Source organism: Pseudophryne corroboree, chromosome 4, assembly GCF_028390025.1.
Source record: "Pseudophryne corroboree isolate aPseCor3 chromosome 4, aPseCor3.hap2, whole genome shotgun sequence".
Classification (NCBI taxonomy): Eukaryota; Metazoa; Chordata; class Amphibia; order Anura; family Myobatrachidae; genus Pseudophryne; species Pseudophryne corroboree.
Window position 1 is genome coordinate 727,548,886 of NC_086447.1, and position 1,153,433 is coordinate 728,702,318.

Genomic DNA, 1,153,433 nt, shown 5'->3' on the forward strand with positions numbered 1-1,153,433 from the left:
AAATGCGCATACCGTGCGCCTGCGGGTGCCCGCAACAGCGAGTATGCGCACGCACGGGAGAGCGCACGCATGCGCAGCAGGGACACATATGAGGTGCAAATATGGCAGTGTGCATAGTGATATTTTTCTGACTTTGACAGTCCACCCTTTGGCAGTCAACAATAACTGCCACTTCCTAAAACATTTCAAAACGAGAAAAATATATGTCAGGGGTTAATACATTTCCATGGTTGGGTAAGGGAGGAGAGAGGAGAAGGTGTGAAGAGGGTATGACCTAGTGAGATAGCAGAAGCATGTGTGTATGAATCCGTGTTTGGGGGTCATGTATCATCGTGCCGTACGTGTTTTAAATCAAGCTTCGAGGTATTGCGAAGTATACATTTGAATTCCTTCTTATCCCGTGGTACGGGTCTGTGGATGGGCTGTCAAACTTTACCGAGCTCTTTTCGGATTTTGGTTGCAACAAAATGGGGAGCACATTTTAGTTGATGATACATGAATGGGGGAATATGTGATTGCTGATATCTGTGCCTGTATTCCCTATCGACTATGTGTGTAATTACCTGAAGGTTGTAGAGATGAAGAAAAGACATAATTACGGTAAATGCAGTGGTATTCTATGTCAGGTTAATGAACATTTGTCGGTTGAAGTCTTGTTCGGTGTCTGTTGAATGCAGTCTTCTTTGTGCTTTTGCCAAAAGGCGTGTGGGCAAAAAGCTTGGTCAATGTCCATAGGCTTACAAAAGTGTTGGGCTAGCGTAATTTTAAAATTTCTAGGGAAACTGGGGGTCTATGGCATTGTTCATCAAAAATCTGTGTATAAGGTTGTCAAAACTTCTTCTTTAATCCATCAGTTGTCTGTATACAGGATCATCAAATTCCTCGTCAAAAGTGGGTCTTTTTACCTTGGAAAAACCAGAAAAACAGGTGAAAGAAACGGACCGTAGAAATCGCATTTTCATCACATCATTGTTTCTACATTTGGGTCATAAATCAAATCCATTGGAATTACAATTTCTTCACTCCTTAAACTCATCACCCTGGTACTTCGTTTGCACTTCATTAAAGCCTGACCGCATCTAAATATCAAGCCAATGGATATGACAACACCTAAGATACATAGAAGAAACTTCCCAACATCCATTATGACTCCTTGAGCCCATTCTCCTAAACCAGAGAACCAATTTCGCGGGTTCAACCATGACACCCAACCAGTCAGCTTATTACCTACAGCAGCAAGAGTGAGATTGTGTCTCCTGCGAAATTCCCACTTCAATTGGAGAATATCGTCCATCTTTTGGTCTATGACCTCGACCGGGTCCTCGGTACTATTCGTTATATATGTGCAGCATTTCACGCCGTACTGCGTTGCCAGTGTGACACAATATCCGCCTGTTACTGCTGTGAGATAATTAAGAACCATTCTATGCTGGACCAGTTCTGTTTTATAAGCTTGAAGTTCTCTTCCAGTATACCTAAACGTGTCATCATACATTTCTGTGATATTGTCTAACAAATTTGCAAGCGCAGATATGTATTTATAATTCAACACTCCTCTGGCGGTGCGAGTGATGTCTAACGCGATTAGAAACTGGATCCCGGTGGATTCATGGATCATGTCAGAGGCCGGATGCTCTGTTCTTTCTATCAGGTGCCGTTTAACTACGTGCTCGTAGTGGGTATGAGTATAAGGAGCTTGGGCAACACGGTGAATATCTTTCATTTTGGCATGTGATACAGTCATTACCTCAGGCAGTACTTTTCCAATATAACACAATCCTTCAGAGTTTGGGGCAAGCCACTTATACGCCTTCCTCCCGCATATGAAATATGCATCATCGGGGAGAACATATGGGACGGAGTAGGACATAACCATATTACACATCTTCCATGTGAAATCTCCTAACCCTAATGCTCCCATCTGTTTAGTACACGTATCAGTTTGTACGATATGTGCGCAGTATCCTGGTGATACCTCTCCAACTCTCGTAATCCTACTTCCTAGGGTATACCTATATCGGAAAGATTTTTCTCTACTGGCTATGTGGCGTATAAGCTCTGTATCTGTCGGCATTCTATCTGCTCTATATGAAAAGGTCATGGTTTGGTTACTCCATGACACTTCCCAATTTCCCGGCTTTCGGGGATTGGTAATGTTAAAACATATTAGGGATCTATCCACATGATATTGGTGGAGCTTCAAACTAGGAGGACTGGAGATATTAAACCTCCTGTCCACCGGCCTCCCACCCTTTAGCTCAAGTACCTCCCCTATCGTTAAAGGAAATGGTACTAGTCCTGATTTGCTATGACCTTGAGGTACTTGAGAGCATACCCAACAATCTGTCTGATTTAACACACTACCCACTAAGGAGTGATAGTCACTCAAGGGGTGCCGGTCCATGTGGATATTAAAACTGGATTGGCATTTCTTAATGCACCCATCCTCAACCACATTGTCACAGAGCCTACAGATACAGTTTTCTTCAGCTAACAATCCTTCACAATTCCTTCTATTGTCAATGTTATCGGATCGTTTTCTGATACTCGCCTTTGCTTGTTGATTAGGTTGCTCTTGGAAAACTACGCCTCCATCTTTGTCATCAGAACCCATTCCAGAACCTTTCTCGACCTCCATGGTACTCTCGCCGGAACAGACTGCTCTGGTCAACATCATGGTCAACAGGAAAATCCGGATCACAGTCTCTTGGGGCAAGTCCATCTTATAGGAGGAAACAAAGAAGAATGAGAAGGGGGAAAAAAATAATTGAGGGAGAGGGGATGGGAAGTGGAGAAAAACAATAAAAGGGAACAGGGAATCGACAACTGCTTTTGATCTTGTGATTTTTCAATGCTCAGGTGCCGCCTCAGTCCTCCTGGAACAGACACTCCAGTGATACAACTTCCTCTACCGTCTGTTCCTTATCACGGGACCTCTCTGGATCAGCAACCTTCTTACAGTGGGACGAATGAACCCAAGTCTCTCTCTCGGCAACCTTCAATGCTGTAGTGCTAGTCAATAAGACTTGGTATGGTCCTTCCCATCTGTCAATAAGGCAACCTGAGCGTAGAAAATTCCGTATCATTACATAATCCCCAGGTTCAATGTCATGACAATTACTATCTGGTAAATCAGGAATCACCAACTTCAAATTATCATTTTGATTCCTTAACTGTTTACTCATGTTAATCAAGTATTTTACAGTCACTTCATTGTTACACTTCAAATCATCCTGAGGGTTAATCATAACATGCGGTTGTCGACCAAACAAGATTTCAAAGGGAGACAGATTAAGAGGGGACCTGGGAGTGGTTCTGATGCTGTACAGTACAATGGGTAAAGCTTCTGGCCATGTCAATCCTGTCTCTGCCATAACTTTGCTCAGTTTATTTTTAATAGTGCTGTTCACTCTTTCCACCTTCGCACTCGCCTGTGGACGGTATGGAGTGTGCAGCTTGCTATCAATTCCCATCAACTTACACATTCCTTGAAAGACATCACCTGTAAAATGGGTACCCCTATCACTTTCGATAATTCTAGGGATACCATATCTACATACAAATTCCTGCACAATTTTCTTAGCAGTAAACATAGCGGTATTTGTGGCCGCAGGAAATGCTTCGACCCAATTTGAAAAAACATCTATACAAACAAGTACATATTTCAAATTTCGACAAGGGGGTAATTGAATGAAGTCAATCTGTATTACCTGGAAAGGACCGCCTGTAGGTGGGATATGAGATGGTTCTGTTGGTATTGCCTTTCCGATATTCTTTCTCAAGCATGTAAGGCATGACATTGCTCTCTTACTTGCATGAGATGAAAATCCTGGGGCGCACCAATATGCTCTTACCAACTTGCACATTCCTTCCTTGCCCAGATGAGTCAGCCCGTGAGCTGCCTCAGCTAAACATGGGAGATATGCTCTGGGGGCCACCGGTTTACCATGTCCATCCGTCCAGAGTCCTGAGGACTCCTGGCCATATCCCTTTGCCTTCCAGACTGCCTTTTCCTGTGTGGAACACAAATTTTGCATTTCACACAACTTCTGTGTGTTGATGGTATTAAATACCATCAGTTGTGTGGTGTCTGTCTGTCTGGGGTACCAGCTGCTAACTTAGCTGCTTCGTCTGCTCGGCTGTTACCAAGTGATACTGGATCTTGACTATATGTGTGTGCTTTACACTTGATAACAGCCACTCTGTCGGGTTCCTGTATCGCTGTTAGAAGCCTTTTGATGTGAGCTGCATGCGCTACCGGTGTACCAGCTGCCGTCATGAAATTTCTGAGGCGCCATAGGGTTCCGAAATCATGGACTACCCCGAATGCGTATCTAGAGTCGGTGTAGATATTTGGCTGATTTGCCCTTAGCCAATTCACATGCTCTGGTTAGGGCGACCAGTTCAGCAACCTGGGCTGAGTGAGGTGGGCCTAGCGGTTCTGCTTCTATGGTGCCTTGGTCATCTACGACTGCGTATCCAGTACACAAGTCTCCCGAGTCTGACTGTCTGTGACAACTACCGTCCGTGTAGAAAGTTAGATCTACATCTTCCAGTGGGTTGTCACTGATGTCAGGCCTTGCGGTAAAATTTTGGGACAAATATTCCATACAATCATGTGTGTCCTCCTTTGTATTAAATCCTCCTTCCCCACCACTCTCATCCTCCACCCTTTGTGCCTGTCCAGGCACACCTGGGAGATATGTTGCAGGATTTAATGCACTGCATCTCCTTATGGTGATGTTTACGGGGGCCATTAGTGCCAATTCCCATCTTGTAAACCGCGCTGATGAGACGTGCCTGGTTTGGGCAGAATTTAGCAAGGCTGACACTGCATGTGGTGTATGAATTGTGAGGTTGTGACCTAGCACTACATCTTCGCTTTTCGTTACTAGCAATGCTATCGCAGCAACGCTTTGCAAGCATGTGGGGAGGGATCGTGCTACCGTATCTAGCTGAGCGCTATAGTATGCTACTGGCCTGCTGGCATCACCGTGCTTTTGGGTTAGGACGCCTGCCGCGCAACCAGCACTTTCTGTTCCGTACAGCTCAAAGGGTTTCCCATAGTCTGGCATACCTAATGCTGGTGCCTTCGTTAGGCACTGTTTAAGTCTCTCAAATGCCATCTCGGACTCGTCTGTATGCGAAATCCGATCAGGTTTGTTTGAGGAGACCATCTCCTGCAAAGGTAACGCTAGAATGGAAAATCCTGGGATCCAGTTACGGCAATACCCACACATTCCTAAAAATGTTCTGATCTGTTGCTGGGTTTGTGGCAGAGTCATGTCTCTAATTGCTTGAATTCTATCAGCGGTCAGGTGTCTCAGTCCTTGTGTTAGACAGTGTCCCAAATATTTTACCTTAGTTTGGCATAATTGCAACTTGTCTTTGGAAACCTTGTGTCCTGTGTCTGAAAGATGAAACAGGAGCTGTTTCGTATCCTTCAGGGATGCTTCCACTGAATCAGAACACAGTAGTAGATCATCCACGTACTGTATTAATACTGATCCACTCTCTGGTTGGAAAGACTGTAAACAATCATGCAAAGCCTGGGAAAATATACTTGGACTGTCTATGAAACCTTGTGGTAATCGAGTCCATGTATATTGGACTCCTCTGTATGTGAATGCAAACAAGTATTGGCTGTCAGGGTGCAGAGGTACCGAAAAGAAAGCGGAGCAGAGGTCAATAACAGTGAAAAATTTCGCAGTGGGAGGGATTTGCATAAGGATGACAGCTGGATTTGGCACTACGGGGAACTGACTCTCAACTATTTTGTTAATTCCCCTTAGATCCTGCACTAGCCTGTAACCCCTCCCCCCACTCTTTTTAACAGGGAAGATGGGACTATTGGCAGTGCTGGACGTTCTTACCAGAATGCCCTGTTGTAGCAAGCGCTCTATTACGGGATAAACTCCTAACTCCACCTCTGGCTTCAGAGGGTACTGTGGGATTTTTGGAGCTATCCTACCATCTTTTACTTGTACAACTACTGGAGCTACGTTTGCCATTAATCCAGTGTCCTGTCCATCTTTAGTCCAAAGTGACTCTGGTATCTGGGATGTCATTTCTTCTACTTGGGATGGAGTCCTATTTGTCATAATGGTATGTGACATTAATTTTGATGGGGAGTCTAATATGTCTCGCACTTCCTGAGCGTGATTCTCAGGTATGTCCAAGAATACACCTTCAGGAGTACAATAAATGACGCACCCCATTTTACACAATAAGTCTCTTCCCAGGAGATTAGTCGGTGCCGATGCAGCCAGCAAAAAGGAATGCTTGGTATGTAAAGGCCCTATTGTAATCTCGGCTGGTTTGCTAACAGGGTAGTGCTGGACTACTCCCGTTACTCCTATGGCTGGAATTGTCTTACCAGTGGTTCTCATGCCCACTGTCGAATTTATCACTGATTTGGCCGCCCCCGTATCTACAAGAAAGTTTAATGTTTTACCAGCTACATCAATTGCAATTTCGGGTTCACTTCCAAGATTTGCAATCAATTTTACTGGCTGGAGATTACAGGTATGGCCACACCCCTATTGGGTATGGTGACCTCCCTGAATCCCGCTGGCAGCAACTACTTGCGAGGGAGTTAGCTGGGAACTACCAGAGGCGTGCCAGTCTCTGTTCGGGGGGTATCTTTTTGTTTCCCCTGTATGTGGCTCATAACTCCGTCTCTGCGGACCTTGCTCCCAATGTCGTGTGTCGTGTCGTTGTCTAGGGGGTTGGTATGATCTTTGCGAATTTTTCGCTCTACAGTCTCGTGCTATGTGTCCCTGTTTATGACAAAAATAACATGTTACCACATTTGACTTACCCACAGGGTTTGGTGATATAAACACAGGCTGTTTTGTGGTCAGGGCCTGTATACTTACTGACATTAACTTATCACCTTGTGACTCCCTGTGTCTGGTGATATTCCGGTCGTGATCAATAGCAGCCTCTCTCAAAGTAGCCACCGACAGACCTCGCCAACATGGTTGTGTGGTCTGTACCCTGGTCTTTAATGCCTCTTTTAAACCATCCATTAGCACAGATACTGCTACTTCTTGATGGTTTGCATTGGTCCTAATGTCCTCTATGCCAGTGTACTTTGCCATTTCTAATAATGCCCGGTGAAAATAATCAGCAGCTGTTTCTGACTCTTTTTGTTTAATGGAAAAAATTCTATTCCATTTGGCTACAGCTGGGAAATACTCCTTTAACTGTAAATTTATTCTTTTTACATTGTCTTTGTTGTACACATCTGTAAGAGGTACATCCTGATCCAGTCCACAGTCAGCTAAAAATTGAGCTGCGTCGACATTGGAGGGTAAACAAGCCCTCAGCAATATCTGCCAATCTTTGTTATTGGGCTCTAAAGTGTTTCCTAGGTCTCTGATGTATTTTTGGCTAGCAACTAAATCTTTTCTAGGATCAGGGAATTCAGACACTATGGTTCTTAATTCCATTCGGGAAAACGGGCTGTACATGGCAATGTTCCTGATAGGAGTGACTCCTGTAGTGTCCGTTTTCCCATTTGGGACTGCTATTACCCTCACGGGAGCAAGTTTAACAACATCATTCTGTGTAGATTCTACAGTCTGTGGTGAAATGGTTTCAGCATAGTGTATGGTGCCGTACTTACCCGTTGATACGACCTCACCTGTACCTCCGCTAGGGGGCTTTGTTACTAATCTTATGGGTTGGGCCGTGCCTACTGTCGTTTCTGATATAGTGGCTGCTAGAGAGAGCGCCGATATTGTTGCCGATTCGTCCTCTTGATCACACTCCTGGGGAAAGTTCAAAACAGGGTACAACTTGCACGGGTTAATACTTGCATGGGTTAACTTATTAACATTATCCTTAACATTTATACAGTTGCTAAGTGCCTGTTTGTTACCCCCTGATGCGTCATTCTCCGCAACCACTTTCTCTCCTGATATGTATGGTGGCGGCGGGGCCGTGGCTATCAGTTTCCTGATAGGGCCAGATCCCGCCGCCTGAGCCAATCCTCTCTGTATTTCACCCTCCTGTTGCCATAACTGCAAATAATCATAATGTTGGATTCGTCTCTTTGCTGATTTAATGAGACATATCCTTCTCCTTAAATTTTGCAACACTTCTGGGCTGAAGCTGCCTACTCTTGGGAATTTCTCCCCGTCATGTACAGTCATTTTCTCCCATTCATCACATAAAATTTCTGTGTGTCTTCCGTATTTTTCACACATTACATACCTTGCCGACCCGACTGGTCGGTTTACAGAATCAACCCGAACCGAGGTTGATCGCCCCCTTCCTGAACAACTGGCCCCCATAATTTGCAGGTGTTGCTTGCTCTACCTCTGACCTTTATATCAGGGTCTTCAGCGAACCCTTACAAAAAACCAAAGTATTCAAAGATAGGTTGACGGTGAAGTTTACCGAGCACCTCACTCACTCGCCCACGCCGACCAATATGCCCACACACTGATATAGTGCTGGCGTACTCGACCCAGGGCCCCTATTAACCTTCGTTTACTGGAACATGTGAGTGTGATCCGAAGAGCATTAACCCTTTCCAGTAAAGGTGGGGTTGTCGGATAATTCCTGAGTGACCAGCGAACTTCCCTTTTTGAAAAAATAAAAAATGACACAAATCACGTTAGAATGTACAAGTAGCGTTTATGACCGGGTTTGTACACAAATGGTACTGGTCAGGTTACTAACTAATGCACACAATTACGTGCAGTACAATCGTTAAGTACATAAGCAACTAATCTTATGTACGGAGCGACCAGTGGAATCGACATTCAGCAGCTGCGAATTCCTTCAGCCTGAGCTTTATGGCCTTTATGGGTGTTGCACCAACCCTTCTTGGTGTTGTGCCTTGTCTCTATAGCGGACTTCTTTGTACCTAGACCTCCTGGTCTGTTATATGACCTCCTGGTCTGCTATACTCTAATGCTCAAATTTTATGTTTAACCAGAGATGCCTCCCTAGCCACCACGTGTGTCACTTACACGTATGTACCTTCACGAGAACTCGATGATTTCTGTGGTTCAATACCCAAAATTGTAAAAACAAACACTCACTCACCACATATACACTCTTGTTTCTATTTCTGCGCAGAAATTTTCTTTAGACCAGATGTGTTGTAAATTTGGAGAAGGATCTGTTAATTTAAATTTAGAATACTAAAATAAACTTGCGCTATTTATCGCCTGTTGCGCTACTTATCGCCTGTTGCGCTATTTATCGCCTGTTGCGCTATTTATCGCCTGTTGCGCTATTTATCGCCTTGCCACCTTTTCGCTTGTTAAAAATCAACACTATCGTGTGACTTGAGTTACGTGGGCGTACCCAGACGCTCCGTTGCGTAATTTACGCTGCGTGCGTCGGCCTTTGCGTACGCGAGTCTCAGCCCTTTGTTAGAGACACGTGTACACAAAACCAATGTCCACCGTAACACAATGTACACGTTTATCAATGTAGATGATCCTCGATCCTCTACTGAACCCCACACCAATCTCTCCTAGTACCTTTAGGTAGAGCTGCGTGTGTGCTTTACACTTTATCCCTTAATGCATTACTTTTACACTTTAACTATGAAATAGCGACAAATCTCTCTTAGCACGTTTTATCAATTTAAAATGGCAAACAGGAGAGTGATATATGAAAATACACGAAAAAGAAATGCAGATATGCGTGTGTGCGTACGCAAGATAGAAATAAACAGTTTTAAAAGACACTAGCGTGTTGTTCTTACCTCCGGTTCCGGATTCCCTCAGCACCCTCTACTAAGCGAAGCAGACGCTTATCCCGTCAGCACTGCGAAGAATATGATCTCCCGCCCTTTGCTGATGGATAATGTCTGCTGAAATTACCTAGCAGAGATATGTGAAGGACAGGACGAGCCGCCAATTGATAAAGCTAAATATTTATCTTATATAACACCCTTTATGAGGCCTAAGAACACTGTACGCTATTCACGTATGGAGTACCGTAAGGGTACGCACGTTGCGTAACAATCGCTTAGCCGTGGTCGAGACGCTCAAGCGTCACGTTCGCTCACGGCCAAGAGATCACAGGCAGGCACGCTATTGGCTGCTGACTAACGTAATGGTTCGCTTTAGCGTAGCGGCCGCTCGGGACCACGAGGAGATCACCAGCGGCGCAGACGCTCACAATGTTAAACCTTTATATCTAAACCATAAACAATGTAATATGCAGTAAAACCTTAGTGTAGAGATAGGGTGTAGATGCAACACAGTGTAACCTTATTAACTTAAAAGCTGTTCGAGCGTCACCGACGCTCTGAGAATACTTAACACTATAAGAAATACACAGATACCGTGCTTAGGGTCTAACGCCTTATATGAATGTTATTACTTGCAAAAAGAATAATACAATACAAGTCACACACTACAATATAACATAGACTAACTAACCAGATAACTACACAGGAAATACAATATAATACAATTACGTTTGCAGGAAAATTAAGAGAGAAAGGGGAGAAGAGAGAGAGAGAGAAATGGCCCACAATAACAAGAAATACAATATGATTGCGGAGAAAAACTTACGCACAAAGGGGAACGATCGCATGCGCCTCTGGACATCCAGCTCCCGATTATCAGCAATGAGAACCGTTGAAGAGTGAGAGCTGGATGTGATCGGCTTGTCTATTTATGCCCCACACACAATACGATTCAATGGTCCCTACAATCTCATTGTTCATTGGACACAGGAATTCCTCCTCGCATTATAACAAAAGGTCATAGGTTGATTCATACAGGTGGGCTGTGACAATTTCCAACTGCTCAGGTGGGTGGGAAACTAGGTTTCCCGCCGCATGGATAAGTAAGTGCAAATAATAGTAAATGGACATAAACTTCTTATGTCCATAACTATTCGCACGAGCGATTAATTCGCTTCAAACCAACACCGGAATATTGCTAATTAAATACTCTTCCGATGGATACTAAACACCACTGTATTACTCCTGTCTGACCCTTCGTATCAAACAAAGAGGGATTTCTCTGTCCATGAACATTCTACATTAACCAAACTTTCAGATTCTATCAAAGGGACCATAATCTACTAAATACATTATATGGTGAAAATATGTAACGAAAGAGTCGCCCGCTAGACACATACAATATCTACCGTAAATGCGCATACCGTGCGCCTGCGGGTGCCCGCAACAGCGAGTATGCGCACGCACGGGAGAGCGCACGCATGCGCAGCAGGGACACATATGAGGTGCAAATATGGCAGTGTGCATAGTGATATTTTTCTGACTTTGACAGTCCTTAAAACAAGTCACCTGTGGACGTTGGGCCCTCATACCACCCTCATGGAGTCTGTTTCTGATCGTTTCAGTAGACACATGAAAATTTGTAAGCTTGCTGGAGGTCATTTTGCAGGGCTATGGCAGTGCTCCTCCTGTTCCTCCTTGCACAAAGGCGGAGGTAGCGGTCCTGCTTCTGGGTTGTTGCCCTCCTCCACATCTCCTGATGTACTGGCCTGTCTCCTGGTAGCTCCTCCATGCTCTGGACACTACGCTGACAGACACAGGAAACCTTCTTGCCACAGCTCGCATTGATGTGCCATCTTGGATGAGCTGCACTACCTGAGCCACTTGTGTGGGTTGTAGACTTCGTCTCATGCTACCACTAGAGTGAAAGCACCGCCAGCTTTCAAAAGTGACCAAAACATCAGCCAGAAAGCATAGGAGCTGAGAAGTGGTCTGTGGTCACCACCAGCAGAACAACTCCTTTATTGGGGGTGTCTTGCTAATTGCATATAATTCCCACCTGTTGTCTATTCCATTTGCACAACAGCATGTGAAATTGATTGTCAATCAGTGTTGCTTCCTAAGTGGACAGGTGGACAGTTTGATTTCACAGAAGTGTGATTGACTTGGAGTTACATTGTGTTGGTTAAGTGTTCCCTTTATTTTTTTGAGCAGTGTATATAATTTAGCACCAAATCACTTGTGCCCCCCCCCCCCCCGTTTTGCACCCTGTTACTTGTACAGCAGTGTGGAGGTCAGGGCCAGCGTCTCTGCAGCTTCTGTGAAGAGAAAATGGCGCTGGTCAGAGCTGTGTGGGCTAAGCCCCGCCTACTACATGGCGCGCTTCAGTCCCGCTTAAATGTATCTTTATACTGGTGGGGGTCCCTTAACTAGTGCCTAGGCACTGTTATCACTTATGCCAGTGGCGTTTGTGGTGTACATGCTGCCCAGGGCGCCCCCCCTGCGCCCTGCACCCTGCAGTGCCGTGATCTTGTGGGAGCATGACGCGCTGCGCGGTACCTCAAACGCCATCTTCTGCCATCACTGAAGTCTTCTGATCTTCTCATACTCACCCGGCTTCTGTCTTCTGGCTCTGTGAGGGGGGTGACGGCGTGGCTCCGGGAACAAGCAGCTAGGCGTACCAAGTGATCGAACCCTCTGGAGCTAATGGTGTCCAGTAGCCTAAGAAGCAGAGCCTTTGAACTCATAAGAAGTAGGTCTGCTTCTCTCCCCTCAGTCCCACGATGCAGAGAGCCTGTTGCCAGCAGGTCTCCCTGAAAATAAGAAACCTAACAAAAGCCTTTTCTGAGAAACTCTGGAGAGCTCCTCAGTGTGCATCCAGTCTCACTGGGCACAGAATCTAACTGGAGTCTGGAGGAGGGGCATAGAGGGAGGAGCCAGTTCACACCCATTCAAAGTCTTATAGTGTGCCCATGTCTCCTGCGGATCCCGTCTATAACCCATGGTTCTTGAAGCACCCCCAGCATCCTCTAGGATGTATGAGAAATAGTATTAAAAAGACCTTCCCTTTTTCAAGGGCATACAGAATACAGAAGTTAATATCAGTTCCACACTTTTAGATGTCACAGAAGGTACATACATTCAGCAGGCCTCCTTTTTATCTCAATCCAACACACAATACCACAGGGAGTAGTTCCGTCCTATACTCTTTACCCAATCAAATGCATGTGTCTTGCATGCCCATGGCTCATCTGAGGTTACGAAAAAAGTTCCCTCCAAAATGATCTTCCAGGAATCTGTTAACGAACCCAGCTCACCATCTCTATCCTGAATCCAAGCTTCAGAGATGGGCAACCAAGGTCCCCAGGCAGAGTCTCCTGGCCATGGGACGTGGCCAAAGGACCGAACAGCACCCAGATTGCTCCAGACTCCGCCTAGACCACCAGGGGAAAAAGGCAAGTGCATTTTTATACTTTAAAATACATTTTTAAATACACTGTAGAAACTGTATACTTTGTGTGCACCAGGCTTTAACCACAGCACAGCGCTGCAGTTGGGGATCTGCTTTCCCCAGCTCAATGCTGCACATACACTTTTACAATACAGTTCATTATTTTAAACACATTTATACATTATGTTTTTTTACACTTTGTCCAGCTCTCAGCGTCGGGCATACTGACACAGCCCCACAGCCTGGGACTGCCGGGGCTCTCCCCTGGTGCAACAGGGGTAACAGTATGGATCGCTGCAGCCACTGCCTCAGTCCCAGCTGCAGCACTCAGCTGCTTTTCTGTAGCGCACTAGGGGTTAACGTACTATGGGTCTGCCTGAGTCCCACAGCCACAGAACTCAGTTTGGCTGCAGGCGCTCCATACTGTCCCCTCTAAGTGTCAGGCTCCTTACATCTAGTCCCCTACAGTGCATTGGGAATTAACATACAGTGCTAGGGGCGCCAGGAGCTGAGCTCCTGATTCCCTGTGTGGAGCACTTAGCCCTGCAGCTGCTATTTGTGCTGGAGGTCCGGGGAGCTGACTCTCCCTGTCCCCCAGCATGCATCCTTGAAGCTCAGCGAGCCTGTAGTGCTTGGGAGCCAGGAGCTAGCTCCCGGACCCTTGCGGTAAGCACAGACTGAAGCTCTGTGATGCTGGAGCTCCGTGAAAGAAACTCCCAGTCCCCAGTAGTTTGCACTCACAGCCATGCAGCTCCAGAACTATGCCCCACTACAACGGCTTGTTGTGCAGTCCTCCAATGCTGTGCACCGGGGGTTAACGCTCTGCCTCTCCGCAGCCTCAGGAGGGGATCCAGGGCCTGTGGCATATAGCATAGCCCTGCATCACCACTGCCGTTGGAGAGGGTCAAAGAAATATTCATGTAGTCCTTATTGTACATATGGCACTTAGCGCCCAAAATGCATTTGGTCCCTTTAAAGATGGTGCCGCAGCACTGGATTGAACCCCATTCAATTTTGCAGCATTCATCAGCCATGTGGGTTGGGGGTCTCTGGCCACAGTGGGGGCATACAGTAACAATACCGACTATAGAAGTGATAAAAACTAGCACCAAATTAAATTTCAGAAAACTCATAAATGACTTGCAATAGGGTAACATTATTAGTATTATTATTATTATTAGTTGGGATCAGAGCTGAGGACTAAAAATTATATGATATGTAGATAAGATCAGTGTCCTGCTCTGGAAACCATCAGGGGACCAAAAGATTGAACGAGTATTGATTAAATCAGAGTCATTATCACACCCTAGCATCATACAGAATAATAAATGCTGCATCATGAGGAGAAGATTGTAGATTATCACTCAGTACCACCTAATGTATTAGTACTGCCTTGCTTACTAAATGAACAACTGCGCCACACCATGTACTCCACAACATTATGCAATTACCAGAACTCTTCACAATTGGAAGTAAGCACTCAGGGCTTTAAGAATGCACCATGTGTGCAGTTGTTCGAGTGTCAAGTACATAATGAAGAATCATTAATCTAAACATATTGCCATTCTCCACTGCTTGATAGTCCATGTTTCCACCACTGTACTTTGCCAGGTGTGATGAGCCGTTTATGTACTGCAGCCCAACTGTGATATCCTGCAGACTATGATATGAATCTGACTCATACTTGCCTACCCTCCCGCATCCAGGGGAAGGCTCAAGGTTCAATGTACAGTCTCCTGCTGCCCCGGAAAATTACACAAATACCTCGGAATCCCAGACCATTGAGACCAAAGTATGCCATCTGTACTGATAATTTCCAGCCAATCTTAAGGCTGTTTTTATATAAGAGACTGGGTACCGCTTCCTGTGCGAGCGCACATAGCACCAGCACAGCAGTTATCGTATCTGTCCACTAGCTCACTGCCTACCCACCACCAGCACACTGTCGGCCCACTACCAGGGTACTGCCTACCCACCACCAGCACACTGCCTACCCACCACCAGCACACTGCCTGCCCACTACCAGGGTACTGCTTGCCCACCGCCAGCACACTGCCTACCCACCACCAGCACACTGCCTGCCCACTACCAGGGTACTGCCTGCCCACCGCCAGCACACTGCCTACCAGGGCACTGCTTGCCCATAACTTTCTGGATGGGGTTCCCAGAGGAACCCAGACTTCCTCTGGGTTCTCATCGTGCAGTCAGGTGATGCTGATCAGAGTCAAAATATTTAAATTTTATCCTTTAGCAGGGTTACTGTTAGGTGCCGCGGTCCGCGGCGCCGCTCGGTCTGCTTCCGAGCGACGCTCACGGCCGCCGCCCTTTCTCTCCCTGCCCGCCCGGGGCGCCTAGCAACGCCAGGACGCCGTGCGAACTGTAGCCGCCGGGTCCCTGGCAACGCTAGGACGCCGGGCGTCCACAGCCGCTGGGTCCATAGCAACGGGGACGCCATTGGCGGACCGCGTTCCCCGTTGCCAGATAAAGATTGATTAGTTGCTCGTGCAGCAGGGCAGCTGCACGGCAACTAGTAATTAGGGTCTGGGGGCTGGTCTTGCTGGCCCTCCTGTCATTGGCCAGCAGGGCCTTTTTATGGGAGCCAGCACACTACAGCCTCGCCGGTGATAGCTTCCTGTATGCTGTTCCTGCCTTGCAACGTCTGTTCCTGGTCAGCTGTATCTGGTCGATCCTGCTCCCTGCGCTCCTGAGTCCTGGAGTTCTGAAGCCGGTCCTGGGAATCCTTCCTGTCCAAGTGAACCTGTTGCAGTCATCTGGGGGTTCTCGCTTGTTGGGGTTCTCTCCCGGTTTCGTGAGTAGCGGCTTCTGCCGCGGGTTGCGGCCTAGGCCGCTTAAGTCCTTGTGTTAATTTTGTATTGGTGGTTTTTGCGGAGGTTCCGCTTTTCACTGTCCTCCCCGGTACAAGGCGGTGCCGTGTGGGGGTGTGGACAGTGGTGTCTTTTGTTGTTCTTTTCCTTTGGCGGCGTGCCGCACATATATTTAGTTTTAGGGCAGTTAGTAGCCCCTAGCATTCTGTTTGCTTTAGTTAGAGGTCCCCTTGTTATTATCCTGTCTCGGCTCACGCCTTGTCTCACTCTAAGACCTGGGGGCATCGGAGTTGGGCAGACCTAATCCGCCCTTCAAACGCGGCTGCCGTGGGCCCAAGAAACCACAGTCACTCAGGCGTGAACCGACCACACGGGTAAAACAATGGAGGTAGGGTGCTAGGGGCTATTCCCGTACCAACCCTTATTTCAGCGTCACGTCCTGGTGCTCTGGACTTACTACGCAACATCTCTCTATTTCTGAGCATCAGGAACGTAACATTATCACCGGCCCAAAAAAAAATAAGAAAAAAATATATATATAAAGAGTTATTTGTTTTTGGTGGGCCTTGAATTTCGGCTAATGAATCCGGCAGTATTAGGACCGAATCCCAGCCAGCTTTTGGCCAACCAGATTCAGGAACTAACTCAGATGGTTCAGGATCTTACTCTTCGGGTGAGATCGCAGGAAGATCTTTTGCGAGCCTCCCCGAGTATGATTCCAGAACCAAAGATGCACTTTCCTGACCGTTTTTCAGGTAACCGAAAGGATTTTTTTAATTTCAAGGAAGCTTGTAAGCTTTATTTTCGTTTAAGGCCCCGATCCTCTAATACTGAGTCTCAACGGGTCGGGATTGTGATGTCATTACTACTAAAAGCCGATGATGTTGCCTTGCTTTCTGTAGATGCCTTTTTTAAGTCCCTAGGCCTTTTGTACGATGACCCTGATAGGAAAGCGTCGGCTGAGAGCCACCTGCATGCACTTAAGCAAGGGAAAAATCCAGCAGAGGCGTATTGTACCGAGTTTCGCCGTTGGTCGAACGACTGTGGCTGGAATGACCCGGCCCTGCGCAGTCAGTTTCGCCTCGGTTTGTCTGAAGTTATTAAAGACAGTCTCCTTCAGTAGCCCGCTCCAGAGACTTTAGACAAACTCATGGAGCTTGCTATTAAAATTGATCGTCGTCTCCGGGAGCGGAGGGCTGAAAGAGGAGCTAGCTTCAGGCCTAGTCCATGTGTGTATACTTTCCCTGAGGACGTCGAGGAGCCCATGCAAATAGGTCTCTCCCGGCTGTCCCCAGAGGAAAGAACCAGAAGGCTAAATTCTGGTCTTTGCTTGTATTGTGGTGGCAAGGGACATATCGCGCGTAATTGCCTGAATAAGCAGGGAAACGCTCTGACCAAGTGAATTGTGAGGGGGTTCACTTGGGTCTGCAACTGATCTCCTCTAATGATTCCTTATTAGTTCCTGTAAAAATTTCCTTTGGTAGTCTCAGTTCATTGGTGTCGGCCTCTGTCGACAGTGGAGCTGCAGGAAATTTCATGGATCTTGGTTGGGCTCAGGCTTTGGGCGTTCCACAGATACCTTTGGATAAACGTATCACCATGCACGGTTTGGATGGTGGTCCGCTTTCTAATGGGGTAATCACTCACCGCACACCTCTAGTACAACTGACAGTGGGGGCCCTACATTCGGAGAAAAACCTTACCCATTGTCCGGCTGTCCCCGTAGTGTTGGGTCACCCCTGGCTTGCCTTTCATAATCCCACCATAGATTGGCGGTCTGGGGAGATTTCCCGATGGGGTCCCTTTTGTGTTAAGGAATGTATTTCCCGTCCGGTCTGGGTTGCGGCAGTCACCCCAGAACTTATTCCTTTGGAATATCAGGACTTTGCCGATGTTTTCTCCAAGGGTAATGCAGATATTCTGCCCCCTCATCGGTCCTATGACTGCGCTATTGACTTAGTTCCCGGTGCCTCTTTGCCTAAAGGGAGACTATATGCCCTGTCTGGGCCGGAAACTATGACAATGAATGATTATGTACAGGAGAGCCTGAAAAAAGGCTTCATTAGGCCCTCGAAATCTCCCTTGAGTGCAGGGTTCTTTTTTGTTGAGAAAAAAGATGAGTCGCTCAGACCATGTATTGATTATCGGGCTCTGAATAAAATTTCTGTTAAAAACACCTACCCCTTGCCACTGATTTCACTACTTTTTGATCAGCTCCGGACTGCCGTAATCTTTTCCAAGATCGATCTTAGAGGGGCTTACAATCTCATCCGAATAAGATCTGGGGATGAGTGGAAGACGGCTTTCGGCACACAGTCGGGATATTATGAATACCTGGTGATGCCGTTTGGGCTGTCTAATGCTCCTGCTGTATTTCAAGATCTCATTAACGATGTCCTTCGCGACTTCCTAGGAAAGTTCGTAGTCGTTTATTTAGATGACATTTTGATTTACTCTGAGTCTTTTGAACAACATATTACCCATGTGCGACTGGTCCTGCAGAAGTTACGGGAGAATCATTTGTACGCCAAACTGGAGAAATGTGATTTCCACATCACAGAAGTGTCCTTCCTGGGGTATATTATTTCTCCTAAGGGGTTTTTCATGGAACCAAAAAAACTCCAGGCCATCCTAAATTGGGCACAACCCAAACTTAAAAGCAATTCAGCGCTTTTTAGGGTTTGCAAATTACTATAGGCGTTTTATTCATACCTTCTCAGATTTGGTTGCTCCTATTGTGGCATTGACTAAAAAAGGAGCGGACCCTTCCAATTGGTCGCCTGAAGCCAAGTCTGCCTTCCTGGCCTTAAAGCAGGCCTTTGTCTCAGCTCCAGTACTCAGACACCCTAACCCGGATCTCCCCTTTATTGTCGAGGTAGATGCCTCAGAGGTTGGAGTGGGGGCTATCCTTTCTCAGGAAGACCCGGAGTCTCAGGAATTACACCCATGTGCCTTCATGTCCAGAAAATTCTCCTCCGCACAATCCAACTATGATGTTGGTAATCGAGAATTGTTGGCAGTTAAATGGGCTTTCGAGGAGTGGAGGCACTGGTTGGAAGGAGCAAGGCATACCATTACGGTGTTTACTGACTACAAGAACCTGCAGTATATTGAGTCAGCTAAACGGCTTAATGCTCGACAGGCACGTTGGGCGCTGTTTTTTACTCGTTTCAGGTTTATAATCACCTTCAGGCCTGGTTCCAAGAATACAAAAGCCGATGCCCTGTCACGTTGTTTTCTTCCGGTTCACAATAACCACCCGGCTACTACCCCCATAGTCCCATCGTCTGTCATCCGGGCTGGCCTCACACAGGATTTATTTACACAGCTAGTCCAGCTTCAGCAGCAGGCTCCCAAAGTCACTCCTGCAGATCGTCTCTTTGTCCCTGAATTTCTGAGGGGAACTGTTCTAGCTGAGTTTCATGATAATAAGATTTCTGGTCATCCGGGTATCACTAAGACCTTGGAGTTAATCTCTCGCTCAGTGTGGTGGCCTAATCTTTCTAAAGATGTAAGGGAATTTGTCCGTTCCTGTCAGGTTTGTGCTCAGTACAAGGTATCTCGATCGTTGCCGGTCGGGCAACTCATGCCTCTAGCCGTTCCTCTCAGGCCATGGTCACATATATCCATGGATTTCGTGGTGGACCTTCCTCTTTCAGCTGGGTTTCGGGTCATTTGGGTGGTAGTAGACCGTTTTAGTAAGATGGCCCACTTCATTGCTCTCCCCCGATTACCCTCTGCTCAAGGGTTGGCGGTTTTGTTTCTCCGCCATGTGTTCAGGCTCCATGGTTTACCCAGGGATATTGTCTCTGATCGGGTACCGCAATTCAACGCCCGTTTCTGGAAACGTTTTTGTGCCTCATTAAATATGAAACTCTCTTTAACATCTGGGTGCCATCCACAGTCTAACGGACAAAATGAACGTGTTAATCAGTCGTTAAAACAGTATTTACGGCTATATTCGGCCAAACTTCAGAATGATTGGTCTGAATTTCTTCCTTTGGCTGAGTTTGCCTATAATAACTCTTGTCATTTTTCCACCAAGGAGTCCCCATTCTTTTCGGTCTTGGGCTTTCATCCTAGAGCCAATTCTTTTTACCCTCATTCTCCAGTCTCCTCGTTGACCTTAACTTCCCGTCTCAGAATGATTTGGAAAAAGGTGCACCTTGCCCTTAAGAAGGCTGCCTTCCGAGAAAAAAAAATTTCTGATAGGTTCTGACGCCCATGCACTTTTAAGGTGGGAGATAAGGTGTGGTTGTCAACCCGCAACATCAAGCTCCGACAACCCTCGGCTAGATTGGGACCCAAATTTATTGGACCGTTCCTTATCGTTAAGAAGGTCAACCCAGTTGCTTTTCGGCTACGCTTGCCTAAATCACTCAAAATTGGCAATACTTTTCACTGTTCCCTTCTGAAGCAGTATATTTCTTCCAGGAGATTCCCTCGGAAGACTTCCCAGGGTAGACCTCCGGTGGATGTTCAGGGGCAACAAGAGTTCTTGGTGGAGAAAGTTTTAGATTCCAAAGTTTCTCGGGGCCGGCTTTATTTTTTGGTTCACTGGAAAGGTTATGGCCCGGAAGAAAGGTCTTGGGTCCTGGATAACAATTTACATGCCCCTAAACTTAAGAGATTATTCTTTCAGGAATTTCCTCAGAAACCCGGCTTTAGGGGTTCTTTAACCCCTCCTCAAGGGGGGGGGTACTGTTAGGTGCCGCGGTCCGCGGCGCGGCTCGGTCTGCTTCCGAGCGACGCTCACGGCCGCCGCACCTCTCTCCCTGCCCGCCCGGCGCCTAGCAACGCCAGGACGCCGTGCGTACTGTAGCCGCCGGGTCCCTGGCAACGCTAGGACGCCGGGCGTCCACAGCCGCTGGGTCCATAGCAACGGGGACGCCATTGGCGGACCGCATTCCCCGTTGCCAGATAAAGATTGATTAGTTGCTCGTGCAGCAGGGCAGCGGCACGGCAACTAGTAATTAGGGTCTGGTGGCTGGTCTTGCTGGCCCTCCTGTCATTGGCCAGCACACTACAGCCTCGCCGGTGATAGCTTCCTGTATGCTGTTCCTGCCTTGCAACGTCTGTTCCTGGTCAGCTGTATCTGGTCGATCCTGCTCCCTGCGCTCCTGAGTCCTGGAGTTCTGAAGCCGGTCCTGGGAATCCTTCCTGTCCAAGTGAACCTGTTTCAGTAATCTGGGGGTTCTCGCTTGTTGGGGTTCTCTCCCGGTTTCGTGAGTAGCGGCTTCTGCCGCGGGTTGCGGCCTAGGCTGCTTAAGTCCTTGTGTTAATTTTGTATTGGTGGTTTTTGCGGAGGTTCCGCTTTTCACTGTCCTCCCCGGTACACGGCGGTGCCGTGTGGGGGTGTGTACAGTGGTGTCTTTTGTTGTTCTTTTCCTTTGGCGGCATGCCGCACATATATTTAGTTTTAGGGCAGTTAGTAGCCCCTAGCTTTCTGTTTGCTTTAGTTAGAGGTCCCCTTGTTATTATCCTGTCTCGGCTCACGCCTTGTCTCACTCTAAGACCTGGGGGCATCGGAGTTGGGCAGACCTAATCCGCCCTTCAAACGCAGCTGCCGTGGGCCCAAGAAACTATAGTCACTCAGGCGTGAACCGACCACACGGGTAAAACAATGGAGGTAGGGTGCTAGGGGCTATTCCCGTACCACCCCTTATTTCAGCATCACGTCCTGGTGCTCTGGACTTACTACGCAACATCTCTCTAGTTCTGAGCATCAGGAAAGTAACAGTTACTTGTCATGTGTAAGTAACACAGGAGCTGCACCATATGTGCACATACAGTATGGTGCCTTGCTTGCTCAGTGAGACTCCCATATAGACTGCTTTATAGCAGGAGGGGATGCCCATTACCAGGGCCATCTTAACATGAAGGCATACTGGGCAGGTTTTAGGTTTTTCACACCTGTCCACAGGAAATAATTAGTACAGATGTCACTGTTTTTCTGTATAAATGAGCCATGGTATTTAAAAGGGCAATAACATTAAATACAAAACACTTCTAGTTTTGCATTTAATATTAATAACTTTTTACGACCCAAAGTCAACAGATGGCAATAGGTGGCTTTGAATAGTCATCCTTTAGTAAAGCTACGCCTTAATGTCCTGCATGCTGTAATAAAATTCAATATGATGAGTACTGTAACAAAAACCGCCAAGACAGTGCTATGCCCGGTGCTTTTTATCTGATGATAACGGTACCGGGAGCTTTTTAAAAAAGATTCTTAGAACTAATTTGGTAAACAGGAAACCAGTAACTTTAGGTGAGTACCGTTACCTACTTTCTGAGCTCAGTTACATTAACAAGTGAATGTTTTCAAACACTTAAATATCCTGTTCTCTAGCCCCATCTTTGCCTCAGCACCCATCACATTTTCTAAACATTATATTTGAATTTATATTATACCTTTCATTTGTTGTCACTGATCTGGTACAGTACATTCTATAAAATTATAGCTTGAATCTGACTGGTTGCAATGAGGAACACTTCCACTTGTGATCTTTAGAAGATTTGATACTACTCCCCCTAAAAGAACTGAAGAATTTGCTTAGCCATAGTACAAAGGCTGAAAGTTCTGTAAACGAAAAGAATATTCTATGATTGCCACTAACTGAAAGATTGACAAAAGCAGGCCTTAAAGTGGTCCTGTAGAGGTGGTGGTACCCATTTAACCTGCCACCTCCCTCCCCTCCCTCACATAAGCGGAGCCGAGGCCAGTGCTAGTGTTTTCGTTAACCCCCTGCTAACTGTAAATTAGGGCCCTATTTCCCATACTTTATAAAGAGACATTGATTTCACAAAGAAGCAGCGTGGTCACATGATAGTACCCCCAATTAAAATTACACCACACAGTAGCATAATCTTATTCACATTACACTGCATGTAGTGCCCCTGATTCATATTACACCACATAGTAATGCCCCTTATTATGGTTACGTCACTCAGAAGTGCCCTTTATTCATGATGCATTACATAATGGTACCCTTTATACACGTTATGCCACACAGTAGTGCCTGGTATATACAATGCCCACAGTAGTGTTCCTTATACACAATTGCCACAATAGTAGTGCCCCTTATACAAAATGCCCACAGTTGTAGTGCCCCTTACACATAATGACCAACAGAGACAGTGTGTGTGAGTACCAGGAGGAGTGGGCGGTAGATGGAAGAGGACCATGGATTCAGCAGGACCTGAGGAACGGGGAGGTGGTTGCAGCTCATCAGTAACACTAGCGCCGCCTGCAACATCGATTGACGTAGTTGATGGGAAGGGCTTTTCTGTTGGAATTACTATGCAGGGCAATGGAGGAGGTGGAACTAGCCCCCCCTATCATTACAGGTGGTGGAACTCAGTTCCACCTCGTTTCCCCCCACTTTAACCCCTGGACAAAAGTCATATAATAGAGATACATACAAAGAGACAAAATGAATGGATCATTTACAAATATTTATATTTCAGTGTTAGGGAAGGTGTCAAGTGATGGACAATGATTTATACACAACGGACATTCCAGCAAAGGGAGGGTAACATATTACAGTGATACAAGGCAAAAAGGTTAGCCACAATATACACAAATGACAGACAGCTCTTCTGAATTAGACAAACAGCACTAAATACACATACACCATGATGAAACATCAGTCATTTTTTTTTCTTTTTTGTAATATATAACCTTTTGTATATGACTTTTTTTCTTAGAAATCGTAGTTTGCAAATCACAACATACGTCAGGCAGCATGCAGGAAAAAAAGTCATTTATTTTGTTTGTACCCATTGTACTGTACAACAGACTTTGCAACAAGTTTCAATCACTTATGGGTAGCAGTATCAGAAGATATAATCCTTTGTACTTTAATCAGCACATTTTATTACAGGGTCATCTTCTAATAAATTAATAGCAAAATGCACAGTGATTAATACGTTCAATTTATCTGATGCACAACGACAGCTTTATCATTCTTCCATGTTGCTCATACAAGCTGTGCTATTTGGAAAGTAAAGCACCTGCTTATGCATTGTAACAAATGTTTATCAGGGTTGAAGTTCCCATGGTTACAGTAGGCAGTCATCAACCATAACATATCAAATTTTCGTGTTCAGAAAATTTCGAAGAAATCCGTTAACAGTACATTCTTCACATGTAGAAATTACATATCATGCAAATGCATTCATACCCACTTTGCTGGTTTCTGTAAAACTGTGAATCTATGTCTCCATAGTAGTCAGTTGTCATAACAACCTTTTAACCATATAAGTCCATGGTAGACAAATCATTAAATAAATTTCACCCCGTGTTTGCATTTCAAACATGTCATATACATTAAGCAAAATGATTTTGGCAGTACAGTATGTATACAGAATAGCTGTATCAAGCTATATATTTATACACGTTTGGAAAAAAACCACACACATACCATTTCAACAAGCGAATTGCATCACATTTACATTTCTGACATTTTACAATCCTCTGTAAATATCAGTAACCAAAACCTCTTTCAAAACTGTAGAGTACTTGGTGTTAAAAATCACAAACTTGTTTAATACATCCATTTATCAGTATCTCAGCTAAGTACAGGTAAGAAGAACGTTCATAAGTAATTCTGAATGGAGGGCAAAGTGGCTTTGTAAAAAAACCAGTCCCCACTTGCTATATACTGGGTGATCATTGCCAATAATACAAGCATCAATTGTTTAAGAAATTACCAAAAACATTTGTCTTCACAATAGACAAATATCCATGTTTTCATTTGAAATCACAAAGACTTTAATATATTTTTTTATTTCTACAGAATATGAAATATTTTGGTACATACTTGTTTTAGCGCACATCCAGTTATTAGGGCATATAAATAGATTTTGTACATAATAAAACCTAGAAAATGTGTTATTCCTTTACTATGCGGGAACATGCCAATAATGTGATGGGTGTCAGGAATGCCCTGATCATAAAGCACCCCTACAATTTGAGGATCACCTGAAATGATTTGTGTCTGCTGTTAGAAAATGTTATAAGCGTGATCAGTGCATGGAGGTTTGGAAGCTACAATTAATCACTGCGACTCATATACTGCAAGGAGCAATGATACTGTAACCAACAGCAAACTAAAAGTTAGCTACACTATTGCTAAAAGTCAGTATCTGAATTGCTGCTGTGGGTTATAGGAATCAACCTTACTCTTTCTGCTTGGATATTAAATACTGCAAGCCCTCTTGTGTTATTGTGAGTGCTATGGAATAAAGTATTCATGTACATGAGTTTGTCATAATATTCAGTTTCATTCCATTTCCTCCCCTTAATGAGCTAGGTACAGTACTGTACCTTTTACATTTTTATATGTGTGACAGAATGTGAATCTAGAGTCTTTATTTCATGGGTAAGATTAGAAAGCCATGATACATTATAAGTACTTCGCTTTTGAACTGGTCGCTGCTTTTCCAGTATGTATTAAAGGTGCTTCTCAAAATGTTTAGGGAGAAAACTGATTAAAGCAGAGGTTCTCAAACGCAGTCCTCAAGGCACCCCAAAGGTCCAGGTTTTAAGTATATACATGCTTGGCCACAGGTGACTTAATTAGTACCTCATTTAATTTGATTTAACTATCTGTGCTGAGCTATGGATATACCTAAAACCTGAGCCATTGGGGTGCCTTGAGGATCGCGTTTGAGAACCTCTGGATTAAAGGATAATTCTATAAAAAAAAATAACATTGCCTAATTAAGATTATTAGGCTGATCACTACAATTTACTGAACTAATCCCTGATATTTGAAAGAGGACTTCTATTTAATATTGCCTATATTAAATAAATAGATAAATAAATAAAAATTAAATAAATAAATGAGAACCTACTGTTGTTGCTATTTCACAGGTGTTTTGTGACTAACTGATTTCATTTTCAACAACGGTAAGCTTGGAAGAAATCAGAGCAGTTCATAAATTGTCAAATAGCAAGAACAGTATGCTTTGAAGTTTCAGTGAGGCAATTTCGGGCAAAAGTACTATTTTGAGTATTACGAGTTATTCCAGTATGTCATAGTATAACGCCTTAAGGGGTCTATTTACTAAGCCCTGGACGGAGATAAAGTCTAACCAATCGGCTCCTAACTGACATTTTTCAAACCCAGTCTGTGACATGGCAGTTAGGAGCTGATTGGCTGGTACTTTATCTCCAGCGACTTTATCTCCATGCAGTGGCGTAAGTTCATCCCCGTCGCCCGGAGGCAAGTTACAGTTAGGTGCCCCCAACCCTCGAAAAAAGTGCCAGGACAGAGGTGTCAGGGACAGTACTGAGATGAAAGGGAAAGTCCAGTGGGGCCAGGACAGACTAAGACAGAGAGTACAGGCACAGGGCAGAGGTGACAGGACCAGGACGGAATAGAGTGCCAGGAAAGATGGGTGACAGAACCACGACAGAGGGGACAGGGAGAGTACAGGGATGACAGAGCCATGACAGAATAGAGGGGACAGGAGAGAAGGGTGTCAGGGACAGGACAGAGGTGACAGGGACAGTACAGAACAGAGGGGACAGGAGAGAATGGTCTCAGGAACAGGACAGAGGTGACAGGGCCAATACAGCGATGACAGGGACAGTCCAGTGGGGAAGAACAAAAATGACAGGACCAAGACAGAGGTGACAGGGACAAGAGAGAGGTGATAGGACCATGACATAGGTGACACGACCAGGACAGAGGGGAATGGGACAGGAAAGGGGTGACATGGGCAGAACCAGGACAGAGATACCAGGACAGAACTGAAGGGATAGGAGAGAGGGTTAACAGGGACAGGACAGAGTTAGCAGGGTCAGGACAGGGACAGGGGTGGCAGGGACTGGACAGAGGGGACAGGGACAGAACAGAAGTGTCAGCTGAGAGAGATGACAGGGCCGGTAAGAGGTGACAAGGACAAGACAGGGTGACAGGAGAGAGGGGAGGCAGGGCCAGCACAGAGGTGACAGGGATGGGAAAGGACAGGGTGACAGAGACGGGACAGGCGTGATAGCCCAGCACAGAGGTGACAGGTACAGGACAATGGTGACAGGAGAGAGGGTAGGCAGGGCAAGCACATAGGTGCAGGAAGAAGGACAGGGGTGAGAGGGACAGGAGAGAGGGGAGACAGGGCCAGGCTTAGGCTTAGTTAAACTACCCTGTGACTTGAGCGGTGACAACAGCAGGTGTTCTGTCTTCCCCCTCACATGTTCCCCCTCTCCCAAAAGGGCTTACACTTACATAGGGTTCAGTTTTCAGGAGTCCATGCTCCTGCCTGGAACAGCCTCACTTTCCCGCACTGCACACTCTCTCCTGGCGGCTGCTGCTGCTACAGTACGTGTCCTGGCGGGCAGCGGCTCTGGGTCGCGGAAGGATATCACGTGACACCCGCGACCCAGGCCAGAGCACAGCAGCAGAGAGCACAAAGAGGATGGGCGAGCGCCGCTGATGTTGATAGGCGATGCGCTCGCTCGTCGGCTCTTCTAGCAGCGCCTGCTGCACTACAGAAATGAATCATTCATGTGTGGACGGACGGGGGACAACGGAGCAGTTGCCGTGCCCCCTTCAGGGCCAGGAGCCCGGCGGCAAAGGACTCCGCTGTCTCCGGGAGTTCCGCCCCTGTCTCCATCCAAGGCTTAGTAAATAGACCCCTAAATCTTAGTTAGCCAAAGCAAATATTTATTGGAGCACCCCTTTCAGACAGCAAGAAAAAAGCCACCCTCTTCAATTAAATCAGCTATCACTGTTTGATTCATAGTTTCCTAACTATTCATTTGATTATCGTCCATCTTGCACAGTTTTGACCAGCAGACAAACAATTACATTACAAAATTGGTTGGTTGGCAGGTTTTACACAGTGAATTTCCTTATGCAATAAATGAATCTTTTTCATGTGTTATGCGCTTGGTGCTTAAATATTAATGCAGAACACTTTTAATCAGATTGCTTGCTTATATAGGCCCTCATTCCGAGTTGTTTGCTCGCAAGCTGCTTTTAGCAGCATTGCACACGCTAAGCCGCCGCCTACTGGGAGTGAATCTTAGCTTAGCAAAATTGCGAACGAAAGATTCTCAAAATTGCGAATAGAAATTTCTAAGCAGTTTCTGAGTAGCTCAACACTTACTCTGCCACTGCGATCAGTTCAGTCAGTTTCGTTCCTGGTTTGACGTCACAAACACACCCAGCGTTCGCCCAGACACTCCCCCGTTTCTCCAGCCACTCCCGCGTTTTTCCCAGAAACGGCAGCGTTTTTTCGCACACGCCCAGAAAACGGCCAGTTTCCGCCCAGAAACACCCACTTCCTGTCAATCAAACTCCGATCACCAGAACGAAGAAAAAACCTCGTAATGCCGTGAGTAAATTACCAAACTTCTTAGCAAATTTACTTGGCGCAGCCGCAGTGCGAACATTGCGCATGCGCAGTTTTCGGAAAATCGCTGCGATGCGATGAAAAAGAACGAGCTAACAACTCGGAATGAGGGCAATAGTGTATTTTGTTTATGCATATACTTTTTTCTCTAATCTGTCTTGGATAATACTAGTAAATTAATAATCTATGAAACAATGCTTGTAGAAATAATAACCATATTTCTCCATTACTTTATTTAAAAACCTGTTCATTTGTACTTTATTCTTAAATAAAGCACAATCTGATGTTCCCAACTGGTCTGTTCGGTCCATACAGTATATGTGAGTTGAACAGAGTACTGTTAAAAACACAATTTTCATTTAATAAATTGCCTCTCGTTTTCTTGTTTGATAGCTGATATGATTTACCACAAAGCCTACATATACAATCAACTGATTACTGAAATCGAAATCACTTTAATGAAATCATTTTACAAACACTTTAAGGGTCTTACCAAAATGAGGCCAACACGGCTGACTGAAATCAACACTACCATAATATATTATACATTATTAAGCATATATCTGTGTTTATGCTATTTAAAGTGTACCCTTGTTAGGTCACAGAGGACTTAACCAATTTAATTCCTGCTAATATAATAAAAATAAGATTATGGCTTTTGTTTTATTATACAGATACAGAAAAAAAGACATCAATCAGAGTTACAGCATATAGCAATAAGCAAATGTTCTAAATACAGTATGTACACATATCTAAATAAAATTTTATTTTAACCTCTTCAGTGCCGAAAGCCAAAAGATAATTTGTAGACTTGGAACACAAGAGGTTGTCATTTTCTCTTTATCCCTGAAAAAATAATATATACATGTTGTAACTGGACATTTACTGTATACATCTGGTGTATTGTTTTGAGAAATGGACTGTATATGGAAGATGAGGAAATGAAACAGCACAGTCATTGGCTGGTTGCTGAGCATGACATGGAATTACGTAACCGTACTAATACAGACAGCTGGGCGAAAGAAGTATGGTTTATGGTAATACTAACAACTAAACAGCAAGCAAATACAGAGTGCCACCCATTCAGTTTCTTTGCACACACAGTCAAGCAGTTTCCCTGTAAGAAAACCCCCCACACTTTAATACATGGCATTACCTTATTAGAGCTCATTTGTTGAGCTGGGTACACATTGAACAACATTATTTGTTGTGCAATTATGGTACAGGTACTTGTGAACTTACTATTGTCATGTAGTGTGTGCAAACAATTCGTTGTGTGATGAATTGTGTGGTCGCATCTTCTTATCTGATGTTCTGTACAACAGGTGACATGATGCGGTGTACGATACAGAGCAGTAGCATTCCTGATATATTGCGCCATTGTGCGGCGGATTGTGCAATGTTTACACTGATTCAATATATTGCTGTATCGCTCCAAGCTGTCAGAAGATTGTCTGATCTTTCAAGTGTGTACCCAGCTTTATTGTACATCTGAGCCATCCAAATGCAGCCTGTTTATATCATACACGTCTTGGTATTAAATTGATGACCTGGAAAGCCGGCATAACCATTTGGCACAAAAGTCTCAGGAAAAGTAAAAATTAAAATAGTAATGTTCATCAAAAAATAATAAATCATAAATAACTGCCAAACGTCAAATGAGGATGGCAGGCGGGCAATGCATTTTTGCCATTTCTTTGTATATTTTTTAAACATTACACATGTTTTATAATAGCTGTAAGTACAGGAAACGGGAGCCGTCTGATCATCATAATATTACATTCTGTAGGTTGAGTTGCAGAGCAATGTATACTTTGTAGTCTGTTTATGGCATACTTTTCCGTTATATAGTGGCAATGCAGACCAACTTATACTCATGGGGACATTCTAAAATACATATTATTATAGGGTGTTTATTCTGCACAGCTACAAATTCCATAGACCCAACCTACACTTGTAGGTGCTAATAGTGTAAACGGAGAGACTTAGGCAGAAAATTACAGTGGGTGAAAAAGGGTAATAGCCTCGGGCTTTAAGACCCTTTTTCGTCATCCAGTAAATTAACGTGTTAATGGAAGTTAGCCCATAGTATCTGGGATGAGTTCCCGGACCTATAGGTTAACACGGTCTTGGCACCCGAAAACAGGCTATTTAGCGTGATTTTTTTTTTATAGCCTGAGCTTGTTAACTGCAGGATCCCTTTGAGACTAATTGAATAATTCCACTGCTTCAATTAGCCCACGGTAAATTACTGCAACTAATTGAATCCCCCATTTTGAACATTTAGTGATGCAGCACATACTGTATGTTTATCCATCAAGGATTATACTGCACAATAATGAGGGACTATTTAAAGGGAAAGTTATACCTGCCTGGGCCATATTAGTAGTTGGTACTCCCTAATTTAGTGATTTTGCATATGCTCCATTGGTCAAAACAGCTCTTTAATTATTTTTACTATGAAAATAGGTTGATTCAACCTATTAAATTCAATAATAAATAAAATTAACCTAAGTCTTTTCTAATTTCCCTCTGGGCAATTCTACCCCAGGCAAAAGCATAGTTGGTTTATATACTGTAATAATGCACAGCCCGCAATACTACTTTGTGCAACAATACAACTGTCTTGTTCTTGTCAGTATCACAAGAGAAATAATTAGCTCTACAAGTTGATCTTTTAAAACATGTCAGCCAGTAATGAATACACCTGTGCACCAACTAGGAGATCTGTAAAACATGCACTGAGGGGTCCCCGAGCACTGGAGTAGGGAAACACTTGTGTACAGCACAGCTTTCTGGTGTCATAAAGGGTTAAGTATGCTGAAAACTGGGAAGAACTTTCCAGCTCAAATGGTTTGAAAATCTCTTCTCTTAACAAAGCATAATCACTGCAAATAAGTAGTCACTACACAATATATATGTCCCTCAAGACTACTTTGTACTGAGCACCAGTAACAGTCATCAGGAAATTGTGCACTTATCACTGACAATCAGAAAGTCACCATCTTTGACTAACGTGCACTAAATCGATCAACGCTAATAGACTACTCTGACTATTGTTTACTCTGTCAGTAAACATCCCTCTATGGTTGATATTTATTTTACTATAGTAATGCAAGTATATATACTGTATTTATATATATATATATATATATATCGTATCATTTTGTATTTTGATTTTTAATTTTTAGAAATAGCTTCAGGAAAAAAAAAAACGCAAAATTTCAGAAATGAGTAAAATGACCATCAAAAGAATTATCGAGAATATGAAAGCCACTATAAATCTTGTATCGACTTTTATAAAAAAAAATTACGTATTATTTCTATATTCAGTTATTTCCCCTATAAACAAATTTCCAATCTTCTTTGCATTTCCTTGCAAAAAGTGTGTGAATTCTTTCATTTACATTATGTATGTGTAGCAGTAAGTGGCACATTTTTGTTAATAGCTGCCAACATTTAAAAATAATTTCCAGGGACACATTGTTGCTGGATTACAATACTGTTTGGAGAACTACAAGACCCTACATCATCATTATTGCACTGGTGCAACTGTAGGGGAAAATCATAATGCCCAATTATCAAGCACAATGGAAATAAGTCTGGACTCTTGCTAGCAAAGTTATTAGCATGGCAATAGCTCCATCTCCGTATTTAACATGTCTACACCTTTACCCACCTCAAATGTTAAACTATGACATACATATGGGCCATAAACTGAAAGCAAAAAAGGTGCAAGAGCACAGAACTGGAGAAATCGCTCAATCTGACAATTACTAATATAGAAGCAATAATCCAATGTAGCTTTGAAATGGGAATCCTAGACATGTAATGCTCTTCCTCCACATTATAAAGTGGTACAAGTGTCATGAGTGTGAGATGGATGGAGAAGGCTCCATAAATAATCAGCTAAACAACAATACAGTCCTCCTCACCATTCAACAAACCACCGCAAACATCACAAAAACTCTAAATTATAACTATAACTGGATAACTATATAATAAAATATAATTTGCATTAATATAACGATATGTCTTTATTTCCTATTACCCCCTATTCTTACCCAAATGCTGTACAGCCACCCCGCCCCGTACCATTTTGCCTAAATTTTGAAAAAGATTCAATAAAAACTATTAATGATTTAAACTATAAAACTTGTGATTGGCCCAGGAAATGTAAGATACATGATAACTATATCAGCTTGCTTGCAGAGACTGCTACCTCTCCAGGGTGTAACAAATCAGAGCAGAGGGTGATGATCTGCTTCTTGTGCTGTTATTCTCTGCACTGTAACATCATAAAGGCACATCATGGAGCTAACAGATGGAAGAAACTGAAGCCCATATTCATTTTAATCTGCTCCTAAGGGATTAACTAAGGACTCCAGTAACAACATTTAATTACAACTCCACGTCTATTTGATTGATAGCCTGGCATGGGTTATTGGAACACAACTTAAGTTCTAAGAAAGGGCAAAGAATAGCAATAGCTACAGTAAGAGTGTTTGACACTGTATTAAAGATTCACAAGGTACATAAATAGCAATTGATGCTTTTATTTGTACAACACAAGCTTTCTTATCAGATTGGCAGGCTCCGAATTTCCATTATAATTATTAAAGGGTCCTTCGTGGGCCTAAGACTAATCGGGCCCCTAGTGAATGTTTACTACAAGGAAATCATTGTGAATTTACTACTTTCTAATTTAACAGTTTTACATTTAAAATGTGTCACGAAAGTAGGTCGCATCCTCAACATGGGCAAAAGGCATGATCACCTGTTTGGTATGCCACAAATTTACATATCTGTCACAAAGATACCACAAATTACCATATTTCTTCCTTGTAAAAAGGCTAAATTTAAATATATTCAATTTATCTCAACTATAATGATGTGTAGGAATCTGTTAAAAAAAACAAAAACAAACAAACAAAATAACTCCATAAAATTAACTTGGAAATTATTTTATCACATTTTTACATTTACAGTATAATTTCACATGCTGCACAAAATTCTCATATTTTCCAATTAAATTAAAATGTTTCCTATTTAACAAAAATCCTGCATTACGAATATAAAAATGCAAATGCTTGGAAACAGAAGCGCATTCTTCAATGTATTTCATTTTAAGGAGGAATTTTGTAAGACATGAAATTATATGGAATGATATCCTTTCGTTTCAACCAGTCTATTAATATGGGTTAGCAGTCGTAAATGCATGGGGGAGTTTATTTATCATGTTGTAGTGGTATCAATATTATTACTTATTAGGCTATATATATGTTAAGTATATATAATATATACTGTATATCCTTACGAAAATAAATATACAGATTGCCTTTCCAATATCCAAAATTCCAAAATACAGAATATTCCAAAATACAGATTTTTTTGAGCGTGAATAAGATAGTGAAACCTTTGATTTCTGAAACTTTAAATACTCACAATTATTAAAAATAAAATTATCTTCAGGCTATGTACATAAGGTGTAATGTAATTTTTTCTGTGTTTAGAATTGGATCCTATCCCCAAGATACAGTATTTCATTATAACTTGCAAATAATCCAAGAATATGGAAAAATACGATATCCAATATACTTCTTGTCCCAAGTATTTTGGATCTGGGAGACTCAATCTGTATATATATATTTCTAATTATCTATCTATCTATCTATCTATCTATCTATCTATCTATCTAATAAAGTTGTAATGTTTCTTGGTCTGTTCCAGCATCACACAAAAACTACTGGATGAATTTGGATTGTGTTTTTACTATTGGATAGCTTAGCAACCTTGAAAGAAACTGAAGTATGTACTGTATGATCTCCGTGCGACATCAGGGAGAGGAGCAATACAGGGAAAAAAGATGCTTGACACTCAGTGTGGAGGCTTCCCAAGTCCAAAAATGACTAAATGTATCTACCTATACATTTTTGGGGAGAAATATACCTCTAAGGACTGCTTGTGAGCTATGGAGCCAATTTTGGTTTTCTGGCCAAACGCTTCATATATATATATATATATATATATATATATATATGTGTGTGTGTGTGTGTCCTGCACTCACATCCAAATAAAAGTAAATTTTCGGGGTGCTCCCAGTGCAGTGGATCCCACTATAATTGGTGGGTCCACATAAATTCACCAAAGTCCAGTAGTCTGGGGGGCACTCTCCTCAAATAATAGTCCAAAAGAGATGTAGTAGTTCAACTATTCATGGCTTTATTCAGTCGACGTTTCGATTCAAAAACACAAATCTTTATCAACACAAGCCTCATTGATATTCAACCATAATGAATCCAAGTAACAATGGGGAATAGCTCCAAAACATATACAATATTAGATTCAAGGCACAAAGTAGCAGCATTGAATGGATCCCATTAATGTCAGTGTCTGGACCGATTAAGTTTCCAGGTGGTAGTAAATGCAAAATCATAAACCACCCAACAGGGCATAGACATCATGTATGCATTCTGAAAAGCTGACTTTATAATTATTTATATTTATAATAGGGTCACAAAGCCAACACTCTATTGGTTTCAGATGCAGATCTTACACCAGACAGTCTCTGGCCTGGCCAAATAGTGAATTTCCCTCAATAGCCAACATCCTAAGGCACATACACAGAGTCAGAAGGTGCAATATGGTTCCACAAACACCCAACAGGTGTATTTCACATAGCACTGCACACTATTTGTTTGTTTGTTTGTTTATTTGTTTTGGTTAAAAGCCTAATCAGGGTTGGGTATGTGTGACCGGTGGTCAGGAGACTGCCGGTCACAATACTGACGGCGGGATCCCAGCAGTTACTTGGCCGGCGGGGGGGGGGGGGGGTCGCAACAAAGCCCCTTGCGGGCTCAGTGGCTCGCTGCACTCGCCACAGGTTCTATTCCCTCTCTATGGGCGTCGTGGACACCCACAAGTGGGAATAGTCTCTATTGGTTGGCATAACCACATCCCCCTATTCATATAAGCATATACTGTAAGTTGCATTTTAGGATTAACGATTGTCTCAATAGGATCAAACAGAATAGAAAAGCAAACAGAAACACTGAGATGAGAAACACTGGGATATTTTATTTGTTAAAAGTCTATAAAAAAAGACATTTGTCTAAAAGTATTTACATCATTTTTTTCTGATTAAATTGCAAAGTCTTTTTTTCCCTCAGTGTCAGAAATGAAAAACCTATATTGGTGTAAGGTCAGTAAAATTATTTATTTTCAAATATATAAGTTTCCAAAAGGCTTCTATCATGACTGTGGAAACCTCACTGTCCAAAATATTTGTCTCCTCCCTATATATCTGATAAATTCATTAAGACCACAGAAATTCATGTTAATTTCTTTGCCGTTTTCGGCATTACATTACAGTGACTATTAACTGTATTTCTGAATGGATAGCATAGAGCATTTCTGTAAAAAAAAAAAAAAAAGCTACTGTATATTACCTACAAATCTCATTTTTGGAATTGATTGAGGGTTTACTACTATTTGCAAATGACATCACTATTTAAATGCCTATTTGTATCTAGTTGTAAACTGAATAACTTTTTATTGGAAATAAGAAAAAAGTAAGAAAAAATAAAACAGATTAGAGACTAAAATTCTTACATTCTTGAATGGAACCCAGTTTGTTATGCAAGTCCTATTAGGAAAGAGGATAGTTCAAGAGAGTTATATTCACATCATCTGATTTTTTTGTGGCCTAATTTGATCTTTCATAGGCTCCTTTATTACATAATTACAATATTTTCTTAATATGACTCACATATATATATTTTTTACATTTTATAACTGTACGCACAACTCCTCTAGACTTTTCAAAGCTAATATGTTAATATTTATGTGTTACTCCATAGAAAATGAAATTGTCATGGCACATTGTTTGGGCAGGTCATGGGCTCTATTCCAACTAGTATACAGCACAACAAAGAAGGCCTTTAAGACTTCACGTGTGTGACAAATAGTGCACCCTAAGTAAATAAAATTCAGAATATATTAACATAGTTTTCCATGAAACATAAACAATTGTATAGCTTGATAAGTTTTCTTTCATTTCTAATATTCGGCCAAAACTATTTCAGTCACTGTAAAAGCACTTAGGATTTTATATAGCCAACTTTTGCATTCTACACAGGATCAAAACTGTAACTTTTAGTAATATCCCAATTATATTGATATTACAATTAACACAGATGAATGAATCACTATTAACACAATATATTGGAAACTTTATAGGTAAGTGACTACCTTGACTGTACTTTAACCTAGATTAGAGTCTTAATTTTCTTCTGATATTAAAAAAGTGCTTTGCCACTCCTGGGACAATAACAATATATAGACAGGGCAGTATAAAATACAAAAAGAAATGTTATATAAAATTCTTGGCGTATATTTCTTCTTGTATTCAGTATTTAAGTTCATGCTGCAATCACATTAAAATGTCTATAATATTTTTTTAAATCCTACCCTGGCATGTCAAACTACAGTTTTTTCCACTTACATCTAGCCTCCCTGCACATTAAACAGCCCTTCTAGTCACTCCGTGCTGTGGCGTGACTTGGTAGCGCCGAGCATCTTTTTGTGCAACTTTTTCCATCAAAATGCGTCTTATTTGCAAAATGAATTTCCTAGAAAACACTGTAACACTGCATTTTGTATACACATATAGGCACAGCTACACACAGAATATAGGCATGCTGCATATCCATTTAATCAGCAGAGTCTGTTTGTTCTTCTTATTCTCATAGCGTTGGGTGTCTTTTTTTGCAGAAAATGTGTCTTATTGTGAATAAGATGCATTTTCTGCAAAAAAAAGTCACCCAACACTAACAGAGTTGCACGGAACTTGTCAGCTCACTCAAGCCAGGTATCTCCCAACAGTTGAACAAACATTGAAAAACATTGGAAAGCAGGTAAATCTACCATTTTACTAACATTTTCCATAAGCACCTTCCTATCTATACTTTTCTCTTTAAAAACACCATGTTCCACAAACTGTTTTTCCTCATAGCACTTCATGGTATCCTCTATAAAATGACATCGTCCTTCACTATTCCTGTTATGTATCGCTCTGTACACATTGCATCCTCATTAATCCACTCCCCTCTTATTAACACTCATGAGCTTTTAACCTATCTATGTACACTAACTGTCCCATCCTCAACCTGTCACCATACGAAACTATCACACACCTCCCCCAACTATACCTATCTCTCTCTTCTTCTGCTTCTACTAGCTGGTGACATATTCCCAAATCCAGGTCCCATCCACATACCACGCTCAAATTCAGCTGATTCACAACGGAATATAAAACCAACAAACCTTATCAACATCACATGTCTCCCATCTACCTCCAAGTCACTAAAATGTGCTTTATGGTATGCACGCTCTGTTTGCAACAAATTAACAGCTATTCATGACCTTTTCATAGCAAAAAAATTCAATATGCTAGCCATAACAGAAACATGGCTCACACAATCAGACACTGCCTCCCCTGCAGCACTGTCACATGGTGGCCTCCACTTCACACACACCCCCAGGCCTGGTAACATTAAAGGAGGTGGTGTTGGAATATTACTGTCCAAATCTTACACACACATCGTTTTACCACCTGTTCCCTCACTCACATTTACATCCTTTGAAGTACACTCTATTAGGATTTTCACCCCTTTCTCTCTGCGTGTTGCAGCTATCTATCGCCCACCTGGGCAACCCAAGAAGTTTCTGGAAGATTTTTCTGCTTGGCTCCCTCACTTTCTATCCTCTGACATCTCCACCATCATTATGGGCGATTTCAATCTCTCTATTGACAGTCCACAATCTCCCCCATGCCTCTAAACTACTCTCTCTAACCTCCTCTCTTGGCCTCTCCCAATGGACTGACTCCCCTACTCATCAGGAGGGCCACTGCCTTGATCTTGTATTCACCAGACTATGCTCTGTTTCTGAACTTACTAACACTCCTTTCCCTCTCTCAGATCACAACCTTATCACCTGCATGCTCTCCTCCATTACTTCAAACTCAATGTCCATAAAGTCTACAAGGACACCTCTTACCCGCAGAAATATTAATGCTATTAATTTTCAACAACTATCTACCTTTCTGCAACCACTGCTCTCACCAATTTCTACATTCACCTCTCCAGAGACTGCTGTGTCACACCTTAACCAAACTCTAGAAACAGCACTTGATGAAGTGGCTCCAGCTACCCATCACACTCCACGTAGACTTAGATGTCAACCGTAGCACTCTAAATACACTAGACACTTACAAAAACTCTCACGTAAAGTTGAACGCCAGTGGCGTAAATCTCGTAGTTCAAGTGACTTTCTCACATATAAGACCACCTACCACTCTTATCGTAATGCTCTGGACACTGCCAAACAAACATATTTTCAATCTCTCATCTCTGCTCAAGCCTCTAACCCCAAGCGACTTTTTAATACATTTAAATCACTTCTTGTCCTTCCCTCACCTAACCCACCAGCCACTGTCAGTGTGCAAGATCTTGCTTCCTATTTCAAGGACAAGATTGACAAGATCCGAAATGAAATGGTATGCTCTTCCACAGCAAGTGACCTGCTCAATTCCCTGCCTGAACCCTCTAAAACCTTCTCTTCCTTTGATCCTACAAATGAAGATGAAGTATCTGCACTTTTTTCATCTGCCTACTCTAATACCTCTCCCCTTGACTCTATACCCTCACAAATTAGTAAAGCTCTGTCTACTGTGCTCATCCCAGCCTTAATGAAAATCTGTAATCTCTCCCTGTCTACTGGTATCTTTCCCTCTCTATACAAGCATGCAGTGATTACTCCCATTCTGAAAAAACAAAACTCTGACCCGAACTCTCTCTCTAACTATCGTCCCATCTCTCAGCTCCCATGCCCCTCCAAGCTACTTGAGAGACTAGCCTACACTCGCCTCACACACTTTCTTAACTCACACAGCCTACTGGACCCACTTCAGTGAGGATTTCGTGACCAACACTCCACAGAGACAGCACTGACTAAGGTAGTGAATGATTTGGTCACTGCTAAATCTAAAGGACATTACTCTCTACTTATTCTCCTTGATCTCTCTGCTGCTTTTGACACCGTTGACCACTCTCTTCTCATACAAACACTACAATCCCTAGGTATTCAGGGCACAGCCCTTTCTTGGTTCTCATCCTACCTATCTAATCGCTCCTTCAGTGTTCGTTTCTCTGATTCCACCTCTCCTTCATTACCTCTCTCAGTTGGAGTATCGCAAGGCTCAGTCCTAGGTCCTCTGCTTTTCTCTATCTATACCACATCTCTTGGCAAACTAATCAACTCTTTCGGATTTCAGTACCATCTGTATGCGGATGATACTCAAATCTACCTATCCTCCCCTGATTTGTCACCATCTGTATTGGGCCGTGTCACTGAATGCCTTTCTGCCATTTCATCTTGGATGACATCTCGCCACCTCAAACTTAATATTTCCAAAACAGAATTAATTATATTTCCACCAGCCAATAGTAGTTTCCAACCTGATATCTCTATCACTGTTGAGAACTCGGCAATCATCCCTACCCCACAAGCTTGCTGCCTAGGTGTCATTCTTGACTCTGAACTGTCCTTTGTTACCCACATTCAATCTGTCTCAAGATCATGTTACATACATCTAAGAAACATATCCAAAATACGACCATATCTTACACAAGACACAGCAAAAACTCTAATCCATGCTCTCATTATCTCCCGCATTGATTATTGTAATAGTCTCCTGACCGGTCTTCCCAAACATAGGCTCTCACCACTACAATCCATTTTGAATGCAGCTGTGAGGCTAATCTTCCTTGCCAGACGTTCATCGTCTGCAGATCCGCTCTGTCAGTCCCTCCATTGGTTACCGGTATTCTACCGTATTAAATATAAAATACTTTTACTCACATACAAGGCTATTAACCAAACTGCACCAACATACATCTCTTCACTCATCTCAAAATATCTCCCTACCCGACCTCTCCGCTCTGCACAAGATCTACGTCTCTCATCCACACGCATTACTTGTTCACACTCAAAATTACAGGACTTTATCCGGGCTTCACCCACTCTGTGGAATGCCCTCCCACGCACAATAAGACTCGCCTCTAGTCTCCAAACCTTTAAATGTTCCCTGTCCCTGAAAACTCACCTCTTCAGACAAGCCTATCAAATTCCAGACCCACCCACATAACCTTCAGTGCTTCCCTATCTAATAACATCCTCTGTAGAGTATTCATAACATCACATATCTTGTCTTTCTTTAGTCTCACACCCTCCTGACACTTGGCCAACTTTGTGGGGTATCGTCATACAACACATTAAGAACCTAGCAATCTGGTGGACCATTATGCAATAGGTAGCATCAATCCTTGTGTATCTATGCCTATTTCCCTATAGATTGTAAGCTTGCGAGCAGGGCCTTCCTACCTCTATATCTGTTTGTTTTTACCCAGTTTTGTTCTATTACTGTTGTTCTAATTGTAAAGCGCAACGGAATATGCTGCGCTATATAAGAAACTGTTAATAAATAAATAAATAAATAATCTCCCACTGCATGGCATATTGAGGCAAAATGTATGAGGACATATCTGTATGACTGGTCATCAGCAAGAGCTTTGGGTAACTAGCTGTTGAATTTTCAGCTAAAATTCTCAAGACACAAATCACTTTGTATGTATTAAGCATTAGAAAGTGATAAAGTGGAGATGGATAAACAGTGATACATGACCAGCCAAACAGCTCCTGTAATTTTTCAAACACATTCTGTTACATGGCAGTTAGAAAGCTGATTGGCTGGTAATTTTTCCCTCTTTATCCGTCTCCATCTTATCACTTTTTAAGGTTAAAAACATTTGGGCCTTACTACTAATATAACACCACTAGTTACCATCCCGTCAAAATGACGGAACAACATAACAGTAATGTCAGCGCCGGCGGCTGTGCATGCCCGAACAGAGCAACACTTGAATTGCTCCATCGGGCACCATCTAGTGGCTTACGGTGCGCAAAACACTTTAATTCCCCCCAGAGGTGAGGAGCAGCTTTAGTGTTTTATTATATAGGATAACAGGTGGCACCTATTGGACATTAATATTAGTGTAATACAAGGTTATATAAAATGTTTGTCAGGATTGTAGGAAACACCATGGTTGCAGATCAGACTGTTATCTCCACAGCTACCAATGGTTTAGACTACAGGCAGAAATCTGTGACTATCTACAGTTGTGGAACTATAAATGTCAGTATACTTCTAAATGGAAGGCAATGCAGAGCCAAATAAGTATGCAGTCAAAAGCAAGGGCAAGACATAAAATGCCCTATTGAGACTGATCAAACACTTTTAAGTTAAAATGTTTCCATCAGAAGAATAAAACTTAGTTTTCTGCATTGGCACAAGCTAATGCATTATACACTTAATCCTTATTTTTTCCGAACATAAACTGTCTCCAATCTTTCATATAAGCAGTAACCATGGACTTGATTAATAATCCCTTTAGATAGAAATATACTATTATGTGTTGTTTTCTATTTGTGTTTGATATTTTTTGCTCTGTTAACCCATCAGCCCAGGCCCCTCTAACAGGCCCTTAGTAGCTAGCCCAGGCTCCTCCAATTGGCTAAGGTAATAATTACTGACTCCCCCTCCTCTCTATGCCCCTAAAACAATACAAGTACTCTCCTGCTTCCCTGTTATCCACTATAGGGCAATATCCAATTGCCGGTGCTAATTTACCACATGGCAAAAACTGGCTTTTTAGCCCAGGAGTATTATCGGGCTATTCAATTAAAGTCCGTTTGTACTATGTAATACATGACCCATCTTCAGGTGATAACACATGAAATCTGGGCTAAGGTCCCATGCATTATTGCTGAAAAACAGGTCTCTCAGTGCCGCTTATTGGGGATTCTGCTCCGCGTGCCTCAGGCGCACAAAGCCTGGTCCTCGATAAGTGCCAGCGGTCATGGCTATTTGGATAGCGCCGGGGGGTCCATTCACTGCGGTAATTTACAGCAGCTACAAGGTTTACCCCCAATAAACCAGTAGGGGAGACTTTACATTACCTTTACTAATAATCATGGTACTCACCTTTGCAAAATGTTAAACTGAACACATTAGTATTTTTAAAGTTTATCATATTTAGGGAATTTCATTTTACAATTTTCTTATTTGTATGACTTTAAAATTGAGCACAGGTTTGTTAAATACGCTGTGTTCAACTGAACTGATTAGAAGGCTTGTAATGAAATAAATTTTCATTGCATAAATATCCACAGACTTATTGTAATTAATATTACAAAATATATGCAGAATATCAGTAACAAGCCTTTATAATGACAGCAATCCAAGCTGTCTTTCCAAAGCATCTACTACTTCAAGGGATGAGCTGGAAAGCATCTGTCATGTATAAATAAAGCAATTGTTTGTAGACATATCCTATATAAAATATATGAATTTGTGTCTTTAACTTAATGTGGTGCAATATATTCTTATACTATTATTATTATTATTTTTTACAATTCATTCGTTTAAACTGTGTATATATTTTATTATTCTTTATTATTCTTTATATTTCTGAAGCTGACTAGTAGACAGGCACCTCAATGTTATAATATGCCCGTTTTGCACTATTTAAATGAGAGCAAGGACACACTAATTAGCTAATAATCTATCTGTTAACCGTTTGCTATGGTTATATAACAATATTGACATAATAGAATGGTAATGCATCCCAATTAAGGGAGATTAAGAGTTAATATATATTATCCAATAGGGAGCCCCCTGAGGGGATAAAAAGAGACCATGGTAATGAGCCTATTATCCTCTGATGAAATCGCCATTGTTGTGGGCGGAGAAACGCGTCAGATGACTCATTTCCTGTGAACCGCAAGTGGAACGCAAAGTCCGGAAGCCCGAACCCAGAAGTCGCGGGACGCGACACGTGCAGACGGTCCACTCTCCCACAGTCTGTGGCCGTGCAAGAATCCCGTAGATTCAGCTACGAGTCCCCCATCCCCTGCATCTGATACCAAGATTCCAGCTACTGTGGACCAGGCAGGAGGAAACACTAGGAGGACATACGGGCTTGCACAACCCAGGAGCGCTCCTGACACTAACGGATGGGTGAAGTATTAATATACAAACACCCCATATATGAACAGCATCCTTTTTAAAGTGGCATGTAACCATTTATGATTGTTTTCTTGCACGATTTAACAGTCAGTCTGCTTGGAGCTAAAATCTTTCCAAATCATTGGTGCATGATACTACATCTACTCAGCCGAAGGAGAGTTAATTTCTAACTACCTAAACCGCATAAGTGCATGCAACTAATTAATCCCTTTGTGAATTAACAACTATTCTGCTTGGAACAAATACTAACTTTGCTTATTTATGTGCAAGTACTATTTCGGCTGAAGGAGAATTCTTCCCTAATTGGTTTAACCTCTGTAGGTGCATGCAATTAAGCTTTTAAAAGGGAGCATTACCAATCAAAGCGCAATCTGTGTGGAGTTTACACTTACTTGCTCATGGAGTAATTTACCAAATCACTGTTTCATGGTTTTACGCTAATAATACTGCTTTACTATTTGTATGTAAGATTAAGATTTTAATCAGTAATTTGAAATAAATCAGTAATTTGTATCAAAACAGCAGTCGGTTAACATATTGTGCGCCTTCACTTATATTTCTTTTATTCTTATACTGTCCTTGGAAATGAAATAATGTCATTCTTTATTATTTAATATTACTTTGTATGTTATAATCCAAGTATTAATAATACAGGTTCCCACATTATAACTCATCGGAGTTGAAGGAACCACTGTTCCACTGGTCGAAATCTCAAGTTACTTGGTTTTTAACTTCGGCAATTACATTACATTGCATTAATTTTAACTATGCTTTTTTCAGGCTCACCAGCCTGCTGTTGCAGATCACAGCTTGAGTCTGAAACAATGGTTCTGATGAGTTAAAAGTGGTTGCAAGTACCCCAAGTACAGAGAAAACAAAACAAATAATGCTATAGCCAATAGTACGAGCAACTATGCAAAAGTGTTTAATTTAAATCCAAATAAGAGTAACAATTACAAAAATCATATCATGCATGCAGATGCAGGAAAACATAGGATGAAGCAGAAGAACAAACATAAATGGGAAGTGTTAGTAAAATTCTACTCATTTGGAGATTTCAGGAGCACTATATAGCATTTATGTACCAGAAAGTAAAGTGGTGAGCCCACATTTCCCAGATAGAGCATTCACAAAGCTGTAGCTCCTAGAAAACAATCAATAAGAATAAAAACACTTTACTATGATATGGATATAATTTACCATATCTACAAAGTAGGCTTTTGCCTGTGGGGGGAACTATCCAAAATCCGTAAGAAAATAGTTGATGTATGTTTACTATTTTATACTCCTTAACCAAAACAATCATCTATTTCTCTTTGTAAAATAATATTAATGATAGTGGGGTGCACATATTTTTGGGTGTATTCGCTAGAAATTACTAGGACAGCATTAATTCTAAATCTAACATTATTTTAACATTTTTTTCACTATTACATTCCCATTTAGCAAATTATAGCTTCTAAAGCATTTTTGATATAAGTATTAATAACAGTTCAGCAGTTTATGCTTATTATTTATCATGTAAATGAAAACTTAATTCCCATTAAGACACACTGATATCATGGATGTTTTGTGTTGTTTCTAGACAGACTTTCCAATATTTTTTTTCAACATAACTGATGCAGATATATGTCTATGAATTATGAAAAATGTTTCTCACAACAATTTCTTTTTTTTATTTTTTATTTTTTATAAGCATGAAAGCAAAAAAATTAAATAAAATAAAAGTGCCAATTGACAAAGAAATAGATAATACATTATATGTACAATTTCATATGTCATCAATAAACCTCAGAGTTGCCGTTTATAATGTGATGAATGTCATTTGAACGTGAACCACAACAATTATCACAGTATATGTGCTTAATCTTACATTGGTGCACAAAACACACAAATAAAAATAAAAGGAAAATAAAAAGGTTAAATCCCTTATATTAACCCTGTACAACTCAAAGACAAGAAACCTTATATAATGAGATACATTTCATTATATTTGTTTTAATTCCAGAACATCAAGCAGGGCAATTTAGAATTGACTTGCTTCCTAGTCCCCAAATTTATTTATTTTTATTCCTGTTGCTATAAGCATGCATTATTAGCAGTGGACTCTGTGCTCATAATATGAACACAATATTTGCAAGCAAAAAGTGAAAACCAAAACAAATATTTTAAAACAACAAAAATGCATAAATTTTTAAATCACTAAAAGTGTAAAATTATATTTTTATACAGTTTTAATTTTTCAAAGCAGTACATTCATAATATATACCTTACCAAAAACTTTCATTAGCATATATTTATTGTCTTGTTTTCTTTTCCGCTACTATTCAAAAAGACGTGTACAACAAAATGCTATGTTAACATTTCTGGTGGTATGTGTGAATAAATTACATTTTTTACACTAATTTTTTTATTTATTTTATTTAAACCACAAGAAAGAAAACAAAACTGGTGGCACAGTATTTCAAGCTAGGATACTAAAATCTCTGCCAATACATAGTAAAACTTTTAACCAGTATGTATTGTCATCTGGATTTTTTCTGTATTACAGCTTTGATGATATATGCTGTCATAAAAGGAGTGTTAAATCAAAGAAAAATTGCTGGTACTGAATTATTATGTTTACCAATGTTTACCAATTTACACTGAAAATATATTCTGCTATATTTTAGAATATTTATTTTTATTTTTAATGAAAGTTGTTAAGTATAAATATTATTATGGCTGCAATGACAAAGGGAGTTGAGTGGCACATCTAATTAAAAATAGTATTTTTTCTTTATCATATATCACTATTAATTAAATTCAGACAATAGTTAACTGACTGGCATTACAGAATTAATTTAAATCAACAAATGAATGTGTTAAATTGCAAAACAATGTATTTTACATTAATATAATTTACTTATCAAACAAATTATTTTTGTGAATTCTAATCTATTTCTTAAAACGTATATTGTCTTTTTTGAAGAAAAAAAGAAAATAAAAATCAATTTCTGATTATCTTTGAAAAGGAAGCAAACTGTCATCTCCATAAACCCAAGCTATATAGTTTTACAAATCAATATATAGAGAAAATAATGTACAGTATTTTAAATATTTATTTCAAGAATCTAATAGATCACACAGTCAAATATGACATTTTAATTTTGCCTGTTGGGTTCATTTTTTCTTCTTGTGAATAATACTAAAATTAAGTTAACTGTGTGATAGTGTTTAATTACTTATTGTATGACCATTAATTTTAAAAACTCCAGATGACTTGCCAAGGCAGAAGCACAGCAATAAATATCTTGTTTTTTTAAATAATGATGAAATTAACAATGTGTGTATTGTGTTAACTGTTTAATATGTATGTAGCTTTTACAGACAAATATTTTTAGTTGAATAAAACAAAATACTGTACATACTAAAATGCTTTGGTATTTGTATAAACTGAACTTCCTGAAAAAAAGTTGGAAAGCAGTATGGAACTGCATCACCATTGCTGTAAAATAAAAATATGAAGTCCATGCCATCATATGTTTCTTTCAATTTGTGCGTAACAAGCTGTCAAATGTGGAATTCCATTGAAATAACATTTGTCCTATTTGTTATGGAAATTGTATTCAATAGTGTAAAAGCTACAATAACAATGGTCTGTATGCACATATAGTGTTCAGAATACTGACACATCAATGTCACTTAATTCTCCACTGCCACAAAGTAGTAAAGAAAATAGTAGGGAATATTAGCTAGAAATCATACCAAGGGGGAAATTAATTGGGAATGTTGAAGAATATTTGTAAAAAAAAAAAAAATTAAGTTGTTTAACATTTCTTGGATGGGCTAGGATATTAACTTTTGCCTGAGAACATAAATTCTAAAATTGGTGTAAAGTAACAGAACTATAGAAGTATTCCTCAGCAAAATTAGTCATGAAGGCATTATTAGTGAGACAAAAATGTTACTGTTTTTTTTACCAGTCATTGATACTGAATAAAAAGTCAACAAAGATTTTTATGGTTACAATGGGGAGCAGGTAAAACATTCAAGCATGTTTACAAATAACCACATCTGTAACTGTCCTTGAAAATAGTTTCAGACTGCTGGTGCAGTCACTTAATAATATTTCAGACATGTAAGCAAGACTGGAATGGACATGGTCAAAAGAGTTCACATGGTGTTATTTAGTGGTGTTGATCTGTGTTTATTATCTTCAATGCAAAGTTTCTGTTTAAAGTTTAAATCTGTTATTATAATGGTATCTATATACTAAGGACCACCCAAGTACAGTTTTTATTTCTGCAAAAAGATTATGTTCCAAACATGTATTTTGACTTTGGTTGATTTTAATTCTCACTTACATTTACATTTATATAGGTAAATATATTTTCCCATTAGAATTATTTAGAAAGCATTGAGCCTTAAAAAAATACAAACTATTTTGTATATATCTGTATCTTTTTGCTATTTTTTTCAAATGTTTTCTGTTGCTTACATTTCTCTCAATTTACTGATCAAAGACAATATTGGCATCCAGTAAATAGAATTTGCGGTCCTTTTTTAAACACTCTACAACACATTATTTCCAAAAATGTTTATAGATTAAAGAGATTTAGTTGAGCAGCATTTGTAGAGTACCAACATTTAAATAGCTAATGCCTGTTAATTTTCATTGTTGCAAAATTGGACTGTGGCAATTTTGGATGTTTAGTTGAACAATATCATTTAACACAATGTGACTAATCAATATTCTGCAAAGCAATTCAATAATGCACTGTAAATAACATTTTAAATGTGTTGCACTGGTATTTCATGCTAATCTAATAGAAATCAAACATTATGGGAAATGTTGCATACTAATTTGAATGAAATAATAGGTTTCCATGAATTAAGGCCTCTACTGTTTACGGGTAAAAACCTGCAGGTTTGTACTAAGAAAATTGAGACCACAGGATATGTAAAATCAGAACAAATATGAACTTTAGATCCACTTATTCCCTTCAGAAACACTATAAAAATCCAGTTTTGACTACAAGGCATTACTGCTCTTTTAAAAAAAAAAGTATGAACGTAAAAAAATGCTTATAATAATGATGGGTGATATGTTAAATATATAACCCACTAGTAGCTATCCATAAGCCTCATTGTTGCTTACAGCTGAAGATTTAAGGTCAAAGAAATACTGTACTTTCTTAAATAATGCTTTAATTTCCTAGGCACATTTTTGGTATTTAATTATTAGCATTTGACCAATATTTGACCCTTTAATGAGCAAAGAAAAAAAATTAGAGGTTTGACAGTCCTTCATTAAGTTGATGTTCTCCCACCTTTGTACAGACCTATGCTGATTGTATTGAGGTTGTCTATATTACCCAAATACTAATATTATTTAAAAAAAATCCCCTCCCCCAAAAAAGCAAATTAAAAAAATCCCTAAACAGAAAAACACATCCAAGTCTTTTACATTCAATCAACATTAGTAAAAGGATTATCGCTAGGCTATAACATACACCAATACTTTTCATCCATGCACAAGAGTACACAGCACAAAGACATTCCAAAACATGACTATGGTTATGAATGGGAAGTGCCCAGAAATCACCTACACATATAGCTCTGGAGGTGGTCTTAATGACAACAAAGACAAACAATGTGTCTAGACCAGAATGGGGCTCTGTATACAGTACAGTGATGAAGCTATGTAGGCAATGAACAAACAGGAGACACTCAATGTAGTTTGGTGACCTAGAACAGGGAGAAACACATGCTAATTACAATGCAACAGTTAGTTGGAGAAGAGAAGGCTTCTTTTTTGGTTGCTTTCATTTATCCATTTCTTATCCACAATGAATTTAATAGAACATAGCAAAGTGAACCATCCTGGAAATACACTGAAGAATAATATTTTGAAACCTTGAGTGTGTTCCTGGCAACTAATCCACCATTTACCACTTGGGCCAATAAGCTTTTGGACTTCTAATGTCTGAAATTCGATTACAATTCTTATCCAGGCACTCACCCTTCTCACTCCCCAACAACAACAAAAAATAGTTACTAGTAATTCCGGCATCTTTACATTTTAACAAAAAAAGGCCCAAGTAGCATTCAGATTAGTCATTTCAAAAATAAAAGTAGTCAGGTACAGTTTAGGTACAGTTGCAAAGATGTCCCTGCATCCATGCCTAGTTCAACATGATGACCCCCCCATCCCCCCGGGTAAGAAACCTTAAATTCTTGTTCCTACCCATTAAAAGGAATGCTTTACAGTTGCATCCCATCAGCAGGTAAGTGGAAATGGCAATGTCTTTTCTTTTCCTCTGTTCATTCTACATATATTTATATATATTTATATATTTACTATGTTGGAGTGTTTCTTTAGAAGCCTGGTATGTGGCAGTAGGCTTCCAGAGATGAGAAGAAAATGTACAAGAGCCACAGGAGGGTAAAGAGGGCTGTTGTAAGAAGTTTGGCAGTCCGTGGGCCACCCAGCTCACCACCGATCTCAGGTCGCCGTCTGTAGAGAAGGACACCAACACTTACGAATGCAAATATGGTGAAAAGAGTGACGGAGAAAGCCAGTGTGCCAGGTTCAACTCTAAACACCTCTCCACGGGCTGTATGGTAAATTGCAGCAATGGACCAAGCTACGCCAATTCCCAGGAAAACATTCACAGCGTTGCTACCAGTGACATTACCTATGGAGGCATCAGCATACTGATCCTGGATAGCTGCCACTTTACTTGCAAATGTATCTGCGGAGACATAAAAGGAAGCTCATTAAACAACGCGAACAAACGTCCTGCAATGAACAAATCATACCAACAGCTGAGTGTAGAGCTGAATATTACTATGCACATACTGTACCTGCAGAACATACAATAAGTACTACATTTTACCCTATCAAAATAAACCACTAAATAAGCACTTATAATTAAAAATCTCTGTCAATATGTAGGCTATAGCATGTCTAAGCCATTTGTAAATTCTACATTTAAATATAAATCTAATAGTCAGTTTATAGCAGATATCTGTTGTTACTGCATCTCAAGGTTGCAGACTATATTATTGACTTTTCTGACTAAGGTCTGATCACCTTGATCCCTCTACATTGACAATACCTTTCATGTCTTCTCTAAATTTGATGTCTAGGTGTCAACCTTGACACTGCACTCTTTCCCCAGTTCTGTCATTTCCATGATCAGGTCCTTTTTCCTGGATCTGGTCACCAAAACTGTCATCCATGCCCTTATCATCAACTGCCTAGATTACTGTAATATACACCTCACTGTCCTTCCTATATTCCACATGGCCCCACTTCAGTCAAATTTGAACTATGTTGGAAGTTGTGAACTTGTTTGTAACTGTCTAGTCTGATCACCCATGTACTATGTAATTTTGCTGATTGTTTCATCCATTATGTATGGCGCAATGGTACCCTCGTAAAACTATATAATAATAATAATAATAATGTTTATGACATACCATTACTACAAGTGTACCCACCGTTTACATACAGAGAAACGGCATGTATCACTGATGCCACCATTTCCTATTTTCATGAATACTGTTTCAGTCCACAACCTGTGGCCTCCACTATGCATAGGCAAAAAAACTTTTTCATTGAACCAGTATTGAATATTTTTATAATATATATTTGATTTACTCATGGCTTTAACTATAACTGTAGCAGCAGTTAGCAGCAGCATAAAAGTCCCTGACCCCACAGGGAAATAAGCTTCTCCCGATGGCATTAGCATATCTCCCAACTTTTTCAAATTAGAAAGAGGGACCTTGGCGCGTGCACCCCAGAAAAGGGGGCCTGGCCTACGTGAAAGGGGGCATGGCCTTGCGGCAGAGCTACAATCACGAGTCACGCCCCCCTTTTACCATCACTGAGGGAGCATGCCCAGCCCTCTGTGACCTGCTGGCATGCCCCCTCTCCCTCTGACACATGTGAATAGATGCTGTGTGCATGCGCACAGGGCAGCGAGTGCAGGAGCCTCCCAACTGCCCCCCCACCACTACCACTTCGGGACACTGCGGCCCGCGGAAGGTACAGCGGGACAGTCCCCAAAAAACTGGACTATCCCGCAAAAATCGGGACAATTGGGAGGTATGCATTGGCAATATATGATTTATTTAGACCATTATGTAATTGGGGAAATAAAATGGTCAGTTTACAACTCATCTTAGCAAAGGAGCAAAACCGAGAATGGGGTGGGTGTCATATCTTTGCTATTGAGTCCAGTATTTAATTATACACAGAATCTAATGAAGGCTAAAAGCCTCTTTATATGTGACCCCAAATCTCTTTCCCCAATTGTCTATAAAAGTAATATTACACACTGAGAGTGCATTCATTATTGTTATATAATATAACATACTCTTGGTACATATATTTTAGTTGCCTTTTTTTACATAACTTCAAAAGCAAATTAGGGTTTGCTTTGTTCTTTTCCTGACTCAGTAATAAACTTGCCTACAGGTTATCTTTATGCTATATGGAAAGGCAAACCATATAATTGTGCTGTATTTTCATGTTTACTTCAGAAATCACGATGCTTTTCATGGTACAACCAGACTGAATATGTATTTTCATTGGGACGGGCTCATCTGGTGTTTCGCCTGATTTAATACACTCCATGGCTACTGCATTTTCCACTTATTTGCTCTAAATTAAATCCAATATGAAATAAATGTGTATGATAAAAACAGCCACTTTACAAGTTTAGTACCTTTGTCATCCTTCAAGGCTGCACAAGAATAAACCTTTCAATTGCTTTATCATTTTTCCTTGAATTACCATTACTTGTATTGTAGTTTTGTGAATAGTTTTGTGAAGTGTTGGCTTTGGTCAAGCTGATTTTAAATATACTGTGAAGCATGGGGTTCAGGGACTCTGCATATCTCTTATAGGAAAGATCATAACGCTGTCAAGTCCAGGGTCCGCCAACCTCCAAAATTGTTTGAGCCCTGTCGGGATTTTATTTAAGAAGATACAGTATTATTATTTAGGAATGCTCTTTAGGCTGTGGATAGCTGAGGAAGGTAACAAGATTTAAAGTATGGTATTGTCTAGTTGCTGTGGGTCAGACTGCTCAGGTGGGAGGTTACTGTATATAGAAATTCCTACAAGAGGTGGTATATAGTTAATATGTTTTTGTTTTATACCTCTAGAACCCTTTGAAGCTATATAATCATTTCTCTCTTCAGAGTATAGGTCCAAAAATACACAGTGATCCTTTGGTTGTGACCAGCCTCAGGGATTGCTCTTCTGCACAGAAGAAGAATGTTAAAGAACTGAAAGGTTTATTTTTTAGCTGCCTAATTAATCTCCATATTTTCAAGAAAAATAGCTGGAGCTAAAACAGTTTGTGATAGCAGTGATATGGCATAAAAATCCAGGGCCATATTTCTTATCTGCGTGTTGCGGCCATAGAAAATCAGCTCTCATCATAATATACCAAGTAAATATTGCCGGAGCAGATGAGCAAGACTCTCCGTACTCCACCAGGCCAGACTTGCTGGATAATACAAGAGCCCTGGAAAATTTCACTATTTCAGAAATATTTGCCAATGTCCGTGCCACATGACAAAATTCTCTAATAAATTTCCTATATGCACCTCTTTGCTTCTAAGGGCCCCATACACTAGGACGATTTTACACGATTTCATACAATTCCGATATATCCATCTGATATATTGTATGAAATTGTGTACAATCGTATGTGTTTTAGATCGTATCCAATCTGATGCGCGTCCCCGTGGCTGTCGGAAAGGATCCCCTAGGTTGTTGGTGCTACACTTATGATATATCGGAATTGGATGGAATCGGATGAAAAAGAGTGTTTATTGTGCATGTGATATATCGCATGCGATGTATCACAGGGAAGTTTGACTGGCATTCTCAGGACACTCCCAGCCCCCGTAGCCCTCTATCCAGCCCATCAGATATCTCATGGTACAATTGTATGCCGTACGATATATTGCATGCGATGTATAGCGGCTTCATCAATCGCATGCGATAAATCTTATGCAAAAATAGCACAAAAGTACCAAATCGTATGGAATCACTCCCGGGAAGGTCCCGGGGGAGTTCAAGGAAATTACATCCGGCTTCAGCCGCAGACATATCGTTGTAGTGTATTGGGCCCTACTTTGCTACTAAAAATTTCACACGCAGCATACAGTAATAACCAGTTCATTTCAAATGTTTGTGACCTCAACACACACACACACATATTCAGTCAAAACACAATGGCAGACATTGGCCAGCATTAAGTACATGTAATGGGAGGCATTTGATATGCCGGCTGTCGGGATCCCGGCGCTCACCATACCGACGCCAGAATCCCGACAGCCGGCATACTGACAACTATTCTCCCTCTTGCGATGTCCACGACACCCCTGGAGGGAGAATAAATAGTGGCGCGCATCACCGTGCCCGCAGTGTGGCGAGCGCAGTGAGCACGCAAGGGGTCTTTTGCGCTTACCCCGCTGCCTGCATGCCGGTGGTCGGGATCCCGGCGCCGCGGTCCCATGCACTGGCATAACATACTACACCCCACGTAATGGCTAGGCCAACTCATAGGAAACAGCTTAAAAAACATTGTCACGCATGTTTAATGTACGTTAAATGAAAAAGAATATGCAGAAATGTTATATATCAATATACAATATCTACCACAATACAAGGCCAAGGGGCTGGATCTGAAGAAGCACACAAAGTGGCTGTAGCTGCTGCAGCCACGGAAGCCACACTAAGGGGCCCATTTATCAATGAGTGATAAAACTCGTTTTACCAGGGCTATTCGCACTCGAGGATGCCCATGACAGTCATAGAGTGGGAATTGATCCTGTGGCAAGCGCAGTGAGCCACCGAGCCAGCAGCGTGGTGAGTGCAGCGAGCCCACAAGGGGACTCTTAGCACTCACCCTGCTGCCAGCATTCTGGCGGGTGGGATGCCGAGGTCAGGATATTCACAGCCTTCATCCCGTCTGCCGGTAAAACATACTGAATCCATTCTATGTGAAAGAAAGATAAATAAAATAAGGTGTGTTTTAGATCAGCTTTTCCAACTTCAGTCCTTGAGTACCGTTAAGAGCTCAGCTTTTTAAGACTTCTGAGCAGATGACGCAAACCCTGAAAAATATATATAACTCATCTGTGCATAACGGAGAAATCTTGGGGCTGTTATTCAATATCACAGCCCCTTACTAAACATTTCCCAAATGACCTTTCAACCCTGGATCTCGGAAAGAGCCCTGTCTCCTTCTGTGTGTCGTTGGTAGCCTCTGGAAAAGGGGTGTGCATTTCTTTTGTAGCCCTACTTTTAGGTGAACCAGTACTATGCTGAGTATCCTAAGGCTGGTATTTAGTACTTCAGGGTAGCCCCACACACAGGGAGCATGGTACTCATTTTTAAAGTTCCCAATGTTTAAAATTCTTTAATTATAGAATGCACTGTATAATGGGAATTAGTGATTTCAAAGAAAGATTTATAACAGCGAAAAAAGTCACAAATTTCGTGGCCTAATGTGAAAACAAGGCTGATACAGTATTTTTTGGAACGGTTCTGAAAATGTCACCCATCTCTATTTCTATGTGACTCTCCCTGGACCAATTGCACCATTAATGTTACTGTGTGCTGCATATTGTGTTAAAGTTGTGCTGCTCATTTAGATGCTGATGTGGGGAATATTTTGATCCTTGTTACACTGTTTCAAACGTTGGCAGTTTCATAAAGAACTTTTACTTTTTATTTTTATGCGTGAAAAGCATTTTGGAAGCTTCATCAAAGACAATATTAATATTTAAAAAAAAAAGAACATTGAGGCACACGTTATGTGTCTTGTATCAAATTTTACAATATGCCTTATGAGATCATTCAATTCATTTTTGTCCATATAAATGACTTAGTGTAAACGTACTGTATCTAGCCAACATCTTACGATATAATAGTTTTACAGGTATTAAATAATGAGTTGAATAAGCAGCAGTGTTTACCCAGTAATCCCTTATTTATTGGAGTTTTAACTTGTGGGCAGATAAATACCTTTCCCATATTTGCACAGACTTACAGACAGCAGACTCTAGGCTTCATCTTGTAAATTTCAGCTTCAGATGTCAAAGCTATTTGAACGTGTTGGCCCAATTTCCTACTGCATAACATATGCTCTGTGATTGCTGATAGTTATAAACTATCTCTGAAAGATAATTAACTCATTGGGGATCCAACCGGCTTAAATGTTAGCAGATTTTAGGTTTTGGCCTTAAAATGTCATTAAAGTGTTTCCCATGGCAAACCACTCCATGACCGACTTGAGAGCTTGACGCGTTGAATATAAAGATGTCTCATATTTATTAGTATTTCCTGGCTGCCTCAAAACTGAACTGCCAATCTATTAGGTCATGCTAGCAGGTGACACGTTTGAGCACAAACCACCCAATTTGTTAGTTCCAGTAAAACACTTTAACTGTTATATGAAAGCAGTTAAAATCTGTGGAACACAACTTTACAATTATTAGTCTACAGTCCAATGAAACATCTGAAAAGTTCTAAACAAATAATCTAACATGTATACAAGGCTGTTTATAAATGTTCATTACTGAAAGAATGGTACACTTATATAAGTTCCTCAAGTACTGCTACCATAATAACAGTAAAATAATGCCTGAATATGATATTGTTGATCTAATAAAAGAAAAGTTTAGAGCCAACAGGGAAAAAAACGAATGTCATGTGATCATCCTACTATCGCATGGCTACTATTAACTTCCACAACCCTTGGAGGATAGCCAGACCCTGTCTCCTGCTTTTAAGCTAGGAATCACCTGGCACTTCTAGGCTGATTGCTTGGAATGGAGAACGTATGCAACGGACCACATGGTTTTATACTGTGCCCACTTTATGTAGGCAGCAATAAACTCTCCTACACCACTAATAGCTTCATGTCTTGAAAAATGAGTTCATGTCTTGAAAACTCCAGCATGACCTGCAAATTGGGAACAATGTACCCACTGGAGAAGTTTCTTGTAAAATTGTGGGTCAATGAAGGAGGAACAGAGGTGGAGATCAAGGAAGTGGCTAGTAGGCCTTTATAATTGATAATTGTCTGGTACTGTATAGGCTCCATGCCGGAAAAGTACATACCATAGACTTGTGGGGAAGACATGGATTGAAAAATTGTGCTGTTTGTAAATATAAAATAATTTTGCAAGCTGTATAAATGGTTACTTGGAGATGAGCAATTTCAAGTTAATACCTCCATTCCTCAAGTTCCAGATGTATAGCTAGAAGTTCCTGAATGGTGAAATTAATTTTGGCATGTAGAAATTTCTTTTAAAAAAGCCACATGGATGTAATTTCTTTTCTGACGATGTCTGGGAGAGTACCGCTCCAACCTTCACTGACAAAGCATCTGTTCCAAATAAAAAGGCAATGACATGTCTGGTTGTCTAAACACAGGAGCCAAGGGGAAGACTTTCTTTAAAGCCAGGAAAGTCTCATATTATATGCACCTTGAAGACCAAGTGTTTGATCGGGTCAAATAACTACTACTACTAACTGCAAAGAAAAATCTAGCTCCAACTGGACGAATGAAGCTTCTAATTGATATACTATAATCTGACATTGCCTGAGTCTCTGGGAGAGAGGGGGGATGTACTCACCCACAAGGATCCTGTAACTAGATTGATAGGGCAGCCCAAGATTTTATGAAGAGGTAAAACAGCTGCTTTATATTTGCAAAAGATAGACATCCTGAAATTTCAGATAAGAGAAGGTTCGGCATTTGAGGCAACAGAGAATGCAGACCGGATAGGGATTACTCTGCTAAAGCAATAATAAAAATGGGACTGACTCCAAAATATAATCTGAGGAGAGACTGTTCCTACAGAAATAGATGTGATTATCCCAACTTCATAGTTCTTTGGAAAGTGGAGTCAGTGCCTGAAAAAAGCAAGTCTCATTGATTTTAGTCTGGTCTACCCTGCGCTTCTCCTCAGACCTTTCTCAAAAGGCATAGGGCAATGATGTTGCATAGGGAATTCAGATTGTCAAGGGAAGTGGGTAATTCAGGAGCAGTCAATTATTGCTGACTTCCACATGTTGAAGTACAAACAGACTTTCCCTCCAGATTCAAACATGGGCACTGCCATGTTTGATTTCACCACATGACATTTGCTCTGGACTCTGCCTGATTATCCAGCCAATGTCTGCTCCCCAGCTGGTATAAATATCCTGCATCTAGGCTGCCTCAATCGTCAGTGCTTTGGTTGTCTAACCCTGTACACATGTCCTTCCTGTTTATGGATTCTTCAGCTTATGCTTCCAGGTATTCCAGCTCCTGTGATCTTGCTCCACTAAGAGACCCGCACCAGTTACCATCCTGCGGTGCAGCCTGACTTCTGTAGTGTTCCAGCATTGCTCCCTGTTATCTGCTGCAATCTGACACCGGCCTCCAGCTTACAGCGTTGGTCCTGCTCCGCTTCCAGCCTCCAGCAGTGTCCTGGTATCGCTCCCTGCTTCTATTGTCTGCAGCATCGCTCTCTATGCTCCATAGTGAATTTGTCACTGGCTTCCAGCTTCCAGCATTGCACCAACATCGCTTCCAGCTTCCAGCAGTGCTCCTGTGTCACTATCAGCCTTCAAGCGGTGTTCTTCATCATCTCCAGTACCACTCTCTGTCACCAGCGGTATTCCAATATCGCTCTGCATCTTCTACCACACAACATCGAACCACAGTTTCTATTGATACTCACCATCGGACTCTAACTTCAGCGGTGAGTTCAGCACATCTTTCGTTTGCACCGGTTCCATTTGGTAGTCTCGGACAGTTCTTCCAAGTACCACTTCAACCCCTGTGTACCTGTGTTTATCCCAGCCTCCCGTGCATCACCTGCTGAGCAGTACCAGCTCGGTTCTCATCACAGCGGTTAGCTGTGGCCTACGGACTTACCAACTCCGGGTCTTACAAGGACTTTGTCATCTTGTTCTGCATAGCAACACCACTTATTACGTCTGCGCTTCTAGGAACTGTACTGCTATATCCTTCTGCACATCTACTGTTGAAGTCATTGCATTACCAATGTGTTCATACTGTGTGTTAAATAAATTGACTTTGTTGTGGTCACGCCTTCGGGCCAACGGTGCTAGATCTCCTGTATGTCCAGGAACCCTATTCTACCTTCACGGTTCACATACATGCCAGCCCCTACACCTGAGGCTTCCCCAGGTCAGCCTCAGCCCTCAGTTGTGACATCCTGTAATGTCTAGGAGACTCTTGAATGTCAGGGAGCCCTCCTATACTTCCGAGATAGTTGACCAGCCTTCCAGATCCCACCCACTTAGCCAGTGAAGTGTGCAACATGTGGGTTTGATGAAGCGATTCACAGTGAATTGCATTATTGTCCCTCTCACTCTGCACAAAGCTCTATTATTCAGCTTAGAATAAGGCCATGAAGATGCGATTCACAGCACTACGCAGTAGGCACTCCGCTCCTCCCACAATGACATCACCCCCTGAGATCTCTCGGAATCAAAATTAAAATAGTTGCCAAATATGAAATTAAGTAATCTGCTCTACTGTGACATAAATGTATTGCTTTCACATGACCTCCTGCATACTTTTTCTATAAAGAATGCATTGGTTTTTTTCTGACTTATTTCTATGATATGATTTTCAAATAGGCCTTTATACTTTATATGAAGTGAATAACATTGCTTGTCTCATTACAATGGCACCTGTCAAGGAATGGATATATAAGGCAGCAAGTAAACAGTCAGTTCTTGAAGTTGATGTGTTGGAGGCAGGAAAAATACGCAAGCATGAGAATTTGAGCGACTTTGACAATGGACAAATTTCCACGGCTAAATGACTTAGTCAGAGCATCTCCAAAATGGCAGGTCTTGTGGGGAGTTCCTGGTACGCAGTGGTTAGTGTCTCCCAAAAGTGGTCCAAGGAAGGACAACCTGTGAACCAGTGACAGGGTCATGTGTGCCCAAGGCTCATTGATGCATGTGAGGAGCAAAGCCTGGCCTGTATGGTCCAATCTCGCAGAAGAGCTACTGTAGTATAAATGTCTGAATGCTGGCTATGATAGAAATATGTCCCACCGTGCATGGCAGCTTGCTGCATAATGCTCAGACCAGATAGAGTGCCCATGCAGACTTCTGGTCACTGCCGAAAATGCCTACAATGTGCATATGAATGTCAGAACTGGACCATGGAGCAATAAAAGGTGGCCTGATCTGATAAATCATGGTTTCTTTTACATCATGTGGATGAACGTGGGCATGTGCCGCGTTTAACTGGGGAAGAGATGACTCCAAGATGCATGATGGGAAAAAGGCAAGCTGGTAGAAGCAGCGTGATGGATACTCTAGGCAATGTTCTGACGGCATTCATGTGGATGTTACTTTGACTCGTACCACCAGCAGATGGGTCCTCAAACACCGAGCCTCAATATGCCATGCAAGCGGTGTTGCGTAGTGACTCTTACTTTAACTTTGCATCTTCTTCAAACTTACAAAGTCGCAGATGAATTACAATAGAACTTGGTGTGAAAAAAGCTCCTGCCACTGCATCATAGCACTTTGTGTACAGATCGACTCATTCGCAGACAGATGTACAATTGTCACATATCAAATGAATCAGTGTAGTCTCGTGTAGCAGTTTTGATGCATCCAACTGTTTAATTTGTACGACTAAGATGCATAGTCAAACAAAAAAGATGCTCCTCACCAGCTGAGTTGCACGGAACCTGGCATGTTGATAAGGGCTGTTTGGCGTAACTGAAGCAAGAAAGTATGAGGACACACACTGTATAATGTACCTAAGCATTGTTGCAGACCAAGCACCCCTTCATAGCAAAGATATTCCCTGATGGCAGTGGCCTCTTTCAGCAGGGTAATACGCCATGCCACACAGCAAACAATTTTCAGAAATGACATGACAAGCAGTTCTAAGTGTTGACTTGGCCTTCAAATTCCCCAGATCTCAATCCGATCGAGCATCTGTGGGATGTTCCAAAAAAAACCCACAGGACTTAAATGATCTGCTGCTAACATCTTGGTGCCAGGTACCACAGGACACATTCATAATTCCCATGGATTCCATGCCCTGGCGGATCTCAGAGGGCCCAGTCTGCCCGCCGACAGGGCTGTTTAATTGAGTGCATTTCTACTTCCAGGCTGTCAGTGCATTGACTGGAGTGTCAGTGACCAACAAGCACCAATTACCATCTGGGGGGATGACCAACAATCGCATTCCACTATGAGGAGGTATTTGGGTTTTGCAGTGAACAGCCACTGGCCAACAGACACCTGTCACTATCTGGGGACGGGGGAGTAGTGTTATGGATTGTTTGAAGAAGGGGGGACCCACGTCGGTGTCTTGCTTAGGGCCACGAGATCTAGATCCATTGTTGATGGGTATTTGTAATAACAATAAAGTACATAACACTACCTGCATTATATAGAGACCTTGCTAAATTATGCTGGAGGAAGCCAAAACATAAAGCAATAGATGTCATTTAAGAGAAATGGACAAATTGTATGGATTAATAATTATTCGGTTCCTTAGACCTTATATTTTATGTATCCTGGAAAGTGAAACAAATGTGGTTTTACAGTAGGCAGTAGCACATTAACATAGAAGTCCAGCTACTGTAAGTACAAAAATGGCAATTTTATTTGCATGCAAATGATACTGTGCCCAGTGATGCAGTAAATGCAAATATGTATTTTTCAAAGAAAGACTGTATTTGTAATATCATTGTGTCTGGCTCCCACCTATGACCAATATAAAAACAATACAAAAGTCAAAAGTAATTTACATAAGGTATTACAATTGTACTTTGACTTTCAAACACAATGTAATGTTTATTGCATATAATATGATGTTAGACATTATGGGGGAGATTCAAATGTTAGAAAAGTCAGTTGGGAGACTATTTTCTACTATCTAATAGACAGGAAAAAACAGACACCCAGCCGACTTTTCAAACATTTGAATCTCCCCCTATACCTATAAGACAATGGCCCTCATTCCGAGTTGATCGCTCGTTATTTTTCATCGCATCGCAGTGAAATTTCGCTTAGTGCGCATGCGCAATAGTCGCACTGCGACTGCGCCAAGTAACTTTGCTATGAAGATAGTTTTTTTACTCACGGCTTTTTCTTCACTCCGGCGATCGTAGTGTGATTGACAGGAAATGGGTGTTACTGGGCGGAAACACGGCGTTTTAGGGGCGTGTGGATGAAAACGCTACCGTTTCCGGAAAAAACGCAGGAGTGGCCGGAGAAACGGGGGAGTGTCTGAGCGAACGCTGGGTGTGTTTCTGACGTCAATCCAGGAACGACAAGCACTGAACTGATCGCACAGGCAGAGTAAGTGTGGAGCTACTCTAAAACTGCTAAGTAGTTTTTGATCGCAATAATGCGAATACATCGGTCGCAATTTTAGGATGCTAAGATACACTCCCAGTAGGCGTAGGCTTAGCGTGTGTAACTCTGCTAAATTCGCCTTGCGACCGATCAACTCGGAATGAGGGCCAATATACTGAAAGAAAAGAATAAAACTGTTGATGCTAAGAAATGCAGGTGGAAAACAAGAGAATAGAATGACAGTGGAGATGGGAAGCTCTTTACATGTCTTAATGATAAAGTACGTTATAATACAAGAAGACATGGAAGCATTCATCCATATAACCTTCACACGACTTTGTCTCTGCTTGCGAAAGTTTAAAACAACCAATATTAAGTTAATAAAATGCAGCACAGTGTAAGAGTTTTTACACTGAATCTGAAAAATAACATTGGCTTGTCAAAGAACTGACAAGTATGCTCTGTAAAGCTGGCATCTGTTATCTTGGGTGGTGATTGATATTTTGCTAGCTTGTGTCTGCCATTATTTTAATAATTGAATGTTTGTCATCAATTGGCCAAAATATAAATACTACTGCAGTGGGTGATTCTGTCTGTAAAAGTTAAGAAAGTGTTAAAAAAGTAAAAAAAAATAAAAAAGAGGTGCAATCATATTTTTAAAACCAGCACCGTGCTCCACTAGCCAGGGAGGTGATCCCGCAGCTGGAGGACACTTTTATACAGGTCCCTGCGGCCTGCAGTAGACCGCAAGGTTAATTAAGGTCACCCACAAGAGTGACCTTAATTAACCTTGAGGTCTACCGCAGACCGCAAAGTTCCCACCGTTGACTATAATGGAGGACTGCTATACTCTATTATAGCTTGCACGCTCCACCTGATTGACAGGCCAGGAATGCAGAGCCAATCAAGAGAGCACTATGACGTGGCACTCACTGATTGGCTGGCGGATTCTCTAGTCACAGGAGCCACGAGGGGTCCCGGCATTCGGGGAAAGGAGATCCATGTGTAAACATGGATCCCCTTTAGCGCGTTAGACCGGGTTTTTTTTATATATATATATATATATATATATTTTTTTTAACCCCTGGGATTCCTACATGGACAGAAGAGGACCGATCTTCACAGGATATTAGGTGAGTATGTATTTTTAATTTTACATGGATTCTACATGACAAGTGGACCTGAACGGTGGCATGGGATGTAGGTAAGTATGTGTGAGTGTGTGTAAATAAAATTTCACTATCACGGTGTGTGAGTCTTGTTTTTTTTTTGGGGGGGAGGGTATTTCTTTTGTTGTGGAACTACAGGTACCAGCATGCAGGGGAGGCTTGCTGGGACCTGTAGTTCCACAGCTAAAGACAATATTCTTTTTTTTACACAATTGACAGCTATCAGCCTGCCATCCATAGCCCACAGATAGCAGGGACAGCCTCGGGCTTCATCCCTGGCCCTTGGGCGCCTGTAGGGGGGTCAGGGGTAACTAGTTGGGGTGTGTGATGCTGCGGCTGTAGAGACCTGTATAAAAGTGTCCCCCGGCTGCGGCATCACCTTCCTGGCTAGTGTAGACTGGTGCTGGTAGATGCAAAAAGGAACCCAAACCAAGCACTGAGTACATATGCATGATTATACTTTTCAGAGGGCCGACATTTCTGTATTTAAAATACTTTTTTTATTGATTTTACGTAATATTCTAATTTTCAGAGATTTGGGGATTTCTTAAACTGTAAGCCACAATCATCAAAATTATAACAAATATAAAATATCTCACTCTGCATGTAATGAGTCTATATAATATATTAGTTTCACCTTTTAAGTCGAATTACTGAAATAAATGAACTTTTGCACAATATTCTAATTTTTATTAGTTTCACCTGCATAGATGGTAGCATTTAACAAAAATGGCTGCCTAGACAAACACTAAAGTAAACTAAGTTAATGGCAGTTTTTTTTAAGATTTATAAAGTTGAAAAGTTCTGTACTAAAATAGCTAAGAAGGAATAATGGAAAGAATAATATAATGGAATGAGGGTCATTACCATTTCTATCTGAATGCAAGGCATGCAACAAAAATTCCCTTAGTGGCTCGCGCTATCTGCCAAGATATAATTACCTGAAATTAAGCAGCCAGAAGACTGTGACTTATGTTATTTCACAACTCCAAACCTTCCCCATTTCCAACAGAGTGTACTGCTGGCGAGACGAAGTCAGAGCCGGCCCTAACCAATATGATGCCCTAGGCAAGATTTTGGCTGGTGCCCCCTAGCACCACCTCTGGTTCTGCCTCTCACCTTGCACCCCTTTCCCAGCACCATCACCCCTCACCCATAGCAGTCCTTGTACCCACTATATTTTAAATAGGAACAGTTCGTACATTTGACGCACAGCCCAAAAAGGGGCATCTTCTTGCTAGGAAGGGGCATGGCCACACAATATTAACCCCAATTCCAATTACGCCACACAGTACTGCAACTTTATTCACATTTTATCTTGCGATAGTGTCCATAATTCATATTTCATCCCACAGTAGTATCACTTTACCTTATAAACGTTACTCCTCACAGTAGAGCCCCTTATTCACATTACATCACACTGAATTGCTCCTTATTCACATTACACCACACCTTATTGCTCTTTATTCACATTAGATGACACAGTAGTGCCCTTTCTATATGCAAAGCCACATAGTAGAGCACCTCATACAGATAATGCCACACATTAGTAATGCATTTATACACAATTCCACACAGTAATGCCCCTTACACATATGAGACACATTAATGTCCTTATAACCATAATGCACCGTACACATTATGACAACCTTTATTAATGCCCTTTTACACATAATGTCCCTTACACATATGCCACACATTATTAATGCCCTTATACACATAATGACACATAGTGCCCCCTACACATTTGCTGCACATTATTAGTGCCCCTATACACATAATGACACACATACAGTAGTACCCTGTTACACATATACCGCACATTATTAATGCCCTTATTAATGCCCTTATACACATAATGACACACATAGTGGCCCTTTACACATATGTTGCACATTATTAATGCATTTTTACATGACACACATAATGCTCCTTACACATATTCTGAACACTACTGCACCAACCCACTCACATGCACACAGCACTCACACATCCACTAACACTGTGACCTCTGCCTCTGCTTGGATACAGATGTGTCCTCATAAATCTTGCATCAATGCTAATGTCGGGCACCTTTTTTTAGTGAAAATACATCTTATTTGGATCGCTATGTGGCTAGGATGCACAAGCAGCTTCTGCTGATGAAACTGATATGCAGCATGCCTATATACTGTGTGAGACTGTGGCTGTATCTGCATATGAAATGCTACATACAGAATATAGGCATGCCGCATATCATTTTAATCAGCAGAAGCTGATGATGCCCCTAGGCATATCAAATGCCCTAGGCAATTGCCTAGTTTGCCTATGCCTATGGCCGGCTCTGGACGAAGTGGTCATATTGAGAAGATGATGGCCATTCGAGCACATGTGGAACTATTACTGCAGCTTGCAAATTACAGCACACACCCATTGATAGCGGTCACCAGTTTGCATTGGATCATTTTTAGTGGTTATGCCGATCATATTTCGGTCACACATCCCTACATATGCACAGTGCTTGTGGTGCCAGCTCAGACATCACAATATTGGCAAACTGCAATAAAAGACTTCATCTAGCATCCTGACAAATGCCAGTATACACTGTCTAGCAGGGCATGCTGCAGAGAGTTCTTCTCAACTTAAAGAGAATTTATACTAAAATATTTATTATATACATTATATTTATTGGAGAACTTAGGGAAACTGGAAAAAAAACCTAATATATGTTTTCTTTTTTTTATAGGCCCTTTAGCAGTACTGTCCTTAATAGTTAGAGACTAATAAATATAAAAAGATAAACATATAAGTCTAAAACTGTAATATGTAATTAAAGATGTAACAATAATACGTGCTACTATAATTATGTTTTCTTGAATTATCCAAGCCTGAGATTAACACTTCACACGTGAGCTCTCAAAGCTTTAGCCATAGGCTGGCAATTGGGAAATTGCTATAAGAGGAAGTCTATTAAGATGTTTATAACGTTAAATCAGTATGGTGAATAATTTATCGGATGAGGAAAATTCAATCTCCTGCCGTACTCGGAGCTGATGATAAAAACAGATGCATGTTTTATGTGCTTGGATGCTTTAATATTTTTCCTATGACCTGCTTTAAAAATACAAGAGCATTAAAAGTGCTAGCTGGTTATTTGACATTTATCATGAATATTGAATAATGCTAAGTCAGGCTATTGGTTTCTTAGGCTGTTCATACCCTCCTAACAGGAATTACAGTATACTGTATATCTACTGTACACACATTATTTACAGTATATTGCTTATAACAATTTTTATATTTCAGATTTCTATTTCAGAATAATATCTTTAACCATTTTCAGTACAAGATATTTATAGGTGTCAATGTAAAATTTTACATCAATGGACTACTTACATTCCTGGTGGAATCCTGTTTTGACTATGCTATATAACCTGGTGAATGTCATATTTACTATTTGGCAAAAAGAATGGTTTTGCTTGGAAGCATATTAGAATAAGTATTTTTACTGTATTTAAGTTATGAAAAAAAGCAGAAAAAATAAGAATTTACTTACCGATAATTCTATTTCTCGTAGTCCGTAGTGGATGCTGGGAACTCCGTAAGGACCATGGGGAATAGCGGCTCCGCAGGAGACTGGGCACAAAAGTAAAGCTTTAGGACTACCTGGTGTGCACTGGCTCCTCCCCCTATGACCCTCCTCCAAGCCTCAGTGAGGATACTGTGCCCGGACGAGCGTACACAATAAGGAAGGATTTATGAATCCCGGGTAAGACTCATACCAGCCACACCAATCACACCGTACAACCTGTGATCTGAACCCAGTTAACAGCATGATAACAGAGGAGCCTCTGGATAGATGGCTCACAACAACAATAACCCGATTTAGTTAACAATAACTATGTACAAGTATTGCAGACAATCCGCACTTGGGATGGGCGCCCAGCATCCACTACGGACTACGAGAAATAGAATTATCGGTAAGTAAATTCTTATTTTCTCTGACGTCCTAGTGGATGCTGGGAACTCCGTAAGGACCATGGGGATTATACCAAAGCTCCCAAACGGGCGGGAGAGTGCGGATGACTCTGCAGCACCGAATGAGAGAACTCCAGGTCCTCCTCAGCCAGGGTATCAAATTTGTAGAATTTAGCAAACGTGTTTGCCCCTGACCAAATAGCTGCTCGGCAAAGTTGTAAAGCCGAGACCCCTCGGGCAGCCGCCCAAGATGAGCCCACCTTCCTTGTGGAATGGGCTTTTACAGATTTTGGCTGTGGCAGGCCTGCCACAGAATGTGCAAGCTGAATTGTATTACTAATCCAACGAGCAATAGTCTGCTTAGAAGCAGGAGCACCCAGCTTGTTGGGTGCATACAGGATAAACAGCGAGTCAGATTTTCTGACTCCAGCCGTCCTGGAAACATATATTTTCAGGGCCCTGACTATGTCCAACAACTTGGAGTCCTCTAAGTCACTAGTAGCCACAGGTACCACAATAGGTTGGTCCAGATGAAACGCTGAAACCACCTTAGGGAGAAAATGAGGACGAGTCCTCAATTCCGCCCTGTCTGAATGGAAAATCAGATAAGGGCTTTTACAGGATAAAGCCGCCAATTCTGACACGCGCCTGGCCTAGGCCAGGGCCAACAGCATGACCACTTTCCATGTGAGATATTTTAACTCCACAGATTCAAGTGGTTCAAACCATTGTGACTTTAGGAACCCCAAAACTACATTGAGATCCCAAGGTGCCACTGGAGGCACAAAAGGAGACTGTATATGCAGTACCCCTTTTACAAACGTCTGAACTTCAGGAACTGAAGCTAGTTCTTTCTGGAAGAAAATTGACAGGGCCGATATTTGAACCTTAATGGACCCCAATTTTAGGCCCATAGACACTCCTGTTTGCAGGAAATGCAGGAATCGACCTAGTTGAAATTCCTCCATCGGGGCCTTACTGGCCTCGCACCACGCAACATATTTTCGCCTAATGCGGTGATAATGCTTTGCGGTTACATCCTTCCTGGCTTTGATCAGGGTAGGGATGACTTCATCCGGAATGCCTTTTTCCTTCAGGATCCGGTGTTCAACCGCCCTGCCGTCAAACGCAGCCGCGGTAAGTCTTGGAATAGATAGGGTTCTTGATGGAGCAGGTCCCTTCTTAGAGGTAGAGGCCACGGGTCCTCCGTGAGCATCTCTTGAAGTTCCGGGTACCAAGTCCTTCTTGGCCAATCCGGAGCCACGAGTATAGTTCTTACTCCCCTCCGTCTTATAATTCTCAATACTTTTGGTAAGAGAGGAAGAGGAGGGAACCCATACACTGACTGGTACACCCACGGTGTTACCAGAGCGTCCACAGCTATTGCCTGAGGGTCCCTTGACCTGGCGTAATACCTGTCCAATTTTTTGTTTAGGCGGGACGCCATCATGTCCACCTTTGGTTTTTCCCAACGGTTTACAATCATGTGGAAGACTTCTGCTGAGGAAGTCTGTTTCCCAGTTGTCCACTCCCGGAATGAACACTGCTGACAATGCTATCACATGATTTTCCGCCCAGTGAAAAATCCTTGCAGCTTCTCTACGTGGGCGACTGCCGTGATGTTGTCCGACTGGATCAGCACCGGCTGACCTTGAAGCAGAGGTCTTGCTTGGCTTAGGGCATTGTAAATGGCCCTTAGCTCCAAGATATTTATGTGAAGTGATGTCTCCAGGCTTGACCACAAGCCCTGGAAATTTCTTCCCTGTGTGACTGCTCCCCAGCCTCGCAGGCTGGCATCCGTGGTCACCAGGACCCAGTCCTGAATGCCGAATCTGCGCCCTCTAGAAGATGAGCACTCTGCAACCACCACAGGAGAGACACCCTGATGCTGATGCATCTGAAGATGCGATCCGGACCACTTTCCAGCAGGTCCCACTGGAAAGTTCTTGCGTGGAATCTGCCGAATGGAATTGCTTCGTAGGAAGCCACCATTTTTCCCAGGACCCTTGTGCACTGCTGCACTGACACTTGGCCTGGTTTTAGGAGGTTTCTGACTAGTTCGGATAACTCCCTGGCTTTCTCCTCCTGGAGAAACACCTTTTTCTGGACTGTGTCCAGGATCATCCTTAGGAATAGAAGACGTGTCGTCGGGATCAGCTGCGATTTTGGAATATTAAGAATCCAACCGTGCTGCCGCAACACTACTTGAGATAGTGCTACCCCGACTACCAACCGTTCCCTGGATCTTGCCCTTATCCGGAGATCGTCCAAGTAAGGGATAATTAAAACTCCCTTCCTTCGAAGGAGTATCATCATTTCGGCCATTACTTTGGTAAAGACCCGGGGTGCCGTGGACAAACCAAACGGCAGCGTCTGAAACTGATAGTGACAGTTCTGTACCACAAACCTGAGGTACCCTTGGTGAGAAGGGTAAATTGGGACATGGAGATAAGCATCCTTGATGTCCAGAGACACCATATAATCCCCTTCTTCCAGGTTTGCCATCACCGCTCTGAGTGACTCCATCTTGAATTTGAACCTTTGTATGTAAGTGTTCAAGGATTTCAGATTTAAATTAGGTCTCACCGAGCCGTCCGGCTTCGGTACCACAAACAGCGTGGAATAATACCCCTTTCCCTGTTGTAGGAGGGGTACCTTGATTATCACCTGCTGGGAATACAGCTTGTGAATGGCTTCCCATACCGCCTCCCTGTCAGAGGGAGACGTCGGTAAAGCAGACTTTAGGAAAACGGCGAAGGGGAGACGTCTCGAATTCCAATTTGTACCCCTGAGATACCACCTGAAGGATCCAGGGGTCCCTTGTGAGTGAGCCCACTGCACGCTGAAATTTTTGAGACGGGCCCCCACCGTGCCTGAGTCCGCTTGTAAAGCCCCAGCGTCATGCTGAGGACTTGGCAGAAAACGGGAGAGGGCTTCTGTTCCTGGGAACTGGCTGTTTGCTGCAGCCTTTTTCCTCTCCCTCTGCCACGGGGCAGAAATGAGGAGCCTTTTGCCCACTTGCCCTTATGGGGCCCAAAGGACTGCGCCTGATAATACGGCGTCTTCTTATGTTGAGAGGCTACCTGGGGTAAAAATGTGGATTTTCCAGCCGTTGCCGTGGCCACCAGGTCTGTTAGACCTACCCCAAATAACTCCTCCCTTTTATAAGGCGATACTTCCATATGCCTTTTGGAATCAGCATCACCTGACCACTGTCTTGTCCATAACCCTCTTCTGGCAGAAATGGACAGCGCACTTACTCTTGATGCCAGTCGGCAAATATCCCTCTGTGCATCACGCATATATAGAAATGCATCTTTTAAATGCTCTATAGTCAGTAATATACTGTCCCTATCTAGGGTATCAATATTGTCAGTCAGGGAATCCGACCAAGCCACCCCAGCACTGCACATCCAGGCTGAGGCGATTGCTGGTCGCAGTATCACACCCGTGTGAGTGTATATACATTTTAGGATATTTTACTGCTTTCTGTCAGCAGGTTCCTTAAGGGCGGCCGTATCCGGGGACGGTAGTGCCACCTGTTTAGACAAGCGTGTGAGCGCTTTATTCACCCTAGGGGGTGTTTCCCAACGTGCCCTATCCTCTGGCGGGAAGGGGTATGATGCTAATAACTTTTTAGGAATTAACAGTTTTTATCGGGGGAAACCCACGCATCATCACACACTTCATTTAATTCCTCAGATGCAGGAAAAACTACAGGCAGTTTTTTCTCACCCAACATAATACCCTTTTTAGTGGTACTGGTATTATCAGAAATGTGTAAAAACATTTTCCATAGCCTCAATCATGTAACGTGTGGCCCTACTGGAAGTCACATTCGTCTCTTAATCGTCGACACTGGAGTCAGTATCCGTGTCGGCGTCTGTATCTGCCATCTGCGGTAACGGGCGTTTTAGAGCCCCTGATGGCTTTTGAGACACCTGGACAGGCACAGGCTGAGTCGCCGGCTGTCTCATGTCATCAATCTTTTGTAAAGAGCTGACTCACATAATTCCTTCCATAAGCTCATCCACTCAGATGTCGACTCCCTAGGGGGTGACATCTCTGTTACAGGCAATTGCTCCGCCTCCACCTCATTTTCCTCCTCATACATGTCGACACAACGTACCGACACACAGCACACACACAGGGAATGCTCTGATAGAGGACAGGACCCCACTAGCCCTTTGGGGAGACAGAGGGAGAGTATGCCAGCACACACCAGAGCGCTATATATATATACAGGGATAACCTTATATAAGTGTTTTTCCCCTTATAGCTGCTGTATTGTTATACTGCGCCTAATTAGTGCCCCCCTCTCTTTTTTAACCCCTTTCTGTAGTGTAGTAACTGCAGGGGAGAGCCAGGGAGCTTCCCTCCAACGGAGCTGTGAGAGAAAATGGCGCCAGTGTGCTGAGGAGATAGGCTCCGCCCCCTTCTCTGCGGCCTTTTCTCCCGTTTTTCTGTGGAATCTGGCAGGGGTTAAAATTCATCCATATAGCCCTGGGGGCTATATGTGATGTATTTTCGCCAGCCAAGGTGTTTTTATTGCTGCTCAGGGCGCCCCCCCCTAGCGCCCTGCACCCTCAGTGACCGAAGTGTGAAGTGTGCTGAGGAGCAATGGCGCACAGCTGCAGTGCTGTGCGCTACCTTGGTGAAGACAGGATGTCTTCTGCCGCCGATTTTCCGGACCTCTTCTTGCTTCTGGCTCTGTAAGGGGGCCGGCAGCGCGGCTCTGGGACCGGACTCCGAGGCTGGGCCTGTGTTCGGTCCCTCTGGAGCTAATGGTGTCCAGTAGCCTAAGAAGCCCAATCCACTCTGCACGCAGGTGAGTTCGCTTCTTCTCCCCTTAGTCCCTCGATGCAGTGAGCCTGTTGCCAGCAGGTCTCACTGAAAATAAAAAACCTAAAACTAAACTTTCACTAAGAAGCTCAGGAGAGCCCCTAGTGTGCACCCTTCTCGGCCGGGCACAAAAATCTAACTGGGGCTTGGAGGAGGGTCATAGGGGGAGGAGCCAGTGCACACCAGGTAGTCCTAAAGCTTTACTTTTGTGCCCAGTCTCCTGCGGAGCCGCTATTCCCCATGGTCCTTACGGAGTTCCCAGCATCCACTAGGACGTCAGAGAAACAAATGATTTTTGCTACATTTACAACGATTGTTATTGTAATTCCTCTAAGTTGTACCATTTACACTTCAATGGGCCCTACACACTTGGCGATATCTTTGAAAGATATGAAAGATATTGGCCCTCATTCCGAGTTGATCGGTCGCAAGGCGAATTTAGCAGAGTTACACACGCTTAGTCTACGCCTACTGGGAGTGTATCTTAGCATCTTAAAAGTGCGAACGAAGTTTACGCAATATTGCGAACAAAAAAAACTTAGCAGTTTTAGAGTAGCTCCAGACTTACTCTGCCTGTGCGATCAGTTCAGTGCTTGTCGTTCCTGGTTTGACGTCACAAACACTCCCAGCGTTCGCCCAGACACTCCCCCGTTTCTCCGGCCACTCCTGCGTTTTTTCCGGAAACGGTAGCGTTTTCAGCCACACGCCCATAAAACGCCGTGTTTCCGCCCAGTAACACCCATTTCCTGTCAATCACACTACGTTCGCCGGTGCGAACAAAAAGCCGTGAGTAAAAATCCTTTCTTCATAGCAGAATTACTTAGCGCAGTTGCAGTGCGAAAATTGCGCATGCGCTCTAAGCTGATTTTCACTGCGATGCGAAAAAAAAGAACGAGCGAACGACTCGGAATGAGGGCCATTGTTAAAAAATTAACGATGTATTGTTCATATCTTTCAGTGTGTATGCAACAACGATGAACGATGCATGTCGCCGCAATTGTTCATCGTTGATCGATCTTCGTTTAAACATGCAAGCCAATTTGGACGATATTGATGTGTGTAATGTCATATCATCCAAATCGGCCATAGATATCGTCCAGTGTGTATCGCTGAAGAAAAATCAGACAACGATAATATCGAAAAAGTGTGTAGGGCCCTTTACCCAGGAGGTTAGCTAGCCTTACTGTAAGCACACACCTCCTGCAACTTTATACTGTGACCAAATGCCCATGTTAAATTGTTTGCTGGGTGATCCCCTATTACAGTGTTCAGGGCCGGATTAAGCCTTGGGGGTGCCCGGGGCACTTAAGACAGGGGGGCCCCAGTGGAAGGTAGGGGATGTATATTAAAATAGGATTTTAAATACCTACCGGTAAATCCTTTTCTCATAGTCCATAAGGGATATTGGGGACACATTAGTTTGATGGGTATAGACGGGGTCCAAAGGAGCCAGTGCACTTGAAATTTCTTCCACTGGGTGTGCTGGCTCCTCCCCTCTATGCCCTCTTCCACAGGCAGGTATAGGTAAAACAGTGCCCGAAGGAAAAATGACATACTTGAGAGAAGGAACAACAGCGAGAAGTGTGGTGAGATTTATACTCCAGCACACCATAACATAACTGGGCCAGCAACATCTGGCAACATAAACAGCAACGGCTGAACAGGTAACACCTAACAGAGAACCTGCAGAAAGTCACCGCACAGAAGTGGGCACCCAATATCCCTTATGGACTACGAGAAAAGGATTTACCGGTAGGTATTTAAAATCCTATTTTCTCTAGCATCCATAAGGGATATTGGGGACACATTAGTACGATGGGGATGTCCCAAAGCTTCTAGAACGTGCGGGAACATGCGGAGACATCTGCAGCACCGCCTGCCCAAACTGGGTATCCTCTTTGGCCAGGGTATCAAACTTGTTGGACTTCACAAAGGTGTTCTTCCCCGACCAGGTAGCGGCTCGGCATAGTTGCAAGGCCGAGACTCCACGGGCAGCCGCCCAGGAAGAGCCCACCGATCTAGTAGAGTGAGCCTTTAAAGACTTAGGAACAGGTAAGGCTGCCGACACATAGGCCTGTTGGATAGTAAGTCGAATCCAACGAGCTATGGACTGCTTTGAAGCAGGGCAACCCTTCTTCTGCTCATCATAGAGCACGAACAAGGAATCCGTCTTTCTGATTCGAGCTGTACGCTTGACATAGATCTTCAAGGCACACACAGCATCCAATTTATTTATAAATGTTGATCATGTCCCCTCTTAATCTCCTCTTTTCTAGTGTGAACATGTGTAGCCTTGCAAGTCTTTCCTGGTATTCCAGCGTCTCTATCCCCCTAATTAGTTTGGTCGCCCGCCTCTGAACCTTTTCTAGTTCCAGGATATCCTTTTTATAGTAGGGTGCCCAAAATTGTGCGCAGTATTCCAGATGGGGCCTCACTAAGGCTTTATATAATGGGAGTATAACACTCTCATCCCTTGCATCAATACCCCTCTTTATACATGCTAGTACTTTGTTTGCCTTTTTTGCCACTATCCTGCATTGGGTGCTGATGCTAAGTTTGTTATCTATATGAACACCTAAATCTTTTTCCAGTACAGAGTCCCCTAAAATCACCTCATTAAGTATCTAGGTGTAATTTTTGTTCTTGCTACCCAGGTGCATTACCTTACACTTGTCTGTATTAAACCTCGTTCTCCATTTTGCTGCCCATGATTCCAGTTTAAATAGGTCGTTCTGGAGAGACTCAATGTCTCCCTCCGAATTTATAACCTTACATAGTTTGGTATCGTCTGCAAAAATTGACACCATGCTCTCTAGACCTTCCACTCAGTAGCGGATCTTGCCACGGGGAAGCAGGACTTTTGCCCGGGGTGCCGCCTTCTGGAGGGCACCGGCGCCATCCGGAGGGTGCCGCACCATGGCAAGATCCGCTACTGTGCCCCCCGCTGTGTCCACTGTCCCCTGCTGTGAAGGGAACTAGACGCTACCCGTCTAGTTTCCCTTCGTAGAGAGGACCTTTGCTGTGTGGTGCACGATGATGTCATCATGCACAGCACAGCATTGTGGGACTGACACAGACGCTAGGGGTCATAATTGACCTCTAGTGTCTATCTGTCCCATAGATCTGAGGAGAGGAGCGGCGCCGGCAGAGGTCTGCAGCGGTCGGGAATCAGGAGCGGGGATAGAAAGTATTAATTTTTTTGTGTAAGTGGCACTACTCCTACAGGGGGCACAAATGGGGGCACAACTCTACAGGGGGCGTAATTGACCATGCCCCCTGTATGAAGCCACCCCCTATTTTCCGCCCGGGGCGCCAAAAGGGCTAGAACCGGCCCTGCTTCCGCTAGATCATTAATGAAAATGTTGAACAATAGCGGTCCGAGAACAGGCCCTTGTGGCACCCCACTTAGAACTTTAGTCCAATTTGGAAAAGTTCCATTTACAGTACAACTCGCTGCTCCCTATTATTTAACCAGTTACTAACCCAAGTGCATATTGTGCTCCCTAGCCCTAGTTCATGTAACTTATAAATAAGTCTCATGTGTGGCACTGTGTCAAAAGCTTTAGCAAAGTCTAAACAGATTACATCCATCGCCTTTCCCTGATCAAGGTTTGCACTAACTGTTTCATAAAAGCCTAGTAGGTTCGTTTGACATGATCTATCCTTCACAAATCCGTGTTGGTTCCTAATACAATATTTTTTTGGGCTTTGAGGATCTTCTGTACACTATCCCTCAGAATGCTTTCTAGGGCTTTCCCCACTATAGATGTAAGACTAACTGATCTATAATTGCCTGGTTCAGCTTTACTTTCCTTTTTGAAGATTGGTACTACTTCTGCTATACGCCAGTCTTTGGGAACCATGCCTGAAGTAAGTGAGTCATTAAAGATTAAAAATAGAGGTTTTGCTAATTCGGAGTGTAGCTCCATGAGAACCCTTGGATGAATACCGTCTGGACCAGGTGACTTATTAATTTAAATTTTTTTCAATCGGTCGCGGACTGCCTCCTCACTTAAATAAGCACTAAGTAGTGGGACATTATTCTTATTGGGGTTGGGTGTTAGTTTGTGCATCTGGTCCTCTATTGTAAATACGATGAGAAAAATGTATTTAATGGATCTGCTATGTCGTTATCATTTTTTTTATTAAGTCTCCCAGTTTGTCCTTTAAAGGGCCTATACTCTCCTTTAGTCTTTTGCTGTTGATATATTTAAATAATTTTTTAGGGTTTGATTTATTTTCCCTTGCTACTAGCTTTTCAGTTCCTACTTTAGCCGTTCTTATTTCTTTTTTGCATAATTTGTTGCAAACCTTATAGTACTCGAATGACTCCACCTTTCTGTCTGATTTGTATTTTCTGAATGCTCGCCTTTTTCTGCCCATTAATTCCTTAATATTTTTATTAAGCCACATTGGTTTGGAGTTTTTAGTCCTTTGTTTGCTGCCCATGGGAATAAATTTACGAGTAATCTTATCGAGCAGTGATTTTAATGCCTCACATTTTTCCATAGTGTTTTTCCCTTGAAACAAAATTTCCCATTCAGTGTCCCTTAAAGCTTCTCTCATCATGTCAAAGTTGGCTTTGCTGAAGTTCAGAGTCCTAGTTGAACCTATATAGGACTGCTTATGAAAATTGATATTGAATGTAACCATATTGTGGTCGCTGTTTCCTATGGGCTCCTTTACTATAATATATGATATCAAATCCCCATTGTTAGTCAACAACAGGTCTAAGATTGCATTGTACCTAGTTGGTTCCTCGATTAGTTGAATTAAGTAATTTATGATAGTGTTTTGATGTCGCAGGTTTTCTGGCTTGCACTATAGTGGCACTGACCTTTTTGAAAGTCCCTTGTGAGCTAGGATGTTCCGCTCAACTTCCATACCGTCAAACGAAGCCGCCGTTAGTCTGGGTAGACGAACGGTCCTTGTTGAAGTTCTCTTCTGAATGGTAGAGGCCAAGGGTCTTCGATGGACATGTCAAGAAGATCCGCGTACCACGCTCCCCGGGGCCAATCCGGGGCAAGCAGAATTGCTTGTACACCTTGATGCCGGATCCTCGTGAGCACCTTTGGGATCAACGGATTCGGAGGAAATATGTAGACCAGCTTGTAAGGTCAAGGCGACGTCGGTGCATCCACTGCGCACGCCTGAGGGTCTATGGTTCGCGAGCAATAGGAACAAAGTTTCTTGTTGAGGCGAGACGCCATGTCGATCTGGGGGCAACCCCACAGGTCGATGATCTGTTGAAACACTTGAGGATGTAGGCACCACTCCCCTGGGTGGAGATCGTGGCGACTCAGGAAGTCCGCTTCCCAGTTGTCCACGCCCGGAATGAAGATTGCAGACAGTGCTAGTGCATTTCTTTCCACCCAGAGGAGTATTCTTGATACTTCTTGCATGCAGGCCCTGCTTTTTGTCCCTCCTTGTAGACTGATGCACGCCACAGCCGTGGCGTTGTCCGACTGCACCTGGATTGCTTGATCCCGGAGCAGAAGGGAGGCCTAAATCAGGGCATTGTAGATAGCCCAAAATTCCAGGATGTTGATTAGAAGTAGGGCCTCTTGGGCAGACCACCTGCCCTGAAACTGCACCCCTTGGGTGACAGCTACCCATCCTCTCAGACTCACTTCCGTCGTGACAAGAATCCAATCCTGAATTCCGAAGCGTTGACCTTCCTGGAGATTGGAAAACTGCAGCCACCACAGGAGTGAAATTCTGGCCTGGGGTGACAGTTGAATCATCCGGTGCATCTGAAGATGGGAACTGGACCACTTGTGCAGGATGTCTAGTTGAAAGGTCTGGCATGGAACCATCCATACTGGATGGCCTCATATGAGGCTACCATCATTCCCAACTATCTTATGCAAAGATGAATGGAAACTCGAGTCGGACGGAGAACCATGCACACCATTTCCCGGAGAGCTCTCACTTTGTCCTCTGGGAGGAACACTTTCTGTGCTACAGTATCCAGTAGCATTCCCAGAAACAGGAGCCGCTGAGATGGCTCCAGGTGGGAATTCTGTAGCTTGAGGATCCACCCGTGGTGTGACAGAAGGTGTATAGTGCAATCTATATGGAGCAGTAGGAGCTCCCTGGAACTCGCTTTTATCAGGATATCGTCCAGGTAAGGGACCACCTTGACCCCCTGGACTCTGAGCTGGAACATCATTTCCGCCATAACCTTCGTGAACACCCTCGGAGCTGTAGACAGGCCAAAGGGCAACGCCTGGAACTGTTATTGTTCAGCAGGGCGAACATCAGATAGGCCTGATGAGGAGGCCAAATTGGGATGTGGAGGTAGGCGTCCTTGATATCCAGGGACACTAGGAATTCCTGATGTTCCAGGCCTGCGATCACTGCTCTCAAAGATTCCATCTTGAATTTGAAAACCTTTAGGTAAGGATTCAAGGACTTCAGATTCAAATTGGGCCTCACAGACCCGTCTAGTTTTGGCATAACGAACAGACTGGAGTAGTAACCTTCTCCTCGCTGTTACAGGGGTACTGGAACAATGACTTGGGACTGGACCAACTTTGTGATGGCCTGTAGTAGCGTAACACGCATATTTTCCAAAGCTGGTAAGCTTGATTTGAAAAATCGTTGGGGAGGAGCACCATCGAACTCCAGCTTGCAACCCCGAGAAATAAGGTCCCTTACCCAGGCGTCCTGGCAGAAACTTTCCCAGATGAGGATGAAGTGATGTAACCGGGCTCCCACCTCGAGATCCTCCACACCGTCATGCTGAGGTTTTTGCGGAAGCTGAACTGGTGCTCTGTTCTTGAGATCCAGCAATGGCTGGTTTCCCAGGTTTACCTCTGGTGCCTCTAGCTGCATTAGATGCACCTCTGGCCCTAGATCGAAATCTGGTGAACCGAAAGGACTGAGTAGACGGTCCCGGGCAGGTACGTCTAGCAGGCGGAGCCCCCGAGGGAAGAAACGCGGATTTCCCAGAGGTTGCTTTGGAGATCCATGTGTCCAATTCGCCTCCAAAGAGCCATTCACCTGTAAAGGGAAGAGATTCCACATTGCGTTTGGAGTCAACGTCTGCAATCCACTGACGTAACCATATAGCTCTGCGTGCTGACACAGCCATAGCAGTGGTCCTAGCATTAATATTGCCAATCTCTTTTAGGGAGTCACAGAGGACTCTTGCCGTGTCCTGAATGTGTTTTAGGAAAGTCAGTGCAGTAACTAGGGTCATGTCACCTGAGAGACCCTCCTGAATTTGAGTAGCCCAGGAGTGAATTACATGTGTCATCCAGCAACCTGCAATGACCGGTCTTTGAGATATACCTGCAACAATGCAGATAGATTTCAGTGTGGCCTCAATTTTCCTCTTCCCCGGGTCCTTCACCGTAAAGGAGCCCGGAGCCGGGAGTACCGCCTTCTTAGAGAGAAGAGAAACCAAGACGTCTACAGCCAGAGATTCTTCCCAGAAATTTCAGGGGCAATGGGAAATGTATGCAAAAAAACGTTTTGACACCTGATATTTCTTATCTGGATTCTTCCAGGCTAGCTTAAATAAATCATCTGATTCTTTAGAATCAGGAAATGTGACATTCAGTTTGTCTTGAGGGAGGAAAAACGACTGCTGATTTGCAGCGTCCTCTCGGGGGAGCTTTAGCACATCCCTTGTAGATAAAATAAGGGGTTCAATACCCTGTGTAGGAGTGGAATCCCCACCTATGGGATCCACATCGTCCCCATCATCCTATATACCACCATCAGTATCTAATAGAAGTGCAGGTAAAGCATGTTTATGTGGACCTGCAGTAGAGAGGGGGGGATGGGGAACATCAGCCCTGGCAGCTAGATCTGCTACTGCTTTTTGCAGTTCCTGTGTTTTGTTGGCATTTGCAGTGAGCTGAGATGACATATCAGACATCATAGTTTTGATGCCAGGTGGGCTCGTGACTCTCCCTCTCATTGTCTTTTGGGAGGACTGACTACACTGCTCACATGATATGGAACCAGATGAAAGAGGGGAGAATCTGGTGTTACATACACTGCGTAACTTTTACCATAATAAAAACATAATACACACACAACACAGACTGATTACAATGTAAGCCTGCCCTATTGCTTGTGAGAGGAGACGCAGAGGAAGAGAGGACCCCCCCCCCCATAATGGTGCTGGAGCTACATATATATATTAATACTGGCCCTGTCTCCTAACCATGCTGTAGCTTCACATGAATGTTTAGTACAGCCATCGCTAGCCAGTCTCACACAGGGGCTATAGCGGGTCCCCGCCAAGAGGGACCCGTATGCCTCACCCGTGCTTCTGCCGCACCAAGAACCGAGGTACCCCCCTAGCGGGGTTGCTGGTGTGTACTCACCACCGACGATCACCTTCAGGCAGTGTTAGGGGTGTGCGGCGTGCTGCGGTTGCGACAGCCAGGGCGCAGTGCCCCGCTGAACAAACAACCCCTCAGGACGGTGGTCCTGCAGTGGGTAAGCGGCTCTGCACCTAGCGAGGCCAGTGACCGTCCCCTCCCTTAACTCCCACGGCGCAGGTATGCTGTTGCCCAAACAGCATACCGAAACAAACAAAAGTTTAAAATAAAATGAAGAAAAACTTTGGAGCTAGCAGAGTGTGCAACCTCTCCTGAGGGCACTTTTTTCTAAACTGCCTGTGGGAGGGGTCATAGAGGGGAGGAGCTAGCACACCCAGTGGAAGAAATTTAAAGTGCACTGGCTCCTTTGGACCCCGTCTATACCCATCGTACTAATGTGCCCCCAATATCCCTTATGGATGCTAGAGAAATTGTGCATACTGTACCTCCCAACATGACCCATTCCAGGAGGGATAAAATGCTCTCTACTTGGACTTCCCACTTAATATATGATTGGCGTCACCTGTGTTGAACTATTTAATTGATAAGGAAGTTACTTCAACACAGGTGATTGCAATAATAAAGAAGGAAGTCCATGTAGAGAGAATTGTTGTCCCTCCTGGAATGGGTCTTGGTGGGAGGTATAGATTGTGTCTATTAAATTTAAACCAATGGCGTACATTAGTTTTAACTAATAGTTTCATAATGGCTGAGCACTCTTTATAGCTCCACCTAATTGAAAGAAAACTACTTTATAAACTTTTCTGTTAGTGGAACAAAGATAACTTAACTTTAAAATATACATAGGAAAATAAAATAATTTATATTGTCACATGCAAGAATAGCAGCAGCCTCTGTACTACTTACACACTGGGACAGTACTCAGGAGGACGTTCTGTGCGTGTCTCTATCACTAGACCCAAATGGTTTAGTTGCATAACAGTTTACACAGGATTTAGACATCAAAGTGGAGGAGGAGAAGCTGGGATCCCTGTGTCACTTACAGCTCTCTCCACCCTCCTACCTCTCCTCTGGTCAGAAAGCTCTGTCTGTAGCTCATGAAACATGATATTCCTGTGTCTCTGCCTGTACTGCATACTGTCCTGCTTGCATTTAGGATGCTGGTTCTACTGCTGCTTAAGAGGGAAAGCTAGTGATATCAGTGTGCTCTGGCTGGGGTGCCCCCTGACAAAGGGGGGCCCGGGGGTACAGTATGCCCTGCATGCCCCCCTGAATCGGGCTATGACAGTGTTGCATATGGAAGTGAGGGTAGTGCACATGTAGGCTGCGTCTTCATTTATCAAGAAACAGAATCCTAAACTATTTGGAGTATCCTTCCAATGCTGCACGCCATTCTCTTGTAGATATCACATAACCAATTTGAGACTAAAGGGGGGTACACACGGAGAGATCAGTGCTTAAATTCTAAGCAATCTCACTAGACTGCTTAGAACCTAAGCACGGACCTCCCCGTGTGTATGCCCCACAGCGATAGCGATGCGCGGCCCCACACGTCGCTATCGCCCGTGCTAGATTGGCATGAGCGCCCTCCCCATCGGGGGGGGGGGGGGGGGAGATGTGTGCTGAGTGGTCACTGATAGATTGCTCAGCACACATCTTTCCCCATGTGTACGCGGCTTTAAATGTGTGTTATTGCTTGGCTTTGTATACCACCTATTGCCGCAAGTACAATATTACTGTGGTAGCTGCCCCCAGAGCAGTAACTGCAAGCATTAGTTGACTAGTTGAATTTTTTTTTAACTATCTACATTTTTACATATTGAAAAAATGCTTTATTCAAATAAAGCATTTTTCTGTAATGTTTTGTTTTTCCCCATTCTGAGATGGAAACAACAGAAGAATTAGGGCAGTTCTCGTATCACCACAATCATTGTTAAATAGACATCCCCACACACAGAGCCGGCCCTAACCAATATGATGCCTTAGGCAAGATTTGGCTGGTGCCCCCAAGCATCACCGCTGGTTCCGCCTATGACCCAGCACCTCTTTCCCAGCACCATCACTCCTCAGCCATAGCAGTCCTCATTTTGGTATTTGTACCCCCTATATTTTAAACAGGAACAGTTTGCACATTTGGCGCACAGCCCAAAAAGGGGTGTGTTTTTGCTGGCAAGGGGTATGGCCGCACAATAGTAACCCCAATTCCAATTACGCCACACAGTACTGCAACTTCATTCACATTTGATCATGCGATAGTGTCCATAATTCATATTACATCCCACAGTAGTATCACTTTACCTTATAAACGTTACTACTCACAGCAGAGCCCCTTATTCCCATTACATCACACTGAATTGCTCCTTATTCACATTACACCACACCCTATTGCTCTTTATTCACATTAGACGACACAGTAGTGCCCTTTCTATACGCAACGCCACATAGTAGAGCACCTTATACACCTAATGCCACACAATAGTAATACCTTTATACACATAATACCACACAGTAATGCCCCTTACACATATGAGACACATTATTAATGTCCTTATAAACATAATGCGCCTTACACATTATGACAACCTTTATTAATGCCCTTTTACACATAATGTCCCTTACACATATGGCGCACATTATTAATGCCCTTATACACATAATGACACACATAGTGCCCCCTACACATTTGCTGCACATTATTAGTGCCCCTATAGACATAATAACACACATACAGTACTATCCTGTTACACATATGCCGCACATTATTAATGCCCTTATACACATAATGACACACATAGTGCCCCTTGCACATATGTTGCACATTATTAATGCATTTTTACATGACACACATAATGCTCCTTACACATATTCTGAATACTACTGCACAACCAACCCACTCACATGCACACAGAACTCACACTGCCACTAACACTGTGACCTCTGACACTGCTTGTCTTCATAATTCTTGCCTCAATGCTAACATCTGGCACCTTTTTTAATGAAAATGCATCTTATTTGCATTGCTGTGTGGCTAGGATGCACAAGCAGCTTCTACTGATTAAAATGACATGCAGCATGCCTATATACTGTGTGAGACTGTGGCTGTATCTGCATATGAAATGCTACACACAGAATATAGGCATGCCACTTATCATTTTAATCAGCAGAAGCTGCTGATGCCCCTAGGCATATCAAATGCCCTAGGCAATTGCCTAGTTTGCCTATGCCTATGGTCGGCTCTGCCCACACAAAGCAGGGGGAAGCTACAGTATCCATGGTTAGGTGCAGCAAATCTCATCTCAGGCATGGGTCAACACTGGTGATAACTGTACATCCTGGATATATATGGCAAATCATTCCTGCTGGTAAAAACACCAGTTTTCACAAGCTACAATATATGGGTTTACTTACTTCTCATAGAAAGATCACTAGCTATTGACAAACTCATGCTTTAGCTACAGAGTATATATCCAGTTTCTATAGACAAAAAATCCCATACCATATACTGTACTGAGTTTTTGTCTTTGACTACAGATTACATAGACACACTTTTCAACCGTGGTACAGTGTGCATGTGAGCTAACTGCTTTCGCTCAAGATTCTACACATATCTTCAAATCGTGCCAAATAGCACTGTCCGGCCTGCTATGGACAGTGTGACTTAGCCTTCCCATGCTACTTTTACTTATGATATGCTACTTAATAGCAATTCTTTTGTAACAAAGATGATAATCCTAAGAATTTATTACACTATTAGCGATTTGAAAAGCAAAATTCAGGAAAAAATTCATACAAGTGACTCGCACCATGGGGGTCATTCCGACCCGATCGTTTGCTGCAGTTTATTGCATCGATCGGGTCGGATCTGCACATGCGCCGGCGCATGCTGGGCAGCCGAAGGCCGTTGTAGTGTAGCGATAGCCTCTGCCTGACTGAAAGGCAGAGGCGGTCGCTGCCTGGAAGGGGGCGTTGGGGGGGCGGGCCGCGGCGGCTGCGTGATGTCACACGCAGCCGCTGCGACCCGGGCAGCGAGGAGGTTCTCCTGGCCAGCCGCAGGAGCTGCGCTGGCCGGGAATTACTCCTGAAATGCAAAAGCATCGCCGATGTGCGATGCTTTTGCATTTCTGCGACGGGGGGTCGGCACTGACATACGGGGCGGACTAGCCCTGTGCTGGGCGTCCCCCCGCATGTCTGAGTGCCTGATCGTAGCTGTGATAAATTTAGCACAGCTACGATCAACTCTGAATGACCCCTTATGTGTTGTTATGCTTAATGTGCTACTTTATACCAATTCACACATTAATAGGGCCTAATTCCTGTTCGTACACAAATGCAATTGTAATTTTCTAGGCTACGGAGCTGCTAGTTTTAGCAAGTGCAGCTGCCGCCCAGAAATGAATAGAGACGCCCACCAGATTCATTGCAAGCTCATTTGCAATTGTATACACATTCGCAGCTTATACGCAAAAATGAGGAACATTGAGGTGAAGAGTAGGGTGGCAGCCTTGACTACGCAGACTGGACACGGCAGTACAGATACAGACACCATGTTTTTGCATGTACAAGCTCACAGCCGTCAACAGATACATGCCCCGAAAATGGGCAAGACATGTCTGTGCTTTTCCAACCACTCCCCATTAATACATCCAAACAATCGCTTCCTGTCAATCACTTCTCCATGAAATCCTCATTGCGAGTGAGATCAAAGCGGCACCTTGCGCATTGGGATCAGGAAGGGCACTGAGTGTGCCCTTAGTACACTATTAGCATATTAAGATGCAAAAGTTTGTAAAATGTGCTCCAGTACAGTAATCACTACCTGTGGTGGGACGTTTAGTTCCCGCCAGGCATCTTGCAACATATGGCGCAAAAAAGATAGGCGTATGAGGACACATATGTATATATTTTGTCTGTTTGATTTATTTTCTCCTAAACACAGTTGAGTGCTAGCTCTGTTGCCCAAGCAGCATTACCAAGAAATCTCACAGATAGTGAAGCTATCAGCGGGAATACACAACTATTAGATGTGCCCATGTTCCCATCAAATTCAATCATGCTATATCTGCAAATTTCACTATGTGCTTTGGAAAAACAAAGCTCACGCAGGATGACAGAAAGCATCTAAATATACATAAAAAATATCACATCCATGTATATAATACACTGTGACGGGAACTCAGGAATAGTTTTGGAAAGCAAAGATGTACAAAGTTACAAAGTAGAAATACGATCATAGTACACGCACTTACCAGGTACCGATGTTCCTAGAGCCACAAATACGACAGCAGTAACAGAATCCTTTAAGCCAATAGTACAGCCAAAATGAGAAGCTAAATCTCCAATGAATGCTGTCAGGAGGCCAATCATTGTAATGGATACTATAAAACAAGCCCAACCATTCCAGTACTCTGTTGGTGGTACAAAGGCGAAAAGAACTTTCCAGAAGACAGTCAGAAAATGCATCACATAGTCGAAGCAAGATGGCAGCTTTTCCTCTCCACATTCATCATCGTCATCATCTTCCCCTAAAGAAAAATACATATTTGTAAATAACTAAGGTCATTATAAGTGATTATTTATGTGAGTTGTCAATAAAATGGAAACAAGAGTTGCAACTTAGATGGTATATCATCAAATGTGTCCATCCTCTGGCTCATTCATAACATGTATTGAGGTTCAGCCAATGATAATCGGATCAGATGCAAACACAATCACTAAATGAACATTGTAGAGACAAGTTTGTGAATGGCTAATTACTTTATTTATTTATTTACTTACTTGCATACCTTTCAGCTGTTTTTACATGAGCTTTATCAACATAATTATCAGGGCAGGTGCAAGGCCTCTGTGCACCCTAGGCAAAGCTTCAGCCTAGCGCCCCCTAACCTGCAAACCCCACCACCACGACCACCAGCTCCCGGAGGGGAGATGCAGGTGGGCTGGGGTGGATTGCATCATTATACATATACAGAGAAAAGGGAAAACACTTAAGGACTTTTAAAGTGATAAAGAATATTGTAAAGAGAGTAAAAAAAATTGTGACCTTGTTCACAATCTACTTTCACTTTAAAAATGCTTGAGTGCCTTCTATTCTTTATATACTGTATATGGGGTTTAGTGGGGATATTTAATTGGGGTTGGGTACGGAATGGCACTGGTCAGAATACCGACAGTGGCATCTTTACCATACCACTATAATACCAACATCTTGAATTAAATTAATTAACCTTACCCTTTACCCTAAAACTCCCTCTCCACAGCCTAACTCTAACCTTCCCTGGCATGCTAAAATTCAGGATGCCAGCTGTCAGTATTCCGGCATCATATATTTGTATGCTCCTTATTGTGTTCCATCTCCCCATCTGTAAGTTCATTACGGACCCACATACATACAGAGACAGCCTTCAATTTTTTGCTAGATGAATTCAGTCACGCCCTCCAGAGTCTGGCGCCCCTAGGCAGCCGCCTAAAGCTGCCTAATAGTAGAGCCGGTCCTGATAATTATTAATGTGGAGAAAAGTGTATTTTTTTCATAACTGCTTATCCCGGTGAAAAAGTTATTTAATTTATTATTTGTTATTCATGCAAAATAATGTTAGTATGAAAATGATTTTTGTAGAATATATATATACATAGATGGATAGATAGATAGATGGATAGATAGATAGATAGATAGATAGATAGATAGATAGATAGATAGATAGATAGATATAACAGACATCATATCTTAGTGCATGCACTGTACACTCAATCTCTAATCAAAAAGGTCCCAACTGAATGCTCCGGTTTCTTTGTGTCCAAAACAGGGTGTTAACAAATTATAATTTGTGTTAATCTTGGTCTGCTCATTGGCTCTGTATCCCTGACGTCAGTCTTTGAGGTGTATACATGGGCTTGACTTCAATCACATTGCATTATGGGTATCAACGACTCCCTTGAATAGAATGTAAAGCATGAATCCTCTTTGTCCTTATAATTACCTCCATATGTCCTGGTGGACATTATATTTACATATGTCAACAGAAAATAATATTTATTTACTGGTAGCTGGGCAATAATTTAATTTAGTCTAAAAGATCTCATGATGTAAAAAATAGTTTATTGTAGTAATTATTATATTTCAAACTAGCCTTTTTTATGTCATCCTAATATGGCATCAAACAAACAGGTATTGCAGAAGTACAGATATTGCCTTAATACTTGATGAATAGGCATCCTCATGAAAAGTTGCTATGCAAAGACATTTTAAAGTATTCGCTAGCAAAATGTATTGCCAAATAGCAGTAACCCCTATGATGTGTAGTGCAAAGTGAAAGAGGCATAGTCGCAGGTGACAAATCCTGTTTCCACTGGCCACAGAGCCTTTCGTCCTTTGATAAACAGTACCTTAAGACCAGTAGCAGATCTTGCTATGGGCACACGGGATTTTTGCCCGGGACGCCGCCACATGGCAAGATCCGCTACTGTTGGTCAGTGCACCCCGCTGCTGTGAAGGAAACTAGACGCTACCCGTCTAATTTCCCTTCGTGGAGAGGACCTTTGCTGTGCAGTGCGCAATGACGTCAGGGTGCACCGCACAGCATTGTGGGACTGGTACATAGACGCTAGGGGTCATAATTGACCTCTAGTGTCTATGCTGTGCTATGGGAGAGACGTCATGACGTCTCTCCCATAGATCCGAGGAGCGGCGCCGGCGGAGGTCAGCAGCGGTCGGGACTCAGGAGCGGGGATAGTAAGTATTATTATTATTTTTTTTGTAAGCGGCGCTACTCAACTGGGGGCACAAATGGGGGCACAACTCTACAGGGGGCAGAAATGGGGGCACAACTCTACAGGAGGCATAACTGACCACGCCCCTGTATGAAGCCACGCCCCTATTTTCGCCCGGGGCGCCACAAGGGCTAGAACCGGCCCTGAAAGACAAGTCACCTTGCTTCTCTTCCTTCACATTTGTTCCTCCTTCTGAGTTCTCAAATACAGTAAATCTCTAACCCTGGCTGTCAGGAGAAACGTATCCTGACTCTGCCTGTATATGTTCAGGGATCTCCAATTTACTACGCATCATTCAGCCATGACCAAACTTCAAAGCATAAACACCTGTTCGCTATGGAACTGTATCTACAGTGCATTCGGAAAGTATTCACAGCGCTTCACTTTTTCCACATTTTGTTATGTTACAGCCTTATTACAAAATGGAAAAAAATAATTTTTTTCTCTCAGAATTCTACACACAATACCGCATAATGACAATATGAAAACGTTTTTTTTTTTAGGTTTTTGCCAATTTATAAAAGATTTAAAAAAATAAGAAATCACATGTATTTACAGCCATTGCTCAATACTTTGTTGATGCACCTTTGGCAGCAATTACAGCCTCAAGTCTTTTTGAATATGATGCCACAAGCTTGGCACACCTATCTTTGGGCAGTTTCTCCCATTCCTCTTTGCAGCACCTCTCAAGCCCCATCAGGTTTGATGGTAAGCATCTGTGCACAGCCATTTTCAGATCTCTCCAGAGATGTTCAATCGGATTCAAGTCTGGGCTCTGGCTGGGCCACTCAAGGACATTCAGAGTTGTCCTGTAGCCACTCCTTTGATATCATGGCTGTGTGCTTAGGGTCGTTGTCCTGCTGAAATATGATCCGTTGTCCCAGTCTGAGGTCAAGAGCACTCTAGAGCAGGTTTTCACCCAGGATGTCTCTGTACATTGCTGCATTCATCTTTCCCTCTATCCTATCTATTGGCCCGGTGATGAGCGGTGCCTGGTCTCCTCCAAACATGACGCCTGGCATTCACACCAAAGAGTTCAATCTTTGTCTCATCACACCAGAGAATTCTGTTTCTAATGGTCTGAGATTTGGCAATCTCCAGGCTGGCTGCCATGTTTTTTTTACTGAGGAGTGGCTTCCGTCTGGCCACTCTACCATACAGGCCTGATTGGTGGATTGCTGCAGAGATGGTTGTCCTTCTGGAAGGTTCTCCTCTCTCCACAGAGGAATGCTGTAGCTCTCACAGAGTGACCATCAAGCTCTTAGTCACCTCCTTGACTAGGGCCCTTCTTCCCCAATCGCTCAGTTTAGAAGGCCAGCCTGCTCTAGGAAGAGTCTTCCATTTACGGATGATGGAGGCCACTGTGCTCATTGGGATCTTCAAAGCAGATATTTTTCTGTACCCTTCCCCAGATTTGTGCCTCAAGACAATCCTGTCTTGGAGGTCCACAGACAATTCCTTTGACTTCATGTTTGGTTTGTGCTCAGATATGCACTGTCAAGTGTGGGACCTTATATAGGGCCTAATTCTGAGTTGATCGCAGCAGTAAATTTGTTAGCAGTTGGGCGAAACCATGTTCATTGCAGGGGAGGGCAGACATAACATGTGCAGAGCGAGTTAGATTTGGGTGGGGTGTGTTCAAACTGAAATCTAAATTGCAGTGTAAAAATAAAGCAGCCAGTATTTACCCTGCACAGAAACAAAATAACCCACCCAAATCTAACTCTCTCTGCACATGTTATATCTGTCCCCCCTGCAGTGCACATGGTTTTGCCCAACTGCTAACAAATTTGATGCTGCGATCAACTCAGAATTACCCCATAGACAGGTGTGTGCCTTTACAAATCAACTGAATTTACCACAGGTGGAGTCCAATTAAGCTGTAGGAACATCTCAAGGATGATCAGTGGAAACAGGATGCACCTGAGCTCAATTTTGAGCTTCATGGGAAAGGCTGTAAATACTTATGTACATGAGATTTCTTAGTGTTTTATTTTTAATAAATTTGCAAAAATCTAAAAAAAAACTTTTTTCACGTTGTCATTATGGGTATTGTGTGTAGAATTTTGAGGGAAAAAATTAATTTATTTAATTTTGGAATAAGGCTGTAACATAACAAAATGTGGAAAAAGTGAAGTGCTGTGAATACTTTCTGGATGCACTATATGTGAGTACAGCTAAATGTGGCATTAGTATCGCAATCCATACCCTTTAAGCAAGCAAAAAAAAAAAAAGGAAGACCTGATCAATAGAGACCATTGTTACACTGATCCTTATTTTAGCCAAATAATGTTAATAACTAGTAATTTGGACCTATCATACACTGGGTCGCAAGCACTGTTTTCCCAAACCTTCCCATCTCTGCCCCCTCCTTGCCCAGCTCCCTCATTTCTCATTTCCCTCCAGTATATCTGTCTCTCTTTATTTTTCTCCCATCCTGCTCCATCTCTCTAACTGTATCATCTCTGCTCTCCACCATCTGCCTCTATTTCTCATCTCAGTCTCCCCTTCCCCCATCTTTTTCTCTCTCTCTACTACGTTTCGTCTGCCCTCCTGGTGAAGGGAAGATTTTACAGCTGGTGCCGTATAGGAGGGATTGCTGACTCCAGGACTTGGAACACAGTGGCAAGGGTAAAATAGAGAATATGTCCCCCTCTTTTTCTCTCTCTTTACTCGCTGTTCCTCCTGTTCCCCAGGTGGAGGGAAGATATTGCAGTGGTGGCAGGTAAGAGAGATTGCTGACTCCATAACCCAGGGAACAGTGCTGTACATCCACATAGTGTCAGGAGGAAAAGAGAGAATGTGACCAGGAGTCAGGCAGCCAGTGAGAGATGTAAATTGAGAGCTGCACTTGTGCTAGACAGACCTTTAGTAGGATTACAAAATAGATGGCTACCATAATATAAAAAGTTGCTACTGTAATACAGTATCCACTTTGTGAAATGGTCTTTAACCAGTAGCAGTAAACATTTTTTACATTATTATGAAAACAATATATGTAAATAATATTTACTTGACTGCTGTCCACTTTATTTGCCAGATTCTAAAATAATCAATCCTTATGAAATATTCACATATGGGTGATTACTTTTCTGTTTGTTTTATTCACTGACTAAGCAAAGGGTTTACTTATACATTTTAAACAAAATATATCAATTTAATTTGATTTATTAAAACTTTAAAATGCTTACTCAAGTCAAACCATTAAACTTGGCTGTAGAAAGTAAGAGAACTTCCTCCAAATGCCAGTTACCGGAACATTTGCGTTGTTTAGAGCAAATTGGTAATAAATGCTACATTATATTCACCTCAGATATTTATAAATCCTCGCTGAATATATCAGTTCCGGGAAACAAGCACTGTAAGAATTTTTTAGTAAGCTGAAAGGGCACACGAGCCAGAAACTGGGACCAGCAATCAGGCAACAGCAGAGTTTATTAAAGCACTGTTAATCCAGAAATTCCATACTATGCGTACATTAGGTGATTTCACCAAAGTTTACTCTCTTTGGCACATACTGGTTTAATTCATAGACTAGAAACATAATGTGTTGTTACATGATTTGTCTGCAAGTATTTCATTATGCTTTCCTATGCTCTTTAGATTTTTACTTATGATGAACATCTCCAAATATTTGTAGCTGCATTGTCCAACTGCTGGTCCTTGTCCCGGATTTGTCCCAACAAGAGGCCCACAATAGATTGTGGTAATACTTGGTTTAATGCCGGGTACATGTTAAATGATGTGTGTACAGCCAAATGGGGATGTCGCTAGTGACCCGCCGCAGTGTGCACTGCTAACAATCTACTGGGTACACAATGGACGACAGCAAGTTTGTAGCACTGATTGGTCGTTATCTGCAAATTCGTTTGAAATGTCGGCTAATGTGTACTTAGCTTAAGATAAATAAAACACTATTTTATTTTGTTCAGCGTCGCCAAAAACTAAATATTTACCTACAGTACCATTACATGACATCATTTTTTTATTTGATCCTGAGCATAAATATAATAAATGTCATAGGCAGTTACTGTCAAGTATATTATATTTCTGAGTAGATTCACCAGAGATAATTCTGAGTGCAACTTTAAAACATCTACTTTTCTTTAATAACATTTTTTTATGTTCGATTTAGCCTCATCTATGGCTTATGTTAATCATGAGAGTGAGGGTACATTGGTTTGTTTTACATTCTGCAAAGTGCACCTAATAGTACATTACATGTTCATCATAAGTTTAGAGCAGGTGCAAGTGTGTAATTGGTCAAGTGCCCAGCGACACGGCAAGAAAACCCCTACACTCTACACTTTGCCATCTTCTATATTCATTTTATGGATCTCACTCTGCAAACTGTCCGCATTCCTATGAACTGTCAGTACTGATTTGTGAACTTTGAAAGGGGTAGTGTTTTAACCCTAATGTACTGTATGTTGTGGTTTGGGTTAATCAGAGTTTGGGAATATCATGGCTGGGACTTACTTGATCCAGATTTTGCATGTCTAAATGTTCAGAGGTACTGTATGTTAGTGTAATCAGAAGTTATAGAATGCCAAACCTCCAGCCAAAGGAGAATAGGGGTCTTCCAACTTGACACCTGATGGGGATACTATAAGAACAAGGAATTCTCTGGAGCTGAAAGGGTAAATTAAAGTTTAGTCTGGGAAATGGTGGTAGAGATCTCTTACTCACCAATCTGATGGGCTACACAAGGACTGTTCTACCAACGAATGGTCTACAGATGAATGTGTGGTGGAACCAATCCCTTTACTCACCAGTAAGGTAAGCTATAAACAGGAATTAAACATATGATAATAAATAATATAAGACCAGCAACTGTACTCACTCTTCATACACAGTACCCTTATAGGGGCCTAAGAAACAAATGTGAGAAATTCAGTTCCACCATAAACCGTACTATGCCTACTGTATATTAGGAGACACAATAACTTTATATAGGCTATGTAACAAGTACCTAACAGGCAGTCTGTTAACAAATCCTTATGGGTATCCGTTGTAAGGGCCTAATTCAGATCTGATTGCTGCTGTGCAATTTTGCACAGTGGGTGATAAGATCCGAACTGCGCATGCATATGCACCGCAATGCACCGGCGCGTCGCACAACACCAACAGGCATCGGCGCCTAATGACGGGATGGTGCAAAAAATCCAAATGCACGGGCTTTCACAAGGTGATTGACAGGAAGAGGCAGTTTGTAGGTGGCAATTGACCATTTTTTCGGGAGTGTCCGGAAAAACGCAGGCGGGCTCAGGTGTTTTCAGGGAGGGTGTCTGACGTCAGCTCTGGCCCTGATCAGCAGGAATCAACCGCAATGGAAGAGTAAGTTCTGGGCTACGCAGAGACTGCACAAAATCAGTTTGTGCAGCTCTGCTACACATGCGAAAGCACACTTGCACAGTGAATTAACCCTCCCCCTGCAGGCGGCGACTATCTGATCGCAGGACAGCAAAAAACGCAGCCCAGCGATTAGATCTGAATTAGGCCCTAAGTCATACTCTTTATACATAAACATGCAAACAATGGTTTGGAGGAATGTCTCTCTGTCATGGAATCCTCAGAAGTAGATAATCTCAAAAATAAAAGTAAAGGTGTCGATAGTGTGGTCTGTTTAGGGTAAATATTATATATCCCCAAAGTGTGTATAGTCCGTATAGAGATAATCGTCAGTGACTACCTCTTTCCCCCTCTCTATATACAGAGTAAAAGGTGGTGCACCGTACTCGTACAAAGATATAGTGTCATCCGCCCATAAAGATTACTTTTCATAGACCCTTATCTTCATGACCACAACCGAGGAAGAGGGTGACTCCCAGTGTCAGTGGCGGAACTTGTGAGTGGTCGGCCCAGGTACATAAAATATACTTTGGCCTACCCTTCTCTGACTTACCCCATGTTCCGAACATGCCACTTGCCATTGGGTGACAGGGAGAGGGTGACAAGAGTCCAATCACACAGTTCTACACACAGTCCTTTGCTGTGTGGAGACCATGGTAAATGTACCTTGGTGGGGGTGGGTGCTTAAAGAAAAGTGTGCTACTGCACAGTCTAGTGATCAAGGGAGGCCTCATGCCCTATCTCAAGATGGCAGCCAAGATCACTATTGAGAATGTGCAGGGCACACTTCTTTACTGTATAAGACTGTTAGTAACATGGAGGGAGCCAGAAGTCTCTTACTTAGCTCCTATGAGAGACCTGGTTAACACCTGCGATAAAGCTGTTCCAGCATCCCTGCACAGCTACCCGTTTGCATCATTTTCAACATTGGGAACACAGCGACCACTGCCCTGTCTATTACAGGAGGCACACCCACTGTGGTTTCCTCAGTTCGTCACTTGGTCAAAAAGAGTCTGACAGCGCCAATTACACTAGATACTGCCTTAAATGTAGTATGTGTTTGCGATCATCAGCGCTGAAAGGCTTCAGGACTCCCCTATCAGTCCAGCTCAAATGGTAAATGGACGCTGCTGCACACACACAAGGTCATCCCCACCTCCCTGAGGTAAGGGGCAGGTTCCTCAAGCAGTGAGATCAACCCTGCACTCTTTGCTGAGCCAGTCATCTCACTTTGCTCAAAATAGTTGTGCGGTGGCCCAAGGTAAAAAATCGTTGCTGGTCTGGGCAGCTGTGAACCCCTTAGTCCCCATATTACAAATATTTTAACCAGGGTATATAGTACTATATTCATTGGCAAAAGTATTTATAATAATACTGAAACGTTGGTTTAACCTGTGGTGACTATGTCTTTCTTATTGATATACCGAGTGGTTCCTATATTGCTCTACTGCCTGTGGGGTGTGGCCCACACCAGTACTATAGCATGCTCTTGTTCTTTGTGGCATGACTCCATGCTACTCCTCTGCATACACCAGGCCTATGGCGGGAGAAGGAGTGGTTGATGAGATGGGGGAGTCCTCCTTGTATAACTTGTACTGGGCCCTACAATTTCTAAGTGGGCTGCTCTAGTGCTCAGACTCTATTGCGCTGATGGGTGCCAGCTGCAGAGGAGGGGGCCCAGAAGGAGGAGAATGGAAACGGGCTTTCTCCTCAGTTAATACGCCCGTGGTGAAAACCCTCTCCCACTTCTACCTTGGGGAAGAGTTGCTCCTAACTGAACAAACTCCAATTTGCATAATGGCCTATATACAGATGTAGCCATGCTCATCTTACTGCGATGCGGCATGCTGCATGGAGCGACTGCTGGCTGCATATAGTCACAAACCAGCATGCCATGCAGTAAGCCGTATTGTGGCATGATGCATCGCAGCAAAGATAAGCATGGCTACATCTGTATCTCTCATTTATAGCAAGACTTATGAAGGCAATATATTTTTAAAAGCCAATGAGAGCATCCAACTTCACCTCTATATAAGAAAGCTGTGAAAAAGTAATGGGAAGATCTTCCTATGGTTTTGACATAGCCTCTCAGATATTTCCTCTGTCTGACCACTCATTATATTATATATTATTGCCTCTCATTACATGAACTATGTATACAGTTATATTATCCTTACTGTCAGTGGAGCAGACTCATAAAATCACAACATTTCCTATTGCTAGATCATAAAATACAGCACTGAAGCATAAATCTCTCCAAAAGCAATCCCTTTAGTGAATGATTAATTTGGCTTGTGTTGGATTGAATGAGAGGATGTATACGGGCTTTTGGGATAAGCTGTCATAATCAGGATTGAGAGGCAGCTGGCAACATCTGCACTGAGAGTCACAATTAAGTTAATCACAAAAAAGTATCATAAAATGAAAAATTGCTAGGAGCTAAGCCCGAGTGACCTCAAACAGTCTCTGCAGAGCCAGTGACACTGACTGCAATGTGCCATCTACAAATGCACCAGGACAGGGCACGGTGGCATTTGTCTTTGATGACTGTAATGTAATTCGAATCTTTAATTGAAAGAATTCACAAGAGACAAAACAGAACATCTGACACTAATAGCAGCATCAGTTCCTGTCCTTCACAAGAGCCTTCTCAAGTTCAGATTCATATTTGCTGTAAGACAGTCAAAGTGCAGTTACTCTTACATGTCTAGCATTTAGCAAAGGATAGCGTTGGGATTCAAGGAGGCCAAAGAATCATCTGTTACCATAATAACAATTTATATTTTGAAAAGTCATAAATTTGAGGTCACCAGCACTTGTGACTAGGCAATATATAACACAAAGCAGTCCCTGAATCTCCAGTTATATGGCCATTTTATTTTCGTTGGAGGAATCAGACTCATTGATTCTCTTACATTCTTTGCAAGAAGGATGCGATATGACAGGAATAAACATTGTTTATTCCAATTTTTTATATTTTAGTATTGAATATTGCACCCGATTACCATTGTTTCAGAATGTTCATTACTTCCAGGGACAGTGCAGTGTTCTAAAAAGAACCTTGATTTTTTTTTGTCCATATAAATGTCCGTAATTTTCCATTTTCACCAACTGCACAGTTCCAATTATTTTATTTGCTGAATGCAGTTAGCATTATGTGTTGTTATTCTCTGTAATGTATATGTTATTATTATTTATTGAAGTGTACTTGGGCAAACACATTACATTATTATGAAGTTCAGTCCGTCTATACAGTACAGCATTTGAAATGCTTTGTTGCTGGGCAGGCTTATCTAAGTTTCTTGGGAAAGTGTACTTATGTATTTATGTGTCTATATACATGATCTACATGATCTATATAGATCATCTACATGATCTATATACATCTATATAGATCTACATCTACATGATCTATATAGAATGAAAGACTGCAAAAGAGCTGCTGTCACACACAAGCATGTGTTTTGACAAACTTACAAGCTTTATGGTAGTGATATAACAAAAGGGGTAGCAGCTAGGGATAGTACTCAATCACCGGGCCCACAGCAGAGTTTTGTGGGGGAGGCCTGGTAGCGTAGGCCATCCAGTCTGTATGCACCTATTCTGTGTTTCCAAGCATTCATGTGGGCCAGCAAATGCAGTGTGAAGCTCAATTTGGTCTTTAAATTCTAGACTGGAGGCATAAATGGGGCTTCACTGGACCTGTGGTGGCCTCTGTACCTGCTCAGAAGAGCAGAGTGGGTTCCTCCATAATAGATCACCAGGCCTCCTTCATTGCCAAGCCTCATACAAGGCAAATACTCTGCTACAGCAGTAGCTCTATCACAGGTAACAAACAGTCCATATGACTGCTATCGGATCTGACAGTGAGAAAGGCCAGGCTGGTCAAGCTTCGTTCCCTGTACTAAAACACCCACATTCACTATCTGGTAGAATGAATGCGTCTGCCAGGTGACGGCTTCTTCCAGCTGTTAATCATGAGCTGACAGCTTTCATCAAAATCAATGTTCGGAGGCAGGATATAAAGGCTAGTAAAAGAAATCGTTTTCTCACTAATGGACAAAAGACTAATCTCAGCTTAAGATGAGGAGGCAAAAGCTGCCTGACAAGCGGTTACAATAAGTGATCCTGAGAGTAGATGTTGGACAGTGAGGTGGAAGAGTAAATTGGCACAGTACTGATAACTGTATCAGTTAGTAATAGTGGGGTCTATTTACTAGGCCTTGGATGAAGATAAAGTCGACCAATCGACTCCTAACTGACATGCCACAGGCTGTGTTTGAAATTGTCAGTTAGGAGCAGGTACTTTCCGCTTTATCTTTATCTTCCGCTTTATCTCCATCCTAGGCTTAGTAAATAGACCCCTGTATCAGTTAGGGACACCTTCATCAACTTAACAAGTAACAAAGAGGTGCATAAGTATTTAAAATATATGTCCACTGAGAAAAGAACCAGCCCCTCCTCTCAGCTAGCACAGTTTGGGTGTATTCCACCCACCAGTAGATCATCCTACTGCATCAACAACAGGGGGACTGCAGGCTGGTGCTGAAGGGACTGTATTACTCTCACAGCACTGTCCATCTAGAAATGAACACAGTGCTGTTTACAGTACTTTTGATGCAGCAAAAGTGGGGGCTGAGTACTCTCCAAGTGCAGGAAGACGACCCCACTAATTCTGCTATTTGGGAAGAGGTATGCTGGTGACTGAAAAATGTACTTTGTGTTTTGACATATGCTTCTGTACCAAACAAGCACAAGTATATGTTGCATGTTTACATCATTTTACAGACTATATGTAAGGGATGATAAGCTGATAGGTAAGGAGACATGTAATATTTAATTCCATATTTTCTAGATCTGTCTTTAGATTATTATTTTTTGCCTTTTAAACACCTTGGCACATTTATTGGCTGCATCCTAGATATATCTAGGCCACTGGACCAGCAGTATTAGTATGCGATAAATAACTAATCCCTAAGGATTCAAAGGTCGTGTTTGACATTCTATTGCTCTTGACACAAGCAAGTGGGCCACAGATGCACAAGAAAAGCATTTGGTACACAATCTCTTGCACACTGTCTAAAGCATCTGGTTTCATTTTAAAAAGTAGCATAATGAAAGATAGGAAAAGTGGAGACAGTTATGAGAAAGTGGACGCCACTGTGACACAGTCTAATGACGTAGCGCAGGCACCCCTCTAGACCTTCACTTGCAACCCCCAGCTCCTTCCTTCTTTGGTGTGATATGTGTTTGTCACAGCCTGTAAAACGTGTGTGATAGACCTGTGAACACGTTATTACAGTTACATGTCCCTTTCCTTGATAAAAATATATTAAATTAACTTACTATTAAGATTAAGGGGGGAATTCACATTTTTGAAAAGTCGGTTGGGTGTCTGTTTTTGCCTGTAAATTAGATAGGAACTAACAGACACCCAACTTACTTTTCAAACAATTGAATATCCCCCTAAGAGTAATGTGTGGCCATTTTGAAGGTTAGAGAGCTGCCCAGTGTGGTTGCCTATCACTGATATAGAGGCATTGACTCACAAGACTGCCATGTAAATCAGACGTCCATTCTCCTACTCGTATTTTAATATAATTCTTAGATAGCATTACATGAAAGTGTTCCTATTGCTGCTCACTGTTCTAGTGAGGAAGCTGGGGGAAACATCTGTATAATATGGTGTTGCATTTATCAGTCCATACAGCAATATGTTCCTTATGTCCAAGAATCATGACCAGCTACATTGTATTAACATCTAATTAGTAAAGTACATCTGTCTGTGTGGCACAATTATAATTGTTTAACATCTGTAAAATGTTTTGCGATATATATATTTTTTTTTAGTTACTAGTCTATTTTTTCTGTGAAGTCTATAGGGGGAATTCAATTAGTCAATTACCGTGACTAATTCATCCCTGCCAGCTTATTCAGTTAGCCTCAATGTTCGACAGTATAAGGCATCTTTGTTCACCTGCCCAAAGGCAAGAGAAAAAAAATCCGTGTTAACTGACCCATTTCTCTGGACGCGAACATGAAAACAAATGGATTTGGGAACTTGGATCCTGTGTTTTTCTGGAAAAAAAATTGTTCAGTTTTCATGCAAAACCCCCCCCCCCCAAAAAACAGGACAAAATTGAATTGCCCCATAACACCATCGGCAATATATCACATTAAAGTCCATTTTTTTCCACAAAACTTTTCATGATCAATTGAATTCCACCCTATATACAGATGTGTCCACTCACCTGCACGTTAAACAGCCCTTCTAGTCACTCGATGCCGTAACATGGTAGCATCTTTTCGTACAACTATTTCCATTAAAATGTGTCTTATTCACAATACTATGTGAATAGGACGCACAAGGCGCTGGTGCTGATTAATAAGATGTATGAGGACACATCTGCATGAGGCTATTTCAAAAGTTTGGAAATGTCAGGATTTATTATATGCTGTAAATTACTGGATTTTTGTTGACTGTGAATTTAATACTGTATATTTTACTCACCAAAAACCTTAAATAGTTATGTTAGTTCACAAGAATAAAGAGTAAAAGTCTTAGGATGTGAAGCACACATGATATGGAGAATGCAAAAATCTATTATAATCCATATAAAATGAGAGAGGGCCCGTATGCAGTCTCTGTGAGGGCCCACTCATCTGTCCACAGAGTAGATGTGAATAGACTCACTGTGCCATGTGTGGGCCTATGGGAATATGGCATCAGTGGCATATCCCTGGTGATTTCTGCACTGTGCATGTGCAAATATATCAGGGGAAATGGCAGAGATTTGCTCAGCGCCAATGCTTGATTCCAGGTGAGGCTGAGGAGGGGTAAGAATATTAGCGGGTTGCAGACCATGAACCCATTATACTGTAGATACATCACTGGCTCTCCGGCTCTCAGGCTTCAGAAAGACTGGTCATCTGTAGTTGATCAGCACTTGAATGCTGTTATGTTTAGGAATAAGCACCTGCAGTATTTGCCTTACAATAAAGTACTAGCACATTTAGGGGGTAATTCCAAGTTGATCGCAGCAGGATTTTTGTTAGCAATTGGGCAAAACCATGTGCACTGCAGGGGAGGCAGATATAACATGTGCAGAGAGAGTTAGATTTGGGCGGGGTGTGTTCAATCTGCAATCTAAATTGCAGTGTAAAAATAAAGCAGCCAGTATTTACCCTGCACAGAAATAAAATAACCCACCCAAATCTAACTCTTTCTGCACATGTTATATCTGCCTCCCCTGCTGTGCACATGGTTTTGACCAACTGCTAAAAACTTTCCTGGCTGCGATCAACTTGGAATTACCCCCTAAATGTAAAATAACATTGAAGTCTGATAAAAATATATTTTAGTTTTTCTTATTAAAGATATTTTAGCAATGTGATCTCAAGTGGGTTCTCCCACTCACAAATCCCTTCTGCAGATATTTTAAAATGGTAAATGAATATGTTCACCACATTCGGTGTTAATAAAGATTTAGGGCTCTATTTATTAAAGGGAGAATCTCTATCTATACCAGGGCGGTATGTATCATGCAATGCATCGCATATTGTATGCAATACATCCAGCACTTATCGCATGCATAGCCACATTTATTAACGCTGTATGCATGAATAATTGCGAATATAAACGCAAAGGACAGTTCTTCCAATAACAGCTGCATTGTGTACTACTATATTTTTTGTATCTTTTGTGCTCGTGGTCATTCCACACTTCCTAACATATTCCTAGTGCATCAGCTCCTGCTACTTGCACGGAAAGTGAAGAGCATTTGCTACATTTGCAGTGTTGGTGGCATCTTGCATCTGCAGCCAATTCAGAATGTATATAAAACTGCATCTTTTTCTTTCGGACGCAGTTTGCGATTATGTTTGCATCCAAACCTGAATAAGGGCCTTAATCTCAAACATTTAAGAAATAATTGGTGAACATTAATTCTGTAGATCCTTAATAAGACATATTTTTTAAATTTTCCACTACTTGATACATCAACCCTATTTGTGAGAACAGAAGTCGGCATGCAAAGTATGAACTTACCAGCGCTAACTGTAATCGCCTCAATGAATTGCTCCCGCCAGCTGTTTGTTCCAACCACTAGAGCTAGATTTGTCTTTTTGATAAGTTTGTCCACAGTGCTCTGCAGAGACAAGAGAGAAGTAAGGAATTTGTTATAATTACTCACTAATGTTTAGCATTAAATTTATTATAACATATTGACCATTTGGCAGGTGCACAGTAGCTGTTGTATTTAGGTATCACGGCAGGATAGATTATTGGTAATATAGTTTTAAAATGCAAATATGTTATCATCCTATTATATTGAGCAGCCATTTCAGCCATATATGGAGACAACATGAAGAATATATTGAGGATAACGGAAAATAGCTGTACACAGTCATAATGAGCAAATATTGTTAATACTGTATTACTGATTTGAAAAGAAAGCAATTATTTCTGCTAGTCGATATGTTGTCAAGAGAACAATTTAGAACATTATTTGCAAATTCAGATTTAACTACATAAAACACTATTATTGGTACTTCACATACACAAAAAAAATATCATTTATAAACATGGCATATTTTTTTTTTTGTATCATTTACATGTTTTCGCCAATGGGTGGCACTGTTCTATATCAGTTGATGGATGGTTTTATAGTGACATATAATAATAGGGAAACTTTCAAAACCAAACCGAAATAAACTAATTTCAATGGGAAGCTCTTTGTGCAGGTGTGTGACTGAATTGCACCTTGTTCATGCTTCTCTGTTGTTTGCTTTTAAATGAGGCATAAGTAAGCACTTACCCAAAGTTGGACAAGAGATATCATTATTGTGGCAGGCCACAGGAACATGGTTAGACAGTGCTCACTGCCTATGTAGCTCGTGTATAGGAAGTTATTAAAAACCAGTATGTCATGTCCCACGATATATGTGTTTCATGTGTTGTCATGTTTTTATTGCAGAGCTTTGCATTTTGTTGAAATTTGTCCCTCCTGATTTACTGTAGCCAGGTTCTGATGTCATTAGTCCTGCCCTCATCCTGTCCTCAGCCCTGTGTGTGTCTGCCATTTTAGATTCTGACCAGCTCTGGTAAATCATCATCTTTTCACCTACTGCTGTTTTGTGCATAACTACAAGAATATCAGCTTGAAATAAACCCTCATCTGGATTCTTCACACATGCCGCTGAAGTTGAGTTGACACTATCTGATAAAGTCTCTTGGTGTGAGTACTGGTTAATGTAGACATATACCTAGAGTAACAGTCTGAAGAACACTACACTTACAGCCTAGTTATTGAGTCAGAATAGTGAAAAGATGGTTGATAAAAACTACCAGTAAGCCAGTTGCAGCTTCTGCAGATACAAATACATAACAAGCTTGCCTGTAGTGTAACAGGAAATCAGTGTTTGCAGCTATAGCACAGCTCATTATAGCATAACCAGCTACAAACTTACTCTAGCTTTATTCAGATCCATTTTCCTGTGTACTATCATGGCTGAAGGAAATACAGTTCCGGCTATTCAGGATGAGCAATGTCTACAATCAGAACAAGGAGAAGTTATGGATCTCAACCTGCAGTCTAAACGCCCTGCTAAGCCTACATGGAAGGTAAAAGAGAATCTTGAAGGTAGGAAACATGAGCTTTCTTCCACTGTCCTAGACTTATGGCAAAAATTGCAAAGTCATATGTCCACCATCTCTCAGCCTGTTTGTGATGTGCCACCGCTAGAGGGCGCACTAGGACAGCTTTGTTCAGTATATGAACTTTATAAAGTGTCAAGTAAGGAATATATAAGCATTTTGAAGAAACTCAATAGCCAGGATTCTTTAGAAGAACTGCAAAACTTTAATCGTCTTAATTTGGATCGAGACAGTCTATTGCGTGAGGTTAAGTCTAAGACAGCAGCCAGAATTGCACAATTATTGGAAACATCATCACGCATTTCCGTGTCCACCAGGCGTTCAAAACAATCATCTAAGTCACGAAGCTCAAAATATTCCATGCACAGCGAACAACTTATAAATGCACGTGCAGAAGCAGAAACTGCTAAAGTACAAGCCGATTTTGCACAACGGAAAGCAGAAATGGAATCTAGAGCAGCACGTGAAAGAGCAGAAATGGAATCTAAAGCAGCACATGAAAGAGCAGAAATGGAATCTAAAGCAGCATGTGAAAGAGCAGAAATGGAATCTAAAGCAGCACGTGAAAGAGCAGAAATGGAATCTAAAGCAGCACGTGAAAGAGCAGAAATGGAAGCTTTAGAGAAACAATGTGAGTATGCCACAGCAATGATACGGTTAAAGGTTTTGAAACAAGCTGGCAGTGGAAGTGAAAGCATCAGTTCAAGTGAAGTGGATGTGGAGGATCCTCTTAAGCACACAAGAGACTACGTCCTAAGTCAAAACAGTGAACCCCTGATTGCTGCAAACATTCCTGACAGTGCGGACATCCTTCCAGGGGACATCCTTCCAGAACAAAAAGACTCCGGTCCCTATGCAACATGCCACATCCAAGGTCAGTACAATGCACAATCACTTGGTCATCCTGTCCCATTTTCACACACCACAGTGCTCCAAGGCCCAACACCTCAACAAACCCAATATACAAATGCCTGGTCACAACCCAATATGCCAGTAAGTCACCAAATCCCTGGCAACTACACAGTTCCACATGCAGCGAGACCTACAGACTTTAAACCAGCTCTTAGGTTGAATGCCTATGCACCGCCCTATCTCCCTATGTCTCTTACCCAGAACACCACAAATAATATGAACAGCACTACACAGCCAGCAATTCTTTACCCAAAGTCAGAGAAAACAGACATGTCAGACTTTGCAAGATTAATGGTTCATCGTGAACTTATTAAGACCAGCCTCACTAGGTTTGATGACCAGCCTGAGAACTACGGAGGTTGGAAATGTGCCTTCAGATCCACAACTAATAACCTTGATATTACTGCTGCTGAAGAACTAGATCTGTTGATCACGTGGCTGGGCCCACAGTCTACAGAACGTGTCAAGAGACTCAGATCCGTCCACATTGATAATCCTGTGGCAGGCCTCATTGCTGCTTGGGAAAGGTTAGAACGAAGCTTTGGAAGTCCTGAAGCCATAGAGAATGCTCTGTTCAAACGGCTGCGGGATTTTCCAAAAATATCCGGCAAGGACAATGAGAAATTCCAAGAACTCAGTGACCTACTCTTTGAACTCCAGCTGGCCAAAATGGACACTAACTTACCTGGCCTCAGTTACCTGGACACAGCTCATGGGGTAAACCCAATAGTTTCCAAGCTGCCATACGGTATTCAAGAAAGGTGGACTACACTTGGGTCAAGATATAAAAGAGAAAATCGAGTCTCCTTTCCCCACTTTTCTTACTTCTGTGAGTTTGTCAAGAACATTGCGGAATCCAAGAATGACCCAAGCTTCTCCTACAGTGAGTCAAGTCATCCTGGTTCACCTACCCCCAAGTTTGACAGCCCACGCTCTAACTACAAGAACCACAGAGGTCCAGTATCAGTGAAAAAGACTGAAATCCTTCCCACACCAGCATCAGCTCCTGTCAAGAACAACCAAGGTGATAGGATCGAAAACCCCAACCGCATGTGTCCCATTCATAAGAAGCCACATCCCCTCAAGAAATGCATTGGTTTCAGAAAGAAACCCCTCCAGGAACGCAAGGAACTTCTAAAGAATATTGGGGTATGTTTCAGATGTTGTGCTTCTACTGAACATTTTGCTAAGGACTGTAAAACTGCTATTAAGTGCATAGAGTGTGGCTGTGAGGACCACCTACAGGCACTGCACCCATCTCAACCCAATACTACAACCCCTGCACATTTCCCCTCTGCACCAAGGCATGGTGGGGAGAATGCAGATCAAACAGCAAGTCCTACTACTGTATTTTCTTCATGCACTAAAGTCTGTGGGGAAGATCTCCGGGACAAGTCTTGTGCAAAGATATGTCTAGTCAAAGTATACCCCAAGGGACAGCCAGAAAAGACTCTAAGGGTGTACACCATCTTGGACGACCAGAGCAACCAATCACTCGCAAGATCAGAACTCTTTGATTTGTTAAACTTAAAGGGAGATGCTTACCCTTACACCTTGGGTACCTGTAGTGGAATTACAGAGGAATCTGGAAGAAGAGCCAGTGGACTGGTTGTAGCTTCTCTCAAGGACAATCTTGAGATACCCTTACCCACACTTGTTGAATGTGATGAGATACCATCCAACAAATAGGAGATTCCTACGCCAGAAGCCGCTCTTCACCACACTCACCTAAGGCCTATATCCAATGAAATACCAACCCTTGACAAAAATGCAAAGATCTTACTTCTGCTTGGTAGAGACATTCTCAGGGTACATAAAGTACGTCAACACATCAATGGACCAAATGATGCTCCATTTGCCCAACATCTTGATCTAGGCTGGGTTATCATAGGCAATGTCTGTATAGACAAGATGAAGACGCCTACCAAGATTTCCTCATTCAAGACAAACATCTTGCTTAATGGTCGCAGCACCTGTTTTCAGCCATGCCCACATCATTACTGGGTGAAAGAGAAGCTGGGCAGCAGTAATTCGCAGCATAGCCATCAAGATAACATGAACATGGTCCTGTCTTGGGACGACAGTCTCGGATCGACAGTGTTCAATTCAACAAGTGAGGACAACAAGTTAGCATCTGCGAGAGAAGAGAAAGAATTTCTCAAGATAATGGACAAAGATTTCACTCAAGACGATTCCAACAGCTGGGTAGCACCTTTACCCTTCCGCTTTCCAAGAGTTAAACTACCAAACAATCTACAGCAAGCAGTTGCTAGATTTTCCTCTTTAAAACGAACCCTAAAGAGGAAACCAGAGATGGAAAAACATTTTGTGGATTTCATGCAAAACATATTTGACAGAGATCACGCAGAACCTGCACCACCAGTAAAGGAAGGAGAAGAATGCTGGTATGTTCCATCCTTTGGCGTGTATCACCCACGGAAACCCAATCAAATTAGAGTGGTTTTTGATTCCAGCGCTCAGTATGATGACGTCTCCCTCAACAATCTGCTCCTTACTGGGCCAAACCTAAACAACAGCCTCATAGGAGTGCTAATTCGCTTTAGAGAAGAGCCTGTGGCAGTAGTAGCTGACATCCAGCAAATGTTCCATTGCTTCATAGTCAGGGAAGACAATCGGAACTACCTGAGGTTCCTGTGGCACAAAGACAACAAAGTCAATAATGAAGTCATAGATTACCGGATGAAGGTACATGTATTTGGCAACAGCCCTTCTCCTGCTGTAGCAATCTATGGACTCAGGAGAACAGCCCAGGAAGGTGAGAAGGACTATGGATCTGACGCTCGTCATTTTGTTGAAAAGAACTTCTATGTTGATGACCACCTTAAATCCCTACCCACAAGTGAAGAGGCAATTGATCTCCTCACCAGAACACAAGAAATGCTTTCTGTAGCAAACCTCAGGCTCCACAAGTTTGTCTCCAACAGCCAGAAAGTAATGGAAGCATTTCCTTCTGATGATCATGCCACCAACTTGAAAGATCTTAATCTTGGTTCTGATGTTCCTCCCATACAACGCAGCCTAGGCTTGCTCTGGGACATTAAACAACACATATTTACATTCCAAGAATCAGGCTATGACAAACCTTTCACCAAACGAGGAGTTTTATCTGTCATAAACAGTATCTATGATCCTCTTGGATTTGTAGCTCTAGTCACCATTCATGGCAAGATGTTGCTGGGACAGTTAACCAAGGTGAACTTAGACTGGGACACTCCATTACCTATTGAGCAACAACAAAGGTGGGAGACGTGGAAGTTGTTGAAGATATTAGAACAACTCCAAATACCACGTTGTTAAACTCCCTGCTCCCTTTCAGCTGCCACCAGGAGAGAAATCCACATTTTCTCAGATGCATCGATGGAAGCCATAGCCGCAGTAGCCTACCTGAGGATCTTTGAAACCAACAACAAACTGCACTGTGGATTTGTCCTGGGTAAAGCCAAATTAACCCCAAAACCTGCTCACTCTGTACCAAGACTCGAGCTTTGTGCAGCTGTGCTAGCAGTAGAAATTGCTGAAGTTATAAAGGATGAACTGGACGTTCCAATTGATTTATTTGCATTCTACACAGATAGCAAAGTCGTGCTTGGTTATACATCACAACCAAACAAAACATTTCTATGTATACGTCAGCAACAGAGTGGAGAGCATCAGAAGTTTCTCCACTCCTGAGCACTGGCATCACATCACCACTAGCCTTAATCCAGCTGATCGTGGAACAAGACCTTCACCAGCACCCAACCTTTGTGACATGTGGTTGTCACCTCCAAGATTCTTATATGATGATCCCTGCTTACCTCCTACCAATACCAACTATGGGCTGGTCGATCTCGAGTCCGAAAAAGAAATTAGGCCTACAAGCTCCACGCTCTACACTACCGTGACTACAAAACAGAAGCTGAAGTCACACCGTTTTGAGCGCTTCTCAAGTTGGTCATCCTTAGTACGAGCTGCTGCTCGCCTAATCCACACTGCTCACTGCTTTTCAAAGGACATTTACAGACGTCAGTGGAAACAGGTTCAACACCTGTCCAATGTGTTTTGGCATCGCTGGAAGACAGAGTATTTACATATGCTTCAAAGTCGTCACAAATGGCAGATGTCAAAACCCAACCTCCAGATCGGTGACCTTGTTCTTTTAAAGGATAAAGAGGCCCATCGCAATGAATGGCCAATGGGACTTATCACCAAGGTTGTTCCCAGCGACGATGGAAAGACTCGTAAGGTAGAGGTAAAAGTGACCAAAGGAGGCTCTGCCAAAGTTTTCTTCCGTCCAATCACCGAACTAGTACTTCTTCTTCCAAAGGAAGATATCACATAAAGAAGGACATGGTTACTAGATTCACCTCATGATGGGAAGCATTCTATCTCAAACTTCCAGCTATGATATACCATCGACACCTTATTATTTGGATCATACTGTGGGTTGTTGGAAGTGTTTGCAAGTTGCGGTTTCCCCAATCCGAAGATGGGTTTATCACTTGGAACTTTATCTAACATTTTCCTACTGTTATGGATTACAAACTTCAAGACCTTCAGCCTCAAGACTTCGACTGAATTTATTTCTTGTTATCGTTGTTTATTGTTACAGGTTTTCTCTTTGTCTTATAGGTCGCAAGATTAGATCTGGACTTCATCTATGGACATTACTATTATGTTTGATTTATCGTGAAATCTAAAGATTTCAGACGGGGAGTGTCATGTCCCACGATATATGTGTTTCATGTGTTGTCATGTTTTTATTGCAGAGCTTTGCATTTTGTTGAAATTTGTCCCTCCTGATTTACTGTAGCCAGGTTCTGATGTCATTAGTCCTGCCCTCATCCTGTCCTCAGCCCTGTGTGTGTCTGCCATTTTAGATTCTGACCAGCTCTGGTAAATCATCATCTTTTCACCTACTGCTGTTTTGTGCATAACTACAAGAATATCAGCTTGAAATAAACCCTCATCTGGATTCTTCACACAGTTGAGTTGACACTATCTGATAATGTATCTTGGTGTGAGTACTGGTTAATGTAGACATATACCTAGAGTAACTGTCTGAAAAACACTACACTTACAGCCTAGTTATTGAGTCAGAATACAGTAGATTCTACAAACCACCAGGATGTTTTATCTAACTGTATGCAGACACAATAGTAGATTATACTACATAGCCTGGTATTCAATTAGCCCTTTTAGTTTTTCTCCCACACAAAAAAAAAAAAACGGGCTGATGAGCGTGATTTGGGACTAATGGTCATTATTGGGCTATTCAAATAACGCCTGCTTTTTCGGGAGACAAATGTCCCGTTATCGTGTGATAACACATGTGATCCAGGATAAGTATCTGAACCATTGTGTTATCGCTGCTCTGAGGGCTGCTTACCTGAGGCACCCGAAGCATAATCCCCAATAAGTGCCGGGTATCGTAGCTAATTGAATAGCCCCAGCGAATCAATAAGCTGCTGTAAATTACAGCTGCTATTTGAATACTTGCCATAAAGTATATGAATCCCAAAACTGTATATATACATAAATATGTGTAATGGCTCCCTCCTAGCTCTAATATTGGATCTGTATGCTTCAACCTAAACCAGAAGCGCATCACCGGAAATCCTGATGCGTCCCAATATGCGTTCCACGGACCGGAAGTTTGGCGGAAAGGTCCGTGGAGCGGCTGAAGTGAGTGATCAATTGATTTCTTCCACTAATACCACCAACGCTAGAATGTTTAATGATATTAAGGACTTGTTGTGATTCATGTGACAATATATCAACAATATAATACTAGAACGTCAGACCGGAAGTTACGGGACGGTCACTTCTGGTACTTTCTATTTTTATAAAAATATGACTGTTTTGTTTACATTTTTTTTAAGCTTGTTATATCTGTTATTAGCAAGTAATCAGTATGGATAAATAAATGATTTTATAGATATTTTTGAATTTATGTCTTTTTGACCCCTTGACCCAGAGTTAATTGTCCAGAAGGGTTTCAATAGCACCATTTGTTTCACTACTGTCAAACTGCCTTGAGGAAGGGAGAGGCCCCGAAACGCAGTGGCAGCAGTTGACAGTAGTGCATACTTAATTCCTGACTGTGTAAGGCTGACCAGACGTGAGTGGAGTTTGGACCCAGGAGGCGGGTTCCGGAGCCGGCGACTCCTCATTTTTATCTTAAGGCCCAAACAACATGAAAATCTGGTGAACCCCCACCTATATTTGTGCAACCTTTTGTTCATAAGGATTTTTTTCTGATGTCATTGAATATCGCCTTCATAATGACTTTTAAATGTTTTACTTTTTGACTTTTACATTTTGAACTTGTTATAATACATTTTTTGGAACGTATTACACTATATTTGAATTTTCTATTTCCCTTTATATGGGGCTTGCTACTATTGTGAAGGGTACCAAGGAGAACCATTGAGGGAAGTATTGTTTCTTTCTATTACAAAGATTAGCGCACCTGTTTTATCCAACTTTTTTACAATAGTGCTACAACATATGTTTGCAATAGTACACAGTAGCACCATGGTTAGCACTGCTGTTCGGGTTGTAGATTTGCTTCCAACCACAGCCCTGTCTTCATGAGCTTTGCTGTTTACCCCGTGTGTGTATGAGTTTCCCCCTAATGATCTGACTTTCTCCCACACTCTAAAAACATACCAGCTTCTGACAATAAATTATCCCTAGTCTATATTCATGGGGAAGGGGATATAGACTGTAAACTCACTGAGACAGGGACTGATGTGAACGACTAAATATAATGTGCAATATTATTATTATTATTATTATTATTATCCTTTATTTATATGGCGCCACAAGGGTTCCGCAGCTCCCAATTACAGAGTACATAAACAAATAATCAAACAGGAAAACAGCAACTTACAGTTGATGACAGTATAGGACAAGTACAGGGTAAATAAACATAGTTACATCAGCAGATGACACTGGAATAAGACTGCTGGATGTGGTGCAGTTGAAGATTATTAAAGTAAGAAAGGATAAGCACATGAGGGAAGAGGGCCCTGCTATATGTGCAATACAGGTTGAGTATCCCATATCCAAAATGCCTGGGACCAGAAGTATTTTGGATATTGGATTTTTCCGTATTATAGAGTATTTGCATACCATAATGAGATATCATGGCGATGGGACCTAAGTCTAAGCACAGAATGCATTTATGTTTCATATACACCTTATACACACAGCCTGAAGGTCATTTTAGGAAATATTTTTAATAACATTGTGCATTACACATAGTTTGTGTACATTCGCGCAATTCATTTATGTTTCATATACACCTTATACACACAGCCTGAAGGTCATTTAATTAGAGATGAGCGGGTTCGGTTTCTCTGAATCCGAACCCGCCAGAACTTCATGTTTTTTTTCACGGGTCCGAGCGACTCGGATCTTCCCGCCTTGCTCGGTTAACCCGAGCGCGCCCGAACGTCATCATGACGCTGTCGGATTCTCGCGAGGCTCGGATTCTATCGCGAGACTCGGATTCTATATAAGGAGCCGCGCGTCGCCGCCATTTTCACACGTGCATTGAGATTGATAGGGAGAGGACGTGGCTGGCGTCCTCTCCGTTTAGAATTAGAATAGATTAGAGAGACACTTGATTTACTAATTTTGGGGAGCATTAGGAGTACTCAGTAGTGTACAGTGCAGAGTTTTGCTGATAGTGACCAGTGACCACCACTTTTATTTATAATCCGTTCTCTGCCTGAAAAAAGCGATACACAGCACACAGTGACTCAGTCACATACCATATCTGTGTGCACTGCTCAGGCTCAGGCCAGTGTGCTGCATCATCTATATATATTATATATCTGTCTGACTGCTCAGCTCACACAGCTTATAATTGTGGGGGAGACTGGGGAGCACTACTGCAGTGCCAGTTATAGGTTATAGCAGGAGCCAGGAGTACATAATATTATATTAAAATTAAACAGTGCACACTTTTGCTGCAGGAGTGCCACTGCCAGTGTGACTAGTGACCAGTGACCTGACCACCAGTATATAATATTAGTAGTATACTATCTCTTTATCAACCAGTCTATATTAGCAGCAGACACAGTACAGTGCGGTAGTTCACGGCTGTGGCTACCTCTGTGTCGGCACTCGGCAGCCCGTCCATAATTGTATATACCAGTGACCTAACCGTGGTTTTTTTTTCTTTCTTTATACATACATACTAGTTACGAGTATACTATCTCTTTATCAACCAGTCTATATATTAGCAGCAGACACAGTACAGTGCGGTAGTTCACGGCTGTGGCTACCTCTGTGTCGGCACTCGGCAGCCCGTCCATAATTGTATATACCACCTAACCGTGGTTTTTTTTTCTTTCTTTATACATACATACTAGTTACGAGTATACTATCTCTTTATCAACCAGTCTATATATTAGCAGCAGACACAGTACAGTGCGGTAGTTCACGGCTGTGGCTACCTCTGTGTCGGCACTCGGCAGCCCGTCCATAATTGTATATACCAGTGACCTAACCGTGGTTTTTTTTTCTTTCTTTATACATACATACTAGTTACGAGTATACTATCTCTTTATCAACCAGTCTATATATTAGCAGCAGACACAGTACAGTGCGGTAGTTCACGGCTGTGGCTACCTCTGTGTCGGCACTCGGCAGCCCGTCCATAATTGTATATACCAGTGACCTAACCGTGGTTTTTTTTTCTTTCTTTATACATACATACTAGTTACGAGTATACTATCTCTTTATCAACCAGTCTATATATTAGCAGCAGACACAGTACAGTGCGGTAGTTCACGGCTGTGGCTACCTCTGTGTCGGCACTCGGCAGCCCGTCCATAATTGTATATACCAGTGACCTAACCGTGGTTTTTTTTTCTTTCTTTATACATACATACATACTAGTTACGAGTATACTATCTCTTTATCAACCAGTCTATATATTAGCAGCAGACACAGTACAGTGCGGTAGTTCACGGCTGTGGCTACCTCTGTGTCGGCACTCGGCAGCCCGTCCATAATTGTATATACCACCTAACCGTGGTTTTTTTTTCTTTCTTTATACATACATACTAGTTACGAGTATACTATCTCTTTATCAACCAGTCTATATATTAGCAGCAGACACAGTACAGTGCGGTAGTTCACGGCTGTGGCTACCTCTGTGTCGGCACTCGGCAGCCCGTCCATAATTGTATATACCAGTGACCTAACCGTGGTTTTTTTTTCTTTCTTTATACATACATACTAGTTACGAGTATGCTATCTCTTTATCAACCAGTCTATATATTAGCAGCAGACACAGTACAGTGCGGTAGTTCACGGCTGTGGCTACCTCTGTGTCGGCACTCGGCAGCCCGTCCATAATTGTATACCACCTAACCTTTTTCTTTGCATCATGTGCTGATTGGGGAGGGTTTTTTGGAAGGGACATCCTGCGTGACACTGCAGTGCCACTCCTAAATGGGCCCGGTGTTTGTGTCGGCCACTAGGGTCGCTAATCTTACTCACACAGCTACCTCATTGCGCCTCTTTTTTTCTTTGCGTCATGTGCTGTTTGGGGAGGGTTTTTTGGAAGGGCCATCCTGCGTGACACTGCAGTGCCACTCCTAGATGGGCCCGGTGTTTGTGTCGGCCACTAGGGTCGCTAATCTTACTCACACAGCTACCTCATTGCGCCTCTTTTTTTCTTTGCGTCATGTGCTGTTTGGGGAGGGTTTTTTGGAAGGGCCATCCTGCGTGACACTGCAGTGCCACTCCTAGATGGGCCCGGTGTTTGTGTCGGCCACTAGGGTCGCTAATCTTACTCACACAGCTACCTCATTGCGCCTCTTTTTTTCTTTGCGTCATGTGCTGTTTGGGGAGGGTTTTTTGGAAGGGACATCCTGCGTGACACTGCAGTGCCACTCCTAGATGGGCCCGGTGTTTGTGTCGGCCACTAGGGTCGCTTATCTTACTCACACAGCGACCTCGGTGCAAATTTTAGGACTAAAAATAATATTGTGAGGTGTGAGGTATTCAGAATAGACTGAAAATGAGTGTAAATTATGGTTTTTGAGGTTAATAATACTTTGGGATCAAAATGACCCCCAAATTCTATGATTTAAGCTGTTTTTTAGTGTTTTTGGAAAAAAACACCCGAATCCAAAACACACCCGAATCCGACAAAAAAAATTCGGTGAGGTTTTGCCAAAACGCGTTCGAACCCAAAACACGGCCGCGGAACCGAACCCAAAACCAAAACACAAAACCCGAAAAATTTCAGGCGCTCATCTCTACATTTAATACAATATTATAAAAACTTTGTGCATTAAAAAAGTTTGTGTACGCTGAGCCATCAGAAAACAAAGGTTTCACTATCTCTGTCCTACTCAAAAAATTATATATTTTGGAATATTCCGTATTTCGGAATATTTGGATATGGGATACTCAACCTGTATAAATAAGCGCTATTTAAATGAAATATATAGTGACTTGTGTTTTGGTATATACTCATATTCACAATGTTATGAAATCTATGGAAGTACTGAAGAAAATGTTAAAATGTTTCTATCAGCAGCTGTCATGTGACTTTAGGTAATTAAAATTAATATAGATTGCAATGCTTCCAGTATACAAGCCACATAAAGCTGTGAATTATTTATATACTTTCATGAAAGATTTAGTAGCTAAACCAGTTTACGCAAAAACATGTCAGTGACACACTCTGAGCAGTTCTTTACTTTTAATATAAAATCAATACATTTGTGTAATAAAGAATTTACTGTGCCGTGTTTTATAGTAAGATGACAGTAGCATAGGAATTTAACTACAGCGGAATCACTTTCCAGTAAAGATGTGTACAGTAGTGAAGGCCAGGCAGGTGCTAGTTTTGGGAGATTCAATTATTAGGAGGACATGCACAGGAGGATAATTTGTTGCACAGACAATGAGCACTGAACAGTTTATCGTCTATTGGGTGCTCAGAATTGGCAGTATTATTATCATCCAGTTGACAGCTTATTGGTACATATTGGTACCGATGACAAATATTGAGCTACAAGAATGATTCTCAAAACTAATTTTATTGAACTATGCTGTAATGTAATATGGAAATCTGCCTGTGCTCACATCTGAAACAGAATGAGGAAACTGAGGGAGGTGAATGGTTGCTGGGAACATCTGTGTAAAGAGGTGGCTTTGAGATTTCTGTCATGGCAACATTCTCTGTTGAAGGGATGCGGTACACCTCAATGGGGGACCTGCTGTGCTAGGGGAGGCGATAATTAGAAGGCTAGAAGAAATTTATAATTAAGGAATGGGAGAGGGTGATGGCGTAGACTGGGACCAGGATTTATGTGGGCTATACATCTTTGGCCTGATTCCCCATTCTGCCGATCCCAATCAGATCTGCCGGTCGACAGATCCAGTAAGGAATTGGGAAAATGCAGCATGCAAAAAATATTCATCTTGCTAATACCAATCATTTTTGGGTTGGAAACGGCGGATCAAGGATTTCCAACATGTTGGATTTTGCCAATCCTCGACCCAGATACCGTGAGAATGGAGAATTGCTCTGATACTCCCCTGATGAGTGGACCCCATAAGTCAAGGGAAATGGGGGAGGAGTGTGTCAAATTATAAGAGAAAGTATGGTATGTATATTAGCAAAAAATAGGCGTTATACAAACAAAATAGAAGAACTAGTAATTCTAGAATGAACTATGTTCCATGAGAATTATGATATAGTGAATATTACTGAGCCTTGGCTGGATTACAGTAAATACTGTATTATGGGAAGAGGTTTGAGGAAAGGGGGAGGGGGGGGGGGGAAGAGAATCAATTGGCCACATTAAGTTAACTCATTTTTTCTCTCAAGACTATTAAATTAACGTGTTAACGGGCATACAGAATCCGTGAAAGCGGATTTGTGTGTTAACATACAGTACACACGTTAACCCACTGGTTATCAGGGATTTTTTTGCCTCTGGTTCAGAGGGGCAAAAAATATCCTGATAAGTGCTTTCATTGGGGGCAATTTTGTTAAAGATGCAATCATGTGCAAGGCTAAACCATGCCTTGTACATGATTGCCCATTAAAAAAATCACCCGAGTTCGCCCAGCACCCTGCATGGCCGCCGAACTTGGGCGCTATTACATCGGGCTCCTAGCATGGGTTGGGTATGATATGCCGGCGGTCTGGATGCCGGCTGTCAGAATACCGACCGCAGCATTCTGATACTGAGAATCCCGACATGAGCAAGGTATGTATACTTACCTTTCCCCAATGGCCCCCTAGCCCACCCCTGGGGTGCCTAAATCTAACCCCCCACCCCGCAGCCTAAACCTAACCTATCCCTGCAGTTTATCCCTCCCCCCACTACCTCCAGGCTTACCTCTCAGGCAGCCCCGTGAAACACTCATTTGGGATCACAGCAGTCAGGATTCCAGCCCTAGGATTGTGATACTAGTCGGGATGCAGGTGCCGGCATTCCAAGCAATGTCGGGTTGCTGGCGTCGGGATCCTGACTGGATCCTCCTAGCATAAATGTGTGTGCAGGCATTCAATTATTATTACAAACTGAAAGAACAGCAAAGGAAAGATGTGATCCTGCTCATGTCTGACTGTAACTATCTAGATATAAATGCTTCCAATTGCACTAATAGGTCAGACACTGGAAGGAAAGTTTTCATTTCCCAAGTGGTAGAAGGACTACTAATTGGACTGCTTTGTCACAAAGAGAATACATATCTAATAAATTATACAGATAAGAAGGCATTTAACATGAAACACTACATGGTAATATTGCAATTCATTTTTTCATTTTCAATAAAACTTGTCGGAAGGGAGCTTCAAAAACTATACATTTTATAAGAGCAAAGTGTAATAAGCTAGGACAGGCACTGACGCCTGTTCAAGAAATGTAAAAAAAAAAATATATATAAAAAAAAAAAAAAATATATATATATATATATATATATATATATCTCCAAAGATTTACCTGGCAGTGTATAAATGAAGTTGTCCCACGCTATACCCCACCTGACCCAGTTTAGATGAATTGAGAACGAATGGAGATGGAGAGTAGATATAACAGAAAGAAGGTTGAACCAACAGGAAAGTCGGCCCAAGGACTAGAAAGAACGACAACTGCAACATACTGCAAACAGCAACATGCAGGCATAACAAAACAGAACAATGGCAGGAAGGACAGTGTCCTCTATGTAACTAAAGAAAGGGATTTTACCAAAATCTTGTTTTCTCCTTCATCCACTAGGTGAAACTTCCCTCCCAGGTGGGAGAGCTCTGAAATACCTGCAAAACTGTACAGCCAAAAACTGAATCAGAGGCCGCAAAGTAATCAATGCGATAGAAACAAACAAACAAACGTATGAACCGTGGACCAAGTAGCCAAAGACCGAGCACTGTCCACATACACCTGACGGATGGCCAGACGGATCCATCGAGCAAGAGTCTGCTTGGATGCAGGCCATCCTTGCCTGGCAGCATCAGAAGCATAAACAGAGAATATGATTTGTGCATGGCCTCAGTCCAGGCAACATAGATTCGGAGGACCTGAACCACATCAAGTGATGGGGAAAAGGAATCATCAGCCAACAACACCGGAACAACAATAGGCTGGTTTACGTGGAAAATTGAGGCCATCTTAGACAAGAAGGACGGGTTTTTGCAAAGCTCGGCCCGATGAACGTGGAAGACAAAATATGGGTGAGTGACAGGAAAAAGGCCACAGCTGAAGCCAGAGCCAAAAGACGAACTGTCTATCAGGACAGGTACCTAAGGTACACGTCCTCCAGGGGCTCAAATGCTGCCGATTGGAGTAAGGTCAACACCAGGTTAAGATTCCACGGTGCAGCAGGTGGCACAAATGGTGGCTAAACATGAAGTACATCTGTAGGAAGGTCTGAAGCTCCAGTTGTCACCTGCAACTTCAGTGAATCCAACTGCAGACTAGCGGAATAAGAAGGAAGTAGTGGAACAAACATGGTGTTTACACCAAGCCACATAAGACTTCCATATGCAATGGTAGTGTGTGGCCATTACCAGCTTTCAGGCCCGAATCATGGTGGGAATAACATCTTCTGGGATACCTCTGCATTTTAGGATTGTAGTCTCAACAGCCATGCCATTAAAATGCAGATGCTTTAAATTGGGGTACACGAAAAAGAGCTGGCCCAAAATGCAGTGGCCATGGATCATGGTACCAGAATGTAGGAGTACCACATGGAGCAAGGCCAATCCTGGGCCACCAGGATGATTGTGGTGGACTCACGCTTGATGCATTTGAGCACCCTCGGTAGAAGAGCAAAAGGTGGAAACACTGCATTGCAACAGAACAGTGAGAGCGTCCACTGCCTCCGCTGCTGGATCCGTATTTTGGAGCAATACAACAGTACTTGGTGGCTAGGAGAGTCCAATTCCAGATGCCGAAGCGGCGACCGGCCGTGAGATGATTGAACTAAAGCCACCAGAGGAGATGCGAGCCCGAGGGGACAGCCGAACCAGTCTGTGCAGTTAGAGATGGGACTCTAACCTCTGGGACAGAAGGTCCAACTGAAAATGCCTGGAATGAAACCTGCCGAGCTGAATGGCCTTGTAGGATGCCACCATCTTGCCAGAAGACGGATGCACGTGTGAACTGACACCTTCTTTGGCTTGAGAACCAACTTAACCAAGTCCTGAATTGCCCAGACCTTGTCTGATGAGAGAAACACTCTCTGCACCGAGGTGTCCAGAATCATGCATAGGAACTGAAGATGCTGGCTTGGTACCAGATTGGACTTCTTATAGTTCACCATCCAGCCGTTTTGGATGAGAACTTGGTGCATTAAGGAGATATGATGCAGAAGTCTGTCAATGGATGAAGCCTTGATGAGAAGGTCATCCAGGTATGGCACAGTGGATACCCCAAAAGACCTGATATGGTTGACTATCATGGCCATTACTTTAGTAACTACCCATGGGGCCGATGACAGGCCATAGGACAGGGCCCGAAATTGGTAATGTGAGTCCTGGATCGCAAACCAGAGACAAGCCGATGTGGTTTGCAAACCGGGATCTGTAGGTAAGCATTCCTGATGTTCAGGGACGTCAAAAATACCTTGGCTTCTAGACCCGCGATTACCAAATGCATGAACTCCACCTTGAAGCAGTGAAACGTTAAATAAACATTCAAGGATTTTAGATTCCAAATAAGCCACACTGAACCGTCCGGCTTGGGAACTACCAACACCTTTTATAAAAGTGCTGTGAGTGTTCTGATGCACTGGGACCGGAAATACAACTTCAAATACAAGAAGCTTTTGTATTGCCTGCTGCAATATACTCTGCTTTTGCCCCACAGCTGGCAGGCCAGTGATGAAAAACTGAACTGGGGGTGAACAAAGAAACTATATCTTGTAACCGAAGGATACATAATTTTGAAACCTTTAACAGTTATGAAACATAACTTCTCTGATCCTCTGGAGGTAGGAACCTACCACAGGGGGGCCCCAGATTGGATGGGAGACCAGGCTGACGTCCTCTGGACATACCTCCTCGAGCCACAGAGGTTGTCCTTCTGGATATCCACAAAAACTGGTTGGGGCTTGAAAGGAGAGAAATTAAGGACCTGAATAAGACTGATGAGGAGCCACAAAAGGTAGCAAGGGGCTCTGTCCACCCATAACCAGGGCAATCCATTTGTCCAACTCTGGACCTAACAAGACCTCCCCAGCAAAGGGCAGAGCCTATACTGCTCATTTAGATTAAACAACAGCCTGCCAGGATTGAAGCCAGAAAGCCCAGTTAGTAGCCACTGCAGATGTAGAGATCTGCAAGTTTTCCTGGCAGATGTTCATGGAGACCTCTCCCAAGTATATGCCCGACTAATGTGTTCAGCAAGGAGCATCAACTCAGCTCACAGACCAATGGACTGAAGGCTTTGGATCAGCTGTGCTGCTCATTTTTTCTACAACCTTATGCCAGCCAAAGTGCCTTAATTGCTGCTGTGTAGATCTGTATAAATAGATTTTAATGTGTTCTCCACTTGTCTATCTGAACTATCATGAAAGGACATGGTTCCTGGGACCAGAAGCATTCTCTTCTTGGACAGCCAGATGGATCCAACTGAGGTGAGGTCTACTACTTAGCCCTATCCACAGAAGAAAAACGGTAAAGGGAAAGGAAACATCTGGACATCTGGGATTTTTTTATCTGGCTGTTTCCGTGCTGCAGTCAGCTGGTTCTCTAACTGAGTGAAGGTAGGGAAAGTAACTGACAGGTTCTTCTCTTCCTGATACTCCGCTACATCTGAATCTGAAAACTTAAGTACCTGACAGACTGACAAAATCAGGGACTCAATACCCTGTGTACTGGATTCCGCCACTTCCGATTCAACATCAAGATCACTTTGATCTACTGGAGAGGAGCAATACGCATCCAAGTCATCCCCAAATTGAAGAACTGCTGGAAGGTGTCTTTTCTGAGCGGGCTGTCTGAGCTTTTGGATGGTGACTCGATCATCCTGTACCTCGGGATGGGGGGTGGGGGGGGGTGTTAGCCCTAGCCACCACCCCCTGAGTCTTAGCCCTAGGTGCCACTGCCCAAACCATGTCCCTAGCCACCGCACCTGGAGGGTTAAGGTAGGGAGCAGGTGAGGGGTAAAATAATTACCCCGTCCCCTGCCAGCATTCTCATTGTCGGGATGCCGGTGTCAGTCATGTGACTACCGGCATCCTGACCACCTGGATCGTGTATCACACCCCCTGAGACAGGCAGCCTATAGAGACGGAGGAGTGACCAACCACAGCAGCCCCCACCAAACATGGTCCCGCACCACGCACTTCTGCACTGCAACTCATGGCTCATGGGGAGGATTCGTGTTGTCTGGGAATATAGCTGTAGAAGCTGCTGGATACGCTGTTAGGCTGGCAGAAGATGGCGGGTGACCGCATGCAGAATGCACCAACAGTGGAAGGGACCCTCCTCTTACTGGGCTGAGGATTAGCTCTGGGCCAATGGGAAGCACCCATGCAAAGAGACCTCCTGGCACAGGCATCAAAGCAGGGGTGCGGGATTGGCTGCATTGCCGCTAAACCCTGTCCCCAGCCCAGCACCCACAAGTTTTAAATAAACTGAGCACCAAGTGTCCGGTGCAAGGCTTTCTGTTAAAATTAACACCCTGCTGTGCTTACTGAGGGGCACAGTACTGAAGGACCCCTCCTGCACCCCAAAAGGGTGCACTGCTATGCTGGGAGAACTCCTAACTGAAATGGGGGTGCCACATCTTTGTAAGCACCAAACTACTCTCCTTGCTAACCAAGCTACTACTGCACAGCCGCCTTGTGCACAGATTACCCCATGATCCGATGATCCTGGGGCCAGGGACCCAGATATTGGCCACAGTGAACCGTGCGGGTCCATCCGATGGCACCCACAGTGCAGGCAGACTGTAGCATCATGCAGTCTGCCTGTTGAAGCCTTGAGAGAAGTCAAGTCAAATAAAATTAAAATAAAATTGAGAAAAGGCTGGAGACAGCTCTCAGACGCACCAGGCTCCAACAGACACTTAATCTTAATTGAGTTGTTTACTTTGGAAAAAACACCATATACAGTAGTTGGCTGAATTAATATGTATACATTTTTTTTTTCCCCAATCAATGCTAAAATATCTTTAATAAACTTTCTCATAGGGAGGGCCATACAGAGTACAGGGGGTCATCAAATGGGAATGGAAAGAGAACGGTTTCAGCACGAGCATAAGAAACGATTCTTTATTGTGGTTAAGATATGGAATTCCTTTCCACATGTGGTGGAAGTGGCAAAATCTATTGGATGCCTTTGTACTAGGAAATGGTGCCCGCAGGTCTCAGAAGTAAATGACACAGATTCATCCAAAGAGAATACCTATTGTCAATATGCTGTCAATTCTGGCGACAGAAATGAATCTTTCTTCTTTCCTCCTGGGAGGATTATTGTCACCTATCCCATTATGGCGCTGTGACGTTTGTCTGAACTTCGTTCTTATGGACAGTCAATAGCATCATCCAGTGTTGATACTGGTTCCAAATTAGGGAGTACATTTAAGCAAGTAAATAAATGGAATAGAAGGGATAATTACATTACAAAATACTTAAAATTACCTTAAGGAGGCGTTGACAAGTACCCTAAAAAATAAATTAATAAATAATAGTATGTGCGCTACCCCCTCAGCAGTGCTACAAATGTGCCCCTTAGCAGCTGTCCCAGACCCAGAGCGGACCCCTCCAACGTATCTGATCATAATTGCAGTGCTGGTTTAGCTGCATTTACCAATATACCGTGGATATAGGGAAGGGATCCATGTCTACTGGCCGTTACACAAAATATGATTTAGCACCTTCCTAATCATCCTTTCCAATATCTGCTACGGATGGAATTACATGTTTTCCAAAACACTGACCTCTGTGGGGTTATTCAGGTTTGTTAGCAAACCAAAAAAGCACAGTAATGGGTAAAACCATGTTGCACGGCAGGTGGGACAGATGTAACATGTGCAGAGAGAGTTAGAATTGGGTGGGGTGTGTACAAACTGAAACCTATTGCAGTGTAAATATTAAGCAGCCAGTATTTACCCTGCACAGATATACCCACCCAAATCTAACTTTCTCTGCACATGTAACATCTGCCCCACCGGAAGTGCAACATGGTTTTGCCCATTAGTGTGCTTTTTTTTCTCAGTTGCTAACTAACCTCAATAACCCCCTCTATGTTCAGCTGTTGCTTATAGAGCACAAATTAATTAATTTTTCTATAACAGAGCCTGTGCATGTAAGATACTGTGGGGCAGATGTATTAAGCTTGGAGAAGGGATAAAGAAGTGATAAAGCAGTGATAAGTGCTAGGTGATAACGCAGCAGCCAATCAGCTCCTAACTCTACATTTACATATTGCAGCTGATTGGCTGGTGCTTTATCACCTTGCACTTATCACTGCTTTATCACTTCTCCAGGCTTAATACATCTGCCCCTGTATCCTGTAAAACAGGCATGAGATGGGGCAAGGTTTGAGTGTAAAAAGAGCATCTCTTGTGTTGGCTATTGTTCTATTTAACAAAGACATCAGAAAGGAACAGGCTGTAGTGTATTTAAATAGCATCACAGTTTATTGCTACCTATTTTTTCCACTAATAAAATATACACAGAATAATCAATACTATTGTTTAGCATTTGCTATATACGGCTTTATAACTATGCAGAGCAGAAAATTATGGCTCTGTCCATCCTCCCCTTACTGCCTTTGTTAGCAAAAATGTACAGAGAACACTATCAAGGTTACTAGCCAATTATTGCTCAATTGATTTTCTCTTCTCTTCTGTGACTTTAACAAAGGTTAAGGATTAGCAATCGCTCTTCTGTCTGCTCAGTTCCCCACTCTGTGTAAGATACACATGAGTGATATAGGCATAAGATTGTCATACAGTTCATGCCTTGCAATGCTTAATGATGTAGCCTTATTATCTGGGGATGGGACATAATACTGAATCTTTATAATGCACAAGTGATTCCATACATAATGCCTGAATAAATGGCGAGTTCTCTTATAATAGCTGACTTCAGATGTCATTGCTTCAGTGTATATTGTAAAGAGTACTGTAATTTATTACAGTAGAGGGGTAAAATATCCCATGTATTCATTATACAAAGAAAGTTCTAAAGCTGGGTACACACTAAATGATATATTGTGCAATATATTGTCTCAACGCGGGACGATATAGTGTACTATACACTGCACGATCGGAACGATACATCATATACTGTGTACCCCCAAACCACTGTCCCTGGCCATTATTTATTGGATTGTCCCAGTGGATGTGCTGTAAGTCCAATAGGACAATTCCACGTGGTGTAATTACATACAATATGCATTGTTACATCGCATCACCGCGTCCCATCGGAAGGTGTGTACCCAACATAGTGCTCTGCAGTGATTACTTTATTGATACATATAGGTGTTTATGCCAATGTTTTTGAACGTATTGGACTGGATGCAATGCCGCCAAACTCGGGCGGCATTACATCCGGACCTTTATCTGAAAATAACGAATTGCGAGAATTTTTTGAAAGAGGACAACACTCCTGTCCAGGGGCATAACACATAATCACTGGATGCCTGATGATACCTACTTCACTCCATTTCCACTGCAGCACTGAAAGAACAACTGGGACTCAAATGAGTGTGAGCTGCTATCTGCGTATGTTCAGAACAGCAAAGCGGAGGCCTACAGAGCAGATGGATGCACATCTCTGTCCCCCCTCACCACCACACCTCAAAGAGACCACATGATCCTGTCCATTTTCTATACAGTAAGCTAGATGTACAGTACTCTTCAATAAATGGCTTAATTGGTGGCTGGCGTATGTTAACTGTATTGTATTGCCAAAAATGTAAGAGGAGTATTTCTGGAAGACAAAGGACCTTTAGGACCAACCTTACAAAGGGCATTTATTAAAACATCAGTTTGTGTAAATATGTCATTTATCTCATTAATTGTTATTGACATAATAATTTTTTTTAGCAAGGCTAAATAAAAAAAATACTTCAATCAGACCATCCAGATCCCTACATTACTAAAGAGCACTTAAGGTAACAGTTATCCTAAAAATACCCAAGGCCCATCCAGTATAAGTGGGCATTATGTCACATTCCAAATAGCATGTAAGCCACAACTGAAAGTGATCTGTCGCCTGCAGGATTTCACTAGTGGTTTATGGGGGTCATTCCGAGTTGATCGTTCGCTACGGATTTTCGCAGCGCAGCGATTATGGCAGAACGGGGCTAATCTGCGCATGCGTATGCACCGCAATGCGCAGGCGCGTCATACAAGTACAAAGAGCTTTGTTTTTGCACAGGTTATCGCGACGCTTCCAGTCACACTGGCGGATGCAAGGAGATTGACAGGAAGTGGGAGTGTCTGGGTGTCAACTGACCGTTTTCTGGGAGTGTTTGGAAAAAAGCAGGCGTGGCCAGGCATTTGCTGGGCGAGTGTCTGACGTCAATACCGGGACCTTCGTCACAGCAATCATCGCACAGAATAAGTAACTACAGGGCTGGTCTTGTTCTGCACAAAATGTGTTTGCTGCCGCTCAGCTGCACAGGCGTTCACACTCCTGCAAAGCGAAAATAGACTTCCCCGTGGGCGGCGACTATGCGTTTGCACGGCTGCTAACAGTAGCTAGTAAGCGATCAACTCGGAGTGAGGGCCAATGTGTATTGTATTTCCTGGAAAAGCCATTCTAAAAAGTGCTTCAAGAGATGGTCAAGCCCTCTGACTATTTAGCCATAATATATTTCCAATATTTAATAATATGCTGACATTACTGAGTATGTGACTTTATTTGTGAACGCATTATCGTCATTACTTTTTCACTTGATGAATAATTAAGTAAAAACACAATTTTGATTAAATGATGTGATGTACTGTACCGTGCAGCAATTGCTTATTTCATGCTCCCTTAAATCTAAAACTACGCCTAGATAAATGCTTTATTTGCTGTGTATCTGAAGAGCTTTGATGCTTAAGATATGCTTAAAATACTGTTCTCCTGAATGGACTTCTGGAAAAAAATAAAATCAAAGAGAAACATTAACTCCTATAAGCAGATTTCTTTCTTTCTTTTTTTTTTAACACTTCACAGGCACTGATACTGGTGACTTTTATCAGTTAAAAGAAAATAAATTCCATCTGAATGTGACTGTAGTGCTTGCTGTGCAATTAATGCATTGTGTGTCACAAATGTCTGAACAGCAGCACTGGTCCGGCAAAGCTGAGTGATCTGGAAAGTCAAGATTCAGAGTTGCACCGAGCAGCTGATTCTTAGGGGCAGATTCAATTAACCATGGGTCTTCTCGCAGATATAACACCCTCAGCTATTCAGTTACAAGCCCATTTCCCCGCACGGGAAGCTCTGCCAGGAGTTACAGTATTCAACTACTGCCACTCAGCAGCGGCAATAATTGAATAACTCCTGGTAGAGCTGCAGCCGCACAGCTAATTCAATCGTAGCCATTGAGAATTCTCATTAGATGACACTATGACCCTTTCTATTTAGAGATGAGCGGGTTCGGTTCCTCGGAATCCGAACCCCCCCGAACTTCAGCCTTTTTACACGGGTCCGAGTCAGACTCGGATCTTCCCGCCTTGCTCGGTTAACCCGAGCGCGCCTGAACGTCATCATCCCGCTGTCGGATTCTCGCGAGGCTCGTATTCTATCGCGAGACTCGGATTCTATATAAGGAGCCGCGCGTCGCCGCCATTTTCACACGTGCATTGAGATTGATAGGGAGAGGACGTGGCTGGCGTCCTCTCCGTTAGAATAGATAGAGACACTTGAGTTGATTTACTACTAACTTAGTAATTTTGGGGAGCATTAGGAGTACTCCGAGTGCAGAGTTTTGCTGATAGTTACTAGTGACCAACACCAGTTTTATTTATTATTTAATATAATCCGTTCTCTGCTTAAAAAAAAAACGATACACAGTCACATACCATATCTGTGCTCAGCCTCAGTGTGCTGCATGATAATATCATCTATGTATATCTGACTGTGCTGAGTGCTCACTGCTCACACAGCTGAATTGTGGGGGAGACTGGGGTGCAGTTATAGCAGGAGTACAGTGCACACTTTTGCTGCCAGTGTGACTGACCAGTGACCACCAGTATATTGTCTGCCTGAAAAAGTTAAACACTCCTGTGGTGTTTTTTTTTTTTTATTCTATAAACGCATTCTGCTGACAGTGTCCAGCAGGTCCGTCATTCATTATATTATATAAATATTTACCTGCAGTAGTGTTATATTTTTTTTGTTCATCTCTATCATCTTTATCATCTCTATATTAGCAGACGCAGTACGGTAGTCCACGGCTGTGGCTACCTCTGTGTCGTCAGTGCTCGTCCATAATTGTATACCTACCTGTGGTGGGGTTTATTTTTCTATCTTCTTCATACTAGTAGTTTAGGAGTCTGCTGACAGTGTCCAGCAGGTCCGTCATTATATTATATATACCTGCAGTAGTGATATATATATATTTTTTATATCATTATCATCTCTATACTAGCAGACGCAGTACAGTAGTCCACGGCTGTAGCTACCTCTGTGTCGTCAGTACTCGTCCATAATTGTATACCTACCTGTGGTGGGGTTTTTTTTTCTATCTTCTTCATACTAGTAGTTTAGGAGTCTGCTGACAGTGTCCAGCAGGTCCGTCATTATATTATATATACCTGCAGTAGTGATATATATATATTTTTTATATCATTATCATCTCTATACTAGCAGACGCAGTACGGTAGTCCACGGCTGTAGCTACCTCTGTGTCGTCAGTGCTCATCCATAATTGTATACCTACCTGTGGTAGGGTTTTTTTTTCTATCTTCTTCATACTAGTAGTTTAGGAGTCTGCTGACAGTGTCCAGCAGGTCCGTCATTATATTATATATACCTGCAGTAGTGATATATATATTTTTATATCATTATCATCTCTATACTAGCAGACGCAGTACGGTAGTCCACGGCTGTAGCTACCTCTGTGTCGTCAGTCACTCGTCATCCATAAGTATACTAGTATCCATCCATCTCCATTGTTTACCTGAGGTGCCTTTTAGTTGTGCCTATTAAAATATGGAGAACAAAAATGTTGAGGTTCCAAAAATAGGGAAAGATCAAGATCCACTTCCACCTCATGCTGAAGCTGCTGCCACTAGTCATGGCCGAGACGATGAAATTCCATCAACGTCGTCTGCCAAGGCCGATGCCCAATATCATAGTACAGAGCATGTAAAATCCAAAACACAAAATATCAGTAAAAAAAGGACTCAAAAATCTAAAATAAAATCGTCGGAGGAGAAGCGTAAACTTGCCAATATGCCATTTACCACACGGAGTGGCAAGGAACGGCTGAGGCCCTGGCCTATGTTCATGGCTAGTGGTTCAGCTTCACATGAGGATGGAAGCACTCAGCCTCTCGCTAGAAAAATGAAAAGACTTAAGCTGGCAAAAGCACAGCAAAGAACTGTGCGTTCTTCGAAATCACAAATCCACAAGGAGAGTCCAATTGTGTCGGTTGCGATGCCTGACCTTCCCAACACTGGACGTGAAGAGCATGCGCCTTCCACCATTTGCACGCCCCCTGCAAGTGCTGGAAGGAGCACCCGCAGTCCAGTTCCTGATAGTCAGATTGAAGATGTCAGTGTTGAAGTACACCAGGATGAGGAGGATATGGGTGTTGCTGGCGCTGGGGAGGAAATTGACAAGGAGGATTCTGATGGTGAGGTGGTTTGTTTAAGTCAGGCACCCGGGGAGACACCTGTTGTCCGTGGGAGGAATATGGCCATTGACATGCCTGGTGAAAATACCAAAAAAATCAGCTCTTCGGTGTGGAAGTATTTCAACAGAAATGCGGACAACAGGTGTCAAGCCGTGTGTTGCCTTTGTCAAGCTGTAATAAGTAGGGGTAAGGACGTTAACCACCTCGGAACATCCTCCCTTATACGTCACCTGCAGCGCATTCATCATAAGTCAGTGACAAGTTCAAAAACTTTGGGCGACAGCGGAAGCAGTCCACTGACCAGTAAATCCCTTCCTCTTGTAACCAAGCTCACGCAAACCACCCCACCAACTCCCTCAGTGTCAATTTCCTCCTTCCCCAGGAATGCCAATAGTCCTGCAGGCCATGTCACTGGCAATTCTGACGAGTCCTCTCCTGCCTGGGATTCCTCCGATGCATCCTTGAGTGTAACGCCTACTGCTGCTGGCGCTGCTGTTGTTGCTGCTGGGAGTCGATGGTCATCCCAGAGGGGAAGTCGTAAGACCACTTTTACTACTTCCACCAAGCAATTGACTGTCCAACAGTCCTTTGCGAGGAAGATGAAATATCACAGCAGTCATCCTGCTGCAAAGCGGATAACTGAGGCCTTGGCATCCTGGGCGGTGAGAAACGTGGTTCCGGTATCCATCATTACTGCAGAGCCAACTATAGACTTGTTTGAGGTACTGTGTCCCCGGTACCAAATACCATCTAGGTTCCATTTCTCTAGGCAGGCGATACCGAAAATGTACACAGACCTCAGAAAAAGACTAACCAGTGTCCTAAAAAATGCAGTTGTACCCAATGTCCACTTAACCACGGACATGTGGACAAGTGGAGCAGGGCAGACTCAGGACTATATGGCTGTGACAGCCCACTGGGTAGATGTATTGACTCCCGCCGCAAGAACAGCAGCGGCGGCACCAGTAGCAGCATCTCGCAAACGCCAACTCTTTCCTAGGCAGGCTACGCTTTGTATCACCGCTTTCCAGAATACGCACACAGCTGAAAACCTCTTACGGCAACTGAGGAAGATCATCGCAGAATGGCTTACCCCAATTGGACTCTCCTGTGGATTTGTGGCATCGGACAACGCCAGCAATATTGTGTGTGCATTAAATCTGGGCAAATTCCAGCACGTCCCATGTTTTGCACATACCTTGAATTTGGTGGTGCAGAATTATTTAAAAAACGACAGGGGCGTGCAAGAGATGCTGTCGGTGGCCAGAAGAATTGCGGGACACTTTCGGCGTACAGGACCACGTACAGAAGACTGGAGCAACACCAAAAACGCCTGAACCTGCCCTGCCATCATCTGAAGCAAGAAGTGGTAACGAGGTGGAATTTCAACCCTCTATATGCTTCAGAGGTTGGAGGAGCAGCAAAAGGCCATTCAAGCCTATACAACTGACCACGATATAGGAGGTGGAATGCACCTGTCTCAAGCGCAGTGGAGAATGATTTCAACGTTGTGCAAGGTTCTGCAACCTTTTGAACTTGCCACACGTGAAGTCAGTTCAGACACTGCCAGCCTGAGTCAGGTCATTCCCCTCATCAGGCTTTTGCAGAAGAAGCTGGAGACATTGAAGGAGGAGCTAACACTGAGCGATTCCGCTAGGCATGTGGGACTTGTGGATGGAGCCCTTAATTCGCTTAACAAGGATTCACGGGTGGTCAATCTGTTGAAATCAGAGCACTACATTTTGGCCACCGTGCTCGATCCTAGATTTAAAACCTACCTTGGATCTCTCTTTCCGGCAGACACAAGTCTGCAGGGGTTCAAAGAACTGCTGGTGAGAAAATTGTCAAGTCAAGCGGAACGCGACCTGTCAACATCTCCTCCTTCACATTCTCCCGCAACTGGGGGTGCGAGGAAAAGGCTCAGAATTCCGAGCCCACCCGCTGGCGGTGATGCAGGGCAGTCTGGAGCGACTGCTGATGCTGACATCTGGTCCGGACTGAAGGACCTGCCAACGATTACGGACATGTCGTCTACTGGCACTGCATATGATTCTCTCTCCATTGAAAGAATGGTGGAGGATTATATGAGTGACCGCATCCAAGTAGGCACGTATACTGGCAGGAAAAAGAGGCAATTTGGAGGCCCTTGCACAAACTGGCTTTATTCTACCTAAGTTGCCCTCCCACAAGTGTGTACTCCGAAAGAGTGTTTAGTGCCGCCGCTCACCTTGTCAGCAATCGGCGTACGAGGTTACTTCCAGAAAATGTGGAGAAGATGATGTTCATTAAAATGAATTATAATCAATTCCTCCATGGAGACATTCACCAGCAGCAATTGCCTCCACAAAGTACACAGGGAGCTGTGATGGTGGATTCCAGTGGGGACGAATTGATAATCTGTGAGGAGGGGGATGTACACGGTGATGAATCGGAGGATGATGATGAGGTGGACATCTTGCCTCTGTAGAGCCAGTTTGTGCAAGGAGAGATTAATTGCTTCTTTTTTGGTGGGGGTCCAAACCAACCCGTCATTTCAGTCACAGTCGAGTGGCAGACCCTGTCACTGAAATGATGGGTTGGTTAAAGTGTGCATGTCCTGTTTATACAACATAAGGGTGGGTGGGAGGGCCCAAGGACAATTCCATCTTGCACCTCTTTTTTCTTTCATTTTTCTTTGCATCATGTGCTGTTTGGGGAGTGTTTTTTGGAAGGGCCATCCTGCGTGACACTGCAGTGCCACTCCTAGATGGGCCAGGTGTTTGTGTCGGCCACTTGGGTCGCTGAGCTTAGTCATCCAGCGACCTCGGTGCAAATTTTAGGACTAAAAATAATATTGTGAGGTGTTCAGAATAGACTGAAAATGAGTGGAAATTATGGTTATTGAGGTTAATAATACTTTCTCTAACGTCCTAGTGGATGCTGGGGACTCCGTCAGGACCATGGGGAATAGCGGCTCCGCAGGAGACAGGGCACAAAAGCAAGCTTTTAGGATCACATGGTGTGTACTGGCTCCTCCCCCTATGACCCTCCTCCAAGCCTCAGTTAGGTTTTTGTGCCCGGCCGAGAAGGGTGCAATCTAGGTGGCTCTCTTAAAGAGTTACTTAGAAAAAGTTTTTAGGTTCTTTATTTTCAGTGAGTCCTGCTGGCAACAGGCTCACTGCATCGAGGGACTTAGGGGAGAGATTTTCAACTCACCTGCGTGCAGGATGGATTGGATTCTTAGGCTACTGGACATAGCTCCAGAGGGAGTCGGAACACAGGGCTCGCCCTGGGGTTCGTCCCGGAGCCGCGCCGCCGACCCCCCTTGCAGACGCTGAAGATGAAGAGGTCCGGAACCAGGCGGCAGAAGACTCTCAGTCTTCATCAGGTAGCGCACAGCACTGCAGCTGTGCGCCATTGTTGTCAGCACACTTCACACAGCGGTCACGGAGGGTGCAGGGCGCTGGAGGGGGGCGCCCTGGGCAGCAATGTATAATACCTGTATGGCGAAAAATACATCACATATAGCCCTTGAGGCTATATGGATGTATTTAACCCCTGCCAGATATCTAAAACTCCGGAGAAGAAGCCCGCCGAAAAGGGGGCGGGGCCTATTCTCCTCAGCACACAGCGCCATTTTCCCTCACAGAAAGGCTGGTGGGAAGGCTCCCATGCTCTCCCCTGCACTGCACTACAGAAACAGGGTTAAAACAGAGAGGGGGGGGCACTGATTTGGCGATATGTATATATATTAAAATGCTATAAGGGAGGAACACTTATATAAAGGTTGTCCCTGGATAATTATAGCGTTTTGGTGTGTGCTGGCAAACTCTCCCTCTGTCTCCCCAAAGGGCTAGTGGGTCCTGTCCTCTATCAGAGCATTCCCTATGTGTGTGCTGTATGTCGGTACGTGTGTGTCGACATGTATGAGGAAAATATTGGTGAGGAGGCGGAGCAAATTGCCTGTAATGGTGATGTCACTCTCTAGGGAGTCGACACCGGAATGGATGGCTTATTTATGGAAATTACGTGACAATGTCAACACGCTGCAAGCCGGTTGACGACATGAGAGGGCCGGCGAACAAATTAGTATCTGTCCAGGCGTCTCAAACACTGTCAGGGGCTGTAAAATGCCCATTTACCTCAGTCGGTCGACACAGACCCAGACACGGACACTGATTTCAGTGTCGACGGTGAAGAAACAAACGTATTTTCTTTTAGGGCCACACGTTAAGGGCAATGAAGGAGGTGTTACATATTTCTGATACTCCAAGTACCACAAAAAAGGGTATTATGTGTGAGGTGAAAAAACTACCTGTAGTTTTTCCTGAATCAGATAAATTAAATGAAGTGTGTGATGATGCGTGGGTTTCCCCCGATAGAAAATTATTGGCGGTATACCCTTTCCCGCCAGAAGTTAAGGCGCGGTGGGAAACACCCCTCAGGGTAAATAAGGCGCTCACACGCTTATCAGAACAAGTAGCGGTACCATCTACGGATAGGGCCGTACTTAAGGAGCCAGCTGATAGGAGGCTGAAAAATATCCTAAAAAGTATACACACACATGCTGGTGTTATACTGCGACCAGCGATCACCTCAGCCTGGATGTGCAGAGCTGAGGTGGCTTGGTCGGATTCCCTGACTAAAAATATTGATACCTTTGACAGGGACAGTATTTTATTGACTATAGAGCATTTAAAGGATGCATTTCTATATATGCGAGATGCGCAGAGGGATATTTGCACTCTGGCATCAAGAGTAAATGCGATGTCCATATCTGCAAGAAGATGTTTATGGACACGACAGTGGTCAGGTGATGCAGATTCCAAACGGCACAAAGATGTATTGCCGTATAAAGGGGAGGAGTTATTTGGGGTCGGTCCATGGGACCTGGTGGCCAGGGCAACTGCTGGAAAATCCACCGTTTTTTACCCTAAGTCACATCTCTGCAGAAAAAGACACCGTCTTTTCAGCCTCAGTCCTTTCGTCCCTATAAGAGTCATATCTGCCCAGGGATAGAGGAAAGGGAAGAAGACTGCAGCAGGCAGCCCATTCCCAGGAACAGAAGCCCTCCACCGCTTCTACCAAGTTCTCAGCATGACGCTGGGACCGTACAGGACCCCTGGATCCTACAAGTAGTATCCAAGGGGTACAGATTGGAATGTCGAGAGGTTTCCCCCCTCGCAGGTTCCTGTAGTCTGCTGTACCAATGTCTCCCTCCGACAGGGAGGCAGTATTGAAAACAATTCACAAGCTGTATTCCCAGCAGGTGATAATAAAATTACCCCTCCGACAACAAGGAAAGGGGTATTACTCCACACTATATGGTGGTACTGAAGGCTAGGTGAGACCTATTCTAAATCTGAAAAATTTGAACACTTACAAGGGTTCAAATCCAGATGGAGTCACTCAGAGCAGTGATAGCAAAGAACAAAGGGACTATATGGTGTCCCGGGACATCAGGGATGCTTACCTCCATGTCCCAAAATTTGCTTTTTCTCACCAAGGGTACCTCAGGTTCGTGGTACAGAACTGTCACTATCAGTTTCAAGACGATGCCGTTGGATTGTCCAAGGCACCCCGGGTCCTTACCAAGGTAATGACCGAAAGGAGGATTCGTCTTCAAAGAAAATGGACGACCTCCTGATAAGAACAAGGTACAGAGAACAGTTGGAGGTCGGAGTAGCACTATCTCAAGTAGTTCTACGACAGCACGGGTGGATTCTAAATATTCCAAAACCGCAGTTGTTCCGACGACACGTCTGCTGGTCCTAGGGATGATTCTGGACACAGTCCAGGAAAAGGTGTTTCTCCCAGAGGAGAAAGCCAGGGAGTTATCCGAGCTAATCGGGATCCTCCTAAAACCAGGAAAAGTGTCAGTGCATCATTGCACAAGAGTCCTGGTAAAAATGGTGGCTTATTACGAAGCACTTCCATTCGGCAGATTTCACGCAAGAACTCTTCAGTGGGATCTGCTGGACAAATGGTCCGGATCGCATCTTCAGATGCATCAGCGGATAACCCTATATCCAAGGACAAGGGTGTCTCTCCTGTGGTGATTACAGAGTGCTCATCTTCTAGAGGGCCGCAGATTCGGCATTCAGGATTGGATGCTCGTGACCACGGAGGCCAGCCTGAGAGGCTGGGGAGCAGTCACACAAGGAGTGTGATCAAGTCTGGAGAATTCTCTCCACATAAATATACTGGAGCTAAGAGCAAATTTATAATGCTCTAAGCTTAGCAAGACCTCTGCTTCAAGGTCAGCCGGTATTGATCCAGTGGGATAACATCACGGCAGTCGCCCACGTAAACAGAAAGGGCGGCACAAGAAGCAGGAGGGCAGTGGCAAAACTGCAAGGATTTTTCGCTAGGCGGAAAATCATGTGATAGCACTGTCAGCAGTGTTCATTCCGGGAGTGGACGACTGGGAAGCAGACTTCCTCAGCAGGCACGACCTCCACCCGGGAGAGTGGGAACTTCATCGGGAAGTTTTCCGCATGATTGTGAACCGTTGGGAAAGACCAAAGGTGGACATGATGGCGTCCCGCCCGAACAAAAAATGGGACAGGTATTGCGCCAGGTCACGAGACCTTCAGGCGATAGCTGTGGACGTCCTGGTAACACCGTGGGTGTAACAGTCGGTGTATGTGTTCCCTCCTCTGCTTCTCATAACCAAGGTATTGAGAATTATAAGACATAGAGGAGTAAGAACTATACTCGTGGCTCCGGATTGGCCAAGAGGGACTTGGTAACCGGAACTTCAAGAGATGCTCACAGAGGACTAATGGCCTCGGGAGCTAAGAAGGGATTTGCTTTCAGCAAGTACCATGTCTGTTCCAAGAGGAACCGTGGCATCGGCCTTTAAGAAAGGACCTGCTCCAGCAGGGACCTTGTCTGTTCCAAGACTTACCGCGACTGCGTTTGACGGCATGGCGGTTTGAACGCCGGATCCTAAGGGAAAAGGCATTCCGAAAGAGGTCATACCTACCCTGGTCAAAGCCAGGAAGGAGGTGACCGCACAACGTTATCACCACATGTGGTAAAAATATGTTGCGTGGGTGAGGCCAGGAAGGCCCCGCGAAAAAATTTCAACTAGGTCGATTTCTGCACTTCCTGCAAACAGGAGTGTCTATGAACCTCAAATTGGGGTCCATTAAGGTTCAAGTTTCGGCCCTATAGATTTTCTTCCAGAAAGAATTGGCTTCAGTTCCTGAAGTCCAGACGTTTGTCAAGGGAGTATTGCATATACAGCCCTTGTGTGCCTCCAGTGGCACCGTGGGATCTCAACGTAGTGTTGGGATTCCTCAAATCATATTGGTTTGAACCACTCAAATCTGTGGATTTGAAATATCTCACATGGAAAGTGACCATGCTGTTGGCCCTGGCCTCGGCCAGGCGATTGTAAAAATTGGCGGCTTTGTCTTACAAAAGCCCATATCTGATTGTCCATTCGGACAGGGCAGAACTGCGGACTCGTCCCCAGTTTCTTCCTAAGGTGGTGTCAGCGTTTCACCTGAAACAACCTATTGTGGTGCCTGCGGCTACTAGGGACTTGGAGGACTCCAAGTTGCTAGACGTTGTCAGGGCCCTGAAAATATATATATAATTCCAGGATGGCTGGAGTCAGAAAGTCTGACTTGCTGTTTATATTGTAGGCACCCAAAAAGCTGGGTGCTCCTGCTTCTAAGCAGACTATTGCTCGTTGGATTTGTAGTACAATTCAGCTTGCACATTCTGTGGCAGGCCTGCCACAGCCAAAATCTGTAAATGCCCATTCCACAAGGAAGGTGGGCTCATCTTGGGCGGCTGCCCGAGGGGTCTCGGCTTTACAACTTTGCCGAGCAGCTACTTGGTCAGGGGCAAACACGTTTGCTAAATTCTACAAATTTGATACCCTGGCTGAGGAGGACCTGGAGTTCTCTCATTCGGTGCTGCAGAGTCATCCGCACTCTCCCGCCCGTTTGGGAGCTTTGGTATAATCCCCATGGTCCTGACGGAGTCCCCAGCATCCACTAGGACGTTAGAGAAAATAAGATTTTACTTACCGATAAATCTATTTCTCATAGTCCGTAGTGGATGCTGGGCGCCCATCACAAGTGCGGATTGTCTGCATTACTTGTACATAGTTATTGTTACAAAAAAATCGGGTTATTATTGTTGTGAGCCATCTTTTTTAGAGGCTACTTCATTGTTATCATACTGTTAACTGGGTTCAAATCACAAGTTGTACGGTGTGATTGGTGTGGCTGGTATGAGTCTTACCCGGGATTCAAGATCCTTCCTTATTGTGTACGCTCGTCCGGGCACAGTACCTAACTGAGGCTTGGAGGAGGGTCATAGGGGGAGGAGCCAGTACACACCATGTGATCCTAAAAGCTTGCTTTTGTGCCCTGTCTCCTGCGGAGCCGCTATTCCCCATGGTCCTGACGGAGTCCCCAGCATCCACTACGGACTATGAGAAATAGATTTATCGGTAAGTAAAATCTTATTTTGGGATCAAAATGACCCCCAAATTCTATGATTTAAGCTGTTTTTTAGGGTTTTTTGAAAAAAAAACACCCGAATCCAAAACACACCCGAATCCGACAAAAAAAATTCGGTGAGGTTTTGCCAAAACGCGTTCGAACCCAAAACACGGCCACGGAACCAAACCCAAAACCAAAACACAAAACCCGAAAAATTTCCGGTGCACATCTCTATTTCTATTACACTTTACTCAATTTAGGTCATTAAGTCAAAAAGCTCATTAATAATTTAAGAGCTCACTTTGTGAGAGCCTACTTACTCTCTGCTCTTAAAGAAAGAAGATATCTATGAATTAGATTATATGCATTGTTTAAATGTATCTTCCATGAATTAAAGTTAAATCAATATAACTTCGAAAAGTGTGTTTCAGGGCTGTCCTTGTTAATTAACGATAACATGACATTCTCAATCGCTCTCCAATGAAGGGGCAACCCTGTTCTGCTGCCACTCTAACCTCAGAAAACATTGCATGCAGGCGCCTTTTGCCTTCAATCTGTCACCATGGGAGAAGGAACTGTAAGATCTTATGAATTCTGTGGGTTTCTATCAGAAAAAATCCCCACTATAGTTTAAAATGTACATGTTACATCAGCTTTTAGTGACTACTGATGCTGTGAAATACATTATTCAGTATCGATAATGGAGTGTAAGACCTGTTCTAACCTACAAGTGTCTATAGAGTGCTGCAGTCTATAAAGTACTGCACTATATAAGTTAAAAGATTAGGTAGTAAAACACATCAGCATTAAAGGAAAATGTGTAGTTCTACATGGAATTTTCAGGGGGTTGCAGTTAAAATGCCGGCTGTCAGGATTCCGACGTTCAGGATACAATGCAGACAGCCAGACTCCCGGCGCACCAGAGCTATTCTCACTCGTGGGTGTCCACAAAACCCATAGAGTGGGATTAGATCCTGTGGCGAGCGCAGCATGCCACTGAGCCCGCAAAGCAGCAAGCCATCACGGGGACTCTTAGCGCCCGCCCCGCTGCCGGCATACTAGTGGACGGGATGCCGATGTCGGGATATTGACAGCCGGCATCCCCTCAGCTGGTAAAACATATGTAATCCTTTTCAGGTACAGTAATGGTGCTGTATTATCAAACAGCATGCATGGTAGCTCCAGCAAAGTGATGTAGTGTAAATGTGGCACAAAAATTACTATGACAGGATGTTAATAGCAGGGCCGTAACTAGGTGTGTGTTTAGTGTGCCTGGCACACAGCGCACTTGCAGAGGGAGCGCATTTGTGCTGTGTGCTCCCGATTGGCCGCCCTAGCAGATGCAGAGCTGTTCGGCACTGTGGGAGTAACTGCTGAAGGCACCTGACTTCTGCCGCTGGTGCTGGTCAGCAGATCCTGACTCCAGTGCCGCCTCCTCCTCCTCTCCCGGGACAGCTCCGCCTCCAGCCCAAGTGCCCCTGCTGCATGCTATTCGGGGGTTTTTTATTAAAGGAGCGCGGTCACGGAGGTCCGTGATTAGGCCACGCCCCTGACGTGTGTCTGTGTGTCTCAGCTCCCTCACCTGCCAGCTGCCCTGTCAACTCCGAAGCAGCCTACCAAAGTTCCGTCCAGCCCATGCCCTCTCCGAAAATCTTCCCCCAGCCCCTGATTATGGCAGAGGCTCCGCCCCCTGACCCGTCCATGGCTCCGCCCCCATACCACACGAAGCTCCGCCCCTAGCATCTGATGTGGCAATAGCAGCACATAAGCCTCTTCATTACTGTGTGGTGTGTATTCTGGAGCTGTCGGCCAGCACATGATAAACAGGACAGTACAACCATGAGGTAGGAAGCTCCAGTTATATTAATATATAAGGCAGGCTAGTGTGCAGGGGTCAGGAGGCACAACTTCAAAATAAAAGGGGACATAGGGAAACAGCATAAATATATATATATATCATTGGGGGAGGTGACGGCATAAATATGTAAGGGGGCATGTGGCATACAGTAAATTAATACAAGCACACATTAATATATTAATTGAGATGATATAGAGGCAGAAGTTAAATTAATATATAAGGAGACGCAGGTGGCAGAACAATATTATCTAAGGGGGGGAGGGCTGGAGCAGTATATGGGGATAACTGTATAGTCACATATTATGTGTTTCTTTAACATGTTTTATGGTGATTTTCTTTAAACCAGGCTGTTGTTGCTGTTGATTAATGTAGGATGTGCTTGGTATGGGATGTAGTTGATTTGCTAGCGGTCAGGATACCGACGCCGGAATCCCAACCGCTGACAATGCCAACAGTCGGCATGCCAACTTACATGGACTATTTCCACTCTTGGGTGTCCATGACACCCATCGAGTGGGAATAGAAACTTGGCAAGCGTAGCATGCCACCGAGCCCACTGCGTGGTGCAAGTGGCTCCATTGACAATTACATTCTGGCGATCGGGATCCCGGGGGTGGAATGTGTCTATTTATCTATTTTTTAATGTGTAAAAGGTGTTGTCTGTCTGCCATAATGTGTAAAAGGTGGACTCTGCAGTAATGTGTAAAAAGGGGACGCTGGCTGCCATAATGTGTAAAAAGGGGACGCTGTCTGCCGTATTGTGTAAAAAGGGGACGCTGTCTGCCGTAATGTGTAAAAAGTGGATGCTGTCTGCCGTAATGTGTAAAAAGGGGACGCTGTCTGTTGTAATGTGTAAAAAGGGGGACTGTCTGCCGTAATGTGTAAAAAGGGAACGCTGGCTGCCGTAATGTGTAAAAAGGGGACGCTGTCTGCTGTAATGTGTAAAAAGGGGACGCTGTCTGCCGTAATTTGTAAAAAGGGGACGCTGTCTGCCGTAATGTGTAAAAAGGGGACTCTGTCTGTTGTAATGTGTGAAAAGGGGGACTGTCTGTCGTAATGTGTAAAAAGGGGACGCTGGCTGCCGTAATGTGTAAAAAGGGGACGCTGTCTGCAGTAATGTGTAAAAAGGGTACGCTGTCTGTTGTAATGTGTAAAAAGGGGACGCTGTCTGCCGTAATGTGTAAAAAGGGGACGCTGGCTGCCGTAATGTGTAAAAAGGGGACGCTGTCTGCAGTAATGTGTAAAAAGGGTACGCTGTCTGTTGTAATGTGTAAAAAGGGGACGCTGTCTGCCGTAATGTGTAAAAAGGGGACGCTGTCTGCCGTAATGTGTAAAAAGGGGAATCTGTCCGCCGTAATGTGTAAAAGGTGGACTCTGACGTAATGTATAAAAAGGAGACGCTGTCTACCGTAATGTGTAAAAAGGGGAATCTGTCCGCCGTAAGATGTAAAAGGGTCTCCACCTGGTGTAGTGGCACTACTGTGCAGCGTAGTTTGAATAATGGAGACTACTATGCACCGTAATATGAATTGGTATTATTTTGTGGCCACACCTCATCCCCATGAATCCACGCCCCTATGTTTTTGACGCGCACCTACGGCGTGCACGTCCCCTATATTACATAATGGGGGTGGGGGGGGGCGCCGATGCCATTTCTTGCACACAGCGCTAAAATGTCTAGTTACGGCACTGGTTAATAGTACTGTATAGTCTCTATTTAACCCTATAATGATAGGGGCAGGGGTGCCAACAGCCATGCCGGCACCAGGAACTGAGGAGTGATGCATGTCCAATGCATGGAGGTGTGGCCAGCCCCCCTCCCTGGAAATATTAGTGCATGCCGCACATGGGGCACCGGTTGAGTACTAATGGGCGGTGGACGCTGCTGAGCGGGGGGAGTGGGTGCGATTGCTCACCCCCCGCACAGTAACGTGTGCTGGGCTTGGGAAAGAGGCTGCTACAGCAGCAGTCAGTCCTCTCTCTCCCCGCACCCAAGTGGCTGCACACTGTCTACAATGGGGAAGGGGGGCAGTGGGACCTGGCCCTCCTTCCCCATTCAACAAGCCTGAGTAAAGAGTACCCGCATTTTCCAGCTTTGTGATCAGGCACATTGGATTTTTGCTTTATGTTGGTTGAACAACAATTATTTTTTTGTTTGCTATTGTATCATATTATAACAGATAGAACTGCCTTATATTTAAATAAACCATCTTTTTATTTATAATATGTAACTATATTAGATAAATAATAAAAATAAATAAAGATAAAATGTTTCCATGACTATACTCATTATTTTCAAGCAACTAGTGCCCCCCTGAAAATGTCAGTAACTGTGTTTCTGTATTCCTTCTCTTTAGTTTCATATCTAGTACGTGTGTTTTTCACTAATTTCTGGAGAGTTATACCAGCTAGAATCACCCATTAGGCAATCTAGGATCCTGCCAGTGGAGTGGAGGGTGCACAAACCAATATGTTACCTAGGATCCATGACATTGTTTGTTAAAGTGTTTTATTTATTCCAATGATTTCTCTAACGTCCTAGTGGATGCTGGGGACTCCGTAAGGACCATGGGGAATAGACGGGCTCCGCAGGAGACTGGGCACTCTAAAGAAAGATTTAGTACTACCTGGTGTGCACTGGCTCCTTCCTCTATGCCCCTCCTCCAGACCTCAGTTAGAATCTGTGCACGGCCAGAGCTGGGTGCTTTTAGTGAGCTCTCCTGAGCTTGCTAATAAGAAAGTATTTTAGTTAGGTTTTTTTATTTTCAGAGAGCTTCTGCTGGCAACAGACTCTCTGCTACGTGGGACTAACTGCGGCTAGGTTGCGCTTCTTAGGCTACTGGACACCATTAGCTCCAGAGGGATCGAACACAGGACCTGACCTTGTCGTCCGTTCCCGGAGCCGCGCCGCCGTCCCCCTCGCAGAGCCAGAAGTCAGAAGCCGGCAGAAGCAAGAAGACATCGAAATCGGCGGCAGAAGACTCCTGTCTTCACATGAGGTAGCGCACAGCACTGCAGCTGTGCGCCATTGCGCCCACACTACCCAGACACTCCGGTCACTGTAGGGTGCAGGGCGCAGGGGGGGGGCGCCCTGGGCAGCAATTAGGATACCTCTTGGCAAAAAGACACATATATACAGCTGGGCACTGTATATATGTACGAGCCCCCGCCATTTTATTACACAGACCCGGGACTGAAGCCCGCCGCTGAGGGGGCGGGGCCTTCTTCCTCAGCACTAACCAGCGCCATTTTTTCTTCACAGCTCCGCTGAGAGGAAGCTCCCCAGGCTCTCCCCTGCAGTATCAAGGTAGAAAAAGGGTAAAAAGAGAGGGGGGGCACATAAATTTAGGCGCAAAATTATCATAAACAGCAGCTACTGGGTAAACACTAAATTACTGTGTAATCCCTGGGTTATATAGCGCTGGGGTGTGTGCTGGAATACTCTCTCTCTGTCTCCCCAAAAGGCCTTGTGGGGTCCTGTCCTCAATTAGAGCATTCCCTGTGTGTGTGCGGTGTGTCGGTACGTTTGTGTCGACATGTTTGACGAGGACGGTTACGTGGAGGCAGAACAAGTGCAAGTGACTGTGGTGTCGCCGCCGACGGCGCCGACACCTGATTGGATGGATATGTGGAAGGTGTTAAATGATAATGTAAGCTCCTTGCATAAAAGGTTGGATAATCAGTCAGGGTCTCAACCCGTGTCTGATTCTGTAGCTCAGAGGCCGTCAGGGTCTCAAAAGCGTCCACTATCCCAGTTGGTTGACACAGATGTCGACACGGATTCTGACTCCAGTGTCGATGACGATGAGGCAAAGTTGCAGCCTAAAATGACTAAAGCCATCCGATACATGATTATAGCAATGAAGGATGTATTGCACATACCGGAGAAAACCCTGTCCCTGACAAAAGGGTATATATGTATGGGGAGAAAAAGCAAGAGGTGACTTTTCCCCCTTCACAAGAGTTAAATGAATTATGTGAAAAAGCATGGGATTCAGACAGGATGCGCTGGGAATCCTCCCCTAGGGTAGATAAAGCTCTGACACGCTTATCTAAAAAGGTGGCCCTGCCGTCACAGGATACGGCCGCCCTAAAGGATCCTGCAGATAGGAAGCAGGAAAGTATCCTGAAGTCTGTTTATGCACACTCAGGTACTATACTGAGGCCGGCTATTGCGTCGGCCTGGATGTGTAGTGCTGTAGCAGCATGGACGGATAATCTGTCTGAGGAAATGGATATCTTAGACAAGGATACCATTTTACTGACCCTGGGGCATATAAAAGACGCTGTCCTATATATGAGGGATGCCCAGAGGGACATTTGCCTACTGGGCTCTAGAATAAATGCAATGTCAATTTCTGCCAGAAGGGTCCTGTGGACTCGGCAATGGACAGGTGATGCCGACTCCAAAAAGCACATGGAGGTGTTACCTTACAAGGGTGAGGAATTGTTTGGGGACGGTCTCTCGGACCTAGTTTCCACAGCTACGGCTGGGAAGTTAAACTTTTTGCCATATATTCCCTCACAGCCTAAGAAAGCACCGTATTACCAAATGCAGTCCTTTCGATCACAGAGAAGCAAGAAGGTCAGAGGTGCGTCCTTTCTGGCCAGAGGCAGGGGTAGAGGAAAGAAGCTGCACAACACAGCTAGTTCCCAGGAACAGAAGTCCTCCCCAGCTTCCACTAAATCCACCGCATGACGCTGGGGCTCCACAGGAGCCAGGAGCGGTGGGGGCGCGTCTCCGAAATTTGAGCCACCAGTGGGTTCGCTCACCGGTGGATCCCTGGGCTATACAGATTGTGTCTCAGGGATACAAGCTGGAATTCGAAGTGATGCCCCCTCACCGTTACCTCAAATCGGCCCTGCCAGCTTCCCCCATAGAAAGGGAAGTAGTGTTAGCGGCAATTCACAAGTTATATCTCCAGCAGGTGGTGGTAAAGGTTCCCCTCCTTCAACAAGGAAGAGGATACTATTCCACAATGTTTGTGGTACCGAAACCGGACGGTTCGGTCAGACCCATATTGAATTTAAAATCCCTGAACATTTATCTGAAAAGATTCAAGTTCAAAATGGAATCGCTCAGAGTGGTCATTGCAAGCCTGGAAGAGGGGGATTTTATGGTGTCTCTGGACATCAAGGATGCGTACTTGCATGTCCCCACTTATCCACCTCATCAGGAGTACCTCAGGTTTGTGGTACAGGACTGTCATTACCAATTCCAGACGTTGCCGTTTGGCCTGTCCACGGCACCGAGAATATTTACCAAGGTGATGGCGGAAATGATGGTGCTCCTTCGGAGGCAAGAGGTTATGATTATCCCATACTTGGACGTTCTCCTCATAAAGGCAAGGTCCAGGGAGCGGTTGCTGATCAGCGTAGCACTCTCTCAGGAAGTGTTGCAACAGCACGGCTGGATTCTGAATATTCCAAAGTCGCAGCTGATTCCTACGACGCGTCTGCCCTTCCTGGGCATGATTCTGGACACAAACCAGAAAAGGGTGTTTCTCCCGGAGGAGAAGGCTCAGGAGCTCGTGACTCTGGTCAGAGGCCTCCTAAAACCAAAACAGGTATCGGTGCATTACTGCACGCGTGTCCTGGGAAAGATGGTGGCGTCATACGAAGCCATTCCCTTTGGCAGGTTCCATGCGAGGATCTTTCAGTGGGATCTGTTGGACAAGTGGTCCGGATCGCATCTTCAGATGCATCGGCTGATCACCCTGTCCCCCAGGGCCAGGGTGTCTCTTCTGTGGTGGCTGCAAAGTGCTCACCTCCTCGAGGGCCGCAGGTTCGGCATACAGGACTGGGTCCTGGTGACCACGGATGCAAGCCTCCGAGGATGGGGGGCAGTCACTCAAGGCAGAAACTTCCAGGGGCTGTGGTCAAGTCAGGAGACTTGTCTGCACATCAATATCCTGGAACTAAGGGCCGTATACAACGCCCTGAGTCAAGCGGAACCTCTGCTTCAAAACCAACCAGTGCTGATTCAGTCAGACAACATCACGGCAGTGGCCCATGTAAACCGCCAGGGCGGAACAAGAAGCAGGGTGGCTATGGCAGAAGCCACCAGGATTCTTCGTTGGGCGGAGAATCACGTACTAGCACTGTCAGCAGTGTTCATTCCGGGAGTGGACAACTGGGAAGCAGACTTCCTCAGCAGGCACAACCTCCACCCGGGAGAGTGGGGACTTCATCAAGAAGTCTTCACGCAGATTGCAAATCGATGGGAACTGCCACAGGTGGACATGATGGCGTCCCGTCTCAACAAAAAGCTACAAAGATATTGCGCCAGGTCAAGGGACCCTCAGGCGATAGCTGTGGACGCACTAGTAACACCGTGGGTGTTCCAGTCGGTCTATGTGTTTCCTCCTCTTCCTCTCATACCAAAGGTGCTGAGAATTGTAAGAAAAAGAGGAGTGAGAACAATACTCATTGTTCCGGATTGGCCAAGAAGGACTTGGTACCCGGAATTGCAAGAAATGCTCACAGAGGACCCGTGGCCTCTGCCTCTTAGACAGGACCTGTTACAACAAGGGCCCTGTCTGTTCCAAGACTTACCGCGGCTGCGTGTGACGGCATGGCGGTTGAACGCCGGATCCTAGCGGAAAAAGGCATTCCGGATGAAGTAATTCCTACGCTGATAAAGGCTAGGAAGGATGTGACAGCAAAGCATTATCACCATATATGGCGAAAATATGTTGCTTGGTGTGAGGCCAGCAAGGCCCCAACAGAGGAATTCCAGCTGGGTCGATTCCTGCACTTCCTACAGTCAGGAGTGACTATGGGCCTGAAATTAGGGTCCATAAAGGTCCAGATTTCGGCCCTATTCATTTTCTTCCAAAAAGAACTGGCTTCACTGCCTGAGGTTCAGACGTTTGTTAAGGGAGTGCTGCATATTCAGCCCCCTTTTGTGCCACCAGTGGCACCTTGGGATCTTAACGTGGTGTTGAGTTTCCTGAAAACCCACTGGTGTGAGCCACTTAAGACCGTGGAGCTAAAGTATCTCACGTGGAAAGTGGTCATGCTGTTGGCCTTAGCTTCGGCTAGGCGTGTGTCAGAATTGGCGGCTTTGTCATGTAAAAGCCCCTATCTGGTTTTCCATATGGATAGGGCAGAATTGCGGACTCGTCTGCAATTTCTGCCAAAGGTGGTGTCATCCTTTCATTTGAACCAACCTATTGTGGTGCCTGCGGCTACTGGTGGCTTGGAGGATTCCAAGTTGCTTGACGTAGTCCGGGCTTTGAAGATTTATGTGACCAGAACGGCTGGAGTCAGGAAGACGGACTCGCTGTTTGTCCTGTATGCATCCAACAAGCTGGGTGCTCCTGCTTCAAAGCAAACTATTGCTCGCTGGATCTGTGGCACGATTCAGCAGGCTCAATCTGCGGCTGGGTTGCCGCATCCAAAATCAGTGAAAGCCCATTCCACGAGAAAGGTGGGCTCTTCTTGGGCGGCTGCCCGAGGGGTCTCGGCATTACAGCTTTGCCGAGCTGCTACTTGGTCAGGTTCAAACACATTTGCAAAGTTCTACAAGTTTGATACCCTGGTTGAGGATGACCTTGAGTTTGCCCATTCGGTGCTGCAGAGTCACCCGCACTCTCCCGCCCGTTTGGGAGCTTTGGTATAATCCCCATGGTCCTTACGGAGTCCCCAGCATCCACTAGGACGTTAGAGAAAATAAGATTTTACTCACCGGTAAATCTATTTCTCGTAGTCCGTAGTGGATGCTGGGCGCCCGTCCCAAGTGCGGACATTCTGCAATACGTGTATATAGTTATTACTTACTAAAGGGTTATGTTATGTGGCATCGGTTGAGTGATGCTTGTTTGTTGTTCATACTGTTAACTGGGTAAGTTTATCACGAGTTATACGGTGTGATTGGTGTGGCTGGTATGAGTCTTACCCTGGATTCCAAAATCCTTTCCTTGTAATGTCAGCTCTTCCGGGCACAGTTTCCTTAACTGAGGTCTGGAGGAGGGGCATAGAGGGAGGAGCCAGTGCACACCAGGTAGTACTAAATCTTTCTTTAGAGTGCCCAGTCTCCTGCGGAGCCCGTCTATTCCCTATGGTCCTTACAGAGTCCCCAGCATCCACTACGGACTACGAGAAATAGATTTACCGGTGAGTAAAATCTTATTTTTATTACGTTTTATTATGTTTTCCTCCTAAGCCCACCCCCACTGACCATGCCTCTCTAGACGCTGATTTACACCTGTTCTTTACTCTGCATACAGCATTTCATGTTATTTACAGTATTATGTTTGTATGTCCAGTACTTTCTAAGTTGGTCCACTACAGATAGTAATATGCAGCACTGTAAGCTATTTTGGGTTTTAAAAAAATAAATAAATAGGAATAAGAATAAAATAGTGTGACTACAATTGTGTTTTTAACTTTCACTGCAACTAACCAGCTCTACTTGCAGCTGAAACAAACACGTTATTTGTATTTTTATGCTGGGTGCTAACTTTGGCTTTCTTATAGCCATTGTGCTCACATGATCGAGGGGGATATGGGATGTGCAATTACTGCACTGTACATATAGGCCACAGCGTGCTGTTCTATAGGGAAATCAGTGAGTGTTCATGAACCATTCATAATAGTTCCTGACCCTACTCAAGAATCTCCGATTGCCAATGACTGAGGCCTTAAATTAGATTTTACTTACCGGTAAATCTATTTCTCGTAGTCCGTAGAGGATGCTGGGACTCCGTAAGGACCATGGGGAATAGACGGGCTCCGCAGGAGATAGGGCACTTTAAGAAAGCTTTGGATTCTGGATGTGCACTGGCTCCTCCCTCTATGCCCCTTCTCCAGACCTCAGTTAGGGAAACTGTGCCCAGAGAAGATGGACAGTACGAGGAAGGATTTTTGTAAATCTAAGGGCGAGATCCATACCAGCCACACCAATCACACCATATAACTTGTGATAAATTACCCATTTAACAGTATGAACAACAACATAGCCTCAGTTCAACCGATAAACTATAACATAACCCTTATGTAAGCAATAACTATATACAAGTCTTGCAGAAGAAGTCCACACTTGGGACGGGCGCCCAGCATCCTCTACGGACTACGAGAAATAGATTTACCGGTAAGTAAAATGTTATTTTCTCTAACGTCCTTGAGGATGCTGGGACTCCGTAAGGAACATGGGGATTATACCAAAGCTCCGAAACGGGCGGGAGAGTGCGGATGACTCTGCAGCACCGAATTGAGCACACAGGAGGTCCTGCTCAGCCAGGGTATCAAACTTACAGAACTTTGCAAAGGTATTTGACCCCGACCAAGTAGCAGCTCGGCACAGCTGTAGTGCCGAGACCCCTCGGGCAGCCGCCCAAGAAGAGCCCACCTTCCTAGTGGAATGGACCTAAACCAATTTAAGTAACGGCAATCCTGCCGTAGAATGCGCCAGCTGAATCATGTTACAGATCCAGCGAGCAATAGTCTGCTTTGAAGCAGGGCCGCCAACCTTGTTGGCTGTATACAGGATAAACAGTGCTTCTGTTTTGCAGATCCTAGCCGTTCTGGCCACGTAAATTTCAAAGCCCTGACCACACATCAAGGGACTCGGAATCCTCCAAGTAACGCGTAGCCACAGGCACGACAATAGTTTGGTTCATATGAAAGGATGAGACCACCTTTGGCAGGAATTGAGGACGGGTCCGCAATATCGCTCTATCCATATGGACAATCAGATAGGGCTTATAGTGAGAAAAGCCTCCAATTCCGAAACTCGCCTAGCCGAAGCCAAGGCTAACAACATGACCACCTTCCAGGTGAAATATTTCAACACCACTTACTTAAGTGGTTCAAACCAATGTGACTTAAGGAACCGTAACACCACGTTAAGGTCCCAAGGCGCCACCGGCGGTACAAAAGGAGGCTAAAAATGCAGTACTCCCTACACAAACGTTTGTACTTCAAGAAGAGAAGCCAATTCTTTTTGGAAGAAAATGGATAAGGCCGAAATTTGAACCTTTATCGATCCTAATTTCAGGCCCAAGTTCACTCCAGTTTGAAGGAAGTGAAGCAGACGGCCCAAAAGGAATTCCTCTGTCGGAGCATTCCTGGCCTCACATCAGGAAACATATTTTCGCCATATTCGGTGATAATGTTTCAACGTCACTTCCTCCCTAGCCTTAATTAGGGTAGGAATGACCTCCTCCTGAATACCCATTACCGCTAGGATCCTGCGTTAAACCGCCATGCCGTCAAACGCAGCCGCGGTAAGTCTTGGAACAGACAGGGCCCCTGCTGCAGCAGGTCCTGTCTTAGAGGAAGAGGCCACGGATTCTCTGTGAGCATTTCCTGCAGATCTGGATACCAGGTCCTCCGTGTCCAATCTGGAACAATGAGAATTGGTCTCACTCCTCTTTTTCTTATTATCCTCAACATCATGGGTATGAGAGGAAGAGGAGTAAACACAGAGACCTACCGGAACACCCACGGTGTCACTAGGGCGTCCACAGCTTACTGCCTGAGGGTCTCCTGACCTGGCGCAATAACTCTGCGGCTTTGTGTTGAGGCGGGACGCCATCATGTCTATCAGTGGCAGTCTCCACCGAATTGCAATCTGTGCTAAGACTTCCTGATGAAGTCCCCACTCTCCAGGACGTAGGTCGTATCCGCTGAGGAAGTCTGCTTCCCAGTCGTCCACTCCCGGAATGAACACTGCTGACAGTGCGCTTACATGATTCTCCACCCAGCGAAGAATTCTGGTGGCTTCCGCCATCGCCACTCTGCTCCTTGTGCCGCCTTGGCGGTTTACATGAGCTACTGCGGTGACGTTGTCTGACTGGATCAGAACCGGTTGGTCTGATGTAGGGCGTTGTATATGGCCCTTAGTTCCAAGAAGTGAAGACAAGTCTCTTGACTTGACCAAAGACCTTGGACATTTTATTTTTCCTTGTGTGACTGCTCCCCAACCTCGGAGGCTCGCGTCCGTGGTCACCAGGATCCAGTCCTGAATGCCGAACCTGCGGCCCTATAGAAGGTGAGCACCCTGCAGCCACCACAGGAGAGATACCCTGGCCCTGGGGGAGAGGGTGATCAACTGATGAATCTGTAGATGTGACCCGGACCACTTGTCCAGTAGGTCCCATTTGAAAGACCTCGCATGGAATCTGCCGAAGGGAATGATTTTCCCCCGGACTCGGGTGCAGTGATGCCGACACCTGTCTTGGTTTCAATAAGTTCCTGACCAGAGTCATGAGTTCCTGGGCCTTCTCTATCTGAAGGTAAACCCCTTTCTGGTCCGTATCCAGAATCATACCCAAGAAGGGCAGACTAGTCATAGGAACCAACTGTGACTTCGGGATATTGAGAAACTAGCCGTGTTGCTGTGACACCTTCAGCGAAAGTGACACGCTGTTCAACAACTGCTCTTTTGATCTCGCCTTATAGGAGATCGTCCAAGTATGGGATAACTGTGACTCCTTGCTTGCGTAGGAGCACCATCATTTCCGCCAATTACCCTGAAATTGGTAATGACAATACTGTACCGCAATTCTCAGGTACGCCTGATGGGGTGGATAAATGGGAACATGAAGGTATGCAGCCTTTATGTCTAGATACACCATCAAATCCCCCCTTTCCAGGCTGGCCACGATCGCTCTGAGCGATTCCACTTTAAATTTGAACCTTTTCCAGTATAGGTTCAGAGGTTTTAATTTTAAATAGGTCTGACCGAACCGTACGTATTCGGGACTACAGCCAAGGTTGAGTAATAGCCCCTTCCTTGTTGCAGGAGGAGAACCTTGAGCATCACCTGTTGAAGATACAATGTGTGAATTGTATTTAATATAACTCCCCTTCTGGGGGAGAAGCCGGTAGGTCCGATAAGGAAAACCGGCGAGGAGGCACCTTTCGAATTCCTTTGTAACCCTGAGAACAATTTTTATTGCCCCGAGATCCACCTGTGAGTGAACTCAGATGTGGCTGAAGAGTCGAAAACGTGCTCCCCCTGGGACGGACTGCCTTAGCGGAGCTCCCGCATCCTGCGGTGGATGTAGTAGAGGCCGGGGAGGACTTCTGTTCCTGGGAACTAGCTGTGCCCCGTGCCCTTACCTCTGGTAAGAAAGGACTCTCCTCATACTTTCTTGTTATTCTGCGACCGAAAGGACTGCATTTGATAATGTCGTGCCTTCTTAGTCTGTGAGGGAATATAAGGCAAAAGATCAGAATTACCAGCTATAGCTGTGGAGACCAGGTCCGAGAGCCCTTCTCCACACAATTCCTCAGCCTTGTGAGGTAAACCCTCCATATGCCTCTTTTAGTCGGCATCACCTGTCCATTGCATGTTCCACAGGACAAGTCTAGCAGAAATCAACATAGCGTTGACTCTAGAACCCAGTAGACTAACGTCTCTTTGGGCATGTCTTATATATATATACTAATACCCGTTATACGTTATAGAGAGACAGTCTCTTGGGGGGTGTACAGTTTAATGATAGATTAGGTCTTTCATATGTAGATACACTATATTCTTTTTGATTCCCTGCTGCAGGTGTGGGGAGGCGATGCGGCCCGGTTGCTGGGAGACGAGGAGGTCAGTGATAGACGTCATGACAGGCGGATCCCTTGCGGGAGTGGACCAATTAGCCTACCTCCATTCGATGACAGGGCGGGGGGTGCTGGACTCGCGTCACGATCATATGACGCGGGGAGGTGGTATCCCCGTTACCTAGGCGACGGAGGAAACGCTGGGAGTGGCCCGCCAGCATGGGACCGAGCCGGATGACGTCACAGCTGGGCGCCGCGGTGTCCGTGCGGCCAGGCGAGCACGCCTTTCAACTCCAGCTGGCGGGGATGATTAAGAACGAGGTGACAGGTGAGCACGGTTTTGAATATTTTGTGGGTTATAAATGTGACAAGATTAGCTGACTGATGGTAACAGCTCCCCTGACGACGGCGGTAGCCGAAACAGCTGTTGGGAGACTCGGCTGGGTAGGATGCATATCCCCAGTATACACAGGACGTGTGAGATACTTGATATTACAAAAGTCATGTTTACAAATTGCTGAATTTGCACAGAGAACCCGTTTGTGATGTTACAAATTGCTGAATTTGTACAGAGAACCCGTTTGTGATGTGTTATAAAATGGCATAAAAACGTTTGATTATATTTGGAGTGCTGGTCTCATCTACAACATAGCCCCAGCTGGAGCCTCATGATGTGGTTGTATCCATATTGAAAAGTCTTTGACCGAGCACCCTTTTTTGGAGTCCTTTAGTGTTGTGCGGCCCACGCTGTCTATTAGATAAATTGCCATGAACTGGATTTGGACTGCACCACGGTTTTAATTATGTGTTGTCTGTAGGTTTAACAGGTGTATAATATATGCACCTTTTAGATGATTCTTTGATATATTGTATGTTTTTGGTGTGCCTTTTAGTGTATCTTCATAAGACTATGGAATTTAATGCCGGCGACCTCACTGGGACCAAGAGATTTTTAGATAAAGATGTATCAAAAATACTTTTTTCTAACACTGAACAACTAGCTTTTGACCTAGATAGTCCACAAGAAATACACGCTGATCTTTTAAGATTACGTAAGAGACTTGTAGAACTTGAGCTGCATGGACTGACACTATCGCAGTACCATAAAGAAAATTTAATTCCCAGAGGGTTTAGGATCAAAAATCAACCTACCCTGGGACGTAATTGTAAAGAGTTCTGTAGACAGTGGTGTCTTATTTTAAATCAATGCTGCTTTGATTTAATGCTCTTGGTCATCCAGCAGGTGAATGCCGACATTAAAGTTGTGGAGAAAGATATTCGCTCTTGTGAGACAGCAGGATTAGATATCATCAAGGCTGATAGCAGCACTGATTGGCTATCTAGACTAGATGAAAGTGTATCCACATTTAAAACAGAATTATTAGCGTTCAAAAAGGGTAAATATAAAAAGGTGAAAGAGGATTATAGGGATTTCCGTGTATACCCTTGGTTGATTCCACAGACCAATAGGCGCCAGTGACAAACTAGTCATACGTTTAGAAAACGACAACCTAGACAATTTACGGATATTGAGTCAAACACATCTCAGAGTGATTCAGATAATTCTGGTAAATCTAGACAGCATTTTTTAGGGGGAAAAGCCACCACTCGCAGCAGGGTGCCACCAGACAGAGATCTGGAAAACCCTGCAGGAGAGGGGGTGTCAGGCACAAGAAACCAAAGGGAGAAGAACAAGTCAACCCGCAAATAGCATTGTTCAATCTATCATCCTATAATTTGACTGAGTCTGAGGCTAGCGTGTTAACGAAGGGTTTATCATTTGTTCAAACTCATCGTCAGAAACCTTTTGACTTTGAGGTTGAGCTATATAGATTCCACAGACAGTTACGTCTGAAAGAATTTTTCAGTAAACGGGCTATAGTTGAATCAAAACACACCCCTTTTAAAGTCTCGAGCACGTTTGATCCTCCCTCATCAAACGCATCAATTGAAACATTCATGCGGTTGGTGAGGATGGACACACTACCAATTTTACGAAAGAATAGAATCAAATACTCTAATTTAAAGAAAGAAGAAGCAGCAGCAATAAAAACGCTGAACAACAACGCCGATATTGTTATACGCCCCGCCGATAAAGGCGGTGGCATTGTGATACTTAATAAAAATAATTACATTAGTGAAGTCATGAGGCAGTTGTCGGATACATCCTGATACAAACAACTATTATTTGATCCTACATTGAATTTTAAGAGAGAAATAGATTCCATTATCCATTTAGGACTCAGCAATGCATGGATAGATGAACAGACTGAGAAGTTTCTCATTCAGGATTACCCGAGGATCCCACTCTTGTACATCTTGCCGAAGGTGCACAAGAGTTTGGTGGATCCTCCGGGTAGACCAATTATCTCTTCTAGAGGTTCGTTAGGACAACCCCTGTCACAATATGTGGATTACCACCTACAACCGGTGGTACAACATACTCCCTATTTTGTTAAGGGTACGACAGATTTTATTAACAAGTTGAAAGATTTTGGCCAGCCACCTTGTGATTGTCTCCTGGTGACTCTAGATGTGTCTAGTTTATACACTAGTATTGATCACACTGAGGGCATTGAATCAGTGAGGAGAGCTATCACCACCAGTCCACAGTACGTAGGTCCACCAGTTGATTTTTTATTATTATTGATTGAAGTTATCTTGCATAAAAATTATTTTTTGTTTAATAATTCTTTTTATTTACAGCTACACGGGACGGCGATGGGGTCGAACATGGCTCCGTCGTACGCCAATTTATTTATGTATAATTATGAACAAGAAAATATTATGAATGATCCATTTTTTTCAAATTTCATAATTTTTTATGTTAGATTTATTGATGATCTCTTTATGCTGTGGACTGGTGGTGAGAAAGCACTCATAGAATTTGTAGACAAGTTGAACAGCAGGCCTGGATCCATTAGATACACTTATCGCTATAGCAAGATGAATATGGAGTTTCTTGATGTTATGGTAGGGATTGATAAAGGATGTTTTACTACAAACATTTTCAAGAAACCTACCGACAAAAACACACTTCTCCTGGCATCCAGTTTCCATCCACAACATTTGAAAAAGGGATTTTCCTATTCACAGTTGTTAAGGGTGACACGCATAACGTCGGACCATACCAAACTGCCGGAGGCTCTAGCTAACATGGGGCAGAAGTTTATTGACCGTGGGTATAATCCGTTGGAGGTAAAAGATGCTGTGACCAGATGTTTGGGACTGAAACGGGAGGATCTTTTGATCCCAAAGATCAAACAAGGAGAAGTTGAGCGGCTGGTATTCACAAGCACCTATGCCATCACATCGGGTTTGGTCAAAAAATCGATACTCAAGCATTGGCATATAGTCCAGACTGACCCGTCTTTAAGCAGATTCTGTGCCAATACACCCCTCTTCAGCTATAAGAGGAGCAGGAATCTGAAGGAACGTATCTCACACTCTGATATCAGACCAGGAATGGTGTCCAACAGCAATTGGCTCAGTTTGCAAAAGGGAGCCTTCAAATGTGGCAGTTGTGCAAATTGCACTTTCATGCTGACGGGGAGCGAATTTACACACCCGATGTCAGGGGACAAATATGTGTTGAGACACAGGATGACATGTGAAACCCGTTATGTGACTTACATCATTGTATGTCCATGCAAAAAGGTCTACGTGGGCAAAACGATTCGAATGCTAAAGGAACGAATTTCCATGCATCGTTCTTCAATTAAAAAAGCTCTACAATTAGTGGAAACTAACACACCGCCGGTAGCCAGACACTTCGTGAACTGTGGTCACAAAATAAGGGACTTTAAATTTATGCCATTGGACCATATACCACCGCTCAGGAGAGGCGGTGATCGGAACAAGCATTTATTGAAGCAAGAGAGCCGGTGGATATACCAATTGAACGCTATGACCCCACGGAGGTTAAATGAGGAATTAATTCTTTCCTGTTTTTTGTAAATAACAGAAAGTGCTTGGTTATGGATCAGGTTTGCTGTTCTAGTTAGCTGTAGTCCTTGAGCGGATACTTTCTCCACATGAAATAAGTTGTATACTAGTTTGCCTCCATGTTCGGGGACATTGTCTATACATGACAGTATGAGGGGAATATATCGGGGAGAAAAATCCTAGACTTACGGGATAGTGTGTGTGACTAAGGATAAGATCGGCATAATAGGACGTATATATTTAGTGTTGTTATTCAATAAGAGTGCTGATGGATCGGTGTCCAGTCACAAACATGCTTGGAATATAGGATTTTATGTAATTCTGACTATAATGCATAATATGGTTGAATCATTTACTAATACCCGTTATACGTTATAGAGAGACAGTCTCTTGGGGGGTGTACAGTTTAATGATAGATTAGGTCTTTCATATGTAGATACACTATATTCTTTTTGATTCCCTGCTGCAGGTGTGGGGAGGCGATGCGGCCCGGTTGCTGGGAGACGAGGAGGTCAGTGATAGACGTCATGACAGGCGGATCCCTTGCGGGAGTGGACCAATTAGCCTACCTCCATTCGATGACAGGGCGGGGGGTGCTGGACTCGCGTCACAATCATATGACGCGGGGAGGTGGTATCCCCGTTACCTAGGCGATGGAGGAAACGCTGGGAGTGGCCCGCCAGCATGGGACAGAGCCGGATGACGTCACAGCTGGGCGCCGCGGTGTCCGTGCGGCCAGGCGAGCACGCCTTTCAACTCCAGCTGGCGGGGATGATTAAGAATGAGGTGACAGGTGAGCACGGTTTTGAATATTTTGTGGGTTATAAATGTGACAAGATTAGCTGACTGATGGTAACAGCTCCCCTGACGACGGCGGTAGCCGAAACAGCTGTTGGGAGACTCGGCTGGGTAGGATGCATATCCCCAGTATACACAGGACGTGTGAGATACTTGATATTACAAAAGTCATGTTTACAAATTGCTGAATTTGCACAGAGAACCCGTTTGTGATGTTACAAATTGCTGAATTTGCACAGAGAACCCGTTTGTGATGTGTTATAAAATGGCATAAAAACGTTTGATTATATTTGGAGTGCTGGTCTCATCTACAACATAGCCCCAGCTGGAGCCTCATGATGTGGTTGTATCCATATATATATATATATATATATATATATATATAAGACAACATCTTTTACATATAAATATATATGTACATATATTTATATATACTAGGGACAATAACATGGCATCCTTATCTAGGGGTTAAACCACCGCTGATAAGGTATCTGACTACGCTGCTACAGCGCTATAAACCCATGCCGACACAATCGCCGGTCTGAGTAGTGCACCAGAATGTGTGTAAATGGACTTCAAAGTACTTTTACTGCATGCTATCTGCAGGATCCCTGAGGATAGCTGTTAAGTCAGCGCTACCTTTTTGGGTAAACGTGTCAATGCCTTGTACACCCTTGGGGAAGATTCCTATCTTATCCTGGCCCCATTAGGGAAAGGATATTCCCTGATAATTCTTTTTGGGAAGCTGCAGCTTCTTGTCTGGAGATTCCCGCTCTTTTCCTTCATGAGAGGAGGGAAATTTACCTCAGCTTTCTTCCCCTTAAACATGTGTACCCTTGTGTCAGGGACAGATGAGTCATCAGTGATATGCAAAACATCTTTTATTACAATAATCATATATTGAATACTTTTCTGCCAGTCTTGGCTGTACTTTGTATTATCGTAGTCGACACTGGAGTCAGACTCCGTGTCATTAACAGTGTCTATTATTTTGGATAGTGAGCATTGTGAGACTCTGAAGGTCTCTGTGATATAGGGGCAGACATGGGTATATTCCCTGTCTGTTCTCTAATCTTTTGTAATAAGTTCATCTTAGCACTTAATTTCACATATCCAATCAGGTGTCGGCGTTGTCGACGGAGAGACCACGCACCCACACAGATTTGCTCCATCTCTTCCTTAGGAGAGCCTTTTACCGCAGACATGTCGACACACACGTACCGACACACTCCACACACACAGGGAATCTCTTATCTGAAGACAGGTTCCCCCCTAGGCCCTTTGGAGAGACAGAGAGAGAGAATGCCAGCACACACCCCAGCGCTATATGTCCCAGGAAAAAAACACAGAATGTTTACCCAGTAGCGCTGCTGTAATGTATAATCGCCAAATATGTGCCCCCCTCTACTTTAAAACCCTCTTCACCGTGTGTCAAGCAGGGGAGAGTCCGGGGAGCTTCCTCTCAGCGGTGCTGTGGAGAGAAAATGGCGCTGGTGAGTGCTGAGGGAGAAGCCCCGCCCCCTCGACGGCGGGCTTCTGTCCCGCTCAAACTTACTAAAATATGGCGGAGGCTCTTTTATATACATGTACAGTGCCCACCTGTACATGTATATATACTTTTTGCCATAAGAGAGGTGTTATATTGTTGCCCAGGGCCCCCCCTCCTGCGCCCTTACAGTGACCGGAGTATGTGAGGTGTATGGGAGCAATGACGCACAGCTGCGGTGCTGTGCGTTACCTCAGTGAAGCTCTGAAGGCTTCTGCCACCTGAGACGTCTTCTGACTTCGTTTCTTCTGGCTCTGTGAGGAGAACGGCGGTGCGGCTCTGGGGGTGGACGCCCAGTAAGAACCTGTGTTCACCCCCTCTGGAGCTAATGGTGTCCATTAACCGAGGAAGCAGAGCCTATCTTAGACAAGAAGGTCTGCCCCTCTCTCCTCAGTCCCTCGATGCAGGGAGCCTGTTGCCAGCAGTGCTCCCAAATGTAGAAAAAATCCAAACAAAAATGCTTTCTAGGCAGAGAACTCAGGGGAGCTCCCTGCAGTGCACCCATCTCGCTCTGGGCACAGTGTAAAACTGAGGTCTGGAGGAGGGGCATAACGGGAGGAGCCAGTGCACACCCAGAATCCAAAGCTTTCTTAAAGTGCCCTATCTCCTGCGGAGCCCGTCTATTCCCTATAGTCCTTACGGAGTCCCAGCATCCTCAAGGACGTTAGAGAAAATTAGATTGCCATGAATAGGTTCAAGACCCGTGTCCGCTTTCGGTTAGAAGATGGAGAGCAATTACTGAGCCTACTGCCTAATGCATTATACAAGTGATGTCCACAAACAATGGTGAATGGAGTGGACTGAGAAGTATTCTAGCAGGGTAATCGGAAAGACAGTCCCTGTCTCTGATATAAGGAGAAATTACTGTATATTAGTTGCTGCAGTTGGTCTCTGTTTTTCTCAAACACAATCACCTTGATAATGCCTTACATAACCATTAATAGACAAACACACCTGTATAGGGGGATGCCAGATTGCCATCAAGCTTTGTTTCAGTCCCCTAGATTAACATATAATATTTCTATATTTTATGCACATGTACTTTTAGTAATCCTCTTTGTTATGTCCCCTAGGAGCTACTGTTGCTTAGTAATTTAGCTTCAGTGAAAAAAGTCCCTCTGTTACATTACTACTTTTTCTTACTCAAATTCAACGAGTAAACACCCACAAGAAAAGCAAATTATGGAGAAAATATGGACAAAACACATAGCAAAAATGAGAAACAACATCAACTTGATATGAGAATTCTCGCTCAAATGATATTTCCCTTACCTTGATCAATGTAAATTCACTCAGGCCTTCTATTATTATACCTCTTGTGAAAGTTTACTTCCACATAAACCATACATTCGCCGATTCTTTATATCATTACTAGTTACCAGAACGTTAAAATGACAGAACATCATAACAGTAATGTCAGAACCAGCCGCTGGGCGCATGCGAACGGATCAACACTTGAATTGCTTCGTCGGGCACCATCTATTGACCACCGGCCAATTCCCCCCATAGAGGTGAGGAGCAGCGTTAGCCTATTATTGTATAGGGTATCTATTTCCCCTAATGTGTTCCCTGTACCTCATACCTCAGCTATCTCTAGTTCCTAGTGAAATGATGAGCTCATGCCTCCATGCTATAAAATTATACTCTATGACAGTATATGTTATGTTGTCAGTAACAGTACCTTAAACTCGTAGGATTCTTCAATAATTATTTCAAGTTTTGTGTGCTCTCCCAGCACCGGTCGGCCCATATCCGCTATACGTCGCTCTTCCTCTTCTTTGCTTGTGAGCGGCAGTTTTTCTTCATTTTTCTCTGAAAACAAAAAAGATAAGATTACTACCATTGCACATTGTACACCAGAAGCTCTGTAAAATTGTAAGAACTATGGGGCAGATGTATTAAGCCTGGAGACGGCATAAGGAAGTGATAAACGCACCAGCTCCTAACTGTTAATTTACATATTGGAGCTGATTGGCTGGTGCCTTGCACTTATCACTGGTTTATCACTTCCTTCTGCTTTCCCCAGGTTAATACATCTGCCCCACCCAATCATCATCATCATCATCATAATAACACCAACACATTAATCTGGGGTACACAACAAAACTTCTAGCTCTCCTTGCTTCAATAGAAAAATGTTTTTGTTGCTAAGCGTAATGTTCAATAAATGTTTTATTTGGTGTACAGTAGTTTAGTAATTTCTTATAGATGAGTTCATTCTCACATAAAAAAAAAATATGCTACCTTGTACAGTATGTGGTTTGCCATCTCCAGCACCTCAACAACCAGTAATGGTTCTACACCATTTAGCGCTGTCTCGTAACCGCTCACCTGTTGCCAGCAGCCCAGGCTGGAGTTTATTCCCCTGTCCCATGAACTGGCTCTTTGCATAATTGAGAAGTTGAAGGGATATTAATACATTTTCGGCTGCAAAGTGTTTAGAGTACATGCATTTGGGGACCCTGGTAAAGCCAAAATACAGTGCCTACAAGTTGTGCATACAAGTCGAGTGTGGATTTGTTTTTCAGCTTGACTTATTAAATTCCACTCCATACTAATCAAATAAAACTTTTACAATTATTAAAAATAGTAAAATAGTGCTTCCAGGATACACAATCACTGCTTCACATGGGCAGATGGGGGTCATCATTCAAATTTGCACTCTTCCAGTGTAATTGATTATTAAAATACAATAATCAACGCTACTTTTGTAGGAAAATAGGTTCAAAACTGTGGGTGGGGTACAGGTGGGTGGTGATGTGAGTTGAGCTGCGAAAGGGACGGGACATCAATTGATGAATAAACTTTTTATTTTAAACATATAATGCCCCGAGTAGTGCCATATATATACATATAATGCCCCCATAGTGCCGGATACACATAATGCCCCCAGTAGTGCCAGTTACACAATGCCCCCAGCAGTGCCAGATACACAATGCCCCCAGCAGTGCCAGTTACAAAATGCACCCAGTAGTGCCAGATACACAATGCTCCAAGCAGTGCATTACACAATGCCCCCAGCAGCGCCAGATACAAAATGCCCCCAGTATAGTACTGACCTCGCTGCTGCTGCCACTGATTCCCGTGTCTGAGAACAGGAAGGATAGCGCAACACGTGTCTCTCCTGCCCCTCACTGTGTCCGATCTCCGGCGGCCATTTGAAATATGGTGCCAGCTTGTGAGCCAATCAAAGTCCACGGGCCGGCAGCCAATCAGGAGCCGCCGCAGCTGGCACTCAAGCTCTCATTGGCAGACGGCCGAGCAACATTTTAAATGTCCACCACAGACGGGGACAAAATGAGGGGCAGGACAGAAATGTGCTGCGCTCTCCTCCCCTAAGACGCGGTAAGCAGTGGTAGCAGCGACAGCAGGGCAGGCCGCAGATGTTCCGGTTCACCGTTGCCGATGATGCCATTTTAGGAAAGACCTTCAGGAACGGTGTTTGGAAGCATTACGGCCCAAAACTAGACCTGACAGTAATAGTAATTAAAGAACATTCATTCACTCAATGTGGTCAACCAAAATTAAACAGTAAATGGGTAATTTATGACAATGTCACTAATACCCCTTTTACACTGCCTTGAAAAACCCGTATTTTTGCACGTGAATGTGCATCCATCCAGGTTTTTGCTCAGTGATAAATGCTCCCCAATATAAACCTGGGTCCAGTTACCCAGGGATCTAACCCGCATAGTGAGCAGGGTTGGACACGAGTAGGACCTGAGTTAAGCGGCAGTGTAAATGCGTTACCCGAGACATCCGACCTGGGACACGTTTACAACATGCTGAAAGCCCATACCTGCCAAACTGCAGTGTCCTGTGGGAGGTTGGGGGACACAGCGCATGCTGTCTATCCTGCTATGCCAGGGGTGGCCAACCAGTCAGAGACAAAGAGCCAATAAATCTTGTTAGGTACATCAAAGAGCCGACTTCGAGCCGAAGGCGCACTTGCAAAAATGGGGTGTGACCTTGTGCCTGCTAGGCCACGCCCCTGGTATAAAATACATTGAAAAAGCCAGATCCAACATAAAATGCAATGAAAATGCCACTTCTACATCAAATATTTGAAAAAGCTAGATCCGCATAAAATATATTGAAAAGCCAGATTCACATAATACACTTCAGTTCCCCCACGTGTCGCTCCAGCCAGCACCAGCCTGTGTCACTCCAGCCAGCACCCGCCTGTGTCACTCCAGCCAGCTCCCCCATGTGTATTTGGCTCCCTCAGTTCTCAGTCTACGTAATGCTGCTGCATGTCTGGCTGGAGTGCAGCGGTTTACAGATCTCTTGTGGTCACGTGACTTTGAGTGTTGGGAGCCACATTTGAATAAAGAAAGAGCCGCATGTGGCTCTAGAGCCACGCGTTGGCCACCACTGTGCTATGCGGACAGCAGCGCAGTGCCCGGAAACAGTGAGAGCCGGAGGTTGGGGGGCAGCCCAGCAGCTTCCAGAGGATGTAGGGCAACTTCCATTGGGGCTGTGGCCTAACGGGACCATGGCCACACCCCGGGGGGTCCCGATCTGCACTGCCCAGCCACAGTGGGAAAGGGGTAAGTCCCGGGTCTGACCCATGTTCCAAATCCCAGGTCAGACCTGAGACTTTGGTGTAAAAGTGGAATCATTCTCATGATCAGCATATTTTAGTAAGTATGCATTTCACTATGTGAATGTTCTCCACATATTCTAGTGCTAGAATAGCTGCCAGTACAGAGCTTTCACTAATTGATAGGAACAGCATTTAATAAAAAAGTAATAAAATCAAAACAATGTACTTAATTAATTAATAGTATTCAATTATGTTTCATTTCAAATAGCTAAAATTACATTTGCATAGTACTCCCTAAGGACATCCCTGTTAAGTACTATTCTGTTGCATTGTATTATATAACTGCTCAATTCATAAGCACCAACATTTGTGTATTCCCCACATAAAAACTTTGTATTTCATTACTCTCATACTGGACAGTGAACCACTGAAAGACACAACATGGCAGCCATATTGCTATTGGCACCAGGGTTGATAACTGGCATGGGGCTGGTTTTGAACCATGGTAGGGGAACCAAACCACTGAAGGTACCCCCTCCATGGTTTCACCAGCACAGGCTGTAATAGCCCAGTTTTGGATACCCTGAAATCAGGATGGACCCCATATTGATTTTATTCCTGATTTTAGGGACACTAACACTAGGCTGAAAAGCACTAGTGCTCATTAAGAAGTAGGGGATGCCTCCACAATTGTTTTACATTTTTTATTCTATTTTTCACATAAAGAAGTATGCAGACAGTGTCTAACTTCTTCTGTGACATCAGAACATCGTCCAGTTGGAGGGAAAGCTGCTTTAGATGGCTGTTCTGATGGAAAAGTTGGACAATGTTGTCACACTTCATGATAGTTGAGTTGGTCAAATAAACATCCTGTTGGATAGCTGAATGAAAACTTGCTCAGTGTATGGCCAGCTTAATATTCTGATTTAAGTACAGTATTTTATGTCTTCAGTACTTTGCAATGTGTCAATGAACAGTATGATACAGAACAAGTGGTGCTACACTTTGTAATTGACATTAAAGGTACAGAGTGTATCTTGCTCAGCCTAAATTATTTTTTCATTATCCATCCTTTTCTAATGAATGGCTACCTAGCATGCTTTATAGGAGAGTAGAATCTTAAAAGGTTTACGATATTAATGAGAGCTCTATATGTTTAATTCAGTGGTATAAAAACTCAATGATTGAGTGATGTTTCTAAATACAGCAGTAAAGTCAAATGAACTCCCCCCATTCTCCCTCCTGCCAGTTTTTCCAGATGGGTTTGCAAGTCTATTGTGCAAAGTAATTTCAAGCACTTTTACAAATTTCGGACTTCCCCCTTAATAAAAAAATTGTCTGGTCTCAATTTCTTGCTATCTCATAATGGTATTGATGAATTTAGTAAAGGAAGTGGACAATGGTATACTTTTAATTTTAAGGGGGGAATTCAATTAGTCGTTCCAAATTTTTCTGTACAAAAGATGTCCTTTATTTTTACCAATTTTTTGTCTGATGGTTTTTTGGGGCAATTCAATTAATGCCCCTTTTTTTTTTTTGCAGTACAATTTACCCCTTTCCTTGCAAAAAAACACATAGATCCAGGATAAGTTATCGGATCCATCTGTTTTCATGATCGCGGCCGCAAAAAAAACAGCACATATCGTTTTTTTTTCCTCCTGACTCCAGGCAGTTGAAACAAAATCCCTGCTAGTGCCAGCTATCGGGGATAATTGAAGCCGCACTGTAGGTATGTCAGCACATCCAGGACAAATCAACAGCACCAACAGCTGCCATCTCTAACCTCATGCGCAGTACTATAGCAATGCCCTTACTGGGCTGCATAGCTGGTGTACTTGTTATAGTCTCAGAAATGAGGTTGTAATTTCAATTCCCAGTCATGGCCAATCTGTATTTGTATGAATGGGCTTTCACGGATACTCCAGTTTCTTCCCACACTCCTAAAAATATGGAAGGGATGGGGGATAAGGATGTCTTCTGCATCAAGCCAAAATTTTATGTAATTTGTGATAGAAAATTCCCCAAATTATATTATGACCAAAAAATTATTAATCAATCAATACGGGGTGCTGCCATAGACAATAAAATTGAAGATCAACATGGGACAGAAAAAGATTGCCTCTTCGTTGGCGCACTTAGAAGAGAATGAAGAATTTATGTACTTATTCAATTATTAAAATATAACTTTTATTAATAATGACTAAAAAATATATATTGACCTAGCAATTGAGAAACATATATGTGAATAATCATAAATTAATTGTGCCGTGTAAGTGAATAAATTCTGTGATAAAGAATAATAATAAAGACAATAAAAACTGATTCACTGTGCTCAAGCTTTAATTTTACTCAATTTATTAAATATCTCCATCTCTGGAATTAATCATATACTTCTGTATGCACTATATAATAACATTTATCGTCATTATAATAAATGTATTAAAATGACATTCCCATTATTTGTACTTTTTTGTATATTAATGAATAACTGAGATTATATTTCTTGTATTTCACAGTACTTTTATATATATATATTTTTTTACAACAGTTTATTTTACTAATTATCTACAGTATATTAATTACGTAACTTGCTATGGGATGATTACATTTTATCTGAAGGAACAGAGACTGCCTGATTAATGGCTGAACTGTTCTTTACTGTTAAACTATTGGTAAGTGTGGAAGCTTAGAAGCATTAGCACAGTACACAGCAGGAAGCTGATTAAACTGACCTCAGCATTTGAACTGTGTTTCATTAGGGTAATGAAGCTGTGATTTGATAGGATTGTAACTGGAACATATTACCTACATCGGAGAAGGTCTGAGCAGTTCAAGCATTAACAACTCCTCAAGCCATTTTAAGCAACTGTGCATAGGGGAGCAGAGATAACTCCAGCTAATAACTTTCTTCAGTCTCCAGTCTATGTGTGTATTAGAAGTCAAATTTCCCCAACACTGTCAAGGCATTACAAAGCACACTGTGGGAATAACTAGATGTTTAGGTTTGCTTATGGCATTATGGTAATTTATCCCAGTAGAAGAGAAGTATTATCAAATTATAATGTACTGTAGTACTAGAACAGTATGGCTATTCAATAATTCAACACATGGAAATGAGAAGTTATCACACAAAGCTGTGAGATGCTACTAACACTAAGTGACTCGCTGTGAACCACAATATCATTTGTGTCTGTTACGTTTTTCTTTCATAAAATCATAACAATATCTTTTAAGCTGTCGTGAAATTATAAACATTATGCTCCAGTTCATCTGAATTCCCATTTGTCACATTAATCAGAGTCCTAAAATAAAGAATTCAGTTACAAACTCCCATTGCTTTTACTGAGTAAGTTCACATTTTTGCGTGCAGCATATTGAGCAGGTGAAAAGGTAAGAAAAGTCTTGAGCAGGTGAAAAGGTAGGTAAAAATGTCTGGACACAGCGCAGAACCTCTGGTACGCACCTCCCAATGAGTGATCACACACTTTGAGGGGTTTAAATAGCATAATTTGGCCAATAAAGACTTGCCAGTTTTCAGTTGACTTTCTCTAAAAAGCTAAATAATGGATTAAAATTATGTAGGGCAGGTAGTTCCGGTATGAATGGTCGACCATGTTATGGTCGACAGTCATTAGGTCGACCACTATTGGTCGACATTGACATGGTCGACATGGACACATGGTAGACACATGAAAAGGTCGACATGAGTTTTTTTACTTATTTGGGTGTCGTTTTTTGCGTAAAGTGACTGGGAACCCCAATTAGTGCACCACGTCCCCTCGCATGGCTCGCTTCGCTCGCCATGCTTCGGGCATGGTGCCTTCGCTTCGCTCAGCACAGATTACCATTCCAATCGTAGTCCACGTGGATCGTAAAGTATGGAAAAGTTCCCCAAAAGAAAAAAAAGTAAAAAAACTCATGTCGACATTTTCATGTGTCGACCTTTCATGTGTCGATGTCGACCAATAGTGGTCGACCTAATGACTGTCGACCATAACATGGTCGACCATGTGAACGGATACCAGGGCAGGTACTTGGGGGTGATGTATTGATGGTAGAAGGGTTTAGAACAGAGGTTCACAAACTTGGTCCTCGTGGGCCCACACAGTGCATGTTTTGCAGGTCTCCTCACAGAATCACAAGTGAAATAATTAGCTCCACCTGTGGACCTTTTAAAATGTGTCAGTGAGTAATTAATACACCTGTGCACCTGCTGGGTTACCTGCAAAACATGCACTGTGTGGGCCCACGAGGACCAAGTTTGAGAACCTCTGGTTTAGAACTTGCAGAACTTGGAGCAATAAGGATGGTGTAAAGATTAGCATTTCTGCCTCATAGGACTGAAGTCATGGAATTGATTCCCACCATGGCCCTAACTGTGTGGAGTTTGTATATTCTCCACGTATGTGCGTGGGTTTCCTCCAGGTACTCTGGTTTACTCCCACAATCCAAAAATATACACTGGTAGGTTAATTGGCTCCAGATAAATATTAACCCTGTTGTGTATGTGTGCGCATGTACATGTATTGAGGGCAGACTAGATGGACCAAGTGGTCTTTATCTGCCGTCAAATTCCATGTTGAGCTAAAAGGTACCATCCTGGGTTCATGGTTCCAGGTCGGCACCCTTGATACTGACCAGAGTTTTTCCCGCGGCTTCCGTCCCAAGTATATGACCCGGGTTAAGTCTAAATGGTGCGACTTGGGTTTTAACTCCCGGTTTGCACTAGAAGCTAATGATTGGCCCGCCATAGCTGCCTGATGCATGCTGATTACATAATCAGCGGCAGCTGGAGATACAAGACACACAGTTGCCACAGCGGATGGCAATAAGGGACAGTGTTTGTTGCCAGTGACTTTGTTTAAGACCACATCTCATAAGAAGGAGAAGGAGGTCCATGAGCTTTTACATTTGAGGGAAGAGGAGGAAATTGAAGCCCAAATTACTGTACCTGGAACTAGAGATGAGCGCCTGAAATTTTTCGGGTTTTGTGTTTTGGTTTTGGGTTCGGTTCCGCGGCCGTGTTTTGGGTTCGAACGCGTTTTGGCAAAACCTCACCGAATTTTTTTTGTCGGATTCGGGTGTGTTTTGGATTCGGGTGTTTTTTTCAAAAAACACTAAAAAACAGCTTAAATCATAGAATTTGGGGGTCATTTTGATCCCAAAGTATTATTAACCTCAAAAACCATAATTTACACTCATTTTCAGTCTATTCTGAATACCTCACACCTCACAATATTATTTTTAGTCCTAAAATTTGCACCGAGGTCGCTGTGTGAGTAAGATAAGCGACCCTAGTGGCCGACACAAACACCGGGCCCATCTAGGAGTGGCACTGCAGTGTCACGCAGGATGGCCCTTCCAAAAAACCCTCCCCAAACAGCACATGACGCAAAGAAAAAAAGAGGCGCAATGAGGTAGCTGTGTGAGTAAGATTAGCGACCCTAGTGGCCGACACAAACACCGGGCCCATCTAGGAGTGGCACTGCAGTGTCACGCAGGATGTCCCTTCCAAAAAACCCTCCCCAAACAGCACATGACGCAAAGAAAAAAAGAGGCGCAATGAGGTAGCTGTGTGAGTAAGATTAGCGACCCTAGTGGCCGACACAAACACCGGGCCCATCTAGGAGTGGCACTGCAGTGTCACGCAGGATGTCCCTTCCAAAAAACCCTCCCCAAACAGCACATGACGCAAAGAAAAAAAGAGGCGCAATGAGGTAGCTGACTGTGTGAGTAAGATTAGCGACCCTAGTGGCCGACACAAACACCGGGCCCATCTAGGAGTGGCACTGCAGTGTCACGCAGGATGTCCCTTCCAAAAAACCCTCCCCAATCAGCACATGATGCAAAGAAAAAGAAAAGAAAAAAGAGGTGCAAGATGGAATTGTCCTTGGGCCCTCCCACCCACCCTTATGTTGTATAAACAAAACAGGACATGCACACTTTAACCAACCCATCATTTCAGTGACAGGGTCTGCCACACGACTGTGACTGATATGACGGGTTGGTTTGGACCCCCCCCAAAAAAGAAGCAATTAATCTCTCCTTGCACAAACTGGCTCTACAGAGGCAAGATGTCCACCTCATCTTCACCCTCCGATATATCACCGTGTACATCCCCCTCCTCACAGATTATCAATTCGTCCCCACTGGAATCCACCATCTCAGCTCCCTGTGTACTTTGTGGAGGCAATTGCTGCTGGTCAATGTCTCCGCGGAGGAATTGATTATAATTCATTTTAATGAACATCATCTTCTCCACATTTTCTGGATGTAACCTCGTACGCCGATTGCTGACAAGGTGAGCGGCGGCACTAAACACTCTTTCGGAGTACACACTTGTGGGAGGGCAACTTAGGTAGAATAAAGCCAGTTTGTGCAAGGGCCTCCAAATTGCCTCTTTTTCCTGCCAGTATAAGTACGGACTGTGTGACGTGCCTACTTGGATGCGGTCACTCATATAATCCTCCACCATTCTATCAATGTTGAGAGAATCATATGCAGTGACAGTAGACGACATGTCCGTAATCGTTGTCAGGTCCTTCAGTCCGGACCAGATGTCAGCATCAGCAGTCGCTCCAGACTGCCCTGCATCACCGCCAGCGGGTGGGCTCGGAATTCTGAGCCTTTTCCTCGCACCCCCAGTTGCGGGAGAATGTGAAGGAGGAGATGTTGACAGGTCGCGTTCCGCTTGACTTGACAATTTTGTCACCAGCAGGTCTTTCAACCCCAGCAGACTTGTGTCTGCCGGAAAGAGAGATCCAAGGTAGGCTTTAAATCTAGGATCGAGCACGGTGGCCAAAATGTAGTGCTCTGATTTCAACAGATTGACCACCCGTGAATCCTTGTTAAGCGAATTAAGGGCTGCTTCCACAAGTCCCACATGCCTAGCGGAATCGCTCCCTTTTAGCTCCTTCTTCAATGCCTCCAGCTTCTTCTGCAAAAGCCTGATGAGGGGAATGACCTGACTCAGGCTGGCAGTATCTGAACTGACTTCACGTGTGGCAAGTTCAAAGGGCATCAGAACCTTGCACAACGTTGAAATCATTCTCCACTGCACTTGAGACAGGTGCATTCCACCTCCTATATCGTGCTCAATTGTATAGGCTTGAATGGCCTTTTGCTGCTCCTCCAACCTCTGAAGCATATAGAGGGTTGAATTCCACCTCGTTACCACTTCTTGCTTCAGATGATGGCAGGGCAGGTTCAGTAGTTTTTGGTGGTGCTCCAGTCTTCTGTACGTAATGCCTGTACGCCGAAAGTGTCCCGCAATTCTTCTGGCCACCGACAGCATCTCTTGCACGCCCCTGTCGTTTTTTAAAAAATTCTGCACCACCAAATTCAAGGTATGTGCAAAACATGGGACGTGCTGGAATTTGCCCATATTTAATGCACACACAATATTGCTGGCGTTGTCCGATGCCACAAATCCACAGGAGAGTCCAATTGGGGTAAGCCATTCCGCGATGATCTTCCTCAGTTGCCGTAAGAGGTTTTCAGCTGTGTGCGTATTCTGGAAAGCGGTGATACAAAGCGTAGCCTGCCTAGGAAAGAGTTGGCGTTTGCGAGATGCTGCTACTGGTGCCGCCGCTGCTGTTCTTGCGGCGGGAGTCCATACATCTACCCAGTGGGCTGTCACAGTCATATAGTCCTGACCCTGCCCTGCTCCACTTGTCCACATGTCCGTGGTTAAGTGGACATTGGGTACAACTGCATTTTTTAGGACACTGGTGAGTCTTTTTCTGACGTCCGTGTACATTCTCGGTATCGCCTGCCTAGAGAAGTGGAACCTAGATGGTATTTGGTAACGGGGGCACACTGCCTCAATAAATTGTCTAGTTCCCTGTGAACTAACGGCGGATACCGGACGCACGTCTAACACCAACATAGTTGTCAAGGCCTCAGTTATCCGCTTTGCAGTAGGATGACTGCTGTGATATTTCATCTTCCTCGCAAAGGACTGTTGAACAGTCAATTGCTTACTGGAAGTAGTACAAGTGGGCTTACGACTTCCCCTCTGGGATGACCATCGACTCCCAGCGGCAACAACAGCAGCGCCAGCAGCAGTAGGCGTTACACGCAAGGATGCATCGGAGGAATCCCAGGCAGGAGAGGACTCGTCAGAATTGCCAGTGACATGGCCTGCAGGACTATTGGCATTCCTGGGGAAGGAGGAAATTGACACTGAGGGAGTTGGTGGGGTGGTTTGCGTGAGCTTGGTTACAAGAGGAAGGGATTTACTGGTCAGTGGACTGCTTCCGCTGTCACCCAAAGTTTTTGAACTTGTCACTGACTTATTATGAATGCGCTGCAGGTGACGTATAAGGGAGGATGTTCCGAGGTGGTTAACGTCCTTACCCCTACTTATTACAGCTTGACAAAGGGAACACACGGCTTGACACCTGTTGTCCGCATTTCTGGTGAAATACCTCCACACCGAAGAGCTGATTTTTTTGGTATTTTCACCTGGCATGTCAACGGCCATATTCCTCCCACGGACAACAGGTGTCTCCCCGGGTGCCTGACTTAAACAAACCACCTCACCATCAGAATCCTCCTGGTCAATTTCCTCCCCAGCGCCAGCAACACCCATATCCTCCTCATCCTGGTGTACTTCAACACTGACATCTTCAATCTGACTATCAGGAACTGGACTGCGGGTGCTCCTTCCAGCACTTGCAGGGGGCGTGCAAATGGTGGAAGGCGCATGCTCTTCACGTCCAGTGTTGGGAAGGTCAGGCATCGCAACCGACACAATTGGACTCTCCTTGTGGATTTGGGATTTCGAAGAATGCACAGTTCTTTGCTGTGCTGCTTTTGCCAGCTTGAGTCTTTTCATTTTTCTAGCGAGAGGCTGAGTGCTTCCATCCTCATGTGAAGCTGAACCACTAGCCATGAACATAGGCCAGGGCCTCAGCCGTTCCTTGCCACTCCGTGTGGTAAATGGCATATTGGCAAGTTTACGCTTCTCCTCCGACAATTTTATTTTAGGTTTTGGAGTCCTTTTTTTTCTGATATTTGGTGTTTTGGATTTGACATGCTCTGTACTATGACATTGGGCATCGGCCTTGGCAGACGACGTTGCTGGCATTTCATCGTCTCGGCCATGACTAGTGGCAGCAGCTTCAGCACGAGGTGGAAGTGGATCTTGATCTTTCCCTAATTTTGGAACCTCAACATTTTTGTTCTCCATATTTTAATAGGCACAACTAAAAGGCACCTCAGGTAAACAATGGAGATGGATACTAGTATACAATTATGGACTGCCTGCCGACTGCAGACTCAGAGGTAGCCACAGCCGTGAACTACCGTACTGTACTGTGTCTGCAGCTAATATAGACTGGTTGATAAAGAGAAGATGTCTATGTAACTATGTATGTATAAAGAAGACTGAAAAAAATCCACGGTTAGGTGGTATACAATTATGGACGGACTGCCTGCCGAGTGCAGACACAGAGGTAGCCACAGCCGTGAACTACCGTACTGTACTGTGTCTGCAGCTAATATAGACTGGTTGATAAAGAGAAGATGTCTATGTAACTATGTATGTATAAAGAAGAATGAAAAAAAACCACGGTTAGGTGGTATACAATTATGGACGGACTGCCTGCCGAGTGCAGACACAGAGGTAGCCACAGCCGTGAACTACCGTACTGTACTGTGTCTGCAGCTAATATAGACTGGTTGATAAAGAGAAGATGTCTATGTAACTATGTATGTATAAAGAAGAATGAAAAAAATCCACGGTTAGGTGGTATTACAATTATGGACGGACTGCCTGCCGAGTGCAGAGACACAGAGGTAGCCACAGCCGTGAACTACCGTACTGTGTCTGCTGCGACTGGATGATAAATGATATAAAAAATATATATATATCACTACTGCAGCCGGACAGGTATATATTATATATTATATAATGACGGACCTGCTGGACACTGTCTGTCAGCAGAATGAGTTTTATTTTTATAGAATAAAAAAAAAAAAAACACACAAGTGAAGTCACACGAAGAGTGTTTAACTTTTTCAGGCAATCACAATATAAGTATACTACTAACTATACTGGTGGTCAGTGTGGTCAGGTCACTGGTCAGTCACACTGGCAGTGGCACTCCTGCAGCAAAAGTGTGCACTGTTTAATTTTAATATAATATGTACTCCTGGCTCCTGCTATAACCTATAACTGGCACTGCAGTAGTGCTCCCCAGTCTCCCCCACAATTATAAGCTGTGTGAGCTGAGCAGTCAGACAGATATATAATATATATAGATGATGCAGCACACTGGCCTGAGCCTGAGCAGTGCACACAGATATGGTATGTGACTGACTGAGTCACTGTGTGTATCGCTTTTTTCAGGCAGAGAACGGATATATTAAATAAACTGCACTGTGTGTCTGGTGGTCACTCACTATATAATATATTATGTACTCCTGGCTCCTGCTATAACCTATAACTGGCACTGCAGTAGTGCTCCCCAGTCTCCCCCACAATTATAAGCTGTGTGAGCTGAGCAGTCAGACAGATATATATAATATTATATATAGATAATAGATGATGCAGCACACTGGCCTGAGCCTGAGCAGTGCACACAGATATGGTATGTGACTGACTGAGTCACTGTGTGTATCGCTTTTTTCAGGCAGAGAACGGATATATTAAATAAACTGCACTGTGTGTCTGGTGGTCACTCACTATATAATATATTATGTACTCCTGGCTCCTGCTATAACCTATAACTGGCACTGCAGTAGTGCTCCCCAGTCTCCCCCACAATTATAAGCTGTGTGAGCTGAGCAGTCAGACAGATATATATAATATTATATATAGATAATAGATGATGCAGCACACTGGCCTGAGCCTGAGCAGTGCACACAGATATGGTATGTGACTGACTGAGTCACTGTGTGTATCGCTTTTTTCAGGCAGAGAACGGATATATTAAATAAACTGCACTGTGTGTCTGGTGGTCACTCACTATATAATATATTATGTACTCCTGGCTCCTGCTATAACCTATAACTGGCACTGCAGTAGTGCTCCCCAGTCTCCCCCACAATTATAAGCTGTGTGAGCTGAGCAGTCAGACAGATATATATAATATTATATATAGATAATAGATGATGCAGCACACTGGCCTGAGCCTGAGCAGTGCACACAGATATGGTATGTGACTGAGTCACTGTGTGCTGTGTATCGCTTTTTTCAGGCAGAGAACGGATTATAAAGTAAACTGCACTGTCCTCACTAGTAAACTCTCTCCACTCAGTCTCTACACTTCTACAGTAACAGTACTCCTCCTAGTCAGCTCCAGTAAATCTCTCTCAGTCTCTTATAATCTAAATGGAGAGGACGCCAGCCACGTCCTCTCCCTATCAATCTCAATGCACGTGTGAAAATGGCGGCGACGCGCGGCTCCTTATATAGAATCCGAGTCTCGCGATAGAATCCGAGCCTCGCGAGAATCCGACAGCGTCATGATGACGTTCGGGCGTGCTCGGGTTAACCGAGCAAGGCGGGAAGATCCGAGTCTGCTCGGACCCGTGAAAAAAACCATGAAGTTCTGGCGGGTTCGGATTCAGAGAAACCGAACCCGCTCATCTCTACCTGGAACCCCACCCAGGCACTTTATAGGTAAAACCTACCTTAGAAACATAGAAACATAGAATTTGACGGCAGATAAGAACCACTTGGCCCATCTAGTCTGCCCCTTTTTTATTTTATCCTTTAGGCAATCTCAACCCTTTTTTAACCTTAATTCTTTGTAAGGATATTCATATGCCTGTCCCAAGCATGTTTAAATTGCCCTACAGTCTTAGCCTCTACCACCTCTGATGGGAGGCTATTCCACTTATCCACTACCCTTTCTGTGAAGTAATTTTTCCTTAAATTTCCCCTGAACCTCCCCCCCTCCAGTCTCAATGTATGCCCTCGAGTTCTAATACTTCTTTTCCTTTGAAGAATGTTTCCCTCCTGAACTTTGTTAAGACCCTTGATATATTTGAAAGTTTCTATCATGTCCCCCCTTTCCCTTCTCTCCTCCAAACTATACATGTTAAGATCTTTTAGCCTTTCGGGTAAGTTTTGTGATGTAGGCCATGCACCATTTTAGTTGCCCTTCTTTGTACACTCTCTAATGTATTTATATCCTTCTGGAGATAGGGTCTCCAGAACTGGACACAGTATTCCAGATGGGGACCTCATTATTTTAAGCAGCAAAGCGTCCCCTTTAAATGATAAATGGGTATTAGTTGCCATTTTTGGGGGTTCCAATATGGTTTCCCCGCTTTTTCATGCACTTCTCACAAGTCGAATCCCTCGAATTGGCATTTCTATTTGAATATCCCATTTCTCAGGTGCATGCATTTCCGCAGTTTAAGTGAAATTCATGATATAAATATGTCTCTAATTGAATTGCCCCCATAAAGTTAAGTATCAAAAAATGGCTTATCATAACTTTGACAGAAGAAATAGAATATTGAGGTTATGTAAAGTATCTAAAGGAAATTCATGAATCATTGCATTAAAACAACTGTGAAATGAATCTTACCAACAGTACCCAAAGCAAAGTTGGACATTTATAAGCGTACCTCCCAACATTTTGGATTGCAAAATCAGGACGAAATAAAAGGTGGCGTTGTTTCGTGGGAAGGGGCGTGGCCTCACAGAACACTGTTTAAAAAATAAGAATTTACTTACCGATAATTCTATTTCTCGGAGTCCGTAGTGGATGCTGGGGTTCCTGAAAGGACCATGGGGAATAGCGGCTCCGCAGGAGACAGGGCACAAAAAGTAAAGCTTTAGGATCAGGTGGTGTGCACTGGCTCCTCCCCCTATGACCCTCCTCCAAGCCAGTTAGGTACTGTGCCCGGACGAGCGTACACAATAAGGGAGGAATTATGAATCCCGGGTAAGACTCATACCAGCCACACCAATCACACCTTACAACTTGTGATCTAAACCCAGTTAACAGTATGATAACAGCGGAGCCTCTGAAAAGATGGCTCACAACAATAATAACCCGATTTTTGTAACTATGTACAAGTATTGCAGATAATCCGCACTTGGGATGGGCGCCCAGCATCCACTACGGACTCCGAGAAATAGAATTATCGGTAAGTAAATTCTTATTTTCTCTATCGTCCTAGTGGATGCTGGGGTTCCTGAAAGGACCATGGGGATTATACCAAAGCTCCCAAACGGGCGGGAGAGTGCGGATGACTCTGCAGCACCGAATGAGAGAACTCCAGGTCCTCTTTTGCCAGGATATCAAATTTGTAGAATTTTACAAACGTGTTCTCCCCTGACCACGTAGCTGCTCGGCAGAGTTGTAATGCCGAGACCTCTCGGGCAGCCGCCCAAGATGAGCCCACCTTCCTTGTGGAATGGGCCTTAACCGATTTAGACTGTGGCAGGCCTGCCTCAGAATGTGCAAGTTGAATTGTGTTACAAATCCAACGAGCAATCGCCTGCTTAGAAGCAGGCGCACCCAACTTGTTGGGTGCATACAGTATAAACAGCGAGTCAGATTTTCTGACTCCAGCTGTCCTGGAACATATTTTCAGGGCCCTGACAACTCCTAGCAACTTGGAGTCCTCCAAGTCCCTAGTAGGTGCAAGGCACCACAATAAGCTGGTTCAGGTGAAACACTGACACCACCTTAGGGAGAGAACTGGGGACGAGTCCGCAGCTCTGCCCTGTCCGAATGGACAAACAGATATGGGCTTTTTTGAGAAAAAACCACCAATTTGACACTCGCCTGGTCCAGGCCAGGGCCAAGGGCATGGTCACTTTTTATGTGAGATGCTTCAAATCCACATATTTGACTGGTTTTAAACCAATGTGATTTGAGGAATCCCAGAACTACGTTGAGATCCCACAGTGCCACTGGAGGCACAAAAAAGGGGTTTGTATATGCAATACTCCCTTGACAAACTTCTGGACTTCAGGAACTGAAGCCAATTCTTTCTGGAAGAAAATTTACAGGGCCGAATTTGAACCTTAATGGACCCCAATTTGAGGCCCATAGACACTCCTGTTTGCAGGAAATGCAGGAAACGACCGAGTTGAAATTTCTTTGTGGGGCCTTCCTGGCCTCACACCACGCAACATATTTTCGCCACACGTGGTGATAATGTTGTGCGGTCACCTCCTTTCTGGCTTTGACCAGGGTAGGAATGACCTCTTCCGGAATGCCTTTTTTCCCTTAGGATCCGGCTTTCCATCGCCATGCCGACAAACGCAGCTGCGGTAAGTCTTGGAACAGACATGGTACTTGCTGAAGCAAGTCCCTTCTTAGCGGCAGAGGCCATAAGACCTCTGTAAGCATCTCTTGAAGTTCCGGGTACCAAGTCCTTCTTGGCCAATCCGGAGCCATGAGTATAGTTCTTACTCCTCTACGTCTTATAATTCTCAGCACCTTAGGTATGAGAAGCAGAGGAGGGAACACATACACCGACTGGTACACCCACGGTGTTACCAGAACGTCCACATCTATTGCCTGAGGGTCTCTTGACCTGGCGCAATACCTGTCCCGTTTTTTGTTCAGACGGGACGCCATCATGTCCACCTTTGGTATTTCCCAACGGTTTACAATCATGTGGAAAAAACTTCTCAATGAAGTTTCCACTCTCCCGGGTGGAGGTCGTGCTGAGGAAGTCTGCTTCCCAGTTTCCATTCCCGGGATGAAAAACTGCTGACAGTGTTATCACATGATTTTCCGCCCAGCGAAAAGTCCTTGCAGTTTCTGCCATTGCCCTCCTGCTTCTTGTGTCGCCCTGTCTGTTTACGTGGGCGACTGCCGTGATGTTTTTCCCACTGGATCAATACCGGCTGACCTTGAAGCAGAGGTCTTGCTAAGCTTAGAGCATTATAAATTTACCCTTAGCTCCAGTATATTTATGTGGAGAAAAATCTCCATACTTGATCACACTCCCTGGAAATTTTTTCCTTGTGTGACTGCTCCCCAGCCTCTCAGGCTGGGCTCCGTGGTTACCAGCATCCAATCCTGAATGCCGAATCTGCTGCCCTCTAGAAGATGAGCACTCTATAACCACCACAGGAGAGACACCCTTGTCCTTGGATATTGGGTTATCCGCTGATGCATCTGAAGATGCGATCCGGACCATTTGTCCAGCAGATCCCACTGAAAAGTTCTTACGTGAAATCTGCCGAATGGAATTGCTTCGTAGGAAGCCACCATTTTTACCAGGACCCTTGTGCAATGATGCACTGTTTTTAGGAGGTTCCTGACTTGCTCGGATAACTCCCTGGCTTTCTCTTCCGGGAGAAACACCTTTTTCTGGACTGTGTCCAGAATCATCCCTAGGCACAGCAGACGTGTCGTCGGGATCAGCTGCGATTTTGGAATATTTAGAATCCACCCGTGCCGATTGTAGCAGTATCCGAGATAGTGCTACTCCGACCTCCAACTGTTCCCTGGACTATGCCCCTATCAGGAGATCGTCCAAGTAAGGGATAATTAAGACGCCTTTTCTTCGAAGAAGAATCATCAATTCGGCCATTACCTTGGTAAAGACCCCAGGGTGCCGTGGACAATCCAAACGGCAGCGTCTGAAACTGATAGTGACAGTTCTGCACCACGAACCTGAGGTACCCTTAGTGAGAAGGGCAAATTTGGGACATAGAGGTAAGCATCCCTGATGTCCCGGGACACTATATAGTCCCCTTATTCCTGGTTCGTTATCACTGCTCTGAGTGACTTCATCTTAATTTGAACCTTTGTAAGTGTTCAAAAACAAATTTTTAGAATAAGTCTCACCTAGCCTTCTGGCTTCAGTACCACAATATAGTGTGGAATAATACCCCTTTTCTGTAGTAGGAGGGGTAATTTAATTATCACCTGCTGGGAATACAGCTTGTGAATTTTTTCCCATACTACCTCCTTGTCGGAGGGAGACTTGGTAAAGCAGACTTCAGGAGCCTGCGAAGGGGAAACGTCTCGACATTCCCATCTGTACCCCCGGGATACTACTTGTAGGATCCAGGGGTCCTGTACGGTCTCAGCGCCATGCTGAGAACTTGTCAGACGCGGTGGAACGCTTCTGTTCCTGGGAATGGGCTGCCTGCTGCAGTCTTCTTCCCTTTCCTCTATCCCTGGGCAGATATGATCTTATAGGGACGAGAGGACTGAGGCTGAAAAGACGGTGTCTTTTTCTGCAGAGATGTGACTTAGGGTAAAAAACGGTGGATTTTCCAGCAGTTGCCGTGACCACCAGGTCCGATGGACCGACCCCAAACAAGTCCTCTTCCTGTATACGGCCATACTGTGCCGTTTGGAATCTGCATCACCTGACCACTGTCGTGTCCATAACATCTTCTGGCAGTTATGGACATCGCGTTTATTCATGATGCCAGAGTGCAAATATCCCTCTGTGCATCTCGCATATATAGAAATGCTCTATAGTCAATAAAATACTGTCCCTGTCAAGGGTATCAATATTTTTAGTCAGGGAATCCGACCAAGCCACCCTAGCTCTGCACATCCAGGCTGAGGCGATCGCTGGCCGCAGTATAACACCAGTATGTGTGTATATACTTTTTATTATATTTTCCAGCCTTGTCAGCTGGTCCTTGAGGACGGCCCTATCTATAGACGGTACCGCCACTTGTTTTGATAAGCGTGTGAGCGCCTTATCCACCTTAAAGGGTGTTTCCCAACGCGCCCTAACTTCTGGCGGGAAAGGGTATACCGCCCATAATTTTCTATCGGGGGGAACCCACGCATCATCACACACTTTATTTAATTTATCTGATTCAGGAAAAACTATGGTAGTTTTTTCACATCCCACATAATACCCTCTTTTGTGGTACTTGTAGTATCAGAAATACGTAACACCTCCTTCATTGCCTTTAACGTGTGGCCCTAATAAGGAATACGTTTGTTTATTCACCGTCGACACTGGATTCAGTGTCCCTGTCTGTGTCTGTGTCGACCGACTAAAGTAAACGGGCGTTTTAAAACCCTTGACGGTGTTTTTGAGACGTCTGGACCGTACTAATTGTTTGTCGGCCGTCTCATGTCGTCAACCGACCTTGCAGCGTGTTGACATTATCACGTAATTTCCTAAATAAGCCATCCATTCCGGTGTCGACTCCCTAGAGAGTGACATCACCATTACAGGCAATTGCTCCGCCTCCTCACCAACATCGTCCTCCTACCTGTCGACACACACGTACCGACACACAGCACACACACAGGGAATGCTCTGATAGAGGACAGGACCCACTAGCCCTTTGGAGAGACAGAGGGAGAGTTTGCCAGCACACACCAAAAACGCTATAATTATATAGGGACAACCTTATATAAGTGTTTTCCCTTATAGCATCTTAATATATATATAAGCATATCGCCAAATTAGTGCCCCCCCTCTCTGTTTTAACCCTGTTTCTGTAGTGCAGTGCAGGGGAGAGCCTGGGAGCCTTCCCTCCAGCCTTTCTGTGAGGGAAAATGGCGCTGTGTGCTGAGGAGATAGGCCCCGCCCCTTTTTCGGCGGCCTCGTCTCCCGCTCTTAACGGATTCTGGCAGGGGTTAAATATCTCCATATAGCCTCCGGAGGCTATATGTGAGGTATTTTTAGCCAAAATAGGTATTCATTTGCCTCCCAGGGCGCCCCCCTCCCAGCGCCCTGCACCCTCAGTGACTGCCGTGTGAAGTGTGCTGAGAGGAAAATGGCGCACAGCTGCAGTGCTGTGCGCTACCTTTAGAAGACTGAGGAGTCTTCTGCCGCCGATTCTGGACCTCTTCTTACTTCAGCATCTGCAAGGGGGCCGGCGGCAAGGCTCCGGTGACCATCCAGGCTGTACCTGTGATCGTCCCTCTGGAGCTGATGTCCAGTAGCCAAGAAGCCAATCCATCCTGCACGCAGGTGAGTTCACTTCTTCTCCCCTAAGTCCCTCGTTGCAGTGATCCTGTTGCCAGCAGGACTCACTGTAAAATAAAAAACCTAAGCTAAACTTTCCTAAGCAGCTCTTTAGGAGAGCCACCTAGATTGCACCCTTCTCGGCCGGGCACAAAAATCTAACTGGCTTGGAGGAGGGTCATAGGGGGAGGAGCCAGTGCACACCACCTGATCCTAAAGCTTTACTTTTTGTGCCCTGTCTCCTGCGGAGCCGCTATTCCCCATGGTCCTTTCAGGAACCCCAGCATCCACTAGGACGATAGAGAAAAATATATATAATTCTGGGGTGTGCCCAGACTCTCTCCGCACTGTGAGCAGATGTCCAGTGCATGCACATGGCATTTATTCACCCGCTGCTCTGCTATGCAGTGGTGAGAGTAATCCCCCCCAACCCCAGGTGGGTAGATGGGACAGTGCCCAAAAAGAAAATGCACTAGGGCCAAGTTCTTTTCCAAGGCAACCTCTGGCTCTCTACCTGCTGTAGAATGACAACAGATACAAAATAACAGGACACACTGGGACTTGTATTGATATAGTAGCAACAGAGATGCATTTTAACTTTCTGCAATTAAATTATTTCATGTATTGGGAAAAAAATTACATATTATTGTAATGATTTGCTGTAATTCTATATTGGGAGGAAAAAGTTGGTATGAAGTTGGTTATTCAGGGAGTGGTTGTAAAAATGCAGGCGTGTCCAAGCGTTTGCAGGGCGGGTGTCTGACATCATTTCCGGGACTGGACAGGCTGAAGTGATCGCAGAGGCTGAGTAAGTTCAGACCTACTCAGAAACTGCACAGACTATTTTTGTACTGCTCGGCTGCACAGGCGTTCGCACACTTGCAAAGCTAAAAATACACTCCCCAGTGGGCGGCGACTATGCGTTTGCACGGCTGCAAAAAGTAGCTAGCGAGCGATCAACTCAGAATGACCCCACAGTCTCTTACTTAACCAAATCCCTCGGTTTTCTGCCACACTGATACCTATTTCAGTGCTGTTTACTGACGCAGCTATGTTTATATACCCTGTACTTGTCCTATATTGTATTGAACTGTAAGTCACTGTCTTCATGTTTTGCTTATTTGTTTACTCTGTAATTGGGCGTTGCAGATCCCATGTGGCGCCATATAAATAAATGATGATGATAATAATAATAATAATAATAATAATAAATACAATATTACACATCTTGTTGTTGAATGTGTTATGCCACATGTCCTTTACATTTTGGCTGGGTAGTAGGTATTTTCAGACGAACATAAAAATATATAGAAGCCACATTTATTGCTAAGGTGAGATTCACAACTCCAAGGAGTAGGAGGATACTTAATCTGTACAATGGCCCTCATTCCGAGTTGATCGCTCGCTAGCTACTTTTAGCAGCCGTGCAAACGCGTTGTCGCCGCCCACGGGGAAGTGTATTTTCACTTTGCAAGTGTGCAAGCGCGTGTGCAGCCGAGCGGGACGAAAACGTTTTTTTGCAGTTTCTGAGTAGCTCTGGACTTACTCAGCCCTCGCGATCACTTCAGTCTTTTTGGTCCCGGAATTGACGTCAGACACCCGCCCTGCAAACGCCTGGACACGCCTGCGTCTTTCTAAACACTCCCAGAAAACAGTCAGTTGACACCCATAAACGCCCTCTTCCTGTCAATCTCCTTGTGATCGGCTGTGCGAATGGATTCCTCATAAAACCCATCGCACAGCAATGATTCGCTTTGTACCCATACGACGCGCCTGCGCATTGCGGTAATCTGGTTGCTGCGATGTGAAAAACGTCAGCGAGCGATCAACTCGGAATGACCCCCATTATCCTGTCAGTGCTTGCTTCATATAACAATAAAATTAGAAAACCACATTTATAGTAGGTATGTAAATCAGTCTTCAAATGATATGAACATATATTAATATTGTGTTAGAATAGAAAAATAAATATTTAATCTTAACAACAGTTATTAGCAATAAAGTGTATGATTAAAAACTTTCAACTGCCTCAAACATTAATTTACCTAACAGATTAATTAATCACAGGGGGTTTGTTGCTAGCTGTGCTCCATGAATGGATATTTTCAGTTTTTACAGATTATTATAAACTTTATGAGTGATTTGCTTTTACTACATGACCCAACACTTAGCTGAAGTCCTTGCTAGGGAAAAGCTGCAGTTTATTTTGTGCGTGCTCCCCAAAATGCTAAAATCTTACATCTATATAACGTAAATATCAATTTCAAATCTAAACTCAATTAGATATTTTGTGGTTTTTTGATTTAGTGTTGGCACAAGAATTCTCCATAGTATACCTGACATAATCTAAATGTTCTGTGACTGTCCCATGCTGCCCCCTGAACTGGAGTTAGGGCTTTTCTGACGGTGGCTGAGGTGCTGCAGTTATACTTACACTCCTCAACGTGCCCGGTGGCAGTCTCTGTCGCTTCTCCTCACCGACTACAGTTGATTCACTCTCCATCACTGGTGGGCTAATGGACTGCAGCTCCTGCGTCCGGCTGGGATGATTGGCAGATTGCACTCCTTCTCCTTGCGCTCCACTGAAGGCTCCTGCCATTCTTCACTAATGACAGCCATCTTAGATTTCTCTGCCAGGTCTGCTGCTGGCTGCAGGATACTTACTGTCCTGGTACTTGTGATGCACTGAACATTATTTAAGTTCTCCTGCCTGGAGTCATCCCTGTTGTGGCTCACATTGCCTACAGGTTCAATGTGCTACAGTTGCTGCACTGTACCTATTGGCTAGGCCTTGTAGTTCTCTTGCTGAGAACAGCTTTCATTTATGTTGCCTTCTGTAAGCCTTGAATTGCTTCTGTAGAGTCTGCTGTTCCCTCCAGGTTTTCTATCACTTTTCTCCAGCAGTGGTGTATTTTCTAGATTTGATGTATTGCATCTGGCCTTATTTCTAAATCTTGGTGGATTTGCCTCTATTGTTCTCAACTTCCACAACATTTTTGTGACTTTATTGTATAAAATGAGGAAGTCAGGCCATGCCTCCAGAGGTGCCTCCAAGTTTAAATGTTTTTTCCAAACTCCCACACCACCTTCTGTGGCTTCACCGCCACACTCTAACTCCTCGACTGATCCTATGGGTGATCCCAATGTCTCATTTATGCAGAGCCTTCAAGCCATTACTACTTCAAAGAAAAGACACTCTGATAAAATTGGCGAGGTGCAAGTGGATTAATCTAGCATTTTATTAATTTAGCATCATCTTTAAATGATGAGGGAGCAGATTGGGGAGGCTGAACATTGTATCTCTGCTGTGGAAGACCTCACAGCACCTGTGCAAGGGCAAATTGCAGTTCTCTTCTCTCATATGGTTGCGTGTCACTCTAAATTATCTGACCTGGAGGACCGGCTCAGGAGAAATAATTTACAATGTGTTGGCCTTCAAGAGAGGGCTGAGAGATCCACTTCAGAGATGTTCTTTGAAAACTAGCTGGTGCAGAGGTTTGGGCATAGATTACTTTTTGGTGGAACAGGCTCATCGATTACCTTCAGGGACTTATTTATAGCCCACATGTTTCATTACAAGGCTCAAGACTCCATTCTGCGACTAGTCCGACTGCATGTCCCCTCAAGTTGGACAATCATTTGTTTGGTATTGGCTATGCTGATTTTGTGCCATTTTCATTTACTTCCAGTTAAACGCAAGATTTGTGATCAACAATTCAATACTCCATGCTGTTTCAGTCTAATTGTTGTGTGTTGACTGTTGGAACTACTACCTTCTTTAATACCCCTGGCAACGCTGAGGCAATGCTAGAGCAGCCTCACCACTGATATACTTTTGCTAGACTTTCTGAACCTCCCTGGCTCCGGTTCAGATTACTCATGATTTTCTTGTAATTTTTTTAGTGCCTCGTGTGATTTTTCCTATTTGTTTGACATGTTATTCTGTTTTATGTTACACTATTATACTGTTGTCTTTTCCATATTGCACTGTTATTACTGGATTTTTTCTGTCAGTTTATTGGGCCCCCACTCTGTAAGCTTTAAAGGAGCACCTTATCAGTAATAGGTGAATTTAATTTACTTTTTCATTTTATATCTATTTGAGTTTTATTGCTGACTTCTCTGGTAATGCGGTGGCATTGTGGCTTGTTCTACTGCTGCCATATCATCTTGGTCAGTTATATATATTGGGGTTCTGGGTTTTTTTTGGAGGGGGGGAGTTTGCAGAGTATGCATGCAGTGTTGGTTGTCGGTATGGGTAAGTTTGTTATTTTTTCCTGGTTCACAAACATCTTCATTTTTTACTTGGCACTATTTAAATTGACCCCATAGGCCTGTTTTACTTAGAGCGTTTAGTAGTTATTTGTTCACATACCCTACTTGTGGTTTATGTTTCCATTTCTTACTCTAATTACATATTAAAGAAAGCAGGTGCCCTTGTTGTGCTTTCTCCTTCCACTCCAGTTATACACTATGCTTGGGTGATTTTAATAATGTGATGGATAACTCAGTTGACCATTGGAGAGTCCACATCTTCTGTTTCCCCAACCCTACTCTCTCCTCTAAATTGAATACTGAGTTAGGATGTCTAGATGTCTGGCAGCTCCATTATCCTTTAACTTCTATATTACTGTATGTTGTCAGTCCTCTGCTTATTATACATTCTCCTACATAGATATAATTTTTCTTTCCCCCATAACAGCCCCTACAGTTTTGGCAATCGATTATTTGTATAGAGATGTATGCAACTACTCTCCGTTTGGTATCACTATTAGCTATTACCTTTTGGATGGTGCCCAGTTTTGGAAGCTCAATCCCTTTAGATCACATAGGTTTTTTTACTGAAGGTTCCTTAGATCTCATTTTGCCCACAATGCTTCTTGTCTTGATGCCTCACCCCTGTGAGGACTCATTCAAGGCTTTCTTTAGAGGCACCTTTATTAAGAGTTTGCATTGGAATGCTCTTATAGGAATGTTGAGCCTCAATACCTTGCCTGCAGGGATGATTTGGATGAGGAAACCATGCTTCATGCACAGTGGGAATGATTAGAAAACGTGTTTAATAAATCTAAACATAGACGGTTATTTTCACGTCATTTTCAATATTCTCAGGCAGATGTTTGGGGGGGATACTTTGAATTTCTAGCAAGAGTGGATGGTGTTTCTAGAGCAGTCTTGGCTATCCTGGAGTTCTCACTTATCTGTGGGGTGTATTGCTGCTGTATCCTCCTTATATGCAACCAAAATGTCTTATTCTCCTTCCCAACTTTGTGTTTATTTGGACTCTGTCTGTTTACCCTGTTTGGCCAATAAAACTGTAGACTTTTAGACACTCCTTTTACAGAGGATATTGCTATTTCCTCCTTTGCACATGTTAAAGTCCCTGGAGTTGATTGAGTTTCACTAGAACTGTATCAAAAATGTAAGAATTTCCATATTCCACGTGTCTTTGAGACTTTCAATGCTTTTTTGGGATGCTGGTGTTCTTTATCTATTAATGTCAGAGGCCCTAACCATAGTGTTACCAACACCTGGTAAGGTCCTCTCTACCCACAATCTTATAGACCTATTTCCCTACTTATCACTGATATCAAGATTATCAAAATGTTAGCTATCCGTCTTAATACCGTCATCGGTACTATTATACATCCTGATCATACTGGCGTTATGCTAGGTAGGCCCACTACCCCAAAAAATTTTTAAACAAAATGTTCCATATGGACGTTTCTAAGGCATCAGTGGTCAATCTTGATGACTACCACAGTCTTTGACTCTGTTAAATTGTGTTATCTCTGGGAAATCCAGACTCGGTTCGGTTTTGGTTCTCATTTTATTGCTTGAATTCTCCTCCTTTATTCTTCCCCAGCAGCCGTTTAAATTAGGAAGTGGTACCCGCTAAAGATGCTCTCTGCCCCTGATCTGTTTGCGTTAGCTACTGAGTCTCTGGCATGTCTTATCGGTACAGATCCCAGTATCCAGGCCTTTGGGCTGGCTGTATTGTTGACTGTATAGCTCTACATGTGGGTGATATGCCGTTGTTCTTGGCTGATGCTTGTAAATCCCTGGGATGTCTTGCAGTTCATTGGGGATTTTTGTCTATTCCCATATAAATTTTATTAACTTGACTACACAGGCTAAATATCTAAACGTGTTTCAACACTCCCATTTTCATGCCTAAAAATGTTTTCACCCTCTTCTGTCATACATGCTGGACAAGTTGGCATGTCCGAAAGACCAATAATTTGTGGTCGGCCGTGGCTACACAATATGCGATAATCGTCAGATAGGGGCGATAATTATATAATATTATATGCCCAGCATAAGATTTAAATTCTATCTTCCTGCTTTAGGCTACCACAACATCATTGAGTACTTTACATATATACAATAGGGGGAGATATAAATACCCAATTTCAACCTGACACTTGTCCTATAATTGGCCATAATCACTAGCTACAGTATAAAGAAAAAATAAGAATTTACTCACCGGTAATTCTATTTCTCGTAGTCCGTAGTGGATGCTGGGTACTCCGTAAGGACCATGGGAAATAGACGGGCTCCGCAGGAGACTGGGCACTCTAAAAGAAAGATTAGGTACTATCTGGTGTGCACTGGCTCCTCCCTCTATGCCCCTCCTCCAGACCTCAGTTAGGCAAACTGTGCCCGTAAGAGCTGACACTACAAGGAAAGGATTTGAAATCCAGGGTAAGACTCATACCAGCCACACCAATCACACCGTACAACTCGTGATAACTATACCCAGTTAACAGTATGAATAACAACTGAGCCTCACTGAACAGATGGCTCATAACAATAACCCTTTAGTTAAGCAATAACTATATACAAGTATTGCAGACAATCCGCACTTGGGACGGGCTCCCAGCATCCACTACGGACTACGAGAAATAGAATTACCGGTGAGTAAATTCTTATTTTCTCTGACGTCCTAGTGGATGCTGGGTACTCCATAAGGACCATGGGGATTATACCAAAGCTCCCAAACGGGCGGGAGAGTGCGGATGACTCTGCAGCACCGAATGAGCAAATTCAAGGTCCTCCTCAGCCAGGGTATCAAACTTGTAGAATTTTGCAAACGTGTTTGATCCCGACCAGGTAGCAGCTCGGCAAAGTTGTAAAGCCGAGACCCCTCGGGCAGCCGCCCAAGTAGAGCTCACCTTCCTCGTGGAATGGGCTTTGACTGATTTAGGATGCGGCAGTCCAGCCGCAGAATGTGCAAGTTGAATCGTGCAACAGATCCAGCGAGCAACAGTCTGCTTAGAAGCAGGAGCACCCAGCTTGTTGGGTGCATGCAGGATAAACAGCGAGTCAGTTTTTCTGACTCTAGCCGTCCTGGAAACATAGATTTTCAGGGCCCGGACTACGTCCAGCAACTTGGAAGCCTCCAAGTCCCGAGTATCCGCAGGCACCACAATTGGTTGGTTCAAATGAAACGCTGATACCACCTTAGGGAGAAATTGGGGCCGAGTCCTCAATTCTGCCCTGTCCATATGGAAGATTAGATAGGGGCTTTTACATGACAAAGCCAACAATTCTGACACACGCCTAGCCGAAGCCAAGGCCAAAAGCATGACCACTTTCCACGTGAGATATTTCAACTCCACGGTCTGAAGTGGCTCAAACCAATGTGATTTTAGGAAATCCAACACAACGTTGAGATCCCAAGGTGCCACTGGGGGCACAAAAGGGGGCTGAATATGCAGCACTCCCTTAACAAACGTCTGAACTTCAGCCAGTGAAGCCAGTTCTTTTTGAAAGAAAATAGACAGGGCCGAAATCTGGACTTTAATGGATCCCAATTTTAGGCCCATAGGCACTACTGACTGTAGGAAGTGCAGAAATCGACCCAGCTGAAATTCTTCTGTTGGGGCCTTCATAGCCTCACACCAAGCAACATATTTTTGCCATATGCGGTGATAATGTTTTGCTGTCACATCCTTCCTAGCTTTTATCAGCGTAGGAATGACTTCAACCGGAATGCCATTTTCCATCAGGATCCGGCGTTCAACCGCCATGCCGTCAAACGCAGCCACGGTAAGTCTTGGAACAGACAGGGCCCCTGCTGTAGCAGGTCCTGTCTGAGAGGCAGAGGCCAAGGGTCCTCTGAGATCATTTCTTGTAGTTCCGGGTACCAAGTCCTTCTTGGCCAATCCGGAACGACGAGTATAGTTCTTACTCCTCTCTTTCTTATTATCCTCAGTACCTTTGGTATGAGAGGAAGAGGAGGGAACACATAAACCGACTGGTACACCCACGGTGTCACTAGAGCGTCCACAGCTATCGCCTGAGGGTCCCTTGACCTGGCGCAATATCTTTTTAGCTTTTTGTTGAGGCGGGACGCCATCATGTCCACCTGTGGCCTTTCCCAACGATTTACAATCAGCTGGAAGACTTCTGGATGAAGTCCCCACTCTCCCGGGTGGAGGTCGTGCCTGCTGAGGAAGTCTGCTTCCCAGTCGTCCACTCACGGAATGAACACTGCTGACAGTGCTATCACGTGATTTTCCGCCCATCGGAGAATCCTTGTGGCTTCTGCCATCGCCAACCTGCTTCTTGTGCCGCCCTGTCGGTTTACATGGGCGACCGCCGTGATGTTGTCTGACTGAATCAGCACCGGCTGGTTTTGAAGCAGGGTCTTGCCTGACTTAGGGCATTGTAAATGGCCCTTAGTTCCAGAATATTTATGTGTAGGGAAGCTTCCTGACTCGACCATTGTCCTTGGAAGTTTCTTCCCTGAGTGACTGCCTCCCAACCTCGGAGGCTTGCATCCGTGGTCACCAGGACCCAGTCCTGAATGCCGAATCTGCGGCCCTCGAGAAGATGAGCACTCTGCAGCCACCACAGCAGAGACACCCTGGCCCTCGGGGACAGGGTGATCAGCCGATGCATCTGAAGATGCGATCCGGACCACTTGTCTAACAGATCCCACTGAAAGATCCGTGCATGGAATCTGCCGAATGGAATTGCCTCGTAAGAAGCTACCATCTTTCCCAGGACTCGCGTGCAGTGATGCACCGACACCTGTTTTGGTTTTAGGAGGTCTCTGACCAGAGATGACAACTCCTTGGCCTTCTCCTCCAGGAGAAACACCTTCTTCTGTTCTGTGTCCAGAATCATACCCAGGAACAGCAGACGCGTCGTAGGAACCAGCTGCGACTTCGGGATATTCAGAATCCAGCCGTGCTGTTGTAGCACTTCCTGAGATAGTGCTACTCTGACCAACAACTGCTCGCTGGACTTCGCCTTTATAAGGAGATCGTCCAAGTACGGGATAATTATAACTCCCTTCATTCGAAGGAGTATCATCATTTCGGCCATTACTTTGGTAAATACCCTCGGAGCCGTGGACAGACCAAACGGCAACGTCTGGAATTGGTAATGGCAGTCCTGTACCACAAAACGGAGGTACACCTGGTGAGGTGGATAAATGGGGACATGTAGGTAAGCATCCTTGATGTCCAGTGATACCATGTAATCCCCCTCTTCCAGGCTTGCAATAACCGCCCTGAGCGATTCCATTTTGAACTTGAACTTCCTTATATAAGTGTTCAAGGATTTCAAATTTAGAATGGGTCTCACCGAACCGTCTGGTTTCGGTACCACAAACATTGTGGAATAGTAACCCCGTCCCTGTTGAAGGAGGGGAACTTTTATTATCACCTGCTGGAGGTTCAGCTTGTGAATTGCCGCCAGTACTACCTCCCTGTCCTGGGGAGTAGCTGGCAAGGCTGATTTGAAGTAACGGCGAGGGGGAGACGTTTCGAACTCCAGCTTGTATCCCTGAGATACCACTTGTAGAACCCAGAGATCCACCTGTGAGCGAACCCACTGGTCGCTGAAGTTCCGGAGAGGGGCCCCCACCGCACCTGGCTCCACCAGTGGAGCCCCAGCGTCATGCGGTGGACTTAGTGGAAGCAGGGGAGGATTTTTGTTCTTGGGAACTGGCTGTATGGTGCAGCTTTTTCCCTCTACCCCTGCCTCTGGGCAGAAAGGACGCGCCTTTAACCCGCTTGCCTTTCTGGGGCCGAAAGGACTGTACCTGATAATACGGTGCTTTCTTAGGCTGTGAGGGAACCTGAGGTAAAAATGTCGACTTCCCAGCTGTTGCTGTGGAAACGAGGTCCGAGAGACCATCCCCAAACAATTCCTCACCCTTGTAAGGCAAAACCTCCATGTGCCTTTTAGAATCCGCATCACCTGTCCACTGCCGAGTCCATAATACTCTCCTGGCAGAAATGGACATTGCATTAATTCTAGATGCCAGCCGGCAAATATCCCTCTGTGCATCTCTCATATATAAGACGACGTCTTTAATATGCTCTATGGTTAGCAAAATCGTATCCCTGTCGAGGGTATCAATATTTTCTGACAGGGTATCGGACCAAGCTGCTGCAGCACTACACATCCAAGCTGAAGCAATTGCAGGTCTCAGTATAGTACCTGAGTGTGTATATACAGACTTCAGGATAGCCTCCTGCTTTCTATCCGCAGGCTCCTTTAAGGCGGCCGTATCCTGAGACGGCAGTGCCACCTTTTTTGACAAGCGTGTGAGCGCCTTATCCACCCTCGGGGATGTCTCCCAACGTAACCTGTCCTCTGGCGGGAAAGGGTACGCCATCAGTAACTTTTTAGAAATCACTAGTTTCTTATCGGGGGAAGCCCACGCTTCTTCACACACTTCATTCAACTCATCTGATGGGGGAAAAACCACTGGTTGCTTTTTCTCCCCAAACATAGTACCCTTTTTAGTGGTACCTGGGTTAATGTCAGAAATGTGCAACACATTTTTCATTGCTGTAATCATGCAACGGATGGCCCTAGTGGAATGTACATTAGTCTCGTCCTCGTCGACACTGGAGTCAGACTCTGTGTCGACATCTGTGTCTGCCATCTGAGGTAGCGGGCGTTTTTGAGCCCCTGATGGCCTTTGAGACGCCTGGGCAGGCACTGGCTGAGAAGCCGGCTGTCCCACAGCTGTTATGTCATCGAACCTTTTATGCAAGGAGTTGACACTGTCGTGTAAAACCTTCCACATATCCATCCACTCTGGTGTCGACCCAGCAGGGGGTGACATCACACTTATCGGCACCTGCTCTGCCTCCACATAAGCCTCCTCATCAAACATGTCGACACAGCCGTACCGACACACCGCACACACACAGGGAATGCTCTGACTGAGGACAGGACCCCACAAAGTCCTTTGGGGAGACAGAGAGAGAGTATGCCAGCACACACCACAGCGCTATATAATCAGGGATTTACACTAACACAAAGTGATTTTTCCCTATAGCTGCTTTACATATACAGTTTGCGCCTAAATTTAGTGCCCCCCCCCTCTCTTTTTTACCCTTTGGGCCTGGAAACTGCAGGGGAGAGCCTGGGGAGCTGTCTTCCAGGGGAGCTGTGAAGAGGAAATGGCGCCAGTGTGCTGAGGGAGATAGCCCCGCCCCCTTCTCGGCGGACTACTCCCGCTCTTATATTTATATTATGGCGGGGGATTTTTGCACATATATAGTTTTTTAGACTATATTATGTGCTGTTTGCCAATGTAAGGTACTCTAATTGCAGCCCAGGGCGCCCCCCCCCCAGCGCCCTGCACCCATCAGTGACCGGAGTATGTGGTGTGCATAGGGAGCAATGGCGCACAGCTGCAGTGCTGTGCGCTACCTTAATGAAGACCGGAGTCTTCAGCCGCCGATTTCCAGGATGTCTTCTTGCTTCTGGCTCTGCAAGGGGGACGGCGGTGCGGGTCCGGGCCCGGACGACCGAGGCTGGGCCTGTGTTTGATCCCTCTGGAGCTAATGGTGTCCAGTAGCCTAGAAGCCCAAGCTAGCTGCAAGCAGGTAGGTTCGCTTCTCTCCCCTAAGTCCCTCGTAGCAGTGAGTCTGTTGCCAGCAGATCTCACTGAAAATAAAAAAACTAACAAATAATAAGAATTTACTTACCGATAATTCTATTTCTCGGAGTCCGTAGTGGATGCTGGGGTTCCTGAAAGGACCATGGGGAATAGCGGCTCCGCAGGAGACAGGGCACAAAAAGTAAAGCTTTCCGATCAGGTGGTGTGCACTGGCTCCTCCCCCTATGACCCTCCTCCAAGCCTCAGTTAGGTACTGTGCCCGGACGAGCGTACACAATAAGGGAGGAATTTTGAATCCCGGGTAAGACTCATACCAGCCACACCAATCACACCGTACAACTTGTGATCAAAACCCAGTTAACAGTATGATAACAGAGGAGCCTCTGAAAGATGGCTTCCTAAACAATAACCCGAATTAGTTAACAATAACTATGTACAATTATTGCAGATAATCCGCACTTGGGATGGGCGCCCAGCATCCACTACGGACTCCGAGAAATAGAATTATCGGTAAGTAAATTCTTATTTTCTCTATCGTCCTAGTGGATGCTGGGGTTCCTGAAAGGACCATGGGGATTATACCAAAGCTCCCAAACGGGCGGGAGAGTGCGGATGACTCTGCAGCACCGAATGAGAGAACTCCAGGTCCTCCTTAGCCAGAGTATCAAATTTGTAAAATTTTACAAACGTGTTCTCCCCTGACCACGTAGCTGCTCGGCAAAGTTGTAATGCCGAGACCCCTCGGGCAGCCGCCCAAGATGAGCCCACCTTCCTTGTGGAGTGGGCCTTAACAGATTTAGGCTGTGGCAGGCCTGCCACAGAATGTGCAAGTTGGATTGTGCTACAGATCCAACGAGCAATCGTCTGCTTAGACGCAGGAGCACCCATCTTGTTGGGTGCATACAATATAAACAACGAGTCAGATTTTCTGACTCCAGCTGTCCTTGCAATATATATTTTTAATGCTCTGACAACGTCCAGTAACTTGGAGTCCTCCAAGTCACTTGTAGCCGCAGGCACTACAATAGGCTGGTTCAGATGAAATGCTGACACCACCTTAGGGAGAAAATGCGGACGAGTCCGCAGTTCTGCCCTGTCCGAATGGAAAATCAGATATGGGCTTTTGTAAGATAAAGCTGCCAGTTCTGACACTCTCCTGGCCGAAGCCAGGGCTAGTAACATGGTCACTTTCCATGTGAGATATTTTAAATCCACCTTTTTTAGTGGTTCAAACCAATGAGATTTTAGAAATTCCAAAACCACATTGAGATCCCACGGTGCCACTGGAGGCACCACAGGAGGCTGTATATGCAGCACTCCCTTAACAAAAGTCTGGACTTCAGGAACTGAAGCCAATTCTTTTTGAAAGAAATTCGACAGGGCCGAAATTTGAACCTTAATAGATCCCAATTTGAGACCCATAGACAATCCTGATTGCAGGAAATGTAGGAATCGACCCAGTTGAAATTCCTCCGTCGGAGCACTCCGATCCTCGCACCACGCAACATATCTTCGCCAAATGCGGTGATAGTGTTGCACGGTTACTTCCTTCCTTGCTTTAATCAAAGTAGGAATGACTTCTTCCGGCATGCCTTTTTCCTTTAGTATCCGGCGTTCAACCGCCATGCCGTCAAACGCAGCCGCGGTAAGTCTTGAAACAGACAGGGACCCTGCTGAAGCAAGTCCCTCCTTAGAGGTAGAGGCCACGGATCTTCCGTGATCATCTCTTGAAGTTCCGGGTACCAAGTCCTTCTTGGCCAATCCGGAACCACTAGTATCGTTCTTACGCCTCTTTGCCGTATAATTCTCAATACTTTTGGTATGAGAGGCAGAGGAGGAAACACATACACCGACTGGTACACCCAAGGCGTTACCAGCGCGTCCACAGCTATTGCCTGCGGATCTCTTGACCTGGCGCAATACCTGTCCAGTTTTTTGTTGAGGCGAGACGCCATCATGTCCACCATTGGTCTTTCCCAACGGGTTACCAGCATGTGGAAGACTTCTGGATGAAGTCCCCACTCTCCCGGGTGAAGGTCGTGTCTGCTGAGGAAGTCTGCTTCCCAGTTGTCCACTCCCGGGATGAACACTGCCGACAGTGCTATCACATGATTCTCTGCCCAGCGAAGAATCCGTGCAGCTTCTGCCATTGCACTCCTGCTTCTTGTGCCGCCCTGTCTGTTTACATGGGCGACTGCCGTGATGTTGTCCGACTGGATCAACACCGGTTTTCCTTGAAGCAGAGGTTCTGCCTGGCTTAGAGCATTGTAGATTGCTCTTAGTTCCAGAATGTTTATGTGAAGAGACGTTTCCAGGCTCGTCCACACTCCCTGGAAGTTTCTTCCTTGTGTGACTGCTCCCCAGCCTCTCAGGCTGGCGTCCGTGGTCACCAGGATCCAATCCTGTATGCCGAATCTGCGGCCCTCCAATAGATGAGCACTCTGCAACCACCACAGAAGAGATACCCTTGTCCTTGGAGACAGGGTTATCCGCTGGTGCATCTGAAGATGCGACCCTGACCATTTGTCCAACAGATCCCTCTGAAAAATTCGTGCATGGAATCTGCCGAATGGAATTGCTTCGTAAGAAGCCACCATTTTTCCCAGGACTCTTGTGCATTGATGTACAGACACCTTTCCTGGTTTTAGGAGGTTCCTGACAAGCTCGGATAACTCCTTGGCTTTTTCCTCCGGGAGAAAAACCTTTTTCTGAACCGTGTCCAGAATCATCCCTAGGAACAGCAGACGAGTTGTCGGCATTAACTGGGATTTTGGAATATTCAGAATCCAGCCGTGCTGTTTTAGCACTTCTTGAGACAGTGCTAATCCCATCTCTAGCTGTTCTCTGGATCTTGCCCTTATTAGGAGATCGTCCAAGTATGGGATAATTAATACGCCTTTTCTTCGAAGAAGAATCATCATCTCGGCCATTACCTTTGTAAAGACCCGAGGTGCCGTGGACAATCCGAACGGCAGCGTCTGAAACTGATAGTGACAGTTTTGTACAACGAACCTGAGGTACCCCTGGTGTGAGGGGTAAATTGGAACGTGGAGGTACGCATCCTTGATGTCCAAGGACACCATAAAGTCCCCTTCTTCCAGGTTCGCTATCACTGCTCTGAGTGACTCCATTTTGAACTTGAACTTCTTTATGTACAGGTTCAAGGACTTCAGATTTAGAATAGGTCTTACCGAGCCGTCCGGCTTCGGTACCACAAATAGAGTGGAATAATACCCCTTTCCCTGTTGTAGAAGAGGTACCTTGACTATCACCTGCTGAGAGTACAGCTTGTGAATGGCTTCCAAAACCGTCTCCCTTTCGGAGGGGGACGTTGGTAAAGCAGACTTCAGGAAACGGCGAGGCGGATCTGTCTCTAGTTCCAACCTGTACCCCTGAGATATTATCTGCAGGATCCAGGGATCTACCTGCGAGTGAGCCCACTGCGCGCTGAAATTCTTGAGACGACCGCCCACCGCCCCCGAGTCCGCTTGAGAAGCCCCAGCGTCATGCTGAGGCTTTTGTAGAAGCGGGGGAGGGCTTCTGTTCCTGGGAAGGAGCTGCCTGTTGGTGTCTCTTCCCCCTTCCTCTGCCTCGTGGCAAATATGAATATCCCTTTGCTCTCTTGTTTTTAAAGGAACGAAAGGGCTGCGGTTGAAAAGTCGGTGTCTTTTTCTGTTGGGGAGTAGCTTGAGGTAAAAAGGTGGATTTCCCGGCTGTAGCCGTGGCCACCAAATCTGATAGACCGACTCCAAATAACTCCTCCCCTTTATACGGGAAAACTTCCATATGCCGTTTTGAGTCCGCATCGCCTGACCACTGTCGCGTCCATAAACTTCTTCTGGCCGAAATGGACATAGCACTTACCCGTGATGCCAGTGTGCAGATATCCCTCTGTGCATCACGCATATAAAGAAATGCATCCTTTATTTGCTCTAAAGACAGTAAAACATTGTCCCTATCCAGGGTATCAATATTTTCAATCAGGGACTCTGACCAAGCTACTCCAGCACTGCACATCCAGGCTGTCGCTATAGCTGGTCGTAGTATAACACCTGTATGTGTGTATATACTTTTTTGGATATTTTCCATCCTCCTATCTGCTGGATCTTTAAGTGCGGCCGTCTCAGGAGAGGGTAACGCCACTTGTTTAGATAAGCGTGTGAGCGCCTTGTCCACCCTAGGAGGTGTTTCCCAGCGCGCCCTAACCTCTGGCGGGAAAGGGTATAAAGCCAATAACTTCTTTGAAATTAGCATCTTTTTATCGGGGGCAACCCACGCTTCATCACATACATCATTTAGTTCTTCTGATTCAGGAAAAACTATAGGTAGTTTTTTCACACCCCACATAATACCCTGTTTAGTGGTACCTGTAGTATCAGCTAAATGTAACGCCTCCTTCATTGCCAAAATCATATAACGTGTGGCCCTACTGGAAAATACGGTTGATTCGTCACCGTCGCCACTGGAATCAGTGCCTGTGTCTGGGTCTGTGTCGACCGACTGAGGCAAAGGGCGTTTTACAGCCCCTGACGGTGTTTGAGGCGCCTGGACAGGCACTAACTGATTGTCCGGCCGTCTCATGTCGTCAAACGACTGCTTTAGCGTGTTGACACTATCCCGTAATTCCATAAATAAAGGCATCCATTCTGGTGTCGACCCCCTAGGAGGTGACATCCCCATATTTGGCAATTGCTCCGCCTCCACACCAATATCGTCCTTATACATGTCGACACACACGTACCGACACACAGCAGACACACAGGGAATGCTCTTAACGAAGACAGGACCCCACTAGCCCTTTGGGGAGACAGAGGGAGAGTTTGCCAGCACACACCAAAAGCGCTATATATGACAGGGATAGCCTTATAATAAGTGCTCCCTGTATAGCTGCTTTTATAATATAATTTTTGCCACTATTTTGCCCCCCCTCTCTTGTTTTACCCTGTTTCTGTAGTGCAGTGCAGGGGAGAGACCTGGGAGCCGTCCTGACCAGCGGAGCTGTGTAAGGAAAATGGCGCTGTGTGCTGAGGAGATAGGCCCCGCCCCTTTTCCGGCGGGCTCGTCTCCCGCTCTTTAGTGTATTCTGGCAGGGGTTAAATATCTCCATATAGCCCCCGGAGGCTATATGTGAGGTATTTTTTAGCCAAATAGGTTTTCATTTGCCTCCCAGGGCGCTCCCCTCCCAGCGCCCTGCACCCTCAGTGACTGCCGTGTGAAGTGTGCTGAGAGGAAAATGGCGCACAGCTGCAGTGCTGTGCGCTACCTTTAGAAGACTGAGGAGTCTTCTGCCGCCGATTCTGGACCTCTTCATGTTTCAGCATCTGCAAGGGGGCCGGCGGCGAGGCTCCGGTGACCATCCAGGCTGTACCTGTGATCGTCCCTCTGGAGCTGATGTCCAGTAGCCAAGAAGCCAATCCATCCTGCACGCAGGTGAGTTCACTTCTTCTCCCCTAAGTCCCTCGTTGCAGTGATCCTGTTGCCAGCAGGACTCACTGTAAAATAAAAAACCTAAGCTAAACTTTCTCTAAGCAGCTCTTTAGGAGAGCCACCTAGATTGCACCCTTCTCGGCCGGGCACAAAAATCTAACTGAGGCTTGGAGGAGGGTCATAGGGGGAGGAGCCAGTGCACACCACCTGATCGGAAAGCTTTACTTTTTGTGCCCTGTCTCCTGCGGAGCCGCTATTCCCCATGGTCCTTTCAGGAACCCCAGCATCCACTAGGACGATAGAGAAACTTTCTTTACTAGAAGCTCAGGAGAGCCCCTAGTGTGCAACCAGCTCAAGCCGGGCACAGATTCTAACTGAGGTCTGGAGGAGGGGCAAAGAGGGAGGAGCCAGTGCACACCAGATAGTACCTAATCTTTTTTTTAGAGTGCCCAGTCTCCTGCGGAGCCCGTCTATTCCCCATGGTCCTTACGGAGTACCCAGCATCCACTAGGACGTCAGAGAAATAAGAAAATCATTGGTACATAAGTGGACCATAAAATTTTGCACTTTTCTCACAATGTACTACAGTAAGGAAAATGACATTCCTTATACCAGTACTGTCCAACTTGAAGGTGGTGAGCCAGAAATGGAACATTTGGTTGCCACTAGGGATGCTATACTATGGTGCTTACATTCAAGACTTTTCAATAGAGTCAGTTTGAGGATATGGAACGTGTTTGTGCTATAATGGTGATTTTTCCGCCAGTTCAGTCTGGGCTCCATCGCTATACTGGATCCACACTTTAGATATGGCAACGCCATCTTCTTTTGTGGCAGTAACTCAAACCGAAGTATAACAAAATAGCATCACATAAGTGCAGTTATGGAAGAATGACCAGCAGGGGAGCCCTTCCACAACTACCACACCTAAATGTAAAAACAAAACTTCCTTAAAAGTGATACTTGGTGCTGCTGCTCTGTTTGTCTGCTTACGCCTCTCTGTAAGGACGTCCTCACCAACTGAAACTTAGTAGAGTCTCATATTCCAAATAATTTTCAGTGGCAAAAAGGTAAAGATGTTTCACTTAGAATGTGTGTGTTTGGTACACACAAGTTTTTTTATATGAAGAGCGTACATCGCAGTGTTTTAGATCAGTGTTCGAAGCTTGAAAGATTGAGCGATGCAGTTCTCATAGCTTAGTATATTTTTTGGTCAGTCTGTCTAATACCAGCTACTGAGAAGAATCTACAATCATAAATACAGGAGATTAAGGGATAAATGTATGAAGGGGCGATATGGGGGAGAAGCGGTATTAGCACACATTATGTGCGCTATACCTCTTCTCCCCCATGTATGAAGGCTGCGGTGAGGGCACAGTGCGCCCCAGTCCATATCAGCGCTGCTATCTAATAGATAGCAGGCCGATATGCGCGGCCAATGTATGAGCTGACCGTTCCGACACCTGCAGCTGTCGATTTCGACAGCTGCAGGTGGTGATGCATATAGACCACAGCAGGGACAGAGCTGTCCCCGGTTGTGGAGATCTCACGGGAGTAGCGAGAGCCCGTGCATGCTCAGCGGGAGCCGGACGGGAGGGAAACACAGCACGTCAGCTCTGAGCTGAAGCGCTGTGAGCTCAGGGGGACATCGCCGGAGGGGGGATTTTTTGCTCCCCCGCTTCGGCAGACAAGATGTTGCTACACCCTGTCGATGTCCCGTCCTGCTTCGCTGCTATAATACATTTACCTGTAAATACCAGAAGACAAATCATTAAAACTATACGCAAACAGCTACTGTATAAAAGTATAGAAATGTAGACATTTACAATATACTAAAAATGTTAACTGCTGTGTACATGCTGTATAGCAGTTTCCTAAGATTTTCAGCCTATTAAAGAGAAAAAAAATGTTTGCGCCTGGTTATCAGGTAACATTGATGCTGGAGGCCGTAACGTGTCAGGATGAGGTGTTTAGTACTTCATCACTGGAGATGAGAAATTACCTGTAACTAGTACCAAATGTGAGATCCTTCCTCTGTTCATTATTACTGACTAAACATATGTTGCTGTCTGGCTAGAAGCAGTTGGCTGCCTGTAACATCACAAGCAAACCAAGGTTACAGCTCTTGTTAATTTACTGTAGCACAGAGAGTCTGTGGAATGGAGCTTTCCTCAGCATTAACACTTTACTGACTGAGGGAGTCTAATGTGTTGCCTCAGGCAGCAATAATGAGAGCGCACAGACAGATTACCACAATATTGCCATGGCCCATGATGATAGACCCAGGTAGCCAGGGGGCATTCCTTTCACATCTACAAAACTTCATCATTTTCCTGTATTTTGTTCATTTTACCCTAAGGCGCACACTTATTCCTATGCCATTTATACAACATTTATTCTAAACATATATTTGTGAGTATGTGTGTAATGTCATTTTTTTCTTTTCTTAGTGTTTTGTAATTTTTGGCATTGTGCAGCAGTGGACATGGCCACAAGAATCTGATTTGTCATGGCATGTCACATTGTGGACACATGGCCATTCATCGCCGCTCTATTATACAGGACAGAAATAAAACAGAGTGCCCTCCCAAACTCCTCTCTCCTCATGACACTAAGGCCGGAATTGAATTATCCGCGGTAGATTACCAAATGCTAATTGATCCCTCAGGGCTATTCAATTAGCCCTGAAGCCACGAGCTATCAGGGATATCTTTCACAGGTGGCGCAAACCTGTTAACATGCAAATCTGTGAACTTTTCACAGATTCTGTGTGTTGACACACATTAACTCATGTTAACACGCTACTTTAACGGGTGTTAACAAGACTGTCCGGTGAAAAAGGGAATTCAATTGAATAGCACGGCCTTAAAGCATCCCTTTATCATCTGAGGTAAATAAGAGACAGGATTCCTGACAGTGAACTAGTTGCCCAGGTGATAGGCCAGGGGGGTGGTTACTGTTAGGGGTCCTGGAGTAATGGTCTATGGAGAATTTACACTTTGTATGCTAAAAATTGCTGTGAACTATTCTGTAACCTGTGACTTGCTGGAAACTGCTCATGTTCAGTTGTGAATTGCCTAACTGCGGAAAAGGGGTTGAGGCTGAAATGACAGTGTTCAGGATGCAGTAGCATCCTTATGATTAGATTATAATCTCAACAGGGGTCAGGTAAGTATGTTAATCCTCCGCCCTTACCCCCCTAACCATCCCCAATGCAGCCTAAACCTAACCACTATATATATATATGAGCCACAAGCATTTTGGCTGGGGGGGAAGAGGGGGGGGGGGGGAGATATCTATCTATACATTGCACACATACCCACACATTTCTATAAAATACAGCATAGTGGACACTATGGGGAATGCAGATAATAGCAGCGCATGCACCAGTGGCTGTTCCTGGGGAGGGATTCAGACAATTCCTCTCCCATTAAATTGTGCAATATGCAGCCCATAGACTACAATAGTTAATACCATCACTATTGGGAAAAATGGAAAGGAAAGCGCAGCATATAACTTTGATATCTGCTGTTGAACCCCTGTAATACTTTCAGGGGATACTTACATTTTAAGGTATTTTTTCCAATCTCGTTTTTATAAATCAAAAACGAGATTGGGAAAAAACGAGACTGGAAAAAACGAGACTGGAAAAAAAGTTTTTTCCAATCCCATTTTTTCCAATCTCGTTTGGGAAAAAAATAAGATTTTACTTACCGGTAAATCTATTTCTCATAGTCCGTAGTGGATGCTGGGGACTCCGTAAGGACCATGGGGATAGACGGGCTCTGCAGGAGACATGGGCACTTTAAGAAAGAATTTAGGTTCTGGTGAGCTCTGGCTCCTCCCTCTATGTCCCTCCTCTAGACCTCAGTTAGAGAAACTGTGCCCAGAAGAGCTGACAGTACAAGGAAAGGATTTTGGTAATCCAGGGCAAGATTCATACCAGCCACACCAATCACACCGTATAACTTGTGATAAACTTACCCAGTTAATAGTATGAACAACAACAGAGCATCAGGTCAACCCTGATGCAACCATAACATAACCCTTATTGAAGCAATAACTATATACAAGTATTGCAGAAGAATTCCGCACTTGGGACGGGCCCCCAGCATCCACTACGGACTACGAGAAATAGATTTACCGGTAAGTAAAATCTTATTTTCTCTAACGTCCTAGTGGATGCTGGGGACTCCGTAAGGACCATGGGGATTATACCAAAGCTCCCAAACGGGCGGGAGAGTGCGGATGACTCTGCAGCACCGATTGAGCAAACACAAGGTCCTCCTCAGTCAGGGTATCAAACTTGTAGAACTTTGCAAAAGTGTTTGTACCTGACCAAGTAGCCGCTCGGCACAGCTGTAATGCCGAGACCCCTCGGGCAACCGCCCAAGAAGAGCCCACCTTCTTAGTGGAATGGGCCTTAACTGATTTTGGCAGCTGCAATCCAGCCGCAGAATGAGCCTGCTGGATCGTGTTACAGATCCAGCGAGCAATAGTTTGCTTTGACGCAGGAGCACCAAGCTTGTTGGAAGCATACAGGATAAACAAAGATTCTGTTTTCCTGACCCTAGCCGTTCTGGCTACATAAACCTTCAAAGCCCTGACCACATCAAGCAACTCGGAATCCTCCAAGTCAGTAGTAGCCACAGGCACCACAATAGGTTGGTTTATATGAAAGGATGAAACCACTTTCGGCAGAAATTGTGGACGGGTCCGCAATTCTGCTCTATCCGTATGGAAAACCAGATAGGGGCTTTTATGTGACAAAGCCGCCAACTCTGACACACGCCTAGCCGAAGCCAAGGCTCATAGCATGACCACCTTCCACGTGAGGTATTTTAACTCCACCGTTTTGAGTGGTTCAAACCAGTGGGATTTCAGGAAACTCAACACCACGTTAAGATCCCAAGGTGCCACTGGAGGCACAAAAGGGTGCTGAATATGCAGCACTCCTTTTACAAACGTCTGAACTTCAGGTAGAGAAGTCAACTCCTTTTGAAAGAAAATGGATAGGGCCAAAATCTGGACCTTAATGGAACCCAATTTTAGGCCCAAATTCACTCCTGACTGTAAGAAGTGAAGGAAACGGCCCAGCTGGAATTCCTCTGTAGGGGCATTCCTTGCCTCACACCAAGCAACATATTTTCGCCATATACGGTGATAATGTTGAGCTGTCACGTCCTTCCTAGCCTTTATCAGCATAGGAATGACCTCATCCGGAATGCCTTTCTCTGCTAGGATCCGGCGTTCAACCGCCATGCCATCAAACGCAGCCGCGGTAAGTCTTGGAACAGACAGGGCCCCTGTTGCAACAAGTCCTGTCTTAGAGGAAGAGGCCATGGGTCCTCTGTGAGCATTTTTTGCAGATCTGGATACTAAGTCCTTCGTGGCCAATCCGGAACAATGAGTATTGTTCTCACTCCTCTTTTTCTTATTATTCTCAGCACCTTGGGTATGAGAGGAAGAGGAGGAAATACATAGACCGACTGGAACACCCACGGTGTCACCAGGGCGTCTACAGCTATCGCCTGAGGGTCTCTTGACCTGGCGCAATACCTCTGTAGCTTTTTGTTTAGGCGGGATGCCATCATGTCCACCTGTGGCAGTTCCCACCGACTTCCAATCTGTGCGAAGACTTCCTGATGAAGTCCCCACTCTCCCGGGTGGAGGTCGTGTCTGCTGAGGAAGTCTGCTTCCCAGTTGTCAACTTCCGGGATGAACACTGCTGACAGTGCGCTTACGTGATTTTCCGCCCAGCGAAGAATTCTGGTGGCTTCCGCCATCGCCACCCTGCTCCTTGTGCCACCTTGTCGGTTTACATGAGCCACTGCGGTGATGTTGTCTGACTGAATCAGAACCGGTTGGTCGCGAAGCAGGGTCTCCGCTTGACGTAGGGCGTTGTATATGGCCCTTAGTTCCAGGATGTTGATGTGAAGGCAAGTCTCCTGACTTGACCACAGACCTTGGAAATTTCTTCCCTGTGTGACTGCTCCCCACCCTCGGAGGCTTGCATCCGTGGTCACCAGGACCCAGTCCTGAATGCCGAATCTGCGGCCCTCGAGAAGGTGAGCACTCTGCAGCCACCACAGGAGAGACACCCTGGTCCTGGGGGATAGGGTGATTAACCGATGCATCTGAAGATGTGATCCGGACCACTGGTCCAGTAAGTCCCATTGAAAGGTCCTCGCATGGAACCTGCCGAAGGGAATGGCCTCGTATGATGCCACCATCTTTCCCAGGACTCGAGTGCAGTGATGCACTGACACCTGTTTTGGTTTTAATAGGTTCCTGACCAGTGTCATGAGTTCCTGAGCTTTCTCTATCGGGAGATAAACCCTTTTCTGGTCTGTGTCTAGAATCATGCCTAGGAAAGGCAGACGAGTCGTAGGAACCAACTGCGACTTTGGAATATTTAGAATCCAGCCGTGTTGCCGTAACACTTCCAGAGAAAGTGCTACGCTGATCAGCAACTGCTCTCTTGATCTCGCTTTTATGAGGAGATCGTCCAAGTATGGGATAATTGTGACCCCTTGCTTCCGTAGGAGCACCATAATTTCCGCCATTACCTTGGTAAATATTCTCGGAGCCGTGGAGAGACCAAACGGCAACGTCTGAAATTGGTAATGACAATCCTGTACCACAAATCTGAGGTACGCCTGATGAGGTGGATAAATGGGGACATGAAGGTATGCATCCTTTATGTCCAGAGACACCATAAAATCCCCCCCTTCCAGGCTTGCGATGACCGCTCTCAGCGATTCCATTTTGAACTTGAACCTTTTCAGGTACATGTTCAGGGATTTTAAATTCAATATGGGTCTGACCGAACCGTCCGGTTTCGGGACTACAAACATGGTCGAATAATAACCCCTTCCTTGTTGAAGGAGGGGAACCTTGACCACCACCTGTTGAAGATACAATTTGTGAATTGCAGTTAACACTATTTCCCTCTCGTGGGGGGAAGCTGGCAGGGCCGATTTGAGGTATCGTGAGGGGGCATCTCTTCGAATTCCAGCTTGTATCCCTGAGACACAATATCTATTGCCCAGGGATCCAACTGGGAGTGAACCCACTTGTGGCTGAAATTTCTGAGACGTGCCCCCACCGGGCCTAGCTCCGCCTGTGGAGCCCCAGCGTCATGCGGTGGATTTTGTGGAAGCCGGGGAGGACTTCTGTTCCTGGGAACTAGCTGTGTTGTGCAGCTTCTTTCCTCTGCCCCTGCCTCTGGCAAGAAAGGACGCACCTCTGACTTTCTTGTTTTTCTGTGATCGAAAGGACTGCATTTGATAATACGGTGCTCTCTTAGGCTGTGAGGAAACATATGGCAAAAAATTTGACTTTCCAGCAGTAGCTGTGGAGACCAGGTCCGAGAGACCCTCCCCAAACAATTCCTCACCCTTGTAAGGTAAAACCTCAATATGCCTTTTTGAGTCGGCATCCCCTGTCCATTGCCGAGTCCACAGGACCCTTCTGGCAGAAATTGACATAGCATTTATTCTAGAACCCAGTAGACTAATGTCTCTTTGAGCATCTCTCATATATAGGACAGCGTCTTTAATATGCCCCAGGGTCAACAACATAGTATCCTTGTCTAAGGTATCAATTTACTCAGATAAGGTATCCGTCCATGCTGCTACAGCACTACACACCCAGGCCGACGCGATCGCCGGCCTCAGAAAGGTACCCGAATGTGTATAAATGGACTTCAGGGTAACCTCCTGTTTGCTATCCGCAGCATCTTTGAGGGTAGCCGTATCCTGTGACGGCAGGGATACCTTCTTGGATAAGCGTGTTAAAGCTTTGTCCACCTTAGGGGAGGATTCCCAGCGTAACCTGTCCATTGGCGGGAAAGGATACACCATAAGAATCCTTTTGGAGATCTGCAGTTTTTTATCTGGAGATTCCCAAGCCTTTTCACATAACTCATTTAGCTCGTGTGAGGAAGGAAAGGTTACCTCCGGCTTCTTTTCCCCATACATATGAACCCTCTTGTCAGGGACTGGGGTTTCCTCTGTGACGTGCAACACATCCTTAATTGCTATAATCATATAACGGATGGATTTAGCCAATTTAGGCTGTAACTTTGCATCATCGTAATCGACACTGAAGTCAGAATCCATGTCGGTATCTGTGTCAACAATTTGGGATAGTGGGCGCTTCTGAGACCCTGATGGCCTCTGCGACATAGGATCAGGCACGGGTTGAGACCCTGGCTGTCCTGAGGCTTCAGGTTTTTCTAACCTTTTATGCAAGGAATTAACATTATCATTTAAAACCTTCCACATATCCATCCATCCAATCAGGTGTCGGCGCCGTCGGCGGAGACACCACATTCATTTGCTCCCGCTCTGCTTCCACATAGCCTTCCTCGTCAAACATATCGACACAAGCGTACCGACACACCACACACACAGGGAATTCCCTTTTTGAAGACAGTTCCCCCACAAGGCCCTTTGGAGAGACAGAGAGAGAGTATGCCAGCACACACCCCAGCGCTATAACCCAGGAATAACACAGTAACTTAATGTTAACCCAGTAGCTGCTGTTTATATTGATTTTTGCACCTAATTATGTGCCCCCCCCCTCTCTTTTTACCCTCTTCTACCGTGTATCTGCAGGGGAGAGCCTGGGGAGCTTCCTCTCAGCGGAGCTGTGGAGAAAAAACGGCGCTGGTGAGTGCTGAGAAAGAAGCCCCGCCCCCTCGATGGCGGGCTTCTGTCCCGCTTAAATATGCATTTTCTTGGCGGGGGCTCATACATATATACAGTGCCCAACTGTATATATGTTTACTTTTGCCAAAAAGAGGTCCAAATGCTGCCCAGGGCCCCCCCCCCCCCCCCCCCCCCCGCGCCCTGCACCCTTACAGTGACCGGAGTATGTGAGGTGTGTGGGAGCAATGGCGCACAGCTGCAGTGCTGTGCGTTACCTCAGTGAAGAACGGAGTCTTCTGCCGCCGATTTGAAGTCTTCTTGCTTCTCATACTCACCCGGCTTCTGTCTTCCGGCTCTGCGAGGGGGACGGCGGCGCGGTTCTGGGATCGGACGGCGAGGGTGAGATCCAGCGTACGATCCCTCTGGAGCTAATGGTGTCCAGTAGCCTAAGAAGCAGGACCTAGCTTCAGAGATTAGGGCTGCTTCTCTACCCTCTGTCCCACGATGCAGGGAGTCTGTTGCCAGCAGAGCTCCCTGAAAATAAAAAACCTAACAAAATACTTTCTCTCAGCAAACTCAGAAGAGCTCACTGAAAAGCACCCAGCTCATCTGGGCACAGTATCAAACTGAGGTCTAGAGGAGGGGCATAGAGGGAGGAGTCAGAGCACACCAGAACCTAAATTCTTTCTTAAAGTGCCCATGTCTCCTGCGGAGCCCGTCTATCCCCATGGTCCTTACGGAGTCCCCAGCATCCACTAGGACGTTAGAGAAATGAGATTGGACAAAACGAGATTGGAAAAAACACAAAGTGTTAACAAGGCTGTCCGGTGAAAAAGGGAATTAAATTGAATAGCACGGCCTTAAAGCATCCCTTTTTCATCTGAGGTAAATAAGAGACAGGACTCAAAACCATAACTGTAAGGTGTGAGTGACATTATGTAGAAGACGAAGAGAGAGGACCCACTTATAGCTCACACCCGGGCTGAGGCTATGCATGGAAGGTAATGAGACTTTACAGGGTGCATTCTCAGCTGAACCTGGTTGGAAATGTGGGGAGGTCAGGGGGTGTCATGAGGGAAGCGGCGGGGAGGAGGGGGGATTAGGCGACAACAGGGAGCTGAGGGGGAAGAGGTGAGGAACATATGAAGTTGGACGGAAGAAGGCCGCAGGGATGATTCCAGAGGAGGGGCAATTGTTTTAATGATGAGCAGAACTCTTATACAACATTATTTTGACCTGGATGATGTGCTGTTTTCCTATGCATTATTTTTTTTTAGGTCTAGAATAAATGATGGGCAGTTTTCCTGTACATAATTATTTTGATCTGGATAAAGGGCAGTTCTTCTACTCATCATATTTTTGATGAGTGCCCCCAAGGGGATGTAGTTGGGATCCCGGCTTTTGGGATCCTGGCAGGCAGAATACAAGCGCCTGAATCCCGATAGTTGACAGAATTTCGATGCTGGAATCCCTACAGCAGCAGTCTCGGATGTAAGTATGCCGGGGAGGTCAGGCTGCAGGGGGAGAGTTAGGGTTAGGCTGCGGGAGGGAGGGTTAGGTATAGGCTGCAGGGAGGGACGGTTAGGGTTAGGCTGCAGGGAGGGGAGGTTAGGGTTAGGCTGCATGAAGGGAGGGTTAGGTTTAGACTGCAAGGAGGGGAGGCTGACTTTAGGCTGTGAGAAGGGAGGGTTAGGATTATGGTTACTTACCTCCAGAGTCCCTGTTGGGATTTCAAGCTGTTGGGGTGCCAGTGTCGGTATACTACCGACATACTGACTGCCAGTATCCCGTACCCAACCCCCTCCAAGGTGAATAAAACAGCTTCTATGTCTAATAGCTATTGGATGTCATTTTTTTTATTACAGGTGAAAATGATAATTCAAGTGAACAATACAGCACTGGGAAGGACAGGTATCTAACGTTAGATCCTTAGACGGTTGTAATACCTTATGCCGGTAGTTGGGATGCTGGCGGTCACGTGACCAACCCATTTAGAATGCCGACAGGAGATGGGGTAATTAATTTACCCCTCCCCTGCGCACTACCTTAACCCTAACCATCTTGAGGTGGCATCTTGGGCTAAGATAGTGCGGGTGGCGGCTACGGCTAAGTCACAGGGGGTGGTGGCTAGGGCTAAGACTCAGGGGGTGGCAGCTTTGGCTAACCCCCTCTCTAGTGCCTAACCCTAATGCCCCCTGGGCCCTAACCCGCACCCCAATACTTACCCTTGGGATGGTTGGTGTTTTGGCGCTGAGATTCTGTGTGGTGTGGGGATTCTGGTGTCCTGACCAGCGGCATCCAGAGGGCTGGGTTGCTGACTGCATTCCCCATAGACACAACCCTTTCAATACTTGTTTCATAATAGTGTAGAAAAGAGCATTTATAAAAAAATAAGAAGACACTGAAATAAATCAGTATCTATATAATAATGCGCTTTGAACCTGTCCAGTCTCGGTCATGAGCAATGAGTGTAGGGTGACCCCAGATACAGGAAAAACAAGGAAAGGAGAACCTTGCTGGGGACCAACCTTACACAATACAGTACAGGGTAAGTATTGTGGGTTGTTCACCAGGTCCAAAATTACTAGAATTTAATAAATTAATGTGAATTAAGTTATGTACTGTAGCAAACAATGCCCAATTACCATACAGAGTGAGTTGATGGACAGTGTCTTTCTGCTTCGTGATATGAATGTTATAGCATTGTCCAGTCATAAATAATCCCCACAGTGACAATTTAAAGCATCTACACAGTTGCTAACTAATCATAAACTGCTCCAAAACACCTCCGCAATGGTCATAACCTCTAAAAAATATTTTATATAGAGAGAATCCATGTGTTAATGTAACGTTAGAAAATAAAAGGCAAAAAGACAGTTTGTGATAATATTATTAAATGCTTAACAATACTATTAACAATATATACCTGCAATGTTCACTACTGTAGATGGCATGGGATGATCTCTAGACTGAACCTTCCTGTAGACAGGTTTACCTAGCAAAGTGACCAATGAAAATCAAAAACATTGATTGGATGATCTTGGTGGCAGGTGATGTTAGTGGAGCAGGTACTGTATCACACAACCATGCACAAACGTGGGTTATTTTGAACCACAATTGAGGGCTATCAGTTTGTCCATACAAAAATTTGGGTAGAGGCCTGGAGATTGCGCTGTAGTCTCCCGGGTACATGCCCAGTGTACATGTGCCATTTAGACAAGGTCTAGCTTTGAGCAGATTGTGGCACTCAGTGAGGAGGTTGCAATGGTCCCAGATGGACGGAACCTAGCATTACTGGGCTCCCCTCACTAATGGGCCCTGCCATACCCCCTGCACCCACCATTGTTCCTCCACTTGCTATGATTCACGCTTGTGTACTTATGAACTGAAACTATTCAATACAAATATACTGAGCATATGCTCTTATAGCAAACGCCTCAAGCAATTCTACATCCTGATATGTGCACTTTCTAATCCTTCCTTAAAGCAAAAAGGATTTAATTAAAAAGGATGGTTCATTCCTTATTTTCATTCCATAAATACTGCTTAAAGCTTTTTTACTAATACACTCCAAGGACCGATTCTCCATTGTTTAATAAAGGTAATTCTGTTTTAGAAACCACCATTTCAGAAAGTTTAATAACATAAGCTCAGCCTATTTTCTTTTAATTGTGTTTGTATTTCCATAAAAGAATCACAGAATTACTGAGTGTCTAACACCACGGTGGCTGCATGAGGCATTTCAGCTCCGAATTAACCTTTCCATTGTTTACAATCTAATACTGTACGTGGTTAATTTACTCCTGTTTCTTGCCAAGCGAATCACTAATGTTAATGGTGATTTGGGGATTTGTGCTCTTGTCTACATTACCGTGCAGTAAATTGTGCTCTTTCTGTAACAATTACATTTGATTATTTGCAATATGGGCCAATTTAAATGTAAAACAAGTGGAATTATAAATCTGGGGCTTATTCACATTGCATAATGTCACAATTTTGCGCTAAATAGGTATGTTTCTACTTTTATTTAAACAAAGCTAATCATGAAAGCTGGGCATGCAGTGGCAAGTCTGTCAGTTGAAATTTCGACACTCACAGCAGAGAAACTGTGAGGTCTAACCCGACATGCCGACATGTTACACCATTCTAACAGTGTCGGCTTTACAACTTCAAACATGAACCCTAGACAGTCCTTTGATGGTCTCTGTATGTATGCAACAAATACATGGCATTTGGGAATTTTCCTAGTTGTAAAGATGATTTCCTATTTAGACTAATATAATGTATGTGTGCAAGAGTTGGAAGGTTGAATAAAAATATGGTGGCCATTACGATGGCCAATATCTAGTTTAACTATGGCCACAGATTATTTGATAAAAATGCAATCCATTCAGTGCTCATCTCGAGTTACCAGATTACTTGTGGGCTAATTTGTGTAGTCATAATTGGCTACACACACACTTATCTGCCATATGTATTCAGTTCTTACCTTGCTTTGCACACAGTTTGGGTAAACACATGGCCGTAGCTATCCCCGGAAACCCCTACTCCTCTTGGCAAGTGGCTCAAATTACGACAACAATAGCAATGGTATATAATATGATTACTAGAACTGAGGCCAAATCATGTAGTTTAAGGGACAGAGCAGAGCTGGTGCACATGTCCAGTGACAGCAGCTTCTTCTACCAAGTTTGCTGTATTTGTGGATATGAGTCCTCAATCAGTGCATTTGACCAGAAAGTAGCTAGCAGGAAGAGGAGACAGGAGCCTTACCAAGAGGTGGGAAAACGTGTGCTTAGAAAGTTTAGTACTGGTTGTATTATGTTTGTGTATTTATTTATTTATTATGGTATGTTTAACCTTTTCATGACTACTTATTTATATTATTTAAATATATTTGATACAGCCTATACTATAGACAAACTATAGTGTTAAATATTAATACTGTATTCCAAACTGTTTGGAATACAGTAATGTCCAGGGTTGTTACTGGACATTAATGTCCAGGGTTGTTACTGGGTTCTTCTACCATTCCCCCAGACTCCCGCACTTGCTTCAATGTTCTGCTGAGTAGGATATTGTGTACTGGATTTGGAAACCCCCTTCTAGAAATTCTGCGTTTGCCACTGAAACCACACCCATATCCACTCCACTTTATTAATATTAGCCAGAAACCAAATTCACTTTCTAATAAGGTGTCTAAAAATGGTACTGACCCTCTAAAATGAGAACTATTGAGCAGTGTGTTGACTTGTGGCCAATATTGTACTTCCCACAGAAAGCTTATTATGCAGTCAAGATCAGAAACTGTTATTATGTTTGTTCTTGGTTATAATATATGGAATCTGTGCAATTCATATTTCTTTTAATTAAAAGGTAAAGAATTAATTCACTAACATAAAAAAATATTATGCATTAGAACGAATTCCACGTTCAGTTGAAATGTAGATAATGTACATATCTATTTAATAACATATTTTTGACGGCAATTTCCTTGGTTTAGATATTTTTAGGTTTGTTTGTAAAGGTTAAGAAAGACATCAGTACCCCAGGACCTTTTATTTTAGTTTAGGTCATGTAAATGGATATGTTTCTAATGAAATGTTTAGAGCAGGATGTAGCTGTGTCACTTACCAGTGCTATTAGACTGGTAAGCTCTTATGTACTGTATTAATAGCATGAATACGAACTAGTTACCATACAGAGTCAAGTTCCTGTGAACCTCTAAAATGGAAAGTTTTGGGGGAAAAATGTGGATTAATTATTACACTGCTTATAACAAGTGATGTGCATATAATGGAGACTGTACAAATGTGTTCTGCTTTATATCACAGGAGCCAAGGCCATACTTAGTGCTGGTAAAGTGCAGTCAACCTACAAATAATACTGTCAACAGCTTACACTTCACTTTTGTCACTGGAAAGTGTCTATTTAAGCAATTATTTCCTGTAGAGGGTGTGGGAACAAAAGCTTCTAGAAAATGAAATAAGTAAGTAAAGTATTCATGTATGTATGGGGTTATATTTCTGATTGTTTAAGAGACCTATTTATCATTGGTGGTCGTGGAGCGCTATTAAATCTAATTCCACAGCACTTTAAAGAATGATTTTTCACTGCTTTGTTTTTAATCTATTGAACTGAAAAGAGGCTGTACTGGTGAATGGGGACACCTGCACTTTTACTGGTAATCTAACACTAGTAATAATTAGCAGTGGCTCCTGCATTCAACTTGATGGGGCACAGCACTGCCACGTGCACATGCACAAAACAACAAGTTGACTTCTAGGGACTGTATTGGTTGCAGCCCCTAGATGTCGGATGTGGCTACCGTAATAGCAGGGGAGTGGCTTCTGGTATTCAGTACAACTGGCAGTCCCAGGGTAGACAACACCTTCCCCTGCGACTGTCAGTCCGGCAAGTGATTAGTAGAAAGTCCTTCTAATGGACAATGGCATTTCTAGAGGCAGACAAGCCATGCAATCACATCGGTGCTCCAACCTCTCCTGCCACTGGCCACCAAAGCACACAAATGGCGATGTGGCATTGTGACATTATAGATCACACAGCACAGTGCAGCCTCTGCATCACTGAGGCTGCACTGACTGATCCTGATGACGGTGCTGCACACGGCTGTGGCCGGGACGGAGCTCTTTTCCTCCAGTGCTACCAACAGGTCAGGTAAGTCTAATGTGGGGGACTTGGTCAAAAGTGTTTGTTTCGTTGTTGTTTTTTACTGTGGGGGCCAATGTTTGTGGGAGGGTTTTCATGTCAGAGGCCACTGTGTGTTATGTTTTTTACTGTCAGTGCCATTTAATTTTTCTAATATGTGGGCCATTGAGTTTTTTTTTTTTACTGTGAGGGGCCAATGTGTTTGTCTTCTTTACTATTGGGGCCAATATGTGTGTTTTCATTGTTTCCTGTACAGTTCAATGTGGGGGGTTTTCTATCATGGCCAATGTGTTTTATTTTTTCCGAGTTGGTCGCTCGTTATTTTTCTTCGCATCGGTGCGATTTTCCGCTAACTGCACATGCGCAATGTTCGCACTGCGGCTGCGTCAAGTAAATTTGCTAAGAAGTTTTGAATTTTACTCACGGCATTTACAAGGTTTTTTCTTCGTTCTGGTGATCGTAGTGTGATTGACAGGAAGTGGGTGTTTCTGGGCGGAAACTGACCGTTTTAAGGGTGTGTGTGAAAAAACGCTGCCGTTTCTGGGCAAAACGCGGGGAGTGTCTGGGCGAACGCTGGGTGTGTTTGTGACGTCAAACCAGGAACGAAACTGACTGAACTGATCGCAGTGGTAGAGTAAGTGTCGAGCTACTCAGAAACTGCTAAGAAATTTCTATTCGCAATTTTGAGAATCTTTCGTTCGCAATTCTGCTAAGCTAAGATTCACTCCCAGTAGGCGGCGGCTTAGCGTGTGCAATGCTGCTAAAAGCAGCTTGCGAGCGAACAACTCGGAATGAGGGCCAATGTGTGTAGGTGCAGGGTGTAAAACTGGGCTGTAAGGCAGTCTTTTCCAATGAGGCCACGCACCCTTTTTCGATGGCATATCTGTCATGGGTGCACCCATGGATCCAGCGGGACACCATGCCACACAACCAGCACCTAGGACCAACTAATAGCTGCATGTGCTGTACCCCATCTCCCTATACCTGACAGTGCCATCTTTCTGGTGATATATTTGGAAATATGGCTCCACAAAGTAAACACACACAAAAGTTAGCACTGTGCCAAAGTATTTGCTGTCTTCTGTGCATATCCGATTATATCACCGAAAGATGTTTCCGACTGGAACAGGCATGTTAGGTACCACATGGTCGGGGGAGGTCAGCTCTTAAAATGTCTATTGTGCAAAACTACATTTATTTGCAAAGATTTACTCTTTAAGAATATTTGAAAATGACTGATGGAGCAATCACAGCATTTGTTCAGAGATAGCACAAGGTCATCACACAGGTGGTATAAAGGGACATGTTTTCACGCTTCCATGAAGCTGGCTCATTGTACAAACTTGCTACATTTTCTCCTTGGCAGCTGTGTTCTTGAACAATGAGGTTTGCAGTCTCAATTCACATTATACTCTCTTTTGCTAGTGTGTGTCATGTAAAGTCTAGTGATTGTAAATTGGGTATAATGGTATCTATGCGCAGCAGTTTCCTAAACTCTTTTTATGTCATTCCAAGCTCATCTGTATGCATTTTACGTTGAACGTACATAGTTATAGTAGTATCACCCTTGAGGTATTTCAGCTGGTTAGGAATGCAGCTAAAAACATGTGTGCAGCAAAATTATGAGAATTATTCATGCAGCTGCAAATGGACACAAAAAATAAGGCAAATGGGCAAATGCAGGGCCTGATTCTGACCTGGACGCAAAGCGGCAACAAGTACGGATATACCTGGTACCTTATGCTAACGCTATAACTGTCTGTCTAATCGAGTATCCGCCCGTCTTCATGCTTATGGTCACACCACCCACCTTTGGCAGCTGTCATAATTAGTATCGACATTTATACCCACTGCTGCAGGGTGCAAAAGGACCATCTGAAACAGGCATCAAATCTGTCCGTAGACCTCAAACAAGCATGGAAGTCGGCCAATACTCCCATGACAATCCACGCAATAAATCTGTTCTTTGCATTGGCATGGTAAAAGCCCTGTTGCTGTCCAGAAACGCCCATTTCATGAACACAGAGAAGCAGCCACACATGGAGTGAACTGAATGTTCTCATACTCTCCCTCAGTGCAGCGTCTGACTGGGGCATGAGCGAATGCAGTGGTAGGGGCTCAATTTAATGGGTGTGACCAAACACCAAAGAGGTGTGGCCAAACACCAAAGGGAGACTTGCCCAAACATTAGAGAGGACATGCAAAGTACAGGGCCCCTTTATAAAGGAGGGGGCAGTGCTGCGCAAGGACCACACACTTTGATCGTCAGGAAGTCTAATCTTGGTGTAGTTTCCTTAGAAACAAGCCCAGCACCCAAGTCCATCCATGATCCTTCTCCACAAAGTTACTGGCCCTTAGAGGAAGGGATGAGGACCTCAGGCAGCAGGGCCCACGAAAGTTTTCCCCTGTTGCATGGTATGATAATCATGGGATGAGTCCTCTTACATCCAACTCAGAATCAGGCCATCAATGCTCAAAATACAGTAATCATTTTTATAGATAATACTTCTTCCCAGTATTTTTTTATACAAGTTAAGCACTGCATGTAGCACTAGGGTTTAGCACTTTGTGGGCTGATAGTTGAAAACTACTGCAGCTTTAATGTATCTATTTACATACATATAAATGTTTTATTCATCTGTACAGTATGTAAGCTACAGTTTGGTTTTGGAGAAAAGCAGCTGAAAGACCTGCCAGCGTGACATTACCCCTACAGTGAGAGAAAGCATGCAGGAGATATACAGCACACCTGTCAGTAATATACTAGTCAAACACATGTGACATGAACACACTACAGTGACCCATCTTAGAATTACAGTGTGAATGTTTAGGGAATACCATACTTTTTAACGCTCAACTCTTACCATACAGCATTTTTCCTTCGAAAGAGATTAAAATATAAAATCAACATAAATATTACATATAACCAACACAAAAAAATAATCACATTGACTCAAGTTCCCATATATATATATATGTAATGCACATACCTGTGATGGTAAAGTCTCCTGTTGACATCAGATGAAAGACAAAACAAAACAAAGAAACAGAATAAAGTTAATGAAATTACGTCGTATTTAGCATTCCCAAAGCACTTAAGCAGTTTATTTGTACTCTTGCTATAAAGGGTCTCACTCTAAAGAGCAGAATTATTTAGATTACTGTCGCTAATCCTGCATTTACTCTAGTCAAACTCAGCCAGTTATGTAGAAACCTATGATCTTAGCATTGCTCTGATCAATTTCAAGTATGAATTTTAAACAGATAAGATTTAACCTAGTAAAGTGATGTAAATTGAATGAAATTATGTAACCACAACTACAAATTAGGCATTTGCATTCACTTGCCTGTCTTGCACTAGACTGATCAAACGTAATATCTGATGGGATGCTGTTTGGTACAGAACTTCATACGATGCATATCACATTATTAGATAAAGTTTTCTATGTTTGAATAACATGGTAATTGGGAAAAGTCCACCATGTTGTTAAACAAAATCTGTCGGCTACGCACAGTGGAGGTACGTTGATATTTCTTGCAAACCCGGCCTATCAATTCATTATTATCACATCTGAATTTGTCAGGACTGTTAAAAATGTTTGGGGTTTGAAATAGTTGTGGCTGAGGCATTTGAAGCTGTATCACTGCCAAATGGGTTTGTTTTACAAGAAATTAACCTTTTGCGGGTAATTCAACTGAATGTGGTAAAGTTTCCAGTGAATAAAACAGCACTTTTACGCAATTTATTGTATGATGGTGGTTTGCGGAAATTCAGTTGCAGCCCATTTTTCGTGGGTGCGCTGCCCTGTTTTTCACATGAAAAACAAATTGATCTGAGATAAGTTACCGGATCCATACGTTTTCGAGTTTGTGCCCGCAAAAACTGATCAATTATCTGGGATTTATTTTCTACTGCCTCTGGCAGGTGAAAAAAATCCCCAAAACTACCACCTATCGCGGCTAATTGAATTAGCCCCTGGTGATCACAGTAATTTACTGTGACTAATTGAATGACCCCTTTGTGGTAAATGTATTGAGCTGTCCGCTTTTAACATTTTATTGATGGCAAAACGTGAGCTCTGTACATTTAGCTTTGTGTCCTAATTTTGTGTACAGCAATGCTGACTTAATAGGCTGTACTGTATGCTCATTAATATTGTTTTAATGCTCAAAATGACTGCCGCCATCATATTGGCTGCAGGCACATTAAACCACAAATATACTGTATGTAGCCTTAAATATAAAAAAAAATATCTCCGCAATGGTGTCTATTAGAAGTATAAGGCTATGTAGGCAAACCTCTCTTGTCTCACAGTTGTTTATCTCCCATTTAGCTGCAGCACATACTGTATATAATATCTAAGATGGTTTAATAAACCCATCTGTTCTGTGTCACATTTACATATATCTGTTGCCTTATTTTGTAGCGCTGATCAATCTCTCTCTGTATTTAATTGTTTCTTTCACTAGAAATCCCCCCTTCCCATATGGCTTTCTCTATTTTTGTTTCTTCTATTAAAAAATCAATCCCTTTCAATTTTTCATGGTCTATTTTTTTTTTTTTTTAATTACAGTTCATTTCTCTGGGAATTACCAAGACGGCATCTCTGGCAGCTAAAGGGTCATTTGCCAGTGCAGTAAAAGAGCTACAAAAACTCAACTGATCTCATTAATTCCTTTTTTGTTTATTTTGGCTATTTACAACTCACTCTGCATCATATACAGTATATAGAGCTTCTGTAAAGATCCCTTGCCAAAATTCATTCATGCATCTCCTTATGATACATACACTGCAAAATGCAGTTATTATCTAGAGATCCCTTGGGTCCTCAGAAATGACTCTTCTAATGCTCCTTATATGAGAACCGGACAAACTGCACAGTATTTGTTATTGTAGTTTTATGATGTCTATCTGATTTGTAAATTATGTTACAGGCTGTGTTACCTTTTAGAAAGCCAGCAACCCAGAAATGGATTCTGCTCTTAGGAATATAACAACCATTTGAGCCACTAACAGTATGGACATCAAAGGGAGACCAAAAGTGCATTAAAGGTGTTTCCTGATTTGTTAGAACTATAGAGATGTGGTTGTCCCATATTAAAATATAATTGAGCGAAAAACCAATGAACTCACTGAAGAGTTTATGACCACTGTCTGAATCGAGAACACCTAAAATAAATATGTATGAAGAATTAAGACTCCCATATTGGCCTTTATATTGCAAGTATATACTCAGAATATTCCTTAATATAGGTTAAGGCAGCATCAATCTTAACATAATGAAAATATTATGCAGTTTCAACTGGGACTCTGGCACTCCAAGACTATGGTCTTACAAGCTTAGAAAAGGAAGGAAAATTTGAGCTTTAATATACTAGCATATATTTGTCAATTAACAGCATTTTATGTTTTGCTGATTTGATTTTAGATCATTTATCTGTATATCAAATATTTTGTGTCTATTGTCAAATGGATTTATTTTTTCACTTGGTACCTATTGAAATGGTTATAACAATAAATAAAATCAGACCATTAAGCCCCGTACCCACGGGGAGATGTGTGTTGAGTGATCTAGCACAGACCGCTCAACACACATCTCTCCCCCGCTCAGCACACAGCGCAATGTGTGCTGAGCGAGGGATGGGGACGTGAAGGGGGGCCACTCATTTCACCCAGCGGTGAAATGAGCGATCTCACTAGATTTGGCATGGATGCATGCCAAATCTAGAGCCGGCGATAGCGACGCGAGGGACCCCGCATCGCTGTCACCGGCACCCTACAGACAGAGAGATCCGTGCTTAATTTCTAAGCAATCTAGTCAGGATCTCTCCATGTGTACCCCCCTTAAGTATATGGACTGCCTTGTGATTTTGTACTTATAATGCAGATAATTTACCTTGTGCTTATGTAATTGGGACTATTGAATCAAGGAGGAGTACAGACCTGAAATCAGTACAGTTGTGGCTTTATACTATATTGTACATTCTTATGTCAGAATGTTGTATCAAATATATCTTAACAAATAGACCTGTAATGGGTTTATTTCCTAAAGTGCGGGTTTATACAAGTGAAGATGTTACCCATAACAACCTATCATATTTACTTATCATTTATCTAGCACATTCTAGAACAGTGGTAGCCAACCAGTGGCTCTTGAGCCGCATGCGGCTCTTTCTTAATTCAAATATGGCTCCCAACACTCTATAGCATGTGACCACAACAGATACAGAAACCGCTGCACTCCAGCCAGACACACAGCAGCACTACAAACTGAAAACTAAAGGAGCCAGATACTAGAGGTGAGACACCCACTGGAATGCAGAGGACATATAAGGGGCTACTGCAATGGCACGAGTTGGTGGGGGGGCTGTAGTGATACACGAGGGTGGGCTAGTTTGACACAAGGCGAAGCTGGCTGGAGTGACATAGGAGGGTGGTAGCAGGAGTGACACATGGGAGAGCTAGATGAGGTGACACAGCAGGGTCCTGGCAGTAGTGACACATGGGAGAGTTGGCTGAGGTGACACAGGGGGGTGCTGGCAGCAGTGACTCACGGGGAGCTGGCTGGAGTGACATAGGAGGGTGGTAGCAGGAGTGACACATGGGAGAGCTGGATGAGGTGACACAGCAGGGTCCTGGCAGTAGTGACACATGGGAGAGTTGGCTGAGGTGACACAGGGGGGTGCTGGCAGGAGTGACTCACGGGGAGCTGGCTGGAGTGACATAGGAGGGTGGTAGCAGGAGTGACACATGGGAGAGCTGGATGAGGTGACACAGCAGGGTCCTGGCAGTAGTGACACATGGGAGAGTTGGCTGAGGTGACACAGGGGGGTGCTGGCAGCAGTGACTCACGGGAGCTGGCTGGAGTGACATAGGAGGGTGGTAGCAGGAGTGACACATGGGAGAGCTGGATGAGGTGACACAGCAGGGTCCTGGCAGTAGTGACACATGGGAGAGTTGGCTGAGGTGACACAGGGGGGTGCTGGCAGAAGTGACTCACGGGGAGCTGGCTGGAGTGACATAGTAGGGTGGTAGCAGGAGTGACACATGGGAGAGCTGGATGAGGTGACACAGCAGGGTCCTGGCAGTAGTGACACATGGGAGAGTTGGCTGAGGTGACACAGGGGGGTGCTGGCAGCAGTGACTCACGGGGAGCTGGCTGGAGTGACATAGGAGGGTGGTAGCAGGAGTGACACATGGGAGAGCTGGATGAGGTGACCCAGCAGGGTCCTGGCAGTAGTGACACATGGGAGAGTTGGCTGAGGTGACACAGGGGGGTGCGGGCAGCAGTGACTCACGGGGAGCTGGCTGGAGTGACATAGGAGGGTGGTAGCAGGAGTGACACATGGGAGAGCTGGATGAGGTGACCCAGCAGGGTCCTGGCAGTAGTGACACATGGGAGAGTTGGCTGAGGTGACACAGGGGGGTGCGGGCAGCAGTGACTCACGGGGAGCTGGCTGGAGTGACATAGGAGGGTGGTAGCAGGAGTGACACATGGGAGAGCTGGATGAGGTGACCCAGCAGGGTCCTGGCAGTAGTGACACATGGGAGAGTTGGCTGAGGTGACACAGGGGGGTGCGGGCAGCAGTGACTCACGGGGAGCTGGCTGGAGTGAACATAGGGGAGCTGAAGTTTATTATGTGAATCTGGCTTTTTCAGTTATTTTATGTGAAAGTTGCTTTTTCAGTGGATCTGGTGTTAAAAATGTATTTTATGTCGTTCTGGCTTTTTCAATGTATTTTATACCAGGGACATGGTCTAGTAGGCACAAGGCCACATTCCATTTTTGCATGTGTGCCTTCGGCTCGATGTTGGCTCTTTCACGTACCTAACAAGGTTTTTTGGCTCTTTGTCACTGACTGGTTGGCCACCCCTGTTCTAGAAGATAATAGCTAGATTATTGGTTACTATGGGCAACATCTCCTCTTCTGTAAACACACACTTTAGTAAATATACCCCTAAGTTTCTAAGGACTCTATTTATTAAGCCTTGGAAAGAGAGAGAGAAAGTGGATGGAGATAAAAGTACCAACCAACCAGCTCCTAAGTGTCATTTTTCCAATGCAGCCTGTAACATGGCAGCTAGGAGCTAGTTGGCTGGCACTTTATCTCTCTCCACTATATCTCTCTCAAAGGCTTAGTAAATAGACCCCTTAAATACACTAGGTATCTTCTAAAACACACCATACTCCCTTACTTTCATGATGGAAGAGACAGTTGACTGCTTCATATGTAAAGGCATTAACACTACCAGGACTATTAGAAAAATTGTGCTTCCCTGTCTAAAGAATGACCCTATCGTGAGAATAAGAAGGAATAACACATTGTGCAAGGGACAGATGAATGTTTATGAAGTAGGGCATTCTGCTTTTGAATGTTATTAAAATAATATTTTACAAACTGCTACAACATACCCCAATTGAAGTTCCATGACAGTAACCCTTTAAGAAACCAATGTAGGAAGCTACTTTTATGTAAATTAACACTCCGGACCACAAAGTCCCAGAGGACAATTAATGGTTTAGAATGAAGAAATATCCCTGTTTCATGAGAAAACACTAATTACAAAATCCAGGGCTGTTAGTGGTCTATGAGGACTACATTGGCTTTCCACTTAGGTTTGGTCTTTGAAAAACAATTTTGGATTACTGCATCTAGCCCCACAAGACCATTTGACTTAAATGGATTTATGGCACATAACTGACTACCTACAGTATACAAGCTGCCAACATACAATTCAGGAAAACAAAACACTTTATTTCAATTTATACTAAAATAGTTAAATATTTTGGGTGGATTTTTTTTTTTTTTGATGTCTGTGTTATGTTATCTTCTCAAACTTTCTACTAAGATACATCAGTACTTTACATAAACTTGCAACAGTTTAAAAAATACATTTGTTTTCATTGCAAGATTTCTTTAATCACCACAGCTAAATAAAACACAACATTAAATATTCAAACAATAAACAAAAAAGCAAAAAGGTGAAAGCATAATTTTAAGGAAGACAGGGAAGTCAGGAAGGTGTAAAACAAAGGAAATGAAATGCTTACCAAGCTCATTCAACAACAGGGCTGCAAAGAGAACACATAGAAGACAGACAAAAGGATAAGAAACACAAATGAATAGTGATAATGGAGAAGATGTTCACGGAAAGAAAAACTGCATCAAGCTGGGGAAAACTAAACTAATTAAATGTACATTAAGAAGTAGCCATTTTGTGGGCAAGGCCAAGATTCACAAAAACGCACCTATCAATACCCTAAGAACTAGTGACATCACTGAGGCAATTAATAGGATGCATTCTCATGCACAATGGTTCAGCCCCCAAGATGGCTTCCTCACATGTGTGTAGGCAATGAGCGGTTTTTAATCTTTAGAGGAATATTTATATTATTGTTCAATTATAAAAAAAACTTTTATGTATGTTTCTTATTAATAAATAAAATAATATAAAACGTGTATATTTATACAAGTACATCCATTTGTACAGCCTGAGTGACTTTATGCCTCTTTGCTAGTGCTTTAACCACTAGTACTCAGTGGATGTGTAGACGGTATGGGTTGCTTGATCTTAGTGTGATTTGTTTAGCACTTTTATTTATGACTGTGTTAATCATACCTGTGTGTTTTGTATTTTATTTAATGTAAAGAAAATATATTTATGCATTTGAACAAAGTATTCATTTGAACTAATGTACTACAGCTGTGATGAGCCCTCATTTAAAATTAATAAGTCATTAAATTATTTTTTAAAAGTAAATTAATACTGAATTATATTTTTCTAAGTATCTAGAGTGCATATTCAAACAGAGGAAACAGAATAGATTCCTTGATGTAGAATCAGAGAAGAAATTGGCCTTCTCCAGTCAGACACTTTCTATTCCCTTTATATAACAATTAGATGTCAGTGTTGCTATATATTTAGTACAGTGATTTAAACACACACTGACAAGTCATAATTGCTAATTAACCAACATTTGGTCAAGCACAACTGAAGTCCCTGTTTAATGGTTTGCCCTCTATAATTATTACAATGCCTTTATTTCAACTGAATTTCTTGCTCAATATTTGAAATGTTTAAATAACCTAAAATAGTTTTCTTATTTGCAAATCTTAACGTTCTTTTACATTTTATAATCAAAATAATAATAAAAATGTATATTGTTCTATTCTGGATTTATATTAAACTCTGGTGTGCAGCCACAACACTGTTCATTTCTTAAATATATAAGCTTATAGTATGAAATGTTAATGAAAAGCTTGCCAGATTTATTGCGCTGCACAGGAAAATATATACAATAACACCACAAGGCTCTAATTTAGTAATACCTTAGACTTGTTCCATAAGGTAATGTAATTCTTATTAAATAATTTTAGCGTTATAATGCAAATGAGCAACCTGGTGTGTTTTATCACCTAGCCAAGTTTCTCTTGGCATTATATTTGTGTAATGATTGCGATAATTATAAAACATGTTCACTAATTAAGAAGCTGTTGCATCCTGACCAAAGATTTTAAAATTATGTTTTATTGAGTCTAAGCTAATTGGCTAATGCCCTTTTTTGGTGGGTAAAAGAGGAAATCCTCCTCAATGATTATATTTTATGTCAGAGACAGTTTGACATCTATATATTAGACTTAATTAAGCAAACTAATGGCTCAGCCAAAAGAAGCTAATGTCCTAGACACATAATTATACACCTGATAAAACCAAAGTCAGGTCAATTTCAGGAAAGATTCTTAGGGCCATTAGACTAAATTTAAAACTAGCCATTTTTTTTATTTATTTTAGATCGGTATGTAGATGTCTGCCTTGCCTTGTGATCTATGTGATTAAAATATGTTGTACTATAGATGATATTTTGCTCCATGTATTGCTGAACAATTTTGGATCATTGCTGAATGCCATCGTCATTTAATTTGAAGTTCTGCAGAATGTATTTACAGTATTTGACATGTAATATAGTGTTTAACACTAATAAAACTAGATATGAAACATGCAAATTCACATATTTGTGTTAAACTGTTAAACCTACATGCATAACAATTTGATTATAAGCAATGGAATTAGTAAATCTCAATTTAATTAGCTTCTAAAATGTATGTGTAAACCAGTAATTAATAAAGCGCATGCATGTCCTTATTAGTGAAATCCAGGTATATTTCATTGAGAAGACAGCCATTGCCGGCAGTATGAACCTGATTGCTAGGCATAACTGTTCTCAAATGTTGTTTTATTTTTGCTTATAATGTTAACAATTGTTAGTACTGGAAGTTCCCGATTGTGGTCAGTGTATTTCCTGAGTCTGCATTGTCATCATCCAACTTACCAGGATTTGAATCTGAATATTAATGGAAGTCTCCATTGTACTATATAAAGCCCAAATGCTATTTTTGACAATAGGATGTTGATATGAAAGGGGCACATGAGTGTTGGTTTAAGACCACCAGCTACTCAAGCCCTGCCTTTTTCTATCATTGTTAATTTCCTGTGGTCCTATGCCTGTCAATCACATTATATACTGCATATCTAGCTAGGCTCGCTATTAATGGGACAGGATTCGGATGACTTCTACTAAAGCTATCCTTCTTCATTCTCCACATGTTGCAAGGATCATCTTAGTTATAAAGTATTAGTGGAGATAATCCTATTATGACCCATAGGTCAACAAATCACCAAAACTGGCAATTCAAGAGCGGGGTTATTAAAAAGCAATGCATTGCCTAGGTTTGCTATATATAGATTATGTAGGAGAGGCTTTTACGTCAAGTAGACAAGGGGGTAGGTACAGTAGAAGATTTACCACTGTGACTTGATTACTTAATGTGGGCCTTTTCCCAGAATAAAATAGCATCTGTGCAATTATATACTTATAAATGGCACTTACTTAGATGGAAAAAAATACGGAAGGGCCTAACAAAGCAAACTGCTTTCTTGCTTTCAGTTAACCCTGAAAGTCCTTTAATAGCCTACCATACCATGAAGTATGAGATAAGTCAGGTTTCTTTAGAGACATAAATAAGAGTATCAACGAAGAGCTGGCTAGGCTGTACAGAAAGCATTGCACATAGTTCAGATGCTAAGCAAGAGGAGAGAGAGCAAGTTGTGAGAGTAGGGAATTACAAACAGGAGAGGAGAATTATTTTTTTTAGCTGCTCGGTTTGTCTTATTATACTCTCACACCTTTCATTCCTCCTCGTATCCAGATTGGTTCTTCAAGCACAAGGTAGAAATAGGACTCTTTGTCATACTCCTCTCTGTCAAGTATTTTAAGGGAAATGTACTTCCTGTGGGGACACAAGACAAAGGGATATGGATGTTTGCAGTCTCACACACATGCTTTTATGTTCATCTAAGCCTGATGGTTATGGTGAGGTTATGACTGAGGAACATGCACACATCCGTTCACGTATCTCACGAGGCAAACCAATGACGAGTAACTGTGATCTATGCAAATATTTTGTTGATGTGTTGTCGCTTTGAACAGAGATCTAACTGTACGTGAATGAATCAACTCAATAGAAATCAGGATTGTTAAAGATCTCTTATCTTGGCCCCTCGTATATACGTAAATGAATGTGCGCATCTGAGAGAATGATTGAATAAGCCATCCAAGTGTGCTTAGTCAGACGTATTGTTAGGGCTCAGCCTCGGAGCAGATCCCCCACCTTTCTTCTCACTCATCTCCACCAGACGTGGTTCCCCAATTTCAAGGAAGAAAGTCTTGTTTTTCTCATATTCCTCATCATCAATTATTTTCACTGATATGATTTTGCTGCAAGAAGAGAAGGCAAGATTGAAGAGAGGAAGCACAGCACAAAAGGAAGGAAGGCACAAATGTACAGTAAGCAGCACGAGAGATAGGTAGAAATAGAGAACAGGTGAGATATAGCAAAAGATAAAAGACAGCCAGCTTAAACTAAAATCTCCCCATTTCAGTGACATATTAGAGAACCAAAAGAACATCATTATTTTTGAAAACGACCTATAAAGAAACTGAAATACAATGGCATACTATATACTATACAATAACAATACAGAAAATGTAAATCTATGATCAATATTCATATAAGGCACATTGCATCAGAGGTTCCACATGACTCAGGGTTGGCCAAGAGATTCCTTATTTTGGAGACTGATTGTGTACTTGCAACTAATGAACAATTAATAAACTCATTATGTTGCACAAGTACACCTTTCATTTTGACAAGATGTATTATCAATATAATTTGTAAACAAGTAATTACAAATACATACATCCATGTTTAAGAACGGAACAGAACCATGAGTTACATAATCTGGGTCCCAAATGGGAAAGGTTATGAACCCCCATGTTAGACAAATAATTTAATAGTGTGAATAAATAAAACTGCCATAGTAAATCATAAACAATACAGTCAGGCAAGATGAGACAGGACCAGCATGTAGGAGCGACCAGCAAATGATGCTTTGTAGAACTGTAGGAAAAAAAAGTCATAATAGATACAATGTAACTGAATTAAATTGACAGAATAACCCTACTATCAGAAGCTATAACTATACGCTGTAGTGTAGAATGTAATTCCAAAGAGCAATTACTTTTGCGCTTGTACCAAGTTTAGAAAGAATAAAGTACAAAAGTCGATGCCAAAAGAACTATATGATACAAGGAGATGTAATCTTAAATAATAATCCATCCAAGATGGCTTTATAAAATGTTTCAAATTATATACAGTCAAGACTCTTGAGTGACACAAAATTACCTGATCATAGGGTAGAAAGAAATTTAAAAAAAACCCACAACACTTTATTTAGGAAGTTTGAAAGACTAAGTGCACTGTAAGTGTAGTCTAAGAATGTTGTGAGCATCTTACATTTCTACAGGATGTATTATATGATAGGATTTAAAGCAAAACTATGGAAAGATTTAGCATTTAAGAACATTTACTTTTTTTTATTATTTAATGTTGTAGATCACAAGTGATATTGAACTATATGTATGCGTTGAAGGATCCATATATATTGCTGTCCTGCCTCCGTAACAACATATTTCCAGACAAAACACTCAAACACCATGGTTGTACAGTATATGTGTCTCATTCTGGCTACAAAAGGACCTAAGGGGGGTGGAACATTATGTCAAGAAGAGCACTGCGGACAATGTTCTCATCACCACCATCATCGTGGGCACACAATGTTGATGAATATGCTAATTAAAGCTGTTTAACGCTGTCAGCAGTATTCCTGTAAACCTGCTGTTGTGTAGGAGGGTTGACCCTGTGGTGCTGGGATTACGGTGGTGACAAGAACACTGTCCGCAATGTTCTTGTTGTTAATATTGATATTATTGCTACATACTGGCCCTCAGTGTACCAGTTATACCCCTTTCACACTGCACAAATAACCCGGTATCGACCCGGCATATTGCCGGGTCGACACAGGTCAGCGTGCGGTGTGAAAGCGCCATGTTGGAAATCCCATGTCGCCTGACCTGGCAATTCAACCCGGGAATAAAGCAATGTTATTCCCGGGTTGAATAACGGGTCAATAGCAGCGTAAAAGGGCTCCCGGGTTGATGTAACTTGGGACCCATTCACTACAACAGGGAGAGGCGGCACGGAGATGATCTCATCTCCCAGCGCCGCCTACACCCCCCACTGCTATGGCAACCCGTCCGGCATATTGCAGGGTCGGGGAAGCCAGCAGCAGCGTCCAGTGCCGGATCCCACCCGGGAAGGACCCGTTTCCAATTTCCGGGAGGTATCCGGCATTGGTGGTGTGAAAGAGGTATAATAGGGATAACTTGGGATAAATCTGTGCCATCGTTTAAATCTGGATTTCATGAATATGTCTTAAAAACATCACAGAGTTATTATTTTTCTGGTAATTAATCCTGAGTTATTAAGTTGTCCTTTAAGAAGCCACTTTTAAATTTATTTTATCATAAAAAAACAGCCACTTTTTATTATCAGTATTAGAATCCACAGTCCCAACCATAAAAAAAGCACATGAAAAATAACTAAAAACAAATAAAAGGTCATACCATAAGAGTGACAAAGACGTGACTTAATTCTTACATAAACTAATCTTAAATGGACAATGCATTCTTAAATCACACACAGTGGCGCTGAGAGGGGGGCGAGTACTAAGTACCCGGGTCCATGCACCTCCGCACTCCTCCACTTACATGGCAGCCGCAGGCTTTTTTTCAGCCTTTTTGCTGGGCTACTTTAGGTCCAGGAAGGATGCTGCAGGTGGGGGGGAGGAAGGGGGGCGATTGCAGTGATCACACACCCTCCCTGGATATGACTATGGCTAAGGGGCACATGGCACGCCTCCCTGCTGGTCACCGTTGCTTTGCGGCACATAAAAAGTATTCACCCCACTCTTTTTTTTAAAGAGGGCATAGCCAGACCTCCACAATTGGGCCACATCCCCTTTCATTACTGGGGGCCTAAGAATCCTTTCTACAGCCCTGATCACACACCTACTGTATAACTAATAAATTGATGTATTAATTAATAAACTAAAATATTTATTTATATTTAATAATTGAATTTATTTGAAGATACCCTACACAGTCATGCCAGACACATAGCATTAGCTAATATTGCTGGGCTCTAGCACCCAATAGTATCATTTTCTATAATAGTCTAATTTCTCTGTCATTCCCTCTCTCACAATGTCTATAATTCACTCTCTCATACTTTTCCTTTTCTAGCTCTCAAGCTGTCCCCACTATCCAAAGTGCCACAGACCCCTGATGTATGTGATGCTCTCTTTAAGGGTCATCCAATTAAGAGCCCATGTCTGAATCCAAGCTTGAACAACAGCACAATATTTGAAAGTATGGTGGCCTAATGTAGTCTGTAATCCCTTCCGTTCTGTTTCCGCTGGCGTTTCGTACTCGGCAGTACAATAACAAATGCAACTACAGCTGGGAAAATGAAAGAAACAATCTGGACTGGCAGCATTTCCCCGGATACCACACAAAAACTGGCAATTCAAGCCATTAAAGTGGCTAATTATTTTGTTATTGGCTATTATGCACAAAACATCATGTACGTCAGGCACATCTTCCTTAACAGAGTTTTTGCCAATAAACAACCCAGTGTATTATCATTTAAAGTGGGGCGACAGAAGGGGTGAATTCACTTTTTGCTCTCATTTTGATTAATTAACCAGATTACATTCCAATAAACCCACAAGTCTGAATGTGCAATCAGTCTGTTATGATGATACTTTCAGACTCCCTACACAGTGTTTGCCATTATCATCACTCTCCAATCAAAAGACACTTGCCAAGCACATTCACAAGCACTCTCAGTGAGGAAATTGCAGATAAAATAGAATTGCCGTGCAAGAAAGTATTTGGTAAGTGTAGTGTATGTCATTATTTCTGTGTACTGAATCAACTCCAGGCTTCAGCATTAGAATAGTTCTACAGTATCTGTCATGCTTGGAGAATAGTCTGATACTGTAGCTAACAATCTGTAGGTAGTCCAATAACTGGGAGCCGTCACCCAGTCATTGCCTTCTCTCCCAGTGCTTCTCCGGCAGGTGAACGTTAGATTTCACAGGTTGATATCGATATACCGGTGCCCGCCATCCCGGCAGTCAGAATCCCGACCGAGGAATGCCAGGCGCTGGAATGTCGGCCCCGGGACGAGTGCAAAAGAGCCCCTTGTGGGCTCTCTGTGCTCGCCACACAGTACGCTATTTATTATCCCTCCGGGGGTGTTGTGGACACGCCAAGAGGGAGAATAGGTGTCGGTATCCCAGCGGTCAGTATCCCGGTGGTCAGTATCCCGGCGCTGGTATGCTGAGCGCCGGGATCCCGACAGGCAGGATATTAAATGCAGATTTCACCACTGTAGAGATTTTTGGAACTATTTCCCTAACAGACTCAACAATTTTTATAACATCTTTTTATTGAAGAATGTCAACAATAAGTAAGCATGCATAGCAATATAGTTCCAGTTACAGAGTACCACACCTTTCAATACTAGGGGGGATAGTGTCGGAATTTTTGTCTTATGACGCGCGCATATTTTCAGGGTGTGACTGTGCGTCATGCCCCCATTTATGTCACACTGAGGGCTTGCCCAGAGCTCTGGGAGCTGTTGGGCATCGTCCAGCCTCTGCGCGCCTCATCTATTCACCTACTTACCATTACAGAGACAGAGTGCATAGCATAGCAGAAACAGAATCCCCCCACCCACCTGTGGGACACTGCAACCCACAAGAGGGACAGCAGGGCAGTGTCCGTAAAACAGGACTGTCCCACTGAAATCGGGAAGGTTGGGACTTATAGAGTATTCTAATGTAATGTGATATAGAACAGTGAACATTGTCTGTAAATATAAACATAAAAAAAGGTTAAAATACAGGGAAGTGAAGACCCACATAAAGCTGTATCATATCAAACAATTTTAATAAAAAGAGAAAGAGTCAAATTTATCAGTGATAACAGATAGCGATCCATAAGGCACACAGGGACTATGAGAAGAGGTCAGGGTAAATTCATCAAGTCTAGAGGAAAATTGGGAGGGGGGGGAGAGTGTTTCCACACTCATACATGTTGTCTCATACCAGGTAGTGATATAGAAGCATTGACCAATACACTGTTTGACTGGTTATGAAAGGAGAACAATGAAGCTTCCCCAGCTATCAAAAAGATGTTCTGACTGACCTTTGTTTCTGAATGGTGGCTCTACACAATCCACGTGGAAAATGTCGATGAGCTTTGCCCTGAACAAATCCATTGGTGGATGAGCTATTTGGACCCACATTTGGAGCACATGCTTTCTGTCTCTGCCAAGAGAAGCTTACTCCCTATGGGAGTATTCCAAAAATGGCCCACTCTGCTGGGGCACAAAAATGACTTATTACCTTAAAGCTGCATTTCTAAATAAGGCCCCTCATAATACCACAGCTGGGGACTGCTTCATGCAGACATATTTCTAAGTTCTACTCCATCTTTCTCATTGCCTTGGATGAAATTTGGGGTGGTAGACTGAGCTGGAAGACCAATCGTAAGTCATAATCAAAAGATTGTGGCTTGTGATTGGTTCTCCTGCTCATACCCCTTTCCACATTTAAAGGTGACAACAAAATCAATTTGCAGAGCGCCGGAGAAAACAGCTGCATGCAGCAGCCCCTCCAGTGGTCAGACAGGAGGAGAGAGTACATTATGAAATAATTATTTTTCTTTAGGTTGCAGCACAGCTATAATTTAGTGGTTTAGATTGATTCAGACTATTGGGTCTATTCATGAAGCAGTGAAAAGAGTGGAGAAGTGAGCCAGTGGAGAAATTGCCCATGGCAAACAATCAGCTGCTCTGTATAAAGTATGCAAATTATATATGTTACTTCAATGCTGATTGGTTGCCATGGTCAACTTCTCCACTGGCTCACTTCTCCACACTTTTCACTGCTTCGTGAATAAACCCCTAATTTTATAAATATGGCAAATGGAATACAAAGAACCTCAAAAACAACAGTGTTACCATTTTAATACTCTATGCAGCTTTACACCATAGTCACTTTTGCAATAAAAAAAAAATGCTAAAAAATATTTTCTCCTTAAAATTACTGAAACCCACAGTTTCAAATCAAATCTCATTATTTCCATACATTTACTAAATCCAGTGTTCATTTCTAATTCACTTGACTGAGAGAGTAAAAAAAAAAAAAAAAAAAAAAAGATATACCATATATACTGAATACTTTCTAGTCATAATGATAGCCAGTGGCAGCTAATGTATGTCTCATTCTCCATGATTAAAATGAACTCATCCACAGTACATTCTGAGCAACCATTGCATAAATGCATCTTAAGTTCAGCAAACAGAAAGCAGACCACCGTTATGAATATGCATAGACTGCCCTTATTTACCTCCGTGACTAATTTAATGAATACAAATAGACATGTAGGTAAGAAGCAAATGACATTTGTCAGAGGAAGTGGCTTTCAGTGAATTTATAAGCAATGGTAACTGAAATTGAAATGTATAAAAGAGCACATCTTGGCACAGGTTACTGGCATCTGACACAGTTAGCAGAGCAGTACATCATCTCAAAACCATTAGCAGCAAAATCAATAACATCTTTAGCAATATGCATTACTTTGTTGACTGATTTCATTCTGTGGGCATGAGAAGGGCTATTCTTGGCTACAGTAATTAGTCTAAATATCTCAATCAATCCAGCGTCAGCAGCCGGCAGTCCGTCACGCGCTATATGACAAAGCAAACTCATATAAACACATCAGAGTTCATATTTTTAGAACATATTTTCCCTTTATAAAGAAGATGAATAGGCAACCAATACGCTGATAATAAAATGGGAGGTTTCATGTATTAATATGTTCTATGTAATGAGGTCACATCCTATTTGAGAATTAAATCCTAACATGAACACACTGAAGAATGTTATTAAGTAACTGTCAAGATCTTAAGGTGCATACGGACAGAGAGATTTTAACTATGAGAGATTTTGACTGAGCGTTTTCCCTTGAACTGGCAATAGGAGATTTTGACTAACTTTTCCAGTGATTTTGACTAAGTTTACCAGCGATTTTGGCTCTTGGCGATTTTGGCTAACTCATTTAAGCAAGGGGATGCTTTTTCTTTTCCAGCGACCTAGACAAAATTGACTTGCCTGCACAGTCTATTTTCAGAAGCGATAGCGACCTGGCGGGGACGCGCATCGCTATCGCTGGCTGTGTACACACAGAGCGATATGCACTAACTTTCTGAGCGATTTTGACTATATAGTCGCTCAGCTATACCGCTCCGTGTGTATGGACCTTAAGATTATTTACTGTTTCCATTTAATTCTTCAATTTAAAAGTGATGCTTTGGATTGAGATCAATAAATACAGAGGAAGACGTTCCTTCTACACTTTAGCTACTGGACTTTCTTATTATGGCTCTTAGTCGTTATATTATAGAGTAGCTGCTTAATATCTTTTGACTGATTCAAAGTGACTGAACATCGACGATTCTGGTCAATATACATTATGCAATAGGGGAATTTCCACACAAAACTGCTTAGAGGTGAAAATGTGACAGTGACTTCCTGGAGCATATTAAATATACAATATGTTTAGGTTGAGACTGTCTTGTCATCAGGAAGATATACCACTGAAGGACCATAATGGATGATATCTGTACTGTGTTTGCTAAGGTCATTTAGATATTGCAGAGAGAGAAAAAAATGTGTGCCGCAAAACGTGCTTCTGTTGATACACCAATCAAACACCACCCATCCATCCAACTGGAAATTTTCATTGTGGACAGAATGAAAACTATCCCTTGAAAGTTCAGCCCACAAACATTATCTTCAGTGTTTATGTTTTATTTCTAAAATACTGTTTTTATTTATCTCTTGAATGATTCCTAAAACTGGGGGACATTAAGACTGACTCCATCAAGTATTAATTTGTATGTTGCATATCTTAAGGTGCCCACACAAGGCACAATATGTTAAATGATGTGGGCGTTTCCGACCGATCAGAAAGACAGATCATTTAAAAACTGCAGTGTGTATGGGTGATAATGACAGCGATACATGCACCCTTGGGTCGTTCATCACCACCTCAGATCTCTTCAACATGCAGAAAGATCTGAGGAGATGGACAACGATGGCCCCACTCCCCCACCATTGCCAGCATCCCCGGGTCCTGTCGCTCACGATGTGTCCCTGGAGGACACATCACACCATGTGTGGTCACCCTTAGTTTACTTTGGTTGACTATGATTTTTGCATATGTTTATATAAATAGGTATAAATTTACATCAAGCCTGCACTCATCAAGACAGGCCCTGTACCAGCCCAGCTTCCATCACAATAGGCCTGATTCAGGTTTGTAAGTATAGCAAAAAAGCACACAACTGGGCAAAACCATGCTGCACTACAGGTGGGGAAGGTGTAAGATGTGTAGAAAGTTATGGACCCTACACACTTGGCGACATACACAGGCGATATGAACGATATCGTTCATAAGTGAACAATATATATTGTTCATGTAGTTTAGTGTGTAGGCACCAATGATAAACGATGCGAGGCCCCTCGTTTAGCATAGCAAGCCAATTTGGACGATGGTCGTTAATCATTGAAAATGAAAATCATCCAAATCGGAAACATCGCCAAGTGTGTAGAGCCCATTAGATTTGGGTGGGGTGTGTTCAAACTTAAATCTAAATTGCAGTGTAAAAATAAAGCAGCCAGTATTTACCCTGCACAGAAAAACAATATAACCCACCCAAATCTAACTCTCTCTGCACATGTTACATCTGCCCCACTTGCAGTGGAATATGGGTTTGCCCAATTGTGTGCTTTTTTGCTTTGCTTACAAACCTGAATTAGGCCCAATAAGTTTTTGATGACAAATGTTCTGGTAAATGATCCAATCTCTTTTAGTTCCTGAGTCCAGACTATCTGATAAACATGGCTGGCCACTGTAAATATAATAAGTCATCAGCCTCCCAACTCTGCTGTTTTCCTGTGGTTCTGCCCACAGGATGGAAAACTAGGCACGTTTTTGCATCTCCAGCTCTCGCATGTTTTCAATTGCATGTACAGTAATGTACTGTAGCTGGGATTCAAAAGACACGAGGAGTCAGTCTTTCTGTAAATATGATGTGTGGGTTCTGAAGCTGATGTGCTGCATCGCCCTCATATCCGAATCTGACCGGAAGATCAGAGTAAAAACAGAGGCGCTTATTTCCAGAATCAGGACAGTTGGGAGGCCTGAGATCCTCAGTCATAGCAAATCAGTATGCCTGTATAATATATCCACAAACATCTGACACTACCCAGATTCCAATTGCAATAGCTCAGTTGATGAAAGGGTAAAAGGGGTGTGGTATATGTCAATAGTCAGAATGTCGAAAGCAGAATGTCGACATGTTCTGAATATTGACAGTCAGAATGCCAACAAGTACGTTATGGCAACATTCTGATTGGATACACGTAAAAGACTGGGCTTGTAAAACTTTTATATTAATGGTAATAACTATGATGGGATCCGGTCTGAAGATCGACAGTGCCTAGGTCGACAATGTTTAGGTCGACCACTATAGGTCGACAGTCACTATGTCGACATGTTTTCAAGGTCAACAGGGTTTATAGGTCGACATGTTCTAGGTCGACAGGTCAAAAGGTTGACATGAGTTTTTTAAAAACATTTTCTTTTTTTTACTTTTCCATACTTAACGATCCACGCGGACTATGATTGGGAACGGTAACCTGCGAACCGAGTCATGCAAGGGGACACGGTGCACTAATTGGGCTCCCGGTCACTGTACGGAGAAAACGACACCAAAAACCCCATAAAAAACTCATGTCGACCTTTTGACCTGTCGACCTAGAACATGTCGACCTAGAAACCCTGTCGACCTTCAAACCCTGTCGACCTAAACATTGTCGACCTAGACACTGTCGATCTAATGATCCACACCCACTATGATTGCCAGAATGAAGGCAGACAGAAAGGGAGAACTACAGTATTACAGATTACATTGCTAATATCTGAAGCTCATTTAAAGAATGGAGAGCTGAACACATTATTTGAATGCTACAAAGGAACCATTTTGATTAACATTCTGAAAAAACATTTTTAAATCCATTCTAATAGGTTATCACCATGGCTGACTGAGTATTTATTTTCTGTTATAACCCTCCCAATGCACCAAACAAATACAATTAGAGATACAAGCTGTTTGCAGGAGCTGATAAAGACTGGGAGAGAATAATAATATGAGTTGTTAAAATGGTATAAGCTGAGACTGGTCAATAGTCTGAACCTGGTTTTGCAATAGTTTCCTCTGTAAATCATTATAGTACAAAATGTGAAATACATATGTTAATTTCAGCTAGAGATGTGCGGATTTGGATTCCCCCGTATTTACCTGGATCTCAAAATGGCATCTTATTGGCTCTTAGATGTCACGTGTTTTGGATAGCCAATAAGAAAAATCCAGTTAAATCCAAACTTGCATTAATTTTGGCGTTAACTCTAAGTAAATCCGAACCCGCACATTTGAAATTTGAGCTACTGCCATTTCAGTAGAGCTGCTGCATTACTGAAGCATATTCACTCTGTATTCATAGCAATTAGAGACTCACCAAATGGTTGTATACACTGTGTATAGGCGCTGGATCCACTTTTACGTGCTAAACCAGCTATACAAACCAACTTGTGCTAATTCTGAATATGAGCATATTCACATTCATTCTGTAAACCTAATTCTGTAAATCTAATTGGGATTGCAAGACAGATGCCACAAACTGGGGCGGTCCTACCTAAGGGGTCTATTTACTAAGCCTCAGGTGGAGATAAAGTGGATGGACATAAAGGGCGGGATGTACTAAGCGGAAAATGCGGTAAACTCCCTGTTTACCGCATTTTCCTGATGTACTAACCTCCGGCCGGCAGGACAGCGCCGCGGCGGGGTACGCCAGCCGTACGTCCATAGAAGCCTATGGGCTTCTCTCCGCGGCGCTGTGTGAGGGATCCGATCGGATCCCTCCCAGCATGCCCTGCGGCCGCCCCCGTCACCCCGCGCATGCGCAGACTGACTCCTGGGGCCGAATCCCGGAAGTTAGGCTGCCGCTGCGCATCGCGGAGGTCAGCTCTTATCGGAAGAGCTGTCCTCCGCAATGCTGATCGCATATGTTAGTACATATGCGATCAGCATCGTGGCGCAGGGCGGCGATGTACATTAGTACATCCCGCCCCAAAGTACCAGTCAATCACCTCCTAACTGTCATTTTTCAAAGCCAGCCTGTGATATGGCAGTTAGGAGCTGATTGGCTGGTACTTTATCTCCGGCCACTTTATCTACATCCAAGGATTAGTAAATAGACCCCTAGATCAGGTCAGTTGGTGAGGATGTGCACTAGGAAGTAACGGGGTCTATTTACTAAGCCTTGGATGGAAATAAAGTGGACAGATCAGCTCCTGACATGCCAGGCCTTGTTAGAAAAATGACAGGAGCTGATTGTCTGGCATCTGGCACTTTATCTCAGTTCACATGACAGTGTGTATATAACACAATGACTAAAATGCAGCTGTAATTTGCTTTTTTCATTCCACGTTTAAGAAGTCTCTCGATTGAGTAAATTGGGATTACAGATTCCATGCCTATATTATATAACCCTGAGCAGAAATCTACATGCCAAGACTATTAATTCAGACAATTCCAACAATCTTAGGGCCAAAAAATAGTTTGCTGTTGCCAGGCAAAGAAATCCCTCTAATTCTGATTGTGATGACCCAGCAATATAGCTTATTAACCTTTCACATCTCACGTCCTATGAAAATTTGCTGCGTGCACTGCAGCCTCCTCTCTGCCATTCCTCCTGACCGTAACAGGAAGCTCCATTGCCAAATTGATTAGTTTCTCATCAATGCAAATTTAGCACCTTCCTTATGGCTTTTCCCGGAGAGAAGAGCCCAGCAATAGATTATTCTTACAGTGATCTGTGATCTCTTTCACACTTTCTTCATTACCATAAACTAATTATTTGACCTTTTCTGTAGCAATATTGAATGGTATATAGGCTATGTATATACAGTATTTTCTTAACTACTGTTTCAAGGTGAGCTTTTAAATATACCTATATAGGTACATCTAGTGTATGCTTATATTTGTTATGCTGTCAGTGTCTGCTGTTTCACGTTTCAGATGTTAGAACCATCACCTTCCTCAGACATGGAAGTCATCACAATAACAGCAAGAAAAAAATGTACAACATGGTGGTTGACCTAAAAACGCTATGGGGTATATGCAATTCCGGACGAATTGCGGCTTTTTTTTCGCCCGTTTTTAAATTTGACACAATTCGACCGTCGAATCCCGGCCGGCGGGTGCCGGAATTCGACATATTCAATTAAAAACGGATTCGACAGTCCCGCTGTCGAAAAACGGACCAATTGACGGATAAGTGCGTCCTGGATTCGACTTTTCGGACGGCACAAAAATAGTTAAAAACCCTAAAAAAAATTGCGTGGGGTCCCGCCTCCTAAGCATAACCAGCCTCGGGATCTGTGAGCCGGTCCTAGTTGTAAAAATACAGGAAAAAAATTGACAGGGGATCCCCCGTATTTTTAGAACCAGCACTGGGCTCTGCGTCCGGGCCTGGTGCAAAAAATACGGGGGACAAAAGACGTAGGGGTCCCCCGTATTTTTAATACCAGCACCGGGCTCCACTAGCTGGAGAGATAATGCCACAGCCGGGGGACACTTTTATATCGGTCCCTGCGGCCGTGGCATTAAATCCCCAACTAGTCACCCCTGGCCGGGGTACCCTGGAGGAGTGCGGACCCCTTAAATAAAGGGGTCCCCCCTCCAGCCACCCAAGGGTCAGGGGTGAAGCCCGCAGCTGTCCCCCCCATCCATGGGCTGCGGATGGGGGGCTGATAGCCTTGTGACAAATAAAGGAATATTGTTTTTTGCAGCAGAACTACAAGTCCCAGCAAGCCTCCCCCGCAAGCTGGTACTTGGAGAACTTTGCGGTCAGCGGTGAGGTTACCCGCGGTCAGCCCCCCGCATGCTGGTACTTGTGGTTCTCCAAGTACCAGCTTGCGGGGGAGGCTTGCTGGGACTTGTAGTTCTGGTGCAAAAAACAATATTCTTTCTGTCAGTTTTCCCCCCATATTTTTACAACCAGGACTGGCTCAAAGAGCCCGAGGCTGGTTATGCTTAAGAGGGGGGACCCCACGGATTTTTTTTTTAGGATTTTAACCCATTCCCACCCCTTCCCACTGAAAACCATGCTCTCTGTTAGTCATTTAAAAAAAAAAAATCTTTCAAAAAATATATAAATAATACTTGTGTCTCCTAATAGACAAACCAAGAGGATAATCCCTTCTAATATAAATAGATATGCTATTAGCAATAAAAAAACACACAAAAAAAACATGTTTTTAAATTTTTTTATTAGATTCCGCCAGCAAAGTGAGGCGGAATGAAATTGACGAAATTACTGTCGAAAAGCACTGTTGTCGAATCGACATTCTTCAATTGAATATACTTTTGTCGAAAAGCCGCATTTTTACCACTGCAGACATGTCGAATTTTTAAAATGTCGAATTGCAAAAAGTCGAATCTGAAACGTCCGTTTTTTTGTCGAAAAGTACTGTACTGCATTGTCGAATCCAATTCGACATGTTTTTTTTCGAAAATGCCCCGTTTTTCGACTTTTGCGGCAATTCGACCGCAATTGCATATACCCCTATGTATTCTGCTTTTGGATGTTTGTGCCCAGCATGCATATGTTTTACATTTTCATGTACAAATGTAGCCTCGCTCATTTATCCTCCGTGTGGTGTGTAGTGCGAAAAACTAGTCGCATTATGTTTTCCTGCACCTTGTCGCAGCGTGGCGTATTCAGTCACAGTGTAATAACTGAGTCTCTGGCAGGTGCAATACTGGTGTTGGTCCACCAGGTGTCGCTTTTGAAAACCACCATTGCTCATGTGTGATGTGTCCATTGTAAAGTCAAACAATGCTTGTAGTTTAAGAACAACATTAAATTGTTATGCGGATAGGATTAAAACTATATGCTGTGGATGGTACTTTTTACTCAGATATGCAATACAAGTATGTCCTTTTTGCGGGAATCAAACCATAGCGCACGGGTATGGTAACCATCGACAAAACCACTATGCCAAGAGAGCCACAGAGACAGGTGACCGACACCTGCAGTGATATAGAGATGTCGCTCATTGTGTGTTTTTTTTATAGTGCTGTTGTGACGCAATTCTTTTAGAGAGCTGTTTAGAACTAATTTCTACTTAATGTAAGGATCATTTTATACAGCGCACCAGGGGAGCGTTCAGTTGTAAGGCATGTTGTCACTGGGTGCCTGCCATTCTGGCGATTTCGTGTTTTGCCCTGGAGTATTATTGTATTAAACAAAGAACTACTGTATTTACTGTGCACTGGCCTGCTTGTCAGGGCTTGTTACATTGTACAGTATTCTATAGTTCTATATCCATCCGCTGCTATTCAGCGCTGTTCTGTAGTTTTCATTAGTGGAGCAATCGCCACCCAGTGGTGAAGCTGTGTATTGCATGCTGTGGATCATCTTGCACAATGCCATATTTCGCATACCTGCGCTATATGTATGGCGCGTCTAGAATGTCTGTATGGTGCAGGAGCTATGATGAGCGTGGCAACATCTGTATTTAGTTTATGTTGTTACATCCTTTCACTTTATGTATTTAGATATTTATGCCAGTGGTTCTCAAACTTTTTTGAATCACGGCGCCCTAGAGCAGTGGTGGCCAACCTGTGGCTCTTGAGCCTCATGCGGCTCTTTCTTTATTCAAATGTGGCTCCCGAGACTCGAAGTCAAGTGACCACAACAGATCCAGAAACTGCTGCCCTCCAGCCAGACAGTCAGCAGCAGCAGCACTACGGCGACTGTGAACTGAGAGAGCCAGATACTAGAGGTGAGACACCCACTGGCAAACAGAGGACACATAAGGGGCTGCTGCAATGGCACGAGGTATGTTTTCGGGGGGGCTGTAGTGACACATGAGGGTCCTGACAGGAGTGACATAGGAGAGTGCTGGCAGGAGTGACACATGAGGTAGCTGGCTGAAGTGACACAGCAGGGTACTGGCTGGAGTGACACATGGGGGAGCTGAAGTGTATTATGTGAATCTGGCTTTTTCAATATATTTTATGTGGATCTTTCTCAATTATTTTATGAGAAAGTGGCTTTTTAAATGTATTTTATGTTGGATCTGGCTTTAAAAATTTATTTTATGTGGATCTGTTTTTTAAAATGTATTTTATACCAGAGGCGTGACCTAGCAGGCACAAGGCCACACCCCATTTTTGCATGTGTGCCTGCGGCTCGATGTCGGCTCTTTGACGTGCCTAACAAAATTTTTGGCTCTTTGTTTCTGCCTGGTTGGCCACCCCTGCCCTAGAGTATTAGAATTTTTTTTCACGGCACCCCTAGGCCAAAAGTTTCCTATTGAGAAATTTAGAAAGAAATATTAAATTAAGTAAATTGTGTTTATATGTAATCCTTAGGTTTAATTGTGTGGTGAGGTACAAGATTTGCTTCTGTTTGCCCATCTATTTTATGATTAGCAGCCACCAGCACTTGTTTTCCATTATCCATAAAGAATTTTAATTGGTCCTGGACCACCTACCCAGGGCACCCCTGCAAGTGTCCTGAGTCGCACACAGTTTGAGAACCACTGGTCTATGTAATACCTGTTGTATTTTATTGTGCCCCTTTAGGCTGGGTACACAGTGGCTCTCATTCAGATGTGGTTGGAGTTGCTATCGCTGCTGCTTACATGGAAGCAGCAGCGACAGCACTAATATGGTAATGCACCAGGGGGTTTCACGCATTCTGCTGCATTATTGATCCAAACTGTGTCCAAGGACTCAGTATCGGATCATCTCTGACACCATTAGCCTCCTGCGTGACTCATGGGGTCACCCAAGCCGGCCGCTGCAAGTTCTACCTAGAGCCCAGGAAATCGGCGTCCTCTGACGGAGATCCTTGCCTCGTTCGTCCCCTGCAATGGCAGTGACACAACTCTGTTTGATAATAATGTTTTTTTAATCAATATTTTCAATAAAAGGCTACACAATAAGATGACTACATTTAGGCCATTCTAAAATGGAAAACCTTTGTTATGGTGTGGATCTTACCTCAGTAAATACTGTAGTAAACCTTGCTGACCGATGGGCCCCAGATCTGCAGCTTCTCAACTACAGACACATTTGAAATAACAAAATCTTGGATTGCTTTCTTGCAAGATGGTTCCATAATTAATTTCATTTGGAACACCCTATACAAGCTATCCAGAATGCTGGTTTAACAACTTGTAGCTTTCGAATCACATCAGGCATGTTAAAAATGTCTCTTATTTATACCTTCACACTTGCATCAATGTGATTTCCTGTATTAATAATCTATACAATTCCTCATATTGCCCTGGTGGTCTAAAATTTGCCTTTTACAAAAAAAACCTCTCACCAGTTTTTACAGTCACCCAAAAACTACACTTTCTGTATGCAGTGCTCTCTATTAAAGCTACTTTTGTCTCATCCTTTACATGTAATGCATCTCTACCTCCCTTTCTTCCTATTCCTATCCTTTCTTTCTATTCTAGCTTATATAGAGGGATTTAACCAAGAAATATGTCTCACAGATATGACTGTGACATTGCTCAGTAAAGCTGAGTACACACGGTAACATTTTTTGCACTATATTGTACACTATCTGGCTAAATTGCGATATTATGCACTATGGGGGTCATTCAGATCTGTTCGCTAGGCAGCGATTTTTGCTGTCCTGCAATCAGATAGTCGCCGCCTACAGGGGAAGTGTATTTTCGCTGTGCAAGTGTGCGATCGCATGTGTAGCAGAGCTGCACAAACTGACTCTGCGCAACCCAGGACTTACTAAGCCGCTGCAATCACATCAGCCTGTTCGGGATGGATTTGACGTCAGACACCCTCCCTGAAAACGCTTGAGCCCGCCTGTGTATTTCCAGACACTCCCTGAAAACGGTCAGTTGTCACCCACAAATGGCCTCTTCCTGCAAATCTCCTTGCGAACGCCCGTTCGAATGGATCCTTCTCACAATCCCGTCGCTGCCTGGCGATCCCCATTGCAGCTGTGCGACACGCCGGTGCAGTGCGATGCATACGAAAACACACAGCAGTGATCAGATCTGAATTACCCCCTATATCTTACTGTGTGTATGCACTTTATTGTATGCAATACAGTGCGGTGCGTGCTCACGCGAGTTGGATTCGATGTTCTATACTGGATGAACATGCAGCTCAATTTTGGCTAGATAGTACACTATGTAGTGCATATTGTACTGTGTGTATGTTAATGTATGATATTGTATCCAATTTGTGTCATCACAGTAGTGAAAAGCCATATCTATGCTATATCTTATGCTATATCCTATTGTGCTAAATCATATGTTATATTTTACAGTGTGTATGCAATATTTGGTTTGTTCAGGAGCTCAGGAAAATAGTGTAGGATATCTTAACTTAGCCAAAATCTTACCGTGTGTACTCAGAAAGTATCCCTTGGTTCACAAAGCGATAGATAGACAGACAGACAGACAGACAGATACTGTAGAAGATAGATAGACAGAGAGATAGATAGATAGATAGATAGATAGATAGATAGATAGATAGATAGATAGATAGATAGATAGATACTGTAGAAGATAGCTACAGTAGATAGATAGATAGATAGATAGATAGATAGATAGATAGATAGATAGATAGACAGACAGACAGACAGACAGACAGACAGACAGACAGATAGATACTGTAGAAGATGATAGATAGATAGATAGATAGATAGATAGATAGATAGATAGATACTGTAGAAGATAGCTACAGTAGATAGATATAGATAGATAGATAGATAGATAGATAGATAGATACTGTAGATACTGTAGAAGATGATAGATAGATCGATAGATAGATAAATAGATAGATAGATAGTGATAAAGCTGAATATTTATCTTATATAAAACCCTTTATGAGGTCTAAGAACACTGTACGCTATTTACGTATGAAGTACCGTAAGGGTACGCTCGTTGCGTAACAATCGCTTAGCCGTAGTCGAGACGCTCAAGCGTCACGTTCGCTCACGGCCAAGAGATCACAGGCAGGCACGCTATTGGCTGCTGACTAACGTAATGATTCGCTATAGCGTAGCGGACGCTCGGGACCACGAGGAGATCACCAGCGGCGCTGACGCTCACAATGTTAAACCTTTATATCTAAACCATAAACGGTGTATTGTGCAGTAAAACCTTAGTGTAATGATAGGGTGTAGATGCAACACAGTGTAACCTTATTAACTTAAAAGCTGTTTGAGCGTCACCGACGCTCTGAGAATACTGAACACTACAAGAAATACACAGATACCGTGCTTAGGGTCCAACGCCTAATATATATATATTATGAATGTTATACTTGCAAAAGAATTAATACAATACAAGTCATACACTACAATATAACATAGACTACCTAACCAGATAACTACACATGAAATACAATACAATACTATTACGTTTAAGAGAATACGAGAGAAAGAGAAGAGAGAGAGAAATGGCCCATAACCACAAGAAAGACAATATGATTGCGGAGAAAACTTACGCACAAAGGAAACGATCGCATGCGCCTCTGGACATCCAGCTCCCGATTTTCAGCAATGATAACCGTTGAAGAGTGAGAGCTGGATGTGATCGGCTTGTCTATTTATGCCCCACACACAATACAATTCAATGGTCCCTACAATCTCATTGTTCATTGGACACAGGAATTCCTCCTCGCATTATAACAAAAGGTCATAGGTTGATTCATACAGGTGGGCTGTGACTATTTCCAACAGCTCAGGTGGGAGGGAAACTGGGTTTCCCGCCGCATGGATAAGTAAGTGCAAATACAGTAAATGTTCATAAACTTCTTATGTCCATAACTATTCGCACGAGCGATTAATCCGCTTCAAACCAACACCGGAATATTGCTAATTAAATACTCTTCCGATGGGTACTAAACACCACTGTATTACTCCTGTCTGACCCTTCGTATCAAACAAAGAGGGATTTCTCTGTTCACGAACATTCTATATTAACCAAACTTTCAGAATCTATCAAAGGGACCATGATCTATAAAATACATTATATAGTGAAAATATGTAACGATTGAGTCGCACGCTACGATCACATAAACTCTACCGTAAATACGCATACCGTGCGCCTGCGGGTGCCCGCGACTGTGAGTATGCGCACGTACGGGAGAGCGTACGCATGCGCAGCACGGACCTGTGTGAGGTGCAAATATGGTAGTGTGCATAGGGATATTTTTCTGACTTTGACAATAGATAGATAGATAGATAGATAGATAGATAGATAGATAGATAGATAGATAGATAGATAGATAGATAGATAGACAGATACTGTAGAAGATAGATAGATAGATAGATAGATAGATAGATAGATAGATAGATAGATAGATAGATAGATAGATAGATAGATAGATAGATAGATACTGTAGAAGATAGCTACAGTGGATGGATGGATGGATAGATAGATAGATAGATAGATAGATAGATAGATAGATAGATAGATAGATAGATAGATAGATAGATAGGCAGGCTACGGTAAAGAGAGTGTACTGTACTTGAACTTTTATTTTTAGGGTTTGCAATGTGAGCACAGTTCTAGCAATGCGTGGACTATAATACTGTATGGCAGATGTAACAAGCCATGAATGAAAACATGACTCACTGTGATCACATAGAGCTGTGAAGTGATTACAGTATCTGCCCATATTCCAGTATAATACCAACCTCCTTTTCCTTTGCAGCTGCAAAATGTCCACAGCATGTTGTATCTGAAGGATAGGATATAAAGACCATTAAACTACCCTGGATGCATCATCCAACAGGACACAGACTTTCACATTTGCAGCTGGTGAAGACGATGCTTAGTAATTCCATCTGGCAAAGCAACTCTTCCTGTTCTCAGCTACACTTTGCCAGTCAGTCTGCTTCATTTCTCCACCCGGCTTATCCCGAAGGGTCATATGTTATATTGATACGGTTGCATGTGCCAGTCAAAGCCTTTTCCAGCTGCAAGAGTCACTTCTGGTTGAACAATAATATCTTCTTTCTGGATGTGCCAGGAAAGTATGACCCAGCTGAGAGCAAGTCTGTAACATTACAGCAGTAGTACAAACGCACACAGTGCTATGTGATGTTATGCTGCACACCCAGAACCATATTGCCTCCGTATTAGGCTATAGCTTTAAGATAGATACAAATATCACAACAGACTGAGTGTTTTTAGTTTTTTTGTGCACATAATATAGTTTTAGTGCTTCCTGATGGCCCAATGTACTCTTAGGGCTGCCATATGGCTTGTATGTTACTGGACTGGACTGAAAGAAAGGGGATTTGATGCCAATCCTAAAATACGGCAGAATGAGCCAGAAAAAGCCCAAAGCTCTATAGGTTACTAAAAGGTAAAACTTCACACATCCTTTACCCTTTATTAAATTATAAGACCGACAGACATTAAACCAAAAACTGTAAGGTAGGCATTGGTCACTAAGGGTACTCGCAGACTCAAGAGTTTGATGATTGGCCTATTTGTCCAGAAACTGTTTTAGGGATTTCATAGACAACGCAGCACATTTTCATTGGGAACCACCTGTTTTGGAGTAACACAACAATGATGTGTAGAATCTTATTACACCCCTAGCTTCTCCTGGGGGGAGCAGGTCTTTTCAGTAGGTAGCACCGTGCAATCATTTCATCATGCGGTATCTACTGTTCAAGTCTAAATGGCTTATTTGTCCTAAGGTATAATATATGGTATTTGTCATAAGGTATAATGGGCAGAGGTATTAACCTGGATATGGCATAAGGAAGTGATAAACCAGTGATAAGTGCAAGGTGATAAAGGCACCAGCCAATTAGATCCTAACTGTTAATTTACATATTGGAGCTGATTGGCTGGTGTGTTTATCACCTTGAACTTATCACTGGTTTATCACTTCCTTATGCCTTCTCCAGGTTAATACATCTGCCCTAATATCTGGTAAATGTAAATACCAGCATTATTTATTTGAGTGATTTAGCTGATGAACCTATCCTGGTCTTCTGGATTCTGTTTGGATGCTAAAAACTTTAATAATGAGCAATAGAAATAAATTCTAACATCCTTGGTCCATGACCTCAATTTGATAAGACATTGTGTTACAGTATAAGACATTATTACATACTATATCACATAGGTAAAGTATATTGGCAGGTTGCTCATTTTTTTATTCAACTTGCAATCCTCATATTGATTTGAATTTTTGTTGACATGAATATATGAAGTTGTCCTATTGATCTTGTTACCATGTAAATGTCATCCACATATAACATTAACAACGTGCTTTCTGTCATTGTACCTAGATTCATTGCAATAAGGAAGTGTCTTTTTCAAGTACAGTATGTAGTTGCAGAGTCAATGATGCACAAAACTGACACAACAATAGCTGATATTGTATCATTTAGCAAGTGAATTATTAATCTTGAGGTCTGAGGATCCAAAAACTTCCTGAATGGAAATAACTACTCTGTGCTGTAGGCTACACATTATTACATATGTCTCTTCCAGGGTGTTCACATATGGGGGGGTCATTCTGAGTTGATTGCTCGCTACTTTTTGCAGCCGTGCGAACGCATAGTCACCGCCCACCGGGGAATGTGTATTTGCTGTACAAGTGTGCGAACGCATGTGCAGCCGAGCGATCCAAAAATAGTTTGTGCAGTTTCTGAGTAGCTCAGAACTTACTCAGCCTCTGCGATCACTTCAGCCTGTTATGTCCCGGAATTGACGTCAGACACCCGCCCTGCAAACGCTTGGACACGCCTGCGTTTTTCCAAACACTCCTAGAAAAAGGTCAGTTGACAAACGCCTTCTTCCTGTCAATCTCCCTGCGAACAGCTGTGCGAATGGATTCTTCGTTAAATCCATCGCACAGCAACGATCCGCTTTGTACCTGTACGATGTGCCTGCGCATTGCAGTCCATACGCATGCGCAGTAGTGACCTGATTGCTGCGCTGCGAAAAATGGCAGCGTGTGATCCGGTCGGAATGACCCCCATGGACACATAGGAGATCAATGATCTTAAATAATCTGTGCTGCTGCTACTAACATATTAACGCTCTTTGTCGTGTCTCTGTAGCCAGTATTAAATATAAAAAAATTCAACAGTCAAACACATCTAAAAATGTTCCATAATCTAGGGTATTTAAACCATACAAAGAACTACCCACTGCAAATGTAAATGTGTTTGATGTAAATAACAAGAGATAATACTGTGAGACATCAACAGGAGAATACATACGTGTTACTGGCGGCTGGCATCCCGGCAGTCATGATTCTGACAGCGGGATCCTGGCCACCAGTATGCTGGCAGTGGGGTGAGCGCTAGAAAGATCCTTGCGGGCTTGCTGCGCTCGCCATGCTGCGGTCACGGTGACTCGTTGTGCTTGCCACAGGTTATATTCTCCCTCTATGGGTGTCGTGGACACTCAGTGGGAGAAAAGCCTGTGGCGCTGGTATTTCAGTGGCGACATTTCACCACCTGTCGGGATTCCGGCGTTGGCATTGTGATCGCCAAGATCCCGACAGGCGATCTCGTGATTGCCTCCCTCAGCAGGTGCTACTGTATAGGTCACTGAAGCTAGAATGACAGTAATACATACACATGTTCTATAGTAGCTACATTGTATACGTAAAATGCACAATGCATGTATTCGCATATAATAGTAGTAATGAATAAATTAATATATGCATCATGAATAGGGACAACTGGATTATACTAGGCAAAACAGTAGAATCAAATTCTATGAAGCAGAGACACAAATTAAAGATGACTGGAGACAGTTGTAAAAAAGAAATAAAATCTGCTGTCTTAAAACAGAAATGGGTCCTTTTAAAAGCAGTCTAATATTTCATTTCACGCATCATTAATTACTATACTTGATTGGCAACAAGGCATAAAAATATTTGACACAATCCAGATGGCATTCTAAATGTAGAAGTTACATTGTTTTCATAACAAAGTCAACTGACATCATTGTGCAGACAAGTTATTTTTTATGTGCATTGTCTTAAGTGACCTCATTGAGAAATTTCCATCGCTCCAGCCAGAGAGAACACATTCATTGCAGCGGAACAGTCATTCAGCACGAGCTAGATTCACTATACTGTACATCAGTGTGCATAGGGCTACATATTTTTTTGCATATATTTTTTAAACACAGCTCCTTTTTTAGATGCATCATTCACTTCCACTTGGGGGTTATTTAATGAGGTGGTGATTCAACAAAACCCCAGCCTGTTGTAGGATACCTTTTCCAGCACAGCATGCTGGGGTAATGCCTTAAAAAAAATTGCTGATTTTGACCTCAACAAATATATTCTAATGCAGTGGTACCCAAACTTTTTTGAATCACGGCGCACTAGAGTATAAAAAATTTTTTCACGGCGCCCCTCTTCCAAGCGTTTCTTATTGAGAAATTTAGAAAGAAATATTAAATTAAGTAAATTGTGTTTAAATGTCATTCTTAGGTTCAGTTACTGTATGTGGTGAGGGACAAGATTTGTTCTGTTTGTCCACATAGCTTATGCGGATCCGTTCAATTTGCCGGCTGTCGGGATCCAGGCGGTCAGGATGCCAACGCTGGAATCCCGACAGCTGGCAATGCCGGCAACCGGAATACCGGCGCACAGGGGCTATTTCCACTTGTGGGTGTCCACGACACTCATAGAGTGGGAATAGAACCTGTGGCAAGCACAGCTCGGCACCTAGCCTGCAGCGAGGCGAGTGCAGCAAGCCCGCAAGGGGACTCATATCGCTCGCCCCGCTGATGGCATCCCTCCCAGCGGGATTACGTATGTAATCCAGTTTATGATTGGCAGCCACCAGCAATAGTTTTGCCTATTACATTGACTATAAATAATTTTTATTGATCCTGGACCACCAACCCAGGGCATCCCTGCAAAAGCCTTGTGTTTGCAAGCTGCCATGATAGGTCGTAACAGTCGCAGAGGAAGTAGAGGAGATTACTGGTGGATCACTTCCCACACGTGTGAGAGAAGGGGGCAGACTTACTCATGGGACGTCTTACACAACACCATCTAAGAAGGTTATGCAGCCTTCTGAATATCCTTAGAGGTTATCTTCATCATGAGCTGCGCCATCATACAATACTGTGGAAAATGCAGCTATTATATCTCATTAATATTGATGTGTACAAGGCAGCATTAACACAGAGGAGTGTTAAATAAGCTGCACAGAAACAAAGGCGGTTTATGAGCAATATGCATTTCACGCTTACGTGTAACAGGCTTTTGCTCTTAATGGTTATTTATTAGGAAGAGCTTCAGGTTATAGACTCTAATAGAATTTCCAAAGATAAATGTGAAAGCCATAGCTGCTAAAGGTCATTGCAGATGAAGCACATGGCAATGCCTTTGTCTTGTTTAACACTGATTTCTCCTGGAATTATTTCCCTGTGCTCTTTAGCTGCTTCTCTTTATAACCTCTGGAGAGCGAAGCAAGCCACCGGGCCCAAAGCGCGGCCGCGGCGAGCGCACTCAATGCCTCGCTGCCGGAATTCCGACAAATGGGATGCCGCTGTCGGTATACTGAAAGCCGTCCTCCTGTCTGTCGGTAAAACATACCGATTCCCTTCATTTATCTATCAAGTGATGCGCCCAGCGTGATCTTACAACAATTTGCGTTAAATGCAACTCATTTGCAGCAAATAACGTGCCCACGGGCATGGGCTTACGCAACCACTTCCATAGGGAAGCATGGGGCGTACGCCTGCTGCGACCAGAAACACTGCAGATGATTGGCAGACGGACACTGAAATGATCCTATGTAGAGGAGGCCTCAGGATGTCTGGTGTCAGATTGGTTAGAAGAACGCAGTCAGAAACAAAACACACATTTTATTAAAGACCATCATCAGCATTCATTCTGTCAGTTCCATGCTTCATTTCTAACAGCGAGCTGCTATTGTAGTTCTACTATTTAAAATGTCATTCTTAAATGATAGCGGTATTCCCTAGTAGGGAAATCAGTAATTAGGTCTAAAATGTTTTTTATTATAAACAAACAAAAACGAAATCTTAATATAGGGGAGAAAAATGTGTTTGTTTTTCTCAGCCTGATAACCGTAATAAAGCATGAAGCATTGGCTGAGGTGAAGTCCCAAACCGCTGGCCTGAATAATGCGCTACGTTAGTGCGTCTGCCATGGAGCTTACATGGATGGCCCAGGAGAACAGCGCACATAGTTCAGTGTGTAATTCTAACATATGGACGAACCAACGATCAGGCAGCTCAAATGTCTTTTCCTCCACGGTGCAAATGCTAAAGGTTTTTACATTCTTCTACATGAGTTGTCTCGCTGCAAAATACATATTATTATTTCTCCCGGGATCACTATTGTGTGCCGCTGCATGCCAGCACACAAAGACACAACTACATACAGTATGTGTCCCACCTCAGCAGCTGTTTTACTGCTAATGACATCGCAGCCATGGCTCCCAGTCACAGCTCAGGTAAACTCTAAAATACTGTATCAATAAAACTGCAGGTTGTGAATAATACTTTTAAAATGTACTGAGAGACAAGGAAATGTGCAGTGAGACCATGAAGTTATACTGCACAATATGAAATGAAACAAGCACTCTCTTAGTCTGTATAGAGTTGTGCCAAAAATGATGGTCACTCCTGGTGGCCTATGGATGGGCCGGCATGGCTACATATACTCACACATGGCTATACCTACTCACACATGACTATACATACTCACACATGGCTATACATACTTACACATGACTATACACAATCACACATGGCTATACATACTCTCACATGGCTATACATAATCACACATGGCTATACATAATCACACATGGCTATACATACTCTCACATGGCTATACATAATCACACATGGCTATACATAATCACACATGGCTATACATACTCACACATGGCTACACATAATCACACATGGCTACACATACTCACATATGGCTATACATACTCTCACATGGCTATACATAATCACACATGGCTATACATACTTACACATGACTATACATAATCACACATGGCTATACATAATCAATCACACACAGCTGTACATAATCACACATGGCTATAAATACTCACATATGGCTATACATACTTACACATGGCTATACATAATCATACATGGCTATACATACTCACACATGACTATACATACTTACACATGGCTATACATAATCACACATGGATATACATACTCACACATGGCTATACACAATCATACATGGCTATACATACTCACACATGACTATACATACTTACACATGACTATACATACTTACACATGGCTATACATAATCACACATGGCTATACATACTTACACATGGCTATACATAATCACACATGGCTACACATACTCACATATGGCTATACATACTCTCACATGACTATACATAATCACACATGGCTATACATACTTACACATGGCTATACATAATCACACATGGCTACACATACTCACATATGGCTATACATACTCTCACATGACTATACATAATCGCACATGGCTATACATAATCAATCACACACGGCTGTACATAATCACACATGGCTATACATCACACATGGCTACACATACTCACACATGGCTGTACATACTTACACATGGCTATACATACTCACACATGTCTATACATACTTACACATGACTATACATAATCACACATGGCTATACATACTCACACACGGCTGTACATAATCACACATGGCTATACATACTCACACATGGCTATACATACTTACACATGACTATACATAATCACACATGGCTATACATAATCAATCACACACGGCTGTACATAATCACACATGGCTACACATACTCACACATGGCTGTACATACTTACACATGGCTATACATAATCACACATGGCTATACATAATCACACATAGCTACACATACTCACACATGGCTGTACATACTTACACATGGCTATACATACTCACACATGACTATACATAATCACACACGGCTGTACATACTCAGACATGACTATGCATAATCACACATGGCTACACATACTCACACATGACTATACATAATCACACATGGCTACACATACTCACACACGGCTATACATACTCACACATTGGATGAATCTGTTGCCGCAAATGGCGAGTTTTTGCCAGTGATCAGATGCGATTTGACACTTTTTTTTTTTTTTCATATATTCTCCTATTCTGAGATTCAGCGGAACTTGGATGGACCTTTCTTTTCATTAAATTGGGCGTTTTGTGTGGAAAGCACAGGGTGGAGACAATGTTATCACACATAACTATCCTGACTAGTGGGAGTGTATCAATAGTTTCATGTGAGCAGGGCCATCTTAACAGCAGTGTAGGCCCCTGGGCAAAGCAATGCGCTGGGGCCCCTACCCATCCTCCAGCAATAGGGTGGGGGGTGCTATCTGTGGCATCTTTGATGTTCCACGGGTGGTAGCGGGTGTTCTAACTTCCGCTCAGCATGTAGGACCTGGAGCAGTAATTTCTGCTAATTTACTGCACAGATGGTGGGAGATGTAGCAGGAGGAAGAACACTAAACTGTAGAAGGGGGCATTGGGCCCCGGTACATGACTTCCAGGGTGGTAGGTGGTGTTTAATATGCAGAGGAGGGGTGGATAGTGGAGTTGTCTTAATATTCATCATTTTACAGTGGGAGGGCAGCTTGCTTGACTGCAGATATCTCCAGTTCCTGGAAATAGATGCTTTAGCTTTCAATGGGAAAAACACTAGAGAGTGCCACCTTTCAGGAAGTACTGGGGACTTGGGGATCAGAGTTCAGGAGCCAGAGCAATCCATGTTCGAAAATATAAAACTGCATACCAGGCGTGTGGAGCTGGAGCAGGCAGGGCTGGTGCTAGGGTGTTCGGCGCCCCCCTGCAAACTATAAATTTGAGCCCTCCCATACTTTACAAAGGGACAGCGCTTGTCAATAAAAAGATGTGGTCTCACAAGGAAGGGACGTGGCCACACAATAGTACCCCCATTTAAAACACCCCCAGTAGAGGCGCTGCTTACACATAACGACCCCAGTAGTAGCGCCGCTTACACATAACGCCCCCAGTAGTAGCGCAGCTTACATGTAACGGCCCCAGTAGTAGCGCAGCCTACACATAATGCCCCAGTAGTAGCGCTGCTTTCACATAACACCCCCAGTAGTAGCGCAACTTACACGTAACGCCCACAGAAGTGCAGTTTATTCACATTTTGACCCCCCCACCGCACACATACATAAATACACCCACACACACACACTCACTCTCCCTTCACTTACTTATCAGTCTGGCTGGCAGGATCTGGAGCAGCATGTCCTCTGTGCAGTAGCGTAAGTTCATCCCTGTCGCCTGGAGGCAAGTTTGAATTTTGTGCCCCTACCCCTCGAAAATTAAATATAATTTGGGGCTAGAACAGAGGTGACAAGACCAGGAGGGACAGTGCCAGGACAGTGGTGATAGGGCCAGTACTGAGATGAAAGAGACAGTCCGGTTGGGCCAGGACTAATGCTGGCAATAAACTAGGTTGATATCGTGTACAAATACACTATATCGACCTATCATTCGACCCATTGCATGCACCTTATGCATGTTAATGGCTGCAAATACGATGTGATGCGCATCCCCGCGGCTCGCACTTTGCATCAGCTGATCAAATGTGCTGCACATGTATGATCAGCCGACCACAGCAATTGCGGACGTACAATAGATTGTACGATGCAAAAGCATCTGGCGGGTGTCAGGGGGTATCATTAGTACGACTCGCATCTAATGTGAGTCGTACTAATGTATGGCCAGCATTAGACAAAGGGGATAGGCACAGGACAGGGGTGTCTGGGCCAGGACAGAGCAGAGGGAGCATGAAAAATGGGTGACAGGGCCAGGACAGACAGAGGACAGGGACATGACAGAACAGAGGGGACAGGAGAGAAGGGTGTCATGGACAGCACAGAGGTGAAACAGTACAATGGGGAAGAACAGAAATGACAGGACCAAGATAGAGAACCAAGAGAGACATGACAGGGGCAAGATAGAGGTGACAGTGACAGCGCCAAAACACAGGTGACAGGACCAGGGCAGAGGGGACAGAGACAGTACAGGACAGAGGAGACAGGGGTGACAGTATCAGGATAGAGATGATAGGGACAAGATAGGTGTGACAGGGGCAGAACCAGGACAGAGATACCAGGACAAAATCGAAGGCATAGGAGGGAGGGTTAACAGGACCAGAACAGAGATGGCAGGGACAGGACAGATGTGACAGGGACAGGAGAGAGGGGAGACAGGGCCAGCACAGAGGTGACAGTAATGGGGCAGGGCAGGAGTGACAGGGACAGGAAAAAGGGGAGACAGGGACAGGTTTAGTAAATAGATCCTGTGACAGCAGCGGGCATTGTGGGCAGTTTCCTGACACTCTGTTACAGTACCTAGCACAGGACAAACAGCCGCTTCACAGCCCTGCCCCCTGCGCCGTCCCATACCTCTGCCTCTCCGCTCCATGCGTGCATGTAGACTTTTGTTTGAGGGTTTGTTGTTTAACAATTAATCCTGACTCATCCCCTTACTAGTCACAACTTCTCCCCTTGCACCTGCCCGATGTCAGAGTGATGCTGGGACTTGTAGTTCCTCAGCAGTAAGACAGATACGCAGTAGTAGGTAAATATTATTATACAGTATGTGATTCTGGGACTTGTAGTCCCATGACTGTATGACAGACAGTACATGTTATTACACAGTGTATGATGCTGGGACTTGTAATTCCCACAGCTGTAGAACAGATAAGCTAGGTGTGCATAGTACTATAAAGTGTGTGATGCTGGGACTTGTAGTTCGGCAGTAGGTACATATTATAATGTAAGTGATGCTTGTAGTCCCCACACCTCTAAGCAGACTTGCCTACCTGACCCTCTCCATAAGGGAGAAAATGCTCTGTTCCTGGACTTTCCTGGTAATGTAGGATTGCCATCACCTGTGGTGAAACACCTTTCTTATCAATTAACTAGCTCACCACAGGTGATGGCAATCATACATTACCAGGAAAGTCCAGGAACAGAGCATTTTCTCCCTCATGGAGAGGGTCAGGTAGGCAAGTATGCTCTAAGATAGATAGATCTGAACAGAGCACCCATATAAAGAGTTCTATACATTATCATACAGTAAATGTACATGTCTTAAGGTCGAGGGAGAGGAGACTGCTGGGATCACTGCTGTGATATTGGAGCAAGTCATCATGCAGGCTAGCAGAGAGATACACACCAGTGTGGCTCCGGAGTCAGGCAGGTTCACAATCAGCTCTGTGCTCGATTAATCCAGACTCCGGCAGACATCATAATTGATCTACAGAGATACAGAGATTACTCACAGCCCCGCAGTGCTGCAGCTAGCGATGGTAGCAGCGGGGCACACATTGCCAGCTCCACTGATGCTCGGCAGCAGCAGCAGAGAGGCCAGGCGCAGCAGCGGGGATGCAGTGTAGGAAAAGCGCCTCTCCTTCCTGGCGCCTACCTGCACTGCATCCCTTTGCTGAGCGGGTAGCGCCGGGCCTGGGAGCAGGGACCAGCTGCTGGAAGGGAGATATCTCTGGTTCTAGGCATAAGAGAGACAAGCTGTCAGTGTCCACCGAAAGGGGAGAGTCCCAGCATTTGGAGTATACCCTCAGAAAAAAAGTCAGACAGAACCCGAAATATCTGTCTGGGAATAGCAATGAACAGGCTCAGATGGGGACCACTGCTTAGAAGTCGGATTTGGGCCCAAAAATGCCGGGATTTGATGCTCCAATCCCGGGATTCACGGGATTACACTGCGCATGTGCGGGAGGGAGGGTGTGTAAGTAATACTACTTACAATTAGGCGGGCGGCAGCCATAGACAAATGCTGAACGCTGCGGCACTTCAAATGTGGCGCCGGCCGCCAGCCAATCAGAGCTGGCGGACCGGCAGCCAATCAGGGAAGCTGCCGCAGCAGCAGCGGCAGCCAAACAGGAGCGACTGCTGCGGCCGCTTCCCTGATCGGCTGCCGGTCCGCCAGCTCTGGTTGGCTGGCGGCCGGCGCTTCATTTGAAATGCCGCCGCGTTCAGTGTGTCCATGGCTGCCGCCCACCTAATAGTAAGTGATATTACTTACACCCACCCTCCCTCCGTGCAGTGCTAACAGCCTCCCTCCCGCGCCGCTACCAACCCTCCCCGCTACATACACCCTCCCGCACCGCTATCTACATCCTCCCGCCCAGCTACCTACACCCTCCCGCACCGCTACCTACCCTCCAGCGCTGCTCCCTACACCCTTCTTAACTGATCCCTACTGCAATCCCGGGATCCCAGGAATCCCGGGATTGAGCGTTTTTCAATCCCGAATCCCGGGATTGAAAAAACGGCCCGGGATTGGCCTCCCTAAATCGGATATCTCAGGTTCCCCAGGGCCGATTTTCAAAAATCTGGTACCCCTAGAAAGAGGGGACCGTTTGCTATCAGCCTAGGACCCTTAGACTCCTGGGACCCGTGGGCAATAGCCCATTGTGCCCATATGAAAAGACGGCCCTGTATGTGAGTCATGTGCACAGGGAAGAGAAGCCTGTTTCTGATGGATCTCTAGCACCTTGCTTGGGTCTGGTGTAAGAGCCCATACTAATGGTGACAGTTGTGTCAACTAGGGTAAAATCAATCGACCAGCACTGTTTTCTTTTTGCAGATGAGCGATCCCCCGCATTAGCCCTATGGATTCTCCCCGTAACAAAAAGTAGTAAATCAGGCTTTTGCAGCTGCCCGCAACTACAGCCACTATGATGTGAGTCAGCCTAAGTATATATACAGATGTGTCCTCATACAGCTTGTCTCAATACGCCATGCAGTGGGAGATGCCTAGCGTGAGTGAACTGACAACTCCGTTAGCATCGGGCATCTTTTTTTGTAAAAAATGTATCTATACAAATAAGGCACACAAGTAGACTGCTGATTAAAATGATATGCGGCATGCCTATGCTCTCAATGCATCTGCAGCTGTAACTTCATACGAAATGCTGCGTTATAGTGTTTTCTGAGGAAAACACAGTAAAGTAGTTTTCATATGCAGATACAGTCGCACACAGAATATAGGAATGCCGCATATCGTTTTAATCAGCATAAGCTGCTTGTATGTCCTCTTCACTCTCTTCATTTTGCAAATGATGCATTTTAATAGAAAAACCACATGAAAAGAAGCTCAGCGCTACTGAGTCATGCCAAAGCATGGTGTGACTAAAAGGGCTGTTTAAAGTGCAGGGAAGCAAGATGTAAGTGGATACAGTACATCTGTATACAGTACATATGATGTGTGTCTATCTGTCATATAGATACACGGAAATCATAAACCGGATTTTCAGTCCTCCAAATATTAGAAGTAGTGTAGATATAAGGTGAGCCATATGCATTGCCTTGCCATATAAAAAAATATAAAAAATCATGCCTCAGCCAGCGCAAACTAATTGAGAACCTGCCTGAACCCTAAATAAAGTTCCACATTGGAAACCTGGCTGATTTGATCCATTTGATTTCTGCCTACAACTAAGCATCTAGATTGTTCCCAGAGAAAGTCCTTGGCGAAGAGATGCTGGAACAAAATATTCAGACTGATATAAAACTGCTGACGCTGACATAATACCTAATATTACTCGGCAATAAGTATTCCACAAATGTCCTTCACTATGCTGTACGAATACAAAAACAAACTCTGCTACCTTGGGCAGGCAAAAAAAACAAGTAAATGTAAATCACAGTGCAGATGCCTCTTTAGTTATACAGAATATTCTCTATTGTACTGCACAGGGGCTGAACATAATAAAATAATATCAGTATGAGACAACAACACCTTCCAAAATGACTGAAGCACAAATCACATAAAATAGCTTTAATATTTTTACAAGCATCTGCACTAAAGCTGTTCTGCCTTAATAACAGCCATGATTCAGTCACACTCTCAAAAGCTCCATATGCAGCTATCACTTCATTTATTCACTAATTGCTTAAATAAGACTATTTATTGATGATCCTGTAAAGAACCTGTTAGCCTTTTGACCACACTTATAGGCCCTACACACTGGCCGATATACCTCAAAGATATGAACGATCTCGTTCATTATTGAACGAGATAACGTTCATATCTTTGAGTGTGGAGTCACCAGCGATGAACGATGCGCGGCCCCGCGCTCGTTCCTCACTGGTGCCCCGTCGGCTGTACATGCAGGCTAATATGGACGATCTCGTCCATATTTGCCTGCACTTCAATGGAGCCAGGTGACGGGGGGATTGAAGAAACTCACTCCCCACGGCCCTGCAAAACAAAAAAACACCATTCATTGTGGAACTCATAAATTTTAAAACCGCTTTTGCAAGAACAATTACAATTCAAACTTTGTTGGAACATACGCATACAGTATCTCATTTATTTCTGAACAAAGAAAGAAAATGTACATCAAGCTACATATGCTGGAACATAAACTGTTGAGCTGCTGTAAGCACCAAATCCGGTTAATGGAGTGTGCTGTATTTATACTAAAACTAATTATATGGAAATGCAGCCTAGCATTCACATAAATCATTGCTATGGTCACAAACTGTTTCATCACTTACATTTACTTTGGTCTGCAAACTATGTAAAGCATTCTAAACACAGTACAGTACTTACAGAATAAACACACTGCTATGAGGGGTCCTGCATTTTTCAATATTAATCCCCCCCCATCTCCTATTCGAATGCATAACGAATCACCCCACTGCCATAGGAGTCTGTACTCGCTTATTCCAATACTCCAGATGAATAATTACTCTGAAACTAGACAGTATATATTTTTACCCATGGCGGGATGCGGTAAAACCCCATTTTTGGGGTTTTTACCGCATTTACATATGCACTAAGCCCCGTATCCTGGGGCTTCGGTGTGGAGAGTAACGCCAGCAAAATCTGTCATTACCCTATAGAAGCCTATGGGCTTCTTTCCACACTGTGCTGTGAGTGGGATCTGATCAGATCCCTCTCAGCATGCCCCGCAACTGCTGCGTCACTGAGCATGCGCAGACAGACCCGGGAGTCCAGTGATCGCCACGCATCACAAAGGATAGCTCTTATCGCAAGAGCTGTCCTTTGCAATACTAATCGCATATGTTAGTGCACATGCAATTAGTGTAATTGCGTTGCGATGTGTTGAGAAATGAGTTATGCCTTGTAAGTGAATCCCGTCCCCAATCTATCCAGGGAAAGATTTTACAAGTGAGTTAAAGTCTAGCTAGCAAGTAAATAATTGACAAAATAAAAGTTGAATAAAGTAAATTAGAAAAAAAAAGCAACTGAGAACCTCCGCACCAGATCTACGCCTTCAATCAATGCAACATATAATACTGTGCAAAGGGTTTAATTAAGAAGAAGGCTTATATGTAAATGCCCAACTACCTACATTTATTAGAACCAGTGGCAGAACTTGCGGTGGTGGAATGCACCGAGGCCTGCCACCGTGAAGGGGCCCCTAGCCGGCAGCATTACGAGTCACAATGACTCACTTTATGCCACCGCCTGAACCTGCTCCGTGGGCCGCCATACCTATATAGAGCAGCAGTTAGTACAGCGATGGTCCGTCCGGAGGGAAAGGAGGAGTCACATTCCCCTCTGCTCCTAGCCCTTCCCCCGGGCCCCTCCTTTCATTGTTCAAACCATGGATTTCCCAGGTCCTCTCTGCCAGGGGCTGTCCTTAAAAGCAGACGCCAGGGATCTCATTACCGGAGGACTGGCGTATTCTCCTTTCTCCAAAAACAGGTGTCTAGCAGAACCTGTTGCTGGACACGGAGTGCAGGAACAGCTGTTACCGCTGGAAGCAGCATTCCAGAGCTCCACCTCCCATGACAATCAAGCGTGACTACACTTAAGAAAGCCAAAGGCAGCGCTTACTGCACCCACGGAAGTTTCTCAACAAGAGGTTGGAGCCCGTGTGCAACTGAGGTGAGCCTAATGAGGCATTGTGTGGCATATTGTGGGCACTGTGTGCCATAATGGGGCACTGTGTGCAATATTGTGGGCACTGTGTGCCTTTATAATGGGGCACTGTGCGCCAGATTATTTTTGCTCAGTGTGGCATAAAGGTGGGGCACTATTACATAATAATGAGGCACTGTGTGCCATGATAATAATAATTAATAATAATTTTATTTATATAGCGCTCTTGCAGTGCTTGGTAGCGTAATGGAAACTGTGTGGCATAATAATGTGACCCTGTGCCATAAAAAATGGGGCACTGTGTATCATAATTCTGTGGTGGTCAATATTCGTTTAAAAGGGGGATTTAGCTGATTTGGGCCTGCAAAAATTCTTGCACAGACTGCTAATAAACATGGGCCTGGCTATACGTGATTATACCTGGTGTTAAAAAATCCAAGGAGGAGTACACCGTCCAGGCATTGCAGTTCTGGGCAAAGGAATGTCAATTGTGATAGACAAATGTACCCATGCTCAGCTTTGCTGCTTAGCATCCTAGTTGTGGCAAAGCTGGCGCAGCTACTGTGTCCATATACTATGCACACAACTGCATAGAAAATACATTGGGCTGCAGCTAGTCGCAACCTGGCGTATTAAGTCGCACCCACGGGATGCCATAGTGCCTGTGCCACGGGTGTGATGAGCATGGCTACATCTGTATTTGCCACAGACTGCCTGTTACCCTCTCACCTACTGCCTCTCTCAGTTACACTCTCCTTGCCACCCACTGCCTCTCCCTGTCACCTTCTCCCTGCCATCCACTGCCTCTTTTTGTCACCCACTGCCTATACCTGTCATGCACTGCCTCTCCTCATCACCCACTGCCTATCTTTACATCACCCACTGCCTGTCTCTCTGTCACCTGCTGTCACTCTTTGTCACCCATTGCCTCTCCCCGTCACCAACTGCCTCTCCCTGTCAAGCACTATCTCTCTTTGTCACCCATTATCTCTTCCTGTCACCCACTGCCTGTCATCCTTTACCCGTCACCCTCTGCCTCTCCCCATCATCCACTGTCTCTCTCTGTCATCTACTACAGTACCTCTCCCCATCAACCTCTGTCACCCCCGGCGTTTCCCCGTCACCCACTGCCTGTCACCTTCTCCCCGTCACCCTCTCCTGTATGGTATATTATGAATTTGTGGTGGGGTGGAGGAAGGTGGGCCAAAGCATATTTTTGCACCTGGACCCACCACTCACAACTTGATTAGAACAGTATCATTACAAAGGGTAGCTCCTGCACATGCATTTTTGGGGCACTCATTAACTAAGCAAATGATTAACAATTGCATAATTTGGCATTTATGTCACTGGGTGCTTAAGAGTAAGCTGAGGTTTAGTGAAAGTTTTACTAGTCACAATTTATTTCTTCTAAAATGCTGCTTGCAAATCACAATATGCTTTGTTTCACCCTGATTTGAGGGATCCCAGCCCCAAGGCCTCACCCACTTCCTATCAGCCATATACAAACTGTGGGACAGCTGGAAAAATAGTAGTGATTAGGTAATTACTACATTGGTTCTGCCCAATTCCTACAATGATGCAGTAATCTTGGCAGGCATAATTTTTATAGCTACCGGTTATGCTAAGAGCATCTTTAGCAGAGCACTCCAAGATGTGTCCTACTGTACTTTTTCCTATGTCTGGAACTTCCATCAGTGATGCTTGGCGATAATAGCTGAGGACTTCCAGTTTTCCATTTACAATTGTCATGAGGTGTAGCTTCACTCCTAGAATGACAATAATAAGGTTCGTATCTAGCGCCCTGCTCGTATGGATATCTGTTACGGCAGCAAGGTTGTGAAAGAGGTAAAACCCAAACCTCTAGAGTATACAGAAATGGAGATGTACAACCATATACATCATCATCACCCCCATTACCATCAGAAAGTATTTCAATGCTGGATGTACAGTCAGCGTGTTCAATTTATTTTAAACTGCTCTCTGGTTTTGGGTCTTGCGTGTCTCTCTCCAGTCACTGCTAGTTACACAGTTTGTCACCAGAATCTTCAAAATGACAAATACCCTGCCACCTATTACATTTTGGGAAGGGGGAAGGGGGAAGGGGGGTGTTTCTAAATGAGTTGAGATCAGGAAACATTAGCATTACTTTTTTTTGTTACATTGCCATTTACACTAGTCTGCTTTCTTGTGGAATAAATTTACCAATGTTAGATTATATGGACACATTTGCCTGAGTCAGATTTATGCTATTTGCACCCTCATTACACCACCTTTGCACATAGGACACGACGTGAGTGAAATTGCAGCAACATTTTGCAAAAATTGAGTCTAGCAGGAATAATCTTCCTTTGTCACCCCACATTGTGTTTGTAAACTAACATAAAATGGAATTTATAGTTGTATTTGTTAAAGCTGGAACTATGTTGATCAGATCATTGCTCTCTGTGGTATGGTCCGGTTAGCACTAGTAACACTTAACCACAAATTCTTTAAGGAATCATTCAAATTTTCAGTGCCAAACATGGAACGTAGTGAATAAAATGTAGCTCACGTTGCAGTGCACAACATACAGGCTTTATTTTCAGTCAGTTACGCATCCATTCCTCATAGAAGTCAATGTATTACTTGCTTTTTTTTTGTTCAGTGCACTGTTATGGGCAAATTGTGCAAATCTGGAATAATTAGCAAGTTGATTAATTTTGACTTGCCTATTTATAGCCCTCACAATAGCCAATCAGTGACTTCCTGCACACCTCTACGGGAAGCGAGGGAATAGCAGCGATATCACTGGCTGTGAATTGCCTTTGCACGACCGTTCCTGAGGCACTTCACAGCCATCGCGCTGAATGAAATTCCTTCCATAGTCCCAGTTCTTAGCTTGTAGCCTCCTATCTTCCTATTAGTCTGTGCTATGAGTGTCCTGCTTTCCCTGTCCCTTTACTTAGCCTGTGCCTACCTAGATTTGATATTTTTGCTAACTTTCTTTGTATTTCTGTTGAACCTGTATTCTCAGCTTACCCTTCTATAGTTCGAACATTCTTAATGCTGTCTGACGTACTGTAGTTATCAAAGAACCCAAGCTATTGTAAGTCTTGAGGTATGAGGAGGTTGCCACAAACCCAGGAGCATGTTATGACTGGAAGGTCTCCTCTCCAGTAGTGTTCTGTGCTAATATCAGTCTTGTTATAGCTACTACTCCTCTACCAAATTACCATTCTACCTCAGTCACTAAACCTTAAGGTGCACACACACTGGGCGTTTTTGCCCAGTATGTATGCATAGCGATGATTGCTGACGTCGCTGGGCTGAAAATCGCTCAGTGCATACACACTGAGCGCTTTTCCCCCCTGCCCAGCGATGTCAGCAGGGGTGAGCGTCTTTCCATAGCAGGACGCTATGGAAAGCCGCTCACCCCGCCGTTCATCTACTGGTAATACCAGTAGACGAACGGCAGCCGCCAGCGATGAAGCGGTAGCGCGCATCAGCGCTCACCGCTCATCGATTGTGCATACACACTGGGCGGTTTTGAGCTCAAAGCAGCTCAAAACACCAAAAGTGACCTGCTCTCAGCTCAAAATCGCCCAGTGTGTATGGGTCTTAAGTCTAAACAGCAATCCCCTCATAATCCTTACACTAGATCCAGACTATAATTTCAGCAGGTGGCAAACTACTTCTGGTTTTGGAGCTTCCATCTTTTGGAGGCTTCTCTGGAGGCCACACATAGCTGCCTTTTGCCTGCCATTGTTCTACACAACAAACAACATTACAATATACTGAAGACAATGTTCTTTTGCATTGATGTCAATTAGGACAATAGATACCACGTTCACACTGACAATTAGCGGGTTGCACCCGGGACCCCGTTCAGAGTGGCGGCCCGACGCGGCATATTGCCGTGTCAATTACGTCACCGGGTCACATGCGGGGGCGGCGCTTGGAGATCAGATGATCTACAAGCGCCGCCCGCTCCTATAGTGTGAATGGGTCCCGGATCGCATCGATCCGGGAACACCGTTCACACTTGCGCCTGACCCAGTATTGACCCGGGAATAACCCTTCTTTATTCCCGGGTTGAAATTCCGGGTCAGACGACCCGGGAACTTACCAGGACCCCCGTTCACACTGCAAATAAATCCGGATTACTGCGCGTTCACGTGCAATAACCAGGATTTTTAAAGGCAGTGCGAACGTGATATTAGATGCAGCACTTGGCAACTATTCTACATGCAGATTCAAATGTGCATAGCTCCAATGTTTAATATTGATGGTCAACATAACAAAATGAAGCATGAAGACAACACCTTCCTCTGGAGACCTGAGATCATCTAAAAATTATGTACTATTGTCCAAAAGAGAAACTAATCTGTCTATATTTTTTTCCCGATGCATGTTAATAAGGTGATGCTGGAAAAACAATGGTAGCACTGAAGCAGCGGTAAACCATTAATAGGAAAATTGCTGCAGCCTGTTCAATATTTTTCAGAAATTAGTGAAACCAAATACATATTTCTTTATAATATACTGGCTACAGACAGGGGCAACAATCTCTATCAATGAACGTCTCTAGACTAGAACCTGATTTATTTTCTATTGTATTCCAGGAAAGTGGGTCAATACACCTATTTAATATTCTCCAAAGTAATATGTTCTGTCCACATGATAAGGGCTTAAGTCTCAATCAGTAATATTGATTAAGTCCCAGCGCAGAGCAAGTCTGTGTGTCTTTACAGAAGAAATAATCACCATTATCATTTGTACTGTATAATACTTTCTGTCCTTGGTGGATGACATTCAGTTTATGAAAAAGCTTAATGATTTATTATAGCCACTGAACATACGCAGTATAAATTGGGCTGGAAAAAGGAACTGTACAAAGAAACAGTTTAGTAATAGAATAGAAATGTAAAAAGAAACATGTTGATCATTAAAGGCATACAATTGACCAAATAAATAATACACAATTCCACACACAGTTTTCCTAGCTAATAATAATAATGCTAACTGTAGAAATAGTAGCTTTTACACATCCATACATTCAGAAAGCAACAAACGTGCTATTAGCAGAATAATGGGATGTGGTCCAGGAGGTCAATGTAATAGGCACAACCAGTGCTGTTGGTTGCCAGTCATAGAAGCACAACCCTGTTCACCACAGCAGGTACAGTAGCACAATTTACATTAATCATTTTTACTGAATGTCTCAATAAGAAACTGTTGGCCCAGGGGTGCCATTAATAAAATGCTGATACTCTAGGGTGCCATGAAAGTTTGGGAACCAATGCTACGTTGAGTGTACAGGGAAGATTCATGATTGTCTATTCAGTGCTCGATGTGTGCCGGTATGCTATGGTATGGCATTCCGGCACATCAGGCACTGAACACTTTTTTTTTTTTTAACAGCAGCCGCACCTTCTTCTAGTCCCAATTACTGTGGCTGGCTGTGGTCGGGCAACGTGGCAGCAATTCCCCCGTTGGGAGAACACTTTTATCTCTAGGAATTTGTCAGGCAGAGACACATGACTGCTTTCTGCCCTCCAGGATGCCAGTGGCGGCCCCCGACACTCACCCACCCCTTCACCATGCACAGTGAGTGCCCACCACAGCACACAGTGCCCCAGACTGCTGCCCCACGGGGGTATCCCAGCACTGAGCGCTCCATAACCCACCAGTATTACTGCTCATCTATCTCACATTACCATTTACAGTAAGTGCTCCAAGTGTCTGCCACAGCTCCTAGTGCCCCGCGTTACTAACAAGAACCTTGCACTGGGCACTGCATAACCTGCCACCATTACCGCTCATCTATCAAATTACCATGCACAGTGTGTCCTCTGTCCCATTCCCACCCTGTGTACTCCCTTTCAACCAGTGCCCCTCTCCAACACTGCGTCCCCCTCTCACCCAGTGCCCCTTCCCCCTCAGTCCTTCCTCCACGTGTCCACACTCTCAACCGGTGCCCACTCAACCTCCATGGCTACTCCCCCCTCAATTCTCTGGTCCGTGGCTGCTCTCGGCGGCCCTGGAGGTAAATTAAAATGAGAAAAATAGTTTTAAGGAGTTACTTGAATGCTGGGTGAAAGTCTAAATTATGACTTTCCTATCACTCAGCTGCCTCTGCGATACTATATTGATAAAAGGCTACAATAACAGATTTTATGTTGATAGAGATCATCGTTATACCCACTTTTTAATAAATAGTACAATTAAACTGTACCACTGTGTGGACATGTTAGAGAAGGGACCGACCTTACACAATTATTATACAGATATGGTACAGAAAATAGCAGCTAATAATTTTGAAGTGGTGCAGTTAAGCTAAATCCATTTAGAATTAGCTCTGTTTTGTTAAATGATATCTGGTCATGGGAACGCAGTCTATTAACTGACTAGGAGGTACTGACCTCATGGAGGCATGAGGTACAGGCTGATACTTGTTTCTCAGAATGGGTATAGACAGTTGAATGGTAGAAAATGCACTAGCACTCTGAGCTTCATCTGGAGTAACAAATGCAAGGACTTCATTCCTACTAATCATCTCCAATGAAGGCTCCCTGGAGTCTGAGGGGGTAATTCAGATCTGATCACTAGCCAGAGGTTTTTGCTGTCCTGCGATCAGATAGTCGCTGCCTACTGGGGGAGTGTATTTTCGCTGTGCAAGTGTGCGAACGCATGTGTAGCAGAGCTGCATAAACTGATTTTGTGCAGTCTCTGCGCAGCCCAGGACTTACTCAGCCGCTGCGTTCACATCAGCCTGTTCGGGACCGGATTTGACGTCAGCAACCCTCCCTGAAAACGCTTGATCTTGCCTGCGTTTTCCTGGACACTTCATGAAAACATCAGTTGCCACCCACAAATGGCCTCTTCCTGTCAATCTCCTTGCGAACGCCCATGCGAATGGATCCTTCGCACAATCCCGTTGCAGGGCGCCAATGCCCGTTGTAGCCATGCGATGCACCGGCACAGTGCCGTGCATACGCATGCACAGTTCGGATCTGATCACCCGCTGTGAGAAAACGCACCCCCTGAATTCTGTTAGAATTGTTACAGGTTTGTAGAGGAGGAGAATCCTTTTATACACTCTCTCCAGCAGTTTCATTAACATCCATGATGGTTGTCCACTAAGTGGCAAGTGGACCGGATGTAACAACACAGATCCTTCCCATTATCTTCTGCAGGAGACTATACTGTACACTTTTATTTTGTACTAACAATTATCACAATCAGGCCTAACTTCTTATGTAAAATAAATATCTGCGGTATGGAAAGATGAATGACTGCCCTACTGCACAGCACACTACTGATCAGGAGAGAAAGTGTAAATAATAAATGAAAAAATAAATAAATTCAATCACATCAGAATAACATGCACATAAACAGAAGAACACTTATCACTCCGGGCGATATTGTTAAAGTGATCTGTAATGTAGTCTGCCAGAGATCCTCACTAACAGTAGCGCAAAATGGTCTCTAAATGGATCCACGTGGTAGCTAAGCAGTTAACTCTTTCTGCGCCGAACAGATTTCCCAGCGCAGTGAAGTGTGTATGCTTCTGGCTTCCACTGCACTTAATGAGTCAGTGATGTTCTGCCTGCCTGAGCATGGGAAGCCAAATGGGCAGTGTAACCTGCCACTTATTAAATCTTCCGCCGTGATTGGAAAATCTGAAGAATAACGCAGAAATGTCTGCTACAGAAAGTACGCTGCTTTAAACCAGACAGTCTTTGGTTCCTTTCGACTCCTTCCACTGCATAATTGCCAAACTCTCCTGCATACCCTGGCAACTTATAATGTACTGCACAAACGCCCAAATATTCTGAAAAATGCTATACACTCCAGCCCATTGTAAGAGCCAGGAAGGTAAAACAAACCAGAAAAAATGCTATCTGAATACTTTGAAATGAACCAGGAACCGTGCTACACCAGAATAATAAACAGGGCTGATTTTGCAGTGGGCACTGTACCAGAATGTAAAAGGCACAGTACATACAAAGGCATATTCTGTGCCAAGTTTAGTAGGATTGATTACAGACGCAGTCATGTGCAATGGGTTGACAAGTGACTGTATGGGGTGAGCTTTGTAAGTTTGCAGCAACTCTTGTATGGGTTTCACATGCTAATTATGGAAAAGAGGAAATTCTTATTCCCGGAAAAATTGTATTCAAAGGAATCTATTGTTCACACCCTCCGCTGCAATGCTGCAAAAGCATATAACGTAATCTGTCCAGTGTCCACTACAGGTCGTGATAACATGTGCCATGTACTTATAAAACACATGATAGATTAAAGATACTGCCAAAAATAAATTGATATATTAGAAGGAAATTACCCCATTTTTACTTATATTTTGCCAGGTTTGAGATGCATAATTTCAACTCACTTTGCAATGGTAGTATGCAGTGCTCTATGTCTGCCTATAGGTGGTGCTACTTACTACAGACTACAGGAAAACATTGAGATGAGCCAGGTACCCTTGAACAACTGAATATTCCAAACCAAACTATTGCAGGAAGTGATATATGAGATCTATAGTTAATATATTTTTCCCAAAAAGTTGACAGCATTGTAATCTCCATGGCTAATCTAAGGCAAGTGATTTGATCAGTTTTGCAGTAAGACAATAAAAGGTCATGTACTCATCAGAAGAAAACGTGGAGCCTTGGCGTATATTCTATATACCACCTAGTTTGGTGCGCAAATGTACAGTGACTGCACCAATTCTGTTTTTAAGTGCACTTATCCATACGATTTATGCAACAATCTTTGAGACTGAGGCCTATCATAGGGATACATTAAGGAGAGAAAATGTTAAAAGCTAAAATATCACTACACTGCCTACTATCGCTATTGTACCCTTAACAGTTATCTAGCTACTACTACTACATCTCTGGGGGCTAATACATCATTACATACCTGGCATCAGCACCTAAAACTGCGCAGCAGGAAAATAGGGTGCACTAGGTATCGGCACTTGCACCTGCCCCATGCTAGGGGCAAAAGATCCCACAAGAGAGGGTAGTTCAGAGCAGACACATACTTGTTGGCCAGTTGCTGCCCTGAAACGCCCAATTTCACGATCCAGCTGAATTCTATATCACTCAGAACAGGATGGACATGCTTTAACTCGCCTTTTACACTCATACATAGAGATCTGTCCAACACCTGTCCAACTCAGAATGAGAGCCACTGGGCCTTCTTCTGAGTTGTATGCATTTATAGCCCCCTACCAGTCACCGACCAGTAATGCCCATCACTTTTCCACAACATTTCTGATATCGTCTGTACCAAACGCGACAGTGTCTTTTCCACAATTCCAATTGTAACATCCTTTTTTAAGTGTTAGAAAAATACTTAATTGTTAGATAGATGATAGGCACATGAAAAAGATTATGAAACACAGGGGTGTGGTATGGAGGGTCGACAGTAACTAGGTTGACAGTGTCTAGGTCGACCACTATTGGTTGACAGTAACTAGGTCGACTGGGTCTGTGGGTCCACATGGTCTAGGTCGACATGTCAAAAGGTCGACATGAGTTTTTTATATTTGTTTGGTGTCGTTTTCTCCGTACAGTGACCGGGAACCCCAACTAGTGCTCCGTGTCCCCTTGCATGGCTTCGGGCAAGGTGCCGCTGCGCTCGGCACAGGTTACCGTTCCCAATCGTAGTCCGAGTGGATCGTTAAGTATGAAAAAGTTCAAAAAAGTTCAAAACTCATGTCGACCTTTTGACTTGTCGACCTAGAACATGTCAACCTAGAGACCCTGTCGACCTAGAAACCCTGTTGACCTAGTTACTGTGTCGACCAATAGTATTCGACCTAGACACTGTCGCCTAGTTACTGTCGACCTAGAGACTGGATACCAAACACAGCGTACTAAGGCATGTACTGTACTTCCACATACCAAAAAAACCAAACCAGTCACATACTGTAGCATCACAAAAGAAGAAAGATGCCATGAAGACTGAGGATCAGCATTTTCTCAGTATTATACTGTATGTCTCAGACATGAGTCACCCTCCTGTAGTAGTATAACCGCAGAGCAATACCGGAGAAGCATGCCCTCAGAAGTCAGGGGAAAAGAGCCTGAGACATGCCAATAGCTACATATAGATTTGACTGCTTGTTAATAAACAATTAATGCTCTGACATTAATTATAAGATAGGAAGGAAGTAGAAGTGGATAAGATGACATAGCCTTCCCTATACTTCTGCCAATGTCAGTGTTTTCTACATGCGCCTCTGTTCTATAACAGTCTCCAACGAGCATGGAAACGTGTCTCTTGTACTTAATCACCATTACGCGATAGAAAGCTTTTACTTTGCCTTAGCAGATCCGGACTGCTCTAAAATTGGATGCAACACGTTTCCCAACAAAATGAATGGGGATGAAAATCCCATTAGTAGATTCATTGGTTTTCAAACTGCAGAAAAAAAGAAATGTTGTTTCTAGCCACAAACCTACACATAAAGCAATATTAAAAGCCTGCAGCATGATATAAAGTAGCTGATCAGATTTCACTGGGACATTAGATTCAGTCGCTCACTGGCAAGTTACTACAGTAGCAGCAAATTGTACACAAAGGAGCCAGTAATGAATTCTGTACTCGCTTTCAGCAGCTCTCACCAACTGGCGTCCTGCGTCTTCTCTTCAGGTGTCATAAATAGGAAACAAACCTCTTTCTATCATGCACAAACATGCCACTTAATTTCCTGTGGTCATAATCAATTTCATTATTTGAGATGTTTTAAAATTTTGAATTTCTTTATTAGCACAAAAAAAAATTATAATATGAGCTTATCAAAGTAGGTGAGGTTTATTTTCACTGATAGCATATGGACAGCTGGATAGATATAGTAAGTGTTTTGCCTTTGATCGTGTTCTCTGCATCTCTCCTCCGAGTGACAGTTGGGGGACAAGGGGGGTGATTCAGACCAGCTCGCTGGGCTGCTAAATTTGTTGTGCTGCGTACAGATAGTCGCTGTCCAAGGGGAGTGTATATTCGCCGTGGAAGTGTGCGATCGCATGTGTACGCTGAGCTGCTAAAAATCCCTCAGTCAGCAGACAGCTGCAAATCCGTTCGCACCTCACTCACCACTGAATGATTTTTCCACTGTGTGCAGTGTGCGCCCAGCCCAGGACTTACTCCTACAATGGCTGATCAGGTCCAGAGCTGAACAGGCTGATCGGGTCCGGAGCTGACGTCACACACCCTCCCTGAAAACGCTTGGGAACGCCTGCGTTTACCCTGACACTCCCTGAAAACAGTCAATTACCACCCACAAACACCCTCTTCATGTCAATCAGCCTGTCGCTGTCGGGCGATGTCTATCGCTGATCACACGCTATGCGAAAACGCACAGCAGCGATCAGGTCTAAATTACTCCCAGTGTCTCTGTTACAGGAGAATATGCTGCAGAGAGGTTCTCTTGTCTGGTGTCAGAGAACGTGGCAATCACACAGCTTTTCGACAGCACTGCCGGTAAGATAACAGTGGCAGATATAGGGATTACATTTGCAGTTTTATTAGAATATAGTATACCTTTCTATTCTAAAATGCCTTACTTTGTTATGATGAAAAATGAAGACCAAGCCCTATAACAAAATATTAAATATGATATATGGGTGTCGGGATATATAACAGTATCAGACTGCATAAGAATGTTAGTCTATTTACTATCTGTATTGTGGGGGTTTGTACATAAAGTACAAGGGCTCATTTATCATTTAGTAAAATGTCCCTGTAAACTTGATTTCTTATCACCACAATAATAAATGATTTATCAAAACTCAGGTGCTAAGTCAGTTGCTCCATCACAGCTTGTCCCCGCAGAGTATTTGTAAGATAATAAGTTATACCAGTTCCTCCCAGACTGGAAAGTGTCACAGGTTGGTGGTCCAGTGCAAAAAAACAAATGATTTATGGTCAGTGCTGAAAAGCACAATTTACTTTTGGCCTTGCGTTGCCATGTAAAAAATGTTGATACTCTGGTGCTGTGATACAAGAAAGTATGGGAAGCACGGTGTTAGAATTTTACTGCCAATTTCAGAATAGCGTTACCTATTGCACATGCTCAGCCATATGCTAATATAGACTTTCAGGAAGGAATCCGAAGATTGGAGCCAAGCCCTGGAGTTTGGTAAACTGGGCACAACGTCTTTTCACCAAATATTGACTCATTTCAGTATTCAAGACATTGTTCAATAGCTATTTGGCATGTATGGAAACCTTGATAGTATAGCTGTTTGTAAACCAGGCTTACATCAATGTATTGAGTCCGGACTGGCCATCTGGCGCTTCTGGCAAATGCCAGATGGGCCAATGGCCTGTCGGGCTGGTCCAGTCACACAGAGCTGGCCGATCAGCACAACCTTCCGGCTTGCTGTTCGTCTGCCCACCTGCCTATCACTATCTGGTATGAAGATAGATAGGGGTGTGCCATGAGGCCATGCCCCCCTGACTCATGGCATACCCCCCACAGCCATGACCCTGTCACGCGCACACAGGGATGTTCCACATACTTCACAGCCCCAGTCCGTCCCTGCATCGCATAATGAAGAGAGTTTACCATGCTCACTTTCACAAAGAACATCCGCTTTGGGACATGCTGTCTGTTTTATTTGGGACATGCTGACTGTTTTATTTGGGACATGCCGTCTGTTTTATTTGGGACATGCCGTCTGTTTTATTTGGGACATGCCGTCTATTTTATAGACTTTAATAGCAGAATGTTTCTTGACTGACCCCAAAGTGAAGATGTCCAGCCTGTCTGTGATCTTTAGACTTCTGTGTCCACAGTCTGGACTGCCTGTCATAACTCGGATGGCACTCTCAGCCCTGCTCTGTCTACTTATATTACCTGTCTTGAGGCGTGACAAGAAGTTTAATGCTTGATTGATTCAAAATATATCTAGTTCCTCTCTTTGGCAAGGATATGATTGGAATTCAGGGAGTGGTTCTGGCAATGCAGAAAGCAAGGCTGGATAAGAGCTACACTTCTGGGATGAATTCTAGCTGGCTATATACAGTATGTAAGGTGAATGCAATGTAGCATTAAATCAAATAAAAAATCTTGGTGTCACACTATTGCTATAATAAACAGATGGTATTCCCACCAATACTGTCTTCCTGATGTTATGCTGTTTCCCAAACCCCACTGTGCCAGTCACATCTGTGCAATATCTACTGTACAATTATTGTACTTTTTTTTTTTTTTTTTTTTTAAGAATCATTATTTAAATATTTTTCCAATTTTTCGAAAAAGAAATGTGTAAACCCACAGGACAGGGGAAGTGGGAAACTGCAGGAAGATGGTTAAGGCATTGTTAAATTCAAACCATAGCAGATTACGGACATGTTATGGCAGCAAACCAAATTCTCACAACCCCATCAGATTTACACATAGAAAATAAGAAAGAAAAATGATCAACCCACATCTTTCTGCAGGTGGCCAGTGGGGGCTAATTAGGGCTTTACATTGATGGGTGATGTTTCACAACCACCAATGTTTTCAGAACGATACTAATCGTTTTTCGATATAACTGTATGAAGGCGATGGGTGGTAGCAGTGGTAGATTTCACCTATGGGCTGCAGGACAGCAGCTCCCCAGTAAAATCTGCCACCTCAGCTCAGTGAGCCAAATGTAGTGTGTGAGACTGCACTAACTACACTGTGACTGGCAGTGACTTCCTATTGAAAGTTCTACCTGCCAGTTACCCCCAGGACAGGCAGTCCCATTGGGAGGTGTTTCCTCCCTCTGGAACTTCCAGACTGGGCTGCAATTAGCAGAGAGCAGGCTTCCTGTAAGCCGGCACTCCCTGCCTTTTAGTCCTAGCCGGCTTCTGTGGGCTGCAATCAATGTAGTCCATAGAAGCTGGGGTTTTGCGCATGCACAGTACCACCACCGCTAATGCGCATGCGCTGGTCCTGCACCTGTCATTTACATTGTGTAGGTGCTGAGACCCGGTCGGTGGCGAGGACCAGGCAGCAGGGACCAGGCAGCACAGCCAGTAGCAGCCCCCCTCCTTCATCCATGTAGGAGCCACTGCTGGTTGGTACCATTGCTTACTTCATGCTGATGGTTGTTTTTCTGTTTCATACTGCACGCAAAATAAGGAGGAATGTCTGATGCTGTGGCAGAACTCCTTTGCGCATACGCAAACTACAGTACCTCTCATTTTCGCATGCCACACATGAATAAACTATCTAAGGCTCATACAAGCGATGATTACATGCCATTAATGAGCAAATCCCAATGCCAGCAATATGGGAACAATTCAATTACATTCTTGCAATGACCATCCCAGTGACATGCGGTGGTGTGCGGTGAGGTGAGGCAGAGCCTTTCCTGTCATACTAACATATAAGCCAGAGTTTTGACTATATAAAGTACATGAAAAATACAAAGAATATATTAGAAATATCTTCTTTGTATTATTCTAATCATTTTTATTGTCAAAACTCTGGAGTAAAAAGCCTATGCTAGGTGAGGCAGTGCCCCCCACACCTTTTCCACACATTGTATTGTAAATGCCCACATGCATCCTTTGGCTCCTATATTGTGTATACATCTGGCTCTGGTACTAGCTAGTGCATCCTGAGCCATTTACCTCACCGCATGTTCCTGGGCCATCCCTAGGGTAAATCCAGTCATCATGGCCCACCCCTTGTGACACAATGCATCATGCAGATGGGGCAGGGTCATTATGATGTGATTAGCTGACAATCATCATCACACCCCTTATTTCCCCCATTTCACAAGGCAGTAAGTAAATAAGAGAGATCAGAACTGGAAGTACGGGTGTGCAGGCGGAGCCACTGCCCAAGGTGCAGAACCTTTGTTGGTTGCACCTTTGCAGCCCCACGGCACCTGCATTGGGATTGCACAGTGCCTTAAATGGCACCAGGCAGACTGTAGCGATGCTGCGGAGCTGCCCGGAGCTCTACTTCCTGGTGCCTGCAGCCCCGCTCACTTAGCTTCATGATGTCACACGTTCATGGGGTGGGCCTGTCACAGGGCGCAAAATCGCCCTTCTCTGGCACCAGGATGCAGGTGAGTGACCTGCTTTCCAGGGAGTCCATTGCAACATTTTGGGAGAGTAGGTAAGCATGTTACTATTCACCAAAACTGGAGATGTCATATTTACCATTGCCAAATACTAAGCAGTTACACTTTCCTGTATAGTATTGTATTGTATAGTAAATTACATATATTCACTGCAGAGTAAACTGCTGACACTTCAATACTCATACATAAAATATTGACAGGTTTCAAGTAAGTTTTTCCAAGGCCCTTTTTTCCCTAGAGATATGCTGAAAGAAAATATTCCAGCGATGCAAACCCAGGCTACGTCACTGCACAGTTACAGATTAAGCAGCATGAGATCACAAGGCTAACTGCCCCGAAGCTTTCACTTTCCTTTCCTTAAAGAGCGATCTAGTGTAATTCATCTAGTGTCATTCAATGTACCATATACATTTCAGAAGGTGTTTGATCTATCTCTCTGCTACAGCTCTCTGCTGTAAAAGCTAATCCATTCCAAAACACATTAAAATAATGCTTTTATTTATGAACATACTACAGTATGTTTAATCGTTTGCCACTCACTAGCAAGTTTTCCCTTTGGACATTACAGAGAAAAATGCAGAGATCTTAGAAAAAAAAAAAAGAAACCATATCATCATTTTCCATAATGAGTGCAGACTAGATAGTGGATCCTACTGTATATATACTAGAGATGAGCGGGTTCGGTTCCTCGGAATCCGAACCCCCCCGAACTTCAGCCTTTTTACACGGGTCCGAGGCAGACTCGGATCTTCCCGCCTTGCTCGGCTAACCCGAGCGCGCCCGAACGTCATCATCCCGCTGTCGGATTCTCGCCATTTTCACACGTGCATTGAGATTGATAGGGAGAGGACGTGGCTGGCGTCCTCTCCGTTAGAATAGATAGAGACACTTGAGTTGATTACTTAGTAATTTTGGGGAGCATTAGGAGTACTCAGAGTGCAGAGTTTTGCTGATAGTTAGTTACTAGTGACTGACCACCACCAGTTTAATTTATTATTTAATATAATCCGTTCTCTGCCTGAAAAAAAACGATACACAGTCACATACCATATCTGTGCTCAGCCTCAGTGTGCTGTATGATAATATCATCTATGTATATCTGACTGTGCTGAGTGCTCACTGCTCACACAGCTGAATTGTGGGGGAGACTGGGGTGCAGTTATAGCAGGAGTACAGTGCACACTTTTGCTGCCAGTGTGACTGACCAGTGACCACCAGTATATTGTCTGCCTGAAAAAGTTAAACACTCCTGTGGTTTTTTTTTTTTTATTCTATAAACGCATTCTTCTGACAGTGTCCAGCAGGTCCGTCATTCATTATATTATATAAATATTTACCTGCAGTAGTGTTATATTTTTTTTGTTCATCTCTATCATCTTTATCATCTCTATATTAGCAGACGCAGTACGGTAGTCCACGGCTGAGGCTACCTCTGTGTCGTCAGTGCTCGTCCATAATTGTATACCTACCTGTGGTGGGTTTTTTTTTTCTATCTTCTTCATACTAGTAGTTTAGGAGTCTGCTGACAGTGTCCAGCAGGTCCGTCATTATATTATATATACCTGCAGTAGTGATATATATATTTTTTATATCATTATCATCTCTATACTAGCAGACGCAGTACGGTAGTCCACGGCTGTAGCTACCTCTGTGTCGTCAGTGCTCGTCCATAATTGTATACCTACCTGTGGTGGGGTTTTTTTTTTCTATCTTCTTCATACTAGTAGTTTAGGAGTCTGCTGACAGTGTCCAGCAGGTCCGTCATTATATTATATATACCTGCAGTAGTGATATATATATATTTTTTATATCATTATCATCTCTATACTAGCAGACGCAGTACGGTAGTCCACGGCTGTAGCTACCTCTGTGTCGTCAGTGCTCGTCCATAATTGTATACCTACCTGTGGTGGGGGTTTTTTTTTCTATCTTCTTCATACTAGTAGTTTAGGAGTCTGCTGACAGTGTCCAGCAGGTCCGTCATTATATTATATATACCTGCAGTAGTGATATATATATATTTTTTATATCATTATCATCTCTATACTAGCAGACGCAGTACGGTAGTCCACGGCTGTAGCTACCTCTGTGTCGTCAGTGCTCGTCCATAATTGTATACCTACCTGTGGTGGTTTTTTTTTTCTATCTTCTTCATACTAGTAGTTTAGGAGTCTGCTGACAGTGTCCAGCAGGTCCGTCATTATATTATATATACCTGCAGTAGTGATATATATATTTTTTATATCATTATCATCTCTATACTAGCAGACGCAGTACGGTAGTCCACGGCTGTAGCTACCTCTGTGTCGTCAGTCACTCGTCATCCATAAGTATACTAGTATCCATCCATCTCCATTGTTTACCTGAGGTGCCTTTTAGTTGTGCCTATTAAAATATGGAGAACAAAAATGTTGAGGTTCCAAAAATAGGGAAAGATCAAGATCCACTTCCACCTCGTGCTGAAGCTGCTGCCACTAGTCATGGCCGAGACGATGAAATTCCATCAACGTCGTCTGCCAAGGCCGATGCCCAATGTCATAGTACAGAGCATGTAAAATCCAAAGCACAAAATATCAGTAAAAAAAGGACTCAAAAATCTAAAATAAAATCGTCGGAGGAGAAGCGTAAACTTGCCAATATGCCATTTACCACACGGAGTGGCAAGGAACGGCTGAGGCCCTGGCCTATGTTCATGGCTAGTGGTTCAGCTTCACATGAGGATGGAAGCACTCAGCCTCTCGCTAGAAAAATGAAAAGACTTAAGCTGGCAAAAGCACAGCAAAGAACTGTGCGTTCTTCGAAATCACAAATCCACAAGGAGAGTCCAATTGTGTCGGTTGCGATGCCTGACCTTCCCAACACTGGACGTGAAGAGCATACGCCTTCCACCATTTGCACGCCCCCTGCAAGTGCTGGAAGGAGCACCCGCAGTCCAGTTCCTGATAGTCAGATTGAAGATGTCAGTGTTGAAGTACACCAGGATAAGGAGGATATGGGTGTTGCTGGCGCTGGGGAGGAAATTGACAAGGAGGATTCTGATGGTGAGGTGGTTTGTTTAAGTCAGGCACCCGGGGAGACACCTGTTGTCCGTGGGAGGAATATGGCCATTGACATGCCTGGTGAAAATACCAAAAAAATCAGCTCTTCGGTGTGGAAGTATTTCAACAGAAATGCGGACAACAGGTGTCAAGCCGTGTGTTGCCTTTGTCAAGCTGTAATAAGTAGGGGTAAGGACGTTAACCACCTCGGAACATCCTCCCTTATACGTCACCTGCAGCGCATTCATCATAAGTCAGTGACAAGTTCAAAAACTTTGGGCGACAGCGGAAGCAGTCCACTGACCAGTAAATCCCTTCCTCTTGTAACCAAGCTCACGCAAACCACCCCACCAACTCCCTCAGTGTCAATTTCCTCCTTCCCCAGGAATGCCAATAGTCCTGCAGGCCATGTCACTGGCAATTCTGACGAGTCCTCTCCTGCCTGGGATTCCTCTGATGCATCCTTGAGTGTAACGCCTACTGCTGCTGGCGCTGCTGTTGTTGCTGCTGGGAGTCGATGGTCATCCCAGAGGGGAAGTCGTAAGACCACTTTTACTACTTCCACCAAGCAATTGACTGTCCAACAGTCCTTTGCGAGGAAGATGAAATATCACAGCAGTCATCCTGCTGCAAAGCGGATAACTGAGGCCTTGGCATCCTGGGCGGTGTGAAACGTGGTTCCGGTATCCATCATTACTGCAGAGCCAACTATAGACTTGATTGAGGTACTGTGTCCCCGGTACCAAATACCATCTAGGTTCCATTTCTCTAGGCAGGCGATACCGAAAATGTACACAGACCTCAGAAAAAGACTCACCAGTGTCCTAAAAAATGCAATTGTACCCAATGTCCACTTAACCACGGACATGTGGACAAGTGGAGCAGGGCAGACTGAGGATTATATGACTGTGACAGCCCACTGGGTAGATGTATTGACTCCCGCCGCAAGAACAGCAGCGGCGGCACCAGTAGCAGCATCTCGCAAACGCCAACTCTTTCCTAGGCAGGCTACGCTTTGTATCACCGCTTTCCAGAATACGCACACAGCTAAAAACCTCTTACGGCAACTGAGGAAGATCATCGCAGAATGGCTTACCCCAATTGGACTCTCCTGTGGATTTGTGGCATCGGACAACGCCAGCAATATTGTGTGTGCATTAAATATGGGCAAATTCCAGCACGTCCCATGTTTTGCACATACCTTGAATTTGGTGGTGCAGAATTATTTAAAAAACGAGAGGGGCGTGCAAGAGATGCTGTCGGTGGCCAGAAGAATTGCGGGACACTTTCGGCGTACAGGCACCACGTACAGAAGACTGGAGCAACACCAAAAACGCCTGAACCTGCCCTGCCATCATCTGAAGCAAGAAGTGGTAACGAGGTGGAATTCAACCCTCTATATGCTTCAGAGGTTGGAGGAGCAGCAAAAGGCCATTCAAGCCTATACAACTGACCACGATATAGGAGGTGGAATGCACCTGTCTCAAGCGCAGTGGAGAATGATTTCAACGTTGTGCAAGGTTCTGCAACCTTTTGAACTTGCCACACGTGAAGTCAGTTCAGACACTGCCAGCCTGAGTCAGGTCATTCCCCTCATCAGGCTTTTGCAGAAGAAGCTGGAGACATTGAAGGAGGAGCTAACACTGAGCGATTCCGCTAGGCATGTGGGACTTGTGGATGGAGCCCTTAATTCGCTTAACAAGGATTCACGGGTGGTCAATCTGTTGAAATCAGAGCACTACATTTTGGCCACCGTGCTCGATCCTAGATTTAAAACCTACGTTGTATCTCTCTTTCCGGCAGACACAAGTCTGCAGGGGTTCAAAGAACTGCTGGTGAGAAAATTGTCAAGTCAAGCGGAACGCGACCTGTCAACATCTCCTCCTTCACATTCTCCCGCAACTGGGGGTGCGAGGAAAAGGCTCAGAATTCCGAGCCCACCCGCTGGCGGTGATGCAGGGCAGTCTAGAGCGACTGCTGATGCTGACATCTGGTCCGGACTGAAGGACCTGACAACGATTACGGACATGTCGTCTACTGTCACTGCATATGATTCTCTCACCATTGAAAGAATGGTGGAGGATTATATGAGTGACCGCATCCAAGTAGGCACGTCAGACAGTCCGTACGTATACTGGCAGGAAAAAGAGGCAATTTGGAGGCCCTTGCACAAACTGGCTTTATTCTACCTAAGTTGCCCTCCCACAAGTGTGTACTCCGAAAGAGTGTTTCGTGCCGCCGCTCACCTTGTCAGCAATCGGCGTACGAGGTTACTTCCAGAAAATGTGGAGAAGATGATGTTCATTTAAATGAATTATAATCAATTCCTCCATGGAGACATTCACCAGCAGCAATTGCCTCCACAAAGTACACAGGGAGCTGTGATGGTGGATTCCAGTGGGGACGAATTGATAATCTGTGAGGAGGGGGATATACACGGTGATGAATCGGAGGATGATGATGAGGTGGACATCTTGCCTCTGTAGAGCCAGTTTGTGCAAGGAGAGATTAATTGCTTCTTTTTTGGTGGGGGTCCAAACCAACCCGTCATTTCAGTCACAGCGTGTGGCAGACCCTGTCACTGAAATGATGGGTTGGTTAAAGTGTGCATGTCCTGTTTATACAACATAAGGGTGGGTGGGAGGGCCCAAGGACAATTCCATCTTGCACCTCTTTTTTCTTTCATTTTTCTTTGCGTCATGTGCTGTTTGGGGAGTGTTTTTTGGAAGGGCCATCCTGCGTGACACTGCAGTGCCACTCCTAGATGGGCCAGGTGTTTGTGTTGGCCACTAGGGTCGCTTATCTTAGTCACACAGCTACCTCATTGCGCCTCTTTTTTTTCTTCTTTGCGTCATGTGCTGTTTGGGGAGTATTTTTTGGAAGGGCCATCCTGCGTGACACTGCAGTGCCACTCCTAGATGGGCCAGGTGTTTGTGTCGGCCACTAGGGTCACTTATCTTAGTCACACAGCTACCTCATTGCGCCTCATTTTTTTCTTCTTTGCGTCATGTGCTTTTTGGGGAGTATTTTTTGGAAGGGCCATCCGGCCTGACACTGCAGTGCCACTCCTAGATGGGCCAGGTGTTTGTGTCGGCCACTAGGGTCGCTTAGCTTACTCACACAGCTACCTCATTGCGCCTCTTTTTTTCTTTGCGTCATGTGCTGTTTGGGGAGTGTTTTTTGGAAGGGCCATCCTGCGTGACACTGCAGTGCCACTCCTAGATGGGCCAGGTGTTTGTGTCGGCCACTAGGGTCACTTATCTTAGTCACACAGCTACCTCATTGCGCCTCTTTTTTTTCTTCTTTGCGTCATGTGCTGTTTGGGGAGTATTTTTTGGAAGGGCCATCCGGCCTGACACTGCAGTGCCACTCCTAGATGGGCCAGGTGTTTGTGTCGGCCACTAGGGTCGCTTAGCTTACTCACACAGCTACCTCATTGCGCCTCTTTTTTTCTTTGCGTCATGTGCTGTTTGGGGAGGGTTTTTTGGAAGGGCCATCCTGCGTGACACTGCAGTGCCACTCCTAGATGGGCCAGGTGTTTGTGTCGGCCACTTGGGTCGCTGAGCTTAGTCATCCAGCGACCTCGGTGCAAATTTTAGGACTAAAAATAATATTGTGAGGTGTTCAGAATAGACTGAAAATGAGTGGAAATTATGGTTATTGAGGTTAATAATACTTTGGGATCAAAATGACCCCCAAATTCTATGATTTAAGCTGTTTTTTAGGGTTTTTTGAAAAAAACACCCGAATCCAAAACACACCCGAATCCGACAAAAAAAAATTCGGTGAGGTTTTGCCAAAACGCGTTCGAACCCAAAACACGGCCACGGAACCGAACCCAAAACCAAAACACTAAACCCAAAAAATTTCCGGTGCACATCTCTAATATATACTGTATATTTTTTTTTAAGTCACCAACCTACACTTTGCTTTGACATTTAGACATATTCAGAATATCTATTTTTCATCCTTTCAACTGTTCAAGTTAGAGAGTTCTGTGAAAGATGTTCCTATCTCTTAGAGCCAAATGGAACATGTGATGAGATGTGCCGTCCACGCTCAGTTGAACTTTGGTAGAGATTTGTTCTCTGATAAATTCTGCATTACACCGAGCAAGCAGGTGGAAAACTGGATTAGAAATGCTATCAGAAGATGGGATACTCAATGAGTGAGACCCAATGCGATATTCACAGAACCTTTACATGAACTTCTACTGGAAAAAAAAATCCTAATATATAAAGGAAAACAGTAGTTTCTCATTAATAATACAAGTCAAATGATATGGGAACCCCTTAAAACTGGAACTGTTCCATATCCATAAATATGTTATTTCCTGAAGACCATTACTTTCAATGACATTAAATATTATATTAAACTCAAAGGTCATTTTACGGAGAATTATAGATATCTGGATTTCCCTTAGGTAAGCTAAGTGCAGCTTCTCGGAAATAAGGTACAGCTGCTGCAGTACTTCATAACGCCGGCAGCTGATGGGGTCAAATCCTTTTTCTCCCACTGCCTATTTATTTAACCCTATCAGACACTTAAAGCAAATGCTACCCTTCTTTAGAGCAATAATAATAATAATAATAATAATAATAATAATTTTATTTATATAGCGCTCTTTCTCCAATAGGACTCAAGGCGCTTAACAGATACATAGCATAATATAGTACAGAAAATAATGAAGTACATTTTCATAAAATACAGAAGCATGAAGATACTAAAAGGGACATTATGGAAATGCTTGAGTAAACAGAAAAGTCTTGAGTCTACTTTTGAAGGATTCTATAGTTGGGGCCTCTCGCACTGTGCGGGGAAGTGAGTTCCATAGAGTCGGAGCCGCATGACTAAAAGCTCGACCCCCAGATGAATTACGGTAGATTCTAGGTACTGCTAAAAGTCCTTCATCTACAGATCGCAGTAATCGAGTGGGGCAGTATGGGGTCAGAAGCTGTTTCAGGTATCTTGGGCCTTGGTCATGTAATGCTTTGAAACTCAGTAAGCCAATCTTGAAGATGATTCGCCATCGTACAGGCAGCCAGTGAAGGGAGTAGAGGATGGGTGTTATGTGGCTAGAACGGGGCTGGTTGGTTAATAGCCTGGCAGCTGTGTTTTGCACCAGCTGTAAGCGCTGCAATTCTTTTGCTGGTAGACCAAGGTAGAGGGCATTACAGTAGTCTAAACGAGATGATACAAATGCATGTATGACTTTTGGCATATCATCTGAGGGAATTAAGTGCTTGATTCTGGCTATGTTCCTCAGGTGAAAGAATGAGGATTTGATTGTGGCTGATATCTGATGTTTAAGTGTCAAGCCACCATCCAGGACAACGCCAAGATTCCGCACATGATCACTGGTCTGTAATTCTGAATCCCCGAGTGTAAGTCCAGTTGGTTGGCTATGCTGCAGTCTTGTCCTTTGATGTTGCGGTCGTATCATAAGGACCTCTGTTTTATCCGGGTTCAGTCGCAGCCAACTGGCGCTCATCCACTCCTGTAGTTCAGCTAGACAGCCATTTAGGGTTTCTATTTGGTTATCAGTGCCAGGAGCAAAGGACAAGTACGGTTGTGTATCATCTGCATAGCAGTGGTAGACCAGGCCATGGCGCCTGATTATTTCGCCCAATGGGAGCATGTATACTGCAAAAAGCATGGGGGATAGTATAGAACCTTGTGGGACACCACATGGCAATGGCACTGGTGGTGATGAGTATAATCCAGATGATACTCTCTGTGACCTGCCTGTGAGAAATGATTTGAACCAGCTTAGGACTGTGCCATCCAGACCACAGAAATGTATCAGTCGCTCAATCAGAAGCCCATGGTCCACGGTATCAAATGCTGCCGAGAGATCCAGAAGGATTAATATTGAACAGTCACCTCTGTCTTTTGCCATCAGAAGATCATTTAACACACACACCAGGGCTGTTTCAGTGCTATGTCTTCTCCTGAATCCTGATTGAAATGGATCATAAATATCATGGGTTGTCAGGCGGGTTTCCAGTTGATTTGCAACGACTTTCTCAATAACCTTTCCTATGAAAGGAAGGTTTGATACCGGTCTGTAGTTGGTCATGCAGTCGGGATCTAAATTAGGTTTTTTAAGAAGCGGTCTAACAATTGCTTCCTTTAGGGGTTCAGGAAAAATGCCTGTCTGCAAAGAGCATTGAACAATTTTTGTAAAGACAGGACCAATTATATCCATACAACCTATTAGAAGCTTGGTTGAGGCTGGGTCCAGATCACAGGTGGTGGGTGGATCAAAGCTGGTCCATGAAGGCAGGTAGCTTATATTGGCAGGCTTTGTAGTTTGGTACTCCTTTGATGGCACTGTGGAGATTCCAGCCCGGATGGTGGATATTTTATCTGCAAAGAAGTTTGCAAACTCGTTGCATTTTGCCTGGGAGAGGGTCTCATCAGTCTGCAGGCATACTGGCTTGCAAAGCATCTCCACTGTGTGGAAAAGTTGAGCTGGCCTATTGTTTGCTGCTGTGATCTCATTTGACAGGAACTGTGCTTTCTTACGAGTGATTGTCGATTGATATTCTTCGTTATGCTTTATTAGTTTTATTTTGTCATCCACTAGGTTAGTCTTCCTCCATCGTCTTTCCAGTCTACGCCCCCTTTTCTTGAGCTCACTAACACTGTTGTCGAACCATGGAGCTTGACGTTGTGGTTTACGAGGTCTTAAACGCACAGGGGCGATAATATCAATTGCAGCCATAACATCCCTATTATAATAACGGACTAGGGAACAGGGATCTTCACAGGCACCCAGTATAGCAGAGAGATCCAGATTTGCTGCAAGAGCCTGGGGAGTCATACCCCTCCTTGGACGATACCTGGTCAACTCCACGGGCAGAGATCTTATTTGAGGGGTTGCAACTGAGAACCAGAGGGAGTAGTGGTCTGACCAGATGACTGGGTTTATTTTTAGGTCAGTTACTTCTAATCCAATCTGAAAGACAAGGTCGAGAGTGTGACCACTTTTATGTGTGGCAGAGGGAATGACCTGTGTGAAGCCCAGATCATTCATTGTGCACAGGAGGTCTTGGCCAAGGCGTGAGAGCTCATCATCCACCCATGCATTGAAATCCCCGAGGATGAGCCATCTTTGATGAGCAAGGTAAATGCTGTAAACTTAAGCTGTGTACACACTATAAGATATATCATATGACATATCATCCTGATGTGGATCGGAACAATATATCATACACATCGTATAATGTGTACCCGCGTTCCAGCTGATCATTGAATCATCCCATTGGATACCCTGCCATTTTCTGTATAGTTACATGCGGCATGTAACGATACACGATTCGTGCCATCATACAGCGCTATGTTTAATGGTGTACAGTGGAAGGGATATATCATTACACTGCCATCGATGGCTGGCACTGCCGCATGGTATGTACCCAGCTTTAGAGACTAATGAAGAGATGAAAGAAAACCATCTGTGGATGCTCCCACTCTGCATACACTGAAATAAATGCATATATTTACCCACATGCGTAGTTGTACATATCCTCCACGCACTATCTGCATGCTTGGTATACTACTAATCATCGTCATCAGTGCAGACTTGGACCAGCTACACATACTTGGTGCAAATAATGGACCTCATTCAGGTCTGGTCACTGCTGCGTATCATGCAGCAAAGTACCGATTATCATTTGTTTGTGCATGCTAAGTACTCATTATGCATGTGTGCAAATGGGTCCTGCGACGTCGGAAGCAGGACGGCAGTAGACTGACAGTCAGCTGCAGTGTGGGGGGTGGGAAGGGCAGCGTTTATAAAAACGGAGGCATGTAGTCGCTGTTTTAGGGGTAGGGTAGAGGCCAGGGATCTCTGTCATAGGACGGAGATTTACTGCCCTCTGTGATGGGAGGCTTGCATGTCCCCATGGGTGCCGCAAGCAAGGTGGGAGAGGGTACTGCTGCGCAGGAGGTGAATGCTTGTAATAGATGCCTCCTGCTGCATCACTATACAGCGCTATCACTGCAGCAGTTGTAGCAACTCCAACCACATCTCAATGACCGACAATACACGTGGCAACAGGCTTATTTATTATTACATCCATCTCTGCACAACCCACAGATGCACTGACACAACCGAACTGATATTTGCCTACATGAGAACCTCTTTCTTCAGCTCAGTTATGACTCCAAATACTGATGCACAAGAGATGCGTACGCCTAGTTACACAGAGTTCGCAGTATGAAGACTCACAAGGTACATTCCACAGAGAACATTCAGCTCAGCATTGGGACCTTTGCTGCTTTTTTTAAGCTGTATTGTTGTTATCTTTTATTTATAACGCAGGAACATATTACACTGTAATTTGAGTGGCTGATGGCACAAACAAATGCCATACAATGGCATGAATAGACGGTGAAGATGGCCCTGCCCGAATAGGCAATTTGTCTGTATTCATATTATTTGTAAACTATTCACATACAGAGCGCATAAGATGTCAGGTTTTGATTGAGAGATTGTGAAGGTGAAATTCCTACCATGGAAATGATGTACCTTCCCGGCTTATACTGAATTACTTACAGTTGTAAATCACAATAAAATTGAAGACATACAGTACTGTAACATGCAGAGTATACAATGCAGAAAGTAGAATATATTTCATGTAAATTTCCATTCCTCCTGCAAATGTTCTAGCATAATAAAGAAAATGCTAAATAATGCAAATGTAGTCACGTGAGACTATATTGCTTATTAGACTTTTATGGTGATGGGCAGAAAACTAGAATTTGCAATAAACGACCTTCATTTTTCTATTCATTAAGTTACTATGGAGAGCCATAATAAGACGAGGAAATAACAAAGGCTGAATGTATTATTATCAATCCCATCATGTGCCAAGAGATGTGGTTCCTATTAATTCTCCCACTGCTACAGGGACTGGTGTAACAAGTTCATTACACCAAGTTCTATCTTCTCTAGCAACGCTGCGTACAAGGCAATACACTATTTCATTTATGCGTGAAAAGAGGTTGGATATAACTAGCAGTATATATAGGAAAATAAAATGAAATTTGTTTTTTAAGAGAATGTATTGAAATATATTTTAGATTATCAAGTACTGTTGGAAAACACCTAAAGATTATACTGAACTGCACAGTTAGCGTAGTGGTTAGCATTACTGCCTCACAGCACTGAGGTATTGGGTTCAGTTGTATTGTCATGCAATATAGTGTGGAACTCTCTGTATCTAGAGACCCTGGGATAGTTTCACTAAATCTTCTAAAACATGTTGCCCATAGCAGTCAATCATAATTCAGTTATCATTTCTCAGTTGCATTCTAGATGCTAAACAAAATCTGATTGGTTGCTACAGGCAAAACCTCAAATTTTCTGTTTTAGAAGCTTTAGTGAATGTGCCCTGACTATTCCCCCTTGTAATCTCTCCTCTCCACCGTAGTACCTTCCTGATACTTCCCTGTCCAGTGTCTAAAATAAAAAAATAATATGAAAGCTTGCATCTGTTTGTAATATATTTAATCATCAACAATAAAAAAAAAAAACTTTTTACATGTTAAAATAAAACATAAATAAAAAAAACATATAATTCCCCAAACAATAAGCTTGAATAAACTAAAATACGTGGAAAGTAGATGGATAGAAAAATGCAAATACATTTTTAATTATTAGAATTTAATTTTTTATTTAATTTTAATAAAAGTAATAGTAAAAAGGAAGCTATGGCAAGCCTAAAAAGAAAGTTACTCTAATAAAGCTTCATTTTTTTTCTTCCCTACTAACAATAGAAATCCGTTTAAAACTGAGACAGGCATCAACTCGTTAAGGTATACCTGTCATGGTTGGCATGACAATAGTCTTTAGGGAAAAGAAGTTGCAGAAGTATTAAAAATAGTTGTTTAAAAGCATAATGGTGCTTATAGTGAATGTATAAATCCGTCAATGATTTCTAAAGTTAGAACAGTGCAGCTACATTTTTTAACAGTTTCTAAAGTGGCCCACTGCAACAACAATTACTCTCCATTAACTGATAAATATTAGAGGTGGACATAAATACAGTAGGAGGTGTAACTATAAGTAACTGGAGCTCTCAAGTTCCCTGTTTAGATGCTTAAGAATTAATGTGCGTTTTTCATTTATATTATTATTTATTTATATAGCTCCACCATGTTATGCGGCGCTGTACAGACAATATTTATCATTGACAACAGACACTACCTCATTTTAGTTTATAGCAGTGGCTCCCAAACTCGATCCTCAAGACAGCCTAACAGTGCAGGTTTTAAGGATATCCACGGCTGATCACAGATGGTTAAATCAAATTGACTGAAGTACTAATTACGTCAGCTGTGCCCAAGCATGGATATCCTTAAAATTGGGACCTTAGGGTGCCTTGGGGACGGAGTGTGGGAACCTCCGGTTTATAGTAGAGATGAGCGGGTTCGGTTTCTCTGAATCCGAACCCGCCAGAACTTCATGTTTTTTTTCACGGGTCCGAGCGACTCGGATCTTCCCGCCTTGCTCGGTTAACCCGAGCGCGCCCGAAGTCGGATTCTCGCGAGGCTCGGATTCTATCGCGAGACTCGGATTCTATATAAGGAGCCGCGCGTCGCCGCCATTTTCACACGTGCATTGAGATTGATAGGGAGAGGACGTGGCTGGCGTCCTCTCCGTTTAGAATAGATTAGAGAGACACTTGATTTACTAATTTTGGGGAGCATTAGGAGTACTCAGTACAGTGCAGAGTTTTGCTGATAGTGACCACCACTTTTATTTATAATCCGTTCTCTGCCTGAAAAAAGCGATACACAGCACACAGTGACTCAGTCACATACCATATCTGTGTGCACTGCTCAGGCTCAGGCCAGTGTGCTGCATCATCTATTATCTATATATAAATAATATTATATATATCTGTCTGACTGCTCAGCTCACACAGCTTATAATTGTGGGGGAGACTGGGGAGCACTACTGCAGTGCCAGTTATAGGTTATAGCAGGAGCCAGGAGTACATAATATATTATATAGTGAGTGACCACCAGACACACAGTGCAGTTTATTTAATATATCCGTTCTCTGCCTGAAAAAAGCGATACACACAGTGACTCAGTCAGTCACATACCATATCTGTGTGCACTGCTCAGGCTCAGGCCAGTGTGCTGCATCATCTATATATATTATATATCTGTCTGACTGCTCAGCTCACACAGCTTATAATTGTGGGGGAGACTGGGGAGCACTACTGCAGTGCCAGTTATAGGTTATAGCAGGAGCCAGGAGTACATAATATTATATTAAAATTAAACAGTGCACACTTTTGCTGCAGGAGTGCCACTGCCAGTGTGACTAGTGACCAGTGACCTGACCACCAGTATATATAATATTAGTAGTATACTATCTCTTTATCAACCAGTCTATATTAGCAGCAGACACAGTACAGTGCGGTAGTTCACGGCTGTGGCTACCTCTGTGTCGGCACTCGGCAGCCCGTCCATAATTGTATATACCACCTAACCGTGGTTTTTTTTTCTTTCTTTATACATACATACTAGTTACGAGTATACTATCTCTTTATCAACCAGTCTATATATTAGCAGCAGACACAGTACAGTGCGGTAGTTCACGGCTGTGGCTACCTCTGTGTCGGCACTCGGCAGCCCGTCCATAATTGTATATACCACCTAACCGTGGGTTTTTTTTCTTTCTTTATACATACATACTAGTTACGAGTATACTATCTCTTTATCAACCAGTCTATATATTAGCAGCAGACACAGTACAGTGCGGTAGTTCACGGCTGTGGCTACCTCTGTGTCGGCACTCGGCAGCCCGTCCATAATTGTATATACCACCTAACCGTGGTTTTTTTTTCTTTCTTTATACATACATACTAGTTACGAGTATACTATCTCTTTATCAACCAGTCTATATATTAGCAGCAGACACAGTACAGTGCGGTAGTTCACGGCTGTGGCTACCTCTGTGTCGGCACTCGGCAGCCCGTCCATAATTGTATATACCACCTAACCGTGGTTTTTTTTTCTTTCTTTATACATACATACTAGTTACGAGTATACTATCTCTTTATCAACCAGTCTATATATTAGCAGCAGACACAGTACAGTGCGGTAGTTCACGGCTGTGGCTACCTCTGTGTCGGCACTCGGCAGCCCGTCCATAATTGTATATACCACCTAACCGTGGTTTTTTTTTCTTTCTTTATACATACATACTAGTTACGAGTATACTATCTCTTTATCAACCAGTCTATATTAGCAGCAGACACAGTACAGTGCGGTAGTTCACGGCTGTGGCTACCTCTGTGTCGGCACTCGGCAGCCCGTCCATAATTGTATATACCACCTAACCGTGGTTTTTTTTTCTTTCTTTATACATACATACTAGTTACGAGTATACTATCTCTTTATCAACCAGTCTATATATTAGCAGCAGACACAGTACAGTGCGGTAGTTCACGGCTGTGGCTACCTCTGTGTCGGCACTCGGCAGCCCGTCCATAATTGTATATACCACCTAACCGTGGTTTTTTTTTCTTTCTTTATACATACATACTAGTTACGAGTATACTATCTCTTTATCAACCAGTCTATATATTAGCAGCAGACACAGTACAGTGCGGTAGTTCACGGCTGTGGCTACCTCTGTGTCGGCACTCGGCAGCCCGTCCATAATTGTATATACCACCTAACCGTGCTTTTTTTTTCTTTCTTTATACATACATACTAGTTACGAGTATACTATCTCTTTATCAACCAGTCTATATATTAGCAGCAGACACAGTACAGTGCGGTAGTTCACGGCTGTGGCTACCTCTGTGTCGGCACTCGGCAGCCCGTCCATAATTGTATATACCACCTAACCGTGGTTTTTTTTTCTTTCTTTATACATACATACTAGTTACGAGTATACTATCTCTTTATCAACCAGTCTATATTAGCAGCAGACACAGTACAGTGCGGTAGTTCACGGCTGTGGCTACCTCTGTGTCGGCACTCGGCAGCCCGTCCATAATTGTATATACCACCTAACCGTGGTTTTTTTTTCTTTCTTTATACATACATACTAGTTACGAGTATACTATCTCTTTATCAACCAGTCTATATATTAGCAGCAGACACAGTACAGTGCGGTAGTTCACGGCTGTGGCTACCTCTGTGTCGGCACTCGGCAGCCCGTCCATAATTGTATATACCACCTAACCGTGGTTTTTTTTTCTTTCTTTATACATACATACTAGTTACGAGTATACTATCTCTTTATCAACCAGTCTATATATTAGCAGCAGACACAGTACAGTGCGGTAGTTCACGGCTGTGGCTACCTCTGTGTCGGCACTCGGCAGCCCGTCCATAATTGTATACTAGTATCCAATCCATCCATCTCCATTGTTTACCTGAGGTGCCTTTTAGTTGTGCCTATTAAAATATGGAGAACAAAAATGTTGAGGTTCCAAAATTAGGGAAAGATCAAGATCCACTTCCACCTCGTGCTGAAGCTGCTGCCACTAGTCATGGCCGAGACGATGAAATGCCAGCAACGTCGTCTGCCAAGGCCGATGCCCAATGTCATAGTACAGAGCATGTCAAATCCAAAACACCAAATATAAGTAAAAAAAGGACTCCAAAACCTAAAATAAAATTGTCGGAGGAGAAGCGTAAACTTGCCAATATGCCATTTACCACACGGAGTGGCAAGGAACGGCTGAGGCCCTGGCCTATGTTCATGGCTAGTGGTTCAGCTTCACATGAGGATGGAAGCACTCAGCCTCTCGCTAGAAAAATGAAAAGACTCAAGCTGGCAAAAGCAGCACAGCAAAGAACTGTGCATTCTTCGAAATCCCAAATCCACAAGGAGAGTCCAATTGTGTCGGTTGCGATGCCTGACCTTCCCAACACTGGACGTGAAGAGCATGCGCCTTCCACCATTTGCACGCCCCCTGCAAGTGCTGGAAGGAGCACCCGCAGTCCAGTTCCTGATAGTCAGATTGAAGATGTCAGTGTTGAAGTACACCAGGATGAGGAGGATATGGGTGTTGCTGGCGCTGGGGAGGAAATTGACCAGGAGGATTCTGATGGTGAGGTGGTTTGTTTAAGTCAGGCACCCGGGGAGACACCTGTTGTCCGTGGGAGGAATATGGCCGTTGACATGCCAGGTGAAAATACCAAAAAAATCAGCTCTTCGGTGTGGAGGTATTTCACCAGAAATGCGGACAACAGGTGTCAAGCCGTGTGTTCCCTTTGTCAAGCTGTAATAAGTAGGGGTAAGGACGTTAACCACCTCGGAACATCCTCCCTTATACGTCACCTGCAGCGCATTCATAATAAGTCAGTGACAAGTTCAAAAACTTTGGGTGACAGCGGAAGCAGTCCACTGACCAGTAAATCCCTTCCTCTTGTAACCAAGCTCACGCAAACCACCCCACCAACTCCCTCAGTGTCAATTTCCTCCTTCCCCAGGAATGCCAATAGTCCTGCAGGCCATGTCACTGGCAATTCTGACGAGTCCTCTCCTGCCTGGGATTCCTCCGATGCATCCTTGCGTGTAACGCCTACTGCTGCTGGCGCTGCTGTTGTTGCCGCTGGGAGTCGATGGTCATCCCAGAGGGGAAGTCGTAAGCCCACTTGTACTACTTCCAGTAAGCAATTGACTGTTCAACAGTCCTTTGCGAGGAAGATGAAATATCACAGCAGTCATCCTACTGCAAAGCGGATAACTGAGTCCTTGACAACTATGTTGGTGTTAGACGTGCGTCCGGTATCCGCCGTTAGTTCACAGGGAACTAGACAATTTATTGAGGCAGTGTGCCCCCATTACCAAATACCATCTAGGTTCCACTTCTCTAGGCAGGCGATACCGAGAATGTACACGGACGTCAGAAAAAGACTCACCAGTGTCCTAAAAAATGCAGTTGTACCCAATGTCCACTTAACCACGGACATGTGGACAAGTGGAGCAGGGCAGGGTCAGGACTATATGACTGTGACAGCCCACTGGGTAGATGTATGGACTCCCGCCGCAAGAACAGCAGCGGCGGCACCAGTAGCAGCATCTCGCAAACGCCAACTCTTTCCTAGGCAGGCTACGCTTTGTATCACCGCTTTCCAGAATACGCACACAGCTGAAAACCTCTTACGGCAACTGAGGAAGATCATCGCGGAATGGCTTACCCCAATTGGACTCTCCTGTGGATTTGTGGCATCGGACAACGCCAGCAATATTGTGTGTGCATTAAATATGGGCAAATTCCAGCACGTCCCATGTTTTGCACATACCTTGAATTTGGTGGTGCAGAATTTTTTAAAAAACGACAGGGGCGTGCAAGAGATGCTGTCGGTGGCCAGAAAAATTGCGGGACACTTTCGGCGTACAGGCACCACGTACAGAAGACTGGAGCACCACCAAAAACTACTGAACCTGCCCTGCCATCATCTGAAGCAAGAAGTGGTAACGAGGTGGAATTCAACCCTCTATATGCTTCAGAGGTTGGAGGAGCAGCAAAAGGCCATTCAAGCCTATACAATTGAGCACGATATAGTAGGTGGAATGCACCTGTCTCAAGTGCAGTGGAGAATGATTTCAACGTTGTGCAAGGTTCTGATGCCCTTTGAACTTGCCACACGTGAAGTCAGTTCAGACACTGCCAGCCTGAGTCAGGTCATTCCCCTCATCAGGCTTTTGCAGAAGAAGCTGGAGGCATTGAAGAAGGAGCTAAAAGGGAGCGATTCCGCTAGGCATGTGGGACTTGTGGATGCAGCCCTTAATTCGCTTAACAAGGATTCACGGGTGGTCAATCTGTTGAAATCAGAGCACTACATTTTGGCCACCGTGCTCGATCCTAGATTTAAAGCCTACCTTGGATCTCTCTTTCCGGCAGACACAGGTCTGCTGGGGTTGAAAGACCTGCTGGTGACAAAATTGTCAAGTCAAGCGGAACGCGACCTGTCAACATCTCCTCCTTCACATTCTCCCGCAACTGGGGGTGCGAGGAAAAGGCTCAGAATTCCGAGCCCACCCGCTGGCGGTGATGCAGGGCAGTCTGGAGCGACTGCTGATGCTGACATCTGGTCCGGACTGAAGGACCTGACAACGATTACGGACATGTCGTCTACTGTCACTGCATATGATTCTCTCAACATTGATAGAATGGTGGAGGATTATATGAGTGACCGCATCCAAGTAGGCACGTCACACAGTCCGTACTTATACTGGCAGGAAAAAGAGGCAATTTGGAGCCCCTTCCACAAACTGGCTTTATTCTACCTAAGTTGCCCTCCCACAAGTGTGTACTCCGAAAGAGTGTTTAGTGCCGCCGCTCACCTTGTCAGCAATCGGCGTACGAGGTTACATCCAGAAAATGTGGAGAAGATGATGTTCATTAAAATGAATTATAATCAATTCCTCCGCGGAGACATTGACCAGCAGCAATTGCCTCCACAAAGTACACAGGGAGCTGAGATGGTGGATTCCAGTGGGGACGAATTGATAATCTGTGAGGAGGGGGATGTACACGGTGATATATCGGAGGGTGAAGATGAGGTGGACATCTTGCCTCTGTAGAGCCAGTTTGTGCAAGGAGAGATTAATTGCTTCTTTTTTGGGGGGGGTCCAAACCAACCCGTCATATCAGTCACAGTCGTGTGGCAGACCCTGTCACTGAAATGATGGGTTGGTTAAAGTGTGCATGTCCTGTTTTGTTTATACAACATAAGGGTGGGTGGGAGGGCCCAAGGACAATTCCATCTTGCACCTCTTTTTTCTTTTCTTTTTCTTTGCATCATGTGCTGATTGGGGAGGGTTTTTTGGAAGGGACATCCTGCGTGACACTGCAGTGCCACTCCTAGATGGGCCCGGTGTTTGTGTCGGCCACTAGGGTCGCTAATCTTACTCACACAGTCAGCTACCTCATTGCGCCTCTTTTTTTCTTTGCGTCATGTGCTGTTTGGGGAGGGTTTTTTGGAAGGGACATCCTGCGTGACACTGCAGTGCCACTCCTAGATGGGCCCGGTGTTTGTGTCGGCCACTAGGGTCGCTAATCTTACTCACACAGCTACCTCATTGCGCCTCTTTTTTTCTTTGCGTCATGTGCTGTTTGGGGAGGGTTTTTTGGAAGGGACATCCTGCGTGACACTGCAGTGCCACTCCTAGATGGGCCCGGTGTTTGTGTCGGCCACTAGGGTCGCTAATCTTACTCACACAGCTACCTCATTGCGCCTCTTTTTTTCTTTGCGTCATGTGCTGTTTGGGGAGGGTTTTTTGGAAGGGCCATCCTGCGTGACACTGCAGTGCCACTCCTAGATGGGCCCGGTGTTTGTGTCGGCCACTAGGGTCGCTAATCTTACTCACACAGCTACCTCATTGCGCCTCTTTTTTTCTTTGCGTCATGTGCTGTTTGGGGAGGGTTTTTTGGAAGGGACATCCTGCGTGACACTGCAGTGCCACTCCTAGATGGGCCCGGTGTTTGTGTCGGCCACTAGGGTCGCTTATCTTACTCACACAGCGACCTCGGTGCAAATTTTAGGACTAAAAATAATATTGTGAGGTGTGAGGTATTCAGAATAGACTGAAAATGAGTGTAAATTATGGTTTTTGAGGTTAATAATACTTTGGGATCAAAATGACCCCCAAATTCTATGATTTAAGCTGTTTTTTAGTGTTTTTTGAAAAAAACACCCGAATCCAAAACACACCCGAATCCGACAAAAAAAATTCGGTGAGGTTTTGCCAAAACGCGTTCGAACCCAAAACACGGCCGCGGAACCGAACCCAAAACCAAAACACAAAACCCGAAAAATTTCAGGCGCTCATCTCTAGTTTATAGTCTTCATTTGTTAACACCCAAGCACACACATGGGAACTGAACCATGACCCAAGTGCTGTGATCGCGCAATACAGACTACTGTGCCATAATTCAGCCCATCATACTTATATGAGGATCAGGAGCCAGGTTCACTGCTACTAACATGTTTTGAAGCAACGTTCAGTATTGATTCATGTCAATAATAGGGAGATGTATCAAGCCTTGGAGAGAGATAAAGTGGAACAGTTGTCCAAAGCATCCAATCAGCTTCTGTCATATCAAAGACTGCTAGATAACTGACAATTACTTGTTTCCGGTTGCTTTGGGCAACTTCTCTACTATATCTCTCTCCAAAGCTTGATACATTCCCCCTAAATGCTGAATGACAGCACCAGAAACGTTTCTGGAGTGACTGCTCTCTAACATGGGGTAAGGATGTTATGATGAGACAGTGTACACATTACTGTCATGGGGCCGTAACTATCATGGGACTATACAAGGTAGAATATGGCTGTATATGGTAAGCATTAGAACTATATACAGTTGTGGTTGGAACACATACTTCCCACAAACCCGATATGTACAGTTAGAATGCTGTGAAGTATGGGAATAAGGCTTTGTACTATCTGTATACTTGGCTTGATACCTGTCATTATCATCATCAGTGTCCGCTTGTTCCAGCCCTCTCCCTAGTGCAAAAGATTAGTCTAACAAACAGGTATACAGTACAGGGCTGTCTTAACAGCATTGTATACCCTGGGTAAAGCAATGTACTGTGACCTCTAAACACCCATTAATGGGAATCAATTTAAACAAATCATAACATGCCCCACCTGTGGTCCTGCACAGACTCTCCACATGCTTCCATACAGTAAATGGCTGTCAGCACTCTGATTGGTGGATAGCATCAGCCATCCACCAATCAGCATGATGACAGCACTCACTGTCTGGCTGTAGGCTGGGAGGCTGTTGAAAATGCTGCCTCACCGCCGCTCTGACTGAGTGGCCATCACCCGCCCCTGTTTGGAGGTCGCTAGAATTGTGGTGCTCTGGCTAGCTGCCCAGTGTGCCTCTACATTAAGATGACCCTGGTACAGTATTTACAAATGCAACTCTCCATAGCCTGAACTTTGCCTACATGCGAGCACCCAGCTACCACCCAGTTATGTCCCTTCAGCCTCCATTATAGATGAAACAGAGTTGCGTATAAATCTGCAGTAACTGTAGTTGCTCATATTTGCGTACACACAAGATACGTCAGCACAACTGATTTGCAATCAACTCTGCATCAGTCTCTAAGTGATTATTATCTTCCTGTAGTACTCAGTGAAAACTGCATGATACAGTAAGTATATCGTTTTCTGCCACGTCACTCAGGCTACTGATTTTTCTGTTTTATCCCCCCCATGTTATACACCTTACATAACACAGTACATTACAGTACGTTATCGGTCTGCTATTACTCAGTGTCGCACACACCATTGAATGCACAGCCTGCAAATATACTGAACCCTCTCTTAACAGGTTAGAAAATATTGCAGAGGACAAACCCCATTTTATATTAATTACTTGCTGTTATCATCTGTAATTACCGCACATACTATCTCATGCATTGTATTATTTATAAAGTCATTCCCCTTTCACTTTCCTATAAGCCAGTTGTTAATGTCATCCATTATGTAGATTACATCTGAAAACAGTTCAGCATTACCTTGGTAGCGAGATCTTATACTAACCTTTGAAAAAAGTATTTTCAATTACCTTCTCCACCATCCAATAACAGCACAAGTGTAGCCTGGAGGTTATCGTCACATTGGTGAAAATAAATCACTTTTTTATTGGCGCGCAGAGCTTGGCATGAAACTTTTCTTCTTAAATAATACAACTTCCATCATTCTGTGCTGGTTCTTGCGTATGAAACTGAGCAACTGGCAAATAATATCCATTACTGGGCTCTGCTGTACTAAGAATGTCGCATACGCAGTCTTTCAATAGAGTTGTCTATTGGCAAATTGCATGTTGGCTTATCTTTTACTTCCAATCAGGTTATAGTTCATTTTATAGTTCATTTTTTTTTAGCAAAATAATAGTAGACATGATTTAACCAAATCAGTTATTTCTCTAACATATAGCTGGAAGCTAAATGATCTGCAAAACCTCTGTCATTAGCTGAACACTCCACCTCCAATGTGGTATTAAAATCAAAGATGTTTGCTCTGTAATAAATCTATTCAACGAAGGGAAAGTCTTCACATTGCCACTGCCTACAGTAGGTCCAGTTTTGACAACATTAGGCCCAGAGCTGAGCTCAGACATAGAGGCTTCTACTGCAGATACATCAATCTCAGAGCATGATTGCAGAGGGGACTATTGTGACATTTCTAGACAACCCAGCACTGTGTGACTGGTATACAACGAAATGACAACCAGTGTATAGGGCCTGATTCAGAGGTGGATGCAAATGTCTCCGCCGCTGCGTACTGTGCAACAATATGCAAAAGCTGCAGCAGGACCCTTGTGTAAAAAGACACCCACTGCCGGCTTCTCAGATCTGCTACTTGTGTCAGAAGATGCAACATTGGATCAACATTGTGACCATTGGTCACAGCTTCCAATACTCTCAGGTTACTTAGGATGTCTAAGGGTGTGTACACATGGTGAGATCCTTGCTATGCCCGATTTTCACTTGCGATTTCCCTTGAACTCCCCGGAGCCCAGCACCACCGATTTTGACTAACTTTTCTTGAGATATGGACTATGTGTGCTTACGATTTTGGCTTATGTGAGATTTTGGCTTATGTGAGATGTCATTGACATGTGAGATGAACTAGATAGTACACGATCTAGCAAGGATTGACTTGCCTGCACAGTCTATCTTTTCTTGTGATCCCGACCTGGCGGGACCGCGCATCGGGATTGAATCGGGATCGCAAGTGGCATAACACCTTGCGATTTGCATTAACTTTTCTTGCTATTTTGACTATAGAGTCAAAATCGAAAGAAAATATCTCACCGTGTGTACACACCTTAAGGGGCCAGTGAAACTGCATCTGAGTACACAGCCCCTGGCTTTAACGCGCCTTTGTTTAAGGACCACTCCCTGTATCCTGCCCCAAACACCTGCAACATGTCAATCATGCTACGGTGCTCAAGGCACTGCATCCGCGGTTGCATGTAGCATCTCAGCACATACACACTGCAGCGCCAGCACATGCCCAGTCCTTACAGTATACAGGACTGTGTGCAGGTCAGAATCGTGCCCATAATGCAGATTCCTCCTCTGATGAACAATATACAATGTTGTACTTCTACTCATAGCAGCATGTTGTGTCCACTTGATATTCATTATAGTTTGATGTGTTGCAGAGCCCACCTGGTCATGCAGAGCACAAACATAATGATAATAATAATGCGTCAGGATTGCTGGGCAATATATTGTAAGTTGCAGCAGCATCAACAACGGCCCCTCTGGCTACCACTACCTCGGCCATCTACCTTATAGCCATCTACCTTATAGCCTGTCCTTAATGTCTCATACCAGGCACTGCACTCTCTCAAACACTGAAACATTCTGAATACCTTTTCTCCTGATCCTGTATCCAATTTACTTTCGGAGGGTACTTACTGCATCCCAGATTCCCTCCCTGAAAACTGTCTCTGACATCACAGTAACACATCAAAACGTATTCTATTGATGTTAAGTCAGTTTATATTTTGCACATGGATAGCAATATGTAAGGAATGGAATTGCCCTACTGTAACTTGACTATCGTACAGACCAATACTTTGCACAGATTTAGCCACTTTATGCGTCCGAAACAATTCAGTTCCCCCCTAAAGATGAAAAGCTGCATGCTTCCCCGATTGAGAAGCCACTTATGCCAATTCTCTGTGACTTCCCTCTTTCTAGATCATAAACTTAACCTTTTACAATTGGAACTAGCTATCACAAAGTAGGGGGTTATTCAGTATCAAACGGTATTGAGATGCGTCGCATCTCCCCATTTGCTGCTGCAGTGCGCTTACCACACGCAGCTGCTGCAACCTGAAAATGGCCGCCCTGCGCCTGCCTTCGCAGACTGGCTGTGGAGGCAGGGGGGCATCCACAAATCAGCGATGCGATCACAATTGACTTGTGGTCACATTGCTACTAGCCATTTTCATGTTCTGTGCTGGGCGGCCCCAGCATGCGATCACAGCCAGTTACAGTTTTGCTAAAATAGCAAAACTGCAATTGAAGCTGAATAAGGTCCTTAGACAACAATTCAAACAGGATTTTACATCAGGTAGTTACACAACATGCCACAGGGCAAACCTATGTTACAGAAATGTCAACACTTGGCAGAGTAATGTCATAGGAATATTGTCTGCCAATGCTCATAAGCTGCCATGCAATGAAAGCAAGAATGAATAGCTTATATCCTACCAGCTACTGGACATGCATATCCTCTTTACAAAGACAGATACTGATGCACTATATAAGCTGCACACTATAATCCAGACACACAGAACTGCAGAGAACAGGTGCCCCTGTTCCCGGATGGAGGTTGCAGCGGCTCTGTGTTCTGCATGCACAGTCAGTGCTGCATACAATGCAAAGTGGCCCCCTAGTTCCCTCCTCAACATCACGTGGCACATCACTTCTGTGACGCTGATGAGGGGACCCAGGAGCCGCTGTGTGCTGTGGAGGTTATACAGATGTGGAAGCAAACCAAAAAAGCAAGCAACTGAGCAAAACCATGGGCCTAATTCCAAGTTGATCGCAGCAGGAAATTTTTTAGCAGTTGGGCAAAACCATGTGCACTGCAGGGGGGGCAGATATAACATGTGCAGAGAGAGAGAGATTTGGGTGTGGTGAGTTCAATCTGAAATCTAAATTGCAGTGTAAAAATAAAGCAGCCAGTATTTACCCTGCACAGAAACAAAATAACCCACCCAAATCTAACTCTCTCTGCAAATGTTATATCTGCCCCCCCTGCAGTGCACATGGTTTTGCCCAACTGCTAAAAAATTTCCTGCTGCGATCAACTTGGAATTACCCCCCATGTTCCACTGCAGGTGGGGCAGATGTAACATGTGCAGAGATTTAGATTTGGGTGGGGTATGTCCAAACTGAAATCTAAATTGCAGTCTAAAAAGATACCTGTGTAACATTTCTAGGCTACATGCAAAAGCAGACTGTATTTACCCTGCACAGAAAAAATACAGATGTATTTCCTCCTGTACAGATGTATTTCCTCCTCTTGCATGGCAACATGGGGGGTAATTCAGATCTGATCGCAGCAGCAAATTTGTTAGCAGTTGGGCAAAACCATGTGCACTGCAGGTGGGGCAGATATAACATTTGCAGAGAGCGTTAGATTTGGGTGGGTTATTTTGTTTCTGTGCAGGGTAAATACTGGCTGCTTTATTTTTACACTGCAATTTAGATTTCAGTTTGAACACACCCCACCCAAATCTAAGGGTGTGTACACATGGTGAGATATTTTCTTTCGATTTTGACTATATAGTCAAAATCGCAAGAAAAGTTAGTGTAGATCGCAAGGTGAGAGTCACCCTGTGATCCCGATTCGATCCCATGCGCGGTCCCGCCAGGTCGGCATCGCAAGAAAAGATAGACTGTGCAGGCAAGTCAATCCTTGCAAGATCGGTGTACTATCTAGTTCATCTCACATGTCAATGATATCTCACATAAGCCAAAATCGTAAGCACACATAGTCCATATCTCAAGAAAAGTTAGTCAAAATCGGTGGTGCTGCTCTCCGGGGAGTTCAAGGGAAATCGCAAGTGAAAATCGGGCATAGCAAGGATCTCACCGTGTGTACACACCCTAACTCTCTCTGCACATGTTATATCTGCCCCCCTTGCAGTGCACATGGGTGGTCATTCCGAGTTGTTCGCTCGCTAGCAGTTTTTAACAGCCGTGCAAACACTATGCCGCCTCCCACAGTGTATGTTAGCTTAGCAGAAGTGCGAACGAAAGAATCGCACAGCAGCTACAAATGTATTTTGTGCAGTTTTAGAGTAGCTCAAAACCTACTCCTAGCTTGCGATCACTTCAGACTGTTCAGTTCCTGTTTTGAAGTCACGAACACTCTCTGCGTTCGGCCAGCCACGCCTGCGTTTTTCCGAACACTCCCTGAAAACGGTCAGTTTACACCCAGAAACGCCCACTTCATGTCAGTCACTCAGCGGCCAGCTGTGCGACTGAAAAGCGTTGCTACACCTTGTGTGAAACTACATCTTTCTTTGTACTTATACGTCGCGCGTGCGCATTGCGCAGAAGTGCCTTTTTTTGCCTGATCGCTGCACAGCGAATGAATGCAGCTTGCGATCAACTCGGAATGACCATGGTTTTGCCCAACTACTAACAAATTTGCTGCTGCGATCAACTCTGAATTAGGCCCATGGTTTGTTCCAAATACAGACTCTTACATGCTTATTCTGCATTGCTTCGGAATCAGGCCCTGTATGCACTGTGCATGCAGAAGTTGAACACAGAGCCGGAAGCATTCTAAAGGAGCTGACCACGGGTGGGGAGTACTCAGGGGCACTAGATGCGATGGGGGGGAGGGGGGGGGTTGCGGGGAAGGAGGCGGGGGGGGGGGGGGTTACTCGCTGTATACCATAGAGGGGGCACTCAAATAACCAGCCAGGGGCAGATGAAATCATGTTATGATCAAGTGGCATAATGCAGTCCATGTCAGTCATTAGTGGTGCTTTCTCATTCCCATGGATGTACTGTATGAGCATGGAAAGTGATAAAGTATTGTCAGGGCATTAATTCAGATATTCAAGTGCTATTTCTATGTTCCTAGGTACTATTTTCTGTAGTCCTCATTTATTATGCAGTTACCCAGGCAATACTACTGTATCAGTAACGACACAGTTAGTGAAACACTCCAGAATACTGCTTACATTTAGTCAATGAGAGGAGCATGCTACTTGTCAGCTGTTAAGGGCAGAATGTAGAAATGTATGATGAAGAAAACAGCTTTATTACAGTCCTTGTATGGCTCTGGAGTTGAAACTACGTAGACATATCTCTGTAACCTGCAATTAATCCATTCCACGTAGAAATCTGGTAAGTGTGCACTATGATGCTAGCAACTTCTGTATCCACACCGCCCCCCAGTTTGACAGTGCCCGAAAACGGGACTGTCCAGTTGAAATCAGGACTGTAGGGAGGTATGCATAAGGGAGGCATGCATATGTCCCAATCACTGTGTAGAGGCAGACATTTTGTTCATGTCCTTGGTTGATCCAGTGTCAATGCTTCCTCTCTACTAGTTTTTTTAACGGAAGGTGTGAAGTCAGAAGCTCTAATAAAGGTTTTATGGCGTTATAATGACAGCCGCACACATAGCTTTAGGTATTTGGTGGATAGCTCTCATTATAAACAACAGAAAAGTGGCAGGGTTTCAGCCTTGTCAAACATGCCGTCACATGCTCGTAGGTGCACTAGTTGCTACGGGGTACAGGACCGGGTGATCTAAGCAATGGACGCTGAAGCTGTGATGTTACTAAGAATATCCCCTAAGCCCAGAGTATGCATATTTTATTTACTGGTCTTGTTATACAAACATTGGTGCCCAAAGTTTATTACATTCCTTATATAGTAATAACCCTTAAGATGTAGGATTCTGGATGTACTGTATTAGTTTATTTTTCTGTATTATTATACAGCCATGTCTGACAACCCACACATGGCAGAGTGACAGACACCCCAGCACTGAGGGGGTAATTCTGACCTGATCGCTGCTGTGCGTTTTTGCACAGCGGGTGATCAGGTCCAAACTGCGCATGCGTATGCACCGCAATGCGCAGGCGTATCGCACGGGTACAAAGCGGATCACCACTCAGCGATGGGTTTGTGTGACGGATCCATTCGCACGGGCGATTGCAAGGAGATTGACAGGAAGAAGGTGTTTGTGGGTGTCAACTCACCGTTTTCTGGGAGTGTCTGGAAGAACACAGGCGGTTCCAGGCGTTTGCAGGGAGGGTTCCTGACGTCAATTCCGGTCCCAGACAGGCTGATGTGATCGCAACGGGTGAGTAAGTCCTGGGCTGCGCAGAGACTGCACAAAATCTGTTTGTACAGCTCTGCTACACATGCGCATGTCTTGAGGAAGGCTCCTGCTGAGCCGAAACGCGTCGACAATCCTGGGCACTGTGTAACCTCTTTCAACTTCAAAAGCCAGCCTTTGAGGTATTTTTTCATCATTTATTGCACTTCAAGATATTTGGATTTTTTTATTGGTGCAAATCATGTTTTAATTTTACTCTCCTGCAGAGGAGTGATTGTCGTTTATTCATGTATGTTTTTTCCCAACTATGGGGTTTTGTATAAAGTAAAGGTTTTTTTAAAAAAATGGATTGATTGGCACCATTTTTATTTTTTGCTTCGGAACTGTCAAACTGCATATCGGTTTCCTGAAGTCTGAAATGGTTGTGGATTTAAAAGATACCTTGATAGGGACATCTCCACTTTCTTTCTTGTGAGTGTGGTACGCATCTTTATTGATACAGCAATATAGGATAAAGAAACCTTTATATACTTGGCTCATTCACATCTAAAGTGAGTTTAGGTATGATCTTCCATGCATACTATATGGTGAAGGACACACGGAGAGGGTGAAGAATTTTAAAGAAACCTTTTTGTGCACATACTCGTTCTTCCTAGTGTGAGTCGGGGTACGCATCTCACATAGATCCCCTATCTATGCTACCGTTTCCTTGTAATCTGATGGGATAAGGACAGCTCTATATATATAAAAAGAAAAATTGTATAAAATAATATCACACATTGTATGTTTGCTTTTTTCTGTTTCCATATAAAACTGCTGGACATTAACTACATCAATTGAGAACATCCGTTGAATAATTGAGGATCAACATATCAAACATCTCTAAGGGACGTATATGTCATATCTGTTTTCATTTTATACTGTGGCGCTTATACTGAAAAAAATTGTCTTTTCCTTGTACAAATTTCTGCTACACATGCGTTCACACATCTGCATAGCTAAAATACACTCCCCCTGTAGGCGGCGACTATCTAATCGCGGGATAGCAAAAATCGCTTGCTAGCAATCAGGTCTGAATTAGGCCCTGAGTCTGCCCCAGATGCTGGTGAAAGAGTGCTACAAGATCCACTTCTCTCTAGCTCATCACCATGACAACATCTCCTCCAGACATTTTTTTTCCTTAAATTATGACATAGGTCTACACCAGTTTTCTAATACTTCTTTCCTAATGGTATATTTGTACTTGAAGCTATACATTTAACACTAATTGGATTTGTGAGTTATATTGCTCTTAAATGGAACTGTTCTGCCAGTTGGTGCTGAGCTAGAAATATGTCTTACAGATTCTGCAAAAGCTCTCTTTATGTGGGGTTACATATAAAAAAAAACGGAAGTACGTGATTAATCATCCTGGCAACTTTTCAACTGTTTCAGGGTTTTAAGAAGTCTAATGAATAAAATGTATGAAATTAAGAAATGTACTGTACAAAATTCCTGCAATGTGCAGAGAGTTTCTTATACTATTAACACTTGTCTATCTATATTGTATCACAATGGACACTCAAGTCTTAAGTATTTATTCTACATTGTTCATGCTTCTCTCTATTAATTATATTATTTCAGTCCAATCAGACAGAATTTACGAGCCTATAATGCTTATTACAGTAATAATAACAACTATATAATAGCTGTAAATGCCTTATTGTATCATTGAGTTTTTTCTTTTTTTGTTGACACTGACTAATTCAGCTTGGATCGCCTTTGAGACGGAGGGGCAAATGTATTAAGCCCGGAGAAGTGATAAAGCAGTGATAAGTGCAAGGTGATAATGCACCAACTAATCAGCTCCTAACTTTCAATTACATATTGGAGCTGATTGGCTGGTGCGTTATCACCTTGCACTTATCACTGCTTTATCATTGCTCTATCACATCTCCAGGCTTAATACATCTGCCCCATGCAAATTTTTCAATCCTGCTTCTGCTAAAAAACCCATGTGAAGAGCCAACCAGAAAAGTAAACCGAGAGTCATCGACAACCATCGTCAATACCGGTTGACCTATGCCAACGTAGGATATATGCGGCTGCAGTCGCAGCAGCGCCATTGTTTTAATCGCAGCAATCACAGTTGGCGTTGGATGTATGTCCCGAAAACACCCCTGCATTTTTTTAACCACATTACCGCAAACACCATGTAAACCGGCACTTCCTGGCAATCGCTATGCGATCGCAGATTACTGGCCCACGATGCGGTCGCAGCACATGCGCAGTCATCTGATTATCGGCTGATTTGTGGTTTTGCAAAAATGAAACTGAAGCTAAAAAAGGCCCATTGATACATGATACTGTATTTGTTATTAACTCATCTTTTTAAAGCTCCCTCATTCACAAATTCCCTATGTTTTCATCTGGTAGAATAGGGATACAGGGACTTCTGTGCCCTTTTGGCAATATAAGTAAGCATGTTGTTGAAAATATGATAAAGTGTCAAATTCAGGGCCAAACAGAAAAAGTATTTATATGTATTTATACTTTGTAAATATATTCTCATCCTTTTCATAATAATAAATTATGATAAATAATATAGAAATTAATATAGAAGAAACAGTTATTGATACAGATTGATAAATAGACCCCATCAGTGATATGCCTTCAATACCTAAAGGACCAAATGAAAGGGGAAATAAATGGCAATCGCAAGCTGCAATGTATAGCACTAAGATATTGCACAGCGCCTTACAATTACATTATTTTTAATAAATCAAATCAGTTACGTATCTTTGACCTAAGGAAGGAATGCCAAGGAAGATGGGATGAACATACAAACAGCAGCAGGGTTGGAGTGGCCCACAGGGGTACACCTCCTCTAGGGATCAGGTTCCAGGTGTGCACTTGAATTATACATATGTTACCTTACACTGCACAGGACTATGGTTTATTTTCTACAGTGCATTGCTGTTATTAATCTGCTACATTATCACGCATGCACTATTATATATATATATATATATATATATATATATTTATTTATCAAGGGGCGCAGTCTATGCACTCTCTAATGCATGGGTCTTCAACCTGTGGCCCACCAGCTGCTGTGGAACTACACATCCCAGCATGCCCTGCCTCAGTTTTAGCATGCCTTAATAGCAAAATTGTGGCAGGGCATGCTGGGATATGTAGTTCCACAGCAGCTGGAGGGCCACAGGTTGAAGACCTATGCTCTAATAGTTGGGTAAACCAATGTGGCAGCTGGTCACATCTCCTCTGAAGACTTGTCACACCCCTAAACATGGCCCCTACCACTGTGTTCCCCTGGTGGGCCCTTCATGCCCCAGTCCGACACTGAACAGCAGAATATAGTGCTCTGGTTGCTCTTGTTTCTAGAATGACGGGGGCTATTTATTAATGTATTTTTATCATGTTAATTATCTTTTAATCGCTACTGCTTGCAGAGATAGCAGAAGGCTCCCTATTAATAGCTCCTTCACTGCTTGCCTATCACAGCGATGAAGGTGCTTGTACTGGGCATGCACGCCATCCGGCTGCAGATGTGCACACTCCAGGCTTCCGTAGAGGGCTGTGGAGATAATTCTCTTATGATACTGTAGCCTCTTCCTTATGATATATGTCCTAATAGATAGTCCTCTTAGCATTAGGTACATAGTTTAGACATAAACTGATTGCACAAGAAAAATAATCTCATATGAGCTTATCTGACAAGGGGATATTGACATTGTATTCTGCATGAAAATGAGGTGTTACAAGGGGCTGGTAGGGGGTAAGAGTACCAATGGTTGGGTGTCTACAGATGTTTCTAGTTCTATGTAGCATCCACTTTCCATTATATGTATAATAGAACATGTGCACAATTTATGTCAGGAACAGATTTTGCCTGTATGATTTCCCTTTAAGCACATCAGATAAATTATCTCATCATACACCATTCTAAGCATTCAGTTAAATCTTTTGCTTGCTACTCATCGTCAAGGGCATTCACTTGCAGGTGAGCTTGTAATGTAAGGGTTAAAGCAATTATGTTTTATCTTACATAAAGACTGAAGACTTTGAAAGAAATTGCTTGCAAAATGTCACCAAGATTGTGTACCCTGTTAAATGGCATCAATGGTGCTAATGGCCACTATCACTCAGGAGAACACGCTTAAGAGGAGAATAACTGCGAGTAGCTGCTCACAGCCTGTAATCTGCACAGTTAGAACAGATAGATTTTAGAGGCTGAACTACACAGAGCACACTTGTCAGATTACACAGACGGCACAATATGACATTTTTTGTAAGTATTTGGTTGCTATGGCGACTATATAAACACTCCTACACAAAGAGTCGCAGGCTGGTTGGCAATAATCTTAATGTGGAAAACCACTTGAAAGCTTTGTAGCATGTCTCTCTTAAACAGATCAACAGCAATAAGTTGAATGTGGGGGAGAAAGCTATCGGAAAAGAGTCCTTAAAACCTCAATTGCAGCCAGAATACAAATAAATCGCAACAGTTGTACACACAAATGTAAATGACACAATAATGCTACAAAATCTATGTTACCTGAGGCACGTTTCACTTATTAGATCTATGTATCTGTGGTGTATCTATAATGGTTGCAGGGTGTGCAGTGTACACGGGACCCTAGGTCACACACCCTGCACACATCTCTTCAATACTTACCCTGTCAGTGATGCACAAATCACAGAGAAAATATTGTGACAGCCATTTTCCCAGCGTTTTGCACATGCACAGTAGGAAAAACACAGGGAAAATGGCACCATTTCCCTGGAGACCTAAGCATGTGCAGTAGACAGCGCTAGAGTCTACTAGTGACCCTAGTGCTGAGAGTCTAAGCGCTGCTGGCTAGTGAGGAGGGGGTCCAGACAGAGGGCCAGATGCATCATCGCTTGGAAAGTGCTAAAATGGAGAGTGAAGAAGCACCAGCCAATCAGCTGCTAACTACATTGTCACAGGCAGGGCTGTTTCTAGCCAATTTGGCGCCCAGTGCGAGATTTAAAAATGCGCCCCATCATGACATTAAAAAATGTGCCCCCCCCCCCCCCCACACACACACACACACACACACCTAGATAGATAAAAAACTTGCGCGCGCACCCGGCAAGGGGACGTGGCCTCATCTAAATGGGTGTGGCCTCATTTAAATGGGCATGGCCTCGTCTAAAAAGACTACATCACAATCCAGTTTTTGACCCTGCTCCAACAGATCATGGCCACCACAGGAAAAAAAAATTCTACCATATTAAGCCCCACCCAGTAACGCCCCCTGCACCATATTATGCCACACACCGCAATGCCCTTGATACATTAAATCCCCACACTACGTCAGGCTAGAGCCCCCATTTCACACATTATGGCAGGTGTCCCCATTTCACACATTGAGAGAGAGAGAGAGAATACTTACAGAGGCGATTACCGCTCTTCGGCACGCCTCACCAGTCGCTCCTCGCGCCGGCCTTTCCCTCTTCCTAACTTGGATCCCCCTCTGTACTCCGCTCGGGGGGGGGGGGAGTTTCGCGGAGTGACGGGGTTGCGTCGTGACGTAACGACGCAAACGCGTCATTCCGTGAAACTCCGCCCCCCGAGCGGGTTACTCGGGGAGAAATAGGAGGGGCAATCAGGGAGCCACAGTTAGTGCCGCAGCGGGCGCCCAGTGCGGTTGCACTGCTCGCCTGCCCCAAGAAACGGCCCTGGTCACAGGCTGTGTTTGAAAAATGGCAGTTAGGAGCTGATTGGCTGGTAGTTAATCACTCTCCATTTTATCACTTTCCAAGCGATGATGCATCTAGCCCTCAGACACTGTACACAGGCCCCCTCCTCTCCTAATATTACTCCCTACTATTAATGTTTCTGTTTAATTAGCACTGCTAACTCTTATAGCCACTGACTAGATGGTATATATTTCTTAATAGTATAATAGTTGCATACCTCTCAACTGTCCCGATTTTTGCGGAACAGTCCTGTTTTTTGGGACTGTCCCGCCGTTCCACCCGCGGGGGCCGTAGTGTGTGTGTGTGTGTATGGGGGGGGGGAAGCGGCAGTTGGGAGGCTCCTCAAACTCGCTGCTTTGCTTAGCAGCATTGAACAGACGCTGTGCGCATGGGCACAGCATCTACTCAATGGAGACAGAGTGACTGGGGGCATGCCAGCAGCTCACAGAGCGCTGTACTTGCCCCCCCTAGTGACGGAAAATGGGGGCGTGGCTTGTGGTAGCAGCACTGTCGCAAAGCCACACCCCTTTCACACAGGTCATGCCCATTTTGTATGCGCACGCTACGCAGGAGTCCTGTTTTCAGTTATTGAAATGTTGGGAGGTATGTAGTTGTGCTATAGAGAGGTTACAATTTAATTACATAATCTTGTAAAATACAAATAAAACTCAGAAATTAGAATATCGTGCAAAAGTTAATTTATTTCAGTAATTAAACATAAAAGGTAAAATTGATATATTATATATACTCATTACATGCAAAGTGAGATATTTCAAGCCTTTATTTGTTATAATTTTGATGATTGTGGTTTACAGCTTAAGAAAACCGCAAATCCAAAATCTCAGAAAATTAGAATATTACATAAAATCAATAAAAAAAGGATTTTAAATACAGAAATGTCGGCCCTCTGAAAAGTATAATCATACATATGTACTCAGTACTTGGTTTGGGCCCCTTTTGCATGAATTACTGCCTCAATGCGGCGTGGCATGGATTCTATCAGCCTGTGGCACTGCTGAGGTGTTATAGATGAGAGACATGAGGCCGAACAATGCAGAAGAGCTGAAGGCCGCCATTGAAGCATCCTGGTCTTCCATAACACCTCAGCAGTGCCACAGGCTGATAGAATCCATGCCACGCCGCATTGAGGCAGTAATTCATGCAAAAGGGGCCCAAACCAAGTACTGAGTACATATGTATGATTATACTTTTCAGAGGGCCGACATTTCTGTATTTAAAATCCTTTTTTTATTGATTTTATGTAATATTCAAATTTTCTGAGATTTTGGATTTGGGGTTTTCTTAAGCTGTGAGCCACAATCATCAAAATTATAACAAATAAAGGCTTGAAATATCTCACTTTGCATGTAATGAGTATATATAATATATTAATTTCCCCTTTTAAGTTTAATTACTGAAATAAATTAACTTTTGCATGATATTCTACATTTCTGAGTTTCACCTGTATAATCTAAACAGGAGCCGCAAGAAAAACAAATCAGGAAATAAAATAGGTCTAATGTACCCTGCGCGCATACATAGCCAAGATTTATTAACATGCGGCTTCAAATCCTCATCCAAAGGCTCTCTGCTAACAAACTGGATGACCTTGCTGCAGCTGCATCCACCAGATTCAACTTAGCAGTCAGCGGACCCTCAGAGGGGTGTAGTATGGTATGCCAGCGGCCGGGATCCCGGCGGCCAGCATTCCAGCGCCGGGATCCCAACCGCCGGCATACCGGCAGCTGGGCGAGCGCAAATGAGCCCCTTGCGGGCTCACTGCGCTCACCACGCTGCGGGTGCACTCTATTTATTCTCCCTCCAGGGGGGTCGTGGACCCCCAAGAGGGAGAATAGTTGTCGGTATGCCGGGCGTCGAGATTCTGGCACTGGTAGACTGAGCGCCAGGATCCCAACAGCCGGCATACTGAATACCACCCCCTCAGAGCTCTCGAGAACACTGATTCCCTGGCATTGCACCTGTTCTCATTAGTTGAAAATGAGGAATAGAAAAAAAGGGGTTAAGAAAGGGAATGAATTAGACAGAGGATGTAAAAGAGTGTAACGGAGTAAGAATGGGCCAGGAGAAATAAGTGGAGGAAGCACTGAAGAGAGGGGATGACCGAGGAGAAGTGAGAACCCCCTCCTCCAGGCAGTACCATGGTAAACTGCTAGTATATACATATATACTGTATAGTAGAGACACCAATTTGTCATGAAAAATATGTGTGGTGTGCTAATTAAGGATTGAACTCGTAGTGAGTTCAATGTAAGTATTGGAAGCATACATCATGCCTCCTTCACTTAATTATCAATTCCAAAAAGCTGCTGAGTGCAAGATCTGCCCCCTATCTGCACGGAAAGTTCTCCCTTATGCTGTTTCTCCCATTGACTCTAGATGACATTGATTCCCCCATTGGAGGCTCAGGTCACATCACTCTCTAATGTCCCTTGTCCCTCCTCTCATCCTCTGCCCTGGTGTCTGCTACCTTCCCACAGTCTCTCCCCTGGTATTTCCTCTCCCTTCCTGCATCCCCCCCCCCCCCAGTGTCTCCTCTCCCACCATGCATCCTCTCAACCAGTGTCTGCTCCCTTCCTGCATCCTCTCCCTTGGTGTCTGCTACCTCCCAACATCCTCTCCCCTGGTGTCTCCTCCCCCTCCCTGCATCCTCTCCCACAGATTCTCCTCTCCCTCCCTGCATCCTCTCACCCGGTGTGTGCTCACTCCCCACATCCTCTCCCCCAGTGTCCGCTCACTCCCCACATCCTCTCCCCCAGTGTCTTGTCTCCCTCCCTGCGTCCTCTCCATTGGTGTCTACCCGTCCTTCATGAATCCTATCCCCTGTTGTCTCTATTCCCTCCCTGCATCCATTCTTCTAGCACTGTGTCTGCTGCCTCCACGCATCCTCTACCGCAAAGCCTCCTCTCCCACACAGCATCCTCTCACCTAGAGTCTAATCCTTCCCCGCATCCTCTCCCCTGGTTTCTCCTCTCCCTCCCTGCATCATCTCTCCCAGTGTCTCGCCTGCCTCCCTCCATTCTCTGCCACAGACAGGGAGTACACAGCAAGGAGGGATCTAAAAGGATCCCTCTGCTGCAAAAGCTGTGGCAACTTGTAAACACATTTTGGGGATGTATGCCATCCAGTGTCAGACTGGGGCATGAATGGCCCACCGGGGGAATGCAGTGGTAAGGGACCATGTTAAGGGGTGTGGCCAGTCTTCAGAGGGGGTGTGGCCAGCCACCACAGAGGCTTCGCTAACTATTAGTGCATGGTTTGGGCCTCTTGATTAATATATATGGTAAATACTGCTAGTGCATGCATGATAATGTATCAGACTAACAACAGTAATTTACTGTATAAAATACACCATAGTCCTGTGCAGTATAAAATAGTATATGTATAATGTATAATTCAAGTGCACAATCTGGAACCTGATCCCTAGAGAAGGAGGTGGGGTTGGTGTATTGGTTAGCAATACTACCACTCAGCACTGAGATCTTGGAAACAATTCCAAACTAGGCCCTAACTGTCCTCCGGTTTCCACTCACAATCCAGAAACATACTATTAGATTAATTGGATTTTGACAAAATGAACCCTAGTGTATATATGTGTGTGTGCATGTGATAGGAAGTTTGGGGGCAGATGTATTAAGCCTGGAGATGGCATAAGGAAGTAACAAACCAGTGATAAATGCAAGGTGATAAACACACCAGCCAGTCAGCTCCTGTCAATTTACATATTAGAGCTGATTGGCTGGTGCGTTTATCACCTTGCACTTATCACAGGTTTATCACTTTCTTATGCCTTCTCCAGGTTAATACATCTGCACCATAGATTGTAAGCTCCACTGCGGGCAAGGACTAATATACCAAATATTCTCTGTAAAGCGCTGCAGAATATGTGTGTGCTATATAAATAACTGGTAATAAATAAATACAATCTTTTAAAATGTGTTGGTGTGATGAATACACCTGTGCGCCTACTGGATACTTGCATTGCTTGATCAGATATATGCACTAATAATACAGAGCAATTATTGGATCGGTGTGCATCTGTACACACTGAGCAATTTCTGGCTCAGTGCACCATGCTTCCAGGTGTCTTCAATGGGATCGGGAGGTCAGAAAAGAGATTCTGCCCATCAGATCCCAACCTCCGTATCTGACAGCTGCAGGAGCGTTTGAAGCCGTTTATCAGCTGACGCTACTGCATACACACTAGGGGGAGATGGCAACTAATCAACTGCTCTGTATAATTTTATAGTATGTAAATTGTAAATGTTACTTCACTGCTGATTGGTTGCCATGGACAACTTCTCAGCTGGCTCACTTCTCCACTGTTTTCACTGGTTAGACAGCTCTTCCTATACCTGGCCGGTCAGCCATGACTGTATAATCGTCCCGATAATGTTATAGTGTGTACACGGCATTAAGCAGCTTACACATTTGTTATCGAGTAAACTAAAAACATATAGTTTGCATTTCATGAGTTAATTCATAGCATACATAAGCCTGCTAAAGTAATGTATATAAATATTTGCATTGGTGTGATCAGTTATGCTTTAAATCAGATGCATTTGGATTTATAAGGAATGCACTAACGTTCTCTTGCTGCCAGGACACAAGGACATGCCTGAAGAATGAGCCTTTAGCCATCTCTGGCTACACAGATGTTTCATACACAGAAGTACAACAGATCCATGGTATTATGATGAATATCTCTGTATTATGGCAATCAGACAGAAACTCCCTCCTGACCGGCTATAGGAAATTCCCTCCCTTGTTTAAATGCACAGAGGCCTAGTGCAGAGACATGAGTCTGGTGAAGTATGTGAGCTATCCAGTGGGGAGTTCAGGAGCTGTTAGCACTGCCAATAAAACTAACTAAACAGAAACATGTTATCCCAGTGTAATGAGTCCCCAGAAACCTAGAGCCAAAACGCTTGAGAAAAAAAAAAAAACACAGCCCAGCCGCCATGACATACTGTACACATGAGGCTAGAATGCCACAGAAAGGGATCATGTCATAGACTTATGCAGCAGGACTGGACAGTGATTTACTGACACAAACACATAAGTGGCTACGACTAGAGGTGGAGCAGTAGATGGTCCTCGTTTTTAGCACCTGATATTAGAATTATTCCTGTTATTGTGAAAACATTCTGAGATCATACTTTCTGGTTATACTACTTACTGTATCTTATGATGAATGGCTCTGGGAGGTATTAGGCACTATGAAATGATTGATTGTGCTGGAATGTGTACACAAAATAATTGTAGACATTCATCTACATTAACAATTGCTACATGTATGCAGAATATTTGGGATGCAGTCAATTTACCTACATTCAAAATCCCAACAGTCAAAATCCCGTCAACCACTGACCGATGGTCAAAATACCGACAAGGTCAAAATACCGACATGGTCAAAATACAGACATTTAAAATATCGACAGGTCAAAAAGTCGACATGAGTTTTTCATGATTTTTTAATTGAAACCGTCTTGTTCATACTTAACCATCCAGTTGACCTGAAGGGGGAATATAATAGTGTGCCGAGCGCAGCAAGCCATGCAAGTGGAATCGGGACACTTATACGGTGTCTGCGTCGACCTATGTCGACATACACACCAAAACCAATTACAAACTTGCGTCAACTTTTTGACCTGTCGACATTGTAAATGTCTATATTTTGACCGAGTCGACATTTTAAATTTCGGTATTTTGAACTTGCCGGTATTTTGACCATCGGTCAATTGTTGTCGGTATTTTGACCACATTGCTTCCCTGGAAATAGCCAATGCAGCCAATGGCTAGGAGAGCAGACACTGCAGCTCTGCATACAGTATATGCTGGCAGTGGCAGCTGGCTGTATATAGACAGCTGATGGAAGACAATCGTCCTTTGCATCACCTGATAGATAACTGTTCTGTGCTGTGACATATATTTACATGTAGTTACAGTGGTATAACCAGAACTTTGGGGGCCCCATAGCAACATACTGAAGGGCCCCTGTCCCAATGCTTCTTGAGAGACGCCTCTCAGAAACAGTTATTAATTTTATGCCCCATATTAGTGTTCTAGTTCATTAACTGAACCATAGTAGTGCTGTAGTTTATTTTATAAACCATTGTAGTCCCCTAGTTTACATGATGTCACATTACATGGCTGTGTGAGTACACATTATGCCACACAGTATCCCTAAGTTTATATTATGCCACATTACAGTGCCCTCTGTTCATATTATGTCACATTATAGTGCCCTTCAGCTCAAATTATGCCATGTTACAGTGACTCAGCTCATATTTTGCCACACTATAGTGCCCTCTGTTCATATTATGTCACATTATAATGCACTTCAGCTCAAATTATGCCATGTTACAGTGACTCAGCTCATATTATGCCACACTATAGTGCCTCCATTTCTTACTGTGCCACAGTGCCTTAATTCTTATACAGGTTGAGTATCCCATATCCAAATATTCCGAAATACGGAATATTCCGAAATACGGACTTTTTTGAGTGAGAGTGAGATAGTGAAACCTTTGTTTTCTGATGGCTCAATGTACACAAACTTTGTTTAATACACAAAGTTATTAAAAATATTGTATTAAATGACCTTCAGGCTGTGTGTATAAGGTGTATATGAAACATAAATGAATTGTGTGACTGTAGACACACTTTGTTTAATGCACAAAGTTATAAAAAATATTGGCTAAAATTACCTTCAGGCTGTGTGTATAAGGTGTATATGTAACATAAATGCATTCTGTGCTTAGACTTAGGTCCCATCACCATGATATCTCATTATGGTATGCAAATATTCCAAAATACGGAAAAATCCGTTATCCAAAATACCTCTGGTCCCAAGCATTTTGGATAAGGGATACTCAACCTGTATTATGTAACATTTTAGTGCCCTCATTACAATGAGCAAATCAGAATATGACACATTGCAGTGCCCTCCAGTTCATATTGTACCACATTACAGAGGCCTCTGGTTCAAATTATGCCACATTACAGTGGCCCCTTACAATCATAACATCCACTACACACTCCCCTCACTGAAAATATAATGTCCCACAATTCAGACTGGGTAATGGATCAGACCTAATTGCTTAGAAGGCAAATCTGTGAATCTGGTATGCAACTTTATAACCTGGGTCCAGGCCTCTCTAAGCCTCTGGACCCCATAGGAGATGGTATGGGGATCCCGGCACTTGGGATGTCGGCAGTTCTGACACCTGCTAGGTAAGTATAGTAGGGGCCACAACAGAAATGTCAGATATCAACTGAGGTACCCTCTTGTAAAATGGTCCAGATACTCTAAAATACAATGATATGCGCCTTGGACTTTGAGTAAAGCAATTAAAATTATAGTAATACATCACTATTTTGATGGTGTATATAACTGGGTTATGGATCAATGGGTCGACCTGAATTAGGTTGACAGTCAATAGGTGACATGGTTGACACATGGAAAAGGTTGAAACGTGAAAATTATCAACACGGGACAGGTCAACACATAAAAAGGTCGATATACTTTTTGGTGTTTTTTGCGTAACATGAACAAGAACCCCAATTAGTGCACCGCATCCCCTTGAATAGCTCGCTTCACTCCCCATGCTGCAGGAAGGTTACTATTCCCAATCCTAGTCCACGTGGATAGCAAAGTATGAAAAAGTAAAAAATGCATATATATTTTTTTAAATGCAATGTCAACCTTTTCATGTATCGGTATGTCCCGTGTCGACCATTTTAGCATGTAAACATTGTACCTGTGTCAGCTGTGTCCATGTCGACCAATAGTCGACCTAATCAATGTCAACATACCATCCGTATACCATATAACTGGTGCATGCAGTATGTGAATGTTCCCATTGTGAATAAACTGCCAATCGGATCTTCTGTCCTGTCTACTGAAACATGCAGTAATTAACCCTTTAAAGCCATCTTCAAAGGACTCTGTTTACTGAATTGGAAGAATTGGTAGAGCCGCTTTGTGCATTTCCTTTTAAAATATAATGTAATGACAGAGAATGGTGACATTTCTGGAAATGTCATATTAAAAATGCAGCGCTGGTCCGTTACAATCAAAATGTCTCTCTGACAAAAGCCTTAGACGTTGATGTGTATTTCTACATATTCTCTAATATACCTTTTGTTATTATTAAAACAATTTTGACATGTTCTGCATGAGATATCCTGGGATTGCAGAAATATCTACATTTTAATAAGGAAACGGCACATGTATAATTCATCTAAGTACCTAGTCTCCTACTGGTATACCCATGCTCTCTACACTAATTATAATAATTAAAAAAGAAAATGACAATGGTTATTTACATATTCTCTTGAGACAGAAAACAAAAACAGACAATCTAAATGCTTTCAGCAAAGATTCCTGTAGATATCAAGGCTTGTCTTTCATTTGTGTACCTGACAAAAAAAAATGAAACTAGTGTCTTTAAACAGTAGTAAGTTCAAACATTTCTGTCACTTTTATATACAGAAGTCAAACAGGAACCTCACTTTCCAGAAAATTTGTTGACATCCTGAAAATGCCGGTTTCATTACGGTAAAGGGCCCTCCATGCTGACTTTAATAAGGGTCTCATGACTGATGAGCGGAGAATCCTTCAAAACTTATAAACAGCTTTGTATAATTATGTTTGAGAGAGTTTAGTTCCTTATCACAGCCTGCAGTAGTGGAGAAGTCAAGAATTAATCTCTACTGACAGGAACTGAATCCACATAGTAAACATTTTAATCCATATTTACTGTTTTTTTTGTGTTTGTTTTGTTTTGTTTATATGAGCACTAATGTGTATCCGTTTATTTTATTTGGAGGTTTCCATCTTTGTGGGGCTATACTAAACCCAACTTTGCATCCACACTAACACACCAGTAGTCCCCCCTCCAACCTGTTAGTGGGGTCCACTAGTGGACAGTTTAGATCTATAAATTCCAGAACTGACGAGGGATCTAATTCACCAGAAGAAATCACAGCTGGATGATTGATTGAGTACTGCTGCAAGGGACGGACTGGGGCCACAATTTGGCCTTGGCATCCGGGCGTGGACTTGTGGCACACCTCCATTTTTGTTAAAAACCCATTATGGGGGCGTGGCCTACGGACCAAAGATGGCAGATGCACAGTGATAGTACACTGCTCTGATCTCCAGTGCCTGCTGCCTGATCCCGCTGTAACAGTCGCGGTGACCCCAGCTACACCCGTTCTTGCTCCCCCCTCACTCCCTGGATCCGAGAGAGGGGCTTGTGGTTCCCTTACCCGATCCGGAGGCTGTATTCGTGGTGCGGCTTACTCCGTTGGGCGTCTGGCGTTCGGAGCTCTGCGGGTGCCGTCCATACCTCTATCCATGTGTGGAGTCCTGGACGCCGCTGGGTGCCTTGTTCTCTCTCTTGCTGCCAAGACTTCCTCCTGCCTGCCTCTGGATATCACCGGCTGTGCTGAGTGCGGCGCTTTCACCGCTGGAACATCCAGGTCGGTGCGCTGCTCTGGGTGATTCCTGCTCTGCCGAGTCCCGTGCGGCCTGTGCCTCTGGAGTGATGAGGGGCTGCTCTCAGCGAAGTATGATCACAGCACTGGCCGGCTCAAGTGAACCACCTGCTGCTCTCCTTTCGGTGAGCTGCACTACTGCACCCTATATTTAAAATCTGCATTGTGTGAGCCCTGCTGCCAAGCAGCCACGGAGAAGTATAGGAGAGACTTTAATTTTTATTATCACTGAACCTGTTTTCTCAGCACTCGCACCAACACCTCTAATAAACAGTACTGTTTTCTCATATTCTTGAACAGCACCCTCTGTACATATCCACTACTTTACTGTATTCCAGGAGTCTCTAGTGTAGTTTATATGGGTCACCCCCTCTCTCAGGCGTACTCCATCACAACAGGATGCTGAGATAACTACTACTGGGAACATACCCGGGGATTTGTTTTTTCTCTTTGTTTAGCTACCTGACATAATCTTTATTATTCAGCCTCAGCATTCAGTATAACTTCAACACTGCTATATTTTCTTTTGCTCATTATGCCTAAATCTAAAAAGTCTGCGCCTCCTGCGGACCTCACCATGTTTATATCTAAAATGAAGCCTGGGTCTAATAAATCAGCGTCTGCTTCCCAATCAGCTACTGCTTCAGACTCGGAGGAGGAAATGCACTCCCCTGATGCTTCTATGAAAGATTGCATAGCCTCCATTTTTACGGAGATGAAATCTCTTAAAAAAGCTTTTCATTATGAGATTCGAAAAGCTATATTGGCTTAAAAGAAGAGATTTCTGAATTAGGGATACATACTAAAGATGTCGAGCAAAAAAATCGAAGAGGTAATTAAATTTCAACAAGAAATGGAACGATCGGTCTGTGTCATGCAGGAGGATATCCATTTCCTACAAGACCAGCAGGAGGATTTTGAAAATAGGGCCCAACGCAATAATTTGTGCATTAAGAACATTCCTGAGACTATTAAACCAACTCAACTAGAGGACTTTCTAACCCGATTTTTCAACATCTTTTACCTGATCTCCCACCAGAACTTTTGCTATTAGATAGGGCACACCGTTCTCTGAGGCAGAAGCCTTCCTCGACATCTCCGCCGAGGGATGTGGTACTACGATGCCATTATTATAAGACCAAGGAGAAGGTCCTGGCGGCTGCACGAGGACAGGACACTTGTCACTTTGAAACCCACAATTTGTCAGTATTTCAAGACTTGTCTCCTATCACTCTCAAACGACGATTTGACCTCAGAGATTACACCCAGATTCTTCAAGATAATCAGATCTGCTACAGGTGGGGTTACCCCTTTGCTTTGATTGTACAACTAGAAGGAAAACAATTGATGGCGAGATCTAAAGAAGAGGCCAATCATCTTCTTCGGAATCTTAATCTCTCCATTCCAGCGAAGGTGCCATCTTCGTATTCACAGACTGAGTCTTCATCTCTACGTTCTCCACAATCTTTTTTGCCGCAAAGAGCACCTAGACGGCTATGGTCAACAGTTTCTGTTAACACCTCAAAGGTAGGTATTCCTTCATGATTTGATCTTTACTATTGGTTTGTTGCTTTCTGGTAATCTCATAGTCAAAGGGTTTTTAACTCTTTAAACGGACTCACGTTTTCTTTGGCTGAATTTAGTCACCTGAATTTTGCTTGAGTTTAATATGTTTTGTTTGTTATGTCAGTTATGCTTTAAAATGTAAGGGTTCTATATCCCCTTAGGGGTTCCCTCTTAAGATGTTATGCCGTCTAACAATGGTCTACTCCATTCCCCCGCCGAGCCTTTAGGGCCGGTTTTGAGCACGTGGGAAGTTCTTCCCCTTCTGTTGCCCCTTACAGGTGCTCAAAGATGTGGACCCGCCCTACCGGGCTAATGGATCCTTGTTTTTGTCTTCCTTTTTCTTTTTTTCTTGTATTTCTGTTTTTGCCTTTTTACTTCTATGTATTCTGAAACTTTCTTCTGTCCTTTCTTTTTATTCTTTTCCTGATCTCCCTCTTGGAGGTCCATCGTGTGCTTTGGGAGGATTTTCTTTGTGCATTATTGAATATAGTGATATGTCGACTAACATAATTACTTATAATGTCAAGGGGTTAAACAACTCACACATAATAACTAAATTGTTTCTCTTTCTAAAGCAGGTAAAGGGGGACCTAGTGTTTTTGAAAGAGACACACTTTAGAGGTTCTACCCATCCTGAATTACGTTATTAGCGTTATCCTGTTGCTTTACATGCTTGTGATCATTTGCAAAAAAAACTAGGGGTAGCTATATTAATAGCGGCCCATTTACAATTAGAGTCGGAATTTTTTTAAGGGATAAAAGAGGTAGATTCCTTATAGTGATTGGTAAACTGAACAATGTACCCATTACTCAATGTTTATGGCCCAAAAATGTTAACTAAGTTTAATTTTTTGCTTCCTTAGATTCTAAACTTTCGCAATATAGAAAGGGCGATGTTTTGATGGCTGGGGATTTTAACACGGTCCTTCACCATATATTAGATCGCTCCCACTCCTTACCACCTTCTCAAACTTATAATAGCAATCGAAATTCCAAGGCATTACTCTCCTTACTTATGTACCATTTATTATTTCATTCCTGGAGAGTATCTGATCCACTAGCTAAGGATTATGCGTTCTTCTCTCCGGTGCATAAACGCTATACTAGAATTGATATGATTATGATTGGAAGATATTTGACCTCTAGGATTCAAAGAATTTCTATACTTCCGATATCATGTTTGGATCATGCTCCGGTGTCCTTAGTGTTATCGGGTATAGCACACAATTCTCCTCTGCCGTCTTGGTGTCTTAATGATGCTCTCCTTCAGCATAAAGATGTGGTGACTCAGATTACTCAAGTATTGACTGACTATTTTGATATCAATCAGACCCCTGATATAAGCAATATGTCACTCTGGGAGGCACATAAAGTGCCTCTCAGGGGCCATCTTATCCAGATTTCATTGAGATTGGCTAAATCTCGTACCAAGGCGATTTTAGATTTGACTGAGCAACTTCATCAATTGGAAGAAATCCATAAGTCAACTCTTGATCAAGCTGATCTAGAGCATTTAATTAAGGTTAGGGGTGAATTAAATATGCTATTATCCCACAAAACTGAACAATGTCTTAGACGGCTTAACCAATTATATTATGAAAAAGAGGATAAGGTGGACAAAATTCTAGCAAGAAAGCTGAGAGCTCAAATCTCTTCTAAAAATATTTTATCGATCAAAACTAAGCATGAGGTACTGATAGAATCCTTAAGGAATTTGAGGATTTTTATAAGACATGATATAATGCTGATGTTAATACTCCTTCCTCCCCGATGTTCCATAATGATATCGATTCTTTTCTGGACAAATGTAATTTGCCTAAATTAAGCCAATCCTTGGTTACTCAGCTAGGTTCAGAAATAACTCTTAAGGAGTTAGAGGATGCTCTTAAACTTCAGAAATCTGGTAAAGCCCCTGGGCCTGATGGCTTTTCTATTTTCTATTTTAAAAAGTTTAAAACCCTTCCCCATCTATGTAGACTGTTTAATAGATTTCTCAAAGGTGAACCCCTATCTCCGTGCACGCTCTAGGCTCAAATTATCTTAATACACAAACCTGGGAAAGACCCTAATGTATGTTCTAGTTATCGCCCTATCTCATTATTAAATAACGATATTAAAATTTTTGCTATAATTTTTGCTTTAAGATTAAACTCTGTTCTCCCACAGCTAATCCATGCTGACCAGGTGGGCTTCATCCCATGCTGACAAGCTAGAGACAATACCCGGAGGACAATTAATCTTGTCCATGTGATTAACAAACATAAACTACCTTCTATCTTTCTCTCGCTAGACGCGGAGAAGGCTTTTGATAAGATCCGTTGGACTTTTATGTTTGCCACTCTGCGTAGGTTCGGTCTGGGAGGAAGCCTACTAACTGGTATTCAAGCACTGTATTCCAACCCCTCAGTGAGAGTCAGGGTGAATGGTAAAGATTCTAATTTATTTCAGATACATAATGGCACCTGACAGGGCTGTCCTTTATCACCCCTTATTTTTGCCATGACGATCGAGCCTCTAGCATGCATGATACGTTCTAATGTCGATATTAAAGGAATTATAGCCGGGGATCTTAAGTACAAATTATAATTATTTGCAGATGATGTCTTGCACACTCTTTCCTTTCCCCATATTTCTATTCCCAATCTGTTTCAAACCTTATCCTCTTACTCACTCTACTCAGGTTATAGCATTAATTGTGCTAAATCAGAATCTCTCCCATTACATATTAAAGAAGATACTAGAGTTTCCTTAGGCAAGAATTTTAATTTCGCTTGGCGCACCAATAAAATAGAATATTTGGGCATTTACATCACACATTCTTATGGGTCCTTATATAGAGAAAATTTTCCTGCTTTTTTTCATAATATTGAAGCTGATTTCCGTGCATGGAAGAATCAGGTAATTTCTTGGTTCAGTCGTATAGTTACGATCAAGATGAATGTTTTACCTTGAATATTATACTTAATGCAAACTATCCCAGTTTGTATCCCTACAGAAGTCATGAGTCAAATGCAGAGGTCCATACTTAAGTTCATTTGGTTTGATAAACCCCCTCGACTTAAGGCCTCTACTCTAAGCAGATTGGTGGAGGTAGAGGTCTGCCTGATATTAGAAAATATTATAATGCTACTCATTTAAGTCAGGAGCTCACTTGGTTTTCACAAACTCCCAGTCTGCCCTGGATACAAATTGAGTTGGCGGAGGCCAAAATCTCATCCTTGGTTTCTCTTCTACTTCTATCAAGAAGTAATCAGGAGGTACGGACCTGTTCTCCTTCTACCAAGTTTACTTGTTCTGTGTGGTTCTTCTGCATTCGGCACTATGCTCTCTCTACATATCCGTCCCCTCCTACTCCTACAGATGTTCCTCCCGGCTCCTCTCTGCACTCCCATTCCTGGTTTCATTTACCTATACATCCTAGATTTGTTTTTGATTTTATTGAAGTTAAATCCTGGCGTTCCCTGGAGTTTCTTACTAACAAATATGGAATTTCTCGTCCTATTCTTTTTTAAATTTTACAACTCTTTTTACAACTCTTTAAACGGACTCACGTTTTCTTTGGCTGAATTTAGTCACCTGAATTTTGCTTGAGTTTAATATGTTTTGTTTGTTATGTCAGTTATGCTTTAAAATGTAAGGGTTCTATATCCCCTTAGGGGTTCCCTCTTAAGATGTTATGCCGTCTAACAATGGTCTACTCCATTCCCCCGCCGAGCCTTTAGGGCCGGTTTTGAGCACGTGGGAAGTTCTTCCCCTTCTGTTGCCCCTTACAGGTGCTCAAAGATGTGGACCCGCCCTACCGGGCTAATGGATCCTTGTTTTTGTCTTCCTTTTTCTTTTTTTCTTGTATTTCTGTTTTTGCCTTTTTACTTCTATGTATTCTGAAACTTTCTTCTGTCCTTTCTTTTTATTCTTTTCCTGATCTCCCTCTTGGAGGTCCATCGTGTGCTTTGGGAGGATTTTCTTTGTGCATTATTGAATATAGTGATATGTCGACTAACATAATTACTTATAATGTCAAGGGGTTAAACAACTCATCCATAATAACTAAATTGTTTCTCTTTCTAAAGCAGGTAAAGGGGGACCTAGTGTTTTTGAAAGAGACACACTTTAGAGGTTCTACCCATCCTGAATTACGTTATTAGCGTTATCCTGTTGCTTTACATGCTTGTGATCATTTGCAAAAAAAACTAGGGGTAGCTATATTAATAGCGGCCCATTTACAATTAGAGTCGGAATTTTTTTAAGGGATAAAAGAGGTAGATTCCTTATAGTGATTGGTAAACTGAACAATGTACCCATTACTCAATGTTTATGGCCCAAAAATGTTAACTAAGTTTAATTTTTTGCTTCCTTAGATTCTAAACTTTCGCAATATAGAAAGGGCGATGTTTTGATGGCTGGGGATTTTAACACGGTCCTTCACCATATATTAGATCGCTCCCACTCCTTACCACCTTCTCAAACTTATAATAGCAATCGAAATTCCAAGGCATTACTCTCCTTACTTATGTACCATTTATTATTTCATTCCTGGAGAGTATCTGATCCACTAGCTAAGGATTATGCGTTCTTCTCTCCGGTGCATAAACGCTATACTAGAATTGATATGATTATGATTGGAAGATATTTGACCTCTAGGATTCAAAGAATTTCTATACTTCCGATATCATGTTTGGATCATGCTCCGGTGTCCTTAGTGTTATCGGGTATAGCACACAATTCTCCTCTGCCGTCTTGGTGTCTTAATGATGCTCTCCTTCAGCATAAAGATGTGGTGACTCAGATTACTCAAGTATTGACTGACTATTTTGATATCAATCAGACCCCTGATATAAGCAATATGTCACTCTGGGAGGCACATAAAGTGCCTCTCAGGGGCCATCTTATCCAGATTTCATTGAGATTGGCTAAATCTCGTACCAAGGCGATTTTAGATTTGACTGAGCAACTTCATCAATTGGAAGAAATCCATAAGTCAACTCTTGATCAAGCTGATCTAGAGCATTTAATTAAGGTTAGGGGTGAATTAAATATGCTATTATCCCACAAAACTGAACAATGTCTTAGACGGCTTAACCAATTATATTATGAAAAAGAGGATAAGGTGGACAAAATTCTAGCAAGAAAGCTGAGAGCTCAAATCTCTTCTAAAAATATTTTATCGATCAAAACTAAGCATGAGGTACTGATAGAATCCTTAAGGAATTTGAGGATTTTTATAAGACATGATATAATGCTGATGTTAATACTCCTTCCTCCCCGATGTTCCATAATGATATCGATTCTTTTCTGGACAAATGTAATTTGCCTAAATTAAGCCAATCCTTGGTTACTCAGCTAGGTTCAGAAATAACTCTTAAGGAGTTAGAGGATGCTCTTAAACTTCAGAAATCTGGTAAAGCCCCTGGGCCTGATGGCTTTTCTATTTTCTATTTTAAAAAGTTTAAAACCCTTCCCCATCTATGTAGACTGTTTAATAGATTTCTCAAAGGTGAACCCCTATCTCCGTGCACGCTCTAGGCTCAAATTATCTTAATACACAAACCTGGGAAAGACCCTAATGTATGTTCTAGTTATCGCCCTATCTCATTATTAAATAACGATATTAAAATTTTTGCTATAATTTTTGCTTTAAGATTAAACTCTGTTCTCCCACAGCTAATCCATGCTGACCAGGTGGGCTTCATCCCATGCTGACAAGCTAGAGACAATACCCGGAGGACAATTAATCTTGTCCATGTGATTAACAAACATAAACTACCTTCTATCTTTCTCTCGCTAGACGCGGAGAAGGCTTTTGATAAGATCCGTTGGACTTTTATGTTTGCCACTCTGCGTAGGTTCGGTCTGGGAGGAAGCCTACTAACTGGTATTCAAGCACTGTATTCCAACCCCTCAGTGAGAGTCAGGGTGAATGGTAAAGATTCTAATTTATTTCAGATACATAATGGCACCTGACAGGGCTGTCCTTTATCACCCCTTATTTTTGCCATGACGATCGAGCCTCTAGCATGCATGATACGTTCTAATGTCGATATTAAAGGAATTATAGCCGGGGATCTTAAGTACAAATTATCATTATTTGCAGATGATGTCTTGCACACTCTTTCCTTTCCCCATATTTCTATTCCCAATCTGTTTCAAACCTTATCCTCTTACTCACTCTACTCAGGTTATAGCATTAATTGTGCTAAATCAGAATCTCTCCCATTACATATTAAAGAAGATACTAGAGTTTCCTTAGGCAAGAATTTTAATTTAGCTTGGCGCACCAATAAAATAGAATATTTGGGCATTTACATCACACATTCTTATGGGTCCTTATATAGAGAAAATTTTCCTGCTTTTTTTCATAATATTGAAGCTGATTTACGTGCATGGAAGAATCAGGTAATTTCTTGGTTCAGTCGTATAGTTACGATCAAGATGAATGTTTTACCTTGAATATTATACTTAATGCAAACTATCCCAGTTTGTATCCCTACAGAAGTCATGAGTCAAATGCAGAGGTCCATACTTAAGTTCATTTGGTTTGATAAACCCCCTCGACTTAAGGCCTCTACTCTAAGCAGAAGTCCAATTGGTGGAGGTAGAGGTCTGCCTGATATTAGAAAATATTATAATGCTACTCATTTAAGTCAGGAGCTCACTTGGTTTTCACAAACTCCCAGTCTGCCCTGGATACAAATTGAGTTGGCGGAGGCCAAAATCTCATCCTTGGTTTCTCTTCTACTTCTATCAAGAAGTAATCAGGAGGTACGGACCTGTTCTCCTTCTACCAAGTTTACTTGTTCTGTGTGGTTCTTCTGCATTCGGCACTATGCTCTCTCTACATATCCGTCCCCTCCTACTCCTACAGATGTTCCTCCCGGCTCCTCTCTGCACTCCCATTCCTGGTTTCATTTACCTATACATCCTAGATTTGTTTTTGATTTTATTGAAGGTAAATCCTGGCGTTCCCTGGAGTTTCTTACTAACAAATATGGAATTTCTCGTCCTATTCTTTTTTAAATTTTACAACTCTTTTTACAACTCTTTAAACGGACTCACGTTTTCTTTGGCTGAATTTAGTCACCTGAATTTTGCTTGAGTTTAATATGTTTTGTTTGTTATGTCAGTTATGCTTTAAAATGTAAGGGTTCTATATCCCCTTAGGGGTTCCCTCTTAAGATGTTATGCCGTCTAACAATGGTCTACTCCATTCCCCCGCCGAGCCTTTAGGGCCGGTTTTGAGCACGTGGGAAGTTCTTCCCCTTCTGTTGCCCCTTACAGGTGCTCAAAGATGTGGACCCGCCCTACCGGGCTAATGGATCCTTGTTTTTGTCTTCCTTTTTCTTTTTTTCTTGTATTTCTGTTTTTGCCTTTTTACTTCTATGTATTCTGAAACTTTCTTCTGTCCTTTCTTTTTATTCTTCTCCTGATCTCCCTCTTGGAGGTCCATCGTGTGCTTTGGGAAGATTTTCTTTGTGCATTATTGAATATAGTGATATGTCGACTAACATAATTACTTATAATGTCAAGGGGTTAAACAACTCACACATAATAACTAAATTGTTTCTCTTTCTAAAGCAGGTAAAGGGGGACCTAGTGTTTTTGAAAGAGACACACTTTAGAGGTTCTACCCATCCTGAATTACGTTATTAGCGTTATCCTGTTGCTTTACATGCTTGTGATCATTTGCAAAAAAAACTAGGGGTAGCTATATTAATAGCGGCCCATTTACAATTAGAGTCGGAATTTTTTTAAGGGATAAAAGAGGTAGATTCCTTATAGTGATTGGTAAACTGAACAATGTACCCATTACTCAATGTTTATGGCCCAAAAATGTTAACTAAGTTTAATTTTTTGCTTCCTTAGATTCTAAACTTTCGCAATATAGAAAGGGCGATGTTTTGATGGCTGGGGATTTTAACACGGTCCTTCACCATATATTAGATCGCTCCCACTCCTTACCACCTTCTCAAACTTATAATAGCAATCGAAATTCCAAGGCATTACTCTCCTTACTTATGTACCATTTATTATTTCATTCCTGGAGAGTATCTGATCCACTAGCTAAGGATTATGCGTTCTTCTCTCCGGTGCATAAACGCTATACTAGAATTGATATGATTATGATTGGAAGATATTTGACCTCTAGGATTCAAAGAATTTCTATACTTCCGATATCATGTTTGGATCATGCTCCGGTGTCCTTAGTGTTATCGGGTATAGCACACAATTCTCCTCTGCCGTCTTGGTGTCTTAATGATGCTCTCCTTCAGCATAAAGATGTGGTGACTCAGATTACTCAAGTATTGACTGACTATTTTGATATCAATCAGACCCCTGATATAAGCAATATGTCACTCTGGGAGGCACATAAAGTGCCTCTCAGGGGCCATCTTATCCAGATTTCATTGAGATTGGCTAAATCTCGTACCAAGGCGATTTTAGATTTGACTGAGCAACTTCATCAATTGGAAGAAATCCATAAGTCAACTCTTGATCAAGCTGATCTAGAGCATTTAATTAAGGTTAGGGGTGAATTAAATATGCTATTATCCCACAAAACTGAACAATGTCTTAGACGGCTTAACCAATTATATTATGAAAAAGAGGATAAGGTGGACAAAATTCTAGCAAGAAAGCTGAGAGCTCAAATCTCTTCTAAAAATATTTTATCGATCAAAACTAAGCATGAGGTACTGATAGAATCCTTAAGGAATTTGAGGATTTTTATAAGACATGATATAATGCTGATGTTAATACTCCTTCCTCCCCGATGTTCCATAATGATATCGATTCTTTTCTGGACAAATGTAATTTGCCTAAATTAAGCCAATCCTTGGTTACTCAGCTAGGTTCAGAAATAACTCTTAAGGAGTTAGAGGATGCTCTTAAACTTCAGAAATCTGGTAAAGCCCCTGGGCCTGATGGCTTTTCTATTTTCTATTTTAAAAAGTTTAAAACCCTTCCCCATCTATGTAGACTGTTTAATAGATTTCTCAAAGGTGAACCCCTATCTCCGTGCACGCTCTAGGCTCAAATTATCTTAATACACAAACCTGGGAAAGACCCTAATGTATGTTCTAGTTATCGCCCTATCTCATTATTAAATAACGATATTAAAATTTTTGCTATAATTTTTGCTTTAAGATTAAACTCTGTTCTCCCACAGCTAATCCATGCTGACCAGGTGGGCTTCATCCCATGCTGACAAGCTAGAGACAATACCCGGAGGACAATTAATCTTGTCCATGTGATTAACAAACATAAACTACCTTCTATCTTTCTCTCGCTAGACGCGGAGAAGGCTTTTGATAAGATCCGTTGGACTTTTATGTTTGCCACTCTGCGTAGGTTCGGTCTGGGAGGAAGCCTACTAACTGGTATTCAAGCACTGTATTCCAACCCCTCAGTGAGAGTCAGGGTGAATGGTAAAGATTCTAATTTATTTCAGATACATAATGGCACCTGACAGGGCTGTCCTTTATCACCCCTTATTTTTGCCATGACGATCGAGCCTCTAGCATGCATGATACGTTCTAATGTCGATATTAAAGGAATTATAGCCGGGGATCTTAAGTACAAATTATCATTATTTGCAGATGATGTCTTGCACACTCTTTCCTTTCCCCATATTTCTATTCCCAATCTGTTTCAAACCTTATCCTCTTACTCACTCTACTCAGGTTATAGCATTAATTGTGCTAAATCAGAATCTCTCCCATTACATATTAAAGAAGATACTAGAGTTTCCTTAGGCAAGAATTTTAATTTCGCTTGGCGCACCAATAAAATAGAATATTTGGGCATTTACATCACACATTCTTATGGGTCCTTATATAGAGAAAATTTTCCTGCTTTTTTTCATAATATTGAAGCTGATTTACGTGCATGGAAGAATCAGGTAATTTCTTGGTTCAGTCGTATAGTTACGATCAAGATGAATGTTTTACCTTGAATATTATACTTAATGCAAACTATCCCAGTTTGTATCCCTACAGAAGTCATGAGTCAAATGCAGAGGTCCATACTTAAGTTCATTTGGTTTGATAAACCCCCTCGACTTAAGGCCTCTACTCTAAGCAGAAGTCCAATTGGTGGAGGTAGAGGTCTGCCTGATATTAGAAAATATTATAATGCTACTCATTTAAGTCAGGAGCTCACTTGGTTTTCACAAACTCCCAGTCTGCCCTGGATACAAATTGAGTTGGCGGAGGCCAAAATCTCATCCTTGGTTTCTCTTCTACTTCTATCAAGAAGTAATCAGGAGGTACGGACCTGTTCTCCTTCTACCAAGTTTACTTGTTCTGTGTGGTTCTTCTGCATTCGGCACTATGCTCTCTCTACATATCCGTCCCCTCCTACTCCTACAGATGTTCCTCCCGGCTCCTCTCTGCACTCCCATTCCTGGTTTCATTTACCTATACATCCTAGATTTGTTTTTGATTTTATTGAAGGTAAATCCTGGCGTTCCCTGGAGTTTCTTAGTAACAAATATGGAATTTCTCGTCCTATTCTTTTTTAAATTTTACAACTCCGCTCTTTCTTAAATTCCCTGCCAAAATCAAATGTTTTTCGCCAACTTACCCCTTTCAAAAGGTTATGCATTTATTCGCCGATACGGCAAGGTATCATATTAATAATTTATGGTTTATTACGTTCATCTGGTACAGATAATGTGCTTTCACATGAACGAAAATGGGAAAGTGAGTTGGGCCCTGCGCCGACAGAGGATGCATGGGAAATCATTAGACAGAATGTCGCACAATCCTCTATTTCTTCTTTGATTAAAGAAAACTCAGATAAAGTGTACCCCAGATGGTATTTAGTCCCGTTGAGACTAAATAAGATTTTTCCTGCATCCTCCCCACTCTGCTGGAGTGACTGTGGTCACATTGGGGACTTTGTCCATATTTGGTGGAAATGTCCTAAAATCCACCCATTTTGGGTCCAAATTGAATCCCTGCTAGAGAAAATTTGTTTGTCTCCTATAACTTTAGATCCCTGGATGGCATTGCTGGGTTTATCATTGTCTGATCTTAGTACGCACGCAAATAAACTGGCTCTTCAAATTGCATTCAGCTAGGTGCTCAGTGGCCAAATGTTGGAAAAATCCTGCACCCCCACCCTTAAATATGGCAATCTCTAAAATATGGTTTATTTCTTCAATGGAGAAAATTACTGCATCCCTGCATGATAGGTCCGATAAGTATAATAAAGTTTGGGACCCTTGGTTTACATATTCCAAGGTCTCTATTTCTAGGATTTGACATGTTACTATCTGCATATTTTTGTTAGATAGTCTTATGACGACCTTATATGGTCTGGATTGTACACAATGGACCTCCCCTCTTTTTTCTTTTTCTCTTTCTCCTTTTTGTATTTTCTTTTTGTCTTCTTTGTTCTTTTCCTCTTTTTATTCTTATTTCTTCTTATTGCTTTTTTATTTTTATACCTCACAAGGTTTATATATAACAAAAAATTGCATCAAATGTGTCATGTATATTGTGTATGATTTTTTCTTCATATTGTTTTTGGACCAGCGGACTATGTGTTTTTGTTCTGGATGTCTTTATATCTCTTTATCTATGTCTGCTCATTCGATGTATTGCAATAAAAATGAATTCTTGAAAAAAAAAAACATTATGGGCAGGGGGTGCGCAGACACGGAGCACGGGGGAGGGACCACGAGTCAGGAGGGCATGGACCAACGAGCCGGAGGCTGCGCTGCTCGCGGCCTTCCCTGCTCTTTGTGGGGCCGGACTGGCCCACAAGACCATCGGTCCTTCTGGCATATGCCAGAAGTGCCAGATGGGCAGTCCAGCCTTGACTGCAGCTATCATTTCAGCCAATCATCTGTACTGACACATCAGACTGTTTAGGACTCATATATCAATATTAAACCTTCTATCAGTAGTACCCAGAAATACTAAACATGGGACCTTGGTAACACTAAGCAACCCTGAGGTGGGGGAGGGCTGGGTGGTAACAGTTACAATTCAAGAACACTATGGGGGGCAAGTCAATTGCGTGTGAAGTGATGTCCGAACATCGCGACCACCCCATAGAGATGGACAGGACAACTACAGACGTTGGGGTACCACATATCACAGGATTGAATAAGCACCTACAAATGGTAAAAATAAGTGTTTGACAGTATACTGTACTATATACAGTAATTTTCATTTAAAGCAGCCCTAGTAGAAATGTTTTTTTGTTGTTGCTATTTTTTATTCACATGTTGGGTGGTGGTCGAGGGGGGTATTATGTTGTGTTATACCATGTGCAAAATAAAACAGCTATTGTTTAAATGTTTTATTTATTGTATTTTACAAACCAGCTGTATTTGTAGATCATTCAGATGAGCAGAAAAAAGCTGAGTACCAGCAGGAGACAAAATGATTATAGCAAATGACATCCAGCTAAGTGCTATTATTTCCAAGATCATACAGTTACTATGGCTGCTTTCATTAGGTTAATTAAAGCAATTAATAAATATGTTCTGCAGGCTGATTGTAAGGTCAGGAGGATACAATAAATAATCAATACAGACTAAACAAACTAGATATAAATGAATCCGTCACCAGTTTTCTGGCTCTAAGCATCTTTCTGTAGCAGAACAATTTCTGAATGTTTCTGCACAACAATTAGCTTATGTTTGCAGTCTAGCATAGCGTACCCTGGAATGACAGCCCAAGGGCATCTAACATACAAAGCAACCTGATAAGTGTTAATTCCATGTACATAAGAATTCTGTTATTTTTAACTGTGGTCATCTTTATAAAACATGTATTTTCTAACCAACGTATATTAATATATATATATATATATATATATATAAAATTTCTACTTAAAAAAGGAATATAAAGTACACTGCTAAAGATAAACAGTTAACACTGATTTAGAGGCTATTTAACACGTAGGTAGTAACAGAAGTAGGGTTGTCATCCTATTATCCTATTACAGCTGTAAGTATTGCCACTGGTTAGTATTACTATTGTAATAGGATGACAACCATATTCTCTTTGTGATGCTCTCAGGTGTAGTGGGACCAGTGGCCAGCATGGTAACCCCATTACTGGACACAACTTAGTTCTCCAATGATAACTGCTTATGCTGGGCGTACATTATACAGTTATTTAGGTGATCCTCTTATATCAGCAAATCGCTTAGGTAGTTAAACTATGTATTGTATGAGTGTGACCTCTCCGAAATTATTGATCAGTCAGATGTGCCAAATCGTCCAGCATGGCTGGATGTAATATTTTAAGCTGCAAGTTGCCCGCATCAGGCAGTCTATGCAGTGCAGTGGCCATCTGATGGACAGGCATTTTATCTCTCTGTGTATGCCCAGCATAAGAGATATGGGCCAGGATGTAATGAAGTCACAGTTCGCTGGCTGTGCGCGATGCTGGCGGAAACCATGCCTTGTACATGATTGCCCCTTTAAAAAAAAAGTCTGAGTTCGGCCGGCATCCTGTACTGCCACCGAACACAGACTTCAATACATCCCAGCCATGATATGAAATGGTGCACAGCATACACTCTCCAAATGGAGAGTTAAAAGGGATACTCTTATTAAACATTAGAGGGAACATTTTGCCCTGCAATCTGCAGGATTAACAGTCTAGAGGTTTTGGGGGAGAAAACGCACACTGCGGGTCTTACCTGGGGAAGCTGATCTGTGATATGTATTGTAGCTATTTTGAGATTACAATTTCCCTATTTTCCCATTCACTCTTGGGAATGCAGGGCTGCATTTTTTATTTTCTATCTCATACTATTAAATTTTTTGGTTTTAATATTTTTAGTACTTATTTTAATAATTATATGGTAATTGCAATTTTTTATACTTTAAAGTTGAAGTCTCTTCATCTTTGAATAAATAGTACATTGTTTATATAATGATTCTCTTTTAAATTGGGAGGACTATCCCTAAGTAGACATTATTTTTTCTAAGAACACCCTTTCACTCTAGTTTATTTAAGTCCTTATGTTTCCCTATAATAAGACAACATGACTTATTCCACTACTATTAAACCAATGGGCATCGGGCTTACAGTATATATCACTGTCCAAGGTGAATAATACATTTATAAAGGATGAGTATGATCTTGAAGGAATTATTTTGTATAATACACCATACACAACAGTAGACACTGTTGTTTTTTCTGTAACCCTTTCTGAGTATCCTGGGGAACACCTACCAGAAGGTGTGAAAGGTACCAGTACAATCTGTAATCACCAGCAGGTAACGGTACAATATTACTCAAGGCTCTAATACTTTCAAGAATCAGTGAGCATACATCATAAGGAGTGCATAAGTAGTACATGCACATTGGGAGTAATTCAGAGTTGGTCGCAGCAGCAAATTTGTTAGCAGTTGGACAAAACCTAGGGGGTAATTCCAAGTTGATCGCAGCAGGATTTTTGATAGCAATTGGGCAAAACCATGTGCACTGCAGGGGAGGCAGATATAACATGTACAGAAAGAGTTAGATTTGGGTGGGTTATTTTATTTCTGTGCAGGGTAAATACTGGCTGCTTTATTTTTACACTGCAAATTAGATTGCAGATTGAACACACCCCACCCAAATCTAACTCTCTCTGCACATGTTATATCTGCCTCCCCTGCAGTGCACATGGTTTTGCCCAATTGCTAACAAAAATCCTGCTGCGATCAACTTGGTATTACCCCCCATGTGCACTGCAGGTGTGGCAGATATAACATTTGAAGAAAGAGTTAGATTTGGGTGGGTTATTTTGTTTATGTGCAGGGTAAATACTGGCTGCTTTATTTTTACACTGCAATTTAGATTTCAGTTTGAACACACCCCACCCAGCTGCTAACAAATTTGCTGTTGCTATCAACTCTGAATTAGGCCCATGGTTTTGCCCAACTGCTAACAAATTTGCTGCTGCGATCAACTCTGAATTAGGTCTATTGTGCATTATATCTGTTTTCCTTCTTTTTTGCTAAATAAAGCAACACATATTGAGAGTAAATGTTGGAAGAATGCTGGGTCAACACCCCCTCCCCCCCCCCCACTCCCATTTCATCCCGCTGACTTCTGGTAACATATCGGTTGAGTTCTAAAAATTTAAGCTGCATACTCCTCACCTACACTGGACTTTTTAATTGGTGCACGTAATTTTTACTTCTTATATGCATAGACTAGCCAGACAGTACTTTTAGTTCTGGTGCGCCAAAGTGCTGTTCGCATGACATTCTTGGGCACGATTTTGGGATTGGTGTAGGCAATTACAGACCGCAACATCCCTCCCGGGGAGCCTGAGCACCGGATCGAAATCCGTTCTGCACATATGCAGAATGGATTTCCTTTTTTTTTACATCCGGTGGACGACATGACCGTGCCAAGTAAGTGGGTATTCATAGTGGCATATGTTAAAAGTGGAAATAGTTTTTTTTTTCTTGTTGCTTCTTCTTGTCACTGACTATCAGAATAGTGGTGTCCTAACTAACCAAAGTGGTCATTCCGAGTTGTTCGCTCGCTAGCTGCTTTTAGCAGCATTGCACACGCTAGGCCGCCGCCCTCTGGGGGTGTATCTTAGCTTAGCAGAATAGCGAACAAAAGGTTAGCAGAATTGCTACTAAATAATTCCTTGCAGTTTCTGAGTAGCTCCAGACCTACTCCTAGATTGCGATCACCTCAGTCCGTTTAGTTCCTTTAGTTTGACATCACAAACACGCCCTGCGTTCGGCCAGCCACTACCTCGTTTCCCAGCCACTCCTGCATTTTTACCTGTCACGCCTGCGTTTTTTAGCACACTCCCGGAAAACGCTCAGTTACCACCCAGAAACGCCCCTTTCCTGTCAATCACTCACCGATCAGCAGTGCGACTGAAAAGCGCCGCACGAACAACATCAAAACTGCTAAGTTTTTAGTTAAATAACTAAGCGCATGCGCGCTGCGTACCATGCGCATGTGCATTTAGCAGCAAATCGCAGCATAGCGAAAATCGGCAATGAGCGAACAACTCGGAATGACCACCCAAATGTACAGATTTGATACTTCTACTTCCCGATTGCTGCAAATTGGGCCCTAGTGCGCACCAATTGCCAGTCCTGTTTTATATTAGGAAGCAGATGGTACATAATATTTCTAGATTAATTATTTACTATTCCAGCAAAACCCTCCCTACATCAATAGCTACATCAGAATGGGATATCAATGTTTCTGCATAATACATAAAACAGGATGAGCCCTAAACAGGTTGAGTATTGTACTTGATTATAGGTTACTTGCTTTTATTTAGTTGAGCAATGGTTTTTGAAAGACCATCTATCAAGAGACCTTCTAAGTGGATCTCCTTGAAAGCTTATCTTTAAAAAAAAATGAAATGATTAGTCCGGATAAAGTAGATTAATATTACAGCTACAATTAATTTATCTATAAATAATTTATGACATCTAAAAAGTAGCAAAACAAGAAAAAAACAGCAGATGTTGTGCCTTTGCTGTTCCAAGTAATTTTTATTTTCTCTATGAGAACAGCATCTACACAGACGCCGAGGAGCACAGCAGAGGTTAGATATGCTGAGTGCTACTACTTTCAAGTCCCTGGAGAAAAACAGTTGAGTATTTTCCCCCGGATCATGGAAACCCTGTCATTCAGTATTCAAAGAACGTCTTCAGACTTGCATATGTGACAGTTTTTCATCTTCCATCAAATACTATTTATAGAGTTGTCTTTCTTTTTCCGCCCCTTCTGCTCTGTCTACTTGTGATGAGCTAGCAGAGGCCATTCATCCATGTATGCAGTGTTTTACACACCAATGTTCTTATGACCTCTAAATGTTTAATGTTTTTTGTTTTGTTTTGCTGAATAAATCACATATTCTCTAGTGCATTTTAATTGCTATACGCTGGGACATATTTATAACTTATGTTTGGATTCCTGTATTACACATTATTGCATACCTCCCAACTTTTCAAAGTTGGAAATCAGGCGTGGCCTCGGCAGGTGGGGTGTGGCGTCAGATGGGTGGGCGGGATCACGCGACGCAGACCTGCTTTTCTTTATTTTGGGGGCGTGCCCAGCGTTCCCCAAGCAGCAGGGCAGCTCCCTTCTCCCCTCCTAGCAGTGTATACATGCCGCGCGCGCCTGCACAGCCGGTATTCAGAGATCACTGAATCTCTGGGTGATCAATGGCTCCCCCAACTGCCTCCCCCCCCCCCCCCCGCCTGCGGGACACTGCGACCCGCGGGCGGGACAGCGGGACAGTGTCCAAATAGCGGGCCTGGAATCGGGACAGTTGGGAGGTATGTTATTGAACAGCTCTGTGAATCAAGTTCTTGCTGTGCACATGCATTGCATAATGCAGCCAAACTGGGCTGATGACACGCAGCAGAGAGAAGCAACAAACACTCCATCCAATGCTGTCAAAATATTAAATATTTGGTCCATTTGCACCCAAAAAAAAAACAAAAAAAAAACCTTTTCCAAATCTGACAAAATAAGAAACAAAAAAACTACTTTTATTAGAAAACCTTGAACTAAACACAGTCTCTGTCTCTTGCTACTCAATAATTTCAGCAGCATCTGACCCAGTTCCACCAGAAATGACAGCCATTTATAGGTAAAACATGTCATCTTCACATACACATTAATACAGGGGCATAAGTTCATACCAGCTGCCTGGAGGCAAGGTGGAGTTTCGTGCCCTCTGAAAAAAGAAAAAAACATATATATACTACAGGGACCTGAGCCCGTGGTGACTTGGCAAGGCTCCAGCTACGCTGTGTGACAAAGGCTGGTGGGTCAGATTCGCAAGATTCAGCCGTCTGCAACACGCTGAATCAGTGTTCACGGGTGGGTCCCATCTGACCCGGGTGCACTGTCACTTTCTGGCTGAGCGGTACTAGATGGGAGCCGTCCTGTACCCTATTGCAGGTGTTAGCAGGGCTCCTGAGACAGAGGCGATTAACTGCAGCAGCGGGTGACCCACACAGCTCCATTGTAAGAGCAGCAGTCACACTTGGATCACACTGTGAACCACACAGGTGCTGCTGTACATGCAGGTCTCCACTGCCTCTGGTAGGGGTGTAGTATGTTATGCCGGCGGCCGGGATCCCAACGTCAAAGCATACCGGATCCTGACTGCCGTCAGCTGGGCGAGCGCAAATGAGCCCCTTGTGGGCACGATGGCACACTACGCACGCCACGCTATTTCTTCTCCCTCCAGGGGAGTCATGGAACCCCAAGAGGGAGAATAGTTGTTGGTATGCCGGGTTTCAGGATTCCGACGCCGGTATACTGAGTGCCGGGATCCCAACAGCTGGCATACTGAATACCACCCTCTGTGAGTAACGCATCCGCATTGATAGGCACATGTTAACTGATGAGTGTATGCACTTGTATGAATTATTGTTTTTAACAGTTTCAAGGATTCCACAAAAAAGGCAATTTCTCCTCTATTTTTAACATGTTATATGTGTTGAATGCACCACAGAGAATTCCTCCTCCTATTTTCAATGTGGCACTGAAATCTAGTAGTATTAATCCCCACTACTCTAATAAGATAAGAATCACATTAGCATCAGGAAAACAGTATGGGGGTTATGCATTTTTGCCAATGCCTTTTCACCTTTTTTTGGGGCATTGGCAACCGGTCTGTGTTTTTGCCGGCGCAGGTGAGAAAAAATGTGGATTTGACGAGCCACATATATTTAGCTCCTGATGAATTTTTCGCCTAGACAAAAAAACTGCCCTGCTACTGAATTGGGCAAATCCCGATTCGCCCTAAACATAGTCAAAAGTCCATTTTTTTTGCCTATTAGAAAAAAACTGGCCTAATTGCATACCACCCAAAGTGTTTAATAGCAGCTTGGCTTCAAATGGAAATGTCTTTTCACTGTGGCAAAAGAGAGCTTCAACTGATTTAAATGTACCACTGAATGTGGGTGCCACAGAAGGTGAGGTGTAGAATAGAGGAAGCCAGGATTATGTAAGTGCGATCTTGTACTTCATATTGAAGAAATGGCCACAGATAATAAGAACAGCAGTCCTATAGTAACTTTTACCAGTGTGTTTTGCAGTATGTATATACAGGTTGAGTATCCCATATCCAAAATGTTTGGGATATCGTATTTTTCCGGATTTTGGAATAATTGCATACCTTAATGAGATATCATGGCGATGGGACCTAAGTCTAAGCACAGAATGCATTTATGTTTCATATACACCACGGGGGTCATTCTGAGTTGATCGTAGCTATGCTAAATTTAGCACAGCTACGATCATCTTCCCAGACATGAGGGGGGAACCCCAGCACAGGGCTAGTCCACCCCGCATGTCAGTCCGCCCCCCTTCCCCCCCCCCCCGCACAAGTACAAAAGCATCGCGTAGCGGCGATGCTTTTGTACTTGAAGAGCAACTCCCGGCCAGCGCAGTTCCAGCGGCTGTCCGGGAGTTACTCGTCGCTGCCCTGGGTCGCAGTGTGCGTGTGACGTCATGCAGCTGCTGCGGCGTGCCCCCCGCTCGGTCCGGCCACGCCTGCGTTGGCCGGACCGCACCCCAAAAACGGCGGCCAAACGCCGCCATGCCACCCCCTCCCGCCCAGCGAACGCCTCTGTCAATCATGCAGAGGCGATAGATAGGTAACGATGGCCTTCGGCCGTCTGGCATGCGCCAGTGCACTGCAGCACCAGCGCATGCGCAGTTCCGACCCGATCGCTGCGCTGCGAACAATTGCAGCGTGTGATCGGGTCGGAATGACCCCCCTTATACACACAGTCGGAAGGTAATTTTAGCAAATAATTTTAATAACTTTGCGCATTAAACAAAGTGTCTGTACATTCACACAATTCATTTATGTTTCATATACACCTTATACACACAGCCTGAAGGGCATTTAATACAATATTTTTAATAACTTTGTGTATTAAACAAAGTGTGTGTACATTTAGCCATCAGAAAACAAAGTTTTCACTATCTCACTCTCACTCAAAAAATTCTGTATTTCGGAATATTCCGTGTTTCGGAATATTTGGATATGGGACACTTAACCTGTATATATATATATATATATATATAGAGAGAGAGAGAGAGAGAGAGAGAGAGAGGGAGAGAGAGAGAGAGGAAGAGAGAGATTCTTGCCATGTAAAATGATATTCAACCTCTGATGATTGTCTATTACCATGAAACTCCTCATTAGCTTCTTATGTCTCCTTTAGATTTCACAGTAGAGTGCGTAATCCCATCTTCATTTGGGAGTACACAAGATGTTACTACATATGTGTTGATGATCCTTGCCCTTTAATAGTAACCTTTGTTGTGTTTTATGACAGTAGCAATATGAACCACAGGCTATTACAATATGCCATGTACTGAAAATCTATTAACAGTTATACAGCGTTATGTTGCACATGCATTACAGAGAATAGGGTGAGAGATACAACAGTGCACCACACAGCAATTACGGTGACTCTGACACAGCATAGCAAACATTACAACATTACTAATTTCACATGACAGTATTTCTTTCTTGTGACGTTTCACTTGCATTTAAATTCCTGCAGTGAATATAGACACCAACTACAGGATGCTTTATGTAGCATTAATAATTCTTCCTTTGTCTGAAGAGAGGTCATACTGGTGTGAGAGCCATTTTTATCCATCACTAACCCCATGTCTTGGGAAATGTTTTAGTCTGAGATTTTAAGAAAAGCAAGTGCATTTCACAGTTCAGGATTAGGAGGAGGTTAATTATCGGACTAATACAATGGAAGTATAAAACACAAAGCATGTTGCTCGCTCACAGAATTTATGGTCCATGCTCTTTATGCTGCTTTGCTAATTTAACCCCGCAAAGTCTTAGGCATCGCTGGATAAAAGCAATTTGACAGCTTGTTTGAATAACTTACAGAAGTGGAAATGTAAGGAAACACACAGAAGAAATATATTTTGCATTATTGCTGCAAGCCATTATTTTTTTTGCTTATTTAAAGAAAAGTCAAATTTTTTACGATTATCGCAATAAATCTCTGAAAGCTTTCCATTAATTTACTATATTTAGTAGTTTCAAACTGTATAATGAAACAAATGCTTTTTAAAAAAATATGTGGAAATCACATTTTGGATATTTTATTAACAATACCCTGCCTGCTCCATTCACTCATGTCATATGGTTCCACAATACAATATAGAAGTGTATAACACACATTCATCATACAGTATAGTATGCTGTTTCCAGCAATGTCGGACTGGGGCATGAAGGGCCGACCGGGGTAATAAAGTAGTAGGGGCTCATGCTTAGGGGTGTGGCCAGTCCTATAGAGGCTTGGCTTACCATAAGAGAGTGCGTGGTCAGGGCTAATTTATAAATATATATAGTAAATACTGCTATAGTGCATGCATGATAATGTACTAGATTAATAACAGTAATGCACTGTAGAAAATACACGATAGCCCTGTGCAGTATAAGGTAACATATGCATACCTTCCAACTGTCCCGATTCCAGATGGACAGTCCCGCTATTCAGACTCTGTCCCGCTGTCCCTCCTGCGGGCAGTAGTGTCTTGCGGGCGGGGGGCAGCTGGGGGAGCTTTTGATCACCCACTGCTCTGCAAAGCAGCCAGTGATCACTGAATACATGCTGTACGCACGCGCACGGCATGTATTCAGTGCTAGGAGGGGAGCATGGGGCTGCCCAGCTGCTCTGGGAGCACTGGGCACATGCCCAAAAGGCTGAAAAATGGTCCGTTTGGTGAGACCATGCCCCTCACTGATGACGATGAGGCCACGCCCTTTACATGCCTCCCAGTCCAGGGTGGGCCCCCCCAGTCCATCAAAGCCATAGTTGGGAGGTATGCATAGGTATAATTCAAGTGCACAGTCTGGAACCTGATCCCTAGAGGAGGAGGTGAGGGGTGAAGGGGGGCAGCTAGTGGGGCCCACCAGGGGTCCCCCCCCCCCGTACCCGGGTGAGCCAGTCCAACCCTTGTTTCCAATATAACATGACTCAGTACTCATGGAATTGAGGATTTATCTTCAATTATTGCACATGTGAGTTATGGTAAATATAGTATTTACTGAACAGGGTGGACAAATATCCATCCTGGGTCCCCCTCTCCTAAATAGGTGGGATTTGCAAGAAAATAATCAGCCGGTGAAAAAAATAAGAATTTACTTACCGATAATTCTATTTCTCATAGTCCGTAGTGGATGCTGGGAACTCCGAAAGGACCATGGGGAATAGCGGCTCCGCAGGAGACTGGGCACAAAAGTAAAAGCTTTAGGACTACCTGGTGTGCACTGGCTCCTCCCCCTATGACCCCCCTCCAAGCCTCAGTTAGGATACTGTGCCCGGACGAGCGTACACAATAAGGAAGGATTTTGAATCCCGGGTAAGACTCATACCAGCCACACCAATCACACCGTACAACTTGTGATCTGAACCCAGTTAACATCATGATAACAGAGGAGCCTCTGAAAAGATGGCTCACAACAATAATAACCCGATTTTTGTAACAATAACTATGTACAAGTATTGCAGACAATCCGCACTTGGGATGGGCGCCCAGCATCCACTACGGACTATGAGAAATAGAATTATCGGTAAGTAAATTCTTATTTTCTCTGACGTCCTAGTGGATGCTGGGAACTCCAAAAGGACCATGGGGATTATACCAAAGCTCCCAAACGGGCGGGAGAGTGCGGATGACTCTGCAGCACCGAATGAGAGAACTCCAGGTCCTCCTCAGCCAGGGTATCAAATTTGTAGAATTTAGCAAACGTGTTTGCCCCTGACCAAGTAGCTGCTCGGCAAAGTTGTAAAGCCGAGACCCCTCGGGCAGCCGCCCAAGATGAGCCCACTTTCCTTGTGGAATGGGCTTTTACAGATTTTGGCTGTGGCAGGCCTGCCACAGAATGTGCAAGCTGAATTGTACTACAAATCCAACGAGCAATAGTCTGCTTAGAAGCAGGAGCACCCAGCTTGTTGGGTGCATACAGGATAAACAGCGAGTCAGATTTTCTGACTCCAGCCGTCCTGGAAACATATATTTTCAGGGCCCTGACTACGTCCAGCAACTTGGAATCCTCCAAGTCCCTAGTAGCCGCAGGTACCACAATAGGCTGGTTTAAGTGAAACGCTGAAACCACCTTAGGGAGAAATTGAGGACGAGTCCTCAATTCTGCCCTGTCCGTATGAAAAATTAGGTAAGGGCTTTTATAGGATAAAGCCGCCAATTCTGAGACACGCCTGGCTGAAGCCAGGGCTAACAGCATTACCACTTTCCATGTGAGATATTTTAAGTCCACAGTGGTGAGTGGTTCAAACCAATGTGATTTTAGGAACCCCAAAACTACATTGAGATCCCAAGGTGCCACTGGAGGCACAAAAGGAGGCTGTATATGCAGTACCCCCTTGACAAACGTCTGAACTTCAGGAACTGAAGCTAGTTCTTTCTGGAAGAAAATCGACAGGGCCGAAATTTGAACCTTAATGGACCCTAATTTTAGGCCCATAGACAGTCCTGTTTGGAGGAAATGCAGGAAACGACCCAGTTGAAATTCCTCTGTAGGGGCCTTCCTGGCCTCACACCACGCAACATATTTACGCCAAATACGGTGATAATGTTGCACAGTTACATCCTTCCTGGCTTTGATCAGGGTAGGGATGACTTCATCCGGAATGCCTTTTTCCTTCAGGATCCGGCGTTCAACCGCCATGCCGTCAAACGCAGCCGCGGTAAGTCTTGGAACAGACCGGGTCCCTGCTGGAGCAGGTCCTTTCTTAGAGGTAGAGGCCACGGGTCCTCCGTGAGCATCTCTTGAAGTTCCGGGTACCAAGTCCTTCTTGGCCAATCCGGAGCCACGAGTATAGTCCTTACTCCTCTCCTTCTTATGATTCTCAGTACCTTGGGTATGAGAGGCAGAGGAGGGAACACATACACTGACTGGTACACCCACAGTGTTACCAGAGCGTCCACAGCTATTGCCTGAGGGTCCCTTGACCTGGCGCAATATCTGTCTAGTTTTTTGTTGAGGCGGGACGCCATCATGTCCACCTTTGGTTTTTCCCAACGGTTCACAATCATGTGGAAGACTTCTGGGTGAAGTCCCCACTCCCACGGGTGGAGGTCGTGTCTGCTGAGGAAGTCTGCTTCCCAGTTGTCCACTCCCGGAATGAACACTGCTGACAGTGCTATCACATGATTTTCCGCCCAGCGAAGAATCCTTGCAACTTCCGTCATTGCCCTCCTGCTTCTTGTGCCGCCCTGTCTGTTTACGTGGGCGACTGCCGTGATGTTGTCCGACTGGATCAACACCGGCTGACCCTGAAGCAGAGGCCTTGCTTGACTTAGGGCATTGTAAATGGCCCTTAGTTCCAGGATATTTATGTGAAATGACGTTTCCATGCTTGACCACAAGCCCTGGAAATTTCTTCCCTGTGTGACTGCTCCCCAGCCTCTCAGGCTGGCATCCGTGGTCACCAGGACCCAGTCCTGAATGCCGAATCTGCGGCCCTCTAGAAGATGAGCACTCTGCAACCACCACAGGAGAGACACCCTTGTCCTTGGAGACAGGGTTATCCGCTGATGCATCTGAAGATGCGATCCGGACCATTTGTCCAGCAGATCCCACTGAAAAGTTCTTGCGTGGAATCTGCCGAATGGAATCGCTTCGTAAGAAGCCATCATTTTTCCCAGGACCCTTGTGCATTGATGCACTGACACTTGGCCTGGTTTTAGGAGGTTCCTGACTAGCTCGGATAACTCCCTGGCTTTCTCCTCCGGGAGAAACACCTTTTTCTGGACTGTGTCCAGAATCATCCCTAGGAACAGCAGACGTGTCGTCGGAATCAGCTGCGATTTTGGAATATTTAGAATCCACCCGTGCTGTCGTAGTACTACTTGAGATAGTGCTACTCCAACCTCTAACTGTTCCCTGGACCTTGCCCTTATCAGGAGATCGTCCAAGTAAGGGATAATTAAGACGCCTTTTCTTCGAAGAAGAATCATCATTTCGGCCATTACCTTGGTAAAGACCCGGGGTGCCGTGGACAATCCAAACGGCAGCGTCTGAAACTGATAGTGACAGTTCTGTCCCACAAACCTGAGGTACCCTTGGTGAGAAGGGCAAATTGGGACATGGAGGTAAGCATCCTTGATGTCCAGAGACACCATATAGTCCCCTTCTTCCAGGTTCGCTATCACTGCTCTGAGTGACTCCATCTTGAATTTGAACCTTTGTATGTAAGTGTTCAAGGATTTCAGATTTAAAATAGGTCTCACGAGCCGTCCGGCTTCGGTACCACAAACAGCGTGGAATAATACCCCTTTCCCTGTTGTAGGAGGGGTACCTTGATTATCACCTGCTGGGAATACAGCTTGTGAATGGCTTCCAATACCGCCTCCCTGTCGGAGGGAGACGTTGGTAAAGCAGACTTCAGGAACCGGCGAGGGGGAGACGTCTCGAATTCCAATTTGTACCCCTGAGATACTACCTGCAGGATCCAGGGGTCCACTTGCGAGTGAGCCCACTGCGCGCTGAAATTCTTGAGACGGGCCCCCACCGTGCCTGAGTCCGCTTGTAAGGCCCCAGCGTTATGCTGAGGACTTGGCAGAAGCGGGGGAGGGCTTCTGTTCCTGGGAAGAGGCTGCCTGCTGCAGTCTTTTTCCCCTTCCTCTGCCCCGGGGCAGATATGAGTGGCCTTTTGCCCGCTTGCCCTTATGGGGACGAAAGGACTGAGCCTGAAAAGACGGTGTCTTTTTCTGCTGAGAGGTGACCTGGGGTAAAAAGGTGGATTTCCCAGCCGTTGCCGTGGCCACCAGGTCCGATAGACCGACCCCAAATAACTCCTCCCCTTTATACGGCAATACTTCCATATGCCGTTTGGAATCCGCATCACCTGACCACTGTCGCGTCCATAACCATCTTCTGGCAGAAATGGACAGCGCACTTACTCTTGATGCCAGAGTGCAAATATCCCTCTGTGCATCTCGCATATATAGAAATGCATCCTTTAAATGCTCTATAGTCAATAATATACTGTCCCTGTCCAGGGTATCAATATTTTCAGTCAGGGAATCCGACCAAGCCACCCCAGCACTGCACATCCAGGCTGAGGCGATTGCTCGTCGCAGTATAATACCAGTATGTGTGTATATACTTTTTAGGATATTTTCCAGCTTCCTATCAGCTGGTTCCTTGAGGGCGGCCGTATCAGGAGACGGTAACGCCACTTGTTTTGATAAGCGTGTGAGCGCCTTATCTACCCTAGGGGGTGTTTCCCAACGCGCCCTAACCTCTGGCGGGAAAGGGTATAATGCCAATAATTTTTTAGAAATTAGCAGTTTTTTATCGGGGGAAACCCACGCTTCATCACACACCTCATTTAATTCATCTGATTCAGGAAAAACTACGGGTAGTTTTTTCACACCCCACATAATACCCTTTTTTGTGGTACTTGTAGTATCAGAAATGTTCAAAACCTCCTTCATTGCCGTGATCATGTAACGTGTGGCCCTACTGGAAAATACGTTTGTTTCCTCACCGTCGACACTGGAGTCAATGTCCGTGTCTGGGTCTGTGTCGACCATCTGAGGTAACGGGCGCTTTAGAGCCCCTGACGGTGTTTGAGACGCCTGTACAGGTAATAACTGATTTGCCGGCTGTCTCATGTCGTCAACAGTCTTTTGTAAAGTGCTGACGCTATCACGTAATTCCTTCCATAAGACCATCCAGTCAGGTATCGACTCCCTAGGGGGTGACATCACTATTACAGGCAATTGCTCCGCCTCCATACCATTTTCCTCCTCATACATGTCGACACAACGTACCGACACACAGCACACACACAGGGAATGCTCTGATAGAGGACAGGACCCCACTAGCCCTTTGGGGAGACAGAGGGAGAGTTTGCCAGCACACACCAGAGCGCTATATATATACAGGGATAACCTTATATAAGTGTTTTTCCCTTATATAGCTGCTGTATTGATTTATCTGCCAAATTAGTGCCCCCCCTCTCTTGTTTTACCCTGTTTCTGTAGTGCACGACTGCAGGGGAGAGTCAGGGAGCTTCCCTCCAACGGAGCTGTGAGGGAAAATGGCGCCAGTGTGCTGAGGAGATAGGCTCCGCCCCCTTCTCGGCGGCCTTTCTCCCGCTTTTTTAAGGAAAAACTGGCAGGGGTTAAATGCATCCATATAGTCCAGGAGCTATATGTGATGTATTTTTTGCCATCTAAGGTGTTTTTATTGCGTCTCAGGGCGCCCCCCCCAGCGCCCTGCACCCTCAGTGACCGGAGTGTGAAGTGTGCTGAGAGCAATGGCGCACAGCTGCGGTGCTGTGCGCTACCTTATTGAAGACAGGACGTCTTCTGCCGCCGATTTCCCGGACCTCTTCTGTCTTCTGGCTCTGTAAGGGGGCCGGCGGCGCGGCTCTGGGACCCATCCATGGCTGGGCCTGTGATCGTCCCTCTGGAGCTAATGTCCAGTAGCCTAAGAAGCCCAATCCACTCTGCACGCAGGTGAGTTCGCTTCTTCTCCCCTTAGTCCCTCGGTGCAGTGAACCTGTTGCCAGCAGGATTCACTGAAAATAAAAAACCTATACTTAAACTTTTTCACTAAGCAGCTCAGGAGAGCCACCTAGTGTGCACCCTTCTCGTTCGGGCACAAAAATCTAACTGAGGCTTGGAGGGGGGTCATAGGGGGAGGAGCCAGTGCACACCAGGTAGTCCTAAAGCTTTTACTTTTGTGCCCAGTCTCCTGCGGAGCCGCTATTCCCCATGGTCCTTTCGGAGTTCCCAGCATCCACTAGGACGTCAGAGAAACTATGTTATATAATAAAAACATGAATCACATCCAAAACATATGGAGTAAGTGTGTACAGAAACACAGGTAACAAAAAAATATATTTGCCACTGCACATGGGCCAAATCCACACTGCATACACGCAGTGAATGATAAGGGATAGCGGACGCAAAGTAATTGACAGGTGGTCAATGTTTGGGGGTGGTAATGCTAGGTTGATATAAAAACGCAGTTGTGATAGGACTAATTTCTGGGAGTTGCCTAATTAGCCACTGCAAATCTGTTTGCAGCTGGAGTGACCCCAGGTATCCGTCTGAGACAGCATAGGGTTGCTTAGAGGTCTGATGGTCTAACAAATTTGCACCCAATGAGTCATTTGCATTTTTCCACTGCAAACAAAATTACAGCTGCGCACCCACTGCCCTCTCCAGTCCATACATGTCTCACTACCCCACCATCCATAGATCTCTCATAGCCTCCTCCATGTCTCTCACTGGCACCTCTCGTCCATAGAGCTCCCATAGCCTCCCCAACTCTTACTTCCATCTCCATACCATAGATCTCTCATTGTCTCCTCTACAGCTCTCACTGCTGACTTGCATTCATAGCTCTCTCGCTGCCCTCTCCTGTCCATAGATCTCTCATTCCTTCTTTCACAGCTCTCACTGCCTCCTTTATTCCATAGATCTCTCACTGCCTCCTCTGGAGCCCTAACTGCCACTTCCAGCTCACAATTTGGGGAAATTTCCTATACAGCAGTTTGCAGAAATGAGCACCAGGCTGGATCGCTAGGGCTGGGTAACACGAAAGCAATGGGGGACTGTTAATGTGAAAAATGGCAACTAACACTGCTGTTTAATCCCGGCATAGGAAAACAAAAAAAATGGCAAAATCCTTTGAAATTTCGTAGGCAGAGTTTTCCCATTCATTTAAATGGGATTTTTACATATATTGTAGGGCACAGATGAGAAACCCAATTTAAATTTATGGTCCCATTGAAATGAATGTGTAAAGTTCTGACATCACCAGTGAAATATCTTTATTTTTAAATTACTGAAAATTGCAGTTTCATAAATTCTACACAGATACAATTTTTATCAATTTCTAGTGATTTCGATTAATTTGAAAATGTTAGAAAATTGGCAATTCGTAGACTTGCTGCCTGGTAAGTTTTGTCATATCTGCCCTGAACAAACCAGTTTGATAATAGTTTTGCATTTCATGATCAAATCACTGGTGATTTTCATCTCATAAATGTGGCCTCTCAGCAGACTGAAAGCTAAGCATTAAAATGTCCATTTAATTTTACAGCTCAAAGAATCCAATAGAGAAGAGAAAACTCAGCTGAGAACAAGCAATCCTGCATCTGTCATAAAGGTACAAAGACGACACTTTATTCACTCATTTTGCCACCAGAAAGTTTGGGGTCGCAATGTAACGTATATGAGAAACTGCAACACCAAATGACATTTACCTCCTAGCATAAAATTATACCTGATGTTTTACACAGTGTTTATAAAAAAAAAAGTAAGAAAAAAATGACACCCGTTTTTTAAAGGGCTCTATTTATTTACTTTTAAATATTGCAGCACTCGTTTTACAGTTGCATTATTTGTAATATTATATTATGCAGCAGTGCTTGACTCCAATAGCTGATGCCATCTTATCTTGTTCTTACCTAAGAGACATTGGCGTTTCTATAATGGGTGCAATGCGTGCGGCGCACACAGGGCCCTGAGTCCAGGGGGGGGGGGGGGGCACACCGCACATACTGCAGCCATATTTGAATACTTACCTTTCATGGAGTCCAGTGTCATGCACTGCAATCGTGGCAAAAATCACAGCCAAAATAGCCACCGTGCATGCGCAGTAGCTAAATCGGTCTCCGGAACATGGTGGGCGCCATGTTTCTGGAACCTACGCGTGCGCAGTAAACTCCTCTGTGCTGTGCAGAGGAGGGGGCCAACCCGAAGGTTCACGCGGGCCCTTTCCTCTATTGAAACACCCCTGCTAAGAGAAGAAGCAATATGAAGGATCTATTTAGATCCATCCGTCTTCTCCAGCTCTCATGTTGCGCATGCACAATCGAACGCAGCAGGGTAATCTTTGGCAGCAGTTCTGGCTCGGTGGCAATAAAAAATACATCTTGGGGCATTTATTACAATCATAATAAATAGGCCCCTATATACTATAATTTCCAGATAGCACAGCATAGATAAAACAATACTTTACATTGTTGTATTTTTTTATATTTCAGGCAGTTATACAGTATAGAATCAATAGGCCGCACACAGACATTGACTGCTGACTTGATTTGTTCTGGAAGTTTCTTTTGCAGCTCATTACATGAAAGGACTTTAAAGGCAAGTTGTAATGCATCAATAATTATGTCTATTTAGATGTTTGATGATTAGACACTGGGAATTAGCCAAAAGAAGTTCTGGAAAAGGGCACAATTGCACAAACTCTATGGGAGAGAGAGACTGAGTATAACAAGCACCTTCTAAAAATAGACAGTATCTATTTTCCCAACAGTTGCACTTTCTCACTGTACCTCCTATTTCTCCCCTGTCTGAGCAGAGAAGGTAAACAGTCAGACTCCAGGGACGTATTGCCTGAGGAATGGAGACAGTACAGGATGATCTCAATTAACAATAACATACAAAAGGGGCATTTACAAGCACTATGCAATCAAAAGAACGGCTTTAAACATTCACTTCTAAAAGCCATACCACAAGCTGATGATCATCACATTGGAAATGGTTATAACAGTCTACACCAGTGGTTTCCAAACTTTTTTGAATCACGGCTCCCTAGAATATCAGAATTTTTTTTACGTCACCCCTAGGCCAAAAATTTCCTATTAAGAAATGTAGAAAGAAATATTACATTAAGTAGATCGCATTTATATGTCATCCTTAGGGTCAGTTGTGTAGTGAGGGACAAGATTTGCTTCTGTTTGGCCACATATTTTATGACTGGCAGCCACCAGCACTGGTTTTCCCTATTATATTGACCATGAATAATTTGAATTGGTCCTGGACCACCAACCCAGGGCACCCCTGCAAGTGTCCCGAGGCACCCCAGGGAGCCACAGCACACAGGGGCAGATGTATTAACCTGGATAAGGCATAAGGAAGTGATAAACCAGTGATAAATGCAAGGTGATACATGTACCATCCAATCAGCTCCAATATGTAAATTACCAGTTAGGAGCTGATTGGCTGGTGCGTGTATCACCTTTCAATTATCACTGGTTTATCACTTCCTTATGCCATCTCCAGGTTAATACATCTGTCCCACAGTTTGGGAACCTCTGGTCTACACACTCGACAATGCACATACGATGCAACATAGTTAAGACAAAAGACATTACTTTGGACATACACACTGAACGATATCGTCACCAATATCATCAGTGACGGCATCCACCCACATCCAGGTGCATCCAGTCTTGTCCAATATCTTTCGATTTTTAAGGCTGGAACTAAAGATATTGGACATTGTTAACGATGAGCGGAAGAGCGCATCGTTAACAATATAGGGGGTCATTCAGGCCCAAACACAGCCGCACGTCTGTATGCAGCAGCTGCATTCGTGTGTTCTGCGCACACGCACTGGGTGATCTGCGGCTGCATCCCAGAAGGATAAAAAATTGTTGCCAGCAGTGAAAAAGTGAAAAATGGGTAAATCTGCCTGTTTCCCCCCAAAAAGCTAAATTAACATCAGATAACAGTTTAGACGTTTATTATTGGTTGTTATAAAAGTATTTGGATACTTACTATAAATTGGATAAAATGGCTGTTAAATGCATTTTTTTAAGCGTTTTTCATTAAAATACAGTAAGTGCTAAAGATAAATTGGGCGTACATAAAATGGGTATTAGTATATATTCAGTACTGTAGGTGTCATTTTACACCATTTTGAAAAATGTTCCAAAACCACCCTAATTACTCCAACCTGCAAGCCTAACAAAACTTGTTCCACTTATAAAGCACTGCAATATACCTGTCCCATGCCTTGTACCCCAATTTATATCATTTGCATTTTATTAGCATTTTATTGTCATTATTGGCCAAATAAAAATAATTAAAAACTTCTAAGTGCCTTAGAATTAAGAACTTCTAACTTCTAAATTAGTCATTCAGGGTGATGTCCCAGGGGTTCTGAACCAAATCCTGACATTTTTAACTTAAAATAGGGATTTTCCCCAAGTATATCACCTGCTCAGAAGTGGTGAATTTAAATTTGCGGCAAAATTGCCGTCAAATTCATTTTTGCGGACAACTGAATAGGCACTTTTTCGCAATTTGTGGTAAATTTGTGGGTTTTTTACTGCATAAATTGCTTTTCAGGGTTAAAGTGTCCAGTGCAATCTTTATCTATGGAGCAATTCACTCACTACTGTAAATACTATGGATATTGGAAGTCACGTAGGTCTGTGACCATATTAATATACATGGACATACTGTATACAGGTCGCAGAAATATTTAGTGACTTTTCATCTCCATAATAATGTACACCAGGAAGTGCAATATTCCTTATACAAGTTTTCCTAATGAATGCTGAATGGCTGACATCAGAACTCACTGCTATAAAGATATTATTAACAGTTCATACATATTTTGAAGTAACTTCTATATTATGATAGGATTCATTTTGTTAGGGAGTAATTTCAGTTGGACGCAAAGAGCCAGATTCAAACGTTATCACAGGTCCCAGCACCTGCGCGCGCCCGCCGGCAGATATTCAAATGTTCCAGCCGACATACGCAAGAACTTAATTTCAGCTCGCTACTCCTGCTACCCCCTTGCTGTTAATACTGGCGAATAGGGTCTATCTTAGGGTTCATAATGGACTGTAGACAGAGCCATAATTATGCAATAATATGCCACTAAAATTGGTGTAAATTAAGATGTAAATGCCTTTAGTTAATGGTATAACACTTAACAGTACATCCTGTAAGTAGTCACTTATGGCCAGAGATGTACTGTACACAAACCCTGATTCAGAGATGTACACAAAAATGATTATTGGCAGTCTGCGCAAGCATCTGAGTCGCAATGCATGACGGTCATGCGATGGTGGTCACAGAGAGGATTTATTCACAGTGGGTCAGATGTATTAAGCCTGGAGAAGTGATAAAGCAGTGATAAGTGGAAGGTGATAACGCACAAGCCAAACATTACGGATGTGAAAAATGACAGTTAGAGGCTGATTGGTTGGTGCGTTATCACCTTCCACTCATCACTTCTTTATCACTTCTCCAGGCTTAATACATCTGCCCCCAAAGTGACTGACAGTCAGCGTCCGTTTAGAGGAGGTTACTGGGAGAGGCGGCAAAAACACCGGTGTATCATGACCATTTTGAGGGGATGTATACAATGGATAGAGCAAAGTATCACTGGTGCTGGGGAAAAGTCACAACCCAAAATTTCATTCAAACACAATGGGGTGATATTTTTAAAGTAAAGATGTAAAGTTAACAGATGTAGTCCTAGGGCGGGATTCAATTATTTTCACCCGTTTCCACACTCGTTCTGTTTCTGCCCTCAGGGACGTTGTATCATTATTTCAGCTCGCTACCCCCGGAGTAGCGAGGCACCCAACCATTTACACAGTAAACCTGATTACTATGGGCGAAATATGCGCGATAACGGAGATCATTTTAGAAAGGAAATTGGTCATGATATGTCATTTGAATCTCACCCCTAGGCTGAAAATTGATCCAATCTTGAGAAAGGTCTTTTTAGGACCGAAAAGCGTTGTTTGGACGAAGGAGCTGTGCGTGGAAAGGAACTGGTGACTGCATGCTGATAAACCCATTGCGGTGGTGACAGGCTGTTCAGCCTAGGACTACATCAGCTAACTTTACAATTAAGCTAGCCCACCACAATAACAGGATATGGTGAGATTTGCTCCACCTGTTTGTTTTAAGCACAAGTCCCTTTAATGGATAAAACCACCTAACCATGCACTGAGAAGTTTTACATGTTTGTTGTTGTGAATTCACCATTTGTATGTATGTCAATAAATTGATTTTATATTTACAAATATCACCCCATTGTGTTTGAATGAAAACTTTAGGTTGTGACTGTTCCCCAATAATAGTTTATTATACATCTTTGAGGACCCAGCGCCAGTGATACTTTGCTCTATCCATTGTATACATATCTTTTGGGAATTGGTGTTTCCCCCCCTTTCTGAGTATTGTATCAAGGCAGCTGAGTTCTTTTCTCTGCGCAATTCTGAGATCATACCATTTTCAATTCTTGTCAATCATTTTGAGGGGATGTTTGAGGCTGAGACTGAGATCCTGTAATGTAGCGGTTTTACTCGGATTCACTCGGTTCTCAAAACGGCATCTTATTGGCTCATGGATGTCACATGTTTTGGATAGCCAATAAGAAAAATCCAGATAAAACCGAACTGGCGTTAATTCTGGCGTTACATCCGAACCCGCTCATCTCTACTTTGTACACAGCCTCTGGGATTTGCAAAGCTGCCGGTGGGCATCACAATATAAATCCAGATAGCAGCGACATTTGCATATTTCCACACATGCGCTGCGTATAAAGTCGCAGTGTGAATGCATTTTCGTACATCTCTGAATCAGGCCCTTCATCACTTAAGGTGCATACACACTGGGTGTTTTTGCCCAGCGTGTATACACAGTGATATTCGCTGACATCTCTGGGCTGAAAATCGCTCAGTGCATACACACTGAGCGATTTTCCTCTCTGCCCAGCGATGTCAGCGGAGGTGAACGGCTTTCCATAGCAGGACGCTATGGAAAGCCATTCACCCCGCTGTTCATCTGCTCATAATACCAGCAGATGAACGGCGGTCGCCGTCGATGAAGTGTCGGCGCACATCAGTGCTCATCGCCGGGGCATACACACTGAGCGCTTTTCCCCCCTGCCCAGCGATGTCAGCGGGGGTGAGCGGCTTTCCATAGCAGGACGCTATGGAAAGCCGCTCACCCCGCCATTCATCTACTGGTAATAACAGTAGATGAACGGCGGCCGCCAGCGATGAAGCGGGAGCGCGCATCAGCGCTCATCGCTTGTGCATACACACTGGGCGGCTTTGAGCTGAAAGCAGCTCAACACACCAAAAGTGAGCTGCTTTCAGCTCAAAATCACCCAGTGTGTATGGGCCTTTAGAGTTGGAGACATATGCACTGAGAAAGTACACAGGGAAAGGCAGCTCGGGGAAAAAAGTGTGCTAAATGCATATGTTGATCTCAAGACACAACCAGATCAAAAATGGCTGCATTTACGCCAGGCTAGGTTTATGTTCTTTATTTATGATGCTGTGTGCAATAGAATTAAATTTTTTTGTTATTTTAATGTATTTAAACCATAGTCAGGAAAGTTAACAAGAATTAATTGCAAACACACTGTTAAAGATGGCCATTTAAAAAATCAAAGCTGAGCCAGGAATGCTGTTCACCTTATTTCAGGATAGAGGTTTGCAAATCATAATTAAGAATGGTATAAAATATGCAAAGGAAAAGACCTGTAAGTGAGATGGTTGAAGTGCTTTATCTGACTTATCCAACATAAATATTAATGAGGAAATAATGAGACTTCTCATACATATAAAATGGAAAGAAAAAAGGGTATTCCGAACATTAACTGATTGTATGTTTGTAAATATAAGCATTAATTCTGTAGTAGTATAGGGCCCATCACTGCGGCATCTGGATTCAAAACCCTGTGCACGACGAAGGTATGTCTTTGCCTGAAAAGGGGTGGAGCCTTGGGGGAAGTGGGTGGAGCCTCATAGCGCCCCCGTTTGCATCACTGTGGGGGTACGCCTGGCACTCTTCAGATGCTAGGGTCCTCCCAGGCTCTCCCTGTACTGTGAATAGATGCATCTATTCACCCACTGCTTGCCCAATGCTCTGCTATGCACATCAGCAGTGTGTGCACCACCCAACTCCTCCTCCACCCCACTGCAGGACACTGTAGTCTGGGGGTGGGATAGTACCAGAAAAACGGGTCTGTTCCATTGAATGCGGGTCAGTTAGGAGGTATGCATTTGACAAGTATTATTGTATGTTTTCACACCATTCCATATTATTAATATATAATGTGTAATATATTAGCAAACCTTTCAAACATGTCCAAAATTGGGGGGACTGTCCTGTCATTCTTAATTGTGTGTGTGTGTGGGAGGGATGGGGGTTTTTGATTTCTCTAGTGCATGCAGCGAAATAGTGGTGGGGGATAACTAAAAATTTCTGACCATCGATGATTGGAGGTAATGCCACAGCCAGGAGCAATAGCCATCCACATGGATAAAGCAGAGTTTGTGTCTCTGCTGCACTAGGATGTGATTTGCAATATAGTGCAGTGGTAGCAAGGCCTGATGCTGCTAATTGTGTCAAGGCATACATAACTACTTTTAAAATTGTCCTCTTCTGGAGAAGTCCGGAGAGGACAAGCAGGTAGGCTGTGGTGGAACAGGGCTGGAACACTTGCGTCATTAACATAGAATTGTGTCAGTAGGCCCCGCCTCCTCCGCATGGACCATGGATTCCGGTTACTTTTCTCCTCATTCTGCCTACTTCACTAGGAAGTGGGCAGAATGAAGAAGGGATGGCCACTCTTCCAGGGGTGCGGGGGACTACCCCAAAAATCGTGAGTCCCCCGCAGGATCCGGGAGAGTGGGCAAGTATGAATCAAGGCCAAGTACCTAGTTCCCCAGACAGAGAGTCCAAACACAAGGCAAATGTCTGTATATATACAAGTATGATAAATCTGTGTTGTTCCTTATCAGGGACGGTGCAAGGTTTCTCGGCACCCTAGGCAAGACTTCAGCCCGCCACATTGGCTACCATAAGAAAAAATAAAACACATTAGCATCCACAGGAAAAATAATAACAAACACATTCGCCCCTTTCAGGAAAGTGTGTAGCAGGATCACATGCTGGTGCTGGTCCCGCAGTGACATTTGTATCAGGTTGCAGACACATAAACCACTAGACCAACAGGGCACCTTCTGTAGATGAGGCAGCCCAGGACATAAGTGACGGAGCAGCCTGGGGGGTATATGACATCCTGCCCCCCAGTGCAGCCCGCTATTGCTGTATTAAAAATTACAAAAATAAAATAAAATGATCCTCCTAAACAGCAGGGGGGAAGCTCGGTGCTGCCACTGAATCAGCCTATACTCTCACCAACTGCAGGCCTGTAGTGATACAGTATGTGTGCAGGGAACTTCTTAGAGTGTGAGGTATACCAATGCAGGTACTGGATGTTTCCTAGTGAGCCCTATGACACACTCACACACAACCACTCACACTGAGGCCCACACACACTCATACTGAGGGAGAAGCACACACACACTGATACTGAGGCACACACACACTGAGGCAGATGCACACACACACACACACACACACACACACACACGCACACTGATACTGAGGCACACTCACTCATACTGAGACACACACACATACTGAGGCAGAGGCACACACACACTGAGGCAGAGGCACACACACACTCATACTGAGACACACACACACACACACACTGACACTCATACTGAGGCAGAGGCACAAACACACACACTGAGGCACACACACACTGACACTCATACTGAGACACACACACACTGACACTCATACTGAGGCAGACACACACACACACACACACACACACACATACACACACTGACACTCATACTGAGGCAGAGGCACACACACACTCATACTGAGACACACACACTAATTCTGAGGCACACACACACTGACACTCATACTGAGGCACACACACACACACACACACACACACACACTCAGAGATACACACACACACACACACTCATACTGAGGAACACACACACTGACACTCATACTAAGGCACATACACACTGACACTCATACTGAGGCAGAGGCACACACACACACTCATACTGAGGCACATACACACACTCATACCGAGGCACAAACACACTCATACCGAGACACACACTCATACTGAGTCACACACACACTCATACTGAGACACACACACACACTCATACTGAGACACACACACTCATACCGAGGAACACACACACTCATACCGAGACACACACACTCACACTGAGACACACACACACTCATACTGAGGCACACACTCATATTGAGACACACACACACTCATACTGAGACACACACACACACACACACACACTCATACTGAGTCAAAAGCACACACACATTGAGGTACACACACACTACCACAGTAGATACCTCCAGGCAGCTGAGATCACAGGAGCCAGTCTCCGAAAGAGCAGGCATGCCACAGACATACCGCGGGGCACCTGGCAAAGTCGGGAGCGTGGCCTTATCACAGAGATGTGGCCACGCCCCCTTTTTAAAAAGCCCCATCAAGCAGCAGTGTATGGAGCCGGCCCGGGCAGGCAGAGAGGGGGACAGGGGACCGGCCGAAGCAGAAGCCACCTCTCTGTTCTGCTCCCACTGTATAGCTTCTGCAGAGAGGTGGTAAACTAAAGAATATCACTGGTGGATCCCAGGACACTGGGTAATGTATAGTGGCCTGGAATGGCCAAAACGCATCAGCTGCCTGTCACTTGGTTTAGCAGCGCTGCAGGACTACCCGCCGCGCTCATACTAGTGTGTCCATGCTGCCGGTACCCTGGTGCTGCTATTTCATGAGGGCTACAGGGCGGGAGGAGCTCCTCGCAGCCTCAGCCCCCTCAGGTCCCGGCGCTCATAGGCAGCTGCCTAAAGCTGCCTAATGGAAGTGTCGGCGCTGTTCCTTATGATAAGAGACAGAATGAAAGGTAAAGCATGGTCCCAACTGTTAAAAGTGACATGTTAAAAGGTACAATTAAAAGTGACATTTTATTTGTAAAACAATAAACTAGAATTTTTTTTGCTCAAGACAATAAATATTTAATATAGTGGATGCGAAGGGGTTGGGTATGGTATGTCGGCGACCTGGATAATGGTGGTCAGCATATCTATGCCAGGATCCTGGACGCCAGAATGCCGGCAGCGGGGCGGGCACAACGAAGCCCCTTGCGACACCCACGAGTGGGAATAGCCCCTGTTAGCCGGGGACTCTGTCTGTCGGCATTGTCAGTGGTCGGGATTCCGGTGTTGGTATACTGAACGTCAGGATCCCTACTTCCGGCAATGTAACCGCATCCCGATGCAAAGGTATTCCCATATATCAATTAAGTATTTTGTGTACTAAAGACGATTTATATTCTGGGTTTCCCTATGTATTCCTTTACTATGTAAATCAACTACAGTAACGTCCACAAATTAACAAATGTATTATTGGTTAACACATTGTCTATATTAATGAATTCTCTAACGAAAAGGTACTGTAAGCAGTGTAGTGTTACATGGTTCTAAAGTAAAAGAGCATATTTTATAGCAAACTACTAGAAGCTTGTATTAGAATGGAAACATGACAGAAAATAGAAATGACTGGCTTAGAGTCTGCAGCTAGAAATAGACAATTCTCTCCAAATGGTTCATGTGAGCTGCATGTCCTATGGCCTTTGCCATCTGGGAAATGCAAACACAAAGGTTGAAGGAGTCCCATGTAATGGCAAAGCTTATTATTACCTTCTCCCAGCTTCCCCAACAGAAAGGATAAATTAACCCATATAATCCTAAGGGCCCCAAAAGAGCTGCTGGCGGAGATTTGTCCACTTCAGACATAGAGCAATACCAAAGTTACAATTACAAGACGGAAGCAAGGTATTTATTAAAGCAAATGCTGAAAGGCATTGTACACATATACTATATAGATAGTTTACAGGATATTACATCATAGCTGCCCACACTGCCACAACAATGTCATGGAGGCTTCCAAATTTTAGACTGTAGACCAGCCGCCCGGATCTACCCATTTCTCAAAAGTCAGCTAGTATATGTTACATTTAAATATTTACTGTCAAGAACACAAAGGAAATTTAGGAGCTAACTTATGTTCTGTTTACCTGCTAACAGGGAATATGTCCAGAATCTTACTGAAGGAGGAAAGGGGGTATTGCCTACCATAAAACTTGCGCAGAATCCTGAGAAAATGGGGTGGTAGAGCAAGAGAAGGACGTAAAGGAAGAAAAATAATTCAGGTGTCAGTGTACGGGCTTGAGAATGATCCTGTCTAGATGCGCACCATTGAGTTGCCAAAAGGATAAATGAAAAAGGGCAGACTAGATGGGCCAAGAGGGTCTTTTCTGCCGTCAAATTCTATGTTTTTATGTATGATCTGTTTGTTCTGCTAAATGTTTGTTTCAGCTTGTAGCAGTGCTACAAACAGGGCAAGTAGTAGAAGTTAAAAAGCACGTTGCTAACTCGGTTCCAGGTCTGATGTGATCGTCTATTGTTCTGTAACATTTGCAAATATTTTTGGGATAAATAGAAGCCTTGTATATATACCCTTTGATACCGCTAACTAATTATATTGGCTAATTGCTGCCTATCTAACACTTACTACTTACTGTGTAGACATAAAAAATGTAGGTGAAAAAGACGTAAAAAACATTAATCATCAGGAGATTTTGCATTGTCCTGTAGATACTTCCTTAGATGGAGGATGGGGTCCGATATGTAATTCAGGCAGATGGGATCCCTGCGTTTAGGAGACCGACGCTGGAATCCCGACTGCCGGAATGCTGGCAGCGAGTTTCCTCGCGGGCTCACTACACTCAACACGCTTTGGGCCCGGTGGCTATTATATTCCCCCTTGAAATGTTAGAACAACCCCTCCAGCTTGTGGTCCACGCCACAACCCAAGTGGGAATTCGGGGCTCTGGTCGGGATTCCGACCAGCGTAATTTTGCTGGCTGTCCGGATTCCGGCGTCGGTCTACGTACCGCCAGGATCCCGACAGCTGGTAAATGAAATGCATCCCAGAGGATGTAACCCAATGTGTCCTGATTTTCCATCTGGGATTATGATGAAGTATGTGCTTATATTTGATTAAGTCTAATGCATACAGCACGGGGGAGGGTTGTAGGACAAGAGCTAATTGTGCCCACATCAGTAACTGTCTCCCATTGTTTAAAATCACTGGGGCTCATTTACAAAGGAATGATGCAGCATGGTGGTGCACAAATACCTTTTTTTCCACAACTAACTGTTGTCATCTTAATAAAGGCAATGGAGTAAGGAGTTAGTGGAAATCTGCTGTTGTTGTTTAGAGCGGACTTTTGAGTTTTGTGCTATCATTTTCACCTAAATGTCCTTTGGTTTGTCACAACATGCTAAATAGTTCCAAAAAATGTTCAGGAAAAGTCAATCTATTTAGTTCTATTTAAGAGTGACATGCAAATTTCCCTTTAAGGGAAAGAATGAGGTACAGTAGATATGTCAGTGGGAACTGGGACTGAATCCAGAGGAACTCACTAAACGTTCCTTACCTCTCTGTGACAGAACAAATATTGCTGAACGTGAATTCGCTTACTAGTAAAAAGAAATCCTCTGAATAATCCACTGTAGTTATGTCAATCATTTTAAGAAATAGCTCCTGGGATGTGACACAAGCGACAAGAGTCTTAATATATTATGTCTCACATTCCAAGATGTATCGGAAATATTGGTTCCTGTGCACTGTGAACAGTCATAAAGATTGCACAAAGCCCCCATTTACTGCAACATATATTTGCATAATTTATGATATTGTCACCTTCTATTGACTAAACTGGTGAAGTGGTGCAGAATCGAAGGGAGGGGTGTAAGAGATAGAGAGCACCAAAACAAAAAGAATTTAAATTGAAAGTTTTGATCTATCCTTCATGAAGCTGTTACTCTAGCACGTCTTCTACTGCATTAATTGTATTAGCGTTTCCATTGGGTGTAACATGACGTTTACCACAGCTCTATGCATTGTGAGCAAAACGAAAGCAAAATATTAAAGTAAAAGAAAGGAAACAAGTCGGGAGGTGTGTGTGTGTGGAGGGGGGGGGTTGTTCTAACATTTCAAGTGCCAAAGACTACATGCTTTCAATCAGTGGCGTAACTAGGGCCCAGGGCTGCGGGGACGCCGCTGATTGCTGCTGTTTTGGGAAGGACGTGGAGGGCACAGTGCGCCCCTCTCCTGTGTGTACCCCCTGGGTCTCCGGCAGCAGGGGCGTGTCTGTTAAATGAACTGCTGGTTCGTGAGCTCTGATTGGCTCACGAACCGGCAGTTCATTTAACAGACACGCCGCTGCCACTGGAGACACAGGAGGGACACACAGGAGAGGCGCGCACTGTGCCCTCCGTGTCCTTCCTAAAACTCACAGCAGCGGGGGAGCCCGGGAACTCGGGAGGGTGTGTAACTGGCACTGGGGGGGCATATTTGGCACTGGGGGGGTATATGTGTACCTGGCACTGGGGGGGGGGGCATATTTGACACTGGGGGAATATGTATTCCTGGCACTGGCACCTACCGCATGAAACCCCTGGCAGTGAGCATGACACCCTGAGCATGAAAACCTATTTCTCAGGTATGTATGCAGACAAGCAGCACATTGCCGTTGACTGAATATCTCCCATGAGTCTTAAAATGGAAGCACCTAGATTAATGAGGATCTCTAAGTATATAGATAACAGAGAGATCCTCCTGTGTGTCATTAAGTAAATAATTTCGTATTACATCCAGGTCCATATGACGATGTGGAGAAAATGAGACAGATTAGCCTACTCACATTGTAAAGCACTGATTTCAGTACACTATGGAGATTGGACATAATACTGGTTTGAAAAAATAGCTTGTAAAGTTGACCCCACTTCATTTAAAAGAGGATTTGGTTGTTGTTGGCCTCTCACGTGAGTTTCGGTGAGCTACAAATCTCAACTCACTGATGCTAATGAAGTTGAAAAATATTGTAATAGGATATTAAAATGCTACAACTGAACAGTAAGAGAAAGATCAGACTACAGACATATATGAACATTAATTCAAAGACCAAAGTAAGGCAAACCAGAGACTAAAATATACTAGTCAATGCACGGTCACTATCAGGAAACACACACAAGCCACAACCGTGTGCAAGACGTTCCCCTGGAGATACTGTAGGTTGTGTACTATAATACTTTATTACCTCATCACTTGCTCTTGGAGATAACTGTGGTTCAGTGTTATTGCTGCCAGATCTTACAGGCAATGGCAAAGCCTGTTCAGTGGGTTACCATATTGCAAGAGAGGTGCTTCTCCATGTCAAGAGGCAGGCAGTGACTGACAGGTTGGAAGACTTGTCTCATTCACTGCTACTTTACGTAGTGTGCATGGAACTCAAAGGGGGAATTCAAATGTTTGAAAAGTCGGTTGGGTGTCTGTTTTTTCCTGTCTATGAGACAGCAAAAAACAGACACCCAACTGACTTTTCAAACATTTGAATCTCCCCCAAAGAGAGAGTAACATGATAGGGAGGGTCCAGCACACGCGACCTGCTGCCTTGCCCCTACATGTGAGCTGGTCTCTTCTCTCCCCCAGCCACTACAAATATTTTGATGTATGCTTTACGGCAGCAAGCCTCTTATAGAATTTGTAGACATACAGTAGATGGGGGTCAGCACATAGATCCATACAAAGAAACAGATCATCAGTCCCTATGAAGAAACACACTGCCTTGGCACACAAGATCCCTTACAGATGATGAAGAATCAGTAATAAGGTTGGAGGACATGTGCAGCACAAGATGACTTATCAGGATTAATCATGACAATCTTTGTATGTATCTATCTATCTATCTATCTATCTATCTATCTATCTATGGCCCTCATTCCGAGTTGTTCGCTCGTTAGTGGTTTTCGCAACGGAGCAATTTGTCGCAAACTGCGCATGCGCAATGTTCACAGTGCGTCTGCGCCAAGTAAATTTGCCCTAAAGTTAGGTATTTTACTCACGGCTTAACGAAGAAATTTCTTCGTTCTGGTGATCGGAGTGTGATTGACAGGAAGTGGGTGTTTCTGGGCGGAAACTGGCCGTTTTATGGGTGTGTGCGGAAAAACGCTGCCGTTTCTGGGAAAAACGAGGGAGTGGCTGGAGAAACGCTGGGTGTGTTTGTGACGTCAAACCAGGAACGACACTGACTGAACTGATCGCAGTGGCAGAGTAAGTCCCGAGCTACTCAGAAACTGCAAAGAAATTTCTATTCGCCATTATGCAAATCTTTCGTTCGCAATTCTGCAACGCTAACATTCACTCCCAGTAGGCGGCGGCTTAGCGTGTGCAAAGCTGCTAAAAGCAGCTAGCGAGCGAACAACTCGGAATGAGGGCCTATCTATCTATCTATCTATCTATCTATCTATCTATCTATCTATCTATCTATCTATCTATCATCTGCCCTTCTTCTGCCCAGCATTAATAAAAAAGGAACATACATCAGGTCCAACCAGTCTGTGTGCCTTATTTACCATACTACCATACTATTCTATACTGTCAGAGAAAAGAGAGGGTCCATGAGAGAAAAAGACAATGTTAAGTATTACACAACAGAACAAATACAGTATATTTAGTAATTTATACACATAGAGAATGGTTTCATTCTATCAGGAGTCATCTGAGGTCTTACATTTTCTATACATCAGACATGATGAAAGCAATGCAGTGCTCAGTGATGGAAAACTACAATTCATCACAGTGCACTAAACACTTTTACAGTATTTACAGAATCTAAAATACAAGAGTGATTATTACAAAAATAACGTCACTTACTAAACATAGAGGATTAAAATGCAGCTTTTCTTTACATATTTTTATAATCTAGGTCACCTATTCATTTCACATGTTGTCTTCTCCTGTTTAATGAATAAAATGTATGATTTCATGACTTTTTACTACATATAGGGATACATTTACTAAGGTGGGAGGTTTTTCTTAGACCTGGTGATGTTGTCCATAGCAACCAATCAGAATCTATATATTACCTTCTAGAAGCAGCTAGATAAATGTTAAGTAGAATATGATTGGTTGCTATGAGCACCATCACCAGTTCTAAAAAAACTCCCACCTTAGTAAATTTACCCCATAGAATATGTTTCTGAGCAAAGAATAAAGAATGCTAGTGGTCGCACAACGGGTTCCAACTAAGGGATTTATTTACTAAGGATCAGGTTCTAAAAATCAGCAAAATTACACATTTCAATATATTGATATACCCAGGATTCAAACCTATAACCTGTTGCATTCCAGTCAAACATCCTACTCATCAATCTATTTGATCCTGCTTAAAAACCATGACATTTCTAACATTATGAAGCTACTAGTTCTTTGTAAAAAAATAATCAGCATTGCAATTGAGCAGATCTATGTATTGTGCAGCTACAATGCTGATCATTTTTTCACAAAGTACAAGGTAAGCTTTAAATAGCTAGAATTCTCTAGCTTAGAATTCTCTAGCTTTCTATGCAAGGGCAAATAGCTGAATAAATAGAGTGTTTGACTGCAATGCCACAGCGAATAGGTTTAAATCCCGGGAATGTCAGCATCTTGAAATGTAATTAAGGACAGTGTGACTGAATAACAAAGAGCTTTCAAGTTATAATTAGTTTTTTTTCAGTTTTAAACTTTTTTCATAGGTCAACATTTAAGCACAAATTTTATTGACTAAAATCTGTGTATCTGACAGTAAAAAAGTAACAATGGTTTCCATGGAGATAATAAAATAAGCAATAAGTACTGTACATAGGAGGTAATTCAGAGTTGATCGTTAAATTTAGCACATCTACGATCATTTACTCTGACATGTGAGGGGACACCCAGCGCAGGGCTAGTCCGCCCTGCATGTCTGGCCGTAACCCCCCCCCACACACACACACACACACACACACACACACACACACAGGTACAGAAGCATCACGCGCCGGCAATGCTTTTGTACCTGCCGATAACTCCCTGCCAGCGCAGCTCCTGCACTCTGGCAGGGAGCTACTGGCCGTGCCCCTGGTTGCAGAGGCTGCGTGTGATGTCACGCAGATGCCGCGGCCCGCCCCCGCCCAACAGTCTGGACACGCCTCCGTTGTCCAGACTGCTGCAGCGATCCAGTCTGAATTACCCCCATAGTCTTTTCTCAAAATGCATTTCGGACAGAGGACAAAGAGCATTGACCTGTGTAAAATTACATATTTCAAGTGGTCCTTGCTACAAATTGCAGTTCACTACTGGAAATCCCTCTTTTTAGTCAATAAATGTAAATGCAGACGGCATACTGGGTTTTAGTTCTATGACTACATTAATCAGAGCAAATCAAATTCTTACATTTATTTATGTTTATTTATATTATGATTTATGTTTTCATCTATCCAATTCGACTCAACATTTTATTGTACAAACAGGGTAGACATTCTATGCCGGATAACTGATGACTGTATTAGAAAGAGAGCAACCCTCATTTCTACATGATGTCTCAGTCGTCTACAGCATCTCCTCTGCAGTACCCCTGTGATAATGGAGACAGTAGTGACACTGACACACTCTCTCACTAATTACTAAGCATTTTCATTTTTTTGCTGAGTAGAAGCTTATTTACATAAGTTTGCAATTATTGCCCATTAGAGATGGGAGTAGATGTCAGCCTGATTGTAGTACCCAACTATTCATACTGTTATTGATTAGGAATTTGCTTGACAGACATGTTCTGATTAAACTAAAGAGCATCCAGGCAAGCAGACATTATATGTTTAGCAGAAGTAAAAACATTGGCCCTCATTCCGAGTTGATCGCTCGCTAGCTGCTTTTAGCAGCAGTGCACACGCTAAGCCGCCACCCTCTGGGAGTGTATCTTAGCTTAGCAGAAGTGCGAACGAAAGAGTAGCAGAATTGCTACTAAAAAATGTCATGCCGTTTCTGAGTAGCTCCAGACCTACTCCTATCTTGCGATCACTGTAGTCAGTTTAGTTCCTGGTTTGACGTCACAAGCACGCCCTGCCTTCGGCAATCCACTCCCCCGTTTCTCCAGCCACTCCTGCGTTTTTGCCTGGCACGCCTGCGTTGAAAACGCTGAGTAGCCGCCCAGAAACACCCACTTCCTGTCAATCAAACAACAAACACTCGCGCGACTGAAAAACGTCGCTCGAGCTTCTGTAAAACTACAAAGTTTTGTGTGAAAGTACTTAGCACATGTGCGCTGCGTACCATGCGCATGCGCATAATTGCAGATTTTTCACCTGATCGCTGCGCTGCAAAAAACGGCAACGAGCGATCAACTCGGAATGAGGGCCATTGTTAATATGTATATAATGGAAACACATGGTAACAAGTATTTATTTTGCTACACGTACACATGCAGTACTTTACATGTGGATGGTTAGGGGGGTACCCAATTATAAGTAAAGGTACACTGGGGGCGAAAAACAGAAGTTTTTCGCGATTTTTCCCAATGTTTCCTCTGTATATTTTTACAGGCTATCCTAATTGGTCGCCTTTAAAAAAATACATTGTTTCCTGAAAACACACAGTGAAACCTTCGGATGAAAACCAGCAGGTGAAACAAAATCCCAGGTAAGCCGCGGCTTGCGCCTGCTTATTAGGGCTAGTAGGATAGCCCCCGGCGGGACAATTAGCTGCGGTAATTAACTATGGCTAATTGGATACCCACTTTGTGGGAAGAAAATAAGCATCAAAAGATGCACTTGCCTGTTCTTGAATGTTAAGCTGTATTAGGAGGAGAGACAATAATAGTATACAGTGGGAGACAAGAGTATCTCAGTACAGTGACAGGAAGAACAAAATCATGCTGTGCTAAATCTTCTGCTTTACCTACCACTTATACCTAATAGCAGGACCTACTGCCAGGTATTTATTTGCACATATTGTGTAACCGTGTGAAGTGCAGTAGTTATTGATTTTGTCATTCTTGCCGTTATTGTGGACGGCTGACAGGCTTTTAGTATATAAAATATTTGAAGATTAGCACATACATTTCAGATTCTTAATTACAGTTTAATTTGATTAATTGTAGGGGGTATTTTTCTTAAATTATACTTGTGGGATAACCCCGCAAAAACACCCATTTTCAGGGGGGTGTATCCAAATATTAAGAATACCCATGATGTAATAAGGAGGAACAGCAGGAGATATCTGTGATACCTGCCGTAGCCATTTCATTTCCAACATCAACAGGAGCCCCCTATAGAGGCTGGCGGATTAATCAATCTCTGGAATGCGAAGCCAGGCCGCCTAAACAGCATTGTATGCCCTGGGTAAAGCAATGCAATAAAAATCATAACCTACTCCTCCTGCGGTCCTGCACAGACACTCCACATGCTTCCATACAGTGAGTGGCTGTCAGCACCCTGATTGGTGGTTAGCTTCAGCCATCCACCAATCAGCATACTGACATTCATTCAGTGTGTGGCTGAAGGCTGGGAAGCAGGTAGTGAGTGCTACACTCTGACTGTGTGTAATTCAGGCAACATTCTCTACTTGCCTCCCAGGAATCTCTGGAGGCACTAGCCCACCGCTGCTTGAAGGTTCCTGGAATTGTGGAGCCCTGGTCCATACGTTAAGATGGCGCTGTGCGAAAACCCTGTCCTGGCAACTCGGTAATGATAGATCTGGGCGAATAAACATTTCTTACTGTCTTGAACTGTGGTGATAAGGAATTTTTCTTTTCGGGGGCTGGCTGTATTAAAAAAAATCTACATACAGGTATTTTCCTGCACCCCTAATTTACCTATAGCATTAAGTTGCTGAAAAATACTTGATTTCTATTATTTGTTTCAAAGTAATTAAAAAAATGCAAAAATCATCCATTTGACACATTTTAAGAGCCCCAATTACAACTCTATACTGTTATCCAATAAAAGTTTGCAATTTTGGGGGGCAAAGGCTTATTTCACATTTTTGCTTATTTCACATTTTTGCTTATTTCACCTTTTTCCCCACACTTAATGCGGCTAACTTCATAGAAAGCTACCACACCACCATTGGGACAAGCCTTTAAGTGAAATTACTGTGTATTAAGGGCCTAATTCAGACCTGATCGTAGATGTGCGAAATTTAGCACATCTACGATCAGCCGCACAGACATGCGGGGGGATGCCCAGCACAGGGCTAGTCCACCCCGCATGTCAGGTCTGACCCCTCCGCACAAGTACAAAAGCATCGCACAGCGGAGATGCTTTTGTACTTTAGGAGTAGCTCCCTGCCAGCGCAGCTCCTGCACGCTGGCAGGAGCTACTCGTCGCTGCCTCGGCCCACCCCCCCCAACGACCCGGGCATGCCTGCGTTGCCCAGACTGCGCCCCCTAAACGGCGGCCAAAACCCCCTCCCGCCCAGCAACCACCTCTGCCTGTTAATCAGGCAGAGGTGATCGCAGGGCTGAGACTGGCATGCACCTGCACACTGCAGCGCCGGCGCATGCGCAGTTCAGACCTGATCGGCTGCTGTGCGAAAACGCACAGCACCGATCAGGTCTGAATTAGGCCCTAGGTGCATAATTTCAATCTTGCAGCCTTTCTTTAGAGCCTTTGATACTAAATATCATAATATGCAACATAATATACAAAAAATCCTGGAAAAAAAAATAATATTTAAAAAAATATTTAAAGGTAATTAAGAATATATTTAATTTTGTCAGTAAATGATCATAGTAACAGAATAATATATTCTCTTTTTCACCGTTGATGTCCAAAGCCCTGTGTAAAGTTTCCTGACAGACACATTAAAGAATATAATAATGTGCAAACACCAACTAGCGCTGTTAAAAATAGTATAATAGAGACAAAAAATAAATAAATTAGTGAGTCTCTTGCTGTTTAAATGTGCTAGAATAATAGCAGAGGGCCTTGAATCAGTTGATTGGTTCCTGATTTCATTAGAGAAAGAGCCAATGTCTAATAAATTAACATTATTGGTCACAGCGGGAAATATTTCTCTTACTGCATCGCTCTGCATCATTGACTTTCATGTAACTACATCAAGCAAACTTGGTTCTATTAAAAAAAAAGAAACCAGTTAGCACTGTATTCATGTCACACAGAGTCAAATGGTATCATTTAGATTGTAAGTTCTTTGGCAGAGTTTACATTTTTACAGAGCCATGTTTGTATGTATTAAAATAATTTCTTTGTTATTAAGCTTTGTGTATAGTATTTATTCTGTGACGCGCTACATATGAGTTGTTGGTGCTTTATAAAATAATAATAGTGACAAGAGTACAAATTGCGGCGTACTGCCCACAGTGAGAAGTACAACAAATTCCCACTACGAAACTGGTAGCTTTAAAAGGAAAATACATCTAATACACCATAGTTTTATTTAATCCTGGCTGTTTTAAGAAAGATTAAAGGTAGAAAGTGTAAAGCTGCGTGCTGTACTCAGGGTTGCCATATGTCTTGTTTCAACCATTATGGATGTCCTGCGTACTATTGGAGTTTGTAAACCCAGACACTTAAAAATAAAACAGTCCAGAAATTATGTTGTAATTTCTACTTACAAATGCATACAATAGAACAAATAATGTCGGGAAAAGGGAATAAGAAGAAACAGTCATTTCCCTCCTATGAGTACAGTCAGTACACTCCCCGCAGCAGCAGAAATAAAGTTTGTCTCACCTTACCACTTGCAGTGCACCATTACATGTTTCTTCACCCACTGCAATTGATTAGAGGTTGAGTAACCCAACACCTGTCATACATCTTTAGCCAAGTCCAATTATATTCTCTCTTAAGGTGGGTACACACTGGTAGATATATCTGCCGATCAATTGATCACCAGATATATCTGTGGACAGATCGGGCAGTGTGTTGAGCATACACACTGCCCGATCCGTAGGGGACTGACGTCATGAACTGGGCGGGCGTGTACTCACGGCCGCCCAGCTCAGCTGTCAATCACCGCTGGCCGACCGCCCGTACACACACAGCGATGCGCCAATACATCGTTAGATATATTGGCCGTCGTCTGTGCTGCAGGGCCGACGCGATAAGTCTGTGAACGACGGAGTTCACAGACGTATCGGATGTACACACTGGCCAACGGACCCGCGATATATCAGCCGTTCAAGAAAACGGCCGATATATCGGCCAGTGTGTACCCACTTTTAGATCTGCATCTGGCCTGCAACTCATCTCTATTCTGATAATAACCTTCTCATGTCTCCACTGCCTCAAATCACCTCAGGAATCGCCTATAACAAAGAACCAGAGTCTCCTTAACCCGTAATCTGCCAAGCGCTCACTCAAACACACCTCTTCACTATAGCCTATTCTACACCCCCACTGATACTCCATTTGGACACCAGCAACTGTCCAAATTTCCACTATGAGGGAGGAATTCAAATAGCCACGGTAAATGACAGTGGTTAATCGATTCTCAGGCAGTAATTCAATTGTCCTCGATAGCCAGCAATATTTAGGGATTTTGTTTCATCTGCCCTAAAGTAGGCAAAACATAGTCCACGATAACTGCCCATTTTGTCACAGCAGCGAACGTGAAAATACATGGATCTGGGAACTTATCCCAGATCCTGGGAGGTTTCGTGTAAAAATGGGAAATTTTTCACATGGTAAAAACAGGGGGTGAGGGGTGAGGTAATTGAATTACCTAGAATATAAAATTGCCATAAAAAATGTATCGGGAACAATTGAATTTCCCCCGAATCTCATTAGGGGGGCTTATGAAATAGTTGTATGCAACTGTGTGTGGCATAAAGTGTAAGGGGCATTACTCTGTGGAATAATGTGTAGGGGGCATTACTGTGTGGCATAATGTGTTTATAAGTGGCACTACTACTGTGTGTCATAATGTTTATAAGGGGTACTACCGTGTGGCAGAATGTGAATGGGCTCTGTGTAGCATAACATGAATGGGCTCTGTACGGCAAAACATGAATAGGCTCTGTGTGGCATAACGTGAATATGGGGGACTACAGTGTATTATAGCACGAATAAGAGGCACTACTTTGTAACGTAACATGAATAAGAGGCACTATTGTGATGCAATAAGGGGGGGGCTGAAGTTTTGCCTAGGGTGCTGAGAAACCCTGCACAGGCCCTCTTGGTGAGTCACCCTGTGCATCTTCCTGCAAATAATTATAGCACACTGCAGGAGCCCGGAGTATGTGTGTGAGGTGGTAATGCAAAAACCTTGAACGGAAAAAGGAAATAGAATATATAAACTGTATACTGTACCTGTCACTTACTGTTACTAGATTATTTGGCTTTTACCCATGTAAAAGGTGGTCATTTTTTAGAAAGCAAATAAAAGCTGGATTTCCACTGTGCTGCGTAGCTGTATTCTAATTAGATCTTAGAGCTATGCTGTAGTTTTGCTCATGGAGAATATATGCTATACTAAAAGAACTATTAAACAAAATATAATCTGTCTGACTTACATATAGCCTCTACATGCATCATTTTCTGGCACATTCCAGGACGTGTCGCATTGCTGCAAGTTCTAGCGTTGCCAGTTTGAAAAATGTTCTGCATTTCATAAATCTATCACTGGCAAATCAAAGGATGATTATGTCCCCATGACATCCATAAATCACAGATTTAGTTTTCATCCACACATGGCTTCCTCGGAAATGAGTATAAATTACAGGTGTGCTTATGCACTGACTATGTTCCAAACATTTCTCCGGCCATAGCAGCATGATGCCTTGCACAGAGTCGCTTTCACCGTGCTAGAACACCGAATGTGTCAAGCAGATGAGTAAGCACATTAAGTACAGTGAAGTTACCAATTTAATGCTGCCAATGTGGACAGTAAACAGCTCTGACGATCAGGAAGAGCAGGAAAAAAATACTACCTGTAGTGTGCGTTTAACTTCTCTCTGCCATCGCTGATTACTAGTGCGAGCCGCAAGGCCTGTAATTATTACTTGGCAGAAATCCGATTTAAAAAAACAGAAGAGAAAAAGGTTTGGCATTCTCTCCTCTGATTATGCGGCAAATCTAATTAGTTAATGTATTACTGTTACGCTACAGATATTGGAATCAAAGGAAGGGGAAGACATATTGTGGTCTCCTTTCTCTTTTATTGATTAGACTGTTCCAGTGTCCAGTGGAGGTCAGTTATAGTATACTGGAGCTCTCTGTATATTATTTACAGCCATTACATCTGCTTTGTACACAGTGCGGCTCTTGCCCCCCAACGTGGATAGGTTTTCATGCACCTTGCGAGGTGCCAAGTCAAACTGAGACACAGCCAATTAGTCCATTTGTTCTTGCCCTAATGCAGTCCAATAGACTGACTGTATGGCTTTCACTAATGTATTAATTAACTCAGGAACATAAGAGGACAGATGATCTATATTAGAGGGAGATATATCCACCTTCTAAAACAAAATAAAGTGGAGGAGCTGCCCATAGCAACCAATAAACATATATCATTTATCTAGAAGAGGAAATAAAATGTTAGAAGCTGATTGGTTGATTATGAGGTTTGCTACAATTCCCCTTTATTCTAAACTATCCTATACAGTATGTGGATTTCTTTTAGTAATACTCTTGTTAATTTACTGTAGCCATAGTAGTGGCCAGACTCATCTTGTGTCCTTAGGATGTAACCTTTAAACATCTCAGAAACCAAACCGTGGCTTTGCATTTTTGTGTTGCAATTGACTTCCAGCTGTGGCTAGTTTATTATGCATAGAAAAAGCCACCATCTGCCCTTCATCTAGAGCAATCATTTGCACATCTGCAGTATATGCAAAGCCTGCTGCATTGTGCAGGCACAGAATGGCTTTTGCATACTCTGTTGCACTCCGTCTCATGGCCATAAATGTCTCTTAATTTGTTTTTCTTTTGCCATGACATTTTGAGACATGATAAACGTTTGCTATCTTTATACCTCAATCATGCAGTATACTGCTTTTAATTTTGAATCTCTAAATATGGCATGGACCAAAATTCTCTCAGAATTCAGTCAGAACTTTCCCACTGATAAACACAGAAAGGATTTTCTCTGCTCAGCATCATGTGACATGTAGTTCAGACATCATCAATTAGGCAGAGGATTACAAAACATCCCCATATTAAAAATGATTAAGTTCGTTCAGTTTCCAGAGGTATAACGTCCTCACCTCTTGAACAGTAATTCAATTTGCCATGTGAATGACATTCTTATATGGATAAGATGCTTGCTGATTTTCTGTAATCTATTTCAAAGCTATTTGTGTCATTGAAAATACTCATATAACGGGTGAAACATCAGTAGTTTTACACTAAATATTAGAAAGAGCTCTACAGAAACAGACAACGTTGGGTAAAATATATAGAATTGTAGTTTACGGCTAATGATTTTCCCTGTTCTGCTTTTATTACTGTGAAATATTCAGGCAGTGCATTTCACTGACAAGAAAACCTTGATTGATGAAAAGTGCTTGGTCAGCCATGGAAAGCCATTACAGGAAAGCCTCCGATAAAACCAGACTAACTTCCCTCCTTTCCAGCATAAATGTGGTGATTTAAGGTTATATTATTTAGCGGGCATCTCATAGATGGAAAACATTTAAGAATGTGACTGCATACACTGCAACAAAAGAACAATATGTATTTTGGAATATTACAGGTTTTTTTATTTTGATGAGAAGCTGAAATTGGAAATTAGAAAAATCACCAAAGCACTGCGGAGGCAGCCATTTTGTTGGCTGAATTGTTATTTCTGAGAATGCAGTGTACCAAGGGCCTAATTCCTAGATGGACGCTATTAAGACAGTCGCTGCACATTTCAATGCAGTTGCTCTGCGAAATTATAAAGCCACATGAGGCATCTTAGGGAAAAAGACGCCCTCCTGTGGCTTCTCTAATTGTCTGTATCCGATGTCGTAGCACTGGATCATAATCACGTAGCCACTGGCCATCTTAGTAACCCCAAGCTACTCAAATTCTACTGGCATGAGCAGTAAGCTGCATTGGAAGACACAGACACTGGCCTTGGAAATGCTGGACAGTAGGGAAAACTGGACATACACAGAAGACAAAATTAAATACATGAAAACAAAGGTAGGGAGGGAATTGCTTATGAGGCATAGGAATGAGAGTGGTTCACATTGGAGACTGAGGAGTGGAAGTTTCAAACCTTGGAGAGAGATAAATTGGAGAGAGATCAACTACCATATAACTGCCATTTTACAAGCTGTGTTTGAAAAATGACAGGAGCTGATTGGTTGGAACTTTATCTCTCTCGATTTTTTTGTCTCTCCAAACTTTGATACATTATCACTTGAGGCGGTTATGAGGGTACATTGGTGTGAGCATAGATAAAGTAGGGTGAGTACATAGGTTTCATGAAAGTGTTTACTGATTTAAATATGTCAGGGGGTCAGATCATTCATAGTTGTAAATTCTATAACTCAGTAGCGACATGTAGTTAGAAGTGAGAGGTGGGTAATAGAGATGAGCCGGTCACAGGACAGAGTTTACTATTAGAGGGCAAGAGGTAGAGTATTTTGATACATAATTAGGACTTATAAAGGATTAGTATTGTTCAGGGGTTTGTAGCTAAGGGTGCGTATTTTTTTTCATTGGAATACGGAGAACATATGGAGCCAGCGTAAAGATTTGCAAAATGGTATGGCGAATATGGCGTGGCAAGAGAAGATCTACAGTACCTTGCTCATTCAAGATGAAGTGACATACGATGGATCAGGTTGGTATTACTGTAAGAGTAAACTTTACAAGGAGTTCATACGGTACATCAGGGAAATAGATTTTCTCACAACATACAGTATTATGCTATATTTAAAATTGATTGTGCTCATTTTGACTGCTCTGTTCTCCATTTCATTGTACTGTTTCCTGCCTTTCATTACCGCTGACAGCATTCCTGCTAGGCTGACTATACAGTATAATGACACAATAAAGCAGACTGCAAACACTGTTTTTCTCTCGCTGTACCTAGCTTCAGGTAGCAAGGATATAGAATGTCTTATATTGATCAGCAATGCTCATTATTTTTATTCATTATTAATATTATTACTTTTATTATTATTCCCAGCATGTTTTTTTATGGGATTATTATGTAGGTACATCATCTTATTCTGTACAAATTGGACCAGTATGAGAGTCACGTGACTGACGCAGATGAATAGAAGCCGTTCCATGATTATTTAATCTTCTAACAACAGTTTCAATAACTATTTTGTAAAGAAGTTGTCCATACTGGCCAATACCTTCTTATTGAGTAGTTGTCCTGTTTTACTACTTTGCATTGAAAGAAACAGAATTCATGCTGAAGGGCCATCACATAGAACAAATCCTTGGATGTGCTCATGTTGGCCTCCGTTGACGTACAACCATCTAACTGACACAGGGAGAGATGTATCAAGCCTTGGAAAGAGATAAAGTGGAGAAGTTACCCAAAGCAACCAATAAGCTTTTAACTGTCATTTTACAGGCTGTGCTAGAAAAATAACATAATCTGATTGGTTGGTACTTTATCTCCACTTTATCTCTCTTCGAGGTTTGATAAATCTTCCCACAGTGTGAGAACAGCTATGATTTGATAGGTGGATAGGGACAAATACAGACTTTTCATGAAATGTATAACTGTTATTACAGGAACCTACTTGCTTTGTGGTGTATTGACTCTTGAATATTTGCTAATTACAGGGTAATTCATCCTGCAATAAAGTACGTGAGATGTTTTTTTGCAAAGGTTGGGTTATTTTTCCTATAGATTATGTGCCTAAGCTTTGTATTTAGATCTGCAGAGATCAGAACCCACATAATAGTTCCTGTCCTTTATCAGTGTTAAATGAAGACTGTACCAAATGAGTATTTCTATTCTGTAATACATAATGTCATTTAGTTTAGCAGTTATAAACAGTGGCGGATTTTATCCACCCAAACCCCACTCAAATAAAATCTGCCACTACAGGGAGAGTGCCAGTTGCACTCTGTTACTGCACTGGCTACACAGTGACTGGCAGTGATGACTTCTATTAGAAGTCCTACCTGCCAGTCAACCCCAGTACAGGCAGTCCCATTGTGAGGTGTCTCCTCCCTCCGGGACTGGCAGAACGGGTTGCGATCGCCTGGCAGCCATTGGAGCATGCCCAGTCAAGTGGCGGCTTGACTGTGCATGTGCAAACCCTAGCTCCTATAGACGGCAGTCGATACAGTCCTTAGAAGTTTGTGCATGTCCAGTCAAGCCACTGCTTGACTGCGCATGTGCGGACCAAGGACCCGGCCAGTGGCAGCAGCGTCGGCTCTCTCCTCTCCCCAGCATCTGGCCCGCGGCAGCCCCCCTCCTCCTTAAAGGTAGGAGCCGCTGCTGGTTATAATAGAACATTTTATTTAGAATTCTGTTACTTGTTTGTGACTTGTTTATGACCTTTATCAGATACTGATAAATAGCTGTATCATGCTTTTCCTAGCATATTTTAATTCAAGTAACAGCATGTAAATGGGAATAGAACCCATTGCTTCCAATGACCCCATACCCACTTGCATTTGTGGAAGACAGCAAATGCTTCATGGCAGCCTTTTTTGAAAGATGTCTGATATACTTATTCACCATTCATGCGCTGTCCCTGGCTTTTACTAACACCAGGGGATGTACAGCTAAACATTCTCAATAGATAGTTTGATTTAAAACCCTGTTTACATGTAAGAGTTAATTCAGCTGCATTGACTAACAGTGCCAATCTATAACAAGTCAACGACACATTTAATTTTATAATTTTTTGTTAAGTAACAACTATTATTGAAGTATCTGAAGATGAAACAGATAATGGGGAAAAAAATGCAAACACTGCAAAAAGAAAAAAAAAACACTGAGTAGGAATTGTCAAATGCAATTTTTAGAAAAATGGAGCCGAGTTCTTCCTATTTTCTCACAGCTAAAGTGCTTTGAAGCATTTCTCCAGGGACAAGGAAACCACGTTTCCCAACTGAATGCTATGCGGTATGTCACTCTGGGAGCTTCAGAATGCAGCGCTATCCTGGCTGGAAACGTGTGTCATGCTAATATGCTCATGTGACACAAGCTTTCACTTGTCACAAGCAATTACAAAGACTGCAGAGAAGTCAGGAGACCTTAGCTCTTATTATAACTCATTGCCAATACAACCTTTCTTAAAAAATGTAAATCTCCAATAAATGCAGTACTATAACAGTGGTTATTTTGCCTGTGAGCAAAAGGCTTGATTCCCTGTAAACTAGACTTTTATGAGCTTAATAATTTAAGTCTGCAGCTACACGTTATGTTCATTAAATGTGCCCCATGAGGCACAGATTTGTCAGATACAACATTGCTTCTAGAAATAGGTTAAAAGAACATCAATATGGCATATAGAACAATATTCCAGAAAAAGACCTCACAGCGTTCCGTTGTCAAGAAAGCTGGATAAACATCAAACAAAATGGTTTATGTTACAGTGTACAATAGGTATATCATTATTCGTTACCGCTCCTTTTACAACAAAAGAAAAGATCATTAGGTTTGGTGTGAGTCAACAGGCCTCATATAAGATGACAGACCGTGTTTGTCATTTTGGGGGTGATTCCGAGTTGTTCGCTCGCTAGCTGCCCTCTGGGAGTGTATCTTAGCTTAGCAGAATTGCGAACGAAAGATTAGCAGAATTGCGAATAGAAATTTCTTAGCAGTTTCTGAGTAGCTCCAGACCTACTCACAAATAGCGATCAGTTCAGGCCGTTTCGTTCCTGGTTTGACGTCACACACACGCCCAGCGTTCGGCCAGGCACTCCCCCGTTTCTCCAGCCACTCCCGCGTTATTCCCTGACACGCCTGCGTTTTTCCGCACACTCCCAGAAAACGGCCAGTTTCCGCCCAGAAACACCCACTTCCTGTCAGTCACACTCCGATCACTTCAACGATGAAAAATCTTCGTTCGGACGTGAGTAAATCTACTACGTTTTGAGCTAAAATACTAACCGCATGCGTACTGCGAACCATGCGCAAGCACATTTTTGCCTTAATCGCTCCGTTGCGAAACTCGGCAACGAGCGAACAACTCGGAATGACCCCCTTTATTCTTTATACTGTACATTGGTGATCTTTTTGAGGAAAATAGAAAGTAACTTGCAAATGAGGAAAAAAAATATGCTAGAGACAATACGAATATGAAAGTGATCATAATGGCAGCAGGGAGGAAATGGAACCGAGAGCTGCAGTAGTAAGGAATTTGTGCAGAGAAATGAAAACGCAGCTATCACATTCATAGTTAGGGTTTCCCACTAACCAGTATTTTAACAGCTAGGCTGACCACAATGTCAATAGTTTTGAGAGAGCAGGAACAGAACAGAGATGGGAAGGACAATATGGCAATACTACACACAGCAGTTTCTGCCAATAAGTAGGCTGAACTAGCGTCCATGAGAACGCAACCTAGAAACATGTGACATCAATGAGACATGAGGCACTACCCACTTACTAGGTACTAGTCACAGCATTGAGATATGTGTCACTATCCGATGCCTCAATGGTTGGTGTGAGTTCATGCTAAATGCATGGATCCCTATCATGGGACTCCCAGAACTGTTACAGGGTGGGGTTATAGACTAAAAAATTACTTTTGACTGGGCATATTTTGTAAATAAGATTGAAAGAAAATGAATACATCAAGCGAAAACAGCACTATAAAAACATTCCACGATAAAGCATCAGCGCACACATGAGAAGGGGTGTGGTCACGCTACAGGGGACATGGCTATACCTCATTGGGGGTGTCTAATACACAAGGGTGCGCACAGGCAGCTTCTCCTAAAATCCTCCTTAGTGAAAATGAGTGATAATAACCTTGTAGTAAAGTCGTGTTCTCAGTGTGTATTATTCAGACAGTATGGACAAATGTACAAACACAATCTGGAGGTTATTATACGTTGCAACACCCAATGACAGGTCAATTCCAACTCTCTTGTATCTTGACAATTTTATTGCCCATTGGGAGGTCAGCAAAGAAATGTAGAACATCTGCTCATTTATATTGTCCTTTCTAGTCATAAATAATAAAGAAATATTAAATCAAGGGAAAAGTAGTTTGTAAAATCACAATTCCAACTATACAGTAGGTGCAGATTCAATTCAGCAGGGAAGCATTGAGGAGTTAATGCGCCTGATTCAGATGCAGTCGCAATGAAGACGCAGCAGCATTTTTTTTTTAGTGACGGAACTGTGAGGCAACGCAAGTGTAGCAGAAGCCCACAAGTGAACAGAGATGCACACTGAAGCCATCATTTTCTCAGTAACTGCATACGTTGTTGAAACCAGGATGCAGATGCAAGAAACACTGACTCCCTGAGTGCCTCCACAGCCGTGCATAATGGCTGCAGGAGCTGCGACACAGGCATCATGTTTTATACGTACGAGATACCAATCTCACACTGAGACACAATCCAAAACTGGTGACAACACACCTGTGTTTATACAGACACTCAGTTACCTCCCCCAAATGGCCTATTCATATCAATTACTCTGAGACTGATTCCTCATTGCGGGTGGCATCGCAAAGGTACATGGCACATGTGCCCACGATGCATGTGCAGCCTGATGATAATTGCTCAGTTGCAATGAATCCGTCCCAATGTGTGGAAAGCCTCCAAATGGGGCACGGCGGGTTTCTGCACGTTAACTTCAGAGGGCTGATTCTGCTTGCAGCCTACGGAGCTGCTATTCAGCCTACTGTGATAGGCAGAAAAATGCAAAGGAAGCTCTTCTTGAACTGCCCCATAGACCAGTTTATGAAGAACTCAGTGGTTACCAAACGCGGTACCCAAAGCACCCCAACAATCTAGGTTTTAAGGATATCCATGCTTAGACACAGGTGACTTAATTGGTACCTTAATTATACCTGTTATACCTGTGCACAAGCAGGGATATCCCTAAAACCTGGACTGCTGGGGTGCCTTGAGGACCGCGTTGGGAACCACTGAACTAACTAATTTATCCACCTGCAGAAGTATTATCTGGTACCAGCTGGCTGAGATCTTCCTGCACACAGCCATGTTTTACAGGTCAGCAGCTCATGTATTTCTATAGTGCCTGCAACATTATTTGTTAAGCTTAAAGTTTTTATGGAGCTTAGCTCTTGGAGTAAAAGAACAGAGTAATTTATAGCCTCAATATGGGTTCACACGTTTCTCAGTTTTTGTCACTGAAAATATTAATATTAATTTCAGTATTTAGCCCCTCCTGGAATAATACTCGTAGGTAATGGAAAAAATGTCTTATCATTTTAAATGTATTTGCTATTAAAAATGAGATCATGGGGTGTGTTTTATGTGCTTATATTACATTGGTGACCTCGTTTCCAGGCTTCAGATATATGGGAGACTTATGGGTCTATTTATCATTCTGATTTTTCAGAAAATTGAGTAGAAGCTGTTTTTGCAAGATTTTTGGAAGATTTAGCATTAAGTCAATAATTTATATTAAAGCTGTAATGCAGGAATATTAAATTTAACTCCTTCATTAATTAAAGACCTTCAGAACACTGCCTTCACATAGACCTCTATGAGGACAACAATTTAGGGGATTATACAGAGTTATTAGCAAACCAAAAAAGTTAGCAATTTGGCAAAACCATGTGCACTGCAGGTGGGGCAGATGTAAAATGTGCAGAGAGAGATAGATTTGGGTGAGTTATATTGTTTCTATGGTTCCAGATGACCGAGATATTCCTGCACACAGCAATGTTTTACAGGTCAGTACTTCATGTAGTTCTATAGTGCCGACAACATTATTTTATTGCCTTAAAGTTTTTATGAAGAGCTCTTGGAGTAAAAGAGAAATTGATAGTCTCAATATGGGTTCACACGGTTCTTAGTTTTTGTCACTGAAAATATTATTAATTTCAGGATTTAGTTTGGGAAACTCTGCCTTAAGGGTGGTACACAGTGAGATATTTTTGCTTAATTTCTATGCAATCTGACTAGATTTCTTAGAAATTAAGCACGGTTCACTCCCTGTGTATGCCCCATTGCGTCAGCGATGCGCGGCCCCGCACATCGCTATTCCTGGATCAGATCTTGACTGCATTCGGTCAAGATCTGGCTAGATCTCAAGGCTCTCATTGAGCCTTGCCGTCTAGTTAGGATCGGGCTAGCACACATCGCAGCGTGCCCACGACACCTGCTGCGATGTGTGCTAAGCCCACATCGGGCTCAGCACACATTGCACTGAGCCCGAATCAGGCCTTGTGTACCCCACTTTAGGGGGATCTTGGGATCTTCCCTCAGCACTCCATACTGTCCATATGTGTGACGTTAATGCGCAGTAGGTGAGTCGGATCTAAGCCCAGCAGTAAAGTGATTGTGAATTCCATCATTTTACTATTCACTCTTTGTCCTTTTATTATCAGTATTTATCCATATTACATCTAATGAGAAAAGACAACTAAAACATGTAAAGGAGCGAGAGTTAAAGAAAAAACTGTCAAAGGATCTAAATAATAGTATATTACCCCCTGAACATTTTCCAATGTCCCAAAAAGTAGGCCACTGAACACAGATTGAGACACCCTAGGCCTCAACGCTACAGTGATTTTATTCAAGATTAGCACCAAAGAAACACTAATTTCACAGTGACATTCTTCAAGGACAAAACAGTTTATGCTGGTCTGGGGGTCATACACAACATATTAATTATTCTGTGACATTTAAAATATTTGTAGAAAGCAGTATATATCCACTCGGAATATTCCATCTCTACGACATGTACAGAAGCTGTGGAACAAACAAAGCTGTGTAACACGAGCATACAGTAAGCATGGCAAGGTAATCAGCTCTTTGTTCACTTTGGTTTCCAGAAACTAATCTTTGCTGAAAGGGACAATTTCCGTGAATTTAATAGTAAAACTGTGGTTAGTATGCAATCCTACAAGGTAAAATAAAGTATTAGGGTACTGGAAAATTAGAAATGACTAGTTCTGGATTAACTAGCGGCTAGATTGATTTTACTTGTTATGCTTAGTGAATTTCACCATTTCACCAAAAGCTCTTCTACACAACAACGTTGGTTACCCCATGTCTCGTTACTGTAATACCAGATAACACATTTACTGGAGTTTCTGTATTATATAACATACCTCTTTTTGCTTTCTATTATTTAATACTGCACATTTGTATATATATGTATGTATATATATATATATATATATATATATATATATATATAGAGAGAGAGAGAGAGAGAGAGAGAGAGAGAGAGAGAGATGTCCTCATACATCATTATGTGCAGTTGTGCCAGACAGCCCCTCTTTGCATGCCAGGTCCCATGAGAGTTTGCTAGTGTTGGGCATTTATTTTGCTAAAAATGCGTCTTAGTCGCAACATGATTTTTCTAGGACGCACCACTAGACTGTTCTGATAAATCTGCTATGCAACACTTGTATACCTGTGTCATACTTACCTACTCTCCCGGATTCTCGGGTAGTCCCCCGCAGCCCCGGAAGAGTGGGCACCCCTCCCGCATTCTGCCCACTTCCGAGGGAAGAGGGCAGAATGGGTAGCTAAATAGGGCAAAATCGCGGAACTGTTGGAGGGGGCGGGGCTTAATGAGTCACACACAGTACACAAGTGTTGCATATCAAATTAATTAACACAGTCTCATGGTGCATCCTAGTTGCGTCACATTGCGACGAAGATACATTTTGGGCACAAAAAGACGCCTGATACTAGCAGAGTTTCACAGGATCTGGCGGTTCCCACCTGCCAGGCATCTTGTGCTGCGTGGCGTATTGCGGCTAGGTGTAAGAGGACACATCTGTACACTGTATATATAACATTTGTCCTAGTACACTTCAGTACAGATGAGTCCTTTTATAACATAGCCCCTCTCGGCTACAAAACTGCATTGCTAGCATACACGGACCACAGGGACTTGTGACATTTGCACATCTGTGCAGTCAAAGTGGCATGCCTAGCGTCTCTAGTACACTGTGAGCAGCTTTCGTGGCATCTGTGATGCGACTAAGGGTGTGTACACACGGTGAGATCCTTGCTATGGCCGATTTTTACTTGCGATTTCCCTTGAACTCCCCGGAGCCCAGATAGCACAGATTTTGACTAACTTTTCTTGAGATATGGACTGTGTGTGCTTACGATTTTGGCTTATGTGAGATTTTGGCTTATGTGAGATGTCATTGACATGTGAGATGAACTAGATAGTACACCGATCTAGCAAGGATTGACTTGCCTGCACAGTCTATCTTTTCTTGCGATGCCGACCTGGCGGGACCGCGCATCGGGATCGAATCGGGATCGCAAGGTTACTTTCACCTTGCGATCTGCACTAACTTTTCTTGAGATTTTGACTATATAGTCAAAATCGAAAGAAAATATCTCACCGTGTGTACACACCCTAAGTTAGGCAATGTAAAGAATAATACGGCACACTACTCATCTCGGTGTGCCTCAGTCGCACTGGGCATCTTGTGCCATATGGCATACAGATGCCCAGTGTATGAGTACACATTTGTATATATTGATGCCATACTGTGCTTCTGGAAACTGCAGCTATTTTTATGTCTCAGGGAAAGGTAGCCAAGAACCAATAACAGAATAACAGGAAGGCAAGAAGTTAGTTAGGTTCTTTTTGAGAACATTGGTTTTTATTTGCTATTTTACAGCCTCGCTTCTGTCACTAGTACTACAGCAGTAATAGTAAATATGCCTCTCCTCCTTCCTAGTCCTACAGAATGAAATTGGCTGCTGCCTCCTGCCTGGCCATCTGTGCTATTAAATGAAATGGCAGAAAATGTCAAAGTTGCCAAGAAAGAGGCTCATATTATTAGCAGTAAATCAGTCATGTTGTTTGGAAAGGTATCACAAAGCACATGCATTCTGATGAGCAAACACACCCATACATTGGCTTGCGTGGCCTAGAAAATCTGCAAAAAGAGAATCTGGTCCAAGGTATTGGGCCGGAATTCTTTGCAGGTAGTTACAGTCTTAGCAGCCTTAGCAATATAGCTGGCAAAATACAAGTATTAGTTGGGCGGGAACTATCTGTGTTATGCACTAAGAATGCTATAGTATGTTATTTACTTCCGACTTAATAAGAAACCACTCACACACTCTCAGTGGCAACAGCCGATTACATATTCCTAAGAATATAGCCTATTAATCTACTAGGAGCTAGTGGCATCCCTGAGGAATGAGGCGCGGGCCGACAGAGGAAAGAATACACTGAGAGCAAGATTCAAATGTTTTTTTACAGCCGGCAGCCACTAGATGGCATGGAACGAAGCTATTCTAATGTAGCTCTGTTCGGGCATGATTCGCTGCTGGCGTCTACATTTCAGCTCGCACACGCCGAAGAATGGCGAGCTGAAATATGTGAAAAGTGATCCGTTTGGGCACCCAAACTGCACATTTCCCGATCACGCCCATTAGTGTAGTCAGGTTTAGCTGCTTTACGTAGATAAACCCAACACTAATGGACGCGATCAGTGCGATAGGGGACATCAATTGTATATCGCCCTCTGCAATCTCCTGTCACTTTAGATGCGAGATCGGGGCGATAACATTTTAATTCCCCCGCCCCCCCCCTCCCCCCCCATGTATAAGAACATTTTAAATCACAAAGGAGTTCTAGGACCAAAAGAGGAAGAAGACCACAGGCCATGAGCTAATACTGAGGGTAATTCCAAGTTGATCGCAGCAGGAATTTTTTTAGCAGTTGGGCAAAACCATGTGCACTGCAGGGGGGGGGGGGGGGGGCAGATATAACATGTGCAGAGAGAGATAGATTTGGGTGTGGTGAGTTCAATCTGCAATCTAATTTGCAGTGTAAAAATAAAGCAGCCAGTATTTACCCTGCACAGAAACAAAATAACCCACCCAAATCTAACTCTCTCTGCAAATGTTTATTTCAGAAAATAGTAATACCTTCGGACACTTCTTCACAAAATTCTTATCATTATAGGCATATAGTTCAAAGATATAAGTAGTGGTTTGAAATGTCTCTGTTATCTAAAATACACAGTATTTTATTTAATACATTGCATTGACTGTGTATTAGAGATAAAAGCAGTACTCAGACTACAACGTTATGGACTACCGTAGATTATCACGCCTACCGTGTTATTTGTAGGTACATACATAAACACTTATTCTCTGCTTTGGAAACCTACAGAGTGGCAGAACAGCTGACTGTTCCTGGGCGGACGTAAGCCTAGAGGATATGTAAATGAACAAGGTGGCTGATAGATATTACTTTTCATGAAGAAGTGAGTTTCATTGCTTCGGGTTTGTAGCTCCTGCCAGCTAACTTTTATGTCATCTTCACTACACCAGTGGCTAAGAATAAGTTCTACCATCATTTTTTATCTTCCTATCTTGAGAGCCAGAGGAAGCATCTACAACATAACACTTACTGCCTGAAGTCAAAGCTCCACAGCCACACTTTATTGACTAAGACTTGACAGTGTGATACATTTGTAGAGGCTTTTGCGGCTACACATTGTACAAATACTAAATACATTAAAGCAGCAAAACAAAAGAAAGAAATGAAATAATTCCTACTTAATGCTTCTTGTCAGGCTTTTGATTTATACAACATGCAATTTGTTTGGCGAGTAAATAAAGCCATCATGGGTTTGTAGATTAATGCCTTCTCCATACCAATAAAAGAGCTACTTACCTTACAAAGAACAATTGCAGGTCATTATAAACAGCTGCTCATTTACCAGGAAGGCTGAGAGGCGTGTGTACACATTACAAAGCGGGTTACAACGAGGAATATTAATAAGTGTTTACATGGATTATGTTAATTGTAGGTTAAAAGGACATTATACAAAACAGTACTTTATTCAAAAATTATTTATATTTATTTGTGGCTAATATAAATAGAGTACTCACATATCGGACAGATGGTTTATTAACAAGTTATTGTATATTGTATAATTTAGTAACCTATATTTTTTTTAGAATGGTGGTATAACCCCTTGAAGGGTTCTGTCTCTTTGTGGCTGCTTTCACAGTGCTTACCTAAGTATTATATAAAAATATTGACTAATTCTCATTTTTGTATGTGCATCATAATAAAATAATCCTCTTATACCTCTCCCAAGTGAGAATGGTATCATAATATATAATGGATTTGATACTGCACATTTTAATGAGAGTTGGTGTTATAAAGGGAATGGTATAAAAAGGGGGATGTACAGTAGTTAGAACCCCGGAGGTTGGGATCTCAGCGGATAGAATACTGACGCTGGGATCCCGACTGCCAGAATGCTGGCAGCGTCACCACAGCTATGCCCACTCCTGAGTATCCAGGGCCAGATTAACAGTAGGGCAGATGGAGCTACATCTCCAGGCCTCCACATAAAAATAGACCCATCATCATGACAGCATGATGACCAGCCACCGGCTGCACAGCTGTGCAAGCGGTTGGCCATAAATCATAAGCACTGAAATGTATTTCTATTTTCCACATAAAATTATGCAACTTTTGTACTTTTACATATTTAGGGAGCCATTGGGGCTGATAGTGTACGGGCAGTGCCGTAACTAGACATTTTAGCGCTGTGTGCAAGAAATATCACCTGCGCCCCCCCATATATACAAAACAGGGTCAGTGAGCGCCGTAGGCACGTGCCAAAAATATGGGGGCATGGCTTCATGGGGAAGGGGCATGGACACAAAATAATACCAATACATATTACGCTGTACAGAAGTCTCCATTCTTCAAATTACACCACACAGTAGCGTCACTTACACACATTACGCCAGGTTGAGCCCCCTTTTAAACGTTACAGCAGCACAATCTCACAATCACACATTACGGCAGCACAATCTCCCTTCTTACACATTATGGCAGCACAGTCACCCTTTTTACACAGTATGGAAGGCAGAGACCCCTTTTTACACATTACGGCAGCACAGTCTCCCTTCTTACACATTACGGCAGCACAATCACCCTTTTTACACATTACGGCAGCACAGTCTCCCTTCTTACACATTACGGTTGCACAGTCTCCCTTCTTACACATTACGGCAGCACAGTCAGCCTTTTTACACAGTACGGCAGGCACAGACCCCTTTTTACACATTACGGCAGCACAGTCACCCTTCTTACACATTATGGCAGGCAGAGACCCCTTTTTACACATTACAGCAGCACAGTCACCCTTTTTACACATTAGCCAGGCATAGTCCCCACCTTTTTTTTTTTACACATTAGGCAGGCAGAGTATATGGGATCACCAATTACCTTGTGCCCCAGGCCTCACCTTACTTCTTTTAGTAGTGTGTGATATGCGGTACCACAGGCAGACACAGAGCGCTGGAGCAGCAGCAACAGCAGCAGCCGCCTCTCCCTCCACCCCCAACTCTGGCTCCAAACTCATCCCAGGACCGGGTCTTCTCCTCCTGTCACAACGGCAGGGCAGGCTGTAAATCCGGCCCCGCTGTGAAGAGATCACGTGACCGTGGCTGCAGCCGACCGACAGTCATGGTCAGATAGCAGCCGCTGCTAGAGCCGTGTAAAACACTAGTCCACCGGGCTGTCAGAGGAGCGGAGGAGGAGACATTGCAGCGGAGCAGCAGCCGGGGTTGGCACAGCGGCATGGCACCCTGCTCAGTACATCACTGTCACACTCCAAGGGTAGGACGTCCAATCAGGGACAAGGCGCATCTGATGCGCTCCTATCACAAGTGCGCTGTGTGCAAAGCACACATCGCACACACCAGCACTGTGTACGGGGTCTAAATGTCTACATGGCACTGGTCACACCACCTCTGCTGCTCGTAATAGGCCCTTGAACATTTTCAGCCCCAGGCCCATGAGGCCCTAAATCTGGCCCTGTGGGTATCTACAACACCCATGGAGTGGGAATAGAACCGGTGGTGAGCACAGCGAGCCACCGAGCCCGCATGACGAGTGCAGCGAGCCCACAAGGAGCTTCATTGCGCTTGCCCCCCTTTCGGCATTCTGTTGGTTGGGATCTCGGCATCGGTATTCTGACCACTGGGATATATTTTTCTTGAAAATCACTGCAACAAGTCTACAGAAGGCAACCATCTTGCTTAATGGAGACTGCACATAAGGTGACATAATCATTGGCGTGCGCAGGAGTTGATAAGGAGGTGTTGCTCTGGGACTTCCCCCCTCCGATGTATTATGGACTACTCTCCCCCTCCCCTCCAAGACACAGACTGCTTGCCTGGGCGACCCAGGTGAGCAGTCTATGTCCCAGAGCAAGGGGTAGAGGAGGTAGTGCATGACCTGGTGAATGGGGAAAGTCCCAGAGCAGCACACCTGTATTGGCTTCTGTGCATGCCTATGGATATAATACATAAATGTGCTTGAAAACTACAAAAAATGAACTTCACATAGTTATACTGTTCTCAAAAAAAAAAAAGACTAGTACATAATTCCACATAATATTCACTACAATACACAAGTTGTGGCTGGTGCAGAATTAGTCAAATGGGAGTAAGTTACTCAAAGGAAAAAAAACATGCACGAAAAGATGGAGCATATTTACAGTACACCAGTAGCGCATGCACCTGTTTACTATTAGTCGTCATCATAATCAGTGTGCACCTGCGCCGGCCCTATTGAAAGTGCAAATGACTTGCTTTTTAGCAGGCATAGACACACGCACCTGCATGAACATGCCCTTTTTGAACCTTGCCTTGGTGAGAGCACGCTGTACACCGCCATTCCACCTATCTGGTCGTAAGTGTCGATGCATTCAGAATACGTTTCATTCTGCATTTTTAAAGTTGCATGTGGTTAATTACCGAGTATGCACAGTGCAAATTCATACACTATGCTCCAGGCAAAGGCATATATTTCCTGCATTAGCCCCATAATGGCAAACCTTGATTCACCTCCCAGCATATACTGTATGCACATGATCAATTTCCACATGATATATGACAAAATCTTGTGCACCATGGGTTTTATTCAGGTTTGTTAGCAAACCAAAATAGCACACTAATGGGCAAAATTATGTTGCACTGCAGGTGGGGCAGATGTAACATGTGCAGAGAGAGAATTAGATTTTTGTGGGGTGTGTTCAAACTGAAATCTAAATTGCAGTGTAAAAATTAAGCAGGCAATATTTACCACGCACAGAAACAATATAACCCACCCAAATCTAAATTTCTCTGCACATGTTACATCTACCCCACCTGGAGTGCAACATGATTTTGTCCAGTTGCTTGCTTTTTTTGGTTTGCTAACAAACCTGAATAACCCCCCACATACACTGTTACATATAAATGTAACCTGCTTTAACTCTGAAAACGATCTGAAAGAGTGAAACAAAACATTGGGACAACAAGAGGCAGGCTTAGTAGTAGGTATTACATAGATACAAGTCCTAGACAAAAGAGCAAGTACTCCTCCTTCATCCCACATACTTTGCACACCATTAATTATTTCTAGCTTCTATTGAGTATTTAAACCTGTTAGAAACACATTCAACCTAGGGAAAAGAGTCTCCGATCACTCACTCCCTCAAACAGTATCTAAATGAAACTGACTGGAGTAATATGTCTGTGCATGTGTAATTGGAACATGTGTTCATTTGGCTTGCACAAATATGTTTATATCATACAGTATAAATTGTAAGAAAACTATCCAGTTTGTTCAAATAATTGGTAAAGGCTACGATGTGTACCGATGATGCGACCAATGATCCAAGGGCCAACATATTGGGTAGTCCCTACACACAGGGCGATCCAGCGCTCTACCGGCCGCTATGCCGCCGTCTACCGCTGCATGGGATCGTCAGCCGCATTGCCTGATCTTTTGAACATGTGGAAAGATAAGGTGAAGTGACGGATGACCCCACGGAAGCGCGCAATGTATGATTTCATGCATACACACGGAACAATACTGCTGTTTTATAGTTCCAATGCGTCAGATCGTCAGCTATATCGTTCCATGTGTGGGGGCCTTAGGTCCAGCTGAATGAAAAAACACATCGACTTACTACATTTATTATCTTACTTGCCTCCTCTTTTGGAATTTCTGGAATACTCCTACTTTTAGGGGAGACTTGCCTGATCCCGGGAGAGTAGTCAAGCATCCTTCAGTCCTCCCACTATACCTATAAGGTGGATGTAGAGGTCGTATGCAGACGTGAGTACTTACACACCATTCGGCAGTTGCAGTATAGTATAGCTGCCTTGCTACGTTTCCTCTCTTCTTACTGCTTCTAGATGACAGTAACAACCATAGAAGACAAACTGAATTTTAGGTGTTGCTCACTGCACTACCTGATTGGCTACTTTCATGCTCCACCTCCACAATTTCACATTTACTGTAAATATTTCAAGATCACAAGGACAGAATATATTTCAGATAAAGGATCTGATTTAGAAAAGGGTAGCAATTAAGAAACAAACTACAGTTGTTTATTGTTTTTACAGCCACTATAGATGTTGTCTACAGTTATTTTAATCACCAGGAATGTAACATGTATATCCAGCTTTATAGATAAAAATGGGAAAGCACCAGTTACTGTAGCAAATGTTATATGAACTATGGGTGATTGACATTGCCTTATTCACTGTAGCCAGAAAAAAAACACATAACTAACATTGCATATTCTGTCATGTGATGGTAAAACAGATTACTGTAAAATAATCATAATTGTGAGTAACATGCTAGGGACATGCTCTTTTGTGCTGGTGTCAATAGACCTGATTGAAGGACTACACCTTAAGCCCAGTACTCACGGGCCGATCAAGGAGAGATGCGTGCTGAGCGAACCGCTCAGCACACATCTCTCCTGCCGCTCAGCACAGCGCGATCTGTGCTGAGCGTGCGGGGGGAGACGGGGGGGCCGCTCACTTCACCCAGCGGGTGAAGTGAGCGACCCGCTAGATTGGCCTGCATGCAGGCCAATCTAGCAGCGGCGATAGCGATGTGCGGGGCCGCGCATCGCTATCGCCGAAGGGGCTACACACGGAGCGATCCTGCCGATATTCTAAGCAATCTAGTCAGATTGCTTAGAATATCGCTCCGTGAGTACCCCCCTTTACTGAGATTCCCTCTGATGCAACTGTCAAGATAATATCTGTGCAGACCTTTGTCAAAATTAATTCTCTTTCACACCCTGGTACACCACAGGCCTTGTCCTGATACATTAGGAAAGAAAACCAGTGATCTCTTTTCCCCTCAGAGGATTGTTAGCTTTCTAAGTAACAGGAAAACTCATTCCAAGCTTACCCAGTTACTACAGCACAATCAGGAGGCACCTTATTCATAATAGTGACAGAAAAGCTTATTCCACTTCCAGAAAGGGCAGTTTTAGTATTATCAAACATGATTTGATTAATTCATAGAAAACTGTAGTACTTATACTAATATTGAAGGTTGACATAGGTGATGACACTGTGCTATTAATTTTAGACCATGTTTTATGTGCCCTGTGCTCCCCAAATTTAATAAAGCTCTGTTGCCAAGTGTCCAAAATATGACATATTTTGAGAGCTTCCCTATAACATGGATTAATGATTAAGCAAGTACTGAAACATGAGGACCGCAACTGAGAATTGCTAGGTTGGGGCATCTTGACTGTACAACGTGTGAAAACATTGAGAGAAGACACTTGAACAAGTTAAATTTATCATTGAGAACAGTCTTATGGAAGGCTAAATAATAATTTATCTTCAATTATAGACACTATATGAGTCCTAATCAGATTATTTTTCAGAGATGCATTATTTTAGAGCAGTAAAGACACAAGGTCAGATTTGGGAATGGGGGGGAGGGGGGCTGCTAAGTGTTTCAAAGGAAATCCTATGAAGACAGAGACTAAACTAGTCACAATGCAAAGACCAATGCAACACTGGAAGATTGACAATGCATAGAGTAATACAATTCACTATAGTTGTGCATCCTACACTGAGATTTCTGATTCACAACCAAATTGTTCCAAAAGAGTGTACTACGATATACCGGCACTCGGGACCCCGGTGTCCAGGATACCGGCGCCGGGATCCCGACTGCCGGAATGCCAGCAGTAGGGCAAGCGCAAAAGGGCCCCTTGCAGGCTCACTGCACTCACTACGCTGCGGGCACGATGATGTGATACGCGCGCCACGATAATTATTCTCCCTCCATGGGTGTCATGGACACCCCAAGAGGAAAAATAGTTGTCGTATCCTAGCAGTCGGGATCCCGGCGCCAGTATGCAGAGCGCCGGGATCCCGACAGCCAGGATATTGAGTGCCTCCTATTCCAAAATAGTTTGAACTCCTTCATTGTTGCAAATCTTTAATAGCACTTTATACAAGTAATTATATGTGTGGGAGGGGGATGCTTCAATTCTTTTAACATGCTTGTTAACTTATTTTTTACATTTTTTTATACATGAACCACTTTGCTTTTAATTATGTATTGATTATTTGAATCTTCCAAAATGAAAATCCAAATTCAACATTAAAGAACAGCAAATGAGATCTAGTAAATATATGATATAGTGGAATTTTTAGTAAACCCCATTGACCAAGCCAATCATAAGAGTAAGGGAGCTTTAGCAATACTGATTCTTTTCAGTCTTTTGGAATGGATTTCCCGTAACAGGTTTGTGGGTCAATATATTAAAAAGCTGATTGCCTAATTAAAGTTTGAACTCATGACCTCAGAAAGCAGTGAATTGTGAGCAGCAGTCTGGTCTAAGTTGAGTGACATGCCGATATCTTGACCCCCACAAATAAATCAGTTTGATGCCGTAAAAGGAGGTGAGCTGAGGAAGCCTGGGCTGCTCTGGCACACAAGCAGATTCACCTCCAATGCAGTTTTCTGCATTAATAAGGAGACCTTCAACTCATTAGTCCAGACCAGTGCAATGTGCTATAGTGCATATCAAAAACCTGCAACACATATTTGCCTACTCTCATGAAATGGCCACGTGTCTCCCACAGCTGCCCGTCGGCCTGACAGCACCCAATTCCCGAGTAAGGAGGGCGGGCCGGCCAGCCGATGCCACATTTCGCGCTGTATTGTGTCATCATAGCCACACACCCCCCCCCCCCCCCCCTTACAGTGACAGTAATCTTGGCATTGTGTAGCAGGAGTGGAGTCACAATGCTGCACTGATATGTCCCCTGTGCCACCCACCTATGCCGCACCACATCCCCCCCATTGCACAACCCCCTGCTGTGCTGACCTAACGGAATCTACAAAGTCGTCAATGATGGTGCAACAGGTACGGTGATAAAACATTTTTTTTTTTTATTCATTTTCGCCCAAACTAAACAGTCTTTTTTTTTTTTTTTTGCAAGTTTAAGTGAAATTATAATGAATGTGTTTTAATGCTACTGACTCCACACTCATTTTTAAACAAATAAAGTACACTTATTTAAAACATGATTTCAAACTCAAAGCTGCATTCAGTACAAAGCAATCGATGTCTCTGATATCTTGTACACTCAGTGTACCGTATACTGTATTTAATGAGTAGCCAATCGTTTATTCAACTCTGATGACAGATGGCTCCTGCTCATAGAAATATTGGCGATAATAAACTAGTTACTGACTTTTAAAAGCCAGTGGGGAATCAGTAATATTTTGCAAATATATTAACCTTTTGAAAAGGATAAACGAGCATGATAACATTTATTACCCCAGTTATTCTCTGGCCATGTCTCTGTTTATGCCAAGAATTATTAAATAACTATCCAGAAGACAAATAGAAATGTTACGTAGACCAGGGAAATGATTCTGATTAATTTAATTTAAAGGAAAACACAATGTATTTAGAAGCAGTGCTAATATTTATTCCATGCTTCATCAAACATTCAAAAATAAATATGGCCCTAATTACTGTAAACCTTATTTTATAGATATTTACATATTCACATACAATTATTAATATAAGCAAAAGCTAATGTTCTGACAGATACAGTATGTTATGTAGTTTGAAAAGAAAATGAAAGACTGTGTTGGGGAACACTTGTGTTAATATAACAAATATTAAAACTTAACTTTTATTAAGGTTGATCATAAAAAAGGATCAGCACAGGCTTTTGTATAAAAAACAGCAATCACCTTGAGTAGAGCTGAATGATGTTGATATTAGGGTTCGAGTACCCTCAAAGGACACTGGTCGTATTTCTTAGTGTTTAGTGCCATTTCAAATTCGCCTCAAGTAAAAAATATTAAAATCAGGGATGATATCTCTGTACATCAGAAGTATAATATCAGATAATAGAAAATACATTTTCTCAGTGATAATGATATGTACTTCTTGATGTTGGTTCCCTTGGTACTTTTTACTAGCAGAGTTTCCTTTACTGGTATCAGGAAATATATGAAGATTTTCTATAAGTGGGATAGAGGTAAAGCCAATGTTTTCTCCACCACTTCTGCTTTTTGTTGATAAATGTGCATTGGAGCTACTGCACCTGAAATTCCAAGGTAGTCACCTGACCTTGTACTAATCAGGCCCGTCACTGCTTTGCTTCCAAGATCGGACGGATTTGGGCGTAGCCAGTGAGTGTGGCAGTAGTGATATAATTCAAACAAATGAGAGAGTGTGTGGTTTTGGCATGTATACCAAAAATTGAGAACTTCTGCTGTCCCACTAGTATGCCCCAAGTCCCTGTTACAAAAGTATTTCAGGGAACTTGATGTCAGGCAGGGGATGAGAGAGTTCTCGAGTGAGTAGGAATGGAAAGATAGAACCCCAACTTCTGCTGTTCACTGTCATATATGATTATACTAGACAGTGAGTGAGAGAGCTAGGGTACAGGAGGGAGGATAGATATTATTTAAGAATCTCCTGATTAAAGCATTGATAAGTGTCTGCTGATAACAAACATTTTACCCTCTTTCACAAATGAAACAAGAAGACAATGGCCCTCATTCCGAGTTGTTCGCTCGCAAGCTGCTTTTAGCAGCATTGCACACGCTAAGCCGCCGCCTACTGGGAGTGAATCTTAGCTTAGCAAAATTGTGAACGAAAGATTCGCAATATTGCGAAAAGATTTATCTGTGCAGTTTCTGAGTAGCTCGAGACTTACTCTTCCAGTGCGATCAGTTTAGTGCTTGTCGTTCCTGGTTTGACGTCACAAACACACCCAGCGTTCGCCCAGACACTCCCCCGTTTCTCCAGACACTCCCGCGTTTTTCCCAGAAACGGTAGCGTTTTTTCACACACTCCTATAAAACGGCCAGTTTCCGCCCAGAAACACCCACTTCCTGTCAATCACACAACGATCACCAGACTGAAGAAAAAACCTCGTAATGCCATGAGTAAAATACCAAACTTCTTAGCATATTTACTTGGCGCAGTCGCAGTGCGAACATTGCGCATGCGCAATTAGCGGAAAATCGCTGCGATGCAAAGAAAATTACAGAGCGAACAACTCGGAATGAGGGCCAATATACCTTACAGAAAAAGGGGTGGTAATTATCCAATGATTAGTAAACAAACATTATATGGGTTTTGTAATTTCTGCATAAGAATCAGCAAATCCCATATAGAACCTACCCCTAACATATATCATTATTGTGCTTCATATCAAACTGCATAATTTCTATTTATAATTAAATTTTATTTTTTTTATGTGATTTTCTAATGTATGAATCATTTTCGAAAGTGAAATATTATTGCAGCACTTGAAAGACATTCTTACAGGCTGCTGAACTTTGACTACTGATTACATCTCCCAATTCCCTTTGTTTGTGAATAGAAGAGGCACTCTTCCTGGCTCTGCATAAAACATTAAGTGTAACAAAACTCCTTGTTAGATGACAGAAGGCATATCTGATATGCGCAACAAGATTTTATAGCAGAGGTGATAAGTGTCCCAGGTATTTGCATATTTACTAAAGGAAGTGTGCAAGCGGCTTTTGTGGATTTATCAACCTGTATTTTGTTATGAAGAATGTCTTTTTCTATCTTGTTATCGTTTACCTACTGTGGAATTGTACACATTTTATATTAACCATGTTGTAATACACTGATACCCCTTTCACACTGCCAATGCCGGATCCCACCCGGAAATTGGAAACGGGTCCTTCCCGGGTGGGATCCGGCATTGGCCGCTGATGCAGGCTTCCCCGACCCGACAATATGCGGGTTGCCATAGCAGCGGGGGGCGGAGGTGGAGGCGGGGGCAGAGGTGGAGGCGCTGACAGATGAGGTCATCTCCGCGCCACCTCTCCTTGCTGTTGTAAACGGGTCCCGGGACGCATCGACCCGGGAGCTCGTTTACGCAGCCACTGACCCGGTATTCAACCTGGGTATAACACTACTTTATTCCCGGGTTGAATTGCCGGGTCAGGCGACCCGCGATTTCGGCTATGCCCCTTTCACACCGCATGCCGACCCGGCAATATGCAGGGTCGATACCGGGTTATTTGTGCGGTGTGAAAGGGGTATAAACAACTTTATTCTGCAATTCTGTCATATATTCTGTATGTAATAGTTACTGGAGGTTTTACAACATAGAATATGCGCTCGAGACTATTCTATATTGTCCCAAATGTTCTACATCACTTTTAATTAACTTCTGTAAATCTTGGTTTATTCATAACAAAATTCACTATTTAAACTGTTTATTCACTGCATGTTTATATAGCTACAAATCACACAAATTCACACTTAGCTGCTGTTATTATAGTTTGACCACAAGCCTAACTACATTGCAAATGTTACTATAACAAATCCCATTTTAAATATGGCAAGTCAAGACCTAGAGGTATTCAATGTTGGCCGTATGCTGCATACTTTGACAGAGATCACTGTAGCAACTAGTAGCTGGAATAACAGATACAAATATTATGTTTTATTTATTAAAATAATATATACTACTCTACAGACTGGGGGGAATTTAATTGGCCATGGTAATTTAGCGCAGCTAATTGATCCCTGGGAAGTAATTAAATTGACACAAATTGCCATCATTATTGGAGATTTATTGCACCTGATTGGAGGAGGAACAAAATTTGCAATAAGTGCTTTTTATCCTGGTTTCATGTGTGTTTTTGCACAAAAATGGGCACATTTTTCTGGAAAAAAAGAGGCAATAATTGAATTGCCCCCCTAAAAAATTGGCCAAAAAATTATGAAAATACAATTTTTTTTTGCAGTGAAATTTACCGCAGGTAATTGAATTCACCTCAATAGCAGTACTGTCCATCCATAAAATTATTTGGAAGGTGAATACAACTTTTAAAATAAATGACCCACAACAATAAAGGGACATTATTATCTCTAAATATTGGAAGCATTGGAAGAACATTTCTTTACGGTCAAAGACAGAATAGATAAAAATAGCTAAGTACACAAAGATGGTTATACAGTTGAACAATGTTTTGGCAAGGTACCATACAACTCTAATAGTGAGAATCAGATTGCATTCTATGACATATAAATGACTGGCTAAATGGATTACATTATTCTAATGTGCCATGAAATTAAAATTCAAAGCACACTGTAATAAAAGTGGAATGTCTCTAGCAATACAATTAATACAATTAATCCATCTGACAATTCACTGTGGCTTATTATATTAACATTTAATTGACTTCGTAGATTTCAACATAATAGTTCTTGCAAGACCAATAATGAATAATATCATTTCTGCAAAGTTAAAATGAAGGCAACTTCCTTTGTTATAGCTTGGACAAATGTCTCTATTGCTCTAGAACACAATATTGAGCAAGTTACAAGAACCATGATGAAAGTTTGTCCACAAAGACTTAAATAATGAACCTAAAGTAGACCGTACAAAGGTGGTCATTCCGAGTTGTTCGCTCGCAAGCTGCTTTTAGCAGCTTTGCACACGCTAAGCCGCCGCCTACTGGGAGTGAATCTTAGCTTCTCAAAATTGCGAACGAAAGATTCACAATATTGCGAAAAGACTTCTCTGTGCAGTTTCTGAGTAGCTCGAGACTTACTCTGCCAGTGCGATCAGTTCAGTGCTAGTCGTTCCTGGTTTGATGTCACAAACACACCCAGCGTTCGCCCAGACACTCCTCCGTTTCTCCAGCCACTCCCGCGTTTTTCCCAGAAACGGTAGCGTTTTTTCGCACACACCCATAAAACGGCCAGTTTCCGCCCAGAAACACCCACTTCCTGTCAATCACATTACGATCACCAGAACGAAGAAAAAACCTCGTAATGCCGTGAGTAAAAAACCTAACTGCATAGCAAATTTACTTGGCGCAGTCGCACTGCGGACATTGCGCATGCGCATTAGCGACTAATCGCTCCGCTGCGAGAAAAAAATAACGAGCGCACAACTCGGAATGACCCCCAAAGTTATAAGGGTGATAAGGGTGATTTGTTAAGGCACACTCCAGAATTGGCAACCATTGAAAATGTTTTTATTATTAAAAACTATATACGGGTATAATGTACTACTTAACGCAAAATATAGTAGCATTAAATGTCAGTGAGAAAATTGGTTTTCCATGTATGAACAAACGTTTTTATGCCATTTCATAACACATCACAATGGGTTTTCTGTGCAAATTCAGCAATTTGTAAACATTACTTACTCAATGTCAGGTATCTCACACGTCCTGTGTATGCTGGGGATATGCATCCTACCCAGCAGAGTCTCCCAACAGCCGTTTCGGCTACCGCCGTCGTCAGGGGAGCAGTTATGATGGAGCAGTTATGAGTTTCTAAATTTTGGGGGGGAGTATTTTAGTGCCGCAATTTTATTATAGGCAAAACCTGTTGTGTTGGGTTTGAAAAAATACATATAAATTCTTCTATTTATTTTACATGTTATTTTTTTAGCAAATTTTTTTACCCTTTTTGCTAATGTTCATCATCAGCATGGACGTCCACCTGCCCCATTACTAGTGCAAAAGATACGCCTTCAAAACGGTTCAGCTCTGCATGTGACCCCCCTAGTGACCACACCCTGTTACAACCCAGTTTCAACACTTGAAGCACTACATAACTCTGCATCGCCCATACTTGTGTGCACCCATTTTCTCAGCTTGTGTTGTACAAATTGACATGAGATAGCCTCTGCTAAACTGAGTTTACATTCAATTTTGCATTAGCTCCAGTGTTATTAAAAAATAATAATGCTAATGGCTCTCCCTATCCATAGAAATTTTAGGACCCCCATACTTCCAGTCCCTGAGCCCCATACCGTTGTACTTACAGAACATCACTTCTGTAATGGGCAAGCTGTGATATTGTATGAAAGTATGCCAGGAAAAACAGTAGCTGTCAGAACATTTGTACTCAGTTGTCAGTTGGAAACCTTCTCATGTGGTCTGTACAGCCCAGACTAAATCAATGGCTAGACAATTCACACATGTGGTGCTGCAATCAGTTTGCAAATCTCACAACCAAAGCTGCACATTCTGACACATGAATGTTTTTATGCGGGACCGCGCATCGGCATTGCAAGCTGTGTACACACGGTGCAATATGCACTAACTTTCCTTACGATTTTGACTATATAGTCAAAATCGCAAGAAAAGTTAAGTGGATATCGCACCGTGTGTACACACCATTACAAAACAATCTTTAACTGTATCAAAAAGAAACCCATATAATTGGCTAAATGTAATACCCTGCGAGTTGCCGGAGGAGCGGGACTTTATGTGAGTCTGCCTGTTTTTTTTAAAGCAGCATCATTTGCAAGGCAAAACCAGGTTGGATTTGCTTTGCAAATGATTGCTGCTTTAAAAAAAAAAGGGCAGACTCGCACAAAGTCCTTCACCTTCGGCAACTCGCAGGGTATTATATTTAGCCCAATGAATAAAAAAATATTGTTTATTGGTATGGCATATTTCATTAGCTTAAGCAAGACGAATCATGAAAATATTTTGGTAGTTATATGTTATAATTTGCAAATTCACAATGGTACTACTGTTGTTGCTGGACAAGTCACAGAGTAGAGTCACCACACCCTGTAACATTTCAAACTGTGTGGCAGGACAATTCTTTAAAACTACGAAGAAGTACACTCTGACAGGGTTCTAAGTAACGGTATAACCTAGAGCCCTAAAGAAATACACTTAATAAAATAATTTACTAATGTACACAATGGCACACTGGACCCTGTATTGGCAGGTCCAGGCTGGGACAAACCTTCAGAGATCGAAATTCTTGCTGCAAGCAGTGGCAGCGTCAAGTTGTAACTTACATCCATATACACCATACAAAATCAATGCTTTCTACACACAGGTGGGGAGCTGTGCAGTTGTACTTGATTGATGTGCATGGCAACCCACTTATGATTGGCTGGCTGAAGTAAGGAAGTTCTGGACAGAAATTCTCAAGTAGACAATGTAAGAAAAACACTTATGATTGGCTGGATGGTAAATAGATGTGCTGGTGACTCTTGGTTATAGGGTCCTGTCTATCTACTAAGACAACAAGGGTGGCAAAGTCAGCACTCCAAAGGTTCAATCTCAGTAATTACAATAGCCCAGTGGGTTGGGGACAGTTGGTGAGCTCTGGTAGATTCATACCACCTTATAAACCCTGTGATGACCAGTCTGGGCAGTCTGCACTATAACAAGGGTTCCCATGATCACAATTTCATTATTATACAGGCTGCATAGAGCTTGGTTTACTTATTTATTGTATGCTGAGCTGTACATGAGGCTGTTTTATCACGTGTGGCAATTTTGATTGTGAATTTGGTTGTGGTTGTGAAGTGTATTAACTAGAATGCGCCTGCAAATGCTCTTCTCGTAACATTTTACTTCAAGAACTTAGGACAAGAATTTAAAAGAATATGGAAACAGTGATAATGGTTAGGAGGCTGCATTTGAATGTGATGCCCACTGTTTGTACAGCGGACCTCCTAAAGAATATTCCTGGTTTTGCACAATGAGAAGCAAGTTTGCAGGTGCACTGGGTGGATCATCTAAGTGCACCCATGCAAAGGCGATGTATTTTGTATTGTGCCTCGGGTGCATTTCGTATATAACTTCCACAATGTTCAGTTCAGAGGCATTTCTAGAGAGGAGGAGGCCCGTGTTCAGGCTCCAGCTGGGCCCCCTCCTCTATAGCCGGCAACGCTGTATAGACTCTGGGCACTAGGGTCCCAGAGTCTACAGCGCACGCGGCCATTTTCCTAGTGATTTACCTACCGCGCATGTGCGAAACACCGGGAAAATGGCGCTGCAGGACTCCGGAGGGTAAGTATTTCTATAAATGGGTGCAAGGTATGCGGTGTGGGCCCCCCTGGACTCCCAGGGGCCCGTGTGCGCCGCACACACTGCACCCATTATAAATACGCCAGTGCTTCAGTTATGTCTTAACATTTCTCACAGTTTAATAATATATTTTCAGGAGGAAAATGTCAGTGTCTACAGGAGGCCATATGTAAATAATTTATTAATGCATACTAAAAATATAAATTGTTCAAAGTGTAAATAATAGAAAATGATATTATAAAGGCAAGTAGCGTACATTTTTTTTTTAATGAAAACATTTGCTAAGACTGTGCAGACTAATGCAGACCATGCATTATTACGTTCTTTACTACTGACAACTAGTACTGTATATAAAACTGTTTTTCATAATTGGAAAAATCTGTGTTCATCTGCTTATCAGCCTAAAGCCTTCACATATTAATGGTTTATTGTGCCCAGATTAGTATTGCTAGGACTCATATTACATGATTAAATCCTTTGTTTAATGCAAACGTTAATGCTAACTCCGTTTCTTAAGAATTCAATAAACAGCATATTTGTGACGTAATTTAGATATTCACAGGCATCTTTACATTATTCCTCCAGACCAATTTACATATCCATCTTTTTACTGATTAATTTACTAACATTACCTTTTCCTAATAGATTGTTTATAAATGGTGTTTGTGCTGGAGTATTTCAGTATCATACCTCCCAACTTTTGCTGGGAGGTATGATACTTCTGGTGTGGGAATACTGTGACCATGTGCCACGCCCCATTTCCATCACTATGGGGGCATGCACATTGCTCCGGGAGCTGCTGACATGCCATCAGTCCCTCACATGCACACAGCAGCTATTCACTGCTACTCTGCTAAGCAGCGAGTGACAGGGAGCCTCCCAGCTCCCCACCACTACCACCACCACATAACACTGCGGCCCGCAGGTGGGAAAACAGGACATTGCCCGAAAAACAGGACTTTCCAGGAAAAATTGAGACAGTTGGGAGGTATGCAGTATTACTGAGCAAATTCAATTCATTTTGCTAGATACTGACCAAATGAATAGTATGAATAACTCTATAATGAAAAATGCATGTTGTTTGCATCTAATATTTGTTTAAGCTACATTGGATTTAAGCAAAGAGCCTCCAGGGCGAATAAGAAAACCCACAGAAAATGACCTGTTACAAGCCGGCTGGAGTTAATTCTCACCTAATCCATTGATTTTGAAGCAAAGTAATTTATTTTTGTAATTAGAAAATGCTAATTACTTAAGTATAATGCTGATAATGCTGGCCATACATAAGTCGTGTAAACAGTAAACACACAATTCAACACACAGGCACCATGGGCCACTTTCAGTATAGAACGATTATAGTCCATGGACAGCATCATCTGGATTGGAACTATTATCCCCAGCCTACGTCCAGCTTTAGACTCACTATCAGCATTTATTTCCAATTCTATTTTTCGTTTTGACATATCAGACACATGCTTAGTTCTCCAGTCACGTCTGATTAAAAGATGCTTCAGAAGAACAGAATGGAAAGCATAAATTATACGGATACAAAAGAGAGAAAACAGGGCACATTATTGGAAAACAATTTATTAGTGTTTCATCCACACTTTGAATTGAGTTTGCCCACCTTGCATTCTCTGTAGCACAGCTTACTACAATCTGTACTTCACAACTCTGAGAGAAGCCTGGAGAACAGATGCTGTTGGCCTGTTCAGGGGCAGGCCAGGCTCCGACATCATTATGTTTGTAGCCCCGCCCCTCCATGCACACTCTCAAATCCCTGTTTTATTGCCCCATCCTGCCCACTACACTAGGAAGTGGACAGAGTATGGGAAATTCACCTACTCTTCCGGTGGTACTGAGGATTACCCAAAAAATTGTGCGACTCCCACAACTTCCAGCAGAGCTAGCAAGTGTGCTACAGCCTAGTTACAACTTATTACCATTTCGCTGAATAAATTAACTAACATAGTGAATCTTGCTATCAGGAGGAGCAATATTAACATTAAAAAAAATAATCGATGATTTGAAACAGGAAAACTTCTAAAGGCTTATGATTAGAGGGGACAATGGGCTGGATTCAGGGAAGGATGCAAAGCTGATTTTGTATGCAGTGGAAAGATATTTTTCCATGGCGCATGCTTACAAGTCGCACTGCGCATGTGCCGCGATGATCTCACAGTGAGAATTTATTTGTAAGATGATTGATAGTCAGGGACCTTTTTTGGGAGGTAACAGGAGAGTGGCCACTCAAATGCCGGTGTTTTGCAGCTTGCGACTGCGACCCGCACACAGTTACAATGGTTCTGGCGGCTTACTGTCAGTGGCCATGCTGCGCAACCGTAACATTACTCAGAAGCAGTAGCAGCTTCAGGGGTGGGGCTGCAGCGCAGTCCAAATTTCGAATAGGGGAGCAACACCAACTGCCACCAACTGTCATCCCAAAATGACTCACTGGCAGTTGGTGTGGCTTCCCTATTTGAAATTTGGACTGTGCTGTAACCCCACCCCTGGAGCCAGCACTGCTCAGATGGTATGATCACTGTGTGTCCGATGGTTGTGTCTTTGTACACAAGTGGTGGCTCATAGATGTCACCAGTGGGAGCCTCAATACCAATCTCGGCAGCTGCGACATTTGCATATTTCTGCACAGCCGCCGCGTACAAAGTCTCGGTGGTATTAGCATATATCTCTGGATCAGGGCCTAATGTTGTGTTCATGTTCATGTTATATTTTTAGGACAAATATTTATCTCTGTCCAGCCAGACTAAGCAATGTGGTTGCTCTTTTTCATGTCAATAAATGAATGATACAGACACAAGTCTCGCTACGCAGAACAAGTTGTTATATTGTTAATTTATTAAAAATATAATTAGATAATAAAGACTTTATAGCAGGAGATGCTGAGCTGCTAATCTCCATAATGAAGAAACACAGAGAGATTATTAGGCACAGAAGTGTCAATAAAGAAATAGTGAGCAGTGACTCTTCCATGCTACAGTACCTGGCTGGCTTTAGGATTTGTGGAAAAACATTCTGCAAATGTTATAGGTGATCAGGAGTTCACGGTGCTTTCATCTGTACAACACAGTTAAACAAAAGACAATGACGTCATCGCGCACCGCACATCATTTCAGTCTGTACAGGGGGCGTAAATGACCACGCCCCCTGTATGAAGCCACGCCCCTATTGCCGCCCGGGGCGCACAGAGCGCCAGAACCGGCCCTGACTACACTCTGTCATGTTATTAAAGCCAGACGGGTTTACTGCCAAATGGGACCACTGTTACAGCAAAGTGGTCTGAAAGAGACAAGCTCTAATGACCCCCAGCAAATGCACTGAGTGGGAAAAGTCACTGGAAGGAAAACTCAATATGGGGCAAAGGCTGGCTACATACTGTACATGATGGTGTGCACAGGCTGGCAATATAAGTTATGTAGAGCACAGGCTGGCAATGTAAGTATGCAGATTCAGAGACTCAGGTAAATTTACTAAAGCTTCTAAAACAGATAATTAGTGATGTTGCCCATAGCAACCAATCAGTTGCAACTTAGACACAAAAAAGCAAAAAAGATGCCTGATGCTAGAAGATTCTCATGTGACCTGGCGTGCTAAGAGGGGCTGACATATCTCTATTTGGAGAATGAACAAAATGTTGCACACGGCCCACATGCTGACTGACAGAATATGGAACAAAATGTTGCTGTTTTCTTCCAGTTTTTCTCAACAGTTAAACTGCAAATACTATGGTTATGAGAGAGCATTTACCCAGCAGCAGTATATAGCTTTCACGTCATGCTAGGAATTGTAAATAAGGAACACTGTAAATGTAATAATTAAAGTCCAGCATGGAAAAAATCATTTCGTTTCTGTTAAATGACCATAATTTACTGGGAGGCCTCAAAAATTTCCATTCCGTATTACAAATCAAGTCACTTTGAAGCATGGCCCACTGCATAATTGAATGCTAGGAGTCATGCTGCTGTTAGGGGAATTAAAACCAGTAATTCAAGAATAGAACATTCAGGAGGTAATTCAATAAATGCTGAAGGCACTGGCTGCAGACGTAAAGGGATCTCAGTGGGATACACTGGACAATAGGATCTTAAAATGCCACTTCAACACCAAACAAAAGGACCACTCAGAATAAATATGAGCATATATAATTTGTATATTACAAAAGAAGCCACAAAGTTTTTGTTATTGATTGAAGCATAATAAAACAATGCATTCACTTTATAATAAAATCATATGTTCTGAATGTCTACAATAGATACATCTCCTATATAATAGCCCAGATCTGTAGCCTCTGTGACTGTGTGGATAACGCTGGGCGTGGCTAGGAGCTCTCATTGGGTTAACAGCAGGTCTATCACACCCAGTCCACAGCTGATTGGGCGAGAAACGCCCTCCCACACAGGTTACATCCAATGGGAGGCTCTGCCCTTTGGCTGCTGTGTGTTCCCAGAGCAGGATTAACAATGGGGCTGATGGAGCTGCAGCTCCAGGTCCACACCCCAAAATAGGCACACTGCATCTGCAGCAACATACCCTCCAACAATTTACACATAAGAATCAGTACAAATTAGAAAAGGAGGCGTGGTCATGGGTAAAGAGGCGTGGCCACACACCTTTTCCTATACTTTCAATGGAAGTTTGGAGAGCCAAAAATCGGTACAGACCATAAAAAAAAAGGTACTGTACCTGCCAAAAAGGTACAGGTGGTGGGGGTATCCGGACTCCAGGTCGACATCAAAAAGGTTGACACACCTTAGGTCGACACCAATTGGTCGACACACCTTAGGTCGACATGGACAAAAGGTCAACACGAACAAGGTCGACATGGGAAAAAGTGGACACAAGTTTTTCACTTTTTTTTCCATATTTTGAATTTTTTCATACTGTACGATCTACGTGGATTATGATTGGAAACGGTAACCTAGCCCAAAGCATGGCGAGAGGATGCGGTGCACCAATTGGGGTTCCAGATCCCCAGATGCCCTGACTCCGCAACACAGCACCTGGGCTGCCGGCCTGGAAGCCCCGAGATGGCTAATGTAACGGATAGAGTGGGTGATATCGCGGAGGGTAATGTCTGGACGCTGAATCAATGTAAAAGGTGACAGTGCTGTGCAGTGCAGTGGGTGTGCAGTGTCACTAATACTGCACAGCACTCTCACCTTTTACATTGATTCAGCGAGTCAGTCAGTTCTGCCAGCCAGTCACTATTGTTAGCGACGGTGTCCCAACGCGCCACATTACAGGGAAGTAGACGCACTAAATAAACTACAGCTCCGAGCAGCCCTTAGCATTCCGGCACGAAGGTCTGCTGGGAGCTGTAGTTTATTGAGTGCATCTTCTTCCCTGTAATGCGGCACATTGGGACACCGGTGGCAACAATAATGACTGGCTGCTTGGCTGCCGTGTGAGTCTCCGAGAGAGCCACTGCCAAAGGGAGGACAGTAGCTTAGCTGCTTCTAGGAGGAGAAGTATTACCCGCCCCTCCCTCCACTCGCAGAACCTCCAGGCCCCATCCGCGGCACCCCCACACACCCCCTCCACCACCCGCGGTGGCCCCCTCCCCCATCCACAGCCCCCCGCTCCTCCCCACCGCACCCACCCCTCCCCCACCTGCGGCACCCCCGCACCCGCGGTGGCTCGGGACCCTCACCCGCGGCACCTGCCCCTCCCCCACCCATGGCACCAGCCCCTACCCTACCCTACCCACGGAACCCCTACAACCACCCCTCCCCCACCCACGGAACCCCTGGACCCCCTTCCCCAGCCACGTCTCCCCCACACTCGCCAGTCCCCCAACCACATTACCTACTAGGTGATTCATCAGGCCCTGCATGCGCTGTTCATGCTGTTGCATGGGGCTACTTTATCCGTGCAATATTTAACCACTCACACAATTATGAGGTAATACTCCATATAATATAAATACTGCACGCCACAAGGGCATGCAAGGGTTAAGGGGGGCGTAGCCCCTTACGACGGTGTGAAGAGTGCCCGTAGGGCGCGATGGATCACCTAGTACAATATATTTTCCAACCTCGGGTAGATGTAAAAGGGTGCGAGATTCTGGAGGTGCAGGACTAAAGGTGGGTACTCTCTAGGCAACGTGCTCTATGAGCGATGTCGCCTAGCGTTTCCCCCTCCTTGGCCGGTCGCTCGACCATATCGCTCAGTGAGATCACGCAGCGGCCAGGCCGTGCAGGCAGCTCTTGGACGACAGTCCAAACTGAGCTGCCTGCACGGACGGCAGCAAGGGTCGTTAACGACCCGCGGGGCCACACATTGCTGGTCTGCGGCAGCATACACACGTGGCGAGAAAATGAGCGACATCACTCAGAAAGTTTGAAAATGAGCGACAACGCTCATTTTTGGCAAGTGTGTATGCATCTTTAAGCGGCAATCACTTACAAAGCAAAACTAACCTGATTTTGCCTTGTAAATGATAGCCGCTTCAAAAATACAGGCATTTTCGCTCAAAGTCCCGCAACTTGCACTCTGTTTCATTTACCCCCTACTGTATGTCTGTATGAAACAAGCATGTGGACCTAACTGAGGGCTGGGTACTGCTGGTTATTCCAAAGGGCAAGCTTAAGACACATACTGTAGGTCCTGATTCTGAGTTAGGGTCAAGTAATTGTGCACCTTAACCCCTGCTGCACTGCAAGTAGGGCAGATTTAAAATGTGCAGAGAGATTTAGATTTGGGAGAGGCTTGTCAAACTCGGATCTAACCTGCAATATAAAAATAAAGCTGCCCAGTATTGCAGGCTACTTGCAAAAGCAGCCAGTATTTACCCTGCATGCAAAAAAATACAACTGTATTTTCTCCCCTTGCACCTCAACATGGTTCGTCCACCTTGCGCCGGCTTATTAGGGGTAGTTAGAAAGCCCAGGGGATACAATTAACCAAGGTAAATTACTATGGGTAATTGGATATCCCCTGAATCTGAATTTGTATATGAAGTGCAATGATGCCGCAGCTCATTTTCTTGCCAATTCTGTTGTACTTCGTAAATAGAGTCAGACTCTGTCGCACACAGATGCACAAATATTGCATATCAAATTAATCTGTGAAGCAGTTTTGTTGCATCCGACTGTGAGTAAAACGCATGTTTGTGCAAAAAAAGACACTGAACAGCTCAGCGCAGTTCACTCAAATTGCACAAATACAAAACTAAACTGCAAAATACAGATGTGTCCTCATACTTACAGCTTCAACGCGCCATGCAACGCGAGATGCCTGGCATGAGTGAGCCACCAGGTTCCGTGCAGCTCTACTAGCATCGGGCGTCTTTTTTTTTTCAAATCGACTAGGACACACGAGAAGACTGTGCTAATTAATTTGATATATAACACTTGTAGATTGTGTGTGACAGAGTCTGTATATGGGGGGTGATTCCGAGTTGTTCGCTCGCTAACTGCTTTTAGCAGCATTGCACACGCTAAGCCGCCGCCTACTGGGAGTGTATCTTAGCTTAGCAGAATTGCGAACGAAAGCTCCGCTAATTTTCTCGTAACGATTACCCTGCAGTTTCTGAGTAGCTCCACACTTACTCAGCCATTGCGACCAGCTCAGTCCTTTTCGTTCCTGGTTTGACGTCACAAACACACCCAGCGTTCGCCCAGCCACTCCCCCGTTTATCCAGCGACTCCCGCGTTTTGGAACTCGAACGCCTGCGTTTTTCCGCACACTCCCATAAAACGTCCACTTTCCGCCCAGAAACACCCACTTCCTGTCAATCACACTACGATCACCACAGCGAGGCAAAAGCTTTGTTATGCCGTGAGTAAAATACCTAACTTTTGTGTAAAATAACTAAGCGCATGCACTCTGCGAACATTGCGCATGCGCAGTTAGCGGATAATCGCAGTATAGCGAAAATCGGCAACGAGCGAACAACTCGGAATCACCCCCCATGGAGCAGAACAGAACTTGTGTTAGAAAAAGCTGCGGCTGCTGCATCGTAGCACTTCGTGTACAGATTCAGAAACTCAGTCACACATAGATATACTGTAAATCTGTCTATGTGGCTAAGACGCATTTTTGGCCAAAAAAGACTTCTGACGCTACAAGATTCTGGTGTGCCAAGAGGAGCTGTTTGGCGTGACTGCAGCAAAGATGTATGAGGACATGTCTGTAAATAAAAAGATTTTGATTAACTACATATGCTAAAAAAGATGTGGCTTCTATATGAACTTGTAGACTTTTTTTTAGCTTCATGAACTATTCAATGTACGTTTGTGACAGTGTTGGCTTTAGGACACAAAAATTAAACAGTTTATTCTGCTAAAATGTGTTGTATGTCCTTCTAATGTATTGTCTTACCATAATAAGCAAATAATCCCCTCAACACGATTCCTACTCAGGTCAAACTTGCACATTCAGCAGAGCGTCAAGAGAAACAACGCAGAAAGAGCTCACTAAGGCGGTCATTCCGACCTGATCATAGCTGTGCTAAATTTAGCACAGCCATGATCACTTACACTGACATGCGGGAGGAAGCTCAGCACGGGGAGGAAGCCCCCCCCACCCCAGCACAAAAGCATCGCACAGCGGTGATGATTTTGTACTTGAAGAGTGATTCCCGGCTAGCGCAGCTCCTGCGGCTGGTCGGGAGTTACTCGTCGCTGCCCGGGTCGCATCGACTTCGTGTGACGTCACGCAGCCGCTGCGGCCCGCTCCCCACACGGTCTGAGCACGCCTGCATTGGACGGACCGCGCCCACAAAATGGCGGCCAAGCGCCGCCGTGCCACCCCCTCCCGCCCAGCGACCGCCTCTGCCTGTTAATCAGGCAGAGGCGATCGCTAGGCAATGACAGCCGTCGGCTGTCAGCCATGCACCGACGCACTGCGGCGCCGGCGCATGCGCAGTACTGACCTGATCGGTGCGCAGCAAGAACTGCAGTGAGCGATCAGGTCTGAATGACCTCCTTAATCACAAGACAGAAATGATGATCATCAAGGCAGGAAAGGTACTTAGGGCAGTCATTGTTTTCAAAGTGAAAAATGAAGTCGATGATGGAAAACGGAGATGTATGGTAGACTTATCATTGTTAAATCTCTTTCTGCGAGGTACACTGGATTCCACAGGGAATAACATCGGGGTGTAGAGTTGGATCTTGATCCGAGGCACCAACAGGCTAAAGCTTTGACTGTTCCCAGGATGCATTGCACCGCCTCCTCTATAGCCCCGCCTCCAGGCACTGGAGCTCAGTTTTGTTAACCAGTCCAATGCAGTAGCAGGTAAGAGAGATGGTAGATGTTAGTGACATAGAATTACATTCTCACGACAGGAGAAGGGACTAGCGGCTAATGCCATAAAAACCCAAAGAAGCTAAGTGTATCAGGGTGGGCGCCCTGTGGAATTCAGTGCACCTCGCAGAAAGAGATTTAACAATGGCAAGTCTACCATAAATCTCCTTTTCTGCAGCGGGGTACACTGGTATTCCACAGGGAATAACATCGGGGATGTCCTAAAGCAGTTCCTCATGGGAGGGGACTCACTGTAGCAGGCACAAGAACCCGGCATCCAAAGGAAGCATCCTGGGAGGCGGAAGTATCAAAAGCATAGAACCTGATGAACGTGTTCACTGAGGAGCACGTAGCCACCTTACACAATTGTTCTGCGGACGCGCCATGGCGGGCCTCCCAAGAAGGTCCAACCTACCGAGTAGATTGGGCCTTGATAGCAGCAGGAGCTGGGAGCCCAGCCTGTGCATAAGCTTGTGCAATCACCATTCTAATCCATCTGGCCAAGGTTTGCTTAGTCGCAGGCCAGCCATGTTTGAGAAAACCAAAAAGTACAAAAAGGGAATCTGACCTCCTGATAGAGGCAGTCCTTTCCACATAAATACGGAGACCACGTACCACATCCAAAGACCTTTCTTTGGAGGACAAACCAGAAGAGATGAAGGCCGGAACCACAATCTCCTAGTTAAGGTGAAAAGATGATACCACCTTAGGCAAATAACCTGGGCGAGTTCGAAGAACTGCCCGGTCACGGTGAAAAATCAGAAAGGGTGGGCGACAGGACAAAGCGCCTAAGTCCGACACCCTCCTAGCAAAGGCAATAACCAACAGAAACACGACCTTAAGCGTAAGACATTTAAGGTCCACAGACTCAAGAGGTTCAAATGTAGAGTCTTGCAGGGCATTTAAGATGACAGACAGATCCCATGGAGCCACAGGAGGGATATAGGGAGGCTGAATCTGTAGAACACCCTGAGTGAAAGTGTGAATGTCAGGAAGAGACGCAATTTTTCTCTGAAATAACACCGACAAGGCAGAGATATGAACCTTGAGGGAGGCCAGACGAAGGTCCAAATCTAGGCCTTGTTGTAGAAAATCCAAAAGTCTGGAAGTTTTGAACGTATATGCATCATAATTCTTAGCAGCACACCATGTGAAGTAAGAATTTCAGACCCTGTAATAAATCCGAGCTGAAGCTGGTTTACGGTCTTTCAACATAGTTTGAATAACCGCCTCAGAGAACCCTTTAGCTCTCAGGAGTGATGCTTCAAGAGCCACACCGTCAAAGCAAGTCTGGCCAGGTCCGGGTACACACAAGGGTCCTCAATGAGGAGGTCTTGGCGTTGAGGAAGCAGAAGAGGACGCTCGATCGACAGACCCTGCAGGTTTGAGAACCAATGCCGTCTGGGCCATGCTGGAGCGACTAGAAGTAGTATTCCTCCTTCTTGCTTGAACTTCCGTATTACCCTGGGCAGGAGTGACACTGGAGGGAACACGTATGGCAGCCGAAAGTTCCATGGAATTGCCAGGGCGTCCATGAACGCTGCTTGAGAATCCCTTGTCCTTATTCTGAAGACCGGAACCTTGTGATTGTGTCAAGATGCCATCTGGTCTACAACTGGTAGGCCCCACTTGTCCACTAGGAGTTGACAGACTTCGGGATGAAGACTCCACTCTCCAGTGTTCACGTCACGATGACTGAGAAAGTCCGATTCCCAGTTGAGGACTCCCAGAATGAACACTGCCGATATGGCTGGCAGATGGCTTTCGCCCATTGTAGCATTTTTGACACTTCCATCATTGCCATATGGCTTTGTGTGCCGCCTTGATGATTTATGTACGCCACCGTGGTGGCATTGTCTGATTGTACTTGAACAGGCCTGTTCTGTACCAGAGGCAGGGCCAGTGTCAACGCATTGAACACTGCCCGCAATTCGAGAATGTTTATCGGGAGGAGAGATTCCTCCCTGGTCCACCGACCCTGGAGAGAGTGTTGCTCCAACACCGCGCCCCAAGCTCGCAAACTGGCATCTGTTGTCAGGAGGACCCAGTTGGATATCCAGAAGGGACGGCCCCTGCTCAACTGTTGGTTCTGTAGCCACCAGCTCAGTGACAGACGAACCTCCAGAGTCAAGGAGATCATTTGAGATCTGATCCAATGAGGCAGTCCGTCCCATTTGGAAAGGATTAACCTCTGCAGAGGGCGGGAATGAAATTGAGTGTACTCTACCACGTCAAAAGCGGACACCATGAGGCCTAGTACTTGCATCGCCGTGTGCATCGACACTCTCTGGCGAGAGAGGAAGCATCCTGATCTTGTCCTGAAGTTTCAGGACCTTCTCCGGAGACAGAAACAGTCTTTGGCTGTGTGTGTCCAGCAGCGCCCCCAGGTGCACCACACTCCGAGTAGGGACCAGAGAGGACTTCCTCCAATTGATGAACCACCCATGGACTTGAAGGAAGTTGACCGACATCTCCAATTGACTGAGGAAAAGATCTTTGGAGTTCGCCAGAACCAGCGAGTCGCCCAGATATGGCAGGATTCTGATTCCCTGACAATGGAGAAAAGCCGTCATCACGGCCATTACCTTGGTGAAAATCTGAGGTGTCGTGGCCAGTCCAAATGGCAGAGCCTGGATTTGAAAATGAAGGTTGCCTATAGCAAACCGCAGATATTGCTGATGCGAAATGGCAATAGGTATGTGCAGGTAAGCATCCTGTATGACCAGGGATACCATACAGTCCTCGAGTTCCATGGCCAGCACAATAGAGCGCAGAGTTTCCATATGGAATTTGGACTCTCTTACAAACTTGTTCAATGATTTGAGGTTGAGGATAGGCTGGAAAGATGCATTTGGTTTTGGAACTAGAAACAGGGTCGAATAGTATCCCCTGCCTCTCTGGGACAGAGGTACCGGCACTACCAGTCCTGTTTCCAGGAGGGATGGTACAACCAGGTGTAGAGCTTGCGCTTTCAACGGATCTGAGGGGATAACCGGTGAACAGAACTGGCGAGGGGGACGCCTCTCGAAAGAGATTGCGTACCCGTGAGAGACAACTTCCCGTACCCAGGCGTCTGAAGTGGTCTTTAACCAGGCCTGGGCGAACTGCTGAAGCCGGCCTCCCTACCTTGGGTCCCCCAGGGGGAGGCCCACCCCATCATGCAGCAGGCTTGTATTGTTTGGAAGCAGGCCGACGGGTGGCCCAAGATTGTTTAAATTAGGGCTTAGTGGTTTTGGAAGTATGTGCCTGTCTCGGGTACGCCTGACCCTTTGCTTTACTTGGAGGTCGAAAGGAATGAAAAGTGGTACTCTTAGCCTTCTGAGCAGAAGGATTAGTACTTGGGAGAAATGCAGTCTTGGCCGTCGCCAAGTCAGTCACAATCTTATTCACCAAACAGGATGTCTCCCTTGAAAGGGAGTACCTCCAAGGTCTTTTTAGAGTCCAGGTCCACTTTCCAGGACCTCAACCACAGAATCCGGCGGGCCTGGATAGACATAGTAGAAGCCTTGGCCGCCATGACCCCTGCATCAGAGGCCGCCTCCTGAATATAGTGAGAGGCTGTGGTAATATACGACAGATATTGTCTGGCAGTGTCAGAAAAATCCTGAGGTAGCTACTCCTCAGTTGCCTGAACCCGTGCTTCAATTCCTTTTGCCACCCAAGAGGCAGCCATAGTGGGTCTATGTACAGCACCGGGAAGAGTGTAAATGGACCACACGCTTATCTGTCGGTTCCTTCAGTGAGGTGACAGGCAGAGTAGAAGACACCACAAGATGGGTGACATGAGAGTCCACTGGCGGTGGAGTTTCCCACTTGTTGCTCAACTCCGCAGGGATAGGATAACAAGCTAGCAACTTTTTAGACAGGGAAAACTTCTTTCCTGGAGATGAGCAGGATTCCTGACATATGTCAATTAAGAGGTCAGAATGTGGTAAAACTACTTTAGCAACCTTCTGATGTTTAAACTTATCAGGTTTCTTAGATGTAACAGGAGGATCAATGTCATCATCAATTTGGAGAATCAGCTTGATAGCCTCCACAATGTCAGTAACATCAACCTGGGTTGCAGATTCCTCATCAGAGACAACTGTATCAGTGTCTGACGGATCAGTATATTCCCCATCTTCATCGGAAGAATTATCCGAAATATTAGTGGATTGTGAGGAAGAAATAGCCTGCTTAGATTACCCCATGGCCCCAGAGGGACGTGAGGTGGACTTTTGTCTAACCAAAGTCTGATTTAATTGCTGTAACTTGGTAGACAAAGTATAGGCCCAGGGCGGATTAACTACAGGGACAATATGTGGTTGCAATGGCACAGGAGGCCCCTCAGGGGTCGTGAGACGCGTTACAAGCGTAGTCAGCATATTTGGAAAAGCTGGCTAAGGTGGGTCTTGATTGACCACAGGTGCCACAGACGGACTGGAAGATGTATGAACCCCAGCGCCTGAACCAGCAGCTAACACTTCTCCCACTGGCGAATCCGTGACGACAGCACTGCATGCTGCAGGAGCATCTGCGGATGTCCCACCCTGTGTAGCAGACATCATGTGGGATGTAGCCTTAGGATGTAATAGTACAATATAGCCAGACAAACACAAAATACCCCAGCAAATAATCCCCTGTGTTTTGTGACAGTAAATACAGAGCCCAAACAGAGGATATAAGTGGTGTGGGGTGACTGAAAAACACAGTAAGAAATACAAACAGTATACCCTGTGTAGCACTATATATTATATGAGACCCTGACGCACCTAGTTCCCCAGGGTACAGAATATAGTGATAGCAAAGGTGTGATACACAAGAGTGGAATCCACACAGCAGCTATAGGAACACTCAGTCACAGGTACAATGCAGGAATTATCACATATAACAATAAAACTGCACTGGACTAGTAATTACACATAGATATGTATGTATACAAATATAACAATGCACAGTAAACACTGGATGTATATCACAGAATACTTGTACTAAATATTCAGATAGCAGTACACTTGTTCTTAACTAACACTGTCTAAAATCACATGTAGAATACTTAAGTGTCTGTAAATGCACAGCGCTGATGATACAGGCGGATTTACAGAGGAAACAGTGCCCAGCAGTCCCGGATATCAGCCCAGCTATGTAATGGCGCCAAAATCTCTTCAAGGAGTGAGGGAGAGAGAGAGAGATGCAGCTCCAGGGTGGAAACATCAGCAGTAGATGGCGCCCAGAGCTGGGGATGGGGCTACAGGTCAGCACCTTATCCCCTCTGCTGGACTTCACCACCAGGTACTGTGGAGCCTTTTGCAAATGGATTTTAATAAATCCGACCTGTGCTCCTTGCCCTGGTGGATATAGTGGGGTCCCTGTGCAACTCAGTGTCCACGCCAGCGGCGTGGTCCATCTCCTGGGACGACGACCGGATCGCAATTTACCTTAGCGCCCCCCTTCAAGTGCAGCCACACGATCCTGGAGAATAACAGTGGTGGTGTGCCTGAAGAAAACCGGTGTGTCTCCGCTGCAAGTACTCGGGAACCAGGCCGCGGGAGTATGCAGCACCACTGAGGGAGGTGATGGAGCCGCAGCACAGCAAGTCATAAAGACATAGAAAGTGCTGCGGACCTTGAAGTCTTCTGAAAAAGCTCTTTTCAGGGCTGCCTAGCGCAGCCCCACCTGTTAGTGACCTGCACTGCAGGCACCAACTTACAAACTGAGCTCCAGTGTCTGGAGGCGGGGCTATAGAGGAGGCGGTGCAGTGCATCCTGGGAACAGTCAAAGCTTTAGCCTGTTGGTGCCTCGGATCAAGATCCAACTCTACACCCCGATGTTATTCCCTGTGGAATACCAGTGTACCCCTCTGCAGAAATATTGATATAGGACACATTTTTCTTCACCATTTTTAAATGTAAAAACATGTAAGTATTATATTACACTACATAAGATAAAATGGCAGGAGTTGCAAAACAGAAATTCTGCCAGCACCAGCTGCAATACTTTGAGGTCTATAATTTGAAAGGAAAGGACAGAGTTTGCCATGTAACCCTGCAGCTGTGTTTTCCTATAGCTAGACGTGCAGGTCTGTCTTTATATCTACATAGTGCTCTTTAATTACAGCAGAGGAAGTAGTCCTGCAAGAGGCTTCTTGTCTCATTTACAATAAGGAGCAACTTCAGTAGATAGCTACCACCTGGACTGGGATCACAGCTGACCTGGCAGCCACATGTTTGGGATGACTGCCAACTTACATCGCCCTGAGGTCATTAGGGATGCCAATAGCACTGAGGAAGAGAGAAAGATACTACAGCAAGCGCAGGAAACACCTATTTGCCCTGAACATATATTGAGCTAATTATTCTCTCTATGTAACAGAGGATTACAGTGAAAGGTATCTGAGACACAATGCAGCATCCCTCAGTTTTCTTTTGTGCTTTTGTACATTTTTTATAACATTTCTTCCAGCTTAGGAACAGCATGTATTGTCTAGCTCAAGCAGAACTTGTTTTTACAATGGTTTCCACAATGCTTTCACTCAGTATAAACAGTAACTCAATGCCATTGTACAATAAGTTTACATTTCAGCACTGTGACACCAAACACGCATGTTAATATTAGTACACTGAGGGGTGCAATGCACAATATTTTATGTATCGGAATTTAATTTCATTGGCGGGATATTATGGAGTCCGAGATCACCGGAGGTGCGGGATGCCGGCCGATCTTAAACGGGCAATCACTCACAAGGCTTGGTATTGCCTTGTTAGTGTTCGCCCCTTTAAAAAAATTTCCTAGATCAGCCAGTATCCCGCACGTTCAGTGTCCTCACACTCCATTACATCCCGCGGATCATATGTCCGAACATCGGAGGTGGGAATCTCGGGATTTTGGTTATAGCTAGAGGCACTATAGAAAAAGTTTGGGGGGAACCCTATGTACCACCCAAATATATGTAATGGATGTGATCTTGACAGGGAATGTGGGCCCCCCATCTAGGGTAGTTAGCCCTTAGGGCGTGGCCATACTTTAGAGGGTAGTATCCATCATTGAGAGGGTTGATCACACCCAGTGGCATACATTGAGCTTTTCAACCCTAGGCTGCCTATGTGCCCATCCTGTAATCCTTGAAATGCTGCCTGTACCGGTGGTATGTGCATGTGGCACATGCTATGCAGATCAGCTGTGGACGGGCATACCTACCGAGCTGCTTGGTGATCAGGACAATGCAGACCCAATCATTATAGTGGGACAGGGCACTCAAACTGGGGCTAGCCAGTGTTTTACTGTCTTGTGTAATGAAAGATACTCATCAGCATCTCCATGGGCCATTGAATTGGACCATACATCTAAGGGGTATTTCCCCATGCCAATCCGTTCTGCAGACTCCAATGATCTGTGATTTCTCAGGGGATCTGCAAAATCCAACAAGTTAAACATTCCTGTCTCTATGATTCCGATAATTTATTGGGTCAGAATCAGAGAATCGAGATTTTCCAACATGTTGGATTTTGCCGATTCTCCGACCCAGGCATCTGCAGAACATGGAAAATATATATTTTTTTTGTTTGACCCTGAGTGTCCCATAATGTTTCTGTGGATTCATGAAGTTACTGCGATAGAGCATTTGGGGTGCTGGTAATAAAATGTACACACATTGTGTAGCCAGTTCCTGTAATTTTTCTGTAATGCTGAAATCTGGATGTACAAATATTATGCCAATCATATAAGGCGATGTGACTGTGTGGCATATGTCAGACAGTCTTACAAAAGTGTATCACATATTGGTTCAATTTATTTTTACTGTAAGTGGAAGAAATCTCTGAGTCTGTCTATTTGTCAGGGGAAAATTGCCTTCAAAGGCTCTTGAGTGCGCTGAGAAGGAAAAAGAACAAATCCTCAGATAGCCGTGTAACAGATCAGCAGTACCATATGCCACATTGCAGGATTAAATAGGTATGCTCCTGAAACCTCTGTTAATGCTTTAAAAAGCAGCAGAATAAGCTTAAATGGGGGGGGGGGGAATTGTTTTATGTATTTTTTTTTTCAATCTAACTAAACAAAAGAAGTGTTGACCTTTGCCTATGAAGCACAAGCAAAAAAAGAGATTCACATGCTAACTCCTATTAAACAGCAATCCATTTTGCCACCTTAAATAGTATAAGCCCTATTAGCAAAAGCCTTAATGCAACCAATGAAATAACCAGAAAACTGATGTTGAGAAAACAGCATTCCGTTTAAACTAATATTAACTTAAAGCCAATAGGTGGTAAATTGTAAATTGTTTTGCGTTACTATACAGTGCATTGGTGGTCATTCCGAGTTGTTCGCTCGCAAGCTGCTTTTAGCAGCTTTGCACACGCTAAGCCGCCGCCTACTGGGAGTGAATCTTAGCTTATCAAAATTGCGAACGAAAGATTCGCAATATTGCGAAAAGACTTCTCTGTGCAGTTTCTGAGTAGCTCGAGACTTACTCTTCCAGTGCGATCAGTTCAGTGCTTGTCGTTCCTGGTTTGACGTCACAAACACACCCAGCGTTCGCCCAGACACTCCTCCGTTTCTCCAGCCACTCCCGCGTTTTTCCCAGAAACGGTAGCGTTTTTTCACACACTCCCATAAAACGGCCAGTTTCCGCCCAGAAACACCCACTTCCTGTCAATCACATTACGATCACCAGAACGAAGAAAAAACCTCGTAATGCCGTGAGTAAAATTCCTAACTGCATAGCAAATTTACTTGGCGCAGTCGCACTGCGGACATTGCGCATGCGCATTAGCGACTATTCGCTCCGTTGCGACAAAAAAATAACGAGCGAACAACTCGGAATGACCCCCATTGTGCCCAATTACAAAACGCAGGTGCTTTATGCTTTCTCCTGGGCAAGCTTCCTCCAGCTCACACATCAGTAGAAGCAAGCATTCTGGTCTGACAACCTAACTCAGCTTCCAAGCTGAGCTGTCAGACGGCACTAAGCTCACTCTTGGGCAGGCTGCTTGTACACATCACATCTGTGCTAAAGTGTGGGCTGGAAATGGCCAACCCCGGAGAGAGAATAATGCTCTAAATAAATGAAAATAACACTATAGGACATACCTGTCTGCTTTTAGTCAGTAATGGTTTACACATAAGGCAATTTTCACATCAGATTTTAAAAGTATCAATTCTATTGTAAAGTGTTTTACGTTAATAAACCTTGTATACTACCTGAGATTTAAAGTAACTTATTGTTCTGCTGGATAATATACTAGAAGTTTTGTTTGGCTCTTTTGCATTTTACATAGTGCCCACGGTTCTACAGTAAGTCCAATCTATGGAAGCTGTGAAAATTCTTTAACAATTTTGGCATTTAAATTTTTTCTTTTTTATTATCTCATGAAATCATAGCGTATATGCCAGAGGCGGGTTAGGAGGATAGTGGGTCCGCTCCTCTCTGGCAGAGCAGTAGTCTAGTACACGTGTGTAGGTCTCCGGGACCATGGGCCCATGTTCCTGGAAACTTCTCTATTGCGCATGCACAAAACACTAGGAAAATGACACTGGCACCATGTTCCCAGTGATTTCTGCTGCTTTGCAGTTCCTGCTGATGCGGGAGTCCAGAGAGGGAAGTATAATTATAGGTGCAGGGTGAACGGTGTGGGCCCACCTGAACCCAGGAGCCCATATATATTACACACGCTGCACCCATTATAGATATGCGTATGTATATGCAATTCTTTCCATTGACTACCACAATAGTCTATAACATAGATCTCTAAAATGTTTTCTTTAAATTAGAATTTTAAAAAAAGAAAGAAAAGGAGACACATTCACAACACTTCCTACTTTCTGAATATACTGTAGACACATTTTCATGTTTGTTGGACATGCCCCAAGATTTTTGGTTTTAGAACACAATAAACAGACTTCTTAATTTGATGACGGAAGCCTGGATTACTAAAGACCCCTGGGTTTCCTCCTCTGCCACCAACCACAAAACCTATTGAAACATTCAATGAAACCTGTCTACAACTGCTCTCCAGTGGAAACAGATGGATTCACAATTCCATGTAGCGGTCAAGTACAGCTGTATCTGGCATGTTGCATCCATAGAAAAGAATTCCTTCTACTTACATGAGAGACTGACCTTTCCACTGCAGTGTGGACCCTCAAGAACCTTCCTTTATAATGGCTCTAAAATCCATATTATTTGATGCCTCCCCTCCCTAAAACCTCTCCATACTCTATGACATGATTCAACAATATTTGTTAAGAAAAAAAACTGGCCCGAATACTTACATTCTTGTAACCTGTAATGTTTCCATGTGTACTCGGGGCAATATGGATGATATAATGGTTAGAATTACTGCCTCACAGCACTGAAGTTATGGTTCCATTCCCACCATGGCCATAACTGTGTGGAGTTTGTATATTCTCCCAGTACTTGCATAGGTTTCCTCCCACAATCCAAAAATATACTGGCATGTTAACTGACTCTTAGGGGTATATTTACTAACATTCGTAATTTTCGGAAAAAGGTCAAAGTTCAATCACGAATGACATCGAAAGTGTAAAATTGCAACTTTTTGAATTTATTACGACTAATTTACTAAGCTGTCGTATTCTGCATTTTCATTTGTTCCGATGTCGATGTCATTCGTGTTTTTTCCCCGTTTTTTACGGCAGTGATTAGCAAAACACTGCCGACTTTATCACAATGAATCTCGGCCGGATCTGTGTGATCCGTGCTGGGGTTCATTTTTTTTTTTTTTTAAATAAACACTGTAAAATCACACAAAAAAATGCGTTGGGTCCCCCCTCCTAAGCATAACCAGCCTCGGCTCTTTGAGCCGATCCTGGTTGCAGAAATATGGGGAAAAAATTGACAGGGGTTCCCCCATATTTAAGCAACCAGCATCGGGCTCTGCGCCTGGTCCTGGTTCCAAAAATACGGGGGACAAAAAGAGTAGGGGTCCCCCGTATTTTTAAAACCAGCACCAGGCTCCACTAGCTGGACAGATAATGCCACAGCCGGGGGTCACTTTTATATAGTGCCCTGCGGCCGTGGCATCAAATATCCAACTAGTCATCCCTGGCCGGGGTACCCTGGGGGAGTGGGGACCCCTTCAATCAAGGGGTCGTCCCCCCAGCCACCCAAGGGCCAGGGGTGAAGCCCGAGGCTGTCCCCCCCATCCAATGGGCTGCGGATGGGGGGCTGATAGCCTTTGTTGAAAATTTAAAGATATTGTTTTTAGTAGCAGTACTACAAGTCCCAGCAAGCCTCCCCCACATGCTGGTACTTGGAGAACCACAAGTACCAGCATGCGGCGGAAAAACGGGCCCGCTGGTACCTGTAGTACTAATACTAAAAAAAATACCTAAAAAAAGACAAGACACACACACCTTGAAAGTAAAGATTTATTACATACATCCACACAAACATACATACATACTTACCTTATGTTCACACTCAGGTCGGTCCTCTTCTCCAGTAGAATCCATGGGGTACCTGTTGAATAAATTATACTCACCAGATCCAGGGTACCAGGCTCCTTGGCGAATCCATTTGTAATCCACATACTTGATTAAAATAAAAAAACGGAGACCCGAGCCACGCACTGAAAGGGGACCCATGTTTTCACATGGGTCCCCTTTCCCCAAATGCCAGAAACCCACTCTGACTTTTGTCTAAGTGGGTTTCTTCAGCCAATCAGGGAGCGCCACGTTGTGGCACCCTCCTGATCGGCTGTGTGCTCCTGTACTGTCTGACAGGCGGCACACGGCAGTGTTACAATGTAGCGCCTATGCGCTCCATTGTAACCAATGGTGGGAACTTTCTGCTCAGCGGTGAGGTCACTTTCGGTCAACCGCTGAGCAGAAAGTTCCCACCATTGGTTACAATGGAGCGCATAGGCGCTACATTGTAACACTGCCGCGTGCTGCCTGTCAATCAGTACAGGAGCACACAGCCGATCAGGAGGGTGCCACAACGTGGCGCTCCCTGATTGGCTGAAGAAACCCACTTAGACAGAAGTCAGAGTGGGTTTCTGGCATTCGGGGAAAGGGGACCCATGTGAAAACATGGGTCCCCTTTCAGTGCGTGGCTCGGGTCTCCGTTTTTTTATTTTAATCAAGTACGTGGATTACAAATGGATTCGCCAAGGAGCCTGGTACCCTGGATTTGGTGAGTATAATTTATTCAACAGGTACCCCATGGATTCTACTGGAGAAGAGGACCGACCTGCGTGTGAACATAAGGTAAGTATGTATGTATGTTTGTGTGGATGTATGTAATAAATCTTTACTTTCAAGGTGTGTGTGTCTTGTCTTTTTTTAGGTATTTTTTTAGTATTAGTACTACAGGTACCAGCGGGCCCGTTTTTCTGCCGCATGCTGGTACTTGTGGTTCTCCAAGTACCAGCATGCGGGGGAGGCTTGCTGGGACTTGTAGTACTGCTACTAAAAACAATATCTTTACATTTTCAACAAAGGCTATCAGCCCCCCATCCGCAGCCCATTGGATGGGGGGGACAGCCTCGGGCTTCACCCCTGGCCCTTGGGTGGCTGGGGGGGGGACCCCTTGATTGAAGGGGTCCCCACTCCCCCAGGGTACCCCGGCCAGGGGTGACTAGTTGGATATTTGATGCCACGGCCGCAGGGCACTATATAAAAGTGACCCCCGGCTGTGGCATTATCTGTCCAGCTAGTGGAGCCCGGTGCTGGTTTTAAAAATATGGGGGACCCCTACTCTTTTTGTCCCCCGTATTTTTGGAACCAGGACCAGGCGCAGAGCCCGATGCTGGTTGCTTAAATATGGGGGAACCCCTGTCAATTTTTTCCACATATTTCTGCAACCAGGATCGGCTCAAAGAGCCCGAGGCTGGTTATGCTTAGGAGGGGGGACCCCACGCAATTTTTTTTTAGAAAATAACCACTTTCCCACCCCTTCCCACTGATATACATGCACGGATCTCATGGATCCCTGCATGCCTATACAATCACGGATCAAAAAAGCAGGTCTGTTTTTTTGTAGCACTTTTTTACGAGTTGTAATTTTTCACGGCAGTGTTTTATTTTTTTTTGCTTTGCACTTCTTAGTAAATGACCAAGATTCATACTTAAACAGCCGCGTTTTAACCGATGGTGTATTCATTCGTAATTTTTTTCTTGGACTTCCCAAAAAATACGAATGCCCTCATCACTGCCGTGATTTGAGTTTAGTAAATTACCGAGATGACACTTTGAAAAAAAAACGGCATCTCGGTCAAAATCGGGACCTTAGTAAATATACCCCTTAGTGTGCATGTGTACAGTATGTACATGGGCAGACTAGATGGGCCAAGTGGATCTCATTGTCCATCAAATTCTATGTTTCCTTGTTACTTTCGAAAGAAAAAGAAAAAGAAAGCAAAAAAACTATGAATGACTATATAATTATTTTCAATACTAATATGTTTTTAACTTTTCAAAATCCAGACTCTAATAGCACTATGTAATAGTTGTGTGGTTGAATTTCGGCAAACTATATGCAATTCTGGTGTACAATATATATATACTGTAGCACTAATGAAGCACGGGTCACTGACATTATTTTTTTTTATGTTATGTGTAGTTCCTAACTTCTATTTAGGATTTCAAAATTTTCTGAGATGCCTACAGTATGCGCTATTGAAATAATCATACTTTTCTAAATGAATTCTGAGAGTTTCAATGAAAACTAAGGCTTTCCGAATTTATTTTTGAAACCCATAGTTGTCCTCTGAGCATAAAAACTCACTTTAGTCCATCACAATTCTTTCTGCTTCCTCTCTATGCTTTACCACTGCTACCAAAAGAGGAGGAGAAATACAGCAGTTATTTTAGTAGCCTAAAGCCTATTCTTGTACTCACATCTCTAACCCCTTTAAGAAGAGGAACTGTGCTGGTCTCACTAGTGCTCTATTAATTTACATTTTGTGGGTTGAAAACTAGCAACAATTTCAATTCAACACACAGTGTTAGTGGGGTATCCTAATAGCTGCGATGTCCCGTTTTTTGTGTGAAAAACCGGACTTTTACAGCAAATCGTGAAAAAAACCCTATCCAATTAGCCATAAAAAGTTTTCACCCAATAATTTTGCCGCAAATTTCACTTCACCTACTCTGAGCAGGTGAAAAGTTGGAGAAAATCCCTATTTTAAGGTAAAAAAGTCCCATAAAATGACTCAAATATACATTTATACCCATTTTTATGTACTCCAAATTCAATTTGAGTACTTATTTGCTAAAATAAACTTGCTTTTATAGTTTCCATTTAAAAAAATGCATTTAACAGCCATTTCACCCAATTTAAGCACCCCAAATATATTTAACATGACTATAATACACTTTTATACTGTTGTCTTATGTAAGTTAAGCATTTTTTGAGGAGCAGGCTGATTTCCCCAATTTCACCCTGATTTTTCACTTGTTTTTTTTTCCACCCAAGTCTCATTTTCACACATTTGGAAAAGGATAGGGTGAAAAATGGGAGCAAGCATATCCGCGAAAAGCCACTTTCACAGCAATTTTCGTATGATAAATTTGCGAGACAAATTGCTGTGATTTGGTGGCTAATTGGATACCACCCTTAGTTTCTAACATGGATGCTGATTGGACAAAAGACTATCGTGTTATAGAGCAGTTAAGAAGTAGTTAGAAAAGTATACATTATTTTGGTTTTATCTAATGGTGCATGTCAACATAAATGTAGTCTGTTATCAACTGACATGAGTGTTTTAGGGGTCTATGTACTAAGCCTTGGGGAGAGATAAACAGGATAGAGATAAAGTACAAGCCAACCAGCTCCTAGCTGCCATGTTGCAGGCTGGGTTTGAAAAATGACAGGAGCTGGTTGGCTGGGACTTTATCTCCATTCACTTTACCTCGCTTCAAGGCTTAGAACATAGACCCCCAAAGTCAACTGTAACGAACAAGCTTTCACAAATATGAAGACAAATGCCCTCCCTTTGCTTATCACCCCGAAGAGGGTCCCTATTACAGGTTGCCAAGTCTAGTGCATAATTCTATTTAGTAGAGCCATCTCTTCACCACTGGACATGAAGGCCTGACAGTGCTTACACATAAGCATTGTAGAGTAGTATGAAGGCCTGGTTATGCTGACATAAAAGCACTCTAGAACAGTATGAAGGCCTGTCACTGCTGACATATAAGAACTGTAGACCAGGATGAAGGCCTGGCAGTGCTGATATGTAAACAATCTAGACTAGTTTGAAGGCCTGTCACTGTTGACATATAAGCACTCTTGATCAGTTTGAATGCCCAGAACCGCTCACATATAATAGTTTGCACACTGCAGAACTGTAACATGCTGAACATATTATGTATATGAGCTGCAAAGGTAGAGCTGTGATTCTCTTCTATGTGTCAACCACCTACTGCAAGGACAAACATGACCAGCATACTAAGATAGGACCAGACAATAACAGCTCTACCTCACTATTATGGGGACAATTGTGCAGAAGTTAAATTTTTCTATTGCTTACAAATGTTGTATATAGATGGTCTAAGTAACAGATCCACTATACCACAACTCCATAGAATGGTGTTATAGTGGAACACCTCTGTTTAAAGAAAGAAAAATCCACAGGCCTTAATAGAGAGGAAAGTATAAAGTGGCTTTGTATGCATGGGAAAAGAGAAATAGATGGAGAGTAACATATAGAAGTGGTGGGATATGACTGTGCTTATTGTACAAAGGGTCATCACTGAGATATTTTGAAGATGACTCTTACTGGAGCTTTACTTTTGAGAAAAAGAACTGTGCTCCCTCTACATTTATGATGTGCATGTATACATAGTTTTGTATGACACCGTAGGTCTGACAGTAGTGTGTGGGTATTTCCAAACCACATATTTAAAGACTATATGAAAAAAACATGTCAGGTTTTCTTAATTAGACATACATACATCTATGCGTAACCCACAACTGTCCTTATCTGGTGCAGTCACACAGCCTCTCCTGATCCATGGAAGCCTGAAATATGTGCTGCGAATACACATGCTGCTAAGAGACATCGTAAGGTAAAATTGTCAGGGCTTACTGACTGGAATAAAACATTAACACACAGACCATAAGGTGAAATGTCCCACAGCAGGCATGATAAATGGCTTAATAGAACAGTATATAGTATGATATAATGAACATCTTTTAAAGGACAGGAATGAACCCAATATACAGTTTCCAGAAGCTTATCAGTCACCTATCACCTAGATTAATCAACAGGGGGAAAGCTACAGTTATCTGCAGAATACATACATCAGTCATAGTTCCCTACCTCATAACAATGATTGATTTTCTGCCATTCAGCTGATACAAGACCTTTTTTTTTTTTACTAACATATATCCTAAAATATTCCTTGGATCCAATTGCTAACTTTAGCTGTCCTTGGGAAAAAGCAAAAATGATAAGAAAATATTCCTTTTATAGACCAATCACTCTTTGTTTGGAAATCTCAACAAAGTGTTCACAAATAAAGCCAATCATTTGCCTTCTTTCTGGGCAGTAACAATCTTCACTACTTAGCTCATTAAATCTAATTGGCTCATGGCAACGTAATTACCGATCCATCATCTTATTGAAAAAGAGACCTTTCATCTCACATCCGACTTGTAATCATGGCATGACTAAGCTAGACGACTGCATATCATGGCTATATTGACTGATACTCATGATCTTATTCAGTAAACTGAGTTATTAATAGTTAACGAATGAAAAGGAATGGCAGAAATATATTCTGAATCTTTTTTGTTTATATCATAGCTAACCAGTATCCTTTGCAGCAATGTTACAGCTTTTCAGAAAGTCTCAATTTATATAAACCAGACTGTAGGAAATCATCAACTTGAAGCTACAAGAGCAAACATGTTTGTTAATGCTTACTTATACTTCCCAGAAGATTTACCAGAAATATTTCACAATATTCATAGATTGCTTATCCTAACATTCTAATTTATTTTTGTTGAAATTAAGGATACTGTAGTAATGTGGTCCTATACTGTACCGATACTATTTCTCTTTAGCAGTTATCCTCATGTATCAAATTCCTATATCCCCTTAATAATAATAATTGTCTTGTATCATCCCATGAAAAGTAACTTGTGGAGCATCTTAACAGTAATTCCAGTCCACTGGAGAACTCCAACTCCCCCCATCCAAAGCCGAATGGTTCACCAGACTAGAGTTCTATATGGCCATAGACAATCTTATCTGGATCTACTAAATATAGAGAGTTCAGTGCTATCCGGAGACCTTGGATCCCATTTAAAGGATCTCCCTCCTAATCAAGCTACACTAGTGGGATTCGTTAACTTGCTCCATAGTCAGATCAGTTCTCTTAATATGTTCTCAGGCAGTTTCCCTCTCCCTCCCTTCCCTTCTTGTGAGTCTCTTTATTGTATTACATTTCTTCTGTATTTTCAGTTATTATCATTGTTAATGTTTAATCTGACTTAGTATTTATGATGTACCTATTTTTTAATCCCATTTATGTATGTCTCATAATGCCACTTATTTTACTTCTTTGATAACTGTGTTGTTCTGCCTTGTATAGGTGTTTCACATCCTTTTTAACTGACTTCAGAGATCTTAATAAAAACCTTAATTGCAAAAAAAGAGAAAACAAAATTATATATCCCTATATATCCCTATAGAGTGTAAGCTTGTGAGCAGGGCCCTCTGTTTGCCTGTTATTTGTCTGCTATTACCGGGTCTCATCTTATTACTCTTTGTTCCCAATTGTAAAAGTGCCAAGGAAAATGCTGGCGCTATATAAAAAGATTTGATAATAATAATAATAATAATAATAATAATAATAATAATACAGTAATAGCAACAACCACAACAATAATTATAATAATAACAACAGCAGAAAATTATAGCATTTTAAAATAGTTAGCTCCAGTGCAGGTGACCGGACTTACTGTAGTAGTATAGAACAAGGCACATGGATGAATTAATATCTGTGAAATTGTATATGTTTTCTTTATCTATGTTGGTTAATTGTGTGCCTGTTTAATGCATACTAATACTAGAAAACAATACCATGTTTGAAAGATAAATAAAAGCAAAAACAAATGGTAAAAATTATCGTGAAATGTAGTTTCCCAAGCACAGTTTGTAGGTAGCTTTAAACTAAATTGTGCAGATATTAAGTGGGATAACGTTTGCAATATGATTTAAGTGATGAAGATTATTGTACAGCTACTGGCTACTATACTGTATTTGTGATAAGGCAGACAAGGGTAAGCGAATGCTCTGTGTAGATATGGAGTAATCAACAGAGGGGTGGGTATAGTGCACCAAATCTGCCTGTATGCTCCACTGATATAAAACCAACACTGCAGACAAAGGAGGAAATTCTACAAGAACCATCAGTAAAAATGAAATTCTATTATTGAACATTTAATTATTATTCTTTGCCCAGAATTCTCCAAAGTATTTTAAAAAAAGTCAGTAGTTTCTAAAACATGCCGTAAACAACATTACTTAAGATATATTACATTCATTCTGCTATAATGCTTCTGAAAGCCAATTTTCTTGGTGCCATTAATGTCGGGATATAGTTTATATTGTTGCACAAAGTGAATATCATTCACAGAGGATACTGCTTTACAAAGCTGGACTTCGTGCCAATTTCTTTTTCTAAATCATAGTAATGTCTTTACTGTACAGTAGATCAATCCTGATCAAAATGACCCTAGCAGAACTTAGTGCAATCTAGATCAGGTCATAAAGTTCTGCTACAGTCACTGCAGTACATTCATGAGACAATGGCATCAAAGATGAATAAAATGGAATCCAATGAAATATGAACCTATATGCATTGGAAATAAGAAACAAAGAACTGGCCCAAATAATGGACAGTTTTAACTGTTATTGAACTTTAAATAAATTCCTGTATTGTGTGTGGTCATTCTGCTTTTACATAAGTAGTCCAATAGGGAAGATCCCGTCGAGCTGTATTCCTGGAATAGCAGGTTAGCTTCCTGCATCACTCTCTCTTCCCTAGTAAAGTGTGTGTGGCTCACATCAAATCACATCATCATGAGCCCCGCTCCAGGGTCAAGGCCATAATGATGTGAACCACGCCACCATGCTCCCTGGACTTACCCTCCAGGAATCTCAGAGGAGAGGTTAAATATGTCAAGTATGTCTGAAGGTCGCCTTCATTTCAAATGTCTACACTGTTTACTTGTGAATGCCGTATGCCATCCACTTATGGTCTGACTGACCTCAGCGCCTACAATAAGAAAAAGACTGTATTCAGGTACTGTATCTTTGTATGCACAAAAGCCAGATACAGTTGTGCATTTGTCAAAGAGAAATGTACTATATGGTTGCATTTTTTAATTCTGTCAAAAACCCGCTCCTGTTTATCTATCTAGCTTCCATATGTGCTTTTTGGACACCAGTCACAGTTCTTCATCCATGGGTATGACAGTAGCTTATGTTGTCCACAATTGCAATGAAAATAAAATCTTTCTCACTATATAAATTTAAGGTTAAAAAGCACAGAAAGAATAAATGAATGGAAGAATGAATTAATCATATACCCTATATGAAGAATGACATGAAGGTTTTATGTAAATCATCTGAAGTCGCATAAGAGGCGTGTGAATTGGATCTAGCAGATGAACACTGAACATGTTGGCCTCATTTTACTCCAAACCATTTTTACTGTTTCTGCAGACAGACTTCTAATACTGTAGGAACAGTATTAAAAATCAATTCAATTTAACTTGGTTTAAGATTGGAACTGATACAATCACAAGGACAACCATTGTTTGCCAGTAATGGGATTGCTCAGCAGCAAAAAGCAATAAATATTATTTTTTATTGTGCAACAATATAATTGCTACACGAAAGTGTGATAGATTTTTTCTCTTGTGTCATGCAGTTTGACATTTTCTTATGTTTCATACTTAGTGGAAATACCAGTGATTCCTATTATGTTTGATGAACGGTTCATATTCGCGTGGTAAGGTAGTCCAGTGTCGGACCCAGCCCCAAGCCCACTTTCTATGCTGTCACCATAGAACTATACGCGGTTTAAGGTCTGACTAGCAACTTTGGCTTCACCCACATAGTATGTCTGCATGGTTTCACTGAGAAGCTGTTCATTGGATGACACCACCACTGATCTCATGGTACAGATGCCCATAGTTTTCATTGGAAGTTATAGCAAGGTATCCTTTTTATGTTCGTATTCCAAGAAGACTCGTTTTGCAGATCTCTCTGCCTCCCCAGGACTTCCCCTTGTGTAACCCATCAGTGTTAGTTTTCATCACTATTGATTAGTCGTAGTAATGGTAGGGCTCACAGGACAGCTATACCAGAGCGTTACTGAGTTGCTCCAGTAGATTTAGATCTGCTGCCGCATCTTACAGAGAGTCAGATCTTCAGAGTGCATGGGCCAATTGCAATTAATAGTGTGATTCAGGTAGTAATTGTATGTCATGTTACTACAAAATAGCAGTGGGTTTTCTAAGAGAAAGTTCTCTGTGTTATTTCTCCTTTTACCACAACTCTTTATTTTCTGTTGGATGGATTGACAACCTTACCTTTCTTTGTATTATTCTGTATCTGCCTTGATGAATACTGAGTTAATTAACATGTCATACAATAACAATGTCGACATTTATAATGTGCACACCACAATATTGACAGTCATGATGTCAACATTGTTAAAATGTTGACAGGTAGCATGTCATCATTCTCAGAATGTCCACATTCTGGCAATCAGAGTTAGACTGCAGACAAGAGGGTTAGGGTTAGGCTGCGGGGAGAGTGTTATGGTTAGGCTGCGGGGAGAGGTTAGGTTTAGGCTGCAGTGGGAGTATTAGGCATGTGAGCGTGGGGAGGTTAGGTTTAGGCTGCAGTGGGAGTATTAGGCATAGGAGCATGGGGAGGTTAGGTTTAGGCTGCAGTGGGAGTATTAGGGATATGAGCGTGGGGAGGTTAGGTTTAGGCTGCAGTGGGAGTATTAGGGATAGGAGCGTGGGGAGGTTAGGTTTAGGCTGCAGTGGGAGTATTAGGGATAGGAGCGTGGGGGGTTAGGTTTAGGCTGCAGTGGGAGTATTAGGGTTAGGCTGCATGGGGAGTGTTAGGGTTAGGCTGCGGGGGAAGGTTAGGATTAGCCTGCGGGGGTAGTGTTAGGGTCCGGCTGCATGGGGAGTGTTTAGAGCTATTTCACACTAGCCAGTTTTCCCAGACAGGCAAAAAGCTGGACTGTTTTTGCCGTGCAGTATTTTCAGTTATTTATGAAAACACATTAATTCTTTCACACGGCACGGACACGACCCGGTCGCCATGTTGCAGCTGGAAATATACACTGAATAGGACGGCTGCAGGCTGTGCCTTCCTGAATGCACTGAAATATGAGTGCAGGTGCATGTGCCCCCATACTGCAGTCACACAAGATAATGAGCCGGATTAAATGACGCCTGAGATCACCGGAGGTGCGAGATGCTTGCCAATCTGGGGCATTTTTTTAAAGGGGCAATCACTTGCAAGGCAAAACCATGCATTGTATTTGCCCCTTTAAAAAAAAGGTTAGAGATCGTCTGGCATCTCGCACCTCTGACGATCTTGGGCGTCATTACATCCGGCCCAATGTATTTATGCGCCTGTTTGCAGAGTTGAACTCATCTTGCAGTGCGGCCGAACCCTTATCTGCATGCTTGGTTTTGGTACCAGTCACCATCATCAGTGAACACTTACATCAGCCATATACTTGCTGCAAATGAATGGCATAGAGACTTTACCATAGAAACTTTATCTACTGTATGTGAGAACATAATTTACAGCCCAGTCACGCCTCTTCAGTTGTAAGCATAGAGTTGTTACAGCCTCATGTTTAACATTCTAAAGCCGACACTGTTAACATGCTTTAAACTGAATTACTAACAGGTCAGAATTACGGCTTCAACCTAACACTGTCCATGTTTTGTGTATTTACATTTTGATTGTGGGACACTCACACCCAACTCCTGTGATCTCCTAAATATATTGGTCTAGTAGGAGTCACATGGTGGTCATATAACTTACTGATTAATGAGTGAGGGAGATGTATACAACCTTGCAGAGAGATAATGAAGAGAGAGAGATAACGTACCAACCAACCTGCAAAATGTCAGAAGCTGACTGGGTTAAACTTTATCTCTCTCCAATTTACCCTTCTCCAAGGATTCATACATCTCCCCCTGAGTGTAATTTCTTGCTTATGTTTATTGAGGAGTGCAATGGTGACAAGAAGTCGAGATCATGGGAAGAGAGAAAGGTTCTTTAAAGTTTGGATGAAATACTCATAGCAGTAGATTTTATAAAAGCTTCTTAAACAGAGAAGTGGAGGTGTTGCCCACAGCGACCAATCAGATTCTATATTTTCTAGAATGCAACAGAGAAATGATACCTAAAATCTGATTTGTTGCTATGGGCAACACCTCCCCTTTTTATTTTTAGAAGCTTTAGTAAATATACCCACTAATTCCTAATTAAAGGTTTTCTATTTATAAGTTCACCAATCATTCTTAATCATGCCACCTATGTTTTGCTGCCTGAGGTACCCACAAGGCATTATTAAAGAAATGCCCCATATACAGTCTGGCACCACCAAGTGTCTGTAGCATCATACAGAGAAAACTGCAAAAGCCAACTGAGATATAAAGACAATGAAAGTGACGCTGTAATGTGTTTCAATGCTACTATATTATAATGTTCAATTAAAGCAGTTTAATAACCTGGTAACTGATGATAATAACTGGAAAAAAACAATAATAATATACGATAAGATCAGCAACAACTAACCAAGCTCTTCTAAAGTAGAACAACACCCATCTCAGATTATGATTAACCTCGCAGGACCTTATTACATAACACAATTGGGCGATTCTCTGTGATGCACAGGACAGCTACACAAATTCAAACGACATACTTCTCCAAAATACCAAGATTTTAGTGGGTCTTAAGTTATAGGGTAAGGCATTGCTACTAAGCAATTAAGCTTTCATACAAAAACAATTTCTTAACAAACCAGTTTAAAAGGAAAAAAAATGTAAAGCGTGTGATGCACGGGACTTTACGTTCACTTTCTGGAGAATCACCCAATTATTATAGTCATGCTAAATGTATATACATTGATCCAAATCAATCAATCAGTCCACTTATCCATTCAGATCCTGAAATAAAATGTAACCATAAAAACACTTAAGGCCCATACACACACTGGGTGATTTTGAGCTGAGAGCAGGTCACTTTTGGTGTGTTGAGCTGCTTTCAGCTCAAAGCCGCCCAGTGTGTATGCACAAGCGATGAGCGCTGATGCGCGCTCCCGCTTCATCGCTGGCGGCCGCCGTTCATCTACTGGTATTACCAGTAGATGAATGGCGGGGTGAGCGGCTTTCTATAACGTCCTGCTATGGAAAGCCGCTCACCCCCGCTGACATCGCTGGGCAGGGGGGGAAAGCTCTCAGTGTGTATGCACTGAGCGCTTTTCAGCCCAGCGATGTCAGCGATCATCGCTATGCATACACGCTGGGCAAAAACGCCCAATGTGTATGGACCTTTACTTAGATGAACTATCATAAATTACCAGTAAACAGAACTAGATAAATCATTTTGCACTGAAAATCTAAGCAACAGGAACATATCAAATGTCATAACAAATTATCTAATTTCCAGCCCAGCCTTACTAAATGATTATATCTTATTGTATTTATTACTAAGTGTTCTTATTTATGGGATTTTTGAACTACAAGTTTCATAAGCATCATATGTGTGTTGACGTTTAAGCACTCTAATTAGGAGATGTGTGAAGTAACACTTTTTTATTAATGCTTACACATTACATTTTTACATATTAATTGTATTTTTTTCTAGAACACAAATACTGATTTATTTAAGGTGTACATTTTGTGCTTGATATTAGAGCATCCATAAGGCAAGAATGGGATGCGGTTATGTTACCGGCGCTGGGGATCCCGGCGGCCAGCATGCCGAAGCCAGGATCCCAAACGCTAAAAATACCAGCAGTCGGAATGCCAACCCACAGGATCTATTCCCACTTGTGGGTTTCCACAACACCCACAGAGTGGGATGGAACCTGTGGTGAGCGCAGCGAGCCACCGTGCCTGCTGCGTGGCAAGCACAGCAAGCCCGTAAGGGGCATTGTTGCGCTCGCCCCACCTGCTGGCATTCTGCTGCTGGGATCCTGGTATCGGAATGCTGACTGTCAGGATCCTGGCAGCCGTCATATCATCCTCAACCCGCAAGAATATATATTACTTCCCAAATTTGTGCTACCTGCAGGCCTATCAGCTATCTTGGGCATAAAAAATTTTTTTTGGCCCAATTCCCTTGACTTTGAAAAGCTGTACACATTCTTATACCTTTTGACACACCTCCCAACACCATTCATATAAGTACAAGCAAATAGCCATGTCATTGGTTGAATTCCAAGTCCAAACTCCTGCTAGTCAGCAATCACCATCATCATCACTGTTGAATATTTAAGTTTACAGTTCCAGATAGACTTGCTGTTAAGTCTCATTTGCTATAATGACTAACACAGAAAGATAATAAGGACATCATTGAGAGAGGAGAAAGATGCTAGAGAGGGCTCTGCTCATTTAAGTTAAGAATCTAGATGGAAAGGATGATGCTGATAAGCGTTACTGAGGGCGACCAGTCTTGATCTGCATTTAGGCTGGATTGTACTTTGGAAAGATGGGTGGCAGGAGAGTCAGAAGCTGAAACTATCGAGGTGGGAGATAATGACAAGGGCTAGGGGTATTCGCACATGTTTTAAAGGGAAAAGGTGGCAAAGCCGTGTGAGGAACTGGACGTGTGAACTAAAGCTTGAAGGGGAAGAGAGAGTACAGAATAGAGGGAATCTAAATGTCATGGTGACACAGAGAAGAAGGAAGATGATGGACTCAATTTTGGGCATAGTAAGCCTTACACATAATTGGGGTTCCCAAGTGAAAAGGGTGGAAAGGTGGTTGTACACATGGAATAAAATAGCAAGACGGAGGACTGGGGATGAAAGGTAGATTTGTGTATCATTTGCATACAGATGGTAGTGGATGCCAAAAGATTGATATTAGTCCAAGAACAGTGGCTGAAAGGGCATAAACAGACAGAGGGTAAGGAGGATGTACCAATTTGCGAGAAGTAGACATGCTGAATTATCATTAATATATGTAGGAAATGAATAAGGACATCACCTTGCCAATGTGGGTGATGGATGTGTAGCATAAAAGGGTGATCAACTGCATCAAAAACACAGAAAGGCAAAGTAGGATAGGCAAGATGAGCTTGTGTTGCAAGACAGAAGGGATAGTTCAAATGGAGAAATACAAATTGAAGAGCCAGATGTAGACAAGCATTGCCTCACTGGAAAGGAGGAGTTGTGACACTCGACCAATTGGTTGCTGTGGATGTTGTGCAGCAGCCAGCAGCTGCGCTGAACTGAAGCCGTGGCTGGTTGAAGGCACAGTTGTCTTTGTAGATAGGCTGCCACTGTGACAAAATAGCCAATAGGATTCAAGCTGATTCTTACTGGTTGATGCTATCACATGTTACAGCCTCCATTTCGCCAGTCCTGAAGCCAGGGAGATGAATTAAGGGGGCGGGGGTGCACGGGGTAAGGGTTAGCTTAAGTGGGCCATAACCATAGAGAGCACAGTGCATCTAATAATAGGACCCTGGACTGATCAAGACTGTTAGGCACAGGAGTCTGCAGTGAAGCTACTGATGGACTGCAGGTGCCACCCATGGCTGAGGGCAGGGAGAGACTGGGGGATCCTCTCTCTGACAGGTTAGCTTAGAATGTATTTATGGGGGGGGGGGGGGGGGGGGCAATGTAATGTATATTTTATTTTTTTGTGGGGAACACTGTTTTTTTTTTCCTGTTGAGGACAATGTGTTTGGGTATTTCTTGGGGGGGGGGGGGGGGCAATACGTGTGTACGCGCGTGTGTATGTGGGGGGCAATGTGTTTTATTACTGAGGAGGCCAATGTGTCTGTTTTTTTACTTGTTGAGGCCAATGTGCACTTTTGGGGGGACAGTCGCCACTCCCCTTGCAATGAGGTCAAGCCCACTTCTGGCACATCATGCCCCATTTATTTATAGGCGAGCGCTTATGGTGACTGCAAATGTGCCTACTTGGTAGATCGCTAATGCTTGTAAGCCAAGTCCAAAAGTCTGGTTTAAGGGGACATGTTGAGGGGGATGAAAAATACAGGAGTGCATAAACCTTATAATAATCAGTAATGGGGAAAAAATAACTGAAGGTGAATATAGGAGTGGAGGATAATGGATAATGTGGGAGTGGGGTGCTGGATTTGTAAAAAGAGTGGTGTTGAGATTAGGCGGCAATGTTGACAGGGGTTGTAAATCAAGGTGAATATACTGGTTTAAGGTTGGTTTGCTTGGGCAGTAGCAATGCATTATATATACTAGCCCCACGGTTGAACCCTTAGGAACTACAGGACTTAGCATGCTGCTCCACGGAATAGGTTATCAATATTGGTGATCTGCACTGGATATTTACCAGAATGGCCTCTGATGCATCCTGCTCAACAAAATTACTTTTGCAATATATACTGGTTACCAGAATGGGTTCTGCATGTACGCTTGTTATCGTAAGAGGCACTGCATTGTAAAATGAGCAGATGGGGCTCTGCATTGTACAACGTTAGTCATGTGGTACTCTGCATATGCATACTTTTTATATAAATGTCACTGTCTGTGTAGTCTCTTCCGGTAATTCACACCACACAAGTAGAATGCAGACATACTTTACTTAATAAACGTACAGTCTTTATAGAATACTTTTAGAGCTGCAAAGAATTCCCCTTAGAAGGTGTGATCAGACAAAAGCCAATTTGTGTTATTTCATGTAAATCTAGAGTCTACAAAATAAAATTTTGTTGGTCAAAAGGTAAATGCTATCTGTTATAATGAGAACTTGCTAACATTTCTGCTCCTGCTTAGTACAATAGACCTCTCATCTGTACATACAGTATACTTACAGTGGCGTCTTTAAGACATAAATTATGTCAAAATCATTTGACATTGTGGGAAATCAATTGTTTGCGCCAGCGGCTGTCAGTGCCCGACGGAACAATTCAATTGTTGCTCCATATTGGCGTGAACAGCTGCTGGCACCAGCATTTCCATTCACCCAGCCCTCCACGCTGGCGAGCATGGGTACCCAAACGGCCCTTTTCGCGTTGCACCCAGCACTTTGGTTGGGTTTAGCTGTTTTCTGCAGCTAAACCCGGCACTGCAGGGTGCGATCATAATGTAAAAAAAGAAACAATGAATAGCTCCCCTCGATCTCTCATCACTTTAGACGGGAGATTGGGCACACATAAACAAGTGAATCGCCCCCTTTGAATACATAATAGGAATAGGGTGATTAACTTTCAATACTTAACAACAGCGGTGAAACAGAGCATAACTGGGACCTATATACAATTTGTATAGGGGTTCAGTGATGCAGTTGAAGCCTCTTTTCTGGTCTTAAAACAGCAGAATGGGAGACCAATCTGACGGCAGTCTTGCACTTGTGCCCAAGCTGACTGGGAAGGAACCTCGGAGGGAGAAGGAGCTTCAGAGGAGGAGTGTCCCAGAATATCCAGGACCTCACCTCTGGGCTAAGCAATTGCAGGACCCACATTCTCCTTCTATAGTAGGCGCTTACCTCACCATCAAAGCATCTTGCTTATCATTTTTTTTAACAAACAGATTAGATACAGTTGTCTCATGTAGCTGTATAGACAGGAGTGCTCTAAGAGAGGAGGAGGCCCGTGAGCAGCCTCCTCAGTTCGGGCCCCCTTCTCTCTGCCAGCAGCGCTGACAGTCTGAGCGCTAGAGGGCTCAGACTCTACTACGCATGCGCAGATCTCAAGGAAAATGGCGTGGCAGCCATTTTCCCAGTGATTTCTCTACTGGGCATGCGCTGAACTCCATGAAAATGGCATCGGCCCCATTTTCAGCGCTGCTGACGTCGGCGCAGGACTCCGGAGGGGCGAGTATTAAGAAAATGGGTGCAGCCATTATAGATACGCCAGTCTGTATAGACACCAGCCTTAGGAATTGAATGCAAAAAAACATGAGCATTGATGGAACAAATGCAAAGCATGGTATAAACATTGAACAAAGGCTGAGAAACGTACGTTCTAGTCACATTTTTGTTCTTGAATAAGAGCATCAGTTTTCCTTTAGAGAGAAATGTAATTGTGCCAAAACCACAAGATCCCCGACACTGGTAATCTGGTAATAGCAAGCAGAATCAGAATGATGCAACATAATAACAATATGTAAAATAAGAATTATCAAGAAGAATAAGTAAAATAAAGATTATGATAAACATGCCTTCAATATTAAGAGGGCCGCGTTGGCGGAGCGCGGTTCGGACCGTTGGTGGGGGGGGAGGGCAGCCGCGGCGGCTGTGTGACATCACACATGTGCAGTTGGTGGCTGCGTGACATCACATGCAGCCGCTGCGACCCGGGACGAGGCATGTAGGGGCTGCACTGGCAGGAGCTACTCACCAGGTACAAAAGCATTGCCGCCGTGCAATGCTTTTGAACCTGTGCGGGGGGTAGGGCCTGACATGCGGGGCGGACTAGCCCTGTGGTGGGCATCCCCCCCGCATGTCAGAGTAAATGATCGTAGATGTGCTAAATTTAGTACACCTAAGATCAGATCTGAATGACCCCCAGTGTGCATTGTGATTATTGCAAGTGAGGCATGGTGCAAGGGGCATTACTGCGTGGGGAATAAAAAGGACATTACTGTGTGGGGCATACTTTGGTGCAAGGGGCATTACTGTGTGGGGCATAATCAGGGACGTGCAGTGAGCTAAAAGGCAAAGGAGGCACTAGCTAGCACCAGAGACAGATTTACACACAAAATATGAGCCAAAGGGTACATCTGGGCATTATACACAGGTGCAGCAGTATAAACTCCTGGAAATTTGGTGAGTTTTGATCAGAGATGTGCAGAAAAGATAAGCAGGAGAGGCACTGCCTCACCTGCCATAGACTTTAGTTTTTACTCCAGAGTTTTGGCTATAAAAATGATTAGAATAATGCAAAGAAGATATTTCAAACATATTCTTTGTATTTTTCATATACTTTATACAGTCAAAACTCTGGTGTAAACGATAGTATAACAGGAAAGGCCCTGCCTCACCTGCCTCACCCCACCGCACATCACTGGGCATAATATGGTACTAGGGGCATTACTGTGTGGGGCATAATAAGGTGCAAGGGGCATTACTGTGTGGGGCTCATTATGGTGCAAGGGACTCTGGGGCAGATGTATTAACCTGGAGAAGGCATAAGGAAGTGATAAACCAGTGATATGTGCACGGTGATAAAGGTACCAGCCAATCAGATCCTAACTGTCAATTTACATATTGGAGCTGATTGGCTGGTGCGTTTATCACCTTGCACATATCACTGGTTTATCACTTCTTTATGCCATCTCCAGGTTAATACATCTGCCCCATTATCGTGTGGGGCATAATATGGTGCTAGTAGCATTACTGTTTGGTGCATAATATGGTTAAGGTAGAATTTTCCTGCAAGGACATGCCCATTTTAGGGGGCACTTTTTCTTTTTTGAGTTTGCACTGGGAGCAAAATTGACTAGAAACAGCCCTGTAAATCGCAGTCTATACTGGCAGTACCAGAAGGAGGAAACACCACCGAATGGTACTGCGTGTCCCGCGAGTGACTGGCAGGTAGCACTTCCATTGGAAGTCACTGCCAGTCACAGTGTAGCCAGTGCAGTGACGGAATGCAATTGCCTCACTCATGTGGTGGATGTTACTGGGTGGGTTTCAGTCCTGCAGCCCATACCTAAAATACACCACTTTAATGTTATGAGGAAGGCAAGAAAGCTTCTGTCGCTCTCCTACTGTTTAGGAATGTCAACTCCCAGCATGTTCTCTGGCTGTCAAGGTAGTGCAGCACTTGTAGTTCCACTTGAACCGTACAGCCATAAGAGGACACACTGCAAAATATTACCATTTCGTTATTTTATTTTATATAGCTTTGTGTTATTTTATATGGAAAGAAAATGACCAGTCTTTAATATCAATTCCAAAGCAATTTTTTGTTGAGATCAACAACCGCATGGTTGGTTATTTTCACTCACTTTTTTTTGTTAGAGATTGATTTAGCAACTGGTTTTGTCGGAGCAGAAATCTTACATTAACACCCAAAACAAACAGTGAGGTAAAGTGCTGAATCATACACTTTGATTTTAATCAGATGTGCTCATTCTGGCATAACTTATCAGAAATTCCATTAGTCTCTATTGACCCCCTGGAGAATTACTGAGCATCTCAGGCACTTCAAAACCTTTTAATTGAATAAGAGACATCAATCACTTCTACACAGCCTGCTGTTGTTTTCTTCACCTTACCAAAACACAGACTCTCATTGATTTCTATAAAAATGGGAATGCAACGCACAGGGAAAACACATAGACCCTATACCTTGAAAGATTCTGACCTGCAATTCTTAACATATAAATGCTTCACAGGGGACAGCAGAGGCAGATATTAATTTCTGAAAATCAACCTTCTAAAAATGCTTTAAAAGCACTGGGGAGGCAGATGGTGACCTGTCAAGTGGAAATCCTCATGCTCTAGAAGGTCAGGAATAAAACAAAATATCCAGTGTGAGGGAATGGAGAGTGCAGTTGCTCCCTTCTGGTGATAGCAAAGCAGTGTAATTTAGCAACACAGCACATCTGGTATCACAGCAGCAGCTGCTATGTGTTCAGAGAGGCTATTTGCTATGAATACACATGTACAACTGTATAGCAGTAACAGGAAAAACCAAAAGGTATAAATACATCTATTTCTGTTTATACATAGATATATCTGCTTGATAAAGGGCTATGTGTGACTGAAACATGGCTGTGACATGCTGGGTATACATTTTTTTGCCTATTCCAGTATATCCATATTTATCTATCTATCTATATATCTATCTATCTATCTATCTATCTATCTATCTATCTTTCTATCACGGTCTAATACTCCGTACCGGCGGTCAGGATGCCTGTGGTCACATGACTGACATTGGCATCCTGACAATTAAAATGCTGACAGGGGATGGGGTAATTATGTAACCCTAACAGTCACCCCAATACTTACCTTCAGGATGTCGGCTTTGGCACCAGAATTCCGAGTGGGGTATATATATATATATATATATATATAAACAGTAAATATATAGTATAACATGACTTTGGGCACAAGAAAATGCCTCGAAGATGGACATACCTCCCAACCAATGCAATTTCTCACAGGTCACAGTGTCCTGTGGGGGGTGGGATGGGGGGTTGAAAGGTTACTCTCTTTTACTACTGTGCTATATAATAGAGCAGCGATGAATGGACGCACACAGTGTGACATGAAAAAGGCATGACGCTCAATAACAAATCGCATCATTGTTGGTTTGTCCTGTCCTGCACAATGCCAACAAAAAACAACATCATAGTTTTGGTGATGCCTTCTGACCCCCCTCCACACACCTGGACCGTCCGCCAGTGAAAAGTATGGCTGTGCCTTTCCAAAATAGTTAAGATTATGTCCAAAAAAAAATTATGTCAAATGAACAGACATTACAGGTCATACTATTACAGGTCATTCTATTACAGGTCATTCTATTTTTTCGTCCCCATGCTCTCAGCATATTATATATTTCATGTCTTTCTTCTGTTATTGTCTACACAGTGCAATGAGAGTTTAGATAAAGAAGCCAGCATTGATTTCATAGTTCACATTAATTGAACTTGTTTTTACATTTTCAGGAAGCGGAATAACAATTGTAATAATTTCCAACTGGGTTCACAAGGAAGTTGAAAGCGTCTGCTGACGAGAGGACCACTGTGTGTGTTACCACAGGGTTAACAGCAAATAACTTTGCTTCTGGAGCTCTTATTCCCCCATGTGATACATCAGTGTTGAGAATAGCAGTGGCTTTCATTGAGATATAGGCAGATAAACCCCACAGAAACAATGGCTGCGAGGGCTGTGTTTATAGAATGTACGACTAAAATAAAACATTCATGAGCTGGTTGTCTCTGCTACATATTCCATGAGTGAAATAGAGGTCTAGCTTATAAAACATGATACAAACTCAAACTATACAATGGAACAAATGACATAATAGTCATAAAGACATTATTTTGAGGAATAAGCCACATTACACCTAATTTCCATTCTTCTGAAATTATAGTAATGGCTGTCATATTTTATGGAATTACAGGAGAACAATTCAGCAACCATTAGCAGCCAGCCATGGTGTAAAACATTACACTTAGAAAATAATTTATTTCAAATGGTTAGAACAAAAAAAAAAGAAAAAAATAATAATACTAATAATAATATTCAATCTTTATTTATATAGATGTCCGTTGAAGTCCAAATAGCAGGCCACAGACCAAATAGGGGTCACCAAGGCTGTTTGGGTAACCGCAACTTCCCTGAAAGCTCCATAGAGCTGTTTTTTACATATAACATTTGGCTCACTAACACACAGCCAAAAAAAGGATTTGTCCCTCCCTACTGATATATTGGAGGGTAACACACAGAATATGCAAATTGGAGATCCCAGAGAGCAAGGACCAAGAACAGGAGGAGTGATGATGCGATTCACGTCTTTATGGCCCCAACAACCGATGTAAAATTGTGCTGCCGTAATGACTTGCTGGGCCACAATGTCATTATTACCCACAGATCGTGTTGGGAACTGGACGGAATACTGGAAGGTGGTCTGCTCTACCAGGTGAGCTTCTTAACATTCTGGAATCTCCTAGGTATTTGCGGGAGAGCAGGCACATATAGCATATATGTCTGATCTGAGAGAAAGAAATATTTCACTAATAAGGGAAATAGTAAGGCTGTAGCCCCAGGTACTTCAATATAAAATGGTAGCTGCTCCATCAATCCAGTAATACTCTTCATATAATGCTTATTGTTATGCTACATAATAATAGCACATACAAAATATCTAATTTGAGCCCCAGAAACTTCCCTCAAAACAGATCTCTAGATTCTAGAGAAATCTATATTGTTACAGATTTTCTTGTAAAAACAGTATGGCAACAGTGCCATATTAACATGTCACAGGGAACATAATTACTGTAAATGTATATTTCCACAGCTTGCAATGCCTCCCGAATGTGCAGTGAGGCCATTGTGCTACTATACCCAGTAAAACAAGTCACATGGATTTTTTTTCGTCCAAATTATATCTACTGTATTATCTATAACAGGCGAAAATAAATTGTGTTGTTTTATTGCATTATACATAAATAAGAACATATTGGCAACCAGGGGCGGATCCAGAAGAAAATGATAGGGGGGGCACCATGGAAGGGGCAAGTACATTTGCGTGCGGCTTCGGTGCATGTGAGGTGGCGCTTCTTATACAATGCCCACAGTTGTAGCGCTCATTATGCAATGTCCACTGTACGGGTAGTGCCCCTTATATAGACCCCCAAGTAGTGGTGCCCCTTTTGCAATGCCCGTATTGCCCTCAGTAGTAATGTTGCCTGTAGTAATGCCCCCAGTCATTATGCCCCCAGTGGTAATTCCCCTGCAGTCATGACCCCAGTAGTTTACCCCTGCCCCCTTTAGTTTAGCCTCCCAGTGGTAATGCCCCCAGTAGTTTAGCCACCAGTAGTAATGCCCCCCTGTAGTTTGCCCCATTGTAGTTTAGTCCCTGTAGTTATGCCCCCTTGTAGCTTAGCCTTCAGTAGTAATGCCCCCAGTAGTTTGGCCCCTGTAGTTATCCCCCAGTAGTTTGGCCCCTGTAGTTAAGCCCCCAGTAGTTTAGCCCCCCTGTAGTTTAGCCCCCAAGTAGTAATGCCCCTGTAGATAAGCCGCCAGTAGTAATGCCCCTGTAGTTACGCCGCCAGTAGTTGGCACCTTTGTAGTTGGCCCCCAGTAATAGTCCCCCAGTAGTTTGCCCCCAGTAGATGCCACCCAGTAATAATGTCCCCCAGCAGTTTGCCCCCAGTAGATACCCCCCAGAAATAATGTCCTCCAGTAGTTTGCCCCCAGTAGTAATGCCCCTTATAAGTTTGCCCCCAATAGATGACCTCCCAGTAGTAATGCCCCCAGCAGATGCCCCCCAGTAATAATGCCCCAGTAGCTGCCCCCAATAGATGACCCCCCAGTAATAATGCCCCCTACGAGTTTGCCCCAATAGATGACCCCCCTGTAGTAATGCCCCCAGTAGATGGCCCCCAGTAAAAATGTCCCCCAGTAGCTGCCCCCAATAGATGACCCCTCAGTAGTGATGCCCCCAGTAGATGCCCCCCAGTTATAATGCCCCCAGTCGTTTTCCCCCCCAGTAGTAATGCCCCTTGTTGATGCCCCCCAGTAGTAATGTCCCCCGTAGTTTCCCCCCAGGAGATGCCCCCGCTGCATTAAGGAAGAAAAAAACATACTTACCGAGCCCCGTTCCCGCGCCGCTGCAGTCCTCCTCCTCCCTGGGCGTCCGCTCCTCAGCACTATGAGAGAGACGTCATGACTGACGTCTCTCCCATAGCGCACGGCGCACAGTGACAGCGCTGGAAGCCGGAGCTCAGTACTGAGCTCCTGCCTCCGGCTACCGCTGTGCAGGGAGACGAGCGCCCGCTGGTAACACAATCTCAGCGGGCGCCCGTCATCTCCCTGTGCGGCGCCGGGGGAGAACGGGGGAGCGCAGGGGGAGAACGGGGGATGGAGGGGACGGAGGCCAGAAATGACAGGGGGGGCACGGGCCCGAGTGCCCCCCTTCCCTGGATCCGCCACTGTTGGCAACCTTCTGGTTTTCTGGCAATGGTTTTCTGGCAATGCAAGCTGGGAACTGTAGTTCAACAACAAATGAATATCCATGCACGTCATGAAAATATATAGTAATGGAGAGAACACGTTGTTAGTCTTACAAAAAATTTCGACAACTGTCATGTAAATATTTTTTAGTGACAAAAATATGTGCCCTAAATACTCTGGGTACTGTTCTCTCATTGTAATTCCTTTTTTTTCCGCACATTTGTATAAGTATAAAATTTCCTAAGCTTTACATTGTTTTAACATTTAACACTTTATGAACGATCCAATATTGGGCTGTCAATTATTATACTAGTAAAATCCTATGTTCAATTGTTCATCCTAAGGCGATAATTAAAGGATGTCCATTGTTGCTATTTAATTGTTTTGGGCGTCATTTAATTATCACGCTTGTCGTGCCCTGGTAGACAGGGTTTAGTCACCTAAAGCAGCAAAACCGCCTATACTAATGGTCGCGATGGGGAACAGTCCTGTTTGGTCGCCCAAATAGCCGACTTTTCAAATATTTCAGCTCTCAGCTTCCGGAGGTGCGAGCTGAGATGTCACTGCTGTGGCTAATGGGCGTCTAATCGGAGCAACAATTGACTAGCTCCAATAGGCGCCCATTAGTTAAAACACTCTTGCCATCAACTGAATAGCCCCCCTTGTGCCAATATACATTTAAATGAAAGGGTGTCTATTGCCTTTTGGGCGCTAGAGCAATTATTCTGTGACTCATACACATACTGTAGCTACAAGCCCTCGTGATCTTTTTTTCTCTAACGTCCTAAGTGGATGCTGGGGACTCCGTAAGGACCATGGGGAATAGCGGCTCCGCAGGAGACTGGGCACAAAAGTAAAGCTTTAGAACTACCTGGTGTGCACTGGCTCCTCCCCCTATGACCCTCCTCCAAGCCTCAGTTAGATTTTTGTGCCCGAACGAGAAGGGTGCACACTAGGTGGCTCTCCTGAGCTGCTTAGTGAAAAGTTTAGTTTTAGGTTTTTTATTTTCAGTGAGACCTGCTGGCAACAGGCTCACTGCATCGAGGGACTAAGGGGAGAAGAAGCGAACTCACCTGCGTGCAGAGTGGATTGGGCTTCTTAGGCTACTGGACATTAGCTCCAGAGGGACGATCACAGGCCCAGCCATGGATGGGTCCCAGAGCCGCGCCGCCGGCCCCCTTACAGAGCCAGAAGACAGAAGAGGTCCGGAAAATCGGCGGCAGAAGACGTCCTGTCTTCAACAAGGTAGCGCACAGCACTGCAGCTGTGCGCCATTGCTCTCAGCACACTTCACACTCCGGTCACTGAGGGTGCAGGGCGCTGGGGGGGGGCGCCCTGAGACGCAATAAAAACACCTTGGATGGCAAAAAATGCATCACATATAGCTCCTGGGCTATATGGATGAATTTAACCCCTGCCAGAATACATAGAAAAACGGGAGATAAGGCCGCCTATAAGGGGGCGGAGCCTATCTCCTCAGCACACTGGCGCCATTTTCCCTCACAGCTCCGTTGGAGGGAAGCTCCCTGGCTCTCCCCTGCAGTCACTACACTACAGAAAGGGTTAAAAAAGAGAGGGGGGGCACTAATTACGCGCAGTATTAAAGATACAGCAGCTATAAGGGGAAAAACACTTATATAAGGTTATCCCTGTATATATATAGCGCTCTGGTGTGTGCTGGCAAACTCTCCCTCTGTCTCCCCAAAGGGCTAGTGGGGTCCTGTCCTCTATCAGAGCATTCCCTGTGTGTGTGCTGTATGTCGGTACGTTTGTGTCGACATGTATGAGGAGAAAAATGATGTGGAGACGGAGCAGATTGCCTGTAATAGTGATGTCACCCCCTAGGGGGTCGACACCTGAGTGGATGAACTGTTGGAAGGAATTACGTGACAGTGTCAGCTCTGTATAAAAGACAGTGGTTGACATGAGACAGCCGGCTACTCAGCTTGTGCCTGTCCAGACGTCTCATAGGCCGTCAGGGGCTCTAAAGCGCCCGTTACCTCAGATGGCAGATATAGACGCCGACACGGATACTGACTCCAGTGTCGACGGTGAAGAGACAAATGTGACTTCCAGTAGGGCCACACGTTACATGATTGAGGCAATGAAAAATGTTTTACACATTTCTGATAATACGAGTACCACCAAAAAGGGGTATTATGTTCGGTGAGGAAAAACTACCTGTAGTTTTCCTGAATCTGAGAAATTAAATGAGGTGTGTGATGATGCGTGGTTTTCCCCCGATAACAACTGATAATTTCTAAAATGTTATTGGCATTATATCCTTTCCCGCCAGAGGTTAGGGTGCGTTGGGAAACACCCCCTAGGGTGGATAAAGCGCTCACACGCTTGTAAGAACAAGGGCTCTACCCTCTCCTGAGATGGCCGCCCTTAAGGATCCTGCTGATAGAAAGCAGGAGGGCATCCTAAAAGGTATTTACACACATACTGGTGTTATACTGCGACCAGCAATTGCCTCAGCCTGGATGTGCAGTGCTGGGTTGGCGTGGTCGGATTCCCTGACTGAAAATATTGATACCCTAGATAGGGACAGTATATTATTGCCTATAGAGCATTTAAAAGATGCATTTCTATATATGCGTGATGCACAGCGGAATATTTGCCGACTGGCATCAAGTCTAAGTGCGTTGTCCATTTCTACCAGTAGAGGGTTATGGACACGACAGTGGTCAGGTGATGCGGATTCCAAACGGCATTTGGAAGTATTGCCTTATTAAGGGGAGGAGTTATTTGGGGTCGGTCTTTCAGACCTGGTGGCCACGGCAACAGCTGGGAAATCCACGTTTGTACCCCAGGTCGCCTCTCAACATGAGAAGACGCCGTATTATCAGGCGCAGTCTTTTCGTGGGCAAGCGGGCAAAAGGTTCCTCATTTCTGCCCCGTGACAGAGGGAGAGGAAAAAGGCTGCAGAAATCAGCCAGTTCCCAGGAACAGAAACCCTCTCCCGCCTCTGCCAAGCCCTCAGTATGACGCTGGGGCTTTACAAGCAGAATCAGGCACGGTGGGGGCCCGTCTCAATGAATTTCAGCGCGCAGTGGGCTCACTCGCAAGTAGACCCCTGGATCCTTCAGGTGATATCTCAGGGGTACAAATTGGAATTCGAGACGTCTCCCCCTCGCCGTTTCCTAAAGTCGGCTTTACCGATGTCTCCTTCTGACAGGGAGACAGTTTTGGAAGCCATTCACAAGCTGTATTCCCAGCAGGTGATAATCAAGGTACCCCTCCTGCAACAGGGAACGGGGTATTATTCCACACTGTTGTGGTACCGAAGCCGGACGGCTCGGAGAGACCGATTCTAAATCTAAAATCTTTGAACACTTACATACAGAGGTTCAAATTCAAGATTGAGTCACTCAGAGCAGTGATTGCGAACCTGGAAGAAGAGGACTACATGATGTCTCGGGACATCAAGGATGCTTACCTTCATGTCCCAATTTACCCTTCTCACCAAGGGTACCTCAGGTTTATGGTACAGAACTATCACTATCAGTTTCAGACGCTGCCGTATGGATGGTCCACGACACCCCGGGTCTTTACCAAGGTAATGGCCGAAATGATGATACTCCTTCGAAGGAAGGGAATTTTAGTTATCCCTTACTTGGACGATTCCCTGATAAGGGTAAGATCCAGGGAACAGTTGGAGGTCGGTGTAGCACTATCTCAGGTAGTGTTGCGGCAGCACGATTGGATTCTCAATATTCCAAAATCGCAGCTGATTCCGACGACTCGTCTTCTGTTCTTAGGGATGATCCTGGACACAGTTCAGAAAAAGGTGTTTCTCCCGGAGGAGAAAGTCAGGGAGTTATCCGAGCTAGTCGGGAACCTCCTATAACCGAGCCAAGTCTCAGTACATCAATGAGATGGTTCTGGGAAAAATGGTGGCTTCCTATGAAGCAATCTCATGCGGCAGATTCCACGCAAGAACTTTCCAGTGGGACCTGCTGGACAAATGGTCTGGGTCGCATCTTCAGATGCATCAGCGGATAACCCTGTCACCAAGCACAAGGGTGTCTCTCCTGTGGTGGTTGCAGAGTGCTCATCTTCTAGAGGGCCGCACATTCAGGATTGGGTCCTGGTGACCACGGATGCCAGCCTGCGAGACTGGGGAGCAGTCACACAGGGAAGGAATTTCCAGAGCTTATGGTCAAGCCTGGAGACATCACTTCACATAAATATCCTGAAGCTAAGGGCCATTTGCAATGCTCTAAGCTTAGCAAGACCTCTGCTTCAAGGTCACCCGGAGTTGATCCATTCGGACAACATCACGGCAGTCACCCACGTAAACAGACAGGGTGACACAAGAAGCAGAAGGGCAATGGCAGAAGCTGCAAGGATTCTTCGCTGGGCGGAAAATCATGTGATAGCACTGTCAGCAGTATTCATTCCGGGAGTGGACAACTGGGAAGCAGACTTCCTCAGCAGACACGACCTCCACCCGGGAGAGTGGGGACTTCACCCAGAAGTCTTCCACATGTTTATAAAACTCGACAAGTATTGCGCCAGGTCAAGGGACCCTCAGGCAATAGCTGTAGACACTCTGGTAACACAGTGGGTGTACCAGTCAGTGTATGTGTTCCCTCCTCTGCCTCTCATAACCAAGGTACTGAGAATTATAAGATGGAGAGGAGTAAGCACTATATTCGTGGCTCCGGATTGGCCAAGAAGGACTTGGTAACCGGAACTTCAAGAGATGCTCACGGAGGATCCGTGGCCTCTACCTCTAAGAAGGGACCTGCTCCAGCAAGGACCCTGTCTGTTCCAAGACTTACCGCGGCTGCGTTTAACGGCAGGGCGGTTGAACGCCGGATCCTGAAGGAAAAAGGCATTCCGGATGAAGTCATCCCTATCCTGATCAAAGCCAGGAAAGATATAACCGCAAAACATTATCACCGCATTTGGCGAAAATATGTTGCGTGGTGCGAGGCCAGTAAGGCCCCGACGGAGGAATTTTCAACTAGGTCGATTCCTACATTTCCTGCAAACAGGAGTGTCTATGGGCCTGAAATGGGAGTCCATTAAGGTTCAAATTTCGGCCCTGTCAATTTTCTTCCAAAAAGAACTAGCTTCAGTCCCTGAAGTTCAGACGTTTGTGAAAGGGGTACTGTATATACAGCCTCCTTTTGTGCCTCCAGTGGCACCTTGGGATCTAAATGTAGTTTTTGGGTTCCAAAAGTCACATTGGTTTGAACCACTTAAATATGTGGAGTTAAAATATCTCACATGGAAAGTGGTCATGCTGTTGGCCCTGGCCTGGGCCAGGTGCGTGTCAAAATTGGCGGCTTTATCCTGTAAAAGCCCTCATCTGATTTTCCATTCGGACAGGGCGGAATTGAGGACTCGTCCTCAGTTTCTCCCTAAGGTGGTTTTCAGCGTTTCACCTGAATCAACCTATTGTGGTGCCTGCGGCTACTAGGGACTTGGAGGACTCCAAGTTGCTAGACGTTGTCAGAGCCCTGGAAATATAGGTTTCCAGGACGGCTGGAGTCAGAAAATCTGACTCGTTGTTTATTCTGTATGCACCCAACAAGCTGGGTGCTCCTGCTTCTAAGCAGACTATTGCTCGTTGGATTTGTAGTACAAATAAGCTTGCACATTCTGTGGCAGGCCTGCCACAGCAAAAATCTGTAAAAGCCCATTCCACAAGGAAGGTGGGCTCATCTTGGGCGGCTGCCCGAGGGATCTCGGCTTTACAACTTTGCCGAGCAGCTACTTGGTCAGGAGCAAATACGTTTGTAAAATTCTACAAATTTGATACCCTGGCTGAGGAGGACCTGGAGTTCTCTCATTTGGTGCTGCAGAGTCATCCGCACTCTCCCGCCCGTTTGGGAGCTTTGGTATAATCCCCATGGTCCTTACGGAGTCCCCAGCATCCACTTAGGACGTTATAGAAAATAAGAATTTACTTACCGATAATTCTATTTCTCGTAGTCCGTAGTGGATGCTGGGCGCCCATCCCAAGTGCGGATTGTCTGCAATACTGGTACATAGTTATTGTTACCAAAAAATCGGGTTATTGCTGTAGTGAGCCATCTTTTCTAGAGGCTCCTCTGTTATCATGCTGTTAACTGGGTTTAGATCACAAGTTATATGGTGTGATTGGTGTGGCTGGTATGAGTCTTACCCGGGATTCAAAATCCTTCCTTATTGTGTACGCTCGTCCGGGCACAGTATCCTAACTGAGGCTTGGAGGAGGGTCATAGGGGGAGGAGCCAGTGCACACCAGGTAGTTCTAAAGCTTTACTTTTGTGCCCAGTCTCCTGCGGAGCCGCTATTCCCCATGGTCCTTACGGAGTCCCCAGCATCCACTACGGACTACGAGAAATAGAATTATCGGTAAGTAAATTCTTATTTTTGCAGCACATTGGCAATCATTTCCATTGTTACATGAACTACAGTAGTTGTGCCTTTTAGTGGCATATTTGGAGCTGTGTGCTGTAGCACTTGATTAAAAAAACACTCACAAGAGTCTATATGCCAGAACACTTTTGATGTAACAATTTAATTTACATAAATGTTATTGATATGTGCGGATAAAGTATAAAGCAGAATCATTTCTTAGGTCATTCACATACTCTATTAACAAGCTGTTTCCACATATTGATGTTAATGGGTTTCTTTGTCAAAACTGGATAAAGTTATGCTGGAAATAGCTGTGGTGTATTATGATTTACAGTACTCGGTATTCTTAAAGGCTGCTAATTATGGTACCTAGCACAGTATCCTCCATTTTGACTTGTTAAAAATAACTATTGTTGACATTATAGTACTTCATCAGAATTCTTTTTGGCTTTTTCGTTGATGCCTGAATGTCTAATGTTTATGTAGAACATCCCTGGATTGTAACAGCATTCCTATTCGCCTGGGCTTAGTCACATGACAGAAAGCAGAACCCTTTACTTTCTCTTCCAAAGTAAACCGAATAGCGGATAGGACGCATGCCTACCAGACAGGACACTGCTACATGCAGCAGAAGTTTTCCTGTAAACTTTCAACAGAAATACAGTTGAAATAGAAACTTTCAAACAGTTGGATATTGGCATCTATGTGTATACAGAGGCTCCTCTGTTTGCCCTTTATGATTTTGGATGCACCTTGGCTGGCTTTCAGAAACAAATTAACACAAAACAGTATTACATTTTATTTATAGCATACTTGCCGATATTGCTGCCCCCTCTTCCGGGAGGGGGCAGCCTGGTCGGCGAACAGGGGGGCGTGCACTGTAGTGAGGGGGCATGTTCAGGGCGTGGCAGCATAAAAACGTCATTGTGCTCCGCCCCCTCCCCCCTGTTCAGTGCAGAGGCATCAGGCACTGGAGATCGGGGGGCGGAGCTACGATGACGCGATTCAGTGTGAATCGTGTCATCGGGTCCCCCTCGGCCCGCCACTGGTGCTCCTTTGTGGGCGACCAAGGGGGAAGGGGGGGGGAGCTGACGGCAGATGCGGGACACTTGCCGACCTTTCCGGGGAGCCGGGCGCTCCACCCGATTTTCGGGAGCCTCCCGGCCATTCCAGGAGGGTAGGCAAGTATGATTTATAGTCATAAATATCACATAACTTACAAACATACAGGTGCATGTTTTAATACTGAATACAGGAGCCAGATAAAAAATAAAGGAGCCATCAATATAATTTATGCAAATAAAATGCTAAGGGTCTGAGTTTAAAAAAATATTTGTTCAGATGAGTACAGTAATTTGCTGAGATTTGTGTGATTCACAGGCCTCACATTATTCTGCGGAGGGAGATACTAGAAGGCTACTCACAGCGCTTTCCAGTAAAATATGGAATTCTGCCACATATGCAACAATTCTATGAACTTTACTATAATAATCTGATAAATCTATTCATTGCATGATTTCAATTATTATGTTTTATCATACAGCACCAAAATATTATGTGGCCCAGATTGTTTTATTCATTCATGTCAATCTCTGATCTAATGAAATTTGCAGTGTAACTTCCTATCACAGGTTACGTCGATGATAATCACTGAGCCACCATTAGCATTTTTAGCAAGATAAGACTGGTAATGTGGATGAGCACTGAACACAACAAAACAATAAAAATGCCTAATACCCCTTTCAGACCACCACCTCTGCACACGTGTTATTGGCATTGCAAGGGTTGACCCGGTATTTCAACCCTGGCCCAGCTCACAGTGCGGTGTGAACGGGAGCCGGGTCGATGCGACCAGTTTCCTGTTCACTTTCTGTGTACGGACAGCGCTTGGAGTTCATGTGATTTCCAAGCTCAGACCCGGCCCCGTCACCCCTGACGTCACCAATTCGGCAATATGCCGGGCTGCAGTCAGCGGCGGTGGGGATCCTGAGGCGGGTCGCACGCTGGGAGCTCCCGTGTCAGGCTCCAGGGTGTGACCCGCCTCAGGCAGTCTGAAAGGGGTATTACTGTGATTGGTCTGCCCAAGCAAATAGTGATGTGATCATTTTCAAGTAGCAGACGAACACAGTTTTGAGACTCGGAAGATGTCCCTGCTGAACTATTCATCGAGTTAGGTCACATAGGGGGAGAATTATTACTGCATGGAGAGAGATAAAGTACTAACCAATCAGCTTACCAAGTTGTGTTAAAAAAAATGACTGTTATGAGCTGATTGGTTGATACTATGGGGTCTATTTACTAAGCATTTGAGAGAGATAAAGTGGACAGAAATAAATAAAAAAAACAGCCATTCAGCGCTTAAACTGCCATGTTACAGGCTGGGTTTGAAAAATGACAGTTAGGAGCTGATTGGTTGGTACTTTATCTCCATCCACTTTAGTTTTCTCAAAGGCTTAGTAAATAGACCCCTCTATCTCTGTCCACTTTATCTCCCTATAAGCTTTGATAAATCTTTCCCATAGTCTCAGAGCTGGAGTGCTCTTGTGTGATAGAGAAGATGCACTCTGCCTCCATTCCCATATGTCACTAGAGGAATAATTAAGCACGCATGAACAATGCATTTTTCTAGTGGCCTTATAACCTTTATTAATTAGCTTATTAATTTGATACAAATTAGTAACATTCCAAAGCCCTGTGCAACTAGAAATACTACAGAAAATATAAAAGAAAGCTTTTATTGTAACATGGTTACGGAGCTGGTGAAACATGAGCATTCAGTAGGAGTGGTTGGGGAATTCACAACTATTATATAATAATGAAGTAATATCATTTACAACGCGGTTGTGGAAGACAATAATATGCAATTACACAGGCTCTATACAAGAGGCACAAAGGAGATGAACCTGATGTAGACCATTTTCTTGTTCAATATATCTTTATATCTGTTTCATTGTAATACTGTGTTACCTTCATATTTTGTTTACACAGGACATACAAAACATAAAATTTATTTTTAGTTAATTTATAAAGGTAACCTCTTAAAAATACACTGAAGTACTAGCAGGGGAAGTCACAATACTTCTCATAGAAGATAGAGAAAGGAGCGCAGTTACAAGGCAACAGACTCAAATGCAATGAAGATACATATAAAATAACTAATTAATGAAACCTATATAAAACATATCCAATTTAAAAATTGGATAGAAAGGCAAAAGCACAGAATACAAACAGCACAGTGGTAAAGATGCAGAGTTGTCCGCAATCACGCCCCAAAAAGTAGGTTTAATTTCTGTTCAATAAAGAAATCACAGTGTATATACAGTTCTAACTATCGTAACATATCCACAGGATGCACTTAATGCCCATTTTTATTGCTCTTTGTTTTATTGCAAAGTATGCATTCACTATTGGGCATAAAAAAACATCAACTACATCACTAATACATCAGAGATGACGGATTCTTTCCGAAGGGAAGGATCTGACATCTCAGTATTCAATGAGCGGCCAAATCCTACAGGATTTGGCCGTTCCCGACAATATCAACCATTTGGCCGCGTTTCCGACAAAACACGTGGATCCGCAGCTATTCCACCGATCCACGTGTTTTCCAACAAACGGAGGGAGGATTGAATAGGTCGGAACATCTTCCGACCTAAAAAAGTTGGAAACTGCCACCTTTCCGACAAGACAACAGTTTCCAACTGAAATTGAATACACCCCATAATGTGGCTGTCTAAGGTGTACATACAAATTCGTGTCACAACTGTGAGAAAAAAACTTCACTGTAATCGGCCTATGCTAGAACGCAGGGGTTGGGTTGAACCTGGACCAATTGTAAGTTGGGTCTAAAAAATAATTTAAATATCACACAAAATCTCTGAAAAGCATTAGCTTCACATTGCATAACTTTCACTGATACAATTAAATTGACACAGCATTAACAAGCTTTATTACTTGGTAAGACAGATGCAGGATTGTATGGATAGGTGACTCTATTGTAATTTGGGCAGATGATGACACATAGGGCCTAATTCAGACCTGATCCCTGTTGTGCAAAATCGTACAGCAGACGATTATCGATTGACTGCGCATGCGTATGCACCACAATGGGCACACGTGAGACCAAACAGAGACAGAATGGTGCGAAAATTTTGATCGCTAGGTGTACGCAAGGTGATTGACAAGAAGCGGACGTTTATGGGTGGTGACTGGTCGTTTTCTGGGAGTGTCAGGAAAAACACAGGCGTTTCCAAGCGTTTTCAGGGAGGGTGTGTGACGTCAGCTCCAGCCCTGATCAGCCTGTTTGTATCGCACTGTACGAGCAAGTCCTGGGCTACGCACAGACTGGAAAAATAATTAGATGGTGAGTGAGCTGCGAACGGATTTGCAGATGTCCGCTGTCTGGTGAAGTTTTCACATGGCGTACGCATGCATTCGCACACTTGCATGGGCCAGGTTTTCACTCTCTATGGGCAGCGGCTATCTGATCGCAGACTACTGCAAAAACGCAGAGGAGTGACCAGGTCTGAATTAGGCCCATAGACTGAACATGGACATCTTTTGGAACACTGTTCTCACATTGTAGCTATGTGTGTTAGGGTTTCAGCTAAACTGGATGATAATGCAAGTGATACTGTATCTTTGCACAGGGGAGTGATGTAGTTGGCTTGACCTTGCACCTAACATATACACTAAACGAACTGTCACGAATAACCAGCAGATGTGCCTGGTTTCAACCAGGCAAAGGTTTGCTGGGCATAACATATTACCCCTGTTCACCCCCTTAGGAGACAAATTTAAAAAAATTCCCTACTTAGTGGGAGGCTGCAAGTAACTGTCACTGTTTCCAGACCACCCAGCAGGTCACATGTTTGCGGTAACCTAGAAGGTGCACAGGGAGAGTTCACTAACTGTCACATTTTCCAAGGCACATTGAAGATGCATTGTAAATGGCAGGCGGACATAACACCAAAACGAAGTAACCAATTACAATGCCAATAAAATTCTGCAAATCTATGCGCTAAGAGCTTTCATTTGGTATATGATGTGTCCTAACAACGGCATCATAGAAATAATAAGATTTTACTTACCGATAAATCTATTTCTCGGAGTCCGTAGTGGATGCTGGGGTTCCTGAAAGGACCATGGGGAATAGCGGCTCCGCAGGAGACAGGGCACAAAAAGTAAAGCTTTTCCAGATCAGGTGGTGTGCACTGGCTCCTCCCCCCATGACCCTCCTCCAGACTCCAGTTAGGTACTGTGCCCGGACGAGCGTACACAATAAGGGAGGATTTTGAATCCCGGGTAAGACTCATACCAGCCACACCAATCACACCGTACAACTTGTGATCTAAACCCAGTTAACAGTATGATAACAGCGGAGCCTCTGAAAGATGGCTTCCTTCAACAATAACCCGAATTAGTTACCAATAACTATGTACAATTATTGCAGATAATCCGCACTTGGGATGGGCGCCCAGCATCCACTACGGACTCCGAGAAATAGATTTATCGGTAAGTAAAATCTTATTTTCTCTATCGTCCTAGTGGATGCTGGGGTTCCTGAAAGGACCATGGGGATTATACCAAAGCTCCCAAACGGGCGGGAGAGTGCGGATGACTCTGCAGCACCGAATGAGAGAACTCCAGGTCCTCCTTAGCCAGAGTATCAAATTTGTAAAATTTTACAAACGTGTTCTCCCCTGACCACGTAGCTGCTCGGCAAAGTTGTAATGCCGAGACCCCTCGGGCAGCCGCCCAAGATGAGCCCACCTTCCTTGTGGAGTGGGCCTTTACAGATTTAGGCTGTGGCAGGCCTGCCACAGAATGTGCAAGTTGGATTGTGCTACAGATCCAACGAGCAATCGTCTGCTTAGACGCAGGAGCACCCATCTTGTTGGGTGCATACAATATAAACAACGAGTCAGATTTTCTGACTCCAGCTGTCCTTGCAATATATATTTTTAATGCTCTGACAACGTCCAGTAACTTGGAGTCCTCCAAGTCACTTGTAGCCGCAGGCACTACAATAGGCTGGTTCAGATGAAATGCTGACACCACCTTAGGGAGAAAATGCGGACGAGTCCGCAGTTCTGCCCTGTCCGAATGGAAAATCAGATATGGGCTTTTGTAAGATAAAGCTGCCAGTTCTGACACTCTCCTGGCCGAAGCCAGGGCTAGAAGCATGGTCACTTTCCATGTGAGATATTTCAAATCCACCTTTTTTAGTGGTTCAAACCAATGAGATTTTAGAAAGTCCAAAACCACATTGAGATCCCACGGTGCCACTGGAGGCACGACAGGAGGCTGTATATGCAGCACTCCCTTAACAAAGGTCTGGACTTCAGGGACTGAAGCCAATTCTTTTTGAAAGAAAATCGACAGGGCCGAAATTTGAACCTTAATAGATCCCAATTTGAGACCCATAGACAATCCTGATTGCAGGAAATGTAGGAATCGACCCAGTTGAAATTCCTCCGTCGGAGCACTCCGATCTTCGCACCACGCAACATATTTTCGCCAAATTCGGTGATAATGTTGCACGGTTACTTCCTTCCTTGCTTTAATCAAAGTAGGAATGACTTCTTCCGGCATGCCTTTTTCCTTTAGGATCCGGCGTTCAACCGCCATGCCGTCAAACGCAGCCGCGGTAAGTCTTGAAACAGACAGGGACCCTGCTGAAGCAAGTCCCTCCTTAGAGGTAGAGGCCACGGATCTTCCGTGATCATCTCTTGAAGTTCCGGGTACCAAGTCCTTCTTGGCCAATCCGGAACCACTAGTATCGTTCTTACGCCTCTTTGCCGTATAATTCTCAATACTTTTGGTATGAGAGGCAGAGGAGGAAACACATACACCGACTGGTACACCCAAGGCGTTACCAGCGCGTCCACAGCTATTGCCTGCGGATCTCTTGACCTGGCGCAATACCTGTCCAGTTTTTTGTTGAGGCGAGACGCCATCATGTCCACCATTGGTCTTTCCCAACGGGTTACCAGCATGTGGAAGACTTCTGGATGAAGTCCCCACTCTCCCGGGTGAAGAACGTGTCTGCTGAGGAAGTCTGCTTCCCAGTTGTCCACTCCCGGGATGAACACTGCTGACAGTGCTATCACATGATTCTCTGCCCAGCGAAGAATCCTTGCAGCTTCTGCCATTGCACTCCTGCTTCTTGTGCCGCCCTGTCTGTTCACATGGGCGACTGCCGTGATGTTGTCCGACTGGATCAACACCGGTTTTCCCTGAAGCAGAGGTTCTGCCTGGCTTAGAGCATTGTATATTGCTCTTAGTTCCAGAATGTTTATGTGAAGAGACGTTTCCAGGCTCGTCCATACTCCCTGGAAGTTTCTTCCTTGTGTGACTGCTCCCCAGCCTCTCAGGCTGGCGTCCGTGGTCACCAGGATCCAATCCTGTATGCCGAATCTGCGGCCCTCCAATAGATGAGCACTCTGCAACCACCACAGAAGAGACACCCTTGTCCTTGGAGACAGGGTTATCCGCAGGTGCATCTGAAGATGCGACCCTGACCATTTGTCCAACAGATCCCTTTGGAAAATTCTTGCGTGGAATCTGCCGAATGGAATTGCTTCGTAAGAAGCCACCATTTTTCCCAGGACTCTTGTGCATTGATGTACAGACACCTTTCCTGGTTTTTGAAGGTTCCTGACAAGCTCGGATAACTCCTTGGCTTTTTCCTCCGGGAGAAAAACCTTTTTCTGAACCGTGTCCAGAATCATCCCTAGGAACAGCAGACGAGTTGTCGGCATTAACTGGGATTTTGGAATATTCAGAATCCACCCGTGCTGTTTTAGCACTTCTTGAGACAGTGCTAATCCCATCTCTAGCTGTTCTCTGGACCTTGCTCTTATTAGGAGATCGTCCAAGTATGGGATAATTAATATGCCTTTTCTTCGAAGAAGAATCATCATCTCGGCCATTACCTTTGTAAAGACCCGAGGTGCCGTGGACAATCCGAACGGCAGCGTCTGAAACTGATAGTGACAGTTTTGTACAACGAACCTGAGGTACCCCTGGTGTGAGGGGTAAATTGGAACGTGGAGATACGCATCCTTGATGTCCAAGGATACCATAAAGTCCCCCTCTTCCAGGTTCGCTATCACTGCTCTGAGTGACTCCATCTTGAACTTGAACTTCTTTATGTACAGGTTCAAGGACTTCAGATTTAGAATAGGCCTTACCGAGCCATCCGGCTTCGGTACCACAAAAAGAGTGGAATAATACCCCTTCCCTTGTTGTAGAAGAGGTACCTTGACTATCACCTGCTGAGAGTACAGCTTGTGAATGGCTTCCAAAACCGTCTCCCTTTCGGAGGGGGACGTTGGTAAAGCAGACTTCAGGAAACGGCGAGGTGGATCTGTCTCTAATTCCAACCTGTACCCCTGAGATATTATCTGCAGGATCCAGGGATCTACCTGCGAGTGAGCCCACTGCGCGCTGTAATTTTTGAGACGACCACCCACCGTCCCCGAGTCCGCTTGAGAAGCCCCAGCGTCATGCTGAGGCTTTTGTAGAAGCCGGGGAAGGCTTCTGTTCCTGGGAAGGAGCTGCCTGTTGCTGTCTCTTCCCTCGACCTCTGCCTCGTGGCAGATATGAATAGCCCTTTGCTCTCTTATTTTTAAAGGAACGAAAGGGCTGCGGTTGAAAAGTCGGTGCCTTTTTCTGTTGGGGAGTGACTTGAGGTAGAAAGGTGGATTTCCCGGCTGTAGCCGTGGCCACCAAATCTGATAGACCGACTCCAAATAACTCCTCCCCTTTATACGGCAAAACTTCCATATGTCGTTTTGAATCCGCATCGCCTGTCCACTGTCGCGTCCATAAAGCTCTTCTGGCCGAAATGGACATAGCACTTACCCGTGATGCCAGTGTGCAGATATCCCTCTGTGCATCACGCATATAAAGAAATGCATCCTTTATTTGTTCTAACGACAGTAAAATATTGTCCCTGTCCAGGGTATCAATATTTTCAATCAGGGACTCTGACCAAACTACCCCAGCACTGCCCATCCAGGCAGTCGCTATAGCTGGTCGTAGTATAACACCTGCATGTGTGTATATACTTTTTTGGATATTTTCCATCCTCCTATCTGATGGATCTTTAAGTGCGGCCGTCTCAGGAGAGGGTAACGCCACTTGTTTAGATAAGCGTGTTAGCGCCTTGTCCACCCTAGGAGGTGTTTCCCAGCGCTCCCTAACCTCTGGCGGGAAAGGGTATAATGCCAATAATTTCTTTGAAATTATCAGCTTTTTATCAGGGGCAACCCACGCTTCATTACACACGTCATTTAATTCTTCTGATTCAGGAAAAACTATAGGTAGTTTTTTCACACCCCACATAATACCCTGTTTAGTGGTACCTGTAGTATCAGCTAAATGTAACGCCTCCTTCATTGCCAAAATCATATAACGTGTGGCCCTACTGGAAAATACGGTTGATTCGTCACCGTCACCACTGGAGTCAGTGCCTGCGTCTGGGTCTGTGTCGACCGACTGAGGCAAAGGGCGTTTCACAGCCCCTGACGGTGTTTGAGTCGCCTGGACAGGCACTAATTGATTGTCCGGCCGTCTCATGTCGTCAAACGACTGCTTTAGCGTGCTGACACTATCCCGTAGTTCCATAAATAAAGGCATCCATTCTGGTGTCGACTCCCTAGGGGGTGACATCCTCATATTTGGCAATTGCTCCGCCTCCACACCAATATCGTCCTCATACATGTCGACACACACGTACCGACACACAGCAGACACACAGGGAATGCTCCTAACGAAGACAGGACCCACTAGCCCTTTGGGGAGACAGAGGGAGAGTTTGCCAGCACACACCAAAAGCGCTATATATAACAGGGATAGCCTTATAATAAGTGCTCCCTTATAGCTGCTTTATATATATCAAAATATCGCCATAAATTTGCCCCCCCTCTCTGTTTTACCCTGTTTCTGTAGTGCAGTGCAGGGGAGAGACCTGGGAGCCGTCCTGACCAGCGGAGCTGTGAGAGGAAATGGCGCCGTGTGCTGAGGAGATAGGCCCCGCCCCTTTTCCGGCAGGCTCGTCTCCCGCTATTTAGTGAATCCAGGCAGGGGTTAAATATCTCCATATAGCCTCTGGGGGCTATATGTGAGGTATTTTTAGCCTTTATATAGGTTACATTTGCCTCCCAGGGCGCCCCCCCCCAGCGCCCTGCACCCTCAGTGACTGCGTGTGAAGTGTGCTGAGAGGAAAATGGCGCACAGCTGCAGTGCTGTGCGCTACCTTTAGAAGACTGCAGGAGTCTTCAGCCGCCGATTCTGGACCTCTTCTGACTTCAGCATCTGCAAGGGGGCCGGCGGCGCGGCTCCGGTGACCATCCAGGCTGTACCTGTGATCGTCCCTCTGGAGCTGATGTCCAGTAGCCAAGAAGCCAATCCATCCTGCACGCAGGTGAGTTCACTTCTTCTCCCCTCAGTCCCTCGTTGCAGTGATCCTGTTGCCAGCAGGACTCACTGTAAAATAAAAAACCTAAGCTAAACTTTTTCTAAGCAGCTCTTTAGGAGAGCCACCTAGATTGCACCCTTCTCGGCCGGGCACAAAAATCTAACTGGAGTCTGGAGGAGGGTCATGGGGGGAGGAGCCAATGCACACCACCTGATCTGGAAAAGCTTTACTTTTTGTGCCCTGTCTCCTGCGGAGCCGCTATTCCCCATGGTCCTTTCAGGAACCCCAGCATCCACTAGGACGATAGAGAAATATCACTAATAAAAGTTGTAACTGATTCTATTTAGGGTGATTCTCCAGAATGTGAACATAAAGTCCAGTGCATCACACGCTTTTCTTTATTTTTCTTTTAAACTGGTCTGCTAATAAACTGTTGTTATATGAAAACTTAATTACTTAGTAGCAATGCCTTACCCTATAACTTAAGATCCACTAAAATCTTGGTATTTTGGAGAAGTATGTCGTTTGAATTTGTGTAGCTGTCCCATGCATCACAGAGAATCGCCCTTTCATGTATCTAACATCTTCTAGAAGATAATAGCTTGAATCTGGTTGCTACGGGCAAAAGCTCCACTTATACCATAGTAAATAAACCCCAAGGAATGCATATTTCCTAGTTCATATAGCCCTTGAGGTGTAATAATGAATGTCTTTTCACAGGGAATAATATATCAGGAAGGAACAATAACCTTCTTTCTGAGACTGAACACTTGAACTCACAAGATAAACACATTTCCATGTGTTTAGTAATCCTTATGATCAGAACATTGTATAAATAGTAGTTTGTACATGTAAATATATAGCTGCGTTTCCATGGGTGATACATAACAACCTCTTAACCAGACACACACTGCACCATTTATACATTGTGTCCTTCACTGTTGTTTAGGAAAGAAAAAAATAAAATGTATTTTACAATTAAACAGTATCCTGTAGGCTTGCTTATAGTGCTTACAGCTACACAGAAGAGTGTATTCTTCAAGACAGAAGCTGATATCTTCACCATATATGGCCAAGGAGCTCCTACAGAGGAAAGATACTCAGCCCAGACCAATTCTCTTTGATGCTTTACCAAAGGGAGCTGTTAGCCTTTGTGTAATTCACTTGTATGTGCACACCATTAATCATCTTTATACAAGTAGGGAATGCTTTCCATATTAAGGAAGTGCCATTACTTCCAGTGTTTAAATGTTCAGAAAGTACCAGCTCCTAAGAAACCATTCAACTGTAAGGTTAAAAGAAAAAGTTCAATTAAAGTTGTATTTCCGACAGGGTAACCTGGGACTTGCAGTTTCATAATAGAGCCACTGGTTGGCTACACATGGAAGCACGTTCTGGGGGTGAACAACTGTATGTATAGCACTGTTCATGTTCCTATCCATAACTGGTTTCCGACCTTTTTACAGACTTGTTGAAGTGAGAGGTATGGAGTGGTGTGATGCCATGAACCGCATCACTGCTGCTCAATAGCACACTTTGTACCATTGAGCAGTATCTGAATGTGCGGAAAGTGAGCAAGATTCAAGGCTGTAGAGAGTGGGACTGGTCCAGTACTGCAGGGGGCATGGCCTAATAATGGAGGCATGGCTTACAAAAATAGGGGGGGGGGGGACAGTATAGGATAGTGCCGCGAAATGCACAGAGTGGCACTTGACATGTAACATATTCTCAATCTTTTTAGGCCCCAGTACACCATTTTTATAATGTAGTCATCTCAAATGTATAATCGCACAGGGTAATAATTATATACTATATGTATTTAAAGACAGAATGTACAGTACTGCAATAATGTTTGACAGAGCCACAAAGAAATTATTATTGTAACACAAGCATGTAGTCTGGGCCTCACTAGACAGGTGGAAAAGGTATGTTGAACCAGAGGAATATTTAATATACTAAAACAAACTAAATACTATTATGTGTAACAAAACAGTAATAGAAACATAGAAACATAGAATTTGACGGCAGATAAGAACCACTTGGCCCATCTAGTCTGCCCATTTTTTTTATCCTTTAGGTAATAGAAAGTGATTGGTGTAACTCTCATATATGAAAGTAGTTTGGGAGATGGGTTGTTATATAAACATCACCATACAGAAGAGGTTTGTGAGATGTGTACACAATGCCTACTGGACTTTCAAAGCCAGAAGTCACCGTACATTTCAGCGCAATGCAATTACATACACTGTGGGAGCAGCCTGCACTAATGCAATGTCTGCTCAGTCCTTTAAATTGTGCTCGCTGAGACATGTGTCTCTACCATTATAGATAAGCAAATACTTATAAGTCCCCAAAGAGTGAAAAGCATTTACATAATCTTTCCAGCTCTCCATTATCTGATTATACGTTAAATACATATTGAATGCAAAGATCATAGATGCATAGATGAAAAAAATGGTTTCCCTCCACAGGCAGCTGTCATTTTTGGCAGAGCACAGTCATTTTTATTTTTTCAGTTCATTCTGGTTCTGCAAAAATGCAAAACAGCTTTTTTGGAAGAACGACAGAATTGGGGGATATTCAGCTCAGACAGTTTTCTTGCGCCATTCACAAGTACCTCATACATGAAAAATGTGTTCCAGGATGCAATATGTGTTGCCACTTTATTTTTCTTTTATTAAAGTCTTTTATGCATCATGTTTAGCTTGTGATTCAAATCTTGACAGACATTGTTTTCCAAGCACAGTTATAAAAATGAGTATGATGTGATCATATTAACAATAATCTGATGCATTTAAATGGACATCACAGTGGACATCACTTAGAGCAAATTTCCAATTCTTATAAACCCACATTCTAATTAAAATAAATATATGCACAGTATTGCATATTTAAATATATATATATATATATATATATATATATATATATATATACACTGCTCAAAAAAATAAAGGGAACACTAAAATAACACATCCTAGATCTGATTGAATGAAATATTCTTATTAAATACTTTGTTCTTTACATAGTTGAATGTGCTGACAACAAAATCACACAAAAATTATCAATGGAAATCAAATTTATTAACCCATGGAGGTCTGGATTTGGAGTCACACTCAAAATGAAAGTGGAAAAACACACTACAGGCTGATCCAACTTTGATGTAATGTCCTTAAAACAAGTCAAAATGAGGCTCAGTAGTGTGTGTGGCCTCCACGTGCCTGTATGACCTCCCTACAATGCCTGGCCATGCTCATGATGAGGTGGCGGATGGTCTCCTGAGGGATCTCCTCCCAGACCTGGACAGTCTGTGGTGCAACAAGGTGTTGGTGGATGGAGCGAGACATGATGTCCCAGATGTGCTCAATTGGATTCAGGTCTGGGAACGGGCTGGCCAGTGCATAGCATCAATGCCTTCATCTTGCAGGAACTGCTGACACACTCCAGCCACATGAGGTCTAGCATTGTCTTGCATTAGGAGGAACCCAGGGCCAACCGCACCAGCATATGGTCTCACAAGGGGTCTGAGGATTTCATATTGGTACCTAATGGCAGTCAGGCTACCTCTGGCGAGCACATGGAGGGCTGTGCGGCCCCCCAAAGAAATGCCACCTCACACCATTACTGACCCACTGCCAAACCGGTCATGCTGGAGGATGTTGCAGGCAGCAGAACGTTCTCCTTGACGTCTCCAGACTCTGTCACGTCTGTCACATCTGTCACATGTGCTCAGTGAGAACCTGCTTTCATCTGTGAAGAGCACAGGGCGCCAGTGGCGAATTTGCAAATCTTGGTGTTCTCTGGCAAATGCCAAACGTCCTGCATGGTGTTGGGCTGTAAGCACAACCCCCACCTGTGGACGTCAGGCCCTCATACCACCCTCATGGAGTATGTTTCTGATCGTTTGAGTAGACACTTGCACATTTGTGGCTTGCTGGAGGTCATTTTGCAGGGCTCTGGCAGTGCTCCTCCTGTTCCTCCTTCCACAAAGGCGGAGGTAGCGTTCCTGCTGCTGGGTTGTTTCTCTCCTACGGCCTCCTCCACGTCTCCTGATGTACTGGCCTGTCTCCTGGTAGCGCCTCCATGCTCTGGACACTACGCTGACAGACACAGCAAACCTTCTTGCCACAGCTCGCATTGATGTGCCATCCTGGATGAGCTGCACTACCTGAGCGACTTGTGTGGGTTGTAGGGAGGTCATACAGGCACGTGGAGGCCACACACACTACTGAGCCTCATTTTGACTTGTTTTAAGGACATTACATCAAAGTTGGATCAGCCTGTAGTGTGTTTTTCCACTTTAATTTTGAGGGTGACTCCAAATCCAGACCTCCATGGGTTAATAAATTTGATTTCCATTGATAATTTGTGTGTGATTTTGTTGTCAGCACATTCAACTATGTAAAGAACAAAGTATTTAATAAGAATATTTAATTCATTCAGATCTAGGATGTGTTATTTTAGTGTTCCCTTTATTTTTTTGAGCAGTGTATATACCACCGAAACTAATCCGTTTCGGTGGTAGGCAGTCCTGGATGAAGGTGGCTGTTACCACCGAAACGGATTCGTTGACTGATGTTTGCTCTAAATTGCACATTTTGAAGGAATGGGTGAATATGCTATGCCCTAAATATTGACTGCATTTTTCTGATTTCTTACAATCATAATGTCTATGCATTGCTGCTTTACAAGAAATTAAAACCTTTTTAAGTGCATATTAATTGGTGTGCTGGCTACCCGTGTTTTTCTGCACTTCACTTTGACTCAGGTGTACATGGACTTTGCTATATATATATACATATTTAAATATGCAATACTGTGCAAAAGTTTTAGGCAGGTACAGAAAAAATGCTGCAAACCAAGACTGCTTTCAAAAATAGAAGTGTTTTAGTAGTTAATTATTATCAATTAACAGAATGCCAAGTGAATGAACAAAAGAGACGTCGAAATCAAATCAATATTTCAATATCTAAAACAAAATACCTTTTGCCTTCAAAACAGCATCAGGTACACTTGAACACAGTTTTTGAAGGACTTTGGCAGGGCAGTTGCTCTAAACAGCTTGAAGAACTAACCGCAGACTTTCTGTGGATGTAGTCTTGCTCAAATCCTTCTGTCTCTTCATGTAATCCCAGACAGACTCGATAATGTTGAGATCAGGGCTCTGTGGGGGCCATCACTTCTAGGACTTATTGTTCTTCTGTACACTGAAGATAGTTCTTAATGACATTGGCTGTATGTTTGGGATTGTTGTCCTGAAGCATAATACATTTGGAGCTAATCAGATGCCTTCCTGATGGTATTGCATGATGGACCTGTGTGTATTTCTCAGCACTGAACCATAAAGAAACGGTCAACGCTGAGGATCATAGACGAAGTGATCAGCCAAGGAAACAAGCATCAGATGAAAGACATATGCTTACTTCCCTTCAAAGTTGAAGATGTCCAGCAGTGCCATCAGCTCAGAACTGGCAGAAACCAGTGGGACCCAGGTACACCCATCTATTGTTAGCAGACGTCTGGCCAGAAGTAGTCTTCATGGAAGAACTGTGCCCAAAAACCCATACTTTCGAGATGGAATCAAGGCCAAGCGACTCAACTATGCACGAAAACGTAGGAACTGGGGTGCAGAAAAATGGCAGCAGGTGCTCTGGACTAATGAGTCAAAATTTGAAATATTTGTCTGTAACAGAAGGCAGTTTGTTTGCCAAAGGGCTGGGGGTAAGTACAATAATGAGTGTCTGCAGGCAACAGTGAAGCATGGTGGAAATTCCTTGCAAATTCGGGGCTGCATTTCAGTAAATGGAGTTGGGGATTTGGTCAGGATTAATGGTGTTCTCAATGCTGAGAGATACAGGCAGGTACTTATCCATCATGCAATACCATCAGCAAAGAATCTGACTGGCTCCATACAGCCAATGTCATTAAAAACTATTTTCAGCATAAAGAAGAACAAGGAGTCCTGTAAGTGATTATATGACCCCCACAGAGCCCTGATATCAACATAATCAAGTCTGTCTGGGATTACATAGAGACAGAAAGATTTGAACAAGCCTACATCTACAGAAGATCTGTGGTTAGTTTTCCAAGATATTTGGAACAACTTCTCTTCAGAGGTCTTTCAAAAACTGTATGCAAGTGTATCTAGAGAAATGTATGCTGTTTTGAAGGCAAAGGGTGATTTGATTTAGATGTTGAAATGTTGACTTGATGTAGATTTCTCTTTTTTTCATTAATTTAGCATTTAGTAAATTGATAAAATTAAACTATTAACACTTCTATTTTTGAAAGCGTTCTTATGCTGGCCATACATTATGATGACTCGCATTAGATTCCAGTCGTCTCACGACTTCCCCGCCAGTTACCCGCCGTACGATAGATCGAAAGGTGCTTTTGCACCTTATGATCTATCGTGTGATTAACAATGGGCCCCTACCCGGATCGGCTGATCATATGTGAGCATCGTAATCGCACCCACAACATGCACGATGTGCAGGCGATGGGTCAATTGACGCGTAGATATCATATATTCGTACACGATATCGACCTAGTGTATGACCTGATTACTTTGCAGCATTTCTTCCACACCTGCCTAAAACCTTTGCACAGTACTGCATATACGGTACATCACTGCAAAATAAGTCATGAATGAATCACCATTGTCCATTTATTGATTATATTTTTCTCTTCTCTGAATTAAACAGGAACATATCCTATTTAATAATAATAATTTACTCACCGGTAATTCTATTTCTCGTAGTCCGTAGTGGATGCTGGGAACTCCGTAAGGACCATGGGGAATAGCGGGCTCCGAAGGAGGCTGGGCACTCTAGAAAGATTTATGACTACCTGGTGTGCACTGGCTCCTCCCACTATGACCCTCCTCCAAGCCTCAGTTAGGATACTGTGCCCGGACGAGCTGACATAATAAGGAAGGATTTTGAATCCCGGGTAAGACTCATACCAGCCACACCAATCACACCGTACAACTCGTGATACTATATCCAGTTTGACAGTATGAAAACAACTGAGCCTCTCAACAGATGGCTCAACAATAACCCTTTAGTTAGCAATAACTATTTACAAGTATTGCAGACAATCCGCACTTGGGATGGGCGCCCAGCATCCACTACGGACTACGAGAAATAGAATTACCGGTGAGTAAATTCTTATTTTCTCTGACGTCCTAGTGGATGCTGGGAACTCCGTAAGGACCATGGGGATTATACCAAAGCTCCCAAACGGGCGGGAGAGTGCGGATGACTCTGCAGCACCGAATGAGAGAACTCTAGGTCCTCCTCAGCCAGGGTATCAAATTTGTAGAATTTTGCAAACGTGTTTGCTCCTGACCAAGTAGCTGCTCGGCAAAGTTGTAAAGCCGAGACCCCTCGGGCAGCCGCCCAAGATGAGCCCACCTTCCTTGTGGAATGGGCATTTACAGATTTTGGCTGTGGCAGGCCTGCCACAGAATGTGCAAGCTGAATTGTACTACAAATCCAGCGAGCAATAGTCTGCTTAGAAGCAGGAGCACCCAGCTTGTTGGGTGCATACAGGATAAACAGCGAGTCAGATTTTCTGACTCCAGCCGTCCTGGAAACATATATTTTCAGGGCCCTGACAACGTCTAGCAACTTGGAGTCCTCCAAATCCCTAGTAGCCGCAGGCACCACAATAGGCTGGTTCAGGTGAAACGCTGACACCACCTTAGGGAGAAACTGGGGACGAGTCCTCAATTCTGCCCTATCCATATGGAAAATCAGATAAGGGCTTTTACATGATAAAGCCGCCAATTCTGACACTCGCCTGGCTGAAGCCAAGGCCAATAACATGACCACTTTCCACGTGAGATATTTTAGATCCACGGTTTTTAGTGGCTCAAACCAATGTGATTTTAAGAAACTCAACACCACGTTGAGATCCCAAGGTGCCACAGGAGGCACAAACGGGGGCTGAATATGCAGCACTCCTTTCACAAATGTCTGAACTTCAGGTACTGAAGCTAGTTCTTTTTGAAAGAAAATCGACAGAGCCGAGATCTGTACTTTAATGGAGCCTAGTTTTAGGCCCATATTCACTCCTACTTGCAGGAAATGCAGAAATCGACCTAGCTGAAATTCCTCTGTTGGGGCCTTTTTGGCCTCGCACCATGCAACATATTTCCGCCATATGCGGTGATAATGCTTTGCCGTAACATCTTTCCTGGCTTTAATAAGCGTAGGAATGACTTCTTCCGGAATACCCTTTTCCTTCAGGATCCGGCGTTCAACCGCCATGCCGTCAAACGCAGCCGCGGTAAGTCTTGGAACAGACAGGGCCCCTGCTGTAGCAGGTCCTGTCTGAGCGGTAGAGGCCACGGGTCCTCTGAGAGCATCTCTTGAAGTTCCGGGTACCACGCTCGTCTTGGCCAATCCGGAACCACGAGAATTGTGTTTACTCCTCGCTTTCTTATTATTCTCAATACCTTTGGTATGAGAGGCAGAGGAGGGAACACATAAACCGACAGGTACACCCACGGTGCCACTAGAGCGTCCACAGCTATCGCCTGAGGGTCCCTTGACCTGGCGCAATATCTTTTTAACTTTTTGTTGAGGCGGGACGCCATCATGTCCACCTGTGGTTTTTCCCAACGGTTTACCAGCATCTGGAAAACTTCTGGATGAAGTCCCCACTCTCCCGGGTGGAGGTCGTGTCTGCTGAGGAAGTCTGCTTCCCAGTTGTCCACTCCCGGAATGAACACTGCTGACAGTGCTAGTACATGATTCTCCGCCCATCGGAGAATTCTTGTGGCTTCTGCCATCGCCATCCTGCTTCTTGTGCCTCCCTGTCGATTTACATGGGCGACTGCCGTGATGTTGTCTGACTGGATCAGCACCGGCTGGTGTAGGAGCAGGGATTTTGCTTGACTTAGGGCATTGTAAATGGCCCTTAGTTCCAGAATATTTATGTGAAGGGAAGTCTCCTGACTCGAGCATAGTCCTTGGAAGTTTCTTCCCCGTGTGACTGCCCCCCAGCCTCGAAGGCTGGCATCCGTGGTCACCAGGACCCAGTCCTGTATGCCGAACCTGCGGCCCTCTAGAAGATGGGCACTCTGCAGCCACCACAGTAGAGACACCCTGGTTCTTGGAGACAGGGTTATTAAGCGATGCATCTGAAGATGCGATCCGGACCATTGGTCCAACAGGTCCCACTGAAAGATTCTGGCATGGAACCTGCCGAAGGGAATTGCTTCGTAAGAAGCTACCATCTTTCCCAGGACCCGCGTGCAGTGATGCACCGATACCTGTTTTGGTTTCAGGAGGTCTCTGACTAGAGATGACAACTCCCTGGCTTTCTCCTCCGGGAGAAACACTTTTTTCTGGACTGTATCCAGAATCATACCCAGGAACAATAGCCGTGTCGTCGGAACCAGCTGTGACTTTGGGATATTCAGAATCCAGCCGTGCTGGTGCAGCACTTCCTGAGATAGTGCTACTCCCACCAACAACTGTTCCTTGGACCTCGCCTTTATTAGGAGATCGTCCAAGTACGGGATAATTAAAACTCCCTTTTTTCGAAGGAGTATCATCATTTCCGCCATAACCTTGGTAAATACCCTCGGTGCCGTGGACAGTCCAAACGGCAGCGTCTGGAATTGGTAATGGCAATCCTGTACCACAAACCTGAGGTACTCCTGGTGAGGATGGTAAATGGGGACATGCAAGTAAGCATCCTTGATGTCCAGGGATACCATGTAATCCCCCTCGTCCAGGCTTGCAATAACCGCCCTGAGCGATTCCATCTTGAACTTGAATTTTATTATGTATGTGTTCAAGGATTTCAAATTTAAAATGGGTCTCACCGAACCGTCCGGTTTCGGCACCACAAATAGTGTGGAATAGTAACACCGGCCTTGTTGAAGTAGGGGTACCTTGATTATCACCTGCTGGGAATACAGCTTGTGAATTGCCGCTAGCACCGCCTCCCTGTCTGAGGGAGCAATCGGCAAGGCAGATTTTAGGAACCGGTGGGGTGGAGACGCCTCGAATTCCAGTTTGTACCCCTGAGATACTATTTGAAGGATCCAGGGATCCACCTGTGAGCGAGCCCACTGATCGCTGAAATTCTTGAGGCGGCCCCCCACCGTACCTGGCTCCGCCTGTGGAGCCCCACCGTCATGCGGCGGACTTGGAAGAAGAAGCGGGGGAGGACTTTTGCTCCTGGGAACCTGCTGTTTGTTGCAGCCTTTTTCCCCTACCTCTGCCTCTGGACAGAAAAGACCCGCCTTTTCCACGCTTGTTTTTCTGGGTCCGAAAGGACTGAACCTGATAAAACGGCGCCTTCTTAGGCTGTGAGGGGACATGGGGTAAAAATGCTGACTTCCCAGACGTTGCTGTGGAAACTAGGTCCGAGAGACCATCCCCAAATAATTCCTCACCCTTATACGGCAAAACTTCCATGTGCCTTTTAGAATCTGCATCTCCTGTCCACTGGCGAGTCCATAAGCCTCTCCTAGCAGAAATGGACAATGCACTTACTTTAGATGCCAGCCGGCAGATTTCCCTCTGTGCATCTCTCATATATAAGACTGAGTCTTTGATATGGTCTATGGTTAGCAGGATCGTGTCTCTGTCTAATGTGTCAATATTTTCTGACAGTTTATCTGACCACGCAGCGGCAGCACTGCACATCCATGCTGACGCAATAGCTGGCCTAAGTATAATGCCTGAGTGTGTGTATACAGACTTCAGGATCGCCTCCTGCTTTCTATCAGCAGGTTCCTTGAGGGCGGCCGTATCCGGAGACGGTAGTGCCACCTTTTTAGACAAACGTGTGAGCGCTTTATCCACCCTAGGAGGTGTTTCCCAACGTGACCTATCCTCTGGCGGGAAAGGGAACGCCATTAGTACCTTCTTAGGAATTACCAATTTTTTATCAGGGAAAGCCCACGCTTCTTCACACACTTCATTTAATTCATCTGATGGGGGAAAAACTACGGGTAGTTTTTTCTCCCCAAACATAATACCCTTTTTTGTGGTACCTGTATTTATATCAGAAATGTGTAACACCTCTTTCATTGCCTCAATCATGCAGTGAATGGCCTTAGTGGGCATCAGGTTAGACTCATCGTCGTCGACACTGGTGTCAGTATCAGTGTCGACATCTGGGTCTGCGGTCTGAGGTAGCGGGCGTTTTAGAGCCCCTGATGACCTGTGAGACGCCTGGACAGGCACGAGCTGAGAAGTCGGCTGTCCCACATTTGGCATGTCGTCAAATTTCTTATGTAAGGAGTCTATACGTGCACTCATTTCTTTCCATAAGCTCATCCACTCAGGTGTCTGCCCCGCAGGGGGTGACATCCCTTCTAAAGGCATCTGCTCCGTCTCCACATCATTATCCTCATCAAACATGTCGACACAGCCGTACCGACACACCGCACACACACAGGGAATGCTGCAACAGAGGACAGGACCCACAAAAGCCCTTTGGGGGGACAGAGTGAGAGTATGCCAGCACACACCAGAGCGCTATATAATGCAGGGACTAACTGAGTTATGTCCCCTATAGCTGCTTTTTCTATATAAATGTATACTGCGCCTAAATTTAGTGCCCCCCCACTCTTTTTTACCCTTTTCTGTAGTGTAGACTGCAGGGGAGAGCCAGGGAGCTTCCTTCCAGCGGAGCTGTGAGGGAAAAATGGCGCCAGTGTGCTGAGGGAGATAGCTCCGCCCCTTTTCCACGGACTATTCTCCCGCTTTTTCCTATATTCTGGCAGGGGTATTTTCCACATATATAGCCTCTGGGGCTATATATTGTGGTATTTTTGCCAGCCAAGGTGTTATTATTGCTTCTCAGGGCGCCCCCCCCCCCAGCGCCCTGCACCCTCAGTGACCGGAGTGTGAAGTGTGTGTGAGGAGCAATGGCGCACAGCTGCAGTGCTGTGCGCTACCTTGGTGAAGACTGATGTCTTCTGCCGCCGATTTTCCGGACCTCTTCTTGCTTCTGGCTCTGTAAGGGGGACAGCGGCGCGGCTCCGGGACCGAACACCAAGGCTGGGCCTGCGGTCGATCCCTCTGGAGCTAATGGTGTCCAGTAGCCTAAGAAGCCCAAGCTGGCTGCAAGCAGGCAGGTTCGCTTCTTCTCCCCTTAGTCCCTCGCTGCAGTGAGCCTGTTGCCAGCAGGTCTCACTGAAAATAAAAAACCTAATTTCTATACTTTCTTTCTAAAGGCTCAGGAGATCCCCTAGTGTGCATCCAACCTCGGCCGGGCACAAAATCTAACTGAGGCTTGGAGGAGGGTCATAGTGGGAGGAGCCAGTGCACACCAGGTAGTCATAAATCTTTCTAGAGTGCCCAGCCTCCTTCGGAGCCCGCTATTCCCCATGGTCCTTACGGAGTTTCCAGCATCCACTAGGACGTCAGAGAAAAAAGGATAGCATTGCGTCTCACCTCTATGGGGGGATTTAAGTGTTGTGCACGCCGGCAGCCACTAGATGGCACCCGATTGAGCAATTCAAGTGTTGCTCCATTCGGGCACGCACAGCCACTGTTATGTTGGTCCGTCATTTTGACAGGCTGGTAACTAGTTATACATAAAAGAATTCAAAGTTGGGGGTAAAGCAATAAAGAGGAGTAACTGCACTTAGCTAAGCCATTTGGGTACGAATACAGTATTTATTTTTTGCACGCAGGGTAAATACTGGCTGCTTTTGAATGTAGCCCACACATGCTGGCTTTATTTTTACACTGCAATTTCTATTTGATCTAAAACATGTCCCTCCCAACTCTAAATCTCTGCATATTTTAAATCTTCAATCTGCAGTGCAAGAGGGGCTAGCCCAGGTATAAAGTTACTCCTTATACCAACTGAATCAGCCCCTACAGTATGTGTCTCCATTTTACATCAACTGTATGCACAGCAAACACATACAAGACACCTAGACGACTGAATTATGCTTTATCAGCTCATCTTACTGTACATTACAGAAGTGGAACATCGTTTCACAATGGTTCTAATTGCAGATTCGTCTGACCAGTAAGAGAACAACCACATAAGCTCATCTGACCTCATACAGAAAAAATGTGAGAAAATAAAATCAAGCTGACTTAAAGAGAACAGAAATAAAATGTGAAAACATTTGAACAGGAAATAATTCTGCGTGATATTTAATACATTTAGAAACTGTTCTTTTTATATAGAATTCGAACTGTTAAGACTTAAGAAATAGATTTAAGAAAACCCATCCTGTTATCACAGAATCTTCGGTCACTTTGATGAAGCATCATGGGAAAATGTAATTACTGAAATCCGACTGGTTCTTGTTTTATCTGATGCAGAAGAACAAAAGACCAAAGACTGCCTTGCCAAGAACGAAAAATTACAGATACACATGTTAGGTTGAGTATGGTGTATAACAATTAGCGGTTGCCTCATCTGCCCCAAAAAAGGTTCTTGTGTACATGATAATACAAGGAGAAAAATAGCCTGGAAGAATGCAGACTTATTACAACAAATCAAACATAAAAATGATGAGAACACTGTACAACCTAGAGAACAATAGGAATACAAGAAAACTCAGGCTAACAGGGTCCTTAATGTTGTGGTTCAGCAATGTCTCTAACGGCTGCATCTTTTCTTAGTAGTACTGAGCGACTACCTGCAATGTTTAGTTATATGAACTAGTGTATTTCTTGTCCTCCTGGTACATTTCAGGTTGCACATAGATTTCAGTCTGCACCTAATTTTGTGTTCTTTTCAGATGCTCCAACAATGTACTGCAGTAGAAGCGCATAGTAATTGTTGCAGCTCTAGCACTACCTTCTTTATTCATTTGAAGCTGCATGACCACCACAGAAAATACTGTAGTTTCATAAGGTAGACCACTCCCCATAGCCAAGGCCCTCTGATTACCTACATGCAGCCATAGGCGTTTCTATAATGGGTGCAGTGTGTGAGATGCACACGGGCCCCTAGGTTCGAGGGGGCTCACACCGCACACACTGTACACATGTACTATACTTACCCCTCCGGCAGCCATTTCCAAGTGATTTGCGCATGCGCACTGGAGATGTCCCCGGGAACAAGGCATGGGCGCCATGTTCCCAGAGACCTGCGCATACACAGTAGACTCTGGCATTAAGCCAGAGTCTACTAGCTGCCGGAGAGGTGGGGGCTAGCAACTGAGGCTGCACACTGGTCCCCTCCTCTCTTAAAACCCACCTGCATGCAGCCATTTTCCCAGAGTCCCTTTGTTTCTGTCATGGTCCTGACCAAAAACCAGGTGACAAATGAGCTACTTGCAATTGGTCCACTGGTTAACACACTCCTGCTGCTGCCATTTAATGGTGGTGGTACAGATTTAAACGTTTAGCTTTTTTTCTGAAATTACTGCTAAGTTGTGTGTGATACTTTATTCCATGAGTCAATGTGAAGTGCATCAACAAATACGCTTTCTGTAGAAGTGCAACTGTGCAAAATGAGGGCCTGATGCAGAGAAGTACGCAAACGTACATCTCCAATGGAGGGAGGACTGCGCACTGCGCAGTGCCTCCTAGGCAGCAGCCATATTGACAGGCTGCTGCCGTTTTAGGGCGAGCAGTAAGAGGAGCTGGCCAGCATTTCCTAAAATTGGAGCGTGCCTCCCCCATTTTCTAGGAGTGGTGATGCCAGGGTCTGTGTCTTCCGAAGCAGATTTCCTGGCTCCACCTGAACAGTTCCAGTGGTATTTCTGAGTAATGAGGCTTACTCAGATGACCAATGCTGCCAACACTCAGGGCCGGCAACAGAAAATTTGGGGCCCGGTACACTGATATTTCTGGGGCCCCCTCAACCCCCCATGGTCACCCACTCTTAAACCAGAGGGTGTCTTCACACACACACACACACACACACACACACACACACACACACACACACACTGTGTTATATTAATATATATGACACACTATATCTATCTATATGTATATATATGGCAATTACTTTCCAACATTAACAACCAGGGTGCTTTCCTTGACAGATACAGGAATAAATGGGTTCCCTGGGGTGACTTGCATGTCAATCACTAGCAACATAAGAACCAGATTGCACTGCATGGATTTTTTTAGTGCAAATAAGGTGTATTCCAGAGCATTACATCATAGTGCAGGCACTACATCATCCTGCTGGAGAGCCGAGCACGCCGTCAGTGTACACACTTGACTTACCAGCAACACACAGCCGCCGGCGCTGCTAATCATCCAGGCTCCGAGTGTCAGTGACGTCCATGCAGCAACAAGCTGCCACACTCCCGCAGTCCTGCTCCTGCTTTGCCGCTCGCGCTCCTCACAGCAGAGACAGGGCGGGCGGGGGATACTCAGAGAGGAGGGACGGTCCAGATGCAGCGTCCTGTGTTACTAGTGCAACGTCATTGCACTGCACAGGGACACTGGCTGAGTGACAGATGACCTGGGGGCTGGGCTGGGGGCACTGAGGGGTGAGGGCCAGGGGGGCGCGCTAGGGGAAAAAAAGGCAGTTACTGATTCCTTTTAAATACACGGCAGGCGGACCGCAGCTTGTGTGATGCTGCAATTGATATAATTATTTAAATCTTACATGCTGCCGCCGCTGGACCTTGGGGCCCCTCACATTGATGGGGCCTGGGACGGGAGTCCCCTTTGACCCCCCCTGTCGCCGGGCCTGCCAACACTGCAATGTGTTCTACATCCATTTCTGAGTCAGGCCATGTTTCCCATTATAAGACCATCTGAAGAAAGAGAAATGCTGTGCACCCCACTCACAAACAATTGTCCAACACCTTTTTATTTCATTTAGGCTGGGGCCACACATAGCGGCCAAGCGGGTCCCGCTGGACAGGACCCGCTTGAGCGGGAGGTTTTTTTTGTGTGCACATGGATCCCACAGAACAGGATCCGGCCAGTGACACACGGAATTTCAATGGAACACAGTGCGCACAGCATTGACATGTATGTGTTTTCATTGAAATCCCACCGTCCTGTCAGCCGGTCCAACTGCAGCATGCTGCAGTTGGATCCGGCGGCGGCAGGACTGCCGCACATGTGTGGGTGCCTGCATAGGCGGTCTGCTTGCGGCCAAGCGGGTCCCGCTGAATGGGACCCGCTTGGCCGCTGTGTGTGACCCCAGCCTTAAATCTCATCCTGCAAAATGAAAGAGATGCATTTATGCACTTAATAAATGAACTCTTATGTGTAAGCTGTAGATGATTCTGCGCTGTAATGATAATGCTCCCCTGCTAAGATGAAGTACCCTCATTCCTATACCCCACTGACCAATGTTCAGCATGTAATCCGAGAATACTCTTAGTAAGGTCCAGGTATACTGTAGGTATTAGAACAAAGCATATTACTGAAAAAGCACAATATGTTCTTGTATTCTCAAAAGGCTCGATTCAGAGTTGGACAGTTTTACCACTGCCTGTGCTAAAATATGCGAGAGCAGCAGGAGACGCTTGTAGCAAATAGGCGCCCACTGCATGCTTGTGTGAGCCACTGCTGCATCCAAAGATGCAGCCTCAGATTATCTGCATGAACATCAGTCATTGGAGTCACCCTCAGTACTCAGGGTGGTCACTGTTTTCCCACTGCTGGGACCAGTGAAGAGTCATTTGAAGACGCAGACCCTGCTCTCAACACGCTACGACTGTCACTCACCTGAAGTCTACAGCTGCACTGTGTCCGATGACGCAGGACCTGCTTTGCACAAGTGCCGTACAGGTCCGGTGCATGTGCATTTCAACAAACATTGGCGATGTATGTAAACCACCATGTTTGAGTACATCTCTGAATTAGGCCAAAGTCAAACACTAATGTTCTCAAATGCTAAGATTTCAGTAATTCCTAAATTGTATGGACTATGTCAATATGTACTGTACAGGCATCCCTCTAGAACAGCACTTTCCAAATACAGTCCATATCTCCTTGCTGGAGCACAGCTGTATTCATTACTGACTGACACACTTTAAAAGATCCACAGGTGATATATATGTAAACAAAAAATACATGGTAAATGCTATTCAAAATTTTAGTGCAAAATCCAGTGGTTCTCAAACTGTGTGCCGTGGCACCCCGGGATGCCTTGGGACACTTGCAGGGGTGCCCTGGGTTGGTGGTCAGGGACCAATTAAAATTATTTATGGTCAATGTTATAACAAAACCAGTGCTTGTGGCTACCAATCAAAAAACATGGGACAAACAGAAGGAAACCTTCTCACTCACCACACAATTGAATTGAGGATGACATAAAAACACAATTTACTTAATTTAATATTTCTTTCTACATTTCTCAATAAGAAACTTTTGGCCTAGGGATGCTGTGAAAACAATTCTGATACTCTAGGGCGCCGTGATTCAAAAAAGTTAGGGAAGCACTGGTAATCTAAAAGTGCACGGAATACAGTTTACTTTCAATAGGTATTGATTATAATGTTGTCATTTCTTGACGTATAGTTCATTAATGGTTCTTGGTCAATGTTTGAAGAGGATTGTTTTCTGCGGTATCTAGATGATAGGTCGACAGTAATAAGGTCAACAGTCAATAGGTCGAACCCATATGGTCGACATGCATTAGGTTGACAGCTATTAAAGGTATACACGGTCAGTAGGCTGACATCTAAAAGGTCAACAGTGCTAAAGGTTGACAGTTACAAAATGTCAACAGGTTCAAATGGTTGACATTATAATGGTCGACACAAGTTTTATATCGGTTTTCTTTCTTCAACTTTTCCATACGTTACCATCCATGTGGACTGTGATTTGTAATAGTAACCTGTGCCACGCGCAAAGGTAGCGGACGAGGCATTTCCATGTCGAACTTTTACTGTGTCAACCTTTTGTATTTAAAACCAACTGAAAATAAATTGTACTTTTAGATTATGTACTAAAATTCTGAATAGCATTTACCATGCCTTTTTTGTTACCCTTTAACATCTGGGAGTTTTTTGTCTTTCCCTGTACAAATGATTTCACTTGTGACTCTATTAGGAGACCTGTTAATGTGAGGACCGAGCTTGAAAAGCGCTGCTCTAGAATATGTGAAATAACCAAATCCATTGAAATATTCTCAGAAGTGAAAAGTTAGGCACATCTAATAGTCTATAGGATTTTATGTTTCTTCTAATATTTTAATTTCTTTGTGCATAACAGCACCCGTGGCAGAATATGGCAGATAGACAACCACTTGAAAGAACTCTTGGTCAATGTACTGTTTTTTCCATCCTCTGACTACAGATCAAAGAGTAATGAGCTCATGTGACATCAGGCTGAGTGGCATGGATGCTGTGAAGAAAGTGCTGGTATTAGGATACTGTAATGCAAAAATATTAATAAGGAAGAGGCATACTCATAGCATGTACTTGCCAGCAATCTGCTCTGGATCATTATTTTGCCCAAGGCATTTCAGTTTATCATAAATGTTACAAGCTATGTCAGTTGTCTGCGTCATTTCTGAGTTATTATTCAGTTGTAATTATACGTTGGCTAATGTGGTAATAATTATGCAATTATATGTAAATGTCTATCCTTTGCTACAGACATCTGTATCTATTATAAGTATAAGCACCACCAAGCTATATGCTATATAGCTGCATATACAGCAATTTTTCTTAGGAAGAGCAAAATATATAACAATCTGTGTTTATCTCTTATTTGTACCTACACCTTAAAATACTTTTATATACAAAACTGAAATAGGTAAGAATAATTGTCTCATAAAAAAAGCACACTTTCATAGTATTAATCAGGGAAGCCATAAGGGGGGGACCGCCAGGACTGGAGTACCAGGCCTGGACAAAGAGGGTGGCCCGCCCGCTGGCTCCTACTGCTGATACCTGGAGAGCTGCGCCGGGCTGTGCAACAACAGCAAGCCAATTCTTAAACGCAAGCCTCCCCTGCACAACGGCTCTCTGTGAATAGTTCCTGCAGGTCCGCAGTGCTCCACCCCTATGTGACGTCAAAAAGAGAGGCTAATTCAGACTTGGTCGCTGCTGTGCGTTTTCACACAGCAGGTGAACAGGTCTGAACTGCTCATGCGTATGCACTGCGATGCGCAGGCGCGACAGACCACAGCAACGGGGATTGCCGGGCAGCGATGGGATGGTGCAAAAATTCCAAACACACCGGCGATCGCAAGGAGATTGACAGGAAGAGGGCGTTTGTAGGTGGCAACTGACCGTTTTCAAGGAGTGTCCGGAAAAACGCAGGCATGTCCAAGCATTTGGAGGGTGGGTTTCTGACGTCAGCTCCGGCCCCAATCAGCAAAATTAGTTTGTTCAACTCTGCTACACATCCAAACGCACACCTGAACAGCGAATTCCCCTTCCCCCTGTAGGCGGCGACTACCTAATCGTAGGGATGCAAAAAACACACCCTCGCAATCAGGTCTGAATTACCCCTAGGGTTGGAGTGATGCGGTAGAATACTGCAGCACTTCACCCCTACGGAGAAAAGATTACAGAGCAATACCTAGCAAAGATAGCATTGCAGAGGAGAGAACAGAAAGTCCAACCCAAAGAAACAGGTAAGCCAAAAGAATGGGCAGGGGTGCCCCGTCTATTTTTTCAGTCCCAGGACCCACAATTTCTGACGTCAGCCCTGGTATTAATATGTAATGTATATACATAGAATAACTGTTAGAAGTTACAGTGATAGCAGAACTACAGTATCAAGCTCTATCCAGGTAATCTTTGCCAATAACATTTATTTTATTAATATACACTGATGTAAATAAGTATCCATAAAACCAGAGGTCTTATGTCATCAGATACACTTGGTGAGTTTATCATCAGTTTAGTGTTCATTACAAAAAGTGGTTTATTATAAGAAATACAGGTTGAGTATCCCTTATCCAAAATGCTTGGGACCAGAGGTATTTTGGATATCGGATTTTTCCGTATTTTGGAATAATTGCATACCATAATGAGGTATCATGGTGATGGGACCCAAGTCTAAGCACAGAATGCATTTATGTTTCATATACACCTTATACACACAGACTGAAGGTTATTTTAGCCAATATTTTTTATAACTTTGTGCATGAAACAAAGTGTGTCTACATTCACACAATTCATTTATGTTTCATATACACCTTATACACACAGCCTACAGGTCGTTTAATATAATATTTTTTAATAACTTTATGTATTAAACAAAGTTTGTGTACATTGAGCCATCAAAAAAACAAAAGTTTCATTATCTCACTCTCACTCATAAAGTCCGTATTTCGGAATATTCCGTATTTCGGATATTTGGATATGGGATACTCAACCTGTAATGCATTCCTTACTGTAATTTATTGATGACATTAAAGGTCATTTTGACCTACAGTACATAAAAGCATTTGATCTATAGACTTGTGCCATTATATGGTCACAGAACTCATATAAATAGATAGATAGATAGATAGATAGATAGATAGATAGATAGATAGATAGATAGATAGATAGATAGAGTAGCTAGATAGAGAGCAGGTGCAACTCCAGTGAGATAGTTACTAGATGTAAAGCGCCAAATCGTTCAAAGGCGAAACCAACATGGTTTTGCTTTTAAACTAATTGTCTCTTTAAATCTAATGACTATCTCGATGGAATTGTGTGGCTATTACATTTGGCTCATGATATAGAGATTACAAAATGAAGTGATTACTTCAAAAGCGGTTGAAGAGCATGGGGCTAATTCAGACCTGTTCGCTCGCTAGGGTTTTTTTGCAGTCCTGCGTTTACATAGACGCCACCCATAGGTGAGTGTATTTTCGCTTTGCAAGTGTGCGTACGCATGTGGTGCAGAGCTGTACAAACAGATTTTGTGCAGTCTCTGAGTAGCCCAGGACTTATTCAGCCGCTGCGAACACTTCAGCCTGTCAGGAACCCTCCCTTCAATCGCTTGGACACGCCTGCATTTTTCCAACCACTCCCAGAAAACGGTCAGCTGACACCCACAAACGCCTTCTTCCTGTCAATCTCCTTGCAAACACATACTTTGCACAAACCCATTGCTCAGCAGCGATCCGCTTTGTACCCGTGCAACGTGCCTGCACATTGCGGTGCATATGCATGTGCAGTTTAGACCTGATCGCCTTCTGTACGAAAACACAGCCTCGCGATCAGGTCTGAACTAGTCCCCATGTCCACAGTGCTATGTGGTGGACAGGGAGATGCGATGCACATGATCACTGAGCCGTTGCAAGGTGCTGCTTTGCCATCATGCAGTAGAGGCAGTACTTATATGACTAAATTCACCATGGAACAGGGAGGGTAGGCGACCCTCAAAGGAGTTCACGGGAGCTCACCAAACTTTAGGAGCCGCCCCATCACACCGGAATGTAGGTACTGTAGGTAATTATGATTTGAATCAATACTATGTACTTGTCATGGCTTAGTTTACAATAGGAGTTATTTCCAGAAAGCAATTATCATTGTAGGAGATTATTGTCTTCTTTCCTCTAACTGCACTCTAGTAAACAATGCTAATGGGTGCAGGCAGTGGCATAAACAAATATCCTTTTGCACAGCAAAGAATGTCATTAAAACTGTCCCCTTCAATATTATTAACTTATACCAATAATCTTTCTCTGCAAAATATAATTTCATATTGGCACTGTTTCACAAAACTGGGGACACTGTGACTCCTACTCTATACTTGCCAATTATTGTCATCGCTTCACCAAATTTCTTCTATCAGTTGCTGCAAAACTCCAACCGATGCACTATCCCTCAAGTACCAGAAATCACGTGATCAGAGGGATTCAGTATGGGCGTTTGGGATCCCGGCAGTCAGAATCCCGATGCCAGGATCCTAAAACCTGCAATACCGACAGGGGTGAGTTAGGACTGTTCTCCCCTCTCCAAACCTCCGAACCCTCCCTTTCCGCAGCCTAACCCTAACCTCCCCCTATAGTGCATATACCTAACCTCCCTGCAGCAGTGCCTAAACCTTACCCCACCCCCTCCCTGCAGCCTAAACCTAACCCTCCCTGTGGGTGCCTAACCCTAACCTCCCCTCCCCACACCCTAACCCCCACCTCCACCCCCTGAGTGGCGGCTAAACTAACTCCCCCCAGCCCTAAACCTAACCCAGGCGCTATACTTACATAGGTTAGGGATTCCAGTGCCGGGATTGTGATGGGTGTCGGGATTGCAAAAGCCAAGATCCCGACAGCCGGCAATTTAACCGCATCCCGATTAGAGGGTTACAGAATAGATACTGAGAACCTTGTTCGGGTTAGTTGTAAAAGTGCTATTGAGAACTGAGTTTTTGGGGGGATGGGGTAGATGGTGGGGAATGTATTGTTGCACAAGTGCAGGTGAAAATGCTGGGGGAGGAGGTTTAGGGGTTGGTACAAGTGTTAGACTGAGAATGGGGTGGGGAAGGAGGTAGCAGCTTGGCCTGCCCTGGGCGCTAAAATTAGGATGGCCAATCCTGGGACATTTTTTTCAATCTCGGGAATCGGGATTGAAAAATTTTCAATCCCAGGATTCCCGGGATTGGCTGCATTTCAAAGTGTCCCCCGTCCCCCCGCCCTGCCCAGTTCAGGCCAGATAAATTACAACAAACTAATCGGGTGAGTGGGAGGGACACTTCCCTCACGTTCTGGCAGCTGGGCAGGCGGTGAGGTCCTTCGGCTGCGCTGCGTGACGTGAAGTCAGAGGTCATGATGCAGAGCTGCCAGATCTCACTGCCAGAGCCGGGGGAGGTGAGCAAGGGGAGACGGGCAGCGTTTGAGCGTCCTGAGGGTGCTCAAGGCTGCCAACATATCCAAAAATAGGTTGCTGGCCAATCCCGAAATCCCCGGTATTGGAAGCTCCAATCCCGGGATTGAATCCCGGACAATTTTAGGTTGGAATCCCGCCGATCCCGGGATTGGCCAACCTAGCCAAAATAACCAGGCATGGCAATGCTGTACATACCAGATGCACGTGGAGTTAAAGGGGTATTTTAGGGAAGGGGAATGGGGGTGGTCTGGTGTGTTTGACGATCACTGTTATACTTGATAACATCTCCTTGTCCCAAATACCCATGGTCCAGATTCCCCAACATAAAAATGCTAATTTACTTTGACAGACATCAATGTGCACCTGTGCAAATTGTGGTACACCACACCAAAGAGGGATCTGTATTGTGTCTTGGCAGATAAAGCACCAGGTGCATATCAGTAGATAAAGTCAACCTTTCTGTCAAACTTGACAGTTGTTAACGCCCCCTTGCCCTAGGACCCGCCCCCTTTTAATATTAAATGATAGTGTTTTATATCGCTTAATATAAAATTAATATAAATTTATAGTGTTCGATATTAAAACGTATTAAAAATTGTCGCGTAACACCAGTCGCAGAGTGTCAAGCAGCACCAGTCGCAGAATGTCACATATGACACACACTTTAAAATACATCTTTTTTTTTTTTTTTTTTTTTTGTAACACAAAATGTTCTTACATTCCAGCAGCTGAAACTTCATGAGTCACACATGTTACAGTTTTAAAAAGGATAATCACTAATGACCGTGTCACAAAGGTCATTTTAAATGCTCAGAAACCCCTCAGAAGCCACGATGTACAATTTAACCATGAACATTCTTAGAAGCAAGGGTTCATCACACATGGCACTAATTTAAAAGGTCATTTTAAAATGTCACAAAGGTCATTTTAAATGCTCAGAAACCCTCAGAAGCCACGATGTACAATTTAACCATGAACATTCTTAGAAGCAAGGGTTCATCACACATGGTACTAATTTAAAAGGTCATTTTAAATGTCACAGAAACCCCTCAGAAGCACGATGTGCAAATTTGACCATGACCATTGCTTATAATTTGACCATGAACATTTTCGATTGTTATCTCTGTAGAGGAACATTAGCACCACCTACAGGTTTATGTGTTGACTCAAATCGGATTTTTCCATCTTTTGGATTAATTACATACCATAATGAGATATCATGGTGATGGTTCCTAATCAAAACCATTTTCGATTGTTATCTCTGTAGAGGAACATTAGCACCACCTACAGGTTTATGTGTTGACTCAAATCGGATTTTTCCATCTTTTGGATTAATTACATACCATAATGAGATATCATGGTGATGGGTCCTAATCAAATCAGTAAGCCCGTGTATATTTATGGAATCATAAAATAATTTTGTATTCATGTACAAAGACAATATTTTTTGTAATTTTAGCTACAAATCAGTAAGCCAGTGTATATTTATGGAATCATAAAATAATTTTGTATTCATGTACATTAGTTCATAAGAACTTCTGTATAATGCTTTTTATAAATTCATTTTATTATTAAATAATTTATGCGCTTTTTATGAGCCTCATATTCTACAGTATAAGATATACCCATTTGGAATGACTTCCATTCAATCTATACAAGTAGTTTAGACCACTCAGGATTTTTATTTTTTATTTATTTATTTATTTTTTTTCTTCTGTATATATAATATAAATGTATTTGGTATGCGTTTGATGCGCTGTGTATGACATTTAAGAAACAGCTAAAAGATTATATCTTTATTGTAACTGAAAATAATTATCACATTTACTAATGTATAAACCAAAGATTATATGTTTAAAAGTCCCGCCCCAAGCATCTTGGAAATGTGGGACGGCGTACCACAGGTTGGTGGGGGCCATATGGCTCACAGCCAGTGTTATAAGAACAGACCACATCACTGAAGTGGGACAGAGCACTGAGAAGAAGAAATTTCAACTGAAGCTGCACAGCTATACACACGTGAAGACATTATGGTAAGTGTTATTATTATTATTATTATTATCATAATTATTATTATTATTATTATATTTATACATATTGCATTTTTTATTTTATTTATTTATTTATTTATTTTATTTTACAAATATGGCTCTGAAGGCTGTTTAAATATGTTGTTTCTATGCCGCGATATACACACTGTTACACGATTCTGTCCTGTCATTGCATCCTTTGTTTTTAGGCATACATGTATAATATGTTAATATTTCAAACCTATTGGACAGTTGCAAATCGCAGTATGCACTCATATGTGAAATGCATCGCTAAACAGCAACATCAATGCGATGCATTGTAACACATAGAACATATAGTTTTAATAATGTGGCTGTCTGAATGTTATTTAAATATGTGGTAATAGCGACATCTAGTGGTTCATTTTGGGAATGCGCCAACACAATATTTCAACTAATTCGTTTGATAGATATTAACCGTCTCTCATTTTCATTATTGGTTCAGAGACAGACAATGCAGAACATCAACAGCAAAAGATTATTATTATTATTATTATTATCATAATTATTATTATTATTATTATTATATTTATACATATTGCATTTTTTATTTTATTTATTTATTTATTTATTTTATTTTACAAATATGGCTCTGAAGGCTGTTTAAATATGTTGTTTCTATGCCGCGATATACACACTGTTACACGATTCTGTCCTGCCATTGCATCCTTTGTTTTTAGGCATACATGTATAATATGTTAATATTTCAAACCTATTGGACAGTTGCAAATCGTAGTATGCACTCATATGTGAAATGCATCGCTAAACAGCAACATCAATGCGATGCATTGTAACACATAGAACATATAGTTTTAATAATGTGGCTGTCTGAATGTTATTTAAATATGTGGTAATAGCGACATCTAGTGGTTCATTTTGGGAATGCGCCAACACAATATTTCAACTAATTCGTTTGATAGATATTAACCGTCTCTCATTTTCATTATTGGTTCAGAGACAGACAATGCAGAACATCAACAACAAAAACACTTTCATGGTTAGAAACAGATCTTCTTCTTCTGATGATGATGATGCTTTGCCAAGTTATCAAACCTCTCAAAGTAAGCTATGTCTATAAAGGACATTGACGCGTTTTTATTTATATTTCAAGTTTAAATAGTATGAAATTATAGTCAAGGTCTACAATTTGTTCATTTTTAAAAGTTTAAATAGTATGAACGTACAACAGTCTGGATACATTGATAAGTAATTATTAAATAGTAATTATTAAATAATTATTATTTTCTCATTTTTATTTCCCCCGATTTGACAGTAATCACAAATACAGAGAATCTCGATTTGTCTGTTGATAGTCCCTTTGGCTTAGACTTCAGCGCTATACCGGATTTTAATAATATTTTGGAATTGGCGCCAGATTGTGAGTAACATGATATCTTTATTTATTTTTTATTTTATTTTTTATTTTTTATTTTTTATTTTTATTTTTTATTTATTTATTTATTTTTCCACGGCTAAAGAATTAAAAATAAACCTTGTACAGTTGTGCTGATTTGTTGTCAACTGTACACACTTTATATTCTCAGTAATGAATCGCTTTTTCATGTTATTCTAATTTTATACCGTATGTAATATTTTTTATTTTTTTATTTTTATTTTTCATTTTTCACCGGTTAAAGATGCCACAAAAATGGATGATGCGACGGCTGATGTTATTCTACGGGATATATTGAACAAACCTGATTATTGTCACAACACATCTATACAGAACAGCAATGTTGTTGATGAGCAACCGTTTTTCCCACACGCGACAGGGGGTCGTGCTAAAACATTCGAATATAAAGCAGGTGTGTAATCAAGCACTGTTATATGGTATATTGTTATGCGTTGATTTAAATGCTGATTTTCAGGCAGCTTTGTTTATATTTATTTTATAATATAGGTATTACAGATGAGGCTGTAGCAATGCGTTATGCGCCGACGATACCATCAGGATGTGATTCAGTAGCGCAAATACACCGTCTTAGTACAAGCGGGAAAATATCAAAACGCACAACCGCCGCTGAAACGGAAAGCCATCAATTCGCAGCAGCAGGTGTGTAATCAAACGCTGTTATATGGTATATTGTTATGCGGTGATTTAAATACTGATTTACATGCAGAGTCGTTTATATTTATTTTATAATATATGTATTACAGATGACGCTGTAGCAAGACGCTATGCTCCTTTGATACCAACAGTCAGTGATACATGCTCGCAGATACACAGGCCTAGTACAAGCGGGAAAATATCAAAACGCACAACCGCCGCTGAAGCGGAGAACCATCAATTCGTAACGCCGGCAATTGTACATAAGAACGTTGCTAGGTCATCAGTTATGGCTGTGCATAACGGCTGTATCGTACCGAACAAACGAAAGCCGGCTCGACCAAGAACGAATGAGAGAAGTCATAATTCAACATTTACAGATCTGAAAAGAAAATTGTCATATTCCGAAAATGATAAGCCACAACGGAGAAGGATCGCGTTACAAACTGTATCATGCGTAAGTAATGATGTTGCTGTAACATCAAAACACACAGCGTTTAACACTGCAGACCGGGGTGTCGCTGGTAATACAAAGACTGTAAAGGTTAAGAGGGCATCGCGTCTCTCAAGAAGTAATGTTAAGCAATTGTCGCAATCCGCTGTAATCACAATTCCAGATACACAGGTTTGTTCTGAAACAGAAACAAGGCACATAGCAGGCATTGGTTTGTTATCAAATATTGACTCAAGAAGTAATGTTAAGCAATTGTCGCAATCCGATGTCATCACTATTACCGATACACAGGATTGCTCTGAAACAGAAACAAGACACATAGCCGGTAATCCTGTGATATCAGATATTGATGACATAAATGGGCAAGAGCTTATTACAAATTGTGTAGAGTCAACGACACAAGATCCGCAGAATAGCTCTGATGAAGTATTATCAGCCGTTGCAGGAATACCTGGTAATACTACAACGGTTGATTGTGTAACATCAATGCCCAATATTTTTACAACGACAGCCCTGGTACACGCATCGGCTGATGCTTGTGTACCGGCGCGAGGGCTAGCGCCCGACATAGTTGATGAATGTCAAAATTCAGAACAATTAGGCCAAGACGCTGAAATACAATTTTACGCGTTGTTGGGTAAGATACGGGAAGATGTTGAGAACATGGGCGTAAAAGCCGGATATTTGTTAAAACACATTAAAGGTGTGTGCCACGGTAGTAAATGTAAACAAGACATTGTTAAAGAAGTTGTTGAGACGTATATGAATGTCATGTCAAAATACATAGATCGGTCGGTTAAGACAACTGAATTTATTAAAGCCAACATACATCATTTTGCAGAAATAAATGAAACTGATCCGTGACTAGGCATGCTAGGCAATGGTTTGAAACGTGTTTTAAATTTAAATGACTGTAAAAAAAAACCACGAATTAAACCTTGTTTAACATACAAGATCTCACAGTTATTCCGACGCGCAAAGGTGAAACAGGCTGTAACAACATTAATCAGATCGAGAAAGCGCAAGCGGCACAGGGAACATGCGGTAGGTGGTCAATTGAGAAAACGCAAGCGTCACAGGGTACATGTGGTAGGAGGTCAGCACAGTGCGAGGCATGTAGATTTAGATCAATCTCCACCCCATGCATTACCGAATGACGAATCACAGGCTGACAATATTGAGCGCGATGCAAGCCCCATATATGATGATGCAGGCCGTGTTGAGTCACCCGGTAATGACGAAGGTCGGCAACATGTATACTTAGAAGCAATTAACCGCTATGAACGACAACGACCGAATTTCAGAGCCGTTGAGTACCACAATCACTATCGGTTTGTTAATTTGGATAGGGTTACATCATTTGTAGAGGGAGTTCGAGCCATTCATACGGCTATACAGGCCATGCTCGATGATGTCCTTGCGGGCGTGGATCCTGCCGACCGCGTTCAGCTTAGATTGGAGGGGGGTGGGTTACACAATGCCATCTATTCGCATCGTAAGCCGCAAGAAACATTAGACGCTGCCAGTTTTTTGAATCAGATTACAAACACGCTTCAAAGTAACGCTGAATTCTTATTATCCACAGGCTTAAGATTTGTGATCAGTATTTTTATGAACAGATCAGGGTCTGGTTTGACTGGGCGTAGTTTACAACGCCTGCCCCAAAGTTTAATAATAGATAAAAGAAAGAGATATCTCTATGACTTCAGACGCGTAGGTAATAACCTGTGTTTGGCCGCTAGCGTCTGTAAACTTCTGGATAAAGGTAACAATGCCAATGATCATGTAATACAGGAGAGAGCGATACAACTACATAAAGCTTTGAATCTGCCGCTTGATAAAGCGGTCAGCTTTAGCGATGTTGCAATTTTTGAAAATTATTTAAAAGTATCCATCAATCTCCTCTATTACAGTCAAGGGTCTTGGAAATACTACAGTGCAGACAGTCGTTACAAAGACACGATCTTTGTGCTATATCACGATTGTCACTTTTATGGGATACTCGATATCAAAGCGTTTCTTGGTGCCCGATATTACTGCGTCCGTTGTCATAGCGCTTACCATCATAGAAATAATCACGATTGTCTTTTCTTTTGTAAGGCTTGTCACAGGCCGGCTTGTATTGACGACGGTGTGACGGCTTTAAGGTGTTCGGTGTGTAGGGTATTTTGTCGATCAAACGAGTGTTTAGAGCTACACAAAGCTTTAGCTCTTGATCACAAAATATCCTGTCTTGAACATGTATATTGTGACAAGTGTTGTCTCTACAGGCGAACAGATCATAACTGCAGAGGCCTAAAGTGCCCCATTTGTAAGGTGTTCGTTGATGGGTTTTCGAACCATTTGTGCTATATACAAACCATCAAGCCGGAAGAGCCCACAAAGAAATACATCTTTTATGATTTTGAGTGTATGCAGGAGACGGGTGTGCACATACCAAACTACTGTTACGCTTTAACATTAACGGGTGAGAAAGACTGGGAGTTTAAGGGTGTTGCGTGTATCGAAGACTTTGTAAAGACGTTCATGAAACCAAAATTTGAGCATTACACATTCATAGCCCATAATGCAGGTCGCTATGATGCATATTTTGTGCTGCGCCAGCTGATTAAGGAGAAATTAAAGATTGAATTATTATCTAGAGGCGGCAACATAATGTGCATCACGGTAAAAGATTTGAAGATAAGATTTATCGACTCTTTAAATTTTTTACCCATGCGGCTTAGCAAGTTACCAAAGGCGATGGGGTTTGACGGTACCAAAGGTTATTTCCCACATTTTTTTAACACAGCTGATAACCAAAATTACATAGGAACTATGCCGTCAATAGAGTATTTTGGTCCACAATACATGATGCCTGATGAATTATCTGAGTTTACAGCTTGGTATAAACAGTGTGTACACAAACCGTTTAACTTTCAAAAAGAGCTCGTGCGATATTGTAAAGACGATGTGAAAATATTACAAAAAGCTTGTGATGCTTTCAGATCTGCTGTTATAGCCATGACAGAACAGGAGTTTCTAATAACAAAGAAAAAAAAAAAGGTTGTGGTTAAACGTCACATCGAGGCTTTTCAATTAGTCACGTTGGCGAGCGTATGCATGGCCATGTACCGGTGTAAATTTTTACAGGAAAAGACACTGGCGCTTGTACCGGGTGATAACTATCACAAGACGCAGAAGCGTTACTCAACGCCCGCCATACAGTGGTTAATGTACATAGAACACAAAGAAGGGGTGAGTATAAGACACGCTTTACAAGGGGGTGAGAAGAAAGTTGGTAAATACAGCCTGGATGGTTATGCCGTGATTAACGGCACACCAACTGCATTTGAATTCCAAGGTTGTTTTTACCACGGCTGTGGTGCTTGTTACAACGCCGATGATAAAAACAAACTGACTAAAACGACCTACGGTCAATTACACCACAAGACGCAGGTAAAGTTGCACTACCTTAAACGTTGTGGATTTCAGATACGTGAAATCTGGGGTTGTGAATGGAAGTCTATGCTAGATTCTGATGCGGATCTACAGGCTTTTCTGAAGGGTAAAGATTTACCCGAACCCTTGGAGCCACGTGATGCTCTTTATGGCGGGCGCACAAACGCCATAAAGCTGTATCACAAAACAGGCTGTGATGAAAAAATACACTATTTTGATTTCACCAGTCTCTATCCGTATGTTAATAAAACCAAAACGTATCCTATACAGCACCCACGCATTATTTATAAGGACTTTGGTGATGTCACAAAGTATTTCGGTTTTGCCAGGGTTAAAGTTTATCCACCTCGTGGCCTATTCTTTCCGGTTCTGCCAGTTAAAATGGGCGGCAAGTTAATGTTTCCATTATGTCGCACATGCGCTGAGTCTGGACAGACTGAGCCGTGCGTTCATGATTCAGAAAAACGTGCGCTCATCGGTACATGGTGTACCGTGGAACTAAACTTGGCTGTAGAAATGGGGTACAAGGTATGTAAAATCTATGAGGTGTGGCATTTTGATGAGAGATCTGACAAATTGTTTTCAGGCTACATTAAAACGCACCTCAGGGATAAACAAGAGGCCTCTGGTTATCCCGAATGGTGTACAGACGCCGAGAAACGCCAAGAGTATATAGACGCCTATCAAAAGAATGAAGGCTTGTCTTTACGACCCGAACACATAGAAATCAACCCCGCTAAAAGACAAATTTCAAAATTGTTTTTAAATTCCTTATGGGGTAAATTTGGTCAACGTAGCAACATGCCCAATACGTGTCTAGTGACCGACCCCGACAAACTTTTTGAATACGCGTTCTTACCGTACTATGACGTGTCCGCTTTGGATTTTATTGACGATGATACAGTTATGGTAAATTGGAAGTATGCCAAAGACCATTACACCAGGGGTGCAATTTCAAATGTAACTATAGCCATCTTTACAACGGCTTATGCCCGTGTTGAACTGTACAAACTACTGTATAGATTACAAGATAGATGTCTTTATCACGACACCGATTCTGTAATTTTTGTCAGTAGACCCGGTGACTGGAGCCCGCCATTGGGTGATTATTTAGGTGAGTTGACCAGCGAACTGCCCACAGGCACCCATATAACAGAATTTGTCTCAGCCGGTCCCAAGTCATACGGCTATCGACTAAACAACGGAAAGACCTGTTTAAAAGTTAAAGGTATAACGCTCAATGTTGATAATGCGCAGCACGTTAACTTTGACAGCCTGAAAGAACTGGTCTTAGATTATCCTTTAAACCCCGAAGGCGATGACCAGAAAAAGGTTGTGATCCGTCAACCCGGTATAGTACGTGTGAAAAAGTGCTGGCAGATAGAGACGCGTACTTTGCAGAAGACGCAAAGGTGTGTTTATACTAAACGGTCTCTTACGGACAACTTCACAACACTGCCGTTCGGCTATTAAGATGGACACCAGATTTCAACACCCTTTCTCATGTATTTTAGCGGGGCCGTCCAATTCGGGTAAAAGTTATTTTGTCAAAACGCTGTTGCAACACGCTGCAACACATATGACTCATGTACCTGATAATGTTGTTTGGTTTTACACCTGTTGGCAACCTATATACGACCAACTTCTGCGTGATTACCCCTGTACGCGCTTTATAGAGGGGTTACCAGAGTCTTTTAGCGATGATCAACTTTTTCCCCCTGATAAGGTTAATTTAACAGTGATTGATGATTTGATGGACGCGGCAAGTAATAATTCTGAGGTTGAGAAGGCTTTCACAAAGTATGTACATCATCGTAATCTCAGTATCCTGTACCTTGTCCAAAACATATTTTGTCAAGGTAAAAAGAGCAGAACTATACATTTAAACACAAAATATATGGTCCTGTTCAAAAACCCCAGGGATAAAATGCAGGTGGGCATTCTGGCTAGACAAATGTACCCATCGAAACATCGTTTTTTTCTCGAATCCTATGAATCCGCGACGGCTGCCCCTTATGGGTATTTGCTGGTTGATTTAAGAAACAACGCTCTTGACGATTATCGTTTACGAAGCGGCTTATTCCCACCAGACAAGCCTGTCGCTTTTGTCATTAAGAAGCGTGGTTCTATAAAGCTATAACAGTACAACCTTTAGTCATTTGTTGCCATTCTAACAACGGTGAACATGTCGGGGCGGATAAGACGTAATTGGGTGCTTTTAAAAACGTTAATTAAAGCCACACCAATCCAAAGAAATGCTATTTTATCCAACGCTTCAAACGATTTAGTCACGGCCATTTGTGAGATAGCGCTCAACACGCTTAAAGGCAAAATACCGCTGTCTCAACGGCAGCTGAACTACCTTAAAAAGAAGCGTGCGCTTATAAAATCACTTTGTAATAAGAAATGTACCATTGGAAAAAAGAAGATTCTGGTTAAACAGTCGGGTGGTTTTATCGGCTCGCTGCTTGGTTTTGCTATACCGCTAATTACAGGACTATTGTCTAATCGCTGATGGAGTACGCTGAGAAAATGTATCTGGTGCCTCAGAATCAGATAGAACGTTTACATAATAAAACGAACAGCGACGACATACGTAAAACAGCAACGCACGGTCTAGATGTAGAGATCGTGAAAATACTACAGAATAATGATTTATCAGAATATGAAAAAGCAAAGCGATATACAATGTTGTTGCAGAGATACCTGGTGTTGAGTAAGCAGGCTGATAGTGAAATGTCAACTTTAGCTCTTTTATCACCCGTTGCAAAATCTGTTGATGAATCAAATAATACGACACAGCCTATTGCCCCCGATGCTGTTTATCATGAGCTTTTGAGCGGTGTTAATGACCGGTATAAGAAAAACTGTGAAATACTATTGAGTAAAATGACACGCTCTAAACACATCACAGACTGGAACAGTAAAGGGGAGTTTCTGTACAAAGGCGTCACTGTGCCTGGTTCCAACATGTTAGATTTAATAAGAAGCATCACGCAAAGTAACGGTGTGTCGATCCGTAATATACCGAATGGTTGGCCTGAATTTATGCGGGCTATGTCTGAATTGAATATTCCCTCAACCGTCATAGCCAATGCGGGGAATAGAATGTGTTTAGAACGATTAAAAGCTGAGATGCAGGATGACTCTGATGGCGCTGTGACATCGCCCATGTCGTTACAAACCCTTAACAAAGGGCGAATAAATGTTTTAAGTCCCCCAGGTTTAACAACACCGCATGGTTACTTACTGCCTAGGAAAAGATCCGTAAATCTATTTCAGGATTCACAGTGGCTGAAACTATAACATATAACTAATTTATATTATTTTTATACACTGTATTTTGTGTTGGTATTTTGCGCCACAATGTTTAACTTATGTCAATAATATTTTATGTAATGTTTTAAACTCATCTTTACCGTGTTATATATATATATATATATACATATATCAATAAAATATGCTTATGCTTTATAAAACAACGTTTTGTTCTTTGTTTCTATTGCTGTAAACGGAAGAAATTTCAAGCACACGATATAAAGTTTAATAAACAACGTTGTTTATTAGAAAAACATCATAGGTATGATGCGTTGTACATAAAACGTATCAAACAGAATGTTGATTACAAGTTACACAAACAATACAACGTTGTGCGTAACACGCTTCACACACAGCGTTGTGCGTGAAACGTTTTATGTACAACGTGTCATTGACACGTTGTACATAAAACGTTTCACGCACAACGCTGTATGTGAAGCGTGTTTCACGCACAACGCTGGTTACAAGTTACGCAATTCTGTATATATCTATATGCATAATGATTCAGACAATGGCTTCTTGGTAGTCGTCTTACAAAATTTGAAACAAAACAATCATTACGTTTTGTGTCATCACTAAAACGGGCCAGTACATCCACATATTTGTATTTTTTACACATGTAAAATATAAAGTATATGCAATATTGACCGCAAACGGTACTGTTAAAATTTTGCAACTGCATATTTTGGTGATAAACACTTTTTGAATTCAAGTTTAAAAAATGTATTATTGCCTTTGGGAATAGGGGGCTGTCAGGGGCTAACCCGTAAGAATCAAAAAAGTAACATTCACGTTGTTCGTTAAAATAAGCGGCCAACCAGTGCTCACCCGGCTGCCCGCTGCTATGCGTATTGATTACAAACGCGCAGGGATATTGCAACAGTTTACTGACCGGTAACATATCGCACGGATACGTTCCTTTAAAAACATGCCTTGTGCTTTGCACGGCGTACAGAATACAGTTTATCTGTAATGTGTTCATTTTTTCAGCAGCGTAGTGTTAGTTTATTTCATTTATAGATAATCGTACAGCACATCGCGCCTTTGATTAATCTCGATGATGTTATCAAATAGTGCGTATATTATCACATTGACTGTCCGGTCCAACGCTTCTGCAAAGCGGAATTCGGCACGTAGATTGCCTGTTCTTATCAGGGAAAGGTGTTCTCCACACTCCTGTTCTGGTGAAAGGTCAAAAGCGAATAGCGTGTAGCCCCTGAGGTACTCTTCGCGGTCAATCAGTATACCATTGTCAGATTTCTGCTTATTTGTGATTTGTATGAGTGACATATACTCTCTTACAGCATTACCGCTTTCAAAGTCGGGTTGAAATGGCTTGGCGGGGTGCGGCGTTCCATCCAGATAAAGGGACGCAAAACTTACATTTTTATGTTCAAAGCACAGGGGGTTCCGGTTATGGATTCCTGAAAATGATTCGTTATCCACGAAACCTGCTATAACTGTTTTCGGTACTTGTCCTAAAAATAAATTTTCTAGATTAAATACTCTACTGCCTGTTGGTACGCTGTAGATTTTCATCCCAACGCGGTCAATCGCGTATTTCGCGTTACCGTTTAACAGAGCCTGCGCGTGCCCAATCCGCACGGCCGGTGAGACCTGAACTCTTTTCACGAACAGGGATGCAGCTGTGATCTGTATTTTAAAGGCATCCGCCTCAGACGTCATTAAGCAGAATGCATCTTTGTTTCTGGTTAGTTTAATCTTCAGATCAACGGCGTTTAAAATTAGTTTATGTTGATGGAAGAGGTCGCAGTGAAGCGGGCCTAGCAGTTCAACAGTGCGACTCTGCGCTGTTGCGCCTGCTCGTTTTTTGAATCCCGTATTCGGGCCGTCCAGCGCCGTGTTGTTAAATTCACCATCCACATCTTTGTAAAATAGTCCTGTTGTGTGTTTTGTTGACAATGCGTCCGAGCTGTAATTTAATATAGTCTCAATGTACGCGCGGTATGCGTAAAGATTGTTGGATTGTGATATGAGCCTGTCGCCCAGAGTTACATCCACTTGGTTGAATAAGGTCGCTATTGGGTAATTAATAAGCGCGACCCGCGCACCTTGCGGTATCGGCGTGTTATCGGTTCGTACGATCTTGCATGTCACGTACAACAGCGTATTGTTCAGATCGTAGTAGTGTTCACCGCTGGCTGCTATATAAAATTCAAGCGGAGCTGTGTCGGATAACGCCGCTAAAGGTTGAACTTCGACGTATAGACTTTTCTCTATGCTAGTTTGTGTCGGGGGCACGTCAAAAAGATCCAGCTCTGTTTTTGCACATTCAACGGATTCGTGGTGTATGAAAGACATGTTTAAAAAATATCACCAACGGCACTCTTCGGCTTTCTCTTCTTCTTTGAGTTGCGTCGTCTCTGTTTTTTATTTAAAAAGGGTATGTCCCAAGGCGGAAGCGCTATCATACGCTTCCGTTTTCTTTTAGACACGCCTTTTCTTGTATATATTAGTCCTGAACCGTCTTGCTTTGCTTGGTTCGCCTCGTGTATCTTATTCACAACGGCCGTTGTGGCTTGCCCGATAACATCTTTCGCTATATTACGAACCGCTGTCTTCATATGCGGTTTAGCCAACTCTAAACCTCTCCGGAAAAGAGGAACAGCTTTTCTGAAAAGACTTCGAAAAATACCGCCTAAACCGCAGCCGTACATGTATGCGCTGCCGTGAAAACCTGGTAATCCATTACCGGCTTGAGATTTATAATATTGCGCATAGAGCCCCGGATCGCCATAATTTTTAACAGCTACCATTCTGCTTAGTTAATAAAATTCAGTTTTGCGGCGTCTGAAGTGTAGCTTCACGATCGCTTTCCCAAACTTAAATGCCATGTTCTCGTTTTGGTCGTTCTTTATCTCTATGGCTATCGTGTCAAAATGTGTTTTGCACAATGGTACGTAATCGGGTTTCTCGTATCGTATTGTGACAACCTCATTGTTATAACCCTTCATTTCAACAGTGCGAAGTAGCGGTACATAACTATCCCCGACCCGTTGGTGTTCGATAATGTCTGTGTACACGTACATCGTATATTGGCCGCCTTTGATGTCGGCGCATGGTTTAGAAATATTAGTTTTAGGCTGTAAACCCAGTATCCATGTCAGCTTAGAACCGGCGTGGATTTGATACAACAGTTTGCTGTCACATGTTACAACGCGTGCAAATGGATCATACGTTAGTCTTAATCCAACGTCCAGTTTCAGTTGTACAATTTCAGCGTTGATTACGTTCAGTAACGCCTCGATTGTTTCATAAAAACCGGGTTTAATGCACAAACTCGCGACTCTCGCCACCGGCTGGTCCGCCGTTCCATCCCATGATAATTGCAGTCTACAATCTTGTAAATCCAATGTATTCCACGTATGCGGGTATTGTATCTCAGTAAGTGCCACTTCCCATTCGCCATTTAAGTCTATCGGTTTAGCCAACTTTGTCGTATAGTTAGAAATCTTATTTTGCGGGAAGGTAACAGCCGATGCGTTGCTGGGTAAGGTTATGTAGAACGATTTGTCATCCATCGCTCGTCTTGTTAGATACTGATGATCTTTATATGTCTTTTATCACCGATGCTGCGACCCAACTGTTAAATTTTGCGGGGTAACCGCGCCACTTGACTAACGCGTATTTACGGCCTCTGACCGTCTTATTTTTTAAAATCTTTTCCACTTTGTAAACTCTGTTATAGTTTTTTGGTATGCTTTGAAGCTCTTCGGGGTAAAAACTACCTGTTATAACTTCACCGTACAGATCTGCCAACTTATAAAGCGGTTTAATCCCTTTAGTGTTCACACTATGTACAACAAAAATCTCCTCAGAAAAGCTCTGTTCGTAACCTTTCTGAAATATGTCCTTATATTTAGAAATACGGACGTGGTCACCGATTCCTAAACAAACTGGGGCTTTCTTACTTCTAAAGTAATCACCGTAGGTCGTTTTGAAGACACTCAACGCGTTAGAGTCATTCACATCGTTTGGAGCGCACTTAATCGTTCTATGGTATGTGTTATTATAGCTGCGTATGAAGTCTTGTAAAACGTCTATATATCTGTAGGTATTCTTTGCCGTGAAATAGCGCCACATGCGTGTTTTTAAAGTCCTATTGAAGCGCTCTATAACAGCCGCTTTCACATCGTTATTGGTCGTGAAATGTTTTATACCGTATTTTTCTAACACCTTTTTTAGGCTTCTGTTTAGAAACTCTTTACCATTATCGGTTTGTAGCTTCATCGGCACATCACCGCGCTGGAATATTTTTTCAAAAGCATTAGCGACTGTTGCTGCATTCTTAGCGGTCAGACTTTCACCCCACACCCTCTTACTGAATATATCGATGATTGTTAATATGTATTTAACGCCATCGTTGTATTTTGACAAATCTATCAGCGAGACCAAATCGCATTGCCACTGTTGGTTTATACCCGATACACAAATCATGTTCCTTTTATAGTTTTTTCTTGCTGGCTTGTGCAGCGTGTAGGCGTCTTGTTCTTGTAACCACTTTCTTACGTCGGATCTTTTAAATTTATTTTTAACCGACTCATAATATTTATCAATACCGCTAAAACTACCTGGTTTTAACACTGTGTAATATGCATCTTTCATCCGCCTGATTTGACGCGCCGCGTTGCGTGACATACTGCGACGGGGTGTTGCGCGACACTCTGCGACTGGTGTTACGCGACAATTTTTAATACGTTTTAATATCGAACACTATAAATTTATATTAATTTTATATTAAGCGATATAAAACACTATCATTTAATATTAAAAGGGGGCGGGTCCTAGGGCAAGGGGGCGTTAACAACTGTCAAGTTTGACAGAAAGGTTGACTTTATCTACTCATATCAATAGCTTAAAAGAAAGCCAAGTGGAAGCTCCCACTCCTGCTGAAAAAAAACCATGTAAACATACAGAGAATTCAGGTTCTCTTTGCAGAATAATTTATAATTGTCATAGCACTATAAAAATGGGATCAGTTCATGTAATCCATAAAAACAACACATTCAAAATCAATTGTTATTAAAAATTGTCGGTAGGGTTTATTTCTACAGATTTCCATCTGAACCTGTAAAAATAAACCCAACTGACATTTAAAAATCTGAATTGTGTCTAATACACTGAATTGAACATTTAACGATGAATAGTTACGGGTTAGTAAGTTGATGACAGTGTGTCTGAAATGTCATTATTCCCACAGTCCTATAACATGAACTAAAATTTTGTACAGATTATCAGCAGCTCCAATCTGAACGTGTTTAGGTTCCTATCGTGAATTTGAATGTATTCGGACTCACAGGGCACTCAAATTAATTTCCTGAACTCTTGTGATGTCTCCCCATATAATTAAAATTAGTTTAAGGCATTGTTTGTTTTAACTATCCGCTGCTGCTGGTGCCTCTAATTGTAATGATTTGACACAGTAGTCTCCTACAACACCGGATTTATAATTCTGTTAGGACATTCACTGGATTTATTTCAAGCAGGAAGTCAGTGCCCACCCACAATGAGGCTCTTGGCAAAGTTCTATTCTAAGTGCGATAAAACACATTTAGACTGAAAATTAAACCTATTTGAGGTAAAATGTATATCTATGTACCTGTATATAGTGATTTTGCAATAGTTGTGTTATGTGATACTAACTTTCACAAACGAGTAATAACAAGGACTATGCAGAAAGGATTACATTATAAAATAAATATCATAATTTTTTATAGCTATTACTCAATGGTATATCTATGGTATAATGGGGGTCATTCCGAGTTGATCGCTCGCTGCTGTTTTTCGCAGCATAGAGATCAGGCTAAAATCCGTCTGTTCTGCGCATGCGTATGGGCCGCAGGGCACACGCACCAAGTAATTTCACACAAAACTAAGCAATTTTACACAGGCGCGAACAATGCTTTTCAGTCGCTCTGCTGATCGGTGAGTGATTGACAGGAAGTGGGTGTTTCTGGGTGGTAACTGAGCATTTTCCGTGAGTGTGCTAAAAAAACGCAGGCGTGTCAGGCTAAAACACAGGAGTGGCTGGAGAAACGGGGGAGTGGCTGGCCGAACGCAGGGCGTGTTTGTGACGTCAAACAAGGAACTAAACAGGCTGCAGTGATCGCAATCTAGGAGTAGGTTCTGAGCCACTCTGAAACTGCATGAAAATTTTTTCGAGCAGTTCTGCTAACCTTTCGTTCGCTATTCTGCTAAGCTAAAATACACTCCAAGAGGGCGGCGGCCTAGCGTTTGCACTGCTGCTAAAAGCAGCTAGCGAGCGATCAACTCGGAATGAGGGCCAATGGGTGCAGGGTACACCCACTGACTATACCAGGGACGTGTGGTTAGGTATATGGCTGGAAGGCACTGGCTAGCACCAGAGCTAGATTTATACACAATACATGAGCCCAATGGTTCATGTGGGCATTATACACAGGTGCAGCAGTATATACATGTGGGCATTATACACAGGTGCAGCAGTATATACATGTGGGCATTATACACAGGTGCAGCAGCATATACTGCTGGAATTTTTGGTGAGTTTTGATCAGAGATGTGCGGAAAAGATAGGCGAGGGAGGCACTGTGGCGTATACTGTGCTCTGTCTCACCTGGCTCCTTGTGCAAATTATTTAGCAAGTGATATATACAGCACATTTAACCTAACCATATGATATATACTTGGCCTCAATGGAGTGACTATTAATTGATTTGTTCTAGTAAGAAAAGAAAATATGAATAACCACAAATAGAAAACAAGAGATGTAAAAAATATAATGTGAGTAAATAGTTAATTCTGTCTTCAGTGAGAGATAGTAATTCCATGTTACTAGTGCATACACACTGCTTTGTAGCATCTGATTACACAGCCATAATAGAGTCATTCAGCCAACATCTCTCTCTGACACTATTTGTTAGCTATGATCACAATTTGCCAGCTTTGACTCAAGACTTGTTTCCTTGTTTCTATTAATTGGATCTGAGATTCCCTTCTGCATGAGACATCTTATTTTGTTGTCTCTACTGAGACAACCTATATCTACTCCTTAGAGAGGAAAAAGATCACTAACAAGTTTCTAATAATAACTGTGGAACCGATCTTATTTACACCAGAACTGTCAACAAGGGGGAGGTGTATCAAAGCTTCTAAAGTGTGGAAAAGTGGACAAGTGGAGAAGTTGCGCATAGCCAACCAATCAGCTTTTAGCTAGCATTTAATAGAATGCACTTGATAAATGATAGGTAGCAGATGATTGGTTGCTATGGGCAACTTCTTCACATGTCCACTTCTCCACTATTTAATGTTTTGATACATCTCCCCCCAAGTGAGAAACAGTCAAAACTGTATCTGATCCTTGACAGATACCAAGAATCATTCTGTTTTATTGCTAGATAATGGACATTTTCTAGATTTCATTACATAAGGCATAGGAGAGCAAGAGGATACAAGCATAAATAACTGTGCTTGTCTATGCTGTGTACAGGGTTGTCTGGGAATGTTCCTGTGTACTGTTTGTGGTGTCCATTGATCACTGTTTGAAATGTTGTTTATGTCGCATTCATGAAGAGGTCTAAAACGTTCAGACAAAAAATAACCTCAGGTGCAGAGAGTCACCTCTGTGTACAATCTCTTAGCGCTCCTAATATAGGGAGGAGACAAACATCTGACCTCTCTGAGATGTGTGTGGTCTAAGACAAGAAGAACATTTTGCTCTCACTTGTGATTCTCTCCACTTGAAGTAAAAGTTAAACTTACCGGCCACTTCACATTTTGAAAATGTTTTAAGATGCAAATAATACAGACTTCTACGGGGGTAATTGAATTTGGCACGGGTTTGCCGTGCTGGGAATAGCTCCAGGTTTCGTCCGGATCTAGTAAATTGATTGCATTTACCCTGCCCGGTAAACCATGGATTACCGGTGCACTAACTCATAGGTTCTAATAGATATGGGATGCAGAGTGTGCATTTTAACGCATGTTTTTCCTCACAGCTCCTGAGCCTGTGAAGAATAATTTCACTCTCATGGGCTTAGCTTGCGGGGATCCCTCACCTAGTCGGATTTTCCCCCATATATGGGGCAATTTTGCTACTTTCGGTGGGTTTGGTATGAAATACCACCTGTCCGGATGCTGGTGGTCACATAAAAGACCGCGGCATCTCGACAATGAAGATCCCTACGTCAGAGGTGGTAAGTATTTTCAAACCCTGCCCCTTCCCCTACCCTAAGCTTCAGGGGATGGCGGCAAGGGCTAACACTCCAGGGTTGGCGGCAAAGGCTAATCCCCCCCACCCCCCAGTGCCTAAAACAAACCCCCCTAGTGCCTAACCCTAACCCTCCTCCCCGAGCCCTATCCCTAACAGGAACCCTGATACTTCCCTTCAGGATGTCGGCTGTTGGTGTTTCAGCCCCGTCTCCCAAGTGGTGTCAGGATTCCGGCTCCGATCACATAACCGCTGGGATGCTAAATGCATCCCCTATCAGGTATAGCACGATATTATTATGCAGCAAATGTCTTAAACTGTTTACAACAATAAGACATAATAATCTTCGTTCTCTGTATTATTCCATATTTAATTCTGTTTTAAAATAAGGAGCATTTCTTATAAACTGGCCTGTACGTATTGCACATATCCTACAAATTCTGCTTCATTAAACTGAGCGTGGAAATACGTACTGCAATATTCATATCACCAGTGCTCCCTAGAACAAAATAAGCTTCTACATGACACAAGCAGCCGTCTCATTAAATTTCATAAGAGTTAATACAGTCATATTTCCTCCGGGTACAGTGGACATTTAAAGAACAAGCTGATCTTTCTCTCCATATATAAACTGCATTCACTATAGGTTTTTAAACATTTAAGAACGAGTCAGGAAATAAATGGAATACGTAATCCCCAGCCATTTAGAGCACAAATTCTGATGTAACTATATAGGAAAACAACACAGATTCTGTGAGAAAAAAATGACATGAAACCAGTTACAGCAGAGGACAGTGTGCTATTTATACATCACAACTTGTTGTGTCCTACTTACTAAGAACTGTATGTCATGGTTGTCTGACAGTCTCTTAACAAGGGAGCAAAATGATCTTATTGGCCCAGATACCAAGATGTCAGTAGATTTTCACCCGTTCTTCTTACATTTCGGCAGAATTGTTAAATCATAAGGTATGCATTTTTAGAGATAAAAAAAATATCTTCAAGGAGCAGTCAGACATTATTGGCCTCATATTTAAAAATGGTACATTCAATTAAAATTTTATATATATATATATATATATATATATATATATATATATATAAAGAATGATTAGAAATTCCTTTGAAGGGCTTGTTCATACTGGAAATCCTGAGGATACAGGCTGATTTACAGTTACCTATTATACTCATTAGATTATGCCAACTCCGTTGGGCGGCTATATTGCCAATACTATTTGCTACCAGGACAGGAGACACCTAAGTGCTGTATGGATGGCCGTATGGATGTTGCTGAGCCTGGTTCAGCTAGCCGGGGCATCTGCCTACCTGTGAGAGGGGTGGCTGATGCGGTGAGGATGCCCCAATTCATCAGGTGCCGGACCTGAGAACCTTTATTTAAAGCCGATTCTCTGGTAATTAAAAAGCTTCTTTTCACTTGCTGGTCCAATTATATGTTTCTGGGACTTGCAGTTCCACACTGCAAATCATAACTTTCTGAACTGTCTATACAAAGTATATTGGAACTTTGAATTGGACAATCCTGTGAGATTATACAGTATCTTATAAAAAATGTCCAGCGTGGCTACAAATGTGAAATGATCTTTTAAGAACATACATACATATTTAAATAGTTTGTGGCACATACACCAATTCTCAAATAATGCCAAATATCCCCGTTTGAGGATAGGTAAAAGTGGACAATCTTAGAGGAAAATCAGAAGTGAAGCATACCATGTATAAATAATATTACAACATCGGTCTCTATTGTAGACACAGCTAAAAAGACTCAATTTCTTAATAAGACATTGGAAAGCTTATTTCAGTTATGCAGAACTCCTGTATAGTTATCTATGTTTAATACATTTAAAAAAAATAATTCAATAAAACCTTCTGGAATTCTACGTTTCTTGTTTGGTTTTGGAATCATGCTCTAATTTAATTTTTTATTTTATTATCATTTACTTTGGAATAACACATTACAAAGCAAATAGAACACAATGCAGTTTATTCTGTTAGATTTATTCCGTGCCCTACATGGTTCTGATAAAGGTTATATACAAGAATGCTGTGCTTTCTCCATTACAAAGTGTCCTCGGGGACTATTTCGCTGAGCAGATAGATGCCCTGTATTTGGCTTTATGTACATCTTCCTTCTATATAGCTGGTGTGATGAAATTCTTTCACACACAACACAATGTTGATTTTCCAATGCATTATCCTGTGTCAGTGCAATTGTTGCTGGCCGATTTTATCATGAATTCTGCACCAGCACTTCCATTGTCGTTCAGTGGAGATGAACAAAGAAATAAATTAAATGGTAAATAGTATAAGAATCAAATCAAAGGACAGAGAAATGCCCTTGAAAAAAAAAAAGACAAAATTAAACAGAACTATAGAAAGAGCTGTATAGGTATATATATTTATGTGTATATATATATATATATATATATATATATATATCTCAGGTAATATTTATAAATCACATATTAACGGATCGTCATACTTTGCAGCAACATGGCAGATGGACCTAGCATTACATGACAGGTAATGCTTCGGCTAAACTGCTTTAATCAGGAGGTCAGTGATTTTTATAATCCTCTCAGTTGGAAATTGTTCAATGGCTTTACATCTCACGGGTTCATGAAATATGGTTTACAATCTGCGTCTTAAAACACTGGAAAGCTCCATACTCATCAATGAAGACATAATGTTCATTAATAATGGTCGTTTTTGACACAGTGAATACCATAGGCCTGTATGCTTGTTTGTGGAGTCCATTTCCGGAATCAAGAGTACACATGTAGAGGCGATACAGAATGTTACATCTCGCAGTCGTATCGCCGCTAGTCATTGATGGAGAATTGCTGGGCTGTAACATGGGCTTGTTAAGTGAGGACCTGGTAACAGAAATGCAAGCTATGCCTGTTTTCTGATGGATCTTATGCACAAAGGATTAGCTTTTGCAAGTGCGCGATGATGATGATGATGAGGACAAAAATCAAACCAAGCGAACTGCTTTAGGGTGGTTCGCTCACAAAGGTGTGTCCAACTCTGCTTGTGATCATAGATATGCATTTTGTTCAGTACAAGAGCACAAAGGGTCAGTTTGGTCAACTCTACCTCAGCCCACATTTACTATAATAATGACAATAATAACAATTTGATTTGGTGGATGACGATAGCTAGCACTGCACTGTCACCTGCTGTTACCACTGCCAAGTCAGTGGTGATAGCTTATCCTTTCCTTTGTGCTTTTAATGGAAAATAATATTTAACAAGCATGTTTCACCCCAATACTTATCCCGGGGGTTTGGGGGGTATGTGTCCGGTGGAATGAGCGATCCAGAATTTTATTTCTATACAAACCAGAGAGATTTGTGGCGGAACACGGAAGCAGGGCAGTAAGCCGTATATCCACATCACCTACCAGCTAAATCTACAGCAACAGGACTCACGTCCCTTGTATCCCTACTGATGGCCCCTCTTCGACCTCACAGCAGCCTCAGCGGTACCTGACTGTCTGCTTACCGAACGCTGCTGTGGCTACAAGAAGATGAGCAGGGGAGATTTTAGGGATTAATCTCTGGTAATATTAAAAATAAGGGGTTAATATTTTAATGGGGGTTAAATAAGATGAAAGGAAAGTCATTAGAAAGTTAATGTACATAAACTGAATTATTTGATGAAGTTGGGTGTAATTAATAATGGGGACTATGGTGGTCACTGATGTGCTCTGTATTGTATGGGGGTGTCACCGGTGTTCTCTGTATTATATGCGCGCAATGATGCTTTCTGTGCAATATGGTAGCCACTATGATAAAATGACTCTGTATTGTTTAGCAGTCACTGATGCTGTATGTATTGTAAGGTGATCACTGATGCTGTCTGTGTTATATAGTGGTCACCGATGAGCTCTCTGTTATATGGTAGTCACAACTAAGATCTATATTGTATACATTATTATTATTATTATTATCCTTTATTTATATGGTGCTACAAGGGATCCGCAGCGTCAATTAAAGAGTACGTAAACGAATAATCAAAACAGGAAAACAGTGATTTACAATTGAAGACAATACAGGACAAGTACAGGGTAAATAAACATAGCTACATCAGCAGACGACACTGACATAAGTATCAGGGTGGCAGGATTTGGTGCCATCGAAGATGGTTTAAGTAAGAGAAGGATAAGCACATGAGGGAAGAGGGCCCTGCTCGTGAGAGCATAGATGTCACTAATGCTCTCTGCATTGTATGGAGATCACTAATCCTTATATAGCAGTTGTGAAACAATCTTGACTTTGCTTCTTATTTGTCAATTTGCTTTTGTGGGAAAAAGTATAGACCTTATTAAATGTTTTTGCAAATAAGGAATTATTGGGAAGATGTGTTCCTAGCAATGTGACAAAAATAAAATTAACCACAATGTATAGAGCATACTATATAATAATAATAATATTAATAATAATAATAATAATATTATAGACGGCATTACTGAACTGTTTTCTAATTTTATGATCTATCACTCAAAACTTTTTAAATATAAATTTGACTGGATTTCCAAAATGTGCAACTGGGATTGTGAAATAACACAAACACGGGATAAAATACCCCAAATTACATATGCAACTCTTCTTATACACAGTAATTTGCTGTTAATTGAAATAATACAATTAAAGTGGCTCTGGGTATGTACGCTACAGGCTAATGTGGGTGTGACCAGGCGTACCAACAAGAACAGAGATTGCAACATGTTTAGGGATCTATTTACTAAGCCTTGGATGTAGATAAAGTTGATGGAGATAAAGTACCAACCAACCAGCTCCTAACTGTCATTATTCAAACACAGCCTGTAACATGACAGTTAGGAGCTGATCAGCTGGTACTTTATCTCCATCCTCTTTATCTACATCCAAGGTTTAGTAAACAGACCCCATAGTTCCTCCCAATCAGGCCCATTTCATAGTTAAGTATAACACAGAGATGGGGAAGTCCCGGGAAAAAATAAGAATTTACTCACCGTTAATTCTATTTCTCGTAGTCCGTAGTGGATGCTGGGTACTCCGTAAGGACCATGGGGAATAGACGGGCTCCGCAGGAGACTGGGCACTCTAAAAGAAAGATTAGGTCCTATCTGGTGTGCACTGGCTCCTCCCTCTATGCCCCTCCTCCAGACCTCAGTTAGGGAAACTGTGCCCGGAAGAGCTGACACTACAAGGAAAGGATTTGGAATCTAGGGTAAGACTCATACCAGCCACACCAATCACACCGTACAACTCGTGATAACTATACCCAGTTAACAGTATGAATAACAACTGAGCCTCACTGAACAGATGGCTCATAACAATAACCCTTTAGTTAAGCAATAACTATATACAAGTATTGCAGACAATCCGCACTTGGGACGGGCTCCCAGCATCCACTACGGACTACGAGAAATAGAATTACCGGTGAGTAAATTCTTATTTTCTCTGACGTCCTAGTGGATGCTGGGTACTCCGTAAGGACCATGGGGATTATACCAAAGCTCCCAAACGGGCGGGAGAGTGCGGATGACTCTGCAGCACCGAATGAGCAAACTCAAGGTCCTCCTCAGCCAGGGTATCAAACTTGTAGAATTTTGCAAACGTGTTTGATCCCGACCAGGTAGCAGCTCGGCAAAGTTGTAAAGCCGAGACCCCTCGGGCAGCCGCCCAAGAAGAGCCCACCTTCCTCGTGGAATGGGCTTTGACTGATTTAGGATGCGGCAGTCCAGCCGCAGAATGTGCAAGTTGAATCGTGCAACAGATCCAGCGAGCAATAGTCTGCTTAGAAGCAGGAGCACCCAGCTTGTTGGGTGCATACAGGATAAACAGCGAGTCAGTTTTTCTGACTCTAGCCGTCCTGGAAACATAGATTTTCAGGGCCCGGACTACATCCAGCAACTTTGAAGCCTCCAAGTCCCGAGTAGCCGCAGGCACCACAATAGGTTGGTTCAAATGAAACGCTGATACCACCTTAGGGAGAAATTGGGGACGAGTCCTCAATTCTGCCCTGTCCATATGGAAGATCAGATAGGGGCATTTACATGACAAAGCCGCCCATTCTGACACACGCCTAACCGAAGCCAAGGCCAACAGCATGACCACTTTCCACGTGAGATATTTCAACTCCACGGTCTGAAGCGGCACAAACCAATGTGATTTTAGGAAATCCAACACAACGTTGAGATCCCAAGGTGCCACTGGGGGCACAAAAGGGGGCTGAATATGCAGCACACCCTTAACAAACGTCTGAACTTCAGGCAGTGAAGCCAGTTCTTTCTGAAAGAAAATAGACAGGGCCGAAATCTGGACATTAATGGATCCCAATTTTAGGCCCATAGTCACTCCTGACTGTAGGAAGTGCAGAAATCGACCCAGCTGAAATTCTTCTGTTGGGGCCTTCATAGCCTCACACCAAGCAACATATTTTCGCCATATGCGGTGATAATGTTTTGCTGTCACATCCTTTCTAGCTTTTATCAGCGTAGGAATGACTTCAACCGGAATGCCCTTTTCCATCAGGATCCGGCGTTCAACCGCCATGCCGTCAAACGCAGCCGCGGTAAGTCTTGGAACAGACAGGGCCCCTGCTGTAGCAGGTCCGGTCTGAGAGGCAGAGGCCAAGGGTCCTCTGAGATCATTTCTTGCAGTTCCGGGTACCAAGTCCTTCTTGGCCAATCCGGAACGACGAGAATAGTTCTTACTCCTCTCTTTCTTATTATCCTCAGTACCTTTGGTATGAGAGGAAGAGGAGGGAACACATAAACCGACTGGTACACCCACGGTGTCACTAGAGCGTCCACAGCTATCGCCTGAGGGTCCCTTGACCTGGCGCAATATCTTTTTAGCTTTTTGTTGAGGCGGGACGCCATCATGTCCACCTGTGGCCTTTCCCAACGATTTACAATCAGCTGGAAGACTTCTGGATGAAGTCCCCACTCTCCCGGGTGGAGGTCGTGCCTGCTGAGGAAGTCTGCTTCCCAGTTGTCCACTCCCGTTATGAGCACTGCTGACAGTGCTATCACGTGATTTTCCGCCCATCGGAGAATCCTTGTGGCTTCTGCCATCGCCATCCTGCTTCTTGTGCCGCCCTGTCGGTTTACATGGGCGACCGCCGTGATGTTGTCTGACTGAATCAGCACCGGCTGGTTTTGAAGCAGGGGTCTTGCCTGACTTAGGGCATTGTAAATGGCCCTTAGTTCCAGAATATTTATGTGTAGGGAAGCTTCCTGACTCGTCCATTGTCCTTGGAAGTTTCTTCCCTGAGTGACTGCCCCCCAACCTCGGAGGCTTGCATCCGTGGTCACCAGGACCCAGTCCTGTATGCCGAATCTGCGGCCCTCGAGTAGATGAGCACTCTGCAGCCACCACAGCAGAGACACCCTGGCCCTCGGGGACAGGGTGATCAGCCGATGCATCTGAAGATGCGATCCGGACCACTTGTCTAACAGATCCCACTGAAAGATCCGTGCATGGAATCTGCCGAATGGAATTGCCTCGTAAGAAGCTACCATCTTTCCCAGCACTCGCGTGAAGTGATGCACCGACACCTGTTTTGGTTTTAAGAGGTCTCTGACCAGAGATGACAACTCCTTGGCCTTCTCCTCCGGGAGAAACACCTTCTTCTGTTCTGTGTCCAGAATCATACCCAGGAACAGCAGACGCGTCGTAGGAACCAGCTGCGACTTCGGGATATTCAGAATCCAGCCGTGCTGTTGTAGCACTTCCTGAGATAGTGCTACTCCGACTAACAACTGCTCCCTGGACCTCGCCTTTATAAGGAGATCGTCCAAGTACCGGATAATTATAACTCCCTTCTTTCGAAGGAGTATCATCATTTCGGCCATTACTTTGGTAAATACCCTCGGTGCCGTGGACAGACCAAACGGCAACGTCTGGAATTGGTAATGGCAGTCCTGTACCACAAAACGGAGGTACCACCTGGTGAGGTGGGTAAATGGGGACATGTAGGTAAGCATCCTTGATGTCCAGTGATACCATGTAATCCCCCTCTTCCAGGCTTGCAATAACCGCCCTGAGCGATTCCATTTTGAACTTGAACTTCCTTATATAAGTGTTCAAGGATTTCATATTTAGAATGGGTCTCACCGAACCGTCTGGTTTCGGTACCACAAACATTGTGGAATAGTAACCCCGTCCCTGTTGAAGGAGGGGAACTTTTATTATCACCTGCTGGAGGTACAGCTTGTGAATTGCCGCCAGTACTACCTCCCTGTCCTGGGGAGTAGCTGGCAAGGCTGATTTGAGGTAACGGCGAGGGGGAGACGTCTCGAATTCCAGCTTGTATACCTGAGATACCACTTGTAGAACCCAGAGATCCACCCGTGAGCGAACCCACTGGTCGCTGAAATTCCGGAGACAGGCCCCCACCGCACCTGGCTCCACCAGTGGAGCCCCAGCGTCATGCGGTGGACTTAGTGGAAGCAGGGGAGGATTTTTGTTCTTCGGAACTGGCTGTATGGTGCAGCTTTTTCCCTCTACCCCTGCCTCTGGGCAGAAAGGACGCGCCTTTGACCCGCTTGCCTTTCTGGGGCCGAAAGGACTGTACCTGATAATACGGTGCTTTCTTAGGCTGTGAGGGAACCTGAGGTAAAAATGTCGACTTCCCAGCTGTTGCTGTGGAAACGAGGTCCGAGAGACCATCCCCAAACAATTCCTCACCCTTGTAAGGCAAAACCTCCATGTGCCTTTTAGAATCCGCATCACCTGTCCACTGCCGAGTCCATAATACTCTCCTGGCAGAAATGGACATTGCATTAATTCTAGATGCCAGCCGGCAAATATCCCTCTGTGCATCTCTCATATATAAGACGACGTCTTTAATATGCTCTATGGTTAGCAAAATCGTATCCCTTTCGAGGGTATCAATATTTTCCGACAGGGTATCGGACCAAGCTGCTGCAGCACTACACATCCAAGCTGAAGCAATTGCAGGTCTCAGTATAGTACCTGAGTGTGTATATAGAGAGTTCAGGATAGCCTCCTGCTTTCTATCCGCAGGCTCCTTTAAGGCGGCCGTATCCTGAGACGGCAGTGCCACCTTTTTTGACAAGCGTGTGAGCGCCTTATCCACCCTCGGGGATGTCTCCCAACGTAACCTGTCCTCTGGCGGGAAAGGGTACGCCATCAGTAACTTTTTAGAAATCACTAGTTTCTTATCGGGGGAAGCCCACGCTTCTTCACACACTTCATTCAACTCATCTGATGGGGGAAAAACCACTGGTTGCTTTTTCTCCCCAAACTTAATACCCTTTTTAGTGGTACCTGGGTTAATGTCAGAAATGTGCAACACATTTTTCATTGCCGTAATCATGCAACGGATGGCCCTAGTGGAATGTACATTAGTCTCGTCCTCGTCGACACTGGAGTCAGACTCTGTGTCGACATCTGTGTCTGCCATCTGAGGTAGCGGGCGTTTTTGAGCCCCTGATGGTCTTTGAGACGCCTGGGCAGGCACTGGCTGAGAAGCCGGCTGTCCCACAGCTGTTATGTCATCGAACCTTTTATGCAAGGAGTTGACACTGTCGTGTAAAACCTTCCACATATCCATCCACTCTGGTGTCGACCCCGCAGGGGGTGACATCACATTTATCGGCACCTGCTCCGCCTCCACATAAGCCTCCTCATCAAACATGTCGATACAGCCATACCGACACACCGCACACACACAGGGAATGCTCTGACTGAGGACAGGACCCCACAAAGTCCTTTGGGGAGACAGAGAGAGAGTATGCCAGCACACACCACAGCGCTATATAATCAGGGATTTACACTAACACAAAGTGATTTTTCCCTATAGCTGCTTTACATACACAGTTTGCGCCTAAATTTAGTGCCCCCCCTCTCTTTTTTACCCTTTGAGCCTGGAAACTGCAGGGGAGAGCCTGGGGAGCTGTCTTCCAGCGGAGCTGTGAAAAGGAAATGGCGCCAGTGTGCTGAGGGAGATAGCCCCGCCCCCTTATCGGCGGACTTCTCCCGCTCTTATAGTAATATTATGGCAGGGGATTTTTGCACATATATAGTTTTTTAGACTATATTATGTGCTGTTTGCCAATGTAAGGTACTCTAATTGCAGCCCAGGGCGCCCCCCCCCAGCGCCCTGCACCCATCAGTGACCGGAGTATGTGGTGTGCATAGGGAGCAATGGCGCACAGCTGCAGTGCTGTGCGCTACCTTAATGAAGACCGGAGTCTTCAGCCGCCGATTTCCAGGATGTTCTTCTTGCTTCTGGCTCTGCAAGGGGGACGGCGGCACGGCTCCGGGACCGGACGACCGAGGCTGGGCCTGTGTTCGATCCCTCTGGAGCTAATGGTGTCCAGTAGCCTAGAAGCCCAAGCTAGCTGCAAGCAGGTAGGTTCGCTTCTCTCCCCTAAGTCCCTCGTAGCAGTGAGTCTGTTGCCAGCAGATCTCACTGAAAATAAAAAACCTAACAAATACTTTCTTTACTAGAAGCTCAGGAGAGCCCCTAGTGTGCAACCAGCTCGAGCCGGGCACAGATTCTAACTGAGGTCTGGAGAAGGGGCATAGAGGGAGGAGCCAGTGCACACCAGATAGGACCTAATCTTTCTTTTAGAGTGCCCAGTCTCCCGCGGAGCCCGTCTATTTCCCATGGTCCTTACGGAGTACCCAGCATCCACTAGGACGTCAGAGAAACTATTTCAGTGTGGAATTCCTGGAGCTTCACTAGGGAGGAGCAGATCAGTAAAAAAAAAAGGAAATAGTTACCTGGAATTCTACTTGTGAGTAGCTGTCATTGTCATTATTAAATTTTACTCATTTATAATTCCAACTGGCATCTTTACTTAATAATACCTGCAGTACATTCACATGTTATTATAACCTTTAACAGCTACTATAAAATTTGGAATGGAACCTTTGCTATTAGTAACTGTGAGACAATGTATACACTTAACAAGAAAACAGTTCATTTTCTCCTGTGTATGAGGGAATGTGTCTCTGCTAGGAAATACTTTCATTTTAATTGCTGTCTTAATTCTGCAATATTTTCATAGGTCCCAGTGGACTTATGGTTTTCCTTTATTGGCTCCTTTTGTCTTTCAAGACGCATTTATGAAGCAGAAAGCAGAAACTCTTAAATTTGGTTTAAGAGGTTGATAATTAGAGGTGTAAATAATAAGTACAAGCTGCTTTGTATGAAAATGTTATCATGTCATAAACAAATATATAATATATGTATATAATTATATAACAAATACATAATGTCATGTATGGGTTTCCACCAGGTACTCTGGTTTCTTCCCACACTCCAAAACTATACTGGTAGGTTTCTACCTGATATTGGTTTCTAAGATAAAAAGGAGCACTAGTATGTGTATGTGTTTCAGTGCAATAGGAAATATAAATTGTAAGCTCCACTGGGGCAGGGACTATTTTTGTCTATAAAGTGCTACTGCATCTATTTGGCTGGATCAAGTGGTCCAGAGAGGTGCTCCTTGTTTTAGGACTAATCCTTGCATTACATTGATCGTTTTAAATGCTGGTAGGTGATCTACATTCTTTCAGGGTCTGAGGGTCAAATATTGTATATTTGTAAATGTCTGTTTATACAATCAAGTTTAATTTAAAGATGAGAGCCCACCCTTTCCTGAAAAAGTTGAGGCCTTATTTAATGTGATCAATCAAGAGGCTGACTGCATACTCTCTGAACCAGTGTGAATATCTGGATTAATAGGGCGTCAAGCAATTGGATGTGATCAAGTGATGTTCATATCAAGTAATTTGTCCCTGAGTTTGAGCAGGAACAGTTTGCCCCCCGTTTGTAGTGTCACCTACAGTATCCGATCACAAGATCAGACTTTTTAGACAGGAATTTAGTGCTTCTGAGTACCATCAATTAAGGTGAAGTGAAAGATTAAAGCTACTACATGAGATTTAATTATTGTATTACACATAAATGATACATTTTACAGCTGTTGATTTAGATGTAAAAAATATTTGTTGCAAAAACAATTGTTCAAACAGTAAATGCCAATTTTCATGATTTATATCATCCATGTAGTGCAGCTGGTTTCATTGAAGAGTGTTTTTTATTCATAAATTAAGTTATTTAGACAAGGACAATATAAACTTTACTCATATGTCTTTCTGGTCATTTAAATGGGAAATACAACCAAACTGTAAAAACAGTGCATTTCCCTTTAAACATCTACAGTGTGATAGGACTGTATACAGACAATGCTGTTTAAGTGAAGTGTGGAAATATTCCTATTTTAGGTGTAATGTATTGAGCAACACCTAGTTTCTGAAATTACAATATCTCAGAAGAGAATGGTTGCACCACAGCCAGGCTTGAAAAAAATCATGTGTAATACACTATGGAGCGAAATGATGTGCTCCTGCAGGAGACATGTGCTAACAAAATGGCATGCTGAAAGAAGCTGAGCTTGAAAAGGAGATCATCGTAGGCTGCTCGATCTGATGCATGAATGTGGCAAGCATTGCGGATGTTAGGAAGACTCCTAAATCCTAAATGTGTCTTTTGTCATTAATGCATGAAAGACAATGATCATTGCAGGAATCCACTTCATCCTGGAAGACCCCGAAACTGCAACTCATGGACCGAAGAGTGCTAGCCAGGGAGCTGCGAATGAACAGGGGTCGTCCCCTGCAGACCACTGCACACAAGTTCCAAATTGCCACTAATGTGCCGGTTTCCACAAGAACACTTTATAGGGAGGCCCATGCATTTGGATTTATGGGCGAGCTGTTGCTCATAAATCCCCTAATCACAAGAAGAATGCAGCCCAGCGGGTACAATGGTGTGGAGAGCACAAAAACTGGACAGTAGAACAATGGCGGAGAGTGTTATGGAGTGACGAACCACGTTTTACACTTTCAGATCAGATGGACGTGTTTGGGTTTGGCGATTACCAGTGGAATGTCTGATGCCAGAGTGTACTGTACCTACAGTAAAGCATGAAGGTGGTGGCATTATGATGTGGGGCTGTTTCAGCTGATATGGCATGGGTACACTATTTGTAACGCATGGTCACATTAACTCTGAGAAGTAGAGAGATGTTCTCGATAACTCTGTGCTCCCTACATTGTGGCAGTTCTACAGAAACGGCAAATGTTTTTAATGCGACGACAATGCCATCTGTCATGTTTTAAGGGCGACCCTGGACTGCTATACAGAAAAGCCGGTAACCTGGATGGACTGGGCAGCTCAGAGTTCAGATCTTAACCCTATTGTGAACCTCTGGGACAAATTGGAGCGACGGGTGCATACTAGGCCGACTCTACCTTCTTCAGTGCTGCAGGTGATCACTGTACCTAAGGCGGAGTGGCAAAACATGCCATCTGCTGTTGTCCAGGAATTTGTGGACATTTGCCAAGAAGGGTGTCTGCAGTAATCATTGCATGTGGTCGATCTACAAAGTACTGACATCAATAAAATCTTGTTATTTGCTGTCGGTGTCCAATCACTTTTTGTCTGTATAGTGTAGTTTGGTTCGCAAGTAAGTGCAGCTATATATAGCAGCGCTGCAGGAGCATTCCCAGATCAAAAGAGTCAGTGGAGGCAAACACATATACAGTAGATGTAAACCTGCTCAGGGACATCAACATTAAAATAGCAAATTTACGGCATACACAGAAAATGAAAGTGAACGTGAGAAGAATGTGAGTCCAGAGCAACAGAATGCTAGTACATACATAACCCCTGAATACAGAATAATAATATAACATCAAAACTCCACGTAGCTTCACCTCTAAAGCTTTTCTGACAACCCCAGCATAAAGCATACCTCACAACTAATTTCGGAGGCAGAGTCGCGACTTACAGACCTCTTCAGGAATTAATCTTTTGTGAAAATATTTTGGGGCAGACCAGGGTCACGGCTTAATTTGTCCCAATTTTGAATGTTTGAATATTGGGAGGTATGATAAAGCTGTATCACTTTGTTGGACTGTGACCAGGCCACAATTAATTAGAAACGTCCTCTACCAGACATAAAGATATGTAACCGTCTAATAATAGCTTTAATATTTAATAGCTCCCAGGAATTCACAACCCTCCCCAAATCACTTGAGTCCAAATCAGTGTTTAGGTTGCTAACGTTAATAGAATTAGGTGGTTTTCTGCTTCCCTCAACTCGTGCCCCAAAAGGGGGCATGGTCACGGATGGGAGGGCATGACCCTGTTTTCATCACTTTTGGCAGCTCCTGGCTCACCTCCCTGCACTGTATAGATGTCGTGCACGTGCACAAGGCATCTATGTTGTTTTGCAGAGCAGCGGTGATCAACGGCTCCCCAACCTCACCCTTCTCTCACGGGACACTGCGGACACTGTCCTGACGTCCTGGGACAACAGGACAGTGTCTGAATAGCAGGACTGCGCCACTGGAATCAGGACAAATAAAATCTCCACTCACAATCTTACTGCTGTCTCAGGGGATACTATAATAGCCCAATCCCATTCTTCATGTGAAATCTAACCTGATGGGCAATGCCGTTTTACCATGTAGACATAGTAGGCACATGCATATGGGAACACTATTTAGGCTGTAAGCTCTCATGAGCAGGGCTCCCTTCCCTCTTGTGCTTTTCCTTCCCTCACTAATACCATCCTCACATCCCCACTGCCTGCAGCAGCACCTAACCCTTGTGTTCTGCCATCCTGCTGTTTACTGGAGTATTACTGATACAGTAATACGGCAATGTTTATAAACCATGGGTCCAGCAATGTTCTGTACTGTAAGTCACTTTTACTTGTTTTGGTCATACTATTTCTGTTCATGTACTACGTAAGGCACTGCAGACCATTGTGATGCTATATAAATAGAGTGTGATAATAATAGAGATGAGCTAGTTCGGTTTTACTCGGATTTACTCGGTTCTCAAAACGGCATCTTATTGGCTCACGGATGTCACATGTTTTGGATAGCCAACAGAAAAAATCCGGATAAAACCAAACTGGCGTTAATTCTGGCGTAAATCCGAACACGCTCATCTCTAGATGATAATAATAATCATCATAATAATGCGGGCAACATATAAATGGTTCTTCTGTGTTTCCAATGGAATAAATATGCAGCTATTAATATACATGGGTAATTTTTCTAGGATGGGGTGAAGAAGGAGTGTTAGATATACCGGCATAAACATGTGGGCTGTAACTATATGTATCGCCTGCATATAGGTCTTCCTTGGGCAACAAACTGATCCGTGGGGTATCGCCCAAACGTGGCACATCCCACCGCTGTTGTCCTTTTCTGCCTTGATCCCGGCACCATCCCTTGCGTTTAGCTTCAGCCTGTTCCAGCCATATTTCTTTTATCTCTTTCATCAACTCGTGGATTACACTGGTGAGCGCCCCCACTTGGTCTTGACCAACTTGTAACTGCTGCATGGCAGTTCCTCTGGAGACAAAGGATTCAGCCATTGGACTTAATTGTGAGTCTCCGTACACTCCACTCTCAAGTGGCTCCGACACAGTTCCATACTTGACATCTGTATTTTGATTAAGGCCTAAGACAGTGGTCTCCAACCTTAATTGGGATGTGAGCTACTTTCGGAAAATAAAACCTCTGAAGGAGCTACCCCCTCCCCCCATGCGCTCCTGCGAAAGTGGGTGTGGCCTCACAAAAGTGGGTGTGGACTCACAACTACAAGCAATGCCCCCCCGCGTAGTGCCAGATACACAAATAATGCCCCTCAGCAGTGCCAGATACACAAATAATGCCCCTCAGCAGTGCCATATGCACAAATAATGCCCATCAGCAGTGCCAGATATACAAATAATGCCTCCCAGCAGTGCCAGATACACAAATAATGCCCCCCAGCAGTGCCAGATACAATTCCCCCCACAGGGCCATTTAAAATGCCCCCAACAGCGCCAGATAAAATGCCGCCCCCGCAGTGTCCGATACAGTGCCCCACACAGTGCTAACCCTTGCTGGCTTCTTCTACTGCCGCCGGTGCTGCTCCTCCTGTATGAGGGACGGAAGGGGAGGAGAGCGCAGCACGCGCCTCTCCTGTGAAGCCGGTGAGAGTCTCCGACGGCGACAGGCATTTAAAATATGGTGCCGGTAAGTGAGCCACTCAGAACTTGCGGTCCAGCAGCCAATCAGGTGCCGCTGGTCCACGAGCTCTGATTGGCTGACGGCCGGCACCACATTAAAAATGAAGGAAGGAGGAGTGCCAGTGACTGCCCAAGCCTGTGCGCTCTGTGAGCTACTGAAAATACTATGGCGAGCTACGGGTTGGAGATCACTGCACTATACGATATCGTTCACAATCGTCGTTATCGTTCAGATCTGTGGTAAATATCCTCTAGTGTGTATGGCCCTTTACACTAAATGCTTGCTACAATGATGCCTGTTCTAGTATAAATGAGCCATGTGAGAAAGGCTCAGACAGATCAGCAAGTACGCACTGCAAGACATAAGTAACAGTTATGCTAATTTTGCACCAGAAGTGAAGATGTTTCATCAGTTTTTAACTAGACTATCGATTTTCAGTTTTCAACTTTCTGTTGCAGTAACATAAGCCACAGGAGAAATAAGGCGATCGTGCTGGCTTCCTAGACAAAGCGTTTTTTTTTTATGTCCGTCTAAAAATGCAAACGTTATACACAAGGGGAAATGTCTGCGCCAATCTGTTGATCATTCGTTTAAGAGACAAAACCACATGCGAGATATTTAACTACATGACTTGGAAATGATCTGAAACCCACAGGTATAATTACATTTTAGTATGAATGCAGAGCAGATGTCCTTATTAAAATAAAACAAAAACAACAAGTAAGACTGTAATAAAAGGGCGGCAATTTTCAAGGATAAACCAGAATTTCCATTATCAGCAAACAACACCATAACAGTGATCCATATTAGACGAAGCTTATTGGCATGTAGCGTTGCCTAAAAGCCTGTACTACCACTGTCCAATAAATTAAACATTTTAAAGAATTACTTGTCAGAAATGAGTAAATTCTCAATTAGTTAATTCTGTGTTTGGTCATAATTATATTATACATAATTCAAATCCTAAACATGTATTACTGCTGGGCTTTATAAAACTGGGTCTTTGAAAGAAATAGAGATAACACTATTGGATCTATAGGATGTCACAGAGCAGAAGAGTTTGGCACAGAGCATCAAAATATTGTCTATGGCGTAAAGAAAAGATAGTGGTAAAGAGTGCAGGAACTTTGCTGACTGCTATACAGGGAATACGTGGTCAGGATCCTATCTACAGCTACAGTATACTAAACATACTTGCGTTCTCCTCGTAAATGTCCAGGAGACTCCAGCAGTTTTTAAAGTCGGATTGACATTGTCGAAAACGGACCAAAAACCTGTCGGATTTGGCCGTAAATCCGACAAAACACGTGGATCCGCGGCTAATCCGTCGATCCACGTGTTTTCTGACAAATTGCCGACAAATCGGAAAAACGGCAGCCCCGTTGAATAGGTGGAATCATGATTCGACCTAAAAAAGTCGGAAACTGCCGCCTTTCCAACTAGACGGCAGTTCCAACTTCAATTAAATAGACCCCATAATGTGTAATAGGCATTACAGTGTGTGGCATAATGTTTAATAAGCATTACGGTGTGTGGCATAATATGTAAGGGGCATTATGGTGTGTGGCATGTTTAATGGAAATTACGGTGTGTGGCATAATGTGTAATGGGTGTTACGGTGTGTGGCATAATGTGTAATGGGTATTACGGTGTGTGGCATAATGTGTAATGGGTGTTATGTGTCTGGCATAATGTGTAATGGGCATTACGGTATGTGGCATAATATGTAATAAACATTACGGTGTGTGTCATGTGTAATAAGCATTACGGTGTGTGGCATAATGTGACCATGCCCCCTCATGACGTGTGACCACGCCTATTTTCAGTACCACTAAGAAAAAAATTCTACTTGCACCACTGGCTAGAATACATTATTTTGCTTGGTCTATAACTTCATCACAGACTAAAATAACATTATCTGCACTCACAAATAAAACAGCTATAATAATGTGTCAATGTGAACCAGAAACAGTCAATCTGTAAATGGATGAAGTCCCAGAATAGGCCTTAATTCTTAAGATGTGAAACTTTCAATATCCTCCCAGTATTTACACAGTTATCCGCTTCTAAATCATGTTACGGCAAGACTGGACTGTAAATAGGTCTGCACAAACACAGAGTGACAGGAGAAGGTTATTGTATTAGGAAAATGCTTTTCATGAAACATGCCATTACCACTTGGCACTGACCAGCATTTCATGCTGGTCTAAATTTACAGACAACCTGTCTACGCCCTACTGGGACTACCTATTGATTCTTATCATCATGAACTGTAAGCTAAAAGCCCAGCCATTCTGTGCTTACTGCTTGTAGTTCTACACAATGGCCGAGATGGAAAGAAACTGTACTTAAAACGAGATGTTCTCGTTCTAATACACCGGAAGCGTCTACCGGAAGGAAGAAGGGAGGAGATGCAATGGTTAGGATGATAACAATCTTGTACAATGCTTTTTCCTTTGCGGAGGCAGTTATCAACATAGATACAGTATCATCAATTGACGGAAGCTCACAGACAACGATACTCATAGCTGTATGTACAACACGCTCCAGTATCTTCCGCTCACCCTTGGTGCTGTTACCATACTACACTATAATACAGTACATCAACACGCTTTCAATTACACAGCGATAAAACCTAGCTAAATATGCCTTGAGAGAGATTTGCAGCACACAAATTCCTATAGAAGAATAGGCGTTGCTGGGATTTCTTTGCAATACATGCAATATTAGTAGCCCATGACAAATGATCTAAAATAACAGTGCCCAAGAGTTTAAAATCTCTAACTTGCTCAACCATTAAGTTCTCAATAGTTAAAGTAATAAAGTAATCAGCTCAGATCTCCCCTGGCGTCTGAAATCCATAATTATCTCTTTGATTTTTTCAAATTCAAGGCCAAGCTATTGCTGTTGCTCCACTTGACCAAAGCCTCAACCTCGTCATGGTACACCCTCTCGTCACCGTCCAAGATGAGCCCCACAACAGTGGTGTCATCAGCAAACTTGATGATAGAATTTGTATTACCCCTGAGGAATGCAATAATGGGTAAACAAAGAAAATAAAAAAGGACTTAAAACACACCCCTGAGGGGTACCCGTACTGATTTTGACAAGACCATATAACCAGGATTGGATCAAACCAGAGGTTATGTGAGCGTAAACGCAATGTCCGACCAGACGATAAAACAGAGGTTCGATTGGACTGTATATACTGTATATACATATATATATATATATATATATATATATATATATTGCATAAGATATTAATTAAAGCGATAAACTGGAATGGAGAACCTCTCCGCATGTCCTGTTTAAAATGCAAGAATACAGTACTACAAGAAATAAAATCTGTGGGCTTGTTTTTCAGTAGGACACTGGGGAAACAAATCTATTTTTGCTTTCCACAGAATTAGCTAAAACAAGACATGCATACAGATAAGGAAAGGAAAGACATTAAATTATGGTGGAATAAAAGGCCAAACCCCTTAGATAAATGAGTCCTTAATAGCTGCTTAAGCTGCTTGTATGAGACTGACACATTCTGCTCTAAAGCTGAAGAGTAATAAGATGTTAATCTTGAGAAATATCAGTTTGATCCGGGGGTCTTCGGTTTCTGAGAATTTTATTTTAATACTACTGTATGTCGAAAGACAATGCTTCAAATTTAATTTAGTTCCTTTTTTATTTCTTCAGCAAAATATGGATTATATGATTTCTAGGGGTTTACCATAAATTGGAAACTATATAGTTATTCAGCGACACAATTCCACAGCAGTGCTAGCGATCTGCCTTTTTGACTGAGTGGTAAATTATATGTCAGTGACCTATATATCTGAACATTTCAATGTTTCAGGGCACTGCACCACGTTTTACAAGATAATGATGAAGCACAGCATGCTTTCAAAAGCACGCCATCAGGAAGACTCGGGCACAATTCCCCACAGAAAGAAAATGTCTATTTAAATAGCTTATCCTGGCAGGAAAGGTGTATATTGATTAAATGAAAATAATCAGAGCACAGTTCAAAACAACAAAACTTTATTCTTCAAGGTCAATTACAATACGGTAACCTAGATGAATGCACAACCGTCAATATTTCCCACTTCTTATCCTAACAATATCTATAATTAAAGTTCTCACGGGGAAAAAATATAGAGAGAGATAATCAAGCACTGCAATTAATTGTAATAGTCTTTGCAAACCTCTTAATCATATCCATCTGAAGAATCAGTGAGGCTCCAGCTTTCTTATACAAATACGCTTGATATACTTACTGTAGATAAATACATTTCAGAAACTAGTAAAGTCATGGTGTGGAACTGCAGCCGACGAAAATGACAGGAATGATTTTTTGGGGCAAAATGTCCTGTGTGTCTAAGGGTATAATTGCTCTTGTGTACTTTTTCAACGGGCATGCTCCAGCTGAGCTACATGATTTTTACATTGTGCCTCTCACCATAAGATGGGATTTTTTTTCTACTTTCAGCTTAGTGGCTGCAGAGCATGGTCATTTACATTGCCTTATAGGCATGTTAAGTAGGCCACATTGATCAAAATTTACAGGATGTCGCCTCTTATTGTACAAAAAGAAATAAAACATAAAATCAGTTCTGCGTGAACAACATTGGAATTGGATGAATTCAGAACAGCACTGACAAGATACAGCCATTCGCCTCCTCAAACTGTCACTGAGCCCGTACAAAGCATCTGATTTAGTAATCAATGAGAGCACTTTAGAATAATAGATCCCCGTTTATTTCTATTAAGTCAAGAGGTGTGGTCCAGTTGTTAAGTTCTAGCTCCTGTTAAATATATTTGTGGTTTTCCTGCAGATGTTACTATTGCATCTGAATGATGAGTCACACATTCACAACGGCAGAAATCAAATAAAAAACGTGTGGCCCGACTATCAACCTGCCTACTTACCAGTTCAACTCAAATAAGTGTATTCACATCTCTGCACTATGGTGATCACTGTGATTTCTATAATAGGATTGTCAGGAAGCAGGCCCAGATTTCCCACTTCCCACTAGTACTATAGTACTAAGGGGTATATTTAATTAAAACCGGATCCATTCCGACATGAATTTGTCGGAATGGATCCGACAGAACCTATTCAATGCTGTTCCTGACATTTCAATCCGACTTTAAAAAAAGTCGGATTGAGTTGAGGGTGCTGAGGGAGAGCAGCAGGGAGACGGGGGAGAGCAGCGGGGAGACGGCGGTGAGCAGCTGCTATAGCAGCGTAGCCAATTGGGGCATCTTCGCCAGACCTCACTGCAGCGTCCTCCCGGCTCCAGCAAACAAGGTTTCGCCGGGAGGACGCTGCCGTGAGGTCTGGCAGTGGTGCCCCGTCCTCCGGCTATGCTGCTATAGCCACTGCTCACCGCCGTCTCCCTGCTGCTCACTCCCATCTCCCTGCTGATTACCCCCGTCTCCCCGCTGCTTACCCCCGTCTCCCCGCTGCTCACCACCGTCTCCCTGCTGCTCACTCCCATCTCCCTGCTGCTCTCCCCCGTCTCCCCGCTGCTCACTCCCATCTCCCTGCTGATTACCCCCGTATCCCCGCTGCTCACTCCCATCTCCCTGCTGATTACCCCCGTATCCCCACTGCTTACCCCCGTCTCCCCGCTGCTCACCACCGTCTCCCTGCTGCTCACTCCCATCTCCCTGCTGCTCTCCCCCGTCTCCCCGCTGCTCACTCCCATCTCCCTGCTGATTACCCCCGTATCCCCGCTGCTCACTCCCATCTCCCTGCTGATTACCCCCGTATCCCCACTGCTTACCCCCGTCTCCCCGCTGCTTACCCCCGTCTCCCCGCTGCTCACCACCGTCTCCCTGCTGCTCACTCCCATCTCCCTGCTGCTCTCCCCCGTCTCCCCGCTGCTCTCCCCCGTCTCCCCGCTGCTCACTCCCATCTCCCTGCTGATTACCCCCGTATCCCCGCTGCTCACTACCATCTCCCTGCTGATTACCCCCGTATCCCCACTGCTTACCCCCGTCTCGCCGCTGCTCTCCCTCAGCACCCTCATCTCAATCCGACTTTTTTTTAAGTCGGATTGAGATGGTCGGAAACGGGGCCAAAACCTGTCGGATTTGGCCCCGTTTCCGACAGAAGCACGTGGATCGGCAGCTATTCCGCCGATCTACGTGCTTTCCGACAAGTCGAATTCCCCAACTTGTTAGATAAAAAAGCTGTGGACTGAACAGGTCGGAAACCCTTCCGAACTGAAAAAGTCTAAAACTGGCGTCTTTTTTTTTACAAGACGGCAGTTTCGACACCAATTAATTATGCCCCATAGAGAGAAAAAATTTAGGGTATTAGGGTTAATTTAGAGGTTTGGGTTAGGATTAGTCTAGGGGTTTGGGTTAGGGATAGCGTACTAGGGTTGTTTAGGGTTTAGCGGATTGAGTTTGGGGTAATGGTTAGGATGAGGTTTGGGGATGAGTTAGGGTCAGGATTGGGGTAGGGATGATATGCATCCTGGATTTACAAGCTCCCTATCACATGCACAGACACATGCACCAGTGTCAGGCACTCTTCAGTTAACAGGATTAAGGGCCCCATTTATCAAAAAGTTTTTGTTTTGATATTTAGTGCTACTGCTCTAAACTGGAACTCATCACTGACTCGCCAGCGAACGGTAGTGAAATTGAAGCAGCCAGAGGTGTTTTACTTCTGCTGATTAAAATGATATGCGGCATGCCTATATTCTGTGTGTAGCATTTCGTATGCAGATACAGCCACAGTCGCACACAGTATATAGGCATGCCGCATCTCATTTTAATCAGCAGAAGCTGCTTGTGTATCCCAGGGACATAGCAATGCAAATAAGATGCATTATTATAGATAAAAAAAGGCGCCCGACGTTAGCAGAGCTGCCAGCTGATCCACGCCAGGCATCTGCTGCTGCATGGCGCATTGAGGCAAGATTTATCAGGACACATCTGTATCCAAGCAGAGGTCACAGTGTAAACGGCCGTGTGAGTGCTGTGTGTCAGTGGGTTGGTTGTGCAGTAGTATTCGGCATATGTGTAAGGGGCATTATACTTGTCATGTGTATAAATTCATTAATAATATGCGGCATATGTGTAAGGGGCACTATGTGTGTCATTATGTGTATAAGGAAATTAATAATGTGTGGCATATGCGTAAGAGACATTATGTGTATAAGGGCACTAATAATTGCGGCATATGTGTAAGGGATATCATGTGTGTAAGAGCATTAATAAAGATTGGCATAATGTGTAAGGTGCATCATGTTTATAAGGACATTAATAATGTGTGTAATATGTGTAAGGGGCATTACTGTGTGGTATTAAGGGGGATATTCAATTAGCAGCGATAACAAAATTTTTGCGCGAAAAGTCCAGTTTTCGCACGAAAAAACTGACTTTTCCCGCGAAACGCAATTACAGCCTATTCAATTTTCCGGGAAAATTCATTGGTGATCACTTTTTCACTAATTTCACTTCACCTACTCTGAGCAGGTGAAAAGTTGGGAAAAGTCACTATTTTAAAGGTAAAAATGTTTGGATATGGGGGGTCATTCCGAGTTGTTCGCTAGTTGCCGATTTTCGATATGCTGCGATTTGTTGCAAAATGCGCATGCGCAAGGCACGCAGGGCGCATGCGCTTATTTAACTAAAAACTTAGTAGATTTTCTGTGGATTCTGAGGCGCTTTTCAGTCGCACTGCTGATCGGTGAGCGATTGACAGGAAAGGGGCGTTTCTGGGTGGTAACTGAGCGTTTTCCGGGAGTGTGCTAAAAAAAGCAGGCGTGTCAGGGAAAAACGCGGGAGTGTCTGGAGAAACGGGGGAGTGGTTGGCCGAACGCAGGGCGTGTTTGTGACGTCAAACCAGGAACTAAACGAACTGAGCTGATCGCAATCTGTGAGTAGGTCTGGAGCTACTCAGAAACTGCAAATAATTATTTATTAGCTGTTCTACTAATCTTTCGTTCGCAATTCTGCTAAGCTAAGATACACTCCCAGAGGACGGCGGCCTAGCGTGTGCAATGCTGCTAAAAGCAGCTAGCGAGCTAACAACTCGGAATGAGGGCCCTGGTACAGAACTCCTGGGACACCCCCCTTAATGACTAATTAGGCACGTTGAAGTTTTTAATTATTTTTAATTGGCCAATAATGACATGTCATTTTTGGGGTGAAAAAGTACAAAGTGATGGAAATTGGGGTTCAAGGTATGGGACAGGTATATTGGGGAGCTTTATGAGTGGGACAGGTGTTTTTAGGCTTGCAGGTGGGAGTAATCGGTCTGTTTCCACCTTTTTTTTTTAAAGTACCCTAAAATGACCCAAATATATACTTATACCCATTTTCATGTACCCCAAATTTAATGAGAGCATTTATTTTACACAAAAAACTTGCTTTCTATCTTTTTTTTGCATTTCTTAAAAAATGCATATAACAGCCATTTCACACAATTTAAGTCCCCAAAAACTCTCTAATGTGATCTCTATAACACTTCTATTCTGTTTTCCTGTGTTAGTTTACCATTTTTTGGGATACAGGCTGATTTTCCCATTTTCACCTACACTTTTCACTACAACAACTTTCACGTGACACCCATTTGGAATTAAATAGGTCGAAAAACGGGAGTGCGCATACCCGCGAAAAGCGCCGATAGGCGCGAAAAATTTTCGGGTGAAAAATTGCCACGAAATTGCGGCTAATTGAATACCCTAGTATGTGTATAAAGGCATACTAATGTGTGGCATTGTGTGTATAAGGTGCTCTACTGTGTGGTGTTATGTACAGGAAGGGCACTACTGTGTGGTCTAATGTGAATAAAGAGCAATATGGTGTGGTGTAATGTAAATAAGAAGCAATTCAGTGTGATAATAAAGTTGCAATACTGTGTAGCGTAATTTCAATTGGGGGTACTATTGCACGGCCATGCCCCTTGCCAGCAAAAACAAACCCCTTTTTGGGCGCACTGTTCCTATTTAAAATCTAGGTAGTAGGAACACCAAAATATGGACTTCTATGGTGCTGGGAAAGGGGTGCAATCCAGGCAAGCAATATGAACTTGCTGTTTATAGGAGCAGACTTCTCCTAACTACCAGGGAAAAGTTCTTTGTAAAATAATACCATCCTACTGCTTACATTTTCAAAGTACTTTTATGGCAATTAAATGTGCGATAGAGGGAATGCGTTAAACATTGAGCAAGCCTTTGAGGGACGGAGTAAACCTCATATCACAAGAATGTGTCAGCGTGCGGTTTCAAATGCAAACTCAAATTTATAACAATGATAATACAGCACAATGTACAAATAAATCAGACACATATGATAAAAGTCATGCAACTTACTGTGTTTGTATCTGAGGATCAAATCAGGCAGGAAAGCAAATGCAATCGAAAAAGCGTTTTGACCAGAAGGTCACACTAAACTTGCTGTAATTTTCATCTTTTCTGAGTTCATGTTTACTGAGTCATGTATAATCTGTATAATGCCTAGTGCCTCTGCACCAGAACGTTCACACAGAGCTCCAGGAAAATCAGACAGTTGGCAATAAGTTTATATCAAACAATCAAAAAATTCCATGTATGTTGCAGGGGATTAACAATGATGGAAACAAGGTACTCAAATTGCTGGAAAATGAATAATTCCAAAGTTATACACTGGTTTATTTGTTAAAGGGTAATAACTATCCATGGGTGTTGTGGTCACCGTTACTAAGCTTTGTATGGAAAAGGTTTAGTCAGGAATAATTAAGGCATTAATTATACCTGACGGCTGAATAACCCAACATATAGAAAGGGCAACTGCAGTGTACTATTATTAATAAAACCGCTGGACAGTTTGCTAATACACAGAGAATCCCAAATATCGGTATGGAGAATGCAAGGACGTTTTTAATCACTTTGGGGTAAATTTAGCAACTTTATGTAGTTGGAGTTTACTGATGAATCTTTTGTACGGGAAGGTGAATAATATTCACTTCCCCGGCAAAACTACTTAGCAACGGTAATATGCATCTTATCTTCACCAGCCTGTCCCACTTTGCATGTTCACACATGTGTATTTTCACACACACACACCCCTTGCCCCCCCCCAAAAAAAAACAAGAAAGTTAAATCAAGTGTGAATGTTTTTTTAATGTTTAAAAAATATAATTACAAAAAAATGTACAATCTTTTTTTTTTTTTTTTTAAGAGAAAATAAATGATTTAAATATATAAAGCATTTTTTTCTGTAGGGTATACCTACTATTGCCATATTGGGATAGTGATAAGTGGTCTGAGGCATTCCGCAATCCTTCTTAAAAAAACTTCCCCATGCCCTGCATGGGGAAACTATTGCTGGAGAAACACAGGGAATAGTTTCTCTGCCATTATCTACCATTATCGTCAGTGGAAACCTTTGATAGGGAAAAACCCTAACTCTAGGTTCAGTCCAAAGTAGAAACAGTAGATGTTCCGTAACAATAGACATGGGTACTATTGGCCTAATTCATGTTTGTACACAATTGCATTCGCAATTGCGTTTTTTTAAGACTTTGGAACTGCAAATATTAGCAAGTGAAGCTGCTATCCAGAAAGAATGATAGACGCAGTGGCATCACAATGGGATGCGGGGGTTACGTCCCGCCGTTGGTGACACCAAGGTGCTGGCTCCTGCTCAGTTACAGCAGCCGGGTGCTGCAATGTAACATTGCGTGCAGCATCCCGGCTCCTGTCACCCTGTAGAAGCACTGCAGACACACCAGTCTGCGATGGCAGCCCACATCTCCCGGACCCCTGAAGTTACAAAAATGGGGGCCGGGATGCTTAGCCACGCCCCTTACTCAAAGCCACACCCACCAGCGTGAAGCAACGCCCCTTGTGCGACTACTGCTCCAGGTGTAGTATAGCTAAGTGAAGCCTCTGGATAGATGCCCGCCAGAGCCATCGCAAACTCTACACAGCCTATACGCAATAAAGAGGAATCATATTTAATACATATATATGTAGAATTCGTAACAATATAGTGGCCCCTCAGCAGGGAGGCAGTATTTCAGACAGCAAGTTGATGTCCGCGGTCTGATCCCTACTCTCTACCCCCTCAGCTCCCTTCTCACCTGGAGGGGAACGTCCGCACCCGAGGAAGCGGCCATATATAGATTGTGTGGCCATCCCCACAGAGGTAAATAATACGCCAGATTTGGGCTTTCAGTTCCACTTTGGGAATAAGCCCTTGAGGTGGCTGAGCCCAGTCCTGGTGGTCTTCACTGGAAGGGTAGGCCCTGAGCTGGAATAGACCCAATATCCCTGCTCTGATCACTCCTCGGATGACCTGGCAGACGGAGTGGCTCCAGAACAGGGGAAGTGGCAGGGAAGGAGAATGGGCGGCAGGATGGTGAGCCGTGCTGCATGTCCATCTCAGCTGTTTGTTTCCCCATCCCCGCCACAACCACACGAGGGTTCGGCGGAAGATGCAGGAGGAGGGCTGACAATGATATTCTGATGGCTGCCTCTCAGCAGTGCGGAGGTTGTGCACGATGGCGGCCCAGGCCATGTGATCCCTCCGCTCCATCAGGAAAGACTGGCTGGTCTCAGATCACATCATTGCGGGGAGGTGAGGGGGGAATGGTGCTCAGTTCCTGTAGTGCTGGCGGCGACGGGGAAACTTCCGGCTGGGCTCGGGACAGTTGGGACCCAGCACTCCCATGATGATGGCCCTGATCACAGCAGACAGCATATACAGGCCACGAAAATGCCCATGACACACCTGTGGAGGTTCGGGATGTCGGCCGAGATCTGACGTTTTTAAAAAAGGGACAATCACTTATAAGGCATGGTTTTGCCTTGTAAGTGATTGTCCCTTTAAAGAAACGTCTAAGAACTGCCGGCAACCCGCACCTCTGGCGATCTCGGACTGCATTACATCCCGCAGCCATTGTCCTTTCTGTGTAGATCACAAGTAATTACCTCCGTTTGCTATCTGGAACTGGTAACTACAGTACCTCCCTTTACTTTCTGGAACTGTTAATTACAGCCATTCGTGCCTGGTAACTACCTCCATTTCCAATCTGGAACGTCTAATAACAGCCTTTACTATCTGGAAATGATAACTATCTACATTTACTATCTGCAACTGGTTAACTACCTCTGCTTACAATCTGGAATTGGTAATTACAGCTATTTACTATCTGGGACTTGTTACTACTTTTTACCAATTGGAAACTGGTGATTACAGCTTAAACATCTGAAGTATACCCTACAACAGAGGTTCCCAAATGCGGTCCTCAAGACACCCCAAAAGTCCAGGCTTTAGGCATATCCATGGCTCAGCACAGAAGGTTAAATCTAATTGACTGAGGTGCTAATTAAGTCACATGTGTCCAAGCATGGATAAATTTAAAATCAGGACTGTTGGGGAAACTTGAGGACCGCGTTTGGGAACCTCTGCCCTACAAGATTAACTTTATATGTTAGGTTATAAATTAACATATTTAAACAAGATATTTATGGGTGGAACCCCACTTATATATGTGCTTTCATTTTGAATTTTAATTTTTCAAAATGTTTAGTTTTCATGATTTAAAAAAAAAAAAAACTATGCCTCAACCACCAGTGTAAACCCAAATTTATTATTTGATCTTTGTTTCCATTTTCTTTTATACATAACAAATGTCAGAAATGGTGTCATAAATTGTGAGAATCCAAATTGTTATAGGCAATTAGTGCTGTGCACACAGCAATTAAATGCAGCGCCACCACAAATGCAAGCTGTGAAGTCAAACAGAACTTACATGAAGTCTTGGTTATACAGTAGCAACTTCTAAAAGAAACCTATATATACACCGTATTTTTCGGACCATAAGACGCACTTTTTCTCCCCAAAAATGTGGGGGAAAAAGTACATGCGTCTTATGGTCCGAATAATACATATGCAGAGCAATAAAAACCTTAAGGAGCGCTCTCAATGCGCTGGGTGGGAGCGCACTGGGTTGGAGAGGCTGCAGTTATCGAGTGCGGGTAGCGGGGGGTCCTGTCTGCTGCTTTGCCGTCATCTGAGAGCGCGGCAGCAGAGCGCCAGCATCACGTGACTGCCCCGCTCCCTCCCCTCACCTCCTCCGAGTCCTGCTGCTGCTGCTTTGCAGTCATCTCAGATCCCGGCATCTGAGAGTGCGGCAGCAGAGCGCCGGCATCACGTGACTCCCCCGCTCCCTCCCCTCACCTCCTCCGAGTCCTCGGGCAGCGTAAACTGACAGGCTGGATGCGGGGAACCTTGTATACACAGTACAGTTGTGAGGTAAAAAGGTTCTCATCTGCCTGAAAAAGCTGCTCTGTACTGTGACTATGGCAGTGCTTGTGTGGCTGCCTCTGTCACACACTGTCCCAGAAAAATCTTATATTACACTATTTGGTTCAGAATTTTTTTTTCCCTGTTTTCCTCCTCTAAAAACTAGGTGCGTCTTATGGTCAGGTGCGTCTTATGGTCCGAAAAATACGGTATTCATTAAGCTGACAAAGTAGTAAAATAAAATATAACTACTATTTGTTACTATATAATGTAGCAAATAAATGAAATGTGTGACATAATGGCAAAAGGAAAGGGAAAATACACAGTAAATGTAATATTTATATAACAAGTATCAAGGAAACTAAGTTTTATCAAGGTTCCGTTCAGCTAATGTGCCAATCAGTGCGTCTGCCCAAGGAAAGCCATGATGCCCATGGAAAGACAGAGATGGCCAAGTTCTGTCTGGCTTAGCATTACTGTTATGATTTTCCGTCATCTTGACGGTTTGGTAACCAGTATATATATCTATATATCTACACACACACACACACACACACACACACACACACACACACACACACACACACACACACACACACACCTCTACATTAATAGAAAACCAGCCACTTCACAAAGATGTAAGGATGCAAATAATGGGCTAAGCATCACTAAATAACATTAATGAAGCTTGCATATTCGTAACTAGCTGTTCTATCCGTTCTCCGCACGGCAGTTTCTGATTATCACGGTTGTAAATACAAACGAGTGTTAAAAAGTTAGTAAATATATAGAGATGTAAATTTGAGACATCTTAATGTAAGTAAATATTAATCCATGGTTCTCGACATTACCCGAGGAGCACCCGTAGCAGATAAGGTAAAAAGTGACAGGGCCATTTTTGTAGTTTATTAAATTCTACACACTGGAGGTGCAATCCAAATTTTGATCCGAATGACCATTTGGGCGTTATCGTTCACGCAGCACATCGGTAATTACGTCATTATGTTAACCCCCTTTCATTCCCTTAGGGGAGGTTTATTAAAATTCTGATTACGTAGTTTTCCTGTTTCCCACATGAAGAATACCTATGTTACATTTCAGCTTCCTAACTTATCGGGAAGTAAGAGAATTAGTGATGAGTGAGTGAGTGAGTGAGTGAGTGCTTTCGCATTTATAAATAGAGATGTGTTGGATCCTAGAGACAAAATGCATGCTCTTGAATATTAACTCAGGGCCTGGTTCAGAGATTTACGTAAACCTTAAGCCACACTGTTCATGTGGAGACCTGGTCATGTGATGTTGCTCACAGTGCCCTAAAAGTTGCAGCATGATTGACAAGTTACTGGCAATTAAGGTGCATACACACTGGCCGATATATCAGCCGTTCTCTTGAGCGGCCGATATATTGCAGGTCTGTCGGCCAGTGTGTCCGTCGTTGACAGACATATCGCTTCGGCCCTGCTGCACAGCCGTCGGCTAATATATCGTTAGATATATTCGGCACGGCGGTGTGTGTGTACGAACGGTCAGCTGGTCGCTTGTACACAAGCTGCAGCAGCCGGCGGTGACTGACAGCTGAACTGGGCGGCCATGTGTAAATGCCCAACCAGTTCATGACGTCAGTCTCCGACGGATCGGGCAGTGAGTATGCACAGCACACTGCCCAATCTGGCTTTAGATATATCTGCAGGATATATCTGTAGGTGTGTACCCAGCATTAGAGATGGCGACAGGCAGCATTCCAGAAAACAGGGGGTGTCGGCCCTGTTTCCTGGGTGTACTGAAGTCAGTGGCTGCATCCTCCTGCAGCGTGATTAACTGGAAAATCTGCGTAACCTCAAGGTTACTCAGATGTCTGATATTCACACAGATATCATGCAGAACATTACAGAAGCCTGGATGCAGAGAATGCAATGGAAATTTTATTACCTCAAGACGCCTCCTACGGCTTTTGTATATTTTAGCACAGCCGCTGTGTACAAAGTCACAGCGTCTGTAGCTATAGCGTCTCTTTCCGAATCAGCCCCACAGTCTACAACATGAATACATCCACAGAGTGTTGGTGACAAATGCAAGCTGCTATCAAGCTAAATAATTTTTCAAAAAAATATTCTCTTAAGAAAAAAATTCTAGCCATTCTGCAATTGTAACAAAGAAATAGCAAACAGATCAAAGTTAATGTTAACTCCACTGTCTGCATTGTAGATACAGTATAACATTCCCTTTTCCATTGCGCAAGGAATGGCTTTTAATAAATAATTATATTTCAAACTTCATCTCTAAGCAACAGCAGGGCAGCATGTGTTAGAGTACAGAAACCCAACACTGCGGCTCACAATTACTTTATTACTTACAAGTGCAAAACGATTACTTATTTATCTCTATATATGCACAAGGGAAGCAATACATTTTCTCGCAGAAGAAATCAGCTGTAAAATATGCCTAAAATACCTGGTCATACTGTTAAAGATTAATTGGCAGATGTACAGTATGCACAATAAAAAGCTGTGCAGAGTCTTCAGCACCTGCTGTGGTTTTCTTCATGTTTATGGTTAACTTATTCTTGCCCTACTTTAAAAATTGGCTATGGATAAAGACTGAGAATATGCAAAGAAGAGACAATTGACATAGGAGGCATGTTGCAAGTGTTATGGGTGACTGTCTCTCTCATTGTTATCTCTAGACCTGCTCAGTAAATATTTAAATATTGCCATGTGTTGCAAATCACAGATGAGCGTGACACAGGCTAATAGTAAGAGTGATATGATCAGAAAGCTTCCCGTTTATGCATCTTATATAATGTTTTAAATAATTATGTGACTGTCATTCAATAATTGTATTTTTTTTATTTTTTTTTAACTTGCCATTTAATAACTTCTGAATTTAGGAGGCAGCAGCTCGTATTGTAAATATATGCGCTCAGGAGGTTTTTCAGGTTTGTTAGCAAACCAAAAAAAGCACACTAATGGACAAAACCTTGTTGCACTGCAGGTGTGGCAGATGTAACATGTGCAGAGAGATTTAGATTTGGGTGGGTTATATTGTTTCTGTGCATCGTAAATACACTGCAATTAAGATTTCAGTTTGAGCACACCCCACCCAAATCTGCATCTCTCTGCACATGTTACATCTGCCCCACCTGCAGTGCAACATGTTTTTTCCCATTAGTGTGCCTTTTTGGTTTGCTAACAAACATGAATAAGGCACTTAGGGGGTAATTCAGACCTGATCGCTAGGCTGCGTTTTCTCACAGCCTGCGATCAGGTCTGAACTGCGCATGCGTATGCACTGCAATGCGCAGGCGCGTCGGACGACTGCACTGGGCATCGGTGCATAGCAACGGGGTGATGCGAAAAAAGCGATTGCACGGGTGATCGCAAGGAGATTGACAGGAAGAGGGCGTTTGTAAGTGGCAACTGACCGTTTTGTAGGAGTGTCCGGGAAAACGCAGGCGTGACCAGCTGAGTAAAGGTCCATACACACTGAACGATATAATGAGCGACGTCGCTCATTTTCCCCCTCCTTGAGCGACGTCGCTCATTATATCGTTAAGTGTGTATGCCGCCAGCGACGACCGATGCGCGGCCCCGCGGGTCGGCAACGAGCGTCGCTGTCGGTAAGGCATGCATGAAGGATGTGGACTGTCGTCCACGACCTTCATGCAGGGCTGGCGGGGGCGTGACGTCACTGAGCGATATGAGCGGTCATATCGCTCAGTGCATACAGGCGGCCGCCGACCGGCCGGCCCGGGAGGGGGAGACGTTAGACGATGTCGCTCACAGAGCGACATCGTCTAATGTGTATGGGCCTTAAGTCCTGGGCAGTGCAGAGACTGCACAAACTGATGTTTGTGCAGGTCTCCAACGAATGCGATAGCACACGAGCACAAAGGTAATTACCCCCCCCTATAGGTGGCGACTACCTGGGATGCAGAAAACTCCCCCTAGCGATCAGGTCTGAATTACCCCCTTATTACAGTACGCAGATTCGAACTAGAACCTCCATAGGCTGCAAGAAGAATCTGCCTTCTTAAATTCATGCGTGGTAGTGGTGGCTTCTTAAATCTGCCCCTAACTTTTTATATGACAATTTGTGCTGGATTGAGTTTAGCCCTTCTGCATTCAGGTAAGCTACAGTACTGTATATTAGATTACTAGGTCAAAATTATCAGTAGCAAAAGTCCTATATTCTGGTTTCAGTTGTAATCTAGAGTGAGTCTACAATTGTCGCCTATCCAGTATTTGGCTAATAGAAAACTATCAAAACTGGACAAAACCCAATGTTAAGTCTATAGCTGTAATTACATTTTTCAATAAATGTCACAATTCAAATCTAGGATTGAGAATTGAGGGAGAGAACATTAAAAGGCAACAGGTATATAGTCAAAATAGACCATAAACATAAAACTCAGCACAGACTCTGCCACACAATAGTCAATTAACAAATATAATTTTAGTAAGACTCAGTTGTATAATTAGTTTTTGGCCAAACCAATCACAATCGAAATTGCACAGCAGCCATACATGCAGACAATGACCTACAGGTAAAAACAAGTTAATTGGGTCTGTAATGTTCGTAAAGGGCATTTACTGTAAACGGATTGTACAACTTTATCCCTCAATTGTGCATTAAATATATTACTAATATAAATTAAATAAACTACTTATTTTCTTTGTATACTCAGTAAACCATAACATTTATAGCACAGATCATAACACAACTATTGCAATTAACTCAATAAACCATGATATCACAAATCTGTTAAAAAAGCAAAACTATAAACATTTTGTGAAACATGTAGTTGTCAGATTTGTGTGCAGTAATGTATGCTTTACAATAATTCTCCACCATACATTCTGTAAAAAAACAAGAGAAGTTAGTATTGTGAATAATGCACTGCATTATCAATAGTAAACATGGATTTATGTTTGTTTGTTTGTTTGTTTGTTTGTTTGTTTGTTTGTTTGTTTTGTGGTACTTACACAATCTCATCATTTTGGAACTCTAGTCGTCCACATGTATCTTCAAAATCTTCTCCGCCACCTCTTGCTGTGCCCTCGACAGTTTTATAGGGTACAATAACAGTTCCTCGAGCTCCAGAGGTTCTCAGAACTTTCACTTCCATGTTGCCAACACTCTCACTTATATGGGTAAGTGGCTCTTCAAATGTAAAGATGCCAGCATGATCATCATCAAAGATGGTGACTGTGGCTGTAGAAGGTGATCCGAGGCAAGCAAGAGATGTGATATGGTTGGATTCAGCATTCATTTCTGTGATCTCAGCGTTAACTCGAACATTACTAAGGTGGACTACAAAGTTTTCATCTTCTTCAAAGATGTCATCATCAATAATGCCAACCCTAATCTCTTTCTGTGTCTCACCAGGTTTGAAAACAACTGTCCCTTCCGTAAATTCATAATCTGAGCCAGCATTGGCAGTGCCATCTTCAGTTCTGAAGTCTACAAACACTGTGTTGGTCAAATCACCTCCACGACGCACAATTGTTAATGCCACTGTTCCACAGTTTTCTAGGCACTGGTAAGTTCCTTGTTCAAAGTACATTTTACTAACTGGGTCATTTTCTACAACTTCAGTGTTAACCTCGTGCATGCTGACAGCTTTCCTAGCTTGATCTGCTGCATGCCTTTTCAATATATTGCCAGCGCCAGTCATCAAACGTGTGGCTTGGATGCGATAAAATGCTCGGCTTTTTTGCTGTTGACTTAAAACTTGATAGTTAGCCAGCTCAATCAACTGTTCCATCTCTTTGTCAGGGTGCTTTTGTTTCAGTTCTTTCAAGATCCTAGCCATATCCCTTCTTGCTTCTTCATCATCTTGTTCCTTTTGGTCAACTTCTAGAACTAATGAGCCATCAAGAAAGTTCTCTGTGTGGGAGTTCAGAACCTTTCCATCCATTTCAATATCAGCTTTGGATGACGGTCTATCGCCTTCTGTTTCAATTATCATTCCCCTTTGTTTTCCAGCTCTGTACCTCTTGTAGACATACTTGTAGAACAAGAGCCTCCTGTCTGCCACCCAAGCAAACAAGACGCAAATTGGAAAGAAAAAGAAAGTGAGCAAGCTTTCCCAGACTTCAACAACACCAGGTGAAATAACGGATAAGATCATATACAACCAAGTATAGGCAAAAATACTCCATGCTGCAGTGACAAAGAAAACTCTGAGATGTTTTATCTTCCTTATTTCTCCATCAGGTACCACATATACACAAAGGGCAATGATGATGAACATATTGAATGCAGCACTGCCTACTATAGTACTAGGACCAAGATCCCCTGCTTGAAAGTTATGTCCACATACTTCAATCACAGAAAGGAGAATTTCTGGAGCAGATGACCCCAGAGCCATAAGGGTCAAGTTGGAAACAGTCTCATTCCATATTCTCACTGTTGTCTTTGTAGTTTCGCCATTTGCTTTTTTGATGGTTATCTCCTTTTCTTGAGATGTAATCACTTCAATAGAGGACATGAATCGGTCGGCTATGATTGATACTCCTAGGAACATGTAGACCATGGCGACAAAATACACAGTAGCTCTTGCAATTTTGTCACCATATGATGGATTTTGTGGCTCCCAAATAGGTAAAATGACTCCTTCTTTGCAAAAATAGGTACCAGTACATATTCTAGTTTCATTTTTAGTTTCTGGAACTGGAGTTGTTTCACCACAAATTGCTCCCACATGGCACAACAGAGGCACAATGACAAGCAGGGGGAATCCAGCAGGCAAGGTAGATACTTTCCTCAATAACAACATGATGATGTCTACACAAGACAACCCTCGGAATGCCTAGCAATCTGAAATAACAAAGAAATAATATATTCAATTTCCTCATCATTGACATCATATTTTACAGTATTTAACATCAGCTACAATATATTATTCATTAGATATTTGAGCCTAAAAACAGTTCATTTAATACTATCAATGCAATACATACGAATTACCGACGGGCGGGATGCCTGCTGTCCATATCCCGACAGCGGCATCCTGCCCGCCAGAGTGCCGGTAGTGGGGCGAGCGCAAAGAGTCCCCTTGCGGGCTCGTTGCACTCGCCACAGGTTCTGTACCCACTTTATGGGTGTCATGGACACCCACGAGTGGGAATAGTCCTGTATTGCCGGGATTCTGGCTGGCGGCATTGCCGGCTGGCAGGGTTCCGTCATCGTATGCTGACTGACGGGATCCAAACAGTCGGCCAATTGAACAGATCCCCTATCAATGATACGTCTGTTACTAGAAGTACTATTGTTACGAAGCAATCACCATTATAACAGGTTACTTAATCTTTAACTGTGCAAAATAAAAAATCATATATATTATAATGTTATCGTTACCTAAACAAACTTTTAAATCACAAGTATTATTAAGTGGACATTTCATTTCTACATTAAGAAAAAAAAAGATTATACCTGTATACAACAACATATTTAAACCAACAGTAGCGAAGTATTTTATAATATTGTATTTCCTATTAAGGAAAATAATTATACTATAAACCACAATTGAATACTGTGGTTTATATACATCCCAGTTAGATAATGAACATGTAGCTTTAACTATTAACTTAATCTAAGTCATCTAGCTGGAAAGTCAATATTTTTCTACATCTTTAAGGAATATAGCAAGTGGAACTTAAACTGACTGTTTTTAAAGAAGTTATGTGGTACTCTCCAATATGGCGAAGCAATAGTGGTTCATTGCATTTTCAAAAGCCTAAGTGCCATCCATACGTAGTCAAAGTGTTGACATTCTAAGGGGTATATTTTCATTCAGTCCATTACGACATTTTGGTGTCGACAGTTTCATTGTCAACATTTCGGGGTATATTTACTAAAGGTCGATTCATATTTTTTTCTATTGATTTCAAATTGATGTAAATCGATGTCATGTTTCAGAGGATAAACCACACAATTACTAACATTTAAAAATGTACACAAAAAAAAATTGTGTTAGTAAATGTGTGTTTTAGCCCCTGAAACACAACATCGATTTTGTTTCTTTTTTAAATCAATAAAAATCGTTGAAAGTTGGAATTTAGTAAATATACCACTAAATGTTGACAACAGAACTGTCGATACCTGAATGTCAACATGGTCTCAATGTCAATATTTAGTATGAAGCAAAAATGTTGACATTCACAATGTTGACACTGAGATAATGTCGATATTGTCACTATGCCTGCAGGCACAATGTAGGCAGCTCATTTTTGTGTTAGGGTTGGCTGGCGTTAGGGTTAGTATCAGGCTACCGTTCAGGAACGTGCGGTGAGGTAAATGGCTGGGGAGGAGCCGGCTAGTACCAGAGCCAGATTTACACACAATATATGAGCCCAAGAGTGCATGTGGGCATTATACACAGGAGCAGCAGTATATACTGCTGGAAATTTGGTAGCCAGGGGAGGCACTGCCTAACCTTCAATAGACTTTTTACTCCAGAATTTTGAGGATTATAATAATACAGAGAAGATCTTTATAAAGTATTATTTGTATTTTTCATATAATTTATATAGACAAAACTCTGGAGTATACTGGAGTATGACAGGAAAGGCTCTGCCTCACCTGCCTCATCCCACCGCACATCAGAGCTGCCATTAGGGTTAGGATCAGGCTGTTGTTAGGGTTGGCTGCCACTGGGGTTTGACTAGGGGTAGTGCTTAAATGCACTAAACATACTGTGTCGACATGACTACTGTTAACATTCACAGCTTCGCCTTTTTGGCAATGTCAGCAGTGTGTCACATGTTTGAATGTGAATATTCTGTACCACACCCCATTCATATTGTACAGCCAAAAAGCCATTCACAGGTGGACGCAATTTCTGAAAAATCGTAAATGGGCGCACAGTGGCCGCACTTTCATCATGCTATCGCATCCAGGAGGGATTGCAAAACACAGATGGCCTGTGTTCGGGGGGAGCGGGGGGGGGGGGGGGGGGGGCGGCCACGAGGCATGCACCTGCATGTGCAGCCCTAATTTGCTAAGGACTCTGAATAACCCCCATACTCCATTGTCAACTTTGTTATGCAGGGCTCATTGTTGTATGCAGCTTCTGCTGTAGATCAGCCTTGTAATCTTCCCTCCAAGAGACTGCCATGCTATTGTTAGATGAACTGGAGTTCACTGTAAATGCCTGTGCAGCAGGTTTAGCTTTGGATCAATAAACAGCATCGGGACAAGCAGCAGAGCATTTCTAGTGTAAGCTGACCACAAAAATGCAAAAAATTCTAGAAACTAGTACCAAACGTTAGACAGGCAGGTTCAGGGTCATATTGGCGGCCAATTGTAATTCAAAGGGGGTGATTCAGATGTGGACGCATATAAATAATCAGGTACAAGAGCTGATGGTTTCTCTGCACATGTGTCATGCAATTTAATTGGCGTTTCTATGTCATGGGTAGGTGACAGGCGTGTTGGTGTCAGTGGCTGTGTCTAATGACATCGGCAGACAATCTGCATCTGTCATAGGCAGGTGCAATATCCGATGGCCGAGCCGAGGGCACGCAGATAGTGCATCCTTGTACGGGCCTGCACCACAGCTGGTGGGCGCCTCAACAGGATGCACATTAGCACCATTGAATCACCCCCAAAGAATAATATATCATGCCTAAACCAATATATCATACCTGAACCATGTCTGGTGACAAGTACAGAACACAAAGTTAAGCCATATCTGGAGCGAAGTATATCATGCTGCTAAGCCATATTTGCTGTGAAGAATATGTGGCACAAGATTGAATGAGCCATATCTGATTCCAAATCTCATATGCTGATTCTCAAGGGGGTACACACAGAGAGATCCGTTCTTAATTTCTAAACAATCTGACTAGATTGCTTAGAAATTAAGCAAGTCTCTCTCCGTGTGTATGCCCATAGCGATAGCGATACGCGGCCCAACGCGGCACTATCGCCGGTACTAGATTGTGCCTGCATGCAGGCACAATCTAGTCAGGGCGCTCACTTCACCGCTGTGTTAAGTGAGCAACCCCCCGTCCTCCCTCTTCGCTCAGCACACATCGCGCTGAGTGTGGGAGAGATGTATGCTAAGTGGTCTGTGCTAGATCGCTCAGCACACATCTCTAGGTGTGTACCTCCCTATACTGTATATGTAGCCAAATCTAATATGCAGATGGTGTCATGTATAATATGTAGATTTATCTGGTACCAAGCCTGATATGCAAAGTCACATTTGGGGGCAAATAGAGACATCAAGAGTGCAACCTACTGCTCTAGGCAGTAATGTATAATCTGCCACTGCTGCAATGCAGACCCCAAGGCAGGAGGTGGATTGTTCCGCCACCATCAACCCTGTGTGGAGCATGCTTAAACAAAACCTAGGTGACTGTGTGGGAAGTTTGTTCCTATTGGTCTGTGTGGACACACCCTCTAAGCTGTGAATGTACAGGGAAATAAGCCCAAGAAGCTCCCACACCAAGGCCCAAGTAGCAGTCATGAAAGCTGTATCATGAAAGCTTCATAAGTATATGTATATTAAGTGTAATAGGTAAACCCAGCCAAGTGTCATAGGCTGAGCCATACCTAGCAACAACTCTTGCATGCAAAACTACATCTGTGCCATTTTAGGTCTTATGCTGCTTCGACTGCATTAGCGTCTACTGCCATAGGAAGCACGTTTGCGACTTTATGCTATTTCTAATAAAAGCTCTTCCTGTGGTGTACGTCCCTGCATCTGAATGTGCAAGGGATGCAGGGCCTGATGGTTGATCAGGCTGCAACCTGGAGCGCTGGGTCCTGAGGGGAGGAGGGGGGGGGGGGCGCAGGGCCGGATTTCCCACAAGGCAACCTCACCTGTGGACTCACCCCAAAAATTCTCACCCTGATTCCATTCCCAGAAGAGCACTGCGGGTGCAGCGGATATCACGTGCGTCATGACGTCACGCACTGTACCCGCCCGCGCTGCCAAAACCTGCAGACACCGAGGAGGGAGGCCGGTGTGTGACAGCATCTGCTGACGCGCCCAGCCCAAGCCAGTCAAGCACTGAGCGGGGAGGCCAAGGAGTGACAGCGTCTAATGACGCGCCCAGCCTCAGCAAGCCCCAGCACTGCAGCCGCCAGCCAGTAAGACCGATCGCTCCCAGTACCACTACTGCAACACAAAGGTGAATGCTTATATGATGTTTGTGTATGTAGATATATATGTATATATATACATATGTGTGCTAATAAGTATCTATGTGTGCTGCGTGGACAGCTTCATCCCAACCTCTATCACAGCTTCATCCCAACCCCCCTCTTCCACCTCTGCCAAGGCCGTGCAATCTTGCACATTGAGGAGAGATGACAACCCTACACAATCATTATGTAGTAAATATGGAAAAAAAAAATTATGTATAAATATATATGCTGTATACGTACGTGTGTACATATATAATATGTGTGGCATAATGTGTAAGGGGCAGTGTGGTGTGTGGCATAATGAGTAAGGGGCATTGCGGTGTGTGAAATAATGTGGTGTGGTGTGTTGCATTATTCTGTATTAGCCTAGGGCGGCTGGAACCCTTAATCAGGCCCTGAAGGGATGCGACGCCCACTTTGCGTGGCTGCAGTCGCAACCATCCCACTTTGTACATCTTTAGTCACAATCATCTCACGCACCATTGAAATTTGCATCAGTCCCATGCTAGGAGCAGATTTTCTGTCAGTTTGGCCTCTACTGTAAGCGATTAAGTGTCTGAGCTCGTAACCACTTCTGTGACATGCCCTTGACACTCCCATAACACAGAACATATATGTGCATCTGAATAGTCACCTTCCAGTCACCGCACAGGAATGCTCAATACATTTCAGACACAATGGGCAGTATTCAAATGTTTCCGCCCCCTCCTGCACCCGTTTGCGCCCGCCGGCACCTATTCAATTGTTTCTGACGGGATCCCGGCAGCATACCGATGCCGGGATCCCGGCGGGGAGGGGCGAGTGCAGCAAGCCCCTTGCGGGCTCGCTGCGCTCGCCGCGCTGCGAGCTCGGTGGCGACCTGCGGTTGCCACGCGTTCTATTCCCACTCTATGGGTGTCGTGGACACCCACGAGTGGAAATAGTCCCTGTTGGTCGGCATGCCGACCATCGGGATACTGAGCCGGCGGGATGGTGGAGGAGGTCATGTGACTGTCGGTCAGCAGACCGGCGGTCACATGAATACCACCCGTTTCTGACGATGAGCACAATATAATTTCAGCTCGCTACCCCCGGGGGTGGCGAACCGAAATGCAAGAAAAGTGACCCGTTTGGGACATTTTCGTGATCACAACCATTACTTTAGTAGGGTTTAGCCGCTTTACCCGACTACTATGGGGGCCATATGCGCGATAACTGGGGTCAATTCAATATCGCCCCGTGATCTCCCGTCACTTTAGATGGGAGATTGGGCACAATATATTAACTGAATACCTCCCAATGTGTCTAAAATGGTACTGTGACCACGGGGCTCTCGCAAATGCACAGTAGCTCAAAATCACCAATTTACATGAACATGGGCTTTGCATGCGACTCAGAATCAGGCCCTCTGTGCTGAGGCAAATCAAGTGCAAATTATCTCTCCTATACGGTCCAGAGTATCACCATCACGTCTCTCGTCTCCGTCTGTCTAATCTTGGTCACATCAGCTGCATTATCAGCTTTTAATAACACTCTTTTCTAGCTTGCATAAAACTCCAAAACTCAGAGTTTGTTACAGGACAGAAGCCAAAACAGCTAGCACCCACTGTTCAAACTGGCTGGAAACATTTCCAGGAACCCCAGAAGACAGAATGAAGGGTGTACCTGGGGGTGGACTAGCAACAGAGGCGGCTCATAGTTTTTCAATCAGGGAAAACAGCAGTGTTAGCGCGGCCTGCTGTGGTGTTGGTTTTTAATTTATTTGTATTGAACAAGTAAATAGATAAATACAGCTACTTCCATAGCAGCTCTACTGTGGTGTAACGTGTATAAGAGGCTCTACTATGGCATAATGTATATAAGGGGCTCTATTGTGGCATAAGATGTATAAGCGGCTCTGCTGTGGTTTAACGTGTAAAAGTGGGTTGGGTACGCGATTCCGGCAATGGGGATGCCAGCAGTCACAATACCAACTCCGGCATCCCGACTGTTTGAAATGCAGACGGAGGTGCAGGAGGAAACTAATCCTGATCCCTCCCTCTAACCCTCCCTCCCCACAGCCTAACCCTAGCCTCCCCTTCCCGAAGCCTAACCCTAACCCTCCCTCCACGTAGCCGAAATCTATCCCTGACCTCCCCCCCCCACCACACACACAGCCTAAACCTAACCCTCCCCTGTAGCCTAAACCTCCCCCTCCCCCTGCAGCCTAGCCCCAACCTCCCCGGGATACTTAGATTCGAGATCCCGCCTCCCTGTCGGGATGCCGGCGTTGGTATTCTGACAGTCAGGATCTCCGGGATCCCCACTACATCCCGTATAAGGGGCTCTACTGTGTGTCATAACGTGTATAAGGGGCACTACTGTGTGGCGTAACATGTATAAAGGGTACTAGTTTGTAGCGTAATGTGAATAAGGGACACTACTATGTGGTGTTATATGAATCAGGGACACTACGAGTGGTGTAGTGTGAATAGGATTGTGTTACTGTGTTGCGTAATTTGAACTGGGGATACTATTGTGTGGCCACTTCCCTTTGTTGTGACACTACATCCCTTTTTTGAGGCACGTGCTGTCCCTTTATTAATTATGGGAGGGAAGGCGCAAATTTATAGTTTGCAGAGGGGGGCCCGAACACGCTAGCACCAACCCTGCCACTTATTGTGGAAAGTCAGTGCTCACAACTATTTACTATGAAAAGTCTGCTAGGGTAGCTGAGTGATACTCATGCTCCCCGGGGATACTGGCTGGAAGTGGAAAGGCTGCACTTACAGTACATCCCCCCTAACCTCTCCTGTCATAGTGGGGGATTTTTTAAAAATTGTCAAGTACACTAAACTCTATGGGCCTAATTCAGATGTGATCGCAGCAGCAAATTTGTTAGCTAATGGGCAAAACCATGGGGGTAATTCCAAGTTGATCGCAGCAGGAAATTTTTTAGCAGTTGGGCAAAACCATGGGGGTCATTCCGAGTTGTTCGCTCGTTATTTTTTTTCTCGCAACGGAGCGATTAGTCGCGAATGCGCATGCGCAATGTCCGCAGTGCGACTGCGCCAAGCAAATTTGCAGTTAGGAATTTTACTCACGGTTTTTTCTTCGTTCTGGTATCGTAATGTGATTGACAGGAAGTGGGTGTTTCTGGGCGGAAACTGGCCGTTTTATGGGTGTGTGCGAAAAAACGCTACCGTTTCTGGGAAAAACGCGGGAGTGGCTGGAGAAACGGAGGAGTGTCTGGCCAAACGCTGGGTGTGTTTGTGACGTCAAACCAGGAACGACAAGCACTGAACTGATCGCAGATGCCGAGTAAGTTTGAAGCTACTCAGAAACTGCTAAGAGGTGTGTAATCGCAATTTTGAGAATCTTTTGTTCGCAATTTTACTATGCTTGGATTCACTCCCAGTAGGCGGCGGCTTAGCGTGTGCAAAGCTGCTAAAAGCAGCTTGCGAGCGAACAACTCGGAATGAGGGCCCATGTGCACTGCAGGGGGGACAGATATAACATTTGCAGAGAGAGTTAGATTTTGGTGGGTTATTTTGTTTCTGTGCAGGGTAAATACTGGCTGCTTTATTTTTACACTGCAATTTAGATTTCAGTTTGAACACACCCCACCCAAATCTAACTCTCTCTGCATGTTATATCTGCATGTGTATGTTCGCTTTGCAGAAGTGCGAACGCTTGTGCAGCAGAGCGCCTGCAAAATCTTTTCGTGCAAAACAAGACCAGCCCTGTAGTTACTCTTCGTGTGTGTTGATTCTAACGATGGAGGGACGGCTTTTGACGTCACACACCCGCCCAGCGAACGCCCAGCCACGCATGCGTTTTTTCTGCCACGCCTGCGTTTTTCTAAGCACTCCCTAAAAACAGTCAGTTGACACCCAGAAACGCCCACTTCATGTCAATCTTCCTGCGTTCGGCCATGCGACTGGAATGTTCGTTAAACTCTGTGCAAACCCACGATGCTCATTGTACCCGTACGACGCGCCTGCGCATTGCGGTGCATACACATGTGCAGAAATGCCGATTTTTAGCCTGATCGCTGCGCTGCGAACAACGTCAGCTAGCGATCAACTCAGAATGACCCCCTATATCAGCTCCTTTACGTGCAATCCTATAGCTAACAAGGCACAGAACCAAAACAGACAATTAATAAACTAGCAGATAAACAATGGGTTCTACATACCGTAGCTAACAAGCATGTCAGATGTAGTTTATATCTGGTTGGTAAAGACTAATAGAGGTGCAGAAAACGTGCAGAAGAAAATATGACCTATAAAAGTTTAGTAGGCTCAAAACCAGTCCTGTAATGCATGATGTGAAGTACTAGACTCACCCATGGCCTTACCTATAAAATGACATGCATGCTAATTATCACTGTGACACTACCCTCTCCTCCCATTGCTAAATATAGTCAGATGTCAGATAAGCCAGTGTTTTATGGTATCTGGAAATTTTACTGAGTGACCTCTTGTTGCTATAAGAATCCCTTAAAGTAGCCACAAAGGGCAAACACATTTATTTCATCTGAAGAGCAGCCAAGGCTTTTAACCACTTTCTGCGACAGTTTAGAAATATTTATATAATTTGAGATACCTTTAATGCACTTTAAAATGCATACCCATCGCCCAGGCAGCAGTCCAAGTCTCTGAAGACGTGCAATGCGTACATTTCACAAACCCTGTTGTGTGTATCATTTTTTTTTAAATTAAGTATATAATTTATTTTATTTTCCATTAAGCAAGTCCTCAAACAAAAAAAGGTCTTAGAAGCAGATGCATCAGATTGTAGCAGACGTATTGCTGATTTTAAATAGGACTTGGCTTATGTGCATTGCTGACCAAGTTTTCCATTGATTAAATTGCATATGTGTAATCAATGAATGCTTCAATGACACTGACCACATTATGGGAGTCACTTATAACTGGGCCACTGAGCAAAACTGTGTAGTTTGTTTGTTTTTATGTACATGTAAAGTGATATATAAATAGACTTAATACTACAAAGGAGAAACAAGGTCATATATTTAGGATGTAAAAGACATATGGACGATTTTGCCCTATACATCGAGGGGCCACTACTGGAGATAACACTACAGTAAACAGGGTAGCAGTTGATTTAGCGATGGACACAATACCGAAGGTCGTAATCCCGACAGCTATTGACCGACAGTCAAAATACAGACTCGGACAAAATACATTCATTATGCCGACATGTTCAAAATGCAGACATAGTCAGAACACCGACATTTGAAATGCAGACGTGTCAAAATGCCGACATGCACTTTTAAGGAATTTTTGCTCAAAAACAGACTTGTTCATACTTTACCATCCCAGTGGACCTGTAGGGGGAATACAATAGTGTGCTGAGCGCAGCGAGGTACCGTACCTGAAGTGCACTCGCCATGCAAAGGAATGCGGTACACTTAGACGGTGTCCATGTCGACATGTGTCGCCATTGAAAAAAAATGTGTCAGTATTTTGACATGTCGGCATTTACAATGCCGGTATTCTGACTGTCTGTATTTTGAATATGTCGGCATAATGAATGTTAGTATTTTGACCGAGTCCGTATTTGGACTGTAGGTCAATGGCTGTCGGGATTATGAATGCCGGTATTGTGCCCGTCAGTAAATCATACTAAACCCCAGTAAATGTATTGCTGCAATACCTGTTCTATTATGGCCATATCAGATTAACTCTGTGGGGTTTTTTTTTTCGCTTAAGTGAAAGCCCTGATGGTATATTTACTAAAAGTCAATTTTAATTGATTTTATATTGATATAAAACTCCAAGGTAGCTGAATATCGCCCATCTGAACGGGTGATATTTTATTAAACTGTGGTGATGGGTGATGTCTATTGAAAAATTCTACCAAATACCCACATCCTAATAAATAGAACTCACAGTGCTCACAGCTATTATTACTACATTAATGAAATCATGGTCAGTAATGTATAGTCAGATCCAACTCCAAATCAATGGTTACAATCATTAAAATACAAAACTCAATATCCAAGGAGTAGTCAAAAGGCTAAGGTTAAGAAGACAGGAAGCAAACAGGCAGAACCAAACAAAGAAATCCAATCCAGATAGTTTTAGTCAAGTTAAGAAACATAAATGACTATACCAAATATGTTATACAGGGTGATTCCAAAGTCGCAGTACACCCTTTTGTTTCAAAAACTGTGCAGGAAATGGGAAAACTGATTACTCCAGTAAGGTATGGGTAAGGTGGGCTATTTTTTAGGGTATGTACCGAACATGGGCGCCATCTTGAATCTAAGTTAGTTTTGCCATTTTTTGGAATTTTTGAAACAAAAGGGTGTACTGCGACATTGAATCACCCTGTACTGTAAACATATTATCCCCTACGTCAGTGGTTCTCAAACTGTGTGCCGTGGCTCCCTGGGGTGCCTTAGGAAACTTGCAGGGGTGCCCTGGGTTGGTGGTCCAGGACCAATTAAAATTATTTATGGTCATGTGGACAAACAGATGCAAATCTTGTTCCTCACCTAACAAACCTCAGGATGACATATAAACACAATTTACTTAATTTAATATGTCTTTCTAAATTTCTCAATAAGAAGCTTTTGGCTTAGGGGTGCCGTGAACAAAATTCTGATACTCTACCATGCCGTGAGTCCAAAAAGTTTGAGAACCACTGCCCTATGTAAAATAACACCAGCAATCATTCACATATGTTTTATCTGATTTTTTAGACAACAAAGGGGTCTATCTACTAAGCCTTGGAGAGAGATAAAGTGGACAGAGATACAGTACCAACAAACCAGCTCCTAACTGTCATTTTTGAAACACAGCCTGTAACATACTGTAGCAGTTAGGAGCTGATTGGTTAATACTATCTCCGTTCACTTTATCTCCCTCCAAGGATTAGTACATTGACCTCACCCTAAAGGCCCATATAGACAGGCCGATGCAGGAGAGATGTGTGGTGAGCGAACCACTCTGCACACATCTCTCCCGCCGCTCAGCACAGCATGATCTGTGCTGAGCGTGCGGGGGGAGACGGGGTGGGCGCTCATTTCACCCAGCGGGTGAAATGAGCGACCCGCTAGATTTCTAGCACCAGTGATAGCGATGCGCGGGGCTGCGCATCGCTATCTCTGTATGGGCTACACACAGAGCGATCCTGCTTATATTCTAAGCAATCTAGTCAGATTGCTTAGAATATCACTCCGTGAGTACCCCCCTTACTCTTTTGAACTGCAGCATCAGAACTTGGCTGACTGACATAAATGCTGTCATATTAACCTGATAGGTATGCTATTCACCTTCCAAGAATACACTAGTGGCTATTTATTAACATTACACTTAGGTACAGATTTGCACTAAGCCATATAGCGCAACATTTATCACTCATAGTATGATTGTCAGCTGTAACTATTTAGATGTATAGAGACAATGAGAAACAAGTTCTCTACATATAATAGTGCTTTGCCCGTATCATACATATACCCCTAGGTGAGGGCAGAGGATGCCTTGATTAGACTGAGAAATATAAATTAGAATGACTAATAGACATATGCAAACATGAATATAATAGCACCTTGCTTATAAGAAGGGATTCCAATCCTAAATTATTTTGAAACTACGGGATTTACGGGATTACTGTGCTCCAAGTTTGGGATCCTGGAATCAATCTTGGTTACCAAACGTGGTCCTCAAGGCACCCCAACAGTGCAGGTTTTGAAGATATACATGGCTCAGCCCAGATGGTTAAATGAAACTGACTGAGGCACTAATTGAGTCACCTGTGGCCAAGCATGGATATACCCCAAACCTGGACGTTAGGGTGCCTTGAGGAACGCGTTTGGGAAGCTCTGGATTAAGGGAAAATAGGGTACAGAAAAACATTATACATTTAAGTATATTTTTTCATCTTCATAGTCATTGTTTGGGCTAATTGCTTGTCCTACTGTTTTCCTAGTTCCACCTACTGTCCACCTGACTTATCTTCCCTGCTATCCACCTCCCATCCTCTCTGCTATCCATCCACCATCCTGTCCTGTCTGCTATCCATCGCCCCTATCCTCTATAACCATCTCCCCCCTCCTGTCCTGTCTGCTATTCATCGCCTCCCTCCTGTCCTCTCTGCCATTCCACTTGACATTCTTCTTCCCACTGCTTTCATTATCAAACCCCCTCCCCATCACCACCACCACCCGCTGTCCTTTTCCTCTCCCCTTCGAGTTACTTTATTCACACGTAGATCACAAATGCTTCTTTTGTCTATGGGCAAGCTGTCCAGTCCTCTCCCAGACCCAAGTGCAGTAGAAGTGCTGGAGTCCTGGGATGCGTCTGCTTTCAGTCACTGCTAGTCTGGGAGTAAACCACACAATGATGAGGTGACCGTGCGCCATGCTCCAGCTTGTTAGTGACTGAGAGCAGAAGTGTCACAGGACTCGATCTATTCTACTGCGGGCAGCTGATATTAAATAATATAAGTCAGGAAAGGTTTAACATCCCATAAATAAATAAATAAATAAATAAATAAATAATTGGGCAGTACGGATGGAGTAATGGTTAACATTACTGCCTCACAGCACTGAGGTCATGGGTCTGATTCCCACCATGGCCCTAACTGTGTGGAGTTTGTATATTCTCCCCGTACTTGCGTGGGTTTCCGCCAGGTACTCCGGTTTCCTCCCACAATCCAAAAATATACTGGTAGGTTAATTGGATCCTAACAAAAAATTAACCCTAGTGTGTAAGTGTGTGCGTGAACATGTGGTAGGGAATATAGATTGTAAGCTCCACCGGGGCAGGCACTGATGTGAATGGCCAAATATTCTCTGTAAAGCGCTGCGGAATATGTGTGCGCTATATAAATAACTGGTAGTAATAATAATAATAAATAATAAAATAAGAATTTACTCACCGGTAATTCTATTTCTCGTAGTCCGTAGTGGATGCTGGGTACTCCGTAAGGACCATGGGGAATAGACGGGCTCCGCAGGAGACTGGGCACTCTTAAAAGAAAGATTAGGTACTATATCTGGTGTGCACTGGCTCCTCCCTCTATGCCCCTCCTCCAGACCTCAGTTAGGGAAACTGTGCCCGGAAGAGCTGACATTACTAGGAAAGGATTTGGAATCCAGGGTAAGACTCATACCAGCCACACCAATCACACCGTACAACTTGTGATAACTATACCCAGTTAACAGTATGAACAACAACTGAGCCTCATTCAACAGATGGCTCATAACAATAACCCTATAGTTAAGCAATAACTATATACATGTATTGCAGAAAGTCCGCACTTGGGACGGGCTCCCAGCATCCACTACAGACTACGAGAAATAGAATTACCGGTGAGTAAATTCTTATTTTCTCTGACGTCCTAGTGGATGCTGGGTACTCCGTAAGGACCATGGGGATTATACCAAAGCTCCCAAACGGGCGGGAGAGTGCGGATGACTCTGCAGCACCGAATGAGCAAACTCAAGGTCCTCCTCAGCCAGGGTATCAAACTTGTAGAATTTTGCAAAAGTGTTTGATCCCGACCAAGTAGCAGCTCGGCAAAGTTGTAAAGCCGAGACCCCTCGGGCAGCCGCCCAAGAAGAGCACACCTTCCTCGTGGAATGGGCTTTTACTGATTTAGGATGCGGCAGTCCAGCCGCAGAATGTGCAAGTTGAATCGTGCTACAGATCCAGCGAGCAATAGTCTGCTTTGAAGCAGGAGCACCCAGCTTGTTGGGTGCATGCAGGATAAACAGCGAGTCAGTTTTTCTGACTCTAGCCGTCCCGGAAACATAGATTTTCAGGGCCCGGACTACGTCCAGCAACTTGGAATCCTCCAAGTCCCGAGTAGCCGCAGGCACCACAATAGGTTGGTTCAAATGAAACGCTGATACCACCTTAGGGAGAAATTGGGGACGAGTCCTCAATTCTGCCCTGTCCATATGGAAAATCAGATATGGGCTTTTACAGGACAAAGCCGCCAATTCTGACACACGCCTAGCTGAGGCCAAGGCCAACAGCATGACTACCTTCCACGTGAGATACTTCAACTCCACGGTCTGAAGTGGCTCAAACCATTGTGATTTTAGGAAATCCAACACTACGTTGAGATCCCAAGGTGCCACTGGAGGCACAAAAGGGGGCTGAATATGCAGCACTCCCTTAACAAACGTCTGAACTTCAGGCAGTGAAGCCAGTTCTTTTTGAAAGAAAATAGACAGGGCCGAAATCTGGACTTTAATGGATCCCAATTTTAGGCCCATAGTCACTCCTGACTGTAGGAAGTGCAGAAATCGACCCAGCTGAAATTCCTCTGTTGGGGCCTTCCTGGCCTCACACCAAGCAACATATTTTCGCCATATACGGTGATAATGTTGTGCTGTCACGTCTTTCCTAGCCTTTATCAGCGTAGGAATCACTTCATCTGGAATGCCCTTTTCCGTTAGGATCCGGCGTTCAACCGCCATGCCGTCAAACGCAGCCGCGGTAAGTCTTGGAACAGACAGGGCCCCTGCTGTAACAGGTCCTGTCTGAGAGGCAGAGGCCATGGTTCCTCTGAGATAATTTCTTGTAGTTCTGGGTACCAAGTTCTTCTTGGCCAATCCGGAACGATGAGTATAGTTCTTACTCCTCTCTTTCTTACTATCCTCAGTACCTTGGGTATGAGAGGAAGAGGAGGGAACACATAAACCGACTGGTACACCCACGGTGTCACTAGTGCGTCCACAGCTATCGCCTGAGGGTCTCTTGACCTGGCTCAATATTTTTTTAGCTTTTTGTTGAGGCGGGATGCCATCATGTCCACCTGTGGCCGTTCCCAACGGTTTACAATCTGCGTGAAGACTTCTGGATGAAGTCCCCACTCTCCCGGGTGGAGGTCGTGCCTGCTGAGGAAGTCTGCTTCCCAGTTGTCCACTCCCGGAATGAACACCGCTGACAGTGCTAGCACGTGATTCTCCGCCCATCGGAGAATCCTTGTGGCTTCTACCATCGCCATCCTGCTTCTTGTGCCGCCCTGTCGGTTTACAAGGGCGACCGCCGTGATGTTGTCTGACTGAATCAGCACCGGTTGGTCTTGAAGCAGGGGTTTTGCTTGACTTAGGGCATTGTAAATGGCCCTTAGTTCCAGAATATTTATGTGTAGGGAAGTCTCCTGACTCGACCACTGTCCTTGGAAGTTTCTTCCCTGAGTGACTGCCCCCCAACCTCGGAGGCTTGCATCCGTGGTCACCAGGACCCAGTCCTGAATGCCGAATCTGCAGCCCTCGAGAAGATGAGCACTCTGCAGCCACCACAGCAGAGACACCCTGGCCCTCGGGGACAGGGTGATCAGCCGATGCATCTGAAGATGCGATCCGGACCACTTGTCTAACAGATCCCACTGAAAGATCCTTGCATGGAACCTGCCGAAGGGAATTGCTTCGTAAGAAGCTTCCATCTTTCCCAGGACTCGCGTGCAGTGATGCACCGACACCTGTTTTGGTTTCAGGAGGTCTCTGACCAGAGATGACAACTCCTTGGCCTTCTCCTCCTGAGAAACACCTTCTTCTGTTCTGTGTCCAGAATCATGCCCAAGAACAGCAGACGCGTCGTAGGAATCAGCTGCGACTTTGGGATATTCAGAATCCAGCCGTGCTGTTGTAGCACTTCCCGAAACAGTGCTACTCCGACTAACAACTGCTCCTTGGACCTTGCCTTTATAAGGAGATCGTCTAAGTACGGGATAATTATAACTCCCTTCTTTCGAAGGAGTATCATCATTTCGGCCATTACCTTGGTAAATACCCTCGGTGCCGTGGACAGACCAAACGGCAACGTCTGGAATTGGTAATGGCAGTCCTGTACCACAAACCTGAGGTACTCCTGGTGAGGTGGGTAAATGGGGACATGTAGGTAAGCATCCTTGATGTCCAGTGACACCATAAAATCCCCCTCTTCCAGGCTTGCAATAACCGCCCTGAGCGATTCCATTTTGAACTTGAACTTCCTTATATAAGTGTTCAAGGATTTCAAATTTAGAATGGGTCTCACCGAACCGTCTGGTTTCGGTACCACAAACATTGTGGAATAGTAACCCCGTCCCTGTTGAAGGAGGGGAACTTTGATTATCACCTGCTGAAGGTACAGCTTGTGAATTGCCGCCAGTACTACCTCCCTTTCCTTGGGAGTAGCTGGCAAGGCTGATTTGAGGTAACGGCGAGGGGGAGACGCCTCGAACTCCAGCTTGTATCCCTGAGATACCACTTGTAGAACCCAGAGATCCACCTGTGAGCGAACCCACTGGTCGCTGAAGTTCCGGAGACGGGCCCCCACCGCACCTGGCTCCACCTGTGGAGCCCCAGCGTCATGCGGTGGACTTAGTGGAAGCATGGGAGGATTTTTGTTCCTGGGAACTGGCTGTCTGGTGCAGCTTTTTCCCTCTACCCCTGCCTCTGGGCAGAAAGGACGCGCCTCTGACCCGCTTGCCTTTCTGAGGCCGAAAGGACTGTACTTGATAATATGGTGCTTTCTTAGGCTGTGAGGGATCCTGAGGTAAAAAAAAGTCGACTTCCCAGCTGTTGCTGTGGATACGAGGTCCGAGAGACCGTCCCCATACAATTCCTCACCTTTATAAGGCAAAACTTCCATGTGCCTTTTAGAATCAGCATCACCTGTCCACTGCCGAGTCCATAATACTCTCCTGGCAGATATGGACATTGCATTAATTCTAGATGCCAGCCGGCAAATGTCCCTCTGTGCATCCCTCATATATAAGACTACGTCTTTAATATGCTCTATGGTTAGCAAAATAGTATCCCTGTCAAGGGAATCAATGTTATCTGACAGGGTATCAGACCATGCTGCTGCAGCACTACACATCCATGCTGAAGCAATAGCAGGTCTCAGTATAGTACCTGAGTGTGTATACACAGACTTCAGGATAGCCTCCTGCTTTCTATCTGCAGGCTCCTTTAAGGCGGCCGTATCCTGAGACGGCAGTGCCACCTTTTTTGATAAGCGTGTGAGCGCCTTGTCCACCCTAGGGGATGTTTCCCAACGCAACCTGTCCGTTGGCGGGAAAGGGTACGCCATTAGTAACCTCTTAGAAATCACTAATTTCTTATCTGGGGAACACCACGCTTCTTCACACAGTTCATTTAACTCATCAGATGGGGGAAAAGTCACTGGCTGCTTTTTCTCCCCAAACATAATACCCTTTTTTGTGGTAACCGGGTTAATGTCAGAAATGTGCAACACATTTTTCATTGCCGTAATCATGCATCGGATGGCCCTTGTGGATTGTACATTTGTCTCATCCTCGTCTACACTGGAGTCAGACTCCGTGTCGACATCTGTGTCTGCCATCTGACGTAGCGGGCGTTTTTGAGCCCCTGATGGCCTCTGAGACGCCTGGGCAGGCGCAGGCTGAGATGCCGGCTGTCCCAAGGCTGTTACGTCATCGAACCTTTTATGCAAGGAGTTGACACTGTCGGTTAATACCTTCCACATATCCATCCACTCTGGTGTCGGCCCCGCAGGGGGCGACATCACATTTATCGGCTCCTGCTCCGCCTCCACGTAAGCGTCCTCATCAAACATGTCGACACAGCCGTACCGACACACCGCACACACACACAGGGAATGCTCTGACTGAGGACAGGACCCCACAAAGTCCTTTGGGGAGACAGAGAGAGAGTATGCCAGCACACACCAGAGCGCTATATAACAGAGGGATTTACACTAACACAAAGTGAATTTTCCCCCAATAGCTGCTTATATCACCTTTTGCGCCTAAATTTATGTGCCCCCCCTCTCTTTTTTACCCTTCTCGTAGTGTATACTGCAGGGGAGAGCCTGGGGAGCGTCCTTCCAGCGGAGCTGTGAAGAGAAAATGGCGCTGGCTGTGCTGAGGAAGATAGCCCCGCCCCTTCAGCGGCGAGCTTCTCCCGCTTTTTTAATAATATTTATGGCGGGGGATTAGGCACATATACAGTTTATAACTGCATTATGTGCATTTTGCCAAGAAGGTATACATATTGCAGCCCAGTGCGCCCCCCCCCCCCCCCCCCCAGCGCCCTGCACCCACCAGTGACCGGAGCGTGTGGTGTGCTGTGGGAGCAATGGCGCACAGCTGCAGTGCTGTGCGCTACCTTATTGAAGACCGGAGTCTTCAGCCGCCGATTTTCTCCTGGTTCTTCCGTCTTCTGGCTCTGCAAGGGGGACGGCGGCGCGGCTCCGGGAACGGACGATCGAGGTCGGGCCCTGTGTTCGATCCCTCTGGAGCTAATGGTGTCCAGTAGCCTTAGAAGCACAAGCTAGCTGCAAGCAGGTAGGTTTGCTTCTCTCCCCTCAGTCCCTCGTAGCAGTGAGTCTGTTGCCAGCAGATCTCACTGAAAATAAAAAACCTAACAAATACTTTATTTTCTAGTAAGCTCAGGAGAGCCCACTAGGTGCATCCAGCTCTGGCCGGGCACAGATTCTAACTGAGGTCTGGAGGAGGGGCATAGAGGGAGGAGCCAGTGCACACCAGATATAGTACCTAATCTTTCTTTTAAGAGTGCCCAGTCTCCTGCGGAGCCCGTCTATTCCCCATGGTCCTTACGGAGTACCCAGCATCCACTAGGACGTCAGAGAAATACAAAACATAATAGAACCAGAAGACAGAACTGCACTTTCTAAGCACACCTTCTACCTCTTCATGGTAAGACACCTATCTCTTCTTCTTGGCAGCTGATCTCCTGTCCTTTGCACTGATTGAGCACTCAAATCTACACATACAGCAAACTGTGTAGAAGAAGCTGTTACAATGGGTATGTGCAGTGGCATCAGTCAAACTGCATGTTGTGGCGGCAGCTCTAGTAATCATATTTTATATTAATGCTACTGTGGTCATAATCAGAACCACTCGCCAAGAGGAGGGGGGTTTCCGGGCAACCGAAAACTCCCCCTGCGTTTGCCTATGCCCTAGATATTCCTTCCCATCTGTTCTGGTCTATCACTGCCATCTCCAAGACTATTTCAGTGCTGCTTCCCACCTCTGGAAAAATGTTCCTTATTTTATATGACGCTCCTGAATAAGAATTCTTGGTATCATCACAAATAGAACTCCCGCTCTTCTTCTGCAGTTTTGGGGGGGTCTCTCGATTTAACTATTCTCGTCTTGTCTGGACAAGAGTAATCTACATAACCATTAGCCATTTCCAGAAAATATATGGAGAAAGATGTGCACTAAATATGCCACTTGGTTCAGTTCTAGCTGATACTGAAGTTTTAATCTGCCCTGAGAACAACTAATTGCAGAAAAAGAGCGAGTAGAATTACTAAAGACATAACTTTTACTCCAGTTTAGTGAATGTATTTGCCCTCCATGACTAATAAAATTAGGTGGAAATTAGACACTTCAAAAAAATGTTGCCTCCTTTTAATTTATGTCTTCATCAAAACTGTATTGAAAATAGAATGTGCTGCATGTACATACCTATAAACGGGTGTAGTATGTTATGCCGGCGCTTGGGATCCCGGTGCCCAGCATACCGGCACCAGGATCCAAACCGCCAGCATGCAGGCAGCGGGGTGAGTGTAAAAGAGCCCCTTGCGGGATCACTGTGCTCGCCGCGCTGCAGGCACGGTGGCGAGCGCACGCAATTTATTCTCCCTCCAGGGGTGTTGTGGACCTCCCAAGAGGGAGAATAATTGTCAGTATGCCGGCTGTCGGGATTCTGGCGTCGGTATGGCGAGTGCCAGGGATCCCGACAGCCGGCATATCAAATGCCTCCCCTATAAACAGCCTTGATTTCCAGAGGCCAAGAGAGTGCTCTACAGAAAAGTGGCATGACTTGGTTATTGTAGGACATGGCCTAATTTGACGTTACATATACATGTATGGATCTGTTTAGTTCCTACAAAACAATAATAAAATTTGGTAAAAATATGTGTTTGCTAATTTCCATATTCAGGTCCAGATCATAAACATGGAAAGGGGTTAAAACGTCTACATCAAATAAACAGGAACCGAAAATGTATGTTTTTCTGCTGTTTACATTTACTGATAACACTGTCTCTGCTTGTTGTGAAAAACTTCCCGTGAGACAGATACAGGTCACCCTACTGTTCTGAATTAAAATCACAAGCAGAATGTAATTAGGCTTCCTATCTTCTGATAAATGTGTATCTCTTCTGTTCTCCATGTGCAGTCACAGATTACTATATGGATATTTTCTTTTCTTTACTGAAATCAGCATTCAACCAAAATGGTTGCCATATTGCAGAATTTATTATACACCAGTGAAGAGAAAATTAATGTCTGTTTGGAGCAATTGCAGAGGATCCGTCATGTTGTGCGTGTATTATAATAATTGAATATTCCCCCTAGTACCACCATTGGAGAAAAATATAGGGATCACTATAGTATATATAAAATAAGATTTTACTCACCGGTAAATCTATTTCTCGTAGTCCGTAGTGGATGCTGGGACTCCGTAAGGACCATGGGGAATAGCGGCTCCGCAGGAGACTGGGCACAACTAAAGAAAGCTTTAGGACTACTTGGTGTGCACTGGCTCCTCCCACTATGACCCTCCTCCAGACCTCAGTTAGGATACTGTGCCCAGAAGAGCTGACACAATAAGGAAGGATTTTGAATCCCGGGTAAGACTCATACCAGCCACACCAATCACACCGTATAACTCGTGATACTATACCCAGTTAACAGTATGATAACAACTGAGCCTCTCAACAGATGGCTCAACAATAACCCTTAGTTAGGCAATAACTACATACAAGTATTGCAGACAATCCGCACTTGGGATGGGCGCCCAGCATCCACTACGGACTACGAGAAATAGATTTACCGGTGAGTAAAATCTTATTTTCTCTGACGTCCTAAGTGGATGCTGGGACTCCGTAAGGACCATGGGGATTATAACAAAGCTCCCAAACGGGCGGGAGAGTGCGGATGACTATGCAGCACCGAATGAGCAAACTCTAGGTCTTCCTCAGCCAGGGTATCAAACTTGTAGACTCTTGCAAAAGTGTTTGAACCTGACCAAGTAACAGCTCGGCAAATTTGTAAAGCCGAGACCCCTCGGGCAGCCGTCCAAGAAGAGCCCACTTTCCTCGAGGAATGGGCTTTACAGATTTGGGGTGCGGAAGTCCAGCCGCAGAATGTGCAAGTTGAATCGTGCTACAGATCCAGCGAGCAATAGTCTGCTTAGAAGCAGGAGCACCCAGCTTGTTGGGTGCATACAGGATAAATAGCGAGTCAGTTTTCCTGACTCCAGCCGTCCTGGAAACATATATTTTTCAGGGCCCTGACTACGTCCAGTAACTTGGAATCCTCCAAGTCCCAAGTAGCCGCAGGCACCACAATAGGTTGGTTCACATGAAAAACTGATACCACCTTAGGAAGGAATTGGGAACGAGTCCTCAATTCCGCCCTATCCATATATAAAAAAAAAAATCAGATAAGGGCTTTTGCATGACAAAGCCGCCAATTCTGATACACGCCTGGCCGACGCCAAGGCCAACAGCATGACCACTTTCCACGTGAGGTATTTTAGCTCCACGGATTTAAGTGGCTCAACCCAATGCGACTTCAGGAAATCCAACACCACGTTGAGATCCCACGGTGCCACTGGAGGCACAAACGGGGGCTGACTATGCAGCACTCCCTTAACAAAAGTCTGAACTTCAGGCAGTGAAGCCAGTTCTATTTTGGAAGAAAATCGATAGAGCCGAAATCTGGACCTTAATGGAACCCAATTTTAGGCCCATAGTCACCCCTGACTGTAGGAAGTGCAGAAATCGACCTAGCTGAAATTCCTCCGTTGGGGCCTTCCTGGCCTCACAGCACGCAACATATTTCCGCCATATGCGGTGATAATGGTTTGCGTTCACTTCTTTCATAGCTTTAATTAGCGTAGGGATAACTTCCTCCGGAATGCCCTTTTCCTTCAGGATCCGGCGTTCAACCGCCATGCGGTCAAACGCAGCCGCGGTACGTCTTGGAACAGACAGGCCCCCTGCTGCAGCAGGTCCTGTCTAAGCGGCAGAGGACATGGGTCCTCTGAGATCATTTCTTGGAGTTCTGGGTACCAATCTCTTCTTGGCCTCTCCTTCTTATTATTCTCATTACCCTGGGTATGAGAGGCAGAGAAGGGAACACATACACCGACTGGTACACCCACGGTGTTACCAGAGCGTCCACAGCTATCGCCTGAGGGTCCCTTGACCTGGCGCAATATCTTTTTAGCTTTTTGTTGAGGCGGGACGCCATCATGTCCACCTGTGGCCTTTCCCAACGGTGTACAATCATTTGGAAGACTTCTGGATGAAGTCCCCACTCTCCCGGGTGGAGGTCGTGTCTGCTGAGAAAGTCTGCTTCCCAGTTGTCCACTCCGGGAATGAACACTGCTGACAGTGCTAACACATGATTTTCCGCCCATCGGAGAATCCTTGTGGCTTCTGCCATCGCCATCCTGCTTCTTGTGCCGCCCTGTCGGTTTACATGAGCGACCGCCGTGATGTTGTCTGACTGGATCAGCACCGGCCGGTGTTGAAGCAGGGGTCTATCCTGACTTAGGGCATTGTAAATGGCCCTTAGTTCCAGAATATTTATGTGTAGGGAAGTCTCCTGACTTTCCTTGGAAGTTTCTTCCCTGTGTGACTGCCCCCCAGCCTCGAAGGCTGGCATCCGTGGTCACCAGGACCCAGTCCTGTATGCCGAATCTGCGGCCCTCTTGAAGATAAGCACTCTGCAGCCACCGCAACAGCGACACCCTGGCCCTTGGAGACAGGGTTATCCGCCGATGCATCTGAAGATGCGACCCGGACCACTTGTCCAACAGATCCCACTGGAAGATCCTTGCATGGAACCTGCCGAATGGAATTTCTTCGTAAGAAGCTACCATCTTTTCCAGGGCTCGCGTGCATTGATGCACCGACACCTGTATTTGTATTAGGATGTCTCTGTCTAGAGAAGACAACTCCTTGGACTTCTCCTCCGGGAGAAACCCTTTTTTTCTTGTTCTGTGTCCAGAACCATACCCAGGAACAGTAGACGCGTCGTAGGAACCAGCTGCGACTTTGGAATATTCAGAATCCAGCCGTGCTGTTGTAGCACTTCCCGAGATAGTGCTACTCCGACGAACAACTGCTCCCTGGACCTCGTCTTTATAAGGAGATCGTCCAAGTACGGGATAATTGTTTCGGCCATTACCTTGGTAAATACCCTCGGTGCCGGGGACAGACCAACGGCAACGTCTGGAATTGGTAATGACAATCCTGTACCACAATTTTGAGGTACTCCTGGTGAGGAGGGTAAATAGGGACATGCAGGTAAGCATCCTTGATGTCCAGTGATACCATGAAAATCTCCAAGCTTGCAATAATCGCCCTGAGCGATTCCATTTTGAACTTGAACCTTCGTATATAAGTGTTCAAGGATTTCAATTTTAGAATGGGTCTCACCGAACCGTCTGGTTTCGGTACCCCAAACATTTTGGAATAGTAACCCCGACCTTGTTGAAGGAGGGGTACCTTGATTTCACCTGCTGGAAGTACAGCTTGCGAATTGCCGCCAGTACTACCTCCCTTTCTCCGAGGGCAGCAGGCAAGGCTGATGTGAGGTAACGGCGAGGGGGAGTCGCCTCGAACTCCAGCTTGTATCCCTGTGATACTACTTGCAGAACCCAGGGATCCACCTGTGGGCAAGCCCACTGGTCCCTGAAGTTCCCGAGACGCGCCCCCACCGCACTTGTCTCCACCTGTGGAGCCCCAGTGTCATGCGGTGGACTCAGAGGAAGCAGGGGAAGATTTTTGATCCTGGGAACAGGCTGTCTGGTGCAGCTTTTTCCTTCTTCCCTTGTCCCTTGTGCAGAAAGAAAACGCCTTTGACCCGCTTGCTTTTCTGAAGCCGAAAGGACTGTACCTGAAAATACGGTGCTTTCTTAGGCTGGAGGAAACCTGAGGTAAAAAATTTTCTTCCCAGCTGTTGCTGTGGATACGAGGTCCCAGAGACCATCCCCAAACAATTTCTCACCCTTATAAGGCAGAATCTCCATGTGCCTTTTATAGTCAGCATCACCTGTCCACTGCCGGGTCTCTAATACCCTCCTGGCAGAATGGACATTGCCTTAATTTTGGATGCCAGCCGGCAAATATCCCTCTGTGCATCCCTCATATATAAGACGACGTCTTTAATATGCTCTATGTTAGCAAAATATTATCTCTGTCTAGGGTATTAATATTATCTGACAGGGTATCAGACCACGCTGCAGCAGCACTATTCATGCTGAGGCAATTGCAGGTCTCAGTATAGTACCTGAGTGTGTATATACAGACTTCAGGATAGCCTCCTGCTTTTTATCAGCAGGCTCCTTCAAAGTGGCCGTATCCTAAGACGGCAGCGCCACCTTTTTTGACAAATGTGTGAGCGCCTTATCCACCCTAGGGGATATCTCCCAACGTGACCTATCCTCTGGCGGGAAAGGGTACGCCATCAGTAACTTTTTAGAAATTACCAGTTTCTTATCGGGGAACCCACGCTTCTTTACACACTTCATTCACTCATCTGATGGGGGAACAAAACACTGGCTGCTTTTTCTCCCCAAACATAAAACCCCTTTTATGTGGTACTTGGGTTCATGTCAGAAATGTGTTACACATTTTTCATTGCCGAGATCATGCAACGGATGTTCCTAGTGGATTGTGTATATGTCTCAATCTCGTCGACACTGGAGTCCCGTGTCGACATCTGTGTCTGCCATCTGAGGTAACGGGCGTTTTTTGAGCCCCTGATGGCCTTTGAGACGCCTGGGCAGGCGCGGGCTGAGAAGCCGGCTGTCCCACAGCTGTTACGTCATCCAGCCTTTTATGTAAGGAGTTGACATTGTCGGTTAATACCTTCCACCTATCCATCCACTCTGATGTCGGCCCCACAGGGGGCGACATCCCATTTATCGGCCTCTGCTCCGCCTCCACGTAACCTTCCTAATCCAACATGTCGACACAGCCGTACCGACCACACCGCACACACACAGGGAATGCTCTGACTGAGACAGGACCCCACAAAGTCCTTTGGGGAGACAGAGAGAGAGTATGCCAGCACACACCAGAGCGCTATATAATGCAGGGATTAACACTATAACTGAGTGATTTTTCCCCCAATAGCTGCTTGTATACACATATTGCGCCTAAATTTAGTGCCCCCCCCCTCTCTTTTTAACCCTTTGAGCCTGAAAACTACAGGGGAGAGCCTGGGGAGCTGTCTTCCCAGCTGCACTGTGAAGAAAAAATGGCGCCAGTGTGCTGAGGGAGATAGCCCGCCCCTTTTTCGGCGGACTTTTCTCCCGCTTTTTCATGGATTCTGGCAGGGGTATTTATCACATATATAGCCTCTGGGACTATAAATTGTGATTTTTTTGCAGCCAAGGTATTATATTGCTGCTCAGGGTGCCCCCCCCCCAGCGCCCTGCACCCATCAGTGACCGGAGTGTGAGGTGTGCATGAGGAGCAATGGCGCACAGCTGCAGTGCTGTGCGCTACCTTGTTGAAGACCGAAGTCTTCTGCCGCCGATTTCCAGGACCATCTTCATGCTTCTGGCTCTGTAAGGGGGACGGCGGCGCGGCTCCGGGACCGAACGATCGAGGTCGGGTCCTATGTTCGATCCCTCTGGAGCTAATGGTGTCCAGTAGCCTAAGAAGCCCAAACTATCTCCAGTCAGGTAGGTTCGCTTCTTCTCCCCTTAGTCCCTCGTAGCAGTGAGTCTGTTGCCAGCAGATCTCACTGAAAATAAAAAACCTAACATATACTTTCTTTTCTAGGAGCTCAGGAGAGCCCCTAGTGTGCATCCAGCTCAGCCGGGCACAAGATTCTAACTGAGGTCTGGAGGAGGGTCATAGTGGGAGGAGCCAGTGCACACCAGGTAGTCCTAAAGCTTTCTTTAGTTGTGCCCAGTCTCCTGCGGAGCCGCTATTCCCCATGGTCCTTACGGAGTCCCAGCATCCACTTAGGACGTCAGAGAAATACTGAATGCCAGCTTAAGTGTCCTGACATTTTCATATTGTTCAGTCACGCATTAAAGATATCCACATTTTGCAATTTATAATGGGCACATAAATCTACGGTTAAAGACTTTGGGCCGGATTCAGAGATAGACGCAGGAGCTACAGCTGGTGCATCTTTGTACATAACGTCTGTGCTAAAATATGCTAACGTTGCAGGAGGTGACTTGGTTAAATAGATGCACCCTGCCACCTTCTCTGAGTCGCTGCTTTGTCTGAGGACGCAGCATCGAATCATCTGCGTGAACATCAGACATCTGTGCAACCCTCAGGGAAACTCGCGCTGCTGAAACCAGTTAAGCTGCATCAAAGGACGCAGCCATCGGCTTCAGCACGCCCAAAAAACAGGGATGACATGCATTTATTGTTGGATCAGAGTAACCCTCTTGTATAAAGCTGGTCATAGATAGCACAATAGTTCAGCTGACAAGCCGGCACAGGGGAGGGGAGAAGCGACGGTCTAGTAACTCAAGCGCCTCCATAAACTGCACAATGTATGGCGGCAATCCCCAGTTACAGCCTGAAACCATCTAGACCATTTTACTGCAGTTTCCACACTGTGAACAATTATTATTCAGGTCCATACTGTGAACAATAATAGCTCAAACCAGTCATTTGGTTGGCTGGTTTGCACATTTAATCTTGCAGTGTATGTCAGGTTACCTCAGCAATTTGGTTGGCAAGTTTGGTCAATCAAAGTAAGGAGTAAAGCAATTACTACATGTAAGGGTCTAAAACAACTGTAACCTCACTCAGCACTTAGCATATCACTGGACTCAACGGGATCTCTACTGGAATTAGTGTAAAAAGAGGTGAGATAATGGCTGCCATTTAACCATAAGTGTGCAGTCATCATGTTGCAGCCGCAGCAATAGAGGGCCTGATTCGTCTTTATACACAGCGAATGAGCAACCAAACGGCTGGACCTATCCATGTATTGTCTCCTATACAATCCAATTACAATCCAATCAGGCCTGAAAATGGGATGTATTCATGTGACTGAAGACCGCTGGTCACATAACCTCCCCCTACATCCCGCTCTCTCACAATACCGACGGTCGGCATGCCGACCAACAGGGACTATTCCCACTCGTGGGTGTCCACAACACCCATAGAGTGGGAATAGAACCCGTGGCGCACCGCATGTCGCCACTGAGCCCTCACCGTGGCGAGTGCAGCGAGCCCGAAAAGGGGCTTGATGCCCCCCTTCCCCGCCGGGATTCCGCTGCAGGGATCCCAGCATCGGTATGCTGACCGCCAGTCTCCTGACGTACCATACCCCTGAAAATCACTGCTTTTTTGTGTACGGAGAGGGGCTGAGGAATTTTCTTCACAAACAAAATTCAACACATTGTATCTTACAACTGCCAAACATATTCTGGCAAAAATACATTCTTGTTACCAATCCAAAATGTGTTTTGCCATGGGAAAGTAAAAGCTGTAATGTTGGTTAATACCAATAACGTCACATTATGAACTGCTTATGTTTAAAAATTGTTAAAATGGAAAGGGAGTCCCTGTGCTTGGTCTCTTAGCGGTGATATATAACGAGAACGTCTGCTTTTTGTACAAGGAGTCAGGAGTATGCTACACAAAATACACTAAGCTTGTTGCACAGCAACTAATCCTGCATCCTAAGGGCTGCTAAAGAAATATGTGTCTAAACTCTTGTCTCTCTTCTCCCTACACATTGTGCCAAACTAAAGTGCATCACGTTACATCACCCTCCCTACTGTATCTGCTGCATACACTTTCATTAGCAGGCTTTCCAAGCAATGACTATATATCTCATAAGAGTCTAAAACACATTGAAGGATTAACATTCACACTTGCAGATCTATTTAAGAAGTGGTTAAGAGATAAAATACCAGTGTAAACGTTGGCACAAGGTTTTATTGCCTGTAGTTACTATTTAACAAAGGGTTAATGCTGAAGAAACTTCTGATTTCTCTGTTTTGAACACTTTGTTAAATAGGAAACAATTGTTACCCTTGTTCCTGGACCTTACCGCAGTCCCCATAGGCCTCTATGGGGACAGCAATTGTGAGCAACTAGTTAAGCATTAAAAAATCTTTACACTTCAGAGAAAACTAATGCTCTCATCTCAGGATTGCTGCAATATGCACAATAAATGTTACCGCACTTAGGGGTATATTTACTAACGGTCAATTTTGGAAGATTTTGGTTGCTGTTGGTTGATTTCAGATCAATCTTAATTAATGTTGGACTTCCAGTGTTAAAACACACATTTACTAACATTTAAAAACTAATATTAAAAATCATTTGCTAGTAAATGTGTGTTTTAACCCTGGACAACCAACACTGATTAAGGGCCTAATTCAGCATGAGTTGTAGTTTTGCGAGAAATACTACAACGTATTTCTCTAGCATGCACGGGGAGTAAGGAGGCCTGGGCGGCCAGCACAGGGGTCCTTCCCCCTTCCCACTGAAATGTGAGTGCAATGCTAAAGAGCGATGCGCTCGCATCTTAAGGATTGCCTCCTGCTCTCATTGTCCGGGCCGCCCCCCCCCCCCCCCCCCGCCCCCACCGAGCGCTGCAATAATACCCCCAAAATGCTGCAGGGACTTAGAGTTCTCGCGCATGCGCACAGCTGTAATTTTCGCACTTCAGCGTTGGATGCTGAATCGGCAATCTGAAATCAAATCGAACAAACTCGACCTTTAGTAAATATACCCCTAATTCAGACATAGGCCACCCAGCACAGGGCTAGGCCGCCAGCATGAGAAGCGCCACCCAGTGCTGCGATCGAATTTAAAAATGCAAACGCTATGCAGGCATTGCGACCATCGGTCTTACCGGTAGCCTCATGCATACGCAGCATGTTTTCCCCTGCAGCAGCCACACGTGACATCACACTGCAGCCACTAAAACAGTCCGGAAAACGCTGCTTCTTCGCCCCCCCCCCCCCCCCCCCGACAGCCGCCCCCTGTCAATCACAGAGCGTCATGACGAGATACAATCGCACTGAGATGCACGCACACACGCAATGCAAACGCTGCACATGTGCAGGTGGCCCACGCAGCTTTGCATTGGTTACTGAATGAGGGTCACAGTCACAAAGTGGCTATTGTACGCAAATCGGTCTAAGTTTTCTTACTGTGCAGACATCTGAGACGCAGTGCCTGCGCGCAGCAATTCTATTGCAATGGTGGTTACACAGAGAAATTAGTAGCAAAGTGTGTGACAGGAAAACAGCATTTCAGTTTGGTAATGGGAAGTGGTTGGATAAACGCAGGCGTGTCATGGCCGTTCAGATGGCGTTTTCTGGGCGTGCATAAATTAGCAGTTGCTACTGGAGAGCACATGACAACCGAGGAGAGCAGCTCAGCCTGCGTGTCTACAGAGACGCCCAGACTCTGCAACATGACCCGATTTGCGACAATGGCACCTATGTATCAGCAGCTGCACGCTGTCTGATGGAAATGAGGTGACAGCAATAGGTGTCCCTATGCTCAGGTTAACTTCTGCCCATATTAACATATAGTCACAACTGCGAACGACAAGAGATAGCAACAGCAATCGCAAGAACAACCACATCTGAATTAGGCCCTTAGTGTCATTGTTCCAAATTCAATTATTTATCTTTTTTAAAGAATTCCTTTTTTCCCTTTAGAACTGCACCACATCAATCAATCAAGTGTCTGCTATCATTTGTAGATATCAAACTTAGAAGTGGGCCTTGATGTTTACAGAGGTTGGCCAGCAGAGGTTTCAATTAATAGTAAGACAAGGACCCTGATAAATTGTCCGAATAGCAAGGTTACCAATGGAAAGGTTGGCGTGAGATTAGTGGGTGTGGGTCGACACAATTTAGGTCGACAGTCCTTAGGTCGACCACTGTTGGTCGACATGCATTAGGTCGACAGGGTCACTAGGCTGACATGGTTGTTAGGTTGACATGTACTAGGTCGACAGGTGAAAAGGTCGACATGGGTTTGTTTTACTTTTTTTGGTGTTGTTTTCTTCTAAAAGTGATGGGGAACCCCAATTAGTGCACCGTGTCCCCTTGGGCAAGGTGCCTCGCTGCGCTCGGCACAGGTTACCGTTCCCAATTGTAGTCCACGTGGATCGTAAAGTATGAAAAAGTTCAAACCTTGAACTTTTTTAAAAAAAACCTCATGTCGACCTTTTGAACTGTCGACCTAGTACATGTCGACCTAATGACCAGGTCGACCTAGTGACCCTGTCGACCTAATGCATGTCAACCAATATTGGCCGACCTAATGGCTGTCGACCTAAGTGGTGTCGACCTAATTACCGTATCCCGGATTAGTATATTAAACCATATTCCTCCAATTTATTTTAGTTTTACTGAAACCCAGTCTCGGTTGTCTAGCTCTAAGGCTAACCCACATGGCTCTTCCATTATGACAAAAATCAGCCTGAAGATGCCCTCAGATATTTTAGTCGAAGCCAATATTCAGAAATGTCGGTATAAAGTACAAAGTATGTAATTACGATCAGGACATCTGTTCTGATAAGAGCTGTCCCTCCTGATGTGAGGACTTCCAGGTTTATGATCCGGGAGGCCTACTGCACATGCATAGCCTTGGGGTGGACAGAAAGGGATTTTTCAGATCCCTCTATGGGGAATTTTGTAAAAAGAAGCCCATAGGCATCTACAGACAACGTTATATATAGATGTCATTGAATTTTGGGCACACTCTTCAGAAAGCTTCACTTTCTGGAGCTTGATACATATGGGGTTTGCTGGAAACCTACAAAGACAGAAGGTTTCATGGTTTGACCGCATTTTAGTGCTTAGTACATCCCACACATGGGGCCTAATTCAGACCTGATCGCTCCTCTGTGAATTTGCAGAGGTTCGCGTTCAGATAGTCGCCACACAGACAGAGTGAATACCTGCTCCATGCAAGTCTACGTACGCCTTGCGAAAATCTCTGTGGACGCCGGTCAGCTACAAATCCGTTCGCAACTCACTCACTATCCAATGATTTTTCCAGTCTGTGAGTAGCCCAGGACCTACTCATACAGTGCGATAGCAACAGGTTGTTCAGGGTTGGAGCTGGCGTCACACAACCTCCCTGAAAACGCTTGGCCACGCCTGTGTTTTTTACTGACACTCCCAGGAAATGGGCAGTTACCACTCCCAAGCGCCATCTTCCTGTCAATCACCTTGCGTACACCTAGAAATCAAAAAAAATTGCTGGATTTTTTTGCAGTTTGGCCTCACGCGTGTGCACTACGATCCATACACATGTGCAGTCGATCAATAATCGTCTGCCTTGCAAATTCGCACAACAGCAATCAGGTCTAAATTAGGACAAATAGTCCCTACGTTACCTCTCAATTTATCAATGGAACATCAAAATGCTTTGATTTTGTTTCATTTATACAATCTATTACAGTTCAAGGTCTATTAAACAACAAAAATGTGTTATACACTAGTAAACTAATAAATACACTTGATAAGGAATGCTAAACACCCCAGATAAAGCCTGCATGTAGTAATTACAAAGCACATAAAGATACACTATCATTCACACAGTTGTGCCTAATGGCTGTTAGATTTTGTATGAACTGTATTCTGAAACCTCACATTTATTATCCCCATAGCGATTAACAGATATTACAATATCCGCCAACTAAATTATTTTCTTCTTTCGGATTCCTGACATGTTCTCCCAAGTGTGAGGAAAGACAGGAGTCGGGATCTCCTCCTATACTTATAATTGTGTGTATTTTGCATATCCAGTTGCATTTCTGCCAATAAAGTTCAGTTCTAAGCTTATTTCAATGTACTAAAAAGCTTCACAGTGACATATAGTAGAGATAGTTCTGATGTGCCCTCAATCTCATTTAAGACATACATGATGCAAGGAGCTTTCCATTGATGATGCAAGGAATCATCTCATGGACTCTTGCAGTGATATAATAGTGGTCAAACAGCAGTGATGGAAGCAGAGATGGCCAATCGGGGTCCCCCTAGCAGGGTTGGGCTGTCTTCGGTTCCATATTACATGGATGTGCGTGGCAGCTGAGAGGCAGACCTTGGATCATATTTGGCCTCCCCAATTTGGTTTAACATTCTAAATGAAATTATCCACAGTCACTGGGGCCATGGAGCATCATCTGCCTGCTCCTCTGCTGCCATGAGCTGCCATGCACTGTTCATACCCGGTAACACATTGACTGGTAGGTGGCTGGACCTATCAACCACACAGAGTGCAGGAGGGAGCGGAGCTATTCTACATCACCTCTCGATCTCCCTCCAAAAAGAGAATAAATGCCGCTCATCTATCAGGGCATCAGCTGATATATCACGGCTTGCCTCCATGACATTAGCTTTGCACTGCTGATATCTCATTCTCCGTCTCTTATCTCTGGTCTATTAGATGAAAGAGTAGTGGACATTGACCACTGCCAGCAGCGTCAGTGCAAGCTTGCGTGGCTGATCAGCAGAACGTGAGGATGGATGTAAGTGGCAAACAATGTTTCTGTGACAACTGTCATTTTATAAATAACAAAATAATTTAGAGTTCATCGTTTCTTTTTCTTTAACGTGTCTTCTTGCCTAAATGCGTAAAATAGCTATGTGCTGCCCAAGCCCCTACTTTGACAATTTACTCTTGTTCGCCTTTAGATCCTCCCATAACTCATTTACATAAATGTAAATGAGAGGGATGTGACAAATGAGGCAGACTACCAAAGAGTGACTTCCTATCTGTGAATGGGAATGAAAAGGTAATTACAATTAGTCAGTGTGCATCCTTCTAGCTACTTAACTGGAAAATGACATGAACTGAAAATGTCTTGAAATCTGATTTAACACAGATTTCACTTCTCCTTTTTAAGCGGAACCCTTCCTGTGATACAAGACCTCCCAGTTTACCATATGCCAACCCATCTTTCAATTTACTTTTCCAAACCTAGGGAGACAAGGTCATTTCCTATTTTACTGTCCTCCAGCTAATACAACAAACAGGCTCACATAGATACAGTATAACATTTGTGCACCCTATAGCCTTTTTCAGCCAGTACAGTTGTGATGATAGAAAATACTGAATCATTGCTGACATGCAAAGCATTTCAATGTACATTTATGTCCAGGCATATAATGAGATACATGCCTTAAGCATGCTAAATGACCAATCATCAAATCGTTCTGTTAATTCAGCATTCTACAGTTGCCCCCACTGGTAAGTAAATGGTTCATATACTATTCCACCTTACTACACATTATATTAAATCTATTTGTTTGGGTTCTGGACGTCATGGGACATACAGTTACAAGATGTAACAAAACGATTGTTTCTGGGCTAGACAATATTCTAAAATACTATTCAGTCTATCTGGGGAGAATAACAGGAATGATCTTGAGGCTAAAACGCTTATTACAAAACGTCAGTGTGACAAACACATGAATATGAAGCAAATTACATAATTTGCTGGGTATGTTTTGCAGTCTACAATTAATATCAGCACCCCTTTATCTGCATTGTAGGCTAGGTCATGTATAGTCCACGTGTGCTGAGCCGTGTAACTTGCGTTTTGTGCATTGCAAGAATTAACATGCAACGTGCCAAAAATGAACTGCATTGCTCAAGTGGATTACTATACACTGCCCAGATCAAGTGACGGCACAAACACCCTTTCAATCAATAATATTTAACCATGCATTATTATCAAAGCTAATAGACACGACTGATTTCCCAGAGCTACCACGCAATCACCATTCATATAAAATACTGGCTCCTGGCACAAATTCAGGAAATCCAGTCATGATGAAATGGCTAAAATATGTGTAAGGTATGCTGCATTCGTTTCTTAAAATGCAGTGACATGTAACAGTCAGCTAGGAATACAGGGAGGCGATGGAGGATTTCGGGGTAAGCAACAGCTGTGCCAGTATATTGAGAAATATGTTGTTTGACACATGCAGAAATGAATGAATCCCATGTCGGTTGCTGAGAATTGTCTGAGCTGCTGGGAAATTAGGATATGAATGATACGTGGTCCTGACTGATGTGGAATGTCAGATGTGATGTGTCTGTGATAAGAGAAATAAGACTGTCTATATACACTAAGGTGAAGATATGAAGTGTATTAGTGAAAACAAAGACTGTACAAGACCTGTCCAGGACTGGGGGATCTGCAGTGACCGAAAACCTATTGTAAGTCATTCATGGGCTCCAATGCAGCAGCTCCTGTCACAGCCGGAGGATGGTGAAGTGACAAGACCTATGGAAACCTTCTCTGTACTAGAAGCTCCTGTGTCCTTAACACAGATAGTACTACATGCAGGCTGCAGTGTCACTCCTTCCCCAGGGCTAATCCTATAGGATGCCTCATGCAGTACAGCATGTGAGAATACCTGTCAGGCAGGATGCATATGATTTACGCACTATTCCGTGAGAGAGAAGAATCAGGGGCAAATCTCTCCAGAATAACCCACCTACAGCAACAGCAGACAGGCACATTATCCGTAGATCCCTCCAGGGACCACACACTCCTCACCTCCTCCTCCTACTGAGGCACCACAAGAATAATAACTCTCTCCACCAATCTATCCCACTCACAACCGTTTCCACTGCCGGGGGTGGGGACGGGTAACGCACTGCGGGCAACTGGCAGCTGAGGAGTTAATGATGACATCCAGTGCACAGTGCTGAGTACAGCCATGGAGTATTTCATTGTACAGCTTATTAAAATACATACACACGCCAACTTAAATCAATGAACTCTTAAGAACTTTACAAAAAGAACTGAATTAAAAAAAAAAGGACACAAAAAAAAAAGGAACTACCAAGAAATAAGGGAACAATGCACCAATAATACTCTGGTAGTGATAAACTGCACTAAGCAAACATTGTAGCATATCTGCTGCCTATCACCTGCAGCTAACCATCCTACAGACAGCATAAGATGTGGAGAGATTAGATAGATAGATAGATAGATAGATAGATAGATAGATAGATAGATAGATAGATAGATAGATAGATAGATAGATAATTTGAAGCTATATACTGATATGTGTATGTTTTATTTGTTTGATTTTGTGTGTGTGTGTGTGTGTGTGTGTGTGTGTGTGTGTGTGTGTGTGTGTGTGTGTGTGTGTGTATAGCATGTACACACACATATACTGTACACACAGACATATATATGTATATATATATATGTATATATATATATATATATATATATATATATATATATATGTGTGTGTACTGTAGTAGATACAATATGCTGTAGTGTAAAATGCCCACCACATCCGCTGAAAGTTAGACGCTATCCCATGGCTGAGTGTGTCTGGGAATCACACACCTCCTGTCCCTGGCATACCTGCTATGCTACAAGGGCACGGGAGGAAGCAGCATGGGCAGCCGGGCAGGTACACACGCCAGGTGGATAATGAAGGGCACGGGCTGGATGAAATTGCTTTCCCTTGTTAGAAATGCAGTAATCGTATTAGCTGCTTAGCCTGCAGACCCGCCATAAGCGCCCAGGGACACGGACGGACGGATGGGCACAGGCTGGGATGGATGGTGAGGAGACATACACTGCGCCCTCACACACTAAACAGCCGCAAAACACCGTCCTATGCTGCAACAAGGAACACATGTAATAATGGGAAGGAGAGGAAGCCTGGCAGCGAGGTGCTGAGACTGGCCAGAAAGCCTGTAAATGCCATACCTTGTGATGTCCGGGGTGTGTGGCACAGCTATGGCAGGAGAACCTTTCACATCCACCTTTAAATAGGTCCAGATCAGGAAGAAGCCGCCTTGACCATAACGGAAAGAGAGCGAATCCTCGCAGAGAATGCCATGCACAGCCAGCACCTAGCAGCAGGGAGAGGAAGCACACTCTCACACACACACACACACACATACACACTTACACTACACACACACTACTACACACTCACTACTACACACATACACACAGACAGACACACAATCAGTCACACACTGGTGAGCTCAGGGAATACTAGTGCAGATCCCAACCACAGCTCAGACTCTGCAGCTTCTCCTCAGTGCCCTGCTGGAACTTCTCCTCTCATCCTCCTCACAAGAAATATCTCTCCTGCTTTCCAGACACTTTATTTTATCCTCAGTAGTTTTTTGTTTTCTCTCTCTCTCTCTCTCTCTCTCTCTTTCCCGAGTTCTGCTTTCCCCCAGCTGCTGTCTGCACTGGTTGGGATATTTTCCGATTTCCTCTGGTTTGTGTGAGTGAGGGAGCTTAGGCTTTGCAGTACAACATGGCTGGGAGCCAGCCCTCTTATCAGCATCCAGACACTCCCACCCCATTTATCACATTACACCATTACTCTCCTACTACCCGGTGCCCCCCCATTTAAAAACTTAAGTAGTTTTTGGACAAAGATGCAAAACTTTTCACATTAATTACATATGAAAATAAAAGTTATTGCTTAAACATGCTTATTATATGTCATGTCATTTAACTTAAGTTTTGCCAAAATGAAAAAATAAAAATGAAAATTGCTGGTAACATGGGTTCAGTATATTATGTTCACATCCATCAAGTTTACGTTAATGATGCCGACGTGAGAATGTTGACATGGTCAATATGTCAACACTAATGAAATGTTGGCATGGTCAGAATGTCAACACTTGTTTTAATGTGTCTAACCTTAATGTTAACCGTAACCTAACGCTAACCCTAAGTATAATGAAATGACAACATTTCACATGTCGACCTGTCCTTTTTGGCATTTTCCAGTTGTTGACATTTTAACCAGGTTGACATAATAACTGCCAACATTCTGATGTTGACATTCTATGTCGACATCATGACTGCATCCTTGGTCACATAAATTTGTGCACAGACCTCTTCCTCTTTTCTGTAGCGTCCTCTCCCCTTCTTTTCTATCTTTCCTGACAGTTTAGATAAATTAAAGTTTTTTTAACACTTCCTCAGATCTTTAGCTGTGTCTACTATACTGTCATATTCCATGTGCATTGTGACAGTAGTGTTTACCAAATGACGGGTAACAACAAATGTTTTCATGTACCCATTCTGCTGATTAAAAAAAAGACTAGTCCATACGCAGAATACGGCAATGACACTGGCACAGTGATGATACTTCTCTGTACAGGTGCCATATTTCTGTAAATTTCTTCATAAATATGGCATCTGAGCTCAACCAGCTCTAGGGTGCAGGGGGGGGGGATTATTAGATTAACAGTGTCTAGGTTGACAATGTTTAGGTCGATCACTATAGGTCGACAGTCACTAGGTCGACAGGGTTTGAAGGTCGACAGGGTTTCTAGGTCGACATGTTTTAGGTCGACAGGTCAAAAGGTCGACATGAGTTTTTCATGTTTTTTCTGTGTCATTTTCTCCATACAGTGACCTGGAAGGCCAATTAGTGCACCGTGTCCCCTCACATGGCTCGCTTCGCTCGCCATGCTTCGGCCAAGGTGCCTCACTGCGCTTGGCACAGGTTACTATTCCCAATCGTAGTCCGCGTGGATCGTTAAGTATGAAAAAGTAAAAAAAAGAAAAAATAGGAAAAACTCATGTCAACCTTTTGACCTGTCGACCAAGAACCTATAGTGGTCGACCTAAACATTGTCGACCTAGACACTGTTGATCTTCAGACCGGATCCCGCAGGGGGTGCAGCTTTACACCCCCTTGGCCCAGGGGTGCCCATTGTACATATACACCCCTGATAGTGGCTTAGTTAAGTCTACTGAGAGGATTCTTGGATCCCAATGGCGCTGTTACATCTTTCAGTAAAATCCGAATCTGCGCATAGCCTAGGGGGTGACTTAGCCACTCCAGCCCCCAAACCTCCACCCCCCATCTCCACCCAGACTGCATGCACAGAATTGACAAAAGCAGGTGCTGTAGGTCCAGCCTAAGGGTGTGGACCTACAGCAACTTTACACTCCAATCAACAACCCAGAGGAGACCATGGATGGGGCCACATCTTAATCCGCCCCCATGTAATCACTACTACCTTACATGCCTTATCTATTTCCCACTTATTTTTTCCTATTCAATTCAAATTAACAGGACAAGTGGGAGTTGATTACTCAAAGGGCAGATTCAGGCAAGCACAATGTTTTGTTTCTTGCTCAATGTGCTGGTGCCCACATTTTGGGTAATTACAGGCAGAAAACCTCACTCGCTTCTGCTCTCATATCTATGGGGCAGATTCATATACCCATGGGGCATACCAGGCGGCTAAAGCTCTCTCTGAAGTTATTCAATTACTGATGCTAACCAGCTCAGTAAGCCCCAGAGGGTGTTCATGGCAGATTTCTACTTGCTGCCTCAGGAGCTGCAAGGAAAAATCTATCAGGACCTTACTGTGTAGAGTAAATCCACACAAATGTACTGTAGAGTAAATCCACAGCTCCAGAAACTTAACTAAAAAACTATGGGTTAACAAGCATTAGCCGTGGGCATACTACGTGGGGAAATTGGCTAGTAATTAAATAGCTCTGGGCATTAAACCCGGAGCTAAAGCCACACAGTAAGCCCAGTAGCTAATTGAATCTGACCCTATTGGGTGCAAACAAGAACCAGTACCATTCAATTCCTGAATAAGGTTGAATCTTGCTGTTTTATCTCACCTCTGAGCTGAGATGAAGTATGGAAGGGAAATGTTAACCTCAGCCAACCTTAGCCTGTGTGTCCCTGTCTTATATTTCACAAAAATAGCAACTCTAATTGTTCATTGTGTCACATCACGTTTTATTGTTTGAGAAGAGAAATGCAGCGATACAGGCTGTGATATCACAAGGGATATTTGGCAACTGGACCGTGGTCACCGGATGTGTGGCACCTCAAAGCAACCCCAATGCCTGATAATGATCCTATTAAAATCAATAGTCTCATTATCTGGCATGTTGGTGAATGTAGCAAATAAACTCAATAGTGTTCACAAATTGCACAGCGATCCAGTCACTCATCTCTCAGGGCAAGTGGGAGGATCTCAATGTGAGTGGCCATCTAAAAACACAGTGCTCCTGATGGATGATTCAGCATGCAAATCTATATTTCATTAGTGATGGACAAAGCAAGCAAAAAAATATATGGTTAGATGTATATCCATCCCAGCAACCTAATGTCCTTATACAGTACAAATTTTAGAGGGAATGTGCAAAGTATGGAGGGATATAGGATCTGAAGAGCTGCAGCCATACACCTCGCAGGGTCACCACTATCATTACTAAACTGGATTTTGGTGCATATACAAAGTATTGTGCTGTACATTAATTGATGCAGGTTGTTGTTGTTGTTATTAATATTCATAATTAAAAATAATATTTTTTGTTTGTTTGTTGTTGAATTGGCAACACTGTTCAATAAATCATTAGTGTTGTAACCACATATACAAATTTTCTCTTTCAAATGAGCAGGATGATTGGAAAGACCAGCAAAAAAGGAATTGCAACAATAAGTTACACATTTATTGGCGCAATACCTTTTTTGCTGGTCTTTCCCTAAATAGACTTTCACCCCTACAATCTATATTGAATGCAGAAGCTAGACTAATTTTCATCATAAAACATTTTTCTACTGCTTGACTGCTCTTTTTATTATGCTACACAACACATTTAGCATAAAAAAATCTACTAACATACAAAACCATTAACAAAACTGCACCGATATTTACTTGTTTCAAAATACCACCCAGCCTTACTCATCTGCACTGCCTGAGATCTGTGCCTCTCATTTTCACACATTACTGGCTCCTGTTCCCAATTACAGGACAATTTTTGGGCTGCCCAATGTGTCCTCTGCAAACTACAGTATATTTTCCCTAGCTTCTAAAGAGTTCAATGCAAACACACCTGTACTGGCAAACAGGGGTGTATCTAGGGGTCTGAGCGCCCCTGGCAAAGTAAGGGGCTGGCGCCCCCCCTACACACATTTGGAATAAGGTGTGAGTATTGGAAATGGGGCATGGTCTTGTGGGGGAAGGGTGTGGACACAATAGTACTTCCAATTCAAAATATGCCACACAGCAGTGTCCCTCATTCACATTGCACCGCACAGTAGTGTCTCGTATTCACGTTACACCATCCCTCCCCCTAAGCCACCTTTCCCACAGCCTGACCTTAACCCGCCCCCCCCCAAAAAAAAAGCCTCTTCAGTGGTGCCTAACTCTAACCCACCCTTCCTAATCTCCCTCCCTGCAGCCTAACCCTAGCCTTCCCGCTCTCGCAGCCTAACCCTAACCCTCCCACGTGGCTTGCCAGTGGAGACATTGGCACCAACTCGATCATGATTTTGGCATTCTGCATCGCTATTTATGTTGGGATGCCAGCATCAGCATTCCGAGCAGTTTCGGGATGCTGGCGTCCGTCAGCTTTCCGACCGCCGGGATGCCAAACGCCGGCATCTTGACTGCATCCTGAATGAAATGCTAATGAGCTGCTGTGAGATGAGCCTCAAATGGACCCAGCCATTAACCAAACACCATTAGTTGGATGGTAGAAATGCTTCCAGGGTGCCATCACTTCCAAGATAAAATGATCAATTATACAATTAACTGATATACATTTCCTTGAACATGGCCTTGAAATAGGTAAGATTTGTATTTTCTTTATTACACTCAACAAGTTAAAGTTTTCGCTTACTTACTACTGATGCCGCTTTCAGATCGCAAATGCCGGATCCCACCCGGTAAGAGAAACGTGTCCTTACCGGGTGGGATCCGTCATTTGCTCTTCTCTGCTGGCTTTCCGACCCGGCAATATACCGGGTCGGTTGCCATAGCAGCGGGGGGCGCAGCAGCAGCAGAGGCGGGGGTGGAGGCGGCGCTGTGAGATAAGCTCATCTCCTGCGCCGCCTCTCCCTATGCTGTGAATGGGAGCCGTGTCGCATCGGAACGGCTCCCATTCACACTGCACCTGACCCGGTATTCAACCCGGTAATAACCCTTCTTTTTAACCGGGTTGAATTACCGTGTCAGGCGACCAGCTAATTTGGCAGAGGAGCTTTCACATCGCACACTGACCCGTTTCGACACGGCAATAAGCCGTGTCGATACCGGGTTATTTGTGCGATGTGAAAGGGGTATGACTTACATCTAACATGCATGAAAATCGTGTAGTTTTCCAGGTACTACAGTCCCTTCTCCCAAACACTGACAATTTTTTATTATCTTCAACAACAAATAGATCTATAGCACTGTGCTGTATAACAATTGCTGTGTACCTGGTGAGAGTCTGTTACTGCCGGCGCGGCGTCGGTGTCCGTCAGCACCTCAATGCACTAGTGATCAGACTAGTGTCCGGCAGCACCGCACTGCACGTGTGATCAGACTAGTGTCCAGCAGCACCGCACTTTGGCAATGATGGCTGCCGGGATCTCCCAGCAACAAGGGCTGCTGGGAGCTGTAGTTTATTTTGAGTCTGATTACAAGTGCAGTGCTGCCGGACAGCAGCGCCCTCCAGCAGTAACACTCTCACCAGGTACAGTCTGACAGTACTGCTTTTCTATCCTTTGGTCGTGGGTGGCATAGCCAGGCGGCGCCCCCTCCTTGCCTGGCGCCCCTGGCGAGTGCCATCCTGGCCAATAGGTAGATACACCCCTGCTGGCAAATTTACCACAATACCACCCCTCCAGATAGGGATGTATTAAGAGAGGAGGGTGCTAGCGTGCAGACTCCATCCAGGCCCCCGCCTCTCTAGCAAGCAGCGACAGTGACTCTGAGCACTAGGTGATGGACAGGTTCCAAGCAATTTTCCCTACTGCGCATGCGCAAAAGGCTGGCAAGATGCCTGCCGTACCATTTTCCAGCTAGTGTTCAGAGACACTGTCACTGCCGCTGTTGTGGGACTCCTGGAGAAGTAAGTATTAAAAAAATGGGTGCAGGGTGTGGACCCCTCTGGACCCAGGTGCCCATGTGCACCACACACAGTGCACCCATTATAGATAGGCCAGTGCCTCTAGACAATTCTTGCTAAAGATAGGCTGGGTACAGACTTGGCCGAGGAGAGCTGGCCTGCCAAGCAGTAAGACTGCCATTACAGCTGCCAGCCAGTATTGTTGGGGAGAAGGCTGCAGCCATGGTCTCGGGTCCTGGATTACCGACTCCTTACACATAGCCAGTGCTTCCTATACATAGCCAATGCTGGACTGACTGGCCATCCTGGGACCAGCACCCTTGGGACCATATATGCAAATTATTTTGTAATTTAGCCATTATGCTTCAATAACATACATAGAAACATAGAATTTGATGGCAGATAAGAACCACTTGGCTCAACTAGTCTAGCCATGTACTCGCACATATTAGGTTAATGTTTACCAGGAGCCAATTAAACTACCAGTATATTTTTGGATGACTAAGTGCATGGTGATTATTTTATAGTAATCCTTAATGCTAATAAAGTATGATATATGATGGTATCTAAGAAGGTTAAAAATCATAAATAAATCATAATAATAATATGGTTGTACAGAGGGAGCCCTCCTCATCTATCCCTTTAATAGGATTAATTGAGCCATGGCCGTCGGACTTAATCCCCTGCTGTAAAGAGATTAATACCCGGCTGTATTGTTCTTTCTGTATTGTATTGCAGCTGAGAACAATAGATGAAATGCTTATGCTAATAAACCTTGGTGCACCTAGGTGCAGCAGAGAAGCCTAGATGAGCGAGGTTCCATCTGTAGTTAAAAAGCTGGCTGTTTGCCTAAGGCTCGCCCTTGTGCTGGTTGTTGTGGCCGTGACTGTGTTATAGGGATGGCCATCAGTGTGTTCACCATCAATAGTGGAATGACAATTTTCCCTCAGTGGTTGCAAACTATGCAATGCATAACCATTAATGGTTTCATCAACCGATAGTCATCCCTGTTCTTTTCCTGGCCCAATCAGAACCTGAGGGTGGTGCTTAGTGGGTATCAGTGGGCAGAGCTATGCTCCATGTCCCTGCACCTTATAGAAAAAAAAAAAGATTAATCTGGTGGTTCTGTACCATCGATTAGTGGGAAACCATCTGGTTCACCCCCATCAATTGCAAAAGTATTCACCATCAGCCATAAACCATCAATGTTTTGAAAACATCAATGGTTGATGGACATCACTACTGTGTTAGGAGGCTGTGCCTTCATTGCTGCCACTGGTGAGCACCTGCCACACGCTCGTTAAATACTGCATAGTAGAGGTAGAGTCCTGTAGGAATTTTGCTATGGAGCCCCCATAAGTCTTACTATGCCCCTGTGTTTTGCCCTAAACATACAAATATTTCAGTCTTTGCAAAGTTGACATCTATAATCAAGCAAGCCAAGGTTACTGCTTTTTACTAGGCAGGTACAGTTTCTCTGTCCGAGTATGTGAGCTACTGACTGTGCGTCTTTGAGCCCAGCTGCTTTTAGTGAAACACCTGCGACATGCCCGTGACACGTCCACATCAGCTTCACCCCCTTTCTTGTTGCCTACCCGGAACAGCCACTAAAATTCTCATACTATGCGTCTGATCCCCTGCTGCATCTCTTTGCACAGACTATTGGGACACAAACGATGTGCGACTCGGACACAAGTGCAGACTTAAAACATTTGCCATTTGTATACAACATTGCCACTGTGCCCACCTCAGAGTCAGGTCCCACGTGTGCTAAATATTGGAGGAAACTCCTTCTCATCTTTCCTATGACTGTCGGTATAACTACTGTACCTCTTTCTCTCTGCATGTGGTTAACATTAAATCCACTCATGGACCCCAAACTACATATTGCAGATTTCTGTTACTGTTCAGTAAGGATCTGTTACTAATTCAGTAAGGATCACTATTGTGATCCCCAGTGCAGTGCCCAGATGGTCAACAACCCGTTCTGCACATCTCAGGATTGCGAACGCCTCTGCCTGATTGACAGGCAGAGGCATACTGTGAGAGGGTTGGGGGCAGCCGACGTTGCCAGAAATGAGGCCATGTTACCCCCGTTTTCCAGGAGTGGCGAGGCCAAGGACTACAAAGACAACGAGATGCAGTTTCCGTGGCCTCGCAAGCCGCCCTGCAAAGGCAAGTCTGAGTAGGCTGAGTAGGCTAAGACTTATGCCCCATGCCCCAATTTCTGATGTGGACTTTCTCTAATTAGACAGGGCTCATTACAGTTATTTTCAGCTAATATTTTCTGAATATAGTATATTTGCATATAATGTTTTTTTTTTTATTATTAATAAATTGTAGTCTATGTTAAATTGTACTTTCTTTTTTGTTGCAGTATTGAGTATTTTATTTAGATACTGAATATATTTTTAGCCTGTGCTGGTTTTCTGTTGATTGTTGCATTGTATGCCTTTGAATATAAGGGGTAATTCAGATCTGATCGCGGCTGTGTGTTTTTCGCACAGCGGGTGATCAGGTACTAAATGAGCATGCGCAACAACAACGGGCATCGCCGGTCAGCGATGGGATGTTGCGAAAATTACATTCGCACAGGTGTTCACAAGGTTTTCGACAGGAAGAGGCCGTCTGTGGGTGGCAACTGACTGTTTACTGGGAGTTTTTGGAAAAACGCAGGCGTTCCCAAGCGTTTTCAGGGAGGGTGTCCGACGTCTGCTTCGGCCCCTATCAGCCCCTTCTGATCGCACTGTAGAATTAAGTCCTGGGCTGCGCAGAGACTGCACAAAGTGGCTTTTAGCAGCTCGGCATACACAAAGCATCACACACTTGCATGGCGAATACACACTCCTCCTGTAGGCGGCGACTATCTGATCGCAGGACAGCAAAATTAGTAGCCCAGCGATCAGATCTGAATGACCCCCATAGTGAAGTATGATCCATCTGACTATACCACACTTCTCCACTGCTTGGTAGTCCACTGTATGTGCTCCTTGCACCATGCAAATCACAAATGTGGATTGCCTGCTGTGAAGTACAACAGAGCCGGATTAAGAGGGGGCCCCGGGGGTAAGCACCCTTTTTAAAAGGGCCCCCCGCAGCTGCCACAGATCGGACCATTAGTCCCAGAGGTGAGCGGGTTCAGTTCTCTGAGAACCGAACCCCCCCGAACTTCATTACCCGAGACCGAATCCGAGCCTGGCTTGGGTTTACCTGCCTTACTCGGAAACCAGAACAAGGCAAAACGTCATCATCCCGCTGTTGGATTCTCGCGGATTTTGGATTCCATATAAGGAGCTGCGCATCGCCGCCATTTTCACTCCAGCATTGGAGAGTGCAGCGAGAGGACGTGTCTTCATCCTCAGTGTCTGTGCGGGAGGGAAAGTTGGGTGGCGTTCCAGTGCTGTCTTGTGCTGCTTAGTCCAGTGTAGTGTCTTATGCTGCATCAGTCCAGTCACAGTAGTGGTTTTCTCTGCTGCCATATTGTCCAGTGTAGCTGTATAAGTCCAGTGCAGTGGTGCTGTGTTGTGCTGCATCAGTACAGTGGTAGTGTCTTGTGCTGCATCAGCCCAGTCACAGTGGTGGTATCCTCTGCTGCCATATGTCCAGCGCTGCTGTATAAGTCCAGTCCAGTGGTGCTGTGTTGTGCTGCATCAGTCCAGTGATGGTGTCTTATGCTGCATCAGTCCAGTCACAGTGGTGGTGTCCTCCGTTGCCATATGTCCAGTGCTGCTGTATAAATCCAGTCCATTGCAGTGGTGCTGTGTTGTCCTGCATCAGTCCAGTGGTGGCGTCCCTGTGCTGCTGTATAAGTCCTGTGGTACTGCCGTATAAGTCCAGTGATACTGCCGTATAAATCCAGTGGTACTGGCGTATAAATCCAGTCCAGTGATACTGCCGTATATGTCTAGTGGTACTGCCATATATGTCCAGTGGTACTGCTGTATAAATCCAGTCCAGTGGTACTGGCGTATAAGTTCAGTGGTACTGCCGTATAAATCCAGTCCAGTGGTACTGCCGTATAATTTCAGTGATACTGCCGTATAATTCCAGTGACACTGCCGTATAAGTCCAGTGATACTGCCGTATAAGTCCGGTGGTACTGGTGTATAAGTCCAGTGATACTGCCGTATACAGTAAGTCCAGTCCAGTGGTGCTGTCTTGTGCTGCATCAGTCCAGTGGTGGTGTCTTGTGCTGCATCAGTCCAGTGGTGGTATCTTGTGCTGCCATAAGTCCAGTGGTGGTGTCCTGTGCGGTATATTATTTACTCCAAATATAAGGGTTATATACATTACTTATATTATTATCCAAATAATTTTTACAGGGTTTCCCTGTGTGGTGTAGGGGTACACTCGCCTGTGCTGCATAATATTATAATAGCTCCAAATAAAAGGGTTTTTATTATCCAAATTAATTTTACAGGTTTTACCGTGTGTATGTGGTTTAGTGGTATGCTCTCCTGTGCCACCAATATTGTGCGTGTATTACATCTGGGCAAATTTTAGCGTGTCCCATGTTGTTTGTGCCGCACACTTGTGTCGCTTAGCTTAGTCATACAGCTACCTCATTGCACCTCTTTTTCTTCTTTGCATGATGTGCTGTTTGGGGCCTGTTTTTTTTAAGTACCATCCTGTCTGCCAGTGACTGCAGTGCCACTCCTAGATGGGCCAGGTGTTTGTGCTGCACACTTGTGTCTGTTAGCTTAGTCATTAGTCATACAGCTACCTAATTGCACCTCTTTTTCTTCTTTGCATGATGTGCTGTTTGGGGCCTATTTTTTTAAATCTGCCATCCTGTCTGACACTGCAGTGCCACTCCTAGATGGGCCAGGTGTTTGTGCCGCACCCTTGTGTCGCTTAGCTTAGTCATACAGCCACCTCAGTGCAACCTTTTGGCCTAGGTGTGAGGTGTTCAGAATAGACTGGAAATGAGTGGAAATGAATGCTATTGAGGTTAATAATACAGTAGGATCAAAATTACCCCCAAATTCTGTGATTTTAGCTGTTTTTATGTTTTTTTCAAAATCATTCAGATCCAAAATCAAAACTAAAACACGAAAGGGTGGTTTTCACAAAACCAATCCAGATCCAAAACACGAGCATGGAACCAGAACCAAAACCAAAACACAAACCACGAAAAGTGCTCACCGCACATCTCTAATATATATATATCTTTCAAATTTACTACCGAATTGTCATTTTCTTTGTAGTAATTGATGACGTTATGATTTTAATTTTAGATTTTAGGGCCCCACTTTCTTAAGTACCCCGGCCCCCCCGAAGCCTTAATCCAGCTCTGAAGTACAGTTTAGGTTATTCATTCAGACTGTGATATCTTGCTCTGTGAAGTTCAAGTCGGACTATGGGGGTCATTCTGAGTTGATCGTAGCTGTGCTAAATTTAGGACAGCTACGATCATCTTCCCGGAAATGCGGGGGGACGCCCAGCACAGGGCTAGTCCGCCCCACATGTCAGTCCAGCCCCCCCAGAAGTGCAAAGGCATCGCACAGCGGCGATGCCTTTGCACTTCAAGAGTAGCTCCCGGCCAGCGCAGCTTTAGTGTGCTGGCCGGGAGCTACTCATCGCTCCCCAGCCTGCAGCGTCTGCATGTGACGTCAAGCAGCCGCTGCGGCCCGCCCCCCGTTCAGTCCGGCCATGCCTGCGTTGGCCGGACCGCACCCACGAAACGGCGGCTACACACCACCGTTCCGACCTCTCCCGCCCAGCGATCGTCTCTGCCTGTCAATCAGGCAGAGGCGATCGCATACCTGCTATGGCCTTTGGCCGTCTGGCATGCGCTGGTGCACTACGGCGCCGGCGCATGTGCAGTAGGGACCCGTTCGCTCTGCTGTGTAAAAAAGCAGCGAGCGAACGGGTCAGAATGACCCCCTATGTTTGATTTAACTGTTCACTTAATTGCAATCATTTGATTTGCTGCTGCTTGCCTGTTATGAATTGTTCACCACATTAATACACCCAGAATCCTATAAGAATGGGTGTTCCACCGGCATTTTGCTCTCTTCCTAATGAAGTCGACAGGATGGACAGCATAGCTGTGAATTGTAGGTCCATGGGAAGGGGGCAGGACTAATAACTTACAATTCCATGAGAGTAGTCATCTTGACCCTACCCCTTCTTCACAGATCTGCAGTTGTCTGCATTATGCAGAGAGGTGAAGGGCCTAATAATGAGAAGCTTCTGCCCTGCCATCTCCCCTCTGAGCTTCTGCCAGAGAGAGAAATAATAAGTCAGAAAGTATGTGCTCGGATGGTATCAGCCAACATGAAAAATTAGAGTTTGATATAACCTTGATATTCAGGTTGATAATGTAGCAGAATAGCACTTAATATGAATCCCCACAGACAGGAAAATGTGTGTTTATAACTAGTGATGAGCGGGTTCGGTTTCTCGGAAACCGAACCCCCCCGAACTTCACCCATTTTACACGGGTCCGAGGCAGGTTCGAACCTTCCCGCCTTGCTCGGCTAACCCGAGCGCGCCCGAACGTCATCATCCCGCTGTCGGATTCTCGCGAGATTCGGATTCTATATAAGCAGCCGCGCGTCGCCGCCATTTTCACTCGTGCATTGGAGATGATAGGGAGAGGACGTGGCTGGCGTCCTCTCCGTTTATTGTTGAACTTGATTGCTTTATTGCTTAATTGTGGGGAGGACTGGGGAGCAGCTGTTAGGAGGAGTACAGTGCAGAGTTTTGCTGATAAGTGACCACCAGTTTTATCCGTTCTCTGCCTGAAAAAAACGCTCCATACCATATCTGTGCTCAGTGTGCTGCATAATATATCTGTGCTCACACTGCTTAATTGTGGGGACTGGGGAGCAGCTGTATTATATAGCAGGAGTACAATGCAGAGTTTTGCTGACCAGTGACCACCAGTATACTATATATAGCAGTACGGTACGGAAGGCCACTGCTGTACCTACCTCTGTGTCGTCATTCATTAAGTATACTATCCATCTACATTCTATACCTGTGGTGCATTTTAGTTTTGCAGTTTGCTGACACAGTGACCACCAGTATACTATATATAGCAGTACGGTAGGCCACTGCTGTACCTACCTCTGTGTCGTCATTCATTAAGTATACTATCCATCTACATTCTATACCTGTGGTGCATTTTAGTTTTGCAGTTTGCTGACACAGTGACCACCAGTATACTATATATAGCAGTACGGTAGGCCACTGCTGTACCTACCTCTGTGTCGTCATTCATTAAGTATACTATCCATCTACATTCTATACCTGTGGTGCATTTTAGTTTTGCAGTTTGCTGACACAGTGACCACCAGTATACTATATATAGCAGTATGGTAGGCCACTGCTGTACCTACCTCTGTGTCGTCATTCATTAAGTATACTATCCATCTACATTCTATACCTGTGGTGCATTTTAGTTTTGCAGTTTGCTGACACAGTGACCACCAGTATACTATATATAGCAGTACGGTAGGCCACTGCTGTACCTACCTCTGTGTCGTCATTCATTAAGTATACTATCCATCTACATTCTATACCTGTGGTGCATTTTAGTTTTGCCGTTTGCTGACACAGTGACCACCTGTATACTATATATAGCAGTACGGTAGGCCACTGCTGTACCTACCTCTGTGTCGTCATTCATTAAGTATACTATCCATCTACATTCTATACCTGTGGTGCATTTTAGTTTTGCAGTTTGCTGACACAGTGACCACCAGTATACTATATATAGCAGTACGGTAGGCCACTGCTGTACCTACCTCTGTGTCGTCATTCATTAAGTATACTATCCATCTACATTCTATACCTGTGGTGCATTTTAGTTTTGCAGTTTGCTGACACAGTGACCACCAGTATACTATATATAGCAGTACGGTAGGCCACTGCTGTACCTACCTCTGTGTCGTCATTCATTAAGTATACTATCCATCTACATTCTATACCTGTGGTGCATTTTAGTTTTGCAGTTTGCTGACACAGTGACCACCAGTATACTATATATAGTAGTACGGAAGGCCACTGCTGTACCTACCTCTGTGTCGTCATTCATTAAGTATACTATCCATCTACATTCTATACCTGTGGTGCATTTTAGTTTTGCAGTTTGCTGACACAGTGACCACCAGTATACTATATATAGCAGTACGGTAGGCCACTGCTGTACCTACCTCTGTGTCGTCATTCATTAAGTATACTATCCATCTACATTCTATACCTGTGGTGCATTTTAGTTTTGCAGTTTGCTGACACAGCGACCACCAGTATACTATATATAGCAGTACGGTAGGCCACTGCTGTACCTACCTCTGTGTCATCATTCATTAAGTATACTATCCATCTACATTCTATACCTGTGGTGCATTTTAGTTTTGCAGTTTGCTGACACAGTGACCACCAGTATACTATATATAGCAGTACGGTAGGCCACTGCTGTACCTACCTCTGTGTCGTCATTCATTAAGTATACTATCCATCTACATTCTATACCTGTGGTGCATTTTAGTTTTGCAGTTTGCTGACACAGTGACCACCAGTATACTATATATAGCAGTACGGTAGGCCACTGCTGTACCTACCTCTGTGTCGTCATTCATTAAGTATACTATCCATCTACATTCTATACCTGTGGTGCATTTTAGTTTTGCAGTTTGCTAACACAGTGACCACCAGTATACTATATATAGCAGTATGGTAGGCCACTGCTGTACCTACCTCTGTGTCGTCATTCATTAAGTATACTATCCATCTACATTCTATACCTGTGGTGCATTTTAGTTTTGCAGTTTGCTGACACAGTGACCACCAGTATACTATATATAGCAGTACGGTAGGCCACTGCTGTACCTACCTCTGTGTCGTCATTCATTAAGTATACTATCCATCTACATTCTATACCTGTGGTGCATTTTAGTTTTGCAGTTTGCTAACACAGTGACCACCAGTATACTATATATAGCAGTATGGTAGGCCACTGCTGTACCTACCTCTGTGTCGTCATTCATTAAGTATACTATCCATCTACATTCTATACCTGTGGTGCATTTTAGTTTTGCAGTTTGCTGATACAGTGACCACCAGTATACTATATATAGCAGTACGGTAGGCCACTGCTGTACCTACCTCTGTGTCGTCATTCATTAAGTATACTATCCATCTACATTCTATACCTGTGGTGCATTTTAGTTTTGCAGTTTGCTGACACAGTGACCACCAGTATACTATATATAGCAGTACGGTAGGCCACTGCTGTACCTACCTCTGTGTCGTCATTCATTAAGTATACTATCCATCTACATTCTATACCTGTGGTGCATTTTAGTTTTGCAGTTTGCTGACACAGTGACCACCAGTATACTATATATAGCAGTACGGAAGGCCACTGCTGTACCTACCTCTGTGTCATCAAGTATACTATCCATCCATACCTGTGGTGCATTTCAGTTGTGCCCAGTAAATATAGTAGTAGGCCATTGCTATTGATACTGGCATATAATTCCACACATTAAAAAATGGAGAACAAAAATGTGGAGGTTAAAATAGGGAAAGATCAAGATCCACTTCCACCTCGTGCTGAAGCTGCTGCCACTAGTCATGGCCGAGACGATGAAATGCCATCAACGTCATCTGCCAAGGCCGATTCCCAATGTCATAGTAGAGAGCATGTAAAATAAAAAAAACAAAAGTTCAGTAAAATGACCCAAAAATCAAAATTAAAATCGTCCGAGGAGAAGCGTAAACTTGCCAATATGCCATTTACGACACGGAGTGGCAAGGAACGGCTGAGGCCCTGGCCTATGTTCATGGCTAGTGGTTCAGCTTCACTTGAGGATGGAAGCACTCATCCTCTCGCTAGAAAAATGAAAAGACTTAAGCTGGCAAAAGCACAGCAAAGAACTGTGCGTTCTTCTAAATCACAAATACCCAAGGAGAGTCCAATTGTGTCGGTTGCGATGCCTGACCTTCCCAACACTGGACGGGAAGAGCTTGCGCCTTCCACCATTTGCACGCCCCCTGCAAGTGCTGGAAGGAGCACCCGCAGTCCAGTTCCTGATAGTCAAATTGAAGATGTCACTGTTGAAGTACACCAGGATAAGGATATGGGTGTTGCTTGCGCTGGGGAGGAAATTGACAAGGAGGATTCTGATGGTGAGGTGGTTTGTTTAAGTCAGGCACCCGGGGAGACACCTGTTGTCCGTGGGACGAATATGGCCATTGACATGCCTGGTCAAAATACAAAAAAAAATCACCTCTTCGGTGTGAAATTATTTCAACACAAATGCGGACAACAGGTGTCAAGCCGTGTGTTGCCTTTGTCAAGCTGTAATAAGTAGGGGTAAGGACGTTAACCACCTCGGAACATCCTCCCTTATACGTCACCTGCAGCGCATTCATCATAAGTCAGTGACAAGTTCAAAAACTTTGGGTGACAGCGGAAGCAGTCCACTGACCACTAAATCCCTTCCTCTTGTAACCAAGCTCCTGCAAACCACACCACCAACTCCCTCAGTGTCAATTTCCTCCTTACCCAGGAAAGCCAATAGTCCTGCAGGCCATGTCACTGTCAAGTCTGACGAGTCCTCTCCTGCCTTGGATTCCTTTGATGCATCCTTGAGTGTAACGCCTACTGCTGCTGGCGCTGCTGTTGTTGCTGCTGGGAGTCGATCGTCATCCCAGAGGGGAAGTCGGAAGACCACTTGTACTACTTCCAGTAAGCAATTGACTGTCCAACAGTCCTTTGCGAGGAAGATGAAATATCACAGCAGTCATCCTGCTGCAAAGCAGATAACTCAGGCCTTGGCAGCCTGGGCGGTGAGAAACGTGGTTCCGGTATCCATCGTTAATTCAGAGGCAACTATAGACTTGATTGAGGTACTGTGTCCCCGGTACCAAATACCATCTAGGTTCCATTTCTCTAGGCAGGCGATACCGAAAATGTACACAGACCTCAGAAAAAGACTCACCAGTGTCCTAAAAAATGCAGTTGTACCCAATGTCCACTTAACCACGGACATGTGGACAAGTGGAGCAGGGCAGACTCTATGACTGTGACAGCCCACTGGGTAGATGTATTGCCTCCCGCAGCAAGAACAGCAGCGGCGGCACCAGTAGCAGCATCTCGCAAACGCCAACTCATTCCTAGGCAGGCTACGCTTTGTATCACCGCTTTCCATAAGAGGCACACAGCTGACAACCTCTTACGGCAACTGAGGAAGATCATCGCAGAATGGCTTACCCCAATTGGACTCTCCTGGGGATTTGTGACATCGGACAACGCCAGCAATATTGTGCGTGCATTACATCTGGGCAAATTCTAGCACGTCCCATGTTTTGCACATACATTGAATTTGGTGGTGCAGAATTATTTAAAAATGACAGGGGCGTGCAAGAGATGCTGTCGGTGGCCCGAAGAATTGCAGGCCACTTTCGGCATTCAGGCACCACGTACAGAAGACTGGAGCACCACCAAACATTCCTGAACCTGCCCTGCCATCATCTGAAGCAAGAGGTGGTAACGAGGTGGAATTCAACCCTCTATATGCTTCAGAGGATGGAGGAGCAGCAAAAGGCCATTCAAGCCTATACATCTGCCCACGATATAGGCAAAGGAGGGGGAATGCACCTGACTCAAGCGCAGTGGAGAATGATTTCAACGTTGTGCAAGGTTCTGCAACCCTTTAAACTTGCCACACGTGAAGTCAGTTCAGACACTGCCAGCCTGAGTCAGGTCATTCCCCTCATCAGGCTTTTGCAGAAGAAGCTGGAGACATTGAAGGAGGAGCTAAAACAGAGCGATTCCGCTAGGCATGTGAGACTTGTGGATGGAGCCCTTCATTCGCTTAACCAGGATTCACGGGTGGTCAATCTGTTGAAATCAGAGCACTACATTTTGGCCACCGTGCTCGATCCTAGATTTAAAACCTACGTTGTATCTCTCTTTCCGGCAGACACAAGTCTGCAGAGGATCAAAGACCTGCTGGTGAGAAAATTGTCAAGTCAAGCGGAACGTGACCTGTCAACAGCTCCTCCTTCACATTCTCCCGCAACTGGGGGTGCGAGGAAAAGGCTAAGAATTCTGAGCCCACCCGCTGGCAGTGATGCAGGGCAGTCTGGAGCGAGTGCTGACATCTGGTCCGGACTGAAGGACCTGCCAACGATTACTGACATGTCGTCTACTGTCACTGCATATGATTCTCTCACCATTGAAAGAATGGTGGAGGATTATATGAGTGACCGCATCCAAGTAGGCACGTCAGACAGTCCGTACGTATACTGGCAGGAAAAAGAGGCAATTTGGAGACCCTTGCACAAACTGGCTTTATTCTACCTAAGTTGCCCTCCCTCCAGTGTGTACTCCGAAAGAGTGTTTAGTGCAGCCGCTCACCTTGTCAGCAATCGGCGTACGAGGTTACTTCCAGAAAATGTGGAGAAGATGATGTTCATCAAAATGAATTATAATCAATTCCTCCGTGGAGACATTCACCAGCAGCAATTGCCTCCTGAAAGTACACGGGGACCTGAGATGGTGGATTCCAGTGGGGACGAATTAATAATCTGTGAGGAGGGGGATGTACACAGTAAAAGGGGTGAGGAATCGGAGGATGATGATGAGGTGGACATCTTGCCTCTGTAGAGCCAGTTTGTGCAAGGAGAGATTGATTGCTTCTTTTTTGGTGGGGGCCCAAACCAACCAGTCATTTCAGTCACAGTCGTGTGGCAGACCCTGTCGCTGAAATTATGGGTTCGTTAAAGTGTGCATGTCCTGTTTATACAACATAAGGGTGGGTGGGAGGGCCCAAGGACAATTCCATCTTGCACCTCTTTTTTCTTTCATTTTTCTTTGCACCATGTGCTGTTTGGGGACAATTTTTTTGAAGTGCCATCCTGCCTGACACTGCAGTGCCACTCCTAGATGGGCCAGGTGTTTGTGTCGGCCACTTGTGTCGCTTAGCTTAGTCACACAGCGACCTTGGTGCGCCTCTTTTTTTCTTTGCATCATGTGCTGTTTGGGGACAATTTATTTGAAGTGCCATCCTGCCTGACACTGCAGTGCCACTCCTAGATGGGCCAGGTGTTTGTGTCGGCCACTTGTGTCGCTTAGCTTAGTCACACAGCGACCTTGGTGCGCCTCTTTTTTTCTTTGCATCATGTGCTGTTTGGGGACAATTTATTTGAAGTGCCATCCTGCCTGACACTGCAGTGCCACTCCTAGATGGGCCAGGTGTTTGTGTCGGCCACTTGTGTCGCTTAGCTTAGCCATCCAGCGACCTCGGTGCAAATTGTAGGACTAAAAATAATATTGTGAGGTGTGAGGTGTTCAGAATAGACTGGAAATGAGTGGAAATTATGGTTATTGAGGTTAATAATACTATGGGATCAAAATGACCCCCAAATTCTATGATTTAAGCTGTTTTTTAGGGTTTTTTGAAAAAAACACCCGAATCCAAAACACACCCGAATCCGACAAAAATTTTTCGGTGAGGTTTTGCCAAAACGCGTCCGAATCCAAAACACGGCCGCGGAACCGAATCCAAAACCAAAACACAAAACCCGAAAAATGTCCGGTGCACATCACTATTTATAACTGCGTCTTTAAGATCTTACATGTTCTTGACAACTGTTGAACACATCCTGGATTGCTGCCAAAGAAGTAAAAGTTGTTTTTTGTTGCTGCAGTATGTAATTTACTGAGAACAATGCAGCATTTTAATTTTTCAATATGCATGCATTGTCAGTATGGGCCTAATGATAATATGACTGACCATGTCTAACCAATAATATATCTATGTACACTATATATATATATTATATATCAGAATAGTTTGTAGAAGGTTGGATAAAGGTTGTCTATAATTGTACAATTGTGTATAAAAGATTTAGTAAATATGCATACATCACATGGGCTCTGTCTTTGCAAGGCCAGGGGTCGTCGATCTTGGGTACAGGAGACCAGGGATCAGAATACCAGCGGTTACATGACCGGCAGCTAAAATCCTAACACCTGCAAGGTTAGTATGCTAACCCTCTCCCAACCCTACCCCTCCCTTCCCACAGCCTAACCCTAACCCTCCCTTCCTGCAGCCTAGCCCTCACCCTCCCCCCATAGGCCAAACCCCCCATTCAACGTAACCATTACCCTTCCCGGCATAATTATATACGGGGTGTTGGCTGTCGGGACTCCGGCGTCAGTATTCTGATGGGTGTCGGGATTCTGGCGCATCTTCTGCCCGCCGGCATTTTAAACGTCGGGAAGCCAACTACATCCCTTGTTGTCAATGATGATTTTTGCTTTCTTTGCTGTATTAAACCAATTTTGCTTCATTATTTCTCAGCTAACGTAGGAGCCAAACCTACGTGGAAGGCCTTGCTTTCAAGTGCCCCTCACTCATGTGATTTCATAAAACACAAGCCATTGCTATTCATTTACCGTTTACATAAAATTCCCTTATAGCATAATATAAAAGAACAGCCATTGCAGCCAGGTTATGCGTGACCACACAATGCAGTGCTGATTAGTATTGTTTTGCCTTGTTTGTCAGTTTGCACCTAAAGGCTCTGTCTAAATTCAATTGTAACAGAATAAACTATTCTCTCTGGGTATCCTCGCACGGACAGTCCCAAATCCTCTATACAGAACGGGCTGCCTATCTGTGCTTTACTACACCCTAAATTGTAACTACTGTATGCCCTAGTGCGTGGTTCCTATTTGTGAAAGTCCATCTTTGAAACTTACTTTATGTACTCTAGGTGCCTCTTGCTTCTGCCTGCTGATGGGTCTTTTAAGAGGATTTTCCACAAACATAAAGCTGTAGTTATTGCCTTGTTTTATTCAGCATTAGAGAAATGTCTGTGATAAGATACTGTATATGATTACTATATAGTATATGAGTGGGCGGATTTATGCAGCCAATCAATAATAGTATTACACATTTGATAGTTACTGGTCATTACTGCATTAAGAAATCATCAACATAATTCTATAGTTTGTGTATGCAGAAATGGCACACAAAACACTTTTAATGTCAGCCAGAATATGTTACAGCCCGAATGAGAGCTTTAAAGTCAACCAGTGAGGTGTCCCCTGCCGCATAGGTCAGGAACGGGCTGAATTAATTTTCCTGAAAGCATTGGAGGCTATAAAAATCTGTCAAAAGTAGTCATTTGCTTGAAGGACAGTACTTGGTGGTGGCATTGCATAATCTGGAATACGGAGCACATTTTCTAATGCTTTGCACTCAGTTATATGTTTCGTTACCAGTACTGCTATACACCTTTTGTACATAATGCATAAAATACACTGGTGGTTATCAAATGTATAATGTAAATTGAAAAAATATATCTATCATTAATATTTATACCTTTTATTTAGTAATAAAAAAATGTTCTACTGGTGTAAAACCAATTTTTCTACTCCCTTGGTTTTTTTTATCTTATGTTTTATATGCTGCTCTGTATTTGCACAAACCACAATAGCATTGTTTTAATTAAGTAGTGACAATACAATCAAACAGTATGTTGGGAAAAAAAACTATAACAAACTGTTAAAATCTATTATGTACTGTGAGCTTTATGTGGGAATCCACCTTGGTTCACATTCAGATGTGGTGGCTGTTGGTGGATTTAAACAAATGTTTCTGTTCAGTAACTAGAACCCCTTTTGTGGACAATTTAGACTCTGAAGTATTATTGCTTGAACAGAATTTTAAGCACCCTATGCTATTTGCAGTTTTAGTTGTTGGTGGATAGGGTTGGGATCGATATGCCAACAGACGGGATGCCGACGGTCAGTATACTAACCGTAGCATCCTGATTTTACCTTCCTCCAATGACTCCTAACCCTAACAATCCCTTTTAGCAGCCTAAACCGAACCCTCCCCCTCTCACAGCCTAGCCCTAACCCTCCCCGGTGGTGCCTAAACTTAACTCCCCTCCCTAAATCCTAACCCCCACCCCCCACCCCGCAGCCTATCCCTAACCCTCCCCGGGGGTGCCTAAACCTACCCCCACCTCCCCGCAGCTTAAACCTAAGCCCCCCTCCCCGCAACCTAACCCTCCCCCCACAGCCTAACCCTAAACACCCCCCACAGCTTAACCTAACATAACTCCAAACCCTCCCCCCACTCTGGCATATCTCTATGACGTGCTTGCACATGACCACGGCCGTTCTGGATCACGGCAGTTGGATTCCGGCGCAAGGCTTGTCACTCTATTTGGATGCCGGTGTCGGAATTCCCAGTAGTGTTGGGATTCTGGCATCGGTATTTCAACTGACGGGATCCCGACCACCGAGATCCTGACCGGGTCCCATAAAGATAGATAGATAGATAGATAGATAGATAGATAGATAGATAGATAGATAGATAGATAGATATGGTGAAATACTGATATTGTTGTGCCCATTCCTCAGGAAACACATCTTTCAGTGCAGGGTACATTTAAGCAATTCTCAGGTACCACCAACCATTACACCGTGCAACTGATAAACCAGCAGAAAACTATCTTCAGAACTGGGACACGGAGATGCACAGTTCTGATCTTTGAGGGAAGCTGGAGATTCTGTAGGTAATTCAATCAGGGTGAAGTTTTTTTGTAATCAGTACTGTGGAAGCAATACATTGTAACAGGGTACCATTACAATTTGCCAGAAATATAATAGCACAGTGGTACAGTGGTTAGAATTGCTGCCTCATTGCCCTAATGCCAAGGATTCAAATCCAACCAGGGAATTCAGAGTGTGGAGGTTCTGTGTTCTTTTCTTGCTCATATTGGCAGGGGCGACAATAGAGTACCTGGGCCCAGGCAGCTGCTGAGTGTAGCAGATAGTGCTCAGTGATTGGTTTAATATCTAAAGTAGAGCTACTCTGTGTTTGACCATGGTTAGTTGGCGCTCTCTGACAGATCTGCTGTCACAAGCTAAGCTATGAGTAGTCTACACTGGTGTCTCTGATTAGCTGTAGGGTCTTGCTATTCACGGGTTGGCTGGTGCACAGGGAGAGTTCCCATAGTCACCTTGTTCTTTGCGGCACGTCTCCTCTCAGGGCTTTGGGACACACATCGCCTGGGACATATAGCATCAGCTGTGTGTCCAAGCTGCCCCGATGCCTGCTCTTCATGGTGATCGGGCTATTTCACACTGGGCAGTTTTCACTGAACGTCATAAAGTCGCCAGGATTTTTGGTATGTACTTTTTAAAAATTAAGTGTTGTAGCACGTAGCAGCTTTAAGACGGCACGGTAATATCCACTAACTAGAATGGCTACCGTCCGGCTGCTGCTGCTACTGGTGCAGTGCCTGCGGGTGCTGCTGTTGCGCATACCCACAACGTTCAACACGGCACAAAGCCGTTGCGTGTGAAAGCCACTGACCATGGGCAAAAAATTGGGCAGCTTTTTGCCATCTGGGAAAAACTGGTCAGTATGAAATAGCCCAAACGTTGCATGGTGGCGGGGAGCAGTGAATAGAGGCATGACACATACGGTGAGCGCATGTCATACCCAGGATGCACCACAGGTGGCAGCACCCTGTATAATGCACATAGAGCCATCCCCATAGAGGAAGGTTGATGGCACAGTATAGGTGTGTCTGTCATAATTGGGGAGATGTTGAGAACGTGGGGAGAGGGGACTTGTCAGAGCATCTGATAATCGTGGTGGGTGGTGTGACATGAGGGGTGTCACTAGTGAGTGGATCTGACCAAAGGGGTGGACTGCTGAGGGAAACAATGTATGCCTTGGCAGCAAGCGGCAACCTGCATAGTATTTTTTCAAATTTTTTGGGGTGAGTGGGCATGGCCACACCTCTAATATTTGGTTACTTCCACTCTCAGTACCTAACCTTTGTCAGGTCTCAATGGCCCTGCATATGGGTTTGCTCTAGTCAGGGCCGGCTCGAGGCACGTTCCTAAGGGCTGCTCTCAGCTGGCCCATCATTTAAGTAAAAATTGGAGCCAGTTTGTCAGTCAATCAGCTTGCGGACCTGCGGCGGCTCCTGATTGCTGCCGGGCCACGAGCTATCATTGGCTCACGAACCGGTGCCTTACTTGACTTACCCACTATGGTAAATGATAGCTCACGGCATGGCAGCAATCAGGAGTCGCCGCCAGTCTGCTGGGGTATCTGGCACTGGGTGCATATGTGTATCTGGCACTGGGGGTATACACTATGTGTATCTGGCACTGGGGGTATATGTGTGTCTGGCACTGGGAGCATAGAGTATGTGTATCTGGCAGTGGGGGTATATGTGTATCTGGCACTGGGGCACCTGTGTATCTGGCACTAGGGGTATATGTGCATCTGGCACTGGGAGCATATGTGTGATTGGCATTGGGGTATATGTGTATCTGGCACTGGGAGAATATGTGTATCTGGCACTGGGGGCATATGTTTATCTGGCAATGGGGGCATACAATGTGTATCTGTCACTGTGGAGGCATATACTGTGTATCTGGCACTGTGGGGGCGTGTAATGTGTATCTGGCACTGTGGGGGCATATCATGTGTATCTGACACAGTGGGGGCATATCGTGTGTATCTAGAACTGTGGGGGCATATCATGTGTATCTGGGATTGCACTGTGGGGGCATATCATGTGTATCTGGCATTGCACTGTGGGGGCATATTATGTGTATCTGGCATTGCACTGTGGGGGCATATTATGTGTATCTGGCATTGCACTGTGGGGGCAGCTTATATGTATATCTGGCATTGCACTGTGGGGGCATATTATGTGTTTCTGGTATTGCACTATGGGGGCATATTATGTGTATTTGGCATTGCACTGTGGGGGCATATTATGTGTATCTGGCATTGCACTGTGGGGGCATATTATGTGTATCTGGCATTGCACTGTGGGGGCAGCTTATATGTATATCTGGTATTGCACTGTGGGGGCATATTATGTGTTTCTGGTATTGCACTGTGGGGGCATATTATGTGTATCTGGTATTGCACTGCTGGGGGCATATGTGTATCTGGCACTGCTGGGAGGCATATGTGTATCTGGCACTGCTGGGGCATATGTGTATCTGGCACTATAGGGGATATATGTATATCTGGCACTGCTGGGGCATATGTGTATCTGGCACTATAGGGGATATATGTATATCTGCCACTGCACTACTGGGGGCATATGTGTATCTGGTACTAATGGGGGGCACATGTGTATCTGGCACTATACTATTGGGGGCGCATGTGTATGTGTATAAAGTTGCAAGGCCATGCCCACTTTCCCAGGAGCATGCGCACCTTTGGCGCACGCATTAGGGGGTAGGGGGCACTTCAAAATTTCTCGCTCAGGGTGCTAGTAGGCCTGGAGCCGGCCCTGGCTCTAGTCCAAGCCGTCCTGAGTCTTACAGACTTGTTTATGTGCTTTGGGCAAAATTGACCATGTGTGTAAATAAAATATTCTAAGCTTCACTGGGGTAGGGACTGATGTGAATAACAAAGCAATCTCTATAAAAGGTTGCATAATATGTTGGTGCTATTTAAATTAACACTAAATAACCAGCTATTTAAGCTAAATAATTTTGTTATTTATTTAAGCTACAAAGCCTCAGCATGCTTAATTCAATTTATAGTATCTAGAAAACAGTGAGATAAAAATCTAGGAAGTGGTTGTAATAGAAAAAAAGTATTGACCAGTAGGGTTTGTCTTACTGTAGAAATCAATAAGCAGATGCGGCGCACTAGAATCAATAATTAGTTAGAAACCTTTGACCAATGTTTCAGTCATTCAGCCATTTTGCGAAGGTCATTCTTCACTGAGTTATGCCCTACAAGGAGAACCTGAATAACCTTGGCCTCATCTATAGCATTTTTTAATACAGTATATAAATCATAATGAGCCTATTCTGAACACAATATTCTTCTTTAGGAGCAGTGAGGGTCAGCAGACAGTAATACATGCCTAATAACTTTCGACTGAGTCAGGACCTGCCGCGCCGCCACGACTGAAAAGGGGGTGGGGCCTCGGGTGGAGTGCTCCCTGAGCAGCTGGGCAGCCCCTGGCTTACCCTCCCTGCACTGTTAGATGCCGTGTGCATGCGTCATATATTCAGTGATCACCGGCTGCTTAGCATAGCAGAGTACACAGGTGCATCAGTGGTATATCACCTGGCTGCCCGCTGCTCCTCTGCCTCAGTATCGGTGCCTCTCTCATGTTTGGGGAGAGCGTGCTACCCCCTTGCCCCCCCATTCCAACGTCCCTGCCAGCACTTAAGCTGGTAAACTCCACTCCAGTGTGTACCAGCTTAAGAAAAATCAAATGCCAACTGACCTTGCACCCATTATAGATACGCCAGAGGTTTGGAGCTATTTGGATGGGAGGTTATCTCTCTCCACTTTATCACTCTCTAAGGCTTAGTACATTTGCCCTTATCACTATTAGGGCCTGGATCAGAGCTGCAAGCAAATATGCAATGCTAATATTTACGTAGCTGGGCAATTTATTGCAACTGCGCATGCTTCGAATTTCCTACAAACTCCTATAGAGCATGTGTAACACAGAGTGTCTGCACAAAGGCTCAAGTGTGCTTGAGACACACGGTATCAGCAATGTTGTGGGAAGGTGAAGGGCGTTTCTGGTCGGTGACTAGAGATGTATGCAAAAAATAAGCATGTTATGGGAGTGTTGTGGGCGTATCAGTGAAAGTACACAAATACACAGCCACAGGCACAGGAGGCCATAGTCAGATAGAGAAGCTGCGCCTCCCATAGGGCTTGTGCAAGCTTCGATGGTGCGACCAATGGTGTCATGTAAGGATGCACCAATCAGTATCTGCATGTACAAATGCTGACGGTGGGTGTCTAAGTCATTGCACATTCAGCCACATGAATGTACATTAGGATAGGGGCTTGTAATGCATTTACATAAAGTCCTGCTGCTGTGTGCGCTTCTGCATCTGACTCAGAATCAGGTCCTTCGTTGCTATAAGTTGAGTATGCCTGCTGCGGAGCATGAGCAGTTTGATAAGACTCAAAAGATTTGAGCCCATTTAGAATGACATCATAATTTACTTGCCTACTTTCCCGAAATGACCTGAGAGGCTGGGAGCACCACCCAAATTTTCTGCAAAGTGGGCAAGCCTCCTGGAGCCGGCTGCTGCTGCTAGCAATCTGCCCAGTGCTGAGTGATGTCGGCAGTCACAGTGGCCGGTGAGGCAATTTGCATTGAATCACGTCATCATAGCCACATCCCCAGCTGTACAATGACAGTAATCTAGGCATTGTATAGCAAGGGGAATGCCCATGATGATGCGTTTGAGGCAACCACTTCCCTGTACCGCTTTTTCTGCCTTGCTCCACACCCTATGACACGACATGACTCCCCGCACTGCCTCCCTGCTGTGCCAACCCAGCTGTCCTCTCCCGGCGGGGGCAGCCAAACAGACGGCAACTATGAATTACATTCATCACAAATTTAGAAATGATGTGTCCCGATGTGTCCAGTAAGTTTATTCTAGTGTTGAGTAGGCACAAGAAAGAAGAGGCAAATATTAGGAGACGGGGAAAAGTACATTTGGGAGCACAATGTGTGATGACATTTTATTTTCGCTGATTATTACAATGACGGAAAATGCTCTATCGAAGCATTTTATCACTGCTCAGCCTCTGATGATAGAGGTAGACAACAGTAGGCAGATTCCTTGCATTGGCGGGGATCACATACACACTGGACTGGAAGCACGGTTTTGAGTTTTATAGAACTGAATAAAAATATAGATTAAAAAAATAAACCCCAATAAAATAGTTAAAAAGTAGAAAACATAAAATTATTATTTGAAAATTATTTTTGAATGGGAAAAAAGCTTAATTTAATTAAGTAATGAATTGAGTGAATAATTAAATTAATTAATTAAATTAATTTAGTGACATTTCTTTATTGCTCTCTACTATCGCCATGCTGAGATGATGGTTCTAGATAGGCATCCCTATGCTTTGCCATGGCTTGCTAAATTGGCAGAAGAAAATGGAAATTTTTTGGTGTATTCAGGGCTCTTCTCCCTGTGATAAATGATGCATAGTCTTAAGCTGGGTACACACTTAACGATGTGTACCCAGCACAACATAGCGGGCAACGGGATCCAGCAGGGGGGCCAGCATCGGCAAATGCATATACACTTACCGATGTCGATAGCAACGGAGCGACAGCGGCAGGCAGCGGCCATGTTGCATTTGGCAGCATAGTCCTCGCTAGCTATGTCTTCAGTCAGTCATGTGCGGGAGAGCGCATTATCAGCGACATAGTGGGTACACACTAGACTATGCGCCCAATATGCTGGTCCGATCAGCCAGATCGGACAACATATCATCTAGTGTGAACCCAGCATTAGGGGGAACTCAATTGAGTGTGAGGTTTAGCGAGGTAAAAAAAAAACTTGCATACCTCACACCCAATTTTGGATTAACGTGGATATGTGTGCTTTCGACAACTGCAGTATCCAATTAAAAGAAATCATTTTGGTGTCTACAGCACTGAAAACACTGCAACGTGAGGAGAAAAAAATAAGAACTAAATAATACTTACCGGTCTGGTGTTCTCCAGTGGTCTCCTGGGTACCCGATGGTCTCCCCTTTATCTTAACAAAGGGGAAGGGGCTTGCTGGGAGTCCTAGGAGCTAGTGACCCTGGGGGTGCTGGGAGGTGCAAGGGCTGCTGGGAGATTTAGTTCTCCCAGCGGCCGGCTCGGGGGGGGGGGGGGGGATACACTACAGGGGGGAAGGGGGCAACACACACCGGGGGTCACTCACACACACACTCAAGTTCATCACACATACACAAATACTCACTCTGCTGCAGAAGACCCGGCTCCCAATGCTGAATGGAGAGGACGCTGTTCAGAAGGTTAGTAATTACTGACTAAATAAGCTACTTGGAACCTTCCAATTGCTTAATTAGTCCTCAGGAAGGGTGCCATCGGGGGGCCAGAACAAGTCCCGGTGATTTTTCCTAAAATTAACGATTTTAGACAAAAATCAGACTTGCACTGCAGGTGCGAGAAAATAGAAATCACTGTGTTACATTTTCTGTCCCCTAATTGAATAGCAATACCCTGCAGCTTGTTGTGAGGAAAAGCAACGGCTGCTTGCATCAATGTAATTTTTACACAGATTTACTCAGTAGCCGACATACATTGAAATGTCGCAAACCCGAGTCGTGCGTGTACACTAGTAATGTAGCTTTGTCTCTTTTAGTTGTTTTAATTATGCTAATAACATGCACATTTTGACCGAAAAGTCATATGTTGTCTGGTACGCTATTTGGCTTTACACGGCTAAACCTGATCTGTTTGGTCAAGAACCAAATTTGAATATCGCCCCGCGATTGCCCAATACTTCATGTGGGAGATCGGGCATAAAAAAATTATTGAATCCTAACGTGTTTTTACAACATAAGTATTCACAGTGCTTCACTTTTTCCACATTTTGTTGTTACAGACTAATTCCAAAATGGAATAAATTCTTTTTTCCCCTCATAATTCTACACACAATACCCCATAATGACAATGTGAAAAAAGTGTTTTTGAGATTTTTGCAAATGTATTAAAAATAAAAAAAAAACTAAGAAATCACATGTACATAAGTATTCACAGCCTTTGCCATGAAGCTCAACATTGAGCTCAGGTGTATCCTGTTTCCACTGATCATCCTTGAGACGTTCCTACAGCTTAATTGGAGTCCACCTGTGGTAAATTCAGTTGATTGGACATGATTTGGAAAGGCACACATCTGTCAATATAAGGTCCGACACTTGACAGTGCATGTCTGAGCACAAACCATGCATGAAGTCAAAGGAATTGTCTGTAGACCTCCGAGACAGGATAGTCTCAAGGCACAAATCTGGGGAAAGATACAGAAAAATATCTGCTGCTTTGAAGGTCCCAATGAGCGCAGTGGCATCCATCATCCGTAAATGGAAGAAGTTCAGAACCACCAGGAATCTTCCTAGAGCTGGCCGGCCATCCAAACTGAGCGATTGGGGGAGAAGGGCCCTAGTCAGGAAGGTGACCAAGAACCCGATGGTCACTCTGTCAGAGCTACAGCATTCCTCTGTGGAGAGAGGAGAACCTTCCAGAAGGACAACCATCTCAGCAGCAATCCACCAATCAGGCCTGTATAGTAGAGTGGCCAGACGGAAGCCATTCCTTAGTAAAAAGCACATGGCAGCCCGCCTGGAGTTTGCCAAAATGCACCTGAAGGATTCTCAGACCATAAGAAACAAAATTATCTGGTCTGATGAGACAAATATTGAACTCTCTGGCGTGAATGCCAGGCGTCATGTTTGGAAGAAACCAGGCACCACTCATCACCAGACCAATACCATCCCTACAGTGAAGCATTGTGGTTGCAGCATCATGCTGTGGGGATGTTTTTCAGTGGCAGAAACTGGGAGACTAGTCAGGATAGAGGGCAAGATGAATGCAGGAATGTACAGAGAAAGGGGCGGATCCAGAAGAAAATGACAGGGGGGGTCACCATGGCAAAGGCAAGTACATTTGCGTGCACCTTCTGCACATGCGCTTCCAGAAAAGGGGTGTGTCCCAACTACAAGGGGCATGGTCTCACAGGACAGGGAGAGAGTGACTTCCAGTAGGTGACAAGGAGAGTGAATGTCAATGGGTGACAGCTAGTGGTTGACGGAGAGTGACTGGTAGTGGGTGACAGGGAGAGGGTGATGGGCAGTGGGTAATCGAGAGGGTGAAAGGGAGAGTGATTGGCAGTGGGTGACGGTGAGGATGATTGGCAGTGAGTAACAGGGAGAGTGACAGGCAGTGGGTGACAAGCAGTGGGAGAGAGGGTGACAGGGAGAACGTAACTGGTAGTTTTGTGACTGGGTATAGATTGACAGGAAGAGGGTGACAGGGAGAGGGTGACAGGCAGTGGGAGACAGAGAGAGGATGACAGGGAGAGTGGCAGTGGGTGATGGATAGTGACTGGCAGTGACTGGCGGAGAGTGACTGGCAGTGGGTGACAGGGAGACTGGCAGTGGGTGACAGGGAGAGGATGACTGACTGGCAGTGGGTAACAGGGAGAGGGTGACTGACTGGTCGTGGGTGACAGGGAGAGGGTGACTGACTTGTAGTGGGTGACATGGAGAGGGTGCCAGGGAGACCGGCAGTAGGTGACAGGTAGAGGGTGACATATGAGGCAGTGTGAGGTGGGCCCCTATGATACACATATAAGTAGGGAGGGAAGAGGCACAGTTTAAAAAAAAAAAACGTAAACATTTTTTATACAAAAAAAGTCTGTTGTCATCATACATGATATAACACATACACATAAAAAACACACACACACCTCACTGACTCACTCACGTTCCCTAGAATATCACAGACGGATGCCTCTGGTCGAAGTTCTATAATGCACCATGACGGGAGGCTGGGGTGAACAGATGATAAATCTCCCTAGCACTGAGCTCACTCCCGCGGACTCCAGTAATGCTCCCCAGTCCCCAGCGTAAAAGTCCGTGCATCCGGGCACACAACAGCACCCTACTGTGTTGTGGCAGCAGGCAGCCGCTGGGCCTCCTGGGACTACCTTGGCTTCGGTAGTGGGTCCACGCACACAGCGGCACGTCACTGCGTGACCTAGCCTGCTACATTAACAGTATGGTGGCAGCAGGCAGCCGCTGGGCGTCCTGGGACTACCTTGGCTTCGGTAGTGGGTCCACGCACACAGCAGCACGTCACTGCGTGACCTAGCCTGCTACATTAACAGTATGGGGGCAGCAGGCAGCTGCCAGGCCTCCTAGGGCTGGAACTAGTGCCCGCCGCCTCTGTCAGGTGGAGATTGCAGCAGGCCGGTGGCTCATGCTCTCTGATTAAAAAAAAAAAAAAAACTGACACAAATGATAGGGGGGTGGGGGTGGAGGGGGGGCACAGGCCCGAGTGCCCCTCCCCTGGATCCTCCACTGTACAGAGACATCCTGGATAAAAACCTGTTCAAGAGCGCTCTTGACCTCAGACTGGGGCAACGGTTAATCTTTCAGCAGGACAACGACCCTAAGCACACAGCCACAATATCAAAGGAGTGGCTTCAAGACAACTCTGTGAATGTACTTGAGTGGCTCAGCCAGAGCCCAGATTTGAATCTGATTGAACATCTCTGGAGAGATCTGAAAATGGTTGTGCACCGACGCTTCCCATCCAACCTGATGGAGCTTGAGAGGTGCTGAAAAGAGGAATGGTCGAAACTGCCCAAAGATACAGTAGGTGTGCCAAGCTTATGGCATCATATTTGAAAATATTTCAGGCTGTAATTGCTGTCAAAGGTGCATCAACAAAGTATTGAGCAAAGACTGTGAATACTTAGGTACATGTGATTTCTTAGTTTTTATTTTTAATAAATTAGCAAAAATCTCAAAAAAACTTTTTTCACGTTGTCATTATGGGGTATTGTGTGTAGAATGTTAAGGGAAAAATGAATTTAGTCCATTTTGGAATAAGGCTGTAACATAACAAAAGTGAAGCGCTGTGAATACTTTCCGGATGCACTGTATTAGGACATATATAGCAACACCTTCACCATACACATAGGGCCAAACAGAGTGCTTCCTTCTCCCTTGTCGTGCATTTTGCATGTTTTAAGTAACAGCCCCATTCATTATTAGGACCCCCAATGGGGATCTCTAGTATTCAGCAAACACCAGGTTTTCAGAGTTTGCCTGCACGGAACAACGCTATCTTCACATGGCATTGGTTCATGCAGCGCCACTCCTTCCTATGGGAAGGAGTTCCAGGGTTGTGAAGAGGGATCCAAGTGGATCTCTCTGTCACCTCCGCACTGTTTGCCCTACCCATTTCCATTAGGTGAGGTGGGATTTAAGCATAAAAGAGTAAGTAACTGTCAGGTGCGCTTTAAGAGAGTAGAAGGCCCGTGTGCTGCCTCCTATGTTTGTGCCCCCTCCTTTCTGCCAGCAGCGCTGGAGAGTCTAAGCTCTAGAGGGCTCAGACTCTACTGCACATGCGCAGATCACTGAGAAAATGGCATGGCGGACATTTTTCCAGTGATTTCTCTACTACACACGTGCAGAACACTGCTCCATTTTCACGATGATTCCACAGCGCTGCTGACGTTGGCGCTGGACTCTGGAGGGGTAACTATTTAAAAAATGGGAGCAGCGTGTGCGGTGGGGGCCCCCTATGGACTCAGGGACTCACACACCCATTATAGATACAACAGTGGTAACTGTGCACCTTGACAAACCACTGCATTTGGGGCAGATTTAAAATGTGCAGAGATTTAGATTTGAGAGGGGTGTGTCCAAACTTAAATCTAAATTGCTGTATAAAAATAGTTGTCCAGAATTTGTGGGCTATGAACAAAAGCATTTACTATTTACCCTGCATGCAAAGAAATAACATGTATTTGCTCTTTTTTACTTTACCCCCACCTCAGATTCAGGCCCAGAATGTGCATGATTATACACAAGCAACCTAGAAGTTGGGGGTAATTCCAAGTTGATCGCAGCAGGAAATTTTTTAGCAGTTGGGCAAAACCATGGCCCTCATTCCGAGTTGTTCGCTCGCTAGCTGCTTTTAGCAGCATTGCACACGCTAAGCCGCCGCCCTCTGGGAGTGTATCTTAGCATAGCAGAATTGCGAACGAAAGATTAGCAGAATTGCGAATAGAAATTACTTAGCAGTTTCTGAGTATCTCGAGGCTTACTCAGCCATTGCGATCAGTTCAGACAGTTTCGTTCCTGGTTTGACGTCACAAACACACCCAGCGTTCGCCCAGACACTCCCCCCGTTTCTTCAGACACTCCCGCGTATTTTCCAGAAACGCCAGCATTTTTTCGCACACTCCCAGAAAACGTCCAGTTTCCGCCCAGAAACACCCACTTCCTGTCAATCACAGTACGATCACCAGAACGATGAAAATCCTCGTTATGCCGTGAGTAAGATACCTAACTTTTGTGTAAAATAACTTACCGCATGCGCTCTGCGAACCTTGCGCATGGGCAGTAAGCGACTAATCGCAATATAGCGAAAATCGGTAACGAGCGAACAACTCGGAATGAGGGCCCATGTGCACTGCAGGGGGGGCAGATATAACATGTGCAGAGAGAGATAGATTTGGGTGTGGTGAGTTCAATCTTCAATCTAAATTGCAGTGTAAAAATAAAGCAGACAGTATTTACCCTGCACAGAAACAAAATAACCCACCCAAATCTAACTCTCTCTGCACATGTTATATCTGCCTCCCCTGCAGTGCACATGGTTTTGCCCAACTGCTAAAAAATTTCCTGCTGCGATCAACTTGGAATTACTCCCGTTATCCCCTATAATACGTCAATACCTTATATACACAATCTGCTACTTAGACCTCCTATAACAGGGCTGTAACAGCAGGGCAATCATCAGCCATGTGCTGAGCCTGCACTTGAAAATGTGACATCTAGTTACAGCCTGCTCCTATAATATAGATAACTCATACTGTAACTGCTATGTATGAAGAGTTTGGCAGCAGCCTTCTTATATGGACACATCCTGCTAGTTTAGCACATGCAATGTACCATGTATAGTACACAACATTTAAGACCTACAATATTCCACATAAAATAACTGTCAGATACCTATATACTACAGTATGTATACTTAGTCTGGCAGTTACATACTGTATATAAAATATACCGCACATACACACCCTGACAGAAGCCCGCTTACTGTACACCATATAGACTGTATCTGTATGTGAGTCTCCCTGCAAATAAGGAACACTATGGCTGCTCTAATCAACTAGCGTAGACGTTGTCACTGACAGCACTGTCATGCTTATTACTGACCTTTGAACCTTAAAGTTCCAATACCTTATCAACAATCAGTTACTATTATTAAAAGAAACAAAAATTCAGACTGGAAACTTCTAATAAAAAATACAATAAAGAACAAACAACGGAGCTTGAACGCAGGTATGTCAGGTGTAGCAATAGTCCTGATAACAAACTTTAAAATTGTAAAAAAAAGTTACAATTCAGGTGCATATTTGCAGTGAACATAGGGGTTTGTTCAGTACGGATTGCAGATTCAGCTAAAAATCAGAATTTACAATCCGTTCTTTCACATGCTGGGGGCCGCCCATCGCAGGGCCACTCAGTATACGGGATGGTATGCCCAGCGCAATTTAATTGCAGTCACAGCAATTGTCAATGACCCCCTGCATATACAGGAGGTCCGCCACTATTTTTTAGATCGGAGCAGCTGCATGTGTCCCGCAGCCGCCACAAAAACGCTGCCAACCCACCCCCTGTTTCCCCACGGTGGCCCCCGCCAGCCCCGCAAACGCCTCTGCGTTCTCAGCGTTCGCACTCACTGTGACCTGAATGCATACGGTGGCCGCGCATGCAGAAGACGGTACCTGTGCATGAGCACTCCTGCCGCCATGGTTATTGCTTAAGATGGATGTGCACTCATTTGTGTGGGTATAAGCAGTACACATTTCCATACTGTACATCCAACACAGCGTGAGCCTACGTGTCATTGATATCCAAAATGCTTTAACACTGACATAAATTCAGTGGCACAGATGCAAAGGGCTAAAAGAGTTTTCAACTGAGCCATTGTTCATGAGAATGCAGTCTATCAATTCATTAGGAACTATGAGCCATGTACTGGTACTAGGTTATTGATACTGTAGAATGTGTGCTCGTAAAAATCAGCTACCAAAATTGCTGTTTCCTCTGGAGACGACAGTCAGACTGGCTATTTGCAATAAATTGTAGTCTGATTTTCATGACAATGAAAGATACTGTACTTAATGATACATAATCAGTTACAGAAACTGATCTGTTTTCTTTTTAGTTCCATGATTATAAGAACTATAGACAACAAAACAGGTGCAGTGTTATCATTAAGGCACAAAGTAGACCAGTGGTTCCCAAACTTTTTTGAGTCATAGCACCTTGGAGGACCATAATTCCTTTGTATGGCACCCATAGGCCAAAAGTTTCTTATTGAGAAATGGAAAAACAAAAAAAATTCAATTAAGTATATTGTGTTTTTATGTCATCCTTATGTGGCGAGGGACAGGATTCAATCTATTTGTCTACATATTTTATGATTTGGAAGCCACAAGCACTGGTTGGCTTATTATACTGACCATCAATAATTTCAGTTGGTCCTGGTCCACCAACCCAAGACACCCTTGCAAATGCTTAGAGGCACGCCAAGGTGCCACGGCTCCAAGTTTGGGAAACACTGCACTAGACAGATATATCGTTTGTTCGGGAGACTAACGATATATCTGTAGATTATCGGCCAGTGTGTACACCCTATATGTCTGTGAACAACGTCGTTCACAGACATATCGCATTGGCCCTGCAACACAGCCAATAGTGATATATCTTGCAGATATATTGGCAGGTCTGGCTGTGTGTATGGGCAACCTGCCGACCGCTGGTCCACTGGCAGCAGGAACTGACATCACAGCTGGGTGGACTTTAAATGCCTGCCAAGTTTTGACATCTGGCCCAACATATTGAGCGGCTGAAAAGTGTGTATGCTCTGTCAGCACAACAGGTTGGTGGACAAGTCTGCTACAGATGTGTCTTCAAATGAGCAGCATGGTGTGGTGTTTCTGCGATGCGTACGCATCGTGGGAACGAGCACCGCCATACTACCCATTGTCTGCTTACGCGCACACCTGCGATTAACGGCTTGGTAAACCTCATCTGTCTATGGGCAGTAGGAGCATATATTCCTGCTGCCCGTGCTCATGCTGTGCAGTGGACTCCTCTCACTGGGCAGGGCGGCAGGAGCGTCTTACTCCCGCTGCCTGCGAACGCAAGTCGGTACCTTGCATTCGTTCACGGGTGCGTGCTTATACACCCACCCGCAAACGCCATGTTATGCCAGGAATCCTTGCCTGCAATGCGTTCGCAACAAAGGCAAGGATGTATGGGGACACATCTATAGGTGTGTACCCAGCCTACATCCAGACATGAGAAAGGTACAGTAGAAGTTTTATATCTGGATTGCTACAAAGTCTTCAAGCATTCCCTGAAAATTCACCTCTTCAGACAAGTTTATAAAATTTTGGAACTGCACACATAACCTTCATAAATATAAATATCTAATTAGATTCCCTCTATAGAGTCCACACATCATCACATACAGGGCGAGATTCAATTCTTTTCTCGCCGACAACCACTAGATGGCACCCAAATGGAGCTATTCAATTGTAGCTCCGTTCGAGCTGAAATGTGCGAAAAGTGTCACATTTAGGCACCCAAGCATCATTTTTCGCGATCACGCCCAACACTTTGGTCAGATTTAGTGGCTTTACGTGGATAAACCTGACCCCTATGGGTGCAATCAGCACGAAAACCGGAAACAATTGAATATCGCCCCAGCAATCTCCTGTCACTTTAGACGGGAGATTGGGCGTGATAATCAATTAAATATCGCCCACAGTATTTTCTTTTTCTTCAATTTGACATCCTCCTGACCTCTGGTCAACATTGCTGTGTGACTATATCATACAGCCCACCAAGAAACTGGACCATTATGCAATAGGTAGCACCTATCCTTGTATATCAATGGCTATTTCCCAATAGAGAGCGAGGCCTTTCTACCTCTATGCCTGTCTGTTATTATCCAGTTTTGTGTTATCGCTGTTGTTCCAATTGTAAAGCGCAACGGAATATGCTGCGCTATATAAGAAACTGTTAATAAAAAAATAATAATAAAGTGATACATGCTGATCAATATATATACAAAACACTGTATGTAGTACAGGAGGTATGCAGTTTTGTTTTTCCAGAGCTCTGTGTACGAGTTCTGCCCAGCAGCATGCTTCCCTGTAACTTGCCATACACTGTGACTTTTTACTTTGTTTCAAACCAATGACCTTTTTTCATGAGCAATGGAATCTAAATATTGCTGAGTAATTCTGTGCTCTTATGATAGGAAACATTTCAGAAAGTTTTCAAGCTGTATACTTTTACAATCCACTAATTAAATACAGGATTGTAGTGTAATCAGTTATGCTGTTTCGTAACAGCACTAATCCCGACACCGAAAGAGGGAAAGTATTTTACCCCTCTCTCCCCACCCTCCACACTAACCCTAATCCTCCAGGGCTGTCAGTAGGCCGGTGCTAGCCGCTCAGCAAAGGGATGCAGAGCAGGTAGGTGCCAGGCTGGAGAGGCGCACTCCCTGCTCTGTATCCCTGCTGTGCCTGGCCTCCTGCTGCTGCCTGCTGCTGTGCCTGTCACACTGACAGGCAGTGGCACCGGCAGCTTGTATCCTCCTGTCCCTCCCCTGTTATAGCAGAAGTGGTCGGCCGAAAAGGGGGCGGAACTACGTGGCAACGAGGGGGTGGAGCTACACAGGACCAGCCTGCTACAGATCTTGCCTGACAAACAGCTTGGTCAGTAAGTGAATGAAAAGTGAGAGAAAGAAAGAAAGAAAGAAAGAAAGAAAGAAAGAAAGAAAGAAAGAAAGAAAGAAAGAAAGAAAGAAAGAAGGAAAGAAAGTGTATGTGTGTGTATGTATGTGCTTTTGTATCTGTGTGTGTGTGTGTGTGTATGTATGTGCGTGTGTGCACCAGTGCAATGCCTCGGGACCCAACACCATGAAGGGGTCCATTACCAGCGGCATTACAATGGGTCAGATTGACTCATTACATGCCCCCCGTTGCTATGTCACTGGCTGCAAGAAAAGAGTATGCCAGAGCCAAAGGAGAGGAGTTGTGGGGGGTGGGGGTAGGGAAATGTAAGCCGCAGCGCTGTCATCACTTCACATGAAGGGTAACGAGAGGATGATCACACCCCTTATCACCCTTCAAGACAAGTCAGCGCCACTTCACCTCTCTCCGGTGCCACTCACACACACTGCATGCTCGAAGGAGGGACACATTGAAGGCGTGAACAGCTGCAGGGAGGTCTCGGAGCCTCAGCCACTGTGGAGAGCAAGCCAGAAGCCAGGCCAGCTGCGAATCTTAAAGTATGTTTCTGTTCTGAAAATTACAAAAATGTGACTACCGGGCACACTCATTCTGTCTCGCCCTCCCCCTCCATCTTTCTCTCCCTTTCCTTCTGTCTCCCCCTGTCTCTCTTCTCCCTCTCCCTTTGCCTCTCTCTCTCTCTCTCTCCCCTCCCCCTCTCTATTTCTCCATCTCCCTCCCTCTCTATCTTTCCTCTTGCTTTCCATCAGTCTCCCTCTCCATCAGTGGCATAACTACTGTGAGTACAGGGGTGCAGCTGCTTTGGGGCCAGGGCTGCTTTAAGGACCCACTGTTCCCCTTGCCCCTTGAAGTCATGGGCTTCCTCCAAGGCCTGTAGCTCCCCTTCACCCCAGTGGAGTAGGAAGAAAACTAAGAAAAATAAAACATTTAAGAGCAACATAATGTATTACCATGGTTTCACAATGCTCCTTTCATTACTGCACATGTATAAGGCCAGTTTTGTATGTTGGTAGTGTTTATCTATATGCACAAAGTGGCTGACATACAGATGGAGCCACGTTCATCTAGGCTTCTCTGCTGCGCCTAGGCACACCAAGGTTTATTAGCATAAGCCCTTCATCTATTGTTCTCAGCTGCAATACAATACAGAGAGAACAATACAGCAGGGGATTAAGTCATTACAGCAGGCTCAATTAATCCTATTAAAGGCCAAGATGAGGAGGGCTCCATCTGTAGCCCAAGTATAGTTAGGGGCGGTTCATGTAATTTATTTACCATGTAGGGGTGGAAGCAGCCAGGAGGTGTATGCGTTGCTCCACTTCCCCTTTGTGCACTGACTTAAACATAAATACATAAAAAAAAGTGTGCTCCCACTAACCTAAAAAAGTTTCAGGCATCTTGCTAGTCAAATGCAGGGGCCATGGGTAGCAACGGTGCCACCCCCAGATGTTGCCCATTGGAACAACCATTTTTTTCTTTTCTTTTTTTCTCACAGGCAATAAAAAAGGGCAGCCTTGCTATACTGATTTTTCCATTGAGGATAGTGAACAGAACAAGGATGGTGTCTATTACAAGTCAGCTAAACAATGGGCCTTATTCTGAGTGTAGTATGTAAACCTGATGGTGTACCCCTTGTTACTAGGCCCAGGGGCAGCATGCAGAGGAGCTTGTGTGGCACTATATTTTGTGATTTAAAGAGCAATATGACAGTATCTGCTGCCTTCTTCTCAGCCGCTACCACCACTACCACCATGCAGTGTGCAGGTACAAAAGTACGAAAGTAGTACACTGATGGATGGCAGGCATTCTCTATTCACCAATGTGAAAGGCTGGAACTACCAACCAATCAAAGAGTAGGAAGCTGTACAGAGAAACTGATAAGAACCACAGACAGGTCATACAATTGACTTTAAAGGGGGGTACTCACGGAGCGATCGCTGCTTAAAATCTAAGCAATCTGACTAGATTGCTTAGATTTTAAGCACGATCGCTCCGTGTGTAGCCCCCTCAGCGATAGCGATGCGCAGCCCCGCGCATCGCTATCGCTGCTGCTAGATTGGCCTGCAAGCAGGCCAATCTAGCGGGTCGCTCACTTCACCCGCTGGGTGAAGTGAGCGGCCCCCCCGTCTCCCCCCGCACGCTCAGCACAGATCGCGCTGTGCTGAGCGCCGGGAGAGATGTGTGCTGAGCGGTTCGCTCAGCACACATCTCTCTGACATCGGCCAGTGAGTACTGGCCTTAACAAGCTAGTAACCCCAGATTTGGGGTTTGATCTGCACACCAAACAAGATTAAGTAGGATGGAGGACTCTGAATTATAGCCAACAGAGATCTGGGGTTTCATTTTGCATCATTAGCGATTGGGAGGCTCTACATTACTATCCCACTAGAGGTCTGGGTTTGACTCATTTATGAGAGTTTGGGGTAGGGGACTGTAAATCATAATGCTACCAGAGATTAAGGAAATGAATGTGGGGTGAAGGGAGATTGGGCATTATTTGCTAAACTGCCCTCCACTAAAAGAAAAGGCTAGCTTTGCACCTCTGTTCAAAAGTCATGTGAGCAGATCACATGATCAGTGGTGTCACGTGCTTGACATCTGCTGCTCGATATGTCAAGCCATACATCACAACTGCGCAGGTATTTGAATTTGCCGCCCAGCTGTGACATCACTGTGGGCGGTACATGCCATCGGCAGGTTGGTCATACACACAGCTAGGCATGCCAATATATCTGCAAGATATATTGGCATCCGCTGTGCTGCAGAGCTGGCCTGATACGTCTGTGAACAATGTCCTTTACAGACATATCTGGTGTACACACCCGCCGATTAACTAAAGATATATATATATATATATATATATATATATATATATGTACACACTTGCTGATGCACTAAAGATATATAGTTTGTCGCTTGAACAAGCAATATATCTTTCTAGTGTGTACCAAGCATAAGAAACATTTTAATGTCACAGTTTCCTTAGTGAATTTACAGTTTCTTGTATAATTAAGCCACTGAGAATACACTTTGGCATTATTAATAGCCATTATAAAATAACAATTTCTCTGTATATAGTCTATGACTGTGTATAGATGATTGCGATGTGATTTGCTATTTAACTGTAAATATTGTCAATTCTTGCGTAGCCAATGTAAAAAAAATTGATCAACAACAGTAACAATACAATTTGTGTAGCATTTTATCTTTTTAAAACATTATAATATTGTGTTTCTGTAATCTAGTACTTTTGCTTTTATAATGATTATTTTGTGGCGTTCATATAAAATTTGCTTTGTTATTTTAACAGTGAACGATTGGGTTGGACAGCCCTGTAACAGTACCAGTATTCTCTACGGCACAGTCTTTCTTGGTAGTCTGTACCTTTGTTCTTTTATCACCATCTGCTCCTGGTCGGCACATGGCAGTATTGAGCCCACCTACCTTCTGCAGTAAAGCTCTTTTTTTTGTCAATAAAGTCTGTGTGAAAACAACTGTGATGTGGGCAGAGCTACAACCTTTAGCCAATCAGCACACTATAAAACACCAATGTCTATGCCTAGATGGTGCCAGTCAGAGTACTGAAGCTCAGTACTCAATACTACATTTAACAGACTATAGAACTGGCTATAGAAAAAGAAGCTAAATATATGTTGCTCATATATGATGTTATATAATTAACATCCAGCATTTTTCAATCTCACAATACCTTACTTGTTTTTCTCTCTGAATGAAAGACAATTAAAGTCATTATTTAAAATGAATATATATCAAAGTCTGTATAGTACTAAAAAGTTTATATTTGGAGGAAGGTGTTTCTTTAAAGGCCCCATACAACTGCAACAGATTGTCACAATTTCCTATACCCCAATGCCGGGTATTCAACTGGTTTAATGATCTCGATTCTCAGAACCTGACCATTTTCAGCAAATCATGAATTTTTAACATGAAGAATTTCCCCGATTCCCCGATGGACTGCTGATCATCGATTGGAGGATCAGCGTTTCCGGTCAGGTCTGGGAATCGGGGAAATGGCGGCCAGATGCATGGGGGCACACAGCAATTACCAATTGACAGCTTTCCAATTTTGCCTAGCAGAAATGCAGTTTATTTACTGCTTATCATGCCTTTGACCAGTACAGTAGCTCAGTAGATAATAAACTTAGCATTTTAACTTGCATCATATCTCATTATTTGGGAGGAGTTTTAGTTCTCTGTCACAGAGTGCTGAGATAATGCAGTACTTTAGTGTTTATTAAGCAGGTTCAGTAGAGAAAATCTCAGTTACCATTTATCAAGGCAGTGGTTCTCAAACTGTGTGCCGTGGTACCCTGGCGTGCACTTTCAGGGGTGCCTTGGACTGGTGGTCCGGGACCAATTCAAATGATTTATAATCAATGAATTAAGCAAAACCAGTGCTGGTGGCTGCCAATCATAGAACATGTGGACAAACAGAAGCAAATCTTGTCCCTCGCCATACAATTGTACCTAAGGATGACATATAAACACATACTTAATTTAATATTTCTCTGTAAATTTATCAATAAAAAACTTTTGGCCTAGGGGTGCCTTGAAAAAAATTCTGAAACTCTAGGGCGCCGTGATTCAAAAAAGTTTGAGAACCATTGTATCAAGGTGTTAACACTGCAGAAATAGCAGATTTGTATAATTAACATTGTTTTAGTCACTTCGTAAATTACAGTACAAGTTGAGTATCCCATATCCAAATATTCCGAAATACGGAATATTCCGAAATACGGAATTTTTTGAGCGAGACTGAGATAGTGAAACCTTTGTTTTCTGATGGCTCAATGTACTCAAACCTTGTTTAATACACAAAATAATTACAAATATTGTATTAAATGACCTTCAGGCTGTCTGTATAATGTGTATATAAAACATAAGTGAATTGTGTGAATGTACACACACTTTGTTTAATGCACAAAATTATAAAAAATATTGGCTAAAATGACCTTCAGGCTGTGTGTATAAGGTGTATATGAAACATAAATACATTCTGTGCTTAGACTTGGATCCCATCGCCATGATATCTCATTATGGTATGCAATTATTCCAAAATACGGAATAATCCGATATCCAAAATTCCTCTGGTCCCAAGCATTTTGGATATGGGATACTCAACCTGTATTGCTGTTTCCATTGAGCTACTGTAAATGCAGATCGGTCAAAATATCAATTTAACAAGCACTGAAAAGCAAAACTATTTGCCGATTGGCCACCAAACTTAACGCCATCAGGATTAATTACCATGGACAGCAGCTTTGCAGTAATCTTCTGTAACACAGCTTCAAAAGCCTTTTGGCTTAGTAACTATTAGACAATCACAGTCCGGCTCATTTACCAAGCAGTACAGTGAACGGGGGCTGTACCAGCAATGATGCAAGCGTCAAAATACTTAAGTAAAGTTTTTTCTGGGACAACCAATTATTGGTGGCAGTGTCCCAGTTAAAATTTTTGTTACATAGTACCAAAAACTAATTTCTTATCACTTCAATAAGTGGCAATAAGAAATTATACTTCTGGTGAAACATTTACTAGATATGAAGAGAATTATATTATGATGGAACCATGCTAATAATAAACCAGACTGCTATGGCTGAAATAAACTGAAGACATAACAGTTTTTAAAAAAAGTAAAAATATATACACAGTTTTATTACTAAAACAATATTGCAATCGATTGCTGTTCAATATTATAAAAACATATAATGTACTGTATATAGTTTTTTGCTTTTCTAAAACTGTTATGCCTTCAGTTTATTTCAGTCATAGAAGTCTGGTTTTTAATTAGCGCAATTCTATCATAATATTATTCTGCTAGGATAAATGGGCATTTCCTTTATTGGAATCTCACCTATATCAACATAAGTGTGATTTACAAACACATTTGAGTTCTGCAGCTTGAGAAAGATAATTTATTTTATAAAAATTTTGGTAATTTTATTTATTTAATTAGCGCCTGTTTGAGTTTTGCTCTTTTTGTACATTTTTAGATATAAATAGACCCCTTTATCTTTTAATAGACCTTTATTTTTATCTTTTATCGTGCAATGGAATGTCACGACAATACTAGAACATTCATTGACCTTTATGGATTATAGCTAAAAATATATTTTTTATGTTTAATTGTCCTTTAAGTGTCTACTACGGTATGCCCTTTAATTGTCCTTTAAGTGTCTACTACGGTAGTGGATCCCGGTGTCGGTATGCTGAGCACCGGGATCCCGACAGCCGGCATATCAATTAAAAATCCCAATTTGTTGTGCGTACTATTATATGTACCATCAATGATTAAGAGCAGCTCACTACTGGTGATACAGCATGGCTGATGCAAACTGCCAGTTGTTAATGACTGAAATAAAGTTTATTAAACTTTGGGTTATAGATTTGAAGTTTTGTGCGTGGTTATACTTTAAGTCAATAAAATGAATGACTGTATCAAGGGCTGTGATTTCTTTAAAAAGAAGGAAAAAAATGTAAAACTAAATATAAACCAAAATATTATAAAGATAAATATATAAAAAAAAACGTTTATCATAAAGTTGCCAGGTTTTTTTTTTATCTTACAGTTTCCAAAATCAGTTCCAAAAGTCTCTTCAAGACCTTGTTTTCAACTTTGGAGTAAGATTACACAATGTAAGAGATTACAAACCGATCCCATAAACTGTTCCAGAAAATTAAAAATGTCCTGTCTGTACAAGTAATGTTTACAGTAATAGCAGATATAGATAGTGAACCGATTAGAGAGTAGTGGGGGCTCCCTGCTTACTGCCAACAAGTGCAAAAATTTTAATTATTTTTATTAATATTATTATTATTTATTGTTTTATGATTTCTAGTTAATATACACTCTATTTTGAGGTTTTTGAATAGTGCTTAAACACTGACATTATGATAAGGCTTCAAATAGGAAATTTACTCAGCAAATTGATTTTTGATCACCTATTAAATGTATTTTCTACAGTACAAATTAATATTTGAGCCACAGAATTGAATGGTCTGGAAAATGTTGCAGGAAAGGGGGTAAATAATTGGCCTCCTTGAAGTGTAGGTGATCACATAAGCTAGCTACACACCTTGATTGCCAAGCTGCACTGTATTGGTTATTCAGTAGCTATACACATAGTGCAAAATTCCTGCACGTTACTCTCATACTTACCGACTTCTGCATTAGAAGCAGTTTTAGATGCAGATGACCACTCCAGCGTTGGGTTAGGCTTTTTAATTCATCATTAGACCATGTCCCTATCATGTCAAAATGCAGAGGATCTTGGGTCCTTGTGGAGTGGTTGAGGCTAAAATGTCACAAATCACATCATGCTGGCCCGTCCCATCTCCATGGGCCAGCAATTCAAAGTATAATCTCCCCATCCTGATGACTTTACTAGGAAGTAAGCAGGATGCTGGTGATCTACCCACCCTGTTGGGGATCTGGGAGATTACTTGAAAAATCGCGAGTCTCCCAGACCGTGCAGGACAGTAGGTTTGTGTGATTACTCTTGATCTTAGTAGTAAGTTAATTTAATACATTTAATCGATGAGAGACACATATCTGTAGTAACATATTGTCGGGTTTTTTATACAAGCATTCCAAGCATTTTTTTGCAGCCGCGTGATCGGGACTGAACAGCGCATGCATGCGGACCGCAGTGCGCAGGCGTGTCGCTGTCTGGCAACAGGGGTCGCCGCCCAGTGACAGTTTCTATAACGAAAGCAATCGCAGGGGCGATCGCAAGAAGACAGGCAGAAGGCGTTCCTGGGCGGCAACTCACCGTTTCCTGGGAGGGTCGGAAAAAATGCAGGCATGGCCACCCGTTTCGGAGGAGGTTCCTGACGTCAACAGTGGCCCGCAGCGACTGAGTAAGTCCTGGGCTGTGCATAAACTGCACAAATTTATTTTTGTGCAGCTCTCTGCACAGCCGTTCGCACCCCTGCACAGTGCTACCCCCCCCCCCCCCCTGTAGACGGCGATTACCTGGTTGCAGCAGTGCAAGAAATAGCCTGAGTGCGGTCTGAATTAGGCCCTATAAGTACTCATTTCACACGTGCTTCCCACTCTCATGACATCCCTTAGGGGTCTATTTAGTAAAGATATTTTGCAGAATATACTCTTAAAACAACAGATTTTTTTTTTACATTTAATTTAGGATTTACAGATTATTTAAATATGTCCACAAATGTTTTAATAGTTTACCTTCATTTTCCAACAGCACAACAGTCCTCATAGAAGTCTATGTGGACTCGGACTGGGAAATTGTCAAATTCATGGAGTTCTGAAAAGCGTAGTATTTAAGAGATTGGATTCTGATGGCTAATGCCTTCTTTTGATGGTATTAGCCATTGTATCATCCAGGCTACAATATCACACATTCATATGTATTTACGGTATAGCCGCTTGCACACATGAGACCGACAGCTGCACATGCGCAGTGGCTCCGCCTGGTCCGAATCCAGTAGTAAAGTGATTGCATACAGTAAGTGTTCACTTTACTTTGTAGGGACAGAAAAAATGCGCAATGCAAGCTGCCGATGGAGCTCGCGGCTAATTGGATCTGCACCGTAGTCTTTACTGGGATGGCCTTGTGTTGGAGCCTGTGTCGCTACATATTTTTTTTAGATATTTTCCTGATACATAATTTCTATTGTCACAATGTACAATTAAATGAGCAATAAAATAAGTTAAATCTGGATAAGGATATAAATAATAAGATTTTACTTACCGGTAAATCTATTTCTCGTAGTCCGTAGTGGATGCTGGGGACTCCGTAAGGACCATGGGGAATAGACGGGCTCCGCAGGAGACAGGGCACTCTAAAGGGCCCTACTCATTTGACGATGCGCCGCCGAGGTGCCCGACGGCCGAAACGGCCGACGAGCGACCCGGCGGCGGGGGGGCAGTGACGGGGGGAGTGAAGTTTCTTCACTCCCCCCAGTACGCGGCTGCATTGAAGTGCAGGCAAATATGGACGAGATCGTCCATATTGGCCTGCATGCACAGCCGACGGGAGACCAGCGATGAACGAGCGCGGGGCCGCGCATCGTTCATCGCTGGAGTCTCCACACTGAAAGATATGAACGAGTTCTCGTTCATTTATGAACGAGATCGTTCATATCTTTCAGAAAATCGGCCAGTGTGTAGGGCCTATAAGAAAGAATTTGCATACTGGTGTGCTTTGGCTCCTCCCTCTATGTCCCTCCTCCAGACCTCAGTTAGAGAAACTGTGCCCGGAAGAGCTGACAGTACAAGGAAAGGATTTTGGTAATCCAGGGCAAGATACATACCAGCCACACCAATCACACCGTATAACTTGTGATAAACTTACCCAGTTAACAGTATGAACAACAACAGAGCATCAGTACAACCCTGATGCAACTATAACATAACCCTTATTGCAGCAATAACTATATACAAGTACTGCAGAAGAAGTCCGCACTTGGGACGGGCGCCCAGCATCCACTACGGACTACGAGAAATAGATTTACCGGTGAGTAAAATCTTATTTTCTCTAACGTCCTAGTGGATGCTGGGGACTCCGTAAGGACCATGGGGATTATACCAAAGCTCCCAAACGGGCGGGAGAGTGCGGATGACTCTGCAGCACCGATTGAGCAAACACAAGGTCCTCCTCAGCCAGGGTATCAAACTTATAGAACTTTGCAAAAGTGTTTGAACCTGACCAAGTAGCCGCTCGGCACAGCTGTAATGCCGAGACCCCTCGGGCAGCCGCCCAAGAAGAGCCCATCTTCCTAGTGGAATGGGCCTTAACTGATTTTGGCAGCGGCAATCCAGCCGCAGAATGAGCCTGCTGAATCGTATTACAGATCCAGCGAGCAATAGTTTGCTTTGAAGCAGGCGCCCCAAGCTTGTTGGAAGCATACAGGATAAACAAAGATTCTGTTTTCCTGACCCTAGCCATTCTGGCTACATAAACCTTCAACGCCCTGACCACATCAAGTAACTCGGAATCCTCCAAGTCAGTAGTAGCCACAGGCACCACAATAGGTTGGTTTATATGAAAGGATGAAACCACTTTCCGCAGAAACTGTGGGGGGGGTCCGCAATTCTGCTCTATCCGCATGGAAAACCAGATAGGGTCTTTTATGTGACAAAAGCCGCTAATTCTGACACACGCCTAGCCGAAGCCAAGGCTAGCAGCATGACCACCTTCCACGTGAGACATTTCAATTCCATCGTTTTGAGTGGTTCAAACTAGAGATGAGCGGGTTCGGTTTCTCTGAATCCGAACCCGCACGAACTTCATGTTTTTTTTCACGGGTCCGAGCGACTCGGATCTTCCCGCCTTGCTCGGTTAACCCGAGCGCGCCCGAACGTCATCATGACGCTGTCGGATTCTCGCGAGACTCGGATTCTATATAAGGAGCCGCGCGTCGCCGCCATTTTCACACGTGCATTGAGATTGATAGGGAGAGGACGTGGCTGGCGTCCTCTCCATTTAGATTAGGAGAGAGAGAGAGAGATTGACCTGAGGCTGATACTGTAGAAGAGAGTGCAGAGTTTAGTGACTGACCACAGTGACCACCAGCAGTGCAGTTGTTTTATTTAATATATCCGTTCTCTGCCTGAAAAAAATGGTACACACAGTGACTCAGTCACATACCATATCTGTGTGCACTGCTCAGCCCAGTGTGCTGCATGCCTGCATCATCTATGTATATATTATATATCTGACTGTGCTCAGCTCACACAGCTTATAATTGTGGGGGAGACTGGGGAGCACTGCAGTGCCAGTTATAGGTTATAGCAGGAGCCAGGAGTACAAGACAGTCACATACCATATCTGTGTGCACTGCTCAGCCCAGTGTGCTGCATCATCTATGTATATATTATATATCTGACTGTGCTCAGCTCACACAGCTTATAATTGTGGGGGAGACTGGGGAGCACTGCAGTGCCAGTTATAGGTTATAGCAGGAGCCAGGAGTACATATTATATTAAAATTAAACAGTGCACACTTTTGCTGCAGGAGTGCCACTGCCAGTGTGACTGACCAGTGACCTGACCACACTGACCACCAGTATAGTTAGTAGTATACTATATTGTGATTGCCTGAAAAAGTTAAACACTCGTCGTGTGACTTCACTTGTGTGGTGTTTTTTTTTTTATTCTATAAAAAACTCATTCTGCTGACAGACAGTGTCCAGCAGGTCCGTCATTATATAATATATATACCTGTCCGGCTGCAGTAGTGATATATATATATTTTTTATATCATTATTTATCATCCAGTCGCAGCAGACACAGTACGGTAGTTCACGGCTGTAGCTACCTCTGTGTCGGCACTCTGCAGTCCATCCATAATTGTATACCACCTACCCGTGGTTTTTTTTTCTTTCTTCTTTATACATACATACTACTACATCTCTTTATCAACCAGTCTATATTAGCAGCAGACACAGTACAGTACGGTAGTTCACGGCTGTGGCTACCTCTGTGTCGGCACTCGGCAGTCCGTCCATAATTGTATACCACCTAACCGTGGTTTTTTTTTCTTTCTTCTTTATACATACATACTACGACATCTCTTTATCAACCAGTCTATATTAGCAGCAGACACAGTACAGTACGGTAGTTCACGGCTGTGGCTACCTCTGTGTCGGCACTCGGCAGTCCGTCCATAATTGTATACCACCTAACCGTGGTTTTTTTTTCTTTCTTCTTCATACATACATACTACGACATCTCTTTATCAACCAGTCTATATTAGCAGCAGACACAGTACAGTACGGTAGTTCACGGCTGTGGCTACCTCTGTGTCGGCACTCGGCAGTCCGTCCATAATTGTATACCACCTAACCGTGGTTTTTTTTTCTTTCTTCTTCATACATACATACTACGACATCTCTTTATCAACCAGTCTATATTAGCAGCAGACACAGTACAGTACGGTAGTTCACGGCTGTGGCTACCTCTGTGTCGGCACTCGGCAGTCCGTCCATAATTGTATACCACCTACCCGTGGTTTTTTTTTCTTTCTTCTTTATACATACATACTACTACATCTCTTTATCAACCAGTCTATATTAGCAGCAGACACAGTACAGTACGGTAGTTCACGGCTGTGGCTACCTCTGTGTCGGCACTCGGCAGTCCGTCCATAATTGTATACCACCTACCCGTGGTTTTTTTTTCTTTCTTCTTCATACATACATACTACGACATCTCTTTATCAACCAGTCTATATTAGCAGCAGACACAGTACAGTACGGTAGTTCACGGCTGTGGCTACCTCTGTGTCGGCACTCGGCAGTCCGTCCATAATTGTATACCACCTAACCGTGGTTTTTTTTTCTTTCTTCTTCATACATACATACTACGACATCTCTTTATCAACCAGTCTATATTAGCAGCAGACACAGTACGGTAGTTCACGGCTGTAGCTACCTCTGTGTCGGCACTCGGCAGTCCGTCCATAATTGTATACTAGTATCCATCCATCTCCATTGTTTACCTGAGGTGCCTTTTAGTTGTGCCTATTAAAATATGGAGAACAAAAATGTTGAGGTTCCAAAATTAGGGAAAGATCAAGATCCACTTCCACCTCGTGCTGAAGCTGCTGCCACTAGTCATGGCCGAGACGATGAAATGCCAGCAACGTCGTCTGCCAAGGCCGATGCCCAATGTCATAGTACAGAGCATGTCAAATCCAAAACACCAAATATCAGTAAAAAAAGGACTCCAAAACCTAAAATAAAATTGTCGGAGGAGAAGCGTAAACTTGCCAATATGCCATTTACCACACGGAGTGGCAAGGAACGGCTGAGGCCCTGGCCTATGTTCATGGCTAGTGGTTCAGCTTCACATGAGGATGGAGGCACTCAGCCTCTCGCTAGAAAAATGAAAAGACTCAAGCTGGCAAAAGCAGTAGCACCGCAAAGAACTGTGCGTTCTTCGAAATCCCAAATCCACAAGGAGAGTCCAATTGTGTCGGTTGCGATGCCTGACCTTCCCAACACTGGACGTGAAGAGCATGCGCCTTCCACCATTTGCACGCCCCCTGCAAGTGCTGGAAGGAGCACCCACAGTCCAGTTCCTGATAGTCAGATTGAAGATGTCAGTGTTGAAGTACACCAGGATGAGGAGGATATGGGTGTTGCTGGCGCTGGGGAGGAAATTGACCAGGAGGATTCTGATGGTGAGGTGGTTTGTTTAAGTCAGGCACCCGGGGAGACACCTGTTGTCCGTGGGAGGAATATGGCCGTTGACATGCCTGGTGAAAATACCAAAAAAAATCAGCTCTTCGGTGTGGAACTATTTCAACAGAAATGCGGACAACAGGTGTCAAGCCGTGTGTTCCCTTTGTCAAGCTGTAATAAGTAGGGGTAAGGACGTTAACCACCTCGGAACATCCTCCCTTATACGTCACCTGCAGCGCATTCATAATAAGTCAGTGACAAGTTCAAAAACTTTGGGTGACAGCGGAAGCAGTCCACTGACCAGTAAATCCCTTCCTCTTGTAACCAAGCTCACGCAAACCACCCCACCAACTCCCTCAGTGTCAATTTCCTCCTTCCCCAGGAATGCCAATAGTCCTGCAGGCAATGTCACTGGCAATTCTGACGAGTCCTCTCCTGCCTGGGATTCCTCCGATGCATCCTTGCGTGTAACGCCTACTGCTGCTGGCGCTGCTGTTGTTGCTGCTGGGAGTCGATGGTCATCCCAGAGGGGAAGTCGTAAGCCCACTTGTACTACTTCCAGTAAGCAATTGACTGTTCAACAGTCCTTTGCGAGGAAGATGAAATATCACAGCAGTCATCCTGCTGCAAAGCGGATAACTGAGGCCTTGACAACTATGTTGGTGTTAGACGTGCGTCCGGTATCCGCCGTTAGTTCACAGGGAACTAGACAATTTATTGAGGCAGTGTGCCCCCGTTACCAAATACCATCTAGGTTCCACTTCTCTAGGCAGGCGATACCGAGAATGTACACGGACGTCAGAAAAAGACTCACCAGTGTCCTAAAAAATGCAGTTGTACCCAATGTCCACTTAACCACGGACATGTGGACAAGTGGAGCAGGGCAGGGTCAGGACTATATGACTGTGACAGCCCACTGGGTAGATGTATGGACTCCCGCCGCAAGAACAGCAGCGGCGGCACCAGTAGCAGCATCTCGCAAACGCCAACTCTTTCCTAGGCAGGCTACGCTTTGTATCACCGCTTTCCAGAATACGCACACAGCTGAAAACCTCTTACGGCAACTGAGGAAGATCATCGCGGAATGGCTTACCCCAATTGGACTCTCCTGTGGATTTGTGGCATCGGACAACGCCAGCAATATTGTGTGTGCATTAAATATGGGCAAATTCCAGCACGTCCCATGTTTTGCACATACCTTGAATTTGGTGGTGCAGAATTATTTAAAAAACGACAGGGGCGTGCAAGAGATGCTGTCGGTGGCCAGAAAAATTGCGGGACACTTTCGGCGTACAGGCACCACGTACAGAAGACTGGAGCACCACCAAAAACTACTGAACCTGCCCTGCCATCATCTGAAGCAAGAAGTGGTAACGAGGTGGAATTCAACCCTCTATATGCTTCAGAGGTTGGAGGAGCAGCAAAAGGCCATTCAAGCCTATACAATTGAGCACGATATAGGAGGTGGAATGCACCTGTCTCAAGCGCAGTGGAGAATGATTTCAACGTTGTGCAAGGTTCTGATGCCCTTTGAACTTGCCACATGTGAAGTCAGTTCAGACACTGCCAGCCTGAGTCAGGTCATTCCCCTCATCAGGCTTTTGCAGATGAAGCTGGAGACATTGAAGGAGGAGCTAACACGGAGCGATTCCGCTAGGCATGTGGGACTTGTGGATGGAGCCCTTAATTCGCTTAACAAGGATTCACGGGTGGTCAATCTGTTGAAATCAGAGCACTACATTTTGGCCACCGTGCTCGATCCTAGATTTAAAGCCTACCTTGGATCTCTCTTTCCGGCAGACACAAGTCTGCTGGGGTTGAAAGACCTGCTGGTGAGAAAATTGTCAAGTCAAGCGGAACGCGACCTGTCAACATCTCCTCCTTCACATTCTCCCGCAACTGGGGGTGCGAGGAAAAGGCTCAGAATTCCGAGCCCACCCGCTGGCGGTGATGCAGGGCAGTCTGGAGCGACTGCTGATGCTGACATCTGGTCCGGACTGAAGGACCTGACAACGATTACGGACATGTCGTCTACTGTCACTGCATATGATTCTCTCACCATTGAAAGAATGGTGGAGGATTATATGAGTGACCGCATCCAAGTAGGCACGTCACACAGTCCATACTTATACTGGCAGGAAAAAGAGGCAATTTGGAGGCCATTGCACAAACTGGCTTTATTCTACCTAAGTTGCCCTCCCACAAGTGTGTACTCCGAAAGAGTGTTTAGTGCCGCCGCTCACCTTGTCAGCAATCGGCGTACGAGGTTACATCCAGAAAATGTGGAGAAGATGATGTTCATTAAAATGAATTATAATCAATTCCTCCGCGGAGACATTGACCAGCAGCAATTGCCTCCACAAAGTACACAGGGAGCTGAGATGGTGGATTCCAGTGGGGACGAATTGATAATCTGTGAGGAGGGGGATGTACACGGTGATATATCGGAGGGTGATGATGAGGTGGACATCTTGCCTCTGTAGAGCCAGTTTGTGCAAGGAGAGATTAATTGCTTCTTTTTTTGGGGGGGTCCAAACCAACCCGTCATATCAGTCACAGTCGTGTGGCAGACCCTGTCACTGAAATGATGGGTTGGTTAAAGTGTGCATGTCCTGTTTTGTTTATACAACATAAGGGTGGGTGGGAGGGCCCAAGGACAATTCCATCTTGCACCTCTTTTTTCTTTTCTTTTTCTTTGCGTCATGTGCTGTTTGGGGAGGGTTTTTTTGGAAGGGACATCCTGCGTGACACTGCAGTGCCACTCCTAAATGGGCCCGGTGTTTGTGTCGGCCACTAGGGTCGCTAATCTTACTCACACAGTCAGCTACCTCATTGCGCCTCTTTTTTTCTTTGCGTCATGTGCTGATTGGGGAGGGTTTTTTGGAAGGGACATCCTGCGTGACACTGCAGTGCCACTCCTAAATGGGCCCGGTGTTTGTGTCGGCCACTAGGGTCGCTAATCTTACTCACACAGTCAGCTACCTCATTGCGCCTCTTTTTTTCTTTGCGTCATGTGCTGATTGGGGTGGGTTTTTTGGAAGGGACATCCTGCGTGACACTGCAGTGCCACTCCTAAATGGGCCCGGTGTTTGTGTCGGCCACTAGGGTCGCTAATCTTACTCACACAGTCAGCTACCTCATTGCGCCTCTTTTTTTCTTTGCATCATGTGCTGATTGGGGAGGGTTTTTTGGAAGGGACATCCTGCGTGACACTGCAGTGCCACTCCTAAATGGGCCCGGTGTTTGTGTCGGCCACTAGGGTCGCTAATCTTACTCACACAGTCAGCTACCTCATTGCGCCTCTTTTTTTCTTTGCGTCATGTGCTGATTGGGGAGGGTTTTTTGGAAGGGACATCCTGCGTGACACTGCAGTGCCACTCCTAAATGGGCCCGGTGTTTGTGTCGGCCACTAGGGTCGCTAATCTTACTCACACAGTCAGCTACCTCATTGCGCCTCTTTTTTTCTTTGCGTCATGTGCTGATTGGGGAGGGTTTTTTGGAAGGGACATCCTGCGTGACACTGCAGTGCCACTCCTAAATGGGCCCGGTGTTTGTGTCGGCCACTAGGGTCGCTAATCTTACTCACACAGTCAGCTACCTCATTGCGCCTCTTTTTTTCTTTGCGTCATGTGCTGATTGGGGAGGGTTTTTTGGAAGGGACATCCTGCGTGACACTGCAGTGCCACTCCTAAATGGGCCCGGTGTTTGTGTCGGCCACTAGGGTCGCTTATCTTACTCACACAGTCAGCTACCTCATTGCGCCTCTTTTTTTCTTTGCGTCATGTGCTGATTGGGGAGGGTTTTTTGGAAGGGACATCCTGCGTGACACTGCAGTGCCACTCCTAGATGGGCCAGGTGTTTGTGTCGGCCACTAGTGTCGCTTAGCTTAGTCATCCAGCGACCTTGGTGCAAATTTTAGGACTAAAAATAATATTGTGAGGTGTGAGGTATTCAGAATAGACTGAAAATGAGTGGAAATTATGGTTTTTGAGGTTAATAATAATATGGGATCAAAATGACCCCCAAATTCTATGATTTAAGCTGTTTTTTAGTGTTTTTTAAAAAAAACACCCGAATCCAAAACGCACCCGAATCCGACAAAAAAAATTCGGTGAGGTTTTGCCAAAACGCGGTTGAACCCAAAACACGGCCGCGGAACCGAACCCAAAACCAAAACACAAAACCCGAAAAATTTCAGGCGCTCATCTCTAGTTCAAACCAGTGGGATTTCAGGAAACTCAACACCACGTTAAGATCCCAAGGTGCCACTGGAGGCACAAAAGGGGGCTGAATATGCAGCACTCCCTTTACAGCGTCTGAACTTCAGGTAGAGAAGTCAACTCCTTTTGAAAGAATATGGATAGGGCCGAAAGCTGGACCTTAATGGACCCCAATTTTAGGCCCAAATTAACTCCTGACTGTAGGACGTGAAGGAAACGGCCCAGCTGGAATACCTCCGTAGGGGCATTCCTGGCCTCACACCAAGCAACATATTTTCGCCATATACGGTGATAATTTTGAGTTGTCACGTCCTTCCTAGCCTTTATCAGCGTAGGAATGACCTCATCCGGAATGCCTTTTTCTGCTAGGATCCGGCGTTCAACCGCCATGCCGTCAAACGCAGCCGCGGTAAGTCTTGGAACAGACAGGGCCCCTGTTGCAACAAGTCCTGTCTTAGAGGCAGAGGCCACGGTCCTCTGTGAGCATTTCTTGCAGATCTGGATACCAAGTCCTTCTTGACAATCCGGAAAAATGAGTATTGTTCTCACTCCTCTTTTTCTTATGATTCTCAGCACCTTGGGTATGAGAGGAAGAGGAGGAAATACATAGACTGACTGGAACACCCACGGTGACACCAGTGCGTCCACAGCTATCGCCTGAGGGTCTCATGACCTGGCGCAATACCTCTGTAGCTTTTTGTTGAGGCGGGATGTCATCACGTCCACCTGTGGCAGTTCCCACCGACTTGCAATCTGCGTGAAGACTTCTTGATGAAGTCCCCACTCTCCCGGGTGGAGGTCGTGCCCGCTGAGGAAGTCTGCTTCCCAGCTGTCCACTCCCGGGATGAACACTGCGCTTACGTGATTCTCTGCCCAGCGAAGAATTCTGGTGGCTTCTGACTGAATCAGAACCGGTTGGTCGCGAAGCAGGGTCTCCGCTTGACGTAGAGCGTTGTATACGGCCCTTAATTCCAGGATGGTGATGTGAAGGCAAGTCTCCTGACTTGACCACAGACCTTGGAAATTCCTTCCCTGTGCGACTGCTCCCCACCCAGTCCTGAATGCCGAATCTGCGGCCCTCGAGAAGGTGAGCACTCTGCAGCCACCACAGGAGAGACACCCTGGCCCTGGGGGATAGGGTGATTAACCAATGCATCTGAAGATGTGATCCGGACCACTTGTCCAGTAAGTTCCATTGAAAAGGTCCTCGCATGGAACCTGCCGAAGGGAATGGCCTCTTATGATGCCACCATCCTTCCCAGGACTCGAGTGCAGTGATGCACAGACACCTGTTTTGGTTTTAATAGGTTCCTGACCAGTGTCATGAGCTCCTGAGCTCTCTCTATCGGGAGATAAACCCTTTTCTGGTCTGTGTCTAGAATCATGCCTAGGAAAGGCAGATGAGCCGTAGGAACCAACTGCGACTTTGGAATATTTAGAATCCAGCCGTGTTGCCGTTACACTTCCAGAGAAAGTGATACGCTGTTCAGCAACTGCTCTCTTAATCTCGCTTTTATGAAGAGATTGTCCAAGTACTGGATAATTGTGACACCTTGCTTCCGCAGGAGCACCATCATTTCCGCCATTACCTTGGTGAAGATTCTCTGGGCCGTGGGGAGACCAAACGGCAACGTCTGAAATTGGTAATGACAATCCTGTACCGCAAATCTGAGGTACGCCTGATGAGGTGGATAAATGGGGACATGAAGGTATGCATCCTTTATGTCCAGAGACACCATAAAATCTCCCCCTTTCAGGCTTGCGATGACCGCTCTTAGCGATTCCATCTTGAACTTGAACCTTTTCAGGTATATGTTCAGGGATTTTAAATTCAATATGGGTCTGACCGAACCGTCCGGTTTCGGGACTACAACATGGTCAAATAATAACCCCCTACTTGTTGAAGGAGGGGAACCTTGACCACCACCTGTTGAAGATACAATTTGTGAATTGCAGTTAACACTATTTCCCTCTCGTGGGGGGAAGCCGGCAGGGCCGTCGGTGAGGGGGCATCTCCTCAAAGTCCAGTTAGTATCCCTGAGACACAATATCAATTGCCCAGGGATCCAACAGGGAGTGAACCCACTTGTGGCTGAAATTACGAAGACGTGCCCCCACCGGGCCTAGCTCCGCCTGTGGAGCCCCAGCGACATGCGGTGGATTTTGTAGAGGCCGGGGAGGACTTCTGTTCCTGGGAACTAGCTGTGTTGTGCAGCTTCTTTCCTCTGCCCCTGCCTCTGGCAAAAAAGGACGCACCTCAGACTTTCTTGTTTCTTTGTGATCGAAAGGCTGCATTTGATAATGTCGTGCTTTCCTAGGCTGTGCAGGAATATAAGGCAAAAGATCAGAATTACCAGCTATAGCTGTGGAGACCAGGTCCGAGATCCCTTCTCCACACAATCCTCAGCCTTCCATATGCCTCTTAAGTCGGCATCACCTGTCCATTGCATATTCTACAGGACACGTCAAGCAGAAATCGACATAGCGTTGACTCTAGAACCCAGTAGACTAATGTCTCTTTGGGCATGTTTTATATATATATATATATATATATATATATATATATCTTAAGACAGCATCTTTAATATATATATCTATATATATATACATATATATATATATATATATACATACTAGGGTCTCAATCTCTGCTGATAAGGTACCTGACCACGCTGCTACAGCGCTATAAACCCATGCCGACACAATCGCCGGTCTGAGTAGTGTACCAGAATGTGCACGCTATCTGCAGGATCCCTGAGGATAGCTGTTAAGTCAGGGCTACCTTTTGGGCAAACGTGACACCCTAGGGGAAGATTCCCATCGTATCCTGGCCCTAGTAGGGAAAGGATACTCCCTGAGAATTCTTTGTGGGAAACTGCAGTCTCTTGTCTGGAGATTCCCGCTCTTTTTCATCATGAGAGGAGGGAAATTTACCTCAGCTTTCTTCCCCTTAAACATGTGTACCCTTGTGTCAGGGACAGATGAGTCACCAGTGATATGCAAATCATCTTTTATTACAATAATCATATATTGAATACTTTCCTGCCATTTTGGCTGTAACTTTGCATTATCGTAGTCGACACTGGAGTCAGACTCCGTGTCGATATCAGTGTCTATTATTTTGGATAGTAAACATTGAGAGACTCTGAAGGTCTCTGCGACATAGGGACAGACATGGGTAGGTTCCCTGTCTGTTCTCTAATCTTTTGTGCAATAATTTCACCTTAGCACTTAATTACACATATCCAAACAGGTGTCGGCGTTGTCGACGGAGACACCCCTCACACACACATTTGCTCCATCTTCTCCTTAGGGGAGCCTTTTACCTCAGACATGTCGACACACACGTACCGACACACCACACACTCAGGGAATGCTCATCTGAAGACAATTCCCCCACAAGGCCCTTTGGAGAGACAGAGAGAGAGTATGCCAGCACACACCCCAGCGCTATTAACCCAGGAATAACACAGTAACTTAATATTAACCCAGTAGCTGCTGTTTATATTGATTTTTGCGCCTAATTATGTGCCCCCCCTCTCTTTTTACCCTCTTCTACCGTGTATCTGCAGGGGAGAGGCTGGGGAGCTTCCTCTCAGCGGTGCTGTGGAGAAAAAACATGGCGCTGGTGAGTGCTGAGGGAGAAGCCCCGCCCCCTCAACGGCGGGCTTCTGTCCCGCTTAAATATACATTTTCTTGGCGGGGGCTCATACATATATACAGTGCCCAACTGTATATATGCTACATTTTTGCCAAAGAGGTCCCAATTGCTGCCCAGGGCGCCCCCCCCCCCCTTCCCCTGCGCCCTGCACCCTTACAGTGACCGGAGTATGTGAGGTGTGTGTGGGAGCAATGGCGCACAGCTGCAGTGCTGTGCGCTACCTCAGTGAAGACCGGAATCTTCTGCCGCCGATTTCGAAGTCTTCTTGCTTCTCATGCTCACCCAGCTTCTGTCTTCCGGCTCTGCGAGGGGGACGGCGGCGCGGCTCTGGGATCGGACGACGAGGGTGAGATCCTGTGTACGATCCCTTTGGAGCTAATGGTGTCCAGTAGCCTAAGAAGCAGGACTTATCTTCAGAGAGTAGGGCTGCTTCTCTCCCCTTTGTCCCACGATGCAGGGAGTCTGTTGCCAGCAGAGCTCCCTGAAAATAAAAAACCTAACAAAATACTTTCTTACAGCAAGCTCAGGAGAGCTCACTGAACAGCACCCAGCTCGTCCGGGCATAGATTCAAACTGAGGTCTGGAGGAGGGACATAGAGGGAGGAGCCAAAGCACACCATAATCTAAATTCTTTCTTAAAGTGCCCATGTCTCCTGCGGAGCCGTCTATTCCCCATGGTCCTTACGGAGTCACCAGCATCCACTAGGACGTTAGAGAAAACATTAAAAATGTATTCTAAAATAACAAACAAATTGCTAAAAAGGCATAACATGTATGGACATGATGAAATCCAATTTATTTTCAGCTACCACCTTTTTGATGATGAGGATAATGATGCTGATGATGATACAAACTCAAGTAACCAATGAAAAATATATCTGTAGAGGCTACATTAATAGCTAGATTACTTAGAATTTGGTAAAGACATTAAAACAGGTTAGGTTCTTATGTGTGGAGTATACATGCTAAACATTTACACATCTTATTTATTACTGATATGAATCTCCTATGGTAATCTCTGGACTAGAGGTTAATATGCAACTTGTGAGTTCATGCCTCAACTAGAGGTGTTTTAGAAAACAAGGGCTGCAATATCTCACTTCATGACCAGCACAATTGAAAAAGATAAAACAAAGGTTCACACCAATATAAGTAAATTATAATGGTAGTCTTTAAACTATATTATTAAATAACTAACAAGATACTTTATTTAGTAAGCTTAAACTCAGATCCGTGCTGAGTTCTAGCATCAACTGACAAATCCTCAGCAATGCATTCAGCTAAATCCCAAAACCTAATACAAAACAGTGGCGTATCTATAATTGGCCCTCCTCGGGTCCAGGAAGACCATGCGCTGCACCCATTTCTTCAGTAAATACCTATCCGTAGATCAGCATCTGCTGTGACAGCCTTGCAAAATCACTGGGAAAATGGCACGGCAGCCATTTTCCCATTGTTTTGAGCATGTTCAGTAGGGGAATCATTAGGAAAATGGCCACCGCACAAATTTTCCGGAATCCTGGACATGTGCAGCAGGCTATAGCACAGCACTTGAGTCTACTAGTGCCACCGGTCAGAGACTACTCTGCCGGCTAGAGAGAGAGAGGAGGAGCCCTGGACAGAGACTGCACATGGTCACCCTCCTCTTTTAATATTCCCCTGATACAAACCCTGTTAAGAATACATACTTTTTTCACTTTTAGATATCCTTTCAAAGGATGCATACAGGTGCGTTGAAAGTCACATATTGTAGAGAAATATCCCACATTGTAAACCATGTATTGCAGAGAAATAAACCCTAGGCTGAATGGCCCAATCTCTTAGCTACAGTGAGGATACTAAGGGGCCTATTTATCGATTATTATTTGCTGGATATTCCCCAAAAACCACCCATTTTCAGGTGGTACCAGCAAAAAATAAATATTCCCTGAATATATGTATCCGATGACCAGAGCAGCGAGCAATATCAGCCCCCATGCACAACAGCCCAAGTAAGAGTTATGGACGGAGATGAAGACTGTCTACCCATGGAAAGGAGAGGCGGATTACAGATGAAGAGATTAATGGGTGGAGCTTAATTTACTTTTGTTTCTGATTTGCAACCTGCCACAACTCCGATACTGACCGGGCCCCTCCAACAGCCTGGGCCCAGGTAATTAGTGTAATTAGTACCTGCACCACTTATTAAATCCACCAGAGCAATGCTCAGATGGGCGTGGCAGGCTCTGGGCCCATTTCAGACCTGATCGCTGCTGGGCATTTTCACACAGCGGGCGATCGCACACTTGCACGGCGAATATACATTCCCTTTGGGCGGCGATTATCTGATCACAGGACTACAATTTTAGCAGCCCAGCGATCAGGTCTGAATCACCCCTTCTGCTTATCCCGTCACACAGAAGAACAGAAGAGGAGTGCATGCATGCATTGCGTACACCTTTGTACCAGGCCCTTAGTGTCTTATGAGAGGTGCAGAACACTTCATTAAGCAAAATTACTGCAAATCACTTTTTCTATTAGTAATGCAAACCAAATGCTATGTCATATATATAATATATGTGTGTGTGTGTGTGTGTGTACTATATATATATATATATATATATATATATATATATATACCCTAAACATATGGCAGCATCCAAATATTAATTGTGTAACATAAGAATTCATAGTAATAGTCAATGGATTTTTGCAAAAGATTATTTTAGTAATCTTTGAATAATGTATATTGTCATTTCCGTATAATGAGAACAGTATCTTGTGTGGAGATGTAGCAAGCAATAGCTCATATTAGAGGATTGGACAGGGACAAGCTGGCAGCAATAATCACATTTCACTACGTGTCTTAATGTTCTGCATTACATGACAGAAGCTGATGGATGCATTGGCGCTTTATCCATACCTTCCATGTATCTGTACAACAGCAGACCTGCCCTTACATTGTGCTCCCTGATGTCTAATGCATACTGAGCGCCACTGATGCCAGAACAGCTGACGTGGTATGATAAATATACAAAAAGGAAAATAAAATAAAAATGAAACATCTCAAAGCTAAAATGCCGGCTGCATTTTCATTTGAGGCAGTGCTTCTATAGGGATGCAATTAATTTGTCGGCTGTTGAGATCCTGGCAGTCAGGATACCAACACCGGAATCCAGACAGCTGGCAATGCCGACAGCCAGAATCCCGGCGCTCAGGGTCTATTCCCACTTGTGGCTGTCCACGACACCCCTAGAGTGGGAATAGAACCAGTGGCAAGCCCACAAGGGGATTCTTTGCGCTTGCCTCGCTGCCAGCATACCGGCAGCTGGGATGCCGTTGTCGGTATGCTGATGACCCGGCATCCCGGCCACCGGTAAATCATACTGAACCCCTTCCTAATGCTGTTCATTTCCTGACATCTCCCACATATATTTTGTCACCTACATGAGCTTCATGATTTCTTTCTTAGAAAGGAAACTGTTCAATGGCAGTAATGGGAAGTCACAGGATTATTGCTCTTTGAGGCTGTGCAATGTCCACACAAATGTTAAGCAGGAAGTACAGCTACTGTCTGATATAAATATGTACAGTATCAGCGGCTGCAGATGACTGGAGTGTGTGCATATACTGTAGCTGTGCGGATATCCATCATACTCTCCTCCACTCCTCTGAAGCAGTTTTGCAGAAAGGTGCTTCTGTAACAGAGCATGCAGATTGAGTGACAGGGATGGCCATCGGTAGGTTATCTATCGATGGTTAACATCGATGGTACCATTGATGGATAACCTCAATGGTGTAAAACCACCTGTAAGGGAACCATTGACGGTTTTATCCATCGATGGTCACCTCTGCATTACTGTAAAATGAACTGTGGGCCAATCAGAGCCTGGGGACAGGGCTTTGCGGGTATAGAGGGCGGGGCTCAGCTTTGAAGAAGGAAAAAGAATAGGTAGCATTGATCCATCGATGGCAGAAAACCATCTGGTCCCCCCCACTCGATGGTAAAAGTATTCGACATTGGTCATAGACCATTGATGATTTCAAAAAGTGACAGACTTGGCAGCAGAAATGCTCTTTGTGGATTTGTATGAGTTTGGTATGTAGGTAGATGTTCACAAAAAAGCCATATTTACTACCTCATGCTACTGCAAGATTCTGCACTGCTGATGTGAGTATCCGTGCGTCTTCTAGAGAGAAGCCGTGCTGCCCAGAAAATTACAACAACCACAGCAACCATCATTATTAGTATTGGCAGTTGCCCCTAGGTGCAAGAGAGGGTGTAGTAGGGTATGCCGGCGGACGGGCTCCCAGCGGTCAGCATACCGGCGCCAGAATCCTGACCGCCGGCATACTGACAGCTGAGCGAGTGCAAATGAGCCCCTTGTGGGCTCACTGCGCTTGCCACGCTATCTATTCTCCCTCCAGGGGGGTCGTGGCCAGCAGTCAGGATTCCGGCGCCGGTATACTGTGCGCCGGGATCCCGACAGTCGGCAAACTGAAGACCACCCGCAAGAGATATGTCAGGTACAGAATTCCAGCCTCTGTACACACTACTTAGAATCGCACAGAGCTTTAGCTACACACACATGACACTTCCAAGAGACATCTTTGCATGTTGCCGCTCAGTTGTTCAGCCAGTATCAGCCCATTTCACACAAAGCAAGACTCTGCAAAGAGCCGTCCGACTCAGGATCAGTCGTAGGTAAGCATAATTGCACAAATCCACTTCTGCGCATGCATTGCATGGTAAAAATTGCTTTCTGCATCCATGAAAAGAGTTTATATGATGCCATCATAATATTGGCTCCAGGATCCCAGCATGGATTTAATGACGGGTGAGTGCTTGAATGAGCAGGAGCAAGTATAAACTCCAAGGGAGGGTGAGAATGAAGTGACTCCACACAGGAGGTTCAAGGGTTAACAGGTTAGGGAGCTTAGCCAACTGGGTTTAAGGGAGTGGTTTAGGGTGGGAGCTGAGGACATTTTGAGTCAATTATTAGATTTGGTCTACCTCTTTTTCCTGGATTCCCCGCCCGCCCTTCCTTATTCAGTCTTCCTTAGTTTTTTCTTTTCTTTTACCCGTTGGGATTTGTCTGTCACGATCCGGGTATCTGGACGCCATTACTTACCCTTCAGATGCCTCCTAAGGCTGGCTCAGCGTTCCAGGACCGGATCCCGCTGTTCCTGAGTTTCCACATGCAGAATGTCAGAGTGGTGATTTCATCAGCCGCGGCCTCCGCTGTGCCCGCGTGGTTAAATGTGCGCTTGTCAGTCTGGCGTCTCCTGTCTCCTGTGGCCGGCGTCGCCATTACGGTTTCAATTCTCACATGGATTACAAACCAAACTTCCCTCCAAGTGTCTGCATGGGCGCAGCCATCTTGGATTTTGTCATCTGATTATTTCCACCAATCTGCTGTCTGTATTGTTGATTTGCATAATTGCCTAGCCAACCCCTTCCTTGCTGCAGGTATAAGTATGCTGTGCCTGAGCAAGGAAGGCGTCAGTGCTTTGGTTGTCTAACCTAGTTCCAGTTTGTCTCTCTCCTGTGGTTGTCTTCCAGGTTCCAGCTCCTGTCTCCAGACTTCTGCTATAGAGACTCGCACCAGCATTCCATCTGCGGTGTAGCCTGACTCTCCGATCCATTCTGGACTCACCTGTTTCCAGCTACAACAATCACCTGCTTCCAGCCCAGCTTCCAGCAGTGTACAGCTTCTCTTAAAGGGCCGGTGTCCTTTTCTGCAGTTTACCACTCTCCACCGGTATTATTATTTCACCGCTCTCAAACTCCAAACTTCATTATTATTTCATCGCTCTCAAGTTCGTTTATTATTTAACTGGTTCCAGCCAGTATCCACTCCGTACCAACAACAGTCTGGTTCCAGCCAGTATCCACAGCAGCCGTTTTACCTTCAGCAGCCCAGCCTTTCCTGGAACATCAGCTGGTACGATCCTGGGTTCTCTCCATTGCTACAGTCAGGCCTGGTAAGGACTTTCCAACTAGAAGATTATAAGAACTGTCTCACACTACCAGTGCCTGTGGCCCTTGCCACCCTGTAGTACCCAGGAATTGTATTTATCCTCTGTTGACTTTTATGTTTCCTTTTACTGCTGCTGTGTTACGGAGTTTGTCATAATAAACATCATTGACTTTTATCCTGGTTGTCGTGGTCACGCCTTCGGGCAGTTATTCTACATGTCTAGGGGTCTGATACAACCTCCCAGGTTCCGTTACATCTCTGCCCCTACAACTGAGGCTGCCTCCCGTCAGCTCAGGCCCTCAGTTGTGACAGTAAGCACTGACCTAATGAATCCAGCCGGAGACCAGGATCAAGCGGCCAGGCCGATGCAAGAACTGGCAGCCCGACTTGAACATCAGGAGGCTGCACAGGGCCACATCATCCGCTGTCTCCAGGATCTCTCTACACGGCTGGATGGGATTCAAACGACCCTCCGTGGACCTGGCACGTCCGGTGCGTCCACTACAGTGACACCAGCTGTAACCCCACCCACCTTACCCATTTCCAGTCCACATCTTCATCTTCCAACGCCAGCAAAATTTGATGGATCTCCAAGGTTCTGCAGGGGATTTCTCAATCAATGTGAAATCCACTTTGAGCTTCTACCTGGCAATTTCTTCAGTGACCGTACCAAAATTGCCTATATCATCTCCCTTCTCAGTGGCTCAGCCCTTGACTGGGCATCACCTTTATGGGAGAAGTCTGATCCCCTGCTATCCTCCTATACTGACTTTGTAGCTACATTCAGGCGCATCTTCGACGCGCCAGGCCGGATAACATCTGCTTCATCTGAGATTCTCCGTTTACGCCAGGGAACACGTACTGTGGGACAGTATCTTATACAGTTTAAAATCCTGGCATCCGAACTGGCATGGAACGACGAGGCCCTGTATGCTGCATTCTGGCATGGCTTATCAGAACGCATCAAGGATGAGTTAGCTACCAGAGACTTGCCCTCTAAGTTGGATGAGCTAATTTCTCTTTGCACGAAGGTTGATCTACGTTTCAGAGAGAGAGCAACCGAGCGAGGAAGATCATCTACTCCTAAATCTTCTGCTCCTCCTCCTCGTCAACCATCTCCATCCAAGGATGAGCCTATGCAAATTAGTCGTTCCCGTCTATCTCCCGCTGAGCGCCGAAGACGTCTCTCTGAGTCTCTCTGTCTCTACTGTGCAGCTCCGTCGCACACTATCAATGCCTGTCCCAAAGGTCCGGGAAACTCCAGATCCTAGCTCGCCAAGGAGAGGGCCGGCTAGGAGTAATGATCTCCTCTCCATCTCCTCATGACTGTAACCTCCCAGTGTCGCTCCAAATTGCTCAACGTTACAGGAACGTCATTGCCCTCCTTGATTCCGGAGCAGCTGGGAATTTCATAACCGAAGCTTATGTTAAACGGTGGTCCCTACCCACCGAGAGACTGTCCTCGTCCATCTCTTTGACTGCCGTGGATGGCAGCAAGATTTTTGACGCAGTCATTTCCTTAAGGACTCTTCCAGTTCGTCTGAGAGTGGGAGTTCTTCATTCTGAGTATATTTCTTTTTTAGTGATTCCAAGAGCCACACATCCAGTGGTTTTAGGCCTTCCATGGCTCCATCTCCACAACCCATCAATTGACTGGACGACTACGCAAATACTGGCATGGGGTTCCTCCTGTGCTGAGACTTGTTTAGCCAAAGTTCTTCCTGTTTGTTCTTCCTTCCCCAGGTCATCTGATGTTCCGCCTCCTCCATATCAAGACTTCACGGACGTGTTCAGTAAAGCCTCTGCTGATATCCTTCCTCCTCATAGAGAATGGGACTGCCCAATCGACCTCATTCCAGGGAAGGTTCCACCGCGAGGCCGAACTTATCCGTTGTCTCTGCCTGAGACACACTCCATGGAAGAGTACATCAAAGAGAACCTGGCGAAGGGTTTCATCCGACCATCTTCTTCTCCAGCCGGCGCAGGCTTCTTCTTCGTTAAGAAGAAAGACGGTGGTCTGCGTCCGTGCATCGACTACAGAGGTCTGAACGACATTACCGTCAAGAACCGATACCCTTTACCCCTGATTACCGAGCTCTTTGATAGAGTTAGTGGTGCAACTATTTTCACAAAGCTGGACTTGAGGGGTGCCTACAATCTCATCCGAATCCGTGAGGGTGACGAGTGGAAGACCGCCTTTAACACCCGTGACGGACATTATGAGTACCTCGTCATGCCCTTCGGATTGAGCAATGCTCCAGCAGTCTTCCAGCACTTCGTGAATGATATTTTCAGGGACATCTTGTACCGCCATGTCGTGGTTTATCTAGACGACATCCTCATCTTTGCTAATAATCTCGAAGATCATCGTTTCTGGGTAAAAGAGGTTCTTTCCCGTCTCCGTGTCAATCACCTCTATTGTAAATTGGAGAAGTGTGTGTTTGAAGTTAAAACCATTCCGTTTCTAGGTTACATTGTGTCCGGTTCCGGACTAGAGATGGATCCTGAGAAACGCCAAGCAATCCAGAATTGGCCTATACCCTTAAGCCTCAAAGGGGTCCAGAGGTTCTTAGGGTTCGCCAATTATTATAGAAAATTTATACGAGACTTTTCCACCATTGTGGCGCCTATCACTGCATTAACCAAGAAAGGTGCTAATCCGTCCAAGTGGTCCGAGGAAGCTACACAGGCCTTTCACCTTCTGAAGCAACGGTTCATCTCTGCACCAGTTCTGAAACAGCCCGACACCGACTCTCCTTTTATCTTAGAGGTAGATGCCTCCTCCGTTGGAGTAGGAGCAGTGTTATCCCAGAGGGCCAAAGATGGACATCTACATCCTTGCAGTTTCTTCTCCCGGAAGTTCTCCCCAGCTGAGCGCAACTATGCCATTGGCGATCAGGAGTTGCTAGCCATCAAGCTCGCTCTGGAGGAGTGGAGATACCTGTTGGAGGGAGCTTCCCACTCAATCACCATACTTACCGACCACAAAAATCTTTTATATCTCAAAGGCGCACAATGTCTGAATCCTCGTCAGGCCAGATGGGCACTTTTCTTCTCTAGGTTTGACTTTAAACTCCAGTTCTGTCCGGGTTCTCAGAATCGTAAGGCCGATGCCCTTTCCCGCTCATGGGAGCAAGAAAATGAGTCCGAGTCTGCAGACAAGCATCCTATTATTAATCCGTTGGCATTCTCCACGGTAGGGATGGACTCTACGCCTCCACCAGGGAAAAGTTTTGTTAAGCCAGTTCTAAGGAAGAAGCTCATGCATTGGGCCCATGCTTCCCGTTTTGCTGGACATACAGGCATTCAGAAAACCCTTGAATTTATTTCTAGGTCCTACTGGTGGCCAACTCTGAAGAAGGACGTTATGGAATTTATTGCCTCCTGCCCAAAGTGTGCCCAACACAAAGTCTCCCGCCAGTCGCCTGCGGGGCAACTGGTTCCATTATCTGTTCCCCGTCGACCTTGGACCCATTTGCCGATGGACTTTGTTTCCGATCTACCTATCTGCAACAAGTTTAATACCATCTGGGTGGTAGTTGACCGGTTCACCAAGATGGCACATTTCATCCCTCTCACCGGTCTTCCGTCAGCTTCCAAGTTGGCTCAAGTGTTTATACAAGAGATCTTCCGACTTCACGGTCTTCCTGAAGAGATCATCTCGGATCGTGGAGTACAATTTGTAGCCAAATTTTGGCGAAGTTTGTGTCAAGCCCTCCAAGTCAAGTTAAAGTTTTCCACGGCTTACCATCCTCAGACCAATGGTCAAACCGAGAGGGTGAATCAGGACTTGGAGGCCTTCCTCCGTATATATGTGTCTTCCTCTCAAGATGACTGGGTTCAACTCCTTCCTTGGGCCGAGTTCAGCCACAACAATCAATACCATTCCTCATCTTCTTCTACACCATTCTTCATTAATTATGGATTCCACCCTAAAGTCCCAGAATTCCAACCGCTTCCCGCAACTTCTGTTCCAGCAGTGGATGTCACCTTGCGTCAGTTTTCAAATAACTGGAGGAACGTCCGCGCAGCCCTGCTTAAAGCCTCATTCAGGTATAAGAAGTTTGCCGATAGGAAGCGTAGAGCGGTTCCTGCTCTCAAGGTGGGTGATCGTGTGTGGCTGTCCACGAAGAATTTGAGGTTGAGAGTTCCCAGCATGAAATTTGCACCTCGCTACATCGGACCCTTCAAGATTGAACAAGTCATCAATCCTGTTGCCTACAGGTTACAGTTACCATCCTTCTTGAAAATACCCAGGACATTTCATGTTTCTTTGTTGAAACCGCTGATCCTGAATCGGTTTCATTCCGCACTTCCTCCAGCTCCCAAAGTTCAGACTCAACGGGGAGTCGAGTACGAGGTGGCCAAGATTTTGGACTCACGTTTCCGTTACGGTCAGTTACAATACCTCATTGACTGGAAGGGCTATGGTCCTGAAGAACGCTCTTGGACCAATGCCTCAGACGTCCATGCTCCTGCCTTGGTCCGAAATTTCCACGCAAAGTTTCCTTTAAAGCCTAAGAAGTGTCCTGGGGCCACTCCTAAAGGGGGGGGTGCTGTCACGATCCGGGTATCTGGACGCCATTACTTACCCTTCAGATGCCTCCTAAGGCTGGCTCAGCGTTCCAGGACCAGATCCCGCTGTTCCTGAGTTTCCACATGCAGAATGTCAGAGTGGTGATTTCATCAGCCGCGGCCTCCGCTGTGCCCGCGTGGTTAAATGTGCGCTTGTCAGTCTGGCGTCTCCTGTGGCCGGCGTCGCCATTACTGTTTCAATTCTCACATGGATTACAAACCAAACTTCCCTCCAAGTGTCTGCATGGGCGCAGCCATCTTGGATTTTGTCATCTGATTATTTCCACCAATCTGCTGTCTGTATTGTTGATTTGCATAATTGCCTAGCCAACCCCTTCCTTGCTGCAGGTATAAGTATGCTGTGCCTGAGCAAGGAAGGCGTCAGTGCTTTGGTTGTCTAACCTAGTTCCAGTTTGTCTCTCTCCTGTGGTTGTCTTCCAGGTTCCAGCTCCTGTCTCCAGACTTCTGCTATAGAGACTCGCACCAGCATTCCATCTGCGGTGTAGCCTGACTCTCCGATCCATTCTGGACTCACCTGTTTCCAGCTACAACAATCACCTGCTTCCAGCCCAGCTTCCAGCAGTGTACAGCTTCTCTTAAAGGGCCGGTGTCCTTTTTGCAGTTTACCACTCTCCACCGGTATTATTATTTCACCGCTCTCAAACAATCACCTGCTTCCAGCCCAGCTTCCAGCAGTGTACAGCTTCTCTTAAAGGGCCGGTGTCCTTTTCTGCAGTTTACCACTCTCCACCGGTATTATTATTTCACCGCTCTCAAACTCCAAACTTCATTATTATTTCATCGCTCTCAAGTTCGTTTATTATTTAACTGGTTCCAGCCAGTATCCACTCCGTACCAACAACAGTCTGGTTCCAGCCAGTATCCACAGCAGCCGTTTTACCTTCAGCAGCCCAGCCTTTCCTGGAACATCAGCTGGTACGATCCTGGGTTCTCTCCATTGCTACAGTCAGGCCTGGTAAGGACTTTCCAACTAGAAGATTATAAGAACTGTCTCACACTACCAGTGCCTGTGGCCCTTGCCACCCTGTAGTACCCAGGAATTGTATTTATCCTCTGTTGACTTTTATGTTTCCTTTTACTGCTGCTGTGTTACGGAGTTTGTCATAATAAACATCATTGACTTTTATCCTGGTTGTCGTGGTCACGCCTTCGGGCAGTTATTCTACATGTCTAGGGGTCTGATACAACCTCCCAGGTTCCGTTACATCTCAGCCCCTACAACTGAGGCTGCCTCCCGTCAGCTCAGGCCCTCAGTTGTGACATTGTCATCCTACATGTGGCGGGAAAGAATGGCAGTCCAGTGGCTACTGCACTGCTTTATGGAGGTGCGCCCTCTTCCCAATGCACTGATCTAGTCTGACCTACCCTACTGGGGGTCAGGGGCATTGGCTGTCTGGCTGGCCCTATTATGGTGCAATTGGAGGAGATTTGGGACCTCAACAGTTTTATTGGCGAATGGCCAATTAGATTAGTTAAAGGTAGGTCGTGGACATGAGATCAGCGTTAAGATGTAATGTCGCTGATAGACTGGCCGTTCTTTCTTTCTGCCTCCATACTTATTTAAAGTGTTGCAAAATAAATACGGTTGACCGATTTTAATGGCATTTCAGTTGTCTGTGTCGTTATTTCTAGATAAATTAGAATTTACTTATTAGCAAATAAGGTTTAATTAGTAGGGTTACACTTAGTCACACATCTGCCGGTAGGAAGTTTATGCTCATTACAGCATTTTACCCATGTGGGTGTTTCTAACTTTAAAAATCCCGGTGCCGGCATTGTGAGGTCGACATTCTCACTGACCCACTGGCATATCTACAATGGGTGCAGTATGTGCGGTGCATACGGGCCCCCAGGGTTCAGGAGGGCCCACACCGCACACCCTGCATCCATTTTTTCAATACTCCCCCCCCCCTGTGTACCAAGTTGGCAACAACACTACTGCAGAAGCCACTGGGAAAGTGGCACGGAGGCCATGTTATAGTTATTTAAATGTATGCATCCTCAGTTTTTTGATCTGCATCAAATGAGATCTTATTAGGACACTGTGCTTATAATGTTGGAGGGAGGAGCTTCAATGTATCTAATCTGCACATCGCAAACATTGGTACCTATTAGAGATGCAGGCTTGGCATTGGCCCGTATGGGTACCAGGGAAATACCTAGTGGTCCCAACTACAATTACAGTAGGCTAAATGCTGCAGGCTGCTGAACCGACGCTGATCTCGGAGAGGAAAGCACACTATACTCAAAGCGTTTGTGTTTGTATATGTGTGCGTGTACTGCAGCTTTCAACAGTCCCGCATGGGGGAAAGAGAATGGCCATGCCCAGGTTGGAGAAGAGGGAACGAACGGTGTCTATATTTTATTACAGCACTGTTCCCCTTCAGTGGTTAACGCATTGAAAACGGCTTCCGCAGTGCTTTTAGAATCAGGGAAAGCACTGTTAAGCACTAGTCTTGCCTTCGTCACACCCCTTTTCATGTACTGACCACGCCCTCTCTTGTTACACATCCTATTAGGGCTGGGCCCCTCACATTGGGTTTCCCAGTTTGCGGTTCATGCCTCAGTCACACTCTGCACAAAATGTATAGCAATGCATGCACCCCTAGAATATCACACGTGTGTCTCAAACATCTTTACACCTTTTATCTTTATGCGCATTGGTTACTCCCTTTCATGTGACCAGGGACATTGCTTGGTACTGTAAGAGGGTCCGGACCCATATTCTCAAGTAGTTTTCTTCAGTTGTAGGGGCTGATTCTGAGTCAGACGGATCTTGGTGCATGGATACAAACAGGGAGTTTTTGCATTTAGCACATGCACAGACATGAAGTTATGCATTTTTGTGTGTCTTCCTATTGTAAGTTGTGGGGAACATGTCCACAATTGTTTTTCTGTGAAACTGGGCATTTCAGGGGCAGCGGATTTCCACTTACAGACACGTGAGCCACCAAAATAGTCCTATGGAATTTTGCATGAGCATATGGCAGTAATCAGCCACATTGTTTTTTAATGTTTGTTTTTGCTTGTAATAATATAATTAATACATTTAAACTACTTGGTGATATTAAAGCTATAAATGTATTGTTTTAAATCTTTTATTAATACCATGTGTAACTAGTATAACTAGGAGTGATTGCAAATGTGTGAGCTTGGTTTGATGGCAGGGATAATTGTAGGCTGCTGATGAATGTAAAAAAGGAAAAAATCTGCTATACAGTATGTAGCTTTATTGTAAGCCATTTGCTAATAAACTTTTGCCCCTTATGCTTTTGCTGGCGTCTTTAATACTTTTAAAAGTATTTAAACTGGCATGGAAATGGAGCTCATTGATTCCAATGACCCAATACCCACACGTATTTGTGTTGCTGCTTTAACTTTGCATGCTGCTTTCTCTAGTCATTATCGCTTACATCCATTAACACCCTCCTCAACAGTGGAGCTGAATCAGCATCACACACAAAATCAATTGCAGATACGGCCGCATTGTGCACATGGAAATAAATACGGATATTTGTCTTTATTGCTTGCCACAATCCATCCGCATGCCATTATCACTAAGAGTGCACAATTGCACCATCGCTACCATGAGATCCATCTAAAATCAGATGAAGCTTGGTTATGCTGACCGCGGCGCTGATTGGCCTGCACAACATGGCCATGACATGCCATCAGAACACTTCTCCTATATGTGATCGCCCCGTTGCCACCCAGCCACACCCGTTCATCCACAATTGTACAATAGATGCGTCTAAGATGCATTCGACTTTCAATTGCCATTGGTTTCCTAAATTTGCGGGTGCTCAGCTTGGATGCATACGCAGTGTGAATAATCACAAGAGCTGTCTACAAAATGGACTTGCGATTAACTCACCTTTAATCTTTAAGTGCAAGTGCTTGTTGTTAATCACCATATTGCCAATGTGATTGTATTTTGCATGCAGTGTCACTGGTGTTTAAGGCAACAGTAGTACAGTCAAGTCATTCCCTCTTATCTAAAATAAAAGGCATTGGGCAGGATGTACTAAGAAATGCAGCCAAGACTCTGTAAATCCCGTTTTCAGAGTTTGTCTGCATTCCTGTATGTACCAATGTAATAAATTCCGGAGCTTGGAGCCGTGGTTAATGCCATTTTTATTTGGCATTACCCGATAGAAGCTGGGCTGCTTTTTGCCTGCTTTCTGAGAGGGATTCAATGAGATCCCTCACAGCACCCCCCCCCCCCCCCCCCCCCCCCATAGCGGCACATGCGGAGAGGGATTCCGGGATCTTAAACCCGGAAGGCCTTCTTTCGCAGAAGACAGCTCTAATCAGGAGAGCTGTCCTTTGCGATTTGAATAGCATATCTAGGGATATAACGGCGTTATTAATGCTGCTATGTAACTGATAAGTGGCGGGATGTATCGCATCGCGGATGCAATATATAGTACATCCCGCCCATTATCTGAGATTGACAGGTTATATTTGGTTAAACAATGACGAGACATTTGAACAATACATAAGCTTAGAGCACTGTCCATCATAAAACAGCTAGTTTCAACTGTGTCACAGTGACTTTTCAGATTTCCTTACACATTTTCTAAACATATGTAGCATAATTAAGCAAGTTGGAGAAAATTTCATGTAATTACTGGTATCTGCAGATTGCAGGTGCAAATGTAGTAGAAAGACAATAGATGTCTCAGCTTTGAACATTTTAATTGACAATCATCTAGGAAAAACAGCAAGATTAAAAGATGCCAGGGAAGCACAAGTAATGCAGAAATTACAATTTAACCATTTTAATACAGGAGTTAGACTCAATGATAATTTGAATGTTTAAGTTGTTTTTAATTGGCATAGTAAGGTCTGCAAACATCTTCCCCATGACTGACTTGAAAGTATTTCTATAAATGCCAGGTTGCGCTTCCCTTTGGGCTTGGCCACATACAGCTTCTGTGTATCTTTTTTTGCTTTCTTTCAGTAGCAGCCTGAGTTTGTGTGTGTATATATATATATAGTAGAAGGAGAAATCAGCGGCACTCAGCAGTCGGAATTATGCAGTAAAGAAAACTGCAGACTGCAATAAAAGTTTTCTTTACTGCATAATTCCGACTGCTGAGTGCCGCTGATTTCTCCTTCTACTACATTGGATCTTGCAATAGATCACAGAAGGCACCGCAGCAAGTATTTCAGCAGCCCCACTCTGAGTGCCGATCCCATTACCGCTACCTCTATATATATATATATGTTTTTGACCAATGTCACAATATCTAGCAGGTTATTCATTTACTATCGTTATATAGACGACATACTAATCTTTTGGCGTGGTGACGTACAGGATTTAATATCTTTGATTGATGGGCACAATGCTTCAGATAGCCCAGTAAAATTTACGATGTGTTGGAGTCAATATGAGATGTGTTACTTAGATATTCTGATTAAATTACACGATGGTAAGATCGACACCTGCTTGTATAAAAAACCCACCGACCGCAACACTGTATTGCGTTATGACAGCTTTCATCCGACATCCACCATTAAGGGCCTGCCATACTCACAATTTTTGAGGGTATGCAGGTCCAACACAGACGAGGTGGTCAGGGACCAACAACTGAATGAAATGGAGGGTAGACTCCGGGATAGGGGTTATCCCCCCAAACTGCTACGTCAGGCACGTAATAAGGCCACAGCCATGAGAAGAGAAGATACGCTTCTCCCTGTACCATCTAAGGACACCTCTAGATGTATCCCATGGGTGAGTGCATACGATGTGAATAGTGGACAGGTGAAGAATAGGCTGCGAGGATGGTGGCCCATAGTGACGTCGGATCCTGATCTAGCAGTTTTTAAGAACAAACGCATTATGCCAAGTTATTCTAAGGGACGCAGCATTAAAGACATCCTTGTTAAAACAGACATGTCCAAGTTTAAAATGGCCCCCACCCAGCATTTTCTGAGCAGGAAAAATGGGTGCTACAAATGCACGGGCTGCACGACCTGTGCCCACATGTCCCCAGGGGATAGTATTTCCCATCCTTTTTCAGGAAAAAGTTTTAAGATCAGGTGGCCCCTAACGTGCAGTAGCAAATTTGTTATATATGCCATCATGTGCCCATGTGGCCGATACTATATCGGCAAGACTGAGTGCCAGTTCAAGGTGCGAATGGCACAGCATAGACAAGCCATCAGAAATGCTTTAGCGGCGGGCAGCGGTGAACAACCGGTGGCCAAACATTTTGTGGAGTTTAGACACAGCATGGCGACATTTAAACATCGGATCATTGATCATGTACCAGAATCTCCCCGGGGTGGAAATAGGGGCAAAAAACTTCTACAGCTAGAATCCATGTGGATACATAGATTGCAAACCCTTAAACCAGGGGGTTTGAATGAGAATTTAGGGCTCATTAATTTTCTCTAAATCGCTGCAGAAGCGAGGGATACGAGGTCCACTAGGTGCCATTTTTTGTACACAGACTCATGGTTATGTTAATAAAAGTATTCCCTTTTTTCAAGATTGACTCGTCAGAAGAAGCTAGGGCATCAGATTTAATATAAATTAGTAATTTAAGTCACACGATACATATATGGTGGATATCGGACAGAATTAGGTTAGACAGGATCTGCATTATTTATGAGTAGTGACATATAGGATGTGTAGGGTACTTTTATGAAGATTTGGCAATATGGTGAAGATTTGTGTATAAACATGCTGTTTTTATATGTGACTATAGCACTTTATGAAAGATTTGCACTAATTTGTAACCAGTCTCGATTTTGCACAGTACTATGTTTTGTGGTATACACGTGTGGTTTGTTATGTATTGGTAGCATCCCCTTGGTAACGCGTCACACTCCCGCAACGTCACTTCCGGTTGCGGCAAACGTCACTTCCGGTCGCGGCGATGGGCGGCGAGGACGGCGGCGGGACCAGAGGAGATGCCAGATGATAGGGTGAAGTGTGGGGGGTAAGTACTTCTGTTAAGTATTTATATGTGTGTTATGACATGTTCACATTTATCCTGAAGAAGGGGAACTGGTCCCCGAAACGTTGATTGTTTTTTCACCATTACAAGATTTTATCACAGACTCTGAGTGCCGCTTCATTTTGTGATCCTAAATATATATATATATATATATATATATATATATTTATTAGAGATGTGCACCGGAAATTTTTCGGGTTTTGTGTTTTGGTTTTGGATTCGGTTCCGCGGCTGTGTTTTGGATTTGGACGCGTTTTGGCAAAACCTCCCTGAAAATTTTTTGTCGGATTCGGGTGTGTTTTGGATTCGGGTGTTTTTTTTCAAAAACCCCTCAAAAACAGCTTAAATCATAGAATTTGGGGGTCATTTTGATCCTATAGTATTATTAACCTCAATAACCATAATTTCCACTCATTTCCAGTCTATTCTGTACACCTCAAGAAGGGATTTAGTTGTCAGTGGACTGCTTCCGCTGTCACCCAAAGTTTTTGAACTTGTCAATGACTTCTGATGAATGCGCTCCAGGTGACGTATAAGGGAGGATGTTCCTAGGTGGTTAACGTCCTTACCCCTACTTACTACAGCTTGACAAAGGCAACACATGGCTTGACACCAGTTGTCCGCATTTCTGTTGAAATAATTCCACACCGAAGAGGTGATTTTTTTTTGTAATTTGACCAGGCATGTCAATGGCCATATTCATCCCACGGACAACAGGTGTCTCTCCGGGTGCCTGACTTAAACAAACCACCTCACCATCAGAATCCTCCTTGTCAATTTCCTCCTCAGCGCCAAAAAAACACCCATATCCTCATCCTGGTGTACTTCAACAGTGACATCTTCAATTTGACAATCAGGAACTGGACTGTGGGTGCTCCTTCCAGCACTTGCAGGGGGCGTGCAAATGGTGGAAGGAGCCACCTCCTCCCATCCAGTGTTGGGAAGGTCAGGAATCGCAACCGCCGACACAGTTAGACTCTCCTTGGGGATTTGTGATTTAGAAGAACACACAGTTCTTTGCTGTGCTTTTGCCATCTTAACTCCTTTCAGTTTTCTAGCGGGAGGATGAGTGCTTCCATCCTCATGTGAAGCTGAACCACTAGCCATGAACATAGGCCAGGGCCTCAGCCGTTCCTTGCCACTCCGTGTCGTAAATGGCATATTGGCAAGTTTAAGCTTCTCCTCAGGCGCTTTTCATTTTGATTTTTGGGTCATTTTACTGAACTTTTATTTTTTTGGATTTTACATGCTCTCTACTATGACATTGGGCATCTGCCTTGGCAGACGATGTTGATGGCATTGAATCGTCTCTGCCATGACTAGTGGCAGCAGCTTCAGCACTAGGTGGAAGTGGATCTTGATCTTTCCCTATTTCACCCTACACATTTTTGTTCTCCATTTTTTAATGTGTGGAATTATATGCCAGTAATATTATTATATCAATAGCAATGGCCTACTGTACTGTACAACTATATACTGTTGGTCACCAAAATGCTGCACTGTACTACTATATATCCTGCTCACAAAAATGCAGCACAGATATGGAATGGATACTTGCAGTGACACGGAGCTGCAAGATACAGCAATGGCCTACTGTACTGTACAACTATATACTGTTGGTCACCAAAATGCTGCACTGTACTACTATATATCCTGCTCACAAAAATGCAGCACAGATATGGAATGGATACTTGCAGTGACACGGAGCTGCAAGATACAGCAATGGCCTACTGTACTGTACAACTATATACTGTTCGTCACCAAAATGCTGCACTGTACTACTATATATAGTGCTCACAAAAATGCAGCACAGATATGGAATGGATACTTGCAGTGACACGGAGCTGCAAGATACAGCAATGGCCTACTGTACTGTACAACTATATACTGTTGGTCACCAAAATGCTGCACTGTACTACTATATATACTGCTTACAAAAATGCATCACAGATATGGAATGGATACTTGCAGTGACACGGAGCTGCAAGATACAGCAATGGCCTACTGTACTGTACAACTATATACTGTTGGTCACCAAAATGCTGCACTGTACTACTATATATACTGCTCACAAAAATGCAGCACAGATATGGAATGGATACTTGCAGTGACACAGAGCTGCAAGATACAGAAATGGCCTACTGTACTGTACAACAATATACTGTTGGTCACCAAAATGCTGCACTGTACTACTATATATACTGCTCACAAAAATGCAGCACATATATGGAATGGATACTTGCAGTGACATGGAGCTGCAAGATACAGCAATGGCCTACTGTACTGTACAACTATATACTGTTGGTCACCAAAATGCAGCACACTGAGCACAGATATTTGCAGCACACTGAGCACAGATATGGAGCTTTTCAGGCAGAGAACGTAGATATTTGCAGCACACTGAGCACAGATATTTGCAGCACACTGAGCACAGATATTTGCAGCACAATGAGCACAGATATGGAGCTTTTCAGGCAGAGAACATAGCCATGTCCTCTCCGTTCAATCTCCAATGCACGAGTCAAAATGGCGGCGACGCGCGGCTCTTTATATAGAATACGAATCTCGCGAGAATCCGACAGCGGGATGATGACGTTCGGCCGCGTTCGGGTTAACCGAGCAAGGCGGGAAGATCAGAGGCTGCCTCGGACCCGTGTAAAATAGGTGAAGTTCGAGGGGGTTCGGACCTCGACGAACCGAACCCGCTCATCTCTAACATATATATATATATATATATATATATATATATACAAACTGAAAATTCAGCACTCACCATAGCAAGCTCACTTATCCTCACGACATCAATAAATAAATGATGGGGGTTCAGTTAGTGAATTGGCCAATGCACAGAAGCCTGCAAATCGATCGCCAAGGTACCCCACCTTCATGCAGGTCCTACACTATCACAGAGTCTTAAAAATCAAAACCTGGCAACTGTATCACACATAATATAACTGCAAATATGCCTACTTGGTTTAATGTGCACCTGCCACATACCTTATGGCTTTTAAAGGTACACTAGTCACCTGACACTGGCAGATAAATTACTAAGGAACAGTTGACACAGGTTTAGGACAATTGAGTTTACATAGGGGTGCATGAAAAAGCTTATGGCCACAGTTAATAAAAGTTAACCAAAGATTAACCCTGGGGTGGCGAGTGCTGTGTTTTTATATTTGTTTGTATATTGCAGGGTTAATCTTTGGTTAACTCTTATTAACTGTGGCCACAAGCTTTTTCATGCACCCCTATGTAAACTCAATTGCCCTAAACCTGTGTCAGCTGTTCCACGATCTGTCGATACGTGTTGGGCGTGGCTACAAACCATGGACAGTGTGACATCACCTGCCGGGTCAGGAGCCAGCGTGAGAGAGTTGGTGAGACGGAGACAAAGTACAGCAGTGACGGTTTTCATTATTGTTGCACCTGAAATTTTAAACCAACATGTATATGGATATTTATGTTTTATTATAAAGAGTGTTACCTTTTAAATTCATGAGTGCGCTCTCCTGATTCTTCCTAGTATATATATATATATATATATATATATATATAAAAAATGTATTTATTTTGTGTGTGTATGTGTGTGTGTATATGTGTGGGGGGGATGGTGGTAAGGGAATAGAAGAGGAAGGGTTGGGTGGGCTGCTGTTGTTCCTTCTGGTTTAAACCTGTGTATGCAAAGCAAAAAAATGAATGTAAAGAAAATAAAAAACAACAAAAAATGGCAATAAAAAAAGAAAAGAAAAACACAAAACAAAGGCAAAGTAATTGCGTGCACAAAGCTCGAATATTTACCTCTGCAAAATCAGAGTTTTTTTTAAATGTTGGCTTTTTTTTCTACAGCATAATAGGCATTTGCTTACAAGGTAGATACCAATGGATAAAATAAGACTCCACAAAACACCATAACCAATTACATGTTATTTTATTATACTGTAATCATGCATCACAAGAGGCAACTTAGCAATCAATCACTTCAAAATGAGTGACACAACATTCAATGTAAGTTAATAGATGAGATTTCACATAATGACTGCAGACAAGGAAAATAATACCACAAATGACTTAATTACACAAGGCTGATAGTGGTAAGTGGAACATCTGAGTGAGAAGCCATAAAACCCTTCAGTAGCTCTAGGTGAGGAAAGTGCTGAGAAACAAGATGAGGGGAACCTAAATCTGGGCCTAAAGTGAGTGAACCAATTATAAAAGCAGAGAATAAAGATGTCACTCACAGTCCTAGTGACAGATAATGGATTGGTCTTCTCCCTAGTGACAGATAACTCGATTTGTGATGTGAAGGAAAGCTATTATATTTAGTTTCGAAGCACAGAGAATTAACACAGCACAATATCCCATAATACAAGCCAGTAACTATAATTTACTGTACTCTGCAGGTAATAATGCTGTTGTTTTATTACTTTATTCTTTACAGTATGTCAGGGGTTCTAAAATCAGGGCTCAAACATTAGAGATTACCATATGCACCCAAACTGCAATGTGGATATTGGACATGTATTGGATTGCTGATCAGGGCTGCCTCCAGAAATTACGGGGCTCAAAACAAATGAAAACGTCATAATGTTTACAGCAGAATTACACAGGCTTTATGGAATGACTTTTGGTCTATAATTGGAGAGCCACCATTATGGGAGTTCTCTTTATCATAGCTGTGTTTCTCTTAGTGGCATGCAGTGAGGTCAGTGGCTGATAAGGCACTACAGCCATAATGTCCGCCGAATCCTGCCGATGACCCCTACCGCCACCGAGCCAATGCCCGCTACTGCCTCTGAGCCGATGCCCGCTGCCACCACCAATGGCTTACAAACTCGCCCACCATCAACTGACCCAGCCCTCCACCACTAATTTGCAGCTCAGTCCCATGCCGCCAATGCCCACTGCCTGCCTACTAATCATACATGTGATATATTGTACATTTTTATAGAAAAAATAAATAAAAATTAGTGTTTGGGACTGGGAAGGGAGTGGGAGGAGGACATGAATGCAATTTTGTTGTCTAGGGCTTCCATTAACTTAATGGAGAAGGGTCTGAATGGGTTAAAAACATTTTTTTTAAATGCGTGAGGTCCCCCCTCCTAAGTATAACCAGTCTCGGGCTCTTTGAGCCGGTCCTGGTTGTTTAAATACTGGAAAAAAATTGGATAGGGGTTCCCCGTATTTAGACAACCAGCACTGGGCTCTTAGTCCGGTCCTGGTTCCAAAAATACGGGGACAAAAGATGTAGGCGTCCACTAGTCAGGGACATAATGCCACAGCCGGGGGACACATTGATGTAGGTTCCCTGGAGGAGTTGGTTCCCTTAAATCAAGGGGTCACCCCCCCTCCAGGCACCCAAGGGCCAGGGGTGAAGCCCGAGGCTGTCCCCCCATCCGTGGGCGGTGGATGGGAGGCTGATAGCCATGTGTGTAAAAAAATATATTGTTTATTGTTGTGGAACTACAAGGACCAGCAAGCCTCCCCAGCTTGCTGGTACTTGGAGAACCTCAAGTACCAGCATGCGGGGAAATAACGGGCCCGCTGGTACCTGTAGTTCTACAAAAATAAAATACCCAAATAAAAACACAACTCACTCACCGTGACAGTAAAAATTTATTAAAACACACTTACACACTCACACATACTTACCTACATCCCACGCCGGTCACGTCCACTTGTCCAGTAGAATCCAATGGCAGTACCTGTAAAAATGAGAGACAGATTACTTACCTACCTACTTACCTACATCCCACGCCGGTCACGTCCACTTGTCCAGTAGAATCCAATAGGGTAGGGGGGAGGTCGCACACTGCAGACGCCACTCACCGCCCGGACCCGCCGCCTCCAGCTCCGCGTGTGGGGGTGATTGGACAAGCGGATCCAGCACTGGATCCGCTGTCCAATCACAGGTGCCTCGCTGACATGGGAGTGGTGTCCCTGTCAGCGAGGCACTTATTTCAGTGCCGCTTTCCCCATCTGTTTTGAATGGGCTTTTACAGCCCAGTGCTTGGCCCCACCCCCAGCTCTGTCCCGTTTCCATTATGTATGGGAGGCACTGCTATCAGTGCCTCCCATACACATTTAAGGCAGAAAAAATTATTAGAATTAAATAAAGAAGATACTTATGACACAGAATATGTGTCATAAGTATCTTCTTTATATTGTTTTAATAATTAATCACAGGGGAGGCACTGCCTCCCCTGACTGCACGTCCCTGCAATGCATATCCCTTACACAAGCTTCCATTGTATGTTTCCTGTGCCAACAAGGTTTTGGGCATGCAATAGACTGCCAAAGTGGGCACAAACCATATTTTACCATCTTGAGTAAGTAGCTGTAGTTTTGCAAGGGTTAAATAGACTTGGGCAACACATTTAATACTTTAAACCAACAGAGTGGTGACATTTAATTTAGCACTTTTTTTTAACACTCTTAAATTATTATTATTATTTTTTTACTAATACTACACCTTTCACCTGTGTAACACTTTTAATACATAGCTTTTTGCTTCTTTCTTATTAATACTCACTAACACCTTAGCTATTCAGTGGTGTGCTGCCCTGGGGTGACTGGCTCTCGCTGTCTTGTTGGGGTCCCAGAATCAAACTTAGTGTTAGGGATCCACCAGAGACGAGGTCACCTAGACACAGTTTGGTGGGCTAGTATCTTTTGGCCAAAAAGTATACCAAGAACCTCGAATTTGCTCTATGTTAGATTGCAGAGTTTATTATAATTATTCTGACTAGCTTGGTATTGTGGAGTGGGCATCAGCACCACTATAGAATAATTCAGGCTGATCTCCCAGTTATTGGAAAATCTGGCCGATAATTGCATTGTGTGTACTTAGCTTAAGATTATACATATCCCTATACTGTATAGTGTACCATATTTCCACTCTTCTTTTTCCTCCCCCCCCCCCCCCCCGCCCCCGTATTATAAACTTAAAACTCAAAGCCAAAACCTAGATCTTTAGAAAGGACCTAACTACCAGAATGCTAAGTCCCAGAGTATAAAGAGAGCTTCTGTATTCCCAACTTTTTCAATATCTTGACAGTTTGCTATCAATAAAATAAAACACAACTCAGTTTTATGGTTTAATTGCGTTTATTTTTATTTGATTTTATTGCATGCAGGAGACAGTGGGGGGTATTTAATAAACAATTATCTCATAAACACTAGAGATGAGCGCCTGAAATTTTTCGGGTTTTGTGTTTTGGTTTTGGGTTCGGTTCCGCGGCCGTGTTTTGGGTTCGACCGCGTTTTGGCAAAACCTCACCGAATTTTTTTTGTCGGATTCGGGTGTGTTTTGGATTCGGGTGTTTTTTTCAAAAAACACTAAAAAACAGCTTAAATCATAGAATTTGGGGGTCATTTTGATCCCAAAGTATTATTAACCTCAAAAACCATAATTTACACTCATTTTCAGTCTATTCTGAATACCTCACACCTCACAATATTATTTTTAGTCCTAAAATTTGCACCGAGGTCGCTGTGTGAGTAAGATAAGCGACCCTAGTGGCCGACACAAACACCGGGCCCATCTAGGAGTGGCACTGCAGTGTCACGCAGGATGTCCCTTCCAAAAAACCCTCCCCAAACAGCACATGACGCAAAGAAAAAAAGAGGCGCAATGAGGTAGCTGTGTGAGTAAGATTAGCGACCCTAGTGGCCGACACAAACACCGGGCCCATCTAGGAGTGGCACTGCAGTGTCACGCAGGATGTCCCTTCCAAAAAACCCTCCCCAAACAGCACATGACGCAAAGAAAAAAAGAGGCGCAATGAGGTAGCTGTGTGAGTAAGATTAGCGACCCTAGTGGCCGACACAAACACCGGGCCCATCTAGGAGTGGCACTGCAGTGTCACGCAGGATGGCCCTTCCAAAAAACCCTCCCCAAACAGCACATGACGCAAAGAAAAAAAGAGGCGCAATGAGGTAGCTGTGTGAGTAAGATTAGCGACCCTAGTGGCCGACACAAACACCGGGCCCATCTAGGAGTGGCACTGCAGTGTCACGCAGGATGTCCCTTCCAAAAAACCCTCCCCAAACAGCACATGACGCAAAGAAAAAAAGAGGCGCAATGAGGTAGCTGTGTGAGTAAGATTAGCGACCCTAGTGGCCGACACAAACACCGGGCCCATCTAGGAGTGGCACTGCAGTGTCACGCAGGATGTCCCTTCCAAAAAACCCTCCCCAAACAGCACATGACGCAAAGAAAAAAAGAGGCGCAATGAGGTAGCTGACTGTGTGAGTAAGATTAGCGACCCTAGTGGCCGACACAAACACCGGGCCCATCTAGGAGTGGCACTGCAGTGTCACGCAGGATGTCCCTTCCAAAAAAACCCTCCCCAATCAGCACATGATGCAAAGAAAAAGAAAAGAAAAAAGAGGTGCAAGATGGAATTGTCCTTGGGCCCTCCCACCCACCCTTATGTTGTATAAACAAAACAGGACATGCACACTTTAACCAACCCATCATTTCAGTGACAGGGTCTGCCACACGACTGTGACTGATATGACGGGTTGGTTTGGACCCCCCCCAAAAAAGAAGCAATTAATCTCTCCTTGCACAAACTGGCTCTACAGAGGCAAGATGTCCACCTCATCTTCACCCTCCGATATATCACCGTGTACATCCCCCTCCTCACAGATTATCAATTCGTCCCCACTGGAATCCACCATCTCAGCTCCCTGTGTACTTTGTGGAGGCAATTGCTGCTGGTCAATGTCTCCGCGGAGGAATTGATTATAATTCATTTTAATGAACATCATCTTCTCCACATTTTCTGGATGTAACCTCGTACGCCGATTGCTGACAAGGTGAGCGGCGGCACTAAACACTCTTTCGGAGTACACACTTGTGGGAGGACAACTTAGGTAGAATAAAGCCAGTTTATGCAAGGGCCTCCAAATTGACTCTTTTTCCTGCCAGTATAAGTACGGACTGTGTGACGTGCCTACTTGGATGCGGTCACTCATATAATCCTCCACCATTCTATCAATGTTGAGAGAATCATATGCAGTGACAGTAGACGACATGTCCGTAATCGTTGTCAGGTCCTTCAGTCCGGACCAGATGTCAGCATCAGCAGTCGCTCCAGACTGCCCTGCATCACCGCCAGCGGGTGGGCTCGGAATTCTGAGCCTTTTCCTCGCACCCCCAGTTGCGGGAGAATGTGAAGGAGGAGATGTTGACAGGTCGCGTTCCGCTTGACTTGACAATTTTGTCACCAGCAGGTCTTTCAACCCCAGCAGACCTGTGTCTGCCGGAAAGAGAGATCCAAGGTAGGCTTTAAATCTAGGATCGAGCACGGTGGCCAAAATGTAGTGCTCTGATTTCAACAGATTGACCACCCGTGAATCCTTGTTAAGCGAATTAAGGGCTGCATCCACAAGTCCCACATGCCTAGCGGAATCGCTCCCTTTTAGCTCCTTCTTCAATGCCTCCAGCTTCTTCTGCAAAAGCCTGATGAGGGGAATGACCTGACTCAGGCTGGCAGTGTCTGAACTGACTTCACGTGTGGCAAGTTCAAAGGGCATCAGAACCTTGCACAACGTTGAAATCATTCTCCACTGCACTTGAGACAGGTGCATTCCACCTACTATATCGTGCTCAATTGTATAGGCTTGAATGGCCTTTTGCTGCTCCTCCAACCTCTGAAGCATATAGAGGGTTGAATTCCACCTCGTTACCACTTCTTGCTTCAGATGATGGCAGGGCAGGTTCAGTAGTTTTTGGTGGTGCTCCAGTTTTCTGTACGTGGTGCCTGTACGCCGAAAGTGTCCCGCAATTCTTCTGGCCACCGACAGCATCTCTTGCACGCCCCTGTCGTTTTTTTAAAAATTCTGCACCACCAAATTCAAGGTATGTGCAAAACATGGGACGTGCTGGAATTGGCCCAGATTTAATGCACACACAATATTGCTGGCGTTGTCCGATGCCACAAATCCACAGGAGAGTCCAATTGGGGTAAGCCATTCCGCGATGATCTTCCTCAGTTGCCGTAAGAGGTTTTCAGCTGTGTGCGTATTCTGGAAAGCGGTGATACAAAGCGTAGCCTGCCTAGGAAAGAGTTGGCGTTTGCGAGATGCTGCTACTGGTGCCGCCGCTGCTGTTCTTGCGGCGGGAGTCCATACATCTACCCAGTGGGCTGTCACAGTCATATAGTCCTGACCCTGCCCTGCTCCACTTGTCCACATGTCCGTGGTTAAGTGGACATTGGGTACAGCTGCATTTTTTAGGACACTGGTGACTCTTTTTCTGAGGTCAGTGTACATTTTCGGTATCGCCTGCCTAGAGAAATGGAACCTAGATGGTATTTGGTACCGGGGACACAGTACCTCCAACAAGTCTCTAGTTGGCTCTGCAGTAATGATGGATACCGGAACCACGTTTCTCACCACCCAGGATGCCAAGGCCTCAGTTATCCGCTTTGCAGTAGGATGACTGCTGTGATATTTCATCTTCCTCGCAAAGGACTGTTGAACAGTCAATTGCTTACTGGAAGTAGTACAAGTGGGCTTACGACTTCCCCTCTGGGATGACCATCGACTCCCAGCGGCAACAACAGCAGCGCCAGCAGCAGTAGGCGTTACACGCAAGGATGCATCGGAGGAATCCCAGGCAGGAGAGGACTCGTCAGAATTGCCAGTGACATGGCCTGCAGGACTATTGGCATTCCTGGGGAAGGAGGAAATTGACACTGAGGGAGTTGGTGGGGTGGTTTGCGTGAGCTTGGTTACAAGAGGAAGGGATTTACTGGTCAGTGGACTGCTTCCGCTGTCACCCAAAGTTTTTGAACTTGTCACTGACTTATTATGAATGCGCTGCAGGTGACGTATAAGGGAGGATGTTCCGAGGTGGTTAACGTCCTTACCCCTACTTATTACAGCTTGACAAAGGGAACACACGGCTTGACACCTGTTGTCCGCATTTCTGGTGAAATACCTCCACACCGAAGAGCTGATTTTTTTGGTATTTTCACCTGGCATGTCAACGGCCATATTCCTCCCACGGACAACAGGTGTCTCCCCGGGTGCCTGACTTAAACAAACCACCTCACCATCAGAATCCTCCTGGTCAATTTCCTCCCCAGCGCCAGCAACACCCATATCCTCCTCATCCTGGTGTACTTCAACACTGACATCTTCAATCTGACTATCAGGAACTGGACTGCGGGTGCTCCTTCCAGCACTTGCAGGGGGCGTGCAAATGGTGGAAGGCGCATGCTCTTCACGTCCAGTGTTGGGAAGGTCAGGCATCGCAACCGACACAATTGGACTCTCCTTGTGGATTTGGGATTTCAAAGAACGCACAGTTCTTTGCGGTGCTTTGCCTTTTGCCAGCTTGAGTCTTTTCAGTTTTCTAGCGAGAGGCTGAGTGCTTCCATCCTCATGTGAAGCTGAACCACTAGCCATGAACATAGGCCAGGGCCTCAGCCGTTCCTTGCCACTCCGTGTGGTAAATGGCATATTGGCAAGTTTACGCTTCTCCTCCGACAATTTTATTTTAGGTTTTGGAGTCCTTTTTTTACTGATATTTGGTGTTTTGGTTTTGACATGCTCTGTACTATGCCATTGGGCATCGGCCTTGGCAGACGACGTTGCTGGCATTTCATCGTCTCGGCCATGACTAGTGGCAGCAGCTTCAGCACGAGGTGGAAGTGGATCTTGATCTTTCCCTAATTTTGGAACCTCAACATTTTTGTTCTCCATATTTTAATAGGCACAACTAAAAGGCACCTCAGGTAAACAATGGAGATGGATGGATTGGATACTAGTATACAATTATGGACGGGCTGCCGAGTGCCGACACAGAGGTAGCCACAGCCGTGAACTACCGCACTGTACTGTGTCTGCTGCTAATATATAGACTGGTTGATAAAGAGATAGTATACTCGTAACTAGTATGTATGTATAAAGAAAGAAAAAAAAACCACGGTTAGGTGGTATATACAATTATGGACGGGCTGCCGAGTGCCGACACAGAGGTAGCCACAGCCGTGAACTACCGCACTGTACTGTGTCTGCTGCTAATATATAGACTGGTTGATAAAGAGATAGTATACTCGTAACTAGTATGTATGTATAAAGAAAGAAAAAAAAACCACGGTTAGGTGGTATATACAATTATGGACGGGCTGCCGAGTGCCGACACAGAGGTAGCCACAGCCGTGAACTACCGCACTGTACTGTGTCTGCTGCTAATATATAGACTGGTTGATAAAGAGATAGTATACTCGTAACTAGTATGTATGTATAAAGAAAGAAAAAAAACCCACGGTTAGGTGGTATATACAATTATGGACGGGCTGCCGAGTGCCGACACAGAGGTAGCCACAGCCGTGAACTACCGCACTGTACTGTGTCTGCTGCTAATATATAGACTGGTTGATAAAGAGATAGTATACTCGTAACTAGTATGTATGTATAAAGAAAGAAAAAAAAACCACGGTTAGGTGGTATATACAATTATGGACGGGCTGCCGAGTGCCGACACAGAGGTAGCCACAGCCGTGAACTACCGCACTGTACTGTGTCTGCTGCTAATATATAGACTGGTTGATAAAGAGATAGTATACTCGTAACTAGTATGTATGTATAAAGAAAGAAAAAAAAACCACGGTTAGGTGGTATATACAATTATGGACGGGCTGCCGAGTGCCGACACAGAGGTAGCCACAGCCGTGAACTACCGCACTGTACTGTGTCTGCTGCTAATATATAGACTGGTTGATAAAGAGATAGTATACTCGTAACTAGTATGTATGTATAAAGAAAGAAAAAAAAACCACGGTTAGGTGGTATATACAATTATGGACGGGCTGCCGAGTGCCGACACAGAGGTAGCCACAGCCGTGAACTACCGCACTGTACTGTGTCTGCTGCTAATATATAGACTGGTTGATAAAGAGATAGTATACTCGTAACTAGTATGTATGTATAAAGAAAGAAAAAAAAACCACGGTTAGGTGGTATATACAATTATGGACGGGCTGCCGAGTGCCGACACAGAGGTAGCCACAGCCGTGAACTACCGCACTGTACTGTGTCTGCTGCTAATATATAGACTGGTTGATAAAGAGATAGTATACTCGTAACTAGTATGTATGTATAAAGAAAGAAAAAAAAACCACGGTTAGGTGGTATATACAATTATGGACGGGCTGCCGAGTGCCGACACAGAGGTAGCCACAGCCGTGAACTACCGCACTGTACTGTGTCTGCTGCTAATATATAGACTGGTTGATAAAGAGATAGTATACTCGTAACTAGTATGTATGTATAAAGAAAGAAAAAAAAACCACGGTTAGGTGGTATATACAATTATGGACGGGCTGCCGAGTGCCGACACAGAGGTAGCCACAGCCGTGAACTACCGCACTGTACTGTGTCTGCTGCTAATATATAGACTGGTTGATAAAGAGATAGTATACTCGTAACTAGTATGTATGTATAAAGAAAGAAAAAAAAACCACGGTTAGGTGGTATATACAATTATGGACGGGCTGCCGAGTGCCGACACAGAGGTAGCCACAGCCGTGAACTACCGCACTGTACTGTGTCTGCTGCTAATATATAGACTGGTTGATAAAGAGATAGTATACTCGTAACTAGTATGTATGTATAAAGAAAGAAAAAAAAACCACGGTTAGGTGGTATATACAATTATGGACGGGCTGCCGAGTGCCGACACAGAGGTAGCCACAGCCGTGAACTACCGCACTGTACTGTGTCTGCTGCTAATATATAGACTGGTTGATAAAGAGATAGTATACTCGTAACTAGTATGTATGTATAAGGAAAGGAAAAAAAACCACGGTTAGGTGGTATATACAATTATGGACGGGCTGCCGAGTGCCGACACAGAGGTAGCCACAGCCGTGAACTACCGCACTGTACTGTGTCTGCTGCTAATATATAGACTGGTTGATAAAGAGATAGTATACTACTAATATTATATACTGGTGGTCAGGTCACTGGTCACTAGTCACACTGGCAGTGGCACTCCTGCAGCAAAAGTGTGCACTGTTTAATTTTAATATAATATTATGTACTCCTGGCTCCTGCTATAACCTATAACTGGCACTGCAGTAGTGCTCCCCAGTCTCCCCTACAATTATAAGCTGTGTGAGCTGAGCAGTCAGACAGATATATAATATATATATAGATGATGCAGCACACTGGCCTGAGCAGTGCACACAGATATGGTATGTGACTGACTGAGTCACTGTGTGTATCGCTTTTTTCAGGCAGAGAACGGATATATTAAATAAACTGCACTGTGTGTCTGGTGGTCACTCACTATATAATATATTATGTACTCCTGGCTCCTGCTATAACCTATAACTGGCACTGCAGTAGTGCTCCCCAGTCTCCCCCACAATTATAAGCTGTGTGAGCTGAGCAGTCAGACAGATATATATAATATTATATATAGATAATAGATGATGCAGCACACTGGCCTGAGCCTGAGCAGTGCACACAGATATGGTATGTGACTGAGTCACTGTGTGCTGTGTATCGCTTTTTTCAGGCAGAGAACGGATTATAAATAAAAGTGGTGGTCACTGGTCACTATCAGCAAAACTCTGCACTGTACACTACTGAGTACTCCTAATGCTCCCCAAAATTAGTAAATCAAGTGTCTCTCTAATCTATTCTAATTCTAAACGGAGAGGACGCCAGCCACGTCCTCTCCCTATCAATCTCAATGCACGTGTGAAAATGGCGGCGACGCGGGCTCCTTATATAGAATCCGAGTCTCGCGATAGAATCCGAGCCTCGCGAGAATCCGACAGCGTCATGATGACGTTCGGGCGCGCTCGGGTTAACCGAGCAAGGCGGGAAGATCCGAGTCGCTCGGACCCGTGAAAAAAAACATGAAGTTCTGGCGGGTTCGGATTCAGAGAAACCGAACCCGCTCATCTCTAATAAACACTGGAAATTGTAGAGATGTTTGTTTAAAAAAAGAGATACATATCTATTCTCCGTACCCTCCCACACCTGAAGAAGAAATATTTATCTCTTAATTTAAGCTAATATCTCCAGAAAACATAAATGTCAAATTTTCCAGCTTTTATGAGAAAATTGCTTATTAAATATCCCCGTGAGCTTTCATCTTCTCACTATTACATACATGGTAGGGACAGGACAATGCGGCAATGTATCGTCAGGTCCAGGCAGAGAAGTGGGGGCAGGTCCACGCTGCTCGATGGTGGCCGGTCCATCCTACACGGTGGTGGCAGGTCCACGCTGCAATATGGTGGCAGGTTCATGCTGCACGGTGGTGGCAGGTTCATGCTGCACGGAGGAGGCAGGTTCATGCTGCACGGTGGTGGCAGGTCCATGCTGCACGGAGGAGGCAGGTTCATGTTGCATGGAGGAGGCAGGTTCATGCTGCACGGTGGTGGCAGGTCCATACTGCACGGCGGTGGCAGGTTCATGCTACATGGAGGTGGCAGGCTCATGCTGCACGGTGGTGGCAGGTTCATGCTGCACGGCGGTGGCAGGGTCATGCTGCACGGCAGTGGCTGGTTCATGCTGCACGGTGGTGGCAGGTGCATGTGGTGCTGTGGTGGCAGGAGCATGCGGCGATGTAGTGCCATGTCCAATTTACGCAATTGTTCCAGCTTCACGCTGCACGGTGGTGGCAGGTTCATGCTGCCCGGTGGTTTCTGGTCGATGCTGCGCGGTGGTGGCATGGCTACAGGAGGCAACATTGTCGCCTCTCACTGCAGATATTGCAGTAAACTGCCTGGAGGAGAGCTTATCTAGCTACAGGGGCCATGGGCCAGTGACATCACAATTGTGCTGACATCACAATGAAGTGTAGATCACATGCAAGAGGACAAGGTCATTGTCCATTAACTAACAATATTGCCAGGGGCTGTAGGCTTAAATGCATTGATCAATACTTGAACTAAAACGCCACTGTTTGTTAGATAATATAGTGAGTGCAGAGCCCCTGGGATTTCTATTTAAAGACTGTGTAGCGCCCCAAATATAGGAATACTGTAGGTGAGTGCTGTGAAACAGTGCTTTCTGTTTATTAGATTCATTTTTAAATTCATCTTTTTGTGATCACATTTCCTCATGCACCCTGTTTAACTTTGTTCCGCCCCCCATCGCTGCCCCATATGCACAACACTCACACACACACACACACACACACACACACACACACACGAGCCACAGCAGCACAATGTAATTGGTGGAGACGTCGCTGCTTCTGTCTATCCGATCGCTCCCTCCCTGCTCCTGGCGGGACTCTACATGCCGTAATGTGTAAAATGGGCTCTGGCCCCATTTTAAATAGGGGGGGGGGGGTTCTTGAACACAGCGCCAAAATGTCTACTTACGGTACTGCCGGGGACTATATATATATATATATATATATATATATACATATATATGCAGTTACATACATATGTTATACAAAGCACAGTATTCACACATATAAATATATATGAAACTTGATCAATATATATATTTATGCTAGTGCTTGCATGCTGTGCCTTTTGTGTGGGCACTATCTGAGGCTCGGTGATCAGTAACTCGGCTGTCTGGACAACCCTCATGGAGATAAGTTCACTGCATAAGATTGACGCGGTGAGGTCGGCACATAGGACATCATGCGGTGTGCTGTCACACGGAGCGCTGAGACACTATGCAGTACAGGGGGGCTAGTGCAGCTGCAGCCTACCGTGCGGCCATGTATCTGGTGGTGTTTGAAGTTAAACTGCCGCTGGGCTTTAAGTGGGCGGAGACTTGGATGGCCACTGGCAGGACTGCTGTAGCGTAGCAGGTGTTTTTTTTCCTGTTTAAAGCAGTGGGCCTATTTTGATGGTGGGCCTGGAGCTGCAGCTCCATCAACCCCACTGTTAATCCGGCCCTGCTGTTAACAAAGTGCCCAGGGCACTCCCTTTCTCCTTCAAATTATGTTAAATACCAGTGACATATTTCTAAGTATCACAGTGCTTTTAAGCGAAATATACAACTGGTCGTATTAGATTTAGTCCTAATCCACAGGTTCTCAAACTCGGTTCCCAGGACCCCACACAGTTTATGTTTTCCATGTCACCCGGCAGGTTCACTGTGTATCAGCATCTGTCACATTTTAAAAATCTACAGGTGACCTGCAAAACATGAACCGTGTGGGGTCCTGAGGACTGAGTTTGAGAACCTGTAGATTAGGATGATCATTAAATGGACACCTAAAACTGATGTTGAATAATATGTACCTACTCTCCCGAAATTAAGGTTATTATCTTTTTATTTTCAGGTTCCTGGACAGGAAACCATGGATGTGGGTTACAACCTATGGCAGCTCCTACCTCTGTGTCATAGGGGGTATGGCCTGAGAAACTGAAATATGCGCATGCACCGGGTCGCGATCCCGCACATGCGCACAAATCAACAAGCAGGCTCCTTTCTAGAAGTAAGATTGGGCCACCGCTATTGCAGGGGAATGGCTCCCCATTGGAAGTACCCTCTGTGCTAATTGCAGTTCAGATTGGCAGTCTCAGCGGGAGAGAACATGTCCCCCTGTGCCTATCCAGCTGTGATTAGCCACTGTCATGGTGGATTTTTCCGGGTAAGGGTGTGTGTGTGTGTGTGTGTGTGTGTGGGGGGCTGCAGCCCCTAGATGAAATCTGTCATTGGTTACAACCATTGTATTTGTTGTAATTTAGACAGTTAGCTAAACACTCTAATAAATGGCCCCCTCATGCCCCTTTATATGCATCAGTGCCCCCTCATGACGCTTTATATAAGTCAGTGCCCTCCAGTGGCGTGCGGTGAGGTCAGTGGCTGGGGAGGCACAAACAGCTAACAATCCCCCCCCCCCCGCGCAATAGAGTGGAGAAAAAAAATAAAGTGTAGCCCCCCTACAGTAGTGAAACCAGCACCAGGCAGAACCAGCCAAGGGGGTAATGCCATAGCAGGGGAGACACTCGGTATGGGGTCTCCCTGCCATAGCATTAATCTGACCCCCAAACTAGTCAGCGCAGGGCTGGTATTCCTCAGAAGTGGGGACCCCCAAAAATAAAAATGGGGTCCCCCTCCCGAGTAATAACCAGCACTGGGCTGATAACCCAGTGCTATGCCTCGCACCACTGGTGGCGGTGGGTGCGGGGTTCATTGTTTTACATTGTTCTTTACAGGTGGCCTACAGGTCCCAGCAAGCCTGCCCCAGCATGCTGGCACTTGGAGAACTACAAGTGCCAGCATGCCCGGACATAAATGGCCTGCTGGCACCTGTAGTCCACCTGCAAAGAATAGTAATATTGTTCTTTACAGGCGGCCTACAGGTCCCAGCAAGCCTGCCCCAGCATGCTGGCACTTGGAGAACCACAAGTGCCAGCATGCCCGGACACAAATGGCCTGCTGGCACCTGTTGTCCACCTATACAGAAAATATTAAAATAAAAACAGCACACTGTCTTTAAAAAAATGTTTATTAGTCAGGGTCTTCACCTGGGGGCGGCGGCCTTTAAGCTCTTTTGCATGGCTGCTGCCTCCCCAGGGCTTCTGGCGTCTTTACCTGGGGGGCGCCACCTCCCCAGGGCTTCCAGCATCTTCTTCCGGCGTCTTCACCTGGGAGGCGGCGGCCATTAAGCTCTTTTGCATGGCCGTCGCCTTCCCCAGGGCTTCCAGCGTCTTCACCTGGTGGGCGGCGGCTGCTAAGCTCTTTTTCATAGCCGCCGCCCATCCAGGACTTCCGGCTTCTTCTGCCTTCAGGAGCTCTTCTCCGCTCTTCCTCCACCGTCGGACTGACAGCCGCTCCCTCGCGCTGACTTATATAAGTCAGCCAGAGGGGGCGGGGCGATGACGCAGCGAGCCGTGATTGGCTTGCGGCGGCCATCTTCAATTTAAGAAATTACGCTGCCAAACTCTGCATCGCCGCTGCCCGCCACCCGCACCTCCGCCGCCACCCGCCCTCCGCCACCTACCGCCGCTTGCACCTCCGCCGCCAGCACCTCTGCCGACGCCCGCATCTCCTCCGCCGCGCCCACACAGTGATTGACAGCGGATCCAGTGACGGATCCGCTGGCCAATCACTGTGGCCTCACTGCCGGGGGCGTGCTTTCATAGGTTGAAAGCACGTCCCTGTGCGAAAGCGGCACCTCTAATGGTGCCGCTTTCCCATGTTATTTCAATGGGTTTTTAATGCCCATTGCTAGGCCCCGCCCGAGCCCGCCCCCCCGCTCCCATACCTTTCCAGTTCTGACCGGAAGGCACCACGATTGGTGCCTCCCAAACACATAAAGGTAGGGAATCTGATTACATTAATATAAAGCAGATACTTATGACACAGAATATGTGCCATAAGTATCTTCTTTATATTATTTTAATCATTAATACCAGGTGAGACACAGCCTCCCCTGACTGTACGTCCCTGGTTTCTCTGCATAACTGCATCTCCGTATCACCACCCTTCATACGTATATGCATATGCGGCTTTTAGCCCTGATTTGATTAGTGTGGTATTCCCTGACACAGCATAGTTGGGCGTGACTCCTCCTCTCTTCAACAATGTACAGTATGTGGGGGACACTCCTCTCCTCCAATATGCAGCAGTATACCTCTATCAGTAAAGTACCTGCATGTGGCCTATACACAGTGACAGATCTCCAGTCTTGTTTATTCTGCCGAGAGGAAGTTGCTAATTATTGATTGAGCACATCAGTGTCAGGTGAATTAATGTCTACCTTACAGTGTCTCTCTATTACTGACTGAATTTTATAAGTGACAGACATTTTTCCGGAGACCAAAGATGCATTGGGAACTAGTTAATTAATTCAGCCACAATGGCTTCATGATTGGAGACACACTGATAGAACAAATGTATCTCCAAGTTGTGAGTGAAAGGGAAAACTGACAGTTGGGGTCATTAGCGTCAGGCCCCATTGGTAGCCCGGGCACCATAAATAGGGGTCTATTTATTAAGCCTTGGAGAGAGATACATTTTAGAGAGATAAAGTACCAGCCAATCAGCTCCTAACTGCCATGTTACAGACTGTGTTGAAAAAGGACAATTAGCAGCTGGTTGTCTGGTACTTTATCTCTCTCCAACTTTATCTCTATACAAGTCTTAGTAAATAGACCCCATAGTCTTCATACCCCTCTGATGGCAGCCCACATGCTGATTTACAGGGCAAGGTTCAGAATTATAATGTCACATACTTTACATTCAGTACTGTACAGTTGGTCACTTTTTTCTAGTTTTCTTTATACTGTTTCTGTACTTTGTAAGGCGCTGTGGACCCATTTAGCACCATATAAATAAAGTCTAATCATCATCATCGTTATCATCATCATCATCATCATCATAATAATATATTTTATATTATAATGGAATTTAAGGACCCATTTGTCAATGTGAAGTGATAAAGCTAATTTATTTGTTTGTTTATCGCCACTTATTGCTATAATAAAAAAACGACTTAATGCCCCAATTTATCAATAAAATATCACCATGGCAGCTGAGCTATACTCAGAGGCATTTTGTGATACTGGCCCAGAGCAGTGGCAGTTCATTTACTGCATTGCTGCGCAGGTCTCACTGTTTTGTCAAATAGCAGCAAAAAATTACTTATCACAGCGATATATTTCAAAATGAAGTGATACTTTAGGGAACCTATTGCCACCAATAATAAATATGCACCCTGCCTAAACTAATGTGATTAAAGATTAAAATGTCATATTGTCACAGGGGAAATAAAGAGAACTCCATAAATGAGGCTCTATCAAGAACTTTTGTTTAACAAGGAAAGGTTGCCTCTAAGTAAGAGGATGGGAGAAATGTAATACAGGTTGAGTATCCCTCATCCAAAATGCTTGGGACCAGAAGTATTTTGGATATCAGATTTTTCCGTATTTTGGAACATTTGCATACCATAATGAGATATCATGGTGATGGGACCTAAGTCTAAGACCAGAAGGCATTTTTGTTTCATATACACCTTATACACACAGCCTGAAGGTCATTTTAGCCAATATTTTTAATAACTGTGCATTAAACAAAGTGTGTGTACATTCACACAATTCATTTATGTTTCATATTAGAGATGAGCGGGTTCGGTTCGTCGAGATCCGAACCCCCCCAAACTTCACGTGTTTAACACGGGTCCGAGGCAGCCTCGGATCTTCCCGCCTTGCTCGGTTAACCCGAATGAGGCCGAACGTCATCATCCCGCTGTCGGATTCTTGTGATATTCGTATTCCATATAAAGAACCGCGCGTCGCCGCCATTTTCACTCGTGTATTGTAGATTGAGCGGAGAGGACGTGGCTACGTTCTCTGCCTGAAAAGCTCAATATCTGTGCTCAGTGTGCTGCATTGTGGTGACCACCAGTATATTATACAGTAGTACAGTACAGTAGGCCATTGCTGTATCTTGCAGCTCTGTATCAGACTCAGTTCTAGTATCCTGATCAGTGCTCAATATCTGCTGCATTGTTGTGTGACCAGTATATACTATATAGTAGTACAGTGCAGCATTTTGGTGACCACCAGTATATAGTAGTACAGTACAGTAGGCCATTGCTGTATCTTGCAGCTCCGTGTCACTTCAAGTATCCATATCTGTGCTGCATTGTTGTGAGCAGTTTATAGCAGTACAGTGCAGCATTTTGGTGACCACCAGTATATAGTAGTACAGTACAGTACAGTAGGCCATTGCTGTATCTTGCAGCTCCGTGTCACTTCAAGTATCCATATCTGTGCTGCATTGTTGTGAGCAGTATATAGTAGCACAGGGCAGCATTTTGGTGACCACCAGTATATATAGCAGTACAGTACAGTAGGCCATTGCTGTATCTTGCAGCTCCGTGTCACTTCAAGTATCCATATCTGTGCTGCATTGTTGTAAACAGTATATAGTAGTACAGTGCAGCATTTTTTTTTAATCATCAATAGTTTTTATTGAATTTTCGTGTTGTAAAACAGGGGTACAGAAGGAAGAAAAAAGGGGGGGGGAGTAGGTACATAAATACATGAGACAACGCAATGGCAAACATGTACAGACAGTTCAAAGTCAATCAAACAGGTACATCAGAGAAGTACATCAAAGAAATTTGCAGTGAACCTAATATAATGAGAAATAGTAATACAGGGAGAAGAAAAACAAAAATAAAGGAGAGGCGGCAATGGGCATATTATAAATACAACACTAAGGAGAAGGTCATCTCAGGCTTAGGAGGGGGGGGGGGCTCATCAGCCGAAAGGGCTGGAGGGTGCATGTCTAGGGGAGGGGGACGTAGTATCAGTGTAGCACCCTCACCCTCCGTGATAAACAGATGCCAGGGCATCCAACGCACCAGGGGGGACTTAGCGGAGAAGGAGTATGGGATGTGCTCAGTCTCCATCAAGAAATGCAGCTGTATTTTGTTTAACACCTTCAATAGGGGAGGCGGTGTGGGCTGTTTCCAGTTTTGGGCTAAAGCCGCACGTGCAGCGAGACAGATATGTCCTAAGACATAGTGTAAATGTGCACCCACGGATCGAGGGTATACATTCAACAAAGCTATAAGGGGGGAGGGGGACAAATCAAGATTCAAAACTTTGTTGATGAGCCCAAATACCTCCACCCAGTACAATTGAATATGGGAACATGTCCAAAAAATATGGAAGAGATGTCCTATCTCTCCGCACAGATGCCAACAAAACTTCGAACATGCAGGCCAAATCGTATGCAACCTTTCAGGTGTGAGGTATAATCTATGAAGTAGCTTGGCATGCATTTCGGAGTGATTCAGGCATTTAGACATAGTAGAAGATGACATAAAAATGTGCTGCCATTGAGAATCATGGAGAACACAGCCAACATCCGCCTCCCACCTGATTTGGGCTCTAGATTTAGAAACGGGGATCAGTGACAGTAATGTTCTATACCAGAAGGAAATCTCCCCCTTTGAAGTAGCACTAGAAAATCGGCCTATGGCGTGCAGAATACCAGGGTGGGGGGTGGGGGTGGGGGGGGGGGGGGGTAAGGTGGAGGCTAGTCCACCAGTGCTGGATTTGATAATATCGAAGCCTCTCAGAGTCAGGCAAAGAGAAGCGTCCCTGAATATCAGAAAAGGAGGCGAGCACAGACCCATTAAACAAATCTCCCAGGACCGCCATCCCCCTGGACCGCCAGCCCGCCAGATTAAGGTTTGGGACTAGGGCGGCCACCGTACCTAGTGATATCAAAAACATATTATGATACGAGGGGGATATGGCCGCAGTCAATTTGTCCCAAACCTGGAGCGTGGCTCGGGTAGAGGGAAGGAGGTTTAAGCTCTGTGGGCGAAGGGGTTTGGGCAGCCAAAAGAGATCTTTCAGGGGAAAGCGGGGGCAGGTCGCCTCCTCCAGACACGTCAACCCCGGACATATATCTCTGCAGAATTCTTTAATCTGGGCCAAGAGGCAGGCCTCCTGGTACAATGGTAAATTAGGCATATCCAGGCCACCGGCTCTCCTCGGTAGAGGCATCCTTGCGCGGGCAAGTTTAGGCGGGCGCGAAGACCATATATAATTGGTGAGGATTGTAGTGGCCTTATCTAGATATTTCTTGGGGAAAATAAAAGGGATAGTTCGGAACAGGAACATTAATTTAGGGAGCAACGACATCTTAAAAGCGGCCAGACGCCCCAACCAAGAAACTTTATAATTGAGCCATGATTTGGTGAACAGCTGAAGGGAGGACAACAGAGAAGGAAGATTAACCTCAAAAACAGAAGAGGTAGATGGCGGGATGGAGATACCTAGATATCGTATCGAGGATGTTTGCCAGTTGTATGGGTACTTAGTGCGTAATAGGGGCAAGGAGTGTGTGAGATTAATGGGCAAAGCATCGGTCTTAGAGGCGTTTAATTTATAATAGGATGCTGCAGAGTACATATCTAAAATATTGTGCAAATGGGGAAGTGTAGTGCAAGGGTCCGTTACAAATAAAAGAACATCATCCGCGAACAAACATAATTTGTGTAGCGAGGCGCTTAATCGCAATCCAGGGAACTGTGGGTCCGCTCGAAGCCTAGCTGCCAGTGGCTCAATGGCCAGTACAAAAATGAGAGGGGAGAGAGGGCAGCCCTGGCGGGTGCCATTGTAAATTGGAAAAGAACGAGATAAAAAACCATTACTGAAGACCCGGGCCGACGGGGAGCTATACAGAGCTAATATCGAAGAGAGGATGCGATCGCGCAGGCCAAATTTTAGTAGAACTTCTCGCATATAAGACCAGTTTAAACGATTAAAGGCCTTCTCTGCGTCCAAAGATAGCAGAAGGAGACCGTGCTTAGGAGCTAGGGAATCGACAAGGTTAAAAACCCTGCGTGTATTATCAGACGCTTGTCTTCCCGGGATAAAGCCAACCTGGTCCGAATGTATCAGGGAGGGGAGGAGGGCATTCAATCGAGAAGCTATTAATTTAGCATATATTTTAATGTCCACATTCAGTAACGCAATGGGACGGTAATTTTGACAAGAGGTCACATCTTTGCCCGGTTTAGGGATCGTGACAATATGCGCCTCGGGCATCTCCTCAGGGAGGATGCTTTGAGAGGTAATGTCGTTGTAAACTGCCACCAGAGAGGGAGCTAGGAGGTCTTGGAGCGAAACATAAAAGTCATTAATAAAGCCATCGGGGCCCGGCGTCTTACCTCGAGGAAGGGACTTAATCACTTGAAGGGTTTCCGATAAGGACCATGGGGCATTCAGTAATGCTAATTGATCGTCTGAAATAGTTGGGAGGTTAATATCAGCTAAGAAGGAGTTGATAGAGGAGGGGGTAGGCTGGGGAATAGAAGGATCAGTCGAGAGGTTATAAAGTTGGGAGTAGAAGTTTGCAAACTGATTCGCTATCTCCCTTGGATTAGAAATTTTGGTGCCTGTGGGGGATACAATGAGCTTCATTCTATTCCGAGCCTGCTGAGCCCTAAGCTTACGGGCAAGCATTTTCCCAGGCCTGTTCCCTGACAGATAAAACTTCTGACGCATCCTATTTAGTGTGGCCTGGGTGCGCGCCATAAGTAATTTCTGGAGTTGGGACCTAATGTCGGCTAACTGCATCTGTAGGGTTTTCGTAGGTCTAGATTGATTTTTGTCCTCTAAGTCCTTCAGCTTGAGCTCCAAATCGGCCTTGCGTTGTTGATTAAGTTTCTTAAGCTGCGCTCCTGCCTGAATCGCTGCCCCCCGGGTGACGGCCTTAAGTGCGCACCAAAAGTTCAGGGTGGACGTGTCCGAGGGGGAATTAAATTCCATATAGGACGAGATACTGTCAACTATAATTTTTTTTGAGACTGGGTTAGACAGCAAGTGAGGAGAGAGTCTCCAAGGGTGGGGGGGGGGGGAGAGTGTTGACTAGCATCATCCCATTTAAGAGTCAGCGGGGCATGGTCTGACCAAGTTATAGGGAGAATGTCCATGGATCTGGTAAACTGGAGGGTTCATTTGTCCGAAAACATAAAATTAATACGGGAGTAAGAGTTGTGGACGGGGGAATAATAAGTGTACTCCCGACCAGTAGGGTTTTGCACTCGCCAGATGTCATAGAAGTCAAATTCAGCTAAGAGGTTACGAAAGGCTAAGGAAGGGGCGTTGGGGGAGGTTGAAGAGGAAGGAGAGGGCCTGTCCAGTTTAGGGTCAAGGACTAAATTAAAATCCCCCGTGAGCAGAAGGGAGCCCGTACGAATCTTCTGAATAGCTACACATAACTTACGGATAAAAGCAACTTGGTTTGAGTTCGGGGCATATGCTGAGACCAGAGTAACCGGCTTATCGTTTAAAAGGCCGCTCAATATAAGATACCGGCCATTTTTATCAGCTATCTGAGAATGCAAAATAAAGGAGATGGAGTTCCTAAACAATATGGCCACACCGTTCCTCTTAAAAGGGCCATTAGCAAAATAACCTAGAGGGAATCTGCGATGTTTAAAAATAGGGGGTGTGTCTCCTGCAGCGTGACAATATCTGCTTTATGCCTAGCAAAATAACCCAAAGCCAGCCTTCGCTTATTAGGGGAATTCAGCCCCTTGATATTCATGGATAAGACCTGAACCATCGGAGCAAACTAATGCATGTTGTGGGTGGTGAAAGACCTTGACACATACAGAGGTAGAATTGTCTCAAACAACGAATACCTACATCATAAAATAGGGGGTGAGGGGGGAGAGGAAGGGTAAAGGGAGGGGAGAGGAAAGGAACAAACCAAAACGACCCAGTACATCGGGTCGGCATAACTACTGCAAGGAAAGCAAAAAAATGCAGTAGTGTATTACCAGGGGGGAACATGTGGCCTAGCGCCACCACCCATGAAACTGAACGGGAAAAATAAAAGTAAGCAGGAGCTAATATGCCTACCAACAATACAAATTAGAACAAAAGAAAAAACAGATGCATATAAACTGAGATATAAACATGGAGAGATGAGACACCATTAACACAACTGCAAGCAGGGCAACTCACGTGACCCCAACAAGGATAATGGCTGAGTCCATTCTGTGATAACGGTACCGGATATTGGCCCTCATTCCGAGTTGTTCGCTCGCTAGCTGCTTTTAGCAGCATTGCACACGCTAAGCCGCCGCCTACTGGGAGTGAATCTTAGCTTTGCAGAATTGCGAACGAAAGATTCGCATTATTGCGAATAGAAATTTCTTTGCAGTTTCTGAGTAGCTCGGGACTTACTCTGCCACTGCGATCAGTTCAGTCAGTTTCGTTCCTGGTTTGACGTCACAAACACACCCAGTGTTCGCCCAGATACTCCCCCGTTTCTCCAGCCACTCCTGCGTTTTTCCCAGAAACGGCAGCGTTTTTCCGCACACACCCATAAAACGGCCAGTTTCCGCCCAGAAACACCCACTTCCTGTCAATCACACTCCGATCACCAGAACGATGAAAAATCCTCGTTATGCCGTGAGTAAAATACCTAACTTTTGTGTAAAATAACTAAGCGCATGCGCTCTGCGAACCTTGCGCATGCGCAGTAAGCGACTAATAGCAATATAGCGAAACTCGGCAACGAGCGAACAAATCGGAATAAGGGCCATAGTCCAACATGAAAACCACAGTTGAAGGTGTCAACGTCAGGCGGTGACCCATTCTGATTGCAGGGCAGGCTGTTTCTTGGATCCAGGAGGCAGCGTGACAGAGATATCCCACTCCGCCAGTAGTTTGACTCCGGTCTCCAATGAAGTCACTGTGTAGAACTTATTTTCATACGAGATGACGAGCTTCACCTGAAAACCCCATCTATACGTGATGTCTTGGTCGCGAAGTGCCAAAGTGATAGGGAGGAATGCTCGTCGTTTGGCCAAGGTCAGAGCAGAGAAGTCCGGAAATAGTTGTAATCCGCCAAGCAGATCCGAGTCGGAGTCGCCCGCTTCCCTGGCCGCTTTCAGGATGCGTTCTTTGGTTGTGAAGAAATGCACCCTCATGAGCGTATCTCTCGGGAGCGAGGGAGCAACTGAGCGTGGTTTAGGTAGTCTATGAATCTTGTCTATAAGCAGCTCTTTAGGGTCGGCTCTAGGCAGAAGTTTCTGGAACAGCACGGTATCGTAATTCTCCAACTCTGAATTCTGCACGGAGTCGGGGATGCCTCGGATCTTAATATTATTGCGCTGGGATCTGTCCTCTATATCTGCAATCTTGAGTTTAAACGCCTCAAGGTCACTTTGCTGCTGATCGTGGGCCGTTATGAGGTCATTATGAGACGAGACCAGTTCCTCTACTTTCCTCTCTAGATGGTCCGTACGGTCTCCTATAGCGTGCAGCTCCGTCTTAACCTCCCGAAGAGCGGCTGTGAGATCTTGAGTCAACTCAGATTTAAACGCTGAGAGGGCCTGATACAGAGTTTTGACCGTGAGAGGTGCATCAAAATCAGGGTCAAATCCCGGCATAGAGGCAGGGCTGCAGGGGGTATCTTGTGGGGAAACGGCAACCGAGGACTTCCGTAGAGAAGAGGCGGCAGGGGTCGTCTTCTGAGGTGGAAAAGATACTCTGGGAGGCAGCCCCCCTTTGACCTTTTTAGGAGGCATTCCAATGAGACGAGGTTCCGTAGGCGGAATGACGATGAGAAAGAAGCTCAGGATCTCGCAGAATGTATGGCGGAAAGTTAGGTAAGCATAAAGAACACGGGTGGTGGCGGACAAGCGGTCTGGACTACATCAGAAGATCGGTATCACATAGGGCCAGGCAGGGGTCCTCTCCAGCCTGCGGGACCCAGATGGTAAGCTCCCAGCCGGGAGAGAGGGGTGAGAGGTCAGGCACACAGCCAGGGTCCAGCAGCACTGCACCTTAAATAAAATGAAACAGGACTGGACTGATAGGGCACACTTCCCTCTAGGCACTTCCTTGTTGCAGAATGCAGGGATCAGCAGGTAGGAGAGGAGTAGGTGAATGAAAATTGCCACCCAGGAGTGTAGGCAGGCTGGGAGGGGGGCAGCTTCAGGTTTCCACGCTGATATGGCACTTCCGGTGGGGGGAGGCCCAAATCTAGGCCGCGGCTCCCGGTTCTGATATAGGCCGCGAACGGCCGGAGCTCCGAAGGAGGCAGCCAGCCACTCCACTCCACCTTAGGAGGGCGTCTAGGTGATCTGGGGTGCGGAGGAGCACGTCCGGCGCTCGCCGGATCGGGACGGGGCAGCAGGAGAGGAAGTCGTGTAGAAGAAGATGGCCGCCGGGAGGAGAGGGGCAGATGCAGGCCCGCCGCAGCCGCGGCTCAGGAGGGCAGATAGAGGAGCCCTGATCTCACCGCCGGTCCTGGAGTCTCAGCGCAGGTGATAGGCAGCGGGGGAACTTCGGCCGGAGCGGGAGGGAGCCACCACCGATCCCGGTCCAGCTCCAGCACGTCCCCGGAGCTCACTGCCGGGGAGGCGCCAAACTCAAGACCCCGGTCTCAACAGGGGTGGTAGGCCTCAGTCGCCAAACGTCACGGGGGGCCACTTTGAAATCTTCCCTGAGACCCGCACGCCAAGCAGGGCTACAGGTGGGATAGGTCAGGAGGAAAAAAGCTGTAGGGGACAGTTATTAAGCAGAAATCTGGACTCAGGCAGCAGGAGCTCTGAAACTGCACGTCTGTTCAAAGCCAGGTCCAGGCCACGCCCCCCCCAGTGCAGCATTTTGGGGACCACCAGTATATATAGTAGTACAGTACAGTAGGCCATTGCTGTATCTTGCAGCTCCGTGTCACTTCAAGTATCCATATCTGTGCTGCATTGTTGTGAGCAGTATATAGTAGTACAGTGCAGCATTTTGGTGACCACCAGTATATATAGTAGTACAGTACAGTAGGCCATTGCTGTATCTTGCAGCTCAGTGTCACTTCAAGTATCCATATCTGTGCTGCATTGTTGTGAGCAGTATATAGTAGTACAGTGCAGCATTTTGGTGACCACCAGTATATAGTAGTACAGTACAGTAGGCCATTGCTGTATCTTGCAGCTCCGTGTCACTTCAAGTATCCATATCTGTGCTGCATTGTTGTGAGCAGTATATAGTAGTACAGTGCAGCATTTTGGTGACCACCAGTATATATAGTAGTACAGTACAGTAGGCCATTGCTGTATCTTGCAGCTCCGTGTCACTTCAAGTATCCATATCTGTGCTGCATTGTTGTGAGCAGTATATAGTAGTACAGTACAGAAGGCCATTGCTATTGATATAATAATATTACTGTCATATAATTCCACACATTAAAAAATGGAGAACAAAAATGTGGAGGGTAAAATAGGGAAAGATCAAGATCCACTTCCACCTAGTGCTGAAGCTGCTGCCACTAGTCATGGCAGAGACAATGAAATGCCATCAACGTCGTCTGCCAAGGCAGATGCCCAATGTCATAGAGAGCGTGTAAAATCCAAAAAGCAAAAGTTCAGTAAAATGATGACCCAAAAATCTAAATTAAAATCGTCTGAGGAGAAGCGTAAACTTGCCAATATGCCATTTACAACATGGAGTGGCAAGGAACGGCTGAGGCCCTGGCCTATGTTCATGGCTAGTGGTTCAGCTTCACATGAGGATGGAAGCACTCATCCTCCCGCTAGAAAAATGAAAAGAGTTAAGCTGGCAAGAGCACAGCAAAGAACTGTGCGTTCTTCTAATTCACAAATCTCCAAGGAGAGTCCAATTGTGTCGGTTGTGATGCCTGACCTTCCCAACACTGGACGGGAAGAGGTGGCTCCTTCCACCATTTGCACGCCCCCTGCAAGTGCTGGAAGGAGCACCCACAGTCCAGTTCCTGATATTCAAATTGAAGATGTCACTGTTGAAGTACACCAGGATGAGGATATGGGTGTTGCTGGCGCTGAGGAGGAAATTGACAAGGAGGAATCTGATGGAGTGGTAGTTTGTTTAAGTCAGGCACCCGGGGAGACACCTGTTGTCCGTGGGATGAATAAGGCCATTGACATGCCTGGTCAAAATACCAAAAAAATCACCTCTTCGGTGTGGAATTATTTAAACAGAAATGCGAACAACTGGTGTCAAGCCGTGTGTTGCCTTTGTCAAGCTGTAATACGTAGGGGTAAGGACGTTAACCACCTAGGAACATCCTCCCTTATACGTCACCTGGAGCGCATTCATCAGCAGTCATTGACAAGTTCAAAAACTTTGGGTGACAGCGGAAGCAGTCCACTGACAACTAAATCCCTTCTTCCTCTTGTACCCAAGCTCCCAGTGCAAACCACACCACCAACTCCCTCAGTGTCAATTTCCTCCTTAGACAGGAACGCCAATAGTCCTGCAGGCCATGTCAGTGGCAAGTCTGACGAGTCCTCTCCTGACTGGGATTCCTCTGATGGATCCTTGAGTGTAACGCCTACTGCTGCTGGCGCTGCTGTTGTTGCTGCTGGGAGTCGATCATCATCCCAGAGGGGAAGTCGGAAGACCACTTGTACTACTTCCAGTAAGCAATTGACTGTCCAACAGTCCTTTGCGAGGAAGATGAAATATCACAGCAGTCATCCTGTTGCAAAGCGGATAACTCAGGCCTTGGCAGCTGTGTTGGTGTTAGACGTGCGTCCGGTATCCACCGTTAGTTCACAGGGACTTAGAGAATTTCTTGAGGTAGTGTGTCCCCGGTACCAAATGCCATCTAGGTTCCACTTCTCTAGGCAGGCGATACCGAGAATGTACACAGACGTCAGAAAAAGAGTCACCAGTGTACTAAAAAATGCAGTTGTACCCAATGTCCACTTAACCACGGACATGTGGACAAGTGGAGCAGGGCAGACTAAGGACTATATGACTGTGACAGCCCACTGGGTAGATGTATTGCCTCCCACAGCAACAACAGCAGTGGCGGCACCAGTAGCAGCATCTCGCAAATGCCAACTCGTTCCTAGGCAGGCTATGCTTTGTATCACCGCTTTCCATAAGAGGCACACAGCTGACAACCTCTTACGGAAACTGAGGAATATCATCGCAGATTGGCTTACCCCAATTGGACTCTCCTGGGGATTTGTGACATCGGACAATGCTACCAATATTGTGCGTGCATTACATGTGGGCAAATTCCAGCACGTCCCATGTTTTGCACATACAATAAATTTAGTGGTGCAGAATTTTTAAAAAAACGTCAGGGCGTGCAAGAGATGCTGTCGGTGGCCCGAAGAATTGCGGGCCACTTTCGGCATTCAGCCACCGCGTGCCGAAGACTGGAGCACCAGCAAACACTCCTGAACCTGCCCCGCCATCAGCTGAAGCAAGAGGTGGTAACGAGGTGGAATTCAACCCTCTATATGCTTCAGAGGATGGAGGAGCAGCAAAAGGCCATTCAAGCCTATACATCTGCCTACGATATAGGCAAAGGAGGGGGAATGCACCTGTCTCAAGTGCAGTGGAGAATGATTTCAACGTTGTGCAAGGTTCTGCAACCCTTTGAACTTGCCACACGTGAAGTCAGTTCAGACACTGCCAGCCTGAGTCAGGTCATCCCCTCATCAGGCTTTTGCAGAAGCAGCTGGAGAGATTGAAAGAGGAGCTAAAATGGAGCGATTCTGCTAGGCATGTGGGACTTGTGGATGGAGCCCTTCATTTACTTAACCAGGATTCACGGGTGGTCAATCTGTTGAAATCAGAGCACTACATTTTGGCCAACGTGCTCGATCCTAGGTTTAAAGCCTATGTTGTATCTCTCTTTCCGGCAGACACAAGTCTGCACCTGTTCAAAGACCTGCTGGTGAGACACTTGTCAAGTCAAGTATAACCTGACCCGCCAACAGCTCCTCCTTAATTTTCTACCGCCACTGGAGCTGCCAGGAAAAGGATCAGATTTCCAAAACCACCCGCTGTCGGTGATGCAGGGCAGTCAGGAGCGAAAACTGACATCTGGTCCGGACTGAAGGACCTGCCAATGATTACTGACATGTCGTCTACTGTCACTGCATATGATTCTGTCACCATTGAAAGAATGGTGGAAGATTATATGAGTGACAGCATCCAAGTAGGCACGTCAGACAGTCCGTACGTATACTGGCAGGAAAAAGAGGCAATTTGGAGGCCCTTGCACAAACTGGCTTTATTTTACCTAAGTTGCCCCCCCTCCAGTGTGTACTCCGAAAGAGTGTTTAGTGCAGCCGGTCACCTTGTCAGCGATCGGCGTTCGAGGTTACTTCCACAAAATGTGGAGTAGATGATGTTCATCGAAATGAATTATAATCAATTCCTCCGTGGAGAAATTTACCAGCAATTGCCTCCAGAAAGTACACAGGGACCTGTGATGGTGGATTCCAGTGGGGACGAATTAATACTCTGTGAGGAGGGGGATGTACACAGTGAAAGGGGTGAGGAATCAGAGGACGATGATGAGGTTGACATCTTGCCTCTGTAGAACCAGTTTGAGCAAGGAGAGAATGATTGCTTCTTTTTTTTCGTGGGGGCCCAAACCAACCAGTCATTTTGGCCACAGTCGTGTGGCAAACCCTGTCGCTGAAATGATGGGTTTGTTAAAGTGTGCATGTCCTGTTTATACAACATAAGGGTGGGTGGGAGGGCCCAAGGACAATTCCATCTTGCACCTCTTTTTTTTTAATTTATCTTTGCATCATGTGATGTTTGGGGCCAATTTTTTTAAGTGCCATCCTGTCTGACACTGCAGTGCCACTCCTACCGTGTTTCCCCGATAATAAGACACTGTCTTATTTTTTTTTTCAACAAAAAACACCATAGGGCTTATTTTCGGGGTAGGGCTTATTTTAATTAACATTGACAGCAAATTTCACAGCCCCCAGTCCTCCTTTTACAGCCACCATGCCCCCAGTCCTGCTTTTACAGCCCCCAGTCCTCCTTTTACAGCCACCATGCCCCCAGTCCTGCTTTTACAGCCCCCAGTCCTCCTTTTACAGCCACCATGCCCCCAGTCCTGCTCTTCACCTACAGCACTTTCCAGTTCCAGTTTCCAGTTCTTCTTCATGCTTTCCGCCGGCGCCGCTGCTACTCCGCTCCCGCCGTGTACAGAAGCCGCGTGATGTGCGCGGTGACATCATGCGCAGGGCGCAATACATCCCTGGGACTGGGAGCTGGAGTCTTCAACGGCTGATACAGTACTGTACAGCATCCCTCAAGCAGGGCGGCGGTGAAGGGGGTTAGCGGGGGTGGAGCTGGGGGCATTGAATTTAGTGCACGGACTCGGGTAATGAGAATTTTGATAGGGCTTATTTTCGGGGTAGGGCTTATTTTGGACCAGTTTCCAAAAGCAAGGGTAGGGCTTATTTTCGGGGTAGGGTTTATTATCGGGGAAACACAGTAGATGGGCCAGGTGTTTGTGCCGCCCACTTGGGTCGCTTAGCTTAGTCATCCAGCGACCTCGGTGCAAATTTTAGGACTAAAAATTAAATTGTGAGGTGTGAGGTGTTCAGAATAGACTGGAAATTAGTGGAAATTATGGTTATTGAGGTTAATAATACTACAGGATCAAAATTACCCCCAAATTCTATGATTTAAGCTGTTTTTGAGGCGTTTTTGAAAAAAAACACCCGAATCCAAAACACACCCGAATCCGACAAAAACTTTAAGGGAAGTTTTGCCAAAACGCGTCCGAATCCAAAACACGGCTGCGGAACAGAATCCAAAACCAAAACCCGAAAAATTTCCGGTGCAAATCTCTATTTTATATACGCACATCCTGAAGGTCATTTAATACAATATTTTTAATAACTTTGTGCATTAAACAAAGATTGTGTACATTGGCCCTCATTCCGAGTTGTTCGCTCGCTGCTAATTTTAGCAGAATTGCTAATAGGCTAAAATCCGGCAGTTCTGCGCATGCGTATGCACAGCAGGGCGCACGCGCTAAGCAATTTTACACAAAACTATGCTATTTTACTCACGGGCGAACAAAGCTTTTCAATCGCTCTGCTGATCGTAGTGTGATTGACAGGAAGTGGGTGTTTCTGGGCGGAAACTGGCCGTTTTCAGGGAGTGTGCTAAAAAACACAGGCGTGTCAGGTAAAAACGCAGGAGCGGCTGGAGAAACGGAGGAGTGGCTGGCCGAACGCAGGGTGTGTTTGTGACGTCAAACCAGGAACTAAACGGACTGAGGTGATCGCAATCTAGGAGTAGGTCTGGAGCTACTCAGAAACTGCAAGGAAATTGCTTTCGTTAGCAATTCTGCTAATAGCAGAATTGCTAATCTTTCGTTAGCAATTGCTAATCTTTCGTTAGCAATTCTGCTAAGCTAAGATACACTCCCAGAGGGCGGCGGCTTTGTGTTTGCATTTCTGCTAAAAGTAGCTAACGAGCGAACAACTCGGAATGAGGGCCATTGAGCCATCAGAAAACAAAGGTTTCACTATCTCACTCTTGCTCAAAAAATTCCTTTTTTCGGAATATTCCATATTTCGGAATATTTGGATATGGGATACTCAACCTGTAGTAGGCAGTACTACTGTACGCAACAATCAGGTGACATTTTTATTATTATTAACATATTTTAGTTACACAAAAAAACTCTATCACACAAAGCATTTGCATAGGTATACATTAAAACATAGAAAGGCGACAAAGTCCAATGTATGTCTCCATACAGTAGTAAAGAAGTCAGTGCATCTTAAAACTCCACCTTTTCTATGTGCGATCAAACGTACTTTGCTACTAATCCTGTGTTATGACCGTAGAGGCACCCTCCCAGAAAAGAGTGCAGTGTCTCCAGAGAAAATGGGGACTTTATATTACCCATCTAGATAATTTAACTCAAACTCACATTAGCCAAATCTTTAAGACTACTATTTGGTTTTTCTATCAACTACTAGAATGAGGTGTACTTTTAGGTTACCATAATGTCATACCACCAATTGTTCTGATTTTCGCGGAACAGTCCCGGTTTTTTGGGGACTGTACTGCTGTCCCACAAGTGGGCCGCAGTGTCCCGTGGTGGTGGTCAGGGGGTGTTGGGATGCTCCTATCACTCACTGCTGTGCAGTGAATAGACGCTATGCACAGACAGCGTCTGTTCACAGGAGACTGAGGGAATGGGGGCATGCCAGCAGCTCATAGAGCACTGAAAAAATGATGAAAAATGTGTTTGTGGGGGGGCGTGGCTCAATATTGCGGCATTGCAATCCCTAGCCAAAGGCTATATAGATGTTGGGAGGTATGTAATAAGTCATGCATCTGCCACCAGGCATCATCTGTATATGACACTCTTGCACTTCTTTGGACAAAGTGTGGGAGTACATAGACCCCCAACACCAATATACAACAGCTCTTTACAGAGTTTAATGACAAGATCTTCGGAGGGAAATTACATGACGTGACAGTTACATGGAGTAACAGGCTGAAGAAATGTGCCGGATTATGTGAACATCCTACCCATTACTACGGAGGACCATGTAAGATAAAACTGAGCAAACCTCTCCTGGGGCAGCTGACCAGGAGCGATCTCGTTGAAACCCTCCTGCATGAAAAGATCCATATGTATATTTATAGAAAGCAGCAGAAAGATTCAGGTGAACATGGACCAATATACATAGCGCTCATGAACTGCATAAACCACCTGACTGGCACCAAAATATCTATACGCCACAGGTTTCATACAGCAGCATTAAATCTGCGATGCCACTAGTACTACAGAAATGTTAAACGCTGCATGAATAGAGCTCCATCATGGCGAGAGAAGTGGCTGATGGCCAAAATATGTGGCGGCAGCTTCTACAAAGTAATGGAGACTTCTTATCAAGGAATAAAATGATCACTGCCTTCGGTCTGTAAAGATGGAGAGAGGGTTGTTGGGAGCCCCGGGAGCATCATCACGCCATCTGAGGCCTGTGCTGGAGTCACTGGTGGGTACCCTCCCTGACGGGAGCCTGCTGCATATGCTGGTGCTCCTGATCCTTCTGCTTTCCCACCGCTAGGAGCCCTTGTGACCCACGTACTTATCCTCTTGGCTGCCAGCATGTTCCAGGCATCTGATCTCCTGCATCCATCCTTCCAGCTCCCATGCAGGTGGTCCAGAGCCTGGCACGCTCTGTGGGGCCGGGGGATCCTGCTCTCCTGCCCCTGCTGCTGACATTGTCTCCGGGAACCCCTGCTCCTGCTGCTGCAGTTTGTGCTATGGCCAGCCTTCGGCTGCATGGAGGAGGACATCTCCCAGTCTACTAATGATTCTGACTGCTGGCGGCACATTACTCCCAGTTGGGGGAGCTAGCAACAGACACCATTCATGTAGCTGAAGTAATCTGTACATTGGAATAATTACAGCAGCACTTACAGAGTAACATAGTAACATAGTATCTAAGGTTGAAAAAAGACAATTGTCCATCGGGTTCAACCTATTTGTGGTCTATTATGCACAATTATTTTGTATAAAATTTTGACTGAAGTTGCTGACTGCCGTTCCGATTAACCCCTCTTTTTTATAATAACCATAGTGCGTGACTATGCCCCGTAACCCTGGATATCCTTATCCATTAGGAATTTATCTAAACCATTCTTAAAGGTGTTGACTAAGTTGGCCATTACAACTCCCTCAGGCAGGGAATTCCAAACACGTATCATCCTTACCGTAAAAAATAAGAATTTACTTACCGATAATTCTATTTCTCGTAGTCCGTAGTGGATGCTGGGGACTCCGTAAGGACCATGGGGAGTAGCGGCTCCGCAGGAGACTGGGCACAAAAGTAAAGCTTTAGAACTACCTGGTGTGCACTGGCTCCTCCCCCTATGACCCTCCTCCAAGCCTCAGTTAGGATACTGTGCCCGGACGAGCGTACACAATAAGGAAGGATTTTGAATCCCGGGTAAGACTCATACCAGCCACACCAATCACACCATATAACTTGTGATCTAAACCCAGTTAACAGCATGATAACAGAGGAGCCTCTAGAAAAGATGGCTCACTACAGCAATAACCCGATTTTTTTGGTAACAATAACTATGTACCAGTATTGCAGACAATCCGCACTTGGGATGGGCGCCCAGCATCCACTACGGACTACGAGAAATAGAATTATCGGTAAGTAAATTCTTATTTTCTCTGACGTCCTAGTGGATGCTGGGGACTCCGTAAGGACCATGGGGATTATACCAAAGCTCCCAAACGGGCGGGAGAGTGCGGATGACTCTGCAGCACCAAATGAGAGAACTCCAGGTCCTCCTCAGCCAGGATATCAAATTTGTAGAATTTTACAAACGTATTTGCTCCTGACCAAGTAGCTGCTCGGCAAAGTTGTAAAGCCGAGACCCCTCGGGCAGCCGCCCAAGATGAGCCCACCTTCCTTGTGGAATGGGCTTTTACAGATTTTGTCTGTGGCAGGCCTGCCACAGAATGTGCAAGCTGAATTGTACTACAAATCCAACGAGCAATAGTCTGCTTAGAAGCAGGAGCACCCAGCTTGTTGGGTGCATACAGAATAAACAACGAGTCAGATTTTCTGACTCCAGCCGTCCTGGAAACCTATATTTCCAGGGCCCTGACAACGTCTAGCAACTTGGAGTCCTCCAAGTCCCTAGTAGCCGCAGGCACCACAATAGGTTGATTCAGGTGAAACGCTGAAAACCACCTTAGGGAGAAACTGAGGACAAGTCCTCAATTCCGCCCTGTCCGAATGGAAAATCAGATGAGGGCTTTTACAGGATAAAGCCGCCAATTCTGACACGCACCTGGCCCAGGCCAGAGCCAACAGCATGACCACTTTCCATGTGAGATATTTTAACTCCACATATTTAAGTGGTTCAAACCAATGTGACTTTTGGAACCCAAAAACTACATTTAGATCCCAAGGTGCCACTGGAGGCACAAAAGGAGGCTGTATATACAGTACCCCTTTCACAAACGTCTGAACTTCAGGGACTGAAGCTAGTTCTTTCTGGAAGAAAATTGACAGGGCCGAAATTTGAACCTTAATGGACCCCCATTTCAGGCCCATAGACACTCCTGTTTGCAGGAAATGTAGGAATCGACCTAGTTGAAAATTCCTCCGTCGGGGCCTTACTGGCCTCGCACCACGCAACATATTTTCGCCAAATGCGGTGATAATGTTTTGCGGTTATATCTTTCCTGGCTTTGATCAGGATAGGAATGACTTCATCCGGAATGCCTTTCTCCTTCAGGATCCGGCGTTCAACCGCCATGCCGTCAAACGCAGTCGCGGTAAGTCTTGGAACAGACAGGGTCCTTGCTGGAGCAGGTCCCTTCTTAGAGGTAGAGGCCACGGATCCTCCGTGAGCATCTCTTGAAGTTCCGGTTACCAAGTCCTTCTTGGCCAATCCGGAGCCCGAATATAGTGCTTACTCCTCTCCATCTTATAATTCTCAGTACCTTGGGTATGAGAGGCAGAGGAGGGAACACATACACTGACTGGTACACCCACTGTGTTACCAGAGCGTCTACAGCTATTGCCGGAGGGTCCCTTGACCCGGCGCAATACTTGTCGAGTTTTATAAACACGTGGAAGACTTCTGGGTGAAGTCCCCACTTGCTGACAGTGCTATCACATGATTTTCCGCCCAGCGAAGAATCCTTGCAGCTTCTGCCATTGCCCTCCTGCTTCTTGTGTCACCCTGTCTGTTTACGTGGGTGACTGCCGTGATGTTGTCCGAATGGATCAACTCCGGGTGACCTTGAAGCAGAGGTCTTGCTGAGCTTAGAGCATTGTAAATGGCCCTTAGCTTCAGGATATTTATGTGAAGTGATGTCTCCAGGCTTGACCATAAGCTCTGGAAATTCCTTCCCTGTGTGACTGCTCCCCAGCCTCGCAGGCTGGCATCCGTGGTCACCAGGACCCAGTCCTGAATGTCGAATCTGCGGCCCTCTAGAAGATGAGCACTCTGCAACCACCACAGAAGAGACACCCTTGTGCTTGGTGACAGGGTTATCCGCTGATGCATCTGAAGATGCGACCTGGACCATTTGTCCAGCAGGTCCCACTGGAAAGTTCTTGCGTGGAATCTGCCGAATGGGATTGCTTCGTAGGAAGCCACCATTTTTCCCAGAACCCTTTCATTGATGTACTGAGACTTGGCTCGGTTATAGGAGGTTCCCGACTAGCTCGGATAACTCCCTGACTTTCTCCTCCGGGAGAAACACCTTTTTCTGGACTGTGTCCAGGATCATCCCTAGGAACAGACGACGAGTCGTCGGAATCAGCTGCGATTTTGGAATATTGAGAATCCAATCGTGCTGCCGCAACACTACCTGAGATAGTGCTACTCCGACCTCCAACTGTTCCCTGGATCTTACCCTTATCAGGGAATCGTCCAAGTAAGGGATAACTAAAATTCCCTTCCTTCGAAGGAGTATCATCATTTCGGCCATTACCTTGGTAAAGACCCGGGGTGCCGTGGACCATCCATACGGCAGCGTCTGAAACTGATAGTGACTGTTCTGTACCATAAACCTGAGGTACCCTTGGTGAGAAGGGTAAATTGGGACATGAAGGTAAGCATCCTTGATGTCCCGAGACATCATGTAGTCCCCTTCTTCCAGGTTCGCAATCACTGCTCTGAGTGACTCAATCTTGAATTTGAACCTCCGTATGTAAGTGTTCAAGATTTTAGATTTAGAATCGGTCTCACCGAGCCGTCCGGCTTCGGTACCACAACAGTGTGGAATAATACCCCGTTCCCTGTTGTAGGAGGGGTACCTTGATTATCACCTGCTGGGAATACAGCTTGTGAATGGCTTCCAAAACTGCCTCCCTGTCAGAAGGAGACATCGGTAAAGCCGACTTTAGGAAACGGCGAGGGGGAGACGTCTCGAATTCCAATTTGTACCCCTGAGATATCACCTGAAGGATCCAGGGGTCTACTTGCGAGTGAGCCCACTGCGCGCTGAAATTCATTGAGACGGGCCCCCACCGTGCCTGATTCTGCTTGTAAAGCCCCAGCGTCATACTGAGGGCTTGGCAGAGGCGGGAGAGGGCTTCTGTTCCTGGGAACTGGCTGATTTCTGCAGCCTTTTTCCTCTCCCTCTGTCACGGGGCAGAAATGAGGAACCTTTTGCCCGCTTGCCCACGAAAAGACTGCGCCTGATAATACGGCGTCTTCTTATGTTGAGAGGCGACCTGGGGTACAAACGTGGATTTCCCAGCTGTTGCCGTGGCCACCAGGTCTGAAAGACCGACCCCAAATAACTCCTCCCCTTAATAAGGCAATACTTCCAAATGCCGTTTGGAATCCGCATCACCTGACCACTGTCGTGTCCATAACCCTCTACTGGCAGAAATGGACAACGCACTTAGACTTGATGCCAGTCGGCAAATATTCCGCTGTGCATCACGCATATATAGAAATGCATCTTTTAAATGCTCTATAGGCAATAATATACTGTCCCTATCTAGGGTATCAATATTTTCAGTCAGGGAATCCGACCACGCCAACCCAGCACTGCACATCCAGGCTGAGGCGATTGCTGGTCGCAGTATAACACCAGTATGTGTGTAAATACATTTTAGGATACCCTCCTGCTTTCTATCAGCAGGATCCTTAAGGGCGGCCATCTCAGGAGAGGGTAGAGCCCTTGTTCTTACAAGCGTGTGAGCGCTTTATCCACCCTAGGGGGTGTTTCCCAACGCACCCTAACCTCTGCGGGAAAGGATATAATGCCAATAACATTTTAGAAATTATCAGTTGTTATCGGGGGAAACCCACGCATCATCACACACCTCATTTAATTTCTCAGATTCAGGAAAACTACAGGTAGTTTTTCCTCACCGAACATAATACCCCTTTTTGGTGGTACTCGTATTATCAGAAATGTGTAAAACATTTTTCATTGCCTCAATCATGTAACGTGTGGCCCTACTGGAAGTCACATTTGTCTCTTCACCGTCGACACTGGAGTCAGTATCCGTGTCGGCGTCTATATCTGCCATCTGAGGTAACGGGCGCTTTAGAGCCCCTGATGGCCTATGAGACGTCTGGACAGGCACAAGCTGAGTAGCCGGCTGTCTCATGTCAACCACTGTCTTTTATACAGAGCTGACACTGTCACGTAATTCCTTCCAACAGTTCATCCACTCAGGTGTCGACCCCCTAGGGGGTGACATCACTATTACAGGCAATCTGCTCCGTCTCCACATCATTTTTCTCCTCATACATGTCGACACAAACGTACCGACACACAGCACACACACAGGGAATGCTCTGATAGAGGACAGGACCCCACTAGCCCTTTGGGGAGACAGAGGGAGAGTTTGCCAGCACACACCAGAGCGCTATATATATACAGGGATAACCTTATATAAGTGTTTTTCCCCTTATAGCTGCTGTATTTTTAATACTGCGCGTAATTAGTGCCCCCCTCTCTTTTTTAACCCTTTCTGTAGTGTAGTGACTGCAGGGGAGAGCCAGGGAGCTTCCCTCCAACGGAGCTGTGAGGGAAAATGGCGCCAGTGTGCTGAGGAGATAGGCTCCGCCCCCTTCTCGGCGGCCTTATCTCCCGTTTTTCTGTGTATTCTGGCAGGGGTTAAATTCATCCATATAGCCCAGGAGCTATATGTGATGCATTTTTTGCCATCCAAGGTGTTTTTATTGCGTCTCAGGGCGCCCCCCCCCAGCGCCCTGCACCCTCAGTGACCGGAGTGTGAAGTGTGCTGAGAGCAATGGCGCACAGCTGCAGTGCTGTGCGCTACCTTGTTGAAGACAGGACGTCTTCTGCCGCCGATTTTCCGGACCTCTTCTGTCTTCTGGCTCTGTAAGGGGGCCGGCGGCGCGGCTCTGGGACCTATCCATGGCTGGGCCTGTGATCGGTCCCTCTGGAGCTGATGTCCAGTAGCCTAAGAAGCCCAATCCACTCTGCACGCAGGTGAGTTCGCTTCTTCTCCCCTTAGTCCCTCGATGCAGTGAGCCTGTTGCCAGCAGGTCTCACTGAACATAAAAAACCTAAAACTAAACTTTTCACTAAGCAGCTCAGGAGAGCCACCTAGTGTGCACCCTTCTCGTTCGGGCACAAAAATCTAACTAAGGCTTGGAGGAGGGTCATAGGGGGAGGAGCCAGTGCACACCAGGTAGTTCTAAAGCTTTACTTTTGTGCCCAGTCTCCTGCGGAGCCGCTACTCCCCATGGTCCTTACGGAGTCCCCAGCATCCACTAGGACGTCAGAGAAAAGCCTTTACGCCGTATTGTGTGGAATCTCCTCTCCTCTAACCTAAGCGAGTGTCCACGAGTTCTCTGTGTTGATCTAACCAAAAACAGGTCCTGCGCAAGATCTGTATATTGTCCCCTTGTATATTTGTAAATGTTGATCATGTCCCCTCTTAATCTCATCTTTTCCAGTGTAAACATGCCTAGTCTTGCAAGCCTTTCCTCGTATTCCAGCGTCTCCATACCCTTAATTAGTTTGGTCGCCCGCCTTTGAACCTTTTCTAGCTCCAGGATATCCTTTTTGTAGTAAGGTGCCCAGAATTGTACACAGTATTCAAGGTGTGGGCTCACAAGTGATTTATATAACGGGAGTATAATACTCTCGTCCCTAGCATCAATTCCCCGTTTACCACTTACCTGGTGGTGTCTGACCTCTCCTGACCCTCAACGCATGGCTGGTGTTATAAACTCCCTGTTGAACTAAGAGCTGCTACTCCCACCACACTCCTCTCCTCTCATTTTCTGGAAATATACCCACACGGCTTATGTACTAATTACACACACTCTGCAATACTATTAGTTTGCAGGACAACAGCATAAGTTTACATCTAAACCTTCTTACTTTGACAAGAGGAAAAAGTGACGTTCATTACATCAGAGTTCCATTTTCCAGGACAAACGAAACTGCAATTATTTACTGTGGTGAGAGCCACCAAACGGCATTTTGTGGACTAAACCCTAATTTATTGTAGGCACATAGGCCCTCATTCCGAGTCGTTCGCTCGGTATTTTTCATCGCATCGCAGTGAAATTCTGCATAGTGCGCATGCGCAATATTCGCACTGCGACTGCGCCAAGTATCTTTGCTATAAAGATAGTATTTTTACTCACGGCTTTTTCATCGCTCCGGCGATCGTAATGTGATTGACAGGAAATGGGTGTTACTGGGCGGAAACACGGCGTTTTATGGGCGTGTGGCTGAAAACGCTACCGTTTCCGGAAAAAACGCAGGAGTGGCCGGAGAAACGGGGGAGTGGTTGGGCGAACGCTGGGTGTGTTTGTGACGTCAAACCAGGAACGACAAGCACTGAAATGATCGCACAGGCAGAGTAAGTGTGGAGCTACTCTAAAACTGCTAAGTAGTTTGTGATCGCAATATTGCGAATACATCGGTCGCAATTTTAAGATGCTAAGATACACTCCCAGTAGGCGGCGGCTTAGCGTGTGTAACTCTGCTAAATTCGCCTTGCGACCGATCAACTCGGAATGAGGGCCATAATACATTGTTCTGTTACATATATTAATGTGAATGTTTTATGTGGGTATAGTATTTTTATGCTTAATTTAAATGTGCCATGCATAGGTGTTTATTTCATAAATTGTGATAATAAGAATTTACTTACCGATAATTCTATTTCTCGTAGTCCGTAGTGGATGCTGGGGACTCCGTCAGGACCATGGGGAATAGCGGCTCCGCAGGAGACAGGGCACAAAAGTAAAAGCTTTAGGATCAGGTGGTGTGCACTGGCTCCTCCCCCTATGACCCTCCTCCAAGCCTCAGTTAGGATACTGTGCCCGGACGAGCGTACACAATAAGGAAGGATTTTGAATCCCGGGTAAGACTCATACCAGCCACACCAATCACACTGTACAACCTGTGATCTGAACCCAGTTAACAGCATGATAACAGCGGAGCCTCTGAAAAGATGGCTCACAACAATAATAACCCGATTTTTGTAACAATAACTATGTACAAGTATTGCAGACAATCCGCACTTGGGATGGGCGCCCAGCATCCACTACGAGAAATAGAATTATCGGTAAGTAAATTCTTATTTTCTCTGACGTCCTAAGTGGATGCTGGGGACTCCGTCAGGACCATGGGGATTATACCAAAGCTCCCAAACGGGCGGGAGAGTGCGGATGACTCTGCAGCACCGAGTGAGAGAACTCCAGGTCCTCCTCAGCCAGGGTGTGCCCCTGACCAAGTAGCAGCTCGGCAAAGTTGTAAAGCCGAGACCCCTCGGGCAGCCGCCCAAGATGAGCCCACCTTCCTTGTGGAATAGGCATTTACATATTTTGGCTGTGGCAGGCCTGCCACAGAATGTGCAAGCTGAATTGTACTACACATCCAACTAGCAATCGTCTGCTTAGAAGCAAGAGCACCCAGTTTTTTGGGTGCATACAGGATAACAGCAAGTCAGTTTTCCTGACTCCAGCCGTCCTGGAAACCTATATTTTCAGGGCCCTGACAACATCCAGCAACTTGGAGTCCTCCAAGTCCCTAGTAGCCGCAGGTACCACAATAAGCTGGTTCAGGTGAAACGCTGACACCACCTTAGGGAGAAACTGGGGACGAGTCCGCAGCTCTGCCCTGTCCGAATGGACAATCAGATATGGGCTTTTGTGAGACAAAGCCGCCAATTCTGACACTCGCCTGGCCGAGGCCAGGGCCAACATCATGGTCACTTTCCATGTGAGACACTTCAAATCCACAGATTTGAGCGGTTTAAACCAATGTGATTTGAGGAATCCCAGAACTACGTTGAGATCCCACAGTGCCACTGGAGGCACAAAAGGGGGTTGTATATGCAGTACTCCCTTGACAAACTTCTGGACTTCAGGAACAGAAGCCAATTCTTTCTGGAAGAAAATCGACAGGGCCGAAATTTGAACCTTAATGGACCCCAATTTGAGGCCCATAGACACTCCTGTTTGCAGGAAATGCAGGAATCGACCGAGTTGAAATTTCTTCGTGGGGCCTTCCTGGCCTCACACCACGCAACATATTTTCGCCACATGTGGTGATAATGTTGTGCGGTCACCTCCTTCCTGGCTTTGACCAGGGTAGGAATGACCTCTTCCGGAATGCCTTTTTCCCTTAGGATCCGGCGTTCAACCGCCATGCCGTCAAACGCAGCCGCGGTAAGTCTTGGAACAGACATGGCACTTGCTGAAGCAAGTCCCTTCTTAGCGGCAGAGGCCATGAGTCCTCTGTGAGCATCTCTTGAAGTTCCGGGTACCAAGTCCTTCTTTGCCAATCCGGAGCCACGAGTATAGTTCTTACTCCTCTACGTCTTATAATTCTCAGTACCTTAGGTATGAGAAGCAGAGGAGGGAACACATACACCGACTGGTACACCCACGGTGTTACCAGAACGTCCACAGCTATTGCCTGAGGGTCTCTTGACCTGGCGCAATACCTGTCCAGTTTTTTGTTCAGGCGGGACGCCATCATGTCCACCTTTGGTCTTTCCCAACGGTTCACAATCATGTGGAAGACTTCCCGATGAAGTCCCCACTCTCCCGGGTGGAGGTCGTGCTGAGGAAGTCTGCTTCCCAGTTGTCCACTCCCGGAATGAACACTGCTGACAGTGCTATCACATGATTTTCCGCCCAGCGAAGAATCCTTGCAGTTTCTGCCATTGTCCTCCTGCTTCTTGTGCCGCCCTGTCTGTTTACGTGGGCGACTGCCGTGATGTTGTCCCACTGGATCAATACCGTCTGACCTTGAAGCAGAGGTCTTGCTAAGCTTAGAGCATTGTAAATTGCTCTTAGCTCCAGTATATTTATGTGGAGAGAAGTCTCCAGACTTGATCACACTCCCTGGAAATTTTTTCCTTGTGTGACTGCTCCCCAGCCTTTCAGGCTGGCATCCGTGGTCACCAGGACCCAGTCCTGAATGCCGAATCTGTGGCCCTTTAGTAGATGAGCACTCTGCAGCCACCACAGAAGAGACACCCTTGTCCTTGGAGACAGGGTTATCCGCTGATGCATCTGAAGATGCGATCCGGACCATTTTTCCAGCAGATCCCACTGAAAAGTTCTTGCGTGAAATCTGCCGAATGGAATCGCTTCGTAAGAAGCCACCATTTTTCCCAGGACCCTTGTGCAATGATGCACTGACACTTTTCCTGGTTTTAGGAGGTTCCTGACTAGCTCGGATAACTCCCTGGCTTTCTCCTCCGGGAGAAACACCTTTTTCTGGACTGTGTCCAGAATCATCCCTAGGAACAGCAGACGTGTCGTCGGAGACAGCTGCGATTTTGGAATATTTAGAATCCACCCGTGCTGTCGTAGAACTACTTGAGATAGTGCTACTCCGACCTCCAACTGTTCTCTGGACCTTGCCCTTATCAGGAGATCGTCCAAGTAAGGGATAATTAAGACGCCTTTTCTTTGAAGAAGAATCATCATTTCGGCCATTACCTTGGTAAAGACCCGGGGTGCCGTGGACAATCCAAACGGCAGCGTCTGAAACTGATAGTGACAGTTTTGTACCACGAACCTGAGGTACCCGTGGTGAGAAGGGCAAATTGGGACATGGAGGTAAGCATCCTTGATGTCCAGGGACACCATATAGTCCCCTTCTTCCTGGTTCGCTATCACTGCTCTGAGTGACTCCATCTTGATTTGAACCTTTGTATGTAAGTGTTCAAATATTTCAGATTTAGAATAGGTCTCACCGAGCCGTCTGGCTTCAGTACCACAATATAGTGTGGAATAATACCCCTTTCCTTGTTGTAGGAGGGGTACTTTGATTATCACCTGCTGGGAATACAGCTTGTGAATTGTTTCCAATACTGCCTCCCTGTCGGAGGGAGACGTTGGTAAAGCAAACTTCAGGAACCTGCGAGGGGGAGACGTCTCGAATTTCCAATCTGTACCCCTGGGATACTACTTGTAGGATCCAGGGGTCCACTTGCGAGTGAGCCCACTGCGTGCTGAAACTCTTGAGACGACCCCCCACCGCACCTGTTTGTACGGCCCCAGCGTCATGCTGAGGACTTGGCAGAAGCGGTGGAAGGCTTCTGTTCCTGGGAATGGGCTGCCTGCTGCAGTCTTCTTCCCTTACCTCTATCCCTGGGCAGATATGACTGGCCTTTTGCCCGCTTGCCCTTATGGGGACGAAAGGACTGAGGCTGAAAAGACGATGTCTTTTTCTGCTGAGATGTGACTTGGGGTAAAAAAGGTGGATTTTCCAGCTGTTGCCGTGGCCACCAGGTCCGATGGACCGACCCCAAATAACTCCTCCCCTTTATACGGCAATACTTCCATGTGCCGTTTGGAATCTGCATCACCTGACCACTGTCGTGTCCATAAACATCTTCTGGCAGATATGGACATCGCACTTACTCTTGATGCCAGAGTGCAAATATCCCTCTGTGCATCTCGCATATATAGAAATGCATCCTTTAAATGCTCTATAGTCAATAAAATACTGTCCCTGTCAAGGGTATCAATATTTCCAGTCAGGGAATCCGACCAAGCCACCCCAGCGCTGCCCATCCAGGCTGAGGCGATCGCTGGTCGCAGTATAACACCAGTTTGTGTGTATATACTTTTTAGGATATTTTCCAGCCTCCTATCAGTTGGCTCCTTGAGGGCGGCCGTATCTGGAGACGGTAACGCCACTTGTTTTGATAAGCGTGTGAGCGCCTTATCCACCCTAAGGGGTGTTTCCCAACGCGCCATAACTTCTGGCGGGAAAGGGTATACCGCCAATAATTTTCTATCGGGGGAAACCCACGCATCATCACACACTTCATTTAATTTATCTGATTCAGGAAAAACCACATGTAGTTTTTTCACACTCCACATAATACCCTTTTTTGTGGTACTTGTAGTATCAGAAATATGTAACATCTCCTTCATTGCCCTTAACAAGTAACGTGTGGCCCTAAAGGAAAATACGTTTGTTTCTTCACCGTCGACACTGGAGTCAGTGTCCGTGTCTGTGTCTGTGTCGACCGACTGAGGTAAAAGGACGTTTTAACGCCCCTGACGGTGTTTGAGACGCCTGGACAGGTACTAATTGGTTTGCCGGCCGTCTCATGTCGTCAACCGACCTTGCAGCGTGTTGACATTATCACGTAATTCCTTAAATAAGCCATCCATTCCGGTGTCGACTCCCTAGAGAGTGACATCACCATTACAGGCAATTGCTCCGCCTCCTCACCAACATCGTCCTCATACATGTCGACACACACGTACCGACACACAGCACACACACAGGGAATGCTCTGATAGAGGACAGGACCCCACTAGCCCTTTGGGGAGACAGAGGGAGAGTTTGCCAGCACACACCAAAAACGCTATAATTATACAGGGACAACCTTTATATAAGTGTTTTTCCCTTATAGCATTTTAATATATATAGTCATATCGCCAAATAAGTGCCCCCCCTCTCTGTTTTAACCCTGTTTCTGTAGTGCAGTGCAGGGGAGAGCCTGGGAGCCTTCCCACCAGCATTTCTGTGAGGGAAAATGTCGCTGTGTGCTGAGGAGAATAGGCCCCGCCCCCTTTTCGGCGGGCTTCTTCTCCCGTTTTTCTGAGACCTGGCAGGGGTTAAATACATCCATATAGCCCCCAGGGGCTATATGTGATGTATTTTTAGCCAGAATAAGGTACTATCATTGCTGCCCAGGGCGCCCCCCCCAGCGCCCTGCACCCTCAGTGACCGCTGCTATGAAGTGTGCTGACAACAATGGCGCACAGCTGCAGTGCTGTGCGCTACCTTATGAAGACTGAAAAGTCTTCTGCCGCCGGTTTCTGGACCTCTTCACTTTTCGGCATCTGCAAGGGGGTCGGCGGCGCGGCTCCGGGACGAACCCCAGGGTGAGACCTGTGTTCCGACTCCCTCTGGAGCTAATGGTGTCCAGTAGCCTAAGAAGCCAATCCATCCTGCACGCAGGTGAGTTCACTTCTCTCCCCTAAGTCCCTCGATGCAGTGAGCCTGTTGCCAGCAGGACTCACTGAAAATAAAAAAACCTAACAAAACTTTTACTCTAAGCAGCTCTTTAGGAGAGCCACCTAGATTGCACCCTTCTCGGCCGGGCACAAAAATCTAACTGAGGCTTGGAGGAGGGTCATAGGGGGAGGAGCCAGTGCACACCACCTGATCCTAAAGCTTTTACTTTTGTGCCCTGTCTCCTGCGGAGCCGCTATTCCCCATGGTCCTGACGGAGTCCCCAGCATCCACTTAGGACGTCAGAGAAATATATTTTTGAAAAGAAAGAACCAATGAGAAAAGAGTGTGCAGTAGTGCCCAGACGTGCAGTACTGAGCCCCTCAGGTGGTACACCTATTAGCTGTAATACCCTGTGTTTGCTACCACAGCTATTGCCCCCAGCATTACCCTGTACGTCCTGTGTACCAATTAGCCCAGCTTCCTGGTTATAGATTCTCTCTGTGGCCTTACAGTCACTGTCACATCCGCTGCGCACCTAATGTCACCACTATCCCAATAGACTATATTAGCTTGTCTGCCACCTGTCTGTTACCGCCTGTCCCAATCACAGCTGCATTGTGTGTGCACAGTCTGTGTAACGCATGCGCCATAGGAAGTGTCAGAGTATTTACGCATGCACAGTTGCAAACAATCTCTCAAGTACGAGAGAATTGGCGTTGTGTGAGGCTCAGGATCCAGCCCCAAATGTCCCATTTCTACAGCTGGCCCTAATACAGAAGCCTAGTGTAAGCCGGCAGGCAGGGCCCTGATAACTCAATAAAAGCTGCCCTTTGTGATGTCCGCCTGTTCCTGGACTTCGGGGTTTATGACCTGGGAGTCCATCTGCGCAGAGTGATGCAGCGGCCGTGGCAGATACTAGGAGGGATCGGATTGGATTCCTCTGATGGTACCGATGCGGAAAGAAGCAAAAGCATGCACTGTCGATGCTTGAGTGCCGTGGATTATATATAGATAGATCATACTTGCCTACCCTCATGGAAGCTGTGGGAGACTCACGATTTTTGTGTAGTCCCCCGCAACCCTGGAAGGGTAGGTGGCTCTCCCGCATCTCGCCTGCACCCTGCCGCTTCCTACTGAAGCAGGCAGGGTTAAGATAAAAGACACTGAAAGCACAGCTGCGAGGTGGAGGGGGTGGGTCTAAAAATAGCGATTGCGTCATTTAGCCACACCTCATACCCACGGACACACAAATTGCGGGTATTTCTGTGTTTTGGGGGTGGGGCCTAGTGACGTGGCACTCTGGTCCCGGCCCCCGAAGTGACAGGCTGCGTCTCCTCTCTAGGCTTCTACAGGAGAGGAGACAAAAAAAAGTAGGTAACTATGAGATAGATAGATAGATAGATAGATAGATAGATAGATAGATAGATAGACAGACAGACAGGGCAGTAGAGAGTCTGGCTGTGCCTAGGTACTTTTCAGGGGGTGTGGCCTAATTACAGGAGCCTTAGAAAAAAATCAACACCAAAAATAGTACTTTAAGCGCCTCCCTGGCCACACTGCAACCCAGCACACAGCAGCGTGTTCTTGGCTGAGAAGCAGAGCTGCAGCTGCTGCTGCTAGGTAAGGGGGGGGGGCTAAGGGGGGAAACTGGGCCCCTCCATCAGACCTGGACCCGGGTAATTATTAGTACCCCTCCTCCCTCTTGGAGCCACTGTACAGTATATATATATATATATATATATATATATATATATATATATATTTGTGACAGACACGTTGCAGTGCTCTATCATGCAGCATTACAGGGTTACTAAATGTAGAGCGAAGGGAAAAAAACACAGACATAACCAAAAAATAATACTTTATGGAAAACTAAATATAAGCACGATTGATCTTGCTATAAAACAGATAATTGTGCATTTTTTTTCTTTTATGCAGAGATTTTATTGAAGTACTGATACATAATATATTATAAACATCAAGATGAATGATTGATCGTGTTAGGTGGTAGAGGTCTCTGCATATCCTCATTTTAATGAAAAAGAGGGCAAGAAAGAAGAGAGGACAGGATGATAGGGGTGGGGGATGCCCAGTTCTAATAGGGGCAATCATACTGATCTCTCTCACATACAGTAGGGGGAGATGTACTAAGCCTGGAAAAGTGATACATTTCACAGTGATAAAGTACCAGCCAATCAGCTCCTAACAGCCATGTTACAGGCTGGGTTTGAGTAATGTCAGGAGCTGGTTTGCTGGTACTTTATTACCATGGAATTTATCACTTTTCAAGGCTTAGTACATCTCCCCCATAGTGTGAAAGTCTAATAATGTTTTGTTACTATTGTATTTTTTTTTGTATTGTGATTTGTAAACATATAAGGGAGAAAAACTGATCTAGTGGGAGTAATGTCTCAATTATTTTCTGATTAGTTTTGTTTGCTGTATAGCAGTCATTGAAAGTAAGACAATACAGTACACGCTCCTTTGCATATCAAACAGATTTCATGTGCAGTATTACCTTAGGGCTTTTTAGCACATATGTGTTATGCATAAGATGCAGATAACCATAGTAACGGTACACTGGCAAGATGCTCTGTGCACAAAAATGAACTTGGCATTAGGATCTTTGGTCCAGATGCAGGGTGCCACCACTATTATACTAGTATGTCCTATCAACTTTCAGCAAAGCAAAGAGACTGATGATAATGTAACTATTTACTGCACAACAAAGCTAACAGCACTTTCTTTAGCCCAAACCAGAATGTGTGGGTGATGTAGTTTGAAGGATGTTTGACATCACAGTCCACCAGGGCATACTCAAACAGCTGCTATAATTTTCATGGAAGAATGATCCTATAACATCATACACCTCGACAGCTGAATGGAATATGCAGATTAAGTACTGAATTTATACAAATAAAAGTTCAACAGGGGCAGTTGGATATCTGAGACTATTTAAAATCACCCTCCATCATACACATGTTCATTAGTTGCAGGCCGAAAATAGTATTTGTCCTTCTGACTCCCAATTTCCAGAATCCTCCTGGTTTTCTTAGCCACTGTGACCAGTGTTGCCTAAAGCTCTGTCAGGGGCCACAGCTTGATACTGGGGTATGCGGGCATTGAAAATAATAGAATTTTACTTGTATGTAGCAGGGGACGTGGCTGCACCCCCTGCGGGACCTTGGCTCATTGGCTGCTGGACGGCCCTCCTGGCCATTACCATAGTATACCACCATACAGCCCTTGTGGTGAGCTGATTATGGCTTTTGCAGTATTACAAGCTACATCTGTAACACCCAGGTAAGTATGGTGTTAGTGTGGGGTATCGGACGGATTTACCCCTTTCCAGGTTCACTGCTTCTTCACAGGGGTAACAAGGTGTACTGTATATTCAGAAGTTATTGCTGCTCTTTCTTCCATTAAACATCTGCAGTTCCCTATTGCAATCTCCTCCATTAGTCTACAGCTCTAGTGAAATAATAGCAACTACAGTATGTTTCCTTTATACGGTGCTCTAGGTAAACTAAGGATTCAGAGCTGTTGCTGTAACAATGTCTGTTTCACACTGCTCCACAGGGCCATAGATACTTTCTGTAGCTCATCTCATTCCAGGCACTATTTGTAAACTCTGAAAATATATGATAAAAGGGGTGTCTGCCCGTGAAGAACTGGATCCTGACTTTGTTTACACCTCCTATAAATATTATTATTATTATTATTAATCTTTACTGTGCCGTTGTATGTCCTCAGTGCCTGCAGAAAATGGCTGTTTGAGTTGTATGCAGCTAGAAGTGCCTGCTCTGATTTGCTGCCTGTATATTAGCCTTGTAAAAGTAGCTTATTCCCGTCACAATGACAATTAATACTGCAGCTGAGAGGCTCGCAGCTTTTCTGGGTGTCAATGAGCTGCTGTTAGCTGAATCGGGCTGACTGCTCCCTGATCTAGCTAGTTACTCTGCTTTCTGATTGGCATAGCTCTGCCTAGGGTATCCTACTGTTTCCTTTCACAGGTGATGAATTAGAAAAGTGTGACCCGATCCCTGTGTTGCTCACCGGCTGTTGCTCTGAAAGGGAGGCACCTACAGGCCCGCCTATGCTGGGAGGGAAACAGCTGTGTCCACCACCTCTGTGTTCACTGGAATCTGGGTCTCACTCTCCAAGATGGCTGCCTCACCTCACAACAACGGTTTTTTAAACCTGGCAGTTAACTGACCCAGCACATGCCAGCTCCCAACCATGTGACTCTCACTGAACCAGCAGTGTCCCTGTGCAAACCCTTTCCCTACTGCATGTCACAAAGCCTTCAGTCAAGCTGCGTTTTGTAGGGGGAAAAGAGCACAAGAGTCTATGGGGTACATTTACTAAGCAGTGATAAGTGCGGAGAAGTGAGCCAGTGGAGAAGTGTCCATGGCAACCAATCAGCACTGAAGTAACATCTATAATTTGCATACTTTAAAATGATACAGAGCTGCTGATTGGTTGATGGGGAAATATCTCCACTGGCTCACTTCACCGTTCTTATCACTGCTTAGTAAATGTACCCCCAAAACACATCTGTAGCAGCCCTGATAGAGTGTCACACATCTCTTGCATAGCCACATTAATTGCACTACCCTAAAGTGGTGGTGGTACAGTATGTGTTTGTAAGAATGTGGGGGAAGGGGGTGAGAGTGGAAAAAGGCCTAATTATGTATCGGAATCTGACTTTATCTGTCTTTAAATCAGTGCAGCTTAGACGATGACCCTAGACAGTTCATTTTATTGCTTTCAGCTCTTTCAGGATAGAGTTTTATTGCAAAATAATATTTAACTTTACAGAAAACCCAGCATCCATCAATTTAATAGCAATGCATGTGTGACTGTAATTAGATTCCTTCCATTACAACAATGGAAAACTGTGTAGGCAAACGCGCCATGTAATGGCAGCGATCATAAATGTAAATGTTTATGGTGACTACATGATGTTAAAACATGACCATAAATTGAAGACATTTGGAATCCATCACACATGGAACCAAGACACTGAGAGCACACGGACCTAAAAGGTGTAATATTTGTCTTTGTTTGATTACAGGGACTTGTCATCTCCCTTTATAGCTTTCATGTGACTATTGCCAGAGAGCTTGCATAGGAATTCTCCTGATGACCAAACAGCTAAAGGATGAGTTTTGTCAATTGATACTAAAGGGTTAATGACCAGCAGGTTTCACCTTTTAGGTTTGGCACAACATAGAAAAACAGTTCAATATGTAACTACAGTAATTGCAATGGAAAGTCTGCTGGGAGAACCTGCATAACCTTCCTTAGGTGTTTCCTTAAGAACTATGGCAAAATTAGTGGGGCAGAGTATGGAAACTGTGAGCACTGCCCAAGGGTTGTTGCACAAATACATATATTAAGTAGTTTTCCATTGATTACACCTCAGTGTTATCTTCATTGCTTTCATAAACCTTAAATGCAACAAGCATCCCATCAAGATTTTTATCAAACCTTTTATTTCATCCTGTTGGTGGCTGACGTCTGGTTTCCATCTATTTTTTTTTTTAAAGAAATATAAATGCTAATGTATACAGTATTGAGATTTGTTCATCCTAGTACTTAAAACACAGTCAGGGTCATGCACAAAACCAATTATTCAGTAATCATATATATGTTATGGTGTACTGATACTATAGAATGAAAAGCAATACTAAACTAGTGATGCTTGTTACACTGGATGGCTGTAAAGCATCTTTTGTGTGTATTACATACATTGAAACGGAATACTTGCTACAGCAGCCAAATCCCTGCTGTTTCTCTCCAAGGGCAAAAACGCTGCTCTGCTAACTGCAAAGTATGTGGGCACAGAGCACAGGCTATTTGTAAGGATTTGTCTCTGGGGAGGATGTTTAGTGCCGCGGTTTAATAAGTTAGGACAGAGAGACTCTGGAACTGAACTTGTCTAATTTAAATGTAAGAACTGTATTTAATACATTAATATGTTTTAGTTGAATATGGGCCTGATTTATTCTTTTGCAGTGTGCGCATGTGTAGAAACCGTACTGCGCGTGTGCACACAGTGAGATGCAACGGTATCTCACATATGCGAATACTGACTGACAGGCAGAGGCGATCGCAGGACAGGAGGGGGCGTTGATGTGGCGTTTAGGGGGTGGAATTTAGGGTGCAGCATTGGGGGCGTGGCCCGGACAACGCAGGCGTGTCCGGACTGTTTGCGGGGTGGTCCGCGGCGGCTGCGTGACGTCACACACATGCTGCTGCGACCCGAAACATGGCGTGTAGCCGCCTGAATTTGCATTTAGGCTGCGCAGGCATAGGGCTACCCTTAGCATGCAAGCGCTTTGCTGCTGAATGAAGCATTCGCATGTTAGCTGGATGGAAGGGCCCAGCATGAGGGGCGGACTTGCCCTGTGCTGGACGTCACTCCGCATGCTAGTGTAAAGGGTTGTAGTTGTGCGATTTTTCGCACAACTACAACCCATGCTGAATTAGGCCCAATATACAGTATAATATTGCTTTGCACTCATTTTAATGCAATAGTTACAGTATTTCCCAGTCTTTTTATTTTACAATTTACCCTTGGTTCTAACACTAGCGTATAGCCATGCTTGACAGCAATTCATGCTCTGAGATATGAGGAAACTAATACATGATCTCTGTCCGCATCATAAACATATGTCGGGTTTGAATGGAAAGTGACAAATACTAATAGTCCCCCCTTTACATTCCCACATAATAAGAATTATGGCTTATTCAGCCCTTGTCATTTATCTTTATAATAATACAACAGGCTATGGAAACAATGAGTCCTGCCTAACCCCTGTAAACTTTGCTGTTTAGAACTTATTATATTTGTTTTTTGATTGATTTACCTAAACCAGATCTGTAGCATATCTCAGACACATAAAAACAGTCAGCTGGAACTGGATTACAATTTGTCCCATAAAGGGAGGGACTGGGGGAAAGGATTATTCTTATCATCACTATTTCTGCTACAATGCAATTAAAAACTTCAGAAAAAAACACTATTAGTTTTAAACTGCTATACAGCTTATGAGTTGTTGCTGCGCTTTAACTCCCATAATCCTCTACCAACCAGTACCGTAACTACAGTAGTATAGAATCATTGGACTTGATAACATCAGGAGAGCTGCAGGTTAAATACCTCACTCTATAAAGCCACACGCTTGGAAAAAGCAGTAAAAATATGAAGTTTTCTCATTAGTACAATAGCTGTACAATACTGTTCTAATCTTTGGATTGTCCTCCTTTGCCCTAGAAGTCATTTCACAGTAAAAGTTGTGTATTTTTAGCTGACGACTAGTGTAGTATATATTTGGTGGAATATTAGTCGCTTGTATCACTTGTCAATGGCAATTTCATCTGGGAGATAGTAAAGATCCTTTTTTGCAATCTGTTTCTGCAACGCAACAGTTTATGTACTGAGTGTATTTAAAGGGAATTTGTTCTTGGTGACAAGTGGAAACCTGTAAATATTACAGCTCTAATTTGTTTGTTGAGTAATGCCAAGGAATGTGTCTAATCTCAGCTAAGCATGGAAACTGCTGCCGTTAGTAGTCTACAGATAGCAGAGTAATATTCAGCATGGCATACATACATACATACAACATACATACATACATATAAATACATTATAATAGGATTTTGGTACCTACCGGTAAATCCTTTTCTCGTAGTCCGTAGAGGATGCTGGGGTCCACATTAGTACCATGGGGCATAGACTGGTCCACCAGGAGCCATTGGCACTTTAAGAGTTTGAGGGTGTGGGCTGGCTCCTCCCTCTATGCCCCTCCTACCAGACTTAGTCTAGAAACTGTGCCCGAGGAGTCGACATACTTCAAGAGAAGGACTTAACACAGATAGTGGTGAGATTCATACCAGCTCACACATACACATACAGCTGAAACATTACTTACCAAGTAACAATGCAGTACTCAACTAAAACGAAGTTGTACTGTACCAAATAACATTTGCTGGAAAACGAAGCGCTGGGCGTGCACCCAGCATTCTCTACGGACCACGAGAAAAGGATTTACCGGTAGTACCAAAATCCTATTTTCTCTTACATCCTAGAGGATGCTGGGGTCCACATTAGTACCATGGGGATGTACCAAAGCTCCCAGAACGGGAGGGAGAGTGCGGAGGCTCCTGCAGAACTAATTGACTGAACTTCAGATCATCAGAGGCCAAAGTATCGAACTTGTAGAACTTTGCAAACGTGTTCGACCCAGACCAAGTTGCAGCTCGGCAAAGTTGCAGCCGCCCAGGAAGACCCCACCTTACGAGTAGAGTGGGCCGTAACAGATTTTGGACACGCGTAGAATAAGCGTGCTGGATAGTGAACCTAATCCAGCGAGAAATAGTCTGCTTAGAAGCAGGACACCCAATTTTCTTGGGATCATATAGGACAAACCGAGAGTCTGACTTCCTGTGACGAGAAGTTCTCTTCACATAAATCATCAGAGCCTTCACGACATCCAAGGACTTTGAAGTAGTTGAGGAGTCAGTAGCCACTGGTACCACAATAGGTTGGTTGATATGAAATGCCGACACAACCTTTGAAAGAAACTGCTGACGAGTCCGGAGCTCAGCTCTATCTTCATGGAAGATCAAGTAAGAGCTTTTGCATGATAAAGCCCCCAGCTCGGAGACACGTCTAGCAGAAGCTAAGGCCAACAAAGTGACCGCCTTCCATGTAAGAAATTTGAGCTCCACCTCCTGTATAGGCTCAAACCAATCCGACTGGAGGAACTGCAACACCACGTTAAGGTCCCATGGTGCCGTAGGCAGTACAAAGGGAGGTTGGATATGCAGAACTCCCTTCAAAAAGGTCTGAACCTCAGGGAGGGCAGCCAATTGCTTCTGAAAGAAAATGGATAGGGCTGAAATCTGGACCTTCACAGATCCCATCCTCAGACCCATATCCACTCCTGCTTGCAGGAAGAGGAGGAAACGTCCCAGTTGAAATTCCACTGCAGTAAACTTCTTAGGCTCACACCAAGAAACATATTTCTTCCAAATACAATGGTAATGTTTTGACGTTACCCCTTTCCTAGCCTAGTAGGAATAACTTTCTTCAGAATACCTTTCCGAGCAAGAATCAGGTGCTCAACTTCCATGCCGTCAAACGTAGCCGCGGTAAGTCTTGATAGGCGAACGAGGAAGAGGCCTCAGCTCTTCTTGCAGTAGATTCAGAAGGTCCGAGTACCAAGCCATTCTTGGCCAATCTGGGGCAATGAGGATCGCTTGAACCTTTGTTCTCCTTATGAGCTTTAGGATTCTTGGGATAAGTGGGAGTGGTGGAAATACGTACACTGACTGGAACATCCACGGAGACACCAGGGCGTCCACTGCCACTGCCTGTGGGTCCCTCGACCTGGAACAATAACGCCGAAGCTTCTTGTTGAGACGAGAGGCCATCATGTCTATTTGGGGCAATCCCCAAAGATCTGTTATTTCCTTGAAAACCTCCGGATGGAGTCCCCACTCTCCTGGATGGAGATCGTGTTTGCTGAGGAAGTCTGCTTCCCAGTTGTCTACTCCCGAAATGAAGATGGCTGACAGCGCCAACGCATGTTTTTCTGTCCAGAGGAGTATTCTTGTCACCTCTGACATTGCCGCTCTGCTCTTCATTCCGCCCTGTCGGTTTATGTAAGCCACTGCTGTTACGCTGTCCGACTGCACTTGGATGGCCCGATTTCTCAGAAGAGGGGCCGCCTAAAGAAGACCGTTGTAGACGGCTCTTAGTTCCAGGATGTTGATGGGCAGGCCGGATTCCAGGCTTGACCACCATCCTTGGAAGGTTACTCCTTGAGTGACTGCTCGCATCCGTTGTTAGCAGGACCCAGTCCTGAATCCCGAACCTGCGGCCTTCTAGGAGGTGAGGCAATTGGAGCCACCAGAGGAGAGAAATCCTTGCCCTTGGTCACAGACTAATTCTCTGATGCATGTGTTGGTGAGATCCCAACCACTTGTCCAGGAGATCCAGTTGGAAGGGCCGAGCATGGAACCTCCTGTACTGGAGAGCCTCGTAGGAGGCCACCATCTTTCCCAATAGGCGAATGCATTGATGAACCCACACCCGGGGTGGCTTCAAGACCATGGATTTTATCACCACCTTGTCCCGTGGAAGAAACACCCGCTGCACATCCGTATCCAGGATCATTCCCAGAAATGACAATCTCTGGGTTGGTTCAAATGTGACTTTGGAAAATTTAGAATCCACCTGTGACTCTGGAGCAGTCGTGTTGTGAGAACAATGGACTGCAGCAGCTTCTCCTTGGACGATGCCTTTATCAGGAGATCGGCCAGATAAGGAATGATGTTCACACCCTGCTTGCGGAGTAGTATCATCATTTCCGCCATCACCTTGGTAAACACCCTCGGTGCTGTGGAGAGGCCGAATGGCAGGGCCTGGAATTGAAAATGATAGTCCAGCAATGCGAAGCGGAGATAAGCCTGATGCGGCAGCCAAATCGTAATGTGAAGGTACGCATCCTTGATATCTAGTGATACCAGGAATTCCCCCTCTTCCAGATCTGATATCACCACCCTGAGAGACTTCATCTTGAACTTGAACTCCCTTAGAAAGGGGTTCAACGATTTTAGGTTCAGAATGGGCCTGACCGAACCATCCAGTTTCGGTACCACGAAAAGGTTCGAATAGTAACCCTTTGTCAGCATGTGAGGTGGTACCGGCACAATGACTTGTGCCTCCACCAGCTTTTGGACAGCGTCTTGAAGCACTGTGCTGTCCTCCAACAGAGTTGGTAAGCCGGACATGAAAAAACGATGAGGAGGGAGACTTTGAAATTCGAGCCTGTATCCCTTAGACACAATATCTACTACCCAGGGATCCAGGCCGGACGATACCCAGACATGGCAGAACTGTCTGAGTCTCGCTCCCACAGGCCCCACCTCCGGGCCGTCCCATCCACCGTCATGCGGAGGACTTTGGGGTACCTGAAGCAGGTTTTTGATCCTGGGAACCTGCAGCGACAGGTTTCTTGGACTTAACCTTACCTCCCCTAAAGAAGTTATTGGATGATCTGGCCTTTCTAGTCTTGTTAGGCCGAAATATACGTTATGGTAAGAACTTACCGTTGATAACGGAATTTCTCCTATATCCACAGGTATCCACAGGATAACATTGGGATATGCCGAAGCGACAGCGGAAATGGCACCAAATAGTCACAAGCTTTTTGGCCTCCCAGGATGCATCGGGCTCGTCCATATAATCCCGCCCACCGACTCAGTCAAATCAGTTGTTTTCACAGCATTTAGGCAGGAGCATCATGTAGAACCCTATTCAGGCGATAAGAACACACATGCATACCCTTCCATACAAGAGGGAAGAGGTTTAGTGATTTTAAAGATCCTCAAATCAGGTGCGTCAGGGTGGGATCCCTGTGGATACCTGTGGAGAAATTCCGTTATCAACGGTAAGTTCTTACCATAACGTATATTTCTCTGGCTGGGTCCACAGGATAACATTGGGATTCCCAAAGCCATTTTTAGTGGTGGGGACGCTCCTGATTAGACAGGAGAACCTTTCGCCCGAATTCCACGTCATGAGAGGCAAAAGTATCCAAGGCATAATGCCTAATGAATGTGTTAATGGAAGACCATGTGGCTGCCTTACAAATCTGTTCTACTGAAGCACCATGTTGTGCTGCCCATGAAGGACCTACCTTACGTGTAGAGTGCGCAGAGACATTAGCCGGCGCAGGGAGATCAGCACGAGAATATGCTTCTGAAATTATCATTCAGAGCCATCTTGCTAGCATCTGTTTACTAGCAGGCCATCCTCTTTTGTGAAATCCGTAGAGAATAAAGAGAGAATCTGTCTTTCTGATGGCACTAGTACGATCTACGTAAATTCTTAACACACGGACTACGTCCAGCGACGCTTGTCCCGCAGAAAGTCCCGATACCTGAAAAGCCGGGACTACAATTTCTTCGTTCAGGTGAAACTTTGAGACCACCTTCGGAAGATAACCAGATCTAGTTCTGAGAACTGCTTTATCTGGATAAAAAAATCAGAAAAGGAGACTTACACGACAGCGCTCCTAAATCTGACACTCTTCTAGCTGACGCCATCGTCAGAAGAAAGAGAACTTTAGCCGTCAACCATTCAAGATCTGCTCTCTTAAGTGGTTTAAACGGAGCCCCCTGAAGGATTTTAAGAACCAGATTTAAATCCCAGGGTACTGCAGGAGGAACAAACGGTGGTTGAATGTGCAACATTCCCTGAAAAAAAGTACGCACATCCTGTAGGTTAGCAATCTTTTTCTTAGCAATCTTTTTCTGAAACCATACAGTTAATGCTGATACTTGAACTCTCAAGGAAGCCACCTTTAAACCCTTATCCATTCCTGCTTGGAGGAAATCCAAAATCCTGGATACTTTAAAAGATTTTGGATCCATACCTCTTTCGCTATACCAATAAATATAGGCCTGCCATATTCGATGATAAATACGAGCTGAAGAAGGTTTTCTTCCTCGAAGCATGGTTTGAATTACCTGTTGTGAAAATCCTCTTGATTTTAGGATAGAGGTTTCAACAGCCACGCCGTCAAAGACAGATGATCCAGATGGATGTGATAACAAGGACCCTGCATTAGTAGATCTGGACGTTGAGGAAGCAGAATTGGAGCTTCCACGGACATCCTTAGTAGATCTATGTACCAATGCCTTCTGGGACAAGCTGGAGCTATTAGAATTATGACTCCCTTTGCTTGCTTTATTTTCCTCACCACCCTGGGTAACAGGGAGATTGGAGGAAACAGATATGCCAGATGAAATTCCCATCTCTCTGACAGTGCGTCTACAAGGATCGCACCGGGATCCTTTGTTCTTGACCCGTATACCGGAACTTTGTTGTTCAGACGGGATGCCATGAGATCTATCTCTGGCAGACCCCATCTGTTTACTAGAGTCTGAAATACTTCCGGGTGTAACGCCCATTCGGTCTCCTGAATGGTGTGTCGACTGAGAAAGTCTGCTTCCCAGTTCAGCACTCCTGGCACAAACACTGCGGACAATGCCAGAAGATGGAGTTCTGCCCATCTTAGTATGTGAGTTACTTCCTCCATCAATCTTTTGCTGTGAGTTCCTCCCTGATGGTTGCGGTACGCTACTGCTGTTGCATTGTCTGAGTGGATCTGGACTGGTCTTCCTTGCAGAATGCCCTTTGCCTGAACCAGAGCCATATATATGGCCTTTATTTCCAACAGATTTATTGGTAGGCAACTTTCCCGTGTGTTCCATTTTTCCTGGAACCAAAATTTTTTGAACACTGCTCCCCAGCCCTGAAGACTGGCATCTGTTTTTAGTACTTGCCAATCTGCTATCCAAAAGGGTCTCCCCTTGTCTAGATGGTCCGTCTGTAGCCACCAGGCTAGTGACCTTTTTACGTTTACTGGAAGCTTTATCATTTGTCTTTTTATTGTCTGATGTTTTCCATTCCATCTGGTTAGAATGAGGTGCTGTAAAGGTCTGGAGTGGAATTGTGCATATTCCACCATGTCGAATGTTGACACCATCAGACTCATCACTCGCATTTCTGCATGAACTGATACTGTCTGACTGTACAACAATTCCTGAGTCATTACCTGCACTTAGGATATCTTTTTCCCAGGTAAGATTATTCTTTGTAGACTTGAATCCAATATAGCCCCCAAGTGAACCATCCGTTGTGATGGACTCAGAGACGACTTTTCCCAATTTATGAGCCATCTGTGTCTTTGTAGACAAGCTATTGTCTGTTGGAGATGTCCCAAGAGTAATTCCTGGGAGTGTGCCAGTATTAAAAGATCGTCGAGGTATGGAAAAATTCTTATCCCCTGCTTGCGGAGATAAGCTGCCATAACCACCATAATTTTGGTAAATACCCTGGGGCTGTCGCTAGCTCAAGGGGCAAAGCCTGGAACTGAAAATGTTGCTGGAGGATGGCAAACCTGAGGTAACACTGATGGGACCGTGCTATGGGCACATGCAGGTAAGCATCCTGTACATCCAGAGATACCATGTAATCTCCTGGTTCCATGGCCAAAACTATGGAGCATAACGTCTCCATGTGAAACTTTGGAACCCAAATGTATTCGTTTAACATCTTGAGATTGAGAATTGGTCGGAATGATCCATTTGGCTTCTGAATCAAAAATAGGTTGGAGTAACACCCCCGTCCCCGTTGTGTCAGGGGTACTGGGATAACTACCCCCAGACTGAAGCAATTTCTGAACTGCTTCTTGCAGAGCTCTGGCCTTCGACTCTATATGAGACGGGCTGGTGCAAAAAAACCTTTAAGGAGGCTGCTTCTTGAAAGGGAAACCATAACCGAGATACCACCTTCTGCACCCAAGCATCTGTCGTCGACTGCTGCCATATGTGTGCAAAGTGAAGGAGTCGGCCCCCAACCTTGCAATCCTCCAGGCGGAGGCCCGCACCCTCAGACTGATGGCTTCTGTTCTGGCTTGGAAGCTGGCCGTCTATTGGCCCATTGCTTCCTACCCCTAGCTGATTTATTGTACTGGGGTTGCTTAGACTCATCTTTTCCTTTTGCTTTACCTTGCCATCGAAATGGCCGAAATTTTGAACCCCTCGGTTTAGGGTTATAACTAGCCGGAAACCTGACCTTTTTGGATTCAGCTTCCGATTCCAAAATATATGTCAATTTTTTTCCAAACAGAATATTACCAGCGAAAGGCAAAGCTTCCATTCCATTATGCATCCGCTTTCCAAGTACGTAGCCAAATTGCTCTACGAGTGGCTACCGTTAAGGCTGATGCTTTAGAAGCAATCGTACCCATATCAATTGCTGCTTCTTCCAAATATTGCGCAGATTGTTTTGTATGGCCTAGATGAGACTCCTGCTCCCTGGTAGGTGCAGAGAGGCCACTCTCTCGTTCCTCCGCCCATTCTACCATTGCTTTTGCCATCCAGGCTGAAGCCATAGCTGACCTTACCACAGCCCCTGACAGAGAAAAAATGCTTTACAAGAAACCATCTACTCTTCTATCTGTGATATCAGGGTATGAGGTAGAGGGCAATGGTAAAATAGATTTTCGCACAAGTCGCACGACATGTGCATTTACTTTAGGAGGAACTTTTCTTTTAGAACAGTCCTCAGCCGGAAAAGGATAGTAAGAATCCCACTTTTTCGGAATTCTATATTTCTTATTGGGTGTAGCCCAAGGTTCTTCCATAATTTGTCAGATCTTCAGACCCTGGAAACTCAATCCTAACTGTTTTTGGACGTTTAAACACAGATGCTTTAGATTTTGATATTGCCTTGGCTGATTCTTCCAGAGACAGAATAGCCTTCATGGCATCAATAAGCTCAGCTACAGTATATCCTCTGAGCTGAAACCCTCCGACTGGTCGTCATATGGGGTATTTGAATACACTGTATCCTCATCTGTTGTATCGTCTTGTGTAGTCTGTAACATAGATGTATCTACCCTGGTTTTACTAGCCTGCTTACTTGTTGAAGCTGCTGGAATTAAACCATAAGAAGGGAGCTGCATGTAAGGGTTAATAGTGTATCCTACACCCGGGTGTGGAACTGCAGGTGCTAATCTGTCAGCTATTGTAGATAAAGTCTGTGCAAACACACCCCATGGTGGATCTACTGGTTGCTGAACCAGAACCTGTCTTTTACTTTGCTGATACGCACAACAATTTGTACATAACCCGTCATAAGTTAGATACTGGGCTAACACCCCTACTTTACAAGATAAACATGTAAAAGGTGAAGGAGTCCCTGATAAAGTATCCTCGTCACTTTTGCCGCTCACAGACATGGTAAATAATCCGTTTATACAATATACTACACTCTCTGTGACTGAAATCACCTATATAAATATAGAAGTGATATCAATCTGACCACAACCCGAGCACCCGAATTGAGGTTCAGAAACAATACCAACAAACATATAAAAGTCAGCAATCACACTAGCAGTCAGTCACATTTTAAATATTAGCCATTGTCATATGACTATATAATCAACCACAAAAATACTTCTCCAGTATGTAGGAGTACAATTACCGTATTCTGTTTTTTAAATAGCTATTTCAACAAACTTTTCAGACATATTATGCAGAAAACGACAGTGCTGTACAGGCCTCATATGCATTGTGTACCAAAATTAACTATTTGTACTACACAGTAGATAGAATTTTAGTACTGTATAACCCTTACTCAGTAGAGTGGGATACAGGGAGACTCACCCCACTTCCAGGATCGATCAATACGCTCGAAAGACGCTGAGTGGATCCAGACGCTACTAGTGTAAACTGCCGCTCCGGTAACTGATAAAGGACACAGACGCTCAGTGAACGATTAGTGTACGCAGACGCTCCTGTCCGCGACCCGGTCTTGGCGGTAAATTGTAGTGTACACGGTCGCAGCGGCCTAAGCTGTGACCGAGTTCCCTCGTGGTAGCGTCTGAGTCGGTTCATGGACGGAAGACGCACGGAAACTGGTCATGAACTGGGGGGAGGGGCGACCAGGAGAGCATCAGACTCCCCTTGCTGACATAAACTCCAGGGATCGCAGCCTCAACCTAGTCCTGGTGCCTATGATCCCTAAAGCATAGCGCTGGAGCACCTAAGGGTGGCGGCGCATCAGCCATTGTTTGTAGTCTCCACCAATACAATACGGCTGTGTTCGAATTCCCCTAGTAAGTGGAACCAATGCCTTACCTTCTCCCCATGCTCCGGCTACAGCCTGGTAACATCTGCTGGACCTGCTAGAACATCCGACACAGACGCCCGCCAAGACAGCACTAGTACCCGGAGGTAAGCGTTGTTGTGACCCGGTGGAGAGTTGTTGGAGCGACTCTTTCTAGCATGCGTTTAAGACGCTGTTAAGAAAGATTACTCAAAACATAGTAAGACTATAAAAAAATAAGAATAAAGCTTAGGGCTGCCTTAACAGCAGCCCTGTGACCATAGTCCGGCTCCTGGCGCACCAAACAAAAAACTGGTTTGACTGAGTCGGTGGGCGGGATTATATGGATGAGCCCGATGCATCCTGGGAGGCCAGAAAGCTTGTGACTATTTGGTGCCATTTCTGCTGTCGCTCCGGCATATCCCAATGTTATCCTGTGGATAACCTGTGGACCCAGCCGGAGAAAGGACTGCTGCGCAGCTGAGGAGAAGGACTGCTTTGGAGCAGGTGCTGCTGAGGGAAGAAACGGAGACTTACCCACTGTAGCGGTGGATATCCACACGTCTAGAGCTTCCCCAAAGAGAGCCTGACCTGTATAGGGTATCGACTCCACACTTCCTTTGGATTCCACGTCGGCCGACCACTGGCCGAGCCATAGTCCCCGACGAGCTGAAACAGGCATGGAAGAAATTCCCGCAGCCATGGAACCCAGGTCTTTCATGGATTCTACCATAAAACCTGCAGAATCATGAATGTTGCGTAAATACAATGCAACGTCCAGTGGCGGAACTAGCGAGCGGTGGGCCCAGATGCGACAAAATGCTTTGCCCCCCCCCTCATCCCATCCAAGTCCACCCCCTCACCCCTGGAGAGGATCTGATGAGGGGGACCTGCTCAGGGCCAGAGAAATGGATACCTAGCAACAGTGCCGTAACTAGACATTTTAGCACTGTGTGCAAGAAATGGCATCGGAGCCCCACCCCTGCATGCAAAACAGGGGCAGTGCGCGCCGTAGGCGTGCGTAAAAATACATAGGGGCGTGGCTTCATGGGGAAGGGGTGTGGCCACAAAATAATACCAATTCATAAAACGGTGCACAGTAGTCTCCATTATTCAAATTACGCTGCACAGTAGCACCACTACACCAGCTAGAGACCCTTTTACAGCTTACGGCGGACAGATTCCCCTTTTTACACATTACGGCAGACAGCGTCCCCTTTTTACACATTAAGGCAGACAGCGTCCCCTTTTTACACATTAAGGCAGACAGCGTCCCCCTTTTTACACATAACGGCAGACAGCGTGCCCTTTTTACACATAACGGCAGACAGTGTCCTCTTTTTACACATTACGGCAGACAGCGTGCCCTTGTTACACATTACGGCAGACAGCGTGCCCTTTTTACACATAACGGCAGACAGCGTGCCCTTGTTACACATTACGGCAGACAGCATCCCCTTTTTACACATTACAGCAGACAGCGTGCCCTTGTTACACATTACGGCAGACAGCGTGCCCTTGTTACACATTACGGCAGACAGCGTGCCCATTTTACACAGGAGGGAGCCGCAGCAGCGCTGTGTTATTGGTCGAGGCGCTGCTGCTGCTGTCCCAGTCCTTCACCATAGGCTGTCCTCCGCCGCTGTGAATGCTGGGATGCGCTTCACAGCGGCGGACGACAGCCTATAGTGAAGCAGAGGGACAGCAGCAGCAGCTCCTCAGCCAATAAAACAGCACTGCTGCGGCTACCTCCTCCACCTCCCTCCTCCTCCTTCCCACCGTGTCCGCTCCTCTCCTCTCCGGGCGGCTGTGTGCTGCGGGCAGCGGTTGCCCGCAGCACACAGCGGCATGTAATGAGTCAGTTTGACTCATTACATGCTTTGGGCCCCTGGACAGTGGCAAGCCCCAGTGCAACGCACTGGTTGCACTGGCGGTAGTTCCGCCTCTGGCAACGTCATCCCTATCCATTGTATCCCAATCCTCAATTAAGGTAGCCGACCACTTCACTGTTGCCTTTGCAATCCATGCATTAGCAATAGTGGGACGTAATATGGCCCCAGAAGCAGTGTACATTGATTTAAGTGTGTTATCAATTTTCCTATCTGCCGGCTCCTTTAATGCGGTAGATTCCGGTACAGGTAAAACCACCTTTTTTGAGAGTCTGGATACAGATGCGTCAACAATCGGCGGGTTTTCCCACCTTTTTCTATCCTCCTCAGGGAAAGGAAAAGCCACCAGAATCCTCTTAGGGATCTGAAACTTATTTTCAGGGTTTACCCATGCTTTTTCAAATATAGCATTCAGCTCCTTTGACGTAGGGAAGGTTAGCGAGGCTTTTTTATTTTCAGTGAAAAAAGCTTCCTCAACCTGCTCAGGTGTGGTATCATTTACATTTAACACATCCCTGATAGCCTCTATCAACAATTGCACCCCCCTTGTAAGAGATGCGGACCCCCGCAACACATCCCCATCACCATCTGTAGTGTCAGAATCAGTATCCGTGTCGTCTTGTGTGACATGTACAAGCGCACGTTTGTGGGGGTCTATAGCGGGGTGTCCTGAGGTACCAGACACAGGCCATACTGTCATAGAGCTCTGTAATACCTGGGTTGCAGATTCATTACTAGCAACCCTGTCAGAAATCTGAGAAATCCAAGTTTTGATAGAGGAAAACCACTCTGGTTCCCTTGCTGGTATCTGTGCTAAACCAGTGCTAACCTGATTACATGGAATGGGATAATCCTGGGAGGATAAATCCTCTGCTGCATATGACACAGTGTCCCTGGACATAGCTAAAGGTGACCACCAAACACTCCACACACACACAGGTGGGGGTAGACAGAGTTTCCCCCACAAGAGTGGCAAGAGAGAGACAGAGATTGGAGCCAACCCACACACAGCGCTTTTTAGCACGGAGAAACCCCTTGTCAGCGCTGACTGTGCTCCTTAATAGGATACACAGTCTAATTACAGCTTCCCCTCCCTTCTACAACCCCCTGGTACCGTGTACAGTAAGCTGGAGTTGCTGTGGAGGGACCTGAATCTTCCTCTCAGCCCTTGCAGGCAGGAAAATAGCGCTGGAACGCTGCTGGGTCCACTCTGAGCAGAAGCTCCACCCCCTTAATGGCGCTGTCTTCCCGCTCTTCAGGTGATTATACTGGCCTGGGGAAAGTTGCTGGCTGAGATCCCTGGACCCCGACAGGCTTGCTGACCAGTGTGGGGGGGTAAGCGCTGGCCCAGGGCGCCCCTCACAGTGCCGCACTATGTGCCTCTGGTACCATACCGGAGCGCGGTTAATACCGCGCTCCCTCCCCATTGCCGCCATCTTCACACCGGCCCCCCGCTTGCTAGGGGGGTCGGTGACTAACTCACCACTCTCTTCAGCTCTGTAAGGGGTCGGCGGCATGCTGCTGTGGCGAGCGGTTTCCCTGTGGCGGAGACCGATCAGACCCCTCTGGAGCTCAGTGTCCAGTCAGTGGAGTCAGTGGCTCAGACCCCGCAGGGCGGACACTGCTCTCCCCCTTAGTCCCACGCTGCAGGCAGGCTGTTGCCTACAGCCTCCTGTAAAGAAATAAACTCTAAAATAAAACTTTACTAGAAAAGCTCAGGAGAGCTCCCCTAGCTGTGACCGGCTCCTCCGGGCACATTTTCTAAACTGAGTCTGGTAGGAGGGCCATAGAGGGAGGAGCCAGCCCACACTCTCAAACTCTTAAAGTGCCAATGGCTCCTGGTGGACCCGTCTATACCCCATGGTACTAATGTGGACCCCAGCATCATCTAGGACGTAAGAGAAATATATATATGTGTATATATATATATATATATGTATATATATATGTTCCCTTCTCACAGCGGGGTGGGGGGGCACTGCGGGGGGCACACTGCACAGTGGCGGATCTTGCCATGGTGCAGCGCCCTCCCGTGGCAAGATCCGCCACTGTTTCTAGTATCCATTTATATTTCACTGCTGGTCATCAAGCCCTGATTCACTGGTTCCTGTCAGTGTCCGCTACATGTGTGCAATACTGCACTACACCACACCATACCTGGTACTCGTTTGACACAGAAGTACAGCTTCCAATTTCTCGTCACTCTTGGGATTATTTCTCCAATCATTCTAATGCCTGAGTCTAAACTTTCTGTAAGTGCTTGCTACCCAGTGAACTTTCCCACACCTTTTTCATTGCTCTTAAGGGGGGTACTCACGGGAGAGATGTGTGCTGAGCGATCTTAACACAGACCGCTCAGCACACATCTCTCACCCCGCTCAGCACAGCGCGATGTGCTGAGCGAGGGGGAAAGCCGACGGGGGGGCCGCTCACTTCACACAACGGTGAAGTGAGCGACCCGCTAGATTGAGCCTGCATGCAGCTCAATCTAGCATCGGCGATAGCGATGCGCGGGGCCGCGCATCGCTATCGCTGGAGGGCATACACACGGCAGATCCGTGCTTAAAATCTAAGCAATCTAGCAAGATTGCTTAGATTTTAAGTACGGATCTCTCCGTGTGTACCCCCCTTTACTATATCTACACAGAGATGGTGTGTGATGATTATCATTATGTCCTAGAATTGGGTGCGTTACTTGTCATCTTAGCCTCCTCATAACAACATTAATATTGTGACTACAACTCCCAGCAGCCAATCAGATTCTAAGTGTAATTTTACTAGCACAGCCTGTAACATGACACATATCCAATTACCCGCGGTACGTCACTATTAGCTCCGAAAAGTCACAGCTTGTTGGGGCTTTTTTCACCTGCTCCGGGGCATTCTGCTCCCGTGACTGCTTCCATGCTCCAGTTCCCTCCGTCACATAATCCCCAACCTGCATCTGCTCCCGTGACTTCCGTGCTTTGGCTCCCCCAGTCACATGACCCCCGCCTGGCCGGGGCACCCGGGGAGGGGAAACAGGGGCGGATGTCGGACCCCGGCTGAGTGCCGGCTTCCGTGCGCCCTTCCTACAGTCCCCGGCTGTTGCTCCTGCAGCAGGTTTAGGGTTCAATGACTGGAAGGATCACCATGGCTCATCGGAGATGTTGTTTCACCTACGTCAGGCAGGCAAAACAAAATCACCGATAAGCGCCGGCTTTTCACTGAAACCTGTGTGTCTTCTGATGAACAAAATATTTTTTTCACGGGAGATACCCCGTAAAAAAATATGGGGGAAACATCCCGAAAAATAGTGGTAAACACCCGTTTATCGCTGCCGATATTTCATCGCAGATAATTGCATACCCCCCTTAGAAAGTAATTGGTTGCTGAGCAACTTCTCCACTTTATCTCTCTCCAACATTTGATAAATCTTCCCTTTATTCTTGGTTTCATGTAAATATAAGTGTAACCACTATTCAGTACTACATCAACTTGTGATTTCGGTATACTAGAGTTACATGACATTAATACACAGCCCATTCTTCTGTTATTGAGCTGAGTATGCTGATTCACAAGTAGTAGCAGAATAATTATTTACAATGTCTTCACCACACTACTCTAAAGTGTCTGTACAGAGCTGTAGTTCTTTATTTATACTATTACATTTCAAAATGTTTCTTGTTTTATATCTTGTACATACAGATATTGGGGGTCATTCCGAGTTGATCGCTAGCTGCATTCGTTCACTGTGCAGCGATGAGGCAAAAAAACTGCACTAATCAAAAGAGAACTAAGGAGGATCAAAAAATCAGCTCCTTTGTGACTCTTAACTGTATGGGGGAATTCAAATTTTATCACCCCCCCCCCCCGATCTCCTGTCTAAAGTGACGGGAGATCGCAGGGCAATATTCAAATGCCCCCACTTATCGCGCTGATAACGCCCATTACACTTGGGTTTAGGTGTGCAAAGCACCTAAACCGAACTAAACTAATGGTCACGAGCGTGAAAAGACTTTTTAAGTGCATTTCAGTTCGATACCCCCGGGGGTAGCAAGCTGAAAATAACTTGTTGCGCCCATCGGTAGCAACATTAGAAGAGGGTAAATTTTATTCATAAATATAAAACAACTGGCTATAACACATGAAAACACATAAACACACAAAATATCTGTTTTATTTAAATACGATAATTAAATCAACAATTTTTACAAATATGATTTGTTATGCCCGCAAACAGCTACACAAATCACATTTGTAGCAATTATTGATTTAATTATCATTGTGATTTAATTATCTTTGGGTTTTTAAAAAAATATATATATTTTCTGTGTTTTTAGCCAGTAGTTTAATATTAATTACTAACAAAAACCTGATAATTAATAAATAAACCCATAGCCTGGCCACTTCTTTCTTACCAGGTTTCTGGCAAAGTAAACAGGCTTTCACATAAATGTTGCAGTTATCTGAATTGGGGAGGTATCGGACCTGAAATCAGAAAATCCAGCTGATTTCTACAGAGGTAGAGACTGCTGTAAATTTATTACTGTGGCTGTTGAGATTGAGGCAGTCATGGATACTTGTATTATGCTGAAACTGATGGTTGACTTATGATTTTTGTTCAATATAAAAAACTGCCCACTGTGTAAATACTAGAAGAAGGATTTGGCAATGAGCTGAAAATGGTCATGAACCAAACTTGAGGATTACGGAGAGTGCCTATTTCTGAAATCAGCTAAGATTGTGTTTACTCCTTTACCATTGGTGTTTCTACCATGGTGCAATGTGTGTGGTGCACACTGGCCCCTGGGTCAAGGGGGGCCCACATCGCACACACTGCACCCATGTTTTAATACTCACCTTTTCGGAGTCCCGCGACAAGCACTGCTGCCACTGTAGTTGCGGCAAAAATCACACCCAAAATGGCGGCCATGCATGCTTAGTACGAAATATGTATATGGCACCATGTTTCTGGAGACCTACGCATGCACGGTAGACTCTGGCACAATGCTGGAGCCTACAGCACCGTGGAGAGGAGGAGCCCACCTGAAGACTGCACACGGGCCCCCTCATCTCTTAAAATGCCCCTGTAATTACCTTAAGACTTTCTGGTCATATGTTATTAAGGAACATTGGGTTGATCAAAGCATTGCCATCATGACTGGGTTGTGAATCAGCTTACTGTTTGTGTGCACTTATGACTGCATATGGTCAGTGAAAAACATAGGACCTAACTGTGCAAAGAGATAACTCTTAAAGAGGTATCCAATTACCTGCGATAGCTTAATCCCCGTTAAGCGCCGGCATCGGGGGATAAGCGCCAGCAATGGGCTAATTGGATAGACCCCGGCGAATCCATTATCCACTGTAAATTGCCACGTATAATTGGAAACCCGCCTTAATCTAAGAAATCAGTAGCATTGTGCTGCATATGGGGAGTGAATATCCGTCAAACTCCCGTCAATGTCCATCCATAGCCTAATGGTTCATATCTGGGAAACAGAAAGTATCCCGAGCAGGATCTTTCTGACATATATGCCCATGAATCCTGTATGTCTTACCTAACCAGATAAATCGTGATATGTGTATTTGACAGGATGTCACAAATTGTGAAGGGATCTGTTTTGGAAGGTTCTGGAATAGATATAAAACCCAGGGAAGGACATTCAGTTTTACTGCTGTAATCCTGCCAACTAAGTATATGTACAGAATGTCCCAGTCTGACAGATTTTCCCTTTTAGATGCTTCTAGAGTTTGGAAATTCAATGTAACAAGCTGGTCATAAAACTTGGTCAGGAAAATGCCCAATTATTTAATCCTGTGGGGTTGCCTGTGGCATACTGTAATGTTTGGAGTTTGATGATTAAATAATACCTCTAAATCACAGTTAATGCAGTAGAAAAATCATTTGTTAAGCAAAACACTATATAAAATTTCCGAGAGCAGAAAAGCTATTACGGTCATTGCAATTGCAGATGTCAATTTGATCATAAGACTATTGAGGGGCAGACGTGGCAAAATAAACATCAAAAAGTGGTGAAAATAACATATAGAGAAAAGTGATCGTACAAAAAAAAGCAAGTGTCAAACCCTATCTCAAATAAATGTATCTTACTTTTGGAAAAGTAATCAGAGAGCAAATATTGTATCTGCTAATCAAGTCAAGAGTATTACTGTACTAGGTGAACTGTTATTGAATATTATTGATTATGAGCTGAAAATCTCAAATCATTAAAGAATATTGTTGTTGATTTCAATTTCTTTCATCATTGTAAGTGAGTCAAATCAATATTGTGTGACACACATGGCTGACCAAGCCGCAAGAAGTGGGGGGAAGAGAAACATACAGAATAGAGTGTCCACAAAGAACAAAGGAGTGGAAGCCATTTTCTAAAATAAATGTATGATACTCAAGGAGCAAAAATAAAACTATTAAATATTATGCATCAGTGGCTGATTTTTAAGCTAAAACAATTCTATAGTGCTCCTCTCTGTACCTCATTGTGTATTTACCTAGTAGGCTGTCAGTTAAAACACGAGAAGACTGTAATCATTTATTTTGCTGTAAATAGCTTCAGTGCTGTTGAAATTTACTGTATCAATCGATTAAAAAAGAGCATCTCTTTCAAGTGTTAAGGGAAAACAATTGTGATTAATTTCATAAGAAATAAAATAGCCAACATCACGTACAACACCCATAGTAAAAATAAACATACTTGTCCTGTTACTGCTTGTTCGTGAATGTCCAGGGCAAAGTGAGGGCCCACCAAGTTCATGCATCATCGGTAACTTCTCATGCATCACCTTCTAGCTCTAAGGGGGGAAATTTACTAAAGGTCGATTTTGATCAATTTGAAATAGATCAAAATCAATTAAAATCAATTTTGTACTTTCAGGGCCAAAACACACATTTATTAATATTTAAAAATGAATATGAAAAATAATTACCTTTTAGGAAATGTTTCAGCCCCTGAAACCCAACATCGATTGAGATCGATTTTCTTCAATTCTAAATCGATTAAAATCGACCTTTAGTAAATTTCCCCTTGTTGCTTTCAAAACAGGCGCATCAGAGAGTCAGAAGTAGAACACTATTGCTGAAAAGAACTAATTGGGCTTACATTTGACTCTGAGTACAGTGCTAACATATCATTGAGTTGTACATCTGAATTTTCATATCTGACATTGTTATTTTAGATGATGGTCTTGTCTTCCCACAGCTGCTAAAACTAATGAGAATAATGATGATGAGTAAATTGAGGAATATGACACGTGTCTGCGTCTAAAGTTCAAAAGCCATTCTTTTGTATTGTGGTGAACAAACAAATCAAGCATTTTAGCCATAAATGCGACAGAGCCGGCCCTAATCAATATGCTGTCCTAGGCAAGATTTTGTCTGGTACCCCCTAGCACCGCTGCTAGTTCCACCTCTGATCCTGCACCCCTTTCCCATCAGCATCACCCCTCACCCATAGCAGTCCACATTTTGGTGCTCCTACCGCCAATATATTTTAAATAGGAACAGTGTGCACATCCGGTGCGCAGCCCAAAAAAGGGCGTGTTCTTTTGGGAAGAGGCATAGCCACACAATAGTACCCCCAATTGAAATTATGCCACACACAGTGCAACTTTATTCACATTATATCATGCAATAGTGTCTCTTCTTCACGTTACATCACACAGTAGTACCACTTTACCTTATATACGTTACTCCTCACAGTAGTGCCCTTTATTCTCATTACATAACACTGAATTGCTCCTTATTCACAGTACACCACACCATATTGCTCTTTATTCACATCAGACCGCACAGTAGTGCCTTTTCTATACATTATGCCACACAGTTGAGCACCTTATACACATAATGACACACATTAGTAATACCTTTATACACATAATACCACACAGTAATGCCCCTTACACATATGATACACATTATTAATGTGCTTATAAACATAATGCACCTTACAGATGTGTCCTCATACATCTTGCATCAATATGCCATGCAGCTCCCGGGCAGCTCTGCCAACATTGGGCGCCTTTTTTTGCAGAAAATGCATCTTATTTTCATTGCTATGTGACTAGGACGCACAAGCAGATTCTGCTGATTAAAATTATAATTAGCAGGCTTATATTTTGTGTGAGACTGTAGCTGTATCTGGATACGAAATGCTATGTTACAGTGATTTCCAGGAATACACTGTAACGTAGCATTTCATATGCAGATACAGCCGCAGTCACACATAGAATATAGGCATGCAGCATATCATTTTAATCAGCAGAATCTGCTTGTGCCCCATGGCATTCCGAATGCCCTAAGCATTTGTCTAGTTTGCCTATGCCTAGTACTGGCTCTGTTGTGATATTCTTTTGTGACATTCTGATGTGACATTACTGTTGCTGAAGTGTCTGATTTGTTAAACTTTGCACGTACAGTTAGTTGTATCTACTACAGAAGTTAGTGTAGCAATGTCAACACTATGTTCTTGTACTATTATTACAAAATGTTGATATTTGTGTGTCTGTCCTTTTATTAAACTGTCATCCTTCTATATAGCTGGAGATGTTTTTCATGTTTCATTTTCGTTCATTGCAATATTCTTGTATTGTTAAGAAATTCTAGGCTTTTGCCCAACTGTATGCTTTTATTGAAACGCCATCCTTTCTGGTGCTACTCCGACAATTTGCATCCAGTGCATTTTCCATGTGCTAGAAGGAAGTATTGTACATCATTTATTACATATCCTTTCAACTACCTGTAATTATTCTGTTCTGCCAACCTGTTTTAATTGCGTCCAATGCCATATACTAGTAGCAGCAAAATATACACTGTCTGGAGGCAAGAGATTTCATGCGATTTGCCTCTTTTTGGTGAAACAAATTAAGACGTGGTCATTTACTAGTCACTAATAGTCCTTGATCTGAATATGGATGTTTGCATGTGTATAATAGTTCTAAACACACACACACACAACGCATGCTGTGGGGCTTTGTGGCGATCTTAACATAAGGTCTGTTTTTAATATAATTAACTTATTAAGGGCCCAATTAGGAAGCGCATGCGCAGAACGGTCTCTGTGCCCAAAGTAGAAATTATTGTTTTTACGATCATTTCACCTCTTTAAACATGGGCGGGATTGTCTCCTTTTTTGAAGCCCCTGTCCCTGCATGTAATGTTTAGGACATTTGGGCGAATTGTAATTTCTTATTGCCGTGCATAGCAGTAATAAGAAATTCTAACTATCGGGTCTAAATCCTAGTGGCTAGTAAATAATATGCCCCTAAATGGTTGAGAAAAGGATGATATAACGTCCTCATACAGATGGAGCCACCTTCATCTTGGCCTTTTATAGGATTGACTGAGCCAGGGCAGTCGGACTTAGTCCCCTGCTATAATGACTTAGGGGGTCATTCAGACCCGATCGGGTCTGAACAGCGCATGCGTGTGGCCCGCAATGGCCGTCGCCGTGCAGCGACGGATCTAACGAAGAAAGCGATTGCAACGGTGATCACAAGAAGATTGACAGGCAGAAGGCGTTCGTGGGCGGCAACTCACCATTTTCTGGGAGTGTCCGGAAGAAAGGAGGAGGATTCCTGACGTCACCACCTGTCCAGATCGTCGCAGCGGCTGATTAAGTCCTGGGCTGGCAGAAACTGCACAAACTTTTGTTTGTGCAGCTCACTGCACAGCCAATCGCACCCCTGCAAGGCGCTTACCCCCTCCCCTGTAGGCGGCAACTACCTGGTTGCAGCAGTGCAAAAAATAGCCTGCGTGCGACCAGGTCTGAATTAGGCCCTTAATCCCCTGATGTATCGTTCTCTCTGTATTGTATTGCAGCTGAGAACAATAGATGAAAGGCTTATGCAAATAAAACTTGGTGTGCCTAGGTGCAGCAGAGAAGCCAAAATGAGCATGGCTCCATCTGTATGTCTGCTTAGGCCCAGTTGATGAGATGTTACTTTGATTGATGACCATAATGTATTCTACTTGAATTACATTGGCAAGTTTGGAAATACAACGCTTTGAGTGGCACATGTGTTATATTACATTAGACTTAGTGGGCGGTATGTACTAAACGGAAAATGCGGAAAACTCACGTTTACCGCATTTTCCTAACTTACTAACCCCCGGCCGGCACCCGATATTTTGTTACCTGCGGGGTTCGGGAGGTGCGGGCTGCCTTCCGCAGAGTGCTGTCCCTGCAGTGCTGGCTCCTACACAGTGACATGAGCCGAGTGCTGCACATAATGTCACCGTGCAGGAGCCGGAATTGTGGTGTCACCTCTCGGCGCCCCCCCTTGTGACGCCACTGCCGCCCACTATATATATATATATATATATATATATATATATATATATATGTAAGTCCAAGCAGATAACATTATAGAGTAAACCAGGTGCAGAGAAATACCAGTCAGTAAAAAGCTGCTGCCTAGAGGTAACGGCTGACACCTCAAATGTAAAACAAACAGCAAAAAAAACAAGGGGAAAAGGCAGCACTGGTTTACCCACTGGACAAATGCTTATACCATACCATCATCCCATTAACCAGGATGCTCATGGATTACACAGGTTCTGTGGATGATTAAAATCAGGTATAATGCAGGCTTGAAGTCAGCCAGCCAAAGAACCTGTGTAATTCATTAGTGTCCCATTTTAAAGGGATTGTACAGTATGTAAGCCTAGTTATAAGAATAAGGTTTACAAAAATAAAATAATTAATAATTACTTGAAGTACAACATATACTGTAAAAGAGTGGAGGCTCCTAACTAGTTTCTTTGCTCAGCAAGTTTGTCAGAGGGTTGGCTCCCTAAGCAGATAACACTCTTGGGGGTAGATTTAATAAAGAGCAGTTTTTTTAGAAGTGGAGTTGTTGATCATAGCAACCAATCAGATTCTAGCTATTATCTTCTAGATGTGCTAGATAAATTATAAGTAGAATCTGATTGGTTGCTATGGGCATCAGCTCCACTTCTAAAACCTGTTTTTTAGTAAACATACCCCTTGGACTCTATCCTGGAATTAGCTTCACCTGGGGTCAGTATTGTTAAAGTGAAGGCGTGTCATTCATATATCTCATTCACATGCACATATACATTATATATATATATATTTTAAAAAATAGACTGGCACTCAGGAGACTGATATATGCAACAAAAATAAGTTGCCCCGATGTCAACATTTCAGGGGTATCAGCCCCATCGTCAGGACCAAGCAAATGTTGCTGTATGGTCCTGATGACGAGGCTGATTCCCCCAAAATGTTGACATCGAGGCAGTACATCTTTTCATCTTTTCAAAGGTTTGAAAAGTCGGTTGGGTGTGTGTTTTTTTCTGTCTATTAGATAGGAAAAAACAGACACCCAACTGACTTTTCAAACAATTGAATATCCCCCAATGTATGTATGTATGTATGTATGTATGTATGTGTGTGACTGTACATATAAATGTGTATATGTGAGCAACTATGTATGTGACACTATGTACTGTATGTGTATATGTGTGCGACTATGTTTGTATGTATATCCCCTCAACCATCACTATTTTAATGTCACCGTCCTGGTTTTTGGGTACTGTCCCACCTGTGACTACAGGAAAGATAGGAAGGGAACTCTCACCTCCTGTTCACATAAGGATGGGAGCAGCACTGCAGCTTGGGAAATGATGTGCACTCCCCCAGTGAAGTGAAATGGAGGTGTGATGTATGGCCATGTCCTCTGTTCATGTGCATGCCGGAGGCTTATACACTGACTCAATCCCTGGGTCCCAAATGCTGGTCTTTAGGACACCCTAGTCATAAGTACCCGGGCCCCCAAAAGCCCCCGTTCAGCTCTCGAGAGAAATGTGCTAGATATTTTCAGTAAGCAAATAGAGGTCCTACTTAGATAATGATAGCTATAGAAGGCATTAATCACAAACATCAGCACTTAAAAGTTAGATGCACAATCACCGCCAATGTACAGTAAACATGCAAGAGATATGAGAAAGGGAGAGAGTATAATTGTGTATACAGTAATTTGTTATTTATAATTATCCACATTAGCATGAATAAGCTCCTTGACAATATGTAGGCAGACATACAGTACAAGCCATATGTTTGTTCATGTTAAATTATTATTTTTTGACTAATGAAACCAACATGTTACAAGTCTAGCCAATGTGTATGTAAATTACACAAATGTGTATATAAGATTGAATGTCAGAAAAGAGCATGGCACAAGTCTCGTCACTAAGCAATGTAGAATGCCAGGTGTGCGTGTGTGTGTGTGTGTGTCTGTGTGTGTGTGTGGGAAGGAGGGAGGGCGGACTGGTTCCATGAATAACCACTCACCTTGACCCCCCAAAAAATATTTAAAGCATGATTCATTGCCACTGATTCAGTTGGGTATCTGTTTTTTCCTATCTAAGACAGGAAAAAAACAGACATCCAACGAACTTTTCAAACAATTGAATTCCCCCATTAAGTTGCTTGTCATAAAGATGCAGAGGTGTAGCGTGTAGCCATGGCAGCCGGAACAAGCTCATGTCACAGCACCCCCCTTCCCATATATACAAAAACACATCCCTATCACCTTCCTCAGCCACAGCCCCATCTTCAGCCCCCATCACCTTCCTAAGCCCTCAGCCCCTCAGCCTCCTCAGCCTCCAGCTCCATCACCTTCCTCAACCCCAGCTCAATCACCTTCCTCAGCCCCTAGCTCCATCACCTCCCAGCCCATCACTTCCCTCAGCTCCCAGTCCCCTCATCTTCCACAGCCACATCCCCCTCACCTTCCTTGGCTCTCACCTTCCTCAGACCCCAGCTCCATCACTTTCCCTGCAGCGGCAACCTGAATTATGCCATGGTAGTGCCCTTACACACATTACACCTCAGTAAAGCACGTTATACACATTAAGCCAGGTAGTCCATTATACACATTATGCCAGGTAGCCCATTATATATGATATGCCAAGTAGCCCCATATATACATTACACCAGGTAGCCCCATACACACATTACGCCAGGTAGCCCCATATATATTACGCCAGTTAGTCCTATGTACACATTGCACCAGGTAGCCCTTACATATACATTATGCCAGGTAGCCCCATATAAACATTATGCCAGGTAGCCTCATATACACATTACGCCAGGTAGCCCCATATACACATTAGACCAGGTAGCCCCATATACACATTACACCACCTTCCCTGCAGCTCCAGGAACCCGCAGCTCTGCTACTCACCTTCCCTGCAGCTCTGGGACCCACCGCTCCACTTCTCACCCTCCCTGCAGCACTGGGTCATTTTCGACACCTGTAGCTTGAGCGCCACCGGAACCGTCCTCCCTATGCCCCTGTATATATGTTACTATTAAAACAATTTAAGTACTGTAGACTGGGCCATGCTGAATAAAACTATATGATTAAGTAGTAAAAGATACAGTATTGCAAGACAAAATCCTAAGAGGCACAATACTTTGTGTAGTCACTATGTTGACAATCACAATTGGATGACACCATAATGTCGATATGGTAAAAATATTGACACCAAAAAAAGAAATTGGGTTTCGACAAATGTACCTGTCGCCATTTTGATTTCAACATATTGAATAACTCAACATATTATCAGTGTCAACATTTTTTATGTTGATACTGTGGTTGCTGACATTATGGACATGAATGTCAGCAAAACATACAATACTACCACACAATACTAGCATTTATGTTAATAATTGATAATCTGTGCAGATCAAAAAAAAACATTTACCCAAAACTTATATATTTGAGAAATACTGAGGAGCATTACAGGGAGAGTACACCAACGTCTATAAGAGACCACCATATTAGATAGATTTGCACATGCCCAGTAACCTCGCGCACACTGCCAGAGTCTACTGGGGGCATGCTCTGGCATGACAGGGGGGCTTGCATGGAGGGTGCACACAGACCCTGTCCTCTCTTGAACCTCTCCTGCATACATTATAAAGAAGAGTTCTTAAAAGGTCAATACAAACCATGCTTGTAAATCAAATATATGTAAGTACAATACTGTAATATAAGTTGAATACAATTCTTGGTAAGTTTTTATTTAACTACTACAGTAGTTTAAAGTAATTCTAAATAATTTTGTGTTGAACAAAATTATTGTTTGTGCCAGAATTTATTTAAAATAGCTTTAGCCCATAAGATATTTGTTACTTCCTATGAGGTACAATTACCTCCTGCAGCCTATAGACCAGTGGTTCCCAAACTGGGTGCGTAGGCAACTCGGGGGGTGGGGGGGGCGCAAGTCTCTTGCAGGGATGCCCCAGGTCAGTTTTCTGGGACCAAATCAAATTATTCATGGTCAAAGTGATATGAAAAACTAGTGATCGTGGCTGTCAATCATATAACATGTGAACAATCAGAAGAATAACTCCGTACAACACAAAATGCCTGAACTTGAGTAAGACAGGTAGGCACAATTTACTTAATTTAATATATTTTTCAAAATTTATCAATAAAAAAACTTTTAGCCTAGGCGTGCCATAAATAAAAAGATGATACTCCAGGGTGCCGTGATTCAAGAAAGTTTGGGAACCACTGCTATGTCTTCTCCTTGCATAATGCCTGGAACACTTGATGGATCATGAAAAGTTCAGTTAGGTCATGAACATATGAATAATAATAATAATTGTTCTTTATTAATGAGCCAAGCAATACTGTATTTAATCTGCCTTTGTATGTCTGCATGCAGCCTCTGTGACCTCTGTTTACAGGCGTTTTCAGAGTGCATGCTCCAAGTGTTGGAAAAAGTGACAACTTGATGCACACACCTACAAATAATTGTTACCTTTTATAAGCAAAACATATGACCAAGTTGCTTACTCAGCTAGTTTGGCCATGTTCAACCACTGATAATCTGTAAAGAATTCCAGTACACTGTAATGCAAAACAATACAGTGTTGGGGGGGAATTAGTCAAATACAAGCTTCAGAAGCCCAGTACCCTCTGACAAATCACTGAAGCACTCCTTTTTTCCCCTCAGAAAACAAAATGTAAAATGTCATATTTATAGAGGTACATATCTGCATACAGTATGTAACTCTGAATGCCTCTTTGATAGCTTCAACTCACTTCTCTGCCCACAACCACCTCCTTCCTTTTCCATCCTCACATCCCATGATTTTGCCATCTACGAGTATGTCTAACATACTCCACCTGCTATATTCTCCAGTCTGCCCTCTGTCCATTCTCTTTAATAATCAAAAAGTCTCCAACCTGCTCCATCAACTCTATTCCTTCCCATCTGCTACCCCTTCCCCACAACATGCTTTATACTTCACTTTCTGCAGTCAAGCTTCAATCTGCAATATTCCACTTGCAAAAGGGATCAATAAACTACTTAGGCAGAGTCTCTCCATACTCATCCTCCTGGACCTTTAAGTTGCATTTACACCATTGATAATCCTCTTCTTCTTCTTCTTCTTCTTCTTCTTCTTCTTCTTCTTCTTCTTCTTCTTCTTCTTCTTCTTCTTCTTCTCATCCTACTCATTGGCCTTTGTGACAGACTGCTTTTCTGGCTTACTACCTACCTCTCACACTGCTCATTTGCTGTCTCTTCTTTCCCATCACTTCCACTGTTCCTGCCATATGCATTTCCCACTAGGAATCTCTAATTTTTCAAAAATAGTTTATCCATTCACCCTTTAGTACTTCTATATTGACAACACCCATTTATACCTCTTCTCTCCTGACCACCTCCCTTCATACCTGCCTCATCACCATTAACATCACAATTTATTCAATAGCTGCAGTCTGCTGCCATTGTGACTGCATCCTCCGCTTTACAGTATTCCACACACCGCAGTCTTGCCACATCCACTTCAGAAATTGTGTTCTGATTCTTACCAAGATGCTAGTGACACTGGCCCTCATTAAGGTTCGATTGTTAAATTGTAAAAATCGTAGACAACTGCTTTTTGGCCACATGTGCGGACTTCCGCGATGCGATCGCATCCCGGAAGGTTGCAAACGCAATTTGATTGACAGCAGTGGGCGTTGAGGGGGTGTTGACGCAGAGTTAGGGGGGAGTGGTCTGTACAATGCAGGCATGTCTGGACCATTTTAGGGGCATCCACGTGATATAAAACACAGCTGCTGCGACAACAAAAATGGCACTGCATATGGAGGGGTCAACCTTAATTTCTGATTCTACGATGCAATCACAATTGATTTGCGATTGCATTACAGCATGCAGATTATCATACTGGGCGGCCTTGCCCTGTGCTGTGCGCCCCCCAGCGGCCTCGTCAGCAGTAGCAAATTCTGCTATTTAGTAGAATCTGCTACTGAAGTTGAATAGGGTCCACTGTTATCTACTGTCTCCTTATTTTGACTACTCTAACCTCCGCCTCAGCAAGACTGATTTACCACTCTTGCCACATTTGCCACACCACTTTTTAATTATCTACATTGACTCCGGAATTCAATTAAAAATAGTCACTTTACCTAAAAGACCTAATCTACCTCACCTCATTATACATCGGATGTCTCATCTCTTCATCTTGCCCTCTTAGATCTACCTCTGACCTGCGTCTGGTTTCATCATTGGCAAACACCTTGTTCCCCTCTACAAGACTTCTTCTGTGCCACTGCACACTTACAGACTATCCTGCAGTCTACAAATCTCTCTGAAAACCCATCTCTTTATTAGATCTTCCCCTATTATTCCCACCTATACTACCCATACTAATACAACTTGAAAACTGTCCTAATCTCCACTTTGAGCACGCTTTTTGTTTGTGCTGTGTCTTCTTCAAGTTAAAATGTACATTTTCTCATAGGCAGGACTTTCCCTACTTTTTTCATAATCTACATTTTAGTTGTATACCTTTTATGCCCCTGTCTTATGTGCATTCTGATTGCCCCATTGTCCAGCGCCAGAGGCGGACTGGCCCACATAGGAACAGGGGAAACCACCGGTTGGCCCCACTACCTGTGGGCCCTCCTCCACCTCTAGGGATCAGGTTCCTGTCTCTATCCTAGTGCACATGAATTATGTATTATACATATGTTACATTATACTTCATAAGAACATGGTTTATTATATATTTACCAAAGGGCACAGAACATGTACTCTGTAATGGTTAGCCAAACCTCTGTGATGACTGGCCACACAGTTAAGCATGGGCCAGTACGACAGTATTCCTTCGGTGGGCCCTTCATTCCCCAGTCCAACACTGTCCAGTGCTGTGGAGCACAGTGGCAACTTGCAAGTTAAAAAAAGAGTATTAATGAATATGCTTTAACTTCTGAGTAGGACTAGAAAGGGCATACTGATTAGCCATTCAAAAATACCCAATTGCAGACATTTTCTTCTGTCCAATATGATATTAATAATAAGTGAACCAATTTGTTAAGGCCTGAGCAAGGAAAGTCCACGTTTCAATATACACAATAGAGGTTCACTGTTCTACCATAGCAATGCCAAATAGAGCAGAGCAGTAATTAATGAGTAGTAATTCAATTTAACAAAGTGCTCCATGCCACGGAACTGCTGTAGGTATCCAGAGCTCTTATTCCAAAATCCATATATATGTTTGCTTCATGTCTGCTTTGGCACTGGCCATTTCACTACATACTGTACATGCCGCATGTTCTTTAGGATTTATACAGATTGTTGTTTGGATTCATTGTAAAAAGTGAATAAATTGGAGTGAAAGAATTAATTTTACATATTTCTCTGAAGACACTACTGTAGTTTTGTGTTACCTGGGGCACCTTCCCCCTCTATGCTGGCAGTAGGCAGAGATATTGATTTAGTTCCCAGCTAATCAGCTGAGTAGTACCTATAGAGCTCAATCTCCTGACATAAATTGATGTGGACTATAATATGAAGGAGGAATCCTAATCCTGTGGGAGTGTCACAGAGACTGTGCTGGGAGACACAAGATTATAAAGGGTCTATTTACTAAGACTTGAAAGTAAATAAAGTGGATGGAGATACAGTACCGACCAACCAGCCCCTAACTGACATTTTTCAAACCCAACCTGTGACATGGCAATTAGCTGATTGGCTGGTACTTTATCTCCATCTACTTTTTCTCCAACTATAGCTCAGTAAATAGACCCTAAGCATAATAGCATTTTAATGCTTTAGATACCAATATAAATATGTATATCTAGTGCCTAGCTAGGCTGCCCACATGTTTAGTGCCTACTGCTGAGACGTTTCAGCGCATGGAAAATGGTGCCATTTGTCAGAGCAGTTCAGCTACTAAAATATTGCATACTGCCGTTTTCACACTTCACACGATAAGCACCCCAATCAGGGGTCTATTCATGTAGCAGAGAAAAGCCCTGTTTTGCAGAACACAGGTCTTTTCTCTGTCTAGTGATATTCATAGAGCTGGTTACCATGGAAAAGTTCCTGACTTCTCCAGCGGCACCCCCGCTCCATGCCTGAATCGCATCACCATACTTTTGTATGGTGAGTGCAATTCATGAAAGAACGGAAATCTCTGCTTGGCTTGCTAGGGGAGAAGAGCAGTGAATACGGCTGTCTCCCTGCCTTCCCCCCGTCCCCTTCTGTGACAGCAGTCAATCAGAGGACTCCAGAACATATACATATGCTGGGTCTCCTCCTCCTGACTGCCCGCTGCCAAGTGCCCCCTCACTCTTCTCCTGCCTCTTGACTGCCTGCTGCCTGCTTTCCCCCCAATCCCATCACTGAGATTACCTAACATATGCATATGCCGGGGCACCTCCTCCTTACTGCCCTCTGCCCCTACTCACGCCGCCACTGAGGTGACCCCACATATGCATATGCCGGAACAACTCCTCCTTTCTGCCCGCTGCTCCCACCCCCACCGCCACTGAGGTGCCCAATATTTGCATATGCCAGATCATCTCCTACTGTCTGCTGCTCTGTTGCTCTGCCCCTATCCCTGCCGCTGCGATGACCTGGCACCCCCACCATATTGAAAGAAAAAAAAGGTCAGTGAAAAACAAAGAGAAGATGGCACCGCAGGACCTGTCTATACCGGATTGCTTTGCTAAAAAGGTGACGGTACAGGAATAGCTACTTAAGCTATAGATCGCGTCAATATATTCTGGTGATGATGACCACTACTGTGCAAGTCAACATTTCAGTTTACTCAACTTTAATCATAGTAAGTCCTGAAAGTTCTGTGGTATTTCTGCATATACTATATGTGTGTGTGTTTATATATGTGTGTGTGTATACAGTGGTTGCACTTACATGCTATAGCGCATCCTCTATCCCAAATTTACAATGGAGGATCCACTTTCACAAAATGATGGTGTTCCAGGGAATGCGCTCTGCAATCAATGCAGCTTTTATGTGACTGTCCCACCATCCTAATAGTGAACACTTTTTTCCCAACTGCTGGGAGGTATGTCATGCACCTGTGAGTGGGTACTTTTCATGTGCTAGACATACCCCCAAAGTGGTGCAGCCATGCAACTAACAGGTCGTAGCCTCACTCCCAGAGGGGGGTGGGGGTGGGGGGGGGGGGGGTGTCCCGTGAAGTTACTGTACCGGGGCCCAGGGTTTCTCTTGGCAGCCCTGTGAATAGACCCCTGTTATTACAGTTGAAGCTTTCTAAGCTGGAGGTGTTTGCCTTAATGTGTATGGTAGGCAGAAGGAACCTACTGACTTATAGGAGCCCTTTAGTGGCACTGACTATGACACTTTTAACATCCGGAGAGACTGATAGCCTTATTATGTGGCTACCATAAGTGTCTGTTGGCTCACAATGAATGGTTGCTATGAGCAACTTCTCCACTTTATCGCTTTAAAAGTTTTGATACAGTACATCTCTCTGTTTCCAGTGTGCAGAAACCTGTGTTTGATATTGGTTTGCCCCTGATAGTCAACCAGGCTGTAGCTATTAGCACATGCAAAAATGCATCTTATCATAACATATATTGTGCCCCTCTTTACCTGAATGTAAAATGTTGTCTATACAGTATGATGATCACGCCAATCTATGTGCAACCTCTGTGACCTGTGGGAGTAGACAGTCACTCTCTAAGTACCTGCTTCAAAAATAGCAATAATGCTTACGGCATATAGTACACCTATTAATAATTAGCATCACTCCCTTTAAAAGTTAAAGCACCAGTTATAGATTTGGCTTCATAACCTGTAAAGTTCAGTTCATCCACTTCAGTCATAATAATGAATTGCTAGTAATACACATATAAGACTATTCTCAAGTGCACAGGTCACAATTTTATACATGGCCACAAATTAGAGGACATCAGGCCATCAAATGTGGTCAGTTTTCTCAAAGAGCAATGTAATTGTAATGAGCTTATTAATATTCATTTACATTAAGAATAATGTGCAACTGATATGTAAGATATAATTTAATTAGAATAAATGTATCTTTATATAATACATATTTCAAATTAAGTATTACTTTATGCAATACATATCTCTTGATTAGGAGTAATTCAACCAAGAGCGTAGCTACCATAGGTGCAGGGAGTATAGCTGCTAAGGGGCCCAGAGCTGAGAGGGGCCCACCTTCCCTGTCACAGTTTCATGCATTATATACATTTTTCACCACTGGGTGATGCATAGGGGTCCTTATAAACTTTTGCCTTGGAGTCTGCAATATATCTAGTTATGCACTTGGACCTGCTCATTGCAATGTGGTATAAAATGAAATGGAGGCTATAATGTTACATAATATGAACTTGGGCCCTGTAATGTGGCAGAATATGAGGTTGAGACACTGTACAGTATGTCATAATGTGAATTGGGGGTACTGTTGGGCAAAATGTGTACTGGCAGCTCCACAATGTGACATTATGTGAACGAGGGCACTACTATAGTTCATAAAATGAACTAGGGCACTACTATGGGGTATAACATTAAAGACGGCACTACTGCGGTTCAGAAAATTAACTAGGGCATAATTTAGGGCAGTTGTTAAAATTACCAACTGCTGCTGGGAGGTGTCTCTCTAGAAGCATTGAGACGGGGCCTCTTCAAAATGTTGCTATGAGGCCCACACATTTCTGGCTATGCCCCTAAATTCAAGGTTGAGAGCCCCATTGTGTGTCACCTCTGTGCTTATACTGAGCAATGATGCATGGTTTGTCTGTAGGGTATGTCCACATTTTGAGGCTGATCCTCAGTCAGATGCGTCTCAATTCACAATGCAAAGAGCGAGTTTTAGCAAGGGTGTAGCTAGCATAGGGTTAGGGAGTGCAGCTGCTATGGGGCCCATAAACTTCTAGCTACACCCGTGAGTTTTAGCATGCAGTTCATGTACAGAAGCAATTGCCCTGATCTTTGCATATCTACAGTGGATTCTCAGTAAGATGAATCTTTGCCAGATATTGCTTTGGAATGGGCATTACACAAGAGAGCTGTCTTTTGGAAGTGTCATTGGAGTATGGTGGGCATATAGCTAGAGCTCAGCACTATTCTGAGTCATGCATATGGAGAATGGAAGCCTGCTTCTGACAGATCTTTTGCACCTAGCATAGATATGGTGTAAGTGCCTGTACTAATAATGGCGATTGTGGGTGTGAACATGAAAGCAGTGGGTGGAGCGGCTTCCCAGATCTGGCTGCTGCTGCAGCATCATGCATACGCAGCCACTGTGTGTCCGACTCAGGATCAGCACTTTTGTATTTAAATTGTTTTAAATAAAAATAAAGATTTAATGGCAGTCTGTTTTTAAATTTTTGAAAGCATGTAGACGCATAATAAGGATGCAATTACTTTTCACAATGAAACGCAGCCCATCTTGAAAAAACAGACTTGCTTGCCTATACTTGATTTTTTCACTTTAATCACTTTGATCCCATTCTGTAGAGAACAGTACCCCCAATTCACATTATGACATACAGTGCCCCCTGTTCATATTATGCCACATTACAGTGCCCCCTGTTCATATTATGCAACATTACAGTACCCCCAGTTCATATTATGCCGCTCTATAGTTCCTCCACTCGATATTGCAATACCCTACAGTGCGCCAGTTCATATTATGTAACATTATTTATAACTCCCTCTAGTTCATTTATACCACATTACAATGAGCAGGTACAGGGGCATAACTAGATATATTGTAGGCACCAATGCAAAAGTTTGTAAGGGCCCCTATATATCACTTTCTAGCACAGCCTGTAAAAAAACAGAAGCTGATTGGTTGGACAATGTCTCCACTTTATTTTTCAACAAGAATTGATAACCCCTGCAGGGCCGAAACTAGGATTTTCGGCACCCGGGGCAAGGCGGTAATTTAGCCCCCCCCCAACACACACACACACACACACACACACACACACACACACACACACACACACACACACACACACACACACACACACACACACATCAAATCAAAGGTTTAGTAACGCTATTTCAATATTGCTTATTAATGTGCCTAAATGCTGTTTGTATTATTTAACCTTTTTGTTTTTTTTTACACACGGTGAGATCCTTGCTATGTCCGATTTTGTCTATGGGATTTCCAGTAAGAAACTTTTGGCCTAGGGGCATAGCTCCCAACCTGACCCTCTCCAGGAGGGACACAATGCTCTGCTCCTGGACTTCCCTCTTATTGTATGATTGCCATCACCTGTGCTGAAACTCCTTTCTTATCCATTAACCTGTTCAAAACAGGTGCCGGCAATCATACATTAAGAGAAAAGTCCAGAAGCAGAGCATTGTGTCCCTCCTGGAGAGGGTCATGTTGGGAGGTATGCCATGAAAAAAATTCTGATACTCTAGGGTGCAGTGATTCAAAAAGTTTGGGAACCACTGGTATAGTGTGTCCCTAGCTTTACAATGTAAAGGGAGGTGTGTGTGGTATGTTTCATAAAGATGGGTAAGATCATTGAAAGTGTCCTTATGTCCTTGGATCCAGGTTAAGCACAAACTACAGGTTTATGAAAAGTTTTCAATTTAAACAAAATTGATAAATGTATCTTTCTTTAAAGCGGCCACTTTATAATGACTGTAGTTTCCTAGGCATGTGCAGCATTATTGGTCCTGACTGTATGACACTGCTGTTAGTACGCTGCTGTAAGGGGCGCTCAGACGAAGACAGGTGTTACCTAAAGTCTTGATTGCAGCATTCTACCCAAATGTTACATATATAGGAATGTGCGCGCTGCAGTGACCATCTCCTCGGCGGCGTCACACTGCTGCAGTGCTGATGACTCCCCGGCCGCTACAGACACATGCAGCAGCAGCAGCATCCCCGCCCCCCGCAGCCATGTACAAGGTCTCTGACGTCATCCAGCACGTGACACGCCCCTGGGCCGCGCTGTGATTGGCTGGAATCACAAAGCCAGGCGTTAGATAGCGAAACTACTGCGCCGTGTTGGTACTAGAGGCAAAAGTGAATTCTAAGCTCTCTATGTGACGGCACCATAGGCGTCTGCAGGAGGTGATCACGGCAGAGTTCCCAGCGCCCCCTCTAGTCCGGCGCTCGGGGCACGTGACCCCTTAGCCCCCCCCTAGTTGCGGCCCTGACCCCTGCCTTAGGAGTAAATGTATTTTAGAGGCACGGATCGTGCCGTTATAACACTTCCTGCTTTGCCTCATTACCGAAGCGAAGCACAAAGGGACATCAACAAGATGTACTAACATCTTGTCTGCCGAAGTGGCTCCCCCCTCCGGCGATGTCCCCTGAGCACACAGCGCTTCAGCTCAGTGCTGAAGCGCTGTGTCTCCCTGTCCAGGCCGGCTCCTCTGCTCATGTGCGGGATCTCGCTACTCATGCGAGATTCCCTGCGCACTCCGGAGCCGGCACCTGTCACAGGCAGGAAAAACTCTGCCCCTGCTTTGGTCTACGGGCATCGCCCCTGATTTGGTCTATGGACATCGCCACCTGCAGCTGTCGAAATCGACAACTGCAGGTGTTGGAACAGTCAGCGATGGTGACCTTTCATACATTGCACGCTGGCCTGCTATCAGTCACCCTGCAGACAGCTCTGCCTTAATACATGGGGGAGAAGCGGTATAGCGCACATAACGTGTGCTGATATCGCTACTCCCCCATAACGACGGGTAATACATTTACCTCTTAGTGCTGTACTTTGCTCAAATGAAAGATGCCTAGAAAATTACCTCAATGTAAAATAACTGCAATGCGAGAGTGACTAGCTCAATTTGTGATCATTCAGATTATATTTATATTATCTAGAGACTGACATGAGCCATGATGACATATATAAAAACATCTTAGAACATGCTGGGAACTTGTTAGGAAGCGGGGGATGCAATGGAAAATGTACGCAGCACAGGAATTTGAAATATCTTAACTACTGCCAAACTGTGGAATCTTTACATATACATTTGTGGATGTTACATAATGTAACTTCATGTCAAAGAAACTTGATGTGTAGGTATCTTCTAAATGATGTCACAGGAAACAAAGCATGCAGAAACAGAATGCTGCCTATGTACTGTAGCTGCAGTATGGCAATATGATCAAATGTTTGACCCCTTCCCTTTCAGATGTTAATACAAAATCTAAACATTTTTTTCTCTTTTTATTATCCGTCTTATGGGGAAGAAAGTTTGTGGGATGAAATGGTGGGGTTAAAAAAAACAAACAGATTCTTATTACATCTATTTTAAATGTTTTGTAATGTGTGAAAACTAAAAAAAAACAGATATTTGTGAATACGCTGTAAAAATCCAGACAAGCTGTGCGCCTGTGCTCATTATGGGGATGATTCTAAGGGGTCTGTTGATAAAGCAGTGAATAGAGTGGAGAAGTGAGCCAGTGGAGAAGTTGCCCATGGCAACCAATTAGCATTGAAGTAACATTTATCAAGTGTATTCTATACAATTCTAAGTAGCAGCTGATTGGTTGCCATGGGCCACTTCTCCAGTGACTCACTTCTCCTCTCTTTTCACTGCTTTATGAAAAGACCCCTAGTCATATACAAAGTGACTGTGTTTGCATGATGCAACACGAGCCTGATTTACTACCTATGCTAATACAGGATTCTGTAGGACTAATGTGAGAATCTGTGTATCTGCAAGCAGTGTTAATTACGTCAACGAAAATTTAGACTAAAACTATTCAATGACGAAGGATTCTTCATGACTAAATTACAACGATAACAAAAACAGGAAATTCTTAATGAAAATGATGACAAATATTAGTCCACGATGTCCTGACAAATAAGGATGAGACGAAAAAGCTGTGTCTATTTTGTTTGGATGCCGCCGGCCCTGCCCGCAGGTCTCGCGATAGTAACTACCCAGGAAGCATTGCAGGACGCTGGACTTGGGATTCGGGACTTGTGGCGTGACTGGAGTGGAGTCTACTCTAGCCTCGGACTCGGAGTGGGGAAAAGTGAGTCACTGTGTGGTGGTCACACTGCAGTGTCACCGTCACTGTGACCGGACAGACAGACGAGAGGCTGAGCTTTCACAATTTCAGGCAGGCTGCAGCACAGCCATCAGAACACTGACCGGGAGTCGGACTCAGGAGTGGGACATTCTTTTAAGTTTAACAACATTTCAGGCCGGGTACGAAAGAAGGACTCAGAGGAGATGCTTTATCTATCTATCTATCTATCTATCTATCTATCTATCTATCTATCTATCTATCTATCTATCTATCTACAATATATATATATATATATATATATACACTGTGTGTGTGTGTATATATATATATACATAGTTCTGTAAAAAAGGGCACTCATGAATATAGAAAAACACATTAAAGTTTATTTTCACCCAAACTGAGTATTATTACGTATAATGCGTAAAAATTGCGAGATCGGAAGGCCATTTTTGAGGGATCTTGGGTGGTGACTAGTAGAATAAAGGAATGTGTTCCTATCTGTACTTTTGTGGAACAATGTAGTCCCTAGCACACCACCTTTTCTGAACACCGAAACATCAAGGAATTCTATTTGGTCTGTTTGTATATTATACATGAACCTTATAGGGCTGTTCAGCTTATTAAGTTCCTCAACGTCAAAACAAAACTATCACATGATCCTCTCCACAGCATGAAGAGGTCATCTATAAACCTATAATAGTGCAGAATGCTGAGACCGTACTTGGGATAAATATTGTGTCATAAATATATTAGCATAAACCCGTGCCAAATACGATCCCATCGCGGTCCCAGCATTCTGCACATAACATGAGTCACCATACTTGAAATTTATTACAAGTCAATATGACCTCAATCATATCACACATAAAGTCAATGGGGGGGGGGGGAGCAAAAAAAAATCTAAATTCAACAATGCCTGACGTACGGCTGAAATCTCTTGCTCACGAGGTATAACCGTGTACAAGGATGAAACTTCCATAGAGGCAAACATAACATCAGTAGATAGTTCTTCAATCTGTGCCAATTTGCTCCAAAAATCACCTGTGTCTCGTATGTAGCTCCTGCTACAAACCACTAGGTGCTGCAGCAGGAAGTCAACATACTTTGCCAAAGGTTGCAATACAGACCCTTCAGCAGACACTGGGCCAAATGTAATAGAGTGAGAGTTTCAGAAAGTGAGAGATTTGGTAAGGTTTTTCAGTTTTTTTAAAGTGGCAATCATTTACACTGCAAAACCAGGTTGATCTTGCTGCGTAAATGATTGCCACTTTTTTTTAAAAAACCTGCAAAACCTTACCAAATCTCTCACTTTTTGAAACTCTCACTCTATTAGATTATAAGACTGATAAGTGACCATTTTATCTACTCTCTTGTTATCTACAATAAGATGATGGAATTTTGCAAGTATAATCATTGCCAAAATGGATGCATTTGATTCTAATTGATACTGATGCTGAGCCACCACTCTCTGAGACTCTTCACAAAGTACCCAGTTTGGGTGAAAATAAACTTTTATGTGTTTTTCTATATTTATGAGTGCCCTTTTTTACAGAACTTTGTCTTTTCTGGACCTTTTTGGAACAGCTTTAAGGGAGCACCGTTCATTATCTGCTGGATTAACTGTCTCAACTAAGGAATATATAAATAGGCATATATATATATATATATATATAATCATATGATAATATGCATCCTTACGGCTTAGTTTTTTGCAGAAGTACTATACTACTACTTGTATCAGCCAGGTTGTATTTTTCTAGTGCTTTATTGTATTCTTTCGTTAATACTGTATTTTATATACATTTTTATAAAGCATCTCTGGCCCTAAAATTGATTTACTTGCAACAAGTTGAATAAAACAGTTTGTTTTATCAGTACTGTATGTATATGTACTAGTATGTATATGCATATTACTTTTTACATCTTGTGTGAAGTGAACTTCAACTACTACTAGTACTTACTTAAGGTTTTAACATTTTTAATTAAAGAACAATTGTATTCTTGAATTGATATCTGCAATAAATTTTTTTTTTACCTGCTGTGAAGGAAATATCATTGTGTTGCACTTGTTTGTTACCTAGATTACTAAACACATAGTGAAAGGTATACAGAGTACTCAAGGGAATAACAGAGAAATGTTCTTCATTAAACTGCAAAGTTATGACTAAAACATTGACTAAAAGTAGACTAAAATGTTAACTGAGATCCACTGACTAAATCTTGACTAAGACATAAAGAAAAGAAAAAAGACTAAAATTTAGTCCAATTTTAAGAAAGTGACTAAGACTAAAACTAAATTGAAAATCCTTGACAAAAGTAACACTGTCTGCAAGTGGGTAGCCGCTCCATCCACCCAAACACCGCAACTATCATCATTAGTAACCGCACTTGCACCCCAGCCCTATGCTTGGTGCTGCAAGAAATCTGTCAGAAACAGGTCTTGGCCAAGATGCTGTGACTCAATGTTAAACAAAATACCACCCACTTCAAAAGAAAGTGAAGTGGAATCTGGAAGAGCAGCTTATTCTAATGGATGTCTGGTAGGAAATCTGGCAGTTGCCTGGACATTCCTGGAGAGTATAGAAGTATGAGTGCAGGGTAACCTTAGTTACCCCAGAAGTCCTTCCTTTTATCACCATTTCATTATATGGTGACTGACAGTTTGAATGGTTTAGGAAATAAAGAGGAAGTATCCCCCTCTCCTGCACCTAAAGTCCTTCATTCATGATGTCAGGCACCACTATCCTAGTCCTAGTTGCGGGAATGGATGCAAGTGACCAGGGTAGTGCAGACTAAGGGCGTCAAGAGCATGAGGGGTGATGGTGAAGTTGGGGACATTAGAAATGCTTCTCTTAGTCCCTTAAGAAATACGAGGATACCAATAAATGCAGTTTTCCAGGTATCTGTGAATTAGAATAATGAAAAATATAATAAAATCATTTATTTTAATATGGCACATACATTTTAGACTATAAATACTTAATCATCTATAAAACAGATACGTTTGGTTAATAGTCTTCTGAATCAAAAGGCCAATTAGACTTTTGGCTGCCATCCATTAGATATCCTGGTTGCTTTAATGGATCATCTAAGCCTGAAAGCAGGATCAGTAAATATTTCAAGCTTAATAATGTTTATAGAGGTCATAGCATCCAACAGAAAAGATCCACTAAAATGCATAACAGCTTGTCTCATCTTCTGATCTGTGTATAGCTTTACAGTGAGTGAGGAGATTAGGAAGAATGCTATCCAGTGCTAAAATGTTTCTGATGAACTCAATAAGCCACCAAAGAACCAAGGCTGTCTTTTTGTATGGGCTCAATGGGCAGTTGCCCAAGAGCCCCAGGAGTATAAGAGCACTGTGCTGATAGCTGGCGGTCTTTTTTTTCCAGGGGTACCAGATTTTTGAAAATCAGCCCTGGGGAACCGGAGATTTCTGACTTCAAAGCAGTAAACCCCATCCAAGTTATTAATTGCTCTTCCCAGCCAGATATCTTAGGTTCTGTCTAACTTACAGTTCTTCTAACGGTATACTCCAAGAGCTGGGACTCTCCCCTTTTAGTGGACACTGGCAGCTTGTCTCTACTATGCCAAGAACCAGAGATATGAGCCTTCCAGCAGCTGGTCCATGCTCCAGCTCCACACGCTTGGTATGCAGTTTTGTATTTTCATCAGTGGATTGCTCTGGCTCCTGAACTTTGATCCACAAGTCCGAAGTACTGTACCTCCTGAAAGGTGGAACTCTGTAGTGTTTTTTTTAAATCCCATTGAAAGCTAGGATATCTATTTCCAGAAACTGGAGATATCTGCAGTCAAGCAAGCTGCCCTCCCACCAGAAAGTGAAGCCCACTCCACTATCCATCCCTCCCCTGCCTTCCTGTTATAGTGTCACAGCCCAGCTTGGCAAAACCCGATGCTGGTTACTGGTTTACAAGGAGGCCTCAATACAGAGGCTGATTGGGATGGAAAACCAGCCCGGGAAATTTATGGAAGCAGCCCTAATGGGGATTCAGTCATAGGAGTGGGATCCCTCCTAATAGGACATGATTGTATGCAATTGTGTCTGAGACCAGGTGTGGATTGGGAACTATAAGTGACCCACTAAAATTTTGTAGAAGTGGCCCAACATGGGCAGCACAAGAGGTATAACATACCGTGTAGCCATGGCAGTATCAGTGGATGGCAGATTTGATGTACTGCAATGATAGGATAGCAATGAATGGGGACAATAAAGTATACTGGGTGCAATGGGCTGTCTGTCATGTGTGTGTGTGTGTGTGTGTGTGTGTGTGTGTGTGGGGGGGGGGGGGGGTTGGGTCACATGACTAAATGTCCAATTCTCCCCTGCCTCACTACAAGGAGACCCTCTCATCATCCTGCTATAGAAGTAACTATTGCAGGCTTATGATTCATTTGAAGGGTGAGGGGAAGAAAAATAAAAAACAAACAAAGTAGAAATATTATTTTTGGGTGTATAATAAATTTTATTTTAGGCAATCTAGAAGGGTCACCTTGTACCAGTGGCGGCTCTAGACAACTTTTAGGGGGGGCGGGTTAAGAATTATGACTCCTCCCCTAATCATAGCTCCTCCCACTTAGAAATGCCCCTCCCATTCACTTCTAAAATTTCCCATTGTTGCCATTACTAATAAAATGTTGCCAGTTAGTGGAGAGAACCCTGCACACTGGTGATAAAGACTGGCGAATCGCCATTCCTGCATGCATCTGCACATTCATAGATCACACATGCACAATCATGCAGCCCACATTTGGGCTAACAGTCCACTTTGAGAGAAAAAAAAGTGAAATAAATTTATTTTAGAGGAAAAAATGCTTTATATAAATACTAATTTCTTTTAATAGATACTGTGATGGCATTAGTAATAGTACAACAATGGTACACATTATAACACACAGTATGAGCTGAAATGCACATTATAGCACACTGTATGAGCAGAAATTCACATTATAGCACACGGTATGAGACAAAATTCACATTATAGCACACGGTAGGAGCCGAAATTCACATTATAGCACACCGAATGAGCTGAAATTCACATTATAGCACATGGTATGAGCCGAAATTCATATTTTAGCACACGGTATGAGCCGAAATTCCCATTTTAGCACCCAGAATGAGCCGAAATTCATATTATAGCACATGGTATGAGCCGAAATTCACATTATAGCACACTGTATGAGCAGAAATTCACATTATAGCACACGGTATGAGCCAAAATTCACATCTTAGCACCCAGAATGAGCCGAAATTCATATTATAGCACATGGTATGAGCCGAAATTCACATTATAGCACACAGAATGAGCCGAAATTCACATTATAGCACAAAGAATGAGCCGAAATTCATATTATAGCACACTGTATGAGCAAAAATTCACATTATAGCACACAGTATGAGCCAAAATTCACATTATAGCACATGGTATGAGCCGAAATTCCCATTTTAGCACCCAGAATGAGCCGAAATTCATATTATAGCACATGGAATGAGACAAAATTCACATTATAGCACACAAAATGAGCCGAAATTCATATTATAGCACATGGAACAGGGAAAGTGACATTATATTAGTAATAATGCTGCTGCAGGAAAATGAATGTTTTAACAGATGTACTGTATCAGTCCAGTTCTGCATCGTAGATCTACTGTATACATTAATATTACATAGATGTGTGTCTGGAGCTGGAGTGAGAAGTTTGTGTTACTTTGCGCATTGTACAGGAATACAGACCTGCAGTGACCCTCAGTGTATTTGCTAAGATCTGGGAGCTGGGAGAGGTATAATAGTCAGTGGATGGAGTTGTAGATGCTCGGAGCCATGTCCCAGCAGCCATGGTAAAGAGGACTAGAGGAGGGTTCTAGAACGAGTGTCATAAGTGGTTAATGAGAGCACTCCTTCTCCTTGCGCCATAGATCCTGCTTTCTAGGCTCCCTAAGACTGGTGCCTAGAAAGCAGTTCAGTGATGCCAGAGAGAATAAGCAGTGGATGATGTGAAAGGGAGAGTGTTGTTGCCCGTGCAGAATAACACAGCTGAGGGAGGTATTCCTGCTGCATTCCCCGTACAGGACAGGGCAGGCCAGCGAGTGTGGCAGACCCTTCTTCCCGCTTACCCCCACCACCATGTGCATTTACAGGCACCTGGGTGAGTGCCAGCTGCCAAGTTCACAGACTGCCGGTGCTGCCACCTTGTTCTTGTGTGTAATAATGTCAGTCCCAGGCCTGCTCCCTCCTTCCTCGGGACTCCTCAGGATGCCGCCGCTGTCTAATTGACACCGAGCCGGCTGCATCTGTGGACCTGCGGTAGCTGGCTGGCCGCAGCCAGTATTCACCACAGTGCTGGCTGTGGCAGCTGATCATCGGGCCGGGCGGAAGTACTGTACGGCTGGATGTGCTGCCTGGCTGCGGCTGCGCAGATGATCCGGCCGTCCATCCCTGCACCGGTATGTGTAGGGAGGCATTCGCCCTAATCGCCCCCCGCTAAATCCGCCACTGCCTTGTACCAGCGAAAGAAACACAACCGAAGCTAGTATACAGCGTAGTGTATTAGAGACACCCACATGCACAGAGCCACCTTTTACATGTGATCATTTTATTTTAGGATAAATTTATATTTGGAGAAAAGAAAATTCTTTTTTAGGGGCACTCTTTAAGCAGTCTCAGATTTTAGTGAATTGAAACTTATCTTTTATTCAGATATCTCTTTAAAATAGGGTGAGAAGCAAAGTGAATAAAAATAAATAAAATGTCACGTATCATTGTGGACCACAAACAATAAAGCAGCTTATATGCCTCTGACTCTAATAATGCATAGAAGTTTTAGTAATTTTGCTTCAAGCACCTAATTCCCTCAGAAGATCTGTCAAAAGACATACTGTCCATGCGATTATACTGTATCATCGCAGTGGCAAACGCAGGATTTCTAGGTGGGGGGTGGGGGGGGGTTCCAAATGCAATCCACAATCTCCCACTCTGTGTAACATTGGAGCAAGTGAGGGAGTCTGGGTTAGCGGTAGAAGAACCTAGTAACGGCCCTGGACATTAAGGTAAACATTTTTATACACTGTATATTGTATGGAGTACAGTATTAATATTTAACACTAGAGCTGGTCTATTGTATAGGCCAGGCATGTCCAAACTGCAGCCCTCCAGCTGTTGAGAAACTATACATCCCAGCATGCCCTGACACAGCTTCAGCATTCTATGACAGCAAAACTGTGTCAGGGCATGCTGGGATATGTAGTTTCACAACAGCTGGGGGGCAGCATTTTGGACATGCCTGGTATAGGCTGTATCAAACATATTTAGCTAATAAAAATAAGATAAGTGGTCAGGAAAAGGTTTAACATCCTATAATAAAGACACAAGCATAATAGAGCCAGTACTGCACTTTCTAAGCGCACATACTCCCACCTAATTGTAAGGCTCCTGTCTCTTCTTCCTGATAACTACTCTCTGGTCCAGTGCACTGATTGAGAACTCAGATCCACACACACAGCAAACTTGGTAGAAGAAGCTGCTACCACTGTGCATGTGCAGCAGCTCTGCTCTGTCCCTAAATCTGCATGTTGAGGCGGCAGCTCTAGTAATAATCATATTATATACTATTGCTATTGTCATAATTTTAGCCACTTGCCAAGAGGAGGGGGGGGGGGAGGTTTCCGGGCAACCAGAAACCCCTCTGCGTTTGCCTATGCATCTTGATTATACTACTGCAATGCCCTATACCATGGTCTCCCAGCAAAACAAGTACACCACTTACAGCTGGTACAAAACGCAGCTGCCAGACTGTTAACCAGTTCCGGATTACCAAATAGTCAGAGTAGGCACCGGCATTGAATCCTTCCCCCAGTCATATAGGTTTAATACCTGCTTTTATTGATATATTCAGTGAGCTTTCCATATACTTTTGGATTATCTTTATAAACATCTGGCACTTGAGATTACCCCTGAGGAAGTCCCAGTTAGGGACGAAATGCGCTGGCTTGTGTTCAAGTACTGTATTCCATCTGTATCCTATGCTACCAATGAAGATTTGTCACAAACTTTAAGCGTCAACTGGACTTTTCATCTGACAAAAATTGTTTTGCATGCATTGCTTATACATTCTGTAAAAAGTTGTTGATATGCTCACAAATATTTTATGTTATTATGGCTGCTCTTTCCACCTAGCGCCTAAGGGTACCCCTTCTTTGTTTATATATATATATATATATATATATATATATATATATATAGTAGTGGGGGAAGGGCAGCTGTCAGTAGATGCTAAGCATATTATTTGTGCAGCAAAATTACAGCCTCTATGCACCAAGATCTGGGTAGGTTTCCTTTTCTTTTCTTTTTTTTTTTTAAGTGCTTCTGGAGGGAAAAATGCTGAGAACAGAGCGAGAGGGAGTAAGATAGAGATAAAGGAGGGCAGTGGAGCAGGACCATAACTAGGGTGGTGCCGCAGAGCGCAGGATGCCCTGTGCCGGAACTGACTACCGCTGCAATCTCTATTTGGCTGCCGTCAGTAGTGCAGGTAACCGGCTGTCTGTCACCGTGGTGTGACTTGGGTCCGCTTTGTGTGAGATGGGGATCAGCAGACAGTGAGGATTGGGCAGAGCATCCCTGAACCCCTCCTCTGCACAGTGACGACTCTGTAGTGAAAGTAGCCGTTACTTGAAACAGCAGGGAGGCTTTCATGATTCTGCAGTCAGTGTGGCTGTCATTCTGTTAGCATGTCTGGTACAAGATACAATCAGCCACCTTCCCTTTGCCATCCCCCATTATCTGCCACCCTCCTTTTATTCCTGGTCACCTCCACTATCTGCAACCCCTTGCCAGTTACCACCATGATCTGTCACCCTCCGTCTGCTGCTTCCATTATTTGTCACCCTCCTTCTATCCCCTGTTACCTCCACTATATGCCACCCTTGCTAGTCACCCCACTATTGGGATGTAGTTGGCATCCTGACATACGGGATGCCGGTGGTCAAGAGACCAGTGCCTGAATCCCGACACCTGTCTGAATGCCGATGCCAGAATCCCAGACCTAAGTATGCTGGGGAGGCTTAGGGTTAGGATGTGGGAAAGGAGGGTTAGGCTGCGGAGGGACGGGGTAGTGGTAAGGTTAATTTAGTTGAGCGCCCCTGTCAGGATTATGGTAGTCAGGATACCGGGGTCAGTATTCTGACCGCCAGAATCCTAACTGCTGGCATCCCATACCTTTTGCTATCTGATATACCTTGCCAGTTACCGCCTTCCCCAGCCAGCCTCCATTATCTGCCAGCCTTGGGAAGGGAGGATATGGGGGGGGGGCGCCCATCCCTTACTTTGCTAGGGGCGCTCGGACGCCCAGATACACCCCTGTTCTGTTCATCCATGTTAGTGCTCTGACAGATAAATGATCGTGTAATAGAGTAACAATGTATAATTCAAGTGCACGGACACCTGACATTAGAAGAGGAGGTGGGGACCCCAGACTGTGAAGCCCACTGGGGATCTCCTCTGTATCCCTGTGGGCCAGTACAATTCTGGATGAAATATACACAAATGGTTATTCACCTGATCCTAAGCAAGAGATGTCTTGCTACACAAACAATGTGGTAACGCATAGGGTAAATAGTCTTTGTCATATTACTTTGGCTATATTTGGCATTTGAATCCAGGAAGGGAACAATAATAAAAATGTTAATGAAACAATTATTACAGACATTTATTCATCTAGCCAGCATTTATATTTATTACTATAATTTACATAATACTATTCTCTTGCTTGTCATTTTATAATGCACTGAACTGCATTATTCATTTCAATATTGTTAATACTTTGCCCAGCATGCATAGGATGATTTTCTGTTTTAGAATAATCACTTACTTTAAACAAGGGGATGTATCACTTCATGAAGAATGTTTTTGTTACTGTCTTATTACTCCCTTCTGCTGGGAAATACTGGTGGCCTGAACTCAATATAATGAGAATTACATTTGCTCTTCCCCTTGGTCTCTAGAAGGTAATATGAAAGTATCACTATATATCTATGTAAAAATACCAATTGTAAGCATTGAAAAGGATTTCAGCATTTTTGTAATTACTTGTTTTGGCTTTATTAATTTAATTTGCTGGAATTAGCTTTAGAGACTGGATTTACTAATGGAAGTAAGATCTAATTGAAGAAAGATATTCATTATGAAATTAGGGTAGGAAATGGCAATAAAGTGTACAATTCTGTCCTTATTCACCTGGAGTTTTGCGCTAAAATGGTATGGCCCCCAGTCTCTTGTCTTTGGGTGGGTTCACACTAGGTGATGTGCTCTATTAGCAACGTTGCCTAGTGTTTCCCCTTCCGGGCCAGGCAACCTGGTGGCGATCATACACACTGTGCGATATCACTAATGATATCGCACAGTGAGGTCATACCGCGGCCGGCCGGAGCATGCAGTTTTGCACAATGAGTCCAAATTGAGCTGCATGCACGGCCAACACCGAGGGATGTTAATGACCCATGGGGCCACGCATCGCTCGTCGGTGGCAGCATACACACTTAGCGATAAAGTAAATAACGTCGCTCAGGAAGGGTCAAAATGAGCAACATCGTTTAATTTATCGCTAAGTGTGTACACACCTTTTCTCTCAGATTAGCATTCTTGTCACTCTGCTATAGCATGCAGATTCAGATATATAAAGGGGCTTTACAAGGAGCTATCAGGAGATTTGTTTATTGAGAGAACACTGCACAGGACACGCGATCACCCTCTGAGGTTATAGGAGTGAAAATGTTGTACCCAATGTAGGAATGGGTTCTTCATAGTAAGGACCATAAGGATTTGGAACTCTCTGCCAGAGAAGGTAGTAATGGTGGACTCGGTAAATACATTTAAAAATGGTTTAGATTAATTTCTAACTGAAAAAGATATCCAAGGATATAGCATCAAATAATTATATTTTAGGGAGAGCTCTAATTATAGTTGTTAATTATTCTTAAAACATAATTTCAGCTGGGGCATTATAATATGCATTAGCTAAATAGAGTAGGGTAAGAATCATAATACAGGTTGAACTTGATGGGCAAATTGCCTTTTTTCAACCTCATTAACTATGTATGTTACTATATCCACTAATAGTATGCAGGGTACACATAATGTATGCGCTAATCACATTAGCAGCGCTAAACAGGCACAAATTTAGTAAAGACTAAAAGACAGGATGCGGCTAAATCACATTTTGTCATAATTTGGGGGATATTAAAAACAGTGCTAGATTAGCAGCTGGGCATAGGGGGCAGTCGCCCCAGGCCCCCCCGACACAGGAGGCTCTGAGACCCTGCATACAGCAAAACTGTGTACTGTGCAATGCAGCTGGGACACGGAGAAGCAGCACTGGGCAAGATCACTGATTTAAAGATGTACTAAGCAGTGAAAAGAGTGAAGAAGTGAGCCACTGGAGAAGATGCCAATGGCAACCAATCTGCATTGAAGTAAAATCTCCTATATAATTGTCCAGATCTATCACTCTGTGTCTGTGTGGATAACGCTGGGAGTGGCTAGGAGCTCTCATTGGGTTAGCAGCAGGTCTATCACACCCAGTCCACAGCTGATTGGGCGAGAAACGCCCTCCCACACAGGTTACATCCAATGGGAGGCTCTGCTTTTTGCCTGCTGTGTGTTCCCAGAGCAGGATTAATAATGGGGCTGATGGAGCTGCAGCTCCAGCTCCACACCCCAAAATAGGCACACTGCATCTGCAGCAACATACCCTCCAACAATTTACACATAAGAATCGGGACAAATTAGAAAAGGTGGCGTAGCCACGGGTACAGTGGCGTGGCCACGCCCCTTTCCCTATACTTTCAATGGAAGTTTGGAGAGCAAAAATCGGTACAGACCATAAAAAAAAGGTACTGTACCTGCCAAAAAGGTGCAGCTAAAGGGTATACCACTGCATCTGCAGCAAGTCTCTGTGCTGTAAATAGGGAAAAAAACAAAACTTTTACTGCAGCGTCCTATGGGGGTCATTCTGACCTGATTACTCGCTGTAGTTCATCGCAGCGGTCAGGTCAGAACTGCGCATGCACCAGCACCGCAGTGCACCGACACATGGCTGACAGCCGCCGACTGTCGTTGCCTAGCGATTGCCTCCGCCTGATTGATAGGCACAGGCGGTCACTTGGCAGGAGGGGGGGCACGGTCCGGCCAACGCAGCCGCTGCGACCAGGGCACCAACGAGTAACTCCCGGCCACCCGCGGGAGCTGCGCTGGCCGGGAGTTACTCTTCAAGTACAAATGCATTGCCGCCGTGCAATGCTTTTGTACTTGTGGGGGGGGGAGCCGGCCTGACATGTGGGGCGGACTAGCCCTGTGCTGGGCGTCCCCCGCATGTCAGTGTAAGTGATTGTAGCTGTGCTAAATTTAGCACCGCTACGATCAAGTCAGAATGACCCCCTATGTCCTGCTGCCTGTCCGCCTGCCCCCTCTGGCATCAACAATCCCCTCTCACTAACCGCGGCTCAGGTGGAACAAAATCTGCTGCGGCCACCGGCATAGATGTGTATGAAAGCGGCGCAGTGGAAGGCTTTCATAGCCCTCCATACGCCGCATACTCTCTGAGCCCCGAAGCCTCCTCTGCGCGTGATGTCACAGAAGTGCCTCCCCGCCACATCCGCGCACAGATCCCTAGAGGCCCTGACTCTGCAACACAACACTTGGGCGGGTGGCCGGCCTGGAAGCCCCAAGATGGCTAATGTAGTGGATAGAGTGGGTGATATCGCGGAGGGTAATGTCTGGATGCTAAATCAATGTAAAAGGTGACAGTGCTGTGCTGTGCAGTGCAGTGCAGTAGGTGTGCACTGTCACTGACACTGCACAGCACTCTCACCTTTTACACTGATTCAGCCAGTCAGTCCGTTCTGCCAGCCAGCCACTACTGTTAGCGCCGGTGTCCCAATGCGCCGCATTACAGGGAAGTAGACGCACTAAATAAACTACAGCTCCCAGCTGCCCTTATCGCCGAAGCATTCCAGCACTAAGGCCTGCTGGGAGCTGTCGTTTATTGAGTGCATCTTCTTCCCTGTAATGCGGCGCGTTGGGACACCGGATCTAACAATAGTGACTGGCTGTTTGGCTGCGCTGTGAGTTTCTGGAAGAGCCACTGCCAAAGGGAGGACAGCAGCTTAGCTGCTTCCAGGAGGAGAAGCAGGAGAAGCAATACCCGCCCCTCCCCCACTTGCAGTACCTCCGGGCCCCATCCACCGCACCTGCACCCCCCCTCCACAACCCACGGTGGCTCCTGACCCCCTCCCCCACCCAAAGCACCCTTGCACCTGCCCCTCCCCCACCCGCTGCACCACCGCACCTGCCACTCCCCCACCCACGCACCCGCGGTGGCTCCGGACCCCCATCCGCGGCACCCGCCCCTCCCTTACGACCACACCTGCCCCTCCCCCACCCGCACCACCCCCGCAACCACTCCTCCCCCACCCACGGCACCCCCAAAAACCCCTCCCCCTTAACGTCTCACCCGCACCCGCCACTCCCCCAACCACAGCACCTACTAGGTGATTCATCAGGCCCAGCGTGTACTGTTCACGCCGTTGCAAGGGGCTACGACCCCTTAACCATCACACGCTATTTGTCTGTGCAATATTTAACCACGCACACAATTATGATTGGAGGTAATACTCCATATAAGACAAATATTACACGCCACAAGGGTATGCAAGGGTTAAAGGGGCATAGCCCCTTACGACGGTGTGAAGAGCGCCTGTAGGGCGCAATGAATCTCCTAGTTATAATATGTATACAAAAAAAATTATACAGAGCAGCTGATTGGTTGCCATGGGCAACTTCTCCACTGGCTCACTTCTCCACTCTTTTCACTGCTTAGTACATCTCCTCTCTGCTGCCTGTTCTGTTACACAGGACTGAACAGCACTAGGGCCGGCCCTAGGCATAGGCAAACTAGGCAAATGTCTAATGCATTTGGAATGCCTTGGGAAATGCATTGTGACAGGAATGAAAACTTGGGCTACATATTGTAATCATACAGTAAGGATTAATTGATTGGTCAGGGATTAAATTGGTGCCCAAATTATCTGAAACCAAATGTACTAGATCTAAAGCTCAAAGCTAGTCCTACAATAAAAGGTACCTTCTTGCTTCATCTTTCTTAAGAAAGCTTGGTGCACATAGGATAGGACAAATTTTTCATCCAGTGTTCAAAACCTTGTTTTCTAAATAATGATATTAAGGGGCCTATTATCATTTAATATTTGCAGGATATTTCCTAAAAACAGATATTTTTGGGATGGTGTCTGCAAATATTAAAGGTTCCCCAGATGTACTATGGATATCTGCTGCAGGCCCAGAAGCTTCCTCTCCATTGGCCCCCGATGATGCATGCACCAGCCAACAGTTGTACATTGGCTGCCAGGAACCCAAACCAGTTACACTTTCACACTGCTTCCAGCTTATCAGAGCCTGTCTACTGGCAAAAGGATTTTAGTCAATTCACATAAAAATATAAATTTCATATTGCGAATTGGGTGAATTTTTTTTTAAATCAAATCTGTATTCATTCAAATGTGTGTTGTGATAAATATGCGCCTAATAAATTTCAGAGATTCTTGAAACTTTTACTTCTATATGTTTAAGTGCTGTTTTTATTTCTTTTGATCAGTTGGGTCTTATTCTATATGTTCAACAAATTAAATTTTCAAGTCATTTAATTGTAACTTCAAATTAATATGACTATCATTAATTAGCCTACAATATCCCAAATATATCTAAACCCTGCTTGCATGGTTCTTCAATACAACAACAACAACAACAACAACAACAACAACAACAACAACAACAATAAAAAAAAAACACATGAGAAATTGGCAGGAATAAATTCCATCCAATAAAAAAATAAAAAAATGGAAAAGCATTTTGATCAAAAGGAAACAGTTATCCCTGGAATGCAGTCCAATAAATTATCACCTGGGGCCCCATCTCGTACCTGTTTCATTATAGCATTTGTTTCCTATTACATAACCAGTGGCGGATTTTACCTAGGGGCTGTTGCCTCTCTGATAAATATTTGCCACCACCAGTGAGCCCCCAGTAACTGGTGTGGCTTCCCATTGATAGCACTATCTGCTAATCGCATGAAGAACAGGCATCCTGGACTGTGATGGGCAGATAGTGCTTCCAATGGGAAGCCATACCCCTGCTTGTCTGCCAGCTCTATTATACTGATAGGGGCTGTAGCTGATGTAGTACCTAGAAGCTGCAGGGGAGAAATGAGGGAGGGTTGTGGGCATATGCACATTTGCTTCCAGCCATAATGGGCTTCTGTGATTGCACGCATGCACAAGACCCATTTTCCATTCTATCCTACAGTTTACTTACACTTACAGTGCTGCTGCTCAGACAGGCCCCAGGGGTCACCTCAACTCTAGGGGACACTTACCACAGCAGGTTTTTCTGCACCACATGGACTCATGCCAGGACATGACATAGTACTCAGTAGCCCTGCATGCCCCGCCCTCTCACCACCCAGCACACCAATAGGCAGACTGAGCTTCTGCTGCTACCTCCCAGGACTCGCCACTCTCTGCTATTGCGCAGCTTTGTGCCCGGATAACCCGTGATTTCTCCCCTTTTCCCCAGCCATCATCCTCCTTGTCATCATCGAGAGATGCAAGAGAGTGGAGGGCTGAGAGAAAACACCAGCAAAGCGACTCAGGGGCACACTGTGCTGCTGCTCCTGCACTGCTATACAGGTGTGGCCAGTGTTAGTGGGTAGAGCAGTGCCCCACCACTACCCCCACTCTGCATCCTTGTGCTCAACTATGGATAGCTTTAAAACATGGGGCCTAATTCAGACCTGATCGCTGTTGTGCGAAATCGCACATCGGGCAATTATCGAATGACTGCGAATGTGTATGCACCGCAATGCGTAGGCGCGAGGCCAAACTGCGACAGAATGGGGCGAAAATTTTGATAGCTAGGCGTACGCAAGGTGATTGACAGGAAGCAGACGTGGGTGGTAACTGGGCGTTTTTTAGGAGTGTCAGGAAAACCGCAGGTGTTCCCAAGCGTCTTCTGGGAGGGTTTGTCGTCAGCTCCGGAACCAAACAGCCTGATTCTGTCCCACTGTAGGAGTAAGTCTTTGGCTACACACAGGGGGAGATGTACTAAGCCTGAAAAGTGATAAATATCACTGTGATAAAGCACCAGCCAATCGGCTCCTAACTGCCATGTCACAGGCTGTGTTTGAAAAATGACAGTTAGGAGCCGATTGGCTGGTGCTTTATCACAGTGATATTTATCACTTTTCAAGCTTAGTACATCTGGCCCACAGACTGCACAGACTGGAAAATCATTCAGTGGTGAGTGAGTTGCAAACGGATTTGCAGATGTCCGCTATCTGGCAAAGTTTTCGCACGGCGTACGCATGCAATTGCACACCTGCACGGGGTGGGTGTTTACTCTCTATGGGCAGTGACTATCTGATTGCAGACCTTTACAAAAACGTAGAGGAGCGATCAAGTCTAAATTAGGCCCATGTTCTTTTATCTGGCTTATAGGCCCTACACACTTATAGATCTAACTGAACGATATGAACATTCTCGTTCAACTGGTTCATATCGTTCAGTGTGTAGGCACCATCGATGAACGATGCGCGGCCCCGCGCTCGTTCATCATTGGTGCCAGGTCGCTTATACTTGCATGCCAATATGGACAATCTCGTCCATATCAGCATGCAAGGCTATGGAGCCGGGTGACAGGGGAGTGAAGAAACTTCACTCCCCCCGTCACTCACCCCGTCCCACCCCCCTGCCGGGTCGCCGGGCACCTCGGCGGCTAATCGCTAATGTGTAGGGCCCTTTAGTCTACCAACTTTGGGAAACACTGATTTAGAACATACACAACCCCATATATATATATACAGAGCCGGCCCTAACCAATATGATGCCCTAGGCAAGATTTTGGCTGGTGCCCCCTAGCACCGCCGCTAGTTCTGCAGGAGATGCCTGGCATGAGTCAGCTGGCAGCTCTGCTAACGTCGGGCGCCTTTTGTTTATGAAAATGCATCTTATTTGCATTACTATGTGGCTAGGATGCACAAGCAGCTTCTGCTGATTAAAATGATATGGAGCATGTCTATATTCTATGTGCGACTACGGCTGTATCTGCATACGAAATGCTACATTACAGTGATTTCCAGGAATACAATGCAACGTAGCATTTCGTATGCAGATACAGCTGCAGTCACACACAGAATATAGGCATGCCGCATATCATTTTAATCAGCAGAAGCTGCTGGTGCACCTATGCATACCAAATGCCCTAGGCAGTTGCCTAGTTTGCCTATGCCCAAGGCCGGCTCTGTATATGTATATATATATATATATATATATATATATATATATATAAAATCAGTGCTAATGCATTTTGGTTTTCTCCTACACATTATTGCTATTTACTTTATTGTAGAAATGTTTTAAGGTCTTTGTACAAGTGTTGCGGTGCATTTATTATATGTTTGTTTTTATTATATTTGTATAATATTAATGTTGTGTTTGTACAGCTTGTGTACTTGTGTTTACTCTTCATTCCACACTCCCAAATGAAAAATGCTTTTACAATTTCATGCATAAACTTTTTCATTTCCCATTAATAAATAAAGCCAAACATCAGCATTTGATCAACTCAGTCTGTGGATATAATGAATGGATTTTTACTAAGAAAATATTATAATATTGAGACTATTTAGATTTTGAGAATTATTCTATGACATATATATATTTAAATTAGCTTTAATGCAATTACTGTATGTCTAGTTTAGAAGCCAGGCATATAAGTTTACGAGTTAGACAATAAGTCAGTAAGAATGGGGTCTAGTAGAGAAAGAGTTGGAAGTTATGCTTCTCTGTTTCAGTATTTACATACTGGATTGAATCCTAATCGCAACACATTGGAATGTTCAATGACCAACAGGCTTAAAAGCCAAATTGAAAATACAGAAAATAGTCTAATAAGTCCATTGAGGCTGCAATAAAATATTGAGAACATCTTCAAAATGGCATGATTTAATGTTTCACTTTTATTGCCCAGCACAAAGCAAACATTTTTCTCCCAAGGCCAGGATTACTGTAAGACATTTTTTTTACAGCCCGTATATTGGGATGACAAATGTCTGGCTGAGTAGCTGCATTGCAGAGGATATCCAACATCTGCGGCCTTTAATTACAGATACAAAATATTTCTATTCTTTTGACAATTTGATTGCACTAATGATACATTTGAACTGTTTGTGGTTTAATGCAGCCGAGCTTTTAACTTTCTCTAAGCAAAAGGCACACAATGTGTTTATTATTAGGCAGAATATAAATACAACAGACAGTCACTGTTGCCAGAATCTTCAGTCGATCGAAATGGTCCGTGGAACGGTATCCGGACTCCAGGCCGACAACAAAAAGGTCGACACACCTTAGGTCGACGCCAATTGGTCGACACACCTTAGGTCGACATGGACAAAAGGTCGCCATGGACAAAAGGTCGACAGGAACAAGGTCGACATGGAAAAAGGTCGACATGAGTTTTTCACAATTTTTTTCTTTTTTGGAACCTTTTAATAGTTAACGATCCACGTGGACTACGATTGGAACGGTAATTTGTGCCGAGCGAAGTGGAGCGGAGCGAAGGCACCATGCCCGAAGCGAGGGGACGCGGTGCACTATTTGGGGTTCCCGGTCACTCTACGAAGAAAACGACACAAAAAAACATTAAAAACTCATGTCGACCTTTTTCCATGTCGACCTTGTTCCTGTCGACCTTTTGTCCATGTCAACATTTTGTCCATGTCGACCTAAGGTATGTCGACCAATTGGCATCGACCTAAGGTGTGTCGACCTTTCTGTTGTCGACCTGGAGTCCCAGACCCCGTGGAACAATACAATATAAAATAAACTCATAATCCATACATACTGTATATTGTTTGACAAGGTGCAACAAGCTCTTTATTTTGATTATTTGAAACACACACTGAAGGTTATTTATAAATGGTAAAGCTGATGGGGGGTATTCAATTGTAGTCGGAACTGCAATCTTGTCAGAAAGATGGCAGTTTACGACTTTTTTAGGTCGGAAACTGTACTGACCTATTCAATGCCCCTGCCATTTTTCCGACAAGTCGGCAATTCCGACTTGTCGGAAAACAAGTGGGTTGGCGGAATAGCTGCGTATCCACGTGTTTTGTCGGAAGCGCAGCCAAATCCGACAGGTTTTAGCCCCATTTCTGACAATGTCAATCCGACTTTAAAAAGTCAGATTGACATTGTCGGGAACGGCCAAATCCTATCGATGTCGGATCCTTTCCATTGGAAAGGATCCGGCATCAATTGAATATACCCCAATGTGGTGGAGCATGTTTACAGTACATTAGGAAATAATGGCTACTTTTAAGTAGTAGATATATGGCATTTCCACATTCATCTGCTATGAAGAAAAAGAAAAAAATGAGGGAATGTACATCTCAATCTGCCCCATCTGGAAGTGGTAAACATGGTGGTATACTGGTAAGCACTGATGCCTTACAGCACTGAGGCCATTTTTTGATGAGGGTCATATGTGTGTGGAGTAGAGATGTGCGTCAGACCATTTTTGCTGGATTTGGTTCTGATACGTCATTTGGATTTGAATTTGCCAAATTGCTGTGACTGGTTTTGGATTTGGATTTGGATTTGCGTGTTTTAAAAATATTGAAATCACATCATTTGATTTTTGTTTGTTTTGTTCCTAGAGTATTATTAACCTCAATAACATTAATACAGTCATTTTGACCACCTGATAGCTCACAATATTGTTTTCACCAATATTGGCAAAAGGCTGCAGCGAACTGGATGGTTACTAAGCGACAGAGCAGCGGCACAAGCACACGGCGATTTACAGCACATCTACTGTATGAAACATTGCCACAATGTACTGGGGTACAGTGCACAGAACAGTGCAAACAATAGATCTATACATTTTTAATTTTTTTAACCCGCAGCTCAGTTAAAACTGAGTGGAGTCACAGGGCTTTGAACAAAGGGCACTAGGGAAAAGTGCACCAATCAGTACAAACAATAGATCTACATCTACATACTGGCCCTCCTATGATGATAATCATCTGCTCCGGTGCCCAGAAAGATACATACAGCTTCCAAGAAAGAACTGGCACTTTGGAGACTTGTGAATGCAAAAAGACATATATTGCCCATACATATAAACGTTTTGGGGTATTAACCCCGTCGTCAGGACCACATAGCAAAAAATTTACATTATGTGGTCCTGACAATAGGGTTAATACCACAAAACATTGATGTATGGGCAATATATGTCTTTTTGCATTCACAAGTCTTCAGAATGCCAGTTCTTTCATGGAAGCTATATATGGGTGTACTATGCTATACTGGCGCTTGGTATCCCGGCGCCCAGCATACCCAGGGCTGCCACCAGAAATTGTGGGGCCCAGTACTGACAAAATAGGCAGGGCCCCCCCTCCCCCCCTTTTACAAAAAATATTTTAGGCAGATATTTTGGGCAAAAATTATTAAGCCTGCCCCCACGTCAAGGTATACTCTTTAGGCAGGTACCTAACCACCCTCATTAAATAAACCCTAGTGCCAGATATGCCCCCAGACCCCAGTGCCAGATATGCCCCCAGTTCCAGATACAGAAATGCCAGATATTCCCCCAGTGCCAGATACATATATATCCCCAGTACCAGATATGCCCCCAGTGCTAGACATGCCCCCACAGTGCCTGCCAGATATGCCCCCAGTGCCAGGCATGCCCCCACAGTGCCTGCCAGATATGCCCCCAGTGCCACATACAGAAATGCCCCCACAGTGCCTGCCAGATATGCCCCCAGTGCCACATATATCCCCAGTGCCCCACATACAGAAACGCCCTCACAGTGCCTGCCAGATATGCCCCCAGTGCCAGATATGCCCCTATTGCCAGATACAGAAATGCCCCCACAGTGCATGCCAGATATGCCCCCAGACCCCAGTGCCAGATATGCCCCCAGTGCCAGATAAAGAAATGCCTGCACAGTGCCTGCCAGATATGCCCCCAGCGCCAGATACATATATGCCCCCAGTGCCAGATATGCTCCCAGTGACAGATACAGAAATGCCCCCACAGTGCCTTCCAGATATGCCCCCAGTGCCAGATATGCCCACATTGCCAGATACAGAAATGCCCCCACAGTGCATGCCAGATATGCCCCCAGTGCCAGGTACACGTGTCCTCACAGCCCCGGGCCCCCTTCTCACAAAACACACAGTCACAGACAGAGACATACAACATACTTACCTTTACAAATCCATCCTCTCTGCTCTCTCTCTCCCACACTATCTGCTGCTGCCGGCCTCCTCCTATCCCTAGCTCCGCGGCTCCTCTTCACCCGATGCGCCGTGACGTCATGACGTCATGCTGAGTCGCATCCGAATAAAATAATCTTTATTAAAAAGAACAGCAAGCAGCAGCTTGCTCTGATCGGCGGCGGGCCGGTGGGATATGAAGGGGCAGCCGGCCAGCCGCGCCGGGGTCAGTGTCACCGGCGGCCGCCGCCGCCGGGAATAGCCACGGCTGGCTGTGTGTGCAGCCCGGGCCCTCCACTCTGTCAGAGTGGCCGGGCCCGGGACAACTGTACACAGGGCACCCCCTTGATGGCGGCCCTGAGCATACCGATGCCGGGATCCCGACCGCCAGCATGCCGGGCGAGCGCAAAAGAGCCCCTCACGAGTCATCAGAGTGCAAGTTCTTTCATAGAAGCTACATATGGGTGCACTATACTGGTGCTTGGGATCCTGGGCACCCAGCATACCGGTGTCGGAATCCCGACCGCCGGCAGCAGGGCGAGTGCAAAAGAGCCCCTTGTGGGCTCACTGCGCTCGCCATGCTGCGGGCACGGATGTGCGCTATGCGCGCCGCACTATTTATTCTCCCAACAGGGGTGTCATGGACAGCCCAAAAGGGAGAATAGTTGTCGGTATCCCGGCGCAGAGTGCCGGGATCCTGACAGCCGGGATATCGAGTGCCTCCCCTATAAATATATATATATATATATAGTAGTAGTTCCAGTTTCCTGGGGGGCACTCTCCTTCACAAATCATCCAAACGTATTTTCTTAAATCACAATCGGCTTTATTGGGTCGACGTTTCGGCTCAACAGGCAGAGCCTTTATCAAGACAAGCCATACATATTGTCATATTGCCAAAAAGTCATAACTAAGATAAAAATAACTCAACAGTACACCACTGTAGAAGGACTAACGGTCACATCAACATATAGGCTTCACATAAAGCTCCTGGACAACTATCCAAATAGTGGCACATCAGTCAATAGAATCTCACTGGAGGCAGAAAGTAGACGTCCATTCAGTGTGACTGCATGCAGAGAGTGCCCCCCAGGAAACTGGAACTACTACTATACGTGTTGATCCACCGAGACTGTGTGGATTCGACTGGGTGCACCCCGCAGTTGACTATACACGGATGTGAGTGCAGGACTTCCATGGATATATATATATATATATATATATAATATTTTTTAACTTGCAGCTCAGTACAAACTGAGTAGAGTCACAGGGCTTATATATGCACGTAAAACACTAAGGTAAAGTGCACCAAACAGTACAAATATATATATATATATATATATATATATACATACACAGTATATATATATTTTTTTTTATTTGCAGCTTGGTTCAAACTGTGTGAATCACAGGGCTTATAGATGCACATGAACAGAGCGCACTAAGGTAAAGCGCACAGTACAAACAATATTTTTATTTTATTTTTCCTTTTTTTAGCTTGCAGCACGGTTATAACTGCGTGGATCATGGGCTTATAGATGCACGTGAACAAAGTGCACTAGGGTAAAGTGCACAAAACAGTACAATTTACAGCAGAGTACATTGCAGCATACAGCAGCATGGCCCCTATACATAGTCATTTATACAGTACAGTCAGTACAGCACGGTATATCACAGCATACAGCAGCGTGCCCCTATACCCAGTCACTTAATAGTAAAGCAAAGTATAGCGCCTCATAGCAGAAGCGTGCCTCCTATACACAGTCACTTATAAGTACAGCCAGTACAGCACAACATAGTGCAGCATACAAGAAGCATGCCACCTATACACAGTCACATTTAAGTACAGTGAGCACAGCAGTGTATAGCGCAGCATTCAGTGCGCATCAGTGAAATGGCACCGAGTCCCGGCCGCATCACCTTATACAGAATCCAAGTCCCGCGAGAATCTAATGCAGCGAGGATGTCGCTTGGTCTCGATGTGGGATCCAAGTCTGGCAGAAACGCCCGAGACGTGGCTCGGGTGAACTTGGATCCCAAATGTTCATAGCAGTCTGGATTACCACTCATCTCTAGTGTGGAGTTTGTATGTTCTCCCCATGTTTGCATGGGGGTTCTCTGGCTGCTCTGGTTTTCTCTGATACTGCAAAAGCATACTGGTAGGATAACGGAAGTCTGACAAAATAAACCCTAGTATATGTGTGCACTTGTATATTAGCATTTTAGACTGTAAGCTCCAAAGGAGCAGGTACTGATATTAATGACAAATATTCCCTGTACATTGCTGCATAAATTATTATTATTATTATTAATAATAATAACAACAATAATAATAATAATAATAATAATGGTTTAATAATGTTATATGAGGTCCAGTGCACAGTTGTGCCTTGGTAGCGCCTAGTTTTAATAATAAAGCATGTAGTTTTATTATTTTTAGTGCTCTGTGATGTTTAAGTAGAGTAAACATCTGTAAATAACCGCAGTTCATGTTCCCTTCATAGATATTTTGCATTCTGATATATTCATAATTATATAGAGTTGGAGCAGTCTCATCGCATATTATGTCAGAAGGTTATCTTGATAAATTATTTTATTAAAATGAATTGATCTTCTGTAACTTTTAAATCAAAGCAGCTATACTATTGATTATTCACACATGGAAAATAAAATGATTAATTGCAATCAGTTAGGGGACACATTGTTGGTGTGTGTTTTTGCCATTTGCTTGTAGATTATGGCGATAACAGCTGAGCCAATTCTGTCCCTCAGGATCTGTTTCTAATGATTGATTTGCAGTGGAACCAGAAAGGATGTACCCATAATTCATGGAGAAAGAAACAAAACTATAGGGGTAATTCAGACCTGATCGCTGGTCAGCGATTTTTGCTGTCCTGCGGTCAGATAGTCGCCGGCTACAGGGGGAGGGTATTGGAGCTGTGCAAGTGTGCGATCGCATGTGTAGCAGAGCTGTACAAACTGATTTTGTGCAGTCTCTGCGCAGCCCAGGATTACTCAGCCGCTCCGATCACATCAGCATGTCTGGGACCAGATTTGAGGTCAGAAAAACCCTCCCTGAAAACGCTTGGACACGCCTGCGTTTTTCCAGACACTCCCTGAAAACGGACAGTTGCCAACCACAAACGCCCTCTTCCTGTCAATCTCCTTGCGATCACCGGTGCAATCAATTTTTTCGCTCCATCCCGTCGCTATGCAGTGATGCCCGGTGCAGTCGTCCGACGCACCTGCGCATTGTGCAAACGCATGCGCAGTTCGGACCTGATCACAGGCTGTGAGAAAATGCAGCCTAGCGATCAGGTCTGAATTACCCCCTTTATTGCTAACCTGTAACTATTTTTTGGACCAGCCAGTGGTTGTCATGCTGCGGGATATGGTGGAATGCCTTTCTGCCAATTCTCCTACTGCTTTGATGGTAAAATTATCAAATTCAACATACCTACATTTTCCATATCCCCACTTCTAAATTACCATTTCAACCATTTGCACTGTTTCAATATTCTTGAGCATATCTTTGCCTGAACTAATGACTTCATTAAGCAATGAGACATAGGGCCAGATTCAATTAGCCACGGGGGTTATATTCACCCCGGACATATTCAATCAGGTCCTGCATGACTGTGCGTTAAGCCCCAGAGCCCCAGCCTCAGGAGCTGGTAAATGCACCCTCTGGGTTTTATTGCGCAGGAAAACACTTAGATTCCTGCACTTAGCGTCGAATCTAGGGGTTACTACATGTTACCAGTGGGTTTCAAAAGATAAAAAGATTGAATAGCTCTGGGTGTTAAACCCGGAGCTTTACCTTCTTTATAAACACCGCAGGTAATTGAATATGCCAAGTGTGATGCTACTAGCCCCTAGAGAATTCATAGTCTGAATTCGGTCTCAACCCACACAATTACTGATTTACCTGTGTGTATCGATGTGACATGTGTCTGGTAAAGGGTGACTTACCGTAGAAAAGGGTTGTTCCTAGTTACCTTGCTCTTCTCTGGCCATGGCATTTGTTAGCGGCTTCAGGGGGACTCAGCAAATGCAGAAAACGAAACTACTGCTCTCACATCATAAAGTATCATTACCAGTAATACATCTCCAAAAACTTACACTCGACACATATCTACCAATGTTTTACTTTTATCACCGGAAACCAAGACCAAGACAGAGGGTTATGTCATCATGGAGATGTGACCGCCAGTAAACTGGAAATAATTCCCAACCAGCATTACAACGCCGTGCTGACGGATGGCTGTGCAACTGAGACTTCAAATCAGGACAGATGAAAGCTATGTTGACTGCTGTATACATATAAAGCAATTTCTAACTATGGGGGTAATTCCAAGTTGATCGCAGCAGGATTTTTGATAGCAATTGGGCAAAACCATGTGCACTGCAGGGGAGGCAGATATAACATGTGCAGAAAGAGTTAGATTTGGGTGGGTTATTTTATTTCTGTGCAGGGTAAATACTGGCTGCTTAATTTTTACACTGCAAATTAGATTGCAGATTGAACACACCCCACCCAAATCTAACTCTCTCTGCACATGTTATATCTGCCTCCCCTGCAGTGCACATGGTTTTGCCCAATTGCTAACAAAAATCCTGCTGCGATCAACTTGGAATTACCCCCTATAGATGAACAATTTACGAATGCATTGCCAATGTAAGTAATTGTGTTCTAATGGTGATTTATTAACTATGTTCCTGTTTTAAACTGGCGCTCTCCTAATATATATTTACAATTACATCTCCAAACATTTTAGATTTTTTAAGGCTTTGGTTATGCCACAACATAGAGCATATTTGAAAAGATTTAAAATTAGATAAACAAATCCAAGGTTCACATTCAAGTCAAGCAAACAAAGCAAACATCTTTCAAATCCAAGTGAAGCAATACAATTTCAGCCGTTACGATTGCACTTTTGGAAGGGATGCAGTTAATATACTGGCTGTCGCAATTCCGGCGTTCAGGGTACCGCCGCTGGAATCCCGACAGCCGGTGAAATGGCGGCGGTTGCAATCCCCGAATGCAGCCCCATATTCCCACTCGGGTGGTGGGTCCATGCCAACTCCCGAGTGGGAATATTACCTATGCCAAGCTTGCCACCGGGCCCAATGCATGGTGAACGCATCGAGCCCACGAGGGGACTCACTGCCTCGCCGCCGGGATTCCGGATGATGGGATCTGCTGTCGGTATAGTGACAGCTGGTATCCCGTCTGCCGGTCTCCCATATGTATTCCTTTGGGAATACATACAAGACTAGCCACTTAATGATATCTTCAACAAGTGTCATTTCACAGTATAAGAAAGCTGCTATGAATAATAATACTATATGTAAGGTAAAAATTAAATGTTACTCATTTAGAGATACAGTAGGCTCTAAATATCTAATGCTATAACCAAATAATGAAGCCAAGTTAACCTAGAAAAATTGTATGATGAAAGGTATAAAATGCTAAATCGGCCATAGCCTTTGCAGACATAGCCTGCCTGTAACGTGATGCAGCGGAAACACTTAGAACACTTGGGGGAGGATGTATCAAACCTTCAAGAGAGATAAAATGTAGAAACTGCACAAGGCAACCAATACGCCTCTAACTGTCATTTGTTAAACTGTGCTATATAAGTTATAGCTAAAAGTTGCTTAGTTTCACTTTCCATGGACAGCTTCTCCACTTTATCTCGGAGGTTTGATACATCTTCCCTTTAGAGACAGCTGGAATAGACAATCCAGGTTACAATGCGGGCACCAGACAATTGCCTGCTAGCAGCTCTATTGTCCCTCCTATACTGTTGCTCAAATGGGCAAACAGAGTTGTTTTGACTATACAGTACTTCACACAAAAAAACCTAGCCCCACCCCAATCCACTCAAATCTTGTCCACATATTCTCCTCCACACTCTCATTTCTATAAGGCCATACCCACTATAAATGCCCATGTTGGGAGTGTACATGGAACGTAAGTACACCAAGGACTTGCTGAAATAGGTTGCACTGGCTACTAGGAACTAGGCTCTACATATATTGTCAGACAAAGGGGGATATTCAATTTGCCCACAACAATTGCGGGTGTAAAGTGTCGCCGCTGGGTGCTATCTAACTAGCCCCGATAAACCGGCTCGTGCCGCGGCTTATCGGGGATTTTGCTTCACCTGCCTCCAGCAGGCGAAGCAAAATGCCCAATAACAGCCCGGGGCTATTTCACCACGAAAACACACAGGTTTCACAGTTCACTGAACCTGTGTGTTTACGGGTGTAACTGCACTCGTTACCAACCGAGCTAATTAAATAGCCCGACCGCAGCACCCGAAGAAACATCGGGGGTTATTACTCCCGATGTCTCTTTGGAAGCAAATTGAATATCCCCCAAAAGGAGATGGGAACGGTATATTGCACTTGGAATGAGCGCTGTTTACCACTGGCCACCAAATAATGGATTCTGTATATACTAACTAAGTGATGGCTAAAAAGCATCAAGTGCAACATTTAAATACATGTTTTTTCCATTCCTCAATGGCTCAAATAGAAAAAAAGCTAAGTGGAGACACAAAAAGGGAAAGAAGTAACTAGAACGTTCAAATACAAAATGTACAAAAACATCTATAAAAGCCATTTAAAATATTAATAAACTTATCCTTATTTGTCAAAGATGAAAATTGTGACATGAAATCCAAAGATTAATGTGACTGATGGTATCTATAAGACCAATATAAAAGCAATCAAATACTTGACGCAATCACATACTTGAACGTTGTGTTACTGTATATCCCATATCACATATTCATTTTAAATACAGTAAACAGATGTAATCTTTGTTTATTTTTCCTAGGCCATAGTAATATAATGTAAACATTGTCAATTTATATTACTGTATAATATAATTGTAAGCACAATCACCAACTATGACCCATGCATGATATAAAAAGGTACTACAGCATACTAAACATAAATAAAGAGGCACATCATTAAAAAAAAAAAAATTAGAACCAGTATATACAAATAAAATGCATTTTTCTAAACAGTATATAAAAATAAAATGCATATTTTCTAATAGAAATATTGTACAATCACAGCTTATATAACACAATATAACTGAACTTTGAATATTATAGTTTTATATGAATTTTATCCTCTCATGCATTTCCTTTGAAGCTGCAGCACCACCTAGAAAAATGCTTTCCTAATGTGGCTCCTCCCCCTAGACAGTTTTCTGGCGCACTGTCAATTCTGTTATTCAGAACCGGTAAAATAATTTTGGTAACCAATGTTGGTGATGAAGGGAAAACAGCTGGGAGGCTCCTAAAAATCAGGTGACGCTCCTGACCGCTTGGAAGAGTGGGTAAGTCTCCCAGAACCGAGCACATATCATGCAAAACTAGGCGTCTGGGGCAGCCAGTGATGCAATTAGCGCTAAACCACATCCCTGTGGCCTTTTCCCCCACTTTACAATGTCGGTAATATATAATATGGTATTGTGTAGTGGTGGGCAGGGCTACAATAACGCAATAGCATCATCATGCCACCAGTCCGACCACTTCCCATGACACGCCCCCTGCTGAGCCAACCTGGCAGTCCCGTCCATGAGGAAGCAGCCAGGAAGTTGGCAAGTATGGAATGGGGTCTGTAATTGGACAATCCAATCTTTTGATTTTGTTTTGTGGCTAGTGCTCCCATTTTTAACAGTGGTCCCACTGGTTTTTAGCCAGATCTGAGAGTGAATCAGAGGAACCCCTGCATGTAGCAGCCTGTGGTTCTGACTGGCAGGAGGGGTTGGGTAATTTTGGGAAATATTTTGCTCGGTGGTAGTGCAGCTTTAAATATGTTTCCAGGTACCAAGAACAGTTATGGCAGCCAATTTTCCAGACAATTTTTGGAGAGAAGCCCTTATCTTGCTTCTTTCCTTCATTTTATCACTGTTGTTACTTTTGGCTTAAGGGAAGGAGAGTGAGAAGTAGAGATATTTTCAGTGGAACTTATGACTCTATTTCCAGATGAGGAAGAATAGAAGTAACAACTCACCCTTGATGTTCGGATATATGTAGCCTGTCTTATACTGCATCCGATACTGATAAACACAAAACTCCTGTCAGGAAAAAAAAAGTTTAAAACTGTATTAATGGAAAAATGAAAAAAAAAAAAAAAAAAAACCCAGCACAGCTCTTACCCAGAAATCCTACAGCCTTTATCAAACTGAAATGAACTGGAACATAGACTGACAGAATTAATCATCCCAAATAAGTAGTGTTGCTCAAACAATATCTAACACTATATGAGTATTATTGGATATTTGACATTTTCTGTAAAATAAGTAGTAATTGGAAAATTTCAAATTGAATCATAACAACCTAATCCATAAGAAGCATAGTAAGTTGTGTCGGGTATATGTGTGTATGTTTGTGTGTACAGATAGGGTAATATAATATAGTTGTTTTGTTCTAACCAGAAATCCGCAATGTTCTTAAGGTATTAAAAGCTTCCATGGTGACATTTAACAATGATTGGGGAACAAGGTTTCTACAGTTGTCTTAAAAAGCTTTGCACAGTTCTGTTTTATTGAATTAACCCCTTGTATGTTTAAATAATAATTTTTTTCCAATTATGAACAAGGGAATATCTTGTTGCGGATCATCATAAATATTTCTCGCTACAGTTCTATTTTATAAGCTTTGTTTCCCAATTACAATAAGGTTTAATGCGCTCAAAATAAAACTTTGTAAACAATTTTTTTATTTTGTGTAGAAACCTGCAATTTAATATGAATTTGTCCTAAAAGTAGACAATTTAAAAAAAAAAATCACTGTAATGCACATTTGTACATACATATGACTAGATGTAAACAAACTGCAATAAGTGGACAAGAGGAGAAGAGTAGTTATACAGTACTGTATATGTACTTGAAATCCGTGAGTGTCCTAATAGGAATAAATGTGGGTAATCCACCCATGTCTTGGATAGCTGTGTTATGGTCAGATTGGGTGTTACTAATGGCTACAACATAAGTAAAAGGAATAAAAAAAAAAAATGATGCATTACAGATGAAGACGTAAAATGTGACCTTTACTTTTTTTTCCCTATTTTGGATTAATTATAGACTTCTACGGCAAGAAGTTCAGTGTTGGGTAAGAAGATATAGGCAATGAAATGCCAAAAACGTACAATTCCCAAAATGTCGAACTTAGTTATACTGCAAAGACAGAACAGCACATCCTTATAGTAAAATTTGGGTAGGGGTACTCTTGCCTCCTGGGCTTGAGAGCAGTAGCCTCTTCTGAATATGCATTGTCCAGTGCATACGCCCACTGTCACTTCAGAAGTAGTCTCTGCTCTGTTTTTGTGGGAGCCACAAAGAGGAAAGCGGTTGACCTGTCATTGCTGGACCCCCTCACCGCAATTAAAGGGGACAATGAGCATGATCAGTAGGCATCGGAGGGTAAAAGGATAGCAGGCATAGAGACTGAGCAGGTAACTGTGCACCTGGACAAACCATGCTGCACTGCAAGGGGTGCAAATAAATGTATTATTTTTGCATGCAGAGTAAATAGTGGCTGATTTTGCATCTAACCCGTAAATACTGGACAGCTTTATTTTTACATTGCATTTTAAATTTAAGTTTAAACACAACTCTCTCAAATATAAATTTCTCAATTTCCCCCCTCTCTCAAATCTACAGTAAATGTTTGCACATCTAAATCTTCCCCTCCTGCCATGCAACATGGTTTTGCCCATTTGCACAGTTACTACTATATTTGCTCCCATCTCAGAATCAGGCCCCTGGCAAGAGGCAAAAATACTGGCAACAAGTCGTGTGGCGTTCCCTTGTGTATTTGAATGTACATTTCATCCTTTCTTAAATAAAACATAAAAAAAATAAAAAAAAATACTGCCAACAATCAGGAGGGCAATCATAGATATGACAGGTGTTAATTTATGTCATTTTCTATACACTTAAGTACTAGGCACACCCCTGTCGTGGGATGACCACTGATCCTCCGCAATTAAGCATTTGGAAACTTCCCACAATAAGTCATGTTTGAACCTAAAGAGAGTTAAAGCAAGAGAATGTTATCGGAAGAAACTGAACTAACAATGCATTTTGCTGCAATGTTTAATATAAACTCAATAGGGTCTGTCCTAGCGCCCAGTCTTCTACGGCACATTTCTCCAACATGCTGGGAACTCACCTACTTAGCCCCGTAATATTCTGGCTTCTGTAAATCTACTTCAACATGCTGATTAGTTGCCTGCAACATGTGAGGCTTTCCTGAGTGTGAGCTTTTATTCATTTATGAGCCTATTTATTAAAGTATCCCTGAGATGGAACAAGGATGGACCTCAGCAGATACTGTATCTCCGTTATCTGCATCTGCACACACTGAGATAGGTGCAACACTGCGGGATACAACACAATTCTCTGGGTGCATAGCTTCTCTGCCTGGTGTTCATTGAAGATCCCAAATCTTGTCAACCCACAATGCAGATCCTACATCTCAGTTACCTTTCCAAAATGTAGATTTCAGCTCTGTGGTGTTAGCCCCAAATTGAAGTACCCACAAGGCAGTTACCAGGTCTTAATACTACTCCTGCTCCTCCTCATACTACTGCTGCTACTACTACTACTACTACTACTACTACTCATAATAATAATAATAATAATAATAATAATAATAATAATAGCCATTGGGAGTCTCAATGATTTTTAACATTCAACTGGAGTCTGAGACTTCTGGGAATCCATTAAAGACTTTGCGGCCATTTGTAGATCGCTGCCCTGTTGCTATCCTGTGCACCTGTGGAGATGCAATAAATGAAAAATGGATAAACAGAGTTTGATAAAATGTGATGAACCCAATGCTTTGATATTTACCAACAGGCTTAGAGCGCGGACAACATTAGTGAAATGTTTCATTTGCCTTTGGTTTGTGATGCTGATGTGTAGAGCAAATTAATCTGCAACCACATTTATTTCAGTCAGATGGCAATTATTAGTAATGACTATAGGCATGTAGTCTACTACACATCCATAAATCTTATCCTAACACCCCTCTATTGTATTCTCTAGGTTTGGACTACAGGTTGAGACTGTTGAGATGGGTCCATATATATTTTAATATACATTTATTGTCTATAGTAGGTGTAGGGGGGGGGGGGTGTACTACGATATACCGGCACTCGGGATCCCGGCGCCCAGCATACTGGCGACGGGATCCCGACTGCCGGAATGCCGGCAGCGGGTCATGCACAAAAAAGCCCCTTGCGGACATGGTGGTGCGCTATGCACGCCATGCTATTTATTCTCCCTCCAGGGGTCACCCCAAGAGGGAGAATAGTTGTCGGGAAGCGTTCGCTGGAAGTGATGGGGGCAGGGGGCAGCCGGCATTCAGGAAAACGGGTGGGGGGGTGTTGCACTGCGACAGCAAGGCTGAGTAAGCCCGCACATGAACACTGCGAACAGGTTTGCATTTGCAATCCTTAATGAATTAGGCCTAAAGTCGTTATATGTCCATTTTGACAGAAAAGCCAGAATAAAGGCAGGGAGAACTGTGACGGCTATTAGAATACTAACCTCTCCTGTATGCCATTCTTTTATCTGAAATCAGATGATGCTTATAACATCTAATATTGGCATTGCTTCCATGTAGCAGCTGTGTATATACTATGTCTTGGCAGGGCTTCACATTCATTGCGGATTGACAGCTGTGATGTTACAACTTCAATGCTAGTTCTTCTTACACATTGCAGAAGAAGCTGGCAGTCAACCTCTTAGTTTCTTATTTTTGAAATGTCAATGTATTGTTCTTTGTTTCAAGGTGGCAATTGCAAATGGATAACTTAAATATGTAAAAGGAATATTGTCTACAGTATTTACGGAACTGTAACTGTATACCACAGGAACACAGACAATGCTACCCTTTCACTATTTTTCTAACTAAAGGATGCAAAAAGACTATCTAGCTATGGTTCTGTCTCTTCCGTGGCTAATCATCCTGCACTGTGGGCCATTAGTGTTATATATGTAAGTGCATTTACATGTAGTAACATTCAGGGCCATGTTAATGTATAGGCAGACACGCTGGGCAGCTGCCCAGAGCCCAACAATTCTAGGGGTCTTCGAGTGTGGTGGCCACACAAAGCGTCGAGGTAGCATTCTCCCAGCCTGCAGTGACAGTGAATGGCTGTCAGCATACTGATTGGGGGATGGCTGGAGCTATCCACCAATCACAGTGCTGACAGCCATTCACTGTATGGAAGAATGGGGAGAGATGCCGCAGGGCCGCAGGAGGGACATGTTATGATTTTTTTTTTATTGGTTCTTGTGAATGGGAGTGTAGGGGCCCTAGTGCATTGCTTTGCCCAGGGCCTTCTATGCTGTTAAGTCGACATTGTAAGTTTACATCCAGAGAGACTGCCTAGCAGTGGCAGTCACTACCCACTGGAAGTGCTGCCTGCTAATCACATGATGGATAGACATTTTCGAGGGAAGGTGTTTTCCTCTCCCTGGGACTGCCAGTTCAAACTTCAGGAGTAGGCAGCACTTCCCATATGAAGCCTCTACCCTGCTATACTGGCAGACCTACCTGACTTCTAAAGGGCTGTAACTCTTCCTAGAAGCTGGCTGACTTATTAATTTGTGCATGCAAAGGACGATGATAGACCCCCCTCCCCCTTCACCCTGGCCAGCCAAGGCAGGAGCCACGGCTGATTACATCTCACATAAAGTGTGTCCCTCTCAGCATGTGCACTGCTTGCACTTGTAGTGTGTTACACTTACAGGTCCATTCGCTTTGATTTGTGGTGGTCACGGTTCATTTACATGTGCCGTAATGGTGTGCAGACCCTAGTTTCCCCTATTCAGATGCACTATATTTTGGGTCACAAATATCCTTAGATGCTCCTTTTTACCAGGGGCAAGCTTATGAGTTGATGATGATGTCTACTGTATCTTTTATCCAGGCACTAATAACCACTCTGTTGTGGGGTCCATGTATCTTATGATAACAACAGGTAAAAGTGTTCAATGGAATGTGTGTTACTAATATAGTGGATTTTAAAGAGCTGGTTTAGTAAGGGTAAGCTGACAGAATTTGGTGTAAGGTCTTGGAAGGGTCAATAACCGGACCATTACTGCTGTGCTACCTAGCTACATTTCATGGCAAGAACACGATATTAGACCCTTATATTCTACTATAAACATACATGATACACACAAAAATAAAGTATCATCTATATGTAAGCAGTGGTGACTACAACAGATATTTGCTGTGGTCCCTTTGTTTTATGCACAGAAACAGCAGCAGTCCCTATCGGAATCTATGGGGCTGCTAAAATATTAAATGTACCAAAATTAGGAAAGTGTAGCTATCTTTAGGTGGCATTAGCCATTGTAGCCTATGGGATACATCTACGCTAAATGTTTAGGAGAGGAGTCCCTCTCACTTAATGTTCAGTTGCATATGAGTGGATGGATATTTGCAGATGATCAGTAGCTCTGCTGGGTCCGAAACAGGAATTACGTAAATTGATCATGCTAGCAATCACTTTCCTTTTTACACATCCCAGGGATGGGCTCCTATAGGAGAACCTGTCCCTGTATATGTTTGATACTTTGCACTAATACATTATTATTATTATCATCATCATCATCATCATCATCATCATTATCTATCTATCTATCTATCTATCTATCTATCTATCTATCTATCTATCTATCTATCATCTCTATCTATGTATCTATAACTTTTTTAATAGCTCCACCCCAGACACATAGTTCCTGAACCTTTTTTTCCAGAAAAAAAGGATTGACTGTGCCTAAATCTGCTGAGTACAGAGACCCCAAATATGCATCCTTTTGGGTCCTCACACAAATATGTGCATTCGACCTTTAAACTGTTTTTTTCCCATTTACCCTAACCCTTTACCACTTCTACATGAGTACAAATTAACCACGTGAACAAATTATTAAGGTGGAAGTAAATGGGAATAGGGTCAGGTATAAGAGGACAAATATTGAGGACTAGCATCATTTGTGAAGTTTTGTGGTGACCTTCCTTTTGTGTGACACAGTGTGCCAATACAGTACATGGGCTGGTTATTCTGCAGTGAATACATCCAGGCCCATGTTTGCATTTGTGCGAAAACGCACAGCAGCGATCAGGTCTGAATTAGCCCCATAGTCAAGTAAGTTTAGTGAATCCTCCAAAACCTCAAAATTATAATTATTTGACATGCCATGAATAAAACTTGGCAATCAGAAAGTAACAGACAAGATAGGTATTGCCATTGTCCAGTGGTGAATTTTCCACTAGGCATGTGATGCACCTGCCTAGGGGTGCCACTTGCTGGGGGTGGCACAGCAGGCTCCTCTGCAAGAGAGCCCTGCTAGGCCGCTGGCCATATGAAGCTATGTGATTCTTTGTTTTTCGTCATTATGACTAATTTTGATATTTTGTAACTGGAGGTGGTGGAGGGTGAGTTTGGGGCTACTTTAGCAGTCTGATGACATCAGGACTGACCCAACGTGAAGGGGGAGTAGAGAGCAGTAAAGTGGGGGGGGCTACCATTATTGTTGTGCAGGTGGTCTTCAGTATGCCGGCGGTCGGGCTCCCGGCGACCAGCATACCGGCGCCGGGAGCCCGACAGCCGGCATACCGACACTTATTCTCCCTCGTGGGGGTCCACGACCCCCCTGCAGGTTGAATACAATAGTGTGGCGCGCGTAGCTTGGCAAACGCAGCGAGCCCGCAATGGGCTCATTTGCGCTCGCCACACTGTCGGTAAGCCGGCGGCCGGCCTCCCGGCGCCGGTATGCTGGTCGCCAGGAGGCCGGCCGCCGGCAGATCGTAGTGAACCCTTGTTGTGCTTAGGGGCTAACTGTGCACTGGCAGGGAGCTACTCCCATTGTCTCTGTCTAGATTTTAAGAGGCTAGTAATTGTGGAGTGCTAATGGACTGGTCTAGACCTATCAACCCTGCTTGTAATAAAAAAAATAACTTGGACTAGGCGCAAAGGTGTCCTCTGCACTCCACACACTCTTAATCAGTTGGAGGCAAACCTTTAACTGCGCCAATGAATACTGGTGTAATCCATGACATTAGTAAAAAAAAGAAGAAAAGGCATGTGTATGAATGTGAACTGGTGTGTTATATATGCTCAAAATGTTTTTTTTTTTTTTTTAATTATCAGTCTCCTAAATATCAACTACAGTAAGAATAATTTAGATTAAGACAATTGCTAAGGGACCAGATATGTCATGTTATAGTTTATACTGATACTGCATTAAATAAACAAGTCATTTTTGGAAAAGACGTATTGAGTTATATGTATGTTTTTCCCTTAAAAATGATATATTTTTAAAATAAATATCTACATACTTTCCTACGCGAGGAAATACTGTTAACGCATAATAAGAAAAAAGTAATCTTTTTGGCAAAACATTTTGCAATAAGTGTATTATTGCTGGCATTCACAGCAAATAACCTAATACATTTTCCCAAACTGTGTTGGGTTTCTGTTCCTGTACATTTGGTTAGTATACGTCTCTATGACCTCATTAAAACCTCAAGGGCAAACTATCTCAATTTTAGTAAGTGGTTTAGTCTTTAATTTAATAACAAGTACATTTTTCTTACCTTTAACAATTGACAAGTCCCACTATGCCAATATAGCTATCAGAAGTACTCACAGAGACTTGTTCCGAGATGTTAAACAAACTGACATGTGACAAACTGTGAGAGTGGCCCTGCAAATTAATATCTTTATATTCTCTATTTACATGATTTAAATCCTACCTCTTGAATATTAAAGGAACACTGACCTCAAAGGAATCATCTATATTTGTACTGTGTGCAGCAAAGAAAATGTGAATGTACTCTATTGTCTGTATATATTTTCCAATGTCAGATTAAGAAATGTATGTTGATACAATGGGGGCAATTCAGTTACTGGTAATGTGTCTGTATACCTCTATGAGGTTTGAGGCACAATGTGCACTGGAGATACAGATGGGTCCATGTTTATCTTGGCCTTTAATAGGATTAATTGAGCCAGGGCAGTCAGACTTAATCCCCTGCTGTAATGATTTAATCCCCTGATGTATTGTTCTCTGTATTGTATTGCAGTTGAGAACAATAGATGAAAGGGCTTATGTTAATAAACCATGATGTGCCTAGGCGCAGCAAAGAAGTCAAGCTAAATGTGGACCCATCTGTACCAAAAGTTTCTTGAAGAATTCAACAAAATTGATTGAGTTAAGTAAATTGCGCAACTGTCTTCTATAGGTTCCGTTATTTGGTAGTGGACAGGGTTGCACTTCTGTTTGTCCACGTAAATTATGATTTACAGGCACCAGTACTGGATTTGGATCACATGGACCATAAATTATTTAATTTGGTACTGACCCACCAATCAATCCCTACACGTGTATTGCGGCAACTCAGGGTAACACAGCACCCAGTTTAGGAATTACTGTTCTAGACCATGTTTGCTTCACACTCCCCATTCCTGTCCCTCCCACCTAATTCTACCTACTCTTGGAAAGGGGAGGTCGGGCAGATAGAGGTGGACGTGTGAGCATTTTTTGGACACATACAGTATAAAGAAAAAGTCTTATTAGCGAGGACAATAATGACAATGACAGATTATATAACTGCTGTTTCTATCTTACACACTCACAGAATGCACTGAAAGCCTTTCTACATATATTATTTATATATGTGTACCTGTATGTGTTTATCATTTAATTTGAAATTATTGGTAAGTTAAAAAAAAAAGTGTTATTGTATATTAAATCTACTATAGACTGTCCCTTACTACAATAGACCTGTGAAAGTCTGTACTAAATCCTATATAATAAAAGGCTAGCTGCTCCTCACCTTCGTTATGTACACCGGTGGCCACTGGAGGCCGCCACACAGACCAAATGAGAAGGAAAGTGTTCATGCAGGGAAATGTTACAGCCTGCTGCTAATTACATAAAAACACTGATCTGACTGTTTCACACTTGCTGAATATGGAGAGAGGGAGAGAGAGAGAGAGAGAGAGAGAGAGAGAGAGAGAGGGAGAGAGAGGGTGCTGAAGAGAGAGAGAGAGAGAGAGAGAGAGAGAGTGGGGGTAGGGGTAGGTTTCTTGTTGTGGCAGTTGCCATTTATAACAACCTTTCATATTCAAAATTGACTGGATTTTCTATCCTTTTGTTTGATTTCCACTTACAATAATCTAACGCTGCTCCTCACCTCTGTGATGCCGCTGGCAGCCACAGGAGGGACAAGGACACACACACATACACCCTATGCACACTGCAACCCCCAGTATATATTGTCCCTATATACATATTGCACCCTCATGCCCCTCCATATAGTGCCCCCTATTTACAGGGCACATCCCCACTCCATCTACTGCTCCCGCCATATGCTGCATACTCTGCACCCCCTCCTCCATATACTATGCTGCAACCCCAGGTTACTTGCAATCCCATGACTTGGCAAAAAAGAAGCAGCAGTAACCAGGAAACGGATTTAGGAACCACCAGACGGTCCCACAACACTCAGACTGGAGGCACTGGGGACACGTGTGGCCATTACCGGTAGGGGGAGAAGTTGAATCAGTTCAATAGAAAGGGGTGAGACCCTGTGTGGGGGAAGAAGAGGAGTCGGCGTTGGGGCTGCAGATGATGCGGGTGAGGAGGCATATATACTGCGCGCCATTGAAGGGGCGGGGTTCTGTGCTTGCCCCTCCCACACCTGCACAGGCTATGCCCAGACCCCTCCAGCCAGTAGCTGGTGGCTACTGGTGTCCTCTACCCCCAGGTATACAGCATCTATATATATAAAAGGCTAACGTTACACTCACTGGTGTATTTATTATGGATGCAGTGCGTGCGGCGCACATGGGCCTCCCAGGGTCCACACTGGGTCCACACTGCACAGCCTGCACCCATTATTTGTAATACTTACCCTCCAGAGTCCCGCGGCGAAGCAGCAGCACTGCAGAAATCACTGGGAAATGGCACAGTGCCATTTTGAGTCTTGCGCATGCGCAGTAAGAAAATCACTGGGAAAATGGCCACCACGCCATTTCCCCGAACCCCTGCACATGCACTCGAGGCTCTGGGACAGCGCTAGGGTCCCCTAGGGACCCTAGTGCTCAGAGTCACAGCGTTGACACCGGGCCCTGACAGAGCCTGCAAACAGGCCCCCTCCTCTCTAGATACGCTCCTGGCCACACCCTCAGCATGACAGAGCCCTAGCTACCAACAGCAGGACTTCCAAGAACCCGGCAGCTCCTGTGTTTGTAGGGACCCCCTTTCCCCCTTATAATCTGGACCTGGTGTCTGTCATTTTGACTGGCTTGTTTTAACTAGTATTTTATAAATGGTAGAGTATAATTTGATGCACAACAGAGGAAAAATAGGGCCTACGTTCAGGGCTTAGATGCCCAGGTTTGCAAAAACTAAGCCACACAGAGAAGAGGACATATGGGAGCTCCCAATATAATATACTCTAAATAAAGAAGCTAGTTCTTTTCATTTCCAACTTGATACATTGTAATTCCTTCTTAATGACTGCGGGAGTCAGATTTTTGCATGCAAATTAAGCTGAGACCTGTGACTTATTATCAGTTACCTATTCCACAGTGGTCCTTATTCAGAGTTGTACGACATTGCTGCTGTGCAATATCGTACAGCTAATATGATAATGCAGCAGGAGTTATGATGTAAATAGACGCATCCTGCCTGCTTCCGTGATTCACTATAGCCCCTAAAAATGCACCATCGGATCACTCTGTGGGGCCATCGGTCAGGTTACTCAGATTTCCGGCTCATCCGCAGCCGATATCAGTAAATCAGCATCGCCAGATGCAGACACTGACTTTGGCACTCACACAAAATGGAGGCAACACGCCTCCATTATGATGAATGGACCTAGTCGCTGCGCATTCCCATCCCTACATGCCCTTAGCCTGTCAATCAGGATGGGGCTTAGGGGGCAGTGCGTGTAAGGACGCAGGACCCGTTCTGCACATGCGCAGTTTCCACACCATCGGACTTGTATGCTAACCATCAGGTAAGTGTACAAGTCTAAATCAGGCCAAATAAACCGCCTATAAGTATAATCAAACAGCATTTTTTAAATCATATCACCCATAAATAAATTTCTGCATGTACTTTCAATAAACTCTAGCTTTACAGGTGAACGTCAACTCATACAATATCCTACACAAATTACCAATTTACGCTAACAATCAATTCAAAGCCTATATTTTTTAAAACCACCTAAGATATAATATTCCTTGGGGGAGTCGTCAGCTGTCCCCAAACAAGTCCTCTTGCCAGTGTAGGACCGAAACAAAGAAATTAAATGCAAAGGTCTATTCCAGAACCAGAACCAACCGATATAACTAGAGATGAGCGCCTGAAATTTTTCGGGTTTTGTGTTTTGGTTTTGGGTTCGGTTCCGCGGCCGTGTTTTGGGTTCGACCGCGTTTTGGCAAAACCTCACCGAATTTTTTTTGTCGGATTCGGGTGTGTTTTGGATTCGGGTGTTTTTTTCAAAAAACACTAAAAAACAGCTTAAATCATAGAATTTGGGGGTCATTTTGATCCCAAAGTATTATTAACCTCAAAAACCATAATTTACACTCATTTTCAGTCTATTCTGAATACCTCACACCTCACAATATTATTTTTAGTCCTAAAATTTGCACCGAGGTCGCTGTGTGAGTAAGATAAGCGACCCTAGTGGCCGACACAAACACCGGGCCCATCTAGGAGTGGCACTGCAGTGTCACGCAGGATGTCCCTTCCAAAAAACCCTCCCCAAACAGCACATGACGCAAAGAAAAAAAGAGGCGCAATGAGGTAGCTGTGTGAGTAAGATTAGCGACCCTAGTGGCCGACACAAACACCGGGCCCATTTAGGAGTGGCACTGCAGTGTCACGCAGGATGTCCCTTCCAAAAAACCCTCCCCAATCAGCACATGATGCAAAGAAAAAGGTTAGGTGGTATACAATTATGGACGGGCTGCCGAGTGCCGACACAGAGGTAGCCACAGCCGTGAACTACCGCACTGTACTGTGTCTGCTGCTAATATATAGACTGGTTGATAAAGAGATAGTATACTCGTAACTAGTATGTATGTATAAAGAAAGAAAAAAAAACCACGGTTAGGTGGTATATACAATTATGGACGGGCTGCCGAGTGCCGACACAGAGGTAGCCACAGCCGTGAACTACCGCACTGTACTGTGTCTGCTGCTAATATATAGACTGGTTGATAAAGAGATAGTATACTCGTAACTAGTATGTATGTATAAAGAAAGAAAAAAAAACCACGGTTAGGTGGTATATACAATTATGGACGGGCTGCCGAGTGCCGACACAGAGGTAGCCACAGCCGTGAACTACCGCACTGTACTGTGTCTGCTGCTAATATATAGACTGGTTGATAAAGAGATAGTATACTCGTAACTAGTATGTATGTATAAAGAAAGAAAAAAAAACCACGGTTAGGTGGTATATACAATTATGGACGGGCTGCCGAGTGCCGACACAGAGGTAGCCACAGCCGTGAACTACCGCACTGTACTGTGTCTGCTGCTAATATATAGACTGGTTGATAAAGAGATAGTATACTCGTAACTAGTATGTATGTATAAAGAAAGAAAAAAAAACCACGGTTAGGTCACTGGTATATACAATTATGGACGGGCTGCCGAGTGCCGACACAGAGGTAGCCACAGCCGTGAACTACCGCACTGTACTGTGTCTGCTGCTAATATATAGACTGGTTGATAAAGAGATAGTATACTCGTAACTAGTATGTATGTATAAAGAAAGAAAAAAAAACCACGGTTAGGTGGTATATACAATTATGGACGGGCTGCCGAGTGCCGACACAGAGGTAGCCACAGCCGTGAACTACCGCACTGTACTGTGTCTGCTGCTAATATATAGACTGGTTGATAAAGAGATAGTATACTCGTAACTAGTATGTATGTATAAAGAAAGAAAAAAAAACCACGGTTAGGTGGTATATACAATTATGGACGGGCTGCCGAGTGCCGACACAGAGGTAGCCACAGCCGTGAACTACCGCACTGTACTGTGTCTGCTGCTAATATATAGACTGGTTGATAAAGAGATAGTATACTCGTAACTAGTATGTATGTATAAAGAAAGAAAAAAAAACCACGGTTAGGTGGTATATACAATTATGGACGGGCTGCCGAGTGCCGACACAGAGGTAGCCACAGCCGTGAACTACCGCACTGTACTGTGTCTGCTGCTAATATATAGACTGGTTGATAAAGAGATAGTATACTCGTAACTAGTATGTATGTATAAAGAAAGAAAAAAAAACCACGGTTAGGTGGTATATACAATTATGGACGGGCTGCCGAGTGCCGACACAGAGGTAGCCACAGCCGTGAACTACCGCACTGTACTGTGTCTGCTGCTTATATATAGACTGGTTGATAAAGAGATAGTATACTCGTAACTAGTATGTATGTATAAAGAAAGAAAAAAAAACCACGGTTAGGTCACTGGTATATACAATTATGGACGGGCTGCCGAGTGCCGACACAGAGGTAGCCACAGCCGTGAACTACCGCACTGTACTGTGTCTGCTGCTAATATAGACTGGTTGATAAAGAGATAGTATACTACTAATATTATATACTGGTGGTCAGGTCACTGGTCACTAGTCACACTGGCAGTGGCACTCCTGCAGCAAAAGTGTGCACTGTTTAATTTTAATATAATATTATGTACTCCTGGCTCCTGCTATAACCTATAACTGGCACTGCAGTAGTGCTCCCCAGTCTCCCCCACAATTATAAGCTGTGTGAGCTGAGCAGTCAGACAGATATATAATATATATAGATGATGCAGCACACTGGCCTGAGCCTGAGCAGTGCACACAGATATGGTATGTGACTGAGTCACTGTGTGCTGTGTATCGCTTTTTTCAGGCAGAGAACGGATTATAAATAAAAGTGGTGGTCACTGGTCACTATCAGCAAAACTCTGCACTGTACACTACTGAGTACTCCTAATGCTCCCCAAAATTAGTAAATCAAGTGTCTCTCTAATCTATTCTAATTCTAAACGGAGAGGACGCCAGCCACGTCCTCTCCCTATCAATCTCAATGCACGTGTGAAAATGGCGGCGACGCGCGGCTCCTTATATAGAATCCGAGTCTCGCGATAGAATCCGAGCCTCGCGAGAATCCGACAGCGTCATGATGACGTTCGGGCGCGCTCGGGTTAACCGAGCAAGGCGGGAAGATCCGAGTCGCTCGGACCCGTGAAAAAAAACATGAAGTTCTGGCGGGTTCGGATTCAGAGAAACCGAACCCGCTCATCTCTAGATATAACAATGAAGTTTCATCTGACCTCCATCTGGAAAGAAGCTCTTGAAAAGGACTTAATAAGAACTGTCAATCATTATTATTGAGATCTCCCCATTACTACCTTTGCATTTCATATAATATCCTGTCTATATTTTCTGTCAATGTCAATGCATACTGAGAGTTCTAGTTCAACAAGAGCAGGACTGCCAAAGGCTGGTGGTGCTGGTGTATATTATCAGAACAGCTGTTGCCAGCAATTTGAAGATATGATCAAAATACAGTGAGTATCTATAATATATGACTCTTTTTATATGCGTGGTAACATCTAATTTATTTGTCAGATTATTCTGATCAGCCAGACAGCAAATAAACAAGCATAAATCTGGTTATAAATGTACCTGTCATGTATGCATCCAAAATACATTAAGTATAATTTATGAAAACATTTTTATTTTCTGCATTAGTTGGATTATAAATATAAACTTACATTTAAATAATGATTTTTTTTTTACATTTGGCATATAAAGCAAAACTAGGATTCGTAAAGTACAGATGTTCCAAGTGTTTCTAATACTGTTTGTGACAAAATTTGCATGTGATATTTTTTTCTTACACCAAAGCAATAACATTGTAATAAATAAAGATAGACAATAGTTAGGGTCAATTAATCTTGGTCAGTGCAATTACGGTACCTATTGCCAACTTCTACTTGGGCTCAAAAGTATTATTAATATTGTAGTATATTGAACAGAATCACTACAGAATAACAAATAGAAATATCTATCTCCAGCCACCTCCACAAAAAATAAAGAACAGTCCTACAAAGACTGAAGATAAACGAAAGTCAGATGCACCGTGGCAAAACTTTGTTTTGTGCTTTGTGATTGGGGGGTAGGGGGGGGGGGGAGAAGGCGGTGACTCTAAAGGGGGGAAGGTGGTGACTCTAATGAATCACACTACCCGATTTTGGAATGCAGGCGACAGACGACTATATCATTGATCGATAAAGTGTTCAATGATATAGGCCCTCATTCCGAGTTGATCGCTAGCTGCTTTCGTTCGCAGTTCAGCGATCTGGCAAAAAATCGGCACTTATGCGCATGCGTATGCGGCTCAATGCGCACGCGCGACGTACTTTCACAAAAGCCGATGCAGTTTTACCCAAGCTCTAGCGACGCTTTTCAGTCGCACTGCTGGCCGCAGAGTGATTGACAGGAAGTGGGTGTTTCTGGGTGGTAACTGACCGTTTTCGGGGAGTGTGTTTTAAAACGCATGCGTGTCAAATAAAAACCCAGTAGTGGCTGGGGAAACGTAGGTGTGGCTGGGCGAACGCAGGGCGTGTTCGTGACGTCAAAACAGGAACTAACTAGTCTGAAGTGATCGCAAGCTAGGAGCAGGTCTGGAGCTACTCAGAAACTGCACAATCTTTTTTTGTAGCAGCGCTGCGATCCTTTCGTTCACACTTCTGCTAAGCTAAGATACACTCCCAGAGGGTGGCGGCTTAGCGTTTGCATGGCTGCTAAAAGCAGCTAGCGAGCAAACAACTCGGAATGAGGGCCATAGTGCGTACACACTGAACGTTATCGTTCAACGATAACTTTCGGTAACGTCACCACTGGCATTCCCGAAACATGCCCATCAGTCCGACATCTCTACGTGTGTACCCGCTTTAAGTATACTGACCAGTAGTATACAATTATTATTTATTATTTATTTATTTATTTATTACCAGCTATTTATATAGCGCACTCATATTCCGCAGCGCTTTACAGAGAATATTTGGCCATTCATATCAGTCCCTGCTCAGTGGAGCTTACAATCTATATTCCCTATCACATGTACACACAGACACATTCACGCTAGTGTTCATTTTTGTTGGAAGCCAACTAACCTACCAGTATATTTTTGGATTGTGGGAGGAAACCGGAGTACCCGGAGGAAACCCACGCAAGTAAGTCACCAAGTTCTGTGGAAGTGCAAGTGACCAATGTTGATGGAGAGTAATTCAGGAGAAGTTTTGGAATATTTGGATATGTTAGGAGCCATATGTAACTATTCTGACCTAAATGGTTCCATGGGGATTGTTTATTGCAATACCGTAAATTGAATCTTCCAAAAATGTATAGAAAATATTGCTCACAGCATCTTCAATCTATTATGTGGACACCATACTGTATTGTACAAACACAGGTAATTTCATGTGTTACTGTTTCTCAGATCTTCCAGTTGGAAGTAGTTTCTTTTTTTATTTTAACATGGCCATTTGGTCCTACACCAATTAATATATTGATTTATAGGGGGTAATTCAGACCTGAACGCTAGGCTGCGTTTTCTCACAGCCTGTGATCAGCACAGCAATGCGCAGGCATGTCGGACGACTGTACCGGGCATCGGTGCATAGCGATGGGATGGTGTGAAAAAACCACCATCATTTTGGCTCAGACCATCACAAAACAGCTGTAACAGAACAAGACAGCTATCTGGTCAAACAGTAAATGAGAGGCTCAATAAATTTTCATTTCATTGTATTGAATAAAAAACAGAAAACATATGATTACCTTACGAGGGCATTATTATTTGGAGAAAATATTATTAGTGCAAATTAACGTTTTAGTATATTAATAGAGCAATTAGATTTATTAATGATGTTAAGTTGAATTGAATGTGTGAGTTGAAAGTATGAATTGAGTGCTAATGGGGCCAGAAAAAAAATATGACTACAGAAATCAGAAAGCATGTTCTTATAATAGATATGAAGCTTGAAAAATGTACTGCCTAAATAATGGTCACAAGACAGATTGGCAAGGGGTTGGAATTGGGGCCACTCATTACCTATTACCTATGCCCACCACCCCTTAGTAGGATTTGCTGTCCCCTGTGGTATTCCATAAGCTGTTAAAGTTCTCCATGGACATGGAGGAATGGAGAGCGGCTGCAATGGTTGAGTCACAAGATATATGTTCACTGGCGACCAGAGGACATTACTGGAAGTTGTGAATATGGGTAAGAGTGAGAGAGTGATAAACATGAATACAGATAAAGGTAGATAGCGTGTGACAGATGGAAAAATGGGTAAGGAGAGGGAGAGTAAAATATGTGAATACGGGCAAGGAGAGAGATGAGTTATGGGTAAGGGAAGAGTGAATGACAGACATGAATACAAATAAAGGGAGGGAGAAGAGGAAACAACTCCCTCCCCCCCAAAAAAAAAAACTAAACCCCCCCCACAGACAATGTGGGGGACAGCCAGGGCCGATGCAAGGTTTCTCAGCACCCTAAGCAAATCATCAGTGCCCCCCCCCCTCCCTCCTCCCACAAACACACACTAAAACACAGAGCCTCTCAGGTGAAAAAGTGCAAACACGGAATCTTCTAAGATCCACAGCCACCGCCTGATAATTTAGTGGTTAGGGTATTAGGGTTAGTTTGGGGGATGGGGTTAGGGTATTAAGGATAGGATAATAGGGTTGATTTACCAGTTTGTGTTAAGGTTAGGGGTTATGATTAGGTAGAGGTGTGTATGTATATATATATATATTATACGTGTGTGTTTGTGTGTGTGTGTGTGTGTGTGTGTGTGTGTGTATATATATATATATATATATATATAATAGTCCAAAGTGTAAACAATGGTGTATGATATGTCTTGATAAAGGGGCGTAAGCTTCCGAAACGTCGATTCAACTTTGAGTGCTGTATTAATTTCCCCCCTCGAGTGCCTTTAATTGTTTCCACTTTGGACTACTATTTTACTTTGGACTAGGGCACCGGGGCCTGCTGATTTATACCGCTGAGTGCCGGCCGACAAGGGACTGTATATATATATATATATATTCCTAAAAACCTGCCGGCACTCTGTGCTCACTGGAATAACTGGTCCTAGTGCCAAAGTGAAACGGCACGGCACTCACAGGGACATGAATCAACAGTTTTGTTTAGGTGTCTTCAAAGTCGAAGTCTCCAGGCTTGCGCATGCCTCGAAACGTCGCCTTTGTAGTAGAGATGAGCGCCTGAAATTTTTCGGGTTTTGTGTTTTGGTTTTGGGTTCGGTTCCGCGGCCGTGTTTTGGGTTCGACCGCGTTTTGGCAAAACCTCACCGAATTTTTTTTGTCGGATTCGGGTGTGTTTTGGATTCGGGTGTTTTTTTCAAAAAACCCTAAAAAACAGCTTAAATCATAGAATTTGGGGGTCATTTTGATCCCATATTATTATTAACCTCAAAAACCATAATTTCCACTCATTTTCAGTCTATTCTGAATACCTCACACCTCACAATATTATTTTTAGTCCTAAAATTTGCACCGAGGTCGCTGGATGACTAAGCTAAGCGACCCTAGTGGCCGACACAAACACCTGGCCCATCTAGGAGTGGCACTGCAGTGTCACGCAGGATGGCCCTTCCAAAAAACACTCCCCAAACAGCACATGACGCAAAGAAAAAAAGAGGTGCAATGAGGTAGCTGTGTGACTAAGCTCAGCGACCCAAGTGCCCGACACAAACACCTGGCCCATCTAGGAGTGGCACTGCAGTGTCACGCAGGATGTCCCTTCCAAAAAACCCTCCCCAAACAGCACATGACGCAAAGAAAAAAAGAGGCGCAATGAGGTAGCTGTGTGAGTAAGATTAGCGACCCTAGTGGCCGACACAAACACCGGGCCCATCTAGGAGTGGCACTGCAGTGTCACGCAGGATGTCCCTTCCAAAAAACCCTCCCCAAACAGCACATGACGCAAAGAAAAATAAAAGAAAAAAGAGGTGCAAGATGGAATTGTCCTTGGGCCCTCCCACCCACCCTTATGTTGTATAAACAGGACATGCACACTTTAACCAACCCATCATTTCAGTGACAGGGTCTGCCACACGACTGTGACTGATATGACGGGTTGGTTTGGACCCCCACCAAAAAAGAAGCAATTAATCTCTCCTTGCACAAACTGGCTCTACAGAGGCAAGATGTCCACCTCATCATCATCCTCCGATATATCACCGTGTACATCCCCCTCCTCACAGATTATCAATTCGTCCCCACTGGAATCCACCATCTCAGCTCCCTGTGTACTTTGTGGAGGCAATTGCTGCTGGTCAATGTCTCCGCGGAGGAATTGATTATAATTCATTTTAATGAACATCATCTTCTCCACATTTTCTGGATGTAACCTCGTACGCCGATTGCTGACAAGGTGAGCGGCGGCACTAAACACTCTTTCGGAGTACACACTTGTGGGAGGGCAACTTAGGTAGAATAAAGCCAGTTTGTGCAAGGGCCTCCAAATTGCCTCTTTTTCCTGCCAGTATAAGTACGGACTGTCTGACGTGCCTACTTGGATGCGGTCACTCATATAATCCTCCACCATTCTTTCAATGTTGAGAGAATCATATGCAGTGACAGTAGACGACATGTCCGTAATCGTTGTCAGGTCCTTCAGTCCGGACCAGATGTCAGCATCAGCAGTCGCTCCAGACTGCCCTGCATCACCGCCAGCGGGTGGGCTCGGAATTCTGAGCCTTTTCCTCGCACCCCCAGTTGCGGGAGAATGTGAAGGAGGAGATGTTGACAGGTCGCGTTCCGCTTGACTTGACAATTTTGTCACCAGCAGGTCTTTGCACCCCAGCAGACTTGTGTCTGCCGGAAAGAGAGATCCAAGGTAGGTTTTAAATCTAGGATCGAGCACGGTGGCCAAAATGTAGTGCTCTGATTTCAACAGATTGACCACCCGTGAATCCTTGTTAAGCGAATTAAGGGCTGCATCCACAAGTCCCACATGCCTAGCGGAATCGCTCCCTTTTAGCTCCTTCTTCAATGCCTCCAGCTTCTTCTGCAAAAGCCTGATGAGGGGAATGACCTGACTCAGGCTGGCAGTGTCTGAACTGACTTCACGTGTGGCAAGTTCAAAGGGCATCAGAACCTTGCACAACGTTGAAATCATTCTCCACTGCACTTGAGACAGGTGCATTCCACCTCCTATATCGTGCTCAATTGTATAGGCTTGAATGGCCTTTTGCTGCTCCTCCAACCTCTGAAGCATATAGAGGGTTGAATTCCACCTCGTTACCACTTCTTGCTTCAGATGATGGCAGGGCAGGTTCAGTAGTTTTTGGTGGTGCTCCAGTCTTCTGTACGTGGTGCCTGTACGCCGAAAGTGTCCCGCAATTCTTCTGGCCACCGACAGCATCTCTTGCACGCCCCTGTCGTTTTTTAAAAAATTCTGCACCACCAAATTCAAGGTATGTGCAAAACATGGGACGTGCTGGAATTTGCCCATATTTAATGCACACACAATATTGCTGGCGTTGTCCGATGCCACAAATCCACAGGAGAGTCCAATTGGGGTAAGCCATTCTGCGATGATCTTCCTCAGTTGCCGTAAGAGGTTTTTAGCTGTGTGCGTATTCTGGAAAGCGGTGATACAAAGCGTAGCCTGCCTAGGAAAGAGTTGGCGTTTGCGAGATGCTGCTACTGGTGCCGCCGCTGCTGTTCTTGCGGCGGGAGTCCATACATCTACCCAGTGGGCTGTCACAGTCATATAGTCCTGACCCTGCCCTGCTCCACTTGTCCACATGTCCGTGGTTAAGTGGACATTGGGTACAACTGCATTTTTTAGGACACTGGTGAGTCTTTTTCTGACGTCCGTGTACATTCTCGGTATCGCCTGCCTACAGAAGTGTAACCTAGATGGTATTTGGTAACGGGGGCACACTGCCTCAATAAATTGTCTAGTTCCCTGTGAACTAACGGCGGATACCGGACGCACGTCTAACACCAACATAGTTGTCAAGGACTCAGTTATCCGCTTTGCAACAGGATGACTGCTGTGATATTTCATCTTCCTCGCAAAGGACTGTTGGACAGTCAATTGCTTACTGGAAGTAGTACAAGTGGGCTTACGACTTCCCCTCTGGGATGACCACCGACTCCCAGCAGCAACAACAGCAGCGCCAGCAGCAGTAGGCGTTACACGCAAGGATGCATCGGAGGAATCCCAGGCAGGAGAGGACTCGTCAGAATTGCCAGTGACATGGCCTGCAGGACTATTGGCATTCCTGGGGAAGGAGGAAATTGACACTGAGGGAGTTGGTGGGGTGGTTTGCGTGAGCTTGGTTACAAGAGGAAGGGATTTACTGGTCAGTGGACTGCTTCCGCTGTCGGCCCAAGTTTTTGAACTTGTCACTGACTTATTATGAATGCGCTGCAGGTGACGTATAAGGGAGGATGTTCCGAGGTGGTTAACGTCCTTACCCCTACTTATTACAGCTTGACAAAGGGAACACACGGCTTGACACCTGTTGTCCGCATTTCTGGTGAAATACTTCCACACCGAAGAGCTGATTTTTTTGGTATTTTCACCAGGCATGTCAACGGCCCTATTCCTCCCACGGACAACAGGTGTCTCCCCGGGTGCCTGACTTAAACAAACCACCTCACCATCAGAATCCTCCTGGTCAATTTCCTCCCCTGCGCCAGCAACACCCATATCCTCCTCATCCTGGTGTACTTCAACACTGACATCTTCAATCTGACTATCAGGAACTGGACAGCGGGTGCTCCTTCCAGCACTTGCAGGGGGCGTGCAAATGGTGGAAGGCGCATGCTCTTCACGTCCAGTGTTGGGAAGGTCAGGCATCGCAACCGACACAATTGGACTCTCCTTGTGTATTTGGGATTTCGAAGAACGCACAGTTCTTTGCGGTGCTACTGCTTTTGCCAGCTTGAGTCTTTTCATTTTTCTAGCGAGAGGCTAAGTGCCTCCATCCTCATGTGAAGCTGAACCACTAGCCATGAACATAGGCCAGGGCCTCAGCCGTTCCTTGCCACTCCGTGTGGTAAATGGCATATTGGCATGTTTACGCTTCTCCTCCGACAATTTTATTTTAGGTTTTGGAGTCCTTTTTTTACTGATATTTGGTGTTTTGGATTTGACATGCTCTGTACTATGACATTGGGCATCGGCCTTGGCAGACGACGTTGCTGGCATTTCATCGTCTCGGCCATGACTAGTGGCAGCAGCTTCAGCACGAGGTGGAAGTGGATCTTGATCTTTCCCTAATTTTGGAACCTCAACATTTTTGTTCTCCATATTTTAATAGGCACAACTAAAAGGCACCTCAGGTAAACAATGGAGATGGATGGATACTAGTATACAACTATGGATGGACTGCCGAGTGCCGACACAGAGGTAGCTACAGCTGTGGACTACCGTACTGTACTGTGTCTGCTGCTAATATAGACTGGTTGATAAAGAGATGTAGTAGTAGTATGTATGTATAAAGAAGAAAGAAAAAAAAACCACGGGTAGGTGGTATACAATTATGGACGGACTGCCGAGTGCCGACACAGAGGTAGCTACAGCCGTGGACTACCGTACTGTACTGTGTCTGCTGCTAATATAGACTGGTTGATAAAGAGATGTAGTAGTAGTATGTATGTATAAAGAAGAAAGAAAAAAAAACCACGGGTAGGTGGTATACAATTATGGACGGACTGCCCAGTGCCGACACAGAGGTAGCTACAGCCGTGGACTACCGTACTGTACTGTGTCTGCTGCTAATATAGACTGGTTGATAAAGAGATGTAGTAGTAGTATGTATGTATAAAGAAGAAAGAAAAAAAAACCACGGGTAGGTGGTATACAATTATGGACGGACTGCCGAGTGCCGACACAGAGGTAGCTACAGCCGTGGACTACCGTACTGTACTGTGTCTGCTGCTAATATAGACTGGTTGATAAAGAGATGTAGTAGTAGTATGTATGTATAAAGAAGAAAGAAAAAAAAAACCACGGGTAGGTGGTATACAATTATGGACGGACTGCCCAGTGCCGACACAGAGGTAGCTACAGCCGTGGACTACCGTACTGTACTGTGTCTGCTGCTAATATAGACTGGTTGATAAAGAGATGTAGTAGTAGTAGTATGTATGTATAAAGAAGAAAGAAAAAAAAACCACGGGTAGGTGGTATACAATTATGGACGGACTGCCCAGTGCCGACACAGAGGTAGCTACAGCCGTGGACTACCGTACTGTACTGTGTCTGCTGCTAATATAGACTGGTTGATAAAGAGATGTAGTAGTAGTATGTATGTATAAAGAAGAAAGAAAAAAAAACCACGGGTAGGTGGTATACAATTATGGACGGACTGCCCAGTGCCGACACAGAGGTAGCTACAGCCGTGGACTACCGTACTGTACTGTGTCTGCTGCTAATATAGACTGGTTGATAAAGAGATGTAGTAGTAGTAGTATGTATGTATAAAGAAGAAAGAAAAAAAAACCACGGGTAGGTGGTATACAATTATGGACGGACTGCCGAGTGCCGACACAGAGGTAGCTACAGCCGTGGACTACCGTACTGTACTGTGTCTGCTGCTAATATAGACTGGTTGATAAAGAGATGTAGTAGTAGTATGTATGTATAAAGAAGAAAGAAAAAAAAACCACGGGTAGGTGGTATACAATTATGGACGGACTGCCGAGTGCCGACACAGAGGTAGCTACAGCCGTGAACTACCGTACTGTGTCTGCTGCGACTGGATGATAAATAATGATATAAAAAATATATATATATCACTACTGCAGCCGGACAGGTATATATTATATAATGACGGACCTGCTGGACACTGTCTGTCAGCAGAATGAGTTTTTTATAGAATAAAAAAAAAAAAACACCACACAAGTGAAGTCACACGACGAGTGTTTAACTTTTTCAGGCAATCACAATATAGTATACTATACTACTAACTATACTGGTGGTCAGTGTGGTCAGGTCACTGGTCAGTCACACTGGCAGTGGCACTCCTGCAGCAAAAGTGTGCACTGTTTAATTTTAATAATAATATGTACTCCTGGCTCCTGCTATAACCTATAACTGGCACTGCAGTGCTCCCCAGTCTCCCCCACAATTATAAGATGTGTGAGCTGAGCACAGTCAGATACGAGTGTTTAACTTTTTCAGGCAATCACAATATAGTATACTATACTACTAACTATACTGGTGGTCAGTGTGGTCAGGTCACTGGTCAGTCACACTGGCAGTGGCACTCCTGCAGCAAAAGTGTGCACTGTTTAATTTTAATAATAATATGTACTCCTGGCTCCTGCTATAACCTATAACTGGCACTGCAGTGCTCCCCAGTCTCCCCCACAATTATAAGATGTGTGAGCTGAGCACAGTCAGATATATACATAGATGATGCAGCACACTGGGCTGAGCAGTGCACACAGATATGGTATGTGACTGAGTCACTGTGTATCGTTTTTTTCAGGCAGAGAACGGATATATTAAATAAAACTGCACTGTCTGGTGGTCACTGTGGTCAGTCACTAGTAAACTCTGCACTCTCTACAGTTCTACAGTACTCCTAAGCTCCAGTAAATCAGGTCAATCTCTCTCTCTCTCTCTTCTAATCTAAATGGAGAGGACGCCAGCCACGTCCTCTCCCTATCAATCTCAATGCACGTGTGAAAATGGCGGCGATGCGCGGCTCCTTATATAGAATCCGAGTCTCGCGAGAATCCGACAGCGTCATGATGACGTTCGGGCGCGCTCGGGTTAACCGAGCAAGGCGGGAAGATCCGAGTCGCTCGGACCCGTGAAAAAAACCATGAAGTTCGTGCGGGTTCGGATTCAGAGAAACCGAACCCGCTCATCTCTACTTTGTAGACACCTGAATAAAACTGTTGAATCATGTCCCTGTGAGTGCCGTGCCATTTTGGAGAAATATATATATATATATATATATATAAATAGTAATTTGGTCCCATCCTACACCTCTACACTGGTTCCCCCAATTCCCACTGTGCATAATGGTGATACACAGACTACTGTATATGGCATTTTATATGGACAGTTGGACACACTAGGGTTTTTTCTTTTTTTTTTATTGTTGGTAGCCAGTTAACCTACCAGTATATTTTTAGATTGTGGGAGGAAATCGGAGTACCCAGAGTAAACCCACGCAAGCACAGGGAGACTATACAAACTCCACCCCATAGCCTCAGTGATGTAAGGCAGCAATGCTAACCATTACACCGTTCATGCTGCCCCATAGTGCAAACAAATACAGTACATCCAAGTCCATCTCTGCAGCACATATAGGAGATGCATACAATGTTTGCAAGGGTGATATATTAGCAGGTATGGCTCGCTCGGTATCCGGACTCCAGGTCGACAACAAAAAGGTCGACACATCTTAGGTCGACATGGACAAAAAGGTCGACAGGAACAAGGTCGACATGGAAAAGGTCGACATGCGTTTTTCACAATTTTTTTCTTTTTTGGAACCTTTTCATATTTAACAATCCACGTGGACTACGATTGGAACGGTAATCTGTGCCGAGCGAAGCGGAGCGGAGCGAAGGCACCATGCCCGAAGCATGGCGAGCGAAGTGAGCCATGAGAGGGGACGCGGTGCACTAATTGGGGTTCCCGGTCACTCTACGAAGAAAACGACACAAACCCCCCATAAAAAACTCATGTCGACCTTTTTCCATGTCGACCTTGTTCCTGATGACATTTTGTCCATGTCGACCTAAGGCGTGTCGACCAATTGGCGTCGACCTAAGGTGTGTCGACCTTTTTGTTGTCGACCTGGAGTCCCAGACCCGGCTCTCTCTCTTACCCATATTGCCTATGACCCTTGCACACAATATACTGTGTGACATTGGGGCTGTGCCTCACACTTCTGTACTGATACACTGCTCCCAAGACCAACCTCACCCCCAAACTGCACCGGTGGCAGGGGCAGACTGTCAGGATAATAGTCCCACACAGCGATCAGTGTGGGAGGATGCGGCTCACTCCAAGCAGCATTGCGCTGTCTGCAGTGTGTAACCCGCCGACTACAGGTCCCTGCGCTACTACTCACCTCTTCTTCTCCAGGCCTTGCAAAGGTGAATTGCGAAGTGGAGACATGCATGGGGGGAGAGCAGCTCAGACTAACCGGCGAAGGCAAACATGAATTTGGGGCATCATTTTCACGTCCCATCCCGATGCGGTCCGTTTTAAAAAGAAAGTGTCCGAAATGACAGGGGAAGACAGGCCGCCGGTGGCGGGGACAGATCAGCCGTGGGTTGGGAAGCCCTTTCCGCACCAGTTGTAGGTGCCTTTCACGGCCTCCTCCTCGGGCTGCAGCAGCTTCGTGGCCTCCTAGCACGGTTTGTGGTCCCGGCGGAGGGAGCAGATCCTCTATCAATTTCAGAATTTCAGAATGTTTTTACAAGTGTGATTTATTTAGCTCATTTTTTTCTATTTAGAATATAGCATAGTCCTTGTAAAGATTGCTATTTCATGTAGGGACTGCAATCAGGATTCCAAATGTGTTATTACTGAAATGCAAAAACGTGAAAACAACAGGAGGGGAATTACTATTCTCCATAATGTCACTTAAAATTTAGCTTTTAGTCAATGTAGACAGTAAAGACTCATCTCTGTGGCAGCCCATCATAAAATTTAAATTTACATAATTGTTGAATAATATTTTTAGACCATGGGCAATATATCACAGTGTGAATTTTTTTAATGGAATTTTAAAACATCTATCCATCAGTTACAGTTTTCAAACACAAAGTGTAGTATTTCTTAAACTACATTGTGTAACATCGCACTTAATTTGGAACAGTTTTGAAACTATAGCATGTTATGTGAACAAACTGAACAGCAGGCAAAAAAACATTTGCTCCCGATTAAACCTTTTGCAATTTGACAAACTTAACTATAAGAAGGAAGACTGAAGGAATTTTTATATGCCTGTCGGAATATAAACTACTAGGCTGTGTCAGAACACATTTAGGAGCAAGGGTTAAAATGTACCGGGTGTCCCCTTTTTAAGGTCTGATTTGTGTAGTTTTTTTACAGTTAATGGTGGATTTTGGGGGATGAGTTGCTGGTTTAAAACAATGATTTCCTGGCTGGGAGGTCTGTTGTCTCTGTTAAAGTTCCCACCCACCCGAGGGGGGCGTGGCCACGGCGGCAAAGGCATAGGCAGCAGATCCCGGGAGATCCCCAATTAATTAGCTCCTGTACCCATCCTGAACCCCTCCGGAGTGTCTACCTCCCAGTGCTGGTCCCCCCTCACCTCTGGGCAGCGGCAGGCACCCTCGTCCGTGGTCTCCGTGCGCTGGCTGACCGCGGCGGAGGACTTCCGGCTTTGCGGCCTGTGCCTCCTCCGGATCCTCGGCCTGGAATTTGGGGCTCCCGGCCGCGCGACTCTCGGATTCTGACTGGAAGGCGGGGGCGCTGTCTGACTACATGAGACGCCTTGGGGGACACTGATATCCCTCCTGCTCCTGGCTGACTGTGGTCCGCAGCTTGTTGGCTGAAAGCAAAAGGCAGGTACTCCTGGGGAAGGGGAGAAGTGGAGAAGTGACTGTGAACCCGGTGGCCATTTTGGGTGCAGCTCCACACACAGCCTCACTGCACAGCTCTGCCCTTCTAACCTGCAGGGGCTGCATATAGCCTAGAACTGCCTATACTGCTATACTACTCTACTATCTCACAGTATATTACCTACCAACATTCTGACGTTGCCTCCTGGGAGACTGTTGCAGAATATTTTTTCCTCAATATTACCTTTACTTCTACTTTCACATACTGCCTGCGCTTTCCTCTCCATTGATATATTGACCTAAAGATCGGACACGGCTGCTTTACCGGTACTGAATACATACAATCTTGCTGTTGCCGACTTCTGGTTGCACTTCTATATTGAGACCCAACCGGGGGTTTTTGTAACTGCTTCTTGTTCATCATGGTTAAAGACGGCCAGCGTGCAGCTGCGGCCAAACTGGAGAGGTTTGCTAGGCAACCCAACCCCAAGGTGTCGCTGGCTCCTCCTCAGGGAGCCTCTCCAACACACTCATGCTCCCCCTCTGCGTCTACTGCCAACTCCCCAACGGCATCAGCAGCGCCGTCTATTCAGCAGGTGCTGGAGGCTATAGCGGGCAGTGAACAGCGTCTTTCCGATAAGATGGAGAAGGTGCAGTGCGATCTTTCCTTACTCCGACAAGATGTTCAGCGTATTCGTGAGAGAGTGGGTGAGGTGGAGACACGCGTCTCCAACTTGGAAGATATGTGTGGCCCCCTCAAACAATCCGTATCCGCGGTAACCCAGCAGGTTTCCTCCCTCCAAACCAAGCTTCTAGACATGGAGGGTCGGCTACGTAGAAACAATGTAAGATTTGTGGGCCTGCCTGAGAGAGAGGAGGGCTCTCAACCGGAGGACTTTCTCGAATCTTGGCTTGGCTAAATCCTTTACGACCAAATTCACGGTGGAGCGTGCACATAGGATACCATCTCATCCGCTACCTCCTGGTGCCCCTCCTCGCACCTTCATAGCCAAATTTCTGCATTATAAGGATCGTGACTCGGTTCTCCGCCTGGGCCGTACGAAGGGCCCGCTTGTCCGAAATGGAGTCAGGGTGTCTGCTTTCCCAGACTTTGCTGCAGACGTCCAGAAAGACAGAGCCCAGTTTATGCCTATTAAACGACGTCTCAGAGACCTCAACCTCTCATACTCCATGCTGTTTCCGTCTCGGCTTCGGGTTGTGGCGGACGGGGAGACCAAGTTCTTTAATTCTCCTAGAGAGGCGGCCCAATGGCTGGACAGATTTGCGCCGGGTGCTCGTCAGCTGGCTCCAGACTGACTCCCTACATTGAAAGTGCTGGGATCTTGACTACCGGAGGAGACGACCATAGTTCGTGGAGCCCCCCTTTGCTTTGGTGGCTCAAGACTTTTCACTTTTGTGTGGTTTTGCTTAAAGAGTTTTCGCTGAAAATCTAGGATTTTTTGTTTTTTTTCCTTCTTAGCTCTTGGTAGTTGGGGTTGGTTGTTTGGGATATAAGTATGCCGGTGTTTGGGCTGGTGTATGGGGAGGGGAGGGGAGGGGTAGTTGAGGAACTGCCAGTTGCGGTTCCTCTTGCTACTTTTTGTTTTCTTTCTTTAGTTTGTTATTTTTCATATCTGTATATTTTCTGTTACAAGGAGTATGCTTGGTGTATCGGACAACATGGCTTACAACTAGTGATGTGCACCGGAAATTTTTCGCGTTTTGTGTTTTGGTTTTAGGTTCAGCCGTGTTTTGGATTCGGACGCGTTTTGGCAAAACCTCACCAAAATTTTTTTTGTCGGATTCGGGTGTGTTTTGGATTCGGGTGTTTTTTTCAAAAAACCCTAAAAAACAGCTTAAATCATAGAATTTGGGGGTCATTTTGATCCCATAGTATTATTAACCTCAATAACCATAATTTCCACTCATTTCCAGTCTATTCTGAACACCTCACACCTCACAATATTATTTTTAGTCCTAAAATTTGCACCGAGGTCGCTGGATGGCTAAGCTAAGCGACACAAGTGGCCGACACAAACACCTGGCCCATCTAGGAGTGGCACTGCAGTGTCAGGCAGGATGGCCCTTCAAAAAAATAGTCCCCAAACAGCACATGATGCAAAGAAAAAAAGAGGCGCACCGAGGTGGCTGTGTGACTAAGCTAAGCGACACAAGTGGCCGACACAAACACCTGGCCCATCTAGGAGTGGCACTGCAGTGTCAGGCAGGATGGCCCTTCAAAAAAATACTCCCCAAACAGCACATGATGCAAAGAAAAAAAGAGGCGCACCAAGGTGGCTGTGTGACTAAGCTAAGCGACACAAGTGGCCGACACAAACACCTGGCCCATCTAGGAGTGGCACTGCAGTGTCAATCAAGACAGGATGGCCCTTCCAAAAAATTGTCCCCAAACAGCACACGATGCAAAGAAAAAAAGAGGCGCACCAAGGTGGCTGTGTGACTAAGCTAAGCGACACAAGTGGCCGACACAAACACCTGGCCCATCTAGGAGTGGCACTGCAGTGTCAATCAAGACAGGATGGCCCTTCCAAAAAATTGTCCCCAAACAGCACATGATGCAAAGAAAAAAAGAGGCGCACCAAGGTGGCTGTGTGACTAAGCTGAGCGACACAAGTGGCCGACACAAACACCTGGCCCATCTAGGAGTGGCACTGCAGTGTCAATCAAGACAGGATGGCCCTTCCAAAAAATTGTCCCCAAACAGCACATGATGCAAAGAAAAATGAAAGAAAAAAGAGGTGCAAGATGGAATTGTCCTTGGGCCCTCCCACCCACCCTTATGTTGTATAAACAGGACATGCACACTTTAACGAACCCATCATTTCAGTGACAGGGTCTGCCACACGACTGTGACTGAAATGACTGGTTGGTTTGGGCCCCCACCAAAAAAGAAGCAATCAATCTCTCCTTGCACAAACTGGCTCTACAGAGGCAAGATGTCCACCTCATCATCATCCTCCGATTCCTCACCCCTTTCACTGTGTACATCCCCCTCCTCACAGATTATTAATTCGTCCCCACTGGAATCCACCATCTCAGGTCCCCGTGTACTTTCTGGAGGCAATTGCTGCTGGTGAATGTCTCCACGGAGGAATTGATTATAATTCATTTTAATGAACATCATCTTCTCCACATTTTCTGGAAGTAACCTCATACGCCGATTGCTGACAAGGTGAGCGGCTGCACTAAACACTCTTTTGGAGTACACACTGGAGGGAGGGCAACTTAGGTAGAATAAAGCCAGTTTCTGCAAGGGCCTCCAAATTGCCTCTTTTTCCTGCCAGTATACGTACGGACTGTCTGACGTGCCTACTTGGATGCGGTCACTCATATAATCCTCCACCATTCTTTCAATGGGGAGAGAATCATATGCAGTGACAGTAGACGACATGTCAGTAATCGTTGGCAGGTCCTTCAGTCCGGACCAGATGTCAGCACTCGCTCCAGACTGCCCTGCATCACTGCCAGCGGGTGGGCTCGGAATTCTTAGCCTTTTCCTCGCACCCCCACTTGCGGGAGAATGTGAAGGAGGAGCTGTTGACGGGTCACGTTCCGCTTGACTTGACAATTTTCTCACCAGCAGGTCTTTGAACCTCTGCAGACTTGTGTCTGCCGGAAAGAGAGATACAACGTAGGTTTTAAATCTAGGATCGAGCACGGTGGCCAAAATGTAGTGCTCTGATTTCAACAGATTGACCACCCGTGAATCCTGGTTAAGCGAATTAAGGGCTCCATCCACAAATCCCACATGCCTAGCGGAATCGCTCTGTTTTAGCTCCTCCTTCAATGTCTCCAGCTTCTTCTGCAAAAGCCTGATGAGGGGAATGACCTGACTCAGGCTGGCAGTGTCTGAACTGACTTCACGTGTGGCAAGTTCAAAGGGTTGCAGAACCTTGCACAACGTTGAAATCATTCTCCACTGCGCTTGAGTCAGGTGCATTCCACCTCCTTTGCCTATATTGTGGCCAGATGTATAGGCTTGAATGGCCTTTTGCTGCTCCTCCATCCTCTGAAGCATATAGAGGGTTGAATTCCACCTCGTTACCACCTCTTGCTTCAGATGATGGCAGGGCAGGTTCAGGAATGTTTGATGGTGCTCCAGTCTTCTGTACGCGGTGCCTGAATGCCGAAAGTGGGCCGCAATTCTTCGGGCCACCGACAGCATCTCTTGCACGCCCCTGTAATTTTTTAAATAATTCTGCACCACCAAATTCAAGGTATGTGCAAAACATGGGACGTGATGGAATTTGCCCAGATGTAATGCACGCACAATATTGCTGGCGTTGTCCGATGTCACAAATCCCCAAGAGAGTCCAATTGGGGTAAGCCATTCTGCGATGATCTTCCTCAGTTGCCGTAAGAGGTTTTCAGCTGTGTGCCTATTCTGGAAAGCGGTGATACAAAGCGTAGCCTGCCTAGGAACGAGTTGGCGTTTGCGAGATGCTGCTACTGGTGCCGCTGCTGCTGTTCTTGCTGCGGGAGGCAATACATCTACCTAGTGGGCTGTCACAGTCATATAGTCCTGAGTCTGCCCTGCTCCACTTGTCCACATGTCCGTGGTTAAGTGGACATTGGGTACAACTGCATTTTTTAGGACATTGGTGAGTCTTTTTCTGAGGTCTGTGTACATTTTCGGTATCGCCTGCCTAGAGAAATGGAACCTAGATGGTATTTGGTACCGGGGACACAGTACCTCAATCAAGTCTCTAGTTGGCTCTAAATTAACGATGGATACCGGAACCACGTTTCTCACCGCCCAGGCTGCCAAGGCCTCAGTTATCCGCTTTGCAGCAGGATGACTGCTGTGATATTTCATCTTCCTCGCAAAGGACTGTTGGACAGTCAATTGCTTACTGGAAGTAGTACAAGTGGTCTTCCGACTTCCCCTCTGGGATGACGATCGACTCCCAGCAGCAACAATAGCAGCGCCAGCAGCAGTAGGCGTTACACTCAAGGATGCATCGGAGGAATCCCAGGCAGGAGAGGACTCATCAGACTTGACAGTGACATGGCCTGCAGGACTATTGGCTTTCCTGGGTAAGGAGGAAATTGACACTGAGGGAGTTGGTGGTGTGGTTTGCAGGAGCTTGGTTACAAGAGGAAGGGATTTAGTGGTCAGTGGACTGCTTCTGCTGTCACCCAAAGTTTTTGAACTTGTCACTGACTTATGATGAATGCGCTGCAGGTGACGTATAAGGGAGGATGTTCCGAGGTGGTTAACGTCCTTACCCCTACTTATTACAGCTTGACAAAGGCAACACACGGCTTGACACCTGTTGTCCGCATTTGTGTTGAAATAATTCCACACCGAAGAGCTGATTTTTTTTGTATTTTGACCAGGCATGTCAAGGGCCATATTCCTCCCACGGACAACAGGTGTCTCCCCGGGTGCCTGACTTAAACAAACCACCTCACCATCAGAATCCTCCTTGTCAATTTCCTCCCCAGCGCCAGCAACACCCATATCCTCATCCTGGTGTACTTCAACAGTGACATCTTCAATTTGACTATCAGGAACTGGACTGCGGGTGCTCCTTCCAGCACTTGCAGGGGGCGTGCAACTGGTGGAAGGCGCAAGCTCTTCCCGTCCAGTGTTGGGAAGGTCGGGCATCGCAACCGACACAATTGGACTCTCCTTGGAGATTTGTGATTTTGAAGAACGCACAGTTCTTTGCTGTGCTTTTGCCAGCTTAAGTCTTTTCTTTTTTCTAGCGAGAGGATGAGTGCTTCCATCCTCATTTGAAGCTGAACCACTAGCCATGAACATAGGCCAGGGCCTCAGCCGTTCCTTGCCACTCCGTGTCGTAAATGGCATATTGGCAAGTTTACGCTTCTCCTCAGACGCTTTTAATTTTGATTTTTGGGTCATTTTACTGAACTTTTGTGTTTTGGATTTTACATGCTCTCTACTATGACATTGGGCATCGGCCTTGGCAGACGACGTTGATGGCATTTCATCGTCTTGGCCATGACTAGTGGCAGCAGCTTCAGCACGAGGTGGAAGTGGATCTTGATCTTTCCCTTTAACCTCCATATTTTTGTTCTCCATTTTTTAATGTGTGGAATTATATGCCTGTATCAATAGCAATGGCCTACTACTATATTTACTGCGCAAAACTAAAATGCACCACAGGTATAGAATGTAGATGGATAGTATACTTAATGGATGACGAGTGACGACACAGAGGTAGGTACAGCAGTGGCCTACCGTACTGCTATAAGTATATATATAGTATACTGGTGGACACTGTCAGCAAACTGCAAAACTGTCTAAAATGCACCACAGTTATACAATGTAGATGGATAGTATACTTAATGGATGACGAGTGACGACACAGAGGTAGGTACACAGCAGTGGCCTACCGTACTGCTATATATAGTATACTGGTGGACACTGTCAGCAAACTGCAAAACTGTCTAAAATGCACCACAGGTATAGAATGTAGATGGATAGTATACTTAATGGATGACGAGTGACGACACAGAGGTAGGTACAGCAGTGCACTCTGCACTGTACTACTCCTATATAATATTAATTATACTGGTGGTCCCCAGTCCCCACAATAAAGCAGCACACTGTGAGCACAGATATGGAGTGTTTTTCAGGCAGACAACGTATACTGGTGGTCACTGTCAGCAAAACTCTGCACTGTACTCCTGCTATAGCTGCTCCCCAGTCCCCACAATTAAGCAGTGTGAGCACTCAGCACAGATATATCATGCAGCACACTGAGCACAGATATGGTATGGAGCGTTTTTTTCAGGCAGAGAACGGATAAAAACTGGTGGTCACTTATCAGCAAAACTCTGCACTGTACTCCTCCTAACAGCTGCTCCCCAATCCTCCCCACAAATAAGAAATAAAGTAAACCAATCAACTTCTACAATAAACGGAGAGGACTCCAGCCACGTCCTCTCCCTATCATCTCCTATGCATGAGTGAAAATGGCGGCGACGTGCGGCTGCTTATATAGAATCCGAATCTCGCGAGAATCCGACAGCGGGATGATGACGTTCGGGCGCGCTCGGGTAAGCCGAGCAAGGCGGGAAGGTTCTAACCTGCCTCGGACCCGTGTGAAAAAGGTGAAGTTCGGGGGGGTTCGGTTTCGGAGAAACCGAACCCGCTCATCACTACTTACAACGCAGGGCTTGTATATGATATATGTTGCTGTTGCTCTTAATGTTGATCCTCAGATATATTCGGAGAGATGTCTATCCGTGTGGCACATAAAGCTCATCTGGGGTTATGATTAATCTGAAATTTCTGGCATGAAATGTCCGAGGTTTGAATAATAAAATCAAACGCTCTTTAGTTTTAAATATGATTAGGAAATATGACCCGGACATTGTATGTCTCAGTGAGACCCACTTAGAGGGAAATAGGTTGTTATCTCTACGACGGGTTTGGGTGGGATGGGCTTACCATGCCTTTCATTCCTCCTTTTTCAGGGGTGTGTCTGTCCTGATTAAAAAATCGGTGCAATTTGAGTTAATATCGATCAAAAATGACCCGTATGGTAGATTTGTATTCCTTGATTGCAAGCTGAGTTCCCAGCCCTACTACATTTTAGCGGTGTATGTCCCCCCTCCTTTTTCATATGCTGTGTTGCAACAAGATGCCTCCTTCATAGCTTCCTCTCCTGCCACCCCGGTGATATGTCTGGGTGATTTTAATAATATACTGGATTTGTCTTTGGATAGATGGCATTCTCCGAGGGCTGCGGTGGTGGGTAGTGGTTCTACCAAGTTTGCTGATTTTTTGGATAGTTTGCAGTGGGTAGATGTGTGGAGGCTTCGTCATCCTACGGCCCGCCAGTTCTCCTGTTTCTCCAGCACGCATGGCTCCTTTTCTAGAATCGACCTGATCCTAGTGTCTCCCGCCCTTCTCCCTGCGGTCACTGACGTCCACTATGAGGCCCGGGGAGTCTCTGATCACTCCCCTTTGTTGTTGACTCTTACTGTGGAAAGCCAGAGGGGACACTCTTATTGGAAGTTGCACCCTTCTTAGCTAACTCAGTTGAGTGACTGCAGTGACCTGGAGACTCAGTGGGGGGGTTACTTCAATGACAATACAGGATCTGCTCCGGGGATGATGGTTTGGGATTCATTTAAGGCGTTTTTGAGGGGTACATATATTGGACGCATAGCAGCTCATAAAATATCCTGTAGGGAGATGGAAAAGGCCCTTGAGGGTGATGCCAGAGATCTGGAATCCCAATATTTGATAGATGGTACCCCTACGATGAAAACACGCTGGCTGGTGGCTCAATCGGCTCGGCTGGCCCATCTATCTGATAAAAACTTGCGTTCTCTCCTGTTTAGGGCTACTAATATTTATATGCAGGCTGATAGGACAGGTAGCCTCCTGGCCCGTCTGATACATCATGATCACCCTGGGATTACGATCACCCAAATGTCCGACAGCGATGGCTCCCTTGTGGACACCACGCTGGACATTGCGCAGTTATTCCGATCTTATTACACTGAGGTTTATAGCTCACAGTTGACATACTCTACACTAGATCTCTCCTATTATCTAAGGAGTATTCCCCTACCCGCACTCTCCTCTGAGGCCCGTGAGGTACTGGAGGCGCCTTTGACACTCGCGGAGGTGACTGCGGCTATTGGTATGTCTCCTAATGGCAAGGCTCCGGGGTGTGACGGAATTCCCTCCGAAGTATACAAAACTCATATTGATTTTTTCGGGCCCAGGCTCCATGCCTTATACTTAGATATTTTTGCCAATAATGAACTTCCCCCTTCTATGTCAGAGGCAGTTATAATAGTGATCCCGAAGCCCGGTAAAGACCCTAGGTTTCCAGACTCCTATAGGTTGATATCTCTGATTCCCACCGATGCTAAGATCCTGGCAAAGGTATTGGCAGTACAACTCAACACAGTGATCACCTCCATCATTCACCCAGATCAGACTGGCTTCATGCCAGGGATGTCCACGTCTATTAACTTACGTAGATTGTATACCATTTTACAAATCCCACATGACTTCCCTTCCGACTCGGCTGTGGTCTCACTGGACGCGGCCAAAGCTTTTGACAGTATTGAATGGGCTTACTTATGGGAGGTCATGACTTGTATGGGCTTTGGGCCCAATTTTATTAGATGGACTAAATTACTTTACCTACATCCGAGTGCCAGGATCTTAGTAAATGGCTATGTATCTCCCTCCTTTCAATTGTCTCGTGGTACTAGGCAGGGCTGCCCTCTATCCCCACACTGTTTGCCTTGGCCATCGAGCCCTTGGCCTGTTTGTTAAGATCGCACCCAGATATTGTGGGAATAGTACGGGCTCACGCGAGGATAGGATCGCTCTCTACGCTGACGACATGTTGTTTTTGCAAGATTACACCAAGTCAATGCCCATTCTGTTGCGTTTGATAGAGAGCTTCGGTGCTCACTCGGGTCTTAAAATCAACTGGTCTAAATCATACATTTTGCCAGTAATAGGCCCCCCTCCTACTGTTCCCAAAATTTCCCTGCCACTGTGTTGGACAACACAATTTAAATACCTCGGAATTCAAATAACTAATGACCCTTCTGATTTTATCCCTTTGAACCTTGACCCGATCATGCAGCAGGTTGCGTGCAAATCCAAAACTTGGTGTAGGCTTCCGCTGACGGTGTCTGGCAGGGTTAGTCTCATTAAAATGATCATACTGCCCAAACTTTTATAGATTATTCTTCAGTCCCCCATATATATCTATCCATTATTCTTTAGGAAATTGAATAGTGTTTTATCCTCTCTTATTTGGGCTAACAAACGACCTAGGATACAGTTAAATACTCTCACCAGGCAACGCTGTGATGCCGGCCTGGCTTTGCCTAACTTTCAGATGTATTATTATGCTGCTCAGCTGACTCATATTAGTGCATGGGCGCAGGATTCTGGCATTGACTCTCTACATTGGGTATTCATTCGATGCTACTTTCCTAACCTCTCTCCTATGCAGGTGTTGCTGAGTGGGAGCATAGCTCGGTTCCTTCCCCCAATTATTACAGGCTTTGAAGATCTGGCGAGCCCTGAGGGACCTCTTAGGGTACGACGGCCTGGACCCAGATACCCCCCTATGGTACTCTGACTGGCTTCCTGAACTGCATACAATTGAGGGACGGGAGGTTTGGGCCCCTAGATCTGTGGTTTCTATTTCCTAACTTTATGCAGATAGTGTACTCAAATCCTTTCAGCAACTAAAAGATGACTTTGAGTTACCCAACTCCTACTTTTTCAGATATCTTCAACTTCGTCATACCCTCCAGTCCCAATTTGCTGTGTCCCCCTCCCCCACGGATCCTCCCATTTCCCATTTAGACCTTTGTAACTACATTGGGTCGAGTTAAGATGGTCTCCCTTGCATATGGGTATCTTCTTACCAAACTCCATTTGGACCCTTTAACACGTCTCCGTGGAAAGTGGGAGGAGGATTTGGATCTAATAACTGAGGAGGACTGGGCCCTTGCTCTGGAATATCATTCTACGGTCACCAAGTCTCTCAGGTACCAACAAATTCAACTCTTCTTTCTGCATATAACATATATGACTCCAGTTAGACTGGCCACTATTGGGACTGGCAGACCAAGTCTCTGCCCTAAGTGCGGGGTGGCTGTGGGACTGCCCGATGCTGCGGGTATTCTGGTCGGGGTCAGGTCGATTCTGGAGAATACAGGAGTGACTGGTGGCTTGCTTACCCCACAGTTTTGTATTTTGGGGATGGGATGCTCTGCTTCTGTGTCTGATCCTGTGGGTCTATATGCTCGCAATGTATGTGCCTTGGCTAAGGTATAAATTGCAAGGCTCTGGATGGCCCCTGGTGGCGCTTTAGTCTCTGCTTTAAAGATTCTAGTTAATGATACAATTTTCAAGGAACGTTATATATATATGAAACAAAACGCTTCTGCAAAATTTGATAGAGTCTGGTCTCCATGGCTGGAATCTCCCTACTCCCACCTAGACCCTCAGTCATAGCGATCATTGGAATGCTATCATGTCCATGAATTAATGTTTAATGATATATGCTCTGTTCTTGTCTGATGAGCTCTGCATGATCGCCTAACTCTATGGACAGCTGAAGAGGTCCTGAGTTGGGTGATTCCTCCTCACTCTGCTTCTTTCTATGTTTTCTCTTTTTCTTTCCTTTTCCTTTTCTTGTTCTTTCTTCTTGGGTTAGTTTTACGGGTTAAAAACAAAAAGTTTAATGTGTATTTTTACATTGGTTGCGGATCTTGCAAGTCGATCTTGTTATTGTCAGCATTAGTGTTTTTCAGAAAAGAACAGTAACAGTGGTTGTCTTGCTGTAGGTCTTGAGGTGCTCTCACTTCCAATACAATGGTTTGGGCTGATTATATCCTTCTGGGATCTACGCTACCACAGGTCAGAGTGTGCCTTTTTGTGTGTTATTAGCAGAGGCGTGTGGATACCTTAAGTTTTTGGTGATGTACCTGCAGTCAGCACTATCTAAGCCTTCAGTTGTTGGTGATTGGCTGGCAGGTAGACCTATCTAAGCTTTGAGTTGTTGGCAATGGGCTAGCAGTTGGCCCCGAAAGTAAATGTCTTTTAGGTGGCATATCATTTTGCATCCCATAGGCATGGTGCAAATTTACATGTTAAAGATGAAGGCGGTCACATATGTGCTCTAGATGTGTCTGTATTTTGGCAGCTACTTTTTTGTTGATTAACGGTAAATTCAACTTTTTGGGGGATATCCTATTAGCAGCGGTACTTTACTACTGCTAATAGGAACGCCGGGGGCTATCCTATTAGCTCCGATGCCAGCGTCCTTTTCCCCCGATGCCGGCATTTATCTGGGATTTTGGCATGCGAAGCATAATCCATTAAAAGCAGCCACCAGAGCTGCGAAAATATATGGGTTAGGGAATTTATCCCCAATCCTAGGTGTTATCGTGCTATTTCTGCTGGTAATTGGATACCGTGATAATGGCCATCGATCATTGACATTTTTAATAGCAGAAATTGTATAGGGGCTAATAGGATATCTCCCTTTGTATAGACATCACACTCAAAACACATATGATTTGACTAGTAATGTGGATCTTTTTATGCAATTTTGCAAACCACCATTTGATACATAACACTTTGAATGGATTAGTTGTAGAAATGGCGCTGCAATTTGAGATAAACAGTATTGACCCTGCAGTTTTTAGTTTGATAAATTATACAGCTTAAAACCAATAAAAATGGGTCCAGTAAAATGCTTGTTTCAATTTAAATAACATCTTATTTGTTTCTATTTAAATAACATCTTATTGTATTTCCAGCAATGCAGACTCACTAGGATAACGCAACCTGTTTCTCTCCAGTTGTCATGCAACTCATACTTGCCTACTCTCCCGGTTTCTGCGGGAGACACCAGATTTTTTGCATAGTCCCCCGCACCCTGGAAGAGTGAAGTGGGCAGAACACAGGGATAAATACAGGTAATTTATGGTTCGCATGGAGGGGGCGGAACCTGATAATGCAATTATATGCTTATCGCGTCATTTTACCCCAGCCCCTATGTAAATAGCATCCAATTGTGGGAGGTTTCCAGTGAGGGGGAGGGGATTGGTACTTTATCGCAGTGCAATTTATCACTCTCCAAGGCTTGATAAATCTGTGTGATTTACAAATCTAATCTTGTTAACCAGATTCATATATATTGCACTGAAACTAGAGTAGGGATAGGGAAACCCAGTACACCTCTTCTGTTCATATACTACATGTGCTACAGTTATCCACAATCCACTGGTGCAATGATGCTGCTTGTGGAAATGGATGAAATAAGTGGAAATACAGCAATACTACTGATCCCAATACTTGTTCTACATTCAGTAACTTGACCACATTACATTTATAGTAATGTGGCCAAGTAATGTGTTCAAGTGGTTTCCACTTGGCATTAGTTTAAAGGGGGTATCCAGTTACCCACGGTAAAATAACCGCGGGTATTTGTCTCGCCTTGGGCTAAGTTTATTCCTGATTGGTCGCTATGGTTTTATTTGTATGTAATTAATAACTCTATCTCAATGTAATTTTCTGTGTTGAGAGTAATGTAGCTCAATAGAATATTACTTTACCAAATTAACACTAGTATCAGAGTAAAATATCTGCCAAACATGTCTCTTTAAATACCCGATATTCCCCTTTTTCCACCTGAAATCATTAATGCACAATACTTATATTGCCATAACTCAAACTCCCAATGCCCAAATGTGAACATATAAAAAACATAAAAAAACAAATATAGGACCCTATTCAGCACGGATCGCAAAATTGAGAAAAAGCAATCCGGCCAAACGACTGTGCATAAGCAACCATGTTTTGCGATTATTTCTGCAAATGCATTGTGCTTCAATGCAATTGCATTTTGATTGACAGGAAGCCTGCGTTTACGGAAGGAAACATGGCGTTTTGTGTGCGCGTTTGTAAAAACGCAGGCATGGCAAGGCATTTTTTTTGGTGGGTCTCTGTCTTCAGCGATGACCACTTCCAGTCTCTTGCATATGCAGAATTGTGGCTGACCTTGCCTGCCACAGATGGATGTTTCGGTATTTGCGTATGGTTATGCGATCACATTGCACATTGCGATGTGATCAAAATTTCTGCAGTTGCCTTTTTTTATTTATTTCTGTCGGGCAACTATTTGATTGCAGCAACTTCCTTTTAGCAAGTTTTGCAATCCGTGCTGAATAGGGTCCATAGTTTGTATTCCAGTACGGACCCATTGAGGCATAGGTGTTTCTATAATGGGTGCAGTGTGTGTGGTGCACATGGGTCACCTAGGTCCGGGGGACCCACGCAGCACACCCTGCACCCATATATTATACTGACCCCTCCGGAGTCCCACAGCGGCTTCTCTGCAGTGCGGGCACAAATCACTTGGAAAATGTCCACTGCGGCCATTTCCTAGTGATTTGCACATGCACACTGGAGATGTCCCCGGGAACAAGGCATGGGCGCCATGTTCCTAGGGACCTGCGCATTATCCCATATAGTCTACTAGCTGACGAAGAGAAGAGGGTCTGTGATGTAGGCTGCACACGGGTTCCTTCCTCTCTTAAAACGCTCCTGCTTTGAGGGTGATCTTTTTGCTTATATGTGGATTTTACATATTTTGAGTTGATGTATTAGAATAATATTTTTATTTTATACTGGCGGTATTGCACTAAATGTTATTCCCTGTTTTTACATCCTGGAATTTGTTTCAAATTGCATTACGTCAACAAAAATAGAGACACGTGATTGTCTCCATTGTCATTTATTTAAGTAACAGTAGATATATTGTACTTGTTCGTGTTTGGAAATTCTACATTCTTCTTCTATTTTAGTGGGAGAAGTCTCTACTGATCACTTAACCATTAAACTACTGTAGATTGTTTTTTTATATGCACATATTGAATATATACTTTTTGTGTGAAAATGCCTTTTACAGGGCTCAAAGTCACTTCAAAGTCATTTATACTTATCTTGTGTTAAGTGTCACCCACAGAATTTTAGGCGCGCTGTTATTTTTCATTACACTTATTTCTTAATGTTCATAATGTCGACATCTAATATGTTAACATGTGAAATGCTGACATGCTGCAGAATTCCAACATTAGGGTTAGGCTGCAGGTTAGAATATACCCCTTGCACACTGCTCAAATAACCCGGGTTATTGGAGATGATGTAATCTCCAAGTGCTGGCAGAACGGAACATTGCACCCGTGTGCAGTGTAAATGGGACCAACTCGGGAATAACCCGGGTCGGAGCCACAGTGTAAACAGGTTCTGACCCGTATTTGAATTACACTACCGGAACGCTGCATCACCTAGCAATGTTGGACCCGGGAGACACTGCTGTCCCGTATAAGATATACAGATGTAAGTAATGGCCGCACCACAGGAACCCACTGTTTTGTTTACATTCAGATCATGTCGATATGTCATCAGTGTTAACATGCGGAATGTTGACATGGTCAATGTGGGAATGCTAAACATGTCGACAAGCTGCATGTTGCATGTTGCTAAAGACCATGTCAACTTAATAAATTTCAACACCATAATTGTCAAAAAAAGTACCGAACCCCTATTGTAGCTTATTCGGGAACTAAAAGGAAGTATGTGGTCTCAATTATGGCTCCAGGTCCTCAAAATTATGAGAGCCTTATAGCTTTAGCTTTTTGTTGCAAAGCATAAATGCTTCTGGTTTAAGTGGCACATTCTAGAATAATATTACGTTTAGATATTAGATTTTGATATACAGAATTTGGTATTAAAACAGGATTTTGATACCTACTGGTAAATCCTTTTCTCCTAGTCCGTAGAGGATGCTGGGGTCCACTTCATGACCATGGGGTATAGACGGTTCCGAAGGAGCCATGGGCACTCTTAAGACTTTTCAATGGGTGTGAACTGGCTCCTCCCTCTATGCCCCTCCTCCAGACCTCAGTTATAGGAACTGTGCCCAGGGAGACGGACATTTCGAGGAAAGGATTTACTTTAAACTAGTGGTGAGATACATACCAGCTCACACCTCAACCATGCCGCACAACATGGCATTCAACAGAACACACGCCAACAGGCATGAACCAATTACAGCAACATGCTGAAACTAATATAACACAACTTGTGTAACTCTAATAACAAAACTGCAGGTAAAGTATGCACTGGGACGGGCGCCCAGCATCCTCTACGGACTAGGAGAAAAGGATTTACCGGTAGGTATCAAAATCCTGTTTTCTCATACATCCAAGAGGATGCTGGGGTCCACTTCATGACCATGGGGTTTATACCAAAGCTCCAGTACGGGCGGGAGAGTGCGGATGACCCTGCAGCACCGATTGACCAAACTTGAGGTCCTCATCGGCCAAGGTGTCAAACTTGTAGAATTTTGCAAATGTGTTTGACCCTGACCAAGTAGCTGCTCGGCAAAGTTGTAATGCCAAGACCCCCTGGGAAGCCGCCCAGGAGGAGCCCACCTTCCTAGTAGAATGGGCCTTCACCGATATCGGTAACGGCAATCCAGCCGTAGAATGAGCTTGCTGAATCGTTTCTCTGATCCAGCGCGCAATAGTCTGCTTGGAAGCACGACACCCAATCTTGTTGGGAGCATACAGGCCAAACAAAACCTCTGTTTTCTGTATTCGAGCTGTTCTAGCGACATAAATCTTCAAAGCTCTAACCACATCTAGGGACTTTGACTCAGCGAACGTGTCAGTAGCAACTGGCACCACAATAGGTTGGTTTATGTGTAAAGAGGAATCCACCTTTGGAAGAAAATGTTGACGAGTTCTCAACTCTGCCCTATCTTCATGGAAGATCAGGTAAGGGCTCTTGTGGGACAAGACCCCAATTCAGACATCTGCCTTGCGGATGCCAACGCCAAAAGCATCACCACTTTCCAAGTGAGAAACTTCAACTCTATTTCTTGTAGAGGCTCAAACCAACCCGATTGAAGGATCTGCAACACCACATTAAGGTCCCAAGGTGCCACTAGAGGCACAAATGGAGGCTGGATGTGCAGAACCCCTTTCATGAACGTCTGAACTTCTGGAAAGGAGGCCAGTTGTTTTTGAAAGAAAACTGATAAGTCCGAAATTTGGACCTTGATTGAACCCAATCTAAGGTCCGCATCCACGCCAGCCTGCAGAAAATGGAGAAAACGTCCAAACTCAAACTCTTCTATAGGAGCCTTCTTGAATTCACACCAAGACACATATTTTCTCCAAATACAGTGGTAATGTTTAGACGTTACTCCTTTCCTGGCCTGAATAAGAGTGGGGATGACTTCCTTGGGAATACCCATTCGGGCTAGGATTCGACGCTCAACAGCCATGCCGTTAAATGTAGCTGCGGAAAGTCTTGATACACACACGGCCCCTGCTGTAGTAGGTCCTCTCGAAGAGGAAGAGGCCGAGGATCTTCTATGAGCAACTCCTGAAGATCTGGATACCAAGCCCTAGGTGACGTGCAGTGGGGTGAGGCAGGTGAGGCAGAGCCTTTCCTGTCCTACTTACGTTTGTACCAGAGTTTTGACTGTATAAAGTTTATGAAAAATACAAAGAATATGTTTGAAATATCTTCTTTGCATTATTCTAGTCATTTTTATAGTCAAATCTCTGTAGTAAAAAGTCTATGGCAGGTGAGGCAGTGCCTCGCCTGACTATCTTTTCCGCACATCTCTGATCAAAACTCACCAAATTCCCAGGAGTTTCTACTGCTGCACCTGTGTATAATGCTCAGATGTACCCTTTGGCTCATATTTTTTGTGTAAATCTGGCTCTGGTGCTAGCTAGTGCCTCCTTAGCCTTTTAGCTCACTGCACGTCCCTGCAAGCCCTCCTTGGCCAGTCTGGGGCAATGAAGATTGCTCAAACTCTTCTTATTATTTTGAGAACTTTTAGAATCAGTGGAAGTGGAGGGAAATCATATACCGACCGAAACACCCACTGGGTCACCAGTGCATCCACTGCTATTGCTTGAGGGTCTCTCGACCTGGAACAATATCTCTGAAGCTTCTTGATTAGACGAGATGCCATCATGTCTACTTGAGGAACTCCCCAAAGACTTGTCACCTCTGCGAAGACTTCTTGGTGGAGGCCCCACTCTCCTGGATGGAGATCGTGTCTGCTGAGGAAGTCTTCTTCCCAGTTGTCCACTCCCAAAATGAAAATTACTGACAGAGGTCTAACATGTCTTTCTGCCCAGAGGAGAATCCTTGTCACCTCTGCCATTGCCGCTCTGCTTTTCGTTCCGCCTTGCCTGTTTATGTACGCGACTGCTGTTACATTGTCCGACTGGATCTGCACGGGATCTTGAAGAAGATGTACCGCTTGTAGAAGGCCGTTGTAAATGGATCTCAATTCCAGAACGTTTATGTGAAGGCAGGCTTCTTGACTTGACCATTTTCATTGGAAGCTTTCCCCCTGTGTGACAGCTCTCCAGCCTCGGAGACTTGCATCCGTGGTTATTAGGACCCAGTCATGAATCCCAAACCTGCATCCCTCTAGTAGGTGAGAACTGTATATCCACCACAGGAGCGAAATCCTGGCTTTGGGGGACAGGATTATTTTCCGGTGTATGTGTAGGTGGGATCCGGACCACTTGTCCAACAGGTCCCACTGGAATACTCTGGCATGAAATCGGCCAAATTGTATGGCCTCGTAGGCCGCTACCATTTTCCCCAACAACCGAATGCATTGATGGATCGACACGCTTGTTGGTTTCAATATTTGTTTGAACATTTTCTGGATTTCCAGAGCCTTTTCCACTGGAAGAAATACTCTCTGTACTTCTCTGTCCAGAATCATCCCTAAAAAGGACAATCTTGTCGTCGGTTCCAACTGTGACTTTGGAAAATTCATGATCCAACCATGTTGTTGGAGTATTGACAGGGAGAGTGCGATGTTCTGCACCAACTGTTCCCTGGATCTCGCTTTTATCAGGAGATCATCCAGATAAGGAATTATATTGACTTCTTTTTAACGAAGGAGGACCATCATCTCCGCCATCACCTTGGTGAATACCCTCGGTGCCGTGGAGAGTCCGAACGGCAACGTCTAAAACTGGTAATGGTAATCCTGTACTGCGAATCTCAGATAAGCTTGGTGAGGAGGATAAATGGGAACATGCAAGTAAGCATCTTTTATGTCTACTGACACCATGAAGTCCCCCTCTTCCAGACTGGAAATCACTACCCTCAGGGATTCCATCTTGAACTTGAACCTTTTCAGGTAGAGATTCAGATTTTTCAGGTTTAAAATCGGTCTGACTGAGCCGTTCGGCTTCGGAACTATGAAGAGGCTTGAATAAAAAACCTTATCCTTACTGTGCCAAGGGTACCAGGACAATGACCTGATCCTGACATAATTTTTGAATTGCCATTGTTACTGCCTCTCTTCCCGGAAGAGAAGCTGGCAAGGTCGATTTGAAAAATCTGCATGGGGGGACGTCTTGAAACTCTAGTTTGTACCCATGGGACACTATTTGTAAGACCCATTGGTCCAGGCCAGATTGAATCCAGATTTGGCTGAAAAGTTTCAGATGTGCTCCCACCAGAGCGGACTCCCACAAGGGAGCCCCAAAGTTATGCTGCAGATTTGGCAGAAGCAGGGGTGGACTTCTGCTCCTGCGATCCGGGAGACGCTGCGGATTTCTTTACTTTTCCCCTTCCCCTACCTGCAAAAAAAGGGGAGACCTTTGGCCTTTTTGTATTTCTTGGGCCGAAAGGACTGTATGTGAGAGTGATGTGTCTTTTTCGCCGGTGTAGGAGCATACGGCAAGAATGTCGACTTACCTGCGGTAGCCGCCGAGATTAACGCATCCAGCCCATGACCAAACAAGGCCTCACCTTTATACGGGAGAGCCTCCATATTTCTTTTGGAATCTGCATCAGCATTCCACTGGCGAATCCACAACGCCCTACGAGCCGATACTGCCATGGTAGCAGTTCTTGATCCCAAGAAACCAATATATTTCATGGATTCTAGTACGTACGCAGCAGCGTCTTTGATATGACCTAACGTTAGGAGTATCTCGTCTCCATCTATTGTGTCAATGTCTAATGACAAGTTTTCTGACCACTTTTCAATAGCACTACTCACCCTCTCACAGACAATGGTAGGCCTCAGTAGTGTCCCATTGGCCACATCAATAAATCACCTCACTCACTTGCGGTCTGTCGGCTCCTTAAGTGAAGCCATTCCAGGCGCAGGGAGAAACACCTAAAATGCGGGGTGACTCCCACCTTTTTTTGGAAAAAGGTAAGCTGCCTGATATCCTTTTGGGAATCAGAAATGTCTTTTCAGGTTAAATCAGACCTGAGGTGGAGGGAAAATTACATTACTTCTTTACTAAAGTAAACCCTCTCCTTGTGGTAAAAGAGGGGGCTTCATAACTTCTATCACCTCCTTTATAGCTAAAACATGTTTTGAATGCTTTTTTGCTAACTTAGGACCTATTCCCCTGGAATCACTAGTGTCGACACAGGAATCAGAGTCCGTGTCGGTATCAGTTTGTACTACTTGTGCAAATTTGTATGTGACCCAGAAAGGTGCCTGTGGGTGAAAGGCAGAACTATTAAAAATCACATCTTCAACAGATTATTTTCATTTTCTGTATGAGATTCAGTCCATCCTCTTACTGATATGATTCACACTATCATGTAACCTTTCACCCAGTCAGGCTCCTGGTGTCATATTACACCTCTGTGTCCCTAACATGTCTCCACAGAGTTCCCTGCCACAGACATGTCACACATGTGCAGAACCACACCCCAGACACTCCGGGATTTATAGGGGACAGACCCACAGTTCACAACCCAGCGCCAGTAACACAATGTCTGTGAACATAAAATGCCCACTGACATTCAGCGCTTTTATAATGTTAATCACACAATTATATAGCATCAAATTCACTGCCCCCCCCCCCCCCGTTTTGCACCCTGATACTTGTTCAGTAGTGGAGGAGGACCAGTGTTGTCTCTGCAGCCTGAGGAGAGAGAGAATATGGCGCTGAGCAGTGTGCTGGCTGACTGAGGAGGAAGCTCCACTCTTCAATGGTGTGTTTCTCCTTAGCTTTTATGAGGTCATTTTTTATACTGGCGGGGGTAGGACTGTGCCTCAGCAACTTATGCCCCTTATTTATGCCAGTTTCCATAGGTTTCATGCTGCCCAGGGTGCCCCCCCGCGCGCCCTGCACCCTGCAGTGCCTGTGTATGTGTCGGCAACATGGCGCGCTGCGCTCCCGCCAGCCGCGTGATACCTTTAGCCGTCACTTTCTTGATTGAAGATCTGTCTTCTAACACTCACCTGTCTTCTGACTTCTGGCTCTGTGAGGGGGGTGACGGCATGCTGTGGGAGTGAGCATCTAGGCACGGCTAGCGTTCAGTTCCCTTCAGGAGCTAATGGTGTCCTGTCAGCCAGAAGCAGAGCCATGAAACTCTTTAGGAAGTTGGTTCCTACTTCTGCTCCCTCAGTCCCACGAAGCAGGGAGTCTGTTGCCAGCAGTTCTCCCTGAAAATAAAAAACCTAACATAAGTCTTTTCAGAGAAACTCAGTAGAGCTCCTCAGAGTGCATCCAGTCTGCCTGGGCACATTTCTGAAAAACTGAGGTCTGGAGGAGGGGCATAGAGGGAGGAGCCAGTTCACACCCATTGAAAAGTCTTAAGAGTGCCCATGGCTCCTGCGGAACCGTCTATACCCCATGGTCATGAAGTGGACCCCAGCATCCTCTAGGATGTATGAGAAATATAATTTGTATTCTATGTAGCGTTCCCCAAGCCATCCAATTCTTGCAGCATAATGCTTGGACAGGATTTGATGAAGAAATAAAGCCACATAAATGTACACAGATGGTCCATTTCCCTAGTGTATGTGATTTCTAGCTATTCCCATAAACATTCTGCACATGTCACATTGGAAGAAAAGCCAGTAATATTGTGCTTCCAAAAGTGGCTATCTGTTGAGATTAGCTTTTAAAACAACACTGTTGCATATTCTCCAGTGACCTTCTCTGTACGAGTTAATAATGCCATTTATTTTCTATCTTGAATCTCAAGGCATCATTCTTAGTGTCTGCAGTTCTGACGCTGAAAGGGTCTTTAAAGTATGTTTATACATGGAGATATTATTAATTTGAAACACATTCTGTAGCACTAATATAGTAGCATATAAAAGGGAAATTCATAACAGGTTGACATGGAGCATGTAGACCTAATACTGTTGATGAGGTAGTGGCTGTTCTGTAGACTGCTAATATGTACTGTATACAGTCCATTCATACTGTACATAAGAGTCAGAAATGCCTGCATAACTCACAGCTATACAAAAATGGAGTATATATCTATAGGCACTGGTATTTCCTAGATATCTTCATACAGAGAATATTCATCAGAGAAATGTTTTTATTTTTTTATATTTTTACAATCATACACAACTTGGACACAATAACTGTATACAGTCATATAAAATCACGTTACAATAGCAAAAATAAATAGGTAAAGGGACATAGGCCCTCATTCCGAGTTGATCGGTCGCAATGCGAATGTAGCAGAGTTACACACGCTAAGCCGCCGCCTACTGGGAGTGTATCTTAGCTTCTTAAAAGTGCGACCGAAGTAATCGCAATATTGCGATCACAAACCTCGTAGCAGTTTTGGAGTAGCTTCAGACTTACTCTGCCTGTGCGATCAGTTCAGTGCTTGTCGTTCCTGGTTGACGTCACAAACACACCCAGCGTTCGCCCAGGCACTCCCACCGTTTCTCCGGCCACTCCTGCGTTTTTTCCGGAAACGGTAGCGTTTTCAGCCACACGCCCCTGAAACGCCGTGTTTCCGCCCAGTAACACCCATTTCCTGTCAATCACATTACGATCGCCGGAGCGATGAAAAAGCCGTGAGTAAAATTACTTTCTACATAGCAAAGTTACTTGGCGCAGTCGCAGTGCGAACATTGCGCATGCGTACTAAGCGGATTTTCATTGCGATGCGAAGAAAAATACCGAGCGAACAACTCGGAATGAGGGCCATAGTGCAGTTTCATTCATCACAATACCATTTTTAAAGTGACACAGTGCATAAGGAGCACAATCACAAAAATAAATAGGTAAAGTGACTTTGTGCAATCCCATTCATCACAGTACCATATAAAAAGTGACACAGTACATGAGGGGCATCAATTTTGTATCAGTCTCTCACCAAAAACAGATGCTGCGGTGGGCTAGCTGTATAACAGTGCAGGTCCCGGGCTGTAAAGCTCGCCACCACCGCAGAAGGTTTTAACAGACCGGCTAGATGCGTCATCCTTCTGTGTTTTCCAAGGTGCAAGTAGTCCAAACAACGCGTTTCAGTTATGATAACCTTTTTCAAGAATGGATAACATGCAGTCCACACTGGGGGTTTAACCCTGTGGTACCACACCTAATTGCACCTTAATTGACTAATTTCCATTACCTGGTTACAGGAAGAGACTCTTTTGCGTCCCATTGTAATGATTTGCATTCCAAAAGATAGCAATTGCAGTATCGCCATACCAGAACCGGAAGTGATGTCATGCGTTCCACTTAGAGCTTCCGGTTGCGTTCCATGGTGTCCGCAAATGATTTTGCGCTGTATGATGCTTAGTAATAGATTTCTCTTACAATGTCCACTCTTTGATGTACAGCTTGAATTATTAACTTGACTTAAGGGTATACACATCACGCCTCCAATATCAAACATCCGGGGTCTCTTTTAACAATTGGAAAGGCGGCCATCTTTAATCAGGACAAAAATTCCTTTCTAGCATAATTTCTACGTCAATCACCATTTTTAAACAGGTATCCAACGTGATCAAACATAATCTTTAGGAAATGGATGGTGGAGCAGATCCTTTTCATATGAGCAGGGCCGGATTAACAATGGGGCTGATGGAGCTGCAGCTCCAAGCCCAGCATCAAAATAGGCCAACAGCATCTTTAGACTGCTATGCTGCTGCAGACAGGAAAAACAAATTCCTGCTACAGCAGCTTGCCAGTGAGTATTCGAGGACCTGCCGTCTTCCGGCTTCAGAGACATCCCCTACATCCCCTGTCCGCCAGTCATGGAGCATGCAGGTAACCCCCCCCCCACTCCCTCCATAGATGAGGAGAGAGAGCATTCTTTTATTAAGCCCCGCCCCTCGCAGAAAAATGCCGCGATTCGCGGGTCCATCGGGAGGGGGCGGAGCCAATATGAAAGATACCTCATATCATCATGTGCTTTTGGCCCCGCCCCCTCCTGATGGACCCGCGGAAAAGCGGGTTTTTGTCGCGATGGTGCCTATGTCTAGTTCACTGGGCCGGCTCAGAAGTACCTCCCTGACAATAGGCATACTGAGCCAGGGGAGCAGTGTGAAAGTGTTCCCTGGACGCCCACAATGCGATCCTTGGCCTGCCGCTGATGAGAGCCGGAATGAGCAAGCCTATGCCGAAGCGCTGACAGAAAATGCTGCTTTGATGTGTTTGTGCTAATCAGCAGCTTTGCTTATTGGAGCGGAGCTGCAGCTGTGCTGACTGGCAAGTAAGTCTCACAGCATGCAGCGGCAGCCTTGTGGCTCTGCCACTTATACCCCTTTTACACTCGCAGAAAAATCCCGGGATATTGCACGTGAACGCGCATCATCCCGGGATTCTTCTCAGTGTAAATGGGTACAGGGACAATTTCCCGGGACGAGCATCCCGGGATTTCATCCCAGGTCAAAAGCAGGGTTGAACCCGGGACCGTCCCGGGAAGCTGGGTAGTGTGAAAGGGCCCGTCCCGGGATTCACTACCCGGGACTGTTAAAAGGCCTCCGATTGGAGCTTTCATGGGCTCAGAAAAGATGATGTCATCATTCAGAGCCCTGGGGAGCATCCTTGATGCGTGTGAGGAAGGCAGCATGGCGACCTGGACAGACCAGGAGGTGAGAGAGTTGCTGAGCATTAGGGGAGAGGAGGAAATTATGAGGCAGATCACAGGCACAGTCAAAGATGCAGTCATTTATAAAAACATCTCCAAGATGCTGCAAGCCAGGGGAATCATCCGCACCCAGCAGCAAGTGTTAAACAAAATGAAAACTCTTAAAAAGCATTTCCTTAAGGTGCATGACAACAACAGGAAAAAGAGCGGTGTTGGCCGTATCGACTGGCAGTACTATGACATGTGCGCCAATATCTTTGGAAACACAGCTATATGCAGTCCGGTGAGTCTGTCTTCCAGTTCACAGTACACTGCTACAGAAGGCACTCCAGAAGAGACACAGACAAGCAGTGACGTCTGTCCATCATCACCGTTGTTAATTGACGACACACCTGAGGACAGCGACACATCATCCCAGCCGTCCATAAACACATCCAGAAACGACGACAGCATAACTGCAACCATTGAAGACGTCGTGGATGCTCAGACCAGTGACAGTGGGACTGTACAAAGTAGAGATGAGCGGGTTCGGTTTCTCTGAATCCGAACCCGCCAGAACTTCATGTTTTTTTTCACGGGTCCGAGCGACTCGGATCTTCCCGCCTTGCTCGGTTAACCCGAGCGCGCCCGAACGTCATCATGACGCTGTCGGATTCTCGCGAGGCTCGGATTCTATCGCGAGACTCGGATTCTATATAAGGAGCCGCGCGTCGCCGCCATTTTCACACGTGCATTGAGATTGATAGGGAGAGGACGTGGCTGGCGTCCTCTCCGTTTAGAATAGATTAGAGAGACACTTGATTTACTAATTTTGGGGAGCATTAGGAGTACTCAGTACAGTGCAGAGTTTTGCTGATAGTGACCAGTGACCACCAGTTTTATTTATAATCCGTTCTCTGCCTGAAAAAAGCGATACACAGCACACAGTGACTCAGTCACATACCATATCTGTGTGCACTGCTCAGGCTCAGGCCAGTGTGCTGCATCATCTATTATCTATATATAAATAATATTATATATATCTGTCTGACTGCTCAGCTCACACAGCTTATAATTGTGGGGGAGACTGGGGAGCACTACTGCAGTGCCAGTTATAGGTTATAGCAGGAGCCAGGAGTACATAATATATTATATAGTGAGTGACCACCAGACACACAGTGCAGTTTATTTAATATATCCGTTCTCTGCCTGAAAAAAGCGATACACACAGTGACTCAGTCAGTCACATACCATATCTGTGTGCACTGCTCAGGCTCAGGCCAGTGTGCTGCATCATCTATATATATTATATATCTGTCTGACTGCTCAGCTCACACAGCTTATAATTGTGGGGGAGACTGGGGAGCACTACTGCAGTGCCAGTTATAGGTTATAGCAGGAGCCAGGAGTACATAATATTATATTAAAATTAAACAGTGCACACTTTTGCTGCAGGAGTGCCACTGCCAGTGTGACTAGTGACCAGTGACCTGACCACCAGTATATATAATATTAGTAGTATACTATCTCTTTATCAACCAGTCTATATTAGCAGCAGACACAGTACAGTGCGGTAGTTCACGGCTGTGGCTACCTCTGTGTCGGCACTCGGCAGCCCGTCCATAATTGTATATACCACCTAACCGTGGTTTTTTTTTCTTTCTTTATACATACATACTAGTTACGAGTATACTATCTCTTTATCAACCAGTCTATATATTAGCAGCAGACACAGTACAGTGCGGTAGTTCACGGCTGTGGCTACCTCTGTGTCGGCACTCGGCAGCCCGTCCATAATTGTATATACCACCTAACCGTGTTTTTTTTTTCTTTCTTTATACATACATACTAGTTACGAGTATACTATCTCTTTATCAACCAGTCTATATATTAGCAGCAGACACAGTACAGTGCGGTAGTTCACGGCTGTGGCTACCTCTGTGTCGGCACTCGGCAGCCCGTCCATAATTGTATATACCACCTAACCGTGGTTTTTTTTTCTTTCTTTATACATACATACTAGTTACGAGTATACTATCTCTTTATCAACCAGTCTATATATTAGCAGCAGACACAGTACAGTGCGGTAGTTCACGGCTGTGGCTACCTCTGTGTCGGCACTCGGCAGCCCGTCCATAATTGTATATACCACCTAACCGTGGTTTTTTTTTCTTTCTTTATACATACATACTAGTTACGAGTATACTATCTCTTTATCAACCAGTCTATATATTAGCAGCAGACACAGTACAGTGCGGTAGTTCACGGCTGTGGCTACCTCTGTGTCGGCACTCGGCAGCCCGTCCATAATTGTATATACCACCTAACCGTGGTTTTTTTTTCTTTCTTTATACATACATACTAGTTACGAGTATACTATCTCTTTATCAACCAGTCTATATTAGCAGCAGACACAGTACAGTGCGGTAGTTCACGGCTGTGGCTACCTCTGTGTCGGCACTCGGCAGCCCGTCCATAATTGTATATACCACCTAACCGTGGTTATACTATCTCTTTATCAACCAGTCTATATATTAGCAGCAGACACAGTACAGTGCGGTAGTTCACGGCTGTGGCTACCTCTGTGTCGGCACTCGGCAGCCCGTCCATAATTGTATATACCACCTAACCGTGGTTTTTTTTTCTTTCTTTATACATACATACTAGTTACGAGTATACTATCTCTTTATCAACCAGTCTATATATTAGCAGCAGACACAGTACAGTGCGGTAGTTCACGGCTGTGGCTACCTCTGTGTCGGCACTCGGCAGCCCGTCCATAATTGTATATACCACCTAACCGTGGTTTTTTTTTCTTTCTTTATACATACATACTAGTTACGAGTATACTATCTCTTTATCAACCAGTCTATATATTAGCAGCAGACACAGTACAGTGCGGTAGTTCACGGCTGTGGCTACCTCTGTGTCGGCACTCGGCAGCCCGTCCATAATTGTATATACCACCTAACCGTGGTTTTTTTTTCTTTCTTTATACATACATACTAGTTACGAGTATACTATCTCTTTATCAACCAGTCTATATATTAGCAGCAGACACAGTACAGTGCGGTAGTTCACGGCTGTGGCTACCTCTGTGTCGGCACTCGGCAGCCCGTCCATAATTGTATATACCACCTAACCGTGGTTTTTTTTTCTTTCTTTATACATACATACTAGTTACGAGTATACTATCTCTTTATCAACCAGTCTATATATTAGCAGCAGACACAGTACAGTGCGGTAGTTCACGGCTGTGGCTACCTCTGTGTCGGCACTCGGCAGCCCGTCCATAATTGTATATACCACCTAACCGTGGTTTTTTTTTCTTTCTTTATACATACATACTAGTTACGAGTATACTATCTCTTTATCAACCAGTCTATATATTAGCAGCAGACACAGTACAGTGCGGTAGTTCACGGCTGTGGCTACCTCTGTGTCGGCACTCGGCAGCCCGTCCATAATTGTATACTAGTATCCAATCCATCCATCTCCATTGTTTACCTGAGGTGCCTTTTAGTTGTGTCTATTAAAATATGGAGAACAAAAATGTTGAGGTTCCAAAATTAGGGAAAGATCAAGATCCACTTCCACCTCGTGCTGAAGCTGCTGCCACTAGTCATGGCCGAGACGATGAAATGCCAGCAACGTCGTCTGCCAAGGCCGATGCCCAATGTCATAGTACAGAGCATGTCAAATCCAAAACACCAAATATCAGTAAAAAAAGGACTCCAAAACCTAAAATAAAATTGTCGGAGGAGAAGCGTAAACTTGCCAATATGCCATTTACCACACGGAGTGGCAAGGAACGGCTGAGGCCCTGGCCTATGTTCATGGCTAGTGGTTCAGCTTCACATGAGGATGGAAGCACTCAGCCTCTCGCTAGAAAAATGAAAAGACTCAAGCTGGCAAAAGCAGCACAGCAAAGAACTGTGCATTCTTCGAAATCCCAAATCCACAAGGAGAGTCCAATTGTGTCGGTTGCGATGCCTGACCTTCCCAACACTGGACGTGAAGAGCATGCGCCTTCCACCATTTGCACGCCCCCTGCAAGTGCTGGAAGGAGCACCCGCAGTCCAGTTCCTGATAGTCAGATTGAAGATGTCAGTGTTGAAGTACACCAGGATGAGGAGGATATGGGTGTTGCTGGCGCTGGGGAGGAAATTGACCAGGAGGATTCTGATGGTGAGGTGGTTTGTTTAAGTCAGGCACCCGGGGAGACACCTGTTGTCCGTGGGAGGAATATGGCCGTTGACATGCCAGGTGAAAATACCAAAAAAATCAGCTCTTCGGTGTGGAGGTATTTCACCAGAAATGCGGACAACAGGTGTCAAGCCGTGTGTTCCCTTTGTCAAGCTGTAATAAGTAGGGGTAAGGACGTTAACCACCTCGGAACATCCTCCCTTATACGTCACCTGCAGCGCATTCATAATAAGTCAGTGACAAGTTCAAAAACTTTGGGTGACAGCGGAAGCAGTCCACTGACCAGTAAATCCCTTCCTCTTGTAACCAAGCTCACGCAAACCACCCCACCAACTCCCTCAGTGTCAATTTCCTCCTTCCCCAGGAATGCCAATAGTCCTGCAGGCCATGTCACTGGCAATTCTGACGAGTCCTCTCCTGCCTGGGATTCCTCCGATGCATCCTTGCGTGTAACGCCTACTGCTGCTGGCGCTGCTGTTGTTGCCGCTGGGAGTCGATGGTCATCCCAGAGGGGAAGTCGTAAGCCCACTTGTACTACTTCCAGTAAGCAATTGACTGTTCAACAGTCCTTTGCGAGGAAGATGAAATATCACAGCAGTCATCCTACTGCAAAGCGGATAACTGAGTCCTTGACAACTATGTTGGTGTTAGACGTGCGTCCGGTATCCGCCGTTAGTTCACAGGGAACTAGACAATTTATTGAGGCAGTGTGCCCCCGTTACCAAATACCATCTAGGTTCCACTTCTCTAGGCAGGCGATACCGAGAATGTACACGGACGTCAGAAAAAGACTCACCAGTGTCCCAAAAAAATGCAGTTGTACCCAATGTCCACTTAACCACGGACATGTGGACAAGTGGAGCAGGGCAGGGTCAGGACTATATGACTGTGACAGCCCACTGGGTAGATGTATTGACTCCCGCCGCAAGAACAGCAGCGGCGGCACCAGTAGCAGCATCTCGCAAACGCCAACTCTTTCCTAGGCAGGCTACGCTTTGTATCACCGCTTTCCAGAATACGCACACAGCTGAAAACCTCTTACGGCAACTGAGGAAGATCATCGCGGAATGGCTTACCCCAATTGGACTCTCCTGTGGATTTGTGGCATCGGACAACGCCAGCAATATTGTGTGTGCATTAAATATGGGCAAATTCCAGCACGTCCCATGTTTTGCACATACCTTGAATTTGGTGGTGCAGAATTTTTTAAAAAACGACAGGGGCGTGCAAGAGATGCTGTCGGTGGCCAGAAAAATTGCGGGACACTTTCGGCGTACAGGCACCACGTACAGAAGACTGGAGCACCACCAAAAACTACTGAACCTGCCCTGCCATCATCTGAAGCAAGAAGTGGTAACGAGGTGGAATTCAACCCTCTATATGCTTCAGAGGTTGGAGGAGCAGCAAAAGGCCATTCAAGCCTATACAATTGAGCACGATATAGTAGGTGGAATGCACCTGTCTCAAGTGCAGTGGAGAATGATTTCAACGTTGTGCAAGGTTCTGATGCCCTTTGAACTTGCCACACGTGAAGTCAGTTCAGACACTGCCAGCCTGAGTCAGGTCATTCCCCTCATCAGGCTTTTGCAGAAGAAGCTGGAGGCATTGAAGAAGGAGCTAAAAGGGAGCGATTCCGCTAGGCATGTGGGACTTGTGGATGCAGCCCTTAATTCGCTTAACAAGGATTCACGGGTGGTCAATCTGTTGAAATCAGAGCACTACATTTTGGCCACCGTGCTCGATCCTAGATTTAAAGCCTACCTTGGATCTCTCTTTCCGGCAGACACAGGTCTGCTGGGGTTGAAAGACCTGCTGGTGACAAAATTGTCAAGTCAAGCGGAACGCGACCTGTCAACATCTCCTCCTTCACATTCTCCCGCAACTGGGGGTGCGAGGAAAAGGCTCAGAATTCCGAGCCCACCCGCTGGCGGTGATGCAGGGCAGTCTGGAGCGACTGCTGATGCTGACATCTGGTCCGGACTGAAGGACCTGACAACGATTACGGACATGTCGTCTACTGTCACTGCATATGATTCTCTCAACATTGATAGAATGGTGGAGGATTATATGAGTGACCGCATCCAAGTAGGCACGTCACACAGTCCGTACTTATACTGGCAGGAAAAAGAGGCAATTTGGAGGCCCTTGCACAAACTGGCTTTATTCTACCTAAGTTGCCCTCCCACAAGTGTGTACTCCGAAAGAGTGTTTAGTGCCGCCGCTCACCTTGTCAGCAATCGGCGTACGAGGTTACATCCAGAAAATGTGGAGAAGATGATGTTCATTAAAATGAATTATAATCAATTCCTCCGCGGAGACATTGACCAGCAGCAATTGCCTCCACAAAGTACACAGGGAGCTGAGATGGTGGATTCCAGTGGGGACGAATTGATAATCTGTGAGGAGGGGGATGTACACGGTGATATATCGGAGGGTGAAGATGAGGTGGACATCTTGCCTCTGTAGAGCCAGTTTGTGCAAGGAGTGATTAATTGCATTGTTTTTTGGGGGGGGTCCAAACCAACCCGTCATATCAGTCACAGTCGTGTGGCAGACCCTGTCACTGAAATGATGGGTTGGTTAAAGTGTGCATGTCCTGTTTTGTTTATACAACATAAGGGTGGGTGGGAGGGCCCAAGGACAATTCCATCTTGCACCTCTTTTTTCTTTTCTTTTTCTTTGCATCATGTGCTGATTGGGGAGGGTTTTTTGGAAGGGACATCCTGCGTGACACTGCAGTGCCACTCCTAGATGGGCCCGGTGTTTGTGTCGGCCACTAGGGTCGCTAATCTTACTCACACAGTCAGCTACCTCATTGCGCCTCTTTTTTTCTTTGCGTCATGTGCTGTTTGGGGAGGGTTTTTTGGAAGGGACATCCTGCGTGACACTGCAGTGCCACTCCTAGATGGGCCCGGTGTTTGTGTCGGCCACTAGGGTCGCTAATCTTACTCACACAGCTACCTCATTGCGCCTCTTTTTTTCTTTGCGTCATGTGCTGTTTGGGGAGGGTTTTTTGGAAGGGACATCCTGCGTGACACTGCAGTGCCACTCCTAGATGGGCCCGGTGTTTGTGTCGGCCACTAGGGTCGCTAATCTTACTCACACAGCTACCTCATTGCGCCTCTTTTTTTCTTTGCGTCATGTGCTGTTTGGGGAGGTTTTTTTGGAAGGGCCATCCTGCGTGACACTGCAGTGCCACTCCTAGATGGGCCCGGTGTTTGTGTCGGCCACTAGGGTCGCTAATCTTACTCACACAGCTACCTCATTGCGCCTCTTTTTTTCTTTGCGTCATGTGCTGTTTGGGGAGGGTTTTTTGGAAGGGACATCCTGCGTGACACTGCAGTGCCACTCCTAGATGGGCCCGGTGTTTGTGTCGGCCACTAGGGTCGCTTATCTTACTCACACAGCGACCTCAGTGCAAATTTTAGGACTAAAAATAATATTGTGAGGTGTGAGGTATTCAGAATAGACTGAAAATGAGTGTAAATTATGGTTTTTGAGGTTAATAATACTTTGGGATCAAAATGACCCCCAAATTCTATGATTTAAGCTGTTTTTTAGTGTTTTTTGAAAAAAACACCCGAATCCAAAACACACCCGAATCCGACAAAAAAAATTCGGTGAGGTTTTGCCAAAACGCGTTCGAACCCAAAACACGGCCGCGGAACTGAACCCAAAACCAAAACACAAAACCCGAAAAATTTCAGGCGCTCATCTCTAGTACAAAGTGCCGTCACCCCAACTTTACAGAAAAACAGTAAGTACATGTTTAGAAATTAACACTCATAGCACAAATCCACAATTGTTAATCATCCGGTTATGTGCGTAGTATGAGTGGCCAGTGTGGCGGCAGCGTGGCGAGCGCTAATGAGCCCCTTGCAGGATCACTGCGCTCAACACGCTGCTGGCACGGTGGCACACTTTGCATTTTCTGCCCCCACGCAGGGGGGCTTTGCATTTTTAAAAAAAGTTCAATGTTGCAGAGTAGCTAGTGTATAGGTGGATTAATGCCACAAACACATGTTTGCTAACGCTGCTATTTTTATATACGCTCATTTTGTATTTCTTCTCTTCACAGTTTACACCGTACCGCCTAGAAGGAAGAAATTGAACAGAGCGGAGCAAGTGGCTAAAGCCATGTCAAATGTCCTTGTCGACCAACTCCGAGAGATGGACGCTACAATGTCCGCACAGGAGGATGCAAGGCTCGACAGGTTTCTAGAGGCAGAACGCCAAATGCATGATGCATTCCTTTCCCAAGTCATGACAATGCAGGAACGCATGAGTAGAGAGCAGTATGACCGCCACAGGGAATTGCACCAAATGAACATGGCGTTCTATGAGCGTATGACCAATACCTCAAGAGCACCAAACCAACACCACAACTCACAATACCCCCCTGAGCAGGGTTTTTCATCATTTAATCCTGGTCCATACTATGGCCCTCATTCCGAGTTGTTCGCTCGGTATTTTTCATCGCATCGCAGTGAAAATCCGCTTAGTACGCATGCGCAATGTTCGCACTGCGACTGCGCCAAGTAACTTTACTATGAAGAAAGTAATTTTACTCACGGCTTTTTCTTCGCTCCGGCGATCGTAATGTGATTGACAGGAAATGGGTGTTACTGGGCGGAAACACGGCGTTTCAGGGGCGTGTGGCTGAAAACGCTACCGTTTCCGGAAAAAACGCAGGAGTGGCCGGGGAAACGGTGGGAGTGCCTGGGCGAACGCTGGGTGTGTTTGTGACGTCAACCAGGAACGACAAGCACTGAAATGATCGCACAGGCAGAGTAAGTCTGGAGCTACTCAGAAACTGCTAAGTAGTTAGTAATCGCAATATTGCGAATACATCGGTCGCAATTTTAAGAAGCTAAGATTCACTCCCAGTAGGCGGCGGCTTAGCGTGTGTAACTCTGCTAAATTCGCCTTGCGACCGATCAACTCGGAATGAGGGCCTATGCCCCAAATACTGCACCATCTAGTGCGCCAAGCCCAGAGTTTACTGTATTGCGCAATTTGCCGTGAAACACAGTGAATTGCTTTTTTTGGTTGTTATTTGTTGTTAAATAACCACAGTGTGGTCATTGTTTATGCACAACTGTTTGTGCCTTCTTTCATTTTTTTCTATGTTCTGTTTTGTATAGTGTCTACTAGTGATGAGCGGCATTAAAGCACTTTTTATTTATTTTTTACACAGTGATAATATACTGCAGGGACACTGTGGTTTATGGTGTTGTATCTACAAACCTACCAGTGTTTTTTTTTTTTTTATGCCAATTAAAACTTGTTTGCAAATCTAGGCATAACATTCCCATTTGTGCGTAAAGTAGACCATGTTTACAGTGTTTTCTACATTGTTTATGCATATATACACAGTTGCTGGCAATGTGTTTTTTTTGGAAAAACATAAATAATGAACCCAAAGATCAAAGGTGGAATACAAAATAAAAACATTTTCATTCACCAAACATGTTGTGCTGATTCTTAAACACTATTGTACCAGTGCTGCAAGGTTGGACGTAATAGTGTGGCGTATTTGTTCTGCAGCGGAGTTTGAGGCAGTCCCAAACAAAGCACCTTCCACATGTGGGTTTATAACCTCAGGGTCCTGCACAGTCCACTCAGGAAGGAATAGCTCATTTTGCAGTTCACAGATGTTGTGCAGTATACAGCACGCAGCTACTACATTAGGCATATTCATAAGGTCCACATCATTGCGCTTCATCAAACAACGCCATCTTCCTTTTAACCTGCCAAAGGCGTTCTCAACCACCATCCTTGCTGAACTCAGGGTGTGAGTATAGGTTTGTTGCTCTGGGGTTAACTGGACCTGTTGGGTGTAGCCTTTCATAATCCAGGGGCGTAAAGGGTATGCAGCATCCCCGATGATGTGGACAGGGATCTCCACCCCATTCACAATCTTTGCACACTCTTTGGTGCCTCCCTGCTTCTCCTCTACGATGTTGTACAGGTCAGAATTGGCAAGAACTCGGGAGTCATGAGATCGGCCTGGCCAGCCAATAAACACATCTAGGAAACTAAAGAACAGTAAAATTGAAAACAATTAGAATGTAAAACTCACACATGCAACTCATCCCACCACCCCAAAAATAAACACTTACCAATATTTGTGGTCCACAACAGCCTGTAATATGATGGAGTGCCAGCCCTTCCTATTAAAATAGTCAGCATGGTTGTCACGTGGGGCAATAATGGGGATGTGTGTCCCATCAATCGCTCCTCCACACTGCGGATAGCCTCGCTTCACAAATCCAATGATGGTATCCTGTAAGCGCTGTCCTTGTGGTAGAGATATGAAGCGCTTGTATAAGGTAGATACAATTGCTTTAGTCACCTGGTGGACTATGACACAGCAGGTGGAGATTGCAACACCGAACAAGCATGAGACTGAGCGGTACTCTCCTGGGGTAGCATACCACCACAATGCAATAGCTAATCTCCTGCGTGCCTCGATGGGTCTCCTAAGCCTGGTGGTCTGCATGTCAAGTGCTGGGGTAAGTAATTCCAGGATGTAGTTAAAGGTTGCACGAGACACACGGAAGTTAGCCATCCACTCCTCATCCTGGTAAGCTTCCACGGTCCTCATAAAGGCTTCTCCGTGCCGGCGATCTCTGGACCAAAATGAGCGGTTAGGGCCCATACTCACGCTCAGTATGATACTCATCCTGGATGATATGAAGGCTCTCCTCCTGCGCAAATATTGGCGGCGACTAGCAGCCCTATCCAGCATAAATTGCGCCCTCCTCCTCCTCATAAAATATATGTGCAGTATACTGCACAGTGTGATAAGCTGCATCATGCTGTCAGTGGCTGTATGAAACATCTGCAAAGCAGAAAGAATCATGAGCTCAGGCATACACACTGGTACTCTGTCGGCCATGACTGCAGCAATGGTGTGAGCAGGCACCACCCCTCCCTTTGTTGACTAGTGTGACCTCATCAATGTGAGCCAGAAAAGGCCATTTCTAATGACATACATGTGCATTTGCAGGGATATCCCGGGATCAGTGTAAATGGGGCTGTCCCGGGTCGATCCCAGGTCTTAGTGCAGTGTGAAAGGGGTCAGTCCCGGGAAGGCATCCCGGGACGCATCCCGGGAAGCATCCCGGGAGTGACCCGGGAGTGCGAGTGTAAAAGTGGTATTAGCTGCTGCTGACAGAGAAGTGGCACTTTGCAGCATTAGGGCTACCTGCTGCAGCTACAGAGCAGACAGCACTGTACATCACCAGCTCACCAATGAATGAGGAACTGGAGGATTGGGAGTGGAGAAGAGGAACACTTGGTAATTGAGGTATGGGCCAGAGGACAAGATATACATTTATGATGTCATGAAATTCGTTCACAGCTTTTAAGATGCTGCATTTCCATACAGTGCGTTTGTAGACGTATCATCAACATATCATTGGTCACACCTTCGAAACTTGCACCAACCCTATGGCAGGTGCTTTTTCTCAGTCTATGGGGGTATTCAATACGTGCCGTTTCTTTCGACACATTCAAAGCCTGGCCTGATTTTTCGACTTGTCAAAAACCACGTGGATCTGCAAATTCGCCACTGATCCACGTGTTTTGTCAAATTTGCGGACGTTTTCTACAGTTGTTTGGTCCGTTTTCGACTATGCCGATTCGACACACTAAAAATTGAAAAGGCATGTTGAAAATTGAGCAAAATCCTGTTGAAAACGCCCGCGATTGAATAGCCAATGGTTGAATTAGTGCCGGTTTTCTGACTGTCTGAAAACTGCACGAATTGAATACCCCCTAAGTCCTCATATGTAAGCTACTGTGTGTCTTTCAGAGACATGCCCCCGACACTCCCATAATACACATTAGCATGCGTCAGTTTTGCTACCTGTTACCTCACAGTTGCCTCCCAGGAAGTCCCATAAAAATTCCCAGAATTCCCTGCATCCAAATCTATACTGTGGCTCTGCGCAGACAATCGGGACACGTGTGACAAAATATTGCACATTTGCTTGCATATTGCCACTTTGTCCACCTCTGAATTAGCTCAAGATTCAGCCCACGGCTAATTGTTGGGTAATTACCATGAGGGGCAAGGAAAAGCTATTCAATTAAATTGCCTTTTCACTGTGCCTAAAATCGGGGATTACGGTGTGGAACTCACTTATTCCGCGTAAATAGTAGAATCAATGGGTTTAACCCACGCATGAATCCCTGATTGTGCCATTTTCTCAGAATTGTTTCCTCAAAGCTCCTGACGCATCCCTGGACATTCTATGACACTCCCTTCCCCCCATTTAGGATGAAAACTGGATTTTTTTTTTATGATTTTCATTTTGGGAATTTTTCTATTTTCTCTGTATGTAATGACGTCCGAGTTCATAGACCGTGCGGGATGTCGGCCGAATTCAGACATTTTTTTAAAGGGGCAATCACTTACAAGGCATGGTTTTGCCTTTAAAAAAAAATGGCCCGCGCGGCTGCCAAACTCTGGCGTCATTACATCCGGCCCTATGTCTTTGTTTCAATAATTGATTTGTTGCAGATATAATTTGACATTCCAGTGCTGAGATTTTTCCATGTTTCAAACACACACACATACACACACACACACACACACACACACACACACACACTTATATATACACCACTGGTTACACCCCCATATCAATATCCACCCCCCGCCATGCTGGTCACATCCCTTGCAGCGGCACACAATAGGCCCTTTATCAATTTCAGCTCCAGGCCCACGAGGACCTTAATCTGGCACTGCATATGAGTGGTACTCATCCTGGCTCTTAGTGTATCTAATGTGGTACTATGTACTCCCACATAGTCCTTCCCTAACCAGAGCCAGGGTTTTTCCCACTCATTAGCTCGCACTTGCTCCAATTCATTATATAAAATAGAAAAAGAAAGAAGATATTAAAAAAGGGTGGCAGAAACATATTAAAATACATAGTAAAATACCTCTACAATATATTTAATCTAAAAACCCACTTCATTTCAAAATCAACGTTATGACTATTTGGTTTAAAGGTATTGAGTTCATAAATCCACTTCATCTCTCTCTGGGCTAATATTTTCTCCACATTTTAATTTTTCCAATTTGCCTGCACTTGCTGAATCCCTAAAAACCTTTTAATTTGTTTCTCACATTTATTATATTTTACACAAAAGTGCTCTGATAATGGGTGTGTGGTTAACCCTATTATAGACATGCTATGCTGATCTTTTCTTCAAGGGTCTAGATGTTTTGCCTATATAGACGAGACCACATTTACATTCAAGTAGGTAAATCACATTACAGGAATGGCAACTAATGAAGTCATTTATTTAATATTTTTTTCCATTGTCTACAAATTCCACTGTCTTTCGTTGTATATTAGTTCTAGTTGTGGTCAGTAGCGGATCTTGCCACGGGCAAGCAGGACTTTTGCCCGGGGAGCCGCCTTCCGGAGGGCGCCGCACCATGGCAAGATCCGCTGCTGCTGTGGTGCCCCCCGCTGCCGCTGCCCACTGTCCTGTGAAGGGAAACTAGACGCTACGCGTCAAGTTTCCCTTCGTGGGCTGCCCGCTGTGAAGGGAAACTAGACGCTATGCGTCTAGTTTCCCTTCCTGGAGAGGACCTTAACTGTAATGATGTGCGGTGCGCGTTGACGTCATCGCGCACCGCACAGCAAAGGTCCTCTCCACGAAGGGAACTAGACGCTTAGCGTCTAGTTTTCCTTCGGGGAGAGGACCTTTGCTGTGTGGTGCGCGATGACGTCATCGCGCACCGCACATCCTACTACAGTACAGGGGGCGTAACTGACCACGCCGCCTGGGGCGCAAGAAGCCCTGGAACCGGCCCTGGTTGTGGTCTTACACATAATACAGTCACCACAACGATAACTACCCAATACCGGGTCATCTAGAAGTCATCTTCCAGAAAAACCACTGTTTATACATAAGAATGCAAAATCATTGAAAGACCGTTTGGTAAATAGTAGCCTTCCAGAAACAAGTCTGAAGAAGAGACAAAATAAGGGTTATTGGGGGTCATTCTGAGTTGATCGTAGCTGTGCTAAATTTAGCACAGTTATGATCATTCACACTGACATGCGGGGGGACGCCCAGCACAGGGCTAGCCCGCCCCGCATGCCAGTGCCCCCCCCGCACAAATACAAAAGCATCGCACAGAGGTGATGCCTTTGTATTTGTGGAGTAACTCCCGGACAGCGCAGCTCCTGCGGCTGGCCGGGAGTTGTGTGTCGCTTCCGCCGTTCAGCCCCCTCCCGCCCAGCGACCGCCTCTGTCTCAGAGGTGATCGCTAGGCAGCGACAACTGCCATGCGCTGGCGCATGCGCAGTGTCGACCCGATCACTGCGCTGCAACAAACTGCAGCGGGCGATTGGGTCGGAATGACCCCCATTATCATTGTGGTGACTGTTATATGTAAGACCACAACTAGAACAAATATAGAACAAAGGACAGTGGAATTTGTAGTCAATGGAAAAAAAATATTAAATAAATGACTTCATTAGTTGCCATTCCTGTAATGTGATTTACCTACTTGAATGTAAATGTGGTCTCGTCTATATAGGCAAAACATCTAGACCCTTGAAGAAAAGATCAGCATAGCATGTCTATAATATACGAAAAGGGTTAACCACACACCCATTATCAGAGCACTTTTGTGTAAAACTTAATAAATGTGAGAAACAAATTAAAAGGTTTTTAGTAGAGATGAGCGGGTTCGGTTTCTTTGAATCCGAACCCGCACGAACTTCACTTTTTTTTTCACGGGTCCGAGCGACTCGGATCTTCCCGCCTTGCTCGGTTAACCCGAGCGCGCCCGAACGTCATCATGACGCTGTCGGATTCTCGCGAGACTCGGATTCTATATAAGGAGCCGCGCGTCGCCGCCATTTTCACACGTGCATTGAGATTGATAGGGAGAGGACGTGGCTGGCGTCCTCTCCATTAGAATAGATTAGAAGAGAGAGAGAGAGAGAGAGATTGTGCAGACAGAGTTTACCACAGTGACCAGTGCAGTTGTTGTTAAGTTAACTTTTATTTAATATATCCGTTCTCTGCTATATCCGTTCTCTGCCTGAAAAAAACGATACACAGCAGTCACACAGTGTGACTCAGTCTGTGTGCACTCAGCTCAGCCCAGTGTGCTGCACATCAATGTATAAAAGCTTATAATAATTGTGGGGGAGACTGGGGAGCACTGCAGGTTGTTATAGCAGGAGCCAGGAGTACATAATATTATATTAATTTAAAATTAAACAGTGCACACTTTTGCTGCAGGAGTGCCACTGCCAGTGTGACTAGTGGTGACCAGTGCCTGACCACCAGTATAGTAGTATATTGTTGTATACTATCTCTTTATCAACCAGTCTATATTAGCAGCAGACACAGTACAGTGCGGTAGTTCACGGCTGTGGCTACCTCTGTGTCGGCAGTCGGCACTCGGCAGGCAGTCCGTCCATCCATAATTGTATAATTATATACCACCTAACCGTGGTATTTTTTTTTCTTTCTTTATACCGTCGTCATAGTCATACTAGTTGTTACGAGTATACTACTATCTCTTTATCAACCAGTGTACAGTGCGGTAGTTCACGGCTGTGGCTACCTCTGTGTCGGCAGTCGGCAGGCAGTCCGTCCATCCATAATTGTATTATTATAATATATACCACCTAACCGTGGTTTTTTTTTCATTCTTTATACCGTCATAGTGTCATACTAGTTGTTACGAGTATACTACTATCTCTTTATCAACCAGTGTACAGTGCGGTAGTTCACGGCTGTGGCTACCTCTGTGTCGGCAGTCGGCAGGCAGTCCGTCCATCCATAATTGTATTATAATATATACCACCTAACCGTGGTTTTTTTTTCATTCTTTATACCGTCATAGTCAGTCATACTAGTTGTTACGAGTATACTACTATCTCTTTATCAACCAGTGTACAGTGCGGTAGTTCACGGCTGTGGCTACCTCTGTGTCGGCACTCGGCAGGCAGTCCGTCCATCCATAATTGTATTATAATATATACCACCTAACCGTGGTTTTTTTTTCATTCTTTATACCGTCATAGTGTCATACTAGTTGTTACGAGTATACTACTATCTCTTTATCAACCAGTGTACAGTGCGGTAGTTCACGGCTGTGGCTACCTCTGTGTCGGCAGTCGGCAGGCAGTCCGTCCATCCATAATTGTATTATAATATATACCACCTAACCGTGGTTTTTTTTTCATTCTTTATACCGTCATAGTGTCATACTAGTTGTTACGAGTATACTACTATCTCTTTATCAACCAGTGTACAGTGCGGTAGTTCACGGCTGTGGCTACCTCTGTGTCGGCAGTCGGCAGGCAGTCCGTCCATCCATAATTGTATTATAATATATACCACCTAACCGTGGTTTTTTTTTCATTCTTTATACCGTCATAGTCAGTCATACTAGTTGTTACGAGTATACTACTATCTCTTTATCAACCAGTGTACAGTGCGGTAGTTCACGGCTGTGGCTACCTCTGTGTCGGAACTCGGCAGGCAGTCCGTCCATCCATAATTGTATTACAATATATACCACCTAACCGTGTTTTTTTTTTCATTCTTTATACCGTCATAGTCAGTCATACTAGTTGTTACGAGTATACTACTATCTCTTTATCAACCAGTGTACAGTGCGGTAGTTCACGGCTGTGGCTACCTCTGTGTCGGAACTCGGCAGGCAGTCCGTCCATCCATAATTGTATTACAATATATACCACCTAACCGTGGTTTTTTTTTCATTCTTTATACCGTCATAGTCAGTCATACTAGTTGTTACGAGTATACTACTATCTCTTTATCAACCAGTGTACAGTGCGGTAGTTCACGGCTGTGGCTACCTCTGTGTCGGAACTCGGCAGGCAGTCCGTCCATCCATAATTGTATTATTATAATATATACCACCTAACCGTGGTTTTTTTTTCATTCTTTATACCGTCATAGTGTCATACTAGTTGTTACGAGTATACTACTATCTCTTTATCAACCAGTGTACAGTGCGGTAGTTCACGGCTGTGGCTACCTCTGTGTCGGCACTCGGCAGGCAGTCCGTCCATCCATAATTGTATTACAATATATACCACCTAACCGTGGTTTTTTTATACCACCTAACCGTGGCAGTCCGTCCATAATTGTATACTAGTATCCAATCCATCCATCTCCATTGTTTACCTGAGGTGCCTTTTAGTTTTGCCTATAAAATATGGAGAACAAAAAAGTTGAGGTTCCAAAATTAGGGAAAGATCAAGATCCACTTCCACCTCGTGCTGAAGCTGCTGCCACTAGTCATGGCCGAGACGATGAAATGCCAGCAACGTCGTCTGCCAAGGCCGATGCCCAATGTCATAGTACAGAGCATGTCAAATCCAAAACACCAAATATCAGAAAAAAAAGGACTCCAAAACCTAAAATAAAATTGTCGGAGGAGAAGCGTAAACTTGCCAATATGCCATTTACCACACGGAGTGGCAAGGAACGGCTGAGGCCCTGGCCTATGTTCATGGCTAGTGGTTCAGCTTCACATGAGGATGGAAGCACTCAGCCTCTCGCTAGAAAACTGAAAAGACTCAAGCTGGCAAAAGCACCGCAAAGAACTGTGCGTTCTTTGAAATCCCAAATCCACAAGGAGAGTCCAATTGTGTCGTTTGCGATGCCTGACCTTCCCAACACTGGACGTGAAGAGCATGCGCCTTCCACTATTTGCATGCCCCCTGCAAGTGCTGGAAGGAGCACCCGCAGTCCAGTTCCTGATAGTCAGATTGAAGATGTCAGTGTTGAAGTACACCAGGATGAGGAGGATATGGGTGTTGCTGGCGCTGGGGAGGAAATTGACCAGAAGGATTCTGATGGTGAGGTGGTTTGTTTAAGTCAGGCACCCGGGGAGACACCTGTTGTCCGTGGGAGGAATATGGCCGTTGACATGCCAGGTGAAAATACCAAAAAAATCAGCTCTTCGGTGTGGAGGTATTTCACCAGAAATGCGGACAACAGGTGTCAAGCCGTGTGTTCCCTTTGTCAAGCTGTAATAAGTAGGGGTAAGGACGTTAACCACCTCGGAACATCCTCCCTTATACGTCACCTGCAGCGCATTCATAATAAGTCAGTGACAAGTTCAAAAACTTTGGGTGACAGCGGAAGCAGTCCACTGACCAGTAAATCCCTTCCTCTTGTAACCAAGCTCACGCAAACCACCCCACCAACTCCCTCAGTGTCAATTTCCTCCTTCCCCAGGAATGCCAATAGTCCTGCAGGCCATGTCACTGGCAAGTCTGACGAGTCCTCTCCTGCCTGGGATTCCTCCGATGCATCCTTGCGTGTAACGCCTACTGCTGCTGGCGCTGCTGTTGTTGCCGCTGGGAGTCGATGGTCATCCCAGAGGGGAAGTCGTAAGCCCACTTGTACTACTTCCAGTAAGCAATTGACTGTTCAACAGTCCTTTGCGAGGAAGATGAAATATCACAGCAGTCATCCTACTGCAAAGCGGATAACTGAGTCCTTGACAACTATGTTGGTGTTAGACGTGCGTCCGGTATCCGCCGTTAGTTCACAGGGAACTAGACAATTTATTGAGGCAGTGTGCCCCCGTTACCAAATACCATCTAGGTTCCACTTCTCTAGGCAGGCGATACCGAGAATGTACACGGACGTCAGAAAAAGACTCACCAGTGTCCTAAAAAATGCAGTTGTACCCAATGTCCACTTAACCACGGACATGTGGACAAGTGGAGCAGGGCAGGGTCAGGACTATATGACTGTGACAGCCCACTGGGTAGATGTATGGACTCCCGCCGCAAGAACAGCAGCGGCGGCACCAGTAGCAGCATCTCGCAAACGCCAACTCTTTCCTAGGCAGGCTACGCTTTGTATCACCGCTTTCCAGAATACGCACACAGCTGAAAACCTCTTACGGCAACTGAGGAAGATCATCGCGGAATGGCTTACCCCAATTGGACTCTCCTGTGGATTTGTGGCATCGGACAACGCCAGCAATATTGTGTGTGCATTAAATATGGGCAAATTCCAGCACGTCCCATGTTTTGCACATACCTTGAATTTGGTGGTGCAGAATTTTTAAAAAAACGACAGGGGTGTGCAAGAGATGCTGTCGGTGGCCAGAAGAATTGCGGGACACTTTCGGCGTACAGGCACCACGTACAGAAGACTGGAGCACCACCAAAAACTACTGAACCTGCCCTGCCATCATCTGAAGCAAGAAGTGGTAACGAGGTGGAATTCAACCCTCTATATGCTTCAGAGGTTGGAGGAGCAGCAAAAGGCCATTCAAGCCTATACAATTGAGCACGATATAGGAGATGGAATGCACCTGTCTCAAGTGCAGTGGAGAATGATTTCAACGTTGTGCAAGGTTCTGATGCCCTTTGAACTTGCCACACGTGAAGTCAGTTCAGACACTGCCAGCCTGAGTCAGGTCATTCCCCTCATCAGGCTTTTGCAGAAGAAGCTGGAGGCATTGAAGAAGGAGCTAACACGGAGCGATTCCGCTAGGCATGTGGGACTTGTGGATGCAGCCCTTAATTCGCTTAACAAGGATTCACGGGTGGTCAATCTGTTGAAATCAGAGCACTACATTTTGGCCACCGTGCTCGATCCTAGATTTAAAGCCTACCTTGGATCTCTCTTTCCGGCAGACACAGGTCTGCTGGGGTTGAAAGACCTGCTGGTGACAAAATTGTCAAGTCAAGCGGAACGCGACCTGTCAACATCTCCTCCTTCACATTCTCCCGCAACTGGGGGTGCGAGGAAAAGGCTCAGAATTCCGAGCCCACCCGCTGGCGGTGATGCAGGGCAGTCTGGAGCGACTGCTGATGCTGACATCTGGTCCGGACTGAAGGACCTGACAACGATTACGGACATGTCGTCTACTGTCACTGCATATGATTCTCTCAACATTGATAGAATGGTGGAGGATTATATGAGTGACCGCATCCAAGTAGGCACGTCACACAGTCCGTACTTATACTGGCAGGAAAAAGAGGCAATTTGGAGGCCCTTGCACAAACTGGCTTTATTCTACCTAAGTTGCCCTCCCACAAGTGTGTACTCCGAAAGAGTGTTTAGTGCCGCCGCTCACCTTGTCAGCAATCGGCGTACGAGGTTACATCCAGAAAATGTGGAGAAGATGATGTTCATTAAAATGAATTATAATCAATTCCTCCGCGGAGACATTGACCAGCAGCAATTGCCTCCACAAAGTACACAGGGAGCTGAGATGGTGGATTCCAGTGGGGACGAATTGATAATCTGTGAGGAGGGGGATGTACACGGTGATATATCGGAGGGTGAAGATGAGGTGGACATCTTGCCTCTGTAGAGCCAGTTTGTGCAAGGAGAGATTAATTGCTTCTTTTTTGGGGGGGGTCCAAACCAACCCGTCATATCAGTCACAGTCGTGTGGCAGACCCTGTCACTGAAATGATGGGTTGGTTAAAGTGTGCATGTCCTGTTTTGTTTATACAACATAAGGGTGGGTGGGAGGGCCCAAGGATAATTCCATCTTGCACCTCTTTTTTCTTTTCTTTTTCTTTGCATCATGTGCTGATTGGGGAGGGTTTTTTGGAAGGGACATCCTGCGTGACACTGCAGTGCCACTCCTAGATGGGCCCGGTGTTTGTGTCGGCCACTAGGGTCGCTAATCTTACTCACACAGCTACCTCATTGCGCCTCTTTTTTTCTTTGCGTCATGTGCTGTTTGGGGAGGGTTTTTTGGAAGGGACATCCTGCGTGACACTGCAGTGCCACTCCTAGATGTGCCCGGTGTTTGTGTCGGCCACTAGGGTCGCTAATCTTACTCACACAGTCAGCTACCTCATTGCGCCTCTTTTTTTCTTTGCGTCATGTGCTGTTTGGGGAGGGTTTTTTGGAAGGGCCATCCTGCGTGACACTGCAGTGCCACTCCTAGATGGGCCCGGTGTTTGTGTCGGCCACTAGGGTCGCTAATCTTACTCACACAGCTACCTCATTGCGCCTCTTTTTTTCTTTGCGTCATGTGCTGTTTGGGGAGGGTTTTTTGGAAGGGACATCCTGCGTGACACTGCAGTGCCACTCCTAGATGGGCCCGGTGTTTGTGTCGGCCACTAGGGTCGCTTATCTTACTCACACAGCGACCTCGGTGCAAATTTTAGGACTAAAAATAATATTGTGAGGTGTGAGGTATTCAGAATAGACTGAAAATGAGTGTAAATTATGGTTTTTGAGGTTAATAATACTTTGGGATCAAAATGACCCCCAAATTCTATGATTTAAGCTGTTTTTTAGTGTTTTTGGAAAAAAACACCCGAATCCAAAACACACCCGAATCCGACAAAAATAATTCGGTGAGGTTTTGCCAAAACGCGTTCGAACCCAAAACACGGCCGCGGAACCGAACCCAAAACCAAAACACAAAACCCGAAAAATTTCAGGCGCTCATCTCTAGTTTTTAGGGATTCAGCAAGTGCAGGCAAATTGGAAAAAATAAGAATTTACTTACCGATAATTCTATTTCTCGGAGTCCGTAGTGGATGCTGGGGTTCCTGAAAGGACCATGGGGAATAGCGGCTCCGCAGGAGACAGGGCACAAAAGTAAAGCTTTCCGATCAGGTGGTGTGCACTGGCTCCTCCCCCTATGACCCTCCTCCAAGCCAGTTAGGTACTGTGCCCGGACGAGCGTACACAATAAGGGAGGAATTTTGAATCCCGGGTAAGACTCATACCAGCCACACCAATCACACCGTACAACTTGTGATCTAAACCCAGTTAACAGTATGATAACAGCGGAGCCTCTGAAAAGATGGCTCACAACAATAATAACCCGATTTTTGTAACTATGTACAAGTATTGCAGATAATCCGCACTTGGGATGGGCGCCCAGCATCCACTACGGACTCCGAGAAATAGAATTATCGGTAAGTAAATTCTTATTTTCTCTATCGTCCTAGTGGATGCTGGGGTTCCTGAAAGGACCATGGGGATTATACCAAAGCTCCCAAACGGGCGGGAGAGTGCGGATGACTCTGCAGCACCGAATGAGAGAACTCCAGGTCCTCCTTAGCCAGGGTATCAAATTTGTAGAATTTAGCAAACGTGTTTGCCCCTGACCAAGTAGCTGCTCGGCAAAGTTGTAAAGCCGAGACCCCTCGGGCAGCCGCCCAAGATGAGCCCACCTTCCTTGTGGAATGGGCATTTACATATTTTGGCTGTGGCAGGCCTGCCACAGAATGTGCAAGCTGAATTGTATTACACATCCAACTAGCAATAGTCTGCTTAGAAGCAAGAGCACCCAGTTTGTTGGGTGCATACAGGATAACAGCAAGTCAGTTTTCCTGACTCCAGCCGTCCTGGAACATATTTTCAGGGCCCTGACAACATCTAGCAACTTGGAGTCCTCCAAGTCCCTAGTAGGTGCAAGGCACCACAATAAGCTGGTTCAGGTGAAACACTGACACCACCTTAGGGAGAGAACTGGGGACGAGTCCGCAGCTCTGCCCTGTCCGAATGGACAAACAGATATGGGCTTTTTTGAGAAAAAACCACCAATTTGACACTCGCCTGGTCCAGGCCAGGGCCAAGAGCATGGTCACTTTTCATGTGAGATGCTTCAAATCCACAGATTTGACTGGTTTTAAACCAATGTGATTTGAGGAATCCCAGAACTACGTTGAGATCCCACAGTGCCACTGGAGGCACAAAAGGGGGTTGTATATGCAATACTCCCTTGACAAACTTCTGGACTTCAGGAACTGAAGCCAATTCTTTCTGGAAGAAAATCGACAGGGCCGAAATTTGAACCTTAATGGACCCCAATTTGAGGCCCATAGACACTCCTGTTTGCAGGAAATGCAGGAAACGACCGAGTTGAAATTTCTTTGTGGGGCCTTCCTGGCCTCACACCACGCAACATATTTTCGCCACATGTGGTGATAATGTTGTGCGGTCACCTCCTTTCTGGCTTTGACCAGGGTAGGAATGACCTCTTCCGGAATGCCTTTTTCCCTTAGGATCCGGCTTTCCACCGCCATGCCGACAAACGCAGCTGCGGTAAGTCTTGGAACAGACATGGTACTTGCTGAAGCAAGTCCCTTCTTAGCGGCAGAGGCCATAAGACCTCTGTAAGCATCTCTTGAAGTTCCGGGTACCAAGTCCTTCTTGGCCAATCCGGAGCCATGAGTATAGTTCTTACTCCTCTACGTCTTATAATTCTCAGCACCTTAGGTATGAGAAGCAGAGGAGGGAACACATACACCGACTGGTACACCCACGGTGTTACCAGAACGTCCACAGCTATTGCCTGAGGGTCTCTTGACCTGGCGCAATACCTGTCCCGTTTTTTGTTCAGACGGGACGCCATCATGTCCACCTTTGGTATTTCCCAACGGTTTACAATCATGTGGAAAAAACTTCCCGATGAAGTTTCCACTCTCCCGGGTGGAGGTCGTGCCTGCTGAGGAAGTCTGCTTCCCAGTTTCCATTCCCGGGATGAAACACTGCTGACAGTGCTATCACATGATTTTCCGCCCAGCGAAAAGTCCTTGCAGTTTTTGCCATTGCCCTCCTGCTTCTTGTGTCGCCCTGTCTGTTTACGTGGGCGACTGCCGTGATGTTTTTCCCACTGGATCAATACCGGCTGACCTTGAAGCAGAGGTCTTGCTAAGCTTAGAGCATTATAAATTTACCCTTAGCTCCAGTATATTTATGTGGAGAAAAGTCTCCAGACTTGATCACACTCCCTGGAAATTTTTTCCTTGTGTGACTGCTCCCCAGCCTCTCGGGCTGGGCTCCGTGGTCACCAGCATCCAATCCTGAATGCCGAATCTGCGGCCCTCTAGAAGATGAGCACTCTATAACCACCACAGGAGAGACACCCTTGTCCTTGGATATAGGGTTATCCGCTGATGCATCTGAAGATGCGATCCGGACCATTTGTCCAGCAGATCCCACTGAAAAGTTCTTGCGTGAAATGTGCCGAATGGAATTGCTTCGTAGGAAGCCACCATTTTTACCAGGACCCTTGTGCAATGATGCACTGTTTTTAGGAGGTTCCTGACTAGCTCGGATAACTCCCTGGCTTTCTCTTCCGGGAGAAACACCTTTTTCTGGACTGTGTCCAGAATCATCCCTAGGCACAGCAGACGTGTCGTCGGGATCAGCTGCGATTTTGGAATATTTAGAATCCACCCGTGCTGTTGTAGCAGTATCCGAGATAGTGCTACTCCGACCTCCAACTGTTCCCTGGACTATGCCCTTATCAGGAGATCGTCCAAGTAAGGGATAATTAAGACGCCTTTTCTTCGAAGAAGAATCATCATTTCGGCCATTACCTTGGTAAAGACCCGGGGTGCCGTGGACAATCCAAACGGCAGCGTCTGAAACTGATAGTGACAGTTCTGCACCACGAACCTGAGGTACCCTTAGTGAGAAGGGCAAATTTGGGACATAGAGGTAAGCATCCCTGATGTCCCAGGACACTATATAGTCCCCTTCTTCCTGGTTCGTTATCACTGCTCTGAGTGACTCCATCTTGATTTGAACCTTTGTAAGTGTTCAAAAATTTTTTTAGAATAAGTCTCACCTAGCCTTCTGGCTTCAGTACCACAATATAGTGTGGAATAATACCCCTTTTCTTGTAGTAGGAGGGGTAATTTAATTATCACCTGCTGGGAATACAGCTTGTGAATTTTTTCCCATACTGCCTCCTTGTCGGAGGGAGACCTTGGTAAAGCAGACTTCAGGAGCCTGCGAAGGGGAAACGTCTCGACATTCCAATCTGTACCCCTGGGATACTACTTGTAGGATCCAGGGGTCCTGTACGGTCTCAGCGCCATGCTGAGAACTTGTCAGAAGCGGTGGAACGCTTCTGTTCCTGGGAATGGGCTGCCTGCTGCAGTCTTCTTCCCTTTCCTCTATCCCTGGGCAGATATGATCTTATAGGGACGAAAGGACTGAGGCTGAAAAGACGGTGTCTTTTTCTGCAGAGATGTGACTTAGGGTAAAAACGGCGGATTTTCCAGCAGTTGCCGTGGCCACCAGGTCCGATGGACCGACCCCAAATAACTCCTCTTCCTTTATACGGCAATACACCTTTGTGCCGTTTGGAATCTGCATCACCTGACCACTGTCGTGTCCATAACATCTTCTGGCAGATATGGACATCGCATTTACTCTTGATGCCAGAGTGCAAATATCCCTCTGTGCATCTCGCATATATAGAAATGCATCCTTTAAATGCTCTATAGTCAATAAAATACTGTCCCTGTCAAGGGTATCAATATTTTTAGTCAGGGAATCCGACCAAGCCACCCCAGCTCTGCACATCCAGGCTGAGGCGATCGCTGGTCGCAGTATAACACCAGTATGTGTGTATATACTTTTTATGATATTTTCCAGCCTCCTGTCAGCTGGTCCTTGAGGACGGCCCTATCTATAGACGGTACCGCCACTTGTTTTGATAAGCGTGTGAGCGCCTTATCCACCCTAAGGGGTGTTTCCCAACGCGCCCTAACTTCTGGCGGGAAAGGGTATACCGCCCATAATTTTCTATCGGGGGGAACCCACGCATCATCACACACTTTATTTAATTTATCTGATTCAGGAAAAACTACGGTAGTTTTTTCACATCCCACATAATACCCTCTTTTGTGGTACTTGTAGTATCAGAAATATGGAACACCTCCTTCATTGCCTTTAACGTGTGGCCCTAATAAGGAATACGTTTGTTTATTCACCGTCGACACTGGATTCAGTGTCCCTGTCTGTGTCTGTGTCGACCGACTAAAGTAAACGGGCGTTTTAAAACCCCTGACGGTGTTTTTGAGACGTCTGGACCGGTACTAATTGTTTGTCGGCCGTCTCATGTCGTCAACCGACCTTGCAGCGTGTTGACATTATCGCGTAATTTCCTAAATAAGCCATCCATTCCGGTGTCGACTCCCTAGAGAGTGACATCACCATTACAGGCAATTGCTCCGCCTCCTCACCAACATCGTCCTCATACATGTCGACACACACGTACCGACACACAGCACACACACAGGGAATGCTCTGATAGAGGACAGGACCCACTAGCCCTTTGGAGAGACAGAGGGAGAGTTTACCAGCACACACCAAAAACGCTATAATTATATAGGGACAACCTTATATAAGTGTTTTCCCTTATAGCATCTTTTTTATATATTTCTAACGCCAATTTAGTGCCCCCCCTCTCTGTTTTAACCCTGTTTCTGTAGTGCAGTGCAGGGGAGAGCCTGGGAGCCTTCCCTCCAGGCTTTCTGTGAGGGAAAATGGCGCTGTGTGCTGAGGAGATAGGCCCCGCCCCTTTTTCGGCGGCCTCGTCTCCCGCTCTTAACGGATTCTGGCAGGGGTTAAATATCTCCATATAGCCTCCGGAGGCTATATGTGAGGTATTTTTAGCCAAAATAGGTATTCATTTGCCTCCCAGGGCGCCCCCCTCCCAGCGCCCTGCACCCTCAGTGACTGCCGTGTGAAGTGTGCTGAGAGGAAAATGGCGCACAGCTGCAGTGCTGTGCGCTACCTTTAGAAGACTGAGGAGTCTTCTGCCGCCGATTCTGGACCTCTTCTTACTTCAGCATCTGCAAGGGGGCCGGCGGCAAGGCTCCGGTGACCATCCAGGCTGTACCTGTGATCGTCCCTCTGGAGCTGATGTCCAGTAGCCAAGAAGCCAATCCATCCTGCACGCAGGTGAGTTCACTTCTTCTCCCCTAAGTCCCTCGTTGCAGTGATCCTGTTGCCAGCAGGACTCACTGTAAAATAAAAAACCTAAGCTAAACTTTTCTAAGCAGCTCTTTAGGAGAGCCACCTAGATTGCACCCTTCTCGGCCGGGCACAAAAATCTAACTGGCTTGGAGGAGGGTCATAGGGGGAGGAGCCAGTGCACACCACCTGATCGGAAAGCTTTACTTTTGTGCCCTGTCTCCTGCGGAGCCGCTATTCCCCATGGTCCTTTCAGGAACCCCAGCATCCACTAGGACGATAGAGAAATAATAGATGTGGAGAAAATATTAGCCCAGAGAGAGAGATGAAGTGGATTTATGAACTCAATACCCTTAAACCAAATAGTCATAACGTTGATTTGAAATTAAGTGGGTTTTTAGATTAAATATATTGTAGAGGTATTTCTATTTTATATAATGAATTGGAGCAAGTGCGAGCTAATGAGCGGGAAAAACCCTGGCTCTGGTTAGGGAAGGACTATGTGGGAGTACATAGTACCACATTAGATACACTAAGAGCCAGGATGAGTACCACTCATATGAAAAGGATCTGTTCCACCATCCATTTCCTAAAGATTATGTTTGATCACGTTGGATACCTGTTTAAAAATGGTGATTGACGTAGAAATGATGCTAGAAAGGAATTTTTGCCCTGATTAAAGATGACCGCCTTTCCAATTGTTAAAAGAGACCCCGGATGTTTGATACTGGAGGCGTGATGTGTATACCCTTAAGTCAAGTTAATAATTCAAGCTGTACTGTGATGAATGGGATTGCACAAAGTCACTTTACCTATTTATTTGTGATTGTGCTCCTTATGCACTGTGTCACTTTAAAAATGGTATTGTGATGAATGAAACTGCACTATGTCCCTTTACCTATTTATTTTTGTTAGTGTAATGTGATTTTATATGACTGTAAACATACACACTTGCCGATAAAATGAGCGACTTCGCTCATTTCCCCCCTCCCTGAGCGACATTGCTTATTTTATCGGCAAGTGTGCATGGCGCCAGCGACGACCAATGCACGTCCTTGCGGGTCGGCAACGATCGTCGCTGTCGCCAGTGCATGCATGCAGGATCTGGACTGTCGTCCACGACCTGCATGCAGGGCTGGCGGAGGCGTGATGTCACTGAGCGATATGACCGGTCATATCGCTCAGTGTGTACAGTCGGCCGCCGACCGTCCGGCCCAGGAGGGGAAACATTAGACGATGTCGCTCACAGATCGACATCGTCTAATGGCCCTCATTCCGAGTTGTTCGCTCTGTATTTTTCATCGCATCGCAGTGAAAATCCGCTTAGTACGCATGCGCAAAGTTCGCACTGCGACTGCGCCAAGTAACTTTACTATGAAGAAAGTATTTTTACTCACGGCTTTTTCTTCGCTCCGGCGATCGTAATGTGATTGACAGGAAATGGGTGTTACTGGGCGGAAACACGGCGTTTCAGGGGCGTGTGGCTGAAAACGCTACCGTTTCCGGAAAAAACGCAGGAGTGGCCGGAGAAACGGTGGGAGTGCCTGGGCGAACGCTGGGTGTGTTTGTGACGTCAACCAGGAACGACAAGCACTGAACTGATCGCACAGGCAGAGTAAGTCTGAAGCTACTCTGAAACTGCTAAGTAGTTAGTAATCGCAATATTGCGAATACATCGGTCGCAATTTTAAGAAGCTAAGATTCACTCCCAGTAGGCGGCGGCTTAGCGTGTGTAACTCTGCTAAATTCGCCTTGCGACCGATCAACTCGGAATGAGGGCCAATGTGTATGGACCTTTACTGTGTCCAAGCTGTGTTGGAATGTAAAAAAACAAACAAAAAAAAACATTTTCTCTGATGCATAGTCTCTGTATGAAGATAGCCAGGAAATACCAGTGCATGTAGATATATACTCCATTTTCGTATTGTTCTACATGTGGAACTAAGTGCTCTGCTCCTAATTTATATATATAAGACTGCTCAGTCTTTTCTGTACTGCGGGGAGAAAAGGTATTCACGTATTTTTCTAACTTAACTCACAGCTATAAAATAAATGATTTTCCTATATAATAGAAGGCTAATAATGCTGCTCCTCACCTCTATAGGGGGAATTCAAGTGTTTTGCATGCCGGTGGCCATTAGATGGTGTCTGACGGAGCAATTAAATTATTGCTCCGTTCGACTGCGCCCAGGCACCAGTGATGACATTACTGTTATGTTGTTCCCTCATTTTGATGGGCTGTTAACTAGTTTGTAAATAAATGTAAAATAATAGACAGATATGATAAACAGACAAACAGGGTCATACAAAATTGGTGCAAATATCATGATGATATTGCTGCTATTCTTACCGAAGAATATGGAAATGTGGAATGAGCATATGAGGGTGTGAAGATTCAGAGTTCCCAATTCCTCAGACACAGTGGTGCAAGTAGAAATATTTTCTTAGTGGTACTGAGTGCCGAAAAATGGTTGTGGACATGTGTTGTGAGGGGGCGTGGCCACATGCCACTAATGGGAGTGGCTACATGACAGTGCCTTTTCTGTGCATTCTAGAGGCAAGGCTACAAATATACACTAATTCCTGCAGTATAATAGAAATATATGGTGATACCCCCATTATAATAGAAATATATAGTAATGCCCGAAGTATAATAACAATATATAGTAATGCCCCCAATTTAATAACAATATATAGTAATGCTCCCATTATAACAGGAGTATATACTGTAGTAGTGCCCCTGGTATAATAGAATATATAGTAGTGTCCACATTATTTTAGAAATTAATTACTCCACACAGTGAAGCCAGAGACATGTGCAGCCTGTGAAGAACAAAAGCTGCTGAATGGAAACATCTGCACTACTGCTCCCAGCAACCCTGACAAGGTGGGAGGCACTGTCATGCTGCCAAGCACCATGGTCTTGTTGCTTTGTGCGTATTATAATTATGGTAATGGTGGTCACAGGTGCAAAGTGTGTGGCAGGTGGTACTGTGTACCCTCTGCCAAATTCTTAAGGGTACGCCGTACCCGAGCGTACCTGCATACTTACACTACTGCTCAGACACAGTGGTAGAGGAAAACCAAGTGTTTTATTAAACACAAAATGGGTTATAAACAGCTCAGCACTCTCCTGTAATCCAATTTCACATGACAACTCCCACCACAAACTCCAAACAGAACATGACTTCTTAGCCCAGGAGCAGTGAATCTCTCTCCAGCCCTTAAGGGGGGTACATACGTAGCGATGTGTGCTTAACTTCTAAGCAATCTGTCTAGATTGCATAGAAAAGAAGCACACATCTCTCTCTCCGTGTGTATGCCTCATAGCAATATCGATGTGCTGCCCTGCGCGGCGCTATCGCTGACTCTAGATTGGCACAATCTAGCCAGATCGCTCATTCACCGCTGAAGTGAGTGTGTCCCAGCCTTCCCCCCTTCCCCACGCTCACCACATATTGCGCTGTGTGCTGAGCGGGGGGAGAGATGTATGCTAGATCGCTCAGTACGCATCGGTACGTGTATGCCCCCTTTACAGAGTCACAGATAACTCCAATATGCTGGGTTCCACAGCAGATCCCTGGCAAAATATTACTTCTTAGCCTAGAGTCAGAAAATCTCCCCTTAGCTCTCTGGGTAGCTCAACTTATACCCCCAGAAGCTTCAGATTGTTGGGTATGATTTACTTTCTTCTTTATTTAAAGGGGGGTACACACGGAGAGATCAGTGCTTAAATTCTAGGCAATCTGACTAGATTGCTTAGAATTTAAGTACGTATCTTTCCGTGTGTATCCCCTACAGCGATATCGATGCGCAAACCCACTCGTCGCTATCACCGGTGTTAGATTGGCCTTCACCGATGGGTGAAATGAGCACCCCCCCTCGCTCGGCACACATTACGCTGTGCAGAGCGGGGTGAGAGATGTGTGCTGAGCGGTCACTGATAGATCGCTCAGCACACATAGCCCTCCTGTCCGGCTAGCTTACTGTTGGACAATAGGGAGTAAACAAAAGGGACAATGGGCCTAATTCTGAGTTGATCGCAGCAGCAAATTTGTTAGCAGCTGGGCAAAACCATGTGCACTGCAGGGGGGTTAGATGTAACGTGCAGAGAGAGTCAGATTTGGGTGGGGTGTATTCAAACTAAAATCTAAACTGCAGTGTAAAAATAAAGCAGCCAGTATTTACCCTGCACAGAAACAAAATAACCCACCCAAATCTAACTCTCTCTGCAAATGTTATATCTGCCCCCCCCCCCCCCCGCAGTGCACAAGGTTTTGCCCAATTGCTAACAAACTTGCTGCTGCGATCAACTCAGAATTACCCCCAATGGCCCCTTAAATGACTCAACCTTTGAGTGTCCACAGTGGTGTAAGTAAACAATAGAAAACCATGGCTAACATGAATACATTACCTAGAGTGTAACAGATAACATAACACAAGTGTATATACAGTATTACAATATTAATGCTGATTCAAACACAGTATGGGGATGAGCAGGGACATGTAATGGGGAATCAACAAACAGACAAACAAACAAACTGAAAGCATGGGGAAAAAAAGTACACATATGATGTGGGAAATGAGGCATAACTATATTAATTGTCACAGACCTCTCATTACATAGGGATATATTTATCATTAGTGATTAGGTGGCTCCATTGTGTATCACTGCACATCACAGCAATACATAATGTAGTGGCAATGATATTTAGCAATCTAGGGCTCCGAGAGCAGCCCCTGACTGATAAGGAATGGCTTTTTTGTGGCCATCTCAGTTAAAGTACAATATGCATGCGCAGTAGACACATGTTTTACTGTAACTGGCATTATGTTGCTGGCATCCAGGAGAAAACCATAGTAGAGGTCCAGGGTTTTTTCCCAGGGGCTCTAAGAAAAGGCTTCCAGTAAATTGCATGAACATTTTAGTTTGGGATGGCATTAGCTAGCTGTGACACGATAAGCTATTTGCTGCTTTGTAAACTGACTATGGCAACCGCAATGGATGCAGAAAGGTTTGAAATTTGGATGATCAACTTCATAAATAGACCCCTTTCGGCCTTATTATGATGAAAAGCTGGCATTTAAAGCTGTATTTTAGCTTGGTGAAGTGATAAAACTTTGTCTGAACATTATCACTGTACGGTTTCTATCTTACAGAAGACATTTTTGAAAACTGCATGCAAAGTTTTAGGAGATAAAGCACTGCGGCATGACCATGGAATCACTGTTCCTATGCAGTATATTGTGTCAGTACTCAAGCTGCAGAACATGGTGTTTTTATAAAAAGGAATATGCAGTATTCTGAAAGGCTTGTATGACATCACCCTAACACAAAGGAGAGCACTTAAGCCCCCATCTGCGCTTATTGTGAACAAAATTTAATACAAACGACAGCTTGACAGCTGTTTCAAATGCAGACCATGGTCCACACCCCCCTGTTTTCTTTAAAACAATCAATTAGGAAGTGTAGGAAGTTCAGTACAGTTTTAGAGCTTAGTAAAATAAAGTCTATGATAATTGTTTGGCAAAAAGCATGTACTGTAATAAAACTAATAAATAATGCCTACATAGAGCTTATCTAATGACTTCCTTGGAGCATTTTCTATGTGCGGCAGGTCGGCGTTTGCCACTTGATGCAAACATATCAAAGTCTTTCACTGTAGGACAAAAGTGCTGTCTAAAAACACATTTCCTACCTCTCTGGCTGCAATACATTGCACACATATTGCAATCACTGACCCCAAAAGAGATTGCAAATGTCATGTTGTAGCCATGAACATTTTAATCCATCAAAGTTTCATCAGGCAATCTACCACGGCAATAACAGTTCTACTGATTTAACTCAGACAAACAAAAATCAAGGACATCGAAATCCACCACTAGCCTTTAATATCCACAGATTCAGATGTGGCTGGAGGTGCTATCACTGCTGCTTACATAGAAGCAGCAGCAGCAGCAATAGCACTAATATGGTAATGCAGCAGGTGGTGTCACGCCTCATACTTGCATTAGTGATCCAAGCTGCATCCTAGGATGCAGTACCGGATCATTCGCGACACCATCGGCCAGCCATGGAGTCCTGCAAGTCATGTTCTACCTTTTGGTAACTTGTACAGGTCAATTTATATTTGCAAGTGAACCAGGCCCCTTTAACCATTTGCATGGCGTGGTCACTTCTGATCACCCACATCCCACCCTTTCCTATTCCTCCATCTATTCTCTCTTGTTCCCCCTACAGTACATCCCTCCAAAGAGGGCATACACATGGTGCGATATATGCTTACGAGTTTGACTATATAGTCAAAAACATAAGTAAAGTTAATCAATATCACACCGTGTGTATGCAGCTTGTGATACCGATGCACGTTCTCATGGGGTCAGTATTGCAAGAGAAAATAGACTGTGCAGGCAAGTCAGTATTGACTACCTAGTACAAAGTATGGTATAGTCAAAATCACACATAGCCAATATCTCAAGTAAAGATAGACAAAATCGCAATCTCTCACCGTGTGTATGCACCTCAACTCATGACCATACTGAAGATTTTTTTTCCTTCTGCTGGCCAGGTGCTTGAGCAGTTTAGGTATGTACTGTAGTGATAAATAGTCCCTTTTTCTCTTCTCTATAATGGGTGCAGTGTGTGCCCCGGGGGGGCCCACATCGCACACACTGCACCCATTTCTCCTATACTTACCTTTCCAGAGTCCATCGCTGACCGAGTGTGGGCCCCCTCCTCTCCCGTAGCCGTCACGCCGCTGCTAGCGCACTGACCACTAGAGACTCTGGCACAGTGCCAGAGTCTACAGCGCATGCGCAGTACTTCGGAAAAATGGTGCGGCGGCCATTTTTCGTAGTCCTGTGCATGTGTTGTAGGCTCTGGCACTGTGCCAGAGTCTAGAGCGCTGAGAGCACTAGCAGCAATGTGACAGCTATGGGAGAGGAGGTGGCCCACACACGGTGTCTGCACATGGGTCCCCTCCTCTCTAGAGACGCCCCTGTGGTGACATGATAAAACTACAGGCAGGTTGGGAGCACAATCAGCCCTCAAAGAGAGATTTATTTAATAAATATTTCCAAAAATTTTAGTGATGTCCGAACATTTATTATTACACAAATATCACTAACATGCTGATGGGTACTGCTGTATATGTATATTGATGACAGTTCTACCCACTAATAATAATATCAATGGAAACACCATTTTGAACATGATGCTGTGGGGGGACGAACTCTGCAATACAGATTGCCTTTCAGTAGTCTCATATCCCTGACCAGATAGCTGCAGACACAGAATAAAGGGCACACGCATAAGGAAAACTTCAGCTGAAGTGCTAACCGGACTATATGAATACTATAGGGCGCAAATAGACCCCCACTCAGATGTACTCTACCATTTTAATCACTTACTTTATTACAGTATATACACTTTCTTTCTAAGATTAAATTCTTTGCTATTTATTTTGGGGTTTATTGAGGTAGTTATTAAAGAACCAAGATACTGTAGGTTATATTTTATCATAGAGTTCCCTGCATTAGGATGTTTCTTGGCATCTCCCGTTTTCCCTTGTGCACTCTTCCTTTCCCTACTTACTATGGCCTAATTCAGTAAGGATTGCAAATTCTGCTAATTACCAGAATTTGCAATCCTTGGATCGCATGGTGGGGGCCGCCCATCGCTGGGCAAGGCCGCCCAGCATGCTGACCGGAGCCTCCCACCGTTCATCAAGCAGAAATTGCAAACACATCACAATTTCTGCTTGTTAGCAGAAACTGAGGAAGCCTCCTGCAGCTGCCATCATCATGCCCTCAACATGCCCCTGTTGGGCCGCCTCTGCCCCCCGTTCGCACCGCACTGCCCTCGCAATGCTCCGTCTCGGCCTTGGAAATGGAGCGTTGCCGCCCCCCTGCCCCGCTACCCGCCTCTGCCTGATTGACAGGTAAAGGTGATCGCTTTTTCTGTGCCCCCCACCGCAGAAAGTGCGGGCGCATGCGCAGGATGGGTGCTGCGCATGCGCCCATGGGGTGAGCATAATAATTCAGGTTGAATCGCGATTTGCGATCCAACCTGAATTAGCTCCTATTTCTCTGACGTCCTAAGTGGATGCTAGGGACTCCGTCAGGACCATGGGGAATAGCGGCTCCGCAGGAGACAGGGCACAAAAGTAAAAGCTTTAGGATCAGGTGGTGTGCACTGGCTCCTCCCCCTATGACCCTCCTCCAAGCCTCAGTTAGATTTTTGTGCCCGGCCGAGAAGGGTGCAATCTAGGTGGCTCTCCTAAAGAGCTGCTTAGAGTAAAAGTTTTGTTAGGTTTTTTATTTTCAGTGAGTCCTGCTGGCAACAGGCTCACTGCAACGAGGGACTTAGGGGAGAAGAAGTGAACTCACCTGCGTGCAGGATGGATTGGCTTCTTAGGCTACTGGACACTAGCTCCAGAGGGACGATCACAGGTACAGCCTGGATGGGTCACCGGAGCCGCGCCGCCGACCCCCTTGCAGATGCTGAAGAGAGAAGAGGTCCAGAAATCGGCGGCTGAAGACTTCTCAGTCTTCATGAGGTAGCGCACAGCACTACAGCTGTGCGCCATTGCTCTCAGCACACTTTACACCAACGGTCACTGAGGGTGCAGGGCGCTTGGGGGGGCGCCCTGGGCAGCAATGAAAGTACCTATGCTGGCTAAAAATACATCACATATAGCCCCTGGGGCTATATGGATGTATTTAACCCCTGCCAGGTTGTCAGAAAAACGGGAGAAGAAGCCCGCCGAAAAGGGGGCGGGGCCTATTCTCCTCAGCACACAGCGCCATTTTCCTACACAGCTCCGCTGCTAGGAAGGCTCCCAGGCTCTCCCCTGCACTGCACTACAGAAACAGGGTTAAAACAGAGAGGGGGGGCACTTATTTGGCGATATTATTATATATTAAGATGCTATAAGGGAAAACACTTATATAAGGTTGTCCCTGTATAATATAGCGTTTTGGTGTGTGCTGGCAAACTCTCCCTCTGTCTCCCCAAAGGGCTAGTGGGGTCCTGTCCTCTATCAGAGCATTCCCTGTGTGTGTGCTGTGTGTCGGTACGTGTGTGTCGACATGTATGAGGACGATGTTGGTGAGGAGGCGGAGCAATTGCCTGTAATGGTGATGTCACTCTCTAGGGAGTCGACACCGAAATGGATGGCTTATTTAGGGAATTAAGTGATAATGTCAACACGCTGCAAGGTCGGTTGACGACATGAGACGGCCGGCAAACCAATTAGTACCTGTCCAGGCGTCTCAAACACCGTCAGGGGCTTTAAAACGCCCATTTACCTCAGTCGGTCGACACAGACACAGACACGGACACTGACTCCAGTGTCGACGGTGAAGAAACAAACGTATTTTCCATTTGGGCCACACGTTACATGTTAAGGGCAATGAAGGAGGTGTTACATATTTCTGATACTACAAGTACCACAAAAGAGGGTATTATGTGGGGTGTGAAAAAACTACCTGTAGTTTTTCCTGAATCAGATAAATTAAATGAAGTGTGTGATGATGCGTGGGTTTCCCCCGATAGAAAATTATTGGCGTTATACCCTTTCCCGCCAGAAGTTAGGGCGCGTTGGGAAACACCCCTTAGGGTGGATAAGGCGCTCACACGCTTATCAAAACAAGTGGCGTTACCGTCTCCAGATACGGCCGCCCTCAAGGAGCCAGCTGATAGGAGGCTGGAAAATATCCTAAAAAGTATATACACACATACTGGTGTTATACTGCGACCAGCGATCGCCTCAGCCTGGATGTGCAGCGCTGGGGTGGCTTGGTCGGATTCCCTGACTGAAAATATTGATACCCTTGACAGGGACAGTATTTTATTGACTATAGAGCATTTAAAGGATGCATTTCTATATATGCGAGATGCACAGAGGGATATTTGCACTCTGGCATCAAGAGTAAGTGCGATGTCCATATCTGCCAGAAGATGTTTATGGACACGACAGTGGTCAGGTGATGCAAATTCCAAACGGCACATGGAAGTATTGCCGTATAAAGGGGAGGAGTTATTTGGGGTCGGTCCATCGGACCTGGTGGCCACGGCAACAGCTGGAAAATCCACCTTTTTTACCCCAAGTCACATCTCAGCAGAAAAAGACACCGTCTTTTCAGCCTCAGTCCTTTCGTCCCCATAAGGGCAAGCAGGCAAAAGGCCAGTCATATCTGCCCAGGGATAGAGGAAAGGGAAGAAGACTGCAGCAGGCAGCCCATTCCCAGGAACAGAAGCCCTCCACCGCTTTTGCCAAGTCCTCAGCATGACGCTGGGGCCGTACAAGCGGACTCAGGTGCGGTGGGGGGTCGTCTCAAGAGTTTCAGCGCGCAGTGGGCTCACTCGCAAGTGGACCCCTGGATCCTACAAGTAGTATCCCAGGGGTACAGATTGGAAATTCGAGACGTCTCCCCCTCGCAGGTTCCTGAAGTCTGCTTTACCAACGTCTCCCTCCGACAGGGAGGCAGTATTGGAAACAATTCACAAGCTGTATTCCCAGCAGGTGATAATCAAAGTACCCCTCCTACAACAAGGAAAGGGGTATTATTCCACACTATATTGTGGTACTGAAGCCAGACGGCTCGGTGAGACCTATTCTAAATCTGAAATATTTGAACACTTACATACAAAGGTTCAAATCAAGATGGAGTCACTCAGAGCAGTGATAGCGAACCAGGAAGAAGGGGACTATATGGTGTCCCTGGACATCAAGGATGCTTACCTCCATGTCCCAATTTGCCCTTCTCACCAAGGGTTCCTCAGGTTCGTGGTACAAAACTGTCACTATCAGTTTCAGACGCTGCCGTTTGGATTGTCCACGGCACCCCGGGTCTTTACCAAGGTAATGGCCGAAATGATGATTCTTCTTCAAAGAAAAGGCGTCTTAATTATCCCTTACTTGGACGATCTCCTGATAAGGGCAAGGTCCAGAGAACAGTTGGAGGTCGGAGTAGCACTATCTCAAGTAGTTCTACGACAGCACGGGTGGATTCTAAATATTCCAAAATGGCAGCTGTCTCCGACGACACGTCTGCTGTTCCTAGGGATGATTCTGGACACAGTCCAGAAAAAGGTGTTTCTCCCGGAGGAGAAAGCCAGGGAGTTATCCGAGCTAGTCAGGAACCTCCTGAAACCAGGAAAAGTGTCAGTGCATCATTGCACAAGGGTCCTGGGAAAAATGGTGGCTTCTTACGAAGCGATTCCATTCGGCAGATTTCACGCAAGAACTTTTCAGTGGGATCTGCTGGAAAAATGGTCCGGATCGCATCTTCAGATGCATCAGCGGATAACCCTGTCTCCAAGGACAAGGGTGTCTCTTCTGTGGTGGCTGCAGAGGGCTCATCTACTAAAGGGCCACAGATTCGGCATTCAGGACTGGGTCCTGGTGACCACGGATGCCAGCCTGAAAGGCTGGGGAGCAGTCACACAAGGAAAAAATTTCCAGGGAGTGTGATCAAGTCTGGAGACTTCTCTCCACATAAATATACTGGAGCTAAGAGCAATTTACAATGCTCTAAGCTTAGCAAGACCTCTGCTTCAAGGTCAGCCGGTATTGATCCAGTGGGACAACATCACGGCAGTCGCCCACGTAAACAGACAGGGCGGCACAAGAAGCAGGAGGGCAATGGCAGAAACTGCAAGGATTCTTCGCTGGGCGGAAAATCATGTGATAGCACTGTCAGCAGTGTTCATTCCGGGAGTGGACAACTGGGAAGCAGACTTCCTCAGCACGACCTCCACCCGGGAGAGTGGGGACTTCATCGGGAAGACTTCCACATGATTGTGAACCGTTGGGAAAAACCAAAGGTGGACATGATGGCGTCCCGCCTGAACAAAAAACTGGACAGGTATCACGGCAGTCGCCCACGTAAACAGACAGGGCGGCACATGAAGCAGGAGGGAAATGGCAGAAACTGCAAGGATTCTTCGCTGGGCGAAAAATCATGTGATAACACTCTCAGCAGTGTTAATTCCGGGAGTGGAAAACTGGGAAGCAAACTTCCTCAGCAGGCATAACCTCCACCCGGGAGAGTGGGGACTTCAGCGGGAAGTCTTCCACATGATTGTAAACCGTTGGGAAAAACCAAAGGTGGACATGATGGCGTCCCGCCTGAACAAAAAACTGGACAGGTATTGCGCCAGGTCAAGAGACCCTCAGGCAATAGCTGTGGACGTTCTGGTAACACCGTGGGTGTACCAGTCGGTGTATGTGTTCCCTCCTCTGCTTCTCATACCTAAGGTACTGAGAATTATAAGACGTAGAGGAGTAAGAACTATACTCGTGGCTCCGGATTGGCCAAGAAGGACTTGGTACCCGGAACTTCAAGAGATGCTCACAGAGGACTCATGGCCTCTGCCGCTAAGAAGGGACTTGCTTCAGCAAGTACCATGTCTGTTCCAAGACTTACCGCGGCTGCGTTTGACGGCATGGCGGTTGAACGCCGGATCCTAAGGGAAAAAGGCATTCCGGAAGAGGTCATTCCTACCCTGGTCAAAGCCAGGAAGGAGGTGACCGCACAACATTATCACCACATGTGGCGAAAATATGTTGCGTGGTGTGAGGCCAGGAAGGCCCCACGAAGAAATTTCAACTCGGTCGATTCCTGCATTTCCTGCAAACAGGAGTGTCTATGGGCCTCAAATTGGGGGTCCATTAAGGTTCAAATTTCGGCCCTGTCAATTTTCTTCCAGAAAGAATTGGCTTCAGTTCCTGAAGTCCAGAAGTTTGTCAAGGGAGTACTGCATATACAACCCCCTTTTGTGCCTCCAGTGGCACTGTGGGATCTCAACGTAGTTCTGGGATTCCTCAAATCACATTGGTTTAAACCGCTCAAATCTGTGGATTTGAAATATCTCACATGGAAAGATGACCATGATGTTGGCCCTGGCCTCGGCCAGGCGAGTGTCAGAATTGGCGGGTTTGTCTCACAAAAGCCCATATCTGATTGTCCATTCGGACAGGGCAGAGCTGCGGACTCGTCCCCAGTTTCTCCCTAAGGTGGTGTCAGCGTTTCACCTGAACCAGCTTATTGTGGTACCTGCGGCTACTAGGGACTTGGAGGACTCCAAGTTGCTAGATGTTGTCAGGGCCCTGAAAATATAGGTTTCCAGGACGGCTGGAGTCAGGAAAACTGACTTGCTGTTATCCTGTATGCACCCAACAAACTGGGTGCTCTTGCTTCTAAGCAGACGATTGCTAGTTGGATGTGTAGTACAATTCAGCTTGCACATTCTGTGGCAGGCCTGCCACAGCCAAAATATGTAAATGCCCATTCCACAAGGAAGGTGGGCTCATCTTGGGCGGCTGCCCGAGGGGTCTCGGCTTTACAACTTTGCCGAGCTGCTACTTGGTCAGGGGCACACCCTGGCTGAGGAGGACCTGGAGTTCTCTCACTCGGTGCTGCAGAGTTTATCCGCACTCTCCCGCCCGTTTGGGAGCTTTGGTATAATCCCCATGGTCCTGACGGAGTCCCCAGCATCCACTTAGGACGTCAGAGAAAATAAGAATTTACTTACCGATAATTCTATTTCTCGTAGTCCGTAGTGGATGCTGGGCGCCCATCCCAAGTGCGGATTGTCTGCAATACTTGTACATAGTTATTGTTACAAAAATCGGGTTATTATTGTTGTGAGCCATCTTTTCAGAGGCTCCGCTGTTATCATGCTGTTAACTGGGTTCAGATCACAGGTTGTACAGTGTGATTGGTGTGGCTGGTATGAGTCTTACCCGGGATTCAAAATCCTTCCTTATTGTGTACGCTCGTCCGGGCACAGTATCCTAACTGAGGCTTGGAGGAGGGTCATAGGGGGAGGAGCCAGTGCACACCACCTGATCCTAAAGCTTTTACTTTTGTGCCCTGTCTCCTGCGGAGCCGCTATTCCCCATGGTCCTGACGGAGTCCCCGAGCATCCACTACGGACTACGAGAAATAGAATTATCGGTAAGTAAATTCTTATTTTTCCATCACCTCCTTCCCCATGGTATTCTTTATACTATGAGTGGCTCAGAATCTGTTGTGCCCATTATCTGGGGTACAGACTGAGTCAGTGCTGATTTTTATCAATGTCATGTATGTATTGCTCATTTTTGTACCACTGTGTCTGTGTTATACTTTTTATGTAGTTTATGTCTTACTGTGATTGTTTTGTACTTTGTGGCACCTAAAATAAAAAAATGAAACAAATACTGATAATGTATTATGCAATGTATAATATACTTTAACACATAACATATTTTCACTTGCTCGCTCTTTTCACCACTGGCGTATCTATAATGGGTGTGGGCTGTGCGGTGCACATGGGAAGCCAAAACACTGAACACCCTGCACCCATATAATTATACATACTGCTTTGTCGACCCAGAGCAGGCTGCAGAGATCACCGGGAAAATGACATGGTGGCCATTTTCCCAGTAATTTGTGCCTGCGTAGTTAAGATGACTCTGAGAATAAGGTGCAGACGCCATCTTCACGGAGACCTGTGCTACAAGAGTCTACTGCACCGGCAGAGAGAAGAGGGCCGACGCGGAACCTTCACATGAGCACCCTCCTCTCTTAAACCACCCCTGCTTCATATTAAGATATTAATATTTTTCTTCCCTTCAGGTAAAGAGAAGGTCTTCTTCTGGTTTTTCAATGCTACTAATGATTCATAACAAGATAAACAGAATGGTGTCTTCTTGGCATAACAGTAAGTGTAATGCAGAAGCTCCTGGTGTTTGTTCAGTAGTAATGGAAGATCAGGGAAAGGATCAACTGAACTTGTCACTGAAGCATCTCTGTTACACTGATGCTACATTCACTCTGTTAAATTTAGTAAATAAAGTACTGTACTTGAATGTCTTGTAATCTGGCCGACCAGCTAAACAGGCATCAGTGATTGCATACCCTCCAACATGACCCGCCCCACTAGGTACAAAATGCTCTGTTTCTGGACTTCCCTCTTAATTTATTATTGCCATCACCTGTGAAGAAACAGCTTTCTTATCATTTAACTAGTTCAACACAAGTGATGGAAATCATAAATTAAGAGGGAAGTCCAGAAACAGAGCATTTTGTACCTAGTGGGGCGGGTCATGTTGGAGGGTCTGTGATTGTTTTTCTTGGGCAATCACTCAAGAGTAAAATGACCCCCGGTAAGGAGAATTCAGTGATAACGGAAAATACTTATTTCAGAAGGTCACTCTGGATAGAGGATGACATGGCCTTACAGTTTGTCAATAAGACAAAATGCAATTTTTGGAAATGGAAAATAATGTACATATGTTTTATGGATGGGAGAACAATGCTTTCGGGGTCAAAGATAGAGAGAATTATGTTATTTTAATGTATTATTTTCATCTACTAATATTGAGAAGAAGGTTTATTACTTGCATAATGATTGATGGGCTATTATTGTAATTTGATAGTTACCATCAAAAACTGATGTGAATGATTTTTCATATATACTTGTATTTTTATCTACAGTGAAATAATCCAGCTGTTAGCACATAAATACACAATACAATTAAGGATGTGCACCAACCCTCATGTTTTGGATCTGTATTAACTTTGTGTTTTGGTTTTGCCCAAACTGCCCTCACTGTTTTATAAAACTGCTAAAATCACATAATTTGGGCATTTTTTGGGGGTTCCTACAGTATTATTAAAAGCTGCAACAGTGGGCAGCTCAAACATATGGCTGTTCAACTTCAAATATGGCACATCAGGGAAACTGCAGTGGTAGGCAGGATGGCAGGTTAATAAACTATACGACCCCATGGAAACCAGGAATGTTTTCATTCATCAAGAACTGGCTCAGAGACTTAAGGGCAGTACAGGGAAATGGAGGTAATAAAAGAAGAAGAAAAAAAAATGATTGATTAATTTATTAAAAACGAAACATGGTGTACAGTATGTGTGTGTCCATATGGTAGGCAACTATATGGTCCACTAGGGCAGAGACTGATGTGAATGACTAAATATTCTCTGTGAGGCCTACTGGCAAAAAGACAAAAAAGCAATAAAAGATGAATACAAATATCATTGATCGATTGATTAATTGAAATATATATATATCTCCACGGAATTCCTGCACTTACATCAAATACAAGTCAACAGAGAGGTGCACCTAGTGGATACCAGTCATACCAGTACATCCACATATATAGATTCAGTTCCAATCTTATGGAGGGGCTCTCTCTTAGATGATAAAACAGTCCAAGACAACAAATTTCTCTTGCAAATCCATGGCTTTAATATGTCGACGTTTCGATTCCTCAATGTCAGTCTTTATCAAGACAAGCCTTCATAATAATAGTAGTACTTTCAAATACATCAGATAAAAAATTACACTATATATGCATATAAACACATGGGGCATATAGCAAAAAATATCCAATAGAAGGATCATTATATAACATGATACATGTTAAGGGCCACCATTGGCCATCCTGTAAATGCCAGATAAATAAGTAACAACCAGTCAAAATGCCATCATCTGTGCTATGTAGGAGCCATGCTGGATATATATAGTGCTATTTAAATATATTGCTTCTTTCTAGTTTATGAATAAATTATTACATACTGTACCAAGATACAGAGTTGTGAGAAAGTATGCCAAACTATTAGACGTACAGTCTGTCTGGTTTATGAACTGCAGCATATGGTGAACTGGGTATATCTCAGAGAGAAAGAGACACACAGCGATAGAGGTGGAGATGGAGATTGCTAGAGAGAGAATGAGAGGTGGAGAGGTAGACAGAGGGTGGTATTCAAATGATATGTCATGCCCAATCTCCTTTCTAAAGTGATCCTGTTATCGCAAATATTGCGCCCACAGTAATCTGGCTTATCTGCATAAAGGGTTAGCTAGCTGAAATTATTATACCACGCCGTCAGCAGAAACAGAACAGGTGTGGTAGGGGGTGAAAAGAATTGAATACCGCCCATAGAGAGAGAAAGGAAGAAGGGGAGAAGGGCAGAAGGGGGATCTAGAGGGAATTGTTTTTTATATATATACTTTTTTCATTTATAATATGTACTATGGGGGTCATTCCGAGTCATTTGCTCGCTGCCGATTTTCGCAGCGCAGCGATCAGATAAAAAAAAGGCAAAACTGTGCATGCGTATGCACCGCAATGCGCACGCACATCATACGGGTACAAACAGCATCGTTGCTGTGCAATGCTTCTAGCGACAATTCCATTTGACAGCCTATGGCAAGGAGATTGACAGGTAGAGGGCGCTTATGGGTGTCAACTGACCGTTTTCTGGGAGTGGTAGGAAATACGGAGGCGTGACCTGTCGTTTACAGGGCGGGTATCTGACGTCAATTCCGGGACCTCTGTCGCTAGGATCATCGCACAAGTTAAGTAACTACAGGGCTGATTTTGTTTTGCAAAATGTTTTTGTACTGCTCGGCTGCACATGCGATCACACACTTGCAAAGCGAAAATACACTCCCTCGTTGGCGGCGACTATGCGTTTGCACGGCTGAAAAATGTAGCTAGCAAGCGATCAACTCTGAATGAGGGCCTATATGCTAATCACTATTTCTTGATTCCTTTATGTCAAATATACATAAATAGCGTGCAAGCATTACATAATTTACAATCACAATGCATTATGGGGAAACTAATTTGCATATGCAAATTATGCTGACCGTAATGCATGAGCCCCCGGGGTACCATGCGAGTCCCTGGTAGGCTGGTACCAAGCAGAGATGCCGAGTTGGGGGGGAGGGGGGAGGCAGAGCGTGTACTATTTACCTGGGCCCGGGTTGGAGCACAGGCCATTTGATATTTTTTTTACTGGATTTTTTTTAGTTTATATTTTCTTTGCTGGCCTCGGGCGGGTGGGTGGCTGCATGTCTACTCCCACCCAGGGGATGGAGGTAGGGAGGCATTTGCGGCGGCGCTGTGGCAGTGCTGGACAGTCACTGCGGGGGACTCATTGGGCTGTGTAGTAGAGATGGCTACTGACTCACTGTCTCAACACAGTGACTCGAATCACCAGGAAGTGTGAATGATTCGAGTCACTCACTGTTTAATGAGTCGAGACAGCTGCAGCAGCAGCCTCTCTCAGAAGGAGGAAACTCACCGTGTCCTTCAGTCAGTGTGTTCTGCTGAGTTTCTTTAGCTGTGATTGGCCAGAGGATATACCAGGTGACACCCAGTGGGAGGGGGGAGGGAGCAGTCACGACTCACCAGTCAGTGAGTGCTGTGCTGCTGTGCCTGATCCATGTCATGAATCATGATTCATCCTGAGTCTGCCAGTGAGTTGAGACAGTTGTACACTGTGTAGACTCAGTGACTCAGTGGATGGATCTGATTCATGCAGCATAAGCCTGCAGGAGGTGGAGCCCCTGTGGTACAGTGTTCTCAGCTCAGTGCTCACTGATCCTGCTCAATGTGATTGTGGGTGGCAAACTCCCTGGAGGCTAGATAGTGGATAATATAATAAATCCAAGCCACCTAAAATCATCCAATTAGCAAAGTATGCAAAGTAAAAAAAAATGTTTTATTTGGTTTAGTTACAGACTGAATGATGTGTTTCATAGCTGTTAAGCTTTCTCTCCTCAGCCAGAAGTAATGTGCATATTCTGTAACTAGTATGCAATAAGTGGTTATTAATAATATATCAACATAACAGTGAATCTATGTTAATATATTATTAACAATCAGTGCATAAGCAGCTGCCTCCCCCAGACACACTGCACAATCACTGCAGCTGAATAACTCCCTCCATGAGTCCAGCACTGATCTGCCAGCACTGGCAACTCACTGATTCATGGGGGTCATTCCGAGTTGTTCGCTCGGTAAATTTCATCGCATCGCAGCGATTTTCCGCTTAGTGCGCATGCGCAATGTTCGCACTGCGACTGCGCCAAGTAAATTTGCTATGAAGTTAGGTATTTTATTCACGGCTTTTTCTTCGTTCAGGCGATCGTAATGTGATTGACAGGAAGTGGGTGTTTCTGGGCGGAAACAGGCCGTTTTATGGGCGTGTGGGAAAAAACGCTACCGTTTCTGGGAAAAATGCGGGAGTGGCTGGAGAAACGGAGGAGTGGCTGGGCGAACGCTGGGTGTGTTTGTGACGTCAAACCAGGAACGACAAGCTCTGAACTGATCGCAGATGCCGAGTAAGTCTGGAGCTACTCAGAAACTGCACAGAAATGTCTTTTCGCAATATTGCGAATCTTTCGTTCGCAATTTTACTATGCTAAGATTCACTCCCAGTAGGCGTAGGCTTAGCGTGTGCAAAGCTGCTAAAAACGGCTTGCGAGCGAACAACTCGGAATGACCCCCCTATGTGCACTGTGCAGTCTCTGCAACACATACCAGTACAAATGAGTCATGACTCATGTGCCGAGACACTGATTCGAGACACTTCACTGAACTGAGTCATGTGTCTCAACTCAGTTCAGTGAATCACTTTGCCCATGACTACTGTGTAGTGTAGTGTGGGGCTGTGGTCTCGCGAGATGATATCATCATCTCGCGAGTCTCTCCCTGTGCAGCCGGCTACAGCCTCTAGGCAATATCCAAGTTCAGCAGGCAGCGGGCGGGGATTGGGAGGACGCTGGAGCCTGGAGGGACAAGCAAAGCAGCATGCAAGGTGCAATGCCTGGCTGGGTGTGGCCGTGTGGATATTCAAGAGTTGTGGCGCACTGCACACTCTGTTGGAAGATTAAGCAGGGGCACGTTACACTTGCCTCGCTCCTCCCTGGCACTGCCTGTTTCAAGCACTGAAATTGCAGCACGGCCACGGACTCTACCAGCACCACCCTGCACATGTGTGATGTGGAGCCCATGTGAACTGCACTGGGAACGACCAGTGGCAGTAGAGGAGGGGGGTAAGTGATGAGATACCAGTTTGTCTGCTATTTCTCCAGCCCAGCCCTTACTTCTTCTCCCCATGTTTGTTTTGCGTCTGTCTCTCTGACACCTCCTTTCCCTCAGCATCTGTTTCTCTATCATCCCCTCTGTCTCTCTGACACCACCCCCCCACCCCATGTCTGTCTCTATCACCCCTCTGTCTCTCTGACACCACCCCCCCACCCCGTGTCTGTCTCTATCACCTCACTGTCTCTCTAACACCTCCTCCCCCCACCCCATATCTATCTCTATCACCCTCTATGACGCACAAAGCAACAAAGCATGATTGTAACATCTCTAGATATTGACAGTGGGCGTCCTTGCATACTCAGAAGCACAGTTGTATACCAAGGAAAGGTTTTGTAGCAGTGCAACATTACAATAAAATTGCAGCTGTAACAGCAGCAAAAGGCGGAAGGAAGGCCGCAACTTGGTCCAACTCAGAATCAGACCCTATGAGGAGGGATCCTGCCCCCTTCAGCCGACCCCGTCCCCTCAGCAGACTGTGTCTTCAGGGCAGCTTGCAGAATTTTCCTGGGCTGGTTTTCCATCCCAATCCGCCCCTGTGTGTATATATATATATATACATATGTGTACACTGTTCATAATATATGTATTCAAACATACATATACAGTATGGCGGTGTGGATATTGTAATGGTTACCATTACTGCCTCACAGCACTGATTCCCACCATGGCACTATCTGTGTGGAGTTTGTATATTCTCCTCATGTTCTTCTTTATAGTCAGACTTGCCTACCCTCCCGCATTCAGCGGGAAGCTCACGATTTTTACCTCAGCCTCGCAAATTTTCTGTGTTCTCCCGGTTTTTCTCAAATGCTGTGTGAACATGCGGACTGCGCATGCGCTAGTCTGGAAGGGCCGGGGGTGGGTCCTGTATGGGCAAGATCATGTTGCATGCCGTCGTGTTACCTAAATGCTGGCCACTGCTGGATTATTGGTAGCGTTGGCCGCTTGGCAATACGCAGCTGACAGAGAGGCTGTGTACACAGAGGAGGAGGCACTATCAGCGGCGGAGACCCCATGAGCAGCAGCAGTGGCAGCCATTTCAAAATGTAAGGAAACCAAATAAGCCAACCAGTGTCATGGATGGGATGCATAGTGGCTGAGGAGGGCAGGGCTTGTCTGTATCAAAGGAACAAAGTGGGTGCTATGTGTCAACTCAGTGTGAGCAGCATGAGCCAGTTTTTGCTGACAGACCCCTATATTTGTTCCTGTGATTGTCATTGCTACTGCACAACGACTTGCAAGCCCAAACTGACTATCACTCATCCTAGGGAGAGCACTGACACTGTTATAAGGACTGGGCCAGTGTTACAGGGATAGGGTCAGTGTTATAGTATAGGGTCAGTGTTACAGGAAAAGGGTTGGTTTTATAAGGACAGGGTCAGTGTTATAGGGATAATGTCAGCGCTATAGTACAGGGTCAGCATTATAGGGATAGGATCAGTGTTACAGGGAAAGGGTCAGTGTTATAGGGAAAGTGTCAGCGATATAGGGGGGTAATTCAGACCTGATAGCTAGGGTGCGTTTTTTGCATCCTTGTGATCAGGTAGTTGCCGCCTACAGGGGGAGGGGGAATTCGCTGTGCAAGTGTGCATTCGGATATGTACCAGAGCTGCACAAACTAATTTTGTGCAGTCTCTGCGCAGACCAGGACGTACTCTTCCAGTGCGACGATCGGGGCTGGAGCTGACATCAGAAACCCACCCTCCAATGCCTGGACCCTTCTGTGTTTTTCCGGACACTCCTTGAAAACGGTCAGTTGCCACCAACAAACGCCCTATCAATCTCCTTGCGATCGTCGGTGCGTTCTAATTTTTTGCACCATCCCGTCACTGCCCGGCGATCCCCGTTGCTGCGGTCTGTCGCGCCAGCGCATTGCGTTGCATATGCATGTGCAGTTCAGACCTGATTGCCCGCTGTGTGAAAACGCACAGCAGCGATCAGGTCTGAATTAGCCCCATAGTACAGGGTCAGCGTTATGGGGATAGGGTTAGTGTTATAGGAACAGGGTAGGTGTTATAGGGATAGTGTCAGTGCTATAATACAGACTCATTGTTATAGGGACAGGGCCAGTGTTGTAGTATAGTTTCAGCGTTATAGGAACAGAGTCATAGTTATAGGGATAGGGCCAGTGTTATAGTATACTCTGGTATTATGCTACCCATACACAAACCTGCTCTGTGGTATGCTGTTATTACTGAAACATAGAATTTGACGGCAGATAAGAACCAAATGGCCCATCCAGTCTACAATTAAGGGTTAGAGTATTGGGGTCGGTTTAGTGGTTTGGGTTAGTGTAATAGGGTTAGTTTACGGGATGGAGGTAGGGTATTAGGGTTAGTTCAAAGGGTTTGGGTTAGGTGTTTGGTATTAGGGATAGGATATTAGGGTTGGTTTAGTGGTTTGGGTTTAGATATTAAGGTTACGGATTATGGTGAGGGAGAGGTTTGGAGTGACGTTTGGGTTAGGGTTGTTAGGGTATTAGGATGAAGGTTAGGATAGGGATGCTCTGCGTCATTGATTAGGATTGTCATACGTTAGCAGGTCTGTTGTTAAAGCTAGATTGCTGACCCTTGAAAATAAATGTTTTAAGGCTATCCCTGCCTGAGCACAGGTGACCTAATAGGTTTTTTTTAAAGCAAATGTGATGTCACGACTTGTTTTCAAGCATGGATATTCCTAAATATGGCCGATTATGTCACCCTTGCATCCATTTTATCAAATTGCTTTTCAATGGTTGTATATGATATTTACATTTTAAATTCTGTTTTTTTTTTCTATTATTATTGTTGTTAGTATTATATATTAACAGTTATTTTTATAGTGCACATATATTTTGCGGCAATTTACAGAGAATATTTGCCCGTTGAAATCACTCTCTGCCCCAGTGGAGCTTACAATCTACTTATATTCCCTACCACATGTACACACACACACACACACACACACACACACACACACACACACACACACACACACACACACACACACACACACACACACACACACACACACACACACACACATATTCATGCTAGGGTTAATTTTATTGGGAGCCAATTAACTGGGAGCCTAATTAAATATACTACCAGTATATTTTTGGATTGTGGGAGGAAACCGGAGTACCCGGAAAAAACCCACACAAGAAAGGGGAGAATATACAAACTACACACACTTAAGGCCCGTACACACAGTGAGATTCGGGCTATGACCGATTCTCACTATGCGACAGGGGCTAGGTCGGCACATAGTCAGTATCGCAAGCACATAATGAGTGTGCTTGCGATACTGACTATGTGCGATTTTGGCTGTCAGTTTTGACTATCTCTTCTATTGACTTCCCTGCACAGTCTATCTATTCTTGCGATGCCGACCGCGCATCGGCATCGAATCTGGATCGCAAGGTGACTTTCACCGTGCAATCTGCTCTAACTTTTCTTACGATCTTGACTATATAATCAAAATCATAAGAAAAAATCTCACCGTGTGTACACACCATTAGGGCTGTGGTAGGAATCGAACACATGACCTCAATACTAACCATAACACAGCCTTTGCTGCACATTTTAGGTTTGTTTGGCATTGTTTAGGCTTACCATGTGTTAGCAGATCTGTTGTAAAGGCTAGATTTAAATGCTTCCCCCCTGAATATCCATGTTTTAAGAAAATTGTCTCCCATATGGAGGTGGCCATTCTGGGTAAGACAAAATGATCAAAACATATTAATTGAGGTCACCCACAAGAGTGCTGGTTTCAAAAATATGGGGGGCCCCTACTTCTTTTGTCCCCCGTATTTTTGGAACCAGTACCGGTCCAAGAGTCCGGTGCTGGTTATTTAAATATGGGGAACCCCCAATCAATTTTTTCCCTGTACTTTGGCAACCAGGACAGGTTCAAAGAGCCCGAGGCTGATTATGCTCTTGGGGGAGACCTGCACGTTGTTTTTTTTTTTTTTTAACACTTTCTTTACTGTTCCATATAGAAGGATGCACGGATCTCACTGATCTGTGCATGCTTCTGACTAAGTAATAAAAACATGATCTAAAATTTGCATGTTTTATTACTAAAAATCACATGTTTCCTTTGCTACAAATCTCAAATAATCGCATGCGAATTCCATTTTAACCTTAAAATTCGCACCCTATTACATTTGCAATTTGTAGTAAAAAATCGCAAATTACAAATGTGTGATTTGGTGCGATATTTTAGACACCTAAAAAATCGCACCCTATTACGTCTAGCCTCTAGTGTATAAGTGTGTACTTGGGCAAATTAGATGGGCCAAGTGGTTCTTATCTGCTGTCACCATCAGAGAGTGCATGTTATGAGCTCCTTCATAAATATATTTTCACCTTCAACTACAGTGACTGCATCGTGTGCACATGTGCAAGTCTGGGTTTTTATTTTTAGCCTTTATTCCTCCTTCCTTCACGGTGCTGCAGTGCAGCGGTAAGTGTGGACTGAGCAGCGCTCCCCTCGATATGACAGGTATTGAAGGTGTGGCCACTGCTAGTGAGTAAAAATAGGATTTTAATTACCTACCGGTAAATCCTTTTCTCGTAGTCCGTAGAGGATGCTGGGGTTCCATTTAGTACCATGAGATATAGACGAGTCCCTTGGGAGCCATGGGCACTTTAAGAGTTTAATAGTGTGGGCTGGCTCCTCCCTCTATGCCCCTCCTACCAGACTCAGTCTAGAAACTGTGCCCGAGGATGCGGACATACTTTGAGAGAAGGAGATACACAGATAGTGGTGAGATTCACACCAGCTCACACCGAATTGAAAAACCGGAGAAACCATGCTAACCAGCATGCAACATAGAGAAGCCATGCAAACCAGCATGCAACATGGAGAAACCATGCAATCCAGCATGCAACTTGAAGAAATCAAGCGAACCAGCATGAAACATGAAAGAAACCATGCCAACCGGCATGCAACATGAAGAAATCATGTTAACCATCATGCAACATGAATAAACCATGCTAAGCAACCCGCAACATGAAGAAACCATGCTAATCAGCAAGAACAAGAAGAAACCATGCTAATCAGCAGGAAAGAGGAACAGCAACAGCTGAACCAATACTTAACCAAGTAACAATGCAGGAAAACGTCGGACTACGAGAAAAGGATTTACCGGTAGGTAATTGAAATCCTATTTTCTCTTACGTCCTAGAGGATGCTGGGGCTTCATTTAGTACCATGGGGATGTACCAAAGCTCCCAGTATGGGAGGGAGAGCGCTGAGGCTCCTGCAGAACAGATTGACCAAACTTAAGGTCCTCAGAGGCCAAAGCATCGAACTTGAAGACTTAGCCAACGTGTTTGACCCTGACCAAGTAGCTGCCCGACAAAACTGGCAAGCTGAGACACCCCGGGCAGCCGCCCAGGAAGAACCCACTTTACGGGTAGAGTGGGCCTCCACAGAATTTGGACACGGCAATCCTGCCATAGAATAAGCATGCTGGATAGTAAACCTGATCCAACGAGAAATTGCCTGCTTAGAAGCAGGACACTCAACCTTGTTGGGATCATAAAGGACAAACAGAGCGTCCAACTTTCTGTGACGAGAAGTTCTCTTCACATAAAACTTCAAAGCCCTTACAACATCCAAGGATTTTGAAGTAATTGAGGAGTCAGTAGCCACTGGCACTTGGTTGATATGAAAAGCCGACACAACCTTTGGAAGAAATTGCTGACGCATTCTGAGCTCAGCCCTATCTTCATGGAAAATCAAGTAGGGGCTCTTGTAGGACAATGCCCCCAATTTTGACACACGCCTATCAAATGCCAATGCCAACAGTGTGACAGCCTTCCAAGTAAGAAACTTGACCTCAACCTCCTGAAGAGGTTCGAATCAATCCGATTGCAGGAACTGCAGCACCACATTAAGATCCCACGGTGCCGTAGGAGGCACAAAAGGTGGATGGATGTGCAGAACCCCTTTCAAGAAAGTCTGAACCTCAGGGAGAGCAGCCAATTGTTTCTGGGAGAAAATGGGCAGGGACGAAATCTGGACTTTTATGGAGCACAAGCGTAGGCCCACATCCACACCTGCTTGCAGAAAGAGGAGAAACCGTCCCAGTTGAAACTCCACCGTAGGAAACTTCTTGGATTCACACCAAGACACATACTTTTCCCAAATCCGATGGTAATGTTTAGACGTTACTCCCTTCCTAGCATGTATCAGGGTAGGAATGACCTTTTTCGGAATCCCCTTCCGAGGTAAAATCAGGTGTTCAACCTCCATGCTGTCCAACGTAGCCACGGGAAGTCTTGATAGGTGAACGGCCCCTGTGGCAGAAGGTCCTCGCGAAGAGGAAGAGGCCTCGGATCCTCCAGCAGTAAGTCCAGAAGATCCGCATACCAAGCCCTTCTGGGCTAGTCTTTGGGATGAGTGGAAGTGGAGGGAACACATACACTGACTGGAACACCCACGGAGTTACCAGGGCGTCCACCGCCACTGCATGTGGGTCTCTCGACCTGGAACAGTACCTCCGAAGCTTCTTGTTGAGGCAAGAGGCCATTATGCCTATCTGAGGTACACCCCAATGGCTTGTGATCTCTACGAATACCTCCAGATGGAGGCACAATTCTCCTGGAAGGAGATCGAGTCTGCCGAGGAAGTCCACTTCCCAGATGTCCACTCCGGAATGAAGATTGCTGACAGCGCCACCGCGTGATTTTCTGCCCAGAGGAGGATTCTTGTCATCTCTGACATTACAGTTCTGATCTTCGTTCCTCCCTGCCAGTTTATGTAGGACACCGCTGTTACATTGTCCGACAGAACCTGAATGGCCTGGTCTTGAAGAAGATGTGCCGCTAGTAGAAGGCCATTGAACCCGACCCTTAGCTCCAGAATGTTTATCGGAAGGATGGATTCCAGACTTGACCACTTTTTGTAGAAGTGTTCCCCTTGGGTGACAGCTCCCCAACCTCTGTCAAGAAGGTGAGAAGTTTGCAGCCACCAGATGAATGAAATTCTGGCTTTTGGCAACAGGCGTATTTGCTGGTGCATGTGAAGATGAGATCCCTATCATTTGACTAGGAGAACCAGTTGGAAAGACCATGAAAGGAACCTTCCGTACTGTCGAGCCTTGTAGGAGGCAACCATCTTCCCCATAAGGGTAATGCACTGATGAACCGATATCCGGGCTGGCTTCAGGACATCCCGGAACATTGATTGGATCACCAATGCTTTCTCCACCGGTAGAAACACCCTCTGCACTTCCATGTCAAGAATCATCTCCAGGAAGGAATGCCTCCTTGTCGGTTCCAAATGTAAAATTGGAAGCTTCAGGATCCACCCAAGATCCCGGGACAATTGATGTTAGAGTGCAACACTCTGTAAGAACATCTCCCCGGAGGATGTTAAAGTCATCCAGATATGGAATTATGTCCACTCCTGGTCTGTGGAGTAGGAGCACAATCGTCTCCATGGCCTTGATGAACACCCCTGGTGTTGCGTAGAAGCCAAGTGCAATGTTTGGAACTAGAAGTGATATAGTTGTAGTGCAACCCTAGATATGTCTAGAGAGGCGGCCAGATTGGAATGTGAAGGTACGCACCTCTGATATCCCGGGATACCAGGAATTCCCCTATATCTCGACCAGAGATCACCGCTCTCAGACTCCCTCCTCAATTGAACACCCACCAGAAGGGGTCCAATGACCTTATGTTTGAATAGTAACCCCTGTTACGTAAATGAGGTGGAACCAGAATAATGACATGTGTTTGACAAATGTTAGAATAGCTTCCAGCAGTATTGTACTTTCAGCCTGAGAAGCCAGTAAGCTTGATTTGAAGAATCTGTGAGGCGGGAGTACTAGAAACTCCAGTCTGCACCCCTGGGCAGCCAAACATTTCCCAGGGGACAAGGCAGGATATTGCCTAGATGTTTTACTGAAATCTTTTTAGCCTCTTTCCCACCTGCTTGATCCCCAGGCAGTGAGGTCCATTGTCAAAACGAAGGTTTTGAGAATACCAAACCCGAAACCGTTCCTAGGAACCTGGCGGTGCAGGTTTTTTAGAATTCCCCCACTGTCCTCTAAAGGAAGTGGAGGAACCCTTGGGTTTATGTGTAAACATTGTGGTTTGAAGGGATTGCAGTATAGGTGTAGGATCTAATTCCCTGGATTGCGCCGCTGCGGAAAGAAGATTTGTCCACTTACCCGCAGTTGGCTCGGATATTCCTGTATCCCGAGGCACCCCAACAGGTCCTCACCCATTGAAGGCCTGATTCACCATACCTTACTTGGATTCTGTATCCACAGTCCTTTGGTGTAGCCACCGTCCCCTGCATTTTGAAACTGCCAGAGCAGTGGTCCCTACGTTAAGCAGGCCAATCTCCTTCATGGCATCCAGCCATGAAGCCAGTAGAATCCTGTATATGACATAGAAGCAAGTACATGTTACGTCTACACATAGAATCTAAATCATCAAGTAAGGAGCCTGACCACGTTATTGTATCATACTGGCCTGAGGTAATTTGCCGCTAACAGTTGGATAAGTCCCTGGTAGCCTTCTGTGACCAGTGTAGGGTGGTTGCGCTGGCTCAGGACGCCCCTCACAGCGCTATACACAGTGTGCCTCTGAACCCTCCGGAGCACAGCCTGTCAGAGCTGCGCTCCCACGCTTGTGCTGCCATTCCCGCCGGTGACCCGCATACCGGGACGCCGGCGTCATACTCACCACTCCATCTTTTGGCTCTGTTATGGGGTGGCGGCCGTGCTGCGGGAGTGAGTGGTTGCCTCGTGGCCTTGTGATCATCACCCTCAGGAGCTTAGTGTCCTGTCAGCAGAGATAGGAGCCATTAACCTCTAGGGTTGGATCCTACTCCCCCCTAAGTCCCACAAAGCAGGGAGGCTGTTGCCACCAGCCTCCCTGTACCTAACTCTTTTAAAAAACAATAAAACTAGAAAAACTCCTAGGAGCTCCCCTAGCTGTGACCGGCTCCACTGTGCACATTTTCTAAACTGAGTCTGGTAGGAGGGGCATAAAGGAAGGAGCCAGCCCACACTATTAAACTTTTAAAATGCCCATGGCTCCCAAGGGACCCGTCTAAACCCCATGGTACTAAATGGAACCCCAGCATCCTCTAGGACGTAAGAGAAAACAAATCTGAGCATTTACTGGTGATATGAAACATCATTACATTTAATATTATATTATCATCCTTAACTGCTGAGTAAAATAATTTTATACATTGTTACGCTTTTGGAGTCTTATTGGTAACACAACCTTGAATAATGTATATATAACATATAATTCTTGTCAAATCTACTATTAAGACATAAACATGACTGAGATAAAAATGGAATTGTGTAAATAAGGGTGCCAAATATATTTAATTTTTTACGGCCTTATGGAAAAATATGAAATACTTTGTTAGTTGGTTCTTGACTCTTAGATTCTTTATACGAGACTGGTTATTTTACTCTGCATGGTGTTTCAGATGATGTCATTGTACATTTCTGAGGGAAGACAATGTGAAGGGTAACAGTGGGTGAAAGCTAATATAAATGTTTACCTCTCTATAGTTAGAGTTTATACTACTGACGAGGAATGTAACTGTAATTTCTTAGAGCTTGGATAAATGCCATAGCGTTCCAGTTGTTTTGCTGCCACTATTCTGCTCAACCACCAGTCATTAAATCTACAGTATGTGGTACAGTTTACTAGTGAGAAGGAGAAAGCTCCCACAATCCACTGTGTTTACCTGACAGCCTATCATAGGGGTATATTCATGAAGCAGTGAAAAGTGTGGAGAAGTGAGCCAGTGGAGAAGTTGCCAACGTCAACCAATCAGCATTGAAGTAACATTTATAATTTGCATACTATACAATTGTACGGAGCAGCTGATTTTTTGCCCTGGGTAACTTCTCCACAGGCTCACTTCTCCACTCTTTTCACTGCTTCATGAATAGATCCTAGAGTCATACACATCGTTGTTGCCTTTGGGGCTCTTTTGTATGTACCGGAACATGAATGTGTGAGTAGAGTTTCATGAGTAAACTTGGTCATAAAAAACTACTTACATTGTGACTGGCCTCGGTGAGGTGAGGCAGAGCCTTTCCTGTCATACTAACATATAAGCCAGAGTTTTGACCATATAAAGTATATGAAAAATACAAAGAATATATTAGAAATATCTTCTTTGCATTATTCTAATAATTTTTAAAGTAAAAACTCTAGAGTAAAAAGTCTGACAGGTGAGGCAGTGCCTCCCCTGCCTATCTTTTCTGCACATCTCTGATCAATACTCACAAAATTTCCAGCAGCATATACCTTTCTATTATGCCAGCATGAACCCTGTGGGCTCATATATTGTGTATAAATCTGACTCTGGTACTATCCAGTGCCTCCTGAGAAATTTACATCACTGCATATCCCTGAATGGCATGTGTTCATTACAGTTCTGCTCATACCCACTGTACCCTGGGCAACTTGCTGTCTGTCTGACGAAAAACTGGACTTGAAGCCGGCGTGCCAACATGTTAATAAAGCAGTTGTAATTATTATAACGGTGTTGGCTTTGCCACTTGAAGTGGTAAAGCATCGTGTCTAAAGTTATAAAGCCGACTCTTGAAAAATGCTTTAAATCTCATTACTGCAATTTCAGCACGACAGGTTCTACCCTTACAGTGTTTCCCAATTATGATTGTCAACATTTTAATTGTCGAACTTGCCACTACAGTATGTCTTGATGGGTTACATTGCTTCATGCATTGTAATTTTATTTTACTTTTTTAAAAACCCAGTCCTTTGCAGCAAATCTTTAATACATTTTATTACTTATCCAGAAGATGGCAAAATAATCTTTCCTGACCACAGAAATTAAACTCTACTTTTTTTTATTGTCTCTACAACATAATATACAACATAACCAACTAGCTATGCTGCAGTACCAGATTTGATTTCTTCCTTGTTGTGTTGCGTGGTTGGACTTGGTGGCAGCAGTCTGCTGGAGACAGAGCCATGAAGTGTGGCTCATGAGCTCTGCAAAGGCCAATAGGAAGAGCTGCTTCATCTGGGCATGTGCATCAGCCCTCCTGTGGACATTTTACTTCTAGTATAGAATTTAAATAAACATCACACCCTTTTTGCTGGATTTGTATGTGGCTCTGAGTCGTTGTTTGGTTCTGGATTTGCCAAACCGCTGTGACTGGTTTTGAATCTGGATTTTTTACAAAAATGTACAAAAAGAGCTAAAAGCACATAATGTTGTCTTTTTTTTTTTGTTCCTAGAGTATCATAAACCTCAATGATACTAATTTCCAATCATCTGCAGTCAATTTTCTACCATCTCACAGCTCACAATATTGTTTTGTCCGATATTGGCCAAAGGCTGCAGTGAGCTGGATGGTTGCTAAGCGACAGAGCAGCAGCACAAGCACATGGCAGTTTATAGCACATCTATGAGACATTACCGCAGTGTACTGGGGTACAGTGCTCAGAAGAGTACAAATAATAGATCTATATTTTTTTACAGTTTTTTTAACTTTCAGCGCGAGTCAAAGTGCGTGGATCACTGAGCTTATAGATGCACATGAACAAAGCACACCAACCAGTATAAACAATAGTTATATTCTGTATTTATATATATATATATTTCTATTTTTAAACTTACAGCTCAGGTCAAACTGAGTGGATCACAGGGCTTATAGATGCACGTGAACAACACGCACTAGAGTAAAGTGCACCAACCAGTACAAACAATAGATATATATATTTTATTTTTAAAAACTTGCAGCTCGGTTCAGGACTTATAGATGCAAGTGAACAAAGTGCACCAACCAGTATGATTGTCAATATTTTAATTGTCGAACTGGCCACTACGGGCCTAATTCAGACCTGATTGCAGCAGCAAAAAAATATTTCCTCTAATAGGCAAAACCATGTGAACGGCAGGTGGGGCAGATATAACATGCGCAGAGAGCGTTAGATTTGGGGGGGGGGGGAGGGGGGGGGGTGTTCAAACCGGAATCTAAATTGCAGTGTAAAAATAAAGCAGCCAGTATGTACTCTGCGCAGATACAAAAATAACCCACCCAAATCTAACTCTCTCTGCACGTTATATCTGCCTCCCCTGCAGTGCACATGGTTTTGCCCATTAGAGAAAGATTTTTCTGCTGCGATCAGGCCTGAATTAGGCCCTATGTCCGGATGGGCTACATTGCTTTGTGCACTGAATTTCCGTCTTTTTTTTTATATATATTTTTTTAAGCCCTGTCCATTGTGGCAGACTTTTAATACATTTTATTGATTATCCAGAAGATGGCAAAACAATGCCCCCAGTTGTCCTCACAGGAGGAAAATCTTTACAGACCACAGAAATGAAACTGAATACATTTCCCATATTGTCCTGGTCAGTTTTACATTCTCTTAGTGATTTTGTCATCTCCAACATGTGATAAGGCATAACACAGCTTAATTCCTGCTTCAATAACTAATACTTCATATGCTGATGGGGAAACATTTTTTTCCCATCAGCAATTACGGAACCTATGATCTCTGTATGGTCCTTGTCAGGTATGCTCTTCAGATAAATCTTTAATTGATCTTTGATACATTTCTACATATTCATTTGGTCACCTTTAAGGTGTCTTTTTTCCATAGCAAACAACTTTTGTTCCCTTTATCAATGAGGTTACCTACCTGTGAACCCTCTTGAGTCCTCCTACTGTATGTCCTTCTTACAGTGACAAGCCTAACATCGAACTATTGTCCGTTTTCAGACTTTAGCCGCATACCTCATATGTACTAAGCCCCTCAAATCCGGGCTTCGATGCGATGGGTAATGCCAGCTTTTGCCAAATGGAATTCAAAATATTGGAAAGGGGTTCATCATGCAACAAGATTACAACCCTAGGCACACATCTAAACTGTGTATCAATTATTTGAAAACTAAAGGGCCCTATACACAAGAGAGATGTGTGCTGGGCAAACCGCTCAGCACACATCTCCCCCCCCCCTCAGCACAGCGTGATGTGTGCTGAGCGAGGCGGGGGAGTACAGGCTCTACCACTAACCCAAATGCTAACCCTAGCCCTAGTACTAACCCTAACACTACCCCTAATGCTAAGCCTTACACTACCCCTAATACTAATTGTAACCCTAACCATTACCCTACCGCTAACCCTAATACTAACCCTAATACTACCCCTAATACTAACCCTAACACTACCCCTAATACTAACCATAACCCTAACCATAACTCTACCGCTAACCCAAATGCTAACCTAGCCCTAATACGAACCCTAAAACTACCCCTAATGCTAATGCTAACCGTAACCCTAACCATAAACTTACCCCTAAGCAAAATCCTAACCCTAGCCCTATTACTACTGCAACACTACCCCTAATGCTAATCCTAACATGGCTGTCAAAATTTTCACTATGTCCGCATATCATATGTTGACAATTTACCCATGTCATAATTTTGCAGATGTCAATATGTAAGATGTTGGCATTTCAACAACGGCGACATCATGAAATTCTAATGTAAACATTATGAATATTGACATAGTGATTGTTGACTACCTGACTGCATACTAAATATAAAAGACACTACCCAACTGCAACACGCAGTTACTGTAAAATAACTTCATTTATATTTTGCTTTCTGTTAAATGTGGAAGTTTAAACTATAGTTGCATACTCCATATTCCTAAGTTGTTTCCAGGCATATACATATTTAATGCAGGAAGGTATAAAGTAATTTGAAATAATAAAATAACTATTATTATTATTATTATTATTATTATTATGATGATGATGATGTTAATGCAGAGCTGTAAAGTATTGCTATTTCAAGTATAACCACTAGGAGGCTCTGACTTGCAGAAATGTTTGTAGCCCGAGAAGAGTCAGAGCGTAAGTGCCTCCAGTGAATATCAGTGACACAACCCTTCTTGGTGGATTACTTTTTCTGTAACTAGCAAGGGAATGATGCGGGCATATTCTATGAAAAATGTAAAACCTATACACTAGAAGAGAGAGTGACATTTCCATACACAATATGGCATCTATTAGCACGTCTGTCAGGTATGATTTGGCAAATGTCTTTTAAAATTGTCCTAAGAGAGCTAACTAGGTATAGTGTAATAATAACATATAACAATGTATATACTGTAGTTCTTTCAACCAGAATTCATGTTAAAACACACTATGGGATCATTTTAACTGGCAGTTGACAAGTGTAATAGTTAACTAGGGACATTTCATTCTAAGAGTTGGGCTCTGCACATAGGGCCTCATTTAGAGTTAGGAGAAAATCCAGCGAAACTGTGCACAGTTATTTCTGGCATGCAGGGACTGCCTCTTTTGGAAAGTAGTACACACAAGTACTTGGGAGCTCTATATACATGTCAAAGAAGGTGTGGATTATGCACAGAAATGTACCCCAGACTTATGGTTAAAATGTCAGTGTAACACCTGTGACCAACATGGCTCAGTAATTCAATAGATAAATCTACTTTAACAGTTGGTGGTGCTCCCAAGAGTCAGGTATTACATAGATAATGAAATAGAGAAGACTCTTTATTCTGGGGCACTCTTTATTTTTTATTAAGTGAAAAAAATGACATTTTATTAGTATACATTAAAAAATAAAAAATAAGAAATAAAAAAAAGACAAAACAACAGGTAATACAGGTAGCAAGATATGAGAATATATTTTGCTATTCACAAAAGCAATGAGATACAGTACAAACAGATTATACAAATATGTGAAAAATGTGAAAAAAGTTATACAAATGTATAACCTTTTCACATATTTGTATGATCTATCTGTATCTTATTGCTTTTTTGAATAGTAAAATATATTCTCATATCATGCTACCTGTATTACCTGTTTTGTCTTTTTTTTTATTGCTTGTTTTTTTGTGTTTTGTATAATTAACTGAAGATGACACTTTGACAATTGTTTTAATGTATACCAATAAAATTTAATTTTTTAACTTAATAAAATAAAAAATAGAGTGCCCCAGAAAAGGAGTCTTCTTCTCTATTTCAAGCTCTATATACATAACAGCGGGTGCCTGGTACTGGCGCACCACCCTAGTTACGGGAGGCCATGCTCCAAAAACATAGAACATGCGATCGACATAGTCCCTAAATCCGCAGTAGCTCCTAGTGCCCACCAGCTCTATGAAATCTGAGACAACAGAAAAAAATTCAGAAACAACAGGGATGGTGGCACGAGCCCAAATGCTCCCCCCTGGATCAGCCTATTGACATGGGCAGAGAGGATGCATTTAAAATGCTGACTGTCGGAATCCCAGCATTCAGGATACCGACGTCGGAATCCCGAAAGAATGAAATCCCGATACACGCCTGGTATTCCCATTCGGTTGGTGGGTCCATGCCACCAACCGAGTGGGAATAGAACCTGTGGCGAGCTAAGCTCGCCACCAGGCCCAAGGTGTGGCGAGCACACTTGCTGCTGGGATTCCGGCAGACAGTATGACTGATGATGGAATCCAGACAGCCAGTGAAATACCGATGGATGGATCCCGACACACGCCCGGTATTCCCACTTGGTTGGTGGGTCCACACTACCAACCGAGTGGGAATAGAACCTGTGGCAAGCGAAAACCGGGTCCAAACCGTGGCGAGCGCAGTAAGCCTGCGATGGGGTTTGCTGCCAGGGTCCCTGCAGACAGGATGCCGCTGTCACTATACTGGCACACCGTATCCGGGAGGAGGGTTCTGATCAGAATTGTTCTCGCAACCCAATGCTCCTTTCCATTTAAAGGTGCGGGGTCTAGCAACCAACACCATCTGAAGATGGTGTAGGATTCCACAGGCAAACTGAAAGTTTTCAGTGTATGCTGAATATTAGGTGGCTCTATCAGGCCCCAAATAATGACTTGGCCCGCATGTGTAACAGGCTCATTAGTGATAAAACAGCACATTAGCAGATATATCCCCTAAAGTCTGAATTCTGAGAAATTCTTTGTTACATTTTTTTCTTGGTGTAAAATGGTGTAAAACTGGGGCATCCATTTAAATTTAGGAAACCAGGGAAACCCAAAGCTGGTTGAACATATTTATAAACTTAAGGCAAGGCATATTTGTAAAAGTTATGTTACTTTTTAATAATTTCCTGCAATAAATGTAGGAAATAAAAGTTGGTAAATTATTTATGCATGGGAAATTAAACAGTTACAACACACAAACAGAGGAAATGTAGAAGTAAAATCAGGAATAATCTAGCAAAAGACCCAACATTTATGTTTTGCATTGCTGGGACTTTTAGGAAACTTGGCTCCTGAGTGGTGTTTAATTATTTTGTTATCCATTGTATTTAATGTCTGCTCTATTTTAGCTTGAGTTGTGACAGCTTGTCAAAAGGCAGGTTTAAAGAAAATCTGCTTGGTTTACTCTCCTGTTTTGCAGGGTTTAATCATTAATCTCTTGAAATATTGTAGATGTAATGTTATTTCATGTGTAGTATGCAATTAATTTGAAAGTTGCTCCTGGACCTAGACTATAGAAGATTCTGGGGGGGAAATTTGTCTTTTCACAGGTCCATTGATTTTTGGTGAGATTTTGTTGCTGCCAAAAATTGCATTTAAAATAAAAGAAAATCTATAAAGTATTTATTCATTACAGGATTAAACAGCACTTTGGCCTTGATTCAAGCTTGTAAGTAAAGCAAAAAGCAAGCAACTGGGCAAAACTATGTTGCACTGTAAGCGGGGCAGATATAACGTGTGCAGAGAGATGTACATTTGGTGTTCAAACTGAAATCTACAGTAAACTGCAAAAGCAGACAGTATATACCTTGCACAGAAAAAATATAAATGTATTTGCTTCCCTTGCATGGCAGTATGGTTTGCCCCGATTTTTTGCTTTGCTTACAAAAATAAATTAGGCACTATGTCAATATGGGGACCTTATATTCATTGTACTCTACTGATAGCTAGATACAGATGTGTCCTCCTACATCGTTGCTGCAGTCACGTTAAATATTCTAGTCATTCCTAATTGTGAGCACGTTTACTAACGCCAGGCGTCTTTTTTTGTGCATTTTCCATGAAAATGTGTCTTATCCGCACCGCTATGCAGAGAAGATGCACAAGCAGACTCTGCTGATTAAAATTATATGCGGCATGCATATATTCTGTATGCGACTGCTGCTGTGTCTGCATAGGAAATGCTACGTTACAGTGACAGTCCCTGCAATCACTGTACCATAGCATTTCATATGCAGATACAGCCACGGTCGCACATACAATATAGGCATGCTGCATATCATGTTAATCAGCAAAAGCTGCTTGTGCGTCCCATTTGCATAGTTTTCTGAATAAGATGCATTTTAATGGAAAAAGTCATTGGCTCTCCCAAGGTACGCCACGGCATGGCGTGACTAGAAGGACTGTTCAACGTGCAGGGAGACTAGATGTAAGTGGACACATCTGTACATGCCATACTGAATAATAGATACTAAGACGTACATATAAATACTGTATAGGAAAAGTCACACTTTTAAAATACAATACACATATAGATAAATTATGTGTTTCCATCAATAATTCTGTTTTAGGATTTTACAGATAAAGTGTAATTATGAAATTTGGAGAACCATGTCTAAAATCTACTAAAACAAACAGAATACATATGTATTCCCAGCGGATGGGATGTCGGTTGTCAGTATCACAACAGCGGCATCCTGCCCGCCAAAATGCCGGCAGCGGGGCAAGCGATATGTGTCCCCTTGCGGGCATGCTGTGCTCGCCGTGCTGCACTCACCACAGGATCTATTTCTACTCTATGGGTGTCGTGGATTATGGAGTCGGTATTCTGACCGCCGGGATCCCGACAATTGGCAAATTGATTGCCTCCCCAAACATGTCATTCCACATCAATAATTTAGAAGTAGGGGTCCAGCTTCTTAACTGTCTTGCCAGGGGAACCGCTGATCTCCTCCTCGGCTTTCTGCCTTTCAGATGATTGATGGCTAATGTCACGAAGGGGTGGGGCTTAAGTACGCCAGTAGTGGGGGCAGTGCTCAAGTTCTCAAGTCTTACACAGCTAAGAAACAGCCTGGCTTCTAGGCACTGCATCTGTTGCAGCCCGTAGTAGAAGCCAGAAAGGGCTGCCATAGTAGCATCAGATTGGTTTCCCATGGGAAGCACTCTCTCTGCTGTCACAGTCGGGACTGGCAGTCCCAGGGGGAGGAAACCAGGGCCAGCCTGAGCTTAATTTTTTGGGAAAAGGTACGTTTAGCGCCCCTTGATGGGATAAATTGTTCAAAGGGACAGCGTGTGCCAAATAAAATCTATCTTGTCACACACAAAAAATATCAGCAGCCTCTGTACTACTTACACACTGGGACAGGACTCAGGGTACTCTCTGTGTGTCTCTCTCTAGATCCAAATGCTCTCATTAGATGACAGGTTGCATAGAACCCAGACAACCAGGCAGCGAGGAGGAGAAGCTAGGATCTCTAGGTCACTTATAGCTCCCCCCCCCCCCCCCCCCCCCCCCCGCCCACCCCCATCTCTCCTCTGGTCAGGAAACTCCATCAGTAGCTCATGAAACCTGATACTCCTATGTCTCTGCCTATAATGCATACTGTTCTGCTTGCATTCTGGCTGTGGGGTTCTGCTGCTGCACAAGAGGGACAGCTAGTGATGTCAGTGTACTTCAGCCAGGGGGCCCCCTGACAGAGGGGGGCCTGGGGTACAGTATCCCCTGCACAAACCCCTTAATCTGGCTATGCCTGCGGGTGGCAGATTTTACTAGGTAAAATCCACCACTGAACCCAACTATTCGCTGTATTAAGTAGTGCACCAGTGTGCATGTAAAGCCAGGACCCCTGATGGCACTACTCGGCTCACTTCAAAGCAAGAAAGAACTGAAAAAGCAGATGTATCTAGCAAAGAAAGAGAGAAATAGTGCCAAAGCTAATCTTCAGAGGTCCTGGCTGTATGTGAATGGTTATCTGAGTTCTAGGTCGACCATGTAAAGGTCCACAGTCGCTAGGTCAACCACTAATGGTTGAAATGCATTCGGTCGCAACATGGTCAAAAGGTCAACATGGACAATAGGTCAACATGTAAAATGTTGACAGTGCTTATGGTTGACATGTACAAAAGGTCGACAGGTGCAAATGGTCTACTCAGCTTTTTGTTTCGTTTTTTAGCAGTTTAATCAACTTTTTCTTACTTTACCATCCACATGGACTATGATTGTAACCTGTGGCAAATGCAGCGGTAGTGGAGCGAGGCACCTTGCCCGAAGCATGGCGAGTGAAGGGAGCCCTGCGAGGAGATGCAGTACACTAATTGGGGTTCCACGTGCTTTGATGGCAAAAACAACACCAAAAAAACTTTAAAATGTTGTGTTTGCCTTTTGTATTCTGTTTGTGCTAAAGGGCACAGCCTAGAACACTATAATTACATAATTAAATTAGTGGGACATGGAAGTCTGGGTTTCCTTTCTTTGTTCCCTTCCATCTGTATGCATGCACTGTGATTTGCTAGGGAAGAGTGACAGAAAGTCAGTGCATCATGGGCTAAAGGTGGAATCGTAAGGACATACAGTATTTTCTGATTCCTGGACTGTCCATTGTAATCCCAGACCCTAGCCTGAGAGGGGATACATATGATATGCTGGCAGACGGGATGCCGGCTGTCACTATACCGACACCGACATCCCATCAGCCAGAATCCTGGCAGCAAGTCCCCTCGCTGGCTTGCTGCGCTTGCCACGCATTGGACCCAGTGGCTAGCTTAGCTCACTGCAGGTTCTATTCCCACTCGGTTGGTGGTGTGGACCCACCAACCCAGTGGGAATACCCAGCGTGTGTCGGGAACCGTCCGTCAGTATTTCACTGGCTGTCTGGATTCTAGCGTCAGTCTCCTGAATGCCAGGATCACGACAGCCGGTATATGGACTGCATCCCCTTGAGGATACAGTGATGTCACAACCCAGTGCCACACTCCCAATAAGAAAACCTGCTGCTCCATTCAAGGTACGGTGAGAGGGATTTGTAGTGGGGTAGCACCTTTCGGGAGAAGTGGGGGGAGAGGGCAGCACTCGATGATGAAGAGGCTTGCGTAGAGGGAAGAAGTGGTATGTGCGAGGAACTCATCCAATCTCTTGTGGCGTAATTATCACAGAGCTCATTGCAGGTTTCTTTCACTTTTTTTTTTTGTTGTAAATTCAACCCAGATCGCATTTCCCTTTATAAGTATGGGAAATGCGATCTGATTACTAAAAAAAAAAGTGAATTAAAGGGTTTGGATCAGTTTTTCATGAAAACTGCTCCAAAAGCCCTTTAATACATTTAAGTGATACTAAAATAATATGAAAAGAGTGTGAAAACACCCTTTTTCCAATTTCTTTAGTAAAAATAATGTTGCTAAATAGGCCGCAAAATCCTTTACAGAGGTTTATTGACAACAGTTGCAGCAAAAGCTATAATGGTAAGTGTCAGACGTGGCAATGCAAGTGGGGTATATACTGTATGAGTGTTTGTATTTGGCTATTTCCTGATCACAACTGTGTGACCACTGCATGTAAAGGTGTTATTTAATATGAGCATTGTATGCTGCTGTATCAATTTGGAAATCAGCCTCAGACTGACACAATTCAATATGCCAAACCTCTTACAGTGTCATTGATCATACTATTGTATCCCTTTGTAGTGTGCTACAACCTAATACCAGTATCTTATCACTTATTAATAGCATCTGTGCTAAGAATAGTTGGCATTGTGCATTGGGGCAGATTTGATTTCAAAATAATATCATAAAATATTCAGCACTTACTAATAACCTTGTAATTTACATAGTTCAAATTATCTCACATTGGCACATCACAAGTGTACTAATAATACTCAAGGTGTTTCAATTAATATCAGGAGTGAGCGACTGGGACACAAAACAGCAGACGTAAAATACCAGCTCTTACATCCATCTGCACAAAGATTACTGTGTGGTTCTAGGCTCCTGAATCAGATGTCTAACAGTCAGGACCAGTGCAAGGTTTCTTGGCACCCTAGGTAAAACTATAGCCTACTGGCCACAACCACCACCAATACCCACTTCCTAGCCCATAAGATGAAAGTGTAATTTATAAGTTCCACAGCCACCACATGCATTAATTACAACAAGGCTGTTTCTTTAAGAGACATCCTTTATATTTTGTGATATGCAGATTCAGTGGCGCCCACCAGATCCCAGCACCCTAGACAGCTGCCTAAAGCTGCCTAATGGTAGAACCTGCCCTGCTAACAGTGCAGCTTTCCTGTGCAAATCATACAGTATAACTGGAGCAGACGTTAATAGTATGACCAGCACTAATAATGGTCACAATTAATATGAAAGGGGAGGGGATAGGAATTGTAAAAGGTATGTGATTGGCATGCCAAGTTGGTACCATCCAATATCTCTATCCCCTAAGCTATCAAGTCACTATAACACTTAATAATAATAAACCTCATGACTATGAAATTAATGAATTCATTATTAATTATTTGCATGGAGTTCACAATTAGCCCAATTGATTCCTGGCTTTGCGCTGACCAATATTATTTAGTAACATGAAGCAGTTACTCATATCATTTGCACAACTAGAACAGGGGACAGCTGGCACAGATGGCAGAACTGTACATACTGTATCTTGTCATTTTCTAACAAAAACTTGCTCCGTAGTGTAATGTTACTGCACATACTGCCTGATTCTTGCAGGTTGCTGTCATCATTAACAACATTATTTTGGTTGCAGTAACATTATCTTCCTTCTCTTGACAGCACAGCGATCCTTTCAGTTACATAAAATATTCAAGGGCAAATTTATCAATTTTACAAAAATAAATAAATAAAAATAACCTGCAGAAGTACGGTAAGAAAATACAGGAGATTGCACAAGTATCTCCTGCTTTCCTCGTCAGCGGTTTCCATTACAAAATCGATGGCCCCACGTCCTCTATTGGAATGACAATTTATATAATGTAGCAAGCTCCAAAAAATTAAAAAAATTTCAGATGTTGATCTACTTATTTGATGGCGATATTTGCTGGCAGTGGGATCTTTTCAACTCTCTCCTATGTCTGACTTCTGCCACCACCCAATTTCCCAGCCGTAAACTCACACAATGCAGAAGAAGGTGTAAGAATATTACTTATGCCCTCGTTATTTCTGGATACTTTTCTCTTGCACTCATCTGTAATAACATTTATTTCTAATCATCCCAAATAATGCTTTACAATGTTTTACAAATAATATGAATAGTGACTTTCAATAAAAAATGTTTATGCCCATGATACACTTTTATTATGATAACTTGATTGTCTAACAAATTTTTGAATACAATTATTAATTTATAAAATACCAGACTAATACTGTATGTACAGCTTTCCTAGTGATACAGATCCTAATTCAGACCTGATCACAGCAGCAAATTTGTCATCTAATGGGCAAAACAATGTGCACTGCAGGTGGGGCAGATGTAACATGTGTAGAGAGAGTTAGATTTGGTGGGTTATATTGTTTCTGTGCAGGGTAAATACTGGCTGCTTTATTTTTACACTGCGATTTAGATTTCAGTTTGAACACACCCCACCCAAATCTAACTCTCTTTGCACATGTTATATCTGCCCCTCCTGCAGTGCACATGGTTTTGCCCTATAGAGAAAGATTTTACTGCTGCGATCAGGTCTGAATTAGCCCCTAAATGCACATGTGCAATCTCCAAGGAACGAAAAGGGATCCTTTGGTTCCTGCTCTGGAGGTGCCCGCAGGCTTCTTTAGGCAACACCATGTGTTATTGAGTGTTAGTCAGTATGGGACATCACTTCTCCTGACCTATCAAAGTGTCCAGCAGTAAGATGTCAATTTTGCTCTGGACTAGTGCAGAATTCAAGTTCTATAGTGGAGGGTTAAAGGCTGTGGGGGTGGTATTATATGTCCACAGTAATATTGTTACCATGCTCTTAATGTCAACATTGAACATGTTGACATTCAACCTGCAGATAATGATGAAATGTCGACATGTTAGAACAGTGACGACATATCGTCCCTGGTGAACTAGTGGAGATATGATACTCATGATGGCTGCAGAGGCTTAAGCGCCTCTTAAGCGCTTAAGCGCGCCTTCCAGATCCCTATGGTCATGTGACTGTCACTTTTGTTTTGGGTGAAACCTGTGATCCTCCAGTATTCCATTAAGTATCCTTCCACTATAGCTAACCCTTCTAGTGCCCACCCATTACACTCCACTCCCCCCACCCTGCAGCTTAGCCCTAAACCGCCCAACCTAACACCCCCCACTCTCAGCCTAACCCTAATGTCGACATTCTCAGAATATTAACATGTTTAACAATGTCGACATTAACTATTAACATTGTAGTGTTGACATTATGAATGTCGACATTGTAAATGTCGACCAAATTACTACATCCCTATGGCTGGGTATGGTAAACGATGTCCCTGAAAATGCTCACATGCAGAAATTATGTCATTATAATAGTCTGTATAAACAGGCTCACTGCTATACCTCTGCAAAACTTTATTGCAAACACCTTAATATCATACAGCTTATTTTTTATTATTATTATTATTATTATTATTTTCTCTAACGTCCTAAGTGGATGCTGGGGACTCCGTCAGGACCATGGGGAATAGCGGCTCCGCAGGAGACAGGGCACAAAAAAGTAAGCTTTTAGGATCACATGGTGTGTACTGGCTCCTCCCCCTATGACCCTCCTCCAAGCCTCAGTTAGGTTTTTGTGCCCGTCCGAGCAGGGTGCAATCTAGGTGGCTCTCCTAAAGAGCTGCTTAGAAAAAGTTTTTTAGGTTTTTTATTTTCAGTGAGTCCTGCTGGCAACAGGCTCACTGCATCGAGGGACGTAGGGGAGAGAATTTCAACTCACCTGCGTGCAGGATGGATTGGATTCTTAGGCTACTGGACACCATTAGCTCCAGAGGGAGTCGGAACACAGGTCTCACCCTGGGGTTCGTCCCGGAGCCGCGCCGCCGACCCCCCTTACAGATGCTGAAGATTGAAGGTCCGGAAACAGGCGGCAGAAGGCTCTTCAGTCTTCATGAAGGTAGCGCACAGCACTGCAGCTGTGCGCCATTGTTGTCACACACTTCACACCAGACGGTCACGGAGGGTGCAGGGCGCTGCTGGGGGCGCCCTGGGCAGCAATATATAATACCTTTTATGGCAAAAGAATACATCACATATAGCCATTAAGGCTATATGTATGTATTTAACCCATGCCAAATGTCTAAAACTCCGGGAGAAAAGCCCGCCGGAATAGGGGGCGGGGCTTATTCTCCTCAGCACACAGCGCCATTTTCCTGCTCAGCTCCGCTGTGAGGAAGGCTCCCAGGACTCTCCCCTGCACTGCACTACAGAAACAGGGTAAAACAGAGAGGGGGGGCATATTTTGGCGATATTTTTATATATTTAAGCGGCTATAAGGAACAACACTTATATAGGGTTGTTCCCATATATATTATAGCGCTTGGGTGTGTGCTGGCAAACTCTCCCTCTGTCTCCCCAAAGGGCTAGTGGGGTCCTGTCTTCGATAAGAGCATTCCCTGTGTGTCTGCTGTGTGTCGGTACGTGTGTGTCGACATGTATGAGGACGATGTTGGCGTGGAGGCAGAGCAATTGCCGATAATGGTGATGTCACCCCCCAGGGAGTCGACACCGGAATGGATGGCTTTGTTTATGGAATTACGTGATAATGTCAGCACATTACAAAAATCAGTTGACGACATGAGACGGCCGGCAAACCAGTTAGTACCTGCCCAGGCGTCTCAGACACCGTCAGGTGCTGTAAAGCGCCCTTTACCTCAGTCGGTCGACACAGACCCAGACACAGACACTGAATCTAGTGTCGACGGTGATGAAACAAACGTATTTTCAAGTAGGGCCACACGTTATATGATCACGGCAATGAAGGAGGCTTTGCATATCTCTGATACTACAAGTACCACGAAAAGGGGTATTATGTGGGGGGTGAAAAAAACTACCTGTAGTTTTTCCTGAATCAGAGGAATTAAATGATGTATGTGATGAAGCGTGGGTTAACCTAGATAGAAAAATGGTAATTTCAAAAAAGTTATTAGCATTATACCCTTTCCCGCCAGAGGTTAGGGCGCGCTGGGAAACACCCCCTAGAGTGGATAAGGCGCTCACACGCTTATCGAAACAAGTGGCGTTACCGTCTCCTGATACGGCCGCCCTCAAGGATCCAGCTGATAGGAGGCTGGAAACTACCCTGAAAAGTATATACACTCATACTGGTGTTATACTGCGACCAGCCATCGCCTCAGCCTGGATGTGCAGTGCTGGGGTCGTCTGGTTGGATTCCCTGACTGAAAATATTGATACCCTGGATAGGGACAGTATTTTATTGACTATAGAGCAATTAAAGGATGCTTTCCTTTATATGCGAGATGCGCAGAGAGATATTTGCACTCTGGCATCGAGAGTAAATGCGATGTCCATATCTGCCAGAAGGAGTTTATGGACGCGACAGTGGTCAGGTGATGCGGATTCCAAACGACATATGGAAGTATTGCCGTATAAAGGGGAGGAATTATTTGGCGTCGGTCTATCGGATCTGGTGGCTATGGCAACTGCCGGAAAATCCACTTTTTTACCTCAGACCCCCTCCCAACAGAAAAAGACACCGTCTTTTCAGCCGCAGTCCTTTCGTTCCTATAAGAACAAGCGGACAAAAGGACAGTCATATCTGCCTCGGGGCAGAGGAAGGGGTAAGAGAGGGCAGCAAGCAGCCCCTGCCCAGGAACAGAAGCCCTCCCAGGGTTCTGCAAAGCCCTCAGCATGACGCTGGGGCCTTACAAGCGGACTCAGGAACGGTGGGGGGTCGACTCAAGAATTTCAGCGCACAGTGGGCTTGCTCACAGGTGGACCCCTGGATTCTACAGGTAGTATCTCAGGGTTACAGGTTAGAATTCGAGAAGTCTCCCCCTCGCCGGTTCCTAAAGTCTGCTTTGCCAACGTCTCCCTCGGACAGGGCGACGGTATTGGAACCCATTCACAAGCTGTTTGCTCAGCAGGTGATAGTCAAGGTACCCCTCCTACAACAGGGAAAGGGGTATTACTCCACGCTATTTGTGGTACCGAAGCCGGACGGCTCGGTAAGACCTATTCTAAATCTCAAATCTTTGAACCTGTACATACAAAAATTCAAGTTCAAGATGGAGTCACTCAGAGCAGTGATAGCGAATCTGGAAGAAGGGGACTTTATGGTGTCCCTGGACATAAAGGACGCTTACCTGCATGTCCCAATTTGCCCTTCACATCAAGGTTACCTCAGGTTCGTGGTGCAAAACTGTCATTATCAGTTTCAGACGCTGCCGTTTGGATTGTCCACGGCACCTCGGGTCTTTACCAAGGTAATGGCCGAAATGATGATCCTTCTACGAAGAAGAGGCGTATTAATTATCCCTTACTTGGACGATCTCCTGATAAGGGCAAGATCCAGAGAACAGCTGGAAGACGGAGTAGCACTAACCCAACTAGTGCTGCAACAACACGGGTGGATTCTGAATTTTCCAAAATCTCAGTTGACCCCGACGACACGTCTGCTGTTCCTGGGAATGATTCTGGACACGGTTCAGAAAAAGGTGTTTCTTCCGGAGGAGAAAGCCAGGGAGTTATCCAAACTTGTCAGGAACCTCCTAAAACCAGGGACAGTGTCTGTGCATCAATGCACAAGAGTCCTGGGAAAGATGGTGGCTTCTTACGAAGCGATTCCATTCGGCAGATTCCACGCACGAACTTTTCAGTGGGATCTGCTGGACAAATGGTCCGGATCGCATCTGCAGATGCATCAGCGGATAACCTTATCGCCACGGACAAGGGTGTCTCTTCTGTGGTGGTTGCAGAGTGCTCATCTGTTAGAGGGCCGCAGATTCGGCATACAGGACTGGGTCCTGGTGACCACGGATGCCAGTCTGAGAGGCTGGGGAGCGGTCACACAAGGAAGAAACTTCCAGGGAGTATGGTCAAGCCTGGAGATGTCTCTTCACATAAATATACTGGAGCTAAGAGCGATTTACAATGCTCTAAGTCTGGCAAAACCCCTGCTTCAGGGTCAGCCGGTGTTGATCCAGTCGGACAACATCACGGCAGTCGCCCACGTAAACAGACAGGGCGGCACAAGAAGCAGGACAGCAATGGCAGAAGCTGCAAGGATTCTTCGCTGGGCGGAAGATCATGTGATAGCACTGTCAGCAGTATTCATTCCGGGAGTGGACAACTGGGAAGCAGACTTCCTCAGCAGACACGATCTACACCCGGGAGAGTGGGGACTTCATCCAGAAGTCTTCCACATGATTGTGAACCGTTGGGAAAAACCAATAGTGGATATGATGGCGTCCCGCCTCAACAAAAAACTGGACAGGTATTGCGCCAGGTCAAGAGATCCTCAGGCAATAGCTGTGGACGCTCTGGTAACACCGTGGGTGTTCCAGTCAGTGTATGTGTTCCCTCCTCTGCCTCTCATACCAAAAGTACTGAGAATTATACGGCAAAAGGGAGTAAGAACGATACTAGTGGCTCCGGATTGGCCAAGAAGAACTTGGTACCCGGAACTTCAAGAGATGCTCACGGAGGATCCGTGGCCTCTACCTCTAAGACGGGACCTGCTTCAGCAGGGACCGTGTCTATTCCAAGACTTACCGCGGCTGCGTTTGACGGCATGGCGGTTGAACGCCAAATTCTAAAGGAAAAAGGCATTCCAGAAGAGGTCATTCCTACACTGGTAAAGGCCAGGAAGGAGGTGACTGCACAACATTATCACCGCATTTGGAGGAAATATGTTGCGTGGTGTGAGGCCAGGAAGGCCCCCACGGAGGAATTTCAACTGGGTCGATTCCTACATTTCCTGCAAACAGGATTGTCTATGGGCCTCAAATTGGGGTCCATTAAGGTTCAAATTTCGGCCCTGTCGATTTTCTTCCAGAAAGAATTGGCTTCAGTTCCTGAAGTCCAGACTTTTGTAAAAGGAGTACTACATATACAGCCCCCGGTTGTGCCCCCAGTGGCACCGTGGGATCTTAATGTAGTCTTGGATTTTCTAAAATCCCATTGGTTTGAGCCGCTCAAATCGGTGGAGATGAAGTATCTTACATGGAAAGTAACCATGCTACTGGCCCTGGCTTCAGCCAGGAGAGTATCAGAATTGGCGGCTTTATCATATAAGAGCCCATATCTGATTTTCCATACGGGCAGGGCAGAACTGCGGACGCGTCCTCATTTTCTGCCTAAGGTGGTGTCAGCGTTTCACCTGAACCAGCCTATTGTGGTGCCTGCGGCTACTAACGAGTTGGAGGATTCCAAGTTGTTGGACGTGGTCCGGGCATTGAAAATATATATATTTCAAGAACGGCTGGAGTCAGAAAGTCTGACTCACTGCTTATATTGTATGCACCCAACAAGATGGGTGCTCCTGCTTCTAAGCAGACGATTGCTCGTTGGATTTGTAGCACAATTCAACTTGCACATTCTGTGGCAGGCTTGCCACAACCTAAATCTGTCAAGGCCCATTCCACAAGGAAAGTGGGCTCATCCTGGGCGGCTGCCCGGGGAGTCTCGGCATTACAACTCTGCCGAGCTGCTACTTGGTCAGGGGCAAACACGTTTGCAAAATTCTACAAATTTGATACCCTGGCTGAGGAGGACCTTGAGTTCTCTCATTCGGTGCTGCAGAGTCATCCGCACTCTCCCGCCCGTTTGGGAGCTTTGGTATAATCCCCATGGTCCTGACGGAGTCCCCAGCATCCACTTAGGACGTTAGAGAAAATAAGAATTTACTTACCGATAATTCTATTTCTCGTAGTCCGTAGTGGATGCTGGGCGCCCATCCCAAGTGCGGATTGTCTGCAATACTTGTACATAGTTATTGTTACAAAAAAATCGGGTTGTTATTTGTTGTGAGCCGTCTGTTCAGAGGCTCCTACGTTTGTCATACTGTTAACTGGGTTCAGATCACAAGTTATACGGTGTGATTGGTGTGGCTGGTATGAGTCTTACCCGGGGTTCAATATCCTTCCTTATTGTGTACGCTCGTCCGGGCACAGTACCTAACTGAGGCTTGGAGGAGGGTCATAGGGGGAGGAGCCAGTACACACCATGTGATCCTAAAAGCTTACTTTTTTGTGCCCTGTCTCCTGCGGAGCCGCTATTCCCCATGGTCCTGACGGAGTCCCCAGCATCCACTACGGACTACGAGAAATAGAATTATCGGTAAGTAAATTCTTCTTATTATTATTATTATTATTATCATCATCCTTTATTTATATGGCGCCATTAGGGTTCCGCAGCCACCAATTACAGAGTACATAAACAAATAATCAAAAAAGGAAAACAGCAACTTACAGTTGACGACAATATAGGACAAGTACAGGGTAAATAAACATAGCTACATCAGCAGATGACACTGGAATACGTATCAGGTGGCAGAAGACTGCTGGATATGGTGCAGTTGAAGATTATTAAAGTACGAAAAAGAATAGGCACATGAGGGAAGAGGGCCCTACTAGTGAGAGCTTACATTCTAAAGGGGAGGGGTAGCAGACAGGGGTGACACAGATGGGGTACCTAAAGAGCGTGGAACAGAGGGTTAGGATGAGATTTGGCTGGGTTTTGTGAAGAAGTGGGTCTTGAGAGCCCGTTTGAAATTTTGTAGAGAGGTGGAGAGTCTGAGGAGGAGAGGTAGGGAATTCCAAAGAAATAGAGCAGCATGTGAAAAATCTTGGAGGTAGGAGTGGGAGGAAGTAATCAGTAGGCAGGAGAGTCGGCATGCTTTAGCAGAGCAAAGAGGATGGGTGGGAGTGTAAAGGGAGATAAGGTCAGAGATGTAGATGGGAGAGGAGTGGGTGAGGGCTTTGTAAGTGAGTGTGAGAAGCTTGTAATGGATTCTGAAAGGGAAAGGGAGCCAGTGAAGGTCTTGTAAGAGAGGAGAGGTGGATGTAGTGCGTTTGGTGAGGAAAATGAGCCAGGCAGCAGCATTGCGGATAGATTGGAGTTGAGAGAGGTATTTGTCAGGAATGCCAGTCAGGAGGAGATTACAGTAGTCCAGTCTGGAGATGACCAGTGAGTGGATAAGAGTCTTAGTAGCATCCTGGGTCAGAAAGGGTCTGATCCTGGAAATATTTTTTAGATGAAAATGGCAAGTTTGCAAGAGGTGCTGAATGTGTGGTTTGAAGGAGAGGGAGGAGTCAAGGATTACTCCAAGACAGCGCACTTGGGGGCTAGAGGAGATAGTAGTGCCATCAATAGATAATGAGATTGTAGGAGGTGAGGTTATGCGGGAGGGAGGGAAGATGATGAGATCAGTCTTAGACATGACATGTTAAGCACCTGCTACTTTTTCCCTCTGTACATAAGTTTAAGAAAGCACTGGGACATCCAAACAGAGATAGCAGAGAGACAGTTGGAGATACGAGTGAGGAGAGCAGGGGAGAGGTCCGGAGAGGAAAAATAGGTTTGAGTGCCATCAGCATAGAGATGATATTGGAAACCAAAAGAACTAATGAGCTTACCTAGTGAGTATGTATAAAGAGAGAAAAGAAGAGGACCAAGGACAGAACCTTGGGGTACACCTACAGTTAGTGGAAGTGAGGGGGAGGTGGAGTCATGAGAGGAGACAGAGAATGAATGGTCAGAGAGGTAGGAAGACAGCCAAGAGAGGGCAGTATCACGCAGACCAATGGAGTGAAGGATTTTCAGTAGGAGAGGGAGGTCCACAGTGTCAAAAGCAGCAGAGAGATCAAGAATAATAAGTAGAGAGTAGTGTCCCTTAGATTTAGCAGCATGGAGGTCATTGCATACTTTTGTAAGGGCAGTTTTAGTGGAGTGGAGAGGATGGAAGCCAGACTGGAATGGGTCAAGCAGTGAGTGTGAGGAAAGAAAGGAAGTAAGGCGGTTGTAGACAATACGCTCAAGGAGTTTGGAGGCAAAAGGGAGGAGAGATGGGTCAGTAGTTGGATCAAGGCTAGGTTTTTTATGAATAGGAGAGATGAGTGCATGCTTGAAGGTAGAGGGGACAGTGCCTGATGAGAGGGAGAGATTGAGAAGGTGGGAAAGATGGGAACAGGCAGAAGCAGAGAGGTAGCGGAGGAGGCGGGAGGGGATAGGGTCAAGTGGGGAGGTGTTGAGGGGACAGGAACGAATGAGGGCCATGACTTCCTCAACAGATGCATGGGAGAAAGATGTCAGAGTTGGTGAGAGGGATGTGGAGGGGTGGTAAGGGATGGGTAGAGGGTGGTTGCTGATGGTCTGGTGTGATGTGGTGCCCTGACGTATGGAGTCAATTTTGGATGTGAAGTAAGTGGCAAAGTCAAGAGCAGGGAGTGAGGAAGGGAGACAAGGTGGAGGTGGGAGGAGGAGTGAGTTGAGAGTGGCAAAGAGGCGCCGGGGGTTGGAAGACTGGGAGGAGATGAGGTTCTTGAAGTATGACTGTTTAGCAAGAGAAAGGGCGCACTGAAGGATGAGAGCACTGAAGGATGAGAGCATAAGTTTGAAATGGAGGAAGTCTGCCTTAGAGTGTGATTTCCTCCAGTGTCGCTCAGCAGTACATGAGCATTTTTGCAGATTTCTGGTGTATTTGGTGTGCCAGGGTTGAGGTGTTAATTTGCGAGGGTGAATAGTGGTTGGTGGGGCAACAGAGTCAAGAGCAGAAGTAAGAGATGCATTGTACATGGAAGTGGCTTGTTCAGGGCATGAGAGAAAGAGAATAGGAGAGAGAAGTGAGTCAAACAAATTATAATTATGCATACTACTGGAATCCTAGATGCATTTATGCAATCCAAGGTGCATAGCAGGCCCAGCTGTATTTGCGGCTCAGAATTGCTGTTTTGGCATTATTAAATGACCTCAATAGGTATACTTTAATACATGCATATATTGACACAAATTGGGTTCCTTGTGCTTAATTTAAACTTTTGAATATGGGATGTATACCAAAAGTAAGTTTCCCTAAAGCTGGGGAAATATGACAGTTCTGCAAGTACAGTAGCTAGTGGCTTGGAAAGATGTTTTGTTGGTTATGATGGTAACACATTCTACTCCCAACCACTCTCACTGCAGCCAGTGTCATTTGTGTGGCTTTGTATCGGTATCCAGTTGATAGCTCTACAGTCAATAGGTTGACCCCAAATGGCTGACATGCAAATGGTTGGCAGGGATAAAAGGTCAACAGGGCCAAAAGGTCAGTAGTTAAAAGGTAGACAGTGCTTAAGGTTGACGGGTTCAAAAGCTCAACATAAAATTGGTTGACACACATATGGTCAACTCAAGTTTTGTAAAAAAAAAAATCACCTTTTTCATCACATACATCCATGTGGACTACGACAGGGAATAGTAACCTGTGTCGGGCATAGCCAGATACCTTTGCCGAAGCGTGGCGCGTGAAGTGAACCCATGAGGGTACACATTTCCACTAATTTGGCTCAGATATGGGGGAACATACAAAATAACACAAAAAGTGTGTCAGCTATTTTTGTGTTGATTATTTCCATGTCGACTTTTTGGCCCTGTTGATTAGTTGAACCTGTCGACCTTCTCTACTGTCTACCTTTTCCTTGTCGACCTTTTGACCCTGTTGACCTTTTGCATGTTGACCATTTGGGGTTGACCTGTTGACTGTCTTTTTATTGTAGATGTATTGAACCACACCTCTTTTAATTATAGACGTGCCACTGCAAAATGTGCACGACTGCAAAGTGCGCGCTGTTAGACCGTTTTTGACTGCAAAAACCAAAAGTACTGTCAGTATTCATTGTCAGCTAATGGCTGCATATGGAGATTGTTGAAGGTCAAACAGAAGCTCATGGTGAGGCCTAAAAATGGAAGAGTGAGCACATCAACCAACACCAAGACCATCACAGCAGTTCATGCACTTGTCACCTCACAACAGATGCTAGTCAAGACAATTTGAATAAGGACATTAACTGCTCATCAATTGGACGAATATAATGTAATGAACTGAAGTTTCAACAGCGAGAATGAGGTCTAGGCTGAGGTGAAATGTGGCTCCGATCCAAGGACACGTTTTTCTACACTACTGGTATTGACAGTGAATATGGTGAGATGTAGCTTAAAGGTATGTAAATAAATGATTTCATAATTGTTTTAGCTTTCATTTTACTTTCCTGGGATAGAGAAACTTAAGTTGTGTACACACGGTACGATATGCACTTAACTTTCCTTATGAATTTGACAATATAGTCAAAATCGTAAGGAAAGTTAGTTCATATCGCACCATATGTACACAGCTTGCGATGCCGATGCGAGGTCCCACGGGAACGGCATCGCAAGGAAAAATAGACTGTGCAGGCAGCCCAACATTGACTATGACGGTGGGGCTGGGCTCTAGCCCCGTTGAATAGTCAATGTCGGGCATATGGCGCATCGCGCCTTGTGTACACACTTTTACATTTGAAAAAAACTCTTCTTATAAGCAGGGTATTTTCTTTTTGCGCAGATACTTGGTATCTTCTGAATTTCATATATTCTTTCATACATTCTCAGAAAAGCCTGCAGATGCTTGTATAGCGGATGATAAATGGCAGAGTATGTCAGGGAATTCCAACATCGTCCCTGCATGGGAATTATAATCATGGATTACATTTCTTAAATCAATATGTTTATTATTAAGACACTGTTAAGACTCACATGATTATTTTAATTCAGTATTTATTTTATACAGTAAAATCCACTCCTTGGTGTTCTATGCTATATGAATCCCCTAATTTTTTTTACATTATATTGTGTATGTTTACTCAATATGCAATAATCATTAAAATGAGTCACCTTACTGGAGAGGGAATGGGTTTGTTGGGACGACCCCATTTAGGTCGACACTCATTAGGTCAACCACTATTGGTCGACAGGCAGTAGGTCGACACGTGGAAAAGGTCAACATGGTTGACATATGGAAAAAGGTCGACATGGGCTTTTTAAGTTTTTCGGGTGTCGTTTTCTTCGGAAAGTGACCGAGAACCCCAATCAGTACACCGTGTCACCTCACATGGCTCGCTTCGCTCGCCATGCTTCGGACAAGGTGCCTCGCTCCGATACCGCTGGGCTCGGCACAGGTTACTATTCCCAATCGTAGTCCACAGGGATCGTAAAGTATGAAAAAGTAGACAAAAAAAGAAAAAAAAAGTGAAAAACTCATGTAGACGTTTTTATGTGTCGGCCTCTGCCATGTTGACCTAATGCGCATGTCGACCTTTTGCAGGTGTTGACCTAATGCATGTTGACCAATAGTGGTCAACCTATTGAGTGTCGACCTACTGTACGTAAGGTCGACCTAAGGACCGTATCTCTCTGGAGAGTAATGACACAGAAAAACTTTTTAAGAATTACGTTATCCTTGAGTTTGTACATTTATCCAGTGGATGATCTTATCTGTTATTGGCTATTATAAGATCTATATTTAATAGTGTGCAGTGTATATAAGCTGCATGTAATAACCTTCTCCAGGCACCAGTCACATCCTTGCTAATCTATAAATAAAGACTAAACATACAGTACATACAAATTTGGAACCAGTAATTCGTCTTCCTACGTAGTCACTGTGTGTGTCCTATAGCGTACTGTGCTGTTATCGGTCTCACGCGTCATTCATACATGATGGCACACAATAGTAATAATGTAGAAGGAGTCATGACCTTTTACTCTAGATAATGTCATTCATTGCACAGGAGAAGGAGATTCCCCAGGCTCGGAATGTATAAATGTGGGACTGATATACCTTATCATGGTAGCTGATGGGAGATGAGATCTGTAACCCCATGCTGTCCCCAGTCAGAATCACTACAACGGTTGAAGAATACGTTATGAAAGGGTATAGAATAGAATATTTGTATCCATTAGAGTACTGACACCTCCACTTGTTTGGAATATGATATACACTATTCAAAATAAGGAAATGTATTTAGATAATTTCCATGGCAGACAGCTGCAGAGGAGAAAACACTTTTCACCAATTAATTAATGTTCTACTTCATTTGTTTTTAAACCAAATTAATGGCATCAGAAACACAAAACCTGCAGAAACAACTGCCCACTTACAGCTAGAACAATGACTATGACAACAAATAGATTTGTGACCGAATAATTATAGTTTTTGAATTTAGTATAAAATGGTTACGCAGATTATTTATATAATTTAGATATCTGTAAATCAGTTCTACCACCATCAGGCAGGGAGAGAGAAGAGACTACTGCTGCCTCTCTCCTCAGCTGATGAGTGCTGCGCTGTGGAGTATCCAGGGAGGCTGCTGCTCAGGCTCTGCTTTCCCCCTGCAGAATGTGCCCACTGCCGCTATGCAAGGATGTGCTGTCAGCTAAATGGCTCAGGAGGCACTGGCTAGCACCAGAGCCAGATTTACATGCCAGTTATTAGCCAAAGGGTGCATCTGGACATTATACACAGGTGCAGCAGTATAAACGCCTGGAAATTTGGTAAGTATTGATCAGAGATGTGCAGAAAAGATAGGCGCCTACCATAGACTTTTTACTCCAGAGTTTTGACTATAAAAATGATTAGAATAATACAAAGAATATATTTCTCACATATTACATAGAAACATAGAACTTGACGGCAGATAAGAACCACTTAGCCCATCTAGTCTGCCCCTTTTTTATCCTTGAGGCAATCTCAACCCTTTTTGAACCTTAATTCTTTGTAAGGATATTCATATGCCTATACCAAGCATGTTTATATTGCTCTACAGTCTTAGCCTCTACCACCTCTGATGGAAGGCTATTCCACTTATCCACTACCCTTTCTGTGAAGTAACTTTTCCTTAAATTTCCCCTGAACCTCCCCCCCTCCTGTCTCATTGTATGTACTCAAGTTCTAATACTTCTCTTCCTTTGAAGAATGTTTCCCTCCTGAACTATGTTAAGACCCTTGATATATTTGAAAGTTTCTATCATGTCCCCCCTTTCCCTTCTCTCCTCCAAACTATACATGTTAAGATCTTTTAGCCTTTCCGGGTATGTTTTGTGATGTAGGCCATGCACCATTTTAGTTGCCCTTCTTTGTACACTCTAATGTATTTATATCCTTTGTATTTTTCATATACTTTATACAGTCAAAACGCTTGCACAAACGTTAGTATGCAGGAAAGGCTCTGACTCGGCTGCCTCACCCCACTGCACGTCACTGCCGCTATGCAGAATACATACGATTTACTGGAGGACGGGATGCCGGCTGTCCTTATCCCGACAGCGGCATCTCGTCCGCTAGAACGGCAGTTGGGCAAATGCAGTGTCCCTTTGTGGGCTCACTGCACTCGCTATTCTGCGGGCTCTGTAGCTCGATGGAATCGTCACATGATCTATTCCCACGAGTGGGACTAGTCCTGTTTTGCCTGGATTCCGACTGGCGGCATTGTCAGCTGTCGGGATTCTGACGTCGGTATCCTGACCGCTGGGGTCCCAACAGCTGGCAAATTGAATGGATCCCTGCTATGCTGCTAAACAGCGGCCATCGGTTGTGGGCAGGTAAGATGGGTGGGAGAAATCACACTTATCTCCCGCCTCCTGTACCACTGTTAATTGCCTACTACAGGCTGAGTTGCGTGCAGTGCCCCCCTCTAGAGCATGTGGCAGCTATCAAAGTATTTTGTGACATTATTTTTGGAGGGGGCATGTCCACACCTCTCCCAATTTATCCACGGCCCCAGTACCAAGGCTAGTCCCCACTCTCGAGGGAATGCACCCTACATTGTGCCCAAAGACAAATAAGGTATTATTTTATGAAGAAAAGAAGCCCCAGTTACTGCATAGCTACAGAATCTTTTTGCACAAAAATAGCTTGATTTTTACACATCCTGTGTATGGAAATGTAATTTATAATGGAGGTGGCCCAAAAGTAATAGTAGGAAGGGCTTTAATTAATGTACACATTTTTATAGCATTGACACAATCATCTTGGACCACAATTAACAAAATAGTTGTGCAAAGTACCTGTACAATGGCATTTTCCAAAACTACGAAGAGGCATTGAACTGTGAATGTGCACAGAGATCAGTCATGTGCCCAAAATATGTAAGTACTCTGTGTATTTATTTTCCCAGCTATGCACCTGACCCTATGACAGAGAATAACTGTAGGTTACTTAGAAAGTCAATTTATTGGGATAACCAAGATTATTTTTTTTACAAGAATCCACTTCACCATCTCTCTCTCTCTCTCTCTCAACCATAACTGGGTTGTAGTCGTGCCACATTGGGATGCCCAGTGGACATGAATTGTTAGGCTGACCTTTACCCACTTACAGATAACACCCTGCATTGCCAGTGTTCTGCAATATACAGCTATTGTTAATTGTGGGGGAAAGGGTATGATAATTATACCTGCCTCCCTGTCAGTACACCTACAACTTTGACGGCCTATAGTTTGCGACAATATATAGCAATAGAACAGTGGTTCTCAAACTCTGTCCTCTGGACCCCACACAGTTCACGTTTTCCATGTCACCCAGCAGGTGCACTGTGTTTCACCAACTGTCACATTTTAAATATCTACAGGTGACCTGCAAAACATGAACCGCGTGGGGTCTGGAGGACCGAGTTTGAGAACCTGTGCAATAGAAGAATGATTAGACTCTGCATCGCCATCTGTTTTCCATGAGCAGTACTGCAGCAACTGTTTTTTTTTTTCTTTGCTACCAAAGCAATATAACAATTTTTCTGACATAGGGGTAATTCCGCCCCCAGTACACTATTTCTTCAATAGGGGGATTTGAAATACTTGTCACCATACGCATCAATATTGTATTAAAACTTACTGTGATTCCCTTTTGTCAATTGTACTTTTTGGTTTCCTACGGACTTTACTATGTATTCTACTATCACTGCTTGTGATATCCTCTATTTATTTTACTACCATTATCTGGCAATCCATGTACACAGTATTTGACTAATTGTTTGGATAGCCATCAATCACTCATTCACTCACTCAATAAATACAACTTTAAAAAAAACTGTCTATGACTAAGACCTATCTCACTTGCAATAATGGAACAATCTGAAGTAAATAAAAAAATATTTTTAAGCTTTAGAAACAAAATATTACCTTTAACGATTACAGGTTTATTTAAAAGTATCTTTAGTATACTAGGTTTTAGGCATTAAATTAAAACACAGGACTGTGATTGCAATTGCCTAGAACGTTTTATAGATCCATTCAGTTAATGACAGTTCTGAAATAACCTCTGTATTAGAGGTGACATAACTGAATTTATTTCTAAAGACCTGGGAAACAAGCACAGCATTCCTCATCCCAGAGTTCTGATTATTAAAGCTTATTTTTTTGTCTGCGCATCTATTCGTAATGTAATTTTTTTTTTTTTTTTGGGTTCCTTTGGGCTGTATGTTCACAGCTGTGGGGAATATTGCTTTTCATCCTCCTGCCACAGTCATGTAGACAAAAGCTGAGAGAAGAAAAAACTGCTGAAACTAAATAGTAAGTTATAATACAGAGCATCCGCAAGGAGGGCTCTCCAGAAAGAAGCTTGCGGGAACCGGCTGGCAGTACAACCAGACTCCTTTTGTGTTAATTCATATTGTATCATGCTGGCTGGACAGAGATCTCTGCAAAAGATGTAAGAGCTCTGTGTTTAAAAGGCATGCATAAAAGAATTGCTATAAGCTGCCAAGAAAAACTGACATTTTTTACAACTCTGTCAGAGGGCCAGGTAGTGCAGCCCACAGCGTGAGGCACAATACACATCTCTTGGGAGGATAGGAGGCTTCACGGATCTTTCCAGATCTGCAAGAGCATGTGTATGCTTGTGTATTACAACAGGTGTGTTTATAGTGCACAGATTTGATCTGTATACTCACGTGTGTGTGTGTGTGTGTGTATATATATATATATATATATATATATATATACACACACACACACACACACACACACGCGCACACACACACACACACACATCAAGACAATCTGTATTTATATATTGGCCTATATATATGGGTGTGTTTATATACTGCGTTATAAATTCTATATCTCTACATGTTTGTAAATGCATTATTTCTGATAATATCAGAAATTGGATAGTGCCCTTTGTGCCCTGACTATCTATCCTTGATGCCCTGACGATCTGTCCTTGGTGCCTTGACCATCTGTCCTTGGTACCCTGACCATCTGTCCTTGGTGCCCTGACCGTCTATCCTTGATGCCCTGACCGTCTACCCTTGGTACCCTGACCGTCTATCCTTGGTAGACTGTCCATTTGTCCTTGGTGCCCTGACTATCTATTCTTCGTGCCCTGACTATCCTTGGTGCCCTGACCATCTGTCCTTGGTGCCCTGACCATCTCTCCTTGGTGCCCTGATCATCTGTTCTTGGTGCCCTGACCATCTATCCTTGGATAATGTCAGGGAAGGATGAAGAAAAAACATTCATGAAATAACAATTGTTGAGATTACAGCTTTGGACAGCACGTGCACTGCCCCATCACCCCAATGCTAATCACTGTAGAAAAAACCAATGCAAACAGTCTTCAGTTTTCATTGTAACTGCAAAGATTTTGTCAACAGATTTTCCAGTGTCACCAGAGAGCACCCAGCACATTGGAATGAATGTAAGTAGCTGTCTAAAAATGGAACAACATACTGTACTCATACTGATCTTTTTTAACTCATTTTCTGGGGCACTGTGCAAATCCAAACTAATTAATATATGCCTTAAATTGGATTTATAAACATGAAACCTTATTTTAGGTGTTCACTATTAAAAACATCAATACTGGAGGAAGGATCCCCAGAAATACTATTGTATTACACCAGAACACTGTGCATCAGGTTTCCTCTACAATCAGTTCTAGTGCTGCATAGGGGAAATGAAAAGGCTTTTAGTGTCGGATGCCTCGCTTGTTGCTGGGGTCTGGTGAACAGGGCATTGCAGCTTTAAAAAGGCAGTCACATAACATATTAGAATGTACATGCATATGTAGAAAGGCAGCGTTTCCCCCGGTAACCAGGAAATGGATGACAATGACATTTTTTATCAGCATTTAGACATTTGATTTTCACTTACCTTGGTTGCTGTCCCAGCAGCTCTTACTTAGGCTTAACGATGAAAGCACCACATGCAGTAGGTACTCTGCATTAACCAGAAAGACAGGACTTGTGATGCTTGTCCTTTAAGTGTCTCTAAACATGGTTTGCATAGCTGGATATCAGCTTATCTATTCTTTTGTGCATTTGCTTCCATACATGGATCTGTTCCCAACAGTAACTCCAAGCTGTCAAAATGCAACTATCTGGAAGCTTTTAGCTTTATCCAACACATACAAGATAAAAAGGAAAGGCTCGCTTTTGGTTTGGCACCTATGTAACTGCGCATTGCCTACTACTCTTCTATCTATCTTCTAAATCACACTGAAGTCACAGATGTTGGTATTTGGCTTTTTCTAAGAAACAAAAAAAAAGAATTTTCACTTTGCATTGTGGTAATATTTACTTGATCTATGAGCAATAGTGGTGTAGCTCTTATGGGCCCTACACACATGCCGATATTACTGCACGATATGAACGATCTCGTTCATTAATGAACGAGATAACGTTCATATCGTGCAGTGTGGAGTCACCAGCGATGAACGATGCGAGGCCCCGCGCTCGTTCATCGCTGGTGACATGTCGGCTGTGCATGCAGGCCAATATGGGCGAGATCGTCCATATTTGCCCGCACGTCTATGGAGCTGGGTGACGGGGGGAGTGAAGAAACTTCACTCCCCCCGTCACTGCCCCCCCGTGCCGCCGGGTCGGCCGTCGGGCACCTCGGCGGCACATCGCCTAATGTGTAGGGCGCATTAGGATGAAACATTCTGTTATCTACAGGAATAAGCAACAAAAGGACTGTTTGCATTGTATATGTCTGTATATGAAAGTAAATGATATGAATGCAGAATAATTGGAATACAGATGCACTGAAAAGAAAAACATGACTAGAGATATAAGCATGGAATGTATATGCTACAGGTGAAACTCAGAAAATTAGACATGGCTTGTTATTTTTAACATTCTATTCTACATTCAGTAATTCTCATATACAGGTGAAAATTAGAATATCGTGCAAAAGTTCATTTATTTCTGTAATTCAACTTAAAAGGTGAAACTAATATTTATATAGACTCATTACATGCAAAGTGCGATATTTCAAGCCTTTGTTATAATTTTGATGATTGTGGTTTACAGCTTAAGTAACCCCCAAATCCAAAATCTCAGAAAATTTAAATATTACATAAAATCAATAAAAAAAAGGATTTTAAATACAGAAATGTCGGCCCTCTGAAAAGTATAATCATACATATGTACTCAGTACTTGGTTTGGGCCCCTTTTGCATGAATTACTGCCTCAGTGCGGCGTGTCATGGATTCTATCAGCCTGTGGCACTGCTGAGGTGTTATGGAAGACCAGGATGCTTCAATAGCGGCCTTCAGCTCTTCTGCATTGCTCGGACTCATGTCTCTCATCTTTCTCTTGGAAATGCCCCATAGATTCTCTTTATTCTTTAGTCCAGGTAAGACGCTTCTGATGTTGTTTGTTGTTCAGGAGTGGCTTGACAAGAGGAATACGACATTTGAAGCCCATGTTTAAGTTGAATTACTGAAATAAATGAACTTTTGCACGATATTCTAATTTTCACCTGTATATGAGAATTACTGAATGTAGGATAGAATGTTGAAAATAACAAGCCATGTTTATCAATATCACTAATGTCACTGTATACTGTATGTACATTTTTTGGGTGTCAGTTGGTCAACAGCTATGATGTCGACCTGCATCAGGTCTGGTGACATACTTAGCATGACCATGTGAACATTCATCATGTCTGCACAGATGACATGTCAAAATGATAGTGTCAACCACATGTCCCTGGTGGCCCAGTGGTCACTTACCAGGTCCCAGAGGCTGCAGCTGCTCTAGTGTAGCTTCCGGGTCCCAATAGTCATGTGACCATCACTTCTGCTGTAAACATCTGATGAAGTGGCAGTTTTGGTAATTTTTTTAACCCTGTACCTACCCCTAACCTCTATCCGCAGCCTATCCCTAAGCTCCCCCCTGACCCCTAACCTTCCTGGCATTGCCTAAACGAAGGATTCCTTAGAATGTTGAGTTCTTATATCGCTACATTTCAGATGTCAACAATGTGAGCATGCCGACATTCTGAGGATGTTGACATGGTGCATGTCAAAATGGTGTTCCATGTTGATATTCTAGTGTCGACATTGTGGTGTTGGCATCATCATTGATGGCCATGTGACTGGATCCCACATTTTTCAGGGAAGTGTTATTTATTCACCTTTGCATAATATTTATATATAAGATAATAAACATTACAAGTTAGTAATTAGTCCAGTGGTCATACAGTATAATAATATAATTATACAGGTCACGGAACTCTGAATGATATACTTTATATTTCAAAATAAGAGATACATTATACTGTATATTACACAAAAGATTGAAATAAAAATATATGTTCATTTCCACATAGGCCCCAATGTCAGTGTGGACCTATGTGAGAGCCTGCGGGATGCAGGCTGTGGGGGTATTCTGGTGAGTATGCTTGTATTTTTAAAGCAGCAGGCATTTACAAGGCAAAACCAACCTTGTTAATTATTGCCGCTTTAAAAATACGGGCATACTCACCAGAATTCCTGCACAGCCTGTATCTCGCAGGATATAGCATAAGCCCCATAGACTGGCAAACAGACTCACACTGATACAGATGAACACACAGATGACAATAACTACGACACTATCACTGACTTACAGACAATGGCATAGAGACTCTACATACACCCACACAGAATCACAATGACAGATAGACACTGGGACACACTTTGCTAGAAGTTCTCCCCATAAACCCATCTCACCTTTTTTTGCCAGTAAATTTTCCTGTTTTTGTTACTTCTGGTTCTGGTACTTCTCCATAAAACCTAGTGCAAGTGCACAAAAGTGAAGGTGTATTAAAGTGTTCACTTGTGGTTTATGCTTGATTCTGTGTCCTTTTTGTTTTATGTGGTGGTTATCACTTTCAGTAGGAGCCCCTTGCAGCTTGCTGATGCCAGGTGAATCTGCAACACTCCCTGGAATGCTCTAGGCTCTCAAGGTCCCTGAACTTGCGCAGTGCGTATGGATGTCAGGGTAGCAAAGTTGTGGAGTTTTGGACAGAAATGGGTAAGAGGAGCTAGCAAACCCTGAGACAACAGAAGGAGGAGCAGTCTTCTTGGCAGGTAGGAAAGTAGCTTTCCAGATCAGCAAGAGAGGGACAGGAGGGCAGGGGTGCTGTGGGGTTGGTGGTGTAAATCAGGGGTTAAAGTGAGCCGGAACGGGGCGGAACTGCGTTCCGTCAGTTCCATTTGGAGACGGAACGCAGTTCCGCCTCCTCTGGCTCACCTAACCCTATGTGTCCCCGGCGCCGCACAGGGAGATGACGGGCGCCCGCTGAGATTGTGTCCCACCACACCGAAAGCTGGAGGCAGGAGCTCAGTACTAAGCTCCGGCTTCTGGCGCTGTCACTGTATGGCGTTCGCTATGGGAGAGACGTCAGTCATGACGTCTCTCTCTCATAGTGCTGAGGATCGGACGCAAAGAGAGGAGGACTGCAGCGGTCTGGAAGCGGGAATGGGGCTCGGTAAGTATGATGTTTGTTTTTTTCCCTTTGTGCAGCGGGGGCATCAACTGGGGTCAAACTATGGGGGGACATTACTACTGGGGGGGCATCAACAAGGGGCATTACTACTGGGGGCATTATTACTGGAGGGCATCTACAGTGGGCATTACTACTGGGTGGTCATCTATGGGGGCATTACTACTGGGGGCAGCTACTGGGGGCAAACTACTGGGGGACATTACTGGGGGGCATCTACTGGGGGCAAACTACTGGGGGACATTATTACTAGAGATGAGCGCCTGAAATTTTTCGGGTTTTGTGTTTTGGTTTTGGGTTCGGTTCCGCGGCCGTGTTTTGGGTTCGACCGCGTTTTGGCAAAACCTCACCGAATTTTTTTTGTCGGATTCGGGTGTGTTTTGGATTCGGGTGTTTTTTTCAAAAAACCCTAAAAAACAGCTTAAATCATAGAATTTGGGGGTCATTTTGATCCCATATTATTATTAACCTCAAAAACCATAATTTCCACTCATTTTCAGTCTATTCTGAATACCTCACACCTCACAATATTATTTTTAGTCCTAAAATTTGCACCAAGGTCGCTGGATGACTAAGCTAAGCGACACTAGTGGCCGACACAAACACCTGGCCCATCTAGGAGTGGCACTGCAGTGTCACGCAGGATGTCCCTTCCAAAAAACCCTCCCCAATCAGCACAAGACGCAAAGAAAAAAAGAGGCGCAATGAGGTAGCTGACTGTGTGAGTAAGATAAGCGACCCTAGTGGCCGACACAAACACCGGGCCCATTTAGGAGTGGCACTGCAGTGTCACGCAGGATGTCCCTTCCAAAAAACCCTCCCCAATCAGCACATGACGCAAAGAAAAAAAGAGGCGCAATGAGGTAGCTGACTGTGTGAGTAAGATTAGCGACCCTAGTGGCCGACACAAACACCGGGCCCATTTAGGAGTGGCACTGCAGTGTCACGCAGGATGTCCCTTCCAAAAAACCCTCCCCAATCAGCACATGACGCAAAGAAAAAAAGAGGCGCAATGAGGTAGCTGACTGTGTGAGTAAGATTAGCGACCCTAGTGGCCGACACAAACACCGGGCCCATTTAGGAGTGGCACTGCAGTGTCACGCAGGATGTCCCTTCCAAAAAACCCTCCCCAATCAGCACATGACGCAAAGAAAAAAAGAGGCGCAATGAGGTAGCTGACTGTGTGAGTAAGATTAGCGACCCTAGTGGCCGACACAAACACCGGGCCCATTTAGGAGTGGCACTGCAGTGTCATGCAGGATGTCCCTTCCAAAAAACCCTCCCCAATCAGCACATGACGCAAAGAAAAAAAGAGGCGCAATGAGGTAGCTGACTGTGTGAGTAAGATTAGCGACCCTAGTGGCCGACACAAACACCGGGCCCATTTAGGAGTGGCACTGCAGTGTCACGCAGGATGTCCCTTCCAAAAAACCCTCCCCAAACAGCACATGACGCAAAGAAAAAGAAAAGAAAAAAGAGGTGCAAGATGGAATTGTCCTTGGGCCCTCCCACCCACCCTTATGTTGTATAAACAAAACAGGACATGCACACTTTAACCAACCCATCATTTCAGTGACAGGGTCTGCCACACGACTGTGACTGATATGACGGGTTGGTTTGGACCCCCCCCAAAAAAGAAGCAATTAATCTCTCCTTGCACAAACTGGCTCTACAGAGGCAAGATGTCCACCTCATCATCACCCTCCGATATATCACCGTGTACATCCCCCTCCTCACAGATTATCAATTCGCCCCCACTGGAATCCACCATCTCAGCTCCCTGTGTACTTTGTGGAGGCAATTGCTGCTGGTCAATGTCTCCGCGGAGGAATTGATTATAATTCATTTTAATGAACATCATCTTCTCCACATTTTCTGGATGTAACCTCGTACGCCGATTGCTGACAAGGTGAGCGGCGGCACTAAACACTCTTTCGGAGTACACACTTGTGGGAGGGCAACTTAGGTAGAATAAAGCCAGTTTGTGCAATGGCCTCCAAATTGCCTCTTTTTCCTGCCAGTATAAGTATGGACTGTGTGACGTGCCTACTTGGATGCGGTCACTCATATAATCCTCCACCATTCTTTCAATGGTGAGAGAATCATATGCAGTGACAGTAGACGACATGTCCGTAATCGTTGTCAGGTCCTTCAGTCCGGACCAGATGTCAGCATCAGCAGTCGCTCCAGACTGCCCTGCATCACCGCCAGCGGGTGGGCTCGGAATTCTGAGCCTTTTCCTCGCACCCCCAGTTGCGGGAGAATGTGAAGGAGGAGATGTTGACAGGTCGCGTTCCGCTTGACTTGACAATTTTCTCACCAGCAGGTCTTTCAACCCCAGCAGACTTGTGTCTGCCGGAAAGAGAGATCCAAGGTAGGCTTTAAATCTAGGATCGAGCACGGTGGCCAAAATGTAGTGCTCTGATTTCAACAGATTGACCACCCGTGAATCCTTGTTAAGCGAATTAAGGGCTCCATCCACAAGTCCCACATGCCTAGCGGAATCGCTCTGTGTTAGCTCCTCCTTCAATGTCTCCAGCTTCTTCTGCAAAAGCCTGATGAGGGGAATGACCTGACTCAGGCTGGCAGTGTCTGAACTGACTTCACGTGTGGCAAGTTGAAAGGGCATCAGAACCTTGCACAACGTTGAAATCATTCTCCACTGCGCTTGAGACAGGTGCATTCCACCTCCTATATCGTGCTCAATTGTATAGGCTTGAATGGCCTTTTGCTGCTCCTCCAACCTCTGAAGCATATAGAGGGTTGAATTCCACCTCGTTACCACTTCTTGCTTCAGATGATGGCAGGGCAGGTTCAGTAGTTTTTGGTGGTGCTCCAGTCTTCTGTACGTGGTGCCTGTACGCCGAAAGTGTCCCGCAATTTTTCTGGCCACCGACAGCATCTCTTGCACGCCCCTGTCGTTTTTTAAATAATTCTGCACCACCAAATTCAAGGTATGTGCAAAACATGGGACGTGCTGGAATTTGCCCATATTTAATGCACACACAATATTGCTGGCGTTGTCCGATGCCACAAATCCACAGGAGAGTCCAATTGGGGTAAGCCATTCCGCGATGATCTTCCTCAGTTGCCGTAAGAGGTTTTCAGCTGTGTGCGTATTCTGGAAAGCGGTGATACAAAGCGTAGCCTGCCTAGGAAAGAGTTGGCGTTTGCGAGATGCTGCTACTGGTGCCGCCGCTGCTGTTCTTGCGGCGGGAGTCCATACATCTACCCAGTGGGCTGTCACAGTCATATAGTCCTGACCCTGCCCTGCTCCACTTGTCCACATGTCCGTGGTTAAGTGGACATTGGGTACAACTGCATTTTTTAGGACACTGGTGAGTCTTTTTCTGAGGTCTGTGTACATTTTCGGTATCGCCTGCCTAGAGAAGTGGAACCTAGATGGTATTTGGTAACGGGGGCACACTGCCTCAATAAATTGTCTAGTTCCCTGTGAACTAACGGCGGATACCGGACGCACGTCTAACACCAACATAGTTGTCAAGGCCTCAGTTATCCGCTTTGCAGCAGGATGACTGCTGTGATATTTCATCTTCCTCGCAAAGGACTGTTGAACAGTCAATTGCTTACTGGAAGTAGTACAAGTGGGCTTACGACTTCCCCTCTGGGATGACCATCGACTCCCAGCAGCAACAACAGCAGCGCCAGCAGCAGTAGGCGTTACACGCAAGGATGCATCGGAGGAATCCCAGGCAGGAGAGGACTCGTCAGAATTGCCAGTGACATGGCCTGCAGGACTATTGGCATTCCTGGGGAAGGAGGAAATTGACACTGAGGGAGTTGGTGGGGTGGTTTGCGTGAGCTTGGTTACAAGAGGAAGGGATTTACTGGTCAGTGGACTGCTTCCGCTGTCACCCAAAGTTTTTGAACTTGTCACTGACTTATTATGAATGCGCTGCAGGTGACGTATAAGGGAGGATGTTCCGAGGTGGTTAACGTCCTTACCCCTACTTATTACAGCTTGACAAAGGGAACACACGGCTTGACACCTGTTGTCCGCATTTCTGTTGAAATAGTTCCACACCGAAGAGCTGATTTTTTTGGTATTTTCACCAGGCATGTCAACGGCCATATTCCTCCCACGGACAACAGGTGTCTCCCCGGGTGCCTGACTTAAACAAACCACCTCACCATCAGAATCCTCCTGGTCAATTTCCTCCCCAGCGCCAGCAACAACCATATCCTCCTCATCCTGGTGTACTTCAACACTGACATCTTCAATCTGACTATCAGGAACTGGACTGCGGGTGCTCCTTCCAGCACTTGCAGGGGGCGTGCAAATGGTGGAAGGCGCATGCTCTTCACGTCCAGTGTTGGGAAGGTCAGGCATCGCAACCGACACAATTGGACTCTCCTTGTGGATTTGGGATTTCGAAGAACGCACAGTTCTTTGCGGTGCTACTGCTTTTGCCAGCTTGAGTCTTTTCATTTTTCTAGCGAGAGGCTGAGTGCCTCCATCCTCATGTGAAGCTGAACCACTAGCCATGAACATAGGCCAGGGCCTCAGCCGTTCCTTGCCACTCCGTGTGGTAAATGGCATATTGGCAAGTTTACGCTTCTCCTCCGACAATTTTATTTTAGGTTTTGGAGTCCTTTTTTTACTGATATTTGGTGTTTTGGATTTGACATGCTCTGTACTATGACATTGGGCATCGGCCTTGGCAGACGACGTTGCTGGCATTTCATCGTCTCGGCCATGACTAGTGGCAGCAGCTTCAGCACGAGGTGGAAGTGGATCTTGATCTTTCCCTAATTTTGGAACCTCAACATTTTTGTTCTCCATATTTTAATAGGCACAACTAAAAGGCACCTCAGGTAAACAATGGAGATGGATGGATACTAGTATACAATTATGGACGGACTGCCGAGTGCCGACACAGAGGTAGCTACAGCCGTGAACTACCGTACTGTGTCTGCTGCTAATATAGACTGGTTGATAAAGAGATGTCGTAGTATGTATGTATGAAGAAGAAAGAAAAAAAAACCACGGTTAGGTGGTATACAATTATGGACGGACTGCCGAGTGCCGACACAGAGGTAGCCACAGCCGTGAACTACCGTACTGTACTGTGTCTGCTGCTAATATAGACTGGTTGATAAAGAGATGTCGTAGTATGTATGTATAAAGAAGAAAGAAAAAAAAACCACGGTTAGGTGGTATACAATTATGGACGGACTGCCGAGTGCCGACACAGAGGTAGCCACAGCCGTGAACTACCGTACTGTACTGTGTCTGCTGCTAATATAGACTGGTTGATAAAGAGATGTCGTAGTATGTATGTATGAAGAAGAAAGAAAAAAAAACCTCGGTTAGGTGGTATACAATTATGGACGGACTGCCGAGTGCCGACACAGAGGTAGCCACAGCCGTGAACTACCGTACTGTACTGTGTCTGCTGCTAATATAGACTGGTTGATAAAGAGATGTCGTAGTATGTATGTATGAAGAAGAAAGAAAAAAAAACCACGGTTAGGTGGTATACAATTATGGACGGACTGCCGAGTGCCGACACAGAGGTAGCCACAGCCGTGAACTACCGTACTGTACTGTGTCTGCTGCTAATATAGACTGGTTGATAAAGAGATGTAGTAGTATGTATGTATAAAGAAGAAAGAAAAAAAAACCACGGGTAGGTGGTATACAATTATGGATGGACTGCCGAGTGCCGACACAGAGGTAGCTACAGCCGTGAACTACCGTACTGTGTCTGCTGCGACTGGATGATAAATAATGATATAAAAAATATATATATATCACTACTGCAGCCGGACAGGTATATATATTATATAATGACGGACCTGCTGGACACTGTCTGTCAGCAGAATGAGTTTTTTATAGAATAAAAAAAAAAACACCACACAAGTGAAGTCACACGACGAGTGTTTAACTTTTTCAGGCAATCACAATATAGTATACTACTAACTATACTGGTGGTCAGTGTGGTCAGGTCACTGGTCAGTCACACTGGCAGTGGCACTCCTGCAGCAAAAGTGTGCACTGTTTCATTTTAATATAATATGTACTCCTGGCTCCTGCTATAACCTATAACTGGCACTGCAGTGCTCCCCAGTCTCCCCCACAATTATAAGCTGTGTGAGCTGAGCACAGTCAGATATATAATATATATATACATAGATGATGCAGCACACTGGGCTGAGCAGTGCACACAGATATGGTATGTGACTGTCTTGTACTCCTGGCTCCTGCTATAACCTATAACTGGCACTGCAGTGCTCCCCAGTCTCCCCCACAATTATAAGCTGTGTGAGCTGAGCACAGTCAGATATATATACATAGATGATGCAGGCATGCAGCACACTGGGCTGAGCAGTGCACACAGATATGGTATGTGACTGAGTCACTGTGTGTACCGTTTTTTTTAGGCAGAGAACGGATATATTAAATAAAACAACTGCACTGCTGGTGGTCACTGTGGTCAGTCACTAAACTCTGCACTCTCTTCTACAGTATCAGCCTCAGGTCAATCTCTCTCTCTCTCTCCTAATCTAAATGGAGAGGACGCCAGCCACGTCCTCTCCCTATCAATCTCAATGCACGTGTGAAAATGGCGGCGACGCGCGGCTCCTTATATAGAATCCGAGTCTCGCGAGAATCCGACAGCGTCATGACGACGTTCGGGCGCGCTCGGGTTAACCGAGCAAGGCGGGAAGATCCGAGTCGCTCGGACCCGTGAAAAAAAACATGAAGTTCGTGCGGGTTCGGATTCAGAGAAACCGAACCCGCTCATCTCTAATTATTACTGGGTGGCATCTACTGGGGGTATTACAACTGGGGGCAAACTACTGGGGGCATTACTACTGGGGGGGTCATCTATTGGGGGAAAACTCCTGGGGGGCATTACTATTGGGGGCAGCTACTGGGGGACATTATTCTATTCTATTCCGTATATAAGGGGCACTACCACTGTGGGCACTACCAGTACAGTGGACATTGCATAATGAGCACTACTACTGTGGGCATTGTTAAGAAGCGCTACTGTGGTGGGCATTATGGGGGCAATTCCAAGTTGATAGCAGCAGGAATTTTGTTAGCAGTTGGGCAAAACCATGTGCACTGCAGGGGAGGCAGATTTAACATGTGCAGAGAGAGTTAGATTTGGGTGTGGTGTGTTCAATCTGCAATCTAATTTGCAGTGTAAAAATAAAGCAGCCAGGATTTACCCTGCACAGAAATAAAATAACCCACCCAAATCTAACTCTTTCTGCACATGTTATATGCCCAACTGCTAACAAAATTCCTGCTACGATCAACTTTGAATTACCCCCTATGTGTATTACGGGATGCTACTACTGTGGGCATTATTACTATTGTGTGACCACGCCCCATTCTTTTGGAGACCACGACCCTTTTTTCAGATTATACTAATTAGGGGTTATAAACTTAACTAAAGGATTTTTGGGCACCAACTTACTGTAGAAGTTATGGTTTAATTATGGGTTATGTAGTCCTCACTTATAATTGTTTACAAGGCAAATTAATGCTAATGGTATTTTTAAAACATTACTTTTCCACCTATCAGTGCAGGAGGAAATGATGTCACAACTTAATTCCAAATAAATAGGAGGGATAGTGCACTCCTTATCACACCCATGATACTTGGAGGCACTGCTCATTTCACTAGATGGTAAGCACATGTTGTTGGTCTTGTAGTCTAACAGGACTAAGGGGGTAATTCCAAGTTGATCGCAGCAGGATTTTTGATAGCAACTGGGCAAAACCATGTGCACTGCAGGGGAGGCAGATATAACATGTGCAGAAAGAGTTAGATTTGGGTGGGTTATATTGTTTCTGTGCAGGGTAAATACTGTCTGCTTTATTTTTACACTGCAAATTAGATTGCAGATTGAACACACCACACCCAAATCTAACTCTTTCTGCACATGTTATATCTGCCTCCCCTGCAGTGCACATGGTTTTGCCCAGTTGCTATCAAAAATCCTGCTGCAATCAACTTGGAATTACCCCCTATATTGGGTAATTTTGACCTCATTTATACTCATTATACACTCTGCATTTTCTATGTCAACACTAAATGTAAACTGTATCGACTATAATCATTTATGGTAATCTCAAAGACTAACCAATATAGAGGTCAGTAGTATTTATTATGGAGGTAACAGCTGTATAACAATCAACTATATGATACTTGTAAAACCTTTAGGGCGGGATTTACTATAAGCCATCACCGCTTACCGCAGCGATACTAATCGCATATGTACTAACATATGCGATTAGTATCGCAATGCGGTATAGGAGGCCCCCCGCGATGATGTCTGCGGGGGTCAGCGGGGATCTCCGTCACCTCCCAGACTCGGCAGGTGACGTGTGCAGGGAGTCCCCGGGCTCCTCCTCCTCCCCTCTGCAGCCGGAAGCAGACAAGGCTGTGATGCGGGGGAGAAGGAGGAGGGGGGCCGCACCAGCAGCAGCTCAGGTATGCCGGGGGGGAAGGGCGGGTCGTCGTGAGCGGCGTGGGGTGGCGGCGGGATGCGGCATGGGGTGGCGGCGGCGGTAAGAATCCCATAGGCTTCTATAGGGTATCGCCATAAAAAGATGGCGATACCCTATGAGGCGAAAACGCGGCGGTCGGGAGTTAGTACATATGAAAATGCGGTAAAACAGGGGTTTTACCGCATTTTCCCTTTAGTAAATCCCGCCCTTTGAGAGCAGTTTAGTAATTTAGTATTTACCAACAAATATGAACCCGGAGAGAAATTCCTGTAAAAGGGAGGCTAATACTAAACTAATTGCCTGGTGGAGCATTTCTATCTGCAACTACACCACACTGGATATGCATATCCTTGTCTGATTTTGGAAGCTAAGCAGTTTTGGGCCTGGCCGGCACTTGGGAATACTAGGTGTGGTAGGCAAAGAGTCAATTGAGTTATTTGTCTATATCTAATAGTGATGCAGGGCCGTAACTAGGTGTGTGCCGATGGTGCCTTGCCCACAGCGCAAGTGCAGTGAAGGCGCACCATCGGGCATCACACCCCTACATACGGCCCTGTTAGTGATGGAGAGGTGTCATTTAGGCTGTGCGTGGGCATCTATCTCCAGCCGCCACCTCTGTGAGGGATGGGAATGTGCGCCAGTTGGTGATACACAGAGCCCGTGGTGCACTGTAATGCCGTCTGTTAGCCCCGCCGCCTGCGTCCTTCAGCCGCCTGCTCCATTATATGAGACAGAGCTGTCTCTACTGATAGCTCCCGTGAGCCCCACCGCTGCCTCTGAACTGGAAAGGGAGCGCTGAGTGCTCGTTCAGCCAGAAGATGCCGCCAGACCGCGGCGGCAGTAGAGAGGGACTGTGAGTGGCCGGAAATCAGTGTCTGCTGCTGCATCGCCCTAACAGGTAAACACACAACACACACACTAACTCACTCACTCTCTCTCTAAAATGGGAGACTCTGCTGCCTAATGTGTACACAAGGGGGACTCTGCTGCCGTAATGTTTAAACAAGGGGGACTCTCCTGCCGTAATGTGTACACAAGGGGGACTCTGCTGCCGTAATGTGTACACAAGGGGGACTCTGCTGTCTAATGTGTACACAAGGGGGACCCTGCTGCCGTAATGTGTACACAAGGGGGACTCTGCTGCCGTAATGTGTAAACAAGGGGGACTCTGCTGCCGTAATGTTTACACAAGGGGGACTCTGCTGCCGTAATGTGTACACAAGGGGGACTCTGCTGCCATAATGTGTAAACAAGGGGGACTCTGCTGCCGTAATGTGTAAACAAGGGGGACTCTGCTGTCGTACTGTGTAAAAGGGAGCTCTGCTGCCATACTGTGTAAAAGGGAGCTATGTGGCCATGCCTCTTCCCCATAAAGCTAAGCCCCTATATTTTTTATGCGCGCCTACGGCGCATATTGGCCCTGTTCTATATTGGGTGGGGTGCTCTATATACTCTGTATTCTTTATGTTAATACTAAGAGTAAATTGTATTGACCATAATAATTTATGGTAATCTCAAAGACTAACCAATGTAGAGGTTATTATTGTGGATGTAGTAACTTTATGGTCAGCAATTGTTTTCTGGAGTTCCAGTCGTTTACGGATATGTTATATAACATATCCTCTATACTAAGGATTATGGCCCTCATTCCGAGTTGTTCGCTCGCTAGCTGCTTTTAGCAGCATTGCACACGCTAAGCCGCCGCCCTCTGGGAGTGTATCTTAGCTTAGCAGAATTGCGAACGAAAGATTTGCATAATTGCAAATAGAAATTTCTTTGCAGTTTCTGAGTAGCTCGAGACTTACTCTGCCACTGCGATCAGTTCAGTCAGTTTCGTTCCTGGTTTGACGTCACAAACACACCCAGCGTTCGCCCAGACACTCCCCCGTTTCTCCAGCCACTCCCGCGTTTTTCCCAGAAACGGCAGCGTTTTTCCGCAAACACCCATAAAACGTCCAGTTTCCGCCCAGAAACACCCACTTCCTGTCAATCACACTCCGATCACCAGAACGATGAAAATTCCTCGTTATGCCGTGAGTAAAATACCTAACTTTTGAGTAAAATAACTAAGCGCATGCGCTCTGCGAACATTGCGCATTCGCAGTTTGCGACAAATCGCTCCGTTGCGAAAACCACTAACGAGCGAACAACTCGGAATGAGGGCCTATGTCCGATATTGGGTAAACATCAATATACTGTATGTAAACATAGGGTCTATTTCATGTATCTAATTGGTAGAGTTCATTATATATTTAGTGTGATGAATTTTTGAATACTGATTACGTCTAATGGTATTCATTAGGTTGAATGAATCAGGGTTTTTCTTGTGAACCTTTCTCACGATTGTGATGTCCTAAGTATCATATGCCTTTTGTAGACACAATCAGGTATGTAACCTGTGTGGGAATGAACCAGCCTCCTTAATAAAGTGCGTTATTTATATTATGTAAAAATGGGTATATATTTTTTTTGGGGGGATAGGCAACAATACTCACCTGTTCAACTGCATGAGGCCTGTTTGATGGAAAATATTGTCTAGAAAGTAGAAACATTGCCTTAGGAACACAAATTTTTGAATAAGGTATGTGCTTCCCTGTATTGTACACTGTCCGCTATTAGAACCTGTTTTCTCCTCGTCTGTAGCCTGTATATGTTCTGTGATGTTCCAATTGTTATATATTTGTATCTGCATTTCTCTTACGTCCTAGAGGATGCTGGGGACTCCAAAAGGACCATGGGGTATAGACGGGGGACTCTGCTGCCATAATGTGTAAACAAGGGGGACTCTGCTGCCGTAATGTGTAAACAAGGGGGACTCTGCTGTCGTACTGTGTAAAAGGGAGCTCTGCTGCCATACTGTGTAAAAGGGAGCTATGTGGCCATGCCTCTTCCCCATAAAGCTAAGCCCCTATATTTTTTATGCGCGCCTACGGCGCATATTGGCCCTGTTCTATATTGGGTGGGGTGCTCTATATACTCTGTATTCTTTATGTTAATACTAAGAGTAAATTGTATTGACCATAATAATTTATGGTAATCTCAAAGACTAACCAATGTAGAGGTTATTATTGTGGATGTAGTAACTTTATGGTCAGCAATTGTTTTCTGGAGTTCCAGTCGTTTACGGATATGTTATATAACATATCCTCTATACTAAGGATTATGGCCCTCATTCCGAGTTGTTCGCTCGCTAGCTGCTTTTAGCAGCATTGCACACGCTAAGCCGCCGCCCTCTGGGAGTGTATCTTAGCTTAGCAGAATTGCGAACGAAAGATTTGCATAATTGCAAATAGAAATTTCTTTGCAGTTTCTGAGTAGCTCGAGACTTACTCTGCCACTGCGATCAGTTCAGTCAGTTTCGTTCCTGGTTTGACGTCACAAACACACCCAGCGTTCGCCCAGACACTCCCCCGTTTCTCCAGCCACTCCCGCGTTTTTCCCAGAAACGGCAGCGTTTTTCCGCAAACACCCATAAAACGTCCAGTTTCCGCCCAGAAACACCCACTTCCTGTCAATCACACTCCGATCACCAGAACGATGAAAATTCCTCGTTATGCCGTGAGTAAAATACCTAACTTTTGAGTAAAATAACTAAGCGCATGCGCTCTGCGAACATTGCGCATGCGCAGTTTGCGACAAATCGCTCCGTTGCGAAAACCACTAACGAGCGAACAACTCGGAATGAGGGCCAATGTCCGATATTGGGTAAACATCAATATACTGTATGTAAACATAGGGTCTATTTCATGTATCTAATTGGTAGAGTTCATTATATATTTAGTGTGATGAATTTTTGAATACTGATTACGTCTAATGGTATTCATTAGGTTGAATGAATCAGGGTTTTTCTTGTGAACCTTTCTCACGATTGTGATGTCCTAAGTATCATATGCCTTTTGTAGACACAATCAGGTATGTAACCTGTGTGGGAATGAACCAGCCTCCTTAATAAAGTGCGTTATTTATATTATGTAAAAATGGGTATATATTTTTTTTGGGGGGATAGGCAACAATACTCACCTGTTCAACTGCATGAGGCCTGTTTGATGGAAAATATTGTCTAGAAAGTAGAAACATTGCCTTAGGAACACAAATTTTTGAATAAGGTATGTGCTTCCCTGTATTGTACACTGTCCGCTATTAGAACCTGTTTTCTCCTCGTCTGTAGCCTGTATATGTTCTGTGATGTTCCAATTGTTATATATTTGTATCTGCATTTCTCTTACGTCCTAGAGGATGCTGGGGACTCCAAAAGGACCATGGGGTATAGACGGGATCCGTAGGAGCTTGAGCACACTAAAAAGACTTTAACTGGGTGTGAACTGGCTCCTCCCTCTATGCCCCTCCCCCAGACCTCAGTTAGACTTTGTGCCCAGGAGTGACTGGACACACACTAGGGGAGCTCTACAGAGTTTCTCTAGAAAGACTTTTTGTTAGGTTTTTTATTTTCAGGGAGACCTGCTGACAACAGGCTCCCTGCATCGTGGGACTCAGGGGAGAGAAGTCAGATCCACTTCTTAGTTAAGGTCTCTGCTTCTTAGGCTACTGGACACCATTAGCTCCAGAGGGTTGGATCACTTGGTTCGCCTAGCTGCTTGTTCCCGAAGCCGCGCCGTCACCCCCCTCATAGAAGCCAGAAGAAAGAAGCCGAGTGAGTATTAGAAGAACCGAAGACTTCAGTGACGGCAGAAGAGTTCAGTAACGAGGTACAGCGCAGCGGTAGCGCTGCGCTCCATGCTCCCACACATGTCACCAACGGCACTTGCAGGGTGCAGGGAGCTAGGGGGGAGCACCCTGGGCAGCAGTTACTGGGGTCGGTGGCTGGCAAAAAATGGACTATGGACTATGTCAATACTGGTGCATTGCTCAGACCTGCTGTGGCATCGGTATGGGTGAGTAGTGCTATTGCTGAGTGGGCTGAAAATTTGGCTTCTGATATGGATGTTCTTGATAAAGATAATATTCTTTTGACTCTTGGTTATATCAAGGACGCTGCAGATTACCTAAAGGATGCGGTGAGGGATGTTGGCCTCTTGGGATCAAGAGCCAATGCCATGGCGATTTCGGCCAGGAGAGCGCTGTGGGTTCATCAATGGAATGCTGATGCCGACTCCAAGAATATGAAAGCTCTCCCTTTTAAAGGTAGTGTCTTGTTCGGGGACGGCCTGGCTGACCTAGTGTCGACCGCGGGTAAGTCATCTTTTCTTCCCTATGTTCCCACACAACAGAAAAAGGCACCCCATCAGCAGATGCAGTCCTTTCGGCCTAATAAATACAAAAGAGTTAAGGGGTCGTCCTTCCTCGCTTCAAAGGGTAGAGGTAGGGGAAGGAAGTCGCCTGCAGTGTCAGGCACCCAGGACCAAAAGTCCTCCCCCGCCTCTACCAAGTCCACCGCATGACGCTGGGGCTCCCCTGGGGGAGTCCCTACTGGTGGGGGGGCCGTCTCCGATTCTTTAGTCAGGTCTGGATTCATTCGGCTCTGGATCTTTGGGTCTTAGACATAGTGTCTCAAGGGTACAGACTGGAGTTTCAGGAGATGGCCCCCAACCGGTTTTTCGTGTCGGCCTTGCCAGCTTCTCTTCCCGAAAGAGAGGTGGTAAGGGATGCGATACAAAAGTTGTGTCAACAGAGGGTCGTGGTGCCGGTTCCCCCGTCAGAACGGGGGAAAGGGTTCTATTCGAGCCTCTTTGTGGTGCCGAAGCCGGACGGATCGGTCAGACCGATTCTGAACCTAAAATCCCTCAATCCATACTTGAAAACTTTCAAGTTCAAGATGGAGTCGCTTCAAGCGGTGATCTCCAGCCTCGAAGGGGGGGATTTAATGGTGTCAGTCGACATAAAAAATGCTTACTTACACATCCCGATATTCCCTCCTCATCAGGCCTTCCTGAGGTTCGCGGTGCAGGATTGTCATTACCAATTTCAGGCGTTGCCGTTTGGGCTTTCCACGGCCCCGAGGGTTTTCACAAAGGTAATGGCGGAGATGATGGTCCTCCTTCGCAAGCAAGGGGTCACAATTATCCCGTACTTGGACGATCTCCTGATAAAGGCGAGGTCCAAGGAACAGTTGTTAAGAAATGTGGATCTTTCCCTGTCGGTTTTGCGAAATCACGGTTGGATTCTAAATTTGCCAAAGTCTCAGTTGATCCCGGCCACTCAGCTGCCCTTCCTGGGCATGATCCTAGACACGGAGATATAGAGAGTGTTTCTTCCGGAGGTCAAAGCTCTGGAAATCCAGACCATGGTCAGGGAGCTTCTGAGGCCGACAAGTGTGTCGATTCATCAATGCACTCGGGTACTAGAGAAGATGGTTGCGGTTTACGAAGCCATTCCATTTGGCAGGTTTCATGCCCGGGTGTTTCAGTGGGATCTGCTGAAAAAATGGTCCGGGTCTCACCTGCACATGCACCGGAAAATAAGTCTATCTTCCAGGGCCAGGATTTCTCTCCTGTGGTGGCTGCAAGGCTCTCACCTTCTAGAGGGACGCCGATTCGTAGTCCAGGACTGGGTCCTGCTGACAACAGATGCAAGTCTTCGAGGCTGGGGAGCAGTCACGCAAGGAAAAAATTTCCAGGGAAAATGGTCAAGCCAGGAATCTTGTCTCCACATAAATGTTCTCGAGTTGAGAGCCATCTACAACGGCCTGCTGCAAGCAAAGAACCTTCTTCAGGGTCTCCCTGTCCTGATCCAGTCGGACAACATAACAGCGGTGGCGTACGTAAACCACCAAGGCAGAACAAGGAGCAGTGCGGCAATGGCGGAGGCCACAAGAATCCTTCGCTGGGCGGAACAGCACGTGAGCGCTCTGTCAGCAGTCTTCCTTCTGGGCGTGGACAACTGGGAAGCAGACTTCCTCAGCAGACACGATCTCCATCCGGGAGAGTGGGCTCTTCATCAAGAGATATTTGCTGAAGTGACAAGGCGTTGGGGAATTCCTCTGATAGACATGATGGCGTCTCGCCTCAACAAGAAGCTTCCGAGGTATTGTTCCAGGTCAAGGGACCCCCAAGCCTGTGCAGTGGACGCCCTGGTGACTCCGTGGGTATTTCAGTCGGTGTATGTGTTCCCTCCGCTTCCTCTCATTCCAAAGGTGCTGAGTATCGTCTGACGAACAAGGGTTCAGGCGATACCTGTCGTTCCAGATTGGCCACGGAGAGCCTGATATCCGGATCTTCAAGAATTACCCGTGGAAGATCCCTGGCCGCTTCCTCTAAGAGAGGACCTGTTACTGCAGGGTCAGTGCGTGTTTCCGGACTTACCACTGCTGCGTTTGATGGCTTGGAAGTTGAGCGCCAAATCTTAGCTCGGAAAGGTATTCCCGGGGAGGTCATCCCCACTCTCCTTAAAGCTAGGAAGGAGGTTATGGCGAAACATTATCACCGTATTTGGAGAAAGTATGTTTCGTGGTGTAAAACAAAAGCAGCTCTTGCGGAGGAGTTTCACTTGGGTCGGTTTCTCCATTTTTTGCAGGCAGGCGTCGATGCAGGCCTGAAATTGGGTTCCATCAAAGTGCAGATTTCGGCTTTATCTATTTTCTTTCAGAAAGAATTGACCATCCTTCCAGAGGTTCAGACTTTCGTGAAGGGAGTACTGCATATCCATCCTCCATTTGTGCCGCCGGTGGCGCCGTGGGATCTTGAAGTGGTCTTGCAGTTCCTTATGTCTCACTGGTTTGAACCTTTGCGTAAGGTTGAGTTAAAGTTTCTCACTTGGAAAGTGGTCATGCTTTTGGCTCTGGCATCTGCCAGGCGAGTGTCAGAGTTGGCGGCTTTGTCTCACAAGAGCCCTTATTTGATCTTCCATTCGGAGAGAGCGGAATTGAGAACTCGTCAACAATTTCTGCCGAAGGTGGTTTCTTCATTTCACATTAACCAACCTATTGTGGTGCCTGTGGCTATGGATGCTGTGGCGGTTCCAAAGTCTCTTGATGTTGTAAGAGCTTTGAAAATTTACGTCGCCAGAACGGCGTTTTCCAGGAAAACAGAGGCTTTGTTTGTCCTGTATGCTTCCAATAAGATTGCTCGCTGGATTTGTAATACGATTTAGCAAGCTCATTCTTCGGCTGGGCTACCGTTACCGAAGTCAGTAAAGGCCCATTCTACCAGAAGAGTGGGCTCATCTTGGGCGACTTTTGCTAAGTTTTACAAGTTTGATACCCTGGCTGATAAGGACCACATGTTTGCTCAATCGGTGCTGCAGAGTCGTCCGCACACTCCCACCCGTTCTGGAGCTTTAGTATAGACCCCATGGTCCTTTTGGAGTCCCCAGCATCCTCTAGGACGTAAGAGAAAATAGGATTTTAATACCTACCGGTAAATCCTTTTCTCCTAGTCCGTAAAGGATGCTGGGCGCCCATCCCAGTGCGGACTGTTACTTGCAGTTGTATTATTACTGGTTATATTTGTTTACACGTGGGTTGTGTTTTAGTTATGTTCAGCTTGTTGCTGTTGTTAATTCATACTGTTATCTGGTTTGCTGCTCCTCCGGTTGTACGGTATGTTTGTGGTGTGGGCTGGTATGTTTCTCGCCCTTAGTTTAAACAAAAATCCTTTCCTCGAAATGTCCGTCTCTCCTGGGCACAGTTCCTATAACTGAGGTCTGGGGAAGGGGCATAGAGGGAGGAGCCAGTTCACACCCAGTTAAAATAAGAATTTACTCACCGGTAATTCTATTTCTCGTAGTCCGCAGTGGATGCTGGGTACTCCGTAAGGACCATGGGGAATAGACGGGCTCCGCAGGAGACTGGGCACTCTTAAAAGAAAGATTAGGTACTATATCTGGTGTGCACTGGCTCCTCCCTCTATGCCCCTCCTCCAGACCTCAGTTAGGGAAACTGTGCCCGGAAGAGCTGACATTACTAGGAAAGGATTTGGAATCCAGGGTAAGACTCATACCAGCCACACCAATCACACCGTACAACTTGTGATAACTATACCCAGTTAACAGTATGAACAACAACTGAGCCTCATTCAACAGATGGCTCAGAACAATAACCCTATAGTTAAGCAATAACTATATACATGTATTGCAGAAAGTCCGCACTCGGGACGGGCTCCCAGCATCCACTACGGACTACGAGAAATAGAATTACCGGTGAGTAAATTCTTATTTTCTCTGACGTCCTAGTGGATGCTGGGTACTCCGTAAGGACCATGGGGATTATACCAAAGCTCCCAAACGGGCGGGAGAGTGCGGATGACTCTGCAGCACCGAATGAGCAAACTCAAGGTCCTCCTCAGCCAGGGTATCAAACTTGTAGAATTTTGCAAAAGTGTTTGATCCCGATCAAGTAGCAGCTCGGCAAAGTTGTAAAGCCGAGACCCCTCGGGCAGCCGCCCAAGAAGAGCCCACCTTCCTCGTGGAATGGGCTTTTACTGATTTAGGATGCGGCAGTCCAGCCGCAGAATGTGCAAGTTGAATCGTGCTACAGATCCAGCGAGCAATAGTCTGCTTTGAAGCAGGAGCACCCAGCTTGTTGGGTGCATGCAGGATAAACAGCGAGTCAGTTTTTCTGACTCTAGCCGTCCTGGAAACATAGATTTTCAGGGCCCGGACTACGTCCAGCAACTTGGAATCCTCCAAGTCCCGAGTAGCCGCAGGCACCACAATAGGTTGGTTCAAATGAAACGCTGATACCACCTTTGGGAGAAATTGGGGACGAGTCCTCAATTCTGCCCTGTCCATATGGAAAATCAGATATGGGCTTTTACAGGACAAAGCCGCCAATTCTGACACACGCCTGGCTGAGGCCAAGGCCAACAGCATGACTACCTTCCACGTGAGATACTTCAACTCCACGGTCTGAAGTGGCTCAAACCAATGTGATTTTAGGAAATCCAACACAACGTTGAGATCCCAAGGTGCCACTAGAGGAACAAAAGGGGGCTGAATATGCAGCACTCCCTTAACAAACGTCTGAACTTCAGGCAGTGAAGCCAGTTCTTTTTGAAAGAAAATAGACAGGGCCGAAATCTGGACCTTAATGGATCCTAATTTTAGGCCCATAGTCACTCCTGACTGTAGGAAGTGCAGAAATCGACACAGCTGAAATTCCTCTGTTGGGGCCTTCCTGGCCTCACACCAAGCAACATATTTTCGCCATATGCGTTGATAATGTTGTGCTGTCACATCCTTCCTAGCTTTTATCAGCGTAGGAATGACTTCATCCGGAATGCCCTTTTCCATTAGGATCCGGCGTTCAACCGCCATGCCATCAAACGCAGCCGCGGTAAGTCTGGGAACAGACAGGGCCCCTGCTGTAGCAGGTCCTGTCGGAGCGGCAGAGGCCAAGGGTCCTCTGAGATCATTTCTTGTAGTTCCGGGTACCAAGTTCTTCTTGGCCAATCCGGAACGATGAGTATAGTTCTTACTCCTCTCTTTCTTATTATCCTCAGTACCTTTGGTATGAGAGGAAGAGGAGGGAACACATAAACCGACTTGTACACCCACGGTGCCACTAGAGCGTCCACAGCTATCGCCTGAGGGTCCCATGACCTGGCGCAATATCTTTTTAGCTTTTTGTTGAGGCGGGACGCTATCATGTCTACATGTGGCCTTTCCCAACGATTTACAATCAGCTTGAAGACTTCTGGATAAAGTCCCCACTCTCCCGGGTGGAGGTCGTGCCTGCTGAGGAAGTCTGCTTCCCAGTTGTCCGCTCCCGGAATGAACACCGCTGACAGTGCTAGCATGTGATTCTCCGCCCATCGAAGAATCCTTGTGGCTTCTGCCATCGCCATCCTGCTTCTTGTGCCGCCCTGTCGGTTTACATGGGCGACCGCCGTGATGTTGTCTGACTGAATCAGCACCGGTTGGTTTTGAAGCAGGGGTTCTGCTTGACTTAGGGCATTGTAAATGGCCCTTAGTTCCAGAATATTTATGTGTAGGGAAGTCTCCTGACTCGACCACTGTCCTTGGAAGTTTCTTCCCTGAGTGACTGCCCCCCAACCTCGGAGGCTTGCATCCGTGGTCACTAGGACCCAGTCCTGAATGACGAATCTGCGGCCCTCGAGAAGATGAGCACTCTGCAGCCACCACAGCAGAGACACCCTGGCCCTCGGGGACAGGGTGATCAACCGATGCATCTGAAGATGCGATCCGGACCACTTGTCTAACAGATCCCACTGAAAGATCCTTGCATGGAACCTGCCGAAGGGAATTGCTTCGTAAGAAGCTACCATCTTTCCCAGGACTCGCGTGCAGTGATGCACCGACACCTGTTTTGGTTTCAGGAGGTCCCTGACCAGAGATGACAATTCCTGGGCCTTCTCCTCCGGAAGAAACACCTTCTTCTGTTCTGTGTCCAGAATCATGCCCAAGAACAGCAGACGCATCGTAGGAATCAGCTGCGACTTTGGGATATTCAGAATCCAGCCGTGCTGTTGTAGCACTTCCCGAGATAGTGCTACTCCGACTAACAACTGCTCCTTGGACCTTGCCTTTATAAGGAGATCGTCCAAGTACGGGATAATTATAACTCCCTTCTTTCGAAGGAGTATCATCATTTCGGCCATTACCTTGGTAAATACCCTCGGTGCCGTGGACAGACCAAACGGCAACGTCTGGAATTGGTAATGACAGTCCTGTACCACAAACCTGAGGTACTCCTGGTGAGGTGTGTATATGGGGACATGTAGGTAAGCATCCTTGATGTCCAGTGACACCATAAAATCCCCCTCTTCCAGGCTTGCAATAACCGCCCTGAGCGATTCCATTTTGAACTTGAACTTCCTTATATAAGTGTTCAAGGATTTCAAATTTAGAATGGGTCTCACCGAACCGTCTGGTTTCGGTACCACAAACATCGTGGAATAGTAACCCCGTCCCTGTTGAGGGAGGGGAACTTTGATTATCACCTGCTGAAGGTACAGCTTGTGAATTGCCGCCAGTACTACCTCCCTTTCCTTGGGAGCAGCTGGCAAGGCTGATTTGAGGTAACGGCGAGGGGGAGACGCCTCGAACTCCAGCTTGTATCCCTGAGATACCACTTGTAGAACCCAGAGATCCACCTGTGAGCGAACCCACTGGTCGCTGAAGTTCCAGAGACGCACCCCCACCGCACCTGGCTCCACCTGTGGAGCCCCAGCGTCATGCGGTGGACTTAGTGGAAGCAGGGGAGGATTTTTGTTCCTGGGAACTGGCTGTCTGGTGCAGCGTTTTCCCTCTACCCCTGCCTCTGGGCAGAAAGGACGCGCCTCTGACCCGCTTGCCTTTCTGAGGCCGAAAGGACTGTACTTGATAATACGGTGCTTTCTTAGGCTGTGAGCGAACCTGAGGTAAAAAAGTCGACTTCCCAGCTGTTGCTGTGGATACGAGGTCCGAGAGACCGTCCCCAAACAATTCCTCACCCTTATAAGGCAAAACCTCCATGTGCCTTTTAGAATCAGCATCACCTGTCCACTGCCGAGTCCATAATACTCTCCTGGCAGAAATGGACATTGCATTAATTCTAGATGCCAGCCGGCAAATGTCCCTCTGTGCATCCCTCATATATAAGACTACGTCTTTAATATGCTCTATGGTTAGCAAAATAGTATCCCTGTCAAGGGAATCAATGTTATCTGACAGGGTATCAGACCAAGCAGCTGCAGCACTACACATCCATGCTGAAGCAATTGCAGGTCTCAGTATAGTACCTGAGTGTGTATACACAGACTTCAGGATAGCCTCCTGCTTTCTATCTGCAGGCTCCTTTAAGGCGGCCGTATCCTGAGACGGCAGTGCCACCTTTTTTGATAAGCGTGTGAGCGCCTTGTCCACCCTAGGGGATGTTTCCCAACGCAACCTGTCCGTTGGCGGGAAAGGGTACGCCATTAGTAACCTCTTAGAAATCACTAATTTCTTATCTGGGGAACACCACGCTTCTTCACACAATTCATTTAACTCATCAGATGGGGGAAAAGTCACTGGCTGCTTTTTCTCCCCAAACATAATACCCTTTTTTGTGGTAACCGGGTTAATGTCAGAAATGTGCAACACATTTTTCATTGCCGTAATCATGCATCGGATGGCCCTTGTGGACTGTACATTTGTCTCATCCTCGTCTACACTGGAGTCAGACTCCGTGTCGACATCTGTGTCTGCCATCTGAGGTAGCGGCCGTTTTTGAGCCCCTGATGGCTTCTGAGACACCTGGGCAGGCGCGGGCTGGGATGCCGGCTGTCCCAAAGCTGTTACGTCATCGAACCTTTTATGCAAGGAGTTGACACTGTCGGTTAATACCTTCCACATATCCATCCACTCTGGTGTCGGCCCCGCAGAGGGCGACATCACACTTATCGGCTCCTGCTCCGCCTCCACGTAAGCGTCCTCATCAAACATGTCGACACAGCCGTACCGACACACCGCACACACACACACACACACACACACACACACACACACACACACACACACACACACACACACACACACACACACACGGAATGCTCTGACTGAGGACAGGACCCCACAAAGTCCTTTGGGGAGACAGAGAGAGAGTATGCCAGCACACACCAGAGCGCTATATAACAGAGGGATTTACACTAACACAAAGTAAATTTTCCCCCAATAGCTGCTTATATCACCTTTTGCGCCTAAATTTATGTGCCCCCCCTCTCTTTTTTACCCTTCTCGTAGTGTATACTGCAGGGGAGAGCCTGGGGAGCGTCCTTCCAGCGGAGCTGTGAAGAGAAAATGGCGCTGGTGTGCTGAGGGAGATAGCCCCGCCCCCTCCGCGGCGGGCTTCTCCCGCTTTTTTAATAATATTAATGGCGGGGGATTAGGCACATATACAGTTTATAACTGTATATGTGCACATTTGCCAAAAAGGTATACATATTGCAGCCCAGGGCGCCCCCCCCCCCCCCCCAGCGCCCTGCACCCACCAGTGACCGGAGCGTGTGGTGTGCTGTGGGAGCAATGGCGCACAGCTGCAGTGCTGTGCGCTACCTTATTGAAGACCGGAGTCTTCAGCCGCCGATTTTCTCCTGGTTCTTCCGTCTTCTGGCTCTGCAAGGGGGACGGCGGCGCGGCTCCGGGAACGGACGATCGAGGTCGGGCCCTGTGTTCGATCCCTCTGGAGCTAATGGTGTCCAGTAGCCTTAGAAGCACAAGCTAGCTGCAAGCAGGTAGGTTTGCTTCTCTCCCCTCAGTCCCTCGTAGCAGTGAGTCTGTTGCCAGCAGATCTCACTGAAAATAAAAAACCTAACAAATACTTTCTTTTCTAGTAAGCTCAGGAGAGCCCACTAGGTGCATCCAGCTCTGGCCGGGCACAGATTCTAACTGAGGTCTGGAGGAGGGGCATAGAGGGAGGAGCCAGTGCACACCAGATATAGTACCTAATCTTTCTTTTAAGAGTGCCCAGTCTCCTGCGGAGCCCGTCTATTCCCCATGGTCCTTACGGAGTACCCAGCATCCACTAGGACGTCAGAGAAAGTCTTTTTAGTGTGCCCAAGCTCCTGCGGATCCCGTCTATACCCCATGGTCCTTTTGAAGTCCCCAGCATCCTCTACGAACTAGGAGAAAAGGATTTACCGGTAGATATTAAAATCTTATTTTTTTTATGATGTTCTAAAGAGTTCTGTGCTCTAATATTATAGATACACCCCTGAGGAAGTCTATCTGACGAAACGTGTTGGGTATTCTATTATGCTTTGATATAACCTCCAACCTGTATCATTGGAAGGAGGATCTCATGAAAGAAGCAATCTGTTCATCTGTGAGAAATCAAACATCCATGTTATGTGAGGAGGTTGTCACCTGTTAATGCATCTAAGGATATAAGGACATAATTGATATTTTAGCAATGTTTTAATAAAAAATCTGTATATTGGAACTCACTGTGTATTTTATGCTCTCTGTAAGATATATTGAAAGAGATACTAACATAAGAGGGGTCAGAAGTATACCTCCCCCAGGGTGCCAATTTCAGTATTGTTGTGTGTTTGGGTGTAGTACTGGTGACCGGCGGTCTCCTGACCGCCGGTCACCTTACCGACGCCGGGATCCCGGCAGCATACCGACGCCAGGATCCCGGCGGGGAGGGGCGAGTGCAGCAAGCCCCTTGCGGGCTCGCTGCGCTCGCCACGCTGCGGGCTCGGTGGTATGGGTGTCGTGGACACCCACGAGTGGAAATAGTCCCTGTTGGTCGGCATGCCGACCATCGGGATAGTGAGCCGTCGGGCTCACGGAGGAGATCATGTGACTGTCGGTCAGCCGACCGGCGGTCACATGACTACCACCCGTGTGTTTTGGTTCTGACTAGCAGAGAATCCAGTGTAATAAGGCAGCCCACAAATCCTTATTCACATATTTTATAATATAGCGCAATAAGGGAGATTTTATATATATATATATATGAGAGAGATAGATATCTATATCTCACAAATAAATAGGAGTGGAACACTGTTAGATATTGGAATCTGGCTATGTCAGATTTACATTGCTGTGCATTTCTGTTTTACACTTGCAGTTTCACCACTGTCTGTTGGCCCTCATTCTGAGTTCATCGCTCGCTGCCGTTTTTCGCAGTGCAGCGATCAGGTGAAAAAACGGCATTTATGCGCATACGCATGGTACACAGCGCGCATGCGCTAAGTACTTTCACATAAAAGTTTGCAGTTTTACAGAAGCTCGAGCAACGTTTTTCAGTCGCTCGAGTGTTCGTAATATGATTGACAGAAAGTGGGTGTTTCTGGACGGCAACTTGCCGTTTTCCGGGAGTGTGCTAAAAAACGCAGGAGTGCCAGGGAAAAACGCAGGAGTGGCTGGAGAAGCGGGGGAGTGGCTGGCCGAACGCAGGGCGTCTTTATGACGTCAAACCAGGAACTAATCAGACTGCAGTCATCGCAAGACAGGAGTAGGTCTGGAGCTACTCAGAAACGGCATGACATTTTTCCTGTGCAGTTCTGCTAATCTTTCGTTCGCACTTCTGCTAAGATACACTCCAAGAGGGCGGCGGCCTAGCGTGTGCACTGCTGCTAAAAGCAGCTAGCGAGCGATCAACTCGGAATGAGGGCCGTTGTTCAGTGCTATTGTGCAGCTTGCTGCAAAAGTCTGTTGTTTTATGTTCATTTGCAGTTAAGTAAAGTGAAAGCAGCATGCTGGTTTCAGCTCCTGGTCTCCATGTCTGTTTGTGTCAATGAGCACTTACATGGGCACAACAATGGGCGACAAGTGTTTTCTGAACCCAGGCCACATCTATTAGACCAGAAAGAAGTGGCAGTGTATGTGAAGGACTCACTGTGCACTCTGGCCCTCATTCCGAGTTGTTCGCTCGGTAATTTTCTTCGCATCGCAGCGATTTTCCGCTAATTGCGCATGCGCAATGTTCTCACTGCGACTGCGCCAAGTAAATTTGCTAAGAAGTTTGGTATTGACTTCCGGTTCCGGCGCCCATGTGAGGAGAAGCTGATTGCTGCAGCTCTCCTGCACCCTCGGTAACCGGAGCACACAGCGCCTCCCGCTCGCGGCTTTTCTCCGTGCCTGGCGCACACTACCTGTGGGAAGGTGTTGGGGATTGGATGGAAAGGTTTCTGTCCTCCCCCATGCCCCCTAAAGCCCAGAGATCGAGGTCTGAAAAACGGCCGGGGGAATCCAAGATGGCCGCCACACCTAACTTACAAACGAGTCTGCAGGCTGCTGGCAGCATCAAACAGGCTTCTGCAAAACACATTTCTCCCTCAGGTGAGCCTGACTGTTCCCCTGCCTCTCCAGTGACTTATGCTGATGTAGTGAGAGCTGTTAGGGATGCCATGGAGCCTATCATGGATGCACATGCTGCTAAAATGCAGCAGGCAGTAAAAGATCTAAAATCCCAAATCAAGCAGTTATCTAAGACTATTCTTACAAATGAACAAAGGCTGGGGGAGACTTTTCAGGATGTTGGGGATCTTAAGCACAGATATGATGAGCTCCAGAAATCTCACTTCCAGCTGCTGAACAAGGTTGACGATCTTGAAAATAGATCGAGGAGATCGAATCTTCGGGTGCTGGGGCTCCCTGAGTCACTGAAATGAAAGGTCCTGATTTGACTCTTTTTTTTACAAACGTCCCTCCTTGATTTACTGCATATCCAAGATGAATGCACTGGCTTAGTTATCGAGAGAGCCCACAGGCTGGGTCCCCCACGTTCTTCACCTAATAGCAGACCACGTGTGGTTATATTTAAATGTCTGAACTTTCTTCATAAGGAGGCAATATGGACGGCATCCAGGAGGCATAGGAATTTACAATGGGAGGGAGCTCGTTTGGCCATTTTCCAGGACTACTCCGCGGAGGTTTCCCGGGCACGTCGGGAATTTACCCCCCTTTGCTCCCGTTTGGTAAAGGCGAATAAAAAATTTGCTCTGCTCTTCCCTGCAAGACTACGCCTGTTTGATGGAAATTCTTTCCGGGACTTTACATATCTTGCACATGCAGAGGCTTATGTTTCCGAGGCATCCAAGGCAGATGACGACTCCTCTCAGGCGGATGACACCCTGGATCGAGATGGCTGAGTATTGCTCCTGGACTTCTCTGTTTCCGGTTATGTCTGCCAATTTAATTATTGCTGTAGAATCTGCTGCAGGTGTTTTTTCCCTCAAAAGAGACTGTGGTCTTATACAGCGGGCTGAACCTTTTTGCCTTGTTTTATGTTTTAGATTTTTCTTATTCATCTGTTGTCTTTTTGTGGCTATGTAATCTTTCTAGAATGCTTATATATGCTTAGTGGAGATATCTCCCCCTTCTTCTTATGTGACAGGCTGCGTTTTTCTTTTTCTGTAACATGCTCTGTGTGCTCTGATATTTTCTTGTTATTTTTCCTATGTATATTTTCATATATTATGTTGCCGAGGGTGGGTAAGGGCGCCCCCTCCCTCATTTTTTCCTCAGGTTTTCAAATTCTGCCTGACTCATTGGCGGTCTATGACGGCCTCTGTGCTTGCTTGAACCGGTTGTTCTCGTTTTCTGAAGTTATGATTGTCCTTAGCAGGACTTTCTTTCACAATGTTAATGTTATATTTTGTGTGTTTTCTATGTTTCTGTCCCTCTTTTCTTCTCCCCCTCCCCTTCTTCTCCTTATGTGTCCACCCGGTATGTTTTGTATCCGTTTTTCGGCGGCTGTAGATATTATGGTTACTGCGCAGGTTTTCAGGTTTTCCCAGTTCATTTGATGCATGGCTAGTTTGAGTGTCGGCACGTGGAATGTGGGAGGGATCAACTCCCCAGCTAAACGCAGAAAGATTTTGCTCTATCTTCGGAAGGTGGGGATGGATGTTGTTTTCATTCAGGAATCTCACCTTATGCCAAATGAGGTGGTAAAACTGAACACTATGGGTTGATCTGTGGTAGCCTCTTCCTCCTTCTCTTCTAAGGCTAGGGGAGTGATTATTTTAGCACGGCACACGGTCCCTATCTCTGTCCATGCGATTTTAGATGACACTCAGGGTCGGTATGTACTGGCAGATGTCACATTGTATGCATCCAGGTTCCTACTTTGTAATATTTATGCTCCCAATCAGTACTCTTGGCAATTTTATACGAACATGGTCACTAAGCTACTAAACTACTCTGAAATTCCCATAATCCTGGGTGGAGATTTTAATTTATATTCTTCTCCAATCTTGGATAAATCCCCCCCCTCCCTCGCGCTCCCCCCTCGTTACCACGTATTGGTATCCCCTATATTTGCTTGCAGTTGTCCTTAGTGGATGTGTGGCGCGCATGCTACCCATTAGAAAGGGAATTTACATGCCTCTCAGCTGCGCACCACACGTTCTCGAGGATTGATTATCTGCTGTTATCTGACTCCTTTTTCTCAAAAGTGGCTGACTCTAAAATTGAAGATATCTGTATTTCGGACCATGCTTTATGCTGGATGAAATTGATGCTCCTCTCAGAAAAATCCCCTTTTCGCTCCTGGCACTTCCCCTCTCATTTAAGCGGCTCTCTGAAATTCCGCTCCTCATTAGATGCAGCGTGGCTGGATTATCATATGCACAATGGAGAAACTCTGAGCGATGATCCTGCTCTTTTCTGGCAGGCGTCAAAATCAGTTATTCGGGGGCACATTATGTCCTATAGTAAAAAAAGGGATTTAGATTTAAACTCACAATATTTGGAAGCCCAGGCGGCTCTTACTCACTCTTTTCAGGAATTTAAATCCTCCCCCTCCCCTTCTACTAGGGAACGGTACCTTACACAAAAAACACTGTTTGATACCCTCCTTTCTCAAATGGAAGCTAAATATTCATTTTCAAGAGACTGTGGCATTTACAGATATGGCAACAAGTCTGGCAAACTGTTATCCCGTTTGTTAAAAGGCAGACACCCTAAAGTGGTCATTCACTCTCTGCTCACCCAAGGTGGGGACAGAGTACGGACCTCGGCCGAGATTGCTGAGGTGCTACAGTCTTTTTATACCACTCTTTATGCACGTCCTGTTATTAACCAGACCCACAAGTCTAGCTTTTGGTCTTCTACTGATCTGCCTCAAATGTCAGAGTCGCACTGTACCTCTCTTCTTGCACCTATCACCACTGAGGAAGTTTCTTTAGCAATAGCTGGACTGAAGACTGGTAAAACTCCGGGCCCTGACGGTTTCGCCAATGACTACTATAAAATTCTATCTACTAGACTGTGCGAACCTCTTTCTGTCTTATTTCATTCTTTTATGCAGGGTGCTTCCTTGCCCCACTATTTTAATTCTGCAGTCATAAAGGTTATCCCGAAGCCTGGCCGGGATCCTGAGTCTCCCAGTTCTTATCGTCCGATCTCCCTTCTAAACACGGATTATAAATTGTTCACTAAAATCCTCTCTAATAGACTCAAATTCATAGTCCCTGATATAGTTCATACAGACCAGACTGGATTTGTCTGGGGTCGGCAATCAGTGAGCAATATCCGAAAGGTCTTGACTGTTATGCAGTCCTTTCAGCTTTCCAAACCCACTGACACTAATGTATTATTGTCACTTGATGCCGAAAAGGCGTTCGACCTGGTCACCTGGGACCATCTGTATGAAACGCTCCACCGCTTTGGTGCACCTGAGGACTTTGTCTCTCTTATTTCCCGATTATATGAATCTCCCTCCACTCAAGTTTTGGGGAATGGTATCCTCTCTTCCCCTTTTCTTATCCAGAGTGGCACACGTCAGGGCTGCCCCTTGTCACCTTTATTATTTGCCTTAGCTTTAGAACCCCTAGCTGTTTCCCTGAGAAATTCTCCCAGATTTACTGGCATAAAAATAATGGACACCACGGTAAAATTATCACTGTATGCTGACGACATGCTTCTATTTATTTCTCATCCTGATACGTCCATCCCTGCGATTGTCTCCCTGATTGAACAATTTGGTTCCTTTGCGGGATACAAAATTAATATATCTAAATCCGAGCTTCTCCTCCTTTCAGGAGACTCTTCCCTCTTATCATTACACCCGGTCCTGTCCCGATTTCGAGTGGCTCGAGATAGTCTTAGATATTGAGGGGTTCAGATCCCTACTTCCCTCCCGGATGTATATGCGGTTAATTTTGGTCCTATTTTGTCCAAGGTGTCTAAAATCCTTACAGACTGGGCGTCTCTGCCCTTGTCTCTTATGGGTCGCGCAGAAGTTATTAAATCTGTTGTTTTTCCCAAGATTGCTTATTTTCTTCTTATGCTCCCTATTGCCCTTGTTGAGAAAGATGTCCTTTTTCTTAAACAGTGTTTCACTAGATTTCTATGGGCGGGTAAACGACCAAGAGTCCCCTACGCTAGGTTGCAGCTATTACGTGAAGAGGGAGGTATGGGAATCCCGGATCCTGTCCTATTTAGTAGAGCAGCGATGTACCAGTATATCACAGACTGGCTTTGGGGCAGATCAGTATTTACGAACTTGCCACTTGAACTGGCTGTATTCCATCCTTTCTCCCCTGCTGCACTCTTACACACCCCAAACTCCCGTCTCCCATCTGAGATAAAACATAATATTTTATTTTGGCATACATATCGAGCATGGCAGGCCACTCACACTAAAGCCCAGAGAAAACCTGACACCTCTCTTCACACTACGTTTTGGGGTAACCCATGTTTCCTTCCTGGCCTTGATAACGCACATTTTTTGAGTTGGAGAGAAAAGGGGATCACAGCTATTAGAGACATATACGACCCAGGAGGCAACTCAGTGCTTTCTTTCTCTGATATCCAGATAAAATTCGGTATTTCCCACCGGGAATTTTTTATGTACTTGCAGGCTAGACACTTTGCTCAATCCCAGTCTCACCCAATGATTTCTAAGGCTACCACAGACCCACTGAGCACCTTAATGGTGCTTACTAAAGATTGTCCTTACCATCTTAGTTACTTCAGAAACACCTTTAGGGTCTCATATAGAGACCGGCTCTGGGATTCCGTGTTGTCTTCATGGTCCAGAGATATCCCCAATATGGGATCGTGCGCTAAATTGTTAGATAACATTTTACCCACTTTTAGGTTCTTATACTCTGCCTCTTTGCAAGAGGTTCACTTGAAGACGCTTCAAAGGGCATATATAGCACCTAATCAGAGGGCACACATGGTCCCAGACGACACTGGCTGTTGCATCAAATGTACTGCGCAGAGTGCCACCTTGTACCACAATATGTGGTCTTGCCGGAAAATATCTAAGTTTTGGTACAAGGTGGTCGCTTATCTCAACACAGTATTTAACTTACGGTTAATAAAACGCCCGAAGGCTTGTTTGCTACTTGATTTTAGGGAGTGGTCTCTTGGGCCTGAAGATAGAGATATTGTTCCGGTACTCTCTGTTATCCTGACAATTGCCAAGAAACAAATTCTTAATAATTGGATCAAACCGTCTACCCCTTCTTTGATGGCTTTGAAACACATGACCCTCCGGATTATTTATTTTGAGAGGCGTGCTACTCTTCCTGATATTGAATTGGGGGTCAGGCGGTTTGCCAAGAAGTGGGAGAAGTATATTGATACTCTAGACCCGGATGTACAGTCGTTCATCTATAAACTTTTTGAGACCACAACGTGGTATCTATATAGACAAATCGATAGGGCCTCTTGACAACTTAGGCCCATGTACTGTTCCTTTGGGACCCCCTGCTGTTTTCTTAGGAAATGTAATTATATTAATTTTAATACCCCATGCTCTATGTTTAGTCTGATGCCATATGGGTACTGAACCTTCTCTTTGGTTAGAATGGCTAACCATGCCTGAATTGCTTCTTTAATATTTTTACTTAAGACTGCTTTGGCCGCTACTCATTCATGATATGATTATACTTGTATTGTTTTCCCCATTTGTTTCCCCCCCCCCCCCACCCCCCACCCCTCCTGTCTGTCTTCTTTACTGACCTCTCGGGTATACTGATGTCCTGTGAATCCTCGGGTAGAATTGTATGCTTAGCCTTAGGTATATGGTGATTTCTTATGCTGAGACGCACGTTGGTAATGTCTTCTTCATTTCCTAGACCTCATGTAGGTTAAGATTGGTTATCCTTTACCTCTTACTCAAGCCTACAATTACCGACTATGTATCTGTGATTTCACTGATGTGACTTAAAAGCACTTTACGTTGGATTATTGTAACAATACCGGTTTCTCTCCGGTTTTTGGTATGTCTGTATCATGAAGGTCTTCCCTGTTCTTGTATTTCCATAAAAAATCTAATAAAAATTGTTGAATAAAAAAAAAAAAAGTTTGGTATTTTACTCACGGCATTTCAAGGTTTTTTCTTCGTTCTGGTGATCGTAATGTGATTGACAGGAAGTGGGTGTTTCTGGGCGGAAACTGGTCGTTTTATGGGTGTGTGTGAAAAAACCCTGCCGTTTCTGGTAAAAACGCGGGAGTGGCTGGAGAAACGGGGGAGTGTCTGGGCGAACGCTGGGTGTGTTTGTGACGTCAAACCAGGAACGAAACTGACTGAACTGATCGCAGTGGCAGAGTAAGTATCGAGCTACTCAGAAACTGCTAAGAATTTTCTATTCGCAATTTTGAGAATCTTTCGTTCGCAATTCTGCTAAGCTAAGATTCACTCCCAGTAGGCGGCGGCTTAGCGTGTGCAATGCTGCTAAAAGCAGCTTGCGAGCGAACAACTCGGAATGAGGGCCTCTGTTCAGCTGCAAGCACCGGTAAGGAACCACTGCCATGGCTCTACAAATAGGCACCTTAAGTGACTTTGACATTGAAAAAGATGACTGGCTCCTCTATACTGAAAGGCTGGAACAGTATTTTCTGGTAAATAACATTGCTGTAGACAAACAAGTACCAGTACTATAAGGGAGGAAAAGCCTATGGTCTGCTCGGCAATTTAACGTCCCCTGTGAAACCTGCTACTAAGTCTTATGCAGATATTGTTAAGATTTTAGAAGAACACCTGTCTCCTAAGTCTCTCCTGATAGCAGAATGGTTCAGGTTTCATAAACGGAATCAAGAGGAATGGGAATCAGTGGCTGCATATGTGGCAGAATTAAAATGATTGTCAGAGCACTGTCAGTTTGGACGATCTTGTGTGTGGGATTTTAAGCGCGAGTGTGTAAAAATGTTTACTAACAGAGGCAGACCTCATGCGCAGTACAAGTGGCACTATCAATGGAAGCTGCAGCTAAGGATGTGATGGGGCTCCAAATACCTGGCAAGTCTGCATCACAAGTTCACAAAATGGTGACAGCAACAACAAACACGGCGCACATGGTGCCCCATTAGAAGTATGCTAGCACTGTGGTGCAGATACACATTCATCCAGGGACTGTAGGTTCAAACATGAACTGTGTAGGAAATGTAACAAAAAGGGGCATATTAAACGTGTTTGCCGGTTGCAAGCATATGAGGCTGAGGCCACTGGCGGGAGAAAGAATCACAGTACATTAAGGAATACATATGTTTTGGAAGACCACGAGGTGGACTCAGACAGTGGAAATGATATGGACAGTCTGGAAGTGTTTACAGTGAAAGGGGGTGACAAGCAAGCAATTTGGGTCACTCCACAAATCAATGGCCACCCAATTAAAATGGAACTGGACACAGGATCAGCAGCCTCTGTAATGTCACAGTAAGAGTACAAACGGCATTTTATAAATGTTAAATTAAACAAAACTTTGGTGCTGCTTAAAACATATACTGGGGGAAAATTATTCCATGCGGGGTGTTGTCCGTACTTGTGCAGTATAATGGCCAGCAGAAGACTCTGGACATATACATCATTCAAAAAGGCTGCCCAGCATTGTGGGGTCGGGAATGGCTATGAAAAATTCAATTAGACTGGTCAGTCAGCAAAAGCCTGAGCATCTCACACACCCTGCCTTTGTCCCTGAAAACAGTCCTTAACCAAGTTACAGCTGTTTTTCAGCCAGGAATTGGGACTTTGCAACATATAAAAGGGAAGCTAGTGCTCAAAAAGAGAGCTGTTCCATAAAGCACGGCCAGTACTGTACACTATCAGACAGAAGGTGGAGCTGGAGTTAGACTGGCTGGAAAGTGAGAAAATCATATCCAAGGTGGATTGGAACCCTTGGGTAAGTCCAGTAGTTCCAATTGTAAAACGAAAAATGTCAGAGTATGGCTAAGCAGGGATTTAAAGGTCACCATAAATCCAGTATTGCAAACAGATCACTACCCATTACCAAAAATTGGAGATATCTTTGCAAATCTGGCTGGAGGACAGAAGTTTAGCAAGATTGACCTAGCTGATACTTATCTGCAAATGGAGATAGAGGACAATTCATAGGTGTTCCTCACCATTAACACACACAAAGGACTTTACAGGTACAATCGGTTGATATTTGGCATTGCTTCTGCCCCTGCCCATGGACCAAGTAGTACAAGGGGTTCCTGGTACCCAGTGCTATCTGGATGACATTATTGTGACAAGTTCATCTAATGCAGAACACCTCCACAATCTTAAACTGGTGTTGCAGCGGCTTCAACAATTTAGGCTCCAAGTCAAGAGATAAGTGTGAGTTCTTCATGGCCTCTGTCACATACTGTGGGTACACGATTTATGCAAATGGACTACACAAATTTCAAGAAAAAGTGGAAGCTGTGTTAAAGGCTCCCCCACAAAAAGACGTGTCCCAGCTTCGCCCCTTCTTAAGGTTCATTAACTATTACCACAGATTCTTGCCTAACTTAGCCACAGTTGCTCCAGTTGCACCAGTTACATCAGTTGGTCCAGCAGGGTCAGAAATGGCTATGGTCTGCAGAATGTGAGCAAGCTTTCTCAAAGGCAAAGGACTTAATAACATCAGGCACAGTGTTAACCCACTACAACCTCTCGCTTCCTGTTAGAGTGGCCTGTGATGCCTTATCTTACAGCATTGGAGCTGTCATGTCACATACTATGCCAGATGGACAGGAGCGTCCAATAGCTTTTGCATCTCGGGCATTATCCAAGGCTAAACGTATCTATGCGCAGATTGCCAGCGAAGCCTTAAGCCTGGTTTGGGGAGTTAAACGATTCCATCAGTATTTCTATGGCAAAAAATTCACACTCGTGACTGACCATCAACCGCTTTTGTACATCTTTAACCCTCAGAAGGGTATTCCTGTCACGGCGGCTGAAAGGATGCAGCGCTGGGCCCTGTTCTTAGGTGGACATTGCTATACTATAGAATTCAAGCGGACTACACAACATGCCAATGCAGGCGGGTTGTCCCGACTGCCTTTACAGACTGCCCCCTTGCCACAGACAACCGAGGATTTGTGGAATGTTTTCACAATGACACAAGTGTAATGTCTTCCCATAACTGTCAGTATGATCAGATGTGAGACTGCTCGGGACCCTATCCTGGCTTAAGTACTCACAGCCACTCAAAAAGGGTATGTTGCGCCTGTGCATCGGCAGCTGGCCCCTTACTTTCATCAGAGGCTTGAGTTGACAATTGATACTGGCTGCCTCCTCTGGGGGTTGCAGATCATTGTGCCTTTCAAGCTGCATGCAAGAATTTTAGAGTATCTCCATGTGGGTCAAAATAAAGGCACTTACCAGAAGTTTTGTATGGTGACCAGGCTTGGATCTGGCTAGAGAATGTTTCGGGTGCCAATCTGTTCAAAATATGCCTGCTCCAGCACCATTACATCCATGGGAGTGGCCATCTACTCCATGGCAGAGAATACATGTGGACTTTGCGGGACCATTTCTAGGGTCCATGTACCTGGTGGTGGTGGATGCCTGTTCCAAATGGCCTGAAGTTTTTAGTTACTTCTACTACAACTGCACACATGGTGGAAGTGTTGAGGAATCTTTTTGCCAGAACAGGGGTACCAGAGCAGTTGGTCAGTGACAACGGCCCTCAGTTTACCGCTGAAGAGTTCCAGACTTTCCTGAAGAAAAACGGAATTCATCATATTACCTCCGCCCGATATCACCTGGCTACAAATGGACTGGCTAAACGCTTCATACCAACTTTTTAAAACAAGCTTGCCGTGCCATGCGCACAGACAGGGGCACTTTACAACAGAAGTTCTCCAATTTTTTGTTTGCCTACATGATTTCAGTACATGCCACAACGAATCAAACCCCAGCTATGCTGTTCCTGGGCAGGAACCTCAGGTCTCGACTGGATTTGATCAAGATGGATATTCGTGGATGGATTTGTAATCGGCAACTGAAGCAGTCTCTAAGTTTAGGTGGTACCAAAATGCGAGTTTGTCTGTAGGCCAGACTGTGTGAGCCCGTAACTATTGTGGAGAACAGAGGTGGGTAATTGCAACAGATAAACAATGTAAAGACCCACTGTCATATATAGTGGAACTTGAGCCGGGGTACTGTGGCACAGACATCTAGATCAACTGCGTGACCATACTGGATCACCTACACTTGATGGAGAAAAACCTTCTACAGAAGCTCCGGCGTCAATACCCGCACCAGTAGACACACAGCGGATTGTTCAGATGACCTGTCCGGAGTTGCACAATTGTTCCAGCCCAATGATAGTGCTGAAGTGAACACTGACACATTAAAGTCCACAGACATCTTAAGTGCTCCTGCTCCAAGTTCACAGGTCATTCATGAGGACCGCCACTATCCTTCTCGTGTAAGACATGCGCCTCAAAGACTGAACTTGTAAGATGGGTTAAGAGGCATTTATCTACGTGGGGAGGGAATTGTTAGATATTGGAATCTGACTATGGGGGTCATTCTGAGTTGTTCGCTCGTTGCCGATTTTCGCTATACTGCGATTAGTCGCTTACTGCGCATGCGCAAGGTTCGCAGAGCGAATGCGCTTACTTATTTTACACAAAAGTTAGGTATTTTACTCATGGCATATGAAGCTTTTTCATCGCTGTGCTGATCGTAGTGTGATTGACAGGAAGTGGGTGTTTCTGGGCGGAAACTGGCCGTTTTATGGAAGTGTGCGGAAAAACGCAGGCGTTCGAGTTGCAAAACGCAGGAGTGGCTAGAGAAACGGGGGAGTGGTTGGGCAAACGCTGGGTGTGTTTGTGACGTCAAACCAGGAACGAAAAGGACTGAGCTGGTCGCAATGGCTGAGTAAGTCTGGAGCTACTCAGAAACTGCTAAGAAATTTCTATTCGCAATTCTGCTAATCTTTCGTTCGCACTTCTGCTAAGCTAAGATACACTCCCAGAGGGCGGCGGCTTAGCGTGTGCAATGCTGCTAAAATCTGCTAGCGAGCGAACAACTCAGAATGACCCCCTATGTCAGATTCACATTGCTGTGCATTTGTTTTACACTTGCAGTTCCATATTTCACCACTCTCTGTTGTGCAGTGCTATTGTGCAGCTTGCTGCAAAAGTCTGTTGCTTTATGTTACTTTGCAGTAAAGTGAAAGCAGTATGCTGGTCTCAGCTCCTGGTCTCCATGTCTGAGTCAATGAGCACTTACACGGACACAACAAAAACCACACACACCTTCCAATACAAATGTAGCCAGGGTGATGAGGTCCAAATATTATTAACTTAGATAGGCCAAAAAAATACCAGCACACCACTATTGCAAAAATAATTCCAGTGTATTAAGAAGTAAGCAGCCAACAGAGTCCATAAAAAATTATAATATATAGCAACACATAGGCATGATACTTATGTCATAAACTGCCAGTGGCCCGACAGCCATTTTGGTTAGTACAAATCAAGCGTCACTCACCTGTTAATCAAAAATGCCAGCTGCACGCCAGTCGCCATAGTACACGCCAGCTGCTGGATTCCGGAGAAAGACAAGCCCGTTCTCAGAGTGTGGGGCAGGAGGAAAAGACTTCAGCCTAAACGGAATTCAAAGAAGCATGTCCACAAAATAGGGGACAGCATCAATGTTACGGTGAGCCAGAAGTGACCTGTCATTGCTAAAGAAAAAGGTAAATAAAAATGAAAAATAGCATGGAGGGCTAATTGTTAAAGGGCATCGGGTAAATACAATGAAGGTAGTTGTGCCCAACAAAACGGTATCCGGATGGTAGGTTGACACTACTTAGGTCGACAGTCAATAGGTCAACCACTATTGGTTGACATTAACATGGTCGATATAGGGAAAAGATTGACATATTAAAATGGTTGACACGGGACATGAAAATGTCAACATGGATTTTTTTTCTAAAAACCGTTTTTTCAAAACTTTTTCATACTTTACCATCCACGTGGACTACGATTGGGAATAGTAACCTGCACCGAGCGCAGCGGTAGCAGAGCATGGCACCTTGCCTGCAGCATGGCAAGCGAAGTGAGCCATGCAAGGGGACGAGGTGCACTAATTGGGGTTCCTGGTCATGTTCGAGAAAAAAACGACACCAAAAACAGTAAAAAATGCCATGTCAAACTTTTTAGGTGTCAATAACGCCCAAACGTACAATCGGATCAAAATTTGGATTGCACGTCCAATGTGTAGAATTTAATAAACTACAAAAATGTTCCAGTCACTTTTTTCCGTAAATGCTACGTGTGCTCCTTGGGTAACACCAAGAACCATGGATTAATATTTTCTTACATTAAGACGTCTCAAATTTACTGATCTATAGATTTAGCAAATCAGCTAGAGAACATGCAGAGAATGCTCCCAGCTGCTCTGATGATACAGACGCGCAGCGTAGCCACAGATTTGAGGGTTTGGGGTGAGGTGGAGCCAGGGGCGGATTGGGAACAAAAAGCGGCCCTGGAATAATTTGTACTAGTGGCACCACATGGGCAGCACCAGAGGTGTAAGGTCTAGCCATGGGCCATGGCAGCAGCACCCTCCCCCCAAGACTTTCCAGATAGTGGGCATGTCCAGCATCAAGGGGGAAGTTAAAAGGAAATAAAATTAAATATTATGAGCACATTATATGATACACCTTCAGAATTTAGGAAACTATATCATTCTTTAGAAATATATATTTTCTTGCTTATTACACCAACCGTATCCCAATCACTATTCACTAAATCTTATATGTCAGCCAAGCAGGCAGACAGAGCATACACTAGATCATCTGCAATCACAGGCTAAGTGGCAAAGTAATTTTCATATATGCAAATTATTTAGCATCTTATTCATTATGTCTATAAAAAGGACCACATGTCCTCAAACAAAACAGGCCCCATGGGTGCGTCGGCCCACCGGGAATCTTCCCTGTAAACCCTATGGCCAATCCGCCTCTGGGTGGAGCCATCTGGGTCACAGCCACAGCAAGTAATTACTACATTAAGGAAGTGCAGTCCTTATTATAGACAGCCATTTTTAGTCAGTACTGTACAGTGGCTGGTACCTCAAAGACAAAGGTTAGATGAAAAAAGAAAACAAATCTGTGTATGCACTTTAAATCAGTTAGAGTGCAGTTATGTGCTGATATGTGTGTGTGTGTGTGTGTGTGTGTGTGTGTGTGTGTGTGTGTGTGTGTGTGTGAACCTAACACCCCCGAACTTCATGTTCTGAGCATGGCTCGGGACGTCCCGCTAGACTCTGAAACCAGAACAAGGCAAAACGTCATCATCCCGCTGTCGGATTCTCATGGGTTTTGGTTTCCATATAAACAGCGCGTGTTGACGCCATTTTCTCTCCAGACTTTGGAGAGTGAACGAGACAGATATCTGTCTCTGTTTCTCTGTGGGTGGTGGCATCAGTGGGGTCAGTGTGTGCTCTGTAGCAGTGCTGCTCCTGTCCTTGTGGTGTACCCAGAGCCGGCCCTAGGCATAGGCAAACTAGGCAAATGCCTAGGGCATTTGGAATGCCTTGTGGCACAAGCAGTTTCTGCTGATTAAAATGATATGCAGCATGCCTATATTCTGTGTGTGACTTCGGGTCTATCTGCATACGAAATGCATTACTAATGTGTGGCATTATGTGTATAAGGTGTACTACAGTACTTGGTGGCGAAACGTATTGAAAGGGCACTACTGTGTGGTCTAATGTGAATAAAGAGCAATATGGAGTGGTGTATTGTGAATAAGGGGCACTACTGTGAGGAGTAACGTGGTACTATTGCATGATATAATGTGAATAAAGTTGCAGTACTGTGTTCAACTGGGGGTATTATTGTGTGGCAATACCCCTTCCCAGCAAGAACACAGTTTTGGGCTGCACACTGAATGTGCACACTGTTCCTATTTAAAATATAGGGGTAGGAGCACCAACATGAGGAGTACTATGGGTGAGGGGTGATGGTGCTGGGAAAGGGGTACAGGGTGAGAGGCAGAACTAGTGTCTGTACAAGGGGGCACCAGCCAAAAACTTGCCTAAGGCATCATATTGGTAAAGGACAGGTCTGGGTGTACCTGTGCTTTTCCTGGATGTCCTGGCTGTCACTGGTGTTTCATGTGCTGTTAGGGGTGCTGCAGCTGTACATGGGTGTTGCTGTCCTGGCTGTCACTGTGTTGTTCAGGGGGCAGGGGCACTATCCTCCTGTATGCTGTAAAAATTCAGAGGTGTTAAAATAAAAGCACACTGGTCCTGCATGCTGTGAAAATAGAGGGGTGCTGGCCCAGTCTTGTATGCTGTAAAAATTCAGGGGTGCTTCTGTTAAAATAAAAGCACACTGGCCCTGTATGCTGTAGAAATTCAGGGGTGTAGGTGTTAAAATAAAAGCACACTGGTCCTGTATGCTGTGAAAATACAGGGGCGCTGGCCCTGTCTTGTATGCTGTAAAAATTCAGGGGTGCAGTTGTTAAAATAAAAGCACACTGGCCCTGTATTCTGTAAAAATTCAGGGGTGCGGTTGTTGAAATAAAAGTACACTGGCCCTGTATGCTGTAAAAATTCAGGGGAGCTGGCCCAGTCTTGTATGCTCTAATAATTCAGGTGTGCTTCTGTTGTTAAAATAAAAGTGCACTGGTCCTGTATGCTGTAAAAATTCAGGGGTGCTGCTGTTAAAATAATATTACAATGGCCCTGTATGCTTTAAAAAAATCAGGGGTGCAGTTGTTAAAATAAAAGCAGACTGGTCCTATATGCTGTGAAAATACAGGGGTGCTGGCCCAGTCTTGTATGCTGTAAAAATTCAGGGGTGCAGTTGTTAAAATAAAAGCACACTAGCCCTGTATGCTGTAAAAATTCAGGACAGCTGTTGTTAAAATAAAAGTACACTGGCCTTTTATGCTGTAAAAATTCAGGGGTGCAGTTGTTAAAATAAAAGCACACTGGTCCTGTGTGCTGTGAAAATGCAGAGGTGCTGGCCCAGTCTTGTATGCTGTAAAAATTCAGGGGTGCTTCTGATAAAATAAAAGCACACTGGTTCTGTATGCTGTAAAAATACAGGGGTGCTGCTGTTAAAATAATATTACACTGGCCCTTTATGTTGTAAAAATTCAGGGGTGCAGTTGTTAAAATAAAAGCACACTGGTCCTGTATGCTGTAACAATACAGGGGTGCTGTGAAAATAAAGGGGCACTGTTCTGTGTACTGTAATAATATAGGGGTGCTATCCTGTGAAATGGAGAAAAACAATTTGGAGGAAAAAATAGTGGAAGATCAGGAACCACTTCCAGTTCCTAGTACTAGTGCTGAAGCTGCTGAAGCCACCAGTCATGACATTTATGATGCAATTCCATCAACGTCGTCTGCTAAGGCCGATGCCCAATGTCATAGAGGGCATGTAAAATCCAAGAAGCAAAAATTAATAATCAGAAAAAAAAAGAAATTATGTGATGAGAAATGTAAAATTGGCAATATGCCATTCACGACACGAAGTCGCAAGGAAAGGCTAAGGCCTTGGTCTATGTTCATGACTAGTGGCTCAGCTTCTCATGAGGATGGAAGCCCTTCTCCCTCTCAAAAAATTTAAAAAATTAAGCTTGTTAAAGCACTGGAAAAAACAACTGTGCATTCAGAGATATCACAAATCCCCAAGGAGAATCCAAGTGTGTCCACGGTTGCGATGTCTAGGCCTGACCTTCCCAAGACTGTATGGAAACTGGAAAGAGGAGGCTCCTACCACCATTTGCATGCCCCCTGCAAGTGCAGGAAGGAGCATCACCAGTCCAGTTGCTGATATTGAGATTGAAGATGTCACTGTAGACGTACACCAGGATGAGGAGGATATTGGTGTAGCTGGTGCTGAGGAGGAAGTTGATGATGAGGATTCTGATGTGATGTGGTTTGTTTGAATAAGGCACCAGTGAAGACCATTGTCCATGGGATGAGAAAGCCCATTGTCATACCTGGGCAAAATACCAAAAAAGCCACCTCTTCTGTGTGGAATTATTTCTGCACAACGGGTGTCAAACCGTGCGTTGCCTTTGTCATTCCGTAATAAGTAGGGGTAAGGACGTTAACCACCTAGGAACATCCTCCCTTATACATCACCTGCACTGCATTCATCAGAAGCCATTGTCAAGTTCAGAAACTTTGGACAAGAGCGTAGCAGTCCACTGACACCTAAATCCCTTCTTCCTGTTGTACTTAAGCTCCTGCAAGCCACATCACCAACTTCCTCAACATCAATTTCCTCCCCAGTCAGGAACGTAAGTAGTCCTGCAGGCCATGTCACTGGCATGACTGATGAGTTCTCTCCTAACTGGGATCCCTCCTGAGGATCCTTGAGTGGTACGGCTACTGCTGCTGCTACCGCTGCTGTTGTTGCTGCTGGGAATCGAACATCATCCCAGAGGGGACATTGGAAGACCACTTGTACTACTTCAACTAAGTAATTGACTGTCCAACAGTCCTTTGCGAGGAAGATGAAATATGACAGCAGTCACACTGTTGCAAAGCAGATTATTGAGGCCATAACAACTATACTAATGTTAGACATGCGTCCGGAATCCACCATTAGTGCAGTGGGATTTAGACAGTTGATGGACGTACTGTGTCCCCGGTACCAAATCCCATCTTGATTCCACTTCACTAGGCAAGCGATTCCCGGACTGTACAGCGACATTAAGAAAAGCGTCCTCAGTGTCCTGAAAAATGCGGTTGTACTCACTGTCCACTTAACCAAGGACAAGTGAAGCAGGGCAAACTAAGGACTACATGACTGTGACAGCCCACTGGGTAGATCTATTGCCTCCCTTAGCAACAACAGCAGCGGCACCAGTAGCAGCATCTCACAAACGCCAACTCGTTCCTAAGCAGGCTATACTGTGTATCACCGGTTTCTGTAACAAGCACACCACTGACAACCTCTTATAACAATCGAGGGACATCATCGCACAATGGCTTACCCCACTTAAGCTCAACATCAATTTCCTCCCCAGTCAGGAACGTAAGTAGTCCTGCAGGCCATGTCTCCTGGGGATTTGTGATATCGGACAACTCCACCAATATAGGAGGTAATTCAGAGTTGATTGCAGCAGCAAATTTGTTAGCAGTTGGGCAAAACCATGGGGGTCATTCCGAGTTGTTCGCTCGTTGCCATTTTTCACAACGGAGTGATTAGGTGGAAAATGCGCATGGTACGCAGCGCGCATGCGTTAAGTAATTCAACACAAAACTTTGGAGATTTACACAAGCTCGAGCAACGTTTTTTCAACACTCGAGTGATCGTAGTGTGATTGACAGGATGTTTCTGGGTGGAAACTGGCCATTTTCAGGGAGTGTGCTAAAAAACGCAGGCGTGCCTGGTAAAAACGCAGGAGTGGCTGGAAAAACGGGGGAGTGGCTGGCCGAACGCAGGGCGTGTTTGTGACATCAAAGCAGGATCTAAACGGACTGAGGTGATCGCAATCTAGGAGTAGGTCTGGAGTTACTCAGTAACTGCAAGGAATTATTTAGTAGCAGCTAGCGAGCGAACTCGGAATGAAGGCCCATGGCCCTCATTCCGAGTTGTTCGCTCGCTAGCTGCTTTTAGCAGCATTGCAAACGCTAGGCCGCCGCCCTCTGGGAGTGTATCTTAGCTTAGCAGAATTGCGAACGAAAGATTAGCAGAATTGCTACTAAATAATTCCTTGCAGTTTCTGAGTAGCTCCAGGCCTACTCCTAGATTGCGATCAGCTCGGTCCGTTCAGTTCCTGGTTTGACGTCACAAACACGCCCTGCGTTCGGCCAGCCACTCCCTCGTTTCTCCAGACACTCCTGCGTTTTTACCAGGCACGCCTGCGTTTTTTAGCACACTCCCGGAAAACGCTCAGTTACCACCCAGAAACGCCCCTTTCCTGTCAATCACTCACCGATCAGTAGTGCGACTGAAAAGCGGCGCACGAACAACAGCAAAACTGCTAAGTTTTTAGTTAAATAACTAAGCACATGCGCGCTGCGTACCATGGGGGTAATTCCAAGTTGATCGTAGCAGGATTTTTGATAGCAATTGGGCAAAACCATGTGCACTGCATGGGAGGCAGATATAACATGTGCAGAAAGAATTAGATTTGGGTGGGTTATTTTATTTCTGTGCAGGGTAAATACTGGCTGCTTTATTTTTACACTGCAATTTAGATTTCAGTTTGAACACACCCCACCCGAATCTAACTCTCTCTGCACATGTTATATCTGCCTCCCATGCAGTGCACATGGTTTTGCCCAATTGCTAACAAAAATCCTGCTGCGATCAACTTGGAATTACCCCCCATACGCATGCACATTTAGCAGCAAATCGCAGCATAGCGAAAATCGGCAACGAGCGAACAACTCGGAATGACCACCCATGTGCTCTGCAGGTGTGGCAGATATAACATTTGCAGAGAGAGTTAGATTTGGGTGGGTTATTTTGTTTCTGTGCAGGGTAAATACTGGCTGCTTTATTTTTACACTGCAATTTAGATTTCAGTTTGAACACACCCCACCCAAATCTAACTTCTCTGCACGTTATATCTGCCCCCTCCCGCAACCCTGCAGTGCACATGGGGGGTCATTCCGAGTTGTTCGCTCGTTATTTTTTTCTCGCAACGGAGCGATTAGTCTCTAATGCGCATGCGCAATGTCCGCAGTGCGACTGCGCCAAGTAAATTTGCTATGCAGTTAGGTATTTTACTGACGGCATTACAAGGTTTTTTCTTCGGTCTGGTGACCGTAATGTGATTGACAGGAAGTGGGTGTTTCTGGGCGGAAACTGTCCGTTTTATGGGTGTGTGCGAAAAAACACTACCGTTTCTGGGAAAAACGCGGGAGTGGCTGGAGAAACGGAGGAGTGTCTGGGCGAACGCTGGGTGTGTTTGTGACGTCAAACCAGGAACGACAAGCACTGAACTGATCGCACTGGCTGAGTAAGTCTCGAGCTACTCAGAAACTGCACAGAGAAGTCTTTTCGCAATATTGCGAATCTTTCGTTCGCAATTTTGAGAAGCTAAGATTCACTCCCAGTAGGCGGCGGCTTAGCGTGTGCAATGCTGCTAAAAGCAGCTTGCGAGCGAACAACTCGGAATGAGGGCCATGGTTTTGCCTAGCTGCTAACAAATTTGCTGCTGCGATCAACAGGCCCATTGTGCGTGCATTACATCTGGCCAAATTCCAGCACGTACCATGTTTTGCTCACACAATTAATTTGGTGGTGCAGAATTTTTTGAAAAATGACAGGGGAGTGCAGAAGATGCTGTCAGTTGCCCGAAAAATTGCAGGCCACTTTCGACATTCAGCGACTACATGCCACAGACTGGAGCACCAGCAAGCACTCCTGAACTGCCCTGCCATCACCTGAAGCAAGAGGTGGTAACGAGGTGGAATTCAAAACTCTTTATGCTTCAGAGGATGGAGGAGCAGCAAAAGGCCATTCAAGACTTTACATCCAAATACGATATAGGCAAAGGAGGGGGAATGCACCTGACTCAAGTGCAGTGGAGAATGATTTCCATTTTGTGCAAGGTTCTCCAACCCTTCGTACTTGCCACACGTGAAGTCAGTTCAGACACTGCCAGCTTGAGTCAGGTCATTCCCCTCATAAAGCGTTTGCAGAAGCAGCTGGAGAAATTGAAGGAGGAGCTAAGACGGAGCGATTCCGCTAAATATGTGGGACTTGTGGATGGAGCCGTTCATTCGCTTTGCCAGGATTCAAGGGTGGTCAGTCTGTTGAAATCAGAGTACATTTTGGCCACCGTGCTCAATCCTAGGTTTAAAGCAGGGGTGGGGAACCTCCGGCCTGCGGGCCGTATAAGGCCCGCGAAGCCGTTTGGTCCGGCCCACCCGCTCCTCTCAGTGAGACACGCTGCCGCACAGTCCGGCGGCTGCTTGTCTCACCTGTCTCCACACGGAGGAGAGCGTGGCTATTGTCGGGCGGCGGCGGCGTGTAGGACTTGAAACCAGCTGCCGGTTCGTGAGCCAATCAGAGCTCGCGGACCGGCATCCGCGGCTCCTGATTGGCTGCCGGTCCGCGAGCTCTGATTGGCTCTCGAACCGGCGGCTGGTTTCAAGTCTTACACGCCGCCGCCCAACATAGCCGCGCTCTCCTCCGTGTCCCCGCCGAAAGGAGCGGTAAGCGGGATGGGGGGGCGGAGATGGGGGGGAGGGGGTGGGGGGCATCTGTATACCTGGCACTGAGGGGCATTTGTATACCTGGCACTGTGGGGACATCTGTATACCTGGCACTGTGGGGGCATCTGTATACCTGGCACTGTGAGGGGCATTTGTATACCTGGCACTGTGGGGGCATCTATATACCTGGCACTGTGGGGACATCTGTATACCAGGCACTGTGAGGGGCATCTGTATACCTGGCACTGTGGGGGCATCTGTATACCTGGCAATGTGAGGGGCATTTGTATACCTGGCACTGTGAGGGGCATTTGTATACCTGGCACTGTGGGGGCATTTGTATACCTGGCACTGTGGGGGGCATCTGTATACCTGGCACTGTGGGGGGCATCTGTATAACTGGCACTGTGGGGGCATTTGTATACCTGGCACTGTGGGGGCATCTGTATGCCTGGCACTGCGAGGGGCATTTGTATACCTGGCACTGTGGGGGCATTTGTATACCTGGCACTGTGGGGGCATCTGTATACCTGGCACTGTGGGGACATCTGTATACCTGGCACTGTGAGGGGCATCTGTATACCTGGCACTGTGGGGGCATCTGTATACCTGGCAATGTGAGGGGCATTTGTATACCTGGCACTGTGGGGGCATTTGTATACCTGGCACTGTGGGGGCATTTGTATACCTGGCACTGTGGGGGGCATCTGTATACCTGGCACTGTGGGGGCATTTGTATACCTGGCACTGTGAGGGCATCTGTATGCCTGGCACTGTGAGGGGCATTTGTATACCTGGCACTGTGGGGGCATTTGTATACCTGGCACTGTGGGGGCATCTGTATACCTGGCACTGTGAGGGGCATTTGTATACCTGGCACTGTGGGGGGAATTGTGGATCTGGCACTGCACTATTGGGGGCATATGTGTATCACGTCCCATTTTAACTGGCCACACCCATTTTTTTGGCGCGCGCGGGGGCAGACTTGTATGGCCCCCGAAGGATTTTATAAATATCCAAATGGCCCTCGGTAGAAAAAGGGTTCCCCACCCCTGGTTTAAAGCCTACGTCATATCTCTTTCCGGCAGACACAAGTCTGCAGAGGTTCAAAGACCTGCTGGTGAGAAAATTGTGAACTCAAGCGGAATGTGACCCATCTACAACTCCTTCTTCATTTTCTCCCTCAACTGGTTCTGCAAGGAAAAGGATAAAATTTTCGAGCCCAACCGCTGGTGGTGATGCAGGGCAGTCAGAGGCAAGTGTTGACATCTGGTCCGGACTAAAGAAGCTGCCAACAATTACTGACATGTCTACCACCACTGTGTTTGATGCTGTCACCAATGAAAGAATGGTGAAGGATTATATGGGTGACAGCATCCAAGCAGGCATGTCAGACAGTCCGCATGTATACTGGCAGGAAAAAGAGGCAATTTGGAGGCCCTTGCACAAACTGGCTTTATTTTACCTAAGTTGCCCCCCTCCAGTGTGTACTTCGAAAGAGTGTTTAGTGCAGGAGGTTACTTCCACAAAATGTGGAGAAGATGATGTTTATCAAAATGAATTATAAATTCTTCCAGGAAGACCTTTACCAGCAATTGCTTCCAGAAAGAACACAGGGACCTGTGATGGTGGAGTCCAGTGGGGACGAATTAATACTCTGTGAGGATGAGGATGTACACACTGAAAGGGGTGAGGAATCGGCGGATGAGGACCACATCTTGCCTATGTAGAGCCAGTTTGTGCAAGGAGAGATTAATTGTTTCTTTTTGGTGGGGGGAATAATTGCTTCTTTTTTTGTGGGGGCCCAAACAAACCAATCATTTCAGCCACAGTCGTTTGGCAGACCCTGTCGCTGAAATGATGGGTTGGTTAAAGTGTGCATGTCCGGTTTATACAACATAAGGGTGGGTGGGAGGAGGGCCCAAGGACAATTCCATCTTGCGCCTCTTTTTTTCCCCTTTGCACTATGTGCTCTTTGGGGCCTAGTTTTTAAAACTGCCATCCTGTCTGCCACTGCAGTGCCACTCCTAGATGGGCAAGGTGTTTGTGCCGTCCACTTGTGTCGTTTAGCTTAGTCATCCAGCGACCGCGGTGCAACCTTTTGGCCTAAAAACAATATTATGAGGTGTTCAGAATAGACTGTAAATGAGTGGAAATGAATGTTATTGAGGTTAATAATACCGTAGGATCAAAATTACCCCCAAATTAGGTGATTTTAGCTGTTATTATGTTCTTTTCAAAACTCATCCAGATCCAAAACCAAAACCCGAATGGGTGGTTTTGGCAAAACAAATCCAGATCCAAAACACGAGCGGGGATCCAGATCCACAACCAAAACACAAAACCCGAAAAGTGTCCGCCGCACTAATTGGGATTCCCGGTCACTCTACGAAGAAAACAACACCAAAAAAAACATAAAAAAACTCGTCGACCTTTTGGCCTGTCGACCTAGAACATGTCGACCTTCTGACCCTGTCGACCTAGTGACTGTCGACCTATAGTGGTCAACCTAAATATTGTCGACCTAGACACTGTCGATCTAATGATCCACACCCCTGAATATATATATATATATATATATATATATATATATATTCTACCTGTTCGTCGCATGGGAGTTTCTGCTTTTCACGGTTGTAAATATAAATGAGTATTAAAAATTTGGTAAATCTATAGAACTGTAAATCGGAGATGTCTAAATGTAAGTAAATACTAATCCATAGTTCTTGGCGTTACCTGAGGAGCATCCGTAGCAGATATGGTAATAAGTGAGGACCATTTTTGTAGTTTATTAAATTCTACACACTGGAGGTGAAATCCAAATGTTGATCCGATTGTCCATTTGGGCATTATCGTTCCTGCAACGCAATCCACGCATCAGTAATGACGTCATTATATCAACACCCTTTTCATTCCCTTGGGGGAGGTTTTTTAAAATTGATGCAGTTAATTTCCAGAAAGTCAGGATCCCAGCGGTTAAAATGCTGACGCTGGAATCCCGACAACAGTCAAAATTCCAGTCGGTCAACCGCCGCATGGTAGTCCCACTAGGGTGGTGGTCCACGCCACCACCCAAGGGGGAATATAATAGTGCGGCAAGCGAAGCTAGCCACCGAGCCCGCGTAAGGACAGGGCAGCCATCAGGGGTGGACTGGTGTCCAGGGCCTTTACAGAGAGGGGGGACCACCCCTGGCTAATACCGCCAATACTTGTAGAGCTGCACTACTATGTGAATCAATAGCAGGCTGATGCGCAGTGAGGACGTCTTAAAACAAGTCTTATCTGCGCATCAGCTCTCTGTAAACTGTATCTGTTGGTCTGCAACACTCCACCTACATGTAACGTCACAATGAATTACATCACATAGGGGTGGAACAGTGCGGTAGAATCTTTTTTATGGGAGGGAGGGAGTTTTGTCAGTCCTGGGCCCCACAATTTCTGATGGCAGCCCTGCGTGGGGACATGCTGCGCTCGATGTTGGGATTTTGACTGTTGGGATTCCTGCATAGGTATTTTGACCGTCGGGATCCCAACTGTCGGCAATTCCTACTGGAATCCTCTTAAAATTCTAATTATGTAGTTTTCCTATTTCCCAACTGCAGAATACCTATGTTAAATTTCATCTTCTTAGCATATAAGAAAGTAAGAGAATTCGTGATGAGTGAGTGAGTGAGTGAGGGCTTTTGCAGTTTTGTAGTTAAACTCTACACACCGAATTGTGATCCGATTGTCCGTTTGGGCGCTATCGTTCATGCAACGCAAGCCATGCATCGGTAATGATGTCATTATGTCAAGCCCCTTTTCATCCCCTTAGGGGAGGTTTATTAAAATTCTAATTACGTAGTTCTCCTATTTCCCACCTGAAGAATACCTATTTTAAATATCAGCTTCCTAAGTAAGTAAGAGAATTGGTCAATTAGTCAGTCACTGAGTGAGTGAGTGAGTGAGTGAGTGAGTGAGTGAGTGAGTGAGTGAGTGAGTAGGGGCTTTCGCATGTGTGTGTGTTTGTGTGTGTGTATATATAAACATATTTACAACACTACGCTTCATAATTAATTGTGTCTGATGTTACTAATAGCCCTTTTCCACTACCTCCCTGGATATTGAACATGGTTTTAAAGCCATGTCGTGGCTTCAAACCCTGTTTACACGGCTGGCTAGACCCAGGTTATTGCCTGGGTTTCCCTCTGACCAGTGGCGTCACAAGGGGGATGCGGGGGGTGCGGCCTGCTCCCGGGTGTCACCCGCCGAGGGGTGACACCAAAATGCCGGCTCCTGCACACTGACAGGAGCCGAGTGCTGCACTTTTATATTATGTGCAGCACTCGGCTCCTGTCACTGTGTAGGAGCCAGCACTGCAGGGACAGCACCCCTGGGAGTCGGCCCTCACCTCTCACACCGCCCAGTGACATAAAAAAGGGTGACGGGACGCAAAGCCCTGCCCCCTCCCGCAAAGCCCGTCCCCTTTTCGTGCCTTCAATGGGCTAAAAACGGGTGCCGCTCGTGAAGCCCCGCCCCTCTATTTAATCCCACGAAGACCCGCCCATTTTTACTCACTGCCGCAGCGGGTGTTACAAAGGTAAGTGATGCCTGTGACAGTGCATGGAGATGACATCCTCTCCAAGCGTAGATGAGACAGCTCTCCAAATGATTGTAACTGTAACCTAGATCATTCACAAGTCCATCCCTGCTTATTACACGGGTTGGACTCCCAGGTCACTGGAGCCAGGTTATTTTTTGGAGACCTTAGTCCAATGAGCCTTGAACCGTGTTAATTCGGCAATAACCACAAGTTATTGCGGCAGTGGAAAAGGGACAGCTGCGAATTTGGCCACTGGGACCTATTACGTTTTTGGCAGTGGTGGCTGCTGCACTACCAGGATCTGCAAATGCAAACCAGAAGTCTTTCATGTTCTCCGGGTAGCGGGCACTTAGGGGTGCCATTAGCTGGGAGGCACTGGCTCCGCTTCCAGTTAGCTAACCAGTGCTGTCACACTGCCTGGCCATATGGTAACCACCCTAACCACACCCCACCCCGTCCTCCAGAACAATGACATACATACTCACCCTGCAGAGTATTGCCCCTCTTCCTGCAGAGTATTATACCTCTCCCTGCAGAGCATTGTCTACCCCCTGTAGAGAATTGCCCATTTCCCTTTAGAGTATCACTCCTCTCCCTTTAGAGCAGGCATTCCCAACCACGGTCCTCAAGACACACTAACAGTGCAGGTTTTTGTGATATCCAGGCTTCAGCACAGGTGACTTAATTAGTAGCTCAGTTATTAGGGATGAGCGGGTTCGGTTCCTCGGAATCTGAACCCGCCCGAACTACAGTTTTTTTCACACGGGGCCGAGCGACTCGGATCTTCCCGCCTTGCTCGGTTAACCCGAGCGCGCCCGAACGTCATCATCCCGCTGTCGGATTCTCGCGAGGCTCGGATTCTATCGCGAGACTCGGATTCTATATAAGGAGCCGTGCGTCGCCGCCATTTTCACACGTGCATTGAGATTCATAGGGAGAGGACGTGGCTGGCGTCCTCTCCGTGTATAGAGAAGAGAGTGAGACAGTAGAGAGAGACACAGTAGTAATTTTGGGGAGCATTAGGAGGAGTACTAGTAGTTACTTGCTGAAGTGATAGATAGTGTGACTGTATTATCTGACTTGTGGGGGAGACACTGACAGTGGGGAGCAGTTAGAGTCTGAGAGCAGGACTCAGGAGTACATATAACGTACAGTGCACACTTTTGCTGCCAGAGTGCCGCACTGCCATTGTGACCACACTGACCACCAGTATAATATATATTGTGATTGTCTGCTTAGGAGTACTACTTGCAAGTTGCTGATAGTGTGACCACTGACCAGTGACCTGACCACCAGTTTAATAATCACCACCAGTGAGTTTAATATATATATATATATATATAATTGTATATAATATATATATAATATTGTATACCACCTACCCGTGGTTTTTTTTTTCTTTCTTCTTTATACATACTACTATAGTAGCTTACTGTAGCAGTCTGCGGTGCTGCTGAGCTGACAGTGTCCAGCAGGTCCGTCATCAGTCATTACATAATAAATATATCTACCTGTCCGGCTGCAGTACTAGTGTGATATTATATATATATATTGATTTCATCTCATTATCATCCAGTCTATATTAGCAGCAGACACAGTACGGTAGTCCACGGCTGTAGCTACCTCTGTGTCGGCAGTCGCTCGTCCATCCATAATTGTATACCACCTACCCGTGGTTTTTTTTTTCTTTCTTCTTTATACATACTACTATAGTAGCTTACTGTAGCAGTCTGCGGTGCTGCTGAGCTGACAGTGTCCAGCAGGTCCGTCATCAGTCATTACATAATAAATATATATACCTGTCCGGCTGCAGTACTAGTGATATTATATATATATATATATATATATTGATTTCATCTCATTATCATCCAGTCTATATTAGCAGCAGACACAGTACGGTAGTCCACGGCTGTAGCTACCTCTGTGTCGGCAGTCGCTCGTCCATCCATAATTGTATACCACCTACCCGTGGTTTTTTTTTTCTTTCTTCTTTATACATACTACTATAGTAGCTTACTGTAGCAGTCTGCGGTGCTGCTGAGCTGACAGTGTCCAGCAGGTCCGTCATCAGTCATTACATAATAAATATATATACCTGTCCGGCTGCAGTACTAGTGTGATATTATATATATATATATATTGATTTAATCTCATTATCATCCAGTCTATATTAGCAGCAGACACAGTACGGTAGTCCACGGCTGTAGCTACCTCTGTGTCGGCAGTCGCTCGTCCATCCATAATTGTATACCACCTAACCGTGGTTTTTTTTTTTTCTTTCTTCTTTATACATACTACTATAGTAGCTTACTGTAGCAGTCTGCGGTGCTGCTGAGCTGACAGTGTCCAGCAGGTCCGTCATCAGTCATTACATAATAAATATATATACCTGTCCGGCTGCAGTACTAGTGATATTATATATATATATATTGATTTCATCTCATTATCATCCAGTCTATATTAGCAGCAGACACAGTACGGTAGTCCACAGCTGTAGCTACCTCTGTGTCGGCAGTCGCTCGTCCATCCATAATTGTATACCACCTACCCGTGGTTTTTTTTTTCTTTCTTCTTTATACATACTACTATAGTAGCTTACTGTAGCAGTCTGCGGTGCTGCTGAGCTGACAGTGTCCAGCAGGTCCGTCATCAGTCATTACATAATAAATATATCTACCTGTCCGGCTGCAGTACTAGTGTGATATTATATATATATATATTGATTTCATCTCATTATCATCCAGTCTATATTAGCAGCAGACACAGTACGGTAGTCCACGGCTGTAGCTACCTCTGTGTCGGCAGTCGCTTGTCCATCCATAATTGTATACCACCTACCCGTGGTTTTTTTTTTTCTTTCTTCTTTATACATACTACTATAGTAGCTTACTGTAGCAGTCTGCGGTGCTGCTGAGCTGACAGTGTCCAGCAGGTCCGTCATCAGTCATTACATAATAAATATATCTACCTGTCCGGCTGCAGTACTAGTGTGATATAATATATATTGATTTCATCTCATTATCATCCAGTCTATATTAGCAGCAGACACAGTACGGTAGTCCACGGCTGTAGCTACCTCTGTGTCTTTTAGTTGTGCCTATTAAAATATGGAGAACAAAAATGTTGAGGTTCCAAAATTAAGGAAAGATCAAGATCCACTTCCACCTCGTGCTGAAGCTGCTGCCACTAGTCATGGCCGAGACGATGAAATGCCAGCAACGTCGTCTGCCAAGGCCGATGCCCAATGTCATAGTACAGAGCATGTAAAATCCAAAACACCAAATATCAGTAAAAAAAGGACTCCAAAATCTAAAATAAAATTGTCGGAGGAGAAGCGTAAACTTGCCAATATGCCATTTACCACACGGAGTGGCAAGGAACGGCTGAGGCCCTGGCCTATGTTCATGGCTAGTGGTTCAGCTTCACATGAGGATGGAAGCACTCAGCCTCTCGCTAGAAAACTGAAAAGACTCAAGCTGGCAAAAGCACCGCAAAGAACTGTGCGTTCTTCGAAATCTCAAATCCACAAGGAGAGTCCAATTGTGTCGGTTGCGATGCCTGACCTTCCCAACACTGGACGTGAAGAGCATGCGCCTTCCACCATTTGCACGCCCCCTGCAAGTGCTGGAAGGAGCACCCGCAGTCCAGTTCCTGATAGTCAGATTGAAGATGTCAGTGTTGAAGTACACCAGGATGAGGAGGATATGGGTGTTGCTGGCGCTGGGGAGGAAATTGACAAGGAGGATTCTGATGGTGAGGTGGTTTGTTTAAGTCAGGCACCCGGGGAGACACCTGTTGTCCGTGGGAGGAATAGGGCCGTTGACATGCCTGGTGAAAATACCAAAAAAATCAGCTCTTCGGTGTGGAAGTATTTCACCAGAAATGCGGACAACATTTGTCAAGCCGTGTGTTGCCTTTGTCAAGCTGTAATAAGTAGGGGTAAGGACGTTAACCACCTCGGAACATCCTCCCTTATACGTCACCTGCAGCGCATTCATAATAAGTCAGTGACAAGTTCAAAAACTTTGGGCGACAGCGGAAGCAGTCCACTGACCAGTAAATCCCTTCCTCTTGTAACCAAGCTCACGCAAACCACCCCACCAACTCCCTCAGTGTCAATTTCCTCCTTCCCCAGGAATGCCAATAGTCCTGCAGGCCATGTCACTGGCAATTCTGACGAGTCCTCTCCTGCCTGGGATTCCTCCGATGCATCCTTGCGTGTAACGCCTACTGCTGCTGGCGCTGCTGTTGTTGCTGCTAGGAGTCGATGGTCATCCCAGAGGGGAATTCGTAAGCCCACTTTTACTACTTCCACCAAGCAATTGACTGTCCAACAGTCCTTTGCGAGGAAGATGAAATATCACAGCAGTCATCCTGTTGCAAAGCGGATAACTGAGGCCTTGACAACTATGTTGGTGTTAGACGTGCGTCCGGTATCCGCCGTTAGTTCACAGGGAACTAGACAATTTCTTGAGGTAGTGTGCCCCCGTTACCAAATACCATCTAGGTTCCACTTCTCTAGGCAGGCGATACCGAGAATGTACACGGACGTCAGAAAAAGACTCACCAGTGTCCTAAAAAATGCAGTTGTACCCAATGTCCACTTAACCACGGACATGTGGACAAGTGGAGCAGGGCAGGGTCAGGACTATATGACTGTGACAGCCCACTGGGTAGATGTATGGACTCCCGCCGCAAGAACAGCAGCGGCGGCACCAGTAGCAGCATCTCGCAAACGCCAACTCTTTCCTAGGCAGGCTACGCTTTGTATCACCGGTTTCCAGAATACGCACACAGCTGAAAACCTCTTACGGCAACTGAGGAAGATCATCGCGGAATGGCTTACCCCAATTGGACTCTCCTGTGGATTTGTGGCATCGGACAACGCCAGCAATATTGTGTGTGCATTAAATATGGGCAAATTCCAGCACGTCCCATGTTTTGCAAATACCTTGAATTTGGTGGTGCAGAATTTTTTTAAAAACGACAGGGGCGTGCAAGAGATGCTGTCGGTGGCCAGAAGAATTGCGGGACACTTTCGGCGTACAGGCACCACGTACAGAAGACTGGAGCACCACCAAAAACGCCTGAACCTGCCCTGCCATCATCTGAAGCAAGAAGTGGTAACGAGGTGGAATTCAACCCTCTATATGCTTCAGAGGTTGGAGGAGCAGCAAAAGGCCATTCAAGCCTATACAATTGAGCACGATATAGGAGGTGGAATGTACCTGTCTCAAGCGCAGTGGAGAATGATTTCAACGTTGTGCAAGGTTCTGCAACCTTTTGAACTTGCCACACGTGAAGTCAGTTCAGACACTGCCAGCCTGAGTCAGGTCATTCCCCTCATCAGGCTTTTGCAGAAGAAGCTGGAGGCATTGAAGGAGGAGCTAAAAGGGAGTGATTCCGCTAGGCATGTGGGACTTGTGGATGGAGCCCTTAATTCGCTTAACAAGGATTCACGGGTGGTCAATCTGTTGAAATCAGAGCACTACATTTTGGCCACCGTGCTCGATCCTAGATTTAAAACCTACCTTGGATCTCTCTTTCCGGCAGACACAAGTCTGCTGGGGTTCAAAGACCTGCTGGTGACAAAATTGTCAAGTCAAGCGGAACGCGACCTGTCAACATCTCCTCCTTCACATTCTCCCGCAACTGGGGGTGCGAGGAAAAGGCTCAGAATTCCGAGCCCACCCGCTGGCGGTGATGCAGGGCAGTCTGGAGCGACTGCTGATGCTGACATCTGGTCCGGACTGAAGGACCTGACAACGATTACGGACATGTCGTCTACTGTCACTGCATATGATTCTCTCCCCATTGAAAGAATGGTGGAGGATTATATGAGTGACCGCATCCAAGTAGGCACGTCAGACAGTCCGTACTTATACTGGCAGGAAAAAGAGGCAATTTGGAGGCCCTTGCACAAACTGGCTTTATTCTACCTAAGTTGCCCTCCCACAAGTGTGTACTCCGAAAGAGTGTTTAGTGCCGCCGCTCACCTTGTCAGCAATCTGCGTACGAGGTTACTTCCAGAAAATGTGGAGAAGATGATGTTCATTAAAATGAATTATAATCAATTCCTCCGTGGAGACATTGACCAGCAGCAATTGCCTCCACAAAGTACACAGGGAGCTGAGATGGTGGATTCCAGTGGGGACGAATTGATAATCTGTGAGGAGCGGGATGTACACGTTGATATATCGGAGGATGATGATGAGGTGGACATCTTGCCTCTGTAGAGCCAGTTTGTGCAAGGAGAAATTAATTGCTTCTTTTTCGGTGGGGGTCCAAACCAACCCGTCATTTCAGTCACAGTCGTGTGGCAGACCCTGTCACTGAAATGATGGGTTGGTTAAAGTGTGCATGTCCTGTTTATACAACATAAGGGTGGGTGGGAGGGTCCTGTTTATACAACATAAGGGTGGGTGGGAGGGCCCAAGGACAATTCCATCTTGCACCTCTTTTTTCTTTCATTTTTATTTGCGTCATGTGCTGTTTGGGGAGTGTTTTTTGGAAGGGCCATCCTGCGTGACACTGCAGTGCCACTCCTAGATGGGCCAGGTGTTTGTGTCGGCCACTAGGGTCGCTTAGCTTACTCACACAGCTACCTCATTGCGCCTCTTTTTTTCTTCTTTGCGTCATGTGCTGTTTGGGGAGTGTTTTTTGGAAGGGCCATCCTGCGTGACACTGCAGTGCCACTCCTAGATGGGCCAGGTGTTTGTGTCGGCCACTAGGGTCGCTTATCTTACTCACACAGCTACCTCATTGCGCCTCTTTTTTTCTTCTTTGCGTCATGTGCTGTTTGGGGAGTGTTTTTTGGAAGGGCCATCCTGCGTGACACTGCAGTGCCACTCCTAGATGGGCCAGGTGTTTGTGTCGGCCACTAGGGTCGCTTAGCTTACTCACACAGCTACCTCATTGCGCCTCTTTTTTTCTTCTTTGCGTCATGTGCTGTTTGGGGAGTGTTTTTTGGAAGGGCCATCCTGCGTGACACTGCAGTGCCACTCCTAGATGGGCCAGGTGTTTGTGTCGGCCACTAGGGTCGCTTAGCTTACTCACACAGCTACCTCATTGCGCCTCTTTTTTTCTTCTTTGCGTCATGTGCTGTTTGGGGAGTGTTTTTTGGAAGGGCCATCCTGCGTGACACTGCAGTGCCACTCCTAGATGGGCCAGGTGTTTGTGTCGGCCACTAGGGTCGCTTATCTTACTCACACAGCTACCTCATTGCGCCTCTTTTTTTCTTCTTTGCGTCATGTGCTGTTTGGGGAGTGTTTTTTGGAAGGGCCATCCTGCGTGACACTGCAGTGCCACTCCTAGATGGGCCAGGTGTTTGTGTCGGCCACTAGGGTCGCTTAGCTTACTCACACAGCTACCTCATTGCGCCTCTTTTTTTCTTCTTTGCGTCATGTGCTGTTTGGGGAGTGTTTTTTGGAAGGGCCATCCTGCGTGACACTGCAGTGCCACTCCTAGATGGGCCAGGTGTTTGTGTCGGCCACTAGGGTCGCTTAGCTTACTCACACAGCTACCTCATTGCGCCTCTTTTTTTCTTCTTTGCGTCATGTGCTGTTTGGGGAGTGTTTTTTGGAAGGGCCATCCTGCGTGACACTGCAGTGCCACTCCTAGATGGGCCAGGTGTTTGTGTCGGCCACTAGGGTCGCTTATCTTACTCACACAGCTACCTCATTGCGCCTCTTTTTTTCTTCTTTGCGTCATGTGCTGTTTGGGGAGTGTTTTTAGGAAGGGCCATCCTGCGTGACACTGCAGTGCCACTCCTAGATGGGCCAGGTGTTTGTGTCGGCCACTAGGGTCGCTTATCTTACTCACACAGCTACCTCATTGCGCCTCTTTTTTTCTTCTTTGCGTCATGTGCTGTTTGGGGAGTGTTTTTTGGAAGGGCCATCCTGCGTGACACTGCAGTGCCACTCCTAGATGGGCCAGGTGTTTGTGTCGGCCACTAGGGTCGCTTAGCTTACTCACACAGCTACCTCATTGCGCCTCTTTTTTTCTTCTTTGCGTCATGTGCTGTTTGGGGAGTGTTTTTTGGAAGGGCCATCCTGCGTGACACTGCAGTGCCACTCCTAGATGGGCCAGGTGTTTGTGTCGGCCACTAGGGTCGCTTAGCTTACTCACACAGCTACCTCATTGCGCCTCTTTTTTTCTTCTTTGCGTCATGTGCTGTTTGGGGAGTGTTTTTTGGAAGGGCCATCCTGCGTGACACTGCAGTGCCACTCCTAGATGGGCCAGGTGTTTGTGTCGGCCACTAGGGTCGCTTATCTTACTCACACAGCTACCTCATTGCGCCTCTTTTTTTCTTCTTTGCGTCATGTGCTGTTTGGGGAGTGTTTTTTGGAAGGGCCATCCTGCGTGACACTGCAGTGCTACTCCTAGATGGGCCAGGTGTTTGTGTCGGCCACTAGGGTCGCTTATCTTACTCACACAGCTACCTCATTGCGCCTCTTTTTTTTTCTTCTTTACGTCATGTGCTGTTTGGGGAGTGTTTTTTGGAAGGGCCCTCCTGCGTGACACTGCAGTGCCACTCCTAGATGGGCCAGGTGTTTGTGTCGGCCACTAGGGTCGCTTAGCTTACTCACACAGCTACCTCATTGCGCCTCTTTTTTTCTTCTTTGCGTCATGTGCTGTTTGGGGAGTGTTTTTTGGAAGGGCCATCCTGCGTGACACTGCAGTGCCACTCCTAGATGGGCCAGGTGTTTGTGTCGGCCACTAGGGTCGCTTAGCTTACTCACACAGCTACCTCATTGCGCCTCTTTTTTTCTTTGCGTCATGTGCTGTTTGGGGAGTGTTTTTTGGAAGGGCCATCCTGCGTGACACTGCAGTGCCACTCCTAGATGGGCCAGGTGTTTGTGTCGGCCACTAGGGTCGCTTAGCTTAGTCATTCAGCGACCTCGGTGCAAATTTTAAGACTAAAAATAATATTGTGAGGTGTGAGGTATTCAGAATAGACTGAAAATGAGTGGAAATTATGGTTTTTGAGGTTAATAATACTTTGGGATCAAAATGACCCCCACATTCTATGATTTAAGCAGTTTTTTAGGGTTTTTTGAAAAAAACACCCGAATCCAAAACACACCCGAATCCGACAAAAAAAATTCGGTGAGGTTTTGCCAAAACGCGGTCGAACCCAAAACACGGCCGCGGAACCGAACCCAAAACCAAAACACAAAACCCGAAAAATTTCAAGTGCACATCCCTATCAGTTATTTTGATTTAACCATCTTTGCTGCAGCCTGGATATCACTAAAGCCTGCACTGTTGGTGTGCCTTGAGGACCGTGGTTGGGAATGCCTGCTTTAGAGTATCGCTGTTCTCCCTGCAGCGCATCACCCATCTTCATTCAGAGTAAAGTCTCTCTCCCTGCAGAGTATCACCCATCTCTCTGCAGAGTATTTCCCCTCTCCTTGCAGAGCAGTACCCCTCTCGCTGTGGAGTATTGCCCCTATCCATGCAGAGTATTGCCCATATCCCTGCAGACTATTAGTCCTTTCCCTGTAGAGTAACACCCCTCTCCTTATGTCCCCTCCTCTTCAGAGTGTCCGTCCTCACTGTGTCCTTTCTCTCTGCATAGAATCACTCCTCCGTACAGTGTGTGTATGGCGTTAGAGTATCACTGCTTCCTGCGTGTGACTGGCTGCAGAGTATTACTGCTGCCTCTGAATGCATGTAGCTGACTGCAGAGTAGACATACACTATCCACCCTACCGCCCCACACCCCATATACCTTTACTACCCCCTGGCCCCAGGGATATACACTTCCCAGTCCCAGGGTCTATTTACTATGCCTTGGGTGGAGATAGAGTGGACGGACATAAAGTACCAGCCAATCAGCTTCTAACTGCCATGTTGCAGGCTATGTTTGAATAATGTCAGTTAGGAGCCGATTGGCTGGTACTTTATCTCCGTCCAAGGCTTAGTAAATACACCCCTGAGTCTTCAGAACATGGGTTAAGGCTGTGGTTCTTAAACTGCAAGACTCTAAGACTCTGCAAGGAAAGCAGTAGTCAATGGTGTCAATTGCCAACAAAAGGTCCTTGATAAAGTGTGATTTCTTTCCCTTTAGATTTGACATTATATATATGAGCATTAGCAGCAGTTTATTTCAAGTGTTGCTTATTTCTTGAGATGTGCGGGTTCGGATTTGCTTGGTTCTTAATGCCGAAATTAATGCAAGTTCGGATATATCTAGATTTTTCTTATTGGCTATCCAAAACGTGACATCCGAGAGCCAATAAGACGCCGTTTTTAGATCCGGATAAATCCGACCCCGCACATCTCTACTTATTTCTTATTGCTTAGCTATATTTCCCCACCCAATTATGCAGCACTGTACTAAGAATATTTGTAATCATTCAAATCAGTCTGTTCCATTGGAGCTTAACGAATAATTTTACCACGGGACAATGCCATGGAGGCTGCATGGCCACTGCCCGCCCCCCAGCCCGCCATGGGGTTTTTCCAGACTGCCCAGCCCAAAATGCCATTGTGACCGGACGGTCTCGTACGAGAGCCCTCACCACTTCGCGTCCCGTCCCCAGTCACAGAATGGAGTTTTAGGTCATACGGGACCTGGGCACATAGGGGATTCCTGCTTACCGTCAATAACCGCCTGTTACTGAATTCACCCACTGTGCAGTGAGCAGGTACTATGCTGCCACCACCAGACTCCTATATGCCGTGGTGTCTGGAACCACGGTTCTGCTCTGTATGCATCGACACACTGTCTTACCACACCTGTGTGGTGTTGATGAATCCCCACTAGTTTCTTGACTAGGCCTCTACCCAGTAGCTGGCTGGAGGCAGAGCTTCACCTAGCCTTGCAGGTCACAGGATGAAACGGTCATCTTGAGGCAGAAGATCTTTATTTGCCCAAATAATTCTGAAAAGAACTTCAGCAATACAGAAGATGTTTACAGCAGAAAGTAGTTGGTATAATCCTCCTGGAGGCTCACAGGCCTCCTCTTTTATACAGTAAAACCACAATGCATCTCAGGGGGTAGTGTCCCCCCCCCCCCCCCCCCCCCGAGTCCTTTCCATCCAATCAGGATATCTTACAAAATATAAATAAATTACATTTTAAAAGGATATAAGTGCATGAAGCAATTTCTTCCTTCCTTTTCCAGCAGCCGTAGCACTTTTTGTCCAGGCGTGGCTCCGGTGGCCTCTGATTACTGGCAGGGGCACTGCGGGGTGGTTGCTGGCGAAAAGCACCTGGGTTGGAAGATGCTTGCTTTGAAAGGCGACGAGCAGAAGAGCGGTGTCCCCCTGGTTGTACAGTCTTTGGGAGCTGGCTGCTGCTTGGGCGTTTCTGCCCATGTGGCCGAATTGCCACATACTTATCTGCTAGCTGGGCAGCCATCTTTAAGCAGGGTGGCTCCCGGTCTAGCACCCAATCCTTCACTTCTGGGGCGCACCTGCGATGGAACAGCTCCCTGCAGATCAGGTCAATCAGTGCGTCCCACGTAGTGGCTTCAGAATCCTTCACCCACTTCACCACGTACTGCCACAACTGAGTGGCGAACTGCTCATGGGTGCTGTTAGGGTTCTTGGGCAAGTCCTGTAAGACTCTGGAGTGATGAAGAATCACTGGAGTAGGGCATTTGCGACTTCGTCGTAATCCCCACAGTCCTCCGTGGCTACTCCTCGATAGGCCTCTCCATGCAGAGTCGGCACAAGGTGTCTCACCCACTCCGACTTGGGTAAATCATGTAACTTGCAAGTCCTTTCAAAAACTTGCAAATGTCCATCAATGTCCCCATCACTGTCTGCAAACTTGGCAAACTGAATACGTCCTGAACTGCTTGCAGCAGTGGACAACGGCTCTAGGGGTACCACGGCCTGTGGTGCCCGCTCATCACGCCACATCTGGATGATGATCAAGTGCTCTTGCTCTGTTGTCCTTTCCCCAATTCCGCTAGCCGATTTGCTAGGCTATCCGTGTCATCCCCCACCGCGCGCATGCCGGGACATTGGGAATGTTGGTAAACATGGCTGCTGCTAGAGGGGATGGGGCTTGTGGGTCTCACCGATTCCGTACGAAGGTCCACTTTTGGTCCGTACTTTGTGATGCCGACACCCTCAGCATTCTCTACCTCCACCCGGCGGGATTCCTCAAAGTTCACAAGTTCCGCCCTCATGACACTTCTGGACGCATTGACAGGGCTATCCACACCCTTCTCCTGACACACAATCTCCAAATCATTCTTAGACATTCCGCTGAAGTCCGCCATCTTGTGCTTTCTCCTGCGCTGCAGTTACTCCTCTCCTGAGTAACTCGGCTTCTCCAATCAGGTGACCGAAAGGCCGCCTGGGATTATCCCACTGCTATGCCACCAATATCTGTGACCGGACGGTCCCATACAAGAGCCCTTACCTCTTCGCGTACCATCACTGGTCATAGAATGGAATTTTAGGTCACACAGGACCTGGCCAAATAGGGGATTCCCGCTTACCGTCAGTAACCGCCTGTTACTGACTTCACCCACTGTGCAGTGGGCATGTACTATGCTGCCACCACCAGACTCCTATACACCATGGCGTCTGGAGCCACGGTTCTGCTTTGTATGCGTCGACACGCTGTCTTACCTGTGTGGTGTTGACGAATCCCCACTAGTCTCTTGACTAGGCCTCTACCCAGTAGCTGGCTGGAGGCAGAGCTTGGAGATGCTGGATGCACCCTGAACAGCTGGAAAGCGGAGCTAGGTTTCGCCTAACCCTGCAGGTCACAAGATGAAGTGGTCATCTTGGGAAGAAGATCTTTATTTGCCCAAATAGTTCTGAAAAAACCTCAGCAATAAAGAAGATGTTTACAGTAGAAAGTAGTTGGTATAATCCTCCTGGATGCTTACAGGCCTCCTCTTTTTATGCAGTAAAACCACAATGCATCTCAGGGGGTAGTTCCCCCTCTGAGTCCTTTCCATCCAAGATACCTTACAAAATATAAATAAATTACATTTAGCATCCCATTTCCTAGTCACAGAAGGTGGGGGAGTTTTATTCAGTCCTATATAGTAAGTGCATTTTTCCCTTTAAAATACATGTGGCCACATCTTAAATATAAATACATTTAAACATGCAATCCTACAACTCTGCACAGAGCACTACATATGACATGCTAAAACACATCATTAAACATTTTTTTAAACAGTCTGTGCCTGGCGCCGTACATTTAACACTGACGCCAAGCGCCTGTGTCCTCAAAATGGTGTTGGGCACTTAAGGGTTAAACCCTTACGTGCCGTGGCTGCCATTAACCATGTGGCCGATGGGTCCTCCGGCCACAGCCATGTGTTGCCATCTGAGTCAAACTGTTAGGGGAGTCATGCAGCCTATCGGCACCGATGATCACAGGCACATGCTTACTCTAGTTCATTGACAGCTGTGAAATAGAGGCCAGCGTCACTGGTGCTTTCTGAGTGTTGCTGCTCTGAGGAAATCACCGGGTGGAGGGCCCTCTCACACAGGACGGGCACATTATCACAGAGCAGAGGCCGCTGTGTTCCTGCCCCCACCAAGATACTCTTCATGTTTTCCAACTCCTCATGCAAGTCAGACCACCCACATCCTGCGCTGACTTTCTCTGGCCACCCACCTCCAATTGCCCCTACATGTTCTTCTCGTCCCGTATGTCAGCTCTTCCCCCACCCTTACATGCCATATTTGAAGTGCCACTGGCAATGTCTCTGTCTCCATGGCTGCCCACCAGCTAATTGGACAATGCACGGAAGCCTGCAAACCGATCGCCAAGGGTACCCACCTTCTTGCAGGTCCTACACTATCACAGAGTCTTAAAAATTAAAACCTGGCAACTGTATCACACATAATATAACTGCAAATATGGCTCCTTGGTTTAATGTGCACCTGCCACATACCTTATGGCTTTTAAATGTACACTAGTCACCTGACACTGGCTGATAAATTACTGAGGAACAGCTGACACAGGTTTAGGACAATTTTTAAGACTCTGTGATAGTGTAGAACCTGCAAGAAGGTGGGTTACCTTGGCGAGCGGTTTGCAGGCTTCCGTGCATTGGCCAATTCACAAACTAAACCCCCATCATTTATTTATTGATGTTGTGAGAATAAGTGAGCCTGCTATGGTGAGTGTTGAATTTTCTGTTTTTGTATATATAGATGTATGTATATATATATATATATATATATATATATATATACTCCTCCACTGGCGGCACTCAAAGGCTTTTCCATAAAAAACGACACAAGTTGGCTGTCTGTGGGCAACGTTTCAGCGCCGTGTAGCGCTTTTATCAAGCCTTATACAAAATGACAAACACATACCAGAATTTAAGTGCTCCCATCACCATGCCAGCAAGCTCCGCCCACTTCCGTTTCCTGGTCACCAAACAGACCGGCTCGGATTGCAGTACGGTTGCCATAGTAACTGACCAATCACCACAGGTGTGTGCTAAAACAGTACAAGACAAATACTTGTTACAATATCACATTGAAATTAAAAACAAACAGCATACATGGTCGGGCATAAGTTCAATATACCAATACATTCTAAATATGTGACCACTAATACAGGTCATAAACTAGTATGGCACCCCATCAGATGGAATACCAATTTTCCTTAAATAGTGAAACATAGTGAATGTCAGTTAGAACATCAGTGTAATCAATTTACTATGAGCTCAATAGAAATCACTGCAGTGGATCTAATTCAATTAAAGACATTTAAACCCAAGTGCTCGTTTAACCCCCGGGGGACTAGAGTGTCAAGACGCAAAATCCACTCACATTCTCGCTGTAATAATCTCACAGATCTATCGCCACCCCTAATTAGGGGTGGCACATGATCAATGATATGATACCTCAAAGTAGAGAGGTTATGTCTCGTCTCTGCGAAATGGCGTGCAACTGGCTGGATGCTAGTCCCAGTATTCAATGCTGCCCGTATGGCCGCGCGATGTTGTGCCATGTGCTCATGAAACGTAACCTCTGTCTTACCTATGTACACCTTTGCACAAGGGCAAGTAATGGCATAAATAACAAAGCGACTTGTACAAGTTAACCTATAACGAATATCAAATTTCTGACCCGTGAAAGGATGGTGAAAACTGGGTCCCGTCTGAAGAAACCTACATGTGGTGCAATTTGGGCATTTATAGCAGCCATTCCTTGGTTTACCCAAGAAATTGCTATTCTCAGGTTTGCCCATACCTGATACATCGTTACGTACAAGATAATCTTTGAGGTTCTTCCCTCTCTTATAGCTGATCATTACCGATTTCTGCTGAAGTGCCAGAAGATTTCTATCCGTCTGTATTAACGGCCATAGAGCTTTTGCTCTTTTGTTAATAAACGGGCTCATGTGTGTGTATCTATTGGTCCACACATGGCGATTGGAACAATTATCCTTCTTCTTTAATACTAATAGATCTTCAGATGGAACCGCCATCGCCTTAGATTTGGCCTTTATAAGATCTTCTACTCTATACCCTCTCTGTTGAAATTTCAGAAACATGGTATCTAATTGCTTTTCACCCATTTCCCTACTCGTGGATATGCGTAATGCCCTCAAAAACTGTGAGTACGGAAGGGCATGTTTAAGAGGCTCAGGATGGGCACTGGTGGCTAGTAGTAAATTGTTCCTGTCCGTTGGTTTGGAATGCAAAGCTGGACAGAGTTCACCTTCATGTTTAGTCAAAGCTACATCCAGAAAGTTGACCTTATTCACATCAAGTGTGTAGGTAAATTTTACTGTCCAGTGATCCTGCCGTATATGTCCAGTGATCCTGCAGTATACGTCCATTGATACTGCTGTATACGTGTATGTCCAGCGGTACTGCCATATAATTCCAGTGATCCTCCTGTATAATTCCAGTGATCCTGCCGTATAAGTCCAGTGATCCTGCCATATATGTCCATTGATACTGATGTATATGTCCAGTGGTACTGCCGTATAAATCCACTGATCCTGCTGTATAATTCCAGTGGTACTGGCGTATAAGTCCAGTCCAGTGATACTGCCATATCTGTCCAGTGTTACTGCCATATCTGTCCAGTGTTACTGCCGTATATGTCCAGTGATACTGCCGTATATGTCCAGTGATACTCCCGTATATGTCCAGTGATACTCCCGTATATGTCCAGTGGTACTGCCGTATATGTCCAGTGGTACTGCCGTATATGTCCAGCGTTACTGCCGTATAAATCCAGTGATCCTGCCGTATAATTCCAGTGGTACTGGCATATAAATCCAGTGATCCTGCCATATATGTCTATTGATATTGCCATATATGTCCAGCTGTACTGCCGTATAAATCCAGTCATCCTGCCGTATAATTCCAGTGATCCTGCTATATAATTCCAGTGATCCTGCCGTATAAATCCAGTGATCCTGCCGTATAATTCCAGTGATCCTGCTGTATAAATCCAGTGATCCTGCTGTATAATTCCAGTGATCCTGCCGTATAATTCCAGTGATCCTGCTGTATAAGTCCAGTGGAACTGGTGTGTAATTACAGTGATCCTGCCACATAATTACAGTGATCCTGCCGTATAATTACAGTGGTACTGGCGTATAAGTTCAGTGATCCTGCCATATAATTACAGTGGTACTTGCGTATAAGTCCAGTCTAGTGATACTGCCGCATATGTCCAGTGATACTGCCGTATAATTCCAGTGGTACTGGCTTATAAATCTAGTGATCTAATATTATGTGGGATTTATATCTGGTTACTGTTATCATTCAGGGTGCTGGGGGAAACAATGTCTCTCTTTTTTCTTGCTTAGAAATACCCCTCCCTTTCGAGCACCTGAATGATATCATTAAGGTGATTGAGCATCTATCATTATATAATACTACCGTATAATTCCAGCGGTACTGCCGTATAATTCCAGCGGTACTGCCGTATAATTCCAGTGATCCTGCCGTATAATTCCAGCGATCCTGCCGTATAATTCCAGTGGTACTGGCGTATAATTCCAGCGATCCTGCCGTATAATTCCGTATAAATCCATGTAATTCCGTATAAATCCAGTCCAGTGGTGCTGCCATATAAATTCAGTGGTGGTGTCCTGTGCTGTATATTATTAAGTCCAAATAAAGGGGTTATTAATATTTAATCCAAATAATTTTCAAAGGATTTGCCCTGTGTGGTGTAGAGGTACGCTCTCCTGTACCACATATTGTTATATAACTCCAGAAAAATAATGGAGAACAAAAATTTGGAGGATAAAATAGGGAAAGATCAAGAACCACTTCCTCCTAGTGCTAAAGCTGCTGCCACTAGTCATGACATAGACAATGAAATCCCATCAACGTCGTCTGCCAAGGCCGATGCCCAATGTGATAGTAGAGGGCATGTAAAGTCCAAAAAGCCAAAATTCAGTAAAAAGACCCCAAAAAATAAATTGAAATGGTCTGTGGAGAAACGTAAACTTGCCAATATGCCAATTACGACACGGAGAGTGGCAAGGAACGGTTAAGGCCCTGGCCTATGTTCATGACTAGTGGTTCAGCTTCACATGATGATGGAAGCCCTCATCCTCCAGCTAGAAACATGAAAATAGTTAAGCTGGAAAAAGCACAGAAAAGAACTGTGCGTTCTAAGATGGTATCGCAAATCCCCAAGGAGAGTCCAAGTGTGTCGGCAGTTGTGATGCCTGACCTTCCCAACACTGGATGGGAAGAGGTGGCTCCGTCCACCATTTGCATGCCCACTGCAAGTGCTGGAAGGAGCACCCACAGTCCAGATTCTGATATTCAAATTGAAGATGTCACTGTTGAAGTACACCAGGATGAGGATACGGGTGTTGCTGGCGCTGAGGAGGAAGTTGACAAGGAGGATTATGATGGTGATGTGGTTTGTTTAAATGAGGCAACGTGGGAGACACCTGTTATCCGTGGGATGAATAAGCCCATTGTGATGCCTGGGCAAAATACCAAAAAAGCCACCTCTTTGGTGTGGAATTATTTCTCCACAAATACGGACAACGGGTGTCAAGGCATGTGTCAATCAGCAATAAGCTGGGGTAAGGATGTTAACCACTTAGGAACATCCTCCCTTATACGTCACCTGCAGCACATTCATCAGAAGTCAGTGTCAAGTTGTGAAACTTTGGGTAAGAGCGTAAGCAGTCCACTGAAACCTAAATCCCTTCTTTCTCTTGTACCCAAGCTCCTGCAAGCCACACCACCAACTCCCTCAACGTCAACTTCCTCAGTCAGTAACGTCAGTAGTCCTGCAGGCCATGTCACTGGCAAGACTTAGGATTCCTCTCCGGATTCCTCTCCTAACCGGCATTCCTCTGGAGGATCCTTGAGTGGTACACCTGCTGTTGCTGCCGCTGCTGTTGTTGCTGCTGGGAGTAGATCGTCATCCCAGAGAGGGAAGTCGGAAGACCACTTGTACTACTTCCAGTAAGCAATTGACTGTCCAACAGTCCTTTGTGAGGAAGATGAAATATGACAGCAGTCATCCTTGTGCAAAGCGGTTAACTGAGGCCTTGACAGCTATGTCGGTGTTAGACGTGCATCCGGTATCCGCCATTAGTTCAGTGGGACTTAGAGAATTGTTTGAGGTACTGTGTCCCCAGTATCAAATCCCATCTAGGTTCCACTTAACTAGGCAAGCGATACCGAGAATGTACAGAGACATCAGAAAAAGTGTCCTCAATGTCCTACAAAATGCTGTTGTACCCACTGTCCACTTAACCACGGACATGTGGACAAGTGGAACATGGCAGACTAAGGACTATATGATTGTGACAGCCCACTAGGTAGATGTATGGCCTCCCGCAGCAACAACAGCAGCGGCACCAGTAGCAGCATCTCGCAAACGCCAACTCGTTCCTAGGAAGGCTACGCTATGTATCACCGCTTTCTATAAGAGGCACACCGCTGACAACCTCTTACAGAAACTGAGGGACATCATTGCACAATGGCTTACCCCAATTAGACTCTTCTGGGGATTTGTGATATCGGACAACACCACCAATATTGTGCGTGCATTACATGTGGGCAAATTCCAGCGCGTCCCATGTTTTGCACATACAATTAATTTGGTGTTGCAAAATTTTTTTAAAAATGACAGGGGCGTGCAGGAGATGCTGTCGGTGGCCCTAAAAATTGTGGGCCACTTTCGGCATTCAACCACCGCGTGCCGAAAACTGGAGCACCATCAAACACACCTGAACCTGCCCTGCCATCACCTGAAGCAAGGTAACGAGGTGGAATTCAACACTCTATATGCTTCAGAGGATGGAGGAGCAGCAAAAGGCCATTCAAGCCTATATATCCACCTACGATATAGGCAAAGGAGGGGGAATGTACCTGACTCAAGTGCAGTGGAGAATGATTTCCATCTTGTGCAAAGTTCTCCAACCCTTTGAACTTGCCACACGTGGTCAGTTCAGACACTGCCAGCTTGAGTCAGGTCATTCCCCTCATCAGGCTTTTGCAGAAGCAGCTGGAGAAATTGAAGGAGGAGCTAAGACGAAGCGATTCCGCAAAGTATGTGGGAATTGTACATGGAGCCCTTCATTCACTTTGCCAGGATTCAAGGGTGGTCAATCTGTTGAAATCAGAGCACTACATTTTGGCCACCGTGCTCGATTCTAGGTTTAAAGCCTACGTTATATATCTCTTTCTGGCAGACACAAGTCTGCAGAGGTTCAAAGACCTGCTGGTGAGAAAAGTGTCAACTCAAGCAGAACGTGACTCATCAACAGCTCCTCCTTCACTATCTCCCGCAGCTGTGGCTGCAAGGAAAAGGCTAAGATTTCCTAGCCCACCCGCTGGCGGTGATGCAGGGCAGTCAGGCGCGAGTGCTGACATCTGGTCCGGACTGAAGGACCTGCCAACGATTACTGACATGTCTACTGTCATTGCATATGATTCTGTCACCATTGAAAGAATGGTGGATGATTATATGAGTGACAGCATCCAAGTAGGCATATCAGACAGTCCGTAAGTATACTGGCAGGAAAAAGAGGCAATTTGGATGCCCTTGCACAAACTGGCTTTATTTTACATAAGTTGCCCCCCCTCCAGTGTGTACTCCGAAAGTGTGTTTGGTGCAGCCGGTAACCTTGTCAGCGATCGGCGTAGGAAGTTACTTCCACAAAATGTGGAGAAGATGATGTTCATCAAAATGAATTATAAATTCCTCCGGGAAGACCTTGACCAGCAATTGCCTCCAGAAAGTACACAGGGTCCTGTGATGGTAGATTCCAGTGGGGACGAATTAATACTCTGTGAGGAGGAGGATGTACACAGTGAAAGGGGTGAGGAATCGGAGGATGAGGTCGACATCTTGCCTCTGTAGAGCCAGTTTGTGCAAGGAGAGATTGATTGCTTCTTTTTTGGTGGGGGCCCAAACAAACCAGTCATTTCAGCCACAGTCATGTGGCAGACCCTATCGCTGAAATTGTTGGTTTGTTAAAGTGTGCATGTCCTGTTTATACAACATAAAAGTGGGTGGGAGGGCCCAAGGACAATTCCATGTTGCACATCTTTTTCTTCTTTGCATCATGTGCTGTTTGGGGCCTAGTTTTTTTAAGTACCATCCTGTCTGCCATTGCAATGCCACTCCTAGATGGGCCAGGTGTTTGTGCCGCACACTTGTGTTGCTTAGCTTGGTCATACAGCCACCTCGGTCCAACCTTGTGGCCTAAAAACAATATTGTGAGGTGTTCAGAATAGACTGGAAATGAGTGGAAATAAATGTTATTGAGGTTAATAATACCGTTAGTGATGAGCACCGGAAATTTTTCGGGTTTTGTGTTTTGGTTTTGGGTTCGGTTCCGCGGCCGTGTTTTGGGTTCGAACGCGTTTTGGCAAAACCTCACCGAACTTTTTTTTGTCGGATTCAGGTGTGTTTTGGATTCGGGTGTTTTTTTCAAAAAACCCTAAAACACAGCTTAAATCATAGAATTTGGGGGTCATTTTGATCCCAAAGTATTATTAACCTCAATAACCATAATTTCCACTCATTTTCAGTCTATTCTGAACACCTCACACCTCACAATATTATTTTTAGTCCTAAAATTTGCACCGAGGTCGCTGGATGACTAAGCTCAGCGACCCAAGTGGCCGACACAAACACCTGGCCCATCTAGGAGTGGCACTGCAGTGTCACGCAGGATGGCCCTTCCAAAAAACACCCCCCAAACAGCACATGACGCAAAGAAGAAAAAAAAGAGGCGCAATGAGGTAGCTGTGTGAGTAAGCTAAGCGACCCTAGTGGCCGACACAAACACCTGGCCCATCTAGGAGTGGCACTGCAGTGTCACGCAGGATGGCCCTTCCAAAAAACACCCCCCAAACAGCACATGACGCAAAGAAAAAAAGAGGCGCAATGAGGTAGCTGTGTGACTAAGATAAGCGACCCAAGTGGCCGACACAAACACCTGGCCCATCTAGGAGTGGCACTGCAGTGTCACGCAGGATGGCCCTTCCAAAAACTACTCCCCAAACAGCACATGACGCAAAGAAAAATGAAAGAAAAAAGAGGTGCACCCTTATGTTGTATAAACAGGACATGCACACTTTAACCAACCCATCATTTCAGTGACAGGGTCTGCCACACGACTGTGACTGAAATGACGGGTTGGTTTGGACCCCCACCAATAAAGAAGCAATTAATCTCTCCTTGCACAAACTGGCTCTACAGAGGCAAGATGTCCACCTCATCATCATCCTCCGATATATCACCGTGTACATCCCCCTCCTCACAGATTATCAATTCGTCCCCACTGGAATCCACCATCTCAGCTCCCTGTGTACTTTGTGGAGGCAATTGCTGCTGATGAATGTCTCCACGGAGTAATTGATTATAATTCATTTTAATGAACATCATCTTCTCCACATTTTCTGGATGTAACCTCGTACGCCGATTGCTGACAAGGTGAGCGGCGGCACTAAACACTCTTTCGGAGTACACACTTGTGGGAGGGCAACTTAGGTAGAATAAAGCCAGTTTGTGCAAGGGCCTCCAAATTGCCTCTTTTTCCTGCCAGTATAAGTACGGACTGTCTGACGTGCCTACTTGGATGCGGTCACTCATATAATCCTCCACCATTCTTTCAATGGGGAGAGAATCATATGCAGTGACAGTAGACGACATGTCCGTAATCGTTGTCAGGTCCTTCAGTCTGGACCAGATGTCAGCATCAGCAGTCGCTCCAGACTGCCCTGCATCACCGCCAGCGGGTGGGCTCGGAATTCTGAGCCTTTTCCTCGCACCCCCAGTTGCGGGAGAATGTGAAGGAGGAGATGTTGACAGGTCGCGTTCCGCTTGACTTGAAAATTTTCTCACCAGCAGTTCTTTGAACCCCAGCAGACTTGTGTCTGCCGGAAAGAGAGATCCAAGGTAGGTTTTAAATCTAGGATCGAGCACGGTGGCCAAAATGTAGTGCTCTGATTTCAACAGATTGACCACCCGTGAATCCTTGTTAAGCGAATTAAGGGCTCCATCCACAAGTCCCACATGCCTAGCGGAATCGCTCCCTTTTAGCTCCTCCTTCAATGCCTCCAGCTTCTTCTGCAAAAGCCTGATGAGGGGAATGACCTGACTCAGGCTGGCAGTGTCTGAACTGACTTCACGTGTGGCAAGTTCAAAAGGTTGCAGAACCTTGCACAACGTTGAAATTATTCTCCACTGCGCTTGAGACAGGTGCATTCCACCTCCTATATCGTGCTCAGTTGTATAGGCTTGAATGGCCTTTTGCTGCTCCTCCAACCTCTGAAGCATATAGAGGGTTGAATTCCACCTCGTTACCACTTCTTGCTTCAGATGATGGCAGGGCAGGTTCAGGCGTTTTTGGTGGTGCTCCAGTCTTCTGTACGTGGTGCCTGTACGCCGAAAGTGTGCCGCAATTCTTCTGGCCACCGACAGCATCTCTTGCACGCCCCTCTCGTTTTTTAAATAATTCTGCACCACCAAATTCAAGGTATGTGCAAAACATGGGACGTGCTGGAATTTGCCCAGATTTAATGCACACACAATATTGCTGGCGTTGTCCGATGCCACAAATCCACAGGAGAGTCCAATTGGGGTAAGCCATTCTGCGATGATCTTCCTCAGTTGCCGAAAGAGGTTTTCAGCTGTGTGCGTATTCTGGAAAGCGGTGATACAAAGCGTGGCCTGCCTAGGAAAGAGTTGGCGTTTGCGAGATGCTGCTACTGGTGCCGCCGCTGCTGTTCTTGCGGCGGGAGTCAATACATCTACCCAGTGGGCTGTCACAGTCATATAGTCCTGAGTCTGCCCTGCTCCACTTGTCCACATGTCCGTGGTTAAGTGGACATTGGGTACAACTGCATTTTTTAGGACACTGGTGAGTCTTTTTCTGAGGTCTGTGTACATTTTCGGTATCGCCTGCCTAGAGAAATGGAACCTAGATGGTATTTGGTACCGGGGACACAGTACCTCCAACAAGTCTCTAGTTGGCTCTGCAGTAATGATGGATACCGGAACCACGTTTCTCACCGCCCAGGATGCCAAGGCCTCAGTTATCCGCTTTGCAGCAGGATGACTGCTGTGATATTTCATCTTCCTCGCAAAGGACTGTTGGACAGTCAATTGCTTGGTGGAAGTAGTAAAAGTGGTCTTACGACTTCCCCTCTGGGATGACGATCGACTCCCAGCAGCAACAACAGCAGCGCCAGCTGCAGTAGGCGTTACACGCAAGGATGCATCGGAGGAATCCCAGGCAGGAGAGGACTCGTCAGAATTGCCAGTGACATGGCCTGCAGGACTATTGGCATTCCTGGGGAAGGAGGAAATTGACACTAAGGGAGTTGGTGGGGTGGTTTGCGTGAGCTTGGTTACAAGAGGAAGGGATTTACTGGTCAGTGGACTGCTTCCGCTGTCGCCCAAAGTTTTTGAACTTGTCACTGACTTATGATGAATGCGCTGCAGGTGACGTATAAGGGAGGATGTTCCGAGGTGGTTAACGTCCTTACCCCTACTTATTACAGCTTGACAAAGGCAACACACGGCTTGACAAATGTCCGCATTTCTGTTGAAATACTTCCACACTGAAGAGCTGATTTTTTTGGTATTTTCACCAGGCATGTCAATGGCCATATTCCTCCCACGGACAACAGGTGTCTCCCCGGGTGCCTGACTTAAACAAACCACCTCACCATCAGAATCCTCCTGGTCAATTTCCTCCCCAGCGCCAGCAACACCCATATCCTCCTATTCCTGGTGTACTTCAACACTGACATCTTCAATCTGACTATCAGGAACTGGACTGCGGGTGCTCCTTCCAGCACTTGCAGGGGGCGTGCAAATGGTGGAAGGCGCATGCTCTTCACGTCCAGTGTTGGGAAGGTCATGCATCGCAACCGACACAATTGGACTCTCCTTGTGGATTTGTGATTTCGAAGAATGCACAGTTCTTTGCTGTGCTTTTGCCAGCTTAAGTCTTTTCATTTTTCTAGCGAGAGGCTGAGTGCTTCCATCCTCATGTGAAGCTGAACCACTAGCCATGAACATAGGCCAGGGCCTCAGCCGTTCCTTTGCACTCCGTGTGGTAAATGGCATATTGGCAAGTTTACGCTTCTCCTCCGACGATTTTATTTTAGATTTTTGGGTCCTTTTTTTACTGATATTTGGTGTTTTGGATTTTACATGCTCTGTACCATGACATTGGGCATCGGCCTTGGCAGACGACGTTGATGGCATTTCATCGTCTCGGCCATGACTAGTGGCAGCAGCTTCAGCACGAGGTGGAAGTGGATCTTGATCTTTCCCTATTTTTGGAACCTCAACATTTTTGTTCTCCATATTTTAATAGGCACAACTAAAGGCACCTCAGGTAAACAATGGAGATGGATGGATACTAGTATACTTATGGATGACGAGCGACTGCCGACACAGAGGTAGCTACAGCCGTGGACTACCGTACTGCGTCTGCTAGTATAGACTGGATGATAATGATATAAAAAATATATATATATCACTACTGCAGGACAGGTATATATTGTATAATGACGGACCTGCTGGACACTGTCAGCACTGCAGACTCCTAAACTACTAGTATGAAGAAGATAGAAAAAAAAAAAAACCACCACAGGTAGGTATACAATTATGGACGAGCGACTGCCAGTGCCGACACAGAGGTAGCTACAGCCGTGGACTACCGTACTGCGTCTGCTAGTATAGACTGGATGATAATGATATAAAAAATATATATATATCACTACTGCAGGACAGGTATATATTATATAATGACGGACCTGCTGGACACTGTCAGCACTGCAGACTCCTAAACTACTAGTATGAAGAAGATAGAAAAAAAAAAACCCACCACAGGTAGGTATACAATTATGGACGAGCACTGCCGACACAGAGGTAGCTACAGCCGTGGACTACCGTACTGCGTCTGCTAGTATAGACTGGATGATAATGATATAAAATATATATATATATCACTACTGCAGGACAGGTATATATTATATAATGACGGACCTGCTGGACACTGTCAGCACTGCAGACTCCTAAACTACTAGTATGAAGAAGATAGAAATATAATGAATGACGGACCTGCTGGACACTGTCAGCAGAATGCGTTTATAGAATAAAAAAAAAAAACACCACACGAGTGTTTAACTTTTTCAGGCAGACAATATACTGGTGGTCACTGCTGGTCAGTCACACTGGCACTCTGGCAGCAAAAGTGTGCACTGTTAAATATGTACTCCTGCTATAACTGCTCCCCAGTCTCCCCCACAATTAAGCTGTGTGAGCAGTGAGCACTACTCAGCACAGTCAGATATACATAGATGATATTATCATGCAGCACACTGAGGCTGAGCACAGATATGGTATGTGACTGTGTATCGTTTTTTTTTCAGGCAGAGAACGGATTATATTAAATAATAAATAAAACTGGTGGTCACTAGTATAACTATCAGCAAAACTCTGCACTCTCTGAGTACTCCTAATGCTCCAGTAAATCAAGTGTCTCACTCTCTATCTAAACGGAGAGGACGCCAGCCACGTCCTCTCCCTATCAATCTCAATGCACGTGTGAAAATGGCGGCGACGCGCGGCTCCTTATATAGAATCCGAGTCTCGCGATAGAATCCGAGCCTCGCGAGAATCCGACAGCGGGATGATGACGTTCGGGCGCGCTCGGGTTAACCGAGCAAGGCGGGAAGATCCGAGTCTGCCTCGGACCCGTGTAAAAAGCGTGAAGTTCGGGGGGGTTCGGTTTCCGAGAAACCGAACCCGCTCATCACCAAATACCGTAGGATCAAAATTACCCCTAAATTCTGTGATTTTTAGCTGTATTTATGTTTTTTTCCCAAAAATCATCCAAATCCAAAACCAAAACACGAAAGGGTGATTTTGGCAAAACCAATCCAAAACCAAAACATGAGCAGGGAATTTGAACCAAAACAAACAAACAAAACACGAAAAGTGCCCGCCGCACATCTTTAATAGAAACATAAAATTTGACGGCAGATAACAACCACTTGGCCCATCTAGTCTGCCCCATATTTATCATAGACAAAAGGGGCTTACTGTTGATCTGTGCAGATCTGCGTCTAAGGTGATAGTCACAGTGCCCCTATTTGGAAAGGTATAACATTTTCAATTGAAAATTCATGACAGGATATTGTGTATGATAATTTGGCCTAATAGTACTGTCATGTCAACTGGTACTAATCATATATAACAAAAACGTCCTTCAGGCATGTCAACTTTGACAAACAAACTACTGTATACCAAGCCTGTCCCTGCTTAGTCAGTCTGTGTCTGATTGCAAGGTCATCTATTATTTATTTATTAACATTTACATGTCAGGAATCTGCATTCTCCATCGCATCACTTACTGTGGAACTACAGGTTCCAGCAGTTCAGTTCAGTTCCAGTTTTCAGTCTACTGCAGCCTGGAGTACACAGTGCTTCTAGTTAACAGCATTTACTCCCGGTGCACTACTGAGCCCAGCCAGCAATCAGCAGAGCATTGCAGAATTACTCTCCTGATGAATCATTAACTTCAGCTAACTCACAGCTGATCTGAACACCCAATCCAGCGGGGTGTGTTCTCACAGAGATGCAACATCCAATCATCACAGACCAAGGGGTATAATCTCCAGTTCCTGGCTCAGACTCATCGCCTTGGACAACATGTCACATCCTTTGAATAGACATCTCCTGTCTTCAGTCCTCTGTCTGCAGAGATTCCCCAGTGTATTGGACCTGTGGAACTACAGGTTCCAGCAGTTTCATTCCAGTTCCGTTTCCAGTTCCAGTTCCAGTCTGCAATCCCCTGTTTCCAGCGTTCTCCTATTTCTGGCATTTCCAAGTTGTTTCCCTGTTCCAGTGTTCCTGTGGAACTACAAGTACCAGCATCCATTCCAGCTTTCCTACGAGTCACATTCGGTGTACAAGTTCTCCTGTGTTCCTGTTTCCAGTGGTTTCCTTGTTGTCATTCTTCAATCTTCAGTTTGCTATGAACTCCAGCCACAGTTTGCCACAACAACTTGCAGTAAGCGACTTTCTTCAGGTGTTCTTCCATTACTCAGCCTGTGCACCTGATTACCAGCATTGTGCATTGCATTCAGCACTTAACAACTTGCTGTGTTAGAACTGTCTCCTGCTAGGGCCTTGCTTGGCTTAAAGACGTGTGCTTCAGTCTCCCCGTTTCCTCTATCACTCCTACACTGACCCACTAGTGCCCCCCTCCGGGGACAGACAAAGTTACAGAATCCTGACAGTTTGTCCAAGGCCCATGGACCTGGACGGTGGTCAGAGTGTGAGGTCAGGGTCTCTCAAGAGTTTGGTGTCATGACTGAATGATTATGAGGCTGCACAACAACAAGTGATCCTGTTTCTACAGGGAATGTCTACCCGTTTGGATACCTTGTTCCTCCGGTTCCAGTTCAAGTCACACCTGCTCCAGTTATTCCAACTTCCCCTGCACAATCTGTTCCTGTAGATGGACCTCGCTCAAGTCAGCCCTATGGTACACCCTTCACAACTGATTCTCCTGAGAGGGTGACTTCCTCCTTTGTAAATTTCAGGACTCCTTTGTCTTCTGCTGTAAAACCTGAACCTATAAGCACTCTTTGTCATCTATTGGAACAACTTCAAAGTCTGCTATCAAGAATCATTCCAATCATACCAGAAATCCTAGGTGGTGCTTTAAACGCAGTGAAGAGTCCTGCTCAATGTATTGAGACTAGTGCGACCTCCGTGTCAAGTTTCCTTAAAACTAAAGTCTCTCCTTCTATGCAGAGAGAGGGTAGATTCCAGAGCTACCCGCGCTCCAAACTCACGGAAGCTGAACGCTGGCATCGCAAGCAGCTTCACCTCTGCTTTTATTGTGGGAGTTCTAGTTATCTCCTTAAGAACTGTTCTCTCCGCAAGTCAAAAGTTGGTGACAGGTCCCAACATCACAGAATTTTCACTTGCAAACCTTCCAGTGCATCGTCTACAGCCCGAGAAGGGGCATCTGTGTCTACAGCCCCAGGTGGGGCATCTGATGTTCAGGTTCCAGAAGTGTGGCATTCAGGCATGCAGCTCAAAGAAGTGTGTCTGATCTATTAACCCCAGGAGGGGTCTTTGGAGTTTCAGCCTCAAGAGAGGAATCCAGGGCCAAGATCCCAGCAGGAATTCTTAAAGCCACAGATACAGACATGAACTTTTGTTTGCCAACTTCAGAGAGTGCTACCAGCTCAGTACCACTCCAAGAGGGATCATCAGAACATCCGGATTCTGTCTATACAGAGTCAAGTGTCAATGGACCTAGCCCGGTTCCAGCTGTCGGTCCAAAGTCTCCACTGGTTCCAGCCAGCCCGAGTAGCTCTGTTTCTAATGATGAGCAGCCTCCTTCGGTTCCAGACGATTCCAGCATCTTCGGATCAAATCCGGTCCTATCCATCAGTCCAAAGACTCCTCCGGTTCCAGCCGGTTCAAGCTCTTCCGGTCCCATCCGTCTGTCTGGATCAGCCTCCTTTCGGTTCCAGCCGATTCCAGCCTCTTCGGATCAAATCGGTCCTATCCATCAGTCCGAAAACTCCTCCGGTTCCAGCCGGTTCAAGGTTTTCTGGACCCAATCCAGTCCCATCCGCCTGTCCAGATCAACCTCCTTCAGTTCAAGTCAATTCAAGTAGTCCTGTACAAATCCCGGTTCCATCCGTTTGTCTAAAGTTGCCGTCTGTCCCTGCCGATTCCAGTTCCTCCGAACCCGGTGTGGTTCTCTCCAGTGTTTCAAGTAAGCAACTCCTGTTGTTATGTCCAGAGTCCACAGTTCTTGCAGATATTGGAGTTGCCTCAACCCAGATGGAGGCTCTAAGCATCTCACCCCAAGATAAAGCTTCTAGTGTTCAGTCAACCTCAGCTGAGAATTCCCGTCAGTCAGTCCTGGAGATGACGTCCTCTTTCCACCCTAAAGCATTTCAAGTTGATTCTACTCCTGCTTCTGAATGCTTATTCCAGTCCTCTACTCTCAAGTGTCCTACATTGTCTTCTGAGACTTCAATTGACAATCAGCCTTCCAAGTGTCCACTTGATACACAAGCTCCAATCTACTTTGATGGTGACTATGCTCATTAGCGAGCCAATATCTCGCTTTTACTAACTCAGGATCTTCAGTGAGTATTACTCCAGTCAATGCAATCAGATATTTCCTCCTGTTCTTCAAAGGTAAAGCACTGGATTGGGCGAATCCTCTCATTGAATCTAAAGATCCGCTACTGAATGATTTTCCCGCTTTCCTCGAAGCAGTAAAACAGGAGTTTGCTCCAAATTTAGTGCATTCAAAGTCATCTGGGCATTCTGGCCAATTTGACAACAGTCTGCCGTCTGCTAAATCCTCTCCAACATCTCTGTGCAAAATCAGGATACATTAGACCAAGCTATTAAAGATTTCCAAGCTGCAAAGTCAAGACAAGGTTCTCAGACTTTAGATTTGAAAGTTGCATATACTTCCGTGTCTCCATCCTACAGCAACACTTCTGAAAGTATTGACTCCCCGGATTCAACATCTGCTCAGTCTTCTGATCAGTCTTCCAGTTCTCAGTTTTTCGACTCAACGCTTTCCAAACATGATCAGGTTCTGTTGAATCAATGTATCAGAGATTTCAAGAATTACAGGAATTTGAGAGCTCCAAAACCAGTTCAAAGTCTACCCTAGTCCTGGTGTCTCATATAGCTTCAAATTCACTGGTCCACAGGTTGTCTCAGATACTGTTGTTCCTAAACGAAAGGCTCCCATGACCACACTAGACCTGGACTCTGACTCTGAAAGTGAGTTTGTTGATGACGACTCAAGTTACATTATGGGGGGTTCTATCCTTCCGAGCTATGCCCTCTCACAGGAAGTAAATTCTGTCTCAAATGACCATGAATGGTCTACTTGTTCTGACGAGAAAGGTCTTTCTTCTGAAGATGAAAGTTGGGAAGACTTTTGAGGACCTCTGCTTTTGTGTATTCCTAAGTTCTTTTTCAAGGATCCTACAAGTTCCAGCGTGGGTGTTCGGTGCCCACCCATAAAAGGGGGGGTACTGTCAGGAATCTGCATTCTCCATTGCATCACATACTGTGGAACTACAGGTTCCAGCAGTTCAGTTCAGTTCCAGTTTTCAGTCTACTGCAGCCTGGAGTACACAGTGCTTTTAGTTAACAGCATTTACTCCCGGTGCACTACTGAACCCAGCCAGCAATCAGCAGAGCATTGCAGAATTACTCTCCTGATGAATCATTAACTTCAGCTAACTCACAGCTGATCTGAACACCCAATCCAGTGGGGTGTGTTCTCACAGAGATGCAACATCCAATCATCACAGACCAAGGGGTATAAACTCCAGTTCCTGGCTCAGACTCATCGCCTTGGACAACACGTCACATCCTTTGAACAGGCGTCTCCTGTCTACAGTCCTCTGTCTGCAGATATTCCCCAGTGTATTGGACCTGTGGAACTACAGGGTCCAGCAGTTCCATTCCAGTTCCGTTTCCAGTTCCAGTCTGCAATCCCCTGTTTCCAGCGTTCGCCTATTTCTGGCATTTCCAAGTTGTTTCCCTGTTCCAGTGTTCCTGTGGAACTACAAGTACCAGCATCCATTCCAGATTTCCTATGAGTCACATTCGGTGTACAAGTTCTCCTGGTTCCTGTGTTCCTGTTTCCATTGGTTTCCTTGTTGTCATTCTTCAGTCTTCAGTTTTGCTATGAACTCCAGCCACACTTTGCCACAACAACTTGCAGTAAGAGACTTTCTTCAGGTGTTCTTCCGTTACTCAGCCTGTGCACCTGATTACCAGCATCTAGCATTGGGGGTAATTCCAAGTTGATCGCAGCAGGAATTTTTTTAGCAGTTGGGTAAAACCATGTGCACTGCAGGGGAGGCAGATATAACATGTGCAGAAAGAGTTAGATTTGTGTGTTTTATTTTGTTTCTGTGCAGGGTAAATACTGGCTGCTTTATTTTTACACTGCAGATTAGATTGCAGATTGAACACACCACACCCAAATCTAACTTTCTCTGCACATGTTACTGTATATCTGTCTCCCCTGCAGTGCACATGGTTTTGCCCAATTGCTAACAAACTTGAGGCTGCGATCAACTCAGAATTACCCCCATTGGTGGTGATTCTGAGTTGTTCGCTCGCTAGCTGCTTTTAGCAGCATTGCACACGCTAAGCCGCCGCCCTCTGGGAGTGTATCTTAGCTTAGCAGAAGTGCGAACGAAAGATTAGCAGAATTGCGAATAGAAATTTCTTAGCAGTTTCTGAGTAGCTCCAGACTTACTCAGCCATTGCGACCAGCTCAGTCCTTTTCGTTCCTGGTTTGACGTCACAAACACACCCAGTGTTTGCCCAACCACTCCCCCGTTTCTCCAGCCACTCCTGCGTTTTGCGCAGTAAGCGACTAATCGCAGTATAGCGAAAATCGGCAACGAGCGAACAACTCGGAATGACCCACATTGTGCATTGCATTCAGCACTTAACAACTTGCTGTGTTAGAACTGTCTCCTGCTAGGGCCTTGCTTGGCTTAAAGACGTTTGCTTCTACAGAGACTGTGTGCTTTGATTGCTATTTGTTATATATCGGAGTTTCGTTTGCTGCATCTGATTTCATTATTGCCTTATCATTTATATCAAGTTACAAGTTCATTTTCATTGCTCATTTGTTACCAGTGACTTTTGAAATATTCATTTATCGGATTAAGTTATTATTCATTGTTCCTGTCATCCGTTATCCCTGTGTCATAATAAATATCAAGCGCACATGCGCGGAACTTTTCGTCAGTCTCCCCGTTTCCTCTATCACTCCTACACTGACCCACTAGTGCCCCCCTCCGGGGACAGACAAAGTTACAGAATCCTGACATTACATATATAGCACCATCATATTCCATTTTGCTTTACAATTATGAACAAAACCGTAATAAAACTAGACTGGATAATAACAGGTAGACATAGGGCTAAGAGGATCTTGCTCACAAGCTTACAATCTATTATCTTAAATCAAGTATGTTTCTATTACATTTTGCAAGCATAAGCATAAACAGGCCATAACAAATGTTACTTATTAAAACATCACAAACATAAATTAGAACTTAAAAAAAGCAAAAATAGGGCAAATGGGAAAAATCACTTTTATTTTTAATTATACTTATTTTGTTTTGCAAGGCCATCTTTTGCTTAGTATTACATTACTTGTAGAGGAAACATACACATATTTTTATATAATGCTGTACATTTGATAATAAGATGATCTGAAACATAATAATATATAGTGCTAAAGAAAAGGCCATGTATGATGCTATTTGGTTAGCACTGGCCATATGCCTTGTATCTCCCCTTAAAATTAGAATGATATATAACAACCAACAAAAATTGATCGGCCCATTTTCAATATTAGGCTGTGAGAGGCATGGCCAATAGAGATGTACTGTACTAAGACAGCCTTAAAATCTGCTTAAGGGTTCTGGATACCATAGGCTAACACACTTGCAGAGCCCCCTGCATGCTCAGGAAATACCCTGCAGAGCTCAGGAAATACCCTGCAGAGCCACATCAGGAAATACCCATTTATACTGTACATGTGCAGGTAACATACATTATACAACTGACAGGTTTGACCTTGGCATCCAGTGATCTAATGATATTCATGGAGTGTAGAGAAGCCTGGCTTCTGGGCAATGTGAGGGAGACTCCAAAGATAATCACATGCAGCTCTCCAGCCTTCCCAGATGGTGCTATAGCACAATGTACAGATGTAGCCACATTCCATGTGGCTGCTCCTAGTCATGTTTGCAACTAGGCTGCCATGATGCACGCGCACGATGGCCTGCGTATATTCGCACCCGTGATGCATATGCATTGCCTAGTCGCAGGTGCGTACGCAACGCGGCAACAATAAGCCTGGCTACATCTGTACATAAAGGATTTACCAGTAAATTACATGGCCACATCACCACAGCCATCTGGTGGTCACTTTAAAGAACTTTCCTATCAATACCGCCTCAGGACTTTCAGATAACTAACAAGCTTTTTTAATTGAGAACATGGAATGAATTACAGTAGGTATTCATCCTACTACTCCCTCAAGTCTTAGTTCCCTAGGCAGCAGCCTAATAAGTTGATCGGGCACTGCCCAACCCTCTGAATACAAGATCTGCTGCAGTGAGAGCAGTCATTGGCTAGCATTGCCCTTGAAATACCATGTGGCAATCACTTGATTTCTCCTGTACAGTAATGTACTGCATAAACAGGCACACCTAGACAGCTATAATGATAAACATTACTGTATATTGTGGACACTTTTATCTAATAGCAAGGTGCTTCCATGTTTACCCATAGTGCAGTCTAAATTTGTCTGCTCAGCTAATGAAGAAGAACTCTAGAAGAGGTTGAGGAAAAAATCAATGAACTAACGGCATTGATAGAACCCCTCAACAAAATGGAGGAATATAAACAAATGGAAGAAAAACTAGACATACTAAACATAGAGTAAAAATGAAGGAGAGAGAAATAATCCAACGTAAGCAAAATAAATATTTTTGAGATAGGATGCCCACCCATTTAGAAGATACGAGAGAAGGAGAACGTCTACTATCCAGACAGAGAAGCCATAGTTGCACCTCCAGTATTGTGACTATGGACCCAGAAACCCACCTACAAATTAAACCGGAAACCAATATAATATACCCGTCATATAGGGAAGAAAAAACTTATTATTAAGAAAATTATTACAATTATAGAACCCCTTTCCGAAGAAAGAGCAACAAAAACAGATAAAGATATTGTGGAAATAACCCAAATTGGGGATATGAGAATGAACAGAGAAGGAATACCTTCGGAACATATAAGAATCGACATGATCAAAGAGGCTCCAAAACATGCAAACCTCAGTATGAAGAGAAATTTGAAAAACCACAAAGATGGAACATGAATACAGGAAAAGTAAAGTATGAGAAATTTCGATCAAAGGATTATATCGTGATGGATGAATATAATGCAGACGATACACCATCATCTCTCCTTCCAACTAGGAATAGATGTGAGATGTTGGGACAGGAGGCTTTTTGAGGAAGGATGACCAGAAGATAACTAAAAAGTACAAACGTAGAAAAAGGGACAAGAGGGGAAAAGGAACAGAGAACAAAAGAAGAAATGAACTTACATCAGAAACTTCTAAGAGTATCATTCCTGTAGACACCAGCCCTCAGACGAATAAGACACCAGATAATAGGATCTTTAACATCAGTAATTACTCCTTAAAGAAGGAGGAATTCAGTCCTACAAAAAGGCCTCAAGTATGCACCAGATAATAGGACAAACAAATTTGATACCTACGTAGAACTAGAGAAGTTCACTAGAAATCTTACCTTTAAAAAGGTTTTTTTATCTCACAAAGAGATGCCAGTTCTGAAATCAAGAACATCTTCAAACTTAAGTCTATATTCTTTCCCACACACATGAAGGTATGTTATGTGGAAACCTTTAATAATCTCGTAGGAGAAGATCTGGAAAAAAAATCATACCCAAGGGGAAAAACATGCTAACATAACAAAGAAAGAGAGAGAATCCCTCAAATCCCTGGAAGAAAATGAAGCAATTGTAATAAAGCCAGTGGACAGAGGAGGTAGTTTCGTAGTGATGAATAAGGAGAACTACGAACAAGAAGCCCTACAACAGTTGAATGATGGAATCACGTATAAGATTCTAAAAGGGGATCCAAGTTTAAGGATGCAGAAAGAAATGGAATCCTTAATAGGTAAATATAAATCCTTAAACACCAGTAATGAAAAGGAAGCAGGTTTTATCATTAACCAGAACCCCAGTCTACCAGTCTTCTTTTTACTACCTAAAATCCATAAGAATATTGAAAATCCTCCCGGGTGACCTATTGTCGCAGGTACAAATTCCATAACAGTGAATCTGTAAGAATTTGTGTACCACCATTTACAGCCTGAGGTGGTAAGAATAAAATTCTATTTAAAAGACACAATTAATGTACTTAATACCCTTGACAACATCACATGGGAGGCAGGAGACTTTCTTGTTACAGCAGATGTGGGCTCTCTATATTCAATTATTGACCACCCAATGGGAATAAACGCAGTTGACCATTTCCTAAAAAATTGCAACACTGAAAATACAAAAATATAATTTTTGAAGTCCATAAAATTTATCCTGAATAACAATTTTTTTCTGGTTTAAAAATCATTATTACCAACATGTACAGGGCATGGCTATGGGCACAAGATTTTCCCCTATCTATGCCAATATGTTTATGGGGTACTGGGAGGATCTATGTGTCTGGAATAACAACATCTACATTAACAACATCATATTATCCAAACGATACATAGACAATATCCTTTTCATTTGGCGAGTAGAAGAAGAGGATCTGAAAAAGTTATGTGACATTCTAAACACAAATACCTATAACATCAATCTCACCTTTGAAATTAGTACAAAAGAAATGCATTTCCTGGACCTATGTATATATGTTGAAAATAACACCATAGAGACAAAAAACTATATTAAACCTACGGATAACAATTCCTATATCCCGAGAACGAGCAACCATCATCCAACATGGCTCAAAGGAATCCCTAGGAGTCAGATACAAAGGATAAGAAGACATTGCTCTAATATACAGATCTTTGATGAACAAGCTTCTGATATGAAAACAAGATTTGTGGAGAAGGAATACAAAAATGAAGAAATAGAAGATACTTTAAACAAGATACGAAATACAGAACGGACTACATTACTAAAGTAAAAGTACAAGACAGTTATGCCAGTCAAAAAAATTCCATTCATCACTCGATACAATACTCAATATCGAGACATAGAGAAAACAATAAAGAAACATTGGCACATACTTAGAAGTGACCCACACCTTAAAGAAATCATCCCGGAGAAACTTCAATTTGTATACAAAAAAGCAAACAATTTAAGATTATGTCTAGTAAAGAGTGCTCTTCCAGAGAAGAAAGCAGGTAGAGTGAAAACTGTAGGTTTTCATAGATGTGGTGACTGCATCATGTGTAAATCCCATAAGGATACCCCAAAAAAGGTTAGTGAATTCACAGCAACAGGAAGTGGTAAGAAGTATTCGATAAAGGAATTCATCACATGCAACAGCAAGAATTGCCTATATCTGATCCAATGCAACTGCAACTTACAATATGTTGGTCGTACATCAAGAACACTCTGGGAAAGATGGGGCGAACATGCTCGCAATATAGAAAAAGGGTTTGAGAAACACAACTTATCCAATCATTTTAAGAAAAAAAAGGAATGTTCATTGAAATCTATTTATCTGGTTATTGTCATCAAAAAGATAAATGGGAATTGGAGAAAATAAGATACGAGTAATCTCCTAGCACAAATGGAAATTAATCATATATATGATATGAAAACCCTGGTCCCCTTTGGGCTTAATGCAGAATTTGAATTAAAATGGTTTCTGTAGTCTGTATGAGTTCTGACACCATAGTCTTTCATTCAATAGTGAGAATTTTACATAATTTTTGGCATAGTATTCACATATTTTTAACACTTCTTATTCCATTAATGGAGCCATTATAGGAATGTAATATAGGCATTATGTCTTTTTATTCAGTTTCTTATGTATATACCATATGATGTCACTGTTTTCTATTGTCCCCGGCTTGTGGAACGCAGACTTCCGCCTCTGTAAGCCAGTGGAATGCAGAAGTGGCACTTCCGGTAATCGGTGGTACACAAACAGAAAGCGGACCACCATTACACTAGTCACTAGATCTGTCAAATCACACTCTAGTGTCTATCTAAGAGTAATTATTATTGGTCCAGACACGGGTTGTCATGGCAACCCGGAATTTTTTTTTAGAGATGCACTAAATTAATGTATATTATGTTTTTAATTTGTTATTTCTATTTTTTATACATATTCAGTAGTGGATGAGTGTTCACTGTAACCAGCAAATTGAAAGAGCCCGCATGAACAGTAGTATATATACATATATATATCTATATATATATCTATATATATATATATATATATATGTCCCACATTACTACAATGAAGGGGAGGGACTATACAGAGCTTAAATAGTTTGCTCTGGGATCCCACATACACCATCACCCTGAAGAAGACCTCAGTAGTCGAAACGCATTGGTGGCATGGTTTTTTGAGGACTTGCAGATCTTTACTTGTGGTAGCCAGCAGAGTGGTGAAAACAATTGGGCCTTTTTTGTTGCTTTCCTATCTAACAATGGGAATGTTACATCTACATATGTAAAGTTTCTAACTCTGTCTGAATGTAATTTTTTGTCTATTTTTACTTTCATTAAAACTCAGTTTTTACTTATAAACGGTTTGTTTCTTTGGAATAAATCCACTTATGCGGGGAGAAAAATATACTGCTATGTGAATCTACAACGCCTGTCTCAAGTAAACATTCATGTATGCCTGGATGTCCTTGACTATCAGATGATGAGATACTAGGAAGTTGTCTTTCTGGAGTATAGGGCATAAAAATACCTTTATGAACATATATTTCACTGTTTGATGTAAGCCTAAGAGTGAGCATCCTTTCTTGTGATCGTCAATAGTACATAATTTAACATGCAGTGGAGGACATATACACCTTCTAGAACCTTGAATCCCTTCATTTCACCTTTAAAGGAATACTACACATTGGAGCAAATTTGTGTTCTTCTCGTGCATGTACTATCCCTTGGAGGAGATCACACAGCTCTAGGAAAATCTACTAAAGACTGCAACCACAGATTTTGGACGTTTGGAAATAGATCGGTTTGAAATGTAATATCTGTACCCTTCAAGTGTTGTAGCGCATGTGATATTATTCCCTACATTGTATACTTTGTTTTTTACAGTTTGATAACACTGGAAGATATCAGTTTGCTGCTTATACTATCCAGCGCAGGGTTATACACTCTTGGTTATGTCTAAAGATACACCATCCGCCTGGCCATTGGCACTGGTGTCACACCTGTTACCACCCAGAAATACCTGTAAAGAAATGCAGCTCTTAATTCAATTTAGATCTGCGTCCCCTGGCTGTAAACATTGGGAAGCATGCGCAGTGTGCTCCAGACACTTGCGCATAGGTAAAACGTCACCGTTGCTTAATGCGTCTGACTCCCTGATAGTTGTGATAACTGCTTTCACAAGTGGATGTGTAGGCCTATGTAGCCGCAGAGATACGTGCAATTCTGAATATGAGCGAAGATCCGTATGTATTTCCATGCATGTGATGTGTATTATTCATGGGATTATGTTTGTGTTTTCATTTGCAAAAGATAATTTTTTTTCTAATGTTGATAAAATAAATATACCAGAAACAAATGAACACTGCATATAATTTAGTGTAGGTTTGGGCATTATTTTAAATGAGAGGGGTGTGGTCAAATGACAAGTTCTTATAGGTTGAACAGGATAAAGATGCACATTTAACTCAGCACTGTTTTCCTGGCAAAATCAAATTTAATTAAATTCACAATTGGATGTCTCAAATTATTTTGACCTTTTCAAATAAAATAATTCTTAGTGTTTCTAATTATAGTTCAAGGCGCAGTGACTTCTAATTGAATATTTGAGTAGTAACCTGCAAAAAATATATCTAACTTGTATATTTTATGCTCATTTAACAGTGGTTGCTATGTTTTTCTATTACTATTCATTATTCAGGCAAGTAAGCAGCGCTTTTAGCATCCTTTTTATAGTTTTCTGTTTTATGATCTACAGTGCACATTCAAGTTTTTATTTGTATTCCCAGTCAGAGTGAAATTTTCATTTTCTTCACATTTTTATCACTTGGGAGAAAGAAAAAGTGATTTTCAAGATAAAGTTTTCTTAAACAGTTTGTAACTGTAATGACAAAAGGAATTAATTCAAGAATTGTTTAGCTTTAGGGGCATATCTAGTTATTCCCATTAACCCAATTTGCGACTTAACGTGGCCAGGAGCAAGTTTTTTGGTATTCAAGAAGCCACGGAAATTTAGTCGCATTAGATTTTAATAGAATTTAACGCAGCTTTTTTTCACACAGCCCCACAAAGTTGGATAAAATCCCTACTTTAGGGTAAAAACATTGGTACTTGGTTCAGAACCCCTGTGACACCCTTCTAATGATTAATTAGGTAATTAGTAGTTTTTAATTAGCTAAATTTGGCTAATAATTACATGTGACTTTCGGGGTAATATTCTGTAAAGTGCAGAATAATGGGTTAAACGATGGTATTTGGTGGTGTTATATGGAAGGGGCAGGTGCTGTAAACATTGCAGGTGGGTGTTACTGTGCAGGTGTTTTTTTGAAAATAGCTTAAAATGACTAAAAAAACCAGCTTACAAGCATTTTTATGCACCCTTAAATTGAACTATAGCATTTCCACATATTTTTGATGTCCGCAGTGCGGTGGTGCCAGCAGTGTTGGCAGTGCAGCAGTGTCCTCAGTGTGGTGGTGCCGGCAGTGCGGGAGTGCTGGAGGTGTCCTCATGCTGGGGTGCCATCAGTGTCGGAAATGCGGGAGTGCTGGAGGTGTCCTCAGTGCCGGAGTGCCAACAGTGTCCTCAGTGCAGGGGTGCCGGCAGTGTCGGCAGTGCAGGAGTGCCGGAGGTGTCCTCAGTGCAGAGGTGCCGGTAATGTCAGCAGTGTGGGAGGTGTCCTTAGTGCAGGAGTGCTGGCAGTGTCCCCAGTGCAGGGGAGCCAGCAGTGTCGGCAGTGCAGGGGTGCCGGCAGTGTGGGAGTGTCGGCAGTAGGGGAGGCAGTGACGGCATGTGTGGGCGGTGGCGCTATTGGCGCTGTGGGGGCATCCATCTTGGCCATTGTAGCCTATGGAGACACGCTGATTGGCTGAGAGCCGTGACAGACGGCTCTCTCAGCCAATCAACGGTCTTCCATAAGTTACTATGTAGACCGGCGTCCGAGGCAAATCCTCAGGATCCGACAGTGGGATCCTGAGAATTTGCCTCAATTGGGGATCCGGGGCAGGCAAGGAGATCCGAGCTGTGGCTCACATCACCCTGGATCCCCTAGCTTCGGAGGGTTTGGTTCTCTTAGAACCAAACCCACTCATCCCTATTATGCGCAGTATTAATTATTTATAGCTACTGAAACATCAGTAGCCAACCACTAAAGAAACTGGATCCAATACTGCACAGTGATGCTATTTATGGGATCCAGATCTCACTATAGTTTCAGCTTTTGCCTACATGTCCAACATTCAATTCTTTTCCCAGCTGTGTCTGTTGAATAGGAAGTGGTGCACTTGACGAAATATTGTACTAATTAACATTTTTCAATATCATATGCTTAGCTATCTGAGCAGTATCTTTGCTTTGTATTATGTAATGAGACAGTTCACCTTCTTGCCGAAAACAAACTGTTAATCTGTATTTCATAAATGAATTGTTTTGTTTAAATTAATTACTCTGCTCACCTCTGCTGTAAATATAACGGGGAACAATAGTTACAAATAAGATTAGAGTGATAAGCAGAAGGTACAAAAGAAACATATTTTACGTTTCAATTAATTCAAAAACTTCTCACCGAACAAGCATTGTCAGAGAGGTTGTGTCTTGCATTATAATGTTTTATCCGAGAATTACCACATTTTCTGTTCACTGTTTCTCATAAGTGAAACGTATATTTATATATAATATATATATTGTCTGTTGGACCCGCACTCACCCTTAGATGTTAATTGGCTCCGGTGCCCTCTGGAAACATAACACATGCATCTCACATCTAACAAGCAGCGGCACTCGGAGACTCTCTCGTGGTAAAAAATCAAGTGTGAAATTTAATTCATATCACAGCAAGGCCTTGCTGTGATATGAATTAAATTTCACACTTGATTTTTTACCACGAGAGAGTCTCCGAGTGCCGCTGCTTGTTAGATGTGAGATGCATATATATATATATATATATATATAATATTATATATATATGTGTGTGTGTGTGTGTGTGTGTATATATATATATATATATATATATATATATATATATAGTAAAGCAAAAAAACTGCGGCACTCAGAGGCTTGATGCAAAACGTGATGTATTAAAAATAACACATGAATTCCAACGTTTCGAGGTTGGCACACCCCTTTGTCAAGGATAAGCAGCAATGAATAAGAGAGAAAAGAACTTACCTATATACCCAGAAGAAGCCCGCCGAGTGAAAGACGCCGCCCCGGGCTCCGTGCACGGAGCCCTTGGTCCGGCGCGCACCAAGTGCGTCATCGATGACGGGACGTCGGGTTGCCATGGTAACCATGACGCCCGTCCGTCCCGTCAGCTGACGGAAAAAGCAAAGTTGACTAAAGGCTAAATCACTCGTGTGAAAAGACCCAAGGCAAGAGAGGAGAGAAACGTGTGAAAAAATCACACTGGGGAGTTCTGCACGTCAGAAACAGTGTCGTTCGCACTGTGTACCCGTGTGCTATGGGTTGTGTAGAAAAAGTGTTAACCCCTTAATGTCATGCCGCTGGGTTGATGTCTTGATGCTACTGACGAACCTCAATCTTTAAACATAGTGTGTCTACATATAGATAGACTCATGTGTCGTGACGTGAATAACACACTGTGTATCTGTGCAGTGTGGATCATGCATAAATAAATCCAGGGAAAATTAATGTGAAGTGATAAGGCCCCGTGATAGTGTAGTGTATCAGAGGGGTGTTATGTGACAGTGTCGTGATATGAGGGAACGTGAAAATGGTTTGGATACAGAGTATCCACGGTTATAATTATGCGCCTGACGGCAAAGCTGGGGAAAAAAATTATGTGCCTATGAAGATTGGTTTATGACATTGTGACTGTGTGTGGTTGGTAGTTGGAAATGATGTGGACTGGAGTTAAAACGCCCTGACGGCAGAAGACTGTGAAAGGTGTCAGAAAAAAGATGATAAATGCAGGAGATGAGAAAGATAAACCAGAACTTTAAAGAAATGTAAAACATTTTTACTAAGAAGTGTCTTTGAACGCCCCTATGGCAAAGTATCAGCTGGTTAGTGGTCGTAGTTCCTTTAAAGGAAAACATTCCATGGCATGATTTCATTGAGGCCGTGGGGATTAATGGTGTTTAGCCGAAAAATCCATTTGGCCTCTAATTTCAACAAGCGGCCATCCCTGTCGCCTCCTCTGCGGTTTTTGGGAATGTGGTCAATTACCATCTGTCGCAGATCACTCAATGAGTGGCCTTTCTCCGAGAAGTGTTTCGCTACCGGCTGGTCAGAGCCCTTACCACTGATCGCTTGTTTGATAGCCGACCGGTGGAGGGCCATCCTCTCTCTGAGTGATCGAACCAACTTACCCACATAAAGTAATCTACAGGGACAGCTGATTACGTATACTATATGTGTTGATGTACACGTCAATACATGATTGATCTTGTATATGCGATCCGAGTGAGGATGTTTAAAGGATACGCCTGTAATCATGTGTGAGCACGTAGTGCACTTGGGGCACTTGTAGCAGCCTGGTGGTCGTTTGAGAAAGCCGCCAGTTTCTCTCAACTCTGGGTGGAAGTCCGTGATGTCGGCATGGACCACTTGGTCCCTGATGCTCTTACCTCGGGTAAAACACATGAGAGGGCGCTTATGGGCTAATCCTTGAAGATTTCTGTCAGTTGAGATTACCGGCCACAGGGCTCTCACTGCCCTTGGTAGGACCGTGCTAACCGTATTGTGTCGGCTAACAAACGGGATTAGTGCCTCTTCTGTTCTGTTCCGACTCTGCAAAAGGTCCCTCCTAGGCATCTTCAGGACTTCTTTCTTCTGTTGCACTAACCGGTCCAGATTATATCCTCTGCTGACAAATTTCTGGATCATGTCGTCCAGAACCGTTTCTACCGTTGACCGGTCACTGATGATTCTACTGGCCCTAATCATCTGGGACCTGGGTAACCCTTTCTTAAGGGATTTGGGATGGTGGCTGTTGGATCTCAGAAATGTGTTTTTGTCAATCGGTTTGGTGTATAAACCCGTGACGATATTATTGTTCTTGAGGGTGACTTTGACGTCCAAATAATTAACTGAATTATTACTGATTTGAAATGTGTATTTGATGGGTGAGTTCCTGGCGTTGATGGCATTCATGGTGTCCTGGAATTGACTTTCCGACCCAGTCCAAATCAGAAAGAGGTCGTCTATGAACCTTGTGTACATAAGGATGTTAGCGGCTGTTTCTGGGACATTGAAGAAGATTTGTTCCTCTTCCTCGAACATGAAGATGTTCGCTACCGATGGGGAGACATTGCTCCCCATGGCACACCCGGTTTTTTGGCGATAGAATCGGCCATTGAATAAGAAATAATTCCTGTGAAGGGTTAATTCCAGTAATCGCATAAATAGATCTAAGTCAATGGTCTCCATTTTTTCTCTGCTCAAGAACCCTCTTATGGCTGACAATCCCTCCTTGTGTGGGATGCTGGTGTACAAGCTACATACATCCACCACACAAAGGAAGGATTCTGGTGGGATGTGCTCTACCTCCCCTAATTTGTTGAGAAAATGGGTGGTATCTTTAATGTATCTGTGGTGCTTGGATACCAACGGTTGGAGTATGGCGTCCAAAAACTCTGATATGGGTTGGAATATGGAGTTTCTGGCCGATATTATGGGCCGGCCTGGAGGACATTCTTTGTTTTTATGGACCTTGGGGACCGTAAAGAACACCGGCACTACCGGATGGCTCTGTTTTAACGACATGCTCAATTTTGAGGAGATTGTGCCCTTGACTTGGGCCTCATTCAGAAGCTCATCAACTTCTTTTTTGTATCCCGCGGTGGGGTCCGCCGGTAACACTTCATATGTCATTTCATCGGACAATTGATTGTAGATGTCCTGCTTGTAATAAGCCAGATCTAAGACCACAACCCCGCCCCCCTTGTCGGCAGGGCGAATTACCACATCCTCATAGCGACTAAGATTTTTCAGCGCTGTTTTCTCTGATCTGGTTAAATTGTGATTGGTACGTGGATCTGCTTGATGGAATTTCATCACTGATTGATCCAACAATCTGTTGAATGTAGTGATCGAAGGATTGGAGGATTGAGGATCAAAGGACGACTTGTGTCTTTCATTGATGAATCGTTGTTGTATGGGATCTGTGGTGTTAATGACAGAGGTGGTGGGTTGGTGTTGAAAAAATTCGCCTAACCTTAATTTACGGGTGAACTTGCGTAATTCGATTTTCCAGGTGAGTTCGTCAAAGCAAGTGGTGGGTACGAAAGATAGGCCTTTTTCAAGGACCTTAACTTCATCGCTGGTGAGTGTCCGGTGTGATAAATTGAAGACTAGCGATTCCTCGTGGCACCTGGACCTCTGGATCCTGGCATTTTGTTTGGATCTGTGGGTGGGCGGACGCGGTGACCTTTTGGTGTTCCTGGATCTGCGGACTTCTTTGGGCGTGCCCCTAAAGGGATGCTGCCAGACGAGGAAGGACCATCTGTGTCTAGTGTGGTGACATCGTTATCGCTATTTGAGGTGGCAGAGGTTCCTCGTTGGAGTTCACGTCTCCTGCGCCAACCTTGTTTGGTCCTAGGTTGTTACACTACTCAAAAAAATAAAGGGAATACTAAAATAACACATCCTAGATCTGAATGAATGAAATGTTCTTATTATATACTTTGTTCTTTACATAGTTGAATGTGCTGATAACAAAATCATACAAACACTATCAATGGAAATCAAATTTATTAACCCATGGAGGTCTGGATTTGGAGTCACACTCAAAATTAAAGTGGAAAAACACACTACAGGCTGATCCAACTTTGATGTAATGTCCTTAAAAACAAGTCAAAATGAGGCTCAGTAGTGTGTGTGGCCTCCACGTGCCTGTATGACCTCCCTACAACACCTGGGCATGCTCCTGATGAGGTGGCGGATGGTCTCCTGAGGGATCTCCTCCAAGACCTGGACTAAAGCATCTGCCAACTCCTGGACAGTCTGTGGTGCAACGTGGCGTTGGTGGATGGAGCGAGACATGATGTCCCAGATGTGCTTAATTGGATTCAGGTCTGGGGAACGTGCGGGCCAGTCCATGGCATCAATGCCTTCGTCTTGCAGGAACTGCTGACACACTCCAGCCACATGAGGTCTAGCATTGTCTTGCATTAGGAGGAACCCAGGGCCAACCGCACCAGCATATGGTCTCACAAGGGGTCTGAGTATCTCATCTCGGTACCTAATGGCAGTCAGGCTACCACTGGCGAGCACATGGAGGGCTGTGCGGCCCCCCAAAGAAATGCCACCCCACACCATTACTGACCCACTGCCAAACCGGTCATGCTGAAGGATGTTGCAGGTAGCAGAACATTCTCCTTGGCGTCTCCAGACTCTGTCACGTCTGTCACATGTGCTCAGTGAGAACCTGCTTTCATCTGTGAAGAGCACAGGGCGCCAGTGGCGAATTTGCCAATCTTGGTGTTCTCTGGCAAATGCCAAACGTCCTGCACGGTGTTGGGCTGTAAGCATGACCCCCACCTGTGGACGTCGATCCCTCATACCACCCTCATGGAGTCTGTTTTTGATCGTTTGAGTAGACACATGCACATTTGTAGCTTGCTGGAGGTCATTTTGCAGGGCTCTGGCAGTGCTCCTCCTGGTCCTCCTTGCACAAAGGCGGAGGTAGCGGTCCTGCTGCTGGGTTGTTGCCCTCCTACAGCCTCCTCCACGTCTCCTGATGTACTGGCCTGTCTCCTGGTAGCACCTCCATGCTCTGGACACACAGACACAGCAAACCTTCTTGCCACAGCTCGCATTGATGTGCCATCCTGGATGAGCTGTACTACCTGAGCCACTTGTGTGGGTTGTAGACTCCGTCTCATGCTACCACTAGAGTGAAAGCACCGCCAGCTTTCAAAAGTGACCAAAACATCAGCCAGAAAGCATAGGAGCTGAGAAGTGGTCTGTGGTCACCACCTGCAGAACAACTCCTTTATTGGGGGTGCCTTGCTAATTGCCTATAATTCCCACCTGTTGTCTATTCCATTTGCACAACAGCATGTGAAATTGATTGTCAATCAGTGTTGCTTCCTAAGTGGACAGTTTGATTTCACAGAAGTGTGTTTGACTTGGAGTTACAATGTGTTGTTTAAGTGTTCTCTTTATTTTTTTGAGCAGTGTATGTATATATATATATATATATATATATATATATATGTATGTATATATATATATATATATATATATAGATGTTGCAGTGGCCGGCACTCAGTCTGCAGTATGGTACTGGCCTTGGTGCCCTCCTTACCACTCAAAGTGGAATTAGATATGGAGAAAGATAGGCGGCACTCTCAGGACTTAGGCTGCAATTGCCTTCATAATTTCTTTGCTTACTATCGGTCATCAACGTTTCAGTTTTATTATAAAAACTTTCGTCAGGATACAACACAAAAATAAACACATACCTTTATAGAGTGAAAACCCTCACAATGTGGACTCGTGGTCCCGAGGCTGCGGCTGGGGTCGATGACGTCACACCAAGTGCGACGGGTGCCTGGCAACGGCTTACGGGAATCAGGTGCGGTCCCGGCACCCGTCGCACTTGGTGTGACGTCATCGACCCCAGCCGCAGCCTCGGGACCACGAGTCCACATGGTGAGGGTTTTCACTCTATAAAGGTATGTGTTTATTTTTGTGTGCCTTCATAATTTCTTTGCTTACTAAGTCCTGAGAGTGCCGCCTATCTTTCTCCATATATATATATATATATATATATATTAGTGATGAGCGGGTTAGGTTCCTCAGAATCCGAACCCGCCCGAACTTCACCCATTTTACATGGTTCCGAGGCGGACTCGAATCTTCCCGCCTTGCTCGGTTAACCCGAGCGCGCCCGAACGTCATCATCCCGCTGTCAGATTCTCGCGAGATTCGTATTATATATAAGGAGCCGCGCGTCGCCGCCATTTTCACTCGTGCATTGGAGATGATAGGGAGAGGACGTGTGCAGCGTTCTCTCAGTTGTGTTCAGTGTGCTGCAAATATCTGTGCTCAGTGTGCTGCAAATATCTGTGCTCAGTGTGCTTGCAAATATCTGTGCTCAGTGTGCTGAAAATATCTACATTCTCTGCCTGAAAAACGCTCCATATCTGTGCTCAGTGTGCTGCAAATATCTGTGCTCAGTGTGCTTTATTGTGGGGACTGGGGACCACCAGTATTATATAGTAGGAGGACAGTGCAGAGTTTTGCTGACCAGTGACCACCAGTATTATACGTTCTCTGCCTGAAAAATGCTCCATATCTGTGCTGCATTGTAGTATATAGTAGGAGGACAGTGCAGAATTTTGCTGACCAGTGACCACCAGTATTATATCAGTACGGTACAGTAGTCCACAGCTCTACCTACCTCTGTGTCATCAAGTATACTTTCCATCCATACCTGTGGTGCATTTTAGTTGTTGTGTGCAGTATATATAGTAGGAGGACAGTGTATAATTTTGCTGGCCACCAGTATATAATATATAGCAGTACGGTACAGTAGTCCACTGCTCTACCTACCTCTGTGTTGTCAAGTATACTATCCACCCATACCTGTGGTGCATTTAAGTTTTGCGCAGTATATGTAGTAGGAGGACAGTGCATAATTTTGCTGACCACCAGTATATAATATATAGCAGTACGGTACAGTAGTCCACTGCTCTACCTACCTCTGTGTCGTCAAGTATACTATCCATCCATACCTGTGGTGCATTTTAGTTGTTGTGCGCAGTATATATAGTAGGAGGACGGTGCATAATTTTGCTGACCACCAGTATATAATATATAGCAGTACGGTACAGTAGGCCATTGCTATTGATATATTACTGGCATATAATTCCACACATTAAAAAATGGAGAACAAAAATGTGGAGGGTAAATTAGGGAAAGATCAAGATCCACTTCCACCTCGTGCTGAAGCTGCTGCCACTAGTCATGGCCAAGACGTTGAAATGCCATCAACGTCGTCTGCCAAGGCCGATGCCCAATGTCATAGTAGAGAGCATGTAAAATCCAAAAAATAAAGTTCAGTAAAATGACCCAAAAATCAAAATTAAAAGCGTCTGATGAGAAGTGTAAACTTGCCAATATGCCATTTACGACACGGAGTGGCAAGGAACGGCTGAGGCCCTGGCCTATGTTCATGGCTAGTGGTTCAGATTCACATGAGGATGGAAGCACTCATCCTCTCGTTAGTAAACTGCAGTGCCACTCCTAGATGGGCCAGGTGTTTGTGTCGGCCACTTGGGTCGCTTAACTTAGCCACACAGCTACCTCATTGCACCTCTTTTTTTCTTTGCATCATGTGCTGTTTGGGGACTATTCTTTGAAGTGCCATCCTGTCTGACACTGCAGTGCCACTCCTAGATGGGCCAGGTGTTTGTGTCGGCCACTTGGGTCGCTTAGCTTAGCCATCCAGCGACCTTGGTGCACCTCTTTTTTTCTTTGCTTCATGTGCTGTTTGGGGACTATTTTTTGAAGTGCCATCCTGTCTGACACTGCAGTGCCACTCCTAGATGGGCTAAGCTAAGCGACCCCACTTGGGTCGCTTAGCTTAGTCATCCAGCGACCTCGCTGCAAATTTTAGGACTAAAAATAATATTGTGAGGTGTGAGGTGTTCAGAATAGACTGGAAATGAGTGGAAATTATGGTTATTGAGGTTAATAATACTATGGGATCAAAATGACCCCCACATTCTATGATTTAAGCTGTTTTTGAGGGTTTTTTGTAAAAAAACACCCGAATCCAAAACACACCCGAATCCGACAAAAAAATTTCAGGGAGGTTTTGCCAAAACGCGTCCGAATCCAAAACACGGCCGCGGAACCGAATCCAAAACCAAAACAAAAAACCCGAAAAATGTCCGGTGCACATCACTAATATATATATACACATTCTTTAAAAAAAACTACACATAAACTAAGATACATAGGTGCAGGAGTGCAGCTGCTATGCGGCCCAGAACTGAGAGAGGCCCACCTTCCCTGTCACAGTTATATGTGCCATATACATTTTTGACCATTGAGTGGTACACAGGGGCCCTTACAAACGTTTGCCTTGGGGCCTACAATATATCTAATTATACCCCTGGACCTGCTCATTGTAATGTTGTTTAAAATTAACCAAAGGGCATTATAATGTTACATAATATGAATGGCACACTATAATGTTCCACAACATGAACTGGGGACACTGTATATTATAATGTGAGTTGGGGGTACTGTGTACTGGCAGCCCTACAAGGTGTCATAATATGAACTACGACACTACTATGGAGCATAACAATAACTAAAGGTTATGGAGCATAAAATTAACGTTAAATTATTAAAACTGCTTCAGAGAGGTGTCTCTCTAGATGCAATGGGACAGGGGCCCTTTCAAAAAGTTGCCGTGGTGCCCACAAGGTTCTGGCTATGCCCAGTTTGACTTTAAAATACTGTATGTTGTGTTCTGCTAGGCAATAAGGGTCACTAAAATAAAATTTCAGTGGAAAGCATTTCATTTATTTACATGGCACAGCGCATTTTATCATGTGCAAATAAAACAAGATATTTTTTTCTAATGACCTGAAGGTTTATTCTCATCTAGGACTGATATAAAAGAAAAAGTGGGAAAAATAGCAGTCTTGGTGTAAACTGTTAATCATACAAAGTATAGTTAAAGAATATTGGCCCTCATTCCGAGTTGATCGCTCGCAAGGCGATTTTAGCAGAGTTACACACGCTAAGCCGCCGCCTACTGGGAGTGAATCTTAGCTTCTTAAAATTGCGACCGATGTATTCGCAATATTGCGATTACAAACTACTTAGCAGTTTCAGAGTAGCTTCAGACTTACTCGGCATCTGCGATCAGTTCAGTGCTTGTCGTTCCTGGTTTGACGTCATAAACACACCCAGCGTTCGCCCAGACACTCCTCCGTTTCTCCGGCCACTCCTGCGTTTTTTCCGGAAACGGTAGCGTTTTTAACCACACGCCCCTGAAACGCCGTGTTTCCGCCCAGTAACACCCATTTCCTGTCAATCACATTACGATCGCCGGAGCGAAGAAAAAGCCGTGAGTAAAAATACTATCTTCATTGTTAAATTACTTGGCGCAGTCGCAGTGCGAATATTGCGCATGCGTACTAAGCGGAATTTCACTGCGATGCGATGAAATATACCGAGCGAACGACTCGGAATGAGGGCCATTGCTCTCTCACGGCCGATGTCTCTCCAATTACGATCTGGGAAGCCCACAAATGTGTTGTCCGTGGCCGATGCATCCAACTTGGAACATTTCTTAAGAAGCAGAAACTAGAATGCAGAGACGCCCTTTTGACGAAAATCAAAGCTTTAGAGCTGGCCCATAAAGCCTCTGGAGATTCATGTGTTTTTGTTCAATTACAAACTGCCAGAACGTCCCTAAATTCCTTGCTTAATGATGGGGTCAAATAGGCGTATAGGAGGTGCAGACATATGTCTTTTAGATGGGGTAATAAACCTGGAAAGATGCTGCAAGATCCCTCTGAGCACAGAGAACCTTAACGTACATACAAAAAATGAAGGATTCCTCTGGGAATATTCATGCTACTAACAAGGAGATTGCCTCCGTTTTCCATGAGTATTACTCTGAACTTTATAATCTTACTCAGAACCGCACAGACTCACTCACTTCGGCTCATAAGGCTGACCTCTTGTGGTTCCTTGAGGGTGTTGAGTTCCCCTCTCTTCCGGAGGCTGCGTCACAGGCTCTTGATTCCCCGTTCACTGAAGATGAATTGAGAGAGGCTATTAAGACTTCCCCCAATGGGAAAAGTCTGGGTCCCGACGGCTTCCCTATAGCTTACTATAAGGTTTTCCAGGACCAATTGGTCCTCTTGCTGCTGAAGGCATGCATTTACGGAGATCCCCAAAGAGGGTAAGGACACCTGTATAGCGGCAAGTTATAGGCCTATCTCTCTACTAAACGTAGACATTAAACTTTATGCCAAGTTGATAGCTGGCCGCTTGAAACCTCTTCTCCCTGGCCTCATCCACTCTGATCAAGCAAGCTTTGTTCCAGGTCGTGAGGCTAGGGATTATACAATTAAGGTTATTAACTTGATTTCTTATGTGTTGATAAAGCTGATTATCTTTACAGGAATGAAAGCTATACCTTAAAATAAGAATTTACTTACCGATAATTCTATTTCTCATAGTCCGTAGTGGATGCTGGGGACTCCGAAAGGACCATGGGGAATAGCGGCTCCGCAGGAGACTGGGCACAAAAGTAAAAAGCTTTAGGACTACCTGGTGTGCACTGGCTCCTCCCCCTATGACCCTCCTCCAAGCCTCAGTTAGGATACTGTGCCCGGACGAGCATACACAATAAGGAAGGATTTTGAATCCCGGGTAAGACTCATACCAGCCACACCAATCACACCGTACAACCTGTGATCTGAACCCAGTTAACAGCATGATAACAGAAGGAGCCTCTGAAAAGATGGCTCACAACAACAATAACCCGATTTTTGTAACAATAACTATGTACAAGTAATGCAGACAATCCGCACTTGGGATGGGCGCCCAGCATCCACTACGGACTATGAGAAATAGAATTATCGGTAAGTAAATTCTTATTTTCTCTAACGTCCTAGTGGATGCTGGGGACTCCGAAAGGACCATGGGGATTATACCAAAGCTCCCAAACGGGCGGGAGAGTGCGGATGACTCTGCAGCACCGAATGAGAGACCTAACATATATTTTCAGGGCCCTGACTACGTCCAGCAACTTGGAATCCTCCAAGTCCCTAGTAGCCGCAGGCACCACAATAGGCTGGTTTAAGTGAAATGCTGAAACCACCTTAGGGAGAAATTGAGGACGAGTCCTCAATTCTGCCCTGTCCGTATGAAAAATTAGGTAAGGGCTTTTATAGGATAAAGCCGCCAATTTTGAGACACGCCTGGCTGAAGCCAGGGCTAACAGCATTACCACTTTCCATGTGAGATATTTTAAGTCCACAGTGGTGAGTGGTTCAAACCAATGTGATTTTAGGAATCCCAAAACTACATTGAGATCCCAAGGTGCCACTGGAGGCACAAAAGGAGGCTGTATATGCAGTAGAGATGAGCGGGTTCGGTTCCTCGGAATCCGAACCCGCCCGAACTTCAGCTTTTTTTACACGGATCCGAGCGACTCGGATCTTCCCGCCTTGCTCGGTTAACCCGAGCGCGCCCGAACGTCATCATGACGCTGTCGGATTCTCGCGAGGCTCGGATTCTATCGCGAGACTCGGATTCTATATAAGGAGCCGCGCGTCGCCGCCATTTTCACACGTGCATTGAGATTGATAGGGAGAGGACGTGGCTGGCGTCCTCTCCATTTAGATTAGAAGAGAGAGAGTGAGATTGAGACAGAGACACTTGATTTACTGGAGCTTAGGAGTACTAGAGAGTGCAGAGTTTACTAGTGACTGACCACTGACCAGTGACCACCAGCACCAGTGCAGTTTTATTTAATATAATCCGTTCTCTGCCTGAAAAAAACGATACACAGTGACTCAGTCACATACCATATCTGTGCTCAGCCCAGTGTGCTGCATCATCTATGTATAATATCTGACTGTGTTCACACAGCTTAATTGTGGGGGAGACTGGGGAGCAGTTATAGGTTATAGCAGGAGCCAGGAGTACATATTATTAAAATTAAACAGTGCACACTTTTGCTGCAGGAAGTATACTATATTGTGATTGCCTGAAAAAGTTAAACACTCTTCGTGTGACTTGTGTGGTGTTTTTTTATTCTATAAAAAACTCATTCTGCTGACAGACAGTGTCCAGCAGGTCCGTCATTATAAAATATATACCTGTCCGGCTGCAGTAGTGATATATATATATTTTTTATATCATTATTTATCATCCAGTCGCAGCAGACACAGTACGGTAGTTCACGGCTGTAGCTACCTCTGTGTCGGCACTCGGCAGTCCATCCATAATTGTATACCACCTACCCGTGGTTTTTTTTTTCTTTCTTCTTTATACATACTACATCTCATTATCATCCAGTCTATATTAGCAGCAGACACAGTACAGTACGGTAGTCCACGGCTGTAGCTACCTCTGTGTCGGCACTCGGCAGTCCATCCATAATTGTATACCACCTACCCGTGTTTTTTTTTTCTTCTTTATACATACTACATCTCATTATCATCCAGTCTATATTAGCAGCAGACACAGTACAGTACGGTAGTCCACGGCTGTAGCTACCTCTGTGTCGGCACTCGGCAGTCCATCCATAATTGTATACCACCTACCCGTGGTTTTTTTTTTCTTCTTTATACATACTACATCTCATTATCATCCAGTCTATATTAGCAGCAGACACAGTACAGTACGGTAGTCCACGGCTGTAGCTACCTCTGTGTCGGCACTCGGCAGTCCATCCATAATTGTATACCACCTACCCTTGTTTTTTTTTTCTTTCTTCTTTATACATACTACATCTCATTATCATCCAGTATATATTTCAGCAGACACAGTACAGTACGGTAGTCCACGGCTGTAGCTACCTCTGTGTCGGCACTCGGCAGTCCATCCATAATTGTATACCACCTACCCGTGGTTTTTTTTTCTTTCTTCTTTATACATACTACATCTCATTATCATCCAGTCTATATTAGCAGCAGACACAGTACAGTACGGTAGTCCACGGCTGTAGCTACCTCTGTGTCGGCACTCGGCAGTCCGTCCATAATTGTATACCACCTACCCGTGGTTTTTTTTTTCTTCTTTATACATACTACATCTCATTATCATCCAGTCTATATTAGCAGCAGACACAGTACAGTACAGTAGTCCACGGCTGTAGCTACCTATGTGTCGGCACTCGGCAGTCCATCCATAATTGTATACCACCTACCCGTGTTTTTTTTTTTCTTTCTTCTTTATACATACTACATCTCATTATCAACCAGTCTATATTAGCAGCAGACACAGTACAGTACGGTAGTCCACGGCTGTAGCTACCTCTGTGTTGGCACTCGGCAGTCCGTCCATAATTGTATACCACCTACCCGTGGTTTTTTTTTCTTTCTTCTTTATACATACTACATCTCATTATCATCCAGTCTATATTAGCAGCAGACACAGTACAGTACGGTAGTCCACGGCTGTAGCTACCTCTGTGTCGGCACTCGGCAGTCCGTCCATAATTGTATACCACCTACCCGTGGTTTTTTTTTCTTTCTTCTTTATACATACTACATCTCATTATCATCCAGTCTATATTAGCAGCAGACACAGTACAGTACGGTAGTCCACGGCTGTAGCTACCTCTGTGTCGGCACTCGGCAGTCCATCCATAATTGTATACCACCTACCCGTGGTTTTTTTTCTTTCTTCTTTATACATACTACATCTCATTATCATCCAGTCTATATTAGCAGCAGACACAGTACAGTACGGTAGTCCACGGCTGTAGCTACCTCTGTGTCGGCACTCGGCAGTCCGTCCATAATTGTATACCACCTACCCGTGGTTTTTTTTTTCTTCTTTATACATACTACATCTCATTATCATCCAGTCTATATTAGCAGCAGACACAGTACAGTACAGTAGTCCACGGCTGTAGCTACCTATGTGTCGGCACTCGGCAGTCCATCCATAATTGTATACCACCTACCCGTGGTTTTTTTTTCTTTCTTCTTTATACATACTACATCTCATTATCAACCAGTCTATATTAGCAGCAGACACAGTACAGTACGGTAGTCCACGGCTGTAGCTACCTCTGTGTTGGCACTCGGCAGTCCGTCCATAATTGTATACCACCTACCCGTGGTTTTTTTTTCTTTCTTCTTTATACATACTACATCTCATTATCATCCAGTCTATATTAGCAGCAGACACAGTACAGTACGGTAGTCCACGGCTGTAGCTACCTCTGTGTCGGCACTCGGCAGTCCGTCCATAATTGTATACCACCTACCCGTGGTTTTTTTTTCTTTCTTCTTTATACATACTACATCTCATTATCATCCAGTCTATATTAGCAGCAGACACAGTACAGTACGGTAGTCCACGGCTGTAGCTACCTCTGTGTCGGCACTCGGCAGTCCATCCATAATTGTATACCACCTACCCGTGGTTTTTTTTTCTTTCTTCTTTATACATACTACATCTCATTATCATCCAGTCTATATTAGCAGCAGACACAGTACAGTACGGTAGTCCACGGCTGTAGCTACCTCTGTGTCGGCACTCGGCAGTCCGTCCATAATTGTATACCACCTACCCGTGGTTTTCTTTTCTTTCTTCTTTATACATACATACTACATCTCATTATCAACCAGTCTATATTAGCAGCAGACACAGTACAGTACGGTAGTCCACGGCTGTAGCTACCTCTGTGTCGGCACTCGGCAGTCCGTCCATAATTGTATACCACCTACCCGTGGTTTTTTTTTCTTTCTTCTTTATACATACATACTACATCTCTTTATCAACCAGTCTATATTAGCAGCAGACACAGTACGGTAGTCCACGGCTGTAGCTACCTCTGTGTCGGCACTCGGCAGTCCGTCCATAATTGTATACTAGTATCCATCCATCTCCATTGTTTACCTGAGGTGCCTTTTAGTTGTGCCTATTAAAATATGGAGAACAAAAATGTTGAGGTTCCAAAATTAGGGAGAGATCAAAATCCACTTCCACCTCGTGCTGAAGCTGCTGCCACTAGTCATGGCCGAGACGATGAAATGCCAGCAACGTCGTCTGCCAAGGCCGATGCCCAATGTCATAGTACAGAGCATGTCAAATCCAAAACACCAAATATCAGTAAAAAAAGGACTCCAAAACCTAAAATAAAATTGTCGGAGGAGAAGCGTAAACTTGCCAATATGCCATTTACCACACGGAGTGGCAAGGAACGGCTGAGGCCCTGGCCTATGTTCATGGCTAGTGGTTCAGCTTCACATGAGGATGGAAGCACTCAGCCTCTCGCTAGAAAAATGAAAAGACTCAAGCTGGAAAAAGCACAGCAAAGAACTGTGCGTTCTTCGAAATCCCAAATCCACAAGGAGAGTCCAATTGTGTCGGTTGCGATGCCTGACCTTCCCAACACTGGACGTGAAGAGCATGCGCCTTCCACCATTTGCACGCCCCCTGCAAGTGCTGGAAGGAGCACCCGCAGTCCAGTTCCTGATAGTCAGATTGAAGATGTCAGTGTTGAAGTACACCAGGATGAGGAGGATATGGGTGTTGCTGGCGCTGGGGAGGAAATTGACCAGGAGGATTCTGATGGTGAGGTGGTTTGTTTAAGTCAGGCACCCGGGGAGACACCTGTTGTCCGTGGGAGGAATATGGCCGTTGACATGCCTGGTGAAAATACCAAAAAAATCAGCTCTTCGGTGTGGAACTATTTCAACAGAAATGCGGACAACAGGTGTCAAGCCGTGTGTTCCCTTTGTCAAGCTGTAATAAGTAGGGGTAAGGACGTTAACCACCTCGGAACATCCTCCCTTATACGTCACCTGCAGCGCATTCATAATAAGTCAGTGACAAGTTCAAAAACTTTGGCCGACAGCGGAAGCAGTCCACTGACCAGTAAATCCCTTCCTCTTGTAACCAAGCTCACGCAAACCACCCCACCAACTCCCTCAGTGTCAATTTCCTCCTTCCCCAGGAATGCCAATAGTCCTGCAGGCCATGTCACTGGCAATTCTGATGATTCCTCTCCTGCCTGGGATTCCTCCGATGCATCCTTGCGTGTAACGCCTACTGCTGCTGGCGCTGCTGTTGTTGCCGCTGGGAGTCGATGGTCATCCCAGAGGGGAAGTCGTAAGCCCACTTGTACTACTTCCAGTAAGCAATTGACTGTTCAACAGTCCTTTGCGCGGAAGATGAAATATCACAGCAGTCATCCTGCTGCAAAGCGGATAACTGAGGCCTTGACAACTATGTTGGTGTTAGACGTGCGTCCAGTATCCGCCGTTAGTTCACAGGGAACTAGACAATTTATTGAGGCAGTGTGCCCCCGTTACCAAATACCATCTAGGTTCCACTTCTCTAGGCAGGCGATACCGAGAATGTACACGGACGTCAGAAAAAGACTCACCAGTGTCCTAAAAAATGCAGTTGTACCCAATGTCCACTTAACCACGGACATGTGGACAAGTGGAGCAGGGCAGGGTCAGGACTATATGACTGTGACAGCCCACTGGGTAGATGTATGGACTCCCGCCGCAAGAACAGCAGCGGCGGCACCAGTAGCAGCATCTCGCAAACGCCAACTCTTTCCTAGGCAGGCTACGCTTTGTATCACCGGTTTCCAGAATACGCACACAGCTGAAAACCTCTTACGGCAACTGAGGAAGATCATCGCGGAATGGCTTACCCCAATTGGACTCTCCTGTGGATTTGTGGCATCGGACAACGCCAGCAATATTGTGTGTGCATTAAATATGGGCAAATTCCAGCACGTCCCATGTTTTGCACATACCTTGAATTTGGTGGTGCAGAATTTTTTAAAAAACGACAGGGGCGTGCAAGAGATGCTGTCGGTGGCCAGAAGAATTGCGGGACACTTTCGGCGTACAGGCACCACGTACAGAAGACTGGAGCACCACCAAAAACTACTGAACCTGCCCTGCCATCATCTGAAGCAAGAAGTGGTAACGAGGTGGAATTCAACCCTCTATATGCTTCAGAGGTTGGAGGAGCAGCAAAAGGCCATTCAAGCCTATACAATTGAGCACGATATAGGAGGTGGAATGCACCTGTCTCAAGCGCAGTGGAGAATGATTTCAACGTTGTGCAAGGTTCTGATGCCCTTTGAACTTGCCACACGTGAAGTCAGTTCAGACACTGCCAGCCTGAGTCAGGTCATTCCCCTCATCAGGCTTTTGCAGAAGAAGCTGGAGACATTGAAGGAGGAGCTAACACGGAGCGATTCCGCTAGGCATGTGGGACTTGTGGATGGAGCCCTTAATTCGCTTAACAAGGATTCACGGGTGGTCAATCTGTTGAAATCAGAGCACTACATTTTGGCCACCGTGCTCGATCCTAGATTTAAAGCCTACCTTGGATCTCTCTTTCCGGCAGACACAAGTCTGCTGGGGTTAAAAGACCTGCTGGTGAGAAAATTGTCAAGTCAAGCGGAACGCGACCTGTCAACATCTCCTCCTTCACATTCTCCCGCAACTGGGGGTGCGAGGAAAAGGCTCAGAATTCCGAGCCCACCCGCTGGCGGTGATGCAGGGCAGTCTGGAGCGACTGCTGATGCTGACATCTGGTCCGGACTGAAGGACCTGACAACGATTACGGACATGTCGTCTACTGTCACTGCATATGATTCTCTCAACATTGAAAGAATGGTGGAGGATTATATGAGTGACCGCATCCAAGTAGGCACGTCACACAGTCCGTACTTATACTGGCAGGAAAAAGAGGCAATTTGGAGGCCCTTGCACAAACTGGCTTTATTCTACCTAAGTTGCCCTCCCACAAGTGTGTACTCCGAAAGAGTGTTTAGTGCCGCCGCTCACCTTGTCAGCAATCGGCGTACGAGGTTACATCCAGAAAATGTGGAGAAGATGATGTTCATTAAAATGAATTATAATCAATTCCTCCGCGGAGACATTGACCAGCAGCAATTGCCTCCACAAAGTACACAGGGAGCTGAGATGGTGGATTCCAGTGGGGACGAATTGATAATCTGTGAGGAGGGGGATGTACACGGTGATATATCGGAGGATGATGATGAGGTGGACATCTTGCCTCTGTAGAGCCAGTTTGTGCAAGGAGAGATTAATTGCTTCTTTTTTGGGGGGGGTCCAAACCAACCCGTCATATCAGTCACAGTCGTGTGGCAGACCCTGTCACTGAAATGATGGGTTGGTTAAAGTGTGCATGTCCTGTTTTGTTTATACAACATAAGGGTGGGTGGGAGGGCCCAAGGACAATTCCATCTTGCACCTCTTTTTTCTTTTATTTTTCTTTGCGTCATGTGCTGTTTGGGGAGGGTTTTTTGGAAGGGCCATCCTGCGTGACACTGCAGTGCCACTCCTAGATGGGCCCGGTGTTTGTGTCGGCCACTAGGGTCGCTTATCTTACTCACACAGTCAGCTACCTCATTGCGCCTCTTTTTTTCTTTGCGTCATGTGCTGTTTGGGGAGGGTTTTTTGGAAGGGACATCCTGCGTGACACTGCAGTGCCACTCCTAGATGGGCCCGGTGTTTGTGTCGGCCACTAGGGTCGCTTATCTTACTCACACAGTCAGCTACCTCATTGCGCCTCTTTTTTTCTTTGCGTCATGTGCTGTTTGGGGAGGGTTTTTTGGAAGGGACATCCTGCGTGACACTGCAGTGCCACTCCTAGATGGGCCCGGTGTTTATGTCGGCCACTAGGGTCGCTTATCTTACTCACACACCTACCTCATTGCGCCTCTTTTTTTCTTTGCGTCATGTGCTGTTTGGGGAGGGTTTTTTGGAAGGGACATCCTGCGTGACACTGCAGTGCCACTCCTAGATGGGCCCGGTGTTTGTGTCGGCCACTAGGGTCGCTTATCTTACTCACACAGCGACCTCGGTGCAAATTTTAGGACTAAAAATAATATTGTGAGGTGTGAGGTATTCAGAATAGACTGAAAATGAGTGGAAACTATGGTTTTTGAGGTTAATAATACTTTGGGATCAAAATGACCCCCAAATTCTATGATTTTTTTAGGGTTTTTTTAAAAAAACACCCGAATCCAAATCACACCCGAATCCGACAAAAAAAAATTCGGTGAGGTATTGCCAAAACGCGGTCGGACCCAAAACACGGCCGCGGAACCGAACCCAAAACCAAAACACAAAACCCGAAAAATTTCCGGCGCTCATCTCTAATATGCAGTACTCCCTTGACAAACGTCTGAACTTCAGGAACAGAAGCTAGTTCTTTTTGGAAGAATATTGACAGGGCCGAAATTTGAACCTTAATAGACCCTAATTTGAGGCCCATAGACAGTCCTGTTTGCAGGAAATGTAGGAATCGACCCAGTTGAAATTCCTCTGTAGGGGTCTTCCTGGCCTCGCACCACGCAACATATTTACGCCAAATACGGTGATAATGTTGTACGGTTACATCCTTCCTGGCTTTGATCAGGGTAGGGATGACTTCATCCGGAATGCCTTTTTCCTTCAGGATCCGGCGTTCAACCGCCATGCCGTCAAACGCAGCCGCGGTAAGTCTTGGAACAGACATGGTCCCTGCTGGAGCAGGTCCTTTCTTAGAGGTAGAGGCCACGGGTCTTCCGTGAGCATCTCTTGAATTTCCGGGTACCAAGTCCTTCTTGGCCAATCCGGAGCCACGAGTATAGTCTTTACTCCTCTCCTTCTTATGATTCTCAGTACTTTTGGTATGAGAGGAAGAGGAGGGAACACATACACTGACTGGTACACCCACGGTGTTACCAGAGCGTCCACAGCTATTGCCTGAGGGTCCCTTGACCTGGCGCAATATCTGTCCAGTTTTTTGTTGAGGCGGGACGCCATCATGTCCACCTTTGGTTTTTCCCAACAGTTCACAATCATGTGGAAGACTTCTGGGTGAAGTCCCCACTCCCCCGGGTGAAGATCGTGTCTGCTGAGGAAGTCTGCTTCCCAGTTGTCCACTCCCGGAATGAACACTGCTGACAGTGCTATCACATGATTTTCCGCCCAGCGAAGAATCCTTGCCACTTCCATCATTGCCCTCCTGCTTCTTGTGCCGCCCTGTCTGTTTACGTGGGCGACTGCCGTGATGTTGTCCGACTGGATCAACACCGGCTGACCCTGAAGCAGAGGTCTTGCCTGACTTAGGGCATTGTAAATGGCCTTAATGTTCCAGGATATTTATGTGAAGTGACATTTCCATGCTTGACCACAAGCCCTGGAAATTTCTTCCCTGTGTGACTGCTCCCCAGCCTCTCAGGCTGGCATCCGTGGTCACCAGGACCCAATCCTGAATGCCGAATCTGCGGCCCTCTAGGAGATGAGCACTCTGTAACCACCACAGGAGAGACACCCTTGTCCTTGGAGACAGGGTTATCCGCTGATGCATTTGAAGATGCGATCCGGACCATTTGTCCAGCAGATCCCACTGAAAAGTTCTTGCGTGGAATCTTCCGAATGGAATCGCTTCGTAAGAAGCCACCATCTTTCCCAGGACCCTTGTGCATTGATGTACTGACACTTGGCCTGGTCTTAGGAGGTTCCTGACTAGGTCGGATAACTCCCTGGCTTTCTCTTCCGGGAGAAACACCTTTTTCTGTACTGTGTCCAGAATCATCCCTAGGAACAGCAGACGTGTCGTCGGAATCAGCTGCGATTTTGGAATATTTAGAATCCATCCGTGCTGTCGTAGTACTACTTGAGATAGTGCTACTCCGACCTCTAACTGTTCTCTGGACCTTGCCCTTATCAGGAGATCGTCCAAGTAAGGGATAATTAAGACGCCTTTTCTTCGAAGAAGAATCATCATTTCGGCCATTACCTTGGTAAAGACCCGGGGTGCCGTGGACAATCCAAACGGCAGCGTCTGAAACTGATAGTGACAGTTCTGTACCACAAACCTGAGGTACCCTTGGTGAGAAGGGCAAATTGGGACATGGAGGTAAGCATCTTTGATGTCCAGCGACACCATATAGTCCCCTTCTTCCAGGTTCGCTATCACTGCTCTGAGTGACTCCATCTTGAACTTGAACCTTTTTATGTAAGTGTTCAAGGATTTCAGATTTAAAATGGGTCTCACCGAGCCGTCCGGCTTCGGTACCACAAACAGCGTGGAATAATACCCCTTTCCCTGTTGTAGGAGGGGTACCTTGATTATCACCTGCTGGGAATACAGCTTGTGAATGGCTTCCAATACCGCCTCCCTGTCGGGGGGGAGACGTTGGTAAAGCAGACTTCAGGAACCTGCGAGGGGGAGACGTCTCGAATTCCAATTTGTACCCCTGAGATACTACCTGCAGGATCCAGGGGTCCACTTGCGAGTGAGCCCACTGCGCGCTGAAATTCTTGAGACGGGCCCCCACCGTGCCCGAGTCCGCTTGTAAGGCCCCAGCGTCATGCTGAGGACATGGCAGAAGCGGGGGAGGGCTTCTGTTCGTGGGAAGAGGCTGTCTGCTGCAGTCTTTTTCCCCTTCCTCTGCCCCGGGGCAGATATGAGTGGCCTTTTGCCCGCTTGCCCTTATGGGGACGAAAGGACTGAGCCTGAAAAGACGGTATCTTTTTCTGCTGCGAGGTGACTTGGGGTAAAAAGGTGGATTTCCCAGCCGTTGCCGTGGCCACCAGGTCCGATAGACCGACCCCAAATAACTCCTCCCCTTTATACGGCAATACTTCCATATGCCGTTTGGAATCCGCATCCCCTGACCACTGTCGTGTCCATAATCCTCTTCTGGCAGAAATGGACATCGCACTTACTCTTGATGCCAGAGTGCAAATATCCCTCTGTGCATCTCGCATATATAGAAATGCATCCTTTAAATGCTCTATAGTCAATAATATATTGTCCCTGTCCAGGGTATCAATATTTTCAGTCAGGGAATCCGACCAAGCCACCCCAGCACTGCACATCCAGGCTGAGGCGATTGCTGGTCGCAGTATAATACCAGTATGTGTGTATATACTTTTAAGGATATTTTCCAGCTTCCTATCAGCTGGTTCCTTGAGGGCGGCCGTATCAGGAGACGGTAACGCCACTTGTTTTGATAAGCGTGTGAGCGCCTTATCTACCCTAGGGGGTGTTTCCCAACGCGCCCTAACCTCTGGCGGGAAAGGGTATAATGCCATTAACTTTTTAGAAATTAGCAGTTTTTTATCGGGGGAAACCCACGCTTCATCACACACCTCATTTAATTCATCTGATTCGGGAAAAACTACGGGTAGTTTTTTCACACCCCACATAATACCCTTTTTTGTGGTACTTGTAGTATCAGAAATGTTCAAAACCTCCTTCATTGCCGTGATCATGTAACGTGTGGCCCTACTGGAAAATACGTTTGTTTCCTCACCGTCGACACTGGAGTCAGTGTCCGTGTCTGTGTCTGTATCGACCTGAGGTAACGGGCGCTTTAGAGCCCCTGACGGTGTTTGAGACGCCTGTACAGGTATTAACTGATTTGCCGACTGTCTCATGTCGTCAACAGTCTTTTGTAAAGTGCTGACACTGTCACGTAATTCTTTCCATAAGACCATCCAGTCAGGTGTCGACTCCCTAGGGGGTGACATCACTAACACAGGCAATTGCTCCGCCTCCACACCATTTTCCTCCTCATACATGTCGACACAACGTACCGACACACAGCACACACACAGGGAATGCTCTGATAGAGGACAGGACCCCACTAGCCCTTTGGGGAGACAGAGGGAGAGTTTGCCAGCACACACCAGAGCGCTATATATATACAGGGATAACCTTATATAAGTGTTTTTCCCTAATATAGCTGCTGTATATATTTATATGCCAATTTAGTGCCCCCCCTCTCTTGTTTTACCCTGTTTCTGTACTGCAGGACTGCAGGGGAGAGTCAGGGAGCCTTCCTCCAACGGAGCTGTGAGGAAAAAATGGCGCCAGTGTGCTGAGGAGATAGGCTCCGCCCCCTTATCGGCGGCCTTTCTCACGCTTTTTTATGTAAAAATTGGCAGGGGTTAAATGCATCCATATAGCCCAGGAGCTATATGTGATGTATTTTTTGCCAAAAAGGTGTTTTTATTGCGTCTCAGGGCGCCCCCCCCCCCAGCGCCCTGCACCCTCAGTGACCGGAGTGTGAAGTGTGCTGAGAGCAATGGCGCACAGCTGCAGTGCTGTGCGCTACCTTATTGAAGACAGGACGTCTTCTGCCGCCGATTTTCCGGACCTCTTCATTCTTCTGGCTCTGTAAGGGGGCCGGCGGCGCGGCTCTGGGACCCATCCATGGCTGGGCCTGTGATCGTCCCTCTGGAGCTAATGTCCAGTAGCCTAAGAAGCCCAATCCACTCTGCACGCAGGTGAGTTCGCTTCTTCTCCCCTTAGTCCCTCGGTGCAGTGAGCCTGTTGCCAGCAGGTCTCACTGAAAATAAAAAACCTACTTTAAACTTTTACACTAAGCAGCTCAGGAGAGCCCCTTAGCCTGCACCCGTCTCGTTCGGGCACAAAAATCTAACTGAGGCTTGGAGGAGGGTCATAGGGGGAGGAGCCAGTGCACACCAGGTAGTCCTAAAGCTTTTTACTTTTGTGCCCAGTCTCCTGCGGAGCCGCTATTCCCCATGGTCCTTTCGGAGTCCCCAGCATCCACTAGGACGTTAGAGAAACATACCTTAAATACACTTTAAACCTTTAGCCGCTGCGGCCGCTATACTTAATTCACACTCTACGCACCTTTTACGCTATTAGCGTACAGAGTCCCGTACAGTGTACGGACTTTGCGTACACACGCCGCGCTGACGGTACAAAGTACTCACAGCGCATACACACCCAGAGATACACTTTAAACCTTCTACAGCAATGCTATGCAATAATAATACACTTTAAACCTTAGCAGGGCAATGAGGACACGACACCAATTGTGATTTTACCGCTGGGTTCCGACACCACAGTGGATTATTTCTGAAAGGGGGTTTACAATACAAATTATACACTACAATACAATATAACAGAATAATGGCTACAGTCAATGTACATACGTGAGTATATTCGCGTGCGCTTCCCGGTCCGGTCCTCCGTCATCAAATAGATAACGTTGTGAGTCTTGTGCCAGGCCAGGCTGCAGCAGGCTTTATTTATACAATTCTTCCAAAAGCAATACAATGGATACTGTAATCCCTTTGTCCATTGGACACAGGAATGCTCTTTTACAGTGCAGGAGAGGTCATAGGTTGATTTGAAAAGGTAGGCGATGTCTTTCTCAACTGCTCTTGTGGGTGGTCTCCTCTGGATTCCCGCCGCATACATAATATACAGTAAATACAGTTTATATCTATATTCTGCTTCTGCACATAACTATCCGCAGGAACATGCGATCTTCCGCAGACCAACACCGGAATGTTACCCTTAAAATACCCTACAGCTGGATACCAAATACCACCTTATAACCTTAGTCTGTCCCCTATTATCCTGTAAAGGTGAATCCGTTTGTTCTGCAACCATTTAAACAGCTATAACTTTCTGATGTGGTGCAAGTAGACTATGTGTACATTGTGCACTATTTGGATTAAATATGTAATGTGTTGTGATGGCTCTCCATGCGTACACAAACTCTGCCGTAAATACCCATACCACGCGCCGATGCGCAGGACCGCGGGAGTGACCATATACGCAAATTGCGGATATGTGCACGCACGCCAGAACAAGTGCACGTGCAGTGGGCATGTGTGTGCAGTTTGTACGTGATGTCTGTTCTGCAATATTTTTCGACTTTGACAGTCCACCCTTTGGCTGTCACCAATAACTGCCACTATCTAATCACTACACAGAAAAATATCAATACAATATCTACAGACGATTGGATGGTCGGAGGAGAGTTTTAGGCGGGAAATGTATGACCTAGTGGGATAGTAAAAAGCATGTATGTATGTATGTATGAATCCATGTCTGAGGGGCATGTATCATCGTGCCGTATATGTTCTAGATAAGCTTCGAGGTATTGCGAAGTATACATTAAATCCTTCTTATCCCGTATTAAGGGTCTGTAAGTGGGCCAACAAACACTACCGAGCTCTTTTCGGCTTCTTGTTCCAACAAATGGGGTGCACATTTAGTTGATGATACATGGATGGGGAACATATGTGAGTGCTAGTATATGTGGATATCATCTGTCGACTATGTGTGGTTGTAGAGATGAAGATAAGACCCATATCTAAAATACATTCACATAACATTTACATAAACATTCTTGGGTAGGGCTGATGTCTTTTCCGGGTGGGTGTATCTGGGCAGAGGGGGAGACAAAGGAAAAACGGGTGAAAGAAACAGGCCATGGAATTAATTTGCAATCCTTATCATAACACTATTTCTATGGATGGGTCGTAAATTAAATCTGCTGCTATAACAATGCCCTCGCTCCTTAAACTCATCAAATTTGTGCCGTGCTTGCGCCGCGTCAGAATTCGAACACACCTAAATATCAAGCCAATAATTATGACGACTCCCAGGATACAAAGGAGACTTCCCTACACTCATAATAAAATTTTGAGCCCACTCTCCTAATCCTGAGAACCAATTTCGTGGGTTCAACCATGAGACCCAGCCGGTCAGTTCATTACCCACAGCGGTCAGGGTAAGGTTGTGTCTCCTCCGGAAATCCCACTTCAACTGCAAGATATCGTCCATCTTTTGATCGATAATCTCCGTGGGGTCATCGGTGTTGTTTGTAATATACATACAGCACTTCACACCATATTGAGTTGCCAAAGTGACACAGTACCCACCATCACGGCTGTGATATAGTTAAGGACCATCCTGTGCTGGATCAGTTCCATCTTGTAAGCTTGTAACTCCCTTCCCGTATACCTGAAGGTGTCATCATACATCTCAGTGATATTATCTATCAAGTTCGCTAGAGCATGGATATACCTATAATTTATAATTCCTCTGGCAGTACGGGTGATGTCTAATGTGAGAAGGAATTGAATCCCGGTGGATTCGTGGATCAAATCAGAGGCTACGTGCTCTGTCCTCTCTATGAGGTGTCTCTTGACGATGTGTTCATAGTGAGTATGAGTATAAGGAGCCTGAGCACTGCGGTGAACATCTTTCATCTTATCATGGCTTATGGTCATGACCTCTGGCAACACTCTTCCAACATAACACAATCCCTCTGAGCTCGGGGCAAGCCACTTGTACGCCTTCGTCCCACATATGAAATAGGCATCATCGGGGAGAACATAGGGGACAGAATATGACATTACCATATTACATACTTTCCAAGTGAAAAACCCAATCCCTAGTTCTCCCATCTGCTCAGTACAAGTATCGGGCTGGATGATATGAGCACAGTACCCTGGTGATACTTCTCCAACCCACATGGTCTTGCTTCCTCGAGTATACCTATACTGAAAATACCTTCCACTGTTGGTTATTTGGCATACAAGTTCAGAGTCTATGGGTATCCTATCAGCTCTGTGCGAAAAGGCCATTGTCTGGTTATTCCACGTCACTTCCCAATTTCCCGGTTTTCGTTAATTGGAAATATTGAAACATAATAAGGATCTATCTACATGATACTAGTGGAGCTTCAAACTAGGGGGCCTAGAAATATTGAATTTCTTGTCCACCGGTCTGCCACCCCGTAATTCGAGTACCTCATCTATTACTAAAGGGTACGGTACTAATCCTGACTTGCTCTGACCTTGAGGTACTTGTGAGCACACCCAGCATTCTGTCTGGTTTAAGACCTTACCCACTAGTGAGTGGTAATCACTCAATGGATGACGGTCCATGTTGATATTGTCAAAGTCGAAAAATATTCTAGTACACACATCACGTACTAACCACACACACATGCCCGCTGCGCGTGCACTTGTTCCGCCGTGCGTGCACATATCCGCAATTTGCGTATGGTCGCTCCCGCGGTCCTGCGCGTGGTATGGGTATTTACGGCGGAGTTTGTGAATGCATGGAGGGTTATCAAAACATTACATATTTAATCCAAATAGTGCACATTGTACACATAGCCCCCCTGCACCACATCAGAAAGAAATAACTGTTTAAAATGGTTACAGAACAAAGGGATTCATCTTTACAGAATAGGAGGGGACAGAACAAGGTTACAAGGTGGTGTTTGGTATCCAGCTGTAGGGTATTTTAAGGGAAACATTCTGGTGTTGGTTTGAGGAAGATCGCATGTTCCTGAGGATAGTTATGTGCAGAAGCAGAATATAGGTTTAAACTGTATTTACTGTATATTATGTATGCGGCGGGAAACCAGAGGAGACCACCCACAAGAGCAGTTAAGAAAGACATCGCCCACCTATTCAAATCGACCTATGACCTCTCTTGTACTGTAAAAGTGCATTCCTGTGTCCAATGGACAAAGGGATTACAGTATCCATTGTTTTGCTTTTGGAAGTAGTGTATAAAAAGCCTGTTGCTGCCTGGCCGGTCAGAAGACTCTTAACGCTATCTACCTGATTAGCGGAGTACTGGACCAGGTTGCGCAAGCGAATATTCTCACGTATGTACATTGACTGTAGCCATTTACTCTGTTGTATTGTAGTGTATAAATTGTATTGTTATCCCCTTCCAGATATATACGCTGAGGTGTCGGAGCCCAGTGTTTTAACTACAAATCTGTGTTGTGTCCTCTTTTCCCTGCTAGGGTTTAAAGCGTATTACATTACCTAACTGTATAAGGTTTAAGAGTCTATTGATAAGTTGTGTAGGCGCTGCGGGTACTTTGTACCATCAGCGCTGCATAAGGTTTAAGGTGTAACATCATTGCAGTGCTTTGCTGCATAAGGTTTAGAGTGTAATAATATCATTGCATTGCATTGCATTACTAATAAGGTTTAAAGTATATCAAGAGTGTGTGCGCGCTGTGTGTACTTTGTACCCCCAGCGCGGCGTTTGTACGCTAAGTCCGTACAAGGTACGGGACTCTGTACGCAAATAGCGTACAGAGTACGTAGCGTGTGCACTAAGTCTAGCGACCGCAGCGGCTCCATGGTAAAAGTGTGTTTAAAGGTATAGCTTTGTGGTTTAAGATAATATCGACATTATCAATATTAAGGCTGGACTGACATCTCTGGATGCACCCATCCTCGACTGTGTTCTCACAATTCCTACAAATGCAATTTTCCTCAGACAATAACCCTTCACAGTGCCTCCGAGCTCCCTGACTACCAGATCGCTTTCTGATACTCGCCTTTGCTCGAGTGATGTGTTGCTCTTGAGATTCTACAAATCCATCCTCGCCATCAGAACCCATTCCAGATCCTTTCTCGACCTCTCTGGGACCCTCACCGAAACAGATTGTTCTGGCCAACAACAGGATTAACAGGAAAACCCGGAACGCAGTCTCTTGCGGTAAGTCCATCTTGTTAAGGGAAACAAGAAGGGGGAGAAAGAGAAGGAGAGAAGGAGGGTAGTGGGGGATGGAGAAAATAAAAAAAAACTGGTGCGACAACCGCCTCTGGTCTTGTTGTTCTCCGCGCTCAGGTGCCGTCTCAACAGTACTGCCTTTCAACCTTCCTGGAACAGACACTCCAGTGATACGATGTTCTCTACACTCTGCTCTTTGTCACGGGTTCTCTCCGGGTCAGCGACCTTCTTACAGTGGGACGAGTGGACCCAAGTCTCTCTTTCGGCAACCTTTAATGCAGTCGTGCTGGTTAGCAAGACTTGGTACGGTCCTTCCCACCTGTCAATGAGGCAACCTGAGCGTAGAAAATTTCGAATCATTACATAATCCCCAGGTTCAATGTCATGACAATTACTGTTCGGTAGGTCAGGAATCACCAGCTTTAGATCTCTATTTGTTCCTCAGCTGCTGGCTCATCCTAACCAAATATTTTACAGTCACTTCGTTATTGCATTTCAAATCATCCTGGGGGTCTATCATTACATGAGGTTGTCGGCCAAAAAGAATCTCAAAGGGTGATAGGTTAAGGGGGGACCTGGGAGTGGTTCTGATGCTGTACAATACTAGTGGCAAAGCTTCTGGCCACAACAATCCAGTCTCAGCCATCACTTTGCTCAGCTTGTTCTTAATAGTGCTGTTCATTCTCTCCACCTTCGCACTCGCCTGTGGTCGGTACGGAGTATGCAGCTTGCTATTAATTCCCATCAGTTTGCACATTACCTGAAAGACTTCACCTGTAAAATGGGTACCCCTATCGCTTTCAATTATTCTAGTGATAACATATCTACACACAAATTCCTGCACAATTTTCTTTGCAGTGAACGTAGCAGTATTTGTGGCGGCAGGGAACGCTTCTACCCAATTGGAAAATACATCAATACAGACTAACACATATTTTAAATTCCTACAGGGTGGTAACTGTATGAAATCAATTTGTATTACCTGAAAAGGGCCATCTGTCGGAGGGATATGGGATGGCTCTGTTGATATTGACTTTCCAATATTCTTCCTCAAGCAAGTAAGACATGTCATTGCTCTCTTACCCGCATGAGAAGAGAATCCTGGCGCACACCAGTAGGCTCTCACCAGCTTAGACATACCCTCTTTACCCAGATGAGTCAGACCGTGTGCCGCCTCAGTTAAGCTTGGAAGATATGCTCTGGGGGCCACTGGCTTACCGTGTCCACCTGTCCAGAGTCCTGAGGACTCCTGGTCATACCCCTTTGACCTCCAGACCGCCTTTTCCTGGAGAGAACACAAATTTTGCATTTCAATTAATTTTTGTGTGTTGATTGTGTTGAATGTCATCAGTGATGTGATGTTCGTTTGCATGGGGGTGTTGGCTGCTGATTTAGCAGCTTCGTCTGCCCGGCTGTTACCAAGTGAAATTGGGTCTTGGTTGTAAGTGTGTGCTTTGCACTTGATAACAGCCACTCTGTCTGGTTCTTGTATCGCTGTTAGAAGCCTTTTTATGTGGGATGCATGCGCTACAGGCGTGCCAGCTGCCGTCATGAAATTTCTGAGGCGCCATAGGGCCCCGAAATCATGCACTACTCCAAAGGCATACCTAGAATCTGTGTATATATTGGCTGACTTACCCTTGGCCAATTCACACGCTCTAGTTAGGGCGACCAGCTCAGCAACTTGTGCTGAGTGCGGTGGGCCCAGGGGTTCAGCTTCTATGATACCTCTGTCGTCTACAACTGCGTATCCAGTACACAAGTCTCCCGAGTCCGTCTGTCTGTGGCAACTACCGTCAGTGTAAAAGGTAAAGTCTACGCCTTCCAGTGGGTTGTCACTGATGTCAGGTCTCGCAGTGAAAGTCTGATTCAGGTATTCCATACAATCATGCGTATCAGTATCTGCACTAAATCCTCCTTCACCATCATTCTCATCCTCCACCCTTTGTGCCTGTCCAGGCACACTTGGCAGATAAGTTGCAGGATTTAGTGAGCTGCATCTCTTTATGGTGATGTTTACAGGGGCCATTAGTGCTAATTCCCACTTTGTAAACCGAGCCGATGAGACATGTCTGGTTTGGGCGGAGTTCAGTAAGGCTGATACTGCATGAGGTGTATGGATGGTCAGGTTGTGTCCTAACACTACGTCTTCGCTTTTACTTACTAGCAAAGCTATCGCTGAAACACTTTGCAAACATGTGGGGAGAAACCGTGCTACGGTGTCCAACTGTGCACTGTAATAAGCTACCGGCCTGCTGGCATCACCATATCTCTGGGTTAAAACTCCTGCTGCACACCCTGCACTTTCTGTACCGTATAATTCAAATGGCTTCCCATAATCTGGCATACCTAATGCAGGTGCCTGTGATAGGCACTGTTTGAGTCTCTCAAAGGCCAATTCAGACTCATCTGTGTGCAAAGGTAAAGCCAGTATGTAGAATCCTGGGATCCAGTTTCGGCAGTACCCACACATTCCAAGGAAAGTGCGGATTTGTTGCTGGGTTTGTGGCAGGGTCATGTCGCAAATCGCCTGTATTCTATCAGCGGTGAGATGTCTAAGTACTTGAGTCAAGCAATGTCCCAAATATTTTACCCTGGTTTGGCACAGCTGCAACTTATCCTTTGAAAACTTGTGTCCCGTATTGGAAAGGTGAAACAGGAGCTGTTTCGTGTCTTTCAAGGACGATTCGAGTGAATCACAACACAGCAATAAGTCATCGACATACTGTATTAATACTGACCCGCTCTCAGGTTGAAAGGATTGTAAACAGTCATGCAAAGCCTGGGAGAAAATACTTGGGCTGTCAATGAAACCTTGGGGGAGACGAGTCTAGGTGTACTGTACTCCCCTGTATGTAAATGCAAAGAGGTATTGGCTGTCAGGGTGCAGAGGATCAGAAAAGACGGCAGAGCAGAGGTCAATGACAGTGAAAAATTTTGCAGTAGGGGGAATTTGCATGAGGATGACAGCTGGATTGGGCACTACGGGGAATTGGCTCTCAACGATCTTGTTTATCCCCCTTAGATCCTGCACTAGCCTGTAACCCCTCCCCCAACTCTTTTTCACAGGGAAGATGGGACTATTGGCCGTGCTGGACGTCCTGACTAGTATGCCCTGTTGTAGCAACCGCTCTATGACGGGTACACTCCTAATTCTACCTCTGGCTTCAGAGGATACTGAGGGATTTTTGGAGCTATCCTATCGTCTTTTACTTGCACTACTACCGGAGCTACATTCGCCATCAATCCAGTGTCTTGTCCATCTTTGGTCCAAAGGGAACTTGGTATTTGTGAGATCATTTCCTCTACCTTTGATGGACACTTGTCTATAACAGCAGAATGCGACATTAGCCTTTGAGGGGTATCTAATATATCTTGCACTTCCTGAAATTGATTCTCAGGTATATCCAAGAAGACACCCTCAGGAGTACAGTATATGACACACCACATTTTACACAATAAATCTCTTCCAAGCAGGTTAGTCGGAGCCGCTGCAGCCAGCAAAAAAGAATGCTTGGTTTGCAAGGGTCCTATCGTAATCTCTGCAGGTCTACTCAAAGGGTAGTGTTGCACTATTCCTGTTACTCCCATTGCCGAAATTGTTTTACCCGTGGTTTTCATACCTACAGTTGAATTTAACACTGACCTGGCCTCCCCTGTGTCTACAAGAAAAGGTAATGGTACCACAGCTACATCAACCGTGACCTCAGGTTCACTACCAAGGCTAGCAATCAACTTCACTGGCTGCAGACTACCCTATTGTGTGGTGAGACCCTCCCGCAGCGCGTTGGCAGCTACGATATGTGGGGGAGGTAGCTGAGTATTTCCAGAGGTCTGCCCATCTCTCCTTGGGGGGTACCTCCTTGTTTCCCCTGCATGTGGCTCGTAACTTCTCCTATGTGGTCCCTGATCCCAATTATGTGAGTAGTAGTGTGGTTCGTATTCTCTGTCTAGGGTTCTATCTTGGCTATGCGCTCTACCACTCCTACAGTCTTTGGCAAAATGCCCTTCCTTCCTACAAATGAAACATGTTCTAGGTCTGTCCCAATCAACAGAGGTCCGGGTTTTCGGCTGATGGGGTTTTGCCATAAGGGCCTGTATTCTTACGGTCATCAGTTTTTCCCCCTGTGACTCCCTGTGTTTAATGATGTTCCTATCATGCTCGACAGCAGACTCTCTCAATGCAGCCACTGAGATACCTCTCCAGTTTGGTAGAGAGGTCTGTACCCTTGTTCTGAGTGCCTCCTTCAACCCGTCCATTAATACTGAAACAGCTATCTCCCTATGATGTGCATTGTCTCTAATGTCCTCGATCCCAGTGTATCTAGTCATTTCCTGCAGTGCGCGATGGAAATATTCGGATGCCGTTTCACCTTCCTTTTGTCTTATGGAAAAGATTTTATTCCATTTGACAACAGTAGGGAAATATATTCCTAATTGCAGATTGATTTGTCGTACCTTCTCCTGAGTGTACTCATCAGTGATAGGTACTTCTTCGTCTAAATTGCAATCAGTTACGAACTTCGCGGGGTCAATATTGGAGGGTAAACATAGCCGTAGCACTGTTCGCCAATCTTTGTTTGTGGGTTCGGTGGCGTTACCTAACTCTTTAATGAACCTCTGGCATGCGACTAGATCCTTTCTGGGATCGGGAAATTCTGACATAATTGACCTCAATTCTGTCCGGGACCAGGGACAATTCATGGCAATGTTCCTGATGGGAGTGACTCCCTGAGCGTCAGTCTTCCCATTGGGGACTGCAATCACCCTGACAGGATTTAATTCAATTACATCATTCTGGTTTGATTCTACAATGTGGGGTGCTATGGTTTCTGCATAATGTACGGTACCGTACTTACCTGTGGACACGACCTCACTTATCCCTCCGCTAGGGGGCCTGACTACTGCTCTTGTTGGTTGGGCCGTGCCCACCTGAGTGTCTTGTATGGTGTCTGCTAGAGAGAGTGCCGATATCGTGCTGGGCTCATCTTCTTGTTCGCAGTCCTGGGGAAAATTTAAAACAGGGTACAACTGGCAAGGGTTAGGGTTAGTACATTTTGCAATTACACTCTTATTCTGTACCAATGTATCATTGCCTGTAGCCATTTTCTCCCCAACAATATATGGAGGTGGTGGTGCTGTCGCCATTGTTTTCCCGCTAGGTTTGGAACCTGCTGCGCAAGCTAATTCCTTTTGCATATCCCCCTCCTGTTGCCATAAATTTAAACAGTTTGTATGTTTTATCCTTTGTTTCTTGGATTTTATCAGAAATATCCTTAACCTTAAATTCTGTAATACCTCTGGTTCAAAGCTGCCCACTCTAGGGAATGGTACCCTATCATTGTTGGTCATACATATCCACTCATTGCATAAACCTTCTGTGTGTGAACCATATTTTTCACACATGATAAACCTTGCTGAGCCTTTTGGCCACAAATCTGCCTGAACCCTGTCTAAACGCCTCTTACTTGAGCAACTGGCTCCCATATTTGTGGGTTTCTTCTAATACCTTTAAAAAATTCCCACAAACACCAAAATACTCAATATAAGTAGACGGTGGAAGTATACCTGAGCGCCTTCCACTCGCTCGCGCCCACGCTGGCCAATACAACGATACACTGTTGATAGCGGATCGCAATGTACCCAATTTAGGGCTCCTATCAGACCGTACACCGTAATTTCTTTCGGTGGAAGTTCTGTTTGGAATATTTTCCTGAGAGAGGCAGTGAAAATTTGCTTTTCGGTATCTTTCAACTGGAATTGTTTGTAGGGTGAAAAACAGAGAAATTAGATAACTATCCTTCACCCTTTCCAGTGAAGCCCACCAGGGAGATTTCCCGAAGTTATCAAAGAAAAACCCCTTTGTCTATACAATCACGTCTGCGTATGCTCTTCCACAACAAATGTGACACAATAATATCACGTTGCGCTATGCAGAACAAACAGACATGTGATGCAATAGCACAGCCTATAGATACTAGTTATCTATATGCCCTACGATTGTTGTAGACCACCTAGTAGACCACCTAGAGTTGTATGGGATACCACTCAGTCCACCAAGACCACCTAGTCCACTTAGTTAATAACGCAAGGTTGCGAACCCTACGCCACCAGGCCTCTACTAACCCAGTGTGTCCACCTAGACCACCTAGCAATCCACCTAGTCCACCTAGTTCTTGGGTTCAGTATCCACTCACTCCTGCACTCGCTCACTCAAATACACTTTATTTTTCTGTACAGAAAATTATCATTCAGACAAGCAGCTTTACTCCCAGAGGCAATACAGTCAATAAGGGTTTTATACTAAACTTTGGAAACTGGGCAATCTTGTGTTATTGTAGCATGGCTACTATCCCACCTTTAAACTATACGAACTATCGTGTGGTTTTATTATGCGCACACAACGCTATGCAAGCTTGCGTAATTACACAACCGTGCGTACCTTTATGCCACGTGTGCGGCCTTGCGCTACGTGCACGTTTTGTGTATGCTGTCCTCACGTTCCGTACCACGTGTACCAATGTGCGGACACAATAAAACAACTCACACAATTTCTATAAATGTGAGCAATATTAACTATAATCGCTCACTTAACACGCCACACAGTTTCTTTTCTGTATAAACCTTTATAACTAGGCCAGACTGCGTTTGTGTTTTACACTTACTTCCTTAATATTTATATTATGAATCTAGTAATCTGAATGTTATGGCAACAATGTGGGAGAGTATGCACAGAGTATGGGTGTACGCTTTTGTTGTGTACGCTTTTGGCGCCAAAAATAAATTCACAGATTTTAAATAGCTTTTTTCCTGCTTACCTTACGAGTTCTACCAGCATCCCTACAAACCATACAGAGCAGACACCATCTAATCAGCAATTAAGTCTGGTTTTCAGTGCATCCACCGACCAAGAAAAGGATACGTAGGATCCCTGTCCACCCTTATGCTGATAGATTAAGTCTGCTTGTGACCTGTTAAGCAGTAAAAATGTGGAAAACCGGAGAGCCCCCAATTGATAAAGCTTATTATCTTTACAGGAATGAAAGCTATACCTTAAACATACCTTAAATACACTTTAAACCTTTAGCCGCTGCGGCCGCTATACTTAATTCACACTCTACGCACCTTTTACGCTATTAGCGTACAGAGTCCCGTACAGTGTACGGACTTTGCGTACACACGCCGCGCTGACGGTACAAAGTACTCACAGCGCATACACACCCAGAGATACACTTTAAACCTTCTACAGCAATGCTATGCAATAATAATACACTTTAAACCTTAGCAGGGCAATGAGGACACGGCACCAATTGTGATTTTACCGCTGGGTTCCGACACCACAGTGGATTATTTCTGAAAGGGGGTTTACAATACAAACTATACACTACAATACAAGACAATATAACAGAATAATGGCTACAGTCAATGTACATACGTGAGTATATTCACGTGCGCTTCCCGGTCCGGTCCTCTGTCATCAAATAGATAACGTTGTGAGTTTTGTGCCAGGCCAGGCTGCAGCAGGCTTTATTTATACAATTCTTCCAAAAGCAATACAATGGATACTGTAATCCCTTTGTCCATTGGACACAGGAATGCACTTTTACAGTACAGGAGAGGTCATAGGTTGATTTGAAAAGGTAGGCGATGTCTTTCTCAACTGCTCTTGTGGGTGGTCTCCTCTGGATTCCCGCCGCATACATAATATACAGTAAATACAGTTTATATCTATATTCTGCTTCTGCACATAACTATCCGCAGGAACATGCGATCTTCCGCAGACCAACACCGGAATGTTACCCTTAAAATACCCTACAGCTGGATACCAAATACCACCTTATAACCTTAGTCTGTCCCCTCTTATCCTTCAAAGGTGAATCCCTTTGTTCTGCAACCATTTAAACAGCTATAACTTTCTGATGTGGTGCAAGGAGACTATGTGTACATTGTGCACTATTTGGATTAAATATGTAATGTGTTTTGATGGCTCTCCATGCGTACACAAACTCTGCCGTAAATACCCATACCACGCGCCGATGCGCAGGACCGCTGGAGCAACCATACGCAAATTGCGGATATGTGCACGCACGGCAGAACAAGTGCACGCGCAGTGGGCATGTGTGTGCAGCTTGTACGTGATGTCTGTTCTGCAATATTTTTCGACTTTGACAGTGTCTACTAATAATATCGCTTTGGTCATTTTGTCAACCAACGCAGAAAAAGCGTTTGACAGGATTGACTGGGACTTTATGGAGGGAGTGTTGCGGAGACTGGGTTTGGGGCAAACTTTCCTGAGTGGGATACTGGCTCTATACAAAGCACCCTCAGCGCAGGTACGAATTAATGGTATCTGTCCAAAGTAGTGCATATTACGAATGGTACAAGACAAGGCTGCCCTCTCTCGCCGGTAATCTTCGTCCTTTGTATGGAGGCACTGGCAAAGGCAATTAGGGCTAATCCAGATATCTCGGGCATGAAATTAGGGCCGCCAGTTTATAAATTGAGCCTCTTCTCTGACGACCTTCTGGTGTCCATTACTAATCCAGCGATTTCCCTGCCAAATTTGATGAGGAAATTCCACCATTTTAATACTCTCTCTAATTTTAAGATTAACTACTCCAAGTCTGTCACCACACCAGATGAGATGGTTGAGATTCTTTCCAAATCATTCCCCTTTAAGTGGACCGCTTCACTTCTCCAATATTTAGGGATTCAGATTCCCAATCAACTTCCTAAGCTATTTGATCTAAACTTTTTCCCAATGCTTAAGAAGATAAAGGGCAACCTGTCCCATTGGTTTCCACAGAGGATCTCATGGTTGGGTCGGATTAATGTTGTTAAAATGAACGTTCTCCCTAGGTTTCTTTATTTGCTCCAAACGATCCCAATACTCCTCCCACCATGATTTCTCTCCGCTTTGCACAATACTTTACGTAATTATGTGTGGGGAGGGAGGAAACCTAGGTTCAAATATCAGACCCTCTTTAGACGTAAATCCCAAGGGAGTAGGCAATTGACGATGTTCTCGGTATACTACCAAGCATCTATGCTAAGTAGGATATTGGAATGGACGAGAAATTCAGGTGATAAGCAGTGGGTCTCAATTGAATCACTCTCCACCAACTCCCATTTGAATCTGGTACCCTGGTTATCAAAAGTAAGGTCTATTGACCACCCAACTGTAGGCCCTACGTTATTGTTGTGGAGGAGGTTGCGAGAGAAATTGAAGATCTCGTCACCAATATCCCAGTTGATCCCTGTTGTCCATAATCCTGCATTCATACCAGGTACTGTAGAGAAGGCTGCTGCTCCTTGGAAATAGGCGGGGGTTACTAGGATTTATAATTTTATACAGGGAGGTTGCCTTAAATCATTTGAGACATTGTTAGCGAACACAGATCTACATAAGTCAGGACTATTGGTTTTATGTACAGGTCCGCCACTTTATTTCCTCTTTGGGGAGATCAGGTGTATGGGACAAAGAATTGACCATGTTTGAGAAACTTTGTGTGCAATCGCAATCCCCAACTCATACTAATTCCTCCATATACCAAATTCTTCTCTCAGCAATCCTACCCTCTAGTCCGATTTATCAAGAGCAACAAGAAAAGGATTTCCTACTTAAGGGGCTGGAAGTCAACTGGACTAAGGTATACCAAGTGACCAGTGCATGCCCAACCAGCATGGACTTGGTGGAGACCCAATTTAAACTTTTATCTCGTTGGTACAGTTTCCCCACTGTTGTACATAAATATTGCCCTGGGGTGTCTCCAATGTGTTGGAGATGTGGCCTGGAACTATGCTCCTTGCTGCACATTTGGTGGGACTGTTCGTTGATAGCCCCTTTTTGGGAGGGAATATAAAAAATTGCTGCTGAGGTTTTGGGTTTCCCTGTCCCTTCGGGCCCTGATTTTTGGTTACTCTCACCTGACTGATGTACCATTCTCTACATATAAGAAGTCTTTACTAAGACACATGAACAATGCTGCTAGAGCAGTTGTCCTAGTACGTTGGTGCTCGTTGTCTCCCCCTACTGTGTGGGACTGGTGCCTACCCATGGATTTTTATATGTCCATGGATTAACTATATTATTCCATACCCGAAAGATACGGTACATATGTGTTTTTTTGGCTCAGCTGGTTGGACTTTAAATGATCGCCGTCCTTTCTGGCTATAGTTCCTGAGTCACCTCATCTGTAGTATAGGACGTGGTTTACCATGTCTTTAGTTCATTTTTGGGATCCTTTTATGACTTTCCTTGTCCTCCTTCTTCTGATTGGTTGTGTAATATTGATGATGTTAGTTATTGATTAAACAACCCTCATTGATGGTTCCCTTCAGCCGAGTGGATTTCTCCCTCTCTTTCTCTCTCTCTCTCTTCTACCTTCTTTGTTCTCTGTTTCCCCTCATTTCCTTATTTTTCAACTTCTCAATGGTTTTTCTTCTTACTTTTGTATTTTTTAGAACTTGATGCTTCTTATTTTATTTGTTCTCTTAAGACTCATGTACGTTATTGATTTTTTGTTTTTTATGGATATGTACTTTGGAGGACGATACTATGTGTTCTCAAGTTTTTATATTTTTTCTACTGTATAGTGCACGTTTGCATTATTATATTGTATATGTTATGTGACTGATTTGCCCTGAAAAACCTTTTTCTGAAAATAAAGAATTTATAAAAAAAAGAAAAGAATATTGCTCTTACATGTATTCATGGTTGTCGCAAAATTGACTGTATTTCCAACGCTTTTCATTGTTCTAGGAAATGAGGAAGATGATCAAGATAAACATAAAAATATAGTAAATACATATATACATAAAATGGATAAAAAGCCTTGCAAGATGTAAAAAATTAAGCATTTCATCATTGCATATAGCAGTGGTTCACGGTGCCCTAGAGTATCAGCATTTTTTTAGTATAATAGTTTTTTTTATCAATAAATTTGGACAAAAAATATTACATTAAGTAATTTGTGCCTACATGTCATCCTTACGGTCAGTCAGTGGTGGTGTACAGTTGTTGTTTTGATTTTTCACATGTTTTATGATTGGCAGCCAATAGCACTGATTTTGCCTATAACTTTGACCAGAAATAATTAGATTTGGTCCCAAACCACCAACCAGAGGCACCCCTGCAAGAGCATCGCTGCATCCTAGGGTGCCAAGGCACACAGTTTGGGAACCGCTGGCATATAGTTTTAATAAATATATATATTTTTTTTAAAGGTAAAAACTAAATTTTTCAGCAATTCATTTGCACAGTTTTCCATACAGTAGATTACAACATGTAATCAGGCACATGAATGATATCATCTACTGGAAAAGAGTCTATTATGTCCGAATGAAGACTGATGTGCTCTTTTCATAACATATGTAGTTTAATATCTGAATAGTGGGGGTTATTCAGGTTTGTTAGAAAACCAAAAAAGTAAGATGCAGTGCTTAAAGTGGTCTCGGAGACCCCCCTCTTCCCCCAAGCTAAAGGTATTGTGCGCGCCTTAGGTGCGCACCGAAAAAAAGGGCGTGGTCTCATACCAGAAAGGAGAGTGGTCACCCAACATGACCACAGCAGTAGCACCCCTTATACAATGCCCTCAGTAGTAGTGCCCCTTATGCAATGCCCACTGTAGTGGTAGTGCCCACAGTTGTAGTGCCCCTTATGTAAAGCCCATAGTATTGGTGCCCCTTATACAGTGCCCCCAGTAGTAGTGCCCCTTATGTCCCCAGGAGTGATGCACCTTATTAAGTGCCCCCTATGCAATGCCCTCATTAGTAGTACCCCCAGTAGATATGCCCCGAGTGGTAATGCACCGTGTAGTATTGCCCCCAGTAGTTATGCCCCAGTACAGATGCCCCCTGTAGAGCTGCCCCTTGTAGAGCTGCCCTCTGTACAGATGCAACCTGTAGTTATGCACCCAGTACAGATGCCCCAGTAGAGCTGCCCCAGTACAGATGCCTGCTGTAGTTATGCCCCCAGTACAGATGCCCCCTGTAGTTATGCCACCTGTAGAGCTGCCCCTAGTAGAGCTGCCCTCAGTACAGATACCCCCTGTAGTTAGGCCCCCAGTACAGATACCCCCTGTAGAGCGGCCCCTTGTAGAGCTGTCCCCAGTACAGATGCCCCCAGTAGTTATGCCCCAGTAGAAGCTGCCCCCAGTAGAAGCTGCCCCAGTACAGTTGCCCCCTGTAGTTATGCCCCCAGTATAGATGCCCCCAGTAGTAGCTGTCTCCAGTACAGTTGTCCCCTGTAGTTATGCCCCAGTAGTTAAGCCCCAGTATAGATACCCCCAGTAGAAGCTGACCACAGCACAGTGGCCCCCTGTAGTTATGCCCCCAGTATAGATGGCCCAGTACAAATGCCCCCAGTAGAAGCTGCCCCTAATAGAATCTGCCTCCTGTAGTTATGCCCCAGTATAGATGCCCCCAGTAGAAGCTGGCCCCAGTACAGTTTTCCCCTGTAGTTGTGTAGAAGTTGCCCCCAGTAGTTATGTCCCAGTATAGATGCCCCCAGTAGAAGCTGCCCCCTAGTAGCGCCACTTCACACAAAACCCCCCCCCCCACAATGCTCACCAGCCCCGCTCCTGCTTCCGGACCGCTGACCTCCGCCTGGTGCCCGCTCCTCGGATCTATGGGAGAGACGTCATGACGTCTCTCCCATAGCGCCGCACAGCTGCACACACAGCCGGAAGCTGGAGCTCAGGAGTGAGCTCCGGCTGCTGCTGAGAGGAAGGTGCCGGCGCCTGTTGGTAACAGAACCTCAGCGGGCGCCCGGTATCCCCAATGCGGCTCCGGGCTCACATTCTGGGTTAGAGGAGCGGCAGGAGGCGGAACTGCGTTCCGTCTCCAATTGGAACTGTCGGAATACAGTTCCGCTCCATTCCGGCTCACTTTAACCTCTGGTTAGGTGTAATATGTGCAGAGAGATTTAGATTTGGGTGGGTTATATTGTTTCTGTGCATGGTAAATAGTGGCTGTTTCATTTATACGCTGCAATTTAGACTTCAGTTTGAACTAGAGATGTGCACCGGAAATTTTTCGGGTTTTGTATTTTGGTTTTGGATTCGGTTCCGCAGCCGTGTTTTGGATTCGGACGCGTTTTGGCAAAACCTCCCTGAATTTTTTTTGTCAGATTCAGGTGTTTTTTTTCAAACACCCCTCAAAAACAGCTTAAATAATAGAATTTGGGGGTAATCTTGATCCCATAGTATTATTAACCTCAATAACCATAATTTCCACTCATTTCCAGTCTATTCTGAACACCTCACACCTCACAATATTATTTTTAGTCCTAAAATTTGCACCGAGGTCGCTGGATGACTAAGCTAAACGACCCAAGTGGGCGGCACAAACACCTGGCCCATCTAGGAGTGGCACTGCAGTGTCAGACAGGATGGCACTTAAAAAAATTAGCCCCAAACATCACATGATGCAGAGATAAATAAAAAAAAAGAGTTGCAAGATGGAATTGTCCTTGGGACCTCCCACCCACCCTTATGTTGTATAAACAGGACATGCACACTTTAACAAACCCATCATTTCAGCCACAGGGTCTGCCACATGCATGTGGCTGCAATGACTGGTTGGTTTGGGCCCCCACCAAAAAAGAAGCAATCAATCTCTCCTTGCACAAACTGGCTCTACAGAGGCAAGATGTCCACCTCCTCCTCATTGTCCGATTCATCATCCCTTTCACTGTGTACATCCCCCTCCTCACAGAGTATTATTAATTCGTCCCCACTGGAATCCACCATCTCAGGTCCCTGTGTACTTTCTGGAGGCAATTGCTGGTGAATGTCTCCACGGAGGAATTGATTATAATTCATTTTGATGAACATTATCTTCTCCACATTTTCTGGAAGTAACCTCGTACGCCGATCGCTGACAAGGTGACCGGCTGCACTAAACACTCTTTCGGAGTACACACTGGAGGGGGGGCAACTTAGGTAAAATAAAGCCAGTTTGTGCAAGGGCCTCCAAATTTACTCTTTTTCCTGCCAGTATATGTACGGACTGTCTGACGTGCCTACTTGGATGCGGTCACTCATATAATCCTCCACCATTCTTTCAATGGTGACAGAATTCTATGCAGTGACAGTAGACGACATGTCAGTAATCGTTGGCAGGTCCTTCAGTCCGGACCAGATGTCAGCACTTGCTCCAGACTGCCCTGCATAACCGCCAGCGGGTGGGCTCGGAATTCTTAGCCTTTTCCTCGCAGCCCCAGTTGCAGGAGAATGTGAAGGAGGAGCTGTTGACGGGTCACGTTCCGCTTGACTTGACAAGTGTCTCACCAGCAGGTCTTTGAACATGTGCAGAGAGATACAACGTAGGCTTTAAACCCAGGATTTAGCACGGTGGCCAAAATGTAGTGCTCTGATTTCAACAGATTGACCACCCGTGAATCCTGGTTAAGCAAATTAAGGGCTCCATCCACAAGTCCCACATGCCTAGCGGAATCGCTCCGTTTTAGCTCCTCCTTCAATCTCTCCAGCTGCTTCTGCAAAAGCCTGATGAGGGGAATGACCTGACTCAGGCTGGCAGTGTCTGAACTGACTTCACATATGGCAAGTTCAAAGGGTTGCAGAACCTTGCACAACGTTGAAATCATTCTCCACTGCGCTTGAGTCAGGTGCATTCCCCCTCCTTTGCCTATATCGTAGGCAGATGTATAGGCTTGAATGGCCTTTTGCTGCTCCTCCATCCTCTGAAGCATATAGAGGGTTGAATTCCACCTCGTTACCACCTCTTGCTTCAGATGATGGCGGGGCAGGTTCAGGAGTGTTTGCTGGTGCTCCAGTCTTTGGGACGCAGTGACTGAATGCCGAAAGTGGCCCGCAATTCTTCGGGCCACCGACAGCATCTCTTGCACGCCCCTGTCATTTAAAAAAAAAATTCTGCACCACCAAATTCAATGTATGTGCAAAACATGGGACGTGCTGGAATTTGCCCACATGTAATGCACGCACAATATTGGTGGTGTTGTCCGATATCACAAATCCCCAGAAGAGTCTAATTGGGGTAAGCCATTGTGCAATGATGTTCCTCAGTTTCCGTAAGAGGTTGTCAGCTGTGTGCCTCTTATGGAAATCGGTGATACAAAGCGTAGCCTGCCTAGGAACGAGTTGGCGTTTGCGAGATGCTGCTACTGGTGCCGCCGCTGCTGTTCTTGCTGCGGGAGGCAATACATCTACCCAGTGGGCTGTCACAGTCATATGGTCCTGAGTCTGCCCTGCTCCACTTGTCCACATGTCCGTGGTTAAGTGGACATTGGGTACAACTGCATTTTTTAGGACATTGGTGACTCTTTTTCTGACGTCTGTGTACATTCTCGGTATCACCTGCCTAGAGAAATGGAACCTAGTATTTGGTACCGGGGACACAGTATCTGGAGCAATGCTCTAATTCCCTGTGAATTAACAGTGGATACCGGACACACGTTTAACACCAACACAGCTGCCAAGACCTGAGTTATCCGCTTTGCAGCAGGATGACTGCTGTGATATTTCATCTTCCTCGCAAAGGACTGTTGGACAGTCAATTGCTTACTGGAAGTAGTAAAAGTGGTCTTCCGACTTCCCCTCTGGGATGACAATCGACTCCCAGCAGCAACAACAGCAGCGCCAGCAGCAGTAGGCGTTACACTCAAGGATCCATCGGAAGAATCCCAGTTAGGAGAGGACTCGTCAGACTTGCCAGTGACATGGCCTGCAGGACTATTGGCGTTCCTGTCTAAGGAGGAAATTGAGTTTGAGGGAGTTGGTGGTGTGGTTTGCAGGAGCTTGGGTACAAGAGGAAGGGATTTAATTGTCAGTGGACTGCTTTCGCTGTCACCCAAAGTTTTTGAACTTGTCAATGACTTCTGATGAATGCGCTCCAGGTGACGTATAAGGGAGGATGTTCCTAGGTGGTTAACGTCCTTACCCCTACTTATTACAGCTTGACAAAGGCAACACACGGCTTGACACCTGTTGTCCGCATTTCTGTTAAAATAATTCCACACCAAAGAGGTGATTTTTTTTTGTAATTTGACCAGGAATGTCAATGGCCATATTCGTCCCACGGACAACAGGTGTCTCCTCGGGTGCCTGACTTAAACAAACCACCTCACCATCAGAATCCTCCTTGTCAATTTCCTCCCCAGCGCCAGCAACACCCATATCCTCATCCTGGTGTACTTCAACAGTGACATCTTCAATTTGACTATCAGGAACTGGACTGTGGGTGGTCCTTCCAGCACTTGCAGGGGGCGTGCAAATGGTGGAAGGCGCCACCTCTTCCCGTCCAGTGTTGGGAAGGTCAGGCATCGCAACCGACACAATTGGACTCTCCTTGTGGATTTGTGATTTCGAAGAACGCACAGTTCTTTGCTGTGCTTTTGCCATCTTAACTCTTTTCAGTTTTCTAGCGGGAGGATGAGTGCTTCCATCCTCATGTGAAGCTGAACCACTAGCCATGAACATAGGCCAGGGCCTCAGCCGTTCCTCGCCACTCCGTGTCGTAAATGGCATATTGGCAAGTTTACGCTTCTCCTCAGACGCTTTTAATTTAGATTTTTGGGTCATTTTACTGAACTTTAGTTTTTTGGATTTTACATGCTCTCTACTATGACATTGGGCATCGGCCTTGGCAGACGACGTTGATGGCATTTCATCGTCTCGGCCATGACTAGTGGCAGCAGCTTCAGCACGAGGTGGAACTGTAGAGATGAGCGGGTTCGGTTTCTCTGAATCCGAACCCGCCAGAACTTCATGTTTTTTTTCACGGGTCCGAGCGACTCGGATCTTCCCGCCTTGCTCGGTTAACCCGAGCGCGCCCGAACGTCATCATGACGCTGTCGGATTCTCGCGAGGCTCGGATTCTATCGCGAGACTCGGATTCTATATAAGGAGCCGCGCGTCGCCGCCATTTTCACACGTGCATTGAGATTGATAGGGAGAGGACGTGGCTGGCGTCCTCTCCGTTTAGAATAGATTAGAGAGACACTTGATTTACTAATTTTGGGGAGCATTAGGAGTACTCAGTACAGTGCAGAGTTTTGCTGATAGTGACCACCAGTTTTATTTATAATCCGATAAGCGATACACAGCACACAGTGACTCAGTCACATACCATATCTGTGTGCACTGCTCAGGCTCAGGCCAGTGTGCTGCATCATCTATTATCTATATATAATATTATATATATCTGTCTGACTGCTCAGCTCACACAGCTTATAATTGTGGGGGAGACTGGGGAGCACTACTGCAGTGCCAGTTATAGGTTATAGCAGGAGCCAGGAGTACATAATATTATAGTAAAATTAAACAGTGCACACTTTTGCTGCAGGAGTGCCACTGCCAGTGTGACTAGTGACCAGTGACCTGACCACCAGTATATATAATATTAGTAGTATACTATCTCTTTATCAACCAGTCTATATTAGCAGCAGACACAGTACAGTGCGGTAGTTCACGGCTGTGGCTACCTCTGTGTCGGCACTCGGCAGCCCGTCCATAATTGTATATACCACCTAACCGTGTTTTTTTTTTCTTTCTTTATACATACATACTAGTTACGAGTATACTATCTCTTTATCAACCAGTCTATATTAGCAGCAGACACAGTACAGTGCGGTAGTTCACGGCTGTGGCTACCTCTGTGTCGGCACTCGGCAGCCCGTCCATAATTGTATATACCACCTAACCGTGGTTTTTTTTTTCTTTCTTTATACATACATACTAGTTACGAGTATACTATCTCTTTATCAACCAGTCTATATATTAGCAGCAGACACAGTACAGTGCGGTAGTTCACGGCTGTGGCTACCTCTGTGTCGGCACTCGGCAGCCCGTCCATAATTGTATATACCACCTAACCGTGGTTTTTTTTTCTTTCTTTATACATACATACTAGTTACGAGTATACTATCTCTTTATCAACCAGTCTATATATTAGCAGCAGACACAGTACAGTGCGGTAGTTCACGGCTGTGGCTACCTCTGTGTCGGCACTCGGCAGCCCGTCCATAATTGTATATACCACCTAACCGTGGTTTTTTTTTCTTTCTTTATACATACATACTAGTTACGAGTATACTATCTCTTTATCAACCAGTCTATATATTAGCAGCAGACACAGTACAGTGCGGTAGTTCACGGCTGTGGCTACCTCTGTGTCGGCACTCGGCAGCCCGTCCATAATTGTATATACCACCTAACCGTGGTTTTTTTTTCTTTCTTTACACATACATACTAGTTACGAGTATACTATCTCTTTATCAACCAGTCTATATTAGCAGCAGACACAGTACAGTGCGGTAGTTCACGGCTGTGGCTACCTCTGTGTCGGCACTCGGCAGCCCGTCCATAATTGTATATACCACCTAACCGTGGTTTTTTTTTCTTTCTTTATACATACATACTAGTTACGAGTATACTATCTCTTTATCAACCAGTCTATATATTAGCAGCAGACACAGTACAGTGCGGTAGTTCACGGCTGTGGCTACCTCTGTGTCGGCACTCGGCAGCCCGTCCATAATTGTATATACCACCTAACCGTGGTTTTTTTTTCTTTCTTTATACATACATACTAGTTACGAGTATACTATCTCTTTATCAACCAGTCTATATATTAGCAGCAGACACAGTACAGTGCGGTAGTTCACGGCTGTGGCTACCTCTGTGTCGGCACTCGGCAGCCCGTCCATAATTGTATATACCACCTAACCGTGGTTTTTTTTTCTTTCTTTATACATACATACTAGTTACGAGTATACTATCTCTTTATCAACCAGTCTATATATTAGCAGCAGACACAGTACAGTGCGGTAGTTCACGGCTGTGGCTACCTCTGTGTCGGCACTCGGCAGCCCGTCCATAATTGTATATACCACCTAACCGTGGTTTTTTTTTCTTTCTTTATACATACATACTAGTTACGAGTATACTATCTCTTTATCAACCAGTCTATATATTAGCAGCAGACACAGTACAGTGCGGTAGTTCACGGCTGTGGCTACCTCTGTGTCGGCACTCGGCAGCCCGTCCATAATTGTATATACCACCTAACCGTGGTTTTTTTTTCTTTCTTTATACATACATACTAGTTACGAGTATACTATCTCTTTATCAACCAGTCTATATTAGCAGCAGACACAGTACAGTGCGGTAGTTCACGGCTGTGGCTACCTCTGTGTCGGCACTCGGCAGCCCGTCCATAATTGTATATACCACCTAACCGTGGTTTTTTTTTCTTTCTTTATACATACATACTAGTTACGAGTATACTATCTCTTTATCAACCAGTCTATATTAGCAGCAGACACAGTACAGTGCGGTAGTTCACGGCTGTGGCTACCTCTGTGTCGGCACTCGGCAGCCCGTCCATAATTGTATACTAGTATCCAATCCATCCATCTCCATTGTTTACCTGAGGTGCCTTTTAGTTGTGCCTATTAAAATATGGAGAACAAAAATGTTGAGGTTCCAAAATTAGGGAAAGATCAAGATCCACTTCCACCTCGTGCTGAAGCTGCTGCCACTAGTCATGGCCGAGACGATGAAATGCCAGCAACGTCGTCTGCCAAGGCCGATGCCCAATGTCATAGTACAGAGCATGTCAAATCCAAAACACCAAATATCAGTAAAAAAAGGACTCCAAAACCTAAAATAAAATTGTCGGAGGAGAAGCGTAAACTTGCCAATATGCCATTTACCACACGGAGTGGCAAGGAACGGCTGAGGCCCTGGCCTATGTTCATGGCTAGTGGTTCAGCTTCACATGAGGATGGAAGCACTCAGCCTCTCGCTAGAAAAATGAAAAGACTCAAGTTGGCAAAAGCAGCACAGCAAAGAACTGTGCATTCTTCGAAATCCCAAATCCACAAGGAGAGTCCAATTGTGTCGGTTGCGATGCCTGACCTTCCCAACACTGGACGTGAAGAGCATGCGCCTTCCACCATTTGCACGCCCCCTGCAAGTGCTGGAAGGAGCACCCGCAGTCCAGTTCCTGATAGTCAGATTGAAGATGTCAGTGTTGAAGTACACCAGGATGAGGAGGATATGGGTGTTGCTGGCGCTGGGGAGGAAATTGACCAGGAGGATTCTGATGGTGAGGTGGTTTGTTTAAGTCAGGCACCCGGGGAGACACCTGTTGTCCGTGGGAGGAATATGGCCGTTGACATGCCAGGTGAAAATACCAAAAAAATCAGCTCTTCGGTGTGGAGGTATTTCACCAGAAATGCGGACAACAGGTGTCAAGCCGTGTGTTCCCTTTGTCAAGCTGTAATAAGTAGGGGTAAGGACGTTAACCACCTCGGAACATCCTCCCTTATACGTCACCTGCAGCGCATTCATAATAAGTCAGTGACAAGTTCAAAAACTTTGGGTGACAGCGGAAGCAGTCCACTGACCAGTAAATCCCTTCCTCTTGTAACCAAGCTCACGCAAACCACCCCACCAACTCCCTCAGTGTCAATTTCCTCCTTCCCCAGGAATGCCAATAGTCCTGCAGGCCATGTCACTGGCAATTCTGACGAGTCCTCTCCTGCCTGGGATTCCTCCGATGCATCCTTGCGTGTAACGCCTACTGCTGCTGGCGCTGCTGTTGTTGCCGCTGGGAGTCGATGGTCATCCCAGAGGGGAAGTCGTAAGCCCACTTGTACTACTTCCAGTAAGCAATTGACTGTTCAACAGTCCTTTGCGAGGAAGATGAAATATCACAGCAGTCATCCTACTGCAAAGCGGATAACTGAGTCCTTGACAACTATGTTGGTGTTAGACGTGCGTCCGGTATACGCCGTTAGTTCACAGGGAACTAGACAATTTATTGAGGCAGTGTGCCCCCGTTACCAAATACCATCTAGGTTCCACTTCTCTAGGCAGGCGATACCGAGAATGTACACGGACGTCAGAAAAAGACTCACCAGTGTCCTAAAAAATGCAGTTGTACCCAATGTCCACTTAACCACGGACATGTGGACAAGTGGAGCAGGGCAGGGTCAGGACTATATGACTGTGACAGCCCACTGGGTAGATGTATGGACTCCCGCCGCAAGAACAGCAGCGGCGGCACCAGTAGCAGCATCTCGCAAACGCCAACTCTTTCCTAGGCAGGCTACGCTTTGTATCACCGCTTTCCAGAATACGCACACAGCTGAAAACCTCTTACGGCAACTGAGGAAGATCATCGCGGAATGGCTTACCCCAATTGGACTCTCCTGTGGATTTGTGGCATCGGACAACGCCAGCAATATTGTGTGTGCATTAAATATGGGCAAATTCCAGCACGTCCCATGTTTTGCACATACCTTGAATTTGGTGGTGCAGAATTTTTTTAAAAACGACAGGGGCGTGCAAGAGATGCTGTCGGTGGCCAGAAAAATTGCGGGACACTTTCGGCGTACAGGCACCACGTACAGAAGACTGGAGCACCACCAAAAACTACTGAACCTGCCCTGCCATCATCTGAAGCAAGAAGTGGTAACGAGGTGGAATTCAACCCTCTATATGCTTCAGAGGTTGGAGGAGCAGCAAAAGGCCATTCAAGCCTATACAATTGAGCACGATATAGTAGGTGGAATGCACCTGTCTCAAGTGCAGTGGAGAATGATTTCAACGTTGTGCAAGGTTCTGATGCCCTTTGAACTTGCCACACGTGAAGTCAGTTCAGACACTGCCAGCCTGAGTCAGGTCATTCCCCTCATCAGGCTTTTGCAGAAGAAGCTGGAGGCATTGAAGAAGGAGCTAAAAGGGAGCGATTCCGCTAGGCATGTGGGACTTGTGGATGCAGCCCTTAATTCGCTTAACAAGGATTCACGGGTGGTCAATCTGTTGAAATCAGAGCACTACATTTTGGCCACCGTGCTCGATCCTAGATTTAAAGCCTACCTTGGATCTCTCTTTCCGGCAGACACAGGTCTGCTGGGGTTGAAAGACCTGCTGGTGATAAAATTGTCAAGTCAAGCGGAACGCGACCTGTCAACATCTCCTCCTTCACATTCTCCCGCAACTGGGGGTGCGAGGAAAAGGCTCAGAATTCCGAGCCCACCCGCTGGCGGTGATGCAGGGCAGTCTGGAGCGATTGCTGATGCTGACATCTGGTCCGGACTGAAGGACCTGACAACGATTACGGACATGTCGTCTACTGTCACTGCATATGATTCTCTCAACATTGATAGAATGGTGGAGGATTATATGAGTGACCGCATCCAAGTAGGCACGTCACACAGTCCGTACTTATACTGGCAGGAAAAAGAGGCAATTTGGAGGCCCTTGCACAAACTGGCTTTATTCTACCTAAGTTGCCCTCCCACAAGTGTGTACTCCGAAAGAGTGTTTAGTGCCGCCGCTCACCTTGTCAGCAATCGGCGTACGAGGTTACATCCAGAAAATGTGGAGAAGATGATGTTCATTAAAATGAATTATAATCAATTCCTCCGCGGAGACATTGACCAGCAGCAATTGCCTCCACAAAGTACACAGGGAGCTGAGATGGTGGATTCCAGTGGGGACGAATTGATAATCTGTGAGGAGGGGGATGTACACGGTGATATATCGGAGGGTGAAGATGAGGTGGACATCTTGCCTCTGTAGAGCCAGTTTGTGCAAGGAGAGATTAATTGCTTCTTTTTTGGGGGGGGTCCAAACCAACCCGTCATATCAGTCACAGTCGTGTGGCAGACCCTGTCACTGAAATGATGGGTTGGTTAAAGTGTGCATGTCCTGTTTTGTTTATACAACATAAGGGTGGGTGGGAGGGCCCAAGGACAATTCCATCTTGCACCTCTTTTTTCTTTTCTTTTTCTTTGCATCATGTGCTGATTGGGGAGGGTTTTTTGGAAGGGACATCCTGCGTGACACTGCAGTGCCACTCCTAGATGGGCCCGGTGTTTGTGTCGGCCACTAGGGTCGCTAATCTTACTCACACAGTCAGCTACCTCATTGCGCCTCTTTTTTTCTTTGCGTCATGTGCTGTTTGGGGAGGGTTTTTTGGAAGGGACATCCTGCGTGACACTGCAGTGCCACTCCTAGATGGGCCCGGTGTTTGTGTCGGCCACTAGGGTCGCTAATCTTACTCACACAGCTACCTCATTGCGCCTCTTTTTTTCTTTGCGTCATGTGCTGTTTGGGGAGGGTTTTTTGGAAGGGACATCCTGCGTGACACTGCAGTGCCACTCCTAGATGGGCCCGGTGTTTGTGTCGGCCACTAGGGTCGCTTATCTTACTCACACAGCGACCTCGGTGCAAATTTTAGGACTAAAAATAATATTGTGAGGTGTGAGGTATTCAGAATAGACTGAAAATGAGTGTAAATTATGGTTTTTGAGGTTAATAATACTTTGGGATCAAAATGACCCCCAAATTCTATGATTTAAGCTGTTTTTTAGTGTTTTTTGAAAAAAACACCCGAATCCAAAACACACCCGAATCCGACAAAAAAAATTCGGTGAGGTTTTGCCAAAACGCGTTCGAACCCAAAACACGGCCGCGGAACCGAACCCAAAACCAAAACACAAAACCCGAAAAATTTCAGGCGCTCATCTCTAGGTGGAAGTGATCTTGATTTTTCCCTATTTTACCCTCCACATTTTTGTTCTCCATTTTTTAATGTGTGGAATTATATGCCAGTAATATATCAATAGCAGTACCTACTGTACTGTACTATATATGTATACTGTTGGTCACCAAAATGCTGCACTGTAATACTATATATACTGCTCACAAAAATGCAGCACAGATATGGAATGGATACTTGCAGTGACACAGAGCTGCAAGATACAGCAATGGCCTACTGTATAACTATATACTGTTGGTCACCAAAATGCTGCACTTTAATACTATATATACTGCTCACAAAAATGCAGCACAGATATGGAATGGATACTTGCAGTGACACAGAGCTGCAAGATACAGCAATGGCCTACTGTACAACTATATACTGTTGATCACCAAAATGCTGCACTGTAATAATATATATACTGCTCACAAAAATGCAGCACATGTATGGAATGGATACTGACAGTGACACAGATCTGCAAGATACAGCACGGGCCTACTGTACTGTACTATTATTATACTGGTGGTCCCCAGTCCCCACAATGCAGCACACTGATCAGATATTTGCAGCACACTGATCACAGATATGGAGCGTTTTCAGGCAGAGAACGTAGATATTTTCAGCACACTGAGCACAGATATTTTCAGCACACTGAGCACAGATATTTGCAGCACACTGAGCACAGATTACGGAGCTTTTCAGGGAGAGAACGCAGCCACGTCCTCTCCGTTCAATCTCCAATGCACGAGTGAAAATGGTGGCGTCGCGCGGCTCTTTATATAGAATACGAATCTTGCGAGAATCCGACAGCGGGATGATGACGTTCGGGCGCATTCGGGTTAACCGAGCAAGGCGGGAAGATCCGAGGCTGCCTCGGAACCGTGTAAAATAGGTGAAGTTCGGGGGGGTTCGGATCTCGGAGAACCGAACCCGCTCATCTCTAGTTTGAACACACCCCACCCAAATCTGACTCTCTCTGCACATGTTACATCTGCCCCACCTGCAGTGCAGCCTGGTTTGCCCAGTAGATAACTTTCTTGGTTTGCTAACAAACCTAAATAAGGCAGTATTAAAGTTTATACAGTATATTGCTATATGTAAAAGACATTCAATTCTATGGTGCTTCATGTAATTACAGTATATAAAAATAAATAAATAAAAATTCACTGATACATTACACTATAAATATTTACAGAGCTTATCTGGAAAAAAAACGAAATTCTTTTATATGTAACTTTTTCTTAACTGTTTGATAATAGCAATACAGGAAGAGAATATCTGTTGTATAAGCTATATACTTCTTTCATTCAGGATAAGGTTCTAGAAAACCCCTTAAGTATGCTGGGTATGGGTCGTTGGGTCGACTCAACTTAGGTTAAAGGTCATTAGGTCGACCACTGAAGGTCGACATGTACTAGGTCGTCATGAGCATTAGGTCGACCCGTACTAGATCGACAGGTGGAAAGGTCAACATGAGTTTTTTGTTTGTTTGTTTGGTGTCGTTTTCTTCGTAAATTGACCGGGAACCCCAATTAGTGCACTGTGTCCCCTCGCATTGCTCGATTCACTCACCATGCTTCGGGCAAGGTGCCTCGCTCCACTACCGCTTTGCTTGACACAGGTTACCGTTCCAATCTTAGTCCACGTGGATCGTCAAGTAAGGAAAAATTAAAAAAATTAAAAAAAAGGTGAAAAACTCATGTCGAGCTTTTGACCTGTCGACCTAGCACATGTTGACCTAATGCACATGTCGACCTAGTACATGTCAACTTTCAGTGGTCGACCTAATGACTGTCGACCTAAGTTGTGTCGACCTAACGACCGTATCCCAGTATGCTTGTGGCAAATGTCTATAATACCAAGGTTATTTCTTAAAAAAAAAAGAATAATCCTAGGTATGTGCAAAGAATCCTATAGTAGCAACAGCAGTCTACAAGAACCAAAAAGGGGCTTACACCGGGTGTGGATTAATAGATCGGCTATGTCTAGGCAGACAGACATTAGGTTGATACATTTTGGTCGCCATGGATTAAGTTGACAGGTACAAAATGTTGACAGTGCTTAAGGTTGACAGGTACTTAAGGACTACAGGTTCAAAAAGTCGACATGAAAGTGGTCGACACTATTTGTCCCAAATGTAGTATCTTTCCTGTTATCTGACCACCATCAGTAGAAACGTGTACCCTCACAGGCTCGCTTTGCTCACCACGCTTCGGGCATGGTACTATGGGGGTTATTCCGACCCGATCGCTCGCTGCAGTTTATCGCAGTGCAGTGATCGGGTCGAAACTGTGCATGCACCGGCGCCGCAGTGCCGATTGACAGGCAGAGGCGGTCGCAGGGTGGGAGGTGGCTGGACGGCGGCACGGTCCGGCCAACGCATGGGGTTCGGCACTGACATGCGGAGCGGACTAGCCCTGTGCTGGGCATCCCCCCGCATGTCTGAGTGCTGATCGTAGCTGTGCTAAATTTAGCACAGCTACGATCAACTCGGAATGACCCCCTATGCCCAATAGATGTTCATGTGGATAGTAAATAAAGCAGATCATTAATTTGGGACAAACTAACAAAAAAATGTGTTGACCATGTTCATGTCGATCTTTTGAACCTGTCAACCTTAAGCACTGCCTTATGCATGCCAACCGTACAGTGTCTACCTAATGACTGTCTACCTATACATTGTCGATCTATTACCAGGATACCCTTACATCTACCTCTCCACAAATTGAACACAATGAAATAAGTGGTCTAACGATGGAGCTAGCTAGTTACACACATACAAAAATTACCAGTCTTTAAAAAATGTCATGTTTATAATTCATTCCAGTTAAAATAGTCAATCAAATGGTATCACTGCTTACTTAGGAATGGGAGCAGCATTTGGAAGGCATGCTGTTCCTTGTAGTGCCAATGGGAGATCCTGGGGGTGGCTCCCTGGTAAGTTAGCTCTCAGTCTGGAACTGTTTTAGTAATGGCCTTTATTATGAGGCATACTGTGACAAATTACATGGCCCAATGTGGGCACTGCTATCAAGTAGTTAGGACTGCTGTATCAGAGAAGCCGTGAAGTGGCCAGCAGCTAAACATGTGTTTGCAAACATTTGTGACAAATTCTCTGAATTTTATTACCAGATAGATTCAGGGATGGTTACAGGTAATTTTCAGTGTGCGGAAGGGAATTTGGGGGTGGGGATTTGCACCCCCCTTCCTCTTTGTTTGTTTGTCTGTGACCCCTCCCCCTTCCAGCACCTGATATATAATTATCTCCAGGTATGATTAAGCAGCTTCCAAATTGTTTGTCTGCTTGTGTGCATGAGGCATTGAATGGGAGCAGCATTTGGAAGGCATGCTGTTCCTTGTAGTGCCAATGGGAGATCCTGGGGGTGGCTCCCTGGTAAGTTAGCTCTCAGTCTGGAACTGTTTTAGTAATGGCCTTTATTATGAGGCATACTGTGACAAATTACATGGCCCAATGTGGGCACTGCTATCAAGTAGTTAGGACTGCTGTATCAGAGAAGCCGTGAAGTGGCCAGCAGCTAAACATGTGTTTGCAAACATTTGTGACAAATTCTCTGAATTTTATTACCAGATAGATTCAGGGATGGTTACAGGTAATTTTCAGTGTGCGGAAGGGAATTTGGGGGTGGGGATTTGCACCCCCCTTCCTCTTTGTTTGTTTGTCTGTGACCCCTCCCCCTTCCAGCACCTGATATATAATTATCTCCAGGTATGATGGAGCAGCTTCCAAATTGTTTGTCTGCTTGTGTGCATGAGGCATTGAATGGGAGCAGCATTTGGAAGGCATGCTGTTCCTTGTAGTGCCAATGGGAGATCCTGGGGGTGGCTCCCTGGTAAGTTAGCTCTCAGTCTGGAACTGTTTTAGTAATGGCCTTTATTATGAGGCATACTGTGACAAATTACATGGCCCAATGTGGGCACTGCTATCAAGTAGTTAGGACTGCTGTATCAGAGAAGCCGTGAAGTGGCCAGCAGCTAAACATGTGTTTGCAAACATTTGTGACAAATTCTCTGAATTTTATTACCAGATAGATTCAGGGATGGTTACAGGTAATTTTCAGTGTGCGGAAGGGAATTTGGGGGTGGGGATTTGCACCCCCCTTCTTCTTTGTTTGTTTGTCTGTGACCCCTCCCCCTTCCAGCACCTGATATATAATTATCTCCAGGTATGATTGAGCAGCTTCCAAATTGTTTGTCTGCTTGTGTGCATGAGGCATTGAATGGGAGCAGCATTTGGAAGGCATGCTGTTCCTTGTAGTGCCAATGGGAGATCCTGGGGGTGGCTCCCTGGTAAGTTAGCTCTCAGTCTGGAACTGTTTTAGTAATGGCCTTTATTATGAGGCATACTGTGACAAATTACATGGCCCAATGTGGGCACTGCTATCAAGTAGTTAGGACTGCTGTATCAGAGAAGCCGTGAAGTGGCCAGCAGCTAAACATGTGTTTGCAAACATTTGTGACAAATTCTCTGAATTTTATTACCAGATAGATTCAGGGATGGTTACAGGTAATTTTCAGTGTGCGGAAGGGAATTTGGGGGTGGGGATTTGCACCCCCCTTCCTCTTTGTTTGTTTGTCTGTGACCCCTCCCCCTTCCAGCACCTGATATATAATTATCTCCAGGTATGATTGAGCAGCTTCCAAATTGTTTGTCTGCTTGTGTGCATGAGGCATTGAATGGGAGCAGCATTTGGAAGGCATGCTGTTCCTTGTAGTGCCAATGGGAGATCCTGGGGGTGGCTCCCTGGTAAGTTAGCTCTCAGTCTGGAACTGTTTTAGTAATGGCCTTTATTATGAGGCATACTGTGACAAATTACATGGCCCAATGTGGGCACTGCTATCAAGTAGTTAGGACTGCTGTATCAGAGAAGCCGTGAAGTGGCCAGCAGCTAAACATGTGTTTGCAAACATTTGTGACAAATTCTCTGAATTTTATTACCAGATAGATTCAGGGAAGGTTACAGGTAATTTTCAGTGTGCGGAAAGGAATTTGGGGGTGGGGATTTGCACCCCCCTTCCTCTTTGTTTGTTTGTCTGTGACCCCTCCCCCTTCCAGCACCTGATATATAATTATCTCCAGGTATGATTGAGCAGCTTCCAAATTGTTTGTCTGCTTGTGTGCATGAGGCATTGAATGGGAGCAGCATTTGGAAGGCATGCTGTTCCTTGTAGTGCCAATGGGAGATCCTGGGGGTGGCTCCCTGGTAAGTTAGCTCTCAGTCTGGAACTGTTTTAGTAATGGCCTTTATTATGAGGCATACTGTGACAAATTACATGGCCCAATGTGGGCACTGCTATCAAGTAGTTAGGACTGCTGTATCAGAGAAGCCGTGAAGTGGCCAGCAGCTAAACATGTGTTTGCAAACATTTGTGACAAATTCTCTGAATTTTATTACCAGATAGATTCAGGGATGGTTACAGGTAATTTTCAGTGTGCGGAAGGGAATTTGGGGGTGGGGATTTGCACCCCCCTTCCTCTTTGTTTGTTTGTCTGTGACCCCTCCCCCTTCCAGCACCTGATATATAATTATCTCCAGGTATGATTGAGCAGCTTCCAAATTGTTTGTCTGCTTGTGTGCATGAGGCATTGAATGGGAGCAGCATTTGGAAGGCATGCTGTTCCTTGTAGTGCCAATGGGAGATCCTGGGGGTGGCTCCCTGGTAAGTTAGCTCTCAGTCTGGAACTGTTTTAGTAATGGCCTTTATTATGAGGCATACTGTGACAAATTACATGGCCCAATGTGGGCACTGCTATCAAGTAGTTAGGACTGCTGTATCAGAGAAGCCGTGAAGTGGCCAGCAGCTAAACATGTGTTTGCAAACATTTGTGACAAATTCTCTGAATTTTATTACCAGATAGATTCAGGGATGGTTACAGGTAATTTTCAGTGTGCGGAAGGGAATTTGGGGGTGGGGATTTGCACCCCCCTTCCTCTTTGTTTGTTTGTCTGTGACCCCTCCCCCTTCCAGCACCTGATATATAATTATCTCCAGGTATGATGGAGCAGCTTCCAAATTGTTTGTCTGCTTGTGTGCATGAGGCATTGAATGGGAGCAGCATTTGGAAGGCATGCTGTTCCTTGTAGTGCCAATGGGAGATCCTGGGGGTGGCTCCCTGGTAAGTTAGCTCTCAGTCTGGAACTGTTTTAGTAATGGCCTTTATTATGAGGCATACTGTGACAAATTACATGGCCCAATGTGGGCACTGCTATCAAGTAGTTAGGACTGCTGTATCAGAGAAGCCGTGAAGTGGCCAGCAGCTAAACATGTGTTTGCAAACATTTGTGACAAATTCTCTGAATTTTATTACCAGATAGATTCAGGGAAGGTTACAGGTAATTTTCAGTGTGCGGAAAGGAATTTGGGGGTGGGGATTTGCACCCCCCTTCCTCTTTGTTTGTTTGTCTGTGACCCCTCCCCCTTCCAGCACCTGATATATAATTATCTCAAGGTATGATTGAGCAGCTTCCAAATTGTTTGTCTGCTTGTGTGCATGAGGCATTGAATGGGAGCAGCATTTGGAAGGCATGCTGTTCCTTGTAGTGCCAATGGGAGATCCTGGGGGTGGCTCCCTGGTAAGTTAGCTCTCAGTCTGGAACTGTTTTAGTAATGGCCTTTATTATGAGGCATACTGTGACAAATTACATGGCCCAATGTGGGCACTGCTATCAAGTAGTTAGGACTGCTGTATCAGAGAAGCCGTGAAGTGGCCAGCAGCTAAACATGTGTTTGCAAACATTTGTGACAAATTCTCTGAATTTTATTACCAGATAGATTCAGGGATGGTTACAGGTAATTTTCAGTGTGCGGAAGGGAATTTGGGGGTGGGGATTTGCACCCCCCTTCCTCTTTGTTTGTTTGTCTGTGACCCCTCCCCCTTCCAGCACCTGATATATAATTATCTCCAGGTATGATTGAGCAGCTTCCAAATTGTTTGTCTGCTTGTGTGCATGAGGCATTGAATGGGAGCAGCATTTGGAAGGCATGCTGTTCCTTGTAGTGCCAATGGGAGATCCTGGGGGTGGCTCCCTGGTAAGTTAGCTCTCAGTCTGGAACTGTTTTAGTAATGGCCTTTATTATGAGGCATACTGTGACAAATTACATGGCCCAATGTGGGCACTGCTATCAAGTAGTTAGGACTGCTGTATCAGAGAAGCCGTGAAGTGGCCAGCAGCTAAACATGTGTTTGCAAACATTTGTGACAAATTCTCTGAATTTTATTACCAGATAGATTCAGGGATGGTTACAGGTAATTTTCAGTGTGCGGAAGGGAATTTGGGGGTGGGGATTTGCACCCCCCTTCCTCTTTGTTTGTTTGTCTGTGACCCCTCCCCCTTCCAGCACCTGATATATAATTATCTCCAGGTATGATTGAGCAGCTTCCAAATTGTTTGTCTGCTTGTGTGCATGAGGCATTGAATGGGAGCAGCATTTGGAAGGCATGCTGTTCCTTGTAGTGCCAATGGGAGATCCTGGGGGTGGATCCCTGGTAAGTTAGCTCTCAGTCTGGAACTGTTTTAGTAATGGCCTTTATTATGAGGCATACTGTGACAAATTACATGGCCCAATGTAAGCACTGCTATCAAGTAGTTAGGACTGCTGTATCAGAGAAGCCGTGAAGTGGCCAGCAGCTAAACATGTGTTTGCAAACATTTGTGACAAATTCTCTGAATTTTATTACCAGATAGATTCAGGGATGGTTACAGGTAATTTTCAGTGTGCGGAAGGGAATTTGGGGGTGGGGATTTGCACCCCCCTTCCTCTTTGTTTGTTTGTCTGTGACCCCTCCCCCTTCCAGCACCTGATATATAATTATCTCCAGGTATGATTGAGCAGCTTCCAAATTGTTTGTCTGCTTGTGTGCATGAGGCATTGAATGGGAGCAGCATTTGGAAGGCATGCTGTTCCTTGTAGTGCCAATGGGAGATCCTGGGGGTGGCTCCCTGGTAAGTTAGCTCTCAGTCTGGAACTGTTTTAGTAATGGCCTTTATTATGAGGCATACTGTGACAAATTACATGGCCCAATGTGGGCACTGCTATCAAGTAGTTAGGACTGCTGTATCAGAGAAGCCGTGAAGTGGCCAGCAGCTAAACATGTGTTTGCAAACATTTGTGACAAATTCTCTGAATTTTATTACCAGATAGATTCAGGGATGGTTACAGGTAATTTTCAGTGTGCGGAAGGGAATTTGGGGGTGGGGATTTGCACCCCCCTTCCTCTTTGTTTGTTTGTCTGTGACCCCTCCCCCTTCCAGCACCTGATATATAATTATCTCCAGGTATGATTGAGCAGCTTCCAAATTGTTTGTCTGCTTGTGTGCATGAGGCATTGAATGGGAGCAGCATTTGGAAGGCATGCTGTTCCTTGTAGTGCCAATGGGAGATCCTGGGGGTGGCTCCCTGGTAAGTTAGCTCTCAGTCTGGAACTGTTTTAGTAATGGCCTTTATTATGAGGCATACTGTGACAAATTACATGGCCCAATGTGGGCACTGCTATCAAGTAGTTAGGACTGCTGTATCAGAGAAGCCGTGAAGTCGCCAGCAGCTAAACATGTGTTTGCAAACATTTGTGACAAATTCTCTGAATTTTATTACCAGATAGATTCAGGGATGGTTACAGGTAATTTTCAGTGTGCGGAAGGGAATTTGGGGGTGGGGATTTGCACCCCCCTTCCTCTTTGTTTGTTTGTCTGTGACCCCTCCCCCTTCCAGCACCTGATATATAATTATCTCCAGGTATGATTGAGCAGCTTCCAAATTGTTTGTCTGCTTGTGTGCATGAGGCATTGAATGGGAGCAGCATTTGGAAGGCATGCTGTTCCTTGTAGTGCCAATGGGAGATCCTGGGGGTGGCTCCCTGGTAAGTTAGCTCTCAGTCTGGAACTGTTTTAGTAATGGCCTTTATTATGAGGCATACTGTGACAAATTACATGGCCCAATGTGGGCACTGCTATCAAGTAGTTAGGACTGCTGTATCAGAGAAGCCGTGAAGTGGCCAGTAGCTAAACATGTGTTTGCAAACATTTGTGACAAATTCTCTGAATTTTATTACCAGATAGATTCAGGGATGGTTACAGGTAATTTTCAGTGTGCGGAAGGGAATTTGGGGGTGGGGATTTGCACCCCCCTTCCTCTTTGTTTGTTTGTCTGTGACCCCTCCCCCTTCCAGCACCTGATATATAATTATCTCCAGGTATGATTGAGCAGCTTCCAAATTGTTTGTCTGCTTGTGTGCATGAGGCATTGAATGGGAGCAGCATTTGGAAGGCATGCTGTTCCTTGTAGTGCCAATGGGAGATCCTGGGGGTGGCTCCCTGGTAAGTTAGCTCTCAGTCTGGAACTGTTTTAGTAATGGCCTTTATTATGAGGCATACTGTGACAAATTACATGGCCCAATGTGGGCACTGCTATCAAGTAGTTAGGACTGCTGTATCAGAGAAGCCGTGAAGTGGCCAGCAGCTAAACATGTGTTTGCAAACATTTGTGACAAATTCTCTGAATTTTATTACCAGATAGATTCAGGGATGGTTACAGGTAATTTTCAGTGTGCGGAAGGGAATTTGGGGGTGGGGATTTGCACCCCCCTTCCTCTTTGTTTGTTTGTCTGTGACCCCTCCCCCTTCCAGCACCTGATATATAATTATCTCCAGGTATGATTGAGCAGCTTCCAAATTGTTTGTCTGCTTGTGTTCATGAGGCATTGAATGGGAGCAGCATTTGGAAGGCATGCTGTTCCTTGTAGTGCCAATGGGAGATCCTGGGGGTGGCTCCCTGGTAAGTTAGCTCTCAGTCTGGAACTGTTTTAGTAATGGCCTTTATTATGAGGCATACTGTGACAAATTACATGGCCCAATGTGGGCACTGCTATCAAGTAGTTAGGACTGCTGTATCAGAGAAGCCGTGAAGTGGCCAGCAGCTAAACATGTGTTTGCAAACATTTGTGACAAATTCTCTGAATTTTATTACCAGATAGATTCAGGGATGGTTACAGGTAATTTTCAGTGTGCGGAAGGGAATTTGGGGGTGGGGATTTGCACCCCCCTTCCTCTTTGTTTGTTTGTCTGTGACCCCCCCCCCTTCCAGCACCTGATATATAATTATCTCCAGGTATGATTGAGCAGCTTCCAAATTGTTTGTCTGCTTGTGTGCATGAGGCATTGAATGGGAGCAGCATTTGGAAGGCATGCTGTTCCTTGTAGTGCCAATGGGAGATCCTGGGGGTGGATCCCTGGTAAGTTAGCTCTCAGTCTGGAACTGTTTTAGTAATGGCCTTTATTATGAGGCATACTGTGACAAATTACATGGCCCAATGTAAGCACTGCTATCAAGTAGTTAGGACTGCTGTATCAGAGAAGCCGTGAAGTGGCCAGCAGCTAAACATGTGTTTGCAAACATTTGTGACAAATTCTCTGAATTTTATTACCAGATAGATTCAGGGATGGTTACAGGTAATTTTCAGTGTGCGGAAGGGAATTTGGGGGTGGGGATTTGCACCCCCCTTCCTCTTTGTTTGTTTGTCTGTGACCCCTCCCCCTTCCAGCACCTGATATATAATTATCTCCAGGTATGATTGAGCAGCTTCCAAATTGTTTGTCTGCTTGTGTGCATGAGGCATTGAATGGGAGCAGCATTTGGAAGGCATGCTGTTCCTTGTAGTGCCAATGGGAGATCCTGGGGGTGGCTCCCTGGTAAGTTAGCTCTCAGTCTGGAACTGTTTTAGTAATGGCCTTTATTATGAGGCATACTGTGACAAATTACATGGCCCAATGTGGGCACTGCTATCAAGTAGTTAGGACTGCTGTATCAGAGAAGCCGTGAAGTGGCCAGCAGCTAAACATGTGTTTGCAAACATTTGTGACAAATTCTCTGAATTTTATTACCAGATAGATTCAGGGATGGTTACAGGTAATTTTCAGTGTGCGGAAGGGAATTTGGGGGTGGGGATTTGCACCCCCCTTCCTCTTTGTTTGTTTGTCTGTGACCCCTCCCCCTTCCAGCACCTGATATATAATTATCTCCAGGTATGATTGAGCAGCTTCCAAATTGTTTGTCTGCTTGTGTGCATGAGGCATTGAATGGGAGCAGCATTTGGAAGGCATGCTGTTCCTTGTAGTGCCAATGGGAGATCCTGGGGGTGGCTCCCTGGTACGTTAGCTCTCAGTCTGGAACTGTTTTAGTAATGGCCTTTATTATGAGGCATACTGTGACAAATTACATGGCCCAATGTGTGGGCACTGCTATCAAGTAGTTAGGACTGCTGTATCAGAGAAGCCGTGAAGTGGCCAGTAGCTAAACATGTGTTTGCAAACATTTGTGACAAATTCTCTGAATTTTATTACCAGATAGATTCAGGGATGGTTACAGGTAATTTTCAGTGTGCGGAAGGGAATTTGGGGGTGGGGATTTGCACCCCCCTTCCTCTTTGTTTGTTTGTCTGTGACCCCTCCCCCTTCCAGCACCTGATATATAATTATCTCCAGGTATGATTGAGCAGCTTCCAAATTGTTTGTCTGCTTGTGTGCATGAGGCATTGAATGGGAGCAGCATTTGGAAGGCATGCTGTTCCTTGTAGTGCCAATGGGAGATCCTGGGGGTGGCTCCCTGGTAAGTTAGCTCTCAGTCTGGAACTGTTTTAGTAATGGCCTTTATTATGAGGCATACTGTGACAAATTACATGGCCCAATGTGGGCACTGCTATCAAGTAGTTAGGACTGCTGTATCAGAGAAGCCGTGAAGTGGCCAGCAGCTAAACATGTGTTTGCAAACATTTGTGACAAATTCTCTGAATTTTATTACCAGATAGATTCAGGGATGGTTACAGGTAATTTTCAGTGTGCGGAAGGGAATTTGGGGGTGGGGATTTGCACCCCCCTTCCTCTTTGTTTGTTTGTCTGTGACCCCTCCCCCTTCCAGCACCTGATATATAATTATCTCCAGGTATGATTGAGCAGCTTCCAAATTGTTTGTCTGCTTGTGTGCATGAGGCATTGAATGGGAGCAGCTTTTGGAAGGCATGCTGTTCCTTGTAGTGCCAATGGGAGATCCTGGGGGTGGCTCCCTGGTAAGTTAGCTCTCAGTCTGGAACTGTTTTAGTAATGGCCTTTATTATGAGGCATACTGTGACAAATTACATGGCCCAATGTGGGCACTGCTATCAAGTAGTTAGGACTGCTGTATCAGAGAAGCCGTGAAGTGGCCAGCAGCTAAACATGTGTTTGCAAACATTTGTGACAAATTCTCTGAATTTTATTACCAGATAGATTCAGGGATGGTTACAGGTAATTTTCAGTGTGCGGAAGGGAATTTGGGGGTGGGGATTTGCACCCCCCTTCCTCTTTGTTTGTTTGTCTGTGACCCCTCCCCCTTCCAGCACCTGATATATAATTATCTCCAGGTATGATTGAGCAGCTTCCAAATTGTTTGTCTGCTTGTGTGCATGAGGCATTGAATGGGAGCAGCATTTGGAAGGCATGCTGTTCCTTGTAGTGCCAATGGGAGATCCTGGGGGTGGCTCCCTGGTAAGTTAGCTCTCAGTCTGGAACTGTTTTAGTAATGGCCTTTATTATGAGGCATACTGTGACAAATTACATGGCCCAATGTGGGCACTGCTATCAAGTAGTTAGGACTGCTGTATCAGAGAAGCCGTGAAGTGGCCAGCAGCTAAACATGTGTTTGCAAACATTTGTGACAAATTCTCTGAATTTTATTACCAGATAGATTCAGGGATGGTTACAGGTAATTTTCAGTGTGCGGAAGGGAATTTGGGGGTGGGGATTTGCACCCCCCTTCCTCTTTGTTTGTTTGTCTGTGACCCCTCCCCCTTCCAGCACCTGATATATAATTATCTCCAGGTATGATTGAGCAGCTTCCAAATTGTTTGTCTGCTTGTGTGCATGAGGCATTGAATGGGAGCAGCATTTGGAAGGCATGCTGTTCCTTGTAGTGCCAATGGGAGATCCTGGGGGTGGCTCCCTGGTAAGTTAGCTCTCAGTCTGGAACTGTTTTAGTAATGGCCTTTATTATGAGGCATACTGTGACAAATTACATGGCCCAATGTGGGCACTGCTATCAAGTAGTTAGGACTGCTGTATCAGAGAAGCCGTGAAGTGGCCAGCAGCTAAACATGTGTTTGCAAACATTTGTGACAAATTCTCTGAATTTTATTACCAGATAGATTCAGGGATGGTTACAGGTAATTTTCAGTGTGCGGAAGGGAATTTGGGGGTGGGGATTTGCACCCCCCTTCCTCTTTGTTTGTTTGTCTGTGACCCCTCCCCCTTCCAGCACCTGATATATAATTATCTCCAGGTATGATTGAGCAGCTTCCAAATTGTTTGTCTGCTTGTATGCATGAGGCATTGAATGGGAGCAGCATTTGGAAGGCATGCTGTTCCTTGTAGTGCCAATGGGAGATCCTGGGGGTGGCTCCCTGGTAAGTTAGCTCTCAGTCTGGAACTGTTTTTGTAATGGCCTTTATTATGAGGCATACTGTGACAAATTACATGGCCCAATGTGGGCACTGCTATCAAGTAGTTAGGACTGCTGTATCAGAGAAGCCGTGAAGTGGCCAGCAGCTAAACATGTGTTTGCAAACATTTGTGACAAATTCTCTGAATTTTATTACCAGATAGATTCAGGGATGGTTACAGGTAATTTTCAGTGTGCGGAAGGGAATTTGGGGGTGGGGATTTGCACCCCCCTTCCTCTTTGTTTGTTTGTCTGTGACCCCTCCCCCTTCCAGCACCTGATATATAATTATCTCCAGGTATGATTGAGCAGCTTCCAAATTGTTTGTCTGCTTGTGTGCATGAGGCAAGGAATGGGAGCAGCATTTGGAAGGCATGCTGTTCCTTGTAGTGCCAATGGGAGATCCTGGGGGTGGCTCCCTGGTAAGTTAGCTATCAGTCTGGAACTGTTTTAGTAATGGCCTTTATTATGAGGCATACTGTGACAAATTACATGGCCCAATGTGGGCACTGCTATCAAGTAGTTAGGACTGCTGTATCAGAGAAGCCGTGAAGTGGCCAGCAGCTAAACATGTGTTTGCAAATATTTGTGACAAATTCTCTGAATTTTATTACCAGATAGATTCAGGGATGGTTACAGGTAATTTTCAGTGTGCGGAAGGGAATTTGGGGGTGGGGATTTGCACCCCCCTTCCTCTTTGTTAGTTTTACTTAGGAATGGATAAGTTGTATAATAATAACACCTCAAGCCCCAGTCACAACTGGTATGTTATCGTGATAGCGTATAGATATTCTCAATGGTGCATATTCTACTCCATTTACACTGATTCCACAGTTGTCACTGTCGTTGGAATTCACAACTGCAGCAAAGGAAGGCCACAATTGTGTACAGTCAGGCCCTATGTTGGGGGATTCCGCCCCTATCAACAGACCCCGCCCCCTCATCAGACTGCACCTCCATTAGGGCTTCTTCCAGAAATTTCCTGGGCTGGTTTTCCATCCCAATCTGCCCCTGCTGAATATCATAAAACCAGAGAAAAGACAATAGTGCAAAACCTTTCGAGGAACAGGAACAATTTTATTCATATATTGCACTAACATTTTTAAGGATAAAATGAGCATATTAACCACTTGTGGTAAATCCCCCTAGGACAACTCACTTGTCAGTCCAACACACCTACCCCTACATCTAAACGCATCATCAGTAGCAAGATGAAGGACTACTAGCTCTGAATCACATATAGCTGGTGAAATCAGACATGCCCCTATGGACTGAAAGCTGGAACTGTCCTGTGCGTGCTGACCCAGGTGATCCGTGGTTTCTGGGTCCATTGGAACCAAATTTGCATTCACCAACTGGCTGGAGTAGGCATGTTGGACTAACAAGCGAGCTGTTCTAAGGGGATTTTAATTTTTAACACAAGTGGTTGATATGCTCAATTTAAGCAGCTAGGTGTCTGGAACAAGAATTCCCCTCAATTAAATTATTTTCTCCCTCTTGATTCTCTCTTCCCTTCCAGTTAGCCCCACTCCCACTCTTCTACCTTCGTAGTACCACCCTCTTCAGTGCTCACGGACTCATCTCCAGTCTCACCAATAAAGCGCAGACGGAACATAGTCCATTGATGCTTTTTGCCATCTTATTTTGTCACCTATTAAGGCTCCTATAAGCACCTTTGCAGTATGTCTACAAGATGAGCTACATTTCAGGGTAGGCATTCACCCAATCACCCCCTATTCCCTATGCTGATGCCACACAGTGCTTCTACCAAGCACAGCATATGCTCCACTTGCTTTGTTCATGCTCTACCCATCTATGGGGGAGATATACTAAGCAGTGATAAAAGTGGAGAAGTGAGCCAGTGGAGATGTTGCCCATGGCAACCCATCAGTATTGACGTTACATTTATTATTTGCATACTGTAAAAGTATACAGAGTAGCTGATTGGTTGCCATGGGCAACTTCTCCACTGGCTCACTTCTCCACTTTTATCACTGCATAGTACATCTCCCCCTAAGAGAGCAAAAAATTATACGTCGCAATGAAAAGGAGCATGAAAGAAAAGAACCAAGGGAATATGTTTCTGGCTTGAATTACATATAGACCCTCTTATCTTACCTCCTCCCGTTTACAAGGGCCTCCCATCACTACTGACACTTGGGTAATCAGTCCTGAATGCAAACATTCCATAATTCCTCCTGAAGTTTCTCCACTGTCAGAAAGTCTATGGGTAATGGCCAAACTAGACCTTGAAGGCATGTCTGTTATGCAAGCAATGCTGGCACTGTAAATAGTTACACTGAGCCATTTGATCCTCATGAATATCAGATATATCTAATGCCACAAACTGCCCATGTCAGGGGTCTGGGTTGGTAAATGTGTCAAATGTAACTAGCTATAGAATGGAGTGAGAGTGGATCAGGGCCCGTATAATTTCCTGCCCTACTGAATGATACTCTAGGGAGTTTCTTCTAGTTAGAAAATGACTGATATAAAGGACAATAGTTTCGAGTCAGCAATTAGCAAATTTGAATAAATTGTCACAAATTTGTGGACTTTATTTATTTGTGTTCTAGCAGCAGCAATTGTTGTTTTTTTAATATGCAATATACAATGTGGACGTGTTAGATTGCACTGTACATTTTGGAAACAAATGCATATGTAAAAATGTACTGAGCTGATTAAAATAAATACAGAGTCTGATTCAGTTTATAAGCAAAGCAAAGAAGCACACAGCTGGGCAAAATCATGTTGCACTGCAGGTGGGGCAGATGTAACATGTGCAGAGAGATTTAGATTTGGGTGGGTTTTATTGATTCTGTGCAGGGTAAACTGGTTGCTTTTGCATGTAGTCCACAAATGTTAAACATTTACAATGTAGATTTCAGTTTGAACACACCCCATACAAATCTATATCTCTCTGCACATGTTACATCTGCCCCACCTGTAGTGCAACATGATTTTGCCAAATTGCTTCCAAACCTGACTCAGGTCCTGTGAGCACTTTCCTTACTATCCATACAGTATGTGTGCCTAATTGCTAGATCCTCTCATAAAAAACTTACACAAAATGGCATCACCTTGCAGCTTTGTCTGACTGTTGCAGCAAATACAGCCAGCATTTCACGTGTTCATGCTGTCATTTCAACATATTAGGATTATTACTAATTATTACAGATAGGCGGGTTCGGTTTTCAGCAGGGGCGTATCTAGAGAGGAGGGGACCCGTGTGCAGACTCCGGGTGTGGGCCCCCTCCTCTCCCGTCCCATAGCCTGCAGCAGCGCTGTTAGTGCTCTGTATAAGCGCAAGAGACTCTGGCATAGTGCCAGAGTCTACAGCGCATACGCGAGTCTCTGAAAAAGTGGCACGGCGCCCATTCTTTTGGAGTCCTGCGCATGCGCTGTATACTCTGGCACTGTGCCAGAGTCTCTAGTGCTCAGAGCACTAACAGCACTGCTGCGGCTTCCGGCAACGGGACTCGGGAGAAGAAGGGATCTACACCCGGACACCAGAAAGGTAAGCATATAGAAGAAATGGGTGCAGTGTGGGCCCCCTCTGGATCCAGGGTCCCGTGTGCACTGCACACACTGCACCCATTATAGATACGCCAGTGGTTCTCAGAGAACCGCACCCTACCAAACTTCAAGCCCGGCTCTGGTTTTCTTGCCTGACTCGGAAACCAGAACGAGGCAAAACGTCATCATCCCGCTGTTGGATTCTCATAGGGTTTGGATACCATATAAGGAGCCACTTGTCACCGCCATTTTTACTCCAGTCCTGGAGAGTGTAGGGAAAGGACGTGTCTCCATCCTCAGTGTCTGGGCAGGTGGGAAAGTGGGGTGGCGATTATAGTGCTGTCTTGTGCTGCTCAGTCCAGTGTAGTGTCTTATGCTGCATCAGACAGTCCAGTGAATAGTCACAGTGGTGGTGTCCTCTGCTGCCATATGTCCAGTGCTGCTGTATAAGTCCCTTACAGTGTCACTGTGTTGTCCTGCATCAGACCAGTGGTAGTGTCCTGTGCATCAGTCAGTCCACTGATCAGTCACAGTGGTGGTGTCCTCTGCTGCCATATGTCCAGTGCTGCTGTATAATAAGTCTTTTACAGTGTCGCTCTGTTGTCCTGCATCAGACCAGTGGTAGTGTCCTGTGCATCAGTCAGTCCAGGGATCAGTCACAGTGGTGGTGTCTTCTGCTGCCATATGTCCAGTGCTGCTGTATAATAAGTCCTTTAGTTTACAGTGTCGCTGTGTTGTCCTGCATCAGACCAGTGGTAGTGTCCTGTGCATCAGTCAGTCCAGTGATCAGTCACAGTGGTGGTGTCCTCTGCTACCATATGTCCAGTGCTGCTGTATAATAAGTCCCTTACAGTGTTGCTGTGTTGTCCTGCATCAGACCAGTGGTAGTGTCCTGTGCTGTATATTATTTACTCCAAATAAATGGGTTATTAACATTTAATCCAAATATAATTTTTACAGGGTTTGCCCTGTATAATGTAGGGGTACGCTCTCCTGTGCCGCATATTGTGTTATATAACTCCAGAAAAATAATGGAGAACAAAAATTTGGAGGATAAAATAGGGAAAGATCAAGAACCACTTCCTCCTAGTGCTGAAGTTGCTGCCATTAGTCATGACATAGACCAGTGGTTCCCAAACTGTGTGCCGTGGCACCCTGGGGTGCCTCGGGACACTTGCAGGGGTGCCTCGGGTTGGTGGTCCAGAACCAATTCAAATTCTGCATGGTCAATGTAAAAAGCAAAACCAGTGTTTATGGCTGACAATCATAAAATATATTGACAATCAGAAGCAAATCTTGTCCCTCACCACATAAGGATGACCTATAAAGACAATTTACCTAATTTAATATTTGTTTCTAAATTTTTCAATATGAAACTATTGGCTTAGGGGTGCCGTGAAAAAAAATCTGATACTCTAGGGCGCCATGATTCAAAAAAGTTTGGGAACCACTGACATAGACGATGAAATGCCATCAACATTGTCTGCCAAGGCCGATGCCCAATGTCATAGTAGAGGGCATGTCAAATCCAAAAAGCAAAAGTTCAGTAAAATGACACAAAAAAATAAATTGAAATGGTCTGAGGAAAAACGTAAACTTGCCAATATGCCATTTACGACATGGAGTGGCAATGACCGGCTAAGGCCCTGGCTTATGTTCATGACTAATGGTTCAGCTTCACATGACGATGGAAGCCCTCATACTCCCGCTAGAAAAATTAAGAGTTAAGCTGGCAAAAGCACAGCAAAGAACTGTGCGTTCTAAGATGGTATCACAAATCCCCAAGGAGAGTCCAAGTGTGTCGGAGGTTGCGATGCCTGACCTTCCCAACACTAGATGGGAAGAGGTGGCTTCTTCCACCATTTGTACGCCCTCTGCAAGTGTTGGAAGGAGCACCCACAGTCCAGTTTCTGATATTCAAATTGAAGATGTCACTGTTGAAGTACACCAGGATGAGTATACGGGTGTTGCTGGCGCTGAGGAGGAAGTTGATGAGGAGGATTCTGATGATGATGTGGTTTGTTTAAATCAGGCGCCGCGGGAGACACCTATTGTCCATGGGATGAATTTGCCCATTGTGATGCCCAGGGCTTAAAGTGGTCCTGAAGAGGTGGTGGAACTCATTTACCCCACCACCTAACTACCCCCCATATCCTCACATTAAGCGGAGCCAGGGCCAGTGCTAGTTGTTTTCAGCACCCCATTGCAACTGTAAATAATTTCCCTACTTACCATACATTATAAAGGGACATTGATCTCACAAAAAAGCAGCGTAGTCACATAATAGTATCCCCAATTAAAATTACTTGTCTTCAAGTTGCACAGAGTCTGCTCCTCTTTATGCCTCCTCTTCACTTCAGCAGTGGTGACAGCATGACATCACATATGCTGTGCCGGAAAAGGAAGCCATCTGAGGAGGGGATGAATGTGGTCCAATACAGACAGCATGTGTGAGTACCAGGATGGGTGGACTGTTGATGGAGGAGGACCACGGAGCCACTATTGATATAGATGATGGGGCAGATTCTTCTGTTGGAATTACTGTGCAGGGCAATGGAGGTGGTGGAACTAGTTCCCCCTACCATTACATGTGGCGGAACTCAGTTCCACCTTGTTCCCCCTCATTTTAACCCCTGGTGATGCCTTGGCAAAATACTAAATAAGCCACCTCTTCAGTGTGGAATTATTTCTCCACAAATCCGGACAACAGGTGTCAAGCCTCTGTCAATCTGTAATATGTAGGGGTAAGGACGTTAACCACCTAGGAAAATCCTCCCTTATACGTCACCTGCAGCACATTCATCTGAAGTCAGTGTCAAGTTGTGAAACTTTGGGTAAGAGCGTAAGCAGTCCACTGACACCTAAATCCCTTCTTCCTCTTGTACCCAAGCTCCTGCAAGCCACACCACCAACTCCCTCAACGTCAACTTCCTCCTCAGTCAGGAACGTCAGGAGTCCTGCTGGCCATGTCCCTGGCAAGATTGAGGAGTCCTCTCCTAACCGGGATTCCTCCAGAGGATCCTTGAGTGGTACACCTACTGCTGCTGTTGCTGCCGCTGTTGTTGTTGCTGCTGGGAGTCGATTGTCATCCCAGAGGGGAAGTCGGAAGTCCACTTGTACTACTTCAACTAAGCAATTGACTGCCCAACAGTCCTTTGTGAGAAAAATGAAATATGACAGCAGTCATACTGTTGCAAAGTGGATAACTGAGACCTTGACAGCTATGTTGGTGTTAGACGTGCATCCGGTATCCGCCATTAGTTCAGTGGGACTTAGAGAATTTTTTAAGGTACTGTGTCCCCGGTACCAAATCCCATCTAGGTTCCACTTCTCTATGCAGGCGATACCGAGAATGTACAGAGACGTCAGAAAAAGTGTCCTCAGTGTCCTAAAAAATGCAGTTGTACCCACTGTCCACTTAACCACGGACATGTGGACAAGTGGAACAGGGTAGACTAAGGACTGTATGACTATGACAGCCCACTGGGTAGATGTATTGCCTCCCGCAGCAACAACAGCAGCGGCACCAGTAGCAGCATCTCGCAAATGCCTACTCATTCCTAGGCAGGCTACGCTATGTATCACCGCTTTCCGTAAGAGGCACACAGCTGACAACCTCTTACGGAAACTGAGGGACATCATCGCACAATGGCTTACCCCAATTAGACTCTCCTGGGGATTTGTGATATCGGACAATGATACCAATATTGGGGGTAATTCTGAGTTGATCGCAGCAGGAACTTTGTTAGCAGTTGGGCAAAACCATGTGCACTGCAAGGGAGGCAGATATAACATGTGCAGAGAGAGATAGATTTGGGTGTGGTGAGTTCAATCTGCAATCTAAATTGCAGTGGAAAAATAAAGCAGCCAGTATTTACTCTGCACAGAAACAAAATAACCCACCCAAATCTAACTCTCTCTGCAAATGTTATATCTACCCCCCCTGCAGTGCACATGGTTTTGCCCAACTGCTAAAAAAATTCCTGCTGCAATCAACTTGGAATTCCCCCCATTGTGCATGCATTACATCTGGGCACATTCCAGCACGTCCCATGTTTTGCACATACAATTAATTTGGTGGTGCAGAATTTTTTGAAAAATGACAGAGGCGTCCAGGAGATGCTGTCGGTGGCCCGAAAAATTGCTGACCACTTTCGACATTTAAACAGAAAACAAAGTTTCCCCAGCGCAAATCATAGGGTAATGAAAAACTATAAACTGTAGTTATCAAGACATATATATGTTTTTTATTTTGAAAAAAGAATAGTATTCATAAAAATAGCATTAAATATAAATACCTAAAAGGTATACAAGTGAAACAACCTATTATCGGTAAACATAGACAAAAGACAAACTACATGATATAACATATAAAAGTGGTGAATTACCACCAAGTGGTGCTGCTCAGTTCTTTCAAATCAACCAGTAAAGATGAATATTCCACGTCTGGTGATCTTTAAGATCACCAGACGTGGAATATTCATCATTACTGGTTGATTGACTATTGTAGGAGAGGGAGTAAGTCATTGAGAAGCACATCCTCTTTGCAGTAGATATCATAGAGACTGCATATGCATTTGAAAGAACTGAGCAGCACCACTTGGTGGTAATTCACCACTTTTATATGTTATACAGGTTGAGTATCCCATATCCAAATATTCCGAAATACGGAATATTCCGAAATACGGACTTTTTTGAGTGAGAGTGAGATAGTGAAACCTTTGTTTTTTGATGGCTCAATGTACACAAACTTTGTTTAATACACAAAGTTATTAAAAATATTGTATTAAATGACCTTCAGGCTGTGTGTATAAGGTGTATATGAAACATAAATGATTTGTGTGAATGTAGACACACTTTGTTTAATGCACAAAGTTATTAAAAATATTGGCTAAAATGACCTTCAGGCTGTGTGTATAAGGTGTTTATGAAACATAAATGTATTCTGTGCTTAGATTTAGGTCCCATCACCATGATATCTCATTATGGTATGCAATTATTCCAAAATACGGAAAAATCCCATATCCAAAATACCTCTGGTCCCAAGCATTTTGGATAAGGGAGACTCAACCTGTAATAGGATTTTAATACCTACTGGAAAATCCTTTTCTCTTAGTCCGTAGAGGATGCTGGGGATGCTTCAAGAACCATGGGGTATAGACAGGATCCGCAGGAGACATGGACACACTATAAGACTTTTAATGGGTGTGAACTGGCTCCTCCCTCTATGCCCCTCCTCCAGACTCCAGTTGTAGGAACTGTGCCCAGGGAGACGGACATTCAGAGGAAAAGGATTTATTTAATTATATTAAAACTAAGGTGAGATACATACCAGCTCACACCTCAAACACGCCGTACAACATGGCATTCAACAACAACGTATGCAACGGCATGACCAACAACAGTCACAGATTGACTGAACTCAATGCAACATGAGCGTAACTATAACCAAACTGCAGATACAGCCCGCACTGGGACGGGCGCCCAGCATGCTCTACGGACTAAGAGAAAAGTATTTACTGGTAGGTATTAAAATCCTGTTTTCTCATACGTCCTAGAGGATGCTGGGGATGCTTCAAGAACCATGGGGTTTATACCAAAGCTCTAGAACGGGCGGGAGAGTGCGGCACCGATTGACCAAACAAGAGGTCCTCCTCAGCCAGGGTATCAAACTTATAAAACTTCGCAAAGGTGTTTTATCCCGACCAAGTAGCAGATCGGCAAAGTTGTAATGCCGAGACCCCTCGGGCAGCCGCCCAGGATGAGCCCACCTTTCTGGTAGAATGGGCTTTCACCAATTTCGGTAACGGCAATCCTGCCGTAGAATGAGCCCGCTGAATCGTATTACAAATCCAGCGCGCAATAGTCTGCTTAGAAGCAGGAGCCCCAATCTTGTTGGGAGCCCACAGGACAAACAGAGCCTCCGTTTTCTTAATCTGAGCTGTTCTGGAGACATAGATCTTCAAAGCTCTGACCACATCGAGAGACTTTGATTCCTCCAAGGTGTCAGTAGCCACTGGCACCACAATAGGCTGGTTCACGTGAAATGATGAAACCACTTTTGGCAGAAATTGCTGACGAGTTCTCAATTCCGCTCTATCAGCATGGAAGATTAAATAGGGGCTTTTGTGAGACAAAGCCGCCAACTCAGACACCCGCCTGGCGGACGCCAAGGCCAACAGCATGACTACTTTCCAAGTAAGGAATTTTAACTCAACCTTACGCAAACGTTCAAACCAATGCGATTGCAGGAACTGCAGCACCACATTAAGATCCCACGGTGCCACAGGAGGCACAAATGGAGGTTGGATGTGTAGCACGCCTTTCATGAAGGTCTGAACTTCTGGAAGGGAGGCCAATTCTTTCTGAAAATAGATCGACAAGGCCGAAATCTGTACTTTAATGGAGCCTAACTTTAGGCCCGCATCCACACCGGCTTGCAAAAAATGGAGCAAACGCCCTAGGTGAAATTCTTCCATAGGAGCCTTCTTGGATTCACACCAAGACACATATTTTCTCCAAATACGGTGGTAATGCTTTGCTGTTACTTCTTTTCTAGCCTGTAGAAGTGTGGGAATGACTTCACTGGGAATACCCTTTCGGGCTTGGATTTGGCGTTCAACCGCCACGCCATCAAACGCAGCCGCGGTAAGTCTTGATACACGCACGGCCCCTGTTGCAACAGGTCCTCCCGAAGAGGAAGAGGCCAGGGATCTTCCATGAGCAACTCCTGAAGATCTGGAGACCAGGCCCTTCTTGGCCAATCCGGAACAATGAGTATCGCCTGAACCCTTGTTCTTCTTATAATTTTTATCACCTTTGGAAGTGGAGGGAACACATATACCGACGGAAACACCCACGGTGTCACTAGGGCGTCCACCGCTACCGCTTGAGGGTCCCTCGACCTGGAACAATATCTCTGAAGTTTCTTGTTGAGGCAAGACGCCATCATGTCTATTTGAGGAATTCCCCAACGGCTTGTCACTTCTGCGAAGACCTCTTGATGAAGACCCCCCTCTCCTGGATGGAGATCGTGTCTGCTGAGGAATTCTGCTTCCCAGTTGTCCACTCCTGGAATGAAGACTGCTGACAGAGCGCTGGCATGTCTTTCCACCCAGCGAAGAATCTTCGTGGCCTCGGCCATCGCCGCTCTGCTCCTTTTTCCGCCCTGGCGGTTTATGTATGCCACTGCTGTCACGTTGTCTGACTGAATCAAGACAGGCAGACCTCGAAGAAGATGTTCTGCTTGCAGAATGCCGTTGTAAATGGCCCTTAATTCCAGAATGTTTACGTGTAGACAAGCTTCCTGGCTTGACCACTTCCCCTGAAAATTTCTTCCTTGTGTGACTGCTCCCCAGCCTCGGAGGCTTGCATCTGTGGTCACCAGGATCCAATCCTGAATCCCGAACCTGCGTCCCTCCAGAAGGTGAGATCTGTGCAGCCACCACAGAAGGGAGATTCTGGTCCTGGGAGATAGAATTATTTTCCAGTGCAAGTCCAGGTGAGACCCGGACCACTTGTCCAACAGGTCCCACTGAAACACCCTGGCATGGAACCTGCCATATGGAATGGCCTTGTAGGCCGCCACCATCTTCCCCAGCAACCGAGTGCACTGAAGAACTGACACCTTTGCTGGTTTCAGAATCTGTTTTACCATGTTTTGTATTTCCAGAGCCTTCTCCACTGGAAGAAAAACTCCCTGCAATTATGTATCCAGAATCATACTGTGATTTTGGCAAATTTAGGAGCCAACCATGTTGTTGCAGAATCGTCAGTGAAAGGGCAACATTTTTCAGCAATTGTTCCTTGGATCTCGCCTTTTTGAGGAGATCATCCAAGTATGGGATAATTGTGACCCCCTGCTTGTGCAGGAGAACCATCATTTCCGCCATTACATTGGTGAAAATCAGCGGAGCCGTGGACAGACCAAACGGCAACGTCTGAAATTGGTAATGACAATCCTGAACAGCAAACCTCAGGTAAGCCTTATGTGGAGGATATATGGGGACATGCATGTAGGCATCCTTTATGTCGACCGACACCATAAAATCCCCCTCCTCCAGACTGGAGATCACTGCTCGGAGAGATTCCATCTTGAATTTTAATTTTTGTAGAAAGAAATTGAGGGATTTTAGGTTCAGAATTGGTCTGACAGAGCCATCTGGCTTCGGGACCATGAACAGGCTTGAATAAAAGCCTTATCCCTGTTGTGACGGGGGTACCGTGACAATTACTTGATTTTGACACAACTTTTGTATCGCAGTGCATAATACCTCCCTTTCTATAAGAGAAGCTGGCAAGGCCGATTTGAAAAATCGGTGAGGGGGCACATCTTGAAACTCTAATCTGTATCCTTGGGTTACTATTTCTACTATCCAAGGATCCAGGTCCGAGTGCACCCAGACCTGACTGAAAAGTCTGAGACGTGCCCCCACCGGTACGGACTCCCGCAGAGGAGCCCCAGCGTCATGCGGTGGATTTGGTAGAAGCCGGAGAGGACTTCAGCTCTTGGGAACTTGCCACAGCCTGTGACCTTTTCCCCCTTCCTCTTCCTCTCGCAGCAAGGAAGGAGGACCCTCGTCCTTTTTTGAATTTTATTGGGCCGAAAGGACTGCATCTGATAGTGAGGCGTTTTCTTCTGTTGTGCAGAAACATAAGATAAAAATGACGACTTACCCGCGGTAGTCGTAGACACCAGGTCAGTGAGGCCGTCACCAAACAGGACACTACCGTTAAACGGTAATGACTCCATCGCCTTCTTAGAGTCAGCATCAGCATTCCATTAATGAATCCACAATGCTCTCCTTGCTGAGACTGCCATGGCATTGGCCCTTGATCCCAAAAGGCCAATATCCCTTACAGCTTCTTTTAAATATGCTGCAGCGTCCCTGATATGACCCAGAGTCAAAATCACGCTATCCCTGTCTAGGGTATCTATCTCAGATGACAAGTTATCTGCCCACTTTTCAATAGCGCTACTCACCCATGCCGAAGTAACGGCAGGCCTGAGTAGTGACCCTGTAGTGACATAAATGGATTTTAGTGTATTTTCCTGCTTACGATCCGCAGGATCTTTTAGGGCTGCTGTGTCAGGAGACGGAAGCGCCACCTTTTTGGATAGACGCGATAAAGCTTTGTGTACCGTGGGGGTTGACTCCCACTTTTCCCTGTCCCCAAATGGAAACGGATATGCCACTGGAATTCTTTTGGGAACCTGTATCTTCTTGTCAGGATTTTCCCAAGCCTTTCAAAAAGCGCATTCAGTTCATGAGAGGGATGAAACGTTACCTCAGGTTTCTTTCCTTTATATACATACAGACCCTCGTATCAGGGACAGCGGGATCCTCTGTTATATGCAACACTTCTTTTATCGCCACAATCATGTACTGAATGCTCTTAGCCAGTTTTGGATTTAATCTGGCATCACTATAGTCAACACTGGAATCAGAGTCCGTGTTGGTATCTGTATCAGCTATCTGAGTAAATGCACATTTCTGTGACCCCGAAGGGGTCTGAGCTTGTGACAAAGCATCCTCCATGGATTTCCTCCATATCTGGTTCTTAGACTCCGTTCTATTAAATCTCTTAGTCAACCGAGTCACATTTGCTTTTAAAGCACTCAACATATTTACCCAATCATCCGTCGGCGGAGCCGACACGGTCACTCTCACAGTATTTTCTGTCCCCACTCCAGCCTCCTCCTGAGAAGAGCACTCAGCCTCAGACATGTCGACACACACGTACCGACACCCACAACTACACTGGGGCTATAGGAGACCGACCCACAACAAAGCCTGTAAGAGAGACACAGAGGGAGTTCTGCCAGCTCACAACCCAGTGCCTATCCCAGTACTGAAGCGAGTAAAAGACTGCCCAGACCTGTTAGCACTTTATACATATATATTAGTGATGTGCACCGGACATTTTTCGGGTTTTGTGTTTTGGTTTCGGTTCCGCGGCCGTGTTTTGGATTCGGACGCGTTTTGGCAAAACCTCACCGAAATTTTTTTGTCGGATTCGGGGGTGTTTTGGATTCGGGTGTTTTTTTCAAAAAACCCTAAAAAACAGCTTAAAACATAGAATTTGGGGGTCATTTCGATCCCATAGTATTATTAACCTCAATAAACATAATTTCCACTCATTTACAGTCTATTCTGAACACCTCACACCTCACAATATTATTTTTAGTCCTAAAATTTGCACCGAGGTCGCTGGATGGCTAAGCTAAGCGACACAAGTGGCCGACACAAACACCTGGCCCATCTAGGAGTGGCACTGCAGTGTCAGGCATGATGGCACTTCAAAAAAATAGTCCCCAAACAGCACATGATGCAAAGAAAAAAAGAGGCGCACCAAGGTCGCTGTGTGACTAAGCTAAGCGACAGAAGTGGCCGACACAAACACCTGGCCCATCTAGGAGTGGCACTGCAGTGTCAGGCAGGATGGCACTTCAAAAAAATAGTCCCCAAACAGCACATGATGCAAAGAAAAAAAGAGGCGCACCAAGGTCGCTGTGTGACTAAGCTAAGCGACACAAGTGGCCGACACAAAGACCTGGCCCATCTAGGAGTGGCACTGCAGTGTCAGGCAGGATGGCACTTCAAAAAAATTGTCCCCAAACAGCACATGATGCAAAGAAAAATGAAAGAAAAAAGTGGTGCAAGATGGAATTGTCCTTGGGCCCTCCCACCCACCCTTATGTTGTATAAACAGGACATGCACACTTTAACGAACCCATCATTTCAGCGACAGGGTCTGCCACACGACTGTGACTGCAATGACTGGTTGGTTTGGGCCCCCACCAAAAAAAGAAGCAATCAATCTCTCCTTGCACAAACTGGCTCTACAGAGGCAAGATGTCCACTTCATCATCATCCTCCGATTCCTCACCCCTTTCACTGTGTACATCCCCCTCCTCACAGATTAATTCGTCCCCACTGGAATCCACCATCTCAGGTCCCTGTGTACTTTGTGGAGGCAATTGCTGCTGGTGAATGTCTCCACGGAGGAATTGATTATAATTCATTTTGATGAACATCATCTTCTCCACATTTTCTGGAAGTAACCTCGTACGCCGATTGCTGACAAGGTGAGCGGCTGCACTAAACACTCTTTCGGAGTACACACTGGAGGGAGGGCAACTTAGGTAGAATAAAGCCAGTTTGTGCAAGGGCCTCCAAATTGCCTCTTTTTCCTGCCAGTATACGTACGGACTGTCTGACGTGCCTACTTGGATGCGGTCACTCATATAATCCTCCACCATTCTTTCAATGGTGAGAGAATCATATGCAGTGACAGTAGACGACATGTCAGTAATCGTTGGCAGGTCCTTCAGTCCGGACCAGATGTCAGCACTCGCTCCAGACTGCCCTGCATCACCGCCAGCGGGTGGGCTCGGAATTCTTAGCCTTTTCCTCGCACCCCCAGTTGCGGGAGAATGTGAAGGAGGAGATGTTGATGGGTCACGTTCCGCTTGACTTGACAATTTTCTCACCAGCAGGTCTTTGAACCTCTGCAGACTTGTGTCTGCCGGAAAGAGAGATACAACGTAGGTTTTAAATCTAGGATCGAGCATGGCCAAAATGTAGTGCTCTGATTTCAACAGATTGACCACCCGTGAATCCTGGTTAAGCGAATTAAGGGCTCCATCCACAAGTCCCACATGCCTAGCGGAATTGCTCTGTTTTAGCTCCTCCTTCAAAGTCTCCAGCTTCTTCTGCAAAAGCCTGAAGAGGGGAATGACCTGACTCAGGCTGGCAATGTCTGAACTGACTTCACGTGTGGCAAGTTCAAAGGGTTGCAGAACCTTGCACAACGTTGAAATCATTCTCCACTGCGCTTGAGTCAGGTGCATTCCCCCTCCTTTGCCTATATCGTGGCCAGATGTATAGGCTTGAATGGCCTTTTTCTGCTCCTCCATCCTCTGAAGCATATAGAGGGTTGAATTCCACCTCGTTACCACCTCTTGCTTCAGATGATGGCAGGGCAGGTTCAGGATTGTTTGGTGGTGCTCCAGTCTTCTGTACGCGGTGGCTGAATGTCGAAAGTGGCCCGCAATTCTTCGGGCCACCGACAGCATCTCTTGCACGCCCCTGTCGTTTTTTAAATAATTCTGCACCACCAAATTCAATGTATGTGCAAAACATGGGACGTGCTGGAATTTGCCCAGATGTAATGCACGCACAATATTGCTGGCGTTGTCCGATGTCACAAATCCCCAGGAGAGTCCAATTGGGGTAAGCCATTCTGCGATGATCTTCCTCAGTTTCCGTAAGAGGTTGTCAGCTGTGTGCCTCTTCTGGAAAGCCGTGATACAAAGCGTAGCCTGCCTAGGAATGAGTTGGCGTTTGCGGGATGCTGCTACTGGTGCCGCCGCTGCTGTTCTTGCAGCGGGAGGCAATACATCTACCCAGTGGGCTGTCACAGTCATATAGTCCTGACCCTGCCCTGCTCCACTTGTCCACATGTCCGTGGTTAAGTGGACATTGGGTACAACTGCATTTTTTAGGACACTGGTGACTCTTTTTCTGAGGTCTGTGTACATTTTCGGTATCGCCTGCCTAGAGAAATGGAACCTAGATGGTATTTGGTACCGGGGACACAGTACCTCAATCAAGTCTCTAGTTGCCTCTGAATTAACGGTGGATACCGGAACCACGTTTCTCACCGCCCAGGCTGCCAAGGCCTGAGTTATCTGCTTTGCAGCAGGATGACTGCTGTGATATTTCATCTTCCTCGCAAAGGACTGTTGGACAGTCAATTGCTTACTGGAAGTAGTACAAGTGGTCTTCCGACTTCCCCTCTGGGATGACGATCGACTCCCAGCAGCTACAACAGCAGCGCCAGCAGCAGTAGGCGTTACACTCAAGGATGCATCGGAGGAATCCCAGGCAGGAGAGGACTCGTCAGACTTGCCAGTGACATGGCCTGCAGGACTATTGGCTTTCCTGGGTAAGGAGGAAATTGACACTGAGGGAGTTGGTGGTGTGGTTTGCAGGAGCTTGGTTACAAGAGGAAGGGATTTAGTGGTCAGTGGACTGCTTCCGCTGTCACCCAAAGTTTTTGAACTTGTCACTGACTTATGATGAATGCGCTGCGGTGACGTATAAGGGAGGATGTTCCGAGGTAGTTAACGTCCTTACCCCTACTTATTACAGCTTGACAAAGGCAACACACGGCTTGACACCTGTTGTCCGCATTTGTGTTGAAATAATTCCACACCGAAGAGCTGATTTTTTTTGTATTTTGACCAGGCATGTCAATGGCCATATTCGTCCCACGGACAACAGGTGTCTCCCCGGGTGCCTGACTTAAACAAACCACCTCACCATCAGAATCCGCCTTGTCAATATCCTCCCCAGCGCCAGCAACACCCATATCCTCATCCTGGTGTACTTCAACAGTGACATCTTCAATTTGACTATCAGGAACTGGACTGCGGGTGCTCCTTCCAGCACTTGCAGGGGGCGTGCAAATGGTGGAAGGCGCAAGCTCTTCCCGTCCAGTGTTGGGAAGGTCAGGCATCGCAACCGACACAATTGGACTCTCGGGGATTTGTGATTAAGAAGAACGCACAGTTCTTTGCTGTGCTTTTGCCAGCTTAAGTCTTTTCATTTTTCTAGCGAGAGGATGAGTGCTTCCATCCTCATGTGAAGCTGAACCACTAGCCATGAACATAAGCCAGGGCCTCAGCCGTTCCTTGCCACTCCATGTCGTAAATGGCATATTGGCAAGTTTACGCTTCTCATTTTGATTTTTGGGTCATTTTACTGAACTTTTGTTTTTTGGATTTTACATGCTCTCTACTGTGACATTGGGCATCGGCCTTGGCAGACGACGTTGATGGCATTTCATCATCTCGGCCATGACTAGTGGCAGCAGCTTCAGCACGAGGTGGAAGTGGATCTTGATCTTTCCCTATTTTAACCTCCACATTTTTGTTCTCCATATTTTAATGTGTGGAATTATATGCCAGTATCAATAGCAATGGCCTCCTACTATATATACTGCGCACAACTAAAATGCACCACAGGTATAGAATGTAGATGGATAGTATACTTAATGATGACACAGAGGTAGGTACAGCAGTGGCCTTCCGTACCGTACTGCTATATATAGTATACTGGTGGTCACTGTGTCAGCAAACTGCAAAACTAAAATGCACCACAGGTATAGAATGTAGATGGATAGTATACTTAATGACGACACAGAGGTAGGTACAGCAGTGGCCTTCCATACCGTACTGCTATATATAGTATACTGGTGGTCACTGTGTCAGCAAACTGCAAAACTAAAATGCACCACAGGTATAGAATGTAGATGGATAGTATACTTAATGACGACACAGAGGTAGGTACAGCAGTGGCCTTCCGTACCGTATTGCTATATATAGTATACTGGTGGTCACTGTGTCAGCAAAACTCTGCACTGTACTCCTCCTATATAATATTATACTGGTGGTCCCGACTCCCCAGTCCCCACAATAAAGCAGCACACTGAGCACAGATATGGAGTGTTTTTCAGGCAGACAACGTATAATGGTGGTCACTGTCAGCAAAACTCTGCACTGTACTCCTCCTATATAATATTAATTATACTGGTGGTCCCCAGTCCCCACATTAAAATAAAGCAGCACACTGAGCACAGATATGGAGTGTTTTTCAGGCAGACAACGTATACTGGTGGTCACTGTCAGCAAAACTCTGCACTGTACTCCTGCTATATAATACAGCTGCTCCCCAGTCCCCACAATTAAGCAGTATGAGCACAGATATATATGCAGCACACTGAGCACAGATATGGAGCATTTTTTTCAGGCAGAGAACGGATAACTGGTGGTCACTGATCAGCAAAACTCTGCACTGTACTCCTCCTATATTATACAGCTGCTCCCCAGTCCTCCCCACAATGAATTAAGCAATAATGCACAATCAAATTCAACAATAACGGAGAGGACGCCAGCCACGTCCTCTCCCTAACATTTGCAATGCACGAGTGAAAATGGCGGTGACGCGCGGCTGCTTATATAGAATCCGAATCTCGCGAGAATCCGACAGCGGGATGATGACGTTCGGGCGCGCTTGGGTTAACCGAGCCATACGGGAGAATCCGAGTATGGCTCGGACCCGTGTAAAAAGGGTGAAGTTCGGGGGGGTTCGGTTTCCGAGAAACCAAACCCGCTCATCACTAATATATATATACAAATAGCACGAAATCACTTGTGTTCCCCCCCCCCCCCCCGTTTTGCTCCCTGTACTTGTACAGCAGTGTGGATGTCACGGCTAGCGTCTCTGCAGCTTCTGTGAAGAGAAAATGGCACTGGTCAGAGCTGTGAGGGCTAAGCCACGCCCCCTACATGGCGCGCTTCAGTCCCGCTTAAATTTTATATTTATACTGGCGGGGGTCCCTTAACTAGTGCCTAGGCACTGTTTTTTACTTTGCCAGTGCCATTTGAGGTCCCAATGCTGCCCAGCCCCCCCCCCCCCCCCCCCCTGCGCCCTGCAGTGCCGTGTTATGTGTGGGAGCATGGCGCGCAGCGCGACCGCTGCGCGGTACCTCAAACGCCGTCTTCTGCCATCACTGAAGTCTGCTGATCTCCCTTTACTCACCCGGCTTCTGTCTTCTGGCTCTGTGAGGGGGGTGACGGCTCGGCTCCGGGAACAAGCAGCTAGGCGCACCAAGTGATCGAACCCTCTGGAGCTAATGGTGTCCAGTAGCCTAAGAAGCAGAGCCCTTGAACTCAGAGAAGTAGGTCTACTTCTCTCCCCTCAGTCCCACGAGGCAGGGAGCCTGTTGCCAGCAGGTCTCCCTGAAAATAACAAACCTAACTAAGTCTTTTTTCTAAGAAACTCTGGAGAGCTCCTCAGTGTGCATCAAGTCTCACTGGGCACATAATCTAACTAGAGTCTGGAGGAGGGGCATAGAGGGAGGAGAAAGTTCACACCCATTAAAAGTCTTATAGTGTGCCCATGTCTCCTGCGGATCCCGTCTATACCCCATGGCTCTTGAAGCATCCCCAGCATCCTCTAGGACGTATGAGAAATGTAGTTTGTCTTTTGTCTACGTTTACCGGTAATAGGTTGTTTCACTTGTATACCTTTTAGGTATTTATATTTACTGCTATTTTTATGAATACTATTCTTTTTTCAAAATAAAAAAACATTTATATGTCTTGTTAACTACAGTTTATAGTTTTTCATTACCCTATGATTTGCGCTGGGGAAACCTTGTTTTCTGTTTGAATTTCTACTAGTGGGGTTAGGTAGTGACTCCACCCCCTTCAGCAGCATTTCTAGGTTAACCTGCCTTCCTTTTAGCGCAGTGTCATTACTTTCTTTGTTTGTACACTTTCGACATTTAGCCATCGCGTGCCGAAGACTGGAGCACCAGCAAACACTCCTGAACCTGCCCTGCCATCACCTGAAGCAAGAGGTGGTAGCGAGGTGGAATGCAACACTCTATATGCTTCAGAGGATGGAGGAGCAGCAAAAGGCCATTCAAACCTATACATCCACCTATGATATAGGCAAAGGAGGGGGAATGCACCTGACTCAAGCGCAGTGGAGAATGATTTCCGTCTTGTGCAAGGTTCTCCAACTCTTTGAACTTGCCACACGTGAAGTCAGTTCAGACACTGACAGCTTGAGTCAGGTCATTCCCCACATCAGGCTTTTACAGAAGCAGTTGGAGAAATTGAAGGAGGAGCTAAGACAGAGCGATTCCGCAAAGTATGTGAGACTTGTGGATGGAGCCCTTCATTCGCTTTGCCAGGATTCAAGGGTGGTCAGTCTGTTGAAATCAGAGCACTACATTTTGGCCACCGTGATCGATCCTAGGTTTAAAGCCTACGTTGTATCTCTCTTTCCGGCAGACACAAGTCTGCAGAGGTTCAGAGACCTGCTGGTGAGAAAATTGTCAACTCAAGTGAAACCTGACCCATCAACAGCTCCTCCTTCACTTTCTTCCGCAACTTGGGCTGAGAGGAAAAGGATAAGATTTCCTAGACCACCCGCTGGCGGTGAAGCAGGGCAGTCATGAGCGAGTGCTGACCTCTGTCCGGACTGAAGGACCTGCCAACGATTACTGACATGTCTACTGTCACTGCATAGGATTCTGTCACCACTGAAAGAATGGTGGAGGATTATATGAGTGACAGCATCCATAGGCATGTATGTATACTGGAAGGAAAAAGAGGCAATTTGGATGCCCTTGCACAAACTGTCTTTATTTTACCTAAGTTGCCCCCCCTCCAGTGTGTACTCTGAAAGAGTGTTTAGTGCAGCCGGTATCCTTGTCAGCGATCGGCGTAGGAGGTTACGTCCACAAAATGTGGAGAAGAGGATGTTCATCAAAATGAATTATAAATTCCTCCGGGAAGACCTTTACCAGCAATTGGGCAGTACGGATGGTGTAATGGTTAGCATTACTGCCTCACAGCACTGAGGTCATGGGTTCGATTCCCACCATGGCCCTAACTGTGCGGAGTTTGTATATTCTCCCCGTACTTGCGTGGGTTTCCTTTTGGTACTCCGGTTTCCTCCCACAATCCAAAAATATGCTGGTAGGTTAATTGGCTCCCAACAAAAAAAATTAACCCTAGCGTGAATGTGTCTGTGTGTACATTTGATAGGGAATATAGATTGTAAGCTCCACTGGGTCAGGGAGTGTGCTATAAAAATAGCTGGTAATAATAATAATAATAATAATAATTGCCTCCAGAGAGTACACAGGGACCTGTGATGGTGGATTCCAGTGAGGACGAATTAATACTCTGTGAGGAGTAGGATGTACACACTGAAAGGGGTGAGGAATCGGAGGATGAAGTTGACATCTTGCCTCTGTAGAGCCAGTTTGTGCAAGGAGAGATTGATTGCTTCTTTTTTGGTGGGGGCCCAAACAAACCAGTCATTTCAGTCCCAGTTGTGTGACAGACCCTGTCACTGAAATGATTTAAATGGTTTGTTAAAGTGTGCATGTCCTGTTTATACAACATAAGGGTGGGTGGGAGCAGGGCCGTAACTACGTGTGTGCCAGGTGTGCCTGGCACACAGCGCAGTTGCCCTGAGGGCGCAACGGCCAGCTGCATGTAATGAATGAAATTGACTCATTACATGCCGCCTCTGGAGAGGAGAGAGCAGCGCCGGGCCAGTGTTCGCTAACACGCGCTATAACGCGTATTTTACCCCGTAATTGCCAGTGGGGACTCAGAAATAAAAACCCGCTGGGTCCCTCAGGACGCGCTCTGACCAATCTGCAGCGCTGTCCTGTGCCGTCAATCAGTTCTGCTCTCCAACTGCAGAGGAAGGGGAGGAGACCATGGAGCATGTGATCTCCCTCCCTTCTCTTCCCTCTCCCTCCGCTCCGCACGGGACCCAGATTTACTTGGGGGCTGTGGAGCCAGCCGCCTATACTTATATAGGGACCGCGTTGGTCATAACATAAACTGAGGTAACCCCCGGCTCCCCGGACACATGTCTTCTGGCGCACTGCCGTTGCCATGACAGCGTCCTAGCAGCCGCTGGGAGAGGAAGGAGCCCGGTCCTCATGGTGTAACAGCTCTCCCTGGCCTGGCGGATTACCTGATCAGCGGGGACACCTGCTGTGTAGTGGATGATCATCTCTCAGTGCAGCAGCTCATGTGGGCCGGAGATGAACTCACTAGCAAGCAAGTGACCCTGAGCCCTCTGCTCAATGAGGGGACGCTCCTGTCTGTCTGCTAAGACTGTTCCACTAGGGGATGTGAGGGGACCAAAAGTCCCAGCATGACGTGGTAGGGGGTGTGAGGGGACCAAAAGTCCCAGCATGACGTGCTAGGGGGTGTGAGGGGACCAAAAGTCCCAGCATGACGTGCTAGGGGGTGTGAGGGGACCAAAAGTCCCAGCATGATGTCCCAACAGGGGTGATTGGACCATAAGTCCCATCACAACGTACCATGGGACCATAAGTCCCAGCATTATATGCAGGCCTCGGTGATGATACAATAAGTGTCAGCCTCTGAAACTTTTAGGTTCAGATGTGAAGTCATTGGTTGCCTACTAATGGGTATATGCCAATCTTCTCCCAGTATAAGCCGTATAACTCCAATATCAACTGTAATTCTGTCTTCTGTAGTGGGGTCAGGTGAAAGGGCTAGAAATAAAGGAAAACTTTTTTTTGTTTAATCTCTTATCAGCGTATTCCTACATGTGTATGTGAATAAGTGCTCTACCTGGTGTAGTGGTGCTACTGTGCAGCGTAATTTGAATAATGGAGATTACTGTGCACCGTAGTATGAATTGGTATTATTTTATGGCCACGCCCCTTTCCCATGAAGCCACACCCCTATATATTTTTCGTGCGCCTACGGCGCGCACTGCTCCTATCTTGCAAATGGGGGGGGGGGGCACCAATGCCGTTTCTTGCACACAGCGCTAAAATGCTTAGTTACGGCACTGGGTGGGAGTGCCCAAGGACAATTCCATGTTGCACCTCTTTTTCTTCTTTGCATCATGTGCTGTTTGGGGACTAGTTTTTAAAGTGCCATCCTGACACTGCCGTACAACTCCAGGGGCACTGCTGTATAAGTCATGGGGTGCTACCGTATAAGTCCAGTCCAGTGGTGGTGTCTTGTGTTGCATCAGTTCAGTGGTGGTGTCTTGTGCTGCCATAAGTCCAGTGGTGGTGTCCAGTGCTGTATATTATTTACTCCAAATAAAAGGGTTATATACATTACTTATATTATTATCCAAATAATTTTTACAGGGTTTGTCCTGAGTGGTGTAGGGATACGCTCTCCTGTGCCACCAATATTGTGCGTGTAATACATCTGGGCAAATTCCAGCACGTCCCATGTTATTTGTGCCGCACACTTGTGTCGCATTGCTTAGTCATACAGCTACCTCATTGCACCTCTTTTTCTTCTTTGCATCATGTGCTGTTTGGGGCCCTAGTTTTTTAAACCTGCCATCCCGTCTGACACTGCAGTGCCACTCCTAGATGGGCCAAGTGTTTGTGCCGCACACTTGTGTCGCTTAGCTTAGTCATACAGCCACCTCGGTGCAACCTTTTGGCCTAAAAACAATATTGTGAGGTGTTCAGAATAGACTGGAAATTAGTGGAAATTAATGTTATTGAGGTTGATAATACCGTAGGATCTTACTTACCCCCAAATTCTGTAATTTTAGCCATTTTTATGTTGTTTTCAAAAAATAGGATTTTGGTTACCTACCAGTAAATCCTTTTCTCGTAGTCCGTATAGGATGCTGGGGTCCACATTAGTACCATGGGGTATAGACGGGTCCACCAGGAGCCATTGGCACTTTAAGAGTTTGAGAGTGTGGGCTGGCTCCTCCCTCTATGCCCCTCCTACCAGTCTAGAAACTGTGCCCGAGGAGACAGACATCTTCGAGAGAAGGATTTAACACAGATAGTGGTGAGATTCATACCAGCTCACACATAAAAGGCACATCAAGCTAACTTAGCTTGTAAACTCAGCAACCGCTGAAAACATTACTTACCAAGTAACAATGCAGAACTTAACTAAAACAAAGATGTACTGCACCAGATAACAATTGCAGGAAAACGAATTGCTGAGCGGGCGCCCAGCATCCTCTACGGACAACGAGAAAAGTAGGTAACCAAAGTCCTATTTTCTCTTACATCCTAGAGGATGCTGGGGTCCACATTAGAACCATGGGGATGTACCAAAGCTCCCAGAACTGATTAACTGAACTTCAGAGGCCAATGTATCGAACTTGTAGAACTTTGCAAACGTGTTCGACCCAGACCAAGTTGCAGCTCGGCAAAGTTGTAACGCCGAGACACCCCGGGCAGCTGCCCAGGAAGACCCCACCTTATGTGTAGAGTGGGCCTTGACAGACGTAGGACATGGCAAGCCTGCCGTAGAATACGCATGCTGGATAGTGAATCTGATCCAGCGAGAGATCGTCTGCTTAGAAGCAGGACACCCAATTTTCTTGGGATCATACAGGATGAACAGAGAGTCCTATTTCATGTGACGAGCAGTCCTCTTCACATATATTTTCAGAGCCCTTACAACGTCCAAGGACTTTGATGGAATTGAGGTGTCAGTAGCCACTGGTACCACAATAGGTTGGTTGATATGAAATACCGACACAAACTTTGGAAGAAACTGCTGATGTGACCGGAGCTCAGCTCTATCTTCGGGGAAGATCAAGTATGGGCTTTTACAAGATAAAGCCCTCAACTCTGATACACGTCTTGCAGGAGCTAAAGCCAACAAAGTGCCAGCTTTCCTTGTAAGAAATTTGACTTCAACCTCCTGTAGTGGCTCAAACCAGTCCGATTGGAGGAACTGCAACACCATGTTAAGGTCCCAAGGCGCCGTAGGTGGTATAAAGGGAGGTTGGATATGCAGAACTCCCTTCAAAAAGGTCCGAACCTCAGGGAGGGCAGCCAATTGTTTTTGGAAGAAAATGGATAGGGCTGAAATCTGGACCTTCACAGATCCCAACTTTAGGCCCATATCCACACCAGCTTGTAAGGAGAAAACTTCCCAGTTGAAACTCCACCGCAGGAAACTTCTTGGACTCACACCAAGATACATACTTTTTCCAAATTTGATGGTAATGTTTTGACGTTACTCCTTTCCTAGCCTGTATCAGGGTTGGAATAACCTTTTTCGGAATGCCCTTCCGAGCTAGTATTAGGCGTTCAACTTCCATGCCGTCAAGCGTAACCGCGGGAAGTCTTGATAGGCGAACGGTCCCCGCTGCAGCAGGTCCGCAGGTCCTCCCGAAGGGGAAGAGGCCTCGGCTCTTCTTGCAGTAGATCCAGAAGATCCGCGTACCAAGCCCTTCTTGGCCAGTCCGGAGCAATGAGGATCGCCTGAACCCTTGTTCTCCTTATGAGTTTTAGAACTCCTGAAGTGGAAGTGGAGGAAACACGTACACCGACTGGACACCCATGGAGTCACGAGGGCGTCCACCGTCACAGCTTGCGGGTCCCTCGACCTGGAATTAATCAGCCAAAGCTTCTTGTTTAGACGAGAGGCCATCATGTCAATCTGGGGTACGCCCCAAAGATCTGTTATCTCCTTGAACACCTCCTGATGGAGACCCCACTCCCCTGGATGGAGATTGTGTCTGCTGAGGAAGTCCGCTTCCCAGTTGTCTACTCCCGGAATGAAGATTGCTGACAGCGCCAACGTGTGCTTTTCTGCCCAGAGGATGATTCTTGTTACCTCTACCATTACACCTCTGCTCTTCGTTCCGCCCTGTGGGTTTATGTAAGCCACTGTTGTCACGTTGTCCGACTGCACTTAAATGGCCCGATTACTCAGAAGATATGCTGCTTGGCGAAGACTGTTGTAGACAGCTCTTAGTTCCAGAATGTTTATCGGCAGGCCTGCTTCCAGACTTGACCACCTTCCTTGGAAGGTTTCCCCTTGAGTGACTGTGCCCCAGCCCTGGAGATTTGCATCCGTGGTAGAAGGATCCAGTCCTGAATCCCGAACCTGCGGCCCTCCAGAAGGTGAGATAATTGCAGCCACCAGAGGAGTGAAATCCTGGCCTTTGGCGACAGACGTATTCTCTTGTGCATGTGTAGATGGGATCCCGACCACTTGTCCAGGTGATCCAGTTGGAAGGACCGAGCGTGAAACCTCCTGTACTGCAGAGCCTCATAAGAGGCCACCATCTTCTCCAGAAGGCGAATGCACTGATGAATTGACACCCGGCCTGGCTTCAGGACATCCCGGACCATCGTTTGAATAACCAACACCTATTCCTCTGGGATATACACTAGAGATGAGCGGGTTCGGTTTCTTTGAATCCGAACCCGCACGAACTTCATGTTTTTTTTCACGGGTCCGAGCGACTCGGATCTTCCCGCCTTGCTCGGTTAACCCGAGCGCGCCCGAACGTCATCATGACGCTGTCGGATTCTCGCGAGACTCGGATTCTATATAAGGAGCCGCGCGTCGCCGCCATTTTCACACGTGCATTGAGATTGATAGGGAGAGGACGTGGCTGGCGTCCTCTCCATTTAGATTAGGAGAGAGAGAGAGAGATTGACCTGAGGCTGATACTGTAGAAGAGAGTGCAGAGTTTAGTGACTGACCACAGTGACCACCAGCAGTGCAGTTGTTTTATTTAATATATCCGTTCTCTGCCTGAAAAAAACGGTACACACAGTGACTCAGTCACATACCATATCTGTGTGCACTGCTCAGCCCAGTGTGCTGCATGCCTGCATCATCTATGTATATATTATATATCTGACTGTGCTCAGCTCACACAGCTTATAATTGTGGGGGAGACTGGGGAGCACTGCAGTGCCAGTTATAGGTTATAGCAGGAGCCAGGAGTACAAGACAGTCACATACCATATCTGTGTGCACTGCTCAGACCAGTGTGCTGCATCATCTATGTATATATTATATATCTGACTGTGCTCAGCTCACACAGCTTATAATTGTGGGGGAGACTGGGGAGCACTGCAGTGCCAGTTATAGGTTATAGCAGGAGCCAGGAGTACATATTATATTAAAATTAAACAGTGCACACTTTTGCTGCAGGAGTGCCACTGCCAGTGTGACTGACCAGTGACCTGACCACACTGACCACCAGTATAGTTAGTAGTATACTATATTGTGATTGCCTGAAAAAGTTAAACACTCGTCGTGTGACTTCACTTGTGTGGTGTTTTTTTTTTATTCTATAAAAAACTCATTCTGCTGACAGACAGTGTCCAGCAGGTCCGTCATTATATAATATATATACCTGTCCGGCTGCAGTAGTGATATATATATATTTTTTATATCATTATTTATCATCCAGTCGCAGCAGACACAGTACGGTAGTTCACGGCTGTAGCTACCTCTGTGTCGGCACTCGGCAGTCCATCCATAATTGTATACCACCTACCCGTGGTTTTTTTTTCTTTCTTCTTTATACATACATACTACTACATCTCTTTATCAACCAGTCTATATTAGCAGCAGACACAGTACAGTACGGTAGTTCACGGCTGTGGCTACCTCTGTGTCGGCACTCGGCAGTCCGTCCATAATTGTATACCACCTAACCGTGTTTTTTTTTTCTTTCTTCTTTATACATACATACTACGACATCTCTTTATCAACCAGTCTATATTAGCAGCAGACACAGTACAGTACGGTAGTTCACGGCTGTGGCTACCTCTGTGTCGGCACTCGGCAGTCCGTCCATAATTGTATACCACCTAACCGTGGTTTTTTTTTCTTTCTTCTTCATACATACATACTACGACATCTCTTTATCAACCAGTCTATATTAGCAGCAGACACAGTACAGTACGGTAGTTCACGGCTGTGGCTACCTCTGTGTCGGCACTCGGCAGTCCGTCCATAATTGTATACCACCTAACCGTGGTTTTTCTTTCTTTCTTCTTTATACATACATACTACGACATCTCTTTATCAACCAGTCTATATTAGCAGCAGACACAGTACAGTACGGTAGTTCACGGCTGTGGCTACCTCTGTGTCGGCACTCGGCAGTCCGTCCATAATTGTATACCACCTAACCGTGGTTTTTTTTTCTTTCTTCTTCATACATACATACTACGACATCTCTTTATCAACCAGTCTATATTAGCAGCAGACACAGTACAGTACGGTAGTTCACGGCTGTGGCTACCTCTGTGTCGGCACTCGGCAGTCCGTCCATAATTGTATACCACCTACCCGTGGTTTTTTTTTCTTTCTTCTTTATACATACATACTACTACATCTCTTTATCAACCAGTCTATATTAGCAGCAGACACAGTACAGTACGGTAGTTCACGGCTGTGGCTACCTCTGTGTCGGCACTCGGCAGTCCGTCCATAATTGTATACCACCTACCCGTGGTTTTTTTTTCTTTCTTCTTCATACATACATACTACGACATCTCTTTATCAACCAGTCTATATTAGCAGCAGACACAGTACAGTACGGTAGTTCACGGCTGTGGCTACCTCTGTGTCGGCACTCGGCAGTCCGTCCATAATTGTATACCACCTAACCGTGGTTTTTTTTTCTTTCTTCTTCATACATACATACTACGACATCTCTTTATCAACCAGTCTATATTAGCAGCAGACACAGTACAGTACGGTAGTTCACGGCTGTGGCTACCTCTGTGTCGGCACTCGGCAGTCCGTCCATAATTGTATACCACCTAACCGTGGTTTTTTTTTTCTTTCTTCTTCATACATACATACTACGACATCTCTTTATCAACCAGTCTATATTAGCAGCAGACACAGTACAGTACGGTAGTTCACGGCTGTAGCTACCTCTGTGTCGGCACTCGGCAGTCCGTCCATAATTGTATACTAGTATCCATCCATCTCCATTGTTTACCTGAGGTGCCTTTTAGTTGTGCCTATTAAAATATGGAGAACAAAAATGTTGAGGTTCCAAAATTAGGGAAAGATCAAGATCCACTTCCACCTCGTGCTGAAGCTGCTGCCACTAGTCATGGCCGAGACGATGAAATGCCAGCAACGTCGTCTGCCAAGGCCGATGCCCAATGTCATAGTACAGAGCATGTCAAATCCAAAACACCAAATATCAGTAAAAAAAGGACTCCAAAACCTAAAATAAAATTGTCGGAGGAGAAGCGTAAACTTGCCAATATGCCATTTACCACACGGAGTGGCAAGGAACGGCTGAGGCCCTGGCCTATGTTCATGGCTAGTGGTTCAGCTTCACATGAGGATGGAGGCACTCAGCCTCTCGCTAGAAAAATGAAAAGACTCAAGCTGGCAAAAGCAGTAGCACCGCAAAGAACTGTGCGTTCTTCGAAATCCCAAATCCACAAGGAGAGTCCAATTGTGTCGGTTGCGATGCCTGACCTTCCCAACACTGGACGTGAAGAGCATGCGCCTTCCACCATTTGCACGCCCCCTGCAAGTGCTGGAAGGAGCACCCGCAGTCCAGTTCCTGATAGTCAGATTGAAGATGTCAGTGTTGAAGTACACCAGGATGAGGAGGATATGGGTGTTGCTGGCGCTGGGGAGGAAATTGACCAGGAGGATTCTGATGGTGAGGTGGTTTGTTTAAGTCAGGCACCCGGGGAGACACCTGTTGTCCGTGGGAGGAATATGGCCGTTGACATGCCTGGTGAAAATACCAAAAAAATCAGCTCTTCGGTGTGGAACTATTTCAACAGAAATGCGGACAACAGGTGTCAAGCCGTGTGTTCCCTTTGTCAAGCTGTAATAAGTAGGGGTAAGGACGTTAACCACCTCGGAACATCCTCCCTTATACGTCACCTGCAGCGCATTCATAATAAGTCAGTGACAAGTTCAAAAACTTTGGGTGACAGCGGAAGCAGTCCACTGACCAGTAAATCCCTTCCTCTTGTAACCAAGCTCACGCAAACCACCCCACCAACTCCCTCAGTGTCAATTTTCTCCTTCCCCAGGAATGCCAATAGTCCTGCAGGCAATGTCACTGGCAATTCTGACGAGTCCTCTCCTGCCTGGGATTCCTCCGATGCATCCTTGCGTGTAACGCCTACTGCTGCTGGCGCTGCTGTTGTTGCTGCTGGGAGTCGATGGTCATCCCAGAGGGGAAGTCGTAAGCCCACTTGTACTACTTCCAGTAAGCAATTGACTGTTCAACAGTCCTTTGTGAGGAAGATGAAATAACACAGCAGTCATCCTGCTGCAAAGCGGATAACTGAGGCCTTGGCATCCTGGGCGGTGAGAAACGTGGTTCCGGTATCCATCATTACTGCAGAGGCAACTAGAGACTTGTTGGAGGTACTGTGTCCCCGGTACCAAATACCATCTAGGTTCCATTTCTCTAGGCAGGCGATACCGAAAATGTACACAGACCTCAGAAAAAGACTCACCAGTGTCCTAAAAAATGCAGTTGTACCCAATGTCCACTTAACCACGGACATGTGGACAAGTGGAGCAGGGCAGGGTCAGGACTATATGACTGTGACAGCCCACTGGGTAGATGTATGGACTCCCGCCGCAAGAACAGCAGCGGCGGCACCAGTAGCAGCATCTCGCAAACGCCAACTCTTTCCTAGGCAGGCTACGCTTTGTATCACCGGTTTCCAGAATACGCACACAGCTGAAAACCTCTTACGGCAACTGAGGAAGATCATCGCGGAATGGCTTACCCCAATTGGACTCTCCTGTGGATTTGTGGCATCGGACAACGCCAGCAATATTGTGTGTGCATTAAATATGGGCAAATTCCAGCACGTCCCATGTTTTGCACATACCTTGAATTTGGTGGTGCAGAATTATTTAAAAAACGACAGGGGCGTGCAAGAGATGCTGTCGGTGGCCAGAAAAATTGCGGGACACTTTCGGCGTACAGGCACCACGTACAGAAGACTGGAGCACCACCAAAAACTACTGAACCTGCCCTGCCATCATCTGAAGCAAGAAGTGGTAACGAGGTGGAATTCAACCCTCTATATGCTTCAGAGGTTGGAGGAGCAGCAAAAGGCCATTCAAGCCTATACAATTGAGCACGATATAGGAGGTGGAATGCACCTGTCTCAAGCGCAGTGGAGAATGATTTCAACGTTGTGCAAGGTTCTGATGCCCTTTGAACTTGCCACACGTGAAGTCAGTTCAGACACTGCCAGCCTGAGTCAGGTCATTCCCCTCATCAGGCTTTTGCAGAAGAAGCTGGAGACATTGAAGGAGGAGCTAACACGGAGCGATTCCGCTAGGCATGTGGGACTTGTGGATGGAGCCCTTAATTCGCTTAACAAGGATTCACGGGTGGTCAATCTGTTGAAATCAGAGCACTACATTTTGGCCACCGTGCTCGATCCTAGATTTAAAGCCTACCTTGGATCTCTCTTTCCGGCAGACACAAGTCTGCTGGGGTTGAAAGACCTGCTGGTGAGAAAATTGTCAAGTCAAGCGGAACGCGACCTGTCAACATCTCCTCCTTCACATTCTCCCGCAACTGGGGGTGCGAGGAAAAGGCTCAGAATTCCGAGCCCACCCGCTGGCGGTGATGCAGGGCAGTCTGGAGCGACTGCTGATGCTGACATCTGGTCCGGACTGAAGGACCTGACAACGATTACGGACATGTCGTCTACTGTCACTGCATATGATTCTCTCACCATTGAAAGAATGGTGGAGGATTATATGAGTGACCGCATCCAAGTAGGCACGTCACACAGTCCATACTTATACTGGCAGGAAAAAGAGGCAATTTGGAGGCCATTGCACAAACTGGCTTTATTCTACCTAAGTTGCCCTCCCACAAGTGTGTACTCCGAAAGAGTGTTTAGTGCCGCCGCTCACCTTGTCAGCAATCGGCGTACGAGGTTACATCCAGAAAATGTGGAGAAGATGATGTTCATTAAAATGAATTATAATCAATTCCTCCGCGGAGACATTGACCAGCAGCAATTGCCTCCACAAAGTACACAGGGAGCTGAGATGGTGGATTCCAGTGGGGACGAATTGATAATCTGTGAGGAGGGGGATGTACACGGTGATATATCGGAGGGTGATGATGAGGTGGACATCTTGCCTCTGTAGAGCCAGTTTGTGCAAGGAGAGATTAATTGCTTCTTTTTTGGGGGGGGTCCAAACCAACCCGTCATATCAGTCACAGTCGTGTGGCAGACCCTGTCACTGAAATGATGGGTTGGTTAAAGTGTGCATGTCCTGTTTTGTTTATACAACATAAGGGTGGGTGGGAGGGCCCAAGGACAATTCCATCTTGCACCTCTTTTTTCTTTTATTTTTCTTTGCGTCATGTGCTGTTTGGGGATGGTTTTTTGGAAGGGACATCCTGCGTGACACTGCAGTGCCACTCCTAAATGGGCCCGGTGTTTGTGTCGGCCACTAGGGTCGCTAATCTTACTCACACAGTCAGCTACCTCATTGCGCCTCTTTTTTTCTTTGCGTCATGTGCTGATTGGGGAGGGTTTTTTGGAAGGGACATCCTGCGTGACACTGCAGTGCCACTCCTAAATGGGCCCGGTGTTTGTGTCGGCCACTAGGGTCGCTAATCTTACTCACACAGTCAGCTACCTCATTGCGCCTCTTTTTTTCTTTGCGTCATGTGCTGATTGGGGAGGGTTTTTTGGAAGGGACATCCTGCGTGACACTGCAGTGCCACTCCTAAATGGGCCCGGTGTTTGTGTCGGCCACTAGGGTCGCTTATCTTACTCACACAGTCAGCTACCTCATTGCGCCTCTTTTTTTCTTTGCGTCATGTGCTGATTGGGGAGGGTTTTTTGGAAGGGACATCCTGCGTGACACTGCAGTGCCACTCCTAGATGGGCCAGGTGTTTGTGTCGGCCACTAGTGTCGCTTAGCTTAGTCATCCAGCGACCTTGGTGCAAATTTTAGGACTAAAAATAATATTGTGAGGTGTGAGGTATTCAGAATAGACTGAAAATGAGTGGAAATTATGGTTTTTGAGGTTAATAATAATATGGGATCAAAATGACCCCCAAATTCTATGATTTAAGCTGTTTTTTAGTGTTTTTTTAAAAAAACACCCGAATCCGACAAAAAAAATTTGGTGAGGTTTTGCCAAAACGCGGTCGAACCCAAAACACGGCCGCGGAACCGAACCCAAAACCAAAACACAAAACCCGAAAAATTTCAGGCGCTCATCTCTAATATACACCCTCTGCACCTCCGTGTTGAGGATCATTCCCAGAAAGGACAACCTTCTGGTTGGTTACAAATTTGACTTTGGAAGATTCAGGATCCAACCATGTTTCTTGAGAAGCTGAGTCGTGAGTGTTATGGACCTTAACAGCTTCTCCTTGGACGATGCTTTTATCAGCAGATCGTCCAGATACGGAATTATGGGGGTCATTCCGAGTTGATCGATTAAGTTAAAAAGCGGCACTTCTGTGCATGCGTATGTGGCGCAATGCGCACGCGCAATGTACTTTCACAACAGCCGATGTAGTTTTACACAAGATCTAGCGAGGCTTTTCATTCGCAATGTCTGCCGCAGAGTGATTGACATGAAGTGGGCGTTTCTGGGTGTCAGCTGACCGTTTTTAGGAAGTGTTCGGAAAAACGCAGGCGTGTCAGGAAAAACGCAGGCATGGCTGGGAGAACGCAGGCCGTGTTTGGGAACTGAATAGTTTGAAGTGATCGCAAGCGCTGAGTAGGTCTGGAGCTACTCTGAAACTGCACAATTTTTTTTTTGTAGCCGCTGTGCGATCCTTTCGTTCGCACTTCTGCTAAGCTAAAATACAATCCCAGTGGGAGGCGGCATAGCGTTTGCACGGCTGCTAAAAACTGCTAGCGAGCAATCAACTCTGAATGACCCCCTATGTTCACCCCTTGTCTGAGGAGGAGAATCATCATTTCCGCCATCACCTTGGTGAAAACCCTCGGTGCTGTGGAGAGACAGTCCAACAGCGCAAATCGCAGATAAGCTTGATGTGGTAGCCAGATCTGAATGTGGAGGTATGCATTCTTGATATCCAGGGATACTAGGAATTCCCCCACCTCCAGACCTGATATCACTGCCTTTAGGGACTCCATTTTGAACTTGAACTCCTTTAGAAAGGGGTTTAGTGATTTTAAGTTCAGAATGGGCCTGACCAAACCATCTGGTTTCGGTACCACAAAAAGGTTCGAATAGTAACCGTTGTTCTGCATGTGAAGTGGTACTGGCACAATGACCTGTGCCTCCACCAACTTCTGGACTGCTTCTTGCAGGACAGTCCTGTCTGCCAGCAGAGCTGGCATGCCTGATCTGAAAAATCGGTGAGGAGGGAGATTTTGAAATTCCAGCCTGTACCCCTGGGACACAATATCTTGCACCCAGGGGTCCAGGTCGGAGGACATCCAGACATGACTGAAATGTCTCGCTCCCCCCGGCCCCACCTCCGGAGCGTGCAGTCCACCGTCATGCGGATGACTTTGGAGTACCTGAAGCAGGTTTCTGTTCCCGGGAACCTGCAGCAGCAGGTTTCTTGAACTTGGGCCGACCTCCCTGAAAGAAGGTGTTGGACGGCTTTGCCTTTCTGGGCTTGTTAGACCGAAAGGACTGTGACGTAACTGAAGAAAAGGGTTTCTTCAGAGCAGGTGTAGCTGAGGGAAGGAAGGGTGAATTTCCAGCCATAGCCGTGGAGATCCACGCATCTAACGCTTCCCCAAAGAGAGCCTGACCTGTGTAGGGTAGGGTCTCCACACTTCTCACAGACCAGTGATCGTGTGCGGAATCTTGGCGTTGTCCTGGATGGTGGCTTGACACTTAAACATCAGATATCAGCCACAATCAAATCCTCATTCTTTAACCTGAGGAACATAGCCAGAATCAAGCACTTAATTCCCTCAGATGATCTGCCAAAAGTCATACATGCATTTGTATCATCTCGATTAGACTGCTATAATGCCCTCTACCTTGGACTCCCAGCAAAAGAATTGCAACGCTTACAGCTGGTGCAAAACACAGCTGCCAGGCTGTTAACCAACCAGCCCCGTTCTAGCCACATAACACCCATCCTCTACTCCCTTCACTGGCTGCCTGTAAGATGGCGAAGATTGGCTTACTGCATTTCAAAGCATTACATGACCAGGGCCCAAGGTACCTGAAACAGCTTCTGACCCCATACTGCCCCACTCGATTACTGCGATCTGTAGATGAAGGACTTTTAGCAGTACCTAGAATCTACCGTAATTCATCTGGGGGTCGAGCTTTTAGTCATGCGGCTCCGACTCTATGGAACTCACTTCCCCGCACAGTGCGAGAGGCCCCAACTATAGAATCCTTCAAAAGTAGACTCAAGACTTTCCTGTTTACTCAAGCATTTCCATAGTGTCCCTTTTAACATCTTCATGCTTCTGTATTTTATGAAATTGTACTTCATTATTTTCTGTACTATATTATGCTATGTATCTGTTAAGCGCCTAGAGTCCTATTGGAGAAAGAGCGCTATATAAATAAAATTATTATTATTATTATTCTCCTGGATTCCGCGTCGGCAAACCACTGGCGCAAACACAGCCCTCGACGAGCTGATACTGACATGGGGGAAATCCCTGCAGCCATGGAACCCAGGTCTTTCATGGATTCTACCAGAAATCCTGCCGAATCCTGAATGTTACGTAAAAACAATTCAACATCACATTTTTCCATAGTATCCAAATCCTCAAGTAACGTGCCTGACCACTTAACAATAGCTTTGGCAAGCCAAGCACTGGCAATAGTGGGATGTAATATTGCCCCAGAAGCCCTGTACATGGATTTGAGTGTATTATCAATTTTACGATCAGCCGGTTCTTTTAAGGCGGTAGATCCTGGAACAGGTAAAACCACTTTTTTTGAGAGTCTGGATACTGATGCATCAACAGGCGGGTTGTCCAATTTTTTCTTATCCTCTGCTGGGAAAGGAAACGCTACCAGAACCCTTTTAGGTATCTGGAATTTTTTATCCGGGTTTTCCCAAGCCTTTTCAAATATAGCATTCAATTCCTTTGATGCAGGGAAGGTTAGCGAGGCTTTCTTAGTGAAGTAAGCCTCCTCAACCTACTTGGGTGTTGTATCAGCAATATTCAACACATCCCTAATAGCCTCTATCATCAACTGCACCTCTTTTGCAAGTGATGAAGCCCCCAACACATCACCGTCACCGTCTGCAGTATCAGAATCGGTATCGGTATCATCCTGCATGATCTGAGCAAGAGCACGTTTATGTGAATATACAGCGGGGAGCCCTGATGTATCAGAACTGGGCCAGATTGCCATAGAGTTCTGTAAAGCCTGAGTTGCAGATTCATTTTGTGCAACCCTATTAGAAATCTGAGAAATCATAGATTTGATAAAGGATAACCACTCAGGCTCCCTTGCTGGAATCTGTGCTAAACCAGTGCAATCCTGATTACATGGAATGGGATCATCCTGAGAGGACATATCCTCTGCAGCATATGACACAGAGTCCCTGGACATTGCTTAATGGAGTCCACAAACACTCCACACACACACAGGGGAGGGCAGACAGAGTTTCACCCCCAAGAATGGCAAGAGAGACACAGAGATTGGAGCCAACCCACACACAGCGCTTTTAATATAAAGGGAGACCCGTTATCAGCGCTGACTGTGTACCTTAATAGATTACACAGTCGTTTTGCAGCCTCCCCCCCCCCCCCCCCCCCCTTCTACAACCCCCTGGTACTGGGATAGATAGCTGGAGTTGCTGTGGAGGGACTTGCTCTTCACTGACAGCGCTGTGCAGTCAGGAAAATGGCGCTGAACGCTGCTGGGTCCGCTCTGAGGACAAGCTCCGCCCCCAAAATTACGCTGTCTTCCTGCTCATCACAGGATTATACTGGCCTGAGGATAGATGCTGGCTGAGATCCGGGGACCCCGACAGGCTGTGTGACCAGTGTAGGGTGTAGGCGCTGGCTCAGGGCGCCGCTCACAGCGCCGCACTATGTACCGCTGAGCCTCCTGGAGCGCAGTTAATACTACGCTCCTACCCTGATGCCGCCATCTTCACACCGGCCCCCCGCTTGTGAGGGGGGTCGTTGACTCACTCGCCACAATCTTCAGCTCTGTAAGGGGGTGGCGGCATGCTGCTGGGGTGAGCGATTCCCTGCGGCGGGGAACGATCTATCCCCTCTGGGGCTCAGTGTCCAGTCAGCGGAGACAGTGGCTCAGACCCCGCAGGGCGAACACTACTCCCACCCTTAGTCCCTCGCTGCAGGGAGGCTGTTGCCAGCAGCCTCCCTGTAAAATAATAAACTCTAAAAATAAACTTTAACTAAAGAAGCTCTGTAGAGCTCTCCTAGCTGTGACCGGCTCCTCTGGGCACATTTTCTAAACTGAGTCTGGTAGGAGGGGCATAGAGGGAGGAGCAAGCCCACACTCTCAAACTCTTAAAGTGCCAGTGGCTCCTGGTGGACCCTTCTATACCCCATGGTGCTAATGTGGACCCCAGCATCCTCTAGGACGTAAGAGAAATCATCCAGATCCAAAACCAAAACCAAAACATGAAAGGGTGGTTTTGGCCAAACCAATCCAAAACCAAAACACGAACGGGGAATTAGAACCAAAACCAAAACACAGAACATGAAAAGTGGCCGCCGCACATCTCTGTTCATTTCCATAAAATATATCTACTGATTTCAATCACAGTGTACTACAAGTCCACAAGTACTCCTACTATGCACCTCAAAGGTGTTCCACATCATCAATCACATTCAGTCTGGTTGCATGGTGCTCACACACATCTAATGACTTTTAGTTACTGTGCTGTTGCTCTGACAACGTACACTCAGTGGAGATGTGCTACAAAAGCACTAGAAAATGAAGACATTAAGCTATTAACTTATCCAAACATATGAAACGAAAAGAACTCTAGCTGCTTCAGAACATACAGTAGTATAAATGTCAAGTGGTAGATGAAAAGCCTTTCACACTCTTAGGAGTCCACTCCAATTTAATAAGTAAAATCTTGCTGTGTATATAACGTCTCACATATAAAGTGCTTATGAACATGTCCAGTCTAGTGATTTTTTTCTTTTCTTAATAGTTCACTTGAGCAGGAATATTAAATGAACTCAAATTCACAAAAGTGTTTTAGGCCTGTCCGTGTGCTGTTATTTGGGGTTGCAGTTAAATTGCTGGCTGTCGGGATCCTGGCGTTCAGGATACTGACAACAAAATCCCGACAGACGACAATACCGACAGCTGGAATCCCAGCGTAACAGGGATATTCGCATTCGTGGGTATCCACCCATAGAGTGGTAATAGATTCTGTGGCGAGCGCAGTGAGCTACCGAGCCTGCACCACGGTGAGCGTAGCGAGCTCGCAAAGGGACTCTTAACGCTCACCCTGCTGCTGGCATTCTGACAGATGGGATGTCGCTGTTGGGATATTGACAGCCGCCATCCTGTCCGCCGGTAAATAGTATGTATTCTGTTATTTGTGTGTATTGCTGTATTCCAGCAGTATACACTTCCAGACTAGGGGGTAAATTTACTAAGATGGGAGTTCTATTTCAGATGAGATGTTGCCCATAGCAACCAATCAGCTTCTACTTCTCATTTATCTAGCACAGGGGTGGGGAACCTCCGGCCCGCGGGCCGTATACGGCCCGCGAAGCCGTTTGGTCCGGCCCACCAGCTGGTGTCAGTGAGACACGCTGCCGCTCAGTCCGGCGGCAGCATGTCTCAGCTGTCAGAACAGGGAGACGGAGGAGAGCGCGGCTGTCGAGTGGGAGCGGCGGCGTGTAGTACTTCAAACCAGCCGCCGGTCCGTGAGCCAATCAGAGCTCGCGGACCGGCAGCCAATCAGGAGCCGCGGCTGCCGGTCCGCGAGCTCTGATTGGCTCTCGAACCGGCGGCTGGTTTGAAGTACTACACGGCGCCGCCGCTCCCACCCGACAGCCGCGCTCTCCTCCGTGTCTCACGGTAAGCAGCACGGAGGGGAGGGGGGAGGGCATCTGCATACCTGGCACTGTGGGGGGCATTTGTATACCTGGCACTGTGGGGGAATCTGTATACCTGGCACTGTGGGGGAATCTGTATACCTGGCACTGTGGGGGGCATTTGTATACCTGGCACTGTGGGGTCATCTGTATACCTGGCACTGTGGGGGCATCTGCATACCTGGCACTGTGGGGGCATCTGTATACCTGGCACTGTGGGGGGCATTTGTATACCTGGCACTGTGGGGTCATCTGTATACCTGGCACTGTGGGGGCATCTGCATACCTGGCACTGTGGGGGCATCTGTATACCTGGCACTGTGGGGGGCATTTGTATACCTGGCACTGTGGGGTCATCTGTATACCTGGCACTGTGGGGTCATCTGTATACCTGGCACTGTGGGGGAATCTGTATACCTGGCACTGTGGGGGGCATTTGTATACCTGGCACTGTGGGAGCATGTGTATACCTGGCACTGTGAGGGGCATTTGTATACCTGGAACTGTGGGGGGCATTTGTATACCTGGCACTGTGGCGGCATTTGTATACCTGGCACTGTGGCGGCAATTGTGGATCTGGCACCGCACTATTGGGGGCATATGTGTATCACGTCCCATTTTAACTGGCCACACCCATTTTTTTGGCGCGTGCACGCCTCCGGCGCGCACACACAGTACCTCTAAGGGGCAGACCTACTGGGGGGCAGGGTAATTTTTTAAGTTGAGAATTTTTGTATGGCCCCCGAAGGATTTTATAAATATCCAAATGGCCCTCGGTAGAAAAAAGGTTCCCCACCCCTGATCTAGCACCATCTAGAAGATAATACCTGAAATCTGATTGGTTGCTATGGGCAACATCCCATCTTAAATAGAACTCCCATCTTAGTAAATTTGCCCCCTAGGATTACACTAAAGTTGAGCTAATTGCTTTAGCCAATTCAAAAATGCAATGGTTCAAATATAATTTATGTCTCCTGGATAATCAGTCCAATAACAGTTCATGGAAAATGTCAGGGCCAGTGCAATCTCCATACCCTCCCACTGTCCCAATTTATGTTGGACATTCCCATTTCTGGGACTGTCCTGCTGTCTCACCTAGGAGCCGCAGTGTCCCATGGTGGCGGGAGTTTGTAATACCCCTGTCGCTCGCCGCTCTGCTTAAAAGAGCAGCGGTGAGCAGATGCTATGTGCATGTGCACAACATCTATTCACTGAAAGAGAGAGACTGGGGGCATGGGCAGCAGCTCTCAGCACACTGGGAATGCCCTCATAGTGACCAAAACGGAAGGAGTGGATCGCGTTGAAGGAATTCCTGCAAAGCCACACCCATTTTTCTGAAGCCACTCACCCTTTTTGCAGCTGTCTCGATTATGCCCTACAAAATGTTGGGAGGTATGCTATCTATATGGTGTTACAGGCTCCTACTGTGTTTGCATAGGTTTCCTTTGGTTTACCTCCCATGGTTATGAAAGGTTAATAAGGACTATGGGGGTAATTCCAAGTTGATCGCAGCAGGATTTTTGATAGCAATTGGGCAAAACCATGTGCACTGCAGGGGAGGCAGATATAACATGTGCAGAGAGAGTTAGATTTGGGTGTGGTGTGTTCAATCTGCAATCTAATTTGCAGTGTAAAAATAAAGCAGCCAGTATTTATTTACGCTGCACAGAAATAAAATAACCCACCCAAATCTAACTCTTTCTGCACATGTTATATCTGCCTCCCCTGCAGTGCACATGGTTTTGCCCAATTGCTATCAAAAATCCTGCTGCGATCAACTTGGAATTACCCCCTAAGAACTTGAAATTTGGACAATAGCTTGCTTTTGTGATGTAGGCACTCACTAAGAAGGAATTTTTAAAAATTCCACCCACAAAGGGGTAAAAAAGGGGTGTGATAATTCCCACCCAGCCGGGGCTATAAAGAATGCATGGTGCCGGCGATACCAAGTGGCGGAGTGGGAAGGACACAATGCTCTGTTTTTGGATTTCCTAGCCAGTGGCAGTTGCAGAGCACTCAAATAGGGGAGCCACATCGACTGCCACCCCTAAACACTTTCAAACATCACTGATTGTGGCGACCCTATTTGAATAATGGGCTACTCTGCAACTGCCTCTGGCAAGGAAGAGCAGCCTTATGGCTCAGGAGATTTTGTGATGGGTCAGTGGTATTTGCCTTTTATATATATATATATATATATATATATATATAGACAATATGGAAAAGAGGAAGCGGCACTCATCATAATTAAATGAGCAAAAGTGTGTATTCAAAATCACACCATAAAGTCCCAACGTTTCGGGGCTCACATGCCAAGGGGGTTTTGAATACACACTTTTGCTCATTTAATTATGCTGAGTGCCGCTTCCTCTTTTCCATATTGTCTAACCATTGCTTGGTAGAGGGCACCAGCGCAGCTGCCTACGATACTAGGAGTGCCAATCCAACTCTTCTTCGCTATATATATATATATATATATATATATATTTCAGATATAAGTACTTAACCAATTTATTTCGAGTCAGGATATATATATATATATATATATATATATATATATTAGAGATGAGCGGGTTCGGTTTCTTTGAATCCGAACCCGCACGAACTTCACTTTTTTTTTCACGGGTCCGAGCGACTCGGATCTTCCCGCCTTGCTCGGTTAACCCGAGCGCGCCCGAACGTCATCATGACGCTGTCGGATTCTCGCGAGACTCGGATTCTATATAAGGAGCCGCGCGTCGCCGCCATTTTCACACGTGCATTGAGATTGATAGGGAGAGGACGTGGCTGGCGTCCTCTCCATTTAGATTAGATTTAGAAGAGAGAGAGAGAGAGAGATTGCTGTGATACTGTAGATTAGAAGAGAGTGCAGAGTGCAGACAGAGTTTAGTGACTGACGACCACAGTGACCAGTGACCACCAGAGACAGTGCAGTTGTTTGTTTTATTTAATATATCCGTTCTCTGCCTGAAAAAAACGATACACAGTCACACAGTGACTCAGTCTGTGTGCACTGCTCAGCCCAGTGTGCTGCACATCAATGTATTGTATATAAAGCTTATAATTGTGGGGGAGACTGGGGAGCACTGCAGGTTGTTATAGCAGGAGCCAGGAGTACATGATAAATAATATTATATTAAAATTAAACAGTGCACACTTTTGCTGCAGGAGTGCCACTGCCAGTGTGACTAGTGGTGACCAGTGCCTGACCACCAGTATATTAGTAGTATTGTATACTATCTCTTTATCAACCAGTCTATATTAGCAGCAGACACAGTACAGTGCGGTAGTTCACGGCTGTGGCTACCTCTGTGTCGGCACTCGGCAGGCAGTCCGTCCATCCATAATTGTATTATATACCACCTAACCGTGGTTTTTTTTTTCTTTCTTTATACCGTCGTCATAGTCATACTAGTTGTTACGAGTATACTACTATCTCTTTATCAACCAGTGTACAGTGCGGTAGTTCACGGCTGTGGCTACCTCTGTGTCGGAACTCGGCAGGCAGTCCGTCCATCCATAATTGTATTATAATATATACCACCTAACCGTGGTTTTTTTTTCGTTCTTTATACCGTCGTCATACTAGTTGTTACGAGTATACTACTATCTCTTTATCAACCAGTGTACAGTGCGGTAGTTCACGGCTGTGGCTACCTCTGTGTCGGAACTCGGCAGGCAGTCCGTCCATCCATAATTGTATTATAATATATACCACCTAACCGTGGTTTTTTTTTCGTTCTTTATACCGTCGTCATACTAGTTGTTACGAGTATACTACTATCTCTTTATCAACCAGTGTACAGTGCGGTAGTTCACGGCTGTGGCTACCTCTGTGTCGGCACTCGGCAGGCAGTCCGTCCAACCATAATTGTATTATATACCACCTAACCGTGGTTTTTTTTTCATTCTTTATACCGTCGTCATACTAGTTGTTACGAGTATACTACTATCTCTTTATCAACCAGTGTACAGTGCGGTAGTTCACGGCTGTGGCTACCTCTGTGTCGGCACTCGGCAGGCAGTCCGTCCAACCATAATTGTATTATATACCACCTAACCGTGGTTTTTTTTCCATTCTTTATACCGTCGTCATACTAGTTGTTACGAGTATACTACTATCTCTTTATCAACCAGTGTACAGTGCGGTAGTTCACGGCTGTGGCTACCTCTGTGTCGGCACTCGGCAGCCCGTCCATAATTGTATATACCAGTGACCTAACCGTGGTTTTTTTTTCTTTCTTTATACATACATACTAGTTACGAGTATACTATCTCTTTATCAACCAGTCTATATATTAGCAGCAGACACAGTACAGTGCGGTAGTTCACGGCTGTGGCTACCTCTGTGTCGGCACTCGGCAGCCCGTCCATAATTGTATATACCACCTAACCGTGGTTTTTTTTTCTTTCTTTATACATACATACTAGTTACGAGTATACTATCTCTTTATCAACCAGTCTATATATTAGCAGCAGACACAGTACAGTGCAGTAGTTCACGGCTGTGGCTACCTCTGTGTCGGCACTCCGCAGCCCGTCCATAATTGTATATACCAGTGACCTAACCGTGATTTTTTTTTCTTTCTTTATACATACATACTAGTTACGAGTATACTATCTCTTTATCAACCAGTCTATATATTAGCAGCAGACACAGTACAGTGCGGTAGTTCACGGCTGTGGCTACCTCTGTGTCGGCACTCGGCAGCCCGTCCATAATTGTATATACCAGTGACCTAACCGTGGTTTTTTTTTCTTTCTTTATACATACATACTAGTTACGAGTATACTATCTCTTTATCAACCAGTCTATATATTAGCAGCAGACACAGTACAGTGCGGTAGTTCACGGCTGTGGCTACCTCTGTGTCGGCACTCGGCAGCCCGTCCATAATTGTATATACCAGTGACCTAACCGTGGTTTTTTTTTCTTTCTTTATACATACATACTAGTTACGAGTATACTATCTCTTTATCAACCAGTCTATATATTAGCAGCAGACACAGTACAGTGCGGTAGTTCACGGCTGTGGCTACCTCTGTGTCGGCACTCGGCAGCCCGTCCATAATTGTATACTAGTATCCAATCCATCCATCTGCATTGTTTACCTGAGGTGCCTTTTAGTTGTGCCTATTAAAATATGGAGAACAAAAATGTTGAGGTTCCAAAATTAGGGAAAGATCAAGATCCACTTCCACCTCGTGCTGAAGCTGCTGCCACTAGTCATGGCCGAGACGATGAAATGCCAGCAACGTCGTCTGCCAAGGCCGATGCCCAATGGCATAGTACAGAGCATGTCAAAACCAAAACACCAAATATCAGTAAAAAAAGGACTCCAAAACCTAAAATAAAATTGTCGTCGGAGAAGCGTAAACTTGCCAATATGCCATTTACCACACGGAGTGGCAAGGAACGGCTGAGGCCCTGGCCTATGTTCATGGCTAGTGGTTCAGCTTCACATGAGGATGGAAGCACTCAGCCTCTCGCTAGAAAACTGAAAAGACTCAAGCTGGCAAAAGCACCGCAAAGAACTGTGCGTTCTTTGAAATCCCAAATCCACAAGGAGAGTCCAATTGTGTCGGTTGCGATGCCTGACCTTCCCAACACTGGACGTGAAGAGCATGCGCCTTCCACCATTTGCACGCCCCCTGCAAGTGCTGGAAGGAGCACCCGCAGTCCAGTTCCTGATAGTCAGATTGAAGATGTCAGTGTTGAAGTACACCAGGATGAGGAGGATATGGGTGTTGCTGGCGCTGGGGAGGAAATTGACCAGGAGGATTCTGATGGTGAGGTGGTTTGTTTAAGTCAGGCACCCGGGGAGACACCTGTTGTCCGTGGGAGGAATATGGCCGTTGACATGCCAGGTGAAAATACCAAAAAAATCAGCTCTTCGGTGTGGAGGTATTTCACCAGAAATGCGGACAACAGGTGTCAAGCCGTGTGTTCCCTTTGTCAAGCTGTAATAAGTAGGGGTAAGGACGTTAACCACCTCGGAACATCCTCCCTTATACATCACCTGCAGCGCATTCATAATAAGTCAGTGACAAGTTCAAAAACTTTGGGTGACAGCGGAAGCAGTCCACTGACCAGTAAATCCCTTCCTCTTGTAACCAAGCTCACGCAAACCACCCCACCAACTCCCTCAGTGTCAATTTCCTCCTTCCCCAGGAATGCCAATAGTCCTGCAGGCCATGTCACTGGCAAGTCTGACGAGTCCTCTCCTGCCTGGGATTCCTCCGATGCATCCTTGCGTGTAACGCCTACTGCTGCTGGCGCTGCTGTTGTTGCCGCTGGGAGTCGATGGTCATCCCAGAGGGGAAGTCGTAAGCCCACTTGTACTACTTCCAGTAAGCAATTGACTGTTCAACAGTCCTTTGCGAGGAAGATGAAATATCACAGCAGTCATCCTACTGCAAAGCGGATAACTGAGTCCTTGACAACTATGTTGGTGTTAGACGTGCGTCCGGTATCCGCCGTTAGTTCACAGGGAACTAGACAATTTATTGAGGCAGTGTGCCCCCGTTACCAAATACCATCTAGGTTCCACTTCTCTAGGCAGGCGATACCGAGAATGTACACGGACGTCAGAAAAAGACTCACCAGTCTCCTAAAAAATGCAGTTGTACCCAATGTCCACTTAACCACGGACATGTGGACAAGTGGAGCAGGGCAGGGTCAGGACTATATGACTGTGACAGCCCACTGGGTAGATGTATGGACTCCCGCCGCAAGAACAGCAGCGGCGGCACCAGTAGCAGCATCTCGCAAACGCCAACTCTTTCCTAGGCAGGCTACGCTTTGTATCACCGCTTTCCAGAATACGCACACAGCTGAAAACCTCTTACGGCAACTGAGGAAGATCATCGCGGAATGGCTTACCCCAATTGGACTCTCCTGTGGATTTGTGGCATCGGACAACGCCAGCAATATTGTGTGTGCATTAAATATGGGCAAATTCCAGCACGTCCCATGTTTTGCACATACCTTGAATTTGGTGGTGCAGAATTTTTTAAAAACGACAGGGGCGTGCAAGAGATGCTGTCGGTGGCCAGAAAAATTGCGGGACACTTTCGGCGTACAGGCACCACGTACAGAAGACTGGAGCACCACCAAAAACTACTGAACCTGCCCTGCCATCATCTGAAGCAAGAAGTGGTAACGAGGTGGAATTCAACCCTCTATATGCTTCAGAGGTTGGAGGAGCAGCAAAAGGCCATTCAAGCCTATACAATTGAGCACGATATAGGAGATGGAATGCACCTGTCTCAAGTGCAGTGGAGAATGATTTCAACGTTGTGCAAGGTTCTGATGCCCTTTGAACTTGCCACACGTGAAGTCAGTTCAGACACTGCCAGCCTGAGTCAGGTCATTCCCCTCATCAGGCTTTTGCAGAAGAAGCTGGAGGCATTGAAGAAGGAGCTAAAAGGGAGCGATTCCGCTAGGCATGTGGGACTTGTGGATGCAGCCCTTAATTCGCTTAACAAGGATTCACGGGTGGTCAATCTGTTGAAATCAGAGCACTACATTTTGGCCACCGTGCTCGATCCTAGATTTAAAGCCTACCTTGGATCTCTCTTTCCGGCAGACACAGGTCTGCTGGGGTTGAAAGACCTGCTGGTGACAAAATTGTCAAGTCAAGCGGAACGCGACCTGTCAACATCTCCTCCTTCACATTCTCCCGCAACTGGGGGTGCGAGGAAAAGGCTCAGAATTCCGAGCCCACCCGCTGGCGGTGATGCAGGGCAGTCTGGAGCGACTGCTGATGCTGACATCTGGTCCGGACTGAAGGACCTGACAACGATTACGGACATGTCGTCTACTGTCACTGCATATGATTCTCTCAACATTGATAGAATGGTGGAGGATTATATGAGTGACCGCATCCAAGTAGGCACGTCACACAGTCCGTACTTATACTGGCAGGAAAAAGAGGCAATTTGGAGGCCCTTGCACAAACTGGCTTTATTCTACCTAAGTTGCCCTCCCACAAGTGTGTACTCCGAAAGAGTGTTTAGTGCCGCCGCTCACCTTGTCAGCAATCGGCGTACGAGGTTACATCCAGAAAATGTGGAGAAGATGATGTTCATTAAAATGAATTATAATCAATTCCTCCGCGGAGACATTGACCAGCAGCAATTGCCTCCACAAAGTACACAGGGAGCTGAGATGGTGGATTCCAGTGGGGACGAATTGATAATCTGTGAGGAGGGGGATGTACACGGTGATATATCGGAGGGTGAAGATGAGGTGGACATCTTGCCTCTGTAGAGCCAGTTTGTGCAAGGAGAGATTAATTGCTTCTTTTTTGGGGGGGTCCAAACCAACCCGTCATATCAGTCACAGTCGTGTGGCAGACCCTGTCACTGAAATGATGGGTTGGTTAAAGTGTGCATGTCCTGTTTTGTTTATACAACATAAGGGTGGGTGGGAGGGCCCAAGGACAATTCCATCTTGCACCTCTTTTTTCTTTTCTTTTTCTTTGCATCATGTGCTGATTGGGGAGGGTTTTTTGGAAGGGACATCCTGCGTGACACTGCAGTGCCACTCCTAAATGGGCCCGGTGTTTGTGTCGGCCACTAGGGTCGCTAATCTTACTCACACAGTCAGCTACCTCATTGCGCCTCTTTTTTTCTTTGCGTCATGTGCTGTTTGGGGAGGGTTTTTTGGAAGGGACATCCTGCGTGACACTGCAGTGCCACTCCTAGATGGGCCCGGTGTTTGTGTCGGCCACTAGGGTCGCTAATCTTACTCACACAGCTACCTCATTGCGCCTCTTTTTTTCTTTGCGTCATGTGCTGTTTGGGGAGGGTTTTTTGGAAGGGACATCCTGCGTGACACTGCAGTGCCACTCCTAGATGGGCCCGGTGTTTGTGTCGGCCACTAGGGTCGCTAATCTTACTCACACAGTCAGCTACCTCATTGCGCATCTTTTTTTCTTTGCGTCATGTGCTGTTTGGGGAGGGTTTTTTGGAAGGGCCATCCTGCGTGACACTGCAGTGCCACTCCTAGATGGGCCCGGTGTTTGTGTCGGCCACTAGGGTCGCTAATCTTACTCACACAGCTACCTCATTGCGCCTCTTTTTTTCTTTGCGTCATGTGCTGTTTGGGGAGGGTTTTTTGGAAGGGACATCCTGCGTGACACTGCAGTGCCACTCCTAGATGGGCCCGGTGTTTGTGTCGGCCACTAGGGTCGCTTATCTTACTCACACAGCGACCTCGGTGCAAATTTTAGGACTAAAAATAATATTGTGAGGTGTGAGGTATTCAGAATAGACTGAAAATGAGTGTAAATTATGGTTTTTGAGGTTAATAATACTTTGGGATCAAAATGACCCCCAAATTCTATGATTTAAGCTGTTTTTTAGTGTTTTTGGAAAAAAACACCCGAATCCAAAACACACCCGAATCCGACAAAAATAATTCGGTGAGGTTTTGCCAAAACGCGTTCGAACCCAAAACACGGCCGCGGAACCGAACCCAAAACCAAAACACAAAACCCGAAAAATTTCAGGCGCTCATCTCTAATATATATATATATATATACAATCTTCACCCCGGCACTCCTCCAAATTACCTTGCTGTGGTGCACTTCCTTGTGGACATGGCAGTCCACCAACATGCAACAAACAATGATAGGTGGCACTCACAGACTCATGGAATGATGAAAAAACTTCACCCCATGAAGTGTTTATTAAAGCAGACAGGTAACGTTTCGGGGACACTTCCCCTTCCTCAGACAATTAATCAGTGCCAAACAGTGTATATTTATAACATAAAATGACCCCACTTACCCCCACAGGAATGACTCTCAGCTGCGTTGACCACGGAGTTCCCAAGCGTCCCCTGTCCCGCACTTCCGGTATCGGTCTCATTTTATTATTTATTAGCACTGCACATGTATGTGATGTGAAAGGACTACTACCCATTCTTGCTCGATCTATTTTGAGGCAGTGGAGCAGTCAATGGGTGTCATTCTGACCTGATCGCACGCTGCCGTTCATCGCAGCGCAGCGATCAGGTCAGAAGTGCGTGTGCGCCAGGGCCGCAGTGTGCCGGCGCATGGCTGACAGCGTTTAGCTGGACGGGAGGGGGCGTTTAGCTGGGCAGGAGGGGGCAGCACGACGCCGTTTGGCCGCTGGATTGTGGGCACGGTCCGGCCAATGCAGGCGTGGCCGTACCGGGCGGGGGGTGGGCCACAGCGGCTGTGTGACGTCACGCGCAGCAGCTGCGACCCAGGCAGCGACGAGTAGCTCTCGGCCAGCACGAAAAAGCTGCGCTGGCTGGTAGCTACTCCTGAAGTGCATAGGCATCGCTGCTGTGTGATGCTTTTGTACTTCTGCGGGGGGGAATGTGGGGTCGGGTTGACATGCAGGATGGACTAGTCCTGTGCTGGGCGGCCCCCGCATGTCTGTGTTACTGATCGTAGCCCTGCAAAATTTTGCAGGGCTACGATCAGCTCTAAATTAGGCCAACTGTGAAGATGCGGTCAAGATCCCGCCGGACGGAATCCCGGCGGTCGAAATACCGACACCGGAATCCCGACCAGCACAATCCCGACATATTCTTCCTCCGTGGGTGTTCACGACACCCATAGAGGGAGAATAAAATAGTGTGCCGAGCGTAACGAGGCACCGTGCGCGCAAGGGGCTGTGTTCTGCTCGCCACCCATGTCGGGATTGTGTTGGTCGGGATTCCGGTGTTGGTATTTCGACCGCCGAGATCCTTTCCAGCGGGATTTCGTACTGATCCCCCACTGTGTGTTGCAGCCTTAGCAGAATTAGGAATCTATTCCCTGCTCAATGTACTGTGGGGGTCATTCCGAGTTGATCGCTCGCTAGATATTTTTTGCAGCGCTGCGATCAGATAGTCGCCGCCTATGGGGGAGTGTATTTTCACTTTGCAAGTGTGCGAATGCTTGTGCAGTTGAGAGGTACAAAATCAGTTTGTGCAGTTTCTGAGTAGGTCTGGACTTACTCAGCCGCTGTGATCACTTAAGCCTGTCCGGTCCCGGAATTGATGTCAGACACCCGCTCTGCAAACGCTTGGACACGCCTGCGTTTTTCCAACCACTCCCTGAAAAATGTCAGTTGACACCCATAAACGCCCTCTTCCTGTCAGTCACCTTACGATCGCCTGTGCGAATGGATTCTTCACACAAACCCAACGCTGAGCGGTGATCCGCTTTGTACCCGTGCCACGCGCCTGCGCATTGCGGTGCATACGCAGTTTAGACCTGATCGCAGGCTGTGAGAAAACGCAGCCTAGCGATCAGGTCTAAATTAGGCCCTGCATGTCTTCAGATGACAAAGTTTCTGGATGCATTCTCAGGCCATAAAAACCACCACTTTCCTGGCCTTGTGGGCAGGTGTATTGTCGTTATGGAGCAGGGGACCATGAGCACAAGTTTTTGGACAGCGCCTGGAAATGGCTTCCGGCACTTGCAGCAGGGATTGGTTGGCCGTGCCAAAATTCTGCAAACCACTCAAACACAGTGGTTCAGGATGGTGTTACCTCCACAAAAGCAGATCCCAGTTGGTCAAAACTCTCTTGCTTACGCAGACCCCTATTCATACTTGCCTACTTTTGAAAACCAGTTTCAGGGAGATTCCAGGTGGTAGCAGAATGGCACACAGTTGCAGAGGCGTGTCATGCTCTGCCCAAAGGGTGTGTCTAGCTCCGCCTGTGGGCATTTTTATTGCCACTCATGGGTGTGTCCTGCAGTGGCAGGTGAAAGCTATAGTACTAAAAGCAGCAATAAAGAAAAAAAAATAGTAATAATAATATAGGTGCGCTATATATTAATGTACTGTGTACATTTGTTAGAAGAGATGGACAAACAGAAAATCTATGTACACTGGTTCGGGGGTGTAGTATGTCTGACCGCCGTCGCTGCGCTTGCCACGCTACAGTCTCAGGGTTCCATTCCTACTCTATGGGTGTCATGGACGCCCACGAGTGGAAATAGTCCCTGTTGGTCGGCATGCCGACCATCGGGATAGTAAGGGGGCGGGATGTTGGTGGAGGTCATGTGACAGTTGGTCTCCCGACCGTCGGTCACATGAATACCACCCCTGGTGAGGGACTGTGTGTTTGTATACACACATTCATAACATATGCATATATATTTGTCCCAGGTCGGGCACTCCAGGCTCCATAAGTTACTTTGCCAGTGCCTTCTCAAAATTAATAATAAACTTGTGTAAACAGGTGTGGCACTCAGGCTTAGCGGGATATTGCAGGGAGCGTGCATACGCATGCTCTTACTTCCCCATATCCATGAATGCGACAGCCGGCAGCAGCAGACTGTGATATGTATGTGAGATACGCTGCTTCCCACAGCCAAGATATACAGGGACACATCCCTTCATGCAACTTATCCCTGCCCCCTCCTACCCACAGCCTAACCCTAACCCACCCCCTCCTTCCCCGCAGCTTAACCCCGCCCCCTCCTTCCCCACAGCCTAACCCTAACCCTCCCTGGTGGTGCCTAAACCTAACCGCCCTGGTTGATTCTATATCGGAGTGGGAGAAGGGACCTTCGGACGTATCTAGTGGAGGAGACACGTCACCAGGGGGAGGAGCTACGGGCGAACAGGGTACCCGAAAAGTACGCTCGCCACACTTCGGGCTCGGTGGCTCGCTCCGCTCCGCTCGCCACCTGATTACTAAAGGTAATAGTTGGTGGCGTGGATAGTAGAGGAACTATCCCGCTGGCCTAGCTCCTCTCCCTTGTGTCGTGGCTCCTCCCCCAGACGGAAAAGGTCCCTTAGCCCACTTGATTCTAGCATCTACTTAACCGCCCTCCCCACAGCCTAACCCTAATCCTCCCTGGGAGTGCCTAAACCTAAACCCCCTCCTCCCCTGCGGTCTAACACTAACAGTGCCCGCACACTTACCTTCGGGATGCGGGTGTCGGGATTCCGGCATCAGCATTTTGTTTGTCTTCTGCCTGTGTGTTGGGATTACGGTGCCGGGAGTCCAAATGCCTGCATCCTGACTGCATCCTGAGAGGGGGTAGTGCCTCCCCAGCACAGTGCCTCCCTGTATTGTTGCCCTTGCAGGGGACCTGGGTAGATTTCAGACCTAACACAAGTCATTTTAACGTCAAAATACTGAGCCCATACACTGTCAATGTGCTGAGCACTGGACTAGTCATATTGGTGGCTATGCTGTGGAAATGGGGACTACACTGAGCTCTTACCTATAGGAGCTCTGTGTTGGATCCTCATAGTTGGTGGTGGAGGGAAGTAATCGCGGGCCGTGGTAGGGGCGGAGCCTGTGATAGGGGCGGGGCCTCGACTTCCAGATGGTACAGCAGCGGTAAAAAAATCAAGTAAAAAAAATATTTAACGTCTCTGAGGGGAAGAGGGTGGTCGCAGGCAGGGCCTCGGCTGTGGGTTGGCTGCCATTGCTGTACCCTGTCTCTGAGGTGTCAAAGTCAGAAAAATATCACGCTGCACATTGCCATATATGCACCTCATGCGTGTGCCCGCTGCACGTGCATGAGCCCTCCCGTGTGTGCGTATACTCGCGGTCGCGTGCACTCGCGGACGCGCGGTATGCGCATTTACGGTAGAGTTTGTGTTCGTCTAGCGGGCGACTCAATCGTAACATATTTTAGTCATATAATGTATTTTGTAGATTATGGTCCCTTTGATAGAATCTGAAAGTTCAGTTAATATAGCATGTTCGGGGACAGAGAGATTCCTCTTTGTTTGATACGAAGGGTCAGACAGGGGTTACACAGTGGTGTTTAGTATCCATCGGAAGAGAATATAATTAGCAATATTCCGGTGTTGGTTTGAAGCGGATTACTCGCTCGTGCGTATAGTTATGGACATAAGAAGTTTATGGACATTTACTATATTTGCACTTTATTATCCATGCGGCGGGAAACCCAGTTTCCCTCCCACCTGAGCAGTTTGAAATAGTCACAGCCCACCTGTATGAACCAACCTATGACCTTTTGTTATAATACAGAGACGGATTCCTGTGTCCAATGAACAATAAGAATGTAGGGACCATTGTACTGTACTGTGTGTAAGTGTATATAAAGACAAGCCGACCTGGGCCAGCTCTCTACTCTCTTCTCAACGGTTCTCATCACTGATAATCGGGAGCTGGATATCCAGGAAGGCGTATGCGATTGTTCCCCTTGTGCGTAAGTTCTCTGCAACCATATTTATCTCCTATTTTGTTGTAAGCCATTCTCTCTCTCTCCTTCCCCCTTTTAAATGTAATTGTGTCTTTGTTGTATTTTAACGTGTAGTAACTCGGTTAGGTATTTTATGTTAGTTTGGTAGTGTATATTTTGTATTGTGTATTCTTTTGCGATTGAACGTTCATTCATTTCCTTAAAAGGTGTTAGACCCTTAGACCGGTATTTGAGTGTTTATTATATTACTAAAGGGTTCTCAGAGCGTAAGAATCGCTCATACAGCTTTTTAAACTAACAAGGTTACACTGTGTTGCATTTACACGTTATCACTGCACAAAAGTTTACAATTGAAGTACATTGTTTATGATATTGTTACAAAGGTTTAACTCTGTGAGCGTCAGCGCCGCTAGTGATCTCCTCGTGGTCTCGAGCGTCCGCTACGCTGCTAGCGTATCATTACGTTAGTCGGCAGTCTATAGCGTGCTTGCCTTTACGCTTTAAGCCGTGAGCGAACGTGCCGCTCGTGCGTCTCGTCCACGGCTAAGCGTTTGTACGCTACGTGCGTACTCTTACGGTATTCCATACGCCAATTACGTACCGTGTTCATTAACCTTTTAGAGTGTTTAATATAGGATATATATTAGGCTTTTACAATTGGGGGCTCGCCCGGTCTTCACATATCTGCACTAGGTAATTTCAGCAGACATTATCGGAGGTAATATTCCTCGTAGTGCTGACCAGATAAGCGTCTGCTTCGCTTAGTAAGGAGTGCTGAAGGAATCCGGAACCAAAAGGTAGGAACAGTACGTTATTGTCTTTTAAAACCTGTTTAATTTCTGTTTTGCGAACGTACGCATAAGCACACACACCTGTATTTCGTGTCTAGCATTATTTGTCCGTACCTCATTCTCCTGATTGCCACACACTAGTGATAACGTGTTGAGACATTTGTTGTTATTAATAGTTAAAAGTAATATTTAAGGGAATAATTGTAAAAGGCACGCACACAATCTCGCCTAGAATACAAGGGAGATTTGAGTGGTGGTCAGTGAAGGATTACTGTTAAAGATCATTCACATTGATAAACGTGTAGTGTGTAACTGTGGACGTACTTGGTCTGCGTACACGTGTCCTTACAAGGGCAGGGCGTACGCAACGCAAAGGTCGACGCACGGAGCGTATATCACGCGACGGAGCGTACGGACACGCCCACATAATACAAACCGCACAATAGTATTGTTTTAATAAGCGATAAGGAAGTAACGCGAAAATAACACAAATCTATCTCAAATCCAAAAAGTTTAAAGTTAAAAGAAAAAGACTTTCTCTGTTGTAATTCTTCTGGGTTAGACTATTACTGAATGAAAGGAATTCTGTACAGAAATAAGAGTGTTTGAATGTAAGAGTGTGTATATATAAGATTTCTCTTTTATTACGGAAGTGGGAACCATAGGCCAGTAGAAAGAGGTACACCAGCGAGAGTGATATCGTGGGGTGGCTTGGGAGGCGTCCCTTGTTAGTCTCGACACATTTATGAGCAGTAGAGTCTGCTGTACATAACAGACCAGGAGGTCACAGACCAGGAGGTCACAGAACAGGAGGTTCAGGTACAGCAGACTAGAAGTAGAGAAGCACAACCGAAGAGGGTTGGTGCTAGACCCATATAGGCCAAAGAAGCTCATTGCTGAAGGAATTCGCAGCCGAAATTTTCGATTCCACTGATCGTTCCGCACATAAGATTAGTTGCTTGTGTGCAGATACGATTGTACCGCATGTGATTGTGTGCATCAGCGTATCTTGAATTCAGAAGAACGCTGCTTGCACATTGTTAACGTGATTTGTGTAATTTTTTTTTATTTTAAGGGAAGTAGCCTGATCACTCAGGGACATTCCAGCGACTGATACTTGCTGGGGAGGGTAAGACACTCCCACACGCCCGAGCAAGTAGACGTACTTAGGTGCCCTAGGTTGGGTACGGAACCTCTGGGAACTTTGGTCGCCGTATTGGCCAGCGTGGACGGGAGTTAAGTGGGCAGACTTCGGAGCAAAACCCCCACCGCAGCCTTACCCCGAGCATCTTGGTTTTTGTAAGGGTTGCCGAAGACCCTGATTTGAAGTCAGAGGTAGTGAAAGCAGCACCTGCAGAGATGGGGGCCAGTTGTTCAGGTAAGGGGCGATCAACCCAGGTTCAGGTTGATTTGGTAAACCGACCAATCGGGTCGGCAAGGTATATCATGTGTGAGAAATATGGTCATCACACAGAAATGTTGTGCAATGAATGGGAAAGGATGACTGTGCATGACGGGGAAAAGTTTCCCCGGGTAGGTAGTTTTAACCCAGAAGTGTTACAGAATTTAAGGAGAAGAGTGTGCCTGATTAAATCTTCAAAAAGGCGTATTAAACATTATGATTATTTAACATTGTGGCAACAGGAAGGTGAAATACAAAGGGGGTTGGCGCAAGCCACTGGATCTAACCCTATCAGGAAACTGATAGCCACTGCACCCCCACCACCATACATACCTGGAGAGAAATTGGTTGCAGAGAATGGCACTCAGGGTTATGTTAAATGTGTAGAAGTTAAGGATAATGTAACCAAAGTAATTAATGCTAACACTAATCCGTGCAAGTTGTACCCTGTTTTGAACTTTCCCCAGGATTGTGACCAAGAGGATGAGCCCACAACAATATCAGCACTCTCCCTAGCAGCCACCATATCAGAAACAGCAGTAGGCACGACTCAACCCGTAAGATTAGTATCAAAGGCCCCTAGCGGAGGGACAGGTGAGGTCGTATCGACTGGTAAGTACGGCACCATACACTATGCTGAAACCATTTCACCACATGTTGTAGAATCTACTCAGAATGATGTTGTTGGACTTAATCCTGTTAGGGTAATAGCAGTGCCAAATGGGAAAACTGACACTTCAGGGGCAACTCCTGTCAGGAACATCGCCATGCACTGTCCCTTTTCCCGAGCAGAATTAAGATCAATGATGTCTGAATTCCCTGATCCTAGGAAAGACTTAGTTGCATGTCAAAAGTATATTAGGGAGCTAGGAAATTCTGCAGAGCCAAATAACAAAGATTGGAGGACAGTTTTGAGGGCATGTTTACCCCCCAGTGTTGATCCGTTAAAATGTATCGCTGATTGCAAGTTAGATGAGGAAGTACCACTAACAGATGAGTATAATCAGGATAATGTAAAGAGAATCAACTTACAGTTAGGGGTATATTTTCCTGCAGTAGTAAAGTGGAATAAAATCTTTACAATAAAACAAAAAGAAGGTGAATCCACACCAGAGTATTTTCACCGGGCTCTGCAGGATATGGCTAGGTACACTGGTATAGATGACATTAAAACTAATGTACACCACAGGGAAGTAGCTGTTTCAGTATTAATGGACGGTCTAAAAGAGGTTTTAAGGAATAGAATACAAACCACTAGGCCTGATTGGAGAGGTATGTCGGTGGATGCATTGGGAGAGGCTGCTGCTGCTGGGCATGATCGAAATATCATCGGACACAGGGAGTCACAGAGTGATAAGTTAATGGCTGTAAGCATACAGGCCCTCACTACCCGGCCACCTCAGCCCAGAACTGTGACCCCTGTGGGTAAGTCAAGAGGTATAAAATGTTATAGTTGTCACAGAGAGGGACACGTCACGTGATTGTAAAGCAAAACAAATACAAAATTCATATCAACCCTATAGACAACGACCTGATACGAGACACTGGGATCAAGGACCGAAGGGGCGGAGCTATGAGCCACATGCAGGGGAAACAAAAAGGTATCCCCCAAGAAGAGACTGGCAAATCTCTGATAGTTCCCATCTACCCCCACCACAAGTAATTGCTGCCAGCGCGATTCAGGGAGGTCACCATACCCAATAGGGGTGTGGCCACACCTGTAATCTGCAGCCAGTGAAATTGATTGCAAGTCTTGGAAGTGAACCCGAGATCACAATTGATGTAGCTGGTAAATCATTAAATTTCCTTGTAGATACGGGGGCGGCCAAATCAGTGATAAATTCGACAGTGGGCATGAGAACCACTGGTAAAACAATTCCAGCCATGGGAGTAACGGGAGTAGTACAGCACTACCCTGTTAGCAAACCAGCAGAGATTACAATAGGGCCTTTGCATACCAAGCATTCCTTTTTGCTGGCTGCATCGGCACCGACTAATCTCCTGGGAAGAGATTTATTGTGTAAAATGGGGTGTGTCATTTATTGTACTCCTGAAGGTGTATTCTTAGACATACCTGAGAATCACGCTCAGGAAGTACGAGACATGCTAGACTCCCCATCAAAATTAATGTCACATACCGTTATGATAAATAGGAGTTCATCCCAGGTAGAAGAAATGACATCCCAAATACCAGAGTCACTTTGGACTAAAGATGGACAAGACACTGGATTAATGGCAAACGTAGCTCCAGTAGTTGTGCAAGTAAAAGATGGTAGGATAGCTCCAAAAATCCCACAATACCCTCTGAAGCCAGAGGTGGAGTTAGGAGTATACCCCGTAATAGAGCGCTTGCTACAACAGGGCATTCTGGTAAGAACATCCAGCACTGCCAATAGTCCCATCTTCCCTGTGAAAAAGAGTGGGGGGAGGGGTTACAGGCTAGTGCAGGATCTAAGGGGGATTAACAAAATAGTTGAGAGTCAGTTCCCCGTAGTGCCAAATCCAGCTGTCATCCTTATGCAAATCCCTCCCACTGCGAAATTTTTCACTGTTATTGACCTCTGCTCCGCCTTCTTCTCGGTACCTCTGCACCCTGACAGCCAATATTTGTTTGCATTCACATACAGAGGAGTCCAATACACATGGACTCGATTACCACAAGGTTTCATAGACAGCCCAAGTATATTTTCACAGGCTTTGCATGATTGTTTACAGTCTTTTCAACCAGAGAGTGGATCAGTATTGATCCAATATGTGGATGATCTACTACTATGTTCAGATTCACTGGAAGCGTTCCTGAAAGATACGAAACAGCTCCTGTTTCATCTTTCAGACACAGGACACAAGGTTTCCAAAGACAAGTTGCAATTATGCCAGACTAAAGTAAAATATCTGGGACACTGTCTGACACAAGGACTGAGACACCTGACCGCTGATAGAATTCAAGCAATTCGAGACATGACTCTGCCACAAACCCAGCAACAGATCAGAACGTTTCTAGGAATGTGTGGGTATTGCCGTAACTGGATCCCAGGTTTTTCCATTCTAGCATTACCTTTGCAGGAGATGGTCTCATCAAACAAACCTGATCGGATTTCGCATACAGACGAATCCGAGATGGCATTTGAGAGACTTAAACAGTGCCTAACGCAGGCACCAGCATTAGGTATGCCAGACTATGGGAAACCCTTTGAGCTGTACGGAACAGAAAGTGCTGGTTGCGCGGCAGGCGTCCTAACCCAAAAGCACGGTGATGCCAGCAGGCCGGTAGCATACTACAGCGCTCAGCTAGATACGGTAGCGCGATCCCTCCCCACATGCTTGCGAAGTGTCGCTGCGATAGCATTGCTAGTAACGAAAAGCGAAGATGTAGTGCTAGGACACAGCCTCACAATCCACACACCTCATGCAGTGTCAGCCTTACTTAATTCTGCCCAAACCAGACATGTCTCATCCGCACGGTTTACAAGGTGGGAATTAGCACTAATGGCCCCTGTAAACATCACCATAAAGAGATGCAGTGCACTAAATCCAGCAACGTATCTCCCAGGTGTGCCTGGACAGGCACAAAGGGTGGGGGATGAGAGTGATGGAGGAGGATTTAGTACAGACACTGACTCACATGATTGTATGGAATATTTGACCCAAAATTTCACGGCAAGGCCTGACATCAGTGACAACCCATTGGAAGATGTAGATCTTACTTTCTACACTGACGGTAGTTGTCACAGACAGACGGACTCGGGAGACTTGTGTACTGGATACGCAGTCGTAGATGACCAAGGCACCATAGAAGCAGAACCGCTAGGCCCACCTCACTCAGCCCAGGTTGCTGAACTGGTTGCCCTAACCAGAGCATGTGAATTGGCTAAGGGCAAAACGGCCAATATCTATACCGACAATTTCGGAGCCCTATGGCGCCTCAGAAATTTCATGACGGCAGCTGGTACACCGGTAGCGCATGCAGCTCACATTAAAAGGCTTCTAACAGCGATACAGGAACCTGACAGAGTGGCTGTTATCAAGTGTAAAGCACATACATATAGCCAAGACCCGATATCACTTGGTAACAGCCGAGCAGACGAAGCTGCTAAGTTAGCAGCTGGTACCCCCAAACAGACAGACACCACACAACTGATGGTATTTAATACCGTCAACACACAGAAATTGTGTGAAATGCAAAATTTGTGTTCCACACAGGAAAAGGCAGTTTGGAGGGAAAAAGGATATGGCCAGGAGTCCTCAGGACTCTGGACAGATGGACAGGGTAAACCAGTGGCACCCAGAGCATACCTTCCAAGTTTAGCGGAAGCAGCACATGGGCTGACTCATCTAGGCAAGGAAGGGATGTGCAAGTTGGTAAGAGCATATTGGTGCGCCCCAGGATTTTCTTCCCATGCGGGAAAGAGGGCAATGACATGCCTCACCTGCTTGAGGAAGAATATCGGAAAGGCAATACCAACAGAACCATCTCATATCCCACCTACAGGCGGCCCTTTTCAGGTGATACAAATTGATTTCATACAATTACCCCCTTGTCGAAATTTGAAGTATGTACTAGTTTGTATAGATGTGTTTTCAAATTGGGTCGAAGCATTTCCTGCGGCCACAAATACCGCAATGTTTACTGCTAAGAAAATTGTACAGGAATTTGTGTGTAGATATGGTATCCCTAGAATAATTGAAAGTGATAGGGGTACCCATTTTACAGGTGATGTCTTTCAAGGAATGTGTAAATTGATGGGAATTGATAGTAAGCTGCACACTCCGTACCGCCCCCAGGCGAGTGCAAAAGTAGAAAGAGTGAACAGCACTATTAAAAATAAATTGAGCAAAGTTATGGCGGAAACAGGATTGACATGGCCAGAAGCTTTGCCCCTTGTATTATACAGCATCAGAACCACTCCCAGGTCCCCTCTTAATCTGTCCCCTTTTGAAATTCTGTTTGGTCGACAACCGCATGTCATGATTAACCCTCAGGATGATTTGAAGTGTAACAATGAAGTGACTGTAAAGTATTTGGTTAAGATGAGTAAACAGCTAAGAAATCAGAATGACAATTTGAAGTTGGTGATTCCTGATCTGCCAGATAGTAATTGTCATGACATTGAACCTGGGGATTATGTAATGATACGGAATTTTCTACGCTCAGGTTGCCTTATTGACAGATGGGAAGGACCATACCAAGTCTTATTGATTAGCACGACAGCATTGAAGGTTGCCGAGAGAGAGACTTGGGTTCATTCGTCCCATTGTAAGAAGGTTGCTGATCCAGAGAGGTCCCGTGATAAAGAACAGACGGTAGAGGAAGTTGTATCACTGGAGTGTCTGTTTCAGGAGGACTGAGACGGCACCTGAGCATTGAGAATAATAAGATCGGAGGCAGTTGTCGAGTCCCTGTTCCCTTTTATTGTTTTTCTCCACTTCCCATCCCATCCCCCTCAATTACTTCTTTCCCCATTCTCATTCTTCTCCATTTCCTCCTATAAGATGGACTTGCCCCAAGAGACTGTGATCCGGATTTTCCTGTTGACCATGATGTTGACCAGAGCAGTCTGTTCCGGCGAGAGTACCATGGAGGTCGAGAGAGGTTCTGGAATGGGTTATGATGACAGAGATGGAGGCGTAGATTTCCAAGAACAACATAATCACAGAGTAAAGGCGAGTATCAGAAAACGATCTGGTAGCATTGACAATAGAAGGAATTGTGAAGGATTGTTAGCTGAAGAGAACTGTATCTGTAGACTCTGTGACAGTGTAGTTGAGGATGGGTGTATCAAGAAATGCCAATCCAGTTTTAATATCCACATGGACCGGCATCCATTGAGTGACTATCATTCCTTAGTGGGTAAAGTGTTAAATCAGACAGATTGTTGGGTATGCTCTCAAGTACCTCAAGGCCATAGCAAATCAGGGTTAGTACCATTCCCTCTAACTATAGGGGAGGTACTTGAGCTAAGTGGTGGGAGGCCGGTGGACAGGAGGTTTAATATCTCCAGTCCTCCTAGTTTGAAGCTCCACCAATATCATGTGGATAGATCCCTAGTATGTCTTAACATTTCCAATCCCCGAAAGCCGGGAAATTGGGAAGTGTCATGGAATAACCAAACCATGACCTTTTCATACAGAGCCGATAGAATGCCTACAGATACACAACTTATACGCCACATAGCCGGTAGTGGAAAATATTTCCGATATAGGTATACCCTAGGAAGTAGGATCATGAGAGTTGGAGAAGTATCACCAGGATACTGTGCACATATCGTACAAACTGATACGTGTACTAAACAGATGGGAGAATTAGGGTTAGGAGATTTCATATGGAAAATGTGTAATATGGTAATGTCCTACTCCGTCCCATATGTTCTCCCCGATGATGCATACTTCATATGCGGGAGGAAGGCGTATAAGTGGCTTGCCCCAAACTCAGAAGGGTTATGTTATATTGGAAAAGTACTGCCTGAGGTAATGACCGTATCCCACACTAAAATGAAGGATATTCACAGCAGTGCCCAAGCTCCTTATACTCACACTCATTACGAGCACATCGTTAAATGGCACCTGATAGAAAGAACAGAGCATCCGGCCTCTGACCTGATCCATGAATCCACCGGGATTTAATTCCTAATCGCGTTAGATATCACTCGTACCGCCAGAGGAGTGATAAATTATAAATATATATCTGCGCTTGCAAATTTATTAGACAATATCACTGAAATGTATGATGACACATTCAGGTATACCGGAAGGGAGCTCCAAGCTTATAAAACAGAACTGGTACAGCATAGGATGATTCTCAATTATCTCACAGCTGTGACAGGCGGGTATTGTGTTACCCTAGCGACTCAGTATGGAATAAAGTGCTGCACATATATTACAAACAGCACCGAGGACCCGGCCGAGGTCATAGACCAAAAGATGGATGACATTTTGCAATTAAAATGGGAGTTCCGAAGGAAACACAATCTCACCCTTGCCGCTGTGGGTAATGAGCTGACCGGTTGGGTGTCATGGTTGAACCCACGAAATTGGTTCTCTGGTTTAGGAGAATGGACCCAAGGTATTATCATGGATGTAGGGAAATTTCTTTTGTGTATTCTGGGTGTCATCATATTGGTCGGTCTGATATTTAGATGCGTTCGGGTTTTGACAAAGTGTAAACGTAGCGCCCGAGTGATGAGTTTAAGAAGTGAAGATACTGTAATAACAACGACTGATTTGGTTTATGACCCAACGATAGAGACAATGTTGTGATGAAAATGTGATTCCACGGTCCGTTTCTTTCACCCGTTTCTCCTTTGTTTTCCTCCAAGGTACAAAGACATCCGCTTGGAAGAAGAATTTGACAACCTTTTACACAGACAACTGATGGACTATGCCATAGACCCCCCATATCCCTAGTACCTTTAATTTTACGCTAGCCCAACACTTTTTGTAAGTCTATGGACATTGAAAAAGCTTTTTGCACACAGTTTATAGCAAAAGCATCGGGAGACTACAGTCAACATGTACATCGAGACAAGACAAGACAAGACACAAGACAAGACCTCAATCGGCAAATGTATATTAAACTCACATAGTTTATGACTGCATTTACCATAATTGCTCCTTATCTTCATCTCTACAACCTTCAGGTAATAACACACATAGTCGATAGGGAATACAGGCACAGATATCAGCACTCACATATCCCCCTCTTCATGTATCATCAACTAAAATGTGCTCCCCCATTTTGTTGCAACCAAAATCCGAAAAGAGCTCGGTAAAGTTTGACAGCCTATCCACAGACCCGTACCACGGGATAAGAAGGAATTCAAATGTATACTTCGCAATACCTCGAAGCTTGATTTAAAACACGTACGGCACGATGATACATGACCCCCCAAACATGGATTCATACACACATGCTTCTGCTATCTCACTAGGTCATACCATTTTCCTACCTTCTCCTCTCCTCCCCTACCCAATCATAGAAATGTATTATACATGACATATATTTTTCTCTTTTTGAACTGTTTTAGGAAGTGGCAGTTATTGGTGACTGCCAAAGGGTGGACTGTCAAAGTCAGAAAAATATCACGCTGCACATTGCCATATATGCACCTCATGCGTGTGCCCGCTGCACGTGCATGAGCCCTCCCGTGCGTGCGTATACTCGCGGTCGCGTGCACTCGCGGACGCGCGGTATGCGCATTTACGGTAGAGTTTGTGTTCGTCTAGCGGGCGACTCAATCGTAACATATTTTAGTCATATAATGTATTTTGTAGATTATGGTCCCTTTGATAGAATCTGAAAGTTCAGTTAATATAGCATGTTCGGGGACAGAGAGATTCCTCTTTGTTTGATACGAAGGGTCAGACAGGGGTTACACAGTGGTGTTTAGTATCCATCGTAAGAGAATATAATCAGCAATATTCCGGTGTTGTTTTGAAGCGGATTACTCGCTCGTGCGTATAGTTAAGGACATAAGAAGTTTATGGACATTTACTATATTTGCACTTTATTATCCATGCGGCGGGAAACCCAGTTTCCCTCCCACCTGAGCAGTTTGAAATAGTCACAGCCCACCTGTATGAACCAACCTATGACCTTTTGTTATAATACAGAGACGGATTCCTGTGTCCAATGAACAATAAGAATGTAGGGACCATTGTACTGTACTGTGTGTAAGTGTATATAAAGACAAGCCGACCTGGGCCAGCTCTCTACTCTCTTCTCAACGGTTCTCATCACTGATAATCGGGAGCTGGATATCCAGGAAGGCGCATGCGATTGTTCCCCTTGTGCGTAAGTTCTCTGCAACCATATTTATCTCCTATTTTGTTGTAAGCCATTCTCTCTCTCCTTCCCCCTTTTAAATGTAATTGTGTCTTTGTTGTATTTTAACGTGTAGTAACTCGGTTAGGTATTTTATGTTAGTTTGGTAGTGTATATTTTGTATTGTGTATTCTTTTGCGATTGAACGTTCATTCATTTCCTTAAAAGGTGTTAGACCCTTAGACAGGTATTTGAGTGTTTATTATATTACTAAAGGGTTCTCAGAGCGTAAGAATCGCTCATACAGCTTTTTAAACTAACAAGGTTACACTGTGTTGCATTTACACCTTATCACTGCACAAAGGTTTACAATTGAAGTACATTGTTTATGATATTGTTACAAAGGTTTAACTCTGTGAGCGTCAGCGCCGCTCGTGATCTCCTCGTGGTTTTCGAGCGTCCGCTACGCTGCTAGCGTATCATTACGTTAGTCGGCAGCCTATAGCGTGCTTGCCTTTACGCTTTAAGCCGTGAGCGAACGTGCCGCTCGTGCGTCTCGTCCACGGCTAAGCGTTTGTACGCTACGTGCGTACTCTTACGGTATTCCATATGCCAATTACGTACCGTGTTCATTAACCTTTTAGAATGTTTAATATAGGATATATATTAGGCTTTTACAGAGGGGGGACGGTAGGGAGATCGGCACTGAAGGGTCTTGAGACAGCTATCTGCAACAGCTGATCGTTGCTGAGCAGGGAGAGCGCCTCACAACACAGCGTCTCCCTGCATTGCTAACCCCGCCCCCTTTCAGCCCTCACACGGATCCAGTCTCTGCCTGCAGCTCCTGTCCCTGATGACGGCTGCAGTGCAGAGCCTCCGCTCAGTCACAGCTACCCACAATGACGGCACGGACTTCTCCCGTGCAGGTCCCGCCCCTGGAATTTCTGGACTCGCGCATGCGCAGTCCAGATTCTCACAGGTAACCATAAAAAACGGGAGTCGTAGCAAGGTTTGCGGGGCAGCGGGAGGCTCAAAGAAAAAACGGGAGCCTCCCGCTGAATGCGGGAGGGTAGGCAAGTCTGCCCCTATTGTAGTCGTAGAAGATCATGGCTCTCCAGTAGCCTCTGTTGAGCTCCATAACGAGTTTGTGAAGGTAGTGAACATGCTGACTTCTTCTGTGTCCATTGCTGCTTATATACAGTTCTGTGCTTTCACATTTAACTTTAAATAGAGACTACAGTTCACAAGCAGTCAGATTGTGTTTACTATAACTATGCATTGCACATTCAGAAACTTATTGTTGGGAGGGCAAGATATAATTTCTGAAGGAAAAGGGTTATGCAACTGCGCCTGAGAATGTATCACTAACGATGTCTAATTCACTGGGTCTATGAATAACGTGACTGTATATCCCAAAATTAGAGAAGAAAATTTATTGCAATCTAATAATGTACCAGAAATATCTGAATAAACAAGAAAAGAATATAAATGAAATAAAATACAAAATACAATAAAGGAGAAAGAAAAAAACGTCTTTTACGTGAAGAAGCAAAAACGCTGTTTTATAAAATCCAAACTTGGTGCTGCGACGGAGCGTGGCGTCCCACCTCCTCGTTTTGTACCAAGAATGAAATCACTGTCTATATCTGCATGCAGTTGTAAACATTTGATACAGTCCCAGCATGGTAATGCTCCAACTTAGTAAATAAGTCTGTTTTGGAAAAAAGTCTGTTTGAAGCAGAACAACTTAGAGGGGATCCTTGGTTCCAGCGGCGTATACAGTGAACGGGGTACCCCTGGTGGATGAACGGGGGGAAAGGACTCAAAGGGATCGGTATGCTGATCGCTCCGGACCGGCCGCTCTTCTACCTCCGATTGTGCAGCCGGAAAGCGCCTGTTACTACAGACGCCATCCATTAGCCAGAACAGAGGGAAGCGGGCCTGTCTCTGCGGGGAAAGTGACACTAGCTTTCAGACCCAGCCGGGACTGTCAGCCGCGCCACTCCCCCTATACAGAGCTGTTACCTGCGTCTCCTGAGGTGCTTCCCGGCGTCCGTCTCCACTTAGTTTCACTTTCGTTCCTGTGGCTCCTGGTGCTGAATCTTCTTCCTGGTTAGAGGGTTTGCGGTCACGTGACTCCGGGCTCGACTCTCTTTCCTGTGAACCCCCGGGGTCACTGCTCGTCAAAACGGCTGGGCTGTGATAGATTCCAAATGTCTCTGTGTAGTTGTGCAGTGATGATAATACACACTGCTGCTGTTTGTACTGCTCCTACGCGTATCGACCCATGTGGGTCATCGTCAGGGAGTCCTTAGTGGCCATGTTGGTTGTGGGCTTTTTATGCCCAAAACTCGTTACATCATCAAAAAGGGGGAGTGTGTTAGAATTGTCATACAGGCATAGCTGAAAGCGATATTTGTAAAATAAAAGGAGGGGGGGGGGGGAAAGACACTGATCATAGAGATGTATTGGGATAGATTAAAATAAGAATTTACTCACCGGTAATTCTATTTCTCTAACGTCCTAAGTGGATGCTGGGGACTCCGTCAGGACCATGGGGTTTAGCGGCTCCGCAGGAGACAGGGCACAATAATAAAAACTTCAGGATCAGGTGGTGTGCACTGGCTCCTCCCCCTATGACCCTCCTCCAAGCCTCAGTTAGATTTTTGTGCCCGGCCGAGAAGGGTGCAATCTAGGTGGCTCTCCTGAGCTGCTTAGAATAAAAGTTTAAGTTAGGTTTTTTATTTTCAGTGAGTCCTGCTGGCAACAGGCTCACTGCTACGAGGGACTTAGGGGAGAGAAGTAAACTCACCTGCGTGCAGGATGGATTTGCTTCTTAGGCTACTGGACACCATTAGCTCCAGAGGGAGTCGGAACACAGGTCTCACCCTGGGGTTCGTCCCGGAGCCGTGCCGCCGACCCCCCTTGCAGATGCCGAAGTTGAAGAGGTCCAGAGGTCCAGAAACAGGCGGCAGAAGACTTTCAGTCTTCATAAGGTAGCGCACAGCACTGCAGCTGTGCGCCATTGTTGTCAGCACACTTCATACCAGCGGTCACTGAGGGTGCAGGGCGCTGGGGGGGGGCGCCCTGGGCAGCAATGTATTATACCTTTTTTATGGCTAAAATACATCACATATAGCCCTTGAGGCTATATGGATGTATTTAACCCCTGCCAGATCTCACAAACTCCGGGAGAAGAGCCCGCCGTTTTAGGGGGCGGGGCCTATTCTCCTCAGCACACGGCGCCATTTTCCTGCTCAGCTCTGCTGTGAGGAAGGCTCCCAGGCTCTCCCCTGCACTGCACTACAGAAACAGGGTTAAAACAGAGAGGGGGGGCACTTATTTGGCGATATGATTACATATGTGAAAATGCTATAAGGGAAAACACTTGTATAAGGGGTTGTCCCTGTATAATTATAGCGTTTTTGGTGTGTGCTGGCAAACTCTCCCTCTGTCTCCCCAAAGGGCTAGTGGGGTCCTGTCCTCTATCAGAGCATTCCCTGTGTGTGTGCTGTGTGTCGGTACGTGTGTGTCGACATGTAGGAGGACGATGTTGGTGAGGAGGCGGAGCAAATTGCCTGTATTGGTGATGTCACTCTCTAGGGAGTCGACACCGGAATGGATGGCTTATTTAGGAATTACGTGATAATGTCAACACGATGCAAGGTCGGTTGACGACATGAGACGGCCGGCAAACAAATTAGTACCTGTCCAGGCGTCTCAGACACCGTCAGGGGCTTGTAAAAACGCCCATTTACCTCAGTTGGTCGACACAGACACAGACACGGACACTGACTTCAGTGTCGACGGTGAAGAAACAAACGTATTTTCCTTTAGGGCCACACGTTACATGTTAAGGGCAATGAAGGAGGTGTTACATATTTCTGATACTACAAGTACTACAAATAAGGGTATTATGTAGGGTGGGAATAATCTACTTGTAGTTTTTCCTGAATCAGATAAATTAAAGTGTGTGATGATACGTGGGTTTCCTCCGATAGAAAATTATTGGAGGTATACCCTTTCCCGCCAGAAGTGAGGGCGAGTTGGGAAACACACCTTAGGGTGGATAAGGCGCTCACACGCTTATAAAAACAAGTGGCGTTACCGTCTCCAGATACGGCCGCCCTCAAGGAGCCAGCTGATAGGAAGCTGAAAAATATCCTAAAAAGTATATACACACATACTGGTGTTATACTACGACCAGCAATCGCCTCAGCCTGGATGTGCAGCGCTGGGGGGGTTTGGTCGGATTTCCTGACTGAAAATATTGATACCCTTGACAGGAACAATATTTTATTGACTATAGAGCATTTTAAGGATGCATTTCTATATATGCGAGATGCGCAGAGGGATATTTGCATTCTGGCATCAAGAGTAGATGTGATGTCCATATCTGCCAGACGATGTTTATAGACACGACAGTGGTCAGGTGATGCAGATTCCAGACGGCACATGGAAGTATTGCCGTATAAAGGGGCGGTCCATCGGACCTGGTGGCCATGGCAACAGCTGGAAAATCAACTTTTGTTACCCCAAGTCACATCTCAGCAGAAAAGGACAGTCTTTTCAGTCTCAGTCCTTTCGTACCCATAAAGGCAGGCGGGCAAAAGGCCAGTCATATCTGCCCAGGGTTAGAGGAAAGGGAAGAAGACTGCAGCAGGCAGCCCATTCCCAGGAACAGAAGTCCTCCACAGCTTCTGCCAAGTCCGCAGCATGACGCTGGGGCCATACAAGCGGACTCAGGTGCGGTGGGGGGTCATCTCAAGAGTTTCAGCACGCAGTGGGCTCACTCGCAAGTGGACTCCTGGATCCTACACGTAGTATCCCAGGTGTACATTGGAAATTCGAGACGTCTTCCCCTCACAAGTTCCTGAAGTCTGCTTTACCAACGTCTCCCTCCGACAGGGAGGCAGTATTGGGAAAAAATTCACAGGCTGTATTCCCAGCAGGTGATAATCAAAGTACCCCTCCTACAACAAGGGAAGGGGTATTATTCCACACTATATTGTGGTACTGAAGCCAAACGGCTCGGTGAGATCTAAAAGATTTGAACAATTACATACAAGGGTTCAAATCAAGATGGAGTCACTCAGAGCAGTGATAGCGAACCAGGACGATATGGTGTCACTGGATATCAGGGACGCTTACCTACATGTCCAAATTTTGCCCTTCTCACCAAGGGTATCTCAGGTTCGTGGTACAGAACTGTCACTATCAGTTCAGACGCTGCCGTTTGGATTGTCCACGGCACCCCGGGTCTTTACCATGGTAATGGCCGAAATGATGATTCTTCCTAAAAAAAAATAATAAAAAAAAATGGACGCTTTCCTGATAAGGGCAAGGTCCAGAGAACAGTTGGCGGTCGGAGTAGCACTATCTCAAGTAGTTCTACGACAGCACGAGTGGATTCTAAATATTCCAAAATCGCAGCTTTTTCCGACGACACGTCTAATGTTCCTAGGAATGATTCTGGACACAGTCCAGAAAAGGATGTTTTCTCCCGGAGAAGAAGGCCAGGGAGTTATCCGAGCTAGTCAGGAACCTCCTAAAACCAGGAAAAGTATCAGTGCATCATTGCACAAGGGTCCTGTGAAAAATGGTGGTTTCTTACAAAGCGATCCCATTCGGTAGATTTCACGCAAGAACCTTTCAGTGGAATCTGCTGGGAAAATGGTCCGGATCGCATCTTCAGATGCATCAGCGGATAACCCTGTCTCCAAGGACAAGGGTGTTTTCTTCTGCGGTGGCTGCAGAGTGCTCATCTATGAAAGGGCCGCAGATTCGACATTCAGGACTGGGTCCTGGTGACCACGGATGCCAGCCTGAGTGGCTGGGGAGCAGTCACACAAGGAAAAAATTTCCAGGGAGTGTGATCAAGTCTGGAGACTTCTCTCCACATAAATATACTGGAGCTAAGGGCAATTTACAAGGCTCTAAGCTTAGCAAGACCTCTGCTTCAAGGTCAGCCGGTATTGATCCAGTGGGACAACATCACGGCAGTCGCCCACGTAAACAGACAGGGCGGCACATGAAGCAGGAGGGAAATGGCAGAAACTGCAAGGATTCTTCGCTGGGCGAAAAATCATGTGATAACACTCTCAGCAGTGTTAATTCCGGGAGTGGAAAACTGGGAAGCAGACTTCCTCAGAAGGCATAACCTCCACCCGGGAGAGTGGGGACTTCAGCGGGAAGTCTTCCACATGATTGTAAACCGTTGGGAAAAACCAAAGGTGGACATGATGGCGTCCCGCCTGAACAAAAAACTAGACAGATATTGCGCCAGGTCAAGGGACCCTCAGGCAATAGCGGTGGACGCTCTGGTAACACTGTGGGTGTACCAGTCAGGGTATGTGTTCCCTCCTATGCATCTCATACCAAAAGTACTGAGAATCATAAGAAGGAGATGAGTAAGAACGATACTCGTGGTTCCGGATGGGTCAAGAAGGACTTGGTACCCGGAACTTCAAGAGATGCTCACGGAAGAACCGTGGCCTCTACCTTTGAGAGAGGACCTGTTCCAGCAGGGGCCTTGTCTGTTCCAAGACTTACCGCGGCTGCGTTTGACGGCATGGCAGTTGAACGCCGGATCCTGAAAGGGCATTCCAGATGAAGTCATCCCTACCCTGGTCGAAGCCAGGAAGGATGTAACCGCAAAACATTTTCACCGCATTTGGCGAAAATATGTTGCGTGGTGTGAGGCCAAGAAGGTCCCTACAGAGGAATTCCAACTGGGTCGTTTCCTACATTTCCTGAAAACAGGACTGTCTATGGGCCTAAAATTAGGGTCCATTAAGGTTCAAATTTCGACCCTGTCGAATTTCTTCCAGAAAGAACTGGCTTCAGTGCCTGAAGTTCAGACGTTTGTAAAAGGGGTACTGCATATACAGCCTCCTTTTGTGCCCCCAGTGGCACCTTGGGATCTCAATGTTGTTTTGAGTTTCCTAAAGTCACATTGGTTTGATCCACTCACCACTGTGGAATTAAAATATTTCACATGGAAGGTGAAGTTTCTATTAGCCCTGGCTTCAGCCAGGCGTGTGTCAGAATGGGCGGCTTTATCATATAAAAGCCCTTACTTAATTTTTCATTCTGACAGGGCATAATTGAGGACTCGTCCTCAATTTCTCCTTAAGGTGTTTTCTGTTTTTCACATGAACCAACCTATTGTGGTACCTGCGGCTACTAGGGACTTGGAGGACTCCAAGTTACTTGACGTTGTCAGGGCCCTGAAAATATATGTTTCCAGGACGACTGGAGTCAGAAAATCTGACTCGCTGTTTAGCCTGTATGCACCCAACAAGATGGGTGTTCCTGCTTCTAAGCAGACGATTGCTCGCTGGCTTTGTAGTACAATTCAGCTTGCACATTCTGTGGCAGGCTTGCCAAAGCCAAAATCAGTAAAAGCCCATTCCACAAGGATGTGGGCTCATCTTGGGCGGCTGCCCGAGGGGTCTCGGCTTTACAACTTTGCCGAGCTGCTACTTGGTCAGGGGCACACCCTGACTGAGAAGGACCTGGAGTTCTCTCATTCGGTGCTGCAGAGTCATCCGCACTCTCCCGCCCGTTTGGGAGCTTTGGTATAATCCCCATGGTCCTGACGGAGTCCCCAGCATCCACTTAGGACGTTAGAGAAAATAAGAATTTACTTACCGATAATTCTATTTCTCGTAGTCCGTAGTGGATGCTGGGCGCCCATCCCAAGTGCGGATTGTCTGCAATACTTGTACATAGTTATTGTTACAAAAATCGGGTTATTCTTGTTGTGAGCCATCTTTTCAGAGGCTCCTTCGTTGTTATCATACTGTTAACTGGGTTCAGATCACAGGTTGTACGGTGTGATTGGTGTGGCTGGTATGAGTCTTACCCGGGATTCAATATCCTTCCTTATTATGCACGCTCGTCCGGGCACAGTATCCTAACTGAGGCTTGGAGGAGGGTCATAGGGGGAGGAGCCAGTGCACACCACCTGATCCTAAAGTTTTTATTATTGTGCCCTGTCTCCTGCGGAGCCGCTAAACCCCATGGTCCTGACGGAGTCCCCAGCATCCACTACGGACTACGAGAAATAGAATTATCGGTAAGTAAATTCTTATTTTCTCGTAGTCCGTAGTGGATGCTGGGACTCCGTAAGGATCATGGGGAATAGCGGCTCCGCAGGAGACTGGGCACAACTATAAAGAAAGCTTTAGGTCTAACTGGTGTGCACTGGCTCCTCCCACTATGACCCTCCTCCAGACTTCAGTCAGGATACTGTGCCCGGAAGAGCTGACACAAGAAGGAAGGATTTTGAATCCCGGGTAAGACTCATACCAGCCACACCAATCACACCGTATAACTCGTGATACAATACCCAGTTAACAGTATGATAACAACTGAGCCTCTCAATAGATGGCTCAACAATAACCCTTTAGTTAAGCAATAACTATATACAAGTATTGCAGACAATCCGCACTTGGGATGGGCGCCCAGCATCCACTACGGACTACGAGAAATAGAATTACAGGTGAGTAAATTCTTAATTTCTCTGACGTCCTAAGTGGATGCTGGGACTCCGTAAGGACCATGGGGATTATACCAAAGCTCCCAAACGGGCGGGAGAGTGCGGATGACTCTGCAGCACCGAATGGGCAAACTCTAGGTCCTCCTCAGCCAGGGTGTCAAACTTGTAGAATTTAGCAAACGTGTTTGACCGCGACCAAGTAGCTGCTCGGCAAAGTTGAAGAGCCGAGACCCCTCGGGCAGCCGCCCAAGAAGAGCCCACCTTCCTCGTGGAATGGGCTTTCACTGATTTAGGATGCGGCAGTCCAGCCGCAGAATATGCAAGCTGAATCGTACTACAGATCCAGCGAGCAATAGTCTGCTTTGAAGCAGGTGCACCCAACTTGTTGGGCGCATACAGGATAAATAGCGAGTCAGTCTTTCTGACTCCAGCTGTCCTGGAAACATATATTTTCAGGGCCCTGACTACGTCCATCAACTTGGAAGCCTCCAAGTCTTTTGTAGCCGCAGGCACCACAATAGGTTGGTTCAGATGAAACGCTGATACCACTTTAGGGAGTAACTGGGGACAAGTCCTCAATTCTGCCCTATCCATATGGAAAATCAGATAAGGGCTTTTACATGACAAAGCTGCCAATTCTGATACACGCCTGGCCGAAGCCAAGGCCAACAACATGACCACTTTCCACGTGAGATATTTCAAATCCACGGTTTTCAGTGGCTCAAACCAATGTGACTTCAGGAAATCCAACACCACGTTGAGATCCCAAGGTGCCACTGGAGGCACAAAAGGGGGCTGAATATGCAGCACTCCCTTAACAAAAGTCTGAACTTCAGGTAGTGAAGCCAGTTCTCTCTGGAAGAAAATCGATAGAGCCGAAATCTGGACCTTAATGGAACCCAATTTAAGGCCCATAGTCACCCCTGACTGTAGGAAGTGCAGGAAACGGCCCAGCTGAAATTCCTCCGTTGGGGCCTTCCTGGCCTCACACCACGCAACATATTTTCGCCATATGCGGTGATAATGGTTTGCGGTTACATCTTTCCTAGCCTTAATCAGCGTAGGAATGACTTCCTCCGGAATGCCCTTTTCCTTCAGGATCCGGTGTTCAACCGCCATGCCGTCAAATGCAGCCGCGGTAAGTCTTGGAACAGACAGGGCCCCTGCAGCAGCAGGTCTTGTCTGAGCGGTAGAGGCCATGGGTCCTCTGAGATCATTTCTTGAAGTTCCGGGTACCAAGCTTCTTCTCCGTATTATCCTCAGTACCTTTGGTATGAGAGGAAGAGGAGGGAACACATAAACCGACCGGTACACCCACGGTGTCACTAGAGCGTCCACAGCTATCGCCTGCGGGTCTCTTGACCTGGCGCAATACTTTTCTAGCTTTTTGTTTAGGCGGGACACCATCATGTCCACCTGTGGCCTTTCCCAACGGTTTACAATCATTTGGAAGACTTCTGGATGAAGTCCCCACTCTCCCGGGTGGAGGTCGTGCCTGCTGAGGAAGTCTGCTTCCCAGTTGTCCACTCCCGGAATGAACACTGCTGACAGTGCTAACACGTGATTTTCCGCCCATCGGAGAATCCTTGTGGCTTCTGCCATTGCCGTCCTGCTTCTCGTGCCGCCCTGTCGGTTTACATGGGCGACCGCCGTGATGTTTTCTGACTGGATCAGTACCGGCTGGTTTTGAAGCAGGGGTTTTGCCTGACTTAGGGCATTGTAAATGGCCCTTAGTTCCAGAATATTTATGTGCAGGGAAGTCTCCTGACTTGACCATAGTCCTTGGAAGTTTCTTCCCTGTGTGACTGCCCCCCAGCCTCGAAGGCTGGCATACGTGGTCACCAGGACCCAGTCCTGTATGCCGAATCTGCGGCCCTCTTGAAGATGAGCACTCTGCAGCCACCACAGCAGAGACACCCTTACCCTTGTCCTTGGAGACAGGGTTATCAGTCGATGCATCTGAAGATGCGATCCGGACCACTTGTCCAACAGGTCCCACTGAAAGGTTCTTGCATGAAACCTGCCGAATGGAATCGCTTCGTAGGAAGCTACCATTTTTCCCAGGATCCGCGTGCAGTGATGCACCGACACCTGTTTTGGTTTTAGGAGGCCTCTGACTAGAGATGACAGCTCCTTGGCCTTCTCCTCCGGGAGAAACACTTTTTTCTGTTCTGTGTCCAGAACCATCCCCAGGAACAGTAGACGTGTCGTAGGGACCAGCTGTGACTTTGGAATGTTTAGAATCCAGCCGTGCTGTTGTAGCACTTCCCGAGATAGTGCTACCCCGACCAACAACTGCTCTCTGGACCTCGCCTTTATCAGGAGATCGTCCAAGTACGGGATAATTAAAACTCCCTTCTTTCGAAGGAGTATCATCATTTCGGCCATTACCTTGGTAAAGACCCTCGGAGCCGTGGATAGACCGAACGGCAACGTCTGGAATTGGTAATGACAATCCTGTACCACAAATCTGAGGTACTCCTGGTGAGGATGGTAAATGGGGACATGCAGGTAAGCATCCTTGATGTCCAGTGATACCATGTAATCCCCCTCGTCCAGGCTTGCAATAACCGCCCTGAGCGATTCCATCTTGAACTTGAATTTTTTTATATATGTGTTCAAGGATTTCAAATTTAAAATGGGTCTCACCGAACCGTCCGGTTTTGGTACCACAAACATTGTGGAATAGTAACCCCTTCCTTGTTGAAGTAGGGGTACCTTTACTATCACCTGTTGTGAATACAGCTTGTGAATTGCCTGTAACACTGCCCCCCTGCCTGAGGGAGTGGTTGGCAAGGCAGATTTGAGGAAACGGCGGGTAGGAGACGTCTCGAATTCCAGCTTGTACCCCTGAGATACTATCTGAAAAATCCAGGGATCCACCCGTGAGCGAGCCCACTGATTGCTGAAATATTTGAGACGGGCCCCCACCGTACCTGGCTCCGCCCGTGGAGCCCCAGCGTCATGCTGTGGACTTAGAGGAAGCGGGGGAGGACTTTTGCTCCTGGGATCTGGCTGTATGCTGCAGCTTCTTTCCCCTACCTCTGCCTCTGGGCAGAAAGGACGCGCCTTTAACCCGCTTGCCCCTATTGGGCCGAAAGGACTGTACCTGATAATACGGTGCTTTCTTTGGTTGTGAGGGAACATGGGGTAAAAATGTAGACTTCCCAGCTGTTGCTGTGGAAACGAGGTCCGAGAGACCATCCCCGAACAACTCCTCACCCTTATAAGGCAGAACTTCCATGTGTCTTTTGGAATCTGCATCTCCTGTCCACTGCCGAGTCCATAACCCTCTCCTGGCAGAAATGGACATTGCACTAATTTTGGATGCCAGCCGGCAAATATCCCTCTGTGCATCCCTCATGTATAAACGTGCGTCTTTTATATGCTCTACGGTTAGCAATAAAGTGTCCCTGTCTAGGGTATCTATATTTTCTAACAGGGAATCTGACCATGCAGCAGCAGCACTGCACATCCAGGCTGAAGCAATAGCCGGTCTCAGTATAACACCTGTGTGTGTATATATAGATTTCAGGATAGCCTCCTGCTTTCTATCAGCAGATTCCTTCAGGGCGGCCATATCCGGAGACGGTAGTGCCACCTTCTTTGACAAGCGTGTGAGCGCTTTATCCACCCTAGGGGATGTTTCCCAGCGTGACCTTTCCTGGCGGGAAAGGGTACGCCATTAGTAACCTCTTAGAAATTACCAGCTTTTTATCAGGGGAAGCCCACGCTTCTTCACACACTTCATTTAACTCCTCAGATGGAGGAAAAGCTACTGGTAGTTTTTTCTCTCCAAACATTATACCCTTTTTTGTGGTACCGGGGGTAACATCAGAAATGTGCAACACATTTTTCATTGCCTCAATCATGTAACGTGTGGCCTTACTGGAAGTTACATTAGTCTCATCGTCGTCGACACTGGAGTCAGTATCCGTGTCGACATCTGTGTCTACCATCTGAGGTAGCGGGCGTTTTAGAGCCCCTGATGGCTTTTGAGACGCCTGGGCAGGCACAGGCTGAGAAGCCGGCTGTCCCACATTAGGTATGTCGTCAAACCTTTTATGCAAGGAGTCGACACTGTCGCGTAATTCCTTCCACAGCACCATTCACTCAGGTGTCGACCCCGCAGGGGGTGACATCACATTTACAGGCATCTGCTCCGCCTCCACATAAGCCTCCTCATCAAACATGTCGACACAGCCGTACCGACACACCGCAAGCACACAGGGAATGCTATGACAGAGGACAGGACCCCACAAAGCCCTTTGGGGAGACAGAGAGAGAGTATGCCAGCACACACCAGAGCGCTATATAACACAGGGATCCCACTATAAATGAGTGTTTTCCCTTATAGCTGCTTTTTATATATCTATATATATATATATATATATATATATATATCCTGCGCCTAAATTTAGTGCCCCCCCTCTCTTTTTTACCCTTCTGTAGTGTTCAGACTGCAGGGGAGAGCCAGGGAGCTTCCTTCCAGCGGAGCTGTGAGGGAAAAATGGCGCCAGTGTGCTGAGGGAGATGGCCCCGCCCCTTTTCCGGCGGACTTCTCCCGCTTTTCTGGAATACTGGCAGGGGTATTTTTACATCTATATAGCCTCTAGGACTATATATGATGTAGATTTGCCAGCCAAGGTGTCATATATTGCCCTCAGGGCGCCCCCCCAGCGCCCTGCACCCATCAGTGACCGGAGTGTGAGATGTACATGAGGAGCAATGGCGCACAGCTGCA

The 1,153,433-nt window shown here is 44.7% G+C and overlaps 1 protein-coding gene and 1 long non-coding RNA gene across 11 annotated transcripts; one reads left to right on the top strand and one right to left on the bottom strand.

Annotated features, from left to right (window-relative positions):
- Positions 1 to 44,420: 44,420 nt before the first annotated feature.
- On the bottom strand, positions 44,421 to 725,670 carry SLC8A1 (solute carrier family 8 member A1). 10 transcript variants are annotated; one of them, XM_063918064.1, is made up of 11 exons: positions 725,496 to 725,670; positions 539,890 to 541,726; positions 224,949 to 225,055; positions 221,330 to 221,350; positions 215,267 to 215,284; positions 215,141 to 215,155; positions 208,534 to 208,602; positions 158,910 to 159,040; positions 101,319 to 101,418; positions 85,399 to 85,674; positions 44,421 to 50,248 (listed from the first exon to the last, which is right to left on the bottom strand). In XM_063918064.1, exons 2-11 carry the CDS (start codon positions 541,683 to 541,685, stop codon positions 49,872 to 49,874), a joined length of 2,910 nt encoding a protein of 969 aa, XP_063774134.1. In that variant the 5' UTR covers positions 541,686 to 541,726; positions 725,496 to 725,670; the 3' UTR covers positions 44,421 to 49,871. The 10 variants fall into 10 exon arrangements, with proteins under 10 accessions (XP_063774134.1, XP_063774133.1, XP_063774137.1 ...); XM_063918063.1 differs by lacking the exon at positions 725,496 to 725,670 and adding an exon at positions 577,736 to 578,298; XM_063918067.1 differs by lacking the exons at positions 221,330 to 221,350; positions 224,949 to 225,055; positions 725,496 to 725,670 and adding exons at positions 224,464 to 224,567; positions 577,736 to 578,298.
- A 201,894-nt stretch (positions 725,671 to 927,564) lies between these two features.
- Positions 927,565 to 943,233, top strand: LOC134911723 (uncharacterized). Its single transcript, XR_010176797.1, has 2 exons — positions 927,565 to 927,594; positions 942,998 to 943,233. It is a non-coding gene; the product is annotated as an uncharacterized LOC134911723 (long non-coding RNA).
- Positions 943,234 to 1,153,433: the final 210,200 nt, after the last annotated feature.

Coding starts and splice junctions, on each gene's coding strand:
- SLC8A1 (XM_063918064.1), bottom strand. CDS start 541,685: ATGTTGTTATTGAGGAAAGTATCTACCTTGCCTGCTGGATTCCCCCTG. Junction 159,041..208,533: donor TACAGTAGTGAACATTGCAG/GTATATATTGTT, acceptor TTTTGTTTTCAG/AGAAAAATGAAGAAAAACTG. Junction 101,419..158,909: donor AAGAATCCTACGAGTTTAAG/GTACTGTTACTG, acceptor TTGTCTCTGCAG/AGCACTGTGGACAAACTTAT.